The sequence below is a fragment of the Mustela lutreola genome, chromosome 1, assembly GCF_030435805.1.
Source record: "Mustela lutreola isolate mMusLut2 chromosome 1, mMusLut2.pri, whole genome shotgun sequence".
NCBI lineage: Eukaryota > Metazoa > Chordata > Mammalia > Carnivora > Mustelidae > Mustela > Mustela lutreola.
In genome coordinates, this window is record NC_081290.1 from 69,294,849 (window position 1) to 70,448,281 (window position 1,153,433).

General features: G+C 37.3%; 2 protein-coding genes and 1 non-coding gene across 21 annotated transcripts; 2 read left to right on the plus strand and 1 right to left on the minus strand.

Annotated features, from left to right (window-relative positions):
* The first annotated feature begins 55,333 nt into the window (after positions 1 to 55,333).
* On the plus strand, positions 55,334 to 889,994 carry INPP4B (inositol polyphosphate-4-phosphatase type II B). Of its 11 annotated transcripts, XM_059168015.1 has the most exons (27): positions 55,334 to 55,578; positions 210,416 to 210,478; positions 400,918 to 400,969; positions 487,154 to 487,219; positions 515,778 to 515,986; positions 518,630 to 518,674; positions 544,667 to 544,785; positions 546,810 to 546,926; positions 630,972 to 631,022; positions 639,879 to 639,958; positions 676,190 to 676,301; positions 685,458 to 685,530; positions 699,111 to 699,258; positions 725,179 to 725,309; positions 725,688 to 725,792; positions 738,228 to 738,336; positions 760,418 to 760,595; positions 772,035 to 772,238; positions 788,164 to 788,323; positions 806,830 to 807,002; positions 807,826 to 807,949; positions 808,929 to 809,046; positions 813,700 to 813,840; positions 818,451 to 818,548; positions 839,037 to 839,149; positions 841,697 to 841,851; positions 887,082 to 888,506. In XM_059168015.1, exons 5-27 carry the CDS (start codon positions 515,896 to 515,898, stop codon positions 887,254 to 887,256), a joined length of 2,820 nt encoding a protein of 939 aa, XP_059023998.1. In that variant the 5' UTR covers positions 55,334 to 55,578; positions 210,416 to 210,478; positions 400,918 to 400,969; positions 487,154 to 487,219; positions 515,778 to 515,895; the 3' UTR covers positions 887,257 to 888,506. The 11 variants fall into 11 exon arrangements, with proteins under 11 accessions (XP_059023998.1, XP_059024078.1, XP_059023992.1 ...); XM_059168095.1 differs by lacking the exons at positions 487,154 to 487,219; positions 887,082 to 888,506 and adding an exon at positions 888,539 to 888,659; XM_059168009.1 differs by lacking the exon at positions 487,154 to 487,219.
* Positions 407,374 to 407,477, plus strand: LOC131822889 (U6 spliceosomal RNA). Its single transcript, XR_009350371.1, has one exon. It is a non-coding gene; the product is annotated as a U6 spliceosomal RNA (small nuclear RNA).
* Positions 889,995 to 1,061,442: 171,448 nt separating the features above from the next.
* Positions 1,061,443 to 1,143,228, minus strand: IL15 (interleukin 15). Of its 9 annotated transcripts, XM_059168144.1 has the most exons (9): positions 1,143,090 to 1,143,178; positions 1,125,900 to 1,125,984; positions 1,124,535 to 1,124,596; positions 1,075,486 to 1,075,584; positions 1,074,291 to 1,074,388; positions 1,072,910 to 1,072,994; positions 1,066,851 to 1,066,895; positions 1,064,890 to 1,065,030; positions 1,061,443 to 1,062,444 (listed from the first exon to the last, which is right to left on the minus strand). In XM_059168144.1, the coding sequence occupies exons 4-9, from the start codon at positions 1,075,495 to 1,075,497 to the stop codon at positions 1,062,337 to 1,062,339; spliced, it is 489 nt and encodes a 162-aa protein (XP_059024127.1). In that variant the 5' UTR covers positions 1,075,498 to 1,075,584; positions 1,124,535 to 1,124,596; positions 1,125,900 to 1,125,984; positions 1,143,090 to 1,143,178; the 3' UTR covers positions 1,061,443 to 1,062,336. The 9 variants fall into 9 exon arrangements, with proteins under 9 accessions (XP_059024127.1, XP_059024153.1, XP_059024088.1 ...); XM_059168170.1 differs by lacking the exons at positions 1,124,535 to 1,124,596; positions 1,125,900 to 1,125,984 and adding an exon at positions 1,135,208 to 1,135,321 and having other exon boundaries at positions 1,143,090 to 1,143,196; XM_059168105.1 differs by lacking the exons at positions 1,124,535 to 1,124,596; positions 1,125,900 to 1,125,984 and having other exon boundaries at positions 1,143,090 to 1,143,228.
* Positions 1,143,229 to 1,153,433: the final 10,205 nt, after the last annotated feature.

A 1,153,433-nucleotide genomic window follows, 5' to 3' on the forward strand; every position in this document is an offset into this window, starting at 1 on the left:
GATCTCATCACCATGGTCAAATCTAAAATAATAGCTTCTTTTCACAAGAAAGTGACTCTGGATTTTTATTTCAGTTTATGTGTTTATGTGCTATTTTCCTGGATTTTGATAAACAACCTATCTGTAATTCCAAAATGTAGATCTTATTTTCAAAAGCTTAAACAATATTTTGAAAAATATTTTAGTATATTTTTTTAGGGGAAAAAGGTCACAATCACAGATTTGCTAACTCTTAAACAATATTTTGAAAAACGGTGGTATATTTTTTTAGGGGAAAAAGGTCACAATCACAGATTTGCTAACTCTAGGATTCATGGTTTATTTTTCATTTGTTTTAATTATAGAATCCAATTAAACAATAACTCCTGCACATTTCATTTTAAGAGAGATTATGTAGCAAATGCCAAGGTTAATTAGTGGACAATTGTGTCTACCAATGAATGGGAGATGTTGTAATTAAACTCATATAAAGAAAAAAAAGTGCTAACTTTTTAGATGTGTAAGGACATATCAAATATACATATAGCTGCAAATAAACAGTGAGGAGTGGGAGGCTCTACGTTCAGTAGCCTTAACTGGGCTTGGTCATATATATACCAGGTGGTTCATAGAGAGCTTAATAAGCCTGACTCAGTGTGGGATTGAGGTCTACATTTAAATGTGGACTCTCATTCCAGGGACATTAGTATCCAGACAGTGAATAGAGCCTGCAATATAGAGCACAGCTTTATTTCAGAGAATACGAAGAAGTCTGGATTTGGAGTCAAGTGAAACTGGCTTAGTAGAGTAACCTGTGTATGTAGATTTTTCTGGACCTTGGTTTCTATAAAATGGAAAAGTTGGATTCAATGATCTTTAAAAATTTCTTAACTTTAAATTCAGCAACTTGTTTTTAAATTGTACATTTGATATGCTTTCCTTCCTGGTGAACTATTTTATTATGAAAGCAAAATCAGATTTAACTTTTAGCCACTGGTATTTCAGGAGTATGAGTTAGATGGATTTTGAATAGTGATACCATTATATTCAGGCCATTAAACTTTAAGGAAAGAATTGGATCCATTTCTACAAACATTAAAATCCTGTATCAGTTTAGTATTTCAAAATGAACAATATAATCTATCAATGTATAAATTATTTTCTTAATGTTGTGGGTTTCCTGAGTAATGAGATATTGAGAACTATAGCATCATCTTAGGCGTGCTTCTCAAAGGATGACCAATCAATCATGATTTAAATAATGGTTATCTTGGGTAGCCAAGGAATTCTGGTTAGAAAAATTAATTGAGTGGATTCCTTTAGAAAAAAATAAAAACAAAAACACAGAATAAGAACAATACAAAAAACCCCAGCTGATTGTAACTGTGTATTTGGTTGTCTAAGAGATCCAAATTCAATAATTTCCACCACTACTGAATTTCAATTAAGAAATGATTTTTGAATAGATAAATGTTCTAGAAATATTTTTTCCTGGCAAAAAAATGTTCCAGATACTTTCCTAAGAACATTTTCATAAATATATATTTGTTCTGAATTGCTACAGAAAACTATGGGAGTATTCCTCTGAATACTGTTATGATAATTAGACAATGAGATGTATATATTTATATGCTGCATGAATCAGTCAGGAGATTTTTTGTTCTATTTAGTGGAAAATCTGAAAGTAACAGTTATTTAAACACAATGGAAGTGAGTTCCTCTTTTAGATAAAATTCTAGAGTAGACAGTCCTGAGTGTGTATGACAATTTCTTTTTTTTCTGGCTCCATGTGGCTGGTTGTATTACCATATCTAACTCCCATACTCACAATCATTTAATCTCCTAGATGGCTGCTGCAGTTCCAAACATTTTATTTCCTTTTTAGACAGCAAATATGAGGAAGGAGAAAAATAACATATTTTGCTTTGAGAACATTTCCTGGACACTTAAAAAAACATCCCCACTTACACTGCATTGACCAGGACTTAGCCATTTGGCAATACCTAATCGAAATTTAGACTGAAAAATGTCATTTTTACTTAAGGTAGCTGTCGCTCAGCTAAAAATCAGGGGTTCTAACATAGGGGAACACAGGGACGTAGAATGGATATTAGGGAACACTACATTTAATTAATTATTATTACTTGAATAAAAAGCAGAAATTACAAAATATATAAAGCAAGCTTTATATATTTTATATATAAAAAGTGTTGAACAAAATTAACAAATATATTAACCACTAGCTAATTTAACCTGGAAGGAAAATGAGAACACACAAATGCACAAAATAAGAAATGACAAAAATGTAAGAAAGCACAAATACATAAAATAATAAATGACAAGTAGAATAACTTATAAGAATAGAAAATAAAGAGGAGGAATTAAGATGGTAGAGCAGTGGGGGGACCCTAAGTCTCATCCCTCAAATACATCTAGGTAGTTATCAAATCATTCTGAACACCCAATAAATCAATTGTAGATCTGAGAAAACAAATGCTGCAAAAGACAACTGTTTCGAAGGTTGGAGGTGCAGAGACCTGAATTCAGTGTGATATAACTGAGGATAAGTTGGTGGGGAGGCAGACTGCTAAAGGAGGCAAAGTGTTATAAGCAGCAAAGTGCAAAATCAGAATTTTTAGAAGTCTGTTGTAGTGGGGGATATGCCTGGCTTGGAGGTAGGTGCTCAGGTGGTGAAGTGTAGTGGATTCCCAGATGTGACAGTGTTGTCTGAGGATCCCTGGTGGTGCAAGAATGTTTGGCACCTAAGTGAAGCAGGGTTTCCAGCCATAGGAACATGGAAACCATGGAAACTCACTGGGAACAGTGAGTATAGGTGCTGGTTTATTGCTTTATGTTGCCATAAACTGCCAATCATTCCATGGTCATGGATCACTTTCTTAGGAAAGGTCCAGCAAAAACCAGAAACATCATGAGACATCACCTCCCTCCCCCAGGGACAGTGTGGGTCTGCACCATGGAGTCCTGAAAATTGCCTGAGATAAACTGTATGCCTGAGATAAAAATGCTCAGACCCAGGTAGGGTGAACACAGAGTTCTAACAGAAACTGGAAAGAAAAGAGTGATTGCTCTTCTCCAAGGGTTCACTGAAGAGAGGAGTGTGCAAGTTTTCAGCTCTGGAGCTAGAGAGCCAGGGGCTGCCATATTCATCCCACCAACAGTGTTGGCATCCTTCAGGGAGCAAAAGAGCACTGCCTAGTGGAGCTGCTTACACTAAGCCTTGCCTTCCTCTGCACTAGAAGCACATTTTCACCAGGGCAATCAGTGCAACAGGCCTCTCCCCCAGGAGACCAGCACAAAAAATTCACTCATACCAAGTTTACTGATCATAGAAGCTTTCAAATCTTCAGCTCTTGGAAAAAAAATAGTGTATAGCATTCTTTTTATTTTTATTCTTTCTTTTTTTTTCAGTTATTTTCTTATTTTTCCATTCTTTTCTTAGTTTCATTTTTTATATAGACCTTCTATATATTTTTTTGCTTCTTTTCATTATAATATATGTGTGCTTTCCTTTACTTATTTTAGGATCTAGTTTCTTTTTTTTTTTTAAGCTAATTTTCATGATTTTATTCTTGCCTATGCTGATATTTTCTAACTTCTGAGTTTCTTTTTTTTAAAAGTACATTTATTTATTTTAAGCATAATAGTATTCATTATTTTTGCACCACACCCAGTGCTCCATGTAATCTGTGCCCTCTATAATACCCACCACCTGGTACCCCAACCTCCCAACCCCCCACCACTTCATTCCCCTCAGATTGTTTTTCAGAGTCCATAGTCTCTCATGGTTCACCTCCCCTTCCAATTTCCCCCAGCTCCCTTCTCCTCTCCAACTCCCCATGTCCTCCATGATATTTGTTATGCTCCACAAGTAAGTGAAACCATATGATAATTGACTCTCTCTGCTTGACTTATTTCACTCAGCATAATCTTTTCCAGTCCCATCCATGTTGCTACAAAAGTTGGATATTCGTCCTTTCTGATGGAGGCATAATACTCCATAGTGTATAGGGACCACATTTTCCTTATCCATTCGTCTGTTGAAGGGCAGAAGGATTCCCTTCTTTTTATATATATATATATATATATATATATATATATATATATATATTTATCCCCAGGGGTACAGGTCTGTGAATCACCAGGTTTACACACTTCACAGCACTCACCAAAGCACATACCCTCCCCAATGTCCATAATCCCACCCCCTTCTCCCAAACCCCCTCCCCCCAGCAACCCTCAGTTAGTTTTGTGAGATTAAGAGTCACTTATGGTTTGTCTCCCTCCCAATCCCATCTTGTTTCATTGATTCTTCTCCTACCCACTTAAGCCCCCATCTTGCATCACCACTTCCTCATATCAGGGAGATCATATGATAGTTGTCTTTCTCTGCTTGACTTATTTCGCTAAGCATGATACGCTCTAGTTCCATCCATGTCACAAATAGCAAGATTTCATTTCTTTTGATGGCTGCATAGTATTCCATTGTGTATATATACCACATCTTCTTGATCCATTCATCTGTTGATGGGCATCTAGGTTCTTTCCATAGTTTGGCTATTGTGGACATTGCTGCTATAAACATTCGGGTGCACGTGCCCCTTTGGATCACTACGTTTGTATCTTTAGGGTAAATACCCAGTAGTGCAATTGCTGGGTCATAGGGCAGTTCTATTTTCAACATTTTGAGGAACCTCCATGCTGTTTTCCAGAGTGGCTGCACCAGCTTGCATTCCCACCAACAGTGTAGGAGGGTTCCCCTTTCTCCGCATCCTCGCCAGCATCTGTCATTTCCTAACTTGTTGATTTTAGCCATTCTGACTGGTGTGAGGTGATATCTCATTGTGGTTTTGATTTGTATTTCCCTGATGCCGAGTGATATGGAGCACTTTTTCATGTGTCTGTTGGCCATCTGGATGTCTTCTTTGCAGAAATGTCTGTTCATGTCCTCTGCCCATTTCTTGATTGGATTATTTGTTCTTTGGGTGTTGAGTTTGCCAAGTTCTTTATAGATTCTGGACACTAGTCCTTTATCTGATATGTCGTTTGCAAATATCTTCTCCCATTCTGTCAGTTGTCTTTTGATTTTGTTAACTGTTTCCTTTGCTGTGCAAAAGCTTTTGATCTTGATGAAATCCCAATAGTTCATTTTTTCCCTTGCTTCCCTTGCCTTTGGCGTTGTTCCTAGGAAGATGTTGCTGCGGCTGAGGTCGAAGAGGTTGCTGCCTGTGTTCTCCTCAAGGATTTTGATGGATTCCTTTCGCATATTGAGGTCCTTCATCCATTTTGAGTCTATTTTTGTGTGTGGTGTAAGGGAATGGTCCAATTTCATTTTTCTGCATGTGGCTGTCCAATTTTCCCAGCACCATTTATTGAAGAGGCTGTCTTTTTTCCATTGGACATTCTTTCCTGCTTTGTCGAAGATTAGTTGACTGTAGAGTTGAGGGTCTATTTCTGGGCTCTCTATTCTGTTCCATTGATCTATGTGTCTGTTTTTGTGCCAGTACCATGCTGTCTTGATGATGACAGCTTTGTAATAGAGCTTGAAGTCCGGAATTGTGATGCCACCGACGTTGGCTTTCTTTTTCAATATCCCTTTGGCTATTCGAGGTCTTTTCTGGTTCCATATAAATTTTAGAATTATTTGTTCCATTTCTTTGAAAAAGATGGATGGTACTTTGATAGGAATTGCATTAAATGTGTAGATTGCTTTAGGTAGCATAGACATTTTCACAATATTTATTCTTCCAATCCAGGAGCATGGAACATTTTTCCATTTCTTTGTGTCTTCCTCAATTACTTTCATGAGTACTTTATAGTTTTCTGAGTATAGATTTTGTGCCTCTTTGGTTAGGTTTATTCCTAGGTATCTTATGGTTTTGGGTGCAATTGTAAATGGGATGGACTCCTTAATTTCTCTTTCTTCTGTCTTGCTGTTGGTGTAGAGAAATGCAACTGATTTCTGTGCATTGATTTTATATCCTGACACTTTACTGAATTCCTGTATAAGTTCTAGCAGTTTTGGAGTGGAGTCTTTTGTGTTTTCCACATATAGTATCATATCATCTGCGAAGAGTGATAATTTGACTTCTTCTTTGCCGATTTGGATGCCTTTAATTTCCTTTTGTTGTCTGATTGCTGAGGCTAGGACCTCTAGTACTATGTTGAATAGCAGTGGTGATAATGGACATCCCTGCCGTGTTCCTGACCTTAACGGAAAAGCTTTCAGTTGTTCTCCATTGAGAATGATATTTGCGGTGGGTTTTTCATAGATGGCTTTGATGATATTGAGGTATGTGCCCTCTATCCCTACACTTTGCAGAGTTTTGATCAGGAAGGGATGCTGTACTTTGTCAAATGCTTTTTCCGCATCTATTGAGAGTATCATATGGTTCTTGTTCTTTCTTTTATTGATGTGTTGTATCACACTGACTGATTTGCGGATGTTGAACCAACCTTGCAGCCCTGGAATAAATCCCACTTGGTCGTGGTGAATAATCCTTTTAATGTACTGTTGAATCCTATTGACTAGTATTTTGTTGAGTATTTTCGCATCTGTGTTCATCAAGGATATTGGTCTATAGCGCTCTTTTTTGATGGGATCCTTGTCTGGTTTTGGGATCAAGGTAATGCTGGCCTCATAAAATGATTTTGGAAGTTTTCCTTCGATTGCTATTTTTTGGATCAGTTTCAGGAGAATAGGAATTAGTTCTTATTTAAATGTTTGGTAATATCACGTCGGGAAGCCATCTGGCCCTGGGCTTTTGTTTGTTTGGAGATTTTTAATGACTGTTTCAATCTCCTTACTGGTTATGGGTCTGTTCAGGATTTCTATTTCTTCCTGGTTCAGTTGTGGTAGTTTATATGTTTCTAGGAATGCATCCATTTCTTCCAGATTGTCAAATTTATTGGCGTAGAGTTGCTCATAGTATGTTCTTATAATAGTTTGTATTTCTTTGGTGTTAGTTGTGATCTCTCCTCTTTCATTCATGATTTTATTTATTTGGGTCTTTTCTCTTTTCTTTTTGATAAGTCTGGCCAGGGGTTTATCAATTTTATTAATTCTTTCAAAGAACCAGCTCCTAGTTTCGTTGATTTGTTCTATTGTTTTTTTGGTTTCTATTTCATTGATTTCTGCTCTGATCTTTATGATTTCTCTTCTCCTGCTGGGCTTAGGGTTTCTTTCTTGTTCTTTCTCCAGCTCCTTTAGGTGTAGGGTTAGGTTGTGTACCTGAGACCTTTCTTGTTTCCTGAGAAAGGCTTGTACCGCTATATATTTTCCTCTCAGGACTGCCTTTGTTGTGTCCCACAGATTTTGAACTGTTGTATTTTCATTATCATTTGTTTCCATGATTTTTTTCAATTCTTCTTTAATTTCCCGGTTGACCCATTCATTCTTTAGAAGGATGCTGTTTAGTCTCCATGTATTTGGGTTATTTCCAAACTTCCCTTTGTGGTTGAGTTCTCGCTTTAGAGCATTGTGGTCTGAAAATATGCAGGGAATGATCCCAATCTTTTGATACCGGTTGAGTCCTGATTTAGGACCGAGGATGTGATCTATTCTGGCGAATGTTCCATGTGCACTAGAGAAGAATGTATATTCTGTTGCTTTGGGATGAAATGTTCTGAATATATCTGTGATGTCCATCTGGTCCAGTGTGTCGTTTAAGGCCTTTATTTCTTTGTTGATCTTTTGCTTGGATGATCTGTCTATTTCAGTGAAGGGAGTGTTAAAGTCCCCTACTATTATTGTATTATTGTTGATGTGTTTCTTTGATTTTGTTATTAATTGGTTTATATAGTTGGTCGCTCCCACGTTGAGGGCATAGATATTTAAAGTTGTTAGATCTTCTTGTTGGACAGACCCTTTGAGTATGATATAGTGTCCTTCCTCACTCTTATTATAGTCTTTGGCTTAAAATCTAATTGAACTGATATAAGGATTGCCACTCCTGCTTTCTTCTGATGTCCATTAGCATGGTAAATTCTTTTCCACCCCCTCTACTTAATTTATTTATTTATTTATATATTTTTGAAAGATTTTATTTATTTATCTGACAGAGAGAAATCACATGTAGATGGATAGGCAGGCAGACCGAGAGAGAGAAAGGGAAGCAGGCTCCCTGCCGAGCAGAGAGCCCAATGGGGGACTTGATCCCAGGACCCTGAGATCATGACCTCTACTGAATCCAGCGGCTTAACCCACTGAGCCACCCAGGTGCCCCTCCACCCCCTCACTTTAAATCTGGAGGTGTCTTCGGGCTTAAAATGAGTTTCTTGGAGGCAACATATAGATGGGTATTGTTTTTTTATCCATTCTGATGCCCTGTGTCTTTTGACAGGGGCATTTAGCCCATTAACATTCAGGGTAACTATTGAGAGATATGAATTTAGTGCCATTGTATTGCCTGTAAGGTGACTGTTACTGTATATGGTCTCTGTTCCTTTCTGATCTAACTTGTAGGCTCTCTCTTTGCTTAGATGACCCCTTTCAATATTTCCTGTAGAGATGGTTTGGTGTTTGCAAATTCTTTCAGTTGTTGTTTGTCCTGGAAGCTTTTAATCTCTCCTTCTATTTTCAATGATAGCCTAGCTGGATATAGTATTCTTGGCTGCATGTTTTTCTCGTTTAGTGCAATGAAAATATCATGCCAACTCTTTCTGGCCTGCCAGGTCTCGGTGGATAAGTCAGCTGCCTATCTAATATTTTTACCATTGTATGTTATAGACTTCTTTTCCCGGGCTGCTTTCAGGATTTTCTCTTTGTCACTGAGACTTGTAAATTTTACTATTAGGTGATGGGGTGTGGGCCTATTCTTATTGATTTTGAGGGGCATTCTCTGAACCTCCTGAATTTTGATGCTCGTTCCCTTTGCCATATTGGGGAAATTGTCCCCAATAATTCTCTCCAGTATACCTTCTGCTCCCCTCTCTCTTTCTTCTTCTTCTGGAATCCCAATTATTCTAATGTTGTTTCGTCTTATGGTGTCACTTATCTCTCGAATTCTCCCCTCGTGGTCCAGTAGCTGTTTGTCCCTCTTTTGCTCAGCTTCTTTATTCTCTGTCATTTGGTCTTCTATATCACTAATTCTTTCTTCTGCCTCATTTATCCTAGCAGTGAGAGCCTCCATTTTTGATTGCACCTCATTAATAGCTTTTTTTATTTCAATTTGGTTAGATTTTAGTTCTTTTATTTCTCCAGAAAAGGCTTTTATATCTCTCGAGAGGGTTTCTCTAATATCTTCCATGCCTTTTTCGAGCCCAGCTAGAACCTTGAGAATTGTCATTCTGAACTCTAGATCTGACATATTACCAATGTCTGTATTGATTAGGTCCCTAGCCTTCGGTACTGCCTCTTGTTCTTTTTTTTGTGGTGAATTTTTCCGTCTCCTCATTTTGTCCAGATAAGAGTATATAAAGGAGCAAGTAAAATACTAAAAGGGTGGCAACAACCCCAGGAAAATATGCTTTAACTAAATTAGTAGAGATCCCAAATCGTTAGGGGGGAGAAAGTGGATAAAAAGAGGTTCAAAAAGGAAGAAAGAAAAAAAAAGAAAAAAGAAAAAAAAGAAAAGAAAAGAATTAAAAAAAAGAAAACAAATAAGAAAAATATAAAAAAGTAAAAATATATATATTCGATAAACTAGTTAAAAAACGTTAAAGAAGAATAAGGTAAAAGTTAATAAAAATTTTACCAGAAGGCGAGAAAAAAAACAAAAAATGAAAAAGAAAAAAATTAAATTAACTGCAAGACTAAAAAAAAAATCACAGGGAAAAAGCCGTGAGTTCCGTGCTTTGCTTTCTCCTCCTCTGGAATTCTGCTGCTCTCCTTGGTATTAAGACCACACAACTTGGTAGGTGAACTTGGTCTCGGCTGGATTTCTTGTTGATCTTCTGGGGGAGGGGCCTGGTGTAGTGATTCTCAAGTGTCTTTGCCCCAGGAGGAATTGCACCGCCCTTACGAGGGGCCGGGCTGAGTAATCCGCTCGGGTTTGCTTTCAGGAGCTTTTGTTCCCTGAGCGCTTTCCGTAGAGTTCTGGAGGACGGGAACACAAATGGCGGCCTCCTGGTCTCTGGCCTAGAGGAGCCGAGAGCCCAGGGCCCCACTCCTCAGTGCGCCCTCAGAGAACAGCGCTCAGTCACTCCTGTCTGCCTGACCTCCAGCCGCGCTCTGAGCTCACCGAGCCTGCGACCGGTTCAAGGTCACCCCAAGCTGTGAGCTTACTGTCATCTCTGTCTCTGTAGCTGGCTTTCCATTCCAGTACCTGCAAGCTCTGCGACACTCAGACACCCCCGATCCTTCTGTGACCCTGCGGGACCTGAGGCCACGCTGACCCCGTGTGGGCTTCGCCCCTGGTAGCCTCTGGAGCGATGTCCCTCAGCGGGACAGACTTTTAAAAGTCCTGATTTTGTGCACCGTTTCTCGCCGCTTGCCGGGAGCCAGCCCCTCCCCCTGGGGTCTATCTTCCCGTCACGTTGGATTCACTTCTCCGCCAGTCCTACCTTTCAGAAAGTGGTGGTTTTTCTGTTTCCAGAATTGCTGTTCTTCTCTTCGATCTGCCAATGGATTTTCAGGTGTTTGCAATCTTTAGATAAGCTATCTAGCTGATCTCCGGCTAGCTGAAGTAGTCTCAGCCTGCTACTTTTCCGCCATCTTGACTCACTTCTCGGATCTAGTTTCTTTTAACAAGCATACCAAACACATCCAGGACCTAGTTTTTTGTTTGTTTTGTTGTTATTATTATTGTTACTTTTTAAAATTTTTCTTTCTTATTTTCCTTCCTGGGGGAAAAAATGACAAGATGAAGAAATTCACCCCAAAAGAAAGAACAGAAGATAGTACTTACAGTCAGGGATTTAATCAATGTGGACATAATTAAGATGTCTGAACTAGAATTTAAAATGATTATAAAGATACTAACTGGGCTTGAAAAAAACAGAGAGGACACCAGAGAATCCCTTACTATAGAGATAAAAGAACAAAACTCTAATCAGGCTGAAAATAAAAATGCTATAAGTGAAAAAAAATGCTCTAAGTGGAGGCCATTAAAACGAGGATCAATGAAACAGAAGAGCAAATCAATAATATAGATGATAAAATTGTGGAAAATAATGAAGCTGAAAGAAGAGGAAAGAAAACTGTTCGGTCATGAAGGTAGACTTAGGGAGCTCAGTGACTCAATAAAAGTAATATCCATATTAAAGGAGTCTCAGAAGAAGAAGAGCAGGGAAAAGAGGGGCAGGTTTATTTGAACAAATTATAGCTGAGGACTTCCCTAATCTGGGGAAGAAAACAGGCATTCAAGTCCAAGAAGCACAGAGAACTCTCCTCAAAATCAACAAAAATAGGTCAACATCTTGACATATTATAGTGAAATGTGCAAATCACAAAGATAAAAAAAAAATTATGAAAGAGGTCCTTAACCTACAAGGATAGATACATTAGGCTGGCAACAGAACTGTCCACAGAGAACTGGCAGGCCAGAAAAGACTGCCTGATATATTTATCGTGCTAAATGGAAAAAATAGAGAGCCAAGAATACTTTATTCAGCGACTGTCATTCAGAGTAGAAGGAAAGATAAAGAATTTCCAAGACAAACAAAAATTAAAGGAATTCTTGAACACTAAACCAGCCCTGCAAGAAATATTAAAGTGGACCCTTTGAGTGGAAAGAGACCTCCAAATGTAACAAAGACCAGAAAGACAATCTACAGCAACAGAGACTTCACAGGTAATACAATGTCACTAAATTCATATCTTTCAAAAAATACTCTGAATATAAATGGATTAAATGCTCCAATCAAAAGCATATGGTCTGAAAAGCACTCCAGCTATAACTGTGACCATAAAATAATAGATTAAATATGAAATACAGCAAAGTTTGTTTCTGGACAAAATAAGACTTGTTAGCAGTGACTGAGTCAATTTTCTTATGGCAATTATGGGCTCAAGTTGAGACTCAAAGGGAAAAAAATGTCCATATGGACCTGGGACATGGAAAGAGCAGCACTAGTGTGATGAATGTATCCAAACTCTTTTTCCACTTCTTGTTCAATGTCTCTCTTACATTCCATTTTGTTTGACCATATTTGCCCACAGAGTGTACCCATCTTGACATTTGAGGCAAAAGATATATGGATGACAAGCTTTAGCCTTCAGAAGTCATCTTCAATTTTCTTAAAAATACATTTAATAGTCTGAAGGAAATGGGGGAAAGTTGCATTAGTGAAATAGATAAATATAAGTGTTCAGAGCTATTTCTTGTGTTTTGTTTCATCGAAATATTATGACTTCCTCGAAGGTAAAATTCATATTTTTATATCTTTGCATAGTATCTGATGTGAGAAGGTAGTATTTGATTTTTTTGAAACATTTAATAAAATAAAATTTCAAAGATTTAAAAAAAAAGCATAGTGATATGGAGCACTTTTTCATGTGTCTGTTCGCCATCTGGATGTCTTCTTTGCAGAAATGTCTGTTCATGTCCTCTGCCCATTTCTTGATTGGATTATTTGTTCTTTGGGTGTTGAGTTTGCTAAGTTCTTTATAGATTCTGGACACTAGTCCTTTATCTGATATGTCGTTTGCAAATATCTTCTCCCATTCTGTCAGTTGTCTTTTGATTTTGTTAACTGTTTCCTTCGCTGTGCAAAAGCTTTTGATCTTGATGAAATCCCAGTAGTTCATTTTTTCCCTTGCTTCCCTTGCCTTTTGCGTTGTTCCTAGGAAGATGTTGCTGCGGCTGAGGTCGAAGAGGTTGCTGCCCGTGTTCTCCTCAAGGATTTTGATGGATTCCTTTCGCACATTGAGGTCCTTCATCCATTTTGAGTCTATTTTTGTGTGTAGTGTAAGGGAATGGTCCAATTTCATTTTTCTGCATGTGGCTGTCCAATTTTCCCAGCACCATTTATTGAAAAGGCTGTCTTTTTTCCATTGGACATTCTTTCCTGCTTTGTCGAAGATTAGTTGACCATAGATTTGAGGGTCTATTTCTGGGCTCTCTATTCTGTTCCATTGATCTATGTGTCTGTTTTTGTGCCAGTACCATGCTGTCTTGATGATGACAGCTTTGTAATAGAGCCTGAAGTCCGGAATTGTGATGCCACCAACGTTGGCTTTCTTTTTCAATATCCCTTTCACTCGGCATCAGGGAAATACAAATCAAAACCACAATGAGATATCACCTCACACCAGTCAGAATGGCTAAAATCAACAAGTCAGGAAATGACAGATGCTGGCGAGGATGCGGAGAAAGGGGAACCCTCCTACACTGTTGGTGGGAATGCAAGCTGGTGCAGCCACTCTGGAAAACAGCATGGAGGTTCCTCAAAATGTTGAAAATAGAACTGCCCTATGACCCAGCAATTGCACTATTGGGTATTTACCCTAAAGATACAAATGTAGTGATCCAAAGGGGCACATGCACCCGAATGTTTATAGCAGCAATGTCCACAATAGCCAAACTATGGAAAGAACCTAGATGTCCATCAACAGATGAATGGATCAAGAAGATGTGGTATATATACACAATGGAATACTATGCAGCCATCAAAAGAAATGAAATCTTGCCATTTGCAACAACATGGATGGAACTAGAGCGTATCATGCTTAGCGAAATAAGTCAAGCAGAGAAAGACAACTATCATATGATCTCCCTGATATGAGGAAGTGGTGATACAACATGGAGGCTTAAGTGGGTAGAAGAAGAATAAATGAAACAAGATGGGATTGGGAGGGAGACAAACCATAAGTGACTCTTAATCTCACAAAACAAACTGAGGGTTGCCGGGGGGAGGGGGTTTGGGAGAAGGGGGTGGGATTATGGACATTGGGGAGGGTATGTGATTTGGTGAGTGCTGTGAAGTGTGTAAACCTGGTGATTCACAGACCTGTACCCCTGGGGATAAAAATATATGTTTATAAAAAATAAAAAATTAAAAAAAAAAAAGCATAGTGTATCAGAATGGATAAACGCACACACGATTGATATGTTGATTACAACATATGCTGATTATAAGAGACTCATTTTTGGCCCCAAAACACCTGCAGATTAAAAGTGAGGGAGTGGAGAAAAATTTATCATGTTAATGGACATTAAAAGAAAGCCGAAGTAGCCATACTTACATCAGATAAACTAGATTTTAAACCAAAGATGGTTATAAGAGATTAAGAAGGACACTATATCATAGTAAAGGGGTCTCTCTAACAAGAAGATTAAAAAATTATAAATATTTGTGCTCCTAAATAGAGATCAAGCCAACTATATAAATCAGTTAATAACAAAATTAAAGAAACTCATTGATAATAATAAAATAATAGCAAAGGACATTAACACCCCACTCATAACCATGTACAGATCATCTAGGCATAAGATGAACAATGAAACAAGGGCTTTGAATGGCATAGTGGATCAGATGGACTTAATAGATCTATTCAGAGGATTTCATCCTAAAGCAGCAGAATACACATTCTTCTCAAATTCACATGGAACATTCTCCAGAATAGATCACATACTGGGTCACAAATCAGGACTCAGCTAGTACAAAAAGACTGAGAGCATACCATACATATTTTCAGACCACAGTGTTAAGAAACTTGAAGTCACACAAAAGAAAAAATTTTGAAACAACACAAATACATGGAGATTAAAGAGCATCCTACTAAAAAATGAATTGGTCAAGCAGGATATTAAGGAATTAAAAAAAAAATATCATGGAAGCAAATGGGAATGAAAACATGACAGCTCAAAACCTTTGGGATGCAGCAAAGGCAGTCCTAAGAGGGAAATCTATAATAATACAGGCCTTCCTCAAGAAGCAAAAAAGTCTCAAATACACAACTTAAACTTACACTTAAAGAAACTGGAGAAAGAACAGCAAACAAAGCCAAATCCAGCAGGAGAAGAGAAATAATAAAAATTAGGGCAGAAATCAATGATATAGAAATTAAAAAAAAAAAGAGCAGATCAAGAAAACTAGGAGCTGGTTCTTTGAAAGAATTAACAAGATGGATAAACCCCTGGCCAGACTTATCAGAAAGAGAAAGGAGTCAAATAGATAAAATCACAAATGAAAGAAGAGAAATCACAACAAATTCTGAAGGTTATAAAAGAATATCATGAGCAATCATGTGTCAATAAATTAGGTAATCTGGAAGAAATGGATGTCGTGAAAAGAAGGGCCATCTGTACACCAATGTTTATAGCAGCAATGGCCATGGTCACCAAACTGTGGAAAGAACCAAGATGCCCTTCAACGGATGAATGGATAAGGAAGATGTGGTCCATATACACTATGGAGTATTATGCCTCCATGAGAAAGGACAAATACCCAACTTTTGTAGCAACATGGACGGGACTGGAAGAGATTATGCTGAGTGAAATAAGTCAAGCAGAGAGAGTCAATTATCATATGGTTTCACTTATTTGTGGAGCATAAGAAAAAGCATAGAGGACATGGGGAGTTAGAGAGAAGGGGGTTGGGGTAAATTGGAAGGGGAGGTGAATCATGAGAGACTATGGACTCTGAAAAATAATCTGAGGGGTTTGAAGTGGCAGGGAGGTGGAGGTTGGGTACGAGGTGGTGGGTATTATAGAGGGCACGGATTGCATGGAGCACTGGGTGTGGTGAAAAAATAATGATACTGTTATGCTGAAAATAAATAAATTAAAAAAAATCTTCCAATAAACAAGACTCCATGGCTGAATGGCTTCCAGGCGAATTCTACCAAATGCTTAAAGAAAAATTAATACGAGAATTAATACAAGAATTAATAAAACTTCCAAACTCATTCTATGATACCAGCATCACCTTAACCCCAAAACTAGACAAAGACCCCACTGAAAATAAACTCAGATTAATATCCCCAATGAACAAGGATGCAAAAATTCTTAAGAAGATTCTAGCTAATACAGTCTAACTGTATAAGAAAAGGATTATTCACTGGAACCAAAAAGGATTTATTCCTGGACTGCAACTGTTGTTCAGCATCCCTTGAACCAATGTGATACACCACATTAATAAAAGAAAGGATAAAAACCATACAATCCTTTCAATAGATACACGGTGGGGGAAGCATTTGACAAAAAACAGCTTCCTTTCTTGATAAAAACACTCCACAATGGATTCCTGTCTCACATTGAGGTCTTTTATCCATTTTGAGTTTATCTTTGTGTATGGTGTAAGAGAATGGTCGAGTTTCATTCTTCTACATATAGCTGCCCAGTTTTCCCAGCACCATTTATTGAAGAGACTGTCTTTTTTTCCACTGTGTATTTTTTCCTGTTTTGTCGAAGATTATTTGACCATAGAGTTGTAAAGATAGAGGAAATATATCTCACCATCAGGAAAACCATATATGAAAAACCCAGAGTGAACATCATCCTCAAAGGGGAAAAGCAGAGCTTTCCCCCTAAGATCAGGAATATGAAAGGGATGTCCATTCTCACCACTATTGTTTAACAATACTGGAAGTCCTAGTCTCAGCAATTGGACAACAAAAAGAAATAAAAAGCATGCAAATAATCAAGGAAGAAGTCAAAGTTTCACACTTTGCAGGTGTCTTGATACTCTAGAAAACCCAAAATACTCCACCAAAAAATTGCTAGAACTGATGCAGCGATTCAGCAAAGTCACAGGATATAAAATCAACACAATGAAGCCTGTTACATTTCTATACACTAATAATGAAGCAGCAGAAAGAGAAATCAAGGATTCTATCCCATTTAAAATTGCACCAGAACCGTAAGATACCTAACAATAAACTAACCAAAGAGGTAAAAGATCTGTACTCTCAAAACTATAGGACACTATGAAGGAAATTGAGGAGGACACAAAGAAATGGAAAAACATTCCGTGCTTATGGGTTGGAAGAACAAATATGTTAAAATGTCAATGCTACTCAAAGAAATCTACACATTCTATGCAATCCTTATTAAAATAACACCAACATTTTTCAGAGCTGGAACAAACACTTCTAAAATTTCTGTGGAACCAGAAAAGACTCCAAATAGAGGAATGTTGAAAGAGAAAACCAAACGTGGTGGCTTCACAATTCTGGACTTCAAGTTGTATTGTAAAGCTTTAATCACTAACACTTTATGGTACTGGCACAAAAACAGACATAGAGATCAATGGAACAGAACAGAGAACTCAGAAATGGACCCTCACCTCTATGGTCAACTTCAACAATCTTCAACAAAGCAGAGAAGAACATTTGATGGAAAAAAGACAGTCTCTTCAATAAATGGTGTTGGAAAAATTGGACAGCCATATCCAGAAGAATGAAACTGGACCATTTTTTTAACACCATACACAAAATAAACTCAAATGGATGAAAGACCAAAAATGTGATACAAGAATCAATCAAACTTCTAGAGGAGAATGTAGACAGCAACCTCTTTGACCTCCACAGCAACTTCTTCCTAGGCACACCTCCAAAGGCAAGAGAAACAAGAGCAAAAATGAACTATTGGGACTTCATCAAGATAAAAAAGGTTTTGTACATCAAAGGAAACAGCTAAAACACCTAGAAGACAACCTACAGAATGTGAAGAAATATTTGCAAATATCTTACCAGATAAAGGGCTTTATCCAAAATCTACAAAGTACTTATCAAACTCAACACCCCCAAAACAACAAATCCAGTCAAGTAATGGGCAGAAGACATGAACCAAAATTCCTCCAAAAAGACATGTAAATCATCAATAGACACATGAAAACATGCTCAACATCACTTGGTGTGAGGGAAATAAAAGTCAAAACCACAGTGAGATACCACACCTGTCAGAATGGCTAAAATCAACAACTCAGAAAAAAAAACAGATGTTGACTAGGAGGCAGAGAAGGGGAATCCTTTTATACTGTTGGTGGGAATGCAAACTGGTGCACCCACTCTAGAAAACAATATGGAGGTTCCTTAAAATTTAAAAATAGAACTACCCCATGAACCAACAATTGAATTACTAGGTATTTATGCAAAGGTACAAAAATAGTGATTTGAAGGGGCCCATATACCCCAGTGTTTTTAACAGCAATGTATGTCCACAATAGCCACACCATGGAAAGAACCCAGATGAATGGGTAAAGAAGATGTGGTATTTATCTACAATGAAGTACTACTCAGCTATCAAAAAGAATATCCTGCCATTTGCAATGATGTAGATAGAACTAAGGGTATTATGCTAAGCAAACTAACTCAGTCAAAGGAAGACAAATACCATATCATTTCACACATATGTGGAATTTAAGAAACTTTATATATCTTTATATAAGATATAGATATAGATATCTATATTTATATCTGTATCTATATATCTTTATATAAGATAAAATCAGAAAAGGAGCAAAGCATAAAAGACTTTTAATTATAGGGAACAAACAGTTGCTGGAGGAGAGATGGGTCGGGGGTCTGGTAATTGGGTGATGGACACCAAGGAGAGCACTTGATTAATGGGCACTGGGTGTTATATGCAACTGACAAATCATTCAATTCTACCCCTGAAACTAATAGTACACTATATGTTAACTAAATTGAATTTAAATAAAAAATTAAAAAGTAGAAAATAAAAATATGAGATTACTTTGTATACCTCCTTTATGAAAATGTATTTGAAAATATAAGTTCAATGGCTAATTTTCTATGAAAATAATTTTACCAATCATGTTCTCATTTTGATAGTAAGCTTAAACGGATCAATTTTTTATATAAGTAGAGAAAGTTGTAAAGAAATTACCCTACTAAGAAACACTGGGTTTGAATGGTTTTATTGGGAGAGTCTAACAAAACCTTAAAGACCAGAGAGTTCTAATGTTGTAAGAACTGTTTTAATTTTTCATGAGACTCCAATTATACCTCAAAAAAGAGAGGGGTGCCTGGGTGGCTCAGTGGGTTAAGGTCCCTGCCTTTGACTCGGGTCATGATCCTGGGGTCCTGGGATTGAGCCCTGCATTGGGCTCTCTGCTCAGCAGGGAGCCTGCTTCCTCCTCTCTCTCTCTGCCTACCTCTCTGCCTACTTGAGATCTCTGTCTGTCAAAGTAAATAAATCTAAAAAAATCTTTTTAAAAAAAGACAAAAAAATAAAACAATCAAAGTCGATATGCTAAGCTGATTGAATCTTGGCTTAAAATTTTTTGTGGGGGGCACAAACGAATAAATTTGAGTATGAACTAGACATTAGATGCTTGTTAAATTGTGGTAATGCCTTTATTTTTAGGAGATGTATATATCATTATTTAGGGATAAAAAACCATAACATCTGCAACAACATTGTTTCAAGGGATAAAATTATTGGGAAACTTTACATTCCTTTTATTTTAAACAAATGAAGTATTTATATAAATAAGTATTTATATTTATAAAAGTATTTATATTTATAAAAATAGTATAAAAGAAAATAATTACAGACAAACCAATATTATTATTAATACAAATATCTTAAATAAACAGTGAACTGAATTCAATGACATATTTAGAAGAAAATATACCAGGACCAAATGGGACTCATTTCAGGAATACCAGGTAGATTTATAGTTAGGACATCAATTAATTAAATATACTGTATAAAGTGTTTTCCCCTCCTCCCCCTCTTCCTCCTACTTCTTCGCTTTATGAGTTTTGGTGTTATATATATTTTGTTATGCACAACCTTATGACAGTTCATTGTGCATTGTACTTTTTGTCTTCACAAGTTTAAAATTTTTCAACATTATGAAATTTCTTTTCTTTTTTAAATATTTATTTATTTATGTATTTATTTACAGACAGAGAACACAAGTAGGCAGAGAGGCAGGCGGTGGGGTGGGGGAGCAGGCTCCCCGCTGAGCAGAGAGCCTGATATGGGGCTCCATCCCAGGGCCCTGAGATCAGGACCTGAGCTGAAGGCAGAGGCTTTAACCACTGAGTCACCTAGGTGCCCCAACATTATGAAATTTCAAAAGTTTAGTGTTCCCATCCAGGCCTATTTCATTGGCTCCTCTATCCATCACTGGTTTGGTTGAATTTTATCATTAAGTAGTATTTTCAGAAGACTCATGGTTATTATACTCCTCAAGTTCTTTACATTTGAAATCGTTTGCCTTTATAGAATTCTTAGTATTATATGTTATTCCCATGGTAACTTCATTAGAAATTTCCCTAGATTTTGGTATTAACATTGATATGAATACTTTTAAGGCTGACCCAATTTTCTTCCTTAAAAATTAGTTAGTTGATTCTTTTGCTTTTAGGCCTGAAAGTTTGCTATAGAAATCTAATTAACTACTGCCCTCAAATCCTGTCTGATTTTGCATTTACCTTACATTTTCTATGTTTTAAAAATAAAATATTTATAAATAGTTGTATTATAATAAACGTGGATGCATTTGAGAGAACTTCACTCTGTACTTCCAGCCCCCATCTTGAAAGCTGCTGGTACGCATATCCAGCGAGTTGAGTTTAGCATGCTGTTAAATCTGAAAGTTGACTAGCAATAATCTATCTATCTTGGCTCTTCTCACATGTATCCTAATACCCCTTTTTAAGTATCCAGGGCATGTGCTGTTGGAGTCCACATACACACAAACAGCTGGAATAGCTAACTCCGTTGATATTGGTGGTAAGTGGGTAAAACATTCCTTGCTGCTGCCTTTGCTGGCCATTTGGTACACCAGGGAGCTGCACTGTGGGCTGTGCCATTGTCTTTGAGATAAACAGAGAAGATTCAGGAATAAAAATTCTTTATGCTTGTAGCTCAGAGCAAGGCCAGAAACACTGCTGGATGAATAGAGATCATTGGCTGCATTCAGGCAGGGGTTCTTAGGATCCAGAGAGCAGCCTGAATGTCCCAGGTTTTTTTTTTTTTTTTAATTTTCTTTTTAATTGAGTTTTCTTTTTTTTTAATTTATTTTTTATTTTGAGCATAACAGTATTCATTATTTTTGCACCACACCCAGTGCTCCATGCAATCGTACCCTCTATTATACCCACCACCTGGTACCCTGACCTCCCATCCCCTGCCCCTTCAAAACCCTCAAATTGTTTTTCAGAGTCCATAGTCTCTCATGATTCACCTCCCCTTCCAATTTACCCCAACTCCCTTCTCCTCTCTATCTCCCCATGTCCTCCATGCTATTTGTTATGCTCCACAAATAAGTGAAAACATATGATAATTGACTCTCTCTGCTTGACTTATTTCACTCAGCATAATCTCTTCCAGTCCCGTCCATGTTGCTACAAAAGTTGGGTATTCGTCCTTTCTCATGGAGGCATAATACTCCATAGTGTATATGGACCACATCTTCCTTATCCATTCATCTGTTGAAGGGCATCTTGGTTCTTTCCACAGTTTGGCGACCGTGGCCATTGCTGCTATAAACATTGGGGTACAGATGGCCCTTCTTTTCATGACATCTGTATCTTTGGGGTAAATACCCAGGAGTGCAATGGCAGGGTCATAGGGAAGCTCTATTTTTAATTTCTTGAGGAATCTCCACACTGTTCTCCAAAGAGGCTGCACCAACTTGCATTCCCACCAACAGTGTAAGAGGGTTCCCCTTTCTCCACATCCCCTCCAACACAAGTTGTTTCCTGTCTTGCTAATTTTGGCCATTCTAACTGGTGAAGGTGATATCTCAATGTAGTTTTAACTTGAATCTCCCTGATGGCTAGTGATGATGAACATCAAAAGCTTCTGCACAGAAAAGGAAACAGTCAAGAAAACAAAGAGGCAACCCACGGAATGGGAGAAGATATTTGCAAATGACAGTACAGACAAAAGGTTGATATCCAGAATCTATAATGAACTCCTCAAACTCAACACACACAAAACAGACAATCATATCAAAAAATGGGCAGAAGATATGGACAGACACTTTCCTAGGTTTATTATATCATGATGTGGGATTTGTTTTCCTTCAGCAGATCTAGGTACACAGCTATATTCCTGATGGCCATCATCTTTCTCTCCTCAGTTTACTACACTTGCTCCTTGCAAAGGTGGCATTCTGACTCCTTCCTTGTTTAGCTGTGCCTCTTCTGCCACTTTCACCTGTTGAATTGGGATCAGGGATACTCACCAAATTTTTCATACTCCTAGCTTCAAGCAAGGGTCATCAGCCTGCTTCTTTCTTGGGTTTCCACTTACTTTTGGAGAGCTCCTTAGGATGCTTGGGATCTGCATAATAATATGTTCCCTTTCAGAATCCTTTCTTGAATTGGCTTTGATTTGGTGGCTATTTTAAACAGATTCTGGTTGAGGCTCTGGTGTTTTCTAGTATCACCAAACTGTTTTTTCTTTCTTTCTGTTTTTAAGTTTTGTTGTTTTCTCTGGTTTTAGAGAGTGAAGTTATGGAGAAGCACATCTGTATCTTTGTTTTAGCTTTCTGTGGCCCCCCTAGTTGGCCTTTTGGTGGTTAGCTGCCCTTCCTGTACAAAGAGATAGTTTAGCCTTCTACCTTCACTTTCTCTGGATTAATTTTTTTCTGCTTTACCACTTTATCACTCTCATTATCTCTCTAGCATATGTATACAGATTCAGAGATATAACCTCACTTCAATTTAAGATCAGAGTAGGAAATATTTCTTATTTAGTATGAGGTTAAGTAGTAAATACTTGCAGGTTAACAATGAAGCACTCCGTGAGTGCTGAGATTGACTTTAGTGCTTTTTGAACACCATCGCTGAAGTAGGCTTTTTCCTTTTCTTTAAATCTCTGTTACAGCTGATTACCTTGCAACTCAGATGTTTCCTAAATAAAGAACAGATTCTGGGAGCCTATTTAAATGAACTCACAATATCCTTTAAAGGACAATGAACTATGATTTTTCAAGGTGTTTCTAAGAGAGAAGACATCCACTTCTATTCAATTGCTCTGATACTGCCATTCAGAAAATATACATAATAAAAAGAGATATCTTGGATCTTTGTTGAATAGTTCTGTTTTTTGTTGTTGTTGTTGTTGTTTTGTTTTTAATGTGAAATGAATTATAGAGAAGTACTTTAAATCCTAAAATCATAGGATGCATTCCAGGATAGACCATATTTCATCCAGATCATTTGGAGGATTATGGGCTCTTGGAAGGTCTTTGGTGTTTAGTCTCTGTGAAATAGAGAACAAGTGATGGTTTTGAGGAGCGACATGATCTAACCTAACAAGGTCACTATGGTTGCTGTGTGGAGAAAGAATCATGAGTGTAAAATCCGGGAGACCAATTATGAGGCTACTGAAATAACTTAGGCAAGGAACTATGCTGAACTGGACTACTGTAGTGGCAGTACGGGTAGTACAAAACTGTAAAACTAGAAATATATTTTGAGAGCAAAAGTGAAGGAACTTTCTGAAGATGCAGCAGGCAGTCTGGGTAGACCTAAGGATGAGGGCATTCTGAGTGTGGGAAAGTAAAGACCCCTCAGAGGCCACATCTTTGAACCTGGTCAATAGGCATCATCCAGGTGAGATCTTTGGAAAAGGCAAACCCCAGATGAACATATGCTAGGTATGGGGGCAAGACTAGCCATATCCCACAAATCAACATCTATTTCTTTTCTTTGGTTTGAACCTATCCTCCCACTTCTATACCTTCGATTTTCTCTAGCTCTAGTCTAGGTTTTTACTCTGGTTTGTCTTGCTTCTTTTACTCTGTTCACTCTCTTCTACCTCCTTATTTGTGGCTAAACCCTCTTTCCAGCAGAATTTTTTTTTTAATTTCCTGTCCAGAAATTTGTTTATTCAATTTAACCTTTAATTGAATATGATTAACTTACTCCATTTGCAACCCTAATAGGCATTGCCCAGATTTTATTCCTTTTCCATTCCTTCTCTTCCTTTGGTGGGGGGGGGGGATGAGAGTCATGTCTTTTCTTTTTTATCCTCCATCTCTTCCTCAGAACTTTCTTGTTCAGTAAAATGTAACTTCCTGAACTTTACTAAATTTACCATCTGTTTAATGCCTCTATCTTCCAGGTCCACCTTGAACGTCTGTCCAACACACCTTCCCCTCCTCCAGTGACGTAAACTTATGCTATTTTGTAGGATAATTTGCACATAACCCTAAGCTGTAATGTATTATCAAGAAAGACCAAGGTAGGCTACAGTAATAAACAATATCAAAATCTATGTGACTGACACAAGTTTAGCTCTTGCACTTCCAAGATCCTGCATAGATCTGGGAGACAATTTGGGTATGCTGTCCTTTTTGTGCAGGCTCACCATCCCAGGAAGTTTTGGTCTTATGGCAACTCCACATCAACAAGTATTTCCATGACCCTTGGACAGGTAAAGAGAGCATGACAAATTGTGCACTGGATATTAAATGCTTCTGTCTGGAAGTGACACATGTTGCTAAAATGATCACATTTTAATGGCATGTGTCCATGCATATATTTACGAGGAATGTGCCCTGAAGGAAAGGAGAGCCAGAAATCTTAGTAATTACCAGGACCGTCTACATTGTGGGATATGCTGGTAAATAGTAGTATCCTGCTATTGTCACTTATCATCAGTAAATTATGTAATGGTCAAATTACATAATTTCTCCTACCTTTGTTCCTTCAGCTTTAGAATAGGGATAATAAGTTTATCTATGCTAAAGTTTCATTGTAAGAGTTAAAGTGCTTAAAACAGTGCTTAGAGTAGTACTTGGAAGTAGCACAAGTTGAGTCATCAAAGAATCCTTACTGATTTTTACTATGAACTCTTATTTGAGCTGCCCATCTCAGCATTCCACAGCACAGAGTGAAACATGTTTTCCTCTATCTTCACTCCTCTTTGTATGCAACCATACATGATTACCTTCATCTCACTATTTGTTATTTATTTAGATGAGATTGTCAGTTTCTACTAGGATTTTACTGAAACACGACAGGATCAAGGAGGGAGTCAAACCATAGAAGACTCAATCTCAGGAAACAGACTGAGAGTTGCTAGGGGGAGGGGAGTAGGAGGGTTGGGGTGGCTGGGGATGGACACTGGGGAGGGTGTGTGCTATGGTAGGTGCTGAGAATTGTGTAAGATTGATGAATCAGAGACCTGTACCCCTAAAACAAATAATATATGTTAATTTAAAAAAAAAGACTAAGATTTTACCTGTTTAACCTTATACCCTGGAATCTAGCACAGTGCCAGCACTCAATATATTTCACATGCATGAATGAATACGTGAACAAAGGAATGAGTTTGTCATTTCAAAGCTCTGCACTAGGGAACAATAGTGTTTAGGCTTACAAATGCCTGCTGCTTTTGTTCTCCCTTAAAGTCCAACTCCTTGATATTCTAGTTCTAAAACTCCTTCTATTTAATATATTGAAAGAATGGAAGCACTCTTGACCTGAATATTCATGCTTGCAGGTATGTTTTCCCTACTCAAGAACTCAACTACTATTATTTGATGTGGTCCACAGATGAGCAGCCTCAGTGTCACTTGGGAGCTTGTTAGAAATAGAATTTCACACCCCACCCCAGATTTACCAAATCAGAATCCACATTTTGATCCCTGGTGATTTGCATGTATATTAAATTTGAGAATCACTGTTCTATAACACTTAATAAAGTTGCCAGAACAAACTCATGTGCCTCCCCATGCATGTGGCGGAGAGTTACAGGCTGAGAAAAAGCAGTTTTGGTCGACTATGGTCACTATGGTTAATTTATTACTGAAGAAAAGAATTTGCTTTTAACTGGTCTAATATTAGCAGCACATACTTAGTATTTGGGAATTCAGGGATTTAGAAATCTTTTGTTCAGGAAGTTAAGGGGTTTGTCAGTTAATTTAATTAGTATTAATTGATTTATTATTTCCTTGTCACTGAACATAAAGAGCATACCTGAGAGAATGGAGGTAGGAAGTAAAAAGTGGCTTTTGTCAGATGTTTTTTTTTTTTTTTTTTTTTAATTTTTTTAAAGATTTTATTTGTTTATTTGACAGAGAGAGACAGAGAGGTCACAAGTAGGCAGAGAGGCAGGCAGAGAGAGAGAGAGAGAGAGAGAGAGGGAGAAGCAGGCTCCCCGCCAAGGAGAGAGCCCAATGTGGGGCTCGATCCCAGGACCCCGGGATCATGACCCGGGCCGAAGGCAGAGGCTCAACCCACTGAGCCACCCAGGCGCCCCTTGTCAGATGGTTTTATGACATGTAACACTGAGCTGTTTCTTCATTAAATTAGCTGATATTAATATTATAGAAGACTTTAAATAGGTCTTATGCTACTTGAGAAGGAGATCAGGCAGCTGGGCTTCATGTATGTCCATAAAGTGGGTGGTAATCTTTGTGCTGGATAAAGACCTTAAGTTTTTTTTAAAAGTACATTCCCTGCTGTAAGCATCTTTCATGTGAACAATGGAGAGTAATGCTTGCTATCTTTAATGATTCATGGCAGAGACAGGGCATGCCACAGCTGGTTCACACATGAGTGAGGAGCAATAGGGGAGTCAAAGAATCTAGTCAAGGCATGATTTGGTGCTGTATAAAAATTTCTATTTCAGGAAACATCAAATAACAAATTTTACAAAAAGTCCTATTTCATGACCTGCCTTGAAGTTCTATGGTAGAAGGAAATCCCGATCATCCCTCATAATGAATAATACAGTTCAGCATAGTAAATGTTAGTGCAGGGTTATATGGGGGAATTTCCTTTCTGTGTGAAAAATAGCCAGAAAATTTCCCATAATTTCAGAGTGCTTTTGGTTAAAGAAGCTAGTTCAGAATACTGATATGATTGTATAAAAATGTGGCCCATAGCTTTTTAATAGAAATCTGTGCCCAAGAATCAATAGGCTAAGTTTGATTCCAAAAATTGCTATCTTGTTCTTTGTAGTAGCTGTATATTTCTGGCCTGCTGAGATTGCTATGTTCATTTTGGTTTTCTCACAGATAAAAAAGTTGTTAAAGATTTTTTGGATAATATATGCATAAACAAGTGGTAAACATCTGATATTATCTATCACATGAAGAAACACTTGCTGATTTTTATCATATTTTTGTTACATCCTTGGCATATTTTCTAAAAACTGGATCAAACATAAAAGAAACATTTACCAAGAGATACTGTTACATCTTTTTAGCAATCATAACAGTTTACACAGCCACTTTAACTTGTTTTGGTAGATTAATTGATACTTATGACAAAGATTTCTTGCATTGTCAATTATTTTGTAACGTTATCATAACAACCTATGGAAAACATCATTGTGCTATGAAAAAGATCAGGAATTAACAACAATAGTTGAATGGAGATACTTCTGCCCTAACATGTTATATTGAAGTGTTTACCAGAATATTTCCACATTCTTTCCTCAATGGCATGGCACTATATATATATATATATATATATATATATATATATATATATATATGATTTTTATAAAATCAAGTGCATCAGCTCATGTATAGCCCTTTATATACAACTGTCGTACTCCTGTAGTTGTCAATCTATGGCAGTGCCTCAAAAGCAGAGTTTGTTTTCTCATCTCTGTTGTTATGTGAACAATGTAACACTCAGGTGACTTTAACACTTGACAGATAAATGAAGCTTTAAAGCTATTTGGCTGTTTAGTGACTAAACATCAATGATAAGTGAGTGAAAAGACCCAGCATAACGAAAATAATTTAAACAATAAAATTGATGGAAGTTTACTTCCTGATTTAAAAATTTACTATAGAGATACAGATAAGATGGTGTGGTGCAGGTGTAAGGATAGACATATAGAAAAATGTAACAGAATTGAGAATCTAGAAATAAACCCTTATATTTCTATATAATAATCCACAAAAGAGGGAAGACAATTCACTAGCGGGAAAAAAAATAAAAGGATAGTCTTAGCAACAAATTACACTGGAACAATCGGATATACAGGTTTAAAAAGATACAGTAGGCTCTTACCTCACACTACACATAATATTTATTTCAAATGGATCAGAGATATAAGCAGAAGAGCTGGAAAAAATATTTTAGAAGACAAGAGACAATTGTGTGTGTGTGTGTGTTTCAATAAAACTTTATTCACTAGCACTGAAATTTGAATTTTGTGTCATTTTCACATGACATGAAACATTATTCTTTTGATTTTTCTTTTGAAAAAAGATTTGGGTTAACCAAAGATTTCTTGGACATAACAGCAAAATCATGATCCATAAAAGAAAACAATGACAAAGTGGACCTCATCAAATTTCAAAACTTTTGTGCTTCAAAAGACATCATCATGAAAATGGAAACACAAACCAGAGACAAGGAGAAAATGTTTGCAAATCATGTATCTTGTAAAGGATGTGTATTCAGAATACACAAACAACTCTTACAGCTTCAGAATAAAAAGACAGCCAAGTTAAAAATGGGCAAAATATTTGGATAGACATTAAGCCAAAGAAGATATATGAATGTTTAGTAAGCACATGAAAAGATTATCAACATCATTAGTCATTAGAAAAATGCAAACTAAAACTATAGTGAGATACCATTTCATATTCATTGCATGGTTCTACTAAAAAAGACAGACAACAAATATCGTCAAGGATGTGGGGAATCAGAAAGCCTTCTGCATTGCTGGGAAGAATGTAAAATGGTATCGCTAATTTGAAAACAGACTGGCAATTTCTTATGAAATTAAACATCACTTTATCAAACATTCCAGCAATTCCACACCTAGCCATCAACCTTAGATAAGTGAGAGCACATATCTATGTTAAAAAAAATTGCATGTAAATGTTATACAAGGTAGTCAAAAAGTGGAAATAGTACAAATGTCCATCAACTGATGATTAGAGAAAATGTATATTCATACAGTGGAATACCATTTAGCAATAAAAGAAATGAAACACTGATAATAATACAACAGGGATGAACCTCATAAACAGTATGCTAAGTGAAAAAAAAATGTCATACTCCCAAATGTGTGACTGTATTTATAGAAAATTATCCAATGAAGGCAAGTATATTAAAATTACAAAGTAGAATACTGGCTGCTTGAGGCATGAACATGGTAGAAAGACAGATTAACAGGTAATGTGCATGAGGAATGTTATTGGTGAGGTGGAAGTGTTCTAAAATTGGATTATAATAATGGGGCACAACTCAGTAAACTCACTACAAATAAGTGAATTGTATACTAAAAATGGGTGAATTATAGATATATAAATCATACCTCCTTAAATTCGTTGAAAAATGATAAACGAATGATTGAAACAAGTAAAATCTAGATCTTTATGTCATCTTGATATCCTGTTGGGTTTATTCTTGTTGGAACTTTCATGTAATTTCAGTATTACTACTCCCGTTGGTCTCTAACATCCATCAGAATGCATGTCTACTTAGCAACATACTAGCTCTTTATTTGCAGATAGATATGGACCCAGGGCGGTTTATACCCTTTTCCCCTAGAAGAGCAATAGAACCTTCCTAATCCGCAGCTAATTATCATTTCCAGCTGCTGGTGGAACTGAAATATGTTCCTCTCCTAATTATCTCCAGCTCATATTTTAGATCTTACCTTAAATCATGCATCCTCAAGGGATTCTACCTTCTGGATTATGTGTATTTGTCTGCTTCACATTCATAAACCAGTCCTTTTGTTTCACTGACCGCCTGCTGTTTAGATTTTTGCTTTGTTCTGGGCAGTGATGTCATTTGTTACATTATGTTTAGCAAAGTTTTCCAAAATAGTGTGATAAAGACTGATTAAATACTAATTACATGGGACTTTGTTAAAAATGTAGATTTCTGTGTCTTACCCATAAGACTCCTGGTGAGTGGATTAGAAATAAATAATTTTGACAAGCTCCAATGATGTATGTATGTATGTAGATCACATGCCGTTTTTGAAACACAGAGATAAGAGTGCTGAGGATAGAATCCATCCGGGTACTATTTAATGCAATTTTATTTTGGCATATTTTACATATCATATCATTCACCTATTTAAAGCACACGGCTTTTGTAGCCACATGGACGGGACTGGAAGAGATTATGCTGAGTGAAATAAGTCAAGCAGAGAGAGTCAATTATCATATGGTTTCATTTATTTGTGGAGCATAACATATAGCATGGAGGACAAGGGGAGATGGAGGGGAGAAGGGAGTTGAGGGAAATGGAAGGGGAGGTGAACCATGAGAGACTATAGACTCTGAAAAACAATCTGAGGGTTTTGAAGGGGTGGGGGTGGGAGGTTGGGGGAACAAGGTGGTGGGTGTTGGAGAGGGCACGGATTGCATGGAGCACTGGGTGTGGTGCAAAAACAATGAATACGTTACGCTGAAAATAAATTTAAAAAATAACCATTTCACTTTTTTGACTGATTATAAAAAATAAAATAAAATAAAAATAAATAAATAAAAAATAAATTAAGTGATTAAAAAAAAAAGCACACAGCTCACTTAATTTTTATTAAATTTCCCAGGTTGTGCAATCTTCACCACAAATCAGCTTTAGAACATTTCCAATAGCCTGATAATATTTCTCATATCATATCCATTTACTCTTAATCTTCACTTCTATCCCCCATAGCTTGCCCTGGGCAATCACTAATCTACTTTCTGTTCCTATAGGTTTTCCTTCTCTGAATGTTAAAATAAAAACATCGAACTATGCAATATGTGCTCTCTTCTGTCTGGCTTGTTTACTTGACCATCTGTTGTTCAGGAGCTAAATGTCAGTAGTAAGTGAGACCCAGAATAGCCACGTCATGACATGTATCGGGGTATGCTCCTTGTTATTACTAAACAGCATTCCACTGTGTGGGTGTACTACATTTCCTCTATCCATGTATCAGTTGATGGACATTTAGGTTGTTTCCAATTTTTGGCTTTTATGAATAATACCAATATAAATATTCATGTATGAATCTTTATGCAGATAAAAATTTTCTTCTTTTCCTGAGCAGATATCTAAGAGTGGTTATAGTAAATTTATATAACATTAGAAGAAATTGCCAAGGCGTTTTCTTTTAAGATTTTTTTTTAGAGAGAGAGCACGAGCTGGGGTGAGGAGCAGAGGGAAATGGAGAGCCTACTTCCACCCAGCAGAGAGCCCAATATGGGGCTCGATTCTGGGATGCCAGGATCATGACCTGAGCTGAAGGCAGATTCCCAACCTGCTGAGCCACCCAGAACCCCCTGACAAACTGTCTTCATATCAGCTGTATATTATTTTACATTTCCCTTTCTGATTCTCCACATTCCAGCCAACACCCAGTTCTAGAGCCAGTTCAAATTATTATTCTGCCATTTGTAATCCTTTAGACTTCGGGCATTTCTTTTTCACAGGTGCATATCCACTTGTCCAAGAATCATTTGTTAAAGAAACAAATAAATTTCTATATAAAAAGAATATGTCTGTCCTTATGCCAATACCACGCTGTTTTGATAATTATACTTTTATATTAAGCTTTGAAAATGGAAAGCCTAATTTTCTGATTTGCTCTTCTTTTCAAAATTATTTTGACATTTTTGGTCTTTTGCAATTCCATATACATTTTAGGCCAGTGGGAAAATACTACATATTACACATTTCTCATCACTTTCTGGAAAAAAAAATCTACTTGAATTTTAATAGGTATTGTGCTGAATCTATAGATTGTGTTGATCTATAGATCAGTTTGGGAAGAATTTCCATTTTAACACTCATAAGTTTTCCAATTCAAGTAGATAGAATGTCTTTCTAATCATTTAGAAATTAATTTCTCTCAGTAATGTTTATGATTTTTGGTATATAAGTCTTACACTACTTTTGTTAAATTTATTCATTTATATTATATGTTTTTTAAAATCCAACAGCAGTACCTGAGGTCTATCATGATCAAAGATGATTTAAAACTGTATACCCAGGTTACTAACAGTGTTTATGTCTGACAATGTAATAAGTTTAATTTTATTTTTAAATGCTTGTCCACATATTCCAAATTTTTCAGAAATTCATGAATCTCATTTTAAGTTGCTGATACTCCAAAATATAATAAATAATCAATATAAGAAAAATATATAATACAGAAAACCTTAGCCATAATAATTAAAGCTGTTATATACTATATTCTCACTATATATCAGGAGTTTTTCCTAAGAACTTTACATGTATCACCTCATTTAATTTTGTCAATGGATTCCTGAATTATCTCTCTTTTTATGCGCATTTGATTGATATGGAAACTGAGCCACAAAATAATGAAGGTACTTGCCCAAAGTCTCAAGGTTTACAAATGGCTTTGAACTGGCTCTAGATCCCATGCTCTTAACCACTGAAAATTGAAATAAAATCCATCAAAATATAAATAGTAAATATCTCTGGGTAGGTTAAGATAGATTTTTAAAATTTTTTTTTAATTAATTAATTTATTTTCAGCATAACAGTATTCATTATTTTTTCACCACACCCAGTGCTCCAAGCAATCCGTGCCCTATATAATACCACGTGGTCTTCAACACACACAAAACAGACAATCATATCAAAAAATGGGCAGAAGATATGGACAGACACTTCTCCAATGAAAACATACAAATGGCTATCAGACACATGAAAAAATGTTCATCATCACTAGCCATCAGGGAAATTCAAATTAAAACTACATTGAGATATCACCTTCACCAGTTAGAATGGCCAAAATTAGCAAGACAGGAAACAACTTGTGTTGGAGGGGATGTGGAGAAAGGGGAACCCTCTTACACTGTTGGTGGGAATGCAAGTTGGTGCAGCCTCTTTGGAGAACAGTGTGGAGATTCCTCAAGAAATTAAAAATAGAGCTTCCCTATGACCCTGCCATTGCACTCCTGGGTATTTACCCCAAAGATACAGATGTCATGAAAAGAAGGGCCATCTGTACCCCAATGTTTATAGCAGCAATGGCCACAGTCACCAAACTGTGGAAAGAACCAAGATGCCCTTCAACAGACGAATGGATAAGGAAGATGTGGTCTATATACACTATGGAGTATTATGCCTCCAACAGAAAGGATGAATACCCACCTTTTGTAGCAACATAGACGGGACTGGAAGAGATTATGCTGAGTGAAATAAGATAGATCTTTTTAATGTTTTTTAAAATTTTCTAAATAAGTGTTAATACTTTTATAACTAGGAAATAAATATTTGAAAGTAGCTCAAAATGATTCAGTGGTAGACTCTGCTACATGGGATAATTTTGGTTACCTGATAGAGCATCCTGAAATTCAGTCACCAGTGGCTGACACAATGAGTAAAAACATTTTATCTTTCTTTCTCTATGAATACCTATTCTATTACTATAATCAGAATTTTATGCTTAAGTCTTACTTTACTTTATCCAAATCACAGGCCAATCCAGTAGCAATTTCAGTAGCATAACAGAAAGAAATGCACATTCACATAACAGGTAAGTATAATATAAATAAGGAAAGCAAAGGGAATGCAGTTATTTTTAAAAGGTTATTTTAAAAAAGACATACAACCTATTTTCTTTCACTCATGCACCATTAAATGGATTCCTATGTAATGTTTAAATTGACATTTTCACTCTGGTTTCTTCTGTTTTTGTGTCTTGTTAGTGAACAGGCTTTTTAATGTTCCAAAGTCATAAGGTCATTAGAAGAACCTTGCATACTATAATTAAAAATTGCTATCCCTTTAGCTGTTTTGCTCAGCAAAGGCATAGGTCACAGTGTCTTTTGGAGACACTCCTCCTGAGATGGGAATAAAAGATTTTGACCTTTTATTGCAGCATTCATGAGTTGGAGGAACTTCATTTATTTTAGGTAAAGAGCAAATGGAGCATTGCCTATTTTTAGTAATTCAAGAAGGACTGGAGTCACCTACAACTTGCTAGTCAATAGTCTTTTCTAAAGTTATTCATTTAGGAAACTATTGTACTTGTCTTTAAAACATCAGTGACTCTTAGCTAGCAATTTGAAGACACACACATACACAGACACACATGCATAGACACAACCATATGACTATAGTCCTGTCACTGTTATAGTCATAACACTACCCTAATGTGTGAAAGTCTTCCTCCTCTTCCAACAGAAAGGACATATTTCTTTTCCAAAACTGAGAAGTCATTTAAAAATTGACTCTTAAAAGTAAAATAATTAGAGTTCTGGGGCTCCATCTAGTTCAATGTTTCAATATAAAAAAGAAAAAAGGCTAAAAGTCTATTTGATATTAATTTAACTCACAATCATATGGACAGACCCAACTCGCTCATATATAAAATGAAGTCCAGGGATAATCTCAGCACTTACTTTCATTTTAAAAGAAAAAAAATTCAGATAATAATTAAAAACAGGTAAGAAAAGATCTGGTCAATTCCACGTTGGTCACTAAATCACATTTGAAAGCCAAGTAAGTGCTTGGAAAGCTAAGTTCCCTCCCTGGTTTGGTTAGACCACATGAAATCATGAGCACCTAAAACTTACGTATGTTCATGAAGTGTTTAAATTGTCTTGAGTCTGTATAGTTTGAGGAGAAGCAAATCTTAGTGTGGCAAGTTTAGTTACTAGGATTCACCACTGCCCGTCTAAACAATCGATACAAATTGCTGCATAATTAGCCCAGCTGCAATAATCCATTGATCACAGTGACAAGCTGCAGAGAACCAAAGCCACTGATGCTGCCTGCTGTGGGACATTGTTAACCATGTGCAGACCTGGTTGAAAACACCAGGGAATATATATGTGGTTTGCTTTGGCATTGAAAAAGACTGGCTAACAATTAAACAGTGAATCCAGGACTGGGGAGGGAGAAAACCACAAGAGACTCTTAATCTCAGGAAACAAACTGAGGTTTGGGGGCGTGGGGGGTTATGGATAGGGTGGCTGGGTGATGGACATTGGGGAGGGTATGTGCTATGGTGAGTGCTGTGAATTGTGTAAGCCTGATGATTCACAGACCTGTACTCCTGAAACAAATAATATAATTTTTTAAAAAAGGAATTCAGAACAAATTAGAAGTGTCTGGTTTTAAGGGTTTGATAAAACATGGGGTGGGCTTGGGAGAGGAGCTATGTGAGGGTCCCAAATTTCCTATTATTGCTGGTCAGAAAGACAAAATCAATTAACGCCTCTCCCAGTCAGGACCTCCTTAAAAGAAAAAAGAATGACTTACGGATGGTGGTGATAGTGGGGGAGACAATGTGTTGATTTTAAAAACAGCATGGAAAGAGAAATTCTGAGTGATATTAATAACTTGTGAAAATTATGTAATTTCAGAAGGCCAACCTGGGAGCAATCCAAAGTTTATTTTTAGAATCAGATGTGTCAGACACATTTACAAAAAAACCAATTTCCTAACTCATCAAAGATAGAAAACCTGGAACTATATGCTGGATACCTAATTTCCAAAAAAAGTATGTAATGGTTGTTTTGGACAAATACCTATTTTATTGTGGCACAAGTAACAATTGAACAAAAATCTCAAGTACAATAAAATAGTACTCTCTACCCATACTATATTCAACCCGGTATAAACTATGTACAAGACAAAGAATAAAATCCTATAATGGACCAGCTATTAGGGTGACTCAACAAAGTAGGACAAGGGTAACATTTCCTATGAGCTCATTTTAAATTTTGCTCTGACCAGTATAGAAGGGTCATGGAGTTGTGAGGGCAAATGTGATCTTTCTGTAATTCACTGATAGAAAAAAAAAATCATCCTGAAATTTAATTATATACAGAAAGAAGCTATATAATTCATTTTTTTACTATATTCTTCAGAAAAATCTTAAGTTCAAATATAATGTCTCCAGAGCAGAGTAGTTTGGAAGAAAAGAGATCATCTAATTAGGGTAATTCTGTTTAACTAAGGATGACTGATTAGCATAATTAATATTTTGGGGGAATGAAAGGAAATATTTGAATCAGAAAAAGTATTCTGTCTTATGGAATGAATAAGTCTCAGGAATAAAAGGCAAAGCATGAGGAACAGAGTCAATGGTATTATAATAGCATTGCATAGTGACAGATGGTACCTACACTTGTGTTGAGCATAGCATAATGTGCAGAGATGTTGGATCCCTATATTGTACACCTGAAACTAAGGTAACATTGTGTGTCAACTATACTCAAATAAACAAAATAATAAGATAAAATTGCAAAACCAAAAAAAAAGAGGAAAAAAGAAAAAGAAGAAAACCATACACTATCTTGTGTATGGACCTGAATTAAAAGGAAGTGTCAAGGTATTATTTATTTCCCAGATATGAACTCTGCAAATATTAATACTATGTTGGTAAGTTTGAAAGAGATGATACAGTTTGTTTTGAAAATTTGGGTTCTATTTGGCAAGCTATTTATATTGATGCCATTAAAATTTCTTTTTCTGCCATTAAAAACTCTTAATTGTTATATCATGAGATTCAATGCAAAGCATCCAGACTGACTGCATTGGGACTTGCTGGAGTCATATACTCCTCTCCGGTACAGACACTGTGATGAAGACCGCAGCAGGAACAGGGGAAAGTTCAATTTAGCAAGCAAAATACTGCATGTAAAGAGTATGACAAGAAGAAGCAGATACCAGTAGTCCAGGAAAGTAGTTCATATAGGGGAACAGTTTTAGCACCAAAAAATGGAGGAAGGGGGCTGATATTCATGTAATAGGTAACAATGGACAATGAGGAGAAGTCAGTATAGAGATGTGGCAAGATCGGCAGGTTGGCATCAGGAAATCCTGTCAGCAGGTGGCAGAGTTCCAATCCCAGGAAGCTCCTGCTGTACATCCCCCCCCCCAAAAAAAAAAAAAAGGGGACTGTGGTGGGTATTGCAGACTGGCTTTCTCAAAATTGATTCCCATCTCTTTCTAGCATGGCTTTCTATACAACAGAGGCTAGTGAGCTAAACCTCCCTTTCCCACGTTTCTGGTCGTGATTTATGTTCTGTCACCCAGACGCCTTTACATAAGACTTAAATCCAGAACTGAAATAAGAATGGCAGGGAACATGATGTGAGGCTCCTATTTTTGCTGGTACAGACTGAGATGAAAGTGCTTTGATCTGGAGCTAGCAGCTGTCACCATGACTTCTTGATCCATCAGGCAACTTCCTGAGTATGGCCAGGGCAACAAGCTTTCCATATCATGACTTAAGGTTTCTTTTCCTGGAAGATCAGACTAAAGTCTCTTCAGTTTATAAACAATTTAATAAGTCATTTAATCCCCAACAAAACCAATGACTTCCCATAGACACCATATAGAGTAGGTTTTTTTCTTTACAACTGAACCCTCCAAGGCTATTGCAATGGCCACCAACCATCTCTCAAGAAATGACATCCTGTGGTGCACCCAGGTGGCTCAGTCAGTTAAGCATCTGCCTTTGGCTCAGGTCCTGATCCCAGGTCCTGAGATCAAGTCCCACATTGGGCTCCCTGCTCAATGAGGTGGCCTGATTCTCCTTCTGCCTGCTGCTCCCCATCTTTTACTCTCTCTCTGACAAATAAAAACCTTAAAAAAGAAGAAGAAGAAGAAGAAGAAGAAGAAGAAGAAGAAGAAGAAGAAGAAGAAGAAGAAAAAGAAGAAGAAGAAGAAGAGAAATTCTGAGATTGGTTAACTCATTAGCTTATTGGTTTGAACCAAAGGCAGCTAAGAAGCTGTTGGTGTTGGAGTGCCTGGGTGGCTCAGTCATTAAGCATCTGCCTTCAGCCCAGGTCCTGATCCCAGGATTCTGGGATTGAGGCCCATGTCAGGTTCCCTGCTCTGCAGGAGGCCTGCTTCTCACTGTTTCACTCCCCCTGCTTGTGTTCCCTCTCTCACTGACTCTCTCTATATATCAAATAAATAAATAAATAAATGTAAAAAAAAAAAAAAAGAATCTGTTGGTGTCATAAAATAGACACCGGTATGTCCTGTGATGTATGAACTGAAACTATAACCTGGTTGTTCCAAATAGGGAGACTATCAATGATGTTCTTTCTTGTGAGGAAAGAGAGGCTGGTCATTATGGGACATTGTGACAATGTGGGGTAGATTTTTCTACCTGTTCCAGAGAACTTAAAGTAAAAATGATAAAATAAAATCTAAAGTGTTCTGCCCAAGGCATGGTAAGAGAATTGAGGAACTTACATGGCTGCCTTCAGGCTGCTCTTCTGTTTTGTAGCTGTTGAACCGATGGAGCCCAAATATGTAGAACCAGAGCCTGATCCTTCAAGTTTCTGAACTACAACACAGTGTGGATCCACAGACTTCATGTTTCTTATGTGAATAAGAGGGCATTTGTCAAAGAATAGGATCAGGGGTGCGAGTCAAGATGGTGGAGAAGTAGCAGGCTGAGACGACATCAGGTAGCAGGAGATCAGCTAGCTAGCTTATCTAACCACTGCAAACACCTACAAATCCAATGGGATATCGAAGAGAAGAAGAGCAACAATTCTAGAAACAGAAAATTGATCACTTTCTGAAAGGTAGAACCTGTGGAGAAGTGAATCCAAAGTGACGGGAAGATAGACCACGGGGGGAGGGGCCAGCTCCTAGCAAGTGGTGGAGCAACGGAGCACAAAATCAGGACTTTTAAAAGTCCACGGAGGGACATCGCTCCAGAGGCTTAACGGGGGGAAGCCCATGCAGGGCAGCGTAACCCCAGGTCCCGCGGGGTCACAGAAGGTCAGGGGTGTCTGAGTGTCACAGAGCTCACAGGTATTAGAGTGGAGAAGCTAGTTACAGAGACAAAACCAAGGAGTGAGCTCTCAGCTTGGGCTTACCTTGAACTGGTCGCAGTCTGGGTGAGCTCAGAGCACAGCTGGAGGCCGCAGAGACAGAAGCAACCAGATGCTTTTCTCCAAGTGCAAGTGATTGAGTGCTTTCCCCCAAGCGCAGCCTGAGGTCAGGGAGACAGGGCAGTTGGGCACTTTTCTCTGAGGGCGCACTGAGGAGTGGGACCCCGAGCTCTTGGCTCCTCCGAGCTGGAGATGGGGAGGCCACCATCTTCATTCCCGTCCTCCAGAACTTTACAGAAAGCGCTCAGGGAACAAAAGCTCCCAAAAGCAAACTCAGCAGGAGAAGAGAAATAATAAAGATCAGAGCAGAAATCAATGAAATAGAAACCAAAAAAAAAAAAAAAAAAAAAAAAAAAGAACAAATCAACGAAACTAGGAGCTGGTTCTTTGAAAGAATTAATAAGATTGACAAACCCCTGGCCAGACTTATCAAAAAGGAAAGAGAAAGGACCCAAATAAATAAAATCATGAATGAAAGAGGAGAGATCACAACCAACATCAAAGAAATACAAATAATTATAAGAACATACTATGAGCAACTCTACGCCAACAAATTCGACAATCTGGAAGAAATAGGTACATTTCTAGAGAAATATAAACTACCACAACTGAACCAGGAAGAAAGAGAAAACCTGAACAGACCCATAACCAGTAAGGAGATTGAAACGGTCATCAAAAATCTCCAAGCAAACAAAAGTCCAGGGCCAGAGGACTTCCCAGGGGAATTCTACCAAACATTTAAAGAAGAATTAATTCCTATTCTCCTGAAACTGTTCCAAAAAATAGAAATGAAAGGAAAACTTCCAAACTCATTTTATGAGGCCAGCATCACCTAGATCCCCAAACCAGACAAGGATCCCATCAAAAAAGAGAATTACAGACCAATATCCACAGATGCGAAAATTCTCACCAAAATACTGGCCAATAGTTTCCAACAGCACATTAAAAGGATTATTCACCACGACCAAGTGGGATTTATTCCAGGGCTGCAAGGTTGGTTCAACATCCACAAATCAATCAATGTGATACAATACATTAATAAAAGAAAGAATAAGAACCATACAATACTCTCAATAGATGCTGAAAAAGCATTTGACAAAGTGTAGCACCCCTTCCTGATTAAAACTCTTCAAAGTGTAGGGATAGAGGGCACATACCTCAATATCATCAAAGCCATCTATGAAAAACCCATTGTAAATATAATTCTCAATGGAGAAAAACTGGAAGCTTTTCCACTAAGGTCAGGAACACGGCAAGGATGTTCGTTATCACCACTGCTGTTCAACATAGTACTAGAAGTTCTAGCCTCAGCAATCAGACAACAAAAAGAAACTAAAGGCATCCAAATCGGCAAAGAAGAAGCCAAACTATTACTCTTTGCAGATGATATGATATTATATGTGGAAAACCCAAAAGGCTCCACTCCAAAACTGCTAGAACTTATACAGGAGTTCAGTAAAGTGTCAGGATATAAAGTCAATGCACAGAAATCAGTTGCACTTCTTTACACTAACAACAAGACAGTCATCTATGCAGCCATCAAAAGAAATGAAATCTTGCCATTTGCAACAACGTGGATGGAACTAGAGGGTATTATGCTTAGTGAAATAAGTCAATTGGAGAAAGACAACTATCCTACGATCTCTCTGATATGAGGAAGTGGAGATGCAATGTGGGGGGGTTGGGGGGTAGGAAAAGAAAAAATGAAAGAAGATGGGATTGGGAGGGAGACAAACCATAAAAGACTCAATCTCAAAAAACAGACTGAGGATTGCTGGGGGAGGGGGGACAGGAGAGGGTGGTGGGGATATGGACATTGGGGAGGGTATGTGCTATGATGAGTGCTGTGAAATGTGTAAACCTGGCGATTCACAGACCTGTACTCCTGGGGAGAAAAATACATTATATGTTTAAAATAATTAATTAATTAATTAAAAATACTAATTATGTATTGAACCTTAAAAAAAAAGAAAGAAAAAAAAAGAAAGAATAGGATCAGGAAAACTGATCCTATTGGCAGACTCCTATGTCTCTGAGTACCTTAAAAGCCCACATTCCACCAAAATTCCTTGAAAGCAGAAGCAAACGTGTCTCTGTTTTATGAGGCTATTCTTTCCTTGCCAGAGGGCCCTGTGATGACTTCACCTGAGGGAATAAGTCAGCAGTTGTTGGCTCTCTGTGTGTTTACATGCCAAGGTTGTCTTCAAAGCCATAGCTAGAATCAATCCCGGCAGACTGGTGTGGTGGCAAATACAAAGTCAAAGCTGTAGGGGAAAGATTTATACAACAACCAAAAGAATCAATGAGATTTTGCTCATTTGTGATGGCAAATACCTGCAGTACATGTGGAATGTATTCCGAGGGTGTCAGACCAAGAAGAGAGAATAATTTTAGATCCAGCTGATTATTTTGCATTGGGTGCCTTGCCAGGGATTCTGGGTTCAATATGCTCACTTGAGCAGCTGAGAACGTTTGACAGAAATGTGGGTATGGTGGTAGGCAATGCTTATGTTATGATAAATTTCTGGGGGTAATGTTGAGAAATGGATATAAAGATAAGGAAATATTCAGGTAATTTATTTATTTTTTTTTAAGATTTTATTTATTTGAGAGAGAGAGAGAGAGAGTAAAAAAAAAACCACAGGGGGAGAAGGAGAAGCAGACCCCCGTTGAGCAAGGCGCCCATGAAGGGCTCGATCCCAGGACCCTGAAATCATGACCTGAGCCAAAGGCAGATGCTTAACCAACTGAGTCACCTGGGTGTCCCTTCTTGTAGTTTTTTTTAAAAAATGAATTTCTTTTCTTTTTCTTTTTCTTTTTCTTTTCTTTTCTTTCTTTTCTTTTCTTTTCCCTCATTCCTTCTTTCCTTCCTTCCTTCCTTCCTTCCTTCCTTCCTTCCTTCCTTTCTTCCTTCCTTCCTTCCTTCCTTCAATTGGCATGCAAGTGAGAAAGTACAAATGGCAGGAGGGACAGAGGGAGAAGCAGACTCCCCACTGAGCAGGGAGCCCAATGCTGGACTTGATCCCAGGACCCTGAGATCATGACCTGAACTGAAGGCAGATGTTTAATCAACTGAGCCACCCAGGTGACCACAGTATATTTATGATGTGCAAATCACTCATCTATATCTAGTTGTGTCTCAGGAGAGAACATAAGGAGCACTCTCTACCATGAGGCACTATCTTCATAAACACCTTGAAAATCTCCAGAGTAGCTCTCCTTCACAGGTCAGACCTGACAGTGGCCATGGCCAGGAACAGAAAAGGATCCTGATTTCTCTTTCGGTGTTGGAGTCCCAGGTGGAAAAGTGCAACAGACAGCACAATGACAGGACCCAGAGACAGAGGCAAATGGGTGTGGTTACCCTCAATGGCAGCAGAGCTGGGGTGATATTGCAGGTCTGTCAGGGATAGGATTGGAAGAAATGTGCAGAACCTTTATCATCCTCCTTGATCTGTCTAAACTGAAACTAAAAAAAGAGTTAAATTCTAGGTGACCTGGGTCACTATAATTATGAGTTATAGCTCTTTTGCAGTTCATAGGCCCACGGCCCATACATGAACAAGGAAGCACCCTACGATACTGCCATAAGCGCAGTTCCTACCCTTCCCTCTGAGGACCTGCAGTCATCTCTTAGGAAAACAGATTACTGACATGGGCTCGAGCTACTCTTCATTCCAGGGCACCCAGAATGCTGTTGAGGCCCACTACAGGGAAACTTCCTGAAGTCCAGGCAATATCAACGTGGATTTGGTCCAGATTTCCTGCACAGTGAGTCAATGGGGACCTAATGGTGAATAATTCCGTCATCACATTGCTAGTTTTCCTAGGTACAGCTGGAATAGACCTGCTAACATCTACCTGTTGGCTTCCTGGCCCACGGAGTAAAGGCTCTAGACCAGAGGCAGAAGGAAGACTCTGTGTTAAGGTGTTGCCATCACAGTCAAAATCCATGTACCTGGAGGGGTTGTAGAGATTGTTACCTTCAAACCCTTGAGAAAGGCAGGAATCTTCGTTTCTGTTACCTTTATGAAGGCCCTTACATCCTTATGAAGCTCTCCTGTTTGATTAGTGAGAAGATAGGTGGGTTTTGGGGAACAATATTCAAGGATGATCAGAAAAGTAGTGAGAGGGTGATTCCAACAGAAGCTGCTCTTCTATATGTGGTTTGTTTTCTGAGGCCAGTCGACACAGACTCTGATTCTTGATATGGAACTGTGAAGTTGGCAAATGATTTTTCTAAATTAAATACCCTGGTAAGGAGAGCCCACAAAAGCAGCTTCCTTTTAAACAACAGGGGCAGCAATGGACTTAGGGTTAGATCAACTCTTCGATTCTGGTAATTTGGCTCAAGGATTGGCAAACTTTTCCTGTAAAGGGTCAAACAGTGAATATTTTAGGTTTTGTATGACACATGTAGCCTCTACTGTGTATTCTTCTTCCTCATTTTTTTTTTCCTACAGCATAACAAATAAAAAGCATTCTCAGCTTGTAAGTCTCAGGACTATAAGATTTACAGAAGCAGACTGCCTGTAGGTCATAGTGTGCTGGCTTCCAATCGGGCTCTTGGGCTCTCTAGGGTCCTCACCCATCCCCAGGATATCATGTGCTCCAATCATTTAGAACATCATCACTGTGGATCTGGTGAACAGAAAGTAGACGGGATGACCTGGTAAGACATATCGATGTTTAAAAACGAACGGTAAATCTCACAAATGCCAGTGTACCATTTCTAAGACACACAGCCAATTTTTCAAACACTTGTTTTTAATTTTGGGTTTCAGAAACAAGAAAAATTTGAGTCAGGAGAACTGGACACAAGCTCTGAGAAGGATGAATAGTAAATGTATCTTGAAGTAGCCCCTCTCATGTGGTAGGGCTGTCCTTAAACCCTTCCCACCAAGGGCCTCTGGAACTGAGAAATGGCTGAGCCTCCATCAGGGTGCAAATGGCTCCAAATGAAAGGAGAGAGGGAACACAGTGGCTGGGAGCCAGGGGACTCAATGGAAGAGGTCTTGGGAATATTGATTTGGGGCCTTTTTTTTTTTTTTTTTTTTTTTTACCACTAAGTCATTTTGATTGGGTGAATTGTCTGACCTCAAGATAGAAACAAGTCAAAAATTGACTTTAATTTTATTCCTCAGATTCCTACCCACCCCCCCAAAAAGAATCTAAGTATGGGCAATACAAAAGCAGCCATGTTCCAAGGGAATTTTAAAGAAAAAAAATTTAGAGATTGCTGAAAACCATGTAACTGTGTAATTGTGCAAGCAAAGATGACTTTTTATTCATTGTAAGAATGGTTTAAATTGGCTGGTATATAATAAAAAGTTAGCCTTTCATCAATACTTCGATAAATAAATTGCAGCATCCCTGGAATGTGATTATCAAGGGACAATCAAGCTGTGGTTTACTATTTCACATAGTATGCTTTCTCTTTGGAACTAATAAAATCCACAAATGCATGTGTTATTATAAAAAGCAGAACAAAACCTGGACAGTCTTTTCCTTATTTTAGAAAGACAGAGCTCAACAATGAATCACATATTAGGAATTTGACCTGGACAGTAAGAGATTTGACTTTCCGGTTGCCATGTTGCCATGTGTGGTTTGCAGTGGTGACAAATATTTGAACCTCTTTCTTTGATTTCTTTTGATTTAGCAGAAACATATTTCACTGTACATGTGTACGTTTTCATAAAATGCAGTTTTCTTCTGTATTTGAATGTGCATTTGTTTCACTAAGGACTTTTACTGGCCTAGAACCTCTCAATCTGAAATCCTCCCAGTGACGTGCCCTTAGAAATAATGCTATGCTGCCCTTTCTACTCTACAGAGAAGTATGGACTTGATCTAAGGCTAACCTAACCATACGTGGGTCAGCAACACATGAGGTTTCTGTGTTGCTTGCTGCTGCGAGGCCCTCTTAATAGGAGACAGACTAATTGCCCCAGTCAATCTGATGCTATACTTTGCAATTTGGACTGATGAGAATACAGAAGGTCATTCATCTCATGGTAGAAGGAGAAAGGGAAACTTCCAAAAAGAAGCACAGACAATTAAAATTGCTGAGAAGTATTAATGATCAAAAGGAAGGATGCAGAGGAGACAGACTATGGTTCTGAATGGCAGTGTCCTCCAAGTGTTCTTCATTCCTCCATTTATAGCTGTCCACTATAAGGTGATGAGGACCCTAATAGTAGCAATGCCAGTGGCTTCTCTGACAGAAAAAAAAAAAAAAAAAGGGTGAGAGATACAGAGAGAGAAAACCCATCAGACAGGCCAACATCATACATTTCTAGTATTTCATGTCTGCCCAGTGTACTTCTGTCTTTTGTAACTATCACCCAAATATATGTGGCTTTTCAAGGCTTTGGGGCTCATACCACCCTGCAACAAATAGTTACAAATAGTTGGAGCTTGTATCCCATTTGATTTTTGAAAGTCCAGTATTTTTTTGATCCAAAGAATGCTTATATGTTCTACCAATTTGCTCTGGTTTGCAGAGTCCCCTCAACCAATTATCTTCTGATTCTAACTCGAGGCTTGCTTCTCCATGTTATTGCTTCCCTCCTGATCCATCTCGGAGGGAACAAAGTCACTGAGGCTCAGCTAAGACTCTGTTACTGCATTTTGCTACGCTTCACAGATGAATGGTGGGTACACGAAGGAGTGACAATGAAGGAGAACAAACAAAAGATGACTTCTTGGGACTTTAAAGATACAAAGGCCATATCCTTTCTTAAGGTACATGAGATGTGGGGATAGAGACAGAATGGGGTGGAGAGGGGATGCTGCTTGGTCTGCCAACATGATGCAAGAAGCATTTTGCATCTTTGAAAGAGAAGTGCCTTTGATCATGGGGTCCCTGCCTGGAGTTCACTTGCCCCACAACCTTCTGAGATCCAGCGAGACACAGATCAAGTTTCTTTCTCATCCACTACTGTTAACCCCTAGTTCAAAGCCTGTCTCCAGGAAGCACAATCATCTTCAGAGATTTAATTATGGCCTAGAACAAAAACAGCTTTTCCCCCCCACTGTTATGTAGAGCTATTTTGCTTCCTCACTACTTTGTACATCCTACTGTAGAATAATATTCTGTTTGACTTTACCATTATAAAAATCCAGCAGAGTACCCACTGTTCCCTGCCACCCCCCAAAATAATCCAACCACATAGTTTATATTAATCCTCTATTTGGAGAACCTGGTAAAATGTTCACCATTTTAAAATAATGGTGCTTCTACTTACTACTGAGTGCCCCATCTATCAAGGTTTTTTAGTTAGTTAGTTTGTTTGTTTTTTTAAATCTACTCTCAGTTAGAGCTTTTGTTTACAAAACCAGAAAAGGCTAACTCAGACAAGGAGGGTTTTGTTGTTGTTGTTTTATTTTGTTTTGTATGATTACAGAAAGTACAAGTTAAGTCACTCATTTGTTTTCATTATAACTTTCATGAAACTGAAAGTCAGTCTTATAAAATGTTACTTCATTTTAGATCAAATGAAATGGTTGTCTTTTCACATTGATGAATTTTCTCAACCATTTCCTAAGGTTTAAAATGATTCTATTTGCGCATAAGAGCAGTGTTTCAAAGGAAGAACATTTTTGAGCTATCTGTAATGAGTTCTCAGCTCTCACCTCAGAGAATATTGCAATGTGTTCTATGTGAAAAGTTTATATTCTGTTTACAAAGAAGAAAATCTGTAACTTTATATTTTTCTGGATATGTCATATAAAGCAATATTCCATTATAAATTAAAAAGAAAAGTTACTCTGAACTATCGAAAGTCTTCAAAATGTTAGTGATCATACACACACACACACGCACACATGTGTGCACATTCACACACTCATTCATCAGTGTAGCATGCGATAGTATTTTTGTAATCACACAGATGAATTTTCTCTTCATGTTCTCTTCAAATTCTTTCTCTGCATCTTCTCTGGGATTATTGTTCCAAGAAAGAGAAGCATGATTGCCAACAGGGAGAGCAGGATATGATATAGAAGACTTGGTGCCGAGGGTGGGGAAGTAGAAAACAGGGAAGGGACAAAGGACAGGAGATGAGAAAACGATGGGAAAATGGATGTGGTTGTCCTTTCCCCTTAGGGGTTAATCTGTAAGGGAGAGAAAGTAGATGAACTGAAATACATGCTGAAGTGCCCCAAGCATGGCAAATCTCAGAAGTTTTACATTCAGCCTGGTGTAGGATATTAGAGAGCATTGACAGAGGAAGATTCTAGATGGATGGATAATGATGTCCCAGGATCTTCATATGCCATGTGGAATTCCAGAGTTCCTGTTGATCCTGTGAGGAATGCAGAGGTGCTGAGAAAAGTCATGGGTCAGAAGATGCCCTAGGACTGAGTAAAACCCTATCCTATCAGAAAGTCCAGAAGTGGTAATGCAGACCCTAAGAACTGACAGATTTTTTTTTTTTTTTTTAGCAAGTTAGGTGAGAGGTTCAGGTTGGATAAGATTTGACTTAAAAATAAGTAAATGTAAAATTCCCTAGGTTTCAAATTCTCAGTTTTCCAGAATCTTAATGTCTGTTACATAAAACTAAATAAAACATAGTTTGTACTCTCAGATAGAGCTTGTGACCCAATGAAGGAGGCACATGGATAAACAAATCCAGTACTGTAAGTAATACAGCTGAAGTAGGTTCACAGTGCTAGGGAAGCACGGAACAGGATTAAATGGATGGTCTTCTCAGTGTAGATGATGTTCTAATCAGACCCTGTAGGATGAGGATTTTCACCAGGTGGACTTCACTTATTCCTGCAGCCAGATGTCTCCCAGTGGAGTTCCTGCCAATTATGCCTCCTGAAATCCTTCACATATCAAACATGAATATTTTTCTGATTCTTCCCACCATATATGATTTCTCCTGTTTTCTTCAAGGCATTTCAGCTTACTATTTAGGAAATTCTCTGGAAAGTTCTCTCATATGGCACAGACCCTAGCCAGATTCTTTAGAACTGTATTACTTTTCATAGGTGCTGACCAATATCTCCGTAACAAATGTCTAATCATAGGTAATGATGAAATACCTAGCCTAGAACATACAAATTAGTTTTCTTAATGATTTTTGCCTCTTCTGTGTGCATCTTCTTCAGTCTTGGCAAGGGGAGATTGGATAGATAAGTTGTGCAAGATGGATGCCAGCTCAAGTCATGTCCTTACAGTGTCCCTGAGTATTTTTATGGTCAGTCTATAGGTAGGTACTATTTTCCCCATTTTTATAGATAAGGAAGAAGAAACTCTGAAATTTTAAGGCACTTGTCAAAGATCACACAACTGATGAATGAGCACTATGATTGGAATTCTAATTTGTCTGACCCTGAAGCACACATCTTAGCTTCATAAACAAATGACATCTTGATGGAGAGCATCTCCAGAGATACAGGTTTTACCAGGTGATGCAGTTAGATCCAATTCTGTCTTGCTTTTGTGATCAAAACTGGTTTATTCCAGCCTAGATCAGGTCACTAAGAGATGGTAAAATTTGATTATACCATGGAAAAGAGACCTAGCATGGTAAATTGTCAGGAAGATTGCATTTAGAGGAATTTTTGAAAACAGGCCAAGAAGGATATATTTGTCTATTTAAGTAATAGAGACAACAATGAGCAAAATGTAACAAAATATTAAGAGAGTGGACTTAGCTCTGGAAAGCTCTAGTTGCTCCAACCAATGGCACTGATTACCACAAACATTTCCCACAAGTCTGTCTGATATATAAGTTTGTCCTTCATTTTATGCCATTAGTGATGTAATTAGATAATAAAGAGTATTTGGTCAAAAATGGGGACAGGAAGAAAAACAAGATATTTTTGCTTTTGAAGATGTCCTTTTTTTTAAAAAAAAAAAAAGCTGTACATTTTTTGAAGTGAAGCAGCATAATACTTTCACCTCAACTCTTTGAATATAGCTATCTTTACCAAGTGATTGTCTATAATTTCTCCATTTATGAGTCTATTATTTTTCTGGCATTTACTAAATACAATCATGTGAGATATTCTGCTATAAGTTACAGACATAACTCTCTTTAAGAAAATAGAATTTCAAATAATACATTAGTGGAAGATTATATATATAAGTAGTATTTTTTGGTTAAAAAGATTTTTCACACAACCGGATTTAAAGAACCACATCGCCTGGGGCAAATATTCTCAATCTGGAGTCATAAATGTTATTCTGGGGAATCAGTGCACTTTCTGAAATTCATTAAAAACAAGAAATGTAAGGGATATATTCTTAAAAGTCAGTAAAGTCTGTAAATCTCAGGTATAAAAATTGGAACATAATTTTTTCTACAATAAAATTAACTTAGAAGCATTCATTTGGACTTAGAAGCATAGACAACATAATTTAGTGTTCTTAGTCCTATTACAACTTACCCAGTTTTTTTTTTTTAAGATTTTATTTATTTATTTGACAGAGATCACAAGTAGGCAGAGGCAGGCAGAGAGAGAGAAGGACGGAGGCAGGCTCCCTGCTGAGCAGACAGCCCGATGTGGGGCTTGATCCCAGGACCCTTGGATCACAACTCGAGCTGAAGGCAGAGGCTTTAACCCACTGAGTCACCCAGGTGTCTCCCCAGTGGGTTTAAAACTTACCCAATTTGAGATACTTTTTACCCCCTTTCTTCCTCTCACTCCTTCACTCTGTGGTAACTTACTGGTCTGGCCCAGAGGAGACTGATGAAGCACTGTGGTACAGGGAGACACGTCTGGGAGGCACCTCTCTCATTTTCCAAAAAGGTGACTTGGTCTCTGTTCTCAGGGTATGAGTAAAGCACAACTTTGCTCTAGTGAACAGGATCTGACTATTCTGAGGTCCTGCTTGGTCCCATGCCTGATATGTACAATGCCATAGAATTGTGGCCATGTCTGTACACACTGGTCAGCTGGCCATACTGTCCCTTGGTATTTTATGTGGTTGCCCTTATAGGTGGGTCTTCATTGTCCCATTGGCTGGCCCTCTTTCCCAACTAACTTCCAGGCCTCCTACAACTCACAGGGGCCCCATCCTTACTAGGTAGACACCATGAGAAAACCCAGAGGGCCAGATAGGCCATAATCTTCTGTCCTTCAGGATCTAGATAAGGTGTACTAACACTTATATTTTCACTTTACAAACTGTGTTCTGGGTTCTTCTATTAAGACTGAGATTCTCAAAACACCCCAGTGGGAAAGCTGGACACAGATTTCTTTACTCTTGGGCCCTGTTAACAAAAAGGGGAAATCTCTATCCCACCTTCACCTCAAGACTCATTCTGGAGTTTGATGCGATGCCTATTATAGGCTGAAATGTGTCCTCTCAAACTCATATATATATATATTTTTTTTTTCATAACTGTGTGGCCTTAGGTAAGTAATTCAATCTTTTTTTAAAGATTTTATTTATTTATTTTGATATATATAGAGAGATCACAAGTAGGCAGAGAGGCAGGCAGAGAGAGAGGGGAAAACAGACCCCCTGCTGAGCAGAGAGCCCAATGTGGGGCTCAATCCCAGGACCCTGAGACCATGACCTGAGCTGAAGGCAGAGGCTTTAACCCACTGAGCCACCCAGGCATCCCCTCAAACTCATATGTTGAAGCCCTAAGCCCAGTACCTCAAAATGTGACTGTATCTGGAGAAAGGGTCTTTCAAGAGATGATTAGGTTAAAACAAAGCTCTCAGGGTGGTACCTAACCCAATATGATTGTTGTCCTATTAAGAAGACGTAATTTAGACATGCTAAGAGACATTGGAGGTGCTGCGCCCAGAGGAAAGGCCATATAAGGACACAGAGAAAGGTAGGCATCCTCAAGCTAAGGAGAGAGGCCTTAGGAGAGAACTAGCACGACAGCATCTTAAGCTCAAACTTCCAATCTCCAGCACTGTGAGAGATAAATTTCTGTTGTTTATGCCACCAGTCTGTGGTATTTTATGATAGTCTTAGTAAACTAATACAACATCCTTCTCCACATTGCAATTTTCTTCCATCCCTTTAAGAGCTCTGTTTTGTTTTCCTATCCATGGCTCATCTATGGCTCATTCAGGGCAGGAGTGGGTGGGAAGGGGACTTGCTCCCCAGGTTCTCATAGGCTCCAGTACACCATAGCCTCAACCAAGTTTTTGGCTTATACTTAGCATTTGAATCTTTTGTTAAAGTATCTGGAGTCTTTGTTTCACTTGTTCAAAGGGGGGTGATTGAAGAAAGGAAAAAGAAAGACAATGTTTAAAGTTTCAGATCTCAACTACAGTGGACCTGCTGTATCCACAGGAGATATTTCTAGACCCCTAGGGGGTGCCTGAAACCACAGATAGTGCTGAACTGTATATGTACTGTGTTTTCCTATACAAACAAACCTACCATAGAGCCTAATTTATAAATTAGGCACAGTGAAATAAGAATAAAACAGAACAATTATATTGTAACAAAAATTACGTGAATGTGGTCTCTTACTCTCTCAAATTTCTGTTGTGGTGTACTCAACGCTTCTTGTGGTAATATGAGATGATAAAATCTTACATGCTGAAATGCAGTGAGGGAATAAGGTAGGTATGGCGACATAAAATTAGGCTATGACTGACCTTCTGATGATACATCAGGTGGAGGATCACCTGCTTCTAGACAAGTAACTGACTGTGTGGAAAGTGAAATCATATATAAGAAGGAACTACTGTAAAGATGTCAAATATCATCTCATCACAAATGTGGGTGCATTTGTTCATATTTTTTTCTGGGGAAAGTCCACAGCTCTCTTCAGATTCTTAGAGGGGTCCATGACCACAGAAATGCTAAGTTTCACCACCCTATTATGTTTGAAATATGATTTACTTTCAACTATGTGATTTATAGACATTTTAGAAATATAGCTATTATGTAAATGAGAGAGCAGACTGTTTATCTTCAATAAATGTAAATGGTATCACACTCATTTCCTTCATTTAAAAAAAATCTCAGATTTAATTTGCCATGATAAAAGAAGCTAAAGTAAACGGTCTGTGAAATACTTGATTCCTTCTTCATGGTCATCTGGTTCCACATCAAGAGATCATAAAACCCATATAACTACTTCCACTAGGACAATCATCTTAGAGCACCACCATCAGCAAGAGGCATTCTGCTTCTCTCAATATTTAAACATCCATATGCATTTACACAGATGTCATTGCTTCTTGTGTTTCTTCTGCTGTTTGTGCCAGTATTCATGGAACAGCAAGGATTAGGAATTAGTAGAGATCAGGGGTGACTATTCTCCTCCTCACATTCTGGAAGTTTTATCCTTTCCCTCTTGTCTCAACACATCGCTACCAGCTCCCTGATTATTATAGTAGCTGCCAGGAGATTGTAGCTTAATCTCCATCTCCTGGCCATGATTGTCTGGACTAGGGTCCAAAGCCTGAGCCAATCATGGTCCTTCCTTGGACCATGATTGGTCTTCCTTGAGACCAAATTCTTCCTTGAGAATTTGGGACTGGCCCATAGACTAGGAAGTGCAAGAGCTATGAGTAACCATGCACACCAGAGAAACAGAGAAGGTCTCCCTAAGAGAGAGAGAGAGAGAGACTGATTGGAGGAGGCAGCATGGTTGGGGAGGAGGGAGAGATAAAGTCCTAGTGGCATGTCCCTGTTTCCAAGTTGTCACTGATGGCCCAGTTGCATCCCTTTTTTTGGGTTCCATGGGTGACCTGGTACCTTTACAATGGTTTCTCCTTTTTACTTAAGTTAGGTCAAATTTCTATTTCTAATAACATTTCCTATTAATTTAAATATATATATATATATGAAATATAGAAATATAGCTATATATATATATATATATATATATATATATATATACAAACACACACATGCATGCCCATGGAAAAATGACCTTAATTATGATTATCAAAGATTAACTCTTCCAGTTTGAATTTTTCAAAATTAGAATGAAAACCATGACTTGATCTACAGAATTATCATTAAAAAAAATGAACAACTGTGGTAAGAAAAAACACATCTATCATACTTGGTGCTCTATTTTTATAGGTTTTTAATAGTGAAAGATCATAAAAGTGTAGAGTCCTTCTTGTGCCATACCATGTTCACTTGAAATAGAAATCTCCAGGAATAATGAATGAATTACTTCACTAAAAAGGAGGGTGTGACAGCAGCCCTGTAGATCCTGGCTTGATTTTATTGCTTTAGACAGCAACGTAGCTAATAGGAATCACGTTTTAGACCTTCGACCATACAAAGATATTTCAAAAGGGAATGAAAAATATTTTGTCCTTCATTGGTAAATGGAGTTATGTTTGGGGGGCACAAGTGGTTACAAGTTCAAGGTTTGTAAAAACGGAGGCTCATTAAAAATGGGTTTAATAAACCACAGAAGGATCTGAATCCTCTAGACTTATTTAAAGAAAACAACAAACAACTAAAAAAGGTAACTATCAGGCTGATCGATTGATTTTTAAAATGCCACGTGGCATATGTATTTGACTCATTCATTCCCTCTTTTTTCTTGTCTTTCTTTCTGTCTCCCTGTATCTCCCCAGAATTTAAACTTCCTAGATGACATGCACAGGTACATCACATTTTCTTCAGCAGCCCTGCAAAAGGTCTAGGTCAGCATGATCTATGTCTGGATTTTAATTATAAGAGGTTTTTCTGGGTATCTCACTTTAAGTGCTAATTTCCATAAAGACATTAGCTGCATCTATTTTACAACTCTGTCTTTTAAAAGGAATAGTTTAGTACTTCTGGCACTGTGGCAGTCTTACATAAACACACACACAAACACACACACATACACACACACACACAGAGCTCCATTCAAGTTAGAGGATAAATATGTTAAACATCTTTTCAATTCAGTAGCAAAGCTCTGGCACCCTGATGTTCTGATATTCTTTCAATCTTTCTGTATTTTAAGAAAAGACTGAAACTGTTACCCAATGAAAAAGTTGTATCATCTTGCCAGCATATCTCTACTAACAGAATTCATCCATTGTTTCAAGCCTCAAGTATGAATATGAATATGACATAGTCTTCCTCCCCACCCCCCACCCCTCCAAAATGGGTGTGTTCAGCACTGCCCCATGCAGGAGAAATCTAACTCTAACAGGCTCCTCAAGTATGATCCACGTTCCCAAGGGCCTGCCTGGAACTGTCAGCCTCTCACCTTTCTTCTTCTGTCCTTCTAGCGTACATGTGATGATGGCTGGGCATAGCAGAAAAGCTTGAAGAGAGGGAAAGGGAAGGACTGCAGGGGCAAAAGGAGGGAATGAGCCTAGCATAATGTTTAATTTATTCCATAAACATTTAGGGAAACTACAGCGTGTAATCATTGTTCCAAGCTCTGAGGGAAAGTGATGGAAAAAACAGACAGACAAACACCAAAACCTCTGTACTCCTAGATTAAGCTTATAACAAGTGGCAGTTAAATGTTTGTGGAATGAATGGTTGTCTAGATGCACGAAATGACAGCAGGGGGCAGCTAGAGTTTCCCACTTCTGTGACTGACCTAACCCAAATCAACTTCACCATCTTAACCTCGGGATTCCTGCATGGCAAATGTAACCCATGCGTACTAGCTTTCTCACTCTATTTTATGTGAAGTATGAATTTAAAGCGCCCTTAGCGAAGGGAAAGGCTGAAGATCCCTGAGTGGACTGGTGCTCGGCATTACCAGCCTTCCCATTGCCTTTGAGCAGTTTAGATAAAAACCTCTGCAAGAGAACCGCCAGGTGGCACCTGTAAGGCGCAGATGGAGAGAACCTTTTGCCCCACACCCCACAGCCCGGAAAAACGAGGCTGCGTGTCTTCCACTGTGGGCTTGTTGGCTGGGAAGTGGGGGAGTTTTAGTCTCTGTTCAAGCTGCGTGATTACGTACCCTGTTTTCTTGACACCCCAAACACGCAGAGTGCAGATTTGTCCCCACGCTTTCGGGCTGCCAAAGGCGTGTCACACTCTGGTTAGGAGCAGCTCGGCCTCAGGCAGCGGCCGCGACGTGGGGCTGGCGGTGGGTGGCGGTGGGCTGCGCTAAGCTGGAGGCCCAGTCAGTGCCCAGGTCTCCCTCGTCAGACCTCTACCTCGGGGCCAAGGCGAAGGAGTGGCAAGAGACGGGTCCCAGGGTGGTGGCAAGCTGAAGTCCCCTGCACGGGGGTCACCGCCTCCCATTCTCGCTCACCCCCAGACTGGGCCCGCGCTGCCAGTGGCCGGGGTCTGGGGCACCTCCTCCCGCCAGTTAGAGAATCTTGTGTTTTTTCCGGCCCCCGTTTCGGCGTGGTGGCTCCGGGTCACCCCTCACCGCCACTCTGCATCTGTTCTCCCCCAGCCCAAGTTGGACGACCGCCCCCGCTTGCAGAGGGTCGGGGTGCAAGGTGTCAGCTCACGGAGCAAGCGTGTTGGGTCATTTCGTGCTGGGTGGCCGGGGTACCAACTCCATCCACTCCATTAGCGAGAAGCGAGCTGCGCCAGTTGCGAGACTGTCGCTGCTGCTGCCGCCTTTATTGGCGGTTGCTGGTGACATTGGGAGGAGACCGCTCGGAACAAGCGGAGGAGGAGGAAGAGGAGCAGGGAGGGAGGGGGTGGGGGGGAGAAAGTAGCAATTGTGCCAGGGGGCGTGTGAGCAGCCGGAGAGGCAGCCGCGCTGGTGACAACTTCTCCTGGGCGCGCGCGGCGCGGCGGGCGGGAGGGCGGGGAGCGAGCGCCGAGCGCGGCCGAGCCGGGCGCCTGAGGGAGCCGCGGGAGCCTCAGGGAGCCGCGGCCCGCGCCCTGCGCCGCCGCCGCCGCGGCCGCCTGCTCGCTTCCTCCGGGTTCTCAGCCCCGGGTGCTGAGGCTCGGGTCTATAAATAGCAGGTTACAGCTCCTGCTCGGCGCGCACACGCTCACAAGCGAACGCAGGAAAGTCAGGCTAAAAGTGTCTGCTGCTGCTGCCGCCCCCCACTCCGCCTCCGGGAGAGGTAATTATCCGCCCGGGATCTGAGGGCTCGGTGGGGATTTTTGCAGGGTGGTGTGGGTGATGGTGGGTGATTCGAGAGGCGTTGGAGCGGGTCTGAGAGCGCGGGGACACGTCCTGGCGGGGGGAGCTGTCTGTTTTGCATGAAGTTTCCCAGTCTCCCTGCCTCGGTAGCCCCTCCAGCCCTGTCGCCGGCGGGTAGGATGAGCTGTCTCTCCTCGGTGGCCGGGGTACCTCTGTCACCGCGCTTGCCCTGCCGCCGAGCGCCCCTCGGCACGGCGAGCGCGTGGGTTCACCCTCTCGCTTGCACTCACACTCTGTGGGCCCGGGGTAACTCTGAGCTCCGGCCTCGTCGACCTTCCAGGGCTGCGCCCACCTGCGCAGTCCTTTTAGAGAGGCCACGGTGGCCCGGGGTTCTCTCTCAACCCCATCCCGGCCGCGCCAAGCTGACGCCACCGGCCTCAGAAGTCGGCTTTAAGGCTAGGGGTGGGGTGGTGGCGGGAGCGAGGGTGACTGGCCCTGAGGTTTCAGTTGCCCCATGTCCTGGGTTTTCCTAAGGAGCCCTTCTCCGTGACCACCCCCATCCTACGCCCCGCAACTCATTCCGGCAGAGAAGCCCGGCCCGTCTCCTCTTGGCCGAGGTGCATCCCTTGTCCTACCCCAATGAGGTCTCGCTGATAGGGTTAGAAAGCGAGGGCCTGGGGTGAAAGCATGGGGAAGGAGGGTGGTGGTGGTGCGGTCATTGTCCGGAGTCGGAAAACTGCGCTGCTGACTCCGCAACCTCCGGCAGGGAGGGCCCAGGCGGAAGGGTGTCTAGGAGCCAGGGCTGGTTCCTGAGTGGACTTTCAGGTTTGTAGCTGGGAGGGAGATGAGGATGCTGGATCTACACATACTTGTTTTTGCCCCTCCCTGTGCCTCTGAAATCTCTTTTCTTTTGGGGGGTGGTTTCTGTCCCTGAGGACACAGTGAAGAGGGACCCGCTGTTTTCTGTTTGGGGACAGGAGATTTTATGAGGGTGAGGGTGCGCATCTTGATTGGGTTGTTGTTGCTGCTGCTGCACAAAACTTACTGGAAAAACCTGAGAGGGTTTTCTATTACTCCTGTTTTAGTGGTGCAGATTCGCTCCTTTGCCTCTTTTTTTTTTTTTTTTTCCTTCTCTGGAACCAGCCCCCCGCCCCGCCCCCTTTCTGAGATGTGTTGTTTGAGGTCATTACCTTTTATGACTCCAGGTGTTACATTTTGCATATCTCCTTCCCCTCAGTGAGACAGAACTTGTTTATAAAGGTGTGAGTTTATAAAATAAGTAAAAGCCCAGAAAACAGAGGATAATTTCGTCGTTTTCCCCTCAAGGTGGGCACTCTATAGCCCTTTTATAGATGTAAAACTATATTTCAAAGACCTTACTTTTAACAGGAATTTTCTTAATGGGTCCTGGACCAGACGTGGTAGTAATCTGACTTACTGCTAAAGCAGCATATGAGGTACAAGGGATCACCAACAGGGCAGCTGGCTGAAAATGTGCAAGAAGTTGACTAAAAAGGGGACTGGGCAAGTGGGCTTTGTCTCACTTAGTAGACAGAGAAGTACATTATCTTGTGTTTCAATATGTTCCAGTAAAACATTGATAATAAGTCAGAGTAAATGATTAATTGGTTTGTGATAAGTATGTGGGTGTTAAAAATTAAACCTCTTACATTTATAGTAATGTAAAATGTTACTGCCATGGAATGCTTTTTCAGCCTCTTTCTTTAAAATGTGATCTAGAAGATTGTCCTTGAAAGGTTATGAAATTTACATGTGGAGAGAGTCTAAATGTTCACTGTCATTAAGAAACGTATGTGCTGATTGAATTATGGATCTTATTTTGGATGAATATTCTCTTTGATTAGGCAAATCAATATTTATTTGTGATAAACTAATGACCAGTTAGAATGTACATATTTGTAACCGTGTTTTGCTTTTGATCTTTCCATAAACATAAGAAAACCCAGATAGACCAAGGGAGATAGTCTTCTCCCTCTAGTTGTTCAAAGAAGCACATGGTCAAAGTTACAGGCAGAGAATACTTTTAAAATGTTGAATTTGAACTTTACTTTGGGAGTGCCAGTTGACTGAATGACTTCATTTATCATAAACTTTTTGTGAAAAGACTCAAACTCATCAGTTAAATTTATAAAACAATGTATTATATTTTAGTTGCATGAAATGGAAAGTCGTTAAGCTTGGACGAAAACCCAGATATTTGTTTTAAATTGTGTGAATTGGGAGTAATTCGTTTCTTTTTTGAGACATGGAAGTTTCTTTTAGTACAAGTAATACAAGTCCCTACATGGGTAGCAGAGTTAACTTTTACTACTTGGAGGTAAAACCCAAGAGAGCAATTCTCCTAAAGATACAGAAAAAAAATGCAAACTGCTCTCATATTTCTTAGCAACCAACTAGATTTCTGTTTCTGGGTAAGTATCTGACATCTGAGAATACAAAGTTAAAAGAATTATAAAATCATAATTAGTGAGTAAAATGCTCACTGCCTGTGGTGCATAATCAATGAGTCTTGGAACACTGAAAAAATAAAATTGAATTTAAAAAAATGCTTATTGAATATCTATTACATATTCTTATTTCAGTATGCAATTCCAGTATGTCTAATATTAGACATACCAATATCATGATTTTTGTAGTCTTTGTGGAATATGTTTTTGCCTTTTATAACCATGGGGTTTCTAATAGATAGAGATGGGCTGTTTTAAATAATCTCAAGTTAAATGTAATGTTCATTTCAAAGCTATGTCTTTCTCTTCTGTATTCTCTAATTTTTAAACATGTCTTATCTTTCTAAAGCCTTAGGGAATTTGCTTCATAGGCCATTTTGTTACTACTTATTTTATGTTGAGTTAGAAATTCTTGATTATAGACCTTAGGACACACTCTTAAGTATACATACGTTCATATTCAAGCTTAAGAAATGAGGCTATTAGATAAATAATTTCAGCTTAAATATTTATTTTAGACGCATCCAAATGATGATATTACAATCGCATTTGTGTGTGTGTGTGTGTGTGTGTGTGTGTGTGTGTAAATACACATAACCTTGGTTTTCCAAAACTTTAAATGCAGTATGTACCTAGAAAACACACTAAGATCTGTAAGAAAATTCTAAGGAATCTTCAGAGTCTCAGGCATAATTGTCATTTGAATCAGGATTTGTTAATTCCTTCGCTTTATACCTTTTCACTACCTTGTAGATTAACAGGAGAATTTTAAAAATGTTGTTGAAATTTTATAGTAATATGATTAATATAATATAATATAATATAATTTATGTTGTGTATATATCTGCAACTGCAGTGTTTTTCCTTATATCAGGCATAGTTGTAATCACTGTCTTATTTTCTGGAATTATCTTGTTATAGACCATATACCATAAGGCCAAGGGAATATCTAGGAGTTACAACTTAAGACATTTTACTCAATTGTAAATTTACTGAACATTGAGATGTCATAATAAATGTAATCCCAACATAGTGTGAAGAATTGGATTTCAATATAATATGTGTTCTTAAGTCATATTTTCCAAATTGAGTTTCTCAAATTGCGATATTTTGAGTAAATCTTTCTTCTGCCTTGGGCAGGCATATCAACTATGTTTCTTGAGTATGTGGTGAAGACCTCAAAATAGCACTATGAGCCTCAAAGTAGCCTTAATAGAACTAAGTGAAATAGACTTGGCAGTAGTCACTTGGTTAAGCTGATTAAAGGAAATCTTGAGAAGTTTTCTAGATCATGTGGCTTTGATCAAAGATTCCTTTGAGAATTATCCAAATTAAGATTTTGAGGCGATGGAGGTAACACTTCCCTTAAAGGAAAAATTCTTCTGTCTTTCTTTCCCTCACTTTCTCCCTTCTTTCTTTCTCCTGTGTTTCTTTTCATCCATTTGTCTATCATCTATTTTTATGTGACCTTGTGGTTATTAAAATGAATCAGTGCAAAAGGCCTAATGTTGAAGTCACTGAATGACATTCTGTATTGTCCACATTTCCAAGGATGGAAAATGTTTATAGGATATACAGGAAGCCTTAATACTCATGCTGATTTTAAATTACTGGAGTAACGTCAACATTGAAATCTCTAGTTTGATCTTATGAGATCAAACTAAAAATAGAACTCTTAAAAATTTCCATATATTGTTTTAAAGATTTTTTATGTATTTATTTGACAGAAATCACAAGTAGATGGAGAGGCAGGCAGAGAGAGAGAGAGGGAAGCAGGCTCCCTGCTGAGCAGAGAGCCCGATGTGGGACTCAATCCCAGGACCCTGAGATCATGACCTGAGCCGAAGGCAGCGGCTTAACCCACTGAGCCACCCAGGCCCCCCTCCATATATTGTTTTAAATATATCTTTCATTTGTAAATTTTAAGTACTTCAGAAGGAGAACCTGAGATTTTTATGTTTCTCAAAAAGGTGTGTGATTCTGAAAAAGCTAAGTAAAATGGTTTAAAGAAACCCTCTGATTATTTTTCACTATGAAAAAACTTAATTGACAGAAATATGAGTCTTTCACTTTTCACTTAAGTTCTTAAAATAGGTAGTTATGTGTATTAAGTAGACCAAACTGGGGACTACAATTGCAAAATACAATGAAGCAAATAAAATATACTACCTTAGGACAGTAAAATAATCTATAGCAATCCTTCCTTTAGTCTTTCAAATGATCTCATTTCATTTTTATGGGGATTTATTTTTTTAGTCAAAAGATCGAGATGACCTATAGTGATTAGCTTAACTGAAACACAAAGAAATTATTCACCTCTAGGAAAATAAGGTAGAACTAAAAACCAGTGGCATCTGAAATTGAAATTATAACCTGTAGATGAGGTGAGATTATAGTTATGTCCTTAAGAAAGCTTGTGAATATCTTTAGTGATTTTTTAACATCCTGTGATGCCTTTTCAAACATCTTCATATGTCGAACTTGCCAGCTAAACACATATTCCATCTAGCTCATCAGCATATATCACATGCATAATAGAATATGTTGCATACTGGGTGAACAGTATTAAAAATAACATTAAAAAAACCAGACATTTCATGTCTTCATTAACAAAACCTGTAGTTTTTTTATATTTACTAATCTAATCAGACCTTTCTTACATGAATTTATAAGACAGGGCTGATTTTATGGTATGTGTAATTTCATTTATTTTAAAAGTCTTCTTATATTGAAATAATTATAAATAAATATGCTTCCAATCTATCTTTCTGGATAAATTTGCTTCAAAACAGAGCATTTCCACTTTCCTGAAGACATCCATTGTGCATTTGGAGTTAAAAAGACATTTAGCACTAGGTGGCAGTGTGCAATGCTTAGTAGCCTTGCGTCATTTAATTGCAATATATTCATTATTAAAGCTTTTCTTTAAAACAGAATTTATTTATATTGTGAGTGTGTTAATGAAATTGAAATCAACTGGCAGCTAAAACTTTAACACTATATTGAGAAGATCTATTGTTTGTAAGACTGTAAGATTTGATGGTAATATTTAACATACTCTGCTTTTATGTAGGGTTGCTTACATGAGGGATTGTTAGGAATTAATTGAATTAAATATGCCAAAATTCTGCTTATGATGGAGTAAGAGAAAAGGAAGGGAAAATTAAGTGAGCATGATAGGGAAGAAACCATATGGCCATTCTAAAATAGACATCATATTAACTGTATTTTAATCCTAATCCTCTCACTACACAGGCTGAGAAAGAACATTTTTTCCTAGGGGGTTGAATACTATGATTGTTAATTATTTTCCTCTATCTCATTGGTGTTGGGACAATGCAAAAAAAAAAAAAAAAGTGCAGATTGTCTTACTGATGCTTCAGCAAATCCCTTGCTATCCTCTGTTATAGTGATGGCCTGGCCAGCACAATGACCAAATTGAATTAGTTATGTATCACTACAATTTACTGGTTATTAGGACAACTGAAGTTTATCTACACCATTTTTCTTGGTTAATATAGATGTATATATCTCTGTCTTTGGCTAAATGATTAAATTATGGGTCTTGGCAGAGTAAATCAATTTATTCCATCATCAGTGCTCCAGAATGGGACCATGTGGCTGGAACTTCCTCAGGATCAGTTTTGTAGGTGTTTCACCATGTTTTCTGGACATGACTGTTGTAGGAATGGAGACCAAGGGAAACATTATTCAATATAAATTGACATAATTAAGAAATATGTTTCTTTAAAAAATTTTTACAACATAAAATTTCAAATCTAATAAAACGCAGAATAATACAACAAACTCACAAGTACCTCCAGCTGGCTTTAACAATTGTTAGATCATATCTATTCTTGTGTCATCCACAGTCCCACTCGCTTTTCCCCTCCCTCGAGTTTTTGAAATCAAATCCTAGAAATTATATCAAAAGAAACACCTTTGTGAAGTAGTTATTTACCAAAAATAGGGGCTGTATGAAGGGCAATTTAAAAAATAATTGTTGCAGTTAAAACACTACATATTTATTTCACTTAAAAAGTCTGAAATCTTGATATCAGGTAAATTACGCTCTTGACTCTGTTTCTGGAAAATATGGAAGACTTTATATAATTAGGGAAACAATTTCAATTAAGGTTCTATCTCAAGTATATTTTTAATTGCTAGAAGTATGTAGCAATGTTTCTTAAACATGTTAGGTGGTTATACATACTTGATAAACCAATGACTACATTGGACTCTTGGATTAAGAAAAATGTTGACTGTATACCTCATCATCACAGTTCCCTTACATAATATTTTACTTTTAAAGAGGCAGACATAGAGCAAACCCTTGGCATGCAAGAATTCAGTTTGCATGAGTCAAGATTTTACCATTAATCTTACAGGTACTTGACATATAGTAATCTATAGTTTTGCTGAAATGAATTTAAATCACCCAGTCCTGGAAACTGACCTTTCAGTGAATGAGCTTAGCCAGTGACCAAGAGTTTATACCTCTGGGTGATTTTGTGATCCAGGTAACATGGCACTTTACGTTCTTGGGCTAATTATCCCTGATGAGTGTATTTCAGAATATGGGAATCTGAGAGTTGCTCCTCCCCTTTGAGAATATCATGGATATTCTAAAATATACCTATTATATTTTGTGTAGAGTTAGAATTTTAAATAAATAAAATTCTTTCAGATTTCAAAAAACTGATGGTAACCACTATGTAAATCTTTGAGACTATTATGTGTCTAAGAGAAAATATAATTCCATAGTAGTGAAAACAAGTAATTTATATTGAAAGGGTTCATCTGTCACGCTATAGTTTTCATATGTATGAATTATATGGGGAAAAAGCCCCTGTATACTTTTCTTAATATTAGACCCATGATATTTTGACTTTATTTTTGAAATTTACTATAATGTTTTCTTTCCTGGGCTGTTTTAAGGCTGCCTCCCAATTTATTCATGCTATTCATATTTCCACTTCTCATTTTATATTCAGGTGGGAGTGAAGAATGGTACATACTTGGAATAGTGTAATGAGGAATAATTGAGCCTGTTGGCTTCCAGTTGATTTCTGGGATTCTTTATTTCCTTTTTTTTTCCCCCTACTCATTTTCCTCCTTGACTATAAATGTAATAAATCTCCATTGACAAAAATTTGGCAAGTAGAGACAAATCTTAAGAGTCAGAAAAAAAAATCACCTGAAGACAATATTGTTAACATTTCATCATATTTCTTTCTAGGATTTCCTGTGACTGTCTTACAAAAGATTGACCTGTTGAGATTAACCTATGTTCAAGGGGTGTGTGTGTGTGAGAAAATGAGTATTCTAATTATTTTTCCACTTACAGTTTTGTTGTTCAATTCAGTTTACACTTTGATTGGGCAATGTACCAGGTAGTATGTGCCAGGTACTGTGCTTGTCTTTGTTCTAGTTTACTACAATGAATACAAAAGAAAAATTACTTTTACCATGCCTGTAAACAATTTTTCTATCAATTTTTAGTTGCTTTCTGTTAGGCCTATAGATCATTATCATTTGTTTATTCTCGTTCTCTCAACTTAGACTTTTACCTTATTGTAAAAGTCTTTTGCTGTTACTACGTGGTGATGAGCATTTCCTGTATGACCTCATTTTCTAGTATTCCTTTTCTATATTTTTCACTGTTATCTTAGGAGTGATTTCTAGAAGTAGTATACTGGATAAAGGGCTTGAGCTTTTTAAAAACTTCTTAACACATATTTCCAAATTGTTCTCCAGAAAAACTGCACCTACTTCCATTCTCCCTGTAAGAACATGAGTCATATCTCCATCCTCAGCAGGGCTGAGGGATATTTTTTTTTTTTAAATATTGTTATTGGGAAAGGTGAAGATGATTGTTAACACCACCACCACCAATATCATCATCAATAATCACAACAATAACACTTACTGAACATCTCTTACAGGCCATTCATCATTCATGACCTTTATACTATCTCATTTAATCCTTACAACTGTAAGAGAAGAATATTATTGTCCCATTTTAAAGTAGAAAACTTATTTTTTGAGAGGTTAAGTAACTTATCCAAGGTCAGGCAACTGGGAAGTGGTATAATTAGGTCCTGGCCTGTGGCTGATTTTATTTTAAATCTAGGCTTTAAAGTGCTACTTTCTTGTTGTATGATTGTTTGATTAGACGAGGTTGAAAAATTTTGAAATTCTTATTTTCATTTATACTTTTTTTATATGAATTCCTATCTTCAGCTGGTTTGTGTATTGGAACCTTGGTTTTCATCATTTTCAATATCCTTTATGAATTAGGGGCACTGTTTCTTTGTCATTTATGTCATCTATACTATTTTCTTTAACATATAAAAGTTGAAAATGTGTCTAGTGAAGTTGAATGTCATATTTCCACTATTGCTTGTTTTGCTTAGATAATACTTTCTCATTCATAGAACAGATTAAAATTTCCCTGAATTATTCTTCCCCTAAAAGAATTTACATCCAGTTCTTCAATGACTTTTTCTCTTGAGTCCACCCAACATTGTGATGGTGTATGGTATGAGATAAGACTTAATTTATCTCCTAAAAAGAGTTAAACATGTTCCAGCAGCAGTTTCTGAATAATCAATCCATTCATTCCCCATTTATTTGTTATTCTATCACATAATATCATAAACTGTCTTATTGTAAAGGTAAGTATACACACTCCTTCTTAGTGGGTTTTTGATTTTGGTATGCGTGGTCTAGTTTTCCATCAATTCTTTTATTAATATCACACGGGTTTAAATGTTTTTATTTGCTTCATATCTGATAAGATTGACACTCTTTTCTTGTTGAATTTTTTCTGTGTCTATGTGTAGCTTTTAAGAATCTCACTGATATTTCTTCCAGACTCATTTTAGAATAATTTGATAAGCTGTCCCCAAAATAGTTGTAGTTTTCATTGAGTATATAAATGAAATTAAGAAGAATTGACAAGTTTACAAGATCTAGTCTTCTTATCCAGGAACCTGGTGTGTGTCTCAGTAAAGTTTTGATACGGAGAATTTTTCATGCTATATATAAGGGCTTATACTAGACATCAGTTATTTTGCCAAAGTACTTTCCTTTCTCATGTTTCATTCTTCAGACTGACCAAGGAATAATAGAGCCTGTTCTATGCACCATGAGCTCACATTAGTTTTGCTCATTCATAGTCATATGTTTGGCCTAATAGCATCTTTTTGTCCCTGGAAGGAGGGACCCAGGAGGCCTGAAAGTTTCTCTTCCCCATTACTGGATTACAACCTTGTTTTAAACAAATATTTAGGTTAAATCATGTTACTTAAATTATCTCAAGAAGATACCTTTAGTATAAATATTTAAAACATCAATATGAATAATTGTGCAACTTCAACAGCTTACTAATGAGATGTCATAAAATTGTCCGAAAATATGTATTACTTTGTATATCAATAGCATACAAGGCAGCAAACATTTCTCAGTTTGATACTTGGTTTCCAGTTGTCAAATCCAGCATAATTACCTCTAAGATCATCAATTTTATCCCATTACAATGGTGTGGCAGGGTTGGATAACTAGCCAGAAGCTGTAACTTATTCATCTGTGTCTATACTCCAGTTATGCAGATTTTTAGAATGGAAATCTGGAAGTATTTTCACACACACAATATGTTCATGAGTTTCTTAAGTGCTATGTAGCTATATACTCCAGCTCTTTCCCACTGATCATGGTATGTTAAACAATTTGTTACTGGTATCATTCAGAAGATAATGTCTTGCTTTTATTAACTTGAGTCCTCCAGGTTTTTTTTAAGGGGAGAACTTATTTATCTCAGGCTAATGGATCCTACTTCTGCTGGCATTGTGTCTCAGGAAATTACAGATAAGTGGGAGAAGTATTATGTATGTGTGTGTAGGGGTGTGTGTGGTCTTCAGGCCTTCTCATCTATACTTCCAATTCCAGTTTTATCACTTCCAAGGGCAATTCTGTGTGGTGGAATTGTGCATGTAAGTTATGTATGAGTTACAAGTATTAGGTGAGGTGGTGAGGACCGTGTTCATTTCCCTGCCTAAAATTGCAAGAGCTGACCCATGGATGGGATACCAAGTCAGGTTCTAGTAACATCTACTTTTCATTTCATAGGCTAAATATTCGAGATCAACAACAAAAGACAACAAGAGAAGAGCTTATAATTTGCTTCTGTTAAGATTTTCTAATTTCCATGCCAAGGTTTATATATTCCTTTTTAGTTGAATGCTTGAAGTAACAATGCACTAGCAGTGATGAAAATCCTCTCAAAGCCTCAAGAGACTTTTTCTACCACTTGTTGAAATTTCCCTGTCAAAATCTCTTGGGTAATATGAAGCTAAGAAAGAATATGTGAAAGAAAAAATAGACTAGTGCAGACAGTATACAGCAAAGAAAGTGTAATCTGTTTCTAGCACATAAACATTAATTATAATAAAAAATGATAAAAATTCACTGAAAAATACAGCTTTAGTTCAAGAGGCACCTTCAAAGAACTTTAGTTTAACTATTCCTGTGCTCCATTGTAAGATGACCAAAATTTTCATTTGTTTGGGACTGAGGAATTTCAGGACTAAAAGGAAGAGAGGCTAGAGCAAATGGCATGGTTGGTCATCTTATCTCCACAAACATGGTGAAAAGTGTAGGGAAGTAATGGGTATACGATTTTATGTAGTCTGTTGTATTCAGGAGAAAGAAAAGACAATTTTTGATTAGTGTTACTTCAATATTCTCTGAATAAAAATGATATAAAATCTGAACTCAAGTTGTCCTTTGATGGCAGAAGCTCAGTATTTTTATTTATGTATTTATACTTATTTATTCATAATTTATTCCCTGAATACTTCCAAAAATGATTTGAGATGCCTTACAGTAAAGCTATGTGCAAAGATACTGAGCTTTTATAGCAGTTCAATAATAATGTGAAAGATATGTTTTGGACCTTGACTAAAAGTAGTATGCCTTAAATATTAAATTTGTTAATATGAATACTATCCAATGTAATATCTCAAGTGCTCTAGGTAGAAAAATATATTTTGGGAATTTTAAGATCTCTATCCAAATCCTGTGATTTTGGGTAGAAAGCTAGCAATTATTTAATATTATAAGGCTCTCATCAGATAGTCTGGGTGAGGTACTGAGGAGAGGCCCAATATAGAAGAGCTCTGGATCCATCCAAATAGGAAGAGCAGCTTTCTGTCACATGCATGTTTTTGATTCTGACTCCATGTAGTTTAGCATTAGACACAGCTGTTTTGCATTGAAAAGACTGTTGCATTTATTAAAAAGACCTGGTATAGGTCTTTGTTCTTCCAAATCTAGGCCATAGTGATTTGGGGGAAAGTCATTGTAAGGTACCTGAGCCTGTTTTCTCATTTATTAAGTACAGATAATGATAACTCTCTCATAGATTTGTAGTGAGAATTAAGTGGGATTGTATAGAAAAAAAAAAGACACAAAATATACTACAAAGCATAGTGTTAAAATACTGATAAGCATTAATTTAATTATTTTCCTATTATTAGGTCCTCAGAATGATCATTTAGGACTTGATTATAGTTCTAAATGTAACTACATTCAATTCATCTTGGATAGGGGCAGGTGGCAGATGTCTTTAATAGAGAGATAAACTTATTTGAATTTATCCAAGTTAATCTTTTTTTTTTTTTTTTTTTTTAGTTAAAATTTTCTAAGTACATGGGCATCTGGGTGGTTCAGTCTGTTAAGCATCTGACTCTTGATTTTGGCTCAGGTCATGATCTCATGCTCATGAGATCAAGCTGACTGATCAAGCTCAGCACTCAGAGTGGAGCCTGTTGGAAATTCTCTCTCTCTTCCTCTCCCTCTGCCTCTTTCTCTCGCTTCTTGCATGTGTGCATGTGCTCTCTGTCTCTAGTGAAAAATTTTAATTGCAAATGTAATGAATTGACTCCATAGGTATAATAGATGAAATTCCTCATTTTTGTGTAGTAGCCATTGAGAATTTCTAGAATAAATGACAACATAAGTATATTTAAAAAAAATTAAATTGTCTTAGACAAAATTTAAATTGCCTTAGACAAAGGATTTTTTAAAAAAAATATTGGGTTAACTCAATCAATATTCAGATAAGGTATGTCTATTCAGACAGCAACAGTCTCTATTACTCTGTTATCTTACACTGGACCCACTTCACCTATATATGTTAATTGTCCAACCCTTGCAGGCATTTGAGTTTGTGTCTTCTAGAAAACAAAAACAAAAAACCCAAATGGATTACATAGTACTCAAATTATACTTTACCTGTACTATCACATAAAAGAAAACTTTAGTAAAAGGTAGCATATACTTCAATGTTTTGTTTTCTGGTAGTGTTTTGGTTTGACTATACTATATGTTACTTACAGCTTAAAATAGAATAATAGACTTGACATTATTTTGTGAAAACTGAGAACCTAGTACAGATTCTCATCCAAATATGTAGTTATTTTTTCCTGTCAAATGGAGAAGGGCTAAGGAATTATCTATGGGCACAGCCAAGAAAAGTTTTCAAAAACAATTCAGAGTCTACTCTGATGAGTTTCAAGCCATAATCTCCTTATCTATAAACTGGTTCATTAACACCCACTTAAAAAATGTTATGAAGATTAACTATAATAAGGAGTCTATAGGATACCATGTCAGAACATGGTAAGTCTTCAAGGTCTTTTATTATTATGATTAATACTTTTTATTATTATATTAATGAACAAGGAATTGAGATATTAGTTATCTGATAGTATTTTCTAAACTTTTGACAGTAGAATTTTAAATGAAATCTTAATATATAGAGTGATATGAAAACAATATGTTATTAAGATGGATACATTCTATAAGTTCACATTTTAAAAATATGCTTATTGATCATATCAATCATATCAATAGGGTCAATCAATGAAAACAAGGAGGTTCCTTTGCTGAACACAATTACATACATAATTACATTACATAAAATCTGGACATATAGAATAGTTATGCAGTTATATCAACTTCATCATGCAATACATTTTTTATTTATTTTTAATTTCTCTTTATTTGATTTTTGTTCATTTGATATATTTTTTTTTAATTATAAGCTTTTATTTAATAAAGATTATGTGTTTTAAAAAGTCACTTTTCCTCTACACCCACATGTAAATTCAAATGATATGTTCATTGTGCTGGCAAAAATCCAGTGTTGAACATCTGCCTAAGTAACAGGTTAAAATCTCCTTAACAGATGGTGAAAATTTTTGATAATAGTTTTTATTTTTTTTTTTATTATTTTTTTTTAAAGATTTTATTTATTTATTTGACAGAGAGAGATCACAAGTAGGCAGAGAGGCAGGCAGAGAGAGAGAGGAGGAAACAGGCTCCCTGCTGAGCAGAGAGCCCGATGTGGGACTCGATCCCAGGACCCTGAGATCATGACCTGAGCCGAAGGCAGCGGCTTAACCCACTGAGCCACCCAGGCGCCCTAGTTTTTATTTTGTATTCTTGGAAGTAAATAGTTAAATATATTAAAATAGGCAAAAAGAAGAGGGTTCTTAATTCAGGGATAATAGTAATGAGGGTAACTGACCAATGAAATAATCACTAATTTACATGTATATTTAATCAGTATCCTTTTAAACTTCTAAGTTGTTTAATTAGGGATTTAAAGAATTTTAGGTATAATATTAGCCTTAATATAGTTAAGTAGTTTTCTGTTTTCCTTTTGGGGGGAATTTTTAGAGTTGTGGTGAGAATGTTAGGTAATCAAAGTGTATGATTGAAAGATTAGTACATTTTGTTTCAGTTTTCAAATAGTTCCTCACAAATAGCAAATCACAAGGGCATACAGTTGTTTGTTGGACATCTGTCCTGGGGCAATAAATTTCAGAAATGGTAGCTAAATATGTGCCATCTGTGAAGGAATCTGCCCAGTATCATCAGCAATTGCATTTAATAAATATCCAGTAACTCTGGGAATTTTTTCTTGCACGTATGATATTTTAAAAAGGGTTACTAACTTGCCATAGTTTTAAGATTCTGATTGACCTCACTTGCTGCACTATGGGTTATTACTTATAATATGAAAGAAGATTTAGTCATTTATCTTGCTGGAAAATAGTATTTATTCACAAATAGATGTTAGTGCAAGGTTAGTATACATCAGATGACACGTTTATTAGTTTAATAAATAACAATAAGACATGACGAGCAGATCCTTGTCCTGCTAACGCAGTGCTAGGCAAAAGAAAATATTAAATATTAAATATTTAATATTAAAAATATTGGATACAAAGCATCAAATCTAAGTTTTATTTTTAAATTATACATATAGTTTAATCTCAATGTATTTCTTTATTTTTATTTTGTGTCTTTGTTTCGTTTATGTGGCTTCTTCCTCTATATTAGTAATTTCTCAAGGATGGAGACTCTTTGGCCCCAATATCTAGTAGAATGCATAGCACATGATAGGCCTCAATAATGTTTTTTGGATAAATGAATAATCAGCAGAATGGGGCTTACTCGGAAAAAATCACTGTGCTGTTAAAGGTGTTAGAACTTGAAAAGGACTGGTAATGGTATGATAAAATAACTGATCTAAAAATGGTACTTTTTAGAAGAACTTTAATCTTTTAGTAAAGCCCTTGCTATCTCAGGAATAATCTGGTCTTTGAAACGTCAGCATGCATATGTGTGCTCATACACAAGTATACACATGCACACGTATGTATGCTCCTTTATGCATGTGCATTTATAAGAATTAGTGAGGGACAAAGTGAGGGAAGTGAGAAGGGAATGAACATTTGTGGAGGGCCTGCCACGTGCTTGGCACTTACCTGACCTGAATATGGTTTGACCTCCTTCAGGATATTTGCTACATCAGAGCCTATATAAATATGTCCATTGAAATATTTATTACATTTCAGCAGGTGGATTATGGAAAATAATTACAAACACCATGTAGAACTTCTTTTTGAGGATGAGTAATTTGTAGAGTTTTTGTTTTGTCTTGTTTTTTTAACCACACCTTTCTAATCGATAAGAATTAGCATAAAAGGTTGAGATAAACTGGAAAAAGAAATCCTCATGATAACTCACATATATGCTCATTCTGCTGAAAATAACAATAGCTAGTATTTATTGAACAATAAGAGTGCTTTTACTCCCATCAACTGTATGAGGTAGGCACTGCTGTTACTCCCATTTTACAGGTGAGAAAATTAAGGCACAGAAATTAAATATAACACGGTCTAGTTACATATTTAGGAAGAGGTAGATCCAAGATTCTGATCCAATCCCTTAAGGACCCTACTCTTGCAATCTGACTCTTTGAATATCAGTAGTAGAAGTACATGGAAGCCCTATATTCTTCTTGCCAGTTCTATGTTGAAGGTTCTTTCCTGGAGCTTAAACTGGTAAGAAAAAAAGATGATTGCCCCTTTGAGGGTGGCTTGCAACCGTGGTGCTAGAGGCAATGTGTGCTGTCCGAGTTGTGGTCATGAAAGGGGAAGGAGATGGTTCCCATCCAAAGAGGAGGTCTGGCTAGAAACAATGTAGATATCTGTAGGATAACTTCCCTTTGCCATTTATTTGTTCTCTAAGATGGGAAAATGGTTATTTGGCTCTGGTTGGATCAATCTGTTGAATATAAATACATATAATATCTGGAGAATTTATGATAAATATGAGCATAAAATTGCCCAGCAATTGGAAACCTTTAATCATGCACTTTGAACATTCTAGCGAAAATTTTTCTGTGGCCTGAATAACATCATAGGTGGAAGGAAACATCTGCTGTGTTTTTCATGAGAGCTATAGAATCCAATGTGCGTCATTTACAAGGTCATTTTATATGCATTGGGCACACTTAAAAATTTTACTTGTCACTGAATTTTCTATTCAGAATATTCCACATAAATAGAAATAAATGTTAACCTCTGTAAAATGCACTGGTTACAGCCATCTATAGAAGTTGGCAGCTAACTGCAGAAAAACCACTGTACAGGCTGGATTGTTTTTCCCTCCTGCTGTCTTAGAAGGTATATCTTGAGCACAAAATATATTTTATATTTAGGAAGGATTTGTTTACACTGTATGGTGCCAACATTGCTAAGATTTATTTGTGCCATGGCTACTTATAGTACAGAGTACCAGTGGGACTTTATCTACACTGTAAGAACAATATATTTGAAGAAAATGAGCACACCTTGGGTGACAACTCTTCATTAAGATAAGCATGCATTAAATCTCATTCTATGAAAAGTCTTCTATTTCTTAACAGAAGACAGTGTTGTGAGCTAACATTGCGTGACTACTGCAGATTTGTTTGCCAGTCTTTATGGGGAGGTTCATTTGCAGATCACCCAACACAGGAGCTTAGTCTCAGGAAGAGAAAAAAATACTTTTAGATAAACACTAAGAGGAATTGGTGGTTTCAGCCTGATCATAATTCATTGAAAACACAAGGGGATCTGTATGAACCATGTTCTTTAAATTAATGGATAGTGAGAAGTCTTTCTTCACCCTTGTGAATCCTTGTAGAAGACATTTGCAGAGAAATTGCTGGAGTTGCTCCCCTGTGGGGAGATGAATGTTTTAATATGCAAAAGCAGACAACTAACATTTCCTTTGCTCAACAGCACTCTGAGCTGTAGTCTTACTACTTTATTTTCTCCTTATAGCTTGTCTTTTTAACAACTTTCGTAGAGTCAAATAGAACCACTAATGTGAAGCCATATCCTTGGCTGACGCATGAGGACTCTGCTACATGGAACACCCATGCAATTTGTGACCTAGATCTGGTGGAATTAATATCTATGTGTAGGTATGAGATTCTCCTGTTCATCCATTTGAATTTTCTACTGGAGTTACCAACATCAAAGTTAGGCACTGGAAAATGTTCTTAGGGGAAGATATACCCCTAAACTCTCTTACTAATTTCTAATAGAAATAAAAGCCAATGCAAGCTTTATTTTTAATACCCCCCACCCCCACAAATCAACTCCACTCATACAACTTGTCACCATCTTCTCCTCCTTCCTGGATGGCCAAACTAAGCCCTACACCTTTGCACACAACTTACGTTCTCATGGAATCTTAGGGATCTCTACATGGCCATCATTCTTTATCTCTCCTATCTTCACTTGTCTGCTTCCTTCCAATGAACAATGAATACATGCAAGATTTTCATATGTTCAAAAGAGTAAAACACCCTCTCGACTGCATAATTCACTCCAGCAACCCTCATTTCTCTTCCACGGGTTTCCTATATTTTCCCATTTCAATGAAGTCTGATCTCTACCCTTATAGCTCCAAAGAAACTGCTTTTGCAAGGATCACTAAGAGACTTTGTGTTACATTCCATGGGTAGTTCTCTGTCTTTATTTCACTGGCCACTTGGTAATACCAGATCATGTTAACCATTCCTTTAAAAAAAAATCTTCCTTTGTTTTTCTTTACATTGATTCTCCTTTAATTTTTGAATATAAATTTTGTATTATATATATTAAATGTGTATATTACAAAAAAATAAACAACCATACTTTTATCCCTCTCTTCCAACTAAATCCCTCTTTAATTGGATTTACAGTGAATTCTTAGATCAATTTGGATAAACTTGGCCTCTTACAATGTTGATTATAATTTTATATCCATGATTCTAATGTAGCTCTCTCTTTCTCAGTGTGTTTCAATATAATTTAAACATTTGTTCTATAAAAGTCATCTACATCCCCCAATCCCATCTTGTTTCATTGATTCTTCTCGTACCCACTTAAGCCCCCATGTTGCATCACCACTTCCTCATATCAGGGAGATCATATGATAGTTGTCTTTCGCTGCTTGACTTATTTCGCTAAGCATGATATGCTCTAGTTCCATCCATGTTGTCGCAAATGGCAAGATTTCATTTCTTTTGATGGCTGCATAGTATTCCATTGTGTATATATACCACATCTTCTTGATCCATTCATCTGTTGACGGACATCTAGGTTCTTTCCACAGTTTGGCTATTGTGGACACCATAAGTGACTCTTAATCTCACAAAACAAACTGAGGGTTGCTGGGGGGAGGGGGGTTGGGAGAAGGGGGTGGGATTATGGACATTGGGGAGGGTATGTGCTTTGGTGAGTGCTGTGAAGTGTGTAAACCTGGTGATTCACAGACCTGTACCCCTGGGGATAAAAATATATGTTTATAAAAAAAAAGTCATCTACATCTCATGTTCATTTCATTTTTACATACCTCATTTTTATTGTAGTTATTTGAAATGGTATCTTTTTAAAAAATCACGTTGTTATTTATTGAGTTTCTGTGGTGAAATGGCACAAGGTAACAACTATGTTGAAATATCAAGGAGACTATATTATTTGTTTTAACTTCATTTTTTAAAAGAAGATTGACCTTGCTCACTTAAAAAATCACATTTTTAACTATTTGATAATCATACATAAAAATTGACCTATATTCAGCTACTTTACTGAGCCTTCTTATTCTAACAATTATTTTTCTATAGCTTTTTATTTTCTAAGTATATTTATTATAATCAGTCTATTACTAGTCATTGCTCTTGGTTCTCTGTTTATCTTAAGCTGCTTTTATTTGGGGCTTGCTCTTAAATAATAGTGTTAATTCCAAGTTTACAATTTTTCTCTCAGCACTTTTAAATATTGTTCCACAGTTTTCTGGCTTCTATTGCTACTATTAAGAATTTTCTGTTAGTCCAATTGCAATTTCTTTGTAGTGACCTATCCTTTCTTTCTGGTTAGGGTGAAAGGGAACCACAAGGAAGAGTGCAGAAACTCAGGAATAACAGTGACAGAGCTGTTGGAGAGGGAGAAGTTGCTGGAAACTGGAAGAGGGGAAGATTGTGTAGAACAGGAGCACTGAGCTTCTGTCAAGAGGCACAGTCAGTCCTGGGGATGTCTCAGAGAAGAGTAAAGGTTATAAATGCCTGGAATTGGTCCCCTTCCTTCCTCTGATCTTCTTGTGCTCAGCACTGGCCAAACTCAATCAGAAGACAGGGATCATGATATGATTCGTATGATGATAGACACAGGTCAGATAATACAGGAGTATAGAGTATGGCAGAAAAGGGTGGAAAGAGGGCATCTGGAGGGTTTAAGGCAAGATATTTAGCCCATTGTATTTAGTTTCTTTTTCTCTTCACATTTGTTTCCATCATTTTCTCTCAGTCTTGTTCCTTTCTCAAATTTTAATCTCATATTTTATTTCTTTAGCATCTCATCCATACTTATATCTGTCAGGTCTAATGTCTTAAGTCTTATAGTTCTATAATTTTTTGTGTTCCTGCTGACTCTTGCCATGATGGCTTATTTTATTGAGTTTATGTTAATTTTTAAATGTGAGCACATTTTGACTAAAGTTAATCTTTGTGATTCTTAAGGGACCAAAGAAGATTTGAATTTATTTCTGCCAAATACCACGGACCTCCACAACCTTCTCTGTATGAGCAGTGTCACTTAAAATTCAGACTCTTAAAGAATAGTTATAGATACCATTATTCAGAAAAGGCCATTGTTCTCTATTTTTCTGCTCAGATGTATGATAAAGGCAGACAGATTTCCTCATCTATTCCCTTTGGTAATGAGTGGAAGTTTTCCAGGCTGCTTTTTACAGACAGTACCTTACTTTTGAGTATTGCAGTTCTGTGTGGGCTCAGGGTCATCTTCTCTTTAGGACACAGATCCAAGACCTTAATATCAGTTCTGCTTTACCTTGGGGAATTGAAGGTCTAGTTTTCTGGTATTAACATTTGCCCCAGCCTTTCTTGATTTTTTGTTCATTTAAATGTACAACTGAGACATTTTCATATATATATTGGCAATTTGTCTGAAGTCTAGGACTTTGGTGTGAAAGGAGATGACTAGTTTTGTTTTTTCACTTGTTGTCTTACCTTGTCATCCTTCTCAATGTCATTTCCCTGCCTGTCCTTTAAACTTGAGGTACTTCGGAGTTCTCCAATTCTCTGTTCCTGTATCATCTTACATTTATAAATTAATTATTACTTTAATTCACCATTGATTGTAATCTCTTTTTGGGCCAGGATTGTGTTGCCAATTTTCACCAATACCTCCCTAGTGTTTAACATAATCTCTAGCACCTAGTAAATGTCCAGTTCATATATGGGATTGGGAGGGAGACAAACCATAAGTGACTCTTAATCTTACAAAACAGAGGGTTGCTGGGGGGAGGGGGTTTGGGAGAAGGGGGTGGGGTTATGGACATTGGGGAGGGTATGTGCTTTGGTGAGTGCTGTGAAGTGTATAAATCTGGCGATTCACAGACCTGTACCCCTGGGGATAAAAATATATGTTTATAAAAAAATAAAAAATTATAAATAAAAATAAAGATTGGGGTTAATGTGTTCAAACAGAGAATGATTAGTTTGTTGTACTATAGGCAGAAGTGGTTGGAACAGTGGCAATCCTACAATGGATAAATACTTCATTAAGCTTCAGTTTCTTGAAGCTTGCCCTTATCTTCAGGAAATACAACTTTGCTTCTGGACTTCCCTCTCCTTTATGTAGCAGGCAGTGTTAAATATTTTTTACCCCTCCCTTAAAAATATATGCATTGATAATATATGTGGACATGTAGAATTCTAAACAGCTGCAGTTGTTAGTGGGATTTTTCTGTCTGCTGAAGGGGATATTATTGCATCTCTCCTGGTGAATAGTAACAAATTATGATTGGCCTTTTGTCCCAGTTGTTATGAGGACCTATTAGTTTGTGACTTTGTTAAATTGGATGGTTGGGCTTGAAGACTTAGCTTCAAGTAGAACAGATTAAAGGAAATTAACATTTGCTAATATTCAGAGCTTGCAACACCTTAATATATAGGAAAGCACTTTAAGTGCAGCGGGGTAGAGAACTAGGGTGAAATCTGTATCAATATTCACAGCTCTTATGCTGACAACTTGGAACTGACTCATGTGTATGAAAGTCTTCCTGCCAGGAATAGGATGGAGAAATAGCTACTGTTGTGTAGAGGCAAACCAAAGACTGGCCCTCAAAATAAATGATTTCTGGCTTTTCTAAATAAGAGGTGACTGACCTTGAAAGCAAGTGACTGTTAGAAGCAGTAAGGTGAGAACTGATGTGTGTTCTACAGTAAGCCCTGAAAACAATGGTGGGGGAGATGACTTTGGGAGCATATTACAGAAAGGCACCAACAGACCAGTGAACAAAGAGATGCTACCGCAGACTTCAGTAGCTGCAAAGGAAAAGCTATTTCAACAACAGTGACAAGCTTTCAAGAGCTTCTAAAAATGAAAATGGTTATTGTGCTTTATCTTGGCTACTTGAGAGAGCTTGCTGGGTTATTCATTTTTCCCGTGAATCAGAAGCTGGAGAGTTGAGTTTGTGAAGACCATAGTGGAGAGAGCTCCTGTCAAAGTGAATGGAAACACAGGATTAGCTGACTGTGAGATTCCAAGGAGAAACAACAGTTGCAAAGAACATTATTATAGATGAAGACACTGCAGCTGAAACATTGGAGAGGCAGACTTGTGCAGGAGGATGGGTATTGTGCCATTTCAAGAGATGAGGGGGAAAAGTTTTCCGTGTGTTTTCCTTGTTTGTGCTTGAGTTTAAGAAAATAATTTAACTTTCAGAGCATGAAAAAGGGGACAGGGCAGTATCTACTGGGACTTGGGGATTTAGGGACTTATGAGAATGTCTCTATGAGCAATACTAAAGAACGGCAACTTCTAAAATAAAATGCTGGAAAAAATGGTGTTAGTTCTTTTGTAGCATTGTCCTGAACTTTCAAATGAAGAAATTTCTTTATATAATTTAAGGGTGTGTTAGCCTCATTCTTCTGTGTAGCCAAATAAATTTACAAACTTAACTTAATCAACTAAAGCTTAGGAAAAGCATTTGCCATCCGCAAATTTTGGCTGTTAGATCTTCTGGAAAAAGGAAGACCTAGTCATTGTTTCTCACGTGTATGTGTATTTCCCAAATAAATTTGTTAACTCTCTCTCAAACTATTTGCATTGAAATGAAATTTGAGCCTATCAATGGAAAATGGACAATATAATCAAATTAAAAAGAACTACCTCGAATAGAGGGCACATAAAAAATGGAACATGTGAAAAGGGGCTTTAATTTTCTACTACTGTAAAAATAAGAGAGTAGGCAAAGTGTTCACTGAGATCCCTTCTACCTTGGATGTTATATGGCTCTAAGAATCTGCAGTCTGCATTTTATTTCCTACTTCTTTACTCTGTCCTGTGCTATAACCAAACAAGACTACTTGATTTTTCTCAAACATACTCTCTGCTTGTTTACATTTTCTCCTTTCACAGTGTTCTATTTTCTCAATTCTATCTCAACATTTTCCCCAGACTTTAAGGTTTAATCCAGGTGCTATGCTACTCTTCTATGGAGCTGTCCTTGAGTTCTGTGGCTGAAAGTGATCTCCAAGAGCTGTACACCAAAGCACTTATGGTTCTAACACTTTTCACATGCTTCTTTGTATCATGCTTATTTGTTTACATGCCAACTCTTAATACCTCTACTACATTAAAGATATCTTAAGGTCAGGGATTTATTGTTAGGTTCCCAATAGCACTGTACTTTGCACATAATAGGCACTTTTTATTCATACATTGATTGGATTGAAAGTTAAATAAAAAACAAATAATTTGTTGGTAAATTGAAGCCAGCCCGATGAAGTTATAGTAAAATTTTAAGCTTATGTAATACATTTAGTGAAAATAATCCAACTTACGATCAAGGATCTAAAACAGGTGAATAGGACCTTTTTCTTTTTTGACATTTCTACTGCAGGTAATGAGATGTTAGATTATCAATAGTCCTATTACTACATGTAATCTAGTAACTATATCCCCCTGAAAAAGTACTAAATTTTCTAGAAGTCAAAAGAAAGAAAATAACCTATCATTTTCACAAAATGCAAATAACTTGCCCTTAAAATGTATCATGAGAAGCACAGCTACTAGACAAGTTTGACACGTACTTTAGCTCATCAAAGAGATTAGCACACAAATCCAAGGTTGTAGTACACAAAATTGCCATCATTTTTTTCCTCTCCAGTATATCTCTCAGCTTTAATTTTTCTGGTGCTAAAATGCAAATGACTTTTTTTAAAAAAAATTCTCAACACTTTGTCAAAAAATGTTATTTTCAAATCTAAAGGCAGTGATTTTCATTTTGAATTATTTCTAATTTATATCATTAAAATTAAGATTTTTTTTTAGTTCTTAATGTGTTTCTTTTAACAAAGAAAAGATCCTCTATTTAAAGAAAAATCATTTGTATAACATGGAACAATGTTGTGGTGATTGAACTCTCTTTTTGAGAAGGAGACATTGAAATTCTGTATCTGAATAAAGAACTGGGGAAAATGAGTTAGAGTTGAGATTGCTGATAGCTCATAACCAAAGAAATCTCCTCTTTCTCGTATTACAAAGAGAAAACTTTTGGACGGTACCTTTGGGAAGAGTGATTCATAGCAGAAAACCCATAGCTTTGGAGTATAGTTAATTCTAAACTTCAAAGTAATCACTTACTTAATTGAGTGGTTTTTAAGACAACACTTACCAACTAACTGCTCTTTGTGTCTTAAAGCCAAGAGGGTTTAGTGGAAAGAAGGGGTTTAGGGAAAAAACCTAGGGGACTGACAGCTCCTGCATGCAGCTTTTGCTTTCTCACTGGAACTTCCAGATCAGGGCAATAGCTCTAGTCCTAAAGTGCTACCATTCCAACTGGAACAACCGAAAGTCCACCGAGTTTAGTGTGAATGAGTGTTGAATGTCGAGGTCATTTGAAAGAGAAAATATTTAGTGGAAGGCATTTAGTGTATTTAGTGATTTATATCTATAAACAATAAAGCACTTTTTAAAAGAGATTTTGTTTACGTATTTGACAGGGGACGGGGGAACACAAGCAGCAGAAGGAGCTGCAGGCAGAGGGAGAGGGAAAAGCAGATTCCCTACTGAGTAGAAAGCCTGACATGGGGCTTGATCCCAGGATACTGGGATCATGACCTGAGCCAGAGGTAGATGCTTAACCAGCTGAGCCATCCAGGTGCCCCAACAATGAAGCACGTTAATTAAAAAATATATCTTCATCCTTTAAAATTATTGAGATTGAAATTCAATTTCTGTTTCTAAAAAGGCTACATATTAGTATTGTGTCATTATCTCTACTTCAGTGGGTTGTTTTGGGTGTGGATAAATATACCCTTGTAGTATTTTACATCTTAATTATTTTTTATTCAAGTTGGAAGAAACACTACATTTTCAGAAGAGGTATAAATACTGAAAAAAAAAAAAAACAGACAGTACCATAACAATATTGTGCTAGCACAGGACGTTTATGTCTCTCATTCATACTTAAGAGAAATATTTTGAGAAGCTGTGAGATATCAGCAGCTTTTTTTTTTCATTTTATTTTATTTATTTATTTGACAGAGATCACAAATAGGCAGAAATGCAGGCAGAGAGAGAGGAAGGGAAGCAGGTTCCCTGCCAAGCAGAGAGCCCGATGTGGGAATCTATCCCAGGACCCTGGGATCATGACCTGAGATAAAGGCAGAGGCTTTAGCCCACTGAGCTACCCAGGCACCCCCTATCAGCAGCTTTTGAATGAAAGAATGCTTGAAAACTTTGTAGTGAAAATGTGGTAGTCTGTTCCCAAATACTTCTTTTTGAAGAAGTATTCAGAAGAAGTATTCTGAGCTATCACAAGATTGTACTTCCTGGCCATGATGATGATGATGATGATTTTTAGTTTTTATTTAAATTCCAGTTAGTTAGCAGGCAGTATATTATTAGTTTAAGGTGTACAATACAGTGATTCCACACTCCATACATCACCCAGTGCTCATGCCAAATGCCCTCCTGAATCCCTATCACCTATTTCACCCAGCCCCCACCCACCTCCCCTCTGGTAACCATCCATGTGTTCTCTATTGTCTGTTTTTCGGTTTGCCTCTTTCTCTCTCTCTCTCTCTCTTTTTTTATCTTCCTTTGTTTGTTTGTTTTGTTTCTTAAATTCTACATGTGAGTGAAATCATATGGTATTTATCTTTTTCTGACTAACTTAATTTCACGTAGCATAATACTCTAGCTCCATCCATGTCATTACAAATGACAAGATTTCACTCTTTTTTATGGCTGAGTAATCTTCTCTTGCATATACATACACACCACATCATTTTTTATCCATTTATCAGCCGATCTGGTCCTGGGTGTTTGGGTGGCCAAGTGACTTGTTCCAACCAGTGACTCATTAGTAATAATTAAATTTGTGTCACCTTTACCCGAGCATCTAACTGCTAGTGCAGCCCACTTCAGATCTTTCATTTTCCCTTTGCTATGGTCACCAACATCTTTTGGGATGGTGGCTGCTCCATAAGCCCCAATCCAGTATCAGAAAATGCAGAACAGGTCACCAACATACGGAGTGTGTAGTGAATGAGAAAGAAAGCTTTGTAGAAGACAGGAAGACTTAGGGGTTTTTATTAATATAACATGACCTGCATATTTTGACTGAAACCAAAGCAATTCCAAATAATAGAACCAGATTAGAAGAGTATGTAGAAAAGAGGATGGGAGGTTCAGCTCTACTGGTATTACTGAGGAGACCCAAGTCATATATATCATGTCCTTGGAAGTTGTACAATCTAATGGTTAAGGGCTGCTGGGTCCCCCCAAGACCCAGAATCAAAGCCATTATTTCCCTTTTTATAAAATGGGAGTGATTATCTTAGTACTTGCCTCCCAAAGGAGTGATGATTCAATAAGATGATGCCCTTACAGTGCCTTTCACAGGAGCACATAGTAAACATGTAGTGAGCTTTAGTTTTCCTTGTTTTACCATTACTGAAATTGGGATGAATTGTAACAATTGTTAGGAATCTTGAAATCTTTTGGTCAAACTTCCCAGCCAGTTGGGGAAAATCTCTTTTACAATATCTCTGAAAGGCAGTTATTCTGCTTTTGCTTTGTCTCCAGTAACAGGGACTCAACTTTCTGAGGCTGGTGGACATTTTCCCATATAAGGAAACAAAGGCTGTCGTTCCATAGCTTCTGCCTTTGGGTTTCATCCTGGCTTTTATGGACAATCAGAGCAAAATTTAATCTTCCCTCCACAGAATATGCTAGTTCCTTTAGTCAGTCTTTTGGTGATGCTTACTTTTTCAGATGTACTTTGATGTCACAGTGACCCATTTATGCTGTGTGTCTGGACCTAACCGCGGCACTATGGAACTAGTAACACCTGTGTCCCTGCCATTTGAGTTAGCATTTAGCAGGTGCTCCGTACATGCCAGGTTGTCTCTTCTTTACAATTGTATGAATTAATTTTTGTTAATATCTTCATTTTATACATAAGAAGTGGAGAAAAGCAAAAATACATCATTTTACCTGTTCCTAAATAAGAGTGTTGAATATATAGGAAAATATTTGCATATAGAATTAGAAATGGAAATTCACAGAGTAAACTACAGAATTAAAAATACGTTAAATAAGAGTACATAGGTGGCGACAATTGAAAAAGAAATAATAATAATATATTAATATTAATCAGATAAACCAATAATATAATATAATATAATATAGGAAATGTGTATTTTTATTAAGCTTATTGTTACTTCAGATTAGTTTAAGCAACAAAGAAAGAACATTGTCACCCAAAAAAGGTATAGCCACCTTGTGGTGTAATGTTAATTAAGGCTGTGTGTGTTCCTAATATAATGTGTGAAAATAGAACACTGACCAAAATATAAATCTAACTGCTCTCTGAAAAAATAGTATATAAATCAAATATATATAAATGCCTCAAGAGAATTCAGGCCCAACAGAATGTAATAAATACTTTATCTCCATTGAAGTTTTTTATAATGTTATTACTAAAAATGTAAACTAAAAATAAAATAGCAATTGACCGAGTTCTCAAGAGGCACTTTAATTCCTAAAAGAAATAACTGACCAGAAGCAAGCCTGCATATTGTGAAGATAATTCACAGTTTGCTAATAAAATGCAGGAGACAGATTAAATTCTTAACCGACTATAACCAATATAAAGTTATAATGAAACCATGAGATAGAGTCCTCTTAAAATCCATCAAATACACAAGAACAACTTCAGAGAATAAACAATTTAAATTAGAATAAAAGGTCTCTGAGTTGGCTAAATAAATGATTCTTTAAGCCGTAGAATCAAGTTTTCTATATTAAACGATGAAAAACAAATACCCAAATAAAAGTAAATTAACCAACTATACATGCAAAAAGGAGCAAAATAAAAAGTGGTCCAGGACACTGCAGCTGTCCATTTGGATGGAGAATGCCCATTTTCCTCCCCAGTGCTGTCACAGCACTGGATGGGTGATGAACTTGTCGGCTGAAGTAGAAAATGTTCTTCCTCTGCACACAATATCTTTGTAGTTCTGTGAACTTAGAATCTGTTAAATTCAAGTATACTTAAAATGAGGTAGGATTTATTTCAATTTAATCTAATTTAAGCCTTTCTAAGTTTGGATTTTAAGTCAATAGCCTAACCTGGATATATAATGTTTTATTCTGGGTTTTCAGAAGCGGAGCCTGAGACAGGGATTCAGGTGCTGTGACTTATTGAGGGGGTGCTCGGTCAGGAAAAGGGCTGTAAGGGAAAAGGTGGCAGGCCAGGGGAGGGAGAAGACTGAGCAAAGATGTGATTTCAGGTGCATTCTAGCCTTGGCTTGGGGGTGAAAGGAAGGACAATGGAGGCATAAATCACACCATAAACCACACTACACCTTGTCATCCAAGGATATCAGCCTGTCATTGGCTGTGTGTGTGTGTGTGTGTGTGTTTGGGTGTGGGGTGGGGAGGAAGCAGTGATAATTCCCTGGTGAGGGGGGATCTGGACATGTCATCAACAAAGCTTTCTGCTCTATTTTCCTTTCTATTTATTACACAATTTTAAGGCCTTCAGAAATACCTTTTCTGTAGAACTCACTTGCTAGAGGGAGGAGGAATGCAGATAGAATTCGTGGCTTAAAAATTATGCTGGGTGTTTCACCCGGATTGGTAGATAGCTGTAGATTTAGATGAAGTGGGTAAAAGCCTTCATTTAGAATTCCGGTTTCATAATTTTCTAAGACTCACTTTGAATTTTCTAGTTGCCATTTTAAGACTTCCCACTTTGTGTGCTTAGAATTTTTTCTCTGTTGCTTAGAGAGTGACTCAAATCTTAACCGGACCCCATGTTCTGCCATCAGTGGGGTCCAAGATTTTACAAGTTGGTTTGAAAAAAGTGGATCAGACACATCTTAGCACATTTTATTCAGGGCACATGGTTAGGCAGGAGAGCCCTGGTCTTTAAGACACTGGGTATTTCAAAATGAAGTTGTATATTCAAACTGTGAACTCTTTACTTTGATCAGCATCTCTCTCCTCCTCAATTCTTGATCTGAAACATTGGAGTCTAGGAAGGCTGGGAACATGAAGGTCTGAGTCACTCCTCTTCCTGCAGTAAATACCACAAGGTAATCCCAGCACAACAGTGTCGAACTGAAAGTCATCCATTCCTCAACGAAAATTCATGAACTTGTGAGAACCAGGTGTTCTTCTAGGTGCTGGATATGCAATAAACCAAACTGACCAAGGCTCTGTCTGAGTGGTATTCACATGGTAGTAGTCCAAAAACTCATACCCAAATGTAATAATGTATCAGTGGGAGAGATACAGGATGGGCAAAAATAAAACAGGACAAAGTGTTAAGACATGTTGGGTGGTTGCTATTTTATCTAGACTGGTGAGGGGGAAGGGGTTTTCTGATAGGGAACAGTTGAGTAGTGACCAACAGAGCCATGGTGGTAAAGGGGAAAAGAGAATTCCAAGTATCAAGTGTTAAGGATGGAAAGGCATCTTGCAGAGAAGATAATGAGGCTGCTGGGATGGCACAGACGCTGGGAAGACACCCAGGAGCTCACCTACCCACAAAATCTTTCTATTGTTGATTTTATATTTATTTTTATTTTTATATTGTTGGTGCTGTTCTTACCATAAAGACTTTGAGGCATTCACCTGATTTTATGCAAAAATTGGTTCCAGTAGAAATTATAATTCTACTGAAATCTAGATAAAGATACAATTGGAAACACACACACACACACACACACACACACACACACATAAAAGATAAATGTATATGTATGTATTTAAAATTGCCTTCCTTTTTTGGTAGAAAATTCAGCCCTGGAATAGCCTTAAAAAAGCCATGGAAATTTTACTTGGTAAAAAGGTCAATAATGGAATGAAAAGCTTGCTTCAAGTTTTTTTTCTGAGAAAGCAGCTGTTGCTCAGTGAAGGAATGGTGGTCTTTGAAATTCAGGTTCTATTAGAGAGGAAATGCAATGTTGGCAAGGCAAGGGCCTTAGAATGACTCAGGAGCTCCATGTTGCTCAAGGTGCTTCTCTCGCACATTTTCATGTAATGTCAGAAGGAGCGGTTTCTTATCATCTTTTCATTCTTTAACATTACTGAAGTTCCATTATTTTTATTTTATTTATTTATTTTTTTTTGCTATTTTGACTACTTTATTTTTTCCCCCTCCCTGTCACTTTCTTGTCATTTAAGTGCTCTTTCTCCCCTTCTCCCTCTTCCCTTCTCCTTTTCTGGAAAGCTGGCTGTTTATTTTTTCTAATTCTGGTGAAAGGAAACCAAAAGGCCACCCAGATAAATTTATCTAAGAAGTTCCAATTTCCTCGTGTCTTTTGTCATTATTTTGGTGTCTTTTTTATGTCATTGTATAGCAGTCATAAAGTAGGTTTAGCTGGTTTTATTTTATTTTTTTTTTTAAGTTCAGATACGTCTGGAATATAAAGTGGCACAAATATGATGACAGAAGTGACCCAAGAAATGTTCACGTTAAGTTATTTAAAACAGATTTAATTCTAGTTGAAAGCCGACTTCCTGGGTGACGCACTGTGAGGGAGGCTGAATCCCTGGCTGGGTGGTGTGTGTGGGTCGGCCTTGGCATACTAAGCACTTACCAGTTAGTCTCCACAGTATTATGGCCTTTTGGGGCCCAGGTCGGACAGACAGCCTGTCACCTCCCTGAACATGCCCCCTGGAAAAGAGATACCAAGTGGATGCATGAAAAGCAGTAAAGGGCTGGGCAAGTCTCAAGTAGCTACATGTACAAAGATTAAAGCACTTCATATGCAGTGTGACTTTGAAAAGTCTAGGTAATCAAGGGGAAAGCAAGGGGAATTAAGAAGCTTGTAGTAGGCAGTTCACTTGTGTTCTGGAAGCCTATCAGGTCTCTGACTGATGATTTCATTTCACACACCTTTAGTTTTATGCTGCTTTTTAGCCATGGCTGGAAACCTCAGTGAAAAACTTTCATCCTAAAATCAGAATGACCAGCCACCTTGTTGAATGAATGCACATAATGAGAGGTATAGGAGCAGACCTATAAACAACCAAGAAAAGAATTAAATCTCATTTCCTCCTGGTCCCCATCTTATTTATGCTTTATAGTTTTACATCTAGGACAACTATTTTGATGTGGAAGGTCTGGTGTATATCAACATTTTCAAGGGCTCTATTTAAGCTGAATCCATTCTTAAAGAAACGCTTTTCTGTAATATATCTTTCTCACTCCCTGCATGAGTTTCCTAGGGCTGGAACAATGTTACATAAACTTGGTGGATTAGAACAAAAGAAATTTATTTTCTCACAGTTCTGGTGGCCAGAAGTCTGAAAGCTAGGGGTGGTCAGGGCTGTGCTCTCTCTAAATCTTCTATAGAAGAGTCCTTCCTTGCCATTCTCCTCACTTCTGATCGTTGCTGGCAATCCTTGGCATTCTTTGGCTTGTTGATGCATTATTCCAATTTCTGCCTCCATTGTCACACGGTATTTTCCCTGTGCCTCTGCACATTTTGTTTGTTTTGTTTTTGTTTCTGTTTTTATAAGTACAACAATCATGGATTAAGACACACCTTCATTCAATATGACTTCATTTTTTTATAAATTAATTAATTTATTTTCAGAAAAACAGTATTCATTATTTTTTCACCACACCCAGTGCTCCATGCAATCCGTGCCCTCCATAATATGACTTCATTTTAACTAATTAAATCTGTAAAGGCCCTATTTCAAAATAAGGCCACATTGTGCCAGTCAGGTCCAGGTAGACATGAATTTTGGAGGGATACTATCTAACCCGGTACCCCAGCCCCCATCCTACTAGATGGTAAACATTTTTGAAAGACAAGACTGTACCTTATTTGTTTATATGTATCTAGAGCGGCTCTTGGAACTCAATGGATGCTTCGTAAATGGTTGTTAAATCAAATGGTTTTACTTTGAGCATTCAAATATACTATAAAGAAAAAATGAGAGATGCAAATAATGCCTAAGAACATTTTATATATTTGTGTGTGTATGTATAAAATAAATACACACATATGTGTATATATATACACAGAGATATTTGCATATTTTATGTATCATTTATATATGATTTTAAAGAAGTTAAGCACTACAGAATAGTTACTATTTATTTAGTTTTTAAATGGAGAATAGTTTAGGTTTGTGGCCTATAGGAAAGGACTAAGTAGATCATTTTGCCTTCTCCCACTTACTCTTAACTTTCCTGTGATATATTTGACATAAGGGTATGGGAAATGTGAATACATAATTAAATATTCTTTAAAAAATATTATCACAATATTCTTGATAATCCAACAGTTCTTAACAATTCCTTAATAAGTGGAAATTGGCAACCTTGAAATTAACCTGCTTTTTAATCTATTCTGAAAATTACCCCCTATGAAAGTTATAACCCTACAAGTGGAGAGTGGCAAAATATTCCTTCAATTAGGTATTCATGCCTAAAGACCCAATCATGGGTGCAAAGGGAAAGGTACTTCTCTGAAAGGCCTACCCAGGAAGAAAAGCAGAAGACATGCATATTGGTTCTGTTATTAGTCTGTCATTTGTCTGTTGTCACAGAAGCGATGGTGACACAAATTTAGCCCGATGATTTCCACAATAGAAAGTAGGCCTTTACTTTATTTTACTTTCTTTCAGAGTAGGTGGACAAGATCTACTGTGAAGGGGGGAAAAAAAGTGTCTTGTTTGAGTAAAAGCCAGCAATTGACAAAAGTGGAGACAAAAATTAATAATTACCTATGGAGAAAAAAATGGGTTTTCTGAAGTAGATTTTCACCTTTCCTTTAAAACAAGACATCTTAATTTTGAAATCTGTCTCCAAATATTACACATGATTTATAAAAAAGGAGACTGCATTGAGAATGATGCTAGTCTATATAATAATATCTAGAAATTAATATAAAGTTTTATCAAGTTTACTTACCTAATTTGTCTTCATAAGATTCAAAAATCTAATAAAAATTTACTGCAAAAATAATTAATACTGTTATGCTGAAAATAAAAAATAAATTTAAAAAAATTCCTGCAGAAAGGCAGTTCTTTTAGGATGTCAGAATTTTTCTCATTACAGCTTACATTTAATGTAATGAGTAGCACAAAAGTTAATTGTTTTATTAAACTAAAACATATGAATGGCATGATAGGCTTATATTTGTGTGGTTTTTGTTAAAATAAACTTTCTGTTTCAGAAAGTTTTGGATTCATAGAAAAAATTATTAGGTAATACAAAATTCCCATAGAACACATATCAAGTTTCCCCTGTTAATAACATCTTATATTAGTATGGTATATTTGCTAAAGTTAATAAACCAATGGTTGATTTTTTATTATTAAATAGCATCCATGGATTGTTCAGATTTACTTAGTTTTTAATCCATTATTCTTTTTCTGTTTGAAGATCCCATCCAGGATACTATATTACATTTTAATTGTAATGTCTCCTGAGACTTCTCTTGGCTGTGACAATTTTTTAGATTTTCTTTGTTTTTGATGACCTTGACAGTTTTTAGAAGTACTAGTTGGATATTTTGTAAAACACCCTTCTATTGGAATTTGATGTTTTCTCATGATTTGATTGGTTCTCCAGGTTCTTGGGAGGAAAATGAGGTAAAATGTCATTCTTATCACATTACATCAGGGGTACATCCTATCCATATGTCTTCACAGTATTGATTTTAACCTTGATTACTTGGTCAAGAGGGGTTTTCATCATTCACCGTAAAGTTACTATCTCCCTCCCAAAGGTCTGCCTTTTCATATTGTATTCTTTGGGTAGCCCACACTTAAGAAGTTTTGGGGTGTAGGGTTATGCTCCATCTCCTTGAATCTACATGCGTGATTTGGAATTATTCTGCATGGGAGTATTCTTGTCTCCATATTGAGTTATTCAATTATTTATTTAGCTTAGTGTAGACTCATGGATATTTATTTCACGTTGGATTGTAATCCCATACTGCTTTATGAATATTGTTGCTGACGTTGATTCATTTTTGCCCATTGGGAACTCTTTCACAAGTTGGTTCTTATATCCTAGGTATAATTTTTAGGTCAACCAAATTGAATTTTAATAGTCTATGACATCTTTTTCCATCTTTGTACAATCACTGTATAAAATAATTTTGGAGACGAGGACAGATTATTTGGCCATGGTATTCGTAGGTAGCTTGACCAGATAGTAACATCCATTTTCTATCTTTGCTTTCATTTTTATCTTAGCATTTTGTTCATTTTTACCTTAAAAAAAAGCCCTTGTTCCACAGTTTATCTTAATATATGCTTGCCAATTATTTCATGCTTATAGTAGAGTTTTAAACCTATTGGGTGTTGGGAAAAAAGCTGAGGATGTGGATGGTGAAGGAATATTCTCCCCTCACAGCAGTTGCCTCATCTTCTACTGACATTTTGCTTTTGCTTGAAGATCTTGTACTTGAACTATGATCTCTCTCATAGAGAAAAAGCATGCTTGGTCTTCCTTTATCTCTTTCACCTGCTTTTTACCATTGCTCTCCTTCTGCCTCTGGCAAAGCAATGGGAAAACACCTGCTAGGGCAAAGACTATGTGCCAGTCTCAAACCACTGTCCTGTTTGCAGCACCCCCTCAGCCTGTAGTTCAGACCACTTTCCAGTCTAGGCATATCTGGGAGAAAGGTCCATATTTGTTGTTGTTGTTGTTACTTTTCCCTTCTTTCAAGGACAATATCAAATTGGAACAGTCTGATGGTTTGGAGTGGAGTGTTTTTTTTTTTTTTAATTTATTTATTGACAGACAGAGATCACAAGTAGGCAGAGAGGAAGGCAGAGAGAGAGGAATGGAAGCCTTCAGCGGAAGGTTCCCCACTGAGTAGAGAGCCCCATGTGGGGCTCGATCCCAGAACCCTGGGATCATGACCTGAACTAAAGGCAGAGGCTTTAAACCATTGACCCACCCGGGCGCCCCTGGAGTGGAGTGTTTTTAAGGTTTCTAGAGAAATTGGTATCATGATTTTTTTTTTTAAGTAGTTACCACTGTGTTTTATTTGGAATAAAAATTTCAATTCAGAATATAAATACTGCTCAAAGACACAAAATACAGCACAATAAAAGGAAGTGAGAGGTAATATGTGGAGTTTTTCAGTTACTTTTTGGTTTTATTGTATATAGGACACTAATACACTGTAAATCATTGATTTAGTATTCATTTATTTTGTTGTTGGCACTATGATCTTTTAAAATGAAACTTTTTATTAGCTTGGTTCTATAATCTGTGTCACTGGAAAGCTTTGCCAACCTCTTTTGCCAGCCTCTTTTGTGTGTTATTGTTTATTTCTTTTTTTTTTTTATTGCCAGTGACAAGATATAGAGCAAAGCTTAACACATAACACAAAACACCATTTACATCGCTTAGTAACATGGAGGTGAAAGCAAGACATGAAGAAAGTGATATTACAGAAGTACTGTGTTATCCTTAACTGCATTAACCCAACTGACTCAGACAAGTAAACCCTAGGCTCTGTTTATCTAGAGATTTTTTTTTTTTTTTTTTTTTTTTTTGCTCCATGTGATGATTTGTCTGGAAAGATTTCTCCTAAAAGACCCATTGGCCTTCCTTTATCTTTTGTCAAATGGATGTTTAGAAAAACATGTTAATTTCCATTTTGAAATGACATGTATATGAGACATTTATAAGGCTGCAAGGTAGAGTTATTTTTACTTATTATTGGTTTGGAATATGAATAGTATGCATGTAAATCTTTCTGGATTCAGGAAGAAAGTGGTATGGACGAAACTCCCTCTACAGTGAGGTTTAAATTTCACTTTTAACATTTTCAGGAGCTAAATCACAAGCACGTGGAGAGAAGCTGAGGCAGGGCATATGGTATTAAGTACTTGGATGTGCCTTATGTTATGAATGTGAATTTAGTGTTGATCATAGTAAAGCCTTTTATTTTTTGGCATCTAAAGGATAAATAAAATCCTCCATCTGTGATTGGTGAGGTGTTCCAGAAAGGTGTTCTTCTAATAATTATAAAGGATTGCCATGCTTTTTATAAATACAACCCGTCACATCCCTATAGCTGAAAAAGTTGGGAATAGGTTATGGATTCTAGAATTCTTTGTTGTTCAAAAATATTTCATTAAAATCAGGTGTTCTGATGTCTTTTTTTTAATCTTATTTTGTTATGAATAAATTTAGATAAGTCATCAGTGAGGTAATATAATTATTTCTGTTTTTCTCTAATGGTTGTCTAGTTCTTACTTAAACTCTTTAAACCTCCGAGTTGTGTGCATCTCAAGATTAGGTACCCACATCCTTTATTACACCTTAGGCAAGAAGAAAAACATGTTTGTAAGGATGGGATGAACAGAATTTAATGGAATTAATAAAACATTTATATGTATTAGAAATACATGATACAATTTTCTAGCTTTGAAGGGGGAGGAGAAAACAAAGCAAAACCAAGAAATTTGTTGATGAAACAGCCTAAAGCCAGAAAGTGCAGTTTCTTTACTCAAAAACCATAGCTTTAAGGGAAACAGCACTTCTGGGGCAATGTAGGACAGGCACAATCCTGAAATCACAAGCCCTTTCCCACGTCCAGGGTGAAATGCCTACCACAGGTGTGTGGCCATGTGCATACCATGAAGTATATCATATCCTGAAGAGGCTGTTTTCCTTAGAATGTAAAAGTCAATACAGAAGTGTGAAATAAATATTAGGGTTTATAATTTTTCTTAAGAAGCTCTGTCTCACATAGACCAGTGGAACAGAGTAAACAACATGTGTTGGAGGGGATGTGGAGAAAGGGGAACCCTCTTACCTGTTGGTGGGAATGCAAGTTGATGCAGCCACTTTGGAAAACAGTGTGGATATCGTTAAGAAATTAAAAATAGAGCTTCCCTATGAACAGGCAATTGCACTACTGGGTATTTACCCCAAAGATACAGATATAGTGAAAAAAAAGGGCCATCCGTACCCCAATGTTCATAGCAGCAATGGTCACAGTTGCCAAACTGTGGAAAGAACCATGATGCTCTTCAAAGGCCAAATGGATAAAGAAGATATGGTCCATATATACTATGGAGTATTATGCCTCCATCGGAAAGGATGAATACCCAATTTTTGGATCAACATGGATGGTACTGTAAGAGGTTATGCTGAATGATATAAGTCAAGCAGAGAGTGTCAATTATCATATGGTTTCACTTATTTGTAGAGCATAAGGAATAACACGGAGGGAATTGGGAGATGGAGAGGAGAAGTGAGTTGGGGGAAACTGGGGAGGAGATGAACCATGAGAGACTGAGAAACAAACAGAGTTTTGGGGGAGCTGGTTGGGTGAGCCTGGTGGTGGGTATTATGGAGGGCACATATGTCATGGACCACTGGGTGTGGTGCATAAAGAATGAACTCTGGAACACTGAAAGAAATTTAAAAAAAAGTTAAAATAAAAAGTGGAGTCTTTTAATTTCTTGAGGAATCTCCACACTGTTCTCCAAAGAGGCTGCACCAACTTGCATTCCCACCAACAGTGTAAGAGGGTTCCCCTTTCTCCACATCCTCTCCAACACATGTTGTTTCCTGTCTTGCTAATTTTGGCCATTCTAACTGGTGTAAGGTGATATCTCAATGTAGTTTTAACTTGAATCTCCCTGATGGCTAGTGATGATGAACATTTTTTCATGTGTCTGATAGCCATTTGTATGTCTTTATTGGAGAAGTGTCTGTCCATATCTTCTGCCCATTTTTTGATATGATTGTCTGTTTTGTGTGTGTTGAGTTTGAGGAGTTCATTATAGATCCTGGATATCAACCTTTTTTCTGTACTATCATTTGCAAATATCTTCTCCCATTCTGTGGGTTGCCTCTTTGTTTTCTTGACTGTTTCCTTTGCTGTGCAGAAGCTATTGATTTTGACGCGGTCCCAAAAGTTCATCTTCGCTTTTGTTTTCTTTGCCTTTGGAGACATATCTTGAAAAAGGTTGCTGTGGCTGATATCGAAGAGATTACTGCCTATGTTCTCCTCTAGTTGAAAATAGAACTGCCCTATGACCCAGCAATTGCGCTATTGGGTATTTACCCTAAATTTACAAACGTAGTGATCCAAAGGGGCACGTGCACCCGAATGTTTATAGCAGCAATGTCCACAATAGCCAAACTATGGAAAGAACCTAGATGTCCTCTAGGATCCTGATGAATTCCTGTCTCACATTGAGGTCTTTTATCCACTTTGAGTTCATCTTTGTGTACGGTGTAAGAGAATGGTCGAGTTTCATTCTTCTACATATAGCTGCCCAGTTTTCCCAGCACCATTTATTGAAGAGACTGTCTTTTTTTCCATTGTATAGAACTTCCCTATGACCCTGCCATTGCACTCCTGGGTATTTACCCCAAAGATACAGATGTAGTGAAAAGAAGGGCCATCTGGACCCCAATGTTTATAGCAGCAATGGCCACGGTCGCGACTGTGGAAAGAACAAGATGCCCTTCAACAGATGAATGGATAAGGAACATGTGGTCCATATACACTATGGAGTATTATGCCTCCATCAGAAAGGATGAATACCCAACTTTTGTAGCAACATGGACGGGACTGGAAGAGATTATGCTGAGTGAAATAAGTCAAGCAGAGAGAGTCAATTATCATATGGTTTCACTTATTTGTGGAGCATAACAAATAGCATGGAGGACATGGGGAGTTAGAGAGAAGGGGGTTGGGGTAAATTGGAAGGGGAGGTGAATCATGAGAGACTATGGACTCTGAAAAACAATCTGAGGGGTTTGAAGTGGCCAGGGGGGTGGGAGGTCGAGGTACCAGGTGGTGGGTATTATAGAGGGCATGGATTGCATGGAGTACTGGGTGTGGTGAAAAAATAATGATACTGTTATGCTGAAAATAAATAATTTTGAAAAAATAAATAAAATCTTAAAACAATAAGAAAAAAAAGTGGAGTCTTACTAGCATAAAAAATTTATTGAAGACCCCCCAAAAAGCTTTTTGTATATGAATTGTATCAATAAAAATTTTATTAGAAATTAAAACCAGAAAAAAAAAAAAAGAAGCTCTGTCTCTCATTCACTTTTAAGTTGTTGAGGGTAGGGACTGGGTAATTGTCTTCATACTCTCCTCAGAATTCCCATGGTAACTTACACTTAGTAGGTTCTCATAATCTTTTTGTTTTATGAAATTGAATTGACTTTGGATTTAGGAGGACTTGGGAAATTAGAACTGCTGTTGAATTTATATGTATTTAATTATTTAGGCATTCATTAGATAATTTTTTGCGACTTATTGTGTACCAGTACCATGTTTTATAGGGGGGGAATATTAGTAAGAAAATATTGATATAGGGCCTCATTTTCACAGATTGGGGTGATGCAAGTAAAATGATAAAAAAAATAGAAGTATTAGAAGTATTATTGACTAAATGGTCAGAGAAATTAATATGTAAATGAATACACAAGAAAAATGTCAAGAATATTTTGTTTTCTAACTTAACTGGTGTATATCAGAAGACAGTTTATCAAGTCTTATAAATTGTAATTTAAATACATTTACATTTATCAAATCATTGTGACAATTTGCAGGTCCTTGGTTGATTTTTAGATAAAGCCCATGTGATATTTTGTTGAAGTTTGTCAGTAGTTATGGTGCTCCTTTCTCAGTCAGGATGTGATTAATCACATCAAACTTTTCCAATAACCTCCTCATCCAGCCTTCCCAGGTCAGGATTTCTCTGCAGTCAGAGGCCAGCTGGCACCATATCCTTGAATCAGGGCAGAGTACACACCTACCTGGATGTCAGTGATTCCCTTATGGCCTGGACCTATGGAGACCATGGGTTGGCTTACTGTCAGCAGCACCTCTACCAGTGCTTCCTGCTGTGTCAGCCACATACCCACCCTGCCCACATTGTGCTACCCTGAGGCAGTAACAGCCATTGTCTATGACTCCACTGCCAAGGTCACCCCACTGAGTACCAGATGGATGTGTGGGTGGAGGGAGTGGGTACATATTCAGCCACAATTCCCCCTGCCCTATCCCAGCCTCTCCTGCCCCTTGCTCCATGGCAATATCCTTAGGCAGCATGCAATAAGGCAGTAAGTGTTTGGATTCAAAATAGATGAGATAGATGAGTATTTTAATAGCCAGTGCAGAAAAATGTGAGCATTGTATACTGGTATCTATGTAATATCTTTAATTTTTAAATCGCTAGGAAAAAAAAAAAACCTTCTGACTGGACATGGATAATTAGTAAAACCAGGAAGAACTAATGTTAATAAATAATATGTATCTTTGTTGAATGACACTTTGTCTTGCAAGGATTTTTTGTAGGTGGGGAGCAAAGAGGCTTTATACATAAAGGGGCTATACATAAGTATATGATAGATATGATAAACAAGAGCTGGTTTTGGAAAACTACCATAGTGACTTTGGGATTATGATATGAGGTTAATAACAATCTTAGATATGAATATACCTATATTATGAGTGTAAAGCTTGCAAGTTAGTCAACAATATATTGAGATAACAATAAAAGTGTCTGGGAGAGTCCTTTGTGTTCGACAGGAATTCAGTAGTTGTTAGTTGAATTGATTTTATGAAGCCATGGGCACAGTACTGAAAATATGATTGTATATATTAGCTGTGGCCCCATAACTGAAATGTTAATCTCAGTAGATTACTGCTCATATTTATGGCAGTAAAATATTTATGTTCTGAATCAATGAATAAATAATGCTGATGGATCAAGATATGGTTCAGTGTTAGTAAAAGAAGCTAATGCAATAGGAACAAAATTTTGTGGTAGATGCAGAATAAACAGATATGAAATATTTTATAATTAATGATAAATAGCAGCAGTATTAATAAGTGTTTAATGATAAATCCTTTTTAAAACTTTGTGGTAAAATATACATAATAAAATTTATCTTTTTAAGTATATAGTTCTATGACATTAAGTAGATTCACATTGTTGTACAACTGATAATAAATTCTTATTAAGACCAAGGTCATGTTATATCCTATAGGTTTTTTTTTTTAATTGGAAAAAAATTTTTTTTCAGAGTCACTGACTATAGCTCAACTGAGTCTTGTTGACTTACAAACATAAGTCATAAGGAAGGTACGTGGGAAGAACACAGATTATTTGCTTCAAATTTCACCACTTTAAAATACATTCTAGTAAAAAAAAATACATTCTAGTATATATGCTAGGATGTTTGTACAAACTGAGGGCTGCTGGAGGAGAGGTGGGTGGGGAGATGGGGTTACTGGGTGAATGGCACTAAAGAGGGCACATGATGTAATGAGCATTGGGTGTTAATTGCAACAGATGAATCACTGACCTCTATCTCTGAAACTAATAATACACTATGTGTTAATTAACTGAATTAAAAAAAAATTTAAAACCTTTTACATTATTTTCTTAAAATAAAAATATAGGCCACTTTCCTTTTTATGCATTTTTTGACATTAAAATTCCTTCAACATACACTGGATTCCAAAACGCATTTTACTGATAAAAATCTATTTATTGATAAGATTAAACTTTCCTTCTTCAGTAATAAGGTTTTAATCCAGGGCAACTGGTGAAATCACTTCGTACACAATATCTTTGATAGTAAAAAAACTAAAATTCCTTGTGTTCTCTTCACTAACCAACTTGAATATTTGATTTTTGATTTTTAAATACTGTATTCTAGTATTAACAAATCCACAAATATTTCAGGTAACAATATTAATGCTGTTTAGGCATTGTACTCTCATATTAAAAGATATTGATTGTTTTCATTTTGAAGTTTTTTGGCTTTTCAAAATCTTCACTATTTTAAATAGTTAAATAAATATTTTGACATTAGAAATCAAAGCATTCTGAAAAAAATATCTTATGTAGCAATTTCTGTTGGTGTTTTGGTCATTAATGAATTAGATAAGCCTAGAGAATAATAGGGATTATGTTTGCATTGTCGAAGACTATTTCCAAGTAAAAAATTTCTCGGTTAACTTCAAGCTTCTGTAGCATAACCAGGTCCTAATGTACTCACTTTATACTCTTATTAATTGTTTATGCATGCTATTTATCTAAAGTAAAATAGTCTTGTTGCACTGGAAAAATATGAGTACAATTAGGACTAAGCTTTATTTCTTTTTTTCTTTTTAGGATTTTATTTCTTTATTTGACAGATAGATCACAAGTAGGCAGAGAGGCAGGCAGAGAGAGAGAGGAAGGGAAGCAGACTCCCCACCGAGCAGAGAGCCCGATGAGGGGCTTGATCACAGGACCCTGAGACCATGACCTGAGTTGAAGGCAGAGGCTTTAACCCACTGAGCCACACAGGCACCCTAGGACTAAGCTTTATTTCTAACTAAATGTTACATATTGTGTTCCTCCTAACTTCATGATTCTTTGGATCTTAAAACAGGAATATCATAAATGCCCTGAGAGACTTCCCCTATGTCATTTTCTTAGTTATTTTCATAGAACTTCCAGTTTAAGAAGTCTTGTGAATTCTCTGCATTTTTATTTTCCATTTACGCGGTTCTACATATTCCAAGGATGAAGCCCAAACTGTGTACCATTAGCTGTCAAGGTGTTTGATAATTAAGTCACTATTTTTTTCTCCTAACATGCCTCCTCTCTATCTGAAAAAAACATACTTCTCATTTTAGCAGCTCACTGTTCTCTAAACTTGTCTTCATGCTACTTTACATATTTATCAGTTTTCCCATGTGGCTCCTCCTGGAACATTCCCCCTTTTGCCAGATGAATATGGTCAGAGGCAGGCACAGTTATGGAAAAGGCCATCATTGCAAAGATGATTGTTGTTTCTGTTCAAGCCCCAAGAAGACTTCATGTTTTTTCTTCTCCTGCTACCTTTTCAACTTGTTTCTTAAGATTTTTATGCCAACATATGGTTTAGAGACAGATGTTTCTTTCCTTAGAAATGTACTAAAGGTTTGAAAAGATCAAAAATGTAAAAAGAAGTATCCTATCTAATTCTCTCTTAACTTTGTCTCACATTTGCCCAGTTCCCCATTGGCCCTAATCGATAAAAATTATCCAGAGATTTGTTGTGCTTGTATGAGCTAGTACACACATGTATTTGTATGTTCTTTTTTTCCCTCTTTGTTTTTAGGCAGAATATGCCATACTTATACATACTCTTCTGTACAACTTTTTTTTTTTTCACCTACCAATCTATCTTGGGGATTTTCTGCATAAGTGAATCAGCCAGGATAAGTTACTGTGTTGATTCTAAAATCTCCATGCCTTTAAACTACATAGATTTATGTCTCACACAGTGTCTCTACTGTGGGTCACTTGTAGTCTATACCAAGGCATTGTCTTTAATTCAGGCAGATTGAACAGTATCTAGTTGGAACAGTGTTAGACTTATGGCTCTTAAATCTTCTGCCTGAACACATGACATGTATGCCCACGCATCATTGGACAAAGCAAGTTACATCTTTTCTGAAGTTCAACAGGGATAGATACATATGATTCTCCCATAGGGAGAGGCATCATGGTAGGGGAGTTGAGAATAACTGGTGAATAGTAACCCAGTCTGCCCAAATCAGTAATAAAGATCTCAGTGTCATTTTATAGCTGCACACTCTTCCATTGAATGGATGTACCATAATTTAACTGATTTCTAATTAATAGACATGAGGTTTTTAATCTTATTACAAATAATTCTTTTTTTTTTAAAGGACGAATACCCAACTTTTTTTTTTTTTAAGATTTTATTTATTGGACACACACACACAGAGAAATCACAAGTAGGCAGAGAGACAGGCAGAGGGAGAGGGGGAAGCAGGCTCTTCGCTGAGCAGAGAGCCCGATGCAGGGCTCCATCCCCAGATGCCAAGATCACAACCTGAGCCAAAGACAGAGGCCTAACCCACTGAGCCACCCAGGCATCCTAGGATAATTCTAAGTAGTGAAGTTCCTGGATCAAAGACATGTATTTGTAATGTTGATTGATATCACTAAATTGCCTTCTGGTTTGTAAAAGCCAGCCACCTGTGAAAGTGCATGAGATTTTTTTATGTTCGCCAACACATGGTGTAATTAAGCCTTTTGGAATTTAACAGGTCTGCAAGGTACAAATAGTATTCCAATATAGTTTTAATTGAAATTTTCTTATAAGTGAGGTTGAGTTTGTTTAATATATTTAAGGGTGATTTGAATGTCTTTTTTTTTTAATTGTTCATGTCCATTGACTATTTTTCTACTGAGAGATTGATCTTTCTCTTGTTGATTTCTGGGACTTTATCTATTGAGGGGATTATCATTTAATAATTACTTTAAAAATCAACTGACTTTTGACTTATGTATTCTTGTTTTTTAATTATGATATTTGTGTATGTTTCTTTGCAATATTGAAGTTTTGAAATTTTAATGTAGTAAAATTTATTTACTTTTCCTGTATTACAAATGTTGAATCACTGAATTTGTTTTTCATGTTGTGTGACAAATTACCATAAATTTAGCAGCTCCAAATAACATACATTTATTATTTTACAGCTTCTGTAGGTCAAAAGTCTAGGAACTTCTGCGTAGGGGGTGGGGGGAGAATCCTCTATCAGGATCTCACAAAGCTGCAATCAGTATGTTGGCTGGACTGTGTTCTTGTGTTCTTTTGAAGACTCAATTGTGGAAAAATCTGTTCCTCAAGTCACTCTAATTGTTGGTAGAATTAATTTCTTTTTGTCCATAAGATTCTTAGAGTTTTTCAAAAGACAGAGAATGAGAGAGAGAGAAAAGGGAGAAGAATTATCAAAATTGATTCTGCACTTCTATATTATAGAACCACAATAATTATGTACATCCCATTATCTTTGCTACACAAAGACATGAATAGTGGGAACGAGGGATGATGGTGGTCACCTTAACGACCGTCCTCCATAGTCATATTTAGAAGAGTCTTACCATGAGGCTATAAAGACATTTGTCAAACTTTCTCTATCTATGGTTCATTTTTTACATTTAAATATTTTGATCCATTTGGGTTTATCCTGTTATACTATGTTACATGGCAAAGTGGAATTCAAGTAGTGGATGTGATCCAGTTTCCTAATCAGCTGTTTGGATAGGGAAGTTATCCTGGATTACCTGGATGAACACAGCATTGTCATAGGGTTGTTAAAAGTGAAGACGGGGGCGCCTGGGTGGCTCAGTGGGTTAAAGCCTCTGCTTTCAGCTCAGGTCATGATCCCAGAGTCCTGGGATAGAGCCCCACATTGGGTTCTCTGCTCAGCAGGAAGCTTGCTTCCCTCTCTCTCTCTGCCTGCCTCTCTGCCTACTTGTGATCTTTGTCAAATAAATAAATAAAATCTTTTTTAAAAAAGTGAAAGCAGGAGTCAGAAAAAGAGTCAGTGTCATAGTGATATGACTGAAGAAAGACTCGATCAGCCACCTCTGCTTAAATGTGACAGGGACTATAAGATGAGGAAATTCAGACAGCTTCTAAAAGCTGGAAAAGGCAAGAAAAAGAATCTTCCCAAGAGCCTTTACAAGGAAAATAAACCTGCTGACATTTCACTGTTAGCCCACTGAGACTAATTTTGACCTTAAACCCCAACTTTATTGAGGTATACCTCAATACATATAATACATATACATTACATATAATATATATAATACATATACATATAATACATATACAATACATAAAATACATATACCTTAAATATATACAAATGAATATTGTATATATTTAAGGTGTATAATATGAGTTGATAACATGTACACTGTGAAATGATTACTACAATCAAGCTAACAAAGATATCCATTGCCTCATAGTTGCATTTATGTGTGTGTATGGTGAAAGAAGTTAAGATGTATTCTCATAGAAAATTTCAGGTGTACATACAGTATTGTTAAATATGGTCACCACACTGCACATTAGATCCCCAGGACTTAGTTGTCTTATAACTGAAAGTGTATACCCTTTGACCAATATCTTCTCATACCTCCAACCCTGGACTTTTGAAAACCACCATTCTACTCTGCTTCTGTGAGTTCAATTTTTTTTTAGATTTTACATAACTGGGATCATACAGTATTTGTTTTTCTATGTCTGACTTATTTCACTTAACATGTTCATCCATGTATTTGCAAATGACAGGATTGTCATTCCTTTATGGCTGAATAATATTCCACTATTTATATTTACCAGTTAAAAGATATAATGAAACAGAAGTTCCAAGCTACAATAGCAAAAAGAACAGCATAACAAATAAAATAGAATTATTTCTCAAATAAATGTGCAAAAATTTATTATTCTGATACCTGATTAAGCTCATGTTCAATTTTGTAGTTTTTTCATTTGACTTTTCACTCTGGTTGTATAATCCTTTTATATACAAGTACTTATGTTTATTCTGTCCATTCTTTATATATGTAAATACTTTCTATATCTAATTAAATCAGCTTATACATGCCATATAAGTTCCGTGGTAAATAATGGTAGTGGTCACCTTTGCACCTAATGGTAGTGGAATCCCTTCAGTGTTTTCTCTATTAAGAATGTTTTTTAGATAAATACTAGTAAGGATTTAGCCATTAATTTCTACTAGTTGAGTAAAAACTCAAGCAAGAATGCGTATTTGTTTGCCAAATGTTTTTTTTTAATTTTTTTCCTCACTATAGCACATACCATCCCCAAAGTCCATCACCCAGCAGCCCCATCACTCCCACCAACTCCCCTCCAGCAACCCTGAGTTTGTGTCCTGAGATTGAGAGTTTCTTATGGTTTGTTTCCTTCTCTCATTTCATCTTATTTTATTTTTCCCTTCCTTCCTCTATGATCCTCTGTCTTGTTTCTCAAATACCTCATATGAGTGAGATCATATGATATTTGTCTTTCTCTGATTGACTTATTTTCTCACCATAATACCATTTAATTCCATCCACGTTGTTGCAAATGACAAGATTTCATTTTCTTGTTGGCTGCATAGTATTTATATATCTATATATCTATATCTATCTATATATCTATATCTTGATATAGATATATAAATATATCTTCTTTAGCCATTCATCTGTTGATGGACACCTAGGCTCTTTCCATAGTTTGGCTATTGTGGACATTGCTGCTATAAACATTCAGGTGCATGTGCCCCTTCAGATCATTACATTTGTATCTTTAGAGTAAATACCCAGTAGTGCAATTGCTGCGTTATAGGGTAGTTTTATGTTCAACTTTCTGAGAAACCTCCATATTGGTTTCCAGAGTGGCTGCACCAGGTTGCATTCTCACCAACAGTGTAGGAAGGTTTCTTTTTCTCCACATCCTTGCAATACCTGCCGGTTCCTGACCTGTTAATTTTAACCATTCTGACTGGTGTAAGGTGGTATCTCACTGTGGTTTTGATTTGTATTTCCCTAATGCCAAGTGATTTTGTTCACTTTTCCATGTGTCTTTTGGCAATTTGGATGTCTTGTTTGCAGAAATTTCTGTTCATGTCTTCTGCCCATTTCTTGATTGATTATTTGTTCTTTGGGTATTGAGTTTGAGAAGATCTTTATAGATTTTGACTAGCCCTTTATCTGATATGTCATTTGAAAATATCTTCTCCCATTCTGTTGTTTGTCTTTGGTTTTGTTGACTGTTTCCTTTGCTGTGCAAAAGCTTTTGATCTTGATGAAGTCCCAATAGTTCATTTTTGCCCTTGCTTCCCTTGCCTTTGGCAATGTTTCTAGGAAGAAGTTGCTGCAGCTGAGGTCAAAGAGGTTGTTGCATGTGTTCTTCTCAAGGATTTTGATGGATTCCTTTCCACATTGAGGTCCTTCATCCATTTTTAGCTTATTTTTGTGTGTGATGTAAGGAAATGGTGCAGTTTCATTCTTCTGCATGTGGCTATCCAATTTTTCCAACACCATGTTTTAAAAGACCCCCTTTTTTCCATTGGAAATTCCTTCCTGCTTTGTCAAAGATTAGGTAACTATAGAGTTGAGGGTCCATTTATGAGCTCTCTATTCTGTTCCCTTGATCTATGTGTCTGTTTTTGTGCCAGTACCATACAGTCTTGATGATGACAGCTTTGTAATAGAGCTTGAAGTCTGGAATTGTGATGCCGCCAACTTTGGTTTTCTTTTTCAACATTCCTCTGGCTATTTGGGGTCTTTTCTGGTTCCATATAAATTTTAGGATTATTTGTTCCATTTCTTTGAAAAAAGTCAATGGTATTTTGATACTGATTGCCTTAAATGTGTAGATTGCTCTAGGTAGCATAGACATTTTCACAATATTTGTTCTCCCAATCCATGAGCATGGAACATTTTTCCATTTCTTTGTGTTTTCCTCAATTTCTTTCATGAGTTCTCTATAGTTTTTGGCATAGAGATTCTTTGCCTCTTTGGTTAGATTTATTCCTAGGTATATAATGGTTTTGGGTGCAACTGTAAATAGGATCAACTCCTTAATTTTTTTTTCTCCTGTCTTGCTGTTGATTTCTGTGCATTGATTTTATATCATGACACTTTCCTGAATTCCTGTATGAGTTCTAGTAGTTTTGGAGTGGAGTCCTTTGAGTTTTCCACATAAAGTATCACATCATCGGCAAAGAGTGAGAGTTTGACTTCTTCTTTGCTGATTTGGATGCCTTTTATTTGTTTTTGTTGTCTGATTGCTGAGGCTAGGACTTCTAGTACTGTGTTGAATAGCAGTGATGATAGTGGACATCCTGCTGTGTTCCTGACCTTAGGGGAAAAGCTCTCAGTTTTTCCCTATTGAGAATGATATTTGCTGTGGGTTTTTCATAGATGGCTTTGATGATATTAAAGTATGTAACATCTATGTCTACACTGTGAAGAATTTTGATCAAGAAAGGATGCTGTGCTTTGTCAAATTCTTTTCAACATCTATTGAGAGTATCATATGGCTCTTGTTCTTTCTTTTATTAATATATTATATCACACTGATTGTTTTGCAGATGTTGAACCAAGCTTGCAGCCCAGGATTATATCCCATTTGATCATTGTGAATAATACTTTTCATGTACTGCTGATCATATTGGCTAGTACTTTGGTGAGAATCTTTGTATCCATGTTCATCAGGGATATTGGTCTTTAATTCTCCTTTTTGATAGGGGACTTTGGTTTGGGGATCAAGATGATGCTGGTCTCATAAAATTAGTTTGGAAGTTTTCCTTCCATTTATGTTTTTTAGAATAGTTTCAGGAGAATAGGTATTAATTCTTCTTTAACTATTTGGCAGAATTCCACTGGGAAGTCATCTGGCCCTGGGCTCTTGTTTGTTGGGAGATTTTTGGTGACTGCTTCAATCTCCTTACTGGTTATGGGTCTTTTCAGGTTTTCTATTTCTTCCTGGTTCAGTTTTGGTAGTTTACATGTCTCTATGAATGCATCCATTTCTTCCAGGTTGTCAAATTTTCTGGCTTATAGTTGCTCATAATATATTCTTATAATTGTATTTCTTTGGTGTTGGTTGTGATCTCTCCTTTTTCATTCATGATTTTATTAATTTGGGTTCTTTGGCTTTTCTTTTTGTTAAGTCTGGTCAGGGGTTTATCAATCTTATTACTTCTTTCAAGGAAACAACTCCTAATTTTATTGATCTGTTCTACTGTTCTTTTGGTTTCTATTTCATTGATTTATGCTATGATCTTTATAATTTCTCTTCTCCTTCTGGTCTACACTTTCTTTGATGTTCTTTCTCCAGCTCCTTTAGGTGTAGGGTTATGTTGTGTACTTGAGACCTTTCTTGTCCCACTCTTTCTTCTTTTGGGATCCCAATTATTCTCATATTGTTTCATCTTATGGTATCAATTATCTCTCAAATTCTCCCCTCATGATCCAGTAGTTGTTTATCTGTATTTTCTCATCCTCTTTATTCTCCATCATTTGTTTTTCTATATTACTAATTCTCTCTTCTGCCTCATTCATTCTAGTAGTAAGAGCCTCCATTTTTTATTGCACCTCATTAATAGTGTTTTTTTTTTTTTAATTTAAGTTTGGTTAGAATTTTAGTTCTTTTATTTCTCCAGATAGGGATTCTCTAGTATCTTGTTTGTGTTTTTCAAGCCCAGCTAGCATCTTTATAATCATCATTCTGAACTCTAGTTCTGACATCTTACTAATGTCCATATTGATTAGGTCTCTAGGTATTGGTTCTGCTTCTTGTTCTTTTTTTGAGGTGAGTTTTTCTGCCTTGTCATTTTGTCCAGAGGAGAATAGATGAATGAGAGAAGAAAATGGTAAAAGGATAACAACCCCAGAAAAATATACACTAACTGAATCAGAAGAGACCGGAAACGAGGGAGAGAAGAAAGGAAAAAAAAAAAATATATGATTAAGCTGGTGAATAGAACAGAGCCACACTCTTGATTTTGGGTGTATTTTGGTCTATTAGAAAAGACTGCCTCCTAAAATTTTAAAGAAAGAAAAACTTATAGATAGGTACATGATAGATAAGGATAAACACAATGAAGGGATGGAATATGACCATAATGAATAAAATTTAAAAAGATTTTTTAAAAGGAATTGATAAGAATTCAGTTGAAAAAAGGAAAAAAAAAAGGACAGAATGTCATCAGACTGAAGACTAGAACAAAGCCATGTGCTAGATTGAAGGTATATTTTGGTCTGTAAGAAAGTGTATCCAAAAATTTTAAAGAAAAAAATACTTATATGTATACAAAAAATAAGGTTAAATACAAAAAAATGAAGGGATAGAATATGACTATAAAAATAAAAATTAAAAAAGATTTTTAAAAAGGTATTGATAAGATAAAATAGTTAAAATAAGAAAGAGGAAATATTAAAAAAACAGAAAAAGGAAAAAATAACAGAAATTTTAAAAATATAGCTTTGAAAATCTAAGCAATCATGGGGAAAAACCATGAATTCTAAGTGGTGTATTTCCCTAGCACTGGAGTTTCACAGTTCTCATTGATCTGTGAACTTGGTCTTGACTGGATGTTCTTGCTGATCTTCTGGGGGAGGGGCCTGTTACAGTGATTCTCAAGTGTTTTTCCCTAAGGTGGAATTGCACTGTCCTTGCCAAGGGTCAGGCTTTGTGATCTGCTCAAGTTTGCTTTTGTAGCTTTTGTTCCCTGAACCACTTTCCAGACAGCTTTGGAGGATGGGAATGAAGATGTCAGCCTCCCAGTCTTCAGCCCTGGAGGAGCCAAGAGCTCAGGGCCTCCCTTTGCAGTGATCTCTTAGACAAAAGCAGTCAATCACTCCTGTTTCCATGGTCTCCTGCTGTGCTCTGTGCTCACCCAGCCTGTGACTGAGCATTTCTGTATCTGGTACTTGGTCCCATTTGGAGTCACCAAACCCAGCAGATCTCTGCAGTGTGCTCCAGTGCCATTCTGCCCAGAAAGGGGGGGGGGGTCTTTCCTGATCTGCCACTTGTGGGGTCCCTGCTACAAGAGCAATGGCCTGACTATGCCATGGATCACAGTTTAAGGTAACCCTAAGCTGAGAGCGTACTCCTCAGCTCTGTCTCTGTGGCTGGCTTCCTCGCTCTGATACCTGAGAGTTCTGCCACACTCAGACACATCTGGTCCTTCTGTGACCCCGCAGGTCCTGAGACCACACTATCCCCATGAGGACGCCACCCCCCCCCACCCCCCCCACTTAGCCTCTGGAGTGACATCCCTCCCAAGAGTAGACTTCTAAAATTTATGATTTTGTGTTCCACTGCTCTACTGCTTGCTGGGAGCTGGTCCCTCACCCCATGGTCTATCTTCTTGTGTATGTCACCTTGGACTCACTTCACCACAAGTCCTACCTTTCAGTAAGTGGTCACTTTTATGTTCATAGAATTGCTGCTATTCTCTTCAGTCTCCTGTTGAGTTTGTAGGTATTCAGAATGGTTTGGTAACTAGCAGAATTCCTGGGACCAGAGGAAATTTAGATCCTCTACTCTACCATCTTGCTCCTACTCCTTGCCAAATGGGTTTTTAGTGGCTAAGGAGAACACCATGTGACTTTTCTTTAGATATATTAAATAATCATTCAGTCATCTATTTTAAGATGACTATTAAGTCATCTATTTTAATCAGTTGAATGCTAACTATGTGCCAGGTATTATTGTAGGCACATGGAATATGGTGAATAGAATGGACAAAGCTTGTATAATGACAGGAGAGAGAGAGAGACAATAAATAAAAATGATGATATATGAATACATTGAGTTAGTTCTAGAAGATGATACAGAAGTACTCTACCAATTCTTATAAAGAAAGAAGAAAGAAGAAAGGAAGGAAGGAAGGAAGGAAGGAAGAAAGAAAGAAAGAGAAAGAAAGAAAGAGAGAAAGAAAACACCGAGCAGGATAAGAAATCAGAAATTCCAGGGGTGGGGGTAGGAAAGTTTCAACTTTAAAGCAGCATAAGTTTTATAGTGAAGGTGACATTTAAGAAAAATATTTTAGAATGTGAGGGGCTTAACCTCACAAATATTTGGTGGAAGTTTGTGGGAGAAGAGTGTAACAGTGCAAAGACATTATGACAGGAATATTCCTGGATTGTTTGAGCACCGGCACTGTTCTTTGTGGCTGCAGCCATGTGACTGAGGAGAGAATAAGAGACAGAGACAATAGTTTTCAGATTATATAGACCTTTTAGGTCAGTGTAAGAAATTTTGGCTCTTACTCTGAGTGAAATGGGAAGTCTTCAGACATTTTGGGGCAGAGAATTGACATGATCTGACATCAGTGTTAAAGTAATACTTCTATTCTAAATAGTATTATTGCATTTTCTCATACTGAATGATCTTAAAGTTAGCCATATTTAGTCATAATGCACAACCCTTCAAAGTATTGATGAATTTTGTTTGTTACTATTTTCTTTAGGATTTTTACAGTGATAGTCAAAAGTGAAATTGGTCTAGAGCTTGTGTTTGTGTGTGTTTTGAATAGTGTATATATCCTCAAGGTCAACATCAGGTTTTGCTCACTTCATGAAAATAATTTTGAGAGGTTTTCTTCGTTTTTATACATTTTTTCAATGTTTAAAGAGAATTAGCATTATCCTTAAAAAAAAAAAAACTTTCTTGGAATTCCCCTGGGAAGCCATAGACATATTTCTCATCTCTCTTCCTGCATTAGACCATAGAAGAGAGGTCACTTTGTAAAGTTCTGTGTAATTAAAAAAAAAAAGTAAAGTAGAAGATATTACTGGGTTTTTAAAAAATTATTTTATGATCAAATGCAAAGAAAAGACTGTGAGTTTTTTCTTTCACAAAGACATTGAAAATGATTTTGCTCTTAATTTTCAGTGACTCTCACATCAAATTCAATCAAAAGTATTTGTTGAGAATTTACTGTCTGATTTTTAAATAAATGTATACTTGTGTCTTAAGTAATTGATGGCTGTTATAAAAACCCATTTAAAGATTTGATATTGTATAAAATATTTTAAAGAGCTGTTTCTTGATGTTTTCTATCTTATATTCCACTAACTATTCAATTTTATTATTTTTGCACACAGAAAGCATGGCCAATACTATCTTTAAAATCTTACTATCTTCTAACTAGAGGAAATAGAAACCCTCAGACTAAAATCTGATGACTCTTAGCTTTAATAAGCTGAACAAGTTGACATCTTAGCTTGCACACAGAGACCTTCCATAAAATGAAATGACTGTCTCAAAGAAAGATCTGCATCCTTATGTTCAATGCAACATTATTTCCAATAGCTAAAACATGGAAACAACTAAAGTATCCATGTGGGGTGTGTGTGTGTGTGTGTGTATACACACATACATATAGTGTACACAATGGAATATTATTCAGCCATAAAAAGAAGGGAATGTTGCCTTTTGTAACAAGATGGATGAACCTGGAGGCATTATGATAAATAAAATAAGCCAGACAGAGAATGACAAATGCTGTATGATCTCACTTACATGTGGAATCTAAAAAATGTCAAACTCAGAAACAGAGTGAAATGGTGGTTGCCAGGGCCTGGGAGTATGGGAAATGGGGATATGTTAGTTAAAGGGTACATACTTTCAGTTATAAGATAAGTGAGTTCTGGGAATCTAATGTACAGCATGGTGGCTATAGTTAATAATACCATTTTGCATATGCAAAAAATGATAAGAGAGTAGATCCTAAATGTTATCACCAAAAAAAAAAAAATATGCAAGTATATGAGATCATGGAGGTATTAATTAACCTGATTGTGGTAATCCTTTTGCAATACATATGTGTATCAAATCATCATGTTGTCCAACCTAACTTTAAACAACATTGTATATAAGTTATATCTCAAGGAAACTGGGGGTAAAAAAGATACTTTTCATATCATTTAGTGAGTGAGCTATTTGAGGGAAATCCTGGTACCTACTAGAGTGCTTTTGGATTCACAAAACAAGATTCTTAACTGAAAGTGGAACGAAAAATGGGGGATTATTTTTCTCCCAAGACAAGAGAAGTGGAGAGTGATTCCAGGATTGTTTCAGCAACTACACAGGTCCAGACCCCCTGGGAGGCTTTTCTTCAATTTTATTGACTTTCCCTCCTTCTCACAACATAACTACTGCTATACAAAATGTGGCATCTTCTCAATAGTCCTCAAATTCAAGAAGAAATAGGGAAATATCTTTGCACATTTTTTCCCTTTATCAAGAAAAAATTTTCAGATATATTGTCACAGGAAATGAATAAGTCAAATGCCTACTAAACATTCTCTGGAAAAGGGAAGGCGGATTACAATGATTTCCATGTACCAATCATGATTCATTCCCTGGGGCTTGGCACATTACTGCCTGAAACCTGATCCAAAATAAGCCCCTGTTAAAAAGAAGAAAAGGGGAATGTGTTCTGGGTAGGCATTCAAGTGTCTGCCTCAATACCTAAGAGCCAACACTTAGTGATCTTTGCCAGAGGAGCATAGAACCATCTGTGAAATTTTCATTTCTATAATCTTATATCTGCAAGTTGCCAAGTGCAAGCAATGGTTCTCCTATCTCCAACAGGGTCTTCACTAATCTGCATGCTGTTGAGTGTGGGCCCATTTCTCCAGCCAAACTCGCTTCCTGAGTTCCAGATCCATATATCTATATAATTGTCTAACCCATAATTAGAGATGTTCACTTGGATGTCTCATAATTACAAAGAACTCAACATATCTACAGCTGATCTTCAGTCCATCCTGCTCCTCCCTGTGAAGTCCCTGACTCAGAAAATGGCTCCCCTATCCAGAGGCACCATGGTTCTTGCCACTTCATTTAAACTTAAGTCTAGTCACTGAATTTAATAATTTTGACTTCTAAATATCTCTCAGATCCATTCATTTATATCCATCTCTATTCATTTGCTATACAACATAGTAAAATATTGTAGACTGAGTGGCTTATAAACCAGAAGCTAATTTTCTCACAGTTTTGGAGGCTTGACGTCTGATATCAAGGTGTATCAGATTCGAGGCCTCTCTCCATGGTTTGCAGATTGCTGCCTTCTTGTTGTGCCTTCCTGTGGTCTTTCCCCTATGTGCACACATTCTTTGCATCTCTGTGTGTGTATATATTTGCTCTTCTTATAAGAACACCAGTCAGATTAGACTAGGACCTACAGTAACAGCCTCATTTTAACTTAATCATTTCTTTATAAGTCTGTGTCCAAATGTAGTCACATGCTGAGGTACTGGAGAGTTAAGTCTTCAACATCTGGATTTGGGGAACACAATTTAGCCCACAATACCATCTCAGTTCTAGTTTCTTAACATTGGCTATTGTCTTTTGCCTGTATTACTGCAACAACTTCTTTTTTCTCCCAGTTAGTTATTTGTTCTCCAGGTAGAATGTTCTTTATGCCTTATGATGACATCCCATTTTTAAATGTCCTCAATGATGTTTTACTACTTTAACCTGGTGTATAAGACCCTTTGTGATCTGTTTATGGTCAACCTCTCCGTCTTTTTTTTTTTTTTTTTAGATTTCATTTATTTATTTATTTGAGAGACAGAGAGAGAGCTAGATCATAAATGAGGGAGAGGGGCAGAGGAAGATGCAGAAGCAGACTCCTCACTGAGTAGAGACCCTGTTGTGGGACTTGATCCCAGGACTGTGGGATCATGGCCTGAACTGAAGGCAGGTGCTTATCTGACTGAGCCACCCAGGCCCCCCACAACCTCTCCATCTTTGTGTCTGGACAGTTTTTCTTCCATCACATTCCTCATTAAATTTATTTTCCAGCCATATTGATCTTTCAGATTCTCATAATGACTTTCTCTACAGACTCTGGGTTTTGTTTGTAACTTGCTTCCAGTGTGGAACAATTTGCTGTCTTTTACTTTCTTCATCATCTTGTGCCTTTAATCACGTATGGGCTGTAAGAAATCATAAGCATAGTACCATGAAGGATATACTAAAAGAGACCCTCAACATTTTAAAAAATTAATTTACTTGTTTTTTCAATACTGGTATAATTAACATATAGTGTTATATTGGTTTCAGGTGTACAATATAATGATTCAACAATTATATACATTACACAGTGCTTATCATGATAAGCGTACTCTTAATCCCTTTCACCTATTTCTCCCTTCCTCCCATCCACCTCCCCTCTGGTAACCACCAGTTTGCTTTATTTAAAGATCTTATTTTTTTCATTTGTCTCTTTTTTCTTTGTTTGATTTCTTAAATTAGACATATGAATTATATCATGCACTATTTGTCCTTCTCTGCCTGACTTATTTTATTTAGCATTATACTCTCAGGATCAATCCATGTTGTTTCAAGTGGCAAAATTTCATTCTTTTTTATGGCTGAGTAATATTCCATAGTATATATAGTACCACAACTTCTTCACCCATTCATCCATGAATGGACAAATGTGTTGCTTCTGTATCTTGCTATTGTATAAGTGCTGCAATAAACAGGGGTGGACATATCTTTCCAAATTAGTATTTTTGTATTCTTTGGATAAATATCAGTAGTGGAATACTGGATGATATGATACTTCTATTTTTAATTTTTTGAGGAGTCCCCATACTGTTTTCCACAGTGGTTGCACCAGTTTGCATACCCACCAATGGTGCACGAGGGTTCCTTTTTCTTCTCTACATGCTTGCCAGTACTTGTTGTTTCTTCTGTTTTTGTTTTTAGCCATTCTGACAAGGATGAAGGGATATTTCATTGTGATTTTCATTTGCGTGTTAAGAGACTCCCAACATTTAACACTTAAGTAACTAATACAAGTCCCTAAACAAAAATAATCATCATATTACTAATATCCTATCATATTTTCAGGATTATAATCCAACTATTATGAAAACGTTAATTAGGGTTTTGCCTTTAGAAATTAAAACGTTAGGAGATCTATCAAAGTCATTGGATCTCTTCTTTTCCTTTCAGAGATCTGCATATAAATGTCAGTAATTGAATATTTCTTTAGAAAATGATTCTGTAATTTCTAGTGATCCACCTTCCATTAGATCACCATTCCTTTAATTTGGTGCCATGCAAGAATCATTAGGATCAGAGAGGAAGCATGATTGTTAAAGCAACCCTTTAATAGCCATGTAAATAAGGACTGGTACTTTATAGTTGACTGAGAATTGTTACCTTCTCTACTGCTTCCATAGAGATACATCGGCTGTAAAAGGAATGAAGCCAGCAGTTGTTTGTTTGCCTGGTATAAATTATTACTCACTTTGGGGAGAAAGGAGGTTGTTATTTCTAAGGTTTCTGTGTGTACCTTCAACCTAAAAGGCGTCATATTTTCTTACTGACTTTAAAAGCATTTGAAAAGAACTTGCACTACTGCTTTTGATTTTTAATTATTCAGAAACCTCTTACATAAGTCAAAAAATCACTTCACCTTCATCTAAATTACATGCTTCTTCAATTACTGTACTCAGAATGATCTTTACACAGTCTAAAGTTATTGTATTCTCCTAGAGACAGTATTTGTACTTCTAGAAATTTAAGCAATGAAAATAATCCAAAAGAGGCAAATATTTTTATGCACAAATATGTTCATTGTGTTATTATTTGAAATTTGAACAATTAAAAAATCAGAAGAAGAATATTTAATAGTAGGATGAGATTTAATAGCATTTAATAATGGGACAAGAATTAACTAAAATTGGATAAGTAAAATGTAAAAATATTTATGAAAGAGTTGATATACAGGGAATAGTTTTTGTTATAGTGTTTAGTTTAAAAAAGGCAGGAAACAAACTTCCACATACAATAGATCATTATTAAAACACACTATATACAGAGCAAAGATGGGAAAAGAGATAAGAAAATGTTAAAACTGAATATCTCTAGACTATAAAATTGTAAATGCTTGTTAATTTCTGTCTTTTTATCTATTTTCTGACTTTTCTCTATTTGATATGTACTATTTTTATAATCTGTCAACATTTATTTTAAGGATTACATTTAAATAGTCCTTTTGATAGTATGGACAATTTTATTTTATATATGAATTTCTGTAAGTAGAATGTAAAATATTAGTCATGTTATGATTTTAGTTATGTTAAACAAGGAAGATAATTGAAGATAAGTATCAAAAGTATTTGCTTCCATGAAGCACCTGGGTGACAGTTGGTTGAGCATCTGGCTTTGGCCCAGGTCATGATCCCAGGGTCCTGGGCTCCCTGCTCAGTGGGGAGTCTGCTTCTCCCTCTGACCCATCCCCCTCTCATGTTCTCTCTCTTTTTCTCTCTCTTAAATAAATAAGTAAAATCTTGAAAGAAAACAAACAAAAAATGCCACCCAAAATTGTTGCTCCCATTATTTTTTTCTATTCAAATTTTTTTTTTAAGTTTTTAGTTAAATTCTGGTTAGTTAACATATATTTTATATATATATATATATATATATATATATATATATATACACACACACACACACACACACATATGTATATATATATATTTCAGGTGTTCAAGTTAGTTTCTGAAGAATGGATTATGATTGTTTGATCTGTATATTTTTCAGAATTGTCCAATTTTTCCATGGTATATATACCTTTTCATATGTATAATTTAAAATCAGCAAAAAAAGCAAATAATTATTTAAAATATATTGAGACTATTTAAAATATATTGGGACTAATGAGTTTCAGATAGAAATGGGTAGAAGGTGATCCCTAAATATATATGGGGGGAAGAGAATTAAGAGATTTTGTAAGTACCTTTTGTAAGCAGTGTTGGTTGTAAAGCATTTAATAGAGGTTGAGTATGAATATTTATGCTGTGTGATGGCATTTCAAGAGACATTTATCCCAGTCTTAGAATCTCTTGGATTTTCTTAATCACTCATCCTTTTTTATCTTAAATGACCAGTGTGTTATGTGTACATGGGTAAAGTCCAGTAGTACCAAGGGGCTTATCAAGAAAAGGACCAGCCAGTCTCTCATAGTCCCCATCCCACTTCTCAGACACACTTTAACCATTTAAACAATTTTGGTCTTTTTCTGACTGACTTATTTAAGTTAGAATATTATACTCTAGTTCCATCCATGTGGTTGCAAATGGAAAGATTCCTTTCTTTATGTCTGAATAATATTCTAATTTATATATATATAAAACATCTTCCTTTTTAAATTAACATATAATGTATTATTAGCCCCAGGGGTACAGGTCTGTGAATCACCAGGTTTACACCCTTCAGAGAATTCACCATAGCACATACCCTCCCCAGTGTCCATAACCCAGGCACCCTCCCTGTCCCCAGTAACCATCAGTTTGTTCTGTGAGTCTCTTATGGGAGGGGAGTCAAGATGGCAGAGAAGTAGCAGGCTGAGATGACATCAGGTAGCAAGAGATCAGCTAGATAGCTTATCTAACATTGCAAACACCTACAAATTTAATGGGAAATAGAAGAGAAGAAGAGCAACAATTGTAGAAACAGAAAATTGATCACTTTCTGAAAGGTAGAACCTGCGGAGAAGTGAATCCAAAGTGACGGGAAGATAAACTGCGGAGGGGGGGGGGGCGGCTCCCGGCAAGCGGCGGAGCAATGGAGCACGAAATCAGGACTTTTAAAAGTCTGATCCATGGAGGGACATTGTTCCAGAGGCTAAACCGAAGGGTGGAGGGGAGCCCACGTGGGGTCAGAATAACCCCAGGTCCTGCGGGGTCACAGAAGGACCGGGGGTTTCTGAGTGTCACAGAGGGGGCAGGTATTAGAGTGGGGAAGCCGGCTACAGCGACAAAGCTGAGGAGTGAGCTTTCAGCTTGGGGTTACCTTGAACCAGTCACAGGCTGGGTGAGCTCCGAAGGTGGCCAGAGGCCACAGAGACGGAAGTGACCGGGCGCTTTTCTGCAAGTGCAACAGATTGAGCGCTTTCCTACAAGCGTGAGGAGAGGCCAGGGAGATGGAGGTAGTTGGGCCCTTTTCTCTGAGGGCACACTGAGGAGCAGGACCCGAACTCTTGGCTCCTCCAGGCTGGAGATTGGGAAGTCGCCATCTTCATTCCTGTCCTCTGGAACTATATGGAGAGCACTCAGGGAACAAAATCTGCTGAAAGCAAACCCAAGCGGGTTACTTAGCCCAGACCCTGGTAAGGATGGTGCAATTCTGCCTGGGGCAAAGACACTTGAGAATGACTACAACAGGCCCCTCCCCCAGAAGATCAATAAGAAACCCAGCCAAGACCAACTTCATTCACCAAGGAGAACAGCGGAATTCCAGAGGAGGAGAAAGCAAATCTTATCTGGACAAAATGACAAGGCGGAAAAACTCACCACAATAAAAAAGAATGAGGCACTATGACCCAGCAATTGCACTATTGGGTATTTACCCTAAAGATACAAACGTAGTGATCCAAAGGGGCACGTGTACTCGAATGTTTATAGCAGCAATGTCCACAATAGCCAAACTATGGAAAGAACCTAGATGTCCATCAACAGATGAATGGATCAAGAAGATGTGGTATATATACACAATGGAATACTATGCAGCCATCAAAAGAAATGAAATCTTGCCATTTGCGACAACATGGATGAAACTAGAGCGTATCATGCTTAGCGAAATAAGTCAAGCGGAGAAAGACAACTATCATATGTTCTCCCTGATATGAGGAAGTGGTGATGCAACATGGGGGCTTAAGTGGGTATGAGAAGAATAAATGAAAGAAGATGGGATTGGGAGGGAGACAAAACATAAGTGACTCAATCTCACAAAACAAACTGAGGGTTGCTGGGGGGAGGGGGTTTGGGAGAAGGGGGTGGGATTATGGACATTGGGGAGGGTATGTGCTTTGATGAGTGCTGTGAAGTGTGTAAACCTGGTGATTCACAGACCTGTACCCCTGGGGATAAAAATATATGTTTATAAAAAATAAAAAATGTAAAAAAAAAAGAAAAAACAAAACAAAACAAAACAAAACAACAACAACAAAAAAGAATGAGGCAGTACCGAAGGCTGGGGACCTAATCAATACAGGCATTGCTAATATGACAGATCTAGAATTCAGAATGACCATTCTCAAGGTCCTAGCCAGGCTTGAAAGAGGCATAGAAGATATTAGAGAAACCCTCTCTAGAGAGGTAAAAGCCCTTTCTGGAGAAATAAAAGAACTGAAATCTAACCAAGTTGAAATTAAAAAAAGCTATTAATGAGGTGCAATAGAAAATGGAGGCTCTTACTGCTAGGATAAATGAGGCAGAAGAAAGAATGGCAGAAGACCAAATAACAGAGAATAAAGAAGCTGAGCAAAAGAGAGACAAACAAATACTGGACCACAGGGAGAGAATTCGAGAGATAAGTGACACCATAAGATGACACAACATTAGAATAATTGGGATTCCAGAAGAAGAAGAAAGAGAGAGGGGAGCAGAAGGTATATTGGAAAGAATTATTATAGAGAATTTCCCTAATATGGCAAAGGGAACAAACATCAAAATCCAGGAGATGCTAAGAACGCCCCTCAAAATCAATAAAAATAGGTCCACACCTTTTCACCTGATAGTAAAATTTCCAAGTCTTAGAGACAAAGAGAAAATCCTGAAAGCAGCCTGGGAAAAAAAAGTCTCTAACATACAAGGGTAAAAACATTAGATTGGCAGCGGACCTATCCACAGAGACCTGGCAGACCAGAAAGAACTGGCATAATATATTCAGAGTACTAAATGAGAAAAACATGCAGCCAAGAATACTATATCCAGCCAGGCTATCATTGAAAATAGAAAGAGAGATTAAAAGCTTCCAGGACAAACAAAAACTGAAAGAATTTGCAAACACCAAACCAGCTCTACAGGAAATATTGAAAGGGGTCCTCTAAATAAAGAGAGAGACTAAATGTAGGGGAGCAGAAAGGAACAGAGACCATATACAGTAACAGTCCCCTTACAGGCAATACAATGGCACTAAATTCCTATCTTTCAATAGTTACCCTGAATGTTAATGGGCTCAATGCCCCAATCCAAAGACACAGGGTATCAGAATGGATAAAAAAACAAAACCCATCAATATGCTGTCTACAAGAAACTCATTTTAGACCCGAAGACACCTCCAGATTTAAAGTGAGGGGATGGAAAACAATGTACCATGCTAATGGACATCAGAAGAAAGCTGGGGTGGCAATCCTTACATCAGATCAATTAGATTTTAAGCCAAAGGCTATAATAAGAGATGAGGAAGGACACTATATCATACTCAAAAGGTCTGTCCAACAAGAAGATCTAACAATTTTAAATATCTATACCCCTATCATAGGAGCTGCCAACTATATAAACCAATACCAAAATCAAAGAAATACATCGACAATAATACAATAATAGTAGGATAATTTAACACTCCCCTCACTGAAATGGACAGCTCATCAAAGCAAAAGATCAACAAGGAAATAAAGGTCTTAAATGACACATTGGACCAGATGGACATCACAGATATATTCAGAACATTTCATCCCAAAGCAACAGAATATACATTCTTTCCTGGTGCACATGGAACATTTTCCAGAATAGATCACATCCTGGGCCATAAATCAGGTCTCAACCGGTTTCAAAAGATTGGGATCATTCCCTGCATATTTTCAGACTACAATGCTCTGAAGCTAGAACTCAATCACAAGAGGAAATTTGGAAAGAACACAAACACATGGAGACTAAACAGCATCCTTTTAAAAAATGAATGGGTCAACCAGGAAATTAAAGAAGAAATTAAAGAAGAATTGAAATAATTCATGAAACAAATGATAATGAAAACACAACATTTCATAATCTGTGAGATGCAACAAAGGCAGTCCTGAGAGGACTTGTGTACAAGCCTTTCTCAAGAAACAAGAAAGGTCTCAAATATACAACCTAACCCTTCACCTAAAGGAGCTGGAGAAAGAAGAGGAAAGAAAGCCTAAACCCAGCAAGGGAAGAGATATCATAAAGATCAGAGCAGAAATCAATGAAATAGAAACTAAAAAAACAATAGAACAAGTCAACGAAACTAGGAGCTGGTTCTTTGAAAGAATTAATAAGATTCACAAACCTCTGGTCAGACGTATCAAAAAGAAAATAGAAAGGACCCAAATAATTAAAATCATGAATGGAAGAGGAGAGATCACAACGAACACCAAAGAAATACAAGCAATTATAAGAACATATTACGAGCAACTCTACGCCAACAAATTCGATAATCTGGATGAAATGGATACATTTCTAGAGACATATAAACTACCACAACTGAACCAGGAAGAAATAGAAAACCTGAACAGACCCATAACTAGTAAGGAGATTGAAACAGTCATCAAAAATCTCCAAACAAACAAAAGTCCAGGGCTAGACGGCTTCCCAGGGGAATTCTACCAAACATTTAAAGAAGAGTTAATTCCTATTCTCCTGCAACTCTTCCAAAAAAATAGAAATGGAAGGAAAACTTCCAAACTCATTTTATGAGGCCAGCATCACCTTGATCCCCAAACCAGACAAGGATCCCACCAAAAAAGAGAATTACAGACCAATATCCTTGATGAACACAGATGCGAAAATTCTCACCAAAATACTGGCCAATAGTTTCCAACAGCACATTAAAAGGATTATTCATTACGACCAAGTGGGATTTATTCCAGGGCTGCAAGGTTGGTTCAACATCCACAAATCAATCAATGTGATACAATACATTAATAAAAGAAAGGACAATAACCAGACGATACTCTCAATAGATGCTGAAAAAGCATTTGACAAAGTGTAGCTTCCCTTCCTGATTAAAACTCTTCAAAGTGTAGGGATAGAAGGCACAAACCTCAATATCATCAAAGCCATCTATGAAAAACCCACTGCAAATATTCTCAATGGAGAAAAACTGAAAGCTTTTCCACTAAGGTCAGGGACATGGCAAGGATGTCCGTTATCACCACTGCTGTTCAACATAGTACTAGAAGTCCTAGCCTCAGCAATCAGACAACAAAAAGAAATTAAAGGTGTCCAAATTGGCAAAGAAGAAGCCAAACTATCACTCTTTTGCAGATGATATGATACTATATGTGGAAAACCCGAAAGGCTGCACTCCAAAACGGCTAGAACTTGTACAGGAATTCAGTAAAGTGTCAGGATATAAAGTCAAAGCAAAGAAATCAGTTGCACTTCTTTACACTAACAACAAGACAGAAGAAAGAGAAATTAAGGAGTCAGTGCCATTTACAATTGCACTCAAAACCATAAGATACCTAGGAATAAACCTAACCAAAGAGGCAAAGAATCTATACTCAGATAACTATACAGTACTCATGAAAGAGATTGAGGAAGACATGAAGAAATGGAAAAATGTTCCATGCTCATGGATTGGAAGAACAAATATTGTGAAAATGTCTATGCTACCTAAAGCAATCTACATATTTAATGCAATCCTTATCAAATCCCATTCATTTTTTTTTCAAAGAAATAGAACAAACAATCCTAAAATTTATATGGACCTAGAAAAAACCTCGAATAGCCAAAGGAATATTTGAAAGAGAAAGCCAAAGTTGGTGGCATCACAATTCCAGACTTTAAGCTCTATTACAAAGCTGTCATCATCAAGACAGTATGGTACTGGCACAAAAACAGACACATCGATCAATGAAACAGCATAGAGAGCCCAGAAATAGACCCTCAACTCTATGGTTAACTAATCTTTGACAAAGCAGGAAGGAATGTCCAATGGAAAAAAGACAGTCTCTTCAACAAATGGTGCTGGGAAAATTGGACAGCCACATGCAGAAAAATGAAATTGGACCATTTCCTTACACCACACACGAAAATAGACTAAAGATGGATGAAGGACCTCAATGTGCGAAAGGAATCCATCAAAATCCTTGAGGAGAACACAGGCAGCAACCTCTCTGACCTCAACCGCAGCAACTTCTTCCTAGGAACATCGCCAAAGACAACAGAAGCAAGGGCAAAAATGAACTATTGGTATTTCATCAAGATCAAAAGCTTTTGCACAGCAAAGAAAACAGTGAACAAAACCAAAAGACAACTGACAGAATGGGAGAAGATATTTGCAAAGGACATATCAGATAAAGGACTAGTATCCAAAATCTATAAAGAGCTTAGCAAACTCAACACGCAAAGAACAAATAATCCAATCAAGATGTGGGCAGAGGACATGAACAGACATCCAGATGGCCAACGCCACATGAAAAAATGCTCCACATCACTCGGCATCAGGGAAATACAAATAAAAACCACAATGAGATATCACCTCACACCAGTCAGAATGACTAAAATTAACAAGTCAAGAAATGACAGATGCTGGCGAGGATGCGGAGAGAGGGGGACCCTCCTACACTGTTGGTGGAAATGCAAGCTGATGCAATCACTCTGGAAAACCGTGTGGAGGTTCCTTAAAAAACTGAAAATAGAGCTACTCTATGACCCAGTGACTGCACTACTGGGTATATATCCTAAAGATACAAATGTGGTGCTCCGAAGGGGCATGTGCACCCAAATGTTTATAGCAGCAACGTCCACAATAGCCAAACTATGGAAAGAACCTAGATGTTCATCAACAGATGAATGCATAAAGAAGAAGTGATATATACACACAATGGAATACTATGCAGCCATCAAAAGAAATGAAATCTTGCATTTGAGATGATGTGGATGGAACTAGAGGGTATTATGCTTAGCGAAATAAGTCAGTCGGAGAATGACAACTATCATATGATCTCCCTGATATGAAGAAGTGGAGATGCAATGTGGGGCGGGTTAGGGGTAGGAAAAGAAAAAATGAAAGAAGGTGGATTGGGAGGGAGACAAAGCATAAATGACTCAATCTCAAAAAACAGACTGAGGGTTGCTGAGGGGATGGGGAACTGAGGGTTGCTGAGGGGATGGGGAACAGGAGAGGGTAGTGTGGATATGGACATTGGGGAGGGTATGTGCTATGATGAGTGCTGTGAAATGTGTGAACCTGGCAATTCACAGACCTGTAGCCCTGGAGATAAAAATACATTATATGATTATTAAAAAAATAAATAAATTTAATAATAAAAAGAGTATCTTATGGTTTGTCTCCCTTTCAATTCCATCTTGTTTCATTTTTTCCTTTCCTACCTCCAAACCCCCCACATTACCTCTCAAATTCTTCATATCAGGGAGATCATATGGTAATTGCCTTTTTCTGATTGACTTATTTCGCTCAGCACAATACCCTCTAGTACCATCCACGTCATTGCAAAAGGCAAGATTGCATTTGTTTTGATGGCTGCATAGTATTCCATAGTAAATATAAACCACATTTTCTTTAACCATTCATCTGTTGATGGACATCTAGGTTCTTTCCATAGTTTGGGTATTGTGGATATTGCTGCTATTAACATTTGGGTGCAAGTGCCTCTTCGGATCACTACATTTGTATCTTAAAGGTACATACTTAGTAGTGCGATTGCTGATTCATAGGGTAATTCTATTTTCAACTTTTTGAGGAACCTCCATGTTTTCCAGAGTGGTTGCACCAGCTTGCATTCCTACAAACAATGTAGGAGGTTTACCTTCTCTCTGCAACCTTGCCAGCATTTGTCATTTCCTGACTTGTTAATTTTAGCCATTCTGAATCATGTGAGGTGGTATTTCATTGTGGTTTTGATTTGTATTTCCCTGATGCCATGTGATGTAGAGCACTTTTTCGTGTCTGTTGGCCATCTGTCTTCTTTGCAGAAATGTCTATGCATGTCCTCTGCTCATTTATTGATTGGATTATTTGTTCTTTAGGTATTGAGTCTGAGGAGTTCTTTATAGATTTCAGATGTCTAAAATGAATTTCTTGTAGACAGCATATTGCATATTGATGGTTTGTTGTTGTTGTTGTTCATTTTAATCCATTCTGATACCCTTTTGATTGGGGCATTTAGCCCATTAACATTCAGGGTAACTATTGAAAGATAGGAATTTAATGCCATTGTATTGCCTGTAAGGTGACTGTTACTGTATATTGTCTCTGTTCCTTTCTGATCTACTACTTTTAGGGTCTCTCTTTGCTTAGAGGACCCCTTTCAATATTTCCTGTGGAGCTGGTTTGGTGTTTTCAAACTCTTTTAGTTTTTGTTTGTCCTGGAAGTTTTAATCTCTCCTTCTATTTTCAATGATAGCCTAGCTGGATATAGTATTCTTGGCTGCATGTTTTTTCTTGTTTAGTGCTCTGAATATATGGTGCTAGTTCTTTCTGACCTGACAGCTCTCTGTGTATAAGTCTGCTGCCAACCTAATATTTTTACCATTGTACGTTCAGAGTTCTTGTCCTGGGCTGCTTTCAGGATCTTCTCTTTGTCACTAAGACTTGTCAGTTTTACTATTAGATGACGGGTGTGGACCTATTCTCATTGTTTTCGAGGGGGATTCTCTGTACCTCCTGGATTGTGGTATTTGTTCCCTTTGCCATATTAGGGAAATTCTCTACAATAATTTGCTCCAATATACCTTCTTTCCCTTCTCTCTTTCTTCTTCTTCTAGTATCCCAATTATTCTAATATTGTTTTGTCTTATGGTATCACTAATCTCTCAAATTCTCCCCTCGTGTTTTAATAGTTTTTTGTCTCTCTTTTGCTCAGCTTCTTTACTCTCCATCATTTGGTCTTTTATATCACTAATTCTTTCTTCTGTCTCATTTATCCTATCAGTAAGAGCCTCCATTTTTTATTGCACCTCATTAACAGCTTTTTTGATTTCAGCTTGGTTAGATTTTAGTTCTTTTATTTCTCCAGAAAGGGATTTTATTTCTCCAGGTAGGGAGAAATAAATGTCCTCCATGTCTTTTTTGAGCCCAGCTAGCACCTTGAGAATCATTGTTCTGATCTCTAGATCTGACATGTTACCAATGTCCATATTGATTAGGCCCCTAACCTTTGGTACTGTCTCTTGTTTGTTTTTTGTTTGTTTATTTTGGAGTGAGTTTTTCCTCCTTGTTGTTTTATCCATAAGAATATATGAATGAGAGAATAAAATACTAAAAGGGTGGCAAAGAACCCAGAAAAATGTGAGTTAACCAAATCAGAAGAGATCCCAAATCATGCGGATAAGAAAGCGGGTAAAAAGAAGTTCAAAATATAGATAGATAGATAGATAGATATAACAAGAGCTGCCCACTTGATTTTGGGTCTATTTTGCTCTCTTAGAAGAAACTACCTACCAAAATTTTAAAGAAAGAAACACACACACACACACACACACACACACACACACACACACACACAAATAAGGGTAAACATGATAAAGGGATGGAATATGACTATAAAGATGAAAATTTAAAAATATTTCTATAAAGGGAATTGGTAAGTTTGTTGGGAAAAGAAAGAAAAATAAAGTGGAGAGAATTTTCTCAGGCTGGAGAGTAGAACAAAGCCCTGTGCTAGATTTAGGGTATATTTTGATCTATTAGAAGAAGTTGTATACCAAAAAATTTTTAGAAGAAAAAACCCTATAGGTTTACAAATAATAAAGTTAGATACAATGAAGGGTAAAATATGACTATAATGATGTAGGTTCAAAAAGATTTTTTTTTTTTAAAGAAAGGTATTGTTAAGATAAACTAGTTAAAAAAAAAAAAAGTTAGGGGTGCCTGGGTGGCTCAGTGGGTTAAAGCCTCTGCTTTCGGCATAGGTCATGATCCCGGAGTCCTGGGATTGAGCCCCTCATCGGACTCTGCGCAATGAGGAACCTGCTTCCTCCTCTCTCTCTACCTGCTTCTCTGCCTACTTGTGATCTCTGTCTGTCAAATGGATAAATAAAATCTTTAAAAAAAAAGTTAAAAGAGGAAAGAGTAAAAGTTTAAAAAAATAGAATAAGAAAAAAATAAAATTTAAAAAATTAATTAACTTTTCAAAACTAAGGAATCATGGCACGAAAGCCAGGAATTCCTTGCTTTGCTTTCCCCTCCTCTGGAATTCCACTCTTTTCCTTGATCAGTGAGCTTGGTCTTGGCTGGATGTTCTTGCTGATCTTCTGGGAGAGGGGCCTGTTGTGATTCTCAAGTGTCTTTGCCCAAGGCAGATTTGCACCACCCTTGCTAGGGGCTGGGCTGAGTAACCTGCTTAGGTTCCTTCTGGGGTGCTTTTGTTCCCTGAACACTTTCTGTAGAGCTCTGGAGGATGGGAATGAAGATGGCGGCCTCCCAATCTCCAGCCCAGAGGAGCTGAGAGTTCAGGGCCTCACTCCTTTGTGTATCCTTGGAGAAAAGTGCTCAATCACTCCCATCTCCCCAGTCTCTGGCCTCACTCCCAGCTCTCCTGCCTGTGACTGAGGATTTCTATCTCTGGCACACAGCCCCATTTGGAGTCTCCAAACCCAGCAGATTCCTGTCTCTCTGCTCTTCCAATGGCTGTCCCTGGATCTGCCACTTGTGGGGTCCTTGCTCAAAGAGCAGTGGTCTGATTGTGCTGCAGATCACAGTTTAAGGTAACCCTGAGCTGAGAGCTCACTCCTTGGCTCCGTCTCTGTAGCCGGCTTCCTTGCTCTAATACCTGGGAGCTCTGCTACACTCAGACATCTCCAATCCTTCCATGACCCCTTGGGACCTGAGACCACACTGTGCCCGTGAGGGCTCCACCCCCACTTAGTCTCTGGAGCAATGTCCCTCAGTGGAGCAGCCTTTTAAAAGTTCTTATTTTGTGCTCTGTTGCTTCACCACCTGCTGGGAGTTGGCCCCTCCCCACTGTGGTCTATCTTCACATTGCTTCTTCTTCTTTTTTTAATATTTTATTTATTTATTTGGCAGAGATCACAAGTAGACAGAGAGCAGGCAGAGAGAGAGGAGGAAGCAGGCTCCCTGCAGAGCAGAGAGCCCAACACGGGGCTCATCTAGGACCCTTGGATCATGACCTGAGCCGAAGGCAGAGACTTTAACCCCCTGAGCCACCCAGGCACCCCAATCTTCCCGTCGCTTTTTACTCACTTCTCTGCATATCCTACCTTTCAGAAAGTGGTCAATTTCCTGTTTCTAGAATTGCTGCTCTTCTCTTTGATCTCCTGTTGGATTTGTAGGTGTTTGGAATGGTTTGATAAGTATGTAACTGAACTCCTGCAACATGATGTCATCTCAGCCTGCTACTCCTCCACCATCTTGACTCTCCCTTGACATCTTCTTTTTAAGAAGGAAAACAGACAAACACATGGGAAGGAAGAAAAAAGAAAAAAAGGAGAGAGGGAAACAAACCATAAGAGACTCTTAAAGACAGAGAATAAACTGAGGGTTGATGGAAGGAGGTGTGCGGGGAATGGGCTAGATGGTTGATAGGTATTAAGGAGTGTGTCTGCTATGATGAGAACTGGGTGTTGTGTGTAAGTGGTGAATCACTGAATTCTATTCCAAAGAGCAATATTGCACCATATGTTAAATAAATAAATAAATAGAGGTAGGATGCTTAAACTAAAGCTTAATTGCAAAGAAAATTCCAGGGATAAGCACAATGTACTCAGTAGCCTTGAATTCCCACAAGCCAGTGAAAAGTACAGCTCTTTTGTGGGGTGGGTGGAGATTGTGAGATAAAACATATTAATATAACTATGCTTTTGTCTAAGAAGTTGTGTGTATGTATGTATGTGAAATGTTATTGCATTTATACTAAAATGATTATGAAATTTTGCATAGTTATAGCATGAAGGTAATGAAGTTCAATGCCGGAAGTGACTGTCAATGCAAATGTAAGAGGTTTTCTTTCACTATGCTCTGAGTCATGTTCACTGTTATTTCTTATGTTTTTCTCTTTCTTTGTTTTTTTTTTTTTAAGATTTTATTTATTTATTTGGCAGACAGAGGTCACAAATAGGCAGAGAGGCGGGCAGAGAGAGGAGGAGGAAGCAGGCTCCCCATGGAGCAGAGAGCCCTATGTGGGGCTCGATCCCAGGACCCTGGGATCATGACCTGAGATGAAGGCAGAGGCTTTAACCACAGGCACCCCTGTCTTTCTCTTTCTTGATTGACATTCTCATTTTGATGAACCACCCTCAATTGATTTCCTCTAAGAGGTGGATGCAAGAAAAAAAATGGAATTATTGAGTATATGAAAATATATTTATTTTATCCCACATTTGAAAATAAATAACCTAGTTTCAAAATTTTTTCCTTAAACTCTGAAGGCATTGCTCTAAATTTATTTTCTAGCATTTAATTATGACAATGGCATATTGTCATTTGCTTTTCTTGAACTTTCTTTTTATGTTTGTTGCTTTAGAAGCGTGTAGGATTTTCTTTTTATGCTTCAGGGTATAGAACAGCATGAAGCTCAAGCTTCTCACACTTATTGTATGTGAATATTGAAGCAAAATTCAAAGGTGAGGGGCCTGACTTTGGGAGGAATGGATACAAAAAAGCATGAATGTGGAAGTATTGTAGTACTCTTAAATTGAAAATAATGACCAAGATGAGATGAAACATACAAGGGGCATACAAAAAGAGGCTGCCACTATGAAAGTTTTAGAAAGAAGATTTGTAGTAAAAACAACAGGATATATATTATTAAAAAGATGGTTGAGTAAAGTCATAATTTATCAACTTAATTCATTTCTGTTGGTTATAGAAAGCATTAAAGCATTAGGTAAGCAGTCAGGTCATAGATGGTTTTCGCCACACTGATAGTTACATGGGTAATAACGGATATGATGATGTTGATGATAATAATGATAAATAACAATTATTAAGCACCTGCTATATATAGTATACTATTTTAAGATATGCTATAATAAATATAAATTTTTTTCTTTAAACTGAGAGCACAGGTTTAAAAAATGGAATTTATCAGTCCAGGGACATTAAGAGGAACTTCAAACAGCACTCTTTTGTATGTTTTTCTTTTTACCTATTGAACAAAAACTAAAAAATGATTTATTAGTATGCATTATGTTATAGAGAATGAAAGAACGTCAATCTCTTGCATACCTACCACTTCAGATTAAGAGGACATTGCCTTTGGGGCTCCTTGGGTGTTTATCATTGTAACTCTGTTTATGCTTCCTAAGAGGTAGATACTAACTGGATTTTGCTTTTTCTTCATAGTTTTATCATATATGTTTCTATCCCTAAACCTGTATTATTATTGTTTTTCATGCATTTGAAATCATATAAGTGAAATTATGTGTTCTTCTATAGCTTGCTTTTTCACTCAACGTTATATTCCTAAGATTCACCTGTGTAGTTGCATGCACTTGTTATTCATTAATTTTTATTGCTTTAAAGAGTTGCACAGAATGAACATACCAGAATTTATTTATCCATTCTCCTCTTGGAATATATTTTGCCAATACAAGGGATATTAAATAAGTATTTTGTGAAATATCTATCTATCATCTATCTATATATATGTTTAAGATTTTTAATTTTCTACAAATGTATCTTAAATATATAATATGTTATATGCACATACTTATATCCTATTACTTAATGCCAAATTGTTTTCTAAATTACATTTTAAAAATTATTTTAGCCATTTTTATTGCTGCTTTTGTTAAGTGCTGCCATCTTCTCATTAGCTTCTCACTTGTGATTGACTTCTAGGTATCCTTTCTATTTTTTTATGATAGTGTTTTAAACATTACAAATATCTCCCAGATTCTGTCTTGAATTTTCACTTTCCTTATGGTATCTTTTAATGGGAAGAAGTCCTTATATTTAATACAATCTAGGCATATGAACATTTTCCTTTATGACCTCTGCTTTTTAAATTTAACTTAAGAATTGTTCCCTGCCCTAGGGTATTTTTTTTTTTTTTTTTTTTTTTTTAGGGAATATCTCTTTTATTAGGGAATATCTCTTTTTTTTTTTAATATCTCTTTTTTATATTCTTATAACTACAGAATCTATGTGACATTTTCCAGGGGTCATGCCTCAAAAATCTATTAAATAAATGCTTCTTTACATCAAAGACCAGGTATATACTAATAAAAACATTTTAAAGGTAAGAATTTTCCATTCTTTCTAAAGTAAATATTACACATGTATATACCAGGAGATTTTCTTATTTATTTATTTATTTATTTATTTATTTATTTTTATAAACATATATTTTTATCCCCAGGGGTACAGGTCTGTGAATCACCAGGTTTACACACTTCACAGCACTCACCAAATCACATACCCTCCCCAATGTCCATAATCCCACCCCCTTCTCCCAAACCCCCTCCCCCCGGCAACCCTCAGTTTGTTTTGTGAGATTAAGAGTCACTTATGGTTTGTCTCCCTCCCAATCCCATCTTGTTTCATTGATTCTTCTTCTACCCACTTAAGCCTCCATGTTGTATCACCACTTCCTCATATCAGGGAGATCATATGATAGTTGTCTTTCTCTGCTTGACTTATTTCACTAAGCATGATACGCTCTAGTTCCATCCATGTTGTTGCAAATGGCAAGATTTCATTTCTTTTGATGGCTGCATAGTATTCCATTGTATATATATACCACATCTTCTTGATCCATTCATCTGTTGATGGACATCTAGGTTCTTTCCATAGTTTGGCTATTGTGGACATTGCTGCTATAAACATTCGGGTGCATGTGCCCCTTTGGATCACTACATTTGTATCTTTAGGGTAAATACCCAATAGTGCAATTGCTGGGTCATAGGGCACTCTGAAATGTCCCCTGCCCTAGGGTATTAAAGATATTCTATCATATCTTATTCCATTTTTATGTTTTGTCTTTTATATTTAATACACATAGAATTACTTTTGTGTATGTTATCAGTACAAACTCTAATGTTATATTATTTTTTCCCATTTTGTCTCAGCTTCTCTTATTGAAAAATTCCTCCTTTTTCTATGAACTTTCAATTCAAGTCTCTAATAAATCAAGCTTCCATATATCTTTTATTTTGGATCTTTTATAGTGCTCTTGTCCTATTTATCTATCCCTAATCCCTACCATCTTAAACTATAGCTTGATATACTTAATACTTTATTTATAACTTAAGCATAATAAGTCTTAATATCTGGTAAGACACATCCTCTTTCTTTGTTTTGATATTCCTTAGGAATGTCTTGGTTATTCTTGATCTTTTTCTCTTCCATAGGCACATTTTAGAATAAGCTTGTAATAAGGAGAGAGATGAATGTATGGATAGATAGATAGATAGATGGATAGATGGAATTAATACCTCCAAAACCAAGTCATTGATTCTTTACTTGTAATTGCATTGCTTCTGTGGATCAGTTTAGGTAGAACTGATATCTGTATGATATACAACCAACCAGAATATGGTATTTGTTCATTTGGTTTTAATTTTTCATTTTTTTCTATTCATCCCCTGATTCCAATCCTTCTCACCACCACCAATTGATCACCTGCTTTGATTTTATTCTAATTATTATTAAGTATGAACTTACCTTCATATATTTGTTAGCCATTCAGGTTTCTCTTTCTGTGAAGTTCGAATCCACATCTTCATGTGATTTCTGGTTGATTGTCTATTTTTGCAGAAAATTTTTTAATATCCTTCTCGTACCCACTTATATCCTATATTCTTTTCATACTAGTCTATTAATTTTCTCATTTACATCATTAAAGAAACAGAAGCCTTTAATATTAAATACATCAGTTTTCACCTAATAGTTTGAGTTTGGTGTCTTATTTAAGAAATCCTCATCCACTTAAATTCATAAAAAATACTTTCGTATTTGTAACATTCTCATATTTGTTAACTTCATACTTTTCTATTTCACATTTTCCAACTTTTGTGCATAATATAGGAATGATCAATAGTATTAATTTTCATCATATAATAAGCTGGATTTCCTAACATCAATTTATACAATATGTTTTTTTCTTACTGCTAAACTCTATTTTCAGATCTATCAGGAGGAACTTTTGTTCCACTGTTTATTTTTTTCCCCATAATTGCATATAGTTGTTATTACTGTGGTCTGTGTTAAAATGTGACAGGGAGGGAGTCCTTTTATTTTCTGACTTGGTGTATCTATCCAGGGATACACACACACACACACACACACACACACACACACACACACATATGCCCACCATGAAATAAGTTTAACTTCTTAAAAATATACAGCTGAAATTTTGGTTAGTGTAATGTTGAATTTATAGATTAATTTAGAGAATATTGATTTTGGGAGTATTTATAGCATAGTTTATTCCATTCATAAATACATTATGCATTTATTCAAGTCTATGAATATTTTTTAGGTAAGTTTAAAAATTTGCTCTCTGTAGATTTTTGTAACTTTTGCCAAATTAATGTCTTAGTAGTTTTAATTTGTTCACCATAATGAATGGTATCATTTTTTAAATGAAATTTTCTAGATGGTTATTAGTAATTTAGAAATGTTTCTGAATTTTGTAAGTTAACCTGTGTTTGGACCTTGATAAGCTTTTTATTAATTCAAAGGTTTTTTTTTTCTGTTGATTCTAATGTTTTCCCATGTAGATGATCATAGTGACATGACAATTTTGCTTCTTTCTATTTCTTATATCTTTTTTATATTAAATAACCATGATAAGTTATCTCTGTCTTATTTCTGAATTTAAAGGCTCTGTCAAAAATTTCTTCGTTAAATATGGTATTTGCTTTAGTATGTAGCCATTAAACATGTTATCAAGTTTAGAAAGTGTTTAATTATTTCTATTTTCTTTAGCATCTTTGGTTTATTTTCTTTGTACAGGTTGTTGAATTTAAAGAAATGATATCTTTTGTACCTGTTGAGAGTCATATGAACTTTACATAGTAGTCTTCTTTAATTTCTTTTCCATTTAGTTTTCTTTAATATTTTAAATGAAACTTTAAATACTTTCATAAAGGTATTACTTATATTTTGTTAAATTTATTCCTATTTTTTTGTTTTTATGCTATTTTAATGTAGTATCTTTATTGCATTTTATAACTCTTTGTTGCTAGGGTTTAGAAATGCAATTGACTTTTGTATATTGATTTGTTTTCAGCCACCTTGCTACAATGTTTTATTAATCCCAGTAACAAATACATTGTGTTTAGAACTGCACCTTATTTATTTATCTTGAATATTCTGTTTGACTTTTGAATCACGGTTTTCTATGCACAGTTGATAAGAGTGTTTGGCATTACCGTCATTCTAGGACTTTGAGATCTCTGAGAAAATCCTTACAGATGCATTTTTTTTTTTTTTTAACCTGCAGGGCTTGAACCCCAACTGCTGCAAAAAATGCATCCTTTACTTTATTTTGCCCTTAATTCATTTTTGCTCTATTGGTAGTTGCATTGAAATATGTGCCCTGCTTACAGTTCTGTTTCTTTGTTTAATTTAATATTAATTGAGTTTCTGCTGTGCGTCAGTGTTTGTCCAGACAGTGGCCTGGGTGCTGGGAATACAAAAATGGTCAAGTCAGTCTAGTCTGGTGGATTTTTGGCAGATTTGTTCCTGCTTAATTCTTTGTGTTGCAAAGGATACCTTATTTTCTTCAAGGAGCTCCATTTCTTTTTTTTTTTTTTTTTTTTTTAATTTTTTATTTTTTATAAACATATATTTTTTATATACATATATTTTTATCCCCAGGTCTGTGAATCACCAGGTTTACACACTTCACAGCACTCACCAAATCACATACCCTCCCCAATGTCCATAATCCCACCCCCTTCTCCCAAGCCCCCTCCCCCCGGCAACCCTCAGTTTGTTTTGTGAGATTAAGAGTCACTTATGGTTTGTCTCCCTCCCAATCCCATCTTGTTTCATTTATTCTTCTTCTACCCACTTAAGCCTCCATGTTGCATCACCACTTCCTCATATCAGGGAGATCATATGATAGTTGTCTTTCTCTGCTTGACTTATTTCGCTAAGCATGATACGCTCTAGTTCCATCCATGTTGTTGCAAATGGCAAGATTTCATTTCTTTTGATGGCTGCATAGTATTCCATTGTGTATATATACCACATCTTCTTGATCCATTCATCTGTTGATGGACATCTAGGTTCTTTCCATAGTTTGGCTATTGTGGACATTGCTGCTATAAACATTCGGGTGCATGTGTCCCTTTGGATCACTACAATTGTATCTTTAGGGTAAATACCCAATAGTGCAATTGCTGGGTCATAGGGCAGTTCTATTTTCAACATTTTGAGGAACCTCCATGCTGTTTTCCAGAGTGGCTGCACCAGCTTGCATTCCCACCAACAGTGTAGGAGGGTTCCCCTTTCTCCGCATCCTCGCCAGCATCTGTCATTTCCTGACTTGTTGATTTTAGCCATTCTGACTGGTGTGAGGTGATATCTCATTGTGGTTTTGATTTGTATTTCCCTGATGCCGAGTGATATGGAGCACTTTTTCATGTGTCTGTTCGCCATCTGGATGTCTTCTTTGCAGAAATGTCTGTTCATGTCTTCTGCCCATTTCTTGATTGGATTATTTGTTCTTTGGGTGTTGAGTTTGCTAGGAGCTCCATTTCTGATGGGCTGTTACTAGAAGAAAAACACTCTATGTGTGTGTTTCATGTTTTTTAATCTTTGTGTTGAAGCAAATGAACATGTGTTATTGACCCATTCCTGGTTCTATAGAACTGTTGCCATTCATTCTTTACTTCATGTGGCATCTTGGGACAGTAAAAATGTTAGATCCGTTTTGTGCCAATATCTTGGTTTGGTCACAAATATCTGTCCAGTCATGGAGACATAGAGTTAAGGTTAAGGTATAGAGAAAACTTGCATGATCAATCCATTTGGAGATTATTTTTGGTAACTTTTTATCTTGTGTTTCTAAGAATGTCTTGGACACTTCATTTTTAGTTTTGAAAGTCAGAGTAATGTTTGAATTAAGTTGGTGCTGTTGTCACACCAACTCTGCTAATGATGTGGAAAGCATCCTTATTCTGCTTATGCTATGTGGCTTGGAAAGACTGCTGTGCTTGGATGTGGAGTGATTTTTCCATTTAGGATGTCTCTCATGACATTTTCAATTCTAATGACAATGAGAATATGGCCAAGAAATCTGTCACTTTTTCTGAGTCCATGGGAATGCTTTTGATTTCCCTGTTTGACCTCATCTTAAAGCAGTTTCATAAGGTAAAAGAAAAAGGCCTTGGGGAAATGATTAAATAAATGATCATACTTTCATATGATAGAAACAAAAACATTTTAAAGGTATTTTTAATGTCAGGCAAAAATGTTCATGACAAAATACTAAGTGAAATTAATAAGACAAACTATTATAATTCAATCCATCTTATTAATATTCATTTAGACATTAACTGATAAGTGATTATCATTAATTGATAAGTAGAGTCAGTATTTTTCTCTCTCCCACCCCAAACCAAGTTCCGTAATATGCATGCATTGATTTGATAGAGAAAAATTTTCTTTAAAAAATTCTAAAATTTAAAAATTACACACATACAAATATACACAGTTAAATTAAATATGAAACATTATAGGAATATTTGTTTCAGAAGTGAAAAAAAAACTCAATATCAACTTTTAAACAATTATCTCTTGGTTTCTGCCATTTGAAGTTTGTTTTGAAGTTTACTGTTAACCACACTGGGTGCTAAAATTGTGGGAAATGGGCTGATGAGCAGTGAGAAGGCAGAGTAAGGCAATGTGAAAATATCTGGGTGGAAAATCAGTGTTTGGGAGGATCATATCGATTGGTGGCTGGTTTGGGTAGTATTCAGTGGGTGGGTAGGTAGAAACGTCTCAGTCTCAGGGTCCAGATTTTAGTGGGGGGGGGTTATGGCTCTGGAAATAATTAAAACTTAGAAAGAAGGCAAAAAGGCGGCCATTTTGGTCCTTGAGGTTATAGTACAGAGAGACAAGGTAGTAGGAAATTCCTCTGTAGGAAGATGTGAGGAAGATATCAAGCTAGTAATTGAATGCCTGGGTGGCTCAGTGGGTGACCTCAGCTGAACCTCAGGTCATGATCTGAGGGTCCTGGGATTGAGCCCCACATCAGGCTCCCTGTTCGGCAGGGAGACTGCTTCCCCCTCCTACTCTGCCTGCCTCTCTGCCTACTTGTGATCTTTCTTTCTCTCTCTCTGTCAAATAAATAAAATATTAAAAAAAAAAAAAAGAAGTTAAGAACCATGTTGCTGGTAGAGCATGGTATAGGCCTACTGGAGGTCTTGATCCTGAACTTCAATATCAACTCCTTCCCAACCTATCTGTCTCCTGCTGGCTGCCCCCTACCGCCTGTAGTGAAATTCATCCTGGAATCCGAGTGGACAGCATGCTGATGCTATAGACAGAATCCCATTTTAGTTGTTGCTACTATAATCTCCTTCTAGTATGAAGCCATTTTCTTTTCCTAGTGAATTGGTCATAGAAAATGGTATTCGATGAATTACTGAAATCAAATGAAATGAAAGAAGAACCTTTATAAAACAGCAGAATTTAAAATTCCCTCTTCATGTGGCAGCAAATTTCTTAGGTAAAGTCATTGATACTTTCAAAATAAAACTAGTATGTCAGGCACTTTCTTAGGCATCTTATCTTGGATAGATCATGTCAATATTCCAATTACCTATTTCCTTTCTATAAAATCATGATATGTGTACTCCTGCTGTGAAGTCCAAAGTCAAAAGTTAATAATGTGTGTCAAAACACTTGATAAACAATAAGTTTATACAAATATTAGATATTATCATAGTTTTTTTAAAAAATATAGAACATTCTGAAATGTTGGTAGTTTTCTAAAAGCTTGCAATGGTGTTAGTGTAGGGTGTTAGGGAACTAGGGTGAAGTGTGGTGCTTATCAAGTAGTATGCCCATGCTGATGTTGTACTTTTACCTTCTAAGCCTTTAAAAGAAAAAGGAAAACTTGGGGCACCTGGGTGGCTCAGTCATTAAGCATCTGCCTTCAGCTCAAGTCATGATCCTGGGGTCCTGGGATTGAGCCCTGCATCATGCTTCCTGCTCAGCGGGAAGCCTGCTTCTCCCTCTCCCTCTTGCTTTTTGTGTTCCCTCTCTTAATGTGTCTTGGATAGATCATGTCAATATTCCAATTACTGATTTCCTTTCTATAAAATCATGATATGTGTACTCCCGCTGTGAAGTCCAAAGTCAAATAAATAAATAACCTCTGTGTCAAATAAATAAATAAAATCTTTTAAAAAATAAAAGGAAAAGGAAAACTACCATATGATCTAGGAATTGCACTACTAGGCACTTACCCAAAGAATACAAAATGCTAATCCAAAGGGATACATGCACCCCAATGTTTATACCAATGTTATCCATAATAGCCAAATTATGGAAACAGCCCAAATGTCCATCAACTGATGATGGATAAAGAAGATATGATACACACACACACACACACACACACACACACACACACACATATTTGGAATATTGCTCAGCCATAAAAATGAATGGAATCTTACCATTTGCAATGCCATAAATGCCATAAATAGAGCTAGGTTATTATGCTAAGTGAAATAAGTGAGTCAGAGAAAAACAAATACCATAAGATTTCACTCAAATGGGGGAATTTAAGAAACAAAACAAGCAAAGGGGGGTGGGGGAGGCAGAGAGAGGCAAACCAAGAAATAAACTCTCAACTGTAGAGAACAAACTGATGGTTATTCTGCCCTCTTTTCCTTGTATGAATCTTGTACTAGTTTGTCTTTGACACATTTTCTGATTGCGCAAGTCTACATCAATCTTTCTGAACTTACATAGCTCTTATATTGACTTGGTTGTTGCTGTGTTTCCTCATATTACTATTTGCTTTATTATATGTATATCTTTTCTCCCCCTTATCCTGAAAGTAGTTTCTTTTCTTTTCTTTCTTTTTTTTTTTTTTTAAAGCAAGGACTTGCTACCTGTTATAGGCTATTTTATCTTTTAAGCACAAACCTAGTGTTTTACCCAAAGCAGAGTTTGTATACAGATTTATCATTGAATATTCAAATACCCAACTACTGTTGTATAAAACAAAACAGCTGATGGTTTAATGTCATAAAATGAGTTTGTAACATGGATAGGTATGGAACCCAGAATATGGGATTTCTAGTCATCCTGATCCTGGCACTTATTTTAATAGATTTTATTTTTTAACTGTTTTAGAGTTACATCAAAATGGAGTAAATTGTACAGAGAATTCCTATATACTCCTACACACAGTTTCCCCTATAATTAACATTTAATGTTAGTTTGGCACTTTGATATAATTAATGAAACAATATTGATACATTACTATTAATTGAAGCTCATATTTTACTCATATATCCTTGTTTTTAACTAATGTTATTATTATTTTTTAAGGTCCCATTCAGGATACTATGTTACATTTAGTTGGCATATGTCTTTAGAGTCCTCTTGATCACATTTTCTCCCATTTCTTGTCTTTGATGAACTTGACAGTTTTTGAAGAGTCTGTTTAGATATTTTGTAGACTGTTTCTCAATCTGGGTTTGCCTAATGTGCTTTCATGATTAGATAGAAGTTACGTTTTTTTGAGGGGTGAGGGATATAACACAGGTAAAGTGCCATTTTTTTAAAGATTTATCCACTTATTTGAGGGGGAGCACATTTGGGGTGGCAGACAGAGGGAGAAGGAGAGGATCCTTAAGAAGACTCCCTGCTGAGCATGGAACCCATTGTGGGACATAATCCAATTATTCTGACCTCATGACCTGGGTTGAGATTGAGAGTTGGACACTCAACAGACTGAGCCACCCAGGCGCCCGGAGAGGCATTTTTATCATATCATATTGAGGGTACCTACTATTGACATTATTTTTCACTATTAATATTGACCTTGATTACCTGGCTGAAGTAGATTTCTTCACTGTAAAATTTCTCCTCTCCCCATTTTTTAGAGAGAGGTAGAGGGTGAGAATTAGAGAGAGTGGGGGAAGAGGCAGAGGAAGAGGGAGAGATATCTTAAATAGGTTCCACATGCAGTGCAGAGCTTGAGGTGAAACTCAGTCTCATGACCCTGAGATCATGGCCTGACCTCAAATTAAGAGTTGGATGCTTAACTGACTGACCCACCTAGAAGCCCCTCCCCTTTTTCATATGATTCCCTTGGAAAGAAATCAGTGCCTTCAGTTCACACTTGAGGAGTGCAGCATTATGTTTTACCTCCGTTTGGGCAGAGTATCTGTGTAAATTATTTGGGTTATGTCTCTTATCCCTGATTTATTAATTTCTTTACAGTCATTTGTTTGTATCTCTGTGGGGTCATTGATATTTATTTTATACTTTGGATTATAATCTAATACAACTTTATTTATTGCTTAAATTGTTCTAGCTTTGGCCAAAATGAGCTCTTACATTTGGTTCCTAATACTCTTATTTTACACCCATCAATCTGGGGTTTCTTAGGTTCGTTTTTGTTCTTTTTGGCTTTACATGATGATTCAGGTTGATCTTATTTATTTTTTGCTTCAGTCCTAGAATCAGCTACTTCTTCAAGGATCCCAGGTTCTTTTTATTGGAGGATGGAATTAGAACTAAGATATGAGTACTACATAGGTTTGTTTCATTAAGACTCTCTCTGTTGACATAGCAAAGAAATATGCATGTATATTATTAACCTGTGCACAAACACATGTCTCTATTTAAGTATATTTATCTATATGAAGCGAAGAATGATTTCTTACTAATTACTCCAACTGTAACCATTACCATATGAATTATTCTAGTCTCCTTTTCTTGCTTATCTGTAAGTATTCACCCTAATAGGAGAAACCCAGCTCCCACCATCTACCACCCATTAATTGAATTGCTCTAGTCCAGTTTACATGTATACTCTTTCAGAACTGTTAACTTATATCCCTATGGGAATAACTTTATCAGCTAGAATACAGTGCTTACATGGGCTTCCTTTTGTTTTTAGTCTTAGAGATTCCATTTGTTTCCAAAGTCACTTAGGTCCACATCATTTCCCCAGCCACATTCAGTGAATATGTTTTATGCATTTGTAATACATTGGGGGTCATTTGTCACTGGCAATCTTACTTCCTTGGATCCCCTGATCTCCAAAATGATTTATTTAAAATACTTGTAAACATTAAGTTTTGCTCTTTGTGTTGTGTGTTATATGAATTTGAAAAATGCATAATGTCATAAATCCACCATTATAATACCATGCATAATAATATAATCACCCTAAGAATTCCATGTGCTTGACCTATTCATCTCTCCCTATCCCCTTCTAAACATCTGCCGCCACTAATTTTTTAAACATCTCTGTATTTTTGTCATTTCCAGAATATCATATAATTGGAATCATATAGCTTACAACCTCTTCAGGTTGGCATCTTTCATTTAGTGATATGCACTTCAGGTATTTTTAGCCTTTATGTCTTCAACCGATTTTGCTCTAGGTAAGCTTTTCTTGGCTATGATTCTCTGTACTTTGCCTGTCTTCACAGGGGTGGTAGCTTACCCTCCAACCTCAATTCTTTGATTGGTCTAAGAATAGTTGTTGATTTTTAGTTTGGTCAGCTTTTTTCTTGCTGTAAACATGGGAATTGTGTCTTCTAAACTCTTACCTGCAGGAGCTGAAACCGAAATTCTCTGGCATTTTTCTTAACTTTTAAATTCTTAAAATCTTTTCTTCTTATAAAGTAAGTCCAACAAGACACATTTACCTGCTCTCAGCCATTCTGCCATTCCTCTTAACCTGATCTATGCTGACTATTTCCCACCCAGACCCTCATACTTTTGGTGCTGAACCTGCCTCAGTAACTGGCAAGAAAGAGGTGCGGCGGGGGGGGGGGGGGATTGGGAGAAAGTGGATAATATGCTACATGAAGTGTTATTACATTCTCTATTCTTTCTAATACATGTTTTCTATCATTTTAATGTTTTGCAGAGTACGCAGAGGATCTAAATTTCTGTTTATCATAATCCCAATGCAGCAAAATGTGGTGTTTAAAAAAATTAATCTTTCACAAGGGACACATAAAAATGAAACCGGGAAAACTAAACACTGAGAAGAGAGGAAAGGAAGCCAAGTCAATAAAAATTGTCTATACATGGTGCTGCAGTCCTCCCTCTAACATAAATATTGCTAATAGGGGAGATCTTTACCTTATTTTATTTTTTATTTATTTTTATTTAAATTCAATTTATATCCAACTTATTTTAAAATAAGGTTTCTCTAAAAAATGTTAGCAAGACAAAAAGAGGATATAAGTCATTCCAGTTGAACCATTAACTAGCAAGTAAAGCAGTGGCCTTTCTGTAGTAATTTTTTAAAAGACAGTAATTAAATTCTTTTTTTTAAGATTTTATTTATTTGTCTGAGAGAGAGAGAGCATAAGCAGGAGAAGCAGCAGAAATAGGGAGAAGTAGGCGGCACACTAAGCCCAGAGTACAATGTGGGACTTGATCCCAGGATGCTGGGAGCATGATCTGAGCTGAAGACAGACACTTAGCTGACTGAGCCACCCAGGTGTCCCACCAGTAATTAAATTCTTATTGTTAATGTTTATTTTCTCATGGAAAGATCATTTCCATAAAGTTTTATTTTGCTGTTATATTCAATATGTTTAATATTGTAATATCAATTTTATATACCTTAAATGAAGACTTATATCTTAATTTATAAAGATTCATTCTTAGTGACTCCATAGATTCTTTTCCCCATTGCAAAATCTTCCCTCCAATCTGATTTTTCATCTGTGATTTTTTAAATAATTCTCAAATTTCATTAAATCAAAGATAAGAAATATTCATCTAATCCAACCACAAACATTCACTTTATATTTGTGTCTTATCTGTTCCTATGAATGGTGCATGTGTGTCTGGTGTCAGAAAAATCATCTCTTCATAAGATGACCTATTCCATATTGAGGTTTATGAGGTTTCTTCATATAATGACTAAAAGTTGTTCCCTCCTATTCATATCTACACAGAGTTAGAACCTGCTCACAGCTGGACAGAGGTGGGGAGGAGTCAAGTCCAGACCATGGGAGTAGGAGAAACAGCGAGATGAGTCCTCAGCAGAGGCAAACTTACATGGGACAGGCAGAATGCAGTTTTCTTTGTGATTTGGTGAAAGAAATGCTTACCTAGTCACCCCTATAGGATAAAACTCTATGTGAACAACCTCACTCCACTTCTGCTTTCTTTTTTTTTTAAATTTTTTTTTTTTAAGATTTTATGTATTTATTTGACAAAGAGGGATACAGGAGAGGGAACTCAAGCAGGGGAAGTGGAAGAAGGAAAAGCAGACTTCCTGCTGAGTAGGGAGCCCCATTCTAGCTCAATCTGAGGACCTGGGATCATGACCTGAACCTAAGGCAGATACTTAATGATTGAGCCACCCAGGCGCCCCACTTCTGCTTTCTTAACAACTACTCTTATGCTAACACCCAACTCTACCACTGTCTTATTGAAAATCTGCCATATTGAGATTATCTCATATGTATGTAAAGAGCCACAGCAATGATATGGTGCATTGTTTCAATACTTCTTAGTTCACAAATTTAGTGAGCATTATAAGATTGATTTTTCTAAAGCCTCTAAGGTCTTGAGATAAATGAGCTCATAGGAACTCTCTATATTTCATTAATTTTATATTCACAACTGAAAAAGAAACAATCATGTAACTTCTGACACCTTTATGAGAAGTACATTAAGATCAGATTCAGTCTAGACAGGACTGAATTTTCGGTTAAGTTGAAAGTTGAAAGTTTGTTTGAAAGTTGTTTGTTGAAAGTTGTTTTCCCGGAATTTATTAATGCCTAAATTCCTTAGTACTAAATGCATGTGTCCTGAGTATGTATCAGGTCAAATATAACTTTGCTTTCCTGTCTTACTTTCCTCACCATTTTGTATTTTGAGTATGTCCTGTTTATTTATCCCTGAACATTTCTTCCAACCTATCCCTCTCTCTCTGTTTCCTCTAATATTCAGCCTTAGTTAGAATCCTCAGTACTGCTTTTCTGGAATTTTGTTGAAGGTCAGAGATAAGAAAATCAACTTGATTTTATCATATGTTGAAAGGCAGATACTTAGCTTTATGGAATTGACATTAATAAACTGTGAAAATAATGTTCACTTTTAAAGAAAAGATGTAATTCTCTCTAAATTGAACCTAAACTTGTTGGAGCTGTCATTGAGGTGCCAGAAATTGCCCTATACTTTCTTTTTTTCCTGTGAACATAAAAGTAAGGATATTTGTTTAATAAATATGAGTTTATTTCTCTAAAGAGCATTGCAGATATCTCTTCCTATACCTGCTGCCACCTTAGTTTCGAGCTCAACTCCATATGTCTACAGTCTTTGCTACTCCATTTTGAGGTCTCTGCACCATGCAATTTTAATGACCTTCTAGCTTTCTTTTCATCCTTCCTGCTTTCCTTCTTCCATTCTTTTTCTCCCTTTGTTTATTTTTATCTCTAGAGTCAAAGTCTACTTTTCTGTTCTTTAAAAGCCAAATACAGCCTCCTGATCTCTTAGGTGGAACATGGACCAACCTCTCATGGTTTCAACCACTAATTTTTTTTCTTTTTCTGTGAACCTGGAATATAGGAAAAATGGAGGAGTGCCATACTAGTATTGACTTCAGTGTACCACACTGGTATGGAATAATTAATAATAATAATAATAAAAGCTAGGAGTTCTAGATTTGTAGAAAGAGTAGAAAGCAAAAATTTTGATAGGATAGTAAACATATACTACTAATGTTTCATTGTCTTTTTTTTTTTAATAATCTCCTCTGGTCTTTACTATTGGTGGTTTATAGATCCATGCAGATCCCAAATTATATGGCATCTGTATTTTAAAAAATGTTTTTCTAAATGACTTACTTGAGATCTTATATGATTAAAACATTGTTACCAATATTTAGATTTTCCCACAAAATACCATTCAACCCATTATAATAAATCTATCATTTTAATAATGTTAATTATATCATAATTATTTAAATAAATCAATAATTAAAATTATGATAAATCTATAATTTTAATAATTTCATTGCTTATAACTGCTATTTATTAAATTGATCTCAGGAGTACCTGGGAGGCTCAGTTTGTTGTGTCTGACTTTTGAGTTTGGCTCAGGTTTGTATCTCAGGGTAATGAGATCGAGGCTCCACAGTCAGCATGGAGCCTGCTTAGATTCTCTCTCTCCCTCTCCCTGTGCCCCCATTCTGCTTGTGCTCTCTCTCTCTCTCAAAAAAAATATATGTGTATATATATTAATATAGAAGGTATATAATAACACATTGCTCAGGGTAGGGGAAGGTCATTATATATATTATATATATAATATATATAATGTGTGGGCAAGTATAAACACTCTGAATTTAGACCTCCAGCCTCCAACCATCTTTTTCAGTATGAATTGATTTCTTCCCCAATATTAAAAGTCATATGTTGCCTGTGCACAAATTTATATGAAGGAGTAGCAATTTATAAAAAGCTATAGACTCAAACAAAAAATTACATAGGAAGTAAACATAACCCTTTCTATTCCTAGAAGAAAAACTATGGAAATATTTCTAAAATAATGATTCCCAACAAAATAGTGTTGGTGAGTTGTATGCTTACCTTGTAAGAAACACCAAAGGGTCTTTCTCAATCTACCCACTTGCTTTAGATCTTATAGCTCCTCCTTCCAAATCCCAGCACTTAGCCCTTTGATGTTCTCTATCATTGTGTCACTAATACTGATAAGAGTATGCCACATTGCTCAGGGTAGGGGAAAGCTCTCTAACTAACAGCTTTTAAGAGTAGACAGTAAGATGACAGAGATCTATTGGAAAACCCTGGGCTCTTTCTGAATCTGTGTTGTTGTAAATCTCTACGTAACTTGCCTTTTTTTTTTTTTTTTTTTGAGTTCTGAGGAAAAATCTGAAAACAAGTAACAAGTCACAAAAATCATCATCTTTTGGCATTGCGTGTCACCAGTTTTCTTTGGATGACTGAAGTTACTATATTATCTGTGTTAGGAGAAAAAAAGAATAAAAAGAAGGACTGTGTGCTTGAGGTTGATGGCTCAATAATAAGTAGACAGAAAAGAAGATAAAAAAAGCAAGCATTTGTTGATTACCTATGCTAGACCAGGAGCTTCAAAACACACATTTCACAGTATTATGTGTTGCCAGATACTGCATGCCATTTTCTACAGACGAGTGCATTGAGACTTAGTTTAAATGATCTGCTCAAGGCATATCTAATAGGGTAGAATTTCCAGCATCATGAGTAGTTGCTCTGATGAGCCCATACTTAGTTTCATTTTCTGTTCTCACCATCCTGAAGTTCTTAAAAACTTTGAGAAAGAGGATCCACATTTTCATATTCCTCTGGGCCTTATAAATTATATAGCTCCTCTTTCTGGTAAACTATGCCAAGGTCTTTCATAGAGTTCCATAAAGATGTACACAGAAAATTCCCAAGACCTGAAAGGCAGACTAAGAGAAGAAGAAGTAGCTCTAAGCCTTGCATAAGAACTTTGTGTTCTGGAACCAGGATATTGGGCATGGGGGATGTGCCTCCCTCAGAAGAAGAATCCTTGTCTCATAAAATGGTATATAAGTGGTTGCTAGGTGCCAATGTGGTTTGATGATTTGATTTTTCAATTTTTCTATTGCTATGTAACAAATTACTACAAACTTAGTGGCTTAAATCAACACATATTTATTATGCTACAGTTTCTGTGTGTCAAGAGTCTGGGCATGGCTTAACTGGGTACTCTGCTCAGATTGTTACCAGCATGCAATCAAGGTGTCAGCCAGGCTGCATTCTTTTCTGGAGCTCATGTGTTTGTTGTCAGAATATAGTCCTTGGGATTACAGGATTTAGGTACTAGAGACTAGACCTGGCTAGGCCTCCTAGAGGCCACCTGCAGTTCCCTGGCATGTGTCTCTCTCCATAGGACATTCACACATGTTCACACATTACGACTTCTTCAAGGCTAGTGGGAGAGTTAGTCCTTCATTCCAGGGTGATCTAATGTAATCACAAGAGTGACATTCTATTACCTTTGCTATATTATGTTGATTAGAAGCTAGTCATGTTGAGAGAAGTTTACACAAAGCCCTTAACAATAGGAATGAGGAGTATTGGGGATAACCGTAGGGTCTCTCCAGCCCATATAAAACAAGTCCACCACTGTTGAACACTCTGCCTAGGTGGGCCTCTCCCTTCACAGAGATTGCCAAAACCACCAGGTTTGGGACATACATTCATGAGATATAAGGAAAGCAATATGGCTACTCACTCCTCCTCTGTACTTATGTCTTCTATATTTTTTTGTATTTCTTGTTGCTATTCTATGAGCCAGATTAAAAGCAAGTTTGAACTGAGTTCGTCATTCTTCATGATCATTCTCAAATCCAGGCCAGAGTATGTGTCTGCGTTACCTCACAGTAACTGGCAGATGTGGTGTTTAATACCAGGTTTGTGTAGCTCTGGATTTCATAGTCTTCACTGGGATAGATCTGGGTCTTGTGGGGTCTGAAATTTACATATTTTGGGGGACCCTACATTGAGTAAAGGAATGTAAAATAATTTACAAGATTAGATACAAATTGAATATTAAGAATGAGGTAAGAAATCACAACAAATTACTCAAAACTTGAAGATTTGGTCTCTTTTTTCTGAGATCCTTAAGTATTTTACCAGAAATGCTTGAGTAGAGATGCTTCCTAGTTGCAACCTAGTTTCGTCCCATTCACCCAGAATATTCCATAGCTCCTGGCAGCTTCCGGTGCTCCAGGCAGGTAGTGCAAGTGATGGGCCTTAGAGCTTTGTTAGCTTTCCAGTAAGTGTGTTTCTGCATCTCACTATATCCTTACTACCTGAAAATCAACAGTATTGCTACCTCTGGAAGCTTGTTCAAATGCAGAATCTCAAGCCCTATATACACTTGCTAAAGATAACCCTACATTTTTGCAAAATCCTAAGTAATTTATATGCACATTAGTGTTTGAGAAGTACCACAGTATACCACATACTGAACAGCATTGCTTCTTCTGTGGGCTGCACCCTACTTGTTTTTTACTTGGCCAGAGCAAGTGGGTAATAGACCTTAGCCCACAGCTGGTAACAATCTTGATAAGAAATAGTAAGAGCATGTCAAACTGCTTTAAATTAATAGAAGTCTCCAGGGTCAGACAAATTATATCCTTGGATATAGAAAAAATTTATAGCTATGATTAGAGAAAAACCACTAGTAATCTCTGAAGAATCACAGGGAAGCAGAGAGGTGCTTTTTTTTTTTTTTCCAAAGAAAGAAAAAGATGAATTCTGAAAATTACTGGGTCGTGAGTCTGACAGCAATTTCCTACAAAATTCTGGAAGGAATTATTAAATGGATAGCTTGTCAGCTCTTAGAAATGGTGATCACCAGGAATCATGCCAAATTAACTTTATTTTTTTTTTTAAATGCTGTCTTTTGAAGAGTGAGAGGTCTCGGGAAAGCTATAGGTGTAATCATTTTGATTTTAGACTGGTATTGATAAATTTCCTAAGGATATCCTTATATCCTTAGACACCATATGCAGAAATGTAGTGCAGGTAATAGTATAGATAAAGGAATTACAGTTCATTGAATGATTGTCTTCTCTAAGTTGAATCATAAATCATTTGAGGAAAGGAGTTGATAGTGGGTCCCTGTATTGATCAGGGTTCAGTTATAGAGGTGAAACTCCTAGGAATAATGTGAAATAAGGCATTGTTTTTTGAGATTTGACTTTATACAATTGTAAAAACTGGCTCAAATTCTGTGTAAGTTGTTGCTTTTGCTGGACCTGAAGTCAGCACTGCAGGAACTCAGGAAGAAAAGATTGATGTGAAATTGGGGAAAATAAGGACAAAGAAAAATGTGTGATGAGTGTGGTCTAGATCCTGCCTCAGACTCCATATTTCCAATTCTGATCATGGAGGTATCTGGCAGGAGAAGCTGGGGGCCGAACATGCTTCTGGCCTGGGAGTGGGAAAAGCTTGGATGGGCCTGTGGCCCTGGCAGATGCTGCATGCCAGTGGGGTCAGCCAGCAGATTCACAATCAATCTGTAGGAGCTGCAAGAGTGCCTGGCCCAGTGCTAACCTTCCAAACTTAAAGATGACTGCTGCCTTACTTTTGTCTTCCTATCTCACCTAAATTTCTCTTGTAGCCAATCTTAACTCAGAGCCATGAGTGAAAGGAATTCTGGGAAATGTAATTCCCACTTTGCTGAGTTGACACAGTTTAAAACTAATACAATCACAAAGCCCTGTTCTTGGCCTTATCCTGTTGATTTTTTTTTAATAATACAAAGCTGTGAATGATTATACATGCTGGATGGCAGGAGTCCAAGAAAAATCTGAAACTAAATTCTCATCCTTCAAGTATCACATTAAATGGGAAAAGTTCTTCTTGACTATACTCAGTGAACTGGCACCCCAGCCTCTAATATCCCAATATATTCACAGACCTTACTCTATTTTTCCATTGTACATATTAGGATTTGTTGTATGCAGTTATTGACTTAGTTATGCTTTGTCACCTTTACCAGAATGAAAGTTCCATAAGAGCAAGGATATTACCTGTCTGCTCAGTGTTCAATCCTTAGCACCTAGAATAGGTGGCACATAGAAGGCATTCAATAAACACTTGTTAAATGAATCTATTATGAAACTTAATAATAATAAACATAACATCATATGTGGAGGGATAAAAGAACAATTACATCAGTAAAGAATTAAAGATATCTAAATTAAGAAAATATCACGAAGGAATATAAGTCTGGAACTTTTGTTGATATAAGCACAAATTTCCAATCAAATTAGAAAATTAATACATGTTTTATTTATATTAGTAGAAACAAAGGTGGTAATATTCAACTGTACTATATATGGAAGGACAAGAAGTATTATCTTTTTAAAGACAAAGAGCCACCATATCAGTAGTCTGAAGAATAAAAATTACATGGTCATACCAATTAATGCAAAAATTATTTGACAAAAATGCAATGCTCAGTTATAAAAACTCTTACCTAACTATAAATGGAGGGGAACTTCCTTAACTTGAAAGCGAACATCTATATATATATATATAAAACTATAGTTCATATCATACTTTTAAAAAAGATGTTATTTATTTATTTTTATATATTTATGTATTTATCTATTTTAGAGGCATTTATTTATTTATTTATTTAGAGAGTGAGAGAGTGTGTGCATGCAAACAGGATGAGGAGCAAAAGGGGTGGAGAAGGAAAAGGAAAGATTCTCAAGCCGATGCTGTACTGAGCCTTGAGCTGGACATGGGGCTCAGTCCCATGACCTTGAGATCATGACCTGAGCCAAAACTTAGATGCCCAATCAAATGAACCACCCAGGGGTCCCCATCATACTTTTTTTTTAAAATCATCATACTTAATGTTGAGAAACTATATACTTTTGAGATTTGGACAAGGCAAGGATGTCCACTCTTACCGCTTCTATTCAGTCTCATACTAGAAGACTAGCTAATGTGGTAACACAATAAAAGAACATGAAAGTTATACAGATTAGGAAGCACTTGTCTGCAGATGACATGATTGTTTATCTAGAAATCCCCAAAAAATTGACAAAAAAAATTCCAGAAGAAATAACAAAGCATAGCAATTTTGCAAGACAAGGCTAATTGTTTTCTTACATACCAGTAATTAAGACTGTTTTCTTACATCCCAGTAATTAAGAATTTGAATTTTAAGTTTTAAAAAAGCTATTTACAAAGGCACTAAAAATGAAACATTTAGGTTTAAATCTAATAAAATACATATAGATGTGTGAGCACTGAGTGTTATATGAAACTAATGAATCTTTGAACAGTACATCAAAAACTAATGATTTACTATATGTTGGCTAATTGAATTTAAATAGAAATATATATATAATCTATATGAGGAAAACCATAAAACTCTGATGAAATCAAAGAATATCTAAATGAATACAGAGATATTCTGTGTTGGTGAATTGGAAGACTCAGTGTTGATAAGATGTGGACTCTCCTATTTGATCTATACACTCAATGCAATCCCAGCCAAAATCCTAGCAATGTATTTTGTAGATACTGATTAATGTTTATGTGGAAAGACAGGACAGCTAAAATAGACATACCATACTGAAGAAGAACAAAGTTGATGGACTTATACAAAAAGATTTCAAGACTCATTATAGAGCAATAATAATCAATAGAGCATAAGATTGGTGAAAGAATAGACACATAAATTAATGAAATAGAAATAGCACCCAGAAATAGACTGACACAAATATAGTCAACTGATCAACCAAGGATATTCAATGGTGGAAGGATAGTCTTTAACCAATGGTGCTAGAATAATTAGACAGTAATGTACAAGAAAATGAAACTGAACACAGAGCTTACCATCTTTCACAAAAATTAAACCATAATGGATAATAGAGGTAATTGTAAAAATGTGGAACTACAAAGCTTTTAGAAGGAAACACAGGAGAATACCTAGGTGACCCTGGATTTGGTGGTGGCTTTTAAATACAATGTCAAAGGCATGATCCACAAAATAATAATAAAAAAAAATTGGTTGGACTCCCTAAAATTAAAAACTGTTCTGAAAAAGACATTGTTAAAATAAAAAGACAACCACACGTGGGGAGAAAATATTTTCAAAACACATATCTGATAAAAGACTACTTTGTAAAAAGTATAAAGAATTCTTAAAATTTAAAGAATCTGATTTTTTAAGTGTGTAAATGATCTAAACTGACATCTCACCAAAGAAAACATACAGATAGTAGTTAAGGATACAAAAAGATTCCCAACATCATTTGTCATTAGGGAGTTTTGAGATAAAACAATGACATGCCATTATGAAAGGTGTTAGAATGGCTAAAACCTCTAAAACTGATAATACCAATTGCTGGTGAGGATGCGGAGCAAAACAAACCCTCATTCATTTCTGGTGGGAATGCAAAGTGATATAACCACATTATATGGCAGGTTAGCAGTTTCTTATAAAACAAAACATAATCTTGGCATATGATCTTATAATTGTAGTATTTATGTGTTTACCCAATTGAGTAAACACAGAAACCTTCACATGAATGTTTGTATTGGTTTTTTTTTTTTTTAAAGATTTATTTATTTATTTGACAGAGAGAGATTACAAGTAGGCAGAGAGGCAGGCAGAGAGAGAGAGGAGGAAGCAGGCTCCCTGCTGAGCAGAGAGCCCGATGCGGGACTCGATCCCAGGATCCTGAGATCATGACCTGAGCCGAAGGCAGCGGCTTAACCCACTGAGCCACCCAGGCGCCCTGTATTGGTTTTATTCATAATCACCAAAGCACTGAAAGCAACCAAGATGTCCTTTGTTAGGAAAATGAATAAATAAACTATAGCATATCTATATAATGGAATATTATTTATCAATAAGAAAAATACACTATCGGGTGACAATAAGAAAAATGAGCTAGTAAGGCACAAAAAGGGATAGTGGAATCTTAAATGCATATAGCTAAGTAAAAGTAGCTAACCTAGAAACACTACATATTGCATGACTCTGATTATATGGCTTTCTGGAAAGGCAAAACTATAGAGATGGTAAAAATACCAGTGATTGTCAAGTGCTCAGGGAGAGCAGAAGAGAGCTGAATAGGTGAAACATGGGGGGTACTTCAGGATGGTTAAACAATTCTGTATTAAATTATAATGATGGGTACATGACATTGCATATCTGTCAAAACCCACAGAACTTTAAAGCACAATAAGTAAAACTTAATGTGTGCAAATTTAAAAAATCATTTGTATGTTGGGGATATTTCTAGAATAGAATACAGAATTTAACAAAATAATTTAGCTGTATTACATAAGTATGAAACAACTCACTGAATGGGGTGAGATGGAAAGAAGGCTGTAATCTTTGGAAATTAGTTAAGTCCATAAGACTAAAACCAAAAGAAACATGCATAAACACTATATATGTTGTTTCTCACCTGGAGACACTTATGGTTTGTCTCCCTCCCAATCCCATCTTGTTTCATTTATTCTTCTCTTACCCCCTTAACCCCCCATAGTGCATCTCCACTTCCACACTTCTGGCACTGCTATACGAGTGTACTGTAATTGAATAGCTATATAAATGGCTGACCCATGGTGGGAGCCAGATTTCTCAATGTTGGAGCGGAAATTTACAGATAAGCAAGGGGGGAGGCTAGAATGAATCATGATAATGGATTAGAGTTAGAACCAGCAATATGAACTCATGTTTAGCTTAATATAGATACAGATAGTTACATACAGAAATATTTTTAGATATGCATATAACATGGGTAAATATAAACATATTTTTTTTCCCCTGTGAGCTGAAAGAACCAAGAAGCAACCTCATCCCAATAGCAATAAGCACACCTAACTCTCAATGCTTGATTCTAATGTTACCTCCAATAATAAAAACAAATAAACAAAAAGATCACAAAAAAAAAAAAAAACCAGACCATCTAGGAGAAATGGTTGATTTTACATATAAGGCAGAAAATATACAAGATGATCTCAGAGAATCTTATGGTACCTAAAAATAAGGAAGTACTTTAACATAGAACTGAATAAACAAAATCAAACAAACAACCCTCCCCCACTGATGTGGGTATTTCAGAGAAATACAAAGCTAACTGAAAGAGCTCCCAGTAACCAAAGCTGGAACATTCCACGAGCAAAAAAAAAAAAAAAGCAATACTGTGTTGTAACCCACAGTACAAGATAAATATCCATGGGCCCATACAGGTATAAATATCTAATTAAATAAATAAATAAATAAATAAATAAATAAATAAATAGGGGACTAAGACAAATATCACATGTAAATGATTTCCAAATAATGCATACTGATACTCTCATAATGCATAGCTGAACTACTCATTGTTTTTTAAATTTTTAATTTTTCAAAATTTCTTTTCAGTGTACCAGAATTCATTGTTTATGTACCCAGTGCTCCATGCAATACGTAACCTCCATAATACCCACCATCAGGCTCACCCAACTTCCCACCCCTTCCCCTTCAAAACCCTCAGATTATTTTTCAGAGTCCATAGTCTCTCATGGTTCATCTTTAAATAGTATTCTGCATAGTGACATTCTTCCAAAGAATACAGTATAAAAAAGGGAGTCAGGGGAGAGTAAGTTTACAGTAGAGAAAGCTGACAGACACCACCTTACCAGGGTATCAAGGTCAGCCTCAATAGTAATGTCATGTTCACTTTTGATATGCCATGCATTTTTTAAAAAATTTTAATTCTTTGCTTATTTTCATTTTATTTTGATTGTTTCTCAATCTTGATTGTTATGTCTTTTGATAGTTTTTTTTAAGATTTTATTTATTTTCAGAAAAACAGTATTCATTATTTTTTCAGTTAAAAAAAATTTTTTTTTATTTTTTATAAACATATAATATATTTTTATCCCCAGGGGTGCAGGTCTTTGAATCGCCAGGTTTACACACTTCACAGCATTCACCATAGCACATACCCTCCCCAATGTCCATAACCCCACTACCCTCTCGTGACCCCCCTCCCCCCAGCAACCCTCAGTTTGTTTTGTGAGATTAAGAGTCACTTATGGTTTGTCTCCCTCCCAATCCCATCTTGTTTCATTTATTCTTCTCCTACCCCCTTAACCCCCCATGGTGCATCTCCACTTCCACATATCAGGGAGATCATATGATAGTTGTCTTTCTCTGATTGACTTATTTCGCTAAGCATGATACCCTCTAGTTCCATCCATGTCGTTGCAAATGGTGAGATATGCCATGCACTTTTGATTTGATGTGCTGACAATGTCACTCCACATCTCTTGTCTCTGTCCCTAAACCCATAACCCCACTGCAATCATGAGAAAAACATCAAACAATTCTAACTGAAGGACATTCTACAAAATACTTGATCAGTAGTCCTCAAATTTATCAAGGTCATCAAACCAAGAAAAGTCTAAGAAGCTGTCACAGTCAAGAGAAATCTAATGTAATGGTATACCTAAATTGGATCCTAGATATTAGGTAAAAACTAAGGAAATACTGAATAAACCATGGGCTTTAGTTAATAACAATATGTCAATATAGTTTCATTAATTGTGACAAATGTCCCATCCTAATGTAAGATATTAATAATAGAGGAAATTGAATACACATGGTATGTGGAAACTCTTCTATCTTTGCAATTTTTCTGTCAATCTAAAATAATTCTAAGATAAGGACTTCATTTTTTTAAAAAGACAAACATAAAGTACAGAAGATTTAATCAATGAATGATTTGGCAACCAGGTCATAGATGGAATGGTTGATTAAAAATAGAATAGTTGGGACGCCTGGGTGGCTCAGTTGGTTAAACCACTGCCTTTGGCTCAGGTCATGATCTCAGGGTCCTGGGATCGAGTCCTGCATCAGGCTCTTTGCTCAGCAGGGAGCCTGCTTCTCTCTCTGCCTCTGCCTGCTTGTGTGCTCTCTCTGAGAAATAAATAAATAAAATCTTTAAAAAATAAAAGTAGAATAGTTATATGGTACTTGAAATTGAATAAATAGTTATGAAGTAGTTGTAATTAGAGTGTTTATAATTCTTGCCTTCATATATTTCAGCTGCTGAATATAAAGGTATTGTGCTTTGTGTAGTTTCCAGGGGTTCAACAAAAAATGGAAGCAGTTATCAACTTAGATTGAAAAACAGAATTTTATAATGATTAGAGCAGTCCAAGTGTGTCTAATCTGCCTTTGGAGGGGGATAGAACACTTCTTACCGATCTTTAAGCAGAGGCTAAAGGAATGTCACAGAGAAGAATAGTTGGATGAGAATGAGCCTGAAGGTGCCTTCATCTCAGATGCAGTGATTACATGAGTGTTATCTAACTCCACTATGATTGCATTAGTTCAGGTGGCTGTAGGCAGGTCTCAGAAACTAGTTATTTTCTTATGATGTCCAGATGGCAAGTTTTTCTCTGATCATCTTGGAATTACACACTCTAGGTTGGAAGGGAGAAATAATTATTGAGCACTGTGAGGAATGGCTTTAAGAAAAGCCTTTGAGACTGTATTTATGAATATGCCTTCTTCTTTTCTCTTAAAAGGAATACTAACAGAAAGTTTAAGAAAACAAAATGAAGACATGAAACAAAGCCCTACAGTGGTTTTATACTGGATATTATCATTCAGTTTTTTTTTTAACTTTTTATTTTTTATAAACATATATTTTTATCCCCAGGGGTACAGGTCTGTGAATCACCAGGTTTACACACTTCACAGCACTCACCAAAGTACATACCCTCCCCAATGTCCATAATCCCACCCCCTTCTCCCAAACCCCCTCCCCCCTTTGTTTTAAATTTTATTGTGTTATGTTAGTCACCATAAAATTCTTAACTACATCATTCAAGGTCCCACACAATCTGAATCCTGAATAACCTTTGATTCTTTCTCTCTCCCCTTTGTTCACTATGCTGCAGTGACATTGGCTTCCTTCCTGTCCCTCACATGTGGGAAGCTTGTTTATTCCTGCCTAGAAATTTCGTTTTTGCTATATTTTCATTTCAGAGCTTTGCAGGATCATCTATTCCATGTCCTCAAAGAGGCTTACCGTGACCGCCTTGGCTAAAAGCACCCTCAGCTATCCTCTACCATGATTTCATCTTCTTCCCAGCTCTTACTTGGTGCAGAATGCATTTGTTCCCCCCCTGCCCCACTCTAGAATCTAAAATAGTGTCTGTCTTGATATGTATTTATTGACTGACAGACTAATGCCATCTCATCAGCAGTTCATCTTGCTTCTCTAGATAATTGGTTCTTTGGTTAAAGATTTTTGCCATGTCTGGAAGCTGTTAATACACCTTATGGCTCTTTCTCGTGCTTGACTATGAGCCCCTTAGATATCATGCTTCTCAGAGAATGTGGCACAGAGTAGTCCTGAATAGATGAGCACACATGTTTTCTCTTTAATTCTGTAATCACTTTTTCCTCTCTCATTCCTTTTCTAATGGAATTGCTTGTTAGTTAGAGGAAACTTAAATTCCTATTAGAGCCTTTTAAAACTGAGATTGGGGAATTGATGAGGCCTATAATTGGTAAAAGACACTCTGACCTAAGGAACTTGCCTAATGAAAGAATGTGGTAGGAGGGCAGTGGGAATAGTTTCACTTAATAGAGGAGATGAAGATTTGATGCTCATGGTACCGGTTTATTAGGCAGGAAAACCAATGCTATTAATTCATTGAAAAAAATGATCTGTCAGAAAAGTTCATTTGCTCTATAAGCTGAGAGACTGGCCTAGGTCTTCTCACAAATTACAGCCCTTTTACTTATATTGACATGATTAAATAAAGATTTATCTTTATTATAAAATTTTACATTGTCTAACTTAATGTTTTAAACTGAACGTTGATATTGGACCTCGGTCTCAGACTTTACACCCAACCAAAGGGATGTTTCATGTTCATTGGTAAACTCTCATGACTAAAAAAAAAAAAAATCTAATTTTGTTCAAACAAACAAACATACAAGCAAACTGTTATCAGTATTCTGCAACCATAACTCAGTCTGTTTTCGATGTTTCCATTATAGTTGCCTCACACCACACACCTCATGCCGAACACTTGAAAATTAAGCACAAAGAGCTGAAATAATGAAGTTGTCCTTTATTTCCCTCCCCCAACCCAAGTCCACCTTCCCTCCTGAAAGGTTCGGGCTCCTTGATAGTGACTTCTGATTCTAAAGAAAGATTAGAGTCTCTCTCCCTCCTGTTCTCCACCTCTGAGCTTCAAATAACCCCATTCCTCTGTCTTCACATCAAAGTTCCCATTCCCTTAGTGACTTTCTTCCACCTAGACTAATGAGGAAAAGCATAGATTTGTCAATGAGTCATAACAACTCAATCTGTGTATCCAAAGGTATTTGTACCTTTAAAATACAAATTCCTGGAAAGAACCATATCTTTAGGGTAATAAATCATCTGTGGTAGTATTTCAGACACAACATTCATCTATATCATATTCAAAAACATCCATTATGCACCTAACATCTACTCTAATGATGTCATAGTAAATTAATGGAATTTTAAACTCAGTTGTATATAGCTTAGTTTTAGTTTACTAAAATACCACAGACATACTCATTAAGGTCTGGTTTCAGTTTGGGGCCCAGAGAAGTACTTCAAAGTGCCCTTCAGAGTATGATGGGAACCTCTCTTTGTCTTTCTCACCTCACCGTGTTCCTTCTGGCTGAGTTTACAATGGAGACAAGCACAGCAGCTGTGGACAGCATGAGCTTGGTAGATCACTCAAAGTGAGCATATGCAAAATGAACTCATTATTGTTTTCTTCCTTTCTCTGAGCCATAGTATCTATTTTATTTCCTATCTTCGTTGAACATTACTAAACAGTTACTTAAACCAGAACCCTGCAGGTCATCTTGGAAAAATTATTCTTTCTCAACTTCCATATGTATTCATTCACCAAAACATAAATTCTACCTCTTATCCTCATTTCTAGATTAATTTTGGTCTTCATCATATTTACCTCAGGCCATTACAGTAGCCTCCTATCTGATTCCTTCTTGGTTTTTCCACACCAATCCATTCTCTGTACTTCTAACAAGTTTCTAAAACCTGAATCCTTCCCTCTTTCCTTTTCCCCATAGAATTATTACAAACTAAAGAAAATTATACTCTTTTTCCTCAATGATTATGCTTTGACTTTTCATGATACAGATTTGTTTCCTCATGTTCACCCATGGAAATCTGTTCTTTAAGAGCTCCAAGTTCTTTCTTTACCTGTGACATGTTGCTTCCACTACTTGAAATGCTTCCCCTCCTGAGGCCATTCCTATTTACTTCGAGACTGTACAGACATATCTTCTGTGAAAACTTTTTGGTTACCATAATCTCTGGCAATAGTGTGTTTCTCCCTACTTTCTGTAGTAATTAAACCCAATATATGCCTTTATCATAAAGCTTATTGCTTTGGTTAACAAATGCTTGATAATTTGCCTGCTGTCTCCAGTAGATTGTAAGGAGCTTGAGAGAAGAGTCTGTTAATTATATATTATTATTATTCTTTTTGTATCACTTGGAACAACATACATGGCATCTGGTAGGTGCTTAGTAAATATCAGAGGAATAAAAATCACAACCAACATGAATCGATCCCTTATAATATGCCAGATTGATTCTAATCACTTTAACATGAATTGCTTTATTGTGGGACACCTGGATGGCTCAGTTGGTTAAGCATCTCCTTTAGCTTAGTTTATGATCCCAGGGTCCTGGCATTGAGCCCCGCATCTATCAAGCCTGCTCAGTGGGAAGTCTGCTTCTTCTTTTCCATCTCCCTCTGCTCCTCCCCCAACTCATGCTTTCTCTCTCTCTCTCAAATAAATAAATAAAGTCTTTACAAATTAATTACTTTATTGAATTTTTACAATTTTTGAGGTAAGTAATGTAGCCAGTACTTTCAGTGCCCTGTTCTTATTGTCCTTTGACTCAACTCTAATCTCAGTCATTGCTGTGACAGATAGTTTTGTGTGAGCTCAGACTTGTGTTGAGTATCTGACCTCAAACAAACTACGTGTCAGTCTGTTTTTTGTCTCAGGTTTTCTCCAAAACTGCATGAAGTCACTATATTTGTTTGTGAGACTACCATAAAGTGAAGGAGATTTAACATTCTCAGGGCAGCCCCCAACCATAGGTGCATAAGAGCTGCTGGGTAAATACTCCAGCCTCCCCTCCTTTGGATCAAAAACTCTCAGAGGCATTCTGTATGTTCATAAATGTCCCAGCTGAATGAACTTTCTGTTGCATATAGAAACAGCTTTGATAATATAGTCCTGTAGAACTCTGTCTCACTTGTCCATTCTCACTCCTTCCAGAGACATTTCCCAAGTAAATCATTTACACACAGATCTTATCAGGTTCTACTTTGAAAAAACCCAAATTCAGGTAAATGTTTCTGCTATCCCCATCGTATCAGAAATAGAGGCACAGAAAGGCTAAATATCCTCCCAAGGTCTTACAGTGCAAAGTAAGGAAGACTGGATTTGAACTCAGATAGTCTAGCTTCAGAGCCCATTTTCTTGACTACCACTCCATAGTGAACAAAGATTATAACAGACGTAAAGGTCTCAAATTGTATGATATAAGTCATCTACTCTAACTGTGTTTAAAACTTACAGTTGACAGATTAAAGTTCATATCCTTGCCCTAGGTTTAGAATACAAAAGTACATTGCTTCTTTGATGTTTTCTCCCCTCCAAATAAATTCCTAATATTAAGTTCCAAAGTGTTGTTTTTTTTTTTTTCTAGGAGAAGAATAGTGTAGAAGAGTGACAGAAGAGACATTACAGTGTTGAAATTTCCCATTTTTAGAAGCTCGGTTTTTAAGATTTCACAGTGGAAGCCTCTGAATAGTGGTGCTGTGGAAAAAGGAATGGCGATTTATGTCATAATCTAGGAGACCAGTGTCACCTGAACCACTAACTAGTTCTATGGCCTTAGGTGACTCTATCCTCCAGTCTAAGTCTCAATTTCCTAAGGTGTAGAATAAAAATAAAGAGCTTGTTTTACATATGTAGAATGTAGAGAATGAATATAATGTGTAGAAAATAAGATAAAGTGGATATTCTTACTCTCTTTTAGAGTCATGCAATCCCTTAAGAATCTGTTGAAATTTCTGTGTATCATCCCCACTGTCTCACCCCCACTCCAAAAGCACATGCACAAGTACATGCACAAGTGCTGTTGTCATTTCAGGGGATGGTATCATCTGTGGACCTTCTACGCTTAAGAACCCATGGGCATGATCTTTATATTCCATTCCAACTCTATCCTCCCATGGTCTTTGGTTTTGGTAAAGAAGCACTCATTGAATTCATCCTGCTTAAGATTTTTCTACAAGAAAATTTTACACATTTTGCCAACTAAGACTCACCATGAATGAATTATTCAATAAGAATCCAGGTGATTTTTAAATAGACATTACTGAGAAGGAGCAAACATTTATATTTTACTTGCATCTTATTGTGTTACTATTCTATGTTTGAATATCTTTTTAAACCATGTCAGTGGAAAATGTAATTGATTGACTGGTGGGCTATGCTCTAAAAATTTTGCTGTACAATATAAATAAATTGAAAGGTATTAGGAACATGATTGATTAAATGGATAAGTATTCTTATATATTTCTATCACTGATTCCATGTCTGTGATTAGGACATTTATGCAAATATTAGACTGCTCCATGCATTTCTACAGGAAGCTATATTGATTCAATATCTCTATTTTCTTTAAAAAGAAAAAATCTCATTAAGTGAGAATCTAATGGGCTGGAAAAAAAATCAACAGACTGACCTTGAAGAATGAATGTATTTATTGGAAAAAAAAATAGAACACCTTGTTAGCTGGAAAGGAATGGTAGCTTTGATTTATATTGTATTTGTTTCATAAAATTAGTACCTCTTACAGACAGTTTCCCGTACATATTTTATTAGTTGAAATCCTAGCTTATAAAAGAGAGATAATGATGATCTGAAAAGCAATGCTCAATTTTAATCCAGGTTGTATAAGTAATAGAAAGGTAGCATACTATGCTGTTGTACTGGTTTAGTTGATCTTTCTCTTAGGAATGATATAAATTATATTAGCAAGGAAAATCCTGTATACTTTTCTGAATCTAAACAAAACAAAACAAATAAAAAAAAAAACCCTAGTTCTATTTTGTTCATTTTGTTTTGAGACAAAGTGGCTCTCAGGTGACTGATAAAAAGAGGGTAAGGAGATTCATTAGTTCCAACCATGAGATGACGATCCATTTGTCTACTGATGCTGTGTAGGAACTCTTCTTCCAAGTACAAAGTGATCAATCCAGTCTGATTTTCTGTGCTGTGTTTGGAGAGAGTGTTTTGGTGCAATATACAACTCAGTGTATGTTAGGGCTCAGAAAACACCTAAGTGACCATGGTTCTTGTGTTATATTTTACAGCATTACATATCCAGTCTTTTTTTTTTTTTAAAGTTATTTTAAAGATTTATTTATTTTAGAGAACAGGTAGAGGGAGAGAGAAACCTAAGCAGACTCTGCGCTGTGTGGAGCCTTAAATGGGGATCCATCTCATGACCCTAAGATCAGACCTGAGCCAAAACCAAGAGTCAGAATATTACTTGACTGCACCACCCAGGTGCCCCTAGTCCTTTATATTAGCCTGTCCATCTTATGTCATCTTGGCTTATAAGCACCTTACATATTTCACTTGGCTTGCTTGTCCCTCTGAACCTATGGTTAGTCATTTCAACTTTTCCATTGCCTTGCTAATCTCTAATGCTGGGTCACCCAATTGTCTGCTTTCTCCACTATCGGGTAACCGAGATTTGTTGCAGAAAGCCATGAAATTGTTTGGGCTGTGGTCCATGCAGTATCATGCTCTCTCCTCTCACCTATGTCCTCAGCGTGGCTTAATCTCCTATTTATCTGTTAAAGACTTTTAGAATTTTTGGGAGAACATTGCACCAAATCTTTTTCACTATTTTCAAACGCTTGATTATTTGCCTGTTTCCAGAGTAGACAATCTACTCTATTTTATTGGACTCACATACATTCCCTTCTTTAAAGAGTTGGGGCCTTTTTAGCCAAGTCTAACTTCTTGGCCTCTTATTCAAGAGGATTCTCCATGCTCTTGCTCCAGCATCCATGCTATGGTGCATATATTTGCAGGTCTCCAGTTTCTTAAGTTTTTTGAAGGATCATTTTTTCTCAGAGTAGATTTTGATTATCACTGATAGTGGGAGGTGGAAGAGTAGGAATAGAGAGGATGGGTACCGATTCATTGGGTGTTGCATAATAAACCTTCCGATATCTGGGGTAACTTTCAAGAACATCTCTGGAGGAATAGTGGCTCTCTGATTTCTAATATGCTACCGGGAGAACAGCTGGTTCCTCTTTGTTCTTGTCAAAATAAGATGGTTATGTTCACAGGGTGGGATCCCAGTATCATCAGAGCCCCAACGAAGTTATTTTCTTTTTGTTGGAAAGGACTAGAACATCAACAGCTTCTTTGATGTCAGCTCGGTATGGTGCTATGCCAGCTATTTTCTGACAGTTGCCTTGAATTTTTCATTACTATATAAAGCAAGAAATGACCTTTGAGGGTTTCAGTATCTGTTTGATGTAGGTACTCATTCCTATACTTTTCAATAACCATCTTAAAAGGGTCAAGAAATGAACACAATGATTTTAGTTAGAAAAGAGCTTTTATTGATGTCTTGATTTACTTGTTAAGCTTTTACTTACTCAGTACAGATTAAATGAAGCTTATATTTTGAATGTAAATTACATATTGTTTATTGTATACACATGTGTAATTTTGTCTGACACATTAAAAAGGGAGATAGAAAATATCTTGAGAATGTGATAAAACTTTTTTTTAGGGAAGAAAAATTTATACTGTCATAAATTGAGTAATAAAATTAGCATTTTGTCATAACTTTTTGAACTTGAAATAAAATGTTTTAAAAGTGGATCAGCTCAAATAATTTTAAACAGCAGTTTAGTGCTTTTAGGAAGCTGTTAATAAATAATGTTAGTCATTATTTCCTACAGAGTTTTCTTTTTTCTCTTTCTTGTAACACATAATAATTTCATCTAACTGGAATACATTGCTTTTTTTGTTGATTTTTTAAAAATTTAAATTCATTTTTTACCAAGCAAAGTATATGTTATTATCTTGAAAAATGTCTTAGTTGCAGATAAATATGAACCTTAACATTGGCTCTGACATCACTTTTACTCTGATAGTATACCTAGTACATTGATTTGTTGTTAGTAGTTTACTATTTCCTTGTGATATTTTTATTCTTCCTTTAGAAAAGCAGTAAGTCCAAACTAAATATATTCATGATTTTCAGAATTCTTCCTTAGAATTTGATATTTTAATCCTCAGGCTTGTTTCCCTTCTCAGTTCTGTGTCAGTTTCTCTGGTGAAGTTTCCATCCTGTTCTGCAAGGGCAATATCTTAAGTATTTATATAATATGTTATTATAGATTTATATATCTGTTTGTTTCTTGGTGTTACATCTTGTGACTGAGGATTAAAGCCAAACAAGGAGGAAATCAATTAATAATATTGATTAATATTTCTCTTAAATCTATCATTTTTATTTCATAAGTAAAATGTGCTGAATTTTACAAAATTACAAAAACCTTTCATTAGTACTGACAAGTTCACATACGTGGAAAAAGATCTTGATTGAATATATTTAATTGTAAACTTTTGATCAATATTCACAGTATGTAAGGTTCAAGTAAGAAGGTAATGACACCGAGGTAGAAATGTATACTTAGAGACTTTAAATGACTTCTCTAAGATGACATGGCTAGAGGCTAATATGTCATTCTTGTCCTGATATTTAACCTTTGACTAACACAGCATCTTCAAATGTATATCTGCCTCCTCCCCAGGCCCCCAATATACATTGTATTATACTACAGGGATTGAAGAAAATACAGTTAGTTGTTCTTTCTGTCTCTTAGAATAGAACAGTATTTAGCAGTGGATTATATCTAGGCTCTCCATGCAGGGAAATTCATGGAAAAATTTGGATTGGCTTGCTGCAAAGTGCTTCTGTGGGATTGTTTTACTACTGGCAATATGCCATAAACCAGCTTTAACCAGAGGAGTTAGCTCAAGGTAGCTATTTTTAACTCTTGAAAAATTACAGGATTATGGTGGCTCCCAGAATTACACTGAGAATTTAAGTTCCTAAGTGATCTACCTTACCCACCTCTTCTAAACTTTGACAAACTACACATATGGGGGAATGTGTGGAGGGGAAATGCTGTTGGAGAACCAAGGTGAGCACGTTCATGGATTTCTTTTGCTTCACTGAAATATTTACTACAGTGTTTCCATGAGCCCTTCCAGCTCTAAAAGTTTTCCAGAATGCCAGGGGAATGCAGAATGGGGCATGCATGTGTGTACTTGGCATACAATTGTAGACAGCTCTCTCTACCTGAGACAGTTAAGGTCATTAACTCCTAAGCCAGGGACTTGGGCTATGTAACACACTTTTATTTTAAATTCAGTTGTGTCAGGGTTTTATGTGGAATGCAGAAGATCAGAATGGTCTTTTTTGGCTCACAAGCTGAATCTGGCCAGCTTCCATGTCTACACAGTTGGCCTTGTGTTCTGAAAGATTTTGAAATGGTTTATGTTCCACACTTGCCTAAAACTGTGTTAACATGTCTTAACTGTTCCTGTGTGACTGATTCACATCTGAATGGACAAAAAGTCAGAGCTACTGCAATGTTCCACTTTAACAGGGAATCCATCACACAATTCACTTAATATCTGATGAAAAGGGCTGTGCAATCTTTCTACCTCTGTCAATGTATGAAAAACAGAAATAAGCAGTATCAATGGGTTTGGTTATCTTGACAGTGACTTTCAAGTAATTTTCCTAATATGGAATAGACTTTAAGAAATCTCTCACAGGGGCGCCTGGGTGGCTCAGTGGGTTAAAGCCTCTGCCTTCAGCTCAGGTCATGACCCCAGAGTCCTGGGATCGAGCCCAGCATCGGGCTCTCTGCTCAGTGGGGAGCCTGCTTCCTCCTCTCTCTCTGCCTTCCTCTCTGCCTACTTGTGACCTCTCTGTCCAATAAATAAATAAAAATCTTAAAAAAAAAAGAAATCTCTCACAACAGAGATTACAGTGAGATCCTCTGTAAACACTTCTCAAAAAGATACAAAATTAATTGAAAAATATGACCCAGTAATCTGAAAATATTTTTATGAATGTTGAACTAGACACATTTCTCAGTCTTGACTACATGCTCTTTTGATGCTCTGTGTAGAAAGGCCTTTATGGAAATGACTTAAATAAATTAAATACTTTTTACATTTTCTTTGTTTTCAGAGAGGGTAATCAATATGCAAAAATATCAAAAGGGATCCATATATAAAGCTTCAGCCTTTTTTCTAACTCATAGAACTGAGAACTCCTGCTACCATGACTGGTAGATAAAATGGAAAACATTGTAGAATACAATTAAAAATAGTCAAGATGTGGATGTTTTTAAGCCAATAAGAAAGATTACTTACTTTATGACAGTGTATTCATTTATGAAAAATATGTTAGGTTTGTACCACATTCTTAGATAGCAAATGCTATGTCCTGGTCCCAAAGGAGCTTGTAGTCTGTGTGTGTGTATGAATGCATGTGTGTACGTGTGTGTGTGTGTGTGTGTGTGTGTGTGCACAATATGGGAGAATACAAATAAATAAGAAATGATAAGACTGTGCTTTGTGCTATATTAGAGGCCTAGTGCATATTTTTGGTGGGGGGTTGTGGCTAAATCCAGTTTTGTGAGGGATGTTCAGGGAATAATGATCAAAAAGCCTGTCATCTGAAACTTAAAGAATGTATGTAATTTAGATAGAGAAGAGGATTTGAGAGAGGAGAATGGTAATTGATAATGATATTCCCAGATATAACACAGTTGCTTGACCAAAGGCAAAAGGAGAGAAAAGCTTGTTCAGGAAATACTCTCCTTTGGAAACTTATTTTCAGTGGTTTTTTACACCAAATTTATTACAAGAACAATTTGAATATTTAAAATGATGAAATTCACTTTTAGTTTTTTTATAATTAGCAGTTATTGTATATTGGGCTTCTTTAAAACATGACTACCCCGTTTTTTTGGATTCAGTCACTGAAAGTATTTTCAACATAATTTATTGCTCTTTAAGTATATCTTGGCTTTTCAGCATAGTTGTTTTTCTCTCTAGAATTGGCTGTGAAAGCATTTATAAATGTTGACACTAACTTCAAGTGTATTGCTGGTTATTCATTTAAATTTCCAGTTTATATGAAAGTCACCTTTTATAATTATTTTTTTGCTATGTTTTTCTACTAAATTCTCTGATTTTGCATTCTTCGCTGTGTATTTCTTTTGTGAGTTGAAAGACATTTTCTTTGCCTTTTCCACATGTGACATGGCAGAGAAGCTGTTAAAATGATTTATTGCCATTTTTTAATATGATAGCATAAGAACAGCATTTTCCAGATTTATTTGTTCAGAGACTGTGTTCTCAATTCCATGATACTATCTACTTAATTAGAAATGTGGGTTTCTGAATATTTGTGAACTTTAGCAGTTGTATATTTAGTGACTGCACTGGCAGATCTTGGTTTGAAGTGCTTAAGTCTTGGCTTTAATTATTTAAGGTGGAATATCATTCAGAAGCATGGCAGCAAACAGATTTTCTGTTTTGTTTTTTATTTTTGTCAAAGAAAATCAGAGGACTTCTGCTAAAAATTTTTGCCTTTTTTCCTCTGCCCTTTTAAGAGCTTAATCATATGTTCTTTTCTTATTTCTAATTATATAGGAATGTAGCAGAATTGCCTCTGGTATAATTAAATAATATTATTATTAGCAATGCTTTATATAAGATGCAGGCTCAAAAAAAAAAAAGATATAGGCTCAACTTCTGGTAAAAATACAAATTACTTTTGTAATCCTGGGCTAATCACTTAAACTCTTTGTAGCTCAATGTTTTTCCTCATTTATTTATTTAATCAGAGTGTATTGACTAACCACTGTAAACATGGTGGTACATTCAGTTTGGAGGGAATTTGGGGGGTTGGATTTTAGAAATAAGTAGGAGAAACTAGAGACATAGAAAATTGTTATAATGTGACTCAAACACTCACGTAAACATCATAAATGTGAAATAGAGTGTTAATACTGTGAGAGAACTAGTATAGAATGCAGTAAGGATTCTCAGGATAGAAAACTGATTTTGAGTTGATAAAGAGGAAACTTGAGGATGAAGCATATGAACTTGTATTTGAATAGAATAGAATTTGAGTTTAAAGAGATGTAGAGAGTAGAAGAAATGGTGTTAGAAGGAAGAGGTGGGTTTTTTTGAGTTTTTAAAAAACATTTTTTTAATTAACATGCAATGTATTTTTGTCTCGGGGTACAGGTCTGTGATTCATCAGTCTTACCCAACTCACAGCATTCACCATAGCATACACCTTTCCCAATGTCCAACATCCAGCCACCCCATTGCACCCACCCTCCTCCCCTCTAGCAACCCTCCGTTTGTTTCCTACCCTATGGTTTGTCTCCCTCTCTGGCTTCATCTTGTTTTATTTTTTCCCTCCCTTCCCCTATGATCCTCTGTCTTGTTTCTCCAATTCCTCATACTGGTGAGATCACATAATTGTCCTTTTCTGATTGACTTACTTCGCTTATCACAATGCCTTCTAGTACTATCCACATTGCTGCAAATGGCAAGATTTGGGGTTTTGATGGCTGCATAGTATTCATTGTATATATATACCACATCTTTTTTTTTAAATTTTTTAAAATTTATTTTCAGCATAACAGTATTCATTGTTTTTGCACCACACCCAGTGCTCCATGCAATCCGTGCCCTCTCCAATACCCACCATCTGGTTCCCCCAACCTACCACCCCCCGCCACTTTAAAACCCTCAGATTGTTTTTTGGAGTCCATAGTCTCTCATGGTTCACCTCCCTTTCCAATTTCCCTCAACTACCTTCTCCTCTCTAACTCCCCTTATCGTCTATGCTATTTGTTATGCTCCACAAATAAGTGAAACCATATGATAATTGACTCTCTCTGCTTGACTTATTTCACTCAGCATAATCTCTTCCAGTCCCGTTTATGTTGCTATAAAAGTTGGGTATTCATCCTTTCTGATGGAGGCATAATACTCCATAGTGTATATGGACCACATCTTCCTTATCCATTCATCCGTTGAAGGGCATCTTGGTTCTTTCCACAATTTGGCGACCGTGGCCATTGCTGCTATAAATATTGGGGTCCAGATGGCCCTTCTTTTCACTACATCTGTATCTTTGGGGTAAATACCCAGTAGTGCAATTGCAGGGTTATAGGGAAGCTCTATTTTTAACTTCTTGAAGAATCTCCACACTGTTCTCCAAAGTGACTGTACCAACTTGCATTCCCACCAATAGTGTAAGAGGGTTCCCCTTTCTCCACATCCCCTCCAACACATGTTGTTTCCTGTCTTGCTAATTTTGGCCATTCTAACTGGTGTAAGGTGGTATCTCAATGTGGTTTTAATTTGAATCTCCCTGATGGCTAGAGATGATGAGCATTTTTTCATGTGTCTGATAGCCATTTGTATGTCTCCATTGGAGAAGTGTCTGTTCATATCTTCTGCCCATTTTTTTATATGATTGTCTTTTGTGTGTGTTGAGTTTGAGGAGTTCTTTATAGATCCTGGATATCAACCTTTCAAAGAGCTGGAGCAAATAATCCTAAAATTTGTATGGAATCAGAAGAGACCCTGAATTGCTAAGGAAATGTTGAAAAACAAAAATAAAACTGGGGGTATCATGTTACCTGATTTCAAGCTTTACTACAAAGCTGTGATCACCAAGACAGCATGGTACAGGTATAAAAACAGACACATAGGCCAGTGGAACAGAGTAGAGAGCCCAGATATGGACCCTCAACTCTATGGTCAAATAATCTTCAACAAAATAGGAAAAAATATACAGCAGAAAAAAGACAGTCTCTTCAATAAATGGTTCTGGGAAAACTGGACAGCTATATGTAGAAGAATTAAACTCGACCATTCTCTTACACCGTACACAAAGATAAACTCAAAATGGATAAAAGACCTCAATGTGAGACAGGAATCCATCAGAATCCTGGAGGAGAATATAGGCAGTAACTTCTTCGATATCAGCCACAGCAACTTCTTTGAAGATATGTCTCCAAAGGCAAAGGAAACAAAAGCAAAAATGAACTTTTGGGACTTCATCAAAATCAAAAGCTTCTGAACAACAAAAGAAACAGTCAAGAAAACAAAGAGGCAACCCACAGAATGGGAGAAGATATTTGCAAATGACAGTACAGACAAAAGGTTGATATCCAGGATCTATATACCACATCTTTATCCATTCATCTGTTGATGGACATTTAGAAAGAGCTTTAATATAGGTCTTGGAGTCAGGAGACTTTTGAGCTAGAAGGAAACAAGTAATTAAATAATTTAATTTAATTGGATTATAAAGTGAATTGAGGTTAATCATGGAAAATAAGGATGAAAATGTAGGTTGGTGAAAGATCATCGAAGTTCTTATATCCAAACCAGATTTATTGTGTTGACCTTGAGAAGTCATTGGGGGTTGTTAATTTAAAAAAAAAAGAAAAGGAGAGAGAGCCCTCGGGAAGACTTGTTTTTAAATCCTATGTCTTCTATTTTAATGGCTTAAGGTAAGTTAGAGATTTTTAAAGAAAATTTTATAACATAAGACTAACAACATGGTCTTGCTGGGTTGCTGTAAGAATTGGAGATAATATTGCATGAAGTGTCTGACATATTGTTGTTGTTCACTGAGGGTTGACAATTATTTGTTGAGTGAAGAACCTTTAATGGGTAAATTCCAAGGTTGTTTTCTGAGCTATGTTTCTGTGATCATTATGTGATATATTTTCTAAGGATATCACAGAATTTCAGAATCAAAGATAACCTCAGAGGTTGAGGTCTACTCCCTATTGGGAGCTAGTATCCCCATTACAGCTTTCCTGATTGTATTTCAGAATATTAGTCATCTGTCTTCTTGGGAGAACTTGTAGTTATGAGAAAATCGCTATTTTTCAAAGCAGTCCTTTCCATTGATTAACATTTAATGGCTTGAGAAGTTTCCTTTACACTGATCTAAAATCAGCAGCTTTCTAACTCCACCCATTAGTTCTTTAATCCTCTTTCAGAGCTATCAAGGAGTAGCACCCCTTCCACATTTCAAATCTTAAATATCTAACGTGTGTATATAGTTTTCTTTTGTGAGTTCCATCATAGTTTCACTCCTAGGAGTGAAAGCTTGGGTCTTTCATCTACTCATCATATGACATAATTATTTTTTTAAAGATTTTATTTATTTATTTCACACACACACACACACACACACACACACACAGAGCGTGAGTGCATGCACAAGCAGAGGGAGAGGCAGAAGGAGGGGAGAATCAGGCTCCCTGAAGAGCAAGGGAAGCCTGATATGGGACTCAATCCCAGGACTCTAGGATCATGACCTGAGCCAAAGGCAGTGGCTTAACCAACTGAGCCACCCAGGCGCCCTACAAAACACTTTACTCTCTTGGCTGGCTTTCTTTGTGTTCATTCCAACTTTTAAAAGCCATTTTTGAAAATATAATTCCAAGAACTAAATAAAGTCTCACTGATGAGGCCTAGAGATGAATTCAGCAGATCTTGCATGGTCTAGAGTCTAGATCAGTTATCAGCTAAAGCTTATGGAATTTTACAAAATGCATGAAGCCAGGTCTGCCTCCAAAAATATTCTGAGTCACCAGGTCTGTAGTTGAGCCCGGGTGTTTGCATTTTTAAAAGGATGTAGATAATTTTGATATCTAACTGGGACTTAAGATCCTTCAGTATACTTAGTGAAGGAAGGAAGATCACATAATATTTTTGGGTAGCCTCATAACATTATTTTTATGTGCTGAATTTAGAAACAAAACCACTAGAGCTTTTTCCTTCCTTCCTTCCTTCTTTTTGTTTTTCTTTCTTCTTTCTTTCTTTCTTTCTTTCTTTCTTTCTTTCTTTCTTTCTTTCTTTCTTTCGTCTTTGTCTTTTCTAAATTTGTACACTGCTTCTTCTAGGACCTAGATCTAAGACTTTACATTTATTCCTATTATATTCCCTCTTGGCCATCCCGGTCATCATTTTATTCTACCCATATCATTTTCAATCTCACATACCTTATTCAGATAACCTTAAAGGATTCATTAATTTGGGGCAGGCATTCCAGAATGATAAATATAAGGAAAATTACAGATTCAGATCTGTCCTTTACTTATCACTACTCTTCTCTGGTGGGTATTATGTATTGCTCTCACTTTTTTCATATTTGACGTATTTATTATTTTGCTTAGTGCTTTGAATCACCTTTCCTTTCTAAGTTATCATAGCACATGCCTTTAACATTGGAAGCCATTCAGACAGTGGCTCTCAGAATGCTATAGTGCAATGTCAGAACCCCCAAATCTAGTACCTAAGTGATGGACAACTTTTGGCCCTTGCAAGCATCTCATAAAATGACACCACTGTATCTTAGTTAGGCTTATGTGGGCTGCAAGTATCATGAACCCTAACTCAAGATATCGCAAGTGATGAGGGGTTTCAATATCTTATATACCAAGAACTCTAGCGGTAGGATGGTCCCAAGGTTAGTTAATTTGGCAGTATTTGAATGTCCTCAAAATCCTACTTTACATTTGTCTTTCTACTCTGCCCTCCCCAGCATTTCCTTTCAGGCTGACTTCTTTCATGGCCTCAAGATGGGGGCTGAGACATAACAGTATCCAAGAGCAGAAGAGGAGACCTTTCTTCTTCTTTATCTGTTTTTAGAATCTTCTCATCAGTCATCCTCCCCTATTTCCTTCTCCTGAACAAGTCCCAGCAGAAAGCAATCAGGGGCAAAATGTACTAGACAAATAGTGACTCACTCCCAGGTTTAGTACAAGGGCTGGATCCGGAGATGGGGTCACTGCCCTTGATATTGATAGATGGTTTGATACCTGGTAACAACCAGGGTTTAGTGAGCAAGACCTGAATGAAATTGGGATTATGTGAGCAAGGAAGAAGGGGGCTGGGCATGGGAAATAATTTCTGGGTAAGCAACTACCAGTATTCATTATACGATGAAAGCTCAACAACATTTGCCTTCTTCAGAGAGTAGATATTATTAGGCCACTGAAAATGTTATCAAAATAACATTTTATGAATGGTAGCTTGTTGCTAAAGATCAAGCAACCACTTTATGGGGCAAAGGTAGAAGAATAATCTGCTTTGTTGAACACATGGTAACATTTTATTTCTCTCTAAAGCAAATTAATTAAAGCCCAACTTTAAAAAATAATCTGTGCATGGTTCCAGATTAACACTATGTTTGCGATTCTTTGCCCTGTGTGGATATACTCCATTTTGCTGAGAAGAGAGGATCTTTATTTCTTTGAAGCAATGACTCTTATTTTTCCTTCAGTCTGATGTCTTATAACAGCTCTTTTAAAAGGAATTAGAGTTTTTGTGTCTTCCTCAATTTCTTTCATGAGTACTTTATAGTTTTCTGAGTATAGATTCTGTGTCTCTTTGGTTAGGTTTATTCCTAGGTATCTTATGGTTTTGGGTGCAATTGTAAATGGGATTGACTCCTTAATTTCCCTTTCTTCTGTCTTGCTGTTGGTGTAGAGAAATGCAACTGATTTCTGTGCATTGATTTTATATCCTGACACTTTACTGAATTCCTGTATAAGTTCTAGCAGTTTTGGAGTGGAGTCTTTTGGGTTTTCCACATATAGTATCATATCATCTGCGAAGAGTGATAATTTGACTTCTTCTTTGCCGATTTGGATGCCTTTAATTTCCTTTTGTTGTCTGATTGCTGAGGCTAGGACCTCTAGTACTATGTTGAATAGCAGTGGTGATAATGGACATCCCTGCCGTGTTCCTGACCTTAGTGGAAAAGCTTTCAGTTTTTCTCCATTGAGAATGATATTTGCGGTGGGTTTTTCATAGATGGCTTTGATGATATTGAGGTATGTGCCCTCTATCCCTACACTTTGAAGAGTTTTGATCAGGAAGGGATGCTGTACTTTGTCAAATGCTTTTTCAGCATCTATTGAGAGTATCATATGGTTCTTGTTCTTACTTTTATTGATGTGTTGTATCACATTGACTGATTAGAAATGGAAAAATGTTCCATGCTCCTGGATTGGAAGAATAAATATTGTGAAAATGTCTATGCTACCTAAAGCAATCTACACATTTAATGCAATTCCTATCAAAGTACCATCCATCTTTTTCAAAGAAATGGAACAAATAATGCTAAAATTTATATGGAACCAGAAAAGACCTCGAATAGCTAAAGGGATATTGAAAAAGAAAGCCAACGTTGGTGGCATCACAATCCCGGACCTCAAGCTCTATTACAAAGCTGTCATCATCAAAACAGCATGGTACTGGCACAAAAACAGACCCATAGATCAATGGAACAGAATAGAGAGCCCAGAAATAGACTCTCAACTCTATGGTCAACTAATCTTCGACAAAGCAGGAAAGAATGTCCAGTGGAAAAAAGACAGCCTCTTCAATAAATGGTGCTGGGAAAATTGGACAGCCACATGCAGAAAAATGAAATTGGACCATTTCCTTACACCACACACAAAAATAGACTCAAAATGGATGAAGGACCTCAATGTGAGAAAGAAATCCATCAAAATCCTTGAGGAGAACACAGGCAGCAACCTCTTTGACCTCAGCCGCAGCAACATTTTCCTAGGAACAACGCCAAAGGCAAGGGAAGCAAGGGCAAAAATGAACTATTGGGATTTCATCAAGATCAAAAGCTTTTGCACAGCAAAGGAAACAGTTCACAAAATCAAAAGACAACTGACAGAATGGGAGAAGATATTTGCAAACGACATATCAGATAAAGGACTAGTGTCCAGAATCTATAAAGAACTTAGCAAACTCAACACCCAAAGAACAAATAATCCAATCAAGAAATGGGCAGAGGACATGAGCAGACATTTCTGCAAAGAAGACATCCGGATGGCCAACAGACACATGAAAAAGTGCTCCATATCACTCGGCATCAGGGAAATACAAGTCAAAACCACAATGCGATATCACCTCACACCAGTCAGAATGGCTAAAATCAACAAGTCAGGAAATGACAGATGCTGGCGAGGATGCGGAGAAAGGGGAACCCTCCTACACTGTTGGTGGGAATGCAAGCTGGTGCAACCTCTCTGGAAAACAGCATGGAGGTTCCTCAAAATGTTGAAAATAGAACTGCCCTATGACCCAGCAATTGCACTATTGGGCATTTACCCTAAAGATACAAACATAGTGATCCAAAGGGGCACGTGTACTCGAATGTTTATAGCAGCAATGTCCTCAATAGCCAAACTATGGAAAGAACCTAGATGTCCATCAACAGATGAATGGATCAAGAAGATGTGGTATATATACACAATGGAATACTATGCAGCCATCAAAAGAAATGAAATCTTGCCATTTGCGACAACATGGATGGAACTAGAGCGTATCATGCTTAGCGAAATAAGTCAGGCGGAGAAAGACAACTATCATATGATCTCCCTGATATGAGGAAGTGGTGATGCAACATGGGGGCTTAAGTGGGTACGAGAAGAATAAATGAAAGAAGATGGGATTGGGAGGGAGACAAACCATAAGTGACTCTTAATCTCACAAAACAAACTGAGGGTTGTTGGGGGGAGGGGGTTTGGGAGAAGGGGGTGGTATTATGGACATTGGGGAGGGTATGTGTTTTGGTGAGTGCTGTGAAGTGTGTAAACCTGGTGATTCACAGACCTGTACCCCTGGGGATAAAAATATATGTTTATAAAAAATAAAAAAATTTATTAAAATTAAAAAAAAAATAAAAGGAATTAGAGTTTTAACTTTGCAATTGGGACATAATAGGGAGAAAAGGACAATTGAGATCACTGTCAGAGGAAAGTAGCTGGGGGAGTAAAAGTAATCTTTAAAAGCTGGATTTTAAAATACAAATTAAAAATTTGTTTAAAGAAAGTTTGTAAAAAGTCTATGTAATATTATTTCTAATTGATCCTGTTGAAGCTTAGAATCAGGAAAACTGAGAAAAATAATATAGGTAAGATGAAGTCTGAGGAATTCATGCAGTATAGAGTGACTTTCAGAAAGAAAACCCAAGGTGAATGAATGTCTATGGCTATTATTTGATTTCAGTGTTAACCTGAAGAGAAGACATAACAGATTTATGAAAATAGATAGAATGAAAATGTTTGTCATCTGCAGAAGAAAATGAAGTCTGTGACAGGAGCAAGACTTTCCATTTATTGTGACCTATGTATGTGTCAAGAATTTACCCACTTTGTTTCATTTAATCCTTGCAACCCTTTGAGGCAGGTGCAATACAGGGCAGGTATAATCATGAAAAATTATGTAATTTTAAATTTTGATGTGCCATAGAAATGCAAGGTATTTTTAGTCCGTGTTTTTCTGCACCCATACCTGTCTATTGTTGGGCATACTGGCTTGCCTCAATTCTAAGGAAAATATACCAAAACCCATGCATGCATGGGTCAGAGCTTAGTTATACAAGAATCATGAAGCAATTTTACCTGCCACTATTCTCAAAACGTCATTGTGTTTAATAAGTTCTGTAAATCAGGAATGAGTTACAAAATCAAATTCATGAGCCATATCATGAATATATATATATATATATGTATATATATATATATATATACATATATATATATATATATATATAAAATTGGCAAATATTAGAATCTTGAACTCAATAACTCTGAACCATTTAAATTTTTTTGTTTTGTTTTGTTTTGTTTTGGAAAGGTTATATCTTGCTGATTAGCATAGTGCTGCATTAAAATACTGCTCCAAGAATTTTTAAGCCTGGATATAGCATAATTATGAAAAAATACAACTCAATGGTAAATATTGGTGTGGACAGGAAGGGAATATACAAGGAAAGAAAAAAATAGATATATATCTCAATGTGCACTTGGCTTATTCACATACAAATGCACTGTTTGGGTTCCAAGTAATTATTTTTGCTGCTTGTCAGGACTTGAGGTCATCATTGCTTCAGCCCAAATAAAGAAGCTCATTACTAAAAGATGTCCTGGAGAACAGCATGACTCATTTACTTGAGAAACTGAATACAAAAGAAACCCCTAGCTAATAATATTTTGGAGTTATTTTTGAGAGAAAAAGAGATGCAATGGAATTATAAAAGGCATAAAAGAAAATTCTCAATGAAAAATTCACACTCTTCTTCATTCCAGATCAACTACTTTGGAAATGGGCACAGATTGCACACATGACATTACGTATGGCCTTACTTGGAATTGTACTATTTTTTTTTTTTTTTTTGGAATTGTACTATTTTGTTCTTCATATTTTTCAGTTGCGGAAGGTAGAAATCAGTCATCAAGGTAATGCCTTCTAGGGTTTTCTTAGTAATCAGCAAAACTGAACATGAGCATTTGTGGGAAAGAAAAAAAGAGTAAAACAAGAAGGAAAGGAACAGAGAATTATAGGTGGAATTCAGGCAGGAGGTAACAAGCCATTTACAGAGTTTTTAATAACATTACACATAGTAAGCATCCTAGAATTTTTTGTAGCAGTTTGCACAAACAGAAAATGATACTGACATGATTTTTAAATAGTATCTTTGTCATAAATATATTGTCATACAGCTCACTTTTTTTTATCCATATGGGGGAAACAATTTTATTGAAAAATATTTTATTTCCTCTTTGAGAAGCCTTTCTACTGTGGATGAGCTTTACCAGTAAAATTCATCTTGAAAACAAATTTGTGAAAGATTTGAGGTTTTCTCTCTTTGAAAAGACATATACTCCTAAATGCCCCTAGATCACAGCAAACCTTCAATGTGGTCAGAAGGAGATATGGAGAGAGGGGGATCAATATGCAAATTTGTTTTGAGAGGTTCTCCTGGGCTGACCTGGTCTTCATCATACCAGCTGCACTGCTGATATCAAGATGATAATCAGTAGGTTGACAACAAATCGATTTTGGCTTCACTCTAAAGTAGGTGCAAAAGCCTGTAGCATCAGTAATTCAGCAACCTCAAGCTGGCTATCAAGTCATGTTGGATATGCTTAAATATTTTATGACAAAGACAGAGTACATTATTATTGTTACCCTCCCACATACAGATGAAAGTTTACCTTTGAAAAAACTAAGTATGCAAAATAAAATTTATGTCACTTTATTAGCTCAATAAATAACAAATTGTTGTTAGGTCCAATCCAATTATTGTAAGCATGGTCTTATAAAACTAATGCTGCAAATATTCTGTAACATTCCATTTCAGCAAAATGTTTATTCTTACTGAAAAGTCCTGCCTGTGACATTTATAGGTCTGACAGAATAAAGGCTTTATCACATGTCCTGAGGCTTAGAGCTCTCCTCTGCACAGAGCTGTTTCCACCTGGGCAGGTGTGCTAGGAATTCCTTACACTATTCTGAAGCAGATCCATAGATTCTAAGTCAGTTTGGGGCTCAAAGGAGACACTTTGGAAGTGCTTCCTGTGTCACTGAATTCTAGTAACTATCTGTTAATCCATGTGCTTCCTTTCCTTTTTCATAGAAAAAAGGAAAATTTGCTTTTCTTCAAAGACCTCTCAGGATGTACAGCAAATATGGCCAATACTGAAGACACATCTGGTCCTTCTTCGTTGGGGAATTTATAGGAGGTAGAGTCTCTGCTCTCAGGCCATTGGCAACTGATAATATAAAATATGATGTTAGCTGAAGAATTATGGAGGATCTCTAAGACTCCTGTACAACTCTTGCTGCCTGACAGCTGCATTCTATGACTCTTCCAAGGACAAAAGAAGGGCTCATTAAGTTCAGAATTTTCCCAGCTAGTTGCTTAAAATTAAACAGTAAAGCTGTGAAAGGACAGAGCCTCCTTCTTCTCCTCCAGCAACCGGCAGGGTATTCACTTCTGATAGAGGAAACAGATAGTTCCAAGCCTCGGGGACAGGTGGTTCAGCAGAAATTCAGGCTGTGAGTCTTGACTATAAACAAGTTACAGCAGAAAAGATCCACTGAAGGGAAACTCAGGACACACATGGTGTGTGGCCTCTATGCATGAGATTTAACACTGATCTTTAGAAGATTGCCAGGACAGCTTCCTCCTGGACCAGGATTTCATTTCTCAGGTTTGCATTCCCCTGCTCACTAGACTACGTGGGCCTTCTAAATCTCTGCTCTCCACATAGAACAACTTCAGTTTTTTTTTTTTTTTAATTTTTTATTTTTTATAAACATATATTTTTATCCCCAGGGGTACAGGTCTGTGAATCACCAGGTTTACACACTTCACAGCACTCACCAAAGCACATACCCTCCCCAATGTCCATAATCCCACCCCCTTCTCCCAAACCCCCTCCCCCCAGCAACCCTCAGTTTGTTTTGTGAGATTAAGAGTCACTTATGGTTTGTCTCCCTCCCAATCCCATCTTGTTTCATTTATTCTTCTCCTACCCACTTAAGCCCCCATGTTGCATCACCACTTCCTCATATCAGGGAGATCATATGATAGTTGTCTTTCTCCGCCTGACTTATTTCGCTAAGCATGATACGCTCTAGTTCCATCCATGTTGTCGCAAATGGCAAGATTTCATTTCTTTTGATGGCTGCATAGTATTCCATTGTGTATATATACCACATCTTCTTGATCCATTCATCTGTTGATGGACATCTAGGTTCTTTCCATAGTTTGGCTATTGTGGACATTGCTGCTATAAACATTCGGGTGCACGTGCCCCTTTGGATCACTACGTTTGTATCTTTAGGGTAAATACCCAATAGTGCAATTGCTGGGTCATAGGGCAGTTCTATCACCTCACACCAGTCAGAATGGCTAAAATAAACAAGTCAGGAAATGACAGATGCTGGCGAGGATGCGGAGAAAGGGGAACCCTCCTACACTGTTGGTGGGAATACAACTTCAGTTTTTGATGTGATTCCTTGATCTTTACCTTATGTGGCTGGCTTCTGTTCTTCTGTCTCTGAAAAATATCTATTTTCTTCAGCAGGTCTTACAAGAAACCTCAACTTGGTTGTCTGTAGGCTTATAGGGTTTGTGTCTCAGTCTTATATATTATGAGGCAGGCCCTAAATAGGAATAAAATAGAATTGCCAACCTAAAAATGTTAAATTGTTTAATTTCTTTTTCTTTTTGAAAAGCAGATATGTCTTATTCAGTTTGGACTGCCAAAGCAAAACAGTGTACCATAGACAGGATGGCTTATATACTACAGGAATGTATTTCCACAGTTCTGGAGGTTGGAAGTCTGCAATCAGGATGTCAGCGTGGTTGGGTTCCACTGAGGACCATCTTCCCAGCTGTAGAGGGTGACTTTACATTGTACCTTCACATGGTAGAAAAAGAGCGAGCAAGCCTACTGGCCTGTTCTTATAAGGGTATTAATCCCACTCATGGGAGCTTCATCCTTATGTCCTAATCACTTCCCAAAGGCCCACCTCCAAACACCATCCCTTTGAGAGCTAGATTTCAACAAATGAATTTTGGAGGAACATGAACATTCAGTCCATAACAGAATGTATGTGGGGTCTGATATGCTTTGGGGAGACTGAAATAAATAACTTTCCAAAGTACATGGAGAAATGAGAATATGCAGAGTGAAGCAATATCCAGGTTAGGAATGAGACAACCCAAGTTTCTAACCAACTGTGTCTTTTGGAAGGTGCAACTAATCCTCCAGACCTCAGCAACTCTTCCCTGAGTGATTTTGCTCAATAATTTAAAAAATTTAGGGTCCAAAAAATTTAAAAAATTATAAAATCAGAGTCAAATATGGAATAAGTGATGAGCCCATAGTATCTCCCACACAATTAATTTCTGATCACTGGTTCATACATTTCAGCTGCCTTCCAGGAAGTACTCTTCCTAGAATAGAGGATCACAGAGTCATGGGGTTAGAAGTGTCTTGAGGAGCCCTTTGAGGAATATGAATTTCAAAAGCACTGCTTCTTCAGAATTTTCATGGAATTGGGTTGAAAGAGAGAGAAAACATGGAAGTTATGTATTGGAAGAATTTTTTTTACTTCAAGGGGAATACATCTTGTTTTCATAATTAAGCCTACCTTCTATCGCGCTGTCCTCCCTAGCGCTCTCTCAGTACCTGAGGGTCATTGTCATTATTGGACTTATTTTTTGACTCTGTTAGCACTCATTACTTTGGAAAGGCAACAACAACAACTCTTCTACTTTTGCCTTTTTATTTACTTTTACTACTCTTATATCTAATGTTTAACACTCGATGGATGAAACTACTGTACCAAGTTCTGATTATATAGCATATATTGACCTTTTGTTGTCATATTCCTTTTTGATATTTCTCAGAATCATAGTAGTTTTACAGTTGTAGCTCAAATAAGGCAAGTGTCTACAGAGTCTTGAGGTCTTTCTACAATATTTATATTTAGTTTTTGCATACCATATTAGTTCCTTACTCTTCTATTTTAAAACTTTCCGAAACTTCCCACTACCTATACGGATAATGGTTTAAATTCTTTAACTTGACATCCATGCTCATCATCTGACTTAAAAGGTACTCCTCATTTATTACTCCCCTGAAAGAACCCCCTGATCAGGCCATGTGCCCTCCAAATGGATCCCTCCGCCTGTCCCCTGTGTGTAAGCCACTGTTGCCACCAGCTCTCAGACCTTTTTTCATTGCCTTGCGGGAATCTGTGTGCCCCTCCTACTTTGCCCTGGCTCACATACCACCTTCATGGTGAGACCTCTCCGGGCTCCCTCAGGAGCTTCATCCTACCCTGTCACCTAGGGCAGGTGACTCCTGCCTCCCCTACCTCTACATCTGCCCTACAGAGGCAGTATCATAACATGGTGCAGAACAAGATTTTTATTTCTTGCCACTGTTTTCTATTGAGTTACATCCTTCTTTAAATATAGGACTCTGATTTTGTCAAGGCCATTTTAAGACGAGTTTCATTTTTGCCGAGTGGTACAATTATGAGAGATTAATTTGTTTCTCTCTATACTTTCGTATTTTCCAAATATTCTTTGCTAAAAAATATCGCAGCTATTATTTATGGTAATAGTTACAAGTCCTTAGTATGTGCTAACAACCATATGGCATAGCACCATAGAAAGTACAGTATTGTAGGTATTATTATTTCCATTTTACATGTCAGGTGATTTGTTTTGAACCTTAACCCAAGTCTGTCTGACTTGAAAACTGAAGCTCTCAACCACTATAGTCCTTTTAGTTATTAGGAAAATAAAAGAGCTTTAATCAAAAGTTACTTAGACTTTTGAGAGTATTAGTAATCCTCTTAATTTAATATCAACTACAATATTATGTATTTGCCATTCCTTTATTCAGAGTTCATAGCAGATTGTATTTTGGATACACCAATATGTATGTGTCTCATCCCACTTGTTTTTTTTTGTTTTTGTTTTTGTTTTTGTTTTTTTTCATGAGACTAACATGTCTGCCATTGAAGATGTGGCTTGTTACTTGCCTTTAAATCTGTAAGTAGGGGCTTTGACTATTCCAACTCATAGACAATGATGAAAATGAAACACCATGGCATCTGAAGTGGGGTCATAAAAAGCCTATAGTTTCTGCCTGGTGCTTCCCCCAATCCCTCTCTCCCCCCTTTTCTCTCCCCTCCCCCAACCTCAGTACTTAGTGACAATGCTGGGAAATGGATAAGCACTAATTAGGAGGAAGAGAATTCAATCTGGGAATAGAGAGAATAAACAAGATTTTAAGAAAGAAGTAAATTGTATAATTTCATGTAAAGACATTTGTTTTGAGGAAACAAAGGAAAAGAAAATTTTTTAAAAGGAGGTATGAGAAAAAATTAGAGCAAGAAAGAGATAAGAGGCATTCTTTAAGACATGTGTATTTAGGTAACTACCAAATGCACATTGTTTTTAACATTGTGGCCAACAATAAGTGAGAGTTAATGGTGGGCATAAGTGCTAAGGAGAAAGATGCATTGTTTCTGAAGTGTGTCATTTTAAGAATTAAATTATTCCATAAACTTGATAAATGATAGTTTCCTTAATCATTCCCCCTTCATTGGGCAGTTGAGTTATTTCTGAACACTTTCAGTTATAATTGTGTTGCTCACACGATTTATAGGCTGTGAGGTGATTTCTTTTTTGTATTTTTCAATCTGTACACTATTAGTTCTTTTGCTTTCTCTTTTATCTGGAGCAATCTTTAATAGAAGGAGTATATAATTCATTTTTTTATTTCTCTTTGAGTCAGTTTTGGCAGGTTGAGTTGTTCAAGGTATATGTGCATTTCATCTAAGTTGTTGAGTTAATAGGCATAAAGTTGTTCATAATATTTCCTTTTTTCTTTTGTAGAAATGTTTATTCTTTCATTACTGATTTTCTTTTTTTAAAGATTTTATTTATTTATTTGAAAGAGAGAGAGTATGCACACGTGCACACATGAGAGAGAGAGAAAGAGAGGGAGAGAGCACGAGTATGGAAGATGGAGAAACAGGCTCCCCACTGAGAAGAGAGCCTTGGTGGGCTTCCATCCCAAGGCCCTGAGATCATGACCTGAGCCGAAGGCAGACATTTAACCGATTGAGCCACCCAGGAGCCCCTCACTACTGGTTTTCTTAATTTGTGTTTCCCTTCTTTTTCCCCCTGACTAGTTTACTTAGAGTTTATCAATTTTTAAAAAATTTTTTATTTTTTATAAACATATATTTTTATCCCCAGGGGTACAGGTCTGTGAATCACCAGGTTTACACACTTCACAGCACTCACCAAAGCACATACCCTCCCCAATGTCCATAATCTCACCCCCTTCTCCCAAACCCCCTCCCCCCAGCAACCCTCAGTTTGTTTTGTGAGATTAAGAGTCACTTATGGTTTGTCTCCCTCCCAATCCCATATCATTTTTATTAAACTTTTCAAAGAACTAATTTGTGTTTTTAAAAATTTTCTCATTTGTCTATTTAATGTTTCTTTGGTTTCTGTTATGATTTTTTTTTTAAGATTTTATTTATTTATCTGACAGAGAGAGAGAGAAAAAAAATCACAAGTGTGCAGAGAGGCAGACAGAAAGAAAGGAGGAAGCAGGCTCCCTGCTGAGCAGAGAGCCCAATGTAGGCTTCTGTCCCAGGACCCTGAGACCATGACCTGAGCCAAAGGCAGTGGCTTAACCCACTGAGCCTCCCAGGCACCCGATTTTTAAAAATTATTTTAAAAATTCAAGTACAGGGGCACCTGGGTGGTTCAGTGGGTTAAAGCCTCTGCCTTCAGCTTGGGTCATGATCCCAGGGTCCTGGGATCAAGCCTCGCATTGGGCTCTCTGCTTGGAGGGGAGCTGCTTCCCCTTCTCATTCTGTCTGCCTCTCTGCATACTTGTGATCTCTGTCTGTCAAATAAATAAAAATCTTTTAAAAAAATGAAAAAATTCAAATATAATTAACACAGTGTTATATTATTCCTGATGTATACATACAGATTATAAGTATCAGTATAATGATTATAAATATCAATATAATGATTCAACACTTTTATGTATTAGTGTAACGGTAAGTGTTCTCTTAATCCCCTTCTGTTTTGCCCATCCCTCTTTCCACGTCCCCTCTGGCAATCACCAGTTTGTTCTCTATCCTTGAGTCTCTTTTGTTCTTTGGTTTTTTTCCCCTTAAATTCCACATATGAGTGAAATCATATGGTACTTGTCTTTTTCTGACTGACTTACTTCACTTAGCATTATATTCTCTAGATCTACCTATGTTATTGGAAATGGCCAGATTTAATTCTTTTTTATGACTAATATTCCATTATTAGCATAACTTCTTTATTCATCCATCAGTGGATACTTCACTTGATTCCATATCTTGGCTATTATAAATAATGCTACAATAAACATAGGGGTGCCTGTATATTTTTGAATTAGTGTTTTTTTATTTTCTTGGGTAAATACCCAGTATTAGAATTACTAGATCATATGGCAATTCTATTTTTATTTTTTAAGGAAACTTCATACTGTTTTTCACAGTGGCTATACCAACTCTGCATTCCCAACAACAGTGCACATCCTCCACTTCCTCCCCAATACTTGTTTCTTGTGTTTTTTATTTTAGCCATTCTGACAGGTGTGAAGTTATATCTCATTGTGGTTTTGACTTGCATTTTTCTGATGTGAGTGATGCTGAGCATCTTTTCATGTGTCTGTTGGTCATCTGTATATCCTCTTCGGAAAAATATTTATTAATGAATTCTTCTGCCCATTTTTATTTGGAATATTTATTTTTTGGTTCTTTATATATTTTAGAGATTAACCTGTTATCAGATATGTCATTTGCAAATATCTTCTTCCATCTGTGAGATGTCTTTTTGTTTTGTTGATGGTTTCCTTTGCTGTGCAAAAGGTTTTTATTAAACTATAAAACATTGATCAAAGAAATTAAAGATGACAAACAATTGGGAAGATATTCCATGCCCATGATTTTAGACAACAAATGTTGTTAAAATGTCTATACCATGCAAAGCAATCTACACATTTAATGTAATCCTTATCAAAATACCAATAACATTTTTCACAGAACTAGAACAAATAATCTAAAATTTGTATGGAACTACAAAAGACCCCAAGTCCCCAAAGTAATCTTGAAAAGAGCAGAAGTGGAGCTATCACGATTCCAGATTCCAAGATATACTATGAAGATGTAGTAATCAAAACAGTGTGATACTTGCACAAAAATAGACACATAGATCAATAGAGCAGAATAGAGAGCCCAGAAATAAACCCATGATTATATGGTTAAAGGAGAAAAGAGCATACAATGAGAAAAAGATAATCTGTTCAACAAACGTGTTTAGAAAACTGGACTTCCTTACATCATACATAAAAATGAACTCAGTGTGGATTAAAGACCTTGGGGTTACTGGATGGTTCAGTCGGTTAAGTGTCTGACTCTTGATTTTGGCTCAGGTCATGATCTCAGGGTCATGATCTCAGAGAGATTTTCTCTCCCTTTCCCTTTGCCCCTCCCCACCTCTCTCTCTCTCTGGAAAACAAAACAAAACAAAACAACAAAAATAAAACAAAATTTTTTAAAAAGTGTAACCTGAAACCATAAAATTTCTAAAAGAAAACATAGTGCTCTCTTAGAAATCAGCAGTAGTAACATTTTTCTAGAAAGATTTCCTTTGGCAAGAGAAACATAAGCAAAACTAAACTATTAGGACTACACTAAAATAAAAAAGGTTTCTGTTGTGATTTTAATATTTATTTCCTTTTTCTTACTTTAATTTAATCTTCCTTTTTCTGGTTCTTAAGTCAGAAAACTTCTCTCTTGTTTTCTAATATAGGCATTTAAAGCTATATATCATTTTATATTCACTACTTTAGTTATGTCCCACACGTACTGTTGTGTTGTATTCTTGTCATACTGTTTGAAAAATTTTCTATTTTATTACTTTTTTTTCCTTTGACCCATGGGTTACTTAGAAGTAGATCATTTAGCCTTCAATTATTTCTTTTTCTATTGTAGATTTTTAATTTCAGTTTGGAAAAAGAATATATTCTGTGATATTTCAATCTTTTAAAATATATTGAGGTTAGTTTTATGGCTAATATTTTGAATTATGGTGAATATTACATGTGTTCTTGAAAAGAATGTATGCACTGCAGTTGCTGGGTATAGTATTTTATAATTGTCAATTCAAGATTGTGGGGTGGTGATATTAAGATTACTTTTTCTTTATTGACATTTTTGTTTTCTTATATGAATTACTGAAAAAGGGGTATTGAAGATCAATTATGATTATGGATTTTCTTGTTTTTCCCTTTAGTTCTATCAGTTTTTGCTTCAGGAGCTTTGATGCATACATATATTTAAGATCATTATCTCTTCCTGATGAATTAACCTTTTCATCATTATGAAATATCTATCTTTATCTCTTGGAATATATTTAGCTTTGAAGTATACTTTGTTTCATATTAATATAACCAGACCAGCTTTCCTGTTTCCTGTTTACAGTGTATATCTTTCCCCACTCTTTTCCTTTCAAGTATTTGTCTCTTTAAATTAAAATTTAAAATGAGTCTTTTGGATCCTAGGGTAGTTCTTCTTTTAACTTTTTGAGGAACCTCCATATTCCATACTGTTTTCCAGGGTGGAATTTAAGAAACAAAGTAGATGAAAATAGTAGGGAAGAAAACAAAGAGGCAAACCAGAAAACAAAACAAACTCTTACCTAGAGGGAAGAAACAGGTCTACTGGAGCGGAGGTGGGTGGGGATGGGTTAAATTGGTGATGGGGATAAAGGGGGATACTCGTGATGAACACTGGGTATTGTATTTAAGTGATGAATCACTAGATTCTGTACCTAAACTAATGCTACACTGTATGTTAAAAAAATGTAATTTAAATAAAGACCTGAAAAAAGAAAAAAAGAAAAGTAAATAAAAGAGCCTTTTGTTGCTAGCATATGGTTGGATCTGACTTTTTTTGTTCAATCTTGTAAAATCTGCTATACAATTGGAGTATTTAGTTCAAGGGTAGGCAAAGTTTTTCTGTCAAGGGCCAGATAGTAAATATTTTAGGCTTCATGAGTCATATGGTCTCCATCACAACTACTGAACCCTACACTGTACCACAAAAACAGCTACAGACAATATGTAAATGGATGAGGCTATTTTTCAATAAATATTTATAAAATAAATGGGCAAAATTTGACTTGCAAGTCATTGTTTTTCAACCCCTTGTTTCCTCTTTTGCTTTTCCATCTCTGTTTACATTTTATATAATTATTAAATTTGTTGCATTTAAGTCTATCTTCATCTTACTTCTTTTCCATTTTTCTTGCCTTTTTTTGCTTTTTTTTGTTGCTCCTTTCCTGAGTACTTTGGGCTAATTGAATATGTTTTGATACTGTTTTATTCATTTTCTTGGCTTCTTAGCTCTTTAAAAAAAAATTCAATACAGTATTTGCTGTAGGATTAACAATATCTTATCTCTAACTTATTAAACTCTATTTGAGTCAATATTCTGTTTAACAAATGACCCTTCCACTTTATTCACATTTGACGCTTCTTACTTTCTAGTTTCTAATTCCCATTTCCAAAGTATTGTACCCACTCAATAGTAGAATTTTATTAACTTATACCTTATATATTGTGCTGTTATTAAAAATTTTTCTACTCTTTCATGTATTATAAACTCTACCTTACAATTTTGTTATTATTGCTTTTTAAAAAGAAATAAGGAGAATAATATAATCTCTTTATTACTATTTTTTTCAGTGTTCATCTTTCTTTCCTGTAGATCTACCTGTTCATATGCAATAATTTCCCTTCTTTTTTTAACATTTCTTGTAGCTTATGTTTGGTGTCTAATTATTTTTCACTTTAGTTTATAATGAAATGTTTCACCTTATTTTTGAAGTATATATGTGTGTACATATATCAATTTTTAATTTAATTTAATTTTTATTATTTTTTTAAAAATTTTATTTATTTACTTAACAGAGAGAGAGAGCACAAGCATAGGGAGAGGCAGGAGGAGAGGGAGAAGCAGGCTCCCTGCAGAGCAGGGGAATCCCGATATGGGACTCAGTTCCAGGGTTCCGGGATCATGACCTGACCCAGAGGCAGTGGCTTAACCAACTGAGCACCCCTTTATTTTTATTTTTTAAAGATTTTATTTATTTATTTGTGTGAGAGAGAGTGCACAAACAGGGGGAGTAGCAGGTAGAGGGAGAAACAGGTTCCCTGCTGAGCAAGAGCCTGATGTGGGACTCCTATCCTAGGACCCTAAGATCAGGACTTGAGCCAAACGCTGACACAACTAACTGAGCCACCCAGGTGTCCCTCAGTTTTTAATTTTAAATTAAATTTTAAATTACATTTGTTTAATCTTTAGAGAGAGAGAGTGGGAGGAAGGGCAGAGGAAAAGATTCTCAAGCAGCCTCTGCACAGAGCATAGAGCCCTACTCTGGACTTGATCTTACGATCCTGAGATCATGACCTGAGCTGAAGCCAAGTCAGACAGATGCTTAACCAACTGAGCCACCCAGGTGCCCCATATTTAAATTTTTAAATTGAATTATAGTTGACACACAAAGTACATTAATTTCAGGTATACAGATAGTGATTTGACAAGTCCGTACATTATGCTATGCACATCACACGTGTTGTTACCAAGTGTCACCATGCAACTCTATTATAGTACAATTGACTGTATTCCCTATGTTGTACTTTTTATTTCCATGACTTATTCATTCCATAACTGGAAGATTATTATATCCTCTTGCTTCACCTATTTTGCTTATCCCCCACCCTTCTGGCAGCCATAAGTTTGTTCTCTCTATTTATGGGACTGTTTCTGCTTTTTGTTTATTTTGTGTTTTATATTCTGCATGTAAGTTGTATCATGTGCTGTTTGTCTTTGTCTGATTATTTCACTTAGCGTAGTACCTTCTAGGTCCTCCAGGTTGTCAAAATGGCAAGAACTGATTTTTTTTATGGCTGAGTAATAAAGAATTTTATATACATGTACATATATATATATGTACATACATATATGCATATGCCAAAATATGGAAGTAACCCAAGTTTCCATCAATAAATGAATTTATATAAGAAATAATGCTACAATAAACATTGGGTTGCATATATCTTATCAAATTAGTGTTTTTATTTTCTTTGGGTAAATACCCAGTAATAGAATTACTGGATTGTATGGTATTTCTACTTTTAATCTTTAGAGGAATCTTCATACTGTTTCCTACAGTAGTTGCATCATTTTGCATTCCTACCAATAGGGCTTGAGGGTTGCTTTTTCTCCACATTCTCTCCAATGCTTGTCATTTCTTGTCTTTTTGATTCTAGCCGTTCTGACAGGTGTAAGGTGATGTCTTATTGTGTGTGTGTGTGTTTTAAGATTTTATTTATTTTTCAGAAAGAGAAGGAGAAAGAGGGAGAGAGATTGAGAGTACAAGCAGGGGGAGTGGCAGGATAAGGGAACAGGACAAGCAGGCTCCCCACTGAGCAGAGAGTCTGACAAGGAGCTCAATCCCAGGATTCTGGGATCATTGCCTAAGCCTAAGGCAAATGCTTAACCTACTGAGCCACCCAGGTGCCACCTTATTGTGGTTTTGACTTGCATTTTTCTGATGATTAGTGACATCGGGTATCTTTTCATGTATCTGTTGGTTATTTGTATGTCTCCTTTGGAAAAATGTCTATTTAGGACCTTTGCCTATTTTTTTTAATAAAGATTTTATTTTTAGGGAATCTTTACACCTAACATGGGATTTGAATTTTCAATCCCAAGATTTAGAGTCACATCCTCTACTGACTGAACAAGCAGAATGCCTTTGTCTGGTTTTTAATTGAATTACTCATTTTTTTATTGTTGAATTGTATAAATTCTTTATGTATCTTGGATATTAACTCCTTATTGGATATATCATTTACAAACATCTTCTCCAATTCAGTAGGTTGTTTTCTCATTTTGTTCATGGCTTCTTTTGCCATGCTGAACTATATTTTTACTAGAAATAAAATTTTTAAATAACAGTACAGTTGGCCCTTGAACAGCACAGGGATTAGGGGCACCAAATCCCCATGCAGTTGCAAACTGTGTGTAGCTTTTGAATCCCTGAAACTTAACTACTAGTAGCCTACTCTTGACCAGAAGCCTTACTGATAATGTAAATGATAGGTTAACAGACATTTTGTATGTTATGTTATACAAGCTAGAGAAAAGAAAATATTATTAAGAAAACCATAAGGAAGAGAAAAAAAACATTTACAATACTTTACTGTATTTATTGAAAAAAATATGTGTATATGTGGACCCAAATGGTTTCAAACTGTGATGTTGAAGGGTCAACTGTATTTCTTTTCCTTTTACAGATTAAAGATGCTGTTCCATTTTTGTCTTGAGTACCTTGTTCAGATGAGAAATGAGCACTAATTTTTATTGGTCCCTGTAGTAATATGCCTTTTTCTCTGACTGCTTTTTGTTTTTAGCAGATTGACCGAAGATATACTTTGGTGTAGTTTTCTTTGGTTTTATCTTTTTTGGGATTTCCTCAAATTTTTGACTCTGTGGGATGCCTGGGTGGGTTCAGTGGGTTAAGAATCTTCCTTCAGCTCAGATCATGATCCCAGGACCCTGGGATCCAGTCCTGCATAGGGCTTCTTGCTCAGTGGAGAACTTTCTCCCTCTGCCTGCTGTTCCCCCTGCTTGTACCCCCACTCTCTCTGACAAATAAATAAGATCTTTAAAAACTTTTTTGACTCTGTAAGTTCACTTCTTCCCCCATCATTGAGTATATTTTTAGTCATTATTTCTTTAAATACTTTCATGTCCTGTTATCTTTTCTTTTTGAGACTCCTGGTGTGTGTGTGTGTGTGTGTGTGTGTGTGTGTGTGTAATTTGCTCATTTTTCTTCAGACATTTGTTTCTCTGGTCCTCAGATTGAGTAATTTCTTTTAAAAAATTCATTTATTTATTTTGAGAGAGAGAGAGAGAGAACTTGAGCAGGGATAGGGGAAAAAGGAGAGAAAGAGAGAGAATCCCAAGCAGATTCCATGCCAAGTGTGGAGTCTACCATGGGACTTGATCTAATGACTCTGAGATCAAGACCTGGGCTGAAATCTAGAGTTGGACCCTCAACTGACTGAGCCACCCAGGTGATTCATATTGTGTAATTACTTTGATTTTTTTTTTAACTTGACTAATTCTTTTTTCTTCCATCTCCAACTTGTTTTGAAGCCCATATAGTACATTTTAAATTTTATTATTCCTTGTAGTTGTAGAATTTCTATTTGCCTTTTAAAGCTGCTTTCATTTCTCTTCTGAGATCCAGTATCTGTTCTCTCATTAGCACCATATTTTTCTTTAATTCTCTGAACACATTTCCATTGGTTCTTTATTTTTAATGGCCTTTTAAAAGTCATTATCTGCTAAATGCAAGATCCGTGTCATCTCCATTTATTTTGATACATTTTCTTTACTACATATCCTATTTTCCTTTATTTTTGTACATCTAGTAGTTAATGTATACTTACATTGTAAAAATCTACCATATTAGGAGGTATTAAAGGACTACCTTTATTCTGACTGGCATGGACTCCAAACTCTAACAGCACTGCTTGATCTCCAATACTCTGTTTCTAATATCTCTGTTTCACTCTTAATAACTCTCTAAAAGCATCATGTTTTCTTGCCCTGCATATGTACAGCCCAGTCATTGTCCACGAACTTATAGGGACTATTACTTGGACATCTGAGTCCTCACTTCTGCACAGCTCCCTCCTTTCTGACACCTTGCTGTGCATATTCCAGGGACTTCAGCTTCTTTGAACTCTAATCTCTGCCTTCTAAGCACAGCAGGACCATATGTTGGTCTGCATCTCAGCTTGCTTTACTGAGGTTGGAAAATTGTTTTTATGGAGAGAGGTGGGGAAATTGTGGAGTTTTCCTTTCACTCATAAAGTATAATTTTAGGCTGCATGTTGTATAATACCCCCAAAGATTAACCTTATATTTTTGTCTAACTTTTGATTGTTTATAGTGAGTGGACTAATCTAGGACCAGTTACTTCACTGAGGCCAGAAACAGAACTTTCTGAAGGGTTCTTTCTGATTGAGGTTTACTATTCTTTTCTTTTTTCTATTATTTGCTGATTTGAAGTTAATATGGTTGATCTCTACTTTTTAGAGATTGACCTTATAATATTTGTTGGCATACTTAAAATCTTAAGTTAATTAATCTCTATTGCCTGCTCAACAATGCAAGACATCACAATTTAAATTCAATCATATTCCTCCTTTTTTTGTAAAATAATTTATTTGTTGTTATCTAAATTAAAATTATTATTAATATTATTTTAAATATAGTTTTGTTGATTAAATCTACTCACATGATCATTAATTACTCATTTTCCTTATTTCTCATCCCTCTTTTGTATCAGACTTCCCATCTGGAATTACCTTCTTTCTGTCCCAAATTCTTTCTTTAAAAATTTTCTTGATGTGGATCTATTGGTGATAAACTCTGTCTTGATATATCTGAATAGTTATTTATTTTATGTCTGGTTCAAACTACAGCTTGGGAATAGAGTCTTAACTGACAGTTACTTTTCTCAGTGCTTAAAATATATTACTCTGCAGTCTTCTGGTATACATTTTTGTTTTGAGAACAGCTGCTGTTCTATTTGTCATTTGCTTGCTGATAATTGTACTTCTTAGATTCAAATCCAGGATGAGGATTTTCAGCTTTGTTGAAATCAGAAAAAGAAAATTAAGGAAGTATTATAACATGGGAAAATCAGGTAGCTGAAGATGTGGATTTAATGGAAGATCAGCCTGATTCCATAAGATAATCTGCATCCTGAGGGTACCACAGAAATGTCACAGTTAATGTTAGGGATATGGCCTTGGTATCCATTCATTATTCTTTGGCAGTGGGCTGTCTGCAGAGGGAGTATGGAAACTCTTAAGATATGAGGACAATTATGAAGAGAAAGGTAGGTGTAAGTTCAGTGGCTGGTAGAGAGGATTGGGCATGGCACCTAAACTGTCTACTAAAGTAGTCAATCTTTTATTTCTGGCTGCTTTTAAGACCTCTTTGTCTTTGGTATTCTATGTTTACTATAGCCACTGGTGTAAATTTCTTTTTATTCATCCTTCTTGGACAACATCATTTTCTGGATTTCAAGTTTCAATCCTGGAAAACTTTTAGCCAATTATCTTCTTGATACTGCCTCTTCCAGGTGACAAAATTTAAGAAAACTAAATGCCTCCTTAAAATGTTGCCCTAGCTGCCTCACTTGCCTCACCCTAGGCCAGGGAGGTCTAGCCTCTCCTCCATTTTATCTTACTTCTTTTTCAGGGAATTTGATTGGTCACATGTTAGAACTTTGCATTTTTTCCTCTAATGTGTGTTCCATTACTTTTTCTTTCTCTGTTGTATTTTATGTAATTGCTCAAGTGTACCTTTCAGTTTATTAACTTTCTCTGAAGTTGTACCTGATTTTGTACTCAATGCATCTATAGAGAGTGTAATTTTATATTTTTTTCTAGACATTACCTTTTAAAATTCCAATTGACTTTAATATTCTATTGTGTTTTTAGCTCCTTCTTTTACATATTTATTTATTTATTTACATATTTAGAGATTTTTGAAATATTCATTTTATGTTATATTCCTGACAATTACAGAATCTGATGTCCTTGGCAGTCATATTTTGGTGTTTGTTGCTTCTTTGGACTCTCCTTTATGAAGGCCTCTTTTCTTTAAGGTTGTATAATTTTGCGTTGTTTGCTCATTTTTGGCTTTTTGAAAATTCTGGGGATTCTGAGAGGTCTGAGATGAAGTTATATTATTTTGGAATAGATTCAATTTGCTTCTTTAAGTTAGTGTCTCTCCTTGAAGCTTTTCCAGATTTATAATCAGTGTAAAACCAAGGCTAAAAGCTATGGGGGAAGAACTACAGTTAATTCATTTTTAGAAGAGTGATTTTCTTTTTGTCTACTCCAAGATAGGGATGCCATAGATAAGTTTGCCCTTGTCACTTCCCTATGGTAGAAGGCAGTTTTTCAAATTGTACATTTTCTTGGGGTTGTAGATGTTCTGAATTACAACTCCTCACTTTTTTCAAACCTAAAGCCTTGTCCATTATTTCCCACCAGGCTAATAAATAGTAAAGCTTCAAGATTTTTAATATTAGTAAACAACATGAGGACATCCATGCTTTTGCATGTGTATGTTACTATTGTTTCCAACCTGCTTCATTCTGCCACTTTAAGGTTGTTTATGTCTTATGAGCTCAGCAGTGCAGTTTAAAGTATGTTTGTTGTATTTTATCAAGCATTCTAGATGTTCTGAAGGAGAGGGCTTTTTAGAATTCTTAGTGGCAATGTTACCAAAAGCAGAAATTCCCTGATTGGGCACTGTATAGTTTTTAATTTTGTCTCTCTTTTTTTTTTTTTTTCCCCTGTAGTACTTTGATAGTGGAATATGGAGGCATTCAACTATAGTTCTCTTTTCTTAGATTGTTTATTTTTTTTGCATGTAAATACTGTTTAGGTTTTACCTTCCAGCATTGCAAAAGGTTTTTCCAGCTATATTACTTTTGATGTTCATATGCTTTGCAAAATTATTGATTCCTAGAATGGGGTAGAAAGTAAGAGTTAATGCAGTTGAAATTATTTTGATGTCTGTTAATTTCCAAAAGTTTGGACTGTTTTCCACTTATTCTACTGTATTTAGGCACAGAAACCACCTATAATAAGAAATGACTGTCTGATTAATCAAATTAGTAGATAGACTAGGAAGGCTTACTATAAAACAGTGTAAAACTTCTGGCCTTGGGTCAAGCCAAAAATGTTATGAAAGTGGGAAAAGTGTTCATGTCTCTTTTAAATAACTATTTCATTTTAAGAGCAGGGATATATATAACAGAGTTATCAGTGATTAGCAGGAGCAAGAGGTCCATAAAATGTGTCCATAACATTTTTCAAATATATTGTTAGTTCAGTTACATTATGAATATTGAAAGAAACATTATTATTTTCTTTCATTACTTTTAATTTAATGTACTAATGGCTTATTTAAGCCTCCTGCATTGATACTAAAATTTCTCTATTATTGATGTTAATTCTAGATTCCTTTTTTTTTTTTTTTTTTTTTTTTTTTTTTATTTTTTTTATTTTTTTTATTTTTTATTTTTTATAAACATATATTTTTTATATACATATATTTTTATCCCCAGGTCTGTGAATCACCAGGTTTACACACTTCACAGCACTCACCAAATCACATACCCTCCCCAATGTCCATAATCCCACCCCCTTCTCCCCAACCCCCTCCCCCCGGCAACCCTCAGTTTGTTTTGTGAGATTAAAAAGATTTTATTTATTTATTTGATGGGGAGAGAGAGGACACAAGTAGGCAGAGTGGCAGGCAGGAGAGAGGGGGGAGGCAGACTCCCTGCTGAGCAGAGAGCCCAATGCAGGGCCTGATTCCAGGACTCTGAGATCATGACCTGAGCCAAAGGAAAGCCTTAACCCCCTGAGCCACCCAGGTGCCCCTATTTCTAGATTCCTAATCATTCTCTTTCTCTTCTGTTTTTGTAGGTGCTACTTAATTTTATTTCATTTTTAGTGATGGTACTTCATTTCATTTTTAGTGGTGTACCTGTATGTCCTATTGGAAATTTCTTTTGACATTTTAGCCCACATTTTTTCCAGTATACGTTTCTAAAAGATAAGGATATTAATCTTATGTAACCATAATATGGTTCTCACACCTGACACAATTGATATAAATTCATTTTTATATCTAATACCCAGACTACATTCAAACATTCTTCATTTTTCTGTTGGCAAAATTGTAATGAATGATCTTCCTTGATTCTATATGCTGAAGTAAATTAACCTTCTTTATTCCAGCTAGCTCATAAGTTGGAAATACATTCAGAGCCAAAGTAAAGAGATAAGGTGATAAGGAAATTTAATAGTTTTTTGAAGATATAAGTATTGGTACTTTATTAAAACAGTAAAAAATACTTAACACACAACTTTGTCTTTTATCTTAAGGTTGACTTTTTTGCATTAATTTGCTGTTTTTGAAGCTTATTTTTATGGTTTTGAATGTGGATGTTTCTCTTTGAGGGTTTTATTAGTTATTATGTTTGATTTTGGTTGTTGTTAATGGTGTTTGTTTTAGGGAGAGCAAAATCCTTAGCTTAGTAGTAATACTAAATTATCTTTCTGGAACCTTTTTAGGTCATCTTATGTGCAAAGCTAGAAAACCCTAGGGCAACTTATAAGTGAATACCTAAGAAATAAGAAAATTTGAGCAGAATTCACAAAGGATTTGAGATCAGCACTGTGCTATAATATAGCATAAAATCTCTCAGGATTTTGAGAAAACAGTAGCTACTCTAGTATTGATTTTTTAACTTAGGAACTCTCATGGACATTTACAAGGCTACACACCAGAACTAAAGCATGTCAGCTCTGCCTGTTTTCAATTGATAGCATTTGTAGTTACTTGTGGAAGATACAGTACCTTGCAAACAAAACAGCCTTTCAAACAGCTCTAGAAGAGAAGCTTCTGTTTTAAGTCCTCAGTAGTTAATTCAGTAAAATTCAGTAACACTGCAGGCAGCAAAATTGATAGAAATAGTGAAGTACTCAATAATAATTTTAACAGACTAAAATTTTAGTGGTAAAATTGATAAATTTTGCAGAAACTACAGAAATAAATTTGCTGAAGCAAGGATTAAGAAAGCCTTTAGTTTAGAGGAACAGATCATCTAAAATGTTTTTTTTTTAAGATTTTATTTATTTATTTATTTGAGAGAGAGAGAGAGAGAGAGAACATGAGAAGGAGAGGGTCAAAGGGAGAAGCAGACTCCCCTCTGAGCAGGGAGCCTGATGTGGACTCCGTCCTGGGACCCCAAGATCATGACCTGAGCCAAAGGCAGTTGCCTAACAGCTGAGCCCCAGGCACCCCTAAAGTGGCCTTTTTAAACTTTAATATGCCTAATGAGCACTTGAGTTTCTTGTTAAAATGAAAATTCTGACTCAATTGGTCTAGTGCAGTGCCTGTAATTCTGTATTTCTAACAAGCTGTTAACCTGGTAACCAAACTGTTCTTCAGTTTCCTCATCTGTAAAATGGAATAATAGTATACCCAGCTGTCAAAATTGTAATGAAGCTTGAATGTGTAAGACAACAACGCAAAACAATGTCTGGTATATATTTGGCAGTGAAGTGTTTATTTTTACTATTACAGTAATAATAAGGTACTTCTAAGGTAATTCAGACTAAAAGATTAAAAAAGTATTTTTCAAAGAATAAAAGTTTTTTTTAAGTCTTTTATTGCTAAATTGCCTACGGGAAAATATTTTGATTATTTTTGACTAAATGGAGAGTGAAAAACTTAATGATTAAATACATAAAACTATCAATAAAATTAGAGTACATCATTTTTAGAAAAATGTTTTTATTAATTGTTCCTAGTATTTACTTTTTAGTGTGCTTTAAAAGTATTATTAATTGTTCTTATTTCTGTCTTTTCTCTGGCATATATTAAGCATACATTTCAAAATGTCTGTGCCTTGGTTATTGTCTTTGTAGTTTTTCATTATTGAAGTTTGATCTAGATATAATTATAATTCAGAGAAGAAAAAGTTTTTTCTATCTCATTGCTTGCAGACAAAGATAAATAGGTGTTTATTGTGTTTTTGTATTCTATTCATTTTTTCTTCCCAAAGTTTACATGCAGAAAAAACCTACAAATACAAATGTAATAATTGTATAAAAAAAAAAAATAAGCAAAGGAAAATTAGAAAGGAATCAAATTGGTAGAAATTTTGGTATTTGCAAAAGGAAATAATTTAAAAGGTCAGATATAACACTTAAAATCTGACTCTGTTTCCTGGCTAATGTAGCTGAAATTAAAAAAAAAAAAATCGGGGGGAGGAGTCAAGATGGCGGAGAAGTAGCAGGCTGAGACTACTTCAGCTAGCAGGAGATCAGCTAGATAGCTTATCTAAAGATTGCAAACACCTGAAAATCCATCACAGATCGAAGAGAAGAAGAACAGCAATTCTGGAAACAGAAAAACAACCACTTTCTGAAAGGTAGGACCGGTGGAGAAGTGAATCCAAAGCGATGGGAAGATAGACCCCGGGGGGAGGGGATGGCTCCCAGCAAGTGGCGGAGCAACAGAGCACAAAATCAGGACTTTTAAAAGTCTGTTCTGTCTGAGTGTCGCAGAGCTTGCGGCTTTTGGAATAGGAAAGCCAGCTACAGAGACAGAGCTGACAGTAAGCTCACAGCTCGGTGTTACCTTGAACCGGTTGCAGGCTCGGTGAGCTCGGAGCGAGGCCGGAGGTCAGGCAGACGGGAGTAACTGGGCGCTGTTCTCTGAGGGAGCACTGAGGAGGGGGGCCCTGGGCTCTCGGCCCCTCCGGGCTGGAGACCAGGAGGCCGCCATTTGTATTCCGTCCTCCGGAACTCTATGGAAAGTGCTCAGGGAGCAAAAGCTCCTGAAGGCAAACCCGAGCAGATTACTCACCCAGGCCCCTGATAAGGGCAGTGCAATTCTGCCTGGGGCAAAGACACTTGAGAATCACTACAACAGGCCCTCCCCCAGAAGATCAACAGGAAATCCAGCCGAGACCAAGTTCACCTACCAAGGAGTGCGGTTTCAATACCAAGGAAAGCAGCAGAATTCCAGAGGAGGAGAAAGCAAAGCACGGAACTCATGGCTTTTTCCCTGTGATTTTTTTTTAGTCTTGCAGTTAATTTAATTTTTTTCTTTTTCATTTTTTTTTTTTTTCTCGCCTTCTGGTGAAATTTTTTTTTTAACTTTTACCTTTTTCTTTTTTAACTTTTTTTAACTAGTTTATCCAATATATATATATTTTTTCTTTTTTATATTTTTCTTATTTGTTTTCTTTTTTTTAATTCTTTTCTTTTTTTTTTCTTTCTTCCTTTTTGAACCAATTTTTAACCCCTTTCTCCCCCCTCACAATTGGGGATCTCTAGTGATTTGGTTAAAGCATATTTTCCTGGGGTTGTTGCCACCCTTTTAGTATTTTACTTGCTCCTTCATATACTCTTATCTGGACAAAATGACAAGACGGAAAAATTCAACACAAAAAAAAGAACAAGAGGCAGTACCGAAGGCTAGGGACCTAATCAATACAGACATTGGTAATATGTCAGATCTAGAGTTCAGAATGACAATTATCAAGGTTCTAGCTGGGCTCGAAAAAGGCATGGAAGATATTAGAGAAACCCTCTCGAGAGATATAAAAGCCCTTTCTGGAGAAATAAAAGAAATAAAATCTAACCAAGTTGAAATCAAAAAAGCTATTAATGAGGTGCAATCAAAAATGGAGGCTCTCACTGCTAGGATAAAGGAGGCAGAAGAAAGAATTAGTGATATAGAAGACCAAATGACAGAGAATAAAGAAGCTGAGCAAAAGAGGGACAAACAGCTACTGGACCATGAGGGGAGAATTCAAGAGATAAGTGACACCATTAGATGAAACAACATTAGAATAATTGAGATTCCAGAAGAAGAAGAAAGAGAGAGGGGAGCAGAAGGTATACTGGAGAGAATTATTGGGGAGAATTTCCCCAATATGGCAAAGGGAACGAGCATCAAAATTCAGGAGGTTCAGAGAACGCCCCTCAAAATCAATAAGAATAGGCCCACACCCCGTCACCTAATAGTAAAATTTACAAGTCTCAGTGACAAAGATAAAATCCTGAAAGCAGCCCGGGAAAAGAAGTCTGTAACATACAATGGTAAAAATATTAGATTGGCAGCTGACTTATCCACAGAGACCTGGCAGGCCAGAAAGAGCTGGCATGATATTTTCAGAGCACTAAATGAGAAAAACATGCAGCCAAGAATATTATATCCAGCTAGGCTATCATTGAAAATAGAAGGAGAGATTAAAAGCTTCCAGGACAAACAACAACTGAAAGAATTTGCAAACACCAAACCAGCTCTACAGGAAATCTTGAAAGGGGTCCTCTAAGCAAAGAGAGAGCCTACAAGTTGTAGATCAGAAAGGAACAGAGACCATATACAGTAGCAGTAACCTTAGAGGCAATACAATGGCACTAAATTCATAGCTCTCAATAGTTACCCAGAATGTTAATGGGCTAAATGCCCCTGTCAAAAGACACAGGGTATCAGAATGGATTAAAAAAAAAAAAACCCATCTATATGTTGCCTCCAAGAAACTCATTTTAAGCCCGAAGACACCTCCAGATTTAAAGTGAGGGGGTGGAAAAGAATTTACCATGCTAATGGACATCAGAAGAAAGCAGAAGTGGCAATCCTTATATCAGATCAATTAGATTTTAAGCCAAAGACTATAATAAGAGATGAGGAAGGACACTATATCATACTCAAAGTGTCTGTCCAACAAGAAGATTTAAAAATTTTAAATGTCTATGCCCCCAACGTGGGAGCAGCCAACTATATAAGCCAATTAATAACAAAATCAAAGAAACACATCAACAATAATACAATAATAATAGGGGATTTTAACACTCCCCTCACTGAAATGGACAGATCATCCAAGCAAAAGATCAGCAAGGAAATAAAAGCCTTAAACGACACACTGGACCAGATGGACATCACAGATATATTCAGAACATTTCATCCCAAAGCAACAGAATACACATTCTTCTCTAGTGCACATGGAACATTCTCCAGAATAGATCACATCCTTGGTCCTAAATCATGACTCAACCGGTATCAAATGATTGGGATCATTCCCTGCATATTTTCAGACCACAATGCTCTAAAGCTAGAACTCAACCACAAAAGGAAGTTTGAAAAGAACCCAAATACATGGAGACTAAACAGCATCCTTCTAAAGAATGAATGGGTTAACCGGGAAATTAAAGAAGAATTGAAAAAAATCATGGAAACAAATGATAATTAAAATACAACGGTTCAAAATCTGTGGGACACAACAAAGGCAGTCCTGAGAGGAAAATATATAGCGGTACAAGCCTTTCTCAAGAAACAAGAAAGGTCTCAGGTACACAACCTAACCCTACACCTAAAGGAGCTGGAGAAAGAACAAGAAAGAAACCCTAAGGCAAGCAGGAGAAGAGAAATCATAAAGATCAGAGCAGAAATCAATGAAATAGAAACCAAAAAAAACAATAGAACAAATAAACGAAACTAGGAGCTGGTTCTTTGAAAGAATTAATAAAATTGATAAACCCCTGGCCTGAATTATCAAAAAGAAAAGAGAAACGACCCAAATAAACAAAATCATGAATGAAAGAGGAGAGATCACAACTAACACCAAAGAAATACAAACTATTATAAGAACATACTATGAGCAACTCTACGCGAACAAATTTGACAAACTGGAAGAAATGGATGCATTCCTAGAAACATATAAATTACCACAACTGAACCAGGAAGAAATAGAAAGCCTGAACAGACCCATAACCAGTAAGGAGATTGAAACAGTCATTAAAAATCTCCAAACAAACAAAAGCCCAGGGCCAGACGGCTTCCCGGGGGATTTCTACCAAACATTTAAAGAAGAACTAATTCCTATTCTCCTGAAACTGTTCCAAAAAATAGAAATGGAAGTTAAACTTCCAAACTCATTTTATGAGGCCAGCATCACCTTGATCCCAAAACCAGACAAGGATCCCATCAAAAAAGAGAGCTATGGACCAATATCCTTGATGAACACAGATGCGAAAATACTCAACAAAATACTAGCCAATAGGATTCAACAGTACATTAAAAGGATTATTCACCACGACCAAGTGGGATTTATTCCAGGGCTGCAAGGTTGGTTCAACATCCGCATATCAATCAATGTGATACAACACATCAATAAAAGAAAGAACAAGAACCATATGATACTCTCAATAGATGCTGAAAAAGCATTTGACAAAGTACAGCATCCCTTCCTGATCAAATCTCTTCAAAGTGTAGGGATAGAGGGCATATACCTCAATATCATCAAAGCCATCTATGAAAAACCCACCGCAAATATCATTCTCAATGGAGAAAAACGGAAAGCTTTTCCGCTAAGGTCAGGAACACGGCAGGGATGTCCATTATCACCACTGCTATTCAACATAGTACTAGAGGTCCTAGCCTCAGTAATCAGACAACAAAAGGAAATTAAAGGCATCCAATTCCGCAAAGAAGAAGTCAAATTATTACTCTTCGCAGATGATATGATACTATATGTGGAAAACCCAAAAGACTCCACTCCAAAACTGCTAGAACTTATACAGGAATTCAGTAAAGTGTCAGGATATAAAATCAATGCACAGAAATCAGTTTCATTTCTCTACACCAACAGCAATACAGAAGAAAGAGAAATTAAGGAGTCAATCCCATTTACAATTGCGCCCCAAACCATAAGATACCTAGGAATAAACCTAACCAAAGAGGCACAGAATCTGTACTCAGAAAACTATAAAGTACTCATGAAAGAAATTGAGGAAGACACAAAGAAATGGAAAAATGTTCCATGCTCCTGGATTGGAAGAATAAATATTGTGAAAATGTCTATGCTACCTAAAGCAAACTACACATTTAATGCAATTCCTATCAAAGTACCATCCATCTTTTTCAAAGAAATGGAACAAAGAATTCTAAAATTTGTATGGAACCAGAAGACCTCGAATAGGCAAAGGGATATTGAAAAAGAAAGCCAACGTTGGTGGCATCACAATTCCGGACTGCAAGCTCTATTACAAAGCTGTCATCATCAAGTCAGCATGGTACTGGCACAAAAACACACACATAGATCAATGGAACAGAATAGAGAGCCCAGAAATAGACCCTCAACTATATAGTCAACTAATCTTCGACAAAGCAGGAAAGAATGTCCAATGGAAAAAAGACAGCCTCTTCAATAACTGGTGCTGGGAAAATTGGACAGCCACATGCAGAAAAATGAAATTGGACCATTTCCTTACACCACACACAAAAATAGACTCAAAATGGATGAAGGGCCTCAATGTGCGAAAGGAATCCATCAAAATCCTTGAGGAGAACACAGGCAGCAACCTCTTCGACCTCAGCCGCAGCAACATCTTCCTAGGAACAACGCCAAAGGCAAGGGAAGCAAGGGCAAAAATGAACTATTGGGATTTCATCAAGATCAAAAGCTTTTGCACAGCGAAGGAAACAGTTAACAAAATCAAAAGACAACTGACAGAATGGGAGAAGATATTTGCAAACGACATATCAGATAAAGGACTAGTGTCCAGAATCTATAAAGAACTTAGCAAACTCAACACCCAAAGAACAAATAATCCAATCAAGAAATGGGCAGAGGACATGAACAGACATTTCTGCAAAGACGAGATCCAGATGGCCAACAGACACATGAAAAAGTGCTCCATATCACTCGGCATCAGGGAAATACAAATCAAAACCACAATGCGATATCACCTCACACCAGTCAGAATGGTTAAAATCAACAAGTCAGGAAATGACAGATGCTGGCGAGGATGCGGAGAAAGGGGAACCCTCCTACAATGTTGGTGGGAATGCAAGCTGGTACAGCCACTCTGGAAAACAGCATGGAGGTTCCTCAAAATGTTGAAAATAGAACTGCCCTATGACCCAGCAATTGCACTATTGGGTATTTACCCTAAAGATACAAACGTAGTGATCCAAAGGGGCACGTGCACCCGAATGTTTATAGCAGCAATGTCCACAATAGCCAAACTATGGAAAGAACCTAGATGTCCATCAACAGATGAATGGATCAAGAAGATGTGGAATATATACACAATTAAATACTATGCAGCCATCAAAAGAAATGAAATATTGCCATTTGCGACAACATGGATGGAACCAGAGCGTATCATGCTTAGCGAAATAAGTCAAGCAGAGAAAGACAACTATCATATGATCTCCCTGAATGAGGAAGTGGTGATGCAACATGGGGGCTTAAGTGGGTAGGAGAAGAATAAATGAAACAAGATGGGATTGGGAGGGAGACAAACCATAAGTGACTGTTAATCTCACAAAACAAACTGAGGGTTGCTGGGGGGAGGGGGTTTGGGAGAAGGGGGTGGGATTATGGACATTGGGGAGGGTATGTGCTTTGGTGAGTGCTGTGAAGTGTGTAAACCTGGTGATTCACAGACCTGTACCCCTGGGGATAAAAATATATGTTTATAAAAAATAAAATATTAAAAAAAAAAAATCTCAGGTCATCTGGGTGGCTCCGTGCATTAAGCCTCTGCCTTCAACTCAGGTCATGATCCCAGAGTGCTGGGATTGAGTTCCGCACTGGGCTCCCTGTCCTCTCTCAGTCACTACTCCATAAGAGGTCCCCTCCACATTATATATATATATATATATATATATATATATATATATGTAGTTATATGATGCATCCTTTTTTGCATATAACTTCTTACCCTGATTATTGTTTGTGATAATCATACATGTTCATGTAACTGTGGTTTGTTCGTTCTCATTAATGTGTGGCATTTCATTCTATGAATAAATCTTCATTTCTTAATTAGTTCTGCTATTAATGGAGATTTGAACTGTTTCCAGTTATCCCTTACTATGAAGAGTGTTATTATGAACATTTTGTACATAATTTTTGGCAACCAGTGTGCCTTTATAGTGATTATAAACCTAGAGTAGAACTCGGCCAGCTGCAAGGTGTGCACGTGACCACCTTTAGTAGGTATTACCAAACTGTTTTCTAAAGTTACACCAGTTTCCATCCTCTGCCCTTCACAAGCATGATATCACATTGTTCCATATCCTTACAACTCTTGATGTTATCTGTCCTTTTTATTTTGGCCACAGTGGCATCTCATCGTGGTTTTAATTTACATTTCCAAGGGACTAATAAAGTTGAGGAAGTTTTAATATGTTAGTTGAAAATTTGAATGCCTCCTTTTGTAAAATCTCCATTTGTGTTTTTGCTCATTTTTCTTTCAAGTTGTCTGCCTTGTTCTTGTTGATTTGTAGGACTTTAAATACCCTGAATGAGTCATTATATGATGTATGTATTGCAGGGTTCTCCTTATACTCTGTGGTTTGCACTTCATTTTCTATGTGGTGTCCTTTGATAAACAGAAGTTCTTCATTTAAATGCAATGACATGTATGGTATTTTCCCTTTATGGCTACTACTTCTGTGTTCTCTAAGAAATCATTGTCTACACCAAAGGGAAAGATACTCTTTTCTGAAAGCTTTATTGTTTTGTCACCCATGTGTTAGGAAACAACCCTCTGAAGTAATTTTTTGTTTGTTTGTTTTGTATGTGTCAGAGTTAAGATTCACGTTTTACCCCAAATGGATATATAATTTGTTCAGGATCAGTTAGTGGAAAAATTGCCCTTTACCAACTGCTCTATGTTGCCTAATTTACCTGGGTAACTAGTTATCATAATTTGTGTGGGTTTTTTGTTTGTTTGTTTGTTTTGTTCCATATATCTTGTTTTTTTTTTTTTTAAGATTTTATTTATTTGTTTGACAGAGAGAGATCATAAGTATGCAGAGAGGGAGAGAGGAGGAAGCAGGCTCCCTGCTGAGCAGAGAGCCTGATGTGGGACTTGATCCCAGGACTCTGGGATCATGACCTGAGCCAAAGGCAGAGGCTTAACCCACTGAGCCACCCAGGCACCCTATCTGTTTGTTTTTACACCAATTCCATACTGTGTTAATTATGAAAGCTTTATAACAAGTTTGATATCTGGTCATCGAAGTCCTCCAGCTTTGTTCTTCTTTAATATCACCTTGGATAATCTTGGCCCTTTACATTTCTACATAAATGTTAGGTTGTAAATTTAGAATTAAAAAACAAACTACTGGGATCTTTATTGTGATCAGACTGAATACATGGGTCAGTTCGGGGAGAATCCACATCCTGTAATAATGAATCTTCCAAGCAGTGAACATGATGTGGCTGTTTCCATTAATTTGCCTGCTTTATTTTTCCCAAGTAATGTTTCTCTAAGTAATTTTTAGTTTAGTGATCAAAAAAATCTTTTGCAAAATTTATTCCATGGTATTTGAGGTTTTATTTCTATTTTAAATGTAGACTTTGTTTTTCTTCTAAGTGGTCTCCAGGCCCAGCTCCACACCCAGCTCCACAACCAGCATGGAGCCTATGATCCTGAGATCAAGAGTCAAATGCTTAACTGACTGAACCACTCAGGGAACCAGAATTTCTATGTTTTTGTTTGTTGTTATGTGGTAGCACAACTGATTTTTGTACAATGACATTAAATTGGTAACCTTGCTAAATTTACTAAATAAATGAGACTAATAGTGTTTCTGTGGAATCATTATTCATTATTTTAATTTTAAATGTATTTCATTATTCATTAAAATAAATGAACTTAAAATTATTGATTTTTTTTTTTAAATTTAATTTATTTTTTTCAGTGTTCCAAGATTCATTGTTTATGCACCACACCCAGTGCTCCATGCAATATGTGCCCTCCTTAATACACACCACCAGGCTCACCCAACCCCCCCAAGCCCCTCCCCCACCAAAACCCTCAGTTTGTTTCTCAGAGTTCACAGTCTCTCATGGTTTGTCTCCTCTGATTTCCCCCAACTCACTTCTCTTCTTCTCCTAGTGTCATCCATGTTATTCCTTATGCTCCACAAGTCAGTGAAACCATACAATAATTGACTCTCTCTTTAAACAGTCTTTTCTTAATGTCTCTTTAATTCTCTGGTTAAAAGTTACATACTTTGGGGATACATTAAAAAAAATTATTGATATTTTTATTTAAAATAAAATTTGAATTTTTATTTTTAAATATTAGCTGAATAATAGCATTAACTGATATTTATAATAAAAAGGAGCTGGATAAAAATGCAGGATAGTGTGTAGGCATTCCAGTAGGTATTAGAAAAACTGAAATTATTGCCTCTTTTCTGTCCTGATTTGCATAATACTTGAGTAGGTGAGTCTGCCACTCTGTTTTTTTGTTTCCTCTTCTGTAAAAGAATAACCTTGGACTAGATACATTTAAGTTCCTTTTTACCAGCAGTTGATGACTGAGACAACTTTTGGGCAAATGTTTGTGCTTTCAGAATTTTTTTCTTTTTTCTACTCTTTCCTTTATAGTATTGTGACTATGGAGACAATGATCTCATTGGAGTAGTTGGGGGATCACATCTACTCAGCACTCCCATATTCCCTGATTAGGGTACTTGGGAACTTCTGTTTCCCTGGGGCACCACACATTGGTTGTGGGCATAATGGGATTCTGTCTCAGATTCATGGTTTTAGATATTTCCCTCCCTCTTCTAATGCCACTTAGTGGCTCCCATGTAGGTGTCGTGTTAAATGTTGAATGCTAGTTTTCTCAGAGAGTCTGGAATTCTCTCCAGGCTATGCCCTGAAAAGCAGTCTGCTAGTTCTACTGTTCTTATTACCACATTCATGTGGAGGTTTAACTTAGAGGAGGGAAATGAGGATTTGATATTTGACCTCTTCCTCTTCTGTCTTCTTTTCCATACAACCTTTGAGCCTAAGGTAGTTTTCCATATTCTTTACATCATACCCTAAGTTTTCTTCCCTAATTGTATCATATAACTTCATGGTCTAGTTTTCTAGTTCTGACTTCTAATATGTTAATGCCAACTAAGATTGTGTTTTTAAAAATTAAAAGGAAAGCCTGATTTTTCAAGACCATCACCTTACTATGGATCTAGAATTTTGCTGGTAAAGCTGTAGTCTCTTTCTTTCCTATTTTATTTGCCTTGTATCAATCCTAATCCTTCTGAAGCAAGTGCTACCCCTGCAGAAAGGTGAAGTCAAACATAGAGAAATCAAAAAGCATTGCATATGGATTATATTTCCAAATAATGACATCCTTGTTTTCTGTTGGCATTTCACCTCTCATATTCCTTTGTCTTCTGCTTCTGTTCTGTCTGACCTATTAGTTTGTTCAAATGTTCTTTAAATTTTATGTGGCAACAATAAGGACTTACTATGTAACTTCTATATGAGACATGGTAAGATATTTGTGCCACAAAAGTTAGCTCTTTCTTATCTTTGTTAATAGATATTTAGTACATGGAAGTGAGCATATATTTATTAGGAAACACCTCCTATGTGCTGAGCATTGAATCAAGTACTAAAGCGGATATGTGAAAGGCACAAAATACAAATACTCTTAAGGAACTTAAAATATAGTTGGAGAGACATGACAGCATAAGACAACCCAAGAAGGCAATATAAATTATATGCATTGACTATAAATGCTACACAAGGTCAGAGAGTGATAAAATCAACAAAGTCCAAAGTACCTGGGGATCACTTTGTGGAGAAGTTGGCATTGAAACTTTGACAGGGTGGTAAATTTGGAAGGTACTGAAAAGTAAGAATTCAATCACAACCAGAAGGAACAGACATGGTCAGTGGAACTGGTGAGAGTAACATGGGAGTTTTTGAGCACTTCACCTGACTGAAGATGAGAGATTATATTGAAGATTAAGAGATATAATATTGATTATATTTTATTGAATTTGTATATAAAACTCATAGAATGCTCAAGAAACTTTAAAAAGAGAGTATATCCAGTAGACATATTATACAATTTTTAGCTGATTCCCCCATGAGTCTCTTAAAATTCAGATTGTGAAAACTCCTATCACAGGATGTAAAATGGGAAGATATTGACTCTTTAAGACAACAGCTATCCAATACCAAAATGATTTATGAACACAGGTCACCTTGTAGAAATTCCCTAGTAAAAATATGAGAACTGGTTAGATAACTCCTACATTCCTGATCCAAAAAAGGGTGGGAAGTCTAGTGATTAAAGGCATATTTCTTTGGAGTAAACTGAGGGACCATTAGGAATGTACACAAGGACGTAGTTGTGGGGTGTTTCCCTTTTTTCCTCTTCCTACTGATAAAAAGAAGTGGTTCAACAAAACTCAGTGAGAGTTTAGTATGTGTTCCTTTAGGTTTTGGGTGTGATTGTGGAGACTGGACTGATTTCAGATGAATCTAAAGCCAAGATGAGCTAGTGAGCATTTATGGAAGAGAAAGGAGAGTTACTGAATTGAGAATAGCCCATTTCTCCAGGGTTTGTGAGAGCTCCCTGTGCAGTAGGTCTGGGTCATGAATGTGAGGGAGCTGAATGAGGCTGAATGAATGAATGAATGAATGAATGAATGAATGAGGCTGTCCCAGAGAGCTACCCAGGGACTGAGTTGGCTTCAGCAGATAGGGGCTGAAGGTGTTAGTTGGAACTGTGGATGTAGTAAGTGATAAAATGAGACAGTGTGACTCATATTAAGGTAGTACAAATAAAAGCTCCTCAGTGACTGGAGAGGGGGAAACAATCCCTGAAAAACCTGGAAAAGCATCCACTGGTTGAGAATCAGCTTTAAATACAGAACAGCTCTCTTAGCTCAGTGGACAGAGAGTAAAATTTCCTTCTCCAGCTACCTCTTCTTTTCTTATCTTCAATTTTTCCACTCCACTCCCATATCCCAGAGCATTGGGACCAAGCTTAACTGAGCTAGGGAAGAGGGACATGGGGTAAAAATACAGGACCAACATATCCCTCTTCATTGGCTGTTGGTTTGTACTTGCAGCAGATCCTAGCTATGGAGAGAAGGCAATTTAAACCTTAAACTTAATGATATCCTATATGGTGACTAACATAACATAATAATAAAAAACATTAAATAAGATTTTTTATGGAGCTGGGCATTCTAAATTCTAAATTGAGAATATGTTTGCTGAGTTAGTAAAACTGTGAGATTTTTTTGAAGCTCCAAGTGAGCAGGGTAAAGGCCTAATTCTTGTTGCCTCAAAAGTCGCTGCATTAGTTTAGTAGGACTGCCGTAACAAATTACCACTAACTAGGTAGCTTAGAATAAGATACATTTATTCTTTCACAGTTCTAAGAGGCTATAAATCTAGAATCAACAATGTTGAGAGAGAACAATGTTCTCTCTGTAAACCTAGGGGAGAATTGGTTCCATGACTTTCTCTAAGCTTCTGTTGTCAGCAATCCTTGGCATTTTTTGGCTTGCTGACTCCAGTCTCTTCTTCCCTCAACCCATGGTGATCTCTATCTCTTTGCCTTGTCTTCATGTGGCATTCTCCATATGTCTCTCTTTGTGTCTCATTTTATAAGGACACCATTCATGTTGGATTAAGCTTCCCTCCTCCCATATAGCATCACTATATCTGGAAAGACTCCATTTCCAAATAAATTCACACTAACAGGTGCAAGGGTAGGACTTCAATATATTTGTTGGGGGACACAGTTCAACCCACAAGAGATGTTATATAGACTTGTTTGCTTGATTCCCGCAACTTGGCGTTGGGGACTGTTGGTGTGAATCAAAGCCCCTTCCCAGTTTCTCTATTTCTCATCATATATGCTGTGTCCTCCAAAATATACAGTATGAAGTTTGAGTCTAAAACAGTGTTACTTAGTCTGTCCCTATCAGGGCTGCAGCTACTGGAAATACCTTTTTATGTTTTTCCCTTTTCTCTAGTTGCCATTACCAGTATTTCTCTTCTTTGACATCCTCGGAGCATTTTAGTGAGAGATTGGGGAGAAGCACAATGGGCTCTGCAAGTCAGTCTCCTGTTAATCTGGTCTCCATGGTTTTTGTTTGTTTGTTTTTTAATGTTTCAGTTCTTCCTATGCATTGTCCCAGCTCCCTGAAAAGACATATTCTTACTTACCTGCCTTCCAGACCTAGTCCTTCAAAGTTCCTCTCTTTTGTGAAATTTTCTTAGACAAAAGAGGGCGGATTGTCAGCCAGTGTGCATAGGTTCAGCTATTCTGACTTTATAAAGATTATTTTTAAAATCTCCCTTTCCTGACTGTACAGTATCCTTTCAATACCTTCTGTTGCTCAAACACAGTGTATACTGTTTAATGATTTAAACTTGGTATTTACACCAATTGCTTGAAATAATTGTCTAAAGATGTGAATCCTCTACCGAACTATGTTTTTTTGGGGGTTGCTTTTTGTTTACTGTTTCCTCTAAAGTCAGTCCATACCCTTGGTTTGCACTAGGAGCTCATGAAGTGTTTTCTGAATGGGATTGAATACTGACACGAGTACACAAGAGCCAGTTGCTTTAAGAGAATCTTAAACTAAATCATACTTTCTTGGGGCCTTCCTTAAATTAAAATCTCTAGCAAAATCAAGAGAAGGCAGTGCAGTAGAGTGGTTGCAACTTAACTCATCTTCCTGAAAAGTTTTTTTTCCCACCTGCCCAAAGATATACAATAACTATTTATTTATTTATCTATTTCTGTCATCACCGATTCTGATTAACAAAAGACAAATTCAGTGATGTCCAGCATGACATTATTTTAATTATTCTACCACATGGCTCAGAGGCAGAGATTTTCAATGAGGTAGTGAGATTTTTTTAAAAAGGGGAACAATGATAATAATATTAATAATGTTATTGATAATTATAGTAGCTAATAACCATTAGTCCTATATCCTTTATATATTTTATTTCATTTATTTATCAGCTCTGTTGAGTAGGAGGAATTCTTATTTGGATAATACAGATGAAATTTAAAAGTTTACAAAGTTTAATGTACTTGCCCAAGGTCACATAGCTAGTAAGGTATTATATGGATTACAGTTATAGGACTCTTCTTATAATGACTGTTGTCCTCAATTAATCAATGATGCTTTTAACTGTTAACATTTGTCCAAATAACCTTCTTAAGGGATGAATTTAAAATTCTTACCTAACTATGTAACATTTTTTTCTGAAAAGCTGTTGCTCAGACTTGAATTTCTTATCCTCCAATCTGAACATTCAGATAATGATGCAATAAAATCTCTTAAGGAATACTCATCAAGATTGTTATATGCTAAGAGAGGGAATAAGATATATTTTCATACTTTTGACTTCTAGAAAGTGTTTTCCTCCTTGTTGAGGCATAGAAAAGCTCTGAAATTGCATCATATGAGCAGGGTAATCTGCAATTATTTACAGAGTCATCCCATACTATCTCATGTTATCACTTCTGTGGAAAGACAGAATAAGAAAACACCCAAGCTTTCATGAATATTTTAAAACCCATACTCACTGCAGGAGGGAGAAAAGTAAGTTTAGATAATTGCCAATTCCATTTCAGTTAGTTGTATTCCAAGTAAATGTTCTGTCCCAACATGGCTTACATCTTATCTTTTGAAAGAGTGGAAGCTAATGCTTTTTCATGTTCAAGTGTTTGTTTTGTTCCCATAGGAGAAGAGAGAGAAGCAAAGAAAACAGGGCTGAGTATCTGCCACAGTATCTGCCATGTTCTCAGCTGTAGGAGGGGGGGACTTTTGAGGAAACTATTTGGCATTTATAACAAGTACTTCCCAAGGCAGCTGCTGAATGGAGCAGAGTATTTTGCTAAATGATTTTCCTCTCTGACCTTTATTACTAATGAATCTTCTTAAAGAAGTATTTAAAGAGTAAAAAGAAAGGTTGTTTTTATTAATCTCTTTTCTTTTTGCCCACAGAACCCAAAGAAATGGTGTTACCTAGCAAGAGATCTGCTGTTTTTTATGAAGATTCAGATCAAGGTAATGCTTTTTTTGAACTGTAAGTTTTTTAGTCTGTTGAACTCTGATACATTAAACCAGTTGGCTTTTTTTGATCATTGATCACTGGTTTTAGCTACTGTATAACCCTCCAAAAAAATCAAATCATTATCTGAAAAGTAGAGGGAATGATTTATGATGATCATCCTATCTATGAAGTGAAGAGTAAATTTTAATATATATAGCTTATCAAACGTTATGGATAATGGTTAACTTTATTATACTTTTATTTCATTTATGTTAATATGTGAATAGGATCTTGATGAGAAGATTGCATTCTCTTTGGAAATAGCCCCAATTAGTGTATCATATTTACAAATGATAGACAATAAGACAATTAGATTCTAAATCAGGTTACAGTGATGAGATTTTCCTTTCATTTAAGCATTAGTCAGATGGCTTTACCTTTTATTTTTTGAATATGTGAAAATTTCAGTACAAATTCCTAGAAAACTTCATCAAGCTTTTATAAAGGCACCCTCATGCAAAACATATATTTTCTTTGGAAGATTGAATTATATCATACAGTTGCTGAATAGCATGTCTGATTATACTTAACAGATTGCCTATTTAGTTGTGAAATTTTCAAATTGCTATGCGATTTATTTACATATGTTGGCCTAAGAATATGAACACTCATGCAAATATTTTAATGACATGTATATGTAAATGAAGTGTGGTTATAGATGAAGATAAATAATGTGTGTATGTTTTATGGATAAAACTGTTATCTCAAAATAGTTTTTTATAGAAGTGTTTCTAAAGCTTAGAATTGTGATGGGGAACTGGACGCATCTCTCAATACTTTCTATTCATACAGCTGTGAAGATAGGGTATTACTGTATGTATGTGAACACAAATAATAGAATTATTGAAATGTACATTAGGCTGCATAGTAATTGGAATTAATTGAGTTTTATTTTTGACAAATCATTGAATTCCTAAAAACAAATGAGTGCTGAAATAAAGGTAGCATTTAAATTTAATAGACATTAGCAGAAAAGTTGCTTCTGAACTTTAATTTGCAGTTGAACAAAAATTTAGGCTGAATTGCAAATTGGGGTGTTTCTACTTATTTCTGACTTCCAGTTAGTTCTTCAAAAGATGTATAAACCCCTTAGGGAAGCAGCTTTTCTCCCCTAAAGGGGATTTTGAATTGTGGGCCCTCTATTCAAGTTTTATCTATACTAAAATGTTAATTCAAACTACAAAATATCTTAAAAATGGTTAATGACATCAATTGAGGGTTGCCTTTTGCATATATTTACTGTATAAAACCAGATTTTATACAGTAGCTAAAACCAAAATTTGCAATTTTGCAAATTGCATTGAACTATTAACTGTGATTCACCAAAGAGAGACATAATGAGAACTACCTGGACCATATGTGCAAGAGGGTGAAGCTGAGCTATATGATATAGGCATAGGGAGATAAGTGGTGGTAAAGTGTTTATTGAGGGTAAATTGATGAATGACCCAGTAAAGAGAGGGGAAAGAAAAAAAGACCGAATGAGATGAAACCAATAATGAGGGTCAAGGATCTATGAGCTTTAGAATGAAAATAAAGGATAAAGAGAGCACGGACTATCCAGGATGCATCTGTGTGGTATTTTTCTTTTTTTAGAGGTCTGTATATGCTAATACTCAATTTTACTAACCTTTTATTTTATGTATGTAAGAGATGGATAAACTTATTTTGAGCTGAATGTAGTAAAAGAAAGAAAGGTAGAAGGAGGGATATTTCCATTAACATGGTAGAGTTTTCAGAATTGTGTACACATAGTAACAAAACCCACTTCTCCTCAACATGAAAATAAAGAAACAGTTCTGTATACTCTAGAGTCCAAGTACTTTGGTCTGACAGAATTCTCAAAGAGCTCAAAGAGCTTATGCTTTAGCATGTATGTGTTTATATGCAGGTTGGGAGTGGAATGTGGAAGAGTATTTGGGGTGGAGAAAATGGTGTTCACATCATCATCTCTCTAAGTTAGACCTTTCAATTCATTGAAATAGGGGTGTCTGCCATCTTATAAAAAATTCCTATTAATACAAGAGAGTGCTAATTATTGATGCTCAATATTTATTATCTCAGATGGAATATAGACACTTAAATTTCAATCTTTAATGTGCTGTTGAGTTTGTTTTACTGGTGTCTTATTGAGAATTTTTGTATCCATGTTCATAAGGGATATTGGTCTGTAGTTCTCTTTTTTTTTTTGGAGTCTCTTTTTTTAAGATTTTATTTATTCGACAGAGAGATAGAGAGAGAGAGCACAAATAGAGAGACAGGCAGAGGGAGAGGGAGTAACAGGCTCTCTGCTGAGCAGGAAGCCTGATACAGGGCTCCATCCCAGGACTCTGGGACCATGACCAGAGCTGACGGCAGATGCTCAACTGACTGAGCCACCCAGGCACCCCTTTAGTGGAATCTTTATCTGGTTTTGTTATCAAGGTAATGCTGGCCTCCTAGTAAGAATACAGAAGTTTAAGACACAGTAGTGAAGGTGTTATTTTTAGACAAATTGGACCATTCAGTTTTCCCAGTTGAAAACTAACACACTTTTGTGTAAGATTAACTATGACAATGGAGCTTAGGGATCAAGCTGTTTGAATAGCGTGCACTTTTGCATGGGAAGATACTTAAAAGTTCTGCATTTGACTCTTTTACAGGGAGTGATTTAGTCACAGTATTCTGAATTTTGTCATTCAAAGAGAGAAGCAACTTCAACTAGTCAGGTCAAAATATCCTTCTATACATCCATAGAAAGATTATGTACAAACATAGAGGCTGTTTTTACATATGTTTTATATGTCCTGGAAATAGAATTTCATTAAGAATATTTCATGTCTGTAATTTATTTTTATTATGTAAGAATATCAAGTTTTTTTCCTCACATATATTTAACTGTAGGTAACTGTAATGAGATATTAAGGATTTGGCATTTTTTTTTGATGTACACTAGGTTAAGATCTAAACTTAGTACAAATGGTTTTAAGAATTGAAAATAAACTGTATCATAAGGTTAGTGTATGTTGCTTAAGTTCAAGAACACTAATAAATAAACTGTAAATGAATTGTTTAGTTATGTGTTTCACTGTAGTTTATTATACAGGCTGTAGGAGATGCAGATGTAATATCTGTTGAGGTTTAAAAGTATGAAAATCTTGTGATATTTTAAGAGCTTACTGCATTACTTATATTTTTTATTATTTATTACATACCTACCCTAAAGTAACAGTGGAAAGTAAATCATCAAAACTTGCGGGTTGATTAGTAAGTTAATGGCTGTGAATTTAAAGGAGAAGTAGAAATATGTCTATGGCATGTGATAAGAGGTGTGATAATAGTCACATTGCCTGAATTAGGTGCTGTGTGTGATACATGTAATGCTATGCAGGAATATAGATGTAGCATCAGGCAAAATATGCTCCCAAAGAGTGCTTAAAGTGCGAGTCAGAGAAGAGATCACAGAGCATTTTCTTACAGAAGTGATTAAAAAGTAATTCTTAAAGAGGATTTACGTGACAAAGAGCTATTATGATAGCTTTAGATAATTTTTTTGGCTTCTGTGGTTTTTGTCATTTGAAAAGTTCTTGTTATGTTTTATTCCTCTGAGGAATAGAATCTGTGGGGGTACTCCATCTTTTAAAAACCTGTTTAAAAACTCCCAACACTATAAGGCATGTTACTGTCTAAAATCAAGTCCTGCAAATAATATTCAAGCTCTTCCATCAATCCCCTGCCTGCATTTCTTCCTTTGTCTCTCTCTTACTATCCCTCTTATCCTAAACATTCTTGTCTTTCTTTAAGCTGAATACTCCACCCTGAATGCCCAATCTTTCTCCCTTATTCCTAAGCCTACATAACCTTAAAACTTCTCTTTAAGACCTTCTGAATTCCTCCTAACACTACAACTATTTCTTTCCCTTAACCCATATTCTCTTGGTAAAGTCATCTAGATGCTGCACTGTCACTGATTTGCATGGATTGCTACTATTAGTTCTTATGTATACAGGTGTGTATATGTGCATGTGTACAAGTATCATTTTATTATATATAGGTACAGACACAGACATGGGATTTCTTTCCTTTAATATGAATGTAAAGAAGATTCTTTTGTCATCCATTTTTTTTTTAATTTTAATAAATTTTTTTATTTTTTATAAACATATATTTTTATCCCCAGGGGTACAGGTCTGTGAATCACCAGGTTTACACACTTCACAGCACTCACCAAAACACATACCCTCCCCAATGTCCATAATACCACCCCCTTCTCCCAAACCCCCTCCCCCCAACAACCCTCAGTTTGTTTTGTGAGATTAAGAGTCACTTATGGTTTGTCTCCCTCCCAATCCCATCTTCTTTCATTTATTCTTCTCGTACCCACTTAAGCCCCCATGTTGCATCACCACTTCCTCATATCAGGGAGATCATATGATAGTTGTCTTTCTCCGCCTGACTTATTTCGCTAAGCATGATACGCTCTAGTTCCATCCATGTTGTCGCAAATGGCAAGATTTCATTTCTTTTGATGGCTGCATAGTATTCCATTGTGTATATATACCACATCTTCTTGATCCATTCATCTGTTGATGGACATCTAGGTTCTTTCCATAGTTTGGCTATTGAGGACATTGCTGCTATAAACATTCGAGTACACGTGCCCCTTTGGATCACTACGTTTGTATCTTTAGGGTAAATGCCCAATAGTGCAATTGCTGGGTCATAGGGCAGTTCTATTTTCAACATTTTGAGGAACCTCCATGCTGTTTTCCAGAGAGGTTGCACCAGCTTGCATTCCCACCAACAGTGTAGGAGGGTTCCCCTTTCTCCGCATCCTCGCCAGCATCTGTCATTTCCTGACTTGTTGATTTTAGCCATTCTGACTGGTGTGAGGTGATATCGCATTGTGGTTTTGACTTGTATTTCCCTGATGCCGAGTGATATGGAGCACTTTTTCATGTGTCTGTTGGCCATCCGGATGTCTTCTTTGCAGAAATGTCATCCATTTTTATGCCCACTTTGAGTGAAGCACACAAACTTTGAATGAATGAACTCCTTGTATCACCATGATTTCCACTAAAGTAATATTTAAAGGCTAAAAGAGTGCTTTGTACTATGAGAATTATAATTTAGCTATGTTAAATTAGCTATGTGTTATTTTATTAGCTATGTTATTAGCTATGTATTAAATTAGCTATGTATTATTTAAGATTGTCTTGAGAACCTGCTGTCCTTTATCACATCTTTTCAATGAGAATAAAATCTAAATTCAAATACATTAACTTATAAAGAAAACAATTTTTCACTATTGAAACATTCTCTTCACCAAGGAAAGATTGCCCAATTCTATCACCCATTAGCTTTTGCCACTATGCACACATGTCGTGGAAGAAAATTCTAACCTGAGCCACACAGCTAAGGCACTTGCCCACAAGCAAAACCCTGCCTTATAAAGACAATACCTATAGCGTATCTCACATTAGAACCAATAGCAAAAAAAGTTGTGTTGTAATTTGCCCCCTCATTCATTTATGTATTCATTCATTAAATCAGTGTTTACCTACTATATTCATCAGTGTTCTAGTTTGGAGTGGGGATACATGCAAAACTTGAGAGTCTCTTGGTCTACTCACATACACATATGCACACCTTACATACATATATACATACATACATACATACACACATATAGAGACTACAAAACAAATCTCTTTACATGCTTATAGAAGCATGCTCTATGCGCCTTATTATTTTTTCCAAGTTCAGTTTTTTTCTGTGTTTTTTTTTTTTATACATCATTATTCATGTTGATGCTTGGAAGCCATTAAAGCTGTCCCTGAAAGCTATTTTTAAGTTTGCAATAATTGTTGAACCTCATGACTAAGAAGTTTGTGGCCATTTTGAATGTGTGTGTATGTTTGCATATATGCAGTCTGAAATAAAATATTCTCTGCTTCACAGTATTTTCTTTAGGCTAGGATCCTAAAAGTACCTAAATACTAGGTGTGGAAAGGGCGATTGTTATTTAGAAAGTGGAGATGAAATTAATGACTGTTGGGGTTGGAGCAGGGCTTTTGGGAGTCAGGGCTGTCTGGGAATTGGTACTTCCCAGTAGAGAACTAAGAACTTTGAGGGAATTGGTTCCTTTAAGGCTTTAGCATGTGCGTTAGTTTTCATTTCTTTGGTTTTGTGGTGCTAACATTACTTTGGAAGGGGAACAATTCATTGCAAACAGAGTATTGTGGGCAGAGGCAAATAATTTATGACATGGGATGTCCACTAGACTTTGCAAGTGCATTTTTATGTACGTTTGTCCCTCTCTCTAGTTATATATTTTTAATGCATTTGGCATTTAAAAAATTATGCCACTAGATGTCAGCAGCAACCTCCCAGGGTTCCTGTGGCCTTAATTCTTAATGACAACAAATTGGTACTCTATTAGAACATCTTATCTGAGAATAGTAAGTACCTATTCTGAAAATTTAAGAGGCAGTTTTTGAGTTATGAGGAGGATTACAAACATAAAATATCTTGAAATTATTATTTTTTTAAACGGTTTCTGTTGACATGTAACCAGTTCCTTTTACTTCCAATGTTCTCTCTACCAATGAGATGACATGAAGAACAATGTGTGCAGCTGAGTAGTTTGTCAGATATTGTATTTGATGCCAGATCTCTAAATTTCTGCTTCAATGTTTTATGATTCATTTATGCCATGATTGCATGAGTATTTGTGCTTGGGTTTATTTATTCTGTTTTTGCAGAAGCATTTTGGTACTACAGCCCATCAGGTTGTGTGGTATTAATTTTTCAGCATCCACATCTGTGTGCTGTTTATTTAGTCATGTCTAAACTTTCTTGGATCTGTGTTCTGTTGTTATAAGACACTCAGAACACTTTGATAGATGCCAAAGATTCTGATAGATGTTTGCTCACCAGTAGACAAGGAAAACAACCTAGAAAAAAATATATATATATGTTTTCCATGAATTATAATACATAAATTGTTTACTTCTTGAAACAGCAGGTAAGATGACCTCAAATGTTTTTTTTTTTTTTTTAAGATTTTATTTATTTATTTGACAGAGAGAAATCACAAGTAGATGGAGAGGCAGGCAGAGAGAGAGAGAGGGAAGCAGGCTCTCTGCTGAGCAGAGAGCCCGATGTGGGACTCGATTCCAGGACTCTGAGATCATGACCTGAGCCGAAGGCAGCGGCTTAACCCACTGAGCCACCCAGGTGCCCAAATGTTTTTTTTTTTTTTTTTTTCCAGAAATTAATAAGACAATTGTAGTGCTGGCCAATGTTCAATAGATCCTAACATCATTTTAAATAATGCGGTTAATATCTGGTCAAATCAGATTCACATTAGCAGAATGATTCAAACTAATCTGCTGGATTTTAGTCATGAATTAGAACTCAGGTGATTAGTTGATCAAGTATCAAATGATTTTTAAATAACCTTGAAAAGGTTACCTTCAGGCCATTGCAGATGCTCAAATACCTCAACCTGATCATCAAGGGCCACTTTTCTGTGGCTGCATCATAAACATTCCCAACCTCATTTCCACCTGATTCTTCACCCAGATGTTGTCTCATAGCCCATACACGAGGAATGATCCAGCCTGTGTATGATTTACTTATTTCTACCTTGATAAATTTTCATTTACCATTACCCTTCTCTCCTCTCTCCTAACTTCTTATTCTTCATTTCAGAGACAGAAGAGGGTAACAGAGACACTTGTGGGAACCAGATGATCTATATTCAAATCCCCTGTTGGTGATTTATTAGCTTACTGCTACTAGACCGAATGCAAGCTCTTTAACCCAGAGTCTCATATTGGTTTCCTGTACAAAACCATGAAAAAAGTACTTAAATAATTGAGTTAATGCTAGTATCAACTTACAACATTACTTTTACAATAGCTATTGGAATATAGTAAGTGCTTAATATACATTAAATATTAATTTTGTCACATTAATCTGAAAATTTGCTTTCACAAAATTTAGTCTCAAACTGATTATTCTTCACACAGTCATTATTAATCTTACTGGTGTGTGGATATAGCTGTACCTGTTATCCTACCTGTACTTTCATATTTGGTGACCTACACATCTTATTCTCTTGGTACTCGTAATCAGTAAATAGGATAATAAGACTTACATAACCATACCTAGGGTTATTGCAAAGACAAAATTAGAAAATAAAGGTAACAATGAAATTGGCGATGATTACTGCTTATCCTGCTTTTGTTACATTGTGGAACAGAACTAGGAGCTTTATTTACATTGCACCATCACTTAGCATACATGTATGTTGTGGGTGATGAACAGGGAGGCAGCAATTCACGTTAAGACCTATAGAGAAAAGAAATAGCAGAATACATGAGTACAAAAGTCAAAGAGAAATGGAAATACCGAATTGGGTTCACAAGAGAATTTACAAGTTAAAGTGGAGTCTGTAAACTGCCACAGAGTTCTGTTGAAGTTCTGTAACTGGGTGTGTGACTTACCTAAGAGAGAGAGAGTGAGAAGGGTGACTATGAAAGAACAGCCCCTCCCCCCAGTACAAGTACTCACACTGACAGATGAAGCTCAGAGGCATGTGGGTCAGTATTTGTAAAGGTAATATATAGATATACTTTCTTGGAGCGAATGCATTTATTCTTTTAAAGTTTACTATTGAAAATTGTGTCAGACATAATTATTGTGTTTAAAAAATGCTAGGAGAGATAAAATTACTCTTGTCCTAATTTTTGGAAAAGTATAAATATTGTTAACAACAGCAATTAATCATATAATAAAAATGTTAACATCCATTTTGCAAGGAAGAAGCTTGCTATTTGATCTAATTGATGATGTGATAGCTGGGCATATATCAGATATTAGAAATTTACACAGAATGTGTGAAGGACATTGGAGATCATCTACTTTTACTTCACTGACAGTAAGTGATGTGCTTCCCATTATGATATGCTTACTTTTTCTTTTAAATTTATTAAATTGCTAAAAATTTAATAGATCAATATTCTGTCCTTATTAGACCTCGTGCAGCATGTGGTAGATACCTCATTTTTAATTTTTTTTTTTTTTTTTTTAGAGTTTAGTTTGGGAAACTTTTTCTTCTTTAGGAAGCTACCACACTCAAATTCTGTGTGGTACTGGCAGGTTATGGATAATAATAATAGCAAATATTTATTGACTACTTTTTTTTTAATTTTTTTTTAATTTTTTATTTTTTATAAACATATATTTTTTATAAACATATATTTTTATCCCCAGGTCTGTATTGACTACTTTTTTGAGGTCAGACACTGTTTTAAACAGAATACTAAGATTTAGGGACTAATGGTATCACTGTTGCATATTTGTCATAATAAAACTGTGGAACTCACACACAAGGAGCAGAACTCATGGGAACGGACTCCAGATTGGGTGATCTTAGCTGGGTTTGCTCATGTGTCCTCAGACAGCTAAAGTCAGCTGTGGGTTGGTTTTACTAATCTTGGCTGAGCTGTCCTATGTGTCTCTGACTTTGGCTGGGAGAACGAGGCTGACTCAGCTTGCTCTACTTGATCATTCGTTCCTCAACAGTCCAAACTGAGCTTTTTCTCCTGGTAGTATCAGGGTTCTGAGAGACAAATTGCAAAATACGTAAGAGATTTTTAGGTCTATGCTTAGAACTGGCACAAAGTTATATCAACCACCTTCTATTGGACAAATCTAAATCTCCAGCTTAGTGTGGAATCCAAGGATAGGGAAATAGACTTCACCATTGGATGAAAGAGGCCACAGAATCACATTGCAGTTGTTTGCATACAGAAAAGGGGAAAACTGGAGTAAGTTTTGCCATCAATCTATCAGAATCTGCTTTTTACCTGTGAGAAAATGGCAGTTCAGTGAGATTAAATTACTTGCTTCTAGGTAAAATTTACCTGGCTTAAAATTCAGCTTCATTTTCCAGATCCCAGGATTGGACAAGGGGTGGGCATGGGACCTGAACAAATTCATCACAGTCCTTCTGTGAGACTTGGTATACAAGAAAAATACTTCCTTTAGGTTCAAAAACTGTCAGAATGTTGACTTAGCATCACCAGTAATCTTTAGTTCTGCTATTTGGAGAAGACACTGAGACAGCAGAAAAAAAGAGAGACAGAGAGACAGAGACAAGAGACAAAAGAGGCAAGAAACAGAATGATTAGCATGTAGGAGAAAGATGAAATTATGTAATTTGAGCCACTAGATGCAGCCATACTTGAAACGTTAAGCTAACTAGTTCCTTAAAACAGTAAGTTTCTATTTTGTTGTTAATCTAGTTTGACTAAGGCCTCTATTACTTGAAGCCTAAACTATTTTATTAAAAAATGATGGATTATTTTGCAAAAAAATGGCTACAGCAATATATCTAGTCTTAGGAGCATTTCCTGTGTACCTCCTCGGCACCCCTTATCAAAAGGTGAAGACTCTTTCCACCTGATTGAGTTTGTGTCTTCTCTGATGATCAGAGTCCTACAGAAGCAATGCTATGGGACATCTAGAGCTAGGCCATAAAGAGGGTACAAAACTCTTTCTGGACACTTGTATTTGGAATCCAGTCACCACATTGTGCTAAAAGCCCAGACCTCATGGTGTAGCCATTTTTAAAGTGTTCTGGCTGATGGTTCAACAGTCAGTAGTCACCATTATCTCCAGCCCTGTGTGGGGACAATCCTTCACATGATTCCAGCTCCCAGCCTTCGGACAATTCGGGCAATGCTAACTGGAACAGAGATGCACTTTCTTCCCATGGGCCCCACCCAAGTTGCAGATTCATGAATAAAAATATGTTATTTGTTTAAACCACTAAATTGTGGGGTAATTTGTTAGACAACCACATATAGTTACACTCTTATCCTGTAACTTTTTTTTAGGATTCTCTTTTATTTCTTTTCTTTTTCTCTTTTCATTGAGGTATAATTGACCTAAAACATTACATTAATTTCAAGTAGTGATGATTTTTTTTTTTTAAGAGTGAGCATGAGTGGGGACAGGACAGAGGGAGAGGTAGAAAGAGAATCTTAAGCAGGCTCTGTCATGGAGCCTGACATGGGGTTTTATCTCACAAACCTGAGATCGTGATCTGAGCTGAAATCAAGAGTCAGACATTTCACTGACTAAGCCATTCAGATGCCCCATGACTTGATATTTTTATGTATTGGTAAATGATCAACACGAGTCTAATTAACATCTGTCACAAACACATAATAATAGAGTGTGTGTGTGTGTGTGTGTGTGTGTGTGATGAGAACTTTGAAGATTTACTCTTTAGCAACTTCCAAGTATGCAGTACAGTATTATTAACTATAGTCACCGTGCTGTATATTATGTTCTCATGATTTATTTATTTCATGCCTGGAAGTTTCTACCTTTTGATCCCCTTTACCCCCCCCCCCCAACTCCTGCCTCTTGCAGCCACCAATTTGTTCTCTGTATCTATGAGCTCATTTTTTTTTAAAGATTCTAAATATAAGTAAGATCATACAATATTTGTTTTTCTCTCTCTGACTTATTGCATTTAGCTAATGCCTTCAAAGCTTCAAAATCCATCTAGATTGTGCAAATAACAAGAGTTCATTCTTTTTTTAAAGGGTGAAGAATATTCCAATGTGTATAAATATGCCACAATTTTTATCTATTCATCTGTTCATGGAAATTTAAGTTGTTTCTATGTCTTGGCTATTGCAAATAATGTTGCAATGAACATGGATGTGCATATATTTTTCTGAGGATTCTCTTGTCTTACTAAGACACATGTCAAACTCTCCTTCTACCAATGACTGCCATTCCACTTTTACCCATGACTTTCTTTAAACTCACTCTGATTTTTTATTTAAACTCACTCTGATTTTCCAAGTAGACACAGACAATTTTTATTGACTCTTGCCATTGGCTTTGTGGTGTAACTTTGCTTGGAAGGAAATGACCAGGAGACATGGTTTGGTGATATCCATGTTTCTCTATGTCCTTATTAAATGGCTGGGTCTCCTGACCTAATAAATTCAGCCCTCATTCTCCAGTGCTATGCTGTCTAATATGGTGACAACTAGGCACATGGAATTACTTAAATTTGGATTCATTAAAATTAAGTAATATTGGCAATTCACTTCTTTAGCTATACTAACCACATTTCAAGCATTCAGTATTTATGTGTAACCACTAGCTAACATGTTAAGCAACACAAAGTTATAGAGCATTTCTATCATCTCACTGTGTTCTTTTGAAGGGTGCTGCTTTGATTTGCAACTTGAACATGTGGTCCAAGGTCATCTCCTTTACATACTGTCATGCAATGACAAAAATCTTTTGACCTAGAACAGGATTCTAAAGGATCTAGTCTCTATTTCCTAGGTATAACTCCAGGAGAGGACAGAGGTAAGAATCCCAGCTCCCTTAATAAAGTTACGTTTCATTTACATTCACATGAAAAGGCTGCTTTGTGTAGCCTTACTTACCTTCTTTCCCCATCCTTCAATTTGTGGACAATGTTTTATTTTCTTGGCTACACTGGTTCCCTTTTTACAATCCTGCCTGAATTTGGGAACAATTCAATTCACAGAAGTTATCCTAGTAACAAAAGATATCCCTCTGAAAATACTTGGGGGCTCTGTTCTCTCAGCAGAGAGACCTCATGAGCGCACAGGGCTTCTGTTGACTTGAAAGTGAACTCTGGCTGTGGAGCGGATATTACTCCCTTAAAAAAGGAATAGAATAACTTCAAGGCAAAAGGGTCTTTATTCTCCCTGGGTATAAGTTTCCTTGAAAGCTTGTTTATTGATTTTCCTTGTAATAACTGAGCTTGCAAGCTATAAAAGAAAAAAAAAAAAGCAAATAGAAGCAGGGAAATAATATCAATGATGACGTTTATTCATCAGCTTTATCTCTTTTTTACTCAGTTATTATGTACACTGTGAAAGAAAAAACACCACAAACCCCAATCCCATTTTTTATGCAGTCCATAGAATTTTGTTGATCAAAAGGGGAAACAAACACTTAAACTCTAAAGCAAAGGTCTATTCCCATTAAAAGTGATTGTGACCCTGGGTGGCTCAGTGGGTTAAGCCGCTGCCTTCGGCTCAGGTCATGATCTCAGGGTCCTGGGATCGAGTCCCGCATCGGGCTCTCTGCTCGGCGGGGAGCCTGCTTCCTCCTCTCTCTGCCTGCCTCTCTGCTTACTTGTAATTTCTCTCTGTCAAATAAATAAATAAAATCTTTAAAAAAAAAAAAGTGATTGTGACCAAATTAATGTCATGTTGTGAGGAAAGAGTTGAAAGCGGGTAAAGTGGAAAAAAATGACTGCTCCAATAGGGCGATACATGGTATGGTTACAGTGGTGTTGATTTTGATCTCTAATTAATTTGCCACATTGCCTAAAATACCCACCATTAGCATTATCCCCGTAGGAAGATATCTGCCTAGATTTCTGACCCATTTGATAACTTTTTTTTTTAATTTTTTATTTTTTATAAACAGTCCTGTAATCAGGTAATTTCAGAAAATGCCGAATTTTATGTCTCTCCAGTAGTTTTATGATGTATGGTAGAATATTAGTCTCTGAAAATCCTGCTGTAAAGAAACTTTTAAAACTTTGTTTATAGCCCAGCATTTCCTAAAATGAGTGTAACAAGGAACCTTTTATATTTTAGCATATTTTTATATAATACTGATTGCATCCAATAGTACTAGGCTTTAGGGAAGCACACTTTGTGAAATCCTGCTTTAGAATAAAATATGAATCCCCAAGAGGGCTTATTTCCACACAGAAGTCACCTAATAAGAGTAACACTTTCGCTATTAGTATCCATCCATACAGACTATCTTGCCTCAAAAAACTGGATTCCAAGACACCGATAGGATGGAAGGGGCCATAACATGGAGTGTTTCCTACAGAGGGCTATCTCGGGAGGATTCCTGAGGAGTTAGAGGATGGCCAGCCATCTCTGGCAAGGTCTTTCCTACGACATGAGACTTTCCTACAACATGAGACTTTCAGACCTTTCTGGAAAGGTCCATTTTAGAAGGTGTCAAAGGGGAGATGATCAGCTGAAGAAAGTTTTAACAGCTCCTGTGACTTACAGATAGTTTTGAATTACTTCCTTCCCTTGAATGAGTTCTAGATAGTGTTGAATTGATTCTCAGAAGAGTAGATTACATTCACTGTAATCTACTTCCCCCAAAACCATCACTCTTTGGCCTATAACAATCTTCCATTTACTCTCTCATTCTGGTAAAATGCCTCTTTCTCAGATAACCTGTTATTTTCTATTAGCCAAGCATAGTGAACTCTTCCTGAGTGAACTTATTGGTCTCCATAATTTTGAATTCTGTCCAAATGCTTTTGAGTTCCCTATTTATATCTCCAGGCCTGGACACAGTTCTGAGCTTCAAAATTATCTTCCCACAGATATCTCAAACTTACACCCAAACTGATCTGATAAACTTGTGCTCTAAACTTCATCCTACAGGTTGTTGGAAGAATCATCATTCACCTAGTCTTCTAAGCTAGACACCTGTCAGTCATGCTGACAATCAATCACATTTCTCAAGATATATCCTGTGTCCCATAAAGCACATATCTTTCCATGCCTTAGATCTCAGAGTCAGATCATAACTCTTCCACCTGACACCTACATGACCTTGAACAAACTTTCTAGTCTCATGCTTAATTTCTCTTCTGTTTAATGGGGATAATAGTAATAGCTAAGTGACAGAGTTGTGAGTTTGTGAATATTAAAAGGGAATAAACTAGGAGAGTAGAGAAGATTAAATTGACTTTTTCTTTTTGTCTCTCTATGGAGGGAAAAAGTATTTATTATTAAGGGAAAAGTCTTAATGGCTCACTTAGTGCTTTTACAGGAGCAAATATATTTTAAATAGCAATAGCAGTGAATAAAAAAACTAAGGTTGTGATCTGGTTATAATTCATGGGGGGAAGAATTTTTAGCATTTTTCCCTTTTTGTTCCATAATTATGGGTTATTAGAAAGAAAATAAAGGAAGGAAATTGAGCTATATTTCACACTCTTTAGGCCAATAGAAGTACTTATGTGTATGATGAAGTAGACAAAAAAGAAAGACCCAAAATCAGCATCCCTAACACATTATCTGTATTATCTGTTTAACCAGGGTCATATATAGGTATCTTTGACTTATAGGGTAAGCCAGAAGGAACATTGCTAACATAGGATTAAGACCTGATTATGGATTGCATGGAGCACTGGGTGTTATATCCAAACAATGAACCATGGAACACTACATCAAAAACTAATGATGCACTGTATAGTGACTAAACATAACATGATACTAAAAAAAAAAAAAAAAAAAAAAAAAGACCTAGCTATGAATTTCAGGCAACTTCTGGAAATATTTCTTATTTTTTGCTTAATAGCTAAAAACTCTCTTTAAAATCACATTACACATAGAACTACATAGTACATAGTGTGGAAATTACACAACCTATGTGTACTCTGAGGCCTGTCATTATCACAAAAATGCATGATTGATGTTAGTCACTCATTCTTTCAGTAAATATTATTGGTCTCCTATATGGGCCACCAATCCTGGATTCTGGGGATGTAGTATTCTATGAAACAGACCTCCTTATCTTTCTGGATCTTATATCCAAATAAGAGGAGACAGACAGTAAACAAAATAAGTAACTGTATAGTATTTTATACAAGGGGTTTGGAGAAAAGTAAAGCAAGAGAGGGGGATAGGGCATTTTGTAGTGGCAGTAAAATTATATGTTTAAGGAGAGAGGCTTGGAGCTCTTCACTATGAAGATGCTATTTGAGCAAAGACCTGAAGGAGGTCACAGGGCCAGTGAATGGTTCTGATCAAATCAATGAGATGGTCTGACTTTCCTTTTACAAGGGTTACTCTGGCCACTCTTTGAGCATAGTCAGAAGAGGAGACCAATGATTAGGCTATTGCTATAATCTAGGCAAGAGGTGGTAGTAAACAGGACCAAGGAAGTAGTATTAGAGGTGATAAGTGGCAGAGAAAAAGTTCAGTCTCGGTGTGTGTGTGTGTGGCATCTCTGAGACCTATGCTTTGTCTGCAGAAATGCAAGCATTTCAGGGGAATACTGAGTGAAAGAACCAGAAAATAAAACTTTGAGGGAAACACTGGGGAAAGAGCAGAAGGATCGTATAGAAAAAGATGTCACACATGCCAAAGCTAATGCAAATTTTAAGAAAGAGATATGAACAACATTCAACACTGCCCAGAATTCAGTTATGAATGTATCTGAAGGAGGTTACTTCCAATCTGATAAGTTGAAAGCCATCAGTGACATTATTAAGAGCTATTTTGGTGAGTTTGCTGAAGCAGAAATACCAGATTGAGATTGGGAAATAAAAAAGGCATATACAGAGGAATATAGATTATTCATTTTTAAAAAATATTTTATTTATTTATTTGACAGACAGATATCACAAGTAGGCAGAGAGGCAGGCAGAGAGAGAGGAGGATGCAGGCTCCCTATTGAGCAGAGAGCCCGATGCGGGGCTCAATCCCAGGACGGTGGGATCATGACCTGAGTCGAAGGCAGAGGCTTTAACCCACTGAGCCACCCAGGCTCCCCTAGATTATTCATTTTTGAAGCTTGTAAAACACAAATTAGTGAGTCAAAAAAAAAAAAAATATATATATATATATATATATATATAAAACCACGATTTTTACCACAGTAAAAAATACATTTATACTGTAATCTACTGTACATGCATACACATACCAATATACATATTTATATGACATAATTACTACTTTTTTATATGTGTTATGCACTTTCTTTTCTTTTTTTAAAATTTTTTATTTTTTATAAACATGTATTTTTATCCCCAGGGGTACAGGTCTGTGAATCGCCAGGTTTACACACTTCACAGCACTCACCAAAGCACATACCCTCCCCAATGTCCATAACCCCACCCCGCCTTCTCCCAACGTTATGCACTTTATTTTCTATTCGCCTATATAATTTCTTTTCAAAATACTGACTAAATTGATTTTATAACCTTCTCTAAGGTCTTGACTCATGATTTAAAAATCATGATTATGGACAGCAGTTAAAACAAAAGTTTTCCCCTCAGAACTATTGCACACAGTTTCTGCATGCCTGTCAACCATATCTGAGCACTTGCGTTGAAACTTTCAGAAACATAATCTCTCCCTTACATTTGGAATTTCTGCCTTGCCATGTGTAGTCAAAAAACTGAAAATCAGTAAGAGAGTTAATCCAAACTTATCATAATATGATTAAGACTCACTGTGTAAAGAGCCAAGCAAAAAGGATGAATACCCAACTTTTGTATCAACATGGATGGGACTGGAGGAGGTTATGCTAAGTGAAATAAATCAAGCACAGAGAGTCAGTTATCATATGGTTTCACTTACTTGCGGAGCATAAGGAATAACACGGAGGACACTGGGAGATGGAGAGGAGAAGTGAGTTGGGGGAAATCAGAGGGGGATATATATGAACCATGAGACACTCTGGACTCTGAGAAACAAGTGAGGGTTTTGGAGGGGACGGGTTGGGGGGTTAGGTGAGCCTGGTGGTGGGTATTAAGGAGGACACGTATTGCAATGAGCACTGGGTGTGGTGCATAAACAATGAATCTTGGGACACTGAAAAAAAACAAAATTAAATTTAAAAAAAATGGGGGTGTCAATACCAGAAAAAAAAAAAAAACACCAAAAAAGACTCAGTGTGTAGTGATGACATTGACTATGTTGATAGATCAGCATTTCTTGTGGACTAAACAATATGAGTCCACTTCCATTCTTTGATTTTATTCTGTCTCTATGACATGCAAACTGGAGATCCATGACCCATGGCAGATTGGTTTAAATGTGCTGAGTCACTTCAAGCTCAACTGGGATTTAGAATGGATCACTCGAGCAGCAGCGCTTGGTATATACTAGGCAAATGAGTATTTATCAAATAAACAAATGGCATTAAGTAATACATTTTTTTGAAAGTCAACAAACTTCACATACATCAATAAAAATGAGAGCTTCTTGTTCTATAAATCTATGCTAATAGATAGTAAATCTCATTGAAAACTACAAAAATAAGCTTTACTTTAAAGGAAATTTAAAAAAGGGAGCAGTAGGCCAAAGGAGGTTGCTTGCCCCAGGAGGAGACTGTCACTGAATTGAGCAGAAGGATGAAATTGAAGATCTTTGAGAGAAGAGGATAATTAATGGAGGGGACATATTAAACACAACTGTGGGGGAGTCCCTGAAGCAGGAGAAAGGCCACCTCTCCTTGAGGTTGGATGGTTCCAATGATGGGCAATTTTGCAGATTAAGAATAGAAAGGTTGTTACTAACATTAACCAATCTGTAAAATCAAGATTTTCTGCTGAGAGTGAGAGGTTATATGTTAACCTCAAGGTGCTTGAGAATAGCATGGTATGTCTGGAACTGTCCTTGGGTAATCTAAGGTAAAGGCATTCATAGACATGACATGGCTGTCACAGATTTTTGTCTTCTCATTGGTTTAAGGCCAAGATCATAAATTGGTAATTCACTATAACTGAATAAGCCCCATCAATATGTTTTATTGGTTTCTCATTATTTTAATAGGCCATATTTTAAAATGAGTAGGCTCACATCAAATTTTGGATTTCCAGGTTTAAAAAACTAACCAGAAGACCTGAAATAATATACTGGAGCTGAGCAATGTCTGTTCCATTTAGAAAAGGCCTGCTTTCTCCTTTTAGCTCAGTCCCTACTGTCCTACGGGACACTTATCACTTACTTATGTGCTTGCAGGGCCCCTCTAGGCATATGAATATAAAATTCCTGCTTTAAGTCTCAGCCTATGGGATTTGTTTTCGAAATAAGCAGTGAAGGTATGCTTCAGCTTAGGATGGTCATAGCTTAATGGATTGATGGTTTTAAGGTTTGGTCACTAGCTCCTGATGACTGAGTTCTGAGTATTAATTCGTGTCAATAAAACACATGAGACAGATTTATAAACAAACACATACTCCTGACCAGACTAGATGATGAATAGGCCATCCCTTTCCTACATGTAAGGCTACTTAGCAGCCTCAATTATTAATTCATTTATTGATATACTCAAAATTGTTAAGTACCTGCCATGGATTAAGAAGTCTGCTAGCTTCTGGGATCACAAAGATAAATAAGATAAATATGGATACATATCCTCATCTCTCTCAGATACCTAAAAACCTGGAGGGGGAGACAGAAAATTTAACAATTATGATAGTGCCATGCTCTGGGTGTTCCAAGGTACTGTGAATTTTCTCAGAGTCAAATCAATGATCTTAAGTTCTGGAACCTGATTGAATTAGCCAGGTAAAGGGGAGGAGGAAAAGTTGTCCAAATGAGAATTGCATTTAGAAAGTTTGGAGATACATGAGCATGAGATTTGGGGGTGAACTAAAAGAAATTACCTGAGAACATATAGAGGACAGGAGTAAAGGTTGAGAGAGAAGGCTGAGAGAGTGGCAGAAGTCAGATCATGAACGATCTGGTAAACCATTTTAATAGCTTTGCATTTTATGCCACAAGCAACAGGAATTACCAAGTGGTTTTAATTTGAGAAATGATTTCTATTTAGGAAGATCATTAACATCAGATCATTTAGAATGATCCATTCTAAATCCCAATTGACGTTAAAGCTCCTCAGCAGAATTAACCCACTCTGCCATGGGTCATGGATCTCCAGCTGACCTGTCTTAGAGACAGAGTAAGATCAAGGTAGGGAAATTAATACATATTTAGTTGTGAAGAATACAAAACAAAGAAAAAGGCTGGCAGCTTGGAAAAGCTTTCTAATGCATACTGAGTACCTAAGTATTTTCCAGCACTATGACACAATCTTGTGCATTATTTCACTTAATTTTTACAATAGTCTTATGAGGCTGGGCTTTATAATCATTCCAGTTGTAAAGATGAAGAAATGAATGTTTAGAGTGATTAAGCAAATTGTTTCAAGTAGCAAAAGAGGTAAATTGCAGAGGAATTCAATCACAATATAGAAAACTAACGCTCTTAACCATTAGGCTCCCTGACTCCAGTTGCATTTATCTGGGAGCGATATATGATCTAGGGCTGTAGAACTGGCTGAAGAGAAGTTGACTGTATTTGGAAGTGAGGAGAGTATGATTGGCTTATTTTTGTGAGTGTGGATGGAAGGGGTACTTTCTGAGGGTTAGCTGGAGAGAAGGATAACCTCTAGGCTTTTTTACCTCTTCCATGAAATTGATGATTGGCCAGTTTGTGGAACATTATGATAAATTCACGTGAATGTGTTAGAGTTAAGGTGCTATGGGAATGCCTATAGGAATTGCAGGAATTGTGATCTAGGTTAACAATGGAAAACTGATAGTCCTGAACACCAAATTAGCTGCCAGATCCAGATGAATACAGACCATTTCCCAGAAACCATGTTTGGATTGGGAGAAGCTGTGATAGGAATAGTCTCAGAAATAGAGAGAGAGAAAGAACCACTGAAGGACATTGATAACAATACTTAGAGAGAAACCTAGAAATGTGGTGAATTTCAAGAAGGAGACCATGACCAAGAACATAGTTTCCAAAATGCTAAATAAGGTAAGAACACAGAAATATAATAAATTGAGTGATTGGTCAGGTGGCAAAGGACACTTTTCGGGGAAAAGAGGGGGAAAAGTCAGATTACCATGGATTGAAGAATGAATAGGGGGTGAAAAGTATGTAAAGAATTGACCTTTATTTATCTAAAGGTATTTGTGAGTGGAAGAAGTGAGGGCAGTGTCTGTGAGGAATATGAAATTGACAGAGAGAGGTTCTTGTTTGTTAAGTAAAAGTAATCTTCTGCATGTTTACCTGCTGGTAGTAAAATGTGAGTAGAAAAGGAGAAGGTGGAAGATGCAGGTAAGAATAGACAAGTGATTGAACTTCTTGAACAAGTCATAAGGGGCTAACATACAGAGCATTGGTGGAAGATCAGTTTTAAATTGAATTTTCCCACAGTAATAGTATTAGTCTATTTGGGCTGCTATAACATATATACCATAGGTTGGGTTGCTTTAAAAAACAACATTTATTTCTGGAGGCTGGGAAGTACAAGATCTTGGTGCCACCAATTTGGTTCTTGGAAGGTACCCTCTTCCTGGCTTGCTGATGACAGCTTTCTCCTGTGTTTATGTGGTGGAGGCAGAGAAAGAGAGTAGGGTAGGGGGTAGAGGGAGAGAGTGGAGGAGAGGGAGAGGAAGCTCTGTGGTACCTCTTCTTCCAAGGACACCAATCTCATTATGAGAGCTCTAACCTCCTGACCTTGTTACCTCCCAAAGTTTCCATCTCCTAATACATTCATCTTAAGGATTAGGGTTTCAACATATGAATTTTGGAGGGACAGAAGTTTTCAATCCATTACAGTAATAGAAAAAAATGGTTAAAAAGTATGCAGAAGTGTATAAAGGTTTAAGTTTTGTGGTAAGAAGTTAGAGGAATTCTATATGATGGCTTCCATTTGTTCTGTGAAGTGATGGAGGTCATAAATTCCTTGGTTATATGTTTTAAATAAAGTAGATGTCCCAAGGGATAGCTTACTAAATTCATATAGTTCATATATCATCGTACTCACCAACATGAAATGAAATGCGATTTCATTTTCTTACAGTGACATTATTATGACAGAAATCTTCCACTGATTTGTTGCTGAAAATTAGCTCTCTCAAAGTGTGATCATGCACTGTTCATCACCCCCACCCCATTTTTATTTCCCTCCCCCTCATCATGCCTTATTATGTTTGTTTTTAAGTTTGCCTCATATGTGTTCTGGAACGAGTTCCTGTGGTTTGTCAGTCTGGCCCTCGTGTTTTACCCTGTGTTGCTGATGAGTCTTGAATCCTCTGCACTGTGAAACACACCTCTTTCTATTGGTGTTTAACACCTACTGGTATTTAACCAGTAGGTGTTACTCCTACTGGTGTGCCCTCCTTGGCTTTGGGAAGGGGTACCACTCTCCTTTTGTTTCAAGGACAGTTATTATTCCTTGAAAGTTAAGTGCTAGATTTTGGATATGACATGTCCCTCCACACTCTGAAGAAAATGTTCTCATATTGATCTTTCCCAAATGGTAGAATTTCAGAGACTGGCCACACTTCTGCCTTGTTAGTCTGGTGTTGTTGTCAAAAGGCAAATGTGTGGGTCCATTTACATCTAACGTGGATCAGCTTTCTTTTACTGCTAGAACATTTCCTGTCTCCTGTATGCTTCAGGATTTGGTAACAATGCACTGTCTCAGAGAGAGGAGCCTCTTTCTATTCTAGGACTAACTCTGAGGAATATAGATAATTGCCACACTTATTCTTTCAGGGATAATGGGATATTATTAGGAAATTAAACTGCCTTAGAGAATTTGAGATACCTCTATCTATAGATATATAATATTATTTACCATATATATATCATATATCTATAAACATATATCTCTACATAAATATGTATCTCATGTATCTATAAATATTTATATCTATATAGATGTATATACTATATCTGTAAACACCAAACACCCGGCACCAAACCCTGTACTAGTTTGTTTACTAGGACTCACTGGTCTCATTGCTGAATTTGGAAACCCGTGTTACTTCTGTTCTCCTGAAGCTCTTAACATCCCTAGATTTCTTGACAATCTGTTTAAAGGTATCCTGTCATCTTTGCCTCTCATGATGTCCCCTTAACAGTAAATCTGGCTGTAATAGTATTGTGGTCTAGCCACTGAATACAACTAACTGCAAAACATACTAATGTTATTGTAAGGTATCTACTCATCTTTATAAAATGTGAGAACTGCTTATTAACTAAAAACCTGAGATTTCAAATGCATATTTGTTGTTCGTGAGCAAGTAGCTTTGTGTGGAAGAACCAATATGATGGCCGGGGGTGAGGTTGGCTGTTGGGACACTCTTCATGAAACTACTCAGATTTAAAATTCATTGTCCCAGGCTGTGGAGCTGATCCAGTCACTTCTGTCACTGCATTTTGGCAGTTTGGAACACCATGATTAAGTCATGTGTGTTAATTAAAGAATGGGAATACCCTTGAAAGGGTCAGAAAGAGAGCAAGGTGGGGGTGTCTGGTGGCTCAATCCATTAAACGCCTGCCTTAGGCTTAGGTCATGCTCTCAGGATCATGAGAGCCTGCTTCTCTCTCTGCCTCTGCCCCTGTGAAAGACAATAGGTGACAAAAGTGGAGTTACAAGTCAGGAATATCTTCAATAAGTAGGTTTGCAAACAGGTCTCTCAAACTCCTAACTTAGACCTGACTTGGGTGAACTGTCAGTGTGAGTGAGAGCTTCTTTATAATAATCTGATCTGGTTTTGTTTATTTTATGTTGATCTATCACAATATCTACATGTTCCTTATATTTACTCATGTTTGAGAAACAGCAGTAGTTCACTGTCAATGCAGATGTTTATTGTGATAGGGTTTGGAAGGAAATACCCCACAGTGCCAGATTTTCAGGTTCTTCACAGTTGATTCAGTTCTTTATGTCAGGGTAGAGGTACCAACCCCTGACTTTTGGGAGCTTTGAGTATAAACAATGATTCGCAAAGTACCTAGTGGGGAGAAAGGGTAACTTTCCAGCTGGTATTCAAAACAAAATCCACAATTTCACATACATCAGTATATATCTGGCAAACAAGAGGGCAAAGCCCTTGGGGCACCTGGGTGACTCAGTTGGTTGAGTGTCCCATCCTTGATTTCCATTGGGATCATGATCTTGGAGTCATGGGATCAAGCACTGACTTGAGGCCCTCGAGGGGGGCCTCATGGAGCCCCATGTGGAACCGCACTTGGAGGTGTATATGAATCCCTGAATGAGCCCCTTGTCAGTTTGGCATTCAGCAGGGAGTCTGCTTCTCTTATTCTTTCCCCTCTCTTCTGCCACTCCCCACCTCATGCTCTCTCTCTCTAAAATAAATAGATCTTAAAAAAAACAAACAAACAAAGGCAAAGCCCCTTTCCTTTCCTTGAAACCTCACCTTTTTCCTTGTTAATCAACCCTTCTTGCTACTATTTTTCATTCTCAGGGTGTTTCTTGTTTCTGATGCTCATTTCTTCCCATTGCTCCTGTTGACATGTGACTGCCTTTGATGTGGTTAGATCTGTGAGGCATTCCTTCAAGGATGGCCTGGAGTTGACCTCCATGATTTTCTTGGTTATACCAATTCCCTTATAGGGTACCCCCTACTGTGCAAGCACCAGGTAGGGGGAAGTGTCCACTAAACATTATGGAAACAGAATTGTCTCCTCTTGCCTAGGACAGTCAGGGGTAATCATGACCGTTATCTGTACCTTCCTGACACTTTCATGCAGAGCTTGTATTAACAATGAATGACATGCTGACCAGACTGTTCTCACTGTGACTTTTTCTGTGATTTCTACTGCCTTCTCCCAGCTCACTTGTTCCCACCAGGTCTCCAAGAATGGCCCTTTAGCCTCTCATCAGCCCTGAAATCTCCCTAATAAATTTCATTATGGCTTAAGGTAACAGAGCAAATTTCTGTTGTTTTCAGTCTTAGCTTTGCCAGATATATGATCTTAACATGTTCTGAAATAATGAATGTTTAAATCATCTGATTATCAATATTATTATATGAAATATTAACAATATTCTTGACCTAGTCTTTATACTGAAAATTAGCATGTAAAATATAAATTTGAGACATTTCACTGATGTTTAAACACAACAATTTCACAGAAAGATTCTAAGAAGAGATTATAATCTGAGGTAGGAAAAAAAACACCTGCTGCAATGCAAGAATCAAAGATTTTAGTTCTTTGCCAATGAGCCAGGGCAAAAACAAATGAGTAATAAATTGGGCAAAAATATAATGGCCAGGTGTTTTCTTAAATAAGAATGCTCTTCATTTTTTATAGGATGGGATGAAAGGGCTAATAGAATTTAGAACATATGTTTAGACAAAGAGAGATTCTTTACTTACAATGGAAATACATACAAAGATATAGTTCTATAGAAGTCTGACTGACTAGTGATCTTAGGGTCATAGAGTTTGAAATATGCTTCCCTATGGCCAAGTTGAAGTAATACCAGATATACCACAGAAAAGAATTATTAATATCATATTTAACTCAGTATTGTGCATTTATGGGAAAGATAAACCATACAACTTTTCCATTTAATGTATTTCATAAGTTACAATGGCAGCTTATAACTTGATACCTCAATTTTATTATATAAATGCCCAAAGACTGAGCCAGATTCCTCATTTAGTGAGCTTAAACTTTATTCTCCCCTTTGAGGCTTTAGAAGTTAGTACGTGGCATCATCATGGGCATAGACTGAAGATAACCTATCATCCTTGTATCCTATCTTAACTAGAGGGGCAAATTAAAATTCTATTTCTGAAAACCTAGTTAATTATTTAGTTATTAAATCATGGTTGAATGGCCATCATTACACAACAAAGATGTTGTTGGTGACATGACAACTGAAATTTTGATAGAGAGATAAAGGCAAAAAATTTGATTGGAACAGTTTCAGAGAAGAATAGAAAAGACAATTTAAGGACCATGAATACAGGGAAATCTATCAAGATGTTTTACGACACAGGGATGTAGAGAAAGGAGCGTTGTTGCTGAAGAAACAGTTTTACTTTTCCATTTTTTTAAAATATGGGAGATATAGCAGCATGTTTGCATGCTGATAGGAACAAAGGTTAAGAATAAGAAACTGTGTAGAAAAAGGAAAAAAGAAAGAAATGTTGAATGATGCCCTTGAGTAATCAAAAAGGGTTGAGATCTGGTGTGCAATTAAAGGGCTGGTTTTAAACAAGAACTTATGGAGTTCACCCATAATGATGAGGCAGGCTCAGAATATGCAGGTGCAAATTAAGTTAAGAAGGTGTATATGAGGTAGGAGCTTGTATACCTTCTGATTACTTTTATTTTATTATTGAAGTAGAAAGCAAGGCTGTCAGAGAAACATAAGGAGGGAGGGGAAGGTTTTAGACATTAATAGGAGACAAAGTTATCTAATAGTCCCTGAGGCATGTAGAAAAATGAAAGTACTGGGGATGTACAGTACAATTGCTAGCCTGTGTTAGGAAAACATTGGAAATAAAGATCATGGATATAAAGTGACATCAGTCAGCATGGATATGACCTTTTCTCCAGACACATTCACAACTGCACAGGTCGAAGTATAGAGTAGGTGGGAAGTGCGTGTTTTTCTCAAGTGAGATGATGAAGTGCCAGAGACTCAAGGTAGTTTGAAGCTTGAACAAGAGGTTGTATTTAAATGCCAACCACGACATTCAGGTTGGGTAAGAAAGGTGTCAAGGACATGAAGAGATAAAGTAGTCTATGCTGACCAGTGGTAGTCCAATGGATTGCAGATCTTATGGACCAAGCTGAGTTGGGAGAGAACTGAGTTGGGCTCCAGGTATCAGAATAGCCAGTTAAGACAATAAGCCAAAATAAAAATTAAGTCAAACCTTTAACCACTTAGTGATTATAACTATAAACAAGAGACTAAACCAAAGAAAGCACTGACATGCCTGTTCCATATTTCCATGTGAGCAGGGCTGGCTGGGTGATCGGTGGTCAACAAAGATACGAGGGAATCACTTTACTACCAGAGGAAGTCCCAAATAAAAAAATTACTGCAGTCTTATGGTCCCAGGACCCAGGGAAAAGGACAAAAAGGAAGGACTAACAGTGTGAAGAAAAACTTCTTCAAGGTTCCCATCTGCTCCTCCCAATAGGAAGGTCTAGGCAGACATTCCCGAGGAAGGCCATAGCCCAACAGTTCTTAATAAAAAGTCCTCAGAATAATGGTGCTCAGCCAAGAATATAGATATGTCTGACAGCATGGCTGGCCTTGGGGTCCTGAGTCCCTCACGACAGATCCCTTCAGAGACTATCTTGCCTGAGCTGTGCATCAGGTCTGGTGTGGGGAAGGCTGCCTATCTCTGTGAGGCCAGCCAGGTAAAACCTTTCTAACTACCTAGCATCAAGTCTGAAAGATCACAGAGATTTTTAGGCCAGGAGATGGACTACTCAGTTTATCCTGATGAAGTTCAAAAATTGTTAGTGATAGGAAGCGACTTAGAAAAATTGAGAAATGAGATGCTTGTGACTGAGGTACAGAGACTCTAGATATTGGTAATGATGACATCTAGGGTTTGGTTATAGAAATGAGTGGTTCTAATGTAGGAAAAAATCCTTTGAGAGAGGAGAGGTAGAATCATCTCTGGAAATTAAAATTGCAGCCTCATGACAGGAATTATGCTGGAAAGAGAAATGATGACATATCATTTTGGTGTAATATACTTAAACATTTATCTCATCTATGTCTTTTTTCTATGAAAAATATTTCATGAAAAATTATTTGACTTGAAATTTGTCAAAATAACATTTATATCAGGAGTTTGTCTTAAAAAGCTGAAAGATCTGTAACTGCATTATTTTCTTTACTGGAAGGGTGTGTTCAGACAAATAGTTGCCCTTATGAGATGACTGCGGTTGCTTATCTTGATGTTAAAAAAAAAAACAAAACAAAAGAAAGAAAGAAAAACAGATTCATTTCAACTTGAGTATTTTTTCCAACTTTGTCAGGGGAAAATTGACAAATATAATTGTATGTATTTGAAGTGTACAATGTGGTGTTTTTTTAATTACTTTTTTTAAACTTGGATTTATTTATTTATTTGAGAGAGAAAAAGAGACCATAGAAAGAGAGGGAGAGGAAGAAGCAGACTCCCCGCTGAGGAGGGAGGCTGATGCAGGGCTTGTCCCAAGACCCTGAGATCATGACTTGAGCCCAAGGCAGATACTTAACTGACTAAGCCACCTAGATGCCCCCTTGGTGTTTGGATACACACACACACACACACACACACACACACACACACACACATTGTGGAACGATTATCAAAATAAGGTAATTAACATTTATCAACTCACATGATTTATTCCTTTTCTGTGTGTTTATGTGTGTGTGTGTGATAAGGGCAGTTAAGCTCCTATTTTTCTTATAGGTTCCCAGTGTATGGTCTAACCACATAAAGTAATGAAAAACAATATGCTTTTGTCATTTAATCATATAGAAAAGCTCACTAAGAATATGCTGTTCAAACTTTTTTCAGTTGAGATTGATAGTTTTATCTAATTTGGATGGGATTCTTAAGAGAGGATGAACAGAACATTATCCTGTGATTAAAATCTACTGCCAGAAATAATAAATTTAGCCTACCTATTCTGTTAGAGTATTATTTTGATTTATATGCTAATATATATAATTCAGTTTCACAATTGATAGCAGACTTTTGTTTTTTAATTAATAAAAAGTCCATAAATTTAGTTTTTCCAGGAATAGGGCTGATGGTGTTGGTTGGGGAAAGCTAAGCAGTATCATTGGGGAGGGTAGGATTGGGGTTACTTGGCTTATGTTTAGCCACAGAGGTCTTTTCACTAGAAGTCTATTATTTGAATGTCTTGTTTTCTTGGAAATTATGTAACACTGTACAACAGATAATTTAATAACAATTTAGGCTGCTTACAACTGACATCAACATGTAGATGATGAGATTCTAAGAAATTTTTTAAAAAATTCATCATTGGGATAATAAACTATAACTGACATACTTTTAAACTAAAAGAAAGTGACAGCTTGCCAACCTCCCTATTGTGTTTCACTCTCTCTGACTTACCATTCTAAGAATAAATGCGTACAATGGAGTGTGGTGGCTGCAAAGAAGGTTTTATCGACTTCCTTGCTGGAAGTCAGTACTTTTATAAAAACAAGGAAAACATGCAAAGGAAGTAATATAATAAGTAATTTTACAATAAAAGAGTGGAACTGTAAACCTGCTTTCGCATGGTTATCCTTGGTGTTATCCAATTTGCCCCCTCACTGGGCTTCTCAACTGGCTGGCTGGCAAAGGGTTTGCTGAACTGAGATGTGCAAAAATGGATAACTGTGCAGTGCCTCATTTTGAAATGTCCAGAGTTTTTCAAGTAGTCACTGATGATAAGACGGGATTTGGGGGTGAAATAGACACTGCGAATGCCAGGATAAGACAGTTTGGGGGTAGGCAGTGAAGTGGTAACCTTGGGTAGACACTGGTGGTGTAGTTTGTGTAGGAGGTAGAAATTAGTACAAGGTGGGAAAAAGGAGTGTTTGTGTTACAGAGTTAAGCACTGCGTCCATTATTGCCTTCCAATGATATGTGGATATTTTCTATTCCCTCAGCTAGATTTTGTGCTCTCTGGGGATAGAAGCCACATTTTATAATCGTTTCCTCAAGCCACCTGGCACAGTTATGGAATGACTTTGGTCGTTGTATGAGGATCTCTTACGAAGTTCTCTTGTGGCTTTCTGATCTCTTGGGGCAATTGTCTAATTCTCAAAATCCTGGCTTGTTCTCCTGGAACTTGACCTCTGACCTGATAGAAGTGTCTGGGTTTAAGTTCTTTCTGGCCCGTTCTGTCCCTTGCAATCCAACATCCTGTTAAGAACATTGGTGTCATTTGTGTGAATGGTATGTATGTGACTACTGAGACCTATGACTGATGGTTAAGATTTAGTTGCAGTTGGATTATAGATTACAGACGACTTAGTGCTCTGCTGGCTAGAGCACTGTAGCTGCCTTAATGAGCTTTATGTAACATATTTAAATTCTGCTGCACAATTTATTAAATCATATGTGTTGGATAGGTTCCTGGCTTTGTGGCATGCTGCTAACCACACAATACAACATCTTATTTTTCTTTCAACCAGTTATTTCCAATCATAGGCTTATGCATAGTATTTTAAAAATGAACTGCTAATTTATAGATAATTGCATGAAGAAAGTGACAGCTGCATTATACTTGATCCTTTTGCTTTAAAAAAAACACATTAAGAACTAAGACATTCAGATCTTTTGCATGGGGAAAAATGTTTTCAGCATCATTAAATTTTTTTCAATGTATTAATTTTTTAAAACTTTATTTTTAGGGAAACAGGATAGTTATTCAGTTTAGCAAAATCATTTGTTTTGGACCTCCTGGCTAACAGAACACATGCTTTGACTTTGGCAGAGATGTTTCAGAATTAGCTCCATGTTTAGGACTCCTCAGTCTCCTGGTTTATTGTTGGACTTCAATTTCAGAACTCCGTATCTTTGTACAATACTGAAGCAGGGTCAATGATTTTGATGTATCCATAGTGGCGCCTGGGTGGCTCAGTGGGTTAAGCCTCTGCCTTCAGCTCGGGTCATGATCTAAGGGTTCTGGGATCGAGTTCCGCATCGGGCTTTCTGCTCGGCGGGGAGCCTGCTTCCTCCCCCCTCTCTCTCTCTGCTTGCCTCTCTGCCTACTTGTGATCTCTCTCTGTCAAATAAATAAAATCTTAAAAAAAAAAAAAAAGAAGGTGTTCTAGATACAATAAATTTCATTGTAATTTTTGGAGATTACCTACCCCCTACGCATCCCCCCACACACCCGCAAGCAACCTGCAAATTCTCTATGTTATAACTGGACTGATAATGATATGTGGGTTTTAATGAAGAAAATTACTGTTTTTGAGTTTTATCTCCTACTAGAGAAAAATACTTTCCTGAGGTACTTCAGCTGGTATGCCCCTACATTTAGTAAAAGCAAATATATTTTTCAAGCATGTTAAGTAATTTAATGGAGACTATTTTAGCAAATTTCATTTGAGAATATTTTTAAGCTCACTGGTAAGTCTTGTTGGCAAATGGAAGGAAGTGAATTATAAAATGGTAGGAGGGATGCTTTCTATTAATATTCTGTATTCTTTTTTGCCTTAAATGTTAATTTCTCTTCCAGTAGTTTTTATTTGTTTCCACTAATCTATTTAAAGTAATGATAAGGCAGCTGAGAACCCAACCTGATTTGTTTCATCTGTGGTTTCTGAACAGACGTCTCTAATGGGATAAAGAAATCATTTCATATGGTCCATAAGGTTCTTTTCTGTGTAAAGACTCAGTATTAATCTGTTTTAAGAACACTGAGTAATTTTGCATAGATTTTAAGTCAAAAGGTGGTGCTCAGGTTGTCTATAACACATCCCATGCATTTCAGAGGAGACCAGGTCCAGAAAAGTGAAGGGCTGCCTGTCTGGGATGAGTGGCAGAGTCAGAAGTAGAACCTAACCTTCTGGCTCTCCCTTACATTTCTTTCTCAGAGCTTCCACAGAGCTCCTTGAAGGGAAGGCATGAACAAAGGAGAATTTGTCATCTAAAGTCATTAGTTTAGGGACTTTGTTCCTGTGAAGTATCCACCTGTTTCCTGAATTGGCCTGAGGAAGTACAGAGAAGAGAGAATGAAAGCAGTTTACTCAAGAGTCACAGGATAAATTGAGGTTCCCTAAATGAGGTGACTAGGATGCTGTGATTGTGTTGTTTCTAAATCTAGATTGTCAATGGGTAAGTAGGTGCAATTTTAGGAATGGTTTTGAGACTCAGGGTACCTGCCCTGATATTTTCTTTAGTGGTCTCCCTCTCCCTGCCTGATTATAATTATTTGACCCTATTAAAAAGGTACAATTTGGCTATTAAAGTATTAATCAGGGGAAATCTTTCCAGTAGTATGTTTTCCAAACATGGACCTTGTGACATATGCTGTATTATGTGGATCCTGAGAAACTAAAACTAACAATGAAAAGTCTGCCCTTTATAGGCATTTTGGACCCACTGGTCTTTTTTTTTTTTTTTTCCTAAAATGTTTTAAAAACACATTCTAGTGTTGGTGTCAAAAGGGCTATCATTTTCCTTTGAGGTTTTTTCCTCCCTGGGCTTTCAGAATTTGCTAGAAAATGTAGTGACAGTTACAGCTAAAGATAATGTTCAGCTGAGAAGGAAATGAGACACACTGGAGGGTGGAGATGCACTTAGAGCTTCGTAGTCTCAGTGATGGATCTAAACAGACGGTTCCTGACGAGTCCTTAGCTCTGTCAAGTCCCGCAGGTCGACTGGTCATCACAGCATTATACACTGTATGATAACACAGAATTACATGCATAATTTGAAAAAAAAATGCCAAAGAGACCAGTTGCTGGCTATAAACAGCTTTTGGGGTAGGCTTCTTAAAAATAGGTTCCAGGGAAGTGGTCCTGCGCTCCGGGATCCTGGTTTCTGGAGGTGGGTGAAGGGGGAGGTGCTGAGGGTCTTCTAGACTAATTTCTAAGCCCTTGCTGTGCTTTACAAAGAGGTCAATTTCACTATTCACTGGGATAGAAAAGTCAGTTTTGGGAGCCATTTAAAAAGCCTAAATTGTCTTTTCTAATGAAGTTGAAGGCACCAGGGGAGGCTCTCTAGGAGGAACAGGAGGCAAGCATTTACAATTCTTTCTCTGGTCCTTTTTGCCAATTCTCCAACAGCTCCCTGCAGGGAAGCGGGCTTCTTTCAAGATTGTTTCAATGTTAAATTGACACTAAATCAAGAGCACAGTAAGCCCTTTAACCTAGTCTTTTTAAGTGAAGAAAATTTTGAAGGCAGCCAGGTCTCCTGTGGGGAACTGATGCAGAAGGGGGTAGACAGTAGATAAAACCACTGAAGAAGTTGGGGAATGAAAAGTTGAAATTAAAAGACCATTATTTTTACTTTTAAATATGTCTTTCTGGTCTTGTATATCTTCCTCATTTCATTGTTTGTATTATTTGTTATATATATATATATATATATATATATATATATATATATATATATATATATATATATATATATTTTGTGTGTGTGTGCAAAAGAACAAGAACTACCTCTGAAACAATTTTCTCCATGTTATATTTAGACCAAGACACTCCAGAGCATCCTTTCTATACCTGCATGACACCTGGTTGGCTCAAGCTCTTAGGCAGTTTTTTCGTGCTTTTTAACAGACCTGAATCAAATAATAATGGATCAATAAAAGATTCCCTATTGTGTTTTGAAAGGATATTAAGAACCAGATCCTAAGTGGAAGGCCTGGTCCTGATGGTGACTAGATCTCTTGTCACCAATACAGAGCTGCGTATGTCATTCACTTTTCAAACAAAACTCCAAAGTATATACAGGGTATTTTATTATGGAAAAGGTTATCAAATGTATAAATGTCAGTACATTTTGTTATGCTGATGGTAATTGCCTTCTATCTATTTATCTATCTATCTTGCAAGATAAGGCAAGATTGTTTGATTTTTAAAAATTCCATGAAACCAGAATTTAGTCCTTACTTGTAAACTTAATTCTAGAAGGAAGGAGGGAATATAGAATATTTTCTAAAGAATTACTCAGTTGTACATGAACATGTACATTTATGTAAAGTAGAATTTGTTTCCTTATGAATGTTTTTTTCTAACAACTGTGAGGCTTTTTTTTTTATAGGTGTGCCAATCTTTTTTTTTTTAATTTTTTAAAAAAAATTTTTTTAAAGATTTATTTATTTATTTGACAGAGAGAGATCACAAGCAGGCAGAGAGCAGGCAGAGAGAGAGAGAGAGAGGAGGAAGCAGGCTCCCTGCTGAGCAGAGAGCCCGATGCGGGACTCGATCCCAGGACCCTGAGATCATGACCTGAGCCGAAGGCAGCGGCCTAACCCACTGAGCCACCCAGGCACCCAATTTTTAAAAATTTTTTATAAACTTATAATATATTTTTATCCCCAGGGGTACAGGTCTGTGAATCACCAGGTTTACACACTTCACAGCACTCACCATAGCACATACCCTCCCCAATGTCCATAACCCCACCCCTCTTCTACCAACACCCCTCCCCCCAGCAACCCTCAGTTTGTTTTGTGAGATTAAGAGTCACTTATGGTTTGTCTCCCTCCCAATCCCATCTTGTTTCATTGATTCTTCTCCTACCCCCTTAACCTCCATGTTGCATCTCCACTTCCTCATATCAGTGTGAGGCTTTTTTTAATGCTTTAGAATGTGAGTTGTATGGTGGCTCATTCTATACCATCAGCTTGGGCTACTTTTTAAAGAAGTTTAGTATCGAAGATCTTGAGAATTAATACCACTGAGTAGAGAATTGTGATTAGCTCTTCAAATGTTTTATGGACTTTTTGTTGTAAAATGACTCTGAAACAAAGAGTCTATATAATTCTGTTGAAAGAATTATAATTTCTTGATTTAAACCTACAGAAATAGATTGTCATGAGCAGCTTGGTACTAACTGTTGAAAGTGCTCTTAACACGATATTTGTGTAAGAGATTGCAATTTCAGAAAATTCCATCAATTTGCAAATATTTATTGTCTACCAATATTCTGGGACCTTCGCTTGATCCTGGGTACTAGTCTTCTAAGAAGTCCATAACAAAGAAACATGTATTTAATTGCTGTGAGAGATTCATTTCCATTAGTGTATATCTGAAAGATTCATTTCCATCAGTGGGTACAACATGTACAGCAGTGATACAAAAACAGAACCTAAGATGTCTCAGGATATCTACCAGAAATGAGGATCTCCTAGCTGAGTCTTAAAGGAAGGGTATTTTCCAGGTAAAAATACTATGGGAAGGCTTTCCAGAGAAAAAGGGAAATAACATGTGCAGAGTCATAGAGGCAAGAAATATCGTAGTGTATTTAGGGAATTGTACATAGTTTTGCAGTATTTCTTATCAAGATCTTGCTCTCATTTCAATATTCACAAAGAAAATAAATAATATAGGAAATGACCTTCAGTTAGCTACTAAAGAGGATGACTTTGTACTGATTACAGGGTTCATTCTGATGATGAAATGAATCTTCAAAGCATTTTGAAGACAAAATTAAAAAAAAAAACTATGATAAGAAAAAAATGATGTTCTAGAAAGGGCAGATGTCTGTAGAAAAAGTTTCAGTGTAGCTTTGGTGTCTATTCACAAGCTGTGGGTCTTAGGAGAATGAGCATGGCAGACAGTATGACAGCCAAGAGTTGTTTCTTGGAGGCAAAGAGACATAGGGCCAAGTTCACTCAAGTCTGTCATGGTGGGATGGTTCATAGAATGGTACAAAGAGCTGGGCAGAAAGAGAAACAGGAAGGCTAAAAGGAGGGGCAAAGCCGAGATTGGTGTAGGGACAAGGAAGATGTCTCCCTGACAGTATAGATAGTGCTTGAGCCTGATAAGGATCAGAAGAGTGGGATGCATATGGTGGCTGAGAATCCCACAATATCCCACACTGTTGGGAGTGTCTTAGCAAATAACATCCATATCATTGATAGCTGGACTGTGTCCTCCATTCCTAGCAATGTAAATGTGGCACAAACAAGCCCATGGCCCACCTCCTTGCTTTCCACATGTTTTCTGTTTCTGGCTGCCATCTTCCTGCCTGGATTTTGCCTGAAGAACTTTCACAGCTTTCATGACCTGAACAAGCCCAAGGTATCTGTTTTTCCTTCAGGGGTTTTCCAGAGGAAGGATGACTGAATAAAAGAAAGAATTAGCAATGTCATTGCCCTTGTGTCCCATTTTGCTTTGAATTCTAGAAAAGTGAAAGCTGAATTTGCTTCCCAGCTCAGGCAACCCTAGAAGAACTTATGCTTATCTATTTCTGTATACAAACCCCAATCAGAGCCTTATTGAATTCTGAATGGTTACTTTCTCTTTTTCTCCATTTTTTTTTCTCATAAATTTTGTGCTCTGGTATTGTAGCTATTTTGGAAAGTCTTCTGAAACCCTTTTGAAATGAATTAAAAATTAATTAGTAAAAATAATCAAATAATGTTTTTAATCTCATTCATCCTTTGGCATAATCCTCTCGGTTCTTCACTGCCTTGGAGCATATTCTTGATTCCTTGTCAGGGGGTCAGTTTCATATCTTTTTCTATTTGTTATTCCTTCTAAGTAACTCTCAGCACTCATGGGCTTTCAATAAAAATGAAATCCCTATTTTTCTTGTGGCAAAACTCTTTGTTTCTTACCGGGTTTTTCAAGAATTTTGAGATTTTTTTTTTTCCTCCTGAAACTGTGACTCTTTCTAGTGAAAGGGAAAGAAAATCCTGCCATACATCTGATTTTTTACCTCCAAAACTACTTAATTTTTAACAAGCCTGGGTCATCATCCCTTATCTCCTATAAAATGGATATATACTGCTCTTCAATATTTGGTTTGGATGACCTGCTATCTAGCTTCTAGTAAATGGAGATAAAGAAGACACATAATCTTTGTCGCAGAGTTTTTTTTCTCTTAACGAAGATTTATTTTTCCAAATTTTAAATTATATATGAAACCCAAGGATAAATGAAAATTATCTTTTATAACTGAAGTTGTTTCTTGGGCATGCTATACACTTTAAAACACATTAGATACTACATTGCAGTTCAGAGTGGCTGATAGGAATTATCAAACGCGAACAGTAGTTTGGGGATCACTGATCTTTCTTTGCATGAAAATGGTGTGAAGACATTGTTGGTCTGTGTTTTATTACTCAAAGTGTCCCTGTGATTCTTTGACATCACCTGTACTCCAGCCTTCATTGTGAATCCTGACTACTGAGTATCAGGGCAGCTGATACTCCGAGAGCCAACTAGACTGAGTCTGGTTTACAGTTTGAACTTTGTTTCTTGACTTTGACCCAAGATACAACTATAGATTGCTTATTCAAGGGGCAAAACGGTCATCAGAATTTCTCCCTACTCAGGGATCTTAACCTGTGGTTGGTAACTTTGTCATTTCCTCCCGGAGATTGTTTTAACTTTAACTTTTTGTTAGTTGAGAACTGGAATCTTCACTTAACCACACTTAAACATTTTAAACTCTAGCATTCTAGAGAATTTCTCAAAAGCTTATGTACTATCTAGGGAGTAGAAACTGCAGTCTTAGTGTGTTAGAAGCATTCTAAGTCTCAATTCCAACTTGATTCTAGAGTTTGGAAAATCTGATCAAAGTTTAGGGGTTCAGTTATACCCAATGTTGAAAATATGCCTTCTGGAACTTGTAAACCTGTGCGTTATAGTTTGTTACTAACTTCAGTAACTCAGTATTTAAAATCAAATATCTATTTATGGCTCGTATATTCTATGCAGTTAATTTTTTGTTATTATGTAGCAATGCATATTTTTATATACTCACTTATTTAAGTCAGTTGTTTGGTTAATTTTTTGTTATTATGTAGCAATGCATATTTTTATATACTCACTTATTTAAGTCAGTTGTTTGGTAAATATTTTTAATGCTATGGATAAATTTGCACATAGGAATGTATTATAAAAAATAAAAAATTTAAAAAAAAAATAAAAAAAAAAAAAGAAATGTATTTGATTCTAGAGAAAGTATAATTGATGTGGGAGTTTAAAGACAACTTAAGCTTGGTAGGAAAACTTTTAATCATTTGTATTTTTAGAAATGGTTGTAGATAGTGGAATTTCAGTAGAATGAAAGTAGACCATATCAAAAAGCCATACTATAAAATTTTCACCATGGAAGCCACTAAAATATTTATTGTTTATAAAACATTTCTTTACCCTTGAACAGTCTTTGAAATATTATTCACTAAAAATGTCTCCCCAATGAAAGATTTTTCTAAAGTGCAATTGGCTATTTTTTCCTTACCTCTTCTCTGAAATCAGGAAAATTGTATAAAATGGTAAATATTCAAATGTTCTTGTAAAGTGCTATATATTCTCCTGCCTCAGGCAAGTATAGGACTGTGTTGGCAGAAGTCAGCTTATTACTATTAAGTAATGTTGCTATGGCTTGTAAAATTGGGAAGCAGCATATATGAACCCACAGCATTCCTTTGGTACCTCACTGACTATTATGCTTTTCAGAGTTATGGAAGACATACTTAAAGCCTGACTCAGGAAATAATGTAAAAAAAATGAATAAATTTCCACCTTTTGGGCAGCAGTTTAAATATATTAAATTTTAGAGGTGTTCAAAGTCACATATATGTTCTTAAATTTTAGGCATTTTAAGTCACACATATGTTCTTTAATTCACTTCCTTTTATTTATATATAACTAGCATGTAGCTTTCAAATGGACCTTTTGTGGCTTGAACTATCACGCTGGCTAACTTTTTTTGTAGTCTTATGCCAATTTAGTCCAGTTAAATTTTGCCAAATAATTAGTAATAGGGAAGTGTCTTTTATCTCATGTAGGATTACTATGACCAACATATATTTAATTAAAGATATTTTGGCTTTTTCTTTTTTTTTTTTTTAAGGTTGCTTTTCTTATTCTTTTTTTTTAAATTTTTTATTTTTTAAAAACATATATTTTTATCCCTAGGGGTACAGGTCTGTGAATCACCAGGATTACACACTTCACAGCACTCACCAAAGCACATACCCTCCCCAATGTCCATAATCACACCCCCTTCTCCCAAACCCCCTACCCCCAGTAACCCTCAGTTTGTTTTGTGAAATTAAGTCACTTATGGTTTGTCTCCTTCCCAATTCCATCTTGTTTCATTGATTCTTCTCCTACCCACTTAAGCCCCCATGTTGCATCACCACTTCCTCATATCAAGGAGATCATATGATAGTTGTCTTTCTCTGCTTGACTTATTTCGCTAAGCATGATACGCTCTATTTCCATCCATGTTGTCGCAAATGGCAAGATTTCATTTCTTTTGATGGCTGCATAGTATTCCATTGTGTATATATACCACATCTTCTTGATCCATTCATCTGTTGATGGACATCTAGGTTCTTTCCATAGTTTGGCTATTGTGGACATTGCTGCTATAAACATTCGGGTGCATGTGCCCCTCTGGATCACTACGTTTGGATCTTTAGGGTAAACACCCAATAGTGCAATTGCTGGGTCATAGGGCAGTTCTATTTTCAACATTTTGAGGAACCTCCATGCTGTTTTCCAGAGTGGCTGCACCAGCTTGCATTCCCACCAACAGTGTAGGAGGGTTCCCCTTTCTCCGCATCCTCGCCAGCATCTGTCATTTCCTGACTTGTTGATTTTAGCCATTCTGACTGGTGTGAGGTGATATCTCATTGTGGTTTTGATTTGTATTTCCCTGATGCTGAGTGATATGGAGCACTTTTTCATGTGTCTGTTGGCCATCTGGATGTCTTCTTTGCAGAAATGTCTGTTCATGTCCTCTGCCCATTTCATGATTGGATTATTTGTTATATGTCGTTTGCAAATATCTTCTCCCATTCTGTCAGTTGTCTTTTGATTTTGTTAACTGTTTCCTTTGCTGTGCAAAAGCTTTTGATCTTGATGAAATCCCAATAGTTCATTTTTGCCCTTGCTTCCCTTGCCTTTGGCGTTGTTCCTAGGAAGATGTTGCTGCGGCTGAGGTCGAAGAGGTTGCTGCCTGTGTTCTCCTCAAGGATTTTGATGGATTCCTTTCGCACATTGAGGCCCTTCATCCATTTTGAGTCTATTTTTGTGTGTGGTGTAAGGAAATGGTCCAATTTCATTTTTCTGCATGTGGCTGTCCAATTTTCCCAGCACCATTTATTGAAGAGGCTGTCTTTTTTCCATTGGACATTCTTTCCTGCTTTGTCGAAGATTAGTTGACCATAGAGTTGAGGGTCTATTTCTGGGCTCTCTATTCTGTTCCATTAATCTATGTGTCTGTTTTTGTGCCAGTACCATGCTGTCTTGATGATGACAGCTTTGTAATAGAGCTTGAAGTCCGGAATTGTGATGCCACCAACATTGGCTTTCTTTTTCAATATTCCTTTGGCTATTCAAGGTATTTTCTGATTCCATATAAATTTTAGAATTATTTGTTCCATTTCTTTGAAAAAGATAGATGGTACTTTGATAGGAATTGCATTAAATGTGTAGATTTCTTTAGGTAGCATAGACATTTTCACAATATTTATTCTTCCAATCCAGGAGCATGGAACATTTTTCCATTTCTTTGTGTCTTCCTCAATTTCTTTCATGAGTACTTTATAGTTTTCTGAGTATAGATTCTGTGCCTCTTTGGTTAGGTTTATTCCTAGGTATCTTCTGGTTTTGGGTGCAATTGTAAATGGGATTGACTCCTTAATTTCTCTTTCTTCTGTCTTGCTGTTGGTGTAGAGAAATGCAACTGATTTCTGTGCATTGATTTTATATCCTGACACTTTACTGAATTCCTGTATAAGTTCTAGCAGTTTTGGAGTGGAGTCTTTTGGGTTTTCCACATATAGTATCATATCATCTGCGAAGAGTGAAAATTTGACTTCTTCTTTGCCAATTTGGATGCCTTTAATTTCCTTTTGTTGTCTGATTGCTGAGGCTAGGACCTCTAGTACTATGATGAATAGCAGTGGTGATAATGGACATCCCTGCCGTGTTCCTGACCTTAGCGGAAAAGTTTTCAGTTTTTCTCCATTGAGAATGATATTTGCAGTGGGTTTTTCATAGATGGCTTTGATGATATTGAGGTATGTGCCCTCTATCCCTACACTTTGAAGAGTTTTGATCAGGAAGGGATGCTGTACTTTGTCAAATGCTTTTTCAGCATCTATTGAGAGTATCATATGGTTCTTGTTCTTTCTTTTATTGATGTGTTGTATCACATTGACTGATTTGCGGATGTTGAACCAACCTTATAGCCCTGGAATAAATCCCACTTGGTCGTGATGAATAATCCTTTTAATGTACTGTTGAATCCTATTGGCTAGTATTTTGTTGAGTATTTTTGCATCTGTGTTCATCAAGGATATTGGTCTATAGCTCTCTTTTTTGATGAGATCCTTGTCTGGTTTTGGGATCAAGGTGATGCTGGCCTCATAAAATGAGTTTGGAAGTTTAACTTCCATTTCTATTTTTTGGAACAGTTTCAGGAGAATAGGAATTAGTTCTTCTTTAAATGTTTGGTAGAATTCCACCGGGAAGCTGTCTGGCCCTGGGCTTTTTTTTGTTTGGAGATTTTTAATGACTGTTTCAATCTCCTTACTGGTTATGGGTCTGTTCAGGCTTTCTACTTCTTCCTGGTTCAGTTGTGGTAGTTTATATGTTTCTAGGAATGCATCCATTTCTTCCAGATTGTCAAATTTATTGCCGTAGAGTTGCTCATAGTATGTTCTTATAATAGTTTGTATTTCTTTGGTGTTAGTTGTGATCTCTCCTCTTTCATTCATGATTTTATTTATTTGGGTCCTTTCTCTTTTCTTTTTGATAGGTCTGGCCAGGGGTTTATCAATTTTATTAATTCTTTCAAAGAACCAGCTCCTAGTGTCGTTGATTTGCTCTATTGTTTTTTTGGTTTCTATTTCATTGATTTCTGCTCTGATCTTTATGATTTCTCTTCTCCTGCTTGCCTTAGGGTTTCTTTCTTGTTCTTTCTCCAGCTCCTTTAGGTGTAGGGTTAGGTTGTGTACCTGAGACCTTTCTTGTTTCTTGAGAAAGGCTTGTACTGCTATATATTTTCCTCTCAGGACTGCCTTTGTTGTGTCCCACAGATTTTGAACTGTTGTATTTTCATTATCATTTGTTTCCATGATTTTTTTCAATGCTTCTTTAATTTCCCGGTTGACCCATTCATTCTTTAGAAGGATGCTGTTTAGTCTCCATGTATTTGGGTTCTTTTCAAACTTCCCTTTGTGGTTGAGTTCTAGCTTTAGAGCATTGTGGTCTGAAAATATGCAGGGAATGATCCCAATCTTTTGATACCGGTTGAGTCCTGATTTAGGACCGAGGATGTGATCTATTCTGGAGAATGTTCCATGTGCACTAGAGAAGAATGTGTATTCTGTTGCTTTGGGATGAAATGTTCTGAATATATCTGTGATTTCCATCTGGTCCAGTGTGTCGTTTAAGGCCTTTATTTCCTTGCTGATCCTTTGCTTTGATGATCTGTCCATTTCAGTAAGGGGAGTGTTAAAATCCCCTACAATTATTGTATTAGTGTTGATGTGTTTCTTTGATTTTGTTATTAATTGGTTTATATAGTTGGCTGCTCCCAAGTTGGGGGCATAGATATTTAAAATTGTTAAATCTTCTTGTTGGACAGACCCTTTGAGTATGATATAGTGTCCTTCCTCATCTCTTTGGCTTAAAATCTAATGGATCTGATATAAGGATTGCCACTCCTGCTTTCTTCTGATGTCCATTAGCATGGTACATTCTTTTCCATTCCCTCACTTTAAATCTGGAGGTGTCTTTGGGCTTAAAATGATTTTCTTGGAGGCAACATATAGATGGGTTTTGTTTTTTTATCCATTCTAATACCCTGTGTCTTTTGATTGGGGCATTGAGCCCATTCACATTCAGGGTAACTATTGAGAGATATGAATTTAGTGCCATTGTATTGCCTGTAAGGTGACTGTTACTGTATATGGTCTCTGTTCCTTTCTGATCTACCACTTGTAGGCTCTCTCCTTGCTTAGAGGACCCCTTTCAATATTTCCTGTAGCGCTGGTTTGGTGTTTGCAAATTCTTTCAGTTGTTGTTTGTCCTGGAAGCTTTTAATCTCTCCTTCTATTTTCAATGATAGCCTGGCTGGATATAGTATTCTTGGCTGCATGTTTTTCTCGTTTAGTGCTCTGAAAATATCATGCCAGCTCTTTCTGGCCTGCCAGGTCTCTGTGGATAAGTCAGCTGCCAATCTAATGTTTTTGCCATTGTATGTTACAGACTTCTTTTCCCGGGCTGCTTTCAGGATTTTCTCTTTGTCACTGAGACTTGTAAATTTTACTATTAGGTGACGGGGTGTGGGCCTATTCTTATTGATTTTGAGGGGTGTTCTCTGAACCTCCTGAATTTTGATGCTCGTTCCCTTTGCCATATTGGGGAAATTCTCCCCAATAATTCTCGCCAGTATACCTTCTGCTCCCCTTTCTCTTTCTTCTTCTTCTGGAATCCCAATTATTCTAATGTTGTTTCGTCTTATGGTGTCACTTATCTCTCGAATTCTCCCCTCGTGGTCCAGTATCTGTTTGTCCCTCTTTTGCTCAGCTTCTTTATTCTGTCATTTGGTCTTCTATATCACTAATTCTTTCTTCTGCCTCATTTATCCTAGCAGTGAGAGCCTCCATTTTTGATTGCACCTCATTAATAGCTTTTTTGATTTCAACTTGGTTAGATTTTATTTCTTTTATTTCTCCAGAAAGGGCTTTTATATCTCTCGAGAGGGTTTCTCTAATATCTTCCATGCCTTTTTCGATCCCGGCTAGAACCTTGAGAATTGTCATGCTGAACTCTAGATCTGACATATTACCAATGTCTGTATTGATTAGGTCCCTAGCCTTCGGTACTGCCTCTTGTTCTTTTTTGTGTGTTGAATTTTTCCGTCTTGTCATTTTGTCCAGATAAGAGTATATGAAGGAGCAAGTAAATACTGAAAGGGTGGCAACAAGCCCAGGAAAATATGCTTTAACAAAATTAGAAGAGATCCTAAATCGTGAGGGGGGAGAATGGGGATAAAAAGAGGTTCAAAAAGGAAGAAAGAAAAAAAAAGAAAAAAGAAAAAGAAAGAAAAGAAAAGAATTAAAAAACAAGAAAACAAGAAAAATATAAAAAAATATATATATATATTGGATAAACTAGTTAAATAAACATTAAAAAAGAAAAAGGTAAAAGTTAAGAAAAAATTTACCAGAAGGCGAGAAAAAAAACAAAAAATGAAGAAGAAAAAAATTCAATTAACTGCAAGACTAAAAAAAAAAAATCACAGGGAAAAAGCCATAAGTTCCGTGCTTTGCTTTTTCCTCCTCTGGAATTCTGCTGCTCTCCTTGGTATTGAAACCGCACTCCTTGGTAGGTGAACTTGGTCTCGGGGGGGATTTCTTGTTGATCTTCTGGGGGAGGGGCCTGTTGTAGTGATTCTCAATTGTTTTTGCCCCTGGCAGAATTGCACCGTCCTTAGCAGGGGCCGGGGTGAGTAATCTGCTGGGATGTGCTTTTGGAGCTTTTGTTCCCAGAGCGCTTTCCGTAGAGTTCCGGAGGACGGGAATACAAATGGCGGCCTCCTAGTCTCCGGCCCGGAGGAGCCGAGAGCCCAGGGCCCCCCTCCTTAGTGCGCCCTCAGAGAACAGCACCCAGGTACTCCCGTCTGCCTGACCTCCGGCCGCACTCTGAGCTCACCGAGCCTGTGACCGGTTCAAGGTAACACTGAGCTGTGACCTTACTGTCAGTTCTGTCTCTGTAGCCGGCTTTCCCGTTCCAATACCCGCAAGCTCTGCGACACTCAGACACCCCCGATCCTTCTGTGACCCTGCGGGACCTGAGGCCACGCTGACCCCGCTTGGGCTTCGCCCCGGTTTAGCCTCTGGAGCGATGTCCCTCAGCGGAACAGACTTTTAAAAGTCCTGATTTTGTGTGCCGTTGCTCTGCCGCTTGCCAGGAGCCGGCCCCTCCCCCCGGGGTCTATCTTCCCGTCGCTTTGGATTCACTTCTCCACCGGTGCTACCTTTCAGAAAGTGGTTGTTTTTCTGTTTCCAGAATTGCTGTTCTTCTTCTCTTCGATCTGCCGATGGATTTTCAGGTGTTTGCAATCTTTAGATAAGCTATCTAGCTGATCTCCGGCCAGCTGAAGTAGTCTCAGCCTGCTACTTCTCCGCCATCTTGACTCCTCCTCCCTGGCTTTTTCTTTTAAGCTGAAATGTCTGTTGCTAAATATCAAGATTCCTTTTCAAAAATAATGCCACTGAACTCTCAGGAAAATCTAATCAAGTATTAATGGCTCTACTAAATCAAACAGAAAGACTGTTTTTTGTTTTTTGATTTCTTAATTTCAAACTCCCTTTCTACCATTTTCCTAAATTCTCGGGTCTTTCTCAGTTTTGTGGCTGTAGAGCTTTTTGGGAATTACTGGAGTAATTCCCAATTCTCAGTTTTGTGGCTGTAGAGCTTTTTGGGAATTAGTGGAGTTCTCTCTTGCTTAAGTACTGGAGTAGAGGGAAAGACCTCTTTATAGTAGACATCATGTTGTCAACTTAGAGTAATCTCCAGTCTGAAAACATTGACCTATTCATAACTCTGCAGTACCCAATCATATGCTCTTGGATACGTTATATGAAACTTTCTGGCATTAATATCTTGGTTTCCCATGAAGGATTAAATATGTGCAATCTTTTTTGGCAGAGCCATTCATAAAGGTTCAGATTTCCTCCTAAGAATGTCTTATTTTGTGTTGCTTTGCAGAAGCCACATGAAATCTTGGGAATCCTATCCATGGGGAATTCTTGTTGGATGGCAGCAAGTGCTCCATTTGCAAACATGCTAAACACAAATTTCCCAAAGAAAGTTTTATTTATGTATATGAATTGAAGGAGTTTTGTAATGGAAAAAATATAAGTTATACTTTCCCTGACTTATTTATTGTCGCTCCATCTCCATAAATACCTTATGCTTTAGCCTCCCCAAATCACATCTAGTCCTGAAAAATACTATGGCTCTCTTTTCACTCTTTGTTTGCCTAGTATGTCCATCAAGCCTGTTGCTACCTGGCAAACATACATTCATTTTTCCTCACTCAACTCAAGTGCCCATTCCTCTTTAACGCTTTCCCAAATTCTCTTCCTTTTTTCCAGCAGACTGGTTTTGATATTCCCTTTTTGAATTTTTTAAAAATATTTTTGTTAACATATAATGTATTACTTGTTTCAGGGGTACAGTTCTGTAAATCATTAATCTTACACCATTCACGGCACTCACCATAGCACATACCCTCCCCAATGTCCATTACCCAGCCACCCCATCACTCCCACCCACTCCTCTCCAGCAACCCTCAGTTTGTTTCCTGATATTAAGAGTCTCTTATGGTTTGTCTCCCTTTCTGGTTTCATCTTGTTTCATCTTTCTCTCCCTTCCCCTATGATCCTCTGTCTTGTTTCTTCAATTTCTCATATCAGTGAGATCATATGATAATTGTCTTTTTCTGATGGACTTATTTCACTTAACATATACCCTTTAGTTCTGTCCATTCAAGTCATTGCAAATGGCAATGGCTTTTGTTTGTTTGTTTGTTTTGTTTGTTTTATGGCTGCATAGTACTCCCTTTTAAAAATCACCCTATATTTATACCTGTTGTAATAATTAATTGATTATATTGAAATTCTCTTTTTTGTTTACATATGTAATCATATATCCCCAGATCTTCCAGGCTTGGAGAATAAAACATATGGTCATAATAACTTGAGAAAAAGGCATTTGTCTGGCTTCTTTCTCCAAAGTTAGTAGTCATGGGATGTCCTATATGAACCTGTTAAGTAGTCCTGTTAATTTTCAAGTGGTAGACAGCATTTTTTTCTTTTGTATTATGTTCTACTGATGTCACTTGGAAGGCACCATCACCAAGAAGTCCTATTTAGTGCTCTGAGTATCTTAAAGAAGTTTTTATAAATTACTCTTCTGGTATTTCCTCTCCCACCAGACACACAAAACACAGTGAGAAAAGATGTCCTTTTATTCTAGAGCTACAGCATTTAAATACAGGAAGAGCTTGTTTGTATATGTAATACACATGTGCTATATTAGAAGTTCAAGGCATGGGGCACCTGGGTGGCTCAGTGGGTTAAGCCACTGCCTTCGGCTCAGGTAATGATCCCAGGGTCCTGGGATCGAGTCCCGCATTGGGCTCTCTGCTGAGCAGAGAGTCTGCTTTCCCTTCTCTTTCTGCCTGCCTCTCTGCCTACTTGTGATCTCTCTCTGTCAAATAAATAAATAAATAATCTTAAAAAAAAATAGAAGTTCAAGGCAGTATTGTTAGAGAACAAAAAAAAAAATGCCTAAGAAAAGTTTTGATTGAGGTGTTTCAGTTATCTAGAAAATGTTATCTCAAATTGCAAAGATAAATTATTCTGAGAGGCTTTCTCCCTTTATCACATATGTATGTGTGAATACATTTGTGATATATAATAATTGCAATACCTTTATTGTATAATACATTCTTCCTTTCCCAAAAGCTAAAATAATCTTTTTTTTTTTTTTTTTTACTTCTTTACAATCCTACTGATTGATATCATATAGGTACCAAAGTTATTTTCTATTAAGTATTTTTTTTTAATATTTATTTCTTTGGCAGAGGTGGATCACAAGTATACAGAGAGGCAGGCAGAGAGAGAGGAGGAAGCAGGCCCCCTGCCAAACATAGAGCCCGATGCGGGGCTTGATCCCAGGACCCTGAGATCATGACCTGAGCCGAAGGCAGAGGCCTTAGCCCACTGAGCCACCCAGGCACCCCTTAAGTATTTTTATAATACCAAATTTCCAAAACAGCATACTGTTTCTTTTGATAATGAAATGCCAGATATCACTTCCCTGTCTGTCTCTCAGAATCCCTGTGTCCAGGGTTTATATTGGAGTTCAGTCACATAGGCATGGAGGCCACATGACTGACCTGACCTATTTAGTTAGTGTCTAGCTCTGCTGGGTGTCAAAATGATACAGTGCTCCAGAGCCCAAAGTAAATAAAATAAAATTAAGTTATATTAAAAAAGAAAGAGAGAGAGAAGAGAGGCATTCAGTATACTGCGTTCTTAGCATAACCTATATGCCATGGCCTGAGGTCTCAGGTATACAAAGACAGTCTTATCAAGTAAGATATTCCAAGAGTTTAGAAATTACCTCCCAGGAATCAGTTAAGAACAGGTCCTTTCATTGGAATGTATAGGATTTGAGCATGCAAAGCCTGCCAGTTTAACCCTTTATTGGGGTTTTTCTTAAATACAGTGTAACCGTCATGCATCATTTCACTTTGGAGACATCCAAGCTGAAATGATGCATCACGGTTACATTGCATTTAGGAAAAACTGTGGTCCATCAATTCCCCATGGATATACTCAAAGAAAAAGCCTTGTTCCAATATCAGAAGATTGACAAAGGGGTGTGTGTGTGTGTGTGTGTGTGTGTGTGTGCTTCAGTTGAAGTAAAACATTTAAAACAGCACATATCATTTTTTATTCATTTTTTAAATTTTTAAAAAAGATTTTGCTTATTTGACAGAGAGAACACAAGAAGGGAGAGTAGGAGAGAGGGAGAGGGAGAAGCAGGTTCCCTCATGAGCAGGCAGCCTGATGTGGAGTTTGATCCCAGGACCTTGGGATTATGACCTCAGCTGAAGGCAAATTCTTAATCACTGAGCCACCCAGGCACACCAAGATTTCTCTTTTATATTGGCTTTTTAATTTCCTATTTGTCTCTAACTCATCTGCCAAAAAAGTGCATCTAATGAGCTTTAAATGATCTTAAAATTCTCATAGCCATGAAACAGCATACAACATAAAGACAGAGTGAAGATTATAAATATATATTACATATATAGTATTTATATTTATATAATATATAATAATATTATATAATTATAATAGTATATCATATGTGTGTATATATACATACACATGCACACCATATATATATGTGTGTGTGCACATATATATACATATATATGTATATAAAGTAACCAAATTATTCTCAACAATCATAAATAGAAATGGTACAAAATCCATCATCATCCAACATGTTTAAATACTGATCCTTACCTTGTGCTTCTTTGCAGATATGGCTCCAAACTTCAAATATCAAATAAAAGATACTGAAATAGACAAATAAAAGATACTGAAGTAGACACATGTAAGGAAACAAGCAACAGTGTTTTAAATTGGGGATGTGGAGAGTCCTTTTTTGTTCTTCTTTGTGCTCCACAGCATGCCACTAGTGAAACAGACCTGTCTCCACACAACCTTAACCCCCTGCCCACTGCAGAGAGGATTTGGCTGCATATACCAAATCCATGGGATCAGATCCTCTCCTTGCTGCACACATTTTTGTTTTACACAACTTCATGTAACTTCTCTACTAAAGACACAGGAAGGGTCCCTGCCAGCTTTCTTAGGACTGAAGGGGAATATCAACATGATTATTCTAAAGATATTCAACTGTGCAGTATATGTTAGAACTATAGTAACCACCTTAACATTAGGTATGGGATCTGACATGGAAGACAAAGACTATCAGTGAGTGAGCCATCACTATTTTTATAGAATTACCTATATTTTATTTAATCATTTGTAGCACATTAATGATAAATTTGTAAGAAGTTATTTATTTGGATTGTGCTCTGCTGAACCTCACAATATCCCAACTTCCAGTGCTCTAGATTCAGTCTTACAGAAAAATTATTTTTATACTCAGTGCACAAATTCATTGTTAATTTTTTGGCATTTTCACTCAAGACCTCTGTAAATATTTAAATAATAATCATAAGAGTATAAAATTAAATTTTTTATCTTAAATCATCTTCAAAATAATTTCAATAAAAATGTGAGAACAATCCAAAAAGTATTGATAGTCACATTTTGTCCGTGAGAAAAATAAATATATTGAGTAATGAACTATTGATTGAATGTTGATGAACTCGAGTTTATCTCGAAACTTCTATCTTGTATTGGTGAACAGCTAGAGTTTGATGTCTCTTCACTGATTATGAAAGCAGGTGGGTTGGAACAGCTCTAGGAAGTACAAGTTCCTGACATTTTCTTAACAGAGATACCTATGCATACAATTTAATTAATCTAACGACTTATTTATTGCCATCTTTTTGCACAACAAATGCTAGGTGCTAGTGGGAGGAAAAATCAATATTGTATTGGATAAATATACAGAAAAATTGGTACTTATGAAAGTAGGCTTCATATAGAAGCAAGGCAATACATTTTGTTCTAAAACAAATATTAAATATTTAACATGTACACAAAATTATAAGGCAAGCCTGTAAGTGTGATTATTCTCTTTCCAACTAAAAATTATCATACCATAAAATTAGCATCAACTTGTACTTCCTTATTTTCATGCATTGCATGAAGACATATTCTGGAATGTGTTGGTGTATCATCCCTGTATGTTAAGAGTATACTTCATCTCCTAGCTCTTGTTTTTTGCCTACATGATTACTCCATGATAAGGCTAGTTAATTATTTTGTCTGAATGAAATAGAATAGATGATAGAGTAGTGATTGAGTCGATGAAAAAATTTTGTACACTTTTGTATGTACATCAAGATAATTTAAAATACTGACTCTGTTGACCTCTTATAATATAAAATTAGTGTTCATTTTATTACTTAAGCTGCATTATTTATCTTGATTAATGTAATTTTAACTTTATTTTGTCCAATAAAATAAGTTGCTGAGTTTATCCTGTAAATTACTGTAGTTTTATTTTCATCTATCCCTAAATCCTGGCTAGTAGATGAGGAAGTTATTCTATAATAGTGATGTCCAGGAAAGTATCAGTGTAGTGAACCCAATTATCTGGCTTCTCAAATTTTTTTATAATGAACCTGCTCTGCAGCCCATGTCATTCATGTCTTTGAATGAAAGTGACCCTGTCTTAGGTAGAAATTATTATAGGTGAATTAGTGATGATATGTCCCCCCCCCCTTTTTTTTAAAGAGAGATTGAGAATGAGGTACTAAGGGCAGGGGGAGAAGGAGAGAGAAATTTTAGCAGGGGCTTAAGCAGGGCTCAGTCTCACAACTCTGAGATCGTGATTTGATCCAAAATCAAGAGTAGGACACTTAACTGACTGAGCTGCCCAGATGCCCCCAGTGATGATATTTTAATGGAATATAGAATATTACATGTATTTTATCAGTGACATAATTTAAGAATTTTAAAGATCATTATTATATTTTATATGTATTGTAGAAATATTGTCCCTTTTCTAATGTTTATTATTTTATGGACATCAATGACAGAAACTTCAAAAAAGGATATAATAATACTTCAGATTTTTAAGGTGTTGCTTTTGTTTTTTGTCTTTATTTATTTTTTTTAACAATCCTTGTTAAGGTTAATTTGGGTAAGTATTGTTTTATAACCACAAGGAAGAAAGAGAGAGGGAGGGAGGGAGGGAGGGAGAGAGGGAAAAAGAGAGTCTCCTGTCAAGGAATTCCATTAAATATTCTCTCTGGGGGAAAAATGTGTCAAAAAACTAGAGAAGTTGCGGAAATTGATAGAATAAATTAACTTCTTGTAAAATCATTTTCCACATCATTAGAACATTTGTTTTCAAATGTCAGAAGCAGATGAAATAATTTTACTAGAGATATTGTTTCAAGGATGAGGCTAAAACTCACAAAGCACTAGAACAAATGGAGGATACAATACCTCCCAAAGGTATATATTAAGACTAAATTGCACATTGGGTAGAAAAAATAGTGCTTTTTGTGACTGAACTTTGGAGTTGTTTCTGTATGGACTTGGGGTAATTACACATGATGAAATATTGTACAGCATAGACAGCAATATCTGCCAGCTGTATTTATTAAGATTGAATGTACATGGAGCACTAAAATGCCATACAATACAATTTGTTATGTTAAATTTTAAGAAATTTCAAGGCAGATTAAAAATGACATTAGAACAAATTGACTATCTTTGCCTTCTGCTATACATCTTCCCCTATTATGGGCTTTTTTTTTTTTTTCTTTTTTTATCATTAGCAACCTTCATTTCCTTGGCTTAAACAGACATCTACCTCCTTGAAAAGCCTTTAATTTTTTCCTTTTCTTTTTCCTCTTTTATTTTTTTCTTATTTTTTTTTTACTTCTATTATCCACATTTGCTTTAATGCCAAAATTAATGACACTTTTAAATGTATTCTTTCATTTTAAGCTTTAGACACCTGACCTTTCCTGAGTATATAATCTCTTTTTTCTTCAGCTTTCCCCAGTTACTCAAGGGCAGCTAATTAAATAGCATCCATAGCAGAGGAGGAGAAACAGCCACACTTGCTTGCAATGCCTTTCATCTCAGCATTAAATTGCACTTAGAATTCATAAAATCTGGTCTGGTTCACTAGACTATTCCATGTTTAAGACATACAGTCCTGGCATCCTCAGGTTAAGTGGAATCAGTTGCCCTGAACAGGATGTTTCTCTTCATTATATTATAATAGGGATATAATGCCTGTGCTAGGAAATGATATTGACCTCAGATCCATGGCTCATTAAAAGACGGTACAGAGTTTAGAAAAACTGGTACTAACAAACATGTGCTTTAGACTGTTTAAAGCAGCATGTAATTGCAGTTAATTCTAGCATAAACTGAGTGAAACTACAGGAAAGTGGGATTTTATGTCCTCCATGTCATTCCTTATGCTCCACAAGTAAGTGAAACTATATGATAATTGACTTTCTCTGCTTGACTTATTTCACTCAGCATAGTCTCTTCTAGTCCCCTCCATGTTGCTACAAAGTTGGGTATTCGTCCTTTCTGATGGAGGCATAATACTCCATTGTATATACATGGACAATATCTTCTTTTTTGTTGTTGTTTTGTTTTAGAGGGTTTTAAAAATTTTTTTTAATTTAATTTTTTTTCAGTGTTCCAAGATTCATTGTTTATACACCAAACCCAGCACTCCCTGCAATACATGCCCTCCTTAATACCCATGGACCATATCTTCTTTATCCATTCATCCATTGAAGGGCATCTTGGCTCTTTCCACAATTTGGCAACTGTGGCCATTGCTGCTATGAACACTGGGATACAGGTGGCCCTTCTTTTCACTACATCTGTATATTTGAGGTAAATACCCAGTAGTGCAATTGCAGGGTCATAGGAAAGCTCTATTTTTCATTTCTTAAGGAATCTCCATGCTGTTTTCCAAAGTGGCTACACCAACTTGCATTCCCACCAACAGTGTAAGAGTGTTCCCTTTCTCCACATCCTCTCCAACACATGTTGTTTCCTGTCTTGTTGATTTTGGCCATTCTAACTGGTGTAAGATGGTATTTCAATGTAGTTTTGATTTGAATCTCCCTAATGGCTAATGATGATGAACATTTTTTCATGTGTCTGTTAGCCATTTGTATGTTTTCTTTGGAGAAGTGACTTCAATTTCTAACTAGCTTGCAGGTAACTCATTAAATAAAAAGGCTTAAAATATGCACTTGCTGGAAACTGCTTCATGTCAAGCAAGCATCTTTGATTCTATGATTTTCTATCTTTTTTCCTTTTCATGGTTATTAGAAATGAATAGCCAGCTATAAGTAAAGGTTCAGGTTGTTTGGCAATAGTTATTTTAAAGGGGAAACTAAATGCCTTTTTAATTTGGAAACAAACCTAAAACAAATGATCATGTTAGTTAAAGTGTTTCCCTTGGGGGATGTGATAGGTAAGAATGGGCAATAGGATTTGGCATGGAGTAGATAATCTTGGAATGCAGTATAGCTGCAAGAAATATTTTGATTTGCCTTCCTGTTGGTTTCTTGGCTGGGGTTCCTGGCACAAAGTGAGAAAATCAAATTAATAGGAATATGTGAAGTTTTAATATTTTATGTTAAAGTGCCATTTTAAAATTAGTCTAAAAATAATCAAGCCGGGTTTGAATTCACCATCTAAGACCAGTAATTAGATTTATGCACTGTGATGTTATGGATCCAAATCAGAACTCAAAGTGGATGAAGAATAAGGCTGGCTAAAACCAGCCAGCTTGTCCATGGCTGAAAAGAAAACGGAACAGATAAGAGAGACATTACATCTTCACTAAAAGTTGTCACCCATTTCTAAATTTAACTGCTCAAGTCTCCAGTGTCTAAATAAGATCATGGTGTATCCATTTTTTTCCATTATGTTCAGCTAGCCAACATATAGTATATCATAATTTTTTTGTTGCAGTGTTCAATGATTCATCAGTTGCATATAACACCCAGTTCTCATCCCATCGTGTGCTCTCCTTATTACCCATCACCTGCTGTATTAAATGTATTGACACAGTGAATGGTATTAAAAGGTATCTAGGTCTTATTGCCCTCTGCCTGACTTAAGGGGAATGTTCTCTTCATACAGTGGGAGTGATCATTTGTTTTTCTGGGTAAGGATTGGTTCCTTTATATAGAATCTTACGGAGTCTCCCATAGAATAGTGTTTTCTGCTCGATAATCTCTTGTCAACTCTTGATCTTCTAGAACTCAAACCTCTATGACTTCTTAGCCTTTTGGCTAAGATGAAGTGTAGAACTCAAACCTCTATATGGGTTTGAAGTGCTGATGGTGCCAGAGAATAAACCGTCTCCATTAACCACATGCCAATGACACACAATTCCTATAATGGTCTTCTTTTAGTGAATCTCAACCTTTCTATAAAGACTATTTTGGACTATGCTTTACTATCCTGAAATAAAATTCAGAGATATCATGCAACCTACCTAAATACATAATTTTAAAAATAAACTTAACACTAGGAATAGAGAAATACAAAGTATATTAAGTTAGGGGCTCCTGTTTGGCACAGTCCGTTGAATATCTGACTCTAGATTTTGGCTTGGGTCATGATCTCGGGGTCATTAGATCGAACCCTGTCTTGGGCTCTGCACTCAGTTTGGAGTCTGCTGCAGTTTTCTCTCCCTCTCCCTCTCTCCTTTCCTGATCTATCTTTCTCTAAAATAAATAAATAAATCTTTTTAAAAAAGAATACTGCATTACTAATAAATAATATGTCTTTCAGTAGGTAAATACTCATGCAGGACTTTAACAGAGGGAAAAAAAAATAGCCCTGCAATTTTTTTTTTAAGATTTTATTTATTTATTTGACAGAGATCACAAGTAGGCAGAGAGGCAGGCAGAGAGAGAGGAGGAAGCAGGCTCCTGTGGATCAGAAAGCCTGATGTGGGGCTCGATCTCAGGAACCTGGGATCATGACCTGAGCCAGAGGCAGAGGCTTTAACCCACTGAGCCACCCAGGTACCCCAGCCCTGCAATTTTTAATGCCATTTCAGTTTCCAGAAACTTTTAGGGGATTCTGTTGATCCCATTAAGATCCCTGCTTTAAAGAAAGTATATTAAGTGTCTTCTCAAGTGTTTGGATTTTAGATAGATGTTTTCCTGACTTGCTAAAGCAGCAGGACCCTGTCGTCCAAAGAAATCATATTCAGAAGTATAATATATTAATAGTATATAAAGCAGATAAAAGCTCTTCACCACTCCAGTCCACGGCAGTGGCTATCCCTGAAACACTGCAGGTCTAGGGGCCTGGATATCTGATTGTTTCAGTGACATTTTGAGAACTAAAAATAACTTGAATTAGATGAAGGAAATCTGTTTTTACTAGTAAACTTTCCTTTTTTCCCCCTTAGAACAATATAGTAATTCCCTCAGCCTTATCATTAGAAAGAATATTTAGGGATTAGAAAAGATAAATTAATGTCTCTTGAGAAGATGTCTCTGGAGTGTTTTATACAATTCTTCATTGCACAGTTAAAGGAAATAACAAATGTTTGAGTGCATGAGATGTTCTACTAACTAAATGGTGGTCTAACTTTAGATCAGTTATTCATGTCTAAAATAAACTAATTTGAGGACAGGTTTTCTAACATTCTCTCCAGTTTAAAATACAGATTGAAAGTTTAACTTGTGAATGGATGGTGATATATACAATTTTCCTTTTACTAACCTTTTCTGTATCTTTTTATGTTGAGTGGCAGATCTCCTTTATATTTAGTCTTCTTTTTTTGGAGTAGCACATCTCAGAATCAACATCTTTTAGAGTCAGAGGAAACCTGAAGAAGAGCGATCTCAACATCTAAGTTTAAAAAAAAAAAATAAAAAAGGAAACAAATCCTAGGGATCTACATTTTTTCCCCAAGATCACACACAAGTCAATTGCCTAATGAGAAACATATGCTGGAGACAGTCTATACCATCTAAAAAAATACTTTCCTGAACATAACTTAAATTTTTACTATTATTTTGGACATTATCAGATACTTAGAATTAAATCCTCCTAGCAAAACAAGATTATTTTTATTAACTGGCAGGAACCAGAAATGTTGCAGGACTAGAGGAGGTCCGATATGGTTGACCTGTGGGTGTCTCATTTCCTATTATATTCTAAATGGCCAGTCAACAGGCCTCATGGGCTTCATTCAAGAGACCATCAGCATAGTCTTCTAATAAATAATGCCATAATGGTCTGTCTTTATATTTCTATTTCTTCTGAAAAGGTCAATTCATATTTCATTATTAATTGGTCTCAATATGGCAGGAGTCTTTCTCGATATACTCTAAGGTTTAATGGATATATATATATATATATATATATATATATATATTTCTTGAAAACTTACTACCAGTATTGGATCAAAACACTACAAAACACTACAAAAACCTATCCATAATGCCAGTAGTTCCCAAGTCCACATCATAAACACCTGAGAAAGCTTTAAGATCCCATTGGCCTAGACTGCACCTCACACTTACTCAAAGAGGAGCTCTAGAGATGGAGTGCATGCAGGTGTGTCTTAGGAGATATTCTGAGCATCCAGATTCTGAGCACGTTTACATTTTTGGAGGGATAGGAAAGTTAACTGAAAAGTACGTTGAAGATAACCCTCATAAGAAATTGGAAGAAAGGTGGGCAAAAGGAGAAGATGACAGAATGCAATTGCAATATAGGGAGGCCTCTGTTGACTTTATGGGGAGCCTTGGACATGGCCCTAAATTAAGGAAGGATGTGGGGCCCAGTCATTGGAAGCAGGCTCTTCCTGGATAGAAGTGCAACCTAGGGATACAATTTCTGTCTGCCATTTGGGCCTTGCTTAGAGACTGAACTATGACCTATCAACAGGCAACAGTCTTAGCAGCAAGGGAAAAGAGTCTGGTGCCTGGCCCCTTATCTAAGTGCTGGCTCCACCCAGATTCACTTGCTTTATATAGTAACTTTCCTCATCTAGAACAGCTTTTCCTGGATTGTGGTTGGTTTCTTTTCCTGGCTAAACACAAAAAAAGAAAGTTAGTATGACCAACTTCAGTCATGCTTCTACTACAACTAATCTCCATCAGCTTGTAATCATTCTGGATTACATTCACCCTTGGCGGGAACCTCTACTGGTCTTTATGGCTTAGCTAGTGAGCTGATCCAAGTCTCTAAGGGGTCTGAGCTCCAATTCCCCTTGCCTATCTCAGGCTAAAGTCCACCATCATACTTGCCAACTTACCATTGACATTGGGTAAGAGAATACAAAGAATTGCCCAAGTGATCTACAGATTGCAAATGTATTATTTAATGTCCTCACTGAGTAACAACATCCTTACCTCCTCATGACAATCAGTCAACAACACTCACAGAAGTATAACTCCTTCCCTGTCTACTAGTATTTTGATATGAAGAGCCAAGGGTGACGGGCAGAATTTATAGGTCAATATTCAACAGGACTCTCTCTAAACTACTTGTAAATGCAATGCAATCTCAATATGAGTGATTTTTAAAACTAGAAACCAGCATGTTGATTTTAAAATTTGGAAAGGTGAAGGAACTAGAATAGCTGAAATATTTTTTAAAGATGGGCAAAGTAGAGAACCCACATTATCTAATTCCAAGATTTAGTGTAAAATATAAAAGTACTGTAATCCAGAGAGTGTGGTAATAGAAAAAGGATAGATGTATAGATGAATAGAAAAGACTGGGAACCTCAGAAATAGGTTTATACATACATAATCAAGTGATTTTGACAAAGTTACAAAACTAATTCACTGGATAAAGGTAGTCTTTTCAACAAGTGATACTGGAAAAATTAGGTATCTATATGTAAAAAATGAACTTGAATCCATACCATGAACCATATATAAAAAAATAACTCTATATGAATCATAGCTCTACATGTAAAAGCTAAACTTCTAGAAGAATACATGGGAGGAAATCTTTGTGACCTTTGGTACAAAGATTACTTAGATATGATACCAAAAACATGATCCATAGAAAAGCTATAAATTAGATTATCACAAATTATTATTATAAATAAAATATAAATTAATATTATTATAAATTAGACTATCAAAATTAGAATTTTCTGCTCTTCAAAAGACTGGCCAGGCCACAGATGGGAAGAAAATACTTGTAAAACACACATTTGGTATAGGGATTATATTCTAAAATATATAAAGAACTCTCAAAACTCAATAAAAGAACAAAACAACCCAAACCAAAGCAAAATAATTGAAGAGACACTTTTCCAAAGAGGTAAGCAGATAAAAATTAAGTACCTGAAAAGATGGCCAGTATTATTAGTCATTAGGGAAAAGCACATTAAAGCCACAAAGACCTATTAGAATATCTAAAATTAAGGAGGGGGTAGAGAAAAAAGACAATAAAAGACCATACCAATACCAAGAACTGGTAGAGATCCAGAATATTCAGAAGTCTCAAATGTTGCTGGTAGGCATATGGAACAGCTGCTTTCAAAAACAGTTTGGAAGTTTCTTATTGAGATCAACATATACTTACCATATGATTCAATAATCTTTCTCCTATGTATTTGCTCAAGGAAAATGGAAACTTCTAAACATACATAAGTACACAAAAACTTGTATGTTTGTAGCAGCTTTATTCATAATAGTCAAAAAATGGAAACTATGCAAATATCCTTCAATTGGTTAATTTATAAACTATGGTACATTCATACAATGGAATACTACTAAGCAATAAAAAGGAATGGACTACTGATATATAGAGCAATATAATTTATACTAGGTGAAAGAATCCAGACTTAAAAGGTTATATACTGTATTGTATGATTCCATTCTGGAAAAGGTAAAACTATAAGGAAAGAAAACAGTATCACTCATTGCTAGGCATCAAGGAATAGGTAAGAGTTGATTGCAAAGCAGCATGAGGATTTTTTTTTCTTTTTAAATTTTAATTTTAATTCCAGTTTAGCTAACATACTGTGTTATACTAAGGAAATATTTTGGAGTTATTGTATACCTTGATTTGGTAATGGTACCTCAATTATATGCATCTGACAAAACTCAGAATTATGCACTTTGTAAAAGGTAAATTTTACAGCATATAAATTATATCTTTGTAAAAGGGTGCCTGGGTGGCTCAATGCGTTAAAGCCTCTGCCTTAGGCTTGGGTCATGATCCCAGGATCCTGGGATCGGGCCCCGCATTGGGCTTTCTGCTCAGCAGGGAGCCTGCTTCCCCTTCTCTCTCTCCTGTCTCTCTGGCTACTTGTGACCTCTATCTGTCAAATAAATAAATAAATAAATAAATCTTAAAAAAAATTATATATTTGTAAAATAAAACTTTTAAATGGTTCAATGGGGCTTTTATTGTGTTCCCTGGTAGAAGTTGTTACTTTTGGGAATTAAGACTTCTAAGCCCTCAGAATCTAAAGCTTTGCTTTTTTTTTTTTTTCTTTTAAGGTTTTATTTATTTATTTGAGAGAGAGTCAGAGTGAGAGAAAGCATGGTGGGGGGAAGGTGAGAGGGAGAAGCAGACTCCCCACTGAGCAGGGAGCCCAGTGTGGGGCTCTATCCTGGGACTGCAGGATGGTGACCTGAGCCAAAGATAGATGCTTAACTGACTGAGCCACCCATGTACCCAGAACCTAAAGTTATGGAGATGAGAAGCACAAATTTCCCAGTATCAGTGGCAATGACAGTACTTAGGACAATACATATCTTTACCCTTGTTTTCTAGATCCATATGTTCTACCTAATTCAAGTTGCACTATCATACAGTGAGATATGTAGAGTTAGGTAGATATGTAGAGATATGTAGAGATAGGTAGAGTTGCAACAGATTTACAAAGTACAAGAGGTTTTCAGAAAGAAGAAATTTTAACAGCAGAAACCAGGAGGCAGGAAATGCATAGCATGTTTCAGTCTGTTTTGTTGGAGTGCTAAGTATGGGCAGGAATATACTGGGATAAAGTCTACATAGGAAAGTTGACTTATACCATGAGGTTATGCTGAAAATATTGTATATAATTCTGTAATACATTAAAGGGCTTTGAGAGACAACTTGGCAGACGATCATAGCTGCACTTTAGGGAGATTGGTGGATCAGCAGTACTTAGGATGGATTTATATGGTTCAAGAGTAAAGGTGGTTGCAATGACCCTGTGACTTTCAATATAGCCTGCTTCCAAACCCCAGAGCATTAGTGTTTTTACCTACGTCTACATTCTCATTCCCATCTAGATTTCTAGAATTTTCTTTTATGGTTGGGTGAAATTTCAGGCTTATCTTAGCTTTTCAAGTAAGTTTACATTAAGGGAGTTTGGTTTTTCCTTGCCACTGACCTTAGGCATAAATACCTATACTTCTAGTTTTTATATTTTAGAGGACAAAGATTTAACCCTGAATCATAATCCCAGCAGTTGGTTCTATAGCCAATTAACTCTATGCAATCATCTATTCTGAGACTTCCTTCTTGGCCAGAAGGGCCTGTGAACTCTTGTCATTTTTCTTGCTCTTAAAAGCCTTATATTTTTCACTATCCATGGATAGCCTGTTCCTAGACATATAAAGTCCAAGCCATATGCCTGGTTCTTTACGTGAGATCTCATTTAATTTCTTAAATAAACTCCCTGGAGACATTTTCTCAGAAGGAGACAAAACTTAGAGAAGCTAAATGGCTCATTCCGATTTACACAGCCGGTAAGCAACTGAAACAGGACTTGGACCTAATAGTCTGATTCCAGAAACTATACTCCCAGCCTCTCTGCTATGTCCAGGTAAAGGCCATAGTCAAACATGTCAGTGTTTTACTGTTACTGGGCTTGGCTGTCTCCACTTTGTGGAGTACCTGATAATGGAAGAACCTTCCCATATATAGATAACAAAGTCCCGGCCAAGTGGGTCAGGGCTCTGAAGAAAGAGACTGGAGGACCTGTCAGAAGATAAGAAAAAGCCAAAGCAGGAAGATTAGATGAATGTACCAGGGGTAGAGAAAGATTGAGCAGGTACACAGATACTGAGAACTGTCCCCAGTTATACCATGCAAGCTAGAAGTCTTACTGATGACCCATCTGGTGGTGGTTCTATAGTCCCTTATGCTGTGAGGATGGTCAACATAGCTCCAGAATTTAGGCTTTCAAGTGCCAGACCACGAAGATTGATCCAGCCTCAGGAAGACAGGTGTTGACAGACATGTCATGTTCAATGATTTCCTTTGTTTATGAAGTCCATGCTTAAATATATGGGTGGGCATTTGGTGTGTGTATTTATAGCTACTGAACTCCTGCCGCCATTAAAATCCAACAGAACAGCATGAAAATAGCCTCAGGCTGTGTTGACCTTCCAGTCATATAAAATGGCTTGTTTATCAAGCAAATGAATATTAAGGGTTATTAGTCCTCATTAAGGGATTTTAGCAAATTAAAAGGTTGATAGATAGCACTCTTCTCTACCCTTTTGTTCCCAAGGCCAATGCTGGTGATGTCATTGGACATTAATAAGTTGTAGCTCTTCAGCAGCAAGGAAAGTAAGCACAGGCATGCATACACACACAAAGACAGAATATCAATCCCACGTTAAAAATTTTTATTTCCACATATCAGGGAGATTATATGATAGTTGTCTTTCTCTGCTTGAGGAAGGGTGATGCAACATGGGGGCTTAAGGGGGTAGGAGAAGAATAAATGAAACAAGATGGGATTGGGAGGGAGACAAACCATAAGTGACTCTTAATCTCACAAAACAAACTGAGGGTTGCTGGGGGGAGGGGGATTGGGAGAAGGGGGGTGGGGTGTGGACATTGGGGAGGGTATGTGCTTTGGTGAGTGCTGTGAAGTGTGTAAACCTGGCGATTCACAGAACTGTACATCTGGGGATAAAAATATATTATATGTTTATAAAAAATTAAAAATTAAAAAAAAATTTTATCTCCAAGGGCTGAATCTTAGAACAACCTGAAAAATTTTAGAAAAAGAAAATTCATGTGATTGATTTTTGTTGTTGTTGTTGTTAAAATGTTATTCCCTGTTTCTAGGTTGTGACTAGGAATACTACTGAATTTGTTTAAAAAAAAAAAAAAAAACAAGAAAAGCTTAAAGGGGGTACTTTTTCATTGATTATCTCTTCCAATCTTAATGTTAATATAAAAATGATTGGTTTCTATAACTGTTACATATTTTATGTTTAAAATTGCTTTAATCTCTAATTTTTGTTTTAATTTAACTTAATACTCTTCCTCATCTTTGTATTTTTATTTATTTTTTTAAAAAGATTTTATTTATTTGTTTGACAGAGAAGGACACAGCGAGAGAGGGAACACAAGCAGAGGGAGTGGGAGAGGGAGAAGCAGACTTCCTGCTAAGCAGGGAGCCCATGCAGGGCTTGATCCCAGGACCCTCAGGTCATGACCTGAGCCACCCATGTGCCCTTCATCTTTTTACATTTAAATTTTTCTTTCATTTTATTTTTTTCCCAAGTTTTTATTTAAATTCCTGTTAGTTAACATACAGTATAAATCATTATTCATTATTCATTTTCTTTAGGTGTATCTCATATAAATAGATTTTTAAAATTTTCTTTAATCTGAGATTGCATATACATTTTTATTCTTTTATTGCTGAAGCAAAAATGTGTATCTTGCATAATAATTAGAATTAGGAATTGTGGATTTTATGTAAACCTCCCCACACTTCTTAATATTTTGATGTACACTTTTCTTTTTTTTAAAATTTATTTATTTTCAGCATAACAGTATCATTATTTTTTCACCACACCCAGTGCTCCATGCAATCCATGCCCTCTATAATACCTACCACCTGGTACCCCGACCTCCCACCCCCCCCCCCCCCCGCCACGTCAAACCCTTCAGATTGTTTTTCAGAGTCCACAGTCTCTCATGATTCACCTCCCCTTCCAATTTACCCCAACTCCCTTCTCTCTAACTCCCCATGTCCTCCATGCTTTTTGTTATGCTCCACAAATAAGTGAAACCATATGATAATTGACTCTCTCTGCTTGACCTATTTCACTCAGCATAATCTCTTCCAGTCCCATCCACGTTGCTACAAAAGTTGGGTATTCATCCTTTCTGATGGAGGCATAATACTCCATAGTGTATATGGACCACATCTTCCTTATACATTCGTCCATTGAAGGGCATCTTGGTTCTTTCCACAGTTTGACAACCATGGCCATTGCTGCTATAAACATTGGGGTCCAGATGGCCCTTCTTTTCACTACATCTGTATCTTTGGGGTAAATACCCAGGAGTGCAATGGCAGGTTCATAGGGAAGTTCTATTTTTGATTTCTTGAGGAATCTCCACACTGTTCTCCAAAGAGGCTGCACCAACTTGCATTCCCACCAACAGTGTAAGAGGGTTCCCCTTTCTCCACATCCTCTCCAATACATGTTGTTTCCTGTCTTGCTAATTTTGGCCATTCTAACTGGTGTAAGGTGATATCTCAATGTAGTTTTAATTTGAATCTCCCTGATGGCTAGTGATGATGAACATTTTTTCATGTGTCTGATAGCCATTTGTATGTCTTTATTGGAGAAGTGTCTGTCCATATCTTCTGCCCATTTTTTGATATGATTGTCTATTTTGTGTGTGTTGAGTTTGAGGAGTTCATTATAGATCCTGGATATCAACCTCAACTCTATGGTCAAATAATCTTCGACAAAACAGGACAAAATACACAGTGGAAAAAAGACAGTCTCTTCAATAAATGGTGCTGGGAAAACTGGGCAGCTATATGTAGAAGAATTAAACTCGACCATTCTCTTACACCCTACACAAAGATAAACTCAAAATGGATAAAAGACCTCAATGTGAGACAGGAATCCATCAGAATCCTAGAGGAGAACTTAGGCAGTAATCTCTTCCATATCAGCCACAGCAACTTCTTTCAAGATATGTCTCCAAAGGCAACAGAAACAAAAGCAAAGATGAACTTTTGGGACTTCATCAAAATCAAAAGCTTCTGCACAGCAAAGGAAACTAGTCAGGAAAACAAAGAGGCAACCCACGGAATGAGAGAAGATATTTGCAAATGACAGTATACTTTTCAATTTGTGTATATATATATGTAAATGTATACACTATTTATTTACCAAGTGAAATAACTATTTTAAATATGAGATTGATCTATTGTTTTTAGTATTCTTCATTACGTAAGAAAATATTCTGACTCTTCATATCATTTCAGATAGTTTATAGAAATATCTTTAAAGGGAAGTAGCATCTCACTATATCATTGTATTATAATTTTTTAATTGGTTCTTTTGGCTGTTTATATTATTTCCATTTTTTGCATTAGTAAACAAAGTTATAATGAATAACCTTGTAGCTGTCATTGACATATCAATCACTACTTTAAAATGAAATCTTAGAACTGAAAATTCTGAGGAAAAAAGGGTATATGATATATTAGGATTTTGGTTCAAGGAAGTAAGATATTTAATTTCTTCCTTCAGTTGTCTTGTTCATGTTTTATGTTTTGCATGTTATCTTGATTTTTCTTTTTTGCTCTTAAGACTCTATCTATTCTTTGTTTTCTTTTAGTAAATTGAAACATTTACATCCAGTTTCTATTAGTGCTTTACTTTAAATTCTTAACACTTAATCTTTGTAATTATAATTAGTAAGTATAAAACTGATTATTATTCCTTTATTGTTATTTGTTGTCTGTTTCATGCTTCTAAATGAAAGGGGTTAACTTGATTTTGACATTCCACGGTGTCCTTCACTGATATTCTATCCTCGACCCCTGCATTGCCATTTGTATATGTAGCTGTACCAGGTATCAGATGGCAACAACCCAGTCTAGGACAAGAAGGAATGTCCCCAGGACTGTGTAAAACCTTGGTGGAAGAGTAAACAAAGCCCAAAAGAGACATAGCTGATATGGCGGCAGTGGGCAGCAGAATTGGCAAAGAGATTCAGGGACCAGCAGGCCAAGCAAATAGTTTGAGATGGAAATAAGGATGGTTGGGTAAGGTTAAGCAGCAGGATGGGCCTCAAGCACAGTGGAATTATGTAGGTGAGTCACAAGCCAGACTCTCTAAGCTTTGATGAAAATATTTTTATGGGATAGCTTAACCTACTACCATCCAAGTCTTGGAACAGATGGCATGGATGACAGTGCACAGGATAAATCAACAAGACACTGAGTTGATTTCTTACAAGGCAGAGGCTTTTCATGTCTTCCTGTTCAGATCAAAGCATTAGCCTCGTGGATCACTCAGGTAGACAAAGTCATCAGTCCAGAGAGTAAGATGTTTCACTTCCTGAGAAAAGTCAAGTTGCACTCACTACCTCAAAGAACACATATAACCAAACAAATATAGTTTATTTGAACAAATATAACATTTGTCTGATGCATTTTAGTCCTTTGTCACTTTTTTTGGACTATCCAGAAATGCATTTCCAAGATAATTTGTTCTTTTAAGCAAACATTTTTTAAAAGTCCCTTTTTTGTTTTACTTTCTTCCCATATCCCATATGCTTTAATTTTAACAGAGTGAAAATTTTCACTGACTGAAAGGTTTCTAAAAATTTTTAATAGCGTTATCTGAAAATCTCAAAACTATGGTGACAGTTGCTATAGAAAGTCTTAGAAACAGATCAAAACAATTAAAATAGTCTTTCAACTTGTAAATGAATACAAATCTCAAACTTATTAGTTTTCCTTTTGGGGATAATAAATTATTTAAGAAATAGTAAATATAATTATTTCAGCAAATTGGATAGGTTTTTTTAAAGATTTTTTTCATTTACTTGACAGAGAGGGAGAGAGAGAGTGCAATTAGGAGGAGCAGGAGAGGGAGAAGCAGGCTCCCTACTGCAGGGCTCCATCCCAGGACTCTAGGATCATGAATTAATCCCAAGAACCTACATGCCCAGGTAGATTTTTTTTCAAAATATACAACTAAGTGGTTATGTTTTAAAACCACCTACTCCCTGTACTGAAAAAAATCTCTTTGTCTCAATATTATTATTCTCTAAAAAGATATATTCTTTGCATTAATAAAAAAAAAAAAAATAAAATGTCAATTTAACCCAGTCTTAAATCTATCACACATTTAATCCTCACTCATGTTTTATGCCTAGACTTTTGTTTCTTATATTAAAATATGTAATTACAAATTTCCTTGAGCTTCCAAATCTAATCTGAAAGGTAAATGAAGTTAATATAATTTAATTATCCTAATGTCTACAGAACTGTTCTGATTAATTTATTAGCAATGATATTGCTTTACTTTTTAAAGTACTTGACAGTTTTTCAAGTGCTGTCATATCTTTTATCTGACTTGATATTTTAACAAGTAAGATAGTAACCATATCAAGGACGATAAAGTTGAGATGGAATAACTTGTTTGAGTATGCCTGTTCTAGAAAAGCACCAAACATCCTTTGTATTTTTTCTCACATTCTCAACCACATCTATGTTTTTAATCTCAATTTCTTAGTTAGTACATTGAATGTTTTCTTCATCTTGATAGTTTATCTCAACAAGGGATCCCAACCTATTCTAATAACATACATTTATTTATTTATTTATTTGATTTTTATTTCTGACTGCCAATATTTATTAAATGTTTTGGAGAAAGAAACGCCTTTCAATTATTATATTTTTTCTTTTTTGAGACCATCCCATTTATTTTAGGATTATAACCATATATCTGGCATTTCCATAACCAAGAATTTAAAAAATGTAGAGATCTGTATTTTTCTTTTACTTTATTTTAGGATTTAGAGTTACAGGCTTCCTTTAGCTGTTTTCTTTACTTCTTATGTCTGCAAGAGTCCAATGTGGGTATTTCTAGTTAGTAGGCAATTTTCCTCCATGAGGTTGTTCAGGGAACTCAGGCTCTTTTCACCTTTTGAGTCCACCATCCCCTGGGGTCTCTAAGTTCTCTGCCTCTGGTTTATCTCCTCCTTCAGCGCTTCAGACTGGAAAAGACACAATCCATTTTTACATTCTAGCAGTGGGAACGATTCACATGGACAAATACAAAATGTATCTCTGATTGGGCTGCCACCTTCCAGAATCTACACCATGCTATGAATTAGAGTAAATTTTGGTGGACAGTTAGCCATCAAAGTCACAAAAGATTATAACTATGCTTACTCCAAAGATGTGATGCTATTTAATAATGAGACACCAACAAAGAAGCATGAGGATGGTGCAGGGAACTTTTTAAGAACTTGACCATAGGTACACAGGGAGGGAGCCGTGTTCTACTTCTCCCACTCCTCTGATTAGTTGTATTTTAGAATCCTGCTTACCTCAATCCCCATCTGATCATGTGGAAGATTTGAGCCCATGGCACAACTTACTGGGCCCCACTTTTTAATATCTTACCCTCAGCAGTGCATCCACTAATGGTTTCAATTGGACTGTCTCCTTTTTTGAGGAGAAGTCTTCCAGCATCTATTACTTCAGATGAAAGTAAAGCCTCACTATTTCCTGGTCAATAGCTGTTACACTACAGGTGAATGTGGCTAAAAGACTCCTGTTTTAAATAATCATCCCTAAAATCTACTATAGCATAAAAGGAAGATCGAGGTGTGTTTTTAAAGGACTTTTCAGTGATAGAAGAATTGCCGTACTAAGAAGTTCCTGTGGTCTAACTATCTTAAAAGATTTGATATTGCAAGTGGAAAGACTCTCGAACATTACCTAGTATTGACATTGTAACCTATTTTTCGAATTCTATCGCACCTAGTTGGTATCCACTTATGGACTGAATATTAGGAATTTGATAGAAATTCTTCATACTATGTTTAAACTCTTTTGTTTTTAATCTTTTTAAAAATTATGTTCAGTTAGCCAACTTATAGTACACCATTAGTTTTTAAAGTAGTGTTTGATTCATGAGTTGTGTGTAACACCCAGTGCTCATCACATCACATGCCCTCCTTAATACCCATCACCTGGATACCCCATCTTCCCACCTCCTTCCCCTCTGAAACCCTCAGTTTGTTTCTCAGGGTCCATTGTCTTTCATGGTTTGTCTCCCTCTCTGACTTTTTCCCATTCAGGTAAGCTTATTTCCTCTTGTGCTCTTCTCTCTCAGAACAGGGACAATTGCTCCTTATGACATGACCCTTTGAACTTTATCATTGCCTATATAGTTTTTTTTCTCTAATAGGTAATTTAAAAATCTTCCCTAGAATTATGAGTTAATTTTGCCTTCATTCTTTAGTGTTGATTTTACCTGTATCTTGCCTTTCAGAATTAATCAATCAAATATCCTATATAAAATATCCTATATAATATATCGCTTTCAGGATTGAAAAAATACTATTAGCTTTCTAATTGAAAATGTCTTGCTTTTGAAAATAAGTCTTGCTAATTTGAAAATACAGGAAGCTAGTAGTATACAAGCGAAATTAGCAGATAGGCTAGGAATAAGAGGAAGGTTCCCATGCCCTTCATGTAAACTTTCAAAGGAATAATGCATGTAAATGAGAAAAACCAAATTAAATTAAGTTTATAACCTACAGTATGTTGCCACAGATTCCAATTTTTATATTCCTATAATTAATTGTGCCACTCATTAACTTTACAGTATCCTTTTAAGTCTTGTTACTTAACCATAACCTCATGCTAGTTAATTATGGAAAATGTAAGGCAAAGAGGTTTTTTTTTTTTAGAAATATAATTCATTCAGGTACCTTTAAGCACTTAACATACAGGATGTACAAAATTAGCTCCACTTGTCAGATGATTTTAAAGCCAGATATTAAAAATGAGCACATGGAGGATTGTTTCATTTAGATCTAGACCAATTCTAAAAGAGTATGGTTCATTGAAAATATGGTGTGCTCCAAAAGAAAATGGGAATTCACTGAAGGCAGAAACTGTTAATCTACTTTTCCCTGTAAATGAAAGTTTAGAAAATAAAATGACAAAAAGTATATAACTGTGGAGATAATGAAGCTCGCCTACTGAGTTGGACCACCAGGTGAGATGATTTTCATAGTTCATTATTTTAATGAGGAATTGATGCCATTGAGCAATAATAAAAGGATTCACAAGAGGATTTTTTTATTGTTTTTTCTTAAAACAATTGACTTTTGAAACTATGCTGAAATACAGTGGATTAGAAGACAAAACCTGAATTCTAGATCAAATTTGGAATTTTTCATTTCATAACATTGGTTATTATGAGAGCTGAATGAGATGAATCTGAAAGTGACTGATGCAGGTACTAGATTGAGGAACTCCCTCAGTTACATATTCTCTCTTTTTGGAAGCTTTTTGGATCATGCCCCCTGATGCTGGCACTGGGTTTGATTGGCTGTGAATGGTACTTGTTTGGATATTTGTGTCTCTTTACTCTTTGGAACATTAAGGAATAAATCTCTCCCTTTCTCACTATTTTATCCACCTCCTTGCTGACCATAACTCTTCCAAAATGCCTTCAGAAATATTTATTGACTTTAACTGAGTAATCGAGTTTCAAATATAAGTGGAATTGTAGCCCTGCTTTTGTTTTTTTGTGGTTTTTGTTTTGTTTTGTTTGTAATATTAGGTACATGAAGATACTTAGGGAAAGAGGGAAGTCCAGCTTGAAAACAAGAGCTTTAGAATCCAAAAGGATGTGAAATAGGAAACAAGAAAAATTTAATAAGCAAGTCCTTTGGCATTCCCTTGAAATGATACAATTCCATAGTATTTTTGAGTTTGTAGGTCTCTTTAAGATTTATTCATTATCATTGTATTTGCAAGGAACAGTGTAGAGCAGAGAGGAAAGAGAACATTGCTCCTTATGGTCTCAGTTCACTAACTCATTTTATGTATTTTGGTGCTAATCTGAGCCAATTTAGTTTGATAGCCTTGTGGCAAAGGTATATGTTACACTTTAACAGGGTACCTACCGTATTAGACAAGCTAACCAAGAAAATACCTTTTTACAGAGGGGATGGTGCGGAGAGGTAGTGAGTCCTTTTATAAGAAATTGATTCTATGTCTCAAATTTTGAAGCATTTGGAAGTTCAGAGTAGAATCTAACTGGGATGAGAGAGGAAGAAAATATGCACCTATGCAGTCAAAAAATATATATCTATTTAGGACTAACTAATCACCAGTTGCTTGCTACAAATAGTGGAGAACAATAAAACAATGAAGGACAGGAAGAAAGTAACATTTATCAACACCTGCTTTGGTTCCTTAATCCGGTGTTCTGTCTGCTGTAGTATTTGATTCTCACATTAATCGAGCGAGGACGAGACCACTTCCATATCACTTATAAGGAACTTGGGGCTTGGTTAAGTAACCTATTGAAGGTGATTTTGATGATAAGAGAATGAGAGAGGCCTGGAGTTCAGATCTGTTCTATTTAACACCCACACCTTTTCAACAACAGTTCTCCTTCCCTACTGTGGATAAGTATTGGGGGGAATACTGATACAATATAGGCTTACCTGCAGGATTTCTTTTGAGCTACATGCACTGGAGTCCATAAAAGGGATAAATCATCTCTGAGGACATCTGTTTCTCCACACACTGCTAGGCAGGCTTCAGGCAAAATTGTGATGTAGATGAATGGTGTTTCTTATCCCAAGCTATCCTTGCTGACCTTCCCACTTCTTTTCTTGGCATCTCTTCCTTCAGGTCCTCTACTTTGTACCTGTAAAAACAGGAAAGAGCTGGGGTCAGGCATCATATGTATTGGGTTTCAGTCACTATATTCACTACCTTTTATTTCTAAACTGTTTTCCTTTAAAATAATAATATATGCATGTAGTTAAAATGTACTTCAAGATACAGCAACAACAATAAAAAACTGGTAGGCACTGCTCCACCCCCCCTGGCTTCTGAACCCCACTCGCCGGAGGCAAATATTTTCAACTGTTTCAGCTATTTCTTTTGGCATTTTCTCTTTTCTTTCCCTTAATAATAGGCCTATTAACTCTTTATGTACTCAATTTTAAGCATGATCTATTATCTTCTGTCCATGACATTGAGGATTGAATTCTCAGATCTTCCCTTAAACACACCCTTCCCATCCACCAGCAAAGTTATAATCACAGTCTGGTGAAATTGATGTACTGTGTTTACAGTTTTACATGTTGCTGACAACTGAGTCATATAGTATGTTATAATTTCATTACTTTTCTTCTATATGTCTCCATTTTCCTTGGAGCTAATGTCTGCAGTATTAGCTAGGACAGGTTCGCTTGTTGAAAAAGAGACCAAAATGGCAGTGGTTTGGAAGATGGTGTTTATCTCTGTCTTATCTGACAGTCTGAGCAAGCCACGTAGAGCTGGTATGACAGTTCCAGTGGCAGGGACTCAGACTACTTTTATCTTCTTGTTTTGCCAGCCTTACCACCTGGCTTCCACTTCATGTTCTAAAAATGTTTCTTTAGCTTGACTGTCATGTCTGTTTTCCTAAAAGTGGGAGGGGAGGAAGATGTGGAGAGCACGCAAGTAGCAAATACTATATCCCATTGGCCAAAATTTTGACTCATAGCTATATATAACTGCGAGGAGGATACAGAATATAGTCTTACTAGGACATCTGCATGTCTAGCTAAATTTGGGGGGTTTATACTGAAAGAATGGGGGAGGGATATACGGAGACTAAAAATGGTGTCCCCTGCCTTGCTTTCCACTCAATTTTTTTTTCTTTTTTTCTTCTTTTTTTTGTTATTGTTTTGGTTTTTAGATTTTTAATTTAAATTCAGTTAATTAACATATAATGCATTATTTGTTTCAGGGGTACAGGTCTGTGATTCATCAGTCTTACACAACTCACAACACGCACCATAGCACATACCCTCCCCAATGTCCATCCCCCAGCCACCCCATCCCTCCCGCCCCCTTCCCTCCAGCAACCCTCAGTTTGTTTCCTGAGATTAAAGCGTCTTTTTTTTTTTTTTAATAAACATATATTTTTATCCCCAGGGGTACAGGTCTGTGAATCGCGTCTTATGGTTTGTCTCCCTCTCTAGTTTCATCTTGTTTCATTTTTTCCTCTCTTCCCCCATAATCTACTCATTTTTTTTCTGACTTTTGCCTCTACTACTGCCCAGCCATAGTCCATTCTCAGATCACCTCTACATCCTAGATTGCCAAATGCTATGAGCTCTTCAATCAATAGGACATTTCTTACTCTGAAATTTTCTCCAATTCTATCAACTATACATTTCCTGAAACTCCTATTAAAGATTACAAATGTTCTTTTTTTTTTGTATGATTATAATTGTGAGTGGGGCAAAATTTAAAATTAATCAATGACCCTATTACCTAATATCTCTTCTATATTTTTATTTGTTGATAACTAGTAGCATACAATGTCAACAGTTTTAGACAAAACATCTTGATTTTCAGTAATTATATCATACAATCATATAATTTGTAAGAAAGAGCTTGCATTTTCTTACTCCAGGGAATAAATTAATATTATAAAGCTAATGTTTTGTTTGGTCTTCAAATGCAGTCACAGAATAAATAAAATCTTTCCCAGAATTGAATTATGTGTCATATTAGGTTGCTGAAGTTAACTAGTTAAGCTAGTTAAAGCTAGTTAAGCTAACTTAATAAGTAATTATAGTTAGTTGACAATAATATTATTTTAAGCATTAAAGTGGGGCAAAAATCCTATCTTAATTAAGTTTGATAATCTAAGCCCAATCAATTTTCCTGTGAAATGATTTCAGAAGTAATGGGTCCACAATTTTAAATACTTTGAAGAGAGAGAATATCATCTGCTGGATCTTTGATATTCTCCTTAGAAAATATTGCTGCAACATTCTTATGTGGGAGTTGATCTAGTTTCCCACCCTTGTATTGATTTTCTTGTTCACACGTGATTCAGATAGGAAAAATGTTGCTCATCATCACATTTACTGTTTAATAATTTGTTGCTTTCAGTCTTAACTTTTTAAAAAGATTTTATTTATTTATTTGATAGAGAGAACAGAGGGAGAGTGAGGGGGAGAAGCAGACTTCCCATGGAGCAGAGAGCCTGATGTGGGGTTTGATCCCAGGACCCTCGATCATGACCAGAGCCAAAGGCAGACACTGATGGGACTAAGCCACCCAGGCACCCTTTAACTTTGAAATTTTATGAAATCCTCACCCAAACTTCCACCCAATTGGTTAAGTACTTTAATGGTAAGCTTTAAAAATATTTCAGGCAAAAAAACCTAAACTTGATATACTCCAAATAATGAAATAGAATGAGGCTTGAATGAGGAACTGTTATAGTAGAGTTTATCTTTTTGTAAAAAAATTGAAGTATAACAAAAATACAGAAAATTGCACAAAATAAAAAATACTCTTCCACAACTTAACAAAGTGAACATCCCGGTAACCGTCATCAATCAGGTCAAGTATAAAACATTGCCTGACAACTGGAGGCTCTCTTTCCATCCCGGTGGAATTGCTAACTCCACTCCCCAAATATAATTAAATCACTTGATTTAGTGACTTTTTAAAAATGTAATTTTACCACTTAAGCATGTATGCTGACTAGTTACTCTCTATAACCTGTTCTGTTCTTGAACTTACTTTATGTAAATAATATGAAGCACACACAAGTCTGTCTTTCTATTTTTGTTCTATCTTGTTTATGATATTGATTATGTTGTTGTAAGAAGCTATAGTTTTTAAAATTTTTGGTGCTGTATAGCATTTAATTTTATGAAATGTAAATTTATTACATTTTAGCTATCTAGTCTATTGTTAATGGATATTTGAGTTTTCATTTTGGAAATTTAAAGATAATGCTGCTCTAAATATTCCCGTGCATGTCTCTTGGGGCACATGTGCATATTTCTGATGGGAACATAGTTAGGAATGCAGTTATTACATCTTAGGTTATGTCTACCTACAAATATTGCCAAAATGGTTTTCCAAAGTGATACCTGTTTATATTCCCCCTAGCAGCAAAAAAGGGGTCCCAGTGCTTTACATCCTCATCAGTAGTGGTGATTGAGAGTGTTTTCAAATTTATCCAATTAAGTGGATTTCTAATGGTATCTTGTTGTTTTAATTAGCACTTCTCTGAAGTCTAATGAGCTTGAGCAAGTTTTCATATAATTATTGACAAAATGGCTATCTACTCTTTGCAAATGATATATAAAGGCCTGTAGCTCTTTTTCTATTGTGTTGATTGCTTTTTGTTTGTTTGGTTTTTAATTGTTAGGATTTTTTTTTTTTTTTTAATTTGTTAGGAACTCCTCATTGTCTGTGTTGCAAAAATCTTCAGCTTTCTGGCTTATCTATTTACTCTTTTACTGTGAATTTTGATGAACAGAAGTTCTTCCAATTTATCCCTCATTTCCTTTGTATTTAGTGCTACTTGAATTCTTTTAGGGAACTTTTTCTCTATGCTGAGTTGTTGATGTTATGTTACCATATACTATTTTTAGAAGCTTTATTGTTTTCCCTTCCATATTTAGACCATTTATAAAATATAGTTATTCAAATGTCTTAGCAAAAATTACTGAAAAAATATCTTTACCCTTCAACTTTATTTTTGCATTCTGTTTAATTCCCTTAATCCATTAGTTTATTTTTGTACCAGTATCTCTTACCTTAATTACTGTGGTTTTAAAATAATTTTTTTTAACGGAAGAAAATATTTATTTATTTATTTTATTTTTTGGATTTAATTTAATTTCTGTGTGTGTTCCAAAATTCATCATTTATATATCATACCCAGTGCTCCACACAATACCTGCCCTCTTTAATACCCACCACCAGGCTCACCCAACCCCCTAACCCGAAACCCTCAGTTTGTTTCTCAGAGTCCACAGTCTCTCATGGTTCATCTCTCCCTCCAATTTCCCCCAACTCGCTTCCCCTCTCCAATTCCCAAAGTCCTCCATGTTATTGCTTATGCTCCACAAGTGAAACCGTATGATAATTGACTCTCTCTGCTTGACTTATTTCACTCAACATAATCTCCTTCACTCTGTCCATGTTGATTCAAAAGTTGAGTATTCATCATTTCTGATGGAGGTATAATACTCCATAGTATATATGGACCATATCTTCTTTATCCATTCGTCCATTGAAGGGCATCTTGGTTCTTTCGACAGTTTGGTGACTGTGGTCATTGCTGCTATGAACACTGGGGTACAGGTGGCCCTTCTTTTCACTATATCTGTATCTTTGGGGTAAATACCCAGTAGTGCAATTGCAGAGTCGTAGGGAAGCTTTATTTTTAATTTCTTAAGGAATCTCCACACTGTTTTCCAAAGTGGCTACACCAACTTGCATTCCCATCTACAGTGTAAGAAGGTTCCCCTTTCTCTACTACCTTTCCAACACTTGTTCTTTACTGACTTGCTAATTTTAGCCATTCTAATTGATGTAAGGTGGTATCTCAGTATGGTTTTGATTTGAATCTCCCTGATGAGACTAATGATGATGAACATTTTTTCATATGTCTGTTAGCCATTTGCATGTCTTCTTTGGAGAAGTGTCTGTTCATGTCTTCTGTCCATTTTTTGAAGTGATTCTCTGTTTTGTGTGTGTTGAGTTTGAGGAGTTCTTTAAAGATCTTGATATCAGCTCTTTGTCTGTACTGTCTTTTGCAAATAACTTCTTTCATTCCATGGGTTGCCTCTTCATTTCGTCAACTGTTTCCTTTGCTTTGCAGAAAATTTTCGCTTCTGTTTCTTTTGCCTTTGGAGACATGTCTTGAAAGAAGTTGCTGTGGCCAATGTCAAAGAGGTTATTTCCTATGTTCTCCTTCAGGATTTTGATAGATTCCTGTCTCATGTTGAGGTCTTTCATCCATTTTGAGTTTTTTATCCTTGTATATGCTGTAAGAGAATGGTCGAGTTTCATTCTTCTACACACAGCTGTCCAATTTTCCCAGCACTATTTATTGAAGAGACTGTCTTTGTTCTGCTGTATATTTTTTCCTGTTTTGTCAGAGAGTATTTGACCGTAGAGTTAAGGGTGCATATTTGGGCTCTCTATCCTGTTCCATTTGTCCATATGTTGGTTTTTGTGCCAGTACCATGCTGTGTTGTGTTCTGTAGTTCCTCAAGTACAGATCCTTTACAATAATTTTTGACTTGCAATAAATAAGTCCTCTTACTCAGTTGCTCTTCTTTAAGAGTATCTTGGTTCCTCCTTCAGCACTTTTTTAAAAAGATTATTTATTTATTTATTTTAACAGAGAGAGAGAGAGAGTACACAAGCGGGGGGGGGGGGGCGGTGGGAGAAGCAGGGACCTCGCTGAGCAGGGAATGTGATGTGGAACTCGATCCCAGGACCCTGGGATCATACCCTGAGCTGAATCTAGTTGCTTAACCAACTAAACCACCCAGGTGTCCCTATTTTGGCATTTTCATTTACATTTTTAAATTAGGTTGTAGTACCACTAATAAACCTACTGGTATTGTATTAAGTATTGGAGGGGATGTGGAGAAAGGGGAACCCTCTTACACTGTTGGTGGGAATGCAAGTTGGTGCAGCCTCTTTGGAGAACAGTGTGGAGATTCCTCAAGAAATTAAAAATAGAACTTCCCTATGAATCTGCAATTGCACTTCTGGGCATTTACCCCAAAGATACAGATGTAGTGAAAAGAAGGGCCATCTGGACCCCAATGTTTATAGCAGCAATGGCCACGGTCGCCAAACTATGGAAAGAACCAAGATGCCCTTCAATGGACGAATGGATAAGGAAATTGTGGTCCATATACACTATGGAGTATTAAGCCTCCATCAGAAAGGATGAATACCCAACTTTTATAGCAACATGGACAGGACTGGAAGAGATTATGCTGAGTGAAATAAGTCAAGCTGAGAGAGTCAATTATCATACGGTTTCACTTATTTGTGGAGCATAACAAATAGCATGGAGGACATGGGGAGTTAGAGAGGAGAAGGGAGTTGGGGTAAATTGGAAGGGGAGGTGAATCATGAGAGACTATGGACTCTAAAAACCAATCTGAGGCGTTTGAAGTGGCGGGGGGTGGGAAGTTGGGGTACAAGGTGGTAGTTATTGTAGAGGGCACGGATTGCATGGAGCACTGGGTGTGGTGAAAAAATAATGAATACTGTTATGCTGAAAATAAATAAATTAATTAAAAAAATGATTTCATTAACTATAGAAAATATGTGCTGCTTTCCTCATTTGCCTGTGATAATCCTAGTTTATACCTAGAGTCCTGGTATCCTTTCTACCTTAATATTTCTCTGAGGTGTTGTTTTTATTTTAATCTTTCACTTATTAATTAACTAATTAATTAAATTACAATAAGCAGGAAAAATTTTGTTAGACCATTACTTTGTAACTTCAGTTCCTGTATGGTCTCTTTTAGAAATGGAAGAGACACATGTATAGTAAAAAGAAAATAACCAGCAATGATGCACCTCTCTTTCTTCAAATAGTTCCTGTCACAATGACATTAATAGCTTCCATTTAACGACAACAAGCAGAATGCCCACTGATAAAATAAAACAAACTCAAACACGAAGAACTAGGGATAACTAAGTCATTCTGATCCAGGTCATAGTTGGAGGACTATACTATTTGATTTTTTAATTTCCATTAGTCACCTGATGTACATGTATATTTTGTAAATTGTGCCTTAGAAACATATTTGTATTAATGAGTGTTCAATGAGTATTCAATTAATGAATGTTCTGAGGAAAGGCAGAATCAATACTTGTGAAAATATTCAGGAGGAGGCATTTTAACATGAATAACTTTCTCCTACAAATTTGATAACCTAGATGAAATGGACTTATTTCTTAAAAGACATAATCTGCCAAATTTCACTCAAGAAGAAATAGGAAGTCTAAAAAAAGGAAGAAAAAAAAGAAGAAATAGGAAGTCTAAAAAGGCCTGTATATATTAAATGAATTGACTCAATAATTAATAGCTTTTTAATATAAAAAATGCTAGGCCTACATAAGTTCATAGGTGAATTCTACTAAACATTTAAGGAAGCAATTACATGATTTCTCTACAATCTCTTCCAGAAAGCAGAATCAGAGCGAATATGTCCCAAATCATTCTATGAGGCAACATTATTCTAATACTAAAAATCAGAAGACATTACAATAAAAGAAAACTATAGGCTGATATTTTCATGCATATGCATGCAAAATTCTCAATAAAATATTAGTAAATCAAATCAAATAGTATATAAAAGGAATTATACATCACGATCAGATTTATTCCATGTATGCAAGGCTGGTTCTACATTTAGACATCAATTAATGTAACCTATCACATCAACAAACTACAGAAGAAAAAAATCATGTGATAACAGTAGATACAGAAGACGTATTTGACATAATGCAACTTCCATCATGACCAAACTCTCAGCAAATTAGGAATAGAGAGGAGCTTGCTCGACTTGATAAAAAGCATCTATTAAAAAAAAAAAACTACAGCTAACATAATACTTAATAGTGAGAAACTAGAAGTTTTATGAGCAGGAACTAGGCAAGGATTTCCCTTCTTCACCTATGCCTTTCAACATCTACTGGAAGTCCTAGCTAATGCAATAAGACAAGAAAAGGAAATTAAAACTAAATAGATCTGGAAGGAAGATATAAAACTTTCTTTCTTCACAGACAACATGATCATTTATGTAGAAGATACTAAAGAATTAGAAAAACACTCCTAGAACTCATAAGCAGTTATGGCAAGGTGGCAGGATACAAGATTAATATACACAATTAATCATTTTCCTGTATACCAGCATTGAATGAGTAAGTGTGATTTGAAATTAAAAACATGTTACTGTTATATTAACAATCCAAGCAATGAAATTCTAGATAAAAATAGAAAAATATGTATCAGATTTATATATGGGAAACTATAATTTTGATGAAAGAAATCAAAGAAAAACTTAGTGGAGAGATTCCATGTTGGATAGGAAGATTCAGTGTTTCAATAGGTCAGTTTATCTCAACTTGACCTGTAGATTAACAACAATTCCAATATAAATCCCTGAAAATTATTTTAGAATTATTTTGTGGAAAAACTGATCCTAACATTTATATGAAGAGGCAAAAGACCCAGAATTATCAACTCAAAAATTAAGAAGAACCAAATGGAGAGCAGGCACTATCTTAACTTTAAGACTTACTATAAAGTGACAGTAATCAAGCCAGTGTCAAATTGGTAAAAGAATAAACAGATAGATTAGTGGAACAGAATAGAGTTATAAATAGACCTGCATAAATGCATGGTAAACTAATCTTTAACAAAGAAACTAAGGTGATACAATTTAGCAACAGATAGTTTCTTCAACAGATGGTGCTGGAATGACTAAAAATCCATAGGCAAAAACAAAAGGAAGAAAGAAGAAGAACAAGAAGTAGTAGGAGGAGGAGACACAAAACTATGAACCTAGAAGAAAACATAGGGAAAAGTCTACATATCTTGAGTATGGTGATGACTTTTTAGATAAAACACAAAAAAATATAACCTGTAAAAGAAATAATTGGTCAGTTTGACTTACTTAAAATTAAAACTTCTGCCCCATGAAAGACAATGTCAAGGGAATAAGAAGACAAGGCATATATTGGAAGAAAATATTTGCAAAAGACAGATCTGATAAAGGACAGTTATCCAAAATATACAATGAACCCTTAAAATTTAAGAAGAAACAAACAACCCTATTAGAAAAATGAATGAAAACATGAACAGACACCTCATCAAAAAAGATATACAGATGGCAAATAAACGTAAGAAAAGATGCTTCACACCATGTGTTATCAGGGAGATGCAAACTAAGGCAATAATGAGATTATACCCCTTTTAGAGTGGCCAAAATTTAGAACACTGACAATACTGACCATACACTGACAATACAGATAATAATAATAATAATAACAACAATAACAATAAAATCTTAAAAAAATAAAAAAATAAAGGTTCCTTTGTGTGATAGAGTTACAGCTGCATTCTTTTGGATATGATTTTCATGGCATATGTATTTCCCATTCTTTTATTTGTAATCTTCTTTGTATTCATAATTTAGATATTTTTATCATTGCTAAAATATTTTTTTAACTTTTCTAAGAACTTATTTATTTATTTAACAGAGAGAGACACAGCAAGGGAGGGAACATAAGCAAGGGGAGTGGAAGAGAGAGAAGTAGGCTTCCTGCCAAGCAGGGAGCCCAATGTGAGGCTTGATGCCAGGACTTATGACCTGAGCAGAAGGCAGAGCCTTAACAACTGAGCCACCCAGACACCCTTGCTAAGATGTTTTAATTCAGTCTATCTTCTTTTAAATTTTAAATATTTTAATCTAATCCATTTATGTTTACTATAATCATTTAAATTTTGTTTTTAAATCTAACATTATTTTGTGGCCCTTCTGCTTTTTTTTTTTTTTTTTTTTCCTCCCTTTGGGTTGATTTTTTCCCCCTATCAAATTAGAAATTGTATATTCTTCCACCATTTTTTTTTAGTATTTATTCTAATGTTTACAACATGCATCCTTTACCTATTAAAACTGAAAATTAATTGGCATTTTCCCATCATATTTGACAATGCAAGCATCTTTGCTTTGGTCTTTAAGTATATGCTTTTCCTCTTTAAGTAATGCTTTTATTGTTGGATATTTAATTCTTCACTTATATTTAAATTGAAAAGGTATTATTTTTTATCTTGTCCCATTAGCATTCATATGCATCCACATATTTCTTTTTTTTAATATTTTATTTATTTATTTGACAGAGATCACAAATAGGCAGAGAGGCAGGCAGAGAGGGGGGCAGGAAGCAGGCTCCCTGCTGAGCAGAGAGCCCGATGCAGGGCTCGATACCAGGACACTGAGATCATGACCTGAGCCAAAGGCAGAGGCTTAATCCACTGAGCCACCCAGGAGCCCCTCTTCCTGTATTTCTAATCCTATATTTTCATTGATCTGTATCAAGTACATCATTAATTGTTTCCTTTTATGTAGGTCTACTGTTCATGAGTTCTTTTAGTTTTTTTTTTTTTTTCTTTTGGCTAAAATATCTCTTTCACCCTGATCCTTGAAAAATATGTAGTTTTCATAAAGAACTCTAGGTTGGTTTGTATTTTTAAAGTACATTAAAATATTTTATTTCTTCAAGCTTACTTACTTTTTCTATAGATAAGTTAGCTGTCAGTATAATTGTTGCTACTTTCAAGTTAGTCCTTTTTAAAAAATTTCTCTTTAAAGATTTTTTTTCCTTTACCTTTAATTTTCTGCCAGTTTACTATGTGTTTAACTGTAGGTGTCTTTTTACTTGTTGAACTTTGTGTTTGTGTAGTCTCTAAACCTGTGGCTTACTGTCTTCATTCAATTTTGGAATATTCTCACTTTGTATTCTTTCAAATAATGCAGTTACTATTTTCTGTTCTTTTTGTTTTACTCAAATTATCCAAAATTATAGACCCCCATATATATTCCCTTTCCTTACTGTCATTTTGGCATTTTTCTCCTCTTTTCCTCTTTATGCTTCATTTAACTGTTTTCTCACAACTCATTATCAGGTTTACTAAGTATTTTTTCTGCTGTTGCTATTTTACTTTTAAAGCCATCCATCAACTGAGGATTCCTTGAGGGGAGGTGGGTGGGGAGATGGGCTAAATGGTGATGGGTACTGAGGAGGGCCCTTATGTTGAGAGCTGGGTGCTGTGTGTAATCATCTGGTGTTTGTCTTTCTCTGACTGACTTACTTAGCATGGTGCTTTGTGGCTTCATATATGTCATTGCAGATGGAAGGGCTTCATTCTTTTTTGTGACTGAGGGATATTCCATTATCTTTCTTTACCACAGCTTCTTTATTCATTGATCAGTCAATGGACACTTGGGCTCTTTCCAAGGTTTGGCTTTTATAGGTAATATTTCTGTAAACATCAGGGAGCATGTGTCCCTTTGAGTTAGTATCTTTTTATTCTTTGAGTGAATACCTAGTGGTGCAGTTGCTGGATTATAGGGTGGTTCTATTTTTAACTCTTTGAGGAATCTCCATGCTGTTTTCCAGAGTGGCTGCACCAGCTTGCATTCCCACCACCAGTGTAGGATGGTTCCCTTTCCCCCCACATCCTCTCCATTAAAATCATAGAGGAAAACATAGACAATAATCCCTTTGACATTGGCTGTAGCAACTTCTTACTAGATATGTCTCTTAAAGCAAGGGAAGGGAAAACAAAATTGAACTATTGGGACTTCATCAAAATTAAAAGCTTCTGCACAGCAAAAGAAACAATAAAACTAAAAGGCGATCTACAGAATAGGAAAAGATATTTGCAAAAGACATATCTGATAAAGGGTTAGTATCCAAAGTGAATAAAGAACTTTTTAAACTCAACACCCAGCTAATTAATAACTCAACTAAAAATGGGCAGAACATATGAATAGATACTTTTCCAAAGAAGACACAAATGGTCAACAAACAAATGAAATGATGCTCAACACCACTGATCATCGGGGAAATGCAAATAAAAGTGACAATGAGACATACACTAACACATGTCAGAATGGCTAAAATCAACAACACAAGAAATAGGTAGTCCTGGGGATAAAATTGTTTTTTAAAAAAGAACCAGTCGGGGGTGCCTGGGTGGCTCAGTGGGTTAAAGCCTCTGCCATGGGCTCAGGTTATGATCCCAGTGTCCTGGGATTGAGCCCCACATCGGCTCTCTGCTCTGAGGGGAGCCTGCTTTCTCCTGTCTCTCTGCCTGCCTCTCTGCCTGCTTGTGATCCCTGTCTGTCAAATAAATAAATTAAATCTTAAAAAAAAAAAAAGAACCAGTGGGGGTGGGAGGTACATGAGACAGTTGCTGTGAGAAATAGAAAAAGAGATTGATTAAAATTAAGTCAGACTGCTGGTGAAGACACAGATAAAGTAGGAATCATAGATGTGTAATGGAGTCAGTTAGTGTGATTTTTCAATATTCTTTATAATATTCACACTATTGGCAGTCAAAATAAAGAAACTAGGAAAGTAATCCCCAAGTTAAAATGTATTAAGTTCTCTGTTATGAAGTTTTTGTCTTTTCTAACCAACCAGGCTGTAAGTTCTTTGAGAGTGGGAACCTGTGTTACACAATACTTAATATATAAATATGAATAGATATGATACTGATATATTCTATCCTATTTAAGTGCAGACTACAATAGTGCTGAAAATGTCTAATGTTATAAGAAGTTCATTTGTTCATTCCTATCATAAGATCTGAAACATATTTCCTAACTTATTTATATACATTGTAGTCAGTTTTCAACCCCAAAGAGAATAAAATTCATTTCAATGTAAAAACCTTAAAAAAATCCATCAATTTTTTTAAAGATTTTATTTATTTGAGAGAAAATGAGTGAGAGAGAGCATGAGAGAGGAGAAGGTCAGAGGGAGAAGCAGACTCCCCAAGGAGCTGGGAGCCCGATGTGGGACTCGATCCTGGAAGTCCAGGATCATAACCTGAGCCCAAGGCAGTCACTCAACCAACTGAGTCACCCAGGTGCCCCATCAATTTTTAATTTTAGTTATCAAATTAACTGTTTCTAGAATTTTATGTTATTATTTTTATGGGTTCTAGTTGGCCAAAATATCCAGCCTGTTTTGTTTTGTTTGTTTGTTTTCTTATTTCTTTGAAGTTAATAAGCCTGACCACTTTAAAGTCTATTCTCATATCTGGAAGTCATAGTATTTTATTTCTGTTGTTTATTTTATTTTTTTTTTTTTTAAAGATTTTATTTATTTATTTGACAGAGGGAGATCACAGCAGGCAGAGAGGCAGGCAGAGAGAGGGGAAGGGAAGGAAGCAGGCCCCTGCTGAGCAGAGAGCCCGATGTGGGACTCGATCCCAGGACTCTGAGATCATGACCTGAGCCGAAGGCAGCGGCTTAACCCACTGAGCCACCCAGGCACCCTATTTCTGTTGTTTATTGTATCTGGAGAATTTCATCCCTAGCCTTTTACTCTTATTTTGGATTATGTAAATTAGTGTTTTTATTTCTGTTTTAGGGGGTTTTCTAATGGTATTTTTGTATTGGAGAAATAATTTTAATTCTTTCATGATACTGTTCCCCTTCAAAGAGGATTTATGTTAGCTTCTAGACACCTGATGGTATTGATAATTCAGGACTGCCTCAATTCATCTCCAGTTATTGTGATGACTTGAAGTCAAGCTGCAACTGCAGTGAAGGGCTGTTCACTTCTGGGTCACTTAGCTTCTGACATTAAGTCTTTTCATGTCATGTCAAAGAGATGGATTTACCTACCTCCACAACTTAGTGGGATCTGGACTCCAATCCCATTCTTCCTTATACTAATAGGTTGTATAAACTGATTCTTTTTTTTTATATATAATTTTTTATTTTTTATAAACATATATTTTTATCCCCAGGGGTACAGGTCTGTGAATCACCAGGTTTACACACTTCACAGCACTCACCAATAAACTGATTCTTAACTGAACCTCCAGACCACTTTTGAAAAAGTGGCCCCAAAGTCAGGCTTATTTTCCTGGACCTCTGTCCTTCTCTGCATCCTGGTCTTATATTTTTTTTTACCTTCTTGTTAGCTCTACAAAATCTGAAAATACATAATTTTTATAACACTTTATCCAGTTATCCTAGTTGTACTCAGTAGTAATATTACTTTGTATTAACCAGTCTACCATTAACAGAAATAGAAGTCTTAGTAAAGTTTATTTAGTGTACTTGTTTAAAAAAACTGAACATTATCCTATATCCAACATAAATATCACTAATGGGGTTTTTTAATTTAAAAATAAATTAAAATACTAGAATTTAAAAAAAATTTAATTTGGCAAAAAATAAAAGGCACAAAATAAAATGGAAATTTAGTGGTTTGGTTGTAATAGAACTACAATTTTAATTAGTTTAGATATGAAAGTATTCGCTTATTTAACCAAGTTACTGAAAAGGGCTATGACAAGGCTGCCCATAGGAATGACCAAATTTAAAGAGCAAAACACTGAGAATTGTGCTTCCCTAGGTTCTTGTGCCTCTACTCCTCTTTAGGCATTGACTTTACTCTAGCACAGACAAGCTTTATCATCATGGCAGGGAATGCAACTAATGATAGTGTTGAGTTTACATACTTAAATCTTGCCACCAGAAGGGGGAAAGAGGTTTTTTCCACTCTATTTTCCCTTCTTTCTACCAATATCCAGTAAGAAGAATTGCAAGAAATGCCTAGAAAATACTTAGCTTAGGTCCTATGCTTGTCTTTGAATCATCACTTGTCATCAGTTTCACTAAGGTCAGTTTCTTTAAAAGGTGTTATTCTTTTTGACCATAGCAGATGCTAGCCATGGAATTAGGGTCTGCATGTGGGAGAGGAAGAATGGCGAGAAGGACAATTGGGCAGATGAAAATAATTATCCGTGTATGCTATCACATAAAACCTTCCACAAATAAGTCCTATTCTGCTTTCAACACATTTTATTTTTTCCTTCATACCTTTATCCATATCATAGTAAACTTAGTCTTTTCTCAAAATGTGCCATGTGTTCTCATGACTCTGTTGTTTTCTTGCCTAGAAATACTTTCTATTACACAACCTGTTATTATCTCTGCATTTTTAAAGACACAGCTTAAGTATCACCTCTGCACATTCTCTTCTTTCTCTTTCCTTCTTCAATCAATCAATCAATCAAACACACACACACACACACACCACTTATCCATTCTGGTGATTCCTTCAACTCATTTGGAAATAAATAACCTCTACTGCTTGAAGCAGCCCCTCTGCATTCATACTGTTTGAACCAATCTTGTTATGTACATTATGCTACATCTGATTCTTTTTTAAAAATATTTTACTTATTTATTTGACAGGGATCACAAGTAGGCAGAGAGGCAGGCAGAGAGAGAGGAGGAAGCAGGCTCCCTGCTGAGCAGAGAGCCCGACATGGGGTTTGATCCCAGGACCCTGGGATCATGACCTGAGCCAAAAGCAGAGGCTTTAAACCACTGAGCCACCCAGACACCCTGCTACATCTAATTCTGATCAACTCTAGTTCAGTTGCCATTCATTATACTTACATACTCCTATTTGCCACATCAAAAATGAGGCCATAAACATTTGTTGAATGCGTAAATGAAAGTCATCCTTCAAGGGTTAGACCTCAACCCAATAATCAGTCAATTTGGATTGACTGTCTGTTCTCCCAGGATGCAGTTCAAATATATGCTTAAGAATCTCCTCACTTTTCCAGTAGTCTAGGGTAGGAAAACAAAACAAAATAAAACAAAACAAAAAACAAAAAAAAAACAAACACTGGACATGCTTTTTAGCTACTAATTACCTTTGTTTCCTTCCTTAGTCCTGGAGGAGAACAGAATACTTCCATCTGAATGGTAGTATATTCTGTTTGCTGCATTATAGAGGACAGTTGGTTAAAAACTGCTTCCATAAAAATGGATGAGAAGAGAGAGTAATAAATAAAGCATGGGAGAAGTAGATTCACTTTTTACATTTCGTGGACATATTGTGACTGTACAGAAAAGAAATATTTTGTGTCATCTCTCTGATTTTCTATTTGCTACCGCCTACAGCAGGCCTTCCCTGTTATGCAGCCTGGGTACTTATTTGTGTTTATCATTTGTTTAGAGAACTCCTTGGAAAGAATCAGCCTGTCGTAAAGAACTATATCTACCCCGCAAAGCAAGTAAACATTAGGAATTCTATAACATAGTGGGTTCATATCTTATGAAACGCTTGTCAAAAAGATGAATGAAAGAAAAACTTAAATAATCTGAGCACCCATAGAATAATCATGGCAAAAAAAAAAAAATGGTGCTATAGGAACTTGAGAGTAGCGTGGGAGGCTGAAGTGCACTGACATTCTATAGAGTTGCCAAGGCAGAAGAGAGTTGTCTAGGTTATGCTCTGGTATCATGGTGAAGGGCTCTTGTACCAGGTAGCTGTGTATCAGAAGCTTCAGTGGTAGCCAGTTGCAAAAGTCTCCCAAATAGGATCCTTTAATCATATATTAGTTATATGAGGCTTCCATTTGGATGAGTAAGGCATTGAGGAACCATAGCTTCATGGGTGTTTTTAGATGGAGATATACACCACAGAATGGAAAGAATGTTCATCCTTTAGCATCAAATAATATTTATTTGAGAAAGCTAATCAAGTGTTAAGAACAATTAACTATACTCTGTCATCTTAGGGAGATCGATTTTTTAAATGGGAAAAGAGGAAGTGGATGTTTTGTTTTTGATGTTTGATGTTTGATGTTGATGATGATGATGGTGGTGGTGGTGGTGATGGTGGTGGTGATGTAACAAATTCCTTCAAACTAAGTGGCTTAAAACAATGTCCATGTATTTTTTTCATGGATCTTTAGGTCAGAAATCTGGGCATGGTATAGCTAGGTTCTCTGCTTAGTGTTTCATGAGGTTGAAATCAAGGTATGAGCTGGGCTGAATTCCTATCTAAAGCTCAGGTCCTCTTTCAAGCTCATATCCTCATTAGCAGAATCCAGTATTTGTGATTGTAAAACTTAGGTTCCTGCCTTCTTGCTCAGTGTTGGCTGGGGTTGATCTCAGCTTCTAGAGGCTGCTCTTAAGTCTTTGCCACATGGTACTCTCCATCTTCAAATCTAGCATGGGAGAATCTCACTCAGCTCAAATCTCTCTAACGTTAGGAAGGGTCATATTCCTTTAAAGGATTTACCTGATCAGGTCACTCCCTTTTGAATAATTCAAAGACAAATTATATTATCTTAACCATAAAAATAATAATCCATTATATTCACAGTTTACCCATACCGGCTATGGAAATACTGGAGGTCATCTTAGAATTTTGCCACCACAGTGGGTCCCTGGTTTAGGAAGGTAACTCAGGCAGAATATGTATGATAGATTAGAAATGTATGGAGATACAGCTAATCAGTCTCATCTTGCATAACATTTTCAATCACATAGTAGGGGCTTTATAGAGAATGGTGCTGAGGATTCACCAAGATGGAAAGACCATCACTATTAAGGAGAGGAAAGAAAAGTGGCAACAAATACATTATACATTTACCATCCTTGTAATGGACCTTGGACTGGGAAATCAGATGAAGAAGTGAAGATGATTCTGCTCTGGAGTGTTATATACAGGCAGCTCCCACAGGTCCTCTAAAGGTGGTCAGGTCAGGAGTGCCCAAGAATCTGAGATAAGAGGATGTCTAGGAGCCTACACAAGAGTCTCATCTGTGAGAGCATCTGTCTTAGCAGAAACTAATTCTTATGTAATTAACAAAAAATTTTTTTTGATAAAAAATAAAAGGGTCTGAATGTTGCCCATATCCCATAGTGGCCCATATTTTCAACAGAGGCCATGATCCGCTATGCCAATCTTGTTCGATGTCTTGGATTACCACTGATTTTCATTGATGTTTCTTTTCTGAGTTTCCTTGTATATTTTCTTCTCTTGGTCCAGGGAATTTTCCCAGTGAATTTTCTCTTTTTCTAATCATCAGGCAACTTCATGGCCTTTCTCCATTTTATGTCCCATCTCCAACCCAACTCCCTATTGTTCTAACCATTGTGAACAGGTATGGCATGCACATGGAAATATTTCTAAGCCATTGGGCTTCTGGGTCCAGAGCTCAGGAGAGAGGTTAAGGGCTGGGGACTTGTTTTTAAAATATAATTCTTCACTTTTGGTTAATATCATCATTAAAAAGAAATCTCTGACTTTCCTACACTGGGGAAGAGAAAATGAAATGAAAGATAACACAGAGTTAGCAAAATAGTTTTGTTTATATTGTTAACATTTGTAGCTATGTTCCACTTTGAGCTTCTAGGAATCCAGTGAAATCAGTTTGTCATAAAAATAAAAAGCTTCAGGGGTACCTGGGTGGCTCAGTGGGTTAAAGACTCGGCTGGTTCATGATCCCAGATTGTGGGATCGAGCCACGTGTCGGGCTCTCTGCTAGGTGGGGAGCCTGCTTCCTCCTCTCTCTGTCTCTGCCTGCCTCTTTGCCTACTTGTCTGTCAAATGAATAAGTAAGATCTTTAAAAAAAATAAAATAAAAAGCTTCAGTTAGTGCAGCAGTCATTAATTCAGCATCCACTTTGTGCCAAGTCATTTATACACTAGACAATAATGGTGAAGTTTTTCAATCAAATGGAATCCAGAACTAGAATATTTAGGCACAAATCTCAGGGTTTTTTAAATAATTTATTTTATTTTTATTTTATTTTATTTTTTCAATGTTCCAAGATTCATTGTTTATGCATCATTCCCAGTGCTTCATGCAATACATGCCTTCTTTAATACCCACAACCAGGCTTACCCATCCTCCCACCCCCTTCCCCTCCAAAACTCTCTGTTTCTCAGAGTCCATAGTCTCTCATGCTTCATCTCCCCCTCCTATTTACTCCAATTCACTTTCCCTTTCCTTCTCCTAATGTCCTCCAAGTTATCCCTTATGCTCCACAAGTAAGTAAAACTGTGTGATAATTGACTTTCTCTGTTTGACTTATTTTACTCAGCATGATCTCCTCCAGCCCCATCCATGAACAGACACTTCTCCAAAGAGGACATACAAATGGCCCACAGACACATGGAAAAATGTTCATCATCATTAACCATCAGGGAGATTCAACTCAAAACCACATTGAGATACCACCTTACGCCAGTTAGAATGGCCAAAATTAAGAGGACAGGAAACAACATGTGTTGGAGAGGATGTGGAGAAAGGGAACCCTCTTACACTGTTGCTGGGAATGCAAGTTGGTGCAGCTTCTTTGGAAAACAGTGTGGAGATTCCTTAAGAAATGAAAAATAGAGCTTCCCTATGACCCTGCAATTGCACTACTGGGTATATGCCTCAAAGATACAGATGTAGTGAATAGAAGGGCCATCTCTACCCCCAAAGTTCATAGCAACAATGACAACAATCGCCAAACTGTAGAAGGAGCCAAGATGCCCTTCAGTGGACAAATGGATAAAGATGTGGTCTGTATATACAATGGAATATTACACCTCCATCAGAAAAGATGAATATCCAACTTTTGTATCAAATCTTAGTTTTTAACTACCAACCTTATGATCTTCAGTAAGTTACTTAGCCTTTGTGTCTGTTTTCTTATCTATAAGATGAGGATAATAACAGCATTTGTCTCTAGACTTTTTCTGTGGATGAATAAATCATTCCACTTAAAGCAGTAACAACAGTATCTTGTAATGGCAAAAACTAAATAAATGGTAACTGTTACTATATGCATCACACTAGCTCATCCACACAATTATCCAACAAAGAAGGGAACATTTTTGAATTTGTCAGTGAGAAAACTGAGGTTCAGGGATACAAAACAAAACAAAACTTGTCAAATAGCTCAGAGTGAGAAAGAGTGGAGTTGCAATTAGAATCATGTTGACTCTCGTGATCATGTCCTTTTTACTCTGCTGTGAACTTCTGTATTCATCCTCTATGTTTGCAATAAATACAGATGATTGACAGTGACAAATACTCCTTTTTCTCCTGAATACTTACTTTGGACTAGATTTAATTGATGTCCATCTGATGCAATGTCTAGTGCACAGTGACTCCGTAAGTGGCAGGCAGCTGTAATCATCATCTATTTCACCATGAGCTGTTTAAAACTGACCTAAATGGATAATTTTCTAAATTTTTAGCAGATCCATATAGCTTACCTTTCCATTGGTCAATGTCTGCTTCTCTCTCTCTCTCACACACACACACACACAGACTCTTTTTTTTTTAAATTTATTTTTAATAATGGTATATTTGGTCAAAAGTAGGAAGGATTTACACTTCATTTTTATTTCCTTATTTTACATTTATATTTGACTACAGAGAAATTGGATATGGTAAAATGGTAGCCCACCAAATACAACAAAATCAGTGAATAATGGACAAAGAGTTGTCATTTTATTCTTGGTTTTCCATTGGAAAATACCTAAGAAATTATAGTATGAAAAATTCATATACACTGGATATAAAATCAGCTCTTTCAATAACATTGAAGGTTATTTTTTGGATATTTTTAATTTATTTTTTGTAGTATAGAGTTGAATGAATTTTAATACATGCATGGGCTTGTGTAAGAACTAATAAAATCTGGATACAGAGTAATTTCATCATCCCCAAAAAGCTCCAAACCTCTCTTAGTTTTAGGTTATTATTAAAAACTATATTGTTCTGTACTGTATAATGGCTTGAGTTTAAGTTTCAACATAACTTTTCTTACAGGAAATCAGAAAAATCTCTAAATCTCTGTAACTATGAAAATAAATGTCTATATATCTTTCCAGTTAAAAACAAAACAAAACAAAAAAAAAACTCCTCAAAGGATATGCTTTAAGTGAGTCTTTGGAAAAAAAAAATAAGTAAAAAGGTTAAGCTCAGAGATACAGGAGGAATAAGAAAAATGAAAAAAAATAAAGATTCAAAATTTGAACAAAATCTGAAGACCTGAGTTTTTCTTCTGAGTCTGCTGCTAATCACCTGTAATTTTGTGGAGATTTCTTATCTTTTTAAAGATCCAGTTTCATCACCTTTAAAAACATATTAGGCTAAATGGGTCCTACTGCTCTTCCTTGACTTTGAATTCCAGAATTATAATTCTGTATTAAAGCATGTGAACCCAAACATTTCAGAAATAATTCTTACTTTAGTAACTAAATAAATATATTTCCTCCATTCTTTTCTTTTTTTTTTTTTTTAAGATTTTATTTATTTATTTGACAGACAGAGATCACATGTACCCAGAGAGGCAGGCAGAGAGAGAGAGAGGGGAGGAAACAGGCTCCCCATGGAGCAGAGAGCCTGACGTGGGGCTTGATTCCAGGACCCTGGGATCAGGACCTGAGCCAAAGGCAGAGGCTTCAACCCACTGAGCCACTCAGTTGCCCCTCCTCCATTCTTTTCTTATGATCTACTTGTGAGATGCAGTGTTTTGTTTATATCCATTTCTTAATCTAACTATTGGAAAACAAATAAATTATATGAAATTACATTTTCTTTAATTCCCTCCAGAATGTCTGATTTGAATTACTGTTTCATCAGTGTGATGACACTTTGCCACATTGCTACTTAAATGTGATATTTAAATTGATATGTTTTAATACTTTTTGGTAGTCCATCTTCAACAAAAGAAGATGAACCCAGAAGAACAAGTGATGTGAGAACTGCAACTTTGGTTACATGCTGTTCTCTTTGTTGCATTTCCTGGAAGTTATGTTAATCTACCTTGGCAAGGCAAGGTGAGGGAAAATTAGGGCATCCTCCACCCAAAGTTTTCCACAGGATTTATGTTGCAGCTGACTATTTTAACCCATGATTTAAATCAGAGTCATTTTCCCTTTCATCTGCACTGTTTCTTCTAAACTCCAAGAGACAACGTGCTTAAGAAGTAGGCATTTAGTGCCTGGAATCATGCCAGCTTTTTGTTTATTGCTTCATGGCTACATTTTGGGAAATTAGTGGCAGAGCATTCTCTCATCATGTTACTGAATCTCATTTTCCCTGATGACTGTTTAGCATCCCATCTGGGTGTGAAAATCTGGCTGGAATGTGGCTCCCTGCTGTGGACTGCCCAAGGAGGTAGGACAAGTCCTGCTGCAGGGAAGGGAGAGTACACTCTGGGCAGTGAGCAGCAATCCCTGTTTGCAGGTGTCAGAGGTGATGCACATCAACTGTGAATGCGTGAGTTGAAGTGAATGTATGTCAGCTATGTTTTATCTCCACACCCAGGGAATGAGGAGGATCTGTCTCTTTTAGTGTCAGTTTGTCAGTAGAAACAGTGGCTGTAGGCATGGAACCTTTTGGTAGACTCAAGGAAAGCCACTGAGTAGAATGAATGGTTATGAATTAAGAATGTAAGGGCTCTTGGCTTGAGCAGCTTGAGCCAGGTGAGGGCCTGCTTCAGCCATCACCACTGAGTTTAAGCATGAGCTTCTATTAACCAAGAATATTACTATAGCATGAGGCAATGCAGTGGGAGACTGGCTAATTAGATACACAGACCCTTGGTATTTGTGTATTCAAACTTGGAGGACTCTGCCATATGCAAGTATCCCTAATGGGATCATGACACATGATTTTTAAAATGTGACTTAAGGTATGGATTTGAGTAATAATCACTGTGAGACTGATAGGTGGGACTAAGTCATTAACTGATGAGTGAATCTAGATGGCTGTCAGCCTCTATATATTGATAATTTTTGCATTCTCCATTTGCTACTGTATAGCTTTTTTTTTTTTAATTTATTTATTTGGCAGACAGAGATCACAAGTAGGCAGAGAGGCAGGCAGAGAGAGAGGAGGAAGCAGGCTCCCCACTGAGCAGAGAGCCCTATGTGGGGCTGGTCCCAGGATCCTGGGATCATGACCTGAGCCAAAGGCAGAGGCTTTTAATCCATTGAGCCACCCAGGCACCCCACTGTATAGCTTTTTATGTAGTGATTTAAACATTTTTCTTTGTAGTATGTAATGGGCAAATATATTCAGAGAACATGAGACTGGACAGAAAATATATTTCTGAAAAATTCAGAGGTTTTTGTAAAGATGTATGTATTGTGAATTTTACCAAGGATGTATAGATATAGTTTCCCACAAATATTAAGAATCTACTGTTGTGGGGCACCTGGGTGGCTCAGTCGGTTAAGCATCTGCCTTCGGCTCAGGTCATGATCTCAGGGTCCTAGGATCAAGCCCCTCATCAGGCTCCTTCTCAGTAGGGAGTCTACTTCTCCCCTTCTCTCTGCTGCTCTCCCTGCTTGTTCATTGTCTCTCTCTCTCTCAAATAAATAAATAAAATATTTAAAAAAAAAAAAGAATCTACTGTTGTGTTATTAGTATATGTCTAATGGTAACCCAGTAGGCTCTATTAATTCAAAGTAGATATAACCCTTGTAGTAGCATGTACCATCTTTTAGCCCTGTAATCTTGAAACAATTTTACTATATATAATATAAAAGAAAAAGAACATGCATGTGTTATATGTATATTAATTTGCACATTAAAATGCAATTTTAACAAATCTATGTTTCAGTTAAGCTTAGGTTCAGGGACATCCAATAGAACAATGATTTAAAACAGAATAGTGTTTTCAATAAGATGAAATTTAACTTTTCTTCCACATCACATCTGAAGGTTGACAGTCTATTTGGTCATTTCATGAGGTCAACATATAAAAGGCTCTTTTCTGAATTTCCTTCCTCACATGGGTCTTTTGTCTCATAGTACAAAGTTGTTACTGGATCTGTACTCATTACATTCACATTTTAAGCAGCAGCACTATGATTGCATTACAGTAGCCAAAATTTAGCTTCAAGGAGTATCAGAAAATGACAACTTTTATTCTAAATGACAATAAATCAAGCTAAAAGTTAGGGTTTCATTACTAAGTGGGGAAGGAAAAATGGATAATGCAGTAGGGAATTAGTTTCAACACAGTGTATGTGAAATGTTTGTAAGGTTTAATTTCTCTTAGTTTTTTTAGGATAAACACTAAATAAATAGTAAAGCAGAAGTTTTAATAACATTTTCTTTCTGTATACAAGTGGATCATTTTATGCACCTACTTGGATGTGCCCCACCCCCACTCTGGAGGCAGAAACAAGAAGGATTAGAGTCTGTTTTCCAATTCAATTTATGAGAGAAGCACAACTGGAAAATATCCTTCTTCTCCACCTGTCCTCCTGAAGGTGATAGTTTTGCAGAACTGTTAGCCACACCTATGCATCCCGTACAGTGGGCTGAAGAAATGAGTCCTTCAGATAACTGAAACATTTGAGAAGTCAATTTATTTTTTGTACACAAATAAAAAAATATTTATTTTATACATGCTTGGTCCAGATAAAGTATTTAAATCATAGCTATTGTGTGTTACATGCTTGCCATTATTTGCTTTTCCTTAAAGCAAATGAAACAACATAAGATCTGAAATGTTATAGATACTTATTTTTATATGCCAACATATATTCTATGGTGATCTAGAAAAATTAGTGTTTCAGCATCCAGATCCTAGTAAATTTAAGAATTGGCAACCTGAATCGTATGAATTAAAGTGCCCCTTTTCTAGTTCATGTATTTTTTTCTAATTTGATCCTCAAAAACATCCTCAAGATAGTTTTAAAAGTATGAGACGAGGGGCGCCTGGGTGGCTCAGTGGATTAAGCCTCCACCTTCAGCTCAGGTCATGATCTCAGGGTCCTGGGATCGAGTCCCGTATGGGGCTCTTTGCTCGGCGAGGAGCCCCTCTCTCTCTGCCTGCCTCTCTACCTGTGATCTCTCTCTCTCTCTCTCACTCTGTAAAATAAATAAATAAAAGCTTTAAAAAAATGTAGGAGACTAATACAGACTCGTAATTTCAAAGTTGGTGATCCCATGTTTTAAACTTTTAAGGCCCTGAGAAAGAAAGCAATTTTCCCAATGCCACACAACTAGTTAGGAATAGAGTTACAAACACAATTTCTGACTCCTGGGAAATATTCTTTCCAAAATCTTGTTGTATTTACCCAGAGTTATCAACTGCAAGTGAGAGAAGCATTTACTGTTAAAGTAAATGTCACTTGAGGGGCACTTGGGGGGCTCAGTCATTGAGCATTGGCCTTTGAATAAGGTTATAATTCCAGGGTCCTGTGATCGAGCCCTGCATCAGGCTCCCTGCTCAGTGGGAAGCCTGCTTCTCCCTCTCCGTCTGCCCCTGCTTGTGTTCCCTCTCACTGTGTCTCTCTCTGTCAAATAAATAAAATCTTTAAAAAAATAAATAAATGTCATTTTATCTTGAATATTATTTACTTAACCTCTATTTTCAGTAAATACAATATCTTAACAGTATCGAGTATATCAAAATTACACTGTCCAGTAGAGTAGTCATTTAAATTAACTAAAATGAAAAATCTAGTTTCTCATTCCTACTAGCTACACTATAAGTGCTCAGTAGCCAGATATGGCTAGTGATAGAAGTCACTGGTGCAAATTATAATTTGACAGTGCAAATTATATAGAATTTCCATCATCATAGACAGTTCTATTGGACAATGCTATGCTAGAAGGCTTCTATACATTACTTTTTGGTGAATTATGATTATATTCTTGTTTCAACTGGTGCATGGGAGTGACAGGGATAGTGAACAAACAAAAAACTAGCAGTAATAAAAGGACTAAGAACATAGTTGACTCATAACATGGAGGACAAGGGGAGTTAGAGAGGAGAAGGGAGTTGGGGGAAATTGGAAGGGGAGGTGAACCATGAGAGACTATGGACTCTGAAAAACAATCTGAGGGGTTTGAAGCGGCAGGGGGGTGGGAGGTTGGGGGAACCAGGTGGTGGGTATTAGAGAGGGCATGGATTGCATGGAGCACTGGGTGTGGTGAAAAAACAAGGAATACTGTTATGCTGAAAATTAAAAAAATATATATTTATCCTAGGCAAGAGAAAATAAGTATGTGTGAAATTAGGATAATAAGTATCACTAAGCAGATAAATGGTTTTTAGGAAGTTATCAGCACAATGGGTATTTATAGATGATACTCTAGATAAGCTTTTTAGGGAAAGCATTTTAGATCATGATCTTTTTGAGCAGCAAAGCCATTTGGGAAAGTGTTTTCTTCAGATCATTATCAGTGAAGATTCATTTATTTATTTAAATATGTATTTAAAATTTTATTTATTTATTTTAGAGAGAGTGTGTGCTTGTGGGGGGTGGGGGAAGCAGAGGCAGAGGGACAATCAGACTCTACACTAAGAGTAGAGCCTGACATGGGCCTCTAACCCATGACCCTGAGATCACGACCTGAGCTGAAATCAAGAGTTGGATGCTTAACCAACTGAACCACCCAGGCATCCCACGAAGTTTTAAATACTTCAGATTAACATGGTATCCAACAGTGTGAAGCTGAGCATAATACTCTTTCAAAGAAGGGGGAAAGAGAATTACCTAGAGAGGAAAAGGAGAGACAACTGGGTCAGTCACTTAGAATCAAAACATGCATATGATCACACAGTCACAGACCTTTGTTCTGATTTAACTGAAACATTAAGTTCATTTTTATGACTTCTGCATGGCAGTATTGTGCATCTGATAGGACCTGGATGGTGAACTAAATTAGCCCCTCATCAATTACTAGGCGGTCTCTGTGATCTTTGAACCTCCCACACAGCCTCACAGCCTCAAGGTGAATTACATACACTGACACACTGGAAAATTGTTGAGGACTTGAGGAGGGAATCACGATTCTGGAGTCTCAGGATCTAGTCCTGCTTTGGGCTCCCTGGTCAGGAGGAGCCTGCTTCTCCCTCTCCCTCTGCTTGCTGCTCCCCCTGGTTGTGTTTTCTCTCTCTCTGACAAATAAATAGAATCTTTCGTAATAATAATCAGAGAGACAAGCTAGAAACTGACTTTGAGAGCAATGGGTGGAAGATTACAGTTTATTAGGAAAGAATTGTTAGAAGATGTAGGAGGCTTATAAATCCTTCATATTTGAGATGGCTGACATAAAAAAAATAAAAATTCTTTTTTTAGGCCATTTATGTTATAATATTTGTTTCTAATACTTCTTTTCTCCAAACACATTATAAATTGAAGGTGTGATATTTCCATGCAGGTGAGAGAGGAATAATTGCCCTTTTACTGGCTTTTTGCTTTATGTGAGGAGATGAAAGGAAGGGAAGAAGACCTGGCAGTTCTGCCTAGAAACTCCAAAAGGAAATCTCTACCTTTATTTTCAGGAAATTTGTTGGCAAGCGTAGCCATCACTGTGGCTGTTTATAAGTAGTGATTCATTCAACAAACAACAGCAACACTGCCCCCCACAGCACGCAGGCGCACACACACGCACACACTTTTTAAATGCTTGCCTTATGTCCTGAAGATCTAGCAGTAAATAGATAAGAGAAAATATCTGGTGGGGAGTGCCTGAGGAGCATCGAACCCTATTTGATGCTGACATTTGGGCATGCTGCCTGCTGTTCTAGTCTAAGAGGGTCTGCTCTATTTGTGCCCTAGAGCAGAAACATAACCATCCATGTATAAAAACAGATTATCAAACAACTAAAGACAATGGTGGAACAACCTTTTCACTTCTCCATCCCTAACAGGGGATATGACTTGATACCTTCTGTTCTTACCCCAAAGATACAGATGTAGTGAAAAGAAGGGCCATCTGGACCCCAATGTTTATAGCAGCAATGGCTACGGTCGCCAAACTGTGGAAAGAACCAAGATGCCCTTCAACGGATGAATGGATAAGGAAGATGTGGTCCATATACACTATGGAGTATTATGCCTCCATCAGAAAGGATGAATACCCAACTTTTGTAGCAACGTGGATGGGACTGGAAGAGATTATGTTGAGTGAAATAAGTCAAGCAGAGAGAGTCAATTATCATATGGTTTCACTTATTTGTGGAGCATAACAAAAAGCATGGAGGACATGGGGAGTTAGAGAGAAGGGAGTTGGGGTAAATTGGAAGGGGAGGTGAATCATGAGAGACTATGGACTCTGAAAAACAATCTGAAGGGTTTGACGTGGCGGGGGGCGGGGTGGGAGGTCGGGGTACCAGGTGGTAGGTATTATAGAGGGCATGGATTGCATGGAGCACTGGGTGTGGTGAAAAAATAATGATACTGTTATGCTGAAAATAAATAAATTAAAAAAAATTATATATAGAAAAAAAACTAATACTTTTTTTAAAAGGAAGTATATCTTCTCTATACATTTGTGTATTTTCTCTATAATTATTCTGTTGAACAAGGTTAATATCGTGCAAGAAAAATGAAAGTCTATACATAGAGGCTTAACATATTTTCAGTTTAAAAATTGTTTTGTACACAAACATCTGAAAAACAACTTTAGAGTTTTTCTAGTTTTTGTTTTGGATCAGATTGAAAGACCAGAATCCAATCTACATTCTCTAGAGACCAAGGGATCTGTCAGACCAACGTTGGTGTCAAGCTTTGTGTTGGCTAGGACTGGAGCACTTTAAAAACATGTGAAGCTGCATCACACACATATAAACACACACATGACAACCTATAAATACTTTACATTAACTAAATCAAGTAGAGAGTTCTCAGAGGGTATGAAAATAAAGAAGTTATCACTATCGGCTTTAGTGTAGTTTACATTCTGCCTATACTGAGTTTTGTAACTAATTTTATATTTAAATAAAATGCCTGGGGCACCTGGGTGGCTCAGTGGGCTAAAGCCTCTGCCTTCGGCTCAAGTCATGATCCCAGGGTCCTGGGATTGAGCCCCACATTGGGCTCTCTGCTCAGTAGGGAACCTGCTTCTCTTCCTCTCTCTCTCTCTGCCTGCCTCTCTGCCTACTTGTGATCTCTGTGTGTCAAATGAATAAATAAAATCTTTAAGGGGAAAAATAAATAAATAAATAAAATGCTTGTCTACTTCTCCATACTATCCAACAAAAAGCAGGAATGGTTAAATAAATTATTCAATATGTATAAGGTAGAATTGATGTAGCATTAGAACTTGTGCTTTTCTTTTTTTCTTAACAAATATTTTTATGGAGATATACTCATGACAAAATGTTGAGTAAAAGAAATCAGAATATAATGTTATATTTTTGTTGTAGCACCATATATATAAGAATTAAAAGAACAGTATAAAATATAGCATGAATGAACTTTATTAATATAATGCTATATAGATTTATTCCATTTACACTTTATTTTTTTTTTAAAGATTTTATTTATTTATTTGTCAGAGAGAGAGCGAGCGAGAGCGAGCACAGGCAGACAGAGTGGAAGGCAGAGTCAGAGGGAGAAGCAGGCTCCCTGCGGAGCAAGGAGCCCGATGTGGGACTCGATCCCAGGACGCTGGGATCATGACCTGAGCCGAAGGCAGCTGCTTAACCAACTGAGCCACCCAGGCGTCCCTCTATTTACACTTAGATTTATTTTTTAATTTTTTGGATTTTCCAATTCTCCTATACTAAGTATATAATCTTTTACAATATGAAAAAAATAAAAACTGAAACTCAAAAACCATTTTAAGTCATTGCTTTTCTTTGCGTTTTAAAAAATTTGCCTTTGATATTGAAATTTTCAGTACTTCTCATTTTACAAATTGATGTGAATTCAGAGTAAACTGATTTCAGTATCATTTTCCTAGTGAAACAGAAATATTGCCAGCAGCTTCCTCTTGGAATTTTAGCACTTTCAAAGCCAGAATGTTGCATATAAAAAGATAAAAAAAATTCTTTACCAAACATTCTTAAGTTCCAAAATATTTGAGAATATATATTTGAACAGCTGTGTTTTAATCTGATATTTTTAAATTATGTAGTTTTTCTTGATGCAGGAAGTTTATCTTGGTCTTTTTGTATTAGAATAGTAGTTGTGTTCGAACAAATTTTTATGGAGTTGGGAGTATTTGTTTATCAAACTGTAGGTTCTTGTTTATAAAAGGGAGTTAGTTTCCAGCTCGCTGGAGCTTTAGTTGGTATTGCCTGTTACAGCTCCTGGTATTCCAAAAAAAGCATAGTAGCCTTAAAGGCAGACAGTAGATATTGTACCACAGTGAATACAAATTGTTAATGAGTTACCACTGATTCTTAAAGGACACTTACCATGTTATTCATTGAGTTTCCTCAAAAGAAAGATGCTTACAGATAAAGGGATTTTATATGGCAGTAAGTCTGATTTTGAAACTTGCTGACAATCACCTTCCAGAATTTAATCCTATTTCAGAAGGGATTATCTAGTTTAGGATAAAGGGGAGTTCTGAGTGATTCAAACAAAGAGTAGTTCAAGTGAAAAATTACCTAGGTCTCAGTCATCTAAATTTGTGCATTTATCTCAATTATTATTTCTCCTGACACTATCTGAAAAGCCTGTACAATTTATTGTGAAATGTTTAAGATCTAATATTAGTCTCATCTGGGCTTTAACTCCAGTAAATGGTGGCACATGTGTAAAAGTGTGGAATCTGCAGGGTAGATAGAAAAGCTCTTTCAACAGACCCTTTTAATTTGGACATTAGGATACATACAAATAAATAGGAAATTTCACATGTGCTCGTATGAGATCATCCTTGAAATGGAGTTCCTATCCTTCTAGTTACTATCTGGGGACACCAAAGCAAGGAATTTTATTCTATCCTGTGTCACCTACAGGAGACCTTGGGAGGATTGAAGGACATGATGTAATCCCATTACCCCCATACTTGGCCCATCATAATAGAGGTTTTAATGAATGAACAGTGGTTTTGGAGCCCAGACAGGGAAAAATGTTGGTAATTTGAGGGTAATTGAGATGATATTAACCTTGGAGGCCAGAACAAAAAGCACAAAATAATGCCCTTTAATCTGTGTAGTTGTGAAACCTATAGAGAGATGAGAAAGGTCCCTGACTTGGCACATTTTTGGTTTCCAGCTGATACCAAAGATCTGACAAGGGCAAGTTTGCTGCTTTATTTGGTATCAGAAATACCATTGATAAGAATTATAGTGGCTTTAAAACCTGCACAGTCTTTAAAAATTGATACCTTGGATAAATCTCAAATAGCTTTATTATAGTTATTAAACTTTAAGTGTCTAAAGAAATGTGGAGGGACGAGATTGGGTGCGTTCAGGGTGGTATGGCCGTAGCGAAATAAGTCAAGCAGAGAAAGACAACTATCATATGATCTCCCTGATATGAGGAAGTGGTGATACAACATGGAGGCTTAAGTGGGTAGAAGAAGAATAAATGAAACAAGATGGGATTGGGAGGGAGACAAACCATAAGTGACTCTTAATCTCACAAAACAAACTGAGGGTTGCCGGGGGGAGGGGGTTTGGGAGAAGGGGGTGGGATTATGGACATTGGGGAGGGTATGTGATTTGGTGAGTGCTGTGAAGTGTGTAAACCTGGTGATTCACAGACCTGTATCCCTGGGGATAAAAATATATGTTTATAAAAAATAAAAAATTAAAAAAAAAAAAAGAAATGTGGAGGGAAAAATAATTTATTTTAAACTTTTGTTACACTTTATAACTTTTGTTATCCTTTGTTGTATAACAAATCAAGCCAAAAGTCTTAAACAAACAAACATGATTTATTATTTCTAACAATTCTGGGGTTGACTGGATGGTATTTCTGTTGGTTTTTCTTGGGCTCAGTCTTTCATAGTGTCTGTGATTTGGGGCTGGCCTCTGCTGGGGTAGATTGGCCAAGCAGCTGAGGATTCCATCCTGAATTTCTTTGCTTGAAGTGGTCTCTGGGCAGAATCCCAGGAAGGCAACAGAGAAAGCTGTGAAGTCTCTGGAGCCCTGGGACCTGGACATCATGTTATATTGGTCAGGGCAAATCACAAGACCAGTCTGAACTCAGAGGGAGGAAACACAAACTTCACCTTTTAATGGGATAAGTAGCAGAATCAAATGGTCAATGAACATGGGAATAATTATGGCAGCCATTTCGGGGGTGGGGGGGGAGAAATCTACCTCAGCATTTTATAAGAAGAAGTCAAGTGGATTTACAACAAGGGAACTGTTGCTAGGTGACCAGTATAGGGCAAGCTGCTGATGTGAAGAGTGGAAGCAAAGAACAGCTTCAAATGACTGCCTAAACCCTTGTGCATTGCTAAGTTGATTGTTGACCATGACTAGGATGAGTATAGTCGAGGTTTGTTTAGGACAGCTTTGTGTATGTCTGCTGACTTAGAGTAAAAATAAATACAGCTTTCTCTTTTCCTCTCAAAATATACAGTTTTGGTTAACACATTTTATGCTCACATTAAGTATAGTTTGACTATATACATTTTATACCTTGAGATTTTATTATGCTATGGTAAAAATGTTGACTAATCTCTGACATTTCCACACTATAGTGGATCTTTTGGAGGAGGAGCGTATTTGGAGAAGGGAAATGAGAAAAAGTTCACAAACAGGAACTTCTGTCACTGATATATTAGCTTGTAGCTGTGGCAACTATTAGTTAGAAGGTGCCTGTTGATTGAGACTATTTGTTGGAGCTGCCCAAGGGCTAACTTCATTAGAGAGCAAGAATGAGAAAGAAGTAGCCAGAGAGAAGAAATACCACCAAGAAAGCAAAAACTCAATTTCCATCTCCTTATCACTAAAAATTAAATAATGTGCCAAACCTCACATACTCCAACTTAAAAAGTAATTTCAACTAATTATTACAAAAATATACCAAAATAAGCATTTCACTTAAAGGAAAATACAGGGGCACCTGGTTGGCTCAGTGGGTTAAAGCCTCTGCCTTCGGCTTGGGTCATTGTCCCAGGGTCCTGGGATCGAGCCCCACATCAGGCTCTCTGCTCGGTGGGGAGTCGGCTTCCTCCCCCTCTCTGCCTGTTTTTCTGCCTACTTGTGATCTCTGTCTGTCAAATAAATAAATAAATTATTTTTAAAAAAAGAAAATACAAATAAAGCAAAATAATGACAACAATAAGAACATGGGAAAGTCATTGTAGTAATATTCAAAGAAGTAAAATTGAAGCAATCTTGAAATAGTTTTTTTTAATGGAATTAATGCTCCTCTTTTTGCCTGCCAGAACTTTACTATCTAAATGTTTGATATATCATATGTAATTGCCTAATGAGAGGCAATAGTGAAATTCCCAGTTCTGAAGTCAGATTGCCTGGATTCAAAGTTTGCTTTCTCTTAGTCATGTAACTTTGGGCAAATTACATCTCTGTGTCTCAGTTTTCTCATCTGAATAAATGGGGTTGATAATAATAATAATAATAATAGTAACTACATATTAGTAGTATCTACATTATCTTACATTTATGAGACAAAAGAGTTACTAGAAATAAAGCACTTTTAAGAGTAGTAGTATAAAAAAATACAAAAGAAATATTTGAAAAATATTGGCTATTATTTAATTATTGCTGTTGGCATTGGATATTGACACAAACATTTCACAGTGCTAAATGGCAACATGTATAAATTTTCCTCAGTTTGTCCCAGTAAACACGCTTCTAAAAATTTACGTCATGAAATAATCCAACAGAAGGCAAAAGATCTAGTCTAAGGAATGACTAGTGCAGTGTTATTTTCTTGTCATGGCAAACACTTTATTTGCTTTATATCCAAACTTTGTTTACAATGCTTGAAGCATATAGGGTTGTTAATATTTTTCTCCTGGTGTTACAGATTAGAACTGGGGTTCAGATTCTGAATGGTGAAATCCTAGATGCAAACCAGCCAATGACTAGTTAAATTTATTATTATAGTGTATCCATAAAGGAAATACTATGTAGTGGTTATTTTAAAATGAGGAAAAACAAAACAAAATATCTAATATCATTGTTCAATAAAAAAGAACCAAGGCTCTTTGGAGAAGTGGTTTGAGTCTAGCACTGAGAGAGTGAACACATAACATGGTCACAGAATGTCTTCCACTGCCAGAAGATAAGAAATGCCAACAACAGCAAACCACAACAATTGTCCTGAAAGACACACACACAATGCTAAGGATATGTTAGAGGGACACAGAAGCCAACTGGAAGAACTCTCAGTGACTGAAGCTAGAATGCTTTAAATAACAAAATAAAGTAATATTGGATTGTAATTCAAAGTATAAACTAATTACTCATAAATCCATACAGAGCTAAATGATTGAACAAAAAAGTAAATAGGGGAAAATAGATAAATCTCCCATGTAGAAGAATTACAAATATTTTGTGCAGATGCTCTGCCTTGAAGTGGACCATCCTTCCCACTCCTTAAATGTGGTCTGTACTTAGTGACCTCTTTCCAAAAACTAATGTATGGAAAAAGGGAAAGAAGAGTGACCTTATAACAAAGAAACCTGCTTAGACATGCCCTATCTAGGTGATTGAAGTTAACATCGAGAGTAGTAAGTCATAACAATAACATGTCGCCTTGATGTGATGGGATGAAAATGATACTTCACCTCCATGGACTTCCTCCCCAAAACCCTATCCAAGCATGAGAAAAACATCAGGCAAATCCCAACACTTTATAGAGTAGGTGACTGGTCTTTCCCCAAACTAATTATCAAAAATGGGGAAAGTCTGAGAAAGTGTCATAGGCAAGAGATATGAAGCCTGAATGCAATAAGGTATACTGAATGGGATTCTGGAATAGAAAGACAGTAGTCTGAACAAAGTGTGAACTTTAATGATGAGAATAATTAATATTGGTTCATTATTGATAACAGTTGCACATACTAACGTAAGATTTAACAATAGTGGAAACAGGAAGGGATACGTGGGAACTCTCTTCACAATCTTAGCAATTTGTCTATATATCTAGGACTGTTGAAAAATAGTATATATATTTTTTAAATTTTTTATTTTTTATAAACATATATTTTTATCCCCAGGGGTACAGGTCTGTGAATCACCAGGTTTACACACTTCACAGCACTCACCAAATCACATACCCTCCCCAATGTCCATAATCCCACCCCCTTCTCCCAAACCGAAAAATAGTATATTTTTAAAAAGTTTTTTTTTTTTTAAACAAAACAAGACTCTTACTCCTCTTCATCTATTCTGGTCAGGAAAGGAGAGTACAGAGCATATAGAACAATGAGGGTAAAGGACAGAATCATCACAGGTTTTCAGGCTGAGACAACAGATAGAGGTGTGGGATAAAGAGAAGCATTCAACTGACCGAGATTAAGTGTTAATATTTCTTTTTAATTTTTTTATTTTTTATAAACATATATTTTTATCCCCAGGGGTACAGGTCTGTGAATCACCAGGTTTACACACTTCAAAGCACTCACCAAAGCACATACCGTCCCCAATGTCCATAATCCCACCCCATTCTCCCAAACCCCCTCCCCCCAGCAACCCTCAGTTTGTTTTGTGAGATTAAGAGTCACTTATGTTTTGTTTCCCTCCCAATCCCATCTTGTTTCATTGATTCTTCTTCTACCCACTTAAGCCCCCATGTTGCATCACCACTTCCTCATATCAGGGAGATCATATGATAGTTGTCTTTCTCTGCTTGACTTATTTCGCTAAGCATGATACGCTCTAGTTCCATCCATGTTGTCGCAAATGGCAAGATTTCATTTCTTTTGATGGCTGCATAGTATTCCATTGTGTATATATACCACATCTTCTTGATCCATTCATCTGTTGATGGACATCTAGGTTCTTTCCATAGTTTGGCTATTGTGGACATTGCTGCTATAAGTTAATTTTGATTGAAATATAAATGTTGAATATTTCATGATATAATTGTTAAAACCTAAAAAGAATCAGAAAATGCTTTGAGACCTTTCTGAGTTATTTAAGGGAAGTGGGGCTTTGAAAGCTACTTTGAGAAACAAATAATATTGTTTCTTGATTTCTCATCACAAATCCAGTTACTTCAATAAACTTGTTAAATGATATATTTTCGGATAAAGAAATGCATTCACACACAAACGGGTATTTCAGTTGACTGAGTGGAATCTCACGTGCTATTTGTACATCACTCTCGTCCCTTACAATTACCTCCAGTATTTGTTGGCAGTCATGTATTTACTCAGGGCTTCGTGTCCGGAAACTGGAAAACCTCAACAGGGGTTTTGTTTGAGATGAGGAAAGAGAGGAGGCAGATGTTTGGAAGGAAAGACGAGACATCTCTTCGGTATTGGGTTGCTTGAATTGGGTGGTCTCCTCTGCAACAAGAGGGGATACTCACAATAAAGACTCTTTTCAGGAGCCTGGGATTCTAGGAGAAAGGTGAGGCATTCTAGCTGGTGGGGTTGTGCATGGCCCTGATGCAAAGTGTATCACAGAATTGGGAAGAAGACCTGTTTCCTGACTCTGCAAGGAGTCAAGCACTGCTTCAGTAAAAACTGCATCAGTTGACTTGGCAGAGAACAAAAGTGTTCTCACAACTGCTGCATTCTGCAAGGTGATGGGAAGCTTCCCTTCTAGCAGGATTTGGGCAGCAGAAGTGTAAATGGGAGCAGAACAGAAGAGGGAGAATGTCTGCAGTTGAGATAAATTGATAGACTCTTTGAGAGGGGTGGATTTTTTTTTCCCCTTAAGCAGGTAGAGTCTCAGATTCATTGTAATTTCAGCCTAAAAATGAATATGGCGGCATTCAGAGGAAAAGACATTGGCAAGGTTAGCTAAAGATACACATACATTTAATTTGATCCTTGGAGGTGAGAGGTGCAATATTATCTGTTTTTCAGATAAAGAAAATGAGGCCCAGATAGATTCAGATTAAGGCCACACAGCTAACAAACTGGTAAAAGTGAGACTCAAGTGTAGTATTTTTACATCATATTTTTTGCATCATATATGTATAACCCAATATGTATGGTAATTAATCTCCAGTTAGGAGAAATCATACATTAAACACCAATAGCAAAATGTACAGTAAACAAACTGCCAAGCTTTTAGTATGTTATGACAAACTGTTATTCACTTTGGTTTTATAGGGAACTTACGGGGGAAGTTGATTTTTTTCCTGATTTTTGCTTAGCAGTCACAGATTAACAAGTATAAAGAATATTAAATCGGGAAGTTGTACCATGCCTCTTTCAAGTGGACCGGCCCATGCCCATCTTATGAAAGGTTCTATTTCATACTCACCTTACTCACTATCAAAAGCTTTTACAAAAGAACTCCTTTACTCTTTGGTTAGACCATATTCTTTAGAGATAGATTATACTACTATTAATAGCTAGCACTTTTCCCTTTATGAGTCATTGAATTATTTTTGGAACATCTCTACTTTCAGGTGACGTAAATTTCAATTTGCAATTTCCCTCAGCTTCTCCCCCCCACCACCGCACACAGAGCAAAATATTTTTTGAGCATATTACTTAAAGTTTAGAGACCGCTAGTTACCTGGGTTTCCTTCCACCCACTTGAACAAACCTAACTAAAGCAATTGAAAGTACATGTGCTTCTTTCTCTTCTTATGTGTTTTTTTGTTTCACTTAATAGTATTAACATAGAGTACAGATTCTAAGTCCAGTCTTGGGCCTGTAAAAACTTACTTATAATTTTGTAGCATCTGCTGTTTCCATCCTGTAGCTATCCATGAGTAGATTTATTTTCTTAACCATTAGATAATTATGTTTTCATCAGATTAGGGAAATGATCAGAGAAGGTGTTCAAGACCACTAAGGCCTTACAGTAAGAGCAAATTGGCAGCAGCATGTGTAATCTGTTTGGGAAGAGAATCAACATGGGCCTCATGTGCATGCCAAACTGTTGGGTAATATAGCAGTTGCTGGCTCCCACGATGCACATTTGTAACGTATCTTTATTTTTTTTAAGTGGCCCTTTTCCTTGGCATGATTAATATTCTTTCATTTAAACATAATTGCAGAAGATGGTGAACCTCTCATGCTAGCCATTATTTCTAGTAATTTCTTAGTAGCATCCTCTTCATTATCCCCAGTCCCTATAGACTCAAGATCAGCTGGAACAGGAATCATATTGTTGCAAGACTCTGGAATAATCTTATACAAAGAACAATATACCTATACTGTTGCCCAATTTAGAATAATTGTAGTAGTTTCTTTTCCCATCAGGTAATCTGAAGGAAGATTTATTATCGGAAATAATTATTACGGAAAGAATGTAACTCTTATTTATTTCAGTTGTAACCTAAAGTTCACGGAGAATTGTTGTCTGCTGACTTTAAGGATTTTAAAGATAGCATAGTGATCATCTAACAGTAACTTGGGTAGCCTGTTTTCTTGCCCTTGACTTCCAGTAGGACTTGGGAAGCTGGATCTTAAAGCTATCTGCTATATAGAAATACTTGAATACATTCCTTTGTATGGTACAAAACTTGGAGAAAAACTCCCTAAAGCTGTTAGAGGAATATAAAATATGTCCTTATTTTTTGTCCTCCCAGATTTCATATCCTTTCTTCAAAGAGTAAACAAAAGTATGTTTTTCTAAACCTGACAGATTTTCCTCAGCTCTCTTTTCTTTCGTCCTGTTTTTTATACTGAAAATAATGACAAGATATGCCACTTTCTGCCCCCTTCTAGCCCATATTCTACACTATTTCAGACATATTTCTTCCAAAAATCTTACAGTGAGGAAATTAGAGAAAAGAGTCTTGAATTACTCTTTGCTCTAAGGATAAATCCCAAACATATTGTGCAATTACAAATGGTCCTGAACTGGGGCCAGATGCTATCTAATAATACAAAGTTCCTTCTGTCAATTAATGCGTCAGGCCTGCTGAACTATGAAACACTATCATCTAATCTGCCCCAGAAGCTAAAATTTGTGTGAGAGGTGGGTTACCTGATTTTGACCCAATTTATTTAGTATGTCTCTCTCTGGTTTAATTTTATCCCACACAATGGTACATATTCCCTTTTATAAGCCCACCAAATATTTCAGGCATTTTTTTTTTTTGAGGGAAAAGAAAAACTAAAGAGAGAAGATTGGATATTCAATACATATATTTGTTTTCTTTTAATATTTGGACACAAAAATGGGCCAAATGAGCACATTCTTTGTAACCTGCACTGGATATTTTTTTCTTGGCAGAATCAATACCTCATTTTAACCACAGTTATTGATGAGGTCTTTAAGTCTTAGTATTCCCCAAATAAACTAGATCTCTCAATTAGAGATCCTTAATCAAGAAAACTTTCTAACTACTAGATTATCTTTAGATGCAGGTTTAACAGAGGAAGTAACAAAGAGAGTAAATAGTATGTTGAGCTTGTTTCATGTTAAGTTTGGTAATATTTGCTGCACACAGATTGCATGCCTGAAACCAAGGGCTATGTTGTTTAACTCATATAGTCTTTGCAGTAACCTGCAAATGCCATTACCACTTGATACTTTTGAAATTGGGAAGTTGGGTCTGGGTTAACACAGGTAGTCAGTGGCAGAGATGGGGTTGGAACCCAAGAATGTCATCCACATCCAGGCTCTTCATGGGGCCTGCTTTCTCGACTAGATGCTTGTATGTGTCAGTGACTAGACTCATCAGCAAGATCTGGATTCTTCATTCCATGTCCTGCTACTTTCTGTACTTTACCTTAGGTTCTCAAACAAAGTCTGTTTTGCCTTGAGGGTCTTTGCATTTGCTGGTGTATTGTTGAGAACCACTCTTCTTCACTCTTGACATTGATTGTTTACTATCCTTATGGCTTCAAGTAAGGCATCTTCACCTCTGGGAGGCTATCCCTCACCACCCAATATAAAGTAGGTTTCCCCTCCCCTAATCTATGGGCATTCACATTTCACCAACATTCACATTCATAGCTCCTTCCTACCATGTATCGCATTCCACAATTCATGTTGCTTATGCGGTATGTGTTTATCTGCTTGCTTAATTAATGACTGCCTCCTCGCCCTTCATATTCTCTCCTTAAATGATGCTCCATGAATGCAGACACTGTGTAGCTTTGTTTTAGGGACCCTATAAAATGTTAGATTGTTAGAAGAATTAAGGCACATTTTCAATACAATGTCTAACATAGTAGGTTTAGCAAAATTGCAGTGTGTGTGTGTGTGTGTGTGTGTGTGTCTTTTTGGTAGGGATAAATCACAAAATAAAGGCATGTCTACTTTTCAGTCATAGGAGTCCACAGTCACAAATTCCCCAAGAACATAAAGTTAAGAGGAACAAAATTTCTTTCTGAGAGCTTAAGTTTCACATGAAAGTGTAATGGATTGCAGTCAGAATGGGTAAATCACTTCATAGAGGTAGTAGACAAGTGAGACCCAATTGTCGGCTAAGTGATATTGCAACATTTCTAGAAGACAGCATCTGTTATTGGCTGAATTATGACCCCCAAAATTCATATGTTGAAACCCTCTCCATCAGTACCTCCGAATGTGCCTATGTTTGGAGATAGGGCCATAAAGAAGTGACTAAGTAAAATGAGTCAGTTACAATGGGACCCAATCCAATCTAATTGGTGCCTTTGTAAGAAGAGGGAATTTGAACACAGAAAGACATGGGGAATGCATTTGCAAAAAGGAAATAACATGTGAGGAAACAGGGAAATGTGGCCATTTGTAAACCAAGGAGAAAGGTGTTAGGAGAAACCAAACCTCCCAACACCTTGATATTGGACTTCTAGACTCCAGAAGTGTGAGGAAGTAAATTTCTCTTGTTTAAATCTTCCAGTCCATGGTGTTTTGTTAGGTAGCCATAACAAACTCAAACAGTATCTAAGAATCAGAAGAAAGTTGGATGTTCAATGACAAAGAGATAAGACATTAACAAAGGAAAACTTTGTAATTTCCTGTTTAAGTATTGCTCGAGGAAGAAGTTCATGAATTTTGTGTATTCCCATGTTGTTGGAAACATGAGAACAAATAGACTTTTTAAGCTTTTCCCACCTAGTTTCATTGAGAAGTAATTGACATGCCTAACTGCATAAGTCTCAGGTGTCCAACACGATGATTTGATTTACATGTGTTATGAAATGAGTCCCATAATAGGTTTAGTTAACACATTTCATAACATATAGATATAATAAAAGAAACAAAAAAATTCTCTTTGTGATGAAAGCCCATAAGGTATGCTCTCTTATAAATTTTTTACATATCATACACCAGTGTTAACTATAGTCATCATGTTACACATTATGGGCATACCTTGGAGATACTGCAGGTTCTGCTCCAGACCACCACATTAAAATGAATATCACAATAGGGGTGCCTGGGTGGCTCAGTCGTTAAGCATCTGCCTTTGGCTCAGGTCATGATCCGAGGATCCTGGGATTGAGCCCCACATTGGGCTCCCTGCTTGGTGGGAAGCCTGCTACTCCCTCCTCCACTTCCCCTGCTTATGTTCCTTCTCTGGCTGTGTCTGTCTGTCAAATCAATCAATAAATAAATATTTTTTAAAAAATTTAAAAAATAGGGGTGCCTGGGTGGCTCAATGGGTTAAAGCCTCTGCCTTCGGCTCAGGTCATGATCCCAGTGTCCTGGGATCAAGCCCCACATTGGGCTCTCTGCTCTGCGGAGAGCCTGCTTCCTTCTCTCTCTTGGCCTGCCCCTCTGCCTGCTTGTGATCTCTGTCTGTCAAATAAATAAATAAAATCTTTAAAAAATTTAAAAAATAAAATGAGTATCACAATAAAGTGAGTCAAAAAAATTTTTTTGGTTTCATGATGCATATTAAAGTTATGTTCACATTATACTATACTCTATTAAATGTGCAATAGCATTATGTCTAAAATAAGAATGTATATAACTTAATTAAAAAATACTTTGTTGGGGCACGTGGGTGGCTCAGTTGGTTAAATGTCCCACTCATGATTTTAGCTCAGGTCATGATCTCATGGGTCATGAGATTGAGCCCTGCATCAGGTTCTGCAGTTGGGGGAATCTACGTGAGATTCTCTTCCTCTCCCGCTCCCACTGCCCCACTCCTTGCTTGTGCTATCTCTGTCTCTCTAAAATAAATGAATTTTTTTAAAAATACCATGAGAGACTATGGACTCTGAAAAACAATCTGAGGGGTTTGAAGAGGCAGGGGGTGGGAGGTTGGGGGAACCATGTGGTGGGTATTAGAGAGGGCATGAATTGCATGGAGCACTGGGTGTGGTGCAAAAATAATGAATACTGTTATACTGAAAATAAATTTAAAAAATTAATTAAAAATATAAAAAAATACTTTGTCACTAAAAATGTTAACCACCATCTGAGCTTTCAGTGAGTCATATTTTTGCTGGTGGTGGGTCTTGCCTCAATGTTGATGGCTGCTGACAGATCAGGGTGGTGGATGCTGAAGCTTCAGTGGCTGTGGTGATTTCTTAAAGACAGCAATAAAGTTTGCACACTGATTCCTTCTGTGGAAGAATTCTCTGGGGTATATGATGCTATTTGGTAAGACTTACCCACAGTAGAATTTCTTTCAAAATTGAAATCAGTCCTCTTAAACCCTGTTGCTGCTTTATCCATGAAGTTTACATAACAATATTCTACATCTCTTGCTGTCATTTCAACAGTCTTCATAGCATCTTCACCAGAAGTAGGTTCTATCTAAAGAACCTTTTATCCATTTTGTTTATCCATTGGAAGCAGCTCCTTATCTGTTCAAATTTTATCATAAGATTTCAGCAATTCAGTCAAATCTTCAGGCTCCTTTCATGATTCTAGTTCTCTCCCTATTTCCACACATCTGCAGTTACTTCCTCCACTGAAGCCTTGAATCCCTTGAATTCATCCATGAGGGCTGGAATCATTTTCTTCCAAACTGCTGTTAATGTTGCTATTCTGACCTCTTCCCATGGATGGCAAATGTTTTTTTTTTTTTTTTTTTTTTTTTTGTGTGTGTGTTTTTTTTTGTTTTTTTTTTTTTAATTTTTTATTTTTTATAAACATATATTTTTTATATACATATATTTTTATCCCCAGGTCTGTGAATCACCGGGTTTACACACTTCACAGCACTCACCAAATCACATACCCTCCCCAATGTCCATAATCCCACCCCCTTCTCCCCAACCCCTTCCCCCCGGCAACCCTCAGTTTGTTTTGTGAGATTAAGAGTCACTTATGGTTTGTCTCCCTCCCAATCCCATCTTGATGGCAAATGTTCTTAATGACATCTACAATGAGGAATCCTTGCCCAAAGGTTTTTAACTGACTCTTCTCAGATCCGTCAGAAGAATCACTATCTATGCTAGCTATGGTTTCATGAAATGTAGTTTTTTAAAGATTTTATTTATTTATTTGACAGACAGAGATCACAAGAAGGCAGAGAGGCAGGCAGAGAGAGAGGAGGAAGCAGGCTCCCTGCGGAGCAGAGAGCCCGATGTGGGGCTCGATCCCAGGTCTCTGGGATCATGACCTGAGCCGAAGGCAGAGGCTTTAATCCACTGAGCCACCCAGGCACCCCATGAAATGTATTTTTTAAATAGTAAGACTTGAAAGTTAAAGTGACTCCTTGACCCATGGGCTCCAGAATGGATGTTGTGTTAACAGCCATGAAAACAACATTAATCTCATTGTACATCATTATCAGAGCTTTTGGCTGTCCAGATGCATTGTCAATAAGCAATAATATTTTGAAAGAATTTCTTTTTTTCTGAGCAGCAGGTCTCAACAGTGAGCTTAAAATATTTAGTAAACCATATTATAAACATATGCGCTGCCCTCCAGGCTTTGCTATTCCATTTGTAGAGCATAGGCAGAGTTGACTTAGCATAATTCAGAAGGGCCCTAGAATTGTCAGAATGGTTAGTGAGCATTGGCTCCAAGTTAAAGTCACTTGCTGTATTAGCTCCTAACAAGGTAGTCAGCCTGTCCTTTGAAGATTTCAAGCTAGACTGACTTCTCCTCTCCAGTTAGGAAGTTCTAGATGGCATCTTCTGTCAATAGGTCTGTTTCATCTATGTTGAAAATCACTTTAGTGGAGCCACCTCCATGAATTATGTTAGCTGGATCTTCTGCGTAACTTGCTGCAGAATCTCGCGTTACTTCATCTTGCATTTTTCTGTTACGGAGACAACGTCTTCCTTAAACTTCATGACCTGTGTGCTTGGGTGGCTCAGTTCGTTAAGCATCTGCCTTTAGCTCAAGTCATGATCCTGAGGTCCTGGGATCAGGGAGCCTGCTTTTTCCTCTCCCTCTGCCTGCCATTCCCCCTGCTTGTACCCTCTCTCTGCCAAATAAATAAAAAAAAATTAAAAAAATTAAAAATTAAAAATAAACTTCATGACCTAACCTCTGCCAGCTTCCAACTTTTCTTCTGCAGGTTTTTCACCTCTCTCAGCCTTCAGAGAATTGAAGAGAGTTAGGACCTTGCTCTGGATTAGATTTTAGCATAAGAGAATGTTGTGGCTGGCTATCCAGGCCACTCAGACTTTCTCCATGTCAGCAATGAGTCTGTTTCACTTTCTTATCATTCATATGGTCACTGCAATAGCACTTTTCATTGTATTCACAATGCGGCTATTTGGGGCAAAGAGGCCTAGCTCTCAGCCTTGTCTCAGTCTTTGACATGCCTTTTTTACTAAGCTTAATCATTTCTAGCTTTTTATTTAAAGGGAAAGAGGTATGTGACCCTTTTTTTCAGTTGAACACTTATCAGACCATTGTAGGATTATTAACTGGTCTAATTTTAATACCATTGTGTCTCAGGGAAACTGCTGGAGGGTGGGGCAGTCAGAGCACACACACTTATTGATTAATATCTCCATTTTATATGGTCATGGTTCATAGTGCTCCAAAACAATTAAAACTGTAACTTCAAAGATCACAGATCACAGGTCATCATAACAAATATAATAGTAATGGGAAAGTTTGAAATATTTGGAGAATTATCAAAATGTTACAATGAGAGAAAGTAAGCAAATACTTTTGGAAAAAAAAACGGAAAACAAACAAACAAAAAACCATGGTTTCAATAGATTTATTCCATGCAGGATGGTACAAACCTTCAATTTGTAAAAAGTGCAGTGATCTAGGAAGTTCAATAAAGTGAAGCACAATAAATGAGATGTGCCTGTATGACAACTTTTATATCCATGTATGTATCGGTGGACACTTTGGTTGTTTCCATGTGTTGGTGATTGTAAATAACACTGCTGTGAACATGGGGGTGCAGGTATCTTTTTGAGCTAGAATCTTGTTTCCTCTGAATATGTTCCTAGAAGAGGTATTGTTGGATCAAATGGTAGCTTTGTTAATTTTTTAAGGACCCTCCGTATTGTTTTTCATATTAGCTGTGTCAATCTCACCATCAGTGCACAAGTGTTCTTTTTCTTCACATCTGTGCCAGGATTTATTATCTCTTACCTTTTATATGATGGCCATTCTAACAGGCACGATGTGATATCTCATTGTATTTTTTACTTTGCCTTTATCTAATGCCAAGTGACCTTGAGCATCTTTTTATTTACCTGTTGGCCATTTGTTCATTTTCTTTAGAAAAATGTCCATTCAGGTCCTTTGCCTATTTTTAATTGGATTATTTAGGTTTTCTTGTTTTTGGTTTTGTTGTTGTTGTTGTTGTTGGCCATTGTGTTGCAGGAGTTCTTTGTATACTCAAGATATTACCCTTTATCAGATATATCTTTCAAATATTTCTTCTCAGTCCATAGGTTCTTTTCACTTCATTAATGGTTTCTTTTGCTGTGCAGAAGCCTTTTAGTTTACTATAGTCTCTCTTGTGTATATTTGATTTTGTTGTTTGTGCTTTAGATGTGATTTCTAAAAAATAGTTACCAAGACTCATGTCAAAGAGCTTTCTTTCTATGTTTTTTCTAGGAGTTTCATGGTTTCAGGTCTTACATTTAAGTCTTTAACCCATTTTGAGTTCATTTTTGTGAGTGGCATAAGATAGGGATCAAGTTTTGGATTTTTACGTATGAATATCCAGTTTTCTCAGAAAAAAAATGGATAAGATGAAAGAAGAGAATGTGTTTTCCTCATTGAGTATTCATGGTTCTCTTGTCAAATATTAGTTGACTGAATATGCTTGGGTTTATTTCTGGGCTCTTGATTCTGTTCCATTGGTTTCCATTGGTGTATTTGTCTGTTTTTATGACTGTACCATGGTGTTTTAAATTTAACTTCTGTAACTTTCTAGTGTAGCTTGAAATCAGGAAATGTGATGCCTTCTGCTTCGTTCTTCTTTCTCAGGATTTCTTTCAGGGTCTTTCGTAGTTCCATTAAAATTTTAGGAATATTTTTTCTACTTTGGTAAAAAAATGCTATTGAAATCTACAGAGACTACATTGAATCTATAGATGACTTGGTAGTATTGAAATGTTGACAATATTCACTTCTAATCATAAAACACAGGATATATTTCCACTTAACATGTGTCTTCTTCAATTTCTTCCATCAACATTTTGTACTTTTCAAAATAAAGATCCTTTACCCCTTTGGTTAAATTATTCATAAGTATTTTTGTTTTGTTTTGTTTTTAATGCTATTGTAAGTAGGATTGATGCCTTTATTTCTTTTCCAGAAAATTTACTGTTGATGCATAGAAATGCTACTGATTTTTGAATATTAATTTTATACCCTGCAACTTACCTGAATTTATTATTTCTAGCAGTTTTTTGTTGTAACAAAAGTTATACAAAGTCATGACATCTGCAAATACAGAAAATTTTATTTCTTCCTTTCCAATTATGATTTTATTTACTTATTATTCTTTTTGTTTCTTTATCTTGCTGGATTGCTATAGCTAGGCCTTCTAGTATTATGTTAAATAGGCATCATAAGAATACGTACATCCTCTCTTATTCTGATCTTAGAGGAAAACTTTTAACCTTTCCACCATTTAGTATAATGTTAACTGTGAGCTTGTCAGATATAGACTTTATAATTTTGAGATATATTCCTTCTATGTCAAGTGTTTTTTTATCATAAATGAACATCGAATTTTGTCAAATTCTTTCTCTGAATTAAGATGATAATGTGATTCTTTTCTTTCATTCTGTTAATGTGATGCATCACATTGGTTGATTTACATATGTTGAATCATCCTTACATCTCAGGGATAAATTCCACTTGATCTTAGTGAATGATCCTTTTTTAACGTGTTGCTGAATTTGGTGTGCTAGTATTTTGTTGAAAATTTCTGCATCTATGTTTATCAGGGATAGTGACCTGTAGTTTTCTTTTCTGGTAGGGCCCTTATTTTGGCTTTGGTATCAGGATAATGCTGGTTTTGTGAAATGAGTTTGGGAGTGTTCCCTCCTATTCCATTTTCTAGAAGAGTTTGAGAAGTATTGGTGTAAATTCTTTAAATTCTTTGTAAAATTCACCAGTGAAGCCATCTAGCCCTAGGTTGTTCTTCATTGACAGATTTTTGATTCAATCTCCTTATTCATAATTGGCCTACTTAGATTTTCTATATCTTTCTGTTTAAATCTTGGTAGGTTGTGTGTTTCTAAGAATTTTTCCATTTCTTCCAAATTTTCCCATTTTTTGGCAATAGTTGTTCATAGGAACCTTTATGATCCTTTGTGTTTCTGTGATATCAGTTGTGATGTCCCCTTTCATTTATAATTTTGTTGATTTTGGTCTTCTCTATTTTTCCCTTAGAGAGTCAAGCTAAGGGTTTGCCAATTTTGTTCATCTTTTCAAAAACGAACTTTTAGTTTAGTTAATCTTGCTTTTCTATTTTTCCCTTTTGTCAATCTATTCTTTTTCTGTTCTCCATTTTATTTATTTCTGTTCTACCCTTTGTCATTTCCTTTTTTCTGCTAACATTGGGTTCAGTTTTTATTTTATTTTATTTTATTTTATTTTAGCTCCATAAGGCATAGAGTTAGCTTGTTTATTTGGGATCTTTCTTGCTTCATGATGTAAATATCTATTGCTATAATCTTCTTTCTTCAAACATTTTTTACTGTATCCCATAAGTTCTGGTGTGTTATGTTTCCATTTTCATTTGTCTCAAGAAATTTTTTTTATTTCCCTTTTTAAAAGATTTTATTTATTTATTTGAGAAAGAGAAATAGAGAGAGAGCATAAGCAGGAGGGAGAGACAGACGAGGGAAAAAGCCAGTTACTCACTGAGCCAGGAGCCAGATACAGTGCTGGATCTCCAACCCGGGGATCATAACCTGAGCTGAAGGCAGACATTTAACTGACTGAGCTACCCAGGTGTCCCTTTTTCCCCTTGAATTTCTTCTTTAATCCAGCGATTTTTCGGGAGATTGTTGCTTAATTTCTTCTGTCCATTAATTTTTCATTTTTTCTTCTTGTTACTGATTTCTTGTTTCTTGCTATTGTGATCAGAGAAGATATTTGCTATGATTTTAATCTTGGTTTTGTTAAAACGTGTTTTGTGGCCTAACATATCATCTATCCTAGAAAATGCTCTATGTGTACTTGCAAAGAATGTCTATTCTACTGTTGTTGTATAGAATATTCTGCATATATCTGTTAGGCCCATTTGGTCTATAATGTTGTCCAAATCCATTCTTTTCCTTATTCATTCTATGACTGGATGATCTACCCATTGTTGAGAGTGGGGTATGAAAGTCCCAAACTGTTCTTGAAATTACTATTTATTTCTGCTTTTAGTTCTGTTTTTTGTTTTATGGCTTTGGGTTTTTGCTTTATATATTTAGATAATAAACCCAATGTTGGGTACATAAATTTTATAGTCCTTATATCTCCTTGATGGATTAGCCTTTTTATCATTATATAATTATCTTCTTTGTGTGTTTTCTTTTTTTTTTTTTTTTAAGAATTATTTATTTTAGAAAAAGTGCAGGGTGCAGGGGCAGTAGGGGGGAAGTGGAGGAAGAAAAAAGGGAAATAGAGATTCTCAAGCAGACACCCTGCTGAGCATGAAGCCCCACATGGGGCTCCATCTCACAACACTGAGATCATGACCTGAGCTGAAATCAAGAGTCGACCGCTAAACCAGCTGAGCCACAGAGGTGCCCCTCTCTTTACTATTTTTAGTATAAAGTCTGTTTTGTCTGATAGAAATATAGCTACTCCTGCTTTCATTTTTGTATTGTTCTTTCTTTGTTTTGGTTACCATTTACTTAAAATATCTTTTTCCATCCCTTTATTTTCAGGCTAAGTGTGTCTTTAAGTCTAAAGTATTTCTCTTGTAGGCAACGTATAATTATATCTTGTATTTTTATCCATTTAACCATTCCACATCTTTTTATTAGAGAATTCAATCCATTTTCATTTAAGGTAATTATTGATAGGTAAGGACTTACTATTGCCATTTTGTTAATTGTTTTTGGTTGTTTTGTAGATTCTTTGTTCTTTTTTCTTATTGGGATGTCTCTTTTTATGGCAAACACACTTTTAGGTGGCCCTTGTGATCCCCAACTGCTAGTTTCACTCTTGTGAGATTTTTTTACCCTAGAGTGTGGGTGGAACTTGTGGCTTGTTTCTAACCGATAGAAGATGGGAGAGATAATAGAATATTCATAATTGCATATATGTAGCACGTTATATAACATTGTATGTTGTTAAATAACATTTTAGCATTCATTTTGCTGGAGTCTCTTTTGGTAGCTTTGAGATATTAATGAGCTATGTTGAAAACCCCATTTGACAAGGAAGTGCAGGTGACCTCTAGGAACCAAGAGTAGCCTCCGGCCAACTATCAACAAAATACTGAAGTTCTCACTACTCTGCTGAAGCACTGAATTTCACAAGAAACCAAATTCTGCCAATAACTTTAGTGAGCTTGGATATAGATCTTTCCCCAGTCAAGCTTCACATGAAACCAAAATCCTGGCTAATTTCTTCACTGCAGCCTTGTCAGATCCTAAACAGAGGACCCAGATAAGATGTGGTGATATTGTTACACAGCAAAAGATAGTAACATACTTGGTTTCCCAAATAGGCTTCTTTATAGGGAAATAAATTACTATTTAAACCAAAGTTAAATAATCTACTTTATATGATAGTGATTTTTTATTATAAATATGTAATTAAACATTCTGCATATTATTTTGCTCACATACCTATTTGCTTACTAAAAAAAATTTGGTTAGTCATGTTGTAATTATTGTTTTAGTTCATATATCCACTACTGTTCTTGTAGATTACTAGATTGCCCTAAGCTTAGTGGTTATAAATCGGCTACTGAGAGGTAGATTTATTCTTCATGGAATGACAAAACATGACTTCATTCATATAAATACTACTTTGAATGGCTTCTGTGGAGACTGTCACTGACCTTCTGAATGGACCTCCTGTCTTTACCACCAAGTGCTGAGAGACCTTTATTATACTGCTAGTTCTCTATCTATACTTACATGTTTTACATCTTTAAACATAAATGCTTGTATATCCCTGGTGTTCCAACCTGCAGAGGAAAAACATTTCTCTGGGTGGGTGTTTTCAAGTTGGCTATTGTTGACTGTAATTTTGTCATTCAAATTAAAATGACCAAAAGTGGGGCTATTAGATCAGCCATGCATTCCTATAAAGGGATAGTTAAAATAGTTGTCTAAGTTCAGTGCATTGGCTAGTTTATAGATAAGTAATTCAAATGATTACTTCTATGAAGTTGTTTCTTGGATCCTCAAAATCTAAGAGGACTTTATAGTTAGTTAGTGATAAACAGGGCCAAGAAATATAAAACACCTTTTTTTCCTATATACTCTGCTTTCTTTTTTTGTGAGAAATTAAAATAAAGTAGGAGAAAATATAAAAACTAAGTATTAAATGCAATTTATGTTATCATAACACTAAATATTATATTGTAACACCAAGTATTACTTAATAATTTGCATTATTATAACTAAGTAACACTATGCTACTCAAGTCTTAGAGTATTGATGGAGTACCTATGATGTATAAAGCTCTGTCTTGTACTCTAGGACACATACACAAGTAAGTGAAATGCAGCTGCTGGTCAACAATGAAGACACAAAGAAAGGGACACATTTCTTACTATGCTCTATATACATGCTCCACTAGAAGTATCCTAAACAATTTTTAATTTTTCACACAAGCACGCATTCTCTTATCTCCTCTGTGTCTTTGCAATTGTTTTTCCCCAAACATTGTCTTGGCTAGCTTTTGTTCATTCATCAAAACTAGCTCAGGTGGTCTTTCCTGTGGAATATTTTCCCTGACCATTCTTTTGACTACAACTAGATTAAGTATCATATTCCATACCTTCAATCACCAAGGGATATATATTTATACTGCCACACCACTTTGTATGCTCCATCGTAGTTTCTCCTTTTCTTCTCTCTCTGTTCCTACACTATCATTTTTCTCTCTATTACAAATAGTAAAATTTTCATAAAATTCTGCTCACAGACCCCACACACATATCTGTGTTTGTGTATGTATAGTATATAGAGTGTATGTGCATATATGCATAAAGGTATACAAATGCATACATTTATTAAATACCTTACAGATATAAAGGTGGCACATAATTTAAAAATAATAAAATATGTGATATATTATTAAATTCCAAACAGCCATTGATTCTCAAATAATGTTTTCATTGATTTTTGCACAATTTTTGTGCCCATGCCAACGTATGGTTATCTATGGTGTTGCCATTTTTTAGGCTATTAAACACTTTTAAGTTTAATTTTCATGATTAACATTTTATCTGTGGCCTCTTTAATTCCAGATAATCGATTAAACAACAGGTTCAGTCTTGATTTGTAGTGCTCTCTGTTATTCATGGTGAAAATGCTCCTATCATGGCCAGTTTCAAGTACTAACATGAGCTCTCTGCAAAGTTAGAAAGAGGTGCTCTGTAGCTCAATTTATGGCTTTTCTACCATATAGTTATAATCAAGCTATGTGAGCCCAAACAGTAAAATTTCCTAAATTAATTAGGAGTAATGAGTTCTAAGTATTCCTTTTTGTTTCTAATATAATTTATTAAATTATAAGTTTACATAATATACTTTTTTAAAATCATGGCTATGTTTAATAGCTGACAAATTTCCTGAAAATATAACTATCAACTCTAGTGAACTAGCTCAAATTGAGGCCAAATGGGATAAATCTTATAGTAAAAGTTCATAAATTGTGTTTAGAAAGCCCAGAGAGGGTAGAAATTAATTTTCAGTAGAGTATTTAAGAGAAAAATTAAAGTTATCACTATCTTATGGACATTTCTTCTACATTTTCATGTTTTGTTCATAAAACATTTTCATATAAATAATACCATTTATAATAGACCTCATTATAAATACCCATGATACTGAAAGAGCCAGGATCAGAAATCCTTTTTATACATGAACAAAGCAAAATTTGGGGATTTTAAGTTGTTTGTTGCAGGTTGCTTTTATGTCTTACTCTATTCTAATCTCTGTGGACAACGTCAAATCGCATAGCCTAATTCCTATCTTGCAAGAGTTTTTCTGTTTGTCAAGGGAAACACAAATAAGAAGAGGGAGAAGAAAGTAATTCACGGAGTCATGAGTTAAGATGGAACTGACTGTATTAAGAAAGACAGGTTGGCATGTGATTGTCAGCAGCAGACTGTTGAAGTGTGAGTCCCAGCTCTGGCATTTACTAGTCATCTGAACTTTGGCAAGTTATGTTAGTCTTCAGTGCTACCTTTCCTTATCCATAAAATGGGTGTCATATTAGTTAGACCTGAGTTTGCTTTGTGTGTGTGTGTGTGTGGTGTAGAATAGGTCCTTGAACTTGAAAAACATTGGCCTTTTCCAATATTATCCTTATTATAAGTCATTTATGTCTTTTTAAATAAAATACTTACAAATAGCAAGACTCTCACAACAGAAAATATAGCACATTCTCCTAGTGCTCAGGCAGTCCCTCTCTGTTACATTTGAATTTTTTCTTGTATCTAAAATTCCAGGTTTGGACTTGATTCCATTGTAGCAGTTGTGGAGGAGGAAGTGATAGGTTGCAGTGTAAACCCTTGAGTGTGATTGTAAACTGCTTTTGGTTTAAAACCCTTAGGTTGAACCACCAGAGTGAGAAAGGGTGATGGGAATGATAGAGATTGGGTGAATGGGTCCTAAAAGTGACTTTTGTATCTTTCTTTCCCTTGGTGACATAATTTATGAATTATTTTTAAAGCTTTGGTATTTCTGCTTTAACTTATCTATAACTATTATCTTTAGATTTATCTCTATTTTATCTTTTGGTATATTATTCTTATTTGGTTTCCCTTGTACAATTAAGGAAGTTAGAGGCATATATCAGGGAAAACTGTTGGTCATAATGTAGAAGTCCATGATTAAGATCTTGATAGGTTGTATACTGTCAAGGTAAAAGACAGCTTTTCATAAAAATTTATTTATTTCCATTGTAAGAGCAGCTTATTTTGAGGGTTAGGAGATGACATTTCCAAAGAGTAAACACTTTTTTTCTGCCTTTTACTATTCTGGATAATTCCTCCTATAGAATGTAGTTCTAATTGGTGAGAAATTTTTGCCTGCCTTGCTTGCTGCTATAGCTTCAGCACTAAGTAAGTGCCTGGTGAATATCAGAAGCTCAGTAAATATTTGTTAGGTAAACAAATTAGTCCCACCTGGGTACTGAGTGGAAATGTAACTGTATTACATGTGGACTACTGGGAAACCACAAATGATATCCAGCCTAGTTAAAAAGCATTAGAGTACCCACTCTACAACTCAGTGGATTTGTAACAGTTATAAAAGGGCACAGTCAGGGATTAAATCTCTTAAATGTAACCTGGGCACATGCAATATGTAATTTTTCATCCAGCACCTTGAATTATTTGAGCCACTAGGCAGGTGATATACATAGTAGTAACCACAGGGTCAAGGGTGTAATGATAGAGCACAATTATCATAAGCTTCATTTTTGTAAGTATTGAATACGTCATGTTTGTACTAGTTCTGTTTTCATGCCAGATTTTCCAGGAAGATCTATGTTGAGGCAGGCATGAGTCCGAGGTAGATGATAGTTGCTAATAATAGTAATACTTGAGTGCTTTCAATATGCTATCTCTGTCCTAAGCATTGTACACTCGCTTTTTCTCTTAATACCGACAAAGACTCTGTGCATTGTGTATTCTGAACATTCTGCCTTCTTGATAAGGAAATAGGAACTAGGGGTGTTTGTGTTATTATTATATGTTTATGTCATTATTTGTTTCTGTGGAACTTTTGAATTCATAATATAGCAGCAATAGAAACATCAGAAAGAAAGTGAGGTGTGGTAGAAAAGTAGATGGTTGGTTGAAAACTTCGGTTTAGTTATTTAATCTTGGTCATCTCACAACCTACTCTGGGCCCACTAGTCTCATATGTTAAATAGAGTAAGTCTTAAAAAAAACATTGCTATAGTTCTTGTTTTGATTTTCTCCTTGAATGAATCCATCTATTGTTTCTGTCCAGTAGGAACTCTTATTCTCCTTTTTCCTTATCTTTCTTTCTTTATTCCTTCTTCTTCTTCTTTTTTTTTTTTCTCTTTATTTGGCCTCTCATCAGGATTCTGCTAAACTATGGGTCAAATGGGATTTGGGGCTGAATGGAGAGCCAAAATGATGTGGCTAACACTTCCTAAGGGAAGCCATATTCCACAGTAAATTTCTCTTCCTGTGACCCCTCTCAGAGTTAAAGTTATTTCAGCCCAATTAAGGATTAACAAGGTTTTTGTTGGATAGCTTGAGGCTCTCAGTGCTAGCTGTCATTAAGGGAGTCTGTGTTCCAGTTGCTACTAAATCTACATATTCATTCATTCATTCCTTCTTTCAGTCAGCCTGCAATGTAATATTTAATGAAGTCTCTATTTGAACTCAGTGCCATAGTGGGTCACAATGAGTGTCACATTCCTTATGTCCATGGAGCTATGCCACTGAAAGTAGGGAATTGTGTATAAACAAACAAACAAACAAACAAAGTGTATTAAGTGCTAAATGAGAAGCCTGTACTAGTTACTGTGAGGATATGAGAAAGCTTGAAGACTTTATCAATGAGAGGATATTTGAGTTGAATCCTGACAATTTTGAAAAGTACTCTCTTGATAAGTTGGTGATTTTCTGTCCCCAGTGATAGCACCACAGAAAATGACAGGAGAACATGGTACTTCAGGGAATATTCTCATTCTCTAAGCTTCAAGTAACTTTATCCAGTCAGGGTAAGGCTGAAAGACAGTGTTGAATGTCACAAGGGCCTGCTCATAATGTCCACATAAGAGATGAAAAATAACCACACAGGGGTCTCACGGAAGAAAGATCATACTAGGCTGGTGGCAAGTGGGAAAGCTTCGAGGAAGGGTGGGGTATGAACTGGAGCTTAAGTAAATGAAAGTCTAACAGAGTGTAAGTCAGGAAACACAGAAAATCAGAAGGCTGAAAAATATTCCAAGCTGGGAAATACAGAGTTCAGGGAGAGAACCAGCTCTCCAGATAAAGTTGGGGGACAGTGAGATGAGAAAGTTTAGCTGTAAACAGCTAGATCTAATGTTGGAAATGGATGAGTTCAGATTTTATAATCTCAGTCATATAATCTCAGTCATGTCTCCTAATACCTCTGAATTTTACTTTAGTCACCTGTAAGATAGGGATAATATCACTTTCCCTACCTGTTTAAAATAACCAGTTGAAATTATACATATAAAGGTGTTCTGTAAATTGTAGAATTCTGTGCAAATAAATAGGTACATGCATAGCCAACAAGTTCTAAGTAAAAAGACATGAGAAAATTGGAGAATGCAGATTGTCAGTATAATTCAAGATGGGTTTGATGGGGAGAAGATTAAAGTCAAGAAAGCAGGTGGCCATGGCACTGGTCCACATGAGAGACTGCAGTCAGAAATCATTCGTGGCTTTCTTGAGCTAAACTTGATAGACATGTGATTTTAGCACAAAGAATCTACGATGGTGCACTGAATCCTCTAGAATGCCTCCTTTCACAACACTAATGTGATCCAAGTCAGAGTTAATAGCTGGAGATTTTTTTAGAAGAATTATTTATTTATTTGAGAGAGAGGAAGCAAGCATGCATGCCTGAGTGAGCGGAGGAACAGAGGGAGAGAAAGAGGGAGAGAGAGAATCTCAAGCGGACTCCCCACTGACATTGAACCAGACACAGGGTTTGATCTCACAACCCTGATTATCATGACCTGAGTCCAAATCAAGAGTTGGACGCTTAGCTGACTGAGCCACACCGGTACCCTTAGTTGGAAATGTTTCAAAATTGGAATTTAAGAGTGAGAGAGTGACATACATACATACTTTTTTTTTTTTTTTTTTTTTTTTTTTTTGCATAATAAGGTTGAGGAACAAGCCAGTGAAGATTACCCTTCTCTAACCAAGTGTATGACGGATTTTAAAAGCTTTTATCTTCAGGCCGAAATACCATGATAGCCTACCTCAGGAACAAAATTCTCCTCTGTCTGCTATACTGTCTTGAAGAACAAAGAATTGCTGCCTATCCTTGCCAGAAACAAGACATAAATGGATGTAGGGCCCTGGACATGAAGGAGAGGGAAAGGTTTGTTAAAAGAAAGATGCAGGGCACCTGGGTGGCTCAGTGGGTTAAGTCTCTGCCTTCGGTTCAGATCACAGTCTCAGGGTCCTGGGATCGAGCTCCACTTCGGGCTCTCTGCTTGGTGGAGAACCTGCTTCCCCCTTCTTCTCTGCTTGCTTGTGATCTGTCTCTTTCTCTGTCAAATAAATAAATAAAATATTTTTTTAAAGATTTTATTTATTTATTAGACAGACAGAGATTGCAAGTAGGCAGAGAGGCAGATAGAGAAAGAGGAGGAAGCAGGCTCCCTGCCTAGCATAGAGCCTGATGTGGGGCTTGATCCCAAGACCCTGGGATCATGACCTGAGATAAAAGCAGTGGCTTTAACCCACTGAGCCACCCAGGCGCCCCAATAAATAAAATCTTAAAAAAAAAAAAGAAAAGAAAAGAAAAGAAAGAAACAACTGAGTGGCACAAGATTCAAGCAAGAAGATTCAGGAGGAGTATTTTCTGTCAGTAAAAATAATGCACATGAGATATGTCCTGAGAGACTGGGTCATAGTGAAAGCTGCTCAGAGGGAAACACCAACTGACTGTAGAGGTCATTTCTGGATCCCCATCCTCCTGAAAGTGCTCTGTGGGTTGGCATACACCACTTTGCCTAATACAACAATTAACTATTCTTTAGGCTTTTTACAGATGTGCTTGGCTGACCATCCTCAGGGGCCTCTCCTCACTTTTAGTCACTACCATGTCAATATGTAGTTCTCCACTGTAGAAAGCAAGAGGTTACAGAGAACAGTAAAAGGGACAAATAAAACTGACAGAAGACTGGATACTGGGGTTAGTATTTCCATTTCTCTTCCTCCTTAAGGAACTGGGAGTCTTTTGGTAAGGATGGCAATAGATGGAGACCATTGTGGGGTATGGAAAGCCACATCTTGTGCAACCTACACAAAATCATCTGTTCTCCCCACCACTGTAATTCTTCAAAATACATATAAACATATACAAGCAAACATAAATATATTACACATAATATACTGTGCAAATGATTTGTATTAATTTGTATAACTTATGCATTATATAATTAATATATTTATATGTCATGCATTTATTAAATCATATATTTAATTATTTATATACATTAATTTGTATATTATATAAATGTATAATAATGATGTATAATAGGATAATGTATGTCATAATACATATAATTTATAATTATACAATATAATTGTATAATAATATGTAACTATATATTTATTTACATTTCTTGAATACTTATTTATGCTTATCATCCTTTCAGTGAACATTTACTAAGTGCCAACCACAGGACTCACCAAACTGGAAGGCAAATATTATTCCGTCACATTTTATAATGGAGAAAAAAGAGATACAGGCAAAGGAAAAGGAAGACTCTAGTCTAAATTCAGAGAGTTAACAAGAGGGGGAGTTGGAATATTCTCACCTAGATAAAAATTTCCTTACTTTAAAAAAATCCCGAATCACTAAATTCTTGCTAATTTCTCTATGCATTCTAATCCTACAAGAAGAGGAGCAGAGTCCTCTTCTGTAAATGATAATCATATGCAGTTTGTCACTGACTTGTGCTTCTGCCAGAATAAAGTGTGGTTGTGAGAAGCAACATTGTATTTCAGTCTTTCCAACTTCCCACTAACTCCTCAGGATGGCTAAGAGCCTAAGTGCACTATTGCATCACAGCGTTAGTGTTAATTTCTCACTCCTTACTGGAGGAAACTTCAGTAGTGGAGACAGCCCAGAGTGTCTGCACAGCTATACTTGGCCCTCAGCCCTTCCCTGGAGATGCGGGGCAATGCCTCAGTGCCTCTTCGAATAAGGGAGGCAGCATCATTTCCTGAAAACTCCAGCATTGAGCAGAATGGTATAGTTTCATGACCCAGTTATATAGAGCTTTTAAGATCTAATTGAATTCAGCAACAGGACAGTATGACAGTCAATCTTCAAAGACAGGAAGAGCTTTGAAGAGAGAAGATAAAATTAAAAGGGCCTACTACTGGCAATCGAAGATGATGAAATCTTTATCATTAGCTATTTCTGAAGCAATAATAGATAACTTAAGAATGTAGAAAATGGCTAAATATTTCTAAATTTAGTTTAATAGTCCTGGTATAAACCAGAAAAGCAATTAATTCATTCATTCACTCATTTATTCAATTAGTGAATTTTTACTGAATGCTTTTTATATACCAGACATGGTTAACCACTGTTTTTCACCATAGCCTTTAAAAATACCATTTGGCTAAAATATAGGTCTGTGTTTTCTTTAACTGCCGTTTTTTGTTTTTTGTTTTTTTTTAAGCCAGAATAGTCTGATTCTAATTTACTGTCTACCATTCCCTTGCCAAGACTGTCAAAGTATCATTTTACTTAATACCATGGCTGTTATTAAAACTTTTTCATATTTGGGCTGATGTTTTCAATCTCTAGAAAGATGTGAAGCTATCATTTTCTTATTGCAGGGGCATGATTATGTTGTTTATATAAGAATTTATAAAGACTGAACACATGGTAAGAATGGAGTATTGTTATTAAAAAGACTTACAATAAAGATTCTTAGGTGATTATGAGCACATATAATCACTATTGGTCTATTTTAAACATAAATGTTAACCAGCCCATGTGAATAAAGTTAGCTATTCTATTTACATAACTAATTCAAATATTGCTCCAGTTAGCCAGATGGATGGGGGTGAGAGGTCAAGATGGGAGATCCAGACAAACAATTAGAGGGATGAAGATAGGGAAGAAATGAGGAAGATTAGAGCTGGGTGGATTTGAAGATTTTTTGGATGCCTAAGGCCTCCAACTAGGGGGTACCAAGGCCTCTCTTTCCTTTCCCCTCTACCACTTTTCTCACTTTGCACTCTCCCATTTCTGGGAGACAGCAAAGGATTGAGTGAGGACTTCTGGAAATCTTTGGGTAGGTGGGGTGGAATGAGCCAAGAAAAAATTCAATGGAAGCCGGATAAAAAAATAGGAAGGTCATCATAAGATACAACTTTAGAAGAGAGACTATCTGATGAGAGACTTTCGGTTGTTGTGGGTTGGAAGAGGATAGGTCTTCCTTCATGGGTGGGTGTGTGTTGGGATGTAGGAGAGAGGAAAGAGGCCTGAAATGAGGGAGAAGGAAGTGCAATTCATTAGCAGGGCGCAAGTGCTGTGGATATGATACAGGTGATAAAATCTGTGATCAAGGGTTCACCTGAGTTCTGTAAAAGGACTAATATGCAAAAATGTCAAAATGCCTTAAATTGTTAAATCATTGCTAATACATTTTCTTTTCTTCTTTTAAATTGACTTTAAAATGGCTTTAGCCGTAGAGCATCTTCTTAACGTTAGGTTTCCTGCCAAGTTCAGAATCAATGCGGATACTGCTTTCATGGTGCTTATAGTCTATTGTAGGGTACTGAGTCTTTCCCCCATTTGAATTAGCTGAAAATTATGCCAACCAAAATTTCAGTTTGTATTTTATCCCTCTCCCCAAATTATAACACTTAAAGCAATGTTAGCCCTATTACTTCCTAATTTAAAAAATTGCAGTAAAATATTTCTTAATTTTTCAAAATGCACTGAAAATTTTCAGTGGATAAAGGAACAGGTATGATGAGGGCTCTAAGTTAATTTTCAGATGAGGATCTGGGAATTTTTTTTTTTTTTTTTTAAGATTTACCTATTTGAAAGAGAGAGAGTACATGCATGTGAGCAGAGAGAGAGGCAGAAGGAGAGGGAAGAGAGAATCCCAAGCAGACTCCCTGATGATCATGAAACCCAACTTGGGGCTCACTTCCAGGACCCCAAGATTATGACTTGAGCTGAAATCAAGAATTGAATGAGCTGAAATCAAGAACTGGATGCCTGGGGCACCTGGGTGGCTCAGTGGGTTAAAGCCTCTGCCTTCCGCTCAGGTCATGATCCCAGCCAGGGTCCTGGGATTGAGCCCCGCATCAGGCTCTCTTCTCCGCAGGGAGCCTGCGTCCTCCTCTTTCTCTCTGCCTGCCTCCCTGCCTACTTGTGATCTCTGTCTGTCAAATAAATAAATAAAATCTTAAAAAAAAAAAAAAAAAGAGTTGGATGCCTAACAAACTGAGCCTCCTAGATGCCCTGAAATGAGTATGCAGGGATGTTTTGTTTTGTTTTATTTTGTTTTTAAGAGAAAGAGGGAAAAAAAAAGTCTGGGACCCCTGGGATGCTTTTGTTTAGCAAAAGAACATATTATTAATGTCACTGAAAATCAGTTCAGTGTTTGGCATGAAACAAATACATAAAGAAGCAATTTTCTTTTGTTTCGTTTTCCTGTTCTTTCATGGACACTGAAAGATGATTTGACTTATTTAGCATATACTGTAGTTCTCTATAGGGAGGCACAAACTAATTTTTTCTTAGTTTTATTTATTTCCTGCTTTTTCCTACATGTTTTTTTAATGAGAGGGTCTTAATGCTTCCTGAACCTCGTTAGTCATCTAAAACAATAAATCATATTTTGTAGGCAGAGGGAAGAAAAATAAAGTTTATTTTTTTACTGACCTATATATTTCCTATATACAGAAAATTTATGTATGAGAGGCAGTATTTGTATATATATATATATATGCATATATATATATATGTTTATATTTAGTGGCTCTAATTACTGTATTCTTTATCAGTGGTGAGAGGAAAACATCATCTTTTCTTTTGTGTCCTCCTGTGTTTTATATAAAAGCTTTGCAGGAAAGAAAGCACATATTTCTTGAACTACAGAATACCAGGATGTAAATGTGGATCTCAGTATTAACTTTGAATTTAATCTTAAAATATAATCCTCACTTTTAAAGAGTTACCCATATTTGGAGAGATTTTTATGACTGTGTAGTAAGAAAGAAGACAGTCATCAGCACAGTGTTAAGAACAGAGATCCTGTTATAGATCGCCTGAGTTTCAATCCTGGTTCTTTAACTTTGTTCCTCCTATCTGTAAAATAGGCATGCTCATGTTAAAAGGTTAGGCAAACTGAATGATTTGATATTTATAAAGCACTTAGAACAGTTTATCACATAGCACCATGTGGCTGTTGATAAGGAAAAGTAAATAAATCAGTTCTTGATGGGTTGGAAACACAGTAAATCATACAAAGGATTAGGTATAAAACAATAATAACCCATGTTCATCTGCATTGGTGAATACTTCTGCATCTTCATTTGCTGGTTATAATTGTGTGCCTTTCCCTGATAGTATGGGCCCTTTGTACTTCTTAGATGATGATGATTGTTGTCCCGGAAACTTCTGTTTCTACTCTTTTTTTTTTTTTTTTTGCTGCATATTATAAAACCCAAATACGGTAGATGGTTTACAATGCCACGTAAGAAGGAATTTTTTCCAATTGTGTTTCCCAGGCAAGCAGCTCTGCTCTGATGGGAATAAATAATTATGGCACTGTTATGAAGTTGATACTGTCTGTTTCAAAAGGCTATAGAATTGAACAAACACTGGCCAGAATTGTCCTTCAGTTTTTGCAAATATAAGGTCAAAATAGAAATGAATAAAGGAAGATCAGTAGTCTTCCCTTTCCATCTGGCTCTCCAGTGGCCATCTAGAATTTATTAGACAGAGAAACAGAATGTATATGTGTATAAAATCCTGTGTAATTCAAAAATACTCTTTCTTATTCGTATGCATATACAGACTAAAAATGTGGGTGGAATGTTTAAATCATTAATTTACTATCTCATTCATCTAAAATTTTTTAGGAGAAAATCACAACTTAATTTATATTTAGCTTCTATTTTCTGCAAAATAGTTACATTTGAAAAGGTCAGGACAACTGACCTATAAGTATTAATAATCCTTTTGCAATTACGAAAATAATTTGTTCCATATTCCTATAAAATGTTTCCCAAACTTACTGGATTATTACCTACTGAGAAGTTCAAAAGTATCTATTTGATATTTTTTCCAACTGAGAAGCAGTTTTGCCTCAATTCCTTGATAGTGCTGAGTTGTATATTGAAGTGTGTCCTATCAAATAATACCTTCAGTAGCTGTTAAGTATATCTATGATTTCCTAACAAGATTAATAATGTATTTCTTTTCTCTTAATGTAGGGGTGATGGGAAAGAAACCATTGTTTTTTGAGAGTTGTCACTTTTGAGTATTTTCGGGAAAAACCCACAAAGTACCCCATGTTCATCAACTTCTTTGGGATGCTTAGAAATTCACATGATATTAAGGAGAGAGAGAAAGGAAGTGATGATGACCTCACTGAAATCCAAAAGGCACGTCCTTTCTTTATTTCTCCATTTAGTTATTGCTTAGACATTTATAAATCCCGTTTTTATGTGAGGGAAACTGGAAGAGTTTCCCATAAGCAAGCTGACTCCAGGGTGATTCAAGCATTCAGGTAGTGCTGGGGCAGACTTTGGACCTTGGTGAGTCACCAGAAGTAATGAAGGTTCAGATCCTGAAAGTAAGGCTGGAGCCGAGAACTGACTTGAAAATGCAAGAAACAACTTGAGAAAAACAACTTTCTTGGTAAGATCAGACTGCTCTTTCCCCTATAACTTATAGATCTACCCAACAGTAAATAGAAAAAGAAAAGAAAGGGAAAAGAAAAATCAAAACCGAATTAAAATCAGAGCCAATGAATGTAGGAAAGAAAGCTTGGCTTTGAGCATACAGACTTCTGTTTTAGCTCCGGAACTATAATCCTTTAATTGAAGCTTTGCTCTGTCCCTAAGCATTCAACTGTTACTAACAAATTTCACAAAGTGTCTATTTTGAAAACACAGTTGCTTTAGGCAAGCAGTGTCTTAAGTAAATTTGTTTTAATTGCAAGAAGGTAGAATATGATTTGAGAGTACCTGAATTAGAAATGTTTTTTATTCCTTTTCAGGAGCATAAATAAATAAACAGGAATAATGAAAAACCTTCCTTAGAGTATGTAATGAACTGTGGTTAGAGAAGAGTTTAAAAATGATTACTTTGTGGTAATTTAAGACAAGCACTGTGGTAATGTTAGGGATATGCCTTTCTATGTGTATGTACTTTGCCCAGTGTGCATGAATTTACTTCATCGTTCTTACAGGTCCTAGTAATTTGGGGGGGGGCAGACTATATTTTAATGAGAATCACATTATGTATTTCAGCATATATTCATTCATTCAACCTTTGAATGCATTAACTAGAATGAAGAGATTTTTCTCATTCATTTTTACCCTTTCTACTGAGAATAGGAGTACCTCATCATCTCCCTTTAAGGGAAGGCTGGAGGGGCAGATTTTGGGCTTACCACCACCTCTTCCTACTACCGGGAGCAAATGGCTGGAAAAATAACAAGTAGTTCATTACCAGCAACTTCTGTCTCTCTTATTTTTTGTTGAGGCTAAGCTGTCACTTAAAACCCAGTGGGTTGAACAATGGGGTCTTCTGCCCACCCTCAGAGCTGATCTCAGTCATGTTGCTGTACGGAGGTTTAAATGTATTCAAAGGATGATTCTTTTTTTTTTTTTTTTCAGGATGTAACAGTTTTGCCAATTTGTATAGGGAATTGAAACCTAAAACTCCAGTTCCCATCTGCTCTTAACATTGGCTGAGAAACCTAGTGCAAATGAAATTACCTACACCAGTGTCTTTTCCTTCTAACCTATATATGCATATTTGAATGTGCAGGATCAGATACATGTAAAATGATTGCACTGAAAATACTGATCTCTGAGACTGACTAGGCTCTGACAGTCAATCAGGTGACTGTTTGAAAGCCCGGGACTGCTCTTACTTGAAACTAAGGAACATGGACTTTACTGCTAGATAAAGCACAGTGGAACTCAGAGATAAAAGGGGAACTTCACTTGCGCTTTTACGTTTTTTACGAGTTGCTTATAATTTTGCACATATATGTAATTGTACATGCACTTAGAAACTGACATTTGCTGAAGCTTGCAGCTCTTGTTAATCGCTTGCAGAGTCTCCATATACATTGAACTTCATGTAGGCCATAGAAATCTCTCCCTCCCTTCCTTCCTCCCTCTGTTCCTTTCTTTTCTTCTTTCTTTCTCCATAGAAATTTCTGAACTTAGAAGATTTGGGTTTAAGTACTGATTCTGCTTCTTACTGGCCTTGTAGCACTGCAAGTTACATGTTCTCTTCAAGCTCAGTTTCTTAATGGAAAATGCAATCATTCTCTTTCCCAGACTGGAGACAGACCTTTCCTGCTGCCTGCTCAGTGTAGTAAACAGAGATCTTCCTTTCACTGCTTCTGCAGACCCTTCACATTCAATGAGTGCAAAAATCATTTTGAGTCTTCTTCATATCATTTCTCAGCTTACTCTCCACCGTTTCTGTGGCCATTACTCTTGTTGAGGTTATTGTGACAGTGCACTTGAAATAATATATCAGATTCCTAACAGGCACAAATACCTTCTATAGCATTTATGTATACTCTTGATTTTGTATTTTATTATCTGCAGCCAGTTTAATCTCTTAAGGCATGACTCTCATCCTATAATTTTTTTTCTTAAACCTCTTTAAATGGATTTCTTTGTGAAAAGAATGAAGGCCAAACCGGAAGTGCTTCTAACACATGAGTGTACCCTCATGTGTCTAATATTAGCTTGATTAGGCTCTGACAATCAATTCATTTTCTCTGACACTTCCTCAAAATTTAAATAAAGGCTCTGCATTTTTGGCAAAGATACCAGAAACTAAGATTATGAACGTCTCAGCATATCATTTCAGAAGTCATTTGATGTTTATTTGTTCCATTACTAAAAATGGTAACTTGGTGAAGGTGATGGCTGCTGGGTTTCTCCACTGCAAAGTTGTTATATTTCTTTGGGCACAGTAAGGATCTTATGAGGACATAATTTGAGAATACTTAAGTATCTTGTTATTTATTACACTTTCACCACTAATTTTAGCATCCACTGATGTTTTCTGTCTGAAACAATTATTACTGTGGTGTTTGCCAATTTTGATTTTCAATTTCAGTCATTCCTTCATCTATAGAAACTAGTTGGAAATATATGGTAAGGAAGAGTTTATGCTTTTCTATATTTATCCATTGATTTTTTCTTTCTTTCATTATTTATATTGTAAGTACAAATGAATTCCTTAGATTATAATCTGTCACAATCATTATTTATTTTCTTGTTCAGTTTTCCCAGATTTGGCCTTTGGGAGTTCCCTTCAGGTTGGCTCCTATATATTTTTCAAATGTGTCCATCCTTCTCCACCTTTTAAATTACTTCCATATATTCTGATACCATAAGATATTTCAGGCTCATCTTGTACTTTCCCTGCCCTAATTCTACAACCAGATATTTCTCCAAGGACTCACAGCTTTCTGGTTTTGGAGAATTGTATTTACAAACCAAGATTTGGGCACTAGGTGGACTCACTGGCATTGGGGTATCTCACTATTAGTAGTCTTGAGAATTCTCAAAGTCACGACAAAGAATGACTGAGGACCAGTTCCATATTAAAGGAGGTTAAGGAAACACAACTATATGTAAAGTGTGATTTTTGCCTTGGATCCTGGACCAAAAAAGAACATTAGTGGGACATTTGAAGAAATATAAATAAGTTTTATAAGTTAAATAATGTAGTATGTTGTATTATAATTTTATACATACTGATCTCCCTGTCATGGTGAAGTCAAAGTAACATGATAATCCACATATCATTGATTTTGAATATCACCCCACACTTGTCAGGATGACTAAATCAACAACACAAGAAACAACAGGTGTTCGTGAGGATGTGGAGAAAAGAGGACCCTCTTGCACTGTTAGTGGGAATGCAAACTGGTGTAGCCACTCTGGAAAACAGTATGAAGTTTCCTCAAAAAGTTAGAAATAAAAGTACCCTATGATCCAGCATTCACGCTACTGAATACTTACCCAAGTAATACAAAAACACTATTTCAAAGGGACACATGCGCCCTTGTATTTACAGCAGCATTATTTACAATAGCCAAGAGTCTCCATATAAAAACCAGTGTATATACAATGGAATGTAATTCAGCCATGAGAAATAATGAAATCTTGCCAATTGCAAAGACATGAATGGAGTAGAGAATATAATACTAAACAAAATAAGTCAGAGAAAAATACGGCATGATTTCACTCACATGTGGAATTTAAGAAACAAAACAAACAAGCAAAGGGGGGGAGAGAGAGAGAGAGAGAGAGAGAGAACAAGAAACAGACTCTTAACTATAGAGAAAAAACTGATGGTTTTGAGACGGGAAGGTTTGGGGGGTAGAAAAGGTGATGGGGATTAGGGAGTACACTTGTGATGAGCACTGGAGGACGTATGGAAATGTTAAATCACTATATACTACACATGCCACTAATATAACACTGCATGTTAACTAACTGGAATTAAAATAAAAACTTAAAAAAGATTCAGGTGTCTGCAACTGAAGAAACTGATCTGAGTTAGAGGCAAGATAACTTAGAAATAACATTACTATTTAGGAACCTTGAAATTAATTATTATGTATATCAAAAGTTACCTAATTAATCTCCTTTTTAAAAAAGATTTATTTATTTGAGAGAGAAAGAGAGAGTATGAGCAGGGGTAGGGGCAGAGGGACAGGGAGATAAGCAGACTACTCGTCTGAGTGTGGAACATGGGTCTTGATCCCAGGATCCTGAGATCATGACCTGAGCTGAAGCCAAACAGGAGCCCCTAATTAATCTCCTTTTGATGAACATTTATGTTGTTTCTATTTTCCATGAAAATATATAAGGCTGTATTAAGTATATTTGGTTCAAACATTTTCAAACAGTGAAAATCTACTTGGGATACATTTCTTGAAGTGAGGTTGGCTAAATTTATGTTACAGCCATAAGCAATATGAAGTTATTAAAACTTATCATATAGATCAACATTTGGCTAACTATAGCCTACAGGCCAGATCATTTGTTTCCACCCATTTGTTTATTATCTAATGCTGCTTGCATGCTACAGTGCAGAGACAAGAGTTGAGTGACTTCATCTGGGACCGTATGGCTCAAAAACCCTAAAACATTTATTATCTGACCCTTTTTAGAAAATGTTTCCAGGCCCTGATATAGATTATTATTAATATGTAGACTGACAATATTGCTGAGTGAAAAAGAGGCATTTTTATTACATATTATATGCTTTACATTAATATTTAATAATAAAGTTTAAATCAAATATCTAATTTATTTAAAATTATATATGGGCAAGAGACTCAGCAAGGTTGTTCACCAAAGTGCATAAGTAGTTCTTTTTTTTTTTACATTCTTATTTATAATTTTCTGCATACTCTACATTCTCTTAAAAGTGGTGTCATAGATTGTTTTCACATTTATACTTTAACTCCTCAATTCACTCTCTGCAGTCTTCTGTGCCCGAAACCAGTGAAACAAGATAGCAAAGATCACAAGAGACTTTGAAGGACACTTTTTAGTTTTTAAGTAGTTTTAAGGTTGCCTGAGGACAGGGCTGATTTCTGGCAATGTCAGCACAGCCATGAGCTTCTCTTAATTCTGTGGTGGTTCTTCATAACCTCTGAAGCCACTCTTTGTCTCTTAGGTGTCCTTTGAGTACTGATGACCTCTAGGCTTTGTCATGGGCCTCACCTCTTCTCACTCTATTCGGGAGTGAGATTGGGATCTCCCCCAATTCCCATAGTTTGGTTTACACCTGTATACTGATGATTCCTAATCAGTACTTCTCATATGCAAAGCAATGCTTCCCAGGTGTTTTTAAGGTATCTCAAATCTCATGTAATCTGGAAGTCCTCCTTGACATTTCTGCTACCCTCCATCATCCATTGCTCCAGTCAACAAAAATCTCGGGCAACCTAACCTCCTAAATATTTCATGCATTGGTCCCCAGCCTTACTACCACTGTGCAATTCTCTTATTCTTAACTCTGTCACCACCGGGCCTTTAAGTCACCTAAACAGACCACAGTCAGAAAACTCAGTCCTAAATAACAACCTGAAAATAATAGAGAGAGTGCTCAAGTCACTCTCTTTTTAAAATCACTTCAGGAGACCTGCCATTGCCTAGTGATGTTTTCTGAAAGTGTAGTCCATGAGCAATCTTTATCACACTTCCCCCATCGGGATTACCTATTAAAAATGTGAAATTAAAAAATCTGCAGCCTGAAGTCTGGCCTCCATTATAGTTACTAAATCAGAATTTATGAGTGATAGAGGCCTAGAAATTTTTGTTCTTAACATGACCAGATGATTTTTATGTGCTTTAATGTTCGAGAACTACTGGCCTAGACCTATATCAATCATCCCAAGGTATTTATGAGAGCAGCCAAAGCCTTCCATGGTGCTGTTCTCACTAATTTCTCTAGCCTCATTTCCTGGATGCCCCAACTAAAACTTTACACTCTGTAATATAAATTTCTGTACCTTCCTGCTTAGATCTTGCTGTTTAACTTCGGTATACCTTTACCATTCCCCCTAACTACAATACTTTTCCCTGCTTACTTCACCTGGCTCATTCATAAATATATTAAAAGTCTTCACTCAGATGTCTTCTGCTGCAAGACTTCCTGATCTCCTTTGCACAGACTTTGCAACATGGAGCTCTGTTGCCTGAACGTATCACTACTGACCTCTGTCATTATGCCTGGCATGTAGTTAATAATAAAATTTTGACAACTTGAGTTATAGACTTATATGAAGCTTCTTAGAATGTATGGATTCTGTCCTTTATTTTTATTGCTTAACAAATCACCACGAAACTTTGAGGCTTTAAACAACAACTTATTTAGCTTATAATTCTGTGGGTTGACAGTTTGGCTGGGATCGGTTGAACAGTTCTTGTGCTGGTACAATTTGGACTATTCACCTGTCTGTGATCAGCTGCTGGCCAGCTGGGTGGTGTCGCTTCAGGTGGCTTTGGATGGGTGATTTTGGCTAGAGCAGTGACAATTTGCAGTGACTCCTTCGTCTTGTAGAAGGCTAGACTGACCAGTCTTGAGGTGTGTTCAGATGGAGGCAGCAGGTTTTAGGAGAGAGACAGAGAGAGAGAGAAAGAGTGGGAGAAGGAGGTGGGAAGAAAAACTGAAAGTTCTTTTAAGTATTATTCTCAGAGGAAGTGGTGATGCAACATGGGGGGTTTAGGCGGTAGGAGAAGAATCAATGAAACAAGATGGGATTGGGAGGGAGACAAACCATAAGTGACTCTTAATCTCACAAAACAAACTGAGGGTTGCTGGGGGGAGAGGGGTTGGGCGAAGTGGGGTGGGGTTATGGACATTGGGGAGGGGATGTGCTATGGTGAGTGCTGTGAGGTGTGTAAACCTGTAGATTCACAGACCTGTACCCTGGGGGATAAAAATATATTATATGATTATAAAAAATAAAAAAAAATTTTAAAAAGTATTATTCTCAGAACTGGCACAAAATCATTTTTGCCACTTATTAGTTAAAGTAAATTACTACACCAGCCCAGATACATGATGGGCAGGTAGACTTCACTTCTTGATTGGAGGCAATACAAAGTATTATGGCTATTTTTGTAATCTACTGCATGGGTCTAATGTATATAAATTTATAATTGTTATTTATAAGTAAATGGATTCTAATATTTCATCACTACCATCACTCTCACCTTGTAAATATTCTTATTTCATTTTATCTTCAAACCATTCCATTGCCAAATGTTACTATTTCTTTTCTAGTTCTGTCACCTGTTCCAGAGTACCCTTTGCATCTATTCATGGGCAATATAAACAGACATGTACCATTTAATTAATTACTTAGATTTGGTTAAGCCTTTCACATGAAGCCAACGTTCCCAAGCAGAGCAGACTATAGACTCTGAGAATGGAAATGCTACCATCCTTGTATCCTTGAATGTTACCTTTCATTCTCAGCTTTACTGCCTTAAAAAATTGACAATACCTTGCTTTCATTCTGTCGTATCAGTTGACCTATTTTCTGTTTTGAAAGTGATATTCATCTTTCTGCCTACTAGAGGGGTTCTTCACTGCTAAAAAGAACTTTCCTTAAGGGCAAAGCAATCCAAGGTCAAGGTTGCTGGCCTCTTCACTGGTAAGGTGGGCTACACTCTGACTTAGAGCTCGTGCTCTGAGCCCTAGCATTCGTTATTAGAGTCTGGGCCTTCTTGTCCTGATTTTCATGGGTCAGTCTGGGAACTTTAACTTTATTGGAATTTAATTTCATTTTCTCACCAGACCTTAGAAGGAAATCTAGCAATATCTGATATTTGTAAATAACATGAGATGCAAGAAGGGCATGGAAATTATTAAGTAGGCTTTTAAGTTTTACACTAGGGACTTTTTTTTTTTTTTTTGGCCTTATTTCTCTAATTTTCCTCCTCATAGATTCTGAATTAAACTCTCAGCAGTCTTTGATTTTTTCTTTAACACAAAAATGGATTTTATGCAAGCACTTGGGAACTGGACATTTCTGTTTCTAAGAAGCAACATAATAATTTCTTTCTTATTTTTGAGGACACCTTGGTCACATTGCTTTCCTGTTTGTGGCCTCACTGAAGCTTAGCATCAAAGCTTGTCATTAACCAAGGGGAAAACATCATAGAATTTACTTTGTGACCTGGGATATATGGGATGTAAGTGTACGTTGCAAAACTTAATGCATAAAGCTGCTACTTTTGATACAGTCTGGCTCATGAAGAGATGGGACTTAGCTGCTTATAATGAGAATTTGATGTGATTGGAAATTGAACAGAAGTATCTTTTTATTGAAGGTGGAGAGCCTGATAACAATCATTTAGTGCCAAAAGTTATTGTTTTTCACATTACTTTCCAACTATAAAACATTTCAGAGCCTTATAAGAAAATCCTTGTCCTTGTTCAAGCAACAAAAAACTTGGTAACTTTTTCTTTACATCCACATGATGCAAAATAACATTCATATCCCCTTACTCACCTTTTTAAACATCTGTCTCTGATGTTCTTCATGTTAAATGTCTTCCTTCCCTCATTCTAGGTCAGAACTATCCTCTGGTGAAATCTCCCTTTCCCTCTTTTCTTCCCCTGTGAGAATCTCAAGGAAAAAAAGAAAAGAGGAAAAAAAAAAAAAAGAAACCTAGATATGATGCTAGAGATTTGAAATGTACATAGAAACTTTTTGAAAAAAAAAAAGTTTTTTAGACTTTAGTTAGAATCTTTCTTACAATGTGTCCATAAATAAGCATTTTAGTTGGTACAGATCTTTAGAACAGGAAGAGTGCCAACAAAACTTGAATCAGACATTTGAATTAAAGTTAGGGGGAAAGAATTCTATTTCTTGTTCCATTCACAAATCAACTTTAGAAACAGTCATATGAATTTTCTCATTCAGTTTTTCCATTTATAAAATGGGTATCAATTCAAGTAAAAAAAATTTGTGAGTTGATTTCTGTTTCAGAAGTATATTTTTATTTTATCTCAGATATCATTTTTAAGCACTCTTATCCACCAGAGAATATATTTAGAAAAAATAGTGAGTAGAGATTTGTAATTTAAAAAGAAAATTTGTCTTTTAGTGGACCTGATGAAAAAAAATTTAAATTTTATATCTTCTGCAAATAACTGAGTTATTCCATTAGTGGGTTTAGCTCTACTTTATATATTCTGTTGAATTTCAGTTTGGTTGTCCTAAGTATTTTTCTCTGGTTTGGCAACTATTCCCTATATAAAAGCAGGATATTAAAAGGATCACTTCAGTTTTTAGCAAAATGAGAGTAAAGGTTTTGTTAACCTGTGTGAGGCTGATTTTTTAGAAAATCAATACCAGCATTTATGAGCTTTCAGGATTAGGAAGATCTTAAATGCCACATACACACAGGGCTGGCTGTCCTCACAGCTGTAGAAGAGAGGACAGGACAAGTCTGTCATTCCCATGGGGGGTTAGGTGTGTTTAGAAGAGGTACAGGGCTGTGGCAGAAGAGCTTTCAGAAGATGTCTTGCAAACTACAGGCTTGCAATGTTGAGGGTTAAATGTTGTCAACACACTTCTGGGGTCATCTCCACAAAGAAAATGGTGCTGCATCAACCCCATTTTGTGAAGTTAGAAGAAAAAGATATTTCTTTACTTGTATTTCCTGCTTGTCCTCTGATGTGATGTTATGAGAAGTGAGGATGCTGGGGGCAGTCCACTCCTCATACACCACCCAGGTGTCTCCAGGAAAACTGATGAGCAAAGTGACAGCCACACTAATCCTACTGTGAACTTTATTTTAGTGGGTATAAAAGCTATCTCTGTGAGTTAAATGTAAATAAATAACTCAAAACATTTTCAACATGTAATATGAGGAACAAGAGGAAGCAATAATAAAGAGTAATTCAGCAGCTTTCTTTTCTCATTATTTTGGTGTACTTTTTGCAAAATGTTCAGTTTATGCACTGAGCATTTAATGTTAATTCTAGGTCTAGGCAAACTAGTATCATAATTAATACATGTGTTGAATTATCCTTGGTTTGTTATAAAGGACTATGATTAAAAGTTTCAATATGTAAAAATGTGCAGGTGGCACTCTAGAATTAAACCACAAAATATATTGATGAACTGATAGGTATGATTTTACTAGTTGGCACCCTGCTCCATATGAAGAAACTACAAGTTGCTTTCATTTTTCTTTTTTCTTTTTTTGGTTGAGATGGATACACTTTATTTTTTGTTTTATTTTGGGTTTTTTAAAATTTAATTTATTTTTTTCAGTGTTCCAAAATTCATGTTTATGCACCACACCCAGTGCTCCATGCAATACATGCCCTCTTTAATACCCACTACCAGGCTCACCCATCCCTCCAATCCCCTCCCTTTCAAACCTCTCAATTGTTTCTCAGAGTCCACAGTCTCTCATGGTTTGTCTCCCCTGCCGATTTTCCCCAACTCACTTCTCCTCTCCATCTCCTAATGTCCTCCATATTATTCCTTATGCTCCACAAGTAAGTGAAACTATATGATAATTGACTCTCTCTACTTGACTTATTTCAGTCAGTGTAATCTTCTCCAGTCCCGTCCATGTTGATACAAAAGTTGGGTATTCATCCTTTCTGATGGAGGCATAATACTCCATAGTATATATGGACCCTATCTTCTTTATCCATTCGTCCATTGAAGGGCATCTTGGTTCTTTCCATAGTTTGGCAACTGTGGCCATTGCTGCTATGAACAGTGGGGTACAGGTGGCCCTTCTTTTCACTACATTTGTATCTTTGGGGTAAATACCCAGTAGTGCAATTGCAGAGTCGTAGGGTAGCTCTGTTTTTAATTTCTTAAGGAATCTCCACACTGTTTTCCAAACGGCTACACCAACTTGAATTCCCACCAATAGTGTAAGAGGGTTCCCCTTTCTCCACATCCTCTCCAACACTTGTTGTTTACTGTCTTGTTGATTTTGGCCATTCTAACTGGTGTAAGATGGTATCTCAATGTGGTTTTGATTTGAATCTCCCTGATGGCTAGGGATGATGAACATTTTTTCATGGTCTGTTAACCATTTGTATTACTTCTTTGGAGGAGTGTCTGTTCATGTCTTTTGCCCATTTTTTGACATGATTATCTGTTTTGTGTGTGTTGAGTTTGGGGAGTTCTTTATAGATTACAAGTTGCTTTCAATAAGACATCCTTATTTTTTTATGCTCTCAAATATTACATGCAATTACTCATAAAAATGAGAGGTAAATGCTCCATTTTTAATCTTGGTTTATTAAATACAAGGTACACATTAAAAACTAACATTAAAAAAATGCTTCTCAAGTTACAAAAATAAAACAAGCAAAAACAGACAGTAAAATAAAATGGTGGCAGCATAACCACTCTGCTACCTCAGGTTCTCTCTGGCTCTTAACACACATCCTGTCATTTCATCAGTCAGTGAGAACATATTCATTTCTTTACATCTCACTGCAAAAAAAAAGTTTGCTTTTTGTCAGCTAAATATGAGGAGCATTGTCATAACTGTGAGGGCCTTTGCCCTTTAGCTAACCAACCACTGCAAGAATTGGAGAGCCACAATGACAGACTTACTGTGCCTTGGACACCACTAGCATTCTGGGTCTCAACTTCCCCCCCTCCTTTGGGCTTCACGGAGAAGTAAGGCTGCTCTGAGTCCTTGGAGATGGGAGGCACATGGGCCCATCTCTAACTAATGAGCAGTGAGAGGAGGTAATGTGTGTTAATTCCAGGTCAGGACTATGAAAACCCCCTTGTGATCCTTGGGTTTCCCTTCAGCTGCCAGAAAACAAAGAGGGGAAGTTGTCCCTAGTGATGATTCTTCAAGAAACTGAGGCCTCCTTGAACCCAGGTTCCAACTCTTACATAGAGCAAATTCTCCACCACCTCTCAACGCCCATTGCATATTTATGAGGAGGAGGGAATGAAACTTTCTTATGTTATTTCACTGAGATTTCCAGGTAAATTTTTTAAGAGCAGCAACCTAGTCTAGCCTGAATAGTTCCTATAGATTGGATAATTTCTTCACTTTTAGGCCTTATATTCAGGTATATTATTAATACTTGTTTCTAGATGCAGCCCTATTTCCTCAACATGTAGCTATCATCTTTCTTCTTTCCTTATTTTCTGTTGCCAAATTTAAATTGTTGTCAATGTCTTATTTGGGCCAGGACTATTAATTTTGGAAGATGGGGAGGGGAGGGAAGGTAGGGGGCAAGGTCAAATAAATGCTGTGAACCTAGAGGACAGAGCAGGGTCAGCCTGGATAGCAAGCCATAAGGGACAGAACAGGCAATGAGTGGCCTGAGATCACAGGATGGTCTTGCAATTTGGGAGTGAAGGTTGTGAAGATGACAGAGGATTGGTGCCATGTTTAGTGCCTATGGGCTCTTCCAGAAGTGTGAGGTGACAGGTGTAGGTGTAGCATGTAGAATTCAGGATGAAAGACCGGGAACAACATTTTAAGATTGAAAAGGGCAATTATGGTTGTCTTGGTGGGTACTAGAGATATGGATCTAGAGCCTGCTAAGGAAGTTGAGTCTTAGAGGTAGAAGCACAGGGGAGTGAGGTCACACCAGCTTGGAGAAGGCATGTTTCAAATACAAAGGTTAGAAATGGTGTTGACGTTGTTGCTGCACAACCTGTTCAGCATTCCTCATGGCTCTGGAAGAAGAACCAGAACTGAGGAAGGGAGGTAAGGGACTGAGCCCACAGACAAGACCAGAGCTCTGAAGGAATAGATGTTAGAGAATGGTGCAGTGGGGAACACTACTATCTCTAATAGACCTATGTTGGGGACTTCAATTCTAGTTTTATATATTATTTGGCATGTGAGTTATATCAATTCCATCTTATTATTCATCATAGATATTTCCTACCACTACCTTTATAATTTATTCTATTTGTCAAATACCATAATGACTCTCCACAGTTTGGGGGTTTATGTTTACCCAGCTAGGATAGGTTTTGTGATATAGTGTGGACATTAAGAAAAAACCCTTGAGTAGGTGTCTGCAATCTTGAGTGTATAGCCAGACCCTACCACTGACAGCTGCCTGTGTGACCACCAGCAGGTCATGTGACCCCTCTGGCTCAGTCACTTCCTCTGTGGAAGGCGTGGGTCTGTATGTTTGTGGGAGGTGGGGGAGGGAGAACTAGATGAACTTCAAAACCTTTGTGTCTCTTCAGTTCTCTGTGGTGAGTCTGACTTTCACAGAAATTGCAGTTCTGGGAAGTAGCAGAGCTTTACACACTCTTCCTCTTTGCCTCTTGTCTGTGTCAGTCTTAACATCTGAACCTAAATTCAGCTCCAACTTTAACCCTTTCTTGGTTTTCTTCTCTTCACAACTATACCTACCCCCTACAATTTTTTTCTGTCAGCAGTCCTACCCTGCAAACTGCCAGCCTTCCTCCAGAGATGTCAGCAGCTGTGAGTGCCTATGAAGATGTCCCCCCTTGCACCGTCAACTTCTCCAGGCAGCCTCTTTGAAAGCTTCTCTCAGGCTGAGCAGCTATGTGAAAAATACCCTGGGTATAAACCAGAGTCTGGCTGCCGGCTCCCAGTGGTAACAGCAGGGCAGTTTTGTGTGGTATTGGTTTTGATACATCAGTGAAAAGAGAAGAAAGAGCCCATCTCGGCCCTCTGTTTCTCCTCTCCTGCCTATATATATGGGGAGATAGTGCACATTTCCCAGGTATCAGCTTAGATGATCAAAACTGCAATCAATACTTTCCTCGGCAATTTGTGCACCTCTTTAGGCCTTTATTCTTCTTGCTATAACTGCTAAGCTCACCTTTCTGACTCAAAGTGGAAATAAAACTGTCTCAGGTGATATAAAACATTTTCCCCAAATAACACATCAGCAGGAAATCTCCACATGCATATCCTGCCCTCCTGTCAAAATGAACTTATGAGCTAATGGTCTTTCTCTCTGTGACCTGGGCTATGTCTCCTTCCCAGGTGACCCCATTTGGTCAGTAGTACCTGCTTTCTTCCCAGTCTACAAGTCTTGCATTCTTCCTTACTTGTTCTTTTCTCCTTATCCCTCATACCTTATCAGACATTAAGTTCTTTTACCTTTTTTTCACATTGTCTCTAACATTTTTCTCTTTTTCCTATTTCTGTCACCATAACTGTAATCCATGTCCTCATTTCAAAAGTGGTGACTGTTTTCTTTAGTTTCATACAAGTCGAACTCCTGTCTGGCGTCAAGGAGCCCAGCAATACCCGCCTTAGTGTTGGAGGGGCCGTGGGATGTGGTGATGTCCCAACTCATTTGGCAGCAGGGGAAAGAGAACTGACTTGGTGGACCAGAAAAATCTCCTAGTCTTGCTGGTGTGGAAAGAGGAGACTCCCACGGGTGCTGTTCAGGAACTATACCTTTGACCATGCATGGCTTTATGGACAAAGCCGTCCTCTGGCTGTTGAAGTCCTGGGTTCTGATTGCAGCTAGGACTCCCGGCTTGCAAGCCAGTGAAGCTCTGAGCCCCAGTTTTCTTGTCCACACCTAAGAGGTTTAAATTTGTCCCATCTCTCATCTCAGTCCTGTGCTTCCACAGGTCACCTACAGCTAAGAACTCTCCTCTCTCACCAAATAGGAAAAAATAAATATATGTACTTTCTGCCAGTGAGCAGAAACAGAAATGTTTAAAAAAATTTTTTTTCAAGCAACCTCAGGGCCCTCGCCCAAATAAGTTGGCTCTGAAGACTAAATCAACTGTAAAATGCCCATTTACAACTCTTTAGGGTCTAATAAATACATGAGATAGACTGCATCGTAACTAAGTCTTACAGATTCTCCCTCCTTGACATTTTTCTGGTCTGCTCTCCTCTCCACGCGAGGGCTTCTATCTTTACAAATATGCCTACTGGCTCTCACCTGGGCTTCTGACTAGTTTTCTAAATATGCTATCTTTGTCCTATTTTCTCAGGCTCCAATTTGTCCTTCCCAGTATGCCAGAATGTCCTGTGTAAGAGCTATGACTGCAGTCAGATGGCTTTAGGAACTTCTGTAGGCTCCACTATCTGCCCTCTCCCCCAGACATTTTTTGCCTCAATATGGTTGATAACCATCCTGCAGCCTAATATTTTGATTCTTCATGGGTTTCACTTTTAATCCTCCCCAGTGAGTAGGTAGAATTCTCCTCACCTATGTGCCTCTCCTGCAGGAGAGGTTTTCACCAGGTCCTTAGAAGCCCAGCACGGATGCAGTTGATATTAGGAGGATGCCTACAAATTCCCAGGCAAAGAATTAGGGCAAAGCTCTCCAGGCAGAGGGACCAGCATCTGCTGAGGCTCAGTGGCAGGAGAGAACACAGTATGCTTAAGGAATGATTTTCCAAACTTCTTCTGAGTGTGATAGTTGGTTACAAATAGGTTTTTCATCGTGATACAGTACACATATAATTGGAGGAGGGGGACTCTAACAAGTAACACTGATGTGTTTCTCTTCTCCCATTTCATTAAAATAAAATGCTGATCCTGACCAAATAAATTGTTTTCACACTTCACTAAAATCCATTAGAGAGTTTGAAAGTACAAAAGCATAGTTTTGAAGTTCAAACTGGGTGGAGCCCAGGGTGTGGGCTAGTTTGAAGCAAAATGAAACTGGAAAGGAAAGCAAAAAAATCCCTCAGTGCCTTGTCTTCTGGTTAGGCTTGTCTATCATTAACCTAAAAGCCACCAAAAGGTACCAAAGTGTTTAAGTAGGGGGGACTTGGGGAGTGTGACACGAGAAAGTTTGTACAATATTCTTGCTGTACACTGATTTGTGTGTGTGGGGGGTGTGTCAAGGGTGGGTATGGAAGACAGTTAGAGGTATTTTTTGTTTGGTTTTTGTTTTGATTTTTTACCTTTTCAAGTGAGAAATGACTGGTTATTGGAATAGAAGGGGATAAAGGAGATGGAGCAGTGGACACTTTGAAGCTATTGAAAAGATATAATTTGTAGGTTTTATTGATAGTATATCTGGGCTATAAGGAAACAGAAAGGGTCAAAGATGACCCTGGGTTTTCAGCCATTGGAGTTAGGATGATGGTACACCCATTCATTGAGAAGGGAGGACTTGAAGAAAATCAGGTGGAAAGTGTATGTTTGTGTGATCTTCAGCAGCAGAGCCCAAAACAGGTTTAAAGGTGAGTGGCTTGCTTGGGGGTTGATCCCAGGAAATGCTAATGGGGAAGTGAGCAAATGAGACAGAGAAGGGGAGGTAGGTCATACAAGAGATATTTTCAAGGAATTTACTATGGAGTATAATAGTTCATTCCTGTTAGGTAACTCTAGAAGCCAGTATGGAACCTGTGCCCCCAGAGTTATCCCACCTGAAAAGAAAAGGAACTGAGATATTTATGCCCAAGCCCTTCTCCTGTCAGTTATTAGCTGACTGGTGGACATCAATTCTCTATCACTTCTACTTGCCATATGGAAGAGTCAGAGTGAGCTCCATTTCTTCAGACAAGAATTGCAACTGTTGCAAGTTGGAAGTTGGGGGTAGGAACTGAAATAATAAACCCAGAGGGCTATGGGTAAGACACAGACAGCAGCCTCTGCTACAAGGTGTTGTGTGGAGAGAGAAGATGGAGGCAGCCATCTTGAGCTTAGTTGTAGAATGCATCTGACCTAACTTTCAGACATACAAATAAAGGCATCATCTTTGATACTTGAGTCTAGACTTTGGGAGAGGCTGGAGAGCTGCAGTCATCTGAGCAGAGGTAATAATCCAAGAAATAATGGTCAATACTGTCTATTGAAAGAAACTACAGTGCAGGCACACAGGAGAGACTCTGCCTTGGCCCTGAGGAATCCCAGCCTTAGTGGCCTGATAAGGGAGAAGGATACTGAAAAGAAACTGACAGTAATTCTTGGGAAATGGAACAGAAACAAAGAGAGTTGATGCTCTGAAAATCAGAAGATAATACTCAGAGAAAGAAGGAGGGTCTGGAGCAACCAGTGTTCCTTAGAAGACCAAAAATGTCCATTATGTCTTGAATCATGGAGACCTTCATGGAGATCTCCATAACAAAATTTGTTTTAGTGGAACAGTGGAGATTGAAGATGGAGGGAGCATAGGGGGTTGTGAGCATGTAGTGTAAAGCAGGACTATGTTCAAACAGCTGTGTGACCTTGAGCAAGTAATTTGCCCTTTCTGAGTCTTATTTTCCTCATCTCTAAAATAAAGATAACAATTATTCCTGCCTTATGGAGTTACCATGATATTAAGAATCAAATGATAAAATACTTAAACCTGTGCCTGACAGATGATAAACATTAAACAAATAGTAGCAATTGTTAGTTTTATTCTTTATACTCTGCATATTTCTCTGAAAGTCAATGTTGCTCCTTCTCTAATTTCTCTCTAGTCCTTGGTGTTATACTTTCCAGGCAGATCCCTGGGTTTCAGTAATATGGGAGGCCTGCCAAATGTTCAAAAACCTCTACTTACCAATCTGCTGTAGGAATCTCATTTCTCTGACACTGTCTTCTGATAGCTGAGTTCCAGTGCAGAGTTCCAGTAAGAACATTCTTTTTGCTCCCCAAGGGACTTCAAGTTTCGAGGAAGGTTATTTATGATGGGGTTAACTTATTTAATGAATGTCAGGTGCCTCTACTGTTATCTCATGAGGTGACTTAGCCTTGCTGCTCTGAGTGTGGACCCCAGACCAGGAGCCTCAACACAATCTGTGGACTGTTAGGAATGCAGAAACTCAGGCTCTATCCCAGACTTGGTCCTCAGAATCTTCATTTGAACAGAATCTCTGGGTGGTGCACATGCCCAACGAGATGTAAACAGTGTGCTCCTCAGAGCTCACATAGCATTGTATGATGCCACAAACATTCGATCTTAAATAGCTTCCTCACCTAAATTATATTATTTCAGAGAATGTTTCACAACTTCCCTGTGACTTTGTGGTAGAAACCCCATAACCTAATTAGTTGGTGCTTAGTCAATTGCTACTCCTCTGAAATGGTCCCCCCACAGTTTGGCTGTTATATGCTGCTGGTTCAGAACCAGGGCAGGGAATTAAACAAGGGACTCAAACTGTCTATTGCCTCAGAGTTCAAAAGAACCTGAAAAGGACTTAAAATAAAACCCCAGCATCAGCCAGGGGATCTCTTTCCTCAAACATAGACAAAATTGGCTCAAATAACTATTCCATATCCTTGTGTCTCTTGCCATCCAACTTTTTGAAGTTTGCCATGTGTCATGGACATTCTCTTGGCTATATGTCCCTGAAGCTTCTGCTTCAGCTGAATTTAGTTTGCAGATCAATGTACCAATCCTTGAATGTGAGAGTTCCATTCTGTGTCAACACAGATACAGAGCTCTACTTGCCTCATTTGTCAGAAATTAATAATAATAATAATAACTGAATAATTAGAAATACACAATTCTGTTGTGTACAGGATGAATAATAACAGGTTTGAGGAGATGGAAAAGACTGAACATCCTTAAATACAAGCAATGCGATGTTCTATGTTTTTTTTTTTTATTTGTATCTGTTCTTTTATTTTTTTATTTTTTTATTTTTTTAATTTTTTTATTTTTTATAAACATATATTTTTATCCCCAGGGGTACAGGTCTGTGAATTACCAGATTTACACACTTCACAGCACTCACCAAAGCACATACCCTCCCCAATGTCCATAATCCCACCCCGTTCTCCCAAACCCCCTCCCCCCAGCAACCCTCAGTTTGTTTTGCAACATGGGGGCTTAAGTGGGTAGGAGATGTTCTATGTTTTATACTAGCCAACCCTTGCCATAAAATGCCCCTTGGACATTTTTACGATGGATTCTAGCTTCCTGCCTTATCTTTCCACCCTCCTTCCTCTCCTCCCTCTTACTTCTGTGCAATCTCAGAGAGGAAATCATAAAATGAAAAAGCCCCACTAATTCTTTCCATTTTTTAAGGCACTGTAATTTAGTATTTAGGCTCCCTTTGTAACCCAGACTCTGCTGAAGCTTTGAACTGAAATGTATAAACTCCTTCGGAAACACATGGCTGAGCATGGTGGATGGGAGATTATCCAAGGAAATTGGACAGGTAGTCCTAAAGTAATGAATGTCCACTTGTAGAAAGAATAGCTTCCTCTTTCCTTTGTCTTTCCTACTTGGTGTCACCTTGATTGGAACACTTATAAATTTGTGTTGTCACTTTTTAAATTTTTTAAAAAATTTTATCTTACGTATTTATGTATTTATTTGTTTGTTTGTTTATAGGGAGGGCCGGGTAGGGGCAGAGAGAGGAGAGAGAGAGAATTTTAAGCAGGCTCCATTCCCAGCATGGAGCCTAAGGCAGGGCTCCATCTCATAACCCTGAGATTGTGACCTGAGCCAAAATCAGAAGCCAGATACTTAACCAACTAAACCACCCAGGCACCCCATATGTTGGCACTTTCTAATTGGGGAGAAATGCCTAATATATGCCAAACACACTACTCAATGATTTATATCATTGATTCTTTCATACTCATAATACAATTGGCAAGGTAAATGTTATTATAATTTTATTCTTGAGGAGACTAGAATTATGAAATTTAACCATGTTAGCCAGAGTGACACAGTCAGGTAAGTACCCATGTAATTTAATTACATCTCTGTTTCTCCAACTAGACTGTGAACTTTTGTGAAAGCAAGGAACCACGTTGTCTTAATATGTGGCTTTGAAGTGTTTGGTCCTCTAGTAAGTTTTAAAGCCTCAATAGTTTGGATTGAATGAACTACTTCAAAGCACAGAGGATAAGAGAAAAACCTAGTTTCTTGACAATGAAATAAAAGATTCATATATACGAACATACTTTTTTTGTGCTAGAACTGAGAGATCATGAGGTAGGAGAGATAAAAACTTGAAAATAACTTCTATTCTAGGTACATCCCCTTATCTTAGAGAAGGTGACTTTCCTACCTCAAAGGATGAAATAAAGAATGAGGTAGGCTACCCTCTTGAACCACTCTTCTACTAAGATTACTAACATCTTGGTTTGCTCATTTTCAGTTCACACACCTTAATTACGTACTGCACAGCATGAATCATCCTGTCTGTTTCTACAGAGAATACCAATTTGTCTTCCAGACTATGCAGCAAAGCAAACCTTCCTTCTGCCACTACAGAAAAGAGTGAGAAAGAAAGCACAGCAGATTCTGCTCTGCGTACCACCTGGGGAGCAGTTTCCTCTCTGAGATGATAAAACCTGACCTATGACCACCCCTTGGAGTGTAGGATTCTAATACTGGATCATTTTAATCAGAGGCAATGGCTTGCCATTGTGTCACCCTGGACAAGTCCTTTACCCCCTGGGAGCCTCAGTCACCTCATTTTAGAAAAAGGGCCAATTCTTTCAGAAAGTAAGAATTTGCCATCCTGTTAAAACAGGTTCAAATATAGCTGGCTTTTAAAATGCTCTTTTCCCTTCTGCCGCTATACTGCGTTGTTGCCTGGTCTGTTTATTGACATGGAAACCAAAGGAAAGGTAACACCTCACTCATCTGGAATTTGTTTTTAAATCTCAGGGCTCTGGGACAAGGCCAGGAAAAGTTGTTACCAGGAAGTAAACAAATAAGAATTCTGAACTACCACAGGCCCCATGCCTTCTACATCCTAATGTCTTATTACCCCTTCTTAAGTTCCTCAGGTCATTCATTCACATCTCTATGAGATGCACGTCCAACCATCCAAGGAATGGGTGCTTTCCTAAGTCAGGCCCAATTTGGATTGGTTGAGGGGCTATACTAAGAAGCAGGGACTCTCTCTCCCACCCATTACATTTACTTTCAAAATATAGTCACCCTAGAATGAGGTTAAAAGAACAGATATCTTTGTCCTTTGAATTCACCTAGGTTACCTCCCATAGCTTGCTCCTTCCATACCTCATGCTTGACATTTTTGGTTCCTGTACCCCTTCCCCACTTGGCTCCATAACTTCAAGTCCAACATTTGGTTAGACCTCCTGACTAGGGTCCAGGTTTATTTTCTTTTTAAAATTTAGATCACTCTCCTAAATTTTACCCAGGTGTTCCCCAGAACCCAGTGTGCAGCCATCATCCTCTGAGGACCATGGGTTCCCTGCACCCCCCCACTGCACCAGAACTCATCAGAGTGCACAGTTACAGGGGTGAGGAGATTGTATCACCGGCAACAGTGATGTGAGTGAGCATAGAACATATGGAGAGAAAACCATAAAACAATAGGCAAAGGAAATAATGAAAACACAGACTGTGGTATAGGATGTGGGGGAATTGAAAGGACTCTGTATAAGAAGTTGGGAGACCTGGGGTAGGTCACTGCTTATGTCCCTTTAATTAAATCACATCACTCCTCTCTTGACATTAGTGTCCTTATCTGTAATTGAGAAAGCTGGACAAACTCTCAAGTCCTGCTTAATTCTGACATTCTGTCATTCTGAGGGCAATAGAAAACATACATTTCTGAGGACCTTACAGAAATAATTTTATTACAGCACAGTATGATAATTAATATTCATAATGATGACTCTGGGTCATCAAGGAAAATCACATTATGCCCAATGTACTTTTAAGGAAGGCCTCATAAAGTTTAATGTATTTTAGAATGATTTTCTGTCAGAATGTTAAGTGTAAAAAAGTATAGGCTGTATTGCTACTTAGAAAGGTAATTCCTCTGTTATACTGAAAAAATGGCATCTAGAGTGACCAAATTTTAAGGAGTCTATAGAGTGAAGCTTTAGTGTATCTATAAAGCTTTGATCAAAATAACGACTTCATACTGAAGTGTTTACCAATACCAGAAAGGGTTTACAAATTTAAAAATTCAGCTAGGTCGTTATGGCAGCAATTAGGTTTGTTCCGTCATTAATATGTATTTTAAGTTTTAATATGTTAACCTCATATCATATTGTTTTTCCTCTGTAAAACAGGACCATTTGAGTTAGCCTCTTCTGCTAATTTATATATTGATCTTATCACTTACATTTCAAGAAGTAGACTTTTCCTTTGATGACTTTTTTGGTTTTGTTTGGATATTTGTGTTCTTTGAAATGTTTTGGCTATTATTCCATTGCTGACAGAAAAGCTTAAAATGCTCAGATTAGTACTTACAATTTCCACTCATTTGCCATCAAATTCATGACTCTCTGTGTTCACCCATGCTGGAAATATTATTCTTTAGTGACTGGTACTTGGTGACTTGGTTCTTCCATCACTTCAGAATTCCAAGGATATATCTTCACAGCCATTGGACAGCTTGAGAGATGTGTTTACTTTCCAAAGCTGTCCTTGCGAGCTTCTCTCCAACATTACCACCATCACGGTAATGTTGAGTGTGAGCCTGTTTTCCACCATCAAATGTAACTCATGTTAATAACAATCCTTACCCTATTCCTCTTCAAGAACATTGAAGGATTGGGCACATGGTTGGCTCAGTGGGTTGGTCCTCTGCCTATGGCTTGGGCCATGATCTTAGGGTCTTGGGATCAAACCCTACATCGGGCCCTCTGCTTGGTGAAGAGCCTTCATTCCCCTTCTCTCTCTGTCTGCCTCTCTGCCTATTTGTGATCTCTCTCTGTGTGTCAAATAAATAAATAAAATCTTTAAGAGAAAAGTTTAAGAAAAAAGAACATTGAGGGATTTTAGCCTTTTTCTGAATCTTTAAGTATTTAGGCTCTCAGATAAAACAGTGGTGATACATTCATGAAGTTGAGCTGTTGTTACCTGAATATTTCAAAACCAATGATTTCTCCCCATAATAGTTTATTTTCAAGAAGAAAACAAATATAATACATCATATTCTTAATTGGTCCCCAGATTTGTTCTCCACACGTAAGGAAACATGATATAGTAGAGAGTGAGAAATCATTACTGCAATGTAAATGACTAGAGATGTCATTTTCCTTTCTGGAAGGGTAAAAGCAGTCTTTTTCTGCCAGCCAGGCCTTGAGCAGCTTCGCTCAGCACACTGTGTCACTTCAGCCAAGTCACTTAACCTTCATGGTCTTCAGTTTTCCTGAGATATAAAATGGGGTATAAACTCGATGACCTCTGTTGGCCCATTTGGCTCTTTCACTCTCTGATTTGCTAGCAATTCACAAGATGAAGGTCACTTTCCTTTTGTCATGTGTTTCTAATTGGGTTGCAGAAAATTAGTGCAGAGTGCTGGAGCCACTCATAAGTAGTTAATGTTTAAATTTTACTCAGGCAATCCTGCAAGGATTTGGGGGTTCAGAAGCTGAAGGGTCCCTCAATGTATCTGAGGAATCCCCAGAACTTGGAGGGAGGCTTAAAGTATTGTCACTATTTTGTCAGAAGTTTTATTATTAAAGATGGTCTGGCTGGCATTCTCAAAGATTTCTGAGCCTCTTCTAGAAAGAAATAACTATTCGCACAAAAATTATTGATTTCAGGGTAAGCTCTCTGAATTTGCAGGAACTTACCTACTGTACTGATCGTCTTGGTTATAAATACAAAAAGTTCAAAAAAGCAATGGAATCAGGAAGAGGAGACTAGAGAACATACGTATTGTTATACAAAATACACGGAGCCAAAAGTATTATTTTGAAGAATCTTGGGGGAAAAAATGCTCAAAATAGTAAGTTAAACAATATAATCTAGATGAAGGAATTTATGATAGGCTCTTAACTTTGAAAAGGAGCGCAAAATATTAATAGGATTTGTGTCTGCATGGCAAGGATTATAGCTGCATTCTGTTTTCTTTTTTTTTTTTAAGATTTTATTTCTTTATTTGATAGAGATCACAAGTAGGCAGAGAGAGAGAGAGAGAGAGGAGGAACCAGGCTCCCTGCTGAGCAGAGAGCCCAATGCGGGGCTGGATCCCAGGACGCTGGGATCATGACTAAGCCGGAGGCAGAGGCTTAACCCACTGAACCACCCAGGCACCCCTGCATTCTGTACTCTTTATATTTTTCTGTAGTGTGTTAATATTATTCACAAAGTCTGCATAACTTTTTTAAGATCGACAAAGTATTGAGAATTCAACATTCCTTTGGACTGTTTCTTCTGTGTACTCAAGTGTGTGTTTTGTCCAAGTTGCATTACTGTTGAATAGTGTGGCTTTTTTTTTTTTTTTCAAACTGACTAAGGATATAAACAACTTTAAAATATTGTTTGAGGATTCCCATATTTCTAGTTAACAATAATAGCTTACAAATATATTACCGTAGAGCTTTTATGCACTTCCATTTTCACTAGACCGTTTGACTTTTTGGACATCTCTGGGGCAGTGTGACATTATTAGTCCCTCACTCATAAGTGATACATTGTCTGATGTCTATCACTGTGGTTACCTCAGGCTCCTCAGTTTCTCCATTTGGGACATAATACTCAGGTCAGAAGGACTCCATTGTTGGTATTTTATTCTACCAAATAAACATTTCTAGATAAAGTGAAACCAATTGATTCTGAAAAATGAAAGTCTCTGTCATTTTTCCTGAAGTTGACCTCCCAAATTATTTGAACCACAGACTATTTTGTGTATCTCTATTAGATCCAATATCTCTTGTTCTTTGCACAGACAAGCTAAAACATTGTGTGAAAATGAATGTAATTGAGGGTCCAGGAGGCTTTCTGGGAACTAAAGAATGGATAAGTAGTTGTCCACAAGTGAGCTTGCCTTTTCAGTCAGAGCAGGGGTTCTACAGCGGACTCCTCGTGTCTTCTTTGCTTCTGTTTCTCTTCAGTTCCCATGAAGACTGGTTGAGAGTTTCAGGTCTCTGTCATTTAATATGTACTCAATGACCTTGTGTGAGTTGCTCAGTTACCTTCCTTCTGCCATAGTTACCTTCTTTCTACAGGGGGGTAAAAGCATTACCTACCTCCTAGGGTTGATGAGAGCATTTCACAAGTCCCCACCATAAAGTATTCAAGATAGTGACTCACTCAAAGTTAAGTGCTTAGCACATACTAGGTATTATCATTATCGTCATCATTGTTATTGTGATCACTAGGTATTAAGTGTGCTGCATATTTACCCTATCAAGTCCTGAATTAATACAGGTGCTGTTTCCCTGATGCATTGCATTCTGATATCGCCTACTGGTGACTCTGGTTTTGTTTTGTTTTGTTTATACACATCTATAATCAGGGTCCCTGAGAGGCAAATGTAGATTTGTAGAAATATGTAACTGAAAAAGTACAACTCCCAGAATGTAACCATAAAATCCATTTGATTTTGTTTTCCAATGTCTCTGTAAAATGTATTCAGTAGAAGTTTTTGCTCTATTACTGGAGGGAAAACTCCAACAAGTTCATTACTATTGGGTAATAGGAAGTCCTAAGGTCACTTTATATACAAAATACAGTCTATCTATGCCCCCAATGTGGGAGCAGCCAACTATATAAACCAATTAATAACAAAATCAAAGAAACACATCAACAACAATACAATAATAGTAGGGGACTTTAACACTCCCCTCACTGAAATGGACAGGTCATCCAAGCAAAAGATCAGCAAGGAAATAAAGGCCTTAAATGACACACTGGACCAGATGGACATCACAGATATATTCAGAATATTTCATCCCAAAGCAACAGAATACACATTCTTCTCTAGTGCACATGGAACATTCTCCAGAATAGATCACATCCTCGGTCCTAAATCAGGACTCAACCGGTATCAAAAGATTGGGATCATTCCCTGCATATTTTCAGACCACAATGCTCTAAAGCTAGAACTCAACCACAAAAGGAAGTTTGGAAAGAACCCAAATACATGGAGACTAAACAGTATCCTTCTAAAGAATGAATGGGTCAGGGGCGCCTGGGTGGCTCAGTGGGTTAAGCCGCTGCCTTCGGCTCAGGTCATGATCTTAGGGTCCTGGGATCGAGTCCCGCATCGGGCTCTCTGCTCAGCAGAGAGCCTGCTTCCCTCTCTCGCTCTCTCTCTGCCTGCCTCTCCATCTACTTGTGATTTCTCTCTGTCAAATAAATAAATAAAAAATCTTTAAAAAAAAAAAAAAAAAAAAGAATGAATGGGTCAACCGGGAAATTAAAGAAGAATTGAAAAAAATCATGGAAACAAATGATAATGAAAATACAACGGTTCAAAATCTGTGGGACACAACAAAGGCAGTCCTGAGAGGAAAATATATAGCGGTACAAGCCTTTCTCAAGAAACAAGAAAGGTCTCAGGTACACAACCTAACCCTACACCTAAAGGAGCTGGAGAAAGAACAAGAAAGAAACCCTAAGCCCAGCAGGAGAAGAGAAATCATAAAGATCAGAGCAGAAATCAATGAAATAGAAACCAAAAAAACAATAGAACAAATCAACGAAACTAGGAGCTGGTTCTTTGAAAGAATTAATAAAATTGATAAACCCCTGGCCCGACTTATCAAAAAGAAAAGAGAAAGGACCCAAATAAATAAAATCATGAATGAAAGAGGAGAGATCACAACTAACACCAAAGAAATACAAACTATTATAAGAACATACTATGAGCAACTCTACGGCAATAAATTTGACAATCTGGAAGAAATGGATGCATTCCTAGAAACATATAAACTACCACAACTGAACCAGGAAGAAATAGAAAGCCTGAACAGACCCATAACCAGTAAGGAGATTGAAACAGTCATTAAAAATCTCCAAACAAACAAAAGCCCTGGGCCAGACGGCTTCCCGGGGGAATTCTACCAAACATTTAAAGAAGAACTAATTCCTATTCTCCTGAAACTGTTCCAAAAAATAGAAATGGAAGGAAAACTTCCAAACTCATTTTATGAGGCCAGCATCACCTTGATCCCAAAACCAGACAAGGATCCCACCAAAAAAGAGAGCTATAGACCGATATCCTTGATGAACACAGATGCGAAAATACTCAACAAAATACTAGCCAATAGGATTCAACAGTACATTAAAAAGATTATTCACCACGACCAAGTGGGATTTATTCCAGGGCTGCAAGGTTGGTTCAACATCCGCAAATCAGTCAATGTGATACAACACATCAATAAAAGTAAGAACAAGAACCATATGATACTCTCAATAGATGCTGAAAAAGCATTTGACAAAGTACAACATCCCTTCCTGATCAAAACTCTTCAAAGTGTAGGGATAGAGGGCACATACCTCAATATCATCAAAGCCATCTATGAAAAACCCACCGCAAATATCATTCTCAATGGAGAAAAACTGAAAGCTTTTCCGCTAAGGTCAGTCTCGATTCAGAAAATAGGCTGTCTAGTCCAATGTATTAGTCAACATTCAATCTTCATTTGGTTCCCTTCTCCAGCTGAGGCACAGTTTTAGTGGGCCACTTGTTTGTGGGAGTCAAGTCTGATCCATCTTCTCCACAATGGCTCCTCTCTCCTTCCTTCCCCTCTGGGGCTATTGCCTTCAATCTTATCAGAGTAAAAATAAGGTGGATGAGAGCAATGTAAGGACATGAAGATAGTTCTTTCTTGAGTGATAACATCACAATCTGATTTGTTCTTTCCTATTCTACCAGGATTTTTTTCTTCCAAGGATGCTTCCATAAGTTCTTTGGAAGATCCCTTCTGATGGCAACCTTTGCCAAGACTTGAGAAAAGGATTCCATCTATCCAGTGGCAGCAACCCACTCTGCCTGTGGTTTTGCGGTGGGCCCCACCATGTGGTCACTTTCCATCCTCTTTCCCCCTTCATTTCTCCCCCTCATGAAGTCATAACACCCCTAGGCCTGCTTGAACTCCATGTGTTCCCACATAGAAACCACAGAAAACACTACAAATTTGTTCTGATGAACTTTGAAAGCCAGGTTGATGCCAACACATTAGTAACCCTGGAGTTATGCTGCCAGAGCACTTAGTCATCCCATTTCTCCTCTTGTAGATTTCATAGGAAGAAGTCATATATTAGTTCTCTGTGATCCCACACACACCCACCCACATATGCACAGCCTGTGGTAGTCACACTTTAGACCTTCTACATAGGCCCCTTGCAAAGCCCCTCTCTAGGTTTTAGTTACAGGGTACAATTTTCTGCAGAGAAAACTTCTACACAGGATTTTCTTCACAGCAATCCAGTCTTTCCTTGTTTTAGACTTTCACATAAACTAGGGACTACAATAACTGTGTGGCAGTCTTCTCGGCCTTTTCCTTGGGTTCCTCTGGGGGGACACTTTCACACTTCCTTCAATGCCTATTATCTTTAACTTCTTGGCATTTCATTTGTTGTATCATATTTAAAATCCATTTTTTTATGGGCCAGGGAGGTTTTTTACATACAGTTTAAAAATATTCCAGAAATATTTCAGTAATTGTATATAACATATAATCTGTCAACATTCAAAGTTAAAAATAACCAAGGCCACATGAAAATCATTGCAATTTAAACTTTGGGAAAGAGTTGCAGATTTTAAGATTAAAAAAATGTCCTGCAATGAAGTGGAACAAATATTACTAAGTATCATTGGGAATTTTTTTTAATGTGGACTCTATAATTGAATTCTAAGATTAAGAAAAAAAAGAACACTTATACTATGATGAAGTAAAATGACCTTTTAGCTACACAGTTTGAAGTTTCACTAATGGATTTAGCTCTATCAGAAAGAAAAGTTCCATTTCATTTTCTGCCTATCATCCACAAATATAATAGATTATAATGCTAAAGGAGAATCAATCATATGACAGTGGAAATGAGTTTGCATAAAATTCATTTGCTTGAAAATAGAAGCACTCATATTTACCAAAATTGCAGTTAGCTAAGAAGTGATACAGTAACAGCAGAGTTAAACCATAGAACAAAGTGCACCACTAAACTTAATTGGAAACAGCATTTATGTAGTGGTTGAAATAGAAGGATTGGAAATGTGAACAACGATAATGTAATGTTTTCTGTTGGGATTAATACCTTAAATGTTAGAATATTATATTTTAATATGTAATTGTAAACAAAATACACTTTAAATTGTGCACATGTATCAGTACTTGAGAAATGGGCCTCCAAATTCTCATTAATGTAATTTTTAGACCCAAGAAGTATGATATTTCCAAAAGGCTTTTTCACCCATAATAATGAGAAAGATACTGTTTTGAGCATGTAAATGTGCATTTTTTCTTTCACTGAACATCTGCTACTTTATTTTTTTTATTACATGATCAAATCAATTGATGCTCATTTTGAACAAGGAAGATTTATGTTGTTTGCACTTTAGAAAAGATGAATTTATTCAGGGAGTTTTTGTTGGTATATGTAACGTCTTATTTAGTTTTACTAAGATATGTGTATTAGAAAAAAATCTCATTATATTGATCTGGTAAAATGACTTTATTGGTTTGCAGCATTCCTAACTTGAGAGGGAAATGAACTTCGTATGAAATTAGTTATTTAAAAGAAACAAGTATCAAATTGCTGTGGCCCTGGAAGCTAAGATTATTTGTAACCCAAGAAGAGAAAAGTATTTTATAAAATTTAACCTTCACTATTCAATCCATAGTACTGAACTAAGTTTCACAGGCCATCTTAAGCAGTTGTTTCATGTGTATTAATCAAATAAAGATAAGAAAGATTATTTAAAGGTTACCAGAAATTTAAATTTTGTATCAGAGATGAGATTCAAAGCATCTGCTAGTTTTTCTTGTTAGATAGTTTTCATATTTGTAAAATGAGATGATTTATTCACTTCCTAATAAGGAATGCCATGTTATCCTATACTAGGGAAAAAGTTTTTGATTACTCTTTCAGTCAGGGTCTAATCAGGAGATAGAAACCACATTTCAATTTGGAAAGAGGAAGTTTAACATAAAGAATTAACAACTTAAGAGAGGATTAGAATAACTAATAATAAGTAGTTATAAAAGATACAAGTATTTCCTCTGGGGCTGGCATTGAGAGCTTAAGGACTATTTCCTCATTCCTGCCTCCAAGCCTGACATCTAAATCTTGTTGGAGTGGGCAAAGCCACAGCTTAGGCACCAGAGAAGTTCTGGTGCCTCACTGGCAGAACTCGCTGGAAATATGTCCTCCGGAAATTATGGGAAATCGACCCTCTGTTTACAGGAAGGTGTATCCCCAGAGCACTTTTCTCCAAAACCTCCTGAGAGGCATGTCAGGGAAAGCTACTAGTGATGCGTGGTGTTGACAATCAGAACTTCAGGATCTGGACCCTGGAAAAGCAGCCATTTATGCAGTTCCTGAGTACTGGAGAAATAACTTGTGCTGAAGAATTGGACACTGGAGAAGCCACATACACTTCCAAAGCTGAAGGCTCGGGACATTATATGTCTTGCGGGAACATGGTGCATACAAAGCCATGCCTGTTGTAGAAGTTGGGTCGGTGAGTAACCTTCATGCTTCAGGAGTCAGCTGAGCAATGAGCAAGCACACAAGAACCAGGAGGGAAAACCCTTTCTTCTGCAGTCTCTGTAGTGACCTCTACTCACAAAGCTTAACATCTTCCCTACTGACAATAGAAAAATGTATATATTATTAAAAAGCTCACTCCATTTTCTCAGAGCAGTTACTGAAGGGTGCATTTGGAGCTGCGAGACAATACATTGATAACTGGCACAAATAAAATTAATAGAAAAGCATGCTTAATAGTTCTTTGATCCTGAATTAGGCCTGCTGTGCTAGTCTCAAGGCATGTATTCCTTGGGTCAAACCCATTGTCCTGGCCCGTCTTATCTGGGCTCCTGCCTAAAAACCTGTATTCCATTCAGAGTACGTTGGTATATTTACCCGGGGGTGTTAACCAACCAGAACCCACATAGACCTTTGGACTACCTAATATCCTCCTTTGCAGAGATGTTTCTTTTCTCTTTCTCATCAGCTTCTTGGGTTTAAATCTGATTTACAGCTATGAGGTGATTCCTTTTTGCTTTGGTTTCCTTATTTGTAGAATGGCAGTAATATTGGCATCTGTATCATTGTTTTGCAGTTCTGAGGATTATATGAGTTAATTAATTCAAGTTAGCTATTTATCACCATACTCAGCATGTACCAAATGCTCTATAAATATCTATTATGTTAACCTAAGTGTTCATTACTAGATTAGGTATTGTTATTGCTCTTGGCCTAAAGAGATGCTGGCTTTAGGAAATCTCTACAGGAGCTCCATAGGTTGTGGACTAATAATACCTCAAACACTATGACCCCCACCCTGTCTTATTGTCCAAGCTAGTGGTAAATTATCCTTCTTAATTTAAATAAAAGAGAGGAAGAAGTTGAAAAAGGATTGTGGAAAAATATTGTCTTTATGGCCAAAATACCTGGCTACTGAACTGAACTTCTTTATTATTGGTTGTGTTATTGATCTTTGTCAAATTATTTAACCTCAATGCTCTCCTTCAAAAAAAAATATAGAGATATATTCACATGCATTGTTTATACACACACACACACACACACACACACACATCCCTTAAGACATATTAAATAAGATAATGTACATAAAGCATCACTCCTACAAAAACAAAGGTATTCAACACATACTACTTTTATTATAAAGCAAAACTTCCTGTAGACACAAAGGCTGTCTCAGGCTTCACCCAAGTGGCAGAGGGGTGTTTATTTTATTTTTTTTTTAAATTAACTAATTAATGAATTAGTTTTGAAGAGAGGTATTTCTCTTTTTTTTAAGTTTTTATTTATCTATTTATTTGTCAGAGAGAGAGAGCACCCACACACAAGCAGGCAGTGTGGCAGGCAGGCAGAGGCGGAGAGAGAAGCAGGCTCCTTGCTGAATGATGCCCAAATGAAGCCCAATGTGGGACTCGATCCCAGGACTCTGGGATCATGACTTGAGCCAAAGGCAGTGGCTTAACCAACTGAGCCACCCAGGCATCCCGAAGAGGGGTATTTCTATGCCGAGGTTGCTGTGAAACTCTAGAACAATTAGGGAAATACACACAAAAGAACAGAAACTCTAGTCTGGGAAAATAGAAAGTCAAGAATCACGATTGCTGGGTTTCTCTAGTCTAGTTCAAAATCCAGTTATGGAATAAGTCATGGGAGTAAAAGGTCCAGCATAGGGGACATAGTCAATGCTACTGTAATAGCATTGTATGGTGAGAGATGGCAACTACACTTGTGGGGAGCATAACATAAAGTGTAAGAGTTGTTGAATCCCTATGTTGTACACCTGAAACTAATGTAACATTGTGTGTCAACTATACTTAAAACAAACAAATGAAGAAACAAACAAAACCAGAATTTCCATATCTGTGATACTCTAGCTACTGAGAGATTTTGTTCTTCTTCATACCACCTTATCGAGTCTCCATACCAAAGCTACGTTGAGTTTGGGTAACAAAACATGTCCCGTCTTTTCACACAAATTTGACCTTACTCTTTGAAAATTCAATAGGCTTGGATCAATAAATGAAAGGAATCTTGTGGGGTTTTTTGGTCTGGTTTTCATTTTTCAGGGTCTCCATTTCCATCTCTTCCTAAGATATTCAGGACAAAAGGCATGATCTTGTAGTGTGTTTCGTTTTGTTTTGTTTTGTTTTCTGGTCCTGAACCAATAAAATGGTTGTGAAATTCTTTTTATTCCATCCCTAATATGTTAAAATGATAACTAGAGTCTGTCTAGTAATACCAATAGACAGAGGAACTCTGTGAAAAAGTTCTACCTTCCTAAACAACATCATTTGGAATTAAGAGGGAACAGAATAAGGAACCCAAATCTGAAATGCTGAAAAGGAAATGTGATAAAAATGTTTACAACCCTATTAATGGTAATAATTTCTACTGGTTGCCTGGCATATATGCTAGGTTATCAGTTACTTTAATATTTAAGAATATACTTGGGTATATTGTAGAAAAGGTTGAAATCAACGGAGTATGCCCAGGTTTACCCAGAATCTTCTTTCAGCTACTGAATGGATATAAGTGCAAAGGATCAGCTGAAAATCAAGGGTAGAGCTCTCGTTTCTTTAAAGGGGTGGGTCTAACTTTGACGGGTCACCAAACTTAGGGGTACAAAAATGTGACTTTATAGACCTATTTCAAACCCCAGTTCCGCCTCATGGTAGCAAACATCATCCTTGTTAGTTCCTCATAAATTCAGAATCACCCTATATTCTCCACTCTAGGTGACACTTCAGTCCTGGGGGGCTTCTGTCCTTTTCTGGAATAAAGGTGGGCAACATGAGGACTTGTTTCTCATTTAGCCTTTGACCTATGTACAAAATCATCTGGCCCTAGGTCATAATCTTTATTACCTTATCTCCTGATTATTTTTCTGCCAAGTAAGGACCATATAGTCAATGTCATTTTCTGTTGCAGTATCAGTTGTCATGATCCAATGAAAGGAATCTCATGGGTGTTTTTTGTGGTTTGTTTTTTTTTTTTTTGGTCTAATTTTCATTTTTCAGGGTCTTCACTTCCATCTCTCCCTAAGATATTCAGGACAAAAGGTGGTGTGATCTTGTAGTGGGTACCTCAAAGGGGTTTTGCCCTTTTAGATTTATTAGCATCCTCTCTGTCTCTCTATCTCCCTCCCGCCCCTCTTTCATTCCTTTCCGCCCTCTTAAGATCTACATAATTCATGGTGCACAGAAATATTTAGCTTTTCTTCCACAACATTCTCTGCTGCAGGAAGCTTTTGGGTTGAGACGACTGTGGACAATCACATTCCTGATATTCCTCAGGACTTCCTCCACATAATGATGATGCATGTGCCAATGTGGTGTGGATGTCCCCAGGTGCCTGTTGTCCCCAAGGACTCCAGATAAGTTGCTGGGCACAGATCTCCTCTATTTTTGGTTTCCCCAACATATCTGGAGCAAAAGAGTGGACAGGGTCAAGGACTTACCCCCCCCCCCATACCTTCTCTTGCTTATTTTCTTAATTCTTTTTTCTTTTTATCTTTAGATAATTAATTTAAAGAAAAAACATAAATTAAAACATTTTATGGCTTTCCCTTTGGTTTTTTCATGGCAACAAGATAAGTTTCTAAACCAACCTATTAAATATATTATAACCTCTGTAGCCTTCTCACTCTTAATCATTCTCCTTGATCACAAACTCTAAATTTTCTGAACTCCTCTAAAACCTGCCCCACTCAAATAAATCAAATACTCAGGTAGAGTTGGGGAGAATCTAATGTGACTATTAGCCCATGATTTAGAGAGTACATATTTACTAATATAGCCCGATACTGCATTAATATCAGCAGCTGCCTCAAATATTGGCTTATTAAAAATTCGGAGAATTAGCATCTATACATTTTTCTGTGTAAATTGCTTCCCTACTCATGCATATACTATTGAATATTAGAACTAAATCACAGACCAGAATATTAATCGTTAGGTCACCCATCATGGTCTCTTTTAAAATCTTTGGGGAAAATATGACTCGGTCAACTAATACATTTTCTGTTTCATGTAACTTGGCATTACCTGTAAATGTAAGGAGGTACAATTTATGCTTTTATCCAAATCACTGATTAAAATTTTAAACAGGGCTCAGCCAGGTGTTGCATAATGCCAGTTATAGACAGAATCAGGTATGGATGACTGAGACATTTCAGCTCAATCTAACTATTAAAATTCAGCTCACATTTTATCTCTTTTCAACAAAGATATCAATATTGACTTTTTAAAATGTTTTCTTAAATTAAGAATAAACTATATTATCAAGAACTGTTGATGTATCTGGATGGCTCAATCAGTTAAGCATCTGCCTTCAGCTCAGGTCATGAGCCCAGAGTCCTGGAATTGAGCTTCACATAAGGCTCCCTGTTCATCAGAGAGCCTGCTTCTTGCTCTCCCCCACTGCTCATGCTCTCTCTCTCTCTCTTGCACTATCTCTCTCTCTCAAATAAATAAAATCTTTTAAAAAGTAACTTATCGTGTATATATACCACATCTTCTTGATCCATTCATCTGTTGATGGACATCTAGGGGGCTTAAGTGGGTACGAGAAGAATAAATGAAAGAAAATGGGATTGGGAGGGAGACAAACCATAAGTGACTCTTAATCTCACAAAACAAACTGAGGGTTGCTGGGGGGAGGGGGTTTGGGAGAAGGGGGTGGGATTATGGACATTGGGGAGGGTATGTGCTTTGGTGAGTGCTGTGAAGTGTGTAAACCTGGTGATTCACAGACCTGTACCCCTGGGGATAAAAATATATGTTTATAAAAAATAAAAAATTATATATAAAAAAAAAATTTTCCAGAAAGAAAAAAAAAAGTAACTTATCAAGAGAGATAACAAAGAAGAAAAATGCAGATTTTTTGTTGTTTGTTTAAAAATTATGCTAAATGTCCCCTGTAACAGTGGTTTTTCACCTGAGGGTGATTCTGCTTTCTTTCTCCATAGAGAGTTAGCAAAATCTGGGGAGGTTTTGAATTGCTACAGTTGTATGGGGGTGTCCCTGGCATCTAGTGGATAGAGGCCATTTCTGGGGCTATGCATACTTTAAGATGTAGAACACTTCCCACAACCAAAGACTAACCAGCCTAAAATATCAATAATAGACTGAGAAAACCTGCTCTACACATTTCTCTTTAATGTTTATGCTCATTACTACTACTTCTTCTTCTCCTCCTCCTCCTCCTCTTCCTCCTCCCCCTCCCCCTTCTTCTTCTCCTTCTTCTTCTTCTTCTTCTTCTTCTTCTTCTTCTTCTTCTTCTTCTTCTCCTCCTCCTCCTCCTCCTCCTCCTCCTCCTCCTCCTCCTCCTCCTCCTCCTCCTCCTCCTCCTCCTCCTCCTCCTCCTCCTCCTCCTCCTCCTCCTCCTCCTCCTTCTTCTTCTTCTTCTTCTTCTTCTTCTTCTTCTTCTTCTTCTTCTTCAATGCTCCTTACTTTTAAAGAAGTGTATTTCCCCAGTTATGGAGATCTGCACACTTCATGGTATTAGTCTCTCCTTTAACTCCATTAACAAGAAAACCCTAGTGCTAAAATCTCATTATTTCCCAAAACAGTATTCTAAACATTCAGTATTCAAAATATACTATTCATTGCTCTGACAAGTAAGAATATCAAGATCTTTTTCTTTATTGTAGATTCACAAAACATACTATTATTTCAAAACCCGAGGCATCTGGTAATAAAAAATATTTTTAATGTTATTTAAGAAAATAGACTTATTTTGATAAAGGATAGCATTTTTTCTCAGCACATCTACTTATTGAATAAACTCTGTCTGTCAACAATTTTAGTACCATTATTTTGATTAGGTTACTTAGTAAAGTCTGGAAGCACATACTCATGTTCATTAGGTACTGAAATTAAAAGTTGTTCTTGAATTAGTTATGATAAGGCTAATTGCCTTAGCAAATGACCCCCGGATACTTATGAGCAAATGACACCCCAAATCATCATTCTCTGAACACAGTAAAAGCTTATTGTTGGCTTATGTCACTGCCTAATGCAGTAAGCAGGCACGGATGATGAGAACTCTTCTCCACATAGTCATTCTGGGGTATGGTCACCTTCAACCTCAAAGGTGCATTTATCTTCAGAAAGAAAGCATTCTTTATGAAAATAAAATGTCTGTTCTGGATACTGGATCCACTTCCATCCCCTTCCTATGTTTTGTTCCTTGTCAGAATTGCAAAACATGGTAGCAAGAGTCTGAACTTCTCAACTTCCTTACTCTGATGTTCTGGATGCAGTTTGGTTTCTGCCAAGGAGTCTTCTCATCCTGAGATCTGGAGAATGCAAGGGAGACAATGACACTTAGAAGTGCAGATGGGCTGGATCCACTTCCACTTATCTTCAATGTATGGCTTCAGGGTCATTTTAGAAGGGGAGATAATGTGTGGGAGCCATACTAGATCCATAAACTCCTTAGATCACAGATCACTTTGTCTTACACCCCTTGGCAAAAACTTGTTATAAGGGGACTAGGAAATGTCGCTTCCCATCAACAACACTATGCTGTAAAAGAGAACAATTCTTGGGCAGTCCGCTCTTTATTTCTGCTCTAATGAAGAAGAGGGTTTTTTGTTGTTGTTTTTGACAGAATTCTGCCTAAGAAGAGAATTATATTTACTTAGAAGAAAAATTTGGACAAGATATTTGAGGCAAAGAATAAAATGTTGGGCACATATTGAAAAGCAAAACAAAACGAAAACAGAACAAGAAAACCTTCAAAGTTCTAAAGATTTCCTTTTGTTTCATATAGATTATTAGAATGAAATTGCTTATTCATGTTGGGGGTAGAGGCTGGGACAGTGAATGATTTCGTATGGTAGAGAAGAAACTGACATTCTTGGAAGATGTTTGTGTGTTAGAGGAATGAGAAAGCCTGATAAAGACAAGGGAGAACAAAGAAAGAAAACGGTAGGGGAGGCCATGATTGCAGGAAGTTTTTGAATTTAAAACAATGCTTATATCTGTGTTTGGAACAAGATAAAATGAGATGATACAGGAGAAAACCAAGAGAATAGAGTTATCAGCATCAGGGTTACACTCTGTAAACTAAATTGTAATATCATCAGAAATGCTTACAGAGTACACATTATTTTTCCTAAATAGTGGCATTGTATCAGTTAGGGTTCAGTGCAACAGAACAGAAAACAATGCTAGGTACTTCAACAGAAACAGTGCTAGGCACTTCAGGCAAAAATGGGTTTAATATAAAGATTAATTGTTTACAAAAATCTTTAACAATTTGGAGGAGTAGAAGTCAGGAGGCCACCACAGGACTTTTGGTGTCAAAGCTTTTACGGCACTCCAGGCTCCAGAGATCAGCAACTGCTGCTACCTTAGCTGCATTGCTGCCAAGTCACAGCCTCCCTCCAACCACCAAGCAAGTGAAAAACATGGGGTCCAACTGCCACTGACACCCACTTCTGCTAGAGCCCATCTGCACTTCTAAGTGTCATTGTCTCCCTTGCATTCTCCAGATCTCAGGATGAGAAATCTCCCTGGCAGAAACTAAATTGCATACAGAACATCGGAGTAAGGAAGTTGAGAAGTTGAGAAGTTCAGACTCTTGCTGCCATGTTTAGCAATTCTGACAAGGAAAAGAACATAGGAAGGGGATGGAAGTGGATCCAGTATCCAGAACAGACATTTTATGTTCATAAAGAATGCTTTCTGGAATCGTTCATTCCATTAAAAGCTTAGTGATTTTTTTCCCTTCTATATATTATATTAGTATTTATAAAAGTTATCTAAAATGTACTAATGATTTGATCAGAAATCCAAAGCCTATCTCTTCCAGTCAGCTCCCCCTACCCTCAAAGACCCCTTTAACCAAAGACCTTTAATAGAAGCACAAGATATAAAACAGATTAAAAAAAAAATTGGAGTATTGGAGCTGGAGAATGGTGTGGGATTTTATTCAATCTGGCCAGTATCCTGCTCACCAGGCCCTCCCAGGCAACTTTACAGGGAGAATCAAATAAGAAACTTCGAGACTCCCTGGTCTGGATTGAGTAATGAAGATTTTGTTCTCACATCAACAAGACAATGTGAGAAAGAATAAATTGAGGCAAGGGGAAGGAGGCAGCAGTAATTTAAATTATATTTTCCAGACTATTGATCAAGTATTTTGATTGAACTGGCTGGTCAAGCTCAACTTGAGCTCGGCTACCGTGACTTCTGTTGAGTTGATCATCTGTTATAATTGACCTCATTGACAGACTGGTTGACCTAATACAAATAAATCTTCAAAGACAGTAACCTTTTGTCTGGTCACATTCCTCACTCAAATATACTTTGAAACATGTTTTGCTTCAGTCAGAAATGCTTTTTTGTTGTTGTTGTTAAATTGCCATGTAGGTATGCAAAATAAATGTCATCCAGCTGTTTTATGACCTCCCCAGACACTCAGGTATCTGGGTGACAAGTACAGCAAACATGTAGCAGGTGGTGTGAGCGGCCTGAAGCAAGTCTTGTATTCTCAACCTGGAGATAATCCAAACTTTCTGGTTTGTGAAAGGAGGAAGAGCTCTGGTTCACATCTGTTATCTTAGAGCCATGATTAACAAATGAACATCTCCTCAGGGTGATGTGTGTGTGTGTGTGTGTGTGTGTGTGTGTGTGTGTGTGTGACAGAGAGAAAGAGAGAGAAAGAGTTGGCAGGGAGAGGGGGAGTTGTAACTTTTCTCCCCATGTACAGGCATATCTTGGAGATATTGTGGGCTCTGTTCCAAAATACTCTCATAAAGCAAATATTGTAATAAAGCAGGTCAAATGATTTTTTTTGTTTCCTAGCGCATATAAAAGTTATACATGCACTACACAGTAGTCTATTAAATGTACAATAGCATTATGTCTAAAAAATGTACAAACCTTAATTTAAAAATACCTTGTAAAAAATGCTAACTATTAGCTGAGCTTTCAGCAAGTTGTAATATTTTTGCTAGTGGAGGGTCTTGCCTCAATGCTGATGGCTGCTGACTGATCAGGGTAGGAGTTGCTAGAAGTTGGAATAGCTATGACAATTTCTTAAAATGAAGTTTGCACATCTATTGGCTCTTTCTTTCATGGTAGATTTTTCTGTAGTATTTGATGTTGTTTGATAACACTTACTCACAGTAGAATGTCTTTCAAATTTGGAGTCAGTCCTCTCAAACCCTGCTGCTTCTATATCATTGAAATGACAAGAAAAGATTTAGAATATTACATAAACTTGGTTGATATAGCAGCACTAAATTTATGTAATATTCTACCCATCTTTTGTTGTCATTTCAACAATCTTTGCAGTATCTTTACCAGGAGTAGAGTCTATCTCAAGAAAACACTTTCTTTGTTCATCCATAAGAATCAACTCCTCATTGACTGTTAAAATTTTATATAAGATTGCAGCAAATCAGTCCCATCTTCAAGCTCCACTTCTAATTCTAATTCTCTTGCTATTTCCACCACATCTGCAGTTACTTCCTCTATTGATGTCTTGAGCTCCTGAAAGTTATCCCTGAGGGCTGGAAATAGCTTCTTCTAAAATTCTATAATGTTGACATTTTGACTTCTTCCCATGAATAATTAGTGTTCTTAATGGAATCTGGAATGATGAATCCTTTCTGGAAGTTTTTTAATTGACCTTTCCCAGATCAGAGGAATCTCTATTTATGGCAGCTAGAGCCTCATGAGATATGTATTTCTTAAATAGTAAGACTTGAGAAAGTTGAAATGACTCTTTGATCTGTGGGCTACAGAATAGATGTTGTGTTAGCAGGCATGAAAAAACATTCATCCCATTGTACATTTATATCAGAGCTTTAGGGTGGCGAGGTATATAGCCAGTGAGCAGTAATATTTTGAAAGTAGTCTTTTTTTCTGAGCAGTTGGTCTCAATAGTGGGCTTACAGTACTCAGTAAGCCGTGCTGTACAGAGATGCACTGTCATCCAGGCTTTAGTATTCATTTGTAGAGCACAGACGGAGTAGATTTAGCATAACTCTGAAAGGCCCTGGGATTTTTTGATTGGTAGATGAGCATTGGCTTTAACTGAAAGTCATTAGCTATATTAGCCCCTGAGAGAGTCAGCCTGTTCTTTGAAGCTTTGACATTAGGGATTAACTTCTCTTCTCAAGCTGTGAAAGTCTTCCATATCATCATCTTCTAGTATAAGGTTGTTTCATCTACACTGAAAATCTGTTGTTTAGGGTAGCCATTTTCATGAATTGTCTTGGCTGGATCTTAGTGCAGCGTCCACATTAGCCCTTGTTGCTTCTTTCATTGGTATTGTGGAGATGGCTTCTTTCCTCAAACTTCATGACCCATCCTCTGTCAGCTTCCAGCTTGTCTTCTGAAGCTTCCCCACCACTCTCAGCCTTCATAGAACTGAAGAGAATTAGGGCCTTGATGTGGATTAGGCTTTGGCTTAAGGGAATGTTGTTGCTGGATTGATCTTCTATCCAGACCACTCAGACTTTCTCCACATCAGCAATAAGTCTGTTTCACTTTTTGCTTAGTTTTGCTTTGTTTTTAAAGATTTTAGTTGAGAGAGAGAGCACAAGCACGGGGAGCAGCAAAGGGAGAAAGAAGCAGGCACCCCGTTGATGTGGGGCTTGATCCCAGGACCATGGGATCATGACCTAAGCCTAAACTGAACTACCCAGGCACTCCCGCCCCATTTCTCTTCCTTATTTTTCATGTGTTCACAGAAATAATGCTTTTAATTTTCTTCAATAACTTCATGTGCATTTACAACTTGATTAACTGGTGCAAGAGTCCAAGATTTCAGCCAGTCTTGGCATTCAACATGCCTTCCTCACTAATTTTAATTATTTCTAGCTGTTCATTTAAACTGAGAGATGTGTGACTCCTCCCTTCACTTGAACATTTAGAGACCATTGCAGGGTTGCTAACTGAATGAATTTTAATATTGTTGTGTCTTAGGGAATAGAGAGGCCCAAAGAAGGAGAGAAAGATGAGAAATGGCTAGTCAGTGGAGCAGTCAGAACATGCACAATACCAGTTTTTTGCTGTCTCATATGGTTGCAGTTTGCAGCATCTTAAAACAATTACAATAGTAACATCAAAGACCACTAATCACAGATCACCATAAAAAAGTATAGTAATAATGAAAAAGTTTGAAATATTGGGTTAATTACCAGAATGTGACAGGAGGCACAAAGTGAACAAATGCTATTGGAAAAATAGCATTTTCCAACAATGCTTGAAGCGGAGTTGCCACAAACCTTCAATTTGTAAAAAACACAGTATCTGTAAAGTACAATAAAATGAGGTATGCCTGTACAGAAAAAGAGGCCCAAACAGAGCCAGGATCAAGCTCATGTAATTTCATACTTCAGCATTGTCTCTCTTTTTTTTCTTTTTCTTTTTTAACTGAATCTTTTTGTGTCCATTGGTTAAAAAAAAAAAGAAAGAAAGAAAGAAAAAGAAAAGAAGTGCCATTCATAACTATAAAGATCTTCTTGCAGCATCTAAGTTAAAAGAAGTCATATTTCCATAAAGAATTTATTTTATTAAAACAATTTGGTGAAAGACTTCCTTAACCTTCATGCTCATGCCTGCAATATGGACATGTGAAGTACTTCTCATCTTGAAATTAGCTAAAATTTCAAAGTAGCTTTTTCGCCAAGGTGCAATTTATATGCTTTTTGGTGTTTACAGCAAGTGAATCTTTCCAGTTCTTTAAGGCAATACTTAGTATGAGTCATATTTTCTGCAACTGACATATTCATTCAAGGCATCTTTTTATGATATCACAAAGACTTATGATACCCAGTGTTACAAATATTTAGGCAAGATAAATGGGAGTTTGCTTGAAAGATTATAGTTCAAGAATTTAGCTTCATGGTTATGTAAGTTCCTATTATATCTGATTTTAAATATGTATATACTCACATACATAAAATCCTGATGCATTTACTAGAATATAGTTAGAATGTCAACATTATTTTTATAAGTTTCTGCCCTGTCACTGAGTTTGCAAGAAATTATTTTTAATGTATTACCATTTTTAACACACTCCAGATTGTTGGCTGCCCTTCTTGCCATGTGGATTTAACCAATTTAGCAGTCGGTGTTGAATGTGTTCCATATTTTAAAAAATAATGCTTACAAAGAAGGAGTATGGGAAGCCGCTTACATAAGGATTTAGGTAGATGATTAACAGTGAAAGCGAAGCTGTGCTTTTTGGTGCTTGTCCTATAAAGGTCATTCATGATGATCATTTCCCAGAATCCTTAAAGTTCAGGTGAGGGGTTTCTTGTTGTTTTTTAAGGTTTAGAAATTAAAAAAAAAAAAAAAGATTGGGAATGAAAATTTTCTTGAAATAAGAATTTATACATCCTGTACTCTAGCTTACTGTAGTTTTTTATTGCATCATTTTGAAATGAAGATTTGAAAAATTCTAGGTAAATTTTGAAGTAATTATTAAATATTTCTGGAGTCTGTATGGTAAGATATTTTTCATTTTCCTTCCCTTCCTGTCTGTCTGTCTCTCTCTCTTTCTACACATATGTAGGCGTGTGTGTGTGTGTGTGTGTGTGTGTGTGTGTGTATAACATCTGCTGAGAACTGGTTTATCTTCTGTTTTTGTTCATTCAGGCAGCATCTTAGATATATGTATGCAAACTCCATCAAAAGTTCCTACTTTGACTTCTTTTTAAGAAACTTCTCTGCCCCCTCTCATACCCGACCTAGGCCCTATTTCTCTCACTTCCCATTCTCATCTCTGGAAATTTGTGTCTGCTGATATTCCAGAGCTTAGCAGTTTTCAGTTTGAATATGTACACATTGCTTAATTCGAAAGTATTCCCTTGCTATTTATGAATCACAGCCATTGTGCTGTTAATTAAGCATGATTACCATAATATCTCTTATTTCCTGAAACTTATGTCTAGTAAACCCCTTGAAAATTATTTGGGATTGGTTGGAGTAGTTTCAGATGGAAAAATGAAAGTTACATTAAGAGAGAGCCAAATTTCTATAGCACTCCCCTCAGATCAGTCCAATTCAAACCTCAGACGGAGGTGTTCTGGGAGCTGGTTACACACACTGAAGTCCAAGATGATTGCCGCATGTGTGGGAGACACGTACTACTTCATTTTCTCTCCCTTCTCTCTCCAGAGTTCAGCATAACCAAATGTAGGAACAATAACAGAATTCCAATGGGGTATTTTTTTTTTTTTAATTTGAGTATAGTTGACACACAATGTTACATTAACTTCAGGTGTACAGCATAGTGATTCAACTTCTCTATACTTTATTCTATGCTCACCACAAGAATAGCTACCATCTGTCATTATACAACACTATTACGATGTCATTGACTATATTCCCCATGCTGTGCCTCTTATTCCCCTGGTTTATTCATTCCGTTATGGAAACCTGTATCTCCCACTCCCTTGCACTCATTTTGTCCATCCTACCACTCTCCTCCCCTCTGACAACAATAGTTTGTTCTCTGTATTTATAGGTCTGCCTCTGCTTTTTTGTTGTTTATTCATTTGTTTTATTTTTTTTAGATTTAACATATAAATGAAATCTTATAGTATTTTTCTTTTTCACTGTAATACCCTCTAGGTGCATCCATGTTGTTGCAAATGTCAAGATCTTATCTTTTATTATGGCTGAATAATATTCCATTATCTATATATAAATTTTTATATATGTCACATTTTCTTTATCCATTTGTTTATCAGTAAACACTTAGGTTGCGTCCATATCTTGGCTATTGTAAATAATGCTACAATGAACACAGGGGTGCATATATTTGGCTTTTTAAATTAATTTTTAAAAAATTTTTATAGGGCACCTGGGTGGCTCAGTGGGTTAAGCCGCTGCCTTCGGCTCAGGTCATGATCTCAGGGTCCTGGGATTGAGTCCCGCATCGGGCTCTCTGCTCAGCAGGGAGCCTGCTTCCCTCTCTCTCTCTCTCTGCCTGCCTCTCCGTCTACTTGTGATTTCTCTCTGTCAAATAAATAAATAAAATCTTTAAAAAAATTTTTTATAAACATATAATGTATTTTTATCCCCAGCGGTACAGGTCTGTGAATCGCCAGGTTTACACACTTCACAGCACTCACCATAGCACATTGGGGACCGTCCCCAATGTCCATATGCCCATCACCCTCTCCCAACCCCCCTCCTTCCAGTAATCCTCAGTTTCTTTTGTGAGATTAAGAGTCACTTACAGTTTGTCTCCCTCCTGATATTTTGCTAAACATAGTACCCTCTAGTTCCATCCATGTCGTTGCAAAAGGCAAGATTTCATTTCTTTTGATGGCTGCATAGTATTCCATTCTATATATATATATACCACATCTTCTTCATCCATTCATCTGTTGATGGACATCTAGGTACTTTCCATAGTTTGGCAATTGTGGGCATTGCTTCTATAAACATTCAGGGGCATGTGCCCCTTCGGATCAGTATGTTTGTATCCTTAGGGTAAATACCCAGTAGTGCAATTGCTGGGTCATAAGGTAGCTCTATTTTCAACTTTTTGAGGAACCTCCATGCTGTTTTCCAGAGTGGTTGCTCCAGCTTGCATTCCCACCAACAGTGTAGGAGGGTTCCCCTTTCTCTGCATCCTTGCCAGAATCTATCATTTCCTGACTTGTTAATTTTAGCCATTCTGACTGGCGTGAGGTGGTATCTCATTGTGGTTTTGATTTGTATTTCCCTGATGCCGAGTGATGTGGAGCATTTTTTCATGTGTCTGCTGCAAAGAAGACATCTTTGCAGAAATGTCTGTTCATGTCCTCTGCCCATTTCTTGATTGGATTATTTGTTCTTTCGGTGTTGAGTTTGCTAAGCCCTTTATAGATTTTCTATTCTAGCCCTTTACCTGATATGTCATTTTCAAATATCTTCTCCCATTCTGTCAGTTATCTTTTGCTTTTGTTAATTGTTTGTTTGTTTGTTAACTGTTTGTTTCCTTTGCTGTTCAAAAGCTTTTGATCTTGATGAAATCCCAATAGTTCCTTTTTGCACTTGCTTCCCTTGCCTTTGGCGATGTTCCTAGGAAGAAGTTGCTGCAGCTGAGGTCCAAGAGGTTGCTGCCTGTGTTCTCCTCAAGGATTTTGATGGATTCCTTTCTCACATTGAGGTCCTTCATCCATTTTTAGTCTATTTTCATGTGTGGTGTAAGGAAATGGTCCAGTTTCATTTTTCTGCATATGGCTGTCCAATTTTCCCAACACCATTTGTTGAAGAGGCTGTCTTTTTTCCATTGGACATTATTCCCTGCTTTGTAGAAGATTAGTTGACCAGAGAGTTGAGGGTCTATACCTGGGCTCTCTATCCTATTCCACTGATCTATGTGTCTGTTTCTGTGTCAGCACCATACTGTTTTGATGATGACAGCTTAGCAATAGAGCTTGACGTCTGGAATTGTGATGCCATCAACTTTGGCTTTCTTTTTTAATACTCCTTTGGCTTTCTTTTTCAATATTCCTTTGGCTATCCAAGGTCTTTTCTGGGTCCATATAAATTTTAGGATTATTTGTTCCATTTCTTTAAAAAAAAAATGGATGGGATTTTGATAGGGGTTGCATTAAATGTGTAGATTGCTTTAGGTAGCATAGACATTTTCACAATATTTGTTCTCCCAATCTGGGAGCATGGAACATTTTTCCATTTCTTTGTGTCTTCCTCAATTTCTCTTGTGAGTACTTTTTAGTTTTCTAAGTACAGATTCTTTGCCTCTTTGGTTAGGTTTATTCCTAGGTATCTTATGGTTTGGGGTGCACTTGTAAATGGGATTGACTCCTTAATTTCTCTTTCTTCTGTCTTGCTGTTGGTGTATAGAAATGCAACTGATTTCTGTGCATTGATTTTATATCCTGTATGAGTTCTAGCAGTTTTGGAGTGAAGTCTTTTGGGTTTTCCACATAAAGAATCAAATCATCTGCAAAGAGTGAGAGTTTGACTTCTTTGCCAATTCTAATGTCTTTTATTTCTTTTTGTTGTCTGATTGCTGAGGCTAACACTTCTAGTATTATGTTGAATAGCATGACATCCCTGCCATGTTCCTGACCTTAGCAGAGAAGCTTTTCGTTTTTCTCCATTGAGAATGATATTTGCGGTGGGTTTTTCATAAATGGCTTTGGTAATATTAAGGAATGTGCTCTGTATCCCTACACTTTGAAGAGTTTTGATTAGGAAGGGATGCTGTACTTTGTCAAATTCTTTTTCAGCATCTATTGAGAGTATCATATGGTTCTTGTTCTTCTTTTATTAATGTATTGTATCACATTTATTGATTTGCTGATGTTGAACCAACCTTGCAGCCCTGGAATAAATCCCACTTGGTCATGGTGAATAACCCTTTTAATGTACTGTTGGATCCTATTGGATCCTATTTTGGTGAGAATTTTCACATCTGTGTTCATCAAGGATATTGATCTGTAATTCTCTTTTTTGGTGGGATCCATGTAAATGTTTGGTAGAATTCCCCTGGGAAGCCGTCTTGCCATAGACTTTAATTTGTTGGGAAATTTTTGATGACTGCTTCAATCTGCTTACTGGTTATGGGTCTGTTCAGGTTTTCTATTTCTTCCTGGTTCAGTTGTGGTAGTTTATATTTCTCTAGGAATGCATCCATTTCTTCCAGATTGTGAAATTTGTTGGTGTAGTGTTGCTCATAATATCTTCTTATAATTGTTTGTATTTCTTTGGTGTTGGTTGGGTTCTCTCCTCTTTCATTCATGATTTTATTTATTTGGGTCCTTTCTCCTTTCTTTTTGATAAGTCGGGCCAGGGGTTTATCAATTTTATTAATTCTTTCAAAGAACAAGCATCTAGTTTCATTGATTTGTCCTATTGTTTTCTTAGTTTCTATTTCATTGATTTCTGCTCTGATCTTTATGATTTCTCTTCTCCTTCTGGGTTTAGGCTTTCTTTGCTGTTCTTTCTCCAGCTCTTTTAGGTGAAGGGTTAGGTTGTGTATTTGAGACCTTTCTTGTTTCTTGAGAAAGGCTTGAATTGCTATATATTTTCCAATCAGGACTGCTTTCACTGCATCCCACAGATTTTGAACCATTGAGTTTTCATCATCATTTGTTTCCATGAATTTTTTCAATTCTTCTTTAATTTCCTGGTTGACCCATTCATTCTTTAGAAGGATGCTGTTTAGTCTCCATGTATTTGGGTTCTTTCCAAATTCCCTCTTGTGATTGAGTTATAGCTTCAGAGCATTGTGGTCTGAAAATATGCAGGGAATGATCTCAATCTTTTGATACCAGTTGAGACCTGATTTGTAACCCAGGATGTGATCTATTCTGGAGAATGTTCCATGTGCACTAGAGAAGAATGTGTATTCTGTTGCTTTGGAATGGAATGTTCTGAATATATCTGTGATGTCCATCCTGTCCAATGTGTCACTTAAGGCCTTTATTTCCTTGTTGATATTTTGCTTGGATGATCTGTCCATTTCAGTGAGGGGAGTGTTAAATTCCCCTATTATTAATGTATTCTTGTCAATGAGTTTGTTTAATTTTGTTATTAATTGGTTTATATAGTTGGGTGTTCCCATTTTAGGGGCATAGATATTTAAAATTGTTAGATCTTCTTGTTGGACAGACCCTTTGAGTATGATATAGTGTTCTTCCTTATCTCTTATTATAGTCTTTGGCTTAAAATCTAATTGATCTGATATAAGGATTGCCACCCCAGGTTTCTTCTGATGTCCATTAGCATGGTACATTGTTTTCCATTCCCTCACTTTAAATCTGGAGGTGTCTTTGGGTCTAAAATGAGTTTCTTATAGGCAGCATATTGATAGGTTTTGTTTTTTATCCATTCTGATACCCTGTGTCTTTTGAATGGGGGTATTTAACCCATTTACATTCAGGGTAACTTTTGAGAGATATGAATTTTGTGCCATTGTATTGCCTGTAAGGTGACTGTTACTGTATATTGTCACTGTTCCTTTCTGATCTACTACTTTTAGGCTCTCTCTTTGCTGAGAGGACCCCTTTCAATATTTCCTATAGAGCTGGTTTGATGTTTGCAAATTCTTTCAGTTTTTGTTTGTCCTGGAAGCTTTTTATCTCTTCTTCTATTTTCAATGATAGCCTAGTTGGGTATAGTATTCTTGGCTGCATGTTTTTCTTGTTTAGTGCTTTGAATATATCATGCCAGTTCTTTCTGGCCTACCAGGTCTCTGTGGCTAAGTCTGCTGTCAATATAATATTTTTACCATTGTATGTTACAGACTTCTTTTCCCGGGCTGCTTTCAGGATTTTCTCTTTGTTGCTAAGACTTGTATATTTTACTATTAGATGATGGGGTGTGGACCTATTCTTATTGATTTTGAGGGGGGTTCTCTTAACCTCCTGAATTTTGGTACTTGTTCCTTTTGCCATATTAGGGAAATTCACTATAATAATTCTCTTCAATATACCTTCTGCCCCCCCCTCTCTTTCTTCTTCTTCTGGAATCCCGATTATTCTAATGTTTTTCATCTTATGGTGTCACTTATCTCTCAAATTCTCTTCTCATGGTCCAGTATTTGTCTCTCTTTTGCTCAGCTTCTTTATTCTCTGTCATTTGGTCTTCAATATCACCAATTCTTTCTTCTGCCTCATTTATCCTAGCAGTGAGAGTCTCCATTTTTTATTACACCTCATTAATGCTTTTTTTATTTCAACTTGGTTAGATTTTAGTTCTTTTGTTTCTCCAGAAAGGGCTTTTTTCTCCAGAGAGGGATTCTCTAATATCTTCCATGCCTTTGTCGAGCCCGTCTAGAACCTTGAGAATCATCATTCTGAACTCTAGATCTGACATTACCAGTGTCCGTATTGATTAGGTCCCTAGCCTATGGTACTGCCTCTTGTTCTTTATCTTTGTAGTGACTTTTTCTGCCTTGTCATTTTGTCCAGATAAGAATATATGAAGGAGCAAATAAAATACTAAAAGGGTAGCAAAGACCCCAGGAAAATGCACTTAACCGAATCAGAAGAGACCCCAAATCATGGGGGCGGGGGTGGAGAAAGGGGATAAAAAGAATTTCAGAAAAAAAAATTTTAAAAAGAAAACAAATAAATAAAAAATATAAAAAAGAAAAAGAATATATATATATATATATATATATATATATATATATTAGACTCATGACTAGAACAGGGTCACTCACTTAATTTTGGGAATATTTTGGTCTTTTAGAAGAAACTACCTCCCCAAATTTTAAAGAATGAAAAACATATATAAGTGTAAAAACCCTGAAGTGATGGAATATGCCATAAGATGAAAAAAAAATTTTTTTTCCTAATTTCTATAAAAGGAGTTGGTAAAATAAGTTGGTTAGGAGAATAAAGAAAAAGAAAGTGGAGAGAATTTGCTCAGGCCGGAGACTAGAACAAGCCGGAGCTAGATTTAGGGCATATTTTGATCAATTAGAAGAAATTGCACCCCAAATTTTTTAGAGGAAAAAGCTCTATGTGTATACAAAAACTAAAGTTATATACAATGATGGATAAAATATGAATATAATAACGAAGGTTCAAAAAATTATTTTTTTATGAAAGGTATCGTTAATATAAACTAGTTGAAAAACGTAAAAGAGGAAAGGGTAAAAGTTAAAAAACTTTAGCAGAAGAAAAAAAATTAAATTAACTGCAAGACTAAAGAATCATGTGGAGAAAGCCATGAATTTCATGCTTTGCTTTCTCCTCCTCTGGAATTCTGCTGTTCTCCTTGGTAAGTGAACTTGGTCTTGGCTGGATTTCTTGTTTATCTTCTAGGAGAGGGGCCTGTTGTAGTGATTCTGAAATGTCTTGCCCGGGGTGGAATTGCACCACCTTTACCAGGGGACAGGCTAAGTAATCTGCTTGGGTTTGCTTTCAAGAACTTTTTTTTTTTTTTTTTTTTTTTTTTTTGCTTTTGAGAATTTTTGTTCCCTGAACGCTTTCTGTAGTGTTCAGGAGGAAGGAAATGAAAATGGCGGCCTCCCAAGCTCTGGCCCGGAAGAGTCGAGAGTTCAGGGCCCCACTCCTCAGAGAAAAGCACTCAATCACCCCCATCTCCCTGATCTCCCACTGTGCTCTGAGCTCAGGCACCCTTTGACCCATTCAAGGTAACCTGGAGCTGAGAGCTCACTCCTCAGCTCTGTCTCTGTAACCAGCTTCCTGCTATAATACCTGCGAGCTCTGCAACACTCAGACACCCCTGATCCTTCTGTGACGCCAGGGGGCCAGGGGCCACGCTGACCCCACATGGGCTTCACTCCAGTTTAGCCTCTGGAGTGATGTCCCTCAGTGGAGCAGACTTTTAAAAGTCCTGATTTTGTGCTCTGTTGCTCCGCTGCTTGCTGGGAGCCAGCTCCTCCCCCGAGGTCTATCTTCCCGTTGCTTTGGATTCACTTCTCCGCCAGTCCTACCTTTCAGAAAGTGGTCAATCTTCTGTTTCTAGAATTGTTGCTCTTCTTCTCTTCGATTTCTTGTTGGATTTGTAGGTGTTTACAATGGTTTGATAAGCTATCTAGCTCATCTCCTGCTACCTGATGTTGTCTCAACCTGCTACTTCTTTGCCGTCTTGACTCCTCCAGGGGTGCATATACTTGAATTAGCGTTTTCATTTTCCTTGGTTAAATACCCAGTACTAAAATTTGGGGATCATTTATTATGTCTGTTTTTTTCTCTTTTTTTCTTACTTTTCTTTTTTTAATTTAAATTCAATTAGCCAACATATAGTACATCATTAGTTTCAGATGTAGTGTTCAATAATTCTTCAGTTGTGTATAACACTCAGTGCTCATCAATCATGTGGTTCCTTAATGCTATTTTTAATTTTTTGAGGAACCTCAATACTGTTTTCCACAGTAGCAGTACCAACTTATATTCCCACCAACAGTACACAATGGTTTCTTTTTCCCCACATGCTTGCCAACATTCATTTCTTGTCTTTTTTATTTTAGCCATTCTCACTGGTGTAAGGTAATATCTCATTGTGGTCTTGATTCAAATTCTTCTGATGGCTAGTGATGTTGAGCATCTTTTCATGTGTCTGTTTGCCACCTGTATGTCTTTTTTTTGGAAAAATGTCTATTCAGATGCTCTTCCCATTTTTGAATTGGGTTTTTTAAAGATTAATTTCAGCATTGAGCAAATGGCTAATGACTTTTACCTTTGGAGCAATATATTTGGTATCAACAGAAAGCTATTTAGACAGTTGATGAAGGTTATTGATATTAACAACATGATAGTATTTATCAAACTAAAATAATTTTTCCAAAATTAATCACTTAAGAAAGGCATAGTATATTCTCTAGACTATAATTTTTTTCAAGTACCTCCAACTTTTTCTGTAAAATGTATCTTATAGGTGTTAACTATTGACTACCATGAACCATAAGAGTATACACTATAAACATCAGTTTCATGGACCACAATTTGGTTTTTAACATCAACAGAACATTGAAGGGGAAATGCAAGATTTGTGCAAGACATTAGGTGTGGCTAAACATCATACTGAATACTTGGCCAAAACGAAAAACACGTTAGGTAAAACTATAGCTCATTTCCAATACATGAGATAGAAGTAATGCTTGGCTGTCTACTTTTTGTGGCAGGAACACAGTTTTAAGATCATAATAACAGGAGCACAAGGAAGATAAAAAGTTAACCTTTAGAAATCCCCATGGAATAGTAATAAAATGTCAAACTATAAGAAAAAAATAATAGCAGAAGTTTAAAAAATATTTTTACTAAGAGTAATTATATATTATTTATTAAATTGCATTAAATCCCATCTGTATGCCCAGTTCTATGTTAGGTTTGGAAATACAGAGATTCTTACAGTCTAGCAGGATAGACAAGTATGTGACCAGTTAATCCTGCCTGGGAATTATGAGGGCAGGTTATTTGAAGGGGGGAACTGCATCTTCAAGTAGGTATAGGGATTTTTCTAGACAAATGAGGCAACTCTGAAAAAAAAATATTTGTAAAGTTGTAGGTGAGGAAGAACATGAGGTATTTTGGAAACTGTACACTTATCAGCTGAAACATAGGCTTTTATAGAAGATAATTAGAAAGCGCCAAGGCCTGATATGCCATGTGTATCTGCTTCCTTGATTAGAGCTTATCCTATGAAAATAGATCAATGGTACAAAGGTTTCGTTTCATCCTTTAAATGAGTTTACTTGTTTAGCTACTATTTTTGTTTTTGTCTTTCTTTATCATGTTTCCCCAAATCAAGTGGTCTCATGAATCATTATACACATGCAAATGAGGAAAAGTCTATTGAACATTTTACTCTTAAAAATGTCATTTGCAGGGGTGCCTGGGTGGCTCAGTTGGTTAAAAGTGTCCTTTGCCATTTGTTTCAAATTTCCACAAAGTGATAGGTCACATAGATAGGAGCAGAGGTTTAGATGTGAGAGGGCTATGCATTTGAGAGATGAGGTAAGTGAAATCTAGAAAAGTTTAAGTGACCTGCCCTTCGCCAGAGGAAGCCAAGAAAATCAACATCAGCTCTCCCATCCTTGGCTATTTTGCCTTCGTGTAGTCAAGTTCGTTGATGACAGGAGGGAAGATCCTAGCTTTCCAGATGCTGAGAAGTGCAGGAAGAGGCATCTTCAGTTCTGGAGAGGCCAGGGCACGCTACTCTATGTGCAGCTGCCACGTCTTTTGATTTCAGAAGATAACAATTTCTACTAGGAGGAAAATAAAATCTAAAATTGTAGAAAGACAAGAAATTATGATGATACAGTCTTTTGTTGATTTTCAGGTGGTTAATTATCAGTTGAATTAATGGTCATTTATCTTTTCCTGCTTAGAAATTGTTCAGTTCCAATTTTGAGAAGTTAAAGTCAGAAATGTTTTCTGAAGTGGAAAATGGAGAGAAGGAGGAGAGCTAATTATCAAAGTATAGACAGAAAAGAGATTTAGCAAATCAGCTAACATTATTTATAGAAATATTAAATATAAGACTTTAGTTTTCATGAACCAAGTATTGAATGTTTAATTCTTATACAGTTAATTGGGAAACTTAGTTTTGGACTATTAATCTGTCAATAGTTTTTCTTGCTTTTGAAAAAATAGGGCAATTATGATATAACTATACAGATGGTCCCCAACCTATGATGGTTCAACTTTCTACTTTATGATGGTGCAAAGATGATTCAACTTCAGTAAACATCATACTTTGAGTTTTGACTTTTGATTTTTTCCTGCGCTAGTGATATACAGTAGGGTACTCTCTTGTGATACTAGGTAGCAACAGTGAACCACAATTCCCAGTCACCAGGCACTCACAAGTGTGACTGCTGATACACTTACAACCATTCTTTACCCATATAACCATTCTGGTTTTCACTGTTAGTACAGTGTTCAACAAATTACATGACACATTCAATGCCTTACTATAAAATAGGCTTCATAATAGATGATTTTGCCCAATTGTAGGCTACTGTAAGTGTTCTGAGAATATTTAGAGTAGGCTAGGTTAAGCTATGATGTTCATTAGGTTAGGTGTATTATATGCATTTTTGACTTAAGGTATTTTCAATTTATGATGGGTTTATCGGAATGTAATTCCATTGAAGGTCGAGCTTCCTCAATTTTCTGTATAGTTTGTATACAGATCCTCTGTATAGTGATGACACTTTTTAGTCTTATAAAGTTTTGCTCTGTGGAGATGAATGCAGTCAGGGAAGGGTAGGAGCAGACCCCTCTAAGTCAGGTCCTAAAATAAACACCATCCTCATCCAAGTTGAAGGCCAGCATGGGACTGGGGATATTACACATGATGTAAATATATAGACTTTGGAGAAATTATGGGATATCCAGTTGAAAATTTTCTAAAGGGAATTGGAAATAACAGCTTGAAAATTGGGGTTGAGTATGTATGTTTTGGCTCTTTTTTAGAATTGATAATGGAAGCCTGGAGACTGAGAAAAATTTCCATGGAAAAAGAGTATGGGGTGGGAAAAAAGAGGATGATAGGGACGAACTTGGGAAATGTCTATACACATATAATTTATTGATAATAATACATATTATACATTGTATTACATTTATATATATATTATATAAATTATATGTATTATGATATCTGTTATATAAATTGTTTATATTAAATAATACATTATATATATACATATACATATATACATTATATATATATAAAATTACCATAAAAACAATTACAATTAAGGAAACACTAGGCGCCAGGCAGTCTATATGGATTGGCTCATTTTAAACTCACAATCCATTGAAATAACTAATGAGATTAACCCTGTATTACAGATGAGAGAACTGCTATAGCTTGATTACTTTTCTTGCACTTCTACTTAATAAATGAAGAATAATAGCCATGGCAAAGAAACTGCTCACTTTTGCTCTCCTGTCATAGAGATTACTTTCATTTATGTACAGACCCTCATAAGAAGTGTCTAGAGATCTGCCATGGGTACAGAAATGGTAGATTGCCTGAAGTGAAGGGAGTACCTGCTTGGAAATTTGTTTTTGTTTAAATGACATAAAATTGTTGACATTTATCTGGAAGCAAGAAAATCAGATTTAGCTCTCTCCATGTAGGTGGATGAACTAAATTCTCCTTCAGCTTCTCTCTATCATGGAGTTGTTACTTAACTCAAGGAATAACAGCAGCAGATGAAAGATGTGTTTCCACATCTTTTGTTGAATCACCAACTGGCTGATGACATTTCTAATGTTTGGGATTCCTAGACAAATTGTACATAAGTGTAGTCATTTGTACAATCCCTCACAATGATATGTGCTTCTTTTTGGTAATGCATGAAAATTGAAGTTGTTTTAGATATTTTAATATGAGCATCACACTGGAAGACACTAGAGAATGAACCCTTACTTCCCAGACAATGTATTTTAAGAACAAATGGTATTATTTTCAGTAACAATTAAATTATGCTATACCTGTGAAAAAGAGTACAACAGATGTACTTGCTATTAGATAATTATAGAAATATATATAGTTTTCCTCTCTTAGGTTAAAAACATTACCAGAAAATTTGGAAAAGATGTAAAGGTAAGAATAAATCAAAACCTGATGACATTATATAATCTTTGCATACTTGGATCTATTTTATTCTGTGATGCCCATATAAAAAATATATATATCCATTTTTATTTATTTATTTATTTGAGAAATATATCTCTCACATACACATATATATATATGTACATACATATGAGTGATATATCTCTCAAGAAGAATTTTTTAAAGATTTTATTTATTTATTTATTTATTTGACAGAGAGAGAGAGGGAGATCACAAGTAGTCAGAGAGTCAGGCAGAGAGAGAGGGAGAAGCAAGCTCCCTTCTGAGAGAGATCAGAGCAGAGAGCCTGGTGTGAGGCTCAATCCCAGGACCCTGAGACCATGATCTGAGCCAAAGGCAGAGGCTTAACCCACTAAGCTACCCAGGTGCATCGGCATAATACAATATTTGAAAGTATTTTTGATGGCTTGAATTTGCAAGTATGGATCACATAGGATGGGCTATGATATGATAGAGAAATAAACAAATTCAAGATTTAAAGACTTAGAAGACTTAGAAGAACAAAAGACTTAGAAGAACAAAAACATATTTCTCACTCAAGATACATGTCTACAGTGGATTGGCCAGGGTGCTAATCAAAATCTTTACAACTGGAAACCAAGATGAATGAGTGTCTACCATTCCCAGCAAAGTCAGCCAGTGGCAGTGGCAAAGAAACCTCGCAAATTGTGCACTAGCTATCAAAGCATCTACTCAAAGATTACACCCATAACTTCTAAAATTTCATTGGTCAGAGCAAGTTCATGGCTATGTTATCCTAATAAATACAATCCTACTGTGTGCATAGAAAACGGGGGAAAGGAAATATTTGGTTGACTGGCACTGATGATTACAACACCGGCCCTGGTTCTATGTGTTCAAAGAGGCAAATGTGAGGTTTGGATGTTTACAAATTGTCACCGCAACTTTCAAAGGCAGGTTGTATTATTGCAGCTTATAAACACATTATTTCATTTGTTTAAGTATTTTGCTAATGAGATCAAGGTGAAATTTTTATTACAATTTTTCTCTGTTTCACCTCACTTTGTTTTAAAAAGTATAATATGGGAATTGAGATAAGTTATGAAGAATGGATTTTTTCCTGGGGTGCTCGGAGGGCTCAGTGGGTTAAGGATCTGATTCTGGATTTTGGCTCAGGTCATGACCTCAGGGTTGTAAAATCAAGTCCTGTGTCCATGAAGTCTGCTTAAGATTCTCTCTTTCTCCCTCTACCCATCTCCCCTGCTCACCTCTGCTTATGAACTCTCTCTATATAAATATATAGAGAGAGACATATATAGAGACATCTATCTATATATCTATCTATCTATCTAGAGAGAGAGAGAGAGAGAGAGAGAGAAATAAAATGGATTTATTCCTTTTTAAAAAAGTCAACAACAATTCTTGCTATGTTCATAGGGGGATGTTGACCAACGTGAACTTTAAAACTCAACATTATTTTTATTATTCGATTTTTAGAAGTATTTTTGTACATTTTAGAATCCAGGGCAACATTGATTTCTATTTGATAACAATCAAGATAAATGTTTGAAAGCTTATTGTTTTGAATCTTTAAGCTAAATAAAGATCAGACAAAGAGCTACTGTACAGTCCTCCTAGAATGATGCACAAATTTGTCCTACACTGATTTGAAAGCAAACTGTCTTTTAAGAAAAACTTTATGATTGTTGCAGAGCAGGGAGAACATTTGTCTTGTGTATGTATTCATGCAACTGAAATAGAACCCATTCAAATTGTAAGACTGAGGATATATTTGCAATACATTTTGAACATTGCCCTCCAAAGATAAAAGGGTGAATGGCACAATCACTTTTTAGACCTATAATTTTAGGCACCATGCACTGAAATGATTTTCTGATTCACTTATTTCTCGAGTCTCTGTTTCTGCCATGTGTTTCATTTGCTTTCTAAGTGCATTAATTAGTGGCCTCTGAATCTCTTTCTTTGCACTAATGTAAAAAAATCCTTATACTTACTATTATGGTTTATAGCTCTTAACATACAGGAAAAAAAAAGGTAAGGTTTTCCACAAACCAATAAGGCAGGAGGTGAACAGACGAATGGCCTTTGAACAAAATTAAAAGATCTGATTTAAAAAAAAAAAAAAGATCTGAATTTATCAAGCTTCTTTTCATCCAATTATCCATTTCACAATTATAGTTGATTATTTAAATTTCTAGATTCTAAATATGTTTCACTTTTACTCAAGTATTTTGATATATTCTGTTCTTACTCTTACTCTTCTTTTAAAAAATGTTTCCTTTGCTTTGTGAATAATTTATACATGCATTTATCTTTCTTTAAATAGTTACTGAATATCTATCTTACTTTGTGGCAGGCTGCTGAGCTTTAACTGACGTGGGTCCCTCCCTCTTGAAGCTTGCTGTCTGGTAAGAGAGACAACCATTCATTAAATAATTGCACAGTTTAAAGTTGCTACTTTCCTAAGTTCTGCAAGCTAGAGGAGTATGGGATTAGAGCATATAACAGGGAGATCTCCTCTTGTTGGAGTAGAGTGGAGTGGTTGGAGAAGTGTTCTCTGAAAAAGAACAGAAGGGTTAGAGATCTGAAAGAGAGATGAACTAGGAGCATGCGGGTGTAGTGTCCCATCAAGGGGCACAATCTATGCAAAGATGGTGGGATGGTTGGAAGCAGAGTTAGTCCTGAAAAGGACACAACCAAGAGCAGTAAGAGGAGCAGGGACCCCCTCCTGAAGAGGATGGAGAGGCCAGTGACAGGTCTTTACAGGTCTCCAGTGTTTTCATTATCCTGTGAACTAGGAGGCTTTTGAAAGTTCTTAAGCTGAAGAATAATTTGTGATTGGAGTTTTGAATAGGATCATTCCAATTGCTCTGCAAAGGAGGATTGGACCTGGGAAAGATCAATGTGGAGATAAGGTGGGAAGATCTTGTTACTATTGGGCCACAGATGACTAGATGATTCTAGCTTGCGTCAGATGGTAATGGTGGCAACAGGGACAAGTGGATATATGCTAATAATAATCAGAAAATAAAAGGAAGTTGATGAATTGAAAATAGGAATTAGATATCTATAACACAATTTTCTGAGGTCTATTCTCAGTGCAGCATGACTCAGGCTTCAATGTCTGGCTGTTGAAACAAAAGTATTAAAACAAAACATCATTTGTTTAAAATATTCTTGTGCATTAAAGATGGATGAATAATATATATGCTTATTAATTCTATCCAGCTTAATCAATGCATTAAAATAAATTTTTGCAAAGAAATGGAGAACTGTTCTTTGTAAATGGCACTAGCAAATCCTTTGTGGAGAAGCAGTCCACCTCTGTCTAGTGTCTTGCTTTATTTGGCATGGACTTTCCCCTTAGCTTGAGACTGTGGAATTGATAGAAACTGTGACCTTCATACAGGCTTGTTAAAAAATCTATTCAAGAGAAATTGTATTCTGTTCAGAAATGGACAGTGCCATTTTACTCAGGTGTGGATTAGATAATAGTAAATCATGTTGTACTAATGTTGAAAGCTACATCATCACATTGGACTCATAAAGCTACATCATCACATTGGACTCATAAAAGAGAAATTATTTCTCATAGACTATACAAATGTGCACAAGCAGCTACAGGTGGTCAATTTGTCTAACACCACTTCAAGTTTTTATATTTTCTTTCAAGTTTTTGATGCTAGATAACCATTTTTATTTATATAAGGTTTATCATTCTTCTTCCCTAAGTCACAGTATTAGTTTTCCAGGAAAATCTATTCATTCTGATACAAAAATCTTTCAACTGAGAAGTTAGATGAAGGCTTCCTCCAGTTTCCTTCCATTCTCCCCCCTCCCTCTCCCCCTCCTCCCCTCTCTTTCCCCTTCATTTTTCCCCTCCCCTTCTCCATCACCTTCCTCTTCTTTTCGTTTCTGTTTTAAAGAGTGACCACTTACCTTGGTAATGACTCTTTCACACCCACATCATTTATCCATCTGAATATCTATTGACTTTTTCAAACTATATCTGGAATCCAGACAATTCTCATCCCCTTCACCATTACAGCTCCCATCTAAATCAACATCATCTCTATTTTATGTTATTGCAATGACCATCTGACTAGTCTTCTGGCTTTTAAGCTTGTCCTCAGGTTATAGTCTCCCCATAGTTGTCAGCAATCCCTGAAAAATGTCACCTGTATTATAACATTCCTGTAAGTAAATGGTTATTTGGCTGCCCATTTCAGAATAAGGGCTATGTTCCTTTCATAGTCCTTAAGGCACTGCATTATTACTGCCCTCGAGCTCACTCTCTGACCTCCTCTCCTCCTCTCCTCCTCTCTAGGAGCACCCTGCCTTCCTTGATATCTCTCAGACATTCTAAACATTCTCCCACATTAATGTTGCTATTTGTAATGCCTCAATGTTCTGCCTCCAGACACTGTGATTTGTTTCTTCACTTTCATCAGGGATGTATTCAATTATTGCCTGATCACAAAGGCCTTTTCTGACCACCTTGTCTAAAACAGTATCTGTCATACCATTCTTAGTTACTTTTCCCTGCCTTTTCTTCATTGTCTATATAAATCTCCTAATATAGATGTGTGTTTATCTATCTCTTCATTTTTTTTTTTTCACTAGAATTAAGCCCTGTAAGAGCTGGGACTTGAACTTCTGTTCAGCCTAGCATCTCCAGCATTTACAATGGTGCCTCAAGTGTTCAATTACTTTTGGTTTAAGGGAAAAATATTGCTATAGTTCACATTTTCTAGGAGCTGGAAAACCAAAAACTGATTGTTCCTTAGAGACTCCAGAAGAAGCGCATCTCTGTCCACAGTCTGATTTTAGGATGTCTGACCTCTAGATCCATAGGAAAATACACTTGTGTTTCTTTAAGACACGAAAGCTGTGATAGGTTGTTTCAGTAGCAATAAAAACTAATAAACATATGGAGATGTCTAAGATGCAGCCTCATAATCCTTTTTAACTCAGTGCTTCAGGCATGTATGTATGGATTAGAATTAGCATACATGGTACTCATTATATTGTTCACTGGATTTTCTTTTGGGTATATGGCAAAATTAACTTTTATTGCCCCCTTAAAGTGAAGTGTGACCATGTGACTTTCTTAGAAAGACGACTAGTTAGTGAAAGTAGCATGTGTAACTTCCAGGTAACATTTCTAAGCCTTTGCAAATTTTGCCATACTGCCATTTTTCTTGTTATTGGAGTGTAGAAATTTTTTAAAGATTTATTTATTTATTTGAGGGGTGAAGGAGCAGCAGAGGGAGAGGGAGAGAGAATCCCAAGCAGATTCCTCATGCTGAGCATGGAGCCCAAGGCATCTCAATCCCCCGACTCTGAGATCACAACCCTGAGATTGCAACCTGAGCTGAAACCAAGAGTCTGATGTCCAACCAGCTGCACCACCCAGGCCCTCCGTGAACATATAATCTTGATCAAATGTACTCTCCATGAGGCTGGTCTCCTGACAAAACAATGAGCACATTCCCTCAGAAAACACCAATGGACTTGTAGTGTGAATGAGAGATCATTTTGTGCAAGCTGTTGAAATTTGAGGGCTACTTTGTCAACGTAGCAAAATCTAGCCCAAAGGTTCTCAAAAGTTTTGATCATAGGATCTTTTTTACAATCTTAAAATTTCTTGACATCCCAAAGAGTTCTTGTTTATGTGGGGTTATCTATCAATTTTTATCATGCTTGCAATTAAAATAGACATCCTTAAATAATTCACGTAAAAATAAATCCATTTTATGTCCACATAAAAATATTTTAAGGAAAAAACTATAGTTTCCAAAGCAAAAATAGTTTTATGAGAAGAGTGGTCCTTTTATACATATTTGTAAATATTTTAAATGTTTAACTTTATATGAGCCAGCTGGATTCCCGTATCTGCTTTCACAGCATTCAAATTTGTTGTGGTTGAAGTATATGGAAAAGATCCAGCCTCATGTAATTATATTATATGGTTGTAAAGGGAGAAGTATTTTAATACCCTTTTCAGATAATTGTGGATATTCTTCTTTGATACTACACTAGAATTCTGTAAGTAGTAGTTTTTTAAAAGTGAATTGTAATGTGGAACTGAAATCATATTAATGAACTTCTCATACTGCTAACATAAGATCCGTTGGTCTGTCTTTTTTTTATTATTCAAGTATAGTTAACATACAATATTAAATTAGTTTCAGGTGTACAATATAGTACTTCAGCAATTCTATACATTTCTCAGCATTCAACCATAAAATTTGCAGCAGAAAACATAAGCAGTAATTTCTTTGATAGAAGCCATAAAAGCACTTTTCTAGATATGCCTCCTCTGTCAAGGAAAACAGAAACAATATTAAGCTATTGGGACTAAATCAAAATAAAAAGCTTCTGCATACCTAAGGAAACTATCAACAAAACAAAAAGGCAACTTACTGAATAGGAAAACATATTTACAAATGATGTATTGGATAATGGATTAATATCCAAAATATATAAAGAACTTACTCAACTCAAAACCAAAACAAAACAAAACAAAAAACAAAAAACAAAACCAAACACCAAAACAAATAATTTAACTAAAAAGGGCAGAGGAACTGAATAGACATTTTTTTCCCCCCCCAAAAAAAAGATGACCAATAAACACATGAAGAGATGTCCACTGTCACTAATTATCAGAGAAATGCAAATCAAAACCATAATGAAATATCACTTTACACCTGTCAGAATGGCTAAAACCATTGGTCTATCTTGCACTTTAAATGGACATGTGCCTGTCTCTGGAAAAACATCCATTTGGTCAACTGAAAAACCTTGATTCACTGAGTTTTGCAGATCTTTTACATGTTAACACATTTCTTTCTTTTTTTTTTTTTAAAGATTTTATTTATTTATTTGGCAGACAGAAATCACAAATAGGCAGAGAGGCAGGCAGAGAGAGAGGAGGAAGCAGGCTCCCTGTGGAGCAGAGAGTCCAATGCGGAGCGACATCCCAGGACTCTTGGGATCATGACCCGAGCCGAAGGCAGAAGTTTTAACCCACCTAGCCACCCAGGTGCCCCAACACATTTCATGATACAATATCAAACCCAACATTCTTTCGTATTGCTAACAAAACCTGTAAAAGAGATTTTTATGTATCAAGAAGTTGTTAAGACACTATTGCCAGATACATGTTTTACAAAATTCTAACATTCTTTTAATATTCAAATTCCACTGAATTTGTTTTCCTTGAAGTAACAAAACTCACTATTTTCAAGAAATACTCAGTTCTGCAAATATCAGCAAAATACTCAAGCCTGCATAAGTATAGTTTTTAGGTTAATTATTCTTTCAAGTAAAAGTGGTTTGTAATGAAAAGAGCAGATAGTTCAACTTGCAACGCAAGCAGTAGTTCCCATAGATGACCATTATGAACACTGCTGCTAACATGGCTCTTAATGATCTCTGCCCCTAGGAAATCATGCTTTTGTGTCATTCTTTCTCCTTGAGAGAGTTGGAGCTGGTGACTTGCTTCTAACAAATAGAGTATGGCAAATGTGAGGCAGAGTCACTTCTGTGATTGGATATAAAAGACTATGATTTCCATCTTGCTGAATTTCTCTGGTTCTTCTCAAATGCTTGCCCCCATAGAGAGAGCAACCTGGCAAGGAATGGAGAGTGCCCTCCTAGCCAATAACTACAGGGAACTGAGGTTCTCAGTCCAAGCACCCCAAGTAATTGAATCCTACTAACAACCACATGGATAAGATTGGAAATGGGGAAAGATCCATTTCTCCCCAGTTAGACTTTGACATGCTTGTGGTCCCAGGTGACACCTTGATTACACCCTTGTAAGAAACCTGAACCAGGGGACCCAGTTAAGCAGTACATGAATTCCTGACCAACAGAAACCAAGATAATAAATGTATGTTGCTTTAAGTTGCTCGGTGTGGGCACGAACTGTTCAGAAATAGATAACTAATACAACTATCTACTTCATCATATAAAAGTATACAATTCTACCTTTAACTCTATGTTTAATTTTTGTCACAGAGAATATTAAAGCACGTCTTTAAAGTTCCAAGATGTAATGTAAGCATTACGAATTTTTACTAATTCATCAAAGATATTCTTAAAATAAATTTTGGTGCATGTTGATGAAATACACAAAATCTGCTAGTGCGCATTGGTTCTACTGCCTCAATTTGTTCTAAGCATCGAGTAATTTTACCCATTATTGTATTTGTACCATCATTTGGCCACACAGTGAAAGAGGACACATGCCAACATAGTAAAAAAGATGAATAATGTATTGAAAATTGCTTTGATTTCACAAAGATCCTGAAAAGTTCCCTGGGATCCCTAGGGCTCCTAGGATTACACCTTCAGAGTTGCTGCTATAGACTATCCCAATTATCACATCAGATGAATTGTTAATTTGCCATCCCAAGTCTATATATTACAACATAGGAAGTTGCTCAAGGGATGGCAATGCAAAATATTCTTCATTTAAAAAAGAAAACTAGTTTTTATAAGGTTTTGAAATTCTACCTATATAAAGTGCCTTCACATGATTGACTCTTTTTATCAATTCATGACTGCTGAAACATCACCCCTGCATTTACTACCCATTCAGGACTATGTTTCAAAACAACGTTGATTATCACTGTGACTTGCTGCTGCTCATGACATCTTATTTTTTAATCATTAAGGAAGACATTACTAATATGTTTTTGTGTATGTGTTTGTGTGGATGTGTGTTTTGGTATGAGTTCTATAAGTAGGAATCTGGTACAGCTTGAATAAGGTTTATAACTATTTCCAAGTACATATTTCATGCTTGCTTCAGCAGCACATACACTAAAATTGAAATGATACAGAGAAGATAAGCATGGCCTCTATGCAAGGATGACATGCAAATTCAAGTACATATTTCACTTGTATCTTATTACTAACATTGGTACCATAATGAATAATAATACTTCTTTGTGATAGGGAATTCAGAAAATAAGTATGTATAAATAAAATTTATGCATTATCTTTCCACTAAGATAAAATCATTGCTAGCTGTTTTGTGTATTTTCTTTCTTTTCAAGCATTTAAAATTCACATGAGTAATAGTTTAAATTTTCTTTAACAATATTAACAGGCAATTTGAACCCTAGAACTTGCTTTCAAACTTCAGGTCATGCTTGTCAATAAATTAAAGACCAAAGTATATTGATTTCATTGTGAGGAATCATGGTTTCACATCACAAAGACAGCAGTATTCAATTATTCAAAATGTTTTTAAAAAGTTAAAGCTTTTTCACTGTAGGTTAATTTTGTATATACTATTAAACATGTTATATAAAGTGATAATACAAGATATATTTCATTGGCCTACCTTTTACATGCTATCCTATACATTTTATAGATCTAAATTCACATGTATACATGCATTGATATACAGATTATAAAGTAAAAGAAAAAACATAATAAGAAACACACCAGGATTAGCTTGTATTTTTAAATGATGGGGTAACATATTTCAAGTTCCTAAAAATTGCATTTTTTTAAAATTAAACATGGACCCCAAGATGTTACAAGGCAGCACTAGTGTAAAATGCAGGTGCTATTCCTGTATGCATCCTACTCTAGAGCATGTCATGGTAGATGAACTTATCTCAGATGTCTGCTTGTCACTGAGGCTGAGCTGATCTTTTATAGTTGATTGGCACATCATGGCCAAAACTAATACTCTAGCCAGACCTCTGATATACTGTTAAACTGAAATCTCTCATTATTTCTCCACCTTGATTTCTACCAAAGAGTTGATAAAACTCCCTAAAAACATAATGAAAAATCCAAAAACAGGTGAATATTTTCTGTGACTACTGCTCATCTCTTTTTCATGCTTAAACCTATTGATTTCAAGATGAAATAAGTTTTAAAATAAAAGTGTTCTTAAATGGTACAGATACAGCATGTTCTTTACTGACTTTTATCTTTCAGGAGTCAGAGAAGGGTAGATAGATGATTAGATAGATAGATAGATAGATGATAGATAGATAAGCATTTTATATTTAATGGCCAGGATAACCATTTTATATTTAATATTTAATGCTAATAAAATCTGGGTTCTAGGCTGTTATTACCCTCAATTATTATTTACAAAGCTCTGTCAGTACACATGGTATTTAATGTTCAATGAAATTGTGCCAGACAAATTCCCCTCCCTGTTGGAGCCTTCAAGCTGAAAATAGGGGAAGGATGCATGAGAGAAATTGTGGGAAGGACAGAGTGATTAAGAATTGCAAAGTTGGCATTGCTTTGCTCAGTAGGTAGACAGCAAGGAGAACTTGAATGCTGGGAGATGATGCTTAGATTGGGAAGCCATTCAGTACAATAAAACCAATAACTAGAAGCAAGCAAATGTATTAGAAAAGGAGAGTTTCACTCTTTAAGTGAGAAATCCATATCTGCAGCTCAGAAATTTCTTCATGCTTCGTGTTCACGATGGTTTCTCAGCACCAGCTCTTACTCATTGTATTCCCAACCAGTGGGCCTCAAACTTGAACATCATCAGAATCCATTCAGCCGGGTGGGGGTTGTTAAAACCAGTTGCCATTAGTGGGTCACATGTTGGTCAGAGTATCTGAGTCAGTGAGTCTGGGGTCTTGAATTAGCATTTCTAACAAGTTTTCAGATATTGCTGCTATTGGAACCGCCCTTTGAGACCATCAATCCTAAACTAGTATCTCCAATTCCTCTTACATCTTGTCCTCCAAACTGCAGCCTAGAGGCATCTCCAGTTCTGACCTTAGAATCAGACAGTTCCCCAGTGCTGTCTCTGCTTTCCTAAGAATGTCCTTCAGATCTGTTTTAGCTTTTCGAACTGACAGAACTTGATCTAATTAGATCTTACTACCATTCCTATCACTAAGGCTAGCCATAGTAGGAACTACAATGACTACAACTAACCACTTTGAACAACTGCTATACGCAAGACTATATAGTAACCATTTTAAAATATATTATCTCACTAGATAATGGTACTAGATCATTTGTATGATCCCCACTTACAAGGTAAAAAATTCATTTGCAGCAAGATTAATTTTATTTGAAGCAAGATTAATTCGCTTGCAGTGAGGATTACAGAAAGGATATAAATGAACATTTGTCTGACACCAAAACCCATGTCTTTATGTCCATCTTGTGTTCAGACCCTGCCTGAAGGCCACTGCACCCATCATGCAGTCCCCATGCATGATTGGGTCAGTGTAATAGTGAACCCTCTCCCTTCTCTCAGCTACTAGTGATCTCCTTTATATTACAAAGACTTAGTATGTATGAGGTGGCATTAGCAATCAGTACAGAAAGGATAGATTAATCAAGAAATGTCACTTGGGCAATTAAATGCTTGTATGACATAATACACAAATAAATAGAAGATGGAATAAAATCCTCAATGTGAAAAATAAAACTGAAATTTTTAAAATAAGACATAAGATGCCAAGGTACAAATGTCACATGAGTGGTAAATATGAACACCTGTTGAAATATTAAAAAAAAATTAAAAAATGAAAGTTGAACCATAAACCAGGTAAGTTATTTGTAGTGAATTTGAACAGTGAAGGATTAGTTAGGGAAATATATAAGTAACTGTTAAATTTTCATGATTCACAGAAGAGAGAAACCAGGTGGCCAATATGTTTATGAAAATATGTTCAGGATCCAAAAATAATAAGGGAAATTAATGTTGTATATCAGCATTATATAAGTCCATACACATCAGATTAGTATGTCTGAACATTTGCAGAGATGTGAATCCCTGGGAATTCCTGTGGTGTGCTGGTGTGTGACTTGTTTAATTACTTTGGAGAGAAGTTTGAAATATCTACTAGCATTGATAATGTGGGTATCTATGACTTATTCATTCTACTTCTAGGTAAATACTCTGAAACATCTCTTCAACAGACACACAAAGATTTACGTGCAAGGACATTTATCACAACATTCTTAAGAATAGGAAAACATTGAGAACAAGCCATATGTTCTTTCTTTAATATTTAATTTATTTATTAGAGAGAGAGAACGAGCAAGGGCAACAGACAGAGGGTAAGGGAGAAGAAGACTTCCTGCTGAGCAGGAGAGGGGCCCCGTCTCAGGACCCTGAGATCATGATGTGACCCCAAGGCAGTCACTTAACTGACTAAAGCACCCCTCCCCCAATCCACATTTTCCTAATAGGTTATTGGATAATTAATTTTTGTGGTCTATTTATACAAAGAACATAATTCCTCAGTTAAAACAGATAAACCAAATCCATATATCTTATCATAATCCGTCTCATATACATAATGTTGAGTACAATTAGTAAATTGCAATGTGTATGAAAATGATAGTTTTTAAAAACTTAAAACACACAGTAATCCTATATATTATTTGTGAATCCAAACATACAAGTTAAAGTAAAATATATGATCAAGAATAATATATACCAATTTTGGGATGTGGAAGACGAAGGAAAATGGGATGGGGGTTGGCCTTGTGTAAGGAATCTTTTGATTATTATTTGGATGAAAAAATCTGAACCAAATATGGCAAAATGTTAAATGCTTGTTAAATTAATGTGGCAAACACTTGTGTTATTTTTTCTCTTCATTTATAAAATTTTTGTGATCAAAAGGGAACATTTTAATGAAGTCCTCCATGGTGAAAGATTTTGAATATTCTGGCTTAGTCAAAATGCAACCATTTTCTTTGCTGCAAAACTTTTCAGTCATTAGTATGCTAATGGCACTGTGAATTGCCAAGAGGATAATGTCTAATGAAATAATTCCCAAACTTATTTGACCATAGAAGTTTTTTTTTTTTTTTTTTTTTTTTTTTAATAAAACATCTATTAACATCTCAAGGATCTTTTGGGAAATGCTGTTATACATCACAGCTCTTAACTTTCTCTAATTGTTTCATATAATTTAACTTGGTTTCTATGGTTATATTCTCCATCTCCTCGAATTAGTACCTGTCTTACTCCTTATAACTAGGCATGTAATGGACATAAATGTAATAAATACTTTGATAGCTTGTTTGATTTTTCTGAGAACCATTATACTCAGTGTAGGTTTTGGGGAGAAATTAGTGAAAGCAATCATTGTGTATAATTTTATATGGAAATAAAAAAGCAAAACTCAAGAACACAAAGATCAATACAAGGGTTAACAGTATTTTTCAAACAAATGGAATATAATGATGACAAAACATTGCCAGAACTAGTTGCTGGAAACTTCTTTTCTTCATTTATTCATTCACCTCATCCAACAAGTATTGTGAAATATCTAAAGAGAAATTATTGCTTCCTAACATATAAGAAGTCTCATACAATCCAGTGCACAAGATTTCCCAGAATTAAATGATTTCCCAGAATTAAATGACAAATGATTTCTCAAAGAACTCAACCCTTTTGAAATTATATTGAGTATAAATCCTTTCACAATTTTATTAAATAATTAATTCATATGAAGATTTATAAATAGTAGGTATATCTCTTTGGTTTATAAGGGTATAATTTGACACAACAATTAATAAAATTGATTAAGCAAAAATTTATTGACTTACATTTTATTTTTCATTGTCCACACCTAAAACACTGTTAGCCAAACTTAGTATCAGAAAGAAATTTCCCTCATTACTACCTTTTGACAATTTACAATATATTAAATGCAGATGTTTGATGGAAATATCAAAATTTTAAAGTAGATATGTAAGATCCAGTACAGGGGTTAATAAGTTAACCCTTGTCCATTTGAGTGTTTCAGAAAAGCACTCTGTGATTCTCGTTTCATAACTTCTACCATTTATACCATTTTATATTTGGTGAAATTTAGTGTCTATTTGCTTAAAGATAAAACATTTGAATCTCATTCTTTTTGAATTTTTTATTTTATTATAATTTCCACAGCTCGTTAAAAATCATTTTGGGACTTACATAAGAGAAAATTTCTGCGCTTTGCAGAAACTAAATTTGTATATGATAAAATCTTGTGAAATATAATTCAATATTTTTAATATTATTCAGGTTAATTTAGAATTTTGACATTCCTATGAGAAATTCACATTAATGCTAAGAAAGTAATCTGTGTTTTCAAACTTATTCTTATGTTGGAATCTAATGCTGAAAACAGCTTTTTAAATAGTTTTACTAAAAAATTATACAGGCACCTAAAAGATTTCAGAGATGTGATTTTTCATCTGTTTTGTTATTTTAGTCAGGGAAGTATAGTGATATAAATAGTAAAGGTATAGCTTCTCTAATTGTATTACCTTTTAATACTGAACTGAAATGTTAATGATAAATTGATTTTATACAGAGTAGAAGGCAGGTAGGGAAGAATGATACATTATCTGCTTTAGGTGCTTCAGCACCCTTTGTATAATGTTATTATGAATCAAAAATAAAGTTACAATTAGTAATTATTTGAAATTTTTCTGCCAGTAAAGAAACTCATATTTTATTTAAGAGCACTGGAAGACCTTTGCAGTATTTTAGCCAGATGCTCCTCTTAATTGCCTAACTAACTTATTTCACTATATGTTGAAATAAAATGACTCGATTCTGGCAGTTAACAGGGGTTAATGACAGAACATTAACTCACTACTTATAACTGTCTGGGTAATAAAATGACATCACCAGTATTCCACTTAGGCTATTATAAGACAATGAAATTATCTACGTAAATTAGAGTTACGTATACATTATGAAGATAAGCATGTAGTATTTATTTTTGTAAACAATTTCTTGGACGAGGACATTTTTCAGTTTGACTTTCATTGAACAGATGTAACTATGGACATATATATCTTAGAGTATTAATTCACTAACATTGTGTCATTGTCAAAGTGATCATGCCTTCCTGTTGCTCCTCACTATTTTGCCATACCAATAAGAAGGTCTTGCTTGAAAAATAGGTGAGTAGTGTCAGGTTTGGTGGAAAGGTAAACCTTGTATAAAAGAAAATCAGAATGAATAGTATTTTAGTTATTTATTACTACATAGCAAATCACCTTCCCCCCCACACACAAATCTTTGTGATTTATAGCAGCAAACATTTATTATCTTATACAGTTTCTGTGGATCTAAAGTTTAGGAGTATCTTAGCTGTGTGATTCCGGCTTGGGATCTTTCATGATGTAGCAGTCAAGATGCTGCATTCATCTGAAGGCTTGACTGGGATGTGAAGATCTGCTTCCATGATGGCTTAATTATATGACCGGCAGGTGGTGCTGACTTTCAGTAGGTTGCCTCAGTTCCTCATTATTTGGACTATCCCTTTGAATATGCTCTTACACTGCAGCTGGTTTCTCTTAGAGTGAATGATACAGGAACAAGGAAGAGGTCAAATGGCTTTGATGAACTAACCTTGGAAATCAATATCATATTGGATATACAGGTATCCAATGTGGGAGAGAACTATCTATGTAAGTGTGTGAATATCAGAAAATGATGGTTATTGGAGGAGACTACCTTAGAAGTTGGCTACTAAAGGAAAGGAGGAAAAAAAAAAAACATGTATAATTTGAATGAAACACTGTACCTTGTCTTTGTTTCAGGACAATGAGTATCTCAATCACTGAAAATAATTTCTGACTGATTTTTGCAAGGTGAAGTAGCACAGAGGTTTTTCTATTGCCATCTATACAAATAAATCATTTTTGTTCATACCAATAACTTTGAAGTCTAGGTCATATAGAAAGGTGTCATTTTGTGGTGGGGTAGCTCTAGTGCCATACATCAAGAAGGTGACAGAGCTAGAATTAGAAAAGCAGGGCCCAGGGTTCTTGTCTTTTAACATTTGGTCATAATCATTGTTCCTTGCCAGTTCAGAAGTACCCCCAGGAGATTCCCCAGATACTTATTGCTGAAATGGATCAATATTATGCATCCATCTCCAACCATTGCTCTATGAAACTGTAATTCAGAGAGATGTCAACTTGTATCTATTCCACTGGTAGATGTACATGCTCATATGTTTTAAGACTCTTGTGACACATGTTGATGATGAAACAATGAGGTTTGTAAGCAAAGACAGTGTGTCATTTACCTCCACACACTTTAACTTTGCAAACATCAAGTCATAGTGAAAAGAAATGCATCGTTCTAGCCAAGCAGCTGAATCATAGCTGTAAAGCTAGACCTTCAACATGAAAACCAGGAGTGGAGCAGTGAAGAGTTATGAGCACTATAAAGGTGGATCAAAGGAGAAGAAAAGGAGGGTAACCATAGTTTTGGAATTATGGCTCAGCATGTTCTTACATCCTTTCACTGGAAATAATCTCTACTCTCACAAGGTGAGCTGTCAAAGTAAATGACAAGATCAACTTGAGATGTTTTGAATAAGAGGTGTTAAGGTCAGTTCAGATGTTTAGTCTTTTTTTGAGACCAAGATATATTCATAGATATACATTGTTTCTGATGAATGGCTAATTAGTTTGAAGGGGAAACAGGGATGCACCTGGTATCTTTCTGTACCATGGGATTACATTTCCTGGATGTATTTTACTATCTGATTCCAGGAAGTCAACATCCAGTTTTATCAGTTGCATAGCATCAGATATTTTTATACTTAATTAGGCTAAGTACCTGATTTATGACACCTGAGTCAAGGTTTCAATAAGGTCATCCACCTCAAAGAGATCAACATCCAAATTGAATAGGTCTGCTACTGCCTTCCTGCTTGACATTCAGGATATTTTACAGACCCTATGACTGTTATTGGAATTAAAATGTGTTCTATTTGTAGACCCCAATTCCTGGCCTCTTATAAAAATCAAAAAAAATTGGCAAATAATTTTTATATAGACTTGTAGTAGGAGTAATGGAGCTCTCTTTGGATAACTCTAGAATTTATTTCCCGAGTCTTTTGTGCAGAACTTAGAAAATGGGGATAGTGAGGGTTATACTGCATTTATCTTTTTGTCCAGTCATATATAAACTAGATGAAAAGATGAATGCTCAGATTCCTGATTTGACGAAAGTTTAACAACAAGCCTATTTACAAAGATGTGTTCAGTATTTAGAGAAAATAACAAATATGGTTCAGTGCCCTAGCAACTGTAGTAACAGAAAACTATTGTTATCTTCAGGTTTTTAGGGGCAGAGGAAGGGAGAGGTAGCAGAATCCAGAGTGAAGTGAGTCATTTGAAGTGTTGTGGTTTCAAAAGAGGGATGCAGCTGACCAGTAGTGACCTGACTAGGAGGAACCAGGAAAATAAATATGTTGTCCTCATACTCCTGTTGACCTCCAATCTCCAGTACTAAACCCAGCTGGAAGCCTATCAATGTTACTCATATAGGTCAGACTCTGAAGCACAGAGCAAGACAGAAAAATGTGGGTTATGGATTCAGAGGGGTAAAAGGAAGACATCAAACATTAAAGCATACTTATAATTGGAAAACTTCAGATAAAAATATACTTTCTAAGTCTCAAACCCTCTGAAACTAAAAATTAAAACAATATATGATCATCTCTAGACTGATCGCCTAGGTTTGAATCCTAGCTCCAACACTGACTTCTGGTAGGTGAGTTATTCTCCCTAGGCTTCATCTTTAAAGAAGATAATCATGGTGTTAAGTCCATAGGTTGTTGTGAGGAATAAATGAATTAATATTTATAAAGCATATAGACCACTGCTTTGCATATAGCAAGCATTATATGGCTTTGCTATTATTATTGACTTAAGTCCCACACACTATTCTATATTTGTATTGTTCGTTTCTAGGACAAATAATGAGTATTGAGTTAACTTGGATTCCTGTTGTTACTATTTTTCAATATTCTTTAGCATTTGTCTATAACCTGGCATTAAATATGTAGGTTGAAGTAATTGAATGGAGATCCTTAAGGGCCTCATTTCTAACTGAGGGAGGCAGGAAATATTTTCCTGGATATTCTCATAACAACCAGGAAGTGTGGTGAATATCTTTACTCTAGATGACTAACTGGGTTGATCCTATGTGAATTAAATTTGTGATGGAAAAGTTTAGTCAAATGCTTCAGCTTCCTCCATTAAATGAATCCCTTTAGGAAGCATTTTAAATGGGCTTATGGCACAGAATGGTGGAGACAAAAATAAATCTTTAACTTGGAACAATGCCTCTTCTTGAGATTTATTATCTAATTAAACAATTTCCCAATAAAAAAAGCATTTAAATTGTCATAGGAACCAAGAAACAGCAGTAATAATATTAGCAACTAGCATTTGCAAATCACACTACAGTTTACAAAGAGCTTTACTGGCTCAGAGGTTTTCAAGGTTTTTTGATCAGGTATGGAACCCTTTGGTCATCATGTCCTTATATATGTATATATAACAGGAAAATGGAGTGTTCTGGTTCAAGCTCACATGATTAGCCCTCTTTCCCTTACTATGAGGTAACTCTTATTGAGGGTTGCTGGGCTTCTGAGGAAGACAATGTGTAAGCTACTTTATTCGTTTCTTTCTAAATTCCTTCCCTTCCTTGGGTGCCATCTCACTGCCTTTTGGAGTTCTATCCCAAATATGTAGTGCTGGTCCTCAGACAGTGTCCCTGAAAATAGTTGTGTTAGTGTGGAGGGAGTTCTCACCTGGTAAGAACTTTGAGAATAACAGGAAAAGATGAGAAAAATTAGGAAGACCTTAGCATTTCTTTTTCATGCCACAATGTGATTGTTTGAAACTTAGCATCACATCTGTGACCAAGAGTTAGTGGAGTTTGGGATTTTAAATTCCCCAAATCCCACATTATATAATCCATCCATGTAAACATTGGTGGATTGTTCTTCTCTGTCAGCAGAACACATTCAGTCTTCTAAGCAATGCACTTTCAGGAGGCCATTGAAGGCAAACTAAATTAAGCCTTGGTTTTGCTACTAGTAAGATATTTATGCACACAATATTTAAAATAATCTCAAGGTGTTATGCGAGTGTGCACACATGTGCACATGCACATATATGCTATCTCTCTCCCCCACCAATCTCTTTCAGTCTCTTCTCCCCACCTCGCTCCCTCTCTAAAGACTTGTTTTTTCAGGCTCTAGACTGAGTTCTCTGCACCATCTCGTTTAAAACTCAAATTATTATTATTGGGATAAGGAAATTGTGTCTGGTTTAAGTACCTTAGTAAAGTCTTAGCTGTTAGAATCCGTCCCTAGCCTAAAGTCTTTACTGCAATATTAAACCACTTGTACAAGACAGTACATTTCATCTCCAAAACTGACAACAACAATAATAGCAACACTAATTTTAAATGTCAATAATCCTGGGAAATGTCAATAATTCATAGTAAAAATAAAGGATAGCACAAAGTTTAATTCTATCATATGTTCTATGTCTTTGCTTAGAAATTTTGGGGGAAGAATTTGGCTTTATCAGTTCTCTTGTAATTGGTGACATGTAATAAAGTAATTGGTTTCTAAGTGGCTTCTGAGGAATGAATGAGATCTGATTCAAGGGGAACAACATGAGGACTGGCGAGGAAGGGGCATTTTCAAGTCTTGCTCACTTTTTGCCTGTAACTTCATGAAGATCTGTTCCAAAGAATTTCCTGGAAGGTAGCTTTATTCCATTCCTCTTGCATTTGCATATGTTTGAGTTTCAAACATGGTTGATTCTTGCTTATCAATAAATCTCAGATTTAATGATATTAAAGATATGATTAAATCTGATTAATGATATTAAAGATATCATTAATATCATCTTTAATATCATGATATTAAAGATACCCTTCTCCAAGTAGAAGTTATCTACTTGGAGATGGGTATCTTTCTAAGCACCTCCCCTCTCTAACCAGCTCCCTATCTATTGTCAGAATCCCATGACTGTTAAAACGAGAATCACTCTGTGAAATTATTTTATTTATTTATTTGCTTATTTATTGTTGTCTGTTACTTCTTAAAAGAATATAAACTCTATAAGGCATGAATCTTTCTTCTTTCTCTGTCCTCAGTGTTTAAAATAGTATCTGATACATATAAAGCAGTGTGTGTAAATATTTGCTTATTAAATTAATATTCTGAAGATCTTGAGGTACTCTGTAATATTAACAATTTCAGCCATATACCCTTTCAAGTAAGATTGATAAAGAGTTCTTAATGGGGGCGCCTGGGTGGCTCAGTGGTTTGGGCTGCTGCCTTCGGCTCAGGTCATGATCTCAGGGTCCTGGGATCGAGCCCTGCATCGGGCTCTCTGCTCCGCAGGAAGCCTGCTTCCCTCTCTCTCTCTCTCTCTCTCTGCCTGCCTCTCTGCCTACTTGTGATCTCTGTCTGTCAAATAAATAAATAAAATCTTTAAAAACAAAAGAGTTCTTAATGACATTTTTAAATCTTTAAAATAGGATGTAAATTAAAAAGCTGTACCAATGGAATAATATATAGAATTTTAGATTCAATATGACTTTAACTGTAAAAGTTTGAGAGAGAAAACTTGTAAAGATGTCAAAATATTAAATATAGTTGCTCTCATGGTGAATTATGAGTAATTTTCTCTTGTACTTATAAAACAGTATAATGAGCACGAATTACTCTTATACAGAAAATATAATTAAGAGCTGAAAAAATTCTAAGTGGATCAATAATAATTTTCCAATGCTAGTTTTGTTTTCAGAAATATTTTCAAGTTATGTATTAGAGACTCTGCCTAGATAGCTGACAAAATAACAGTAATGATGATTAAAATGAGAGACAGTAAGAAAGCAAGAAAGAAACAAATTTGAGGGAGTTAGAGATATGAGAGTCATCTACTATATATTTTTTTCAGAAACTTGCATAAATTTAACTATTAAATAATTTTAATATTTAAAATTATCAGTCTTTTCTTGGTCATTTATTTATTTATTTATTTTTAAATTAATTTTTTATTTTTTATAAACATATATTTTTATCCCCAGGGGTACAGGTCTGTGAATCACCAGGTTTACACACTTCACAGCACTCACCAAAGCACATACCCTCCCCAATGTCCATAATCCCACCCCCTTCTCCCAAACCCCCTCCCCCCAGCAACCCTCAGTTTGTTTTGTGAGATTAAGAGTCACTTATGGTTTGTCTCCCTCCCAATCCCATCTTTATTTATTTTTAAAAGATTTTATTATTATATTTTTTATTTGACAGAAAGAGAGCACAAACAGATAGAGCAGCAGGCAGAAGTAGAGGGAGAAGCAGGATCTCTGCTGAGCAGGGAGCCCAATGCAGGGCTCAATCCCAGGACCCTGAAACCATAACCTGAGCTGAAGGCAGCCACTTAACTGACTGAGCCACCGAGGGACCCCTTTTCTTGTTCTTTGTTGTTTTTTTTTAAAGATGGGACCTAAAGAAAGCTATTGAATATCAACCAAGATGATCTGAAAATTTGTTACACAGACAAACATAAGCAAATAGTAATTCATTTGGAAGTTGACATAATACTAATGTTTAACAATATCTTGAGTTTATGGTGACTATATAGGTGGGATAAAAAATCTATAGCCTGACCTACAGGTCAACCAGCTGTCCATCAATGATAGCAGGAGCTCTGTCTTTCAGGTAACTTGTATCTCCAGGGCCCAGTGGGGTGCTAAAAGGGTCTCAACTACTTTTTAATAAGTTAATATATTAGTCATTGTGATTTTTACAAGATTTAATCTATGGAGTCAAAAGTTATTTCTTCTGTTATACTATGATATTCTTATATATCAGATTTCATATTTTTGTTCTATGTTTGAGAAAAAAAGTTGCCTGCATCTTCTGGTGACTAAATCTTCTGTTTCAGTCAGAGTCCATTGAAATTACAATATTTATGTTCATACTTTAGAGTATTATAAATGGCCATATCAAAGCAAATTGCATCAACTTAAATATACATGTAAGAAATTATCTAAATGTTTTTCTGGAGTAATAAAAGAAAAACAAAAAGGTTAAAAATATACTCCAATAGTGGCTTTAAACCTCATTCTGAAAGTTATAGCTGTGGAGTGGGAGCACAGAGAGATAATTCTTCCTTCTACTCTAATTAGATTTTAGTTGTGAAAATATATCCATATATTCCCTTTAACTCTATGCTATTATTAAATTTTCCATTTCTTTAAAGGATCTGTTCCTAACCTGGACTGTAATATTGGAATCAACCTGGGGAGCGTTTAAAAATACCAATGCCTTCTTCCCAGCCTAGGTATTTTTATTTAATTGATCTGGGGGTAGTCTAGGTATTGGAGTGTTTAAAAGCTCCAGAGGTAATTTTAATGTGCAACCAAGGTTGAGAGCCACTGATTGAAACCGTTAAAACATTTTCTTACTTAGACAACAGTATTGTTTTCCAAACTAACAAGCTGGCTTTTGTAAGCTCTGGATCTACAACTGGTACTAACTTATTTACAGAAGTCCTTCTAAATAATGTCTATAAATGATTGTTAGATGGTAAAACGTGTTCCCTTTTAGGCAGAATGTTAAATCACTTGCCCCCATGTTAAGGTTATTGTAAAGGGTAATTCTGTACCACTTTTAATAATTTATTTTAAGTTCTTCTTAGCATTATGTCCTGATCTGTACTTTATTGGAATTATACTTAATGTTTCCCTTTTCAAAAGTATATTAGAGATTGCTAGCACTTTGAAGATTTTATTTGACTAAAATTTTTAGGATGAAATTGAAAAATGAACTTATGAGAAAGTTAAAGTAGGAATAGCATATTGAACTAACCAAAATGTACCCTCTGGAACTCATAAAGAGGGAAGAAATTTGAAAATTTTAATACAACTCTGCTTTATGTAAGACTAGAAAATGAAACAAGATATTCTTCATTTCCCAAGATCTCAGAAACCCAAGTCATATTCAATTTGAAACTGACAAGTCTATTTAAAGGATAAATTAGTTTAGAAAATTTGGGGGAAGATATCCACTGTTTTTAAACTTAGTTTCCTATAGTTTGGTGGTTTAAAAACATTCTTTATATATTGATTTAGTAATGTATTATTGAGTGGACACTTAGGGATTTTATACTTTTATTTCTCATTTACCAATGCATTTTTAAATTTAAAATATGGCTCTTGAGGAAACTCAGACAATCTTTAGCATATTTCCAAGAATGCATAAGACAAATACAAATAATAGAAGGTTTAAATGTGGGACAAACAAAAATGAGACATAATATCTGTCTTTTACTCCCAAGTGCAGTTGATGAGGATGGGCTATAACTTTACATTACAAAATAAGTCAAATTAATTTACATAGAACCATTTAAAGCCAGTCTGTCCTGGTATGGGTTTTCTACCTGTGTGTGAAGGGGAGAAGGGAAGGTGTTTAATTTTTTTTTATTGTCAACTTGCCAAATAAAATGAAATCAATGTGCCACAAGTGAATTAGATATATGTTTGTTCTTTATTATTGCTACAATAACTACTTTTTGAGAAATGAAAAAGAAATCAAGTAACCTGTTTGGGCTAACTTGCCAGTTAGGAGAGCATCTGAAAACATAACATTTCTCCTAGGGGGCTTTGGGTTAATTGAGGGCTAGTCTTTGGTCAGCAAGACAGTGATTGGTGGTGGCAGTCTATATCGGATTAATCATAGTTACTACTGTGTCTCTAAACTGGCTGACATGAACCTCTAAAGGATTTAGTGGCAGAGTGGCAGTTCATTAGCCTATATAGACTAATTAAACATCTAATTAGATTCTTACTTGGAAATAACCTTCATGTGATTAAGAGTCCAGAGTGACTCAGCAAGCCCACAAATTGGATTATCTGGATCTTCAACTCTCATAAAAATAATGGTGTTTGAAGAGTTAGCTCGGTCTCAAAATAGTAAATGACAAACTTAGGACTTAATTAGATGTCACTTATTTCCTCATTTATTTATTAAGTAGTCAATTCTGGGACCTCTATTTTCCTTTTTTATTGCAATTTTAAAATCGTTATTGTACTGAGAGTTTAAGTCAGACACCATACTAAGCAATGAGCATGCATCATATCGCTGCATCTTTACAACAATAGTGTGAGGGAGGGGCCCTGATTCCTCTTTTATAGCCATGAGAAAACTGAACCTGAGAGCTGAATACCTGGTTCATGTTGCTACAGTTAGTAGAGAACCTGGACACCATCAACAAGGGTATCATGTTCTACCCCAATGCAAAATGCAGACTCACTTGGTATTAGCTTAATAATTCAATATTCTTTAAATTGTATTTGTTCTACTCATGTTTCTCAATAATACTATCTTCCAAAGCTATTTTTTTTTTATTTTTTATAAACATATATTTTTTATATACATATATTTTTATCCCCAGGTCTGTGAATCACCAGGTTTACACACTTCACAGCACTCACCAAATCACATACCCTCCCCAATGTCCATAATCCCACCCCCTTCTCCCCAACCCCCTCCCCCCGGCAACCCTCAGTTTGTTTTGTGAGATTAAGAGTCACTTAATGCAAAGCTATTTTTTAAAGATTTTATTTATTTATTTGAGAGAGAGAGCGCAAGGGGAGGGGCAGAGGGAGTAAGAGAGAGGGAATCTCAAGCAGACACTGTGCTGAGCATGGAGCCCAACCAGAGGCTCAATATCACAACCCTGAGACCATAACCTGAGCCAAAACCAAATGACTTAACCACTCTGAGTCCCTAGGAGCTATTTATAGTTATTTCTTAGTTGTCTACTTTTGCTACTTTTAAAAACTATTGTCTAACAATCTGGTTCAGGGTTTTGGCACAGACTAATTTCTTTGGCCAGGCTGAGACCTAGAAGAGTGTTCTTAGGATCCTGATTGTTTATAGCAGGATTTCTCAAATAGGTATTATTTACATTTGTAGCAAATTATTCTTTGTTATGAGGGACTTCCTGTGCGTTTTAAAATATTTAACAGCACCCCTAAACTCTACTCACTATATGCCAATAGCAAACTTCCTGCTTCTGTTCCTAACTGTGACAACCTATAGGGTCTCCGTACTTTACCAAATGATTCCTTTGGGCAAAATTACCCTTGGTTGGGAATCATGGTTTATAGTGTCAAGAAATGGTATTAAATATTTTTTTTATTAATCATAGTTATTACCATGACTATTTTGTGAAGTTCTATACAGTGGTTGCCAAACAAAAATTACACTGAACAGAGTTAAACAAGGAAGAATGTTATCAAGACTATTGCAATAGGGAAGAAAGATTAAACTCAACTCTGTGGAAACAAAAAGGAGAAGAGTTTTAAGCACTGTGATGAACTAACAGAGAAGTACTGGGAGGGCTTAGTGGGGCACTTGGTCCCTGTGAAATGTGATTAGGCCATCTGTGTTTGTTCATTGATGCTTATGGAGGTTAGACTCCTTACCTACCCACAGAGACTGGGAGATAAGCGTACTATCTTTCTTAATAATTACATTTTAAAATAATGACCCATGGCTCCCTGTGAAAAATATTCCTGGGTTGTAAAATTGGCTAGAGGCCAGAATATTTACATATCAAATGAGTAAAATAAGAATTTACAATTGCAAATTTTTTAAATTAAATTAATTTATTTATTTTCAGAAAAACAGTATTCATTATTTTTTCACCACACCCAGTGCTCCATGCAATCCATGCCCTCTATAATACCCACCACCTGGCTCCCCCAACCTCCCACCCCCCGCCACTTCAAACCCCTCAGATTGTTTTTCAGAGTCCATAGTCTCTCATGGTTCACCTCCCCTTCCAATTTACCCCAACTCCCTTCTCCTCTCTAACACCCCTTGTCCTCCAGGATATTTGTTATGCTCCACAAATAAGTGAAACCATATGATAGTTGACTCTCTCTGCTTGACTTATTTCACTCAGCATAATCTCTTCCAGTCCCGTCCATGTTGCTACAAAAGTTGGGCATTCGTCCTTTCTGATGGAGGCATAATACTCCATAGTGTATATGGACCACATCTTCCTTCGTTCCATTCATTCGTCTGTTGAAGGGCATCTTGGTTCTTTCCATAGTACAATTGCAAATTTTTAAAAGGAAGACAGTTATATCATCTCTCTGATATGTGGAATTTGAGAAAAAAGGCAGAGGATCATGGGGGAAGAGAGGAAAAATGAAAGGGACGAAACCAGAGAGTGAGACAAACCATAAGGAACTCTTAATCTCAGGAAACAAACTGAGGGTTGCTGGAGGGGAGGGGTGTGGGAGAGGTGGGGTGGCTGGGGGATGGACACTGGGGACGGTGTGTGCTATGGTGAGTGCTGTGAATTGTATAAGATTGATGAATCACGGACCTGTACCCCTGAAACAAATAATACATCCTATGTTAATAAAAATTTTTTTTAAAAAAAATAAATACTCTAAAACAAAAGAGGTTGGGGAGTGGGATGGGGTTTATAGTCAGAAAGAAACTGTCTAAAATTTAGTCAAGCTGATGGGAATGGTAAAACCATCTTGGTGATGGTTACGATGATGCTTTTATACTTAGGGTGAATTTAGGACACGTCATTCTTAAGTCAGTGGTTGGGTTGAGATTTATGCAGCCATCACACTCTCTCAGTAAAAAAGTGTCTGTAGAAAGGTCTGCTGTTGGTTCCATGACTTGCTTTATTGCCCTCAGTTTATGCCTACCTAAGTTTCCATATCTTCATTTTATAGAGCTGACACCTCACACCCAGAGTTTCATCAACTCTGAGTTTAAGCTGCCATTGCTCTCAGCAAATGATGATCATGCATTTTCCAAACTGAGATCCATTTTAAACAGTTGTAAACATTATCAGTTAAAAAAACAGGGTAGGTGCTGTCTTCATTTCTCATTTCTAATGGCTGACACATAGTAGGAGCTTAATTGTAGTTTGCTTCATACATGGATGACCCTGGGTCTCTATTTTCATGGGTGTTCAGCTAAATCAAAGTTATCTTGACTCTTACCTAACAAGTCCTCAGAAAAGCAGAAACTCTTCTGCTGCCTAGGGGAAGTTTTCTGGACTTATCCTCTAGAGGTACAGGGACACAGCTGATAGACAAATGTCTTGGATTCTGTGGCTGACTTCAGTGATCTCTTCATTCCATAGCAGTTTAATCAGCTAGTATCAAATGTTTAATATGAGCAAGATACTGTGCTAACCACTGGGAATTAAAAGGCAAGATGCCATACCCTTAAGGAGCTCACTATTTCAAAGGAGTCTGACTATATTCTTGGATACAATAGTAAATGATGAATTGGGTTTAAGGCTATGGGAGCAAGAAGAAAATATTAATTTATCCAGTGACATTGTGAAAGGCATGGAGACAATGTTGTGGAAGGCAAAACCAGACGTGGGGCAGAATTTCAAGGGCAACATAAGTGAACAGCGTTAGAAAAACCAGAGGGTAGAAGTAACACTTTCTTATATCACCAGTCAATAACAGATAATCATGAAATAGCCTTATTCTTTCTCTTGCCACTGCCCTCTAATAGACTTCATTGAATTTTCTTTCTCAGTTACTGGGGAAGATCTCAGAAAGAACCCAGATCTTTCCAGGAGGAATACTCCTGGTGTATTAGAAATTTTCTGAATATATTGAGAATATATATACAATTACATATTATAATTTTCACCTCTAATTCAGTTTAAGGCATCTGCCATCTTTCCAGCTCAGTTCTGACACAAGAATTCCTCAGATCAACAGTGGGGAAGGGGAGGAGGACATTATCTATTTTTTCACTCTTTCTCCATTTTGCTCTCACAGTTCTTTTATCCCCAAACTCTGTAGCTGTGGGTCTTCCATGGTTGAGGAGGTAGGAAGGGGTAGGAACTAGAAGTAAAGGAACAGTTGCAAGCATTAAAGGTATTTTAATTTTAAGGTATCTCTTCTCTGGTGCTCTTATAATCTGACATAGTGCCCTGTGTTTCATATGCCCAATAGCTGTCTCTTTCTATGATGGAATGCTTCTTGATCATAGTCTGGATATGGGGGGGAGGTGAAAAGCCCAACCCTCCTCTTTTCTAGGCTAAGAAGTTTTCTAAAGAGCCCCAATATCTTATCAACTTTAGATGGACTGATGACAGGTGACAAAAAAGGAAGGTAAGGGCATGTTTAGATTTATCTCAGCAAGTCTGGGTAGGAGTGCCTAGCAACTCTCTTTAGAATGTGTGAAGTACATTTATCACCTGCTATCTTCAATTTTAGGACCTCAGCCAAGACTCTATGGCAACAGAAACTTCCACTAAAAATCCAACTACATTTAAATTTGTAGACTATTTACTGCTTATACAGCACTAATATACATTGATGACAACAGACTGTGTTAGAACATGCCTGGGGATTGAAACTGGATTTCCCAAACATCAAACAAACTTTTGATATTCATCTAAACTATGGGGACATTAGTTCTTTTATCTGCAAAATGTGGGAAATGGAACATACTTTTCAGTATTGCTATATACAGCACAGTGCCTGGCATCTAGTAGGTTTTCATAAATGTGTCAACATGTTCACTCTTTGACCCAAACAAAACTTTTTGAGTAGGTATTGCAGGAATTGTTTGGGAAACAAACAGAATACTGGACAAAGGAGAGTCATTGCACTTAGGTGAGGGATTGATTTTAAGGATCTTGATACCATATTAAGCGATTTTAACTTTCTATACCTAATCAAAACAAAGGAAAGAGAATTTAAAATATAACAGGACATAAAATATTAAAAAAAAAAAAAATAGGGCGCCTGGGTGGCTCAGTAGGTTAAAGCCTCTGCATTCGGCTTGGGTCATGATCCCAGAGTCCTGGGATTGAGCCCTGCATCGGGCTCTCTGGCCCGTGGAGAGCCTGCTTCCTCCTCTCTCTCTCTGTCTGCTTCTCTGCCTACTTGTGATCTCTGTCTGTCAAATAACTAAATAAAATCTTTAAAAAAATAAAATAAAATAAAATATAACAGGACAATTTCAAATCACTTACACTTGAACTTCAAAATCATCTTGCTTTCCACCTGTCCTCCTTTCCTCTGAGATTGAAATTTCATTAGTTTGCAGTAACTGTAATAAAAATGATATTAATAGCCAATATTTATTGAGCACTTACTATGTACCAGGCACTCTGGTAAGCAGTTTAATTACATAGTCACATTTTATTCTCAAAAGCTTACTGCATGGATGAGGAAATTTTGAGTTTGGAAAAGTAAATAATCCCTGGAAGTCCTACGTCCAGTTACTGACAAGGTGGGACATGAACTCTGGTTGTCCAGTACCAAAACCTGTGGGCCTACTGCCTCCCTGTCATTTCCTCAACATTCCCACAGGAAATTTCCTTAATCACCAAGGAGAGAGAGATTTAAAAACAAGAAAGTGACCATCATTTGTAATTTTTAAAAATTATGTCCCTATATATAATTTTGCTTATTTGTATACTTTTCAATTTTTAACAGTCTTTTTATATGTTGTTGTTGGGTTTTTTTTGCCTGATTTTTTTTTTTAATGTTCTCCTTCATCTTCAACACTAATCACCACACAAACCACCGGCAAAGGGTGGAAATTCTTGGTGACATCCTAATATTTATCCTTCCATGGTTCCATTTTATATAACTGTATAATGATATAATTTTTATATGATTTGTAAGCATCTACATGTATATTTGTAATCATATTGCAATTATCAAAACATAAAAAAGTGTGTTTCATTCATTTTTCTGTACCTTCCTTTTCTTATTCAACAGGAGAGTTGAATAGGTGCAAGGGAGGAAAAACTTTTCCTCTACCCATCTTTGGTTTATTGGCAGAATTCTCTAAATTAAACTAACAAAGAAACAAGTTAACAAGAGAAAAACAGTCTATTAACACAGGCAGTGTACCTCATGCAAGAAAAACCTCTGATGAATAACTCAGAAGGGTGTTAGACTTGGGCTTATGTAGCATCTTAGCAAAGAGTAATAATTTTGTAGAGAAGTGACAAGACAAAGGAAAAGGACTTTGGCCTTCCAGGGGCAGCAAATTGAGAGAGGTAAATGTACATGAAACTAATGGTAAGTAAGACTCATTAGTAAGGTTGGTTTGTGTTGGTTCTTTCTCAGTGCCATCTCGCCTCCAGTGATAAAGTTGTTATCCCTTCTCCCTCCAGGACAAAGGGAAGAAGGCACCTTCACAAAAAGAATTTATGTTCAGTTTTCAGGTAGTTCAGGGGGAAGGCAGAGAGCTTTTCTTCTTCTATCTGATACCTCTCAATGACCTGCAGTTCAAAACAATCATTATCAAAGTGGCATATTTTGGGGAGACATATTCTGCTATCCTTCAAAGGACATACTTTCAGATCAACTGGCAAATCTCTAATTCACTCTTTTTAATGACTAAATAAAATTCCATTATATGATATGCTATCATTCACTTATTCATTGCCCTATATATGGACATTCATGTAACAAGGTTTTTGTTTTTGTGTCTATTTTTGGTGAAAATGAACAGAGGAACAATAATCATCCTGTACATAACTGTTAATGAACTGGGGCTTTTATTCTATGGAAATAATCCCAGTAGTGGGATTTCATGGTAGAAAAGTAAATGCATTTATAATTCTAATAGATGTTGCTGTATTGCTTTCCAAAAAGGCTACAACTCTCCATACTCACAGAAATGCATTAGAGTGCTTTTTCCTCCTATATACCTGTTATTTGGTGTTACAGATCTTTTCAATAGTTAGAAACCTATTAAATAGGAAGAGCTACTTCATGGTGCTTTATTTGCATCTCCCCCAAGTACTAGTAAATTTAAATCTTTTTCCTCTGTGAACTATTCTTTCAGAGTTCTTCACTCATATTTCTATTGAGCTGTCCTGCCTTTTATTTTTATTTTATTTTTTTTTACATTTTATTTTATTTTTATTTTTTAATTAATTTATATATTTTCAGAAAAACAGTATTCATTATTTTTTCACCACACCCAGTGCTCCATGCAATCCGTGCCCTCTATAGTACCCACCACTTGGTACCCCAACCTCCCACCCCTCCACCACTTCAAACCCCTCAGATTGTTTTACAGAGTCCTGCCTTTTAAAATCACATATGTATAACTTGTGGGCTTCCAGTTTTGTCTAGATTTTCCTATCCCTTGACCACATATGTTGCCGTTTAATTTTTTTTTGCAATTAAGTCTATAATTAATCTGGAATTTGTTTTTTGCATATGGCATAAAATGGGAAAAATTGTTATATTTTTAGATAGCTCATTGTGCCAACATAATTTTTTCATAACCTATTCTTTTTCTACTGATCACATATGGTGAGATCCATTTCTAGCTCTCTCATTCCATTGTTTCTACACCAGTACATAACAATTGTGGTAAAAATATAGTGGCTTTATTATCATAAGTTCTTAAGTACCTTCTCATTGTTCTTCTGTAACATGATTTTATTAACTGTTGTTGGACACCTATTCCCACTGTAAATCCAGAATTATTTTATCCAATTCTTTTTAAAACATTTTCAGGATTCTGTTTGTAATTCCATTAAATGTGTGTGCTAACTTTGGGGGAAATTATTACTTATGACGCTATGGCTTCCCATGCGTAAGGACCTTCCTATTTGGTTCAGATGTTGTTTAATAACTTTTAATAAAATTTTAAGTTTTTTTCATATATCATATGTCTCATATCATTTTTATTGAAACGCTTGTAGTGCTTATAAGTATTATGAATGGTATATTTTTCTCATTTCATTTTTAACTTTATTATGTCTAGAGAACATAAAGGCTAACAGTTATTTTTATATATATAGTTTCAAACTACCTTAGGTTATGTACTCTTCCATTATTATCAATGATTACTTTTACTTTCTGAGGACTCATGATCAAGGAACCAAATATTTCAACCTACTTACTATTACTTGCTTGACTCTTCTTCCCTCATTTTGAAATTTCTGATCTGATCTGATTGTTTATATTTTTCCAAGTGTTTTCTTCATATACTATGTATGGGTGATAACCTCTCTCTTATTACCTATTCTCAAATACTGTCGTTTCATTGTTATGGATGATGGATAGTTTTGGCTGGTAAAGGAATTCTAGTGTTGTCAGACTTGTCTTTCAATTAGTTGTAAATTTTAACCCACTCTACAGGGCTTCATATGAGAAATCTCATTCCAGTCTGGTTTTCTTTTCTCTTAAGCAACTCTTTTGTGTGTGTGTGTGTGTGTGTGTGTGTGTGTTTTAAGATTTTATTTATTTATTTGTCAGACAGAGATCACAAGTAGGCAGAGAGGCAGGCAGAGAGAGGAGGAAGCAGGCTTCCCGCTGAGCAGAGAGCCCGTTGTGGGGCTCAATCCCAGGACCCTGGGACCATGAACTCAGCCAAAGGCAGAGGCTTTAACCCACTGAGCCACCCAGGCGCACCTCTTTTGTGTTTTTAAGCTCATATTTTATTTTCTTTGTTTTCAGACTTGTGAAATTTTGATTGCGCAGGCCTAAGATTATGTCTTCTCTTATCAGTGAAGTCTATAACTTAGTGAGCTACTTAAAATGCCCATTTATATTATTCTTCCACTTAGGAAAATTATTCTTCTACTGTAATTCAGTTGTCTTCAGTGTAACTTTGCCTCTAGCTGTTCTTTTTTTTTTTTTTTTTTTAATCTTTGGGGAATTTCAATCATTAGGATATATTTCTACTATTTCTGTCTTCCAAATCTCTTATCTTTTCCTCATATTTTCCATCTGAATATATTTCTTGTTTGTTAGTTTTGATCTGGTCTTTGTAATATAACTCTTGGTCTTCCAAGCCATGATTTTGTGTCCTGGTGGCAATAATCTACTCCATTTCATTTTAATGAAATCTCGAGTTTGGAAACCAGGTTTTTTTTTCTCTGCGTGTATGTATGCATATGTTTATAGAAACATGCTTATGTATATGCATGAGCTGAACTAAATTTTATTCAAATATTCATTTAGTTTAGTTTTTTTTTTTTTTTTCCAGAAGATTTTCTATTTTTCTGGGCAGGTTTTCTGATTACTCTAATATTCCTCTTATCTCTGGCTGTCAATCCTTCAAAATGGATGCAAAGTTTATTTTTGTTAATTCATTGTGGCTGAGGTTTATTGGGATATTCCACAGAGGGTAGAAGGCACTGCAATTTCTATATCTGTGGGCTGTGATATAGGACCCAACAGCTAAGTGTCTTGATGAGCTGTTGAGGATTTAGCAGGCAAATTGGTCAATGTGATTAGTCCATCTGGGTTTACTAATTGGTGTTTATTAAAGGTTAGGTACCTACCGCCACAAAGACTGGAAAATAGGAGCACTACTTTTTTGTTGTTTTTAATTGTAGTTAAAAAAAAAAATATGAGATCATGAGATCTACACTCTTAACAAAATTTGAAGGTAGTACATTGTTAACTATAAGTACAATACTGTACCACAGATCTTTAGAACTTTTTTATCTTGCATAACTGAATCCAATTCCCACTGAGCAGGAACTCCCCATTTTCTGCTTCCCAAACTATGGTTAATCATGATCCTACTTACTGCTTCTATGAGTTTCCCTACTTTTGATGTCTTATATGAGTGAAATCACGCATTATTTGTCCTTCTATGACTGGCTTATTTCACTCAGTATAATATCTTCAAAGGTTCATCTTTGTCACATATGACACAATTTCCTTATTTTTTAAGGATCTTAAGAGATATTTGCAGACTTCACGCTTATATTCATGTAGTATATTTACAATAGCCAAAATGTGGAGGCAATAAAAATGTCTACCCATGAATGAATGGATATAAAATATATATACAAATAATAGAATATTATTCAGCCTTTAAAAAAGAAGGTGCTTTCATTTATTTATTTGACAGAGACAAAGAGAACAAGCAGGGGAAGCACCAGGCAGAGGGACAGAGAGAAGTTGGCTCCCCAATGAGCAGAGAGCCCAACATGGGTCTCAATCCCAGGACCCCAGAATCATGACCTGAGTTGAAGCCAGACACTTAACTGGAGCCACCCAGGCACCCTACTTTTAGTCTTTTAAGGCTATATTTTAGAAGATATTTAGACTCACAACATAACAGAGAAAAGGTTCAGAGATTTCCCATATACCCCCTATCTCCACACATGCACAGTCACCCAAATAGTGTTACTCACCAGAATGGTATATTTGTTACAAAGAATGAAACTACATTCATAACAAATGCAAATAATCACCCCAAATCCATAGTTTACCTTAGGATGTATTCTTAGCATTGTACAATATATGTTTGGACAAATGTATAATGACATATATTCATCATTACTGTATCATACAGAGTAGTTTCACTACCCTAAAAATCTTCTGTGCTCTGCCTATTCATCCCTTAGAACACCCCTGCCCCCATCAGCAACCACTGATATTTTTATTGTCTCCATAGTTTTTATTTTTTCAGAATGTTATATGTTGGAATCATATAGTAGTTAGCCTTTTTAGGTTGGCTTCTTTTACTAATATGCATTTAAGTTTCTTCTGTGTTGTTTTCATGTTCTGGTAGGTCATTTTTTAGCACTAAATAATATCCCATTGTCCAAATGTACCACATTTTTCTTCACTCACCTATGAAGGACATCTTGATTGCTTTCAAGTTTTGGCAAGTATAAATAAAGCTGATATAAATATTTGTGGGCAGGGTTTTGTCTGGACATAAGTTTTCAATGTCATTGGATAAATGCCAACAAGTGTTATTACTGGACCACATGGTAAATGTATGTTTAGTTTTGTTAAGGAATTGCCAAGTGTCTTGCAAAGTAGCTGTACACTTTGCACTCCTATCAGCAATTTGTGAGAGTTCCTGTTTCTGCACATCGTTGCTAGTACTTGGCATTGTCAGCATTCTAGACTTTGGCTTTTCTAATCAGTAAATAGTAGTATCTCATTTTAATTTAAATTTCTATGATGACATATGATGTGGGACATTTTTTCATGGTTTATTTATTTATTTATTTATTTATTTATTTTGTCAGCTTGTTTATATATCTTCTTTGTTCAAGTGTTTGTTCTGGTGTTTTGCCCATTCTTCAATCAAGTTGGTTTCCTGTAGTGGAGTTTTAAGATTTCTTTGTATAGGTGGATAATAGTCCTTTATTGGATGTGACTTTTGCAAATATATTCTCCCAGGATGTGGCTTGTCTCCTACTTATTTTGATAATTGTCATTCACAAAGTGGAAATTTTTAAATTGAATGAAGTCCAGTTTATCAATTATTTTTTCCATGGATTGTGTCTTTGATACTTATCTGAAATATCATCTCCAAACTCAAGGTTATCTAGGTTTTTTCCTGTGTATAGTTTTGTGTTTTACATTTAGATTCATTTTGAGTTAATTTTCATGAAAGGTGTAAAGTCTGTATGTAGTTTGTCTTTCTTTTTTTGTCCCTCCCTCCCTCCCTCCCTCTTTCTTCCTTCCTTCACTCCTTCCTCTCTTCCTATCTTCCTTCCTCTCTTCCTTCCTTTCTTCTTTCTTTTTTTGCCATATGGATGTCCAGTTGTTCCAGCACTATTTCTTGAGGAGATTATACTCTTTGCTCCATTGTATTGCCTTTTTCCCTTTGTCAAAGATCAGTCAACAATACAAGGGTCTATTTCTGGGTTTTCTATTCCATTTAATTTATTTATTTATTATTTTGGCAATTCCTCACTGTCTCAATTACTGTAGCTTTATAGTAAATCTTGAAGTCAAGACTTACTTTAAACTTTGCTCTTCTCCTTTAATATTGTGTTGGCTATTCTGGGTCTTTTGTGTTTCCATAAAAATGCTAGAATTAGTTTGTCTATAACCATAAAATAACTTGCTGGGATTTTTATTGGAATTGCATTAAGTCTGTAGATCAAATTGGGGAAGAACTGACACCTTGACAGTATTTAGTTTTCCTATCCATAAATATAGAATATATCTCCCTTTATTTAGTCCTTGATTTTGTTCATCAGTTTTATAGTTTTCCTCATACATATCATACATTTTGTTAGATTTATACCCAAGTATTTTATGTGGGAGGAGGATGCTAATATAAATGATACTGAATTTGTAATTTAAGGTATTATTTGTAAATTGTTGGTATATAGGAAAACAATTGACTTTTATATCCTACAACCTTGCTGCAAGCACCCACTAATTCCAGGAAGGTTTATGCATTGTTTTGTTTTTGTCATTTTATTTTTTTCAGATTTTCTACAGACTATTATGTCACCTATGAACAAAGATAGTCTTATGTTTTCTTTCCAATCCGTGTATCTTATATTTTCTTTTCTTATCTTACAGTGTTAACAAAGACTTTCCACTACCGTATTGCAAAGGAGTGGTGAAAAGGGACATCCTGGGGGTGCCTGGATGGCTCAGTCTTTAAGTGTCTGTCTTAGGTTCAGGTCATGATCCCAGGGTTCTGGGATTGAGTCCTGCATCCAGCTCCCTGCTCTGGGGGCAGCCTCGTTCTCCCCCTTTTACTCCCCCTGCTTGCATTCCCTCTCCCACTGTGTCTCTCTATTAAATAAATAAATAAAATCTTTTGGGGGGGCATTCTTTCATTGTTCCTAGGAAAGCTTTCAGCTTTTCACTAATTTTTACAAAATCGTTTATTTATTTGACAGAGAGAGAGAGAGAGAGCACACAAGCAGGGGGAGTGGCAGGCAGAGAGAGAGAGGGAGGAGCAGGCTTCCCACTGAGCAGAGACCCCCCATGTGGGGCTCAATCCCAGGACCCTAGTATCATGACCTAAGCCAAAAGCAAACGTTTAACCAACTGAACCACCTAGGTACCCTTGGGTTTTTCACTATTAAGTAGGCTGTTATAGGACTTTTTTAGATATTCTTTATCAAGATGAGGAAGTTTCCTTCTAGGATATTCTTAATTTGCTGAGAGATTTTGACATGAATAGAAGTGAATTTTGTCAAATGTTTTCTCTATGTCTATCAATATGGTCATATGATTTTTTTCTTCTTAAGCCTATTGATATGATGGATTATATTAATTGATTTTTAAGTGTTGAACCTGCCTTGCATACCTGGGATAGATCTTAATTTGTCATGATGTATGATTCTTTTTATACTTTTAAAAACTAAATTTGCTAATATTATGTTGAGGATTTTTTTCACCTATTTTCATGAGACACGTTGGTCTGTGTCTTTTTTTTTTAATATAATGTTTTTGCCTGATTTTGGATTAGAGTAATTCTGACCTTATAGTTGGGTAATAGTTCTGCTTCTCTCCTCTGAAAGTGATTGTAGAAAATTAGTGTAATTTCTTCCAAGAGTTTGATAGAATTCACCAGTGAACCCATCTGTTTTCTGCTTTCTGTTTTGGAAGGTTACCAATTATTTATTCCATTTCTTTAATAGATAGAAGCCTATTCAGATGGTCTCTGTCTTCTTGGCATTATTTTTCTTGATGCTCCACATTTCAAAGTGATGGCTTCTCAGTTCTTGAGAAAGACATTCCTGGGTTGTAGAATTGGCTATAGACTGTAAGAAGATTTATATATCAAAGAAACAGAGAAAGAGTTGACAATTAAATTGATTCTTGAGAAGTTACTCAGTTCTAAATTATCTCTGTAATCACATGGTCTCAAGGGCAGAGAGATTCGGTTCACCTGGTGTCCTTTCTCTATCCTTTGGTATTCAGGAGACACCAGAGTTTATTAAGTCAGCCTTCTAAGAATGACATAGTTTCATGTGTCAAGCTTTTCTCCAGAAGTATAGTTTATCCAGCCTTGCCCTTGGGCTCCAGTTCCTCAGAATCTTGCCAAGCACTATACTTCAGGGAACAAAGCTTATGTGTGTTCTCTTGTGCTTGGCATCCCTAGTTTCTGATAGTACTGGCTATTAGCAAAAGTCTTAGAGCACTTTGTGGAGGAAAGGGAACTCCTAAATTTATCTTGCTGTTTCTATAATCCTTTCTCATTCTCAATGAGACTATCATAATTTTCTAAAGCTATAGAGAAGCACATTAGGAAAGCTTGGGACCAGGCAGTAGAGGATTGGGGTGAGGAGGGAGGAAGGTAGGAAGGCCTTTAGGCTGTCACTAGTAATCTCAATGATAAGTCATATTTTGGAATAATAGGGTTTTTCAGGGTCAAGGAAGGGGAAAAAGAAGTAAAGGTAGGGAGTGTATAGATTACTCTTTCATGATAAAATAGAGTCTAAATAATTTCTTAACAGTCTGCAAATTTATCTTTTTAAAAAATTTGTTAAAAGGCAGAATACTTGGAAGATTGTTGAATTGGTAATTGGTATCTTTCAACAATAATGACCCCTGCGAAGTGATGGATAACATTATTCCCAGGGTAATTTATTCCATGGGATGCCTGAATAGTTACAGATTCAGTTTTCTGGTAAAGGCAGTTCCTATTCCTGCTCAGTATGTCTTAGACAAAAGCTAGCTTTTGTCTAAATAAAAATTACTATAAAAAGCAAAATTATATTATAACCTGTGTTACTTAATGAAATCTTCACTGGCCTCAGTGAGTCTGTCCAATAAAAGAAACTATAGTTTATATATCCACTCAAATCAATACAATTAAAGCCTATTCTTTTTTTTTTTTTTGCATAGCTTTAAACCATCATATTCCCTGATTTAATCTCCTTTTAATCAAGTGGTATATGCTAACAATAACTCCTTCTGGTATTTGACTATTATTTTCCATGATTATTATTTTTTTCCACTCTCAGAATGTTGGGTTGTTTGCTTGTTGGTAAGTCAAGTAAACAACCAGAGTTATTCTCAGTGATATTGAATGTATTTCCAGCTCCCGATATAGGTTGAATACTTTTTATAGAAAAAGTATTCTTTATTCTTGAAGATCCAAGGCAGATCGCAGGAATAAAGAAATAGCTTCTGCATTATCTAACTACAAATATGCTGATAAGCAGTCCTTACAGGGAGAAAAGTCTTTCCAAATATTTTTTCAAAATGCTTTGTACATTTTGGAAAATTGCTTTCCTCTCTTAAACCCTGGGACTAGATACTTACACAGACACACAAGTTTGCCTTTAGGTTGCCCTCTTTATATTTGACAATTCCAACTCATAGTTAGATTTTCTAATATTCAAAAAATGCCTTGTAAATATCTTCTTCTGATCTAAACAGGAATATTTCAAGTTCATTTCTTTTTAAATAAAACTTTTTAAATAGATATATTATTTATAATGACAATGGCTTGCTCATAAAATCAGAGTTATCCTTAACTTTCTTGTAGCTACAAATCTCTCATTTATTTCTGTCATTGCTTTGTGGGAAGTGACTTTTAATCATTAGAAAAATGGTGTGATTGGACAAGTCTGGTATATTTGAATTGTGACCATACATTGCTTGGGTTGGCATTTTTGGCACTGACTTATTCCCCTGACTTATTTGGTGACTTAATCACCAAATAAAAGTAAATATAAATATTTAAAAAATTAAGTTGCAAAAGGGAAATAAGCTAGTTATATCATGATTTGAAGTACCTTTAAAGATTTGTAAATATAGCCATACTGCATATGCATAATATGTTTTTTAAATTTAATTTTATTATTTCAGTGTTCCAAGATCCATTGATTATGCACCACACCCAGTGCTCCCATGTAATACGTACCCTCCTTAATACCCACCTCCAGGCTCAAACAACCACCCACCCCCTTCCATCCAAAACCCTCGGTTTTTTTCTCAGAGTCCACAGTCTCTAATGATTTGTCTCCCCTCCGATTTACTCCAATTCACTCTTCCTTTCCTTCTCCTAATGTCCTCCATGTTATTTCTTATGTTCCACAAGTAAGTGAAAACATACTACAATTGACTTTCTCTGCTTGACTTATTTCACTCAGCATATTATCCTCCAGTCCCATCCATGTTGATACAAAAGTTGGGTGTTCATCCTTTCTGATAGAGGCATAATATTCCATTGTATATATGAACCATATATATGCACCTCTTTATCCATTCATCTATTGAAGGGCATCTTGGCTCTTTTCACAGTTTGGCAATTGTGGCATTCCTGCTGTGAACATTTGGATAAATATGGTCCTTTTCACTGCATCTGTATCCTTGGGGTAAATACCCAGTAGTACAATTGCAGGGTCATAGGGTAGCTCTGTTTTTAATTTCTTAAGGAATCTCTACACTGTTTTCCAAAGTGGCTGCACCAACTTGCATTCGCACCAACAGTGTAAGAGGCTCCCTTTCTCCACATCCTCTCCAACACAATTTGTTTCCTGTCTTGTTAATTTTGGCCATTCTAACTGGTGTAAGGTGGTATCTCAATGTCGTTTTGAATTTCCCTGATGGCTAGTGATGATGAACATTTTTCATGTGTCTATTAGCCATTTACATGTCTTCTTTGGAGAAATGTCTGTTCATGTCTTCTGCCCAATTTATGGTGTGAATATCTGGTTTTTGGGTGTTGAGTTTGAGAAGTTCTTTATAGATCTTGGATATCAGCCCATGGTCTGTTATATCATTTGCAAATATCTTCTCCGATTCTGTGGGTTTCCTCTTTGTTTCGTTGACTATTTGCTTTTGCTGTGCAGAAGCTTTTGATCTTGATGAAGTCCCAAATGTTGATTTTTGCTTTTGTTTCCTTTGCCTTTGGAGACGTGTCTTGAAAGAAGTTGTTGTGACCAATGTCGAAAAGGTTACTACTACCTATATTCTCCTCTAGGTTCTGATAGATTCCTCCCTCACATTGGGTGAGTTTATCTTTGTGTATGGTGTAAGAGAATGGTTGAGTTTCATTCTTATATACATAGCTGTCCAATTTTCCCAGCACTCATTTATTGAAGAGACTGTCTTTTTACCACTGGATATTTTTCCTGCTTTGTCAAAGATTATTTGACCATAAAGTTGAGGGTCCATATCTGGACTCTCTACTCTGTTCCACTGGTCTAGGTGTCTTTTTGTGCCAGTACCATGCTGTCTTGGTGATCACAGCTCTGTCGTAAACCTTGAAATCAGGCAAGGTGATGCTCCCAGCTTTATGTTCTTTTTTCAACCTTTCCTTAGTAATTCAGGGTCTCTTCTGGTTCCATACAAATTCCAGGTAGGATTGTTTGTTCCAGCACTTTGAAAAATGCCAATGGAATTTTGATCAGGATGGCATTGAAAGTGTAGATTGCTCTGGACAGTACACATTTTAACAATGTTTATTCTTCTGATCCATGAGCATGGAATGCTTTTCCATCATTTTGTGACTTCTTCAATTTCTTTCATGAGTGCTCTGTGGTTCCTCAAGTATAGATCCTTTACCTCTTTGGTAAGGTTTATTCCTGGGTATCTTATGGTTCTTAGTGCTATAGTGAATGAAATCAATTCACTAATTTTCTTTTCTATATTTTCATTGTTAGTGTGTAAGATAGCAACTGATTTCTGTACACTGATCTTGTATCCTGCCACATTACTGAATTGCTGTATGAATTCTAATAGTTTGGGGGTAGAGTCTTTTGAGTTTTCCATATAAAGTATCACTCGTTTGTGAAGAGAGAGTTTGACTTCTGCTTTGCCAATTTGAATATATTTTATTTCTTTTTTTTGTCTGATTGCTGTTGCTAGGACTTTTAGTACTATGTTGAACAACGGGGGCAAGAGTGGACATCCTTATTGTGTTCCTCATCTCAAAGAGAAGATTGTCCGCTATTCCCCCATTGATAATGATATTCGCTGTGGGTTTTCCATAGATAGATTTTATGAAGCTGAGGAATGTTCCCTCTATCCCTATACTTTGAATCATTTTAATCAGGAACAGATGCTATATTTCGTCAAATGTTTTTTCCTGCATCAAGAACAAATCAATAAGAGAAAAGAGCCACATGGTCTTCTCTCTTCTCTTATTGATTTGTTCTGTCACATTGTTTGATTTGTGAATGTTGAACCACACTTGCATTCCATGGATAAATCCCGCCTGGTCATGGTGGAAAAACTGTTTAATGTACTGTTAGATCCTATTGATTAGGATCTTGTTGAGAATTTTAGCATCCATATTCATCAGGGATATTGGTCGGAAATTCTCCTTTTTGGTAGGTTCTTTGCCTGGTTTGAGGATCAGGGTAATGCTGGCTTCATAGAAAAAGTCTGGAAGTATTTCTTCTTTTTCTATTTTTTGAAACATGTTTATGAGAATAGGTATTATTTCTTCTTTGGATATTTGGTAAGATTCCCCAGGGAATCCATCAGGTCCTGGGCTTTTGTTTTTTGGGAGGTTTTTGATTACTGTTTCAATCTCATTACTAGAAAGTGGTCTTTTCAGGTTGTCAATTTCTTCCTGATTCAGTTTTGGAAGTTATAGTTTTCCAAGAATGCATCCATTTCATCTAGGTTGCTTAACTTATTGGCTTATAGTGTTGATAATAATTTCTGATGACTGTTTCTATTTTCTTGGTGTTGGTCATGATCTCTCCCCTTTCATTCATAATTTTATGAATTTGGGTCTTCTCTCTTTTCTTGTGGATTAGTTTGGCTAGTGATTTATCGAACTTATTAATTCTTTCAAAGAAACAGCTTCTAGTTTCATTGATGTCTTCTAATGTATATCTAGTTTCTAACTCATTCATCTCGCTCTAATCTTGATTATTTCCCTTCTTGTGTGTGTTTGGCTTAATTTGTTATTGATTTTCCAATTATTTAAGGTGTAAAGAGAGATGGTGTTTTCTGGATTTTGCAAATTTTTTGAGGGAGGATTGGATGGCTATGTATTTCTTAAGACTGCCTCTGCCATATCCCATAGGTTTTGGACTGAAGTATCTTTATTCTCATTGGTTTCCATGAATTGTTTAAGTTCTTCTTTGAAGTATTGAATAGGGTAAGCTTATATCTATATGTATTAAAAAGAAAAAAGAAAAAAAAGAAAAGGAAAAAGGTATATGTATGAAAATTTTCAAGTTCAAAAGTTATTACGAAATATGTTATATTAAACTTCTAGTTGTAATGGTAAGTAGGGTAAAAAAGAATTCAAAAAGTAAGAATTGTAAGAAGGAATTTAAAAAAGAAAGAAAGAAAGAAAGAAAGGAAAAGAAAAGTTGTATCTATGAAATGTACAGGTTTTAGGGCAATACCAGGAGCTTAAAACATTGTTTTCCCCTGATGTTTGGGTTTTATAGTTTTATGGGGACCCTGTGGTGGTTGTCCTCTTGTTCTTTTGGCTTGTTTTCTTGGAGGAGGGGCCTGCTGCTTTGTTTTTCAGTCAGTCCTGCTTGGGCTGAGTTGCCCTGCCCCCATCAAGGGGCTTGGCTCTGTGGAAACTGTTTTTTTTTGTTTTCTTTTGTTTTGTTTTGTTTTTTTTAGGCTTTTGTTCTCTGAAGGTTTTTGTTCTTTCATGGCTTTTTGTGACTTTTTGGCTTTTTGGAGGTTTAGTGGAAAGCAAACTGTCTGCACCCAGACCTCTACCTCAGAGAGAAGCATTAGTCTGCTCCTCTGTGAATGTCCAGAACACACAGAGTCCCTCTCTGCAAATTCTGCTGAATACCACAACCTCCCACAGGTGGGGCAGGCCCCCAGCCACTATCTCAGTGGTCACCCAAGGCCCTGCTTGTCTCTGCACTCTGTGCCACTAAAACTGGGAGTGACATTGGTCTGGGCCAGCCTGAACCCGAGTGACTGCCATGGCCGGGACTGCTGTTTGGGGTCCATGCCCACTCTGGTTGTGCTTACACCCAGCAGAGGTGCAGGTTGTGGAAGGCTGTGGGCTGAGGGACCCCGACCAGAGTTCATGCTGGGTTCTCTCAGGTGCGGGCTAGGTGTGCTCAGATCCTGCAGTAGCACAGGTTGTGGAAGGCTGTGGCTGGAGGAATCCTGACAGGAGTCTGTGCTGGTATCTTTCATATACAGGCTCTGTGCACTCAGACCCTGCAGCTGGTCATGGAAGGCTGGAGGCCCAGACACTGCGGGCCAAAGCCCACACTGTTCTCTCTCAGGCACGGGCGGGAGTGTGCCCAGCCAAAATGGTGATGCAAGCAGTGGAAAGCCATGGGCTCAGGGACCATGGACAGGAGGCCCCGCCCAGCTCTCTCTGGCATGGGTGGTCACAAGGGGTGACTGTCCTGGGACCGTTGGCTTAGGCCCATGCCCATGACTGTGTGATTCCACCAGTTGCCCCTTAATATCTTTTGCTCTTTTTTAAAAATTTATTTATTTTCAGCATAACAGTATCATTATTTTTTCACCACACCCAGTGCTCCATGCAATCCGTGCCCTCTATAATACCCACCATCTGGTACCCCGACTTCCCACCCCCCCGCCACTTCAAACCCCTCAGATTGTTTTTCAGAGTCCATAGTCTCTCATGATTCACCCCCCCTTCCAATTTACCCCAACTCCTTTCTCCTCTCTAACTCCCCATGTCCTCCATGATATTTGTTATGCTTCACAAATAAGTGAAACCATATGATAATTGACTCTCTCTGCTTGACATATTTCACTCAGCATAATCTCTTCCAGTCCTATCCATGTTGCCTCAAAAGTTGGGTATTCGTCCTTTCTGATGGAGGCATAATACTCCATAGTGTATATAGACCACATCTTCCTTATCCATTCGTCCGTTGACGGGAATCTTGGTTCTTTCCATAGTTTGGCGACTGTGGCCATTGCTGCTATAAACATTGGGGTACAGATGGCCCTTCTTTTCACTACATCTGTATCTTTGGGGTAAATACCCAGTAGTGCAATGGCAAGGTCATAGGGAAGTTCTATTTTTAATTTCTTGAGAAATTCCACACTGTTCTCCAAAGAGGCTGCACCAACTTGCATTCCCACCAACAGTGTAAGAGGGTTCCCCTTTCTCCACATCCTCTCCAACACATGTTGTTTCCTGTCTTGTTAATTGTGGCCATTCTAACTGGTGTAAGGTGATATCTCAATGTGGTTTTCATTTGAATCTCCCTGAGGGCTAGTGATGATGAACATTTTTCCATGTGTCTGATAGCCATTTGAATGTCTTTATTGGAGAAGTGTCTGTCCATATCTTCTGCCCATTTTTTGATATGATTGTCTGTTTTGTGTGTGTTGAGTTTGAGGAGTTCATTATAGATCCTGGATATCAACCTTTTGTCTGTACTGTCATTTGCAAATATCTTCTCCCATTCCGTGGGTTGCCTCTTTGTTTCTTGACTGTTTCCTTGGCTGTGCAGAAGATTTTGATTTTGATGAGGTCCCAAAAGTTCATTTTCGCTTTTTTTTTTTTAATTTTTTATTTTTGATAAACATATATTTTTATGTTTCCTTTGCCTTTGGAGACATACCTTGAAAGAAGTTGCTGTGGCTGATATCGAAGAGATTACTGCCTATGTTCTCCTCTAGGATTCTGATGGATTCCTGTCTCACATTGAGGTCTTTTATCTATTTTGAGTTTATCTTTGTGTACGGTGTAAGAGAATGGTCGATTTCATTCTTCTACATATAGCTGCCCAGTTTTCCCAGCACCATATATTGAAGAGACTGTCTTTTTTCCACTGTATATTTTTTCCTGTTTTGTCGAAGATTATTTGACCATAGAGTTGAGGGTCCATATCTGTGCTCTCTACTCTGTTCCACTGGTCCATGTGTCTGTTTTGCTCTTTTTGAGTGATTTAAACAATCTCCAAGTTAATTCCGGTACCCAATCACAGGGCACTCTCATATTGGGGTATTACTTTCCAATGGGCTGGTTCTAGTGGCTCCCTTCCCCTTCTGTTTATCCTCTGATATCAATACGAGTGTTCCCTCTCCACTTTACCTCTCCACTGATGTTCTTCTGCCCCCACAGAGATCCAGAAGTATATAATCTTACATCTCAGGCTGATTTCATGGGTATTCAGAGTGTTCTGGTAGATATTTAGCTCACTTTAGGGGACTGGGTGAAACAGGATCTCCTACTTCTCTGCTCTCTCCCCCCTCCTCTGTATAATATGTCTTTTAACTGAAGCTTTGTCTTTTCATTTCATTTTCTCATTTTCTGTGCCAAATAAGTCATAGATCACATAACTGTAAATAGTCATCTATGTAAGCTTACTTGGAAAATTTGTTTAATTTTTGCACACATTTCCAATGGCTAGTGGGAGGACACATATTAATAGGGGTAAGCCTTTTCGTTCTTCTATTAGTTAATATGCTGAGTATGCCATAGACTTCCAGTGCAATGACTGATGTGACTGATAATAGACTGGTAGGAGGGGATGAAGTCTATTACTGGAAAATGTGGCTGTTTCAAGATAACATTGAAAAAGTCCATAAAATTGAAAGCAAACCAAGAATTTAGACGTAATTTTCTTTCTCTAAGTGGAGTGCTGTTTATGGATGTAATTATTTACAACTTTGACTCTGTGCTTAGTCAATAAAGGATTTGCTTAAAATATACTTGAGATGAGGCAGAGATTAAACGCAATGAAACATTGTGTAGAATTAAAAGCCTGTTTGGAAGTCTTGGGGCTTATTAATCTCTTCTATAAAAACTTGAGATTTTCATCATTAGCAGATGTAGACTTGATTCTCTATTGTACTTTTTTTTTTTTTTTCTATTTTTAAGGGCTGAGGTTTATTCATTGGAGTTTCTGCTTAGATGACAAATAAGAATTCTCATTTGTTCCTATGCTTGCTATGGAAAATACTCTATTGTACTTTTTTAAAATGTAAATTCTCCAGAAGATTGTGCTGGATATTGGTGTTACTGAATATCAAGATAAATGTAACTTGGGCATATTGCATTGCTTGTTGGTTTGCCTTTATGTGATTCTAACAGTTACAGTTAAGATAGGCTTGCTGGAGCTCAAAATTGTTTACTTATTACCTGGTATTAGTCACAGCTGAAGTGATGAAATGTGACATGGCTAATAAAGTATCAGGTATAAAAAAAGCCTGTTCCAGATGGGCATGCTAAAGAAACATTGTAGCTACAAACATTCACATATGGTATTTTATAGAGGGTCAGAGTAAGGCATGAAATTTCACCTTATTAATTACAGATTCACGTTATCCTTATTACATAGCTATAAATTTTTTTTCATACAGATACCCCTTGTTCTTCTTCTTTTTTTTTTGTTATTCACCAGTTTGCAACTCTATCTGTCCAATGAGTAATAGTGAATCTACATTGTTCTTAATTTATTTTATACATATCTGTCTTAAAGTGATATTTTACATCAATTTATCAAATATTGATAGGTAATTCTGCTGATAAGAAATTTATTGTTGTCTTAAAATTAAAGCTTAATTATTTACTGTAAGGACTGAGGCATATATGTGGATAATTCATAGTGTGAATAATCTAGTTATCTACACATTATGCCTGGCATAGATGAGATTAAATACAATGAACAGAGTATATGGGTATATATTCACTGAAATGCAATGGTTAATGTCTTTACCATAAAAAGGATTTGCATAAAACAATAAGAAAAACAATGACTTAATAAGAATATGACAAATGTTTGAGAGAAAATATAGTAAATTAAAAATATACAAATAAAAACTCTCGTACACTAATGGTGAAAATTAAGTAGGAACAACCACTTAGAAATCTGTTTGACAATAGCTACTGAACATAAGCACATGTGTTCCCCATGACCCAGAATTTCTACTACTGTGTACACTTAACAAGTGTGCATTTATATAAAGATGTTTATAAGAATGTTCAAAGTAACACTATTCATTATAATTAGAAAGTAGAAATTTCTTAAATACTCATTAACAATATAATGCATATATAAATTTTGGTGTAATCAATAATACTGTAATCTACAGTATTTGTAGATTTATCCACAGTATTTGGTGTAATCAATGATACTGTAATCTACACTAATGAGAATAAATATTCAAGGAAATGGATGAATATCTAACAAATAATAATACTGAGCAAAATTAGCCAGACACTAATAAAGAATATATGTTATGTAATTATACTTATATAAAGATCAAAATTACGTATGCCTGGGTTGCTTGGTTGATTCAACAGTGGACTTTTGGTTCCCCCTGGGTCATGAGCTCCAGTCCTAGGATTGGGCCCCCTAAGGGGCTCCACACTCAGTGGGGAGTCTACTTGTCCCTCTCCCTCTTCTTTTGTCCCTAACCCTGCTCTCTCATACAGTTTTTCCCTCTCCAATAAATAAATAAGTAAATAGATAAAACCTTAAAAAAATAAAGTTTAAAAATGGCAAAACTGGACTTCTGCCAAAATAATAGGTAGTAAGTCTTGTAAAGTCAACAAAACTGCTGAAAAAAACTATAAAAGATAAGTTATAAAAATCATATTTTCAAAGATACCTAAAAGCTGTGGAACCAATGTGTACTAGACACAAGAAAAGTCAGGAGTGATGAAAGTATGTCCACAGTGAGCTGAAGACAGCAGCTGTTTGTTTCCCTGGGGTATTTTCCTCTTCTGTCTGGAGGCCGAGGATCATGGGTTTACCAAAGAAAAGCACTACTCCAATAAACTCTTAGTGGTCATTCAGCATAGAAGGAACAAAATTAGGGAATTTGGGATTTCACATGCACAGCTAGTTTCTTATGTAGTATTTTTTGAGGCTTTAAATGAAACTAAGGTTCTCAACCAAAAGCCTCTGGAAGCGAAATTATTATCACTTTATTCACAATTAAAAATCAGTTGAAAACCCTCCTGGTAAAATTATAATGTCAAGTTGACAATGAGAAGCTACCAGAACCCATTTTCTATGGACACTTAAGGGTTTGGGGTAAACTGTAGGCTGAGAATCCAGGCTAGCTATAGGCAGAAGGAAGCTACTGGAAAAAAGAGATCAGAGAAAAACTTTGATTCTTTGAGAGGTGCAGATATTAAATTATTAACTTGCTACTCTGCCTTTTCAAACATTAATACTGAATTCACATTATCCTGAATTTCCTTCCTTATGAAACAAAATAATATATTAGTGTGTATAACTCTGTAGTGAAGCTGGAATTCCATTGCATTACTAATGGTACTATAAATTGATCCAATTATTATGGAAATAACTTGGAGATATATCTCTGTTTGTAGATAAATATATAATCTTAAAATAGACTTAAGATATTCTACTTTTTCAGAACTTCATTGGACCTTTATAGAATATGCATCATTAAGATGCCTATGATATAAGACTTTTTCTATCCATGACACAATAACTGTTTCTCAAGTTATCCTTCTACTGTAAACTATCAGACTGGACAAAATGTAACAAATGACTGTCTGCTGTTATCAAGCAACAGGGAAAGAATTTGATACTTATAAAAAAAGAAAAAAAAAGTGAGGTGAGCCTCACATTTTTTCAATGTTTCTGATTTGGAGCAGGAAAGCAATCCTACGTGGAGAGTGGAGATCTCGTTGAGAACAGAAGACAAACACTGAGTTGAGGCTGATGTTTCTGGTGCAAGGATAGGGTAAGATTTCATGTGGGACTAAGAGTAGAATATAGATACCAGAAATTGTGGAATGTTAGTGAAAATGATTGTTCAGCCATCCATAGTAGAAAAAGATTGCTGAATATCTCAATCAGTTGAAACCCGAGAAAGATTATGCTTTGAAAATAATGGCCATGCCATAGAATAAGAGCCACATCCTGGGTTTTAAAAAAATGAGAGTAAATCTTTCCTAACAAAGGGCAAAAAAAACAAACAACAAGATTGGGAGGGTCCTCCAGGAGTTTATCTGCATGTCAAAATTAAATATTATTTAATGGAAAACACCATAGTCAAAACTCCTTTCAGTGTAAAATCTGCAATGGCTATCATAAAATAAAACAAAATGAAAATCACTGGTCATGTAAAGAAGGAAGAAAATGTTTCCTAGAATCAAAAGGGAAAGTAGTCAACAAAAACAGAAACCCAGATGACCAAGATGTTGTAAAATAAAATACTAAAACCATCACAGGCGGTCTATATTAATAATTTTAAATAGCTATTTTAAATGTATTTAAGAGTTTAAAGCAACTATAGAAAAAGTGCATGATAAAGTATCATACTGAAATTCTAGAACTAAAAAGAAGTACAAAATCTGAATTTTAAAATGCATCACTGGGTGAAATTAACAGCAGTGTGAAACTGCAGAATGAAGGGTAAGTGAACATTACAGATCAACAGAAATTATCCAATTTTAAGAACAAAGAAAAAGAAGGTGTTTGTTTGTTTTTAAACAAACACAATTTCAGTTACATTTAAAGTAATGTCAAAAGACCTAGTAGGTGAAAATAGAATCCCAGAAAAAGGAAAACGTTGGGGCAATAAAATGTTGAAATAAATAATGGTCAGAAACTTCCCAAATTTGCTGAAAATACCGTAATACACAGAACGAAGAAACTAAAAAAAAAAAAAAAAAAAAAAAAAAAAAAAAAAAAAAAAAACACAAGTAGCTTGAGTACAGAAGGAATCACCTCTAGTCACATAGCTAAATTGCTGAAAACCAAACACAAAGAAAAAAATATTCAGAGCATCCATAGAAAAAGTGCACATTATACATGGGAGAGCCATGACACAAATTATGGATGATTTTTTTTTTCTCAGAAATAGTGACAGCTAGAAAAAAAATCCTTAAAGTTTTTTTTTTTTTTTTTTTTAAGATTTTATTTATTTATTTGTCAGCGATAGAGGAGCGAGAGCTAGCACGGGCATACAGAGTGGCAGGCAGACGCAGAGAGAGGAGCAGGCTCCCTGCCAAGCAAGGAGCCCAATGTGGGACTTGATCTGGGGATGCTGGGATCATGACCAGAGCCAAAGGCAGCTGCTTAACCAACTGAGCCACCCAGGTGTCCCTATCCTTAAAGTTTTAAAAAGAAAACAAAAATTCAATCAGTATTATATATCTAAAAATATATGCAACAAAACTGAGGGTAAAATCACGTTTTTCAAAATGAAGGAATTCTATCTAGGCAGATCTGCACCACAAGAGAAAGGTTAAAGTCTGTTCTGCTGGCTAACGGGAAGTGATGCTATATAGACTTTTGTCAACAGGAAATAATAAACAGTGCTAGAAACCATAAATATGTTGGTAAATATGAAAGCCTACATTTTATATTATTATTTTCTTTAACTGAAAACTGACTGCTTAGAATAAAATAACATATTTATAAGATATGGCAACAATAGAACACAGAAAGGAGGAGGGCAAATGAGATTATGCTGTTGTTGTAAGATTCTTACATTTTGCCTAAAGTAATACAATAATAGTGGAGTATGATAAATTAAGGATGTAAATTATAACATTTAAAGATATTATTCAAAAACATTATATATACAGGGGCGCTTGGGTGGCTCAGTGGGTTGAGCCGCTGCCTTCGGCTCAGGTCATGATCTCGGGGTCCTGGGATCGAGTCCCGCATCGGACTCTCTGCTCAGCGGGGAGCCTGCTTCCCTCTCTCTCTCTCTGCCTGCCTCTTTGACTACTTGTGATTTCTCTCTGTCAAATAAATAAATAAAATCTTTAAAAAAAAAAAACATTATATATACAACAGAAAACCCCCCACAAAATTTAAAAAACAAACAAACAAAACAAAACAAAAAAACTCTACAGCCTGTCATCTAACAGTAAAACGTATAAGTTTTAGTGACAAAGAGAAAATCCTGAAAGCAGCTTAGGACAACAAGTCTATAACGTACAATGGTAGAAATATTAGATTGGCAGCAGACTTATCCACAGAGACCTGGCAGGCTAGAAAGAACTGGGATGATATATTCAGAGCCCTAAATGAGAAAAATATGCAGCCAAGAATGCTATATCCAGCTAGGCTATCATTAAAAATAGAATGAGAGATAAAAAGCATCTAAGACAAACAAAAATTAAAAGAATTTGCAAACACAAAAACAACCCTACAGGAAATATAGAGAGGGGTCTTCTAAGCAAAGAGAGAGCTTAAAAGTCAGAGACCAGAAAGGAGTAGAGATAATATACAGTAACAGTCACCTTACAGCAATACAATGGCACTAAATTCACACCTTTCAATAGTTACCATGAATGTAAACAAAGAGTATCAGAATGGATAAAAAAACAAAACCCATTAATATGCTGTCTACAAGAAACTCATTTTAGACACAAAGACACCTCCAAATTTAAAGTGAGGGGTGGAAAAAAATTTACCATGCTAATGGACATCAAAAGAAAGCTGAGGTGCAATCCTTATATCAGATAAATTAAATTTTAAACCAAAGACTAAAATAAGAGATGAGGAAGGACACTATATCATACTCAAAGGGTCTGTCCCACAAAAGATATACATTTTAAATATTTATGTCCCTAACATATAGCCAACTATATACTTATATAGCCAACTATATAAACCAATTAATAATAAAATCAAAGAAACGCATCAACAATAATACAATAATAGCAAGGGACTTTAACACCCCCCTGACTGAAATGGACAGATCATCCAAGCAAAAGATCAACAAATAAATAAAGGTCTTAAATGACACACTGGACCAGATAGACATCACAGATATATTTAGAACATTCCATCCCAAAGCAACAGAATACACATTCTTCTCTAGTGCGTATGGAACATTCTCCAGAATAGATCACATCCTGGGTCACAAATCAGGTCTCAACTAGTATCAAAAGTTTAGCATCATTCCCTGCATATTTTCAGACAACAATGCTCTGAAGCCAGAACTCAAACACAAGAGGAAAGTTGGAAAGAACTCAAATACATGGAGGCTAATGAGCATCCTACTAAATAATGAATGGGTCAACCAGGAAATTAAAGATGAATTGAAAAAGTTCATGGAAACAAATGAAAATGAAAACACAACTGTTCCAAATCTGTGGGACACAGTGAAAGTGGTCCTGAGAGGAAACTATATAGTGATACAAGCCTTTCTCAAGAAACAAGAAAGGTCTCAAGTACACAACATAACCCTACACCTAAAGAAGCTATAGAAAGAACAGCAAAGAAAACCTAAACCCAGCAGGAGAAGAGAAATCATAAAGATCAGAACAGAAATCAATGAAATAGAAACCAAAAGAACAGTAGAACAGATCAATGAAACTAGGAGCTGGTTCTTTGAAAAATTATAAGATTGATAAATTCCTGGCCAGACTTATCAAAAAGAAAAGATAAATTCCTGGCCAGACTTATCAATATGAATGAAAGAGGAGAGATCACAACCAACACTAAAGAAATATGAACAATTATAAGAACATATTATGAGCAACTATACACCAGCAAATTTGACAATATGGAATAAATGGATGCATTCCTAGAGACATATAAACTACCACAACTGAACCAGGGAGAAATAGAAAACCTGAACAGACCCTAAACAGACCCATTACCATAAGGAGAATGAAGCAGTCATCAAAAATTTCCCAACAAATGAAAATCCAGGCCAGACGGCTTCCTAGTGGAATTCTACCAAACATTTAAAGAAGAATTAATACCTATTCTCCTGAAACTGTTCCAAAAAATAGAAATGGAAGGAAAACTTCCAAACTCATTTATGAGACCAGCATCACCTTGATCCCCAAATCAGAAAAAGATCCCTCCAAAAAGAAGAATTACTGACCAGCATCCTTGATGAACACAGATCCGAAAATTCTCACCAAAATACTAGCCAATAGGATCCAACAGTCCATCAAAAGGATTATTCACCATGACCAAGTGGGATTTATTCCTGGGCTGCAAGGTTGGTTCAACATCTGCAAATCAATCAATATGATACCATACAGTAATAAAAGAAAGAAATAGAACCATATGATAATTTGAATAGATGCTGAAAAAGCATTTAGCAAAGTACAGCATCCTTTCTTGATCAAAACTCTTCACAGTGTAGGGATAGAAGTTACATATCTCAATATCATCAAAGCCACCTATGAAAAACCCACAGAGAATATCATTCTCAAAGGAGAAAAACTGAGAACTTTTTCCCTAAGGTCAGAAATATGCAGGGATGTCCACTATCACCACTGCTATTTATTCAAAATAGTACTAGAAGTCTTAGCCTCAGCAATCAGACAACAAAAAGAAATAAAAGACATTAGAATTGGCAAAGAAGTCAAACTCTCACTCTTTGCAGATGATATGATTCTTTATGTGGAAAACCCAAAAGACTTCACTCCAAAACTGCTAGAACTCATACAGGAACTTAGCAAAGTGTCAGGATATAAAATCAATGCACAGAAATCAGTTGCATTTCTCTACACCAACAACAAGACAGAAGAAAGAGAAATTAAGGAGTCAATCCCATTTACAATTGCACCCAAAACCATAAGATACTTAGGAATAGACCTAACCAAAGAGGCAAAGAATCTGTACTCGGAAAACTATAAAGTACTCATAAGAGAAATTGAGAAAGACACAAATAAATGGAAAAATGTTCCATGCTCATGGATTGGGAGAACAAATATTGTGAAAATGTCTATGCTACCTAAAGCAATTTACACATTTATGCAATTCCTATCAAAATACCATCCATTTTTTCAAAGAAATGGAACAAATAATCCTTAAATTTATATGGAACCAGAAAATACCTTGAATAGCCAAAAGAATTTTGAAAAAGAAAGCCAAAGTTGGTGGCATCACAATTCCGGACTTCAAGCTCTATTACAAAGCTGTCATCATCAAGACAGTATGGTACTGGCACAAAAACAGACACATAGATCAATGGAACAGAATAGAAAGCCCAGAAATAGACCCTCAACTCTATGGTCAACTAATCTTCGACAAAGCAGGAAAGAATGTCCAGTGGAAAAAGACAGCCTCTTCAACATATGGTATTGGGAAAATTGGACAGCCACATGCAGTATAATGAAATTGGACCATTTCCTTATATCACATACGAAAATATACTCAAAATGGATGAAGGACCTCAATGTGAGAAAGGAATCCATCAAAATCCTTGAGGAGAACACAGGCAGCAACCTCTTTGACCTCAGCCACAACAACTTCTTCCTAGAAATATCACCAAAGACAAGGGAAGCAAGGGAAAAAATGAACTAGTCAGACTCCTTCAAGATCAAAAGCTTTTGCACAGCAAAGGAAACAGTTAACAAAACCAAAAGACAACTGACAGAATGGGAGAAGATATTTGCAAATAACATACCAGATGAAGGGCTAGCATGCAAACTCTAAAAAAAACTTATCAAACTCAACACCCAAAGAACAAATAATCCAGTCAGGAAATGGGCAGAGGACATGAACAGACATTTCTGCAAAGAAGACAGCCAGATGGCCAACAGACAAACAAAAAAGTGCTCTACATCCCTTGGCATCAGGGAAATACAAATCAAAACCACAATGAGATACCATCTCACACCAGTCAGAATGGCTAAAATTAACAAGTCAGGAAATGACAGATGTTGGCAAGGATGCAGAGAAAGGGGAACCCTCCTACACTGTTGGTGTGAATGCCAGCTGATGCAGCCACTATGGAAAACAGCATGGAGGTTCCTCAAAAAGTTGAAAATAGAATTACCCTATGACTCAGCAATTGCATTACTCAGTATTTACCCTAAAGATACAAAGGTAGTGATCCGAAGGGGTACGTGCACTCAAATGTTAATAGCAGCAAAGTTCACAATAGCCATCCTATGGAAAGAACCTAGATGTCCATCAACAGATGAATGGATAAAGAAGATGTGGTATATATATACAATGGAATATTATGCAGCCATCAAAAGAAATGATATCTTGCCATTTGCAACAACATGGATGGAACTAGAGAGTATTAAGCTGAGTGAAATAAGTCAATCAGAGAAAGTTATCATACAATCTCCCTGATACAAGGATTTGAGAGGCAGATGGGGGGTTTGGGGGTAGGGAGGGAAAAAAATGAAACAAGATGGGGTTGGGAGGGAGACAAACCATAAGAGACTCTTAATCTCACAAAACAGACTAATGGTTGCTGGGGGGCGGGGGTATGGAGAGGATGCTTGGGTTATGGACATTGGGGAGGGTAAGTGTTCTGGTGAGTGTTGTGAAGAATATAAGCCTGATGATTCACAAACCGGTACCCCTGGGGCAAATAATACATTATATATTAATAAAAATAATTAATAAAAAATTAAAACATTATATAAAGAGTTATAAAAATTCATGCAAATCCAACAGAATAAAATAAAATATATGCCATCTAAGAGATGAACTCTTAATATAGAGACACCCATATATGTTGAAGTAAATGGTTGGGAAAATATGTAATGTGGAAACAATAATGAGAAATTTGAAGGCTGATGTAGTTTCAAGATTAGGATTATTACATGAAAAGAAGAAATATCTCATAATGCTAGAAAGGTCAATACATAAGGTGACATAACTATTCTATGTACATATGCACCTGAATAACAGAGCTTAAAATGCATGAAGCAAAAATTGGCAGAACAGAAGGAAGAATACACAAATGCTTAGATATATTTAGTATTTTTAATACTCCCTTCCAGGTATTGATAGAATCACTGGCCAAAAAAACAAAAAAGCAAAAAAAAAAAAAAAAAAACACATTTATTCTTCTCCTACCCACTTAAGCCCCCATGTTGCTGGGAGAGAGACAAACCATAAGTGACTCTTAATCTCACAAAACAAACTGAGGGTTGCTGGGAGGAGGGGGGTTGGGGTAAGGGGAGAGGGGTTATGGACATTGGGGAGGGTATGTGCTGTGGTGAGTGCTGTGAAGTGTGTAAACCTGGCGATTCACAGACCTGTACCCCTGGGGATAAAAATACATGTTTATAAAAAATAAAAAATTAAACAAACAAACAAAAAAACAGTGAGTCTATTAAAATCTTGAAAACACCATCAAGTTGATCTAATTTATATTTGTAGAATACTATTCTCAACATCTGCAGAGCACACACTTCTCCAGGACTCATGGAGCACTCACCAAAAGAGACCATCTGTTGGGCCATAAAAGAAGTTTCAAAAGGTTTCAAAAGAATGACATTTTATATAATAATTTCTCTGATCATAATAGGTATGGTAGAATTAATTTAGAAAAAAATATTAGAGACCTGGAAACTGACCAAATACTTGGGAATTAAGTAGCACATATCTGAGTAACTTAAGGCACAAAGAAGGATTCCCAGGAAAAATTAGAAAATGCTTTAATCTAAGTAAAAATTAAAACACAACATAACATTTATGGGATGCAGCTAGAGTAGTACTTAGAAAAAAAATGAAGGCTTTTAAATGTTTATATTAGAAAAGAAGAAACACTTCACATTAGTGACCTAACTTTTCACATTAAGAAGCTAAAAAAGGGAGAGGAAATTAAAACCAAAGTTGAAGAAAGGAAATAATAAACAATCAGGAAATCAATGAAATTTTTAAAAAAGACAAAATGTTCAAGGGCTAAGTATTATTTTTTTTCAAAGGATTAATCAAACTGATAAACTTTTACCAAGACTGACCAAGAAATGAGAAAGTACAAATCATAAATACTGGATTTGAAAGGATAATAGCACATACCTTAAAGATGTTAAGAGAAATATAAAAGAATGTTGCAAAAAAATGGACAATTTTAAGTGAAATGGAGGATTTATTTAAAATTCAGCTTTTTTGGGCCATCTGGTTGTCTCAGTAGATGGCCTTGGTCTTGGGGTTGTGAGCATAAGTTCTACACATTGGGTACAGAGATTTCTTAAAAACAAAATCTTTAAAATAATTTTAAAAATTAAACACTAAAAATTAAACATTAAAAAAATCATCTTGTCGAAACTGACACAAGAGGAAACACAAGATATGAGCAGTCATGTATCTGGTAAACAAATTACATTTAGAATTCCAAACCTTCCCATAGAGAAAACTCCAGGCCTATGTGACTTCACTGATTAATTATATCATATACTTAAGGAGGAAAAATTTCCAATCTCATATGAATTTTCATAAAATGTAAGAAGAATGAACACTTCACACCCAACTTTATGAAGACATCATGATTGCAAAACTAAACACATTAAAAGAAAATACATATCATTATCCCTCATGAACAGAGACAAGAAATCCTTAACAAAATATTGGCAAAATAATTCCATTTTATATAAAAAATAATAATATATTATGAGCATTTGGAGTTTGCCCCGGGAATGAAGATTTTTTTTTTAATATTCAAGAATTAATCATATATTGCACCACATTAGCAGAAGAAAGGAAGAAATTATATGAACAACTCAATGGGTATAGGATAAGCATTTGAAAAATTCAACACCATTCATGATAAAAACTACAGAAAACATCATATTTAAAATTAAAATGTTGAATACTTTCTAGCTAAGATCAGGAAAAAGTATGTTTGCTATTCAACATTGTATTGGAGGTCTCAGTCAAGGCAAAAAGATAGGAAAAAATATAAAAGATACAGAAGTCATAAAAACTCAAAGAAACAATTAAAATTGTCTTTATTCAGAAAAGATACAGGTATGTAAGAAATCTTAATTTCTGGGGCACCTGGGTGGCTCCCTAGGTTAAGCATCTGCTTTCAGCTCAGATCCTGATCTCAGGGTTCTGGGGGATGAGTCCAGCATGGAACACAGTGTTCAGTGGGAAGCCTGTTTCTTCCTCTTCCTCTGCCCCTACCCCTTGTTCATTTTTTATCTCTCTCTCTCAAATAAAATCCAAAAAAATAAATAATAAATATTTTAAAGATTAAAAAAAGAAATCTTAATTTCCACCACTAGAAATAATAAATGAATGTAGAAAACTCATAGGATACAGGGCCAATTTTATACAAATCTAATATATGCAGAAACAATTAGAAGATAAATTTTGGATACATTATTTATAAAGGCATTCCCCAAATATAAAATATTCAGGGATTTTTAACAAAATATATGTAAGACTTCTGAAATGAATGTTATAAAATTTTGTTAAGAGAATTTAAAGAAAATCTTTAATCCATGTTTATGGATTAACTCAATTAAGAAGTCTTTTCTCCCAAAACTGCTTTGTAAATTAAATGCAATCCCAATTAAAATCCAAGAAGTCTTCTCTGGAGGTAGAAATTGACAAGCTGATACTAAAATTATATGGAAATAGACAAGACCTAGAATAGACAAAATACCTTGAAAAAGAACAAAGTTAGGGAATTTGCAGTCCCTAATTTTAAGATTTACTGTGATGCTATTAAGATCCATCTAGTGGCATACGTGTAGATAAACAGGTCAGTGGATCAACATAGTGTGTCTAGAAATAGACCTACATATTATAGTCTTGATTTTTTGATATAGGAACCAAGGCAATAATTGAGAAAGTTCTTTGCAATTAATGTTGTTGGAACTGGATAAATTTAGGTAACAAAATGAACACCAGCTTACTCTCACTAGCTGAACTATATTTTGAATTGAATCTGCTAAAATGCAAACCTTCTAAAAACAAACAGAGTAGATTTGTCTCATGAACTTTTGCTGGAGATGAACCCTAATAAATGGTACAACAAACAATCAAAAAAACCACAAGCCATAAAAAAATTGATAATTATAGTTTAAAAATGTATAAAACATTTTTATTTGAAAGAAACCATTAGGAAAATGAAATGGTAAATCACTGATAGGAATAAAATATATCTGACAAAAATGTATTCCAACTAAAATGTATTTGACAAAAGATTATATCCAGAATATAATGCCGCTATCACAAAATAATGAAAAGATAAACTTCCCTGTTAAAAATGGGGAAAAGATTGGAATAGAGAGTTTCAAGTGAATATGTAACAAATGAGTGATGAACATGGAAAATACTTAAAATTACAAGTTATTGGGAAAATGCAAATTAAAGCCACATTTATCACTACGTATGGACTGAATATCTAATACTAGGAAGATGAATAGCACCAAATGTTGGTGAAAATGTAAAACAATTGGACTTCTCATACTTTGCTAGTGGGAGTAAAATGCTGCAATCCCTTTGGAAATTTTGAAGTTTTAATAGTTTATGGGAAGAAAAGTTTACTTCTTCTTTTCATACAAATTGCAATCTGACCGTTCTTGGTAGGTAGAAAGCCTTCAAATATATGGTAATATAGGGAAATAAGTCTTTCCTTTTATGGGGAAGAACAAGGAGAAGTGTGTGGGAGAATTACTAGGTCAGGTCTGGAATAAATGTACAAAGCATCTATCTACACACTATCAACCCCTTCTCAGTCATGTGACTATGCAAAATTGCACAGAAGGTTGGGAAGGGTAATCTAGGTGTGTACATAGGAACAAAGGGAAAAGAATGTAGTGAATGGCTAGCTGGTTCCAGCTGTTTAGTTGTGGATGGATGTGGGAGGCAATTTGTATAATCAGAAGAACTCTAGTTAGGGAGTTTAATTGTAGGTTCTAGTAGTAAATGTGTGTTACCTTGGAAGGGAAATATAAAATATAGTGGGTTAAGAGTATGGGTTTAAAATCAGACAGATCCATTCTGATCCCAGTTCCTTAACCTAGCTAAGGGCCCATTAAAGCAGTTTACATAGTAAACATTAAAAAATAGACAGCTATTGATACATTTGCTAGTTCTTAAAGACTGACATTTTTATTTTATAAAAAAGAAATCATGATACTTTCTCTTATCCATTCTAGGACTGTCTTGAAGATCAAATGAAATAGTGTCTAGTGTTATGAAAAATAAATTATTTTCCTTCTCAGATGATGGAGTATTGTTCTATGTGATAAACATCACAAACAAAACTCAGAGTTTGAAAAACATCTCTTGAGTGAATGTTATTCATTCATAAGCTACAAAAACTTAGAGGTATAGACTATCAGTCTAAAAGTTAACTACTGTTTTTGTTTTGTTTTGTTTCTAAATGAGAAAATTTCTACTCTAGCATGGTGCTCAAAAAAACTTTTAAAGAAGATTAAGGATATGTCTTGTTCTTTCTGGCCTAAGATCATAGTCTCCTCCGTCAAAGTAATGTAGTATCTCCTTTAGTGTCAGGTTAAAAATGTATCTGTGCATACCTTCTCTGAAAGTTATTTCCATCTGCTATATAAGGAGCAGACTCATCTGTTGAAATCTCATACTAGAATAAAGGTTCTCTGCAGATGATAATCTCTGCTTTAGTGCCCAAATGACAAATTAACATTCTGATAACTTCAGTTCCCCCTTGATTGCTTATTTTTTATAGTAGAAATCATTATTAATCAACAGCTAAATACAAGACCCCTAACTGCAATTGTTTCCACAATTGTTTCCATTGTATCTGAACAGAGACATTTTTCTAAAGAATTATTTAATTTACTAATGTTTTCTTTCAGAAAGGTAGTTATCAGTTATTGTTTAAGTTGCTTTTTAAAATATTCTTGAATTTGCGGTGCCTGGGTGGCTCAGTTGGTTAAGCCTCTGCCTTCGGTTCAGGTAGCAATCCCAGTGTCCTGGGATCGAGCCATGCATCAGGCTCTCTGCTCAGCAGGGAGCGCTTTCCCCTCCTCTCTCTGCCTGCCTCTTTGCCTACTTGTGATCTCTGTCTGTTGAATGAATAAATAAAATCTTTAAAAAAATAAATTAATTAAAATATTCTGGAATTTAAATGGTAATATACTCAGGCTCTTCTAATTCTAGAGTTTGCTATTGGATGCCTTAGGGTAAAAATATTAGAAGTTGTGCTTTCAACTATAAAGATAGACTATATCTAAGATATCCTTTGATCATTGTCTGTGGCTTATGTCCTCATATACTTGAAAAATTCTTGTGAAATGTATGTATGTAGTCACAGTGAATTTCTATTGAATTCCATGAATTTTTAATTGGTGTTAATAAAATACTGATTATCTTATTTCCTTAAAGCATACATTTTTGTCCTAAATGCTTTGAAATTTGTTGAACAAATCTATATTAAATTTGTAAATTATGAGACACATAATTTACAGTTGGTTGGGTGATTCAGTTGGTTAAGCATCTGCCCTCAGCTCAGGTCATGATCCTGGGATCCTGGGATCAAGCCCCACATCCCACATTGGGCTTCTTGCTCAGTAGGGAGCCTGCTTCTCCTTCAGCCTGTTGCTTCCCACCCCTCTCTGAAAAATAAAAAAAAAAATCTTCAAAATTTTTAAAAATTATATCGGTTGTTTAAGCTGCTCCTTTTTGTGTGGCTACTATTTATCAGCTTCTGTTTCCAAGTTAGCAAAAATTTTCCATTTTAATCTGACTGCATATGGCAGGCCTCATACATCACTCACCGGATGGCTTTAGGTGCCATTTTCTGGATCTTTTTAAGTTTAAAGTGCTTTTCTTATGATACAGTGATAAAAGAACAACATTAGATGTTCTAGGACAGGACATTTTTTTCCAATATTTTTATGATAACCCTGTTATCATGCATGAATTGTCTCATCTTTATCAACTGCTCCAACACGAAGATTCATATTCCCAAGAAGTAGTCTAGAGATTACCAGACACCATCCTGGCCTGTTTAATCGGGAGCCCAAGATTCTAGGGGTAAGAGGTACCACATTTTAGTATCACATTTTCCTTTGGTATTCAAATAGCAATAATCTTGAGTCCATATTCTATTTAAGAAACTTAGGCCGCTCTCCAAGAATTTCTAAGAATCGCAAGTGAGTGAGTGTTCCTGAATTTCACAAATCTATTCTGGTTGTTGCTCACCACTTGACAGCAGGCGCCTTTCCCTACTGCCTATAATTGCATAGTTACATTAATTCTGCTTTAGCTCCTTGTCTTTCAGTTTGATCCAAAATACGTCCATGGCTCTACATTAGTCCATAAAGCATAATATTTCAAGTTTACTAACTTGACTAGGACCTAGGGAAACTATGATGCAGAAGTGGAAACCTAAGAGAGAATATCAAATATCACTATTTCTTAGGTCCAGTAGTAATACCCATTCACAAAGAGTTCTCACTGGCCTTTGCTATATGAATCGAACGTCAGGAGGTGGGGGGCAGTATTATGGCAAAGTGAGTTTTTAAAACAAAAGTAAAAAAACTGTTTCTATGCTGACTCTATTTCTAGAGTGTTTTTTAGACTACTCGGCACAATGTCAGAACATAAGGACAGTCAACAAAAGGAGTTTGTTTTCATGACCTGAACATCATGATTATGAACTTTGAATTATCTACCTTACTCTATTGTCAGATCCTTTGCATTAATCTGTGGAATAGAAAAGAAGAAAGCATGAATTTAGTTAATATTATTGGATCCTATCATTATGACCATTATTAATTTTGTATTTCTGGAGACTATTATACTCCTCCAAACAAGAGTTCTCCTTTTGCAGGACCTTTATTTCTGGGGACTATGTGTAAAATAAGCCAAAATTAAATTGGCATCATTATCTTTTCTCATACTAAGGATAATCTTTTATGTCATTAAATAAAAACATTGCATTATTCATTGACTGAGCATATCATCTATATTCTAGTTATTATTCCAAGTGTTGGAAATAAATGATAATTAAAGATACACTTAAGTCTCTTTCCTTATGAAATTTGTATAGCATACACTCTGGTAGAATCTATAAATTCTCCATTAATGAATCACACAAATTAAGATGTAATGTGTCACAAAGGAGAATAGATACCATTAAAGCAAACAATGTAGGATGGACCAACTCAAGGAGGTCAGGAAAGGCTTTCTTTAATCTCAGGACAAAGCACTTTCATATGATTTACTCCTCTGGTTCATGGCTGCCTTGATACAAATTGATGCACACATAGCTTGTATATATGCCTAAAATATCATTTAAGTAGTCTCTCTCAGAACAAGCCCAGTCCACCATAGAGACAAATTCTTTTTTTTTTTTTAAGATTTTATTTATTTATTTGACAGAGAGAAATCACAAGTAGATGGAGAGGCAGGCAGAGAGAGAGGGAGGGAAGCAGGCTCTCCGCTGAGCAGAGAGCCCAATGCGGAACTCCATCCCAGGACTCTGAGATCATGACCTGAGCCGAAGGCAGCGGCTCAACCCATGAGCCACCCAGGCGCCCCCAGAGACAAATTCTTAAATACTAAAGCCAATAAATGATCAGAAATAGTTTCAAGGTCTGAGGCAGGAGAGTTGTCAATAAGTTGATTTTCTTTTCCTTTCATGTTTTGGAACTTAAGTGATTAGTAGGCATAGAAATCAGACAAATGGAGCTCTAAATAACAGCTTTATTGCTGATAAAAGCTTGATTGGATGATATGGCATATTTGATGCTAGATTGAGCTTTGAATATTTCATTCTAGAATTAAATTTAGCCACCCAGTCTGATGGAGTTGAACAAACGCAGAGCCCATTGTTCTAGGATTACCACAAAATAGGAAACAGAAAAGAATGCACAGTTTCTTCTGATTCAAAACTGAGTGAGAAGCCGAAGTAAAGAGAAAGTCAGAAGTATTACTCTAGTGCAATTCTTTTAAAAATAAGAATCCCGAAGAATGGAAATCCCACCTCCATTCCATCCATGTTCTTTTGTTCCCTTAACCCATTAGATTTGACAGATAGCCCTATGGCTCATCACAGTTAAGTCTGGCCCCTATGGAGGAGGACATTGTTGGTTCCCAAGAAGTCCTGCTCTTTATTCATGAAGTTGAGAATGACATTGCTCCTCTGTGTATCTGATGGAAAGTGTAATTTTACTTCTAAAGCTGCCCTGTCCAATACAGTGACCACTGGCTGCACATGGTTAATTAGGGTCAAATTAAATAAAATCAAATTAAATAATGATTCAGTGCCTCAGTAACACTAGGCACATTCCATGTGCCCAATAGCCAGATGTAGTCAATGGATACATTTTAGGACAGAACAGATAGAACATAATTGCATCATCACAGAACAATCTATTTGACAGGGGGTATTGAAATAAACTAGGGTAGTGTATGAATGAACTCCAGATTGCTACCCTAAGGTAGCAATCCACTGTTTTTTATTTCTCACCTCAAATTAGGAATAGCCAATATATTTCATCAGAGTTATGTAATTCCAACATATGACAACTAAAAGATGCTCAAAAATACAATGCCAATATATTTTGTCCAGTGTTGGATTTTAGGGGGTAAAAGGGGACCCCTCGGAAGCTTGGTAGAATCAGTTTCCTCATGGTTATGTGGGCCTTGTAATAGTGTAGTGAGGACCACATGTTCTGCCTCACATTTCTTTTTCCAGTCTTACTTTTCACATTTTTTCAGGTCTTAAGTAACTTTCATCTCTTTAGGGACAATAGAAATATTTTATTATTTCTTTTTATTTCCATTTAACTTATTTATTTAAACAAAACATATTCTGTATTAATAAAAAAGCAAAATGATATCATCTTACATAAAACAAAGCACAACATTCATCTAACAGGCCCTATTAACCTTATAACTACAAAATAAAATTATTTGAATATTAGAATGTTCTATTTTTGGAGAAATAACTTTTTTCTAATATACCTAATATCAGAGGACACTCCCAAATGAAAAACTATTGCAATTAAAACTCTTACATTTTGCTCAGAGAAAACACTTGTGAACTGATAAATTGTATCATAAAATGAAATCGCTATTAGATTACAATTATTCTTTTTAATAGATATTAACATTCAAACACATTTTCAATATTATGAAGCAACTTTTATTTTCTATTTTAACTAGGAGGTAACAATGTGCACATTTTGCATAATAATATTAACATACATCTCTATTGGCTAAATTCTGACTTACAGTATAATAGGCTAAATATTCTTTAGCAGAGCTTTTCAAATTCTACTAGTCAATCTATGCAAAAGTGGTTAAAATCAGTTACACAAAATGCCAGTCTCAGTAATAAGGCATGGTAACTGCAAGTGACTTAAAATACATATATGTACATATAATACATATATTTGTATAATATATACATATTATATGTATATGCGTACATATGTATTATATATATATTTGAGTATAGTAGACACACAGTGTTACATTAGTTTCAGGTTTATAATTCAGTGATTTTGCAAGTTTATACACTATGCTATGCTATGTTCACCACAAATATAGCTACCATCTGTCCCATTATAATTCTATTGTAATATCACTGACCATATTTCTTTTGCTCTGCTTTTTATTCTGATGACTTACTCATTTCATAACTGGGAGCCAGTATATACCCTCTCCCCTTTACCCACTTTGTCTAAGTCCCAGCCCCTTCCCCTTTGGTAACCATCAATTTGCTCTCTGTATTTATAGTGCAGATTCTACTTTTTGTTTATTTATTTTTTATTCCATTTATGAGTGGGATCCTGTGGTAATTGTCTTTCTCAGTTTGACTTATTTAACATAGTATAAAAACCTCTAAGTCCATCCATGTCTCAAATGGCATGATTTCACACCTTTTTTAGCCATGTAATACTCCATCCTGTGTGTGTGTGTCGGGGGGGGGGTTTACAACATTTTCCTTATCCATTTATCTACTGATGGACACTCAGGTTGCTTCCATATCTTGGCTATTTTTAGTAATGCTACAATGAACATGGGGGTGTGTATGTCTTTATGAGTTAGTGTTTTCATTTTCCCTGGGTAAATGCCCAATAGTGAAATTATTGGATCATATAGTATTTTTATTTTTAACTTTTTGAAACACCTCCATACTGTTTTCCACAGTGGCTGTACCAGTTTAGATCCTCACTAACAGTCCATGAGGGTTCCTTTTTTTCCACATACTTGTCAACACCTGTTTCTTATCTTCTTGATTTAAGATATTCTAACCAGTATGAGGAGATATCTCATTGTGGTTTTGATTTGGATTTCCCTGACATTTGGTAATGTTGAGTATTTTCCATGTGTCTGTTGGCCATCCATATGTCTTTAGAAAAATGTCTATTCAGGTCCTCTGTCCATTTTTTTAATTTGATTGTCTTTTTAGTGTTGAGATGTATATACAAGTTCTTTATATAATTTGGATGTTAACATTTTATCATCTATATCATTTGCAAAACATTCTCCCATTTAGTAGGTTGCCTGTTAGTTTCATTGATTGTTTCCTTTGTTGTACAAAAACTTTTTATTTTCATGTAGCCCCAATAGTTTATTTTTTGTTTGTTTGTTTATTTTCTTTGCCTTAGGAAACACATCTAGAAAAATGTTGCTATAGCCAATGTCAGAGAAATTGCTACCTGTGTTCCCTTGTAGGATTGTTATGGTTTCAGGTCTCATATTCAAATCTTTATTCAGTCTGAGTTTATTTTTGTATATGGTGTTAGAAAGCAGTCCAGTTTTATTCTTTTACATGTAGCTGTCCAGTATTCCCAGAACCATTTATTGAAAAGATTGTCTTTTTTCCATTGGGTATTCATTCTTGCCTCTTTGTCATAGATTAATTGACCATATAATTGTAATTTTATTTCTGAGTCTCTATTTTTTTTAAAGATTTTATTTATTTATTTGACAGAGAGAAATCACAAGTAGATGGAGAGGCAGGCAGAGAGAGAGAGAGAGAGAGAGGGAAGCAAGCTCCCTGCTGAGCAGAGAGCCCGATGCGGGACTCGATCCCAGGACCCTGAGATCATGACCTGAGCCGAAGGCAGCGGCTCAACCCACTGAGCCACCCAGGCGCCCCACCTCTCTATTTTTTTTCCTATTTATCTATATGCCTGTTTTTGTGCTAGTACCATACTGTTTTGATTGCTACATGTTGTAGTTATCTTGAAATCCAGAATTGCGATACCTCCCATTTTTCTTTTTAAGATTGTTTTGGCTATTGGGGGTCTCCTGTGGTTCCATACAAATTTTAGTATTATTTCTCTATTTTTGTGAAGAATGTTGTTGGTATTTTGATAGGAATTGCACTGAATCTGTAGGTTGCTTTGGGTAATATGGTGATTCTGACATTAATTCTTCAAATCAATGAGCATGGAAAGTCTTTACATTTGTTTGTATCATATTCATCTGCTTTTACCCATTTTTACAGTTTTCAGAATACAAGACTCTCACCACTTTGGTTAAGTTTATTCTTATATATTCTCCTCTTTTTGGTACAATTGTAAATTTCACTTCCTTTTGAATGGTAAATATTTTTTCATCCCCTCACAGTGAGTCTGTATGACTCCTTAGGTCTGAGGTAAGTTGTAGGCAGCACATAGTTGCATCTTGTTTTTTTGTATCCATTCTTTCACTTTGTGTCTTTTGAATGGAGAATTTAGGTCATACCTAAAGTAATTAGTGATAGATACATAGTTATTGTCATTTTTAAAATTTGCCTTTGGGTTGTTTTTGTAGTTCATTTTTCCTTTCTTCTTCTCTTGCTATTTTTCTTTGTGATTGATGAATTGTTTGTTTGTTTGTTTTAATTTTTAATTTTTTATAAAGATATAATGTATTTTTATCCCCAGGGATACAGGTCTGTGAATTGCCAGGTTTACACACTTCACAGCACTCACCATAGCACATACCCTCCCCAATGTCCATAACCTCACCCCCCCCTTTTCCCAGCCCCCCTCCCCTCAGCAACCCTCTGTTTGTTTTGTGAGATTAAGAGTCACTTATGGTTTGTCTCCCTCACAATCCCATCTTGTTTCATTTCTTCTTCTCCTACCCCCTTAACCATCCATGTTGCATCACCACTTCCTCATATCAGGGAGATCATATGATAGTTGTCTTTCTCCGCTTGACTTATTTTGCTAAGCATGATACACTCTATTTCCATCCACGTTGTCACAAATGGCAAGATTTCATTTCTTTTGATGGCTGCATAGTATTCCATTGTGTATATATACCACATCTTCTTGATCCATTCATCTGTTGATGGACATCTAGGTTTTTTCCATAGTTTGGCTATTGTGGACATTGCTGCTATAAACATTCGGGTGCACATGCCCCTTTGGATCACTATGTTTGTATCTTTAGGGTAAATACCCAGTAGTGCAATTGCTGGGTCATTGGGCAGTTCTATTTTCAACATTTTGAGGAACCTCCATGCTGTTTTCCAGAGTGGTTTCACCAGCTTGCATTCCCACCAACAGTGTAGGAGGGTTGCCCTTTCTCCACATCCTCGCCAGCATCTATCATTTGCTGACTTGTTGATTTTAGCCATTCTGACTGGTGTGAGGTGGTATCTCATTGTGGTTTTGATTTGTATTTCCCTAATGCCCAGTGATATGGAGCACTTTTTCATGTGTCTGTTGGCCATCTGGATGTCTTCTTTGCAGAAATGTCTGTTCATGTCCTCTGCCCATTTCCTGACTGGATTATTTGTTCTTTGGGTGTTGAGTTTGCTAAGTTCTTTATAGATTTTGGACACTAGTCCTTTATCTGATAAGTCATTCGCAAATATCTACTCCCATTCTGTCAGTTGTCTTTTGGTTTTGTTAACTGTTTCCTTTGCTGTGCAAAAGCATTTGATCTTGATAAAATCCCAATAGTTCATTTTTGCCCTTGCTTCCCTTGCCTTTGGTGATGTTCTTAGGAAGATGTTGCTGCGGCTGAGGTCAAAGAGGTTGCTGCCTGTATTCTCCTCAAGGATTTTGATGTATTCCTTTCTCACATTGAGGTCCCTCATCCATTTTGAGTCTATTTCCGTGTGTGGTGTAATGAAATTGTCCAATTTCATTTTTCTGCATGTGGCTGTCCAATTTTCCCAACACCATTTATTGAAGAGGCTGTCTTTTTTCCATTGGATATTCTTTCCTGCTTTGTCGAAGATTAGTTGACCATAGAGTTGAGGGTCTATTTCTGGGCTTTCTATTCTGTTCCATTAATCTATGTGTCAGTTTTTGTGCCAGTACCATGCTGTCTTGATGATGACAGCTTTGTAATAGAGCTTGAAGTCCGGAATTGTGATGCCACCAACTTTGGCTTTCTTTTTCAATATTCCTTTGGCTATTCGAGGTCTTTTCTGGTTCCATATAAATTTTAGGATTGTTTGTTTCATTTGAAAAAAATGGATGGTACTTTGATAGGAATTGTATTAAATGTGTAGATTGCTCTAGGTAGCATAGACATTTTCACAATATTTATTCTCCCAATTCAGGAGCATGGAACATTTTTCCATTTCTTTTTGTCTTCCTCAATTTCTTTCATGAGTACTTTATAGTTTTCTGAGTACAGATTCTTTGCTTCTTTGGTTAGGTTTATTCCTAGGTATCTTATGGTTTTGGGTGCAATTGTAAATGGGATTGACTCCTTAATTTCTCTTTCTTCTGTCTTGTTGTTGGTGTAGAGAAATGCAACTGATTTCTGTGCATTGACTTTATATCCTGACACTTTACTGAATTCCTGTACAAGTTCTAGCAATTTTGGAGTGGAGTCTTTTGGGTTTTCCACATATAGTATCATATCATCTGCGAAGAGTGATAATTTGACTTCTTCTTTGCCGATTTGGATGCCTTTAATTTCCTTTTGTTGTCTGATTGCTGAGGCTAGGACTTCTAGTACTATGTTGAATAGCAGTGGTGATAATGGACATCCCTGCCTTGTTCCTGACCTTAGCGGAAAAGCTTTCAGTTTTTCTCCATTGAGAATGATATTTGCGGTGGGTTTTTCATTGATGGCTTTGATAATATTGAGGTATGTGCCCTCTAACCCTACACTTAGAAGAGTTTTGATCAGGAAGGGATGCTGTACTTTGTCAAATGCTTTTTCAGCATCTATTGAGAGTATCATATGGTTCTTGTTCTTTCTTTTATTGATGTGTTGTATCACATTGACTGATTTGTGGATGTTGAACCAACCTTGCAGCCCTGGAATAAATCCCACTTGGTCGTGGTGAATAATCCTTTTAATGTACTGTTAAATCCCATTGGCTAGTATTTTGTTGAGTATTTTCGCATCTGTGTTCATCAAGGATATTGGTCTATAGCTCTCTTTTTTGATGGGATCCTTGTCTGGTTTTGGGATCAAGGTGATGCTGGCCTCATAAAAAGAGTTTGGAAGTTTTCCTTCCATTTCTATTTTTTGGAACAGTTTCAGGAGAATAGGAATTAGTTCTTTAAATGTTTGGTAGAATTCCCCTGGGAAGCCGTCTGGCCCTGGGCTTTTGTTTGTTTGGAGATTTTTGATGACTGTTTCAATCTCCTTACTGATTATGGGTCTGTTCAGGCTTTCTATTTCTTCCTGGTTCAGTTGTGGTAGTTTATATGTTTCGAGGAATGCATCCATTTCTTCCAGATTGTCAAATGTGTTCACATAGAGTTGCTCATGGTATGTTCTTATAATTGTTTTTATTTCTTTGGTGTTAGTTGTGATCTCTCCTCTTTCATTCATGATTTTATTTATTTGGGTCCTTTCTCTTTTCTTTTTGATAAGTCTGGCCAGGAGGTTATCGATCTTATTAATTCTTTCAAAGAATGAGCATCTAGTTTGGTTGATTTGTTCTATTTTTTTCTTAGTTTCTATTTCATTGATTCCTGCTCTGATCTTTATGATTTCTCTTCTCCTGCTGGGTTTAGGGTTTCTTTCTTGTTCTTTCTCCATCTCCGTTAGTTGAAGGGTTATGTTGTGTATTTGAGACCTTTCTTGTTTCTTGAGAAAGGCTTGTACCGCTATATATTTTCCTCTCCGGACTGCCTTTGTTCTGTCCCACAGATTTTGAACCGTTGTGTTTTCATTATTATTTCTGTCCATGATTTTTTTTCAATTCTTCTTTAATTTCTTCGTTGACCCATTCATTCTTTAGAAGGATGCTGTTTAGTCTCCATGTATTTGTGTTCTTTCCAAATTTCCTCTTGTTTTTGAGTTCTAGCTTCAGAGCATTGTGGTCTGAAAATATGCAGGGAATGATCCCAATCTTTTGATACCAGTTGAGACCTGATTTAGCACCGAGGATGTGATCTAATCTGGAGAATGTTCCATACGCACTAGAGAAGAATGTGTATTCTGTTGCTTTGGGATGAAATGTTCTGAATATATCTGTGATGTCCATCTGGGCCAGTGTGTCGTTTAAGGCCTTTATTTCCTTGCTGATCTTTTGCTTGGATGATCTGTCCATTTCAGTGAGGGGAGTGTTAAAGTCCCCTACTATTATTGTATTATTATTCATGTGTTTCTTTGATTTTGTTATTAATTGGTTTATATAGTTGGCTGCTCCCACGTTGGTGGCATAGATATTTAAAATTGTTAAATCTCCTTGTTGGACAGACCCTTCGAGTATGATAGTGTCCTTCCTCATCTCTTATTATAGTCTTTGTCTTAATATCTAATGGATCTGATATAAGGATTGCCACCCCTGCTTTCTTCTGATGTCCATTAGCAAGGTACATTGTTTTCCATTCCGTCACTTTAAATCTGGAGGTGTCTTCGGGCTTAAAATGAGTTTTTTGTAGGTAACATATAGATGGGTTTTGTTTTTTTATCCATTCTGATACCCTGTGTCTTTTGATTGCGGCATTTAGCCCATTCACATTCAGGGTAACTATTGAGAGATATGAATTTAGTGCCATTGTATTGCCTGTAAGGTGACTGTTACTGTATATGGTCTCTGTTCCTTTCTGATCTACCACTTGTAGGCGCTCTCCTTGCTTAGAGGACCCCTTTCAATATTTCCTATAGAGCTGGTTTGGTGTTTGCAAATTCTTTCAGTTTTTGTTTGTCCTGGAAGCTTTTTGTCTCCTTCTATTTTCAGTGATAGCCTAGCTGGATATAGTATTCTTGGCTGCATGTTTTTCTCGTTTAGTGCTCTGAATATATCATGCCAGCTCTTTCTGGCCTGCCAGGTCCCTGTGCATAACTCAGCTGCCAATATAATATTTTTACCATTGTATGTTACAGACTTCTTTTCCCGGGCTGCTTTCAGGATTTTCTTTTTGTCACTAAGACTTGTAAATTTTACTATTAGGTGATGGGGTGTGGACCTATTCTTGTTGATTTTGAGGGGGGTTCTCTGCACCTCCTGGATTTTGATGCTTGTTCCCCTTGCCATATTAGGGAAATTCTCTCCAATAATTCTCTCCAATATACCTTCTGCTCCCCTCTCTCTTTCTTCTTCTTCTGGAATCCCAATTATTCTAATGTTGTTTCATCTTATGGTGTCACTTATCTCTCGAATTTTCCCCTCGTAGTCCAGTAGCTGTTTGTCCCTCTTTTGCTCAGCTTCTTTATTCTCTGTCATTTGGTCTTTTATATTACTAATTCTTTCTTCTGCCTCATTTATCGTAGCAGTGAGAGCCTCCATTTTTTAATTGCACCTCATTAATAGCTTTTTTGATTTCAACTTGGTTAGATTTTCATTCTTTTATTTCTCCAGAAAGGGCTTTTATATCTCCCGAGAAGGCTTCTCTAATATCTTCCATGCCTTTTTCGAGCCCGGCTAGTACCTTGAGAATCTTCATTCTGAACTCTAAATCTGACATATTACCAATGTCTGTATTGATTAGGTCCCTAGCCTTCAGTACTGCCTCTTGTTCTTTTTTTTTTGTGGTGACTTTTTATGCCTTCTCATTTTGTCCAGATAAGAGTATATGAAGGAGCCAGTAAAATACTAAAAGGGTGACAAAGACCCCAGGAAAAGATACTTTAACCAAATCTGAAGAGGTCCTAAATCATGGGAAGGAGAAAGGGGAAAAAAAGTAGTTCAGGGGAAAAAAAAAAGAAACAATTAAAAAAAGAAAATGAATAAAGAAAAATATATAAAAGAAAAAAAAATATATATATATATTAGATAAACTAGTTAAAAAACGTTAAAAAAGAAAAGGGTAAAAGTTAAAAAAAATTTAGCAGAAGAAGAAAAAAATTGAACAAGAAAAAAAAGAAAAAATTTAAATTAACTGCAAGACTAAAGAATCATGGGGAGAAAGCCATGAGTTCTGTGCTTTGCTTCCTCCTCCTCTGGAATTCTGCTGTTCTCCTTGGTATTGAACCTGCACTCCTTGGTAGGTGAACTTGGTCCTGGCTGGATTTCTTATTGATCTTCTCGGGGAGGGGCCTGTTGTAGTGATTCTCAAGTGTCTTTGCCCCAGGCGGAATTGCACCGCCATTACCAGGGGCCCGGCTGAGTAATCAGCTCGGGTTTGCTTTCAGGAGCTTTTGTTCCCTGAATGCTTTCCGTAGAGTTCCAAAGGATGGGAATGGAAATGGTGGCTTCCCAGTCTCCGGCCCGGAGGAGCCGAGAGCTCGGGCCCCACTCCTCAGTGTGCCCTGAGAGAACAGCGCCCAATTACTCCCGTCTCCCTGGCCTCCGGCCACACTCTGAGCTCATGGAGCCTGTGACTGGTTCAAGGTAACCCTGAGCTGAGAGCTCACTCCTCGGCTCTGTCTCTGTAGCCGGCTTCCCTGTTCTAATACCTGCAAACTCTGCGACACTCAGACACCGCCGATCCTTCTGTGATCCTGTGTGACCTGAGGCCACACTGACCCCGTGTGGGCTTCACCCTGGTTTAGCCTCTGGAACGATGTCCCTCAGCGGAACAGACTTTTAAAAGTCCTGATTTTGTGGTCCCTTGCTCCACTGCTTGCCAGGAGCTGGCCCCTCCCCCCACAGTCTATCTTCCCATCACTTTGGATTCACTTCTCCACCAGTCCCACCTTTCAGAAATTGGTTGATTTTCTGTTTCTAGAATTGCTGTTCTTCTTCTCTTTGATCTCCCATTGGATTTGTAGGTGTTTGCTATGTTTATATAAGCTATCTAGCTGATCTTCTGCCACCTGCAATAATCTCAGCCTGCTGCTTATCTGCCATCTTGACTACCCCCCCTCAATCTGCTTTTTAAATTGACCCTTTTTGTTGTCTCCTTTGTGTCGCACAAATACCATTGCCAGCATCTGAATTTCTTCTTTCCTTTTGATTTTGGTCCAGAGATTTGTTTTTGAACAAACTCCTCTGAATTTTTTGTTAGAGAGACTCCTGTCCTGAGAGGTATGAAGTCTTCCATATCTGGATCTACCAAAAAATATCATATTCATGCAAATTTTAATTACTTCCTAAAATTACTTTCACTTCCCTAAATGGGATAACTATCTCAGAGGGACTTTGTCATAAAATCAGAGCTCTATCATTATCCTTCTTGGATTTTCTTTAGTACGTCTCCTCTACTTTGTTCTTTTGGAGTCATAGTACATAGATGTCTTGAACAGGTTACCTGTGGGGGCTGTAATGTGCTGAGAAACTGGCTTTCTGGAAAACAAAAGTCCAAAGTTTTAGTGTTCACCCATTTTCCAGGTATAAATACTCCCACCATGGCTGATTTCAGACTGCTAAGAGAATAGTCACTAAATGCAAATTTTAGGGGAAAGCTCACAGACTGGATCAGCTTCTCTGGTACAGAACCCTTTTCCAGGAACTACAATACTAACCTTCCAGTCTACAGTCATAGAGCTACACTGAAATGAACCCAGTAGTGTTGTGTGTTTTGACACTGATCTCTAAGTGTCTGCTGCTCAAACATAACCCCAGCTACTGAATCTCTTCCTAGAACAATCAGAATTTTCCAATCCTGGTTTCCCTATTGCCAACATTAAGAAATCTGTAAGAACATACATCTCAATAGCTTGCTAGATCCCATCTCCCTTAGGAGAAGCCATTCTGGTCTGTTCTTAGTTCTTGGCATCTTTGCTTGGCCTTAATATATCAGGCCCTCATAAACCCTATCTAATGTGGAAACTAACTTCTATCATTTGTTTTTGTATAATTATTGTATTCTTCACTTCAGACCTACCATTTTAGAGGACAATATGTGGTTTCACCTAAAATCTTTCCTTTCAAAGGAAGCTGCTTATCAGTTTTAGTCTGTTCTTGTTTTGTTTTGTTTGTTTTGGTCCTAAGTCCTAAGGGTTCTCTTTGGTCGACCATAATCATGAATTTATCATCTGTAGCTGGTTCATTTCCTCTGATATATTTTTTTAGTTGTGTTTTTATTTGTTTTGACATTCATTGAAAGTTAATCTTTCAAGTTGTTTTGGGGCAAAACATTTTATTACCAGATGATACTTGATCTATTGGGTATTTTGAGGGTTTTCCTGTCATCTCACTCTGCCTGTCTTTCCATGTTTTGAAAGATGATTTTTAACAGGTGACAGTTTATGGCATTTGACTGGTAGTATTTACTGCTTGTACAAGAAGCTCCTAAAAATAGCAGAATTTTAAAGCTGCCTTTTCTCAAATTTGACAGAGCTGGTTGAACTTTAAACAACAAAAATATGTACCTTTTTTCTTACACTATTATTGTTTTCCTGTATTATACATGCCTATAATTTTAATCCACAACATGCATTTTTTTCCTGGGCTGGTAGTAAGGGACTTAATAAGCAATCACTAGGATTCTTGTAGGTTATTAACTTTCTCCATTTTAATTTAAAATGATTTCCCAACTAATACCCACATATTGCTGCCATATGTCTTTTTCTCTAATATTTAACTATTTCTTTGTTTCTTCACTCTCATGAGAGTACTAAAGGTAATGTTATTGTGATAATTATTACTTTGGAGCTCACTCACAGTAATGTCTTTTACTACTTCCTATGCACTAAAATACACAAAATGCTGTAGATAGATGTTTCCATCTTGAGAAGTTTTAACTACTTTTACCAAGAAATAGATCCCAGTCCTCTCTAAATTTTCTAGTACTTAATCATATACTTGTCAACTTATTTGGGGGTAATTAAAATCACTGATCTCTTTGTGTTTTTGTCTGAAATGTGGTTTACAATTTTACCTCAGATTCAGTGGAATTAATACTGTTTTTTCCAAAGCCGGTGAAATCAAATCATCTGTGGGCTTTTTAGAAATGCAAAATACCCCAATTATACTGACTGAACCTCTTGAGTCCTCAAGTAATTCTGGTATACAACATGTTTAAAAACAACTTGTTTAATGTATAAATCAGCTCACCTTTTTACTCAATACAATTTTAACCTCTTAATATGTAAAAGGAGATATGATAGTGTACAATCAGAAAAAACAGATTAATATAACAACATACAAATAAATAACCACAGAACAAGACATCATAACATAAATAAATGAGAGTTCCAAGGGAGGGAGAATTTAGAGGAACATAAAGATGAGAAGGCTTTGTTGGGTTGGTGAAGTTCTAATGGGCAGCCACCTGATGAAAGGTGCCTCTCGACAGAGGAAATTTGCAGAAGCCACTAAACAAAAGCCATTTTGAATATGGCTGAGACAAAATCCACATAGAGAATGTTCTGTACTTCAGCTTGAGGAGTATTTTTATATTTTTATTATATGACTATGAAAATAACACCCCACGAAATTCCCTTTTCTAATATGACTTTTGCCCTAAAGATGTTCCTGATACTTCTCACACAGAACTGTATTTCCTCTGGATTTCTGTTGTCTGTCCTTCCTAAAGTGCTTGCAGGTTATAATTACCACATTCTTCTGATTATCATCTTGTCTTCAATTATTATACCAATTTTACCAAAGCCCTGATTATCAAATCATTCATTTTACTTCCTTCATTATTTAGTTATCTAGCTTTGGTATAGACAAATGTGTGTAACCTTCCTTGGACTAATTGAGCTTCATAATATCTTGATGGTGGACTGTGATGGAGATGGTCCAGCGGAGATCCTGGCTTCCTCCTAAAGAATAGAATTATGAATGCTCAGACCCACTTGCACTCAGAGGAATCATGTATGTGCCATGTCCAGACCTGTCCTATAAAAGGCTCTCATATGATCCTCATTTTCTCTCTTCCCTCATTTCCTTGATGGATTTCCATGTTCAGGATGGCTAAACGACTTGCTTGCAAGATGATGGAGACTCTCTCAGCCCAGGTTCCTGAAGGACTTCATAAAAAAGAACTCCTTTCATATCCTCCTCAGCCAAAAATTGGACCAAGAGATAATACAAACAAGATTGAGATTTCATGGCTAGCTATTTAAAAGCTAGCATTACCATAACTTATATAAGAATCCAGTATTTTTTTTTTTTTCAAGATTTTATTTATTTATTTGACAGAGATCACAAGTAGGCAGAGGGGCAGGCAGAGAGAGAGGAGGAAGCAGGCTCTCTGCTGAGCAGAGAGCCCGATGCGGGACTCGATCCCAGAACCCTGAGATCATGACCTGAGCCGAAGGCAGCGGCCTAACCCACTGAGCCACCCAGGCGCCCAAGAATCCAGTATTTTTTAAATGAGTGAATTAAAGTATAGGATTTTCAGTTAATATAGACAGGTTTTTTAGGCAGTGACAACTCTTGTCTATGAAAATGGGACACATAGATTTGTCAGGCTCCAAGAACAGAAAAAATGCATACCTGGTGGCAGTCAGGAGGATAACTAACAATAGTGCATTTTTAAAAAAAATTTAAATACCACTGAATACTTCTCCTGTTCATCAGTTGAAGGAAATCTTAATACAAATGACCCTACATTGTTCAACAGTTTTATTTTAACTTTACTCCTTTGTAGAGCTGGGACTTAAGATCTAATTCATTATTAGAAGTCAAATTACCTAAATTATCCCAAAAGGAACAGAGAGATCTGGATTTTATAGGCTATAAAGGATTTAGTAGCAGAACTAGGACTCAGAATCTGTATTTTCCAATTCCCATGTTTGTATAGTTTTCACTGTTCCATTTTGGTTATCTGCTTCAAGAAAAACAAAGCAGAAGAGAGGTTTTCCTTTCCAAACACTAGTATCAGCATTTTGCATTGGGTTCCAAATTTCTTTTAAAACTATGGCCCAGTGTAACTTTATTCTCCTCTGGTGAGAGTCAAAGAAAAGATGAGTTTATGATCTGAAGAGAAAGAATAGACAGTGTCTCTGATTCAGCAATTCACATCTCTGCTCTGGTGCAACACATTTCTGCTCAACACGTTCCCCATAAGAATGGTAGATGGATGTAGAATCAAATTAGTAAGTGTATGGAGTTGATATAAAGGTCTTTTGAGCTGGATTGCTATTCAATGATTCCAAGGTACGAATACTGGGTATTTAAAATGGGAGCATAAAGAATACTAAGATATTGGAGATGCATTCAAGGGGAAGAAAAGGAAGCTTAAGGAATATGTATTATGACTCAGTATTAAGAACTTTCTAGTTGTCAAAGCCAGTAAGAGATAGAGAAATGAAATCTTGCCATATGCAATGACATGGATGGAACTAGAGGGTATTATGCTGAGTGAAAAAAGTCAGTCAGAGAAAGACAATTATCATATGATCTCTCTGACATGAGGAATTTAAAAAGCAAAGTGGGAGGTTTGCAGGGTAGGGAGGGAAAAAATGAAACAAGATGGGATCAGGAGGGAGACAAATCATAAGAGACTCTTAATCTCACAAAACAAACCGAGGGTTGCCGGGTTTATGGAGAGGGTGGTTGAGTTATGGACATTGGGGAGGGTATGTGCTATAGTGAATGTTGTGAAGTGTGTAAGCCTGATGATTCACAGACCTGTACCCCTGGGGCTAATAATACATTATATGTTAATTTAATTTTTTTTTTAAAGCCATCAAGTGATAGAATATCTGGGTTTCTTCCTGAGATATGGGACTACTGAGCCCAGTATCATTGACTCTAACATCTTGGTCAGGGTATGGGGTAGAGGTGATTTAAGGCGCATGAGTGATCAGACTCAGTGACATTTTTTCCCACAATGATCTTTATAGTCCCTTTCCAGCTTGAAATTCTGAGATATGCATGTAAAGTTTGTCATTTAATGATATAAACTACTGATGATACATTATTGGTCAGATTTTCTTCTTTTACTTTCTTTTTTTAAAAGATTTTATTTATTTATTTGTCAGAGAGAGAGAGAGAGAGAGAGAGCGAACAAGTAGGCAGAGTAGTAGACAGAGTAGTAGGCAGAGGCAGACAGAGGTAGAGAGAGAAGCAGGCTCCCTGCTGAGCAAGGAACCCAGTGCTGGACTGGATTCCAGGACTCTGGGATGACAACTTGAGCTGAAGGCAGCCACTTAACCGACTGAGCCACCCAGGTGTCCCTCTTCTTTTTCTTAATGTACATCTTCTCTCTGGTGACACATGCTTTTTCAAAGAATTTGAAAATTCAAAAAAAAAGGTTGAAAAAAGGTAAAAATTGTACTGCAGTTTCATCATCTATATAATCAGGTTTCATACCTGCAAATACCAAATAGACTCCAGCTAGTTTAGAGAAAAAAAGAATTCATCTGAATACATGAGGCAGGACTGACTTTTCTAACAGACACAGGGGGCACTGTACCAATGACATTCTATGCTGTTAGGGGCTCAATAAAATGTTTTAATTTCTTTAAAACCTGGAGAAAAATAGAAATTTTACTTTGAAAAAAATTTACTATATAATTTATTATACTTATCTTTATATTATATTTATCTTTATAAAAAGGTAGTCATAAGTTATAATTATGTAATATATATAAACCATATATAAGTCATTAGCTATAATTACATGTACATACACACACACACCCCTCCCTCTCGAGAGAGAGAGGGAGGGGTGTGTGTGTGTGTGTGTGTGTGTGTGCATGCGCATGTGTGTGTGCACTTCTGCCCATGCACACACACACACACACACACACACAAAGGACTGATGAAGGCCAATGTGTGTAGGGGCCATTAAAGTCTTGAGGCTCCTGGGTGGTTTAGTTGGTGAAGTTTCTTTTTTTCTTTCTTTCTTTCTTTCTTTCTTTTTTTTTTTTTTTTAGATTTTATTTATTTATTTGACAGACAGAGATGACAAATTTGCAGAGAGGCAGGTAGAGAGAGAAAGGAGGAAGCAGGCTCCCTGCTGAGCAGAGAGCCTGACCTGGGACTATTCCAGGATGCTGGGACCATGACCTGAGATGAAGGCAGAGGCTTCAACCCACTGAGCCACCCCAGGCGCCCCATAGTCAGTGAAGTTTCTAACTATTGGTTTTGGCTCGGGTCATGATCTCAGGGTTGTGAGACCAAGTCCTGCATAGGGCTTCCTTGCTTAGTGTGGTATCTGCTTTAGATTCTCTCCCTCTCCCTCTGCCCCTCTCCACCTTAAAAAAAAAAAAAAAAAAAAAAAAAAAAAAAAAAAAAAAAAAGAAAAGAAAGAAAGAAAGAAAGAAAGAAAGAAAGAAAGAAAGAAAGAAAGAAAATCTTAAAAAAAAAAAAAAAAAAGTCGTCTTAATGAACAGAGGCTCAGGTGTAAGGGCTGCCTGCTCAGGAACTCTTGAGACCAGCCAAACAAATGAGCACCACCCCAGAACAAACCTCCAGTTATTGCCTCTGGCACAGTCGCCCTCACTCCCATCTCTGATGTGGGCCTGGAGGTTGATTCTCTGCCTCTACTGCCTCAGAGAGCAGAAATGTCAGCTCTCAGGATAGACCTCAAGGTTCTGTCGATCTTGTGCTTCGGAACTGAAGCTTTGTAAAACAGCATCTTATCAGCAAAGCCTAGGTCACATGCTTCCACCCTAGCTTATACCCCTGGAGGGATAATTTAGACATGTGAGGAATACTGGCATCCATCCTGGTGATGTATAAAATTGTAAGGTGGGGCATTTCCCAAATATAGGAGATGTGTTCCAAAGGTTCTAAGCAGCCAAATGCACCATTCAAAAACTCCAACATATTGATACATTAACGTCTAGACTTTCTGGTAGGCATAAGTTCTGTTTTTATTTAATAATTCAAAAGCTAGAGTTTCAGTTACTGGATACTTATAGTATGATTGATACTGTTAACACTATTTGAATTATCTAATTTAATTTTTGGTTAAAAATAACAAAATAACATTCAGAAAGGCACTATTGTTACTTTTCCATTTTATAAATTAAGACTGAAGCTTAAAGAGACTAAATAACTTGTTCATAGAGATAGTTAAGAATCAGAGAAAATGGGATTTTATGCTTGGTGTTAACCTGCTACACTATACCTGTTATGTACAAAATATACAACTGTAAATCCTGCTTTTTACATTTAACATTTTGGTATAAGCCTCGTTAAGCCTTAATTTTTAGACTTCTTTTTAAAGGTTGCATAATATCCCATCAAATTAATATTACACAACATTTTTAATGACTTCTTTTTCTGAATACTTAGGTTGTTTGTACATTTTCCCTTTTAAGTCATATTGTAGTAATTCTTTGTATATACACTTTTTTTTCTTTATTTAGGATTATTTCCTTAGAATAGCAACACAGAGTTAGAACTACTAGATCACAGTCTGAGAGCATTTTTTGAGAAGCTGACACCACACTTTTATTTACTTTAACAATGAAGAAACAGCCTCTTTAATTCTTCTGTTCAATATTCGTTACATGCATTGCATGTCTTCTAAGAACTCGGCATTGTTCCTGTAATACCATGATGAATATTTGATAGTCACTTATCAAAAAGGTGTTACAGTTTAATTCTGTTAAAATAGGTTGTGCTTTAAATGAGTATTTTGTGTTAATTATATATGGTGAGAAGACTTCCTAGGTTTTCTGGGACAGGGTAGGAATACCTCTGGAGCACTTAGAGGTTGAAAATGTCATTCAAAGAAATTTCAAAATGGCACTAAGCATGAAATTTTTTTCTTCTTTGCCAGTTTGTTAGATGAAATATTGTCAGTCATTGTTTTAATGGTTATTTCCTTGAGTACTAATGGGGTTGAACGTTTTCCATATGTTCGTTAATGACTTGTTTCTTCATTGTGAGGTATCCATTGGTGTTTTGATATTCAGTATATCTATAAAATGGATTTTGGTGCATTGCATTTGTTGCAAATAATTTTTTTTTTTATGTAGGGAAATTTTTTTGCATAGTTCAATCTACCAAGCATTTTCTTTTTAATTTCTTTTGCCACTTACAAGCTTCAGAAGTACAACTGATTTCTTCAAAAGGGCATATAATCAATTCCATTTTTATTTATTTTTTATATTGTATTTTATTTGTATTTAATGCCATGGTATATCTGGAATTTATACCTCTATCTAATGGGACATATTTGATTTTATTCCAAAAAGTTAGACAAATTACATCAACATTATGAAAAAAATCCTTCCCTTCTCATTAATTTGTGGTGTTCATTTTATCACACACTGATGTTAGGTTTCCATAATATATGCATCCATAGAATCCAATGCCCATCTGTCTCAATTTCTACCATAATGAAAATAGTTCTTAGTTTCTTTACATCAAACTTTCTGAGGACAAGAATTGGGGTTCCTTTAAGAGACATAGATCTTGGTATATGATTGGAATTAAATATTTGTTGAATGAAAGCATAAAATAGGATGTTTCTGGAATTACCTGTATTTTCAAAGTAATTTGTACATAATTTCTAAGCCAGTTCTACCTGCGTTAAATGTATCACAACAATGTATTTAATCAGGAGAGCAAAACCTCCCTTTAGTATTCAAGTTCAGAATTTTTGTTATGATCCATGACTCTTTTTCATATGAACTTTAGAAAGTTTTAATAGGCTCCAAAATTATTCCCATTAGAATTTTGATTGGAATTATGCTAAAAATATAAATTAGTTTGGAAATAAGTGGTATTTATCTTGTAAATACTTTCCTATTCATGCATTTGTTATAGTTTCGTATTTCTCTTTACAGCTTTTTATAATTTTCTTTACCTAATTATTCATAAGTAGCTTATTAATTTTGCTATTACTGCGGTAGTGATTCAAGATCACCAATGCTATTGGGAGTTGCATTCATTTATTTTGAAAATTTATTTTCTGTTTATTGCTATGATATGGAAAGTCATTGTTACAAATTCACCTCACATCCTAAGACTTTTATTGAGTCACTTTATTAATTTTAATAGAATGTTTTGTAGTTTTTTAGTTAATATGGAGATCATGTTGAGAATAATCTCATTGTCAGCTAAATTTTACTTTGTCTTTACAATAAGGGATGGGAATTGGGAAACTAAAATAAGATTTTTGAAAACCTGCTTTTGAAGGTAGAATTAAATTTCACATCTATTCTAGAGACAGTTATTATAGATCCTAATGCTATGTATATCATATATAAGGCAAGCTTTTTTTTTTTTTTAGATGTTTTTGAGATTTAATATCAGAGCATTGCATAGCTGTATTGTAATCTGGAAGACTCACGTTTGGATAGAACAGTGTATTGAAAATATTCTCAAATATTTAATTTTCTGCATTGGTACTAATTAGTGGTTATATTCTACGTGTATTTAGATATTTGGACTATTAGTCCCAATTCATACCACAAGCCATGCACAAAAAGCTAGGAAAGCAAAAGCAGGTAAGTCAATATAAAGGGTTGAACTTCTAGGTCAACAAAATCAGTAGGTTACACGTTGTACATGCCTATATTGATTTAATGAAACCTCGGAGAAATCTCCTTTTTATTCCCCACAGGCCCACTTTTCCTCTAAAATATCTCTGAAATCTATCACTCCCTATCCTTATCACCACTGCTTTAAATTACGTTTTGATCATCTCCTGCTAAAGCTTTGTAATAGCCTCCAAATTAACCTCTCTAATGTCTTCTTCCTCCAGGCTCCATTTCTCACGGCTACTCACTATTCCATCTGAAACACAACCTTGATCATCTTGTTTCTTGCGTGAAATCTTTATAGCTTCAGGAAGCCTAGATAGCTCAGTCAGTTAAGCCACGACTGGGTTTCAGTTCAGGTGATCTTGTGGTTACCGGATCAAGCCCTGCGTCCAGCACCGTGGTCATGGGAACTCTGCTTGGGCTTCTCTCCCTCTCCCTCTGCCCCTCCCACCCCCACACTCACTCATTCTCTCTCTAAAATGAGTAAATAATCTTTAAGAAAAAAAAAAAATACTTTCGGTGTCTCGTGGAAAGCAACGTCTAATCCTTAACATGGTCTACACTGCCTTCCAAAATAGGCAGCCTGGTCTAGTTGTTATGAGAATGAGTCCTAGAACCAAAGGCTTGGGTTGAAGACAGGTTCTGCTTCTGTTAGCTGTCTGGCCTTATCTAAATATTTACAACGGTCTATACACCGGGTAGCTTTTATTTATATTATATGGTTTCTCCTTCATTTCCTGTACTTACCTCCTGATGGCTTTGCAGTTACCCAAGGGCATTTTGCAGTTTTGTTTCTCTGTTTGTTTTTTAACTGCTGGATCTTTCCAGGGATGAATGTGTGAGTTTTTCAGAACTGATGAGGACCTTCATATCAAACAACTTTCTGACAGACACAGCATGCTCTTCCCCTGATCTTTTCCCAACTCCATTCCACTCAGCTCCTGCCTTTGGCCTAATAGCCCCAATCCTCTCTCTGAGGGGAGATCTTCCCCTGGACTCACCCAGACTGTCTGGAAACAACAAAAAGGCACCTCAAGTCCAGCTTTCTTTCATGGGGCAATATAGAAAAGGCAAATAACAAGCTTTGAATTAACATACATGCCTGTCACACCAGGGCACTGGGGTAGAAGGAGGCAGGATATGATTGATGAAAATATCATTCAGGGCCACAAACAGAATGGATAGAGGAACCAAAGAAGGCACTAATTTTGATAACATAAGGTGGAGCCTAATAAAGTCTAGTCCAATTGTTTTTTTAAGATTTTATTTACTTATCTGTCAGAAAGAAAGTACAAGAGTGCACCCAGGCATGGGAGAGGGAAAGGGAAAGGGAGAAGCAGGCTCCCTGCTGAACAAGGAGCCCAAAACGGGACCCAGTCTCAGGACCCTGGGATCATGACCTGAACCAAAGGCAGATACTTAACTCACTAGTCACTTAGGCATCCATATTCTAATTTTTTTAATATTCCATATTTTAATTCTAATCAGTAATGTTTAATCCAACTTAATATCCAGAAATTGTTCAAAATAAAGTTTTACATTTTCAACTTAAAAGATAAACTTTTATGACCTAATTAAAGCTTAATGATCTACTTGATCATGTTTTGTGAAGGTGTTGGTAAGTTCTTAAATAAGGCTTTTGATTGGCATTAACTCTGTGGGATGTTTGTTTAAAGTGACCACACACTTTGGTGGGTTTGGGTAAATACTGGTTCTTGCTACATGATGAAAGTTGACAAAGTACAGCACCATAAGGGAGACAAAATGAGTCTGAAAGACTCAGGCTTACATAATACGGTTGGTCCTTCTGCATCATAAACTTATTCTTTGGACTTGCACAATTATCCGGTTTATATTTGATATATTTCATCATCACTATGTGAGGTGTTGCCCTTTCTCTGCGTGCTCTATGCATATTTTTTAAAGTTATTTCAAGGGCTTGTTTAGACACTGTGGGTCATATGAGAGTACACTGACCTCTGTACATCCACATTGCAAGGTAGACTCATTACCTCTGCAGATGTAATGACACCTCAAAGTATCAAGAGGTGTGTAGTCTATTTAAATGATAAGAGCAAGACACTGTTGGGGTGCCTGGGTGGCTCAGTGGGTTAAGCCTCTGCCTTCAGCTCAGGTCGTGATCTCAGGGTCCTGGGATCGAGCCCCGCATCAGGCTCTCTGCTCAGCAGGAAGCCTGCTTCTCCCCCTCTCTCTCTGCCTGCCTCTCTACCTACTTGTGATCTCTCTCTCTCTCCGTCAAATAAATAAATAAAATCTTAAAAAAAAAAAAGAAAAGAGAAAGACACTATCATCCACAGTATGTACAACAGAGAACAATGCTTAGTCTTGGGTGGATTAAAAGAAAGGTAAGAGAATGAATTACAGTTTTGTTCAAGTGTTAGAATAAAACAACTACCTCATACACCTAGCAGCAATGACTAATTACACCAAAGCACTTTATGCAAAGTCTACCTGAATAAAGCTAACTATAGCAAACTTAAGACTTTTCCACATAATTGGTAAATTATTTTTATCTTCTGTGTTTAAAACTCAATTGATGGTTTTCATTTTCTTTTTTAATTGTGTTATGTTAGTCACCATAAAATACATCATTAGTTTTTTATGCAGTGTTCCAAGATTCATTGTTTATGTACAACACCCAGTGCTCCATGCAATTCATTTTCTTTAGTAGCAACTGAATGACTAGCTTCATGCTTTCTCCTGTTCTGAAACTATTTTTTCAAACACTTACTTTGAAAGCAATTCTGGTTCTATCAGGCTAAAAAAAAATTAGATATCTTAAGAAAAAGCATGATAAAGTGTTTTATTTTCCCCAAAGTAAGTGTACCTGGTGTGATTTAACTCTGTAGTTAACTCTGTGGTTTTCAGCCCCATATTAAAAACAATTTAGAGAGGCTCCTGGGTGGCTCAGTTGGTTAAGCATCTGTCTTTGGCTCAGGTCATGATCCCAGAATCCTGGGATCCAGCCCTGCATCAGGCTTCCTGCTGGGCAGTGTAGCCTGCTTCTCCCTCCACCCCTGCTTGTGTTCTCTCTCTCACTCACTCTCTCTCTCTCAAATAAACAAATTAATAAAAAAAATTTTGGATTTTATCTATTTATTTGTCAGAAAGAGAGAGAGAGAGAGCAGCAGGCAGAGGGAGAAGCAGATTCCCTGCTGAGCAGGGAGTCCAATGCGGGACTCAATCCCAGGAGTCCGGGATCATGACCTGAATCAAAAGCAGACACTTAACTAACTGAGCCTCCCAGGCATCCCAAATTAATAAAATCTTAAAAAAATAAAAATAAACAAAAATTAAAACCATTTAGAATGGTGAGAGATATATGAGAACATGAGAAAATCTTATGTCACATTTGCATTATTGACAAGGCTGAAGGAAAGTTTGTTTTGAATAAAGTATAGTGGTTAAAGAACAATTTAATAATAAAACTTATTGTTATTACTCTTTTTTTGACAGATAAAATGAAATCTTGGTAATTAATAATACATTTATAATTTGAAAATTATTCCTGATAATAAAATAAGAAAAAAGAACCACGTTGCATTTCTTGGTACACTTACTGAATGACAGATAACTATAAATATTTTGATAAACAACATGACATAATTGGTAAAATATAAAAAATGCGCAGTCTCTGGAGCCAGATCATAGGTTCAAATTTAAATACTGACACTTAAACTAGTCATGGGACTTTGATTGAGTTACCTCACCTTTCTTTGCCAATTTCTCTGTCCATGAAATGTGGGTCATAATAGTACCTACCTTACAGGGTGTTATGTGAGGGGTTGGGGGGAGGAGTCCCCAAGACCACCTTCAGGCTTGATGATTTGCTAGAAGAACTCCCAAGATTCAGATAAACCATTAACTCCCAGCCGTGATTTATTGCAGAGAAAGGAAACAGATTATGATCAGCAAAGGGGAAGCAAAGTCCCTCTGCTAACTTCCAGGTGTTCCTTCCCAGTGGAATCCCATGGGTATGAGCTTCATTCTCCCAGAGACAATGTGTGACGAACTGTGTGGCATGTGGTCTGTCAGGGAAGAAGCTCAGCCAAGCTTTGATCACTAGAGTTTTAATGGGGGTCAGTCATGTAGTTTCATGAGGGGTCAGTCACTAAGCATGGAGCACCCTATGACTAACCTCAGCTACTCAGGCTTTAGCCTCCCCTTCCCCCAAAGGAAAACAGGTGTTCACCGTAAATGTATCTGGTCAAACTGAAAGAACAGAGGCCAAGGCACAGGCATACAAAAATTCTCTTATCAAGCCGGCTATTTCAAGAGCTCAGAGGTTATCTTCCAGGACCTGGCCAAAGGCCAATCTTGTAGATAGGCTTTTCATTGGAATGTGCAGTGCATTGGAAGTGCATTGAGTAACTTGGGCCTGCTGTGTTAACCCTTGCCTCACCAGTGGTGATGAGGAATAGATGAATTAATACACGCAACCTAGAACAGCACCTGGTTTGTGTAAGCAAATAAATAAGGGTCAGCTATAATTCTTCCCCATAGGGTGGTTGGGTTATGGACATTGGGAAAGGTATGGGCTATGGTGAGTGCTGTGAAATGTGTAAGCCTGCTGATTCACAGACCTGTACCCCTGGGGCAAATAATACATTATATGTTAATAAAAATAATTTTAAAAAGAAGAATATAAATAAGAAATAGCTATATCCCATGATTTTGTGATGGTAAGTCTTCAAGTTTGGAATGATGGGTATTAGGAACATATGAAATATTTTAGCTAGGTCTGCATTAGTAAGAGAAGTTCCCAGTGAAACACCACGATCTAACATTTTGTCCTTTGTCCTTTACAGAGCTCTAAAGTTAGCAAAGCAATAATCGAATAGCAGAGCAATTTGAGGAATACAACAGTAAAGCAGGTACAAGAACGATTCTCAGTAATTAATTAACATAATACTCATTTAGATTGATGAATAATTCAATCTTAGAGTTTTTACATTTTAAATATTTTACAAAATTGCTAGTTTTACAAAAATGCTACTTTGGTGTCTTAGAATATGTGTGACTGTATGTTATAGATGGCTGACCATATCCTGAAGAGGAATTGATTTCTAGGTATAGACTAAATTAATCTTGAGAGTTTCAGGGAGCCCAGGCCTAGATAGAAATGTGAAGGAATTAAGTAATAATAATATTTTTTATTAAATTAACACATTCATTAAAGGCCTGTTATATGCAAACACAACAAATAATTGGTGATTTTATAGAATTGAACAAAACAGCATGGTCCATTGCTGCTCTTAAGGTGCTTACAGTCTTGTGGAAGTGACATGAAATAAATAAGCAAATATCAACGTATGAATAAAAACTGTGATAAGTGCTATGAAGAGAAATAGCAGTTTGTGGGAGAAAGTACTAAAAGACAAGGAGGGAATCTATTGTAAACTGGTTAAACAGAGAGACTTTCTCTGGAAAATAATATATTTTTTTTAGATTTTATTTATTCATTTGATAGAGATCACAAGTAGGCAGAGAAGAAGGCAGAGAGAAGAGGAAACAGGCAGAGAGAGAGGGGGATGTGGGGCTCGATCCCAGTACCTTGGGATCATGACCTGAGTCGAAGGCAGAGGCTTTACATTAGACAGAGTTTCCAAAGGTTCTTTCTTGGAAATATGTATTTTAAAAAGTTCTTTATACATCTGAGGCTGGCCTGCCTTTTAGGTAATTTGAACTATTCAGTGGCTATGCACATTAAATTATAATAGATAATTTACTAATTTGCTAGAATCTAGATAATTCAAGCTAGAAGAAAAAAATCTGTTTTGCTTCAGTGGTTTAGGTTTTTCAGACAGAAGATTTTTCTTGACCTGAATTATATGGTTAATTGTTTCAAATCCTGATTATAATTTTCATGTGAAAATAATATGGAGTAAGGTCTTACTAAAGAATTCTCTTTAGCAGTATTAGTAATATTTGTTCTCTTAAATCAGGCAAAGGAAAACCATAAAAACGTGTTTGCATCTCAGCTGCTGGGAACCTTATTCCTTTCCATTGAAAATATCCTATTCACCTTGATTTGTTCTCATAATTTAAAAAAGTCTTGGGTGCCTGGGTAGCTCAGTGGGTTAAGCCTCTCTTCTCGGCTCGGTCATGATGCCCTGGATTGGGCTCTCTGCTCAGCGGGGAGCCTGCTTCCCCCCATCCCACCCGCCTCTCTGCCTACTTGTGATCTCTCTTTCTCTCTGTCAGATAAATAAATAAAATCTTAAAAAAAAAAAAAAAAGAAGCTTAAAATGAGGAAAAAAAAGAAGCTTAAAATGAGGAAAATGACTTGGGGTAGTGCTTACATTAGCACCTAAGAACGACTTGATTTTGTATAAAGTGGGGAGATTTTGTATTTATAATAATAAAAGTGTCAAGGAACCAGAATATTAGAGTTAACCTACACTTATTCCAGAAGAGAGGTGCTGAGAAGCATCCGCATTGGAAAGGGCATTGACTTTTTTAAGATCAATTCAGCATTTTTCATTTCAGTTAACTTAAGACAATAATTTCAGTTATTCTTAAGACAATAAGAAAAATACATGAAGAATTCCCTAGAATTTTGTAACTTAGAACAAAAAGCCTTGTTTCATTCCCAGAAAGACAAGAGACAGCTGTCCTTTAATTACAGCTCTCGCCATTCGCTTTTTACTAGAGATGTCTCAAATTTGGAATCTAATTAGAAATCTTAATTGAAATAGCAAGGGAAAGAAAGAGAAAGAGAAAAAGAAAAAGAAAAGAAAGAAAAAGATCAACATGAAAACATGACAGTAGGGATAAAAATAGAAATTGATAATATTTTAGCCAGATGGAATGAGTCGGCCGCTGGGGAACACGTTATCTGGCATGAAACTGAACTTGCTGTTTTCTCTTTCAGGAGGAATTTTCCCAACCAAATGACTAGTCTTTTCATCTTTATCAATTGTAATTTCTAGGAACTATATAGTGCTCAGTGCAAAAACAATGTTTTTAAAGTTTTGAAGCCTGAGTTGAATCCCTGTTCCCTAACTTATTCCCTGTCTGACCTTGGACACATTTTCTAACCATATGCAATCTCAGTTTAGCCATCTCTAAAATGGAATTTTAAATCCCATGCAACATGGTTTCTGTCTTAGTTGTCTTTTGACTTATACACTGAACAGTATATAGTAGCAGATCTAGATATATTAAGTTCTAGAAAGGAAAGAAATAAGAGAAAGAAGTAACAGGAAACAAAACTAAATTTGAGAATACATAAAATAATATCTAGCACAGAAGAATGCAAATACAAAACAGTCAGAAAGTACTTGTTGATTCTGTATCCTGGAGACAAAGACTCAAAAGTAGATTCATAAATCCCTTTACTCAAACTTTTTTTTTTCTTATAGATACATTGGATTCTGCTCATCAGATTGTAAAGCCCAATATAAAAGCATAGTGGCATATAATTCTGAATTATAGCACTTTGCATGCTGTTAGACATGATAGTTGCTTGATTAATATTGGTTTAATTGAATAAAACAGTGAATTAACAGTGCCAGGAAGAGCATAACCTTCATTGTCCTATTTCCTGGTTTACAAACACCATATCTAACATCCTAAGCAAAAGCAGTTGTCCTCCCTATGAATGATTTAATTCAGTGATAATGCCCCCACTTCCTGCTGCTTCTCCATGCATTCTGCTCCGATCAGATTAGCCAACTTCCTGTTGTTTATGCATATTCTATATCTGTAGCTTTTTGTCTTTGCTTTCATCAACTTTTTCAATGTTTCCTTCTTTTGTGTCTTTTGTTCTGACTTTTTTCTTTAATTGCTCTTCTCTTTTCCTTCCCTTTTATCTATCCCTACATTTTTGATGCACAAATCTCTCAAAGTCCAAATAAGTATCATCTCTGAAGCAGTCTCAGGTATTTCCTGAGATAACTATCTTAGTCCCCTTTTGTTTGTTTGTTTGTTTTCAGGCAGTGTCCCTTATTCCCCATCTGTGGAAAGTAACATGGACATGGAGTCAGTGAAACTCAACTGTGTATGTTAATGGCTCTTTTCTTCCATCCTCTACTTTGTTCTGTTTTCTTTTACTAATAAACTCACCAAAGGAGTGAACCTCTGCCAAGGTTACTGTTTGCTTCCACATTGGTATCTGTATTACTGCTGAGATGAATTTAGGCCATGAGTACTGGGCTACAGTCACATCAGCTGTCTGAGTTTGGTTATAAAATTTGCTATGTAGAAACAATGTTGTCTGCAAATAGCATTATTCATTTTCAATCTGTATGTCTTATAATTCTTTTCCTTGACTTATTGCATTAGTTGACCGAATGAAATTGAAGACAACACTGGAAAGTATTAAAAAAAAAGGGGGGAAGTCTGACCTTATTCCTGATCTTAGCAGAAAAGTGTTGAGTCTTTTATAATTCATTTCTATTGATAGCTGTAGGATTTTTATAGATCCCCTTATTGGGTTAAAGTACTTTCCTTCTATTCCTATATTGCTGAGAGTTTTTTATCATAGAATTCTATTTTATGCGCGTTGAATTTCCTCAAGTATTTTTTTTCTGTATCTTTGGGATGATCAAATGTTTTTCTTTTTTATTTTTTTGATACAATGAATTGCATTAATAGAGTTTTGAATGTTAACATAGTTTTGCATTCCTGGAAAAAACCCTCTGTATGCTGGTTTGTCCTGGGGGGGAAAAAAAACTTTTTATATACTATTGATTATATTTGTTATAGCTAAGATTTTGTTGATAATTTTTGTGTAAGTTCATGACATATCGGTCCATATTTTTCTTTTCTTATAGCATCTTTACTTTTCTGTCAAGATAATGCTGACCTCATAAAATGAGTTGGGAAGTATTCTCCATTTTCTATTTTCTCAAAGAGCTTGAGATTAGATTTGAGAGTTTGAGTGTAGATTTGTTAGTATTCTTCAAATCTTCAGTACAGTTCACCAGGAACGCCATATAACCTGGAGTTTTATTTATAGTATTTAAATATAAATTCAATTTCTGTAATAGGTACAGGACCATTCAGGTTATCTATTTTTTCGTGGGTGAAATTTTGTAATTTTCATTCAAGAAATTGTTCACTTTCATCTGTTATCTTTTTAAATCTTCACATTCTTCAGGATAGTTCTCTTTATTATTATTTTAAGGTCAATGATCTATAATGATGTCCCCTCTTCTATTCCAATATTGTAATTTATAGCATGTTTTAATCTTGGTCCTTCTGTCTAGAGTTTATCAATTTTATTTATCTTTTCAAAGAACCAGATTTTGGTTTCATTGATTTTCTCAATTGTTTTAATTTTCAATCACATTGATTTCTGCTTTTGTTTTTATTATTCTCTTTCTTCTGCTTGCTTTGAGTTTAATATACTCCTTTTTGTTTCCTAGAATGACATTTTAGATCATAGATTTAAGACTTTTCTAATGTTAGCATTCTAAGTTTCTGCCAGTACCACTTCAGTTGCATCCCACGAATTTTGATTATTTGTATTTTCACAATTACTTCTGTGACTTTCTCTTTGGCCCAGTGGTTACATAGAACTGTATTGCTTAATTCTCAAACATTTGAGTTTTCCAGATACCTTTTTGTTATTGTATTTTAGTCTAGTACCATTGTGTTCTGAAAACATGATTACATGATTTCAATTTTTTAAAAAAACTGTCCCAGTTTTATGGCCTATGCCAAGAAATGGGGACTGCCTTCAGGTCAAAAGCACAAGAAAAGTGAAAAATTCACCCTCATATGGTTTACTGCTCCATGATTTAGCTTCTTTTCACAATTTTCCTGCTTTTGTTTATTTTTAAAATCCTTAGGTAGCTTGCTTTTTGTGTTTACTTCTAATCAGTGGAGAATACAGTGTTTTGTTGCATTGGGCCATCTTTGCTAGAAATGGAATGCCCAAAAACTTTGCATATATTATATTAATTTATTTAATTCTCTCTGCAATTAATTAGGTAGGTATCACGATTTTACCAATTTATGTTGAGAAAACTAAGGGATAGTATGGTTAAGGACATTGCCCAATGTCCCAGAGTAAGTGGCAGAGACTCAACATTCTGGATCCATAATAGGTTACTTTTTTCTTTTCTCTTCTTCTTTTTTTTTTTCCCTTAAGATTTATTTATTTATTTTAGAGAGAGAAAGTGTGTGAGCTCAGGGAAGGAAAGAGGAGAGAGAGAGAGAGAGAGAGAGAGAGAGAGAATCCAAGCAGATTCCCCTCTGAGCACTGAGCCCGACACAGGGTTCTATCCCAGGATCCTGAAATCATCACCTAAGCTGAAATCAAGAGTCAGATGTTCAATGCCTGAGCAGCCCAGTAGCCCCCCAAATAGGTTTCTTTACCACAATGCTGTACAACCTCTCTCATGACAAATTACTGTAACAGTAAGTGACATGTGAGAGGGATTCAGATACCAGATACCAGACTAACAGTTAATTTATAAAAGAAAGACCACAGAACAATAACAAGAAATAGTCAAGCAAAGACACATTTGCTAACTTTTCAGACAAAGGATAAAGGGTAAGGAAATTCTCAAGCGTATTTTACTAAAGGGAAAAGAGCCAGGAAATGTTAAGTGCTAAAATATGTGTGGGAGTAGAGGGGTGGGGAAGTGTGGAAATGGGACAGAGGGTTAGAAGCAGGAGGGAGAAAAAGATGTGGAGGTAGGTATTTTGTTGGTTACTCTACTGAAAGTCTTGAAACCAGTACTTTGGCAAAGACAATATAAAAAGAAACTTGTCTATTTACACACTGTATGCTATATAGAAGATGCTCAATAAATGCATAACCTATGAATTCATGATTGTGGTATTTACTTTCCTTACTTCTTATACATGGGATCAAAGCAATCCTAGAAGTTGTAGGGCTTCAGTCTGAGACTGAGAAGATGGGAGAGGTAGAAGGAAAGTTTATACATGTTTTATTCAGTATTCAGGCATAAATTAATGACATACTTTTCACATAAAATTTGAGTTTGGATATCATATTGTCTTAGTGGCAATCTTTAATATACTCGAGCTGGTTACAAAAGATTAACCCACATTACAAAGGGGATTTGTCAAATCAATCCATGATTTCCTTAAGTCCCATGAGATTCACTAGAGAAATGTTAGAAGAATTTGCAGGTGGAATAATGGCTTGAACCTTACTGCTCAGGCTCATTTTTTTTATAATATTCTGTCCAACTCAGGTTTAGCAACTGAGTTCTCTTTTTTTTTTCTTTTTTCATTACATATTGTTTGCTCTTAATTTCATTGTAGTGCAGTTTTATTGAGTAAACATTTTAATGTAGAATGTGTGACTTTGTGCATATTGGAGAGTAAGGGGCCTGCTTGCAGTGAAAGACCTGAGACTCATTATCTTTATGCAGTAGGCAGTACGAATGAGAAAACTTAGTTCTACTGTATCATGTTCTTTGTAGATAACCTCAGGCACTCTGTGAACTTCTCTGGAGAGCTGAAGTGAAATTATAATTATCACATATATACGTTTATTCTTGTCTGTTATAAAAAGCAGAAGATAAAATTTTAATTAAATTTAGCATCTGTCTTACTTTGAAATTTCAAATTTCAAAAGAAAATAAGCAACTAATTATCAGAAACTATAGATAATTTAGTCAATACTAATTGGAACTTGAAATGTATCCTCATAAGGAATTCAGTCAGTTCTGTGAATTAATAACGTCTGATGTCTACATTAGAAATGTCCTGCGGATATAATCAAAGTTTCAGTTTTAGTCTTGCTTGAGCACAGGGTGCTTAACTGGCCTTGGGTGTTTGGATGCAACAGTGCGCATAAGGATTTGAGATATTTGATGTTGCCAAGGCACACTTCCTCGGAGTCCTCTTCTTCAGTACAGGTGAAAAAAAAAAAAATCAACTTCTAGCCAAATTAAAATTCTTTCTGTATATCTCTGCTTCTTAAGATAGGCTTGAGATGGGCTGCTAGGAGTCATTATATTTGGAATATACGTTTGTTGAATAAACGTATCAGGGGAGGGGTACCTGGGTGGCTCAGTCCATTAAGTGTCTGCCTTCGGCTCAGGTCATGATTCCAGGGTGCTGGGATCGAGTCCCCGTCAGGCTCCCTTCTCCCTCTCCCACTCCCTCTGCTTGTTCTCTCTCTCTCTTTCTCTCTGTCAAATAAATAAATAAATAAATAAATAAATAAAGTACCAGGGGGAAAAACCTGTCAGACAATAAACGCCTATCCTTTATTTAGTTTTCCAGATCACAGAGAAGGACACTAAAAATACCCAAACATCTAGTGAACTGCTGTATAGCCCTCTTGTATTATTTCTTTAAACCTTTGCTGGGTGATAGCAATTTTTTAAAAGTGTCTTTGGGGCTTAAGACCAGGTTTTACAACTTTTTGTTAAGTAAGCAAAATCCAATACATCGCGTGAGGTATTTATAGAAGAAAAAGTTCCTGTGAGATTTCTGTCTTTTCTGGAATATCCAATGAAAGTTCCTTTCCTTTGTATAACAAGTGAGAAGCACAAGAGTGTCACACCCTGAAGAAAAAGGTAAAAAGCTCAGAACAAAATACTTTGTCTCTAATCCTAGCACTAACTAGCTGGGCCCCTGGAGCTGTCCTACCTCATTTCTAGGTCTGAGTGTTCCCATTCCTTAAATGAGACAACCACTGGTTTCTTGAAGTCTCCTCAATGTTATATTCTATGACAACACTTGATTATAATATTTTAGAGTGATGATGGGAAGGTATATGTAACCAACCTGTTGCAAAGAGATGAATGAAATCAAATCAAGCATGTTTTGATGTCTACACTTTGCAGTTCTTCAGGATGCTTTCATTGTTATGATGGACCCAGCAAAATCTAACAAATTAAATGGCAGACTATCTACATTTCCAAAGTTGGTCCAAGTGCTCCCCCTCAGAACATCAGGTCACTGTTAAAAATCTATGTAAAATATGGTGCAGATCTGGCGTGATGCTGAGTTCTCAGGACTAAAGGGGACTTGCCACAAGGATTAGCCGAGCCTCGCTCTTCTGCACTAAATACAGTGGACACCAACATTGTTCTTATCTTAATTTGAGACAAATGAGCAACAACAGATTGACCTTGATTCTCTGCATTGCTGCTTTGTATTCTGTCTTTTGGAACATCAAAATTTTGCTAGTTTTAGTGAGTATTCATTTAATATGCATTTGACTCAGCAATATTTCTTGACTGAGACTGCAGTCAAGGGAGCCCCATGATTCAAACACACAAAAGAAGAAAATGTTACCCCTTTGTTAAGTAACCAAAATGGTGGATCTGGAGAATTGGATATGTTCAAACCCTTAGAGCTTTACTTAGAGCTTCAATTATTTGTTAATATTCAATTTTATTTATTTAGAGCTTCAATTATTTAGAATTTTTATTCTTGGTTTTTTTTTTTTTTTTTTTTTTTTTCATGGCAGCTTGTCCACTGAAAATATATTCACACCAGGACCAAGTAAAAGTTATATAGATGAGTATGTCTCAATGAGATAGAATGTTATAAACAGAAGTATAAAAATACCTACCATGGTGCATTATTTCATTTTGTTTTGCTTTGTTTTGGTCTTTCCTGGGGATTCTGGAACTTAAGCATTAAAGGCTATATTGATTATCTTATATGTTTTCCAGAGATTTCTATTTTAAGAAAGAAAATAATATGAATAAAATAAATGTCTCCTAGATCTTCTTCCAATTTCTCTACATTTGCCCTAGTATCTTTTTAAAATAAAAAAATTTTGAGGATTTTTGTAAGATAAAATTAAAAAATGATGGCAGGTAGAATAAAGAAAGGACTCTGGAATTAGAAATTCAAATATACTTTCTCACTTATTCAAATAAGTGGAGCAAATTACTTTTTAACCTTCAGTTCTTCACCTATGAAGCTGGAGTTACAACTTAAATCTGTTGTAAAGATTAATGTTATGTATATAATGTGAAAAAACAGAGCATGGCACATAATATATACTCAGAAAAGACACATAAATACTCAGAAAATTGTGACTGCTATTGACTAAAGTGAATTTCAAAAGCAGTGGTAGAAGTGAATATTAGTAGAACCTCCTTTGATATGGTATTTACAAGAAAAGAAAAGGAAGTGTACCACACTAGTCAATTGTTATTAAATCCTCCCCCCCCCACCCTGTTTTCATGTGTCACGTAGTTTGAATCAATGTATATTTATCCTAAGACCCTCCAGTCCAGACATGTTCAGTAAATTGCTGGATTCTAGGTGATCTTGCTTTTGCTGACATTTAGACACTAGTTCTTACTGTGAGCTACATAATACATGTCCTAGCCAGCCTCCAGCACTCTCCAAAGTGTGCCTCCAGCACTCTCCTAGCTAAACAGTGACCTGGATCTGTTTAGCTAGGTATTTAACAGAGGTGCCTTGGTCTGACCTGGTCAAGAGTCCAGCAGCTGAGCTAAGGCTGGAGAAAGCAAAGATCAAAAGAAGAAAGAGTGGATACCATCAAGGTTGGGTTAGGGCTAGTCAGTGGAAAAAGTCTAATACAAAGAGGCCAACAAATAGGGGAATAAAACTGTAGGTGGGTGTCAAGGGCCCCAGGCAGACAATCCAGATTATAAAATTCTGGGTAGAAATTAAAGTCCTATAAGGCAGGTCGTAAGCCAGTGACTAGAGAGACTGAAGCCCAGGTTCCATGAAAGCTCTTGACACCAGACTAGAAATTCCATTAAGTGATATGGGCCTTTAGCCCATGTTGGCTCTTTATTTGGCGGAATCCCATATTCACTTCTCCCAGTTTATGAGCATGGATTCTAGGTAGTCTTCTGTGTCTTAAAATGGTGCTTCTCGTGCTTGAATGTAGATGGAAATCCTCTATGCCATAATGAAGTTTCTAATTTATCACCTCTGGGATCTGGTTCAAGGTTCTGCACATCTAATAAACTTCCAGGTAATGCATATTGCTGGTCTAGGGACCACATCTTGAGTGGCAAAAACCTTAAAATATTTGTTGCTCTTCAGTCTGTCAGTGCTAATTCCTTGTGATAAAGATGAGGAGAACATTGCTGACTAACAGAAGCTAGACTTTTGGTCCATCTGGAGCCCTGATAACTCTCATCTTTATTCTCCTTATTCAATATGAGAAGGCTCATATTGAATTTAATATTGGTAGCAAAATCATATGGATGATGTGGAGAATTAAATTTTCTACTGACACAGTTGGTTTTCCCAGGCAGAAATGTTGCCCCTGAATGTTAATTCATGGCTCTAACAGCAGTTATCTTCTGCCTAGTCAAGGGCCTCATGGGTTAGGAAAGAAGGCCTTGACCTTAAATACATGCCTGATATTTTTTTTTTCAGGTGAAATATCAAATTTGCCAATTTATGCCATTTTTTCCACAAAAGGAACCTTTTATCTGATACCATTTTTTCAATTCTTCTATTCCTTTCAAATGATGTAAATTAGAATAAATCCCTGTTAGTGAGAATAGGGGCCTGGTTGCAGAACTTTGAATATCATTAAACTACAAAGATGGTAGCCTTCAAAGTACCCTGACATTTCCAGTGAGGAAAAAGAATCTGAGTAAATCCCCATCTGCATCATATACCTGGTTTTACCTCTTCTTACATAGCATATGGCTGATCCTTATAAGCCTTGTCCATCATCTTGTAAATTTGGGTAGTGCAGAGGGTAAAGTGATCTGGCATTGTGAAATATATCTGGTTGATCAGAATGTCCTGGCTTCAGAACTTTTGGGATACTGGCATGAAGTGAACACATTTTTAGTGGGTTAACTACTGAAAGGCTATACCATCACCATAATAGAGCATTGCTGTTCTGTTTATTTTTGAAATTGATAGAAATAATCATTTATTCAACATTTTATATCAAAGCACTGTTTGGAAACCTAAACAAAAGCCACAGGTACATAGTGACAGCAACCCTCCAACAATGCCTGACTGGACCTCAGCCTGAACAGGCTAGGGAACATCTTTAACCAGAGGTACGCTTAGAACCTGAGCACAGCCCATCGTATGATGCTTTACCTCCCTGTCATCCTGGGATGCCACCTAAACCACACGCACCTCCCGCCCAGTGTCGTTTGCCCCTTGTGTCATCCTTATTTTGTTATGGGCTTAGTTGGCCGTGACTCAATCTTCCCCTGATCTTTTCACTTTTAAAATGTCACATAATATCCTTGGGGTCTTCTGTTCCTATGCAAAATGTTTCTTTCACTTTCTACCTCTTCAGAAAATGTTTCCTTAGTCTCTTGGTCTTAATGGAAACCTGGTTTTCTGGGGTTTCCTTCTTCCAGGCTGCCTGCTCTAATATAGACTGGCCATATACTACAGAGACTGGAGGCAGGGCTGCTATGTTCCTAGTAGTCACAAGAGGCCCTTTAAGCTGTTAGGACCTTGTTTAAGATTGCGGATGTCTAGCTGTACCACACTTCTACCCTTTTTACTGTGCTCTTTGGCCAAATTCCTGCTTTCTTCCAGGAAGAAGATTTTCCTAGTAGACATTGTCTTCCCCTAGTTCCCAGTCCTACCTTCTATCCTCTTGGGAGATTTCAGTTTCCATGGAGATAACCCCTGAACACTCACGATGCACAACTTTTTCTTCTTACTAGTGCTAGTGACCAACAATACCACACAATTTCTGCGACTCATGTATGCCTGTGGCAGTCCCCAAGACTTCTCATCACTCAGACCTGAATTATTCTCTCATCTTCCAGTATCGTTACATCTTCCCCTTCCAGTCTAAAAGCGGTTTGGTCATATTTGTATTATTATATTCTTGGTTGCACTCTTCTCTCACTGCACCAGCAGGCCAAACCCCTACACTGTCAACTAAACTATCCTCCTCAATGATACTGCTGAGCATGGTTGGAGAAAGCCACAGAGATAGTCAGGCTGAGACCACTACAGATCTGTGGTCTCTAGGCCCTGCTGGACCCATAAGTCTGCCCCCATTGTTCCCTCATCTGGTATTCTTAAAGGCAAACCCAAACTCTACCTTTCTTTTCCAAGCTCCTACCCAATTTCCTTCCCACTTCCTCTCAACACATGACTTTGCCTTTTTAGCTAATTAAATTTACAATGAGAATTTGGGACATACCAGGGATATAAAGAAAAATATAGAAAATACTTTTTACCTACTACTCAGTTTAATGAAACTTTCCCCAAACTATTAAGTTTCTTCTGTTCCCCTTTCTGATCACATCCCTTATACTCATCCTCCCAAACATCATAAAGATTCTGATTTTAGTGTTTATCGTGCATATCTCTGTGACTGTACTTCATGTTTATGTATCCCTACACAACATAGAACTAGAGTATCATTTCACGTGTTTTAAAATTTTTTATAAGTACAATCATAGCCCTCTCTGTGTCTTCCTGCCCCTCTTCATTCTTTCTCCTCTTTTCTTTATACTTTGCGAAGTTAATTAATGTTGATATATGAAATGAAGATCCATTTTGTATAAAATGAATAGGTTACAATGTATTTGTCCATTTTCCTATGGACATTTAGGCATAAGGGCATTTGAAGGGCATTTAGCCTGTTTCAATATTTTTTAATTGAAGTTGATTTAATATGAAGATTCCTTTGTCTTCTGGTATACATTTTCAAGAATTTTTCTAGACTATAACCTTAGAAGTAGAATTGCTTTTTAGCTTATATTATTGACCTGAGAACTTCTTTTCTAACATAAGCATTTAATCCTATAAATCTCCCTCTAAGCACATTTTGATATGTAGTGTAGTGACTGGTTTTGATATAAATGTACATACACACACACAGTTTTTTAGTTTGTTAAGGTCTGTTTTACAACCTAGGATATAATCTCAGTAAATATTCCATGTGTACTTTGAAACAAAGTGTATATTCTGTTGTTGAACGAGATTTGTAGTAACTGTCAATTAGGTCAAGTTGTTGGTAGTGTTATTTAAGTATTATATATCCTCACTGATTTTTTGTCTACTTGTCCAGTCCATTGTTGAGAAAGGAATGTTGGCATCTCTGAGTATATCATTGTGGATTTATCTATTTCTCCTTTAAGTTTTATTTTTTCTCCTTTGAGAAGTATTTAAGTTTTTGCTTCATATATTATGAAGTTCTGTTAAGTACATTTACCTTTAAGATTGTTACATCTTCTTAGTTAATAACCATGTTATCATTATATAATGCTCATATTCTTTACATGAAATCTATCTTATTTGGTATTAATATAGTCTCTGCAATTTTCTTTTGATTAGTGATTCCATGATGTAACTTTTTCAGCCCTTTTACTTTTAACCTATTCATGTCATTGTTTTTAATTATAAATATGAAGCATATAATCCATTTTTTAATATCCACGCTGATAATCTTCTTTCCTTTAATTGGTGTATTGGTGTGTGTGTGTGTGTGTGTGTGTGTCTATGTGTGTGTAGCTTACATTTAATGTTATTATTGATGTGGTTTGATTAAAAACAAACCTTTTACTATGTATTCTCTATGCCATTGGTTTTTGGTTTTTTCCTCTGCTTTTAAATTTATTTTGTTTTTTTTGTTATTCCATTTTACCTCCATGATTGGCTTATTATTTAATCTTATTTTTAAAAGTTAGTAATTACTCCCCAAATCACCATAAATGTTTTTATTAATTAGTCTACCTTCAAATATCTCAGGGATATAATTGCATACTATACTTTTAGTGTAAGAACTATACAACAATAACTCCTCAATCATCCCTGTCATTCCTTCTTGCTATTGTTATATATATTTTTTCTACATGTCATAAGCATTTAATATATCGCTACCATTTTTGCTTTAGGCCAGTGGTTAGCAAACTCTGGTCTGTAGACTAAATCCTGAATATTAATTACTTTTACAAATGAAATATTATACACAATCACACCTCTTTGTTTATGTATTGTCAGTGGTTGTTTTTACACAACCATAGCAGAGTTGAATGGTTGTGACAGAAACTGTGTATTCCAAAAAGCCTAAAATATTTACTATCTGTCTTTCACAGAAGTGTGCCAGCCTCTGCCTTCGGCAATTATCTTTTATAGTCACTAGTCAGAAAAGATGAAATTAACATCTACTTTCATTTATACCATTTGTAGCACTCTCCATTTCTTTCATATCTAAGAGATACAAAAGAGATCTAAGTATCTGTTATGTCTTGCTTGAAGAGCTTCCTTTGTTATTTCTTGCAGTGCAGTTCCGATGATAATGAATTTGTCAGTTTGTATTTTTCTGGATAAAAGTCTTTATCCCTCCAAATTTTTACAGGTTATTTCTACTTTAAAAAAATCTGGAGTTGATGTTTTTCCTGTTTCAGAACTTTCTTTTTTTTTGTTTTAAGATTTTATTTATTTATTTGACAGAGATCACAAGTAAGAGAGATGCAGGCAGCAGAGAGAGGAGGAAGCAGGCTCCCTGCTGAAGCAGAGAGCCCAATGCAGGGCTCGATCCCAGGACCCCGGGATCATGACCTGAGCTGAAAGCAGAGACTTTAACCCACTGAGCCACCCAGGCGCCCCTTGTTTCAGAACTTTCAATGTCACCTATGTACTAACAAGAAATACAAAATATTTTCTTATTTTTGTTGCTCTGTGTGTAATTTGTGTTTTGTTTTGCTTTGGTTGTCTTAAAATTTTCTCTTTATTTTCATTTTTCAGAAGCTTGAATACAATATAGATGGAATTTTTTGTTTGTTTGCTGGTGTAGGTATATGTAGGTATATGTAGGTATATGTAGGTATATGTAGGTATATGTCATTACTCTAGTATTTTCTGTACTTTTTAGATTGGTGTGTTGATATTTAAGATTTTGGGAAAATCTTGGGCTACAGCTTCTTCAAATACATATCATGTCTTTTTCTTTCTTCTGAGATTCAAATAATACATACATTTTTGTTCATAATTGTGTCACAGTTTTTGAATGTTCTCATGCCTTTTCACTTCTTTCTTTTGTGTTTCAGTTTGGATAATTTCTATTAGTCTCTTTTCAAGTTCACTGATTATTTCCTTGATGGTATCATTTCTACTAATTAGATTGTTAAAGCCATTCTTTATTTTTGTTTTTGTTTTATATCCCTGGGATTTGCATTTAATCATTTCCAGTAGTTTCTATCTCTGCTAAAAGTCTCCATCTGATCATGCAAGTTACTCATATTTTTTAAAGATTTTATTTATTTATTTGACAGAGAGAGAGAGAGAGAGAGATCACAAGTAGGCAGAGTCAGGCAGAGAGAAGGAGAAGCAGGCTCCCTGCTGAGCGGAGAGCCACATGCAGGACCAGACCCCAGGACCCTGCTATCATGACCTGAGCCAAAGGCAGAGGCTTAACCCACTGAACCACGCAGGCACTCCATCCACATTTCCCATTAGAGTCTTTGGTATATTCTATTTCTAATAGTTCCAACATTGGGGCCGTATATGAATCTGGTTCTCTTGATTGCCTTTTTTTTTCTCCTTTTCTGTTAACTATTTTTCTTTGTCTTCATCTTTATCTTTGTGTTCATCTTCTTTGTGTGGTATATAGGATAATACATATGAAATAAATAGTACTTATGCCGGGTAGTGGGAATTTCTCTTTTTCTACTAAGTCTTTAATTTGAGTCAACCTAGTCAGTAACTGACCTGGGTTTGGGTTTTGTTGTTGGTATGGCTACCTTCCGTGCATCACCAGTTTCAAATTACTCAAGCACTCATTTGTACTTAGAGTGGCATTTGAGTGGCTGGAGACTTTGTTCTCCACTCTCTATTTCAGGCTTTTCCTCATAGCTTCTACCTAACAGAGGTTCGGTGTTCATGCTTTTATGCCTCCCTCCGTGGTAGGCTGCTGCTACTAGTTGTCCAGTGTTTGCTGGACTGGTAGTTGGGATTAGAGACCTTCTCTGTTGTACTACTTCAGCCTTGACTTTAGGCAAAATCTGTATTCTTGGGTCTTGGGGATAAGGCTTTCTCAGGGGTCCTGTCCTTCTCTTAGCAATAGAGTATCAGAGAATCTCTGATCTCTCTTGACTGCAATGAATCTTCACTTGTGCCCTGGTGACAACAGTCTGCAGTTTTTGGTCTACAGGGAGGATGATCCAAGTGGTGTGTCTTCAGAGACTGCCAGCTTCCCTCTCACAGGCTTGAATCACCAAGGGATGCTTTATCCAGATTCCCAATTTGTTTCCAGTCTTTCTCCTGAGCATCTAGTGAGGATAAAGAAAAGTCTGTTAGTGAATGCAGATTACCCTTCAGTTTATGGCTTCAAGTATCTCTGGACTTTGATAGTAGCCCACTCTTGACTTTCAGTAAGTCATTAAATATTCTGGCTGAATTCATACCAGCTGACATCTCTTCTTCTGTGGAGGGAAGCTCTGTTCCATGAAGGCATTTACTTTTTCTTAGATATCAGGCTAGTTGGTTCCTCTGAGACTGCTGCTTTCAGAGTAGTTAAGGAAAAGTTGTGATTTTTATATATTCAGCTTTTTCTTGAGTTTATAGTGGGAATAATAGTCTTTACATTTTTGTATATTCTAAAATGAAGCTGAAATTTCTGCATTACAAATAAATTTCCCTAGTATATAATTTGTTACCTCACTTTTTATGGTATCTTTTACTTATGGAATTTTTTTTATTTTAATGTAGTCAAATTTATTAATATTTCCTTTATATATTGTGCTTCTGAAGTCAGGTTGAGAAATTTTTTGCATTCCATAATTCATAAGCATGCCTTACTTTTGAATGGGAAAAAATTAGGGCATTGGGAAGAATATCCTCATTTCTGTTCATACTTTTCAAATCATGCCTCATTTTATCTTCATACCCCGCTTTCTCTCATTACAGCAGATTATATAACTTAATTTTTTCTTGCCCCATCAATCATCTTTCTCCTTAATCTTTAATTTCTCTTTTGTTTTTCTGGCCATGTCCTCTCAGCATTTATATATGCTCAAGTATCCCCATTCTTTTTAAGAAAAGCCATCGCTTTTTTTCTATATTATTTTATTTTCTCCAGTTTTATTGAGAGAAAATTGACCTACATCATTGTATAAGTTTAAGGTGTAGAGCATGATGGTTTGATTTTTATATATTGAAATAATTACCATGGTAGACCTAACATCCATCTTCTCATATAGATACAATAAAAATAAAATAAAATAAAATAAGAAAAAAAAGAAACTTTCTCTGTATAATGAGAACTCATAGGACTTACTCTTAACAGCTTTCCTATACATTGCATATCAGTTTTAGCTGTAGTCATCATGTTGTACATGATATCCCTAGTACTTATTTATCTAATAGCTAGAAGTCTTTACTTCCTGACCACCTTCCTCCAATTTCATGACCCCTACCCTCTGCCTCTAGTCACTGCAAATCTGATCTTTTTCTCTATGTGTGTGTATGTGTGTGTGTGTGGTTTGGATTCGAGATATACATGAGATCATATAGTATTTGTCTTTCATTGACATTTCACTTATAATGCTTTCAAGGTCAATCCATGTCACCACAAATGATAGGATTGTCTTATTTTTTTGTGACTGAATAACATTCTATTGTATATATCATTCCATAATTTCTTTATTTATTTATCTGTCTATGGACACTTATGTTGTTTCCCAGTCTTGGCTATGGTAAATAATGTTGTTATGAATATGAAGGTGCAGATGTCTTTTTCAGCTAATGTTTTAATTTTCTTTGGATATATTTCAGAAAGTTGAATTGCTAGATTATATGGTAATTCTATTTTTTTTTTTTTAATTGAGGATCCTCCATACTGGTTTCCATTGTGGCTATACCAGTTTACATTCCCACCAATAGTTCCCACAAGGGTTCCCTTTCTCCACATTTATGGCATTACTTGTTATCTCTTAACTTTTTGATGATGGCTATTATAACAGACATGAGGTGATATCTCATTGTGGTTTTAAATTGCATTTCTCTAATGACTAGTGATGTTGAGCATCTTTTCATTTACTTATTGACCTTTATATACCCTCTTTAGAGAAATATCTATTCAGGTCCTTTACCCATTTTTTATATTGGATTATTATTGTTTTTTGATGTTGTATTGTATGGGATTTTTACATATTTTTAGATATTAATCCCTTTTCATATATTTGGTTCACAAATATTTTTTACTATTCTATAGGTTATCTTTTCACTTTATCGATGGTTTCTTCTGCTGTGCAGAGGATTTTTAGTTTAATGGAGTCCCACTCACTTATTTCTGCTTTTGTTGCTTATGCTTTAGGTGTCATATCCAAAATTTCATTACTAAGACCTACATCATGGAGCTTTATTCCCATGTGTTCTAGGAGTTCCATGGTTTCCTACATTTAAGTCTTTAATAATCTATTTTAAGTTAATTTTTGTGAATGGTGTAAAATAATGGTTAAGTTTTATTCATTTTTAAAATTTATTTATTTGAAAGACAGTGGGGGAAGGGGCAGAGCGAGAGAATATCTAAGCAGAATCCCTCTGAGTGTGGAGCCCAACATGGGGCTTGATCTCATAAGCCACAAGATTAGGACCTGAAGCAAATCTGAGAGTCAGAGCTTAACTGTCAGAGCCACCCAGGTGCCCCAAGTTTCATTCTTTTACATATGAATATCCAATTATCCCAACACCATGTATTGAAAAGACTGTCTTTTCCCATTGAATATTCTTGGCTCCCTTGTCAAGTATTAGTTGATCATATATTTATTTCTGGATTTATTTCTGGCCTTTTGATTCTGTTCCATTGGTTTATTGCTCTGTCTTTACATTACCACACTGTTTAGATGACTATATCTTTTTAGTATAGCTTGAAATCAGAAAGTGTGACATCTCCTACTTTGTTCTTCTTGGGATTTCTGTGATTATTTGGGGTCTTTTGTGGTTACATCTATGTTTTAGTATTTTTTCTTTACTTTGGTAAAGAAAATGCCATTGGAACCTTGATAAGAATTGCATTGAATTTATAGATGACTTTTGATAGCATTGATATTCTAGCAATATTAATTCCTCCAATGCATGAATATGGGGTATCTTTCCACTTATGTGTGTCTTCTTTAATTTCTTTCATCAATGTCTTGTAGGTTTCATAGTAGAGAAATTTCACCTCCTTAGCTAAAGTTACTCCTAAGTACTTTATTGTTTTTGATGCTATTTTAAATGGGATTTATTTATTCATTCATTCATTCATTCATTCATTTTTAGAAAATTCATTGTTGGGGCACTAGGGTGGCTCAGTCAGTTAAGCATCTGACTTTTTTTTTTTAAGGATTTTATTTATTTGACACAAGTAGGCAGAGAGGCAGGCAGAGAGAGAGAGTAGAAAGCAGGCCCCGTGCTGAGCAGAGAGCCCGATGCGGGACTCAATCCCAGGACCCTGAGCCGAAGGCAGCGGCTTAACCCACTGAGCCACCCAGGCGCCCCTAAGCATCTGACTTTTTAAAAACATTTTATTTTATTTTATTTCTTTTCAGAATTCATTGTTTATGCACCACACCCAGTGCTCCATGCAATACATGCCCTCCATAATACCCACCACCAGGCTCACCCAACCCCCCCACACCCCTCCCCTCCAAAACCCTCAGTTTGTTTCTCAGAGTCTGACTCTTGATTTTGACTGAAGTCATGATCTCGTGTCCTGGGATTGAGCACAGAGTCAGGCTCTATGATCAGCATGGACTCTGCTTGTCTCTCTCCCTCTACTCCTCCCCCAACTCTATCCCCCCCTAATAAACAACTAAATATAAACTTCTAAAAAAATCAATGTTAGTATATATAAACACTACTGAATTTTGAATGCTAATTTTGTGTCTTGCAACTTTAATGAATTCAGTATTGATTTATTGATTAGGTATAACAGCTTTTTGGTTGAGTTTTTAAGATTTTCTATTTATAAAATCATGTCATCTGCAAATAGAGAGTTTTACTTGCTCTTTTCCCATTCTGATTCCTTTTATTTCCTTTTCTTCCTGATTGTTCTAGCTAGGACTTCTAGAACTATGTTGAATGGGAGTCATGAATGTATGCAGCTTTGTCTTATTCCTGATTTTAGAGGAAAGTTTCAACATTTCCCCATTGACTATGATGTTAACCATGGGATTATCATTTTTTGTTTTTATTGTATTGAGTTATGTTCTTTCTATAACTAATTTAAGAGTTTTATCATGAATGGATTTTAAATTTTTGCAAATGTTTTTTCTGCACCTGTTACATGAAATTATGTGATTCTTTCCTTTAATTCTACTGTGTTCTATTACATTGATGGATTTGTATATGTTGAACTATCCTTGCATCCTAAGAATAGACCTTACTTGGCCATGGTGTATAATGTGCTGCTGAATTTGGTTTAGCTAATGTTTCATTGAAAATTTTTGCATCTATAGTCATCATGGAAATTAGCCTGTAGTTTTCATTTTTAGTATTGTCTCTTCTGGGTTTGGTATTGGGATAACACAGGTCTTACAAAATGAGTTTGGGAGTATTCCCTCCTCTTTAAGTTTTTAGAAGAGTTTGAGGAGGACAGGAGTGAATTCTTTAAATGTTTGGTAAAATTTACCAGTGAAAACATCTGGTTCTGGACTTTTTTGTTGTTATTGGGGGACTTTTGATTACTGATTCAAATTTTTTTACTAGTAATTGGTCTATTCATATTTTTATTCTTATTTATTCAGTCTCGGTAAATTGTATGTTTCTAAGAATCTTTTTCCATTTCTTCTTGGTTTTCCAGTTTATTGTTATACAGTTGGTCATTATGATCTCTCTTTCTTTTAAAAGATTTTATTTATTTATTTGAGAAAAAGAAAGAGAGAGAAGAGCATAGAGGAAGGGCAGAGGAAAAGAGAGAAGCAGACTCCATTGAGCAGGGGGCTCGATGCTGGGCTTATTCTCAGGACTCTGGGATCATGACTTGAGCCATAGGCAGATGCTTAATGACTCAGCCACCCAGGCACTCTCAACATGATCTCTTATGGTCCTCTGAATTTGTGTGTTATCAGGTATAGTGTCTCCTTTTTCATTTATAATTTTCTTGATTCAGGTCCTCTCTCCTTTTTCCTTGTTAGGAAAGGAGTTTCCTTGATAGCTAGGAGTTTGTCGATTTGTTTACTTTTTTGAAAGAACCAACTCTTAGTTAATCTTAGTTAACCAACTCTTGGTTAACCTTTTCTATTTTTTTGTTATTTATTTCATTTGTTTCTGCTCTAATATTTATGATTTCTTTTATTACAATGAATTTGACTGTTTGTTCTTCTTTTCCTAGTTCTTTAAAGTACAGGTTAGGTTGTTTATTTGGGATCTCTCTTGCTTCTTAATGTAGGTATTTTTGTGAACTTCTCTCTTAGAACTTCTTTTGCTGCATCTCACAAGTTCTAGTATGTTGTGTTTCCCTTTTCATTTGTCTGAAGAAACATTTTTATTTCTCCTTTAATTTCTTCTTTAATCATAGGCTGTTCAGGGTAGTGTTGTTTAATTTCCATGTGTGAATTTTCCAGTTTTCTTCTTGCTTTTTATTTCTAGTTTCATGATGTTTCAGTCTTAGTCTTCTTGAATTTGCTAAGACTTATTTTGTGCCCAAACACATGGTCTAGCCTAAAAAATGTTCCATGTCATCTTGTGAAAAAAAAAAAAAAAAAAAAACATTTGCTATTATTGGGCATAATGTTCTGTATATATCTGATGATTCCATTTGGTCTGTAATATTGTCCAAATCCACTTTGCTCCTCACTGATTCTCTGTCTAGATGATCTATCCATTGCAGAAGGTGGGGTATTAAAGTCCCAAACTATTATTGTATTTTTGTTGATTTTTCCGTTTAGCTTTGTTTTTATTTTTGTTTTGTTTTTGATTCAGTTTTATTTTGCTTTATATATTTAGATGTTACAGTATTGAGTGTATACAATTGTTGTATTTTCTCAATGTACTGATCTGTTTATCACCATATAATGATCTTCTTTATCTCTTTTTACCATTTTTAAAGTCTTTTTTGTCTGATAATTATAGCTACCCCTGCTTTATGTTGGTTATCATGTTCTTGAAATGTCTTTTTCCATCCCTTTATTCTCAGTCTGTCTTTAAGGCTCAAGTGAGTCTCTTGTAGACAGCATATTGATAGATCTTATTTTTAAAAACCATTCAGCAATTCTGTGTCTTTTATTGGAGAATTTAATCCATTTTCATTTAAAGTAATTATTAGTAAGTGAGGGCTTATTTTTGCCATTTTGTCAATAGTTTTCTAGTTGTTCTATAGTTCTGCTGCCCCTTGTTTTATTGTTGTTGTTGTTTTATCTTGTGTTTTTTAAGTTTCTTTTTTTGGTATTTGTATGCTTTGAGTTTTTTGTCATATTCTTTTGAGTAGTTACTACAGGATTTCTCCTTATGGTAGAAAATCTTAAAAGATCTTAAACTTCTATTTTAAGTTTAAATTTAAAAATATATTTTAGAAAAATTTGAAATACCTTAAATTTATAACACTCTAAACTGATAAAAATTTATCTTCAATAGAGTTTTTGAATTAACACTTTTACTTCTCTTCCACCTCACAGTTTAGACTATTGCTGTTACAATTTACATGTTTGTTTGTTTTTTAATAGTGTTCCTCATAAGAGATCATTGTATTTATGATTCTTTAAACTACTTTTTTTTAACTTTCTAATTAGGATTGTAAGTGAATTATACACCACTATTACCAGATTGTAGAATTTATCTATGACTCTATATTTACCATTAAATCTCTGGTGAGATTTACACTTTTTATATTTTTATTATCTAAATAGTTTTCTTTTATTAAAAATATTTTATTTATTTATTTTTGTGTGTGAGAGAAAGTGCATGAATGAGGAAAGGGGACAGAGGAGACACAGACTGCCTTCTAGGCAGGGAGCTCAAAATGGGGCTTGATCCCAGGGTTCTGGGATCATGACCTGAGCCAAAGGCAGATGCTTAATTGACTGAGCCCCTGAGGTACCCAATATATATGTATTTTTTAACTTTCATTCAAAGAATACCCGTTAGCATTTCTTGTAAGGCAGGTCTGGTGGTAATAAATAACCACAGCTTTTGTTTGTTAGTAAATTCTTTTTCCTTCCTTTGTTTCTGAAGGATAACTTCACCAGGTATAGAATTCTTGGCTGATAGTTATTTTCTTTCAATATTTTGAATATATCATTACATTCTCTCCTGCCCTGAAAAATTTCTGTTGAGAAATCTGCTAATACTCTTTGGAGGTTCCCTTGTATATAACTTTTCTCTTTTCTTTTGATGCTCTTAAAATTCTTTCATTATCTTTGACTATAGACAATTTAATTATACTGTGCCTCAGTTTAACCCTATTTAAGTTTAACTTTTTAGGATCTTCTGGGCTTCATGGATCTGGATGTCCATATCTTTTCTTTTCCCCAGATTCAGGAACTTTTCAGCCATGATACTTCACACATATATAACTTTTTGTGACTTTTTCTTTCTCTTCTCTTTCTGGCATTTTCATAGTGTGCATATATTTTTTTTATTCTCTACTATAATTTATGTAGGCTTTCTTCACTTTTTTTCATTCTTTTTTAAATTCTTTTTCCTTCTCTGACTGGTAATTTTCAAAGTCTTATCCTTCAAGTGAGTGATTTCTTTTTTCTTTTTTTTTTGCATGGTCAGATTCTTTTAAAACTCTCTATTGAGTTATTCAGTTCGGTTATTGTATTTTTCAACTCTAAAATTTCCATTTAATTGTGGGTTTTTTTGATGGTAGCTATTTCCTTATCCAACTTCTCATTTTGCTCATGCATTTTTTTCTAACTTTATTTAGTTGTGTGTCTGTGCTTTCTTGTAATTCACTAAACTTCTTTAGATGATTGTTGTGAAATCCTTATTTAACAGTTCATAGATCTCCATTTATTTAGGGTCAGGTATTGGAACTTTATTAATTTCCTTTGGTGATGTGGCGATGTTGATGTTATATTTACCTGTTTTTTTTTATGTGTGTGTTTAATCTTTGTGTCCTTATTAATGCTATTTATTTATTTTAATAATTAAGCTCCTCTCCTAGACTTACAAATTTTCTTTGGTAGAGACAGCTCTTCAATAGTCAACTCAGCTTGGGTTTCTGGGTTTGTCTTCTGGTAATGTCCTTGGGCAGGTGGGGCCTGCTATTATGGTCTTTTGGGGAGCAAATTCTGAAGGGAGTGTCTGCGGTGAGTGCCACTGGCTGAAAATATTTTTATAGTATTATGGGCTTGGTTTCCTATCCAACTGAAGCTGTAGGATTGGGCTCCATGCTTGCTTGGATTCTCTGATGAGGCTTACTGGATGGTCAGGACTGGGTTCAATATTTGAGAGTGGGTAGAGCTATGAATTGACTTCCCTGGCCTGGCAGGGCAGTAGAATGGGGCTCTGGACCTGTATAATTTGTTTGGGGACCTGAATCAAGCCAGAGTGTGCACTGAATTCCCTGGTCAGATGAGGTTACTAGTTTTGCTCTGCAGGTAGGGGAAGCCACAGGCTGTGCTCTCTGTTCAAGTGTCACTGTATATTGGGCTGTTGAATGAGCTATGCAGATTTCCCCATGCTCTGGTTAGGTTCCTTGGTTGGACAGACTGAAAGTTGTATTAGAGATAAGTGGGGTTACAAATTAGATTCTCTTCCCAGGAGCAGTGGGAAAAGCAGCTCTGAAGCCTAAAGCTTTTGTTGTTGTTGTTCTCTTAACTCAAGACAACCCCCACCCCAAGTTCCCTGACTAAACACAGCACGGCCACTAAGTTTGTTCTGCAAACTATTGGCTCTGACTGTCCATCTCTCAGCTGGAGTGCCACGGGTCCACACAGCTTCTGGGAATTGCCAGGCCTTCAGTTTGGATGGAGCTGGAAGAAAACCTCTACAGTATATCTTAGCTCCCTTGACTAGGCAGTAGGGGGAGGGGCTGCTCTATTTACTCTCAATTTCCCAAACAGGTTCTCTGGTTGAGAGGAATGGGAGCTAACCTCAGCCTTGTCTGTGAATTAATCCCTTGTCTCTATGTAGCACTGGGACACTTTATACTGGCTTTGCTCTGGGGGTGATCAGCTTTGTCTGCCAGACTCTCAGCTTGAGTACCTTAAGTCTATAAATCTTCCAGGAGGTGTCATCAGAAGATATTCTAGGCTCCCTTGCTTGGGCAGAAAGAGAAGGTACTACTGCAAGGTAGACTCAATTTCTCAGATAGGCTTTCTGGTTAAGAAGGGCTGGGAGCTACTTTCTCTTAATTTAATGACCTTGTTTACTTGAGAAACGCCCATTAAATAGAGTGATGACATTGTTTCCTCAGTTGTTCTTCTCTGCTTCTCCTCCTGTCACTGCCAGTGCCTTTACTAGCTAATTTCTCTTCTCATGCCCCTGAATGGTTTTGTGCCTTAAGGTTCAATCTTCAGTCATCCTTTTTTCTCACTAGATGCACTTGCTTTCAGTGACTTTATGCATATCTTTGATTTCCACTATTAGTCAATGATTTCTAGAAATATGCTTTTTGAGACTTAATATCACCCTTATAATCCAGATTCATGTCTGTTTTCTGAATGAAAACGGTTTTCTGAGTATTTTAAGACATTTCAGAAACCACATTGTTAGAACTAAACTCATCATCCTTTACTAAAATCCCTCCTTCTTTTTTTTTTTTTTAAAGATTTTATTTATTTATTTGACAGAGAGAGATCACAAGTAGGCAGAGAGGCAGGCAGAGAGAGAGAGAGAGGAGAAAGCAGGCTCCTCGCTGAGCAGAGAGCCCGATGTGGGGCTCGATCCCAGGACCCTGAGATCATGACCTGAGCCGAAGGCAGAGGCTTTAACCCACTGAGCCACCCAGGTGCCCCAAATCCCTCCTTCTTTATACTTCCAGATAGTTTAATAGTCCATAATTTATTGGTTTTACCTGAAATTCCTCTCTTTCATCATTTCAATTCTAAAGTGCTTCTAATTCCATTTCTAAGGCTAGGTAATTCCATTTAATAAATAGCCCTTTACCCCATTTAATAATTTTCTTTGGAATCCAGATTCTCTTCTCTCGTCATCTGTTTCTATTTTGACCTAGATTCTTTTTATTATTTTCCTTTCCTAGAATATTAAAATAACCTCCAAACAAACTTGTTACTTTATTAAGTTTCCACCTTCTAGTACATTCTCTACTTTGACATCCAGTAAACTTTCTAAAAATCAAATATAATCATGTCACTCTCTTATAATAGGTATATTTCATGCAGCTTCTTTTTGCTCTAAGAATTAAGTTTAGTCCTCTAGTTGACTTTTTAAAATATAATTGTGGGGAAAAATCATAAAATAAAATATATTTGTGGTATGTAAAAATTAAATCTATTCTTGTGCATGATCTCCCAACCAAAAAATTTCCAAATAGACAAAGAAAAGGAACTATTGTACTTAACCATAACTGTAGGTAAATGCTGTATTTACCACCAAGAAAATGCAGTAGTTATCTAGAGCTTTTCTAGTAACATAACTGATTCTTTCTGAGGAATGTCCCTTGTTAGTCGGTATCATATATGAAATTTTTCCTCAGATGCAACCAAGGTAGAATGAAAATGATTAAAATCATAACAAGTTGTCATATGATCCATGTCTTATGTATTTGGCTTCATTCTCTGTGAAAATGAATTTATTTTTCAGTTTTGAATGAGTGAGATATACCTGTAAGAAGACCAAGTTAGTGTTTGTAGGCATCTTCAGTCCTGTCCCTCCACCCAAAAGTTTACACTCACTCACACAGAGAGTTTACATTTATTTTATGAATTATTCACCATAGTGTGCTAGGCCATTGTTTTGCTAGGATTTACCCATATTGCCTTATTTAGGTTTCCTTTTCAATTTTTAAGATAACTGATCAAGATTAGGGATTGAGTTTTTGGTGAAGAAATATAAGGAAGTTAACAAAGTCCTTGTATCCAAGTCCCGCATGCATGGCCGTCTTCCACGGATATTATCCCACTAATGCTAATGAATTTGTCATAGAACATGGTTCCATGAATATGTGTCTGTCCTTATAAGAGGCAACTTCAAAATTTAAATAGAAATTAAAAAATAGAAAAAAAATTTAAAAATAGAAAATAAAAAAATAGAAATCATTATCTTAATTTAAAATATAAATTTTCAGGGGTGCCTGGGTGGCTCAGTGGGTTAAAGCCTCTGCCTTAGGCTCAGGTCATGATCCCAGAGTCCTGGGATCAAGCCCTGCATCAGGCTGTCTGCTCAGCAGGGAGCCTGCTTCCCCCTTTCTCTCTGCCTGCCTCTCTCTCTGCCTGCCTCTCTGCCTACTTTTGATCTCTGTCTGTCAAACGAATAAATAAAATCTTAAAAAAAAAAATATATATATATATATATATATATATAAATTTTCAAATTGATGGATTTGGTCTAATTGATAGCACAATGGCCCTTTACCCAGGCTTTTAATTCTTGGTTGTATCCTGAAAAACGAATGTGTATTTATCTGCAACTTTATTATAATATTTTCTAAAGATTCAAGATGCTTTCTGGATTTAATTTTTGCCAGAGGATCTTTAAAAACCAGAGCAGAATTGCAAATGAAGATGCTTTGTTAAAACAACAAAGACTAAGGCTGTGGATTAGTGAAGTTGGAGACCAAATCATTATTCCAAACCAAACCTGATTGTCGCTATCTCTTTAAATAACATTGGGCAGACATTTAAAGATTTTTTTATACATTTTAATTCAGGTGGTAACTTGACTCAAAACAACATTGATCTTTTTTCTAATTCATTCTTGGTCATGTATATCAGGCTAAATGTCAAAATAAATTTGAAATTATTTGAGGCTATCTGCATAGGGTATTAAATTCTTAGAGAGTCTTTTTTTCCCATGCTGACTTTCATGTTACCATTATTTTCATTTCCCCTTGAGCTTTAGCTGTTTAGAATTATGATTCATTCTTTTCACCATATACCCTGATCATTAACCAATTAAAACTTAATTAGGCAGAGAAGCAAGAGAGTCTATGGATAATGATGAGGCTGGAAACTCTCTTGTACAACTTGTTGGCTCAAATTGGAAGAAGAGTATCATGCCAAATTATCTTTACGTGCTCATGAATAATGTTCTAACAAAGGTGGATGGAGGCATGAGCATAAAGCATAGTTCTAATGGAAGGAATAATAGTAATATCCACGTTGGTAACACATGCTAATGTCTTGACAAGATGTTATCTGCTCTTGCTGCTAAATTTGATGCATATTAAGTTAGCACCCCCTATTGCTATCTACTATTTTACAGAATGAACTAGAAGAGAAAGAATACAGCTTTCAGGATCTGCAAATTCCTCATGTGACGATAAAATAATTGCATAGAGAATACCCATTTAACTTAGAGTTTATGACACACTAAGTGGGTAGGTTGGTCTTAAAAATAAAAGTGAGATAGGCAGGAAGGAATCTGTAATTTTATACCTATCTTTAATTATTTATACTGAACTCTGAAATAACCTAGATTTTTGCTTTTTCTATTTCCTAAATGCAGAATTTCATAGTGGAATATAGACCTTTAATGTGAAAAACATCTATATTAAACTAGGAATCACTGTCAGTAACATTTGGACACAGAAATTTGGAAGATTAAATAAGTGTGAAAGTTGATCATGGAAATCAAAGAGGAAGGAGCATCAGAAGAAGGCCAGCACTTTCTTCCCACACCTCACGCAAATGATACTGGGGACTTCCAGTTCACAAGTAAGTGTATGTTCCCTTTTCTATAACTCTCTGAAAATGCAAATTAGATCAACTAAACACACATGTTTAGAGAGCCTGATGCTGGGCTCAATCCCAGGACCCTGAGATCATGACCTGAGCTGAAATCATAGGCTTAACCCGCAGAGCCACCCAGGCACCCCATTATTTTGAGTGAGATAGATGATAGTTTATGAAATGGTTAAATATCACAAAGTAGAACAAAGTTCCTGAATGTGTATTAAGGCATTAATAAATACTTTTTAAGTACAACTTGTATTTAGCATTTATATAATCTCATGTAAATTATTGTTTGGGGGAGGCGGCCAGGTGGCTCAGCTGTTGAACATCTGCCTTCAGTTCAAGTCATGATCCCAGGTTCCTCGGATCAAGCCCCACTTCAGGTCCCCAGCTCAGTGGGAAGCCAGTGGGAAGCTCAGGTCTCCCTTCTCACTCCCCCTGCTTGTGTTCCCTCTCTCTCTGTGTTTCTCTCTGTCAAATAAATAAATAAATATTTTTTAAAGGAATTATTCTTTTAACATAGAAATGTTCTCTTTAAAATCAAAAGCATGTAGGGGCACCTGGGTGGCTCAGTGGTTTAAAGCCTTTGCCTTCCACTTGGGTGATGATCCCAGGGTCCTGGGATGGAGCCTGCATCTGGCACTCTGCTCAGCGGGGAGCCTGCTTCCTCCTCTCTCCTGCCTCTCTGCCTACTTGTGATCTCTATCTGTCAAATAAATAAATAAAAATCTTAAAAAAAAATAAAAATAAAAGCATGTAAGTTAAAAGCACTAGGGCACAACAGTTACCCTAGACATGTAAATTGTCAATGCTATACCTGAAAGCAAGGAGATTTGCCAAGATTTGCATTTGGGCTTTAGAATTGGTTTTTGTCCTACTCAAGTAATTAAAATCATTGGAAAAATTGTGTTTTCTCTCATGCTTAAAATTCTAGAGTTTGTTTTATTTTTTAATATGAATTGTGTTTTTTCTTTTCAGAAGACTTTAATTTACATTATAAAAATAATCTTTAGAAAACAGTATTGGTTGGAAAAGCTTTCTAAGAAATTTGGTTGTCAAAGCTTACAGCAGTTAATAACTTTAAAAAAAAATCACACTACTTAGAACAGAAATTGACCTAATGATTGTCACTCTCATCTCTCTTGGAAAGTGTAAAATTTTTAACCATGGTATTGTTAAATGTCAACAGGAGAAAAAAAATAAATGGTTATCATGCAAAAAAGTATTAACTCTGGGGATGCCTGGGTGGCTCAGTTGCTTAAGCATCTGCCTTTGGTTTAGGTCATGATCCTAGAGTCCAGGTATCCAGCCCCACATGGGGGCTGGGGGGTGTGGGGGGAAGTTTATGCTCAGCGGGGAGTCTGCTTCTCTCTCTGCCTGCATCTCTCTCCTGTTTGTTTATTTGTTTGTTTGTTTTTATTGTTGTTGTCTTTTTAATGATTTTATTTATTTATTTGATGGAGAGAGATGGCCAGGGAGGGAACATAAATGGCGGGGAGGAGTGGGAGAGGGAGAAGCAGACTCCCCACTGAGCAGGGAGCCCACATGGGACTGAGCAACTAAGGCATCCACCTCTCCCATTTGTGTGCTTGCTCTCTCTCTTATAGTCCCTGACAACGAAATAAAATATTTTTTAAAGTGTTAACCTATAAAGTGTTAAATTATTTTTTTTTTACAAATAAAAATAGTTTTTATACAAAGAGGTAGTTCTAACAATGTATTAGTAGTAAGTTTAAATTGTATTTGGTAAATATACCAGTAGAAATAAATAAGAAAATTATTTTAGTAATGTCCTTACATTTATTACCAAATGATTCACTTTCACATGAATTTTATCTGCTAGTTTAGCCACCCATGAGTCATAATAAGTGGCATCCAAGTTCTCATCCACTTTTGTTTAGGAAGCCCCTGAGATGTGTGTGGCCATCGGATATCCACATTATCACCTTATAGCACATTATCACTTGCCACAGCCTGATCTTGCTACCTTGTAACCACTACATGTTCTCAGCCCTACTTTTGTTCTCAGACTATCCCTTCACTTCACTCTAAATCATTTAGCAATGTTATTAGATTTCTTAAAAATCAAGAAAAAAGGAATAGAGACATTTATCAGAACATTGATTTGAGCTATCAGTAAGTTGGCAGAATAACCACCACCATAATGTCTTTCATCACCTTATTAGAGATAGCTCTTTAATTAATAATTTACTATTTACAGCAGGCTGGACTGATTTGAAAGAAAAATCTATATAAGAGAGTACTTTTGTGAGGTCATCTTTTTAAAGGCTTTGCCTCTGTCTACATGCATCTAAGAGAAAATAACAATTGAATAATACATTTTAAACTTGTCAAAGCTATAAAAAACAATTATTTTTTTCAGTTTCTTTATAGCCGAAGAGCTAAGTAGATCAGTCAAAACTTTAGCCACATTTAGTTCTGCTACAAATATGTACTCCCTGAAAATGGACTGCTTATAAATTTGGACAATTAACTGAGGTAATTCTTTCTGCCAAATAATGTATTTATACATTCTGGGCAGGGTGAAGCATAGTAATATGTATTGACATATTTTTGATAATAAGTTAAATACCTTTCATCTGAATTCTTACTCATTATTTATAGGTATTCAGAAGACTCCAAATGAACCACAGTTGGAGTTCATCCTTGGTAAGGAATTCTGTCTTATTTATACTGATAAATAGCATAGTAATTTATATATATAGTTCATAACCTTAGGTGCCTATATCATTATATTACTACTTATATCATTATATAATTTACAAACTTTTATGAACATTGTTCTATAAAAAGCTTTCATTCTTTAAGGTGTTACTCGGAGGTGGGTGGTGGGGGAGGGGTAAAGTAATAAAGGAGATTAAGGGTACACTTATGATGAGCACTGAGAAATGTTTTGAGATTATTGGATCATTATATTGCATACCTGAAACTAACACAACACTGTTTTCATTATACATCAGTTTAAAAAATAATAATAATAATAAAGCTGAGGTGGGGGGAATCATTCTATGTGATGTCACTTCTCCCAACTTGTAAGTAAAGAATCTGAGCTGTGGAGTAGGTCAGTTCACTACCCCAAGGGTATAGGTTTCAGTGGTGACAGAGTTGTACCTCTCAGTCAGGTCAGCTGACCACAGATCTGGACCCCAGCACTCATCCTACTCATCCTAATACGGTGACTGGACTTTGCTGCTAACCAGCATTTCTCAAAATCCATGTTTATTTCCTCCTCAAACTGGAGACTGATCTCATGTAGTGTTCCTTTATGCCATATACAAGGTTCCTGCCTCTTTTTTTCAATGTCACATATTGAAAAATTTCCTTTCTCTTCCACTTTGATTTTGTGGACAGATCCTTAATATTTGCAAATTTAACTATAAATCAAAACTTTGATTTGCTTAAGCAACTTTAAAGATCTGTCACATGTAGAAATTTGTAACTTGGTCCATGGATGAGTTAAAAATGTTCACTCTGGCTGATCCACTGCTTACCTAGTTAGTGGGACCTGCTTTGTGTCTGAATTTGCATGACTGCAAAATGTCATTCGGGAATTAGCTGCAAAATGGTATTTGAAGATGCTAAAAACGTGGTTCATATGAACCATTTAGAGAGGGTTTTTTCCTTTTTATAATACTAAAATGTTTCAAAAACAATGAGGTATTATAGAGTATTCAATAGAGTACAGGTATTCAATTTCTTATACAGAGACCAGATATCTAAATCTTTAAATATTAATATATACGTTTTCTGAAGTTATGGGAGAATTAAAATATGTACATTTACTATCTATAGTAGTTTTTAGTAGTTTGAAGTATCAATTATTCCAAATATATATTTTCATTATATGATGAAATAGTTTTCAAATTTATACCCTTTGCTCAAAATATTATATTTTGAAGTATAACTTTTTGAGATAATAACTATATAAAATAGGTTCACAGCACAATTGAACAGAAAGTACAGAGATTTTCCATATGCCCTCTAGCCCCATAAATTCATACCTTCCCTTATCAGAGTGGTACATTTGTTACAGTTAAAGAACTTATATTGATACATCATTTTTATTCTAAGTCCATAGTTTACATTTGGGTCATTCTTGTTGTTATACATTGTTATACAGATTTGGATAATGTATAGTGGCATATATCTACTACTAATATATCATACAGAGTATCTTCATTGTCCTAAAAATTCTGTGTGCTCAGACTGTCCATCCCTCTCTCCCCTAACCCTTGGCAACTACTGATTTTTTTTTAACTGTCTAGTTTTGTCTTTTCCAGAATGTCGTATAGTTGGAATCATACAGTATGTAACCCTTTCAGATTGGCTTCTTTCACTTAGTAATGTGCATTTAAGTTTCCTCTATGTCTTTTCATGGCTTGATAGTTCATTAGAATATTCCAATGGTTGGATGTAGCATCGTTTATTCGTCTACTCACTAAGGGATCCCTAATAAGGGATATCTTAGTTACTTCCAAATTTTGGTAATTATGAAAAAAGTTGGTGCAAGTTTTTGTGTAGACATAGTTTTCAACATCCTAAGATAAACACCAGGGAACACATTGTTATGTGATAAGAATATACTTAGTTTTGTAAGAAATTTCCAAACTGTCTTGCAAAGTGCCTGTACCATTATGCATCCCCACCAGCAATGCATGAGAGTTTCTATTACTCCACATCTTCACCAACACTTAGTGCTGTCAGCATTCTAGACTTTGGCATAATTCATTTAAAAAATTTTTTTTTATTTTTGTTACAAATGTACTTAAGTGTGCTGTAAGTTAAGGAATCTGTATTTTTTAATTTTCCCAGGTATTAAAAAACAAATGTGAAAACTCAGGAAATTTCTGTGGTAACACCACAAAAGTTATATATATTTTTTCTAGAGAGTTCTCAGATGGTGTCAGATTTAGAAAGAACTTGTTTCAGAAAGGGAGCTGAGTTAGCAAAAGAAGCCTAGGTACCTCTTGACTCAATATAACTTGGAATTGGGAGGGAGACAAACCATAAGTGACTCTTAATCTCACAAAACAAACTGAGGGTTGCCGGGGGGAGGGGGTTTGGGAGAAGGGGTTGGGATTATGGACATTGGGGAGGGCATGTGATTTGGTGAGTGCTGTGAAGTGTGTAAACCTGGTGATTCACAGACCTGTACCCCTGGGGATATTTACCTTTCATTTTTAAGGGAGGAAACTCTTTCTTTACTTTTTTATTAGGACTTCAAGGAGTAAAGATATATTAGAGTAACTTAGTGTATTTCAAAATACAGATAAAACCTTCTTATTTACACCCTGGAGAACAAGGTGGAAACCTGAAGGCGGCAAAGACAGTTGGAGGAGAGGCTGTTAGTCAAACATGGAGACCAGCTTTCAAGAGACAGGGAGCCTAGGCCAAATGCATATTCTTTTTCAAATGAAGTTATCTGTCTTGTTCAAAGACCTAGCTATATTTTTTGGTTTTGTTTTGAAAGCCCAGTCAAATTCAACGACAATGTTTTCGTCACTTATATTTCTGGCTTAAAATCAAAGACTTAAGAGAGGAGCAGCTGTGAGAATTTGTTCATAATAATATTCTTCTCATAAAAAAACTTCAATTTTCTTTTATCATATTTACTCAAAAAAGCCAGTAGAATTCTTAACAAAGATAATTTTATCTTATCATGTGGAAAAAAAATGTCTTACAAGTAAACAAACTTATTAAAGTCTTCAGGAAATTGTGTTGTTGATCCTGGATGATAAATTCCCCAAACTTTTTTATGCTTCTAGCATTTTAAAATCCTCAATCATAGTATTTCTTAAACTAAAAAAAAAAAAAAAAGACTTTTAAAAACTACTCTTTCAAGGTCATTAAAATTAAATTCATGTATGTTTTACTGTATTTTTTGGTACATTTTTCTTTGAGTTTTTTAATCCCACATATTCTTTACAACTCACCTACTAACTAGTTTACTTCATAATAATGAAAGAATAATAGTTTCTTAAATATTTTTTTCATTATTTAAAAATGCATGTACATTTAATTAAAAAAAAGACATCTTAACACAAAAAATTTTTTTTAGAGAATTAAAGTTAGAGGCTTTTGTTCCACCTAATCTTTCAACTAAATTATTGATATTTGAGTCTTGATTCTTGCCAAAATATTTAAATAAATTGAGAATTTCAATGGTTTTGCTTTTAAATTGGGAAAACACCTACACTAATTTTCCTAGGTGTCATATTGCTTTCTATGTTATTTTCCATTGAGGATTTGTTTCTGCCTCATCTGTATGCCATTATAAAATCACTGTATATTGCTGAAGTTCCTCTGCTACATCTTTATTCAAGTAAATGAGGTAGGAGATGCTTAGTCAATTGAGCAAGCTAATTGGTTAAAAATGTCTTGAGAACCCAAGTTCGGCATTTACTGAAAAAGTGAGTATTTCAGATCCATTGCCATTACATTTCTAGTGGTTCACTGAATTTAAATTATGTAACTCACCCTTATATCTGCAACCTTACTTCCACATTTTTCTCATTCTTTCATTTAAATGCGTTGATACCTTTTTTATGTCCACAAAGAGGGAAATAATTAAAAACTCAAGAGAACACAGATTTTCTTACAGTTTAATAAAATTGTTTTTTATTTTAACAAAGTAAACATTTGAATAGAGGGATCATGGGGTGCCTGGGCAGCTCACTGGATAAAGCACCCAATTCTTCATTTCAGCTCAGGTCAAGAACTCAGGGCCATGGGATGGAGTCCTACCTCAGGCTCTCTGCTCAGCAGGCTAGTCTGCTTGTCTCTTTCTCTGCCCTTCCCCCTCCCTCCCCCTGCTTGCATTTGCGCGCGCTCTCTCTCTTTCTCTCTCCAAGAAAGAAAGAAAGAAAGAGAGAGACAAAGAAAGAAGGAAAGAAAGAAGGAAGGAAGGAAGGAAGGAAGGAAGGAAGGAGAGAGATCACTTCTTAATATCTGGGTACATTTCTTTTGAAATCATTGTGGAAAATATATAGAGCAGACAAATCTTAACAAAGATATAAAAGAACTATTACCTATTTCTTAAGTTTATCCTCTCATTTATACTCATAAATGATGCTTTTACACATCATTATGCTTTTATACATCTTCATTTACTGGATCCAAAGTCAATAGAATACTTATGTGTATGTTTTTATATTTTTATGTGGATACTACATATTATAAATCCAAAACAATAGCTACTAATGTATGTTAAAATAGAAGAGATGGTGTGTAGTGTGTGTGTGTGTGTGTGTGTCTGTGGTGCATTTGTTCTTTGTGTTCTTTATTTGACTCTATGAAGCTATATTCTTAAAATAATTTATACCTGATGACTAATACCTAATGGAAACCAATGACTAGGTATAGGGTGCATTGAAAGACACATTGTAGACATCAACAACCTCAGTGTCAGTTATGATAGGAATGAAAAGGCATGGATGCTGGAGTGAAATCTCTAACAGTACATATCATTCATTCATACATATTGCATTGGGAGCATAGAAAACTTGTAAGTAAATAATTTCAAGCAGTGTTAAGTTCTATGTAGATAGTAAACAGAACAACTCTATAGAACATGTTTGGAGGAGATGTAATTGACTAGGGAGATGTAGGAACTATTTTATTTTATTTTATTGTTTTTTTATATTAATATATAATGTATTATTTTCCCCAGGGGTACAGGTCAGAATCATCAGACTGGCACAATTTATAGCACTTGCTATATAGCACATACCCTCCCCAATGTCCATAACCCAACCACCCTCTCCCTACCCCCCTACCCCCAGCAACTTTCTGTTTTATGAGATTAAGAGTCTCTTACGGTTTGTCTCCCTCCCGATCCCATCTTGTTTCATTTTTTCCCTCCCTACCCCCATGATCCCCCACCCTGCCTCTCAAATTCCTCATATCAAAGAGATCATATGATAATTATCTTTCTCTGATTGACTTATTTTGATCAACATAATACCCTCTATTTCCATCCATGCCATTGCAAATGGCAAGATTTCGGGGGGTTTTTTGATGGCTGCATGGTATTCTATTGTATTTATATATACCACGTCTTCTTTATCCATTCATCTGTTGATGGACATCTAGGCTCTTTCCATAGTTTGGCTGTTGTGGACATTGCTGCTATAAACATTCTGATGCATGTGTCCCTTTGGATCCCTACATTTGTATCTTTAGGGTAAATACCCAGTAGTATGATTGCTGGGTTGTAGGGTAGCTCTATTTTCAACTTTTTGAGGAAGCTCCATACTCTTTTCCAAAGAGTGGCTGTACCAGCTTGCCAACAACATAAGAGGGTTCCCCTTTCTCTGCATCCTCACCAACATCTGTCATTTCCTGACTTGTGGGACTATTTTAGATATAAAAGTCAAAGAAGGCCTCTGTGTATCTGAAGGGACTTAGAATGTGGAAACTTATTTGGAAAGTGTTTGTACCAAACATAAGACCCAAGTGACTTTCTCAGCAGGAGGGCCTGACTATAGTAAATATTTATGTAGCAGGTAATAGAGTTGTAAAAATGGGAGTATTGGGGCTCAAGGGTAATGAATTGGGTTGCTGGTTTGATCATGAATGAAACCAAGTTAGGAGTTGATCTGGTCTTGTAGTTAAAAAAAAAATGAAAAGAAAGGCCTCAGAGGAAATGACAGAATAGTGAAGAGCCACTTGTTGGATGACTGGAATGCCAAAGTCAGACTAGGAGAATTCTGGGATAGAAGAAATACTGATCCACTGAGATCCTGGCCCCACGGCCTCTTCTAGTCTCCCTCGCTCCCTAACTACAGAGTAACAGGATCTGCCCTGGTTATTGGGTGCTGCCAAGCTTCTAGTGAGCATGAGAGAGAGAGAGAGAAGTTTCAAAGCCAACAAATTGTTAAATTCCTTACCTTTTGTAAAAGTATTTCATCTTTTAAGAATCCATATTTAAGTTATGGGATAATTTTTTCCAGAGACTTTTTCCTCTTGAAAGAAAATGTTCGACTCCTCCCCTAAATGTTTTATTAGTACATAAAATCAGGCTAATCTAAGGCTCAAATAATTTAACAGAGACTCACTTCATTTTTCAGTTTTCTCTAAAATTAAGAAGTCTATAGCAACGGCTATAATTTTCATAGTAATATTGTGAAAGCTGTCATAGATAAAAATCAGTAATAGACAATGTAGAAATAAATCTGTTTTCTCAGCAACATGGTCATATATCATCATACATTTTCAGAGAGTTTATTTCCATTTTATCATTCCATTTCTAGACTTTTCTGCTAACACCTCAAATTCAGAATGGGTAAAAGAAAGAGCAAGCCAAAAAAAAAAAAAAAAAAAGGAAAGTACAGGCCACTGTATTTTATTCTCAACTTAAGAGTCAATCAACATATGTTGTTTAATTTTTATAATGAAACATACAATCTTAAGAGGGAATACCATACAGTCATAAGAATGATCTGTCAGAAGGATATTTTATCGAACAAGAGAATATAAAAATTGTCAAAGCAGAATAACAAACTACATGTACAACATGACCCTTATTTAACTCTCTGTACGCACAAAAGAGTAAGATTGGAAGAATAGGTATGAGTGTCTTTAACTGTGGTTATGACAAGTTAGGAGAATTCTTAATTCCCTTGTTCTACTTTCTCGTATCTTCCAAAATCTCTGCAATGTGCCCATTTAGATGTCATAATCAGGAGTTGTCATTTTAAAAAATGAATAACCTGGGTGTTTAAGTGTCTGCCTTGGGCCCATGTCATGATCCTAGGGTCCTGGAATTGAGTCCTGCATCAGGCTCCCTGCTCAGCAGGCAGTCTGCTTCTCCCTCCCCCTCTCCCTCTGCCCCTGCCCCCTGCTTATGTTCTCTTTCTCAAATAAATAAATAAATAAATAAATAAATAAATAAATAAAAGCTTAAAAAAAATAAAAATGAATAACCTGAGTAAGTTGAACAACAAAAAGGGCATAGCCAAAGGAGTAAAATTCTGCTTTTTATCTTCAATTAGCTCATTGCATAATTAGAGAGGTCAAATTAAGACTCCTGAAATCATTAAGAGACCTTTAATAGCTAAGTGATTTTTAGGGTCACTAATAATAAAAGAGATTATGTAAAGAATCAAACCACTAGAGGAAGGAGTAGTCAAAAATGTCTTCCTAAGGAAGACTAACTGAAATCACTTCTTCGAGTATGAAAACAGGATTAAGAATAGGAAGAGGAAAAGAGGAATTACATTCCAGACTCGGAGAGCAGCATAAACAGACTCTTGGTGCTTGGAACAAGAAAAAGACTTCACATCCAGAACACACACATGCAAAAGGCATGCACTAAGTACTTATTTAATATTATACCAAACTTTATATAGAAAGGCCAGCCACCTTGTCTTCCTTGAAGAGAAAATGGAAAATGTATTCTCAGACTTGATTCTTGATTCATCTACTTCTTGGTCTTTTAGAATAGTGGTATATATAGAAAAATTAGTGATTCCAAGCATTTTATAAAAAATTAACTTCACATTCACTCTGTAAGCCATGCCATTTCTGCCATACATAATATGACTAAATAGGCAAATTGAAATTTACCACTTGTGAAAACTATTTTTCTATGGAAATTAAGATTTAAAAAAAGCAGTCTCATGGATATGCAACCCACTGTACAGCTATACTAGGTACATGGTGTGTACCATCCTAGAATTCAGTAATTAAAATTCAATTTTATCACAACATTACATTATGGCACAATGACAAGATGTCCCTAGGTAGGTAAATTCAAATATTAGAGTGAATTTCAGAAAGGAAGGTTATTAAGCCTTTGCCCAAGAGGGTGTTGATTTTAAATACTTTGTTCTACTGTTGAATCATATGTAAGGTTATGTGCACTGACTTTGGATTTTGAATATAGAGCCATTATATTTCTCATAGCTTGGTTAGAGAGGGAAAAAACAAAACAAAACCAAAAAATTAAAACAGCAACAACAACAACAACAAAAACCCCCAGAAAGTCAGGTAAATTATGTGATCAGTTTTCTGCATTCAGAATTTGAAATGTGTATTAAAATGTGCTCAGACTGACAAGCTGCACAAAAGCAGTCTCATCTCTTTATAGACACAGCTTTTATAGCTTGCTAGGGCCTTCATTAACCTGCATGTCAGGTCCATTCATACTTTACGAATTGCTATAAATCAGGAATTGTTTTATATGTTTCTCTAAAAGAAAAAAAAAATCCTAGGAGGCCAAACTTACCAATTCTCTCCTATGTTCACACTTCCACTTTCCTGTTGGTCTGTGTTCTATAAATGATTATAAAGCTCTGACTTTTTTTTAAAGCTCTAATGGGAAAATGGAAGATTTTAGTCTATCTTCTTTACTTTAGTATTTTCACCCTATACACAGTATGCTGCTCCAGCTAAAGGGAATATCAAGCACAGAAGTATATTTTTGTATTTAATTTTTACTGATAAGATATTCATTCTTATAGGCTGTAAGATCATCTTCCCACCATAATAGAAGTATCTAGTAAGAATTAGATCATGTCTGTGCTTGTCCTATTTTGTTGCTTCATCATACCTAGCTGACCATTCTCTTGATTCTTGCAGTATGATACTTCCCTTACAAAACATGGTTTTCTACTGAACAGTAATTTTTGGGGAACCTTCTAAATACAAGGCATTGTACAAAGTTCTGGGATCACAGTAATAGCACAGGAGTAGCTACCATTTTCTGAGAATCTATGATACTTATGGTATTATGAAATGGTGGTTACCTCTTTACAAACAGAATGCCCTGTTTTCCTCACCACAACTCCACAAGGTGATAACACTAAACATAACTAACATTTATCAAGTGTTTGTTTACCATACATTGTCCTCAGTAATTTACATAAATTGATTACTTTAAGTTTCACAATTTAATTATGAGATAATTGTTCTATTATCAGTCACTTTTGTTTTATAGGAAAGGAAACAGGCATGAACTGGTCAAGTAATGAGCCCAAGATTTGAACCCAGGAATCTGAATACAGAGCATTCCCTCCCATATTATGTTCATTTGTGAGCTAAAAAAATCTAAAATCCCCAGTGGTCAACTTTCCAAAGATCTTATGAAAGTTGAGTGACAAAGTCAGGATCCAAGTTTGAGGGGGTACCTGGGTGACACAGTCAGTTAAGTGTCCAACCATTGATTTCTACTCAGGTCATGATTTCTGGGTGAGGAGATTGAGCCCTGAGTCAGTCTCCAAGCTGGGCATGGAAGCTGCTGGAGATTCTCTCTCCCTCTGCCTCACCTCTCCCCATTCACATCCTTTCTCTTTCTTTCTCTAAAAGTCTCTAAAAGGAAGGATGGAAGGAAGGAAGGAAGGAAGGAAGGAAGAAATGATCTAAGTTGTGTTCTGATTCTGAAGCTCCTGCTTTTAAACACCAGGATATATCCCTTTCTTAATGATTCCTGCTTCCCAAGACTTTCTAGGAGGTGATGACAACTACAATGGTACACAGATTATGATAAGGGCAAAAGGTATACCCTGACAACTATAGAAATACTGAGTAAACAGTAATTAAATATAACTGTGGCATCAGAACAACTCAGAAGAAGTGGCATTTGAACCATATCTGGAAGGATAAGCAGGATTTCAGTTGGTATAGAAGGAAAACAAGAGACAATTCAGGCAAAGGAAGTAGCAAATTTCATGAAACAAAAACCTAGAGCTCATTTTCCAAGGTGATGCATTTAATGCTCACTTATGTATCCCTCTTTATTACTTATAATCCCACAACAAAAATAAATTAAGACTCTAGGAATTCTGTTGCAATATTTTATAATCATTGCACATTATTAGAAACTGGATTTAAAATTCTAAATGAACACAACCCTTTAAACATTGTCTATTGCTAGCAAATTGTATTTGGGTATCAGGAACAATTGAGTCTTACTGACTTTGGGGTTATGCTAGATGAGATTCAAAAAAGGCTTAGCCATGCTGAGCTAGACTCAGTAAACTCTGCTGCCATGCTGTGCCCCTGACAACTGCCTACCTGTTCAGAGTTTGAAAACAGAAGACTCTTCCCTTTCTTTAAGCTACCTCAATTTTGACAGCATCGGTTAACTTGCAATATATTTGAGGAGACATTTTCAGAACAACCACATACCAACAGCACAACAAAAATAATAGACAACAAATAGAAGTGGATTTGCATTTCAAGCTCAGAGTTCAGTCTACAGTCTGAGTGGGGAGGCAATATATTCACCAGGTAAGAGATGGGAGTGTGAAGCCAACTGCAAACATTTGCATCCTGTCTTTGTTACCACCTGGCTACTTGACCTTAGAAAAATTACACAGTGTCTCTGAATCTTTGTCTTCTTATCTATAAAATGGAAAGGGTATCAGTATCTACCTTCTAAGATTTTGTTATAATTAAACAAGTTAATGTATATAAAGCACTTAAACTGGTATCTGACATATACTTAATGACTGGTTAAGCTTTATTATTTGGAATATAACCTTGGGTGAGTATTCAATGAGGACTTCCTTGAGCAGGAGGTCTTAACACTATATTTTGGGGAATAATAATTGCCATCATTTATTGAACTTCTTCTAAGTGCCAGTTATTAGGTCATTTTTTTATCTCTGTTTCTACAACTGACCCTTTAGTTGCTTCTCACTATTCATGTTTCACAGATAAATTCAGTTGCTTGCCCAAGGGTATAAGGTTAGGAGGTAGAGAATATAGATTTTAACTCCAAAGGCCATGTTCTTTGTGGTTGAGTATTAAAAGTGCAGAAATGGGAAAGAGAAGACATTAAAGGCTATCTACGACCTGCATTATGTTTTTGTACTGCTGAAATAATTAGAGATTTAACTGGAAGAAGAGAAAATGAACCAATTAGAGCCTCCTAACAGGTCTGTTGTGTGGGTAGTGGTTTCTAGAGTCTCAGGATTGAATGTGTGCTGCGGTCAGAGCACAGCCTGTTCTTGTTGACACAGGTCTGGATTCTAGTTTGGCACTCTTCAGGAAGTTGAGATCTGTGACATCGTTAATAAAGGAGAAGTATATGAGAAATCGAACTTCTCTTCCCACTTCCCGTTTGCTGCAACCATATCACTTAATTAAAGTTATGTGGTGATAAAGTATGTTTATTCTCATCACATTTCTTTCTGAGTTATATAACATAGGATTTTTCGATTAAAGGAGGTCTTTGACCAGGTCTGCCTTCCCAGACCAAAACTGATTCTTCACATACGTTTCGCGAATTATTTGTTAAATTATATGGGTTTTTAAAATGCTCACTATCCACCTTTATTTGTGTCTTTTATCCATGATCAACTTGCCCGATCTAGTTTATTACTCTTTTTGTGTGATTTACCTAATTACTTTCATCCTTCCATTGTCTAATTACTGAGATCCGCTGGTCACTGGAACAGGTCTACCTCTGCAGCATCTGTTGCTATTTATGGGTAATTGGGGAATCAGGACTACCTAGGGGCTTTGTTCATTAGGTGGTTTTGCTTTGCATAAAGTTGAAATCCACAGAGGTTGTGAGGCAGCAAGATCCCCTGATGCTGCTGTCTGTGTGACTGAAATTTATCAGTCAGCCTTCTTGTGGAGCAGATGGTATCCAAATGTATCCTCGGCCGCCTGGGAACCGTGCCATGGGGAAGAGAAGAGACCTAGTAGAGTGGAATGCAGGATTAAAGAAAAGTCCCTTCACATTTCTAATGTACAAAACCGTCTTTTCCCAAATGATTCTTACTTGAGCTTTGACCTATTGCAATTGGCAAAAGTGGTACTATGCCCATTTCACAATGGAAGAAACTGATTCTCAGAGTTAAGTGACCTGCCTATGGTCTTATACCAGGCATGAGAAAGCTGCATTATGTTTTCAAGTGTTCAAGCTTTTCAAGTGTTCTACCACTTAGTCTCCTATTACCCCTACTTTACCAAGGACAAAAGATTGTTCTTGGCTGTTATCTATAGTGGTAAGGTCTCAGAAGTCCGTTTAAGAAAAAGATATTGCCAGGTCAAAACCTGTCCAAATTCAGAATATCAGCTGTAATGCCACACAAAACTTAAATACCCTCTCACTCTAAGAATTTCACAGTCAGTGGCTTTAAGCAACATTTATTTTGTTTCCAAAATTTGTAACTCTTACCTTCACTTTTCCATGGAGCTCCCAACTCCCATTTTCAATGGGCTGGTAGCTATCTCCACTTGTTCATCTAAAAGCTGATCTCTTGATTCTAATTCCCGTCCCTCCCAAAATGTTGTTCCTCCATGATGCCCATCTGCATAAAGAACATCACTATCCATTTAGTTATGCCAGTCCCCAAACTATAACCCTTTCTTGAATCTTATTTTCCCCTAATCTCACATTAAATCCATCACCAAGTCCTATAATTTGTATGTTGAAAATATTTTCTGAGTTTGACCAACTCCTTTCTTTGCCACTGCTGTTGTTCAGTTCTGAGCAGGTATCAGCTCTCACGGGGGCCAGTTAGGAGAGTCCTTATGGGAAGCTGTCATCTGCTCTTGCCTTGCATGGTCCCCACCCGGCAGAAGAGCCCTGGTAATCTTTTCAAACTATCAGTGTGATTTGTTCACATCCCTAGATAAAATCCTCCAATGGCTTCCATTTCACTTAGAATAACATTGAAATATCCTATCACATTTTATAAAGATCTTGAGAAGCAGGCCATTCTCACCATACTTACGCTAACCTTCTAGCTCATTCTTCATCGACCTTGGTCGTCTTTTTGCTTCTCAAACAAGCCAAAAATTTGGGTTTTCACAGTTGTCCTCTCTGAGCTGGCTCCTTGGTATGTTTTAGGTCACGGCTCAAGCATGACCTCATCAGAGAAGCTTTTCCTGATCAACCCTCCCTCCCAACACTCAATTTTAAACACCCTATTTAAAATTCTCACTAAATTATTATTTTAAACTTCATGTCCCACTAGAGTATAAGCTCCATTAAATAGGGAACTTCTTTTCTTGTTCACTGCTGTGAAACTGTCACCTAGAATCATGCTGGGTACATTTAGATGTTCAATAAATATCCATGAACTGAATGCATGCATGAATGCCATTGCTTTTTTCTTCTCATATTTCTTCATAAAATAAGTGTATATATTTAGATATGCCCTTGAAATGTTTTTGTAATTATTGCTAACACAATTATTTGTAAAAAGTAACTCATTTAAAAAGTCCCAATAAATACAACTATTTAATCATTGGTATTTTGTTATTAACAAGTTATTAGGAGAGATAGAGCCTTACTGCCCTTGGAAATCTTCTAGAAAGAATCAGTCATAGGTCGAGCCAAACAAGGGCATTCTGTAACTAGACTATGTAGGTAGCTGGCAATTGCTTATCTGTGTAGAATTTTATGCCTAAAATTCTTCACAGAGTCGCTTCAAGATTCTGGGGTTATGACAGCATCATGAAGCAAGTAATCTTCTTATAAAGATGTTCTTAAAAGCATACAAAAACAAATAGCTAGAAGCATAACAGACAACCAAAATAGTAGAAATTCTCTGGGTCCAGAGATTTGAGCTTACTTTTAAGCCTATACTACATAACCCTGAGAGAAGACAATCCAATAGCATGGGGTCACGGTCATCCTGAGAGCATCTGAATCCTATTTCTGCTACTGGCTGCCTGTGTGACTCTAAAAAATTCATTTTTATTGTGGGCAGGGGTTGGGGATTAATCTGAGATAGTGTACTTAAAGCACTAAAAATGGTGCTAGATGTATAAGTGATCACTGAGAGGTATTATTCTAATTATTGTCTTGGGTTAATCCCTTATCCTGTCCCAAACTCCGATTCTTTATGTGTAAGTTGTGGATTATAATTCTTATTTCACAGGGTGTTTGAGCAAATATATGTGAAAGTGAGAAATGTTAGTACGTTGTTAGAAATTCAGTCCTTTTTTTTTTTTTTTTTTCACATGTTGAATCAGATCTTCACAAATTCTCCGTGAGGAGAACTCTAATTACCATCCCCATTTCCAGATGAGAATATTGAGACTCCATCACAAATGCAGTCACCCAGTTGGGACTGGGATCTATGACTGGGAACCTTACTACATAAAACAAGTAAGAACTATCAAGGAGACCTTCAAACAAAGGGTATCTCATATTCTTACCTTACCTAGTGTATCACATATCCTGGCAGAGTGGGAAGGTGGTTCTTTAATTTGAATCATGTAAACTACTTCTGCTTTGTTCTGAAGTGTCCTGGATAGCTAAGGCTCTGAAGCCCTCTTCAGTCCGCTAGCAGGAGCTCTGGTGCGCCTTATATTTGAACTGCTCACCTTGGAGATCACAATTTTTCTAAGAAGTATCTTCTTTGTTTCCTTCAAACTCTGATTCTCCTAGAACCACTGTCTTCTACTTTTCAAATTTTTTAACCTACACAGTTTTCCACGTAGTGTTGAACTTGTGGATTTTGTTCTAAATAATTAGATCCTTCCTGCCCTTAGTCTTTTCCACATTCGCTTTCTCACCTACACACTCGCTTGTCTTCTTTCTCATGCTCTATGTCTCCTGGATCACTAGTCATTTCTAGCTTTAGCTTTTCTGTACCAAAACCTTGTTTTACTTCCTGTGAGCCAACCGTCTTATGATAGGAGAACTGACACCCTGAAAGCCTGATTGTTCTCTTGTCCACAGGAAAATCACACATATGATTGACTCAAGAGATTCAAGAAAGATGGGGTGCTATATTCTTCAAGCTCTTCAATACTCTCCTGCCCCAAATGATGTTCTAGTTGGAGACAAGTAAAACAAGAGGCTAACTATCCCCTCAGGACCATCTATTTCTCCCATTCTTCCTTCTCCCCTCTTATTTTCTATTTATGTAAAGCTTTGATGTAATGCTTTCAAACTGCTTATAAAATATTTGGCGTTAGAGGGACAGCAGTTCAAGGGACAGCAAAAAAACTATGAATTCCACATATAGATATTAAGTGCAGCACATTTATAAAAAGTAATATTCCTGAAAAAAATTTTTTTAATTATCTTAATTTAAGCAACACCTCCTAAAATGTAAACGCTTAAGTGTAATATATACAATGCAACTTTTCTAAAATATTTTGGTTTGGGAAGGCATGTCTAAAAATTGCCTCAATTCAGGGTTTGGTGAAAGCCAGACCATGAGTCAATGTGTTGTGTGTAAAGATGTCCAGATTGAACAACTGCTTTCCAGATTGCTTGCTACTTCCTGCCCAAACAAATGGATTCTTTTAGGAGACCATCAACCCCTGAAGGCAACATTCCAGACCCCTATTTCCTTTATTTGTCCTCAGCCTTCCAAATAACTCCTAGACATCAATCATTCTGTGCCCTTAGAGTTCAACAACTCTGAGTGCACTTCTCTTTGCCATCCATCTTTGGTGATTCAGGCTCTGACTTTACTGCCACCCCTCCTGTAAGTGTCTCCAATAGCCCTACTGGCCTCATCTCTTGGTTTGGAGATAAAACAGAGAAGCAGGAAGCTGCTACTCACTAACCCACATGCCCTTCTGGACCCACTGATGGGCCCCCCTCTTACCCTGATAGGAATCCCGTCGGTTCCCATGTCAAACTAGTAGTCTTGGGAAAATGTTGCCCTCTTGGCCTCTGGGCAGGTAGAAGGCTTGCTGTTGTTCTCTGGATTGTTTCCTCTTACTTCCACTATCCTAGTTTTAACACCAGAGATTTCCATTAACTGACTTACAATATTTCTTTTAGTTTTCGGAGGGACCTGCTTCCATTCTTGAAACAACATTTTCCTCCTTTCTTAAGCTGCACATATGTTCCTGCTGAAAAGAGCAGCAGAAATCGGCAAGCACTTGTTTCTGAAGTGGAACATGAGTCTGGAGTTTGCGCACAAAGAGCTAAGTCTATATCCATTGTGAGGTGATGAGGCCAGACCAGTGTGTGGCCTTCAGCAGATGGGCTGGATATCAAAACTTGAAGAGACATGGGCACAGACTTGGTTTTTTTTGTTTTGTTTTGTTTTAAAGATTTTATTTATTTATTTGACAGACAGAGATCACAAGTAGGTAGAAAGGCAGGCAGAGAGAGAGGAGGAAGCAGGCTCCCTGCCAAGCAGACAGCTCGATGTGGGGCTTGATCCCAGGACCCTGGGATCATGACCTGAGCTGAAGGCAAAGGCTTTAACTCACTGAGCCACCCCGGTGCCCCTAGACTTGTTTTTAATTCAACTGTCTGAGGATGGAGTCTCAGTTACCAAGGTAATAGTCACAAAAAACAAGACAAAATAGTATTTTCTGAGGATTGACATAAAAGAAGCTGAGGGAGCTGGGGACAAGCTGGAGAATGGGAGTCTTCTGGTACTGACAACAGTGATGTGAACAAAATTTGTTCTTTTTATATGCAAATATGCTTTCTTCTGTACAGCTGGCTTCTTCAGTGCTCCAGGGCACAGACAATCAAAGAGCATTTCCCGAGAGCACCATTGTTCCAGGAAGAGGTTCTTTTTTTCTCTCTCTCTAGATTCCTCAATGATACTTAAATTCAGAACCGGTACTGAGTGGGTAGTTTATTTTCATATGTGTCATGTTCCACACTAAGGAAGTGAATTTCATCTTCTCAGCCATTTTTTTTTTCATCTAAAAGGCCAACATGTTTTTATTTAACACACAGAGATATGCGCAAGATATGGTGACATATTTGTATATTATTCTGTTATGGGGAAAAGAAAAAAAATTATATCAGGACTTTTTTTTCCATACAATGTGAATCTAGCTTTTTACATGAAGGAAATCAGCTTAATTTATAACTCAACCAGTTATAATGAAATTTAGGAGCAGTAATACTCAAGTCTCAGTGTAGCAAGAATTCCAAAGCAATGTTTCTCTAACAAAATCTTTTAAATTCCCTCTTGCAAATTATTGCCTATGTTCCTCAATAATTCTGTCATCTGCTTCCTCCCTAAGGCATTAGTCTCATCCTTTCCTCATGTTTTATTTGGGTTCTATTATCAGAGTATTGAGAGTCTTAAAATCCTTTCTACAAAACTAAATCACCATTGAATATGCAGAGGACCAGACAGAACAGAATGATGTTATTGGGAAAAATTATTAGATACTGCTGAATACTCTGTTATTAGTAAAAAGCAAATTAATAAATATAGTCTTCATCTTTGAGCCACGTGTTGTGATCCACAAATCTGACTAGTGAAAAAAAGAGAGAAAGAGATGGAATTTAGTGGAATAATGAGGCAGCAGCAGGCACACTATTGTTCTGGACATGTGCTATCACAACCAAAGTTTAAGCCCATTGCTACCTGACAGAGAGTAAGTATACAGTACATTTTGTTTCCTGCCCCCCAGCTCCCATCTTCTTTGCATGCTTCATGTATTATCTTAAATGAGAACAACCTTAAAATTTGTTTGATATTAGCATTTTATCGTTGTAATATAGGAGCCCAAAATATAGCACTATTTCAGTATGTCTAAAACATTCTTGCATGAGGATGGCTTTTTTTTTTCCCTGTGTGTGTATGTGTGCATTGATTTCTTGTTTTTTGTTTTTTTAAGATTTTTATTTATTTATTTGAGAGAGCAAAGGGGAGCTGAAGGAGGGAGAAGTAGACTCCCCACTGAGCAGGGAGCCCACAGCTGGGCTTGATCCCAGGACCTTGAGATCATGACCTGAGCCGCAGGCAGACACATAACTGACTGAGTTAAGTCAGTTAACTCAGTTACTAACTCAGTTAATTAAGACAGTTAACTGACTGAGCCACCCAGGCACCCCTTGGATTTATATCTTCAACCTCAAACACTGAATTGCTTATTTCCCCTTGACCTTCTAAAAACCTAAAATTAATACTGTTGGTTCATGTTATGGGGCAGTACTTATCCTCCTTGAAAAGTCAGGCCCTGATACTGAATTTGGGACCTTTTTTTTTTTTTTTTTTAACTCATTATCTTAAAAGACAAAATAAAACCAAAAAAGGAGAAGAGAAAGAATTCTAAACATTCTAATATTTTTATGCCAACTCTTACATATTTTTAAAATTTTTCCAACAAATTTTCTTATGTTGACAGTTATGCATGGTTTACATATTCTTGAGGAAAGTATGTGTTAATTAAAATCTTCCACACAACAGTTAAGGGGGAAATAACACTTTTTTTTTTTCTCTATAAGGACTTACAAACAGTTGCTTAATTGAAGAAAAAGCTGTGGGTTAAAAGAGATGTATTCCTGACCCTAATAGCCCCACATTTTGTAAATATACAGTGATGTCTTCAATGACCTCCTCTTTCACAGTGATGAGAGAAACATATGTTGGAGAGCAAATTTGAGATGGCAGAAAAGAGAACACAAAGGGAAAATGCCAAATGAGAAAAAATACAGAAAGTAGCCTTGATTAGCTGAAAATATGCTAAAATGAACAGGCATGGCAAGATGTAATGCTAGACTCAATGAATTAAAGATTCTTAAAGATTCTATAGAGAATACTGAATGTGCATAGAATGTATACATTAATGGCCATAAATCAGTCAGTATGATATCAAGCCACATTTTTCTAAGAAGCAGCCTTCAGAAAATATTTAAAAGTGAATAGAGTATTCCCAAATACTTAGTAAAATCTCATTTTGTGGATATTAATATGAAGCAGATACACTCTGCTTTCTGCCATTTTACCACACACAACTGAATTGTCATGGATTGCAGTGCCCTGGGAACGAAGCAGTACTGTCTTCTGAATCTACTCAGGGGATCTGAACTGTAGAGGTTGGAAGCCTAGACTTCAAAAGTGGTTGTCTTAAAATTCTGGAGAGAAAGGAAGAATAAAGATCAGAGAGGAATAAGAGACAAAACCAGGAAAGCATATTATACGTTTTATAGTGGAAAGCAATTAGAAAAGGGCTGTTCGGCTTTTTAAGTGTTACATTTTTTAATGTATGCTATAAATTTGCGTAATCTCGATTTAATCACTGGTATAGGATGGTAACTGTGAAACCATATAATGGAGTACAGTAATTTATTGGACTGGAAACATAACCCAAATTGGCTTATCAGTTGATTAGTGGCATCTAATTTTCTGGAGTACAAGGAGAAAGATATATATGTGACATTTATAAGAAACCTGACCAAACAAAAAGAATTCGAGAAGTAAATTTAAAAAACTGCATTCTAGGCTCCCAGAGCATTTCCCACAGCCTTGGGGAAGTGGCTAATTCTCTCAGCCATAGTAAGATAAGTAAGAATGGTGCTGTTGAAGGAGCCTAGAAGCCAGATGGTTATTTCCCTAAAGCCCTATTTGTATAAGGCTGTTTTTCTTTTCTTTTATTTACATATAATGTATTATTTGCCCCAGGGATACAGGTCTGTGAACCATCAGGCTTATACATTTCACAGCACTCCCCATATAAAGCTGCTTTTCTATTTAAGATCCCTCATCTTCAATGCCCTGGACTTTTTGGCTCTTGAAGGGCATGGATATATCCCTTCCATTTTCACTATGGAGAGATGAGAGATAAAATTTCATCAAAGGAGAAGGTATGCTTCTATCAGGCTATATTGCATTCTAGCTATAACATTTATTTTTATTTTATTTTATTTATTTGAGAGAAAGACAGAGTGAGAGAGCATGAGAGGGGAGGTCAGAGGGAGAAGCACACTCCCCATGGACCTGAGAGCTTGATGTGGGACTCGATCCCAGGACCCTGGGATCATGACCTGAGCTGAAGGCAGTCGCTTAACCAACTGAGTCACCCAGGTGCCCTTATAACGTTTATTTTTAATTGCAAGAGAAAGATAGCTTACTAGCGTTTACAATCTTCCCTTTTTTTTTCTTTTTCTTAAATTTATTTATTTATTTTGATAGAGAAAGATCACAAGTTGGCAGAGAGGCAGGCAGAGAGAGAAGGAAGCAGGCTTGCCCCTGATCAGAGAACCCAATGTGGGGCCCGATCCCAGAACCCTGAGACCATGACCTGAGCTGAAGGCAGAGGCTTAATCCACTGAGCCACCCAGGGTCCCCTGCAGTCTTCCTCTTTGATGAAAGAAGTACACAGAGCAGAGGAGCAATTCTTTCCATAACTGGTTGGGACATCTCAGGTGTTAAGATAATCCTCCCTGTGAGCCACTGCTCTCAGTATAAAGGTACACTAACCTCCCAGTTAAACCCCTGCTCATAGGGTGAGTTGACAAAAATTTACATGTAGCTCATCTGCCTGGCAGACAGAAAATAAAGCTTCTGTTGTTTTTGACTTCTTCATTGGAAGAGCCTAGTCAGAGGTAAAATTAACAAGTGTAAGTGTACACTACGAATTTCACAGAAGGCAACATATTAATGATACCTATGATCTGAAATTAACAAATAATCCCACAAAAGATTTTAAAACATTTTTATTTACCTATATAAAAACAAGCAAATACCGCCCCCCCAAAATCACAGTAATGAATTTAATAAAATGCTTTTACTGAAAAACCAGAAAGTTACACAAAATTAGGACCAACCTGGACTGTCTTAAACATTTAACTACCATAAGAATATTGGATAGTAAAATCCATTTTTGTGTCAAGACATAACTATATTCATATTAATGTTAACAACATCGCTGTGCCTAGCATTGCTTCACATAATCTTTATAACAAATCTATGAAATATGTCCTTTTGCATCCATTCTAAAGACTAACATATAGAGACTCAAAGAGATAATTTATCCAAAGTCACATAATCCCTTAGGCTGGATCCAGCTTTCAAATATAGTATTATCTTAAGTAAAAAAGCCATTCCTCTATGTTCTTTATGCTATACTGTGTGGTTTCTCCTCTAAGCTTAACTTTCTTTTTGCTGATGTAAAAACAGAAAATAGAGATGTGAAAATCTTTGTCAAAGTCCCCTGCCCCACCCCCACCCCCTGTCTCCTTTGCTTGTGGCCATTGCTTTGTTCTGGAGGAAAGAGGATACACTTTGTAAGATGCCACTGATACTGAATGACAAGAAGAGAAATGAAAGGGAGTGAGGCAAGAAAAATGACCTGACTTCAAAGAAGAAAGAGCTCTTAAGAGAAAGAGAGAGGTGCTTGGAGTCAACTGTGAATTCATAGGGCCCCACTGGCTCCTGTCCCCGCTCTTGTGGAAGCCTGTGGCAGGCCTCTTTGCTTATTCTCACACTCCATATCCATTGAAGGTCCTAGAACGTTAGGATTTGGCCAATGCTGCTGAATTCAAAGGCACCTGAATGAACAGTTGTGTTCTGCTTCTGATGGTTATTGCTGGGACTGAACTCTCTGGCAGCAGAGTCTAGAGACAGTTCGAGGCTTCCAGCCAAAGTGGGCTAGAAGGCTGGCAAGACGGGGTGGATTCAAGAGACTTGACATGATTTAGAAATGATGGCCAAATGAAAAGGAAGCTGGAATTTTATGAAAACAGCATTTCTGGATAGAGACAATATTTAACTTAACAAGAACTGTGCAGACCTTGTCCCTTAGATTCTGCACCGTCGTGCATGAGAACTACAAAAGCAAAAGATGGTCTGTGCTATCTTCCTAAGACTCCAAGTAGTTGCTTGAAGCATCTAGAGCAGAGGGTAGAAAATTCTGGTCCTTAGGCCAAATCTAGTCACAGAGGTACATTGTGTGGTTCTTATGGCTTTAGCCTACACCGTGATGACTGGGATTTCAAGCCCTGGACCAATCCTCAAATCAAGCCGCAGTGGGTTTTCATTTATTCGGGCAATGAATCTGAATAGAATTCCCCTCTGTTAATACAGTGTAGGCTTTCCAGTTTGCTCAGTGTCTGGGCCTCCCCCGAGATACTGAAGCTTCATTTATTTTTATCCTTGCACTTATACCAAGGATTCCCTTCTGTGGAGTGAGAGCTGTCTGGCTCCTGTATGAATCTGAGCTGGGGATGCCGGTGGGCATCTCATTCAAAGCACTGGCAGTAGAAAGTAAACCCTCATGTTGCTAGTTACCGTAGAAAAGTTAACAGAAAAGACAAAACCAAAAACAAACAAAAAAACCAGTAGCTCAGAGCTGTTTTATTTTTCTTAAATAAATCTTCAAATTATAGCTTTAAAAAAAAAAATACTCATTACTTCCATATTGCTCCTTTTTTTTTCCTTTTCAGTAAAAAATAAAACAGACTATTTAGTGGATACAAGCACATTTGAACCCTAACCTATCAGCATCTTGCATATGTAAACTCTTTTGGACTTTGGGAATATTTTAAAATAGCTCAGTCCAAAACAAAACCAGTAAAAAGGCAGTAATAAACATTAAATATATCTATATATGTATATATATAGATACAGATATAGATCTATATCTAGAGATAGTAGATAGATAGATGCATGAATGAGGTCAGAGAGGCATTTATTAAGTACCCATTTAGTTCAAGAAATTTTTAAATGAATAAAACAGAAGAAGAGAAGCAAAACCCAAAGTGTGCCTTTAGTCTTCTGAGTTGAGAAATGCCATTTATGTAGAGGAGAGTTTTGTTTGGGTAATGGGCAGTGGCAAGTATGGTTGGAAGACTGAGAAATGTAGTTTCCAGGCTTCTTTATTGGCTACCAAATATTTCTTATGCAGGTTAGACTTTATGGTGATCAAATGAGTAATAGCTCCATGAAGCAATCCAATCACTCATCATTTATCACCCTCCAGTGGGACAGTTTCAGTATGTATAGATCCATGGTGTGTATGGGTCTCACTATATGAAATGCAATGACTCATGCACTAGTTTGGTATTTAGCAAGAAATCTTGGACCTGGTGACCGTGTTTACAGAGTTATCTGAATATGACTGAGTCAATAAAAAACATTTTACAAAATAATAAAACACTAAATATTGGTAAATGATATTAACATTGGTAAATATTAGTAGAAGGATACTGGTAAACTTTATTTTTCATAGAAAAGTCTATTAATAAAAAGGGTCTAAAATCTTTTTCAACTCCACCCTGAGAGACAGGTAAACAGATGAAGAAATTGAGTGTCTAAGAGCTTGTCACATAACATCACATAACTAAAAAACAAGGAATGTGGGAATACAGCTCAGGAATTCTGAATGATCTCAGGGTCTTTCCATGATATCTTACTGCATAGGCATGAGGGAACAGAAAATCCTCTGGGCTGTTGGGAAGAAAAGAGGTATGGGCTTCCTAAGGTGTGAGTTCTGTTTTTGTTTTCTGTGCCCGTTTTTAGATATAGAAAATAGAGAATTACAAAGTGCCATTATTGCTCTTTTTACTTCTTCTGTATTGGGATATCTGTAAATTGGGTTGGACAGAACATTTCAGTTTAATGAAGATTTTCTGTTTTTATTAGGAGTGAGTCTGAGAGTTTCACTGATAAAATGGAGAACAGCTGCTCACTTCTGGGAAACAACCACAGCCCACAGTCAAGCCTGATAAGAAATCTGAAAAGGAGTAACTTATTTTGAGCAAAGGTGTCATAAGCTCATCAGGTAGAAATGAGGTTACAACCAAGGAAGAGGGCAAGATGCATGTGTTTGAAGCAAATAAACTCTAGCTTTAAAATCCAGGAACAGATAGAGTCAATATCTGTAAGTGGAGAGAAAGCTCTGAACAGATAACCAAGCGAATGAGTGATGAAGCTAAACACATTCACAAGGCAAGTAGAGGAGATGATCAGAGTAACCATCAAAGAACAGTACAAGTCTAAATCTAACTTTTTTATTTCCCCTTCCGGAGATATATTGATGTTGAAACCTCCCATCAGTATTTCCTAAAACTGTAGATCTCTTGGGTCAGACAAGAGAGAATCATGGCAGTGAGTCTTCAGAAGAGAGAGGCCATGGGGGAGGAGAGGAACTCAGTATGCTAGAAAAGAAATGGAGCTAATGGGGAATGATGTAAACAAACCACCAGGGTTTTAATAATGGAAATGTGAGCCCCTACTGTTTTTAAGCCTCTTGTTCTTAATATGTAAAACTGAGAGAGTAACTCAAAGTTCTGTTTTGAGAAATCAAAAGATAATTAGCAAAATGCTTCAAAAAAAAAAAAAATAGGGAGGGGCAAAACTGTAGCTGTTACTTTTTCCACATATGCTTTCCTAAGCTCTCCTGTATTGCCAGAGGCATTTAAATAGACATGGGTTAAATAAGGAAAAATCATGACAAAATACTATACAGGACTAAAAGGATCTCAAAGTCTGGGAAGAAGTGTTAAGAAGGTAAGAAATTTGCCCAGCATTGCCTAGCTGTTAGAACTAGCCAAAAAACAGACCCGTTTGATCCCCAAACTCCTGCTTTTTTTTTTTTTTTTAATTTTATCTATGTATTTGACACAGAGAGAGAAATCACAAGTAGGTAGAACAGCAGGCAGAGGCTTAACCCACTGAGCCACCCAGGCACCCCCCCAAAACTCCTGCTTTTTCCTCTATCCCATTTTGCTTCTATAAATGAGATGATCTGTAAGCCACTGAAGGTGATAATTACATTTAAAATTTCCTTTGCTTTCAAGTTTTGGATTTAAGCCTAGTACCTCTGTCCTAAAACTCTTTCCCAGTTTTAGGAAATACTGATGGGAGGTTTCAACATCAATATATCTCCGGAAGGGGAAAAAAAAAAGTTAGATTTAGACTTGTACTGTTCTTTGATGGTTACTCTGATGAAGGTTCTGTAAACTGCTGCAGCGACAGAATATAGCTTAAATGCACTGTCCTTCTGTCCCTTCCTGCAGCAGTCAGAAGTGTAGGCTAAGGATGGAATAGAGCGCAGCTCCTTCTCACCCAGGGACCCAGACAGAAGAGCCCAGTCTCCTCCAGCCTGCCTTAAGACACCAGCTGGGCATAACTCGAACCCCCTCTGATGAGGACACTTTATAGCAGACTTAGCCATCCAGCTGCAGGTAGTAAAACTACTATTTCAAAGTCAGGGGAGAAGGGACACTGGACATGCTGAAAAGGAATACATTTTTGGATTTCCCCCCTGAATTGTGGGAATGATTGTGGGAGGAGAAAATATTCAAGGAAATATGGTATGGTGCTGAGCTTCTGTAATATGAGCCTGGTGTCTCAAAGGAAAGTTCCTACATTTGTGGCTCCTGGGCAAGAATTAACCCATCCTGATTCCACATTTCTCCCTCCCAGACTTGGCTAGAATCCCAGACCGAGGGCGTTTCTAACCCCTCCTCTGCCTCCTCTGCCGCTTGCCTGCGGCTTATGTGCAGCTTTGGTGGGGTAGGGGCTCTCCCCAGTTTTCTGTTGCTGCGTTTGATCATATCCAGTAGATTGCTAGAGCCAAGACAGGGTGCACTGGTACATTTGAACTATTCCCACCAGTGTCAATAAGGAACAGCATAAAGTTTCCTGGATGTAGCGCAACTCAGCTTACTTTGTCTGGGAGTGTGAATTAAAGCCCAAGGTTTCATGACTAATTAAAGTCGCTCAAGTCCCAGAGCTGTGTGTGGAGTCAAACGTCAGACCTGGCATCCCAGGGCGGTGCAGACTAGCAGGAGCGGCAACCGTGGTCAGTGGAAATGAACTCTCAGCTCTGCAGCACGTGACTTCCTATTTCTGTAAGGTACTTCCAAGGGACTTCCTCTGTAAAAAAAATCAGCCTGAGTCCCAGGAGATTTCATTCAGCGCCGTCGCTAAGTTTACTTCCAGCTCCGCACAGAAGTTTTCCCTGAGACATGGTGCTAGTTTCTTTTCTCTCTCTCTGCTCTGTCATTGCCAGCATGCAAGGATCTGGTGGCCCCCGTTCGTGATCGGAAGCTGAACACACTGGTGCAGATCTCAGTCATCCACCCCGCGGAGCAGGGTCTGACAAGATACTCGAGCACGGAAATTGTGGAGGTGAGTGAGCGGGCTGTGAGTCTGCCTTCCTTTGCTGCGCTGTCGCCTTCTCAGCCTCTCTGTGACTTTGAGCAAACAGCTGAAGTTAGTCAGTCCCCGGCCTGCAGCTGTGCTATGTTCCTGTCCTCTGTTATTTAGGAAAGCATACCTGAGGTTATGAAGCATTGTAACTTACCAGAATAAACAGATGAGAGAAAAGCTTGCCTTTTTCATAGACTTTCTTTTTCTTTAGTAAGGAGAAAAAAAAATAATCTCACTTTGGATCCTTAAATCACCAAGTAGAGGGGGGGAGAAAAAAAATATATATATAAAATTAAATGTAACGAATACTTAATTTGGGAGGACTAAAAGAGTCATAAAGTACCCCCAGAGAAGTTAAGTGTTCTTGTACTTTTCATTTTTTCCTGTGTTCTTCAGTCTGCTGATGGAAACTTTATATTATTTGCTCTTTGTGTGTGTCTTTTTAATGTACCATGTTTTTCAAAGAAAGGTAGATGATTAATTTGAGAAATTGGAATGTTTCTAGCTGAAGGGTGTAAATATTACTCATCAGATGAGAGATTTCCTATTTACATTTATTGTTACTAATATAACATTCAATATGTGTCGGGAGGAAACGTGTTATTGTATTGGATCAGATTCAAAAGAGGAAGTGTTTCCCTTTTGATTATTTTGTTCTCATTACACTTATTTCACGAACTTAGTGAATTAGAAATACTGGAACATCTGGAACTACAGAAAGTGTGCTTCAAGCTCCTTAGCTCTGCATGCTTTTTTTCAGACTTGTAAGCCCTGTCTGTTTTGACCGAGAAGTTTCTCTGTAAGGAACAAAGTAGCTTGCCCCAGACTGGGTTTGCTCAGTGCCAGCCTGTGCCTGGCTGCGGGAATAAATGATTCAGACTGAACTCGACTCATTTCTCTAATAGGAATGACCCAGTTCCTGCATGTAGCCTTGAATATGCCCTTTGGAAACTTTAGGTTCCAATGCTGGTATAATTTGTAGCTAATGCTGTAGTTGAATTAACAAAAATATTCTCATTCATACCGCGAAAACTTGACTAAAATTGTAAAATTGTTCATTTCTATGAAAAAAATTTCAAATATCGTTCCAGTTTCATTATTCTTAAAATATATGTATATTGTCAAAACTTAAAAGAAGTGATTTTGACACATTTCAGTTGTTTATGTTTGAACACACATAGCTGTTTTGGGCTGTTTTATTGACTGTCTTTTTCCAAAGTGTCTAACACAGAGCTGAACAAGAAGTATTTGTTGAGTAAAAGGAGAAAGAATGAATGACTAAATAAATAACTCGGGCTTTCAGAAACTCAAAGACACTTGGTTTACTAAATTCTAGCAAACATCTCAATGATATTTGACAATATAGATGTAAAATTTAATGTTGGATGTCAGCTCTCTCAAAATTAATTCTGAGGCATGGAAATATCCAGGGCACTGCATCCTATGTTAGTAATTTCATAGGCCCAAATCCATCATATTTAGTTTCTTTCATTAGTTTTCAGATCAGTCTGAGAAAAAACACAGCTGAACATCTAAAAACAAATGGACATTATCAGAGCATGGCTTTCAACTGAATCATCACAGAAAGGAAGTAAATGGTAGTTTATGAGAAAATAGCTTCATTTTAATTTGATCAGTCAATATCTTAGCTTATTTGCATGGATTTCAGGTCAAATCCATTAAATCTATTCTAAATGGACTGACAACTGACCTGAAGGAAGGATTCTGCATATAATGAAAATAAATTGTTTTTCCAGACTGTTAGCAGCACGGACACTGATGCAGTGCCATTTACTATCGATAGCTCTATCAGAATTTGGGCTCTGGGCCTTGCTGTCACCCATGAGCATCAGTTGGCGATTCAGATCTCTCTTCCAATAGGGCTATTTCCTAGAAAAACAGACAGACTCAGACACACTTGCTGTGTTCTCATGTGTCCCTGCATGCTGCCGACTGCAGTTGCTACTTTATGGAATCAAAGTTGTCTGCTTGTGCTGTTGCAGGGAACAAGAGACCCACTGTTTTTGACTGGTGTCACATTCCCATCTGAGTATCCCATCTATGAGGAGACCAAAATAAAGCTAACAGTCTATGATGTCAAGGATAAATCTCATGACACTGTAAGTACTGTACTTCTTTCTTTTTCAGGGGGCAGTGGGAGAAGGAGTTAGGCTTTTCCAAACTATTGGGTTTGGTTGGATATAACTGGCATTTTTCAAAAAGGGCATTTATACTTTGTTTATGCTTGTCTTATGTTTATATTTTACTCAGGATCCCCCCCACCCCACATCCTTCCACGCCCAATTCATTGGGTTTAGTGCCAAATTGGCAACTGGTTAGGACCAAAAGCTTTCAGAAGAGATTTTTCTCTTTCTCGGGAAGGCTGGCTTGATGTCTTTCTGCTGTTGGTCTAAGGAGTTGTTGAGGGAGTCATAGTGTAGGCATGAGGCAAGGACAAGAGATGAAATTTTTATACTGTTTTAAAACTTTCTGGATGCTGTAATTATTCTACAACAGGAGGTTGACAAAGTGCTCTATTTGGACAGTTTATTCCTGGACAATACTGTGTAGAGAGACACTCCCTCTATTTTCCTGAAGTTGTTCCTGGCACCAAAGCAAACAGAGGGGCTAACGAGAAACACTAGGCACATGTGTTTTTTTTGTTTGTTTGTTTTGTTTTGTTTTTTAAGATTTTTATTTATTTACTTATTTATTTGAGAGAGATAGACAGTGAGAGAGAACATGAGCGAGGAGAAGGTCAGAGAGAGAAGCAGACTCCCCGTGGAGTTGGGAGCCCGATGCGGGACTCGATCCCGGGACTCCGGGATCATGACCTGCGCCGAAGGCAGTCGTCCAACCAACTGAGCCACCCAAGTGTCCCTAGGCACACGTTTTAATTGGCCTCCTTGTGGGGAGGTCATGTAAAGCCCCTGTGCTCTTTCGTCCTAAATTCTTTGGTCTTCCTGCAGTGTCTGACTTTTCTTCCATCTGTATCAGACTGCCTGGTTAGACAGTCAAGGACCCCACACTGTCTCTAGAAGCCATTCTTCAAATTCCTGGACAGAAGATAATGCTCTTGGGTAGGTGCTGAAAAGGGAATGGCTTAAAAGGGGCCCTCTCCTTTAAATTTTTCCAGTCCTGGTGAAGCTCTGTCGGTTTCAAGGCAGGAGAGCATGGCACTGTTGATAATCCATAGGAAACACATGTCAGGGAACACTCTGAAGGCCAAGAGGCCTTTAGTTTCCACCAGAGTTCCTTTTGAGACTAAGCGGTCCTGCTGGACATAGAGAATCACCCATACCTTGTCTGGGGAAAATGTCACTTTAAACTCTGCCCTCATGTAGGTTATGGTTCAAATAGGTAGTGGGAGGAGTTGATGCAGCTGTGCAGGGGACTAGTAAGCAGAGAAATGATTAGGTGATGGGAGCTGTGGGATTTTCTGTTCCTCCAAGCACACAATCAGATTCAGTCCCCCCAGCAGTCCCAAGGCATAGTTGGGGGTAGACTATGGCAAGGGCAGAGGTCTAGGAACCTCTAGACCTTACAGAAATGAATGTTACAGAAATGAATGTTTCTCCTGAACTCTTGAGTTTGTGAAGTCCTTAGAAACATGAGAGAAATATTAGATATCTAAGGTATTTCTATTCCCTTTACTCTCCCTCATTTAAAATGTGCATGGATGTTAATGCTTTATGGATAGATAATTAGCTTACTCATTAATTATGCTTCTTGTCGGCTTCTATTCTGGAAGCTAATTATTTAAGGCCTTTTAAAGACTTCCTTCCTTGATCAGAGGTGTCATCACATAAAAGTATTGGATGAACTGGATCCCTGCTATGATATAAGACTGTGAAATGTGAACATACTTAAGAAATGCAACCAGCTTTCACTTACTAAGAGCTGTTAATTAAGGCATAACCTCTTCCTCAAAATAACTAACAATTAGCCCCGGTGATGGAAGTGTAAATAGAAATACAGTTTATTAATATGCTAATAGTACTCATGGACATACAGTCTTTATCCTGGCCCTTGTTCTCTGACTTCTTAAGATTTTCTTTGGGTTGGGGGTGGGCAGGGGGGGACGCAGGAAGTGGTCTTCAAGTACAGTTTATAATTGTGAGCACTTAACAACCTAAAAAATTTCAGATCATATCACTTTTAAGGCCTAAGAAATGAGAATATGCATATGTGTTTTAGAAAATTAATAAATTTTCTGCATGTATTTAAAAGTAGTTTAAATATTTGATCCTAACAAATCATTGATCATGTTAGGCTGACCCAGAACAATGAGATTTTCTACTGACTAAAAACTAATGAGTTGAGTCAGATGACTAAGTTGCTTGCCCGTTCCTATTGAATTTATCATTACTTGGAATTCATCAGTCAAATAAATGTGTTACTTTGCCATTTCATATCCATTAAAATGCCTATTAATATTAGATATTTTTAAAGAGAAATGATAACCTTTCATCTATGCCCTTGATACAGCCATTATGTAACTGGTTGTTCTTGTATGCTTCTAAACATTAGACCTAAGATTGATTATCTCACTGAGTAACTTCAGCAAATATGCAATTCATCACTGTAACCAATGAGAAGCGTCTGTCCATTCACAAGCATTGTTGTTTCCTCCTCCCACATCCTTCATCCTCCTGCTTCACCGCAGGAGGTCTTACACTGTGGCAGGTGGATAGATAATGCTTGGCAGGTGGGGAGGTGGGTTATGGTGGATGACAGGGTCATTATTAAAATCAGAGTGACCTTTTTACTATTTTCCTCTTTGTGAGGAAACTGTTTTCTCAGAATGGGCAACTCTCCCATCCAGCTGTTTGGGTAGGGACTTTAACTTGAAATTGAAGCCTATGGCTAGGATAGGAGAGCCCAAGTTCAAACAGTGAAGTGTTCAAACAGTATATATCTTCTGGATGTATACTGAAGTTAATTGCTCTGTTTTAAACTTCCTGGAAACTGAAACAACATAGACACAATCAGCCCTATGGAATCAAGCTGGGACTTTCAGAAAGAACTCAGAAAAGGGTGAAATTTACATAGGAAAAGAACATCAAATTTCGTCTTTTTTCCTTCCTTCTCATGCAACTTGTGTTTTGGAAGATACTGAACAAGACTCAACACCACACTGAGGATAGCCATCAATCTGCTAACATATAATTAGGTCACAAAATTGGCTTTGCTCGCGATAGAAATTTGAATTTCTATGTATTTTGCAGACGTTCACATTGCTGCATTTGTTTAGATCTTAGAGGAAATAAATGTTTGTTCCAACCCCAACTTGTTAGATGTCTAGTTTATAGGACAGAGTCCTGTGTACAGTAAATATGGAACATTTCTCAGGTGAGGATATATGTCCTAGGATATTTTTTACTGCTAGTTACTAGCAATACTCCATTTGTACCTTTCAGAAAAAAATGATCTTATCAAGATTGGATGTAAATTTATTATACTGTGTGGGTTATATGTCCAAGGAAGCTAATCTATAGCACAATTCTTTACACAGAAGTGTCTAGCTAAGTTTTTTGTGTTTCTCTATGGAAAAGAAAATGATTTACATTTAGTATACTTTGACTCTGTTTGATTTTCTACACTAACTTCTTAGAAGATTAGGTCTAATTATATTCATTGAGATACAAATTCTTTAAGCCTGTCTTCTCCTTGTAGAAGATATAGAGCAGCTGGTAAGAAAAAGAAATTGATCACTAAGAACATGCCAAGCGCTGTGTTTAATATGTTATACATGGTGTCTTCTCTAATCTCCAAAAAATTCTTTGAGGGAAGTATTACCTTGCCCATTTTAAAGATGAAAAATTAGAGATTCTGCAAACTTCAGTAGGCCAAGGCAAAGATCCTTCCTTTTTGGCAGGATACATATGTTCTTAGGGTTACCCTCATTTCCGCTTCCACACGATGGCATTTTGACTTCAGCTGATGCTTTAAAAGCATTCTTCAGTTGGCTCTTCAAAATTGATTCATTGAGGGAAAAAATGTCAGTATGCCAGTGTGGGGGAAAAAAATATATCCAAAATGTCTAAGTACCTAGATTAAGCATGAATAACTAATTGTAAATGTCTAAATAAGTTTTATGCAGTGGCCAGCTAGTATTCTTGAAAGAATAGCTGTTATTACCTGTTGTAAAATGGTTAAGTTTATGTCTTAAACTTTTGCTTTTGACCACCTGGCCCTTTCCTGTTATATATACTGCATGGTCCTCTCAGCTTGCTAGCTCAGTTTGCCTTTTGTAATGCTCTGGTCTCCATTGTAACATAGTTTGCAAGAGGAGTTATCAATTCCTTACAGAAGTAGTTGAGGATTCTAAAATACTGCTGCCCTCCACAAATAATTTCACTTCCTTTTTTATCTGTTGATGAATGGTATGTATTTACAAAGAGCAAATTTATATTTTATTGAGGATTAATTTATATATAACAAAATGGATAGATCTAAACTTCAAACTGAGTTTGATAGTTGCATGGGGCCACATAACCTCTACCCAATGTAAGATGTAAAATATTTCCATCATTCCAGAAAGTTCCTTTGTGCCCCATTCTTGTCAATAGCCACTCGACATACTCTGAGGCAACCACTTTTCCATATATACCAGCATGGATTGGTTTTGCTTGTTGAAATTTAAGTGAATAAAATCATATAATATGTGTTCTCTTGTGCCTATTAAACATATATTTTGGGGGTTCATATATGTTGCTAAATGGAATTGTTACAGAATAGTATTATGTTGTTGTGATACCACAATTTGTTTATTCATTCTCTTATTTACGTTTCTCTACATTTAATTACTTTTACTTTTGACAACAATGAGCAAAGTGTCTATGAACATTCCCGTACAAGTATTCATGTAGATATTTGTTTTTATTTTGAGAGGTAAATACTGAGGAGTTAAAATTGTTAAGTCATAGGGCAGATGCATGTTTAACTTTTCTAGGACCTGCCAACTGTTCTTCAAAGTTATTGTATAACTTTATTCTACTCTTCTGTGTGAGAGTTGTGTTAACTTCACCAATGATGATAATGTCGATCTTCATTTAGCATTCTAGTGGGTATGAAGTGGTTATCGTATTGGGTCTTAATTTGCATTTTCCTGATGACTAACTCCGTTAAGAACCTTTTCCTCTGCTTATTGGCCATTCATCTATCTTTTTTTTTTTTTTTTTTTAAAGATTTTACTTATTTATTTGAGAGAGAGAGAGAAAATGATAGAAGGAAGGGCAGAGGGACAGGTAGATTTCCCACTGAGCAAGGAGCCAGAAGCAGGACTTGATCCCAGGACCCTGAGATCATGACCTGAGCTAAAGTCAGATGCTTTCTTAATTGACTGAACTACCCAGGAACCCCTCTTTTTTTTTTCTTTTCTTTTTTTTTTTTTAAAGATTTTATTTATTTATCAGAGAGGGGGGGGCAGAGAGAGCGAGCACAGGCAGACAGAATGACAGGCAGAGGCAGAGGGAGAAGCAGGCTCCCCGCTGAGCAAGGAGCCCGATGCGGGACTCGATCCCGGGATGCTGGGATCATGACCTGAGCCGAAGGCAGCTGCTTAACCAACTGAGCCACCCAGGCGTCCCCCCTCTTTTTTTTTTCAAATGACATTTCTGCTCAAGACTTTTCCCTTTTTAAAAAATGAGTTTTTTTATTGTTAATTTAAAGGAACTTTTCATATATGTGGATGTAAGTGCTTTTATAAATATATGTGTTACCAAAAAAAGGGGGGGGGATATATGTGTTACAAGTCCTCTCTCCTCTCTTTGGCTTGTCTTATAATTTCCTTAATGATGTATTTTGACTTTAAATTCTGAGTATAGTTTATCAATCTTTTCATTAGTGCTTTTTGTGCCTCCAAAGATCATTATGTCTTAGGACATGAGACTATTCTCCAGGGTCTTTCCTCAAGAGTGTTTTATTGTTCCAGCCTTTACATTTATGAATGAGATAGGAGTCAAAGTCATTTTCCCCTATGTTGATATCAAGTTATTGCAACACTGTTTGTCAAAAATACTTTTTTCCTCACTAAATTTAGTGGGTACTTTGACTAGAAATTCAATTGTCTACTGATAGATGTAGATCTACTTCTCGATGATCTGTTCTATTCCATTGATCATTTTGTCTAGCTTCATGATGTAACATGACTATTGTAGTTTTATAGTAAGTCCTGAAATCAGGTAATTTAAGTCCTCTATCTTTGTCAGCTTTGTTCTTTTTATCAAAGTTTTTGTTTTTGTTTTGCCTCTGAGAGCCTTAGTTTTTCCATATAAATTTGAGAATAGCTTTTCAACTTCTTCAAAACGACTGTTGGGATTTTGAATGGAATTGTGTTAAATCTGTAGATTACTTTGGAGGGAATGGACATCTTAACAATATTGAGTCTGTTGATCTGTAAGTATGGTAGGCATATCATTCCATTTATATAGGTATTTAAATTTTATTAGCCATATATTTGTGTTCAGATCATTTTTGTATGGTCATAATACATTTTAAGACTTAGGTATTTTTTATAGTTTTTCATGGTTGTATTTTTAAAAAATATAGCTTTAAACTCCTGTTTTCAGTAGAGCTGATCTTAACTGTAGGCTTTTCATAGATGTCTTTTTTCAGATTGAGGGATTTCCCTCTATCCCCAATTTCCTGTGAGTTTTTATCAAGAATAGTGTTGAGTTTAGTCAAGTGACTTTTTTTGGTATATACTGAGATGCTCAAATGTTTTTCTTATTTATTCTGTTAATGTAATGAATCACATTAATTGTCTCTGTAAGTTAAAACAGCCTTGGATTCCCCTAGCAATATTTTCGTTTTGTAGCAGTCTCACCTCTTTCTCAAGCTTCAGCCTACTGTGCGTTGGGGGGTGGGCTGGGGGTGGGGGGAATCAACCTCTGCTCTTCTGCCTCACATTGGAGAAAGCCCTGTGCAGCGCATTGGTGATTCTCTCAGCTCTCCTGCATACTGAAATGTACTCCTTAAGTATGTGACTTTCAGTGGGAAGGAGTAGGTGGTTGGGCAAGACCCATGCTACGCCTAGGGCTCCGCGGGATTCAGATCTCTCATGCCAGGTAATGTGATCATTAAAAGTTTATTGCAAATCCGGCTGGTGTCTGTGGAATATTGTCTTCCCCCTGCTATTCAGTCAGGAATAATACAGGGCCATGGGCATTTCTTCCTCCAAGAAGGGCCTGTCATTCCCTGGATTGCATTTTATTTTGCTTTATTTACACCCTCAGTTTTCTGATGGGTTTAGCAAAAACTGATTGGGTAGTGTATCTGACTTCCTAGTGTTCCTATAGGGGTCACGGTCTCTCTTGCAAGTTTTTGCATCTTAACGAGAAGCAGAAGTACTACCAATTTAAGTTCTTTCCTTTAGCACTTATCCTACTCTCTGTATATTTGCATTTCCATCTCTACCTTTTTCCCTCCTCTGTTGTTCACATAGCAAGTACATTACACTCCATGCTACCCTTTACATCGGTTTTCCTTTCTCTCTTACTCCTGTTTTCTCTCTGTGCTACTGTCTGCCTTTGCACAGTACTCCTTCTGTATCAACTGTCCAGGGATTTGTTTGGTTTTTGTTTTTGTTTGAGCGCCCACCATAGAGGAAAGAGTATTCAATACCTCCTTACTTTCCATTAGAAAATAATGATGTTGGCGTGGAGAAAGACTGGCTCTTTGAGAGTGAAATAAGAAAACAAATTGACTCGTGAAGTAAAGTATGTTTCTTAAAAAAATCTTTGGCCTTCGCAGAGTGGCTGTTTGACTCTAAAGGGCCCACATCCTTATTTCATGTAGCTCAGCAGAACTGTGTTTTGAGTATTTTCACACTTGGCTATCTACAAATGTGTGAGTTGTAGAAACTTTGTTTAACCTAGTTGAAAACAACAACAACACAACAATACCTAGAATTAATTTGCCTTTTTCCAATTAAAATAGAAATGATGAGGTAGGGGCCACTTTCCATTCTCTTTTCAAAGCTGGGACACTTAATTAATGTTAGTCACAACATAGAGAAACATAATTTACCCTGTGTTTCTTTATGGACTCTTATTCGACTGAGGCCTACTTCCATTGAATATTCAAGAATGGCTTTTAAGTTTTTACTCTTGTAAGTTTTTGAGCATGAGCTATCACTGGAAAGAGTGGTTGGGGGAGTTGCCAGGTAATTCTTGTTTGAGTGCATTGAGTCCATAATGCATATAGTCATATGTCTATATAGTCATGTCTATATAAATCTTATTTGATGGGTGTTGCCCAGAAGTTTTAGGAAGCTCTCTAATGTCTCATCATAAGAGAGCGAAAATTTAGGCAATTAGGTTTCATCTAAGAATACAGCCTACAACATAGGGTGCACTTTATTTTTTTTTTTTTTAAGATTTTTATTTATTTATTTGATAGACAGAAAGAGATCACAAGTAGGCAGAGAGAGAGGAAGGGAAGCAGGCTCCCCGCCGAGCAGAGAGCCGGATGTGGGGCTCGATCCCAGGACCCTGAGATCATGACCTGAGCTGAAGGCAGAGGCTTAAACCACTGAGCCACCCAGGCGCCCCTAGGGTGCACTTTAATACCCAAATCTGATGAGTGTTTTTTTTTTTTTTTTTTTTTTAAAGCAAGAACCAAATTTCAATTAAAAACAAAGGTACATAAATTATTGAAATAGCATTCAGTAGAGTTCATCTGTGTGGAAAGAGAAAAATATGATTCAAAAAACAAAAATGGTTCAGTATCAATATATCTATCAACATGATCCATCTTATTGGGGCACCTGGGTGGCTCAGTTGGTAAGCATCTACCTTTGTCTCAGGTCGTGGTCCCAGGGTCTTGGAATCGAGTCCTGCATTGGGCTCCCTGCTCAGCAGGAAGCCTGCTTCTTCATGTCCCACTTGCCCTGCTGGTGTTGCCTCTCTTGCTGTGTATCTCTCTGTCAAATAAATGAATAAAATCTTTTTAAAAAAGATCCATTTTATTAATAACTTAAGGAGAAAACTCATTTGATTCTGTTAATGGATGCTAAAGATGCATTTAATAAATCTAGTGGCCACATCTAATAAAAAGGAAATAGATTATATTATAGAAATATAAAAATCTATCCTGATAAGATAATATAAATGTTCTAAACAATGCAATGGTAAAGTCATTTCAACTAAACACCAGATTAACCACTCTCAACATTATCATTCAACGTTTTCTTGGAGACAGTAGAAAATACAATGAGAAAATTATATTACTTATATAAAATTTGGAAGGTGAAAAGCAAAACTATTTCTCTATTAATATGACTAAAATATATAGAAAGCCCAAGAGACTTTACATAAAGACCAAATATGATTTTATAAGTTGGTTGGTTATAAAAAATATCAGCATATTTTAAAATCAATAGCTTCCTTCTTTTATAGAAAAAATTACATAGAAAAGTATAAAGTCTTATTGAAGACTATAAAATAAGATCATTACCAATAGGAAAACTTGTGTTAGAAAAAAATTATAATTAGCATAAAACTGATCTAAACTCAATTTATAAATTTAATATAATTTCAAATAAAATACAAGTATTCTTAAGGAGAAGGATTTGGGGGATTGGATACAATGATCTTAAAATTTACTTTATTAAATCAATATCCAAGGATAGCCAAGAACATTTTAAAAATAGTAAGATTTACCTGATCAGGCATCAAAACAAAACATATCGCTACTGCAGTCAAATATATATGGTTTGATTATAAGAATGAACAAACAGAGAAGTAAGAGAGAATATAACATCCAAGAGCAGATTCCAGGATACATGATAATTAACTCCATGAAATGGTTCAACTTAGCAGGCGAGAAGGAAGGATTGTTTAATACAAAAAGTATTAGTGGGGCTCCTGGGTGGCTCAGTGGGTTAAGCCTCTGGCTTTGGTTCAGGTCATAATCTCAGGGTCCTGGGATTGAGCCCCATGTTAAAAAATGTTCTTGGAAACATTTTATATTTTCTTGGAAGCACAAAATTAAGATAGCAATGTGATCATCAATTTTTACTCATAAACTGACAAAAAAGTTAAAGACCATTGCTGGCAGGGATGTGGGAAAAAGTGTACTGTCATGCATTGCTGATTTAATGTGAAATTTTATAACTTAAAAAAAAACAATCTTCCAGCATTTATAAAAATGGAAAGTAAGTGTCCATTTTGATTTAGCAATGTTACTCCTGGTTATTAACCTCTTAGAAGTAAAAGACTTGTCCTTGAGGATATATGGAAAAGGATGTTTGCGCTTTGCTCAAATAGTGAAAAATTGGAAACAGGGTGAATGCCTATCAGTAGTGGAATGTCGAATGAATCAATTCTGGTGTGTCCAAACTAGGGATATTAGGAAACCTTAGGAAAAGTGGTCGTAATTAATCGGAGCTCTAAAAGCAGACTTGGAAGGTTCAGGAGGGACTGTGAAATTGAAAACAGCAGATGCCAAAAAGGGTGTGTAATATAATTCCATTAAAAAAAAACCCTAATAATAAAAAATGCCTTTATATACATGTGTGCGTTGGTTTTGTCTTTAAGAAATACACAATTGTGGATGACTGTCATGAGTATGTAGAAAATGCCGGAGAACGAAGGCCGTGGATTGGGTGGGGGAGGTGGGGTCGGATGATGGGGGCAGAGGAAAGAAAGAGAGAAAAGAGAGCATGAATTACAATAGTTACAACACAGTCATGTCAATGGATTTTCTGAAAGCTTTCCTTATTTTTAATAAAATAAATGCATCTTTCAAAACTGACCATCATTCCCATTACTTTACACAAAATAGATTGTCCTAAGAAGAGTGTTCCTTTTGCGTCCTGGAGAGTCAATGCAGCGGGTCTATGGGTGGTCCTGGAGGAAAGGGAACTGTCATTAACAAGGGGCAGCCTGGAGGAGGACTGGTGGGGACAGGGCAGGGGCTTCAGTGCCTGGGGAGATGGGAAGGACCCACCGTCAGGGATCACCTGTGTGGAATGGAGGAAGCAGCTGAGAACATCACTGAGCCAGGTCAGAGCAGAAGAGGAGGAAAATGGCAATCATCTGTAATACTTGATGAAGCCCCCTGGGAACTGCCCGAAACAACTGAGGGGGCACTCATAGGCGTCTCTAGGACCTGCAGTTTCAGGAGGAAGCACAAGCTTCCCATGCTACATTAGAGACAGTAAGCTGTACAGTGACTTGTAGTTCAACGTCAACCTAGGAGCATTTATCCTTCTACCTGCTAAGATTACTGACCGCTGCAATATGTGAGTCTAACTTGGGCTCTGAACGGAGTTATTTCTGCTTCAGTTTATTTCTCTCAGTCCTACAGTTTTCAAGTATCCCCCAGTTGTTACCATTTGTTCGGTGTCTCAAGCCTTTAGTGGCTGGTCTGCCCCATCTCGTTCAGGGGGCAGCGCTCTTGGCCCAGCTGATGTGCATGGGGAGGCTTAGTGAATGCTCCATCTGCGGAGGGCCACCCCAGAAGCAGACAGACCTGGGCACTGAGGACACGTGTCTGGTTTCAGCTTCCCATTCTCTCTTGGTTTTGCAGGGCTGAGATGTGACGTGTTGCCAAAACATTTCTTCTGTTGAGAAAGGAGCAGAAACTAGTGATTTAAAAAGTTAGACCTCTTTAGCTAGGAATAGCTTTTAATTACCTTAAGTTTATATAGGCAGCCCAGCAGGAACAAAAGGAAATTCTAAAGAAACGTAGGTTTTCCTTAGAGCCATCTGAATGGAATAATTACAACTAAGTTCAGGCTGGTATTTAAATTCACGTGAAAATTATTTTTAAACTTACCAAGAGGAGTCATGTACACCAAAGCAGAAGGTGATGTCACATCCTGAACACTGTTAAGGGACATCTGTTTCTACACCACAAAGATTTTCTTCTCATGTTGCCATGAGCCAGGTTACTTAGGTTTCATGGCATTAAGTCAAGCTGTCCTCTAAGATGTGCTCATTGAAGTTGGAGCCAAATGTTAAGGTGGCAGCTGTTCCTTATACCACGTCCTCTGGAATTCGGTGTGTGAATTCACTCAGTTATTGGTCTTTCATACAAACTGGCGTTGTAGTTTTTAAGCATGATAGAGGAAGCAGCCTTTGGAAGACACTATGGATATTTGTTTAATCAGATATGGGATCTGTAGGGATATTTACAGTTTTAAATATTCTGATATTTTTTAATTGCTATTTTGGTTTTATGAAAAGAACAGTGATAGTCATATTAGTGGTTTAAAATGTCTGAAAGCATTTTCCCAAGAGGATCTGTACTGGACATGAACGAGGGATCACCCACCTCAACCTGCAGCCAGCCCCCATTCAGAGCATTTGATATATTATATGTTATACCTTTGCTTTTCATTCCTGAATTTAAGTTGAGGTATAGTGAATTGTACATAGCAGCTTACTCTGGCCTCAGACTATTTCAGAAACAAATGGAGGCCTCATGACAGAAACTCTAGACAACTGCATATATATATATATATATATACATATATATATATATATATATATATATTTACACATACATATACCCAAATTTTGAATATGAATATGAATATGTCCACTGAGTAATTCAGGGCTTTAAACATTAAGTAAGGCTTTAAACTTTAAATTCCAGGATCAAGTTCATTTGTTGCCAAAAAAAGGAAAGAAGCCAAAAATATCCTTAAGGCAATGTTAGTATTCAGAGAAATTTTCCTCTCTTTGTAAATGGAAACTTTCTAGTTAGTGTAGGTTTGTTGTTTTTTTGTTTAAAAAAAAAAATTTTTTTTTTTTTTTTGACAGGAAGAGACTCAGTGAGCGAGAGAACACAAGCAGGGCGAGTGGGACAGGGAGAAGCAGGCTTCCCGCTGAGCAGGGAGCCAGATGTGGGGCTTGATCCCAGGACCCTGGGCCCTTGACCTGGGATGCTTAAGGACTGCACCACCCAGGCGCCCCTGGTTAGTGCCAGTTTAAAGGCAGAAGCGTATCTTTCAGATTCTGCTTCAGTGCCTTCTCCATTCTGCTTTCTCTAGCATATATGTACAGTACTGACGTTCCCTGGGCACTAGCTTCCTTGACCTTGAACTATTAATCTGGAGAAGTATCTGAAAAAAAGACAATGCCAAACCGTAGATGAACTGCAATAAAGTGTAAGACGCATCTGAAAACCCCATCAGTGGCTATAAAAAGAAGATTTCTGAATGCTATTATGGGAAAAATGATGTGCACAGAGTGTTGGAAAGAATTATAGCGAGAACATTTCAAACGGGGCATCAAGAATACAACACTTTAGGGCACCTGGGTGGCTCAGTTGGTTAAACGGCTGACTCTTGGTTTGAGCTCAGGTCATGATCTCAGGTTTTAGGATGGAGCCCCGTGGGGGGCTGTACACTCAATAGGGAGTCTGCTTGAGATTCTCCCTCTCCCTCTGCCCCTCCCCACCCCTGCTTGTGCGTTCTCTCTTTCTCTCAAATAAATACATCTTTTTTTTTTTTTTTTTTTTTTAGTATATTGGGGCACCTGGGTGGCTCAGTGGGTTAAGCCTCTGCCTTTGGCCCAGGTCATGATCTCAGGGTCCTGGGATCGAGCCCTGCATCAGCATCTCTGCTCAGCAGGGAGCCTGCTTCCTTCCTCTCTCTCTCTGCCTGCATCTTGCAGGTTGCCTACTTGCAACCTCTCTCTCTGTCAAGCAAATAAATGAAATCTTAAAATATATATGTATATATAACCCTTTGACCCCGCAAAGATTCCTTCTCAAATGGGATGACACACTGAGAGCAAAAAACCGGAAGCTCTAATCTCAGATCTGCTACTTAGTCTGCAGCTTTAGACAAGTTACCCATTTGAGGGCTCAGTTTCCCCAGCCATAAAATGATGATAAGTCCTGGTCTGTCTGCTATTGGAATGAAAATAGACTAACACACGTAAAAGTGCTTTGGGAATGAAAATAGTAGTCGAAATGTAAGTACCGTCCTCATTTACTGCAGATATTATTCAGTTATTATTCTTGCCCTCAGGGCATTCTTTCTTGGGGGACATTGATGTATTTCCAGGAGAAGGACTGGCGGTTTCATGGTATCAGACTCCCCAAGGTTAGCCATGTTTCCAGTGAACTGATTGGTCTGGATATCCCGGTGGTTCTTGTCTGGTGGTTTGTGGCTGGGTACAAAGCCAGTGCTGTGCACCAGCCATGTTTCAGTTTGAACACATCAACAGCAGTAAATAAGAATCTATTTTCTCTGTTGTTATTTTAGCATTTTATTAATCTGGCACTCTGCAGTTTGATACTCCAGCATTCATTTCCTGAGTGAGTGTGTCTTTCCAAAGGGGAGAAAAACTGAAGAAGATGATTACTGCAGAGGCATGCCCATATTTTCCATTGCAGTCATTTTGATACCTGATTCTCTTTCTGATTTAAGAGTTACAAATAGCGGTGCACTTATGGGTCTGTCTTCTGAAACCACTGTCAGAAAGAATATGAGAGAGGAAAAACCCTCTTCTTTAAGATTCACTTTCCAAGTCATACTTATACCTAATGGGCTGACCAGAGAATCACCTTGTCCCTCTTTTTCATTCTTCCAACTCTGAGTCATCATCTGGTTTGATTTTTGAGACATCATTCAAACTGCCTAAAAAGAAAGGCTTTTATAGGATTCTTTGACCTTGGATGGAGCAGCAAGTAAAAAGCAGCGGATAAAGAATTCTTTTCCACCTTCCTCACAAACTTACTTCATTTTCCTTCTAACGACATTTGTTAGACAAAAGATTAGCAGAATGTTTCTTCTCTAGCCTGACCTCAGGAAATTCATGAATGCTTAACTAGATGAGATTGTTTGAAGAACTTCTGAGGCCACAACCACCCAAAAATTGTGAAAAAAGTTTTTTTTTTTTTTTAATAGGGAAATGGTTTAACTATTTAGACTCTCAGAAACATCAAAGATAGAAGGAAAGTTTTGAGTGTTATTTATTAATTAAGCATCAGAACAAACTACGAGTGGTGTTCCTAGATGGCAGATTAAAGAAGAGAATGATTTTACTTAATCCTAGCAACACATATCACTTCCTCTTTATAATAGTGCTAATTCTTTTGGGGACATCACAGAAAGTAAAGAACACATAAATGACATAAAGCCAAGATTACGAAGAATTTGTCCATACCGTATCACATTTGATCTTCCTAGGAATCCTGTTGTGTTACACAGGGCCCTGTTGTGTCAGGGAGCTGGAAAGTAAATTTAAACAATTTGCTGAGGGTCACATTAAAATCACCAGAATCTAAGTCTTCTGCTGTTGAATCCATTGGACTGTAGGAAGTTTCTCAGGAATGATATTAAGGTCCCTAACTCTTCCAGTAAATTAAGTTTGATGATGACTTTCAATCCATCTACTGCTGAAGATAATCACATTTATAAGTGTGGTTAGTGCCTCTTTAAGTAGACCTTCAATAAAGGAAAAAAGGAGAGGTTTGAAGGCAGTGTGCATCTCTGGACTAACTACCTTGGATAATGCATCTTGCTCATGGTGTAAAATGCCCTGATGGCTTTATGATTGCTCATTTCTATTTGGATAAGCATACCTTAGGTTGCTGTGGAATAGCTATGACCATTTATGATAGTCTCTTTGGTACTTATCTCAGGTTAGCTGGGTTACAGAATGCAAGTCTTCAGTGTTGAAGAACTGGACGTCCAAGAGGAGCTAAGCCATATCGTCATCATGAGATGTTATCCTAGGATGCTGATAATGTCAAGATAAGAATAGACAAGTAAGATACGCTCTAGTTCCATGCTTAGCGAAATAAGTCAAGCAGAGAAAGACAACTATCATATGATCTCCCTGATATGAGGAAGTGGTGATGCAACATGGAGGCTTAAGTGGGTAGAAGAAGAATAAATGAAACAGGATGGGATTGGGAGGGAGACAAACCATAAGTGACTTTTAATCTCACAAAACAAACTGAGGGTTGCCGAGGGGAGGGGGTTTGGGAGAAGGGGTTGGGATTATGGACATTGGGGAGGGCATGTGATTTGGTGAGTGCTGTGAAGTGTGTAAACCTGGTGATTCACAGACCTGTACCCCTGGGGATAAAAATATATGTTTATAAAAAATAAAAAAATTATTTAAAAAAAAAAAAAAAAAGAATAGACAAGTAAGGGGAAGAGCTATGTATTTTAATGCTGTTTCCTCTAATTAAAAGTTCCCACAGATTATTTGCTATCCTATGTTTAGTTGTGTCACAATTTATTAATTCACTTAAATATTTTTATGCTTATTCTGTAAAAGGTTGCATGTATTAAGAAAGCTTAAAGAGATGATGAATACATGGGCTTCTTTATATCAATTTGATATTTGTTATGATAAATTTGACAGATGGGCTATCCCATGTGGAAATATCTAAACAAGCGTTTGGAAAAAGGTGCATAGAATTAAGGGAAAATGACAAGATCTGTATTGTCTAGAAGCATCTGCCTAACAGTAGCTTAAATAATTATTCCTTTTTTTTTTTTTTTCCTCTCACAGCAAATGGAAAAGGTGTAGTATATCGGATTCTGTCTCTTTTACATTAGGGGACCAACTCTGATCCAGACTCTTTCTTGGATCTCCTTGACTAGAATTGTATCTTACGGTTTCCGTAATATAGCAAGGGATTCTGATAAAGCAAGCATCTGTTCTTCCAAACTTTTTGTATTGGAATGTGAAAGAAAGAGGCAACTGGGAAATGACTTTTGAATTAGGCAAGTAACCACAAGATTTGGAAGAAAGATTTGAAAGGCATCCTTACAGAAGTGATCTTTGAGAAGGAGAGAAGCAAGGGAGAAAATGAACAAAGTCAGAAACTTGGGGAATACCAACGTGGAGGAGCGTTGATCTCAGTAAAAAGGTGAAGAGCAGGCGGCTCAGTCATTTGAGCATCCATCTTGGTTTTGGCTTTGGCTCAGGTGATGATCCTGTGGGTGGTGGGATCAAGCCCTGCATCCCTGCATTGGGCTCAGCAGGGAGTCTGCTTCAGATTCTCTCCCTCTGCTCCTCCCCAACTTGGATGCTCTCCCTCTCTCCCTCTATCTCATAAATAAATAAATCTTAAAATGAAAAGGTGAAAAGTAACCTCTCACCTGTGAGAATGGCTAATGTAAAAACAAATAAATAAACAACAAACAAATAGATCAATTTTAAAAATTAAAAACAAAAACAAAAACAGAAAACAATAAGTGTTATTTCTCCATGGCTAAGATGTGGAGAAATTGGAACACTTGTGCACTCTTGGTAGAAATGAAAAACAGTGAAACTGCTATGGGAAACAGTATGGAGGTTCCTCAAAAAATTGCAAATAGAATTATCATATGATCCAGCAATCCTGTTTCTTGTTTCCAAAATTTTCAAAAAAATTGAAATCAGGGTCTCAAAGAGATATTTGCATACCCATGTTCAAAGCAGCACCTTTCTTAATAGCCAGGAGGTGAGAGCAAACTAAATGTTTATCAGTGGATGAGAGGATAAACAAAATGAGGCATTTATGTATAATAGAATATCATTCAGCCTGAAAAAGGAAGAAAAAAATCCCATCAAATGGTATAATGGAGAACCTTGACAACATTGTGCTACATGACATAAGAAGGTCACAAAAAGGCAAATTCTGTGAGCCCACATGTGGGAGGTATCTAAAACATTCAAATTCATAGAAACAGGAAGTAGAATAGTGGTTACCAGAGCTGGCAGGAGAGGGAAAAGGGAAGCTCTTGTTTAATGATTGTGGAGTTTCAGCTTTGCACAACGAAAAAGTTTTGGAGATCTGTTTCACAAAACTGTGAATATACTTAACACTACTGAACTGTACACTTAAATATGGTACAGATGATTAATGTTATATGTATATATATATATATTTTTTTTTTTCTTTTTTCTTTTTTACCACGGTTAAAACAACAATAACAACAGCAACAAAAACTACCTTAGCTTTCTGCTTTGGTAGATGTGGGCTGCAGACCACAAAGCTGAATTTCTCACACGTGCCCATGTGATGTTGCTGCTGTTGGTCCTCTGGTCATTCTTTGGGAGTCAGTACTCTAATATAAGACTTACCATGTGGGGCGCCTGGTGGCTCGGTTGTTTGAGCAGCTGGCTCTTGATTTTGGCTCGGGTCTTGATCTCAGAGTCTTGAGATCGAGCCCTACTTTGTGCTCTGGACTCAGTACAGGCTCTGCTTTGAGATTTTGTCTCTGCTCCTCCCCTGCTCTCTCTTTCTCAAATAAATATGTAAATTAAAAAATCTTTTAAAAAAAGCCTTATCCCTCAGTACCAAAATCTTCTGTTTATAGGTCTAGCTCTGTTTAGAGTGTGAACTGCTGAAATAGGGACCATCTTATTTGTCTGTTTATCCCCATTTCTAATCCACTGTTTGTTCCTGGATAAATTTGTGTTACATAAATAAAAAAGGGGGGAAAAGGTAAAAAGCAATATGGGGGGAAAAAATGAAGGGAACCAGTTAGTGCAATATCCAAAAACCAAATTAGGGGGCAACTTTTAAGATGGAGATGGGGGTCAATGTTGCCTAAATCTACAGAGATATTAAGGAATATGAAGAAAGACTACTGAATTTAGTGGTTAGGAGGTCACTAGCCTTTTAGAAAATAGTTAGGTGCTGAGAAAAAGCCAGAGTCCAAGGGATTAAGGGGTATGTGAATGCTGATGCTGTATCAATACTGCTTAGCAAAACAAGAAAGAGAGAAGGAGTATGAGTGGATATACAGGAAGAGATTAGTTCAGGGTGAACTGAACACATTTGTAGAGATCTAGGCCACCCAAACAAGCTGTGGGAGTCCCCAGGAATTCTGGGGTAGTGGGTAATGGGAGGCTCCAGAACAGAGAGCTGGAGATTGCTTGGTAATTTGTCTTGCCTTTACCTGAAATTCCTGAATTATTATTATTATTATATTTAATTAGAAAATTTCCTCTGTAGCAGTATGTTTATAACAATCCGTTTCTTGGATCAGTTTACCAAGTGAGAAATAATGGAATGCTTGGCTTCTCCGGTAACAAGTAGATTTGAGAATTATTTTTTTGATGCATTTGGAGATTCTGATGGGAATTGAATTGTTATGTGAAAATCACCCTTGATATGACTTCCTTAAGGAACATGAGTACCGTCTAAACACTTTTTGATGTTTATAACAATATCAATAAAGATTACTTTAATTAGTTTGACAAGATGCAGGAATCCAAAAGAATTATAATAAAAGACAATTGTATGGAAGAACAAGAGAAAGAATATATACGAAATTACATTCAATTCTGGTTTATATGCTCTTTCACCATACCGTCTCAAAAATAGTGCAAGTCCTTTTTTGTTTTTGTTTTTTCAGTCTTTATTCTATGTCTTCCAAAATGTTTACCCAAATGAGTTTTGCTAAGAAATCCAGATAATTGCAAAAAATTATAAGAAAAAGAATGTTAGGATGAAAAGTGTATCTTTGTTTGGAACAATAGTCTGAGATTATGGGAAGGATTGTGAGCTATACCCATCTGAAGCAGGGCTTATTTCCAGGCTCTAAAGCCTATTAATTCTGTAAGCATGAGCAGTCACTTCATCATTCTTGGTTTCAGTTCATTAAACACATGAAATGGTGATAATGATAAATATGACACAGTGTGGTTATAAACATGAAATGAGGTGATCGCTGTAAATCTAGCACAGTGCCTGACATACAGTCACCACTCACTGCCTGCTCACTGCTGTGGCTGTTGTTTTTAATATTATCATGATGATAATGATGATGTTTATATTTCAACACCATAAGAAACTTTAAAGATTTATTTATTTATTTATTTGACAGACAGAGATCACAAGTAAGCAGAGAGGCAGGAAGAGAGAGAGGAAGGGAAGCAGGCTCCCTGCTGAGCAGAGAGCCCGATGCGGGGCTTGATCCCAGGACTCTGGGATCATGACCTGAGCTGAAGACAGAGGTTTTAACCCACTGAGCCACCCAGGAACTCCCATAACGAACTTTAGGATCATTTTCATTTTACATTTTTTTTTGTTGTTTGTTTTCTTTAACAATGACTGCAGAAAGATTCTCAACTTGGAATATAATAAAAGATGGTGTTTCCTAAAAGAATCTTTAGCTTACATGCTTATGTTTAAATATGTTGTTATATTTTGTAATTATATGTAATCATCCTCATCCTCATCATAACAACAATCCCTTCATAGCACTACTTTGTATCACACACTGTTCTCTAGGCTTCATATATTTACTTATTTAATCTTCACAAAACACAGGGAGATAGATACTGTTAGTAGAGTCTCCCATCTTCCAAGTGAGAAAACTGAGGCACAGAGAGAGCCAAAACTTGGAAGTAGAAGTGCTTGGATAGGAACCAAAACATTTAGCTCTAGTCTGTGCCCTTCTTAATCACTACATTTTAAATGTCCATACATAGCATGGTAAATGATACTTATTGTCTAGATACCTATTATATTTTACCATAAGAATGTTTTTACATGTATATATTAGGTCTCAAAGGGAGCAATTCGAACAATTTCACTAAAATGTATTTTTCTCTAAGCATTTGAGATTTATGTTCTTAGGCTTTCAGAACCTTAAAAGGTCAAACGTTGTTACTCTATTCATCTTCTCAAACACTTTCTGCTTTATGAAAGGGCACCAATCTATTCAATATAGATGCAAAAATAGAATTTATGACACATACAGGTCTTGGCTCTTCAATCAGAGCTCTTTCCACTATGCTGCATAACACAGTGTCAGATTTTCAAAATAGTAATTGTTAAAGCCTACGGCTATTTGAAACTGATCCTTCTTTTGGCAAAGAAAATAAATGATTCAGTTTAAAACCCTCTGTATTTCAAGTCCGGAAGAAAAGTGCACCGCATGTCCTTGTATTTATTTATTTGTAGGCAGAGACAGAGGCTAAGTCCTTGGTTCAGGGCCAAGATTCAGATAAAATCTACCTAAGCTGTCTTGTGAGATACTGTTTGTGGTACTATCAAGGAAGCAGGATTCAGCGTGGTAAAGATACTCAGGTATTCACTTCCAATACCAGAAGATTGAGCTAATACTTTTTCCTGGAGAGGAAACACTTTTGCTGACAATTGGAATGGGAAGGATGTTGTCAGCCTTAGTTTTTGTCCTGGAGAATACGTCAAGCTGCTCAGACAGAGACACACTTTCCTGCTGACTGTCAGAAGTCATACTGGAAACAGAGTAAGGACTTGGGAAGGGAAACCCGCCTTTCACTGAAATGCCTCTCAGGCCTCTGGACACTTTTCCAGCTCAGAACCAAACCCAAGTGATATTTGCTGCTTTTATCGTATTTTTCATCTTTCCTTTTCTTTAATGCACAGCATTATTATGTAGATGTAAGTCTTGGGGAATCTATTCAGAGTCTGAACTACTTTTGTCAAGGTGATTTATTTTTAAGGAAAATCTAAAAGAGACTTTAGAACTCTAGACAAACTCAGTGGGGACTCATCTCACAGAGATCAGTGTGCTTCGTGAGAGGGAGTAATTTTTCAAAGCATCCTGCTGGACGCTGTCCCAGGCTGGTAATTGATTGTGATGAAGGCAGACATTGGGGATTTGAGTATTGGGTTTGAGTATTGGCTGTCAGTGACCTTAACATTTAGGCCTGGTATCAGGTCTTTTCATTTCTGAAAGGAGGTATAAATGACAGAACAAATGTAAGCTGCAATATTGTCTAAGTGTTCAATATGTCTATTTCTGTTGATCTATCAATGTGTTCCATCATGCGTTTTCTTGGCATTTGACCTCAGCCAGAGCAATGAGACATTACCTTATCTACCGGGATTATGTTTTTCTCGGAAGCATTGGAGGAAGAAACCCTCCTTCTTAGGATGTGAACTGAGGTTCTCAGCAGTTTTGTTGTCTCTTGGAAAGAAGCTGTCTGAGAATGTGGCCAAGAACGGGGAAAAATCAGAACCCCGAGAGTTCAGCTGATATTGAAGGACCAGGATCTAGACGTGCTTCAGCAAGAACAACCCCTAGAGACTTTAGGTGCTGACTTAGAGGTACTGACATCCTCTACTGTTTCCTCCACTTTTTCCTTTTATTTTCTCCCTTCCTTTCCTCCTACCTTCCATCTTTCCTTCCTTTTGGCTCCCTGTCCCTCGTCCCCTTTCTCTCTCACTGTCACCCACGGAGAACGTCCAAGCTGGTCTTAGCCTGGCATCCAAGTCTCTTCTTGAAGCAACCCCCAGCTTATTACCTTAGTAAATGTCTTTTTTTTTTTTTTTTTTTTTCTCTTTCCTACAATCACCTTGAGGCTTGTTTTCCCATATTTCCTCTGCAGGTTTGTTTTTCTTGGCTCATTGGATATCCTATCATGTCTCTATTCCTTTGTAGTCACCCTTTTTCCTTTCACCAATTCTCTTCTTATGCTCCCTCCCTATTTTTCCTGTGAAACTTAGAAAACATTCCTTGATGTCCTTTTCCACTTATTTAGGTCATAATTTTCTCTGATTTAATGAGAATTTGTACAAACATACATTCCGGCAATTCCTTGTTTTTTGTTTTTGTTTATGTTGTTATATATGATGTCATTCTAACTAAATTGTATGCCTGTTGAATTGCTGGTACTATCTTTTATCACTCCGTAACTTCATTTTCTCATATTATGGGGTTTTTTGAATGAACAAATAAATATGTACAACTTTTTTTTGGATAAATGTTTACATACTTTATAGACATCAGTTATTATTATACAGAACATGAAGGAAAAAGACATTAATTACTAATATTTTGTGATTAAAGAATAAAGATATTATTGTCCAAAATGTTGAATTTTGGAAAAGAAGGACATTATTATTTGGTTTTGAGATACCAAAGCCAACTGAATTTAATTTGATGATGGTATTATTAAAAATACCAGAATTTAAGTCAATGTTTAAAATTAGAGATACAGGGCACCTGAGTGGCTCAGTGGGTTAAGCCACTGCCTTCAGCTCAGGTCATGATCTCAGGGTCCTGGGATCGAGTCCTGCATCGGGCTCTCTGCTCCGCAGAGAGCCTGCTTCCTCCTCTCTCTCTCTCTGCCTGCTTCTCTGCCTACTTGTGATCTCTCTCTGTCAAATAAATAAATAAAATCTTAAAAAAAAAATAGAGATACAGAAGAGAGGGGGCTCCTGGGTGGCTTAGTTAAGCATTAGACTCTTGATTTGACTCAGGTCATGATCTCAAGATTGTGAGATCTAGCCCCGCATCAGACTCTGCTCTCAGTGGGGAGTCTGCTCAGGATTCTCTCTCTGCCTCTCCTGCCCCTCTGTCCCTTTCTCTGCTTCTGTGTTCTCTCTGTCTCTCTAAGATAAATAAATAAACCTTTTACCAAACAATACAGAGGAGAATAATCACTTGATACTAAGCCATTTATTATTATAATTATAACTTAATTTTACACTGTTAGTTGGAAGATGTATTGAGAGAAGAATTAAATCCAGAAGCAAAGACAGTGACCTCTTTTGCATGGGTTATTTTTCATTTATAAAGTTTTTCTACCACTTGGTCTCATGTGGTTGCAAAGCAACATAGCTTAGGAGAGGGGTTACTTCATATAGTGGTGAGATTTTTGTATGTTTGGGTATTTTGGTATGGAGGGACAGAAATGCAGTGTGGTGGGCTTCTTACTTGTCCATCAGTGGGCCTGGCATGCAGTTTTCTCCAACCCTCTGTTTTCTGTTATGCTGGTTTACTGTATCTGGCCTAGGATAAAACTCATAAAGGACTCAAACCATACCCCCTCCCCGCCAATCCAGAGGACACACTGGGATCTGTCCAAATACATAAACTACATAGAACTGCCAAACAGGTGTAGACCTCTAACCCTATTGTAGTGACAGGACTATGAACCTGGCGTAGAGTCTCAAACCCTGCATGGAGCGTCTATAGGGTGATTGGAGGAGATTTGCTATTACATGTTAATCGGGGGCAGAAGAACATAAGGTTAAAAAGACAAGCCATTATGGCAAGCAGATCTGTGTGTGAATTCTGACACCACCAGTTACCAACCATATGACCTTACACATCTTAAGTAACATCACTAAAGCTTTAGTTTCCTCTTTTGTGAAATAGAGATAGGAAGAGAACCCTCCTCATAGGTTAAGGGTGTTGAATTAGTCGTATTGGGCCCTTAGCAGAGTTCCTGGCACACCAAGCTTCCACATATGTAATTATTTTCATCCCTGTCCTTCAGTATTTGACAATATCTGTTAGAAATTTTACATGAAGCCAAGTTGAGAATTAGAGGAAGTTCTGAGAGATTGTGTGCTAAAGAAAGGTCACTCCTGTATCTTTAAACTACTTGAGACAAGGTGGGAAAAAATTATGCAGTTATTAATCACACAAAAGCTGGGGCATCTGGATGGCTTAGTCAGTTAAGCATCTGCCTTTAGCTCATGATCCCAGGGTCCTGGGATTGAGTCCTATGTCTGGCTCCCTGCTCAGCAGGGAGTCTGCTTCTTCTTCTTCTTCTCCCTCTACCCCACCATACTTTCACTCTCTCTTTCTCAAATAAATAAATACAATCTTAGAAAATATATTTTAAAAATCATACAAAAGCTATTGAGCTTACATTTCTGGTTGTGAATGGAAACAACTGAAGAAAAAAGAATGTAATGGAGTCAAACCAGACCTCCTCCCTTAATATAGGAATATCTATGGACCAACTAACCTAACATGTGACTCAGTGAAAAGGTATAGGATATGCATCCTGGGGAAGCAAATTAGAAGTATTCTAAATAAAGATAATTCTATTTTATGATAAGAAATCAGGGGAAAAAAACACAAAACCTATCTCCTCTGGGGGTCTCATGTGACACAAGAAGAACGTAGAGCATTTACTGAGATCAAAACCAGGGAATTGGTAAAAGCATACTGTGAACAGAGTTTTCTCACAGAGATTCAAAAGAAAAGGTTAGTGTGGAAGATTATCAGTTGTCCAGTTAGCATTTTCCCTGAGAGAAAACATAGACAAGAATTCTTGTGTTAATGAGTATTGTTGGTTTAAGGATTGTTCCAAAGTTTTTGAGTTTTTTGTTTTGTTTTGTTTTTATTTAATTCACATCTACTGCATCCATACCCTTATCCTTCTCTGAATTAAGAATTCTAGGTTGTCCATTAATATGTTTCAGATAACATTGGTTCGAATGATAATCTGCCGTGGCACAAGGATGCTGCAGGGGTCAAGGACACCATCTAGAAGTGAAAATCAACAACAGAGCTTTATTTTTTTTGTTTGTTTGTTTTGGTTTTCTGTTTTGTTTTTAAATCCCCCTAACCTTCTTAACATCCTTGTGCATGTTCTTTTTGTTCTTTTTATTTCTGAATGTGCTTTTATAGTATCTTTTACCACTATAAATTATTGGCTTACTCAGCTGCTACTCATGAAATTGTTCCCAACTAATTATAAGACCATGTTAATTGTAAAGACCTGCGATGTAATTGGCCAGGTACAAACTGAATTTTGCATTTCTATGATGATTTCTATTTAGGTGGAATCACCTAAAATAAATTTCTCTTATTTTATTATGTCTGGATTATAATTAAGAGCTAATATTTGTAGCCAATGTGAGGCTATCAGAGGAATTATTTTTTCTGCATCTCCCTTTATATCCTCTGACATATACAACTCTCCCCAGAGAATCAAACCTCACAACATAAACTGGTGCAGGCAAGCAGCCAGCATGACCAGAATCCTTACATGATGCCCAGGGGAATATTCTGTGCTCCTTGTTCCTGTGAGATAGAAGTGCAACTAGCATCCTCAGAGGAGAGCCCCTATAACATGCTATGCCCCTTTATTTTCATTATCTACTCATTTGTGGAAAGAACCATAGCTTTGCTCATTTGCCCACTGGCAAAGCCTTCATGTTTTTTTCCTTTATATCAAAAATGCAGTCCCTCTCTTAAATGGGGTTGTGAGAAATGAGAATAAGCAGTTGACTAGTGAAGGAAAGCATGGATATCAATTCCAAGCATTTCAATGATACTGCAAAAGGCACGTATTATTGGGAAGGACCTGTTCATAGCCAAGTGTCAATAATCAAGACAAATCTCCCAGTCCTCCAATAATACAGCTCTTACTTAACATTCCATTCTGTTCACCAGATCTTCCTTAACAGAACTGTGACGATGTCATTATTTAGGGTAAATCTGTCCATGCCTAATAATTCACTCTCATTTCCCTAATGCTAAATGCGCTTTATCATCACTTGTTCTTTTTTTTTTTTTTTAAGATTTTATTTATTTGACAGGCAGAGATCACAAGTAGGCAGAGAGGCAGGCAGAGAGAGAGAGGAGGAAGCAGGCTCCCTGCTGAGCAGAGAGGCCGATGTGGGGCTCGACCCCAGAACCCTGGGATCATGACCTGAGCTGAAGGCAGAGACTTTAACCCACTGAGCCACCCAGGCACCCCGATCATCACTTGTTCTTAATAAAAATATTTCACTTAATCTAAATTATCCATTACATTTTTCTAGCTCTTTATATTTCCTCCTATCTGTTTCCTGAGTCACCAAAGGCCTGTAGAATACTTTGTCATTTGAGTGTCTAACATGTAACAAATTTGTTTTCTAAAAACAAAGAAAGATGGAGGTAAGATTTTTCAGGACTGAGTTAGGGAAAAGAACATGTCTTTTATACTGAAGAGGTTTAGAGCTATCGTCCTGTTTTGAGTAGCACCAGGCAATAGGAAGCTTATGTCTGGCATTTATTTCTTTAATTGATGATTCGTGAGGTGGACTGGTCATGTCAGGATGTCAGATACTCTGAGGATTAGAGTCTTGTATTTATTTATTTATTTAAGATTTCACTTATTTATTTGTCAGAGAGAGCACAAGCAAGGGGAGTAGAAGGCAGAGGGAAAAGCAGGCTCTATACTGAGCAAGGAGCCCATGCAGGACTCTATTCCAAGACCGTGGGATCATAACGTGAGCCGAAGGCAGACATTTAACTGACTGAGTCACCCAGGCATCCCAGGACTAGAGTATTCTAAAATATTCTTCCAAAACTTCCAAATTTTTCTATGTTCAACATTGTATCTCACTTAAATGTAAAACAGATTTTTGAAACCTCAAACTATGGATGAACAAAAGTGATTGACTGTATTCTAAACTCCCTTTGAACAAATCAGCTGGTTATTTTATTTGCTCTGCCTGTGTTGCCCCACACCATCCCACAATCATTCTCTACACTTCTCTGTCCTGTGCATGCCTCACCTACCTCAGGATCTGAGCATTCTTTTTTTCAGCTTTGCATGGAGTCCAGCCGATGTAAATCTCTTCTAGAGCTTGGAGCATGGCAGGAGAGAGAGAGCTGACCATGTTCAGCCCCCTTCTCACTCCTGCTCTCACTCGGTTTCTACTATTGGCTTCTTTCCTCTTCTTCCAGAGTCCTTGTTCAGTCATTGGCAATACTCCTGGCCCTGTCTCTCAGGGGGTCCTGGGTAAATGCAGTCTTTGTTCCCTTCCTTGTTCTTCCCCCTAAGGTGGAGACCAACTGCTGGGGCTACATTCTCTGGTGCTTCATGGGGCCATCATGCATTTCTTGACCCTCCTATACCTTGGGAAGAGGTTCCTTTTATTAATCCTCTTCAGTCACACCATTTTGAGTGTGCCATCTGTTTCTTACTGGGCCTTGATTGATGCAGCAAATGCAATTTGCTTCGGTCAGGAAATACATTGTTTTGTATTTGTTTGTTTATTTATTTGTTTTATCTAGAACTATGTTGATGGTGATACCTTTAAACTTCATTCCACTGTTTCCTCTTTATTGACTATGTTTTATTTATCTTTGCATTTTCTGAGTCTACAGCCATGCCTCAGCACATTGTATCTCTCATTGGATGTGTTAAAGAGATCTTCCTTCAGCTGAACTGAAATCACACTGAATTCTCATATTTTTATTGACTCAGACACCATGAGGAATAATGCTAAGCTGCATATAGATTATTGAGTGACAATCTGCCTACATAACATTAAAACGGTCATTTATATAATCATATTGCACATTATTTCTCCTTTTTCATTTATGTGATTTACCTTAGTTATTCTCATGCAGAAACTTAATTAATGACTCTTTTAAAATTAGAAATTGCTTCCTCTGGTAATATTTTATAGAGCCATTTATTCTTTAGTATTTATGCAAAAATTATAGTTGTCTTTTTATAATGTGGAAAGACACTTCTAAAAATTATTGTTGAATTAAGGTACTTATAGGGTCAATTTATATGATCAGGTTGTAAGGTCAAGTGGAAGTTACCCTGAGTAGGTGAGGAAAATGTTATTTTTGATGAGTATTAGTAATTTGGAGAAGAAAACCATTGTAAAAACTTAACATAACTTAAAAATAGTGATGTATGATCTATAATGATGCTTTGTGGTTTTATGCCTCACTGAATCTTGGCTGCTTTTGCAAGGCAATGCATTATAATGAGCTGCTGTGTGAAATGACTAATGTTGTGAATACACATTGCATTTAATTGATGTAGCCACATGTCTGAAATAAATGTTCCTTGTAGCGTCAAGTGTAAACCTCTCTAGATTCTTCAATGTGCACTGCCCACATCTGAGTATAAAACTAGGAGTCTGAAAACTGCAGTTTCTTTTTTTTTTTTTTTTTAAAGATTTTATTTATTTATTTGACAGAGAGAAATCACAAGTAGATGGAGAGGCAGGCAGAGAGAGAGAGAGAGGGAAGCAGGCTCCCTGCTGAGCAGAGAGCCCGATGCGGGCCTCGATCCCAGGACCCTGAGATCATGACCTGAGCCGAAGGCAGCGGCTTAACCCACTGAGCCACCCAGGCGCCCTGAAAACTGCAGTTTCCACTGAAAGAGCAGGCTGCCAATGTATACTTCTTTGTATGTCCTCAGCCTATGACTTATGGGTTGTTTTTATTTTAGCCCATTATCTCTGTAGAGAGACATACAAAATATTCTCCCATTGCTATTAGAACCTGCCCTTCCTTCTCCATGGTCTCTGTTAATTTTTGCATCTGCATGTGTCTAGTTTATTGAGAAGACTCAGCTCAATGGGGAACAAACATGAAATGGTTTTATTTTTCACCAGTCTTTGCTCCCCTATTGTGTAATGTCAAATTCCTCCTCCCAGCTGGGTAGCGGTTCCCTTAACGACATCCTAGGCAGATACCATAGCTCTCGAGTCATTTCCCATTATTCAAATTCTGTCCAGTTGAAATTTCCAAGTGCATTTCTTACATAGAACTTTCCTTTCCAACATCATGAGCCAGGCTTAGGGCTTCCGGATCCATCTGGAGGGGGGCCTGGCTTGCTTTTCCAGTCCCAGTCCGACCAGTTCCTCACTTGGGAGCTCTGGCCAAGATTGGTTGACCTGCCTTTGGGCACTTTCTTCCTCTCACTTTTCCTTGTGTGCTGAGGAGGGGAGAAAGGAAAGGAGAAAGAATAGTTGTCTCTTACTTGACTAAGCTGTTGTAATTTTCTCTTTGTTCATTACTACTTCTGAGGCCGTGGCTCTCCCAAGGCAGGCATTCGTGCACTTGTTGGAGAGCTCTGATGGGGGGCCTCTCTTCTGCACAGTCTCTAGAACCTGATCATGGATCGTGGATCCCATATCCTCCTCCTACTGGAGGCCTCTCACTTGGCTAGCAGTTCTTTTCTGTGAGATGTCGGTAAGAGGGTTCCAGTCCAGTTTTCTTCAAAGAGGCACATTTGATTATGGGAACCAAATACTTAAAGGACAAGCTGCAATATTAAAATGACCTCTGTCTTTGGTCTTCTGTCAACCTACTTTAACTTTGTTTGCACAGATACAGGGAAATTAGGAATACCCTGCACTAAGGGAAACCAGTGAGATCTAGAATCCTAGTCTCCATTTGGGGTTCTCTCAGATCCCTCTTATTTAGCTTTATAAACAAGGAGGAGATTTTACTTCCCATGAGGCCAAGAATCTATGGCTCTTCATGACCTCTTTCCTCTCTCCTTTCCCTGTGTTTTTAAATTTTTTTTTTAATTTTTATTTTTTATAAACATATATTTTTATCCCCAGGGGTGCAGGTCTGTGAATCACCAGGTTTACACACTTCACAGCACTCACCAAATCACATGCCCTCCCCAATGTCCATAATCCCAACCCCTTCTCCCAAACCCCCTCCCCCCGGCAACCCTCAGTTTGTTTTGTGAGATTAAGAGTCACTTATGGTTTGTCTCCCTCCCAATCCCATCTTGTTTCATTTATTCTTCTCCTACCCACTTAAGCCCCCATGTTGCATCACCACTTCCTCATATCAGGGAGATCATATGATAGTTGTCTTTCTCTGCTTGACTTATTTCGCTAAGCATGATACGCTCTAGTTCCATCCATGTTGTTGCAAATGGCAAGAGTTCATTTCTTTTGATGGCTGCATAGTATTCCATTGCGTATATATACCACATCTTCTTGATCCATTCATCTGTTGATGGACATCTAGGTTCTTTCCATAGTTTGGCTATTGTGGACATTGCTGCTATAAACATTCGGGTGCACGTGCCCCTTTGGATCACTATGTTTGTATCTTTAGGGTAAATGCCCAATAGTGCAATTGCTGGGTCATAGGGAAGTTCTATTTTCAACATTTTGAGGAATTTTAATAAAGATTTTATTTATTTGACAGTCAGAGATCACAAACAGGCAGAGAGGCAGGCAGAGAGAGAGGAAGGGGAGCCTGCTTCTCTTCCCAAGCGGAGAGCCGGATGTGGGGCTCGATTCCAGGACCCTGAAATCATCACCTGAGCCGAAGGCAGAAGCTCAACCCACTGAGCCACCCAGGTGCCTCCCTGTGTTTTTTAATAGACGAGGGAAGTCAAGAGGCTAGAGTGATGGTTATGGGTAGTAGAGCTACTTTACCTGCCTTAGAAAGCTCTAGAAAAATGGGAACCCTCTTACACTGTTGGTGGGAATGCAAGTTGGTGCAGCCACTTTGGAAAACAGTGTGGAGATTCCTTAAAAAGTTAAAAATAGAACTACCCTATGACCCAGCAATTGCACTACTAGGTATTTACCCCAAAGATACAGACGTAAAGAAAAGAAGGGCCACATGCACCCCAGTGTTCATAGCAGCAATGTCCACAATAGCTAAACTGTGGAAAGACCAGAGATGCCTCTCAACAGATGAATGGATAAAGAGGATGTGGTCCATATGTACAATGGAATATTACTCACCCATCAGAAAGGATGGATACCTACCATGTGCATCAACATGAATGGAACTGGAGGGGATTATGCAAAGTGAAATAAGTCAAACAGAGAAAGACAATTATCATATAGTTTCAATTATTTGTGGAACATAAGGAACATAAGGAGGACATTAGGAGAAGGAAGGGAAAAATGAAGGGGAGGGGATCAGAGGGAGAGACGAACCAGGAGAGACTATGGACTGTGGGAATCAAACTTAGGGTTTTCGAGGGGAGAGAGGGGTGGGGTTGGGTTAGCCTGGTGATGGGTATTAAGGAGATCATGGATTGCATGGAGCACTGGGTGTTATACACAAACAATGAATCATGGAACACTACATCAGTAACTAATGATGTGTTATATAGTGACTAACATAGCATAATTTTTTTAAAAAAGGAAAAAATAAACAAAATTTAAAAAAATAAAGCTCTGAAGATGAAAAGCCTTTATTGTTTGCAGTTCTCTGTAGCATAGAGGGTACTTAGATTCTCTATGTTTTTAACATTAAATATTAATCAGCAATTTGGAGTAACAGAAAAAATCCCATATAAGATAACCTTACCTGTTCTCATATTCCTGTGGGCAGAGGCACCAGAGAGAGGTGTTAGAAATAGCAACAGTAAAATAACTGAGCTTTATCTCTTTTCTGGAACACCTCCAACCTCACACCCTGTCCCCCACTACCTCCCCTCAGAGGATTCTCTTAACCAGATCAGTAGAAAAAGCGCTGGGAAGGAACAGCTTCTCAGATTCTAGTCCGATAACTGCAGAGCTCAGCAGCTCCCTGTGCCTTCAACCTTCCCTACCTCAGATAATCCATCTTGGGAAATGCAGATGAACCTGCCTGCCCCTACTTATCTTTCAGAGCTGTTGGAAGACAAATGAGATAGTATCTGAAAACCCCTTGGGAGAAATGTGATGTATAAATCTAGGGCGGTGTTATATATGAGACACCACCTTAATCATTCTTCCACCCACTGCAAGACGACCGAGATGTCTTCATGCTGTTCTAAATGTAATAGAAGGATCCCTAGACTCAACGAGTTTTGAAATCACTGTTCTCCTTGGCTTTGAGCACTATCTGACTCTGTTTCTTTAGGCAAATTTTGTCCTTTCTTCGTGTTTACTTCCATATCTAAAAAATGTGCAGCAGAGTAATAATAGTATTTAGCCTTTGGAGGCACTGTGAGGGTCAAATACTCAAGAGGTGGGAATAGTCTGTGAGATGTGTAATGTATTTAGAAATGTATGAGTGTCTATGAGTATATATACATGACTACATATGCACACAAAATAATAAAACTCTATATAATTTTATATAACTTATACCTTTCCATATGCGCAGGTACATATCACCCATACCCCTTCCAATGATGTTAGTTACAGGATACTGTTGAAAGAGTGGCTCTCCAAGTTTCTTACATTGATACACACAAGTGAAATAGATGATTCACTGTAACTCATTTTGTAATGATTTGAAAATTTGTCACAGTTGCCTGTGTGTCTACATGTACATGTGATACCAGACTGTGTCACAGGTTACTAAATTTGATTCCAAAGCCGTACTTTTTCATTTTTCTCCTTTTACCTTTGTGTTAAATGTTTAATCTCAGCCTTATGACTGATTTCTTTCTTTTCTGTCCAGTAATTCCCGGTTACACATGCATAAATTTTAGATGTGTTAACTACTCCAGTCCCCCTTCCTACCTCCACTGAACATTTGAATTTGTGCCAGACACCACATCCTGTTTCTTCTCTGTGTCTTTCTTCTGTATCTATGGGTTGTTTTCTTAAATCAGCCTTATTAAAGCAGAGTCACCCTTATTTCTTCCACCAAACTGTCTTCACCAGGTGCTGCCTCGAGCTAAATTGTTATAGGAAGCAAACAAATGGAATGATATATTTGTTTTACCTTTTCTATTTTTTGTCCTTAATGAGCTACATCCTTAATTGCTGAGCTAATCAACAAATGGAATGATGTATTTGCTTTTCTTTTCCTTTTTTTCTTAATGAGCTACACCTTTAATTGTTGAGCAAATCAATAAATGGAATGCTATATTTACTTTGCCTTTTTTTTTTTTAATGGGCTACTAAAGTTTTTCACCCACAACCTATAATTCTGGAAGTGACTTTTTAGTTTCCTCCATCTGAGCTATTTCCCTCCTACCCACTCACCCTCGGCCTCTCCTCCTTTGGAGTACAAGTTCTCAACTTCATAGTCAATTTAGTCAACTTCATAGTCAAATGCTCCTGGGAGACCTTCCTACACTCCAGTCATTAGGGATTCCACGCTCCCCGCCCCCGCTTCCGCAACTCCTATATAGTAACTGTTCCATGTTGATATCACTTGCTGCCCTTTCTGGTTATTTGAGTAAATGTTTTTCTCTTGTACTAGTCTAGTGCTTTTTGAAGTCATGTTGTGTTTGCTCTTATATTTTCCATATAAGCATGATACCTTAAACAAAATAAATATAAGACCAAAGTTAGTTGACATATGGATTTCTAATATAGTTTGTATGTTGTATGTTGATAAAGACTTACAACATTAGTTATTTTATATTCTTTTGTCTACTAGTATACACCTTGTCCACTAATATTAATCTCCTACCATGATAGGTGACAATATATAGCAGTAAATAGGGCATGAGTGTTCATTATGCTCATGGAACTTGGAGTCAAACAAACCAACAGATTAAAAATTGTAATCAATGTGAAGAAGAGATGGGATTTTGAGATAATAATAGGAGGAAATTTAATGTTATAAAGGATAACTAGGGAAAAGCATCTTTGAGTAAGAGCTATTCAGCCGGAAACTTGAGGGAAGTCTCTCAGCATATATATATCCACTCACATCTCATTGACTGAAATCTGGTGGCCAACTACTCTAAATGACAAGGAAAGCTGGGGAAATTGCCAATCCTGACAAAACTGGGGTTCTGAGAATAGGGAAGAAATTCACAAGAAGTGGGCAAGTGGTAATGTCCGTTCCATCAACTCAAACTACCCGTGCCTTTGTTAGAGATCAGGCTGGCAGTACAGGTGAGATCAGTTCATTCAGAGTCTTGACGATATTTTAATTTAATTTTATCCGACTTAGGGAACCACTGAATGGCTTTAAGTAGAGAAGAGACATAATTGTATTTGTATTTTTAAATGATCTCTCTAGCTATTATGTGGAGTATGGACTAAGGGGGGTTAGGAATGAACATGTTGAGCAAATGGTGATGGTTGGACTGGCATTGTAGCAGTGGAATGGAGAGAAGTGGTTATTTTAGATATCCTTAGGAGACAAAATACATTAGACTTTGTAAACAATAGAATAAAGTGGTTAAGTAAAGAGAAAGTATCAAGGATGACACTGAAAGGGTGCACACAAAAAATAACACATATACATAAACTGTATGAGATAACTACATAGGTGTGTATATATAAATACTTATATTTATAAATATGCAAACTCAGCTCCTACAAGAAAAGTACTGGTACAGATTTTGAGTCACCTGAGTAGGTTTTTCAAACTATTTGCATGACTATTGGATATTAGAGTTGGCATTTTAAAAATGATAATCACTTTTTTGGTGAACTGACTTAATTAAAAGGTATTCTCTCATTGTAGTCACCATAATCATCATCTTCTACTCTTATATAAAATTGTTTTCCTTTCCTACAATATGTAAATCCCTGACCTGGTTCCTGTGGGATTTGTAGAATTAACATAGACATTATCCCATCACTGAAATGACCTAACTTCTTCATAGCCTACAAAGGGATTCTAGCATTAACTATTTTCAGTGTACCAATACCTACACTTGGCTTTGTAATATGACATAGTCCTTGAAAATAAAAATGTCTGAGACGTATTTTTCAGGGTGACTTTCTGTGAACTTCCCAGATCTCAAATATCTTTACTCCTGTAGTGATGGTTTCGAAACACTTTTGATGTTGACACCTTTCTATCCTGCATGAAAAAACAGATGGTTTTAGATGTCAGGAACAAGACAAAGTAGTAAATATTGTTAATAGTAGTAGCAAGTGACCAAACCTTATAATGTGACTGTATTTTGTACCTGCTAGATTGGCTGCCTATTCATCCTTCTAGATAGTGGCCTTTGAAAATATTAACTTAATTACTGGTATGTGTGAAATATTTTTATATTTACATTAGAGCCAGAATTCATATATATGTTACCAGAATCCTGATCTCAGGGTCTATGATGGAGGCCATTTTATGATTAAAATTACCTCAGTAAGCTCCTCCTATATATGAAAAGCTCCTCCTATATATGAAATTTACCTTAAAAGAAAACATATCCTAACATTATAGTTTATTTTTTAAATATTTGAAGTTATTTCTACACTAAATACTAAATAATGATAGTTTTCACAAGTCCCAGTTTTTTAAATGAGTACAAAATCCATACTTAGAAAAAATGGCATTAAAGTTCAGCAAGACTGAATGAAAATGGATTTCCTGCCCAAAAGGGTTATTTTAGCTTTACAACAAGTCATATACAGTAGGTTATGAGATACTAAGACCTAGAAATCATTGAAAAAAAAATAGGATCAAGATAGCACAAAGCGGGGGCGCCTGGATGGCTCAGTGGGTTAGGCCTCTGCCTTCGGCTCAGGTCATGATCCCAGGGTCCTGGGATCGAGCCCCGCATCGGGCTCTCTGCTCAGCCAGGAGCCTGCTTCCCCCTCTCTGCCTGCCTCTCTGCCTACTAATGATCTGTGTCAAATAAATAAAATAAAATCTTTAAAAAAAATGATAGCACAAAGCTTAAACTAGACACAATCGAATTGTTATTTTTGAATTAAGAGCTCTCAACATTATCTACTGATGGTGGTGACAAAAATGGAGAGAAAGGTACTTAATATATTTTGGAAAACATATTCAGAGAATTTGTTATCTGAGAAAAGTTTAACCATTTTGGTATTTTTACAACTTGGTTTTCCTTTGCTACAATCATTTAGGGTAAGAAATTTGGATGGATGACAATGGGAAGAATTCTAGGTGATGACCATAGGAAAACACCTGAACAAAGGGAGAACTGGAAAATGTAAACTAATAAACTTACCTTTGTTAAGCATTTAAATTCTAGGCATTTCAACTATTTCTCTATTTAGTCCTCTATTTATGCTTTATGACAGCATAAAGTTCGGTACTATCATTACTGTGACACTTTTTACAAATGAAGGAGCCAAGACATGGCTCTATTAAGTATGTGGCCCAGGGCTGCAAAGCTAGTTCTGAGTGGAGACCAAAGAGAACCAGAGACCCATTCCAGAGCCTGTGCTTTACCAGCCTTTTTTACTGCCTTTTCAAAAGGCAAGAAAGAGCCCTGTGGCTGGAATCTCAAAGGTGGTTTCCCAGCACAATGGACAATATGGTAGACGCTCATGGGTGGTGTAGCAGTGCCAACAATGGCTACCTCAGGAAGCCCCTCAGAAAGCTAACAACACTCAGCTGGGATTCCTTTCTGAGGGATCTGAACTGATTCTTCCAACTCTCGCCAGGTCAATCATTGAAGTAAAATAGGTCAGAGCAGCCACTTAGACAAGGATATTACCTGGAAAGGCAAGATTACTTGCTTGGATTGATTGTTCCAACAAATAGGGGCTTTCAAGTGACTCTAATGCAGCCTCCTCACTGCTGTTCAATTGAGACACAGCAGTTTTGCTTCAGGGTATATACGTGAGGCATTTCTGTGCATACAGCTTCCCAGGCTGGCCATTAAAGAGTCTGGGGCCTTGGGAAATACACAGTAACAAGTTTTCCCGATGAATCTCATAATGAGGGAAGTGAAGGAGATACAGCTCAATATGTCTTAACCTTGGCTTCATGTTGGAATCTGGAAGATTTAAAAAATGCTGATGTCTTGATCCTACTCCCCAGTGTTCTAATTTAATTGGCCTAGGGTACAACTTGGATATAAGTGGATTTTTTTAAAGCTCCCCAGCAGATTCTAATGGGCAGCCAAATTTGAGAATCTTTGCTCTAATCGGAGCTGCTCAACCAGTGTTACCTACATGTTCTTGTGCTAGAAATTGGGAAAGATTTTCAATCCAGTGAGATTTGATTCTTCTCAGCTCTTAGGGTGGCCATGAGTGTTTGGTGAGGCAGAAGTGGCTGGTGCTCTTTGACTATTTATGAGTAACCTTTTCTCTTTAGTCCATTCAACTCTATAAATATGATCATTTTCTAGGTCTGTCATGATTTAAAACAGAAAGCCTTGCCTCGTTCTAGAATAGAGTATCTGGATTTTGAACTCTCCATATTACAAAGTTCAGGCAGGGTTGTCACACAATCTCCTAAAATTTCTTTTCAACACTTTTTTTTTTTTTTTGCTTTGTATTAGTATAAAATTGCAAGAGCTTTACATGCTCACACTCATAAAATGAATAAATAAATTGTATATCCATACTAGTATGGTAGTTAAAAAAATGAATGAATTATTTACATACATTGTAAAAAGGAAGACATCAGAAGTAAAAACTTACAGATGAACACAGATTTACTAAAGATGTAAAAAAGCATGGAGCAATAAAAACTAAGTTGAGGACAGTTACTATTTTTGGAACTAGAGGAAGAGAAATGGGATTAAGAAAGGAAACACAAAAGGCTTAATGTGTTTCCTTATCTACATCTTTCCTTACAAGTAGAACTAAATCAAGTATGGCAAAATATTATGATCAGATTAATGGGAGTTATGTGGATATTTGTTATATTATGTTTTCTTATTCTCTGTAGTTGTCTATGAGTTTGAAATTAATTACAAATTAGTTAAGAGGTCAGGAAAGAAAAATTACTATAGATTAAAACACAAAAATCATAAAATGCTAATGCTAAATCACCTCATTTGATACCCATATTATGTTCATGAATATGAGGCCTTTCTTACAGAAAGGTGAGGTCTTTTTCCTATTGCCCATTTTTGAGGTTTGTCTGAGGAGAAAGAGAAGCTAGAACACTGCCCGCCCGCACTTGTACTTGCTATGAGAGGGGTGATTCATTCTGCCTCTTCTCCTCCAGCTCCTCAGCAGGGCTACTGAGCTTGGTCTTTACTTCCCCACCAGCCAGGATCCATAGCACTTCTACCCACTCCCACTTGCCTGGTCAGTCTGCCCTCTCAATCTGGCTTCCTGGGTCTCCTTCCTTAGCCACAACCATAGAATGAGAGTTTTCAAAAATAGACTTAGCAGAACCCTAGATTCTCTCACCTCCTTTGCTTGGGTCATTCTGGCTCCAAGCCTGGATAATTTCCATTGTTCAGATACTTGCAGCTACCCAGAGTACTGAATGCAGCTGGAGAAATTTGTGGAATCATGCTGACCGGATTCTCCTATGAATGTCAGAGGCTCCAAGACCACTATTTGCTTTCCTTCCCATGCCTTGTCACTGCTCTAATGCACTGATCACCATGAAGTCCCCAGACTCATCAGGTGACCTGTGAAAGCATAATATCATTCTGTAGAAACTACAGTCTAGATAACTGAAGGTAGTGAGACAATCTGTATTTTCCTCACACTGTTTCCTCCTCATTTCAAACATTAATGTAAGATTTATATTCTTTCCATACTTGACCCCTGTCTCTGAGATCATATGTCGTCTTTCACATGTTAATTGTCCATTGGTGCTCTTGATCTTTCTTCCTCATGGCTGTAGGTTTTAGAATTCTCATGTGGTTTATTGTAGTAGACGCCTAACCTCTCTTCCTAACCAGTCATTTCCTCTGTAATCAACCATATTCATTGCTATCAGAAGGATCTTCCTAAAAATACCACTCTAGTTATTTTATTTCACCAGCTCCCCCCTTAGGTTCTAAAGTAAGGCAAATTCTTTTATTTTCTGGCTCCAAGCTACATTTGTACTCTTGTTTCTCATGAATTTTCTCTTTTTAGACCTTACATCCTCATAATACCAGCCGCTCATCTGTGTTTATTGGTTTAATTAAACTCACTGCTCTCCGCTCTCCCTTCTATCTAGAATGTCTTCCTCCCCTTCTGTCCTGGCAAAACTCTTACCCCGTATGTAAAGGTGAAGTGCAAATCTCACCACCTTTATACATGTTTAGATCCCTTAATGTGGTACCTTCTCCCTTTGAACGTGGGTTGTGATCTGTATCTTTTCTCCAGTGCTCTATTATTTTAGATGCTGTGAACTAATTGTTTCAATAGTCTATTTTGGTTTTGCCCTTATAATCTTAAAAATTCTGGTGAATACAACTGCACAGTTCTTATATTTGTAACCTTAGAGCACCTGTGAGAATAGGTGCATTTAAGAGATGCATTATTTGACTTATACTGTTTCTCTGAAGGTTAAAAAAGAATTCTACAGGAGAGGAAGTGATCAAGGCTGTCTTTATTTAAAAAGGGGTTCTGTCAATGAAATTAATTGGCCTATTTTGAGGATCAGAGCTTTGATTTCCTTAGCCCCATGTTCTGATAAGCTGAGTGGCTTCATAAAGTGTGCACAAGTAGACACTGCTTGCCTCGAATGCATTAGTCTTGCCAGAAACCTATAACAAAAGTTCAAAAGAATCTCCTTTGTGTTTTAATACAAAGATTCTATGTGCAAAAAAGTAATTACTTTTCTCAGCTGAGAAGGTCATAACTTTTCATAATAGATAGGAATATGTGTTTAATAAATAAACTTACCAAGTCTAGTTTATTTTCTGGGAAACACGCCTGGGCATACTTCTGTCCCCATTGTTATGATTATGTGTTTAGTGAGTGCCGGGTGTGATGTAGACGTTGTATAGAAGCAGAATATTGGTATGGTTTCTGTTTGTTAAAATTCAAACTGATGAATGATCTAAAATCATGCATCAGTGGCCTTTGTCCCTAAGGATATATTCTATTGAAAACAAAGGAAACCAAATTTGCCTCTAATTAAACCTCTTCTGTCTGGGTTGGTAGATTATATGTAACACAGAATCTTTGCAGCCCCTCCTATACAGAAGTGAAGTCTACTCTCTTACCCTTTGAATTTTTGCCCTGCCCTTGTGACTTACTTTGATCTGCAGAATATGGCAAGAGTGACTTCATGGGACTTCTGAACCTCTATTTCTAGAGGCCTTACAACTTCTACTTTGCCTTGTTAGAATACCTCCAGCAGCATGTGAAAAACCCAGATGAAACATTGCACGGAGAGAAAATACTAGATGTTAACAGCTGTTCCAGCCATCCTAGCTGTGACCTCAGTCATGGGAGAGAGAGCATTTTAAAGCATGTAGCCCCACCAAGTGACTAGCTAATTGGGTTCCATGAGTGAGCCCAGAGGAGATGAATAAAACTACACAGTGCAGTCACAGAATCTTGAGAAATAATATAGCATTATTTTTTTAAGGGACTAAATATCCAGAATGGTTTGTTATGCAGAAATAGGTAAACTGATACCCCACGCTTCTGTAGTTGTGTATATTTAAACTCTGGAGGAAGCACAAGCAGAATTTCCCATTCACATAATAGCATCTAAGGTAAACCCAAAACAAAGATCATTGCAGTGAATGACGGGACCTCTTTGAGCTACGGTTTCCTGATTTGGAATGTGAGGACTCTGGATTTAATGCAGTTAAGATTGTTCTTTGCTCCTGGGGCACCTGGGTGGCCCCGTTGGTTAAATTTCTGACTCTTGATTTTGGCGCAAGTCATGCTTTCAGGGTCTTGAGATTGAGTCCTGCCTGGGGCCTGCTTGGTGTTTTATCTCTCCCTTTGCTCCTCCCCACCAAAATAAAAAAGATTGTTCTTTGCTCTGTATCTCATAATGCCAGTTTATTTTGATAGTTGGATTTTCTGGAAGAACTGGAATTCATGATTCTAATTTTCTTCTTTGTCTTCTCCCTGAATTGTTCTGGCAAGTTTATTCCGTGAGTGTCCAGGATAGATAAAAGATACAAAATGGAAATGAGTGAGAGTTCCAAGTATATGGGGTAACAAGAATCCTCCTACTCTGCTTTTCCTGTGAAAATGTTGTATCTCCTGCATATAGATGGGCTGTGCTCATCCAAACCTATCCTGGATTGCCACATACTTATGGATGAAAAGCTGCTGGCACAGTCAGGAAGGTGATTTGTGCAAGGTGTCTGTGTATTCCACTGCATTTTTAGGTGTAAGAGTCAGCATGAACATTTGCTGAGCCCAGGTCCCAAGGGTCTAAGAAGACTTATCATGCATTACCCACGATGCTGGGTTAAGGGCAGACTGTGACTTTGCTGTGGAGAATTGTCTTGTTTAGGTGGGTTTGGGCTGTTGTGTTCCAGGTCTCTGCATCTGACTGGTCACATGTATTTGACTTGAGTTCTAATGTGTTTACTAAATGTTTTGGGTTTTGCTCCATGACCTTGAATGGTATTAGGTCCATGAAATCACCCAGTGGGGAAGTGACTTAGATTGCCAAGAGTTGAACAAAATTTCACTTAGCATTGGAAATAAATTGATGAAGATTTAAATGCATAGAATTTTGGCACCAGCAGATACTTTAGAAACCATTTAGCAAGGAAAGTGGACTCGTAGAGCAAGAGGTGCCCCTATCACAAAACTAGTTAATGGTACTCTGTGCAGTACCATTACTACTATGTTATTACTACCATCACTACTATGTTATTCTGCATACTATTTGAAATTAGAGAACTATCTTCAGTGTTATGATATTATGGCCAGTGCAGCAGAAATACTAAATATTTCTTTATACAGTATTTTCCCTCAAAAACATGGAAATGGATAACTGAGCAAAGGCAGTAATCAGATCATCCTGGGTGCCCTTGACTATGCATGTGTATGTATGTTTATGTGTGTATGCATGTATATGCATAGGTGCATACATAGATATATATGGAGGGAGGGGTTTCAGGGCAGTGATTCAGCCTGCTTGCCATAGAAAAGGAATAGAGTTTGAAGAGAGAAGTAATCAGTTAGGCTGACTTAGAAACCCTCTGAAAGCTCCAGTCATACAAAACATGCTCCCATCAATGTCCTATAATCTGATTAGCCAGGTCATTTCCTTTTAGGGGAATAGAGATTCCTCCTCTTTTTCTGATTTAGCCTTTAGGAAAATCAAGGTGAAGAGCCTGGGGTTCCCCCTAGAGGCTAATATTTATACACGCAACTTAAACAGATTTGCGGTATATGGACTTTGGTATTTTTAACATCTTGACAACTCCCCAATGAATACATTAGCCTCGTCTCTATTCAATACTTCTACACATCTTAACAGGATGAAAGTGGAATATTCACAGTTGCAGCTCATCAGTTAAAGACTGAAGACATGGATACTTTTTGTCTTCTGATGAACATTAAAAAAAAAAAAAAATGAATTTGGTGACTTCCATCCTTGTAGTATGCGCTCCGTGGCAGTATATTTGGCTTCTGCGGTCTAAGGTATATAATAATCTCCAAAGTCAAGTAAATAGGGATTTGGTTATCAGAGTAGTGAGCTGGGAGCTTTAGTTCATAATTGAATAAGCCACTTGTCATCCACCAAAGCTTCCACGGATACTTTGGCTCATCCCTGTTGTAGGATGCTACCTCTCGCAAAGTGGTCTGCATTCGTCAACACGCAGACGCAACCCAGATGCTGCCATGAACATCAGTTTCTCGATGGCAAATCCCGATAATGTGGGGACTCTAAAAATGGGGCGTTGCCTTTCCATGGGTGTTAATTAATGGACAGCAATTATGAGAAGCGGAAGGGTTTCTTTCGTTTGTTTTCCCATTTCTTACTTTGTTCTCTGATTGCAATGATGTTCCATAAGCCACCAAAAGAGAGTTGAAGTCCAATCCTATTAAATTAGCAGAGGACTTTGTTAAGTTCCTGGTGAGACATAGGAACATATCTATTTATCTATCTCTCGAAATCTTTAAGAGTATGAATTTCATCTCATACAGAATATTTTAATACATTTCTGTAGCATAGTTACTACAGAGATGACTGTACTTTTAATCTCTTTTTATTGTTTTTCAGTCCTGAGGATCTAGAAAGAAATGAGGGAAGAACAAAAGTTGATGCATTTGCTTTTGTAGATTTTGTTTTGCTTTTTTTTCTTGCTGCTGTCTTAAAAGCTACCGATTGTGGAAGGCCACTTGGGAAGTATTTGTGGTGCTTCCTTCAACTTGATTAGGCTTTGCTGCCAGGGCCTATGGTAAAGGAACTCCTGTAATTTACAGGAACACAAAGCAGCCTTTAGAAGCACATTCGCTGAACAGACAGCAGGAAAAAACACACTCTTGGCCAACAAGAGTAAGGAAGCCCACGTCTGGAAAATCTCACTGAACACCCCATCAGGAAATATTCATTACTTTCATTTTAAACAGCAGCTTCCAGGATCTGTTTGTATATTTATAGAATATTTGGCAGCAAGCAAATGTAATCGCGAGAGCTACATTTTATTTAGTATTTTGCTTTTGCTTTTTGAAATTCCACTGTTAAAGCTGTGGAAATAATGAGCTCACAACTGTGGTTTTGACATTCTTCAGTGGGCTCAAGTTTAACGGATCTTGCTTCTTTATTATGCTGCAGGAATAAAAATACATCTTGGGCAAAACTCTCAAAATTATTAGAATGGGTTTAAACTGGAGAACTTTGATATAAAAATGAACCTGGGACTTTGTGTAAAAATCTGACTTTATATAGCCATTAATAGTCATCTGGGCTACCTTATATACTTTTTATGTTGTCTTACTGAACACGTGGAGTATCTGTGAGAAGTACTGTATTCACCTTACACATGGTGTAAGGTAAGAAGTACTGTATTCACCTTACACAAGCATTTTTGATGGAAGGAATGCCAAGACTGGAGTTGGAAGACTGAGTTCAAGCCCCAGGTTTTTCTTTCCTAGGCTTGAAATGTTATTTTGTGAAGTGAGGACAATAATGCTTGCTCTTACTTCCCCCATAGGGTCATTGAGTCAATCACATTCCGTCAGGAGACAGAAACCACACTAGTTATCTGAAGATAGATACTGATATGTATTGAGCATGAATATAAGTAATTAAGTAGGCATAATGTTTTTATGAGGTAAAACTATCACGAAGGTGGCAAATACAAGAGATGGCGACCACCTCTAGAGCTGGAGGAGCAAAGGAGAGAGGTTGCAGTTTTTAAAACTGAGAACCTTGGAGGAAAGCATCAGTAGAGCTAAAATGTAGCTCACTATTGAGGAAGTTGGACCATAATGTCCTGAGGGCCTGAAATCTACTCTACAGAGGGAACAGAGGAAAGCTAGCACTCATATCTCTGAGAGGTCTCATGAGGGCTGCAGACGTTGGAAGTGGTGCACACTGATTTTGGCTTATGCAACAGAATGGAACAGTTGCTCCTGGTGTAAAAAAGTATAGGCAGGGTAAAGAAGCATAGGTTCTAAAGGATGATGCTCTTTAGATCTGCAAGGAGACTGGCCTACAGGAAGGACTGGCCCTCTAGCTGTCCAGGTCTCCATCTAGCACATCTTGGGGGAAGAACCTAACGTAAAGCCAGTTGGAAAAGCAGGACTATGGTTTTGAAAGTCCCAGCCCCAGCAACACAACATGGAGTGTAGACAGTGGACTTGGAGCTGAGAGATCATCACTGGCACCGTTGTATGTTAAACTGCATTGAAAATTGAGACACAAACGTAGAATATATTTTGCAAAATAAAGGAAGACTTTTATAATCATTAACATTTTGCTCTTTGAAATCTTGGAAAAAAACTCTGGCATAGGTACTCTTAACTGACTTCTGTGTTATCAAATATTTTACCAATAGCAGGGTACTTAATATTTACACCATGCTAGAAGCCTCTTACAGTTGAGGCTCAATGGCTGATGAATAAATATGCTTATTCTGCTATAACAGAGTATGAATTAGAATGTTCATATATAGGGGTGCTTGTGTGGCTCAGTCAGTTAAGGATCTGCCTTCGGCTCAGATCATGATCCCAGAGTCTTGGGATCGAGTCCTACTCTGCTTGTCGCTCTGCATCTGTCCTGCCCTCTCCCCCACTTGTGTTCTCTCTCTCTCACACATGCTCTCTTTAAATAAATATATAAAATATTTTTTAAAAAAGAATATTAATATAGAAGAGGTAAATCTAGTGTAAGGGGCAGGGGGTGAGCATTTGAATTATATTAATATTGGTGATATGTAAGAGAAACTGACTTAGGTTTCAGTTTTGTGTTCTTTTGCCAAAGAAAATAATTGAAAGAATGATCAAGAAGAGCAGTGTTGAATGTTATACATTATGTCCTCTGATTGATCTCTAAATTATCTTACAGTGATGGTAATGGAAATGTGGACACCAATTATTGAACATAGAATGTGACAGTGGATCCACTTTTATCACTTTGCTTAAATAAATCAAGGGCATGCCATATGCTCAGATGACATAGCATACCCCAGAGTGCTCTGAGAAAGGCTAATAGAGTAGGCTGCTCTTAATGGTGGAAAAAGCAACATTGAATCCCAGTTCTTTAGCTTCACATGTCATGGTAATTTTTTTCTATGGCTGATAGTATCTAAGGACATAAGAAGTAGCTTTCATTGTGGTGATAACAGGCTGTGTCCTGCAGCATGATTATTTTTAGAGTGTATTGAATATCTCAAAAAAGAAAAAAAAAAGTCTCCTTATTTCTTCTTACATTAAAGAGAATAAACAGATACTCCAGTCAGATAGTGATGATGGCTTTTGTTTTTAACAATTTCTCTGACAATACTGATTTCAGGAAATTCTGGAATCAATAGAGCATAAAATTCTTGGTTTGTCTATTTTTAAATGCTCTGAACAATAAGGAAGGATATGTGATTCCTTGATTGCTTGGCAGTGGGTGGTGTGGGGGGATGTAAAGAGGTGATTTTTTAGAAAGGACATTGTTTTGGTATTACATTCAGATAGAGTGATTGCTATTCCTTTATTGCCCACAAAATCTTCCACTTCAAAAAGCATTTTGTCAATATACAATAAATCTTTATAAAACATTTTATTTTTGTAAATTATTGATGTTGGAAAGTCCTATATTTTATATTTTCAATGAAATCGAATATATTTATGCTTCTGCAAGAAAATGGAAACGCTGATCCATGAGATTCTTCTGGTGTCCAAATCACTTTCTGATTTTGAGCTATTTGGTAAGGGGTAGTTTGATTTGCATTCTCTTAGAGTATTGATTAGTGATAAGCTACCACGTCACAGTAGATTTTCCCAACGCACAAATAGAGTACAACAAACAGGGCAGAAAATGGTACCACTTCATGTCGTCTTTCTCCCGCCCACCTCATTTGGAAAGTGATTCACAAATCTTGCTTTTATCTCTTGGTTATGAGTTGCTCTTATTCTCTGAAGGGAAGTAATAACAGGTATGTCAAGGATGGGCTATCTTCTTTGACATCAAAATTATATCTAAATTAAGATAAACTGCTGATCATTGACCCGAGTTAACTTATTTGAACTCAGATTGTAAATAAAGGTCTATCACCATAATGATCTTGGCTACTAGACAGAGTATGTAGCAATGGCTAATAAAGAGCCAAATATGGTAAAAATTTGGAAGAGGAACAGAAAAATCTCTCTTTCCAAAGTAATGTAGAAACATGAGGAAAATAACATCTGCTCCACTTTCCTCATTGGTGTTGGCAAGGCTGAACTGTAAATACTAGCTTCTCAGACCATCAGCCTCCAGCTCTGCACTGAGCTGGCTGTGAAGTCCATGACAGCTCCTGGGAGTGGGCAGTCCCTGAAGTTGACATGGGAAATCTTGAGACAGATGAAGCTTTGCTCTGCTAACCTTCTGCAGCTTTAGAGGGAAGGACTCTTACCTCAAAGTGTTCACTAGGGATATTTTAGGCCATTCTTGCCCCAGGTTGAGTCCATATGAATTTGCCAACCTGGAGCCTTGTTACTTTAGATGAGTGTGTTGCTAAGCTCATTTGAGAGCGTTCTTTTATTTCCTTATATCCTAGATGTGCACTTGTTCATTGTAAGGTGAGAAAGAGAGAGAGAATAGAGAAGAGGTCTTCCATATGCTAATGAGTCCCAGTGACTCCTTAATCATCTATACTGAGAAAGAATTAGATGGTGGGGCAGGTGGCTGGTACTGGAGCTCCAGCATTAACCTGATTTGGGTCCACAGTTGACTGGATAACCAGTCTCAAGGTAAAATATTCCAGAAATGAAATACTTTCCTTAAACAAGACCAAACACTGAAGTGACTAGGTGGTGAGAACCTTCATTGAAATGGCAAAAGTCAACTCATTTCTCATTGCCCCACCAAGAGAATTAATAATGGAACAATTGATTCAAGGACTGACAGAAACAAAGGCTCTCCCTGGTGACCTCTTGGCAGTAGCAGGGTTGGACTAGGGCTCTTTACAACACCCCTCCTCAGATTTAATGTCCCTGCCCCCACACTACCCTATGTCATAAGTAAAGGCTTTAAGATGGAAGAATATTCATCAGATGCTCATAGTTTATCTTTGTGATTGGTGTGCACTTTGCCAAAATGTGCAAATGTATATGCAGACACATGATGGAGGTGTGATCTTGTTTTATAATTATACAGCAGAATTGATGGATTGTCGTATTCAGATGTTCTCTTGTGTTTTTGATCATTACAGTTCCTGTCCCTTCTCTTTGCCTCAGAGGAGCAGGAAATTGTTCTGATTTAGGATGGGGATGTTTAACCTCCAGGTGTGAGTGCTGTGACCTTATTGCTACTCTTTAAAGGAGAATGTCCCCTTTTGCTGAACCACCTTTGCTATTATCTATGGACCTAAATCTAGCAGAAAATGTTCACCTAGTAGAGTCTCTCCCCATCTCATAAGTGCTTTCATATTTCATTTCCAGTCTTTTATATTATGCTATCAGAGAGTCTCGGAAGAAGAGTTCACATGGAAATCATTTGCTCAGTTATTTTTATTAATAAGTTATTTTAAATTGTGTTTTTATTGAATTTTAATATTTTTCACTTTGATTTTTCCAGTTGGGAATTTAAATGAAAGTAATAGTGTCATTGCTAATTTAGCTAAGGGTGAATAAATTAACTTCATTGCAAATTTTTTGACCCTGAGGCAGGTGGTCAAACAAGTATTGACTTGGCTTACTCCAGCCTTCATTTTGCATGTAGCCATGATGCAATACTTTGAGAGCTTCATAATGATAAGGGCTATACTTTCCACTCCAAGCGCTGGCCAAATAATAATCAGGTGACTGAAATGTATACAGCACTTTCATCTGAAAAAGTAATGCATACTACCTCTGACTTTTTAAGACTCTCCTCATGTTATCCCTATTAAGCAGGTAGGTGAAGAATTTTGGTACCCCTGGATGGCACATAGCAGATAATCAATAAATACTTATTGAATCTCTATTAGCATTGAAATTAAAGTGATATCAATCTTTTCTTTAAGCACTCATCTGTATGATTTGAAAAATATCTCATTTATCATATGATCTTACAATGGATTACATTACATTACATTACATTAATGAATCAAATGGAATAAAATATCAAATATGGTTACTTATCTGGGCACTTCAAGACCAAGACCACACTTTGGTTAGCAGAGAGATTGCCTCCACATTTTTGTAAAGGAAGGAGGCACAGAGCAAAATGGAAAGGTAAAACAACTATAGAACTTAATGAAGCCTGGTATCTTTTATACCTGTTGTGTCTGAACCTGGTCAGTGATTGCGCAGCAGCACCCTTGGCCTTGCCTTCTGTGTCCTCTCAAATGGGGGGGATTCCATTTGTGGAGCTTACTCTGCTTCTTAGCAGGTCCACATGTATTATCAGATATTTCTGCTGTTCCACATTCCCCCTTTACGTAAAAATACTGAAGGATTCCAATTTGACCTGGTATTTCAATTATTTACATAGTGTAGCCTTGAATTATTTAATATTTGTCTTAATTTGGTCTTTTTTTGCTGATTTGCTAGAGCCATAATTTCATTTAGAAAAACTATTAAATAGGGGCACCTGGGTGGCTCAGTGGGTTAAAGCCTCTGCCTTCGGCTCAGGTCATGATCTCAGGGTCCTGGGATCGAGTCCCGCATCGGGCTCTCTGCTCAGCAGGGAGCCTGCTTCCTCCTCTTTCTCTCTCTCTGTCTGCCTGTCTGCCTACTTGTGATCTCTCTGTTGGTCAAATAAATAAATAACTCTTTAAAAAAAAAAAAAGAAAAATTATTAAATAGCTCTCAAGCCTTCTACTATAATTTTTTTTTTTTAATTATTTGTCCCTTTTCTGTTCTTGGCTTTAATTTACACTTTTTGGTTGTTATTGCTCATCCCAGATGGTACCTCTTACATTATTTTTTTTATCTGGTTTGGTTTATGAAAGAGAATTTTATCCTTTTCCACATCATCAATGTGTCAGTTTTTTTCTAGTCCTATCTAAACCTCTATTCACTCATGTTATTTAATGTTTGAGAACATTTTGCCTTTTTTATTCCTTCCGTGGGCCTTCTCATTCCCAAAGTCTCCTTAAATTATTGAGTGATAGAGAGCAAGACTCAAAAAGAAGTAAAGTGAAGTGGAATAAAGCTAATGACCAGTTCATCTTACAGTCCTAGTGGTTGGATTTAATTAGGAAGCCAACAGGGAAGATCTATGTTCTTCTCCTCTTGGAAAAGAGTAAGGATGTGTTATTTTTGTTTTAGTTCCTAACTTTCTAGGTTACAGAGACCATGTATATTTAAATCTAAGTGTTCATCTCAGCACTATATAATATGTGATAATGATGTCCAATAAACTAGAGCTATTCCTACTATTGTTTCTTTCTATAATTCCATTTCATTGTTTTCATGACTACATACGCATGACTTGATCACTTATAACCAAATGTTTACATCAGCAAACTGAGGTGGACAGCTGAGGTGAGAAACAGTTTGCCCAAACTGCCACAACACTTAATAGAAAAAGAAATACCTAGAAAACATTTACCCAAATGTTTACTTACTAGACTAGGTATACACTGAAAAAGAAGCATTAAAAATTGTGGGGGAAATGGGCAGTTGGAAACTTTCATCTGTGTAAGCATAAATCGTCTGTTTTCTTTGGTTATTCTGGTTCTTCTGATCATTGCTAAATTAAATCTTATGTGAAACACTGTGACTGTTTTCTTTTTTTTTTTTTTCTATAAGATTTTATTTTATTTATTTGACACAGAGAGAGAGAGAGATGACAAGTAGGCAGAGAGGCAGGCAGAGAGAGAGGAGGAAGCAGGCTCCCCGCAGAGCAGAGAGAACGATGCGGAGCTCTATCCCAAGACCCTGGGATCATGACCTGAGCTGAAGGCAGAGGCTTAACCCACTGAACCACCCAGGTGCCCCAACTGTGACTGTTTTCTAATGAAGACCACTGGAATTTATAGGAACTGAAATATTTAAGTTTGACTTGAATTAAATGAACCATCTCCCTCTGCTCAGTTTCTATGTTTTCTAGTTAATGTGGCTGTGATTCATGTTTTGATGTCCCACCAAGTATGTGCTTGTGTGAGTGTGCCATTTCTAGTCATCTGCACTGAGGGACATCACCACATCCCTTGAGCCATACATAGCATTTGAGAGCCTCCTGTCACACCTTTATATATGTAGAGTATGCATTTTTCTCCAAATCTGTTTCTTGTCACTATTTTTCAAATGCTTTATTTTTCAACAATATTTCCCCTCACTGTGACTTTTTCTTAACATCAGAAGAAAATTCTCTGATAGTCACTATAGATTCCTCTCATCAAGAAATGTCTTCTTTTTCTAGAGATCTGTCACCTTTAGTGTGTCTTATAATAGAGTCTAATTAGTTATAAGTACATCTATTACTCTATAATGTCTCTTCTTCTCCTAAAGAATAATATTATGCCTTTGTAATGCATAGATACCTCCATAAAGACTTTTATATTGTGCATATTTCCTCAAATGTAAGTGAGTTAGGTGCACGTCAATGTTAGTAAGTTGTGAATTTGAGACTGCATAGAAAGAAGCGGAACCAAGCAAAGTTAGCTTAGAATAATTTAAGGAGCGCTTGTAAAGCACTCTGTACAAATGAAATGAGATGATAGACAACAAGAGAACAATGTTTTATTTTAAAATACTCCAGATAGAGAAAATACTGTTGTGTGCTAACTGAATGACATACGATAGCAAAAGAAACGTGCAAAGTAAGGATTATTTCATATCTTTATATTTTAAAGAAAAACTATCAACATCTTAAATGACGTGAGTGTTTATTGCATTGTCAAACAAAGTTATGTTCTTGTTTCTTGGATGATTGATGAATGTATTGCTGGAAAAGGAGTTGATTTTCTTGCTTTATCTGGTATCTTTTTCTATTCATGTAAATTTGTACCTTGTAGAAGCTATATGATTGTGAACTCTGTGATTATGCTGAATAGGCATGATGGAAATAGAAAAATTTGTCACATTTACATTTTCCGTTATCATGCCATCCTTTGAGTTTCTAAACTTCAAGATTTGGGTAAAAGGCCTATGAAACACTTCTTGTAAAAATATACATGATAGGGGCTGAGTGTCCTGCTCTTGTTTTTGGCTCAGGTCATGATCTCAGGATAGTGAAATTGAGTCCCCATGGGGCTCTGTGCTGAGCATGGAGCTTGCTTAAGATTCTCTCTTCTGTACCAAGGACTAATTATGTATTATACAGTGGCTAAATGAACATAACTTAAAAAAAAAAAATGGTTCTCTCTCTCCCTCTGCCTCTCTTCCCAGCCCCCTCCCCTCTCCCATGCACATGACCTCTCTCTTTCTCTCAAATAAATATGTAAATCTTTAAAAATACATATACCTTATAGACATTTGCAAACACACACGTAAACATACACACACAGAAATGCACACACAAATATATATATATATAAAATTCCCTTTGAGCTGCCCTGTTCAATAGTCTGGTTCCTCCTAGAGTTTCTTGGTATTAAGGAGACTAATGCTCTCTTTTCCATCTGCAAAGGTTTTTCTTATTTATGTGGCTATAAAATAACGGGACTATTTTAGGGAATGTTAATGGATTAAAATGAAATTATAGCCATTATTAGAAAGACACCCAAAGTACACTCAATATTAAAAATAGCTAAAAAAGCACAGGAAATTTCATTGTTAATAAATGTTATTAGGTTGCAGCTTATTACTTAGCAGAAGTGATACTCAAAGAGCTATCTAAGGGCCAGAAATGTAATACTAGTATTTATAGTTATTTTATGTTAAATTTGTAGAGTGCCTTACTATTTCCACATGTATTATCGCTTCTGAGGCACTAAACAAAGGGTACGAGTAAAGGAAATGGTTACTCTCTTACTAGAGACAAAGAGTCAAAGAGATTAAATGATTTGACCAAATTTACAATTAATTAGTGGCTGAGCTATCACGAATAGCTAACTATTCAACTTCATCAGCATCCTTGGTGATGCGGAGGTAAATACATCAGAATATAGAGTAGATAAAAGGAACCCTAAAAGGTAGGTGGGGTGGTTTGGAGCCATCAGTCATTGTTCTAGCCAATCGGCTGGGAACACTGACTATGGAATTCATATTTTAAAATAAAAATGGGCAAAACTCCAATTCCCTAGTTTAGTGGAAGGACAATTTACATTAGTTTGATTTATTATAAACTTTCAGGTATTTTTCAAGCCTTCACAGGTATAGGGATTTATGTGAGCTCAGAAGCAAAGATATTCTTATAATCCATTAAATAAATGCCCTATATCTGTCTGTCACTTCATCTCTAGACTGCCAATATCTTTGTCACTACGGTGTATGAAATGGGCTGTGCAGTCTGATCAGATCTTGAGATCCCTAGTTAACTGCTAGTTAGGAGACCAGTTTCCCTGGTTCCTGTGTGAGTGGTTACACTGGAAGCATCCCATTTTCTCTAGAGAAATGAGCAGAGACCAAAATTGTTTCCCATGGGCTTCTGTATTGTTAATATTCAAATTTCTTCTAATTCATTGTTTGAACTGACAGGATAGAGATGAAATCCTTCTTCTTACTGATGATTTCTCTTCTAATGAAACAGAGGGATGGATGAAATATTACCCTTTTAAGTTAATGATGTTGATTTGTACTTGACACACTTAAAGTAGTAGTCATTCTTTGGTTTGCCTTTCTCCACTAATAAAAGGGTTTCTTTCCAAATTTCTTTATGATAGCATTCACTTATAAAAATGGTTTATAGAACCCTTGGAATGAGGCCACTAACTATTCTAGCTTTAAATGCATCCACATAAGTAATAATCCATTCGGCATTGGTACTAGCTTTTTATTGGTAATTAAAATGATCTGAAATCAAAATGAGAGTAATAAATAAAGCTCAGTTTCAAGATCAAGGCAGTAAGCAAGATAGTTCAGACTGCCATTAAGGAACATGAATGCTTTTTCAGCAAAATTTCTCTATACAAAATGTATGAAGTCTGTGTTGGAATTGTTATATATTATGAAAATGTTCATATTCTTTTTTTTTAAGATTTTATTTATTTATTTAATTGACAGAGAGAGAGAGTGAGAGAGAAAGAGAACACAAGCAGGGGGGAGTGGGAGCGGGAGAAACAGGCTTCCGACTGAGCAGGGAGCCCTATTCAGGGCTCAGTCCCAGGACCTGGGGATCATGACCTGACCTGAAGGCAGGCGCTCAATGACTGAGCCACCCAGGCACCCCGAAAATGTTCATATTCTTATATACTTCTCCCAGTAACTTTAATTTAATTCTTTGTACAAATATGCAGTAATTTTCACATTCTGGCAGAAGCAGCGATTGTGTTTCTGATGTGGCTCAAGCTACTCTAAGATCTCCTGCCTTGAAACAGATTCTTTATCCTCAACATACCCAGCTTCTAAGAAAAGCTGAGCATGTAACAGCTGCGAGCCTGTTGGGGAAAGGTGGAGAGGTCTTGAAAGGTTGAGGAGAGGAAGATCAAGGCCAATTTCTTCCATTTCTCAATTTTAGTGTTCCAAAAATCAGATGTGATAATATTGGATCTGTCAAGTTCTTGGTTAATCAATACTTGGACTAAATCTTCACTATTGACATCAGTAGAACTCACCTCTTCTTAAGGCCTTGCAGTCACTCTTGCAAGATTTCGCTTTCCCATATGCTAGCAGTTAATAATGTTGCTACTGATTTTTGACAGATTTCCATGATTGCGGTCCTGGGATGTGTGTGTTTTAAAAAGTACAGCATTTAACGCTAAGGACTATTCTGGGAGATCCTACTCTTTCTGTTCTACACGTAAGGAGCCTGAGGAGTAGATAAGTGTTTAACAAACCGTCACAAGTTTAGCATCTTACTACATGCTTATATTGCGCAGTTTCCCTGGGTCAGGACGTGGGCTTTACGGAGTCCTCTGCCCAGGGTCTACAGTCAAGGTATTAGCCAGGCTGTGATCTCTTCTGGAGGCTTATCTAGAGAAGCACCTGTTTCCTCACTTCTTTTAGTCCTTGGAGAAATTCAGTTACTTGTGGCAGTACAGCAGTGACCCCCTATACTTTTGTTAGCTTTTGACTTGAGGTTGCCTCAGATTCTAGGAGCTTCCAATGGTTCTCTTGCCATGTGAGCTTCCCCAGCATGGCCATTGACTTCATCACGTATACAGGGAAGATCTCTGGCTCCAGTATGCTAAAAACAGAGCCTTACATAATGCAATATAACCACAGGATGACATCTGATCGTCTTTGCTATGTAACCCAACAATCACAAGATTAACATTCTGTCACCTTTGTCATATTCGAGATTAGAAGCCAGTCATACATCTTGTCCACACTAAGGGCAAGGGGAGTACATGGGGCAAGAATACCAGGAGACGGGGATCATGAACCACCCTGAGGTTTGTTGATCACATTGAGTATAAATTCACCAAGGTCACACAGCTGCTGGAATTTGCAACTACATGTTACTAACTTAAATACCCATGTACTGAGTCCTATATTTTCCTATCTACGTAAAATACAAATGACATAAAAAACAACTATATAAGGTTGTATGCATGTAGTTCAATTACTTTTCTAAGAGAATTTTTTAATTTATTTATTAGAGATTGAGAGATTGAGAGCAAGAGCAGGGGGTGAGGAGCTGAGGGAGAAGGAGAAGCAGACTCCCCACTAAGCAGGACACCTATGAGGGGGCTCAATCCTGAGACTCCTGGATCATGACCAGAGCCAAGGCCAGAGCAGACGTTTAACTGACTGAGCCATCCACACGCCCCTCAATTACTTTTCAATGTATAACTAACGGATTAATGTATAACTTAACGGATACAATTTCTACATTTGGGGGCTCTCTTAATCTTAATTTACCTCTTAAAATAAAATAGGTGCATATTTTATCACATCTGCTTAGAAACATAAATAAGCGTAGTATTGAATTAGACCAAATAACACTGAATAAAGAGACTCACCTTTGCTTTCAATAAAGTAATGAATGGGCCAAGGAAGAGAGGAAAGTGGCTTTCCTTCAAATGAGTGTATTTATATATTCACTAGTAAGCACACTAGTACATGTGTAGTGTTTGTCTGTTTAAAAAGTGAATCCTAGGGGCGCCTGGGTGGCTCAGTGGGTTAAGCCGCTGCCTTCGGCTCAGGTCATGATCTCAGGGTCCTGGGATCGAGCCCCACATCGGACTCTCTGCTCAGCGGGGAGCCTGCTTCCTCCTCTCTCTCTGCCTGCCTCTCTGCCTGCTTGTGATCTCTCTCTGTCAAATAAATAAATAAAATATTTAAAAAAAGAAAAAAAGAAAAGAAAGTGGATCCTAATCTTTGTCATCAGAATGTCTATAAAATAACGGCAAATGCATATGAACTGCACTTTAAGTTCTTGGAGTAGGGTGCTAGAATTACGAAATTTTAGGTCCCTTTTTTCAGGAATGGAGATGAAAAAACAAAAGATCTACAATTGTCTTTTTCTCCTAATGGTAAAGACTGACTAGAAAAAGGTCCTCCATGATTACAAGCCTTCAGAGGCTCCTCTCTGCTGACAGGCTCGAGAGGACCCCACATGGAGTCGTGTTTTTTAAAGAAGAGAAAGAGCCTTACTCAGAGGGGAGAGTGGCTGGCTCTCGCATCTCCTGTTGCTTCTGCTATCTGTTATAGCCTCTAGTAACTCAGGGGCAAGAGATCTTCAAACTAAGTCTTCCTGTCTTTTTCCTGTGGAAATTGGGCTGCCTTTCCTGTAGGTGAACAGGGATGGAAAAGCTCCCACTGCTGTTCCCTTCACCAGATATACTTCATGTATTCCCGGTTAGTAATTTCAGTTAAAAGATCTCTCTGTTTGATGTGCTTTCTGTGGTATTAAACACACCCTAGTTTGGAGGGACTTTCATTTCTGTAGTATATAAATAATAAGGCTTTGCTGTAAGAAGACAGTGTTGTAGCTGAGAAAGAAAAATATTTCTTTGTAGTACTCTGAGGAATTCATTTAGCTAATTTTAATTTGTTCTTCTGCCTAATAATTGCTTTTCAGTTTTGCATGAACTACCAATAAGAGGAAAATGTTGTGTTATTTAATACTGTATCAAAGCATGAGAAAATAAGAGATCTATAAATGGGGAATAGATAAATAAGCAGGAACTAAACTGCTTTTTTTTTTTTTTTTTTTCTTTACGGAAAGAGAGAGAGAGGCAAACAAACAAACAAACAAAAAAAGAAACACAGGTAAAGGGGAAAAAAAACTGATTGAAGTTCAGAGTCAGGATTTATGAGGTCACTTGAAACATAGTTTACTTTCCTACACTAAATAATGTCTCCTTCAGTTTCAAAATGTGGTAGTGAGAATGAATGAGTTGGGCAAGAGGATGTAAATTGTGGGAGGGGAGTGCTTTTCCCCACCCCTCTGAAGGCTATCCAGCTGGCAGATAATTGGGTTCTACAACCTAGTACTAGTAAAAGGAACCCATCCTTCCAAGGGGAAGAATAATTTTGTCCTTCATCATTTATTAAATTCCCAGGACCCAACATATTTTTTTGTGTTCCCTGATTATTCTGCTAGCTCCACAGGAAAGAGTCCCTGTGCTTCTGCATGCTTTATAGATGAGCCCAGGAAAGCAACACTTCTTTGCTAAGGTTCCTAAGGTAACCTTAACCTAATGCTTTGTTTTCGTTCTCTTTTTGCACACAAGCATGGCTAGTAAGTCATTATCAGTCACTGGTCCCAAGAGGAAGCAGATGGCACTTGCAAATTAGGTTAATTCCAGGAGGGCGTATTTACAAAGGGACTATTTGCAAGTAGAACCACAACGAGTAGTGCAGTAACCTGGTTTAATAATGATAGAGCTATTATCACTCCTACATCTGAAAGAGAGAAGTGGGGGCAATTTCCAGAAGACACACTTGAGTGGAGGCCCCTTGGTGAAGGGGCATGGCTGGCCATAAACTGCCTCTCAGGAGGGGAGCCAAGGTCATATATATTCTGACCTCTCCTTCCCCTCTGGAAACCCCTAGCACCATCAGGACCCAACCAAAAGCTGGAGGACAAGGAAGCCCTATGATGTAGTCCACCGAGCTCAGCTTCCAGAGACAGAAGACAGGGTAGAAAGGGGTGGAATGTGTGACCTGGAGTAGCAAAATAGGATTGGGTATACTTGGCACAAGTTCCAAGACATGGAAATGAGAATCTTGAAATACAAGTGTTATTTTTATGGCTTGTGATAATCAAAATAGATTAACAGAAAATACTTACTATGAATGAGGCATTTAGGCTTTCAGAGTCTTACTTTGTTGATTTCAAAAGGTAGGAAAAACAAAAAATGAACTACTCATTAGTTGGGCCTTTTGTGAAGGCAAATGAGCAGATTGTGCTATGCAGACTATGTTATTTTTTTTCTAGGTTGCCTTTAATTATAAACACTAGGAAAATTGGATAATTAGTCTCTTGTGTGACATTTAACCAACTGAATTTTTTATTAGAGTGTTGGTTAGATATAAGTCAGTATCCAGGTGTTAGGACTCTGGGGAAGGCAAGGTGTCGACACATGTGGAGGAGAGTCTTGAAAGCACTGGCAAAGCAACACATTGGCAATTTGGGGATGATATCATTGATAGCAGGTAGGTAAGGGCTGACAGATGACTTCTAAAATGCAAAATTAGAGATAATAATATTAGGTACATTCTTCTAAATGTGTGTAATTATATACTACCTTTTCCTTACTTTGTCCTAATGCTTTCAAATATGAACATTTAACAGTCAAATATGAACAAAAACAGGTTACAGCAATGCTTGCAACACATATAAATTACAAAAGACTAAGATCCATTGCATAGGGGCGCCTGGGTGGCTGAGTGTGTTAAGCCTCTGCCTTTGGCTCAGGGCATGATCTCTGGGGTCCTAGGACTGAGCCCTTCATCGAGCTCTCAGCTTGGTGGGGAGCCTGCTTCCCCCCCCCCCTCTCTCTGCCTGCCTCTCTGCTTACTTGTGATCTCTGTCAAATTAATAAATAAAATCTTTAAAAGAAAATTTTTTAAAAGATCCATTGCATATATAAAATGTATAAAGGACACCTATAAATAAAGCAGAAAAAGAAAAAAAAATACCTATAGAGAAAAAGGGCAAAAGGTTTGAATCAGTGCTCCACCAAAGAGATCACTTACATGACCAATGAACATTTAGGAATCAGCCTTATTAGTCATCAGAGAAATGTTAATTAAAACTAAAATAAGGTATAATTACATATCAACAGTTGGCAAAAATGTTACAAGTCTAGTACTTTCAAGTATCAATAAAGATATAAAATTTCCATATGGTTGGAGGTAAATGATATATGCATTTGGGAAAACAATTTAACATTCTAGTCAAGTTGAAGATGTGATCTCTCTGAAAACTTAATAATTCTTCTCCTGGAAAGTGATTTGTACATGTGCTGCAGAATACAAGAATTTCATAGCAGCAGTTCATTCCAGCCAATACATGGAAATAATCTAAATATCCACCAAGAGTAATAGAGATATATAAATTATGATGTAGCCATATAATAAATGGCTAACAGTCACATGAAAAAATGTTCATCATAATTAGCAATCAGAGGGATTCAAATCAAAACCACATTGAGATACTACCTTACACTAGTTAGAATGGCCAAAATTAACAAGACAGGAAACATGTGTTGGAGAGGACGTGGAGAAAGGGGAATTTCTTCCACTGTTGGTGGGAATGCAAGTTGGTGTAGCCACTTTGGAAAACAGTGTGGAGATTCCTTAAGAAATTAAAAATAGAGCTCCCTATGGCCCTACAATTGCACTACTGGGCATTTACCCCAAAAATATAGATGTAGTGAAAAGAAGGGCCATCTATACCCCAATGTTCATAGCAGCAATGGCCAAAGTCATCAAACTGTGGAAAGAACCAAGATGCCCTTCAACAGAAGAATGGATAAAGAAGATAAGGTCCATATATACAATGAAGTATTATGCCTCCACCAGAAAGGATGAATACCCAACATTTGTATCAACATTGATGAGACTGGAAGAGATTATGCTGAGTGAAATATGTCAAGCAGAGAGAGTCAATTATCATATAGTTTCACTTACTTGTGGAGCATAAGGAATAATATGGAGGACATTAGGAGATAGAGAGGAGAAGTGAGTTGGGGAAAATGGAGGGGGAGGGGCGCCTGGGTGGCTCAGTGGGTTAAAGCCTCTGCCTTCAGCTCAGGTCATGATCTCAAGGTCCTGGGATCGAGCCCCGCGTCGGGCTCTCTGCTCAGCCGGGAGCCTGCTTCCTCCTCTTTCTATCTGCCTTTCTGCCTACTTGTGATCTCTGTCAAATAAATAAATAAAATCTTTAAAAAAAAGTTAAAAAATTAAAAAAATAATGGAGGGGGAGACAAATCATGAGAGACTGTGGACTCTGAAAAACAAACTGAGGGTTTTAGAGGGGAGGAGGGTAGGAGGTTGGGTGAGCTTGGTGGTGGGTAGTAAGGAGGGCACATATCACATGGATCACTGGGTGTGGTGCATAAACAATGAATTCTAAAACACTGAAAAGCAATAAAATAAAGTGAAATGAAATAATAAATTACTATCTGGCAATGAAAATAAATGAACCTGAGCTATATGCAACAGCTTGGATAAACCTCAAAGAAATGTTGAGTTAGCAAAATAAGGACAGGAATATATATGTGATATTTATGTATTTCATATTAAGTGAACAGGTAGGCAATAGAAGGCCATGTTCTTTTGTTTAGGGGTCTGTTTTTGGTAGAAGTACTCTGAGGAAAAGAAAAGAAACCATTATAAAAAAACAAAAAAAACAAAAAAAAACAATGCTTATCTCTGGTGGGGAGGATTGGTATAGTATTGGGAAAAAGTTTCAGAAAGAAGGTTGCTGGCCATGTTGCATTCCTTCCATGGTGGTTATACTGGTGTTAGTTTGTCCCCTTTAAACTATACCTATATGGTTATGCAGTTTTCTTTCTGACAAAAACAGATTAACAGCTTTTTAAAAGTCCATCGGTTTTTCATTCTCCATATTCTGCAGTATGAGGACTGATACCGCCTATCACGCAAGGGTGTTTGAAGGTGCTATTTTTTTTTTTTTTTTTTTTTACATTTCTTTTTTTTTTTTTTTTTTTTTATTTTTTATAAACATATATTTTTTATATACATATATTTTTATCCCCAGGTCTGTGAATCACCAGGTTTACACACTTCACAGCACTCACCAAATCACATACCCTCCCCAATGTCCATAATCCCACCCCCTTCTCCCCAACCCCCTCCCCCCGGCAACCCTCAGTTTGTTTTGTGAGATTAAGAGTCACTTATGGTTTGTCTCCCTCCCAATCCCATCTTGTTTCATTTATTCTTCTACCCACTTAAGCCTCCATGTTGCATCACCACTTCCTCATATCAGGGAGATCATATGATAGTTGTCTTTCTCTGCTTGACTTATTTCGCTAAGCATGATACGCTCTAGTTCCATCCATGTTGTTGCAAATGGCAAGATTTCATTTCTTTTGATGGCTGCATAGTATTCCATTGTGTATATATACCACATCTTCTTGATCCATTCATCTGTTGATGGACATCTAGGTTCTTTCCATAGTTTGGCTATTGTGGACATTGCTGCTATAAACATTCGGGTGCATGTGTCCCTTTGGATCACTACATTTGTATCTTTAGGGTAAATACCCAATAGTGCAATTGCTGGGTCATAGGGCAGTTCTATTTTCAACATTTTGAGGAACCTCCATGCTGTTTTCCAGAGTGGCTGCACCAGCTTGCATTCCCACCAACAGTGTAGGAGGGTTCCCCTTTCTCCGCATCCTCGCCAGCATCTGTCATTTCCTGACTTGTTGATTTTAGCCATTCTGACTGGTGTGAGGTGATATCTCATTGTGGTTTTGATTTGTATTTCCCTGATGCCAAGTGATATGGAGCACTTTTTCATGTGTCTGTTGGCCATCTGGATGTCTTCTTTGCAGAAATGTCTGTTCATGTCTTCTGCCCATTTCTTGATTGGATTATTTGTTCTTTGGGTGTTGAGTTTGCTAAGTTCTTTATAGATTCTGGACACTAGTCCTTTATCTGATATGTCGTTTGCAAATATCTTCTCCCATTCTGTCAGTTGTCTTTTGATTTTGTTAACTGTTTCCTTTGCTGTGCAAAAGCTTTTGATCTTGATGAAATCCCAGTAGTTCATTTTTTCCCTTGCTTCCCTTGCCTTTTGCGTTGTTCCTAGGAAGATGTTGCTGCGGCAGAGGTCGAAGAGGTTGCTGCCCGTGTTCTCCTCAAGGATTTTGATGGATTCCTTTCGTACATTGAGGTCCTTCATCCATTTTGAGTCTATTTTTGTGTGTGGTGTAAGGAAATGGTCCAATTTCATTTTTCTGCATGTGGCTGTCCAATTTTCCCAGCACCATTTATTGAAAAGGCTGTCTTTTTTCCATTGGACATTCTTTCCTGCTTTGTCGAAGATTAGTTGACCATAGAGTTGAGGGTCTATTTCTGGGCTCTCTATTCTGTTCCATTGATCTATGTGTCTGTTTTTGTGCCAGTACCATGCTGTCTTGATGATGACAGCTTTGTAATAGAGCTTGAAGTCCGGAATTGTGATGCCACCAACGTTGGCTTTCTTTTTCAATATCCCTTTGGCTATTCGAGGTCTTTTCTGGTTCCATATAAATTTTAGAATTATTTGTTCCATTTCTTTGAAAAAGATGGATGGTACTTTGATAGGAATTGCATTAAATGTGTAGATTGCTTTAGGTAGCATAGACATTTTCACAATATTTATTCTTCCAATCCAGGAGCATGGAACATTTTTCCATTTCTTTGTGTCTTCCTCAATTTCTTTCATGAGTACTTTATAGTTTTCTGAGTATAGATTCTGTGTCTCTTTGGTTAGGTTTATTCCTAGGTATCTTATGGTTTTGGATGCAATTGTAAATGGGATTGACTCCTTAATATCTCTTTCTTCTGTCTTGCTGTTGGTGTAGAGAAATGCAACTGATTTCTGTGCATTGATTTTATATCCTGACACTTTACTGAATTCCTGTATAAGTTCTAGCAGTTTTGGAGTGGAGTCTTTTGGGTTTTCCACATATAGTATCATATCATCTGCGAAGAGTGATAATTTGACTTCTTCTTTGCCGATTTGGATGCCTTTAATTTCCTTTTGTTGTCTGATTGCTGAGGCTAGGACCTCTAGTACGATGTTGAATAGCAGTGGTGATAATGGACATCCCTGCCGTGTTCCTGACCTTAGCGGAAAAGCTTTCAGTTTTTCTCCATTGAGAATGATATTTGCGGTGGGTTTTTCATAGATGGCTTTGATGATATTGAGGTATGTGCCCTCTATCCCTACACTTTGAAGAGTTTTGATCAGGAAGGGATGTTGTACTTTGTCAAATGCTTTTTCAGCATCTATTGAGAGTATCATATGGTTCTTGTTCTTACTTTTATTGATGTGTTGTATCACATTGACTGATTTGCGGATGTTGAACCAACCTTGCAGCCCTGGAATAAATCCCACTTGGTCGTGGTGAATAATCTTTTTAATGTACTGTTGAATCCGATTGGCTAGTATTTTGTTGAGTATTTTCGCATCTGTGTTCATCAAGGATATCGGTCTATAGCTCTCTTTTTTGGTGGGATCCTTGTCTGGTTTGGGGATCAAGGTGATGCTGGCCTCATAAAATGAGTTTGGAAGTTTTCCTTCCATTTCTATTTTTTGGAACAGTTTCAGGAGAATAGGAATTAGTTCTTCTTTAAATGTTTGGTAGAATTCCCCCGGGAAGCCGTCTGGCCCTGGGCTTTTGTTTGTTTGGAGATTTTTAATGACTGTTTCAATCTCCTTACTGGTTATGGGTCTGTTCAGGCTTTCTATTTCTTCATGGTTCAGTTGTGGTAGTTTATATGTTTCTAGGAATGCATCCATTTCTTCCAGATTGTCAAATTTATTGCCGTAGAGTTGCTCATAGTATGTTCTTATAATAGTTTGTATTTCCTTGGTGTTAGTTGTGATCTCTCCTCTTTCATTCATGATTTTATTTATTTGGGTCCTTTCTCTTTTCTTTTTGATAAGTCGGGCCAGGGGTTTATCAATTTTATTAATTCTTTCAAAGAACCAGCTCCTAGTTTCGTTGATTTGTTCTATTGTTTTTTTGGTTTCTATTTCATTGATTTCTGCTCTGATCTTTATGATTTCTCTTCTCCTGCTGGGCTTAGGGTTTCTTTCTTGTTCCTTCTCCAGCTCCTTTAGGTGTAGGGTTAGGTTGTGTACCTGAGACCTTTCTTGTTTCTTGAGAAAGGCTTGTACCGCTATATATTTTCCTCTCAGGACTGCCTTTGTTGTGTCCCACAGATTTTGAACCGTTGTATTTTCATTATCATTTGTTTCCATGATTTTTTTCAATTCTTCTTTAATTTCCCGGTTGACCCATTCATTCTTTAGAAGGATACTCTTTAGTCTCCATGTATTTGGGTTCTTTCCAAACTTCCTTTTGTGGTTGAGTTCTAGCTTTAGAGCATTGTGGTCTGAAAATATGCAGGGAATGATCCCAATCTTTTGATACCGGTTGAGTCCTGATTTAGGACCGAGGATGTGATCTATTCTGGAGAATGTACCATGTGCACTAGAGAAGAATGTGTATTCTGTTGCTTTGGGATGAAATATTCTGAATATATCTGTGATGTCCATCTGGTCCAGTGTGTCATTTAAGGCCTTTATTTCCTTGCTGATCTTTTGCTTGGATGACCTGTCCATTTCAGTGAGGGGAATATTAAAGTCCCCTACTATTATTGTATTGTTGTTTATGTGTTTCTTTGATTTTGTTATTAATTGGTTTATATAGTTGGCTGCTCCCACGTTGGGGGCATAGATATTTAAAATTGTTAAATCTTCTTGTTGGACAGACCCTTTGAGTATGATATAGTGTCCTTCCTCATCTCTTATTACAGTCTTTGGCTTAAAATCTAATTGATCTGATATAAGGATTGCCACTCCTGCTTTCTTCTGATGTCCATTAGCATGGTAAATTCTTTTCCACCCCCTCACTTTAAATCTGGAGGTGTCTTCGGGCTTAAAATGTGTTTCTTGGAGGCAACATATAGATGGGTTTTGTTTTTTTATCCATTCTGATACCCTGTGTCTTTTGACAGGGGCATTTAGCCCATTCACATTCAGGGTAACTATTGAGAGATATGAATTTAGTGCCATTGTATTGCCTGTAAGGTGACTGTTACTGTATATGGTCTCTGTTCCTTTCTGATCTACCACTTGTAGGCTCTCTCTTTGCTTAGAGGACCCCTTTCAATATTTCCTGTAGAGCTGGTTTGGTATTTGCAAATTCTTTCAGTTGTTGTTTGTCCTGGAAGCTTTTAATCTCTCCTTCTATTTTCAATGATAGCCTAGCTGGATATAGTATTCTTGGCTGCATGTTTTTCTCGTTTAGTGCTCTGAAAATATCATGCCAGCTCTTTCTGGCCTGCCAGGTCTCTGTGGATAAGTCAGCTGCCAATCTAATATTTTTACCATTGTATGTTACAGACTTCTTTTCCCGGGCTGCTTTCAGGATTTTCTCTTTGTCATTGAGACTTGTAAATTTTACTATTATGTGACGGGGTGTGGGCCTATTCTTATTTATTTTGAGGGGCATTCTCTGAACCTCCTGAATTTTGATGCTTGTTCCCTTTGTGAAGGTGCTATTTTAAAATTTCACATAGCAATTAGTTGTTGAGAATCTAAACATGAATAACATAACAAGAATTCCGAATATATAGTAAATAAAGATTAGAGTTGCACTAATACTGATGAGGGAGCAGGAGGCTGGCTGAGGATGGAGCAGGGGCTGGCGCCTTGCACCCCCTCTCCACCCACTCCCCTTGGTAATATGTGTGACATTCCACAGGCACCCCTGACTGCCCTAAAAGAAGAACAAATGGTTATCTTGCAGAGATCACAGTCCTGCAAGGCAGGAGTCTCTCTTGGTTTACAAATGTCCTTGAGATTTACACCAGAGAAGTTGCCTTATCAATAGCCCAATTTCCAAAGATACATAACTCAGTTCCTCAAGCTCTAACGTCACCCTCCCCTCCATAAAAAACCGAAGGAGACGGAGGTAGAAGGAAAAGTAAATAAAGTTAAATTTCTTTTAAAACCTAAATCTCACTAACAAGGACGTTTGATAGCAGGAATGTAACATTCCACCAGGAGACTCCCAATTGTCTTTATGTTAGTGCCTCATTAGAGGGAAAGTGGCCTTGGCTTGATAGTAACCAGGCCTTCAATATCCTGACAGTCGTCTTTACCCCAATAGCCCTTCTGAACAACCCTTTGTCCTCACCTACTCAACTCCTGTGTATATAACCAGCCACTCCTCACATGCCCAGCGCAGCAGCAGCTCTTCCTGCCCACGGGTCCTGTCCCCGTGCTTTAATAAACCACCATTTTGCACCAAAGATGTCTTAAGAATTCTTTCTTTAGTCGTCAGCTCCAAACCTCACCCCACCGAACCTGACTTAGGTTCTGGAACTTCATCAATACTGCTTTCTTTCTGATATATGCAAAAGAGATCATCCTTAAGGTGTACGTGGAAGCTTGGGGTTTTAAGGAAGAAGAGCTAACTTCTAACAAATGTGATAGTTGAGGAAGTAGGGTGAAAGCTCAGCACAAGGTAGATTGGACTAGACGAGTAAAAGGACCTGAGCTGAAGTTAGGGAATAGAAGCCTCCTGGGCCCCAAGCAGATGTTAAGAACCAATTCCCTAGAGATGTTTTTTTTTTTTTTGGACAGGTTTATCTGAGTTACTATTAATAATGAGAATGGGAGAAGTGAAGAAGCTCCCATGGAAATGGTCAAATGCCATTCTTTTTATAACTCCTCCAGCTGCTTTGGGAATTCTTAGACCCTTAGACAGACTTCGTATTTTTTTTTCCTACAGTTTTCCCAGGAAGTAGCAGACAGAGCATTAGGCCATCTGCTTGAGTAATAGACATTATCTCTGGGAGAGCTGAGGAGGCCGGAAGAGCAGGGAGCGTGCCTTGGGAGCCTTTGCCAAAGGTGTGGTCACTCCCTAAAGAATTTATCCAGTCAGTATTCAGAGGCAATTCACCAACTGCCTAAATGCAGCGTGTATTAAAAAGCAAAACAAACAAAAACAGGTAAATTTAGTCCTGTCACAATGCCAAGGTCATGCAGTTAACTTACGCTGTGGGATTAGAAGGCATTTACATACAAGTCCTCCTGCGTTCTGGTACGTGTGAACCTCATTGTGATGTAACATCTTCAAATGTTATCTTTATATGTGTTTAAATGTACTATCATTTTTCTAGTTTTCCTAATTTCTACAGAGCTGATTTTGAAAAACACAGGCTTGAAAGGAAAAATATGGTCACTAAGCAAACCATCCTCTCTTTTGAGAGACTGCATCCTTGTTCCAGGGTTTCTCAAACTTACATGCACTCAGGGCCACCAGAGGAGCTTGTAAAATACAGTTCTAATTCAGCCATCTGGGGCAGGACCTCAGATTCTGCATTTCTAACAAACTCCCAGCTGATTGCTGAGCTGCTGATCCAATGCCTGGCCTTGAGGAACCAGAGCAGTGACAGTAACTTAGGGCCCCAGCAAATCCAGCTGGACAGCCCCTGTGCCTTCCTCGTATCTGTGATCAAACTGCATCTGAGATGGGTTCTTCCAGGTAACCTGTCTTGTGTGTTTCCAGGTTTTCACTGTGGATATATGTCTGTGATTTTTAAAGTTTTTAAAGAAAAAATAAAACTTTGAGTTTAGGCCCAATTCCATTCTGAGCTGATTTTGAGACCAGGGAGATTCTGGTTAAAGGGAACCCACTTCCAATTATAAGATGAAGTTTTGGGGAACTAATGTCTAGTGTGGTGACTACAACTAACAATACGTATTTAGCAGCATATGCTTGCAAGTGCTTTGTCAGAGTGCTCTGGCAAAGAGAGCTCTTAAGTGCTCTTACCACACATAAAAAAAGGTGACCAGTGTGAGGTGATTGATGTGTTTATTAACCTGATTGTGGTAATCATTTTACAATGTATACATATATCAAATCATCACATTCTATACCCTAGATATATATGGCTTTTTTTTGGTCAACTATACCTCAGTAAAGCTGGAAAAAATAGAATTTTAATTTTGCAAAAAATTGTTTGTTTTTAAAGATTTTATTTATTTGATTTATTTGTTTGTTTTTAAAGATTTTATTTTTATTTATTTATTTATTTATTTGAGAGAGTGAGAAAGCATGAGCAGAGAGCAGGGGTAGAGGGAGAAACAGACTCCCGGCTTAGCAGGGAGCCTGATGTGGGCCTTCATCCCAGGACCCTGGGATCATGACCAGAGCCAAAGGCAGATGTTTAACCCATGGAGTCACCCAGGCACCTGTTAAGTTTTGATTTAAATGATTCCTGCCTTTTCTAGTCCTGATGCCTCTTAGCTCATAAATGATAGAACACTCTGACAAAGGTCTTCATGATGATGAATGTGATCTTGTTTTTTTTCCCTTATTTTTTTTTCTTAACTTCCCCACTATATGTATTTTTCTATTTCTTCTTCTTTAACGAGTTTATCTATTCATGTCCCAAGGTCATTGAGAAATATTTCTTTTTATTTAAAAATAGCACTTAATAGTCTTCTGTTCCATTGCTCTTTTTATGAATATAGGTGTTTCTGTGAAAGCTGGCAATCTATTATTACAAAACCTGTACTAAATGTCGAGCCGTGTTTACCCTACTTATGCTTTATTTTAAAGAAAGGGAAAAAAGCCAAGAATAAAGTCTCACTATAGTGTCATAAATTCCTTTTTTTATATACAAAATTGTCTGAAGTCCCTGAAATGTGATACTGTAAGCACAAACTGTCAAACTATGCAGCTGTCATATTACATAGGAATACACTGTGAAATAAAACTTGTACTAGACAGCTGTTCTAAAAGTTAGCTTTTTTAAGGAGGTGAGAGTATTGGCATGGTTAACTCTCTTAAAGAAATTTCGGTTGGCTTAATTGGAACACATTTTTAAAATTCCTTACTGGCAGATTTCTGTAAGAGCTCAGATTCTAATCTAGAAATGTGGGTAAGAAATGTCTATTTATGGACCAGAGGATACACTGACAACCTCAGGGTTTTCCAGCTTGGTGATACGTTCAGTGAACATACTTGTCTAAACACTGATGCATGACATGGTTTGTGGCCTGTAAAGGCCACAATCAAACACTCCAAAGATAGAGAAAATTTTGAAGCATCCAGTACTAGCTGCCAGGGCACTTCAGATTGACCCCGGAGCCCAGATATGTCATGAGACCGGTTCTCATAAGCCAGATTCTTTGTATGTTTCTGCATCTTTCCCATGGCCAAAGTTTCCATTGATTTTATTTTTTAAAAAATTTTTTTATGTGCAATGGATTTAGTACTGCCATTTAAAATAATTTTTCATTGTATTTTATTTCTTTTGAATATTCCAGAATTCATTGTTTATGCACCACACCCAGTGCTCCATGCAATACATGCCCTCCATAATACCCACCACCAGGCTCACCCAACCCCCCATTCCCTTCCCCTCCAAAACCCTCAGTTCATTTCTCAGAGTCTAAAGTCTCTCATGGTTTGTCTCCCTTTCCGATTTTCCCCATCTTACTTCTCTCCATCTCCCGATGTCCTCCATGTTATTCCTTATGCTCCACAGGTAAGTGAAACTATATGATAATTGACTCTCTCTGCTTGACATATTTCACTCAGCATAATCTCTTCCAGTCCTGTCCATGAAGTTTCCATTGATTTAAAAAAAAACTTCTCAGCAGCTACTGAGAAATCCGATTAAATAGCTGGTGCTGGTCACTTCTCCCACAGACATTTGAATTCTGCTGAGTTTAAAATTAATTAACATCATTGGTTTCTGAGACACGGTATTACCCCTGAGATGTGAGACAGAAGAGGGTTTCATTTTCAAATTACTGATCGGAGTACAGTTGTATTATACTAAGTTCTCTTTGAAATCCATGCCTGAGCTCTGCCAAGCCAGGCTCACAGTACTGCTGGGTCTCAGTACATCTACCTTCCCTCCCTGGTACCTCTGCTGTGCTCACTCCCCCCCCCGCCCCCCCCCGACTTCCTTGTCCCCCTACTCCTGTCCCACAACCCCACCAAAACCCCTCACTGCCTCTCTCCCCGACAATGATCCTCTGGTGAGCTTGTAGGCTGGAACAAGTCCTGGAAACCTCATCTTGCAAAATATCTTAGTAACACCCACATGCAGTTATTTCAAACCAGTAGCTTTGAAACAGGCCAGGGTGGGAGTATTTACTCTATGGAAATTGACATACTCTATAAATCATAGCTGCCACTCCCATCCCCATCCGCCAAGAACCGGTTGTTACACTTTATGGGCACACTACTGTCTTTAAAGGCAGAATCCCATTCAGCATGATTAGATTAAAGCCCTGAATTTTCCTGCTTGTGGTCTCATCTGGTCTCATCTAGTCTCTGGAAGAATGAACACCTTTCTTTGTGAATAATTGAAAATTTCTTCTTGGAAACATCCAAGGAAAATTCACTCTAAGAAGGGGAAGGTTATAAGTACAACTTTTGATAAGAAGAATTTATGAAAATGTCCCGTCTCTCGTGTCCCTGTGAATGGACTTTGCTCACGCACTTAGTTTTAGTAGTTTTAGTTTCCTCTCATACTTTTTCATCCCATTCGCTCCAAGGTAGCCTTCCTCTTTAGGCACTGGGGCAGCAAGATTATTAAGTATAAACTTACTTTAAACACAAAATACGCATTATATGCCAACTGTTAAGAATTTTAAGTGTTAAGCTTCTACGTTTCAGGTATTTCCTTGAGACAGTGAGGTTCTTAGATAGCTGAGAAGATACATTTTAAAGCCGTGTATGGTTTGAGGGAATAAGAATATTTTGGCATTTGTTGAATAGTTATAGTTTCATGAAATTGAATTGCTTTACTGAATATTTGTGTGTGTGTGTGTGTGTGTATGTGTGTGTACATACTTGGCGCTGACTTCCAGGTCCCATGGTAAAACAGACAGAAAAACTTTAAGAAATGGAAATTCCATCTCAACATTCAGCTGCCGCCCCATCGAAGATGTAGAGTGTGACACACTTTAACTTAAAAAAACCCAGAGCTGGATTTCCAATGCATATTTTAAGTCAGACCCAGCGATGTGCACAATTGTGTCTATGTAGAAAGATGCTTTTCATCAGTCCTTTTAGTGGGTCTTTTGTGCTGGCACGGAGGTTTGGTTTAAAAATCAAAGGTGTCGTTCTTCTCTTTTATATTCTTCCATCATGTGCATCATTACTTGCCATTGGGCTGTTGATATGGTTCAAATGCAAAGATACAACAATGAAGATAGCTTCCAAATACTACAGCCGCAGATACTTGCCAGATGTGCTGAATCCATCCATAAATCATCTTATTCATAAAAGTTGCTTCAGTAATTATAATTCTGTTGTCCTCATTCAGTTTGGGCGTAAATTATTTTTCAGCACATTGACTTCCCTCAGGCATTAGGGTACCAAGCTTCTTCTAAATATTCTTGTATTTCGGGAGCTGTGCTCTTCTTCAGTATCCATAATGTAAATAGGATGTAACTAGTACATTTATTATTTAGGCTAAATTTATTAAAATAATTATATTCATCCACAAATACTCTTATGGCCAGTTGAACATTATTATCCTCATAGATGTAATTATATACACAGGAAATTTATATACCAACTTAATTTCTCTGTCAGTATCAAAGTGATTTCTATAAATATTTGGAACAAAATAAATGACTTGAGGCTACCCAATGATTATCCCTCTAAAACCTCAATACCTAGCTTGGCCTGTACTCCAGAAAAAGTAGAATAATGGTAATAAGACTCTAATTTGCAAGTGAGTCCTATTGTTCATCTTTTCCATTTTGACCTTCTGTAGTCTGTTCTCCATATAGAATCAACCTAATATTCATAAAATATGAAAAAGATCACACTGTCATTAGAAGAGACCTTATTACTAGAACCCTGCCTTTCTTTGACTCTATCGCCCGGTTTCTTTCCCTTTTGTTCAGCCACTTTTTTCAGTCACTCAGGCCTCAGGGCAAGGTTCTGTCTTGGCCTCCAATACTCTTCTCCCTTGTTTTTCATTGAGCAAGCTGCCCTTCTGCTTCTTCTCCCCTTCTTTTCCTCCCCCGCTCCTTTAAAAATATTAATTCACTCACAAAGATTTATTAAGGACCTACTTTGTTGTAAGCACTACTGCATACATAAGAATAGTTGCAACCAAGAACAAAACCAAAATCCATGCTCAACTTCAAAATCCATGCTCACAGAATTTGATCTTTCATGGTAAATAAATAAATGAGACATCAGAAGATGATAAATGCCATGGGGGAAAAATTAACCAAGGTAAGAAGATGAATGTGCACTGGGTTGGGGCTGCAGAAGACCAACATATGCAAAGGCACGGACGTAGGTAAGAGCACAACAGGTTCAGGGAAACAGTGATATAGGGTGGCTGGATTAGGGGTACATGTAGCAAACATCACATCCATGCCTGAAAGAAACTCTGTAGGGGGAAAAAAAGTGCTTAAAAACTTAAGATTGACCTAGCAAATACAAAAGGCAAATCCTAAATGTTGAGGATTGCCAGTGACTGTCAGTGTGTTTCTCAAACTGTTGGTTTCAGGTTCTGTTTACACTCTTAACTATCAAGAATCCCAAAGGGCTTTTATGTGGATTAGTAACTGTGGGTGTTGTCGTATCATTACGTTGTGCACCTGAAACTAATGTAATGTTTTGTGTTAACTGTACTCGAATAAAAAAATTAAATAAATAAAATATGGACCACCTCAACTAAAGTAACGGCATGCCACATTAAAAATTAAAACTCAGAAAGTTAAAAAATAATAGATAAAGCTCGGAAAAATTTTCAACCTTTATTAATTTATTTAAAATAACAAATAATAAACCCTTACAGGTTAATATAAATAATGCCCGTTTTTAAAATTACTGTATTTTGGAAGTCTCAAGAAGTATACTGAGAGAGTGGAATTGTTTTACCACTTTGCAAATCCCTTTACTATTTGATTTCTTTGGAAGATTTTATGTATTTTTTGAGAGAGAGAGAGAGAAAGAGCACACAAGTGGAGAGAGGGATAGAAGGAGAGGGAGGAAACAGACTCCTTGCTGAGGCAGGAACCTGATGCCGGGCTCAGTCCCAGGGATCAGGACCAGAGCCAAAGGCAGACACTCAACCGACAGAGCCACCCAGGCACTCCTAATGTTCAATTACTAGCAGAGACACATTGCCCTATCTGCTTCAGTAGGCAGTCTGGTGAACTCACATTTCTTGTGCACTCTGGAGAACTCCACTGCACACTCATGAAAGAAGAGTAGAAAAGGAAAATACCATCTTAGAATTATTATGAAAATAATCTTGACCTTGCAGGTCCTCCAACTGTACCACACTAGAGAACTGCTGATCTATGGTTTGAATAAGACATAAATTGCAGGCGTTTTGTGTCCTAGCTACTTCTCACACATCACAGGACTCCGTGTGCACCTGGTTTATGAGAGTAAAATGAGCCCTCAACTTAATGAGATTGTGTTCCCAGTTTTGTAAATCAATCTTTTGAAATGTCAAATACATTTTTCCTATAGAAACATTGTTATGTATTGTTATTACTTTCCTGGGAAGAGTTTACAACATTGGATTGAACACCTCTGCTCTTTTAAGACAAGAGGGACTGAGCCATGCAGTAGACTGGCCACTTTGTAACTGTTCCTTTGAGAAGAGTCATCCCTACTGTTTTTTTTAAAATGCCTCAATCCCATTTCCTTCTGGGCAGGGAACCTGGGACTTCTACTTCAGTTTCCCATTGCTTTTTGTGTAATAGATGTGTAGTACGATTTCAGCCCAAGCTGCAAGCAACTCAGGAGAGGGTTCAAAGTGTTGGTTTAGAACACTACACATTCAAAATGAGATACTAGCTCCTCTACTTACAGGTTTAAAGTTACTTAAACTTTAAGCCCCGGGTCATGATCTCAGTGTTGTGAGATCAAGTCCCACTTCTGGTTCCATATCTGGTGCGAAGCCTGCTTAAGATTCTCTTTCTTCATCGGCCCTCCTGCCCCTACCCACCTCTAAAAAACCATGAGCCTCAGTTTTCTCATGTGGTTGTTTTGAGTATCAAATGGGAAGGCAATGCAGTGAAAGAAAATTTGAAGCGAATTAGAAACGTCAAGGAAAGGAACAGAAGCAAGCAGGACCCTGGTATCATCATTCCGGTGATTTCTCACAGAGAGCCAGTGTTGTGGCCGGCCTACTGACCAGATTCTTAGATACTTCGGTAGAATTCTACAGAGGAGACACTAAAGCAGTAGTAGAGAAGAGTTCCTGCAGTTATCCCATTTTTGCCCAGGGTTGAACGGTCTTCACTGGATAACCTCATTGAAAGCCCCTCCCCTCTGTGCCTGTATACACCATTTGTTTTCAATCACTCATGCGCGAGCCCCCGCGCACACACACGTGCGCACACACACACTCTGGGGGTTGATTTTAGAAACCAGTTGATCTTTACCCAGGCCTTGGTGTCTTCTTTTGGCTGGGGTTAGAAAAATCTTTTGAGTTGTAAATGATCACTTAAAATACTGAATGTCCTCACAATAATTTTGTTTTAAAGCTACCTAGGAATTATTTAGCCTTGTAGTATAGGAACTAATGACTTTTCAGTGAGCAACAGATTAATAGACATGTGCCTGTGTTGATATTGCTGTTCTCCATCTAATGGCTTGTTCATTAACTCATGACTGTGGTCTTAATTGGGGGCTGTTAATACGTAAGGATGGTGTTTTTGAGTCTGGCAATGTGATAAATTGTGTCTGTTTCTATTCCCTGAGGCTAATAGATTTTTGTCTTTTCAAACTCTCATTAAGCAGCCCTAGGGAAGACAATTAAAGTCACCATCAGTCTGGGTTCAGAAGAGGCAAGCTGCAGTGGAAGGGGTGCAGACTTTGGAAGACTTTTAAACCATTTGAAGTCTGATCTGCAGCTTGTTGTTGCAGTGACCCCAGGCACATTAATCCAGCTTTCTGAAACTAAGCTTTCTTATCTGTAAAATGGGCAAAGCAGTAATAGTACAACACAGAACTGCAGGAATTAAATGAGATAATACAGGTAAAAAAAAAAAAAATGCTTGCACCTCTGAAATAATTAACCCGTAGGTCCAGAGAGTGGAGTTGTTACTTCCTTTGATTCCTTTGATTATCCTTATTTATCAATTTGTAAGATTTATATTATTTCTTTACAAGGTAGAAATTTTCTAGGGTAGCTCATACTCCATCTTGGTCTAATTTTGGAATCAAGGGATCCGTTCTAATGGCTTTTTCCAGCACTTTTTTTTTTTTTTTTTTTTTAAATACTGGGGAAATAGAGGAGAAGGGTGATAGAGGTAGCAAGCACTGGTGGAGGTTTGACCGGACAAAAAGCGGTTAATATGGATGGATACATGCTGTTTGGATTGAGCACCGTATGGAAGGGTAAGATCGCTAGAGCCTCCTGTGGGGCTCTGGAAGTCAGCAGGAATGAAGGTCTCAAGAATGAGTGACTGTTTAGCAAATTATCAGTTAATGTGTTCAAGGCTCGTAACGCCTTTTAAGTTGCATTTTTGCAATGCAAGGAGTTCCTTTATTCTTTATTTCCATCTTAAAAATACCTAAACATCTTAACACTTAAAATTTAATACTTAAAAATAAAATCTCATGGCTTTACATCATACAACTCTTTGAGGTCTGTCCTGATCAGACTTGGCTCATTGGTGCAACATGAGAAGCCTGACAGGGTCCAAACAGTGCTGCCTTTCCTGGCCTGGTGTCCCTTTCTGAAAGATCCAGGAGGGTATGTAGGCAGAGGGCCCTACCCTCAGAACAGACGTATCAAGACTTCTTTGACTTCCTTGAAACTAGACCTGAGTTTCAGCATCTCATATTTTCAACCCAGCGTGTATCTTTCCAATAATCTCTGACAAAGGAAAGGAATGTCTAAAGGTATTTTTGCCATTCAGTATTTTTTTCACCTGCCCATAATAGATCTCTGTAATGGTTGGAAAGGGAAATGGAATAAAATGTGGGTAATGGCAGGGACACTCAGAGTTATGAGACTCTGGAGTCACATTTGCAGTCACCATTAACCCGAAGAACCACATGACTCCTGTATGACTGGTAGAATTTAGTATAATGGTGCATTCATATAGCAAAATTAAAGTCTTAAAGAACCACTGATTAAACATAAAGGGACCCATGTGACTGGAGGGCTGTGGTGTGAACATCCATGCTTATGCGAACTCTAGGACTCCATTCATCCAAACTAAAAGAGTGCTTATATTTGTCTATTATCCTTTTAGGCTTAGAAGCTCATAGAATGTTCTTGTGTACACAATTTCATATATTTTTTAATGTTTATCTATTTATTTTGGAGGGAGCTCATGTGTGAGTGCATGAGTGGGAGGAGGGGGAGAGAATCCTCAAGCAGACTCCCTGCTGAGGCCACAGGACCCAGAGATCAGGACCTGAGCTGAAACCAAGGGTCCGATGTTTAACCAACTGAGTACCCAGCCCCTCTAATATGTTTTGACATGTGAAAGATGATCAAATTTACCTAGTAAAGACCAAGCCAACATGTCATACTCAATAGTTACTGGATTATTTTTGTATAGTGCTCAGGCTTCAGGGTAAACTCTGTGTTAACTAGGCGAATTACCTGTAATTATGCATTTGTAACTGGTTTACCAAAGGTTTCACTCAGTAGACCAACATGTAATGGCATTTTCTCCCTCTCCAGTCATATTTAACTATGCTTTGTGGGAAATCACTTTTTATCTCTTAACCACATCTTTGGAAGAGTCTTTAAATTTCCAGTAACTTTCAGATGTTAAGAAGTTCAGTTTGGGTCGGATGTTGTGTGTGGGGCAGGCATTGTTTCATCCAACACTACCTAGAAACAAGCCAGGCATATTACAAAAATCACATTTGAAGGCATCATCAAGTAAGCGGTGGAAGTAATAACGAGATAAACTAAAATCCCAGAGAAAGGAGAGACTTTTGAAGTTGAGCTATCAGGAGCCTGTGATTTTTCCTCTTTGGGCATTTGCTGATTCGGAGAGTCAGCTGAAGAATATGGCTTTGCCTAGACCCTGGGCTGCTGCTGCTTGGAGAAAGAAAAATCAGTAAAACTCTCAGCACGCATGTTGAAGGATGTAAGAAACTAAAACTTCATCACCTTCAAGTCAGTGAACACTTTTTTTGTCAGAATAGACTTGCTGAATTCTGAGCTTTGCAGGAGGCTAAAGATCCAGGCCAAAGTCTTATAAAAATGAAGTGAAGGCTCCCACCGTTTCACAGTGCTTAGGACACAGGGAGAGAGACAGGCAAGAGAGAAGGTGCTAGAGGGAGTGGTGGTGAATTGACACACAGGGACTAAAAAGCTCTCTTTCACCTGCGGGGTATTTACAGATCATCCCCGTAGCTCGAAGTCTGAGCATCAAGGCTCTGCTTAACATGAGATGGCAGCTGGCAGACAGAGAACCAGCAGAGATTTCGGGTTTTATGTGTAGCAGAAATGACAGATTTGGAGCCCAAAGGGGACTCAAAACTTGTGGCTGCTCTGCCTCTGAAGACATTTACCAGATTTTGAAGCTGGGGCACAGTGCAAAACAGGCATGCAGAGACCTCTGAGAATCTCTAGCATTCTTTTAGAGGTGAGGGCCAAAGACTCCTCAACTAGAGCTTCTTGGTGGGAAGTCCTGGTTGGGCGTGTGGATATCATACCCTCTACAACATGGATAGACTATCTTTGTTCGCTCACTAGAGTACTGTAAGTAACTGCCACAGACTGTGTGGCTCAAATGACAGAATTTTTTTTTTTTTTTTTTTTTTTTAATTGAAGGACTGGAATCTGGAAGTCCAAGATCAAGGTGTTGACAGGGATAAAATCTTATGAGGTCTCCTCCTTGTCTTGCAGATAGCCACCTCTTGCCGGCTCTTCCCTCGGTCATTCCTTAATGTTCACACCCCTGCTATCTCTTCCTCTTCTTACCAACCATGTTGCCTTAGGGTCCCAATCTAATGGCTTCTTTTGAATTTAATCACACTGTCTCCAAATACAATCACATTCTGAGGTACTTCCTGGTGGTTGAGGCTTCACCATGTGAATTTGAAATTAGGGTTTTGGTGGGGGTAAAGGGGTGAGAGAAGTGGAGATTCAGCCCAGGAGCCTGAATCTCACAAGAATTCCAGCTAAGTCAGTCCCTAACTTGATGGTGAGAGCAATCCTTTCTCCATTTGCATAACAAAGGAAAGGGCATCTGTGATAGAAAATAATATCTGGAGCTTTTACAGATGCTTGACATTAAAAAAAAAAAAAATACTAAATACTTTCATACCCAGAAGAATAAACCCTGTTCCTTATCTCAAGCATGTTCATGTGCAAATGAACGTCTACCATTCTCATCTGTGACGTATTTCACTCATAAGTACTCTTCTAGACCAGAGCTTCTCAAACTTGACCATGTGTATGAATTACTTGGGAACTTTATTCAAACGAAGACGGTGATTTTGTATGTTTGAAGTGAGCTTGAGATTGTGCATTTCTATAACAAGTTTGTAAGGGATGGTCCTCAGACCATCCTGACCAGCTGCAGACGAGTAGGTAATGAGTTTGCACACTGAAGTTTAAGAAACATTGCCCGATAATGTCGAAGACCTCTTCCAACTCTGGAAGTCTGTTATTTTTTCTAATTTGTTTTCCAAGAGTACCTCATTTCATTGACAGATCATTGTCTCCTACTTTTTTTCCAAACCGTCATAGGATTTGGACCTATGAGGCCCACACTCAAAACAATCTCATTTCTTTTACAGCAGTAGTTCTTAACTTCATGCATTGGAATTAAGTGGGAAGTGAGCCTTGACAAATACTGCTGCCTGGATCCTTCCCTCAGAGATTCTGATTTAATTATTTTAGAACACAGCCTGGAAACTGGTATTAAAAAATATTCCAGAGGATTTTAACGTGTAGTCAAGATTAAGAACAATTGTTTTAGGATAGCACATTTTTCACCCCACTAAAGATGGTACTGGGCCTACTTTTTTTTGAAGATTTTATTTATTTGTCAGAGAGAGGGTACACAGGCAGGCAGAGCAGCAGGCAGAGCGGTAGGCAGAGGCAGAGGGAGAAGCAGGCTCACCGCTGAGCAAGAAGCCTAATGAAAGTTGCCTAAGAAAGGGAGATGATCTTGAGGGGGTAGGGAGAATCTGTCCAAATGAGGTAAGCCTTTAAAAGAGAGTGGATCCTGAAGCCAGATATCCAAAGTGTGAGAAGAATTTGTTGCAAAGTAGGTTATCTGTTGCTGGACTTGAAGGTGGAGGAAGTCACATGGCGTAGAATAAGGGTGTCTTCCCAGAGTTGATAGTGGCTCCCAGATGGGAAGTGGGAACCTTGATCCTAGAGCTGCAAAGAACTGAAGTCAGCTCATAGCCTGCAGAAGTTGAAAGCAGGCCTTTTCCTAGACAAGCTTCCAGATGAGGATTCAGCCTTGTCAGACTAAGGCAGAGAAACAGACACATGAGGCCTGGACTGCTGACCTATATATAGCGTGTGAGTTAATAAGTGGATGTTGTTTGAAGCAGCTAAATTTGTGGCAATTTGTTACATAGCAGTAGCAAACTGATGCAGTCATTTAATAATCTAATACTGGGAGCGATGCTTGCCAGATGGCTTTCTCTCACCTACAGCTCTACAGTCTATCAAGGGCTGGACTTGCAAGGAGAGAGAGACAGTGGAGGGGACATACACCATCCACTTCTGAAAAGTCCAGTTTGGTTGCAGCAAACATCACTTACACATATATTCTATTGGTGAGAACACGTTACATGACTGTTTCTCAAAACAAGGCAACCTAGGCATATAGTCCTAACTGAGAAGCATCCTCCCCCCAAATTAGTATTGTGGAAGGGGGCTAAACATTTCTGTCCCCATCAGGTTTCCACATGTTTGAATATGGAGGCAGTTTGGTGTCTCATTCCTTGTGGAACAAGTAAATGTTATGAAATTATATATTCCAATTTGAGATACATAGAGAACCGGAGTAACATTTTTATTAGAGAAAAAGTTGTGCTTCAATGATGCATTCATTATCAGAGGCCCCATCAGATGTGACAGTGGTCTAAGAAGAAGATCTGGGCCCTTTCCCTGCCCGGAGGGTGTTGGAGCACCATTGCAACACCAACCCCTCTGCCTTCCAGCTGAGCCCTTCCAAGGAAAAAGTTTCTCCTTCTTCCCTGAACAGTGAGGAGATGCACTTGCCCAAGGCCCAGGTATGGACACCCTGGTGCATAGAGTCATGGCAGGATGGTCCTCCCCTTTTCTGGATCTGGATACTGAAGGGTGCATGGCGTTCTTCTCACCTATGAAGAATACAGCAGTTCCCACCGTTGTCGTATGCTCCAGGCAGCGGTGCCCATGGTCTTTGTAAAAAGGCTGGCTAAAATAAGGAGTGTTTCTCCCCGGATTAGAGTACTAGACTGCTATATTCATCCATTGCAGGGGTAACTTCTGGCTTAGGAGACCATTAAAGTTTATGAACTAGTCTATAGGGATTTTATGGAAGATTGAATATAAGTCACTATATGCTACCTGGTATTTTTTTTTTTCATTTTTCAAGGTAATTTTAGTATCTAGACATTTCAGCTTATGGAGAAAATAAATGAATTCGTTTTACAAGAAACTTAAGAAATATTCAAGATGGAATATATAATCTACATGATCACTTCTGTTAAGTGATCTTTCTTTATTTGATATCATAAAAGTCTAGACAAGAGGAAGTTATAAGAACTTTAAATGTGCAGTCTGGCAGACATTCTTAAGTTCCAGGAAGGATGGGGTTGGGGTATGATAAAGAAAACCAGGGAGAAGTACTGCTAATAAGACCAAAAAAGGAAAAAATGAATTCCAAAAGAAGGCCAGTAGATCTCAGGAGGCCTGACATTGCCCATGAACTGGAATATTCCACATGTTACAGTGACAGCCATGGCTTCACCCCTTCCTCATCAAGAGGCCTCATCTAAATCTGTCCAGGGTTGTTTTTTTGTTTCTTTTCTTTTCTTTTCTTTTTTCTTTTCCCAGTGAGCTCTTCCTCCAGCCGTCTCTACCCTCTGCTTTCTCCCTGTCTTCTCTCTCCTCCTTTCCTCATTCTTTTTCTTCCTCCCCCCAATTTCCTCTTTCTTCTTCCCTTTTCTTTCACTCCCTCCTTTCGTCCCCTCTCAGCGTCAGGGACTATTCCAAGTGCTAAAAAGACATTCTCCAACAACCGATGAGGTCTATTAGTACCCTACGCTAAAGATAGCTAACGTAAAGACAAAAGGCAACTGGCATGAAGAGGTTAAATAATTCTCCCACTATAACTCAGGACAGAGTTGGGATGCTTCGGGGGCTCTGATAATGTCACTCCTCTCCTCAAATGTCTTACATGATTTCCTATCACCTATGAATTGCATAAAGTCCCATTTCTATAACATGATAGATACCAAATGGCCCCAACATCTCTCCCCAAACATATTTAACTCTTGCCACCTCCCCAAAGGACCCCTGTTATGCTGTTATCAGAATACTCACTCATTCCCAAACACAAATGCCATTTTGCAACTCCATGACACATGCCCATTATACAACACCCTGTTTGTTTTGTCATCGTGATCTTCCTTGCCTAAAGCTCCTACTCATTCTTCAAAACCCAAACTACTTCTTCTGTGAAGCCTCTCCTAACATTCACAGTCTGATTTATTCCTTACTCTGAATGCCCACAGAAGAAATGGAACTTTACTTACTGACAAACCCAATGCTTGCCACCTAGCATGTGTTCATTCTAATGAGGGATATAGATTATGCAAGAAAAAGCATCATCAATGTGTAACCTATATACCACACATCTGTAGCATTGACCTTAAATTTACAAGTTTTAGACCTACCCAGATAGACTATCTTAAACAAATGTTACGTGTGAAAATCCGACTGTATAAAAATTTAAAATTGGTTTATAAAAGTTTTGTTTTTCAATTCCTCTAAATCATGATCTTTGCTAGTTTTAAGCATGCCTTGATTTAGGAAAATGTGACATCCATGTAGTTTTTAAAAATACTTGTATTATGTAAAGGGAAGTTCATTCTCTATCTCTCCCTCTCTCCTTCACACATGTACACACATTGGAAATAGCAAACTAGTCCATGGATATCTTCAGATTTTTTCATAGTATACAACTTTGTGTTAAGAATCTCTTTTTGGGGGCACCTGGGTGGCTCAGTGGGTTAAGCCGCTGCCTTCGGCTCAGGTCATGATCTCAGGGTCCTGGGATCGAGTCCTGCATCAGGCTCTCTGCTCAGCAGGGAGCCTGCTTCCCTCTCTCTCTCTCTGCCTGCCTCTCCATCTACTTGTGATTTCTCTCTGTCAAATAAATAAATAAAATCTTTAAAAAAAAAAAAAAGAATCTCTTTTTTCCTCTGAAACAGTTTATTTGTAAAGAATAATTGTTCTACTGATAAAAATCAATATAAATGTAATGACCATATTGCAGTAATTGTCAATATCATTCTACGCTATTTAACATTATATCACACAACATTATATCATTATATTATATTTGGTGGTTGACTGTGGGTAATAATGAAACCTTGGAAAGTGAAACTGTGGATAAGGGGGAGAACTAGTCCCTCTCTTTCCCTCTCTCTCACTCTCTTTTTCTCTCTGGTTTCTATTTCAAAATCACACAGAAAATGTTTGTTTTCCTCTATGGGTTTGAACCCAGTGTCCTACACAAACATAAGGATATACATATATAAAGAGAGAGAGAGATACAGACAGAGGGACAGAGAAACAGAGAGATAGAAAGTATATAGTGTGTGTGTGGTGTATGTGTGAGAGATAGAGAGAGAGAGAGAGATTGAGATCATATATATGCACACACTCTATGGTCCTTTACAGTCTCCCCTGTTGATACGTAGATTCCTCGTCCTTTGAGGCCAGCTAATGATTTTCAGATAATGAGACTGAATGGTACGTCTGAACATTCTGGACCAAAGAACATTAGTGCAGCTCCCACACTGCAACTGCTCTCAGCCAGTGAGCGCTGTCGTGAAATCCTGAGTTGAGAGTGTTCTGAAAATTGTGTTGATTACTCTGTTGGGATCTCTCCTGTCATTTATTTTGTGCTCTTGTGAACAATTCTGAGTCATAATGACTGACAAATTGTGCAAGTGATACTGCTGGACCTGTCATAAAGACACAAAGAAAGAGCATTAAGCTGGAAGTTAAAATGCAGTGTTTTACCCATGGCTTGAGGCTTTTTCCAAGAAGTGGAAACTGTTAAAAATGAGCAGGCCCTAAGGAGCTAGTTCAAGTCTTCGGACATTATGAGCCCTATTATAAGTATCCTTTCCACTGGAGAGAATTGATCAGGTATAGTCAGGTATGTCAGGACTTAAAGGGTTTCAAGAGAATTATGATTGGCAGTGTTGCACTTCAAAGGGATTTTGTGAAAATGACCCCCTGAACTATTGATCAAACACGTGTGCCTAGGGTTCCTCTCTTCCCAGCCATCCCCGCTTCCCTCTGCTCTCTAGTTAAACAGAGTATGCTTGTCTATTGCCCTGTATTCATTTAATGTGTTTATCTAATCCTTACTTCAAATTAAGATATACTAGATTTAGGTTTTAGGTGTTTCTTGCTTTTACTAGCTTTTTCTTAAGTGAGAAAGATCGTCGTGATTCCTTTTCATTTGAAACATTTTTTTCTTAGAGAAGCATCGACTCAGCTGTACATTAGAATCAATATCTGGGGGCAGGAGAGAGCACCAGGAGTTTGAAAGGTCCCCAGGTAGCTCTAATGTACAGCCAGGATTAAGGATCACTGCTCAGTGGAAGATATATGCCTACTTATCATCTAAGGAGTTGATATTTCACTTGGAACACTTTCAAACATATGAAAAGCTTCCCCAGATGACTGATTATTTTACATTATTTCCCTCTCCCCCAGTTGAGAATTAGTTTTCAAATGAATTTAGGTAATGGTATCTGACAATTTGGCCCAGAACTCTCAAGTGGGAGGGATATCCTATAAAGACTGTGGGTTTTGGTGCTCATTTGGAGAATAAAATATTTATTGAGCTTGCATAGAATGACTTTCTCTATAACAGCTCTCTCCTTCCCCTTGAATGTGGAACGAGGGCTGCTTTTTGAGGAGATTAAAGGTGATTCACCTTAAGCCTAGATACCTCTGTATTGGGTGAGGAGTGATGGGGTGAGGACCTGGCAGTTCTGTCTACTTAGGAAAATCAGGAAGCTTAGCGACGATAAAAGGACAGCTTTGCCGTACCACAGCAGATGGTACACCCAGGTGCCTTCAGTAATGATTAACCCCAGAGTCCGAATCATTGCCTAGGATGGAAAATGACACCCAGCACCTGTGTGCACTGGTTTCTATTTCAAAGTCACACGGAGAATGTTTGTTCTTCTCTGTAGGTTCGAACCAGTGTCCTACCTGAGCATAAGGATCCCCTGCCAGAGGTTGGGGTAAGTGTTTCTTATATTTCTGAAGGGCACATGTGTCCCTTCTAAGTTGATCTTTGGGCTTTCCGCTGACCTTCTGTTGTCTGATCACCGACAAAGGAAATTGAGTTAAATTAACAGGGTGTGACAACGCAAGGCGGCACTGTCACATATTTGGTGAATTATATGGACGTCATTCCTTGTCTCTGGGAAATCACCCTCAAATGGATTCATACTCACTTTAGCCTGCTAGAGACAAGTCTAGAAATTGCCCCTGCAGGTAGCTGAGAGGCAACTCAGAGCCAGCATTCCTGGACCAACAGAAGGCTAGGGAAATCACAGACGTGAGCTCTCCTGCTTCAGGAAGGAGGCAGAGAACAAACTAGCCACGGGTCTATGCTGTTTTCTGCTTCCTGCTATACTGTAACACAGGTCCAAACAGAAGCTGCCGTCAAAGTGCAGTCCGGTGTTGCGAAAGCCTGCAAAGGTTTTCCCGCTGCGTCGGCACCGCCGTATCTCAGCTTTTAGAAATTGGAAGAGCAGGAAGAGAAAAGCAAGCTTTTTGCTTAGAAAAGCCTGGAGTAGGTGGTGGCAACTTCTGAGGGAGAGCCCAGCAGGCTGAGTCCCTGGGATCTGTACAGAGAGGTTGAAAAAGCCTAGAAAAAAGTTGGGTCTAAAGAGGCCATGGGACTGAGCCAATTGTAAGGCCTATGGGAAACTCCCCACAATCCTACAGGCAGTTGAGAACCTTCTTCCAGTTTTTGTGTGCAGCATTGTCTTACGTACTGATCATTTCGTCACTGGCAACAGCCGCCATCTGGACCTGCCAAGGGGGCCCTCCAATACATGCACCAAAGCTTGAGTTGAATTGATGGAGAAGAATGTCAGCCATCTCTGCATTTGATCGTGAAGGAGAAAGAATGGGGCACTTTGTGTTCTCTCATGCCTATCAGGACCTTCTCGTTGTTTTTTTCCCCTGGGTAGAGGTCGAATAATTCTCTAGGCCCCAGTCAGAGGGGACTCTGACTGACTCCTCTGACTTGAAGCTGTTTTCCTGGATGTGATAGAATGAAGAAATTAGCCTCATTTCCTAAATAGTGCATCTCCTGAAATGCTCACCTTCCCTCTCTTCCAACACTACCTTTACATCGACTGGCCATGTCATGTTACTAATAGACCATTGTCTCTAAATTGACTTTTTCTTCTTAAGATTTATTCATTTATTGGGATACTTGGGTGGCTCAGTCGTTAAGCGTCTGCATTTGGCTCAGGTCATGATCCCATGGTCCCAGGATCGAGTCCAACATTGGGCTCCTTGCTTAGCCAGGAGCCTGCTTCTTTCTCTGCCTGCTCTGCCTGCCACTCCCCCTGCTTGGGCTCTCTCTCTCTGACAAATAAATAAATAAAATATTTTTTAAAAAAGATTTATTCATTTATTTGAGAGAGAGAGATATATAGAGAGAATATATGCACACATAAGCGAGAGGAGAGACAGAGGGAGAAAATCTCACTTAGACTCTAGGAGGAGAGCACAGAGCCTGATACGGGGCTCCATCTCATGACCCTGAGATCATGACCTAAGCTGAAATCAAAAGTCAGATGCTTAACTGACTGAGCCACCCAAGTCCCATAAATAAATTTCTATAAGTCAAAGTGGTACCCATGGTAATATTGTCCATATTGAGGGTTGTTTTTTTTTTAGCTTTAATACTGAACACAGATTGTATTTAATGCAGTTTTGTATTTGAAAATTTTATAATATTGAGTGAATTGAAAACAGCTTAAAAGTAATTACTGAAAAAAAATGCTAGTGTTCTTAATGATAGGAAATTTGAGACATTTAAACATACCACTTTTTCAAATATATTCCAATTCAGACTGATTAAGAGATCCACAGGAGTGAGAGGTCTGTAAACTATAGCCTGGGGGCCAAATTCACCAACTGTCTGTTCTGAATATGTTCTTTTATGCATTTATGCTGTTTCCCACTATCATGGCAGATATCATCACTTGAGCCAAAATCAAGAGTCAGACACTCAACCGAGTGAGCCATCCAGGCACCATTAAATTGGCTTCTTCTGAAGCATTGTGAGAAGGTTGCTAGCTCCAAGCACTGGAGGTTCTCTGAACTGATACCATGGTATATTTAGAATACTGTCTTTGACAAAGACTCAGCCTGGATCAAAAGAACATTCTCAATTGACATCCTGTGACATATCTGTTGAATCAGTTAGAAATGCATTCAGAACCAAGTCACCTGACAAACAGTGGCTTAGAAGTAACAGACTCATTTTTCTCATGTTAGAAAAAGATCTGCAATAATGGTCCAAGGCCGTAGCTACTCAAAAAATGACTTTGAGCAACCAGGTTCTATCTACCTCCAGCTCTTCCTTTGTTAGAGTATTGTCCAGTCTAAACACTGAACCTTCAGAAGTCACAGTCCAGGTGGGCAAAACACTGAAGGACGAATGGCAGCTGATCTTTTTCCTTCAATTCTGGGAATCAATCACTTTGGGGAAATTTCAGTTGGTATATTGACATGTACCTATCACTAAGAAGATAGGAGTGCCCAAGCAGAAGAGAATCTGGGTCAGTTCCCATTGGAACAAAATCAAGGTACTATTAGTAATGAAAAGTGAGCCAAATAGGTATTAGATATTGGTAATGTCTGCACACTCATCCTGCATGTTAAACTCTGTAAGAGCAAAGAGCCTATTTATTTATTTATTTATTTATTTATTTTTAAAGTGATTTTTTGTTCTTGTTGTTTTGGTTTTTTGACAGAGGGCGATCACAAGTAGGCAGAGAGGCAGGCAGGGGTCGGGGAGGGGGAAGCAGGCTCCCCACTGAGCAGAGAGCCTGTGCGGGGTTCAATCGCAGGACCCTGACATCATGACCTGAGCCAAAGGCAGAGGCTTTAACCCACTTAGCCAGCCAGGCACCCCTTATTTTGTTCACTCTAATAACCCTAGCTTTGTGTCTGGGAACTAGTAAATTATGATATATGTATTGAATGAGTTAGAAAGCATACCATGATTTTGGTTTGCCAACCATCTTAAATTTTTTAGAACCACCAAAATGAAAGGGGGCATCTAAAACAAATTGTAATGGTATATAAGTCTTTTTTTTTTTTTAAGATTTTATTTATTTATTTGACAGAGAGAAATCACAAGTAGATGGAGAGGCAGGCAGAGAGAGAGGAAGGGAAGCAGGCTCCCTGCTGAGCAGAGAGCCCGATGCGGGACTCGATCCCAAGAGCCTGAGATCATGACCTGACCCGAAGGCAGTGGCTTAACCCACTGAGCCTCCCAGGTGCCCCAAGTCTTAATAATATGTAAAACTCTAGTACACTTTATGGCACATCAGAACTCGGTAAAATGGCATTTATATTATAGACCTAAGTCTCGAGTGTAGTAAGAATGAGCCTAAATAAAACGAGTTCACAGGTTCTGGCATTCTAATACCCTCAGAGTACACAATATTGTGGATAGAGAAGAATCGCCACATCTTAAGCACCAGTCATGGAGCCCTGGTTAATTTATATCTCATCACTTAATCCTCAAAATATTTCTTTGGTCTGAGAGTTTTAGCTCTTGGCCCAGACTTGGCTCTGCCATTACAACCATCTAAGAACTCTAGCTCTTGACTACTCTGATTTAAAAAATGAGCTAAAAGCTTTTGTTTTAAATAGTTCAAATATGTTCTATACATTTCTTTGCATTCTTAAGCAACATCTATTGGATACACCTAGACGTTTTGTTGATGTCTTAGGGAAGGAGATACCAATATGTGCTGAGACCTTTTGAGGTATATTCCTAGTAAAGTGGTAATTTTTAAATATACGACTTTACCCTAAAATGCTTTTTGTTTTCTTTGGACCATTTGTCCACTTTTAATAGATTTCCTCCCAAGTCTCTTTTTTGTCCTTCTGATTTTCTTTTTTTTCCAGTGTGAGTAGTTCATGTATCTTCTTTCCCTGCCTATTTGATGGGAAACAGTGGAACCATATCTGTTAGGGTTGTCACTGAAGAAGAAGTACATGGGCTATGAAAAAAGGATTGTCCTGTGAGTTACATGTAGGGCATGTTGTGTATGAGCCTCATGCTATCAACCCGGCTCTTCCAAGGCATTTTGGACTTGTACCACAGTTCTTTTTTTTTTTTTAAAAGATTTATTTATTTATTTGACAGAGAGAGAGAGAGATCACAAGTAGGCAGAGAGGCAGGCAGAGAGAGATGAAGGGAAGCAGGCTCCCTGCTGAGCAGAGAGCCCGATGCGGGACTCGATCCCAGGACCCTGAGATCATGACCTGAGCCGAAGGCAGCGGCTTAACCCACTGAGCCACCCAGGCGCCCTGTACCACAGTTCTTGTAGATAGTTTTATAAGAATAGGTCAAAGTATTATTGATATATTCATTTAACCTCTAAGCTAGCATTTTTCCATGGAAATATTGTGTGTGCCACAATGTATGCCACATATATAATTTCAAAATTTCTAGCAGCCCATGCTTTCAAAAAATTAAAAAAGGAACAGGCAAGATGAATTTTAATATTTTGTTGAACCCAACATACACAGAATATAATCATTTCAAAATGTAATCAATACAAGAAATTAGCAATGCTCTATTTCACACTCTTTTTAAATACCATGTTATATAAATGTGATGTGTATTTTATGTGTACAGCACATCTCAATTCAGAGTAGCCATAAGCCTCATGCCTGAACCAGTGGTTCGCCATTGGATCATACAGTTCTACACAGTACTTGGTAAAACTTGGGAGTCTCTTGGAAATTGTGGTATACAGGAACCCTCTATTTTGATTAGAGGCTTTGTGAGATGAACATAGGTGACAGAGGGTAGGCCAGCTCACAGCAAGGTGTACAGAGCTGTACATCTTGTGGCTCGTTATATAGTACAGCTCAATCAGGGAACACTGAGGGCCTGCTGCAGAGACCTATGCAACCCCAGAAGCAATCTGAATACTTGTGACTTGCTCAGAGTCCCTGCAAGGGCTGGTACGATAAACTGTTTATTGCTACACTCCCTATAGAGAGGAACTGGGATTGAAGCAGATGCCCCAACTTTCCCCGCCCCACGCCCCTGCTTGCTATCACTCTCCAGCCAGGTGAGATATTGAAATTATGCAGGAAGCAATTCAATGATCATCTGCTCTGGGCGCTTGTACCCAGAATGATCTTTCTGAGTGTCGCTCTCTCCTGAGCAGGTAAAAAAGGCCAGAGACCCATGTTGAGCAGGCAGAGAGCCTGGCAGAAGGAGAGAGAATTGCCACCTGTCCTGGAAATAAAGCCCAGTGTAATGGGGATAAAAGAATGCTAGACTAAAAAGCAGGAAACCTGGATTCCAACTTGGCATCTGCATATTAACTCGTTCTGGGACCATGTGTAAGCCAGTTAACTCCTTTAACTTCCTGTTTTTCCCAGCAATGTACCAAGAGCTTTGCCTGGCTTACTTTGATTCTTATAACAGTAACTATGCAAAAGATAGAGTTATCACATGCAACTTTTTCCTACAGCGGTTATGATGGGGAATGATGAAGTAACTCATTCAAGACCACAGATTTGCAAGCGAGAAGACAGAGAAATAAGGCCTGACAATACCCATTAGTGGATAGCCTGTTTGGGGGCTGGGAGAAGTGATTCAAATGCCCATATTTCCATTTTTTGACAGAATAACATTTAACATGACACTCCAGACCTCTGAGCTCCAACTCTAGTGAGACTTTAATTTTTTTGTTTGTCTTTCACATTTTTCCACTGATACTAGACCTCCCAGTTTTAAACCTTTAAGATGAGTATTTTAGAAACAGTACTGAAGACAAGATGGGTAAGCTTGTTCCTTGAGTTATATTTGAGACTTAAATTTTTTAAAGATGTCTCTGATATTCCATGGTTATGATTACAGTGGCAGCAAAGATAAAATAGCTTTATATTCCGTTACTCTCTTATATTAGCATTAGTGTGCTCTTTTCCTTCCATGGGGATTTAGGTTTCAGGAACAGAGAAGACTATTTCCTTCTAACTCATTCTTTTACAGGAGTCCAGTAGATATCCGTGTAAATGAATGCTGTGTTTTATTTATGTTGACATCAAGCAAATACAAAAAACACCTACCAGAAAGTAAATATAGAGGCAAAGCCATTGTTAGTGTTTCATGTCCCACTGTCTTCAGGGATTTCATTAATGTCCTTTATGCCACACATAGTCACCATGTACGGTTATTTGTAGAGTAAAAAGATAATATTTATATCTAAATAACACCTCCTTGGGTTTGACAAGTTTTCATAACACAGTGCTATAATGTCATTACCTAAATTAGTTTCTAACACATTGTATGATTTCTGTAAAATCTCTTGCTATCTTTTGAGATGAAGCCTGTGGCTGCCAGTTCTGATAAAAAAGTTAGAACCATGGGCATTGTCCTTGGTCCCCTGCAAACGCGTACAATGAGGCAGTAGGCATACGAGGCAGCCCTTCTGTTCTGGGCACTGGGCATAGCTCAGGGATGGACCAGCCAGAGTCCTGCTTCCATAGCAGCCCCTGATCTGGTGGACAGAGGAGACATTCAGCGGCTGTGGTCACAACTCTACAGGCAGCTGTGCCTCACGGGGTGTGTGTAGCTCATGTCTGGAAATAGCCACTCCACCTGTCTCTCATTGCTACATTCCACTCTGGGGCATTTGTCACTTTTATTGATGAAAAGACCTCAGTAACATTCATGACATGTATGGTCTGTTTTATTCACTTCAAAACCATCCATACCTTTGACATTTCAATAGACAGAGAGAAAATCATTGGAAATTTTGAGGCATCATGAAATCTTTCATCAGTTAAAGAGTTTTCTTTGAGAATAAAGAGTGATTTAAAAACTCCGATAATCAGGGAAAGAGGAAGTGGGATAGACATGCTTAACTACCACATGCTACAATGAAATTCACTACAATATACAATCCACAAGTTAAAATTGTTTTCATTTTCCAGATAGTGAATTATAGTACTTTGTAAATACCTGCAGAAAGAACATCCTGATATCTATATCTAATAGAATGACTACCTTGAAAGCTAGTATTTATGCCAGTCGTTCACTCGTTTATTGTCAGCAAAAATTTATCACATGCCTACTGTGCACTATGCAGTAGGAGTTTGTGAGAAAACAAAATAAGGCTGCTTGTGGAACTTCAAATCTTGATTATTTTCAAAGGAGTTACAAAATAAGCAAAGAAAAAAATATATAATATGTATATGTATAAAAAAATAATATGTCCTATGGTGATAGGTGCCAATAGAGAAAAATACAGCAGGATAAGAAATAGGGAAGGGGAAGGGGTGCTCAAAAAGGATGGTCTAGTAGTTATCACTCATGAGGTGACATTAATGCTTCTCTTCAGCTGGATCTCTCCCAGGTTTTACTATACCATTTGCTGAAAAGTTAAACTAAATCCCTTCATGCTTCACTCATATAGCACTTGGACTTCTTTTTGTAGCTTGAATTACTCTCATTTCATCACTCATTGACGTATCATCAGAGCTTTGCCACAAATAGTATTTTCACCTGACGTCCTTCTCCTAATAATTTAGTCTCATGCTCTTCTGGCTTTGGTGAGTTGGTGTCTAAGCCAGCTCTGTGAGTTTCAAGTTAGTTCATTGGGTTTATCCTTGCTAATGTGTAGACATCTCCAGCTTTAGAACTGAGCTGTATTAACAGTATTTGCCTTTAAGTTTCTTGAAACAGTTCTAAATTGAAAAAAAGGGGGAAAAAAATTTGACCTGAAGTATGTCTTTCTTTTGCTTAATAATCACTAAGTGTGGACGCAGCCTATTGTGTATGAAATAACCTCACACTTTTGGCTGAAAAGACCCAATTGTGCTTAGACTCCTTAAATTAAGCCCAGGCTCTTATTCTAGGGCAGCCCTGCAACAGAGCTATGAAAAGAGAATGCTCTGGAAAATGTAGTGGGTTGACTTCTTGTAGAGTATTACAGTATGTAAGGCAGCAATGGGAGATGATATGGGTTTGGTATTTTCGTGTTTACTTCTTGACCTTGAGGGGAGAACGAGAAATACTATTTATGGTATACCATAATATTGTGACTTTAAATCAGAAGTAGCCCAGAATATTAAAAAGAAATGAAAGATTTGTTTCCTGGAAAAGAAAAACCAATTTGGAGTTTTATTCTTTACATTATGAGTCAAAAATTGTAGAAAGGAGATATTCGTAGATAGTCCACAGCCAAGCCAGTATGATAGGTTAAAAAAGCAATTTTAGAAAATGTAACAGAGTAAGTACCTTTCTGTTTTGTGTATTAGAATGAAATTGTCCCATGCTGGTATAGAAAAAACAAAGGAAACAAATGCTTTTAAACGTTGCTGTGATGGGGGAGAAATACAGCATTTCTATTTATAACTTGTACAGAGTCCCACATAAAAATAGCTCCAACTAACAGATTTGCTCATATCTGGAATACAAAGTTGTCGCTGCCAGTGACTTGAGGAATTCTAATAAGAACAGCGACGGCATTGGTAAATATTGAAAGTTTATCATCTTTGCTTCTCTCCCAGTTTTCATAGGAGAAGAAAACTCACAGAAAAGTCCTGGCTTCGGTGTTACACATTTTGTTCTTTTCTAGGCTCCTGGTCTCTTTGTTTTTAATGGAAAAGTCACCATTTGCTCCCCTGGACTTCACCCCACGAGAAGGCTCCATTATTGTATCTCTGTCAGTTATGATTGTATCTCTGCAAGTGAAATATTTGTCAGGCTCATGCAGTCAACATTTCATTCTTCTAATTTTGTGTGATTGGTGTGACAGCAAAGATACTAAGGACTTTTGAAGTTAATGGACACCATTCTGTCTTATTTTCAGCGAAGCTTCCTGGGCTATGCCAGTTTTGAAGTGGGGGAGCTTCTGAAGTCAAAGGAGCAGCTGCTGGCCCTGAGCCTGAGGTGGGTCTCTCTGTCCGCAGAAATGCTATAAAGTGAAGAGCTGATGACATTTACTGAAGGATGGCTGGGCTTGAAAGTCCCAATTCCTACAGATGTTTAGAGGTCAGCTCTCACATGGCTCATGTTCTCCACAGCAGCAGGTTACAATGAAACAGCAACGGTTCAGGTTCACACTGAACCTTTCGCGTTGTCAAAGGTTATCAGTCCGTATGGGGGTGGGGGGAATGACATGATCATTAAACTGATGAAATTCTTTGATAGTAAGAATAGAAACAATGAGCAAGTTATTGAATAATTTTTCTGTTACTTATTGAAATGTGACTTTTTAAGTCAAGTAAGCTTCTGGGTTTGAACGGTGTTTGTTAGTGGCAACATTGCAAATTTATGATAATGGAAGGGAAGTTGATTATTCTTTTTTTTTTAAGCTTGTTTTGTTTCCATCCTATTAAATATAAAACATACATTAAACAGACTCATACTGAAGCAAGCAGTAGAGCAGAGGTAATTTTGAATATGAGTACTATTTGTTTTGAGAGAGAAGACCAGATAATGATCTTTAGGAAGTTACATAGTATTTTTAAATTTTTATTAACATATAATGTATTATTTTCCCTAGGGGTCCAGGTCTGTGAATCATCAGGTTTAGACATTTCACAGCACTCACCATAGTGGATACCCTCCCCAATGTCCATAACCCAGCCACCCTATTCCCTCCCCACCACCCTCCAGCAACCCTCAGTTTGATTGGTGCGATTAAGGGTCTCTTATGGTTTGTCTCCCTCCCAATCTTTTAAAGCTAGAAGAATGTTAAATAGAATAAACTTTTTTTATAAACTTCATTATACATTCTAAACAATAGTATGCTGTTTTATAAGTATATAATAACTCCTATAATTATGTACACATAATATATACTTGCAGTATTTGTATAGTATAAACAAATGTAAGAATTGTATAGGACAGTCCTTGTAAATCTCGAGATGTTCTTCTTTTGATGAAACATAAAGACCACTTCCAGGGAAGAGACAGTGTCTTAAGTGGGCTTTCCTCTGCGTTGCAGTGGCAAGGACCTACTTGTAAACAATTTATTTCAGTAAAGATGCTGTGGCTTATACTGAAATCTGTACTGAGGTCTGTCTCCTTTTCCTATTTTTCCTAATCCTTACAGTTTTGCATTTTTGACTTAGGGGAGTATAAAGTAATTTAAAGTAGCTCATATTCATACAAAAAAATAAGTGTTAATGGGTTCTAATGATGCCATTATCGTCTTTCTCTGTTATGTCTCTTAAACATCTGCTATTTTGTTGTTCTTGTTGTTAAATTTTATCTGGGAAGACATTTTAAAATCTTCACAGTTTTGTGGTGTTGTTCCCCATGAAATTTTGCTGTGGTGATATTCAGCTTGAAGTTTGTGTGGATCAGCTAAAAAGTCCAGCTAGCAATGTCACTGATACTCTAGAAATATGTGTTAGTGCCCAGCGCGGTGAGGAGACCTGACAAGAGTGCCCCTGGATTCACGAAATATGATGTCAAGCATTAAGTTAATTTAGGACTACTAGCAGGCCCCGTGTTTTCTAGATGGGATGCATAGCCCTCACTCTTCCTCTTGCTGACGACTCACATTGATTCTCCAGAACCGCCATTAACATCAGCACAACGCTGCACCTTTAGACACTCCCTCTGAAACACAAATCAGGGGACCAACGAATTCTTAGTAAAATGAAGGTTAGTAAACTCAAAGAAAACCTAAAGGTGGCAGAACAGGAAGGGAAGGGTCAAGTTTAGAGTACTACCCCTGTAAGCAAACAAGGAATAGAATCAATACATATTTCCACTTTTGATCTTAACACCTCTGCCTAATCCTCATTTGATTTTGATTATATAAAAGGAAAACAAGTGTAACTACAAAGAATTGGGTTTTCTAGAAAAAAAAATTTTTTTTTTGAAATTAATTTTGAAATGGCTGGGTTTTTATGCTTTCCCTCCCTTTTCATGCTTTGCCAAATTTGTGAATTTCTCTCTCCGTGAGTAGACACTTTACAGACTTATCATAGCCTTTTGATTTCAGACCCTTCATGTTTTTTCCTTCAGATGTAATTCATCTTCTCTCCCCCGGCTCGTGAGTCTCCAAAGTACTCTACTGGAAGAACATCAGGTTAGGGATAAGAAGCTTTCTTTTTTTTTTTTTTTTTTTTTTCAGTTGTTTCTTTTGTTTTGTCTTAATATGGCTTTGTACTGATGATATCTACATTTTGTTCCTTTAGATTCCAGTCATTATTTTTTAAAAGGTTTATTTATTTATTTCAGAGAGAGAGAGAAAGTGGGGGTGAACAGAGTGGGAGGGAGTGGAGAGGGGATCTCAAGCAGACTCCCCACTGGGCACAGAGTCCCACTCATGAGCCCAAGATCATGACCTGTGCCAAAATCCAAAGTCTGATACTTAACCGACCGAGCCACCCAGGTGCTCCATCTAGTCATTATTTTTAAAGCTGTAGCATTCTCAGATTCCTATGAAACAAATTCACAGAAATAATAATGTACAAACATTCTCTGATAGTAAGCGTCCCCCAGATCTATGTAGTTTTGTGTTCACCGTCCCTTTGAGTTGTTTCTTCTCGGACAATTCCAGTCCCCAAACTCTCAAACAAACTCCAGAGAGCACCATCGTTTAATGGGGCTACTAGGCCATTTGTGCTTTGAACTTTTTAACAGAATTTGGGATTGAATTCTTTTTTTCCCAGAGAAGATTGAAAGGAGCAAGAACTGTGTGTCTTATTTATAGATTTAGACTCAAATTTCATGAAATATCATATATTCCATTTTTTCGAGTTATGGAACAAAATTTACTTGCATGCATTAGGAAAAATCCCTCCACTACGCAAAGTGATGCCTACTCATAGAAGTCATCTTCCTTTAAATACCTAGTTACTAAATTACTGTCTGAGTGTCCTAGCATCGCAACTGGACATATCTTTATTTAGTACTAACCCTTTTACTTTTGTATTGTATTTACTTTGTTTTGCTAGCCTACATTTTGTGTTCCTGTCTCCTCTGACTTCTTGTAGATCTGAATTATATTTTCTGTTCTTATTCTTGAATTCATTGCCACATCTCCCTGACTTTCCTACTGCAATGTAAACAAGCTAAGGTCCTTGTATGGAGGATTACAAACGATTATCTAGTGTCTGAGAGACACTAGATAATCTTATAATAATAGTAATAATAAGAAGAAGAAGGAGAGGAGGAAGTTTCTACATGTTTTATGCTCAGATAAGTATCTTAGAGATATTGCCTCATCAACCCTTATTCTTAATGTCACTTTATAAATTAAGAAAGTGAGATGTAAAAAGCAGTTCAGTGATTTGCACAAAGTCACAGTGTCCATAAAGGGGAAAGCCAAGGTACGGAGGCACACGTTTCCAACTGCAAAGTCTGTGCTTTAGTGACCCGCTTCTTGTGTGTTTTGACAAAGGAGAGAACTGAGAACTTGTGAAAGCGTATCACACATTATGTGACTGAGGTAATGAAGAAACAAAGCCAGCACTCAGGTGCAAGACCACCCGTTCACGGTTTCTTCCACTTCGGTTTCACCACAGTGCCTCGTCTTACAGTGAGTGAAGACATAATAAGTGTCAACATGCCATGAAGAACTCAGACAGATGAGCCGTAATGGCAGAAAGTGGGAGCCAGCCTGCCTGGTGGAGGGAGAAGCTGCGGGACACCTGCGGAATCTGCTCTCACCCTAGAAGCTCGGCATCCTCAGGCCCCGAGCCTGGCTGCTGTCTGAGCACCTGACAGTCATTTGCCCTTGCTAACCTTATCTGAATGTCTTAGGGCCATCCATGCAAGCAGAAATTTGGAGCATCGTAGTCCTGTTTCATTATTTAATAAGAGAATGGCAAGATTACCTCTGACTCCTGGAATGGTGCTAGCAGTTGGGAAAAATAACGTCGCTCTTAAAGTATTCAAACAACCACAAAGGCAGAGATAAAGGGGGGAGGGGGGAAGGGTGAAACTTCTTTTTTCAGAAATCCTTCTCGGAAGAAGTGAGACAGATGGATGTGTTTTGACCTTGTCTCGTTGCACATGACCTTCGTTGCCTATCTCCTCACAGTTGAGGCTACATTCAGTGCTCATTCATTCAGCAAGCACTTATGAAGACCTTTCCATATGCTAACCACAGTGGTAGGTAATCTTTTGTAGTTGGTGTTACTAATAACACTAATAATGAAAAAAATCGTACTGTTTATTGAGCATCTACTAGCGTGCAAACAAGGTATGAGGTGCTCCTAACGCATGATCTTGAATCTATGCCGCATTATCATCCCTGTGTTGCAGTCGCTTTTCTATGATCCCGCAGCCAGTGAGTGTACAAGTAAAATTAGAGTCCAATTTGGTCTGCCTCCAGAGCTTGTTCTGTTTTATTTTCCTGCCTCCTAGGAAGCTAATAGAATCTTTGTTTCCTTCTCTATTTTATATTCTGTCCTTTGGAGAGTTTCAGGGGCCTCATTTCTTTTGTCCTAATGCTTTGTCTTAAAATTCAATTTCATATGCCCATGACATAGTAGAGGTTCAATAATTACTTGCTGGAATTGTGATTCATGAGGACAACTTCCTTATATTTGTACGGATGCTTGAATGTAAGCCAAGTACCATATATTTCTGAATGGCATCCACCTAAATTAATGCATTTATAAGGCAGCCAAAGCATTAGAATATATCGGAGACAAGTAACTTCGAGAGTTATAGTGAGGGATAGATTGTAATATGATTGAAAAGCTGAAAACCTTATTTGGAATTTACTACTTCAGGGCAGGCCACTTTACCTTGATGCAGAAACTTCCAATAGAGCACTTAACTAGTGTTCTATTACTTCTTCTGTAATCTTTTGCATGTAACCCCTCCAAGTTAAGCAAACATTATGTAATTTTATCAGAATGAATGTGGCAAAATATTCTTGGATTTATTCATAAAAAGAAAATTTGTTTTCATTTATTACTTCTGCCACATTTATAGTCGTGCTGTCATGTAACATAAAACATAAAGTTCCATGATCCTAAACAGACATATGGTGTAATGTTTTACAATACCCAGATGTGTGGGAGAGACTATGAAAGAAATAACCAATACAGGCCTACTGTTTGTTTTTAAATTTCCCCTTTTATGTAGCATTTATATGTGTACATATTTATGCATATATAAATATGTCATAGATTGTGTGGATGTGTATGTGTTTGTGCATCTACATTATTTTAGGATTATTTTGCTTTCTCACAATCTATGAATACTTATCTTCCACTGTTGTCAAATGTGTGTGCTTAGAGAAGGTAAGGTCGAAATCACGAAGTGTTTAGCTTTTAGTTTTTGGTTTGTTTAATTTAACCCTCTTACACACATACACGCACGCACGCACACAGAGATACACATTTCAATTTTGTTTCTATAAGTAAGAAAACCATTTTTGAAAAAACCACATATTTTTAACTGAATCTTCCAATACCACTTTTTTAGCTTGAGAGCTAGAAGTAATGATAAGGAGGGATTCCTTGGGCTATGGTATGCAGTTTTCTATATAAGCACACCCAAGAGTGATAAAAAGATGAAATTGTCGCATATGTCTCACAGGCCGGGAGTATATATACATGTTCTTTAGCCCACAGGGCAATGGATCAGAATAAGTTTGTTACTGAAATGCAAGACTATTATCTGAACCCCTACAGTCTTTGTGATGAACAGTGGCCATAGATAGAAGAGTTTTCAAGGATAAATTTCTTTTTCATTTCAGTTGGAATTAAATTTTCATAGTTTTCATTTTCTATCACTCATCTTTTCCTATATGCAAGTGATAATTATGCGAGTCTTCTTAATTTAAGCATTAGATTAAAGTCTAAAATTCTATGTATGATGTATACCTCTTTAACAACATCTTTTCTTATCAATATTTATTTGAATTTCAGAAGAATGTACAGTCAAATATTTGAATAGTCGTGTTTATTTTGAATATATTTCATTCAGTTAGCTTTTTTAGATACCAGAAAGTAAGATTGCAGCAGAAAGTTCTGATGGTTCCACAACGCTAATCCTTATATATGTCTATAACATTTTCTATATTAAGAGCAATAGATTTTGGCAGCTGAAAAAAAAAAAACCTCATTGAGAAGGAATATCATATCTGTGATTATTATAAAACAGAATAGTATTATACTTTATTGAATGCACCAATGGAAAAGTCAGAATATGAACATGGCATGCATAAGCTACTTCATTGATGTCTTTGCATAGAATTTACCAAAAATGCACATTATAAACCCTGAAAGCAATGCATCAGAACTCTGCATTTTTTTTGGGGGGGGGGGGAGTGATCAAGCAGGAAAACATGCCAGTCAGTAGCAAGTGCACACTCGTGGTTGATCCAGATGCACCTGTAAGGGGAAAGAAAGCCTTGCGTCTGTGGAGTGTTTCCTTCACGGTTTTTGGCATGACCCAAGTGGAGGTAACAGAAACTGCCTCCAATTCTGACAGACTCTGACCTTGTACATGTGCAAGAAGAGGTATTTGAGCTTTATGATGGATTAAGTATGTCACTTGTCTCATCTTATCCAATCTTCTAATAACCTTGCCTGGAAGGGGATACCTTCCTACTTTACAAGAAGTAGTGAGCTGAGGAGCACAGTTTGACTTTCTTTAGATCACACAGCTGGCACGGGATGGAAAATAGGAGATTAAGAGAGAAGTGTCCTTGGTATCAAGGATCTCCTGGAGAATATATATTTTGTTTAGGATCTTAATTAAATAATTTTTGAGAACAGAAGAGATCTGGCCACTTCGGCTTCTCTTTGGACAGCTTTAGCGACAGAGAGTGCAAAATCAGGAGGCCACAGACACTCACAGACAGGTGAGTGTCAGAAAAGTATTCCTTTCTTATCTTAAATTTGATGTCCTCGGCATGGCCCCCACTCTCCTTCATGGAGTTTAGGAGAACAAGCTTCATGCCTTTTTGCTCATTTGAAAGCAGCTCTTGTCCTTCTTTAAATCTTTTCTCCTTTTTTTCTGAGGAAGGCATGCGATGTAGTAGAAAGAACAGCAGGCTTTTATGCCAGACTTGGGTTCGAGTCCCAGCTTTGCCACCAGCTGTGTCACCCGAGGCATGTTATCCACTCTCTGTAACATCTGTTAACAGAAAGAGTAATGACCTCCCTTTGAGGGTAATTCTGAGCCATTAATAAATGTAGTAAAGTCCTGTGCACTGTCTTGCATTAGAGAAAAGCACTCTGTCAGTACTGTCTTCCTTGCTGCTTGGATTAAACTAATTCCCTCAACCATAACTCAGTGTTTGCTTCATTTGCTTGTTTAGTTTGTTGAAGTTCTTTCTTTCATTTCTTTTAAAGATTTATTTGTTATTTGAGAGAGAGAGAGAGAGAGAGCAAAAGGGGGAGGGGAGAGGGATAGAGGGAGAGACTCTCCAGCAGACTCTCCATTGAATGTGGAGACCCATGTAGGGCTCGATCCTGTGACTCCTGAGATCATGACCTGAGCCAAAACCAAGAGTCAGACGCTTAACTGACTGAGCCACCCAGGCACCCCTGAATTTCTTTCTTAAAATGTAACATCCACAATACTCTAAAATGATCAGTGGCAAAGGGGTCAATTTAACTTTGTATCTGAAAATATTGTTTTTATTATTTGAGAAATAGATACCTGAAACCTAAACTCTGGCTTTAATCCCTCTAATATCAGATATGGGTTCCTAGCAGGTGGCCAATATCGGCAAGAGGCATATAGAGAACAGTTTAGTTAAAACAGAAACAAAGTTGGCCAAAAATTTAAAAACAATTTTTTTTTACTTAAAACTTTAACAATATAGCATTGAAATCAGGACAGAAATTCAAGAGTGTAACACAGTGTCAATGGTTGTTAGAGCTTACTGATGCATTTTATTGCTGAATATATCATAAACTGTCTACAGAAGTAAACTTGAGTGACATTTCTCAGGACCAAACTGTGAGAATAAAGGGAGACAACAAACGCAGAAGTGGAGGCATTTGCTTCTCCTACTCATTATGCATCAATGTCCTTTGGGGACAAATTATCAAAAGGTTCTAATGTGAGCCACTTTTTAATTACTGTTAAAATTGTATCAATTTAGTATATAATCAGAATATGCAAAGTGTACAAATATCATGAGATCAGAACAGTAGAGAAGTTGAAAGAGCAGGTGATTTAGAGATGCATTTGAATACACACATACCCAAATCTTGCTCTGCTCTTGCTTAGAAGGAGGGTAGAGTACTCTGGCCTCAGTGAGCTCATCTGTGGAATGGGAAGAACAGTGTTCCCATCTCAACAGGATTCTGGTGAGGCTCACAAGACTTACTAATGTGAGAGGTTTACAGTGGTGCCTGACACAAAGTAAGTGCTCAATAAATGTGACCTATAATATTTATCTATTTTTTATTGATTAGCTGGCCTAGCCTCAGGTCTTATTGTGTTTTGTTTTTGCAGATGATGCTCAGACATACTGTACAGAGCCTATCAAACAGTACCTGATGCAAAGCAGGTGCAAATCATGCTCATCACCTATTATTAAAATTACCATTATTATTGTTATTTGGCATTTCATTCAACTAGACTGTCTTTCATTTATAATTTAAATGGCACTGCAGTTCTATATTCTGCATTTTTCTTTATGTTCCTAATCCATTTTCATGAGGCTGTAGGTATGACCATGGAAACCAATTAGCACTTTCTTAGTTTGCATTATTCAAAAGATGTCATATTCATCAGATTGCAAATTAGAGTTTTCAGTCACTGAAGGGACAGCACATACTTAGAGCACACTTTAATAGCTTCTCCATTTGTATAGAAAAGCCTGAAATCGTTCCTCTTTTAAAATGCAAATCACATGAAGTTAATATCTGTACACAAAGACCTACCTTCTTAAGAAGTTTGAGAGCTAATTTAGCTTTGAAGATAATTTGCAGGAATGACTAGGCCTGCAAGGAATTATATTTGACCTGAAAATTTGGTATTGGATTTGCCCATATTTACCAAAGTCACTTTCTTCATTATCACCCTACATTTCTATTGCTCTGGACATTTATATCAGCTTTTTCTAAACATTGTTTTGTTTTATTTTGTTTTCTAACACCAATATCCTTTCAGTTATTTGTATATGTTCCTTTTTTTTTTTTTAAAGATTTTATTTATTTATTTGACAGACAGAAATCACCAATAGGCAGAGAGGCAGGCAGAGAGAGAGGGGGAAGTAGGATCCCCGCTGAGCAGAGATCCCGATGTGGGGCTCGATCCCAGGACCCTGGGATCATGACCTGAGCCGAAGGCAGAGTCTTTAACCCACTGAGCCACCCAGGCGCCCCTGTATATGTTCCTTTTAAAAAAAAAAATTATTGTGTTATGTTAGTCACCATACAATACTTCATTAGTTTTTGATGTAGTGTTCCAAGATTCATTGTTTACTTATAACATCCAGTGCTCCATGCAATCCATGCCCTCCTTAATACTCATCTCTGGGCTAACCCATCCCCCTCTTCCCTTCTAAAACCTTCCGTTTGTTTCCGGAGTCCATAGTCTCTCCTGGTTCATCTCCCCCTCTGATTTCCCCCGCTTCACTTTTCCTTTCCTTCTCCTAATGTCTTCCATGTTATTCCTTATGCTCCACAAGTAAGTAAAACTGTATGATAATTGACTTTCTCTGTTTGACTTATTTCACTTAGCATAATCTCCTCCGGTCCTATTCCTGTTGATGCAAAAGTTAGGTATTCATCCTTTTTGATGGCTGAGTAATATCCATTCATCTATGTCCTTTTGAATGAAGGAGTTTTATGTCAAAATAAGTTTGAAAATCCTCTACTAAAAAAATGAAGAGGGTCACTTTCCTGGAGGACTTATTAGTGCCTTCATTAGTCCTCAAGGCCCTTTGAGGCTCTCCAGAGACAGACATTGTCCACAGCTTTCCCGAACTAATCTGAACGCAAGGAGCTTCCTTCATGGAACACCTATTAACAGCTTATCAGCTGCTGTATTCCAAGAAACACAGCTGCATAATGCGCAAGTGCTGATTTCGAACAAGAACAACCAGGTGTTTTCCAGAGAAATATATGAGTGACCGTCTATATGTGTTATCCGCCATTTCCCCCACCATAAGCCTGTTTCTATCACAGGCATCAGTAGGAAGGCATGTGGTCTTCATCTACGTAAACACTCACTCTTATCCACTCTCCACCCCTGCACCCCTGCTGCTCTGAAACATGCCCTTACCCACCCCTCTTTTATGCATCCCCCTCCCCCATCCCTGAGCATCACCTGCCCCGTGGCACTTCACATCCATGTCAAGAGCTGTGTAGACACCTGTTTGTGACATTTGTACAGAGCTATAAGAAAGGAATAACAAAATACACGCTGTCTCTTTTGTGTTCATTGACCAATGTATTTCCAGCTCTCATAAGCAGACATACACTTATTTTCACGATTACCTACAGTTATAACAACCCCAAACTGAACTTAGTTCTCCCTGTGAAAGCTGTGCTTTCTGATGCTTTTCCTTTCTGGGTTAAATTAAGAACCATCAGATAACCTCGACGTAGCCAAAGCTAGAAATCTCAGCATCTTTTTTCAAGTCATCCTTTCTAAAATTTCTTATCTGATTAAATATTATATCCCTTCCTATACCCCCCACCCTGTATGTGTGCACATTTATGAACTTTGTGTGCAAAAACCTCGGCCAAAAAATACAGGATAGTAAGTCTGCTTCTTCAGCCTCATCTGCAACCACACATTACCCTTGACACTGATCACCACTTCCTCTGTCATGTATAGTGGCTTGTGCACAGTTTACACTTTGCAAAGGTGGAGTCTGAAACTTTGTATTTCTCTGGAACCCTTCTTGTTGGGGCTTTGAGCTTCATTTCAACCTCGGCCAACCAGAGGGCAGAACAATGTTTGCACGTGTCAATGGTGCACCTTCAATTCTGTCCCGTACTGATAACCAATTATGTCTCCTCCATTTTGGGGTACCTCTTACCCAAAGAATAAGTCTTACCCATCCAGAACACCTCTTTTTCTTTTTAAAGATTTTATTTATTTATTTGACAGACAGAGTTCACAAGTAGGCAGAGAGGCAGACAGAGAGAGAGAGAGGAGGCAGCAGGCTCCCTGCTGAGCAGAGAGCCCGATGCAGGGCTTGATGCTGGGCTTGATGCGGGGCTCTATCCCAGGACCCTGGGATCATGACCTGAGCCAAAGGCAGAGGCTTTAACCCACTAAGCCACCCAGGCGACCCTCCCAGATTTACTCTTATTGGGAGCTTAGAAACAGTAGTCTCCAGGCATGTCAGTGGAAAGTTCTGGTCACCACCACTGCCCACTCAGGCTTCTCAGTCTCCAGTGACCAAATGACAGTCAGGCTTTTGAGTGGGTGCCTGAAGAGCAGGTCAAAACACATCACTGTCCCGGCTAACAGAGGCTTCATGATCACTGGAAGGTCGCCATCGTAAATTGTGTTTCCAGTGAGATCTGACTTTGCTCTTCTATTTATGCATTGTCAGTTCTATTTAATACATAGGAGTGAGCTGTGTTGGAGGTACCATCCCTGAGGGAATATGGAAAGTTATCTGCCCCGGGGATCCTGGGTGGCTTAGTCAGTTAACATTAGACTCTTGATTTTGGCTCAGGTCATGTCCTCAGGGTCATGAGATCCAGTCCAGCAACACCATGGAGCCAGCTTAAGATTCTCTCCCTTTCACTCTGGCCCTCCCCCATTTTCCCTCTAAAAAATAAAAAATAAATTAAAAAAAGAAAGAAAATTACCTGCCCCTTTACAATGTATTCCCCCTTATAGCATGATCCAGGTAAGAATTTTTTACTCTTATCTATTAAGTAAAATTCATTGATGTCTCTAGTTCTGTAACATAGTTTAGCTATCTCATAATGAAAGTACATTTAAAGAGATTGTTTGCAGTAAGACTTCAGTAAGGTGAAGAGTTGTCAGGAAAGGAAGACACGATTCTATTAGCGGAAGGTAAGGAAACTAGAAAATATTTTAAAAAAGAGGTTTTAAGAATGCAGACTAGAAGGATGAAATCAAAGATAAAAAGATAAGAAGTAGACTGAGAAAGAAGAAAGAATAGACAAGTTTATTTTGCTGAACGTAATTACATTTAGTACCAATATATGCAAATTTCTTTCAATGTATGCAAACTGTTTTGTAGGATGCACTGTAATGAGGGATAGTTGTGTCTAATAATGGCCTCAGCCTGTTTTATGGGTGATCTTTTGGGTTCCTTGATCAATGTACATAACCTTATTAGAATAAGAAACGCCTAATAGAAATACCCAAATGCCTGATAGATAAATTAGGTAATTAAAGAGTCTTCTTTATAACATTGAGGGGCAGTGATGACTTTGCTACGTTATAGGAGAGTTTTATATCCTGCATATGAAGAAGGTTTTTAAATTAACTGAAATCATTGAATGAAGATTTAAGTTAACCTGATCTAAATGGTTCTGGACATATATCACATTATTACAAGCAAAAGAAATGACCAAATTTGCTTATAAATACATGCTGAATATTGCTTCCTTCTTAGGTTCACACATGTAAATTGGAAAGTAAATAGGCACATTCCTTTGAACTTAGTATAAAATTGATTGTTAAAAACAAATTTAAGGTGCCCTAATAAACTTGGTCTAATTCCCATCCACCCATTGAAGAGCAGAGCAGATAACTTGAATTTCATTTTATCTTCATTTTTATCTTTTTCAACACTGATGCAGTCTCTCTCATTCAAAGCAGATTTGACAATTTCAATCCTAAACTTAAAAATGGTGTATGGTGGGGATTATTTTTTCTCATCTAGAATCAAATTGAAGATATTTCAAAGACTTACACAGTTAATAGGAGAGACCGTGTCTAAGGGTCCTTGGGTTTGCTTGTTTGTTGGGCAGACTTCCAGCTAACACTAAATTTCTTAGCTGTTGAGACATACCTCTAGTACCACTAAAAATGAATCGCTTCTATGACCAATTCTATTACTGCTTCTATAATATAGCCTTTAAAGTACTTTAAGGTTGTTAGGCCTGTGACTGTAACATCGGAGGGAGTTAGAATTCCATTGCTTTCACCAGTAATGCTAATTACTTTGCTCAGATTTCCCCATGAGTAAGTATCATTTACTAATCGTAATAATGCCACTGAAATTAGATTTAAAAATGTGTTCATAAGTTAGCTTTTAAGGAAAAGATCCCTTTATATTTTGATAGGAAAAAACAAGTTTACTACATACTCTTTCATGCATCTCTTCCTCCCTTTAGCCCCCAATGGTCCTTGAAACAAGTACTATTCTTGTTATAAGTGATCTTATCTTTCCTGCCAAATTCATTTGAAGAATATATTTAAATAATAAAGGATATTTAGGAGGAAATGGTAAAAACACATATAATTGGCCTCATAGTGTTTGTTAGTTATAAAATTTTGTTAATTTCTCTGATGGTTTTGTAAATTCTTTGAGTTCAAAAATGCTAGTCATGGATATGCTACGGCAGCAAATTTTCCTTTGTGTTTCAGAGCTAAGGTCAGTAAAAGATGGATATATGTATTTTTTGGAGAGTTGTTTTCCTTTTTTATACACTCCAGGTCCATTCCACAATGAAAGCTTTACAAACCTTCCTTCTACTGCCTTCTCTTTAGAGAGATGCAGTCAGAAAGGAGGATTGATGAATTTCCAAGAGATAAGGAGGGTCTTCTTCTGGAACTGCGTTCAAGAATAGAATCAACCTGAAGCTAGAGAGGCAAAGAATGGAGAACAAGCAACATTTTATAACAACGCATGAATACTCTTTCTGGGAAAAACTTTCCCTTTCTATTTTTGAACGATTCATATTACTAATCCGCACATAAAGTTGATTCATGAGGGTCCAATGCAGGCTGTAGGATGGCTGTGTAGATGTTAAATTAGCTATGACTGGAAACCAAGTCACATTACTTCTAAAAATTGTCATCCCTCTGCCATTAACTAGACATTAACTTCAAGAAGGAATGTGTGTGTGTGTGTATGTGTGGGTGTGGGTGTGTGTGGGTGTGGGTGGGTGTGCATGTGCGCACACACGTGCTTCAGTTTTATTGGCTCAAAAATGAAGACTTTGGATTTAATGATTAGGTAAACGTGAAGGTTCTTGGTTCTAGGAACCTGAGGACTGTCACCATCTAGGACCATGATATGCTTAGAGGAGGATGACTGGGGAGATGAGGAAGAAGGGGTGAGGGTTGCAGGCACAAAGAGGTTGGGGGGTAGTTTTTGCATTACTGAGAGGACCTAACTAGTGAATTATACAAAGAAAAAGTATTGATTTTTACTGGATAACTTTTGTGTTACTAAAAGACTCCCCTTCCATGATCCAGTTTTAAGAAGCTTTTAGAAACAGAGGTACTGCTTAGAGTTTTGAGGAAACCTCATAATCTTCACCTGTAATTGAGAATAAGAAAACCTCATAACGCTGATATTGAGATTTTTAGAAGGTAATACAGGCAATGCAACTGACATAGGGCCTGGTATGTAGTACCCAATCCACACTGGTCCTCTTTACCATCATCATCGTCGTCATCAGCATGAGTGTCCTGTAGCACAAAGCCTAAATAGCTTTCTCTTATTTCAAAAATGAGTCTACACCAACTCAAGGCTGTTTGTACCTTTCTTTCTTAGGTCATACACGTCCTCCACCTATGGTCAGCAGGTGAACCACCCACGGTTCAGGGAGCGATTAGTGCTAGTCACATTGGGAAGGGGACATATAAACAAAAACTTGGCGAAATTGACCCTGCAGATCTCAGTTGCAGAGTGATGGTGGCAGTGGTGATCGTCCTGCTGCTGTAGCCAATGTAAAAAACAGTAAAGAGCCCCATGAAGCCAAAGTTGAATGAGCAGGACGAGGAGGACAGTCAAAGAAAGAAGGCCAAGGAGGTGGCAAGGGTCTAGGTGCTCTAAGGAGTGAAAGCCATTGTGCTGCCTTCATCCATTACTCTGAGTTCAGCCAGAAGTCATGCAGGGTTTTGAGCAGAGGCATGAGCAGACTTGTAGTGTGAGCTGTGTGGAGAATAGACTCACCACAGGGCAAGAGAGGGAGCAGGAGGCCAAGTAGCAGGTGTTTGCTCTAACCCAGGTGAAGGGTGATGGTGACTTTCACCTGGAATAGTTTGGAGGTGCTGAGAGTGACCACATTCTGGATATATTTTGAAGGCAGAATGAACAGGATTTGGTGACAACAAGGATGTGACCTAAGAAAGAAAGGAAACCACAATGAATCCAAAGATTCTCGTTTAGACTGTGGAAAGAGTAGAATTGCCACTAACTTAGTAGGGGAGGGCTGAAATGAAGCAGGTTTTAAGAGAAGGACTGAGAGTTCACTTTTGAACATTATCAAGTTTAGATGAGTTAAGTTTGTAAGAATGAATTAATAGACTAATGGAGAAAACAAAATAAAGCAACCAGGTAAAGCCTCAGAAAATATTTTAAACTGCAGTCAAGAGAAGCAAACATATGAAGAAATTAAGAGGGAAAGTTATCAGCAGTCACTCTGGAAAACAGTGTGGAGATTCCTCAAAAAGTTAAAAATAGGGGTGCCTGGGTGGCTCAGTCAGTTAGGTGTCTGACTCTAGATTTCAGCTCAGGTCATGATTCTGGGGTCATGGGATAAAGCCCGGTGTCAGGTTCCCTGCTCATCAAGGAGTCTGCCTGAGGAGTCTGTCTCTCCCTCTCCCTCTGCTCACCCCACCCCATCCACATGCTCACTCTGTCTGTCAAATATATAAATAAATCTTTTTTTTTTTTTTCCTAAGGTAAAAATAGAACTACCCTGTGATCCAGTTTTAAAATTCATTGACAAAAAGTCCTCTCAACAAAGTCCTCTCATACTCCAATTTATTAAGCAATACTAGGATGGGGAAGAGAAAGTTCAGTAACATTAAAAATATAATGGCTTAAATAAAACCACATTGGGAGAAGGAATAGTAATTTGATACTTCAGAAAACAGTCTGATGCAAAGGAAAACACTCCTGCGGGTTTCTTCTTTACCACTCACACAGAACACTTTATTTCTGACATCTCTGATCACCAGCTGTGGGGGATGCCTGTGGAATTGGGAGGCTCCACCCTCCTAGTACATGGATGTGTTCAGCAACCCAGAAGCTAGCTGAGCCTTGGACTTTTGAGATTTTAATGGAGGTTGATCACATAGCTTTAGTCATTTACCCTACTTCTAGCCCCTCTCCCCTTCACAGAAGGTAGAGCGTGGGCCTGAAAATTCTAAGCTTCTAATCATGTTTTGGTCTTTCTGGTGACCAGCCCCCATCCAGGAGCCCACCAAGCATTGCCTCCTTAGAACAAAAATACTCTTATCATCCAGGAAATTCCAAGGGATTTAAGAGCTCTGTGTCAGGAAAGACAAAATGTTAGAACAAAAGATGCTCCCAGTGCTCTTATCACTTAGGAAATTACAAGGGTTTTTTACTAGGCACAGAATATAATATATATTTCTATTATTTCACAATCATGGAGGCAGATGCTAAACCCAAGCAATATTCCAGATTTCAAAATACTACTATTAATTGTGTCCCCTCCTTTCTTCCACCTTTTTCACCCGCAGTACCACCACCAAAAAATAATAATAATTACTGGGTGTTTGCTTAGGATGTCTCTTTTTTTCTTTTCTTTTCTTTTTTTTTTTTAATTTACTTGACAGACAGAGATTCACAAGTAGGCAGAGAGGCAGGCAGAGAGAAAGGAAGGAAAGCAGGCTCCTGCTGAACAGAGAGCCGATGCGGGGCTCAATCCCAGAACCCTGGGATCATGACCTGAGCCGAAAGCAGAGGCTTAACCCACTGAGCCACCCAGGCGCCCCAGGATGTCTCATTTTAAGTCTCAAAAAATCTTATGAGTAAGTGATATTATTATCACTATTATAGATGAAAAAAATTAACTTAAAAGTGTTAAGTAAATTGTCCAATACCACATCGCTAGTAAGTTTCAGAGAAAATAAACAAAAATAGAATGGGTGAGAGGGAAGATAATTTATAGGCAAAGCAATTTTTAAGGATGCAATAATAGACTTATTTCAATCAAGAAAGATGGGCCAGATTCAGTAATCAAAGTCATATTAAGATAAAATTTTCCAGACATCTGCAAATGTAATTCAGATGGGTTCTCTATGAATAAAACTAAAGTAATGAATAATGACCAATATTGAGTTATGTTCTAGCAATTTCTAAAGTTAGAGGTTTTAAGAGTGTTACAAACTGAATGTTTGTATCCCCTCAAAATTCATCTCTTGAAGCCCTGACCGCCACTGTGAGTTATTTGGAAATGGGGTCTTTGGGAAGCAGTTAGGGTTATGTGGAGGGGGCATTAGGAGGGGGCCCTCACAATGGAATTAGTGTCTTTATGAGAAGAGACACCAGAGAGCCTGCTCTTTCTCTTTATCATGTGAGGACACAGTGAGAAGGCATCTGTCACAGATCAGGAGGAGATCCTTCATGAGAATCTGACCATGCTGGCACCTTGATTTCAGCTTCCAGCCTCTATTCCTGGAAGAAAATAAATTTCTGTTGTTTAAGCCACAGAGAAAATTGTATTTTACGGCAACCTGAGCAAACTAAAACAAAGAGTTACTAGACCCTGATAGAGTCATTGGAATAGACTTTCAAAACATGTTCTTATTTCATCAAATGTGTTTTCTTGTTGTTACTAGTATGAATTAAATTATAGAAGTTCCTGCCATTGTGGTTAGCCACAGACATAGGTCTGTGTTCTACAGGATAGGGTTTTCAAGAATAAGTTGCCAAGAATAAGACCTACTTAAAGAGAGACCAAGTGAAAATTAGAAGAAGGGGAGAGGGTAAAAGTGATTACTATGTTTGGGAATGCTTAGTAATCCAGGATAAATTAAATAGATTATAATAGTTTATGTAAATGATGGAGATATTATTTGTTGGACGGCTTGTGCCTGTAACAGAAGGGGTTGTGACAGTCTGTGTGGCTTATAGTCGTGACCTTCCACGTTATAATGTGAAGGCATTTTGTATTTTGGATGCTGTCCATTCCACAACTGCCACTGGATATAAAGTTTTGGGGGTTCTGAAGGGAGCTGTGGGAAGAAGCTTTTTTGCCTCTCACAGTACCAAATGGTCCCTGGTTGTGATTCAGAAAGTGAGAAATTCAGCGCAGCAGTACTTTGGAAGGCTATCATTGATCTGAACATTCCAGATTCCACATGTTATTTAATGGGAGAAGATGATACTGCCAACAAGAAACAATTCTTTCAGTATGTAAAGAAAGTAACTCCAGACACGGACAAGAAAGTTCACGCCGCTCTAGGGGAAAATTCAGTCTTAGAACAAAGTTTAAAAGAAGAGAGAGAATGATCCCCAGAAGCCTCTTGCTAAGAAGAAAAATCACATAGCCCAGAAGACAAGTTGCCTCAGAGCTCAGGAGCTGGCTGCTGAGGACTAAACTATAACCACAATTTTATGAAGATTTTTCAGATAAGGATGATAGACATGTTGACAAGCAGCTAAAAATAAATCACCACCATTTTATCTTTTGGTGTTCAGAAACCAGTTTTAAAAAATCAGAAGTGGCCTTCTGATTTCTACACTTTGGTGACCAACCCCCACACTGCTGCTGACTTGGGAGGTGCTCTTGAGTTTGTCTCCTGGTTTCTCTGGGCCTCAGTTTCTACAAAATGAATTCGATGATACTTACTCTCTGCTCTACATTCTTTGGTTTTATTTAACCCTAATTCTGAGTTCTGAGGAGTTGAAGAAAAAAGAGAAAACAGCTGTATCCAGGTTATATAAAGTGAGGGAAACTTTTATCTGGAACACAGACTTCAGTTCTCAAAAATTTTCAAAAGGATATATAGCAATTGCTCTTGAACTGAAAATTCTACTCTTGTGACCTTTAGTTTTTACAGTCTTTCTACTTCTGGCCAAAACCCATTCTTTTTCTTATATGGATTCTTTTTTAGGGAAGTGATGAAGACCTTTTAACTACTAGCAGGTAAACTGTCTTATAATCAGAAATCTTAGAATAATGTTTTAAAAGGTAATATCTGGAGAAATCATAAATGGCTTTCTAATGCACTTTATGTTGAAAAACTGGGACAGGACATTTGATCTCTTCAAATGTATCTTCAAAATCTATTTAGCATGAATAAAAGCAGTATACTGTTGCCTTGTAGCAGTGTCTTGAACTTTGATTTAATTACTTTATTTCCTTTTAATAAAAAAGTTCCGTAGGAATCTTTACTGTTGTATCTCAACCACTTTACCTGTGGATCAGTCCCATTTTGACCTCTAAAATAATTACCAGGTGATTTAACAAGGCCGTGTTAAGACTACATAGCAGAGCAAGGTAAAGTAAGAAAATGGGAAATTTCAGGCCTTTATAATACTTTAAAATTAGTACTGCCTTAGCTAAACTGTATTTCCTTATTGTGGCAGTAACCATTCCTCCTTCTGACCACACAGAAGCCCTGAATTCCCAGGCCATCCCTTGTCCACATTCCACCCATCATTTTCCCTGTTTGTCTACTCTGGCCCTGGGGTCTTCTGGTCCCCAGGTGTCTTCTGATGCCTGAGGTCCATCCTCAGCCCCACCAGCACTGTCAGTAATTTCTATTCACTTAACTAGAAGCTGCTTCTCTCTGTTGTAGCCCTGTCAAGTGGCTGCCCTTCATACCTGGGTTGGGATGAACATCTCCTGAAAACTCTCCTGGTTTGAACCTCATGGCCTCTGACATGCCCTTAGGTTCCCCATCTTACTAAGGTCATCTAATGACATCACTCTCCTCATTGCACAAGGATTTTGACTTGTGATTCCCTGTGTTGTCTTCAGCACAACTCCTCTCCTACATCTTGTGAATGAATAGCCACATAAATTACCTTTTCAGTTTGTGGGCCTGTCAGGCTTTCTCTGCCCTACTTCAGCAACCCGCTCCTATAGTCATCCCCTAGATCTTGTCATTAATCCCACCCCTCCAGAGTCTTAATTTTAAGTACTCTGTTTTCTGATTTCTTTTTTTTTTTTTAAAGATTTTATTTATTTATTTGACAGAGATCACAACTAGGCAGAGAGGCAGGCAGACAGAGTGGGGGAACCAGGCTCCCTGCCAAGCAGAAAGCTCAATGCGGGGCTCAATCCCAGGACCTTGGGATCATGACCGGAGCCGAAGGCAGAGGCTTTTACCCACTGAGCCACCCAGGTGCCCCTGTTTTCTGACTTCTGTCTCACATCGTGCCAGCATACCCTTTCTCGTTGTTCTTTGGCTGAACCAGCTCATTGATGCTGTAGTCATGTCTGTACTCTTCAACCCCCTCCCCCATACCCACTCTTCTTTTCTTATCCAGTTGAGGTTCCATGGTCCATCACTTAGGAGTCACCAAACAATTCCCTCGAATATCTCCCCAACTCCTTGGCCAATCTTCAGTTACTATACTTCCTGGGCAAAATAGATAAATGTAAATAGAGGATAGGTAGGTAGGTAGATGGATGGATAGGTAGATGATGAATAAAATAAAAATAAAGGCTATGACAAAAAATGGATAAATTCAACCTTTAGCTCACCTACTCCATACATGCATCCTCGCAGCTGAGTGAGCTAGGATAACCTGACGTCCATGCTTACAAGTTTCATTTGGTTCAGAACATCCTCGCTACTGTTGTGTGGTCCTGTATTTCCCTGGTCCGTTTGCTCTCCCACTGTCTTGGACCATTATTTTATACCTCCTTCTTCCCAGAACCTCCACAATATCTCCCCTCTTCCTCATTTGCAGCCGATTTATCTGGTTCCTGTTTCACCAAGAAGAGGAATTTGACAATTGCCCACGCTGTATTTACCAACCTACCAGCATGCACTCCACCTGCCTTCCCACCGTTATAAATGAACTCTGCTTGATATCTAAAGTCAATCCCTTCACTAGCTCTTTAGATTCCATATCTTCTCATCTATCTGAGAACATTATCCCCTTTTACTCTTGTGTCTTTTTTTTTTTTTTAAGATTTTATTTATTTGACAGACAGATCACAAGTAGAAAGGCAGGTAGAGAGAGAGGAGGAAGCAGGCTCCCTGCTGAGCAGAGAGCCCGATGCGGGGCTCGATCCCAGGACCCTGGGATCATGACCTGAGCTGAAGGCAGAGGCTTTAACCCACTGAGCCACCCAGGCACCCCTTGTGTCTTATGTTATTCCCTCTCTACTAGATCAAGTCTGTTAGCATGAAAAATTTCCCCCAGTCCCCCACATCTTCTAATTTATGCTCCATTTCCCTACTCTTCTGTATAGAAGATCCATTTCAAGAGCTGTCTCCATTTTGGTGTGGTGGTCTTTTTTTTTTTTTTTTTAATCATTTCAATATCTGTTTTTATTGTTTTTTAAAATTTTTTTTATTTTTTATAAACATATAATATATTTTTCCCCCAGGGGTACAGGTCTGTGAATCGCCAGGTTTACACACTTCACAGCACTCACCATAGCACATACCCTCCTCACTGTCCATAACCCTACCACCCTCTCCTGACCCCCCTCCCCCCAGCTGGTGGTCTTTTGAATCCATTCTCATCAGGATTTCATTGCTATTATTTACCTAAACAGCTTTTGTCATGATCAGGAGTAAATTGCCTCCATGTTGCTAAATCCAGTGGAGAGTTCTCAATGTTCCTCTCCTTGGCACATCTGCACACTGGATCACTATCTCCATAACACACATTTTTTAGATGGTATCTAAGATACTGAACTTTATTCCTTCATACCAATAGGAAGCTGGCTATTTCTCTATTTCTTTTGCATGTTGCTCCTTATCACCCTAACCTCTAAATGTTGAGGTGTCCTATGTCTGAGTCTAGATACAGACTTTTCAATTTTCATTCATTCATTCACTCACTTCTACCCACTCTCAAAGCTTTTGATATCATCTGTATTCTGATGATAACTATTTTTACCTCTATCCTTGACCAATCCCTTGAACTCCAGACTCTCACATCTAATCACCTGATATCTTTACTTGACCTTTAAATAAATGTCTCACACTTGGAATGTTAAAACTGAAGTCCTCATTCCTGTTTGCTGCTCACACCTTGCCCTAAAATCTTATTTATTCTCACAGTCTTCCCATCTCAAGAAATTACAATTCTGCCCTTCCCATCATTCATGCACTTGCTAGTGTCTGATTCCTCTTTCTCTTATTCTTCAGATCCAACCAATCATAGTATCTAGTTCTTTCTACCCTCAGAGCAAAAATAGAATCTGATGTGTCTCAACTTCATCCTAATTTCTCCTAACTCACATCCATGTTTCTCTCTTTGCTTCCCTGCAGTCTACTCTCTGCACTTAAGCCCAGATTCTCACTTTAAAACTTGTGTCAATATAGAATCTTCTTTCAGTTTGTCACCCCACTCACAGAGGCAAAGTTCTTACAGTGGCCTATGGAGATCTAGCTGACGTCATCTACCATTGTTCATGTTAGACAGGATGCAAAGATGTCCCCTAAGATTCCCACCTCCCTGGTGTACTGGCCATACATCATACCTTCTCTCTGAGTCTGGGTGAGACTTGTGAATATGATGAGATAGTTACTCCGTTTATTAGATTGCCCATATGCCAAAGCTGATGTGAAAATCACTCTGGTCATTATATCTAAGTGGCTGGGAGAACCTTGTATAAGTTTCTTCTATTTCTTTTATATATATATATTCTTATATTTCTCTAGCAGACTAGAGAAAGAAATTCTTCTGCTGGCCTTGAGAAAGCAATCTGCTCTCTGTATATTGCCTTTGGAGAGGGCCACATGGTAAGACCCTGAGGGGACCTCTAGTCGCTGAGTGTCAGTAATCTCAGCTGAGAACTAGTAAGAAATAGAGGCTGCAGTCATTGAGCCACAAGGAAATAAATTCTTCCAACAACCTGAATGAGCTAGGAAGTGGATTCTTTCCTAGAGTCTCCATGAGGCATGAGACTGCAGTGTAGCCAACATCTTGATTTCATTTTCTTGCGGCCCTGAGTTGAAGACATGGCCCAGACCTCAGCTCTATAGAAATTGTGAGTTTGTGGTCATGTGTTATGGAGCAAAATAAAAATAATGCATACCTCTCTTACTTAGTCTTCTCTCCTTCTGTGCTACCCAGCTTTAGCCACAATGGTGTCCATGCTCTTCCTTAAATATGCAAACCAGGGACGCCTGGGTGGCTCAGTGGGTTAAAGCCTCTGCCTTCAGCTCAGGTCATGATTTCAGGGTTCTGTGATCAAGTCCCGCATCAGGCTCTCTGCTTGGTGGGAGGCCTGCTTCCTCCTCTCTCTCTCTCTCTCTCTCTGCCTGCCTCTCTGCCTACTTGTGATCTCTCTGTCAAATAAATAAAATCTTAAAAAAAAAAAAAAAAAAAAAAAAACCACTTTAAATATGGGAACCGGGTTTCAAGGCCTTTTGGATCATCTGTGTCTTCTGCCTGAAAAGATTTTCCCCCAAGAAAGATATATGACTTGCTTCCTTCCTTCCTTTAGGTGTTTGTGCAAATGGCATTGTATTAGACAGGCCTTTCCCAACCACTGAATATAAAGCAGCAGCCCTTCTTACTTTGGTTAATGTTTTCCCCATGGCATTTATCATCTTCTGATGTCTCACTTATCTGTTTACCATGAAAGTTCAAATTCTGTGAAAAGTTGAGCGTGGATTTTGGTTTTGTTCTCGGTTGCAACTATCCTTATGTGTGAAATAGTGATTACAACATAGTAGGTTCTTAATAAATCTTTGTGAATGAATTAATATTTCCTGGGTTTTGACCTTATTTTTAAAGGGTTTTTGGATTAAAAAGAGTTTTGGATTAAAATTATTAAATTATTTAATTATTAAAATCATATTAAAGGACAAAAAAAGAGAAAGCTATTTTTAAAACCAAACTGTTTTATAACTTAATAACAGAAGAATGTAAAGCAAATCCAAATCCAATTAAGCATAAAAATATAGACACTAAGAATTGCTTGGTTTCAGAGTGCATGCCCAATTGTGCAATTTAAAGCTTAGTGAGTGTCTTACTACATAGGTTTGAATTACATTATACTCTAAAATTATGTTTATACACTGCAAAACTCTGACCATATTCTGAATAACTTTTTTAATTCTAGTTTTAAAAAAAAAAACCTCATCACTATTTCCTCCCGCTAAGAAACTGACATAAACCCAAAAGCACAACCCTGATAAAAATATGTATAAATCAAAATTTGAGTATTAAATATTGACCCATCACTAGTATAGTACTAATTATTTAATAATTGTCTAATTACCCATGCCTATTATCTGTGCAATGTTTTCACAATGTCTTAGAATATTTTTTTAGCATTTATTTATTTGACAGAGAGAGAGAGATCACAAGTAGGCAGAGAGGCAGGCAGAGAGAGAGAGAGGAGGAAGCAGGCTCCCTGTGAGCAGAGAGCCCAATGCAGGGCTCAATCCCAGGACCCTGAGATCATAATCTGAGCCGAAGGCAGAGGCTTAACCCCCTGAGCAACCCAGGTGCCCCTCTTAGAATATTTTGATTGGCTTAGTGACATTTACAAACCATTCTTGTAAAGAGTTGCTGCTCCAGGAGCAGGTCTATTTTTAGTAAGAGAAAAAAATGGTCTCAAAAATGTAAATAGATAAATACACACACACACACACACACACACACACACGCACAGGCACGCTTTTAAAAAAAAGTCTGCATTAAGTCAGGTTTCCCCAGCAATCTAAGCATAGCCTGTTATGGGTTTTTTCTCCCTATTATTTCCTTTCTCCTCCGATGGTCTTTGCTTAATAGATGCTCTTTTCCTCTTAATTTTCTTTCTTTCTCTTACTGAAAATAAAAATTCAGACAAATAAATATAATAAAATAAATTGAACCAACAAAAAGCCTTAGTAATAGTTTCTCTTTTGTGGGTCTAAATGTAAGTAATTTTAGATGGTAGATTCATTCCGTGAATTGGGGCCATTGGCTTGGGAAATTCACTGAACTTCCTGCATGAGCACCTTACTCTCCAGTTTGATGAAATGTCCCATGGTTCATGTGAACTTTTCTCTCTCATATGACACATCTCTGTCAGCAGATGTCTTGCAAGTATAGAGCATGGGATAAATTGACACTTTGACTCTGCCATTTCAAATCTATGTTGCCAGAAATTACATTTCATTCACCTAGAAATAACCTTTTAGTGATTCGGATTCTCTACTCCTAGACTAAATGGCTGTTTTTATTTGCTATTAATTCATTATCAGAGAAAATGGCTATGTCCTTTCTCATTCATTATATTTTGTAAATTAACACACATAAAAATTGACTTTTTATTGTTGTAGATGTGTAGATTCTTGTAACTACCAACACAATCAGGAAATAGAACTATTCTCTCACCACAGAGAAACTCCCTCCTATGGCCCCTTTAATTCATACCTCCACCCACTCCAACCCATACAACCACAATTTATGTTCTCTATCACCATAGTTCTTTCTTTTTCAGAAGGATATATAAATTGAATTACAGACTATATATCCTTTTGAGATTGGCCTCACTCACTCAGTCTTATGCCTTTGAAATTCATCCAAGTCATGTGTATCAACAGTTTTTTGTTTGTTTGTTTGTTTAATTACTGAGTAGTATTCCATAATATGGCTATATTAAAGTTTATTTAACCATTCCCATTAAAGTACGTTCTGGTTGTTTCTAATTTGGGGTGACTATGAATGGACCTGGTAAAATACTCATCTGTAGGTTTTTTCAATGACTCTAAATTTTCATTTCTTTAGGGTAAATACTTATGATTGGGATATCTGTGTCATATCATGTGTGTTGAGTTGTTTAAAAACCCAATCTGCTATTTTTCCCACCAGCAGTATATGAGAGTTTCAGTGGCTCTTCATCCTCATTAGCCATTCTAAGGTGTATAGTGGCATCCCATAAAACTTTAATTTTTGACCAATGATGTTCAGAAATTTTCCATGGCTTATTTGCTATCTGTATATCCCCTTTTGAGATATGTTGGTTCAACCTTGCCCATTTATTAATTAGGGGGTTCTTTTTTTTTTTTTTCCTTTTTTGCTGTTGAGTTTTGAGGACTCCTTATGAGTTTTAGAAGCAAATTGTTTGCCAGATACATAATTTGCAAGTATTTTTTTCTAGTCAATAGCTTGTCTTTTCATTCACATAACATTATCTTTTTTTTTTTTTTAAGATTTTATTCATTTGACAAATAGAGATCACAAGTAGACAGAGAGGCAGGCAGAGAGAGAGAGAAAGGGAAGCAGGCTCCCCGCCGAGCAGAGAGCCCGATGCGGGGGCTCCATCCCAGGACCCTGAGACCATGACCTGCACTGAAGGCAGAGGCTTAACCCACTGAGCCACCCAGGCGCCCCTAACATTATCTTTCATAGAGCAGAAGTTATCAGTTTTGATGAAGTATTGATTTCTTTTTTAAATCATGCTTTCGGTGCCATATTGAAGAACACTTTGACTAAGCTCAATTTATGAAGATTTTCTCCTATATTTCTTTTTAAAATTTTATACATTTTATGTTTCACACTTAGATCTGTGAATCATTTTAACTTTTGTTTCCATTGTGAAATCTAAGCAAAGGGTCATTTTTTCCCCTTAGATGGATATCTGATTATTTTAATACCATTTGTCAAAGAGACTGCTTACTCTTTTTCCATTGCATTGACTGTAACCTTGTCAAAAAAGAATTGGTTATGTTGCTGCTATATTGTTTCATTTGACACTATATCTGCTCTTTCACCAACACAACACAGTTTGATTACTGTAGATTTACTGTAAGTCTTAAATCAGTAAGTACAAATGCTCCATTTTTTTTCTTTCTTAAAATTACTCTGGCCATTCTATTTCTTTGCCCTTATTTAAAACTTTTGAATTAGCTTATCAATAGCTTCCCAAAATCTTGCTGGAATTTTGATTAGTAGTACATTAAATCTATAGATCAGTTGGGGGAAAACTGACATCCCTATAGAGCTGAGTCTTCCAATACCTGAACATGGCATGTCTTGCCATTTATTTAGATCTTCTTTGGTTTCTTCCAACAGCATCTGTAGTTTTCAGATATAAATTTTAGACATTTTTGCCCTTAAGCACTTTGTTTGGATCTACCATAAATGATACTCTTTTTGAAAATTTCAGTTTCCAGTTGTTCATTGCCAGATTATTGGTGAGTTGAAATTGTGTCTGTGAAACTTAGTACAATAATTTTAATATCATTTATATTTTCCAAGCTTTTGTGGTATCATTAGAACCTGTCCTTCATCCTTGTCACTCAGGTGACAGTGTGGGACCTGGGGGGATGGTCCAGTCCATAAATTATTTCTCCAAAGTCTCTGATAAGCTACTTAGAGTCGTGCAAGCACAGCTTGAGGTGGCCGGGTATTTATGAACAATGTGAAGAAGTCCCTTTCTTGAACTCCTTCCTCTTCACACCCTCCCTGGCATGTTCCTGTTTCCTGTGGCTTCCCTTTTAGATGTTCCAGCCAGAAAGCTTGGGGTTTATTTTCTTCCTTCTGCTATGCAACTGCACTCTCTTCTGGGGCGAAGAAGCAGGAGAAAAGAGAGAGGTAGCAGGGATTCGCCCTACACCCTTAGGGTCTCAATTCCAGAGAGGAGACTTTCCCTCTTTCATCATTTTAGGCTCCTGCAATTCCTCCCCGATGCCACCACTGGATTATTTGGAGGCTGGGACATGAGAGAGTGGAAAAAAGAAAAGTTATTTCCCAATTCCTCTGGAAATTCCTTAGGAACCCCCTTTTCTGTTCTGTGTGCCAGAATTTGAGGGCTTCTCCTGAAGCTTTATCTGTCTACCCCATTGCCCATCCCTAGGCTTGGGGCTTTATTGAGTACAGATTGGGAACGACACTTGGGGAAAGGAGTGAACTCACGGCTGGTTCAGTGGTATCTAAAATTCTGATCTACCCACAATATGCCTGATACTATTTACTTTGAGTCTGTGCATCCATCTGGGTTTTATACTGCATTCAGCGGATGCAGGAGAGTAGCGTGTGCTTACTTGTTCTACCTGCAGTACTTTTACGTACCAATGGGCAGACCATGGCATCCTATTAATTTTACGTAATTTGGGTTGCCTACGAATCCTGACGAATGCATTTACAAGGCGCCAATCTTGTTTTCTCACCTCACTTAAAGGATATGTCTATAATTTAAAGAGTTTACACTTCATATTTACACTGAATCAAGTTTCCAAATATAACTTACCACATTTACTTATTTAATAGACACATGAGGAGGCAAAGATGTGCTTTTTTTTAAAGACTGTATTTATTTATTTGAGAGAGAGTGAGTGGGAGAGAGAGCACAAGCAGGGGCAGAGGAGAGGGACAAGCAGACCCCCTGCTGAGCAGGGAGCCCACCAGGAGGCTTAATCCCAGGACCCTGGGATCGATCACGACCAGAGCAAAAGTCATATGCTCAACCGACTGAGTTGTCCATGTGCCCCTTGAAAGATGTGCTTTAACAATTTATTTGTATTGGGATAATTATTTATATTTGAATAGTACTATTTTTAGCAATAAAGAAGACCCTGTTTACCAGTTAGGCTGAAAACTGATAGCCAATATATTTGTGATGTGCTCGTGAAGCTCTGCGACCCAGACTATATAGCTGTAGTAATCATTACCATATGTTAAAGCATTCTTGCACTTATACCTAAGATCCTTTGTTTTTAGCCACATCAATCTTGTGAGATAAGTAAGATGGTTTTGTTTGTTCATATTTTATAACTAGGACATCTTTAGAGGTGCTGCATTGCCGGCTCACGGTCACACCGCTATTTACTATAGAGTAACCAAAGCCTTTGTTACTCAAAGTTCACTGCAATTTTGGCCAAGCCATCCTTCATTATTTAATGGTGTGTACATTGGCATGGATCAGTTCAGACCAAAACTATTGAGCTGCCCAAAACCCTTGACAAGTCTTGATATAAGGCCTTGAAAGACAGGCTGTATTTCAGTGTCTCTGTGTAGGCATTAGACAACTCCTAAGGACTTTTAATAGAGGAAAGAAAATAATACAGTGGCAGGGATGCTTTAAGAGGAAAACCTGACATGGATGGAATGGAAAAGAAGGTCCCTGGAAGGTGGAAGTAGATTCTTCAAGGGTAGTAAGAAGTGACAGAACTGATTGGGATGTTGCCATCGTGAAGGGACATATGCAAGAGACATTGTAGGGGGCTAGTCAGCAGGGCTTGGTGACACCTTGGAAGGTAGGGGCAAGGCATGGGTGAAGATGGAAGGTTCTTTGGTGGTGGTGGTCTTTGGAAAATGATATGCTCTTGGTGTGAGTGAGTTGGATTTGAAGGGAGAGTTAAGTCTCAAGCATATAGAATATAAAATATCAGGACAAAAGGAGTTTGGAGTTCTAGGTCAAGAAATGAGGACAGACTAGGAGTAGAGACTTAAGATGGATCCTTGTAGAAAGGATGGTTGAATAGTGGATAGAATGTCTGAAAGAGGGCTCATAATGAGCATGGAGGAGAAAACCAGGGAAAAAATTCAGAGTGCATAAGCTATAATGTGAAGAACTACTGAAAGTTTTATTTGAGTATGAGTTTGAAAGTATTATAGGGCTTCTGACATTTATGAATTTCAGCCAGAATAGAGGTGTGCTTAGTTATACATACTTAATGGAACTCTCACTTCTTTGAGCCCTAAGTAAATCTAGCATTGCCGGTAAATGCATTCACCAGAAAGATCATCAGGGTGCACTCACTAATTCCATTTGTTCACCTATGACCTTTGTTTATTTTCCTGCCCCAGTGAGATCTGTATTTTACAGGTACATGTCTAGACAGTTTAAATGCAAGGCATGTCTCACAGCTGAAGATTCCTGTGCCTAGCACCAAGACTACTTTATATGCACAAAAAACTGACAATGCTAATGATGGTTTCTCCCTGGATGTTTAGAGTCATTTGTTGGTTTGCATCTCTGTGGCATTTCCAAAACAGAACAGTTATTTACATGTTGCTCTTTAACGTTTCCAGAGGTTTTGTTTTGTGTTGTGTTTTTTTTCCTTTTCTTTTCGCTCTAGTAAGAATGGTATAGGAGGTGGTGAGGAATTATTCTTTGTTAGGAGACTGTTTTACACCTCCTTTCATTCAGTCCTCTAAAAATGTTGGTATGTTTCAGCCCGTGAGGTTGAATATTTCATTAGAAGCCATTAGGGGAGTTATTTTAAAGGCAGATTTTGAAGAACCTTAATCACTAATCTACTCTGTATGCTGAAAATCTGAGTGAAAGGGAGAACAGCTTTGTGTTGCTGAAAATTTCTGCTACTTCGTCTTCCATCTTGTTGGCATGGTTAAATATTTAGGTGGACAATAGCCCTCCTCCCTTACAAGACCTCCAGTGGAGATTGTGGATAGTATCAAATCCTATATATACTATTTTTTTTTCCTATTCATACCTACCTGCGATAAAGTTTAATTCATGGGTTAGGCACAGGAAAAGATTAACAACAATAATTTAGAACAATTGTGACAATGTATCATAATAGAAGCCATGTGAATTTGGTCTCTCTCTCTCTCTCTCTCAAAATAGCTTACTGCACTCACCCTTCTTCTTGAGATGATATGAGATGATAAATGCCTATATGATGAGATGACGTGAGGTGAATGACAGAGGTGTTGTGACATAGCGTTAGGCAACTGTTTGTTTTCCAGTGATATGTTAGAACTTCTTCTGTCGAGCACAGGTAACTGAGAATCAGAAGGTGACACTGAGAAGCAGAACCAGGAATAAGGGGGACTACTGTATTTCCCAAGTTTAATTAGAAACTTCGATGTTGTGATTGAAAGAAATACTGTATCAGCTGTGAACTAGTCATCTTTTAGTTCTCTTACAGCTTTTTGCATTAAACAGTGCTAATGATCTGTCAGGTTCTGAAATGGCAGCTTTTTGCTGCTGTTGTTCATGTAGATTGAAATGGTTATTTATTACTGCAGCCTATTCTTATTGCCACATAAATGGCTAGGAACGTGTGTAAAATCACTTTTGAGGCTGGGTTCAGTCAAATCTGTACCTTTGTATAAATGCCAAGATGCTGTGTCATAATGGTAGTCGAGTATATATGTATCCATTGGCTATTAAAAGAAAAACCAGCCCTTTTATTTGACTCTAAGTGTTTAGTCACCTCCCCGGTTCGGCATGCCTTTGGCTTGTTTGGTTTGTTTGTGGGGAAGGAAGGATGGGAAGCTGAGAAGTGAGGGGAGGCTGGACTATACCTGAGCTCTTTCCTGAGGTTGTATCGGTCCATGATGGCTTGTGGCGTCTGTGATAGAAGCAGATGATGGAAGCACAGGAGCAATGAGAGCAGTGCACATGAGTGCTGATACTGTATAAGAGCTGCTAGAGACCAACTCTTCATTTTCCAGCAAAGGAGACTGAAATCAGAGATCTGAAGTGTTACGTCTTTGGTCACATAGCTAGTTAGTGGCTGAGCTGGAAGTAGTACTTGGATTTCCTGATTCCTAGCCCAGGCATCTCTTCCACATATCTTTCGTGTAGATATGATGATTTCCACTAAATTCAGAATATTAGTGATGATTAATGGTTAAGCTGTTATTACTACCCCCCCATCCTTGATGGGTGATACATTGAAGGCATAATTAAGCATTTAAGAATGATTTTTTAAAAAATATTTTATTTATTTATTTGACAGAGAGAGATCACAAGTAGACAGAGAGGCAGGCAGAGAGAGAGAGAGAGGGAAGCAGGCTCCCCGCTGAGCAGAGAGCTCGATGTGGGACTGGATCCCAGGACCCTGAGATCATGACCTGAGCCAAAGGCAGCGGCTTAACCCACTGAGCCACCCAGGTGTCCCTGATTTTTTTTTTTTTTCTTAATTTGTAGGAAATCACCTTTGAAACACCCTTTGGAAGCATGAAATACATACTTCAAACTTGACTTTCCTGACTGAAAAGAAGTGTTGAATATCCGTACTTTGTGTGTGTTAAATTGTTGCAGGATAAATAGAAAACAGCTTCCATGTTTTATGTTCCAGTCCCTTGCCGGGATGAACTGTGCTTTTGGGTGTCTTGGATTCAGCTCTTTAGTTATAACTTGGATTCCCCATTTTGTCTCCACAAATCTCAGATGAAGAGACATGTTTTAGGGTAGCCAAAACTCCCTATCCAAAATGGTTTTGGGAAAAAAAAAATTAGAATCATTCTAGGATCACTAGATTAAGCAAGCTCCTTGTTTTGATTCCACTCTGGGAATAAGTGGTAACCTACAGAAGACAAAATGAAGATAAAATGAAGCTTCTCCCTCTCCCTCTGTCTGCTGCTCTGCCCAAAGGCATTAAAATTATTTTAAAAATATTCAGATAATTTTGTAAAAGATTTTATTTATTTATTTGAGAGAGAGAGAGCACAAGCAGAGCGAAGGGCAGAAAGAGAAGCAGACTCCCTGCTCAGCACATCAGGCTCCCTGATGTGGGACTTGCGCCTAGGATTCCATGAAGAGGACAGGACTGAAGGCAGCTGCTTAATGGATTGAGCCACCCAGGGGCCCTAGATAATTGTGGTGTTTTTGTTGTTATCCTTGTGTTTTGTTTTGTTTTTAAAGATTCATTAATATTTTTTATCATTATTATAATTATTATATAAGAATATTATTATTCTGCAGAGCGGGAAGCCAGATGCAAGGCTCGATCCCAGGACCCCAGGATCATGATCCAAGTCAAAGGCGATGCCCAACAACTGAGCCATCCAAGAGCCCCCCCATATAATTGGTTTAACAGGACTAGACAGAGCTATAGTTCAGAGGCTCGCTCCCATAGTATGTTGCTTAAAACTTTGAAAGATACAGCCGCATTGTAATTGATACAAACTTGTATTGTTTGCACTGCTAGGTATGTGAGCTTCATAATATCTGTTATTACTAAGTCTCTGTATCTTTAATGAACATGCAATCATTGTTTGAAATGAAGTTTTTGGGGCAGCTGGGTGGCTCAGTTGATTAAGTGACTGCCTTCAGCTCAAGTCATGATCTCAGAGTCCCAGGATCCAGTCACGCATCTGGCTCCCTTCCCTGCTCGGTGGGGAGCCTTCTTCTCTTTCTGATCCTCCCCTCTCTTGTGCTCTCTCTCTCTCATTTTCTCTTTAAAATAAATAAATAAAATCTTTAAAAAAAAAAAAAAGAAATGAAACTTGAGATCCTATAATATTTTACTATAGACTTAGATGCATATTCTAATAAAATTTCTGGAGAGAATGACTCAGTTAGTTGAATGGCTGCCTTTGGCTCAGGTTATGATCCCAGGGTTCTAGGATCGAGTCCCGCATTGGGCTCCCTGCTCCGTGGAGAGCCTGCTTCTCCCGTTCCCTCTGCCTGCCACTCTGCCTACTTTTGATGTTTCTCTGTCAAAATAAAAAAAATAAATAAAATCTTTAAAATCAAATATCTTATAATTAATGACATAGAAAGTCTATTGATGCTGCTGCTGTGACTAGCACTATTAGCACTGTTCTGCTACTAGGATGAAGATGAGGGCTGGAAAGAGTGATGAGTAAAGTACTGAGCACTTTACACCAATCATGCCACAATTTAATCCTTACAAATGAAGTTCCATGTGGGTTAAGTTCTTTGCCCAGGGTCATGCAGCTAGCAGGGAGGCCAAACTCTCGAGTGCACACTTTTAACCACCGTGGCATGTATTGGTTTATAACCTAGGCCTGGAGAGACTCTGAAAAGCCTACCTTCTGTTTCAAATCATTAGGGCATTGTTTGATTCAACTCAGTGAAAAAATTTAGCAAGTTATACATAAGTTTGCATTCCTATAAATGACTCTAGCTCAATTTGTTCAAGCAAAAATTTTTAAGCAACTCCTATAAGAAGTAAAAGATACGCGTAATTGTTATTGATGATCAGCTTGGGGGGAAAAGAAACTGCAAACCTCTAGAAAAAGCTATTAGTAGTGCCAATGAGAGCTCTTATTAAAGTCTTTATTTATTAGGTACTAAATAATTGTACAGAGTTAAGTCACATCATGATTTATGACAAGTTATTACTTCATTTTCCAGTGGGAAAATGGTATAATGAATAAGCTACCCCAGAATTGGAGCTAATGCAGTGTTTTACAACATCATATAGTGTCATCTATATACACATGTTTGTGATGAATATTTAAAGTTTCTATATTAATTGCAAATAATCGAGTCAATATGATGATTTCCATTGGTTTGTAAGTCATCAAAAGCATAATATTTCATATTTTAATAAGAAATCTTCATTTTAACAAGAAATCACTTTCTTTTTCTATGTACACAGTTTTTTATTTGATTACATTATGACAGTAGGTATGCATATGTCACCAGAATTTTCCTATTTCAGTTTCCTTAAAAGCATAATTTAAAAGGTGTGTTTTAATTTATGCTTTCTATATTTTGAGAAAAACCTGCCATGATCTAATAACATAATTTGGTTTCCTTTTCACCTAGTGTATTCATTATTTTAATGAGCATTTTGGAAAAATACTTGATACAAATTTTCCTAATCCTCTTTTCTGACATCTTGAATGACAAAATAGTGACATTTAGAAGAAATTGGTTGTAAGAAAGACACCATTTGTATCCCAATTAAAAATAAATTTCAGAAAAAGAAAAAAAATTAAGTATCACATTTCTAATATTAATCAATTAGCCTAAGAAAGAAGTTATGGCAAAATGTCATACCTATGGAGTGGCTTGCTGTCTATCTTCAAAATGAGAGTCAAGGGGAAAATGTCAGTTTGTCTCACAATTCTCCCATGTTATGATGGCCCCATTTATTCTGTATATTTTCTTGCCCAGGAAATGAACATAGAGAATCTTAATGGTTATTCATTTTATTTTTATATTTCATTATTGTTCACCAGAAAATTCATATGTTGACAATTATAATGAAGATGAAAAGCTTAATAATAAAATAACCATTATCATTAAATAGTTTTTCAATGACCCATATATGTGAAAAAGATCGAAACTCAGATTTCCCATTTTGCCATTTGGTTACCTTAGTTGATTCTTTCCATGTTTTTGAGTCTCTGATTCTTTTTTTTTCTTTTTTAAAGATTTTATTTATTTATTTGACAGAGAGAAATCACAAGTAGATGGAGAGGCAGGCAGAGAGAGAGAGAGGGAAGCAGGCTCTCTGCTGAGCAGAGAGCCCGATGCGGGACTCGATCCCAGGACTCTGAGATCATGACCTGAGCCAAAGGCAGCGGCTTAACCCACTGAGCCACCCAGGCGCCCCGAGTCTCTGATTCTTTATCTGATGAAGTAAAGGGTCGTACTAAATTATCTCTGGTTAACTTCTGCTCTGCATATACATTACTTTTCTTATGTTTGCTGGGAGAGAACCTACTTTACGTAGTGTCTTAGGAATAAAAATGGCGTTAGGGAAAAGGCACAGAATCAGATTTTGTGGCCGATGGCCAGTCAGAAAGGAATATAGGGATGTTTATATTTTTTTCTATTTTTCTATTTTATTCAACTATAGTTTCTTTTTCTTTTTTCTTTTTCTTCTTCTTCTTTTTTTTTTTTTTTTTTTTTTTTTTTTTTTTTTTAGATTTTACTTACTTGATAGAAAGTGAGAGTGCACAAGCAGGGGCAATGGGAGAAGTAGAAGCAGGCTCCCCACTGAGCAGGGAGCCAAATGTGGGGCTTTATCCCAGGCCCCTAGGATCATGACCTGAGCCTCAAGCAGACACTTAACAGACTGAGCCTCCCAGGCCCCCCAGCTGTGGTTTCTTTAACTGATGTACACAACATCCCATACACTTGGTAGAGGAGATCCATGGTTTATGCTGTTGTGGGGATATGATGTTGCCAAACAGGACACCGACGCATGATATCTGTGCCTGCTTCTAAGAGCCTGTAAGAGGTTTCACCGCCCTGAGGTAGCTTTGACAGTCCATGCACTTACCTCATAAACTCGTGGTTAACCAGGTTTTTGTTTTTGTTTTTAATTAAAAACAACAACAACAACACTATTAACATGTTTGAATGTTTTAAAAATACATCTGTTTCATTAAAACTAATGAAGGTAAAGAGCAATATTTGTGGTTTTAGAAAACAAACATGTTTGAGCATACTTTAAGGAGAGAGAAGATGCTTACCTTTCCATTTCATTTATTTTTGGTTGCAGAACTTCAGATGGTGGCAAAGTTGTTGGCACCATAGAAGTCAGTGTCGTGAAGATGGGGGAGATTGAGGATGGGGAAGCCGACCACATCACCACAGATGTGCAGGGACAAAAGGTAGGGTCTCCGTCAGCTCAATGCACACATTAAATTAGAAGTGATCAGTTTTGCCAGATGCCAGAATCATCAACAACCCTGTGCACTATGAAATGTCATTATTCGAAAGCCAAATGAGAAATCAGCTCTGGAACTGAAGTGCTCTAAGTAGGCTTCATCTGCTGAACCAGAGGGTCTATTTGCAAGGAACTATGCAAAGCCAGGCGCCATTCAGAAACACCTCTTCTTTGCCCCCCGCCACCCTGTTGACACTGACTCCTCTCAACTGGAACAAAAGTATTGATCACTGCTGCATTCTGCCCTAATTAACCCTACAGTAAGCTGCACAGAAGATTCTGGGAGGGCTGTTGCCAAAAGTCACCGCTTCTCCACTCTCAAAACTCTTTAGAAAGAGATGCAATTTGAGTTTAGATTTCATTTGTATGGGAAGGAGCACAGATTTAACAATGCTGCACCTTATGAAACTGCCGAGAGAGAAGTAAGAAATAGCACCAAGCAGCGGGGACAGCTTTGGAGGAGGGGCAACACCAGCTGGAGGTGAAGTGGCTTCCTTGAAGCTGAGCATAAAGGTCCCAGTGCATATCAATATGTGTCCAGGACTTCTCCTTTCTTTTCTCTAAGAAAGAGAAACTTGATATAAGTATTAACCTAAATTCCTGTCTTAGGAATGCAATTGCCTACTTTACTAAGCCACAGGGGAGGGACTTAAAACTGCATCTTTTCAGGAAAGATTTTGTATATACACTGTAATTCCTACCTTTTAATAAAGGAATATTTTCTAATGATAAGGCCTTTAGTGGCTTACTTTCTGGCTTAGTGGCCCTTATCTGGGAGCGTATTTGATTTTGGGTGCTGAGGAAACATCTACATGGGAAATGGTGTTTCTCTAACACAACAAATACTGACTTTACAAAAGAAATCTAAGATGGCCCTTCAAAAGAATATTGTTCTTGCCCCAGAATAAGCTAAGGTCTGGTCTGCTGGCCCAAGCCTTACTGTTCTCTGTTCCCCTGCTCTCCCCCAGAGCATAGTGAGGTTCCTGAGAACCTCACTATGAGGCTCAAAGTTCAAATCAGTTTGCCTGACAAAGGGAGGGCTGTCCTGAGTTTTGCAGCAGACCCTCTCAAGGTTTGTATATTCAGAACACCAGTGGTGGCTCTTAGGATGTGTGCTTCTGAGTCCCCAATTGTGGGACCCCTTCATTCGATCCCTCTTTCCTTTGGAGTTCTGTATAAAATGGATATTAGTCATCACTGCATGAATGCTTGCATCAAGATTAAGGAGGAAAGATTTGGAGGCCAAGTGGCAGACTGAGTATAAAAATAGACAGACAAGACTGCCTAGACCTGTGGCAGTATGCCAGGAGACCAGTAGCAGAAACACTTCCCATTTCAACACAGGCCTATTCTGACTGCTCCCAATCTATTACTAGTCACGTCTCTATTTTCACCCCCTGACTCCTTTACTGTGTTGCTATTATGAGGCAGTGCAAATTGAATCAGACTCTTTTCATAAACAGAGAACTTGACACCCAGGAATATGCCCCATCAAAGCCCCACATAATGTTTCTGACTTAGAAATGTGAACTTAAAAAGACTTAACTGAACTGTTGTAGAAATAGGAGGTGGCAGTGTCAGCATGTACCATGTACGAGTCATAAATTGACTAAAATGATAAACATATCAATCATTGTTGGTGTTAGTTCTGTCCTGTCTGGGTTCTTAGTAAACATTGACCTTTTGCAAATTTTTTATGAAGTTATAATAAACTCTGTTGGCAAGCCTTCAGAATCTTCATAATTCATGAAGAACATGTAATAAGGTCCACTGTGCACAAAATTTAGGAGAATTATGTGGGAATAACTTTATCTCCGTGTTTCACAAGAGTTATCAGAATTTTCTGGAGTGTTTGATAGATGCACGCAAACTCCTTTGCAGATCTGCTTAATCAAAATCTCTATGAAGTGTATTAACACAATCTCCTAATGGTGACTGAAGTCCTGAAATTAGTGAATGACTGAAACACAGGACAAGACAAAGGGACTGAAATTGAGGTTATTTTTTTTAAAGATATTTTATTTATTTATATGACAGAGAGAGAGATCACAAGTAGGCAGAGAGGCAGGCAGAGAGAGAAAGGAGAAAGCAGGCTCCCTGCTGAGCAGAGAGCCTGATGCGGGGCTCGATCCCACGACCCTGAGATCATGACCTAAGCCGAAGGCAGAGGCTTAACCCACTGAGCCACCCAGGTGCCCCAAGATTGAGGTTATTTGTAAAACAACACTACTCTCTGCAGTTTATATGAATGGACGAGAAAGAAATGAAACTGTTAGCACCAGTCATGTGGGTGAGTGACACATGTCATTGGTGGCATAAATTGAAGTAGGTAGAAGATTATAGTACCTGTTTTAATCAGCTTAGGCTTCCATAATAATAAAATACCACAGACTGAATGGCTTAAACAACAAAAATGTATTTTATCACAGTTCTGGAGGCCAGGGAGTGCCAGGTCAATATACCAGATGACTTTGTTCCTGGTGAAGGCTCCCTTCCTGGCATGCAAACTTCCTTCTGTGTCCTCACATGGCCTTTCCTTGGCACATGAGCACAGAGACAGCCAGTGAGCTCTGGTGTCTCTTCCTCTTTTTGTAAGGACACCAGCCCAATAGGATTAGAGCCCCACTTTCATCATCTTCTTGATCTTTCATTCCCTCCATAAAGGCTGTCTCCAAATCCAGTCACATTGGGTGTTGGGGCTTCAGCAGAATGAATTTTGAGGAACACAATCCAGTTTCGAACAATATCCCTGATGTAAATATATTTGAATCTTTAATCTCATAAAACCTCCAGAGCCTGGAATAAAATATAAATGAAAAGCCAAGTTCTGTTCTCTCACATTAATTTACTTGTTTCCTTAAATCATATTGTTATGATACAGTTCTCATCAAGAAAGATGGTTCAGAAGGTCACTCACCATACCACACTGGTTCAAGCCTTTTTTTTTTTTTAAGATTTTATTTATGTTTTAGAAAGTGAGAGAAAGGTAGAGAGGCAAGCAAGTGGTTTGGGGTGGGGGAGGGCAGAAGAGAGAGAAAAATCTCAAGGAGACCCCCTGCTGAGCACAGAGCCTGATGCAAGGCTGGATCCCACGATGCTGAGATCATGACCTGAATGGAAACCAACAGTTGGACGCTTAAGGGACTGAGCCACCCAGATGCCCTACTCAAAGTTTTATTTGACTTGGACATACATACTGATAGAAGACAAAGTGTTAAAATCACATAGCTAGAGAAAGAAAAATTCACAAGAGAAACAGTAATGTGGACATTTTACAAAGTTCATATAATAAGTGAAATGTTGCATTAGGTATCCAATTTTTTTTTTCACATTTTGGAATTATCTTTGACTCATTTCTTCCTCTCATAGGCATAGTGAGTATGTCAGCAAATCCTGTTGATTTTGACTTTTAATATATCCAGAACCCAGTTTGAACCCTTCCCTCTTACAGCATTGTCTGTCACATACGTGTTTATGGTGGTCTCTTAAATGTCCCTTCTTCCTCCTTCCCAACGCCCCCCATCATCATAGTCTCTTCTCAGCAGAGCACTTATTAAAATGTAACACGGAATATTTCATTCCTCCAGTGGCTTCTCAACTCCCTGAAAGTATAAACCTAAATCCTTTCGGGGACCTACTTAAAGTCTGCGAGTGTCGGCCGCCATTACTTTCTTCATCCTCTACTCCTGTTCTTTGCTCACTTCCATCGAGCCTCATTCATTTCTTGGCTGTCTATTAAACATTCCAGGTGCATTTCCAACTCAGGTCTTTCACTTTGTTTTTCCATCTGCCTTTTTAGCATTTTCCCCGGGGTAAATATGTGCTTCATTCCCCCACTTCCTTTTAGTCTTTTTTTTTTTTTTTTTTTTGCAAACTGTGACCTTCTCACTCTGCCTTCTCTGCCCTATATCCCAAATTGTCATGCCTACTGGAAACATTCTATCTCCTTTCTCTACATCATTTTTGTATTTTGTACCTACCACTGTCCAATCTCACATATATTTTATTTATCTCATTTATTGTCTATTTCCCTCACTAAAATTAAATTCCATGAGAGAAAGGTATTTTTCTATTTTGTTCGCTCCTTTACCCTTCTCCCTGGTGCCTAGGATAGAGCCTAGCACAGGAAAAATGAGTGAATGAGTAAATGACATCAATTTTACCTGGAAGAAATAAAATCCAAATTTGTCTCCGAGAAAGGATAAAATTTGGCTGCATATAAACTAATTGGTCCATAAATAAAAACTAGAGAGAGGATGCGGAAAGAGTGCAGAATTATGAAGGAAAGAGGAAGAAACTTTTTTAAAAACAACCTTTCAATTAAAGAGTCAAGAAAAAAATATGCTGCTACAGAAAGAAAAATGAAAAAGGAAAATGATCAAATCAGGTGATAGATAGGAAAACCAATGTAAGTAACAGCCAACAGGATCTAGTGAGATGGCCATTGCCCTCCGCTCTGCCCTGCCACAGAGGGGACTTGGCTTCTTGTCAGGGGAGGGGGATTGTTAACAGACATCCTCTACTGAGGCTCTGCTGGGGCTGAATTCAGCTCCTACCTTGTCTCCCCCTTTTGTTTACTGTATTTATTATATTTGAATGTGGCACATGGCACTGTACCAATGACCAAATTAGTGGTGATTTCTGCAGAAGGAAAGAAAAGCCTTACGTATTTATGACGGTGAAAGAGATGGTATTAGTAGAGTAATATACATCTTATTTTTACTACGAGCCTGACCTGACTAGTATTTCATGGCTCTTCTCAGGTCATTTAGTGCCCATATTTTGAAGTGGTGTTTAATCGAATATTCATTAGCCGTGGTCAGGGAAAAGGTAGAATCCTAGGGGAGCTAAGGACCATCTTGAAAAGTTCCATCACTTTATTTTTCCCAAATACAGAAGTGAAAATCATATAACTAACTTAACTTACTTTATATTTGCAGACATGTAATATTCATCATTCATTTATCAAACAATACTGCCTTCTGTGTTCTAGGCAGTCTACCAGGTTCTCGATGTTCAGCAGTGAACCAACTAGACACCGATGCTGCCTTCTAGGGAATTAAACAATAACAAAATAAGCAAGTAATGTATTGTTGATCAGATGGTACTATATGCCGTCAAAAAAATAAGGGTACAAGGACTAGAGAGTGTGGGCTGTGACCATTTTATGCTGGGTGTTCAAGGACAGACTCACTGGTGATGTGATATCTGAACTGAAACGCGCAGGAAATAAGGGAGCAAGAAATGGGCATCTGAGAGGAACACGAATTCTAGGTAGAGTTAACAGCAGGGGCAAAGACCCTGAGGTGGCAGCATGTCTCTAATGACTGGAACTGGGGGTTGAAAAGGAGAGTGGAAGGAGTTGAGGATAAGGTCCATAGGCAGGGAAGACAGATTGTATACTCCCTTATGGACCACGAGACTCTGAGCTAGGTGAAAAGACAGTTGAGGGTTTTTGACTACAGGTGTAAAATGATCTGATTCATGTTTTAAGAGGACTGTCCTGGCTGTTGTGTTGAGTATGGCCTGAAAAGAAGCAAGGACAGAATAATGGAGCCTCTTCATTGCAAAGATTCAAGGCAGAAATGAAGATGAGTTGATGAGGTGAATCAGAGAAAGTGAAATGTGGCCAGACGCCAGGTACCAAAGAAAACCAAAGAATACACTTACCATCTGTAGTGATGATGAAAAATCAAAGGAACAGGTGCAGAAGGACCAGAGATTTTGAGATGTTAACTTTAAAATTTGAAAGGGATGCATATATCCAGGCAGTTAGAGACTTGAGTCTGGAATTCACGAGATGTCCAAGCTAGAATTACATATTTGTGACTAGTCAGCTGGTATTTGGATGGTATTTAAACCATGAGACTGAATTAGATAACCAAAGTGTAGCAATTTGCATACTTTACACTCCTAAAATTGGTATTTATGTGGATTTTACCTATTAATATTTACTGTATTACAGAATTTGCTTACTTAGGTTATACCTGTGGACATCTATCGTATTAGTAATTCAAACAAGAATTGTTTAAAGCACAAGAGTACACAAGCACACATACCATTAGCTGTCAGTGTATTAGGGCCTCTATGGAATTCCACTATAAGCTTATAAAAGAGAGAGAGAAGCAGATGAATAGTGCTTTCATATTATTATGAAAGTGATTTTTGTCTTCCCCTTGTGCCAGATGCTGCAGAAGGTGCAAAGGCAAACATTATCAGGGACCCCTGGAGACTCCAGGCCAAACTTTGGCAACCATAATTTGAGGAATAAACTAACACATGTAGAAGTGCTGAGCCAAGAAGTACTGGTCTTTGTCCTTTCTGATCATTGTTGTCCTTACAATTTGGTTAATTTTCTAGCCCAAAGCAGGGCAAATCGGTATGTTAGTTGATAGTCAACATCATTAAACTCCCAGAAATTTATATATCTTATATGTCTTCCTCATGGTCACACTTACCATCAAATGACACTTTTTAAAGCACTCATCAAAATCAGTAGGCTTGCAGTGAGGGCTGTGGGGGAACAAAAAGCATGTCGTGTTTGTTACTCCTGCTCAGTATCACAAATATAAAATTGTTGTACTGAGAGCACACACAGTAGAAGTGCGTAACCCAGAAAATATCATCATAATGACAGCAATAAACAGTAGACATAGCTCGGGCCTCCTTAAGCCTGTGTTTAATGATTCCAAGTCATTTTAATCTTTGCATACTCTGTAGCATGTAGCACAATATAAAAATGATTCTAGGTTCAACTGTAAAAAAATTAAATAAGCTAGGCTGAGGAAATAAGCACTGTGGTTCTTGGCTTCAGAACTCTCAATTTAAATAGTGACACAGACAGTACACTTGGGAAACAACTGAAGAAAATAATTAGAGTCCAAATATAAAAATATTTATTTAGTAAATATTTATTGGATTTTTCTGCTTATGTTCCATGGATTTAAATCTTAAGAGCATTGTAATAGTAAAGCTTTAAAATACAATAAAGATGCAAAGTAAGAATGATATTAGGTTAAAATTATTCTAAGTATCTGCCTTCTAGTGTAGATGGAAGATACAATGTATGAAAGTTCTATTTCTATATCCTTTGGTAAAATAATATAGACCTTCTGTTAGGAAACAAAAAGTTGACTTTGATTATGAAGAGGAGGGCTCCCTCCACGTAGAGAAGCAGTTTCTCAAGATAATAGCCTGATCCCCATGAATTATGGACTTCCTTACTAAAAGGGTTTAATATAAACCAATTCTATAAATTATATTGTAGATGATAATCCTGTTTGGAAAGGAGGACGGCTCGAAGCTATATACCTAGTTATTATGCGGAAAGATATGAAGGACAAATCACGAAAGGATTTAAACACCAGTCTGAGAATACGGAATTTGATTGGCCAGTAAATAAATACCATACATTGTAGAGCAGAGCACTGGTATGATGAATATAAAGTTTATGAAAGATTATTTTAACAGTCCTGTATGGACTGAAAAGAGTAGAGGAAATACTGGGAATAAGAGAAATAAAGAATTTTAAGTATGCCCCAGCATCATTGCACATCGCTCTGTGATTTAGGAAGTGCATTTTCCAAATAGCTGTAGAGTAAAAGAAAGGAACACCTCTGAGTTCTGGTTTGGTCAGGAAAATGATTTAGAGGACATCAGATTCTAAAAGCTGTTTGCAGTTATTCATTCATTCAGTAAAGCGAACCTCAATAGAAGCACGAAAGAAATTAGGAAAGTACATTTTTCCCTATCAAGAAATGTGATGCATGTTTATTATGGGGGAGTAAGTAGTGGACTATACAAATTCAGAAGTAATATTTAAATGAATGCTTTAAATTATCTTTCTTCTTAAAATGCTTGATAGTTTTAAGCATTCCATCATTAACAGTGACTCAGTGACCATGAGTCTCCAAGAGGGCCAGTGCCTGGAGAAGAAAGAGTGGAGGGAGACAGTTCAGAGATAACCCAAGCAATCTTGATACACCCTTCTGGGGAGGGTGACCTGAGCCTTTTTGAGTCTCTTGAGCAAAGCAATGCATGCTACGGAGGTTTGGCTGCTTCCCTCATAACTCTTCAACAAAGATGTTTCTGAGTTCTGGGTTTTGCTTTTGTTTGCATTTGTTTGTTTAGGTCTGATATATTTAGTCTAAAAATTCACTCTCCTCTCTACTCAAACTACCACACACACCCCCTTTTTTTGGCTAGAGATAGAAGGAAACTCATGAAAAAACAAATGTCAGTCATGCTGGTATCTGTCTGTGTGAGAGTTAAGTCTTTCGTCAGCTTCCTGGGGCCAGAAGAGCTGCTTCCTCTGTTAATTACAGTTTCAGAGGAAGTTAAGGAGAGACCATCACTTAGTGCTGTGTTGTCTGGCATATTGTTACCCATTTCTGCTTCACTCCCCAGGACCATTGCAATGTGCTCTTCTGTGTTTCTTATCCGTGCCCAGAGCAGTGTTGGTTCTGTAAGAGCTCATGAGCATAATCTATTAATCATGGATTCTAGATTCATGATCTTCGGATCAGCTTATTTACAAATTATTTATTTATATGTCAGCAATTTATAAATCAGAGATCAATTTATTTATAAAGTTTCCTACAGTTTATGAACAAGTATGTGCATTGTTTTAGCCACAGATGAAAATCATCTTTTGCCTTATGTAATTTTATGGTGCAACATATTTTATCTTTTATTTAAAGCTCTTACTTAAAAATATAGAAAATAATTTGCTTTTTATTGATCCAAAACTATCCCAGGTGACAGAAATGTAAAACCATTCAGTTTATCAATGTGATTTGCTGCACTAAGAACATGATGGGGACAATCCTTGTCCATTTTTTGCTTTCCTTTCTAAGTAGTTTTTAACTATAACCAAGATGTAATCTATAATTATGCAACACAATCATATAGATGTTTAAATAGTCACAAGTTAAACAAGTTTCATAATTAAGATAAAGCTGAAAATAGTGTTACAAAAATGTCATTCAAAACTTTTTGAAACCATGTGCATAGCCTCATATTTTGCAAACAAGATGGAAGAATTTCATTTCTTAATTTAATTATTTTCATATGTGTTTTTTTTTCTTTTATTCTTCCCTAGTGTACACTGGTATGTGAATGTACAGCCCCAGAAAGTGTGAACGGAAAAGATAACTTACCTTTTTTGAATGCAGGTATGTATCTCAGTTTGGGAAACTTACGTTAGTTTCATATGAAGGTAAGTTTTAATTTCTGTGAACTCAGTGTTAAACTTGGGCAGCATCCTCACAGAATCATTTGTGAACACCAAGCAAATGAACTGGTAATCACTAGAAACATCATCACCAGTGGAGTAGGGATAGACATTGTTCCTGGGTTCTTGCTCATGGAGAGGAAGACTGAGTCTGGGACACACACACAAAAAAAGGCTGAAGTGAAAGTTTAAGTGAAGGTGACAACAGAAAAGAAAGAAAAGAACTCTCCAGAGTGAGTGAGGCAACTCCTGAATGAGTTGCCATTGAGGGCTTTCATGGTCCATCTTTTATAGGAAACTGACCAGGGAACTTGGTAAATTTCTTATCAATATCATGGTGGATTATTGAATACCAGGTCTATATTTAGAATGAACATGTTGGATTTGTAACTATCATGAGAACAAATAAGGTGTTCTTGTAAATATCATGTCCATTTCTCCAAATATGGGATTTCTGTGAGCCTGGTTATATCTCCTTCTCATGGCCCCCTACCCCTCTCCCCCTACCTAGCCTGTCTGTCCCTTATTCAACATGACAATCCCATAAGAAAGATATAAAAATACTTTGGGTATTTGGCAAAAAAAATTCCTTTTAGCTCTGGATTTTGTATTATCTGAAACAAGACACATTAGAGGACAGTAAGCATTAGAAATATGAAGCTCTTATTTAGTTGGACTTTTATTTATTTGTTTGAGAGAGAGAAAGGGAGAGAGGGAGCATGATCTAGAGGGAGGAGAAAGGAGTTAAGGGGAGAGGGAGCAGCACACTCCCTGCTCAGGGCCCGGAACCACCCAGGCTCCAACAATTAGAAAGGTTGACTTTCTAATTATAGAATTCAAAACAGAGTTGTTAAAACAGTTGATATATGGATTCAGTAGGAAAAATTCATATGCGCGTTTATACATTCCCGGGAGTGTATGTATAGAATGTGTTGCTTGCAGTAATATATTTGAATTTCAACAAGGCACTAAACCATGTGTTAAATGATAACTTTGTGAATAAAACTGAAACTTATAGTATAGTTAAAAATGTGATAATATGTGTATGTAAATTATGGATCTACTTTTTAATGAAAATGTAAATTATGTTACCATTAATACTAAGTGTAAACACCGACTAGTGCAGTGACAAGCAGCAGGCTAAATGCCTTCTATGTCTTGGCTTGCCTTCTGACCTGTGCTGTGAAAAAGGCACTGTCCTTATTCTCCTTTTACAAATGAGGAAATTGGTCAAGGTCACCTACCTCGCAAATATCAGGTCCAGAATTTAAATTCAGTTGTGATCCCAAAGCCTTTTTCTCTTAATTACTAGGCCATGCTTTTACTAAAAAAACAAAACAAAAAACATTAATTAAAGTTGGTGCAACAGCAGAATAAGCCTGAATATTTCCCAAACACTGTCATGTCATATGTTTACACAATAGCAAAGCTGGAATAATAATCACCTTAGTGAATGATATGGAATTTCAAAGGCTTAGTAATAGATACCTGCTAAATTATTAGCAGTTTTTCATTGGCAACAATCTCTTATATTAAGGAATGGATCAAAGGAAGGCAACTCTTCAACTATGATTATCCAGAATGCAAAATAAAATGTAACAACAGCAAAGAATCATGAATTATACTTACATGGAATGAGGGATTATACCAAAGAGGAGCAGCTCCTTAGCCTGTGAGCAAATGACATTTTTAATTTCATTTCATTTAGGACATAATAGTGAGAGGGATGTGCGGTGAACAGTGATGGGTCTACCCAGACAGCCATGGATCCTAAAAGTACTTGATAAGTTTTCAGGCTGGTTAAAATAGCTAATATATCCTCAAATGGTCCTCCTCACATTTAGTTTAACATCTAAAAATTGACCAAACCTTTATTCCTTTAAGGTATCCAGATAACCTACTGAATTTACTAAATGCCAATTTCGAGAAATAAAATTGAACGTGGGACATATTAAATTCATGTTAAATACGTTTGAATGAATAGGGTTTTCACCACAATCATCTACACTATAATTATAAGATAACTTTTTAATAATTCACTCATCTGAATCTTGTAATTTTTATGCACAAAGAAATGCCATTTTAAAATACTGATTAGTTTAATATAAACTTCATAGAGAAAAACGGCTTTCTAAGGAAGAAAATATATTACTTAAGGAAGAAGAGACAGAAGAAACATAATAAAAAATAAATCTGCACCACCTCATACCCATGCCATAAAATCCGTAAGGCATGAGTCTTAGAAGTGTACTAACTCTTCCCGATTGCTAGGATACTATTCACGATTCATAAGTTGTAATATGACAAAGACAACTGACATGAAACTGATGGAGATAGCTGCATTCTGTAATTAAACTATACTTACTTAGTAGAGTGGAAGACGATTGATTCCTGCCTTTCTGCTTTTATGGAGGTGGCAGTTGGGTGGTGATTCTCCACTTAGTTCTAATGCTATTGCATATTGGCTTTAGTCCACACAACCCAGAGGAGCATTGGGTATTTGCCACAGATATTTTCTTTGAGCCTTCTTATATTAGGGAAAGATAAATAGTAAATGCAAGTCAAATGTCATAAAGCTAGATTTTTAAAAATGTGTTTAAACTACAACTGTGCTCTGTATGAAATGTTTCTCCTCAAAATATGAAAGTGCGTTGTGTGGGTTTAGAATACGTATGAGTTTGGCCTGTGCATACCTTGGTCTTTTATTCTATTTAGTTTTCTATCTCAACTCAGCAACTTTGGAATTAATCTATTATATTCCCGTGTGTGGTTTTTTCTTTTCTTTCTTTTTTTTTTTTTTTTTTTTTTTTTTAATCTGTAGGCAAAGGGAGCTACTGACATTCTTTTCAGGTCTTTGTATTAATGTGTTATATGGAACTTGCCAGCCTCAAGTGATTTATGAAGTACTTATGAGTGAATGGAAGAGAATGTCATATCTCATAGCAGCTCTTCACTATTCTATTTATATCTCTAGAGGCTTAATTTATTATTCAGGAAATTCACTTATCTATTGTAAGACTAACAAGAAAAAAGCTCTTCCCCCTAAGTTCTCACCCTTTTCATGCCCTGCTTGCCTTGCAAGTCTAACCTATATGTTGGGAGTCAGGGGAATGGAGGGCAGAGGGAGAGTAAGGATGAGTGGGAGGAGGGCAGAACTTGCAATTCCTTAAGAAAGATAGGGAAGAGTCTTGGCTGAATGGGGAGATGCATTCCTTCCAGCTGGTGCACTTACATTATCTGAAACTAGACATGCTGGAAGACATGGTAAGTATTAGAAATGCGGGGTTCTTACTTAGTTTGACTCTGACTACGTAAGTCGTACCATAAAGTTGCTAAAACAGTAGATTTCCATCTCTCATTATTTGCTTATTCATTTAAGCAAACTGGTAGTGAGAACACTTAAAACTGCTTGGTGGTGATGGGATGGGGAGTAGGGAAGTACAGTCAGGCCTCTCACATGCCCTGCTAAGTCACATCAGCCGAGGAACTTGGCTGCCCCAGAACAATAACAAATGGGCTCTTGTGGCGTTAATATAAACACACCAGACGGGCTGTCAGAAGAACTGGTGTCAAAGCCTGGATTTGCTAACCAGAAGAGTGACTCTAATACCTGGGTCAGACCCGTCGACATCGATTCTTTTAAAATGACCACAGTAACCTGCACAGCCTTTGACTTCCTTTTCTGACTCTTACATGTTTGAAGTCGATATAGCATAATTTAGCTTATCCTGTTCACCTTCTTTTTAGAAACATTTCATAAAAGTACTCATTTTAATCCATTTCAGAGGGAGTCACATATTAATTTTTTGGTCATTGTTACAGTTGTCTTTCTTAGAGGTTATTTCTGTTTAGTAAGCCTGATCAGAAATATGCTTTTTCAAAATTCTGTCAAGAAGATAATTCTCTCTGGAGTCCCAATTCTCTCAGTTTTCCTTGTGAAAGTATAATGCTGCAGAGTACTTCAGCCCATGGACCCTTCCATTACTATGCCAAATCTAAGGAGCTAATGGGCCCTATCACAACGTTTCCTCCTTTCTTCCCATTTTGAGTGAATTTTCCCCTGTCAGCAAGCATTAGATCTGATACAGCCTCTTTCTTGGTTGAATTCCATACTTCTTGAGTCATGAAATTATCCTTTATATTCCTTGAAGACCACTTTCGTAATTTAACGTGCATACTGTCCTTCATATTCACAGAGGGTATATCTGACAGCTGAGATTTCTGTGACCGTGTAAGTTGGAATCTAAAATAAAAATGAGGGGACTGCCCCGCTCTCAGTCCTAAATCCATGCAGTCCCCTTCCTGTTTGGAGAATTTATTGGTATTTTGCATTTCTTGCTTCACAGACAAATCATACTTTTGCTCAAAATAGGCCACTATATTTTTGATTCTTTTTCTCAAATTAGAGTTAAGCCATCTACTACTTTGCAGAAGATGCTAGATTATATGCTATTTAAGAAGAAAGAACATTGCGTATTTATTTCTGTATCTCCGGTGGCCAGAATACAATAGGAACTCAATAAATACTTGTCAAAAGACTGATAGCAAGTGTATCTTATCAATTCAGTTTATACTTCAGATAAATTTCTTTCAAATTCTCATTTTTTTAAAAGATTTTATTTATTTATTTGATTGAGGGAGAGGCAGTGAGAGAGGAAACACAAGAGCAAGGGGGAGCTGGAGAGGAAGAAGCAGATTCTCCTCTGATCGAGGATCCTGACTCTGCTTGATCCCAGGACGCTGGGATCAATAACCTGAGCCAAAGGCAGACGCTTAGTGACTGAGACACCCAGGCACCCTGATCAAATTCTCATTTTTAAATGTTTTATGCCTCTTATCAGTAAAGCATGAGACTCTTGGTCTTGATGTCTTGAGTTCAAGCCCCACATTGGGTATAGAAATTATTTAAAAAAAAAAAAAATGTTTCCTGCCTCATATGACACCATAGATTTTAGCTGCCTTTCACAGTACCTAAATATTGAGATAATACTCTCCTCACTAACATCCCTATCCAAAGCCATGCGTGACGCAGAATATAATAAGAGATTGTTAAAAATATGTCCTTCTTGGGGCTCCTGGGTGGCTCAGGTGTTAAGATTCTGCCTTCTGCTCGGATCATGATCCCAGGGTCCTGGGATTGAGCCCTGCCTAGGGCTCTCTGCTCCACGGGAAGCCTGCTTCTCCCTCTCTCACTCCTGCTGTTTGTGTTCCTTCTCTCACTGTGTCTTTCTCTGTCAAATAAATAAATAAAATATTTTTTCAAAATGTCCCTCTTTACTCATTTTAAGTTCTCATGAATTCCATCCAAAAAGCAAATTCCCTGTTTCCCCCGTTCTTTCTTTTCTTTCATGAGCTATGAAATCTACTAACTTGTTGATTTTTAGATGGTGTCATTTTATATAAGCAAAGATATTTCTGTTGTATTTTCCCCATACTAATTTAAATAGATGTTGCCCTTGTATCTGTAAGTGTCTGCTATATAAAATTTGGGGCCATTTTGAATACCTGCCCTTGATCCTTTTTATTTACTCACTAGATTTCTCTGCCCTTTGCTGTTTTAACAAATATGATAGCGTCTATTAACTTTGCTCTTTTGGAATTTCCATACATTTTCATTATGGAGTACTAATATATTTAGAGAGTTAAATAGCTTCAGTAGAAGAGTGAATTTCATTATCTAATAATCAATGGATTCATCTCTTATACACCTTTAAATGTTTCAGCTATCTTCCTGTAGTAAGTCCACTACCTCCTCCACGGCCCATCTTAGGTAAAACTGGAAGAAAAATAAAGGCAAGAAGATGATATGGTGAAAAAGCTAACATTTTGTGGACAAATGTGAGGAGAGCTTTCTACTTCTCAAGTTTTTTCCATTCTTCATTCCGATGCCTGTGCTTCCTTAAAGTGAGGTTTTCAGTTTTATTCCTACTCTTGCATTTTCCCCTCTCAACTCACACAGTTGTTGGTGCTCTCACTGTTCTCTTTTTGGTGAGAGTAATGGTGGGAAACATTGAGTTCCAAGGGTTAAGCTTATGTCTGTGGAATGTTTATATTTACTGGGCACTGTGCTATGTGTAGGAGATAAAATGAGGACAAGAAAAACAGCACAGTCTTGGCCTTCACAAAGTTCACACTCTAATGCTTGACGTGGAATAATGAGTCAGTTGTAGCACAACTGGTAACAACCATGATGAAGATGGGGATGGGAAGGACAAAGAAGACAAACCTATAGGGAGGGATGGGGTAGAAGCCAAGGAAGGCTTCCTGGAGGAGGTGCTAGCACAGCTGAGTTTACTTATAGCCAACAAAGAGGGGTGTTCCTTTGAGATGCAGAGAATCCCTTGAACAGAAGAAACTGGTGAGGAACAACTTGAATTCAGAGAATTATAGGTCATTTCAGATTGCTCAGTGTGAAATTTGAGCCACCTTCTACCTTTACTAGTGGTATCCTTTACTTTAATCACTGAACTAGAATGAAAAGAGCAAATCATTCAAACTGGAAAGAGTGACACAAATCATTTCCTGACCATCTAAAATCTAAAATCCAAATTCTACACACTAACCTCACCAATTATCATCAACTTGAGACTAAATGCCCACAAAATATTATCTTTATATCCTATTCTGACATGTGTAGTCATTTTTTCTGATTCTGGGCCTTAAGTTGAAGATGGAGGGCCAAGAACTTATAGGTTTGGCTAGACTAGGAAAGCAGTACTTTGTCCAATACAGCTTATATCCTATTTTCTAATCTATTCTTTCCTTTTCTTCTTTAAAAAACAAGACAAACAATAACATAATTTAGATTTTATAATAAACCTAGAGAAAAGTAACTAAACCATTTTCAGGGGTTCATTTTTTTTTTAACAATTGATTTTATCTCTTTTTTCCTTCCATATATATATATATATATTTAATTTTTTATAAACATATAATATATTTTTATCCCCAGGGGTACAGGTCTGTGAATCGCCAGGTTTACACACTTCACAGCACTCACCATAGCACATACCCTCCCCAATGTCCATAACCCCACCCCCCTCTCCCAACCCCCTTACCCACAGCAACCCTCAGTTTGTTTTGTGAGATTAAGAGTCACTTATGGTATTCATCCTTTCTGATGGAGGCATAATACTCCATAGTGTATATGGACCACATTTTCCTTATCCATTCGTCCGTTGAAGGGCAGCTTTTGTAGCAACATGGACGGGACTCAAAGAGATTATGCTGAGTGAAATAAGTCAAGCAGAGAGAGTCAATTATCATATGGTTTCACTTATTTGTGGAGCATAACAAATAGCATGGAGGACATGGGGAGTTAGAGAGGAGAAGGGAGTTGGGGGAAATTGGAAGGGGAGGTGAACCATGAAAAACTATGGACTCTGAAAAGCAATCTGAGAGATTTGAAGTGGCGGGGAGGTGGGAGGTTGGGGTACCAAGTGGTGGGTATTATAGAGGGCATGGATTGCATGGAGCACTGGGTGGGGTGCAAAAATAATGAATACTGTTATGCTGAAAATAAAAAATAAATTATAAAAAAAAGAGTCACTTATGGTTTGTCTCCCTCCCAATCCCATCTTGTTTCATTTATTCTTCTCCTACCCCCTAAACCCCCACGTTGCATCTCCACTTCCTCATATTGGGGAGATCATATGATAGTTGTCTTTCTCTGATTGGCTTATTTCGCTAAGCATGATACCCTCTAGTTCCATCCACATCGTTGCAAATGGCAAGATTTCATTTCTTTTGATGGATGCATAGTATTCCATTGTGTATATATACCACATCTTTATATATTTTTAAAGATTTTATTTATTTATTTATTTGACAGGCAGAGATCACAAGTAGGCAGAGAGGCAGGCAGAGAGAGAGTCAAAAGCAGGTTCCCCACCGAGCAGAGAGCCCATTGCAGGGCTCGATCCCAGGACCCTGAGACCATGACCCAAGGCAAAGGCAGAAGCTTAACCTACTGAGCCACCCAGATGCCCCTCCATCTTTATTATTTTTAAAGAGATCTCTTTTTGCTATATTTTCCAAGTTCCTCTCATGTCTTCTTGCCATCTCTTTTCCATAACCATGCTTAGGATAGTGTTTTAGTGACTTCTATTTAGGTTTTTCAGTTCTTATCCAACCTTAAAAAGAGACAACCTACATTTCAGATGTCTATAAATCTAAGATATTTCCAAGTACAAATGAGGGAATGTCAGTATCTAATTGGATTACACAGACATATCTTTAGTAAGTATAATGTAGCATTTGGAAAACAGGCAATGTATGTACATTCAGCAGAATAATTAAACTATTAAACAACTGCATAGTTAAAAGCCACAGAATGAATTCTCTACAACAATCTGTAGGACATTAAACTAATGATTTTTGTAAGACTTAAAGCCAATAAAGTCAGAATCCATTTAAATACGTGACTTCTACCACCTCCTGAATGCAAGAAAGTTCACAGATGAGCTTCCTCTAGAGAAATATATTAAGGACAATTAGAGAAAATAAGCATTTGGCTTTTTGATGACCCTTTTGTCTCTGAATCTAAATTTATAAAATTCCTTTTCTGTCTACTGACATTCCTAAAACAGGCACAGGGAAAAGGAAAAAAAAAGTCCTCCCTGTGGTATGTCTCTGGTTTATCTTTTCTGCCCTAGTTTGCTTTTAACAGCCATGCTTTGTTGTTTTACTTTATGTATTGTCTATGTGTTGGCATTGTTGAACATTTCTTTGGCATCTTTATTTTGATAATTCATTGTTGGAACAACTTGGCTTTGGCAATTGCTGAGCAGATTACCTTGTTAAAGAAGCCCTGCTACAACGTCTGAGAAAAATATAGACGTTTGAGTTGCACTGCAATTTGGTGGGGGTGGGGGGGATCTGCCTTTTATTTTCCATAACTGTGCTCACCATAGGGAGTTAACCTCAAGGGGAATGTATCAATATTCGGACCAGCTTAGAACTTTACTCTTATTAAGTCATCCCAAGACCATGATGTGGTCCAAAATATCTCCACTATTTTTCTCAAGGGGAATGTATTAATATTCGGACCAGCTTAGAACTTTACTCTTATTAAGTCATCCCAAGACCATGATGTGCTCTAAAATATCTCCACTATTTTTCTCTTGGCAGAATCTGTCACACAATGTTTTTAGCAATTGTTTTGGCAAAAGCAGTGAAAAAAATGAAAAGCATACGCACAGGGGTCTCTTTAGAGAATTTATAATAGATATTAGATAGTAATCTGAGTTGACAGGCCTATTGTATGGTCAGAAATATATCTTCTATATAAAGAAAAACTTGGCATCAATAAAGAGCCAGAGCTGAAAATGATGGACTCATTCCCATAGCTGGAATGAGTGTGCAGAATTGTTAGAATTGTATCTCTTCTGTAGGGAAGAAACTTTAAAAAATTGACACAAGCATTCATCATTTATGATCCATTGTTCAGTATTTGGTGCATGAATACCATGCCTTACTATTATGTGAAGATGATAAAATCTCCCCATTATCAACACTTTAAGAATTTTGAGTTAAGAGCGTATTATCTGGTCTTTTTTGTAACTAGTGCAATAAATTTGCATGATAATAAAATGTTGAGCCATATTTTTTTTCATTTTTAAATCATATTCCATTATATGGTATTTTAAGATACAGAGTAGGTGTTCTTATTCTATGCATAGTAGGTGTTTAATAAGGAATGCTTCTGGATTAAATTGGGTTGTAAGGTGGATCCCACTATAGCTACATTGAAATCCTGATTTAGTACTCATGAATTAGGAGGAGTCAAGATGGCGGAGGAGTAGCAGACTGAGATGACATCAGGTTGCAGGAGTTCAGCCAGATAGTTATCAAACCATTCTGAACACCTACAAACTCAACAGGAGGTCAAAGAGAAGAGCAGCAATTCTAGAAATGGTACTAATGTTTGGAGACCTATGAGTTTCAAATGATCATAATCTATGACGTAAAAATTAGATGGGGAACATAATTGGGATTTTCTTTTGGATGATCAAGTTGACTGATTTTTTTTTTAATTCGTCCCAAGTGTTTTCCTTAAAAACAGCAGCATTCCCACAGAGTCCTTGTATGATATGTACCAGGTGGTCAGAGGAGAGTTCCGGAGCTCATTAATCCAACTGCCTTTGATTTATGCATAAGCTATTTTAATGAAGATCTATATTTAAACACACCGAAAAGCATTAAATTAAAAACAATGTGATCAAAAGTGGGAAGACTAGCTTTGGGATAACTGAGAAAATGAAAAATTTTATATTTTGTAATTTGATTCGAAATACATATTTTCTAAAAAATAACTATTGCTTTATAAAAGGCAAGAAAAATGAAGGATTCTTACAAAAATTCCACATAATCTTGAAGGAAAAAAAAAAAAGACAAACAAACCCAGAGGTTTAAAAGCAGCACATATGCTGAGTATACATAAGCCAAGGAACTGAATATTTACTTAGGTTACTAAGAAAGAATTTGGACATTTTCAGAGATTATTTTTTGTCTTAGTATAAAAAAAACGGGTTTATGTTCCTAATCATGTTAGCTATATTAGAATTCATGACACCCCATCAATGGTTTAACCTGACTGACGTTATGTTAAATTCAATACATACTTTTTTTTTATTCTCAAACTCGAGATAGAACAGTAGAGATTGTAGTAAAATTCTTACATCTTTGAAACATTGTAACTTTAAAAATTAATAAGATATCATAGTTTCTTTTATTGGCTGGCTTATAATTCAGATGTAAGAAAATATATCTGATGAGGCCTAATATATCCAAAATATATAAATAAATCATAAAACTCAATAGCAAAAAAGCCAATCAGTTTTAAAAATGGGCAGAGGACCTGAATAAACATTTTTCCAAAGAAGACATGCAGATCTCCTACAGGTACATAAAAAGATGCTCAATATAACTAATCATCAGGGAAATGCAAATCAAAACTACAATGAATGGTCACCTCACACCTATTACAATAGATAAGAAGTAACTAGTGTTAGAGAGGATGTATAGAGAAAAGGGACCCCTTGTGCACTGTTAGTAGGAATATAAATTGGTGTAGGCACTATGGAAAACAGTATGGAAGTTCCTCAGAAAGTCGATAATGGGATTTCTATGTGATCCAAAAATTCCACTTCTAGGAATATATCCAAAAGAAATGAAATGAAATAAAAACACTAACTTGAAAAGATACATGCCATCCCCAGGTTCATAGCAGTATTATTTGTAATTGCCAAGTGTCCACTGATGGAAGAATGGATACAGAAATGTGTTGGGGCATCTGGGTGGCTCAGTGGATTAAAGCCTCTGCCTTTGGCTCAGGTCATGATCTCAGGGTCCTGGGATGGAGCCCCACATGGGGTTGTCTGATCAGCAAGGAGCCTACTTCCCCCCCTCCACCACCTGCCTCTCTGCCTACTTGTGATCTCTGTCAAATGAATAAATAAGTAAATGAATCTTTTTTTTAAAAAATGTGTACTATATGTAATGGAATATAACTCAGACATAAAAAAGAATGAAATCTTACCATATGCAACAATATGAATGAACCTTAAAGGAATTATGCTAAGGGAGATCAGTCAGACACAGAAAGACAAATATCATATGAGCTCTCTTATATGTAGAATCAAATCAGTCAATCAATCAATCAAAACAAAACAAAACCAAGCTCATAGTTACAGACAACAGGTTGGGAGTTGCCAGAGGTAGCTGGTGGCAATGGTTGAAATGAGTGAAGGGTATCAGAAGGTTCATATTTCCAGTTATAAAATAAGTAAGTCTTAGGGATATAATATACAACATGATGACTATAGTTAATAATACTCTATTTGAAAGTTAGTAAGAGAACACACCTTAAAAGTTCTCATCACAAGAAAAAAAATTATAACTATGATGGTGACAGATGTTAACTAGACTTATTGTGGTGATCATTTTGTGACAGCATACAATATTGAATCATTACATTGTACACCTGAAACTAATGTAATGTTATATGTCAATCACCTCAATAAAAAAGAAGGGAAATAAATATAATTATGAATCTGTGATATAATCTAATTGATAAAATTTAGAGCTAATATTTATGTTAAAAATATAATCACTTTAGATATATAGCTCTAGATTCTATTTCTATTTTTTTTAAGTGTACATACAACTCTAGATTTTAAACATTTTACCTCAACATGCTGGAAATATTCTACTGTCTTCTGGCTTCTATTGGTTCTTTTGAAAAGTAAACACTGGCTGGCTAATTCTTAGCAGTGGATAAGTAGGTATACTGGAAACTTTGAGCCTGGTTGTTGAAGAATGGGATGTTTGAGATCAACATTTCTGATATAGCATTAATTCTGATAATGATGATGTCTAGACAATACTTCTGAGAATGGATGATTGAAGATGAATGGATGAATAGATTCTCATTTTAATGTTCCAAAAGCTATTGTATATTTACCCAAGTAGTGAATGAGATATGGTCTTATAGGACATTAAATTTTTGAAAGGAATTTTACCCTATACGTTGAGGAGACCTGGCCCATATAACCCATGCTTCATTTTAGTATCAAATTTTGTTTTAAATCAGCTTTATTGGTAAACTGGAGTCAAATAATTATAGATGCTTTACTGGCAATTGACTGATATTTTCTTACCCACTAAGCTTTGGTGCATGAGTATAACCAAGGCAGTCATTGCTCAACAGCAGTGGAAATAAATTTCTGACCCAAAATAAATGGCTGGAGAGTGTGGCATAAGGCCTCATGAAAATGTATCAAATATTATTTTAATATCTGGCCCTCCACTTTTTCTCTAAATCTTAAAATCATTGATGGCGTGATCTTGTTACTTCTTCCCTAAACACTTCCCATCCACAAATACAGTTTGCTCATAACCTCATTGTCTTGCTTCTGGTAATATGTGATATTAGAAAGTGTATTATTGACTCATTGGCACTAAAGTATGCATAATATTTGAACTGTAATAGCTCTTAAGCCAATGAATAAACCTTTCTAGCATTAAGGAAACAAAACAATTTTAGTAGTGGGGCTATTTGAAACCTCTGAAATAACAGGTCTCACCTACTGTCTAAGTGAACAGAGCTGACTAACAATTATCAGAAGAAATTAAGAAATATTATTTTTCTATGTATTAAATGTTAATATATATATTTCATGTATATTTATAAATACATATGCTTTAACAAAATCTTTAGAAGAGAAAGAAATTAATAGGTGGCAAACTAGCAAGCCACAATAGCCACATTTATGACTTGGAACTTGATGTATCACTTCTTAATTTAATAAAGACTACTTGTCCCAGAAGCTACTGAAAAAAGTACAAAAACAAAATTCTTAGAAATTCAAATACACTGTTCCATTATGATAAAAACAAATTCTTGATTAAATCAACAATTACAACAATACACTGATTAAGGATTTTGTTAATTGATCTTTCTCTAATGGGCATATATTTATAATTTAACTATTAACCTGTTGTGTTTTTCTTCCCTCTCAGTGCTAAAGAACCCGGTGTGTAAATTATATAGATTTCCCACATCTGACAATAAGTGGATGCGAATCCGGGAGCAGATGTCAGAGAGCATACTTTCTTTTCATATTCCTAAGGAATTGATTTCTCTTCACATAAAAGAAGATTTGTGTAGGTAAGAGAAAATAATTTATGATTGTCTCTCACATTTTTTTCTAGAAAATATTTTTTCTTAAAGTATAATGATAATGTAAAAATCTAGACTTGCAACTGTCCAGTGTTGATGGCCACTAACCATGTCTGTCTGTTAATCATTTGAAATGCTACTAGTCCAATTTGAGATGTTCTTTAAAGATTAAAATACAGATTTTGAATTCTTATCCCACAAATGGATAGACTGACTTTATAATGATATATTAAAATTTAGAGTATATTAGGGTTAAATAAAATATGTTATTAATCTCACCTGCTTTTTTTAACTTTAAAAATATGACTACTAGGAAGTTTAAAATTATATATATGACTCTCATTATGGCTTGCATTATATTTCTATTGTATAATTGCTATCTAGCCAATCACTTGAGTTTTGACCTTGCTAATAATCCTTTTATCTTTATCTCATCTGCTTACCATTACTGTTTCTGCAAGAAATTCCTACTTGACTCTTCTTTGGACTACTCATCTGTAACAAGACTTTCAGATGTTTTTGGTCCAAAAACTCCTTTATTGTTTTTAAAAGAGAGGGAGAGAGGGTGGGGGACAGGCAGGGAGAGAAAATCTTAAGCAGGCTCCATGCCCAGCATGGAGCCAAATGCAGGGTTCTGTCTCATGATACTGAGATCATGACTGAGATGAAATCAAGAATCAGCTCCTTAACTGACTGTACTATCCAGGCACCCCCTTAGATGACTGATAATGTATGCTATATGAATGGACAGTGTTGTCATACAGCAAACTTAAATATGTTGCCGTAATAAAACAGAAAGATCTGGGAACTGGTTGTCAATAAGAATAACTCTGAGGCATGACAACTCAAATAATTTCTTTTTCTGCCTTATAAACCTCTAGTCATTTTAAAATGCTGAATACTACATTATATTACTGTTAAGACCATAAATTTCAGAAATATTTTTGTAATGTTTGTAATTGCTGAAATACATAGCAAAGTGTAAAATGTCTAAAATTTGGATCTCTGGCCTATGTCCACTTTAATACACCAGTTACCTAATAGTAGTGTGCCCTTTGGGTAGACTCTATAGTCCCCAAGCATTCTGTATTGATCTAAACTAGTGAGCAAACAATGGACAAGGCAGGTCAAATTTGGCAGTATTGACAGTATATTTTAGGGTAGGAATGACTGCACAAATACTATATTTCTGATTGAGGAGTAAGAGAAAGAAAAAGCAGAGCCTAGATTTTAGAGAAAATTAGGCAGGAAACTGGGTTGCAAGAAACAACCTGGATTTAGGAAAATAAAGATTAAAAGAGAGACAGAAGATAGATATTTGAGAGTAGCAGATTGAGAATAATCAGGCCACAAAAATCAGATAAAAGTTATTGACTCAGGACAAGAGAAGCTGTAGCATGTTCAGGAACCTGAACAGACTACCTATAAGGATGAATTAATATAAGCCAAATTATTCAGTACTATCCTTTCCCAGAGCTAGTAGTAAGCATATGTAATGGGCAAAACAAATTCCCAGGAAGGATAAGCTAATTTAGGGAGTTTATATCTTTGAAGTCATAAAAGAAGTATCAACTTCAGCATTGTTATATTCGAGATTATGACACTAAGAACCATTCCTACTAGTGTCATGTAAAGATTACATTTCACATGGAAGGTTTGGGAAAGATAACTCTTCCTCACAGGTGTTGTACAGTAAGGAAAGTTTCCTTAGAAAAGCATGAGGTCATAGGCAGTGCTTTAATTTGTGTAGGTAAGAGAAAATATGAGAACCATAGAAGAGAAGTTGATAGATGTGGTGGATTTAAGCAGTTAGAGATAGACATTGCCCTAAAAATGACTCCTGATAACTCAATCTAAGTTAGCCAGTCCTAAATTCTCACTAAAATATCTATATCATGCCAGACTCTCCTGGCCAGCAAAGTTCCTGTTCAAAAATCCAATGATAGCCTTATGGGTTTCCCTTGTATGTAACTGTTTTCTTTTCTCTTGATGGTTTTAGAATTCTCTATTTATAACTACTTTTACCATTTTAATTACTGTGTGTCTTGGCATAGACCTTCTTGGATTGATTTTGCTGGGGAATTTCTGTGCCTCCTAGAACTAAATTTCGGTTTCCTTCCCCAAATTTGGGAAATTTTCAGCTATTATTTCTTTAAATAATTTTTCTGTCCCTTTTTTTTTCTCTCTTCTGGGATCCCCATTATTCTACTAATCTTGTTACTGGATATTTACCCAAAGAATACAAAAACAATAATTCAGAGGAATACATGCACCCCTTTGTTTACTGACACATTATTTATAATAACCAAATTATGGAAGCAACCAAGTATCCATCGATAGGTGAATGGTTAAAGCATATGTGGTATATATATACAATAGAGTTAGCCATAAAAAAGAACGAAATCTTGCCATTTACTACAAACAGATGCATCTAGGGAATATAATGGTAAGTGAAATAAGCCAGTTAGAGGAAGACAAGTACCATATGATTTCACTCATATGCAGAGTTTAAGAAACAAAACAAATGAACAAAGAAAAAAAAAGAGAGAAACCAAAAACAATCCCTTAACTATAGAAAACAAGTAGATGGTTACAAGAGGGAATGTAGGTGTGGAGATAGGTAAAATAGGTGAAGGGAACTAGTAGTACAATTATTGTGATGAGCATGGAGTAAAGTATGGAATTGTTTAATCATTGTATTGTGCACCTGAAATGAATATAAAACCATATGTTAACTATTCTGGAACTAAAATTTTAAAAATAACCCATAAAGACACAAAAAATGGAAAATGGTGGCCATTCACAAGATATGGAAATCTATAAACATACTACACATACTACCACATTATTAAAATGAAAAATAATAAATCTTTCTTAAAAAAAGATTTTATTTATTTATTTGAGAGAGAGAGAGAGAGTGAGAGAGAGAGCACAAACAGGGAGGGGGCAGAAGGAGAGGGAGAAGAAGACACCCTGCTGAGCAGGGAGCCCCATTTGGGATCATGATCTGAGCTAAAGGCAGACGCTGAACCAACTGAGCCACCCAGGTGCCCAGGGTTAAAAATCTTAGTTGACAGACCATTAATGCTATTTCATCTAATAATACAGCAAGCTAGTGAGAAAGAGGATGAAGAGAAAGACTCCTAATGTTGCCCCAGTCTGTCTGTTTTGTTTATCTGTTTTGTTTTAAGTTTTATTTACTTATTTATTTGAGAGAGAGTGGGGGTAGGGGCAGAAGGAGAGAATCCCAAGCAGACTCCCTGCTGATCCTGGAACCCGATATGGGGCTTGATCTCACGACCACAAGATCATGACTGCACCTGAAATCAAGACTCAAACACTTAACTGATTGAGCCACCCAGGTGCCCATCCTCTATCTGCTTCTGTCATCAGTTTAGAAACTTCCTTAAAGCCTGAGCCGCTGACCTTCTGCATGTCTAGTACTTTACAGTCCTCCACAGTGTTATCTTTAATCCCTATCTCCTCTCCATTCCTACTAATGTCTCTCAGTCTAGCCATTCACTGACAGTAAATCCCAGGAGGAAATACTGAGTAGGGAATAAGGAGAAAACAGCTATTCCATATACCATCTGCCTTCTCCACCACCTTTTCTGTTTAAGTCTCTTATGTAACTTCTGAGAACGGTACTAGAATTATGTGTTGGGAAGGGAAGAGGGAAGGTTCTACTTACAAAATACTTAGTATAACACCTTGCTTTTGAGAAGTTACTGAATTCCTTCATAATCATGATGCTCTGGGAATTGTTCAGAGGAGAAAAAGCCCATTTCAGTCCTTAAAACTAAAGTATATAAAAATCTGATAGGTCTCAGGGGCGCCTGGGTAGTTCAGTCGGTTAAATGTCTGCTTTAGGTCATGATCCCAGGGTCGTAGGACAGAATCCCACATTGGTCTCCTGCTCAGCGGGGATCCTGCTTCTCCCTCTCCCTCTGCCTGCTGCTCTGCCTACTTGTGCTCTCTCTCTCTATCTCTCTGTCAAATAAATAAGTAAAATCTTAAAAAAAAAAAAATCTGGTAGGTCTGAAAATTGGCTAGGCACTGTGAAGAGCAGCATATTCCATATATCCTCTACTCTCTCCATCACCTTTTCTAGGTAAATCTTTTATAATTAGTTTTTAAAAATCAAATATTTCTCTTTCACATTTTGTAAAGAAGAGGAGAGGGAAAAAAAAATCATGCTGAAGACTCAAAAGGGAAATAGGAAAGATAGGGGGAAAAAAAGGAAAAACTGACTAGCCATCTCAGTAGAGTGTAAGAAGGTATAGTTATTATGAAACAAAACCAGAACTCCATGGAAAATAATTATCATGCTTCAGGGAAAATGCTGTAAAATGGAGGGGATAAATGGAGGAATAATGAAATTTTAAAATGAAGCAACCAAATTAAGCCCACAGAGCCAGGAGAAAAGAACAGAGGTGACACTGAGAAATTGTATCCATAATGTGGAAGGCAAACATGGTAAGCTCATCTCAAATGCTAAATGAGGGTGAAAAATATTCAGAATGATGAAAGAGAAGATGTTAGATATACAAGGCACAGAGCTGGGCACTACTTAATAATTTCAAGTGTTCTTGGGGAAGAAAAACTCATGCAAAAGCTTGAAAGAAAACAGTAAAAACTTAGGCAGGTTTGGTGTCTTTTTTTTTCTTTGACATGGTAAAATCAGGGTAACCTTACATTTCCTTGCAGAAGCCCATAGAATAACATCTACTGATTTTTGAGAGGAAAAGCCAGTGGCCTACTTTATTGTATAGGGCCAGGTTATGGATATTTTATGAGTGAAGGTGATGGAAATGACATTAATATTTAGGAGTTCAAAAAATGCCACTCACAAAACTTCCTTAAAAAATTTACTTGAAGATCTATTCCATGCAATGAGAAAATCGTTTCATTAAAATTATAATATACTATAAATTGATGTATAAAAATTAAATTATATTATAAAATTTATATGACATATCACAATATAATAAATTAAAAATATGAGTGGGGTTTGTCTCACAAAAGAACTTATATCATTTCTCTTGACTGGATGGGATCTCCAGCCTGGACAGCCTGGACCCTTACTGTGATGTTCTTTTCTCAGCTTCTTTTAATCCTAGTCTTACTCAGATCCCAGAAAGTATTTTACTTGCTTTAACCTCCCCACTAAAGCCCAGAACTTAAATGAACTCCCTTATCTTGTTTGATGAAGACTACGGGTGCCATAGTGCTGTTGTCTTTCAACACTTCACATTCACAACAGTGCAAAATGCTTCTTTTGCATGCTTGGAAGTCTGTCCTGGGAAAATTATATTATATTACATTGGATTTTTCCATAAAAAGTAATATATGCACACTACATAAAAAAAGTATAGTAAAAAAATAAAGAGAATACTAAAAAGAAAAAGTAAAATTCGTCTAAATTTACCACCTAGAGGGGATATTGTGTCTTTATTTTTTGCATCTATTCTCATCTTCATAAACCTTCTTATGGGAAGCAGAATTTTGTTCCCCATGGCTGTTATCCCCTGGTATCACCCTTTATTTTCCTTGCATATCTGAGTGTATTATTATGAATACATCTGTGATTCTACTACATAATTGTAAGGGCCTACTTAGCCAGAGGGAGCCATTTTGTGTTTATGCAGTGAACTTAGATTGACCCTGCCCCTCCCAGAGGAACTTACTTGCGAAGCCCAGACACAGGCCAGGTGGAGACATCCAATCAGTGGGGTGTGCATATATCTACTAGGGTAAATTGAAATTCAATTGGCCACCCGTGTGTGACCTAGCTTGACTGTGCAGTTTTCTCTGTGTGTTGATGACCTAGCATGACTGTGCAGTTTTCTCTGTGTGTTGCTGACCTAGCATGACTGTGCAGTTTTCTCTGTGTACCGCAATCTCATTGGCCACCTGTGTATAGCCAGGCTCAACCACCTCTATAAAAGTTAATCTGTGAGGCTGGGAGGGGTCGCCTCTTTGTAAGAGACAGCCCCAACCAGTCGGTTTGATTCTGGATGCTTGTCGCGCAATAAAGCTTTGCTTGACCTTCGCTTTGTTATCGGTCTTGCTCCTTTGATTACGGACCCTAACAATAATGTTAAATAAAAGTGTAGGCTACTAACAGTGAAAATTATTGCATTGGAATTTTTATGGATACATAAAAAGACTAGAAGAAAAATAGACTAGAGCATTACTTACACATATATGAACATATTAACAATGATTATCTCTGGATGATGGATTTAGAACAGTGATTTACTATAAAGCAATAGAAAGCAAATACATAAAACTTTACAAATAAATGACAGAGAATAGATTTGCCAGTTAACCATATCTTGATTTCTTTTAATTTAAATAGTTTACTTTCAAACAGTGAAGTCTCTTCAAAATTTGGTTCTCCCTCATGCTTGGTCTAAAAAATTGTGGATGATTGTTCTGTTTTGTTTTGTCTTGGAAAATTACCAGTCATTTAGAATTGGAGTTTTCCCCCCTTCCCTACCTCAAGAAAATACGTAGGTAAATGAGAATGGACTTACTGTGTTCTCATGGCAACAGTGACAAAAGATCCTTCATTCCTTGTAGTGTCCCTTGGATGCTTAGTGGTTTCTATGATGGGATGACAGATAACCACTGAGATGTTACGGGCTCCATGTGGCCTTTGAGATATTTAGAAAGTTTGTCTTTATTTTGAGTTTAGTTCAGTATTAATCCTTTCAACATTTTTGTTCAATTATTTTACATTACAAATTTTAATTACCTAGAATTTATTTGATTACATTTATAAAATGAAATGCCAAATTAGCCACATTTCTGAAAACTTAGTTTCTTCAATATCACTTTTTCAGTGTTCCATTCCTTTCTTACCTCCTTATAATACTTACCAGTTTCCATGCCTCTCCATTGTCATCACTAAAGTAATTAAGAAACTTAAACAGTGACAACAACAAAATTCAAAAGAATCTGACATATTTGGAATATTTGCTCTTGACATTCAAGAATACGGCCTGCTAAAATCTTCTTTTATACATACAAATACACCATTGTAGTTTTTCATGTAGCTTTTATATGCTTATTATAAGGATTAATATACTTTGTTGGTCTTTTGAAAGAGAATTCTTGTGGACTTGTCAGTTCTACTCCTCCTATTTGTCCTTTTTATTTTCTTTCTTTTTTTGAAACAGACTTCTTGCATGGACTACATGCTGCTTTTATTTCTGTTTTGTTTATTTTTATCTTTTTTTGAGGTATAATTGATATATAACATATATTAATTTCAGGTGCACAATGTAATGGATTTTTTTTAATTCATTTTTTTAATGTTCACTCCACCTACTCTAATCCCAACAACCATTATGTCTTGCCTGTGATAGTGCAACAGTCTATTAATGGCTTTTCTGCCTGTAACTTTATCATCTTAAAATACATGTTACAGACTCACACAGTCTGATTGAAAATATTGTAAAATGCAGATTTCCAATAAGAGTTTCCTTGAGCCCTGATATTTAACCTCTTAAGAACCATACAAGAATAATGTGTTCAGAAGGGAAGAGGGGAAGTTTTGCTGCAGTTTACTAAATTACACATAAGGGATTAGTAATTAAAAAGTAAACCAGTTCCTTGATCTAGCATGTCTGAAGGATAGGGAGAAATGGCAACTGGCTTATTATGGTGGTGTTATAATGGAAAAGGACAGGAGAATGACATGTTAAAGACAACTCAGAGATCCTAAATACACAGAAAGTGTGTGTGTGTGTGTATGTGTGTGTGTTTATGTGTGTCGTTGCCTGTGTTTATAATGCTTTAAGTTTTATAGTCTTTCAGCTTGGGTTGCACACAGACAAGTTATGTAGGTCTTGCCAAACTACCACCTATAAAATTTTTATAGCTTGTTTTAGTGTTGCCACATATTTTGTTTATGTTGAGTGTTTTCTTTGGATTTTGTCCTACTTCAAAGGTTTGCTGTGCTCAGTCTACATTGAAATATGTTAGTTACTAGAGAAAATGATGGTACTTGTAAGACTTGAAGCTTCATGACAGCTACAAATATGGTGTTAAATCATGGTGTGCAAAGTATCCATTCAAATGGGAGGTTCTGTGACCATATAGTGTTTGGCTTTATCAAAAAAGTACACCTTCTACCCTTTAAGACAATATTTGAAAACCTATCTCAGTACAAAAAGTTTTAAAGAAATGAAATATTCAGTGAAAGTGAACTCCATGGTCCATAAAACTCTCCAGGAAAACAAATAGTTTGATTTATATCCTATATTTTTCTCTTTTTATCCCAGGGGTGGGGCAAGAAAGAAGCTTTCTGGCATGTATGCTGGGAGTTTAGAAGAAAAGAAAGAATATTTTATAAGAATTAACTTTAAGACTTTCTTGGGTCTTATATAAAACATAAATATTGTTTGTATGATGTAGAGAAACAATCTTGTAAGTAAAATATAAAAAATATGTACCAAAATACTTTGGTAGGGAAAAATATGATAGTGTTGGAACATACAGTTGTTGTTGTTTTTTTTTTTAATATTTTATTTATTTATTTATCTATTTGTTTGTTTGACAGAGAGAGAGAGAGCATGAGCAGGGAGAGTAGAAGAGGGAGAAGCAGGCTCCCCGTTCAGTAGGGAGCCCAATGTGGGACTTGATTCTGAGACCCTGGGATCATGACCTGAGCCGAAGGCAGTCACTTAACCAACTGAGCCATCCAGGCACCCCTGGAACATACAGTTTTATTACTACTTCTTTGGAAGAATGTACATGCCTTGTCTTGAATATTAGTGTTTGTAAATATTATACATATTCTAAGTTTGTAATGATAAAGTATTTTATACAATGGGGCAAACAATTTTTTCAACACTATATTTTTAGGTGTTTCATATTCTATGTTGTATAGAAATATTATAGAACTCTAAGTTCTATGTACCTATATACCTATATCCCAAATCTATTTCTTGAATGTAATGTATTCCTATATATGAAAAAGATTGTTGGTATGATATTTTGAGATCCTAGGCTGAAAGCCTAGTTGCTGCAGAGAGATAAATGTTTGAGAGACGTGTTCTACATGCTTACTTAAATATTATCATATGCGGTTAAATTGGCTTCCTAAGCATCATATCTAGTTTGAAAGAGATGCAGGAGATATTTCTTACCTTGTACCTTATCTTAACACACGTTACAAATTTCATAAAAAAGTCCCATTTATTTCAGACTGATAACACTACAGAAGTGCCTTTTTAAAAGTGTTAAAATTATATATTAAGAACTATAAACTGGAACTAAAATATATCCAGGTAAATTCTTTTTCAAAAATATCCTCACTATACAAAAAGATATGCAGTAGGATTGTACAACACAGTGACCCAACCCGTCCATTTGACATGATCTAACATTCTAAAATGTAATCTACATACTTTGTTGCAAGATTTATCAACAGATAAGGCTTCCCCTTCACATGGCCTACAAAGCAGAAAGGACCCTGTGTCTACCTACTTTTCCAGCCTCATTCAATGCCTTATATATGCTGGCGTGGCTAAAGCACATGTCTTTTGAGAGGTCTATCGACATTTGCATACTTGGTTGAAATAAAGGCACACTGAAAATCTTTACTGACCTTAAAGAAACATTGATTAGTGGGAAAAGTGAAAGGGAGCTAGCCATTCTGTTTAAGTCTCACATATATCAAACAGACGTCAAACCAATGAATATCATAGATGTTTTATGGCATTCTTTTCACTGTTTCTTCTTGTTATTTTTTCTCTGTCTCCCTTGCTTGCTTTCTCTGAGAGAAATCATAAGTCCGAAAAATCCAAAGATGAAGAATAAAAAATATTATGTGAGAACGCCACTGGTGGTTCATACCTGATTAGTGCTGTTTTTTCTGCTCATTTTTCTTCATGCAGTGTTGACACTCAGTTGGAATACTGTGTGTATGTTACTTATCATGGAAAGTACAATCAGCCCTACTGCCTCCCTGTACTGAGGGCAGATGCTGTGTGTCGTTACGTTCATCATTATGGTTTCTTGGGATCACTTAATGAGAGGTCCTGTAGAGCACTTAGTATCATCAAACTGGTGGTAGAAATATGTGTTTTATTTTGGTGTTTGGATATTACAATGTCTGCACAGGAATGAATATGGCAAAACTCATTTAGAGGTTTTTTTTTTTTTTTTTCCTGTTGCACCAAGATTCTTGATTTAAAATGGATTGAGTGGAGGAAAGTGTGTTGTAATGATAAAAACACAGAATTGGAATTATTATGGACCTTAGTTCAAAAACCTGTATCTGCCACTCGGTACATGCTTATGATTATAGAAAATTACTTGATCTTTCGATTTCCAGATTGTTATAGGTAATAACGTTATCATTTGCCTTACAAGCCTACTATAGTAATAATATGAGCAGTCAGGACAGTTCAGGGTTTTGTTTTGTGTGTGTGTGTGTGTGTGTGTGTGTGTAAGTACAGCTGTGATTTGAAAGCTGGCTTCCCCAAACTCCACTTAATAGCTATGTGACATGGCACAATTTACCTAACTACTCTAATTTTCAGTTTTCTCAACTGTAAAGAAGGGATTAAATAATGAACGCACATGGTGATGTTAAGGTTTAAAGTGAAGCATTGATAATAAATGCCCAGTATGCACACACATAGGTCTTTAATATGCTCTTAGCATCTGTGTAAGAATCCTGTACACAGAAACCACTCCATATATGAAAGCTATTATTTTTGTTGATCTTAGCTGAAGGCTCTAGAGCTTCAGACAGAAAACTGGGTCTATAATTTATTTTAATCTCCTTTAGCTTACTAACCTAGCATATCTCATAGATACGTGCACTATACGGTACCACACATTCCCAGTGGGCAGAAAAGCAGCACTGGCATGTCTTAAGCCACAAAGCTGGTGTGTTTGGACCTGAGGCAGTGATCTTGGGATGAGAGTCAGGCTGTAGATGAATTAGGGCTTTCTGGGCTACAGAAAAGGAAGAACTTGTCAATCTTCTTATGCTCTTTCTGGAGTCTAGCATACTACCTAGCATATAGTAAGCTCCCAGTAATGTAATATTTTTCCTAAGAACAACTGAAACCGTTAGCAGGAATGACATGATTGTGTTTAGCAAAAGGGAAGCACACGTGGAGGGATGAAACAATTTAGGGGATATTACAGTCGCCTCGGCTGGTAATAATGGTGGCTTAAACTAGGATGGTAGTGGGAGAAATGGAGAAATACACATACATCTGCAAGTTTTTAAGCAGCTGAGATCAACAGGATTCCATGGTGGATGATATCTGGAGGTAAGGTGCTGAGGGTAATTCAAGCATTGTGGCCTTCATGACTGAACACGTCAGTCTATGTCATTGATACAGAGCATAGTAGGTGCTCATGAGGTTCAGAAGAAAAGAAGGAGCCCTCGCTGCTTCTCCCTTGAACCATCTGGGTCTGTGCTGATGCAGTAGACACGTGCCCCAGGTGGCTATTTAAACTCAAGTTAAAATTTATTAAAATTAAATGAAATTAAAAATTCCATTCCTCAGTTACCTTAGTGACCTTCCAAATACTTGATAGTCACATATGGCTAGGAGTGATCATATTAAACAGAACGGCTATAGAACATTTCCATCATCACAGAGAGTTTTACTGGGCAGCACGAATGTACAATAACCAACAGTGGCATCTGTAATTTGAAAAAGAAGGGCTACAATATAAAACTCTTCTTTCTTCCTAATCCATTAGAATTTAACGTGGAGAATGAGAACTTTGACCTCAAGCTTTCTACTTTACCCTTGTAGGTAAAAGATAAAAGATTTCTTGTTCTTTTCTTCCAAGTTGTTAGTATCTAGATACACATTCTGCACAGTTATTTCTAGTGGGAATGAGATTGCATAATGTTTTTAACGGAGAGTCCATCTAGCATAGTAGTTTAAAATATGAACACCAAAGATGTAGCTCCGGAGCTTAATGCCAGTACTGCTACTCACAATCTGGGCGACGCTGGGGAAACTACTTGTCTTCTCTAAGTCTCAATTTCCTCATTAATAAAATGAGGATAATAATAATAATACCTATTTCAACAGGCTGTTGTGCATATTGAATGAATGGATATTTGTAAAGTTCTTATTACAGCACCTGGCATAAATAAGCATAATAAACACTGCATAAATGTTTGTCAAATGAATAGAAAATAAATAAGAATTTTGTCCTGTCTTTGACATTCTTGGCAATTACATCAGCCAAGTGAACACTACAGCAAAATATTTGAATGAGCCCTCTGTGGAGCTGGGTGGAAGCTGCAATCAGATGAGTCCCCCAGGGAGAGACTTCAGTCATCCTCTTCAGGAAGAAGCCATACTCCCCAGGAATTAATAAAAAAGAGAACAAGATTTATAGTCATAGAATCTGGACACAGGTCTTGATTCTGCCACTTACTAGCAATATGGCATTGAACAAATCACTTCTCATTTCAGTCTTCTCATTTGTCTAGAGCAATGTTGTTCAGCAGAACTTTCCATGATCATGGAAATGTCCTACAGTGGACTGTGGAGGATGATATAGCTATGTGGCTAGTGAGTGCCAATGCAACTGAATTTATAATTGTGCTCAGTCCGACTCTGGAACAATGATCTCCAAGGATTGCTTTGAACATAAGAAAAGATATGTTCTATACAGAAGTATTTGTGATTACCTGGAAAGCTTTATGGTGTCCACTGAAGAACTCTACTGCCACGCGTTTTTTTTTGCAGCCACTTGAATGCCATCTACTTGTGAAACTGAACTGAGTGATGTCTGCACTCCAGGTCCAGGGATGGAAATTGGAAAGGAAAATGTTTTCAATTTCTAAAATTATGGGCAGGAATAATAAGAAGGTGCTGAGAGTGCCAACGCATTTTCTTGTTTTGCTAGTTGAACTTTCAGGTACAGTTAGTAGTTTTCATGGGTACTCAGAATGAAAAGGCGTGTAATTGATAAATGGGGATTTCAGAGAAACTTCACGTATGTGCCATCACTTTAAACATCAGCTCAGAGCACCAAGCTTTAAGATACTTAAAAAAAAAAAAAAAAAGAAAAGAAAAGAAGATGTCATCCATGTTTGATAACTTTAAAATAGACTTCAAAGTGTAAATATGATGTTACTTAGAAATAAGTAAACATACTCACCTGTATCAGGAACAACAAATAGTTTTTTGGAAGTGGAGTAAGACATGCTTATTATCCCTCATTTTTTTCTTTTCCAATGCAGTTACCAAAGTGAAATGATGGAATCTGGCTGTTTTTCAGATACACTGCTTCTGTGATTACAACTATATCCTGTAGTTACTGTGTTCTGATGTTTAGTCTTTGCATATAACTTGGAACCTTCCTTAGTGTACAATACAATAGCCACTTCGTTTAATGTCAAGTGAAAATCAGAGGGAATGACCACTGAGACTAGCCAGTCATTTTTCAGTGAAAGGGTGACTCACAGACTACAGCATTTTCCACATCATCATTTTTTTATTAAATGCACTTTTTTTAAAAAGCCTATGATTTATGGATGCCATATTTATCCCTGTATGGGTTAAAGCACAGACAGCTTGAATTGTTGGTTGAACATAACTGTGAAAAATATTGTGAATCTTGACATCTAGTTGAACTTTGCTCAGTTTTATGTTGTCTCCCAACCACTTTATAAAATTGAAGCCACCCACCAGTCATTTATGCCATCTAGTGTTTGACTGTTTAATATTTAATTTTTTTTCCTGATGGTCAATTTCTGTTATGATTTCTTTGGGGTTTGATTTAAGGTCTGATTTTGCCTAATGAATGAAAGCAGCTTGGCTAGTACACTTTGTATCTGTGAGCACCCACATGTAGTGTCAGTATGATAACTACTAGAAGGTTCTGGTGAAGTTGTAGAGCTCTTTTTATTCTACAGAATGATATTGTGCAGCCCATTGTAGGGAAGTGTTTCTATTTACTTAGATAATAACAATTTCAAATAACGTTTTAATGCCTTTTTACTGAGCCATAGCCTATTGTATATAAATTTGTATCAGGCTATTAGGTCTTACTACATTCTTGTAAATGAATTAATTATTATTCTCAGGTACTCTTCATTACCATGATTACTTTTCATAATTTCAGGAATTGTTAAGTTTGCACACCCAGATTTTAAAATTTTATTATTCTGGGTTCACAATTTTAATAAAATTAGGTGTTCATATGTGGTGCTTTGGCCTCAGAGATTTCTTGGGCATGTCCCTTAAATGAGCTAAGCATCTCTGTAGTTATTTTTCTTTTGAGGAAATCTAGAAGGATGTTGCTGTGGCCAATGTCAGAGAAATTATTGCCTATGCTCTCTTCTAAGATTTTCATGGTTTCATGTCTTACATGTAGGTACTTAATCCATTTTGAGTTTATTTTTGTGTATCATGTAAGAAACTGGTCCAGTTTCATTCTTTTTTCCTCTTTTGCTGAATATTAGCCAAGAATATCTATAAAATATGGTGAGAGAGATAAAAGACCATAAAAGAGATTGAACTGTGTTCTAGATTTTTCCATCTCATCCCCTTTTCCCAACTTTTGGCACCAAACAGAGAAGAACATACACTTTTGTGCTTTTGTTTTGGAATCCCTGTGTAGGTAGTGTATTAGTGAGTGTTCTTCAGAGAAACAGAACTAATACTGTGTGTGTGTGCATGTGTGTATGTGTGTGTGTGTGTGTGTGTGTGTAGAGAGAGAGAGACAAAAACAGAGACAGAGATTTATTATTACATTATTATTATTTATTAAGGAACTGGCTCACATAATTGCGGTGGCTGACAAGTCCTAACATCTTCATGATTAAGTCCATAAGCTGGAGACATAGGAGAATCTATGATATAGTACTAGTCCAAAGACCAGTAATTTTGAAGCCCAGGAAAAGTGTTTCAATTTGATTGTAAAGGCAATAAAAAGCTAGCATCCCAGTTCAAAGTCAGTCTGTCAAGAGGACTTCTCTCTTACTCAGAGAGGGGACAGCATTTTGCTCTATTCACCTTCAGCTGATTGGATGAGGGCCACCCAAATTAGTGAGGGCAAGGGCTTTACTCAATATACCAATTCAAATGTTAATCTCACCCAGAAACACCTACCATAGCATTTAATTGAATATTTGGATACCTTGTGTTCCAGCCAAGTTGACACATAAATTAATCATCTCAGTAAGAAGTGCTATATGAAGATACACTTTCAAATCTTTCTCCATCCCTAAGGAAGACTTGACTAATCCAGATTTATGGACCTAGATCATACAAGGTTAGAGGACTCAACAGTGTCTCATTTATCTATTGCATTTATTCATTTTATCTGGGGCAGAGCTCAACATTCTACTTTAGGTTAGATTATATCCTGACTTTCTCTCAAATTTCAGGAAAATAAAAAAACAAAAATCTGCAAGCAAACCTTTCATTCAGTCAGTCCACAGGCCTATCTTGAAAAATTCCCCCAAACTAAGAACTGTGGTAGGACAAAAAGATGAATGAATGAGACAAGTCTGCTACACTCAGAGGCTCAGAGCAAATATTCCCGTTGGAATTCCTCCTTGAATACATCATCAGTAGGCTTTAAAACTGTTTTAAGTACAAGATCAACTTTCTCCTTTTTAAACTACATTGTTTTAGTGATCTTAAACCCAATTTTCTTTCCTTTTCTTTCTTTCTTTCTTCTTCTTCTTTTTTTTTTTTTTTTTAGCAGCAGAAACTTGTTTTCGTACAGAACTGCATTGGAATTTCAGTATTTTTTTTTTTAAAGATTTTATTTATTTATTTGACAGAGAGAGATCACAAGCAGGCAGAGAGGCAGGCAGAGAGAGAGGAAGGGAAGCAGGCCCCCTGCTGAGCAGAGAGCCTGATGTGGGACTCGACCCCAGGACCCTGAGATCATGACCTGAGCTGAAGGTAGTGGCTTAACCCACTGAGCCACCCAGGCGCCCGGAATTTCAGTATTAATTTAAAACACTTTAACTGGAGTTGGTGTTTGACTGGAGTAAGGAAAAGGGCCTGAGGCCTGTTCGTGTACTTGACTTCTCTTTTGTCAACACCCTTCCCTGTCCCTCTAGCCACAGCAGCCCTGGGGGTATAGGGAATAAAGTTGAAAAACTATTCATCTATTTAATGTTCTTGCAAATGCTTTATTAAGTATTATACGTAAAAATGTTAAAGCAGGTTTGTCTATGTCTTCCAGTTTCCCGAGGACTTATTTTGTGTTCAGTTATTTTTCTTCATTCTTCCTAGAGTTGTTTGTTTTTAATCTCATTTCTCTCTTTATGCTAGTCAAAAGTTTTGTGTTTCAAGCATGTTATTATGTACTTAGTAGTGTGCTCCTTTATGGAAGGAGGGTTCAAAGGATCATAGTGACCCCAGAAAGTGCAATTTTGCTAAAGAGGAAAAGCATTTCCTCTTCGCTAAAGAGGAAAAAGCATTTTTAAACTATTTAAACAAAGGAAGACAAAACAAGCCATGTAGACAAAAAGTGCATTATAAGGTTATTTCCAGAGATCAGCATGAATATATCATCAAGTATCAAGAATATCATACTTTTACAATTGGTATACCAAAATCCAGAGTATAAAGATATTTCTAAAAAAAAAAAAAAAAGAGAGAGAAATGCAACTGATTTCTGTGCATTGATTTTATATCCTGACACTTTACTGAATTCCTGTATAAGTTCTAGCAGTTTTGGAGTGGAGTCTTTTGGGTTTTCCACATATAGTATCATATCATCTGCGAAGAGTGATAATTTGACTTCTTCTTTGCCGATTTGGATGCCTTTAATTTCCTTTTGTTGTCTGATTGCTGACAGCAAGACAGAAGAAAGAGATATTAAGGAGTCAATCCCATTTACAATTGCATCCAAAACCATAAGATACCTAGGAATAAACCTAACCAAAGAGATACAGAATCTATACTCAGAAAACTATAAAGTACTCATGAAAGAAATTGAGGAAGACACAAAGAAATGGAAAAATGTTCCATGCTCCTGGATTGGAAGAATAAATATTGTGAAAATGTCTATGCTACCTAAAGCAATCTACACATTTAATGCAATTCCTATCAAAGTACCATCCATCTTTTTCAAAGAAATGGAACAAATAATGCTAAAATTTATATGGAACCAGAAAAGACCTCGAATAGCCAAAGGGATATTGAAAAAGAAAGCCAACGTTGGTGGCATCACAATTCCGGACTTCAGGCTCTATTACAAAGCTGTCATCATCAAGACAGCATGGTACTGGCACAAAAACAGACACATAGATCAATGGAACAGAATAGAGAGCCCAGAAATAGACCCTCAACTCTATGGTCAACTAATCTTCGACAAAGCAGGAAAGAATGTCCAATGGAAAAAAGACAGCCTTTTCAATAAATGGTGCTGGGAAAATTGGACAGCCACATGCAGAAAAATGAAATTGGACCATTTCCTTACACCACACAGAAAAATAGACTCAAAATGGATGAAGGACCTCAATGTACGAAAGGAATCCATCAAAATTCTTGAGGAGAACACGGGCAGCAACCTCTTCGACCTCTGCCGCAGCAACATCTTCCTAGGAACAACGCAAAAAGCAAGGGAAGCAAGGGAAAAAATGAACTACTGGGATTTCATCAAGATCAAAAGCTTTTGCACAGCAAAGGAAATAGTTAACAAAATCAAAAGACAACTGACAGAATGGGAGAAGATATTTGCAAACGACATATCAGATAAAGGACTAGTGTCCAGAATCTATAAAGAACTTAGCAAACTCAACACCCAAAGAACAAATAATCCAAACAAGAAATGGGCAGAGGACATGAACAGACATTTCTGCAAAGAAGACATCCAGATGGCCAACAGACACATGAAAAAGTGCTCCATATCACTCGGCATCAGGGAAATACAAATCAAAACCACAATGAGATATCACCTCACACCAGTCAGAATGGCTAAAATCAACAAGTCAGGAAATGACAGATGCTGGCGAGGATGCGGAGAAAGGGGAACCCTCCTACACTGTTGGTGGGAATGCAAGCTGGTGCAGCCACTCTGGAAAACAGCATGGAGGTTCCTCAAAATGTTGAAAATAGAACTGCCCTATGACCCAGCAATTGCACTATTGGGTATTTACCCTAAAGATACAAATGTAATGATCCAAAGGGGCACATGCACCCGAATGTTTATAGCAGCAATGTCCACAATAGCCAAACTATGGAAAGAACCTAGATGTCCATCAACAGATGCATGGATCAAGAAGATGTGGTATATATACACAATGGAATACTATGCAGCCATCAAAAGAAATGAAATCTTGCCATTTGCGACAACATGGATGGAACTAGAGCGTATCATGCTTAGCGAAATAAGTCAAGCAGAGAAAGACAACTATCATATGATCTCCCTGATATGAGGAAGTGGTGATGCAACATGGAGGCTTAAGTGGGTAGAAGAAGAATAAATGAAACAAGATGGGATTGGGAGGGAGACAAACCATAAGTGACTCTTAATCTCACAAAACAAACTGAGGGTTGCTGGGGGGAGGGGGTTTGGGAGAAGGGGGTGGGATTATGGACATTGGGGAGGGTATGTGATTTGGTGAGTGCTGTGAAGTGTGTAAACCTGGTGATTCACAGACCTGTACCCCTGGGGATAAAAATATATGTTTATAAAAAATTTAAAAAAAATTAAAAAAAAAAAAAGATATGTCTCAAGTAAGGCTTAGCAAACACCTGCCTCCTTTGAGATTTATTTTATCTGATTTACCTTTTATTTTTATAGGTAGCAAAGCAAAAGGAATGGATGGCAGTAAGTGCCAAAGAATTTTAATGTGTAAGAGGCCTAGTCTTATTAATATTTGAATATTCGATCTTTTCTTTCCAACATCTTTGTGTCTACCTCTTGGACTCTAAGAGAGTCCTAGCCTGTCTCCTAGAAGATTTGTTTTAAAGGTAGAGCTCTAGTGAGAGTAAAGTAATGAATTCAAAAAAGACCTTATGTGGTTAGGAGAGCAGTGGATTTTTCAGAAAGACGTTTTTGCTCTTATTGTTGTAAAGTTCCAACTGAAGGAGACAGCTTTTGAGAGCAGAAGCTGTTGTTACTGTAAATAAATGAGAATTTTTATAGAGGGAAGGAGTATTTTTAAAAAATATTTTTCTGTAGTTTAAAAATGCATTTACACAGCTCATCTCTTTCACCATTCACACCAAAGGCTTAGTGAAGATGTGTATTTAACTGTAACATCAATGCCAAGATTGCTCCCTAGAGAAATGTGGTGGAGAAATGCAGAGACTGGGCTCTCTCTATGGGTCTTATAATACTGGACACCAGTATGTATTTGAACATATTTTAGAGAATATCAGTTTTTATGCACGGCATACCTAGTAGCTGTGCCATTCTACCTAAAAGGTTCAGAAGTAGAAGTATTGAATTATGACTTATCTTTTGTTCAAAGTTAACTTTAAAAGTACAAGAAAGCTTACAAATGTAGTCCTAGAAGTCAATAGCTCCACTAGCTCCAAACTCCACTCCGTCAGCTTATGTTCATTAAGTACCTTCAGAAACAAGGCACTACGTTTTTTGTGTGTTTTAGTTTAGCTTGTGTGTGTGTGTGCTTCTTTGTTTTTACACTGGGGAATTACATGGGGTGAGGAAAGAGTGCACATGGGGATTATAGTCTAAAAGACTTGGTATTCTAGTGACTCCAAGACTAAAAAGCTATTTAATTTAAATGCTTCCATCTGTGAAACAAGAGGTTTCAAATTATTCTCTGAACTTCCTTCCAACTGCAACATTCTGTGAGTTTGTAGTAGTTTTTTTTTTAACTATATCAAAAAAGTTCTATTAATTCTTGTGTCCTATAACTTGGCTAGTTTAACAGGATATTTTGGAATAATCACGGTGCAAGAACAGGTGTAAAGTGACACATATGGTCACTCCACCTCTAACATCTGTTGGCACAATGGCAAATAATAGGGGAAATCGGTAACATAAAACATATAGACATGTACACAAAAAGACCTTTATCATAGAGGCACAAAAATACTTGTGCTTTTTTTGAACTCTGTTTATGATACATATATCATTAAGACTTTTTGTCTGGTCCTTAACCAGCCACTAATATATAACTGACAGTGGATGCTTAGAGGATTCCATGCCTGGGGGAAACCCATCAACTATTTGGTGGTAGGCCAATTAAGTTGGATCCCCTTGAACTTGGAGAGGACAGCAATTTGTCCTAAGAAGGTGAAACAAAGTCTGAATATGTGCTTGTCTTTCCTGCTCACAGGGCCACTGCCATCAGCCACATCTGACAATGCCTTGGTCTGATGATTCACCTTGGTCTGCTTGTACAATGCCTGGTCTGATGATACAGTGTCCCACATAACATTGTTCCTACCAAACGACACTTGCTATAAAAGGAGGTGTGACAGTGAGCTTGTCCCACCATCCAAAAGCCACAAACCTGATACAATAGTGGAATAATATTAATCATGAAAATTTCAGCTATGGCACCACTGTAGGGGGACAAAACCTCAGGATTGGAGTACTGACCTCCAGGATGAAGTTTTTATGCTAAACCAACAGCCAATAGAAGATGTTATGCCCACTATAGGTAGAACACACAGCTCTGGGAAATGGGGTGAGCCCTTTTTTCAATCAATCACAATGTCCCATTAGTGGATTTGTGTTTCCTTTCCCTACCACCTTAGACTTTGCCAGTTAGAATCCTGATTCTTGAGGCATGGGGTGGGGTAATTCTGTCCATAACCCATAAAGAGTCCTACTCATCTGGAAGCTATGTTTGGTTCACATGTGATCTGGTTATCATGCATTTTTCACTACGGTAGACTAGCAAAGATAGCAAGGGTTACTGTACCTATCACCATGATAGGTACAGTATCTTCATAATCTGAGCAAAGAGATATATGTCTAGTACTTTGGTGTGCTCCATGCCCAGAGGTGACTGAGAAATTATAGCAACTAGGATTCCATAAGAGCAGGGAAACCAGGGACCTAATCAACTGCGATTAATGTCTGGGTCACTTCATAAGGCAGCAACCTAGACCAGCTGAAGTACTAGAGGAATCTGAGGAAAATCGAGAATGAGTGATAGAGGAGAGTGAGGAACATCAACTAAGGACCCTAAGATCATTGAAATATCAGATATTGTAGCATGGTTCATGACCTCATTTGGGAGAATTGCATCTGGTCATCACTTTGAAGGATTATACTTGAACTCCCTTTTAGGGAAGATATGAGGATGCTGTTTTATATGCTACATGGATATCAAGAAATGATGGAAGTCCAAGTTCTCCAGGGGGTTGTCTGTCATGGGCACAGGTGATGTACTTTTTTATACTGGCTCAACCTTAAACTCTGCTCAGGTTTTGCCTACTTGCTCAATGGAGGGCTCCAGATACTGCCACCATTATCACCTATGTCCTAATACCACCAGCTGTCTCGGCCTCCCCCCAGGGTGAAGACCAGATATTAACATGCCCCCAGTGACATCTACCCTGGAAAGACCCAGAGTGGTTCTGGTACCTATGACCAGATGTAGGACACTTCTGTCTCTACTGGAACATTTCTTCTTCAGTAGCCACTCAGAAGAGACAACTAGAAGTGCCAAGGGTTTAATGTCCCATACGATGAATCTTTACCAATGAAATACTATAGAAGGAATTGGTATATAAATGTTTCTCCTTCCATCTAATAAACTTTTCTAAGGTGCTTTAGTTCCATATAAGTTATCCGGAGCTGTTAACATGACCAAGGAGCCAATCATGTTTTCTTGTGAAGTTCTGCCTGACTCGGTAACCTCCCACTTGATGTCTACTTTCTCTTTGTCCTATAACATCCCCTCTTACCTTCCCCTTGCTGACCTCGGACTGCTTGATCCCAGTCTACATTCTAGAGAATCTGACTTGAGATACAAAGCAAAGTCCTTCAATGTCAAAGCTTTATTCGCTGAGTAACAAATTAAAATATAGTATAAACAACTCTTGTCTTCCCAACTGAAAAGTTTCCCGATTTGGGGACACCAATGTACCCACTCAGTTTCTTTTTTTTTAAGATTTTATTTATTTATTTGTCAGAGAGAGATGAACACAAGCAGGGACAGAGGGAGAGAGAGAAGCAGGCTTCCCGCCAAGCGGGGAGCGCAATGCAGGGCTTGGTCCCAGGACCCTGGGATCATAACCTGAGCCAAAGGCAGATGCTCAACCAACTGGAGCCACTCAGACGCCCCCCTCCACACTCAATCTATTTTAATGCATTGATGTAATTAATGTCTTTCATTTTTCTTAAACTTACAACCACTTTCTTACTATGTCCCATTTTGTTTTCTAACTTTTTCATTACTCTGCTCTGGTCTATTATACCTTTATTCTATAGTCCCCCTGGATTTGAGTTTTCTTCAATGCAAAGAAACCTTATGTTGGTTGTTTTTCCCTATTGGAATGTGTAGCTGTTCAGTGCCATCATTTAGAACAAATGAGCGGTGAATACCAGGTTTCATCTGTATATTTCAGTATATAATCTTTGACATATTGAAGGAGTATAATAAATTTTAAACAGCAGATTATGGACTCCTTTTGCTGGGCTTCTGTTAGGGAAGGAGATGTACCCCATCCCAGCTTCCTACAATGTGTTCAATGGCTTCACTATCACCCTTCCTTCTCTCCCTTGCCACCTCTCTTTTCACTATTCTTTCTGATAAGGATTCAGAGACAACATAAATTGTAGACCCACGGTACATCTCTTAGTATTAAATAGGAATACTTAACTAATATTTTCATCATAATAGTATATTGGAAGTAAAGCCTGAAACCTTATGTATTAAGTTGACATATCACACATGGCTATCTTGCTCACATCTGACCTAATTGCCCAGATTCTTCTAGACTTAGATATCTCAGGCTTTTGGAATAATTTGTTTTTGTTGGTTAGTGTTGTTTTGTCCTGAATTTGAATACTCTGCTATCTGAGTGCACACAGAGAACTGGATTCCCCAGTTCTCCAGGCTCCCCCACCTGTCTCAACTTGGGTCATGAACTTTCTTTACCCTCAATGGCTATTAATTAATCTTTTCCCATGAATATTGTGTAATGGACCCTAATCCGTCAAAAAGTTAAGAATGAGATTAATGTTCACAAATTTGTAAAGACCTCAGATAAAAGATGCAGCAGTACCATACTGCATCCCCTTTGAAACAAAACAAAGGCAGCTACAAACATTTGAAGGCAAGTCACATTTTTGCACACCATCCATTATTCTTGCATTTAACAGGATGTTAAAGATTCTACATCTTCTGAATTTATTAGCTTGATATTTAGCATGTTTTACAGCCAAAATAGCAAAAAAGGTTCATTATTGCTAGTTAAATTAGCCTCATGAAAATGTTGTTGGTAAAAGGTTACAGAAATGAATAAGAGATCTAACCAGGCAGCATATTAGACCATTTATCACTATAATTTAAAAAAGCATTCTGATTATTTGAATTAGCTTGGCTAAAGGGTAGAGAATTAGATAAAAGGTAATAATTAAAACTTAAATGGCATGATTAGCTCTTCCTTTTGATAAAGAAAAGACAAACCATATGCATACTGCATTTACTTAAATTATCTTCTTGAGAGAAACTGAGGCCAATAAATCATACCTGATTATACCATTTATGGGCCTTTAAAAAATTTTACAGCAGGATGCCTGGGTGGCTCAATTGGTTAAGCATCTGCTTTCGGTTCAGGCCATGATCTCTGTGATCAAGGCCTGTATCGGACTTCCTGCACTATGGGCTGCCTGTTTCTTCCACTCTTCTGCCCTCCACCTACCCTGTTTGTTCTCTCTCTCTCTCTCTCTCTCTCTGTTAAATAAATAAATAAAATCTTTAAAAAAATTTATAGCTGTGTTATGTATAAACTGGGTTACTTGAATATCTTGTTATTCTTTCAGACATAATCAGAGAGCCCGTCCCACATTATTTTTTTCCACGTAATTTTATTTTCAATGACTGAAGCCTAGCATTTAGCTGTTTTTCTATTGAACTTTTAATGTTCCTTTTTTAACTGACTGTCCCGTGTGTGTGTGTGTTTGGCAAGTTTTTGTCATCATCTTTGTGAATTTTTTATCAGTGAGAATATTCATTAATTTGTATTTTTTCACCTCTTCAACATACAGAACTTTAATGTTTGTGTGAGCTAAGCTATTCATATTTTCCCTTGTGTTAAAATTACTTTTTAAATTTTATTTTAATTCTAGTGTAGTTGACATAGAGTGCTATATTAACTTCAGGTGTACAATATAATAATTCAGCAATTCCATATGTTACTCAGTGCTCATCAGGATAATTGTACTCTTAATCCCCTTCACCTATTTCACCCATTTCGCCCTCCACGTACCTCTCCTTTGGTAACCATCTGTTTGTTCTCCTAAGTTAAGAGTATGTTTATTGGTTTGTCTCTCTCTCTCTCTTTTTTTTTTCTTAAATTTATATGGTATTTATCTTTCTCTGACTGGTTTATTTCACTTATCATCATACTCTGTAGATCCATTCATGTTGTTGGAAATGGCAAGATTTCATTATTTTTATGATTGAATAATATGCCATTTCTATATATATGTATATATTTGCATATGTACCACTTCTTTAGCCATTCATCTATTTTTTTTTTTTTTTTTTTTAAAGATTTTATTTATTTATTTGACAGAGAGAAATTACAAGTACACTGAGAGGCAGGCAGAGAGAGAGAGAAGGAAGCAGGCTCCTTGCTGAGCAGAGAGCCCGATGCGGGACTCGATCCCAGGACCCTGAGATCATGACCTGAGCCGAAGGCAGCGGCTTAACCCACTGAGCCACCCAGGTGCCCCAGCCATTCATCTATTGATGGACACTTGGGCTGCTTCTATAATTTGGCTATTGTAAATAACCCTGCAATAAACATAGGGGTGCAAATATCCTTCTGTATTAGTATTTCTGTATTTTTTATATAAATATCCAGTAGTGCAATTATTAGATCATAGGGTAGTTCTATTTTTAACTTTTTTTTTAAAGATTTTATTTACTTTATTTGACAAAGAGAGAGATCACAAGTAGGCAGAGAGGCAGGCAGAGAGAGAGAGGGAAACAGGCTCCCTGCTGAGCAGAGAGCCCCATGTGGGGCTCTATCCCAGGACACTGAGATCATGACCTGAGCCGAAGGCAGTGGCTTAATCCACTGAGCCACCCAGGCATCCCTATTTTTAACTTTTTGAGGAGACTCTGCTGTTTTCCACAGTAGCTATACCACTTTGCATCTCCACCAACAGTGCAGGAGGGCTCCTTTTTCTCTGCAGGCTCACCAACACTTGTTTTTTGTCTTTTTAAGTCATTCTGACAGGTGTGAGGTGATTCTCATGTGGTTTGATTTACATTTCCCTGATGATGATTGATGTCGAGCATCTTTTCACGTGTCTGTTAGCCATCTGTATGTCATCTTTGGAGAAATGTCTATACACCTCTTCTGCCCATTTTTTAGTTAGATTATTTGGTTTTTTGATATTGAGCTGTATAAATTCTTTATACATTTAAGATACCAGACCTTCACTGGATACATCATTTGCAAATGCCTTCTCCCATTCTGTAGGTTGCATTTCAGGTTTTTTGGTGGTTTCCTTTGCTGGGCAGAAGTTTTTTATTTTGATGTAGTCCCAGTGGTTTATTTTGCTTTTGTTTCTCTTGCCTCAGGAGACATACCCTGAAAGATATTGTTATGACTGATGTGGGAGAATTTTTTTTTCCCCTAATGAGTGCATAGAACTTTCTGGAAACGGATGGTGAATCAATTTCTAATTAGTTTGGCAATGTTTATTAGGTGTTCCTTGTCTGTGGACTCAAGATGAAAATAAATATTTTCTCCTCGTTTATATTTTTAACAGAAACCAGGAGTTAAAAGAACTTGGCGAGCTTTCTCCACACTGGGACAATCTACGGAAAAATGTCCTTACTCACTGTGATCAAATGGTGAATATGTACCAAGATATTCTGACAGAACTTAGCAAGGAAACAGGTATGAAAGCAATAACTTTTTTATATATTCAAACTGAATTGCATTTCATGTATGTTAGGTGAAAACAATAATATACACTGTTGTTATGGATATAGAAGAGCCAAAAAATTTTAAAAGTGTTTTTATCTCTCATTCTAACATCTCAGCATGATAGACCAGGAAGAAATAGATTTCCCTATTTTACCTCATGGGATTATTATAAGAATAACTGAGAATTTTTTAAATTGAATTTCTATAAAGAAAAGCAGCTTATACAAGATATATTTTTCTTTCTGAAATCCTTATAATATTTTTCCATGTCAAACATTCTCTTCAATGTACCTGCCACACACATTTATTATTCATTTACTACTAACATTCAATTTTTTTTCTGCCTAGGGTCCTCTTTCAAATCAAGCAGCAGCAAAGGAGAGAAAACATTAGAATTTGTTCCAATAAATCTACATCTACAAAGAATGCATGTACACAGCCCTCACTTGAAAGGTAGTGTATATAATATTCTTTTTTAAGTGGTCAAATTATTTGAGTATGTACTTTTTTAAAAAACTTGACTACAGGCAGAATTAAAAATTTTAGAATTATGTAAAGATGAAGATGAAACAATTGAAGTTGATAATGACCCTGAATACTACAAAGGGACTATAGTATTTTTGTTGCTGTGTTTCTGAACATTACTTTAAAAATGTGGCACTTGGATTGAGTTACAGGTGAATATGCAAAACAAATGAAAACATCCTTAAGTAGTCTCAGTGATGGCTGAAACCATGCATGCCAGTGTTTGAATTTAAAAAAAAGGAAAAAGCAGTAATAATACTTGTTCATTTTATGCTTAACTTGAAAAATCAAAGTCCAGAGATGGACTCATAGGCCATTTTTCTGACTTAGTGGTGATTGTCAACAGTCACCCCCTTCTCTGTGAGAAGGATATTTATCAGAAAAAAAAAAAAAGTGGTAGAGTATTTTACTGTACTTAGACATGAGAAACATTTTGCAAAGAAAAGTGTATAGATTTTTTATAAACATACCTCAGTAAGGTTTTTTTTTTAAAGATTTTATTTATTTATTTGAGAGAGATAGAGAGAGAGAGAGATCACAAGTAAGCATAGCAGTAGGCAGAGAAAGAGGGGGAAGCAGGCCCCCTCCTGAGCAGAGAGCCCGATGCAGGGCTCAATCCCAGGACCTTGAGATCACGACCCGAGCTGAAGGCAGAGGCCCAACCCACTGATCCACCCAGGCACCCCACTTCAGTAAGTGATTATTGAATATTGAGTATTGAATAAGGTGAATATCATATTGTATCCCTTGCTACTCTACATAATTCCTTGCTATTTATTTGAAAAAAAGATTTTAAAATATTCTTTCCCCTCCCTTTTCCTTTAACTTACTGCTACATCAATTTCTGTGCATAAACAGAGTGATTATCTGCCTCTATTCACACACAGCAAAAGTCCCATATTATGGCTATTGTCCTACATCCTTATTAAAAACTTCTTCTCCTCTCTTCCCTCTCAAAAGTCTCTCTATTTAATGATAAATGCTATGGTCATCCTACTAGTACCCATCTTCCAAGGGATCCAAAATTTACTTTAGGTCATCCAGTCCTTCGTGGTAAGTGTATGAATATGCAAACATACAAAGATACATCTAGAGACTCATGCTAACACCCTATTTTGTAGCTATTGTCACAAATATAGAGGTTCCATATTGTAAAACAATATAGAGGTTTTACAAAGTTAAAATCTGTGTCCTGCTTCAGAATCATCTGAAATTTCACAACCAGAAAAGTTAACCATTTTTCTGAGTTTGTGCATACATTTGTGTTTATACAACCAGCTAATATGCAGGTGTAAGTGTAGTTATGGAAATGTAAAATTTTAGTAGCTTCAGTAGCCTTTAACAACTATCTGAAATTTTAACTTGGATCCTTTTCACCAAAAATTATGTCAATGAAAGAACTAAAATAAAAATGAGATAGACTGGTCCAAAGCATTTAGGAAATCTTAATTGATTACTGAGTATCTGTCAGTAGTTTGAATGTAACATCTAATGGTTTTAAAAATCATCAAAACCAAAGTATCAGCTAATAATAAAGAAGCTATGAGAGTTAAAGGCTATCTGACAGGGGTCCCTGGGTAGCTCAGTTGGTTAAGCTTCTGCCTTCAGCTCAGGTCATAATCTGAGGGTTCTGGGACCAAGTCCCATGTTGGGCTCCCTGCTCCGTGTGGAACCTGCTTCTCCCTCTCCCTCTGCTGCTTCCCCTGCTTATGCATACACTCTGTGCCAGATAAATGAATAAAATCTTAAAAAAAAGAATTCTTCACTTCTGGTTTCAAATTTCCCCCTTAAAGGCACCACCATTTTGAATTAGGGTCTGTCCTAAAGCCTTGATTTGAACTTGATTCCATCTGTAAAGACCATATTTCCAAATAAGGTCATATTCAAGGTATTTTTGGGGGGAGCATAAATCAACCCATAATAACAAGATATATAAAGGAATTTATTCTTTGTGATGACAAATATCAAGTAGTATAAAGAAAAACAAAATTTTCATGTTACAGAACGAGGGTACAACTCTTAAACTAGAGGGTTTTTGACACTGTAGTTTTCAAAAAGACTTCTTTTTGAAGACCTAAAGGAGAAAATGTGGGAAAAGATTAAAAATCTTAATGACCAAGAATTAATGCAAAGGTCCTGAATTCTACTGCATACTGGTTTTTTCCCCCAAGGTTACTCATTTAAGTTTTATATATATATATAAATATATAAATATGTGTATGTGTGTGTGTACATATATATATGTGTATATTGTATGTATTTAATTTTATATACATCATATATATGTGGTATACATATATATGTAATATTGAATATTAAGCTTACATGTTTTAAAATATTTATGATTTTATAATAAGTTCAAAATTTATTATTTGAGATTGGAATTCAGATAAAATAAGTGCTTATAGACTGGATCACCAGCTACATGTTTTAATATAAATTGAAAACTTGACTGAATTTTGGAGTTCTGCCACTTACTTCTTAGACATTGACCAAGTTAATAACTTTTCTGAGCATTGGTTTTCTTATTTACAAAATAAAATGATTGAAAACTGTAGATGGCAGTCAATCAAATTTCTACTTACTTATATAACATGTATTCAGCACATTAAATGAATTGCGGTTAAATTTATTTAAGATCCATGTTTACTGATTTGAATGTTTAGCTGAAATTACAGACAACATTTTGCAAGGTAATGATGCAAGTAAGATTGGCCAAGCCTTGGTATTTCACTGGTGAGTTATTTGGATGTAGTCTAGATTTATTTTCATTCTTACCATTAGTAAATTACATCAATCCGCATTTGATTAATATGCCTGCTATATTTGGAGAGGCGGCTTTGCAAACAATATGAGGCAGATTCACCAAAGACAAGGCTAATGTCTAGCTCTAGAAACAAGTAACTGGGCAGAACTAATGTTGTCATGTCTCATACTGACAAATGAAACAACCTCCATTCAATGTCAGATGCCCCCCAGACCCAATAATTTTTCACCCTTGTTCATTACTTAAATTAAATGCAACAAATACAATCCCAATAGAGATCTTAGACAGCAGTCACAATAGCAAAGAAAAAACCCTGAATTTAAGAACAAAATTTTCCACCTCAAATTTTATTTTCCTAGAGGGTCAGTGATAAATATTATAAAATATGGATTCTTATAATATTATTCTCTAAGTTATTTTATTTTATGTTATAGATATATAATAGCATATTGTAATATATAACAAGAGAGACAGAGAAAGAAAGAGGAAAGAAAAGAAAGAAAAAAAAGTGTATCATAAAGCTATAATTGGAAACAGGTGGGACGTAAGCCAGAATTTATTGTGTAAGTATGGATGGGTCAGCTGACCTCTCTGCCCCTTAGTTTTCTAATCTCCGTATTGAGGGAAGGAACAAATGAGGAGCTGTTTAGAACTCCCTGATTTCTGTACCTTTAGTTTGGGTATACCACCTCATCAATGAAGTATAATTACTTTTAGATGTTTCATGATGTTGGTAAATTGTTTGGACTATTTTGAAATAGATTTCCCTTAAAATTCCTTATTGTTTTGTGATTCATGACAGAGTCATTTTGTGGATCATTTTGAAGTCCGGGATTATGGCTAAATTGTTCCCTGAAATGAGATCAGCATGTCTACATTTTTTCTTTCATTACCACTATTTTTATAGTTGCAGGAATTTTAAAAAGATCTTCTGGGGAAAAAAAAATAGACTTATTATCTCATATCTATTATTAAGTGGCTTTTTAAAGGCTATGAGGCAGCCCTATTATTAAATTTCAAACCAAACTAGTATCTGTAGCTTGATGAGATTCAACAACTTGAATTCCACTTCCACATTATGCTATGTATGATGCCATTTTCACAAAGCCTAGGACAATTTTTGAGATACAAACTATCAAAAGAAGAATACTTAAACTATCAAATATGTATATTTGATATATAAACTATAAAAAACTGTCAAAAAAAGATTATGTTATTTTAAGAAAGAAAAAAGGACCACTGATTTTTTTTTTGCTCAAATTTTCTGTAAAATATATGTCCATCTAGATTTTTGTAGTTGTTTCTTAGTACCAAGAAAGCTTTTATTCTATACAGTTAAGGGCTGAATATCATAAAGATACATAATTTAAACAGCAGGATAAAATAAGGAAAATTTTAAAATGAGACAAATATTACTGATCAGATTGTTCCCTTAGAGTTTTATTTTTTATTGATTATTAGTTTTATATGTTTTTCTATATGCTCACTCTTAGAGGAATACAATAAATTTCAGTTAGTTCTAACTAAATTTTAAAAAGTACAAGTGCTCTAGCCAAGACTGAACACGGTACTTTAAGTGTATACCATTCTTTATTAACTAAACTAAGAGACCAGGAAATGAATCCTATGTTCTACCTAGGTCTGTCTACTATTTTCATAGTAATTGCAAGTGGCATTGAGGATGAAGGGGCCAAAGAGATAAACCCAGCATTTCCAATACTGTGATATTTGTAAATAATAATTATCAAATACCATTTGCAAAATACTAAGACTCCTAAGGGTCATGATTTTGTGTTTTCCAGTAAGTGTGGTATTTAAAAATTTTAGTAAGTAGTGTAAAGTATGCCAGAACGGATTTCAAACCTAAGGATTATATAGCTGTATACAGTTTATATTCCCATTTTAGATCATGTGATAAACCAAAGAAACCTATAGCTGAACAGGACAGCTTAACTTCATGTAAACTCTGGGAATAACATTCAGTAGCTACTTTCTAATTGTTTCCTTCAGAGCCACTCTTTAGTGTGGGACCATTCCAATGTGAAGATAAGGATTTCCCATACCATCAGTTTCCCAGTTCTCCATGGATGCCAACTGGGGGTCTTCAGTTTCAACTCAGTTCTGACATTATCTACCTGGAGATAGCATCAGATTCCATGGGCTAAGGGCTCTGTCCACAAGACTGCCCTCCACTTCAGATGTCAGTTGAAAAGTTCAGGTTCTTACCTGTACTTTTGACCATCTGGCTATAAATCAAATGTGCCCCCCTCCTTGGGTTCAACCAATTCAGTAGAACTATTCACAGAAGTCAGAAAAACCTTTCATTTACTAGAACACTGGTTTATTATAGAAGGATGTAACTCAGGAACTGCCAGGTGGAAGAGATGCACAGGGCCAGACAGGGAAAGTAGATAGAACTTCCGTGCTCTCTGAACGCCTCTCTCCCAGCACCTCCACCACAGAAGCTCCCCAAACCTAGTCCTTTTGTTTTGTTTTGTTTTGTTGAGATTTTATTACACAGGCAGGATTAATTAAATAATTGGCCCTTGGGAATTGAACTCAATCTCCAGCTCTTTTCCCCTCTCAGGTGCCTGGGTAGAGAGGAGAGATAGAAAACTCGGACCCTTTAATTACTTGGCTGAGTGCCCTGACAACCAGGCTCTGTCCTTAGGGGAGGTCCAAAAGTCACTTCTTTAATATAAGAAAAGACATCTTTAAAGCTCTCAACCCTTAGGAAATTCCAAGGGTTTTAGGACCACGTTGCCAGAAAAGGGAACAAGGATATTTACCAAATATATTTATTTCTTACCCTTGTTAAGCAACAAAAATTCAACTGAGTAATTTATAAGTTCGAATTGTCTTTATTGAATGATTCATGAATCAGGCAGCATCCTATCTGACAAATAAAAGAGAGCCCTATAGAGTTGCAAAAAAGGAAAGCTTTTTGAATGTAGCAAGTGGGGAAAAAAGGAAATTATCGGCAAAGGAATCCATTATTTGAGGCAAAGTCATCCTTCTAATGGAATGGAAGGGATCTTTTAGTAAAATTTCCTAGCTGAGTGCTGTGAAGTGTGTAAACCTGGTGATTCACAGACCTGTACCCCTGGGGATAAAAATATATGTTTATAAAAAATAAAAAATTATATTAAAAAAAAAATTCCTAGCTGACCAAGAAATTCTATGTTGACTGGTTAAAGGTTACATTCCTGGGAGGCTGAAACTGCAGTTAGGTTAGATATAAAGCCTTGGTTTGCTGATGTGGGTCCTTTGACAAAAGTGACTATTTTGAGCCTCTGGCTTTCTTTTTTTACATTATAAATCACAATATCACAGTTATCAGTGTTTAAAAATTAACACTTCAAAGCGGCTTTTTGGAGATCTCAAATGTATGAAGGAAAAGATTATATATGCCTAAATTTTTTGAGCCTCTACAAAATACATACTTAATGATCCCACCTTTTTGAGGAGTGATTCTAATCAAGGTAGATAGAATCAAAAGGCAACAAAGAAAAGTGAGAGAGGCAAGAGAGACCTTATTTGCTCTTTCAAAATCCAGACATAAACCCTACTTATTGTCTCTACAGAGAAAGCCTCTTGGTATTAATGGAATATCAAGGTTGGCTTGTGAGGTGGAGAAATGGGAAAAAAAAGGTTTCTGGAATATAGATAAAGTATTCAGTTCTGCTAGCTGTGCTGAAACAACAGTACTACTTTTTACTTGCCTATTTGAAATGTATTCTATGAAGTTCAAAAGTAAGAAATACTTGGGAAACTCTTCTATGTTTTAGTTCCTGGTCACTTTGCCCTTGAAAACATATAACTGTATGAGGAAATTGGCTCTCTCTCCATTCTTATTTTTTTCAAATCCTAATTGTTGTGCTACTAATGATTTGTAAGTTTTCCTTAGAATTTCATATTCCCAATCTGCTTTATTGTTAACTTCCTGTTAATATATTGTTTAAAATGATAACAAATGGTAAATAAAATTACAAAAATTATAATTTAATGAAAATAATGGGAAATAAAGGATCTGATATAAGAAAACATATAAGGCTAAATTTAAAAAAAGAATACAAACACTGTACTTTTGTTAGTATATTTACTTCTTACAGAGGTATGAATTAACAATTCTAAAACTATTTTATTTGTATAGTATGGTTAACCAAATCTGTAAATATAAAATAGGGAGAGTCCAGTTTCTCAATATCAGAGAAAGAAATTAGAAATAAAGAAGGAAGGCAGGCTAGAAGGAATCCTGTAATGCTGAACTGAAGTCGGAGGTAACAATATGGACTTATGGGCTTGTTGTTGTTAATATAGATGTACAGATGCAGGTGTGTGTGTGTGTGTACAAGTTAGTATGCATATACATGCATATACTTCCTACCTCTGGCACTGAAAGAATTGAAAGCAGTAAGAATGAGTATACCTACCCCCAGTATTTTATTTCTTTTTTTAAAAGAAAAGATATTTATTTGTTTGAGAGAGAGAGAGAGAGGAAAAGGCAGAAGGACAAGCAGACTCCCCACTGAGTGCTGAGCCCAATGCTGAGCTGGATCTCAGGATTCTGAGATCTTGACACTTAGCTGACCAGAGTGCCCCCAGTATTTGATTTCTAAACACCATCCTCAAGTAAAAAGAGCTAGGGCTCTTTGGAAAACTGGTTGATTCTAGGGCTGAGGCAGGGAAAATATAAGTGAGTCTAGAACATCTGGTGGCTCTAGAAAGTAAGGAAGTGCTAAGAAACAAACTACAATGATGGCAACAAATGGAGAAGGTGAAATAGATAAATAGTTACAAGCCAATGGAAGGAGTTCCCAATGGACAAAGCTAGAACAACTTAAACATAAAGATAGTGTTAGATCATAAACTAATACCTATGAGCCCATACTGATGTTCATAAATAACTGAGGGGCACCAGGGGGGCTCAGTCGGTTAAGCCACCAGCTCTTGATTTCAGCTCAGATCATGGTCTTGGGGATTGAGCCCTGTGTGGGGCTCCACATGCAGAAGAGAGTCTGCTTAAGCACTCTCTTTCCCTCTATCCCTCCCCCTTCTCTCTCTCTTTCTCTAAAATGAATATATAAATATTTAAAAATAAATAGGTAGATAGATAGCTGAATATATAAACTAAAGGAGAAAGATAAACTATTCTTCCCAAAAGAATTCCAATTAATAAACGTGGAAGGAATGAGGGAAATGGGAAATCACCATTCAACCATAGCAGTAATAATTGCCACGGGCAAGATATATCAATAGATGCTAAAATTAGTGGGCACAAGTCTAAAAGGAAACTGGATATTGTACAGTCTTAAAATATGTTTCTCTAAATATTTAGTAACTTTGCAGTGAAGAATCAACTATAGATAGTGGCAGTCAGCACTTTGACCCATGCATCGAGTTTAATTAACATGAAGTAATATATATCAACTTAACATACTCCCTGTTATAACGCACTGAGAAGGGCATATCACTTCCATAGTATCCTACTCAACAGTGCAGAACTTCAGTCTAATTATGAGAAAACATAAGACAAACCCAAATTAAGGAACCAGTACTCTTCAAAAGTGTCAAGGTCAAAAATGAAATGCTGAGGAACTGTCATGGATTGGAGAAGACTACATGATAGCAACATGAAATGTGGAGTTCTGGACTGGATCCTGAAAGAACAAAGGGTAAAGAACAAAGGGAAAAACTAATTTTAACATATTATCTACTTTATTTAATGTTATAGCACAAGATTAATTTCTTAGTCCTGATAATCTCTGACTGTATAAGATATTAACATTGGAACATAGTGAAGGGTATACAGAACTGCGTTCTAATTTTGCAACAACTCTGGAAATCCAAAATTATCTCAAAAATAAAAATTTTCAAAAGTATTTAAACAATAAATATGTTTTTGTATTTTAATAAAACTTATGTATATTTTCAAATATGTTATTTTGCTATACATATGTATAGCAAATGATTACTATAGCTAAGTTAATTTACATATTCATCTCACAGAGTTACTAGGCTTGCTTTTTTTCATGTGGTGAGACATTTTTAAAGGAATTCTGTATTTCTTCCTATCTTAGACAGCATATTAAAACTTCAAATTTAAAAAACAAAGATAAAAAATAAAGCTGAATTCAAATTTTATAGAAACATTGACAGCAATTTAGCCTAGATACCTCATACAAGTAGAATCATGCATTATTTGTCTTTCTGTGGCTTATTTCACTTAATAACCTCAAGGATTGTCCATATTGTCACATATTACAGAAGTTCCTTTCTTTTTAAAGTTAAATAGTATCCCATTATACATATACAGCTCATTTTCTTTATCCATTCACCCACTGATGGGCATTCTTGCCTATTATGGATAGTGCTTACATGAACGTAGAGGCACTCATATCTCTCTGAGATCCTAATTTCAGTTCCTTTGTATAAATACCCAGAACTGGTATTGCTGAAGCATGATAGTTCTACACTGTGCAGGTATTCCAATTTGTCCACATCATGGCTAACACACACTGTCTTTTGTTTTTTTGATTGAAGCCGTTTTTACAGGTGTGAGATGGTATCTCATTGTAGTTTTGATTTGCATTTTCCTGATGATGAATAATAACCTTCAACATTTTGACATATACCTGTTGGCCATTTGTATGTCTTCTTTTGCAAAATGTCTGTCTATTCAAGCCGTTAGCCCATTTTTTAGTCAGGTTATTAATTGTTTTACTATGGAGTTATAGGAGTTCGTTATATATTTTGGAGATTAACTTCTCATCAGATATATCATTTGCCAATATTTTCTCCTCTTCTGTATGTTGACTTTTTTGTCTATAGTTTCCTTAATTATGCAGAAGCTTTTCAGTTTGATGTAGTTCTGCTTGTTTTTGTTGCTTATGCTTTTAGTGTCGCATCTATGAAATCACTGTAAAGACCAGTCATCATAAAATTTTCCTCTGTTATCTTCTAGGAGTTTTATACTTTTAGGTCTTATGTCTAAGCCTTTAATCCATTTTTTTAGCTGATTTTTGTGCATGCCATAGGACAAGGGTCTGATTTCATTCTTTCGCATGTGAATTATCATAAATTCTCTTTGTACTTTTATAGAATATGGTCCATGGATGGATATGTGTTCATCCTCATCCCATTGAGATATATATATTTCAGATTCCGATACGTTTTTTTTCTGGATAGTATATATAATTTTTTTTATTTCTTCAATTAAAAAAAACAATACCTTACATGATCTATAAGGACATATAAGAGAAACTGAAATGAGCCTCAAAATATTTATTTATTGACATTTTTGAACACCTACAACATGGATGAGCTCACAAACAGGAAATAGAATGGAAACAAGGGGCGCCTGGGTGGCTCAGTGGGTTAAAGCCTCTGCCTTCAGCTCAGGTCATGATCCCAGGGTTCTGGGATCAAGCCCTGCATTTGGCTCTCTGCACAGCCGGGAGCCTGCTTCCCTTCCTCTCTCTGCCTGCCTCTCTGCCTACTTGTGATCTCTCTCTCTCTCTTTTATTTTTAAATAAATAAAAAATCTAAGAAAGAAAGAAAGGAAGGAAGAAAGAGAAAGAAAGACCAGGAGAAATAGCATGGTTTATTTAAAAAAAAAAAAAAAAAAAGAATGGAAACAAGTAAAAGTCAGAACTTTGGATATGAAAGAACTTGTTTATAACTTTGGAAGTTCTTCATTATAGTTGGATTCAAGAAACACACAGGCCTTCTTTTAGATTTAAAATTAATCAGCTCTTTATTATGAAGAGTAGACAATATTTGAGTAACTTGCTTCTCTTCCTTTACCTGCTGCTTCCAAGTTTCATGGTTCCTTCATAGGTGACTAAAATTCCCCTGAGCAGAGTGGATGATGAACAAAGAGAAAATTTCTGCTCCTAGAAAGTAGCTTTGGAAAATGCTGAAACTATATGTGAGTTGAAGAGTCAGATTCACTAGGAAGCTAGTGCAACTTAAGTTTGGAGTTCTTCCTGTATATGAGCCTCTTCTTCTAAGATTCTGCAAAGGGCCTTAGCAACTTTTTGTGGTCAGGTGTTTTGCTAGGTTCCAGTCACTAATTTAAACCCCTGGCTCTCCATCCCTGGATTAGATATCAGAAGACTGTGGGTATAAGGTCTTTGGCACTTCAGACAAAGCAGGTCATTTCTCAAGGTTCTCAGAGTTCTCATCAGATAAATGAAGGTAGACTAGAATTTTGTTTTGGGAACTTTTGGGTGCTTTCATGACCATTTGAGAAATCTGTGACCCTTTTCCATGAAGTAGAACAGATATACAATTTTCACATACTTATGGACTTTCCCGAAACTATTTTCATAACCCTAGATTAATCTCTTGGATAATAAAGTCTTTAAGTTTCATGCAAGTCTAATATTCTGCTATATTAAGAAAAGCTAACTTCTAGTTTATTAGCGACTTTTTAAAAGGGCAAGAGATTACCACTCTAGCCATCTATTGATGGCTGTTCAATAAGTGCCTTATTGATAGGTTGATTTGGGTTCCATTCTGGGTTTTTTTTTTTTTTTATTTGTTTGCTTTCTGTATTGTTTTCTTTTGTTTGTGTGACCTTGAGTTCTCTCGGTTCTCCTGAAGACTTTCACTTGAAGACATTTTTTATTAAGAAAAATATTTTAGATGCCTTTGGACTGAACCAGTATAAAGAAGTTATGGTGTTTACCTGAAGCTAATAAAATAATTTATGTTTTCCCTGTAAACGGGAACTAAAAAACAACCAGTGTCAATACCAAAATCAATTTGGAAAGGATCTCCTATGAAATTAGGTTTCTCAAATAAAATGTAGTTTAACAAGAGATGTTCACTCTGTCTTCCTTCTTATGGGGATATTTTTCATTAGAAGGTAAAAATGATGCTGTGTTTTGAAGCAATAAACTTAATATGTACCAAACTTGATGGCGTTCAAGATCAAAGGATTGAGTTTCAATTTAAATGTATGGATTTTTTATTAAAAAAAATACAAAAAATCTTGGTGGAAAATAGATCTAGAGACATTTTATGTATTCTTTCCATGTCATCTAAGAAAATTGCAAAAGCTTGCGTTCAAAACTGTGTAAGATTTAGTATACACAGACAGGAAACTACTCTGTATAGATTTTTTAAAAATGTACTAGTACTGTTCTGCCCTTGAGCCAAGATGAATTAATATTTTTGTTCTTCCTCTGTAAATTTTCTCTGTAAAGATTGTTCATTATTGTTCAATTTCAATATGATTGCAAATTAAATGATGCAAAACTCAATAAAGTAAAATACACAAAAGTCCAATTAACATGTTATCTCAGTAAGTATATAGAAGAATGAGGGAACATACTGTTCCACACAGTAGCATATAATTAAGATGTAGTCATAAATCAAAGAAATATTTTGACTTGTTTAGGTGCACAGGTGGCTTTTAGAAAGATTGATTAGCTCCTCTTGCCCCCTTGAGATGAGAGTTCATAGTTACTCCTGCAAAATTAAACAGAATAATTTCTCAAACTTCCCACAGTGTGTATGCTTCAATGCAGATAGCATGCTGGAGACAAATGTTTGCAAAGTGTTCATCTCCTTGTCCATTCCTGTTCCAGACGCTCTCTACGATGTCATCACTGTGGGAGCCCCAGCTGCCCATTTTCAGGGATTTAAGAATGGTGGTCTTCGGAAACTACTCCATCGATTTGAAATGGAAAGACGAAAGTAAGTGATGACATGATGCATTAATGATACTACCTTCCCTTTGGGAAAGTTTGTTTATAAGGTTAGGATGAAGAAGCTTGGTCCATCGCAATGAATAGTTCTTGACATCTCCAACCCATTAAGTACCTTCAAGTTGCCTAATGGCCAAGAAAATATTGGAACAAAAATGAAATTAGAATACATGAAGTGCCTGTGGTGCCTGGGTGGCTCAGGGGGTTAAAGCCTCTTCCTTCGGCTCATGTCATGATCCCAGGGTCCTGGGATCGAGCCCCGCATCGGGCTCTCTGCTCAGCAGGGACCCTGCTTCCTCCTCTCTCTCTGCCTGCTTCTCTGCCTACTTGTGATCTCTGTCTGTCAAATAAATAAATAAAATCTTTAAAAAAAAAAAAGAAAAGAAAAGAATACATGAAGTGCCTGAATGTGTTGCTTATGGAGTAGCACTATGCTGGCAGAAAAATCTTCTGGAAACTATGCTACCAAAAAATAAGATCTATTCTGGTATCAACTATGGCTCATTCAATGGAATGGTATTCATGTGGAGATTTAGTTGAAAATGATCTACTTTAACTGTGAAGCCCAAGACACTTGATGGAGAGCATGAGTCCCAATTACGACTCTGGCCATACTAGTGATTTCCACTGGGGCTGAAGGCCAGGCACCTAACTGCCTATCATTTAATCGTGTCATTTGAAAAAGAGACATCAATGTAGAACTCTGTTAAATGGTGAGATTAAATCAGTAATCTTGTATTCCTTAGGGATAAGGCATAACACAAAAACCAAAGTATTATCACTGTCACTTATAATTTTATTATACTTCAATTTTTTGTGTGCTCAGTTATTTTAAAATATTGCATCAGTAGTTCAGTCCCACATACTGACCCCCACATACTGAGTTTATCCTGTAATATGCATATATTCATTAAACCATCAAGAGTGTTATTCAGGTGTGAAGGGTAAATTTCCTTTCCTTTTAAGGTTGTTACTCTTCTTGGATTACAGTCCCAAATTTTGAAAATTAGGGGAAAATAGTTGTTTTTAGTCATAGTTGGTTTAGTAATAGTATTAGAAAATGTGAGTGGCAGAAACAGAATTTTCTAAAAAGTTTTTATCACGTAACACATTTGTTATTCAGTGTCCAGATGTTCAGGAAGAAAGCATTCAGAAATTTGGAAGCGGTCAAATTGGGGCACCTGGGTGGGTCAGTTGGTTGAACTTCTGACTCTTGATTTCAGCTCAGGTCATGATCTCAGGGTCCTGAGATGGAGCTCTGCCTTGGGCTCCACACTCAGGGAGGAATCTGCTTGAGAGTCTCTCTCTCCCTCTCCCTTTGCCCCTCCCCCTGCTGGCACTGTCTCTCTCTTTAAAAAAAAATTACTTAAAGTAAGTTAGAATTGAATAAGTAATATACTATTATATTAAATATAAACTAATAATATAGCTATATGTTTTTTCTTGTTTTAAAGAAATTGACTTTGGGGTTGCCTGGTGGCTCAGGTCCAATAAGCTTCTGAGTCTCAATTTCAGCTGGGGTCATGATCTCAGGGTTGTGAGATGAGCCCTGCACTGCATTCCACACGGGGCATGGGGCCTGTTTAAGATTAGCTCTCTCTCTCTCTCTCTCTCTCTGTACTGCTTACCCCTCTCCCACTCACATGCTCGCTCACTCTCTCTCCTTCTCTCTCATTAAAAAAAAACACACAAGCATGGAAGGAGGGAAGGAAGGAAGGGAGGGAGGGAGGGAGGAAAAGAAGGAAGGGAAGAAAGGGGAGGAGGGGGAAGAGAAGGGAAGAGAAAGAACAAATGGACTTTGGTACAATACTATTAACTTAGATACAATCCTTATTCAGATTACTCCAGGTTTCATTTTCGTGTTTGGTGGGTTGGTTGAGAGGACATAGATAGAATTCGATGAAATTTTATCACAGGTGTAGATTAGAGTAACTATCATCAAAGGACTAATTCCTTTATTCCACTATTCCACTAGGACTATTCCACTAATCATCAAAGGACTATTCCATTACCACCGAGGAACTCCCTCAGGTGATCTCGTAATAGTCACACCCTCCCCCAAAACCTTCTGCTGCAGAAAGTTATTCTGTTGCCTTATTATTTCAGCAGGGAGTAGAAATCAGAATTGCAACCAGGGGCTCTGAGAGGAGAGGCGCTCCTATTTAAGTCATGGAGGCGGGCAGCCAGTTATCACAGACCTCATAGGGAAAGGATGCCATCTCTTTGCTGAAATGGGGATGGGAGTGGAATACAGGTTTCTACCCAGGGACTGTACCAGGGAGGGGCTTTTCTCACTGACCCCTTGCTGCACCATTATTTAAGTGGGGGGAGCAACCTGCCATTTTTCTGATATCACCCACAGAATAGACAAGTATGAGTGAAACTTTTCTGTTCTGCTTGGCCACCCTTTACTAGTTGTCTGGCTTTTCTTGGATGCCACTTTTACCTGGCATTTTGCATCACTGGGATATGAGACAAGGAAAAAAAAAAAAACCACAAAACTATGGAACTCACTATCGTGTTATTCCTTGAGTCCGAAGGCGCCCAGTCAAAGTGCTCTCCTTTTTCCACCTCTGAGATCCTTCGGATAAATGACTTACAGCTTTTGTCTAGAGTATTTTTTGTAATTAGAGAAGTAAAATAGATTATATTTACTCCATCTTGCCTGGAACTGGAAGTCTCTAATCTTGAGAATTCATCTAATCTATTTGTTTTTCTCAATCAAATGTTAGAGTTTATAACACAGTTAAAAGACTGAAAACTGTCCACAGGGCACATAAAATCTAGTTGAGCATATAAAGAGTTGGCATATGATGATACATGGAACCTAACTGTGTAACTTTGTAAAATCCTAAAATACTACTATATGCTACTATACTATTACAGAAAATATTGAGTTGTGTGATTAGACTCTGAATAATATTTTTTGAGTCTTAAATATCTCCATGAATATCTGAATTTTTTACGATTCCTCACCTCTCACTGGGATGTTTATATACCTATAACCACACACACACACACACACACACACACACACACAAACACACACCACTTTTAGGATCAAATTTAAAATAAAAGGAAAAAGAGCATCCAATGCTTATAAACATTAATTTGCTTTAGGTTTTTCATATGTGTTATTATCCCATTATCTTACTAATGACTTTATTGATAAAATGCAAAGAAGTTTTTTAATTAAAAAACAGTATGTTGTGAATCTCAAAAAGTATTCCATAGGGCAGTGATACAGGACAAATACGGGTTGCTGAGGCAATACACAGATAAGCATGGTTTCAGCCAGTCCATCAAGTTAAGAGGTGATATAAACAAAGACTTCCAGCATGAAGTGACATCATACTATGCAAATTATTTTTCTGTAGATTCTTTCAACAACAAATATTGCATTTGTCAGTCAAAAGCAATAACAGGAGTAAATATGACTATATGAAATGAGTAACTTAGACTAACACACTTATTTACATTTGGCAGTGCAGAAAAGCATATTAGGTGAAGGAATTTTCTTCAGCTCTGTTCTTTTGCTACTTCCCCAAAAGACAGTCAAATATTTTAGGCCAGTTTTTTAAGGGATTGACTATAGCTGTTACACTCCCTCACCTCCATTTATTTTCATCTTAGCTATGCTAATGAACTATTGTCCTGTGAGAACATGTGTAATTTATGTGTCTGTTCCTCAGGGATCTGTCTTTTGATGAAACATTGAATACATAATGAGAAGGGTTTTAGTATAAGAAAGCCTTGCTTACCGGGGCGCCTGTGTGGCTCAGTTGGTTAAACTCTGACTCTTGATTTCAGCTCAGGTCATGATCTCAGGGTCTTGGAGGGGAGCCCCACGTTGGGCTCTCACTCAGCACAGAATCTTCTTCTCCCTCACTCTTTATTCCTTCCCCCTCCTGCGATCATGTTCTCTCTCAGTCTCTCTCTCTCTCTGTCTCTCAAATAAATAAATGAATAAAATATTTTAAAAAGAGCAAGCCTCGCTTATAGTGTTCATATAATGTAGCTTAGATCACATAAAAATGCATTTTAAAAGCTACAAGATAATTAATAAGAAGAGTGATCTTTTTAAAGAACAAGTGTCTGAGTGTATTTCTCTGTTCAGAAACCTTCAGGGGTTCCACAGTCATCCACTGGGCCTTCAAAGCATCTGTGATCTCGCTCCACCAACTTTCTACTTTCACCAATCACACCTTCTCCTATAGTTGCTTCTTAAATGCTATATAAACTGTTTCCTTAATGGACCTCACACTTTTCCACCTCTTCTTCTTTCCTTTCTCATTTCCCTTATATAAGAAATTCTTCTGTTTTCATCTTCCCCCTATTTTCTGTTTCTTTCTGTCAAAAACATACACAAAATCCTATTCAAAATTCCGCGCATCATCCGTCCTAAGAGTCTACCCTCTCCATTATGTCTTCCTGATTTCCCAAGTTGATTTGACTTCCTATTCCTAATATTTTATTTTTACTCCCCTTATAGCCTTATTAGGTCAGGGTTATGATGTATTAGGTTTGTTCTTGTGTGATACTCCTGTAACAGTTTGTGATTCCCTTGATGAAGAGATAAATTTGGATCTTTTGGAGTTCCCCAGAGAGTATTTGGTATACAAGTTCAAATTCAGCAGGCATTGGAATTCACATATGAATCAGTTACAGTCTCTGATTTAAAGTGCTGAAAACACCAGTGGGAGATCAAGTTTCACAAATAATAATAATTCAGTACAATCAGTATTACATAAAGTAGGGCTTCTCAACCTTGACTGCATATTACAATTACCTCTGGAGCTTTAGAACATTTTTATCTCTGCCAAGATATCACCCCAGACAAATTAAGTGAAAGTCATGGGAATAAAGCCCAGGTATGGGTATGTTTTAAAAGATTCCCAGGTAAGAATGATGTGTAGCAAGAGATAGATGTGAGTGGATAGTGCTGGGAGAAAACTATGGGGCGTGGAGAATAGAAACACGAAGGGCGTGGAGAATAGAAACAAGAATAGTGACACAGTAGAGTTACACTTGAAAAATATTCAATATAGACTCTCAATTGAGATGTATCAGGAAGAAAGAAAATTTATACAAGGTAATATCTGTTGATATAAGAAGAAAAACATTACATCTTGCTTAGTGGAAATGTGTCTTTAAAGAATCCCCAAATCATTAATAGTTGCCAAACAGCACCAAGATCAGAATAAAGATATAACAATTTTGATCTGAGAAAACGTGGGCTTGAGTAACATGTGAACAAATAAAATTGAACATATTATAAGGGTTTTCATGCCATAAACATGAGATTTTTCTGAGACAAAACCCTAATTGCACATGTTATTTTTCTAAAGGACCAAAATTAGGATGTTTGTAGGCTGTGTATTCAGTTGTTACATGAAATATCAAACAATGTTACATCAAACTTTCCTGGAGTCAGTAATTTACATGGAAGCTCTTTAAAGCTTGTGGATTCCTCCCCCAAAATATGATCAATTCTTTACTTCTGCTGTTGCTTAAAAGAAAGGGGGTTAATTGCCACAACAACACATGTTTTGCCTGCTTTGAACATTTGTGATTTCAGCAGGAATTTCAGAACTTTGACTGAGTACGATCATGACCTAAAAACATAACCTTTTCCTTAAGATGGAAAAGCACCTTAATGAAAACCAAGAATCTTTATAAAGAAGAAAAAGTGCCAGTGAAGGGCAATGTCAACTTCATGTGAAAATATTAATTCCCTGTGATCTGCCTATTCATTTGGAGTAAACTCAGAGCCAACTCCCTGCAAATGACCTAATGTCACATGCCTGTGGACATGCTCTGGTGTTCCCATCCCTCCCCCATCTGTTCCAGATAGGAACACAGTCAACATTTACTACCCCATGATTTCAAATGGAAAAACAAAAAAGAAAAAGATCACTTGGAAAAGTCATAAGGAAAATGAACTAAAATTTTACTGACAGGAATATTGTAGGCTAGCCTTGAGCCTGCCACAACCTGAGTCTGTATTACAATTTGGGGGACTTTTCTGACGGAAAGCAGAATATTAATACAAAGGGTTAAACAAACCAGTATTACCTTTATGAAATCAATGGTTATGTGGTCATATGACAAAAACCCTGAGGGAAATTTTCCTATTGTAAGGAGAAGATGTTTCCTCATTCTCTATTTTAGGAAGAAGACTTCTTGCGTAAAAGGAAAACTATTGCATTAGGCAAGGAAGCTCTGTGTAGCCTACAGTGAGGCAGGCATTCATTTAGCCAGAAATGGGACCTGAATGCAACACCTCATACCACTACCTTTGATATATGTATCCTTCTGATAGAATCACTAACCACTGCTTAATTTGGGGAAATAAAACATAAATTAAACAGCTGAGATGTCTAAACAAAACAGTTTTCCAACTTATCTTTTTTTGTACTCTCTCCAGTAACTAAGCAGTAGTTACAAAAAAATTTGTTTTAAACCTTTCGTTTTCATACTTAAGACTAAGATTCTCATTTTTTAAATGAAAGGGAATTAGTGATTCAAATATATTCAGTGAAAGGAGTAAAACTGCATCCATGATTTGTTTGGAGAATGAATTTTTCTTTCTTTTTTTTTTTTTTTCTACTGAAGTTCTTTTGCTATCTCTAGCTTGATCTCTGGATTTCTCTTAGAAATTTGTCTTGTTCACTAGCAGACCAGTTTAGTCTGAGATCACGATTCTGTTTATATTTTCTGTGTACCAAGAGATCATGCCATATATCTTTTCATTAGAAATATTTTGATCTTTAAATAATGTGAATTTAAAAATATTTTCTATTAATTATTTCCTTTTTTAATTTTAATTCCAGTGTAGTTAATATACAGTATATTAGTTTCAAGTGTATGATATAGTGAAACAATACTTCCATACGTTATCCTGTGCTCATCACAAGTACCATCCTTAATCCCCATCAACTATTTAACCCATCCCCCCCCCCTACCTCCTCTCTGGTAACCATCAGTTTGTTCTCTATAGTAAAGAGTCTGTTTCTTGGTTTGTCTCTTGTTCTCTCTCTTTTTTTATTTTGCTCATTTGTTTTGTTTCTTAAATTCAACACATGAGCAAAATCATAGGTATTTTTCTTTTTATACTTTCTATACTTTCTATTATCCATGTCATTGGAAATGGCAAGATTTCTTTCTTTTTTATATGGCTGAATAATACTCCATCGTATAAATATACCACCCTTTTTTTTTTTTTTAAGATTTTATTTATTTATCAGAGAGCACACTACCCAGTAGTGTGATTACTGGATCACAAGGTAGTTCCGTTTTTAATTTTTTGAGGAACCTCCATACTGTTTTCCACAGTGACTATACTAGTTTGTGTTCCCACCAACAGTGCAAGAGCATTCCTTTATCTCTGGATCCTCACCAACACTATAGTTCCTTGTGTTTTCAATATTAGCCATTTGAACAGGTGTGAGGTGATAGCTCATTGTGTTTTGATTTGCATTTCCCTGAGGATGAGTGATATAGAGCATGTTTTCATGTGTCTGTTAGCCATTTATATGTTCTCTTTGGAGAAATATCTGTTTGCATCTTCTGTCCATTTTTTAAATTGAATTATTTCAGTTTTATGTGTATTTTTATTGGAAAATGTAGAAAAGTCAAAATAAAGATTAAAATTGCCTCTAATCTCCTTTCTGAACAAGACAGTCCCTGCTGGCATACAAGTGTGGTCTCATCTAGTTCATTTTTACACATATAATTTACACCCTTATTTTTTTTTCTCTTATAAGCTTAAAAATTCAGAATGGTTTAAAATGGTTAATTCTTCAAAGTATATCAATTGAATGCTCTACATTGAAAAAAAAAAATCTAAGTGTTTGTGGTTCTTTGGAAGTCATGACCAATCCACTAAAGGTAGTCTATTTTAAAATATCAGTCTTATAGGTTATAGTTAAAATTCATGTCCTATTCACTTCCAAATATATTTTCTTTCCTTTTGAAAAAAATACTTTATACCACAGGAAAAAAAAACCCACTTTATATCATATAGGCTCTATGGAAATAAAGACTAGGTATCTACCCATTCATTTTTTTCTTTTGAACCAACACCTGGCAATACGTGATTTTCAAGGAGATAGCAATTTCACTCTTCGTGTAGATTATAAGTTGATTCCTTGGGGATATATTTTCTTCCACCTATGATTTAGTCTTCCTCAGCCACTCTTAGCTCTCTGCTCAGTTCATCTTTGAGCCAATACAAAGTGAGGGCTGCCAAAACTATGGCCCATGTCTCCGTGACAGTTCCCTGCATGTAGCTAGCTCCCTGTATAAACAGCATCAAATCTTCCAGAGAAAGTGGATTTTTATCTCTTACATACATATAGTTTGGAATAACAAGAAAATAAACTGTGTTTAAATAAATAGTCATGTTGAGACTTCAACATACTGTGCAAACGGCATGATTAGGATTGCAAGGCATTGAGCTTCCTGTGATAGAAGGAAATAGAGGGATATTTCTAAGTTGAATATGATCCTAAATGAATTTGTGGTGCAGTTTTTCTCCTTCTTTATTCTCTTTTTAACTAAAGAGAATAACAAAAACAAGATTTGCTTGTAGCACACAAATTTAAAGAATAAAGAAGCATTTAAACTGAAAAGCCTACCTCTTCTGCTATCTCTACCTAGAATAAATCAGTTAGAACAGCTAAATGTATTTCCCTGTGTAATTTCTTCTAGGCGTCCAACCATTTGAATTTTCAATGGCTATGACTCAGTCCGCAAACTCAAGGTTCAAGGGATTGTGATGTTCTTGAACTTTCCATAACGAAGTTTAGTTTTTTCTGGCTGCATACTAGGTTAATGCAGAAACTTTCATTTTAGAAATTCATAGACTCCACTCCCTAAATGGATGGAATCGTGGCTTGGGCACAGAGTTGCTTTGTGACATTAGTCAAACTGCCTCACCTCTCTATAACTTAGTTTCCTTATTTGTGGTTTGGAAGTACTGCTTACCTCATAGGGTTGTTCTGAAGATTTGATAATTTCATATACACCAAATGTTTTATAACAGTGCCTGGTACTTAATGAGGGCCTAACAGATACTAGCTATTATTTATGTAAAATATGTAAACAGGTATATTTTCACTCAGAAAAGTGTTTTGGCAGTGCCTCATTTCAATTCATGTAGATCTCATTTTTTCTAAAAGCTATGTACATTTTATCGATTAAGTGTAGCATAATTATCTAACAATACAATATTGGTGATCATTTAGGTGATTTCTAATTTTTTTGTTATAACTACACATGTTCACAGGATACACCCTTATTTTTATGTCCCTAAAAACTGTATTTCTTTTTTGATAAACTCCTAAAAGTAGAATTTCTTAGTTGAGGTGGTAAATTTTAGAGATGTTGCCATGTTTCCCTCCAAAATAGTTGTATCAATGTGTATAAAATGCCTAATTGCCCACATATTCTCAAGCTCTGGGCTACTGACACCATCTCTGTGTGAAGCCCAGCTATGGCTCATGAGGTCCAGACATGCACTGACAACCATCTAGCAGACAGCTCTACATTAATGCTATCATCCAACCATTTCAATGTCAACATATTCAATCATCCCTCGATCTCTTTCCCTCAAACTTCTCTTGAGAATCTCTTTTCTTAATAAAAGTCACCACCGTTCACCTAGATGTTCATTTTAGAATCTGGAAATCATTGACTACTTTTCTTCCCTTGCTTCCTCTTCCAATAAAATAAAATCAGTTCTTGCAGTTCCACCTTCTTATTTTTCAGGAAGTCATTTATTTCAATAATAAATAATGGGTTCGGACAATTCTAACGCATGAAATCACCATCCTTTAAATATTCTACTGCCAAATCTCTTAATTTGGCAAGATTAAGAGATTAATCTCTTTCCAGACTGGCTCTCATCCAATCTGTTTTTCTCACTTTGGTTGGAGTAATAATTCCAAAAGACAGATACAGTCTTGTGATTTCATAATGTTGAACATTTCTTAGCTACCTCTTGCCTGGAGTATAAAGTTCAAGGCGCATAATATATTCATGTGTCATCTGGTCCCACTTTCTTCTCCATTTTCATCTTTCACCCCATCCTCTATATGAACCAGACTAAATTTCCTCAGTTTCAGGGCTGTCTGAAAGCCTTTTTTGACCCATTGGCTAGACTGCTGCTTTAAGACTTCTGTATGCAACCATCCCTAATTGTCTGTCTTCCCCTCTGGACCATGTGTGTGGTTTACCACAGTATCCTCAGGAGCTAACGTCTAAGTGTTTGCTGAGGGGGTGAATAAAAGAAGTGAAAGGATTACCTATCACAGGACTATCTTTCCTCTGCCTGAATAGACCAGTGTGGTTGTATCAGGTAGCAGAAACATAGGAAATAATTGTGGAGTTGGGAAATAGAAATAGAGGAATATTTGTAGAAAATGTCTCATAAGCTTTAAAAGCAGCCATTTTTTTTCAAGTATTAGAACGTTAGTGTTTGCTTGCACCTCACTAGGAAGGGAAAATATACTTTTATGTGTTCTGAAAGGGGATAGATAATAAATTCTGTAAAATCAGCCTAGCGTAAAATCTGATTCAATATTAGTAATGCAGTAGTGACTTTAACATTTCAGTTGGTGACATTTTTCCAATCACCAACCAAAAAGCTTGTGAAGCCAAGTGTGATCTGAAGTGTAGGCAAAAAGCACTGTATGTAGTATGACAATTGCAGAATTCTTAAAATTAAATCTTTCCCTTAAAGAAATGACTTTAATTGTAAGTGAAAATAAGTCTGTTAAATGACCTAGAATTTCTAGTGATAATAAATTTGGTGAAGAGAAAAGTGTCTAAAATGATAAAACACATCATCAGTCCTATTGGAGGATTTCAGAAAGCCATTGAACTTCTCACCCTTCCATTTCCTTGTTTGCACTATAGATGCGGCTGATTTCTTCTGAAATCATTAGATTATTAGAAAGAGTGGTTAAAATCTTGAGATTTTAAGGAATGATTTATGAAGTATATCATCACTATCTTTCAGGAAGATAATTTGCCTAATTTGACTTTCACAATTAAACGTTTTAATTTTACAACTATTAAAATACGATTTCTGCTTTTATCGGGGAGAAAAAGTAATCATCAGGAAGATTAGCCTTAAAAGATATTATGTGAAATCTAATAAGCAAATTACATGAAGAAGCTTTTCTTACTTAAAGAACTAAATATGAAAAGATAATATGGTTTGAGGACTTATTTTTTAAAAATCCAAAGTTGTATTTCTCCTTCATTGTAAACTAAAAAAAAAAAATTTAAATCATGACACTGTAATGTCATCTCAACTAGTATGCATTTAATCCAAAGAAGAACTCTTGTACTCAGATTAAACAGTGAGAAATTTCCAGCATATTTTTAAATTTCTCTATTAGTTTAGATATTTAATATCGATTGGTCTCAAAGAGAGCAAACAATAGAAAAGAAAATCATCTATAAGTAAATTCTCAGTAAATAAAAAACGCTGTGTTTTCCAGAGCTTTAAAGTAGTAAAAGTATTAACTTGAAAAGAAAAGAAAAAGGTTTGTATGGGACTATGTCATGGAAGAATCACACAACTGGCTTGCATAGCATAAAAAAAAAAAAAAAAACTGTTATTGCAAAATCTTTGTTAGATGGGACTTTGCCTGAACAATTCAGTGTCTTCTCCCCTGTCATGAGGTCTGTGCTAATAAGTAGTTATTGCAGTGGTTCTATCAGGAGAAGGATGGCTTAGCTTCCAGTGGTGTCAGCACAGATGCAAAAAAAGAGACTGGTTACAGATACTTGGGAGGGGTTAGCAATTGTTTAGATTTTGTGTTTGTTTGGAGTGGGAGGTAAAAATCTAGGGTAATCAAGGAAGACTTCCAAGTTTCTGTGCAGCACACACATGTATGGTAATGACATTCACTGTCCTTGGCTCAAAAATTCCAAGAGTGTAAAGAATCTGGAAATGAGGGAAAGAGAGAGAGGAAAAGTGGGGGATGGGAGAGGAGAAGGGAGAGGAAAGAGGGTGGTGGGAAGATGAGGGGAGGGAAGGGGAGAGAGAAAAAGAGAAGAGAGAGAAAGAATATAAGTGTGGGCAGGACAAGAGACAAATCTGAAGGGTATTTGTTTGCTATATCAAGTCCTGGCAGCTCATCCAGTAGACTGTAGGGAGTCACTGACAGATTTTTGTCTGAGGATTAACAGGATTAGATTTGTATTTTGAACCACATGAAAAGCATGAAGAAGAGCAAACAATTAATCCATTATAATACTAATGGAGAGAGGAAATGGGTGACTATGGAATTAGAGATTTTAAGAAAACTTTTATAGAATTTAAATCTAACTGAATGAAAATTTAGGAAGGCTAGGCAAGGTTGAGGAACTCTTAGTACTCTGGTTTATATAACTAAGTAAATGCACAGTTTGCTGGGAAAGAGAGTACAGGAAATAACCCATTGATTTCCATTGCTAAGTTAATAAAGTCAGTTGTATATATTCAATATGAAAATAAGTGTTGGGAAATAAGAAAATAATTTTGTTGAGTCTGTGCTTTTTTTCCAATTAAAGAGCCTCGTAAATGTTAGAACCAATAAGGAATCTCAAAGATCATAAATTCCCCTATTTACTTTATTATTGATGAGAATACTGAGATCAAAGATTAAATCACCCATACAGATAATGATAGAATCAGACCAGAAAATTAGACTTCTGTCCCCACTCTCAGATTCTTCTTCCATACTTATTCACCCTGATGCAATCAATAGATATTTAACACAAAATATAGGCTCTTAATAAATGAACAATTTTAGTTCTAACTATTAATAGATAATCTTTCCAGAATTGATTTTACTGCCCACCAGATAGAAATTTAAGGGGGGGGGGGGAAGGTTGGTCCATTCAACTCTTTATGGGCTATAATGAGAACATAATTTTAAGAGATAACCACTTCACCTGTATAATTACAAAAAATACATTACTTGATACGGTGATTAATACTATTTTAAACTGCCTGAAATTGTTTTGTATAGTAGTCAGTAAAAATAATTGTAGACATCGGTTCTCTCTATATAACCTGCCCAATACACCTCAGTAAAACCACTTAGGAATTAAAATAATAAAAGGAAAAAGTAAACTTTTCAAAGATGATCATCCTTTAAATATTCTACTATTTATAATAGTAAGATATTAAAAACATCTTGAATGAATGAATAAGCACTCTTTGCATCATTAGAGTAGAGCACTATGTAGTCATTTCAATTAGTGTATGGATTATGAAGTATGTAGACATGTATATTAAAACTGTACCTGGGGGCACCTGGGGGCTCAGTTGGTTAAGCAACTGCCTTTGGCTCAGGTCATGATCCTAGAGTCCCAGGATCTAGTCCCACATTGGGCTCCCTGCTCTGTGGGGGGTCTCCCTCTCCCCTCTCCCTTTTCATGCTCTCTCCTCTCATTTTATCTCTAAAATAAATAAATAAAATCTTAAAAAACAAACAAACAAACAAACAAAAACTGTACCTGCAAGAAAACATGAAATTATATATACAAAGACGTCAATCTAAACATGGGTGAATGTTTTGGAAGGGATAGTTAAGTTTATGTAGAGTGATGCAGATAGATGCAGACAGGGCTCTAGTTCTTTTAGGATACTTTTGTTTTCTATCTCCCTTCCTTTTTTTTTTTTTTTTTTTTTAAGATTTCATTTATTTATTTGAGAGACAGAGCGGAGGGATGTTTGGGTAGTGGGAGAAACAGACCTCCCCAATGAGCAGGGAGTCCAATGTGGGACTTGATCCCAGGATGCTGGGATAATGACCTGAACGGAAGGCAGACGCTTAATCAACTGAGGCACCCAGGCACCTTCTCTTCCTTTTTATTTTGTTGTACAATAAGAGAAATGTCTTTGTAAAATCCTTTTCTACTTCTCCTTCCAGCAAATATGGAGAACTAGATGACATGAAAAAAAACTCCAACTACAAAATACATAGAAAGTTAGAAGCCATATGACATTCTTTGTCACAATGCCATGTGACATTGCTTTTAAATGAATGTCTGACCTCACAAGAATATAAGAGTCATAGTACTGAGGATTGTTAGTTAAAAGCTCTAAAACTATGGCTACTCAAATGATATTTAAATTTGCAAGGTCTTGTGAGAAGATGAGTGAGGATAAAAAAAAAAAAAAAAAAGTTATTTATTCCCCGTTTCTTCCTCTCTGCTACCAGCCCTGGCTTGTGGCATTTAGAGGACAAGCATCATCATTCTCTTTCCACCAGAAAGACCTCTGACCTTTTGCTTCCCTCAGTGTATTCACCAAGTAGCAGTCATTAAATATTTGTTGAAAGCAATTTATTGTGAGATGATTTTCAAATTTATTCTTTAGTCTAATCTGTGTTATAAAATAGGCTCATACATCTTCTGTAATGAGCTTTAATTAGATGAGAATGTCTTCAATGGTTTTTTATTTTAATATTTATAGGCTGTACCTACCATTATATTACTAAATAAAAGATGTTTCCTGTTTTAGTTATTGTATTATAATTTTTCCAAATTTAAAGTAGGCCAAATCATGTTCATGAGGTGGTAAAATATAATTAAGAGTTCAAACTGAGTGATAATGAAGACCTGAGAATAAATGTTAGTTTTACCATCCATGTTAGTTGTTTGATCCAGGAGAAGTTACTTAACCTACCCAAGTTCCAACTTCTATATCTGTATGATGGAATAGTATTTGTTGCTCAAAGTTTTGTCAAGATTAAATAAAAATAATCTTTACAAAGCATTTAGCATAATTCTAGTCCTGTAATGTAGACTCTGTGATTATTGGCTATTAAAATGAGAGAAAGAAAGAGATTTGGATTATTAGTATAAATTCCACAGTACAAATTTGCTTTATTAGAACTCCCAATGAAAATATCTTTAGGTTTAATGGGGAAAAAATGAAATGTCTCTTAAATATATTTTCTGCCTTCCTGACTTCTTATCCTAGACTCATAATCACCAACACTGTAATACCATATTCTGGAAACACTTGCTTACTTTTGCCCAGATTTATGAAGGTGTAATTGACAAATAAAAATTATATATATAAAACATATAACATATATAATATGCAATTGTTATGTGTTATATTTTTGAAATTATCACCACAAATTATTTAATCTACCCATCATCTCACATGGTTATTATTTTCTTATCTTCATCTTCATCTTTGTCTTCTTTTATTTTTTTTTGTGGTGAGAATACTTGAGGTCTGCCTTCTTATCACATTTCAAATATACAATACAGAATTGTTAACTATAGTCATAGTGCTGTACATTAGATCTCCAGAACTTATACACCTTGTGTCACCAAAGCTTTGTATCCTTTGACTAATGTCTCCCTATCTCCCCTTCCCTCCTTCCCTGGCAACCACTATTCAACTCTCTGCTTATGTACTATACCCTGGGACTGACCTGTTTTAAGGTCAGTGATATGATTGGTGATATGATAAGGTCAGATATATGATTCAGTGATTTTTAGTAAATTTATAGAGTTATGCAATCATCATCACATTCCAACGTTTAGAACATTTTCATCACCCCAGAAAGGCTCCTCATGATCATTTACAGTCAAAGAAATTTTTACTTTGACAGTGTATTTGGGAATGGTTTCTATTCTTGTACTTAATCTTACTATGTATTAGGCATGCAAATGGATACAGTCCAGGATGGAGTTGAAAAGTTTTCGAGGTGAGAGGAAATCAGAGGACATGATTTGGATATTACGCAATGACAGCTTTGCAGAGGAGTGAGCATGAAATACCAGAAGCCATACTAGGCAGAAATAGAAGTGACCAGACCCTTGAAAGCTAGCAAAGGAATTAGGACAAGTGATTTCAGGAATAAATGGAAATAGGCCATGGAAGGAAGTGAAATCATATGGGACTTTGTTTATTTAAAGGTCATATAAAAGTGCCTGAAAATTCTTGAAAGGGCAAAAATAGAGCTAAGGAAATATTGTATATAGAAAAGAGGTCTTAATGGTTAAGAAATTGCTGATAAGAACTTCAAACTGAAGGGGCACCTAAGTGGCTCAGTCCTTAGGCATCTGCCTTCTGCTCAGGTCATGACCCCAGGGTCCTGGGATTCCTGCTCAATGGGGAGTCTGCTTCTCTGTCTGCCACTCTGCCTACTTGTGCTCTCTCTCTATCAAATAAACAAATAAAAAAAAAAAAAAAAAAAACTTCAAACTGAAAAGCGGGATAGTAGGAGCCACTGTAATCGAGAAAATAGGCTGATTTTCTTTGAGGGTAAGTTGAGCTGAAATGAATTTTAGGACGTTTTCCCTCTTAATTAGCATTACCTGTCACAAAGCTAATAAATGGCAGAATCAAGTATATTATTCAAAACATTGACTAAAAATTCTGTGAAACCAATATTTGTTTTAAAAAGAGTTGATTCAAAGATAAACATTAAGAGTCACTTATGGTTTGTCTCCCTCCCAATCCCATCTTGTTTCATTTATTCTTCTTCTACCCACTTAAGCCTCCATGTTGTATCACTCTTAATCTCACAAAACAAACTGAGGGTTGCCGGGGGGAGGGGGTTTGGGAGAAGGGGGTGGGATTATGGACATTGGGGAGGGTATGTGATTTGGTGAGTGCTGTGAAGTGTGTAAACCTGGTGATTCACAGACCTGTACCCCTGGGGATAAAAATATATGTTTATAAAAAATAAAAAATTAAAAAAAAAAAGATAAACATTAATTTAAGCTTCGATCATATAACTAATGTAATTACGTAAGTGAAATCCATACAAGGTAAGCAAAACAAATACTGTTTTCCTCTTAGTTCTTTTATCTAAGTATACTTCAGCAAAAAACAGGAAGGATGCATGGGGGAAAACAGAGAAGTATGTTTTTACCTTCTACAATTTCTTGAAGCACGTTGTTAAACCCTGTGAAGCCAAAAGGGTATATTCAAGTGCACTAAGGTGTAAATTTTCATTTATTATCCACATAGTTTTCTTCTCAGTTAGAATTGAGAGAATGTCTATCCCTCCCTCAGGATTCAAGAGATCGTTTTTTCACAAGTAGTGCTTGAGTTGGGAAAAAATAAGTGGAAATAGTCCTTAGGTTTTTCTCTGGAGATTAAGTTCTGCCTCAGAAACAGAGGCACCATTATTCTTTATCATCTTTTCTATATTCCTTAACCCTAATCCTCTTCTGCCTGTGCCCCCTCCCTGATCTTTTCCTTCACTTTTTCCCTCCTTGTCTCTTCCTCATCTCTAATCTATGTTCTTTCATGACTCTAGTTACCAACATAATGGCTTGGTTGAGCAAATGGGTTAAGGGTGGAGGTGGTGGTGGCATGGGGGAGGAAAGGTGCAGATAAGTGGCAGAGCAAGTCCCAGGATCTGGGTGTGGGCAGCGAGCTAAGGGAGAATTGCTTTATTTTGCTCTCCTCACCTGCCCCCTGCCTCCTTCAACCCTAAGTGTAAGTCAAGGATTTCGGGTCTTAGAGTAAGAAATGGAAATGGAAAGATCAGTTTGTGAGGTAGAAGATGATGGCTTGCACCAGGCTTGTTGCAGTGAGGGTGGAAATAAATGGTTGAAATCTGCTTACGTTTTGAAAGAACAGAAAGAATTTTCTAGGGGGAGATAATGGGTAAAGGTAAAAGAGGAAGAAAAGAGAAATATGCCACATCAAACAGACTTGCCATTAACTGAGATGGGAACATGTATATCAGGAGCTGTTGTTGAGGACGTGGGGCAGATACAGACCTCAGTTTGGGACATGATAAATGGGAGCTGTGAGGAGGAGAGCTTTTGTTTTTAATTAGAGTTCTGGGAAGAGGTCTAGGCTAGAGAAGTGGATTTGGGAATCATCACAACTGAAGTATTTAAACCAGAAGATTAAATGGAATTACTTAAGAAGGGCATGGAGACTAACAAAAGGAAGTGACCCCAAGGAGTGAGCTTTGGAGGGGGCCAACACTAGAGGATGAGAAGATAAGGAGGACCAGCAAAAAGCAAATGAGGTGGAATAAACACAGAAAAACATACAGCCATTGGTTTAGTTGTATTTTGGCTAGCAATTAGAGTCTATGAATATGAATGTTATTTCATATTCTTTACAACTTCAGAATATGACATCCCTGGTAACAACATGTACATGCCCCTGTGAGTTATGAGTGTGTATGTGATATGCATATTTTCTAATTAAACTGATATATAATTAAATAGATATATATTTAAGTATGTATATGTACAGATAGATAGATATACACGTATATATATATATATACACAGACTTTAATTCACTGCTTCATCAATAGAAAAATAGTATGAAATTAATTTTGATTTTCATTGCCCAAGATTTGCTATATTTACATCTTATAAAATATTTTTTGTCCAAGCAAATACTTTGTCTTTCTTCTGGTTTTGTCTGATTGATACTTAGTTCAAGTGTTTGGATTCAGTTTAAATTTCAGACCACTATAAAATAGAGTTTAGCTATATTATTTTTATCTCAATAATTAAATTATACTCATAACTTTCTATTTAAAAAGCTATAACTGTTAAAATATATGACATGTTTAAAGTGTAAGGCACTGAATAGGTAAAGGAAATTTATGCACACTTAAAATTATTTTGTGGGTGGTGATATTTTTTTTTCCATACCATACTATTTCATCCTGGACATCAACATTGGCTTTTACTGTGGAGAATGAATCTTTCTACCTCACTAGGTAAGATGCTCATCATTAAATAACCTAATGGGGAGAACCAAAGCCTGCTAGGTTATTTAGCTCAATGGAGACTGACTTAGGAGCAGGGGGCAGGAGTTCTGGGAGCATCCCACGATGGAGCCTGGGGAAGGAGAGGAAGAGGAAGGGACTATGCTGGGAGGGAAAAGAAGAAAGGATGATGAAAATAGTGAGGGGAGGCAGCGCTGGTAAAGAGAGGGAAGCAAAGCAACATGAGCTAGATATAAAGACGGAGTACAAAGCTAGCCTTGTAAAGGGTATCATGGAAATGAGAATAACTAAGGAACAAGGAACTTGAAACTTAGAACGAGAAAAAGGACCTTTATCAGAGGCATGACGTAGTAAGACCAAGGGTTTAGAGGGGATTCACAAACAAAGCAAGGGCAGCAAGTGTCTCTAAACGTGCTCAGCTGTGCCTCTGCATCATCTGCATTTCCTGAGCTCGTTGTTACCGTGCTACAGTCCACTGAAGCAGAATCTTTCAGTGTTGCCAGGAAATCTGCATTTTTCAAACAAACACCCAGGCCCTCTCCTCATCCACAAGTGAATCGTATGCCTGCTAAAATTTGAGGACCACTGAACTATTAATTAGAACATGTAGAAATAAAGAACATGTAAGAAATAAATCTTGAAAATGTGTGTAGTAGACTCGAATGGAGAGGAGAGGCTAAAGAAATGTGCAGAGTAAGAAATATGTAGGAAAAAATAATGAAAGTAAGCATACCTGGGTGGCTCAGTCTGTTGAGCATCTGACTTTTGGCTCCTATCAGGTCATGATCTCAGGGTCCTAGGATGGGGGGGATCAAGTCTCTTGTGGGGCTCCATGCTCCAGTCTGCTTGGAATTCTTTCTTCCTCCCTCTCCCTTCCCCCTGCCCCTCCTCCCCTGCTCTCATGCCTTGAGATGTGCTCTCTCTCAAATAAATAAAATCTTTAAACATAATAATGATGATGGAAGTAGGTAAAATCCAGGAATAAAGTAACAATGAACTTCCAGGAAGTATGAGATGAGTAGAGAAGGAAAGCAATGGTGCCAGGAGTCCAAAGAATGCATGGGATTGAATTATGAGAGGGCACGCATGACATCCTCAAAGAGGACAGTTATGGGACGAGAAAGCTAGAAGACCACACATGGCCTCCAGAACTCTGCTTTCCAAGAGCTAAGCTGTGGGAGGCCTGTAGGTTCCCAGAAGTTGACAGCAGAAAGCAAATTATGACTGGAAGAGCAGAATAATGGAAAGGGACCACCAAGCAGCTACTACACGTTCTCTAGAGTCTTTCTCTGCCGTTAGAGGTGCTGGGTATCAAACATCATCCCCACCCCCACGACCCACTAATATCTTTAGATAATCTCTTTCTTTGCAAAAATAACACGGAGTTGTTTGCTTTCTTGATCCACTGTGGTGGATTGAACCTTGTATCTGGTCTGAGTACAGATGAGTAAGGGGTACATCAAAGGTGGTGATTTTTGTTAGAGGCCTTCGCACACTCCCGAGATCAGATGAACCAGAAAAAGGTATAGGTGATTGGCAGGGATGACTATCTTCTTTCTCTTCCTCACCACTGTTCTTCATTCATTTGCTTTAATTTGCATTGAAATACATACAGTAGGGGCACCTGGGTGGCTCAGTGGGTTGAGCATCTGCCTTCGGCTCAGGTCATGATCTCAGGGTCCTGGATCGAGCCCCACATGGGCCTCTCTGCTCGGCGGAGAGCCTGCTTCCCCCTCTCTCTCTGCCTGCCTCTCTGCCTACTTGTGATCTCTCTCTGTCAAATAAATAAAATATTAAAAAAAGAGAGAAATACATACAATAAGTAGTTATGGTGTGTTTTATTTTTTCAGCTCCCACTTCTGAAATGTAGAAGTCTGTAAGGACAGAATTAAGAGCAAATTCTCAGTGTCACACACTGCCGAAGTGTTTCTTAGCCTTCACAAACCTGTATCCCTCATCAGCTTGTTGTCCTATCTTCTGAATAGTCCAAGCGACAAAGGATTTTTCTTTCAATCACTGCAATAAATAAATATATAAATAAAACAATAGGAACAGTCATTATAGGTTTACAAAAAGGAGTGTTGTCTTACCGAGGAAACTGATACCTTCCCATCAAAGTCATTAGTGTGAATGGAAGGGGAGGAAGAGTGCTCCCTACTTGTTAATTTTTCTTATTGGATTCTAATATTTCTCAATAAGAAATGGAATTATGGGAATGTTAATAGTTTAACTGGTAAGTAGAGAAAATACTCTATAAGTACTCATCACAGAGTGCAGGATATATGAAAAATGCTTTGACAGTGGATGCAAAGGGATGTAGGCAAGCGCTATGCCAGGCCAGCCCAGGGTACTTCTCTCTTCTTTCACTTTGGCTAGTGTTTTGCTGTTTTATTCCTTCCCCTGCCGAAATGCTTCTTGTGTCTTTCCTTATCCAAAGATTCCTTCATTCCATGGAATCCTTACCCCTGTAGTATGCTTGATCAGTTCTTAGATGAGGATTATAAAAGTCAGTAATTCTTTATTTAGTAATCACTTTTAGATTTTTCTTTACAAGTGAAATGAGAAACCACTAGGAACAAATTGGGTAATGATAAAATAGCCTAGTGAAATTTTTATGCTATCAATATTCTTGTTCTAGCCAATAAAATTCTCCTTATGCCCATTAATATAATTTGGCATTAATATATTTTCCTGGCATTAATATATTTTCTCCCCATTTCCCACCTATTAAAATTTACTCACTCTGCCATGTCTATCCTGGGGGAAAATATAGGTAGTACTTACTGAATGCTTGCTCTGTGTTAGGCACTTTTGTAGGCATTTCACATGAATTCTGACCAAGCTTACCCACCTCTTAGAATTCTTGTATATCTATTCATAATTTCCTGTGGAGGAAACTGAAGCCTGCCTAAGGTCACAGTGCTAGTAGGTAGCAGAGTCAGGATTTACATTCAAATTAGCCTGAATATAAAAGCTCATACTTTCACTCCATATTAATGTGACTTCAAATTTATTAGTAATGAACAATAATTTGTTTTGAATACTAATTCCCGACATATGTAATTATGAAGAATCTTCCTTGTAGTTGAGCAAAACGATTTATTTCACTTTTAAAATCTTTGAAAAACAATCTTGGTCTTAAAAAATATCTTGGTCATTTTGCTTAAAAAAACTCTTAGGACATCATGAAAACCTCTTAGAATAGTTCTTATCTGTTCAAAAGGAAATCATGCTATTTGGAGTTCAGTTTCTCATTTGCCATCTGGTACTAAGGGCTGCAATTGCTTTCTGCTTTTTTTGTGTAACTTGCCTTTATCTTTGTTGTTCCAGTACTGGATACCAGTTTATTTACTATTCGCCTGAAAACACAGCCAAAGCAAAAGAAGTTCTCAGCAACATCAATCAGCTCCAACCTCTGATAGCAACCCATGCAGACCTACTGCTTAATTCTGCAAGCCAGCATTCTCCAGACAGCTTGAAGAATTCTTTAAAGATGCTTTCAGAAAAAGTAAGATCCAAATCACTGCTAACAGTGGGGAAAGTGAAATACCCAAATCCCCATTGGTGTTGCTTTCTGCATACATTGCCTTTCATAGCATCTGGAAATGTTAAATAGACCAGGTTAAAATGTAAGCTTCAAAGAATTGCCACAGGATCCAAATGAATAGGCCTCATTCTCTTCTCAAATCTTACGAAGCATTAATTTTTTTTTAAGTAGGAAATGAAACCTATTATTGGCTGAGGTATATTTCCTCTTTTCCTTGACATCTTTCATTCTCTTTGGTTCATGGTCTTATTAAATGAGTTAAATTAGATTTTGAAAATTACTTTATTTTCCTCTGGTGACCAACTAATTTTTATGCATATGAGGCTCTATGTTTGAATAGGAGTGTCACTTCATTTGAAAGCACAACTTTGATGTGGATTCTTATCAGTAGCGTGGGGTGATTCCTCTGCCTTGGTTTGCTTTCTACAACATTATCTACTGGGAGAAGGTTTTTAAAATTTCCAAAAATATTAGCTATTGTTGGAAATGTAATGGGACCTAAGCCTTAATTTTTTCAAGGATGACTTGCACCTGTACATGCAAAGAGGTAAGATAGTCTGGCATGGGTAAATACTGAACATCAACTTCCATATCTAATTAAGGCAGCTGAACGATTTAGAGAGATCCAAAATGGAAAAGAGAAATTGCAGCTTGATTTTAAATACAAAACCAGGTGTCCTGGAGTCCAATTCCAATATACTTATCCTTAACTTTCGCATTCTGAGGACATCTTGCAGTTTATTATGAGACAGTTCCAATAAATATGACCTTAAAGAAACTGAGCAAAAAAAAAAAAAAGGTATCATTTAAGAATAAAATAACTATAGTTTGTCATGTCTCTAAAGAACAGATTCATAAAAACTTGGGTATTATATATGTATATATTTTTGATCCATATATGTTAATTTATAATATTAATACCTGGCACTTATTGAACATTTTAAAGTATACATTACCATATATTTTTCTTATAGAAAAAAATAATATATATTTTCATTAAAAATTAGCAAATATCTATTCAACAAGGTCCACTGAATTGTCTCATAAATTAAAAAGCTAAGTCTTCTAGTTCAAAATGCTGCATTCTTTCCATGATTTAACAGGTACTTCCATCATGAAAAGGAAAGAAAAAAATTGACCCACATTTCACAGATACCCTACTTAACCAAATATTGTGCTTTATGGCTTACATTGTTTCATTTAATCTTAAAATTTAATTTTCAAATTGTGGGTACATATTATCTCCTTCTCACACAGGACAATGATTGAAGCTCAGAGTCATTAAAAAAAGATGTGTGAAATCATGGAGCTAGAGTCAAACCTGGGGTTCAAACAAAACCAGGGTCAAACCCAGGTCTGGTTGACTCTAGAATGGAAAATCTTTCTGGTATCCTCTGTGTAATATATGTGCTTTGACATTTCCTTTTTAAAAGTATTTTAACATCTTTTTGTTAGACATACTCTTCAGTAATACTTCAGTATCCTAATAGTCAATAAATAGGTTATGGCTAGAAAAAAGTGGGGAAAAGAGGAGAGTGTTGTATATAGTAAAATAACATAATCTCAGTTTCGTGATTGCTTTTTTGGACTTGTAGATGATATGAGGTTGTTCTGGGTTCACCTAAGTAGAAAATCTTAGCAAAAAGGACATAACTGCAGTGATTACAGAGCAATATTTATATTCTTCCTGTGCATTGGGCAGGGGTTTGTCATTTCATAGACCATTTATTTACAACTTTCTGCAATGATTGAGGTGGGGCATGGGACAGGGTGTGTATTTTTCCTGTAATTCAGCCTTGCTCCAACTTTCTCCTCTCTGTTTTTCTACTAAGTAGACACACTTCATCTACTCATAAATCTGTCAGACCTTGAAATCAGGGGGAATTTTTTTAGGTTGAGTTTGCAAGCCATGCATTATTTTAAGAACTCATGCCTGGAATTTCAAAGAATTATTGAAGTTAACAGAGTTTTGCATAATCTATCAAGATGGCTAATAATTTATGGTTTAAAAGAACGTATGATCCATGAACTTAGCATAAAATGTAAATATTCTTAGTGGCATCTTAAATCTTATTATAATTTAATATTAGAAAGATGTAGCTTAAAATATTTTCCATTTTTTGTTATTGTTTTAAGATTTTATTTCTAAGTAATCTCTGCGGGGCTCAAACTTAACCATCACAAGATCAAGAGTTGCGTGCTCTACTGACTGAGTCAGCCAGGCGCCCCTAAGACATTTTGTGTTTGAGATCAGGGTCTTTCACACTGTGGGTTAGAGCATAAAAATCCTTTTTTTGTTGAGAAGCCTCTTGTTTCTTTTAGAGTCTGAACTGTCATGTTTACAAAATAAGTACTTGGTTGTTTTCTTTGGAATTCATTCATGTGGCATATTCAATACATAAAAAGGATTATCTATGGTCATACTGATCAAGGAAACTCCATAGTCAAATATGGGAAAGTTCTCTGTACTAGGCTGGGGAGGTTGGGGAAGGCTAAGGGCAGCCCATGGGTAGTGTAGAGGAGGGATTCAATTTTTTTTTTTAAAGATTTTATTTATTTATTTGACAGACAGAGATCACAAGTAGGCAGAGAGGCGGGCAGAGAGAGAGAGGAGGAAGCAGGCTCTCTGCTGAGCAGAGAGCCCGATGCGGGACTCGATCCCAGGACCCTGAGATCATGACCTGAGCCGAAGGCAGCGGCTTAACCCACTGAGCCACCCAGGCGCCCCAAGGGATTCAATTATTTTGTAATGAGATGGCATCTCTCCTCTTAGGTAACATGTTGCCTCTGGAGATGATAGCAAAGAACACGTTATCAGATCAATATATGAACAGAGTCTGGGGTGGAAAGCAAAGGATAACAGAGACAATTGCATATTCAGAGAATCTCAGAGCAGCAATATTTGTAGATCTAAAGTCAATTCATGTCATCTCTGCTGTTACTGATAACCAAGCCATAAGACTAAGGCTCCCCAGCAAAATTCCATCCCTCTGAACAACTACTGGTGGAAACAAACAAACAAACGAAAACAAACAAACAAAACAAAACAAACAAACAAAATATAATTTATGAAAAATAAAAATATTTACTGAGTTCGTATTAATTATCAGGTGCGGTTTCTGACACTAGGTGTGCAAAATGGAATAAGACACAGGTCTGTTCCTTGTCTTCCCAAGAGATTCAAGGTTCTTGATGATAATGGTTATTTATGATTCTAATGATGATGACAATAATAGCTAGCATTACACTTTAATAACTGTAAGTGAGGTATTATAACTTTCCACAAGTCCACAAAGTGGACACTATTATTTTCAACATTTAATCTTTTTAATCCTATGAAGTAAGTATTGTTTATATCTTTATTTTATACAGTAAGGGGAAACTGAGGTACAGAAATATATATATGCACCCAAAATCACACCTTGTGAGTCTAGCTCCAGATACTGTGAGCTTAACTGCTATACAGTATGGTGAAATGTTCCATGAGTTCCATGATGGACACTTGCATATGCAGTGAAGGAAACAAGTAAGGTTGTGGATGTGGGAGTGGGGAAGACAAAACTGAAAATCCATGAGAATAAAAATGTTTTATAATTTTTTCATGTCCTGATGAGCACAAACTCAATTAAATTGTTCTAATTTAGTATATCTTCTGATAAATGACTGGGTTTGTTTATTGCATATTAATCCATGAAAACAATAAAGAAATTATTTAATCTTTTAGAGTCATAACAAAAGACAGGCTCTAAGCTTATATGAATAGCTTGAACAGAGAAGACAAAGGATAGGCCTTTTAACATAAGACCTGAAAGTTTAATAATAGGATGTGATAAAAATTCATTTTCCTTTCTGCTAGACTGAAAGTATGTAGTACTATGGAAAAGAAAAGGGAGAAAAAAGTAATGTGATGAAATTCAAACTGAAAAACTAAGGACCTAAGTATAGACCAATGTATGGGTATTTATCTCTAATAGCTTAGATATATATGTGACATTAGCGCTTTTTTCATAATTTTTTTATTTTTCCTTTTTCTCATTTTATTTTATTTTATTTTATTTATTTTTCAGTGTTCTAAAGTTCATTGTTTATGCACCACACCCAGTTCTCCATGAAATACATGCCCTCCATAATACCCACCACTAGGCTCACCCAACCCTCCACCCTCCTCCCCTCCAAAACCCTCAGTTTGTTTCTCAGAGTCCACAGTCTCTTATGGTTTGTCTCCCCTTCCGATTTCCCCCATCTCACTTCTCCTCTCCATCTCCTAGTGTCCTCCATGTTATTCCTTATGCCCCACAAGTAAGTGAAACCATGTGACCTTAGCTTTAAAGCTCATCACATTCTTTATTTCACAGAGATTAATAAATCCTGTTTAGAAAATCATTATTATTATTGCTCACTAAAAACAGTATCAAGCACTTAATTATGTTTGGTATTGGACTAGAAGCTATATGAATAGAAATGGCCCTTAACTTTTACCATCTAAAATTTTAAAAAGTGGGTTGTGTCACATTATGATCATTGCTAAATGGTAACAATAACAAGATTTTATTACAATATTAGAGGCTAAGCTCACATTATATTTAACAAAATCTCACAACTTCTGATTTCTAGTATCCTTTAACCTTAACATGATATGCTGAAACACCCTACTGTATTCAAAACAAAGAAAACAAAACATTTTATTCTAACATTTAAATCAGGGTTTTCTTAAGAAATATGCTGGGTTTTTTTGGTTTTTGTTTTGTTTTGTTTTTTTAATGACAATGCCAGGAAGCTGGTATACTAAGAAGTTGAAGATACACATAGTATATTGATTTTGTTGATCACTTAGGTACTGAGAAGGAATTCTTAGTTTTGTTTACTTCAAATACTCCTAGATCTATCTCAGTACCAAACCAAACAGAAGAACTTAATGAGTAGAGGTTCTTTTGTTTGTTTTATTTAGAGTTGGTGAAAGTATATATAAAGGAATATAAAAATAAATAAATGAAATGAAATTTTGTGAAAGTATTTCTATTTCTTCTTTTTATATTCCTCTTTAAATGGTAAACATTTAATTGGTGAAATAAGCATATACAAAGCAAAAATGAAGCAGGAAAATATGACCCATAACCAGAAGAAAGATCGAGCAACCAAAAGAGACCCCAAATGACAGAAATAATGAAATTAGCAGATAAGGACCTTACAACAGCAATTATAAATATGGTCCATATATTTAGGGAAGCTGAGAAGTACATAAACAGTGAGGAAAAAATGGAAATCTAAAAAAGAATAACATAGAAATGAGAGAATTGTGAAATATAATGTCTAAAAACTATATAGTAGGTGGGCTTAGCAGATTGGTCACTTGAGAAGAATAATTAGTGAACTTGCAAACATAGTATTAGAAACCATTTAAATATAGGTATATAGAAATATAGAATAGATATAGAAATATAGGAACAATTTAAGTATAGAGAGAAAAAGACATAAAAACATAAATAGAACAAAAATGACTTACAGAACAATACCAAGAAGTCTCGTATGCATGGAACTGGAGTGCTGGAAGAAGCAGAGAGGAAAACAGAAAAATATTTGCTGAAGTGGTGATGAAAATCTTCAAAATTCAATGAAACAGTGAAACTATAGATCCAACAAGCTCAATGTACTCCAAGCAGAATAAACATGAAAAATGAAGGTACATCACCATTAAATTATTGAGAAACAAAGATAAACTGAAAATTGAGAAAAAGAAAAAGAGATATGAAAAGAATTACTCACAGGCTTCTTATTAGATACTATGTAAGCCAGAAGACAATACAGTAATATCTTCAAAGTAGTCACACACACACACACACACACACACACACACACACATATTCTATATCAAAAGAAGATTATCTTTCAGAAATAAAGAGGAAATAAAGACCATTGTAGACAAATAAAAACAGAGATTTCATAGAAAACTTTCACTACTACAAATTTTAAAGTAGTCTTCAGGCAGAAGGAAGTGATAACATGTAAAAAACAGATCTACACAAAAGAATAAGGAGTGCCAGAAATGGTAAATATCTGGACAGTTATAAAAAATTTCAAACTTTAATTTACTTAAACATATTTACTCTTTAAAATAAAAGTAATACCCAAGGGTGCTGGGTGGCTCAATCAGTTATACGTCCAACTCTTGATTTCAGCTCAGGTCATTATCTTAGGGTCCTGAGATTGAGCCCTGTGAGGGCTCCAAGCTCAGCATGGAATCTGTTTAAGATTCTCTCTCTCTCTCCCCCTCTCTCTGCCCCTCCTCCCCACTCAGGTTCTCCCTCTCTCTCTCAAAAAAAAGAAAAAAAAATTAGAAAAAATAAATGAAAGTAATACCCAATGTATTATGTAGCTTGTAACTTATTAGTGTAAGTATACATATAGTGGAATGGAATAGAGAATCTAGAAATACATCCACACATATATATTTCAATAACTTCAGACAAAATCGCAAAGAATATTCACTGGGAAAATGACATTTTTTAACATAAAACTCAGAAACAATTGGAAATCCTTAGGCAAAAACAAAAAAACAAAAACAAAAACACAAAAAAACCTTTCCTTATCTTTACCTCACACATCTATAAAAATTAATTTAAAATGGATCATAGATCTTAATATACAAGCTAAGAGAAAGAAGCAAACAAACAAATGTCTAGATGACAACATAGGAGAAAATTTCTGTTATCTTGGGTTAGGCAAATATTTCTTAGGACACAAGAAGTAGGAACCAAAAGAAGAAAATAAATGATACATAAGACATCATCAAAATCAAAAACATCCATTAAAGTTTCCAAGAGACACTAGTCAGAAGACACTACTAAAAAAATGAAAAGGCAAGTCATTCAAACGCAATTTGAAAAGATAGAATACATTTATTAAAAACACTGGAGGGGCACCTGGGGGCTCAGTGGGTTTATCCTCTGCCTTCGGCTCAAGTCATGGTTGCAGGGTCCTGAGATTGAGCCCTGCATTGGGCTCAAACACCTGAGATCAGGTTGTGACTTCTAATCTTGAGAGACTTTCAGATTCAAATAGGTGTCAATGCTGGTGGTGGGTAGAGATGGGTTTTTGAGACTGGGGCATAAAGATAGTTGAAGATATCGAGAAATGAGTTTTATCACCAATAGAAAAAAAAAAATGCTTTCAAGGTAGTTGTTTAAGCTTCTTTAGGATCCACTTACTATATTTTAAAGGAGCCTGGAATGAGGAGTCAAGAAAGAAAACTGAAAAGATCATTCAAGAAAGAGGAGCATGGAGCATAAATAGAAGAGTGCACTTCACAGTTTACAATGAATTACCACATGGGTTTCACAAATAGGCATTGTAATTTTGTGCAAACTAGGGAAAAGTGATTATGTGATTTAGCCAAGGTCAAGTGAATAATTCCTATGATCTGCCCAGATGTCAAGTAACTCTACTGAAGGTTCAATGTTCTTTTCTTTGGGGAATGTTGAACATATATTAATGTACTAATTCCAGTGTATAGCACTATTGCCCTGTGAAATAATTAAGGCTTATCAAACTGGAAGTGCCTAGATGGCTCAGTTGTTGAGCAACTGACTCTTGGTTTTGGCTCGACTCATGACCTCACTGGTCCTGGGATCAAACAGTGTAGGGCTTCCCCACTCACTGGGGAGTCTGCTTGAGAGATTCTTTCCTTCTGTCCCATCCCCTCAATTAAATGAATAAGTCTCTAAAAAATGAAAATAACCAGACTTATTGTGGTGATAATTTTGCAGTATATCTAATGTTGAATCCTTATACTGTACACATGAAACTGATAATACCTTATGTCAATTATACCTCAATAATAAAAAAAGAAATCAAATGGTATCAGAGAGGGACCGATGTAGCTGATGGAAACAGATGAAGCTAACTGGGTGCAGAACAATAGGGAGTGGTAGAGTCTGGAAAAAAAATAAACAGGATTCCTTTTTACAATATACATGGCTACTAAAATAATAATCAACCGTTTATGTCATGGGCTACTTCTGTATTGCAGGTGCGATGAGGCATCACTGAATTTTTTCAGTTGAAAAAGAAGATTCTAAATAAATTGATACTTTGTGTAATTTGTTGAGATCACTAGTTAAAAGGGGTGGTTTTAAATAAACATATTCTTAGCTATTCCTCTGCCATTGATATTTAGGAACCTAGGAAATTCACCCCCAGGAGAGGTAATTTTACTGGTATTATACTTGCAAATAATTCTGTATGTTACTTTGAAGAACACTTGTATAAAAATATGAATTGGAAAAATGTCAGTAAGGCAAGAAAACATTTCATTTTTAAGATAACATTTCTCTCTTTTAATATCAACCAAAATGATCTACCTTAGGTTCAGAGATTATGCTTTTTTTTTACTATATTAAGCTATTTTAAAAAATTGTTTTTCCTACCCTTAGGATAACATTTAGACAGCCCTTTTTCTTTCCTTTAATGCAGTGTGAGCTGAGTCAGAAAAGGAAAACATTTTCAATACTTTGAGCCAATGGGCAACTCAGAGACACAGTCACATCTTTCTTAGGATTTAAACTTCCCTAATATCATCTCAGTTGCAAGAACAGCAATGTTCAGATGTATGGGAATCGAGTGATTACATTAATCTCTTCAAGCTAATTTATTTTGACTGCAAAACATCAGGGTCTACATTGGTCTACATTTACTAAGTACTGCTGGTCAAGAAAATTTGTACATCGTATGGTTATAGCAATGGAATATTTAGCTATTTTCTAAAAAAGTACAATTCTGTGCAAAGAATCTTGGTGATTCAGAAAGTTTCCAAAGAGTCAAATCAATTTTTCAATGTAGACACAAAGTGTTTCTCTAAGATTTTTTGCGTTCATTCAGCTACCCTCAAGAAAATTCTGGTTTGTAAAACTGCAAGAATGTGGTGTATTATCTTTGATGTCTTTGGTGATAAATCAACCCAAATGAGATTTGAATAAGTGAAGTGGAATCTCTGTGCATGCATGCAATGGGAAGAAAATGATGACAATTATAAGAACTGTAGATTTCATTGGGTGTGAATAGATATTCAGCTCCATAGTAATTAGATGACTGTTATGGAGACTGGAGCTGTAGTAGCAGGAATTCAAAGAAGGCAGGCTGTTTTGCTCTAAAAATAAATCAAAAGAATGTATTGAAACTATCAATAAAGAAATAGTTTAGTTAAGCTGAATGGAAGTAAATTTGCATTTTAAAATATTTAAATTCACATTGATGGATCCATCCATGGTGTATAAAAATTATGTAAATAACATGTTTCCCCATTTTGCTTTAACTATACTGCCTTGTCTGAGTACTGTCTAGCTAAATTTTTCATCAGTATTTTTTTGGTAACTTTCCTTCTCATTGTAACACTTCATTGTGATCATCAATTAACACTTCTCTTTGTGCCTTTTTGGTATAAGCTGCCTTTTTCTTTTGTTTTCCTAATTTATTACCAAAATATTTTTCAACCTTTTATTCTTGTATATTCTTTTCTTAAATATCTCTTGTCTGCTTACCTTCAGAGTACTCTCAGTATGACCAATAGATTAAAAGAGTATTTAAAAGCATCCAGTAAAGTTTAACAGTGAAGACAGTTACATTGGCAATTGCAGACACGATTAATTTTAAGAGTGGATAGATATCCAAAGCAATCAGGAGGCTAGGGTTTAGAAAGAACGGGAGGACAGAAGCATGCAGGTGATGGTGGTGGGTAGGTGGTGTGGAGTAACGAGAAAAGCTACTGAATTTGTTAGAAAACTCGGGCTCTATGCCATTTGTATTACCAGTAAGCAGTTTGTTCCCGGACAGGGCACCACTCTTGCTTCCTAGTTTCCTTCTCTGGTTAATGAAGAGGTCTGACTTTAAGGTCTCTTCCAGCTCTGGAACTTCGTGATCTATTGCAAAGGCTTAACTGTGTAGATAAAACACAGTCTTATTAAGAAGTTGTTTTGCATGGGGTTTAGCTGGTTTTCTTGAATTGCTGACACTCACAACAGGAGTTTTTTAGGGATAATTTAGTAACCATTACTTAGACGTGGCACTGTTGACTGCACATTGAGAATGCCTCAATAAAGGATTACCTTGAGTTAGAGCAGTGGTGAGGTCAACATTACATCTAAGTTTCTCATTAAAAGGTGATGGTATCAACTAGTATTCAAAATTATGCTTGTAATTTTCAAAATAATGCTTTGAGTTAAAGGGCTCCTTCCTAACAGATTACCAGGTGTGAATGTGTTAGTAATATGAGTCAGTGCTTGAGTTACTTCTCTACGCTTTAACTAAGTAAATTATTAGACCACGTGCACGTCAAGCATAGTACAATATAGAAAATCAATTATGACCTCCTCCAGTAGAGTAGGGTGAAGCTATTAAACATTTCATCAGAAAATTGCAAAGTACTACTGTCAAGTTCTTTATTGTTGGGAAGCCGTCATTTCTATAGTACTTACTAAGTATTTACCACCAGCTTGTAAAAATCTGCCATGGCAAGTTTCACAGCAGCCTCATTCACACTGAGCATTACTAGAAACATTTGGTGGAGGAAGACAGTTTAGGGAGTGATAATAAGGAAAAAAAAAAAAAAACAAATATTTTCATGAGAATATTGCCTGTGCTATCTCTACTGGTTTGTTTAAATTAATTTATTTATTTTCAGCATAACAGTATTCATTATTTTTTCACCACACCCAGTGCTCCATGCACTCCATGCCCTCTATAATACCCACCACCTGGTACCCCAACCTCCCACCCCCCCCGCCACTTCAAACCCCTCAGATTGTTTTTCAGAGTCCATAGTCTCTCATGATTCACCTCCCCATCCAATTTACCCCAACTCCCTTCTCCTCTCTAACTCCCCATGTCCTCCATGCTATTTGTTATGCTCCACAAATAAGTGACCCATGATGCTAAGAAGCAAAAAAGTTTTCTGTGTCTATTTTCAGATGTATCATCCTTTCTTTAGCCTTCCTATCTGCTTAAAATACAGAATATACACAGTCTCACCACATTTTCTTTTAAGGTGCATTTGGAATTACTTGAAAAGTGTAGCAGGTAGATGGTGTTCAAATGATTATCTCTAGTGAAATTCATCTTCAAAGACAGAATTTGGAACTAAAAGAGAGGGGGCTGAGGAGACAGCTGCTGTTTATAGTGCCCACGGAACCAAAGCATTAGCTTTCAGAACAGGAGGCCTCAAGGCCTTGGCAGCATCCCAAAACTCAACTATTTTCATTGATTGGTATGAATCATTTTCTCTCTCTGTTGCCTGTACTTTTTCCACCAGGCATACCACATATGTGCCAACAAATCTGCTGTTGACCTTTTCATGGCTCTGTGCTGGGATGCCTACCACGGTGTTTCTAATCCTTGTCAATTTCTTTCCAGACAGAGCTTTTTGTACATGCCTTCAAGGATCAGCTGGTCAGAAGTGCTCTTTTGGCCCTCTACACTGCCAGACCAGGAGGTGTCCTTAAGAAACCACCGTCTCCTAAGAACAGCACAGAGGAGAGCTGTCCCCAGGACCCACCCGCGCCGATGAGAAGGCAGGACTCCATACCACACCATTCAGACTATGATGAGGAAGAGTGGGTAAGTGTCATGCACATTGTTTGCCTCCTCAGGTTTAGGCCTGAAAACTAGAGCAAGAAAGATGAGCATCTCTGCTTTTCATCAAAACAAGTTGGAAAGGAGTCATAATACAGATTGTGGATAAGTAGGCCACATTTTTTTCCTTGGTGGCAAATTATGAATGCAAGTTTTATTCCTGATCACATTCATTTAGCATAAAAATTTATATATATATATAACCTAAATGTCATAAAAGCAAAGATGCCATAATTATACGATTCTATAGCACTTTTCTGTACTTATTGCCAAGGTAATACAAACCATTAAAATGGTGTTTTTTTTAAGGAAAAGAGTAATAAATTACTCAAAATCCACTACTTGTTGCAAATATTTTCTTGTTGCAATCCAGTGTTTCAGTCTAGACATCCTTCAAGAAGTATGAGCATTTAAATGTCAGTGGACGTAGAGATCTCTTAAATCCTTCCTGTTCTTGATTCTATTATTTAACGGAAGATGTTGCTCCAGGTTCTTTAAAATTGGCTAAAGGATGGTTACATAAAAGCCTCTGAAAATAGCTAGTAAAAGCAAAAATACAAGAACAAAAACAAAAAACAAAACAAAACAAAAAAACCAGCACACACACACACACACACACACACACATAAGCCAGCGTGGTAATAAGAACTCTAGTGGGACAGAATAAGAGAAACATGAAGGTCCTGGGCAAAGGGGAACAGTGTTATTCCTGAATAAACACATATTGATTATCCAGGAAATCCCCAAAGTACGCACACCTCACACCCAGAGAGGAAGCTGTTTGCTGTATCTTGAGTTTAACCAAGAAAATAGTATTCCAGCCATATAGATGGTAAATAGTTAATGATTACTTTTCCTGCCACCCTAGGATTTAAGAGCATTCAGGGAGTAAATTATTTGAAAGGCCCGGCTCTCTCAAAAAAATTGCTGTCTGAAGGGCTATGAAGTGATGCCTGCTCTTTCTTTTGATAAAATTTCTATCACAGGAAAGACAGAGCTGGGTTCCAAGAGGTAAATGCTGAATAAGTATTTGTTGCTGCCGATTAAGATTGCGTTTCTCCCACTGAAGCATTTTCAAAACAGCAAATCTAATATTTCTCCTTTTTACCTTCACCTTCTTCTTCAATTTATTCACAGCTCCAAGGCGTATGTACCTCTTAACCTCTCTGAAGTTCAATTTTCTCAACTGTAAAGTGAAAATAACAGCCCCTGCTCTGTTTATCTCTTCAGGTGGTCATGAGATAAATGACTTACCTGAGCAATAATGTCCCATTACCTGGAAAGGCCTAGGCAAATGCTTTGTATTACCTCAGTATTATTACTGTACATTGTCCTTTTTCAGATGCACACATTAAATAGTCTTATGGGGATTAATACTATCCCTTGAGGTAAATGGGGAGACTGGATCTAGCATAAAATGTGTATTGGGAATTTTAAAGCTTTGAGTAGATACAGAAAATAACTTGTCTTTCATTTAATGAAACATATAATGTTAACCTTTTGACAAATAATTTCTGTTTTTACGTTAAATGAAGTGAGAATTTTTGAAATTGGGTGTCTTTTGTTTTGATCATTTTCTTTTTTTCTCTTTGTTTTTTGTATTTTAGTATATTTTATTTATTTTTTATTTTATTATGTCATGTTATTTTAGTCATTAGTCGCCACACAGTACATCATTAGTTTTTGATGTAGCATTCCACGATTCCTTGTTTGCATATAACACCCAGCGCTCCACGCAATCTGTGCCCTCCATGATACCCAGGCTTACCCATCCCCCACCTCCCCCCTAAAGCCCCTCAGGTTGTTTCCTGTAGTCCATAGTTTCCCATGGTTCTTCTACCCCTCTGATTTCCCCCCTTCATTTTTCCCTTCCTTCTCCTAATGTCCTCCATGCTATTCCTTATGTTCCACAACTAAGTGAAATCATATGATAATTATCTTTCTCTGCTTGACTTATTTCACTTCACATAATCACCTCCAGTTCCATTTTCACCCCACTGTCCTGCAAACCCTCCCCCACACCTCACTATTTTCCTGCTGCTCCAAAGTGTCCCTCTCCTGCCCTCCCTCCTTATTTCCTTTTCTTTCCATCATCTTTGAGACCTTCTGTATTGTAGTGATGCAAAGAGGAAGGTAAGTGACACTAGATTCTTAGGTTCTAGAACTCAGTCTCATGCTGGATAAAACATACTAGCCAATAGTTACAAAATGTTGTGACCAAGGTTGGAGAGAGCCAGTTGGTAGAAAATAAGCTCTGCTTATATGACATCCGCTCAAGATTGTATGTACAGACCCTTTCATGGGGGGGAGAGAAGGAAGGGCGTGAGAAATGTGCAGTGAGCAGACGAGGTTTGTGGTGAGCCCGTCTGTGTTCCTGCTCACCTGCTCTGCCTGGTTGATTGTGCCACGTGCTGGAGACAGCGTGAAACACCCAGGGACACCAGGACTCCGTGGCCTATCCAAGGCTTTGGAAAGACAAATGAAAACTGCAGAGCAACTCCAACTTGTAACAGGATAAAGCTGGAAGGAGTCTGGTGGCCATGTGGATCCCCAGAAGTAAAGTTCTTAAGATGTTAAAGGGAATAGAAAGTTAATCCTTCAGGAAAGAGAATGACTTTTGGACGGGCACACAGGACCTGATGTATAAGGAGAGAGTGTGTGTGCATGATTATACCATTAGCTGTTTATTATACCATTAGTTGGTATATACCATGATACCATTAGTTGTTTATTATACCGTTAGTTGTTTGCTTCAAAGATGGTGGAAACTGAGCATGTTTATACTCCAGAAACCATTTGAGAAGCAGACAGGTGATGACTGTAGCAAGAGGCCCTTTTTCCAAAGGGAAGAAATGATTCAAGTATGCAGGTGGAGAGTAGTCCTGGGCAAAAGTGGGCTTTCCTGCTGAGACCACAGGGAGAGTGTAAAGACCAGCTTCACTTTGGGGAGGCTGGGTGAAGCTGGGTGGCTTCTTTCGTGTTAGTTTAAAATATTTTCCCAGTTGTGTCTCAATACCACTGACAAGTAACACCTTATTAGCTTAAGGTATACATGATAATGACTTGGGAAATCATTGCCATGATAAATTTAATTAACATACATCACCTCATAGTTAATCTATTTTTCCATGAAAGCCTTTATCATCTACTCTCTTCGCAACTTTAAATATACAATGCAGTGTCGTTGGCTATAGTCACCGCACTATACATTGCATCCCCGTGACTTACTATCTTACAACTTTTCGACCCCCTTCATCTATTTATCCCACTCCCTACCTTCACCTCTGGCAACCATCAGCATGTTCTCTGTTTCTATGAGTTTGTTTTTTGTTTGTTTTTAGATTTCATATATAAATGAAGTCATACAGTATTTTTCTTTCCCCATCTGACTTATGTTCACTGAGTTTAATGCCCTCGGGGTCCATCCGTATTGTTGTAAATGGCAGGATTTCTCTCTTTTTATGGCTGAATGATAGTCCACATATATACCCCATTTTCTTTGTCCATTCATCTGCTAATAGATACTCAGGTTGCTCTCCATATCTTGGTTATTATAAAAAATGCTGCAGTGAATGTGGAGGTGCTGATACTTCTTTGAGATTCTGATTTCCTCTCCTTCAGGCATATGCGTCCTTAAAAGTGGAATTGCTGGATCATACGGCCTGTCTATTTTGAGTTTTTTGAGGAACCTCCACACTGTTTTTCAGTGTCTGTACCAATTTACATTCCCAGGACAGTATACAGGGTTCGCTTTTTCCCACATCCGCACCCAGCATTTGTTATCTCTTGTCTAACCAGTCTAAGTGGTAGGAAGTGACATCTCATCGTAGTTTGGATTTGCATTTCCCTGATGATGAGTGATGTTGAGCATGTTGCCATTGCCTGTAGGCTATTTGTATGTCTTCTTTGGAATGATGTTTATTCCATTCCTCTGGCCACTTTTTAAAATTTATTTCCATTGAGTTGTATGAGTTCTTTGTGTAGTTTGAATATTAACCCGAGTGCTTTATTTATCCTTAAAGCAGAATCACGTGCAAAGAGAAAGGGACGAGGAGGACAGGCTAAGGAGTGGGGTGACATGTTTCAAACTGGCGCCAAAGAAAGTGGGTACAGGCCCTTACAAGCAACATTTGGAAAGATTAGGAAGAATTTGGGTCCTCATGTAGGAACCGCCAATGTTGCAGTAGGAATCTGTGTGGTTATCGATTTATCTTTTATTATTCTTCTGGGAACACTTTCCGAGTCTTGACACTAGGAAAAAGTCAGACTGATTTGTTCTTCCCGTTGATGTGGAATGGTCCTGTCAGTTTCTCAGCTGTTTTGGTTTCCTTCACAGGCAAAAGGATAGAATAATAATAAAGATCTCCATCCCCCTCTTTATCTTCTTTGATATAATTTCCGAATTTCCTCCGGAACCTACTGTTCCTAGAAAGTTTATGAATACTTTGTCTAAATTTACCACAATTACAAGGAAAATCCTTCCCACTCAGAAAAGTTGCTTCTAACTCTCTCCTCCTAATTTGACTCTATGAACAAATATAACTAACTTTGATCGTTACACAACATAGCAAACACTTTCTGTTAAAAAGATACCTTGGTTAAAAGATAGAAATCCCTTACTTAAAAAATATCTACCAAAGTCATAACCATTTAATGTTATTTTCAAAGCTTTTTCTAACTTTGAAAATTTGAGTAAATCCAAAGAAAATGTAGCTAATTGAAAATGTCTTTAGAGACAATGCTATTAAATGGATTGGAAACATAACTTTGTGAACCACTTTTCTTAGTTAATTAGGTGTTAGAAAAGTTTCAGCACTGATTACATGTTTAATCAACTTCCTAAAATAATTCAGTGTTTTAAGTTAATTTAGTTAGGTTTCTGTGATATACGAAAGTATTCTCTGATCATTTAAGTTGGTTTAGATTTGCACATAAGATTACAGTAGCTCCATTAAAAAAATTGTTTTATTTAATGTCTTATAATGATTGTAGTTTTAACAATCACTTAACTTGAAAAACTGTCTTTAAACTTCTTGTAATAAATACTGGGAAAGTAAATATATACTTGTAAATTACTCTTGAATTCTACTCTGTTTATATAAAAACCTTTCTTTTTGAGGTTAAGAGAAAGAATTTCTATTAATTCTAAATTAGAGTGAGGCTGTTCTTTTTCGACCTGTTTTGTTGGCAGAATTGATGACATATGAATCTGGATAATAATTATCTAGTCAATATGGAAGAGATTGAAACTAAAATAATCACCGACAAAAAAAAATGTCTGTTATTTGCTGAATTTTCTTATTAAATGATTGAATGCTTTAAAGATTTATTTTCCTGAAAAGTTAGTAAACAATTAAACCCAAAGGAATGTGGGGATTTTATGACAATCTGTGCAAAGAAATAAACTAATATAATGTTCTTCATCTTATAGCTGGTAAAAATGACATATTGCTTTTCTTTCTCTTTATCTATACAACAGATGCTTCTAGCAGCTGGGACTCCAAGATTAGTTTGTCCAAAATATGAAAGCATGTCATCCAACTAAAGTATTAAGTTGACCCAGTTTTTGTGGCTTCCAGTAATTATACTATTCTCTAGAACACTATGATTTAACTTCAACATTACTACACTGATGGGTTTGGGGCTAAATCTGTCTACCCTCATTCAAAAATTGTTAAAAAAAAAAAAAAAAAGATAAACTTCTGATCCTTTATATTCTGATCCATTCCAGCAAAGAGCAGAAGTAGAAAAACTATTCTTATTACTTAGTCATATCCCAAACCCATTTTTTTAGTTGAACTAAATTCCTATAACAGGCAACATTTCACCATCCAAATTACCCAATTAATTCCCTTCTTTGTGTTGTAAATGTAAATCAAATTTTAAATTTTATTCCCTTGCTTAAGGTAAGGGAACATTTGCTATGACTTCTTATGGTAAAATGTGTTCACAACACATAAGCACAATAGATGATCCACATCAATCGATAATAAATTTTCAATAATTTTATAGGTTATAGAAGCAGAAGTATAAATTTATAGTAATATTTATGTCAGACATCCGGTGAGTAAAGTCATATATAACCTGAAAAAAAATTGTGTGGGTTCTCTGTAACTCAGTATTCCCAAAGAATGCATTTTTCAATGAGATTTACATAAACCACTTTCTGGCATGTTCTTTACTAACATCTCACATTCCACTTTGTACTACAACTTTCTCTAATGATGTCCAGAACAAATATAATGCTTAAGCTTCCCAAGAGTATTGATAGAACTATTTATATTGCCATAATTAGTAACCGTAAGCATACATAGTTGCAAAATATTATATTAAAGGCAAAACGTATTTAGCCAACCAGATACCTCCACAGGCAGTCCGAAGGGATCTGTATTCTCAACTGCACTTGCCATCTTCTATTTTCATCTTAGACCTTATCTCTAGGGGAAATAGCTCAGGCTGTGTATAATGCAGAGATACCTATTCAAATTAATAATTCAAAGAGATCTTGTTTAGTCCTCTGACTGGCTAGAATTATTTTATGTGAAGCCATTGACCTGATCGTAATAAGAAGGGAATAAATCTCATTCTTTAGAGGTAATTAATTCTTATAGACAACAAAATATTAACTTATGACTTAACTTTTCTAAAGCAACACCTTATAGCTTAGTTACCTAAATGAATAAAATTTCTATTAAATTATAGCCATTTATTTCCAAATTTTATGTTATAGAGAGAGATGCATGTATTTATATGTATATCTATATCTATATCTATATATATATATGCATTCAACTCTAAAATATTTTGTGTAATAAAGCATTATTCTTACCTCTTGTGATGCCACAACCTCATGAATACTGAATTATAATCATTTGTTAATGTATCTGTTTCTTCCATGTGTTCATGATCTTCAATAAAGTAAGCTCCTAAGGGGCAAAGTCTGTATCATGACCACTGCTGTTTCCCCACAGTTAGCAGGCTATCTGCACCAAAAAGGTACTCATCTTTTATTTGTAGAATAAATTAATGGCTCTGAAATTTGCCATCAAATTATTCTTGTTTACCTTCTTATTTTGAAACATGGACTATTCAACTTTAACGTGTCTCTGGACTGTTCTGTGCCTTTTCCTTTACTAGAATTCATGAATTCTTCTGGGGATTTTGTTTTTCTCTTCTAGTCAAAAGCACCCAGCTATATCCCTCTCTCCTTAGTATGTATTTCCTAGCATCATAATCAATCTGAGAGGTAACTATTTAAGTCCTCTTCCAATACCTCCCAACATAGAAAGCAGTAAAATTCAAGATAGATACAGAACATCAGAGACGACCAAATGACATAATGAAGAACATAGAACATGATGAGTTAAGGCCTTCAGAAGCTTCCAGAAAACCAGTGGTGGCAATTTTAATTTTATTTGATTTTTCAATTGCTAATTACAAAGGTCCTAGTTACACACATGTTACCCAGCAAATATGATTGGAAATAACTATTTTCCCCTTTCCCAGCTTTTTCTTTTTCATCCCTAATAGGGTTGCCTGGTTTTGTTAAACTTATAATGAGAGTGGGATATTGGAAGCATCCATTCACCCCATCGAAAAGGGCAGGTAAAGACAGGGAGTATTAAGCTAAGTTGTTCCCTATGTGGCAACTGAAATGTGTTCTATCATCTGTTTCTTTGATGGATGGGAAACATTCCTGAACTTCTCCAGTCCATTTCACTCAGAAGAAATGTGCTTTGAATACTTATCCAATATTAAAGTCCACAAAAGGTGATTAAGCAAAGTTCATGACTGTCCATTAAAATGCACAAATGTTCCATTAAAGAAAAGAAACCCCAAATGAGATCTTTATGTGCATGCATATTCATGAAATCCTGACAATTTCTTGATTTTTCCACATGAAGTTAATACATTCACCTTCAGTTCCCTGTTTTATAGTACCTAATACAGTGTTTTATACACACTAGTTCAATGTATTTTTCAGAGTTAATGTAGGAATAAATGAATAAATGGATTTGCTGAATCAGCAGTTCATCCTCCAACTCAAACTAGTGTTTTTAACAGAGATATTTTATTTCTATCAATGTAGTGGTGACTTTCCTGTGGTATTATATTGAATACCATCCTCTTCCTTGGATACATTATTGATTCTTACAATGTCTGATTCAAGATCAGATATTTTCATTTGCCTTTGTATAATGAATATGTAAACTTGAATGAATATACACACATTCTTTATAAATTTATGATTACATTCAAATCAAGTGCCCTTAAACATTAGTACATTCTAATGTGAATAGTGAGGCATTATTTTCTATATAGAAATTTTTGAATCTCCATAATTTAATGAATAGTTAAAAGAAATGCTGAGGCAGAGCACCTGGGTAGCTCAGTCAGTTAACCATTCTACTCTTGATTTTGGCTCAGGTCATGATCTCAGGGTCGTGAGCTCTATCCCTACATTGGGCTCCCCATTGGGCATGGAGTCTCCCTAAGGTTATCTTTCTCCACCTACCCCTCCCCCCTCCACTCATGCTCACTCCCTTGCTCTCTCTCTCTCAAACATAAATAATTGAAAAGAAGTGCTGACATGTATATAGGCAAACTATTGACTTGATATATTAGGGTACATTCTGTTAAAAAAATTAATCCTGGAAATTGATTGCATGCAACACACTAACCGATAACGTCATATAATTCAGCCAGTTGTGCAACTATCTAATGGTGTGCAGATAACATCCAATTACTAATTTAAAATTAAAAGCTTTAGTTAATCAGTGGATTCTTTGTTACTAAATGCTTTATGTAATGTCTTCACTGAATTAAAAACATTAGCATTTATGTGGCATTTATTAGATCAAACGCAGTCATTCAGAGTACAAGCTTGGTTCTAACTTTAATTTGAAGTTTCATGTGATAATACTGCAGTTGTATTTTTTACTTGTAAGTCACAGCTTGTTAAGTCAATCAGCAGATGTTAATTAAGCATCAGTAGTGTGCAATAGTGCTATAGGTACTTGGGGGAAAACAAATAAAAGTATAAAGTATGGACCCTCCAAAATCCATATTATCTAATTCAAGTGAAAGACCAGAAATCATAAAATAAGCAGAGATATTGAAAGGTACAGAATCTTTCCCAGATGGAGATAGTTGTGTAGTACACATTAAACATGTCAAAAATATTTAGGGAGAAGTTACATAAAGGTTGGAGAGGATTAAAAAAATCATCCCTTCCTTGCTTCTTTTATTCATTCATTCACTCATTTATCCATTCTTTTCCCTATTACCTTGAGTTCCAGGGCCTGGGAATAAAACGACTAATTAATAATAGTCATTTCCCTCATCGAGCCCACTCTTAAGCAGAGAGGACAGAGTCAACCATTCTTGGACATGATGAAACAAAAGGGGGAGAATTTGGATTGATGGAAGATGAGAGAAGGCATTCTAAGCATAAAAAGCAGTATGTGTCAAGATAGAAATATTAGTTCCTCCAAGGTTTCCTTCATATCTTTGATGTTTAGCACTGAGCAAGCTTGTAGCAGATGCCCAGAAAGTAGATGTTGAGCTAATTAATAGCATGTTTCTAAGACAGCAAGGAGACTGACTTGGGAAAGTTTTCATTTTGAAGATTGATGAGAAATAGGGAGAATTATGTAGGTTGACACAACTGCAGCGGTGCTTCCGGGCTGAGAGAAGAATGGATAGTTGCTGCAGTAGAAGGTCGGCTTCTGATGAGAGGACTGATGGTGATGGATAAAGTGAACATGCCGTCATGTGTAGACCTGATCGTGTGATAGCTGAGTATGGGTCTGGCCAAAAGCCAAATCAGGAGAATATGGAGAAGTCTGTTAAAGAAACAGTAGCTGACTAGCTGAATCCACTTGTAGAACTATTCAGTTAGGACTGAATTTCAGGGTGAGACCAGCAGAATGGTTATGAGAAAACAAAGGCTATGGATTTTTTTACAGGAGTAATTAGGTGAAGTTAAGCAGGAGGATCAATAGGAAGCAAAGGTTGGGGAATTTCCCTTAATTCTGGTGGATATCACATGTTTGGCTATTGTCAATGCACACAATATGCATGTCTGTATGCATGTGTGCAGGTGTGTGTGTGTGTGTGTGCATGTGTGTGTGTGTATACTACCTACTGTGGGCCGTACGTGTGCTGGTTTGTGCCACAGAGTATTTTAAGTGCAATTCCTTTCACCCCACAGTCTGGCAAAGTAAGGATTTAGAGAGAAAAGCCAGCAAACTATTGAAAGAATAAAGGTTTGCACTACTGAGGAAGGAGGCCAGTTGAGTACAATTTACTCTCAGTCAAATCAAGGATAAACTAAAGCTTCTCTTTGAAGATGTGATTTCCTATATTAATTTGCCTGCCCATTCTAATCAAAGTCCTCAAAAATTGGTAATGACAGGTGGGAAATTGTGCATAGAGATATAGATACAACAAAGCTACTTTGGACCCCCATTTCAGTTCTCAGTCAATCTTCACATTCTTCCTGATCAAAAATTGGTCCCAGAAAAATTGATTAGTTAAGCAATGCTAAACTTTTTTTTTAATTTTATTTTTTAGGTTAAGTGCTGATCCAAAGGAGAAAATTGGAAAAATTGGAAAAAATCCAATGGGACCAATCTCATAGATGTGTGGCATGCAGCATAAGCACCATGTCCCCTGCCCTCATGGCTCACTTTGCCAGGTCCCCCTGACTACTCATTGACAAGTCCATTAAGTTTGTGGATCTGTGGCCACAAGCTTTGCCCGCACCTTAGCTTAGGTCCTAACGCAGAAATAAATAAGGATGAAAATCAACATCTGATTCGGAGTGGAATAAATGTTGCTATTAGTTCCCTGTCGCCCTTGGCCTCCAAGAAGATGGATTGTCTAAAGGCTCCATTAAGGTCAAGGACACCAGCTAGGCTCCACTTAATAAAGGGTAGAGTGTAACCAACCAATTTGCCATTATTTACTTCAGCAGGAGACATAGCAGGATCATGGCTGCTATTTTCTGGGGAGCAGGGGAAAAGCCCAGCCTTCAGTTTTTCTAATAGGTTGTTGTTTTAGTTTGCTTTTGGTTTTGGTTTATTTTCTTTTGTTTTGAAAACTCCCCAGTGGCTGAGGAGCTAGCAGGATCTAAGGTAGTAGCCATGACCCGAAAAGGGGAAGGATGGAAGCACCATGTACTATAGTCACATTCTTATGCTTCCATTTATCTTTGACCTACTGACCAGCCTTTTCTCTTTGTGGGAATAGTCTGTGATCTTAGTAGGGGAAAAATGGAGTAGGCTGCACACATAATAGCAATCTAAGCAAAAAGAAGCTTCCACATGGACTGTTCTCATGAGTGAAAATGATCAGAATTGGAATGCATTTTTGACAGTCATTTTCCTTTGTGTGAATGCTTTCACAGAAGTATTATGGAAAATGTTTTTTTTTAGGGGAGAAATCAGATATTCAAGGTTTCCTTTCAAGAATATTGCCTACCCATTTTATCATCCTAGTTTCAAAGTAATGATTTTGCTAAGAATAATTAATAATTATCTCCTAGGAATTTAATTATTTTCCCTCCCTATAACCTCTTCCTTGTTTTATATCCCAGTCATGAGTAGATTTTGGGTTTTGATGCTGACACTGTCCTCTCTTTATGTTAGTCACTTATGTCCTTTGACCCAAGCTCATTGACCTTTTAGCTAAATGATTGTTCCATCCTTGATTGTATGACCCTCTTGATTTCAAACTTAAGAGCACAATGTGACCAGACTGTCCTTTTCAGAGTCATCTCTTAGTGATTTGCCTTTGGACTCATTTTCAAGTCTCAGATAACTGACATGTACTCTTGCTCATGTGAGCAAGAGTACCTTCTTCCTGATCCTTCCTGTGGCTCTTCTCCTGACTTTCCTCGTCTAGCCTGTCCCCGGAGTTGAGTAATCTCACAAAGAAGAATTCCTACTGTGTGCCACTATTCTGTGGGAAATCCTAGGGGAAGAATCAAGTCTCCAAAACCAAGTAGAATTTCTAATTTAGTTATACCCATTTTAATGTGGAATGTTATTCAACATCTCTTAACCTGAGGTCTCCTCACCTCTGTAGACTGAGTCCATAATGTTGAACTTTTGTGGTGGTTTTGAAGGTAGATAAGCTAATTTCATATACTAGGTGAAAATAAATAGCAGCTCTCAATCTGCCTCTGGGTTGGAGTCCTCTTTCTTCTCCTCTCTCCTTTGTTCCATTTCTCTTTATCTGCCTTTCCTCCAGACCCTGTTCAGTGTCGTGAATACACAGCCCTCAAACAACTCCTAGACTGGTATGAGAGACAACAATGCAAATTAATGACTTTATAATCTACTTTGTAGATGCCCTAAAGGAAAAAGAAACAGTGACCATCAAAACTCAGCTTGTGTCCCCACCAGCCGGGCAGGATTTCCTCTCCAAAACATAAAGACAAGCTTGAGTCTGCTTGGGGTCTCCTACTGAGTGTGTCTTCAATAAAAAATAAATTTGATTATGTATGAATTATCTATCAGTCTTGAATAAAATCCCGCTCAGTTTCTCACCCCCAGCAAACATCCTCCCAGCTTACGTGCCCCCTATGTATTTAATGACTTAAATGTTCCTCTGTTCTTTGCCATCTAACCTCTTACCATATGGTTGTTGGTCTCATCCAATGAACATACTTCACTCTCCATCTCATGTCAATAAAGGTCTCTCGACTGACCGCAAAGATTAATATTTCTGTGGGTATAATCCTATAGCCCCAATTATCTATAAAGGAGGAACAAAAAAGGGTTAGAATGCAAAATTATCCTTTTATATATTCTCATATTCTCACCCTTGGAAATGTAATTAAAAGAAGTTGGTTAACCCCTTGTATTACTTTATATAAGAAATGCAGCATGCGATATGATTTGGTTCTTCCCAACATGGGCAACAAGAGGAGAGTTGAAAATGTATCCAATGTACAAAGCTAATCTGGAAAATTAAGAATAACCCTCTGCCCTTTTTCCCCCCTTAATAACAGTGTTTATTCCCAGTGTTAACTGGGAGAGTTACACCATTTTTTCCATTCAACACTTTAAAGATGTAGTTGCTGGTGGAAATTAAGCCATATTCAGAATAGGGACCAGTAAGTTTGTTATTGTGGTCTGAAATGTAAGCTCCTCACCAAATCCCAGTATGAATGATGTCAGGACCTCAGTTTGCTAACCATTCCCCACATTTCATCCCAGAAGAAGTGAGCTTCCTTAGGTCTCCTAGATCATAGCTGAGGAGCGCCTACACCTAATTTCTCAGACAACAGGCAGGGCATAAAGCAATTTATGGTTGTGACTGGTGTCTTAGTTTCCCTTAGAGGTAGGAAGTACTTGTAATCTTTTGGTGGAAGAAATCTGCCTTTAGAGGAAAGATTTTTATGATTATTTATGATTATTAGCATACTTCATACCCTGGATTAGAAGGTGATGAAAAGCAAGTTTGATTCATTTAGGAAAGCCAGCAAGAATAGGATATGATTTTGCCAATTATAATAGTTTTCCAGGCACTTTCATGGAAACTATGTTGTATGGCTCCCACTGCAGCATGGTGAGGTTGGCAGGGCATTCTAAACTCTAGATGAACCAACTGTAGCTCCCCAGAAATGAGGCAGTTTTCCCAAGGTAGCATGTCATGTAGGTGGACCTCGAACTTCTCTTTTCAAACTTTGAATGTTCTACTTTTCCCCCTCGACTATAGTATACATATCTGTACACACCCATATCTGTTTGTTACATTATTCAACTAATATTATATTATTCAACTAAGTTAGTCTTTATAAGACAATCATCCAATAATCTAAACTCAATTATAGTTCTTTCTTCCTAGATTTGTTTTACCCAAAATTAGTTTCCATGTTTATAAACTAGTAAAATTAACTTGGATAAAAATATGTATTTGGGTAAAAATGTATAAACTACTAAGGAGTATTACATATATATATATACACTAATCAATTATTAAATACTAATTGATTTATAATTTATAAAATAAATATATATAATTAATATATAAATTTATATTATATGTAATATAATATATGTAAATATGCATAAATATAAGTAAGTTATATTTATAATTTATAAATATAAAAATTACCAATAGAAATAAAATATTTTTACCAATCATAAATACTAATTGATTATTCTCTTTGCATTAAGTGCTACCCCAAGTAGCTCTGAAATAGCTCTATTACAGTGAAAGATGAAAGAAAAGCAAAATCCCTTTGGTTCTTATGCAATATGTAAGATACACCTAATATGTATGTTAGGGTCTTTCAGAGAAATAGAACCAATAAGATACATATTATTTATTATAAGGAATTGTCTCACATAATTTTGGAGGCCAAGAAATCCCATGATCTGCCATCTGCAAGATTCGCCATCTACAGACTGGAGACCCAGGAAATCTGGTGGTATAATTCAGTCTGAGTCTAAGGGCCTTAGAACCAGAAGAGCCTCTGATATATGTTCCAGTCCAAGTCTGAAAGCCTAAGAATCCAGGAGTACTGAGGGCAGAAGATCAATGTCCTGATTCAGTCAATCAGGCAAGAAGGATTACATCTTGACTGCCTCCACATCTTTGCTCTCTCTCGGGTCTTCTGTGGATTGAGTGAAGCCCACCCAACCTGGGGAGGACAAACTGCTTTATGAGTCCACTAATTCAAATGTTAATTTCACCCAGAAACACTCTTACGAACACACACATAAATAATGTTTAGCCAAATTATCTGGACATCTTGCAATGCAATCAAGTCGACATATAAAATTAGCCATCACCCTTGGAGAGTCAGTGACTCCATCTAAATGATATGAAGAGAAGAGCACAAAGGGAAACTAGGGATGAGAAACTACCATAATGATAACTACATTTGAATTTTTTATTAAGAAATAACAACTTTTATGAATTAGAGTGTTGTGAATTGCCCTAAACAAAAATAGAATGCTAATCAGAATTGTCAAGTTGGAGACAGAGAGGCCCCCTAGTGGTAGGGGCTGCTTCCTAAGAAATAAATCGGCCACAGTGACATTAATGGCCATAGCACATAATATTGAGTAGAAGTTCTCAGATTTAGAGTGGTCAGAAGCACCCGAAGAGTTTGTCAAAATTCAGTTTAGAGTGCCTTCTTCGTAATGGTTCTGACTGACTTAGTAGGCGCTGACAATCTGTGTTTTAATTCTCTGGGTCATTCTGTTAAAGGAGTTGTAAAGACCATACTTCAAGAACTTCTGTTGCCTAGAGCAGTCAAATCCATAGAGGCAAAAAGTATAATGATGGTTGCCAGTGGTGGGGGAGAGAAGAGTGGGGAGTTCATTTTGAAAGGGCAAAAGTTTCATTTTGGGAAAATGAAAAATTCTAGAGATGGTTGTGGTGATGATTATATAATAATGTGAATGTACTTAATGCCCCTGAACTGTACACTTCAAAACGGTTAAATGGTAAACAATGTTATGTGTGTTATCACAGTAAAAAGGAAAAACAAGGAGTTTGAATGCAAATTATAGCTATTCTTTAAAAAATGTGTCTTTTCTTTCCCACTAAGTGTCGGTAAGGGAAACAGATACATCCAGTTTAAAATATCATAGGTTGTGTTCAATTATGGATTAATATTGTACAGTATTTCATCGTTGCTTTATGACTTAGAAAAAATAAGGATCTAAATAAAAAATTTATAGGACTTACATTTTGCTTTATTAAGATGAAACAGATTTCTTCTTATATATTCATAGTCTGGCCAAGTGAATGGGAGTATTAGAATTAATCACTGAGTCTGCTTTCTTATGATTCTTCCTCTACCTGCTTCTCTAAAATGGATTTGTCAGATTTTGCCTTATCTTGCTTTTGCAATAAAAATGTGTAGTGATACTTATGCTCTTTTCAGGATAGGGTGTGGGCCAACGTGGGGAAAAGCCTGAACTGCATTATTGCCATGGTTGATAGACTGATTGAAAGAGATGGCAGCAATGAAGGCGGTGGTGGTGGCAGCCAAGATGGAGAAAAGGACCCCTCTCTAGTGGACCCCATCATAACTCATCCAAGGGGTAAGGAGTCATGTTTTCCCAATCACTGACTGAGTAAACAAAATGAGAAAGTCATGATAAAATGAGATAGAAAAAGAGGAGTCAATAGTGCCTTTGATGAAAGTGCTGATAGCATGCTTTTCTATTGCTCTGGCTTGGATGATAGAAGGCTATTTATCAAATTGCATCTCAGTTGTGTTTTCAGAACTGCTTGCAATGCTCATTTTTTTTCTTTTGCTACATAAAAACCTTCTTGAAAGAAGAAGAGTGTTTTCTTTTAAAGACTCTGACCAAATTTAATCTACTTTGACACAGTCCTCCAAAATTTTTTAGGAAGCAAAACAAGCATCTGCTCTTAAAGCTCCTAGAAACTTCTACAGATATCAGGACGCAGTATCCACAATGGTTCCTGAAAAGAATGCAGTATGATAAAATGCTTTTTACCTTGTGCTGGAGAATATTTTTTGTGAATTAACTCAAAAACTTTAAGAAGGTTTGGTTCCATATAAGAAGAATATGTTTGTGTGTATTAGTAAGTCTCGGTTTTCATGAAGACATGTATACACAAAACAGTTACATACACATGTGGGTGTCTATATGTGTGTAAGGGCAGACACACAGATATATAGATACTTTTAAAAGTATGGCTTATTACAAGCTTTACCAGAAAATATGATAATCAAATCTTAACTATGGTTGTGTCCCTATAAATGGCTTTTTCGCCTTTTTTGTTGTTGTTGTTGTTGTTGTTAATTTGATTAATTTTGATGACAAAAACCCAGACAAATATCTGCATTTCTTTACAGGGGTAAGAACTGCTGTTAAAGTAGTCCCAGCCCTTTTGGTAACTTAAGTGTTTGGAGAGAATACCCAGTGTTGCCCTACTCTCTTCTTCTGAAATCTGCATTTCCTGTTACTTTAAGAAAATGAGTCAGAAGGAAATATGGACACTTATAAAATTAAATTTATGTTTTCCCAATTTGTTTTCCTGATTTTTCATTACTCACATGTTCACCAGGAGTTTAATTATGTGAAACATCAATCTTTCCTTACTTGATTAACAGTAGAACTATTTCTAAATCATGTTTATAAACTAAAGTTTTCTTACTATAGATGGTCCTCATCTTCTATAGTACATTCACATGGAAAAGTTTATACTAATATTCATTATGTTTATACCTACTTAGTTTAACTATATATGGGGATCTTCTTTTTTAATAATATCAGTTTTATTAGTTAATGGATCTAATGTCAGTCAGATTCTATGTCAGCCCTATAACTTTTACATGAATCGAAGTGAAAGCTTGTCATAACTGATGTCATAAAGAAGTAGTATACTTCAGTTTTCTTTAATTGAACATTTATTGACTATCAGCCATAAGCCAGACAATATGCTGAGCTCTGGAAAATGAGGTAAGGAAGTTGAAATCATGTTTGGGGCTTGTTATGTCCATTGATGGGTTTTCAAGGCATAATACTCTTTTAGCAGAAATAAGATGAGGTACTGAATTTTGCCATATTTGTTTTGATGTTCCCCAAAAGTTCTCATTGACAAGAGTTCTAGAATATTTGAAATTATGTATTTTACCTATACTTGTATTTTTATCAGAAGGTTGTTTCTGTGGGATCAAAATTACATTTTAAAGAGTAAAAATATTTGGTAGGTAATATTTGGTAAGATTCGATGAATCACTTTCATTTGAATGTGAGGCATTGTCTGAATATAGTATAAACCAGACAGAAGCTGTTGTCAATGTAGAATTCACAGCTAGCTGGGATTTGTGGATGGTTAAAGTCAAAGCATAGCATCGTGCCCTCTACGTGATTTTATTTTCAATTTATGATCCATATTTATTTCATGCATACTTTTTGATGTTATCAACATTTTCAGGAGATAAAACACTTGAAAAATATAAAATGAAATATATACTTTAGTCTAGTAATGATTTAATATCATATTGTCAAATAATTTCAAAGTTAAAGCTTTTGTTAACATTTTACAGGTTAGACAATTGTGTATAGAGTTCATGTTTTAGAGAGGACATCGGTACCTAAAAGAAGATGTATAACATTTACAAATAGATGTTTTACAGATGAATCTGTGCTCAAGTATACTACGAATAGATTATGAATGCTACTGCAAAGTTGGAGTGGGATTGATTAGCTTATTCAATCATTTAACAATAATTTACTTTCATTATGTAATAATAATATACTAATAAAATACTTAGGGTTGTTTTAGACTTCTTCTTAAAGTTAGGAAAAAAGCATTTTCAGTTTCTATCCTGATTTTTGTCACATAAAGCAATGCAGTAGAGAAATTAATAGTGGTTTTTTGTGCTGATATAAGGCAAATGAATAACCAAAAGTCATGTTTTTACCTACACTATCTCGCAAACTATTTCAGATGAAGATTTTTGAGATACACATTTGCTAATTATATTGTGCCCCGATTTACCTGTAGTTTTACATTTTATTAGAAAAATAAGAATTTAAAAAATTTGCAAGGGTAAACAAATAGGACTATGTATGAGTTTTATCTTTTTATTTCAATCAGACAGAAACATTTTTAACATACCTGATGTTTACCCGTACACACAAACACACACACACACACAGAGTAACAAAACTGAAGTACACACTGTAAATATAGATGTACTTCTTGATATCCTGCATATCATTATATAATGGATATTTCCTAAGAAGCATTTTCTGGAAATGAGATTACAATGACTGTAAACGAATTCATCAAAAGAGAAACCACTATTTCAGAAATATAATTATTATAATTGCACTGAGTTAACATGTAACACATCTTTGAATGTTGAAGTCTTCTACTATATCCCTGATATTTTCCCCAAAGTCAGATCACAGAAAGTGGAATTATTTTATAAGGAAGAGTTATTCCTTCTCTCCCACATGTGCATTTTTACAATTATCAATTCGTATCAGTGTAGACTCAAGAATATGTATGTTTTTTTTTAGTTTATAATTTAATACTATTATAATATATATATATATTTGAGGCTCAAACTGTTCTGGAGTTAGCCATTAGGAGCTCTTTCAGGTTGTTCTCAGTGGCCTTCTAACAGTTTGCCCACCCATAGGCTAGTTACTACTTTGTGTTCTTTCTTACTTATTCCCTTACTTTTTTTACTCATTCCCCTTCCCTCTGGCACCATGAGGTAGTCTAGGTTCAGCTGTTACTTCTCCTGCCCCAGCACTAGGTTAAGCCATTTTTCAAGGAACTCTGATTTCTTCTATTAGAGAATAACACATAGAAACCAACCAAGGGGTAGGAACATTGTGATGGTTCTTTTTAGCAATAGATACTCTCACGAGAAGTATCTACAAGCACCCTTTTAACCACAGTCTTCCCAACCTTAAATATTTTCCCTATTTTCATGCCACTTTGGGTGAGAAATGTTATATTGCAATCTGTAATTTGTTGTAATTTAATTTGTATTTTTTTTGTAATTTATCTAGTTATTAGTGAAGTTTGACATTATAAAACCTAATACTATATTTCAAAATATTATTTTCATAATAAAATGCGTTTCTTCAGTAGCTCCAGTTTTATCCCCAGCTCATATCTGGGATGGAAAAACCATTTCTTCTTTTCTTTTTACGATTGATAAATGAGTTGAATGACTGAGTCATCCAGAATTTACACGAATGTATAATGTCATAAATACTGCTATGCATTTGTTACCGCATCACTTAGTAATTCTTTCATGTTGTATCAGTTTTATTTTGTTTCTTGCTATATTAAGTTATACAATTTTTTTTTTCTAGAGAGGGAGAGCAAGAGTGCAAGTGGGGGAGTATGGGCAGAAGGAGAGAGAGAGAAAGTCTTAAGCAGATTCTTTGCCCAGCAAGAGCCCTCCGTGGAGGTCAGTCTTACAATCCTGACTGAGATTATGACCTGAGCCAAAATCAGGAGTCGGGCATTTAACTCACTAAGACGTCCAAGCACCTCATGTTCTGCAAATATTTTTAGTCAATTTCTGGAATTTTTATTCTCTTCATGAGGTTTTGACTATTTACTATGTTTTATGTTGGGATATATTTTGAAATCTTAGAGGATAAGTCAACCCTATGACAGTCAGCTTTTCTTTCTTCATTATCATCTTTTATTTTTACATTTTAGCTGTAATTCCTGTTTGTTTCACTGGCATATATGTATATCATGGTTAAACAGATGGTCTTCTGAATTATTGCTACCTTTTTCCATTTTTTAATGTTTATAACCTGCAGATATTTTTTAAGGTGCACATTTTTCTTTTGCAGTATGTTTATTTAATAATGTTTTAAATTTGTAGTTTTGAGAGTTTTTCAATTTGTTTTAGATCTAGGATTTTACAAAATATCTTCACAAATCTCTTTTCAGGAGTATTTCAGGAAATAAAACATTCTCTGCTGTTCTGAACACAAATAATGGAATACCTTTTCAAACTTACATGGCTTATATATATATTTATATGTTTTCTTAATGAACAAGTTTTTTCTTTTAGTTCCCTACACTCAAACATACTTAAAACCATCTACTATATGCATGGGACCACATGCCTTCAATTTCATAATAAGCTGAAAACTCAAAGATAAAAATCACTGAATATTAGAATCTTAGATTTTAAGGTCCCCTTAAACATTACATAATTAAATGTCCTAAATTGTGTTAAGAAGCTTACCTATAGTATCTCCCAGTTTTCACCTAGCCCGTGGTACACATCTCCAGTGATAGAAAACCATTTTTTATTTTCTAGAATGGCACACTCCAGATGTTGATCTAAATATGTTTCCTTTAATTTTACCCACTGGCCCAGATCTAATTCTGTGCAACAAACAGGACAAATCTACTTTCCTTCTTCCACATTATAGTCTAACAAATCGGAAAACAACCATTATGTCCTTTTTGCCATTTTCTGGTCATTTTTCAAAGAACAGCGTCAAACCCAGAGTAACAGAGGGGGACCACTTTCCTACTTTTAGAATCTATTTTTCTTTTTTCTTTTTTTTAATAATTTTTTATTTTTTTAATAATAAACATATATTTTTTATCCCCAGGGGTACAGTTCTGTGAATCGCCAGGTTTACACACTTCACAGCACTCACCATAGCACATACCCTCCCCAATGTCCATAGTCCCACCCCCTTTCTCCCCAACCCCCCCCCCCTCAGTAGCCCTTAGTTTGTTTTGTGAGATTAAGAGTCACTTATGGTTTGTCTCCCTCCCAATCCCATCTTGTTTCATTTATTCTTCTCCTACCCCCTTAACCCCTCATGTTGCATCTCCACTTCCTCATATCAGGGAGATCATATGATAGTTGTCTTTCTCCGAATTAGAATCTATTTTTCTATTAATGATATCTAAGTTCACACTGGCTGTTTTGACAGCCAAGTTTTTTACTACTAACTTCATTGATACCATAAATCTTGCTCAATTTGACTTATCCTTCAGGCTTTCAAGATTCAAATAATATTTAAGTGCCATTGTGTGCTAGACATTGTGAAAGAGTAGGGACACAAGGAGATTAAGACATGGTCTATCTCAATTCTACTGATGTGATTGATGGATAAACCCAAGACTGAAGTGTACTACACTTCTCAGTATACTCAGATAAATACCTATTTCTTACATCCATCATATCTACTATCCAGCTTAGGTTTATTTTATTCACATTTTACAAACATTTTCTGTTCATTCACACAAGTAATACATAAAAAATGATGGGAAAACAGAAATAAATACAAATCCTTGAGGCACATCACTAAAAAAACCTGTATGCACTAAAATACTCTTATTAATCACAACTGTTTGGGGATTTGTGTTGAAGCAGTGATCCATTCACCCATTCATGATATTGCATGCCTGAATTTCTTTGTCTTTCACAAGGTTACCATGAAATGCCCCGTCTCTGAATACTTCTTTCTAATCTGCTCAGCTACCAGTCCTGTCAAAAAGGAGATGAAATTCTTCTGACATGACTTTTCTCAGTGAGCCCATGCTGGTTTCATGCTGTCACTGCTTCCTCATACAAAGGAGATAACGCAGATCATAGCATTTGTTTACTTACCACTGGTTAGAGTTTCATGCTCATTGATACTCATGTTCTTTCCTCCTTCCTAATTTTCTTCTAGCTTACAAGGTACATTTCATATCTTCTAGTGGGACCTGAGAATTCACATATACCTTTTACTTTATCTCTGGTTGCCTCCTGTTAACATAATTGTTTGGTAACTACCAAGAATTTGTCAGTAATTTATCACAAATTGTCAGGGGCTTCCTGTGCCGAAGATGTGTCATCTGAAAAAAGTGCCCCATCTTCCAAATAGGAACAATCAGAAGGGTTTAGCAAATCACTTTTTTGAATCCAATCTCTTTCTTATGTTTTATTTTAGGTTGGCCAGAGTAGTTATCTGCCTAATAAATTTGAAGTAATTAAGGATTAATTAATGAACACGGTTACACATAAAATGGTTCATGGCATTAAGTTTATGGAAGACACACATTAAATTTGTGTTAGTTAGAAGACAGAAGAAGATCCTTTCATTCATTCAGTATTTGTTGATCATCTACCCTGTGCCAGGCATTGTACCCAGGAATACATGCAGTCGTCACCCTGACCTTGTGGTCTTGTGGGTGAGCAAGTTGTATTTTAAAGAAGATATTCAGAGATTTTCCCAAAGACAGAATATACAAGATAAAGGATGTAGAAGAGAGAGTATGCATTTGAGAGTCATTAGCTGATAGATAGATGAAACTGAATGAACGGGAACAGGAAGAATAAGACAAAATTAGCAAAATCCATAAAACAGAGCCTTGGCTTGTAGACATTGCCTCCAGGAAGGAGTAGGAAGAACTAAGGGGTACAAATCAAATGCAACTTGGATCTCAAACAAAGGTGTCAAGAGAGAAAATAATCACATTGCTTAGTTAAACCTTACTGCATTCACATTTTGGTAACAAGCACTCGCCAAGCCTTGCCATTCTTGCCTCCCTCCTTACAACAAGCTTGTTGAGGAGGTTCTGTTTTTATCCCCATTTTATAGATGAAGAAGTGAAGCAATACTTCTAAGGCTACAGAACTGTTAGGTATCTAAGCAGGATTCAAATGCAACGTGATTCCTGATTGAATTTGTCAAGAAGAATCTGAGTCCTTAGAGCAACTGTTGGTGAGATATGCTTAGATCTTAAGAGCCGTTTTGCATGTGGATTTTCTTGCCTTTATGTTTAGACATTAGTCACATCTACTACTTCACTTGTTTGCTTAAGTTTTCTGCTGATTTTCCAAAACCCTAAATGCCCAGACCCCCATCTGCCCCTTTATACAGCTTTGTCCCAGTGCAAGTAGACAGGGTCCTGCACACAGCAGGGCCCTCTGCTCTGGGTTTAATGCTTTGTAATCACCATCTTGCATTTTTAAAAGTTGTATCTTTGTGTTTTAAATAAATTCCAATAAGGCAATGGAGGCTGTGCCTGGAGCTTTAACATTCGATTCACCTATGGTTCTGCCTCGCAGGTTCTCCAGTTCCTGCCCAGCTTCCCCATCCCTGCCCCAGCCCAATGACCACTTTCTGTCCCATTTCTCACCCACCAAAGGACTTGGGTGCAGGGGTGAAATACTCAGAATCAGTCTGGGTACCTTTGAGACTCTGCATACATGCATCACCGAGCCTAAGGGAGCATGACATGAAAGAGTAAATAGAATTTCACCGTGACAGGTTGAGAGATATACCACTGAGGAAGAAAGGAAAAAGGTTGTTTACTCCTTTTGAATGGAAGTTTCTCACATTTTAACTTTTCATTGAATTCTGCAAATTATGTAGTCATGCTTTTTATAAGGGTTTCCAGTACAAAGGCCCTCAAGCAGCATACAGGGTAACATGAATGAGTCAATTGAATTGGGTAGACACTGGGACAATATATATCCCTCCAAAAAGAAAGGCCACCACTCCAGTTCTAGCCAATCCTTCCTACAAAGGAAACTGAAACTAAAATCGCTGTATCTTCTGATTTTTCAAGTAAATGTGAATTTTTATATGAAACATCCAAATTCTTAAAATGTCAATAATTGACATTTTAAAATCATCAAAATATGAGGAAGACCAAATAAAATATCTTTGAGGACCAGGTAAGGCTGGCCCATGGGCCACTAGTTTGCAGCCTCTGAATCTCTGATTTATTACAAATGCTGTTTTAAATATTATCTCCTCTACTAGACTTGGCTCTGTGAGAAAATATGGCAAGTATTTGTGATTTGCTCTTGAATCTCCAGAACCTGACATAATTCTTGACAAGTAATAGAAATCAATGTTATGAAATAAAAGCCTAGTTACCTTGATCTATAACTGCTACCTGACAAGAAATGCTTAGGTAGGTATTTTTTATATTATTGAGTATTTTCAACATAGTGAATATTTATGCATATATACATGAAAATCATTATATTACCAAAACTTATACTCAACATTAGACAATTATTTCAGTGGTTTTATAATATGAAACATGTCTTTTATTTGGCAAAGTGCAAAGATCCAAGCATCATTTTCATCAAAGGGCTTTAAGTATTAATATTCCTGAATGTCATGAATTTCTACACATAAAAGTTTAGAATTACATTGGGAAAGAAACATCAATGAACCAGGCTTTGAAAAACTCCTAGGTCAATAGGTAAAAACAAAACAAAACAAAAAAACCCCACAACCTTTAAAAGTACACTTAAAAGCTAAAAAAACAAAACAAAACATAAAACTAGTAAAAAATAATCAAAAGGTACCACATATATTTTTATTATAAACTTAGAATTTCAATAATAATTATAGATTATGAAATTTTCAAATATCCAGTCAGAAAATTAATGCTTCTCTTAAATATTGTGCAGTGAATTTGATGTAACAAAACAACACTTAGCTCAGAGTCAAGATTCTTGGCAAGTCCTCAACTTACTTATTTGGTTATATAACTTGACAGATTACTTACATTCTCTGGACCTTAATTTATTGGTAAATTAAAGATCATCTAACAGTTCTGGGGGGTTTCTTCCATTTCTACTGTTTTATGATAATATAGGTACTGCATTATTTTGAGTGATTTTTTTTTCTTTCAGTCATTCAGCATATTTTAATTGAGTAGCTACTATGTGCCAGGTGCTATTCTAGACACTGAGGATACAAAAAAATGAACAAAACAGGCAAAACACCTGCCCTCCTGGGTTCATATTCTTGTCCCAGAGAAACATTAATAGAAGAAATTAAGAGAATTTAAACAATATATTAACAGCAGCAAATAATATGGAAAAATGGAGGAAGGTAAAAGGCTTTGGGAATATTGTTGGAGGGCAGGAATTGAAATTTAAAGGGAGTGGTCAATGGCTTCATTGAGAAGTTTATATTAGAATGAAGACAAATAGGAAAAGATGTGAGCCATGTGGATATCTGGGGGAAAGATATATTGAGTACAAAAAAGAGCTAGTTCAAAAGTCTTAAGACAATAGTGCCCCGTCATCATCAGTAGACAGCAAAAATGCCAATTTGGTTTGAATAGAGAAGGTGAAAAGAAGAGAGTAGAAGATGAATTTATACAGGCAGCTTTGAGAAAAGATCATGTAGGACCTTTGCATAGACTTTGACTTTGACTCTGAGAAAAATAAGAGCAATCGGGAGGTTTTAAACAGAGGAGTAACTTAATATGACATAAATTTTAATACCTACTCCATTATGTTGAGATTCGGCTATAGATGGGAAGGCAGAATGAGGTATAGACTGGTTAGAAAGCTAAGTAATTGTCTAGGTGAGACATGATTGTGGCTTGGACTACCAAAAAGTGGTTGGACTCTGTACTTATTTTGAAGGTAGTGCCAATGGACTTTTCTGATAGTTTGGGTGAGAGAATGAGAAAAAAATAGGAGTTAAGGATAATTGAACAATTTCTGGCATGAGCAGCTGGAGGCATGGGATGGCCATTTACTGGTTGGTGAAGACTGGGTAGAACAGGGTTTGTGGTAACTAGGAGCTCATTGGGGATATGCCAAGTTTACATGGTGATTTCAGGTATGCAGTAAGATATAAGAATCTGGGACTTAAGAGAGAGGTTCAGGTTAAAGACACAAATTTTGATAAATAGTACTTTTATCATGATGAGCACTGAGTAATGTATAGAATTGTTAAACCACTATATTGTATACCTGCAACTAATATAACACTGTATGGTAACTATACTGGAATTAAAATTAAAAAATTAATTAAAAAGTTGTAAATTGTCAACATATAAATAGTACTTAAAACTGTGAGACTGAACAATGCCAACAAAGAGTTGAGTGTTCAGAGCAAAGGAATTAACATACAGATTACAACTGGGGATGTTTCCATGTCAACAGTCAAAAACAATGGTGGAACCAGCCACAGAGTTAGAGAAGGAATGGCCAGTAAGGTAGGAGGATGCCAGGAGAGTATGATTTCCTGACACCTAGGGTGAGAAAGTATTCCAGGGGGAAGTGATCAGGATGCCTAATGCTGCTGAAAGTGGAATGAGGACTAAGTAACTTTGGATTTATCCGTGTAACAGTCACCGGTGATACTGACGAGAATTCCCTAGAGTGGATGGAGACTAAACCTAAGTGGAGTGGTTAAGAGGAAGAGAAAGAAAAGGAACTAGAAACACTATCTATAGAAAACTCTTTTGAGAAGTTTCACCATGAAAGGAAGCAGAGAAATAGGGTGGAAGCTATCGAGGGAAATAGGGTCGTGTGGGGGCCATTTCTAAAGATGGGAAGAAAATGGCTTGTTTGGGTGCTAATCGGAATGCTCTGGCAACAAAGAAATACTGATAATGTAGGAAGAAGGGGAGAGAATTGCTTGAGTGATACTTCTAAGTAGATGAGAGGAGATGAGTCTGGTATACGGAGAGAGAAGCTCATCTTAGCTGGAGAACGAACAGCTCATCTTCAGAAATAGGAGAGAAGGAAGAGCAAAAGCAACAATGTTAGCAGGTGGGAAGTCATTGGGTGACATATAAATTAGTTTATTATTGTAGTAATTTTTTAAGGTAGTAGCTAAGATTTGGGGGTTGCTTAACAGGTGCCAGAAACTTTAAAAAATATTACCTATATTCTTTAATTCTTGCAACACTCATAAAAGTAATTTGATGTATTTAATGGATGAAGAAGTAGAAAGTTGAAAACACTTGTGCACTATCAAGCCCAGTCCAGCAGCAGAGCCTGACTTCTGACCCTGGTGGTCTGAGTTGAGAGCCTGTTCTAACTACTATGCTGTCTTGCTTCTGTTCTTTCCAGGAGAAAAAATCACTAATCTTAATCTGTACAGATAATTTTTTGCTGTCATCCTTTTAACAAAATGCTAAGTTTTATTAGACTCTAATTGGTGGTATTATAAGATAACTTTATGAAAATCAATCCTGTAGATATCTGTTAAAGTTTTATTATGGAAATTGTACCTTAGGCAAAAATTAAGAACTACCATGTATTCATAAATTACACTTGAAAAATTACTTAACTTTATCATAAATCTGGTGATGCTCATACCCACAGTGAAAGTGAGATAGGGACAGAAAGAAGAGATTCACATTTCCCCTGTGGGAACATTGGGGCATATGATTATTGAATGGAATGGCCTGAGAAATAGTATTGCTTACAGCGTGTTGGGTCCCTTGCCTGCTTTCTCAGTGCTTATAAGTTAAATCTATGTACATGAGTCTTTGTTGCATTTATAGATGTATTTTTAAAAAATAGTACAGTATATACCATGGGTCTTGAAGTTTACTGGAAAACTGCTATGTTCACCTTGTTTACTTCAGGATAGAAGTACATCGCCTCTTCCCTTTTCTGGATTTCTGTGCTCTACTCAGGCTTCAGTGGACTCAATATCCACTCCTTCTGTCTTCTCAATCTTAGATAAGGCACAAAATTTAAATGACAGGCGCTCTCTGATGCCGATGTATTGGTAATTTCAGATCATCAGGATCTATGGCCTATGCAGCGTATTCTTAAATGCTCAGCATATTTGTAGGCCAGAGTCCTGAGATTATAGGTTTTTTTAAGGCCAAAAGGCAAAATATGCCCAAGGGATACAAGTGTGTGACTCCTCCAGGTTCATCATAACCCCCAATTCAAAACTTCTGTGCTACAACAAACACAGAGCTTGTTTGATTAATGGATTTAGTTCCTGGAAACTGTCTTAGCAGAATTTACTTAAGGCTTTCCACTTTGTGCTACAAAATGAGAAGTTTAACCAGGATATCGGTTGATGCATTTCCTTTGCCATTTTTCTAAGAGCAAGACTGGAAAGTTTTATGACACTGCGTTCTTCGGCTGGCAGGATTTAAACAAACAAGGTTCCCTTGACACAAGAAAAGGTTGCCTTTGTTCTGATGGCAGCTTGTTTTGAGTTGAGCAGTATACTCATTTCTAATGCATCTAGAAGGTGCCAAGAACAGTCACTTACCTTGGACGATAGTTCAGTGGACACTATCATGATTGCATCTTAAGATTCATGTCTAGTCTTTGTGTGAATACCCCTGGGGCCTTAAACTGCTCTGAAGGCACAGACTGCTCTCTGTGCAACCTTTCTCTAGGGACACCATAAATCCAGTTCCCATTTGCCCTACCAGTACCCATTATTTCTAGTTTTGACCTTGCCTCTTAGCTTTTGGCTCTCGCTCACACATAGTCTGTACCTTCTTATTTCCCTCCCTACCCCTGCTTACCTCGTTCTCTATCCCTGCTATGGTAACTACCCAATAAGTTTTTTTATTGGGTTTTTTTCCCCCTCATGGTTTCAGTCTCAACATGATTTCCATGTATTCTTTTTTGTTTTTTAAGATTTTATTTATTTATTTGAGAGAGAGAGAGAGCATGAGAGGGAAGAAGGTCAGAGGGAGAAACAGACTACCCATGGAGCTGGGAGCCCGATGTGGGACTCGATCCTGGGACTCCAGGATCCTGACCTGAGCCGAAGCCACTCGCGTAACCAACTGAGCCACTGAGGTGCCCCAATTTCCATGTATTCTTGCCTTGTCCAAGTCCTTCAGTCATGTCAGCCCCTCTGCTCCTCCCTTCCAGTCCCCGTACAATAACCTTTGGTCAGTTTATAACATCTGTTTATGGGACTTGATATCACCAAATGATGCACCCCTCCCAGACTTATCCTACAAAGCTTTGCACAATGGGTGTTTAAATACCTGCTGGCCATGCAGCTTCCTTGAACTCCATCTGCACAGGATTCCCTTTAAATGTTCAGTCAACAATACAGCTGTAAATGAATATGATCTTCTCACCAGACATGAACTCTGTTGCCTCTAGACTCTTATTCCTTCTAAACATGTTTTGTCAGGTCCCAGATTTTTATAGCACTTATCAGACTCCCTTATATGGTAAGTATTACTTTACACCTCTTACTTTCCTTTCTATATTTTAAGCCCCTTGAGAGTAGCAGTCAGGAGTTAGAAATATAAGTGTCACCCATACGACTCACTTCCAAAAAGTTGTCTCTGGCTAACGAATGACTATGTGTCTCTTGATGGCAGTGAAGAAAGGAGGGAAAGTGATAAAAGGGAAATAGGTTAGCATTTATTAAAGTAATATAAATACAGATTGATTTTTTTTTTATTCCTGGATTGGAGCCAAGAGATGGATGATAAAGATGGCCAAAGGGTAAGGAAGGCTCAAAGGGCATTCTGAGTAGCTGGGGAAGACATTTCAAGGCAGCCAGGCCTCAGTGGGTGTTTTTCATTCCCTGATTATTCATCTAGCACATCATTAGCCTATATGCTGGAGTATGTCCAGATATTTGGAGGCAATGGGCAGGTGTCCATGATCTATGACCAAAGAGGGCCACATATATTATACTCATACAAAGGAGTTTAGCTGTGAAGTATGTGGAGAGAAAGCCTGATCATTGACCAAACCCTCCAAGTTATGCTGTTCAAATTGTAGAATTGTGCCTGAAGGAATGGGCCTTCACTCAGAGGGCACCTAGGTAGTGGTATGTGGGCTGATATAGGACGTAGGTCCATCAAAGCAAAAAGGACTCTGAGAAGGAATAGCAAAATTGGCCACTGCCAGCCCCTAACTGCAAACACATTGGCCCTTCTGTGGGACCTGAGCACAGTATCAAAGCCCTCTTGGCTATGTGTTGGTCTCTTTCTCACAACCTTGGGGACTTTATCGTCCTCCTTAGAGGCCGTTCTAATTGTTTAGCTTCACAGTGAGCATCTTCTTCACTGAGGTGAATCCTAGAAGCTGGGCTCATTTCTTCTCTCTCTCTTTGCATAAAGTTTAATGGGCATGCAATCTTTACGCTTTTCTTTTCTTCTATGCCTGAAAAGTTGTGATAACAAAAATAACAATGGCTGTAAGCTTGTGTGGAGTTAATTATTTTAAATGATCAAAGAAGACCAAACACCTGAGAAGAAAATGGCTCAGAAATTGGAAAGAAAGCATTCTGCTCTGCGGCAGTTGGTTGGTATTTGGCTCTTTTATTTTCCTCCTGGGTAACATAAGAGCCATTGAGCTCAGGGGACGTGAACATCCTGTACAGGAAATAGATGGCGTATGGAGGGGGTGGGGGTGGACACCTGGCAGTCGTTCTTTGAATCCTTCAGTGAGCCTCACTTGAATATGTTATAGAAGCAAGTAAAGGGCTGGAAAACAGGCTCTGCTTGGATGGCTTCCAGGACACTTCACAAAGCTCAGGAAAAGCTCAGCTAAGCCACATGCATTTTATGTTTTCCTAAGGAAAGATTCTGCTTTTTGGTCTCCGGGTTAAGGAGTTTCAGCAAGTTTTTATAGAGACAATAAAACATTCTCTTTATAGTCCCCTCTGTCAGTGAAAGGAGCCCAGAGGGATAGAATTGAGGATGTGGGCACTTAAGTGTCTGCTGAGCCGATTAGCTCCCAGAGAGGTGTTTGTAAAGTGACTATATGGTGGAGAACCCGTAGCCACTTAGCTTCACTGGGTGTGTGTGTGTGTGTGTGTGTGTGTGTGTGTGTGTGTGTGTTGTATAAAATCTTAGTTGAAACTTGAAGTAATTAAACTCAGAAAACTGGATGTGTGCATTTCAGGACTTCTTATTTTGACCAGATGGCCCAAAATGAACACCAGTTCATCCCTACCAGAAAATGGGCTTTATCTTGAGAACAAAGTAAGCACCATGGAAACTGTGAAGTAGAGAGAGGCAGGAAGGTGAGGGGAAATGACAATGGTCTTAAGATTGTCAAGAGCTGTAGCTTTTTTTTCTCCACCCAAAAATATTTTTGAAGAGAAAACCAAAGCATTTGCTGTTCCTTTGTGAGAATGATTTGGAAAGCTCATTGGAGCAAAAAGGCCATTTATGAACTGACTCCAGCCTTTCTTTGACCTGTCATACACCATTGTGTTTATTTGAAAACCTGAGATTTACAGTGAGTGAATATTAACAGGGACCGGAACCTGTAGTCATTGCAATTTGCATTTGCCAGTGCAGTTTTTTCTGTATCTGCTCAACTTAAATTGTTTCTTGGCCAGAAAAAAATGTGATGTTAGCTTTCTCACTTATATTTTTCTATAGGAATCTTCCTACTATCTTTAAGGCATTCTGCCTCACTCACAAACTTGTATTTTTTATGGTTTAGAATTAATGTTTTATTATACTGTCATTTGCCTTAAATTTTAGCCACAAAAACTGTATATAATTATAGTAAATGGAGACGCTGAATATTTTTGACATTAGGCAAGCAGCTAACAATGCCCCTAAGTTTAAAATATTAGTGTATTTTTTCCAGGTTTTCAGTTTAATTCTATTAAGATTAGAAATCAGACTCATTTTTTTCTTTATGTGATTGCAATTTATGAGTAAGAATCAACTGGTTAAATAAGTATGAGGATAGATTTTGAAGTAGGTAGGGAAATTATCCTGGTGCTAATGAAGAAATGTGCAAAGAAAGATCTTCAAGAAGAACCAAGAGCTATATTAAATTTTAGCTGTCACTGAGTGTCTTTCAAGAGAAGCGTGCCCTTAAGTTAATTTTCCACTTTCTAACTAGGAAGCACATATCACACCCTTGACCAACTTACTGATCACTTGACACAAGAGAGTATGATGCAAGGTTCCTAAACTACCCGCACATGCTATGTATAAAGCCATATAGATCAGGTACTTGAACAGAGTAGGGACAACCTAGCTCTACTTCAGCCTAATAAGGCAGCGCCACCTACTGCACACAAGCTTTATTTATGTTGGAGATTGTTGAATAGAAACTGGTCTCTACAGACCTAAGCGCAAAACAAAATCATGCTGCCATCTATTCTCTTCTAAGATATAAATCTCAGTCAATTTATTGAAATATTTGTTTTCCTAGTGTATATACGTATGTGTCAGTGAATCAATATATGTATGTAAACATTCATACTGGGAATTATAGAGTGGGAGAGAAATAGGAGATAGAAGAATGTAAATATAAAAAAAAAGGAATATGGACTATTCCTTTCAGATGTCTACTGATGTGTCTTTTATTCTGAAAATAAGACTTATGTACCTTCATAAGCCCTTTTACATATAGTTATGACATAAAAATCAATAATTAGCCCATGCTTGTTTTAAATAACCGTTGTCCAAATTTCATTGTAGGCTGCCCACAAGTGAGTCCTTCATTAAATGATTACAGATTTAATAGGCCTTCATTGTATTCCCCTTTGTCTGGTGCTTTTTTTATTCCTATTGTAACATGTAATTCTACAATATTTTAAAATAATAACTCATTACGTATTTTGCATTATAGCATCACATAAGCATTTACATAAAGTATTAACAAGAGTGCATCTTATTATTAAGTTGGGGTCATTAATTATTCTTTCAACCATTTTGGTTTATTTCATTTAATCTATTACAACACAAAATAAAATAACTAAGTGATGGTAGATAAGGTACAATAGTGATTATGATTGTTTGTATCATTCCCTGTAACTCTTCCAAGGTCTGAACTGGTTATTGACCATTTACATCATTCATGGTGAAACTTACACTGTTGTGCTGAGAAGATCATATCATTTCAGAGCCTGAATTAAAATTAATTTTCAACATACATTCATATCTATTAAATTTCATTGCCATACTACTATTAATTTATTTGTATGTTAATGAAATGTCACACAGTCTGGAATGTGTAGGATTTGACATTTATCAGGGCCTTGATTTCCAGATAAACTAAAATATAACTTTTTCCCATATCATATGCCAACATCATGATTATATACTTGAAACAAGTCAAGTATCTAGACATACAAAAAACACAGACGGTTTCAGTTTTGTACCTGATTTGAAGAAAGCCTATTTGAATTGTCAAACACTTGGTTTTTTTCATATTTGCCTATATCTTTATAAACGTTTGTTATGGGGCACCTGTGTGGCTCAGTTGGTTAAGTATCTGCCTTCAGCTCAGGTCATATTCCCAGGGTCCTGGGACGGAGCCCTATGTCAGGCCCCTGTTCAGTGGGGAGTCTGCTTCTCCCTCTGACTGCTGCTCTCCCTGCTTGTGCTTTCTCTCCCTCTCTCTCTCTCTCACCCCTCTCTCTGTCTCTCTCAAATAAATAAAATATTTTAAAAATATAAATAAATAAAAAACAAAAACTTTTGTTATATTTATTATAACTTTACTCATTCAATTAAAACTGATTGGGGCACCTGGGTGGCTCAGGTCATGATCTCAGGGTCCTGGGATCAAGCCCCACAGACTTCCTGCTCAGCAGGAAGCCTGCTTCACCCTCTCCCACTCTGCTTGCTTGTGTTCCCTCTCTCGCTCTCTCTCTCTCGCTCTCTCTCTCTACCAAGTAAATAAATCTTAAAATAAAATAAAATAAAAAATAAATAAAAATAAAACTGATTGAATATCTGCTATATGTGAGACTCTATGCTAGGCTCGGGTATTATAACATAAATTCCTTGCTGTCAGTGAGCTCCCTTTCTTTACAATGTTTAAAGTAGGGCAGGAAGGGAGTGAATGATGGGATGGAATTAGATTAGATTAGAAAGTCCCCTCCAGGGACTCTGGGGACACTGTTAAGAAAAGGTTCAGGTAGGGCATGACTGGAAGGAGAGGGATAGTAATGGATCCAGAGAAGCCAAGTGATGAAGACAGAGGGCCTGGGGACAGTAACTGTCGGGTGCGTTCTACAACAGTAGAACTAATTCACTGACCCCAAAATGTGAGGATCATAGAAGTCCAGGAAAACTGGTTTCCAGCCTGGAAGGAGTTTGGTGACACTACCCGCTAGGCCACAGGCGGTCCCCAGACCGGAGGTGAGCAGGCCAGAGAGGAGTTCTACTGTACATACGGTAAGTATGCCCAGCAGAGAGATCCAAAGGCGGCTGACGGCAGACATCTGGAATTCAAAGAGATTTGGATCAGACCTCTTCAAATCGAATCATTGTGAATCCTTAATAGTATGGGTACCTTGACTAAGAAGAATAACCTGGTTCCATCCCCAAGACCTTCATCTGTCCCCCTGTTCTTACACCCCCTTCCTCCCTGCAGAGGACTGGTATGAACAGCTGTATCCCCTCATCCGTACCCTGAAGGACTGCATGGGAGAAGTGGTGAGCCGAGCCAAGCAGTCCCTGACCTTCGTGCTCCTTCAGGAACTTGCGCACAGCTTGCCCCAGGGCTTGATGCTGACGCTCAGAAGGGACATCGTCTTCAGCCAAGCAGTAGGTGCCTCTCGGGAGCACAGCATGGGTCTGGGTGGCTAAAAGGTATCCTTGGTGATGGTAGAGGTCTTCTTTTGGTAGTTTCATTTTTTTTTTTTAAAGGGATTCCTTACTTGAAGTTTTAGTATCTGTTTTCCTAATCCATAATAAACATGAACTGAATGGAAACAGCTTATGAGATCTTAAGGATTTATTTCTGCAGAGAGGTGGCCAAGTCTCTGAAATGTATGCTCTGTTTCACAGTGCAGAGAATCAGGGAAGAAAAGGCCTCCCACCCTGTCATCATATTATGCCCTGAGGTCTCCACACAGCATACGGTAGAAGGAAAGGGGTGGCTGCCTTGCACCTAGGTGGCGGCCGAGGCTGGCAGAAGGGATCTGTTTGCCATCTCCCATTTCTACAGCTCTCTAAGGCATCCCAGGACAGGGCCTCATAATGGTCTCTTATACGTTTTGTTTGTCTATAAAATAAGTTTGCAGGGCAGTAATGCTTAGAGGCAAGATTTAACAGGACCTTCAGCCAACCCTGTCTCATGACATCGAGGCTGGTGTCCATCACAGTGGTTGTCCTGGGGGCCTTTCTTTTCCCTTCTGCCTCAACACCCACAACTGAGTTTTATAGACCTACACGTGGAGGAAGCGAGACCGAAGGAAAGGGAATATTTTAACCAAACTGTCCATGCCCTCCACTAGTTCATGAATGTTTCACATACTTGAAAAATTTTAATTAATTCTGTGATGCCTCAAAAATCTTAAGGATTTTTCAATTAAAGTTTGCTGACTCCAGTCAATTTCTTCAATGACTTCTTTTTCTTTTATTCTAGCTTGCTGGATTGGTTTGTGGTTTTATCATTAAATTACACACAAGTTTGCATGACCCTGGGTTCCTACAGCAGCTTCACACAGTGGGATTGATAGTGCAGTATGAAGGACTGCTAAGTACATATAGTGAGTATCGCTGTAGTACATGTTAAACTCATACTCTCATTCGTAAGGATATTTGATCTATAGATTCTGCAGTTAAACATAAAAATGTGGAATAAACCTCGATGACCTAAGCATTACAGAAATAATGTAACTTTCAGTTCTCTGCATTCATTGACCTTGTAACTGTATTCTTACCCCCATTATGTTTTGAAAATGGAATTATAGATTATTTCATGGAGTATGAATAGTGGAGTCTGAGCAGACATCTGGCTTTTTAATATAAAAGGCTCTCTCTGCCAACATAGTTTCAATGACTGGATTTTTAAAGTCCCAACTCTCTAATGTGTGGAACTGCACTATTTAATACATAGCCTGGTGTGGCTATTCAGCACTTGACATGTGTCTAGTCCAAATCAATATGTACTAAATATGCACACCAAGTTTCAAAGACTAGTAAAAACTAGTTTTATAAAAAAAATGAATAATTTGACATTGATTTTTAACTGAAATGATATTTGGGATATACTGAGTCAGAGTAAAATATATTATTAATATTAATTTCATATTTATAAATTTCACTCTTTTAAAAATATGGCTATCAAGAAATTTAAAATTGTTTATGTGATCTGCATTATATTTCTATTGGATAGTGTGGATCTATCTCTATTTCTAGAAATCAAATATCATGCCTGTCAATGGAAAGAGAGCTGCATGATACTCTGTTTCCTAAAGGAGTAAAACTTCTCTGTAGTCTTCCTGCAATTGTATACATTTTTCTTTTCCCTTAAAGGGTACTTGGACTGCTGGAGTCCACTGAAATGGTTCTTATTTCACTGGTGAAATTCTTCAACCTCTGAGGAAAAGCGTTTAGAGTATATTCACTGCATTCAGAAACTCATTCACTAAAATGCTAGAACAAATCCCAGCAGGGAGATGTAGTACCAAATGACATTTTCTTTAAATAGTATGTTTGTAACAATGCTCCTTTTCCCTCGGGTAGGTGATGAAATCGGAATGCTAGAGGACATGGCTGTTGGCATTTCAGATTTGAAGAAAGTCGCATTTAAAATAATTGAAGCCAAATCCAATGATGTCTTGCCAGTTATAACAGGAAGGCGGTAAGTGGTGCCCATTTCCTTGGGACCAGGCTTTGTTAGATATTTGTTTTAACTCCTGACAGAGGAGCCAAAGAGAATTAAGGTTTGGTTTGGAAAATTTTCTTCTGTTCCTTTTTTCCCGATTTGGTGGAGAAATGAATGTAAGTGACAGAACAGGTGAAAATCTTGAAAAACGAGAAGGTTCATGAATGTTTATAAATGTGTGCGATAGTGAGGTGAGCATGGTGATGGTCTCCCATGAAATATGAGGGATTTCGAAAGACTAGCAGGCACGAGAAGAACACTTTTCTCTTTCTTACTATCTAGTCCAAAGCTCTAGGTGTTTTTACTTTTGTTGGAATCATTTGGTTAATAGAGTCATAATTCCTGAAATGACTTTAAATTAAATTCTGTTAAAAGCAGCAACATTTTAGAAAAGATCTATTTCTGTGTCAGGGGCATGTACGACCATTTTTCTTAATTATTTTTGACAACTCACTCACAGACTGAAATTTCCGAGAATGTTTTTAAATAAATAGCTTCGAAGGTCAGTGAATGATAGGCAAAATATCAGAAATAATTTAAAAAAATGATGGTGCATAGAGTAGACCTTCAACAGAAGAGTTATATCCTGTGGTAAATCATTTTAGTCAGAACCTACCAAATTATAACCATTCTGGCATTAGCACTTTTCAGTGCTGCATGAGGATATTTGAAATTTGAAACATTCTTAGATCATAATGAAAAAATATGAATGTGCAAAGAGAAAATCCTTTTCGTGGTGGAGAGAGTTGGAAAAGAAAGTAAGTATAAAAGTTCAAACTGAACTTGCTTTCTTGTCTATAGTAAACATGCGTTATTTTAAACTTTGTATAAAGGTTGCCCAGAGAAACGTGACTGAATGAAAGGTGACTATTTCATATACATAAAGAAAAAATATCCTCATAAAACTAAATATATCAACTGTGAACTAATGCTTAATTAGTTTCTTCACTGGAAGAAAGAAGAATAAAATTGTTCATATACACACCTGGAAAATAGTACCATTCTATATGATCAAAAGTGGGAAACTGATACTTTTATCACAATTGATATGGGAAGTTTACCAGGCCATTTGGTATAGCAGAGGACTGACGCCTTTTCTGAGGGAGTCTGTAGGCTATATCTGAATTCAGATACCAGAATTCAGAAACCAGATGTGAATGGAACTCACAGAATATGGCAAAGTGAGCAGTTTGGTAAACCCTCTCTCCAAACAGCAACATTGCAATTGGACAGAATTGCCAAAAAACAATGAACTTGAGACCGAGGAAATAAGTCAAATGTGCACACAACCTTACAAGTACTTATAATGAAAAACCAGTGGATATTGATTAAGACACATACATGGTATCTGTGGCACTCTTGCCCAGAGTTGCTCCCATAAAACCCAGTTCAGTCAACACAGTTTTAAGGGGTTAATACAGGCTGAAGGACCAGCAGTTTCACTACCAGAGGGGCTGACTTGATTTCGATTGGAAAGCAGGAAAAAAAAAAAACACACTCCTAAAAAGTTGCTGGAAACAGTGGTGATTTAGATGACAATTTCATTCACAATAGCGTCAAAAAGAATAATTACATCATACCAAATATAACAAAGTACTCTAAGAATTGTACACAGAACACACAAAATCGTGCTTAGAGAAATTAATAAGATCCAATAAATGGAAAGACAGGCCGTGTTCCTAGATTAGGATACTCAATATTGTTTGGATGGCAGTTCTCCACAAACCAATCTATAGATTCAGTGCAATTGCTGGCTAAATCCCAGTAGTCTTTTGTGCAGAAATTGGCAAACTAAACCTAAAATTTGTATGGAAATGCAAAGGACCCAGAATTCCAAAAACAATTTTATAAAAGGCCAAAGAAGACTTATACTTTCTGATTTCAAAACTTAATATAAAACCACAATAATGGAGACCCTCCAGTATGGGCATAAGTATACACATATAGATCAACGGAACAGACTTTAGAGCCCAGATGTAAATTATTACCTTTAGGGTCAATTGATTTTTGACAATATGTGTCAAAGCAATTCATTGGAGAATAAAGAGACTCTTCAAAAACTGTTGCTGTGATAATTGGTTATCCATACACAGGAAAGTCATTTAGAACCTCAGTTTATACCATGCACAAAAACTAACACACAACGGATCATTGGTCTAAATGTAAGAGCTTAAACTCTGAAATTTCTAGGAGAAAATATGTATTAAGTTGGGTTAGGGAAAGAGTTCTTAGATAGGACCAGAATTTCTAGTTTCATAAAATACACAGTTTGATAGGTAGGATTTAATCGAAATTACAAACTATTAAGAAGCAAAAATATCATTATATCACTAAGTAAACGAAAAAACAAGCCACATAATTGGGAAAATATAGGCAAATCATATATCTGATAAAAGACTTGCATCCAGGGGGAGCGTGGTGTCTCAGTGGGTTAATCCTCTGCCTTCAGCTCAGGTCATGATCCCAGGTCCTGGGATCCAGCCCCGCATCAGGCTGTCTGCTCGGCAGGGAGCCTGCTTCCCTTCCCCTCTCTCTCTGCCTGTCTCTCTGCCTACTTGTGATCTCTGTCTGTCAAGTAAATAAATAAAATCTTTAAAAAAAAAAAAACTATTAAAAAAAGTAGGCAAAGGATTTGAATAGATGTTTTGCCAGATAAGATATATGAATGGCTATACACACATGGAAACATGGTCAACATCATTAGTCATTAGGAGAATGCAAATTAAAACCACAATTCAATACCACTTCGCTCACAGTGGAAATCATCACAATCAAAAAGTCAGACAATAAAAAGTGTTTGCGAGGATGTGGAAAACCTAGAACCTTCATACATTGCTGGTGGGCACGTAGAGTGGTGCTGCCACTCTGGAATCAGTTTGGCCGTTTCTTAAAAAGTTAAACCTAAAATTACTATATGACTCTTAGGTACGTACTGAAGAGAAAACGAAACCATATGTCCACAGAGAAACTAATGCTTGAATGTTGATGGCATTATTCATAACAGTCCAAATTGCAAAGTATCCCAGGTAGCCATCAGCTTGTGAATACATCGGCAAAAACGTGGTTAATCTATACAATAGAATGCTATAAATAGGGATAAAAAGGAATAAACTACTGATACAGCCTACAACACAATAACTTCAGAGACGTCACGCTAAATGAAAAATGCTAGATACAAAAGACTACATATTATATGATTCTGTTTATATGAAATAGGTAAAAAAGTAAAATCTGCAGAGATAGAAAATAGATTAGGGGTTTCCCGGGGCTGGCAGTGGGATTGGGGTGTGAGAGCAAACAGGCATGAGAGATTGTTTGTAAAGTGACGGAAGTATTCTGAACCTGGATTATAGTCAGGATTTCACAACTCTATAAATTTGCTAAAACTCTGAATTAGACACTTAAAATGCATGAGTTCATGCCGGTTCTATTTTAATAAAACTGACAAAAAGTTATCATAAAACATTATATAATGTTTCACCTTCAGCGCAACCTTTACACATGGACGGACTCATTAATTATTCTCAGATTCTTGAAAGACTTGAAATAAATAAACATCAGCACTCTGTTAGCTGGGCTTTTTTAAAGGGCACTGAGAGCAATTTTAAAAAGAAAAATAATGTGTCCATTCATCTGAGGGTAGTGCTAATAATAACATCCCTGCTTGCTGGATTCATGGTATTTCCTGGTTCTCTCGTTCCAAGCTCAGGTAAGAAATAAGTCTGAGTCCATCATCTGGAGTAGTTTTGTCTCAGGATGGTTATACTAGACAACTAAAAATATTTCCACAAAGAGACTCACGAATTGTTGAGTGCTTCTTTTCCCAATACATGTATTACAATTTCAGCACTATAGATAACTCCAAAAACACATGGATTTTCATAAATTCTGAGCAAAACTCTTCAACATCTCAATACTCAGTTCACACTGCATTGAGTGATGTCAAGTTTAAAAATATACAAGCAATTCTTCTTGCTGATCATGTTCTGTGAATCCTAATTTAAATTTTCAGCACTGAACATTAGGGGTAATTTTCAATGGAAATTTCCAGTGGGGGGGGAAAGAAACATTCCTGTGATATGCTCATGTTGCAAAAATGATCAGAAACCCCTAAAGGTTACATCTTATGTAATGAAATCATTTCATTTCCATCAAGCCATCACAAACAGGGAGGTTCATCAATAACAGGAACAATCAGGCCATCCTCAAAAATATCTTAAATTATTTGGTTTATTAGCTTCCCTATATTGAAAAATCCATCATTAAATTACTTTTTTTATTCTTGAGATTGACTGGGTTTTAAAAATAATTAAATCAAGAAAATAAATATTGAGTCTCTTAGGCACATAACCCTGGTATACAAACGAACTAAACATTTTTCCTTTCCTAAAGGAACTCAGAGAAATGGAGAGTTTTTTTTTTAATTGTAAATAGTTCTTTATGCCAAGTAATTTAATAGTGAAGTGAACAAAATGATTGCCGAATGAATTAATGCCAGAAAATAAGCAGATAGCGGCCCCAAACCTAAATCAGCTCTACATTCCAACTCCTTGTTTCTTTCCAATGACTCTAACATAGCAGTGAGTGAAATAAGCAAGGATTCTTCTCTTTGTCCTCCGCTGTCCACAGTGAACATTACGTGGTGGAGGTGAAGCTTCCCGCGCGGATGTTTGAGGCACTGCCTTTACAGATTAAAGAGGGACAATTGCTCCATGTGTATCCAGTACTTTTTAATGTTGGAATCAACGAACAACAAACTCTGGCAGAGAGGTAAGCTTCAGGTAGAAAGCTGGGACTTCTGTTGTTTTCGGTTGAGGGTTTTTTGAGCAACTCCCACCCACATGGAACTCTTGGGCACATATTGCCTTTGTATCGTAGCAAGTCCTTTGAGATGGCAAAGAGAAATATTCATATTTCAGATTCCTGGCCCACACCAAATTTAAACATGGCAAAGGAATGAGGAAAATATTGAATGCCAATGCCAAATTATTTACATGGATATAAACTTTCTTCATGGTTCCAAACACTGCATGTGTATCCAATTTTAACATGGCTTACATTCATATGTATTTCAACATTGTAGAGACTCAGCCAACTGGGTCAAACTTTTCTGGACCTAAAACACTGTCCATTTTTCCCTTTTGTTTTGTTTACTAAAATAGCTGTTATTGGGGGAGGTTAGCACATCTTTTCGTAATAACTTGCTTAGTCTAACAACAGATGATTGTACACAGTCCTGTGAGTTACTGTCAAAAACACTTTTTTGTATCTTATTACATGGTTCACACATAGAGATTATCGGAAGTGTGGTTACGACTTAAAGTTCCTAGAATACATTTTTAAAAGATTCTGGAGAAAGAAGTTGCCATCCTGCTGTGGGGCCTGGCTGGAAAAGTTCTCTGATGGGCAGAACTTTTGGAGAGTTTGATAGTCTTCCATATTTAAAATGCTTCTTGTACATAATTTACTCTCCAAATGTGTCCTTCCCCCATAGGTATCAGTTTAAAAGCACCTAGCATATTCTTTGCCATGACTTGGTAAGTATGTGTTAAACCTGTATTGATGTCTTTTACGAAATTAAAAATGCCACTACTTTTCTAGTCCTCCTGAATTTCAGTGACGGTCAAGGTGCCTGTTTTTATCTATTCTCGCCCAGTGATTTTTCTTTCTGTCCCTCTTATCCAAAAGGTATTTCCTGTACAGCATACATTTTCATAGTTCTCACTTGTCAGTTATAAAATTAGGTGGCAGCTTTGTATTTCAAGTTTAATTTCAAATTGTGTAAAAGCATTAATCTCTTATAATATGTGTAAATCAGAATATAATTTTATTCACTGTGTGGTACAAGAAGTTTACTTTGATAATTGAGCACTTTTCCACATCAGTCCCTAAAGGAAGATATAGTCCAGTTATCTGTGTATATGTGCCTTACAGCAAGTCCGATGGTTGAGATAAATGATATTTATGAACATAAGTTATACAATTTGGAGGAAAAAAGAAAACCCAGCACAGTACTTTCAATCAGTTGTCTCTTCTTTGATATACTAGATTAGAGAATGTTTTGGGTTTGACTTAGTAAATTAAGGCCTGTGAGTGTGGTCTTTAGAGATATGTGAAAATCCCCATTTACAGGATTTTCAAGGAAAAGCTAGCATTGTAGTTACCATTGTATTTTCAAGCCTTCTACATTAGGTTAATTTGCATAATTTATGTCATTGCGGCTATTTTAGTTGTTAGTCACTTTGTTTTAAAAACTCCCCTCTCATGGGCCACCTGGGTGGCTCTTAGGTGTCTGGCTCTTGATTTGGGCTCAGGTCTTGATTTTCAAGGTCATTACACTGAGCCCTGCGTCAGGCTCCATGCTGAGCTTGGAGTCTGCTTAAGATCCTCTCTCTCCCTCTCCTTCTGCCCCTCCCTATCCCCTCTCTCACTTTCTCTCAATTAAAAAAAAAAAATGAATGAATAAATAAATAAATATAAAAAATAAAAGGTCCCTTCCCTTTCTTCTCTCTTATCTCTCTTGCATATTTTATACATGTGTGTCTGTGTGTGTGTACACACACACATATATACACTTTTTTTTCATATCTGGAAGCTGTAAAGACATTTAAAACTTGAAGCAGAGACAAAAATGGCAAAGTAGAGAAAAACTCAAAGAGAAGCAAGAAGGCTGGCACTCTGACATCAACTAACTACTGATCTGAATAGATCACTTCCTCTCTGTTCTCTGAACCTTATTTCTCTGATTCTTCATTTTGAGCTTTACCAGGCAACATCTATAAATTAGGTATGCTATGTAATCCCGGTGTAATATTTTACTACATAGTTACCTATTGCCAAAATGTATGTTATGTATATTCATTCTTAATTAAGTAAATACTGATTATTCTGGATTATAACCTAACAAAATACCTCAGAATGGGGGGGGTTAAACAACAGAAATGTGTATCTCATAGTACCAGAGGCTGAGAATTCCAAGGTCAATGTTCTAGCCAGTTTGTTTCTGGTGAGAGCGCTCTTTGACTTATTCTCTGTGTGCTCGCTTGACCCTCTATTTTGTGTACACAGAGAGAGTGAGCTCACCGGTGTCTCTTTTTACAAGGACACACTAATCCTATTGGATTAAGGCCCCACTCTCATGACTTTTAATTATTTCCTTAGAGGCTTTATCTCCAAACACAGCCACTGGAAGTTGAGGCTTCAAAATGTGATTTTGGGGGGAGGACATAAACATTAAGTCCATAATGATGATATCACTCCAGCAAGAACGATATTTTTAAAATACCATTTGTTTTATAATGTCTGAAAAAGTTAGAAGTGTATTCCAGAGTTCAGAGAAACTTGCCTATAGATTTTCCTGGGTCTATATTCCTATTCTCCAAGTTTAACAGTATAGATATTAAACATTGACCTTGCACCAGGCTCTACTGTGCCAAGCTGTGGGACACAGGGAACATGCAAATGTAACAAGACAAATGGGCATGATCCCTGTCCTAAAAAATCTTACTATCCCATAAGGAAGCCAGATCAACAAGTAATATGTGACAGTTTGACTCATGCAATAAGCAAAGATGTGGAAGGGGCAGGAATAAGGGAGGAAAGAGTGTGATTCACAGATGGGAGAGGAATTCATCAGGGAGGTTTCATGGAGTACCTGAGCCTCTCATAAAGCCTGAAGGATGAAATGATCAAGCAGACAAGGAAGATAAGACATTCTAGTGAGAGGGAGAATAGCATGTGGAAAGTCGCAAAGGCATCAGTATGTTGCTGCTTGAGGGAGAAGGGGGTAATTCCATTCCCACAAGGGTTTGGAAGCCTTTGTGGAGAAGTTAGATGTGAAACTAAGGAGGTTAGGCTGTCATTACAGAGAGAGAGAAGAAGCAGTGAAGTTTAGTAAGCTGATGTGAAGAACCGGTATTAGATTCACTTCTCCAACATTTCATTTATTACACGTGTAGCTCCTGCCACATAGTCAATGTTAAATAAGTATTTGTTGAATGAATAAATGATCTGAATTAATGAATGGCCATGGTGTAGAGGATAGACTGGAAGGGAAGGAGACTGAAGGCTTAGTGCTGGAGTTTTGGGGAGGCTCTATACCCAGTCTGGAGTGGATGTAATTAAACGCCTACTATATAATGACAGTGTTAAAGAAAAAGAAAGTCTGCCAGACATGTGAAAAGATCAATGAATAGTGGATGGAGTGGTGAAAATAGAAGAAATCCAAAAGAGTGCCTAGATTTTAACCTGAGTTAATGGCAGAGTATTGGGGACATGTTTAATTTTAAACAAAAGGAGGAGGTGGTTTCAGTTTGGGCTTATGTTGCATTTGAAGGGGTTGGGATAATTCACACTGAAGCTTTCAACTGATATCTAAAAATGCAGATTTGGATGGAGATATATATTGGAAGCCATTTACATATGATGCTTTTATAGAGGGACAACTTGACCATGAATTTAAATCTGGGACGTGCTTAAAAAAAACACAAGGTCAGTGATATACAGGTAGAGAGTTTTGTGGTAAAGAGACAGAAGAGCACCACTACAGAGGCTGTCTGCCTTCATGGTGTGGACAGAAAATAAATGTTGTGGGGTGCCTGGGTGGCACAGTCAATTAAACATCTGACTCTTGATTTCAGCTCAGGTCATGACCCTCAAGGGCATGAGATCAAATCCTGCACTGGGCTCCATGCTGGATGTGGAGCCTGCTTGAGATTCTTTTTCTCCTTCTCTCTCTGCCCCCTCTGTGTGTGTGTGTCTCTCTCTCCCTTCCCTTTCCCTCTGTCTCTTAAACAAACAAACAAACAAACAAACAATAGAAGAAGAAGTGTTGACAGTTGTAAACCACTCTCCAGAGATTGTAGAGGTCTATATGTGCCTGCAGCAGCCTACAGTGTATACAAGACTGTGTCCAGCCAGGTGTCTGCTTTTGGTGTTCTAGACCCCTCCTCAAGCTGTCATGGGTGAGGAGGAAGATTCGAGGGTTGAAAAAGAAGAGGCAGGGTTTTTGGCACTGTAGAAATACCACCCTGCAGAGGTCGGCAAACTAACATTAACTACATATCAACCACGCACAAACACAGGAGCTGGTGTTATAGATTTGGGTTTTCATTTGACTTCCTATCGGATGATTGCAAAAATAGTTTGGTGTGTGAAAGGGGATTGGTGGAATCAGGGCCAGTGGAGACTAGAATGTGTTTAAATAACCATTGTGCAACCATTTAAAAAGACTCCTTTAAAAGAAAAAAAAAAAACAAAAAAACTCCTTAGGAAACTCTTGCCACCTACTTAAAAAGGAGGGGTGAAAAGTGTTAGTTCCAGGAGCTTCTTTATAACCTGTAACTGTTTTCTGTTTGTTTATTTTTTTTTCCTATTTTTAGGTTTGGAGATGTCTCTTTGCAGGAAAGTATTAATCAAGAAAATTTTGAACTTCTAAAAGAATATTACACAGCATTTATGGAAAAGATGCCACCTGATTGTAAGTATGCCAGCCTCAGAAAGTATCAATAATAATTTCTTGATTATAAAGTCTCAGGCCAGATATAGAGGTCAATGGGAGAAAGACACATGGGGTAAGGATGGGAGAGCAACTCTGAGGTTATCTGAACCAAGGAGACTGACGCCGAGGTGGCAGGGCTGACACCTGCCTTCCTGCCTTGATTGTGCTCTCGATGTCCTGCTGCTTATGCTAGGACATTAAGTTTAGTGCCGCTGGAAAATACCAAAAATCTAAAAATAAGAAACTTATAATTGGAAATCTCAGTTGAGTCCAATAAAAATTTTATGTAATTCTTAACCATGTAAGAGCCTTTAATAAGTATTTAGCTTTCTGATTTATGATCTGTATCAGATCACACATATACAAGGAGAAAATCAGGTAGAATACAAGTTTATACAGGTAATAAAAAGTAATATGGACAAAGGAATTAATTGATTGAATATATTTGTTGTGATATTTATGTGAAACTGTTGAGGCATCCATGACTATAGAAATGTATCTTTTGGAATTTTTTTTTTTTTTTTGTCATTGTTCACTTCTTTTTCCCCACAAAATTAAGCACATAGCATTTGAGCATTTTGAAACCAGAGAATCAGAAATGTGTTTGGGAGTGCCTGGGTGGCTCAGTGGGTTAAGCCTCTGCCTTCTGCTCAGGTCATGATCTTAGGGTCCTGGGATCGAGCCCTGCATCAGGCGCTCTGCTCAGCAGGGGGCCTGCTTACCCCTCCTCTCTCTCTGCCTGTCTCTCTGCCTACTTGCGATCTCTCTTTCTGTCAAATAAATAAATAAAATCTTAGAGAAAAAAAAGAAATGTGTTTGGAGTTCATCAATAAGTAGTATAAATATGTTGAAATATTGAGACATCTATAATAATAAGAAACTGAGTTTTAATAAAGGAGGAAATATTTTAATATTTTTAATGAAAGGCTATAATAAAAGCCTACAAGGCAATTTGTTCACTGATCTGTAGTCTCATACTTATTCTGAAATACCTTCAGTGGAAGAGCATTTAGGACTTTTCATAAGCCAGTGAATCTTGCATCAGAATATTACAATGGTATATGCAAGCTCAAGTGTGGATAGTTAGAAAAATTCACCTGGCAGTTAGAAAAATTCACTTTCAGGGTTTTTATATTATTTTATTTCACATGAAATATTATTTTTATGCCAAAATGAAATTAAGTGCAGGGAGACTTTTTGGTAGCCAGCATACTTGTGAATTCTAAATTTAATTTCTTGAAAAATTAATAATATAAACATAAAATATAAACATTAATAATATAAACATAAAAATTAATAATATAAACATAATTATAATAAACAAAATTATTTATAAATAATATAAATATAAACAATAATATAAACATAACATAATATAAATAACATAAACATAATCGGTATTAGTAACTAATGAAAAAGGGTTTATTTTAACTTGGATGTGGGTAGGTAATTTTTTTACAAGTGACCTAAAATTTGGATGGGAGTAATTCTCAGAATTCTTATAAACAACTTGGTTTCTACCAGTCCTTTCAAAGTATGGTCATGGGCCCAGCAGAATCAGCATCACCTGGGAACCTGTCAGCAATGCAGACTCTCAAGTCTCTGCAGATCTATTGAGTTTGCCCTGTAATCTGTGTTTTAATAAACCTTCCACATGATTTCTAATCCATACTGGTTTTTTCAAACCAATGATAGGCCATCGTTCTTCATATTATATATTATATTTTGGGGTGCCTGGGTGGCTCAGGGAGTTAAAGCCTGTGCCTTCAGCTCCAGTCATGATCCCAGGGTCCTGGGGTCAAGCCCCACATCTGGCTCTCTGCTCAGCAGGGAGCCTGCTTTCTCCTCTCTCTCTCTCTCTCTCTCTCTCTCTCTCTGCCTGCCTCTCTGCCTACTTGTGATCTCTATCTGTCAAATAAATAAATAAAATCTTTTAAAAATTTTTTTTTTAAAAATTCAAATTATATATTATATTTAAAGGTAGATTGTTGGCAAAGTCTGTGAAGGACTTCAGTACTATATAAAAAACAATTATTTCACCTTAAAAAGAAATATGTGTAAGTCATTGTTGAAATATATATGTCATTAGTTATTGCCTGAGATATGAAATTTTTAAAAAATCCCTACGTTCAAGCCTTCATAGGAACAAAAGCTTAAAAAACTTAAAAACATTAAACCTCATATAATATTCTGCTAATTAAATTTAACTAAATGTGTTTATTACTTGTAAATATATTTCATCCTTGAAAACATAGTAGACTTTTGCATCGGACCAATTGTATTTCATTAGTTGGACCGTTGTCTTAACACAGTTTTTCCTGATACTTTATTTCCTCTTATGTCAACATATTTTTGAGATAACACTGTTATAGACTTGGCACAGAATTTTTTGACTTTACTTTGGTTGTTTTCCATAACAAACTTCCAAACCTGACCTATGTAATTATACTGACATATGCAGGGTTATACCTCATGCATAAATATTATAACCCAAAGCCTCATTCGAGTTACACTCCATTCAAGAAAGAAACTATAAAGCTTTATTAACAGTGTGAATAGAGGTTTAAACTATTTGTAAAGGAGGAAAAATTACCATGTTGGCTCATCCCCATAATCTGTATAATCTATTGTTTCTTTCGCAAGTGAAATTAAGAGATAATTTGCGTCAGTGTTAAAAGAATAAATTAATCCTCTAAAAACATGACTTTCACTTAATAATCCGTTTTAGATGTATTCTTCATTAACTTACTAACCCTGTTTTTTTTTTATTGTTTATGAATTAAATACTTGAACTCTACATATTTTTGAAGTTAAAAATTTCCCTTTCTTCCCCCCAAATTTTTGTTTTACCTTGAGGGATGCCCTTTACTTTTGTGATATTGGGATTGAATGAATAAATCTGTTTCAGCTGATATGAGAAAACATACATGATAGGAGACTATCCATAAGTACAAGGAAAGAAAGATTAAAGAACCCACAAAAAATGGAGGAATTGTTAGAGATTGGGGGTCATCAAACATTGCTGTAGTTAAATGAGAAGGATTTCAGCCAGGACAAAGTAAACAAGAATTTACAAATGCGATGAAGAAAAAGGGATTCAGGAGAAGTTGTTGTAATTTGGTGGTTATGAGCATTGATGACATTCCATGGAGTTATTTACATAAAAACATGGACTGGAACCACATCGGAGGCATTTAAAAAGACAACTCGTGTTGTACAAGCAGACAACCAGAGAAAAAGCCACCCTTCCAGGAAAGTTTACAGTGACTGCAAGGAATGAAAAGATAGGCTGAAAATAGTAAAATCAAAGAAGAGGGTTTTTCTCTTTTGTTTCTCTTTAGTTTCATTTTCCAAGAGAGATGAAAATTTTAAAGACATATAGAAATTGCAGGACAGTTGCGAGGGGCTAAGAATCTGCTCTGCACCCTACCTGGGGCTTCTACAGGTGGGCACAATGATAGGGCCCCTAGAATTAGTCAGAAAGCCCAGAAGGGGCCCCAAGAGAGAGCAGAGGACTATGCCTCCCATATGATACAGAGATAGAACTATACTTAAGAGGAAAGAAGGAGAATTCTGGCTTTTAGAAAAAGAAATCTGCCTTGCCTGCCTGAAGCCCCTGTGACACGTGAAGAAATCCAATACCAGGTCACAGATAATTCTTTTAAGATTGGTGTTCTGAGTACATAAGGTTTGGAAAGAGGCCAGTGTACTTTAGGCCTGCTGGTCTACCACTGTCTGTCAGGTCTTCTTGGTCCTTAGGTAGCATCAGAGGAAATTGCCTTGAAGAGTTTCTTCACAACCACTATATTCACTTTAAAAATCAGATCCATCATGGTTTTCCCTGAATCCTGTCAAATTCTTTTAACATAATAATTAAAACATCTTTAATTATAATTTGTAAAAGCTGTGCATGAGTGTCAAACACTCTGATGTTTAGTTTTGCTGAGCTAAGATTTAGTTAACAGGGTGCAATTTATCTAAAAATATTTTTGTGTCCTTTGAGCTTATATTTTCAGTTAACACTTTCCATTTTTTAGTGTTTTTATTTATTTTACCTCTCATTTAGAAAATAGACCAAGAGAGCAAAGTTGGTTCAGTGAAGGATAAAATTAGAAAGAACATTATAATACTAAAATTCAAAATAATGTGAAATATAAAAGTAGCAGGGCTCCATTAGGACAAGAAAACATTCATATGAGAAGATTTCCCAAAAGTAGATGAAAAAGAAAAACTTAACTATGAATACAATGTTGAATATCCAAAATCGGATTTTATTAAGTCATAAAATGAATCTACTCACCCTTCATATCTAATTCTTTGTCCTTTAAAATTATTGCCCTATAGCCATTGAAAATTCACCAAGTTTTCAAACATAGGACAGAACTCTCTAATAAATCTATATTTTTTTCTAGAACAAGTATATAGTAATAGTTTCCTGAGTAAAATTATTGGATTTTGTTTCTCTAAGAAATTTTAAAAAGAGAGAAACAAAACAAGCAGAGTTGCCAAGGTATCATTATGTAAATTAAACTTACAAATGGTTACACATCTGACTATTGCTAAGAAACAGACAACTAGCTATAGTATTTTCAACACATACCATGCTCTGGAAGAAATCAGAACTACGTCTTGGCAAACTTCTTTAGCTGATCACACTGTTGGACTTTCCATATGGTTCAATACCATAGAGTGTGGGAGATTAGTGGCTGGCTCACATGCTAACAGGTAACTTGTGTTACAAATGGATAAAACCACTGAAGAGCAGCATATAAATCAGTCCTTGGAATATTGAGCATATATCAGAGAGAAGAATTGCACCACATTTGCTCTGTTTATTAATGAAAATTAAGGCTAATTAAATGGATATTTCCTTTAGCTAGTAGTGATATTATGAGCTCTGGTTGCAGACCAGAAAATATGTGATGTAATCAATACTGACAGCATCAGTGATATGTGCCACATCGATGGGCAATGCTCCATAAACAAAATAAGGTGCATCTGAATATCAACCCACTTACTGTTTATTTACTTAAAATTGGAGCCCACATGTTTTGACACTTGCAACATGGCTTACTGCTGCACAAGTGTAGACATGCTGTCTTCAGTTTCTCAGAACAAGTGCTGGGTGTTTCTGGACCCTGCTTTTCAGAGCCCTGTATCCTTAAACTGCCACCCATCCTGAGCCTGGCTGGCCAGACATCAGCAGCCTCGGGAAATAACCTGAACTTATAAAATGGGCAATGAGGTAAGGCACGTATCTCAAAAGACATTAGCAAACACATGCACACACATGGAGTTGCACACACACACAGACACGTAGACACACTGTTGCACTCACTCACACACCCCACTAAATGGCTTCCAATAATCTGAGTTGGCTTTTCGTTTTTTGGAGTTTTGTTGTTGTTGTTGTTTATTTGTTTTCATTTGGCAAAGGGAGTTTCTGACACAGGTTAAATATTTCCCAGGTTTTAAAGTAAATTTCTGAGGCACCTGGGTGGCTTATCCGATTAAGTGGCTGACTCTTGATTTCACCTCAGGTCATGATCTCAAGGTCCTGGGATTGAGCCCTTCATTGGGCTCCATGCTCAGTGGGGAGGCTCCCTAGGATTCTCTCTCTCTCTCTTTCTGACCCCCCCCAAATAAATAATTTTAAAAAATAAAGTAAATTTCTAAATTTTTAACTTTTTCCCCACATATAGCAATACTAGATCTCTTCTGAATGATTCACATTTATATATGATATTAATATTACATATATATATATTTATTTATACACTATTTCTGAACATTAGGACAGCCTCTCAACATTTACAGAACAGTGACACCAGAGGCTACTGTTTCATTCTGTCAACTTAAGCTTCAGCTATGGGTGATAAAAAAAATACTGTAAGACCCATCCCCCATCACCTTTCTCCCTCCTCCCAATATATCTTTTCTCTCTGCTTCCTTTTTACTGTCCATAAACTTTAAAGGATAAGATCAGGAAATGCAAGAAGAGATTAACCATCACACCCAGTCAGATAGAGAAGGGTGTCAGAATTAGACATGTTATGCTAGCCTAGGCTATACTTCGGTAAAACAACAACAAAAAATACCAAATCCTTAGTAGCCATATCAGTCCTAGCCCTGTCAGGAAAACACATTTGAGGAATTTGCTACAGAGCACTGATGATTGACATTTAAAAAGAAAAGGGGGTGGGAGGAGAAATTAACCAGGGATCAACATAGCCACTCCGAATTTAGCAATAGCAGGAAGCTGCTACCAGCCCAGGTGTTAAAGGGACTTAAGTCAGATGTAGTGTCACCAGGGCACAAAAACTAGAGCCACCCAGCTCTATCTTTGCTTTTGGGTGGAGGCTGTCTGGTAGAACCTGGGACCATGGACAGAGCTGTTGTCCCTGGGAACTGGAGCTGTGCAGAAGCCACGGATGCCCTCTTAGGAAGCCAAGAGATCAGGGGAGAAATCAGCTGGTTTCTGTCTCCCTCCTTCCTTTAATCTCCCTCTTAATCCTCATGGTCCAAACTTAATTATGAGTCAGTGGGCAGCAAGCAGCCTGGGGAACAAGGTTGCCTGTGATAAAAAGCCAAAGGGAAAAAAGTACAGATAGATATGAGAACAAATCAGCAGGTGACCAGCACCGTCTGCCCCTCTGCCACTCAGCACCTCTTCTTACCTTTTACCCACGCAAGAATAATTTCAAATAATTTCAATAATTTCAAATAATTTCAATCCGTATTTGGATGTGGGGTTAGCTCTTTGTGTTTTAGCAAGCATTCCAGATGATTCTACTGTACAGTAAGATTTGAAAAGGTTAGACTTGTAAAATGTTATAGATTAGCTATCAAATTGTATGTTTTGTGTTTCATTTATACTCCAGACTTGAGTGTAAAACAAAGTGAAATTCCCAGAATATTGAAATGTTGTATCTTTTATTTAGTGTTGTTTAACAAACATTTATTGACCTAAGTGAAATGTGTAAATAAAGCACCTCAGCTGTAATCATGATTCTGGGCAATGTGAGATTATCTTGATTTATTATGCTAAGCTAATTAATGTGTCTAAGTTTCTCAAGTACAAGGAATAATCTGAATATTATAGATTGTTGGCATCCTCAACAAACATAAAGGTAAAAGAAGATATAAGATTCATAAGTTAACATGTGAGTGTTTTCCCAACAGGAGCTATAAATTACTGCATAATTAAATTACTACTTATCATTTCTGTTTTACAGACATCCAACTTTGATACCATGTACATGGCCAGATATTCAAATGAGAAATCCAAATACTCATCCAAATATTTCACTTAATTTCGTTCAAACATATGTGTATTTGCAAACATTCAGATGGCTGAGGAGATTTTCACATATTACCCATATGTTTGGCATTGCATTGACATTAAAGATGAGTAAAAGGTATTGGCAGTATAGGAGAAATTATTTTATAATGCAGGACCACCTTAAGGGTGGAAATGTTCCAGAAAGAACAGATAACAGTGAAATTAAAAAATGACTAGCTGTCTCCAATTTTTCTCTACCCATCATTTTTTTTTCCAGTCAGCCTTTATTCTACATAACTTTACTAACACTGGTTTTGTCAGGGGTTTTATATTGTTAAAGCCAATGTTCAATTCTCTGTCCTCCTCCTGCTTAATCTAGTAATAGGTTTGACATTGTTAGTTTTTCTCTTTCATCACTCACTTCCAGGCCACCACACTTTTCTGTGATTGCCTCTACTTTCTGGCTGCTACTTTTCAACCTCCATTACTGATTTTTCATTATCTTTTTGACCTCCAAATGTTGGAATGTCCCAGGATTTAGTCTATGGATGTCTACTTTGCCCTTGTTGAATAGTCTCTTTGCTTTAAATACCATCTATTCATTACTGACCTCCGTACCTACATCACTAGCCCCTTTCTCTTCCTGGGTCTCGTATATCCTGCTCACCACCTCAAACTCTACTCCCGATATGCCCTTAAAAATTTACCTTTCCTACAATCATCACCACCTTAGTTTTTAATCAGTTCTAGCTTTTAATGTTGCATTGACAAAAAAAAAAAAAAAAAAAAAAAGTCATCCTTGACCCTTCTCTTTTCCTTACACCCCACTTTTAGTCTATCAGAAAATTTCACTGGTTCTATTTCCCAACAATGTGCCACCAGTTCCCGCCACCTGTCTTGCTACCACTCTATGCAAGTCCTTGTTATTCTCACTTAGAGATTATGGCAATAATGTCCTTCGGGTCTCTTTGGTTCCTCTCTCAGCCTCATTGAGTATTTATCACTGCAGCTGAAGTGATCTTTTAAAAAGGAAAGCAGGGGGCACCTGGGTAGCTCAGATGGTTAAGTGTCTGCTTTCGGCTTAGGTCATGATCCTGAGGTCCTGGGATCAAGTCCCGCATCGGGCTCCCTGCCTTAGTCGGGAGGTTGTATCTCTCTCTTCCTCTCTCTCTCTCTCTCTTTTGCTCCTGAATAAATAAATAAAATCTTTAAAAATAAATAAATAAATAAATAGAGAAATAAAACCATGTATCTTCTCAAACTCTTCCAATAGGGCTTATTTCTTTGGTAAATGAAAAACCTGAGTTCTTTCAATGGTCTCAAAGGTTCCCTGTAACCTGGCAACAAATCTGACCTTTGACTCTCCTCTCCTACCTCTCTCTCCCTCGCTTGCTCCACTCTGCCCCACACTGACCTCTTGCTGTTTCTTAGACATTTTCTCTGCTTCAAATGCTTTCCCCTTATATGGCTCCTTCACTCATCTCTTTTAAGTCTTTCCCTAAATGTCACTTTCTTATTTATTTATTTATTTGTTTGTTTGTTTGTTTGTTTATTTATTTTTCGAATGTCACTTTCCTAGTGAGGCCTTCCTTGACTGCCATCATTAAAATTGCAGTCTCCCGTGCCCTGGTCCCCTTCTCCATAGCATCTACCACCACCTAGTGTACAGTACGTCGTTTACCGTGTTTGGCTCTGTCTCCTCAGAATGTAAGCTCCATCTCCTTGTCTATATTTTGACTATATCCCAACTACCAAAAACAGTATCTAGCCCAGAGCTTAGCCTCCAAAAATATGTGTTGAATGAATGAATGAATGAATGAAATAGATGAGGTCTATTGAATGTTTTAAAGAATCAGAGACTAATTGGGATCTTGTAAATAATCTAGACTATTCCAAGAAATACTCTTTCTGCTGGTAATTACTGGGCAATAGTAGGATTCTATAGTCAAATAGTTTTGGAATTCACTTTGAAAGTTTTGAAAAGGCTTATAGCCTGGCCAACCAAGTTGTTATGTAAAGGAGCAGAGAGTAAAGAATTCAGGCTTTGAGGGTCAAAGGATGTTTGTTAAAGACCTCTACCCCTGGGGCTAATAATGCATTATATGTTTATAAAAAAATTTTAAAAAATTATTAAAAAAATAAGGATGTCTATTAAAATCAATCAACTGCATGCTGCCATTGTAGTACAAATTAACCCATAGAGAAGGTGTGAATTAATGAACATGGCTAAATTTTAATAGAATTGTATTTACAAAAACACATAACTGATTGGGTTTAGGCTGCAAGTCATAATTTGCCAGTTCTACAGTGTCTAAAGCTATTTAGTTTTGTTGAAATAGCATTTTATTGCCATATATATATATATATATATATATACATGCATACATACATACACACACACACATATATATATAAATACTCATGAGCATCTTGCCGAATAAATGCTCCTCGGAACATAGTTTAACCAATACAAACTTCGTGAATGGGAGAGCAAAGACTAAGTTGCATGTTTCCTGACGCCCCACTTAAGGGCTTCTGATCTTAATTTAAAATCGCAGATTTAAAAACATTTGAATATTTCCAGCAGCACCTTTATTTTCTCTTTATAATTTCTACATGCTAATACGTATAAACTTATTTTCCACTCATTGCAGAAGAAACTCTGATGTACTTTCACCTTCAAGCTTTTAATGCTCTCTGATGTTGATAAAACTTTAAGAGAAATTTGTTTCCCTGATCTGTCTCTAGAAGCACTCCCATGACTTTTTGAAAGGAAAAGTGATGCAAGAAAGTATTCAGTTTTAATTTTTCATGTGCAGGTGAAACCACAGGCATAGACTGCTAGTGTCCAGTAACTTCTACACTAAATGGAAGCAACAAATACAAGCAACACCACAGGTAACAAAGACAGACACACACCATCACATATGTCCATGCAAATGGCCACCTCCCTCAGTATTGACTTCTACATCTTCTGTGTTACTTCAGGATCCTCACAGATTAGATGCATCCCCCCCCCCCCATTAGCCTTATCCTGCTCTAATTTACATAGGAAAAGTCTAAGATTGATTGGTCTTTTAGTCATCCTTACATTTTTCTGCATTCTTTCCTTCTCACGGGACCTCTTTTATATGTAGACAAAGGAGACTAGGTCTTGCATTACAGATTCTACCACTCGTCAAAGATTGGCTAGACTCCCACTAAGCCAGGCTGATAAGTCTGCATAAAATGGCACAAAATCAAAAGATATGAATTCAACTGAAAGCTCACTTAAGTGAATCACTTGATGTTTTGAATGCCTCCATTTCATTATCAACTAAATGAGAATAACTAATACGTATATGCCAGTACTTCAAAGCACAGTCTGCCATTATCTCACCAGAGAAAGGAAGTTAATTTTCCCAGTGTCAGTTTCTGGACTGAGAAGATGTCACATTGCACTTATGAATGTGAGAGTGATGGACAAGATCACGACAGTGTGCACTCTGAGTTTCTCAAGAGACTTCTATTTCTCCTGTGTACAAACAAGTCAACTTATTGATCCAGTTAAAATTGATCGTAAAGCTCTTCCTATAGTTTGAAACAACCTGCCTCTTTTGCCCATTCAATACACTCTTTTCTTCTGTCTCATCTGTATCCCTTCAAATAACTATCTATACTAACTTTAATGAATTGTTTTCGCATAATCACTGCTTATCTGATAATCTGTTTAAAAAGCTGGGGCTCTTGGCCGGCTCAGTTGTTAACTGTCTGCCTTCAGCTGAGGTTGTGATCTCAGGGTGCTGGGATCAAGCCCCGCATTAGACACCCTGCTTGCAGGAAGCCTGCTTCTCTCTCACCTGCTCCCTGTTTGTGTTCCTGCTCTTGCTCTCTCTCTCTCTGACAAATAAATAAATAAAATATTTTTTAAAAAATATAAATAAATAAAAAGTGTATATTTCTTTGTAGAATACTCTGATAGAGATGAAATCTTGGAAATCATCACCTCTAGGGTGAGTTCATTGGCCCCACAGTGAGAAGTAGGGTAGATACTAAAAATCTGGGTGGCTCCATGGGTTAAGCCTCTGCCTTCGGCTCAGGTCGTGGTCTCAGGGTCCTGGGATCGAGTGCTGCAGCAGGCTCTCTGCTCAGCAGGCAGTTGGCTTCCCCTCTCTCTCTGCCTGTCTCTCTGCCTCCTTGTGATCTCTTTCTTTCTCTGTCAAATAAATAAATAAAATCTTAAAAAAAAAATCTTAGGGCTCACCTTCCCTTTTGGAAATACATATCACCTACATTAATACAAGTTTCCTATGACTCCAGTTATATCCAATAAAGAGCCCAACAATTAAAGGTAAATAAAAATTAGTTCCAACTTTGAATTAAATATCAAAGAGGAGACAACTAGCAACTTGTGATTTAACTTTTTAAATCCTTTTTTTCCAACTCTCTAATTCACTCTCCTGAGCATGCCACTCTGTCAGACATTCACTACCTACTATTCTCCTTTTCTGAACCACAAGTGCAAGGTCTTTTATTTTATTCTGGTTTATAGTTTCCCCACCTTTATTTCTTCATGTTTCCAATTCAGCAAAACTAAACTGCAGATAAAGCAGAACTCACCTTTGACATCAGGTAAGGGGGTGAAACTCAAGACTCGGGGATAAAATTATCTGTATCAGATGGGTCAGAAAGGGAAGTCTGGCAACATCGTAAGTTAATCTATTTTGTTGCTATCAATAAGTATATTAGAATCCAAGGTTATAAAACTAGAGCTCACTTCAAGTCAAAAAAGGGACTATATGAATAAAATAAAATGTAGAACTTTTATTCTTATTAACTCTTCCCCTTTTATTTTGGAGCCTCCTAAAGCAGCTTTATATCTGTAATCAACTTCCTCTCCTTTACCTCATCTATACCTTTCTTGAAACCACAAGAGTTCTTTATTTTATTCCATAGAGTATGAAATATTCAAAATCTCTTTCTTCCTTGCCTCCAGGAGCCTAAAGAAGCCATGCCAAGACCTTGGCTATTGGGAAAAACTCCTGTCTTCTTGTCTGTCTCCCTGCTTTGTTTTGGCTGTGATTCCTGCAATGTGATGGTCAGCCCCTCCCATGTGATCAGAAAGTGGAGGGGAGCATGGAAGTGCTGGACTGCTCTTTCTTAGACATGGCCTTGTTATAGATCTGTGTCTCCATGCTGCCATTTGGCCTTGGCATATTTCACTGGCAGCCCTTCTGGTGCGTGGTCAGGGAGGTGGGGCATTGGAATTAACCTCAAAAGCTGCTTCCCTTTCTTTCCTGAGCTTCGAGAAATCTGTTCTTGCTTTGGTTTTCAGACTTTCTGTGTGTGATGTGTGTTCTCAACAGGACTTTTCTTGCTCTTCTTCTTGTCAGAGTAAAATACAGGGACTTGGAGGTTACCTTGGGAAAAAAAAAAGGCAGTCACTCACCTGCCTTGAGTGCTAAGGACCGAGGCCACTTACTTAACACAGGCACGAGCATTCCAAGCAGTACAACTGAGGTCACAAGAAGACCGAGCTGGGGGGCAGGGGGTGCAAGGGTAGCTCAGTTGCTTAGGCTTCTGACTCTTGATTTCCTCTCAGGTTATGATCTTGAGGGTCATGAGATTGAGCCCCATGTTAGGCTCCACACTGAGCTTGGAGTCTGCCCAAGATTCTCTCTAACCCTCCCCTGCTCACATTCTCTCTATCTCCCTTAAAAAAAAAAAAAAAAAAAAAAAAAAAAAAAAATTTAAAAAAAAAAAAAAACCTTAGCTGGTAAATCTGTGTCAAGCCCCTTTTCAGACTCAAATTTCCTATTATCTGTGCATAAAACTATCTCAAGTATGTGAGGATAGTAAGTTTTTGAGAGTCATCTCCCTACAAACCATGCCCCAACCCTTTGATATGACTTGAAATTGTTTGAGATTTGGATATCAATCATGACTGTTCTCTTAAAGAAAATGAAAATAGGAAAAAAATATTAATATATTATAATTCTACTCTCTTCCCTGCACATCAGGTCCCATGGTCTTCAGTGTAAATTAGTGAGTATGGAAATTCCTAAGCACATTGGTTTTAATATATTTTAACAATTATGTTTAAAGTTTGTCTTTTCATTTGCTATGGGTGATGCAACCTTGAAATTCATTTAAAAGGAAACAATAAAAGTGTATAGGTCAAAAATATTATTCAGCTCTGTTCAGGTGGGGAGTTTGATATTTGATTTCTTATATTGCCTTTTCATAAATTGTTAAGTTGGAAATACAATTTAAAAAACCCAGTTTCACTGGGGATTTTTTTCTATATTTTTCAAGATTTTACAGCATTTGAAAGTACATAATTTCCAATTTTAAGACATCTCAATGGCTTTCACTTAATTGCATTTGTTTGCTAGTACATTTAACTATAATTATTTCAGAATTAATTATAGAGAAGATTTGATATCACAGAATATAGTACTAACCAAGATGGACTGTGAAAGTATTCTTTATATGTTCATTTTTTCATACTTAGAGATACAGGCTTTTCTAACTTGTTTCTCTTTTTTCTTTGTAGTTGTTCTGGTTATTACTAAGTAACAAATTATGCCATATTTACTGATGTGAAATCAGAATCATCTTATTTGTGCTCACTGATTCTGTGGGTTAGGTATTCATGCAGAGCATGTAGGGATGGTTTATATCCACTCTGTGATATCTGGGACCTCCCCTGGAATGAAGATTGGTGGGGAGGGGTTACTTAAATGACTAGGAACTGGAGCCCTCTGCAAGCTTCTACACTCACATTCTGGCACCTGGGCCACGCTGACTCAGGGCTGGACTTGGCTGAAACCATTGAGTGGAGTACCTGAACATGTGGTTGGACTTCTCCCAGCTTAGTGCCTGGGTTCATATAGGTAATATCTCAAAAAAGGGAAGACAGACAGCCAAGTTCCAAGAGAAACAGACAAGAGCTGCATAGTCATTTATGACCTGACCTCGAAAGTGATGTAACATCACTTCCGCCATATTCTGTTAGTCAAGACAGTCACAAGCCCACCCACATTCCAGGGGAAAGTAAATAGACTCCATCTCTCAGTAGAGGGAGTGTCAAAGAATGTGGAGCCACGTCTTAAAACTATCACTGTAGAAGTGATCGGTGTGCTGCTTTCCAGAGACATTCTTACTTGCCTTTTTCTCACCTCCAGAGCAACAATACACATTTGTATATGGCTGGCAAATGTTAAAAATGTCTAGATAGGGGCACCTGTATGGTTCAGCCGGTTAAGCATCTGCCTTCACTCAGGTCAATTATCCCAAGGTCCTGGGATCAAGCCCCAGGCTCCCCACTCAGGGGGTAGTTTGCTCCTCCCCTCTGCTCATGCTTGCTCTATCTCTTTCTCTGTGTCTCATATAAATAAATAAATCTTTTTTAAAAAAATGCCTATATAACCATATGTTTTACCTTAGCATGTTTTTTATTGCAAACTACAGAAACCCTGACTCAAACTGGCTTGAACAAGAAAATTTATTTACAAAACTGAAAATTCCAATGATAAGGCAGGCAACCTTCAAGGGAAGGTTGTTTGATTGGCTTCACAGTATCGAAAAGACACTTTCCAAGCCTACTTCATCACTCAGCCACTCTTGGTGTTGACTTTATCCTACCTCAGGTCATCTCATGACTAAAGGATGGCAGGCATGGGCAATTACCCACATGCTCAACCAGAGATAAAGAGGATTTTTCTTCGCTCTTCAACATTTGAGTCCCGAGTTTCACTCAGCTGGCCAGGACAGATCACCTGCATACCCCTGAAATAATTGTTGAGGTCACAGTCAAGTTCTGATTGGCTTAGTTTTAAGTCCCCATCCCTGAACTTAGTCCAGACTCCAAAGGGGTTGGGATTGTATCAGTTGACTTCAGAGTGAAGGTATGTACTGACCCCATGTAAGTTCTGTGCCTGCTATGAAGTGTGAAATGGGTGAAACAGGTGCTGGGAATTCAGCTTTAATTTCAGTTTCATCTTGGAACGCTCTCTGGCAACATAAAGTCACATGATCATGAGGTGATGAAGCTATTGCCTTGGCCTCATTAACGTCACAGATCAATCAGCTAAGTTTACGGTCCTATTCCTATTCACTGGTCAGCAGCCCATCCTTTGATTAAGGTCAATGTCATATTAAAGAGACCTCATCCAACAGAACAAGGAGAAAATTGGTATAAAAAGTGACTCTGAATTTGGCTATTCTGTGCCATTGGGGAGTGGTAGGAAACCATTTACAGGTTTGTGAAGGTTTGTGATTCTGATCTTTGTTTGTACCTATACACACCTTACTTTGGATAAATTCTGACTTTTGCCTGAGAAAGTAGACTTGCTATCTGAGACTGTGAATGCTTTCCTAAGAACTACTAATGTCTTCCTCTGTTTTTCATAGTTGACACAGAATACAACAATGTAGGCATTTCTGCCAAGACTTTTATTAATTGTTTTTCACTTCAAGCCGATGAAGCATGGCAGGGTTATTGTCCTCATTTTTCAGATGAGAAAATAGGGACAGAGGGTTAAGCAACTCACCTAAGACCACATGTCGGAGCAGGGGCAGAGTTGGCATTGGAAATCGCTTTCTGGAAATCTTGGCTCCGTGCTTCCTTTAAAAAAAAAAATAATGAAAGTTTCAAACAAAAAAAGAACATCATAAAATAGTAAACACTAGGGAACCCATCACTCAGCCTCAGAAATTTTGTAAGAAAAAATGCAGATAGAATGAAAAACCCTTTTGTACCCCTGCCAGTTCCAATCCCTTACTTTCCTTTCTCTGAGAAAATCAATATCCTGAATTTGGTGTTTTACATTATCATACATGTTTTTACCCCACATGTATTACCCATAAAATATATGGTATTTTTGCTTATTTAACTTTATATTATTACTGTTACTTTGCATGAGTCCTATAATTTGTATTGTTTTGCTCAACATAGTTTTTACTCTATACCCATGCCAATATATACATGCATAATATAGCATGCTTATTGATTTTCTCCACTATATAATATTATATTTTATGATTATATATCAGTGTATCCATTCTCTTTATGAACATTTAGATGGGTTTTTTTCTGCTGTTTAATATTATAAACAATAGTGCAATGAACATTGTTGTACACTTCATCTGCTTACTTTCTTGAGCCCCATTTGAAAAGAATGCTCTTACTGAGATAGGTATGGAGATTCAGTTACCCTGTCTGAATTCTGTGCTAGAGTAATGCAGGAGAGAGTAGACAAAGCAAGACTTATTGGCTAATTTACATTTGAAGAGATTCATTCTAAGTTTAAAAACCAATCCATATTCCCCATTTACTAGGATTTTCAGTTGGTTTATCAGAATCTATCATTATATCTTGAAATCTCCCTTACTAATCCAAAAACTAGTCATTACTAATGATACTTCCTTCTAGAACCAGCCCTGAATTTCTGTGACCTCTGGAATTTTTTGTCAGATTGAAAAAAAAAAAAAAAAAAACTGGCAGCAACCAAAGAATTGAATTGCTAGAGATGTGCTCTGAATAAAGCAAGTTTTATCATTACAGAAATAGAAATAGTGGCCTGAAAATTTTAAGAACATCAAAATATCTTCCTTCTAAAAAGCATGCCATGGGAAGAAGGGGTGCCTGTCTATCCTAAAGTGCTATCTTTATGGAGTAGAAATATGCAAAGGATGACCATTTATTTGACTTCTGTTTCAGATCCTTATAGTCTGTTTTAAATGACTGATCTAAAAAAATCCTCATGTCAACAATGAAACTAAATTATTTTAAGAAGTCATTGTACTTTATTCTGGAGTCTCAGAATTCTGAAGAAGCCGGTTCATTGTGTTATTACTGGAACTGCCTTTTAGCACCACCAGCTAATTGTGAAGGTGCTAGCACATATTGGGGGAAAATTGCTGGTGTAGGAATATGGAGACTGGATTTTTTTTAGTTCCTCTGCTATGAACCCTCGGAAAGTCACCAAAGCATCTTAGACATGGGGTTGCCCTGAGATAGTAATTTGCAAATTTTTTATGGTGACTCCAGGTTGTTATGTCAACTTTGAGGGTTAGGACAATAATAATAAAAATGACAGTCACCATCACATGGAATAGAATGCAATATATTCAGGGAACAGTGTCTGCATTTAGGATAAATATCATTTCATAAAATTCTTGTTACAGAAGGGCATGTATCTCCGTGCATGTGCACATAATGCTGCAGGTGAAATTCTTATTCCGTATTCCTTTCAAAAACATCTGAAAGCCACTTATACCAGGTGACTTCAGAAAGGACCTCAGGGGAGCCGCCGAGGTGGCTCAGTCAGTTAAGTGTCTGCCTTTAGGTCATGATCCCGGGGCCCTGGGATCAAGCTCCACGTCGGGCTCCAGGCGCCGCAGAGAGCCTGCTTCTCCCTCTGCCTGTGCTCCTTCCCCTCATCTCTCTCTCTTTCTTGTTCTCTCTGTCAAATAAACAAATGAAATCTTAAAAAAGAAAGAAAGAAAGAAAGGACCTCAGGGACCTCTAAGATATAGTTATATCCCTATTTAAAATTCCTAGTTGCTCCTATTTTTCTTAGGATGAAGCCCAGATTTCCCAGCATAGCAGAGTAGACCCTTCATAATTCCTGCCTCTAGGACCAGGCCTTGCAAGGACATAGTGAACCATGAGCTCCCAGCTTTGACAGTACTGCTTCATTTCACCATGCATGTGCTGACATTTTTCCTTGGGCCTCAAATGCTTTCTGTAGCCACGAAGCATTATCTTTGCTAGAAACCCTTCCCTACCCAACTATTCTTTATAAGATGGCACACTCCTTCCCTTGGGTCTCTATTATTATTTTTACTGATTTAATGCCATAGCCCATAGTACACTTTACTTTAGTTAATAATGGTTTAAAAATCTGTCTTCCCCTACTGAACTGTGAAGACTTTGAGGTCAGCTTTTTGTATCCTAAGAATTTGAGTTCTTTCCTTTTCTTATGCATATACTGTGCTCTCCCTTTTTCTCAAAATAACTTTATTCTTTAAAACAGCACACATTTACTTTAAACTGTCTCAAATGACACAAAAAGGCAGTTGAAAAATCATTCTAAATCCTATAGCCTAATAATGACCGATTTCTCTCTTTGCCTACATGCCTATAGAGAGACGTAAGCACACACACATACACACACATAATTTTATACAAATAAATTCATTCATTGATTTGTATTCATTGATACAATGAATAAATTCATTTCATTGATATTGACATATTTCCTTTCAACAATGTCAAGGACACTTCCCCTGTTAATGGTATACCCGTACATAATTTTAAATGGCTGCTTAAATTTTAATTCATTAAAAATAGTGATGGTAGACCTGACTTCCTGTTCCTTTTATTCTGACTATGAATTAAAAAGTAGCATTATTGTCCTTACTTTCTTTGATCAGCTGTAGAGTCTTGAGCTGGTTTTTTAACTCTCTTCGAGGCATTCCCTTACGCTTTTTTCCCTTTATCTCTGGACTGTGTCCTATTAAACTTTCTATATATCAGACAGTCCATCAAGCAACGTGATGTTTTTAGTCAAACTTTGTCTTTCTTAAGAGAATCATCTATAGTTACATCATAAGGGTTCGACTTCTGATGGTTTTTCCATTTAGAAACTAATACAGTGGAATCATGCATATATTTTATGTAGATATTTTTAATCTCATCGCCCTACTATAGGAATGCATCTCGATTGTACCCGACCTTCTCCTATTCTGTGGTTATGAAATTCAAGATGATATATAACTGTTTTCAATGGATATTTTTATTTTACCAACCATTTGCATTCTTTGGCAGATAAAGATTGCTAGTATAGTTCATCAGGATACTTCCTCACTCTCTGGTGCTAAAGTCAAGAACTATTCAGATGTATTATTTTAATAAAATGAAACATCTGGTACAGTTTTGAAAAGTTCAGAGTCACGCTATGATTACAGCTTATTTGTACTGTGTGTGAGTGTGTATGTGTGTGTGTGTGTGTGTGTGCACAATGTGTGTGTTTGTGAGAGAGAGGGAGATATATGATTCAGGAATATATCAGTTTTGTTTCACTGTTACTGGACAGCCTACACACAGTCCGTGTTACTCTTACAGATTTTCTCCTGTTTCTAGCCTCAATTAACACTCTTAGGAATTCATCATCCTTTGGGTTGTGGATTCAACATTAGAGCACATTTTCGTACTGTACAGCATTAATCCAACAACTCTCTTAGAAAGACTTTTTGTTTCCATATCTATATTCGGATCTTGACCCCATCTTGCCAAGTGTCAGGGACATTTGTGTCATAATGTGCATTGCCTTAGGTTTTAATACAAAACATGTGCCATTTGTGACCTATGCTTTAGTTATGAGTATGTAGAGATCTGAGCAATCAGTCATTTCCTGCTCCCTATCTAATTATCTCATGTAATTATCTATCACCTCTCATGTTTTCCCTCTTTCCATGCCTTACCTTTGCTCCTTAATAGCAGTTCTTCTCAGCCAAGATAGATTTTGCCCTCAAGGAATATCTGGCAATGTCTGGAGACATTTTTGATTGTCGCAGGAAGGGTATTACTGGTTTCTAAATTGTAGGGGTCACTGATGCTACTTACCATACCACAAAGCAGAATATAGGTCCATTCCCCGCAACAAAATGTTATCCAAGCCAGAATGTCCATAGCGCTGAGGTTAAGGAATCTTGCTGAGAAACTGACTCCATGTATTTTATTTGAGCCTCCAGATTTGTCCCACCCCTGAGGTGTTCAGTTTAACATACCCTCTTGATTCAGACTAGCTACTTAGTAGCAGAAAGTGGTAATAGTAAGTTATAAAATTACATCTCTTGTCTCATCTATGTCATGCATTGGTTGAAGGGAGGCAGCAGCCATTATCAAAAATGTTTCACTTGTTAGTAAAATAATAGTATATGAAAACTGGCATTACCACAGTAGCATAGAATAGGTAGAGGAGGCGACTGAGGCATATTTCTAAGTAAAAATAAAGCTGGAGAGATTAATAACTATGATTGTCCTCAGATTAATAAACATGATTATACTCAGATACTCTCTGTTCCCAATACTATTTGTTGTTATGGAAATTCTATTCATACCTATATTGAGCAAATCTCCATAGGCAGCTTGATACTAACACGATCTCCCTTTCTTTCTCTTTTTTTTCCCCCCAGACATTTCACATTTTCAAGAACAAAATGATTTAAAAGGATTACTAGAAAATCTCCATCAAAATATCCAAGCCAAAAAAAGAAAGAATGTGGAAATCATGTGGCTGGCTGCAACGGTAAGCATTCTCCAGCCAGGTCTTTGCCCCTGTCACCATGATGATCAGCAAACATCATGGAGTGTCACTGTGTAGCATCCAACCTCTGCACTTGGTTACCAGATGTCATTCTCCATTATCCAGGGGTTTGGGTATTTTCAATGCTGTCAGTAGTTCTATCAATACGTTAGAACACAAGATGGAAGAAGGTGCACTCAATGAGGAAGAATTACCTTTTGGTTTTTCCTGTACATTCTGGATGTCGTTTGACACTCTGTGGCTAAAATGGAGTGTCTGTGATTTTCTTTTGATATTACATGTTGGGAAGTCAGTCACCCATTTCAATCAGGATTTTGAAGTGCTGCTCTAGAGACATATGGTGGCAACAGAATGTGGTTATCAGATCTCTGACTCACAGCCTCAGTAAGGCTCCTGGACATCTTGTTCAATTAATGAGCTTGTAAATGCGTTTGTTAATTGAGATATTAGCATAGAATTTGTTACTGATGGATTGCTCTTGGGGTAACAAGCTACATTTTCTCTGGTTCTTTCTCATTTAATAACACCTTCAGGACAGAAGTACTGCCTTATTTCCCACCCCAGGTTTCTAGCGGAGTGAGGGAGAAAAACACTACCTGTTATTTCTGAAACTCTTACCTGGCAACCATTCAGGCATAGCGCACGTGAACTTACAAATTTTGCTAAGCGTTCAGACCCAAAGATCCTTTCCTAATGAGAGGTTTTTTTCATCAGAGAAGGCCCACATTGGAGATCTTTATGATGATGGCCATAATGAATGCCATATTTGTAGTTCCTGTACAGTGTTGCTTGTGTAATCTGGAATTCAGTCACCGATCTCCTGACAAAACTCTATTCACTCTGTATCAATAGTGTTTAAAACAAAGCCTTGCCCTACTACCAGTGTTCAATTATAATCCAATATTACTTACTCTCTTCTGGGAAAAAGGAATGGATAATTTACCGTGAGTCTATATAAAATAAGAGTGAGGCAGAAGAAAGCTACTTTAGCTTCCCTTCATGCCCTCTTGGAGCCCCAGGGAAGAACATCAAAGTAACAATATGAAACATTGCTTTCAGGCAGCTCATTTACCCTGGTCCCATTTAGCCCCATACTGCATTACAGGAGGGTTATTTTTAATAGTTTTTTCCCCTCAGTGTGGCTTCTCTTTATATCTTCAAAGACTGATATGGTTGTTAATTCTCACAAAAATTTCACAAAGGTAGGTCATGAGCTATTTTTGCTATTTTACTAATAATGGGATAACAGGAAGGTAATTTGATCATTTACTAAGGCTTTCTGACAACTTAGGAACATGTATCTATGCCGCTATACATATCATGAAGTCGTGTCAATGGATAAATGAAGGATGTACGTGTACAAACACAAATGTATACTTTCTCTTAGTCTATGTAGTTTTACCATTGAATATATTTTAAAAGTTTCCCCATAAATCTCATTTATTCCTGAAAAATCTTTTTGAAACTTGAACACTGACCAAATACGGCTTTCTCACAACTTAACTGTGGAATGGATGATTGACTGCATTGACACATACTCGGCACCCATAATGTGCAAATTTAGCATTATGTAGGAACACTGACTTTATTATTACAGCATTTCTGTAGCTGATACTCCAGTTTCAATATCCTCTTTGTAAAAATCCTCTTTGGACTTTTAAAATGAAGAAATACAGAAATTCCTGTTGACATTTTATAAAAAGCTTTTATTTGTCTCTATTTCATTCTCCTCTCTTTTAAAAATATTATTTATACATTACTGTATTAATATTTTATATTCTATTGAAAAAATACAAAACTATTTGCTTTTGTCTTGATTGAGTTTTAAAAAATAAAAATAAAAAAATGAGAATTTAAAGAGATCACATGCCAGTCAAGCGTGTTAGGTTCATATGGCTCAAAGGAACTATAGAAATAGGGAAACCAAGACACAGCAGATGTGCATTTCACAGTGACCCTTTGCTGTCCTTATTCTTACTCATTGCATTGATGAGTGGCTAGTGGTTCACTAACTGCTACACTAGTGCCATATAAATGTTTGAAGTCTCATAACCTCAAGCCCAAACTCCCAAAAGATTCTTAAAGGCAAAATAAGAAAATGTTAGCTATTTCAGATTCAAAGCAGTGTCTGATCCAGAAAATACAATTGTATTTTCCCTTCACAGTTAAGGTGTTGCTCCTAAGCTGTGACCTGACTGTCATCCACTATGGCTAGGGCTGGCTCACCGCCCCCTCAACCCGACCCCCTCAGGGAGCACTGCTGCCTGTGCTGGATATTTACCATCTCATAGGGCTGCCACAACCCCATGCCTCGCACATCATATACAAAGAACTAAATAAATTCAATCTGTTCCACTAGCTTTTGAAATGAAACGATAATGTTTTTCACTCGCTAGGGCCGATTGAACCAATTGATGATCATAAATTAACATAAATTTGGAGTGTTTAGATAAGAAGTGTTTAGGTGAGTCCGACACTTCAGAGTCATCTGCGGCTGAGCAATAAACTGTTTGTACATCTGTGTTGCAGATTTGTCGCAAACTAAATGGTATTCGTTTCACCTGTTGCAAAAGTGCCAAGGACAGGACGTCCATGTCGGTGACCCTTGAACAGTGCTCCATCTTGAGAGATGAGCACCAGCTGCACAAGGACTTCTTTATCCGAGCCCTGGATTGTATGAGAAGGTAGCCCGCATGTCTTCAACTTTCTTTCTTTTAAAGACATTTTAAAGTTTGGGGTCTTTTGTTTTCCAAATACATATTTTACTGGCAGACTAAATATTTAGTGACTTCCCTGCATTTCCTTGGCTTGTAGCTCATGGCATGAAAGATAAAATAATGTTAAGTATTCCCCCTACTCATTTTAGGCAATAAAAGAGAATGTGGCTGGATTTTGATAATAGCTTATTAACTCATTTAGATCCAAGTTTTAAAGGATCTAAGTTTTAAAGGTCCTTTCATGTGTAACGCTTGAAGAACAATTTCTTTTTGTATTAGTAATTATGACTATACACAAAATAAAACTCAGCCATTATCCAAAAAAAAAAAAAAAAGTCTCCTAACCACAACTAACAGGTGATCTTCCCAATGTCTTGTAAGGTCTCCGGGTCGGTCACCTCCTTCCTAAAATTATTTTCACATCACGCATCATAAAGATGGGATGGCAAGGATGCTTTAGAACAGAGAATTAATGTTGTTACTCTGCCGACATTTAGAACGCTATGCCTGAAGTCATGTCTCTTGATTCATTTCCACTGTAATTAAATCTAAAGTCTAAGCCATAATGGGAAGGAAAAAGTGTCGCATTCACAGTGTCTGTCAGCAAGGACATACGTTCATTAAAAAGTTAAACGAAATTGTCCTCTTTGCTGCAAAGCTGGCTCAGAAGCACAGCAGATAGCATGGGACAGGCTCTCTATTTCCAGAAAGGAATGTCCTGTGATGCTGTGGAGAGAACTGCTTCTTATCGGGCATATCATGAACCCCCCCCCCCTTTTTCAATGGCTGCAGTCTTTCAGTGGGGACTGGACGCTTGTCTGCACTTGCCCTGTGCCTGCATGCCTTCCCCACTACATGAGAGATTTCTGGAGCTTTCTCTGTTTCCCCATTTCATGTCTCTCGGCATTATCATTGTTCAGTGGAGTTCTATCATGATTTTTTGATAAATGTACAAGGATGTCTTAGAGGCCTGACATGAACATCTCAGCCATATAAAATGCATTTGGTTGATATAAAAAACTTATTTTAAAAATAACTTCTCAGCACTAATGGGACGAATTCAGAATCTGAAGCTGAAATCTTCTAATGTGCAGAAGAATACAAATGTCACTATGGTTGGAACAAAGGTACTAAGTGGGGAGAGCAGGCACACATGATATTTTAGGCCAGATACACACCAGAAGACTACAATGATTCAACAAACATGAATTATCTAGAAGATGTAATTGTGGTTTGTTTAAGGCAGAAAAAAAAGAAGACCCTTAAATTAGAAAGATGAATCTTTCAAATTTGGTAAATAAAAGGCATATTTATCATATACACGTTCAAATATAAAACCGGATAGTGTGGTATTGCATAAAGGTTCTATAGAATCGACATTATCTATGTAACATACTTGCTCACAATCTAAGATTTATAGGGTTCATGTTTGGACTGTTAAACAAGGTAGGGTCTAAAAATTTTAATCCAATCACAACGAAGATCTTAACTTCCATATCACCACTTTTCTGGGGAGTGAAAATATATATTTATATATGTATCTTAGAAATTTCAAATCTGTCGAACTTATCATTTGTTTTTTTGTGAATGCGTGAGAGCTGTATGAGGCTGTGAGGGCTTGCGTGTGAGTGCACATATGTGCCTGTGTTTAAAGGAAATAAGATTTGTCCTTTCCTTTAATAACTGCCATCATTTCCTTCTTTGGATATTCTGTATTTCAGTCCAAGCCCCTTGTTTTATGAGTTTTGGAAACATACAGTAAACGAGAGCATGGGGTTTGGAAGCCAGCTGACCTGAGCTTTAATGCCTAATGCCACTTACTAGCCATGAGCAAATTTTTTTTAAGTCTTTACTTTTTTTTTTTTTTTTTTTTTAAAGAAAGAGAGAGAGAGAACGGGGGCGGGAGAGGAATGGGGATTGGGCAGAGAGAGGGAGAAGCAGGGTCTCCACGAAGCAGGGAGCCAGAAACAGAGCTCAATCCCAGGACCCCAGGATCATGACTTGAGCCAAAGGCAGATGCTTAACCCACTGTGGCACCAGGTGCCCCAGTCCTGAGCAGGTTAATGCCTCTTAGTGCCTTAGGCAAGTTAGTCAACCTCTTGATGCCTCAGTTTCCTTATCTGTAAAACAGATGAATAATAATAGAAGCTCTTCTTAGGAGTGTCTTGAGGATTAAATGTAAATGATTACACAGCCATTACTGTATGATATTTGTTAGTAAATAAAAAATAAATATCAAGAGTCATGATGTTAACATTCTGATCTTCCAGGTACAGTAAAAGCTAGTCAGCTATGGTCCCTATAATCTTTGTGAATATACTATGACAAGTTTTGACTCAAATACTATATATTAAAATGAAATCTACTGCCAGTTCTCATACATAAGGTTTCAAATGCAATGCTTTATGTGCTCAAGAAAATAGTTCTTTATCTTCCACCTTGAAGTGCGCATGTGTTTACAAATGCTGTACTAATTACGGATGGATTGTGTTAATTAAAATAAACCTGGATAGGTTTCTTGTAACTATTTTATGTTAATGTGAATTATTGTATGACCTTAGAATTTGAGTCATAGAGCTGGGGTCAAAGAGTGACTCTAGAAATCTAGTCAGATCTGCTTTACTTTATCAGCAGCGAAGCTGAGCTATACAATGATTTGGCAAAGACTATTCAGACAGAATAGTATTATTATTCAGACAGAATAGTATTAAAAGTATTAGAGTCAGCACTGGAACATAGACGCCCTTGTTATATTTTAATATTATTTTCCTGGTACCAAATGAACCAAAATACTATCACTTAAAATTATTTGGTAATGTATCTGACTCTTTTAAATCTGTTACTTAAATACAGTTGGCCCTTGAGCAACACAAGTTTAAACTGCATTGGTCTACTTACTTGTGGACTGTTTTTTAATAAACACAGTACATTACTGTAAATGCACTTTATTTCTTATGATTCTCCTTATATCCTTTTTTCCCCTAACTTACTTATATGTACATATATGTATTATATACATATATATGTATATATATGTATATATATAATACATACAACATACAAAATATATGTTGTTGATTAACTGCTTATATTATCAGTAAATCTTTCTGTTAATCGTAGGCTATTACTAGTTAGGTTTGGGGGACTCAAATATTATACATGGATTTTCCACTTTGCGGGCAATCTGTGTTCCTAACCCCTGTGTTGTTCAAAGGTCAAGTGTATTATATAAATCTTACAAATCATTAAAAACCATGTCCTTTTAGAAATTTGAGACTGTGTATAAGACTAGAGAAATCTGCCCAAATCCTGAGACCTTGAAGAGCAGACTCTAGTTCTAGAATATGAACTAATTTCCACTTTATCTATTATGTCTACCATTGTACTGGGGCATTGAGTACAGTGTCCAGAGTAAAACAAATAAAACAAGGGTTGAATAAATGAAGAACAGTCCAAATAGGATGTCATTCTGTTGCCTTCTGCTTTTCACAACCATGTAGCAATTTTGTCTTTTTTATTTTTTTAAATTATGTTTTCAGTTACGTTCGAGATCGTAGTTTGGTTCTTGCTTTCATGTCTAAGCCTTAATTCTGGGAGGTCTCTATAGTTCATTGGCCAATGATAAGCCAGAGGTTGCACTCCAACAACTCAATCCAGTAAAGCCTCCAACCCCTTTCGATGAGCATTGTGGATTGTGAACATATTCAGAATTTAGGAGTTTTCAAACCTGCTCTGCCTTTTATTTCCACCTGCCTGTTAGGTCCTCCTAGTTGGCCAGAATGTGTGAAAGTTTATCAAAACCCTCTGCGTGGAGCTCTCATTTTCAGGATCTCTGGTTAAATGAACAACTAGTTGTCTGGGAGTGGCCCCAGGGAACTGCTATCTCAGGCTAGCCATCAGGCTGACTGTCAGCATCCCTTTGCCTGGAAGAGTACTGCTGTCTCAGACAATGGTGGGAGTGGCATTTCCTGCTGTCCAGATTCAGGGCAGTCCTGCACACCGCCAGCCCACCCTAGCAGAACTTGAGCTGAGCGAGGGCAGGAAGAGCACACACTTCCCCTCCTCTTACCCACTGTGGGCAGTTTTCCAAGAAGCAAGAGTTCTCAGCTTGCTGCTTGATTTCTTTTGATTACCAGGGTCCTGAAATGGTGGGGTTTGATAATGTTTTCAATTCTCATAGGTTTTTGGGAGAAAGGATTTGTAGAACTCTCCGTCTGCCATCTAGGAAATCCCACCCTCAGATATGGGCTTGAAAATGTGCTTCTGGGGCTTTTTAAAACGATCTTTGGACACCTTATGGTTTATAATTGGGAAGATCTGAGACGGATCCAGGGATCTAAATTTTTTAAGAACTTTACTAATATTCTGGGACACAACCTTAGATTTTAAAAAATCAGTGTTGTAAAGGGCTTTGATTTTTATGCTTTTGAAAATATTGGTTTTTCACTTTATTTGACATGAGTTGCTGTTTCTTTTACCTTTGAATTATTCTAACCATCTTTCAGGCTATTTGCTCTGTATTTTTTTAAAGTTCACCAAGGTTATAATATCATTGCTGGTTTGGGGTTTTTGTTTTTTGTTTTTTGTTTGTTTGTTTTGGTTTTACTCTTTCCTTATCTGTATTAAATTTTTCTATTGCATTGTGCTTCTCTCTCTAAGTTTCAGGTTATTTATGGATAAATGAAATGTAATAGATAAAGAGAAATAAGTAAAGCTTCATTTGGCTGCTTAGTCAGAAATTCCCTTGGTAGAATAAGCTCCATGAGAGCAGGTATTTTGGTTCTCCTTTGTCCATTGCAAACTTTCCGGTACCTAGAACATGCCTAGTGATAGTAGGGTTTTTTTTTTTTTTTTTTTTTCATAGTAGGTTCTTGATAAGTATTCAGTGAATGAGTAGATGAATGAATGAATAATGCAGGTTTCTAGAATGTTCAGGTCACCTATATTAGGAGATTTGTGCATACATAGGCATTTAGAATTAAACATGAAATTAGTACTCAGTTGTGGCATATTTATCAGCAAAATTCCAGAAGATGAAATTGAAGGTTTTGAAGAGGTTATGATACCAATTCAAAAACACACAGGCCACAAAAAAACCTACCTTAACTCACCGTCTGAATCCACCCTTTGTACTATACTAAAAATGTCATTCTCTTTTCCTACAGAGCCGTAATTACCCACAGGCCCACACTTCTGATGCATGCGCCTCTGGTACAGTCTGCTTGACTGAAGTAGCCCAAGGGCCTCTTCAGATGAGCCAAGTTGGCAGAGTAATTAGGAAGATCGTGCCCTGTGAGGAACTCTTAGTAGTTGCCTATACTGTAAGACAAAACAATGATTCTCAATTCTCCTTAGAAACCCTGGGGGGTTTGGGGGCTGAATGGCAGGAGTCCCGCCCAAATTGGCTTCCAGGTCAGAGGCCAGGTGGAGGACCCCTTGACTGAAGTAGAACTCATTTAAACCTGTTACCCTTCAGTGTTTATTTTATTTTATTTGGCTTTGTGGTTAAGACTATAAGCCTGGTATATCTATCCTTTCCATGAGTTTTGAAGTGTACATGTATTGACAAATTTTCCCTTGAATCCTCTATAATGGAAATTTACAAAATGGTGGCAGCATAATTGGCAGGTTTTTTTTAAAAGAGAGGGATAGTGCAGTATTAGCTCTCAGATTTTGGTTATGGGATCTCCACTGATGCTAAGAACCATTTTGTCCCAGTGCATTTATGGGAAGCAATTTTAGCAAGGACTTTCAAGCTTATATTTCATTAATAGATAATTAGGAATGGATTTTAAAATAGAAAATTTGACTGGATTATATAATGTCATGCTTTATCAAAAATGATTGTGTTGGGAAATTAAATAGCCACTAAAAAGTAAATGAAAATGACAATGCCAGTGCAGTCTTATTTCCCTTAACAGGAACACGGGGATTATGTGTGTCTACAATGTAACAATGTGACACCATATTGCTCAGTTGTCTGTAACTTTTATTTTCCTTATGCTGCATTACTCTGCAATCTGTCATTCTACAATAGCTCCTTAAAATTAAGATAGTTGATATGCCATTAGTAAGATTAATCAGGGTTCAGTTCAGCACACAACCATTTGTTACCCTTTAGATACGAGGCTTTCATCACTCCGTTTTAGTAAATATTGACTTCATAAGAGAAAGACTAAAAGGCCCATTAGATTTATTGAGTTTTATCTTGTTGAATGGCACATTCTCAACATGTTGCACCTGAAATTTATTTTGTTTTTATTGCCTAACTGATGAAATGTTCTGCTTTGTAAATGAGTGACCCTTAACCAATTGATGTCAGTAAAGGTTGTTTTTTTTTCCTCATGGCTTACTTCTTTTTTTTTTTTTTTTTAAAGATGTTATTTATTTATTTATTTATTTATTTATTTATTTTTATTTGACAGACAGAGATCACAAGCAGGTAGAGAGGCAGGCAGAGAGAGAAAAAGAAGCAGGCTCCCCACTGAGCAGAGAGCCTGATGCGAGGTTCGATCCCACGATTCTGGGATCATGACCTGAGCCAAAGGCAGAGGATTTAACCCACTGAGCCACCCAGGCGCCCCTCATGGCTTACTTCTTTGTGGGCTTTACTTTAGAGTCCTGTAGTTCATTTGTGTTAAAATAGAAAACATTACTTCTTCTTTCCTTGGTCTTGTTTTCACTTCATCTTGTTTTCCTTTACTTTTGTTGAATTTTATGGGCCGGAGAAAAGTTGCCATTATTTCATATTCTCTGCTATTTCAAAAATTGAAGTGAATAATAAGCATTGTAGGCAGAGGTCATTGAAACATTCAGTGATGCCCTGACTACCCGAAAGGGCTGTGTTTATATAGACCAGCATAAGTGGGAACAGTTTTTCCATGAGCACCAAGTGTTCTCTCTTCCCTGGAGAACTTCAGTAGTGTACTTGCAGCATCCCTTCAGTCCGTATCTGTGACGAATAACAGCAACAAGCCCAGGTGGAGTCACCTTCCTCGTAGGGTTGCTAATAGTCATATGAACACTGACCCTATTAGGATGTTTTGGCTTCAGTTGACCAATAAGATAAAAGGTAGTGGCAAAGAATACATTTTTTAAAAAATCAGGTGTCTTTTAGCAAGATATCCACAGATGAACCACCAAAGGGTGAACTTGTTGGAGAAATCAAAGAATGACCTACAGAAAAACTTTCAACTTCCTGAATAAAACGTTTGTGCTGATTTTAGGTAATCTTCTTTATACGCTTATTGTGTGTCATATTATTTTGATTCTGAGTTGTGATTTGGAGGTCTAGCTCTTCCTAATTTGTTTTGTGTAGAATATTTGTTTTCTACTAGTAGTGACATGAGACCCTGTGCTTGTCATCTGAGCACCTGCCTTGCACATACCTTCCTAAACAAGTCACTTCTTTCAGTTCTTGAAATTGTCACCTGAGGGCCTCGAAATATAAGTGTATGGAATATATATACATATGTGTGTGTTTGTGTGTGTTTGTGTGTGTGTGTGTGTGTGTAGTTTAAGGGAAACAAATATAAATGAATTTAATTGAAGTAGATTTAACTTCTACCACAAACATGAGTTTTTTAAGTCAGGAAGATCTGGGGTTGAGTCCTAATTTTTACACTCATTGTCCATACATCTTTGGACAAATTAATCTCCAGGCCTCAGTTTCCTCATCATGGGGGTAATGATCTCTCTGTTCTGTGGTGGTTGTGTTAAATGGGATTACTAACTGAAAGTCGCTGTGCCCAGTGGTATCAGGTAGTCTGCTTGCTCCCCATGCTCGTCCCATCACCACCTGCCCAGCCTATTCTTTCTTGGCCCATGTTTCTCCTCCATGCCTCCTCTGATACTCCTGAAGTTGAGAAATGTCCCTAGTCTTTAGGGTCTTAGGAAAAAAGCCCCAAGAGAAATACTTGGTTTCTAAATGGCTTAAACTCTCTCTGCATGACTATGGGCTAGATGGTTTGGATATCTTGCGAGAAGCTTGCCAGTGGTAACAGGGGAATCTAGGAGCATCCAAGCCTGGACAAGAGGGTTAGTGATCATATGCCGTCCTGGACAACAGTGCCTTAGCATTCAGGGAGTAGAACATGCACGTGTCCAACCTCAAACACCCACAGACTTCACTAGTGAGTTAGGATATCCAGTAAATAACAAGCCAAGGACTGCACCTCAGGAGATGGCCAAATATATCAGGAACAGGAGTATGTCATCATCCTATTCAGAGCCAAAAGTAAACATTTATTGAGTATCTTCTGTGGCTCAGTGCCGTGTTAAACAAAGGGCAAAATACATTTGTAATAAGAATAGGAACTAGTAATCAATGAATTCTTGCTATGCATAAAGAATTATATAAAACATTCTATATGTGGAACCCCTGTTAATGCCCACAAGGATAGTTATGAGACAGAAGAGGCCACATGCCTAAAACTTCTATAACCAGAGTGGATCAGAAGGGGAAAGGAATCACTGTGGACAGAGCTGCTCCTGGGGGAGGTAGGATTTGAGCTGTATCTTGAGGATGAATATGATTTAGGGAAGCAGCAAGGAGAAGTTAGGAGTTCTTGACTAGAAATATTTAAGTGGGTGAGCTAAGGTTCCTGATTGTGAATTCATTACATTTGTTGAGTGTTTGTTTTTATGTAGACCAACAACTCATTGTCTTCAGCAGGTATCATGTTTGCTTATTTTTTTTTTAAGGATCTACATTCATACATAGTTCTAGTCATCTCCTTTAATGTAATATTCCCTCATATGACTAGACCACAATTTGTCTATTCCCCTATTGAATTTTAGGTTGTCTCTGATGTTTTGCTATGACAAACAACACTGCAGTAGCCACACTCATATGAGTATATCCATGAATACATATGAGTATGAGTATATCCATGAATATATATATATATATATATATATATATATATATATCCATGAATATATCCATGAATTATCCATGAATAATTCTCCAGTATAACAAACATAAAAGTGAAGTGGTTGGTAAGGTATTTATATTTTCATTTCTACTAAATGTTACCAGATTGCTCTTCAAAATAGCTATACTATTTATATCCCTCAACCCATGCACCTGTGTTCCCATTTTCCACATGCCCAAATATGTGCACTGTACAGGTCTTTACCAATCTGATGGATGAAAAGTGGTATCTAAGCTTAATTTGTATTTTCCTGATGATAAGTGATATTGAACCTCTTTCTAAACATTGATTGGCCATCTGTGTTTCCACTTCTAGCATCTCATCTTTATTATTACATGTTGCATGTATTGGAGGTTTGCATATAATTCTAGTTAAGAAAGGGTTCTAGCCTATATACTGATTTATTGTATTTAAGTCAAGTTGTAGATAAGAGAGCTTCAGGAATGATAGTTTTTAAAAATATTTTTCATTCATTTTGTTTATTTTTTTTTCCAAAAAATTAAAAGCACAGTGGAGTAGGCCAGAAGGGTCTCTTCGGTTTGGACAGAGAAATGGAGTGTTTTGACAGGAGCCTGTGACATAATATGTGAAATTTTAGTGCTCCAATTTGGACAAGGGATGGAGACTTGCAGCTGAGACGTGTGTACACACACACACACACACAGAGAGGCAAAAAGGGAGGTGATTGATGCTTTTGCACGTGAAAAATGAGGTGTGGCAGAGACTAGCCCTAGAAAGGGCTTGTTGTCTTTAAAAAGCCAGAGATGCAGGTGGTCCAGACCTGAATGATATGTGGAAACCACATCATTCCGACAGGCCAAAATCTAGAAAGTCTGTTTCTGCTCCTGGAAACTTGATATGCAAGAAGAGAGGAAGTGAGTGGGCGTCATCACATACTGCTCAACCCACACACCCCCTTCCAAGAGAGGAACAACTCAGGATTACACACGTGGATCTGAAACAAATGTCACAGTTCTATCTCAGACCTTGCTTGCTTTTAAAGTTGACAAATTTGTTAAGGCATTTTGTGCCCATATACTAATGCTTCCCAAATATCAGTCAATCATTAAACCACCTAATAATTTTTTCCACACGTGTCACTTGAATAATCATTACCTTCAACCTTGTCCTAAGGAATGATATTCATGAATTCATGGACTTGATATGCCTGTTATGTTTGTCCTAACACCCATGAGAATAAATCCAAAACTGCTAAAATCAACGTATCATCAGTGTACTGTGTAAAAGTATGTGCCTTCATTAGTGTGTTTAGTCTACTTGAGTAAACACTGTCATAGAAAGGTTTCAACCCTCCTTCTAACCTTTATTTTTCTTATAATGCTCCAGTCTTTAGCCCAGGAGAAAAAACTGAAGGTCTTCATTGGCCACTCTCTAATAAAAAACTAAACTTGGGAGTCAATAGGTTTATGGAATAGCAGTCAAAATGCTGCAAACTTTTCTCCTGATCAGAAGATCACAGATGACAGAAAAGTTCAAATGTCTGGCGTAATGGATTTATGCCCAAGGATAATTGCCTCAAGTCCTATGAGCAAAAATATATTATGTGGAATTATACCCCATTCTCTCCCACTCATTGAGTCTATCAGGATTCAGATGAGTGTGAATGACATCATTACAGGGATCAGGAGGGTAATTTATAAAGCATGTCATTTGGAAAATTGGTAGTTTATTATAGTAGGAAAAAAAAAGCACATGTGGTATTTCTCAAGTGTCATAGCATTGTTTTGGCAGACACGTTGCTATGAATTCTTTAAAATCTAAGTATTAAGACAGCTTGGTAAAGAGTGGTGAGTGTAGTTGAGTAGTTAAAAGGAAAGACTTTGGGCATAGATGGCCTGGTTCTCCACTTCTTGGCAGTGAGAAGGAAATGCTAGGAACTTTTGGGTTATGCGTAAAGTGAAACAGTGTATATGAAGAAATTGGTAACAGGAATATCAGGTAAGTGCTTGATAAAGTTTAACTATTACAGTGTTGATTTCCCCAGCACCTTCATCTCATAGGGCTCTTGTGAGGATTACATTAAATGATCCTCAAAGCACATAACAGAGTACATAGTAACATAGTTACACAGTAAGGATCAGTAAAAAGTAACTGCTGCTTGGGCTGTGGCATCGTCAGAGGAACTATGCTTATTGCTACCACCTTCTTTGTCATAATGGTGTCTCGTCAACCTGTTTGTACTACACTGTGCATTGGTGTGATTCCTCGAACCATACTGAGGAAAGCAAAAGAAACAGCCTTTGCCGTTACTCATAGTGTCTATGCACTGCTCCTCAAAGGGTGGTTCCCAGACCCACAGCAACAGCAGCCCCCAAGAACTTGTCCAGATTCCCAGGCCTCACCCCAGTCCTATTGGATCAGAAACCGTAGGAGGGGGGCCCAGCAATCAGTGCTTCAACACACTCTCCAGGTGAGTGTGATACGTACTTAGGTTTCATAACCTCGGGTCTAGTGTAAGGATAGTATGCATTTTTAACAGTTTTGCTGAGATAAAATTCACATACACCTACCATACCATATCATATCATAAAATTCATCCACTTAATAGTGAAGGGGAGTGAGAGGTATAGAATCAGTTACTCATGGGGATAAAAGATATAGCATAGGGCATCTAGTCCATGATATTATAATGGTGTGATATGGTAGCCACGCATTTGGTGAGCACAGTGTAACATAGAGAGATGTCAAACCACTACATTGCACACCTGAATCTTAGGTCAATTAAAAAAAAAAAAGAATGCCTCATGAAATATACAGGGTATATTTATATCAAAAACTTACTTCTTGTTTATCTGAAGTTTAAGAAGAAAAAATTCACCCTTTCAAATGTGCGATTCAGTAGATTTTAGTATATTCACAAAGTAGAACAACAATCATCACAATCTAATTTTAATCTTTTTTTTTTTAAAAGATTTTATTTATTTGAGAGAGAGGCTGAGAAGGGGGACTAATCAGAAGGAGAAGCAGACTCCCTGCCGAGCAGGGAGCCCAATGTGGGACTCAGTCCCGGACTCCACGATTATGACCTGAACAGAAGGCAGACCCTTATCCCACTGAACCACCCAGGCACTCACAATCTTACTTTAGAAAATGTTCATCACCTTTGCCTATTCCGGACATTTCACATGAATAGAGACATAGAATATGTGATCTTTCGTGAATGACTTCTCTTTTTTTCAAAGTTCATCTGTATTGCGGGCATTTTTCATTACCTCGTAAGGCTCCCTCTCTGTGAGTAAATAGTCTTTGCATTCATTTCTACAGCATTAACGTCAGGCTTGTTTATGATTCTCCAGAACAACTCGAGTGCGTGTGTGCATTTGGGTATGGGAGTGGGGTAGCTAGATATGGTTGTGTGTGCATGTGAGTTTTAATTTCATGGTTTCCCTTTTGCAGAGACTCCTAAAAAGCTCACAGCCAATTCTGTGATCCATTTACTAGAAATAGATAGCATTCTTTAATGGGCCTTTAAAAATATATATATATAGTGGCCTCAGTCCTAATTTCTTTTTATGATATAACCCTTGCATTTACTGTTTCTTTCCCACTTTCATTCTTGATATCTTACTGAATTTTATGTACCCATTTAAACTGCCTTCAATTCTTTTTAAAACAAGGCAGGATTTAAATACGTAAGAATAAAACCACATAAAGCGTCTCCTCTATCCTAAGCTAAAGACTTCCTAAATATATACTTAGCACTTGTCAAATCAAGTTGAATAACACTGATTTATAGTTTTTTTCAAACTGCAAAAAGGAAAATTCAGTCTCTTACATCTGAATTTATGTGTTTTCAAAGTGATATCTGTCCTCTCAAATATTTGAGAAAATAATAGCATTATATTTTTATATGCTTCAGAGTTTGCAAATCACCCTGACTGCTCTTTTGCTCTGGAAAATAGGAATACAATAGATATCATCCTTTGTTCAGCTTCTGTTCCATAATTTAATTTTATAACATGAATTCAGAGATGGAATGTTTATAACACAGATAGTTTTATTTGATTTTGTGATAAAGATTTTTTTTCTCTTGGAAAGACTGGAACAGAAGTGAGAAAAAGGCATATTAGAGCTGTCAAGAGACATTATTTTTGCCAGAAAAGAAGAGGCAAATGCCTTCCTCTTCGTGAGAACAAACTGATTTTATAGCAACTGCTTTTGAAATAGATAGATGTATTGAAAACTCCACCATCTCTAGTCGCAAAGAAAGAAAGACCATTTTTCCAATAAGAATACAAAACCTCATGTGCCTATATGTGAGGTAGGTATGATTAAATATTACATGGTCATAATGTCAGAGGAACCGAGGCAGCCGAGTGGTGTCTCCATGGGTCCAGCTTGACCACGTGAGAAAATGCATGGTTGCCATTTTCTGGAAGGCCCAAACTCTGGCAAACGTTCGCTGAATTTAATCTTCTCCCTCCCGTTTGGTTTGACTTCATAAATACAATTTTATTGTGCACGTTAATAAGTTAAAAGTTCCTAGGGAATTGTGTGGTTCCTGAACAGACAGGAAAGACTGTACATAACTGAAAATTAATTCTAAATAATGGTGCTTTATTTGGGGATTAAACAGATCTATTTTTAGCAAATAATATGGTTTGATATTCATGTCAATTATAATCTCCCCAAATGCAATGCTTAAAGTTCTTTTACAAATTTAAACTTCAGGGGCGTCTGGGTGGCTCAGTGGGTTAAAGCCTCTGCCTTCGGCTCAGTTCATGATCCCAGGGTCCTGAGATCTAGCCTTGCATTGGGCTCTCTGCTCAGCAGGGAGCCTGCTTCCTCCTCTCTCTCTGCCTGCTTCTCTGCCTACTTGTGATCTCTGTCTGTCAAATAAATAAATAAAATCTAAAAAAAAAAAATTTAAACTTCATATTACTGAGGTTATGATTTCAGACTGTAATGGAAAGTAGAAATTGTTTTCCATTTCTATTTCTGCCAAGTAAAAAAAGAAGTTACATTCCTTTGCAGTCTGCCTGATACAGTTTTAGCATAAATGTGCGGATGTTTATTTTGCCACCTTTGCCCACACCCCTTGAAGAACAAAAGAAGGATGTACTCTCTTGGTGTGGCTGCTGGGAATGAAAAGAAAATGAAAAAATATTAAGTATTTTTTAAAAATCTTCAGAATTTGGGGAAGACAGCATATAGATGCTAATAAAAAAATCAATTTATGTGTATTTTTTTTAGATTTATTTATTTATTTATTTGACAGAGAGAGATCACAAGCAGGCAGAGAGGCAGGCAGAGAGAGAGGAGGAAGCAGGCTCCCTGCTGAGCAGAGAGCCCCATGCGGGACTCAATCCCAGGACCCTGAGATCATGACCTGAGTGATCAGTGGCTTAACCCACTGAGCCACCCAGGCGCCCCAATTTATGTGTACTTTAAAAATTTTTAATTTTAATTTGGAAGTTAGCAGCTGCCTTTTGAATATCCTTCTCTCGAGCCAAATGTCAAAATAGTATCAGTACATGCTGCCTGCACATTGCCAAAGTCTGCTAATTTCCCCCAGAGTTTGGTTCGTAATGGAAGCAAAATTTTGGTTTAATTCGATCACATCGAGAAAAAGGAAAACTAAAAGAATATTGAAAGAATCTGATACCACGTGTGTGGAGGGTGCGCGGGAAAAAGAAGTTTTCTCATTTATTTATATGGAGTTTGATGGGGTAAAGGTGTGCGTCACCTTTCATTTCCATGAAATTCTTCCTGTTTCTCATGGCCAGGCCCTGTTGGCCAGGGCGGTTGGCGGGCGGGTGGGGGGGGGTGTCTTCCAGGCAGACAGGGCTCTCTCCCCCTTACAGAGGCAAGCCTTCTGCTTCTGCACAACAACTAGACTGATATTTTCCCCAGCAGCTAAAAGAGACTTGCCACAAGGAACACGGTATGTACTCCCCCTACGTATTTATTTCTCCTTGCAGGAAAATGCTAGGTGATCTGATCTTTTTTGCCATGTTTCTGCAAATAAATAAATAAATAAATAATGAGCAACTGTTCAAGCAGTGGTATTGTTCGTGTGTAAAGAAACTTACTGCACCATTTCCAACACGTGGCCTTCTGTCGCCATTGATGCCAAGATAGCTAAAGGCAAAATACAGTATTTTGACAGAAGATAAATATTTTATTGAAAAATCTGAACAAGTGTGGTTAACATCAATTTTTTTCATTTCTGTCAGAGTCAAGGTCTATATAAATATGCTTTTCCGGTTCAATCACTGTTGGAAGAGAAACTGGATATCTTCTGGTCCAGCACCTCAACACGTTATATGTTAATGAACGTATGCCTTGTAAAGTAACTATTTTTTAACCTAGATATAATTCTTAAGTTGATAGTAATCCTTTAGCTAAGTTTTGAGGGATTTTCAAAGGAAGATTCTGTACCTGGCTTTGGCTCTGGTGGTCTGAAGCAGACATGCTGGAGGATGGCAGGGTCTGAACTGAGAGAAGGTATGCCTCTCGGAGCAACAGCAAGAATTTATACGGAATTACGGGAGCGAGGTTAGATCTCTGTGTTTGAGGAAATAGTGTAAAACCACTTTGAAGAATAGTCTAAAGACACTTTTTTTTTAACAAAATGAATTTTGCAGGCTTGTAGGACTTATGATCCTAATGAAGTCACTGAAATGGAAAAGTGAATTGCAATGAATCTTTTTAACGTTATTTTTTGACTTACCATGAAGGCCTAACCATAGATAGTATATACACATGCACACACACGACATATATATACATAAATATATAAAGTATATGCATATGTATATAAGTGTATATATATACGTGTATATATGTATATATAAGTGTATATATATACGTATATATGTATATATACATATATACACTTTACATATACATATACTTATACATATACGTATATATACATATATACATATACATATATACATATACATATATACATATGTATACACTTATATATATGTATATACTTATATATATATACTTCTGTATGTATACATACATATATATATATAAATTATTTTTATGTTCCTTTTGCTTAGATCAAAAATTTGATCTTGTTTATAAATTGCACCTTCATCCAGATGACCCAGTCATTATGACTTTGAGAGATGTGCTTATTCTTACACTCCTCTTTGGGCCACTAAATTTAATATTAAGTAAAAATAAATGTAACACAAAGTAAAGAAATACCTGACAGCATGTATCTCATTAAAATGAGACAAACTGAGAAAAAAGAATACCTGGGAGTTGACACATCAACTTCCTCCAAATATGCCAGGCAGATGACTTTGCTCATTATTTTAGTGGGTTGGTGAAGGGCTACAAGCTTTAGGTATAGAATAAAATGTTATCTTTCAAGCCTTCATGCTACTTGCCTAAAAAAAAAAAAATCAGTTTTCAAGCTACTTCCATTTCTGTGCACCTGTAACTTTTCATATTAGTGGTATTTTAAGGCTGCAGTGTTTGAAAAGGGCCTGCGAGATTACCTAGTGACCCTGCCAGCCAAGGCAGGGATTCTTTGTATAACCTCCCTGACAGATTGTCAGCTAACCTTTACTTGCACATGCCCAGTAGCAGGGAATCTGTTTCTTTGCTTATCAGTCCATCCTGTGGTTGGACGGCTATCCATTTTATAAAACTCATCTTCATGCTAAGCTGACATCTGTCACCCAATAACTTCCAGTTGTTAATCCACTCATCTGTGCGGATCAACATACAGTCCATCAGTCTCTCCTTCCTTATGTCAGCCTGCAAGTATTTGAAAATCCTTGCTGTGTTCTGCTTAATCGTTTCAATCCCCTTTCAATATCAAAGTAGATACAGCCCCTTCTTCCCTTCTATACTGCCACCATCTCTCAAAGCATTCTTTGTTTTTAATGCCCTTTATAAATAATTACAAGCAAAATTGCATTTTATGTCCTACATGTAACATGAAGAACACAGTAAAATAAGACAAAGGTCTGTATTTCCCTACTCCCTCCCTCTCCTTCTTTCCTTTCTTCTTTCTTTTCTCTTCCCTTATAAAATGCATACTATATCTTCCTAAGCACTTTACAAACATGAACTCCCTTAAACCTTATTTGAAACCCTGCAGATTAAGCCTGTAATAAGGAAGCAGCCACAGAAAGATTAAATGACTTGCTCAAGTCTGCACAAGTAGGAAGAGGTAGAATCTTACTTCATATCTGTGCTTCTGAGGGCATAGGCTCTTTCTCCTGATCTATGTTCAATCTTTTTGTTCCTGAATCCATAAATTGTGTGGCCATTATAAAATAATTTTGTCTCACTGTGTAATAAGTGGAAACCTGTAGTCCTTTGTCATATACACTGCTGTCTAGGAAGGTTTCTCCTAGCTCTACTGAGATGATTGATATTTTTTAATGAAATATAAATGTATATACTTTTATCCTTGTCAGCCTTGCCTCTAAGAAAATAAGTATAATAACCCCATTATAGATTTTCTGGGCTTTAAGAAGTGGGGCTCAATTTTATGATAGAACCTACTGTTAGCCTCTGATACCAAATTAATAGGTAGTTTTAAAGCCCTGCAATAAACAATTATATAACTAAGTAAATAAATAAGTATTTTAAAAAGATCTTTCATGAGACACTCTCTCTGGGCATGGTGAACTATCTACATTGGAAAATCATGGAAGATATGGATCCAGATATTAGCCATGTGTACCTAGCATGGAGCAACTCTAGAACCAATCTGTGGCTGATGCTTAGACTAAACCAGACAACAAAATCTTGAATAAGTTTGAATATTGGCTAGAGAGACCATCTGGACTTGGTTAAAGTTCCCTTTGGTTTCCCACTGAACAAGCAGTGCAATGGGGTCAAACAAAACAGGATGCTGGTGAGCAATTACACTTACCCCTGCACTTGCTTTTTTCTCCTGAAGGCTTAAAGCACAGGGATGGGAAAGTGAAGGGAGAAATCAGACCCCTGAGTAACCCTACATTATGTCATCTTTGGGGCACAGCCATCTCTCCCTCAAAGTCTATGTGCCAGCACAGAAGGCAGATTTACAGCATGGTGACGACCTACTATGCTCTTCTGTCTCCAACATGGGGCCTGCATAAACTGACTTTGGTTGACCGTAATTATTTTTTCTTAAAAAATTTATTCCTAGTAATTCTTTATTTTAAAATATTTCATTCACTGTAAGAAGTAGATGGCTTTGAATATTCTCTTACATCAAAGAAGGAAGCCATTTTTGAATGCATGTAATTTACTAAGACTCATACATCATATTGAAACCACATATATGGGGGTGCTTTGTGACTCAGTCAGTGAAGGTTCTCACTCCTGATGTAGGCTGAGGTCATGATCTTGGGGTTGTGAGATCCAGTCCCATGGGATCCAGTCCTGTGTCTGGAGCCTGCTTGGGATTCTCTCTCTCCTTCATTCTCTGAACCTCTCCCTCCGAGCTGCATGTACAAGTGTGCTCTCTTTCTTAAAAAGAAAAAAGAAAAGAATGAGAGAAAGGAAGGGAGGGAGGAAAGATACATACGAATATGATGTGTTCCTGGTCCTGAAGAAGCTCAAAGCCTATTGGGAGAGAATCACATACAAATAAATAACTACAGCTTACGTTTTTTATGATATTATATATAAACTGCTTTTGGGAAACCTAGATAAGGGAGCAGATAATTCCCAGAGGGACTGTGGGGCAGTCTTATGACCACAGAGAGAAGGTGACCTTAAGTCAGTACAAACCAGGTAAATTGAGAAAGAACACAATCCACCCACAAGAGACTTTGAAACTATTGGTTACTCTAGAAATTTCAGCATGGCTTGCTAGGGGCTAAGCCTGGGATATAATGACAATAAATATTAAAAATAGATCACTTCCACAAGTTTTACTCTCTGAGAAAGTAATGACCTTAAGAAAAACTAGAGAAGTGACTTTTATAAGTATCTAAGTTTAGGAGCCTTTAGCCCTCCACAAACACACTGGTTTCCTAGGTGATTCTAAGCCGGCCTGCACTTTTCCCTTTGTAACTGGTTTCATCAGACTGAGGCAGGCAAGGCAGTATATTTGGGCTAGAAACCCATGATTCCATCAGAAACCTAATCTCTCCTATTAGTTTCAATTTTAGTTGACCTCCTCTCAAGACTCATAAACACTATTACTGCTCAACCCAAATGAACCTCCACCCTTTATTGCTAGATTGAGGGAAAGCTGTGTTAGAACCAGATACCTTGCAACAGAATATCATAAGCTGATTCTGCCCAAGAGCCCATCCCACTGGTTTTATATGGGATTATTCTGTTTCAGCAATATTAAAAATGTGTTTCTGTAAATTAGAATTTCATTTTAGGGCTTGTACTTTATTTTTTTTAATCTCGAACTTTTCTTGCCTTTCATCATAATTGTTAAGCAAGAGTAATATATGAATTCTGCAGTGCTTTAAACATAATATTGAACCGCAGAATATCTAGCCTAGCCTTTTGTTCTATTATATGCTGTTGGAACAAAGAACAGATTGGATCTAAAATAGCTTCCTCAAAGATTCACTAAGGAAAAAAAGAGAACAAAGGCACAATCTGAGAAATAATAGGCCAGTGATATAGTGATGTTCATTTTAACATCATTTGTGAAAACCAGGGCTTGTTTTTATTTGAGTCGGGTCCAAAATCAGAATTAGTCCTCATTTTCAAGTTAGTATAAACTGATTAAAATATTAAATTCGTATGCTAATAACGATTACTCTAAATCTCTATTGTGCTAGTGACCTTCTGATATTTACTAGGGCTAAGGCACGATTAATTTTAATCAAATGCATTTACTTTTTGAGTAACTAGCATGGATACAGCCTAAGTCATGGACACGGTCAGAAACAGTAACGGTTGGCTCGCTTGAGGGGCCTTGACTCAAATGGTATTTTACATATGATTCTTTAGTATAAGGCACATTAGGTATCTAAAATATGTTCTTTGTCCTAAAATAACTCCAGTCTGGTAGGAGTGACAAGGCATACACAAATAAAGAAGATGCAGGGCTGCATGTGGAGAATGCCATCTGGTGAGATCCAGAAAGCACTCTAAGTGTTCACAGGAGGCCAAGATCCTCTGACGCTCACTTTGCCTGGAGCACTGAAGCTGAGTCTTGAGGAATAATGGACTGAAACAAATACATATATTTTTAAATTTCCATTAAATCTTTGGCACCACCGTTTCTAGAAATTCTAGAAATGTTCAATAAGAAGCAAAATGAACACTGCACAAGGGAAGAAGAAAACAAATTTTGATAGAGCATAAACATCAGTAATGGAATATTACCAGTTCCCAATTTTACACCTTCATTTTTTTGCCTGTGGCTAGGGAAGAATTTCCATTATCTGTATATCCAGGTAAATTTATTTCTGGTTTGGCTTAGGAGCCTTTGCTAATGTTCATGACAGTACACACTGACCTCTTAATTTCAAGTCCAGCACTGGGATTGCATGTGTGAAATTGTCTTTTACTTCTGAAATAGCTACTGAGAGTTTACGTTTTTGGAATCTTAAGTGTAAATAGATAAGCTCAGCGAGGTCCTTGAAAGAAAGTTTGCTTGAGTTCTCATCTTCGATCACTAACCAATATTGGAAAGGAAGAATAGTAAAGATGACGTAAGTGGCAGCCAATGAAGAATTTGACTATAGATAAATTTTCTGTAACTTTTTAAAAATATTTTTTGAAGATTTATTTATTTATTTTAGAGATAAACAGAGTGTGAATGGGGGCAGGGGCAGAGGGAGAGAGACAAGCAGACTCCCTGCTGAGTGGGGAGCCCAAAGCAGGGCTCCATCCCAGGACCCCAAGATCATGACCTGACCTGGAATTAAGAGTCTGGGGCTTAACCAACTGAGCCACCCTGGCACTCTGATTTTTTGTAATATTAGAATAAGGCAAACAGATAAAAATAATGCAGATAGAAAGATCTCATTGCTGGTTTTTAACATCCTCATAATAAAATGGAATATTTTTATCATTACAAAAGTTCCTGTGAAATGTGCTATATTTCCTAATTGTTGGTGTGTTATGCGATGATGTATTTATAGGTTTCCATCTGTAATTAGTTATTTCTATGGTGCCTGTCAGTCTAGAATATGGGTACCCTGACATCACAGAACATAATAAACTTTAAGAGAAAAACTTGTGAGTATTTTTCACCTCTGGATCATTTGTGTGGTTGACAAGTGAGAGGCGAGAAAATTCTCTGCACAGAGCCTTCAGGGCTCCCAAGGAACCAGGGTAGGACAAAAAGGAGATTTCAATTACAAAATACAGCACAAAATTGACTTGTATCTTTGATTTCCTCTTGTCACTAGTATTGCTCAAATTTCCAGAGGAGGCTAGAGGACACTGGACTTCTGCCTTCATAGTGTACCTGTTAAAACCGCGGACATGACATATTAGCGTCACCAAGCCTCCGCAGGTTTAGGTTTGCCGATTTAGCACTCGAGGCTGTTCCATTTCCCTGTAAGATGTTTGTGTGTCTTCGGGCTAAGTGGCTTCCAATCATCTTTGGTACTTCGTTACTGACCAAAACATCCAATAATAACTTCTTTCTGGGGCCTGGTGCATAAGTTGTCCTGGGAATCAAAAGTCCTTGAGGGTGACTTTCTCCATCTTCCCATCACTCACTTCCTTAGAGTAAATTTTTATAGGTACCCAGCATCTAGTTCTCTTTATGTAGTCTCTGTGCCATAAACCACTGCATCTCATTTCCTATTCAAGGGTGTCTTTGAAAGTCCAGCATTTTGGAAAAGGGAGATACCATTTAACAGTTTATCTTCTGTAGGCTGATTTTTTTTTTTTTTTGTAAGCCAAATTTACTTAGGTAGCACTGTTAATAGTTTAAGCCTCTCTCATTTAAAAGAAAGCATTTCCAGCTCATAAACAATTCATAAACTACTAATTGCTTTGGTGGTGGTAGTTGTTCTTGTTACAGGATTCACATGACTTTGCATAGAATGAAACTTCGAATAAAAAAGAAACATCTGTAGAAAATTAGCCCCTGGGTGGCTTAGTCGGTTGAGCACAGGACTCTCTATCTGTTCGGGTCATGTTCTCAGGGTGGGGAGATCAAGCCCCGCATGGGGTATGGGATTCTGGGCTCTGCTACTCTCTGTTTCTCCTCCTCTTTTTCTGCCACAACTCCCCACACTCTGTCTCTTTAAAATATATAACTAAATCTTGAAAAAAAAATTAGATGTATACAACATATAATACTTATGATTCGAAATGACCACTTTAATTCTAATCCTGATGACCCAGAATATAATGTCTCCCTTTGGTTAAATACCTCTGTAATTCCCTTTTTGTACTCTTTTAAGGAATTTAATGGACATTATATCATCTAGCCTTAAAGGAATATATATAAGATTCAGAGAAAAGATAGAAAATAACTTTGCTACCTGACGAAGACCTGCTTTATTTTACGAATTTGGGGTTGACTGTTGTATTTACCATGGCCTTTTCTGAAAGTAAAGTCCAGAGTCCATCTCTACCTCAGAGTCACGTTTTTTGATATATATGACAAAAAGGTTTGCAGAGTTTGAGACCCCTTTTAGGTGTGTCTTAGGAATCTGTGATTGTCAATATTACCAGTGATCTCTTTAACCATCAGACCAATTTCAATGCACTCTGCTATTGAAAATGAATGCAATATCGTCAGCCCCATGGTTCCTGTGACTTGCAATTATAAATGCACAGAGTAGATCCACAGAAATATTTTTTGAATTAATGAGGCAAAATAAAAAATCTGGAAGCTTCAAACTAGTGAATGGACTCAAGCACACACACATACACACACACTTGTCATTCTTATGTCATAAAATGCTTAGGTGATCTTTAGCTGATGAGTGTGGTTAAAATTAGCTGACTTTGAAGTATCCATTCAAGTTCAGTAGAACAGATTGTTCTAAATAAGGCAACACAGGTTTAGAGACCTTCATCTATCCCCATTTTACAGATAGGACATAATAAAAATGGCATCCCTTATGTATATTATTATTTCCATCTCCTAAATACTTCATGTCCAAAGATGCCATTATCTGACTGTGGATATATTCAAGCATGATTTAGGAAACCTTTGTGATTATCTAGCCTCTTATAATCACAGCACTAGTTTTAGTAATGGATCAGAAAATATAAAAATAAATGTGGCAAATCCTTAATCCATGCAAGCAGACACTCACAACTATGTCAGTTCTCAATAAAAGAAAAAAAAAAAAAAACACGATTCTCTGAACTGTCTATGGATGCATCTGAGTTTTATTTTTTTAACTTTTTAAATTTTTATTTATTTATTTATTTTAATTTTTTATTTCTTTTCAGTGTAATAGTATTCATTGTTTTTACACCACACCCAGTGCTCCAAGTATCTGAGTTTTAGATTACTGTGTATATGTTGTGAACTAGCCCAAACTCTGTGCTTTCCGCCCCAGAGACAATCACTCTCCCTATCATCATGAGCCATCTTCCCTAAGCAGCACAATAAGGATAACAAAACCCATTTCAGTCTCAATTTAAGTTTAATTCCCAGATGGAGCTTGAAATGAGGCTGTAAGGAACTTGAACTTGCAGCAGTGATTATCTCATACGTCTATAAAAAAGTGTTCAGATACAGTAGTGGTGTTTCCTGATACTACTCTGAAGGCAGTCACTTCTACAGAAACAGATGAAAAACAAAGTATATGGCTTAGCGTATTATTTCACTGAATAATGTACATGCAGAATTTCCAGGTTTGGGTGTATTTTATTTACATACAACAGAGCAGAATAGAACAACATATAGCATGACCAGAGGATTTTCTTAGTGACCTGTAGAACATTTCCACCAGAAGTTTCTAAATAAATGCATAAAAATGTTAGCAAGATTAGCTGAAGGAAATATATGAAGGCAGAGATAGATGATATGTCTCTCTCATAAAAAAAGATACATGATAATATATCACTAAATACATTTGGTGATAGGTCGACTGGAATTATAAACTAGTTATAAAAAAAAAGAACAGATGTCTGCAGTGTCCAAATAACTCCCTAAAACCATTTAGGCTTTTAGGAAGACACCTTCATTCAGATGGCTATGCTAGGCATCATTCAGTATTCTATTACTAAAGTACTAAATTACATTCTGTGGACATGAATGAATGATTGTGCCTACTTACACATTTTATAGACCAGAATTCAAGAAGCAATAATTAAGCCTCAAGGGAATGAGAGAATGTTGTTAAAACCTCTGTCAGAGGTAAAAATCGACACTGGAAAGACCTGATTTTGGATTCTTGTTGCAACAGTCTTGCTGTCTGGTAGAGAAGTTAGCAGTTAGTAATTAACTGCCCTTGGACAATTTTCTAGAGCTGGATGATCTCTTCCATGATTCCTGGAAAAGAAATTGAGGGATTCAAGTAAATTCTGAGTTAAGTTCTCAAGCCTATCTACAGTATTTTTTGAGAAGTTAAGCCATGACTACAAGTACAATTGTAACTTTTATTTTTGTGAGGATATGGTGGTCTGCTATTAGGACAAAGAATACAAGACAAGATTTCTCATTTTTCCTAACAAAATACCAGCACTGGCACCAATATCACTAGAAATGGACAGACTTCCTTTCTGTCAATAACACAGAATGTCAGCTTGCAATTGTGTCTGCCTGAGATTAAGCATTACTGTTTCTCACCAGCTTCCTTCTCCTTACTGCCTTCTGGAAGCTCACCTTCTGAGTAGCTGCCAAAATTCATGTTTTAAAACAGAAATCTAGGGGCCCCTGGGTGTCTCAGTCGATTGTCTGCCTTCCTCTCAGGGCATGATCCTGCAGTACTGGGATCCAGCCTGATTTGGGAATCTGCTTATCCCTCTCCATCTCTCTGCTTATGGTCTCTCTGTCTGTCTGTGTCTCTCCTGTGCGCGCACATACACATTCACACACACACACACACACACACACACACACACACACACACACATGCTTTCTGTCTCAAATAAATAAAATCTGGAAGAAAGGAAAGAAGGAAGGAAGGAAGGAAGGAAGGAAGGAAGGAAGGAAAAAAGATGTCTGTTCCCTACTTGCTTAGGAACTTTTTAGTGGTCTGTCACATGACCATTGCCCCCACCCCGGCCTCTTCTCTTTTCTCTACAGCCCTTTCCTCCCCACCATCCCCCTATTGAAGACATCATCCTTTGCACACACCATCTGTCTCTACTGTGCTTCTACCTCCTTCTATCTCCTCTGCCTATTAAACGGCCACATATTTGTAACATCTACCTTGGATGATACCTCTTACATGGTGTTTCATTGTTCCTCTATGTTTGAGTGTTACTGTATTGACATTCATTGTGAGATCTCAGTATCGGTATTGATTTAGATACCCTCTCTCCCTCTAGTCTTTGAGCCCTGAAGGCTGAAACAATACTAACTCATCTTTTTAGCATCTAATGCAATGCCTGCTACATGGTGAATGTTAAAGAGGTAGAAATTCAGAATTACAATTCTACAGTAAAGGATGAAAAAGTTGAGGTATCTTAGACTTTAGGTTTAGAGGGTATCTAAGCCACATCTCTCAAATAACATTTCTGTTAAGTTATGTTGCAGTACACACTATCAGTTTGTCAAGCCCAGAATTTGTTTCCCCACCACTTCCTCTGAGGCTCTTTTCTTTATACAGTATGGTTCCTGTTTGCCAGAAATCTCCTTTATTAATACTTTTCTTTGAAAGGAGACTTTCTTCCCTAAAACCATGTTTAAATCTCATCAGTAGAGTTCCCATGCTTGTTTGGAATCTCTAAAATGATTATATAGTGTTTAGAGAATGGGGAAAACAGGTTATTTGTACATATCCTTTCTCCTGGGAATGTTTATACTTATAGATATTCCCCAAAGTGGAATACATGATGCTTTGTTATCACAATAAAATTAATACATCATATTTTAAAAATATATATATTAAGAGCAATAAAAATTATAATCAAGTATTGTTTTTATAAAGTACTTGAAAAAACTTTAAATATGATGAGAGTCTGACATAATCTTTTTTATTTTATCTTTTAAAGAGGGAAAGAAAGAGGTGGAGGAGGAGCAGAGGGAGACAGAGAATCTTAAGCAGACTCCACGCCTGGCACGGAGTCCAATGCGGGGCTTGATCTCAAGACCCTGAGATCAAGACCTGAGCAGAAATCAAGAGTTAGATGCTAAACTCGCTGAGCCACCCAGGCTCTCCTAATATTCTATTCTTTTTTTTTTTTAAGATTTTATTTATTTATTTGACAGAGATCACAAGCAGGCAGAGAAGCAGGCAGAGAGAGAGGAGGAAGCAGGCCCCCTGCTGAGCAGAGAGCCTGATGTGGGGCTTGATCCCAGGATGCTGGGATCATGACCTGAGCGGAAGGCAGAGGCTTTAACCCACTGAGCTACCCAGGCACCCTAATAGTCTATTCTTGATCAAGAAAGATTCGAACATTGATTCTGAGGAAGTCAGAACAACTTATCATTTCAGTATAGTATTCCATTTCATACTTTATTTAAACCAAAGCCATTCCAAAAAAGAAAAAAGAAAAAGAAACAGAGAAATGAGAGCAGTGGAATTATATTTACTTATAATATCAAAATAATCACATTGCTTTCTTTTAGTGGCAGGTTCTAGATGAACATGTTTTTAAGACAGCCCTGGATTTCATCCAATACCAAGTGAAAAGAAAATTGGAACATTTTTCAGGTTAAAAATCAAGATAAAATGATATCTAATCTAAACGTGTATGTAAGAATAATACATTTTTGTCAGAATTATTTAGATGATTGCAATGATTTTCCATCTAACTTTGTGAGCCATCATGACTTTGGTATGTGAATATTAATTTGAGTAAGTGATTTAGTTTTCTAATTAGTCTGTGACTTTGTTTTCTGAACTCTTATGGGGCAATATTTCCTAATTCATGTTCCTCTGAATACTAGTTACCTTTATGATGTTTTAAGTAAGTGTTCCAAGAAAAAAGAAAGTTTTTCTAGTCCATATCTCCTCAGAATATCACAACAGATGTTACAGGACATAATGTTAAAGTATTAATATTGTCAGTAATAAACAGTGAATAAAACCCAAGTGTACATTTTAATGAATAATCATAAAGTGAATACCTGAGAAACAACTGCTGACATCCAAGAAATAGTGTCTTGTCAGCTCCCAAGAGCCCCCACCCTTTTATATGTTTAAGTCTTCTGAAAATTCTGTCATGAAAAACAATTGACTTTTGTTAACACTGCACATTCATCTATACTTAGGAAATACAATACGGGAAAATCTGTCTTAGCAAACCAGGCAATTTAAGCACAGCAAATTTTGGCCAGTAGATAAAATAAGAGCATTGCATTCAAAAAGAATATTTAATGAAAGTCAATGTATTCCTGACTGTAGAATTTTTCAGGGAATTAATGTTATTTTATAAAGATGTGCTTGTTTACAGGAGCATAGAGAAAAAAGAAAGTACAAAGAACCTATGTACTTGTTTTAATTTATACCTATATGCATTTGTTCTGCTTTATATTTATTAACATAGAAAAGAACATGGATTATACTTAAGTAATCAGATAGCAATTTCTGAAGAAATAAATTTTAAATAAGTAATTCTTAGGGAGTAAATAAGCTAGTTTAATAATAAAAGAGCAACCTCATTTCCCCTTAGAAATTATTGTGCATTTTAATAATTTAGTTTGCACCAAACCTTTCTAATTATCATTATCTCAATTATGAAAGTTTGAATATTTATAATTATTCAAGGCACAAATATTTGAACAAAAATCTCTATATATATTAATGATTTCTGATTGAAAATATTATAACAAAATGTCATCAGAATTAAATGATTATTCAGGTAGACTAAGATGAATTGTAAGATTGAGTGACAATTCTTCTGTGCAGTGTATGATTATATTAGGCATGGAATAGAAACATAAGAGAAATAAGCATCATTAAATGTGTAATAATAAAAGCAAGAAAACTATATTCTACAGATAAAACATCTTTTGGTTAAAACATATCATACTGTTCAACAGCCTATCCAGTTTGGATTTGCATGCATTGTTAGTATATATATATCATAAGTACAAAATATTATTAGAAATAATGGTTAAATATTCTTTGAAATCACTACTGTGGACTACAACTTTTATGAAAGATAGCTCTGCATTACACTGTATGTTTTTCATTAGCTGTTAATGGAGAGATCATGTAGATTACTTGATTGTCATTTATCCAATGTATTTCAATATGTGTGACGCCAATAATAGCTACCATTTATTGAGTACTTAATATTTAGCAAGGTATGTTAAATATACTACTTGTGTGCATGTCTGTTTATATATGTATAGTTAACTATCATGTCAACCTATCTATAACAATTCTGTTATGATCCCCATTGGAAAGAAGATAAAATGAGAGTTTAGCCAAATTTTATAGTTTGTCTAGTTGCTGTAGGTACCAAGAGGCAAAGCCAGATTCAAATCTAGGATTGTATGACTCTCCAGTATATAAACCCTGTGCTATATATACATACAGAATTACTGTATACTACATATGATGCTATTGCTGAGAATTTTTTTAAAACAATTGTAGCAATGTATAGGCTAATAATCTGTATTTTGGTTTTTAATCAACAATTTACTTTTCATTTATCACTCCCAATGAGAAGTATTTTAAGATAATAAAAATAACTGCTAATCCCTGATTTAATAGAATGGAATCCATTAAGATACAATCCTCTAAAACAAAAGTGTAAGTCTCCTGATAAATTTTGCCTTCATACTTGCATGTAGGATTCTTCGGTCACTACTAGATTAACTTTATTTATACAAAGTCAGTTCTTTGTGATCCCCTAAGCAACTTCTTAGAAGCCAGTTTCAAGGAATTACTGACGATTATTTTGAAAAAAGAATTAAAAGAACTGGGTGCCTGGTTGGCTCAGTCAGTTAAGTATCTGCCTTCAGCCAGGGTCATGATCCTGGAGTCCTGGGATCGAGCCCCATTTTGGGCTCCTTGCTTAGTGGGGAGTCTGCTTCTCCCTCTACCCTTCATCCCACTGTGGCTCTGACTCTCACTTTCTCAAAATAATAAATTAAATCTTCAAAAAAAACACAAGAGAACAAAAGTAAGTATTTTAGCCATGTGGTTTAAGAGCTCAAGACCACCACCTGACAAAAACTTGTAAACTCAGCTCTTTAAATCAATGGCACGTCACATGGATATATGACCCATGGAACTTTGCTAATTGATTTGTGGTTTGGAGCAATTAGATCTGGCATCTGGATTATCTTCCATATTTCTTGGCACTTCATCTTTTAATGAATCTTGCCAATTATCACTTACATTTTTGGCCATAAAATTAATTCCTGCCTATTGATATATTCACCTTTCTGGAAAGAAATATATGGAATGTCTACCACAGAACCACAAAATTCATATTTTATCCAAGTGCCAACTATTGTACCAAGTCTCGAGTATCAATCATAGCTTATATGGTTGGGTTTTATTGCTTTCCTTTCTTCATTTTATGTTTTTCCTTCAAAATTTGTTATATGTAACATATATTTCTTGATGTGGCCTCAGTTGTAATATATCCTTCTTGATGTTGCTGTTACTTTTTAATCCCATATTCTCCGCCTGTCCCTTCAGCTTGACTCCCATCGACCAGACCACTCACACTGTTTGGCTGTATGTCATGGATAACTACCCCCTTGTCAAAGCCAGTGATGTAAATAACAGTCTTATTTGTCTTCAACCGTGTTTCTCAAACGTGAATCCTGCATTGACCTCATTAAAAAGAAATAATTATTGCATACCTTCCTTTCCAACAGAAACTATCTTTAGCATAATTTTGCTTATATATGCCCAAACACAAGGCCAGGTAGGAGCTCCCTATGCCTTTAGCTCTGATGCAACTATAAATCAAAATAAGTGGACAAATTAAATAAAACCAACAAAATTGAGTGAGCACAATTCATTTATTATGGTGTGAAATGTTTTTGCTGAAGTTAAATTGCATATGACAACAGTTTGTAGGTTGCCTGTATTTTTCTGTGACATATGCTACACTTCTGCCATGACTTTTTTTTTTTTTTAACTACTGTAAAACCTTTTTGGTAGCATGTACCATTATTTCAGTTTGCTGTCATTTAGCTCCAAAGCTTCATGAGTGAATTAAGGCAATTTCTATTTTTCTGTCACTGTCCATGATCATAGTGTCTACTAGTTGGGGGCCAACGTAGTCAAAAACAATTAGGCAAGTCTTAATTCCTTGTCTGTTGACTGGAGCTCTGCCATTTTTTCCCTCCAAGGTGTCTTTGGCTTTGACAAGTTCTCTCTGTCATGCTGATGCTGTCTTATTTGCCTTACACCTTAATTATATCAATATCCTCTTCATTGACTTTTCTATTTCCAGTCTTTCTTCGTCAGTCCATCCTGCAGAGTATCATTTTTTAAATTTAATTTTATTTGTGTGTGTGTGTGTTCCAAAATTCATAGTTTATGCATCACACCCAGTGCTCCTGCAATACGTGCCGTCCTTAATACCCACCACCAGGCTCACCCAACCCCCACACCCCTCCCCTCCAAAACCCTCAGTTTGTTTCTCAGAGTCCACAGTCTCTCATGGTTCATCTTGCCCTCTGATTTTCCCCAATTCACTTTTCCTTTCCTTCTCCTAATGTCCTTCATGTTATTTCTTATGCTCCACAAGTCAGTGAAACCATAGGATAATTGACTCTCTCTGCCTGACTTATTTCACTTGGCACAATTTCTGTCATGTTTTTTTAAGTAGGCTCCACACCCAGTGTGGAGCCCAACACAGGGCTTGAACTCACAACCTTGAAATCAAGACCTGAGCTGAGATCAAGAGTCAGATGTTTAACTGACTGAGCCACTAGGCAACCCCCGCGCCCCCGCAGAGTATTTTTAAACTGATCTTTCTAAAACTCAAGTATATCATGTAGAATCCTCTATCTTGTAGTTTCATTTCATCTCCTTGTCAGACTCTGCCCTACTTCTCCCACTCATCCTCTCGCCTCTCTCCTATGTTAGTACACGTCCCTACATGCTTGTTCAGCACACAGGTAACAGCACAGAAACATAGCAAGCACCACATATCTTTGCTTCTTTTTTCTTTTTCTTTCTTTTTAATGCTGTATGCTCTAACCCTCCTTCCATCCACCTGAGTCCTGCTGGGGCAACAGGCATAAACCAGAGCTGTCCTGGACGTGATGGCACGTAGAGTCACCCTAAGCCTAAGATCACACTGAAAACTCTTTAGATTTGAAAACTTCTTTCATTTATGGCAACTATTACGTCTCTTTCTCTAGTTCTTCAGAGTATGTTGAGCTATCCTGTGTAGACTTTAAGGCTCTGTATGCAGATACTCTGATCTCCATAGTTTCTTGTCCAATGTAGAATGTAGAAAAAAAAGTATAGCAATTATTAAGACCACAGACATAGGAGTCAGAAGGAATGAGATTCAAACTGTCTCTACCTCTTATTGCTGATGTAATCTTGGATATTTCTGAGTTTTCCCTTTTGCAAAATGCATCTTTGTACTTCCCTTCTAGTAGTAGTATGAAGGTTGAAGATCATTAGCACGAGGTGACTAGCCTTTGTAAAATGATTTGTATTCGATAAATGGTAACTTTTCTTACTAACATTCTATAAGCTTAGCTGATGATTTTATGAATCAAAGTTATATGAACCCATTCCTTAATTTTCTTCCTGGAGTTCTCAATAGTTTACAAGTTGGAAAAATAGCAGCTGTAGAGGTAGATTGAGAAAGTTTAATTCTGCACCATGATAGTCTAGAAAAAGGAACTGAAATGCCATAGGGATTGTTGAGGAACAGAAAGATCAGGACAAGTCATACGCATGGTATTCAGCTCCACTTCCTCCCAACCCTGAGAACATTTCTGTATAGGAATGTGCTGGACACCATGTCCTCACAAAGTATAAAATCCGAGGAGTGAGAAAGTGACTCCTTCCTATTTAGAGATGGAGACTAAGAGAAAGTCCTGTCTCATTGTGTGAGAGCTGAAGAATATCATCAATCTAATTGTTCTGCCACAATCCCAGCTCTGCACCCCATGGACTACTAATGAGATCCTTGTCTCGCTCTGGAGGCCTCTGCTTTCTCATCTGAAAAATGAAGGGGTTGGACCCGGTGATCTCTAAGGTCCCTTTAGGCTCCAACAATCTGAGTTGAGGAAAAGCAGTAAGCAAATTAGAGGGACACTAAACAAGACAAAAATAAGAAGGGAAAAATAGCGTTTTTCTAAAGTCTGTGTCTTGTGTCTTACTTAGCTGAACAGAAGAGAGTCGATAGAGAGTTTGATTTCTGACCGAAGTGCAACAAAGCATGAACCAAATGGACAGGGAAAAAAACAAAAAACAAAAACCTGTTGTGTCCTAAATATTCTCTTGGTTCTACTATAAAGAAACTACTGACACATTTTTTTTTTTAATTTTAATCAAAAAGTTAACCGTAAGCAATTACCACAGTTGGCTGTGAGTGATATTTTGTACTCTCCCAGATAGCCATCTATTTGGCAAACAACACAGCTGTTTCAAGAATTATTGTAGAAAACTGTTGCAAGTGTCAGAAATGATGAGTCCTCAGACTCAACCTGATTATCTGTGTCAGCGTAGTTACAAAAGGGGACAGTGACAGGGAAAAATTGATCTAAGATCAAATACTCTCTCCTGGATCTCATGATTTATAACAGCTACCTTTATTATAATTCACATAAGGCAGGTTCCCTAGGACGTTGATTCACCCCACCCCGTCTGTTTCAGATATGGTCTCTTATTTATAACTTTCACCCAGACCTCTGCAGTAATCTCTTAATTGTTCTCTTTTCTCTAATCTCTTGCCTTCTGGTCTACTTCCTGAAGTTCAGCACTGATCATGTCTCTCCCTGCTGCATAGAGAGTGATGCCAAAATTTTATAGCTTGAAGTTTAGGGGCCTCTGTCATTTCAGGATTAATCAACCTTTCCTACATCAGTACCCCCTCTTTTCTAATCCTCTTAGACTGTAGTCAGTCCACACTATTCAAGGCACAAAGTCAATACTTAAGAGTGTTTCATAAATAAAGAAATAAGTAAATAAACATATGTCTTTGAGTTTTTAAGCCAACATTCCCTCAACTTATTTCATCACAGATATCTTAGGAAATGTTATTTTCCTGGGGTTATGTTCTATATCATTAGAGGGACTGAGGGGTACAGATCAAAAAGGGGAATTAATCAAGATCCATAGTCAAGCGACTAGAACTTACACTGGGACAATATCATTTTAAAAAGGAAAAAGAAATACTCAGCACTAAACAGAAAAACAGGAGCAAGTAAGTTTCTGGTCAGTAGAAAACAGCTGAATATCTTTTCTTTAAGATTTTCTTTCTTTCTTTCTTTCTTTCTTTCTTTCTTTCTTTCTTTCTTTCTTGAGCATGAGGTGGGGGTAGTGGGGGAAGAAGAAAGAGACTCTTGTGCAGACTCCACGCTGAGCGTGGAAAATGACACTGGGTTTATCTCAACCACCCTGAGATCATGAACTGAGGGGCAATTGAGAGATGCTCAACTGACTGAGCCACCAAACACCTTTGGCTGAACATCTTTTAAGATCATTTATCAGCCCTGGATAAATGGTGAAGTTCTAAGAAGCCAGTTAGAAGACCTTCCCAATGACTAGAATCAGGAGTCATATCCTGGGCACAAAATCTAGATAACTAAAGGTCATTAACAGGATTAGATATTAAAAGGGGAGGAGAATAATGCATTCTAGCATAGTCAGTTTGATCCTCATTTGTATGGATAAAAGGCTTCAGATTGGTAGTGTTTATATTTGTACAATCATAGGGAGGTTTCCTTCCACATAACCTTGTGAAGAAAGAGTCAGTTGAGCAGAAATACATGCTGTTTTGAAATCTATATGGAAATGTAAAGTGTGAACTCTTAGGACCAAATGACAATGAGCTTCAAAAGTATATGCAAAGATGCTACTCCAAACACATGATCAGTAGCATAGATGTATGTTCTAATTTATTGGGACACTGATTGTTAGAGGACTAGAAATTTCATCTTGGCTTTATTTGCTTGTTAAACCAATAAGAATATATTGCAAAAAATTCTGGTTGTGTCACAAAATAGAGATGAAGCTTCTAATTTGGTTACTTCCCCCCATTCCCCTCCTCTAGCACCTGGACACATTTATCTTCAAGTCCATGTTCAGATGAATCAGGGAATGCTTTGAAGCTAGTGGACCCCAGCTTAGTAAGGACTTAGTTTTAGGACTTTTTGATAAATAGTGAAAACTCACTGTTCTGTGGCTAGTCCTCAGCCCATAAGTATCTTTTTTTTTTTTTTCTGAAAAAGATAGCCAACTAGCCCATATTCTTGAATCTCCCTATTTCCTTTTTCCTTTGTTCCTCCAAGCATACCTATCTCCCAAATCCTAGCAGTTTCATTAATGCTATTGACCCTTTGAGACTCTGTACTCACTTCCTTCTTTCCACTCTCAAGGCTCTGGACCTAGTTAAAATAGAATAAAACGCTGCCTTCCATGCTTCACTACTCATTCATTCATTATTTGTAAATTAATTTCTGCTCTGAAAATTCTACTGAAAGTCAAAGACTACAAGCCAGGTAATTATTGAATCTGGTGACCTTTATGTACTTTGCAACCTCCTTGCTCCTGCTGCAGATTAGACTCATTGATCACACTTTTTTTTTTTTTCCTTTGATTCTGTGGCTGTTTTCTGTGTTACTATCTCTTCTGCCTCCTTTCTCATGGGCTTTTCAAATGCAGTCATTCCGCAGAGTTTGTCCTCAATTCTCGTCTCTACTCATCACATACTCTCCACGTGGGTGGCTTTATCAAATTAGTCCATGTTTTTCAGGAAAGTTCCAAACTTAGGGTATAGAACTACATAATCTAGATACAGTCTAGAGCTGTCTTTCATGACACATATTTAAATGAAGTCTTGTGTCAAATATAGCATATTTAAATAGAATGCATTTTCCCCTAAAACCTTATTTTATTAACTCTTCCTCTCCTTGATCTTTCCCTATCTAAACTCTTAACATATACCCTATTTTTTTTTTATGATTTGTTTTAGAATCTGCAACTCTTTACCTTTCCTCTTCACTCCCAAGCCCAAGCCCTCATCATTTCTCCCCTTGGCTATTCAAATAGCCTCCTAATTGGGTTCCTCCTTATCTCCAGTTTATCCGATCCCTGCTGCAGTCCTGGCTCAAACCCTCCTTCTACTGCTGCCCTCTGCTGCCCTAGGACACATAGCTAACCTCACCACCCTGCTGCTCAGGAACCCACCCCCCTTCTAGAGAATAAGGTCTAAGTTTTTGCTGTCAATCACAAACATTTGTGAAATAACCCCATCTTTGTTCAAAACACTGTAGCTGAATTTCTTACAGCAAAGTAGGTGTTTATTTGAACAAATGCCTAAAATAAGTAAGTAACAAAAAAGAAATTTTCTTTTTAATTCAGTTTCCCTGCCTTTATTGATTTCCTTGCTGCCCCATTATTAAAACCAAAGCAGACTATGGGTCATTCCCAAATGCATCTGACATTCTCATTTTCACACCTTTTCTTGTAATTTACATTCACCCAATCGTACCTAATTTCTAGCCCTTGAAATTCTATTCACCCTAACTGTCCATCACAAAAGTCTATTTTTCTAAGACATTGTCCCTGACTTTTGGATCTCTGTAGCAGGGATTAATTATAATATATGTAAACTATTTTTAGTTATACCTTGAGGTTATTCTTCCTTGGTGTATTTCATATTTTATATTCTGCCTTTTTCAAAGTTATGTAAGTCATATTGGTTTTAACCATGTACTTGTTGTATCCAGAAACTAAATTCTAAGATTCTCAAATGTATCTTACTCTCTTTTCCTAGGATTATCATAAGCCTTCCTTTTAAGAGTTAATAACATAAACTGTAGCTTCATACTGTTATACCGTCTGCAGGGGATGGTGAGAGTAAAGGGAAAACTGGGAAACAAAAATGGGAAAAACTGGAAGGTGGGAAAAGAGAGAGAACCTGCCCTTCTAGAGAAGATGAGGAACACTTGAACAGGGCTGGGACAAAAACTGAATGGATTCTTTTGGAGGGTCCTGTTCAAAGAGTGGGCCAAAGTGAAGGTCTGGGAATGCATAACACTAGGATGTTGAGTTGGTTCGTACTCCACTCTGTCCCTTTCAGATGGAACCAGGGAGCCCCAAAGCAGGACAGCGTCTCTGAGAAAGGTTGACAGCATTCATTCAGCGGGCCTTGATACCGCGGCACGGACGGTGCTGGGAGGGGATGAAAGCCAGGACAACCCAGAGCAGACGATGGAGCGGAAGGATGTAGCTGAACTTCCTCCTTGAGATTCAGGATCTCCCGTCTCAGGGCTGAGCAGCTAAAAATAGTTCCACCTCCCTGTAGATGGCTAAGTAAGCACCACTGCTATTTTGATGAGCTGTGGGCAGCTAGGATGCAGCTGGATTTTCATTCTCTAACGTTCTCCAGGAAATGTTTTTAGAAAGCAACTAGAGTAGTGTCTGGGTGGCTCAGTGGGTCGAGCTTCTGCCTTCGGCTCAGGTCATGGTCTCAGGGTCCTGAGATCAAGCCCCGTCGGGCTCTCTGCGCAGCGGGGAGCCTGCTCCCCCACCCCCCACTCTCTGCCTGCCGCTCTGCCTACCTGTGATCTCTCTCTCTGTCAGATATATAAGTAAAATCTTTAAAAAAAAAAAGAAAAGAAGAAGAGTGCATTGGTTTTGCTTACTGTATGCGTAAATGGATACACCAGGATTTAGTGAAACTTAATAGCGAAGTCAGAGTAGTGAAGGCAGGAAAACTGCTTCTGTTGATACAAGAGCAAGGCTACGGGCCACAGTGGATCCATCAGGCTGTGCAGTGAAGATGGTGTGAACTGGTCTGACTGGTTGATGGATGAAGGTGGAGTGTTTTACAGAAAGCTGAAGAATCTGGGAAATCTGAGATGCTTACCATGAATGTCTGAGAGTAGGTGAGGGTCCTTTCCTGTGCTGAGAAGGAAGAGAAGGGGCTGATTTGGTATGGTGGTAGAAGAGGTAGAAGAAGATTTGGCCTTGAAATCGTGAGAGGCAAAACTTTTCCTCTACCCTCTTAGAGTGTCTGGCTGGGCCTGAGAATTAAATTACCCTAAGACAAACAGAAAAGCATAGAGATTTCACATGTATGTGGAAAGCTTTACCAAAAAATGAACCCAATGAAGTGTCAAAACCTAGATATTTTTATACTAGACTGAAGGAAGAGAGGAAATTGTGGGAAAGTAACTAAAATATGGGGGAAGTTAAAGGAAGGGAAGAATGATTTCCCTTAGGTCTGTTGCATAGAATTCTCTGTAGAGAAACGTGAGCATTGACTCCCCATCTCCTGCAATAAGAATGTTTGCTTCTCCTCATAAGTGAAGGGCCACTTCCCCATGGGAGTTTTATTCCTTTATTCCTGTTCTGGAGAAGAAAAGAGGAGGTTAGGGCATCCCTCTTGCACATGCTCTTTTTTAAGTGCCTTTAGCTCAAGGTGCCTTTTCCAATGTGGCATATTTGGGAGCGGCAGATTCTGCCCCCCTTTAAAATCTTAGAATGTCTGTTGGCATCCAAGTGAAGATGTGCTATTTGTGTCTGTAATCCAGAGAAGAGGTCTAAACTACAGAGATTTCATATTTGTCAGCACAAAATTATGGGATAGTCCAGAGACTAGCTGAAATCCCTGAGGGAACGTATCTACAGTATAGGAAAGTAAAGCTTACTGTCCTAAATCCTGGGGCACCTCAACATTGGCTAGAAGGGGAGGAGAAAGAGCTGGAACTAAGTTGCAGCACGTCTTGTTGAGGAATTCACTGCCTGCACAAGGACTGAAATTTAGCATGAGGGGCAAGGCAGAATTTTGAGTTTAATGATTTTTACTCTTGCAAATGTGTAAGTGCCTTTGCATCATATCATAATGATCTGATGGGTAGATGTTAACATTCCCTTTTAGTTAGTTATTTATTTTTAAAGATTATATTTATTTATTTGACAGACAGAGACATAGCGAGAGAGGGAACACAATCCAGGGGGTGGGGGGGGCAGGGAGAAGCAGGCTTCCTGCTGAGCAGGGAGCCCCATGTGGGACTGGATCCCAGGACTCTGGGATCATGACCTGGGCCGAAGGCAGACACTTAACGACTGAGCCACCCCGGTGCCCCTAACATTCTCTTTTAAAGAAATAGAAGTTTAACCAGTTAGGTGAGGAGAGAGCTGAACTGATTTTCTTTAGTTTTATGTAAGTCCTGATGTTTATTTGTTGCTACCGCTAGCTACTACATTTTCCAGGCTACTTTCAGAATAACATCAGCTATAATTTTTCGGTATATATGGACTTTGATTTTTATTTGAGAGCTTAAGGGCCACCCCTGGAGTCAGGCCGCCTGCTCTACCAGGCCCCCAGCTCCACAAGGGAAGCTAGATGGCAGTCGATTTACCTCGTGATTCCTGGTCTGGTGCTTATTTTGAGCATGTTAATTTTCTCTTAACTTGGGGATAAAAATTATCCCGAACTCCAGGAGTGTGGTGAACTAGAGCAGTGAGACAGTGGTTGTTTATATTTCTAAGTACCAAAGGAGCAAGTACGCTCACAGAATGTTTTTTAGGGACTGGTTTCCTTTCTTCTGACTATTATTCTGAAGCAATTAAAGCTAAGTCATCTTGTTGGCATTCCTGTACAAAGAAAAACTAGTTAAGTTGCATGGGAAATAGAAAATGAGTTATGGGTCTATATCTACATCTGTGTACTTATTTCTTTGTAGAATTTCCTTATTTATCTGCCCACTAAGGTACATAAGATGAAATGTGTTTTTGTTTTGTTTCTTTTAAAGAAATTTCTTTAAACAAATGTCATTCTTCATTTCGGTTCCTCTCCAGCCCGACTGATGGAAAGTCAGTCTCTGTTATTTTGAGACTTCCTCTTGCCGCAGGTCTTACCTTGCACAGAAACTTCTAGAACTTGTCTGTATCCATCATTAGCCACTGATGTGCCCATCTTCCTATTCATTGCGGTAACGTCACGCCTCTTATTTCATTGCACCCAAGCCAAACTCAAGATCAGGGAATCTTTGACAAGACCAGTGACAGGTCTGAGGGCCAGCTTGCCTGGATGCATCCCGCTTCTCTCCCCCCTCTGTTGTCCTTTGTCCCCAGGCACCCATGCAGAAGGCTTCACTCCCCCCACACCAAACTTTGTCCTTTTGTCTTCTTCCCAGTTAGTGCTCTCTGTCTTTATGTGTCTCTCTATCTCTTCCCTTTCCTTCTCCCTCTCCCTCTCTTTTCCCTCCCCACCCTCAAAGATCCTTTTCCCCCCATTGGCCGGCCACCTCACGTTTTCTCTGTCATGAGATTAAGGAAGGGCGGGTCTACTTAGTCGGGCAGCTCTCACTTCCAGCACTGCTAAAATCCCTGGGACACATGCTTTAGTTTACAGCCTAAAATGTAAGAGAACACAAAATAATACCTCAAAAATGATTTTACTACTGTCTTACATATATGTAAATACAGCGATCACATTGCATATTAGTCTTGTCTTATCCAAATAAAATTAACCTTAAACACCTCCTTATAGGCTTTTTTCTTTAGTCCTTTAATCATTTATGATATTTCTTTCTGGATCTCATCCAAATATTCTTCTTTCTAAAATTCTAAGATCAAAACTGGAATCGGTTCTCTGATAATCATCTGATGGAAGCAATTATACTTTCTACTCATTATGCCCCCCTCCTTTCTTTCTTAATGAACCTCTGAGTGGCTCAGTCAGTTGGATGCTCAGTCAAGGCATCCAACTTTTGATTTCAGCTCATATCTTGATCTCAGGGTCAAGTGTTCGAGCGCCCCCCCCCAAATTAATATAAAGCATATTTAGACTTGATACCAAACCACTTTCCTATCTTTTCTTGAGTTGTTTTTCTGGACATATGTACTTTCTGTCTCTTCAAAGCAATGTTAAGATACTCTCTGAAACTGTCACTGTGGAGCCTCGCTTCTTCTCTGATAAGAGGCTATTCCTATTTTCCAGACACTTTATAAAACTAAAAGAACGGAGTGGAAGAAGAGTACAAAAAGTGATACCAGGGAGAAATTAAATCAAAATAGTCCAATAAGTCACATTTTTTTTTTTAAATTCTGAAAATAGGTAAGAATGAGTAAGAACACCTTTAGAGACCGAACACAGCGTCAGTGCTTCGCGTTCTTTGGTTTTTGCTCCCTGCCTCAACTAGTTCTTATTGAACTGTCACCTATTATGTTAGTAGAAAAAAACATGCATCTCTAGAGTGCTGCCGTTATGTTTGAATAGAATCAAAGAATCACAGGAAGGTAGAGATGAAAGTAATTTTAGAAGTCACTTACTGTAATGTAATAACTAGCAAGAAATCACACCTGCCAGCTTCAGAGGGAGCAAGAAACCTTGTCCTTGAAGGAACCCAGTCATAAAGTGAGAGGAATATGATTTTTCCACTAGACAGACAGGGATAAAAATCTCCCATCTGCCTCTTGAACAAGTTTTGTGGCCCTTGTGGGCCCTTGGAGATAATAACACCGACCAGTTTGGCTGTTTGTAAGAAATAAACCAGGTAATGTCTAGAAAGCCGCCTTCACAGGGTAGGACATGATGCAAGGGAGATCTTTTTCTTTACTTCCAACAAACTCTCTTTGCTTCCCAAGGTAGCCCAGACTTTACACTAGAAAAACTGAGTCTCTGAAATCAACCTCTTGATTTTTTTCTCTTCTCTAAGCCAATGGAGCGCTTCTGATTCTCAACGTCTTCCATCTTCGTCTTCTCTGATAAGCCCGGCTCCTCAGCGCACCATCACGTCCTGGTTATTAGGCTCTGGTATCCTCTCATTCATAACAACTCCCCCTCCTCAAAACATGTCCTGTTCGGAAAGGCATGCAGTGTCCTATGCGGAGGACTCCTGCTTCCTTTGGGGTTCTGTTTTGCTTAATACTGCTCTTTCTTTTATACCAAACTTGTCCAAGAAGACCAGAAACACTCTATGACCCGGACATTCAAAGGAGTGACAAGGTCTTACATCTTCTGAGTAATTTCTTCAATTAGGGGCTTCTCTTATAATATATTTTGAATTAGATTCTGAAAACCAGTTAGAATGAAGAAACCATCTTAAACGTGGCCAGTGATCCAGTGGCCACAAAGGCTAATCTTCCTTCTAGGCCACCGGAAATTATCCCACTTCTGACATTGTTTCATCAAAATTTTCCCTGTATTTAAATAGTTGTACAGTTTCTTAAAAGTCCTGGAAATATAATTCTGCTATTCTAGTTATAAATTAAATGTTTGGAAAGCTTTGGTAATTTGACATTTAGAAGTATTTTGAGTTTTAAATTTCAGGACCTTGATCTAAATTGACACAAGAAACCTTTCCTCCTTATTTTATCAGACTACCATATAAGCAAGCTGCGAAGCAGGCTAACTACATTCCCAGGGTCCTTTCCCTGCAATTATTATTGTAAAGCATTGGCAAGGCCTTCAGATCTAGTTTCTCATCTGTAAAATGTGCAGTTCAACTTGAAGATTTTCTGAAATCACTTTTACCCCTGAGAATCTATGATTCTATGATTTCTGTACCTGTCTCAAAGAGTCCTACATTATATTCATTTTTACACAGATCAACAGGCTTAAAATCTGACACAACCCAGCAATCCAGGGCCTGAAACATGGTGCTCTATTAAGATTGATTTATCAGATGATTGTGGAGTGAAGTAAAGCTCTATAAAATATTGGCTTTAAAATCTTAGCTCATAATTTCAAGATGGTGTGCCCACAGCCCCCAACTTGGATGTAATTAAATATGAAGTGATCTCATTTTAGCACAGGAGGAAATCAGCTTTCTGGTCAGAGGAAATGTTTTTTCAATTTAGTATTAATTGGGAATTTTCCTTTGGGGGAGCTGGAAGAGCTCTAACAGTTAAAGGAATAAAGTACCAAATAGTACAACTCTTCATGAATGATTATCCAGCAGGGGAAGACAGGAAGACTCTTGCTTTTGTTTTTAGCGATGTGGGTGGTTTGAGAGGGTACCTGCCTTGGGGGACATGTGATCCACCATACACCCTAGCCACCCACAGAAAAGAGGGAGAAAAACACGAATATCATCAAGTCGTGCACATTGGGTTTTATTTAAGGAAATGTTTCCTCAGGTAACAGTGATGTATTTAAACGTGAGACATTTCTTTTTACTTGTTTTTAAGTGATGGCTTTGTCAGGTCTGTAAAGAAGAAAAAAATCATTTTCTATCCTGCAGATTCAGTAACTGCCCTTAAATGACTGATCATGTCACATTTTCAGTGGCGGCAGCATAGTAATTTTTTCCATGGCGATCTACCAATGATGGTTAAAACGAGCGACCCTAGTTGGTCAGGACACCTTGTAAGGCAGCCATTAATTAGTTGTTTTTCATAATCTGCTGGTGAGGAAATTCCCAATACCATTACTCAATCAATACATCCACATCCTTTGCAGTTTACCCTTGCTTAAAAACTCATTTGTAGTTATGAGGAAATGACCATTTCTGCTATTCTTAGTAGAAAGAAGGAGACAGCCCCACTAGCACCCGTGACCACATTGCGACATCGTCCGGGGCCTCAAGCCTTACATTCCGTGGCAGCCGCCCCCACCACGTAGCTTTCAATTCTAGCTGAATAATGGAATTATTATGTGTGAGGCCTTTTTTCATATATTATTCTAATCTCCAGAGGAGGGAGTCAGTAAACAATAAAGTAATTCAATTATAAAACTATCTTTTCAAAAACAAAACAAAAAACCACAACCTTTTAATTTAGTAATTTTCACTTCTAAGGCATATTTAGCAAACAGACTGGAAAACGTGAAATGTGCTCTGGCGGGGTTTTTTTTGTTTGTTTTTGTTTTTGTTTTTGTTTATTTTTTTTTAAAGATTTTATTTATTTATTTGACAGAGGGAGAGAGATCACAAGTAGGCAGAGAGGCAGGCAGAGAGAGGGGAAGGGAAGCAGGCTCCCCGCTGAGCAGAGAGCCCGAGGCGGGGCTCGATCCCAGGACTCTGGGATCATGACCTGAGCTGAAGGCAGAGGCTTAACCCACTGAGCCACCCAGGCGCCCCTTGTTTTTGTTTTTAAATCTAGTACAAATTATTCCCCTGTATTTGGATTAAGGACTTCACAAAATCCTTTCAACTTACTTTTTGGCCAGTAGTGTACTCCTTAGCCAGAGCCTATCTACAGGCAGTTCCAGAGGGAGAGAGTTTTCTATACTATTATATTGATCGATCGTGGTTACTATTTAACCTAAATTTGTAATCAGAATATAACATTTATAATATGATTGATAGGTAGATGACAGAGAGGTAGGGTTGATCCAGGAGACTATACATGTCTCCTAACAGGGAACACTGGAGAGGCAACAATTTCAACAAAGTTAAGATTTGCTACAGATAACTTTCACCTTAAAACTGGACAGGAGGGAATGGTAGTGATATCAGAGAAATAATATTACTCAAGGAAGCTTTTCCTAATCACAAAAATACTACAAAAAACCTACTGCCTGGGTGGCTCAGTCCTTAAGCGTCTGCCTTCAGCTCAGTTCATGATATCAGCGTCCTGGAATCAGCCCCGCATCGGGCTCCCTGCTCAGCTGGAAGCCTGCTTCTTCCTGTCACTCTCCCTGCTTGTGTTCCCTCTCTCCCTGGGTCTTTCTCTGTCAAATAAATAAATAAAATCTTTAAAAAATAAATAAAAATTAAATTAAATATAATAAAACCTACAGCCTATTTCCTACCTAACGTGCCGTAGAATGCTTAACAGGCAACCAGGTCACTCATACGGTTGACAGTGGGAATTATGCAAGTCCAGAATAACTCTCCTCTTGCTCAATAAACCATGTGTCTTATTCAGAGATGCTGCTATTTAACATTGTCACTGGCTCCAGAGTCCTTAGATCTTCCCAAAGAACAAGGAAACACCAGGCACAGCACAACATGACTGAACGAATGCTTTAAACTAAGTCAGACAGATGCTCATAGTAATTCTCACCACTGCTGCTGGTGTGGCCAGTGACGCGGTGAAATGCCTCATCACGAGTGCCTGTGTCGGAGGTTTTCAGGGGCTGCACCTGGTTGAAGGGGGCCTGGAAGCTCGGGGGCTGGTGCACATGGCATTCTTCCTGAGACTGAGTAACAACCAGTTTTCTGCCTCAGAACCTGGAGGAGCTCATCAAGATCAAACCACGCCTTGACACCTGAGATTGAAATTGACACCTGTGACTAAAATTCTGAAAATTCTGACAACTGATGAAATAGAACCTAGAATTTTTCTTTTCGACTCACATGAGCATGGCAGATTTCAGACGTGCCACGATGGCTGCCACTTTTTTAAGCCCGATTACCAACGACCGTTTTTCACTTGCACAGAAAATCTGTTCTTTTCCAAAGAGTCGCTCTGCAGATACGGATCTCTTTTCAGATCAGGGGTCCCTTGGAGATAGATTCAGCCTCATCTAAGTAAGATGGGCAGCAGAACACATAGTTCATGAGCCGAACTAACAGGAGGGTGCTGAGTCGGGTTTTGTTCAATGAATCATATGGCTGGCAAGGATGGCATGTCGGGTGTTTCATTCATTTTAAAAACCAAACCATTTCCATAGATCATTTTTATAACTGTAAATGCATTATGTAGTATAGTGTCAATAGATGGCGTGTTTCAAGGTGCCAGGAATGTCCGTTTGCTTCACTCCATACTGTGTTTCTCATTTTGTTTTCCGAAGATGTATTTATCAGATTATTTTTTATGGGTTGATCCATATTTTAGTTTTATTCATGTAGTCCTATTGATTGGTGCTGTTATGCTTATGCGATTGACTCTTCCCGGTACAGACACATTCAGCCCGCGTGAATATCATCTTAGTGTCTCTCTGTTCCTTCTTGCCCAAAAAGCAAAAGGAATCTCTTTTTTTTTTTTTTTTTTTTTAATGCAGTTGTCAATGTAGTATGGGGAAAAAAAAAAAGATGCACAGGATGCTTTTGGGGCTGTTTAGCATAAAAACTCCATCTGAAACAGCTGTGTTATGTAACATGATGTGTTGTATTTCAGGATATTTAAGGTTGAGTTTCTTTCCTGTGTGAATGCTATACTATTTTCTTTTCTCCCCTGACTCCCCCTCCCCACCCCTGTTTAACAGCAGACAAACCCAGGGAGCACTGAGTGAATCCGATGATCCCGAAACAGGCTGTCTAACTGATAACAAGCCAACTTCTCGACACTTCTATCCCGTCGCCTTGCTGCTTGTCAGCTCACACCTGCTCGTTGTGTGGCTTATTCTAAGTCTTGCGTTACTATTAGCCAAATACCAATAAGTTTTATGTTGTATCCCTTTCTTTTCTACAAATGACAATGGACTTTAAATTACGGGGGGTGATGCTGTAATATTTCTACATTTTCAAATTCACAGAATTAAAAAAAAAAAAAAAAAAAAAAAACCAGACCAAATGTTTGAATTGTAAGTGTTTTGTTTGTTTTTCCTAAAAATCTACAAAAAGAAGTACTATGCATTAAGGGAATTATTTTGCTCTTTTGTTCATGGAAAAGTGTTTCCCACTGTGAACTAGCTCAAAAGAATTTTAAAATTACCGTCTTTGGAATAAAACAAAGAACAGAATCCTGAAAGCTTGAAGTTCTGCACCTCCCGTTTCTCTTCCCATTCAGTTTATCAAAAACAATTAAGAATGAATTGGCACAAGGCGCTGAAACCGTGAGACAAGTCTTAGAGACGTGGGAGGTTCCAGACTTGATTTCCACTGTGCTAATATCATTGTTGCTGTCCGCTGATAGAACCTTCTGTTTGATTCCTTAACCTTTGAGTTATGTTAGTTCTTGGCTTCAATTGACCCTTCACTGTCACGCAATTTTATGGAGAGAGTGGCTCTTTATGTTTTGTAATTAAATTAACCTGTTTGTAATTATTGTTTGGGTTGATTTGGCTCTCGGAGTACTTTTCTATTCTTTCTAACCAGGTCTTGTTCGTGTCCCACACGCCATTTTCAGCACCTGTGACTTTTGTACTGTCTGTGCACAAGCCCCCTTCCTTTATAAAGCGGAGACTTGGACCAGGCTGTTGGGAAAGCCATTCTTCTCTTCGTTGCACAGCTAAAATAATGAAGTAAAATAGAGATGAAGTTTTCCTTTAAAAATCTATAGGGCCAGACTTAATCAATTAAATGCCTTATTCTTAGAACCTGCATCCTTAGGGCTACATGTAGATTTTAATGTGTTTTAAAGAGACTGAGAAGTTAATTTGTGGAAAAGTTATTTAAAAAAAAAAGGCAGATATATTTATGAGACGAAAGTGAAGCCGTATTGTGGAGCAAATTATATTTAAAGAGTTTATTAAACCTTAAATATCGGTTAAGAGCAAAGAGACTTGAATCATCTCTTTCCGAGGGCAATAACGGTATTGGGCCTGGCCTAGGATTTAACTTTGTAAGATGTATCATCATTTGTGGAAAAAAAAAAAATGTAGAGTTGACTCTTTGTTATTTTTACTTGGACTGTTGCTGCAACTCTGCATTGAACAAATAAAGCATATTTCTTTATTCTGTGTTTCATGAAGTTGTACTTTTCCCCCTTTCACCAGAGAAGGATGCCGCATAGAGAATGTACTGAAGAATGTCAAATGCAGGAAGTATGCTTTCAACATGCTACAGCTGATGGCTTTCCCCAAGTACTACCGACCTCCAGAGGGGACTTATGGAAAAGCTGACACCTAACTTTACCAACAGGCAAATAAACAGGAACACAAACACGCTTCAGTCGGATAATCTCCACCCTTTTACCTTTTTTACTGTCACGAATTTGTGGAGGGGAAGTGATCAGGGAGGGTGGCCCAGATCTAGGCATTCTTTGAATTAGGTATTAGCATATTACTCTGAAAGAAATCCATTTACAAAATCTCCAGTAACGTTGTGATTCTAGTTCTCGGTCTCAATGCATCGCCCCTCACTGGCTGAGATCAGCTCAGGACGGGGACATTTCATTCATGGAGTCCCTGAGCCAGAGGCATTCTGAGGAAATGTAGGCTGCCACAGAGGTAGGACAGGTGACTCCAAGAGGGACTCTCGACCTCCCAAGCGAAGACAGGAGAGGGGGAAAGGGGAGGAAGACTCAGACATGTTATTCCACAGCTGTTCTTACGTGTAAACTTAGAGCCCATTTTTGGGACTTGGAAAATATTTTTCCAGTGAATTAAAATTCGGTAACGTCAACGCATGAACTTGACGGCAGAAGCGGGTTGCAGGTGTGCTTGTAAAGACTTGGGGCCTCGGGGCAAGATGAGACCAGTCCTCCCGCACAGGTAGATGACAGTGTTAGCAACACGGTGAGAGACTTTTCCACAACATGCTGTCTTTTCAAAATTCTGACGAGAGTCATGTGACCCCATTACAGAAGTGGTGATAGAAAAAGTTGAATAGTTTAGTAGAAAAAACACCACGAGGAACAGCTACTGCAAGGAAATGAAAGATGATCAGCCTGCTGATGTCAAATGTGAAAATCCCCATCAGCCCGAACTTTATGTAGCCAAGTTCATAAGAGTCAATAAACTATCTTTGTGATGTTTCCCAATAGTCCTCTTGTTACAGAATATAGATGGTAGAAGTGTGCATGTCTGGCATAGATGACTATATGTGAATAAACATTTTAAGACCTATGCAGCCATAACTAATGATAAACTCAAACAATTATTTCTGGTAACCTGAATTTGGAATTTATTCTCCGGAAAATTGCACCATAGGTTTTCCAAAATTCCAAATTAGAAATTGCTTTGGAGATCATCTTGTATAAGGCCAATGTAATTGGGTAAATTAAAGCACCAGGAAGAGATGCACCCCAGTCATCCAGCTAGATAATTTTAGAACCATGATTACAATTCATTCTTACCTTCCTGGCCTGTGGATTGTCTATTCTCCAAACTGCCATGCTAAAAATATACATGAAAATTGTGGGAGAATGCTAGTTAGTTAAATAAAATTTGGCATTTATTGCCAGAATTGAGCCTTGGAGTATAATGGTCTGAATAAATGAACCTGTTTTCTCCAGATGTTAAGAGTTTATTCTTTTTCCTCACTCATTGGAAGAGTATGTTATCCAGAGCATAAATCTCCCCTTGGAAATGCTCTCCTGGCTGTGCCCACATTCAGTGGATGATATTATGGGTTTTTTTCATAGCTAGTGTGACAGCTTCTTGGCTAAGATGTCTGTTGAACTAAGGACTCCAAACAGATCTGTAGGTTTGTGTTGGGTTTTTCAGATTACTACAAATTTTTGATAACTGTTTGGCACCTTTCATACTAGAATTTTCAATCCATTATTTTAGCTAGTGACTTGTGGGCATTGTATTTGAGGTCATCTACAAACAGTTTCCAGGTTTTTAAATAAAAAGGTGCTGTATACTATGGATCTATTTACAGACCAAGTTTCCTGGTGTTCTCTCTTATGCTTCATTCTCCATTTCAGTGATTAAATATAATTTTTGAATTGGTCAATTTTATTTGAAAATGATAGGATTTGGGGTTATTTCCATGATCCCGTTGGATTTAAATAAAGAGGTTGGGATGACAGAGGTTTCCTTGAGTAACAGTGAAGCCACACTCAGTATATCAAAGAGTAGTCTGTGTTCCAAAAGACCTTAAATGAAAATGTATCATCTTGTAAATACTCTTATAAAGTCATTTTTCTTTGTATTTTTAAAAATGAGAACTCTTGACAAAGATACAGAAAAAAATATTTATTAAATAGAAAATCAATAAGTACGGTCTTCTATTTGGGGAAGATATCCCAAAGATATATTTTCTTTCTTTTTTAGTAAGTTCTGATAGAGAAGTCTCAAAAGCTGGAGATTACTGCCATACAAATGCATAGAAGTTTTCTTTAATTATTAGCAGAGTCATCTGCCTTTCCCTTTATAAAGCCTGTATCTGTGCATACTGTAAAAAGTGGATTTAACCAAGAAAATTCATATTTCATACCAACAGCAATACTGCTCTCTTCCTGAGAGCTATTCCAAGTACCATTGGAAATCCACCTCACTATTTCTTAATTTTTTGCAGTTTCCTAGATCAAAGACCAAATGTTAGAAAGTTTTAAAATCTCCTTTGTAAAAACACAGCCTAGTCATGCTTTCCTCTCTCTTTTTTTATTTAAAATATACACGAGCAGACCTATTTCAAGAGATCAGATTGAGCCAGAAACTGAACCAAGAAAATGGCATTTCCAAACAAGATAAAAAAATTTTTTTGGTTAAAAATATGTTTCCCTCTAATGCAGTTATCAAATGCAGATATCAATTCTGTAGAGCTATTTGCAGAGTTCTACAGAAAACATATTTAAAAACAAGGGAAGGCGAAATCTTGATTATGTTTGACCCAGTGACAAAAGACCCAAAAGAGCCTGAAAATGTTCCACGAAACAGGTCAACATTAAAGTTTCAAATATTTGATTGAAGCAGACCCACATTTGGATGCATTCATTACTTTCCCACAGGGTTGTTTGGTTTTTCTTTTTTTTTTCTTTGTAAATATCGTCTTGGATCTTGTCTGTATCCTGCCAAAACAATCCTTTGGTGTTTAGTCAGTCCAGGAATCCCATGAGTCAGAGCCACAATTTGATCCTGCTGACGAATTGTGCTAAAATGACCAACTAACTAATTAGAGCAGTACAGCATATGACTAACCTCCAGTTCTTACTTTATAAGACAGATCCCTGTTTTTGTTCTGGAAATCTATGAAGTCTTAAAAGCCAGCATCTGGGTGGAAGATACTTTCCTTTTTCCCCCTTTTACCCTCCACTACGTATGGTATTTTGCATAAAATAAGACTCTGAGTGGAAAAGAAAAAGATTTGTATGGAGTAATGCTTTTCTTCCCAACAAATCAAGCCCCTCCTTGTGTAAAGTATGATGCATGAACCAAGGAGAAAGGATACCAGCGGTGCACTAGAACTGACTCATGCAGACTCATGAGAGTTAAATTAAATTTAACTCTCATTAAATTTTCAGGAAATTTGTGAGCCGGTTGTTAAACACACCATCATGAATTATTAAATTATCAAGAGCAATTAAATACATTTTATTAAAAACAAGGATCATGATCAAAACTTACTACTTCCTGATTGTTTTCCTTCGTTTTACTCTTTCCCTGTGCTTCTGAGGTTATTTATGTCCATTATCTCTGCACAGTGGAAACACTATATCATCGTGAGCTACTGTGCATCTCTTCCTGACTCCACACCCAGAAACATCAGGTGGGTAGCTTGAAATTGATCACAGTGGGAATATTTACATCCAAAAATGACCCAGTGCTGCAAACTGGGACCTTTAATTCCTGGAAAACCAGTTGTTAAACATTTACCAGCATACAACTGAATGCCACCTTTTTCCTCCAGCAAACAACAAATAATTGAAAACATTATGAAAGTATTAATATAGTATTAAGTGCAATCAGGCATCTTCAGATGGCTACAATTTTGTTTTGGTTGTTCCCCTTTTTAAAAACACCTATTAGACTGTAAGTAATATTTGATGTTTATATGTTCTTCATAATTAAATTATATACTCATACAGATGCATTTAAAAATGTATCTCTCTTGATGTTCTGCAAGGGAAATCTTAGCCATGAAGCTTTAGCATAAGCAATAACAACCATGGGCTAAATTCATAGAAATGTTAGCCTTATTAGAACATCACTGAAAATGTGCTTTAGTACAAGTTTTTAAGCTTATAATTTCAGCATTTTCTAAAAGCAGGAAAAATGGTACCATATCACTATGTCCAGATTCTAATGAGTATAGTTCGGTTGAAATCCACACTGTTAGATTAGGCAAATTAAACTCTGGCAGTATGCTAGAGCACTACAGACATTTTAGATGTTTGATTTCCAAGCAGGATGGCATATCAGTTGTCTAATTCAATATGCAGGGCACCTTTTGTAATCTTTAGGAAATAAATTAATGTTTATCACAGATTTAAGAAACTGGCCAGAGAAAAACCATGATCAGCAGTTAGAGAGGGAAGCGAGCCTGTTGAACACAAAGCATCCCTAATAGCTGGAGGCTTTACAAATTATGCACCACAGAAGAGAATGATTTGCTGAGCGTTGTGTGGTTGATTGACAATTTTAGTGTGAATTGACATTCATTTAGCTCAGCTGCAGTCGGCAGAAGCTATGCTTTTTCCCCCCCATATTTATATTTTATTGCTTTACAAAGAAAGTCCCAATATATTATATCCTTTGTTTCTTTGGCACTTCTAAGTTAGAACTTTCTACCCACACAGATGCTACCTATAGCAAAACTATCTTTAAGAAGAGGAAAATAAAATCAGTGTTTAGATAAAATATTGTGAACCAATTAGGTATCAAGCTAAGGTATGGAAATTTGGATTTTTACCTTCTGAGTCGTGGTGCACATTAATCAGTCTTCTAATCTTATTTCTAAGCACATAAGAGAGTCTAAAGTATTTCTGATGTCAAAGAAACAAAGCCTCTCTGGCTACTAGTACCAAGGAGGTAAGAAAAAGAATTGTAAGGTAATATCAGCCAAAAAATAAATTGTACATGCAATTAGCTGTCCTCAGCTTGAATATCATAGATTATGTGAACATTTAGAATTATAAATCAAAAAAGAAAAAAAGGCTCACAATGAAGTATAGTCCCCGGAGAGTGAATATGAAGAAAGAGAAGCCTAACGCAAGCAATGGTTCCTGAGAAGCCAGACCTTGTTCATCTTTCCGTAAACTGAGTTCTTTAAGATGATGTTGCACTTTCCTACTCATAGCATGAATATATTCATAGGCTTCCTAAAATCACTGAAATGACTCTACAGTCACAAAAGAGCATACATAATCCAGCAGTCCAACTCTAATGATCGCTTGGTACGATTTCATTGTCTAGCAGGCAATATTGACGCACGTATTAGCAAGATTGCTTTCCCATCGATATAGGTCCTATGATGTTTTTATATTGCTGTCAATATTAAAACAATATTTCATGTCAAAGGACTTTTCAGACGTTTCAAAGGCAGGCTCCACAGATGTGTAAGTGGAGAGACACTCCCGTTTCCCTGACAGGTGTGTTCTTTGTACACATGTACTTCTCGTGTGAATATTTTATTATATTGTTTAACCTAACATCTAATTTTCAGACTCTTGTGGTACTTATCTGAAATGGTGGCATTTGTTCTCTTTTTATGTTAAGTATATATTCTAGATGAGCCAATAATGTGTTTTCCTAGGAAATGGGTCAGAGATAGGTTAGATCATGTTATACTGGCACTTGAAGAAAAATCATTTTATTTTGTTGTTCCATGTAAACCATATTCATTGTACACTGTGTGTATATTTTTGTTTAAATAAATGTGATTTTTATTTTTTTTCTGTTTCCGTCTTTTTCTCCCTAACACACATTTTTTTTTTCATTTTCATCAGTGTAGCAATGTCTAAAAGCTAATTTATATAGCAGAAGAGTTTCCTAAATAATCATTCAAAGACAATAGACTAGTTTTTGGCTAGACCACAATTACAGTGCAAATTTTACATCGATTCTAGGTTAGTCTCATATTCACTAGTAGAATGTATCCTTAAGGGTTGCCATTCTGTAGGAATAAGGTCAGCCATGGTCTAGAAAAAAAGTTCAAGAACCAGATATCAGTGCTTCAACACTGGGCAAATCACTGATCTTTGTAGCCCAGATGCTGGTGGAGTCACTTGAGCACACGAACTAACTACTCCTTACAGGCTAGCTGGATCTGATCATTCATAAGTCATTAGAGTAGCTGATACTAGAACGCACATTCCAAAGTTGTAATTACATCTTGTTGCCAAAAAATTTGCCAAAAGAGGCCCCTGGTTGCATGTAAAAAAAGAATGGAGTTTTGCCATCTGGAGCATTTCAAGAACATTGCTGATCCTGCAGCAAGAAACATTCCCCTTCTAGCATGTCATCATCATTAATATATGTTTGTACTAACATGTCTTTCTACATCTGAGCGGGAACAGTATGTAGGTAGCCTCATGGTGGGACAATGCATAATGAATTAGGGCAAAATGCTGCCTGCCGTCAAACCAGAAGCAGGAGTGTTCTGCTGTCTTAAACCTCCACACAAAGGTACCTTGACTGTTGTAAGTGACATTCCCACTCAAAGTCACCACACAACAGGGACTCAGAAAATGTGTTCCAGGGCTGTGCTTCGGTATCTCCAGAGGGTAGAATCAGGATATCAAACCAGCTCCTACTCAAAGCAAAAATAGTCACATGGCATGATTCTGTGAGTCCCTATAGCAACAAACACCGAGTTCTCTGTTCTCCCGTTGGTCCTGATAAATCAGGGTGACTGAAGAACCAGTTTTTTTAAATAAATATTAAGTGAAAAGGGAGATTGTGAAAGCATATTTGGGTAAAATACCAGGAATGTGGTGTTAAGAACTTTCCACTTCCTAATCCATATGACTTTGCTGTTAGAGCCCTTGGTTACAGCAAGGGTGATAATGATCTGCTTTTTGCTTAGTCGGGTGGCTTCTCAGTTTTTAAACCAATTGACCATCAGCCACCATGTCCCTTGTGGTTTATTCCCTTCCTCTGACCTGAGCATGCTCTCCTAAACATTCTTTAGGCTCAGTTACTATGTCTCCTGTTCCTTCCATTAGGAATTGCCCAGAAGTTTAGCTCAAGGTCTCTGTTATTTCTAAGGAGAAAACCAAACACCAGCTAAAGAATGTGGGCGTTGAAGTCACAGTGTCTAGATGCAGATCTCGGCTCCCCCAACTGAATGCAGACACATGTCAAGTTCCTCTACATCTTCCTGCTCTGATCTGTAGAATGAGGGCTGTAGTAGGACTTACTTAGTATTTCTTGGTGAAAAGGAGGTGTGAAAGTGTATGTTTAGCCCTTTGCCCCGTCCCCAGTGTGACACCCAGTACCCATTCCCAGTTTAGTCCCCTGAAGCCCCATCATCTGCAAATAAAGGGTTGGCAGACTAACTCCATGTTCTCAGGACATTCACCATGACAATTCAGGACATCTGGGGTTCTGCCATTGAGACCCCCCCGGCACCATATTTGGAAGGCAGAAGGAAGACAGCCAAGAGCTGGAGGGGATTAACCCCTTCTGCCCCAGCAGGAGCAGCAGTTGGATTCCCATTTCTACTGCCGGTTCCCCAGCTTGCCACTAGGGGTGGCTGTGACCTCCACAGTGGTCACAGCAGAGCATTTTCCAGGCCCATAGATGCCAAAAGTGATTTCTGACAACTGGACCAGAGGTGCTGGAGGCCAGAAGCTTGACAAGAGTCTGCTTGGGACATGAAGTTCCTCTAGCCATTCCCATGATTAAATAAACATCAAATTCAACATATTATACATATTCATTTTTTTTTCTCTGCTAGAAATAACCAGACTGGGTTCTTTCCCCACACTAAACACTGACTGGTGATACTGTCAGTCTATAGGACATACTCAATACATTTCTTTTCAGTAGTTGTTGCTGATTAACTGGTTTATCTTTGATTTTTTTTAAAGATTTTATTTATTTATTTGACAGATATTTATTTATTTGACAGAGAGAGATCACAGTACACAGAGAGGCAGGCAGAGAGAGAGAGAGAGGGAAGCAGGCTCCCTGCTGAGCAGAGAGCCTGATGCGGGACTCGATCCCAGGACCCTGAGATCATGACCTGAGCCGAAGGCAGTGACTTAACCCACTGAGCCACCCAGGCGCCCATTTATCTTTGATTTTTCAGCTGAGCTATAGTGCCACCTTTTCCAATATTGTTTGGCCATTTCTGAATATATCTGTTTGGGGGTGTTCATACCTCCCAGGTCACACACAGTCCTCTCAGCTTTCCTGTCTGCTCATGCATCTGTGCCCGAGTCACACAGGTTTACAAGCTCCAGTCAGCTTTCGTCCATCTCCGTCGACATATCAACGTTCCGTTGGTCACTAGATCTATACATTTTACCACCACGTCACCTCCTATCTGTTACTTTCCTTTCTTCTGACCACAGCTATTACTTTTGTTATCCTTTGTTATCCTCAGAACTATAGCTTTGTCCAAGCTAAATGAAGTGTGGTATTCAATGACATCCATGATTTGGCCTCACCTTCCTTATCAAGGCTGACTTTCTATCTCCTGCACTTCTGTCCTCCGTAGGTAACCACACTAGGAGCCAGCATACACAATATGTCCCTCAGACACACACACACACACACACACACACACACACACAGTTTCTCTCTCTCTCTCTCCTAGGTTTTCTCTGAACTATTTCCTTTTTCCCACCCTTCCCCCAAACTACTGCTCCAAGTTTAACTCATATGCTTCTTATTCCAGAGCAGTCTTCCCACATCACTCTAAATGGAATGAGTCTCCACTATTCTAATCTTTCCTTACTATGCCCTGTAGAGTTCATTCGTCTGTGCATTTCTTCTTTGATTCATTTAGCAGATACTTTAGAGTGTCTGTGTTGCTGGCAGGCAGCAGGCAAGAGGCTTGGCTCTCCCATTCACAGACCTCACTGTCCAGTCTAGTGGTGGAAGCAGACAAAAGGGAAACCGACTAACAAAACAAAAACATAATTATTAGTTATCATGCTTGATAGGAAATATATAATCTAGGTATTCTGACAGAGAATCATGGTATAGGTGAGAGGTATGCTGGCATTAGGTAGGGGGTCCGGGATGATCTCTGAGAAGACATCACTTAGATGAAGCCATAAAGGAGGAAGATGTTCAAGGAAAGGGAGGGAGGTACAAGCACAGACACTGTGCCTGGGGTCAGTGCATGAATCACAGAGTACAGGGCTGGGGGAGAGATGAGATTAGACTTAGAGAAAGGCTTCCAGACCAGGAAAGGGAATTCGAGCTTTGTTTTATGTGCAATTAGAAGCAATTACAAAGTTCCAAGCAGAGGAACGAAAGTGACTAGTTTACTAGGACCACTTCAGGAGCAGTGCAGAGGCTGGATCATGAGGAACCAAAAGTGAAAGTGGCGAGGCGGCTAGAAGGAAAGCGCAGGCAGTGAGCGATGGTGCTAGATGGGGGCAGAGACAGTAGAAACAGAGAGAAGCAGAGAGATCTCTGGAACGTTCTAGGAGTCAGAATAGCAGGACTTGCTGGAGGACTGGTGGTGAGGGAACTCGAGGGGATGGGAGTGACTGGGAAGTGGTGGTGACCTATGGAGATGCAGAAGGTGGAGGAGTAGGTCTGTGGGGAAACCAGTTGTTTGGCTTCAAACATGGAAGGTCTAACTGCCTAAATCTTCCAAATCCAAGCAGAAATTCGGGTTTGCCCATGGAGATGAATCTAGCGTTCAGAAAAGAGTCTAAATTGGGAATAGAAGAATGTAAGCTGTCAGCAGGTGTAAATGAATGCAAACACTTGGGATGGTGGTCAGCACTTGTTGGCCGAAAGTGGCAAAAACGTAACTAACTGAAACCAAAGGCAATTTTTTTTTAAAGATTGATTGATCAATGGATTGATTTGACAGAGACAGAGAGAGCACAGGCAGGCAGAGGGGCAGAGGGAGAAAGAGAAGCAGGCTCCTCAAGGAGCAGAAAGCTGGACACAAGGCTCAAACCTAGGATGCTGGGATCGTGACCTGAGCCTAGGGAAGATGCTTAACTGACTGAGCCACCCAGGCATCCCCAAAAGGCAATTTCTGGACTCATCAACGGAGAAAGAGCAAGGCTGAGGCTTTAGGCATATCTGTCACCTGATATTTAAATGATAATTTTAGTTCTCTTTCTCAATCCTACTCTGTCTCTCTCTCTCTCTCTCTCTCTCTCTCTCTCTCTCTCGATTCTATCATCTCTCTCTCTATTCCCACACCCATGGATTTTTTTGGGGGTTGGGGGGCAGGGCACGGGAGAGTGTTCTTTCCTCTTAGTGTAATATTCCAGAAAGTCTCTCCCAGCTCCAGGCTTACATGGTATTTTAACACAAGTCTCATGAGAAAAAAAGAGATGCTTTCTCTCCCAGCAATCATGTGAATCCCCAGAAGGACCCTGTCCACTCACTGTTCTGGGAAGAGGCTCTGAAGGGCTGGTGGGGACCACCTTTCCACTGCTATGGCAGGTGATGTGCGGCACCTCAAAGGACAACTCTTCACATTAAATGGCATTGGCAAAGAGCAACGCCACAAAGGAAGAGACAGCGGAAAAGTGGATACCCACATCATCTGGGGGTGAGAAGCAATGGGAAAGAGGCCTGTGACTGGGACCCTCAGGGCTCTACCATGAAGAGGTAGGGTTACAGGAGAAGCAGCCTGCTTTTGATAAGAATTACTTTACTGCAAAATTGCATTTTATTTGGAGTTAGACTCTAAAGTCACTAATAGGATAAAAATAAAAAGTCATTTCACCGAAATAAATGTAACTAAGGAAACAACTATAATACTACAGTGAGAGGCAAGAGGTCTAATGGCTTCTGGATTTGCCATTAACCCTGAATGAATCCGTTCATTGTTATTTTTCATTTGGGCAATATGTAAACTGAAGATAACACAACTCTCTCTGTGCGTGTCCCTGGTCAGCTTCATGAACAAGAAGTGAATTCATCTGACGCCAGGATTCTCTGAAACAGGCATTGCCTCTAGAATATGGTTTTATTTCAGAAACCCCTGACTTATTCCTAAAAAACATATGAACTTGAACTGATTTTCTTTTTTCAAGAGAAATAAAATAGAGACTTAAACATCCTTTCACCTGTTTCATGTTTTTAGATGAGGAGCATCCTCTAAGATAACACTTGTGTTTGCTCATAATCCTTTATACAACTTGCCATTCCTTCAGCAACTTTTTTTATTTGGTGAGTGTGGACACAACCGGATATGCAGAGTTTAGCCAATATGTTGCTTCCTTTTTCTGGTATTTGTTATTTGCCTACCTACAGATATGACATTTTCTTTTAGAAAATTGACAAGAGGGACTATTTCCCAACTTATTCCATGAGGCCAGTATTACCCTGACACCAAAATGAGACAAGAAAAAAGGAATTAAAAAGTAATATAAAGTAATTACAAAGCAATACAAAGTAATTGCAAAGAAGTAATCAATGAATTCAACAAGGCTGAATCAACAAGATCAATATACAAAAATGAATTGCATTTATCTATTTCTGACAATAATCCATTTAAATGTAATAAACGATACCATCTACAAAGGCACAAAGGTAAGTCAATTAATACAAGGATAGTTTTTTTAGTAAATAGCACTTGAACAATTGGATGTTCATATGCAAAAAGTAAGCCTTCATGAATACCCGGAACTCTTACAACAATTAATCAAAATGTAAATGTAAAATTATTAAACTTCTAGACAAAATGATAGGGGAAAATATTTTTGAGTTTGGATTAGGTAAACAGTTCTTAGATACAATAGCATAAGCACAAATCATAAAAGTAAAATAATTAATGAATTTAACTTTATTGAAATTGGAAACTTTTGTTTTGCATTTAACATTGTTAAGAGAAAGAAAGCTTGGCCACAGACTAGAGGAAAATATGTGCAAATCATACATCTAACAAAGGATTTGCAACCCACAATATAAGTAACTCTCGATGTTCAACAATAGGAAAACAAGCTATTCAATTTTAAAAATCATGAGCAAAAGATTTGAATAGACACCTTGCCAAGGGAAATATATGGCTGGCAAATAAACACATGAATAATGTTCAACATTATTAATCACTATGGAATTGCAAATCAAAACCATAATGAGATACCATTTGAGTATGTGGAGCAACTGGAACTCTCATATATTGCTGCTGGTGGGAATGCACAGTGATACAGCTACTTTGGAAGATAGTTTGATGTTTAGGAAACAGTTAACACATGGGTAGTGCATAACCCAATCACCTTACTCTCAGGTATTTACCCAAGAAAAATAAAAATGTATATTAATATAGAAACCTATACATGAATGTTTATGGAAACTTTATAACTACCAAAACCTAGAAACAAGGCAAATATCCTTCAACCACTGAATGGGTAAAGAAACTGTGACACATCCATACATTGTAACACTCTTCAGTAACACAAAAGCATGGACTATTTCTTTACACAAAGATACTGATGAATTTCTTGTTCATTTCTTTAAGTAAAAAAAGTCAGACCCAAAAGACCACATTCTCTATACTTTCATTTACATAGCATTTTAGAAAAAAACTGTAGGAACAGAAGAAAGGTCAGTGGTTGGCAAGAATTGCAAGTGAGAAGATGTTTGACAGAAAAGGGATAGCATGTTGAAATTTTTGGATGTAATTGAACTATTCTGTATCTTGATTTTGTAGTACATAGAGTACACTATGCATTTGTCAAAATCCATGATCTGTAAAAAATTAAGAGTGACTTTTACTCTGTGTCAGTTTCTTAGATTGTATGCCAACTTTTAAAAATTAATTAAAATTTTAAAAAATAAAATGCAAATTAAAACCACAAAGAGATACCACCACACACCTACAATGGCCAAAGTTGAAAAGGCTTACTATACCAAGTGTTGCAAAAATGTCACTAAATCTCAAAGTAATTATCTTGAGTGTAAGAAGCAAATAAAACTAGACCACATACTGTATGATTGTATTTATATAAATTATAGAAAATACTAACTAGCCTGGAGGGATATAAGTAAACAAGGTGTGTGCCTGAAGATAAAGGTAGGAGATGAGAAATCATTATAAAAGGGCACCAAAGGGGTTCCTGGGTGGCTCAGTGGGCTCAGGTCATGATCCCACGGTCTTGGGACCAAGCCCCGCATCGGGCTCTCTGCTCAGCAGGGCATCTGCTTCCTCCTCTCTCTCTGCCTGATTCTCTGCCTAGTTGTGATCTCTCTCTGTTGAATAAATAAATAAAATATTAAAAAAAAAAATAAAAGGGCACCAAAAACTTTTGGGAGTGGTAAATTACCTTCATTGTGCCAATGGCTCCATGATATAGATAGGTCAATAGAATAAGATTGATGATAGGTGGTTAGATGATAGATAGAGAGAGAGAGATAAAAACCCATCAAATCATACACTTTAAGTGCCATATATTATATAAAATTTATATCCAATAAGCCTGTTTAAAAATGAAAGGAAGACAAATCACCAATCTTATAAAAACTCTTCTGAAGGATATAAAGAATAGAACACTTTACAAACATGTTCTTTGAAGCCAGCATAATTGTGATCAGGATACCTGAAAAACTATTACAAGAAAAGAAAATCTCTGGTCAGTGATACTTACCGTCATAAATATAAATATCTGCACAGAATATCAACAGCTGAATCAATTAGGATATTGAAAAAAATGTATCACAGAGCAGCTGAGTTTATTCCTGGAATGCAAGGTTGGTATAATATTCAGGTTTCAGCCAATATTTAGTGTTTCAGTCAACACTAAAAACACACTGAGAATTAACCACACTTAAAAAATAAAAGAGTAAAATCACATGGTATCTCAAGAGATGCCAACAAAATATAGAGTAAAATTCAACGAACTGGAAGTGAAAAGGAATTTGTTTTACCTGATAAAGAGTTATCTGAAAACTTAGTGCATACTGAATGGTGAGATATTCGTATTATGCACCTGAAAAATATGTTCCTTCCTCTCCACGCTTTGGAATTGTATCTAAGATCCTGACCAGCACAAAAAGAAAAGAATGTGTGTGTTATGAATTCTAAACAATGAAATGAAACATGATTATATGATTTTCATGTGGATTTATTAAAATTAGAAATAAAATATTAGAATTAAGAAATGAATTTACCTAATCATTCAACATAAATGAAGAGAAAGCAATTATATTTCCATATACTAGTAGATGAAAAAGTAGGAAATACAACTTTTCAAAATACACAATTTTCTTTCTTTTTTTTTTTAAAGATTTTATTATATTTACTTGACAGAGATGACAAGTAGGCAGAGAGGCAGGAAGAGAATGAGAGGAGGAAGCAGGCTCCCCACTAAGCAGGGCTCGATCCCAGGACCCTGGGATCATGACCCGAGCTGAAGGCAGAGGCTTTAACCCACAGAGCCACCCAGGCATCCCAAAATACACAATTTTCAACTGCATATCAAATGCAGTAGAATCAATATAACAAAAGCACACAAGACCTCAATGCTATAGATTCAAAACAATCCCAAACAAAATCCCAGCAGGTATTCTGGTGAAAATTGGCAAGTTGATTCTAAACTTTACATAGAAATGCAAAGAATACTAAAAAACAAAGCAAACTTTCATAAATTGAACAAATAGTACACATACACTGAAATACAAATATTTAATGCACAAGGAAGGTAATTCAGTATTAGTGCTAGTTTAGATGAAAAGTGCAGGGAAGTAGGGAAAGATGGTACATTCACTACATGGCACTAGGAAATTGTCTCCTATGATCTCAGGGTCGTGAGATGGAGCCCCAAGATGGGCTCTGTGCTTGGCAGGGAGTCTGCTTGAAATTCTTTCTCTCCCTCTCCCACTCCCTCTGTTCTTCTGCCTGATCACACATATTCTCTCTCTCTAAAATAAATAAATATTTTTAAAAGGATTAAAGCATATATATATAATAATGAAGAGCATCTTTATGACTAGCAGTAGGTAAAGGTTTCTCAAACAGGACACAATAACCCTAACCATCAAAGAAAACATTGATAAATCTGTCTTTGTTAAAATGAAGAATTTCTGTCCTAAGGAGAACATAAAAGCACTAACCATGAACAAAATGTTAATAAATGGCAATTATTTTTAAATGAACTTCTATTCAACAAATGCTATCAGTAAGAGCATTGAAAGAAAAAAGAAGAATGGGAGAAGGTATTTACAAAATTTATAATCAGCAAAGTATTTGTTCCCAGAATATGTAAACCATTAAAGGAAAATATGTCAGGTAATCCAATTAGGGGTGCAAAAAAAAGATATCCAAAAGTACGCAGAGTACCTATCCGCTTTAGTCATTTGGCAAATGCCAACTAAGACCACACTGAGAAACATATAGGTAGAATGGTTAACATTGAAAACCTGACAGGTCAAAAAATTGGTAATAAAATAAGCAACAGCTGGAAGTCTCACATACTGGTAGAAATCTACAGATTTCTACAGATCTGTGCAGACAGATATGGGCCATATACACTAAGCTTAACATTACACATACTCCATGACCAGCCATTCCACTTTTAGGCAGTGACATACCACAGGTGAAGAGGTAGGAGCATTCTGCCCTGAGTGAAGAAATTAGAGAATGCCGTGTCCATAGAGAGTTTTACAACAAAAAGGACTAGAGAGAAAAAAAGAAGATGAAAAGATGGCCTGATTTTTATTATAACTCTGCCCTAGAAATTCTAAATAATGTCAATGGGCAAATAACCTTTTCCAAACGTCTTTTCTTGGTTTACATTCTGAACAACTGACATAGTCAATATTGATCATTTTAATATTGTTAATTTTGGTAATAGATGTCAGCATCACACCAGCCATTTTAGTACATATCCTTTAATAAACTTTGTGTGTTATGTAAAAGGTGAATTCAGAGAACTCCTAGTTCTATCATTGGTCTCTGACAAAGGTGGACGCAGTTACATGTGTTAGTCTTATACATGTAAGTTCCTTACAGTCCAGAATTGTTAAAATGTATGCCTCCAACTCCTGTTACACTTTATGTTCCTACACAAAAGCATTAGATTCAAAACAAACAATGATTGCACAGCAATTGCAAAAGACAAAGTCAAAACTTGAGTCATCCCGATTATCTCTCTACAGAACCACCTGAATGAAGTTCTTGTCTTTAACATTTGAAACATTAACATAAGGCAGACTGAGTGGGCTACCATTTACTCTTTGAAAATGCAAATTTTTGTTCATAATATGTAATATTTTACTGAATTTAAGAAAAATCTTTTAAAAACGAAATGTCTTGTTTTCTTACATTATTAGTTTTAAAGCTAAAGAGCAAATTAAGAACATGATTGTTACTACTTTTTACCTGATTATTACTAATATTTATTTTGTTGGATGGGTGAAGGTGCGTTAAAAAATGATTTGCCCTGGTGTCAAATACACTATGCATGCCACTGATCCTGGTTATATATGTGATCGAAATGCATAATGCATACACACCTGAGGACGCATCTTACTAACAGAGGCACAAAATAAATGGAGATAAAACTCCAATGCTCACAGATGCATTTCCAGTATACGGGAGTTGGGGGCTGGATGCTGAGTGAGTGCAGTTCCCCAGAGGAAAAAAACCGCTTGGCTGGGTCCCTCTCATTGCTTAGAATGCAAGCTGCCTTTATAAGGGCTCATTGCAACATAGACAGTGAAAGCTATTTTAGCTTCTGCCTGTTTCCGTAAAAGCAAAAATCCTTATCTTCGCTACTGAAAACAGTACTAATGTGAAAGCAAAGTGGAATTAGGTGGACTTTCAAAAAGCAGGGGACATGTTGCTTTAATTCATAAATTGTTTCTCATGTAAGTACAAAGTGGTAATTTTGAAATTACAGCTACACTCTGGTTAAGCGAATAGGTATTTTGTAGGTAGAGCTAAGTTTCTCCCTGCCTGAAAAAGAAGTTACAATAAAGAAAGAGGAAGGATTGAATAAACTGGAAGCAGATATATGGGTATAAACTAATGTTTCTATGTACCTATGTTTAGGATGTGTAATATACACGCACAGATGGAGAGAGCACATGGAAAGGTCTGCATCCGTATATTCCCCAGCTCTGTGCACTGAGAGTACCTAGAAGCAGTCACACACCAGAAGCAATGAATACACCTAGCATCCACATACTGATTTATAAATTCCATTTTCCAATATAAAGTAATAAAATTACTTGGATAAGTGGTTTTTTTCCAAGGTGGAGGTGGAGAAAGTACAAGATGAATCCGGATCATTTTGTGGTGTCAGAAAGTAAAGGTAGAATAAGCCAACAAACAAAAGAACAAGATCAAAACAGCGCACAAACAGAACATTTCAAAGGAACACAAGAGCCAACTTGAAAGAGCCTCCCATGACCACAGCTGGAACAATCAGAGGCACACAAGAAATAATGACAGCACTGGATTGTTAATCAAAGAATAAAATAAGAATTTGTGATAAAAATGATTGCATGAATAAATAAATAAAACAGAAAGAAGAGACAACTTACCCTTTAGAATTCCAATTAATGAATAGAGAAAGAATATAAATAGGAAAGTCAGCATTATTTATAACTCCAGTGGTCACTAGTAGTAAAATGTGTTTAATGCTGTGATTGTTATAATGCATTATGACAAGGACATGACTTCTCTTGGATTCCCAAAATCCACGAACTCTGTCTAATGATTAAAAACTATAAGGCAGGTCCAAATTCAGGGACAGTCACAAAATACCTGATGAGTACTTTTCCTAAATTGCCAAGGTCATGTGTTACAAAACCTCCTGATGGATGGTGACAGACCGGAGGAGACAAAGGAGACGTGACAACTGAAAGCAATGTAGATCCTGGAACAGGAAAAGAAACATTAGTGAAGAATCTGGGAAATCTAAATAAAGTCTGCGGTTTAGTTGGTAGCACTGAACCAGTCAGTGTTTATGTGTGATGTTGACATTGGGTGGGACGAGAAGAAAGTCCCACGGAAATGTTCCATACTGTCTTTATAGCTCTTCTGAAAGTCAAAGGGTATCTAAAAATTCAAAGAAAATTAATTGCTTATATCTTCATCTCTGACAGCTTTGCTCTCTGTCTCCCTCTAATTTGCTCAGAACATGAACCAAAAACAAAAGAGAGAGAGAGAGAGAGAGATCCTATAGATTAATTCCCTAATGTCTCCCTTAAAAAGTAATTTTTTGTAGGATTTATTAGTTTAAAACTGTGTAATGTGATGACATATGATAGAATAAGTGATTTTTCCTGCACAGCTTTTATTACTCACCTTTTTAAAAATTGTCTGAACACCGAAGAAGCCTGTGTATGAGAATTTTACTTGAATTATTTCTCTTTAGTACCTCTTTCTCTTGTCAAGATTTTATTTATTTATTTGAAAGAGAGAGAGAGCCTGTGTGCACAGGAGCAGAGGGGAGGGTCAGGAAGAAGCAGACTCCCCACCTAGCGGGGAGGCCCATTCCATTTGGGGCTGGATCCCAGGACCCTGGAATCATGATCTGGGCTGTAGGCAGATGCTTAATAGACTGAGACACCCAGGCATCCCTTTAGTACATCTTTTTATTAAATATGTTTTCCAAATTTACTGCTTTAGGGAGTGGCTGGAGAAAGAGATAAGATATAAATACCCGAGAGAAAACCAATCGTTTAAAGTATAATTTAAAAATTCCTAATGTACAAATAAGCTCATGAGAAAAAAAAATGTGTATTTTTGAGACATTTCTTGAAATTATTAGTTCTTAGAATATTTGAGAAGGAAAACTACAAGGATATTAAATGATTGTGTTCTATACCTGAGGGATGATAGTAAAGATTACTTTTTAATTCTATGTGTTTAAGATAAACAAATACATATTTGTTTTTTCTGCCTTTACATCGTTTCTACACTAATATCTTTTCTAGCACAGATTTTTCTCCACTTAAAGAATGTAAGCATTCAACATTTACAACTGAGAGGATTATAAAAAGCTTTTCTGTATAAACTAATTCAACTTTCACAGATGCTGCATGTATAATAGTTTAAAATCTTTAGATCAGCCTAGACCAAATGCTGAAAGTGCTGTGGACAAGGCAGGGAAGCACTTAGACAAGTGTAAGCGAGTGAACACGTTGCCCAGCTTTTAATGCCTTGGAACCAGAAACCAATAAGAGACTAGCCAAAAAAAAAAAAAAAAAAAAAAAAAAAAGCCACTTTTTTTTTAATATATTAAGATGCATAATGAATTTTCAAGAGGAGAAAAAAAGAAACCTGCCTGGAATGTGTAATTGTTTTCGCTCACAGACGCTACACTAGGAAAACATCTGAAGGCAACAGAGTAAATCATCAAGGAAGCTAAAAGGCACCTGCTGCTGTGCCATGGTGACTCCACCGCCATTAAGTCCAGAGGCGGGGAGACAAACAAAGAGGAATTACTTCCTGATGCCATGTATTAACTACTTGGAAGATTCAACTTTGAGGTGGACTTTGGTGTACATTTTAATACATTATAGGCATTGAATAACTGAGTTTAATGGGTTAGGAATGGAACTTTGATAAGGGGAGGTGGCATTAGTGCCAAGGTGTGGAATAAAATATATCCCTTCTTTCGAGGATAAAGATGGTAAACAAACAACTGTTAACAAAATTCTACTGAGTAAATTTTGAGGATCATATTGGATTTATTCAACTACTCATGCATCAGGCAGCATCCAGTTCAGCAGACAGAAAGGAGCTCCCAAGGGGCTGCACGAAAGGAAAGACTTTTATAGAGACAAGGGGTTGGAACAAGGACGTTATACTAGACTATACTAGAACATGGGCTGGTTATTGCAAGGCTACTTTCCTCATGGTGGGGGCCTGTCAGGCAGATTACATGACCTACGCTTATCATAGGATTGCTGATTGGCTGCCTTACGACTCCATTTCCAGGAGAGCTGAACCTGTAATTCAGGCGAGTCCTGATTTGGTGACATGGGGCTTAGTGTAAGGGATTCCAATTTGTGCCCGTTGTCTTCTTTATAGCCATACTACACCATTTTTATGATGAGCACTGTTCCTTGAACTTCAGCTCTCTGGAAAGTTATATTCCATATGCGGGTTTGTAGAATATTTTTCTAGGTTTTGTTTTTTGTTTTTGTTTTTGTTTTTTTTCCTGTTGGATACACAGCCATCCACCCAAAATGAGGCAAGCGTCATTTTATGTGAAAAAGATAATGGTCCCCCCAAAATGGAGTACATTTTTGCTCTGTTCTTTGTTCTGGGTATAATTAAAAAATAAACATATGGAAAAAATATATGAGAGAAATAAATTCCAGTGATAAAACTAATAAAAGTAGGATATAGGCTAATTCCCCTATTGTCTTACTAGTGATCCTATGTCAGAAAGTTACTATTTCTTGTGCTTAGTTTTCTCCATTTTTCAATGAAGTCAGTGCTGTCTATCCAAAAACACACGGAAAGAATGATTCATTTCCCTGAAACAATACAATATTTTAAAAGATCTGGAGCCCCTGAAACTTAGGCATCAGTTATGAATAAGATATTATTAGTTGGGTCATGAATTCTTTTGCATGCTATTTTTGATAGATGAGATCTAGATCAATTTAAACAAGTAAAATTGTTTTTGATTTCTCCATTTCCTAATAAAAGAATAAACATGCATCCTTTTATTCTAGTTCTATACGATAATCAGATATGTCCTTAAGATGCCTGCTGTCCTAAATGAAGAAAATCCTGTTCTAAATTGGGCTTCTATTAACTAGTAATAGTTTCACCTTTGCTATTATTCTTCTCTTTCCTCTTGACTACCCTTTATAATGTTACTAATCATTGTTCTTAAAATCATCTGTTGTTTCTACTTTTATTTTGTAGATTTACCATGTTGATAATGGGGACTCTCAGGTAAGTATAAGAACCCTCTCAGAGAGAATAAACTGTAATCAATTTAAAGAGCATTTGATTTGTCTGATTGGACAGGGCAAGTGTCCTAGTCCTTTCCACGAGGTAGGAAAGAATAATCATTATTTTTACTCTGCAAAGCAGAAAAACAAAAACACAGAAGGGAACAGTCACATGAGTGAAGAAGTCACATCCTTGAATACAGCTCACTGTCACTTGCGTGTCACCACTCCAATGAGTTGGATGTGGTTTTCCCCCACCCACCCCCACGATCAGAGTGAGATGCTAGAAAACCAACCAAATGTCACACCAATCGGAATTTGCTTTCATAATTGTACATATCAGTGATTCCTTTGGGAAGTTGTACATGAAGAAACATTCGTCCTGGACTGGTGGAAACTCGGGGATCACTTTGTAATTAACTTAGATATAAAAATAGGCCCATGACTAGATTCAGTTCAGTTCAGTAAGTGCCTTTTGGGCATGTCCTCTGGGCTGAGCACTGTTGTAGGTGATGGGATTAAAGAGTGAACAGGATTTTCACAACGTAGTGCGTTAGGCAGAAAGAGAGCTACAATTTTAATATCATATGGAGTGATTGAGGAGGACAGAGGAAGGGCATTTTGCCGGTGCTAAATACGGAAAAGGGATAACAGGAAGCTTCCTAGAGGACACTGAAATCAAATCTTGGCAGATATCCAGGGTTAGCTAGGAGAACAGACTAAAACATTTTACACCAAATCACCTAGAAAAGCCTTGAAGTAAAAAAACTGGTGTGATTACTAGCAGTTTCATGCTTTCTATCTAGTGGTGGTTTCACAAAATGATTTACAGGAAGGATTAAAAAAAAAAAACAAACAGGTTTAATCAAGAGGATGAGAGGAGAGATACAGTACTTCTTTTATAGAGAAAAACGTGGCAATCATGAGCTGTCTTTGGGCATGCCCCAATTTACTGTGTTTCTTAAAGTCTATTTTGTCCGCATGCTAGTCTGTGCTCGGTTTTAAATTTCAGATAAAAAGCTGATCTTTAAAAATGAAAACAACCTATTTATATTTATTTATTCATGAGAATTCTAAATGGACAAAAGCAAGATGTGCTCACACAGTCGAAGATGTGTATGTTTGTATGTGTATGAGTGTGAGTCTACACACATCTCAAACAATACAACTCTATTTGCATTGGACTTATTAAGTCAAATCAATTTTACAGACATGTGGGCTAGAGCTTTGGCACTTAATTCCTCTTGATCTTCCATCTGGTAAACTTCATTTCGCACTGTGTTTCTCTGCAGTTTATTTTTAATATGGCATTTGTTTGGACATCATTAACGAAGAAAATAGCATCCAGGAAGTTGCAAGATGCAGAAGAGCGGTTCAGATACATTTGTGAGAAAACAGTGAAATAAATTTACATACTCAGCTGGGTTTTTAAAAAGATTTTATTTATTTATTTTAGAGGAAGATAAGAGACAGAGCACGAATTGGGGGAGGGCAAAGGGAGAGGGAGAGAGACAATGCCAAGCAGACTCCATGCTAAGCACATGGGGCTCCATCCCTGCACCCTGAGTTCATGACCGGAGCCAAAATGAAAGCTTCCAGTCAGATGCTCAACCAACTGAGCCACCCAGGCACCCCGTATACACAGCTGTTTGTCACACAGTCAAACTAAGTTGAAATAAACACAGAAATACATTCTACTCAGGAAGTCTGGAAGTACTTAATTATTAAGTAGACACCAAGGGTGTGTGGATCAATGAGCTACATAGGGATAAGGAAAAACCCACATCATACATCTTACTTCACAGAAACAAATACTTCAGCTGTCAAGCATCTGTTATAGACTGGCTCAGTAACAAGGGGACTTTGTTCTACTTCACCTCAATAATTTTCACAACAGCATGGAAGGTAAGGAAAGAAGGCTCAGAAATTAAGCAGGCTCTTGTCAGTCACGTGGCTAGAATTCAATCCAGCACCTGTCGCTCTGTCCCCAGTGCCCGCGGCAGCTTGCCTGGCTCATTGAATTTCAGCAACCATAGCACCAAGAAGGGTTAAAGACAATAACATGCTATAGCTGGACTCACAAGAAATAAAATTTGTGGAAAAACCAAGTTTATGAGATAGAAAAATAAGGAGATACTTGTACGTGAAAGAAATTTGTATCGAAATCTTTTTTCTCATTAAATTTTGAGTATAGATGTGACACAATGTTACCTTAGGTTCAGGCGTACAACATAGGGGTTCAACATCTCTATGAGTTATGTTACACTCACCGCAGGGGAGCTGCCGTCTGTCACCAGACAGCACTGTTACAATGTCATTGAATATACTCCCTATGCTGTACTTTTCTTCCTGTGACTTTGAATAGGAAACCTGAATAGGAAACCTGTTGTAAATGTGTCTGGACACACAATATGCTGGGTATCGTGTTAAATGATTTCAGGAGTTATCTCACTTAACCCTCAGAATGATTGTATGAACTAGATGTTGTTATTATTATACTAGTGAAAGGAAATTATGAGCACTGCCCCCAAATCTGAGTCTAGAACCTGTTTTTTTCCCAACCGCTCTGCAGACCCCTCCTAAACTTCCTTCCATGGGAGAAGTCATAAAGCCATGACCAGCTGTGGAAACAAGGCAGTCCTCCTCAGACAGTATATATGAGTAGGAAACTAAAAAGCCACAGACATTTTCCATTTAAACAACATTTTACAACCCTTCTCTCTGCCCATGATTTTTGGGATTCATTACCATAAGCTGCTTAAGTCAATAACACCTACAAACAGATGACCCTCTCCTGACTATTGTACAACTCAGGAAGTATCTGCCTTTAGGAGAGGTCATTTGAATTTAGAGACTTGAGAAAGAAAATAAGGAACATTTCTATTACTTTAAAAATGTGTCCTAGATCATTTCCTTTGTCAAATGTGACCCAGGTTAGAAATCCTAGGCAAGAATCTCATCTGTAAAAATGTATGTTTTAAGTGAACACTTACCGAATATTATTTCCTATAATATTAGGTTTAATCTGCTGTAAACCTTGTGATGGTAAAACAGCTGCCATTATTCATTTCTGTGGAGCTCACGATCCTCATCCAAATACCAGGCCTATCTATCAAGCCAGCTCTATTTCCAGCCACAAGGGGTCACGCGGCTATTTTTCTTCTCTTCATCACCATAAGACAAAAAATGGGGAGGGTATTTTTCTGAATTGAATGACTACACCCTCTCTTGGAAAGCCATCTTCTAAAGATTGTTGAGAGAACATACGTGCCCATTTTATGAGCAACTTCCACCAATCTTGACTACTGTGAAAGAGCAGCTCCTGACTCTGAGGATATTTATTCTGTCATTTAAACCTGGACTGAGTTCTTATTTTAAAGGAATAACAACTTGTTGGACTATGGTTAGGACTGATTCGATAAGTTATGCAAACGAGAGTCTCCATAGGCAGCCTGGTCACCTTCCAGCCACTGCAGAGACCCAGGCAAAGGCCAAGGGTGTCCAAAAGCTAGTTTAGAAATGACACAAGGGCACCCTGCCCAACCTGTACCATTTCCTTTTGGTGGAAGGAAAGTGATAATGGTGAGGGAATTCCAATCGACCCAAGGTAATGATAGAGGTCATGCTCATAAAATACATGGGGTTGAATAATATTTATCTTGAAATAATCCAAGCCAAGCCATCCACTTACAGCTATTAGATTCCTTTTGATAAGTGTTAGTGACCTCTCATAGTTAGAGGTAGGTAAAAAGATATAGCTTTTCCTCTTCCACACTGTTGACGAGAAAGCAAGTCTGACTGAATTCTGTCATACATGAGATATTTAGTAACGAGATGTAGGAAGCAAGCACTCAAGTCCTTCTGTCTGCTCTAACTGTCCCTTAGGCCTTCTGTCAAAATCTTAAAATGAAAAGTTTACCTCGAGGTAAATGTGACATGATTTGAGGTAACCACTTTAATCTGGGTCATGTGAACAAAAGTTGGCTGAGCAAGGGCTAAACGTAAGACCATCTAGGCATGAGAACCAGGCAGCTAACTCCACGGGTAGAGGATGAAGGGCCAGTCCACATTCCTACAGCCTATTCATGCACCTTTCTGTGCGATGTTTCTGCCATCTGAAGATCTTAGACACCACTCATTTCACCAAAGAGACAATCTCTAATCTCTGTTAGACAAATTAAGAAAATTGAGATACTGAGTATAAATAGGGCTGAACCTCGTAGTGGCCACATCTGCAATCTGTCCTTTTGATCAAATACTAGCTAGCCTTCCCTGGTGTGAGTACTGATTAGAGCTGACCACACCTACAATGTAAACTTAAACTAACATTACTATAATTGGAAAACATTTTTGTAATAGAAACGAGAGGAAGGGATTAGGAGATTTCATTTATTTAAAATTCCACTTAATCTATTTAATAAACACTCACTAGTTGTATTTCCAAGATAACCTGTATTAATTTATATAACCCTAAGAACTTAAAGTAAACAATTGTGACACTTTTTTAAGAGTTAAAGCAGACTAAGAATCTGGCCCATTTGTTCACTACGTCTCTTCTAGTTTCTTAAGGAAATATGACCACAGTATAGAGAAAAAAACATGAACTCTGAAGTCCGATGGATTTGAAATCGAACCCCAATCTTCCATGTCCTTACTTTGTGAACTCAGACACCTCTCCGAAGTACAATCTGTTACATGAGAATAATAATGTCTGTGTCATGAAGTAATAGTGAGGGTTAGATACAATAGCGAACATGTTCTTGGCACAAAAGAGACACTTATTAAATATGAGTTATCATTCTATTTGGTATCAGAGTAATTTGAAAATAAAACTAGTATTTTCATTTTAAAAAGGTAGGAACATAGAATCTACAATTTGAAAGGTTTACTACTCTAGTACTGTTCTTTGTTCCGAGTGTGGAACATTGGTGTCCTGGGTTTGTAAAGGGAAATAGGGCGGAAAAGTTCTTTAGTCTACTTAGTAAAATATACATGTTCTTGGCTTTTTTTTTCCTAGTTGCCCTCTTTAGAAAAATGTTTTAATTGTTTATTAGGATTTTGCCTTTCAGAATTGTGTTACAATTATAGTTACGACAAAAAAGGAGTTAATGTACAAAAAAGGGTGTTTTGTCCTTGTGGTTGTGTTTTGTGATTTTATTTATCCTCTTTTGTTGGGTACAGAAAATGAAATATGGGGCTTATATTCAAATTTTTGGAGCATATTCCTTCCTTTAATAAACAGATCAATACCACACTCCTCTGCTCTATGGGTGTAAGAGTCCTTTCTTGAGGACAGATCTTCAATATACATGGAATGAAAGATAGAGATTAAAATTGTTAAGCTATTGATTTACCAGCAAGGTTAAAAGGGCCATCTTTAACAACAGTTCACTCTAAAAGGCTATAATAATCTCATGAGCAATCTCAGGACCTAATTTGTTAAAACCATGTTTGTATCCTTATGCAGGGTACATCTTTGCTACTAATTCTCATTAGCCTGTGGAGAAATATGTTGACTTTGAGCCTTTGTTTTAACTGCATTTGGAAACGAGAGCTACCCAGATAGTGATGGAGGTCATTGTAGAAGTGAATGCAATAGTTACTGATATCTGTTTTGCAATTTACAAAAAAAATCTTTCATATAAGTAGGATTTGTAGCAGCTGTGTTATAGACCACAAATATTTTGAATGTTTTATTTCTTGTTCTTCATAAAAGAAATACAAATGAAGTGATTACATAACTGAATTTGACAGCAAAATGGAAATGTATTTTTATGTGAATATTATCTGAAGATAATGAAAAACAAACAACAGCAATGCTTTCTTTATTCTTTCTCTACCCATTCCTAGGGAGCTAAAGAAAAAAAAAAAAAAAAAACTTTGCCATTTTATGAAGTTGTCCACGGTGGTCAGGCATGTCTTAAAATTACTCCCTGTGTAAAAATTACACTTTTAAAGGCAAGAGTACAAATGGGGGTAGGATTCCTAAATTATTCAGCTAAAGTCTGTTCAATCGGCTGTGAATTACTCATAAAACCACAAGCTCTTAAAGAAGACCTTGAAGACATCTGCCTAGTCCAGACTCAAGTCTGCTATTGAACTTTTTTTTTTTTTTCCATAGCATCATTCACAAATTATCCTCCAGCCTTCTCTGCCACACCTGTAATGATGGAGAACATACTCCCTGGTGAGGTACCACCACACTCTTGGAGAAATTCACATGAGGTCACACAAAGATCAGTAGACTTCAGATCTGGGATCTCATGGTGACAGGTTCTTACTAACTTAGGTGGGCTTTGAAATTGACTGTCCTTATCTGGTAAAATGAGGGAGTAGAGCTAAGACACGTGAGGAAGCTCTTCACTTCAGCTTAAATGATTCTTTAATGTCAATATCTTCAAAGCCTCTCCATTCTAAATTTTTTAAAAAGCAAAGGTGAAACCCCTGCCATTTTCTACCCAGAGCTAAACTCTCTCATTGTCCAGTTTTGGGTTTTTTTTCCTCTATTCCCTGTAATTCCTACAAATCAGAAATTAGAACTACTTCCTGGGTAAGTATACATAATAAGTAATACCAGCTCCTACACATCACATCAGAAAACTTATTTTCTAGTTGACCAACCACTGATGTTGCAAAGATTAAACAATGGACTGTCTGATAAATTGGTTATTTTGTTGCAGTTATCATTTTTCCCCTTTGTGAGCCAGAGATAATCAGAAAGATGTTAGATCTGCAGTTTTTCATATTCCCCATCATCCATTCACCTAGTTGTTTTAGGCAATAATTCTTACTTGGAGCAGTAATATCATTAGAGATTCTAAAAGGACAATTATGTAATCCTACAATTTCTCATACATTATTAGCTCACTTTCTTCTGTATTACTCCTTGACCAAACCTGGTAAATTTCTGATGGGCTGTATTGCTACGTCTAGTTTGTTACTTGGCTAATAAAACAGCACCTTACTACCCATGCACATATTGACATTTGACTCCAATTTTTTTTTACTTTATTTATATTCAGCTAATCTTTCAACAATATTTTCATTGTTTCATCTTTTTTTTTTAAATAAGGATTCTATTTATTTAGTTGGGAGAGAGAGAGAGAGAGAACATAAGCAGGGAGAGGGTTAGTGAGAGGGAGAAGCAGATTCCCTGCTGAACTGGGAGCCTGACTAGGGCTCCATCCCAAGACTCTGAGATCATGACCTGTGTCAAAGGCAGATTTTTTACCATCTGAGCCACTTCAGTTGCTTCATCTTTTCTGCAGCCCAGTTTACTCAAGGCAAGTATTATAACAGGTATCATTCTAATTCATTGATTGTTTCTATTAGGCAGCTGCTGAGAACTTTGCCCTCATCCTCAGGACCTTAAATGGGATTGCCATTTAGTGTGTACCATCATTTATATGCTAAAATAAATGCTTGTGACTTGATTATGAAAATAACCATCTTTAGAGCTGGAATTGCCTCCCACCTGGTAATCTTTTTTGCATTTGCAGACTGCACATTCATTTCTAGGCCACAGATTTTAGTTTTTTCAGTCAAACAACACCTATTATAAAGGGTAAATTGCCGACTTAATATCTTTCCTTCCAATAGAGTTTATACCCTAATGGACTTTTAAGAAAGACTCCAGGGCATATGTTAATGTAAAATTTTGAAGTCAATTATATTATCTCTGTAATTCATTTGATTAGTCAACTAATCAAATAAAAACTATGTTAAGTAGTTACACAATGCACAGCTTATTTCATTAGTTTCCAGCCAAATTTTTATTATGACAATGACTTTTTAATGCATACCTAATTATTTTCAATTAGATAACAGGTTTAAGGCACCAATGCATTCAAAAGACCTTCTATCTAGAACAAGCCTCATTTTTCTTGGGCTCATGCAAGCATAGGTTGTTTTTATTCAACTGAAGTGGTTAATCCTGTTAACCAGAATTAATAAGAAATGTTTAAGCATACTGAATATTGATTTTTTGACAAACGTTCTTTCAATTTACACTACTAAGACTATGTAATCCTACAAAAGCAACCTCAGCCTTTTCAACAATATAGTTTCTTTCCTTTCCAAAGTATGCTTAATCATTTTCATGGGACTATTTTCACAAAAACCATCTCTTTTGGTATAGGTGCTAAAAAAGCAAAATGTTAAATCAGAGACAAATTTAGAGTAAAAGACTAAATTCATATAGAGACTAGAAAGCTCTAGTTGTCTTTGGCAGAAAACATGCTTCCTTTAAGGCCACCATGGACAAAAGTTAAGTTGTAACTGATGTTCCTGTTCTGTGGAATTTCAAGAACAAAACAGCAATGCTTTACCTAAGAAACTGGTTTCCTTTCCGGGAACACTTTAATTTTCCCACATGAGTTTGTGATCATTTTAGTCAAAAGAATTGAGAAGGCAGTGTGTCACAATTTATAGACAATCAAAACATTAAAAAAGAAAGGGAAAAAATGAATAAATAAATAATGATAATTTTGAAAATGTCTTAAACATCAATATCATCATAAGTTATATGAAAGCAGAGATAGTTGGCTTCAATAGAAATGATACCATAAGCAAGCATTTCCACATTCTGACTTAATGAAAGTTACCATATGATGGAAATGTCATCCATTCTTGCCACAGTCTTTACCACAGTTTTTCTCAACGTTATGACAATTTTCAGTTCCCATTGGCTAGAAGAATAATGTACTGAATTTAACAGCGGGCACTATACAAGACTAACAGAAATATAAAATACAACCATAGGGTAGATTATACTTGAGAATCTTGAAATATTTGAGATGAAAGTAAACTTCAATAGACATAAATTTTTTAGTCAAACTTCGTTGACCATAAGAAGCTGAAGGTATATACCTAACTATAACGCCACTGTCTCCTCCAAAAAAGACACTGAGGTTTTGGGGGCTTGTTCTTGTTTGTTCTTTAACAATCATAACTCAATAAATGAAGCAAGTGTCTTAGTTAAAGGAAAGACTCAAATATCCCCATACTCTGCCCACCTCTTCTGTGGAGGTGACAGGGAACTACTATATAATCTCTTAGAGAGTATGTGTCCAAGGCTTTGGCATTCGCAAGTGCGATGGATATAAACTTACTGTCATATAATTGAAAATGGATGGCTTTGGAGTTAGGCAGATGTGGATTCAGATCCTAAAATTGTTGCCTACTCTTCCAGGCAAGTTACATAACTCCACCAAACCCTGTGTCAAGAGCCATAATTACCTCCACTTGACTCAATCATCTCATGACTAAAGGAACTGATGTTTGGAGAAGAAATGAAGAAACTATGTATGTGTTGGTATAAATACTTTGACTAGGGAAATGCCAAGACTTGGAGTAAATTTCTGGCTTTAGTAGAACAAAACAGTAAAACTCCAAGAATACAGGAAGAAAAGAGAGAAATATATATAATTTCCTTGATATGAAAATAAAGGTGAATAGTACACAGCTTTTTCTTTTTGCTCTAGTAAATGAGAGATAGAATTGTCCATTCCTGCCTTCTTTGGGTTCATGCTAATGACTGAGCAAATAAATTGAGTAGACTTGTCTTTCTGATAAAAGGCTGAGTTGTGGGAGAAATAGAATATTCTGGGGTTAATCTTACCAAAAGACATCTGTACTCCGCCGAATGTGAAAACATCTCCCAACATCACATCTAAAGAATACTGATGTTTGTAAAACAAGATAAACCAAGGCACCTGGGTAGCTCAGTTGGTTAAGTGATTGCCTTTGACTCAGGTCATGATACTGGAGTCCCAGGATCAAGTCCTGCATTGGGCTCCCTGCTCAGAGGGGAGTCTGCTTCTCTCTCTGACCCTCTACCCTCTCATACTCTCTCTTTCTCAAATAAATAAGTAAAATCTTAAAAAATAAATAAGTAAAATGAGATAAACACAAAATATGTGCTATTACATTTTCTGCAACTAGTGGTTGATTTCCATTAGAATGAAATGGATTAACAGTCTCTTCATTTTTACTCTTCTGTGTTTATGATTCAAATGTATTTAGTTTGTAAAAGTCACCAATGGTATATATGTCAGGGTTATGTATCTTTGGTAATCAATGTCTGGAAAGAATTGAGCATTCCAATCTTTCCATTATGAAGCTTTTTTTTTCTTTTTTCTTTTTTTATTTTATTTTTTATTTTCAGCATAACAGTATTCATTATTTTTTCACCACACCCAGTGCTCCATGCAATCCGTGCCCTCAATAATACCTACCACCTGGTACCTCAACCTCCCACCCCGCCCCCCGCCACTTCAAACCCCTCAGATTGTTTTTCAGAGTCCATAGTCTCTCACGGTTCACCTTCCCTTCCAATTTCCCCCAACTCGCTTCTCCTCTCTAACTCCCCATGTCCTCCATGCTATTTGTTATGCTCCACAAATAAGTGAAACCATATGATAATTGACTCTCTCTGCTTGACTTATTTCACTCAGCATTATGAAGCTTTTAAAATGCATTTTTGGGAGCAACCAGTGAATATCAATATGCAAACACTTTATCTTTAAACACCTCATAATATAAAAATCAATTGAATTATTTTTTCTTTTGGAAGAAGTTTATTAGAGAAAATGTATGTTCATTACCTAACATATTTAACATGTTAAAGACAGCATTCTCAAGATTAAAAAATTAATTTTAGTCTACGTTAAGGTATTTTATTCCCCCAAAACATATAATATATATGTTATAAACCAATGGCAATTCTGTCGTCAGTTTTCTTCCTTTCCTTCTGTGTGTGGGTTATTTGAGATGTATTGATAATAAAGTTCCTTGGTTCTGTTCTCTTGTTTGTTTAATTGGCTTACTTTTAGAGTGGCCATTGGCTTGTCCCATTTGATGAAGTCTTTTCTGCTCTCTTGTTTAGTGACTCTCATAAGTAACAATAGACTATTAAGTGCTTTATTGGTGGTGTCTCTTTCTTTCCGGCGTCTCTGACACTCTTCATACTCTGAAAAACAGTAGAGATTTTGCTTAATAACAACCTTTAAGTTCTTATTATTTGGTTGTGATTGTTTTTGTAAATTCTTAAACTTTATCACTTTCACATACTTTCCATAGTAACTGACATTAGGAAACTTACAGTCACAGAAAGCACCCAGCAAATGTGTATCCCTGGGAACTTTTGTTATATTATTTTCAATAAAAATGACTTAAGCAACGTATTGATACTGACATCACAAACATTATAAATGAGGCCTCGCTTACTTTTCAAGAAAATATCACCTAAATGTTATATTATTTTCAATAAAAATGACTTAAGCAACGTATTGATACTGACATCACAAACATTATAAATGAGGCCTCACTTACTTTTCAAGAAAATATCACCTAAATGTTCTTTATTTTAATATTGCTTCATAGGATTAAAATTTGATAGCATATGGTTCAAGTTCCACATTATTCTTCATTATTTTGCATGCATTGGTTCATGAGAATTAGTTATTTGATATGTTGTAACAGTTACTATTTTCATGAATTCCCCTGAGTTTTCATAGACCCATCATCTTCCTTCTTTCCTTTCTTCCTTCTTTCCTTCTTTCCTTTCTGGTGTAACTCTCCTGGTTAAGGAAACTCATCAGTGGACCTTCTTCAGGAAGCCTCAAACAGGAAGCCTCTCTTACTAGTCATTAGTGCAATGTTTTGTACTCAGTGATTTCAGTAAGAGACCACTGGCTGGATGAAACAAAATTTAAGATGAACTTAAATGCTTCCTATTGCTGCTGTAGCAAATTACTGTAGACTCACTTTACCATAACACACATGCATCTTCTTGCAGTATTGGAAGTCCAAACTGGGTATCACTGGGTGAGTCATGGTTGGAATTTACCAAGGTGTTAGCAAAGCTGTGTTCCTTCTAGAGGCTCTAGAGGAGTGTAGCAGGTTGAACGGTGACCCCCAGAAAGATACATCCACATCCTAAACCCTACCTATAATATGTACTAATATGGTAACCACTGGTCCTTGTGCCTGTTGAGCACTTGAAATATGGCTTGTACAGATTAAGACATATTGGAAGTGCAAAATACACACCAGATCTCAAAGACTTAATATGAAAAGAAGAATGTAAACTGTCTCATTAATAATCTTCTTTTTTCTCTTCAATAATCTTAATATCAATTACATGTTGCAATGGTAATTTTTGAAAATTTGATTTTTAAAATAAATTGTTAAAATCAATTTCACCTATTTCTTTTCCTTTTTTTAAATTTTTTTAAATTTAATTTAATTTAATTTAATTTTTTTTATAAACATATATTTTTATCCCCAGGGGTACAGGTCTGTGAATCACCAGGTTTACACACTTCACAGCACTCACCAAAGCACATACCCTCCCCAATGTCCATAATCCCACCCCCTTCTCCCAAACCCCCTCCCCCCAGCAACCCTCAGTTTGTTTTGTGAGATTAAGAGTCACTTATGGTTTGTCTCCCTCCCAATCCCATCTTGTTTCATTTATTCTTCTCCTACCCACTTAAGCCCCCATGTTGCATCACCACTTCCTCATATCATGGAGATCATATGATAGTTGTCTTTCTCTGCTTGACTTATTTCACTAAGCATGATACGCTCTAGTTCCATCCATGTTGTCGCAAATGGCAAGATTTCATTTCTTTTGATGGCTGCATAGTATTCCATTGTGTATATGCTGCCTGTGTTCTCCTCAAGGATTTTGATGGATTCCTTTCTCACATTGAGGTCCTTCATCCATTTTGAGTCTATTTTTGTGTGTGGTGTAAGAAAATGGTCCAATTTCATTTTTCTGCATGTGGCTGTCCAATTTTCCCAGCACCATTTATTGAAGAGGCTGTCTTTTTTCCATTGGACATTCTTTCCTGCTTTGTCGAAGATTAGTTGACCGTAGAGTTGAGGGTCTATTTCTGGGCTCTCTATTCTGTTCCATTGATCTATGTGTCTGTTTTTGTGCCAGTACCATGCTGTCTTGATGATGACAGCTTTGTAATAGAGCTTGAAGTCCGGAATTGTGATGCCACCAACGTTGGCTTTCTTTTTCAATATCCCTTTGGCTATTCGAGGTCTTCGACCTCAGCCGCAGCAACATCTTCCTAGGAACAACGCCAAAGGCAAGGGAAGCAAGGGCAAAAATCTTTTCCTTTTTTTTTAATGTGGCTAGAAAATTTAAAATTACATGTGTATTTTGTTTCTATTAGACAGTGCTAGTTTCTGTCCTTGACTTTCATTCTTAGAGAAGGAGAAACTAATCTCGTTACACAGTAGCAGCAAGGTACATTAACCTACTTCTGTTCTAATTTCCAGCATTCTTCTTTATTTTTCCAAATAAATTAGGTCACAGAGATGATATGGCTAGCTTTGGGGTATTGACTTTTTCCTCCTAGCCTCAGCATTACTGATTTGGAACTCAATAAATATAAGAATAAGTAAATGAACAAATGAGCTGACTGAATAATCTTTTGAATGAATAAATATATTGAGCAACACCAAAATCATACACTTAAATATTTTAAATGTTTATCTTTATCACTGATGTTCAGTTCTCACAGTATACTTTGAGTATATATATATATTTTTTCATAATCTTGTAAATATACAATTAGAGGAAAAAGTCATGTTTATGCAGTGAAGATAACACTCCAGCCTAGTGCAAAGTGTTCTAAACTTACAATATCAATAATGACACATACCCTAACTATTCTCTCAGTTTATACTAATAATTTTCAGCGTTTTTTTCTTGCTTGTAAGCAAGTCAACTGAGATATTACTACTTCTCAGAAACTTTGAACATGGACAAAGTTCTCCAGTCCCTTTAACATTTAGTGGACTGATTAGCAAATAATCATATGCATGAGAAATCTTATGGGAAAGCCATATGACAAGCAACATAAACTAATATTCATTGGTTTAAGTAATTTTATGAGCACATTCCATGTACCAACCACTGTACTAGTTAATTTAAATGCATAATTTCATCTAATGTTTAGAATATTAATAAATAAATAATAATAATAAATCTTACATCATTTCCACATTTTACTAATGAAGAAACTTACAGAGTTTGATTAACTTGTCCATAGTAACATACCTAGTGGGTATGGTAGAAACGGTCATAAAGTGCAGAAAGTTTTATTTGATATGAATATTTCACTGAGAAAGAAACAAGCTATTTGCAAACAGGAAGTCTTCAAAACTAAAAGTATTTGGCTCTTAGCAGTTACAGCTCAGTTTGTAAAATCTGAATGAGGAAGCTCCTTGCTTTCTATTTTGACTGGTTACTAGTCACGTACATTCCTTTTAAGGTAGTAGCACCCCCATCACCCCATTTACTTGTTTACAGCTGATCAGCTGGGAGCTACAAAGTTTTGTTTGAAGTCCAAGTCAGCATTTCAGGGGAAATCAGAACCACTTAAATTTTGCTTCTGTGGCTATCGGTGTTTGGATTAGGGATATACTCGGACCATGGGTTCCACTTAGAGTTTTCTTTAACATGATGATTCAGTCTTAATTTTTATTCTAAGGCCCTGTTCCAATTTTAGTATATGTGCTGCCGAAGCGAGCACATCTAAGGCCCTGTTCCACTACAAAAAAAATTTATATGCTTTATATATCTGAAGCTTTATATACTTCAAACAAATCTTCAGTAATCATATGCAGGGAAACAATGTTATACTTAAATATTAAATAGATACAATAACCATTGGATATTTGTAAGCTGGCTTCATAAACAGTTGCAGAGTTGTCAACAGTGACTGATGGCAGGTACTCCTCAGAAGGATGTCTCCAGTTTCCAACATCCCTGTAGTCCTTCTCCAATTTTTTTGGTATAACAGTCCCTAGGATTTCCTTTGGAAACTATGCCCATCGTGTTTGAACTTAAGATATATGAACAAATTTATGTTTCATGCCACCGGCATGTGGTAGACTATTAAAACATTATATAATGAACAAGGAACCTACCTAAAAATTGATAATCCTTTAGTTTGATCCAGGGTCTGCCACTAGCTGTCTGTAAAATCTTGGAACTCTTGCCTGATTATCCAGGGGTCTACACTTACAAAATAAGGGGTTTGGTCTCTGTAGGACTTCCAGAGAAGTTCAGTGGCTAACTGTAGCTTTGCCTCAGAGAAAGTCTGAAGATTCAACCCTCAAGGAATTGCTAATTTCTATTAGACCCAAGATGATTGAGAATCCAAACCGAGCACCTGTATCTCATTTTTGAAATTGTTCACTGAGTAATGAAAAATAAATATTGATCTGATGAATAGCAATTCATAATGAGAGGACATAGAAAGAAGAATTTGTAAAATACCAAAAAATTCAAGAGAATTTTTGAGAGCTGAAGGACAAAAGCTCCAGATTGAAACACTTTCTAAGTGCCAGGTAAATGCATGAAAAAGTCCCATTTTTCAATAAATATTTATGTAACTTTAGAACTAAATAAGTGACGACAAAATCCTAATAGTTATCAGAGAGCAATAGACATGTCATCTATGAAGGAATAACCAGATTGGCACCAACCTCTTTATCAATAACATTGATGTTAGATAGTCATGGAGTAGAGCTTTCAGAAATGTGACAGCTATAGATTTGGACTAAAATTCTATGTCTAGCCAAACTTTCAGTCAAATGTTTGGAATAAACACATTTTCAGACATACAAGTTTTCAGAAATATTACTTCCCACACACTCTTTGCTTTAGCAAAACAAAATAGTAATCCAAGAAAGACAAAGGTAAGTTTCGGGAAACCAGGGTTTCTACCCAACAGTCTATCGCACAATGACCACTTCAAAGCTATCCTAAAAAAAGGCATGTCCAGATGACACGTAAGGAACAGAGTGTTCTAGGGAAAGGCAGTAAAACAAACAAATACTCCATAAAATGTCTGATAAAATAAATAGTTTAAATATATTAGGATAAAGGCTCAAAGAAAAAAGGAAATTAGAAACTCTTGGTGAGTGAAAAAATGCATAAAAATAAGCTGTATGTCCTTCAAATAAACTATCTTTATATAGTTTATTGAAGAAGCTAAAAATAGTGATTTAGCTATTTTAGAAGTTTGGTAGATTAAGAGACAAAGGAGCAAATAGACAACTTCTAAAATCGAATAATTGAAAAATAGTAGTAGAAAATCATATTTAGGGATATGAAAAGTATAGCAAAAAGAATCAGCTAAGAATCAAAAGGTACAAACTTCCATTTATAAAATAAGAGGTGTGATGTGCAGCATGGGAACTGTAGGTAGTAATACTCTATTGCATATCTGAGAGTTGCTAGCAGAGTAGATCTTAGAAGTTCTCATTACAAGAAAGATAACTTTGTAACTATGGTTGGTGATAAACTTTAACTAGACTCACAGTGGTGATCATTTCACAATATGCAAATCTTCCTTGACATATGATGGGGTTATGTCCTGATTAACCCATCAGAAGTTGAAAATCTCATGAATCGAAAATACATTAAATACACCCAACTTACCATACACGGTAGCCTAGCAAATTAGCCTTCCTTAAACATGTGCAGAGCACCTACATTAGTATACCGTTGGGCAAAGTCATCTAACACAAAACCTATTTGATAATAAATTGTCAAGTGTCTCCTGTGACTTACTGAATACTGTACTGAAAAGGAAAAAACAGAATGGTTGTTGTTTAATCTCATGAGCACACAGTGGACTGGGAGCTGCCACACCAGAAGAGAGTATTGTACCTCCCATTGCCAGCCTGGAAAGAGATTCCACGTACAGTTTCTACTGAATTCATATTGCTTTCCCATCACCGTAAAGTTGAAAAATATTAAGTCAAACCATCATAAGTCAGGGACCATCTGTATACAGATACTGAGCCATTATGTTGTACACCTGAAACTAATATATTATACGTCAAAGACATTTCAATTAAATTTTTTTAAACATTTATTTAAACATCAGCTAAAAGAAATAAAAATGGTTGCCTCTAGATAGGCAAAGTGGATTATGAGGAAGAGTATGTACCCTTTCATAAAGCTTTACTATTATTATCTAGTGATTTTACCATCTTCATAGCACACTGTGATAAAAAAATCCTTTTAATATTTTTTAATTTGTAATAAGGACATTAGGAAATATTTTGAAATATTTTTGATGTGAGGAAACAGAATACACATTTCTTTGTATAATCTGACCTAAATTTAGTAAAATAAATATTAATAATACATTTTTCTTTTCTGTCAGACATGTTTTATTTATCAAACTTTATTGAGTATTTATGTATTTAAATATATTATATATAAATATTATATATATATCCTATATACTTTGCACATACATACATTGAGAAAGGAGACAAGAAGAATTTGGGAAACAAATGTCATGTGGAATGAACTTCTGATGAGACCTTAGTCTTTCGTGTTTAGGTAGGGCATTTTGACATTGATGGCTTGTGTTGATACTAAGCCAGGTGGGTTTTTACTTTGCAAAGTTCACTTTTAGTTGATGACACTTAACTAAAATCCTTAAGCATTAGTCACTAGGTATTTTTTACTTTGCCAGGTGGCTGCAACTTGTTGTGGTTCTGACCCTAAAAGATATTCTGTAGAGGCTGGGCCAAAGGCATGGGCCCGTTAGCCAACACAGATGGCCTGAGAGTGCTGATTGCTGCAGTCTGACCTTGAACTTGTAGCACAAGACAAAAGCCTCAGCAAAGCAGTGCCCTTGGCAGGTGCAAAGGCCTCAGGCTCCAGGCTGCTGTAGCTTATTATAATGCAGGCACAGCTTGGCCTTTTATTGTTGGCTAGGCTAAAGTGGGATTGTAATCTGCATGTATATTGCAAGAACACAAACTTACATATGAGCTATAGAACACTAGGAAGCTTCTAGCTTTAAATTGTTAAAATATCATGTGGTTAAGGCTTAAGGTCTTTTGCAGTAAGTGGCACTCCTTTCTGCATTCAGGTCACAGGCTGAAACTGCTGAGCACTTGACCTTAAATCCTATGTCTGGGCCATTCCCTAGTTCAACTTGGTCTCACAGGGCCAAAATTGCCTGTGGTTGGGTGGGTAAGTGCTTAATTTGGGACTCCAACTAGCTTACCCTTAGGTTTCTTACACAAAACTATGTTCTCTAACTTAGTCCTTTTAAAAAAGATTTTATTTTGGTTCAGTGTGTTAAAGCCTCTGCCTTCTGCTCCCCCCATCGGGCTCTGCTTAACAGGGAGCCTGCTCCACCCCCTTTTCTGCCTGCCTCTCTGCCTACTTGTGATCTCTGTCCGTCAAATAAATAAAATCTTAAAAAAAAAAAAAAGATTTTATTTATTTATTTGACAGAGAAAAAGAGAGGGAACAAGCAGCAGGAACAGCAGTCAGAAAGAAAGAAGCAGGCTCCCTCCTGAACAAGGAGCCTGATGTAGGGCTCAGTGTGGGGCTCAATCCCAGGACCCTGGGATCATGACCCAAGCCAAAGGCAGATGTTTAACCTACTAAGCCACCCAGGTGCCTAACTCAGTCTTTATCAATAATAAAGGCATTATTATAAGCTTCATCTTCTATTCTTTATTTCTCAATTTATTAAGTATTTGGGCATCATTATTTACCTCTTCTCAGATATTGCAGTAGCGTATGTGCATGGGTAATGCATTATATATATATATATATATATATATATATATAAATGAATATGTATGTATATATAATATACAAACTTGTGTTCAAATATACTACACATAGGGAGTATCTGTACATATATACATATATCAATCTGTGACATCTATATGTCATATATGTGTGATAGAATTTTTTTCATGACCATAGACATAATGCAATGCACATTCACACACACAAATACATCTAATCATACATATAGAAATATATGTGTTTTGTCTGGATTATGTAATTACTAGTGATATTTTATTTACCTTCTTAACACATTTCTGTATTTCCATTTTTTTCTGTTTATTAATCAGAAAAAAAAGTGTTTAACTACATTCAATTGTCACCATAACTTGTGTCCTCTCCCTTCTTTCTGAAAATGTTACCCTTTTTCTTCTCAAAGAATGTCTTAATAAAAGTGTTGGGGACTACACCAAAATAAAAAAGGCTTTGTATTGCAAAAGAAACCATTAATAAAATGAAAAGGCAATTTACTGAATGGTATAAATTAATTGCAAATGATACAGCCAATAAGGGTTTAATATCCCAAATATATAAAGACCTTATACAACTGAACACCAAAAAAAAAACAACAAACAAACAACCCAATTAAAAAATGGACAGAGGACTTGAATAGACATTTCTCTAAAGAAGATATAGAGATGGCCACCAGACAATAAAAATAAGCTCACCATCATTCATTATCAGGGAAATGCAAATCAAAACCACAGTAAGATAGCACCTCACAGGTGTCAGAATAGTTAATATCAAAAAGACAAGAAACAACAAGTGCTGGTGAGGATGTGGAGCAAAACAAACAAACAAACAAACAAACCCTCATACACTGTTGATGGGAAGGTAAATTGGTGCAACCAATATAGAAAGCAGCATGGATGTTCGGCAAAAAATTGAAAACAGAAGTACTACATGATCCAGTAATTCCACTACTTGGCATTTACCCCCAAATAAACAAAAACACTAATTTAAATAAATTCCTATGTTTATTGCTGCATTATTCACAGTAGCCAAGATATGGAAGTAACCCAATTGTTCATCAATAAATGAATGGATAAAGAAGTAGCATATATACATACTGGAATATTACTCAACCATAAAAAGAATGTGATCTTGCCATTTACAGCAACATGGATGGACCTAGAAGGTATTATGCCAAGTGAAATAAGTTAGAGAGACAATTATATGATTCCATTTATATGTGACATATAAAAGAACGATGAACAAACAAAAAAACAGAAACAGACTCATAAACTCAAAATAAACTGGTGGTTGCCAGAGGTCTGGGAGCGGGGTGGGGGTAGAGGGATATGCAAAGTAGGTTTGGTAATCCCCTTTACCATGTGACCTGCTTAAGAGGAAGAGCCATGTTATCTTAGTTCAAGTTTTTATTATGTGCACAAAACAGTATGCCTTGCAAACAGAGAATACGCAGTCAATATTTATTGGTATGAAGATTCTACAACATGAAAACTTCCGAGGCAATTGGGTTGCATCCCAGTGAAATAATGCAGAAAACGAAAGGAAAAACAACACTCCCAGTTACATGCGATGAGGCAATGCCACAAAAGAGTCATGCAATAAATAAATGGTCCAATAAGCTCGTTGAAAAAGCCTGAAAAATAAGACTGTATTTCACGCAGGAGCAGATTTAGATCAGGCTCTGCTATACAATATCTGATTTAAGGCAAAATAATCAAAGTGTGTTTGAAATCAAACCTACACAAAGCGATCATGGAAACATCATGAGGTCCGCTTAGTAATTCCTGAGAGGCCCCAACAATTCCTCCTGCCGAATCTACAAATCCTGTTGTTCTGCCTCTGGAGGGCCTAGATGATTGCGTAACAGGCTACAGGTGTGATGTCTTTAAGCTAGTTTTCTGTTTGAGGAGCCTGTCAGGCACCACATACTGTGATGTGCAACCCCTGCCGCCTAGGAAGGCCCTCAGGGGAACCAGCTCCAGTGCGGGGAGCACACTGAAATCACAGCCACTGTAAGAACAGCTGATTCCTGCTCATCACCACAGACACCCCTCCCTGCCTTCGGGTTTCATTGACCTAACGTGCAACTTGAGCATGCAGGGTTTTAAAAACTCTCTAGGTGATTCTAATATGCAGTCAAGAGCGAAGATCACTCCTCAATCATGTCCTGGGACTTTAATTGTATTTTCTCCATCTACACAAAGGTTTTCCCAAACAGACACACCTATTTTCCTCAGACTCCAGTGAAATCAAATGGGTTTGATTATGGCCGGCCTGGACTTGTCAAGAGAACTCCTTTTTCACCTTAAAGCTCCATTTCCAGCTTAATGGTGCTTTCCAAAACATGATTCTTCCTCTCAAGAAAAATGCACTTTTGTCGAATAGAGTGCTAGCTAACCTGTTCTGTGGATGTGTAAGAGTTAGGGATGAATAGTGTGCCAAAGGAGGAAAAGGAAGAAAAAATAAAAATTCGGTTGAGTATGGAGACAACTTTTCCCACCTCCTATTCAACAATTTCACAGACTCTCATCTGTAACAGCTGGTTTTAGAATTCCTTGACTGACAAAAAGCATATTATAAAAGGTATCACAAATTTTAGAAGCTGTAAGAAAGCATAAATGTCTTTATTAACCCAAGTAAGATCTACATCTCTGGGGGTTGGGGGCTCGGGGTAAATGCTTGAAAGTCTCATTCTATTATTTAGCTTATAGAAAATATTTAGAAGACATGAGAATTCATGGACTCTTAACAGTAATTCTGTGTTTCCTTCAAAGTTCGTTGGCCAAAGATTGAGGTTACTGTTCTATGACATCTGAACATGGCGATAGTTTGAACTGTCCTTCTCACCACTTCTAAGATGTTTATTGCAATATCGTCTGGCCCATGTTAGTTCCAAAGTCTGGAAGGTCATCTTTATTCCTGCTCCCAAATGCCAGAGCTATTCAGTCATTATGGATTTTTCTTTTTCTTTTTTTTTTTTTAACACTACGGAAGATGTTTTCACTGATCAGTTTTTATTCCTGGCCTGGGAGCAGTAAAAGTGATACTCAAGCTGAAAGTAGTTGGTCCTTAACTATCCTTTCTAACTACAAACCATGTCAGTAACATTACATTTCCTGTTGGCCATAAGGGAATGAGAGAACTATCAGAGCAGTCATTTATGTGATGAAATATAACTATATTGTTGAGTAAAATACAGCAATGGGAAGTTAAATAAACCTTCAGTGTGTTAAGTAAACCTACAGCTTGAAGGAGGTTTGCTTGTTAATGAAAAGAGCCGATCAGATCTGTGATACTGACAAAAAGGCCACATGAAAGGTTTGAGAGCAACAACAGCCCCGTTTCTTTAAATGCTACAATCACGGGCATATGTCAAATAGAGATTGTCTTTGTTCCATCGTCATAGCTATGGATCTGCCTAATACCTCTTACCATTCTTACTTTTCTTTCTGCACAGGACAGTGTGCACTTACTGTTGTTAGGTAATGTAGATTTTGCATTTGGATCAGAGCTTAATTACTCATAATTTTTACTTTTATGTATTAAAGAATGCAGTCTAAGGAATAACTACATACGAAGTCTCAATTTCTTAAATAACTCCCACAAATCATCTCTCCTTGTCTGGTTCAGTGACCACCTCGTTAAATTTTACATTCTCATTAGCCCTGGGAAAACCCCATTTCACTAGCAAAATGGTTCTTACTATTTTATCTTCCACAGACCTAGGGCACCATTAAGGGATATTCTCTGTTCTAGCCTAAAATGGAACCTTGGATTCTCCCATTTTCTTCACTCCCATGAACTTTCTGAAATGCATTTATGCCATGGAAATTAAGTGTATTGGAGTTATAAAACAGATCTAAGATGATAAGAATTTTTGGAGGATTCAGAAACCTTGCATTTGTTATACCCTCTTACACTTGGTGATGAGAAATAAAAAATTATGAGCCCCAGATATTGAGTGTTGCATGGATAAAATTAAAAAAAAAAAAAACCATAGGCACCCGTTTCAAAGGTACTAATTAGAAAATTTAAGTGAAGGAATTGTCACAAGTGATTTTGAGAGTGTAAAGCACTAAATTAAAAAGAAAATGGAGATGATAAGAAAATATTTACATGTCAAAAATTTCAATTACATCTATGCTAATTCATAGCCAGTTTTTGTCAAATCTGTTTCTTGTTAGAGGGAAATTTTTCCCTCCCTCTTAGTCGTCCTTCCAGGGGAAAAGATTGAATTAGTAGAACCCCAGGACTATGTTTGCCCTTTCATTGACCTATCCCTGAGTGAGTTAGGGACATATCTGACCGGTAACTTGGAAAGAACAAAGTCCTCTTCATTCCTCTTGAAGAAAACCTGCCTGTAAGTTCTCTTCTGTTTTCTGTGCCATGCAACCTACCCGAATGTCACCTTAAGGCAGAGATGGTTGCCTGATCTAGTTGCCCTTGACAGCGGATAATTCTGATGATTTAACTGTTAAGTATCAGCAAACTTATTTGGCTTCCACGCAACTCCTCTCTATTAATAGTGAAGGTCATACACTGGCCTCATTTGCTGCCCTCCCCCCCCCCCAATTTATTCAACACTCATGTAGAGAGAAGGAATAAACACACCAGGATTTACCGAATATTAAAGAACTTCACTATATTTGTAAATTTACTTTCATATTTTCAAAGAACCTTTGGCCTTTTACCCATTTATCTACTTCTATGTAACAAACCACCTCAAAACTCAGTGGCTTAAAATGATTTATTACTGTTTCTCCTGATTCTTGGTATGGGCTGGGCTCAGGTGGGCAGTTCTTAGCTAGCATTTCTTACATAGTAGCAGCTGGTATATGGGCCGCTGCTGCTGGATTCAGTTGCTGCCTGGGGCTACATGTCTCCAATGTCCAGACAGGCCTGGAACCTCAGCTGAAATGGCAAGATCAGCTCTCCTTCTCCGAGGATCCCCTTCATAGGGCCAGCTAAGTCTTCCTCACATAAGAAGGAATGGGGGTTTCCTCACAGTTGGACTTCCTTTTCGGGGGTAGCTTCTCCCAGCATATGGGTTTTAAGAAAACAAGGCAGACACTGTTAAGTCTTCTTGGGATGAAGGCTTATAAGTCACGAAGCATCCTTTCTGCTATTCTAGAGTAGGCAAGGCCAGTCCTGATCCAGTGTAGGAGGGGTTGGCAAGGACACTGATTCTAGAAGCCTGGACACATTGAACATGAAGGGGTTAGCCACAACCTGTGATATTGAAAACATGAATATTTGTTACAGAAAACTTCCTTTATTAGGATGTTTATTAGAAATAATTGTATTTGGGGGTAGCTGAGGGTGTTAGTTGGATAGGCATCTGCCTTTGGGTTAGGTCATGATCCCAAGGTCCTGGGATTGAGTGCCACTTTGGGCTCCTTGGTCAGCAGGGAGCCTGCTTCTCCCTGTCCCTCTCCTTCTGCCTGCTATTCTGCCCGCTTATGCTCTCTCTGTCAAATAAATAAATAAATAAATAAATTCTTTAAAAAAAAAAATTGTATTTGTTTACTTAAAGTATAATTACTTATCATAAAGTTTAATTACTTATCAACAATCTTATAAAATTTAAATGCTAAAGATAATTAAATGCTAATTATTTCATTCAACATAATATAATTTATTCAATAAGTTCTAAAAGACTGTAATTTTTTTCCACTATGAAAACTATCTGAAAGATCTCCTTTCTTGTATATACTTTTTTTTTGGTTAAAATAAACAATTCTTCCAGTTTAATTTTAGAGTGTAGCATAGATTCTATTTCTTCCACAGCAGGAAAACCTTAAAAATGGGAAATGCTTATATGACCACAAGGAGATGGTAATAACCAGAGCTAAGAAGGCTGTAATCCTCCAGAGTCAGGTATGTGGAAAAAGAATCCAGAGGGCAGAGTGTGCGGTAGAATCTTGAAAGAGTAGATGGCATTCCCTGTTTGGGTAACAAGAGCACAGCCAGTTCTAGTCTGATCTTAAAACTAGAAGGTCATCCAATTCCTGGTTACATGGAACAGGTTTCCAAGCAGAGCTCAGCTTCTGGAAGGACAGAGAGAGAAGGCAGGGCCCTTTGGAGCCACAGAGTTAGGGCGGGCAAACAGGAACAAGGCAGAGACTAGGTTATTAGTAGTAGAATTTATTGCAGTAGTATGCCATCATGGTTTTATATAAAGTAATCATTGCTACTGTGATATATAAAGCACAAAATATTAGTGGTTTTTCATAAAGGAACTTTATTTTTTACTTAGCTTTTAGATGGATGTTTCTGATTGATGAGCGTCTGTCCTTCACGCAGTGATTCAGAAACCCATACTCTTTCTATCTGAAGACCGTCAGTTTTATCATGAGGATTTCAAGGTTGTCATGCCCATATGCACACAGCAGCCAAAAGAGGGGGAGTTGAATGAAGGGATTATGAGTAAGAGATTTTCATAAGCTAGGGATGGAAGGGACACACATAACTCCAATCACACTCTGGCCAGAACTCAGTGGCATGACCCACGCTAACTGGGAAATAGGACATTAGCCATGGCAGAGACAATGGGAATGGGAATCCAGCTGTGTGCCCAGGAGGTGGAAAACAGGGCTCTGGGGAGTAGTTAGTCCTTCCCACACCTAGGGATTGGAATTTGAGGAAGAATTAGAGAGTCTTGGTACTGACTCTAAAGAACTCTTGACTTTGGTAGTCTTATGTTTCCTCCTTCTTTAGAGGCAAGAAGAGTCCCATAATCTTGAGAAGGGCTAAATGAACAAGGAGGTATAGTGATCCAGTCTTATAGCTCTAAAAGAAAAAAGATTGCCGTGAAAGGACATCACATCTACAAAATCTAATTTTGACCAACAATAATTCTACTAATCAAAAGGATCTAAATGCAGATGACCTAGAGAGCTTCGAGGGGGATCAAATAAGCATTGCTGAAGAAGTATGTCATAGAGAACATGGGCTCAGAGATAGTGCCAACAATGAAAGAAAGAGCTGTTCGTAGAGATAATCTCACATTCATAAGAAAATTGAAATTGGGTGAGCGCTGTCTCTCTCACGGAAATGGTAAAGAAATGTTTTTCTGAAACCTAAAAATTTCCGACAACATTAATGCTCTTAAGTGAGAATACACAATGCTAGTCGGCTTATGAGCATTTCTTTTACTTTGACTCCCCATGTTTGCCTTGATTTGGTATCAGCAAAATAAAAAGCCACCACTGAAATCAGACTCAATCTTTCATGTCATTCTATCAGCCTTAAGGCTTAAATAACAAATTTCTCTCTAACTTTCCGTCTTGTATTTTTAAGCATATAAGCATTTGTATTTTTGCTTTTGTATTAACTCTATTCCTTAGCTGCAAGGCATTGAAAAAGGGCTACACTCTGCATTCTGTCATCTGCGTTGGTAAAATAAGCTTCCCATGGCTTAGGCTGATTCTCGCAGACAAGAAACTCAACGGAACCATGGACCGTGATACAGTGGGAGCATCTGAGGCCAGAGCAAGGTGTGAGGGAATCCACTCCTGCAAACTCTTCACGAGGCAATCATCAATCTGTGAACCCCAGAATGAAGTAACAGTATAGAGAGGACATATTCCTTTTGAGACTTCCGAAATGACAGCTGGTGATTTTCTTAACCAGTGTTCATCTAATTCATTCCCCAAAGCAGTGTGGCTTTGTGGCAATTCATGAGGGAGGAAATGGTTGCCTAATTGCCCAGAAGAATTTCCTGGAGATGCTTCAGTAGTAACAACTTGTCTTCCTCTGCCTATGATCCATGAATAACAAAACAATTGAAAACAAAAGTCAGACTGAAAATATTACAATGGCATCTCTAGTCAAAATAAAGCACAGCATTGAAATAATTATCTGAATAAATCACACCTCCTCCCCCTCCCCGCAAAATACCCATAACTTTCATAGCTCAATTTGAAGCTTTCTACTCCTTGAAAACAAAGTGTAATTTAATTATTTTTTCACTTTATTTGTGAACACATTCAGCCAAAGGGAAGAAATATCCCACCTGCTCTGCTCAGCTCTCTCCCAGCCCAGCCTGCATATTCTTAAAGGCAACTTCCTTCCATGAGAGGATTCCTGGATTAGGGGTCAGACCAAATGAGTTCACTGTCCTGTTTCCTAGTTATCACTTTGTTTATGGAGAAGTCACTCCCTTCCTCTGGTTCTCACCTATAAAGTGGGGAAGCTGGGTTATCCTGGAATCCCAACTAATTCTATTATTCCATAATTCTGTTTTCCCACAAAAGAAACAGCCCCTAAATATAAGCTTTAGTGAAGCATCTAGCATGCAAATATCCATTTTACAACCTAGGTTGTTAACCCTAAATTCTCTTTGGCTGAGTCTATCCGAAATTCATTGAAAAATCTATTTCCTTTTAATTATAATGTTCTATAACAATGGTAGATTTTCTAAAAATCTGTCATCTGTCTTTGTGGGCCCATAGAAGTTTTTCTCCCCTGCATAAAGCTACCTGGGTAAAGCTGACTCAACAAGCAAGTTTTACCATAATTCAGTTCATACTTATCGCCATACACACACACATCTTCTGATTAAGTGACATTGACATGAGACTCCTTCGCAAGGTTTAAACAGTATCGTAGAATATTCCATTTTATCCACTGCTTTAACATTCTATCATGTAGACCAAGCTGGCTGGTGATCAAGGTTGATGATTAGAAAATGTGCTCTCTTTTGCCATTAGGTTTTCAAACTAACTCTTCAGTCCGTTTTTTGTTTTTTGTTTTTTTTTTTCTTGAGTCTGTTCCCACCAGTTCTGTAAGTGTATATTCAACCCTCTTCTTCCAGAGAAATCCAGAACTGGTCTCTGATGATATTCTTTAAGCATGGTGGCCAGAAGAAATGAGGCTTATATATTTAGACTGAAATGACTGAGGTGTGAATTTGAATTGAAACAAAAGGAAATGAATTTTTAGAGTGCAGAACAATGTTTGAATTTATTCCAAAATGAATCCTACTATTTTACCAAGGCATCGTGTGGCTTTTTTTTTTAATTTATTTTCAGCATAACAGTATTCATTATTTTTACACCACACCCAGTGCTCCATGCAATCCGTGCCCTCTCTAATACCCACCACCTGGTATCCCAACCTCCCACCCCCCGACCCTTCAAAACCCTCAGATTGTTTTTCAGAGCCCATAGCCTCTGGCTTTTAATAAAGATAGTATCCCCCCAACAAAATGAATATGTCACCTGTCATTTTTCTTGTGATTTAGAATGAGGAAGGTGAGCTGCCGCATGAAAAATGCATATTTAACAGTAAGTGACAACAGTATTATCTCTCTTATTGTGTGCTAATGAGGTCACCTTTCAGATGTTCCATAATCAGGAGCTTCTTTCCACATATCAATGCAGTATTGACTTCTTGGTAAAGAAAGTTAAGCGAAGGGAATTTTTCTGCAATTTCAAAGGAATAAAGCGATGATGGTAATAGCAGCTACATCTAATAGAAATTGTGTTTGAAGCCCAGAAACTTGACTTTCCTCAGAAAGTAATAGCTCTTGAGTTCCCAGCACTGTAGTAGGTGTTTTATATATATTATTTCTAATCTTCAGAAAAGCGTTCGAGCTATAAATTATTCCCACTGGGGATAGTTGGTGGAACTGGCACTTAGAATGTTTAAATTTCTTCAGAGTCCCATAGGTGGAAAATGATTGAACCAAGATTTATATGCAGAACTGCCCAACTCCAAAAATCTTTCACTTTCATGGGTCATTTCTCCACCTGTGTTACCTACAAGGGCAGCCACCAGCCATAGGTGGCTTGCGGGTACTTGAAATGTGACCTGTCCAAAATGAGATTTTGAAAACTCAGTGCTAAGAAACTTAAAATATGTCATTAATAGTGCTATTGTCTGAATGCTTGTGTCCCTCCAAAATAAATGTGTTGAATTCCTAAGGCCCAAAGGGATGGTATTTGAAGGGCAGAACCCTTGGGAATAGGATTAGTGTCCTTCTTAAAGAAACGCCACAGGAAAAAAAAAAAAAAAAAAAAGAAACCCCACAGAATGTTCTTACCCCTTCCACTGAGTGAAGATACAAGAAGACCGCAACCCAGAAGAAAGCCTTTGACAGACCATGATGGCAATGTGATCTCAGACTTCTAGCTTCTAGAACTACGAGAAATAAATGTATACTGTTTATAAGCCACCCTGCCGATGGCATTGTTGCAACAGTCCAGACTAAGATAAATCGTTTTCTGCTGGCAAGCTGTTGAAATAATAATATTTTGGGTATTTAGGTTAAATTAAATATCTGATTAAAATTAACTTCATCCTCTTTTAATGTGACTACTAGAAAATTTAAAACTACTGCGATGGAATTTGTAGCTCACATTATATTTCCATGAAAAGCATTCTCCCTACAACATTACCTTTTATAAAGATCCATAACACAGATCATATCTTCACCATTATAATCTCAGAGGTTTGGGGAAAAAAATAAAATTAGTACTTAGAAACATTTATTGAAATTGCAAATGTCTTCCTAATACCATCTGTTAATAACAGACTTTTAATTAACTCAAGGAATTCAAATTAGCTAGGTAAATCTAGCTATTACTCTTTAAATTATCTTAAGGCAAGGATCTTGAACGATTACTCATTAAAGTTCACTTCTAAATAATCTGATCTACACTGGTAAATTAAATACCATTTTATGTATTTATTTATTTAAGATTGTATTTATTTATTTCAGAGAGAGAGAGAGAGAGGGAGAGTGTTTGTGCTTGGGCAAGGGGAGCAGAGCAGACTCCCTGCTGAGCAGGGTTCCATCCTAGGACCCCAGGATCATGACCTGAGCTAAAGGTAGACACTTAACCAACTGAGCCATCCAGGCACCTCCTAAATACCATTAAAAAAAAAAAAAAATGGCATCTCTGTTCCCTAAAGCCTTCCTCTAAAAAGAAGAAGAAGGAGGAGGAGGAGGAGGAGGAGGAGGAGACTACTAGAAAAGAAAAGAATAGAAAAGAAAAAGAAATGAAAAATAGTCATGCCACCTGATTGAGAAATTGCCCGAGACCCATGGGAGCTTCCCCTCAATGAATCTGTAATAAATGTATTGTTGGCTTTGAGGCCAACATTACTCAGTTCTTCCTAAAGTATTATTTGGGCTGAAAAAATTCAGCCCAAAATATAACACAAGTCATCTTGACTAGGAGAGGAATTTATCTGAAAAATTCTCGTACTTGAAGCAATGTCACAGGAATCCTTATCAACATTTCTCATCTTCTTACCTTCTCCTAACGGTGTGAAAGGAAACATCCCTTACAAGCTATGAAGCTTACCCAAGCTCCTTAATCAGACTTCTTGCCCCTAATAATAAGTTCCATCTTTACCAATCTGGGCAGCTGCTTTATCTGTCAGCTCAGACTTCAAGCATCAGAGCTAGACCCATCGTTTTTATTCCTGCATGGTTCCTCCATTCACACCCATCTATCTGTTCATTTCAAATTACATTTTGATAGACTACACTGTGCCTTCCACTGTTATATGTGCTTGGGATCTATCCGTAGACAATAAGCTAATCTTCCCAATCCTCCTGGAATTCTAAGAGGTATATTGTAAGAACTTACTGGTATGGATTATAAACACTGTGGAAGATTCACAAATCCCAGGGCTCCTGGAAAAATCAGTTATAAAATATGCACAGTGTATCATCAATCAGCTGGATTGATAGTGTTCAATAGACCCTGAGTTAAGCCTTCTTCTACATATGATCTCATGCAATAACAGATATTAAATGATGTGTGTTGAGAAAAAGTCACAGAAAGATTTGAATTCATTTGAAATGTTTTTTTTTTTTCCCCCAAATCTCAATCCATCAAATTACACACTCGCATGACATATGAAGTTGCAACCAGCATCAGTTTCTTCAAATCACTGGCCTTAGGATAGAGAAATGGAGGAATTGGGGAAGAGAAGTCTATGGCCTGAAACACTGTCTCTGAACTTTAAACCTCCCCTTCACTAGACCCATCCAAAAGTCACAGGTAACATAGAACATCATCGCCAGCCATCTGAAAAATCAAAGAAAAGACATCATGGTAGCTGCATAGTCGAAATCTGGGATGAGCTACAGTCACAGGCTCTGGTAAGTCTTGTCTTGGTACTGACCAGCTGTGTAACCTCCAAAAAGTGGCTCGTGCTTTCTGAGCACCTGAGTTCTCACCTGAAAAATAAAGGTGTCGACAAGATTGCTAGCATCCTATGCTGCTAATCCTGTACCCAAAGGATTCGTAGCAAATATTTAAGTTTGACAATAAAATATTTTTTCATTCTTGCTCTTTGCTTCAGTAAAATCCTATGCTACAGAGTGAAAGATTTTTTTTTTAAAGATTTTTATTTATTTATTTGACAGAGATCACAAGTAGGCAGAAAGGCAGGCAGAGGGGTGGGGGAAGCAGGCTCCCTGCTGAGCAGAGAGCCTGATGTGGGGCTCGATCCCAGGACCCTGGGATCATGACCTGAGCCAAAGGCAGAGGCTTTAACCCACTGAGCCACCCAGGCGCCCCCAGAGTGAAAGATTTTTAAGTCTTACTGAAAAACAGAACTGAAAATAAAGAATACTCCTTCATTTGGCTTAAAGGAGTTCAGCTTTGGAATAAGAGTTCTCTTGGTCACATTTTACAAAGCAGATAAATGTACACTTTTTTTTTTTTTTAAATAGGACTTTTTTCATTAGCTTTATTTAAGAGCCCAGGGAGGGATGGCTCAGTTGGTTGAGCATCTGCCTTTGGCTCTGGTCATGATTTCAGGGGTCCTAGGATCCAGTCCCACATCCAACTCCTTGATCAGCAGGGAGCCTGCTTCTCCCTCTGCCTGCTCTTCCACCTACTTATGCTTTCTCTCTCTCCTGCTGACAAATAAGTAAAATCTTAAAAAATAAGAGCCCAGGGAAAGAAAACCATTTTTTGCAATATTAATTTAAATATATATATACATAATACATATTATATATTGTGCTATATATAATATTTATGTGTGTGTGTGTATATATATACACACACATACATATATATAATCTCAGCTTTTCTGGGAAAGGCTAAAGATATGAACATAGTACTTCTGTGGTTCTGTTCAGTCTTTCTGAATCCTTTATTTTTTGTACAAATTCCCTGGTCAAAGAGGCATGATAAAATTGAAGAGAGACGGGACCTCTGCTTTCCTAAGATGCCGGTGCAGTCCCTAGGAAGTCACTGGTCACAGGAGACCGTGATTCACTTGAACATTTGTCACCTTAATCTGGGATTTCATCTTCACTTTGACAATTTCACATGGCACTGTGCTTATTAGTTCCTTTTACAAAATTTGATTGGTGAACTTTTGTATGTGCAACCCATTATTCTATCTTTAAGGAGAAGATTTTACCTGTTTGTTATCATTTGTTCCCGGCTAACTTTAAATGTTCTTTGAAAAATAATTCTATCTTTAAGGAAAAGATTTTACCTGTTTGTTATCATTTGTTCCTGGCTAACTTTAAATGTTCTTTGAAAAATAATTGTACAGTTATTATTTTTAGCTCAGTGCTTTGTTTCATGTTTCACTATTTACATATGTTTGGAAAAACCGAGAGGCAGAACACTGAGAGCTGATTAAAATGCTTTAGCCAACATCCCTGTTACTTGAGCTGCCTGTCGTCTGTCACTGATGTTAGATGTGGGTGGATGTAGATGAGGACTCCGCGAAAGGCCAGGTAGAAAATACACCAACCCCACACAGGCAATCATGGTCAGTAGAGATCGATGTGAGAGACAGGTTCTTAGCTTTGTTTTAAAAGCAAATGTACTATTTTTTCTAACCATAAAAAAAACAAAAAACAATACAAAACACAAAAACACACACACCATTTGATCTGAGATAATTTGGAGAATACAAAATCTTACTGTTCCATTGGTTTGTTGAAATTCTAAGCTAACTGACAGTGCCAGCAGCATTATATAAAAATTCTCTTTTAGGGAGTTTTCTCCAACATGGGGAACTACCTTCTTTTCATTGCCAAATAAATCAAGTTTTGTGTTTTTTAATGTGTGTATCCTTGATTACTGGTGAACCGAAATGTTATTTATTATTTGCTTCTTCTTTTGATAATTTCTTACTCAGCTTTTTCTGATTTTGGTGGGGGGGGGATTCTTATTAGTTGGCATGAGTTCTTTAAGATGATCTTTGGCGATGATCATATTTAGAAGCTAGCAAATCAAACTGTTTTCGTTCTCAGAGATGCCCATTTCCTTATCATAGCCCAGAGCTCCTAGTTAGATGCACCTGGAAGGGGGCAAAACCCTGTTTACTGCATGAACCTGGGAGAGAATTCCAATGGTTGCTCTCCACATGAGAGCTAATCCAGATGGTTTATTGCCGTAGCTAGCAGGATATGACAAAGAGGATGGAAAAATCTTCCCTTCCTGGACAAGAGATAAGTGGAAGAGATAGAACAGTAAAGAAGGAAGAACGTAATCTTAACAAGTCTATCCCTCCTTCCACACCCTCAGCAATTCCCTTTCCAGAGGAGGGACACTTTGGTCCTTAGAATTATACAGATAGGGAACACATGGAATTAGGCCAGACGTTTGCTCGTGTTATAAATACAATCTGTGTATCTGAGTATCTCCTCGTAAGAGATCATAACTCCCTTATTCTACCAATCTTCGCAAGTAATTTTCCCTTTATACTGGCTGCCTTCTGTGTTCTCACAGCATCGGAAGGGATGGAGTGCTGGGACTTCTCAGAATCCTCCCTGATCTCCACGGGAGAACGGTTCCACTGTTTAGTCCTCGGACCAGCAACTGCTGGGTGTGATCCGGTCCCCTTTAGCAGTTTGAGCTAATGGCATGGGTATCCTTCATGGGAGTCCCTGATTCTGGCCATTTGCCTCTGATGTCTAAATCCTTGCCCGCTATGGCCTCTTCACCAAGATCCAAGTAATTTTTTGTCTCCTCCACAGGTACCCCCGCAGCTCTGCGTGGCTTGCTTGGCACGCACAAGCTGGTGGGGACCACAAACTCTCCTGAGGCTCTCACAGTCTGATGAGTGACACTGCAGAGCCCTTACTCCAGGATCCCTACTCCAAAGTAGCCACATGTAATTCTTTTCCTGGCACATCTCCACGTGGCCTACTCCTTAAGTTTTTGGATGTTTTAAAAATCAGCTCCCCAAGAAGTAGACCCAACAGATGTGGGGATAGGGTGGGAGATAGCAATCAATAATTCAAGGGTGCCCTTCTTCTCCACGTGTATCTTCTCGGGCATCCCACAGTGTCTTGGGCCAGGAGAAGTGTATATATCTTTTCTCTATAAAATATGTCCTTTTGTCCCCTAAAATTTCAAAATTCAAGGCTGAGCATTTGGGTGAAGTGCTGCTAGCTAAAAATAGAATTAAATAAGGGCAAAAATAACATCTCCATTACATAATTAAAAATAAAAACCATATCCATCACCTTTATAAAAATTAGTGCTAATTTCTTTTCCATTTTCATCAATGTTACTATAAACAAAACTGTTATATTTTTATGTAGAAAAATATAAAAATTTTCCTTCATGATTTTTTTAATTAAATTAAATTATTTATTTACAGAAAAAGAGTATTCATTATTTTTTTCACCACACCCAGTGCTCCATGCAATCTGTGCCCTCTATAATACCCGCCACCTGGTACCCCAACCTCCTACCCCCCTGCCAGTTAAAACTCATGATTTTTTTAAAAATATATGTTGTATCTTAGGGAGGTCCTTCCCTAGTCAGAGATCAGAAAAATGTTCATATAAATTGTGCTTAGCATTTTATAATATAATTTTGGATATAGACTTTTTTAGTTTAAGTCTGGGATTTATTTTCGTGTATGATGGGAACTAAAAATGAGATGTTATAATTTTCTAAATTATCATCTATTGTCTGCAACCATTTAATAACTAGTTCTCCCATTCTCTAACAGTTATTTCCTTTATCACAATTATTATGAATGATAGAGTTATCTTTCTTGTTTTACTTATCCGTTGAATTTTTTTGCCAGTATTGTATACTTGTGATTTTAAATCTTTCTAATACTACTTTTTCTTCTTAGCCTTTTTTGCTTATTTATTCTTTCAAATGGATATTGCACTAAAGTCTAAATAAATCTAGCTAAGGTTTGGAGTGCTTGGGTGGCACAGTGGGTTAAGCCTCTGCCTTTGGCTCCGGATCATGATCTCAGGGTCCTGGGATCAAGGCCTGCATCGGGCTCTCTGCTCAGCAGGGAGCCTGCTTTTCCCTCTCTCTCTGCCTGCCTTTCTGCCTACTTGTGATCTCTGTCTGTCAAATAAATAAAATCCTTTAAATAAGTAAATAAATAAATAAAATTTTTTAAAAATAAAAATGAATAAATAAATGAATAAAATAATAAAAATAAATAAAATCCTTTAAAAAATTCTAGCTAAGATTTGATTAGAATTACATTAAACCAAAACATTAATTTGAAATGGATTCATTTTTTTGAAATATTGTTTTGATAATAAGAATGGTATGTGTCTCTCTGTACATATTCGGTGAGGTTTTAGTTTTTGCTCTTGTGTGCCACAGAGCTCTTATAATGGTTGATTTTAAATATTTCGTACTGTTGTCAACATTTTATTATGACTTATTTGTTTTAATTGATTATAGATGATATAAAGCCGTTTATATGTTTAAATATAGTTTTAATTGCCTTCCTTTTTGAACCTTTCAGTAAGTTCTATTTTAACTTCTAAATGAAAAATCATATCATTTGCATGTAATTATTTTCTTCCTCCTGTTCAGTAGGTAAGCCTCTTATTTTTTATTCTTATTTCATATTCTTATATTTCAGAAGAATTTTAGAAAAACATTAAGGATGGGAGTTATAGCTGGAATCCTTGTCTTAGTCTTGATTTTAGTGTAATATCTCTAAGTACATTATTAGAATGGTAGGGACTAATTTCTTAAAGAAAGGAAGTTGACAAAGACTTCACTTTAAGACCTGTGGGTCTTAAGTCTCTCTCACACATGTATGCACGCATATATATACTGTTTAACCTGAGAGTTTAAAATGTTCCCTAAAGAAATTCAACAGGCGGGGCGCCTGGGTGGCTCAGTGGGTTAAGCCATTGCCTTCGGCTCAGGTCATGATCTCAGGGTCCTGGGATGGAGTCCCCCGTCGGGCTCTCTGCTCAGCGGGGAGCCTGCTTCCCTCTCTCTATCTGCCTGCCTCTCCGACTACCTGTGATTTCTCTGTCAAATAAATAAATAAAATCTTTAAAAAAAAAAAAAAAAGAAAGAAAGAAATTCAACAGGCATATGGGGAGACAGGGGTTCACACAAGATGAATCAGCAAATGGAAATGGGCTGTACTAGTTTCCTGTGGTTGCTATAACAAATGAACACAGACTAGGTAGCTGAAAACAGAAATCTCTTTTCCTACAGTTTTGAAGGACAGAAGTCCAAAATTAAGGTGCTGGCAAAGCCTCACTCCTTTTGGAGGCTCTAGAGCTGTTCTTTTCTTTTCTTCTTCCAGCTTCTGATGACAGTTGGTATGTCTTAACTTAGAGCTGGCTCATTCCCATCTCCCTGGTCACACTGCCTCCTCTTCTGTGTTCTCTCTCTTGCCTCTTTCCTATCAGGACACTTGTGATCTATGCAGGGCACAAAGAGCTAATACCAGATAATCTCCTCATCTCAAGATCTTTAACTTGATCACATGTGTGACCATATAAGGTAATATTTACCCCTTTGCTATATAAGGTGATAGTCACAGGTTCCAGGGATTAGGATATGAACATACTTTTTCGGGGGGCCGCCACTCAACCCACTACAAGGGGAGAAGTGAGTCGTTGGCGAAGACCTCACATGTCCTTTACCTAGTGGCAGAAATTAGTAGCCCCCTCATGTATTAGTTTGCTCAAACTGCCATACAAAATACCATAGACCGGGTGGCTTAAACAACAGAAGTTTGTTTCTCACAGCTCTGGAGACATCAATATCCAAGATCAAAATGCTTGGCCAGGTAGATTTCATTCTAAAGTTTCTCTTGCCCTGAAGGCAGCAGCCTTTTTCCTGTGTGCTCATGTGACCTCTTCCTAGTGCACGCACAGAAAGAGAGAGCATGCTATCTTCAAATACAGTCACACTGGGGGTTAGGGTATCAACATTTGAATTGGTGGGGATGGGGGGGCTGGAATGTCCATAACTGAGTCCTTGGCATCTCACATCTCATACTTCTTATGAATCAACTGAATCAGTTGTGATCTCTGTCCAGTAAATGTTGTTTTAGTAAAAAAAGAAATTTTTAAAAGCATATATTTTCTTTAATCATGAGATACATTTGAAAAAAATCTCAGTAAAAGAACAATTTCAATATTAAATAATAAAGCTACTTTTTTTTTAATAATCTGGTCAATTTCTTTTGAAAGGAAAGGACAGCAGAAGTACCTTCTATGACTCCAGGTCTGAAAAGTATATGTAGAGCTTAAGAAATTAATGAAAATTCCACCAATAAGTAAGTAAAAATAATTAACTAAAAAATTTAACAATTGGTGTTTGAATCAAAATTTCAGTAGGCTCTAGTACTTTGACTAGTTTTTGTAAAGTTCTTTTTAATTTTTCAAAATTAAAAATTCATTTTAAAATTAAATACATTTCCTTTTTAAAATTCCTTTTAAGTTATTTTTTTGAATTCTGCCTCTTGTTGATCAATTCTTGAAATTCCCTTGGTTCTCATGTTATCATTATTTATTATTGAAGTCTAAAATTTAATCATTTACAGATAGATTCTGAGATTTCTGGTGTCTTTTTCTTATTTCAAATGTTGTTTCCTTCTAGTCTTGTCTTTGTTATAAAGCTCATTTTTAGTTACACAAATAACAAATTTACATACTCTCCTTGAAATCCAAAGCATTGGAAATCAGACTAAAATCCTCTTTGATCCCTTTCCCTGATTTTGGTTTTGGTTCCCTTTCCGCAAAGGGAACAGTGCTTTATTTTTAAATTTTTTTTTCTGACTCATTCAGAGGATGAAGTAGGTGCGCACCTCCTTTTCTTCATTGTGCATATTCGTTTGCTTAACCATCATTTCCTGAGGACCCCACTCTGACCCTCCGGACACCTCTGACCATCTCATGAATGGAAGGGGCAACTCGGGTGTGGATGGAGGATGTCTGTATTATGGATTCCTAATCTAATCCCCAGCTCCCAGTTTCAGACTTAACATACACAAAGAAATTTAAGAATTTTACCATTCTCCTTGGTATTGAAACTATAAGTATTATTCTCAGACACTAATTTTGTAAAAAAAAAAAAAAAAAAAAAAAAAGGAGAGAGAGAGAAAAGAAAGGAAGCCAAATTGTCATCGCCACATGTTGGTAGTAAAACTCCTAAGGACGAATAGTTCCAAGAGCACTTTAAATCGCATAAGCAAGGAAATGAAAGCTTGTTAAACAAAGTCATTAAGGCAAATGCCCACTCAAAGCAGGCATAGTGAGCCCGATAATAACTCCACTAAATGTTATCTCTAAAGAAAGTTGCATTCATTGTGCTTAATCTACCTCGAACTCTCTTAAGGAATAAACGTGTGTGTTCTGAGTTTATGGAATGCGCAAGGTAAATAGTCCTTGGGAAGCATATTGCCGGTTGTTAGGAAGAGACACATATCATTTTAAACTAAACCTTCGGCATCTGTTTCAGGCTCTGATTACAAATGATGGAACTGACAATAATTTACACTTACTTCATAAAAAGCAAAGGTGGTGATTAAAGAGGATGTGTGATCTTTATTCAAAGCAAACTGCATCTGCTATGTTTTCTCTTGTAGCTGGCTGTCTGGAAGAAAAGTCTCCCTGCTGCTGCCAGAAGGGGATAGGGCTCTCTTGTCCTTTAGGATATCTGACTCAGCTTCTGTGCTTTCCTTCTTTGCATCTGAAACCAGAAGAGCTCCTTAATATAAACTTTATCGTTAACGGGGTTTGAAAATGGAGCTCCTGTCTTTACCTACGTGTGGGCTGTAAGAGAGATTTCAACTTCATGAGAAGGAGATCAGAGCCATTCTGTTATCCTGCTGCTCTCGCCACTGTATGCTTTTCCCCAAGACTAGGGTTTTACATTTAGATCACTCGCAATAACAGCAGTGGGGTGGAAACTTGGGTATGCATCAGAATCACCTGATGTAAAAAATATTAATATCTGAGTCCCTGAGGGTCAGATAGAATTTTCTACAATGCAATTAGAACATCAGATCTCTTTTAAGGTCACTGCATGGATAGCAACTCCCAGACTAACTGACATCACTCACGGGACTCATCCTGGCTCTTCTAAGATTGTAATCATTCGAATAATGAACTACAGCTACCTTCAGCCCACTGTGGTATAAAGACAACCTAGACAAACGTCTGCACCTTACTTTCATATTAAGCATATTATCCCATATGCAATAAAGTAGATGATGTATTTGAAATGAGACTTCAAGAGAGGAGGAGGAGCCTACCGCTGGTTCTGTAGAGAACAGTTGGCTATGAGATGAATAAGATCAAAGTAGATTCCTCCTCGTATTGACCTACCCTAATAGCATGGACTCAGGATTGGAAGGAATGGTCCTTTTGGGAAAACATTTGTATAGTACGGAGGCTAGAAAGATGGGTTTAGCAGGCAGTTAGGTCTGGGTTTGAATCCCAGCTTTGTCACTTCCTCACCAAACTACGTTATTTCTCTTAAGCTCCATTTTGTCACCACAAAATGAGAACAACCATACTCTCCACAGGCTCTCCACAATCTCAAATTGTTCCTACTTTACAGATGTTGCAGAGTAATTATGGAAAAGGTTGTTTCTTAGGTCTCTTTGTTGGGGAAGACCAAAGAACACTTCTTTGTAAGTATAATTATTCCCACCACCTTGACCCACCTCAGGGAAGGGCTTTCAAGCGTGTTTCCCTGTTGTCAGACTGCTCAGTTTTCACAGAAGGATGGCCATCCGATCCCAGCCTCAGGACTGTTAAAGTATGTAAAGAAACATTTCAACAACATTGTGTAAGGGTCGCAACAGGCTTTTTTTATTTTTTGGTACAACCTGGAATTTATTGCTGCCTAATACTGACCTAAAACTCAATACAGGAAGTTAGTATTTATAGCTCTTAGATTAGAATTAAATATCGTATTTGCTTAACTCATGCACCGCTCCTAGCAAATTTTACAGAACTCTACTCCAGACACTTCAAAATTTATTCTTTGATCAAAACAGATGTGCAAACACCCATCCCTTCGAGGCATCTACAGAGCTGTGCTTCATGTCAGAAATTATACCACCGATCAACATGTAAGAACACGAGAAACAGCCTTAGAAAACACATTGCTAAATTTATTATAAGAATATATTGCAAGGTGTGTACTTTCTCAGACCCCCACAAGAAAAATTCTCTCTGGTCTCAATATAATGACAAGCCATAGTTCTCTTCATTAGCTAGATGTATTTTTCCCTCCTAGAAACTATGACTTATTTGGCCAATCATGTATGTCTCTGCATTTTCTCTAGACTGTTTGGAACAGACATTGGGACCCACTCCTAGCTATTATACATGGCCCCAGGACTCTTACTCTTGGCTTTATGTTTTTTGTTTTTTTTTTTTTTTTACTCTTGGCTTTATCTTATTTTCCCCTCATACATATTTCTTTTTAAAAATTTCCACATCTGTCATTTCTTTATTTTATTAGAGCATAACAAAATACTTTGTTGTGTACTTTGTTCTGTACTTTAAATACTTTCTGGGAAACGATCAGGCAAGCATAATACCTATACACAGAGATGGGTACTATTGCTAGCTAAGGGCCTAGGCTTGATTCTCCAAGGCATTAGGACTCTATCTACTACCTTTTTGGTGGAGGTTGACATGGTCAAGTTTGTACAGCAGAAGGAGTGCTCTGGCACCAGAGGAAGAATAGATAGAGGAAGGTAGACTTAGTAATGTTTCTCAAAAGAGGTTTAGGACCCTATATCCCATTTCCTTGGTATTTTTTAAGAATGCAACTTCTAAACAAAATCCAGGAATCTGCTCTACAAATGATATTTTGTTCACACTTGAATTCGAGAGCCACTGGCCGAGTCCTAAAGATCCATTAAGAGGTCCTTTCACTGGGGCACTGAGTGGCACAGTTGGCTCAGCCTCCGGCTCTTGACTTTAGCTCAGGTCATGATCTCAGAGTCCGGATCGAGTCCCGCAGTGGGCTCCACATTCAGTACAGAGTCTGCTTGAGATTTTCTCTCTCCCTCTCCCTCTGCCCCTCCCACTGCTGCTGTCCATCTCTCTCTCTAAAATAAACTATTTTCAAAAAAGAGAGAAAGATTCTTTCACTAAACCAAGCAAACAATGGGGTGGGAACCTGAATAAAGGAAGTGACCGTGAAGGCTGAGAAAACATCACCTTTGAGAGATGCTGAGTTCTAGACTGATGGCTTCCCCAGATTTCTAGCCTTGTTCCTATGAGGTGAATGCCCAGGACTACAGGACTGTTTGAAACATTACAGACACAGATATGTAGATATAGATATAGACATAGACATAGATAAAGATATAGATATGATATATAGATAGATAGGCATACACTTCTTAATCACAACCGTGATCTCTCAGAAAGGAAACAATTCAGCCCAGCATGGCTCAGAGTGGAGCTCTTCAGTAGAGTCCAGGCACTGCTGGCGTTGGGCCTTCTGCTTTTATCTGAAACCTTATCAGAGGCAGTTGGCTCAGCGAACCTGTGAGAGACTGAGCTCTCCTGACAGGCAGTGGAGCCCAGAAGCCTTTAGTTTCCACAAGAAACAACTTGCTACTATCAGAATTGAATTCCACCAAGTTTTTACCCCGAAGCGACTGGCGATGCCTCAGGCAGTGGGTGAGGGAACAGTGTACCCGTCCCTGGTTTTGGGTGAGATAAAGGCTAGTCACAGCCAGGGAAAATGAGGGCAAGACTCTGAAAGGACCTGCCGTTTTTAATCCTAGAAGATTTTTGTGTAGTAATAACTCAAGTGGTTGCTTTTCAAAGCCAGTAAGAAAGTTGAAAAATCCCTCTCATGCTGCCAGGCCCACGGGGCAGTCCCTGCAGGGGCTCTGGGTAAGTGACAAGCTCATTAGCAACGGCATTGCCTTTCTTCCCTGTGTGTTCTTTGGCAAGAAAAGATGGCCAGTGTCTGAATTACAAATAAAGCCAATTACTGATACCCCCATCCTTTTATTTTTTTCCCCTTATTCTACATATGTGCTGCCTACTCTCCCAGGTTTGTGACAAGTCTCATATTCTTATTCTTCTGCAGATTGAAGGAAATGCCTGAAATGGATAAAGGGTAGAATTTCTTTCTTACTGTAAAATCTTTAAAACAGTGGCAGGTTACTCAGAGAGAATAGAGAGAAAGCACAGAGTGGTTGGGGAGAGGGTTGTCAGAAGAAGGATTGGTACAAAAGTACTATTTTCTTATTGAGACTTGAGAACGCTTCATAAATGAAACAATCTGTCCATCGATTTCCTTTTCTCCATCTTTTCTTAAGGAGAAAAAGCCAATTAAAAGACTACAAAAGTTTGGGACGCCTGGGGGGCTCAGTCTGTTAAACATCTGCCTTCGGCTCAGGTCATGATCTCAGGGTCCTGGGATCTGGTTCTGCATCTGGGTCCCTGCTCAGCAGGGAGCCTGCTTCTCCCCCTGCTCCTGCTGCTTCCCCTGCTTGTGCTCTCTCGCTCTCATTCTCTCTCAAATGAATAAATAAAATCTTGAAAGAAAGAAAGACTATAAAAATTAAAAGCAAAAATGGGAAAACAAATGAAATCAGGTAGTCTGGTTTTCTGTTGGCAAAAGCCAGTGTTGGGATAGGGCAGGGTCTACCTCTTCAAAAACATTTAATATTAAGCCACATCTGGATGGAGATACATGGACCGCCATGACCCTTATAATGCAAGCCAGGAAGTGAAGTGTCCCAAGCACTAACTCTAGTACCACTATCAGGTTCAGGAGTCTGGAAGAGACTGGTTAAGGCTCCAAACCCCTAAGCCAGCAGCAGGAGGGTAAATAACCAGTGGCACAGTGACAGAAAGTGATTTCCTGCTCACAGGCCAATGCCTCTTCAGCCCTTCCATAAGAGAGTTACCTGACAGAAAGCCTTGCATTTATTTTCTTCCAGAATCATTCAGCCATCAGAAAGGATGAATACCCACCATTGGCATCAACATGGATGGAACAGGAGGGGATTATGCTTCGTGAAATAAGTCAAGCAGAGAAAGACAATTATCCCATGGTTTCACTCACCTGTGGAACATAAGGAATAGCATGGAGGACCTCAGGAGAAGGAAGGGGAAAATGGGGAGGGGAATCAGAGAGGCAGAGAAACCATGAGAGACTGTGAACTACAGGAAACAACTTGAGGGTTTCAGAGGTGAGGCGGGGAGCACGGGTGAGCCTGGTAATGGGTATTAAGGAGGCCATGGATGGCATGGGGCTCTGGCTGTTACATGCAAACAATGGATCAAAAACTAATGATGTACTGTATGGTGACTAACATAACATAATAAAAAAAATAATAATAATAAAGAAATGTACCAAAAGTGCCTTTTTGAAAAAAAAAAAAGAAAAGAAAAGATTTTACTTATCTATTTATTTGAAAGAAAAAGACAGAGAGCTTGCATAGGGAGGGGTGAAGGAGAGGGGTGGGGAGGGAGAGAAGCAGAGAGAGAGGGACAAGCGGACTCTGTGCTGAGCGCAGAGCCGGTTGCCAGGCGTGATTGATCCCAAACCCTGTGATCATGACCCCAGCTAAAACCAAGTGTCGGAGGCTTCACCGACTGAGCCACCCAGGAGCCCCCAAAATGTGCCCTTCAATTATTTTCTACATTTTCAGAAGAAACAACAATTTCCCTAGAGGTAAGGATCATTCTTTTGAGAAACAGAATTCTCACTGATTCCCCACATTGATGACTTCTTAAGCATCGAGACCAGGTAATTTAAGTCCAGAATTTGGGAATACAGGTCTGGTAGTAACGGGAATTCCTATATAAGACTGTTGTTTTCCTCACAAGGGTCCCTGGATTCCTGCAGCCTGTATGATTGATACTTAATGAACTAATCTGTGAAATAATGGCCAGTGCCTTCCACCTCTTGGGTTAAAATCTTAGCCCAGGATGTGTGATTCTTAGCCCAGGATGTGAAAGGAGGCATGGAAGGTCTCCATATGGTTTTCAGTAACACTCCTACACATGGATACCATGTGTCTTGTCATGCCATACATTTGCTGTTTTGTATGCACTTTTCATTTATTCTTCGAGAAACACTAGAAATATAATGGCTTGTCCTTTAATTGGTTGGTTCTCAAACTACATTGTAGATAAATGCAGAGGCATCATCATCACCTGGAGGACTTCTGAGAACACAGACTTCGAGGTTTCTAACCCTGTAGGTCTGTGGTGGGGTCTGAAGATGTTCATTTCCAACAAGTTTTAGGTGATGCAGATAACACTTGCCTAGGGTCCACAATTTAAGGACCCCTGTAATTTGGATAACCCTAGGGGATGACCTCACACAGCTAACAACTGGAGGAAGTGATTCTAATACAAGGCTATGTGATGCAAAGCTTTAAAAAAAAAAAAAAAAAAACCAAGGACTCTGCATTTATCTACAATGTAGTTGCCATAGGGTTAATGAAAATGTGGCTTTTCTTTCCTTTTGATGGGGAGAAAAGGAAGTGTTGTAGTCAATAATTGATTAGGTCAGGTTAAACTAAGTCTTCTTGGTGAATTACATATGAAAAACAAGCTTTTATTTAATATTATGTCCAGAGAAAGAAGGAAGGAAGGAAGTCAACCCCAAGGTCTGAGAAGGGAGAAAAAGGTAGAGAGACTTGGAGCATAACAGTGTTGGTGGCAGAGTGAGGTCCTGTGGCCCTATAAAAGTCCCCTTCAGCCAAAAACATTAATATTTCCCAAGCTGCCATATGAGGCAATAAATCATTTTGTAAAGAGGTTAGCATTGCCTAGAGACACTCTAAGATAATGGATTAATGAAAATTTAATTTTGTTCTTCAGCTGTCTTGAGTTCTTGTTTTACTTTGTAGTTGACTACATCTTGGGTTCAAATCTAAAACTCTAATGATTTACAGGCACCTCTTACTAGGAAGAAGTAAGGCAGAAGTATTTGCCTATCAAAGCCTAAAGAATATTTTTGAGACCCAAATCTGCCTGTTCAGGGTATTTCCACCCCTATTTGTACATCCGGATGAAGACAGAACGACGTGAACACCAAAATGGAAACAGACATGCTTGGCTGGAGGGGAGAGGTGTTATTTTTCCAATTGTTCCTCTTCCCAGCAGGAGGGATGTGAGATTTGAAATTCACATTAGTTTTATTGTCTTAAGGCAAATATCAGCACACAGGTCTGGCCCTGGGAAAGACAGAGACCCAAACCTTCCTTGAGTGCATAACGATACCCACCTTAGATGTCTGTGGCCTTATATGTGTTCAACAGCCATCCTGTGAGATGGTTATTATTTCCTTTTCTCAGACAGGAAACTGAAGTTCCAGAGGCTAGTGACTGCCTGGTATCACCTCCTGGGAAGTGGCAAAGGAAGAATTTGAGTCCAAATCGATGAGGCTACAATGCCCATGCTCCTGCCTTTATATCCCGTGGCCAGGATCTATCAGAAACTCCATCCATTTCCCCTCAGGAAGCAGAGTTGAATTGGGCAAGATGTGAACAGCTCCCCCTGCTGTGCCTTTTCACGTGGAGGGTTCATCCTAGCTTCATGCTCTGGTCCACAGGGACTCTGTGAATTCTGTGGGAATCACGTGCTTTTTGATCTCATACTTTACTGGCCTCCCTGTCTTCTTTACTGACATCTCTGGCCTTTGCCTTTGCAAAACTGCAACGAAGTATATATTTTTTTTAAATATCACCGGAGTGAAATGCAAAATATAAATGGTTTAAATAGAATTCTTAAAATAGATGTGAGAAACTGCAGGTGAATTAAAAAAAAAAATGTCTGAGCTCAAAGTAGAAAGCTAGCTCAGCAGAACTTCACGATTGGGGGATATTGGGCAGAAAAAGAAGAGGGAGGAGATGGAGCAGGAAGGAAAATGGGAAATTTAATTATCCTACGTGGAACTCTTAGTTTCTTCTTTTTATGTAACAGTAGAGAGATTTGTATGAATATTACAAAAGACACAAACTTCGATAGGATGGAAAAGTTCAGTATAACTGTCGCATAAATGATAAGGAAAAAAATTATGTGTAAATCGATGAAGCCATTAAAAACAAGGGAAAAGAAGACAATAAAGGGAAATAAGTAATACATACAAAGTAAAATGTACAGAATAAAATCGAATAAATTCATTAAAGCACTTGAGTACTTCCCTTTAAAGGGCAGATCATAATATTTACATGTTTAGAAAATATTACACTGTTTATAAAGAACAGAGTATTAAATCCAGGTTGAAATTAAAGAGACAGTTAAAGAGATATTACTCAAATATATTTGCAATCACCAAAAAAGCAGGAAGGGCTATATTGATATAAAAGGAAGAGTTTACAGCTAGATTCACTTGCCAGAATAAAGAGAAGGCTCTTGTAACTATGAAAGGCAAAATTTATGAAAGAAAAATAGAAATCTGAAGGAGTACTGTACATACATAAAATAAAAACCACTTAAAAAGCAAAGAGAACTTGAAGTGAGTCAGTCAGAGAAACACAACTATCATATGATCTCCCTGATACGAGGAAGTGGTGATGCAACATGGGGGGTTTGGGGAGTTGGAAAAGAAAAAATGAAAGAAGATGGGATGGGGAGGGAGACAAACCATAAAAGACTCAATCTCAAAAACCAGACTGAGGGTTGCTTGGGGGAGTGGGGACGGGAGAGGGTGGTGGGGATATGGACATTGGGGAGGGTATGTGCTATGATGAGTGCTGTGAAATGTGTAAACCTGGAGAGTCACAGAACTGTACCCTTGGGGATAAAAACACATTATATGTTTATTAAAAAATTTAAAAATTAAAAAAAATACATTTCAATCTATTTCTTTAAAAATACAATGAATTTCATAAATAGAAATAAGTAATTCTCAACTCTCAAATTTCCTAGTATCATACAGAACTTGAAAGAGCTTGAGTGAAACACGCCTTTGTTTGTTCATTGCACTTGTGAAAATCCTGTTTACCAATTTAGACACACACAAAAGCCTTGAATTAAAACAAGTACAGATCTTCTAGACCAATTCTCTAATCCTCACTAGACACAGGATTTAGGAAGGAACTTTTAATATATAAAAATTATAAAATTAACTTTGAGATAGAGGTTGAATCAAATAAGAACTTAAATTTAAAGAAACAGATGAGGGATGCCTAGGTGGCTCAGTTGGTTAAGCTACTGCCTTCAGCTCAGGTCATGATCCCAGTGTCCTGGGATCAAGTCCCACGTCGGGCTCCTTGCACAGCGGGGAGCCTGATTCTCCCACTGCCTCTGCCTGCCTCTCTGTCTGCCTGTGTTCTCTCTCTCTGACAAATAAATAAATAAAATATTTTATAAATAAATAAATAAATAAATAAATAAAAGAACAGATGGGAAAACAATAAAAAAGAAAAATACTTACACAAAAATCTGATAGACATCAGTCTCCTCTAAGAGAAAAACATGTAGCATTCAACTTAAATACTAACATTTTTAAAGGCGAAAAATTAAATATTAAAACTCATATTCATATCACTCAAAATTTTTAGTAGAAATCAAAAAGCATTCACAGAACTTACTCTAATAAATAGAACATAGACAAATAAAAGACTCTGTGATGATTAATTTTATGTGTTAAGTTGACTGGGCCACGGAGGGCCCAGATAGCAGGTCAAACATTATTCTGGGTGTTGTGTGGAGGGTGTTTTTAGATGAGATTAATGTTTAAAGCAGTAGACTGAGTGAAGCAGATTGCCCTCCCCTGTGTGGGACAGCCTTACCCAGTCCGTGGCCTGAATGGGACAGAAGGCTGAACCTCCCCCATGTAAGAGAGAATTCTTTCTGCCTGGTGGCCTTTGGACTGGAGCAGTGGTTTTTGTTGGGTCCATGGTCAAAGGAGCGAGATTGATACAAAGCGAAGGTCAAGCAAAGCTTTATTTCGCGCCAAGCATCCAGAATCAAACTGACAAGCCAGGGCCATCTCTTGCAAAGAGGCGACCCCTCCCAGTCTCACAGACTAACTTTTATAGAGCAAAGGCCATGTGGTCGAGCCTGGCCACACACAGGTGGCCAAGTGAATTATAATTTACCCTATAGTAGTTATTTGAACTAGCCTATCACTCTGGTCAGAATTGGTGCCTAAAAGGCAGGGCCCAAGTTCTTGGGTGGTTAGGGAGGTGCTTTCCTGATTGGATGTCTCCACCTGGCTTGACTCATCCTTGTATTCTGGGCTCTGTTACCTACCCCCTGACCTGACACGTCCTGGTATATGGGCTCTGTTATCAGGGGCTGGTCAGTCCTATTTTACTGGTTTCCCAGACTTGTTTCTAAGTAAGTTCCTCTGGGGGGGCAGGGTCAATCTAAGTTTACTGCATAAACAACAAAATGGCTCGCTCTGGCTAAGCAGGCCCTTAAGTTTTCTCCTGCATTCAGACACTAACCTCAATGTTGGGTCTTCCTGGGTCTCGAACCTGCTGGCTTTCTGACCAGAACCACACTGTTGGCTCTGCTGGGGCTCCCGCTTGCTTTCTCAACCCTGCAGATCTGGAGCTTGCCAGCCTCTGCGTGTGATCACAGGAGCCAACTCCTTATGATAGATCTCTTACATATATGGAGAATCCTAACATAGGTTGTCTCTGAGACTCTCCAGGAGGCCCAGACAGTCCGGTCACAATCTGATTCTAAAATCATAGCCCTGGGCTCCTCTCTCCAAAATTGCTTGCTCTCCTGAGGGACAGAGGCATCCGACTTTGAACCTGACATCCTGCACTTGGATTTATGTCACCGTTGTGTTAGAAAGCATATTTCTCTGCCAACACGACATCCCATGAGCGCTGTTACGGCCAGTATTGAAGTTGTGGCTAAAAACTCTCAATTCCCCTTTGTGGGCAGTTTGCTAAGCCCCTACGTCAACCACTTCCCTTATGAGGCCCCCATGCCCTACAGCCACGGAGCACGCACATAGCTCAAGCTGCCCTGGGCCAGGTACCAGACAACTGTGAATAGTTGCTGTGCCCCAGAGACTGTGTGATTATTCAAATTATCCAGGGCTCAGACCCCAGGGATACCTAGCTAAATTCACCCTTCTTGCCGTCAGATAAGCCTGCTTTTACAATTCCAGCCTGCCGTCCCCAAGGACAATCCCAGGTGTGACCCTGGCAACCTTCTCCCATTTGGAGCTTTGAGTGACCAAGAGCTCTGCCTTTCATCTCCCAGAGTGTCATTGTGTTGTATCACACTGTAAAAAAAGGATCTTTAAATCTTAATACATCTGGTCAGACCCTCCCCACCAGGAGGAAGACCGTAGGTCTGCATGCAACATGCTTACCTGTGAGGTGCCTGAGGGGCTCAGTGAGTTAAGCCTCTGCCTTCCGCTCAGCTTACCTCAGGGTCCTGAGATCCAGCCAGTGCAGGGCTCCTTGCTCAGCGGGGAGCCCGCTTCTCCCTCTCCCTTTGCCTCTCCTCCTGCTTGTGCTCTCTCTCACTATCTCTGTCACTATCTCTCTCTCTCAAATAGAGAAGTTAAAAATTAAAAAAAAAAAAAAATCTCTTGTCTGCTAAAATGAACCCTCATTGAGGTAATTCTAATAGGGAATGTCTGTGTCATTTCCCGCATCACTGCCCGCACCCTCGCAGCAAGAGAGGCTACATAAGTAAGTTATTACTTCAAGCTCTAATTTGAAGTGTCTTCTAAATGCAGAGACTTATCTGATACAAGAATGATGCCAAAGGGGCAAGGCCGGTACATAAGAATGATAAATATCTGCCTGGGTATCTACCCTAAATATGCTAATTGGATAAGGCACAACACGATAAAGTAGAAGAATGGAAGAAGAGGACATCAATAAAGTGAAATCTGAAATTAAGAAAACAGCAGATGTAAAAAGAATAAATGACAAATCTTTGAAAAAGACTTAAAAATTATATTCACTTCACATGAGCACGATTAAGAAAAAAAATAGAAAACATCTAAGATTAGGGACACTCCGGTGGCTTGGTCGGTTAAGTGTCTGTCTTTGGCTCAGGTCATGATCCCAGGGTCCTGGAATGGCGCCCCATGTCCAGGCTCATGCTCAGCAGGGAGTCTGCTTCGCTTTCTCCCCTACCCCTTCCCTGCTTGTGCTCTCTTTCTCTCAAATAAGTAAAATCTTCAAAAAAAAAAAAAAAACATAAAAAAGAAAGAAAATATATAAGATTAGAAAAGAAAAATGAGAAATCATCACAGAAAAAGGAGAAATTGGCGTGCCTGGGTGGCTTGGTTAAACATCTGCCTGTAGTGAGGTCATGATTTCAGGGTCCTGGGATCTATTCCTGCATTGGGCTCTCTGCTTAGCAGGGAGACTGCTTCCCCCTCTTTCTCTCTGCCTGCCTCTCTGCCTGCTTGTGATCTCTGTGTCAAATAAATAAATAAAATCTTTAAAAAAAAAAGGAGAAATTATAATCATATTAAGATAAAACTCTGAGGAACTATGATACCTAAGAATTTGTTTAGTAAAAAAAAAGTCAAACTTATAAAACCATAAAATATTACTGATAAACATAAAATAAGATCTGAGTAATTGCAAAAGCATTAGATGTTCTAAAATAGGAATCTGATGTCATAAAAATATCAAACTTCCCAAAATTAATATATAAATGTAATGCGATTTCAATTAGAATGCTAATAGAAGAGAGTGAGGGTATAGATTGGATCCAATCATTTAATGAGAAAATCTAAATGCCAGAGATAAACCAAGAAAAGTATGACAAAGAAAAACAATGAAGGGAGAAGTCTTGCTTTACCAGGTATTTGACCATAGTTAATCACATTACTATAATATTGGCATGGGAATAGAGAAACAGGTCAAAGGAAAAGAGCAGAAAAACCTATAAATCAATCTTATCTATGTGAAAGTTTCAGATGCACAAATAGAGGAGAACATTACCACCTTTGAGTAGGAAAGATAAAATTTGTTTAACAAATGTTGTTTATACAAGCTGTTATCAATATGAAAGGAAATACAACAGAATCTCCTTCCCATGTGATCTATAATAATTTCAAGTGGATCCAAAACTCACATTAAAATAAACTAATAACGGGACGCCTGGGTGGCTCAGTTGGTTAAGCAGCTGCCTTCGGCTCAGGTCATAATCCCGGCGTGCTGGGATCGAGTCCCACGTCAGGCTCCTTGCTTGGCGGGGAGCCTGCTTCTCCCTCTGCCTCTGCCTGTCATTCTGTCTGCCTGTGCTCGCTCTCTCCCCCTTTCTCTCTCTGATAAATAAATAAAATCTTTAAAAAAATAAAATAAAATAAAATAAACTAATAAGGTAGATCCAAACAGGAAAAAGGAAGACGCTTTTCACATTAAGACAAGTCTGAGTATTTGATTACTATCTAGGAATGAACCCTGTATTGCTTTAACTGAGCCTGAAAGTGAGACTTACAGTGGCCTTCGTTTTCATCCAGGGACAAGGGGAGATCACCATGAAGAAGAGCGAGAGACAAGAGACAAAATCCAAAGTGTGTTTGATGATGTTATCAGTCACGTGCGTTCAGTATGCTGATCAGTTCTGAATAAGAACAGACAAAAAAAACATCAGAGCCATGACATGTACAATTTATCAACACGAGGAGCAGAGCCTTGTTTAATCAAGTAAAAATAAACACACACAAAAAGACATCCCGTGTTTTCATGTTTGCTCATACGTATATATATGAACACAGAGGAGGTTAGGGAAGAAGGTTATCAGCACTGATTACCTGGTGGAGTTGAAGAAGCAAGTGTGGGGTTTTGCTCTGCCTTTATAAACTTATCTGTTATATGCTCATTTTACTTGTTACAAAGAGCTCATCTTTTAATTTGAAACACAGCAAATAAATCATTTGGAAGTAGAAGCTGAGTAATGTCCCAAGCAGCCTATCAGCCAAGGCCCAGCCTGTGTCAGGAAGGTGAGAAGCTCTCATAAGTATGGGGTCTCCTAACAACACCCCACAAAAGAAAGTATTAGCAAATTGTGTTGTCCGTCACAATCGTTATCAAATTGTCGCTGATGCCAAGTTATATCCATAGGTAATTTGTTCTCTTGCCTTTTTTTTTTTTTTTTTTTTTTATAAACATATATTTTTATCCCCAGGGGTACAGGTCTGTGAATCACCAGGTTTACACACTTCACAGCACTCACCAAATCACATACCCTCCCCAATGTCCATAATCCCACCCCCTTCTCCCAAACCCCCTCCCCCCGGCAACCCTCAGTTTGTTTCGTGAGATTAAGAGTCACTTATGGTTTGTCTCCCTCCCAATCCCATCTTGTTTCATTTATTCTTCTTCTACCCACTTAAGCCTCCATGTTGTATCACCACTTCCTCATATCAGGGAGATCATATGATAGTTGTCTTTCTCTGCTTGACTTATTTCGCTAAGCATGATACGCTCTAGTTCCATCCATGTTGTTGCAAATGGCAAGATTTCATTTCTTTTGATGGCTGCATAGTATTCCATTGTGTATATATACCACATCTTCTTGATCCATTCATCTGTTGATGGACATCTAGGTTCTTTCCATAGTTTGGCTATTGTGGACATTGCTGCTATAAACATTCGGGTGCATGTGCCCCTTTGGATCACTACATTTGTATCTTTAGGGTAAATACCCAATAGTGCAATTGCTGGGTCATAGGGCAGTTCTATTTTCAACATTTTGAGGAACCTCCATGCTGTTTTCCAGAGTGGCTGCACCAGCTTGCATTCCCACCAACAGTGTAGGAGGGTTCCCCTTTCTCCGCATCCTCGCCAGCATCTGTCATTTCCTGATTTGTTGATTTTAGCCATTCTGACTGGTGTGAGGTGATATCTCATTGTGGTTTTGATTTGTATTTCCCTGATGCCGAGTGATATGGAGCACTTTTTCATGTGTCTGTTCGCCATCTGGATGTCTTCTTTGCAGAAATGTCTGTTCATGTCTTCTGCCCATTTCTTGATTGGATTATTTGTTCTTTGGGTGTTGAGTTTGCTAAGTTCTTTATAGATTCTGGACACTAGTCCTTTATCTGATATGTCGTTTGCAAATATCTTCTCCCATTCTGTCAGTTGTCTTTTGATTTTGTTAACTGTTTCCTTTGCTGTGCAAAAGCTTTTGATCTTGATGAAATCCCAGTAGTTCATTTTTTCCCTTGCTTCCCTTGCCTTTTGCGTAGTTCCTAGGAAGATGTTGCTGCGGCAGAGGTCGAAGAGGTTGCTGCCCGTGTTCTCCTCAAGGATTTTGATGGATTCCTTTCGTACATTGAGATCCTTCATCCATTTTGAGTCTATTTTTGTGTGTGGTGTAAGGAAATGGTCCAATTTCATTTTTCTGCATGTGGCTGTCCAATTTTCCCAACACCATTTATTGAAAAGGCTGTCTTTTTTCCATTGGACATTCTTTCCTGCTTTGTCGAAGATTAGTTGACCATAGATTTGAGGGTCTATTTCTGGGCTCTCTATTCTGTTCCATTGATCTATGTGTCTGTTTTTGTGCCAGTACCATGCTGTCTTGATGATGACAGCTTTGTAATAGAGCTTGAAGTCCGGAATTGTGATGCCACCAACGTTGGCTTTCTTTTTCAATATCCCTTTGGCTATTCGAGGTCTTTTCTGGTTCCATATAAATTTTAGCATTATTTGTTCCATTTCTTTGAAAAAGATGGATGGTACTTTGATAGGAATTGCATTAAATGTGTAGATTGCTTTAGGTAGCATAGACATTTTCACAATATTTATTCTTCCAATCCAGGAGCATGGAACATTTTTCCATTTGTTTGTGTCTTCCTCAATTTCTTTCATGAGAACTTTATAGTTTTCTGAGTATAGATTCTGTGTCTCTTTGGTTAGGTTTATTCCTAGGTATCTTATGGTTTTGGATGCAATTGTGAATGGGATTGACTCCTTAATATCTCTTTCTTCTGTCTTGCTGTTGGTGTAGAGAAATGCAACTGATTTCTGTGCATTGATTTTATATCCTGACACTTTACTGAATTCTTGCCTTTTATCCTGCCTGCTCTAGCCACAAGTAGCAACTGATAAATCAAGGAGGCTGCCTAAGACTTCCTGCTCGATCCCAGTGTCCCACTTGAGGCAAACCCATGCTGGGAGAGAAGAACTTTAAACTGGATGAGAATTTGGATATGGCAGGTGGGGGTGGGGGGGGTAAAAATTTCTTTATGTTAGAGAAGGAAAGAGGGGGAAGCGAGGGACAGGGGGAGAGAATCTCCAGGAGACCCCCTTCTGAGTGTGGAGCCCAACATGGAGCCCAACCCAGGGCTCAACCTCACAACCCTTGAGATCGTGACTTGAGCCCAAACCAAGAGTCGGCCACTTAACGGACTGAGCCACGCAGGCACCCTGAGAATTTGGTTTTTGACGCATTCTCCCTTTTCACAAGTATTTACTGAGCAAGGACCTATAATGTGGTCACCACTGTTTTAGATTCGAGGAATAAACTGGTAAACATACCCCCCCCACACACACACACACGAAGAAAAAGAAAAGGAAAAAAAGCCTTCCCTTCAAGGAACTTACTAGTAAAGGAATAGAGAAAATAACGAAAATCACTAAATCATTCATTAGTAGGCAGGAAAAAAACAAAAGCACAGCGGAGGATATGGAGTACTGGGGTGGAGGCCAGATCTGAAATTGTGAATGAGATGGTCAAGGAAGAGAACCTCTGAGCAAAACCTTGATGCGCGTCATGGTTACCCTGACTAGATTTCCCAGGACTTGAAAGAGAGAGGGAGAAAGAGACAGAAATTTTTATCTTCTGATAGTGATTGGAAAAGCTATGGAATTTACATGAATTTTAATCCAGGGGCAGGAAAGCGTATTCCACAGAGTGAGTTTGATAGGAACAGGAAAGAAAGAATAAAGTATCCTACTGAGTTCAAGCTGACTCACTTTAAGGAAGTGATTATATATAATTTAAGGATAGGAACATCCAAAGCCAGACTCCACGACTGCCAACATCCTATATGCTTAAAATGTGCTTGTTTGATGTTCCATTTGCACTCCAGAAAAAGAAAAAAAAAGATAAAAAATATATCTCCACTTGTAAGGTCTAATCTAAATGCCTGTGTGTCTCCCTTTACAGCTCTTCCCACAATTGGACTCTTTTATAGTCCAGGAATAGTTTTATGATTTCTACATGGCTATTATTTGAGTTAGGAGTGTAGCTCATCTCTGTGGCTTGTAGATAAGAGTGCACTTTTCAGGGTAGATGCCTGGAGGACTGGTTTTCTATAAATTCATTGTGTTCTTAAAGGTCAGAGCATTTTTTTCTTGCTTCCTTGAGATATGGTATTAGTATCAGAAGACATGGTCCTCACTTCATATTCATAATTCATTAGCTCAGGGAATGAATTAAAAAAGAACTGCTCTGTTTCACTTGGTATTTTTTCAACAGAAAATATGAATATGCTCACAATTAGAAATAGAGGATATGATACTACTTTTCCCAACCTCATGATTTAATCTATGTCTTGATAAACAGCAAAGTTATTTCTGAAGTTTCTAGTGGTGGAGAGACATCTAAGCACATTTTTATCTTCAGACCTATAATTTTATAAATGGATGGATTAGATTGCCTATCTTTATAACTAGATTGTAAGTTCTATGGGGTCTAACATTTGTCTTATTTACTGTTGTTAAAAAAAAAAAAAAAAAAAAAGGTGGGCACCTGGGTGGCTTAGTCAGTTAAGCAACTGCCTTCGGCCCGGTCATGGTCCCAGGGCCCTGGGATTGAGTTCCACATCAGGCACCCTGCTCAGTAGAGTGGCTGCTTCTCCCTCTGCCTCTGCCTCTCTCTCTGTCTTTCGCGAAAAAATGAATAAAATCTTAAAAAAAAAAAAAAAAGAATAACTTTTTATTGTTTATTTTTTTAAAGATTATATTTATTTGACAAACATCACAAGTAGGTAGAGAGTCAGACAGAGAGAGAGGAGAAAGCAGGCTCCCCACTGAGCAGAGAGCCCGATGTGGGGCTCAATCCCAGGACTCTGGGATCATGACCTGAGCTGAAGGCAGAGGCTTTAACCCACTGAGCCACCCAGATGCCCCCAAAAGAAAAACTTTTTAAATGTAGAATTTTTTATAATAAAGCCTATGATTATATGTATTGGCCCATCCTTAAATAATGTGTCTTTTGTAACATTTGCATAAATTGTGATGTCATGTACATAGCATTATAGAGGAGAGGGATATTTTTCAGAACCAGACTGACACAGAGGGCAAGAACAGTGGGGAAGAAAATAATTGTTTAACATTGTCCTTCCCAGGTGTATTTTTTACATAATGTTACTTACCTATTACAACTATTTTATGTATAGTAATACTATTATCCTAATTTTACAGATTAGAGAACTGAGTCTGGAATGAGTCAAGTAGCTAGCTCAAATTCACGTAGCCAAAAAGTAATAGCGTAGATAATCAAGCACAGTTCTGTGTGGCTTCAAACCTAAACTCTTTTGGAGCTGCTGGGTCTTAACAAAATCTCAATTATTTTGACAAGAAGAGAACATCTTCATTCTCATCTATAGCTTTTTTCATTCAGACTATCAGGGATTTTTCTCTTTTTGAAATTTAAATTTCTTTTTTTTTTTTTAAGATTTTATTTATTTATTTGACAGAGAGAGAGCACAAGCAGGGGGAGCAGCAGAGGGAAAGGAAGAAGCAGGCTCCCCACTGAGCAGGGAGCCCGATGCAAGGCTCGATCTCTGGACTCTGGGATCATAACCTGAGCCGAAGGCAGATGCTTAACAGACTGAACTGCCTGGGCACCCTCAGACTCTCATGGCTTTTTAAAGCTTTCTGGTAAAGCTCTCATTGACAAAATTGGAGCCCTAATTTTCCACTTCCTGTGACTTTTGACTTTGAGGTACCTAGTCTTGTGTTTTTAGAATGGCTTAGCAATACATAATTCAAATAAAAGTAGATAGTTAAGAGACCATGTTGAGATAGTCTTAATTCAAAAGAAATTACTGAGGTCCATGTACTAATATGGAAATTACTTTCTTTGTTTTGTTTATACAACTAACACTAGTAGGTTGCCCTAAATCTTGCACTAAATTTATTTATGTGCCTTGAAGTATGGCATGTTCTATAAATCTAGATGGTCCTGTGAAACCTGTAAGTTCAGATCCAAGCAGGAATCCAGACAATACCAAATGAAGTGTTTAAGGGACTGGACGTTTAAAAATGGGCAAAGAATATAATAGATCGTCCTCCAAAAAATATTTTTAAAATAGTCATTAAGGACACGAAAAGATGCCCAATGTCATTATGCAGTGGGGAATCAAAACCTCACTGAAATAGCATTTCACACACATCAAGATGACTATAACAAGAAAGGCATAATGAGTGCTGGCGAGGATGTGGACAACTGGAACCCTCATATACTACTGATGGCAATGTGAAATGATCCAGTCATTTTGTAAAACAGTCTGGCAGTTCCACGGAAGGTTAGACATAGAGTTTCCATATAGCCCAGCAATGACATCCCTAGATACATACTCCGAGAAATGAAATACATCAGTCCCTGTAAGATCTTGTACACGGGTGTTCGTATGGTTCATAGGAGCCCCAAAGTGAAAATAACCCAGTTGACGATTGGATACATACAATGTGGTATGTGTGGATACATGCTACAACACGCATGAGCCCTGAAAGCCGCATGTGGAGTGAAAGAATGCAGTCACAAAAGGATCATTCGTTGTGCGGTTGCATTTAAATGCTTTAAATGAGGGAATTGTCTGGTCTGTGAATTATATCTCCATTAAGCTGCTCTTCCTATAAATAAAAGAGAGAGAGAGAGGGAGATTGGAGATCACTATTTCCAGAGATGGGACAGGATTAAGAAATCCCACAGGGGATGACTAAGATACAGCGGCTGGCCACACAGGGAGAGGAAAGTGCAGTGGCTAGAAACAGAGAAGTGTAGTTTTGGCACAACTGAGGAGAAGTTTGGTAGAGAAATGCAGCCATTATCAACTCATAGTTTTACAAGAAAGGGACCAGAAAATATTTACCTCCATTTCTCTCTCTCGGTCTAACCTCTAGCTAGTGTCTCCTTGGTCAAAATCAATTGGCCCACTGGGATGGTACAGTCCCCAGAGGTCAGACTTCTAGAGCACAGAGGAGGGGAGGAGGGTGAAGAGTAGATCTGGAGAGACAGAGAGCTCTCACCCACACAACTGCTTCTCTCTGTGATGCACGGCACAGAAACTCTTTGCTCCTCTCTTTCCTCCCTGGCTGCTCATCCCTCAAGGCTCAAGTCAAGATTCACCCCCCTGAAGCCTTTGACACTGCTCAGTCAGGGAACCTGATTATTTCCTTCATCGTGCTTGCCGCTTTGTCAGTCTGGATCAGCACAGTGCGGTATGGTACTGCCATAGACGTCCTGGATTCCTGTCCCAACTATGTCCCGTTCTACAAGTGTGACTTTGACCAAGTCACTCTCAAAGCCTAAATTTTCTCATTTGTACAATGGGAATAATAGTCTCACTTCAACATGCTATCAGGAGGACTCATTCAGATACTCCTTATAAAACACTTAATTAATGCCTTGTACAAGAACCACTCACCAGGTCTCCACTGTTTTGAGGGTAATGAGTGAGTCTTATTACACTGTGCGGTCCTTGATGGAACTCTGTTTCACTCTTCTTTATATTCATAGGGTCTAATTCTATCTGGGTATATCCTAGGCATCCATTCATTATTAAAACAAATGAATGCATGAATGAACACTGTAACTTCTTGCATTGGCCATTAAAATACCGCCCCCCACCCCCGCAATCTCCTAATAACTCTGATGTCCCTGTGGTCTAAACCCGAGGCACTAGACTTGCTCTATGTCCTACCTCCATTCACTCTATCTTGTCACACTTTTTTTAATTGCTTGAATCCCTCCTCTATATCCTCATTTCTTGGCTGGACCATAAAAAACAACTTCTAAATAGCTTCCAGATTGTTTCTTCACTCCTATCCAATTCCTTTCTCATGCTAAAGACTGAATGAGCTTTCTAAATCAATCCAATAAAAAATCACTTCTTCCTTGCTTCAACCCTCTGATGGCTACCCATAGCCTTCCAGGTAAAGCCCAACCTCCTTAGCCTTGCACTCATATCATTTAGGAAATGACCCTCTGTGCTCCTCTGGTGTCATTTTGTACCACTCCTATAGACTCCAGTTCTTTGAAATACTTGCCATTCCCCAGCGGATTGCACTCAGCATGAACATTGTCTTGGCTCTTTTGTGTGTGTCTTGTCTTTGTGTCCTACTTGTAACTCTTTTATCTAATCTCTCCCTCCTACACCCTGAGTGCCTCTCTCTACTGCCCAGGCTAAATCCTTATTTGCTTCAACACTGAGCTCATGTCACCTCCTCCAGGAAGCTTTTCTTGATTTTTTTCTTGTAAGCCAATTTCATGTCCTACCTTATGCTTCCTGCTTTCAGCCACACTGCCCTAGTATATAGTTAGCCAAAATTTCTGGTCATTTTTTTCACTTTAGGGTTTTCACTCTCTCTCCTTGATCTATTTGGAAACATTCTGTTCTTTTTAACTTTCTTCAAATTTTTGTTCAACTTTCTCCTCAACCAAGGCCTCATCAAACTAACCCATTAAATACTGCAGTCTGATTTCTACCCATAGTGTGCTGCATTCCTGATCCCTCCTACTGGTTCTACTTTTTCTTACCTTTTTTTCTCCCCACAGCACTGTCACCATCTAACATCCTATTTAATGTATTTATTTATAATATTCACTGGTTATCATTTTACTTAGAGAAGGGATTTTTGTCTAATTTGTTTACAGCTATGTCTCAAGTGCCTAGAACAGCACATGGCAAATAGTAGACATTCTGAAATTATTTTTCGAACACATTACTCTTTATTTTTACTTATTTATTCATATTATCTATATTTGTTCCATCTAATATAATTAGATATATAGATCAATATAATTATCTATATTTATTCGATCGAGTCCCACATCAGTGAGGAGTCTGCTTCTGCCTCTCCTCCTCCCTTCTGCTCATGCTCTCTCTCTGATTCTCTCTCTCTCTTTCAAATAAATAAATTTTTTAAAAATAAAATAAATAAAAATAAAAGCTTAGAAACTTTAAGGAAGGTCTAGGAATCTGTATTTTTAACTAGCACTTAGGGGACTTTTAGTGCAGACCAAGTTTGGGAACCACTGAATCAAAACAGTTTCATCCTAAATAACCCCAGACTGTCCAAAAAAAAAAAAAAAGAAGAAGACTATTTCCTCCTTGATTTCCCTAGCGTGTATTTACTCCTGGTGCTCAATCATCACTCTTCCTCAGCGTGCATCCTTTTGTTTTTGTGTATATGCTTATACATGTAGATAGATAGATGATGATAGATAGATAGATAAACAGACACACACACACACACACTCTCGCCCAACAACGTGAGACCTTTTCTGACATTTGGATCCAACACAGAACAGAACACTTAGAAACAGCAGTATGAGCCAATGTTCACATTACCATAATCAGGGAGCCAGGGTGAAGTCAGAGCTACTGAACCATGTAATGCATTAATTGGGTGGAAAATAAGGAAGTCTGCCAGGGTTTAGATTTAACACAAATTGAAGATATGGAAATCTGAGTTAAAATCTTTCCTTAGTTCCTACAAAGAGAGATCCGCTCTTTGGAGAGTGTAAGAACCCTGCTCAATGATGAGATGAGAGTAGATTGCTGGCAAAGGCTGAAGGAGGATGGTGTCCGTCAGGACCTCCTTTGCTAGATGGCTCAGGCTCAGAGTGTCTTTTTTTTTTTTTTTTTTTTTGAGTGCCTGTGTTTCATAACTTTTAATTTCTCCAAATCTAATGTTTCACTGCAAAAATAAGGCAAGGCAATGCATAAGTAAATTAAACCCTCACAGGGAGTGATTCCCCCAGGAGGTCTGTGGGTGCTCTCTGGATGGGTGCCTCTGACTTCCCTTGTCATAGGATGGGTTTCCCATTTTGTGTGGCAGCACACCCTGGCAGCAGAGGGTAAAGGTGACATTGAAAGGAAAGGTGAAATAGAACCAATTTTCCTGAATAAGAGAAAGGTGAAGAGAAAAGTTCTTTCCATCTTTTAAATCATTAGGTTTCCTTCTATTTGATGTGTTTTCTTTATAATCACATTCTAGTTGAAATAGCACATTTGTTTTTCATTAATTACAACTCATTATTTTTTTTTCATTTTCTTTGGCTTAATCTAGTATTCGTTTTCTAAATTCTAAAAATAAATATTGGTTGGCACAAAAGACTTTAAATGCTTTTTTTCCAATATTTAAGATGACAAATCCCTCTCAAAGGACCACTTCGATCACAACCCACAGGTTTTGTTTTGCAAGCTTTTCATTGTCTTCTACTATAACAGAATTCTAGGAATTATTTATTTCTCTTACTCTTTTATTTACACATCATGAATTATTTAGCATTTTTTAATTTCAATATAGAGGAAACTTTTATCTTTTAAAAAATAACTCCTAACTTAATTGTATTGTCATTAGATCTCATGGTCTGTATATCTGTGGTATCTTTGAAATTGGTGTCTTTGTCCCCTTAATGATAAAAAGTTGTAAGAAAATTTCTATATATGCTTAAAAAATATATACATTCTTTAATTGTTGGCTGCAAAACTATATATGTGTGCACTAGTTCAAATTGTTAATTATGTCGATTAGATCTGTATACTTCCTGACATTTTCTGTGCTTGATCTATCAATTGAGAGAGAGAGATGCTGAAATCTATGATGATCGAATTTTCAGTTTCTCCCTTAATTCTGTTTCAGCATTTTAAAATTAGTTGCATACATGTTTTAAGTTGCTATATCTTCTTAATCCATGGAAACTAGATGATACTCCATCTTTACTAATACTTCATATATTGGAGACCCTAGGTTGCTCAGTTAGTTCAGCATCTGCGGACTATTGATCTTCTCTTGGATCATGATCTCAGTGCTGAGATCCAGCCCCATGTTGGGCTACACATTGAGCATGGAGTCTGCTCAAGGTTCTCTCTCTCTTTCCCTCGGACCCTCCTCGCACCTCTCCCTCCCTCTCTAAAAAAAAAATAAATAAATAAAAATAAAAATCATTTATTAGCCTCCATTTTATCTGGTATTAATTTAAACAAATTTTCTTCTGATTGTTATTCATTTTGATTTATTATTCATTTATTTTGATTATTATTTGTCTGATATGTCTTTTTACATAACTTCAGCCTCATTCTTTGAATGTTCTTCTGCTCTAAGTGCCTTTACTTATTTTTTTATTGCTTAATCTATTTACATTTATTATAACTATTGATGAAGTTGTGTTTGTTTCTGGTATTTTAATTTCTTATTTCAGTTTTTCCTATTGTTTCTAAGTTTATTTTTATTTCTTTTTGACTGGTACCTTTTTTTATATGGCATGAATTTTAGCAAGCTCTTACATACTTTGTTGCTTATAGACCACATTGAACATTCCTTCATCATGTTAACATGTTACACATTTCTTGGTTATTATAAACCTATTTCTCCTTTTTCTTCAATTTAATAATTTTTAAGACAACATAATTTTAATTTAATTTTGGTTATTTTTCATATATCTTTCTTTGGGGGAGTATTTTTTGTATTTTTTTTACATCTGGCTCAGGCAAGCAGTTTACCTGTTTGCCTTTATTTTTTTATTTATCTTTTTATTATTAACATATAGTATATTCTTTCTTTCAGGAATACAGGACTATGATTCTTCAGTCTTACATAATACACAGTGCTCACCACAACACATAGCCTTCCTGACACCCATCACCCAGCCACCCCATTCCCTCCATACCTCTTCCCTTCAACAACCCTCAATTTGTTTCCTGAGCTTAAGAGTCTCTCATGGTTGGTCTCCCTCTCTGGACTCATATTGTTTCATTCTTCCCTCCCTTCCCTATGATCCTCTGTCTTGTTTCTCAAATTCCTCATATCAGTGAGATCATATGATAATTGTCTTTATCTGATTGACTTATTTCGCTTAGCATAAAACCCTCTACTTCCATCCATGTCATTGCAAATGGCAAGATTTTGGTTTTTGATGGATGCATAGTATTCCATTGCATGTATATACCACCTCTTCTTTATCCATTCATCTTGATGGACATCTGGGCTCTTTCCATAGTTTGGCTATGGTGGACATTGCTTCTATAAACATTGGGGTGAAGGTGCCCCTTCGGATCATCGCATTTATATCTTTAGGGTAAATACCCAGTAGTGCAATTGCTGGGTTGTCGGACAGCTCCATTTTCAACTTTTTGAGGAACCTCCATACTGTTTTCCAGAGTGGCTGCACCAGTTTGCATTCCCACCAACAGTGTAAGAAGGTTTCCCTTTCTCTGCATCCTTGTCAACATATGTCATTTCCTGACTTGTTAATTTTAGCCATTCTGACTGGTGTGAAGTGGTATCTCATTGTGGTTTTGATTTGCATTTCCCTGATGCCAAGTGATGTTGAGCACTTTTTTATATGTCTTTTGGCCATTTGGAAGTTTTCTTTGCTTTAATGTCTGATCCCTTTTGCCCCTTTCTTGATTGGATTATTTGTTCCTTGGATGTTAAGTTTGATAAGTTCTTTATAGATTTTGGATACTTTATCTGAGAAGACAGTTGCCAATATCTTCTCCAATTCTGTCCATTGTCTTTTGGTTTTGTTGACTGTTTCCTTTGCTGTGCAAAAGCTTCTGATCTTGATGAAGTCCCAATAGTTCATTTTTCCCCTTGCTTCCCTTGCTTTGGCAATGTGTCTAGGAAGAAGTTGCTGCAGTTGAGGTAGAAGAGGCTACTGCCTGTGTCCTCCTCAAGGATTTTGATGGATTCTTGTCTCAGATTTAGGTCTTTATCCATTTGAGTCTATTTTTGTCTATGGTATAAGGAAATTGTCCAGTTTCATTCTCCTGTATATGGTTGTCCAATTTTCCTAACACCATTTGTTGAAGACACTGTTTTTTCCATTGGATATTCTTTCTTGTTTCACTAGAGATTAGTTGACCATAGAATGGAGGGCCCATTTCTGTGCTCTTTATTCTGTTCCACTGATCCATGTGTCTGTTTTGTGCCAGTACTGTACTGTCTTGATGATTACAGCTTTGTAATAGAGCTTGAAGTCCAGAATTGTGATACCAGCAGCTTTGGTTTTCTTTTCCAACATTCCTCTGTTCGGACCTCTATTCAAGGTCTTTTCTTGTTCCATACAAATTTTAGGATAATTTGTTCCATTTCTTTGAAAAAAATTGATGGTATCTGATAGGGATTGTTTTAAATGTGTAGATTTCTCTAGGTAACATAGACGTTTTCACAATATTTTTTCTTCTAATCCATGAGCAGGGAATGTTTTTCCATTGTGTGTGTGTGTCTTCTTCAATTTCTTTCATGTGTATTCTATAGTTTTCTGAATACAGATTCTTTGCCTCTTTGGTTAGATTTATTCCTAGGTATCATATGGTTTGGGGTGCAATTGTAATGTGATTGGCTCCTTAATTTCTCTTTCTTCTGTCTTGCTGCTAGTGTATGGAAATGCAACTGATTTCTGTGCATTGATTTTATATCCTGACACTTCACTGAATTCCTGTACAAGTTCTAGATATTGGCAGTGGAATCTTTCAGGTTTTCCACATAAAGTATCATATCATCTGCAAAAAATGAGAGCTTGAATTCTTCCTTGCTGATCCAGATGCCTTTTAATTTTTTTGTTGTTGTTGTGTGATTGCTGAGGCTAGAACTTCTAGTACTATGTTGAACAGCAGTGGTGGTAGTCGACTTCCCTGCTGTTTTCCTGACCTTAGGGGAAAAGCTCTGTTTTTCCTCATTGAGAATGATATTTGTTGTGGGCTTTTCATAGATGGCTTTTATTATATTGGGGTACATACCCTCTATCTCTACACTGTGAAGAGTTTTGATCAAGAAAGGATACTGTACTTTGTCAAATGCTTTTTCAGCATCTATTGAGAGTATGATGTGGTTCTTGTTCTTTCTCTTATTAATATATTGTATCATATTGATTGATTTGCAGATGTTGAACCAACCTTGCAGCCCAGGAATAAATCCCACTTGGTCTGGTGAATAATCCTTTTAATGTATTGTTGATCCTATTTGCTAGGGTTTGGTGAGAATTTTTTCATCTATGTTCATCACGGATAGTGGTCTGTAATTCTTTTTGGTGGGGTCTTTGTCTGCTTTTGGGATCAAGGTAATGCTGGCGTCATAAAATGAGTTTGGAAGTTTTCTTTCTTATATCTTTCATAGTATCTCCTGGGTTTGCCTTTTCTCTTATTTATGAACTATATCCAAAATTACTTTCAGTCTGGGTTTATTGTACCACATTTCTGAAGTACTGAAAGTCTTTATCATGTCCTTCTATTTTAATGACAGAGGTCAAGAAATAAATATTTTCATGTTTCTGCATACTAAGGCTTTCTCAGTGAAGAAAACAGAATCCTTGGTTAAAGGACAAACATCGAAAATTTAATGGGAACTGAATGAATGGTTAAAGAACTCTATGGAGACTTTTACCTGCCTGGAGATTCCTGTTTACATTTCAAAGGGAGACAAATCATAAAACCATTTTGAGGGTTGTAAGCTAGATGGTTGCCTTATTTTTCCCCTAGAAAGGTTTTTGTTTGTTTGTTTTTGTTTCATTTTTGTTTTTTACAGTTTTTAAAAATTTAGTTTAATTTTATTTTTTTTCAATGATCCATAATTCATTATTTATGCACCACACCCAGTGCCCCATGCAATATGTGCCCTCCTTAATATCCACCACTAGGCTCACCCAACCCCCCACCCTTATCCCCTCCAAAACCCTCAGTTTGTTTCTCAGAGTCCACATTCTCTCATGGTTTGTCTCCACCTCTGATTTCCCTGATTCACTTCTCTCCGTAAAATCCAGGAACTTCCCTCTTCTTTTCCAAGAAGGATTTGTTTACATCAGGGAGATTAGGTTTGTCTCCTTCTCTAAGAAGAAAATGTGGCAGTTGATCCAAATGAACTTCTAAATTCCTAATTTCAGGGTTCCTCCTCCATGGTCCCCCAAGGTGCAGAGTGCTGACTCTAGCTGCATAGCTTCTGGATTGAGGCACAGGGGTATGGGCACAGTTATTGTTTTAAGTAATAACTCTGATCTTAGCTCCAGAAACTTCATGCTTGCTTTCAGGATAAAATTAAATGGCTTTAATAACAGTTTAGCCATATATAACATTGTAGCCTTCTTTTAATCGATACTTTGGACAAGATTGCATTATTTCTCACATCCATTTTTCAACTAAGAATTTTTATCAACCTTATTTTTATTCCTCTATAGTTGATCTTTGCTTCTGTCAACTTTCAAAAATTTCTCTTTGTCTTTGATATTCAGGCACATCATTTTAGTGTGGCAAAGTATGAATTTTTCCTTAATTCTTTTCTCTTTGCCCTACTAGGGTCTTTCAGGCTGAGATCTTTTATTTTGTTTAGTTCTTTGAAGTTTGTTTCTCTATGACTCTATTCTAACTGATCTTTCATAATTGATATAGGAGATTGTTTTAAACTTATTTTATTCTTGTTTCATATTACTTCTTTTCATATGTTTATTAGGCTTTTTTCTCCTTTTTTGTCCTTTTGTGTTTTTTGTACTTTTGCTCTAATGAAATCTTTAATGACTAAGTTATTTTTCATCTCTGAAAGAAAGAAAGAAAGAAAGGAAGAAAAGCCTGAAATGCAGTCACCTGCCACTACTACAGCAAAGTAGACTTCTTTTAGAGGAGTGTGACCTTTATCCAGTCAATCAGGAATTTTTCTGTTCAGCAAGTGAGGATATCTGTATGATAGACCCTTGTCTTTTTCCCATAGGAAGGTGACATTGCCTGAAAGAAAGAAATTTCAAAAGTTCAGAAATAATAAAAGCTTACAGAAGTAGTAATTTTCAACAACCAAAAGACAGTTTTTAAAGAAAACTCAACCCAAAACATGGAATGAAGCTCAGAGGTATATTGTTATAAGCAGCTTATACAATGAGAAAGTGGTGACTGTTTATTTTTCACAGTAATTGGTGATAATATTAGAATTTTTTTAAATGACATTGAATCAACCTTGGGAAACCCTGTAAGTTTTGCTTACAATTAGCAAAGGCACAATCCTGAAATGACCCAGGTTAAATTAGTTTTGTAAAATAAACTTAATTTAAGCTTTATTGATATGACTAAACTGGTTTTGTGTGCTTAGGGAATTTTTAAGGCTGATCTTTTTTTTTTTTTTTTTAAACACACACTTTGTTTTCTTCTACTAATTATTTCCTTGTCCTGCCCCATTTCTGCCTATAAAAATCTTCCATCTTCTATTACCTCCTTAGAGCTCCTTTCTGCTTGCCAGATGGGATGCTGCCCAATTCATGAATCGTTAAATAAAGTCAATTAGATTTTTAAATTCCATCAGTTAGATTTTGTTTTTTAATACTCCTGAAATACTTTTGGAATCTTCAGAAGTTTTATGATTTTGTCCTGTGAGCTCATTTTTCCATGCAGGTACTGGCTACACTGTTAGCCAGTACATGTTGGAGGAAAGCCATCTCTAGTTCAGTGAGCCCCAGTGAGCTCATGGAGGATGGATAAATAAGCCCTAAGATAGAGAGACTCAGAATCTAAAGGAAAAATATAAAAATAAAGCACTTTTAAATCCCTCCCCAAAATACTTTCATTTCCTGGAAATAAATGTATTAGACATATCCCTTTAAATTGTAATTCACCAGCTCTTGGAAAATTCGATGGGGAAGTATTTGGGAAGTGACTGTCTAAAAGTAGTTCTTCATCTTTTAGTTTTATTTTTTATTTTTTTAATCTGATCCTTATAGCTACAAGGTCTCTTATCTGGCATGAATTCCTTCTGATGACAGCTCCACTGGAGCTTTTAATAGCCGCAGGTACAAGGACAAGCAGAGTTTGTCCCTAGGCAATGTCAAGGGAACACAAAAGCCAAGCTACAACGTTTTCTTCAAACTGTATCTTCCCACAGCCTCACTTGGTTTTTCCTTTCTCTGGGTAAAAACCACATCCCTATATAAGGCTTCAAAATAATCCTGGTCACACTAGTTTTAAATCATTTTCTGAAGTTCTTTCTCTCCCTCCCCACTTTTATTTGGTTTTCCCTGGACCTGGACCTAAGGTGTTATCTTAAAATGAAATATTGCTCCATAATTTTTTAATTATACTTTTATTTTGCTGTGATCATATATTTCCATGCAGTACTAAGGAAGAATATAGAGAGATCCCGAGTACCCTTTGCCCAGTTTCTTCTAATGGCAACACGTTACAAACTATAGTACAGTATCACAGCTGGGGTATTGACATTGATACTGTTATGATCGTTACAGTTAAGAATATTTCCTACACCACAAGTATCCCTCAAGTTGTCCTATTACAGCTATACCCAGTTCCGACCATCTCCACTGCCTTCCTTAACTCCTGGTAACCACTAATCTTTTCTCAGTGCTCTCTCACTAATCTGTCAAATGTGGAAGATGATACTAGTGTTTAACTAGAAAAAGTAAAAAGAACAGTATCATTCTCCTTGCAAGTTGTAGCTAGCTCACGTGTGATAGGCCCTTCATCTCACAGACATCATACTTGTCCTCTGGTGCAAGGAAAGTCAAGCAGTCCTTTTTTTTTTTTTTTTTTTTTTTTAAATTTACTAGACTTCAGTTCTGTTTCTGGAGATTTTATGAAATAGCCAGGGTCATAGATGTTAAATAAACCCACTTGTTTTATCAAGTATTTTATCAAATACTAATGCTTTCATGTGCATTAGTACAGAGCCCTTATGTTTGTGAAACCTATTCATTGACCTCTCCTTCTTTCACACCATGCAGCTTGATCTTATCTAGCTTAGATGAACTGAAGGTTATTTTCATTTCTGAGGAATCATATGACAGCATGACAGAGGTGTTGTAGATTATAGTATCAATTGCAAATAGCCTATAGTAATGGTCTCCATTATTTTACAGAAAGAAAATCTTACAAAACTATAATTCTCAACTTAGGAAGAATCCTTTTCCATGATACTTTATATTTCAAAGTAGCACAATCTCTTCCACTGATTTAATTAAAAAGAATATGGTATAAAATATCCTCCCTGAAAAATTTATTACCCACTATTTTAGTCCAGGGTTACTATGGTATCCATATAACACCATCTTTACACAAACAAAACTAATTCATTTGGATGAATTAAATGATCTTTTGGTACAAGTTCTCCATGTTAGAATTCTGATTGTATAAGTAAATTTTACTTCTGATTTAAACCTGTTTTCCACTTATACTCTATGTACTTTTCAGTATACTATTAACTGTACAAGTGTTTATTTTTGATATATTTGTTATCACTTTGATAAGAAAAATTATTTAATACTTCAAAAAAGAGCAAAAGGATTGGGGCGCCTGAGTGGCTCAGTGGGTTAAAGCCTCTGCCTTCGGCTCGGGTCATGATCCCAGGGTCCTAGGATCAAGCCCCGCATTGGGCTCTCTGCTCAGTGGGGAGCCTGCTTCCCTTCCTCTCTCTGTCTGCCTCTCTGCCTACTTGTGATCTCTGTCTGTTGAGTAAATAAATAAAATCTTTAAAAAAAAGAGAGGGAGAGAGCAAAAGGATAACTACCTGTCTCTGTGATGTCATATTGGAGCATTGCCTAACAGATTCACTTAAGAATTATATCATCTTCTATGGAGCTTCCTTTGTTTGAATTTACTATATACCACTGATTAAGACATGGATTCTGCGAAGTTACATATTAATTTTTATTTGGAAGAGACATCAATGATTTCTATCAGAAAGCCCCCAAAGTTATAGCTTTATGGCCCTATGGGACATGAACTTATTTTGTTTCTCCCTTATAACTCATATTGCAGCCTTTCTCTATGGATTGTATAAACCTGACACTCAAATGATCCTTGAAGCAACCTTACATCTAGTTCAGTTTGCTCCTCTAAAGCGAATCAGACGAGATCGGGCGCGTTCAGGGTGGTATGGCCGTAGACATCTCTAAAGCGAATCAAAAGGGGCAATAGAAACCTACTTTTCTGACTTATTTTTCCTTGGCCATTTTCCCCTGTGCTGTTTTGTTTTTATTTCTGGTTCATGGTCAGCTTTGGTTCTGGTTCTGGTCTGCACAAAGTCAACAAGTGATTTCCTATAAGTGGCAACAATATTTAAGAATCTAGTTTCGGTGCTCTGTACGGAAATCTTGGGCATCGATTCTCCAAGAGGGAGAGACTACAGGAGATCAGGTTTGTAGTCTGCTATTTGTATGTTTTGTATGCTTTGCGGATCTTCTGACCATTCTCCTGTTCAGGGATTCACTAGGACCCCCAGGACTCGAAGGGCTTTCATCAAGCTCATGGCTGTGCTTTTTTATAGTGAAGTGACACAGCGCAGAACCAGCAAGTGAAAAGGGCTCATCAAGGTGGGGCGCCTTGAGCCCCTGAATTTCAGGTCATGATCTCATGGTCATGAGATCGAGCCCCGCAACAGGCTCCTCACTCAGGGCAAAGTCGGCTTGAGATTCTCTCTCTCCTTCTGCCCCTCCCCCTCATGCTCTTTCTTTCTCTCTCATTCTCTCTCTGAGATCAATAAATAAACCTTTAAGACTCATCCTGGAGTCTGGAGGGATCCAAGCGTAATGTCCAAAGTTCTTCCTCACCAGGGTTACAGAGAACTTCCTTCTTCTTCCAGCAATGTGCTAAGGCAGCATGTATGGAGTCTTTCTGCCCAGGCAAGCCTACTTAAGACACAGAGCTGAGGGTCTTTACTGGAAGCTGGTAATGCAAATTCTCTCTACTCCATGGTTATCCAGAATTCCATACTCCCAGAGGAAAAGCAGGTATTCATCATAAATAATATTTTCTACAAACAGTCTAGGCAGACTGGTACCCCAGAGTTCAATGCTCTGGGCATGAAAAACACCCTTAACAATTAATAAAAAGGGGAATATTCATAGAGCCAAATTCCCACATGTCAACCACTGTAGGCCCCACAAGCAGGCCATTCTAAAGGAATGTGAGAATCCAGCAGCATCAAGCCCACTGTATTTTTTGCATAGTATGTTTACCTCTATTTAAGCTTAATTTAATTAAGAAAATATGTCATGCGTACCAGACGTAATTTTTGAGACTGGACTCTGGACCAGTGAGATTTCTGTGTCCCACATTAACTTGTGACTGAAGGCTGAGGTGACTGGTCCACAGCTGCATGTTGACTGCTAGGGAGTGAATTGTGTCCCCCTCAAATTTATATATTGAAGCCTTGCCTGCTAATGTGATGGTATTTAAAGATAGGGTTTGGGGAGGTGTTTGAGGTTAGATTAGGTCACGAGAGTAGGGTGCTTGTGATGGGATTAGTGTTTTTGTAAGAAGAGACACTGGACAGCTTATTCTTCTCTGGGGACTCAGGGCAGGCAGCCCTGTATATATGGGGAAGAGAGTCCCCACCACAGCCAGACCACACTGAGACCTCGATTTTGCCTTTCCAGTCTCCAGAACTATGAGAAACAAATGTCTGTGGCTTAGGCTGCACAGTCGGTGGCTTTTGTTAGGATAGCCCAAGCTGACTGAGAGACTGCCTCTGCCATCCAATAACTGAGAAGAGCCTTTACCTCTTGTTGTGTGTTTAAGTGATTTTCCTTTTTTCAAAGTGTATTAATAAACAGGATTATAAATTAACTTAAAATTCTCGATCTCCGGGGTCGACTGGTTTACAGAAACTAATAAGTGTATGATCTTTTTAATTTTGTTTCATATTGACTCTTGGTTTTGACTCAGGTCATGATCTCATGGCTTCTGGGATCCAGCCCTGGGTTAGGCTCCATGCTCAGTGGGGAGTCTGCTTGAAGAGTCTCTCCCTCTGCCCCTCCCCCACTCACGTGATCATGTGCACACTCTCTCTCTCTCTCTCTCAAATAAATAAATAAATAAATAAATAAAGGAATGTGACCTTAGAGGTTGTATAATGTGGGCTCATGAGCTTCTCTGGTCTGCTGAAATTTCTGTATAAGGCAGACAGTTTTCAATTACCTACCTTTCATTTTTTGCTATGAGGTAGAACTTGGTACGTGGGTTGAAAGTTGTGATTAACATGGATGGATGAGAATCTATATAGAAAAATAATGGAAAATAAACACAACTGTGTATACAAAGTAATGGAATGTACTTCACTTTTTTTTTTTAAAGGAAATAGAGAACAGTTTTGAACTAAAATAAACTAATTGTTCCAGAATATAAAAGAATATAGTGAATGACAAAATTTAAATGATTATAGTAAACTATAGATTTGCAGAAAGTAAATTTTCTTTGACTTGGATTGTAATACATACCCAAAAAGCATGTGCCTAAAACGAAGCAATGAAATGTTTTGGTGCAGTTTTGATGGGTTTATACATAAGGGGAGGGGGAAGCTTGGGAGTCCTTTACTGCCAAAGATTATATTAACGCAGCCTCAGAATTCATAATTTTCTGTTGGCTAAGATGACAAATTAATCTTGAAGTGTTCAACTCCTCTTAATAAAAAAAAATACTAAAAGTTTACTCTTTTGCTTTTGTGCAGTTTTTCAAACAACAGATGACACTCTGTGACAGAGTGTACCTCATCAGAATAACTTATGTTTGTTTTCTGGCTTTGTAATAATGCCCTTGATAATTTTTTTTTTTTAAGACAAAGAACAAAAATTACTTCTGAAAGAGCAGAGATACCTTGCAACTAATAGGTTATTTTTTGCCATATTTTTTTAAATACTCTTTTGATATTATGATTAATAGGAAGCCATGCCACAACCATTTATTATTCTTAGGCACCTATGTTCTTCTCTTAATTATGTGTCTAACCTTCTCTGATAACTCTTCTGATTTTGCTCTCCTAAAATCAGGTCCTAGATTCAGAAAAGTATTTTTTTCAAGATATTTTTAGTACCTAAATAATGTTTGGGATTTTCTAGAAGTCCCTGAGTACCTACAAAGATTTTTCATCTTATTAAGGAAGGAATAATAGTAATAATTAGGTTGTTTGATAGGTTCAGGATTTCTTAATTAGTTCAGCACTATTATAAAAGCTGTTTGGGAAAAGCTATCAAATCAGGAGAAACTATGCCTTCCCTGTTAGTTTTGTACAGGAAAATGCCATTAACACAAACTTGTTTCAGGGATTAGCCACATTACGGAAAGAATTGGAAGTCTTTGGGACTGAGGCCATGACCTCATTGTTCATAATGTTTGACCCTCAGGAGAAACCTGGATCAAATCCTCCAGATACCATTATGTGTTATAACCCAACAGAGCATTTTATTCCCCGTGAATTTCATAATGTTGCTACTTATCATCAACAGATGGCTTATACTTTCCTCTCCTGTTTACCTAAAGGCTCATTATAAGCTACGGTCTAGGAATGTGGTCCTCAATAAAGAATCATGTCCTTAGGGCCTCAGAGAAAAGGCTGTACTCATTACCGATACTTCTAGGGATAAACTTTAAAGTACAGGCTTCTAAGCCAACATCATTTAGATAACTATTAGATATACCTGGGGACTGATTCCAGATTTCAAAAGCTCTTTTTAATCAAGATGCATACAACCTCATGAAAGCAGACTGTTGATCAAGATCCAGTAGAAAAAGACTGATTTAGTAGGACTAAATGAACTTAGAAGAAATAGTTCATTTTGGAATTTTGTTGGTAAAAGTTTATTTATTTATTTATTTATTTAATAGTATTTATTTTCGGTGTTCCAACATTCGTTGTTTATGCACCACACCCAGTACTCTATGCAATACGTGCCTTCCATAATACCCACCACTGGGCTCTCCCAACCCCCCAGCCCCCTTCACCTCCAAAACCCTGTTTGTTTCTTCAGAGTCCACAGTCTCTCATGGTTTGTCTCCCCCTCCAATTTTCCTTAATTTTTAATGTACTATTTTCTGATAAATATATGAACAAACCATTTCTATTAGTAGAATATTCTTTTGCAAATTAAAATGATAATTTTTAAAAAATGGTACCTTTTATTCATTGACCCGTCAGTGATCAGGATCAGATACGGAGTCTCTACTTTTCAGGGCCATATAGTTATTTACATATGTTCACTAAGATTCTGTCCTTTTTAACCAGAATATAATTGGGCAAATCAATTGTGCAGTAAAGGAGTAAAGGATGTGACTGGAGTATCATATCTGAGAATAATTCATACACACACACACATATGTATATAAATATATATACATATTTATATATATACAAATACTAATGATATATACATGTATCATTCATATATACATATAAATTCCATTCATATATATGAATTTTATTCATATATATTTTATAAAATGTATTCATATATAATATATTGTATCTATATTACATACATATGTATTTTATATATATATATATATATATATATATATATATATATATATATATATGCCACAAGGAAAAAGGGGTTGTACCTTCTTGTGACCAATGTCTAAAAGGTCTTCCAAGATACTGGCCTGATAACAGAAGCTCTGCTTTACAGATATTAAGAAAGGTGATTTCTTGACAGTTTGAGAAACCTCAGGAGCTTTCGCAGACCTCAAGAAGAAAGAAATTCACCAACATTACCTGTATTGAAAGCAAAACTTGGAACAGATGAATCCCTTATGCTTGGCTCCTAAACTTGAGAAAGAAGAGCAAATAATAGAGACTTTGGAAAGTTTAATCCTATATTCTTGATGAAATCTCCACCTGGAATTTAATTCTGTGGGCTTAGTAATTTTTCAACTCAGTATAACTCTAGATTCGATGACCATTCCAAAAGGACATGAACACATTACTTAATACCTCTCGCAGAATCTACGTAAATGAAAAATAAGGCCAGACTTTTTGTGATAAAGAATGTAATTTCTGAGGAGGAGTCAAGATGGCGGAGAAGTAGCAAGCTGAGACTGCTTCAGCTAGCCGGAGATCAGCTAGATAGCTTATCTAAAGATTGCAAACACCTGAAAATCCATCGGCAGATCGAAGAGAAGAAGAACAGCAATTCTGGAAACAGAAAAACAACCACTTTCTGAAAGGTAGGACTGGCGGAGAAGTGAATCCAAAGCGACGGGAAGATAGACCCCGGGGGGAGGGGCCGGCTCCCGGCAAGCGGCGGAGCAACCGCGCACAAAATCAGGACTTTTAAAAGTCTGTTCCGCGGAGGGACATCGCTCCAGAGGCTAAACCGGAGCGAAGCCCACGCGGGGTCAGCGTGGCCTCAGGTCCCGCAGGGTCACAGAAGGATCGGGGGTGTCTGAGTGTCGCAGAGCTTGCGGGTATTGGAACGGGAAAGCCGGCTACAGAGACAGAGCCGACAGTAAGCTCGCAGCTCCGTGTTACCTTGAACCGGTCGCAGGCTCGGTGAGCTCGGAGCGCGGCCGGAGGTCAGGCAGACGGGAGTAACTGGGCGCTGTTCTCTGAGGGCGCACTGAGGAGTGGGGCCCTGGGCTCTCGGCTCCTCCGGGCCGGAGACCAGGAGGCCGCCATTTGTATTCCCGTCCTCTGGAACTCTACGGAAAGCGCTCAGGGAACAAAAGCTCCTGAAAGCAAACCCGAGCTGATTACTCACCCCGGCCCCGGGTAAGGGCGGTGTAATTCCGCCTGGGGCAAAGACACTTGAAAATCACTACAACAGGCCCCTCCCCCAGAAGATCAACAAGAAATCCAGCCGAGACCAAGCTCACCTACCAAGGAGTGCGGTTTCAATACCAAGGAGAGCAGCAGAATTCCAGAGGAGGAGAAAGCCAAGCACGGAACTCATGGCTTTTTTCCTGTGATTTTTTTTAGTCTTGCAGTTAATTTAATTTTTTCTTTTTCATTTTTTTTTTTTTTTTCTTTTTCTCGCCTTCGGGTAAAATTTTTTTTTTTTTTTTTAACTGTTACCTTTTTCTTTTTTAACGATTTTTTACTAGTTTATCTAATATATATATATTTTTTTTTACATTTTTCTTAGGTGTTTTCTTTTTTAAAAAAAAATTCTTTTCTTTTTTTTTTTTTTTTTTTTTTTTTTTTTTTTTTTTTTTTTTCTTTTTTCTTTCTTCCTTTTTGAACCTCTTTTTATCCCCTTTCTCCCCACTCACGATTTTGGATCTCTTCTAATTTGGCTAAAGGATATTTTCCTGGGGTTGTTGCCACCCTTTTAGTATTTTACTTGCCCCTTCATTTACTCTTATCTGGACAAAATGACAAGACGTAAAAATTCACCACAAAAAAAAGAACAAGAGGCAGTACCGAAGGCTAGGGACCTAATCAATACAGACATCGGTAATATGTCAGATCTAGAGTTCAGAATGACAATTCTCAAGGTTCTAGCCGGGCTCGAAAAAGGCATGGAAGATATTAGAGAAACCCTCTCGAGAGATATAAAAGCCCTTTCTGGAGAAATAAAAGAACTAAAATCTAACCAAGTTGAAATCAAAAAAGCTATTAATGAGGTGCAATCAAAAATGGAGGCTCTCACTGCTAGGATAAATGAGGCAGAAGAAAGAATTAGTGATATAGAAGACCAAATGACAGAGAATAAAGAAGCTGATCAAAAGAGGGACAAACAGCTACTGGACCACGAGGGGAGAATTCGAGAAATAAGTGACACCATAAGACGAAACAACATTAGAATAATTGGGATTCCAGAAGAAGAAGAAAGTGAGAGGGGAGCAGAAGGTATACTGGAGAGAATTATTGGGGAGAATTTCCCCAATATGGCAAAGGGAACAAGCATCAAAATTCAGGAGGTTCAGAGAATGCCCCTCAAAATAAATAAGAATAGGCCCACACCCCGTCACATAATAGTAAAATTTACAAGTCTCAATGACAAAGAGAAAATCCTGAAAGCAGCCCGGGAAAAGAAGTCTGTAACATACAATGGTAAAAATATTAGATTGGCAGCTGACTTATCCACAGAGACCTGGCAGGCCAGAAAGAGCTGGCATGATATTTTCAGAGCACTAAACGAGAAAAACATGCAGCCAAGAATACTATATCCAGCTAGGCTATCATTGAAAATAGAAGGAGAGATTAAAAGCTTCCAGGACAAACAACAACTGAAAGAATTTGCAAATACCAAACCAGCTCTACAGGAAATATTGAAAGGGGTCCTCTAAGCAAAGAGAGAGCCTACAAGTGGTAGATCAGAAAGGAACAGAGACCATATACAGTAACAGTCACCTTACAGGCAATACAATGGCACTAAATTCATATCTCTCAATAGTTACCCTGAATGTGAATGGGCTAAATGCCCCTGTCAAAAGACACAGGGTATCAGAATGGATAAAAAAACAAAACCCATCTATATGTTGCCTCCAAGAAACACATTTTAAGCCCGAAGACACCTCCAGATTTAAAGTGAGGGGGTGGAAAAGAATTTACCATGCTAATGGACATCAGAAGAAAGCAGGAGTGGCAATCCTTATATCAGATCAATTAGATTTTAAGCCAAAGACTGTAATAAGAGATGAGGAAGGACACTATATCATACTCAAAGGGTCTGTCCAACAAGAAGATTTAACAATTTTAAATATCTATGCCCCCAACGTGGGAGCAGCCAACTATATAAACCAATTAATAACAAAATCAAAGAAACACATAAACAACAATACAATAATAGTAGGGGACTTTAATATTCCCCTCACTGAAATGGACAGGTCATCCAAGCAAAAGATCAGCAAGGAAATAAAGGCCTTAAATGACACACTGGACCAGATGGACATCACAGATATATTCAGAATATTTCATCCCAAAGCAACAGAATACACATTCTTCTCTAGTGCACATGGTACATTCTCCAGAATAGATCACATCCTCGGTCCTAAATCAGGACTCAACCGGTATCAAAAGATTGGGATCATTCCCTGCATATTTTCAGACCACAATGCTCTAAAGCTAGAACTCAACCACAAAAGGAAGTTTGGAAAGAACCCAAATACATGGAGACTAAACAGTATCCTTCTAAAGAATGAATGGGTCAACCGGGAAATTAAAGAAGAATTGAAAAAAATCATGGAAACAAATGATAATGAAAATACAACGGTTCAAAATCTGTGGGACACAACAAAGGCAGTCCTGAGAGGAAAATATATAGCGGTACAAGCCTTTCTCAAGAAACAAGAAAGGTCTCAGGTACACAACCTAACCCTACACCTAAAGGAGCTGGAGAAGGAACAAGAAAGAAACCCTAAGCCCAGCAGGAGAAGAGAAATCATAAAGATCAGAGCAGAAATCAATGAAATAGAAACCAAAAAAACAATAGAACAAATCAACGAAACTAGGAGCTGGTTCTTTGAAAGAATTAATAAAATTGATAAACCCCTGGCCCGACTTATCAAAAAGAAAAGAGAAAGGACCCAAATAAATAAAATAATGAATGAAAGAGGAGAGATCACAACTAACACCAAGGAAATACAAACTATTATAAGAACATACTATGAGCAACTCTACGGCAATAAATTTGACAATCTGGAAGAAATGGATGCATTCCTAGAAACATATAAACTACCACAACTGAACCATGAAGAAATAGAAAGCCTGAACAGACCCATAACCAGTAAGGAGATTGAAACAGTCATTAAAAATCTCCAAACAAACAAAAGCCCAGGGCCAGACGGCTTCCCGGGGGAATTCTACCAAACATTTAAAGAAGAACTAATTCCTATTCTCCTGAAACTGTTCCAAAAAATAGAAATGGAAGGAAAACTTCCAAACTCATTTTATGAGGCCAGCATCACCTTGATCCCAAAACCAGACAAGGATCCCACCAAAAAAGAGAGCTATAGACCGATATCCTTGATGAACACAGATGCGAAAATACTCAACAAAATACTAGCCAATCGGATTCAACAGTACATTAAAAAGATTATTCACCACGACCAAGTGGGATTTATTCCAGGGCTGCAAGGTTGGTTCAACATCCGCAAATCAGTCAATGTGATACAACACATCAATAAAAGTAAGAACAAGAACCATATGATACTCTCAATAGATGCTGAAAAAGCATTTGACAAAGTACAACATCCCTTCCTGATCAAAACTCTTCAAAGTGTAGGGATAGAGGGCACATACCTCAATATCATCAAAGCCATCTATGAAAAACCCACCGCAAATATCATTCTCAATGGAGAAAAACTGAAAGCTTTTCCGCTAAGGTCAGGAACACGGCAGGGATGTCCATTATCACCACTGCTATTCAACATCGTACTAGAGGTCCTAGCCTCAGCAATCAGACAACAAAAGGAAATTAAAGGCATCCAAATCGGCAAAGAAGAAGTCAAATTATCACTCTTCGCAGATGATATGATACTATATGTGGAAAACCCAAAAGACTCCACTCCAAAACTGCTAGAACTTATACAGGAATTCAGTAAAGTGTCAGGATATAAAATCAATGCACAGAAATCAGTTGCATTTCTCTACACCAACAGCAAGACAGAAGAAAGAGATATTAAGGAGTCAATCCCATTTACAATTGCATCCAAAACCATAAGATACCTAGGAATAAACCTAACCAAAGAGACACAGAATCTATACTCAGAAAACTATAAAGTACTCATGAAAGAAATTGAGGAAGACACAAAGAAATGGAAAAATGTTCCATGCTCCTGGATTGGAAGAATAAATATTGTGAAAATGTCTATGCTACCTAAAGCAATCTACACATTTAATGCAATTCCTATCAAAGTACCATCCATCTTTTTCAAAGAAATGGAACAAATAATTCTAAAATTTATATGGAACCAGAAAAGACCTCGAATAGCCAAAGGGATATTGAAAAAGAAAGCCAACGTTGGTGGCATCACAATTCCGGACTTCAAGCTCTATTACAAAGCTGTCATCATCAAGACAGCATGGTACTGGCACAAAAACAGACACATAGATCAATGGAACAGAATAGAGAGCCCAGAAATAGACCCTCAACTCTATGGTCAACTAATCTTCGACAAAGCAGGAAAGAATGTCCAATGGAAAAAAGACAGCCTTTTCAATAAATGGTGCTGGGAAAATTGGACAGCCACATGCAGAAAAATGAAATTGGACCATTTCCTTACACCACACACAAAAATAGACTCAAAATGGATGAAGGACCTCAATGTACGAAAGGAATCCATCAAAATCCTTGAGGAGAACACGGGCAGCAACCTCTTCGACCTCTGCCGCAGCAACATCTTCCTAGGAACAACGCAAAAGGCAAGGGAAGCAAGGGAAAAAATGAACTACTGGGATTTCATCAAGATCAAAAGCTTTTGCACAGCAAAGGAAACAGTTAACAAAATCAAAAGACAACTGACAGAATGGGAGAAGATATTTGCAAACGACATATCAGATAAAGGACTAGTGTCCAGAATCTATAAAGAACTTAGCAAACTCAACACCCAAAGAACAAATAATCCAATCAAGAAATGGGCAGAAGACATGAACAGACATTTCTGCAAAGAAGACATCCAGATGGCCAACAGACACATGAAAAAGTGCTCCATATCACTTGGCATCAGGGAAATACAAATCAAAACCACAATGAGATATCACCTCACACCAGTCAGAATGGCTAAAATCAACAAGTCAGGAAATGACAGATGCTGGCGAGGATGCGGAGAAAGGGGAACCCTCCTACACTGTTGGTGGGAATGCAAGCTGGTGCAGCCACTCTGGAAAACAGCATGGAGGTTCCTCAAAATGTTGAAAATAGAACTGCCCTATGACCCAGCAATTGCACTATTGGGTATTTACCCTAAAGATACAAATGTAGTGATCCAAAGGGACACATGCACCCGAATGTTTATAGCAGCAATGTCCACAATAGCCAAACTATGGAAAGAACCTAGATGTCCATCAACAGATGAATGGATCAAGAAGATGTGGTATATATACACAATGGAATACTATGCAGCCATCAAAAGAAATGAAATCTTGCCATTTGCAACAACATGGATGGAACTAGAGCGTATCATGCTTAGCGAAATAAGTCAAGCAGAGAAAGACAACTATCATATGATCTCCCTGATATGAGGAAGTGGTGATGCAACATGGAGGCTTAAGTGGGTAGAAGAATAAATGAAACAAGATGGGATTGGGAGGGAGACAAACCATAAGTGACTCTTAATCTCACAAAACAAACTGAGGGTTGCCGGGGGGAGGGGGTTGGGGAGAAGGGGGTGGGATTATGGACATTGGGGAGGGTATGTGATTTGGTGAGTGCTGTGAAGTGTGTAAACCTGGTGATTCACAGACCTGGGGATAAAAATATATGTATATAAAAAATATATGTTTATAAAAAATAAAAAATAAAAAAAAAAAAAAAAAAAAAAAAAAAAAAAGAATGTAATTTCTAATGATAATTTATAATCACAAGGAAAGCTTTTTAAAAACTGTCCTAAAATTTATAAATAAGGAAAAATGATGATTGCATGCCTTTTCCGTGTCATACTGGAGCATCATCCAATAGACTTACCCAGAGATTATTCTGTATGTGATATACTTCAGATTGAATCACTATTTACTCATTATTAGGCTTGGACCCTACAATTATATGCTTACTTTGACAAGATTTCATCTAGAAATTTTGTCTTTTCGTTGTCAAAGAGTTTATCTCTTAGAGATGTAATGATTGTCATCTGATAGAAAAGGTAATTATTTTATTGACCTGTAGGATATTAACAAGCTATGTGTCTAACTTAAAATTATTCCAGCATGCCTTTCTAAGTTGACTATATCAATGTCCTTGATGCTTTTTTGATGTAGTTTAGTTATTCTACTGGTTTCCTCATTAGTGAGTTAAGTATATTTGGCAAGTTCTCACTATATATTTCTGTGATTCATGGCTTTAACATCGTAAAAATTATACTTTGAATGGCTTATTTGTTTGTGAGAGTAACAATCCAAACACAGCTATTTGCTCCTAAAGGCCATACTTGTAATTTAAGTGCCACCTAGCATATAGAGAAGGTAGCACTTGCTTTTAAGTTTTGTAAATACATTGTAATATTTTTATAAGTACACAGACATGTATTTTTACTGAAGTAGCCAACCCTAATTTCACCAATATACTTGGCATTTATGCAATATTTAAATAAAGACAAATACTAAGTGTTATTCTGATTTCCTATTACAAGTCTCTTCTCTCTTCAGTTTATTAAACACCATTATAAAAGTTAATTCTATAATGTTAATTTTATCATATCCCTCCAATGAGTAATTGTTTTCTACAAATACTTGCTGTTACATAGAATCCTAAAAAATCCTTAGGACTATTTTTTGTCTCTGGTTTACCTTTCTAGATGTTATCAATCCTTCAAAACTCAGCTTAAAACTCTGGATCTATAAAAACTTGCCCTAATCCTTTTAATAAATTTATTTTCCATATAGCTCTAATCATATACCTTTATATCCTTGGTTAGCATTTCTGTTGAAATTTTTGGCTTATGTTCCCTCTGTTTGCTGTTTAGTACCAGAAGAGCGACCGTGTCTAATATCTGAACAAAATTTGACCTATTTCAGAAAACCTACTAAATTGATTCTCCAAATATTCTCTAATATTAAAAGCCTCCTTGATTATATTATTAACTATGTGCTACCTCATGACAGCTATTAGATCTTTCTCTTTATTTTTTTAAGATCATGTGTGGTTATCTAGCATTTAGTTTTCTTTCTCTTTTTTTTTAATGGACTTTAAGGTCATTGAAGGCAAAATCTGTGACAGACTGCATGATATTTGCATTCCACATGGCTTATTGCATTGCCTTCATAACAGTAGATACTCAATATATATTTGTTGATTTTTGTCTCACAAACATTACTAATTTTAATTTTTGTCCATTTTTGAATAGAACACAACCTTAAAATTGCTCATAAATGTCTCTCCTTCCTTCCTTCCTTCCTTCCTCCCTTATTTATTTATTTATTTCTTAGTAGGACATGTACATTGTCTTGGATATAAGGCTGGTTTTCTCAGTGTTTTCTAAAAGCATACAAATCAACTGGTATAACTCTTGGCTATTGTGATCTCAACTTTCAAACTCAACTCAACCTGGGAAAATTTAAAACTGCTGCTTCAAGCCAAGATCAGACTCTGCTTCATTGCACAGAATATAAGCAGAAATCATGGAACAATATATGCCAACAGTGTGAATTCTAGAAGGCACTGCTCTGCCTTGCTTTTTCAGTCAGCAGTTCCATAGCTACTCCAACTCCTTTCTCATCATGCTTCTAGTGGTGGATGGCTATTCATTAACATGGATCATTTGTAGTGATTGTTTAATTTCCCACTTACAGCATTGGGTAGTCTACTTTCTGAGATTTTTTAAAGATTTTGAGTTAATAAACAGCAACCGATCATAGAGTTTGAAATTTGAGATCTCATTTTAGGTGTCTAGTTAGTCTTTTGTGCTTACTACTCTACCAAACTTGTGGGGTGGGGTTGTTTTTATTCTGTTCTGCTTTTTAGCAAAGCTGCCAATTTCTTGCAATGCGCTAAATCCAATGGTCAGTTTGTCCTCCTCACTGAACCTGACAAACCCCCAGCATTTACCACCGCTGACCACATTCTCCTGTTCCATATGCTTCCTTCCCTTTCCAGATACCTCATCTGTGTTCCTCCTACCTCACTAACTGACACTCCCTCCTCCTCATCTCTGATATCTTAATGTTTGGAGGCCCTAGGGAACTTCCTGTCTTGTACTCAGTGTCTAGGTAACTTCACCTAATCTCACTTAGTATTATAGTTTTAAATGTTATCCATAGGCCAAAAATTCAATTTCTCTTCTGAACTTCTTTCATCCGCTTTTATGCATATTCAATTTAAAATGTCTAAAATGAGGGTGCCTGGGTGACTCAGTCAGTTGGGCGACTAACTCTTGAATCAGCTCGGGTCCTGATCTTGGGGTCATAGGATGGAGCCCCACACTCAGATCCACACTCAGTCCTGAGCCTGCTTGGGGTTTTCTCTCTCCTTCTGCCCTTCCCCCCACCCCACTTGCAGGTGCTCTCTCTCTCTTTCTAAATTAATAAATATAATCTTTTTTAAAAAATTAAAAAAAATTAACAAGTAAGAAAAAATGAAATTCCCAAACAGAGCTTAGGACCTTTTTTCTAAAGTTGCTTCCCTTACAGTCTTCTCCATTCTGGTTATGGGCAACGCCACCCTTCCAGTCACGCAGTTTCCCTTGCTCTCATACCTTAAAACTAATCCATCAGCAATCCTACCTCAGAATATACTTTGACCGTATTTCACCACATTTGCTGCTGGCTTTCATTCTGACCCAGTCTAAGATCCCCATTGTAGTTATGGAAATAGCTCCTAGACTATGCTCTCTGCTTCTGCCCTTTGCCTGCCTTGTCACATTCTCAACCCACAACATGCAAGGTAGTCCTTTAAGAATAAATCAGATCATGTCACCCTCCTTTCCAAAATATTTTCACCTCAACACACTTATACTTACTACTCCCTATACCTGGAATGCTGCCCCCCCCCCCCCCCCCGCCAAATAGCCATGATTTCTTTCCTCATCTTCTGGGTTTTTACCACATTCTTAGCAAGGCCTTATCTCATCACCTTGCTTAAACTTGTAATAATGCTTCCCCACAACACACACTTCTTATTCCCCTTACCAAGCCTTTTAATTCATACTTATCACCCTCTAGCATACTATGTGTTGTGCTTTTCTTTTTCTTTTTCTTTTATTAGCCTCATGCCTTTGGTAAAATGTAATTTTCCTAAAGGCAAAGCTATTTGACTGGTTTCTTCACTGTTATATTTCTAGTGTCTGAAGAAGTACTGGGCATATAGGAGAGATCAATAAAGGCTTATTGGATTTCTTAATTAATTAGTTTTTTAAAAACACATAGGACCAAACCATAATAACCTTTTGAATAAGAAAAAAAATTTTTTTGAAAAATTTTTGAAAAAAATAAACCTTTTGAATACAGAAAAATCTGTATGGAAAAATTTTCCATACAGATATGGTTAGTTGGAAATAATGAGAAGCCATAAAAAATTATACATATACATGTAACATTGTGTTTAATATAGATTATGTTTATTTTTATCTGTTTCAATTTGCAAAGGGCATATAATAGCTGTTTCAGTTTGGAGGTTGACAGGCATTTGAATAAATCTCACATTGTGGGAAGGACAACTGACCCATCCTCTAACCTCTCATCTGACCACCCAGCAAGACATTCATTCCAATTTCAGATTATCTCTACAGAAAATTTTCTCTACATTGGCACTCACTTCAATGTCATTAGTTTTCGGAATATTTTTTTTCAGATACTAATACTAAACTGAAATCTCCAATGATTTGTTAATTATTTCCTCTTGCCTTCAACTCATTGGGGTACAACTGATCATTGTTTTCATCTTAAGATAGTTAATGATTATGAATTTATTACTGCTGTTTTTCCACTTAAATCTATATTTATACACATACACAAATAGTACTTATATTTTGTATTTAAACCTTCAAAATTACCAACTGCCCTCCAAAAATCTTCCTCCTCCAAGCATCAAATATTTCTCTTACATTTATAAGTCATGAACATAAAAAGAAAGTGCTAAATGATACCTCAGAATATTAGATTTCGTAATTAATGGATATATGAATTAGTTCTCATGGGGTGTCTGGGTGGCTCAGTGGGTTAAGCCTCTGCCTTTGGCTCAGGTCATGATCTCAGGGTGCTGGGATTGAGCCCCACATTGAGCTCTCTGCTCAGCAGGGAGCCTGTTTCCCCCTCTCTCCCTGCCTACTTGTGATCTCTCTGTCTGTCAAATAAATTTTAAAAATCTTAAAAAAAAAAAAAAGAAGAATTTGTTTTCTTAATTTTGACCCTATGTCTGGAAAATGACCTTAGTTATTATCACAAGAATATAAAATTTAATAGACCCCCCAAAATCATAGAAATCTCATAATTAGAAGGCAACTTAGTTACCTAATTCAAAAAAAAAAAGGAAAGAAAAATTACCTAATTCAATGAATGTTTGAATTGGATGGTTTAAGCGATTCTGTCAGCTTGTGCCAGGCTGACACAAAAGGAAGTTACAACTGGAAAAGGATGTCATACAAATAGCTCATCTTTGGAGAAGAGCTATCATGCCTTGGATAAAAGATGTCCTATTAAGCTTTGTCCCTGTCTGAGAGTAGAGAGAGAAAATTCAAGCAAAAATTCACATCACCTTGTATTACTGTCAGAAGGATATTTTGTCCCCTGGTACTTCAACCCAACCTGAAGCTTATTGCATTGTACATGGTTTTCTCTTTCCTATTAGAAATAGCAGGTCTCAAAGCAACAGCAGAAGAAAAACATGGTAGTGACTGCAGAGAGGAACATAGAGGAGATCACAACACCCACATATTTGCATATGCCTCATATGTTTATACCCAACGCTTTGCTGTGAAAAGTACCTAATAGAAGTCCAAAGGGGTAGGGAAACCACCTCACTTATAAAGACACCAAAGAATCACTACATGTAACATTCATAAGTTCAAGTTTGCATTTCATAACTTATTTGATGATGATGATGAAGATGAGGATGGTTATGTAGTTTGTAGGCATAAATTTAGTAATAGTATTTTTACCTGATAAAATGTATAGACTCTCACCTGAATGATCCAATGTTATCTTAAAAAAAATACATCAAAAACCTGATCTGGTGTCATGTCTACCCCATTCTCCACTCCAAACTTCCTCCTGCATCTCAAATTGATCTTTCATTTCTTTCTTATCCTCAATATCTATAACCAATAATTTGACAAATACTAGATTCCTCCACTGCTATGTAGAAGAGTTTCCTTCTTCCCAACTTTATTTTCGAATATCAATTTCAGACTTTCATTAGGTTTTACTTTGATTTTTACAGCTGGCTTCTCGCTGTCAATTTTATTTTATTTTTTAAGATTTACTTATATGGGAAAGACAGACAGCATGAGCAAGTGAGGAGAGAAGGAGAGAGAGAGAGAATCCTCAAGCAGACTCCCTACAGAGCTGAGAAGGGCTGATCCCAGCACCCTGAAATCATGACTTGAGCTGAAATCAAGACTCTGACACTTAACTGCCTGGGCCCCGGTAATCTTAATTTTATATTTTTTTCTTAATTTTAAATTAATCTTTCCAAATGGAACTTTTGTCATGTTACTGCACGTAATTAGCTGTCTCAAAAGACCTCAATAAATCCTTTTTGAAAGAAAGTAAATGCAACCTCCGCTGTCTTGAACTTGGTGTCCTTCACAAGGTGATTAAGCCAAAATTTCCTCTATTTTTCCTTCAGTTCTCAAATTCCCGTGGTTCTCCAAAGTGAACTGCTACAGATTCTACCTCAGAGTTCCCAGCCTCCATGCTCGCTCTGTTCTATTTTTGAAGGTCTCCTTTGGCTTTTCAAATCTTTCTTCTCCCTCAGCATCCACCTGATAGTTTCCCACAGACTATTTCCTTGCTTCCCATCCCTTTTTCTTCATCCCTAGGTTGCTAAGAATTTCTGTTTCTTTGAACCCCTATAAAAATAGTTACAACTCTAAAGTTGTCGTTTTCTTTCTTGCTTTAGGTATATGTGTCTCTGTTATCTTTTCTTCCTTAGTCCCTGGCTTCATGCTCTTGAAAGTGGAAAGAGAGAACTAGTCCTCTTTTCATATTGCTTTAAGTTCTCAGTGCACTTTCTGACACTTAATAGTTATTTAGACTACCTTTGAATTGAATATACATTTAATCTCTCTTTTCTAATTCAGTTATACAGAATTTCCATTTGGAGTGGTACAAAGGAACAGACTAACCATGAGATATTTGTTCTAGTTTTACTTAAGCAAACCAAAGTTTGACAGCTTTACAAGGAGTGAAATACCAAATCCAATCATGAGGACTACGTAATGAAAGCAGGCGACATCTGGGCATCAGAATCTCCAGAGTCTGAGTCGCTAGAAAATCCTTACGTCTGGGTATGCCCAATGACAGGCCTTCATACCACAGCTTCAAAATTGATAATTACACTTAACGAGGCTGCTGAAAGTTCATTGTGTTTGCTTCGAGACTAACAATGCCAGCTCTGGTTCAAATTCATTAGGAAGTATGTTCGTAATGAGAAAATATCTTGGTGCCAATAAACTTCTCATGGGATTGATGCTGGAATCCAGAGCTCAGATGACCTTAGGAAACATTATTGCCAAGCCCATCCCTTAGTATCTTGGAAAATCACTGGTGCCTGAAACGTAACTGCAGAGTGGGAAAATAAACAAGTATAAGAGGTAGGCGACACTAAGATAATACTCCAAGGACTAATTTGTGGCCTTGAGGAAAGCAAAGGGTCTTGGGTCTTTAACTTCCTGTCAGACTTTAGTGCATGTATCCACCTGGCTTTTGGACTTTTTCAACTGAAACGTCTGACATCTAACTTCTGTTCGAAAGTTTCTGCTATTAGAAAATGTGATTGGCAGGATTGGAATTTCACTTTTCTTCCGTCTGTGTTACCCACTGCCCAGGCTGGAATTTTTTTAAGACTTTATTTATTTATTTGAGAGAGAGAGAGAGAGATGGGGAGAGCACAGAGGGAGAAGGAGAAGCAGGCTCTCTACTGAGCAGGGAGCCCGATGCGGGCCTCGATCCCAGGACCCTGAGATCATGACCTGAGTGGACGGCAGTCGTTTAACCAACTGAGGCGCCCAGGCACCCCTGCAATTTCTTTACAAACACCTTAATGAGAAAAAAACTTCGAATTTGTTTTGCTTTGTTTTTTGAATCTTTTTGAACACTGGCTTAAAAGGAGAAAATTTTGTTCCCCTCCCTTCAGTAAACCTCAGTGAAAAACACTACTTTTCTACCATTTTATTAAATGTATCAGATCCTTTGTATTCCCTATTCCATTCCTGTTTCTTTCCCTTCGTGTTACATTCATTCATGGGAATGGCTATTAATCAAAAATACACTTTCATCTAGGGCCCATACAAAGATGAATTAGGTTTCTAGCCCATGAAAGATCACCACCTACAGGAAGAAAATAGCCACATAAAGAAACAAATGCCACCATGTGTTGTGAGTACGCTGTTTTAAGTAATTACAGAGTACAGACGAGATCCAAAGGAATTTATTTTTTAATTTTATTTTTTTCAAGTCTAAGAAAAAATTTATTTTTTCAGTGTTCTAAGATTCATTGTTTATGCATCACACCCAGCACTCCATGCAATATGTACCCTCCTTAACACCCACCGCCAGGAATTACTGATCAGTTTTACGTGGATTGGGGTCAGAAAGTCTTCCTAGAAAGAGTGATCCGTGAGTTGAATCTTCAAAGTTGAGCACATCTGGTAAGCAGACCCAAGGGGGAAGATCATCCTGAGTTGAGGAAGCGAAGTGATCAACAGCTCAGCCGCATCAGCTCGGTGCCTCAAGGGCACCACCGGTCAGTGGACAAGGCAGTGGTGCAGAAGGACTGTAGCAGAGGGTAAGTCTGGATGACTCAGGCTCTGAGGAAACCTCTGCATCACTCTCAGAAGCAAACTTGCCTTTTCTGTTTGGTTTTGGGTCCCTTTAGTCTTTCTTTAAATATGCCCGTGAGAGTGCTGTGAAATGTTGGGTCTGACTTTCAGCTAGCTGCCCTGCCTGCTCACAATACCATTCCCTTCTCCTTTTAAACCTCACTTGCTCAAATTCTATTATCTAAAGGTTGCTTTGTTTGCAAATTTTCTACTCTGGAACACCTATAAAATGCATACCCTGGACCACATTGTTCTGGAGTCCTAGTTAGGTCAAGCACAACTTGGTGTTATCAATATATTAGTTAGAGACAGGTTGAAGAGCGGGCATCAGTGTGTATAGTTATCACCTCCAGTATAAAGGAAAAGAAGTTTATATCTACTCGTTTATCTGTTAACTACATTCCCAGAAAATGGCTGGATGGGTTTCCACCAAATTTGGTCATACCTAAAATATGGACTACAAGGTGACATCACTCATGGGGGGAGAAATCACAAAGAAGCAGGCTTTCCTCTTGTCCCTGAAATGAGGGCTCGTGGGGGCCCATGGGATTATTAATCAGAAGAAACACATCATCGTGTGAAAAGGTGCAGGGGAAAGAAACAAGCTTCAAATCTCAAGTCATGAGAGGAGTACTTTCAATCTTAAACTGCAACTTTCTAATCAAACTACCTCTCCTGTGGGAATTAATTGCTTTAGAGTGAATCGAGTAGAAATGAATTTTACTTATTTATTTATGCTATCTCCACTGTCTGACAAAGGTTATGGTTCTCCCAAAGAACAAAGGATAGGCCAGAATTTTTACCATTGATTTATTTATTTTACATTTTATTTATTCATTTGAGAGAGAGAGAGCGTGCCCACACATGAGCACACACGAGCCAGCAGAAGGACAGAAAAGCAGACGCCCCAATGAGCAAGGACCCGCCCCTCCCCCCACCCTCCATGTGGGACTGGATCCCAGCCAGGACTCTGGAATCATGACCTAAGCCACCTGCCCTGCAACATTCACAAGCAAGGCCATGAGAAGCCAGACCACACCAGGCAGGCCCAAGACAGAGACGAAGTCTCTCACCAAGTCCAGGGGAAAAAGGCATGAAACTCTGCCTCCCCACAAATCCCCTCTCCAAATAATTAGTACTCCACCCCCCTCATTACCAATTGCCAATAAGAGATAGAGACCCAAACCCCAGGTGCTGCTCTCCCTTGAGCTTACCCCCTCACACCCAAGAGCGCTTTCTCTTTAATAAATGCTTCACTCGCACTGCTCAGTCGCAGTCTGGTCCACCCTTGACTTCTTTTCTCCTGAAGAGACTGAGAGCCTTTGCAGACATCCTGGAGACCGGCTGGACACAGGCTTCAGGACTCCGCGGTCTCCCCAGTTCATGCTGCAGTACTGACATACAGTTTTTCGGTGTGTGTGTGTGACTATTCCTTTCAGCCCTTTGCATTAGTGGTGTCGTTCCCTTGTTATAGATTGCAGTAACAAGACGTAAGAAATAAACAAGTTGACAGCATGTGGTTAATAAGCAGATTTGGTATCTGGTTCTAAATCCCAAGCTTATAACCACATTGATTCTAGTTCGTGAGCTAGAGTTCTGTTTAGAAAGCGGCTGAAGCGTACCACTGTTTATATACGGTAGAAACGATCCTTTCTGACTCTGGAGAAGTCAGTTTTGTGGAAGTAGGACTTTGATTCTGGCACGATGAGTCAGCGAAATGCTGGGTTTGCATTTATCCGCAGAAGATTCGCTGCCTCTCTGAGGACCGTCAACAGTCAGTCCCATGTCACTGAAGGCGAGATGCCCACAAGTGAATAGAAATTGGATAGTGGGGGCACCTGGGTGGCTCAGTGGGTTAAGCCGCTGCCTTCTGCTCGAGTCATGATCTCAGGGTGCTGGGATCGAGCCCTGCATCGGGCTCTCTGCTCAGCAGGGAGCCTGCTCCCCCCCCCCCCCCCCGCCTGCCTCTCCACCTACATGTGATCTCTGCCAAATAAATAAATAAAATCTTAAAAAAAAAAAAAACAAAAACTGGATAGTGGACTGCCCTCAGGAGAGGCCTCATGTTCCCACCTTTGCCTCTCACTCCCCGTATAACCAACTTAATGTAACATTCCTTCCCCCACCCTACTGAACTTAAATTTTACTAAAACTTGAGGTAATATCCATGGTTGTCTAAAGAATTTCTAAAGGATTTTGACACGATCTAGTACAATGTTTAATAAAACCAACTGAAGCTGTAGTTCTGCATGTCAGACAACAGAGAAAAATCCTGGGAGTGTGATAGCTTCTGGTCTCTACCGTATTTTCTCAGATATAAGATTATTTCTATTTCTTAGAAAAAGTCAACTCAAAGTTCTCCTCCAGGGAAAATAATTCAGTCAAACCTCAGGTCTTTTTAGTGTACTTTCCAGAAACCAGCGGTATTACTGAGGGAATAAGTGCTTCATAAGATAACTTCTTTAAAAATTTTGGGGAGCCTGAGTGGCTCAGTCATTAAGTGTCTGCCTTTGGCTCAGGTCATGATCCCAGGGTCCTGGAGTCAAGCCCCACATCCAGCTCCCTGCTCAGTGGGGAACCTGCTTCTCCCTCTCCTTCTCTCTCTGCTTGTGTTTTCTCTCTCTCTCTCTCTCTCTCTCTCTGTGTCAAATAAATTAATAAATACATATTTTTTAAAAAATAAATAAATAAAAATAAAAAATAAAATCGACCACAATATCCAATTTTAGGAGAGCACAGCACACTGTAATGGAAATAACTCATTTAAATATAGCATCAACAGTGATGCCGATTTCCAAAATTACAGCTTGCATTGAAGCTTTCTCAGAAATCATAATGCTAAGCCAAGTTCTTTTAGAGCTTATCTAAAGTGACACCAGATAATAGACATGCATCTGAAAGCTTTAATTATAAAAGTCCAGGCAAGACATGGAACAAACTTTTTTTATTGTTAACTTCTGTGTTGAGGGGGTCCCCAAGACCACCCCCAGGTTTGATTATTTATTAGGAGGATCCACAGGACCCAGCCTATGGTTATACTCATGGCGTTGATCTTTTTTTTTTTTTTTTTTTTTTTTTTTTTTAATGCAAAAGGATACAAAGTGGAATCGGCAAAGAATAAGGCATATGGGGTGACATCTGGAAGAAACCAGACAGATGCTTCCAGAAGTCCTCTCCCAGGAGACTCACATAGGATGCACTTCATTCCTCCAGCCACATATGTGAAATGTTGTCCACCATGACACTCATTAGAAACTCAGTGCACAAGCCTTTAATTGGGGGGCAGGGGGGAGGCGGGCTGGGGCTGGTCACATAAGCACCCTCTGCCTAGCACCTGACAAATTTCCAGATCCCCGAAAGAAAGCAGGTGTTCCATAAACCACATTATTTGTACAAATACTTGAGGCACCGTAAGTCACTCTTACCAGTTCTGGAAATGGTAAGAACCCTCCGGAAATCCAAGGTCCCAGAGGTCAGCCTAAGGCCAACCATTTAATCAGGTCTAATCTGCCATCCTGTCCAAGGTAAGCAGGTTTTACCTTGCTATATTAACTCCTTCTACACACCATTTTCAGCCCTAGGGACTTGCTCACCAGTGAAAACAGACAGAGAGAAAAACACTGAAATTTGGAGAGAAAGAGGGGGAAGAGAAGCAGGCTCCTCGATGTGACATCTGGAGGCAATGATTTCTGAGCTATTTCCCCCAAGAGAGGACTGAGCCCCTAGTAAGCCTGTACCATTTCAGATGTCTGGAGCTACACCTGATGATGAGAGATCAAATGTGAGGGGCGATGACATTTTCAAGTGCAACTGCTCTTAGAAATAATAATTAATTTTAATAGGTTCAGATCACAGAGCTAACGTCATATGTCACGAAATAAGTCTTCTCCTTCCCAGACCTGAGCAATAGTCCTTTTTTTCAGTCCTCAGGAGGGATGCCAGCTACCTCCTGGTTCATGGCCTGGCTTCAGTGCTCCCCAGCAGCTGGAAAATCAGAAGGATAAATTCCAATTGGCCGACCTCAGACTCTTGGCTCAGGGATAATAGGAGCTAATTTAGTTCTTCATGATGATATGATAATGCTCCTTCTCAGGGGTCTGAAATGGAAATCAGCTCCCAAGCGAAACACCAAGAGGGAGGAAACCATGGAACCGGAAAATAAGTTTGGCGCTTTGCAGCTAAATTTTGCTCTTTTTCTAGAAACCCTGAAACTGCATTTGCATGCAGTTTGGATTAGGAGTCCGCAGGAAAAGGTGAAGGAAAAAGAGTGCCTGCCATCACCATTGTGACAGTCCTCCATCTCCCCGGGGGCCAAAGCATAAGAAGAAACGGATGAGAATTTGTTAATTGTTCCGAAGTGTTTCAGACAGGTCTGATTTTATGCTAAGAACACAATTAAATTCTCTGAAATACCCTCTCCAACACAAGAATGTCTCCCTGGGGAGTTTAGGAAGCCAGGAGAAAGGATTTAAGAATGGGTTTTTGCAAATTGTTCTTATAATCTCCATGCCTGCCCCCACAGGCTTTGAAAAAGCGAAAAAATTAAAACATACATCTGTAGATACTTTCTCACGTTCTTTATAGAGGCTTTAATTTTGCCATTTTCGATAAGGTTCTGATTTATATTCAAAGTCTATCACTTTCTTTCATCTCAAGCAATTTAAAAAAACAACCCCAACTTTCTGTATAGTGCTCCTGCAGTTTCAAAATTTCTCGTGCTCATGAATTCATCCAAAGTCTAAAATATTCAAGGAATATGTGTTCATTAAACAATGTTAGAGGAATTTTGTGATTTTATTATTTTGTGATTTTAAAGAGGGAATTCCTGCAAAGCATCATTATCCATATGACTAAGCATGTGGATGCTTCTCCGTTCATAGCTACAGTGATTTTTCTTCAGAACCAATGCCATGGTTGATGGTGTCCCTAAGACTTACTTCCGTGTTCTCAACATGCCTGTCCTCCAAAAGGAAGAGTTCTTTTTCTGGTGATTGCCCTTGGTACTCTTCATGTGTAAAATCCTTCTCCTGAAAAATGTCAGAAAAATATTCATATGGCTTCATTTTTACAAAGCCATAATACAAGAATATTTTCAATTTGATAAAAAATGTATATTTATTCTTTTTATAACTGTTCCTGTAAATGATTAAAGTAAAACCCGACGTGAGAAGGAATGTGGACTCAGGTCGCTTTGGATTAATCTGTGGTGTTGGAACTCGTGTACAAAACTAAGCAATTCCGACAGCTCTTGTCTTAGTAAAGCTAAACAAAGAGTACTGAAAAACCAAAAGGGACAGCTGGGTGACAGGGCAAGCGAAAGCATTATGTACAGACGTCGACCAGACATGAGCTCAGCCTGGGTCAGACTATCTGCAGAAACTTAAACTTGAGGCGCAAAATGTTTGTGCGGTGCTGGCTGTCTAGGCATTTCCTTATCATTCTTTTACCAGCCCTGCCTCCTTCTGGGGACCTGATAATCAGATTTCATCTCACACTTTGTTCAAATTGAGGGCCAATCTAGAATTCTCCAACCTTTTTTCTTACTCTGTATTAGCAGGTTATCACATTTTTTCCCCCTCTTAGAAATGCAAGTCCAGAAGACATACTGATCAGTTTATGCTCAGCATGAGAAGGGATTGGAGAGGGTATTTCTGAGAATTTAATTTACAATGAAACGTGGCTCCATCTGTAGTGATCAACGCCCCCTGGCCAGAAAATGATTATTTGCTTTAGTTGTGTCATTTTACTTAGGAAAATCAAGAAGGTAATTCAACAATAATTCAATCACTTCCTTCTCCACCCCTGAACAATTTTCCTTTTCCTGACCAGGTTTTAGGAAGAAATCAATCACTAAGGGTCCATCTCCATTGCTACCCTCACCATGTATTATTGTCACAAGGGGAGGACCCAGTTAAGGGAAGGCCTATTTCAAATAGATGGGAACTAAGGAGGGACAAGGGGAAGGGCTGCTGTCAGAACCAGCCACGTAATTTGCGGGGCTCCGTTGCAAAAGAAAACTGCAGAGTCCCTTGTTCAACTGTTGAGAATTTCAAGACAGGGACAGCAGAGCCCTAACCAAAGTGTGGGGCTCCCCTGAGCATGGGTCCCTGCGCAACCGTACAGATTCACACACCCAGGAAGCCTGCCTAGTTTATAGCAGCAGACACACTCCTCTGGAACCTGCCTGCCTACTCCAGCTTCGGGGCGGTGGTAGGCGCTAGTCTGCATGTCAAAGTTCCTTCTCCTCTCACTGAGGTCTCTTTCTCAGAGTACTCTAAGGCCCCTTCTGGAACTTAGATATTATTGGACAAAGATGTCACGAAGCCAAACATTCAACAGATGTTTGTGTGTTGAAAGCGTCATCTAAATCAACATCCAGATTTTTGTTTTGTTTTGTTTTGTTTCTCCTTATAGGAGTCTCTCTGTCTTCTAAGTCATTCATGATCGCAAGCGGGTGGGAAAGGAAATGGGCCGGACTCAACTCCAAAACAGGACTACCGCACCCCTACCACGTCATCTAACCGCTCTCGGTACTATAATCACCACCAACTCCCACTCCCCTTGCATGCCTGGACATGTTTTTGGCACCTCTGCAGCAAACCATCTTGTGAGACACAGGGACCCAGTCAGTCTGGATGTAATGAGTTGGGCAAATATCGCATTGACTCTATTCTTCCCTGTCTTTATGTCAAGGAGATGGACTTTGACTCCGCACATCCCTCCTATCAATTCATAGCATTTTCTACTCCCTCTTCCCTGCCTGATTACTTCGTCAGGGCTTACTGTGTTAAGAATTAAGCACACATATTCATAAGCAAATTTTAAGTGCCCTCGGTCAGGGCCCCTGGGGCCCCATTCCCTTCTCAGACAACCCAACTTAAAATTGGGGCTTAGCCCACACCCCGTATCTGCTGGGCTGCAGAGTATATAGTTAGTTTCCCATAGACCTACATGGAGTCCTAAATGAGTAACTCAGTATTTCCAGCTTCTCTTCCTTTCAAAAATCCCATCAAATTGGGACAAATAAATTAATCTTGACATATTGATAAAGATTCTGGGGGAAAAGTATTGAGAAGGACAAAGGGGCTGTCCTCAACTCAGGTTAAACCAGCTTCATCTCATAAGAATGGTGGCAATCAAATTTGTTCTCACCTCTTTCAAAAACATAATTAGAATTCAGGGTGAAGCATATGAAAAGGGATGGGATTATTTATAAAAGTTTTAGAATAAATCTCTCTGGGTCAGGAGATTTGCCCAGAGGCAGGAATTTAATACATAAGCATAACTCTTTAGAGAGCTCTTGCTCCTGGGATTTCCTGCCCCCCCTAAAAAAGGGGGAACTTGAAGAAATGAAAAATTTCAGAGAGATGTTAGGAGTGGATGGGCAAAACCCAATTTGATCTCCACTGTAATGGTATTATTTGATTTTTGCATTAAAGAATAATATTCATAATGTGAAGATTATGCCAAGTACTCTATAAAAGGATACAAACCTTGAGGCAGTCATCTCTGACTTGCTTCCAATTGTGCTTGAAAGGACACACACACAACGATATGCCAAGAAGTGCAGTGTCAGCAGAGCTTTTGGGGCTGACTGATTGAAGAAGAAGGCAGCTGAGTCCCACCCCGGAAATACAGAGACTCATTACATAGGAGAAAAAAAATATCCTTTAGAGGTTGAAGAGTTTGTCTGTGGGATGGGTATGGGTATACTAAAAATATGAAATGATTATAAAATAGACTTCCTTGATAGAAAAAAATCGTATCTCATACATCTAGATATAAACAGTTACATAGCTATAAGCACAGATACATCTGCAGACACATAGGTACAAGTAGTTTTCGGCTGATTGTGTATATTCTTTGAGAGTATATTCTTTACAGAGTCACTGAAAATGTGTTGCTGTCCGGCCCAGCATCCACACATGAAAGCCCAAATTTCACTTTTGTACCTCTTCATGCTGGTCTATATCTCTGCTCCTGTTTACAGAGAAAGGTCAGAGAGCTGACCGGAAGTAACCGCTAGGTTTTATTTCACTTGTCACATCCGCAGTGGTTTCCTCAAGAGCTGTGTTGAGAGCAGTCATGTGTGTGTGTCTGAGACCAGCAAGAAAGATTACACAGAAGGAATAGCGATGTCTACCATGGCATACAAAGGAAGACTTTTTAAATTTTCCATCTCTGTTCTGGACTTAACCAAGGTTTGGGAAATAGATGGAGGAGGGTAGATTTTTAGGTCATGAGTGATGAAAATGGCAGGGCGGTCGTGGAGACATATGGTCTCCCTTCATGAGTAACCACACAACCACACCTTTGGGATCCACTGGGGTCCTCACACTGAGGATGAATGAGCGTGGCTGGGGTACTAGAGCCAGGTAGTTTCTACTTGACCTGAGTGTCTTCTAAGGACCTATTTTGAAACTCTTCTCACTCAGTCTTCCTTCCTTTCTTCTCTCCTTTGACAAGTGTCATACTTAAATGTCCTCTGATGGTTCTCTGCTTCATTCTGTTCTCTTGCTCCTTCTTCTCTCTGCTATAGCCTTCACGGGTGTTTTCTCAATCAATAACTCAAACTTCTAATTCCTCTTATTCTTGGGAAAAAAACTGACACACAGGATAAAAATTAACCCTACCCCTGGTGGAGTATCTCAACAAAACATTTATTCTCTTCTCTCCTTCTTATTTCAGTAAAATTTATGTAATATAAATATTAATTGATTCTGAGGTTAACACAGAAGCTCCTCCTCTTTATAAAATTTTCATAGAAATGAGCAGAGCTATGTATACCATAATGTATCATCAGCCCCCACCACTAGTAGTTGAGTTGTGTGCAATGACTTTGGGTTTGAGGACCATGGATTTGTATATGTTTTGCCCAACCTGATTACTTATAGGTGGGGAAGATACTCCGATGATTAGACTAAGTGCAGAGAAAGAAAAGGGTCTATGCTTCACACACATTTGTTTCCTGACATTAAGCTTTGGATTTTACCTATATTTACTATGGCAGAAATGATTTCTGTATCTCTTATTATTGGCTCAGAGTGAATCATTTTTTAATCTGATACAGTATCTTGCATTTTTTTAAAAGATTTTGTTTATTTCAGAGAGAGAGAGAGTGCGCACAAGCAGGGGGAACAGCAGGCAGAGGGGGAAGGAGAAGCAGGCTCTCTACTGAGCAGGACGCCAGATACAGGACTCGATCCCAGGACCCTGGATCATGACTTGAGCCGAGGCAGCCACTTAGCTGACCAAGCCACTCAGATTCCCCAAGTATCTTGCACTTTTTTAACATGGTTTATACATGGATATATATTATATGAACCCAGTTCTCATAATCACTAAAAATCAAGGCATTGCATCAACAAGTCAAATCAACCCCAAATAAACAATTTAACATTAACTCAGTGGATGACACGGAAGTTGTCATTCCTCCTTTATTTCATAGGCCCAACGTTTCTCCAGTCTTGACCTTGTATATATCAGACTAGCTAATGACAGGAGAGAACTTCTCATGTGGATTTTTCCCACTGTGATGTCTTTTGGGTTTGGCCAGTGGTCACTTCGATTTCTATTCTTCCTACTCCAGGCTTTGCCCCTCTTTCACTCCAACAGTACAAACCCACGCGATCTGTTCTGATATCACTACCAGCTATATTTCTATCCTTACAATTATGGTCATAAAATGACAACATGAAACCCATAGTGTCCAGTCAGTATTGATAAATAATGAGTTCAAGGTATTGGAAAAGCTTTTCACAGAAGACATTTATTTTATAAAGGGGCATTTGCCATGTACCCACTTTAAATGGCAAAGACTTTTTATTGTATTTGATATAGGATATATATTTCTATTTAAATATTTATGAGCATTCTGAGTTCCTTCTCTTTAAATGTTGTTCTCCAATGTTTGCTTTTATAATCTTAGAAAAATCTCAAGTAAGGAAATGAAGGAGAGGCACCACAAGGAAGAAGCTAGCAAACGGTACCAAGACAGAAAGCTTGGTCTTTTCTAGATTTGAACAGATTTACATCAGATCTGCTAAGAAAAAAAAAAAAAAGCCATCTAACGTAGGCACATGTGTTATAGAAAGCAGAAGGAATAAGTTCACCAGATAGTGAGTGGCACATGGTTTGATGAGCAATTTCTTAGATGGCAGCAAGATATTTTCCTGTTAGGATTTTAAAAGACCGATCTTTCTTTTTCTGGTGAATGATTACTTTTCCATTCTCCCCAAAGGATTTTTTTTTTTTCATTCTTCCTATATTATTTTAGTTCACTGTAGATGCTTCTAAAATTCTTTTTATGAGTTAGAATTTCATTCTGCTTCTGGTGAATCCCTCTGAGAAATTAGGGGAAAAAATGGAAGTCTTTATCGTCTTGGTTTCAGATCATATTTTGGGGCCCATCTGTAATTTAAGGAATACTAGTTAGAGATTAAAAAGAACCAAACAAATTCTTTGGAAGAGTTGACTCTGCTTTGTAACCAAAGTACAAATAATAACTTCTATAGAAAAAATCCTGGGTTTTGTTCACTATCCATAATGCACATCTGGAATTTCAGTTTATCTCTTCATAGGCTTTTGATGAGGCCCCTATTTAAGGATAGATACATTATATTTTAGACCATCTCATTGAGCATTTTTCCTTAACTTTAAACATGGCAGTTTAAGTTTTAATTTGGTTGGGATTCACTGTTGAAATCTATGCTTATTATTTAGTTCAATTTATTGACAGAAGTTTGTCTAGAGAGAACTACATCTCTCTGATATCTATGTTTAAAAAGGACATCAGTGAATTAAGTGAGTCTGAGAGTCCCTACAGCTTTTGTTTTGACATATGTGGCCATCCATTAAACTAGTGATTAAAGCTACCTTACTGCCTAATGTGTCCAATTCAGCTGTCGACATTATGCACCATCTTTTCTGGGAAAGCTCTGATGTCACCCGTTAGGTGCTAGGGACACATAGAATCTATTAGTTTTCCCTTTATAGAACAGGATCACACCAAGGTCAAAGGCTGATTTTTTTTTTTTTTTCTTTACAGAACATTGAAACTGCAGATCTCAACAGCAAACCCCATGTCTACTTTTTTTGGTTGGTTGCAACGTACACAAGATTTTAGCTTCTCATTTCTGGGTGTCTACTTTGTTTGTGTTTATATCTAGGTTCATCCATCTCCACAGCTGTATGATCTCAATTAAGCTAGTCTACATCTCTAAGCGTAAGATCCTCCTTTATATTGAATGTCAACCTCAGATACACAGATTGTATTTTTTTAATATCAGTACAGTATTTAGCAAAGTTACTAACAAGAATAAAAAATAACATTGTGGGGCTCCTGGGTGGCTCAGTGGGTTAGGCCTCTGTCTTCAGCTCAGGTCATAGTCTCAGAGCCCTGGGATCGAGCCCCACACCGGGCTCCCTGCTCAGCCGGGAGCCTGCTTCCCCCCTCTCTGCCTGCCTCTCTGCCTGCTTGTGATCTCTCTCTCTTTCAAATAAATAAATAAAATATTTTTAAAAATTAAAAATAATGTGTTTATACTTTCTAAATGCAGTAATTCATATTTGAGATAATGTCTTAAGGAAATAACCTAACATATAGAAAAAGTCCTATGTATGTACAAACCTGTTCAGTGGTGATATTAACAGAAGGGATGCTGGCGGGGCCAAAACCCCTAGAGGGGGGCCCTCAGGTCCATCACCAATAGGTTTCTGTTGCTTGAGAAAGAATTTAAGAGTGAGCTGCTTAAAGAAAGAGACAAAGATTTATTAAATATAGAAGAAAGGAGCCACTTCACAGACAAAGCAGTGATCTCTCCTCTCAGATGAGGAAGATGATCCCTCTTTGCCTCTAATGAAGGGTTTTATAAGTTTGTTTAAAAATTAGCTAACTGGAGAGGGGCTTGTTCTTTATCTTGGAGTTGATCATTTACACTGGGTGGTTAGTTTTTCCATTGTCTTAGGGTTATGGAATTACTCACAGGGAGCAATGTTAAAAATGTATAGCCTTTGTGGCTTTTACTGTCAAAGGGAGTAGAGTCTTGTGGTTTTCCATGAATTGGATATTGTGACCCTTTTTATGACCAGCTGACTTTTAGGTTAAGGGTCAGCCTAAAACCAAAACAGGTTTAGGTTGGTCAACTTGTCTCCCGAATCTGCTTTCCCTCTTGCCTCGGAAGTAAAAAAAAAAAAAAATCAATAATAGTGCATAATGTCAGAGAACTGTTAAAGATTGTTAATAAAGGTAATTTTATGCAATCAGGAAAATTATGTCCATAAATTAATATATAAAAAGGTGAAGTGCAAAGCTAAATTTATTGTGCCATCAAAACTTTGTAAGAACATGAAAGTCCAAAAACAAAACAAAACAAAATTAGGGCTGTGTGGGTGGTACAATCGGTTCAATGTCCAACTCTTGGTTTTGGCTCAGGCTGTGTTCTCAAGGTGGTAATCTCAAACCCCACACGGGGCTCCAGGCTCAGCATGGTGTCTGCTTGAGATTCTCTCTAACCCTCGCTCTGCCCCTCCCACTTGTACAGGCTCTCCCTCTCTTCCTCCAGAACGAACAAACAAATTAAAAAAAAAAAAAAAAATCACATCTATAATTCTTTCAAGATGGTAGATTCACTTCCGTGAATCAGAAGTGTTGAAGTATTGTTTCCTCTGTTTTTCATAATTTTTATAGTGCAGTCATCTCTTTTATAAATAAAAAATTCAGCAAGAAACTTACCGTCATTATTGGAGGCCTGGAAGCCTGGAATGGTGAAGGAGGATGCTCTCCGAGCTGGCTTTTCAGCACTGGAGATTGCTAGAGTGGAGGCTGCTTCACTTCACCGGAACGGCAGAGAGTGGGGTTCACCTTCAATCCCGAAACATACCGCCCAAGTCCGAAGAGTTCTTTCATAGTCTTTCTACTTCTGTGAAAAATAAAAAATAATAATAAAATAAATTAAAAACTTTAAAAAAAAATTTCTGTCTGCTTGCCCCATCAGCACTACCATTAGCAAAAAGCCCAGAAATCTTTTATAGATTTTATAAATCTATAAAAGATTTATAAATCTGGTTTATAAATCGTGGAGCAGCAATATTTCAAATGGGGACCTTGGGTTTCATTAATTTCACACATATACCGAAATACTCTCCACTACTCAGCAGTCCTACCCCTTCAGCCTCCTCCCAACCTCTGACCTCTATCAGCTCATGATCCACAATTACTAACCCTGAGGAGCTAGATACTCTATGTGGCTTTTGCTTTTTGTGATCTCATTCCTAACAATTACCACTTATCTCATTCCATGTCAGTTATGCCTCGCGCTCTTAAATATATCCCATCGCCACTTACCCTGAGCATTCTGAAACCCCAGCTCCTGGAACAATTTACTTGAAAAAGATTTTGAGAAAATCACTTCTTCTTAAACTCTGAAAACTGTTTGAAATGGATGTCCTCCCCACTCCCAGTTCTTAGGCATCAAAAATGTGTGAGAAGGAAGACCGCCCTCACTCCCCCCTGCTATTTCCAGTTGTTCCTTCTGGTTTGTTGGTTTGTTTGTTTGTTTGTTTTCTTGACTCACAACCTCTTTCTTCAATTTCAAAACGTCCTTCTCGGTGTTAGGGATCCTTCTAGAACAAAAGCCAGGACAAGGACAGTCAGCCCTTCTCAGTCAGCCTGTCCTTGTACTTCTTTCATTCTTCTGAGAGTTCTTGGCAGCGCACTTAAAAAGAAATTATAGCCTCTGAAACAACATTTAAAGGAACAGGTATATTTTATTGAGCTATCACCACTAGAGTGCCACAGCATTTTTCATCTTTATAAAAGCATCCACTGATAATGGCCCATTTCCTTGATCACTGTTCAGGGCTGGATGGGTGTTGGAATAGAATGGTGTATTCCCAGGCTGAGCTCTTTCCCTTTGCATAAGATGAGAAAGTTGTAAAATTTCCCAGAAAACCTGACCTTTTGTTGGTGACCATCTGATACCACCCTGGACTTTTCCAAACTCTTTTTTGTAGCAGGTCTCATGGACTGAGCAGTTCAAAGTTCTGAGCCGCCTATGTGAGGATTTGTACTGATTTCAGCTCAGCAACTTTTACCCGTTGATCAAAGCATGGTGGTATTTGGGGGAAACATCAGCAAGATGGCAGAATGGCCCAGTCCCTCCCACAGAGATACCAACTCAGTAATAATACACAGACCCATTCCCTTTGTGAGAAATCAGAAAAAAAGTTTAGAGCAAGAAACACCACATGAGCAGGAAACACCACATAGATTCCAGCAGGAAAATTCATGGCACCCACTTGCCAAGGTTTTTCCCCCAAGCTCAGTGCAGTATGACTGTGAAAACAAACAAACAAACAAACAAAAACTCTCAGTTTTTCACCTTTCCAAGGGGAAGGAAACAGAGGACTAAAACATAGGTCCAACATGCAAATCTTTCATGGGCCCCAAAGGACTGGTTTTCGTCTTGCCAGAATCTAAGTGCTGACAGGAAAGGGCGTCAGGCTGGGAGCTGCTGAGAACAAAGGCAAAAGTTTGGACTCACAATCACTCCACTCATGGTAGCCCCTCCCCCTGGTTCACATAGTCAATACATCGGAGGAAAAAAACCAACTCACAGCTTCTCCCTGGGGAGGGAAAGAATGGAACATGAGTCCAATGTGACAGCTCTTGGGGCAACTGCCTGAAGGGCTTATTTCTGTTTCTCAGAACTCAGAGAACTAATGAGACCCAGGCTACACTAGAAGCCTGGTGGCCACTGTGAACAAAGGGAGCTGGATGGCTTGTAGCAGCTCCAGAAAACCTGCGTTAAAAGTAGCTATAGAGGCAAATACAGAATAGTGTAATACTGTAACAGCAGTGCTCTAGACAGACACCAGAGGGAAGAGATTATGAGCTCCTGAAAAAAAAAAATCTGCAAACCCTTCTAAACTGAAAATGCTAAAAATGTACACACGCAAGCCCAAAGAAAGCACGTTTATTTTCACTGAGGCATTATTTACAATACCCAAGACACAGAAACAACTGAAACACTCATAGAGTGATGAGCGGACAAATAAGACATGGTATACACAAACAGTTGACTGTTATTTAGTCTTAAAAAAGGAGATCTTGTATGTTGCAACAAGGCTGAGGAGCACATGATACTAAGTGAAAAGTAGAATCGTGGTTTCCAGGGCTGAGGGGAGTAAGAAATGGAGATTTGTTGTTCAATGGAGCTATGGACTGATTTTTTTTTTTTTTAAGATTTTATTTATTTGACAGAGAGAGAAAGAGCACAAGCAGGGGGAGTGGCAGGCAAAGGGAGAGGGAGAAGACTCCCCGCTGAGCAGGGAGCCGGACGAGGGACTTGATCTCAGGACCCTGAGGTCATGACCTGAGCCAAAGGCAGGTCGTGATCTTAACTGACTAGGCCACCCAGGCGCCCCAGCTATAGACTGAATTTTGTCCCTCTCAATTCATATATTGAAGCCCTAAGCCCCTTTGTGACTGTATCATCAACAGGGCCTTGAAGGATGTGATTAAAGTTAAATGAAATCAGAGTAGAGCCCTGGTGTGTTGGAATTAGTGCCCTTATAAGAAGAGACACCAGAGAATTCCTGCTCTCTCATTGCCCCCTCTCACAAGAAGTCCTTTGAGCACACAGCAAGGTATTGCCACCCAAAAGCCAAGGAGATAGACATCACCAGAAACCCACAATGCTTATTCCCTAATCTCGGATTTCCAGTCTCTGCTACTGTGAGAAAACAAATGTCTGGTGTTTAAGCCAACCATCTCATGTATTTTGTTATGCGAGCCTGAGCTGACTAATAGAAGCAGGCCTAGAGTTGTACTCACGCAAGATGAACAAGTTCTAGAAATCTGCTATACAAAAATGCGCATTTAGTTAACAATACCTTACTGTATACTTAAACATTTGCTGGGAAGGTAGAGCTCATCTCATGTTTTTTACCTAATCAAGAAAAAAGTAGTTTTGGGCGCCTGGGTGGCTTAGTCGATTAAGCATCTGTCTTTGGCTCAAGTCAGAGATCTAGGATTGAGGCCCACATCAGGCTCCTTGCTCAGCAGGGAGTCTGCTTCTACCTCTCCCTCCGCCCCTCCATGTGCTTGTGCTCTCTTGTGCTCTCTCTCTGTCTCAAGTAAATTTAAAAAAAGGAAAAAAGAAAAAAGTAGTTGTATTTTCACAAAGCCTCATGCTGGCCAGTGTGTTCCTTTCCTTTAAGTCCATGTTCTACTCTTACACACGCCCGTTCAAGCCTTCATACCTCCTTCCAGCCCAGATTTTTTTCACTTATTTCCGACATATTATCATTAGTACCTACATCTTGTTTTCTTTCTTTTGTATAATCTTTATTATCTTTTTACTTTAAAAAAGTAATTTGAAGAAAAAATAGAAAGATAGGCTATAAAATCCAAAAGATACAAAAGAGTACTCAATTAGACATAAGCCTTTTACCTCTGTCTTCCATCTTGCAGCTACCAACTGTCTTCTCAGAGAGAACCCCTATTTCCTGCATAGTTTTCCAGATAGAATCTATGCACAGACAGACATAAATACATTTTTCACACGATGATAGTGTATTAAACACAGTGTTTTACACCATCTTTTTTTCCCTTAAAACTACGTCTCGGTAATCATTCCACATAAGTACATATAGATACACTTCATTCTTTTTAAGAGCAACAATAAAAGTCCCTCTTGTTTTACAGAACAAAACATGTCTATGTCAATAGTTATGAAATGAAGCTCTGAGTTCAAACTCCAGATCTACCACTTACTAGCCGTATTACTCTGGGCAAGTGATGTATCTCTCTGTACCTCGGTTTCCTCATCCATAACAGAAGGATAATAGGGATGCGTGGGTGGCTCAGTCAGTTAAGTGGGACTTTTGATTTTTGGCTCAGGTCGTGATTTCAGCGTCCTGGGATTGAGTCCTTCATGGGGTTCTGCCCCCAGCATGGAGTCTGCTTGAGATTCACTCCCTTTCCCTCTGCCCCTTCTCCTGCTCTCTTTCTTTCTCTCTCTCAAATAAATAAATACATCTTTTAAAAAGAGAGAGAGAAAGATAATAGTCATTTGTGCTAATGGTTTAATTGAGAAGAAATAGCCTAGTCAATACATATTAAACACTGAAAATGGTGTCTAACTCATAGTAAGCACTCAACATTATTTTCTATTAGCACTTATCCAGTTTCCTATTGAAAGGTGTTAAGTTATTCCCAAAATTTTGTTATAAATAACTCTATAACAAACTTCCTCATATGAAGCCATTTTGTACTTATGCAAGTCTGTCTGCGAAATGATTTCTGAACATGGAAATTTCTAGGTCAAATGAAGTGTGTATTTTATACATTCATACATACTGCCAAGCCACCTTCCATTCAGATTAAAGTAATTTATTCACTAGCAACAGTGATAGGCGAGTGCCTCTTTATCCCACTCTTTCTATCATGATGGTCAAAAACTTATATTGCAGCACAGTTCTAATTTTAATTACCTATTTATGTTTAAGTGTTTTTTCATATTTTAAGAGACTTCAGTGTTTCCTTTTCCCTTTTTTGAGGATCAATTCACTCAATTACTTGTCCCACTTTTTAGTCTCTTCCTTTGTTTATACTAACACATTTTTCTAAAGTGTAGATGGGCAGTGCAGAATCACACACTTCCCTTTCTGTTGAAATTGCAACCTCATGCTCAGAAATGCTGGGAAGCTGCTCTCTGGTACTTATTAGTGACCTCCAAAAGACTTTTTAATTGCGTCTTCTCCATCAGAATTCTTTCTTTTGCTACGAAATTGACCATCCTTGGCCATTTCCCCTTCCTGGGGGCATTCAGGACACTTCTAAGTTAAACATTTCTGCTTCTCTTCAGAGTTCTCCGCTCGCTTTTCGATTCTCTGAGGATGACCACGTGGGCCACCTACTGTTAAGCTTAGGGTCTGCCATGTAATTTATCATCAACCCAGGACAGTTTTTAGGGTACGAGAGGTATAATAATCACTCTAAGGACAATAGTTGCAAATGGATTATGCCCCAACCAAACCATGACATATGCTCACTCGAATCAAGACCTAAAACCATCTTTCTATCAAATATTTTCTTCTTTCTCCAAAATCCAGAACTTTTTTCGTATAGCTGTGATTCTTCACCTTTGCCATTTATTTCTTGAAGTTGCATTCTGCTAAGATGAGATAAGGAGTAGAGTCTATTCATCCCAGCACCCTGTTTCTTTGCTGCACCCCAAATCAAACATTAATCACTTGGAATTTTAAAGACATTAAAAATATGAGGAGTATCAGAGACGGAATCTTATCAGAGAGAGGACAGCATGGTCATGTCTGGAACAGTGATCCACCAGCTAAGGGGGTAACATAAGATGAAGCATATGGTCAGTGAAGATGAGCTGATCTCTTGAAGGTCAATGCTCAGCAGGATCTCTAGAAGCTCAGTTAGCTATGTCTTCACAACAGATGATGGAGTACTTCATTCTAAGGAATCTGAGGTCCCTGATATTGTGAGATAGCACCACCGTTGTTTCAAGTTCTCTAGGACCAAAACACAAGAAGGAATTCACTTTTGCCCAGAGAAGGAGACACTGCCAGAATGAATGGTGGAAGGTGGACCTCTGGCAGGCAGTCTTTACTGTACGCTTTGAACTCCTGTCTCAAGGAGACAGCTGGTCCACCCTACAGACCTGAGCTATGTGGCTGCTGTTGATGCTTCATTCAGGCTGGATTAGGGTTGCACCATCAGTCCCTGCTTCATCTCTCTCTACATCCATATGTAAGCCTGGGGATAACCTTGTGTTCTTTGCGTAGCTGATAAAAGGGATTTTTTTGTGGCTCAAGGCTGAAAGGTATGATATAAAGACTACATTTGTGGAATGGGAATCCAGAAGGTAGGGAGCAATTCACCTCTATACAAGTTTTATGTGGGGCAATCCAGAGTTCCCTACCCAAAATCTATTCCTACCTTTTTCCTCGCCAGCACATTCTCACCAAGGATCACACTAACCTAACAGTTTAGTTTACTCACTTTGTTCCATTTTATACATTCTCCATTCAAATATCCACTTTAGTTATGTCAGGGTCTGGCTCAGATATCTATAGATATTTCTCCAGTTTCTAATAATATTTAAAGCAATCACCTTTTTTTCCCTACCAAAAGCATAGCACAGCATACCAAATGCAATATACTATTAGCAATTTTTTATTTTTTAGTTCGCAGCCATTAGTAATTTTCAAACACAGCCAATCCTATGTATGAAAGCATTACTGACTTTTTATTTATATTTCATTAATGAGGGCCCTGAGAAAGACACAGAAAGTTTGCACAGCTAGTCAAGGGAAAAAGAAAACAAGCACGCCAAGCTCTGACTTCGATACCTGCAATTTTCTTGCTAGAGTATGCTTTTCTCTTGTCCGTTGGCTACCGGCACCAGGCCTGCATCCCCAGCAATACTGGGACACACAGTTGCATTTGTGACATCTGGGGTTTTTCCACTGGTTGTCCCGAGGAAGACAGAATTCTTTGTAGTATAATTTCATTGCATACAGAGCTACCCAGAGGTCCCCTTAAGGCATAAGAATAGCAAAATCCCAAGATACCTTCATTATAATAGGAAATAAGAGTAGCCCAGAGAATATGATGAGGATGTTTCATAGATAAAGGAAAAAATGAAATCTGATAAATCTATGGAACCGTACTTATGCACAAAAGGGATAGCTCAGCAAGTTTGGGGAGCCCAAACCCTCAACATTCCAAATAAAGGACTGGCCTTTCCCAGCTCCAGGAAGATAACCTCAAAGTCTTTGAAATATCCTGCCCAAGAGTGTCATTGTGTGCCTGAAAACTTAGGCCAAGCCAGAGTGTTTGTGCCGGCATGTCCTATATGGCGGAGGCCTTGGGTCATACTATACCGGTTTGACCTCTGGAGAAGATGGAGAGTAACTAATGTCAGCCCCGCAGGGGTTATATGCCTTCAAGACTGTTCCAATGAAAATGCTGAACACTGAGACTCAGGTGAGCTTCCCTAGTTAACGATACTCCGCATGTCTCATCATACGTGGTTACTGGGAATATTAAGTGCTCTCTGTATAACTCCAAGGGGGGAACACTACTGGCAGTTTGCATCTGGTCTCTCCCAGAATCTGCCTTAGGGACATCCTACCTCTGCTGACTTTAACCTCTATCCTTTCACTCTGAGAAGCAATAACCCTGAGTATAGTCACTTACCTGAGTTCTGTAAATCCTTCTCGCAGATCATTATACCTGCGCTTGATCTTGGGGATCCCTGACACCATAGCTTTTGGTGGCTCATTTAGGGTTAAGGGAAAGTCTAAACCCAACTCGATTACCCGAAGTAAACAAACATGTGAAACAAGCATAGTAACTAACATTTGTATTGATACTTTATAGTTTACATGTTCTCTTTTGAGATTTTTTCTAAAACTCCTTGAAGTATTATCCTCATTTTTTTAGATAAGAAACTATATTTGTCATTTGTTTGTGTAAAAAACAAACAAACGAAAACCCGAAACTCAAGTTTATTGGATTAAAACAACAAACAAGTATTAGTCCATCATTTCTGAGATTCAGGAATCCCAGAGCCGCTGAGCTGGTTGACCTTGGCTCAGGGTCTCTCCCAGGCTTCAGTCACGTGGGGTTGCATTGTATTGTAGAGCCTTGACTGGATTCCAGCCTCAGCCTCTGAGAAAGACTTACCCAATGGCTATTAGCTGGAGCCCTCAGTTCCCTGCTGGCCGTTGTCTACAAATGTTAGTTTCTTGCCATGTAGGCCTCTGTACAAGTTTGCCTAGGTATCCTCAAGACATAGCCCTTGGCTTCCCTCAAAGCACATGCTGCCTAAGACAGAAACCACAGTCTTTATAGCCCAATCTCAAAAGTGACTTGACATCACTTCTGCCATACAGCACTGGTTGGTCCCACAGATAAAACCTTGTCCATGGTTGGCTCAGTGGGTTAAAGCCTCTGCCTTCAGCTCAGGTCATGATCTCAGGGTCCTGGGATCCAGCCCCGCATTGGGCTCTCTGCTCAGCGGGGAGCCTGCTTCCTCCTCTCTCTCTGCCTGCCTCTCTGACTACTTGTGATCTCTGTCTGTCAAATAAATAAATAAATCTTTTAAACAAACAAACAAACAAACAAAAAACCAACCTTGTCTAGTGAGGAGAGTATACACTCCCTGACACCATCTTGCAGGTTCACCCCCACATGAACCAGAAGTTGGCTAACAAGGGTCTAGTCATGCCGTGAGAGGCAGAGCCAGAAGAGGCACTCTTATCTCTAGACTCCAAATTTCCTTGCAAGTTCTTCCATAACTGACCCAAATCACTTAAAATATTTCCTTTGACTCTAAGGAAACAGCAGTAGAGGAGAAGCTAATTTAAGCCTTAAATCACAGCTCTAAGTAAATATTATCATCTCATCTGATACATCAGAATAGAGTTTCAGAAAATTTACCCTGTTCTAGTTATATAATAAGGCTGAGGAAGAGAAGCTAATCCATAATGATTTCAAATATATCCATATTCTATTCTAAATTGCCTCTATGTCATGCTAAGGAGCAACACATAAACAAAATCACTCATCTTGTTCCTCCATTTCTCTATATGTTATTTTTTATCTAATCTGAGATATCAATGATTGAACTGTCCGGAAAGAAAGAATTGTGCATTTTAAATTATGAATCAGTATTTTAACAATGTCCTGCACAATTCATGAACTAGTCACACTAGGCTTTCATTGTATGGAAATTTCTTTCATCTCTCCTAAGAGACATGTTAATTTCTCTTGCCCTCAAATTCATTGCTTAGAATCTACTAGACAATCCTTTTGCATATATTCCATTAAGAAAACAATATGGCTTCATTATATGTCAGTATTTTTTTTTTCTTAAATCCTTGGTTGCTGCTTTGTCAAAAAATAAATAAGTAAATAAAAAGGAAAGGTGGACACCTGGGTGGCTCAGTTGGTTAAGCCACTGCCTTTGGCTCAGTTCATGATCCCAGGACCCTGGAATTGAGTCCTGCATTGGGCTCCTTGCTCGTCAGGGAGCCTGCTTCTCTCTCCGCCTCTGCCTGCCGCTCTGCCTGCTTGTGCTCTCTCGCTCTCTCTCTTAGAAAGAAAGAAAGAAAGAAAGAAAGAAAGAAAGAAAGAAAGAAAAGAAATGTATAATTTTAGTTATTCCATCAGCAATAACTATTTGATAAGGGAAATTAATGCCCCGCTGCACTGTTTTCGTGCCTTTTTTGCTTACATACAAACTTTTCCTTTGATGCCAATTAGATTTTTACCTGCAGTAGGAACAATACAGATGTCAGTAAGTGCATGGAAATGATGACAAATAAGAGCAATTGTGAACAAGTTATGCACACCCACGTGGCTGGGAAGGACGGTAAAATGCCACTGGTTCTATGATAAAGGTTGATTTCTACTCTGTTAAAATACAAAAAACGTGGGGTGCCTGGGTGGCTGAGTGAGTTAAAGCCTCTGCCTTCAGCTCAGATCATGATCCCAGGATCCTGGGATCGAGCCCTGCATCGAGCCCCGCATCGAGCCCCACATTAAGCACTGCATCGGGCTCTCTGCTCAGCAGGGAACCTGCTTCCTCCTCTCTCTCTGTCTGCCTCTCTGCCTACTTGTGATCTCTGTCAAATAAATAAATAAAATCATATATATATATATATATATATATATATATATATATATATATATATCTGTCTTTGAATCTGTGTACATCTACTTTGGTCCAAGTTTTACTCCAACAATGTTTGTGGGATACAACCTGGTTAATTTCAAGGTGCAAGTGAACTAGTTAAAACCAAACCGGGCCCCTTTCACCTTACTTATTATTCCCTCCAGCAACTTTCATGTTACATTTAGGATCTCTCAAGAACAAGTGAGAAATCAATGCAAAACACTAAGTCTGGTGTCCAAAAGAGAGAGAGTCATCCTTCAAAGCAGTTTATATCAACATGCAGGGGATCTCCACTGACAGAGGCTGGCAAGCCTTATTTGGGTAAAATGAAAAACAGAAACAATTGCCTTTGCAAAGGGAGAACTTGTGAATCTACTCTAACCAGCAATTTCAATAAACGTGAGTAAATTCTCCAGAAAGGGTCAGGAAAGGTTTCTGAGAACTAATGGAGTGAGACAGGTTGAGAGGCAAATGCCATGTGGAGTTATATCATCCTGATATAGTCACAACATTCAGGAGACATCTCTCATTTTTTTTTTTACTACAAACAATTGTTTCCAGTTCAGCTGCGTACATTTTAGACACAGATCCTATTAGTTTCTGGTTTGTTGCCATAGCTAATTGCCACAAGCTCAGTGGCATAAAACAGCACAAGTATACATCTTCTAATTCTGGAGGTCAGAAGTTTGACACAGATCTCAGTGGGCTAGCATCAGGGGGTCAGCTGGGCTATGTGCCTCCCTAGGTAATTCTGTCTAGGGGAGAACTGACATCCTTGCCTTTCCCGGCTCCTAGAGGTTGTCCACATTCCTGGACTCATAACTTCCTTTCTCCACCTTCAAAACCAATAATGTGGCGTCCATCTGTGCCTTTTCCCCCTAGTCAATGGCCCTCTGACTCTTCTTCCATCTCCCTCTTCCACTATAAAAATTTGCCATACAAATATGAGGCAATTGATCTATTAGTAATAATTTGGGTTATGATCATTTAGATGTTCCAATTCCACTACCAGTTCCTTATCGCAGAGCTTCAAGATACTAAATGTTAACAAGAATTGGCTAAAGGCCGGTGGGAGAACGTCTCCTGCATTTTCAAAGAATGAACTATTGTATAAGCACAGCATTTCCTTCATAAGTAAAATGTTTTTCAAGAGCCCTAAAACCCAAGGGCTCCCCAGGGTGCCTCATCTTCAGAAGGTCTGATTTTAAATAGACCGTCTTTATTACAGATGTAAATTGCCTGACAATTATGATTGGCCACATCTCCCACTCTGCAGGTGGTGACTTTTTTTTTCCCCCTTTCCATACCTACAATTGTATCAAGAAAGGAAACTTGTTTAAGAGCAAGTATGCACACAGGTGGGCCACGGCCCATGGTCGGTAATTTAAGGGCACACTTTCATTTTCAATGTAATTAGCTGTCTAATTGAGCATCCAAATTTAGCAGTGCATTTGCATGAGCAATTAATTATGATTTAAAAGCAGTCTGCATTAATGGTTTCTTTTCCATTATCTACAAATGTAATTACTGAAGGATGGATTGAGTTTGGAAATCATTTGGGAAAATGTTTTTGCACCACTGGAGCTCAATGCTTTAAGTGGTAACAGTGAAATCAGAATCCCACACCCAGAGGCATAAGGCTGAAAAGGGAGTTATTTGGTGGCGATGGGCTATAAGATAGGACCAGATTGCTGATTTGGGTATATGGTAATCTTTTTCTTGCTTACTGGAATTAACTCAAATTATAGTCACCATATGACTTCGCTCAGTCAGAACGAAGATAAACCCTGAATTTGCAACAGTAGATTTTAGAGGGGAAAAACAAAACAAAACCCTCACATTAAAAAAAAAAAAATCTAAAAGGAGATAATATCTTAGTAATTTTTCATAAATCACAAAAATTAGTATCTAGCTCAGTTTAGGAACATTTGTATGGTTTTCTTGATTAAGGAAAGTAAAATATGACTTCAAAAAAACTAGGATAAAATTCAAATGAGGAGTCAGTAATAATTAATAGAGAACAGACTGAAAACATAGTCATTGGAGAGAATACAAAAATTTTGAATAAGCAGACTGTGTACTTTCCATTGGCTGAACAACTGAAAAACTCTGCTATTGTTTCCTGAGGAAAAACAAGCACGAAGCTAACCTAGAATTTGTATAAATGGAATGCCCATAAGTCTGTGGAAAAAGGAAGCTCAAGAATCATCACAGACTCTGAGTTCTTGTATCACCACCCTAAGGAGCACAAAGACTCTGAAGGATGAAGGGACACTGGGTTGGAGTATCTTTGAAGATAAACACTGGTGTATCTTCACAGGCCTAGTTAGGTTCGAACCTGACCCCCTTACTGGGAAATGCTGAGAGAGAAAGTGGCCATGGAAATACTAGAGGGGCTTCGAAGTCGGCGGGGGGAGGGTGATGCAAAAAGGTCAGGTGTGAAAGAAAAAATCCTCAACCCTTATTTTATTAAAGTTTAATTCTTTTAATAAATGGTTAAATAAATAAAATTATTTTAAGTTTTATTTAAAATTATGTGCTAAATTATTGAATTAGTAATTTAAGAAATAAATTTTAAACAATTATTCAGAATAAATTGTTTTAATTAAAGCCAAACAGAATAGTATAAAACAGTAAGTAAAAGCCTTTCCTCCCACTCAGAATGCTGGTTCTTCTTCTCAAAGATGACCATAGCATTTTTCATGTATTCATCCAGAAAACAATATATATTATAGCTTGAAACTTTAGGCAAATTTTTATATCACACTACAATCAATCTCTTTTTTGTTCATTACTTTTTCTTCATATTAAAAGAATTTTGATTTCCTTGCATATCAAGACATTCAGCTCTACCTCATTCTTATGGCTGCTTAAAACATAAGGAAACAGATTTTTTTTAAGATTTTACTTATTTATTTGACAGGGAGAGAAAGAGAAAGAGAGGGAGAGAACACAAGCAGGGCAGAGAGTGGGAAAAGCAGACTCCCCACTGAGCATGGAGCCCAGTGAGGGGCTTGATCCCAGGACCCTGAGATCATGACCTGAGCCAAAGGCAGATGCTTAACTGACTGAGCCACCCAGGTGCCCGCAGAATTGAACAGATTTTTGATGAAATATTTGACTCTTCTCTAATTGATGGACATCTGGGTTTTTCTAGTTTTGTTTTTGTTTGTTTGTTTGTTTTGTTTTGTTTTAATTTATTTTTTATTTTCAGCATAACATTATTCATTATTTTTGCACCACACCCAGTGCTCTATGCAATCCATGCCCTCTATAATACCCACCATCTGGTACCCCGACCTCCCAATCCCCACCCCTTCAAAACCCTCAGATTGTTTTTCAGAGTCCATAGTCTCTCATGGTTTACCTCTCTTTCCAATTTCCCCCAGCTCCCTTCTCCTATCTCCCCATGTCCTCCATGTTATTTGTTATGCTCCACAAATAAGTGAAAACGTATGATAATTGACTCTCTCTGCTTGACTTAATTCTCTCAGCATAATATCTTCCAGTCCCGTCCATGTTGCTACAAAAGTTGGGTATTCGTCCTTTCTGATGGAGGCATAATACTCCATAATGTATATGGACCACATCTTCCTTATCCATTCGTCTGTTGAAGGGCATCTTGGTTCTTTCCACAGTTTGGCGACCGTGGCCATTGCTGCTATAAACATTGGGGTACAGATGGTCCTTCCTTTCACTACATCTGTATCTTTGGGGTAAATACCCAGTGGTGCAATGGCAGGGTTAAAAATAGAACTTCTCTAGTTTTGTTTTTAATTTAAAATAGTGCAAAGTACATTTATGTAATTACCTTGGCATACTTTGGTGTAAGTATATAGAGAACACATTTTTAGAAGTGAAACTGTCATCAAATGACATGTACATACATACACTTTTAAATATTGATAGGTATTGGCAAATGTAGTTTTAAGATAATATTCATTACCACAAATAGTGTCTGAAATACTAATCTCCTCAATGCTTTACCAATTCATCTTCAACATTTTAAGACTTTTCCCAAGCTCATGAAGAAAAAATATTGTGTTTTAATTTGCATTTTCATAATTACAATTGATACTGAATATTTTTCACATACTTATATTAGAGTTTGGTATCTTTTCTTTATGAATGACTTAATTATAGCCTTTATTTTTCTTCCTCTTCTTTTAAAATCATCTTTTCCCTGTTGGTTTGTTTCTATTCTAAGCCTTAACTTCTTGTCTGTTCTTTATGCTACATATATTTTTCATTTTATTTGTCTGTTGGGTCTTGGTCATGCTGTCTTAAGCTCTGTAGTGCTGAGATATCTCTGACTTTGTCCTGCTCAGTGTACTTTAAAGAATAGGATCATTGGCTTACTTTTGAGGTCTGTTTTGGTTTTTTCTGTAATAACAGTTTTCTGTGGAAAATGTCTCCACTAAAATGTACCTTACACTCCCAGTCTTGAGCAGACCCTTGTCTGTGATGTCTATTCAGCCTCCGTTATCCTTCATAAAACTAAAAAAAAAAAAAAAAAAGTTCAGTTTTTTTGGAAGGGCAAACATTCTTACGGCAAAATGACTTCTGGATTCTGTTTACCTTTCTGGAATCCCTGCTTTGCTTTCCCTCCCACTTTGTCCTGCTATTTGCTTACTACGTTTTGTCAGTTCTTCGATACTTTTCAAGAAGATTCTTAAAATAGTTTATTCAGCACTTTTACTTGTAAGCAGCAAAAAGTTTGTCAGAATAACTTAGTTTTATATTTCCTTAACTTAAAGTACTCTGCTCTTACCCTTATTAATCTTACCATTCATTCTATTTGGGAAAAGGTGGTGAGTTTTCTGCTTTTTCGAGCTTTTTGAGACTAAAATGTATTTATTCTCAGGTTTTTGTACCCAGTGAATGTATTTAGAAGTATGATTCTTTCTCTGAGTACATGTTGGGCTGCATCCACTGGATTTGATATGTAGTTAATTTTAAATAGTAATTTAATAACTGAAGTTATTAGCATTTATTTAATAACTAGCAGTTATTAAAAAGGGGTTTATTTTTTAAGGCATCATTTGTCAATTTTTTGGCCCTCCTCCAACTTATTAATTCCTTATTTATGTCATTTTATGCTATCGATCATGAGCTATGTGACGTATGGTTTTTATGAGCTATAAATATCACTCTTTACCTAATACCTGAACAATTTTTATAACTGTTACCTGTATTTAAAATGACTACACATGCTGAAAATTTTCCCTCTTCTGGAGTTGGGAGTAAGTTTATGTTTCTTTATATTAGTTTACCCAACAGATATTCATTGACTACTATTATGTGCTAACCTCTATCAGAGACTATGAGGACAGAAGAGTCAACAAAAGTGACAAATCGGTGTCCTCAATATAACTGACACTTCAGTGGAGGAATCAACCAATAAATAAATAAAGTTATTTTTAGTGGCAATGCCTATGAAAACAAGATAAAGCATTGTAAGAGAATGGAGAATGGCAAAGGTACTCATTTCAACAGAGTCTCCGGGGAAAGTTTTCTTCAAATCAGACATGGAGAAGAAATTTGTGTGCAGTTAATGATTGACCTTGTGGAGATTTTGAGGAAGAACATTTCAGAAGAAGAAAAAAGTTACTAGAATATGGCTTATCAGTTATGTCATTCAAATCATCCATTCCTTAACATTTTTGGCTGTTCTCAATTTCTAAGAGATATTAAAAGATGTTTTTAAGATGTCTACTATCATCAGACTTTGTAAACTTACATATATTTAAAAAATAGGAATTGGGGTGGCTGGGGGGCTCAGTCAGTTAAGCAACTGTCTCTGGCTCAGGTCAATGGTCCCAGGGTTCTGGGATCAAGTCCCACTTCAGGCTCCTTGCTCAGCACGGAATCTGCTTTTCTCTCTGCCTGGCACTCCCCCTGCTTATGCTCACTCTCTCTTTGTGCCAAATAAATAAATAAAGTCTATAAAATAAGAACTAATTGAAAATCTAGCTACGAAATATTTACGTGATATTGTACTAGTTCTCAGAGTATTTAAAGAAAATTAAATAAAGAAATTAAAGAAATGGCTTGGGGGGAGCTAAGATTTCTGGTATTAATATAATCCCCTCCAGCATTAAGCTATTTTAATTGAAGTCTAACATTTAGATTCTTGTCTAAGTACCTGAGAATGAAATGGATCAGCCAATAAGGCCAACAGTGTATGTTCCAAGTGATTCTTCCCATTTAAAGGACAGAAAAATGGGAAAACCATACTACTCATACAACAGTGAAGTAGCTATGAAGAGAAAAAGGACTATCCCACAATTCTCAAATAGAAAAGGACAACCAAGGATAACCAGATATATAAGGAAAACAGTGTCATGAAAGAAAAGATAAAGAAAGATCCACACATAATACAGGAAAGATAAGACAACTTAAATCTTCTAATTATTACCCTGAGAGAAATTTGAGGTGATATTGCAACACACACAGAAGTGAAAAATAAAATTGCTAAAATAGAACAGCTGGAAGATACTACATTAGCTGGAAGATAAAGGCAAAGATATCATAGAAAATTAGAAGGAAACTTTAAATACACAACATCTGAGAAAGAACATTAGGGACAGAGACAACATGTTATGCCAATATTCAATTAGTATTCTAGAAGAAAAAAACAATAAAAAATGGAGGAAATAATTTTATCAAAGAAGAACAGAAGGATATTTTCTTAAACACATTAATTGAGCCATGTTGTAAGGCCTTATGCTAAATACTAAAGAATTTAGAATTAATTCTATAGAATTAAGGGCAGTAAAGTCTATACCTATAGACTATACTATACATATATAGTGTATATGTATAATGTATACTATATACAGTGTGTGTGTGTATATATATATATATATACACATGTATATGTATATATATATTATGTTACTCACATGCTTAAAACCTTCCTATAGTCTATATATATTATAGACTATACTATGATCTATAGGCACTAGAGAACCAGTGGAAGGTTTTAAGCATGTGAGTAATGTAATCAATATTTTTCTTTTAGGAAATGATTTCCTATCAGCAATGTGGATAATAGGCAAGTTAAGAAAAAGCTTACATTTTACTAAATCTCTTCATCTATATTTTCGTTGTAATTGTAATGAGGGCGAGTTGCTACTGTTCCCATTGGACAATTTTGACTGAGGTGCTGTAGACCGTATTTGCCAGATCAGAGACTAAACATCTTTTTTTTTTTTTTTCTTGACATCAACATAACGTTCTTTTTCCTCATGGTTATGTTTTTTGTCCTTTGTTGACATTTCCTATGTATTTGGCACCATTTTGGGCAATAAACTTTAGTCTGCAATTCAAATGGAAAATGTTTCTTTGAATTAGCTAAGGACATATTATTCAATAACTGAGTGTTATTTAATAAATCTATTTCTCCTATACCTATATAGATGACATTTTTCAGATCCCAGTTTGATGTTGCCATGAACTAATTTCTAGCCAGTGGAATTTGAGGGGAAGTTGTGTGAACCTCTTTTGATCCTAGTGCTTAAAAAACTCACATGATAATGAAAACTCATGTGATAAAGAAAAAGCTGGCATACGTAATTGTGAGAAACCTAAAACTTTTCGACTAAGATCATGTACAAAGCAAGGATGTTCAAAGCAAGGGTGTTCCTTCACCATTCTTTTTCAACATCATACCGGAAGTTCTAGCTAATGCAATAAGAGAGGAAAAGGAGATAAAGGTACACAGATGGGGAAGAAAGAAATAAAACTCTCCTTATTTGCAGATGACATGATTATCTACAGAGAAAATCTGAAAGAATTAACAAAAACTCCTGGGTCTAATAAACAAGTAGAATAAGGTTGCAGGACACAAGGTCAATATATAAAATATATAAATAAACAAAATATAAAATACACAAAAGTGAATTGCTTTCATATACACCAGCAATGAACAACCAGAATTTGACATTAAAAACAAAATGCATTTTACATTAGCACCCCAAGAATGAAATACTGAGGCATAAATCTAACAACATATGGACAAGATATTTATAAGAAAAACTATAAAACTCTGATGAATGATGTCAAAGAACTAAATAAATGAAGATATTCTATGTCCCTGGGTACAAAGACTCAGTATTGTCAAGATGACAGTTTTTCCCAACTTGATCTATAAATTCACTGGAATTCCAATCAAAATGGAAATGAATTATTTTGTGAATATTGACAAAGCAATTCTAAAGTTTATATGGGAAGTTGAAAGGCCCAGGGTAGCCAACACAGCATTAAAGATTGAAGTTGGAGAACTAACTCTACCTGACTTCAAGATTTATTTTAAAGCTACAGTAGTCAAGACAGTATGTTATTGGCAAAAGAAAAAAAAAAATAGATCAGTGGAACAGAATAGAGAGCTCAGAAATACCCACATGAAAATAGTCAGCTGATCTTTGGCAAAGGAGCAAAGACAATACAGTGGAGTAAAGATAATCTTTTCAGCAAATGGTGCTGGCACATGCCAAAAAGATGAATCTAGACACAGAACTTACATAGAAGGTGAAAACACCTGTCACAAAATGAACTCAAAATGGGTCATAGACCTAGATATAAAATGCATAAAATACACAATTGTAAAATTCCTAGAAGATAACATAGAGGAAAACCTAGATGATCTTGGGTGTGGTGATGACTTACTGGATACAACACCAAAGGCACAATCCATGAAAGAAATAATTGAATAATCTGGAACTTTGTTAAAATTTAAGACTTCTGCTCTGAAAAAGACAATGTCAAAAGAATGAGAAGACAAGTCACAGACTAGGGGAAAATATTTTCAAAAAAGATACATCTCATAAAGGTTCTTATCCAAAATACTGAAAGAACTCTTAAAACCCCACTATTGCTTGGTGGTGGGTATTATGGAGGGCATATATTACTTGGAGCACTGGGTGTGGTGCATAAACAATGAATTTTGGAACACTGAAAATAAAATTAAATTAAAATTTTTAAAAAGCCCACTGTTGATAATATTGATAATATTTAGAACAACATTGTCTACAATAGCCAAATTATAAAAGTAGTCCAAGTATCCATCAACAGATGAATGGATAAAGAAAATGTGCTCTAGATAGATGGATAGATAGATAGATGGATGGATAGATAGATAATAGGTAGATACATATAAACACACAAAATGGAATATTATTCAGCCATGAAAGGATAGAATTTTGCCATTTGCAATGACATAGAGGGAGCTAGGGAGTAGAATGTTAAGTAGAATGTAGAATGTTAAGCAAAATAAATCAGTCAAAGGAAGATGAATATCATACGATTTCACTCATATCAGGGATTTAAAAAAAAAAAATGAACGAAGTGGGGAAAAAAGGGAAAGAGGCAAACCAAGAAACAGCCTCTTAGCTATAGAGAACAAACTGATGGTTATCAGAGGGGAGGTGGGTAGAGGGATGAGGAAATAGTTGATGGGGATTAAAGAGTGCGCTTACCATGATGAGCCCTGAGTAAGGCTAGAAGTGTTGAATCACTATATTGCACCCCTGAAACTCATATAACAGCTGTTATGTCAATTATACTGGAATTAGAACAAAAACTTAATAGAAAAAGCATCAGCAGTTGAAATCAAACAAGCTGGTTAAAAATTAGCCAGACCTTAACAGACACCTGGCCAAAGAAGACATACAAATAACAAATGGCATATGAAAAGATGTTCCGCATCATATGTCATCAGGGAAATTCAAATGAAAACAACACTATGTAGCACTACACATCTTTTAGGGTGGCCAAAATTTGAAACACTGACACCACCAAATGTTGGCCAAGACATGGGACAACGGGAACACTTATTCTTTGATGGTGGAAATGCAAAATGGCTCAGCCACTTCGGAAGATAGTTTGTTAGTTTCTTACAATACTGTATATGCCTTTACCATATAATCTAGCATTTGTTCTCCTTGGTGCTCCTACCCAAGGAGTTGAAATTTATGTCTGTAGAAAAACCTGCACATGTTTATTGTAGCTTGATTCATAATTACCCAAACTTGGAAGCAACCAAGATGTTCTTCAATAGGTGAGGTGATAACTAAACAGCTATACCCAGACAATGGAATATTATTCATCAAGCAAAGAAAAAAAGATATGGGCTATTAAGCCATGAAAAGACACAGAGGAAACTTAAATGCATATCATTAAGTGAAAGAAGCCCATCTGAAAAGGTTACACGCTTTATAATTTTAACTACGTACCATTCTGGAAAAGGATAATTGTTTGACAGGGACTAGGGTGCATGGAGGTATGAATACCCCAGACAATTTTAAGGGCAATGAAAATACTATGTATGTTTTTATATACATTAATACTGTGAAATACAGTGTATCACTGTGGTTATAGATACTTGTCATTATACTTTTGTGCAAACCCATGGAATCGTAAACTAGGTATATGAGGGATTTATAAAGTGTTGATGTAGGTTCATCAGGTGTAACAAATGTACTGCTCTGGTGAGACATGTTGATAATGGTGGTGGGTTATGCATGTGTGGAGGGAGAAGATGTAAGGGAAATCGTTATATTTTCCTTTCAGTTTTGCTGTGACCATAATACTTCTCTAAAAAAATATATATATATTTAAAAAGAAAGAAAGAGAGGAAGAAAGGAAGGAAAGAGGAAAGAAGGAAAAAAGGAAGGAAGGAAAGAAACTATCAAGTTAGAACAGAGAGCTGATCCTGACGCTTGGAATCTTTTTGCCGTATGAACTTTTGCTTTTGACAGCTTCTTGTGTCTAGAACAAGTAACAACAAACTCTTTATGTAAAGTGCTGGCAGTAAATATTTCAAGTTTTGAAAGCATCATGTAGTCTGTTGCATACTCTGAGTGTGTGTGTGTGTGTGTTTACAGCTCTTTTAAAAATGTAACAACCTTTTGGAAATAGCAGTGATGATTGCAAAACATTGTGAGTATAATTAATGCCCGTGAATTGCACACTTAAAAATGGTTAATAAAAACTAGACCAGGCGCCTGGGTGGCTCAGGGGGTTAAGCCTTTGCCTTTGGCTCAGGTCATGGTCTCGGGGTCTTGGGATCGAGCCTCACATCGGGCTCTCCGCTCGGCAGGGAGCCTGCGTCCCCCTCTCTCTCTGCCTGCCTCTCTGCCTGCTTGTCATCTCTGTCAAATAAATAAATAAAATATTTTAAAAAATAAAATAAAATAAAAACTAGACCAACTTAAAAAGAAAAAAAAAGCAACACCTTTCATGCTCTTTCTCCCTCTGCTATCTTGGAGCAGCTAACAGACGTTAAGTGTGGAAGATGGTAGAGCAAGAAGATGAAGAAGCTTGACTGAATCATCATTAGGAGAACCACCCAACAATTAGGACTAGTTATTACAGATTTGACATAAGAAATAATTCTTTATCATTTGGGGGAAATTATAATTATAATCTTAATACATATAATTATATGGTATAACTATAATTACAAATGTTATGATTTTTCATACACATATGATTTTTCATACATATATGTATATATACACATACATACATACACACACACATACAAATAATTGGCAGCTATATAAAAAAATCTCAGGAAATCTCAAATACATATGCCAAAATATCTAGTCTTTCCATTACCAAACAAGTGCCTAACTAAAAAAAGGCCTGGTTTCCAACGTTGATTTTTATATCTTTTTTTTTTTAAACCTGAGATGAGTTATTTAGCCTATCTGAGCATCATGTTTTCAAGATTATAATGCCTATTTCTTAATGCTATTTAAGGATTATAGAAAAAGGTCCCTTTTAGCAGTGCCTGGCATAGAATAGGCCTTCGATGTATGTTCCTTCCCTCTTACAGCTTTGGATATTGCTATAAAATCAGCCAAGACCAAAAACACCACAGTGAAAAAGGAACAAAAACATTTCTTCATTCATGATGACCTGGTGTGGTTTGATATGGAATCAATGCCTCCAGTGTTTTTCCAAAATTTGTAGTGAATCACAAATCACAAATCTATCTCTATTAGTTCTTTGTAGTTCACCATTTTAGCTAAATTAGGTTATAACTTTAATTTTCTAAAATAAATGAAGTGTAAACCTACAAATGGAAAAAAATCCATATCTTAATAAAGTATATTTCATTTGGATGTTCTTTCATTTCCTATTTATTCTCCAGGGCCTCTTAGAGCACAGCCAAATTGGAATCCTTAATTATAAGTAGCCATTTGGAATTGCTTAATCAATGGTGACTTAAAACTGAATGCACAGATAAACTTTATTATCATAGCTACTCTCCAAATGAATTCCTAAGTATATATGTCTTGGTGTATCACGTAATTTTCCTCTGATTTCTCCAGATAATGTCAATTAGACTGATTAGAAGTAGATCTAAGTACCTAAACTATACATACACATTTTCTTATAAGGAGTAGAGATTTTTTATTTCTAACAAAATATTTACCCTAGAAGTGTCTAAGCTCTCACAAACTCTTGAAAGCTTGGAATGAGGACCCAGAAGGGTATAAATGGGCCAATACTATGTGCTATGATTCTAAATAATCATATGTATTTTTAAAAGGCCTTTAATGTTTTTTTTTTTTTTTTTTTTTAAAGATTTTATTTATTTATTTGACAGAGAGAAATCACAAGTAGATGGAGAGGCAGGCAGAGAGAGAGAGGGAAGCAGGCTCCCTGCTGAGCAGAGAGCCCGATGCGGGACTCGATCCCAGGACCCTGAGATCATGACCTGAGCCGAAGGCAGAGGCCCAACCCACTGAGCCACCCAGGCGTCCCGACCTTTAATGTTTTTATAAGAAGAGATCTAGAGGATGTTCTAATCAAGCAAGAGTGAAGAAAAATATTTGGATAGTTTGACAACAGTCTCTATCTTCTCTATCTTTCTATCTCTATCTCTTGGTTTGTTGCCTTTAAATAGAGTTATCTGGCAGGTGTTGAAAAGTGAGTTAGTGCTTCTGGGTATGTTTAACAGAGTAAGAGAGTATACTGTGTCTTTCTACTCACTAATGTTTTCTGTTATACAAATAAAAGTCTTTGATACTACTTATAGTAGGTCAAACATAATTGCTAGGGTGTGTTTATTTATAATAAGGGAGATTATTTAATTTCTGTCCCCAGGCTTAAGAAAAATTTTTTAAAGATTTATTTATTTATATTTATGAGACAGTAATCATGGAAAGGGGGAATGCAGAGGGAGAGAAAGAAAGAATCCCAAGCAGACTCTGTGCTGAGCCTGGAGCCCAGTATGGGGCTCAATCTCACGATCCTTACATCACAGCCTGAGCTAAAACCAAGACTCAGAGGCTTAACAGACTGTGCCACCTAGGTGCCCCTACTTAAAACATTTTTAAGACATTCGTATCTTGCATTCTTTTTTGATTGTTCAGAGCAGTTCTGGTACCAAATTTCTTTCAGGCAGCAATTTTATAGTTGTTCCTTGACTTCCATTTCTTAGAGACACAAATAGACTCTTGGCGGGGGGTGGGTGGGGAGATGACCCAAGCCAAGGTTGAAGGCTTTGTTCAGCTGGTAAGCATCAGGGAGAGCTGAGGACAGGTAACTCCTGAGTAGAAGCAGATTGTGGTTTCAGAAGGTGAGAAGAGAAGGACGTGGGTTCTTGCAGTCTGGCTGGGGTCACAGTTTGGTCCTTGCAGTCTGGCTGGGGTCACAGTTTCCCTGTTAAAGGCTATGAAACTTGTTGGAAATTTTCCAGGTTTTGTGGCTCTTGCTCAAGAGTATTAGTTCAATGCCATTCCATTGTCTGTCCTAAGAGGACTTTCCAAGACGTGTTTTTGCAAAGCCTTTCAGCATGGTGGTTAAGCAGTATGAGGGGAGGTGTATGGTGGGAGCAAAAAGCAAGCAAACAAGAAAGGGAGAGAGAAATGGAGAGAGGAAGGAAGGAAAGAAAGGCTGCAGAGAGGAAAGGAGACACAGGAAAAATCAGGGACTTCCTATTATGCCTGTTTTAGTCCTTTTAAACAGTACAGAGAAGGAACATTTTTCATACTATATGCTCTCCTAATTTATACCTTCCCTTGCTTTGTTTTGTTTTGTTTTTTTAATCCACAGCAAGAAACAGAAAAAGGTCTTTACCATGTAATACATCTACATTTCTGCAGTATTAAAAACCACGATTACTTTTCTAGCTACATTGGCACAGTTTCCTATTTTATCCTTCCCACAGACTAGTCACCGTACAGCTTATTCCTAAAGTCTCTTTTCTATCTTGTACTTAAAATTATTGCAATAGTTTGAATAATATGCTCACTTTTACACATTCAGCTGTTTCCTTGAGAACATTATTGCTTGTGCCTTGAAACATTTATAATCTCCTTTTTGACCTAGACTATTTTCTTCAAGACTTTGGAATTACGAAATCTCAGAAATATTAGAGCATGACTTTAAAATATGCACTTAAATAAAAGATACATTTTTAAATAGAAAATATTACTTTCTCTATTCAGAGTAGTAATTATGAAATCTGCATTGATAGTCTTAGAGTGTTATAAAAGTCCTTTGAAACTTTCAGCAATGATTGGGCTACCTCCATTTGGAAGTCAAAAACAATTTCTTTTTAAGATTTTATTTATTTATTTGACAGAGAGAGATCACAAGTAGGCAGAGAGGCAGACAGAGAGAGAGAGGAGGAAGCAGGTTCCCCATTAAGGAGAGAGCCCGATGCGGGGCTCGATCCCAGGACCCTGGGATCATGACCTGAGCCGAAGGTAGAGGCTTTAACCATCTGAGCCACCCAGGCGCCCCTCAAAACCAAACTTTAACATGGCTTCTTTTTCATACAAAAACAACTTCCATTGTTTTGTGGGGGCTCAAACACACAAGTACTATCTATTGTCTTAGAAATGGTGATTAGTATATTGTCTCTCTTAATTTCAATCTCCTTCCCAGAAAAATATGACTTACACAAATGGGACTGAATAATTATGAATATTAATTTTCTTCTTGGGATTCACAGGTTATTGGGATTTTCTATACCTTTAAAAAACAAAAATCTCTGAAAGAATGTGCTTTGGCAATGTTTAAGCTTCCTATACTAACGGAGATGCACAGGTCCTTATTAAAGATTGGCTTGTGGATAATTTATACATTTTTAAAACATTAATTTTGATATAAGTCATTTTACTGTGCACTCCAGAGCCAACATGTATGACTGTCAAGCAGATGGACTTGGTACTTTGCTTAAGTCCACTAACTATTCAATTAATTTGCTCCCCTGGTGGTTAACGGGCCCAAAAAGACTGTAAAATCATTTCACTCCCTCAAAGTCATTCAAAAGAGACTGACAGTTTATATATGCAACTTCAAGAAGATGCCTTGGCAATTACCTATCTGAAATGAAGACAGAAACAAGCTTTTGGTGATTGGATAGTAAGCCTCAGATGCATATAAGAAAACTATTTTTAGGTCAGCAAGATGCATCAGACCCAGGCCATAAAAGCCCATTATCTTTAGGGTTTTCTTTCCTTCCATTGTTTTTAGTTTGAACTTCTGGTGCTACCACCCATTGAATTCCCATTAATGGAACTATCAAGGAATGGCATGGGTGACCTGAGAAACGCAGGTAGTTTGTGTAGAATGAGAGGGATAGACCTTTGGGGAAAGTAAAACTGTCTGCTGTCCTTCAGGTCCTAAATGATAATTAAATGGAATGTTGTGACTATTTCAACTTTAGCCAACATTTCCATACTCTAACTTAGAACTGCACATTCTTTCTATGTAACTATGTTCCTGAGACTCAATTGTTTGGAATTCTATTATTTTGAGTTATGATCCTGAACAGCAAAGAAAGGAATTCGAATTTTCTATTTCACTAGAGGGCCCTGGTTATATGACTACTGACATGAAAATAAACTACTCCTCAATACTTTAGAACTAGAACATAGTAAATAATACCCTCGATGTAGTTTATGTCTAGTCCTTCAAAGTTAGACTATTTCTACTAGAAGCCTTCAAGTTTTATCTTGATTTTAGTAAGAAGTGAAGTTTTTAAACAAATTTTAGGAAATTTAGACAAAGAAATTTTTAGACAATTACCTTGGAAATATTTTCAAGGCCTCAGAAATCTGCCATCTGTATCAAGCAGCAGTAGAAGACCATAGTGGTCTCTTACCACTCTGGAAGGAAAGAAAGAGGGAAGGAAGGAAGGAAGGGAGAGCAGAAGGTCAACATGTACAAAGCAGCTCCATTCTCTGACCCATAGGATTAATATTGAAGTTGCATACATTCATAGAGAATAAGTTTCCATGAATTTACATCTGGAAAGGCAAAGCATTCTTTCTCCTCTCTGCACTTTTTCAAGTGGGAACAACTAACCTCATTGTGTAGCTGCTCCAATCCAATTCCATGAATAGGATGCCAACAGTTCAACTGGTTCTAAGACAAAGAGAGAACTTCTGAAATTTGAGAATCACCCCAGTTTCAAAGCACTTGCTCTCTGTTCTTGAACTCCTGATCCCCATTCAAGTACACTCTCAGTTGACTAAACCCGATGGCCTTACCCCCATCAAGTTACTCAAAAGTTTCAGATGGGAAGTGAAGCCTCGTATTAAGCAGAGCAGCTCACCTGAGCTTCTTGGGCCAAAGAGGAATTGAGTTGATTGGAAATTTGGGGGAAATAAATACTGCCCCTCCAAATTTCCATTATACTTGAAAGTTAACAGCCTAAAACTGTTGAACATTTCAAGCTGTTTGCTGAGTCTGGAAGCTTTGTGATTCAGATTAATCCCGTGGTGACTGCTTCCACCCCCATTGTTTTCTTTATTAGGAAGCAAAGATTCCCATATGTTTCCGTGTAAGACAGAATGACTCAGGCGTTTTATATTTAATGCACCCTTGGATAGCTGCTTTCGATTTTATATGCTGGTACGCGAGCATAGCAATCAACTGTGACACCGTCTGTTGGTAAAATGTAGAGAATGGCCCTGGAGACAGAGTTTTACGTTCTGGCTGGAAATATGCAGAAATCTGAATCTGTTCAATGCTATTATTTGCCAGTATCTCTCAGATGGACTTTTGGTTCCAGCATTAAATCTAATCCAATGGTGGAAGTGATGGGATTTGTCTTGATCGATGCAGAGATGAGATGCAAGTTGCTTATCCCCTAATACTTCTCAGCAGCCAGCAACATGTTTACAAGAACTTCCGGGCACCTCCGAAAGAGAGAACAATATGAGAGAACTTCCATTTTTCTCAAGATGAGGCTGGCCCACATTACCTACAACCACGTTCTTCCTTCTGAGGCAAAGAAAGGGGAACTTTGAGATGTGTAGTTTGTGCAAGCCTCCAAAGATCAGTGCAGAAAGTCCCAAGGAGAAAAAACATAGTTCCCCATATCCATTTTCATAAATGAGGTGGTTTTTTTTTTTTTTTTCGCCATCAGTGAGTTTTAGTACCATTCCCCCAGTCAGAAGTGATTCTCCACTCCGTACTTTCTGAGAATCATTCTCGAATCACATCTTTACAAATGCATGGTTCCCAAATCCTATAGACTCTACCCTCGAAATATTTCTTAATTCTGTATCTTCCTCTGCTGATTTCTTAGTGGAATCCCAGTAGCTCTTCCTGAATTATCTTAATGGATTCATAATGAATCACCACCACCCAGTGTCCCCTCTCCCTCATCCATTATTTATAAAACCATTATCAAAGCTGGTGTCAAAGTAAAAAACTGCCCTAGACAAAGTTAACAGGAAAGGAAGACTTTATTCAAGACTATTTCAAGAAGGAAGAAAGCATAAACTCAACTCTGCTAAAACAGCAGGCTGGAGATTTTTGAAGAACTGGGATGAGAGGAAGTATCTGTCACCTTGTCACCTGTTTTTGCCAATTGCCCTACCCCCCAGTGAGTAAACTTTCTCCTATCTTCATGATAGGAGGTGGTTTTACAACTGAACTCTGAACAAGTAGCCCATGGAAGTTAGGCTCCTACCTCCCACAGAGACAAGGAGATAGGGGAGCAATCTTCCTTGATGATTACATCTCAAAGGGATGGCTCCCTGGTCCTTGAGAAAGATATTCTCTGGATTGTAAAACTGGCAAGAGGCTTTTAAGGAGATTTGCATATATATTTCAAGGGGACAGAGAAAGAAACGGCAATTACAGGTTTTTCTAAAGTAAATTCTCTAAGAAAAGGGAGGTCTGGGGCCTATCGACAGAAAAAAACCCATCTAAAGTTTAGCCAGGCTCAAGGGAACTTTAAGTCTATCTTGGACCCTGGCAGTAGAGAGATGTTTCTAGAATATTAATGTGGACACAACAGCCCCCTGCTTAAGAGTCTTTGTTTCTTGTTTTCATATAGAATAAAACTGAAACGCCTAACTTGTCTTGTAAGACCCTTGTCATCATCTGACACCCTACCTACCTTTCTGTGCCTGTTGGCTTCAGACATTGGAGTCTTTGCAAATCTCTAAATACACACACACACACACACACACACACATATGTATATATACATATATATATATATATATATATATATATATATATAGCAATACCTTTCTTGGCTCTCTGCCTTCACGCCATCAGATATGCTGTTCTTTCTATTAGAGATCACTTCCCTTGCCTTATTTGCCTACCAAACTCAAATTCTTTCTTTGTTACTGTCTCTACGAAGCTATCCAGATGAAGTTATTTACTCCTTCACCGACCACATAGCAACTTCTACATAATTCTAGCATGGACTTATAAAGTCATATTATCATGGGGTGTTTCTGAGTCTCCTGAGGGTTGGAGCAGCTGTAGGTAGTGTATATTTTTTATCTTATTTCCCTAGTTCCCACTATAGTGTCAATTACCTTGGAAATACTTATTTAATATTTTCAACTAAATTAAAGATGTAGTTCTTGGAAATAACCCCAGGACCCACAAAGGGAGCTCTTAAATGCTCTCAATGGTAGCAAATTATCATCTTTGAAGGGTTTTATTTTAAAAAATAATAATCAAGTGTAATTTGGAATTATATTTGGATAAAGAATATAGTTAAGACTGTTTTTAAAAATCCACAGTAAGTATTTTGTCACATGTTTTTTTCAAGGTGTGTCTGTGTTTTTTTTTTAAATGCAAGCCAGTGTTTACCAGATTTTCTTTTCTTCTTAATGTGATTTTTTAAATTAGCACTCAAAGTTTTTAAGCAAAAACATACAGTTTTAAATGGAAACTTAGATCCAAGGACTTGCAAGGACAATGCTGACTTAGATAAATGACATTGATATGTCTGTTAACAAATTAGTCTCAGCACTCTATTGGTGTTTGCAAAGAACCCTGGGTAGGGGTATGTCCTCTGAGAGTTCTCAGTAAACATATGTTGAATAAATATTCTGGAATATTCCATTGTTTAAGCCATCACAGCAAAATAGAATTTAAGTGCTCTGGTTTAAAAAGTGTAACACATTTGCAGCACTGTGAAATCATGCTTCATGAGATAATGAATGCATTAGTCAGGCTTCTTGTAATGCTCAAACACTTTCCCACTGGACAGCTGCCTTACACCTGCTTGTGAATGAACTTCACTCACTAAGTGGGCTTAGTTCAATTTAAAGTTGGTTCATATCTGTTAACATGAATTATTTAAATCCCCAAAGTCTTTGGGGGTGGAAAAGACATTCTTTAAAGTTCTTTAAAAGGTAACTCAAATCTGGCTACATTAACTCCATAGAGGGGAAAATGTATCAGGTCGTGTCTATTTAACAAAATATAAGATTGGAAGACTTAAAAAAATTGTTGTTGTTGAATATAATTAATATACAGAGAAATATAGAAATCTTAAGCGTACATGTCAAATTTTGACAAATACATAAATTACTATGATCCACGCCTCTAACAAGGCACAGAATATTTTTATCACCACAGAAGTTCCTGTCATGACCTTTCTCAGTTGAACCCCACCTGAAACAAATACCGTCGATTTATTTTGCCTGTCCTAGAAGCTTCTATAACTAGATTTTGTAATAAATACTGTGCTGGGTCTCTGTTCTTTCATTTTATCATAATGGTTTTGGTGAATTTTATAAGGATGAATCTCTAGATTTACCCATATTGTTTCTTGTTCCAACAATTTGTTCTTTTTTATTACTGAGTAGTATTTAATGTCTATACCAAGCCCTGTTGAATTATTCTCATATTGGTAGACAAATTGTTTGCTTTCAGTTGGAGCTATTATGAATAAAAATTCTGTAAAAATTATTGTATTTAAGAGTACAATCACTGAATTGTTTGAAAAGTATATTCTAGGCTTCATAAGAAACTGCCAAACCATTTTTCAAAGCTGTTATGCTACTTAACACAGAGAGATAAACAAGAGTTCTAGTTTCTCCATATCCCTTCTAACATTCGGTGTGATCGATCTTTTCCAGAGTCACTGTTCGAGATGGTAGGTAGAAGAGTCTCATTGTGGTTTTAAATTGTGTTTCTCAGTGACTAATGGTATTGAGTAACTTTTCACATGCTTATTGGCCATTTGTGTATCTTCTCTAGTGAAGTATCTGTCAAATGTTTTACACATTGGATTTTGTGTGTTTTTATTCTAAAGTTGTAAAAGTTCTTTATCTATTCTGGGGAAAAATACTTGATCAGATATTTGCGTTGAGAATATTTTCTGCAGGGATGCCTGGGTGGCCCAGATGGCTAAGTGTCCGATTCTTAATCTCAGCTCAGGTAAGAATACTTTTCCCAATCTGCGACTTGCTTGTTTATTTTCTTAATGATCAGCTTTCACGAGCATAGGTTTTATTTTTGATGACATGAAGCTTATTGATAGTTTTCTTTTGTGGCTAATACTTAGTGAATCTGCTCTAAGAAAGCTTTGCTTAAATCGAAGTAGTGGAGGTCCTCTTATGTTATCCTCTAGAAATTTTATCGTTTTAGCTTTAGGTCTAAGTGTATAATTCATCACAACTTATTTTTCCTTTATGATGTGAGATGCTTTTTTCTTCTACATGGATATCCGGTTCCTCAAGCACCATGCTGAAAAATTTCAATTTCTGCATTGAATTGCTCCAGTCTCTTTGTCTGAAACCATTTGACTTACAAGCAAGTCTGTTTCCAACCTCACTGTGGAAGAAACCACTGTTCACTCTCCACGGTCAGACCTGGGATGCTGGGGCTCCCCTCAGATTCCTCCTTCAACACCGTGCCTTTCACAGGGTGGTTTCAAAACCTCAGCCCTTGGGTCTCCCTCCAGTGGATGACTGCCATTCCTTAGCACTTGGTGTAGTTTGGAGTTCCTGTGAAGTTTCCTCTCCCTGCCATAGTTAGGGAGGCTCCCTATATGTGTACCTCAGAAGGGTCTTTTTCAGCTGTCCCGCCCTACCCCTGAAAAAGACTGCTACCATATCATATCCAGGAGTGTGAGAGAGTTTCTCTTTGATCTTTTGCTTTGTCCTCAGACAACAGCAGGCTGGGGCGCTTGTGCCACAGAAGGGCCTCTCCATTCACCTGTCTTGTCACCAATGTCTTGCTGAGCATCCAGGAAAGGCCTGTGTTAAGGGGTTAGGAGGGTAGTTTGGAGTCACCCATGTATAGGACCCTAGAGGTCTCCAAATTCCTACACCCACCTATACTCAACATTTAAAAATCCACGTAATTTCATCTGTTTTCTTCATACCATTTTTATGACAGTTTTCTCTTCTACTCTGCTGAAGATGAAAATATCCATGGATTCCAACTCCCCTCAGAGAACTTGGCTTGTCTCATATTTTAATTGATTATGTTCCCTTCAGACCTTAGGTCTTTGATGGTTTAAAAAAAGAAAGTTCTTTTGTTTGTTCGTTTGTTTGGGGTTTTTGGCTTTTGGTTTTGGTTTTTTTAGGATTACAGCTTATTCTCATTTTATTAGTGATCAATTTCATCAAAATTAAAAATATGACACAGGGATAGACTTCTCCATTGATAGTTTTTTAATACCAGAGGGAATGTCATCTGCACTTAGCTTTCCAAAACACTTAACATAATTTTGCTTAAAAATTGTTGAAAGTTTAGTCGTTCTTGCACCCACTAAACCAGCAACTTCTTTAACTTATGTAGAGGTCTTTCAGCAGTTTTGTAAAATACTTATATAATACTGAGGTTTTATTTTAGATATTTATTTATTTATTTATTTATTTGACAGGAAGAAAGAGAGAGCATGCACACAAGCAGGGGGCGCAACAGAGGGAGAGGGAGAGACAGACTTTCCGCTGAGCAGGGAGCCCAATGTGGGCACCTTATCCTAGGATCCTGAGATCATGACCTGAGCCAAAGGCAGATGTTTAACCAACTGAGCCACCCAGACACCCTGAGGTTTTGTTTTAACTGTGAGATCACTTTTTCCTCCCAAAGGCCTCAAAATGTTAACATTCTGTGACAAATATAAGAACCAGTGTGACGTTTGAGCTATACTGACATCATTCCCCTGTTACCAACATTATTTGAGCGAATTCTCTTTAAAAACAACCAACCAAAACATGTTCTTTAGCAAAACAGATCACACTAGTGGCTCAACAATGAATAGTGTCTACATATTCATAATAATTAAGCACTTACTATTAATTGAAGCAAAGATGTTGGTATTGCTGTATTGGTATGAGGGGAAGCATATAGTGGGACTAGGGGAAAATGAGAGTGAAAGAATCCTGGGGTGCCTGGGTGGCTCAGTGGGTTAAGCCTCTGCCTTCAGCTCAGGTCATGATCTCGAAGTCCTGGGATGGAGCCCCGCATCAGGCTCCCTGCTCAGTGGGGAGCCTACATTCCACACCCTCCCCTCTGCCTGCCTCTCCGCAGACTTGTGTTCTCTCTCTCTGTCAAATAAATAAATAAAATAAAATAAAATAATAAGAATCCCATCTGCCAAAGAAAAGAGTCACTAGATAATATGTAGAGTTATAATTTCTATTCTACGGCACCTGGGTGGCTCAGTGGGTTAAGCCTCTGCCTTCGGCTCAGGTCATGATCCCGGGGTCCTGGGGTCCTGAAGCCCACATCAGGCTTCCTGCTCAGTGGGGAGTCTGCTTCTCTCTCTCTCTCTCTGTCTGCCTCTCTGCCTACTTGTGACCTTTCTCTCTCTCTGTGTCAAATAAATAAATAAAATCTTTCAAAATAATTTATATTCTATTTAGATATAAAGTATAAGCTTAACATTTAGAAATCTGAGGGCACATGCTGCGAGGAGCACTGAGTATTATACTGAACTATTGAATCATTGAACACTTGCATCAAGGACTAATTATGTACTACACAGTGGCTAACTGAACACATACAAAAAAAGAAAAGAAATACAAGGAGATACACGGAGGTGTTACAGTTATTGACAGCGGATGCGACCTGAGCAAGACTCAGGCATGAGGCATGGGACAGCTTTTGCTGGCTCGTGGAAAAATATGTCCGTAAATTATTTTTGTTAGAGAGAGAGAGAAGCCAAATTTAATAGAGCAGAACCTTCAGACATAGGTCTTGAAAACAGATTGGTACAAAGTTACCTTTTCTCCCTGATACATTTTGTACCAAAACATAATTTATCAAGTTTGAATATTAATGAGATTTTGGTACTTTTCTTTTTAAGTAAGGAGAAAAAAAACTACATGTCGGAAAATCAATTTCCTGAGCAGGCTGAAATGTACTTAATTTTGTAATACCAACTCCCAAGTACAGATAATCACAAATAACATTATCACCACAAACAAATGATCCTCTCTTTTGAATATTTTTGTGAGGTAAAAGCACATGAAGGGCAACACTGGAGGGGAAAATAAGTCATGATGTTAGCTGGAAAGGCACCCAAGAAAGAAGGGGGTAGTCCAATCCTCTTGGACTTAGTGAGGAAGGAAAATAAACAGAATGGAGAGAATGAGAAAAGAAAGGAGAAGGTGGGATAGTTCATTATCTAATGAGAAACATTTTAGTGTCTTCTGAAGCTGCTAATTTGTAATAAAGCGCCCTCCACCCTCCTCAAAATTCAAGACCTCAGGAAATACACCATATCTCTTTACCCTCATAACAAATCTTTAAAAATAATTTCCACTTTTTTTGGATCCCAGAGAAAAGAATTTGAAAGAAGACAACTACTTTTTGAGCCATAACCTCTAATGACACTGTCTTAGGAAGAAAAAAAAAAAAGATTTGTAATGAAATTCCTTTTTTATTTTTCCTCATCTCTTCCTATGATGGATGGAGACTTGCTAAAGAATTAGATCCACTTGTTTGTTTTTCATGATTTGAAGAACAAATTAAATAGGATTCCTCTACATATCGACACCACCTTTTCTTTCTTTGATGTGTTCCCCAATTTTTACTTAAACTTGAAGACCTCTTGAGGCTGATGAAATGCAAACAGTTATAACCACATACGATTTTCTTGAGGTGTTTTTTTTGTTTTTGTTTTTGTTTTTGTTTTTTTTCCTAAGAGGAGTTAACGCATTTTAAATTGAGAATGCTTTCTTGGGGGTAAATAATTAACGTGTGTTTTCTTTTAACTGTGCCTTAAAGTCATTTGGTATTATTAAACAGGCCTCCCAGTGATCCTGTTCTCTAGCCATTTAAAACACAAAAAGGTAGGGAATGAACTCTAATTGATGGAAATACAGAAAGTGCATTTTTGGAAATGTGGATTGTTTGGTTCAGTCAAGACCGGGGTTGCATATCTATTTACTCTTACGTGAATTCTATTAGCTTTGCTCAGAGAAAGCTCCTGAGTCATTTCTATGAGGGGCCCTGTCTCAATGACGCCAACACAAAGGAGCTCACTAGAGGAGGGCAGGTAAAAAACGCACCAGGAGAGGTGTGTCATTGCCAAGCAGCGACCAGAGGCACAGAGCCCCAGGCCAGGACCTCATCTCTCTGGCAGCAAATCAATAGGAAGCCGGCATTAATTCAGAGATTCTCTCATTCAACAGCAAGTCAGAGCGAGGAGAAAGACAGAAAGTAAAATTCAAATATTTAGTGACATTTGGGCTCAGAGCCTGGTCCACGTGTCACTGAGAAGAGAAGAGTTATCTCTGGCATTTTATAAGTCAAGTCTGGAGCTACAGAACCCTTTTTCCAGGGAGCAAAAACTTCCTTACCATTTGCTTGTCTTTGTGGCCTTCCTTTATCTTTAGTCCATTTATGGCCAAAGCTCCTTATCATGGACACACACACACACCTTTTTCTGTTATATTATCTCTGTCTCTAGAGTTATATGCCATTCATTTCCTCTTTTAAAAAAGACTTTGCAAAACTCTGAATTCACCATTCTGCCCAGGGTAAAACTTTCCCTTTGATTTTTATTTTATTTCCTTAAATTTATTACTTTTTTCATATATTTACTAGTTAATATCACAAAGACCAGCAGAATGTTTCATGGCCAGCTCAGACAACAAGAATAACAGACAGAGGAAGAAAAAAGACTAGAGAGAGTCTAGAAAAGGATCTAAGTATATATGTGATGAATAATCATTTAATAAAATGCGATTGGTTGACTTTGGGGGGGCATAATGAACTGAGGCACACACCCCCACCGGCTTCATACCTTGAACTAAAATAAAGGGTCAAATTATTTCAAAACCAAAATGAACCCAAAAGCCACCTGGAGGAAAGATTCATGGACTTTCATTTGGGCTAAGGCAAGCCGTTCCAAACCAGATACCAGGGACCAAAACCATAAAGAAAGTATTTGATCGATTTAACCGTGAGTACATGGGCCTTGAAAACTTCCTGCCCCAAACATGACAAATGTACTTGATAATAAGCTCTGAGTCTTCTCATGCCCCCAGCGCTTTCTTAAGGAAATAGGCATAGAGGGTTGGGGGGGGGGGTTGATTTGTTTTTATTTTTGTTTTTATTTCAGCACTTACCTACTCTCTATTCTAGGTTTTATGGATGAGAGATGATGAACAAAATAAATGATGGAGAAATAAGGTGCTGGTATACTTAATATCGGCCAGTGCTTAATACCACCTCTACACCTCTTTCACATACATACCAACACACGGAACATGGTTTACATCAGGAGTCTTAAGTAAGACTTCCTATTTCTCAATCCCTAACCTTTGAACCTGACTCTGTTTATCCACCCAACCACAAGAACCTGGAACCAAGAGAGAGACTTATGGTTTCAATTCACCCACCACTCAGTCACAGAACAAAGAGAGAGTATGGCATGGCCAGAGAGAGCTAGATGGACATTCAGGCCCAGACCAAAGTACAAGATGCTGGAAGTACAGACAATACAGGAGGCACAAGGCACACAGAGCTGACTTTTAATTTAAAAATCTTGGGGTGCCTGCATGGCTCTATAGATTAAACATGTGCCTTTGGCCCAGGTCCTGATCCCAGGATCCTGGAGTTGAGTGCCACATCAGGCTCCTTGTTCAGCAGGAAGCCTGCTTCTCCCTCTGCCTCTTGCTCCCCCTGCTTGTGTGAGCTATCTCTCTCTCTCTTTCTCTAAAATCAATAAATACAAATTTTTAAAAAAGTATAAATCTTAACTACTTAACTACTAAAGGAAGGAGCCCTCTGGTCAATTAAATTAGCTAGCCTTCTTCCTGGGAGAGGATGAAGAATAGGATGGAGAAAGGTCAGCTGTATCTTCTCTCACACGTCCCTAACTGAAGAAGCTGGGAGCATGTTCAGTCTCTCTTACAAGCAGGAACAAAAATGTGAGAAGGGGACAAAGGTCCCATTCAATATCATTGCATCCTTAAATTCTCCTAGATCCGTTGACAGGGAGGCATATATCTTAACAGAATGATTAAAGGTATGCAAAAAGATTTGTCTCAAAGATATGTGCTGAGATAGTTTATAACAATAAGAGAGTATAAAGTACACAATGTCCAAAAATAGAAAAAAAGGCTTTCATTAAGGAAATATATTTCATTTATACAGTAGACTGCCATATGGCCATTGAAATCAGGTTAACAATAAATTAGGTGAAAATAACTGATAAGATATGATATATGATATAATTTGATCTTTATATTTAAGAAGTGTACGCACATAAGAATGGCCCGTTGTTCATAGTGATTATCTCTAAGTGGTGGTACTATGTGTGATTTTACTTTTCTCTTTATTAAAACCCGAATTGCCTGTCTGATCTTCCCATAAAGAACATGTAAGATGAAAACTAATGAATGAAGAAGAGTTGACTGGGTCAATCACAATGAAACACACAGTGGTGTCGGGAACCGGGGAAGAATATCAACCTCTGGTCTATATAGGAAACACTTCCCCCAAAAGGAAGAATTGATTCAAAACACTCATTTTGGGCCACCTATTGGAATTGCTATGGGTCTCTTCCATGTTACCTGGTTTTGTCTCACCTATCTGACCTGACATTTTTCACTCTCACCTGCAGATGAACCAATGTGGAGATCTGCAGACTCATTCATCTATCCATCTAGTCACACCCATTTGCAAATGGAATGAATGCATGATTTACTAGTGCTCTGGAGATGCAAAAAAGATAATAATTTCTCCAAAGTGAGACTTGCTGCAAACCTTATGCCTATTCTGGGAAACAAATCATACCTGCTTGAAATTACTTGATTACACTCACCAGATAATATTGGTAACATGGCACGATGCAGAGATTTTTACTGAGGACTGTGAAGAGGGGGACAGATCCAGATGTCCTGGGTGCTATGGTAAAAGATTCTTGAGGAAGAATCAGCTAACCTTGAACCTTACAAAGTATAGGGGATTTCAATTTGCAGAAAGGAGGATTTTATTATTCTAGGATGTCATATCTGATGAGGTTAGGGAAAGAGGAAGTTTGAGGGAACGAGAGATATGGGGTTGGAAAATTAAAGCAGACTCATTTGATGGAAAGTTCCAGAACCCAGATTGAGGAATTTTTCCTTGCTCTCAAAAGTTAAGAATTAAAAAAAAAAAAAAGAAAACTGATCTCCATAATTCAATTACTTAAATTTTCTCCGAATTTTTCTACAGAGCCACTTCCAGGCAATATCCTCCCCAACCAACAAGAGCTGATCCAGGATCACTGCACAAGCTGAATGTTAAGCACCTTCCTCCAGCCATCAGAAACACCCTGTAATCCCTGAGACATAGCAGAATTAAGCTCAAACATGTTATGTTAGACCACCCTGCTGAATAGGACTAGTCATGGGGTTAAAGATCGGAGTCGGCATACGTGATGGTGGTAGGGATGGGGTATGTTTTTGGCTTTTTCCTCTAGGGGCTCTCTTCTCATAGAATTGGTAATGTGAGCAAGAATTCTATGCCTAGGAGTAGCCAGATGGACTCACTTCTATTTAAGGATTAAGGAAGTGTTCCATCCTTTATTGGGTTTTTCCTGATGGTTTATTTTTACTCCCTTGGCCTTGGTGCCGAGTGTTGAAATTCAGAGGATGGGCTTAAAGTGTCAAAAGCCAGCAGCACCAACACTGCCATCATATAGCACAGCTCAACAAACTTGAAGTCATCAGAGCCCAAGCTAGTGATAGTCGCTAATACAAGTTTCTGCCTTCCTCTTCAGTACATATGTCTGTCTCAGAAATCTCTCAGGAAAAGATGGATCTGGCAGCCAGGATTTGTGTTCTGACACCATGGTTTCTAAGCTAACCCCATAATATAAAATATAAATCCCTGGATTTTCCAGTGGTTGTATGTATCACCAAATAGCTGCAGACACCAGGGAGATACACAGATATAAAAATGATAAAAATGATAGGCAGGTATATGGGGCCTATGACTAAAGACAGCCCATCCCAGTGATGTAAGGAACATTGGACTGAACTGAGTATTTTGTAAAACTATAAATGGACTTCAAATAAGCCCCCGAAATCTCTCAGAAATGTCTGGAATGTCAAGGATACAAAAGAACCTAAGCCAATCTCAGAGATGACCAGAAAAGCCAGGGATCAGGCAGTCTTGGTCATTCTTTGCAAAATTTTACAGGCTCTGTGTCGGGTGAACCACTGGAATTCCCTGGTGACTGTTTAGGACCAGTCTCTCTGGAGACCCTGATTTCTTTCTTTCAAACACCGATCATCATTTCAGTTTGATTAATTTTCCTGGAGGTGGTTGCTAGGACATTAAAGCAGGATCTTCCAGAGTAACAATTTTGTTCTTAAGTTATTTGGGGAAACAGCTGTACAGAAAAGGTTAAATTATTAGTCTTCAGGGGAAATGATGTGAAGAGAAAATGAAAAATAATTTTGTCTTTGATCGAACAGAAAATAATCTGTGCAGCATGGAAGGACAAAGAAATCACAAAAACTTTAATATGAACCTGGAGTAAGAGATGCATGCCCTGGACAAGGCACTTGCCTTTTCCACTTTTCTGGAAGAAGAAGGAAGATCAAGATGGTTACAGAGGCAGAGAAAGAGCATCCAGGAGGTGAAAGGGATGAGGGCCCAGTGACAAGGGCAATAATCCTGAAGTCAGACTCATGGTATTGGGATGCCCTTCTTCACACATCATTTTCGGTCATTTTCTATTCACTATTAAACTGTTTTATTTACCTCCTTCAAGAGACACACTTTCACCCATCAGGCTCCTTTCAGGACTCTTGAGTTCCCATAACACTCCCAAGAATGTGCTTCCATTTAGTACTCTATTGAGATAGCGATAAAGAGAACTGTGACTCTGCTTCCTTTTGCCCTACCTCATCCTCTTTGAAGTCTGGGCGATTTAACTGGGAAAGGTAGAAAACTCCGTTATGACACCCAAAATTCTATAGTACATATGATAGAGACAAAGGTAAAATGCTATGTGGTTTTGCACTTGCAAAGTATGGACCAATGGTAAGTTACCCATTTGTTGGCCATGCAACAAATTCTATTATCCATCCTAACAATGGTGTCCATAACCCTTTAATTACTTCTAGAATCAAAAAATATTCCGCTTCCCCCAATTCATTGCTAAAAGCAATCATCAGGTTCGTTCTTGTCATCAATTGGCATAATCAAAAATTTATATCATTGCCTTAACAATATGAGAATTGAGTTACTGAAAAATTATATGGTATTTCTAGAAGGGGTTTTATTCCTAGAGATTTGTTCTTAAAATTGTCTTTTTTGAGGGTCTATCAGTGAATTCTACTGTGTTCTATTTCCTTGTCTCTGGCTACCAACAGCCAGCCATGTACATGGCTCCTGATATAGATATCAGGACCAAAGAGGAGTTAAAGATGCTGGTGCAGACCTCTTCAATATATCTGAGTGGTCAGACACTTGGGGAGTTCCTCTCATGGGGTCACACTACTCATTGAAGATACCCAAAGTCACTTGGGAACATCAGAACAACCTGGAGAGCAGAACTAACACCTAGTATTGGGTAGATAAGTCAAATCCTCTCCCTTTAGACCAATTGCTAAAATCAAACAATAGTACTATAAAACAATCTTTGTCTTCTCCTCTGGATAAGCACCCAGAACCTTCTTCAGGAAGAGAAAAGAAAACACTCACACCTATGTTCTAGAAAAAAGGAAATAACCTTTATTCCCCACCCCCTCCTTTGGGGGGGATGTTATCAATCAAGTTAATGGCTACAGCTTCCAGAAAGATCTCAGAAACAACATGAATTGTCACTGATGTACTTGCTAGCTCAGGGGTCCCCATGGAAAGGATGTTCATTTTGTAGCTAATGTAAATTACAGTGCCTGTCTTTCTATTTCAGTGATTTGAAGTGACATTCTATTAAAGGTGTTCCTGACATAAACAGAATTAGGTGGTAATGGGAGAATTAAACAAGAATTACGTTTGGCTGGTAACCTGGAGACTAATGGTCTTCAAGAATAACGCAAAAGTCTTTCTTTCTCTCCATTTTTTATACTGTGATTTCTCTTTACAAGTGGCAACTTCAAGGATTAAAAAATTATAGATTAGTACCTCTGTTTTCTGTCACATTTGTTTCCTACCACTGCTCAGAAACTTCATCAATAATGAGAACTTGATAGTAGATCAAATTAGTGTAAGTTCCATGTTGATCATGACCTTGATACCTTGGTAATAATAATAAGAAGAAAAGTACTGACCAAATTGTCCGGCCTTTGTAGCTTAATGAGAGCATGAAATCATTCATTAGCTAGGGCAGTGAACTAAAGTCCAAGAAAGAGTAACCATGACCTTTTCAAACGCATTTAAGCCCCCACTTCACCTGACAGTTGGGAGTTTTGATGCAATGCAACCTAGACATACTTGCTTCTTGACAATCTAAGGACAAAAAAGTAAGATGAGTAACCAAGGTAATATATCAGATCAAAAATGAATATCAATATTGTAAGCAATTATATTCAGCAGCAGTAATCGGGTCAATATTGTAGGTTTTAGGGTAGTGAGATAGGTGTGAGCTAGCAGGTAGAATAGATTGAAAATGAGCTGGAAGAGAGGAAGAATTTTGGAATATCACAGTATTCGCTGTAGTAGGTGGCAATTAACGGATACAGTTTGCCCAAATAAGTGTTGAAGTTGAAATAAAGGTGAGAGAGGACATTGGTCAAATTAGCTGAAAGATAGCATTCCCAGGGCAACCAGTTGCTAAGCCTAAAAGCCTCACAAATAGGCAATTTGTTTTGCTACTTTACTGATGAACTTTGCTAGGTGGAAAAGACTGGAACTCTAATTCTGCTCGAGTCCAGGAGGTATTAAAATAGAACTCTCCCAAGGAAATTCTGGACATATGCAATACTGTACTTGTTTTTATCTGGAGGCTATCTTCAGTGGTGCTGGTTATAACGCCTGAGTAATCGCCTAACCAGAGTAAGAGGAAACCATGGAAGGCTCAGGCAAGGAGATAGGGAACAAAGTTATCTAGTATTTACTCTGTACCAAGATCTGTAGTCAGCATCTAACTGAATTCACAATGATCCTGTCAGATGATATTGTTTGTGCCTTTTTAGAGACAAGAAAATAGGCCTAGAGTAGTTAGGTAACTTGCCCAGCATCAGCTGATGGAGGCCACATTTTGTTCCTTGGCTCTCCCGGTATCTACTCGGTATTGGTTCCTGGAATGGTGGCCTCCTGAAGAGCTCAGAGGCAAAAGCTCTCCTGTGTCTAACTTTATGAGTACTGTACCTTTGTTATCCAGTGTGGTCCTTGGACACCAACATGGCACTTCCTCAGAGCTAATGAATCATAACCTGCATTGTAACCAGATCCTGAGGTGGCATTAAAGTCTACTGAAAACTTTACAAGACATGGCACTGCCTGACCCTGTGACTTAATGGGGGGAGGGCGGGGGAGGGATTCCTTTTGATTTATGGAACACTTTAAGAACCTGATGAAAACTGTGGAATTTTTCTAGAAAAACAATGTATCCACACTGATAAACACACTCATCCTTACTTCCTGAGGGTTAGGGACTCCCTGAAACCCATGCATGTACAACCCACATGCCTGCAGACTCTAGGTTAAAAATACCTTCGAGAGGTGATCAAGTTAACAGGGAAATCAATACAGTATAAAGAGTTTGAAAAGTGAAAAACCATAGCCAAAAGAAAAAGCCCAATGCTGGCCTCAATCCCATGATCCAGAGATCATGACCTGGGCCGAAATCAAGGGTCAGATGTTCAACTGACTGAGCCACCCAGACACCCTGGTGTCGTCCCCAATGTCCACTCTTTCAATCATCAGCAGTACAATTATGTAAGTTGAACCACATACATATTCCTAGAAATTGGCAAAACATTTTCTTTAATTCACTTACATTTTCCTAGCAATTTGATCTCCATTTCTTTATTTATTCATTTCTTCTCAGGGGACTTGATCAATAGTTATTTGGAACTTCACTCCCAATGCGAAGATCTTTCACATGTGATAAAAGGTGTTCTTCAAAGATGATGTTTGGGTGTTACATCACTCTTGGGGACTTTCGGATATAGTTTCAACTATGATTTTAAGACTTGGCTTCAATAATTTTATAACTGCAGTTATTTATAAAGCTGTATATTCCAGATTTTGTATTATTAACTACAAATCTGCAGCAAAAAAGGACAAAAATAAATATATATATTTTTTATGCTGATGAGACTCTCCAGATTCTCAACTCTTTTTCACCATTTTGTAAATATACCTAAAACCATAAAGTGATCCAGTGTTGCCTGCATTCTTCATCCTTTTCTCCCTTTCCTTGGACTTTAGAAAATGCTTTTTTTTTATCCTAAAGAGTCCAGTTCCCTCCCAGTAATATGAACTCTCAGGTCATCTGGAACTGATTCTGGACACACAGAGATATGAAAACAGATTCTCATCCACCCTCTCTTCCTTAATGAAGTTGTGATCTTGTCCAGGTCTTTACTAGTGTCTTGGTTTAGTCTTATTTGGCCTTTTACTAGTGTCTTTCTCTTCTCCATTTAAAAACAAATTCAAGAACTCTTGGTTCTGAATTTTGCTTACATTACTTCTCTCTTCCTCACTGTCCCTGCTGGAAGAGAATGTAATCTCATCTTGGTATAATTCCTTCACATATGTTTCTTTACAAAATTCAGAATTATTCTGAATTCATTGCTGATTTTACAAAAAGACTACAAACAATTGTAAGTTCCTTTAAGTTTCTAAAGAAAATAAACCACAGCTACTTATTTAAATCTTCATAACAACTCAGACTTTGATTTTGCAGTGAGTCTGATGAAGTAATATTTTGTGCAAGTGACCAGTAATAAGTACATTTTAATGAAACTGAGACATTTGCAAAAGACACAATTAGGCACCTACATAATCATATCACCACTGAAACATTTCATTTTCTTCATTTTTATTTTAGTTTTAAATCAAACATTTGACACTTTAAAAAGATCAAATTTCAAGGTTAAAGATAAATTAGTCATATTCCAGAAACTTTTTTTTTAAAGATTTTATTTATTTGTTTGAGAGAGAAAAGGCCAGAACAAGCATGGGTAGGGGCAGATGGAGAAGGAGAAGTAGGCTCTCCCACTGAGCAGAGAGTCTAACTTGGGGCTCAGTCCCAGGACCCTAGGATCATGACCTGAGAAGATGGCAGACGGTTAACTGAGCAACCCAGGTGCCCCAAGGAAACTATTTCATGAGTGAATTAAAATCTGAATTTATTAAACTATTACATTGCATGGCTTTCTCTCTTTCTCAGTTTTAAAGGCTAAACACAAATCAAAATTGAAGTAAATTTCAATTTCTTACTCTTCACAATCACTGTGTTATCCTTGTTTATTTCAATCTGCTTAAAGAATGTGCCAGGCCAGAGCAGTGAAAATACCAACGGTGCTTGAGGCTGATTTGAACAAAGCTGAACACTTCAGAAGTAACTGTCAGCTGAATCCACTGGAGCTGATGGCCAGCCACGTAACTGAGGTCTCCAAGTGAACTTCCACGTGGAATAAATATTTGCTGGGCACCTGGTTGGCTCAGTCAATTAAGGGTCTGCCTTCGGTTCAGGTCATGATCCCAGGGTCCTGGGATGGAGTCCCGCATCAAGGCTCCTCCTTATTCAGTGGGGAGTCTGCTTGTCCTTCTCTTTCTGCTTGCCACTCCCCCTGTTTGTGCTCTCTCTCTCTCTCTGATAAATAAATAAAATCTTTTTAAAAAGGAATATAATGTTTATTAAAGGTAAGTAATAAATATGTCCCAACTTGCAGATCACATGTATATTATTAAAAAAAATGTAACCCAAGCAATGTGTTTAAACCTTAGACTTCCAAAAATATTTTTCAGGGAAGGGTATTTTACCATTGGCATCAATTTAGAGTCACTGACACACAGTGATCACAAAAGCAGACAGACTTTCAGTCAGTTTTATTATTCTCTGCAGACAATGCACCTACTTGAAGCCTACACCTCGTGATTCCACGGTCAGCCTTAGGTATGCCTGTGCTTGCAAATATTTATTCCTCTGAGCGCATTTTACATTCATTGTTTGAAATAAGACAAAGATGACTAAGAATGAAATAAATCTTTAGGGACATGTCAGCTTGGCTGAAAAATAACATGGTCTCATGGGAAACCAAGTTCCTTCAAACAGGGGAAGTCTCAGCCCAATCAGATGCCTTGCAGAGTTATGATCTCATTGTGTTGACAAGGGCTTATATTATACTTCCTTTTATCTCTTTCGGCTCAGAGTTCAGCAGACCTCTCTGTAAGGGGAAAGAGTTCCTCTGCTTTGCAAACCTACCCTATCTTACCAAAGTGGGGTGGGGAGACCTCTGCATTGGCCATATTACTCTTCAAAAAGACATTCGACTGAAAAGCAGGAAATAGCATCATTATGACCATTTAGTCGAAGCCTGTGGCTGCCTGTTAACTTTTGCTTGGCAAGGAGAGGGACTTTGCTGATCTCCAGACACTACACCTGTGAAACACTCAAGACTCGGAGCCAAATGACCAGCAAAGACAATAACCATTTAAAAAAGTACTGCTTTATGCCCGCAATTTGAATTAAATCCTTCTGCTACAGAAAGTGTGATGTTTCTCTTATGCTGCGGTGTGGATAACAGGCTGATGGTTTTCATAAACTCTGGAACACCAAGAGCTTTTGTTATACTGAAAAAAGTGGATATCTTGTCACATGAGATGTTTAAAGCGATGTTATTAATAATGCTGTGTATAACAGCTGCCTTTATTTATTCATAAATACAGCACAAACATCTTACTTGTCACAAGGAGAGGATTTTCTTTTACTATAAAAAGATAATTAATTCAGGCTGAACCAACTTAATGGCGCATTTACCATCTGGGCAAAGCAAACAAAGCACCAGAATAGAATTGTGTGAAGAAAAAAATAATCAAAATATGGAATAAAAATAATGCTTAAGCTCTGTTTTGATTTCTTTAACAACAAATAACTTTCCACCCCAAGTATTGTGCTCATGCTTATTTGAAAGGAAATGTAAAAGGCAATAGGGCATTTAAAAATACATAGCTGAACATAGACCACAATTTCAGGTGATTTCTTTCTGTCTATTTTTTACACATGAGCAACATAAGCAAAATGTTTCATAGGTCTGCATCTCTTCTCCTCTACACCCCCGAGGGACAGAAGCTCTTCTCGAATAAAATCATCTAGATAAAAGTGCTTTGTGAACTTTAAAGAACCATAAAAGTATAAGAGAATTAATATTATTTCCATCAGCCTGGTGTGTCCTTAGCAGAACTGATAGATATACTGGGGGCTTTGACTTTATTAAATCAACTCAGGAAAGTGAATTCTGTTAATGACCCATGATCTTGAAAAGCTTTGAAAAGATGGCCCTTACCATGGGGAACCATCACTGCCCTAACATTCAAGTCTCACCTATAGGCTTTTAGCTGATTATCCAGAAATGCGGCTTCTTTCCTTTCCTCTCCATCAACATCTCAGATCTATCCTTTCTCCACCACTGTGCAGCTGAACCTCATGAGTCCCTGGAGGCTATGTGTTTCACTGGGCTTTCAAAGCTACCTCCTTGCCCGCCACCCACCCACGCACCAAGCCACACCCCTCTTGCACCTTTCCATCCCCTATTGTAACTATGCCTGGCCACCAGACAGCAGATGACCATCATTATATCCTGTGGCCTTCCTCTACCCCAGCTTTCTTGATGAAGATGACTGGTCTCCCTCACCTCAAAGAGTTCTCATTAAGAAGGGCACCTGGGTGGCTCAGTGGGTTAAGCCGCTGCCTTCAGCTCAGGACATGATCTCAGGGTCCTGGGATCGAGTCCCGCATCGGGCTCTCTGCTCAGCAGGGAGCCTGCTTCCTCCTCTCTCTCTCTCTCTCTCTGCCTGCCTCTATGCCTACTTGTAATCTCTGTCAAATGAATAAATAAAATCTTTAAAAAAAAAAGAAGTGACCAAAAAATCCTTTTTTCAAAAGGGCTTCCTGGTGTAAAGATTCAGAACACAGATTCATTCCAGCTGGCCTCAGAACCCAAAACTGGATTCACATATTAACCCTGATGACAGAGGCATATATAGTGCAAACAGGTTTGTTGGATTTGACAGCAAATGAATAATTACTTACCAAAGTTGGTCTCCATTAAGTGTTGCAAGGTGTTCATTAAAGGACTCCAGTAATGAGGTCCATGAAAGACGATGTTATTAGAAATACTTTCATTACCCTGGGATTAAGAGGTAAGGGGATTTTGCCGTTGACTCTTTTCTCAACTAGAAACAAAGCCTGCTGTATTTTTCACACACACACCAGAAAAAAAAGCCTCTTTTTGGAATATAAAGCGAAATCTTTACCACCAATATCCTTACCTGGCCTATGAGACCATCTAGTATTTATCTTATCAGCTTCTTTCATTGCTTGTTCTGACCCTAGCCACTCTGGCCTTCCTTCGGCTCTTTGAATGTGCTCTCATCCTGCCTTACTGAAGATTTTGGCAGGATGTTTCTCAGGTGGATTCCCCCCAGCCCCCCGTCCGCCGCCACACAATCCGTCTTTATACTGCATAGCAGAGCTCAGACACCACTGTTTGAAAGAAGCTCTGACAGCTTGAAAGGATCTGCCGCTTCCTTTCTGTGCTCACCTGGTGCCCTTCAGAGAACTGGTAATCCTATAAGCACGCGAGCGGTTAATGGGGTAACAGGATTCTCCTCCGGGAATGTCAACCCTGTGACGGCCGAACGTAAGGCTGCCGTCACAGGGTTGACAGGGTTGACACAGTAGGTTTTCAACAAACCAGGTTATGATCCGGCTGAAGGAGTAAGACTTCTTTCATGAGAGTGAGGATGATGAGGAAAAATCACTTTTAGGGTGACGCTAGACCCTCTGGTAATTTCCAAAGTGCTGACACAGCTTGTAGAAACTCAACGAACAATCTTCCGTTTGACATCTGGGCAACAATCTCCTCTCCAGTTCCTCTAGCGGTCAACTGATTTTGAAATCTAGGATGAAAGAGGTAAAATATAGGACTGTCCAAAGTTCAGAAATACCGGAAATAAAACCAGTCAATCCTTTAAGTGGTAATTCATGAAAGTTTATTGAGCACACACCACAAAGGCAGCCTGTAAACCAGAAGCATCCGTATCAAACTACAGAAGGCAGCTCAGGGGTATATGGTTACAGAGTAATGGCTTTAAAGGTGAGAGAGCAGTGATGATTTGTTCTTTGCAGTGATTGGTTATATTAGAATTTTCTTAAATGAAAGGGAATTGGTCAATGGTTACCTCATATCAATCTTGGGAAACAGCTTAGGTTTTGCTTATGATTTTCAGATGCATAAACAGGAAATGATCCAGTCAGGTTAGTCTTGCCAAATAAGCTAAATCAGGGTTTGTTTGTATGAACAAACTGGTTTTGTCTGCTCAGGCAATTTTCAAGGCTGGTCTCCATTTTGCTTTTTAACAAGGACAAAGTCACCGCTATTAATGATTCATTAATTTTTCTTCTATGTTCCATCAGATAGATTATACAATTAGGGGACTTTTCAATGAAGCTAAAGTTTGCCTTGCATAATAAATTTCTTAGTGAAAATAAAATTCAATCATCAGACACATTCAGAAGCACTGAACTAAATCTCTATGGAAATGGGATTTCCTCTGGGCAAAATATTTATACATGACATGCATATGTTAACTGTGACTCACATATGAATGCAGAGAACTTGCCTGAGATAACACAGATGAAGGAATAAAAATGCCTTCTCTCGTATTTCTGGGGGTGAGAGGGGGAATGGATCGATCACAGACTTGGTTTTCATATCATATACGTTGGTCTGACTTTACGAGCCTCTGAATTTGATGGACGGAAAGAGTAACACATCAAAACACATAGAAGCTCCTCTCACAAGACTAATAGCAAAAGAAAAGAATTCCATCGATTCTCTGTTCTAAGGTAAAGACTGAAAGTATGTAAAACTAGGCTTGTGACTGGGTTTTAACAATCTCTGGACTCACAGATTATGTGTTGGTTCAGTTTACATGTCCATGTCTTCTGCCTTCTAACCCGTTTTTTTTTGCTTATTGCCAGGGAGAGTGTAGAAATGATATTCCCTCATATATCTTTTTATTCATTTGAAATTTTAAAGAGGTAACAATATAATCCATCAAAATGACTCCAGACTGTAAACCTAATTTTTATTAGGCTTGCCTTTGCTATTTGAGCTTCTAAATCTATGGATTTGTGCTTTCTTTATTATATGTAACATAAGGCAAATGCTTTCAGCATTTAGGGCAATAGGTGAGATAAAAACAACGTATTCTAGTCCGCACAAATAACACAGGCTGACTAATTAAGGAGGACGGTTCAAGAAGGAAAAACTCTGAACACAAATAAGAAATTGATCTTGTTGAGAATTCAGACCCGAACAATAAAATTTAGGTTGTTTTACATACTTCTTTTCTTAAGTTAGCTAAGAATGTATTAGGAGCTGTACCTCTATGCCTTGAGTTCCTTAAGATTAACTGAATTGACCCAGACTAATTAACTAATGTGGGAGGAATTCCAATTGTGAACACTGGAAAATGCCAAATTTTAAACCCACCTGTGTTCGCCTATACAAGCAGAACGGATCATTGGTTACTAAAAGATACTTTTGGTGATATGGCTGCCATTATGATTTTTCTTTCCCATTCCAGCAGAAACTGGAAGGAGGCTAACTTTTGTTTAAGGATTAGACTGTCAACTTACAGTTAAAAATGGTGCATTTTTCCTATTCTCCATCAATAGAGAGGCTATGAAGAAAAAAAGTAAAAGGTAGATTTTTAAAAATCCATTTTGGATGAAATTAAAACAAGCAAACAAAACCCCTTACCACAATCGCAATCCCTAACCTTTCAAGTGTGGCTGTCAAATACTATTTGGCTGGACCGATATCAGGAACAAACTGATAGCTGACACAAGACTCTTCAAAAGTCAAATAGGATGTAGATTTCTCCAAAACTATCTCAAAAGAAATGTTTAAGCATACATTGACTAGAGCAATGATATACATGAGCATGGACGGGGTACTGGAGGATAAAAGAATGTTTTGATAGAGAATTAGTTCCTATTGTGAAAAGAAGCAAAATCAAACTCGTAGGACATCAATTCCTACCCTTTAGCCCCTCAGTGAAAAATGCCACAAGTGAAAAACGCCACAGGTGAAAGAAATTGTGAGGAGACAAAAATATTTCATTTTAGTCATAGTTTTATTTAAAAAATGTTGTAAATTTCAGACAGTATAGTGTAAAAATATATAAACAATTATTTTATGTCAGATAATGTTGGCTCTAACAAATCAACAGTTTGGTTTTTTTATTATACAAACATGGCAAAAAAAAAGTGAAAATAAAACACTTGCACTCAGGAAAGCATGAAATATTAACATCATTACAACCATGAATTCTCTATACACGATTCTACCTACCAGTGAAGGTTTATTATTGCCATTCCCACCCAAGATTTACTGATGCATCATACATGCCAGGTTTGTGCACTGTCTTTAGTAACAGGTGCTTCTGATATCAATAACTATGTTGCAGAGTAAAGCTCCCGTTCTCCACCTATTTCTCCTTCCTCATTGGGAGTCAATTCTTCTTCCTTCTGGGACACCCACTGGAGAGGTGAGTGAAGGCTTGTGGTTAGGGGTTCCTAACTGGCTGGAGCACACAGCTGACCTTCCCCAGTGGTGCTCAGGCCCACCAGCTGTGTAATTCCACTCTTGCCCTTGAAGGAATGTCCCCTATGTCCTTACAAGGGGTAAATATCAGTGCAATTTCAAAGGATAAAGTAGGTACACCGTTTTATTCAATACTTTATATTATGCCACAAATATGTACAACTTCAATAATAAATTAAGAATAAGTGAACAAAATAAGTATGAGGACAGTTCATAGACACCACGTAATTCAATGCCATTTTTCTGCCTTCATTTCCAAGAGTTCATCCAATTCAAGATTCCGGATCATCCTCTTGTTAGAAAAACTGGTTTGGGCAGCCCATGTGAACTGCAGAGGGTTTCACTGCTTTACATCATGGGAAGATGTTTGTTAATAGCAGAAATGCTGAAGAGGATCTGTTACAATCAAGAATTATGGAACATTTGTACAATATGTAAAAAACTCTGAAAAAATTCTTTAATATTTTTCTCCTCCAGTTCCTCACATTCTTTGCATCCCGTTTCAGTTATGTTCTGCCAAATAAAAAGAAAGGATTAGATGGGAAAGTCTACTGTATATCCTTCCTGGGAATATCCCATCATTTGAACCACATGCTGAAGTCTTGAGACATGAAAACTTTGGCAAATTAATATCATGGTAGGAGGCACCACTGGGAAAGGGAACTGGGAGATTTGACTGAGGTTTATTTTTCCTATAATAGGTTAAAGACATTGGAAAAATAAACCATGGCTTTCTGACCATGGACTTCCTGCTGAGCGCCCTTGAGTGGTCATTTACTCTTCTGGTCATCTACCCCAGCATCACATCCATGCCTCCCCACACGGCACGCAGGGGCCTTGAAGTGTCCCTCGCCTGTTTCTCTCACCTATCCCCATAGGACATAGCCTAAGTACACTGAGCTCATGCCTTTTTCCCCATGCACACACATCATGCTATTAGCTACACTGCCATGTTGGCTTTTCTATCTGTATGTCCCTCATCACTATTTTAGCTACCACTGCCCAGGTGCTGTCTCCACTGGGAAGGCGTTCCTGAACCTAGGAGTTCCCTAGGCTGGGCTCAATGTTCCATCCCTACATCCTCAGACTCCCACATCATTTATTATATTGATATTAGGGGAGTTTCATGCTTTTTATGCTACTATTCTCTAGGCTTTTCTAAGAGCTCAAAGCCACACAGTTTTGTTTCCCTAGCATTTAGCATAGGGCCTAGCACATGGTAGTCACCCAGTCATTACCAGTTGAATTGAACTATTTAGGTAAAGATCACAAGTTGTAATTCAAACAGTTTCATGGCCAACTAGAATCTTCCAAATGCAGTCATCACAAATAAACTATTTAGAGATCGTCTGAACCATGAAAGCCATACCAGCAAAAACCAAAAATTAGATTTTACATCCATTAAGCATTCGAAATTCAGATTCACCAACATTTATCAAGCACATACTCTATGCCAGGCACTGTCATATTCCATATAGCACTGTCCTCCTGGAAGATTATCATGTCAGCTGACAAAGCAGAGATATTCACATCATGCATCTCAGTTGACATAATCAATGAAATTCTCAGACTGTACAGCCTGCCTGCTCCTTCTGCTAGATGTGCAGAACACACCACATCACGGTCACAGTGACCGTCACCATGGTCATCAAGAGCTCACTAGGGATGTTGTTAGGAGTTATCTGTTGCCTGGTTCAGCCTTTCTACCAATAACATAGGAATAACATATCACAAGAGTATTTTAAAGATCAGTATGTTCATTTCATAAATACATCAACTGTCTAGAATATGCCAGGCAATGCTTGGGGAGTTGGGATACAGCACTGAAAAAAAAAAAATACAACACAAAAATAACTGCCCCTTTGAAACTGGCATTCGAATAGGGAAAAGCAGACAAAAGCCATTAAGGAAAATGTCAACTAGTGGGGCATGCAGATAAGGGGATGGGGCATGGGAATGGGTTGCCACGTGAGGAGCTGACAGCACTGAGAAGGTGACATTTCAGCAAAGACCTAGAGCAACCTGGCATGTTTCAGGCAAGTTCACAGCGTCCGACCATCCTAGCTGAGGAGCTCCATAGTTTTCAGTCGCCTCTGCCTAAACACCCTTCCTGGGAGATGAGGTTCATTCCCTCTTGTCCTGATTTGGTAGAGAAACCTCTAAGGCAGAATCCCAGCCCTCTTACCTGCCTTCCTTTTGGCCACTGGAATTAATAAATAACTGAGCTATTACTCATTCCTTTCTGATTGCTTTATTTATGCTTTACTTTATGGTGGATCCCTTAAGAGCAGAGACCGATTTGGGCATGGCCCCAATTCTCTTTGAATTATTAACGTTTTTATTACTACCTTATTGCAGCATTTGTCCTGCCAGTGGGTAAGAAGAAGACATCCCCCAAAGTGAATCTGCTTGGGTATGAATCCTGGCTCCCCATTCCACCAACTGTGCTAACTGGAGGAAGTGATTTCAAGCCCTGAGTGCTGTAATTTCTTCAACCTTAAAACAGACACAAGGATAGCTATCTCACAGATTTATTATGAGGACGCAAGGAATTACCCCATTGCCGCTGAAGAGCAGTGTTGTCTGGCATAGAGTAATAACCGAATAAATGTGAATTGGGTCGTGACGCAAAACCCTTAACTACGTAATTAGATTCATGTCTCTGCACAGCACCTGGGGACAAACACCTCGAGGTCAATAACCTCCCTGGTTCACCAGTGTCCCTCTTGCCCCAAAGTGCACCGCCTGGTGTCATGCAGTAAATGTCCACTAAGTAAACTGGTGAGCTAGTTCAGGGCTGTGCCCATGGTAAGTGATGGTGGCCACTCCACCGGCGTGAACTCACTCTCCCAAGAGCACCCCCAGAGGATCTGCTTGTCCTTTACATCCAGCCAATGACCTCACCCCACCAAGCCAGAATAATCAAACAAAGCTCCATCCGACTAGTGAAAAACTCACCGCATTAGAAGATAAATTACTGTTTGCTTGGATGATAATGTTATGTATTGTTTCATTAAGAAGGTTAGCATGACTGAATTCAAGCAAAACAACACGTAACTCCAGGAGAAAGCAGTTCATCGCTGTGACTTTGCAGCCGGGCTAAAAATAGAGTTACAGAGAATCATTGTGAAAAAAACAACAATCTTTCCATTATTCATGTTTACATAGATGTAATTTTGATTTTTTAAAAAAGTCAATCCAAATACTTTATAAAGAAGCACAATATCCCTAAGAAGTTTTATATAGGAGACAGTTTTGTGTTTTTTTTTTTTTCTTTTTTGGCTTTGAAATCAAATCCCAAACAAACTGACAACAAAACAATCTAAGAGGATGGTGATATTACATGGAAGAGTGAACATAAGTCTAGAAAACATAGAAATAATAGGCTACTTTTTCTCACTGAGAACATTTCCTCCTTGTAAAAGGGTGGTAATATCAGCCTGAGACTCTCCAAACATTAGTATGTCTAGTGCACTGAAAGAATTTTTAGAATCAGATTGTGTTGTTAACATTTTCAACAGTGATAGCTGCTGATCTTGCTATTTCTGCAAGTTCCAAAGTTCCAGAAACAGAAGTGATTCCAAGAAATGGATTAGAAAAATCAGCATTGGAGCACTGCCCTCTCATGGGCTGGCCAAATCAGAAAGGCATTTTCAGATTCCACAGGAATATGTTTCCCACAACGCTTACTTGAACGAAAGCCTAAACTTCAAAGAAACATTGATGACTGTTTGGAGGTTTGACCACCGCTTGTTTGACCTTCTGTTCTCACTGCCTCACACAGTGCCTGGGACCCAGCAGGCACCCCACAGCAGTTGCCCAGGACTGAAGAGTAAATGCTGCCCCATATAGATAGATAGATAGACAGATAGAGAGAAAGATAAAATAACAGATACATAGATAGACAGATAGATAGATAAAACAGGTTCAGAAATGTTTAGTGACTTCTAAGGTAACACAGCTAGGAAGAGGCTGAATCAGAGTTTATATCTAAATTCCAAACACAGTTTCTTTCTATAACCCATGAGTTACAAGGTTATCTTCTTGCAATAAAAAAGAAAAAAAAAAAAGCAATCTCGGGAGTTTGGGTGGTTAATTGACTTCTCTCTACTTTGGGAAAATGGAAGGCATGCTGAAGCCAAAGAGCCAGACAATTTTTATATGTAGTAGCACTAGCCAAGTGGTTGAAGAAAGTCTGTTTCTTTCTAGTTTGTGGTGAAGGCTTCCTCCCAAAACTAAGAAAGTCTTCACAGGAGCAATATCTATTTCAGAGAGGTTCTAACTGAACACTAATGGAGAGCGGACTCATGGTTCTCCACGCACACACGTAGAGTTTGTTTCTGATGAGGTGACACGCCTTTGGCAATTTCAAGGTATTAATGAGACAAATTCAAGATCATTTATGAATTCTGATAGGTTTTTATGAGTTGTGTTTATTTCTTTTCTCACATAGAGGGTAAGCAGCCAGAATCCTTTTCTGACAATTGTAGAGATTCATTCAAAATGTAGAACATGGATGCATTTAAGTGATTTGTAGAAAATTTGATTAAGGGTTGTAATACACTACAGCACTGGAAAGGACAGATAGGGTGGATAGTTTTAAATTCAATCAGTTAACCCAATTTTCTTTTAATTGCATCACAAAACGTATAATATGTTTTGTTTGACATTGAGGGAAAAGGCTGTTTTATATTTTGATTTGGTACCATCATGAAAATAGCATCTCTGTAGCTCTTTGTCCCCAAGTCCCACAACCTCAACAATTACTTACAAAATTCATTGATCATATGTTGTCAGAACACACCAAAAGTCAGATTTAAAAACTATACACGCTTCAGTAAATTTATGAAAATATACTTCTTCAACTTTTGAAAACTGGAAAACATAACAATTTTAAAAAAAAAATAAACTATACTCACATGAGCATCACTTTCAGTATATAAAGTGGTATCAATATGTATAGACTGAAAGGAAACAAAATTAGACAATATGAAAAACTATGCCCTGCTTTAGATATAGTGAGAACTACTGAAAACATTAAAGTAAGCTTTTGAAATTATTTTTTTATTTTGAGAGAATTTCAGATTCATATACAACTCTAAGAGCAAATAGAGATCCTGTGTCCCCTTCGCCACTCCCCCAGCAATAATACCATGCATAACCATAGTAAGATATCCCCACCAGGAAACTGACATTGATACAATCCACACACCTTGTTCAGATCTCACCAGTTCGAGGTGCGCTAAATGCGTGTGTGCAGTCCTACTCAATTTTATCAGATGTGTAAATTCATGTAATCACCTCCACAATTATAGTTACCTCACCATTAAAATCCTCCTACTACTATTTTATAGCTCAAACCACCTTTCTTCTTTTCTTTTTTAATTAACATGTAATGTATTATTTGTTTTAGGGGTACAGGTCTGTGAATCATCAGTCTTACACAATTCGCAGCATTCACCATAGCACATACCCTCCCCAATGCCTATCCCCCAGCCAACCCATCTCTTCCACCCCCCTCCCCTCCAGCAATCCTCAATTTGTTTCCTGAGATAAAGAGTCTCTTGGGGTTTTCTCCCTCTCTGGTTTCATCTTGTTTCATTTTTCCCTGCTTTCCCCTATGATCCTCTGTCTTGTTTCTCAAATTCCTCATATCAGTGAGATCTTATAATTGTCTTTGTCTGATGGACTTATTTCGCCGGTATGGTATAATACCGTCTAGTTCCAACCACCTTGTTGCAAATGGCAACATTTCGCTTCTTTTGATGGCTGCATAGTATTCCATTGTGTGTGTGTGTGCATGTGTGTGTGTATATATGTATGCGTGTATATATGTATGTGTGTGTATGTGTATGTATGTATATAGTTATATATCTATATCTATATATCACATCTTCTTTATCCATTCATCTGTAGATGGTCATCTGGGCTCTTTCCATAGTTTGGCTATTGTGGACATTGTTGCTATAAACATTCAGGTGCACATGCCCCTTCGGATCACTACATTTGTATCTTTAGGGCAAACCACCTTTCTTAACACACATTCCAACCCCCACCTTTCTAATCCCGGGCAACCACTTCTCTCCTCTCTATTGCTGTATCATTTCAAAAATGTTGTATTAGTGGACTCATAGTATATAACTGTTTGAGATTGGCCTTTTGTATACACTATTTTTTGAGCAGTTCTAGCTTTATAGAACATGAACAGAAACTACAGAAAGTTCCCATATATCCCCTGCCCCCGGCCCCAGTTTCTCCTGTTATTAATATCTTGCATTTGCATGGTACGTCTATTACAACTGATGAGTCAGTATTGACACACTTGTAACAAACGTGCATTGGGATTCAGCCTTGATGCTGTAGGTCCTGAGTTTTAACAAGTATATAATGACATGTACCCACCATTACAGTATCATTTGCAATAGTTGCTTTACCACAAAGATCACCTGTGTTCCATCTATTCATCTCTCCTTTCCCCCTGACCCCTGGAAATTTCCCACTGATGTTTTTGCTGTATCCATAGTTTTACCTTTTCCAGAAAGATATATAGGTGGAACCACAGTATGTAGCCTTTTTAGATGGGCTTCTTTCACTTAGCGGATATGCTTTTGAGGTTTCTCTTGTGTCTTTTCACATCTAGCTCATTTCTTTTTATTGCCAGATAATATTCTATTGTACGGATGGATGTACCACAGTTAGCCTATTCGGATCAGCTTTTTTTCACCCAGCATAAGAATACTCTGGAGATCTGTCCAACTTGTTGTATCAGTAATTCTTTCCTTATATTCGCTCAGTATTGTTCCTCGATATAATTTACGACAGTTTATTCATCCATTGAAGGGAATTTCACCGTTTTCTGTTCTTAGCTATTACAAATAAAGGTCTATGAACATTCATGTGCCTGTTTTTTGTGTGGACATGAGTTTGCATTTCTCTGATATAAATGTGAGGAGTGCAACTGTTGGATCATATGGCGAATGCATGTTTTATTTTATAAAAAACAGTCAAGCTATTTTAGAGGAGCTGTAAATTCTTATATCCTCATAAAAAATATGTGTGACCCAGTTTCTCCACATCCTTGCCAGCATTCAGCATTATTACTACTTTTTAATTTAAATATTCTTATAAGTGCATAGTGATGTCACTGTGGTTTTACTTTGCATTCTCTAAATAATGGATAGCCATTTATTGACATTTTCTCCCAGAAAAATATATTCATATTTATAATTTCTTCATTTCTAATCTGCATACTTTTGTTCTTTTTCTTGCCTTGCCAATTTAGCTCAAATTCCAAGACTGTGTTGAATAAGAGTGGTGAGAGATGACATATTTGTCTGGTTTCTAATCTTAGGGGGAAAACATTCAGTCTTTCTCCATTAAGTATGATGGTAGCTCTAGGTTTTTGTACATGCTCTAAATCAAGTTGAGAAAGTTACTTCTCTTTCCTTGTTTGCTGAGGAATTTTACTAGGAATTGGTCTATTCTTAAAATGCTTTTCCTCCATCAATTGATCCAACCATGTGATAATCTACTTTTGCCTATTAATAAAGGCGGATTGCAGACACTGATTTCCCAAATAGGAAGCATGTCTTGCATACCTGGAATTAATCCCATTTGTCATGGCATATACTTCTTTTGATACGCTGCTGGATTTTATTTGCTATTTTATTGAGAATTTCTGCATCCAAGTTTATTAGAGGTATCTGTCGCTTTCTCTTTTGGTATCATCTTTGCCTGGTTTTAGCATCAGGGTAACACTTGCCTACGTGAGTTAGAAAGTTTTTCTTCTTCTATTTTTGGAATAGATTGTAAGAGATCTATTTAGGAAGAGAGTGTAAAATCAGTGTTAATGTTTCTTTGTTTGGTAGGAGCTCCAGTGAAACCAGGTGGGCCTAGGGATTCTTTCTGGGGAGATTATTTTTGGTGAATTCAGTGTCTTTAATGGTTATAGTAGTTTGGTGATTGTTTATTTCATCTTCATTACATTTTGGTAGTTTGTGGTTTTGAGAAATTGGTCCATTTCCTTCAAGTTGTCAAATTTAGAGAATAAAGTTGTTTATAGCTTTCCTTTATTATCCTCTGAATATCTGCAGATTCTGTAGTGATAGCCTCTAATTTCAGTTCTGATATTAATGGTTTATGTCATCTCTTTTTTAATCTTTGTCAGTTTTTCTAAAGGTTTATCAATTTTATTGATTTTCCCCCAAATAATTAGTGTTATGTTTCATTAAGTTTCCCTATAATTTTTTATTTCAATTTCATTAATTTCTGCTCCTATCTTTACTTTTTTCCTTCCTTCTGCTTGTGTTAGGTTTATTTTGCTCTTCTCTTTCCAGTTTTTTGAGGTGGGAACCTCAATTGTTGATCTGAGATCTTTCCTCTTTCTTAACATAATCATTAAGTTTTCTAAATTTCCCTCTCGGTAATGTTTTCTCTGAATCCCACAGATCTTGATGTGTCGTATTTTCACTTTCATTCAAGTCTATGTACTATTTTATATCCTGTGAGATTTAATCTTTGACCCATGGAATATTTAGAAATATATTATTTAATTTCCAAGTGTTTGGAGATCTTCCTGCTCTATTTGTGTGATTGGCTTCTACATGATTCCACTGTGGTCAAAGAGCACATTCTGCATGATTTCAATTCTGATAAATTTGTTAAAGTGTGTTTTATGGCCCATGATACGGTTAGTCTTGGTGAACAGTGCCTGAAAAAAATACCAATTCCTCATCGGTGGGTGAAGTGTTTTATCAATGTAAATTAAATATTGTTGGCTGACTGTGTAGTCCAGTTCCTCTATATTCTTTCTAAGTTTCTGTCTTGTCATTCAGTTTGTTCCTTAGGAGGTGGTGAAGTCCTCAACTGTAATTGTGAAATTGCCTCTTTCTCCTCTCAGTTTGATTAGTTTTAGCATCTTGTATTTTGAGGCCTTGCTATTTGGTGTGTACACATTTAAGATCACATTTTCCTGGTGGATTAATCCCTCACCATTTTGTAATGTATCTCTGGATCCTAGTAGTTTTACTTGCTGTAAAGTCTAGTGATTTTACTTGATGATATTAAGAGAGCTACGTCTGATTTTTACAATTATTGTGCATTATGTGTATTGGCTTCCTAGAGCTGCAGTAACAAAAATATCAAAATGAGGGCTTAAAACAACAACAATCTTATTCTCTTATAGCTCTGGAAGTTGGAGGTCCAAAATCACGATGTCAGTAGGCCAGGACCCCTCTGAAGGCTCTAGGACAACCCTTCTTTACCTTTCCCAAGTCTCCAGTTACTCAGGCAATCCTGGACTTTCTGTGGCTTTTAGCTTCATCATTCTATTTTCCTTTGCCTGTAGCCTCCAAGTTCAGGTGGCTTTCTTCCCTGTTACTCTCTCTGTGGTCTGTCCTCTCCTTAGAAGGTCAGTGAGTCATGGAGTTGGGGTCCAACCCATGCCAGTAGGACCTCACCTTAACTAATTACATTTGCAAAGACACTATTTCCAAAGAAGGTCACATATGGAGGTTCCAAGGAGACATGAATTTTTTTTTTTTACAACCCATTACAATATGGTACATTCTCTCCTCCTTTCAATTTCTACCTACTTATATCATTGTGTTTAAAGAGATTTCCTTGTAGACAGCAAAATATTGTTTGTTTTTGTTACCAATTTGGCCAATCTCTGTCTTTTACTTGCATTCTCCTTCCTCTCTCCTTCTGAGATGCTAATGCTAAGAATTCTGGATCTTGGGTGCCTGGGTGGCTCAGTTAGTTAGACTTCAGACTTGATTTTGGCTCAGATCATGATCTCAGAGTCATGAGATCAAGCCCAGCATTGGGATCCATGCTCAACACAGAGTCTGCTTTTCCCTCTACCTCTGGTCTTCCCCCCACTCTTCCTCCCTCTCTCTCTAATAAATAAATTTTTAAAAAAAAAATTTTAAGAGTGTTTTTATTATACCAAAGATCCCTGAGGCTTTTTTTTTCAGTGTGTTTTATATTATTCTATCTTCAAGTTCACTGTCTTTCCTCTGTCATATTCTTTCTGCTAGTGAATCTCTCCAATTTGTTTTATATTTCAGTTATTGTATTTTTCAGTTCTGTCATTTCCACTTGGTTCCTTTTACATATTGCATTTCTTTGCTAAGACTTTGTTTTATTCAATTGTTTCAAAGGTATCTGTAATTGCTTGTTGGCACATTTTTATGATGGCTGCTTTAAAACCCTTGTCAAGCAATTCCAACATCCAATCCATCTCAGTTTCAAAGTCTATTTCAGTCATTTCTGAGTAAAGTTGTGATGTTCTTGCTTCTTGGTATAATGAGTGAGTTTTAGCTGTATCCTAGTATTGAACTTTATGTTAGGAGACCCTGGTTCCATTTAAATTTTCTATATCAGCCACCCTGTTTAGGTTTAGGTTTGGACTTCTGTTTAGAAGCTGTGGTTTCAATGACAGTATAGCTTTCAGAATCTTTGTGGTGATAATTTGAAATGCTTGGTTCACTTGGTGCCCCCAGGACTCCCACTGGTCCCTGCTGTGTCACCCCTTGTGGTGGAAAGCAATCCCCGGGCTGTAGTGGTCCTCAGTGGGGCTCCTGCTCGCTTTCGCCCTGCAGGTTCTGCCAGGCCGGCTGGTGTCTCCAGGTGAGGGGGGGTTTCCTAGCCACAGGACAGACAGCTCCTCCCTGGGTCAGGCCATGCTCCCTACAAGAGCCGCCAAAGCTGCCCTGTTTCTTTGCTGGAGACTCGAGTCCCTGGACTGTGGTGACAGAGAGCTCTTCATACCAGGCCACTTACAAATTGAGTTTTAAAGATAATTAGGATCTGAAAGGTGTAAGTAAAAGATTTCACTTAAGGATTTTCCAGGCTCATGAACTGCTACAAAAATATTGTTTCAAGTGAGATTTCATGAAGACCGACAGCAGAACACAGGGAGAGGCATACTCCATAGCAATAATACCAGAGAGCTTATGGAAAAATGAGTACTCACTTGAATAATTTTGTCAATTTTTTCCAAATCCTTTATTACAAACTCCCATTTCGCCTCTGTTTTAGGAAGACCTGCACTGATAGAGCTGAAAGCAAAACCAAAGGGCAAAACATTTTGAATGGATATAATAATACTGATGGAATATTACTTGATGAATAATACTTGATGAATATTACAGGCAAAAGAGCAACCAAGATTTTTTTTTATTTTGATCACTGAAAAGGTAAGTGTTATCCTTGCCTTTGTGCATTCAGCAGACTTGTAGATGAATATAAACACCAAATAAATAAATATATATATATATATAAAACTCCTTGGTATCTGAGGCTAACTTATGGACTGACCTACCGGGATTAGGGATAAACCTAATTTGGAAAGATAACTTATAAATAACCTGGTGTAATCTATCACAATGGAATAAACATAGCACCTGATGTGCCATAGTGCTCAATAACTGTTTTTGAATGAACGGCTAGTTTTCTATTGACTTTTAAGTCCAATAAAAGCAAAATTCTTAAAATAAGCAATAATCATTTTCACATACGGGGTTTTTTTGTTTTTGTTTTTTGTTTTTAGAATTTATTTAGTGATTTAACAGAGAGAGATCCCAAGTAGGCAGAGAGGCAGGCAGAGAGAGAGGGAAGCAGGCTCCCCGCTAAGCAGACTCGATCCCAGGACCCTGGGATCATGACCTGAGCCGAAGGCAGTGGCTTGACCCACTGAGCCACCCAGGCGCCCCCACATACAGGTTTTGATAGTAAGTATTCTTTACCATCTATGGTTCCCTACACCAAGAAGGCATTAGTAAGGAAAACTGAGCTGAGGGTCATATTACATAACTACAAGCTGGGTGCTTTGGGCCAACTACGTGTAGAGAATTAGCTACATCTGAGAGAGAAGAAAAAAGTTAATAAGCATGGAAGTATATGAATGTATAGTAGTAAGAAAAACCAAAGGCCTAAATAAAGAAAGAAACAATTCAAACTGAAGTAGGATAGGGCTCAGAGGATGGGAGATGTCTGTGTCAGAGATAGATAAAAAAGTAACATGGACAAGCCCTAAATATCCGTATTTTACTGCTGTGAAAATCATGTAAGCCATTAATAAGGAATAGGCTTCCAAGTTTAGTTACATACCAAGAGGTCTAGTTTTTTGGAAGCATAGAGCACTCATTTGGAATATTACCCAAATGCAGAAATGCCCATTCGGGTGTTTACCACACCCACTCAGAATCTCCGTATTCTGCCCTCTATCGTACCCAAATACTTAGTTCCTAAGGATTTAAGCAAACTGAACACAAACCAGTTTAACAGAGAAGATACTGAAGAACAATGATCATGGCCATTTACATGATGCCATTTATGCTGAAAAATAAACTCACCCCAAAATGAAGACATGAATGCCAGCCTCGGTTAAAAAATGACAATGTAAAAGTAAACACAAGTAGCATTGGATGGAAGTACTTCTCAAATACGTTTTCTGAAAAATATAATCACAGGCAAAGTGGTTAAAACTCTTCTAGTTAAAAAATGATACTTAAAATCATAAAAAATCATATTTTATCATATTTTTAGATGCCAAAAGGTAATTTTATCACAATTTCAGAAATAGTGCTCTTTGTTAGAATGAATGAGGCTAGAATTCATCCTTCTTGCTTTCTCCCCACCTCCAGCTCGGTCTCTTATTGCAAAATTCTTTAATATGTATTTCTCCAGGCACATTTCAGTGACGATAATTTTAAGATAATTCACATCTTTACTAACTTACATATATACTGATATCACCACTTACTTTGTTTCTATTATCCTTATCTTTGCTCTCATCTTTTTTTCTCCTTTTTAATAGTTCAGCACATATTTGTTTGATTGCCCTTAATTCTTTCTCCATGGTACATTCATTTTTTTTTTTAATTTGGGTGTGGTTGATGGTAGTTCAACATATTTTATACAGCACAGGTTAATAACATGAGTTACTAATATAGGTATACTAGATACATATTAACTTCATGTAACTATATGAAAATTCATTATATATTGATATCATTTAGAGGAAAAAATGGATAAAAATAGACCCAAGTAAAGATACTCTATACCATCCTAACAAGCAATATATAATAATTTTTCTTGGTGATTTAGGAATATATTTACTGTAGAATTTCTTACTTTTCACACTTTTGCCTGCCTCTCTCACACTGTCAAAACCTTTACAGTTTCTGACAATACCCTAACCACTAAGAATCTGTGCCTCATTTAGTCTACACCAAAGAGACAAATAATATCCAGACACTGTCATCAAAGACTAGACAATTCGTTGATTAGATGGAAATTAAAAGCACAAAATTAGGTAAAATAAGTGAACTACTACATTTACAATGACATGAAGAGCTAATCAGGGTGTTACTAGAGTTAAAAGACCTATTTCTTGTTATTTTTTTCAAAATAAGAATAATCCAGAGATCTGGGACATCTCAAGGTCTTTGGAGAAGAGTCCTCTAACTTACTATGAATGATCTGATCTGAGATACAAGTGATCTTTTATGAAAAGTCCATCTACTCTCTTTATCTAGTTTTTCTTACCGAAATTCTCATTACTCAATGCCAGGGTAACTCCTTGAGTACGGAAGAAGAGCTGGCTACGGCAATGGGTTTCCAACAGCCATCCATCCAGAAGACTTCCTACAATACAACCCAAGGCAACGAGTGAGGCATTAAAAACACAAGTGGTCTAGCAGGGGGAAGAAAGGGAGGAAATTAACAGTCATTATGCACTTACTCTTTCAGGGGCTATTAGTTACTTAAGACATAGATCCCATCACATCCTCACTACAGTCGTATGGGGTAGGGCTAGCAGCGCACGCGGAAGCTGCCCAGGCCCACAGCAAGTACGGGACAGCCAGGCTTTGAGACCAGGTCTGTCTGATGAACTAGTCAAACACTCTCTACTAGAGTATGTCCCTGAATTGGCAAATTCCAAAATTCCGTATCAGGCAACAGCAGAAGCGACCAGACACCTGCCATCATATAAACTACTGATGTCATATAAACACTTAATTTATGACACAGTAGCTACTTCTACAGACCCTGAACAGCTAGCTGTCTGCAGTCTTTGAAATGAATTAAAACATTATTTTGAGAATCTCAGAAGTAACAAATTCTATTTTTTCTAATTCGAGGCAACGAAGCATGTGAAGATCACACACTTCCAATTTCAATTCCATTTTATTAAAGCAAAAATTAAAAGTGAGATACATACAATGTAAAGCTATTTGTGCCATTCCTTTAAAATAGTATGTATTTATTGACCTCCCCACAAAAATCTGCCACGGCCCTGACATAAATATTCATTGCAATTAAGTCCTATACATTCAATTATTTAAACTATTTTATTTATTGTTGATATATGATGTATAAGTCTTTAAAAGAAAAAAAAACAAGCATCTATCTAGGTGTTAAACGAGCTATTATGAGAGTACATTCAACAGGAAGGCCTTTGTTTTTCAACAATAACATATGAAATTGAATCCTCCTATTACATATGATCTGACTCTTAAGCACAAGTTTAATCACAGCAAACCCTCCTTATTACTCCCATCTTAGAATCATCTTCTTTGTCTGTATTATCTCAGAGCTTCAGATTTTCACAAAACTTCATAATTTTCTTATCCTAATTATCCAAAGTCTCTTCAATTCCCTGAATCTTTTTGAGTTGTATCCCAAACTCCACATTTTTCCAATGAAAGTACTTATTGACTGGAGCCTGAGCAAAACTAAGTGTGCTAAGGTGTTAAGAAGGCCTTTCTGAAGCTACTTGAGCAAGCAATGAAGTCTTCACAGCGCGTCTCCATGTGTGTAAGGGGTTCGATTCTCACCGGGGGCGCAACGGACATCCACCGCCATGCCCAATCACCCCCCGTGGGCTCCCGTGAAGCAAGACTAAGCCTGTACCCAGAATGTTCCTGCCAAGCTTGGTGGAACGCAGCAGGAGCCCGCCTCCAAAGCAGCAAGCAAAATAATGACCGTGGAGGCCAGTGTCGCTGAAAAGGGAAATTCACAGCTTTGCCACTGACGCAGTGCCCTGGGCGAACAGCGAAGAATCCAATTTTTACCGCGGCTTCAGAAGCATTCAACCTGCCCCTTGCTAGTTCCGTGGATCAGTAATTTTACCAGAAATATGGGTGTATGCGCACGCGTGCACGTCTGTGGGTCAAAACGCAGCATGGGTTAAAGAAACCTGAGAAGGTAAAATATTCCTTTCTCTTTAGCCAGGACTCAAGGTGAACAATTAATATAACTAATTAATATTAGTGACGTTAACATTATAAGTATTTGTATCTGGTGCTTTCAGGTTTACCAAAGTACTTCCTATGTGTCACCCCATCCAATCCCAGCAATCTGTTCCTGTGAAAGATACTAGTCTTATTTTATAGCGAAGAAACGGAGGCTCCGAGAGGTCAAGCGACTTGCTTCCGGTGAATGTCATAGGCTTGGCCATGAAAACTGACCTCACAGCCCAAGGCAGGTGGAGGGAGGAGGGATGCGAGAAACAGAGATGCGTGGCCCCTTCCTCTAGGAAGCAGCCAACCCACCCCTCAGAAGTAAGAAAAAAAACCACTGCTCCACAGACACTTTAAAACCCGGTCATTCTGATTCCTTGTGTGAAACAGAACTTCATTCAGCTCTCTCACAACCGTGATCTCATTGGACTTTTCACAAAACACCTGATAGAGAGAAGTGGCTGAAACCAGGCTGAGTACTTTCTGAGGAGGCAAATGTAGGGATGAAGTAAATTACCCACTTCCTTTCACGTCATATTTTTGGAGAACCAGGAGAGCAGTGTGTAATACTGGCATACTAATTGCATGTGACACACTCGCCACAGGCCCCTTTGGTTTGTCCCTTGTTCATCTGGGGGCCTGGATCCAGGAACAAACAAAGAAACAAAAAAGACTGAATCCCGGCCTTGCACTCAAGTGGCTCACAAATTTGAAGCAGGATTTCTGTGTGACCTTGTGATGGGGTGACACAGCAGGACGGCTGTTGACCTTATGGCAACACTGCTATGCTAGCAGGACGTCGCTGCCCAGGGGTAAGACGTCGGGAAGAGCAGACTTATCAACACAGCTGGGCAGCTCTAAGAGCTTTAATTCTGGAGTGACTTGTGAAAATAATTGTACACATCTTGTGTTCCATATCAACATTGTAGTCCTGCCCGGCGAGGAAATATAATCTAACACACCGCTGTTTTATCTTGTTTTATTCTGCCTGATTATTTACTTGCCTAGTCACACGATCAAAGTAAATTTTAAAAGGTTTAGCAGAGAAGAGGAGTTTTAAGTATTGGTTAATTTGGTAAACACATTCATCTATTCAAACACCACACACACACACACACACGAAAAATGAGGGCAAACCAATGTCGCAAGCTTATGTGACTATAAAGGATGAAAGACAGAAGGTTGCCTGGGTGGTTCAGTCAGTTAAGCGTCTGCCTTCCACTCGTCATGATCCCAGGGTCCTAGGATGGAGCCCCATGGGCTCCCTGCTCAGCCGGGAGTCTGCTTCTCCCTCCACCTATTCGTGATGTTTCTCTCTTTCTCTCCGTCCCTCCAATAAAAAGAAATCTTAAAAAAAAAAAAAAAAATGGAATGGAAGACAACTTTGCTGCCCTTTACTCATTTAGCAAATATTTACTGAGTACTTACTATGTGCTAGGTATTTCTCTCTGACCTGGGGATACATCAGTGAATGCAGAGGACAAACCACCTTGACTTTAGTGAGAAAGACAGACCACGTCCATTATACATAAACTAGCTAATTATATGTTTTATTAGAGAGAGATAAGTGATTTAGGAAAAGGAAACACAGAATAATCGTGAACGGTATGGCTCTGATTTGGAGTAGGTTGTCAGGGTCAAGTTCAGTGAGAACAAAATGAGATCACAGACAGACAAGCAGCAAGGGAATGCGCCCCAAGGATACCGTAGTAAAGAGTATCTGAAGCAGAGGGAAGAGCTGGAGCAAAGGCGCAGACGCAGCGGCAGCCTCTGAGTTTGAGGCTTGGAAAGGAGGCCAAAGGCACAAGCAAGAGAAAGCAGTCGGAGATGAGATGAGAAACATAGAGAGGGAGGCGTGGGTCAGACCTTTCCGTCACTGTAAACATCTAAAGTGGGAAATCTCTGTCAAAGCAGATAGCTGACAGCAGATAGCTGATACCATCTGAACGAGCTTGTTGAGAATCTGTCTTGGCTCCCGCGTCCAGGACAGGCTGGGCTGGGCAGAGCAAGGCTGGAAGCAGCAATCCCGTGACGACAGCAGAGCAGGAGACACGCGGCAACAAGACAGGTTATGGGCTATGGGCGGAGCAGAGACTTTGAAGGGAGGGGGCCGATCAGGAGGTTTTATTTTGGACGTGTGTAGTTTAAGACATCTGGTACACATCCACATGGAAAAGTCGAAGAGGCAGTGAGAAGTAAGAATCTTGAGTTCAAGAAAGTGGTTTGAGCCTGAAATCCACATGGGATTCCTGACACCAGTCAAGATCACCAAGGAAAAGGTAGAGAAAAGGACCGAACCTGAGCCAAGGTATTTCAATACAAACTAGTCAGAGACACAAAAAAGGACCCACAGGGGCACTTGGGTGGCTCAGTGGATTAAGCCTTTGCCTTCGGCTCAGGTCATGATCCCAGGGTCCCGGGATCCAGCCCCACATCGGGCTCGCTGCTCAGCAGGGAACCTGCTTCCTCCTCTCTCTCTCCCTCTGCTTGCCTCTCTGCCTACTTGTGATCTCTGTCTGTCAAATAAATAAATAAAATCTTAAAAAAAAAAAAAAAAAAAAAAAAAAGGCCCAGCAAAGAAAAACTCAAAGGAAAGACCAGCAAAAAGGGGGGGAAGTGAATAGTGTGATGTTCTAGAAATCCATGAAAATTATATCCAGGAAAAGAAATGATCACATCAAAGGCGCTGACAGGTCAAAGAGGACACGGATTGGGTCCTGAAGTGGGCTTAGTAACTTGGGGGTGTTGGGTGATTCTGACAAGAGCATTTTCAAGGAGTGATGGAGACAGAAGCCTGCCCAAAATGGGTTGAGGAGAAAGTGGGAGGAAAGGATTTATAAAAGGTTAGTGCAGGCAATATTTTGCCAAATACTGCTCCAAAAGGGAGAAAGAGAGTGATAATAAGTAATAGAAGGTGGGCGGAGATAACAGCACATCTGTATGCTGAGGGAGACCCTGAGGGAGAGAGGACGGTTGCCAGAGTGATGTTCATGAATAGGCAAGTGACGAGGAGATGGGACTTCATGCACAAGTGGGCTGGTGGCTGGGTCATCCAGTGTCATGGAAGGAAGGCTGAGGGTCAGGCTAGATGCGGTGTCTGGGTGGTAGGATCTGTGGTGGTGTATGTTCTCAACTGTTGCTTCCATTTTCTCAGTGAATTGGGACAAAGAGTCATCGGCAGAGACTGAGGACAGGGAGGGAGTGTTGGGGGTTGAGAACAGAGGAAAATCTATAAAGCAGCCGTTGAGCTAAGGAGGAGAACAACAAATGTAAGTACAATGTGAGAGTTGTGCCCACTGGAAGTCCGGGCCGTGGAGGGTCGGAAAGGAAGATTAGTCGGCACGTGTGTGTTTTCTCCAGCCACATTTAATGGCAAGGAAGCAGCCAGCCCAGCAGAGGTGGAGAACCATGTTTAATCGGGGTCGTGTATGCCAGCAAGCTCGAGCAAGAGGCACGGGACTTCAGAGTACCCGTGAGGGAGTGTAATGGAGATACGCCCAGGAAATCTAATTTGCTGTTTTTATGACAAAACTTCAAGGAGAAAGTGTTCCTGGAATCATATCGTAAAGAATGAATAGATGTTAGATGTAAGTGAAGAGAGAGAGACAGCATTCTAGGGCGAGGGAAGAGCCAAGGACATATGCAAACACGCGCAGTGTGTACTCAGAAGAAAGTGCGTCACTGGCTAACGGTGCGGAAGCAGGGGTAGGTACGCGTGGACAAAACAATCACGGGTATATGAAGCAGGGACCAGCAAACATAGTCTCCTCAGGGCCAGAGAGCGAGAAAGTCAGCCTGTCCTGTGTTCCCAGTCATATTACTCAACCCTGCTATGAGAGTGAAACAGCCGAAGATGATGCATGAACGAATGCATTCAGCACGGTCCGTTGGTGAATTCGACCCACGGGCTATATATATAGTCTACAGACCTCTGACTCCTGGGGATCCCCTAATCAGCCCCAACTGGAAAATAGTTGAGAAAGTGACAAACCATAAGAGACTCTTAATCTCACAAAACAAACTGAGGGTGGCTGGGGGGAGGGGGGAGGGAGAGGGGGGTGGGATTATGGACATTGGGGAGGGTATGGGCTATGGTGAGTGCTGTGAAGTGTGTAAACCTGGCGATTCACAGACCTATACCCCTGGGGCTAATAATATGTTTATTAAAAAATTTAAAAATTTAAAAAAAAATTTTAAATAAATAAAAAGTAAAAAAAAAGAAAGAAAGAAAGAAAGAAAGAAAGTGATACGTTTAAATGTCTCAAACTGTCTTAGTACCAAGGATGCCAGCATTTTGTTCAGCAATCGCGTTTAAGCTGTTTTCAATTGACACTAATATTACAAAATTTTCAAATACAAAATTGCATTAAACACAATCTGTGTTCAGTATTAAAGCTAAAAAGAAAAAGAAATACCAATATGGACTATGTTACCATGGGTACTACTTTGATTTTTAAAAATTAATTCCTACAAGATCTGAAGTTGGTATTTAGTTCTCTCATAAGGCCACCCAATATGTTAACAGGGCCTATAAATCCCATAATTTCTCAAGGCAACAAAAATAAACGATTAAGTAAGATGTTTCTCCTTTTAAAAACACTATTTCATATAAGGTTTACAAAGTACTTGTTTATATATATATATATATATTTTTTTTTTTAAATAAAAACAATGTTTAAGTTTTGGAGAACAGTGAAGACAAATTGCTTAGTTACACTTAAATGCCTCTTAAGCAAATCATAACCATTGAGCTGTCTATGCTATCAAGGGGGCACCTGGCTGGGTCAGTCCATTAAGAAGCCAACTCTTGATTTCCGCTCAGGTCCTGATCTCAGGGTTGCCAGATCAAGCCCCACATTTGGTTCCACGCTGGGAATGGAGCCAGCTTAAGATTCTCTCTCTCCCTCTACCTCTGCCTCTCCCCCTGCTTTTGTGTGCACGTGTGCGCACATCCTCTCTTTCTCTAAAATAAATACTTAAAAAAAAAAAATGTCTACACTACCAAAGACAAAGGCAGTGATAAAATCTGGAGACCTTAGTTATGATGACTGCTCAAAAGGCATTAATTAAAAAGATGGTATTAACAAAAATGAATATAGAAACATTCTCATCTAATGTAGCTTATCATCTAAGAAAGACAATGATGCATACGTATAGCTGAGAGGCATATATACACTGATCATAGTTCCATGTAGCAATACGTCTGTTTGTTTTTAAATCGTTTGGTGCAAAGTTCTTGAAAAATGTGTAAATGTTTTTGAAAAATGGTAGCTAATATAATTCTCTAGGGCAAGTACAATGGACAGCTTGCCCAGAATAGTACAGTTTTAATACTTAACCTACTGTCTAGGAAGAATGAGATCTGTTCCTCCAGCCCACTTTCCAAAAGTACTGCATTCAGAACACTTGAGAAAGGTGAAGAAATTCTCCCAAACCACAGCACGAAAGGACAACAAGCTGGAAATTATGAGAGATCTAGAAATTCCAACATAGAATCGAAATGGAACTCCAGAAAGAGCAAAGAAATGGAGAGGAGAAAATCATTACAAAATGATTTTTAAGAACTGTGTAGAGTTGAAAAAAGACACTAGCTTTCACACAGAAGGAATGTAAAAAGAACTGATGAAAAACATGGTATTTTTTAACTTAAATTCTCTAATTCAAGAATAAAGAAAACCAGGCTAATAGCATTCATGGAGTAAAAAACAAGTTACTTAAAAACAAGAATCAGAATGAATCTGATCATGGTACTTACAAGACCACAGAACTCATCTTCAAAGTTTAACAGAAAATGAATTTAAGCCTAGAAAGATATTAGTATTTAAAAAAGAGGGCAAAAAAATATTCTTTCATAAGACTTTCTAAAATGTAAGATCCACTGAATGTGAAATAATAGTGTGAAAGTGCATTTTGGAAAAATAAAAATGTCCCCCCAAAATAGAAAAATATGTGGGATATCAAAATATGAAGCATAAAACAAGTACCATTTATATTTGGGTCTAAATAAAGGAACCATTCTTCTCAAGTCCATGGTTTTTTACCTGCTTCATTCATTCATTTATTTTGTAAAATGTGAGATCCTTGTGATTAGAAACCCTGTTTATCTTGTCCACTACTGCGCCTCCAACACATAAAAGCATACTAGCTTAATGTAATAAGGACACATTCTATGTTCCTTGGATTTGGTTTTTCATTTGTTTGCAATTACATTGTTCCCCTCCTCACAACCATCAAGCCCTTAGCTGCACTTGTTTCCCCATCCAGCAGGTGTCACAGTTAGTCCCTGTAAAACTACCCTAGGTAGCACCCTAAATTCCCTCCTCCTTTCATCTTTCTGCTACTTTGATTTTGCTAAGTTCAAATTACAAGCTACAAAGTACTGCTGGAAAAAATGTACCATTATAACTTCTTGAGACACAGCCTCCAATAGGCCATCTCTACATCTTGCTAATAACCTCTTGCTCTCTGACATTCTCCCCACTTTTAAAGTCAGCTTATTGAGGTATAATTTCAGCATTAATAAAACATACCCATTTTAGGTATACAGCATGGGTAGTTACACAACTGAAACTGGCAAATGCTACATATCATTGCTTTTTTTTTTCTTTTTGCTTTTTTTTTTAAATAAGAACCAGCTTCCTTGCCTACCATGGACCATAAGCCTTACTCATTTTTGTATTTAAATTTCTCCAAAATATTCTAAAATCTTTAATAACTCCTTGACTTTCTATTAGTTTTTCCTTTATACAATTTATCACTAAATTCTTAGGTGCGTGAAGTTTTGTGATTATCTTATCTTTCTGTAGTTCGTAACTTTTACCCATGTGCATTATCCTTTGTATTGCTTAGTACTTGTCACTTGAAACCCAATTTTCCTGAGATTATCATTACTAGACTTATATTGGCTTAGCATATCATTTTCTGTTCTTTCATTTTGATGCTTTTTGTACCATTGTATTTTATTTTTGTTACATGTTATAAATAGCCTATTTTAAAACTTGTCTTTCTGCCTCTCTACTTTTTAAACTCAGTCTAAGTGTGTGTTCTTTTAGCAAGCAGAGTTTTTAATCACATCTTTGCATGTGCAGAGGGATCTGCTTGTATGTTTAGACTTACTACTGCCACTTTACTTTGTATTTTTTTACTGTGCTTCCTTTACTGAATGTTTTCCGCTCCTGCCTCCACTGGTATAAAAGAGAAAGTCAGAATGAAAATTAGGCTTTATTAAAAAAAAAAAAAAAAAAAACTGGGGGCACCAAAATCTGATATCAGTACTGTGTAATGATAACCCCCCAAAAGAAAAATTACCTGGTGATTTCTTGTGAACACTGACACACAGGCACAGCTATGTGAGTTCAAATCCCTCTCTCTCACTTACCTTAAGATGTGTATATACCTTAGTCATTTTTTTTCTAAGTCAGGAAAATGGAGATGCACATGGAACATACCTCCTATGACTATTGTGAAGATTAAGTGAAATTTTACAGGGAAAGCACTTTAGATCTTCTGTGAGATGGGAATGATTCTGAACACCATCTATCAATGTTACCTTGGCAACTCATCAAGAAGCTTTGAGAAAATATGGCAGGCATCATTATTATCAGCCTCAAATTACAAATAAAGAAAAGTAAAACTCAGAAGTTAAGTAATTTGCCCAACATCACACGTGCTGAAAACGAACACATCAGAGTTAAGTCTTGGTTCCTTCATTCACGTACACATTTATCAAATATTTTCTGAGCCCCTCCTGTGTGTCAATAACTCTTCTTCTAAGGACATAGCACTGAAAAGAATTACTCATTACCACCCCCCCCTTTTTTTTGTAAGTACCACAGTGTCCTCAGTTACCACTGAGAATGGTAAATACAGCCCGTGTGAAATTTTACACAGGATGGCAAGAAAGATCTGACTAAAAAGGTGACATTATATTTACGTAGAGACCTATAGTCAGCAAACAGTATCTGAGGAAATAGTTTTCTGGGCAGAGGTAACAAGAAATACAAAAACGAAAAAAATACAAAGATGCCGCAGATGAAGTGTGCTAGAAGAGCAAGGAGGCTCATGCAGACAGAAATTCAGGAAGTAAGGGGAGAGGGTTAAGTAAGGCAGAGTGGCGGGGAAGTGTGCCATCAGGTAAGGACTTGGGTTTAACTGAAAAGCTGGTCTGAAGCATGGTGAGCACAAGGAAGATGGGGATTGGCTTAGACTTTCAAAGCCACACACTGGCTCCCATATTGGGCGAGATTCCGGGTGGGCACAGCAGCTGGGGGCTGCTGCAATAATCCAGGGTACTCGTAACAGAGCTGGAGAGAGAGGTGTATACCCCGATGAACTGGGTGTCGGGTACGAAAGAGAGAGAGAAGTGTCAAGGACATCTCTGAAGGCTTTGGCCTGAGACGGGAAGAGGAGAGTTGCCACTGATGAAAACAAAGGAGGTTCTGAAAGGAACAGGTTGAGAAAAAAGTCAGGACTCAGTTTTGAAAAGATTAAGTTTCAGGATTATTAGATATGGAATTTTATCAAGTTGTGGGGAGGAGAGGTGGATCTCAGCACAGAGATCCCAGAAAGAATTATGGGAATATTGATAATATACCAAAGAAGCAATGAATCAGTGAAGGCAAAGTCCTGTTGGTCTTCACTCTTCAGTTCGGTACAGCCTTGACTGGGTATCCCCTGTGTGGCGTGCACTAGGGGTTACAAAGGGAATAAACACAGCCCCCGTTCTTCAGGAAATCACAGAAACCCACACATACTTTCGTTATAATATTGTAAGTACTAAGACAGTTTGGGAGTTCAGCTTTTTAGGCTGAGAGAAAACATCCTCGAGAATACGACAAAAATAGATGACCCAAGAGGATGAGTAAAATGGGTCAATCCAGGGAAGCGGAAAAGGACTTTCCAGGCAGAGGGAAAATAATGGGCTAAGGCAGAGAGGCATGAAACAATAGGAAACATGCAGGAAAAGTCCAAGACTGCAATTTTTCTATCACGAGTTAGAGGAAGAGAGTGCTAGTGGTAGAGTGAAGGATGAACGGGCTGTCATGGGGAGCCCTACCTGACAGGAGTACGCGCTGTTTGTTCACTGTCTGTGAGTGCTTCGGCACGATAAAATCTGCACTCCATATAGATCATCCCGACCACTGTGCAGAGGACGTATGTGAAGGAAGCAAGACGGCAGGTAGGAAAATAGGGTCAATGATTATCACAGCCATCAACAGAAGGACCTAACCTGAGGGGGAAATAACAGGAATTGGAAAGTAGCCACAGTATTAGTTATCGTAGTATGACTGCCCAGCAGAATCAGCAGGCCGTCTGGGAATGCTGGTGAGGGAGGAGGAAGAGTCTAGAACGCCAAACCAGTTGTATGCTTTGATGTCAGCGTTGTGAGAGGTCACTCATTGAGACTGGACACAGGCAGGACTCGTCGGAGGGGAAGATGACTCACTCCGAGTTGCAAATGCTAATTTGGAACGCTGGTTGGGATACCAAAGAAAACATTCAGGCACACAGATGAACATGCAAATTAAAGCTTAAGAGATGTCAGGGCTGGAGATAGAACGCATTGGCTTTAAACCATGAGTTCAGAGGAGATCAAGCTCGGAGAGCGTGTAAAGAGAAAACCGCAGTGAGAAAAGGGAGAATAGCCGTCTTTAACCTTTCTTCGGATAATGGCTTCAGTGAAAGGATTCTAATTGCTTCAGGTTATTGGTCACAGCTAACGTGATCATACAGCAAGCAATTACAGCACTCTCATGGACTGTGATGGCGCATCTCCTTGAATGTAAGCAGCACGTTCTTTCAATGGGAACATTTCTGAAATAGGGTCGCGTCTTATAAATGATCTCTGTTCTCATCCTCAGAAGAGCTGTTATGAAAAAGACTCTGCTTCTTAAAGAATTGATGGTGTTTCACCATGCAGTTTCTCTGGGAAAGAGACTCAGACAGATTTATGGGAAGGAGGTATGTTGAGAAATATCTTTAGGATCAGTATCTGTGAGGGAGAGGAAGAATGCTCACTTGTACAGAAGTAAGGCCATTGTGCCATCACCAACTGGGCTTTCAAGAGCTCTAAAGTTGGGATGGCCCTCTGGAGTTGTACCAGTTGGGAAAAGCCCTTAAAATGCTCCCCTCTTACCAAAACACCGGAAGGCTGCCTCTGGGGCATGGGTGTGACCCTGGATAAAGACAGTTTCTCCCAGAGAGGACTGCCCCCTGAGACTCTAGCAAGCAGCACTCCTGGCAGCTGTGGTAACCAACTCTTCATCCCTTAAGGAGAAAATGGCTACAGCATGGCATCCATTACAAGTGACACTTATGAATGAAGGCAGTGCAGCATTTTTATTTCAATATCATTTGGTCTTACCACGATCATGAAGTATTAAACATAAATCTTCTCTGCACAACCCATTTTAAGATCCATTTTTAGTAAAGTATAGGTCATCTGAAATCCCACCCTATTGGGGATAAAGCAGAGAAAGAGAATTATTTCTGAAAATTAAAAAAATTATGTTAAAATTGAAAAAGACATTCACTACAAAACTCTTAGGGATTTCCTGAAAAATTATTTGGCAGTGGAAGAATAAAATAATAATGGTAAGTGCTAAGTTACTGAGCACTTAGGAGAGGCAGATTTACTATAAAGTCAGCGGTGCTCCAACACCTCTGTCTTGCCCTGTCAATGATGAAAAAGCAATAGTCCCAGCCCTGTCGAGGGGGCACCAAGGGTGGGTGGCCCCCAGCCTCTGGTCTACCTTCTACCTCCTTGAGGTCATACTGGGTTTGCAAACAGGTAGTAACTGCAGGCAGGCACCAATACTTCCTTCGATCTATCTGGACTCCAGGGACAATCTAGCCCCAGCAGACCTTGTGAAGGATCTGGAACTCATCTGTGACTCTACGGATATGAATATGATACAACAGGGCCACGATGTCCCAGGTCCTCAGCCACTTTACATTCCCTCCCTGCATCTCTCACAGCAAGACCTGCCCACGGGGTTAGGATGGGCGGGTCAAGAGGAAGCAGTAAGGACCTGGCCAAGCTGTGGAGACACTGACCTGAGATCTGGCCAAGTGAAACCCAGAAGCTGGATCTCTCTGAGGCTTCCCTCCAAACAAGGAGGACTGCCTGAGCAGGAAGCTGTGGGGTCATCAGAAATGCCCTATTTCCAGGAATGTGTTATCAAGATCAACGAATCCTTCCTAAACCATCAATAAGAAGAAACAAATTCCAACCTACTTTGCCACAGAAAAAAATAAACTTTGTCTAGCACCTAGCACATTCCCTCAGCCAAAAAAGGGACTATTTGCTCTATAATAAAATACTAAAAGTCACGAACATCTAAAAGAGGAGATCTGAGTCTACACAGAGATCTGAAGGAAATAAAAGTATATAAAGATGAGTTAGGAAGTTTATTACTGACGATGATAACATTTTGTGATGTTTGTGGTATTTTTCAGTGCTTTCAATATCTGTAATTTGTGATTGCTCTTCCCCCTCTAAATAAATATCCCCCAAAATGTGCTAGTCAACTAATTTTTCATTCATAATTTAGTACTCTTTTTCCCAAAGAGGGCCCGGACACTGTAAATGCTCAAGGCCCTATGAACCTGGATTCTCTCTTATTTGTGATACGCTACACAACTTCTTCCAAGCGCTCCATTGATTTAATCAGATAAATGTATGAGGAGATGCTTTCATTAGGAAGAAGGCTGAGGACAAAGACTTTAAGGAACCTGCCATTAAGTGACTCACGGAGGACAAGGCAGTGTCAAGATTCGAATGCATCTTTCCTGAGCTCATGTTCTTTCAACTCTGGGCTATACCGAAATACGCGGTTTGCAGATTCTTTTGATGCACTTTGATATGCAGCCTTTCATATATCAATCAACACTTACTAAGTCCCTTTTTTGGCTAAGGGAATGTGCTAGGTGCTGGACAATATCAGGCAGATGCTATAAAGTTCCTATCCCCACAAACTATACAGACTAATAAGAAGACCCAAAATGCTGCAAAAGAAAACAAAATAAAATCAAAGGTATTAAAAAGTGCCACAAATAAATAAAGGAGGAATAATGAATTAAACATTCTCATCTCCCCAGTGGAAGAGTGTGAGCAAAGGTGTATAAACACAGGCTAAGTCTTCCTTTTATTCACAGAACATTGGGGAGCTAATGTTACAATATTTTAAAATTTCAACCCAAGATAGTGGATATATTTGGGATAACACATTATTAAAGTTTCATTTCAAGACTAATTAACAGATGTCTTCTGAGTGCCCATGATGTGACTGGCATTTTGATAGATATTTGGTGATCACACTGAGAAAAAAATTTCAGATCTGGAAAGAATAAAGAGATCCTGGAATCTAACATCTTTTGTAACGAGGAAGCTGAGGCTAAACGGATATGTGGCATATGTTTCAGGAGTCCTCCCTTTCAGGAAGCCTTTCCCTAAATGACCACAGTCACATACCATTTTACCTTTTTCTAAACTCTGCACAGGCTTTGTTCTGTGGCTTTTGTTCTTTGATTGGGTACTTGTTTTGTGTATATTGAGGTCACAAGCTTTTTAACTCTTTTTTTTAAATGATCAGTGACACTTTTAATATCTAAAAGCTACAGACCCATTCCTCAGAAAAATGCACATAAGCACATATCCATAGATTTAAATAAAATCATCTTAAGATTAAAATTTCATTCCTCTAGCGGTCTCGAGATCCCAGGTTAAGGATCTTTCTTCCAGATTGTTGGCTTCATGAAATGATTTTTTCTTATACAAACCCATAATATATGCATAAAGTACACTTATTTGTGTAACTCCTATAGTGCTAAATAGTGCAATAAATATGGTAGAAGCTTAGTAAATGTCCACTGATTTGAGTTACCCAAGAAGAAAGCTGCAGCCAACTGAAGACACAGAACCAGCCTCATCACTATGCTTGGTCATGTCTTACACTATTTCATGATTTCTCTTAAAAAAAAAAAGTGGGGGGAGGGGCATGCGCCTGGATGGCTCAGTCAGTTAAAGAGCTGCCCTTGGCTCAGGTCATGATTTCATGGTCCTGGGAACAAGCCCCATGTAAGGCACTCCGCTCAGCGGTAAGCCTGTATCTCCCTCTCCCTCTGCCCCTCCCCCTCACTCATGCTAAACTCTCTCAAATAAAAAAATAAAACCTTTAAAAAAAACAAAAGACAGTCATTACCCTTGTGGGCTCAGTTTTACAGTGGAGGTAAAATAAACATTCAAGTTCAAACTTAGTGTATAGGATATACACTAATAGGACTATATGTGCAACAAAAATTCACGTTTAGGAGAGGACAGCACCTGTAACATAGAAAATACTCAATAAATATCTGTAGGGTGATTGTGAATACATGAATAAATGAATAATAAAGAATGAATAAATGCTGCTGCAAATGGAGAGGGCTTTCGAATGGGGAGGCAACTGTGGTCAGTATTGAGTGAACTGTGACGAGCACCAGGTATTGTACGGGAGTACTGAATCACTATGCTGTACACCTTAAACTAATACTACACTGTATGTTAATTAACTGGAATTTAAATCAAAACTTAAAAGAGTGAATAAAATTTGAGTAAGAAGGAGGATATTTCAGCTAATATAGACCCAGCATAAATAATGCCATCTGATTAAAAGAAAACCCAAGAGCTTCCACTGAATAGAAAGTATTTAAAGGGAATCAGAGGACACTACAGGGAAGCAAAACTTACCACCCCAAAAATGTGTCTCTTTGACACTGGATTATTGTCAGTTGGTTATTTTTTTAAGAAACAGAAGGTTCAGGGAAAACCTTTGGCCTTCCTCCTAACTGCCTAAAAGAATTTAGAGGCCTCTCCTTGGGAAGGGAGCTATCAGCATAGATAACAATAGTATAATACGAATAATACAACAATATTATAATATGAACAATAGTATAATGTGAAATAATATGAATATATTATATGAATATAATAACAATAGTATCAGATGGTGGCAGACAGGCAGGAACTTAATAAACTCAGGGCTTCTGCATGGCCCAGGAAATATCTGTTTAACGAAAGGGCACTTGTTATGATGAGCACTGGGTATTAAATCTAAGTGATGAACCACTAAATTCTACTCCTGAAACCATTACTACACTATATATTAACTATCTAGAATCTAAATAAAAATTTGAAGAAAATAAATAAAAGGGAGCCCCCCCACCTGTTCAGTAATACCCCCCCCTTGAAGAATTTACTCTTTTTTATCTTCCTGTGAATTGTCTTCCCCCACTTTGAAGTCCCAGACCCAATCCCCTTCTCCGTAGCTCTGCCTGGCAGGTAAGCCTCAACCGCCTGACTACTCGTGGGCCTCATATTCTTATGGAGCCCTCCTACACACATAATTCAATTTGATTTTCTCCTGTTGATCTGTCTCGTGTCAATTTAATTCTCAGACCAGCCACAAGAATTTTGAAGGGGAGAGGAAAGTTTCTCACCAACCAAATACATTTGACTCGTCAGGCTGGGGTGCGATCACATGGGATCTAGAAAGCGAAGCTGAGGAATCCGATTTGATTTTCTAGATTCTTAGACAGTAATGTTACCTAATAGCTGTCCTTGACAGAAATTCATAATTAAATGTCAAACTGAAGAGAAAAAAGTCAAATGTATCATTTTTTTTAACATCAGTTTGTATAAACACTCAGACCAGTTATTCATCTATTATTTCACAAACCATGGCCCTAATCTGATAAATAGTCCTCTACTTTAATAAATAAGTTTGTGTTTCCTGGTAATCAATAGCCATTTTTTTTTTACAGGGAAGGAAAGACTTGATTTTTTTTTTATAATTTTTCAAAAGATTTTATTTATTTATTTGACAGAGAGAGAGACACCAAGAGAGGGAGCACAAGCAGGGGGAGTGGGAGATGGAGAAGCAGGCTTACTGCTGAGCAGGGAACCAGACATGGGGCTCGATCCCAGGACCCCAGGATCATGATCTGAGCTGAAGGAAGACCCTTAATGACTGAGCCACCCAGGCACCCTAGCAAAGACTTGATTTAATGCTGAGCCCATGTTTTAATTATTAGCTGGGTAAGTACAGGGTTGGGTCATAATTAGTTCATATCCTATATGAAATATTCCAACTCCTCAGCACATATGCCTAATAGGAGCTCTCTTCTGGATTGTGGCCCTCTTTGTTACTATTGCTTCCTTAAGTGTATTTTTTTTTTTTAATTTGTATTATCAAGTATTCATACCGTGTCTGTATTTTGACCAGGCTGCTAAAGCTCATCAGGATTCAACCTCTTTACAAATCCCCTCACAGTATGACTGGGGTATAGCCCCCTGTGGGACTTTACCTAGGAAGCTGGCATCCATCTTGTCAGTTCAGATGAAAGAATGAACGGGAGGTTGTATCAGCCCCAAGGCACACAGAGGCCGAGGCTCAAGGGATAGGAATGCTTACTCATCATTCAAAGTAACTTGTAGGACAAGTAGCTAATCAGCACTGATGAAATCTCTCACATACAAAGATATTTCTCACATTCCAAGTCTCTTGAGAGGAAACAGATCTTCAAAGGACCAGATGGAGTGGCACCAGAAGTTAGTAAGTGGCATCTGCTGACACGACCCTCAGGGCCTCCGATCGGCAGTGGCCACCTTCTCAGGAGACCCCTGCCCCAAATTTGCCCTTAAAAACCCTCACTTGCAAGGCATCAGAGAATTTGGGATTTTTGAACCTCCCCATTTTCCCACCACACCAATAAAGTAGTCTATCTTTGTTTGCAGTAAGAGCTCAGTGTCATTTTTTATTGGCTTGCTGTGACCTGAGTGGATGAACTCTCATTTGGTTCAGTTATAGAAGTTTGATGGGGAAAAATATGTAACTTGAAAAAATTAATTTTATTTGTGGAATTCAATTACTGATATTTTCCAAGGTTGGCCTCAGTAAAGAAAATTCAGAATTAATCATCAGTAAGTGAAATTTTTCTAGTGTTCACATTTTCTTTCAACAAATATGGATCTTAATTTAAGAAGAGGGTGAACAAAGCTGGATATTAATGTATGAATAATTTATATGGGAAGCTAATAGTTAAACTTGCCTTTGCTGTTAAAGCTGAACAAACGCTCAGAAAAAAACTCCAAAGTTCAGCGAGAACTATTTTCGAAGAAGGAAAGGTACACTGGAAGAACAAAACCTTGCATTAATAATCTCTATAGCAGAGCACATGCATTCAAACATTGTATCTAATGTTGACTCTTCATCAAAAATTTTGAACAACTGTCTAGAAAAATCACTAAGTCTGTGATTTAAACTGAAACACAGTCTATATGGTGCCAAAGGAAAATAATGAGTCTTGGCCTCAGGAACAACAAAATGGGTCACTTAGAGTCTGGGAGTTACATACAACAAATGGAGAGAATTGCCTTTCTGTACAAACAACCCCTTACCAAGCCAATTAATGACTTAACTCAAGCACCCAAAGAGATTTTATGGGTTATTATCTGAAAAGAAAGAAGGCTCTATAATAGGGTAAAAAGGCCATGCAGAGTAATTGCCTTAGGGAAAAAAAATAAAGTTTTCTCACTTTCTAGTAGAAATATAGGAAACATAAATTATATAGGAATGAGAAATATGTTAAGGATCCTGTTATTTCACTTTGATTCCCTTGGGCACCCATTATCATGCTAGAACTTAATATTTCCATAAAACAAACACCATGAGCAGAAAAGAAGATGACAGAAAATTCTTTTCCCACTTAGGGCATTTCAACATCTGGGCTACCATGGGCCATTAAAGCACAACAAAACGGCCTGCGTGGCCTGCCATGTACCCTTTTATTTATTTATTTTTAAGGGGAAAATGTAAGGAAATGGCTGGTTTAGACTCCCGTTGGCTGCTGAGCAACCTATTTCCAGGCAAAGCAAAAGATTACTATGATTCTACTCCCCTTTAAACAACACATCTTTTCCCTTTTTATTTAGGTTAATTAAACATGCCAACTCATACCAAAAAAAAAAAAAAAAGAGAGAGAGAGAGAAGGAAAAAAAACATGTTTCATGTTTCATCTCATGCAGGAGTTCAGAGCAAAAATCAAAAGGTGTTTTGGGGAAAGAAGAAAATTTACAATAATGGAAAACAGGCAGTCTGTCGGACTCTGCTTGAGGAAGGCCACATAGGACAACTAATAAATTGCAGAATTACAGGGATAATTGAGGTGTGTGCTGGCTGAGCTGAATACCATAGATGTCAGAACACAAGAATACAAAGACAGGGTGACATGTAAGTGGAGAAGAAGTCTGAATATAGAAGAACTGGCATTAAAGGGTGCTTATTTCAGTTAGGAAATCTCCCCCCAAATGTTCAATTTATACTCACTGAGGACATCCTGGTGCATAGCAGCTCTTGGGAGCTATGCATAGAGTAGCAAAAGAGGTGAATTAACTTAATTGATATTTGGTCTTTGAGAGTGTAACTATCAAGGAAGACACCCAGAAAGCTTGGGTCTAATGTCCAGCATGGATAGGTCCAACAAGGCTATATAGAGCCCCTGAAGGAAGGCTGGCGGGAGAGGAAAAGAGTGGTCCGATGAAGGATGTGTCCAAATAAACTGGGCAAACAGAACTCTGAGTTAAAACTAACACTCAGGTTCCGAGATTTTAGTAGTACACAGGGCAGCAACTTATAAAGATAATTTCTGACCACATTTTATAAGACATCCCTTTAGAGCCAAGACATAAAGCCATCCCCATAGAGGAAGCTTTACAGCAAAACTTTCCATCAAGTGTTTGTTCGACAGAAACAGAACCAACCGACAGCTCTCTGATATTCAAAGAACAGCCAAAAAAATAAAAGCAGTAATACAATATTCATTTAGTGGAATGAAGCACATAAAACACAGGAGATAGCTCACTTCTGGACATGGTATTGGTGGCATCAGGCTTCCTGCCTTGAACACGCAGAGTCACACTCGCCCTCCGGCTATAATAAAATATTGCTATCCAGCTAGAAAATCAACACATTGGCTTCCAAATCACATGGACGCGATAGTTTTCCTATCAGAATCCTACAGCTTTATGAAGCCACGTACTGATGGAATGGCAGTGTAAAAAGAAAATAAAACCGAAAGGAACAGACAAACAGCTGTTTCCCCTTGCAACTAAGGCATCACTGCAAACATAGAGTAGTGGAGGTTCTTACACAGTGAAAACTCTTTTTGTTCTCTACATACTGAATGACAGCACGAATAGTCTTGTTCTGTTTTGGTTGCTGTTTTCCAAACTTTATTACCAGAAAAAGCATTCCCTATGTGCATGTGGCCCATAATATCTTCCCTTCCAGGGAGAGAAGTTATAGCTCAGACCCCATTTCTAACTTAAGTGTTGATTTAATTTTCTTTAACACTTTAGAAACTCAACTAGATGCTTGGACTTGTCACAGCTGGGCCACTGACTTGGAGGAGAACCCAAGAGAATGGCAATGCCAGTGCTCTGTACCACATCCTCCACAAAGAAAGGCAAAATTAACTTTGCTGAGACAATGCAGAACAGCTCTGGCCATCATCTACCATCACAATGTCTGTTTTAATAATCAGTACTTTATTCTCAAGAGCAGAAACAGGGATTGCTCATTAAAGAGCAATGATGCATATATCGTGACCAATGACACGCCAAATAAAAGGTATTTCTGGTGACATAAAGAGAAAGAAGAAAAAAAAATGGAACAGTTTTTTGAAAAGAGCAAAGTGTGCATAAAAGTTGAAACCCAAGAAAGTTTTCTTGTGTGAAGAAAGAAAAGTAACTCTATGGCCATTCCAATGAATTTTACTATAATATCACACACATTCAACTATAAAATTTTTTCACAAGTCTTTATGAGATCCAGCAAAGAAATTTCTAAACTGTCAAACCAAAATAAATATTTCCAGCAGCTCGGACACTAGCCAAAATATGTCACTGCTATGCTTAAAATAAAAGAAACTTAGAACAGCTCATTTAAGGGACAATAAAGTTCAGAGATGTCTAGTGATTTATCCCAAATTACGTAGTTATCAAGAAAAACCAGGACTGGACTTTGTTTCACACACAAACTACACTGTTGCTAATACAACTGAGCAGGTTATAGTCTGTGAGGCTCCATCTGACCCGGTTAAGTCATGGGGGAAAAAAAGCAGAGGTCTATTACCATCTTCATGATGAAAAAAAGAAGATTCAAAGGGGCCATAGAGAAATCAACGGTTCTCTCAAAAAAAGTTGCCCTCAACAGCCTAAGAAATGTATGCCATATAACTATTATTTAAAATCAACAAAATAATACTTATCTGTTTTCCTTTTTCACAGTGTACAATATATTCGGCTTCATAAAAATCCATGTGGTGTCCAGTCAATGGCAGCTTTATTAGATTAAGAATTGGTTTGTTCTTAATTGCTTTATATCTTCCGCAGTTTGCAGCAATCTTTAGCACACTGCTATAGGAATTATAGTACTCAACTCAATGGCTTCTTAAAAGTATATAAATAAAAAGAAAAACTATGATTGCCCTCAGACTTCAAAAAGACACAGAAATGAGTGTGACTCTTAGTTAACCAACTCTTTAAAGCAGGGGGGAGACGGGGTACAAAGGAGAAACCAAAGCTTGAAATCAAAACAGGGTAGACCAAACCAACATTAGCATAAATCACAGAAATATGGAGAGTTAACAAAACCTAATGTATGTGATTCTTGACCATCTGGATCTCCTGTTTTACAGGACCAGTGTGCACAGAAAGCTTGTGCTAGAACACTCTGAGGCAGTACTTTTTCTAGCACGATGTGGCACCAACACAGTCTGACTATAGAGCACTAAGGCTGGTCTCCATAATGCTCATGGATGACATCCAACCCTCAGATCAATGTGATATGGGGACAAAGGTCTATCATTCAACCAAAACCCGGGCTTGACCTCCAAATCTGTCAGTTACTGTTTTGAGTAATAGGATGCAGCAAGTAGAATAATACACCCCCCCAAACCCCCCAAATCCCACCCTAAATGTGCATCTGATGAAGGATTGCCTCTGGGTTGTGTTATGTTATATGGGTACAGCTGATCTTAATAGAGAGATTACTGAAGGGGATGGGGAGGAGGTGGCTAATCTAATCACACGAGGCTTTAAAAGCAGAGCATTTTATCTTCCTGGTGGCAGAAGGGAAAGCCAGGTAGTCTCAAATCGTAAGGAGGACTACACACTGCCTCCGAGAGAGCCGCTGTAGGAAGCAATCCCAGTGGCCTCTAGGAGTGGTGCATGACACCTGCCGATAACCAGCAAAGTAGTAAGGACATTACTTCTACATCCACAAAGGACTGGGGCGCCTGGGTGACTCAGTAGGTTAAGCCTCTGCCTTCAGTTCAGGACATGATCTCAGGGTCCTGGAATCGAGCCCCGCCTCGGGCTCTCTGCTCAGCGGTAGCCCGCTTCCCTCTCTCTCTCTCTGCTTGCCTGCCTGTCTGCTTGTGATCTCTCTCTCTCTGTCAAATAAATAAATAAAATCTTGGCCTGAGTTCTGCCAACAAGCTGAATGAATCTGGCATGGATTCTTTCCAGAGCCTCCAGATAACAGCCCAGCCTGGCAGAAACCTCAATGTCTACCTTGAGACCCTCGGTAGACAATACAGTTGAGTCTGCCTGACTTGATCTCTGAAACTGTGCTATAGTTAACAGGAGTTATTTTAAGTCACTAAGTTTGTAAAGATTTGTTACACAGCATAGAAAACTAACATATGAGGGAATTTATTTAACTTCCAAAACTGCTGAAAAATATAAAAAAAACCAAATCACTCATGGTTGTCATGAGAAGGCACACCGGGTACAGTATTTCACATGCAGAAAGAATTCAGGACGTGATTACCGTACCTTTAAATACTTCATTTTATGATATTTCAGAGATCTCTGACACATTTTGGAAGTCAACCTTTTTGAGGTCCTCTGCAAACCTGTTTGGGTGCTACTTGCCTTTGTTCCCCTATACATGAACAGATTTACAGGTTTGTGAGATTAAAATGAAGTTTTATGAGTATTATGCTAAGTGAAATAAGTCAGACAAAGACAATTATCATAGGATCTCACTGACTTGAGGAATTGAAGAAACAAGACAAAGAACCATGGAGGAAGGCAGGGAAGAATGAAACAAGATGAAACCAGAGAGGGAGACAAACCATAAGAAACTCTTAACCTCAGGAAGCAAACTGAGGGTTGCTGGAGGGGAGGGGAGGGGAGAGAGATGGGGTGGCTGGGTGACAGACACTGGGGAGGGTATGTGCTATGGTGAATGCTGTGAATTGTGTAAGACTGACGAATCACAGACCCGTATCCCTGAAACAAATAATACATTATATGTTAATAACAAAATGAAGTTTTATATCACAATAAAATATTCAGATGATTCTACAAAGCCCATGTAAAACCCAGTCTTGTTAACTTGTTATTTTGTATGTTTATTTTGTATGTCTTGTTAATTTGTATGTTCATCGATACACATCACACTTCAGTTGACCATAAACTAACCACAACATAAAGGATTCGCATCCTCATCAGTAAACAAAGGTCCTGAGGGCTCTAGGTTGTGGCTCACTGCTGCAATAAAAAGCACCTGAAGTATTAACTGAAACCTGCAAATCTAGTATCAACTTCAGTCAAACAGTTTAAATTCTGGCACCCAAACAGAAAGATCAAGTGCTTTGTTAATGTTCAACTTGCTGACTTGTTGAACTGCTCTGAGTAATATGCAGTCACCAAAGTACAAATGTGTGCTGAGAGAGAAAGGCAGGTCGTTAATTATGCTGGAATATTTGGAATGCAGTAAGAAACCAGAGTGTTTGCTCTGAGAGAGAGAAACCATATAATAATACTGAAAAGAGACTGAATTCATGAGGCTATTGTCAGGATGACAGGATATTCTATATGTTAGGCAAATATGGGCAGAAGATAGGGAGAGGTAGCCAATTACAGTGTGTGAGTGGAAACACACTGTGGGAAGGAAATAAACACATTACCTCTTATGTGTCATAAGAGGCTGATGTGTTCAAAGAACCGCCATCTAATAGTGGGGAACTCTGAGGACAGTAGGGCCAGGGGGTTATTATCCGTCTGAAGAGGGCAAGGAAGCCGTAGAAAGCTGTAGGAAGCAAAGAAACATCACCAGCATAGGAAATATGGTGAGGAGATAAAGCAAAGTTGAGGTATTTGATTTAGGTGCCATCATTCTCAGAGCAACGTGCTAAGGGAATTGCCAAAAATACAAAGGCAGTCAAATTAAATCATATCCTGTGTGACATAAAGCTACCATTTAACGAGAGACCATGTAAACAGTTGAGCTGAATGTTTGATCTTTGGCACACAACGAAAAGATGGATCATTGTATGCTTTTTCTTTTTCAATGCCAAACAACTATGGGTCCTGATCCAGAAAACAGGGCTTCTGTTGAATTTGTAATTGGATGAAAAATGCATAAAGGCAAGAAGGAAATTTTATCAGTCTACCCCCAATTAATCCATTCAACAAATATGGATCACCCACTGCAACGCTCTAAGTGCTGGCTATGAAGTGAAGACACAACGGTGACCAAGGTCAATGTCATACCTGTCCTCGTTGAGTTCACTGTCCAGTGAGGAAGACGAACCCACAGCTATTACATAATAGTGGGAATTACTAGAGGAGGATACTATGAAAACACCAAGAGAGGTGTCTAGCCTGAAAATAGACTTTCTGAAGGAAGAAACACGGAAGCTAGGGCCTCCAGGGCAAGCAGACATTCCTTAAGTGAGAAGGGGATGGGAGAGTGGCACATGCAGGGGGCCACATGTCTAATGGCTAGAAGAAAAGAAACGGAGTTGTGTTTTCAAGAAAATGAAGTCATTCCCTAAAACTAGGACTATACTCAACATACGTACCTGTCTATAAACTGGAGTATCTCTCCTTTGTTATTACTGCTTTTATGTCTGTTTTTAAATTGGGCAGTGCCAAACTAGAAGTGGTGAGGAGCCCTCCCTGATTTTATGATGAAGTTTGCTCTTATGTATGAAATCTACTGTTCAATCTAGATCCTGCGAATATTTTTCTATGGAAAACTGCTACTCCCAAATGTTTGAAATCCCTTGTTTTTTGCAAAATGGGCAAGACTGTGTTCCCATTTTGTCATACATACCCACAAGATACTGTAGTATATAAATCATAAAGTTACTGAGACTACAAAACAACAAAGATATATGCAACAACATATTTTGTTGTGAAGTCACTTAAAAAATAAGGAAACTCTAACCAATTGAAATGACATTGAAACTACAAGATTAAAACAACAAACAAAAGGGACGCCTGGGTGGCTCAGTTGGTTAAGCGGCTGCCTTCGGCTCAGGTCATGATTCCAGCGTCCTGAGATCGAGTCCCACATTGGGCTCCTTGCTTGGCGGGGAGCCTGCTTCTCCCTCTGCCTCTGCCTGACACTCTGTCTGCCTGTGCTTGCTCTCGCTTCTCTCTCTATGACAAATAAATAAATAAAATCTTAAAAAAAAAACAACAACAAACAAAAGCAAGGGAAGCAAGGGCAAAAATGAACTATTGGGATTTCATCAAGATCAAAAGCTTTTGCACAGCAAAGGAAACAGTTAACAAAATCAAAAGACAACTGACAGAATGGGAGAAGATATTTGCAAACGACATATCAGATAAAGGACTAGTGTCCAGAATTTATAAAGAACTTAGCAAACTCAACACCCAAAGAACAAATAATCCAATCAAGAAATGGGCAGAGGACATGAACAGACATTTCTGCAAAGAAGACATCCAGATGGCCAACAGACACATGAAAAAGTGCTCCATATCAAATCAAAACCACAATGAGATATCACCTCACACCAGTCAGAATGGCTAAAATCAACAAGTCAGGAAATGACAGATGCTGGCGAGGATGCGGAGAAAGGGGAACTCTCCTATACTGTTGGTGGGAATGCAAGCTGGTGCAGCCACTCTGGAAAACAGCATGGAGGTTCCTCAAAATGTTGAAAATAGAACTGCAATATGACCCAGCAATTGCACTATTGGGTATTTACCCTAAAGATACAAACGTAGTGATCCAAAGGGGCACGTGCACCCGAATGTTTATAGCAGCAATGTCCACAATAACCAAACTATGGAAAGAACCTAGATGTCCATCAACCAATGAATGGATCAAGAAGATGTGGTATATATACACAATGGAATACTATGCAGCCATCAAAAGAAATGAAATCTTGCCATTTGCGACAACATGGATGGAACTGGAGCGTATCATGCTTAGCGAAATAAGTCAAGCAGAGAAAGACAACTATCATATGATCTCCCTGATATGAGGAAGTGGTGATGCAACATGGGGGCTAAGTAGGTAGAAGAAGAATCAATGAAACAAGATGGGATTGGGAGGGAGACAAACCATAAGTGACTCTTAATCTCACAAAACAAACTGAGGGTTGCTGGGGGGAGGGGGGTTGGGAGAAGGGGGTGGGATTATGACATTGGAGAGGGTATGTGCTTTGGTGAGTGCTGTGAAGTGTGTAAACCTGGTGATTCACAGACCTGTACCCCTGGGGATAAAAATATATGTTTATAAAAATAAAAAATTAAAAAAAAATGAAAAAAAAAACCAACAAACAAAAAGCTAAAATCACTCTCCATCCCTATTCTATGTTCTTTAAGTCTTGGTTAAACACCAAGAGAAAAAAAAATGAATTATAATCTATTTCTCTTTTTGTCATCAAGGAATTAAAGTGACAGCTATTAAGAATTAATAAATTCTAAAAAAAATTCTAATAAATTCCATTGCTAAACCACTGACGATAATGTAATGGTTCAACATTCGCAAATCAATCAATGTGATACAACAAATTAATATGAGAAGAGAAAAGAACCACATGGTCCTCTCAATTGATGCAGAAAAAGCATTTGACAAAATCCAGCATCCGTTCCCGATTAAAACACTTCAAAGTATAGGAATGGAGGGAACATTCCTGAACCTCATCAAATCTATCTATGAAAGACCCACAGCAAATATCATCCTCAATGGGAAAAAGCTTGCAGCCTTCTCATTGAGATCAGGAACAAGACAAGGATGCCCAATTTCACCACTCTTGTTCAATATAGTATTAGAAGTCCTAGCAACAGCAATCAGACAACAAAGAAAAATAAAAGGTATCCAAATTGAAGAGTTTGAAGAAGTCAAACTCTCTCTATTCACAGATGACATGGTTCTTTATATGGAAAACCCAAAAGGCTCCATCTCCAAACTACTAGAACTCATACAGCAATTCAGCAACGTGGCAGGATACAAAGTCAATGTGCAGAAATCAGTGGCTTTCTTATACACTAACAATGAAAATACAGAAAGGGAAATTAGAGAATCGATTCCATTTACTATAGCACCAAGAACCATAAGATACCTGGGAATAAACCTAACCAAAGAGGTAAAGGATCTGTACTTGAGGAACTACAGAACACTCATGATCAACTAAAAAGACTTTAAAACTCTCAAACTAGTAGATTTCCTCAGAGATACAAACAGATTCTTCATTCAACACATTAGTTAGAAGTGGTTACAATTTTTCTTACATTAGTTAGAAGTGGTTACAATTTTTCTTTAATTATAAACCATTACTATGAGCTGTATAGATCATAAACCCTATCTTATTTCATATTATTATGTGCTAGTAATGATCACTGAAGTATAGGGGAAAAAATTAAAACCATTAGCCCCTGTATATAGAAAAATACCTACATTTCATCAAATGCAAAATGAAAACCCACAGTATTAGGAAGATGGCCACAATTCCGGGCATCCTGCGCCCTTATACAACACGCTTCACCACTCCGCCCACCGAGAGGTGAAGTCTCTTTCCCCTCCCACCAATCTGGATTGGCCCTCTCCCTAGAACCTGCTATGACTGAGAGGATGTGGCAGAAACAACCAGCAATCTCCAAGGCTAGTTCTAGGAGGGCTTGCCACTGCATTTTCTCCATCTTGGAATGTTTCTGCTGCCTTGAAAGCAAAACCAGGGAAACTACTAATGAAGAAACTACAGGGAGAAAAAAACTCAGACCAAAGCCAGTCCCAGGTTCCCAGACATGTGAGTGAGGAAACCTTGGATAAGACGAGACAAGGCCCGCAGAAAAGTTGTCCAACCAGCAGACAGAATCATGAGAAATAATAAAGTGTGGTGGTTTTGAAGCCACTAAATTCTGGGTGTTTTCTTATATAGCAACAGACAACTGAGTCGCTACATATAAACTTTTCAATCACAAGATTTAGAAAATAGGAGTTTGTAAATCCTTGTCAACATATCCCTCAGACTGTATAACATGAGATCATCTAACCTTCCATAGCACTCTAAAGTACTTTTCATAACCTCCTTTTTTCCCAACATAACCTATGAGCTAGTTACCATTACTATCCAGATTTAAAGAGGAGGAAACAAAGTCTGATTAGTTTACCCAGTTAGTTAGTGTGTCCACAAAACTGAGTCTCCCTTTTAGTCTGTGACTTTCTTCAAGTCAGGCTTACCTAATGCATCTTTGTATCTCAAGCATATGCATGGCGACTGCAATAAAGAAGGGTATATTTTTAAAGCTGGATGGATGAATGTGTGGACAGATAGATGGATGAATGGATAAATGAATCCACTGGTGCCTCCTCAGCTATTTTAAATATTTAAGAAAAATGATATACATCATTTTGGTGGGTAGCTCCCCCACCACCTGCAAACACACCCCCAGCCCCTCCAAGTTTTTTCTTTTCCATGCTCATTGTTTTGGCTATTTTTCACTTGAGTTAGTATCTAGATATTTTATATTCTTGGCTGTCTTCTCCTAAGTCAAATTCTACTTACCAATGCTTCTCTTAAAACTGAGAACTTGAAACTGAACATAATACTGAGTCCATCTAAAACTACTCTCTGTAATCTGAACTCTGCATCCATAAGAAAGGAACAGTCTCTGTGGATTTCAAAAGTTTATCAGAAATAAAGCATCACCTTAACTAAAACAAAATAATTTCTAGGTTTTAACGAAAAAGACTGAATCTCTCTAGAAATTTGTTGTAAAATACAAAATGCCTTGGCTAAATTTACAATCAATAAAAGTCAGCTAGGAAAACGTACTTACTCTCTAGTAATCTACTTGAATTGAGGGAATAAATGGACTCATTAATTTTGGCTAGCTTAAGAGCCTTCTTTAAATTGTACCATTGATTCTGGTTAATTTGGATAGAATTAAAGAACTCAAATTGTTTTTTTAATTCTTTCTATACGCAGTTACTTTGGTCAGTCTTAAAAGAATACAACTCCCTCCAACCCCACATTTAAAATACAAATAATCTCAATGTTTTAAAGTGACGGGCAGCTGGTTATGAATAAGGGACAGGCAGGGCTAGGCAGGGAGAGACAGGCACTGGGCCATAAGATCAGGCTCAGAAAATTCAAAACGTAGGAGATGAAAGAAAACCTGAGATAAGAGAACAAACCAGACCATCCAGTCCTAGATGTCAGAGGTGGGGTCTTATGTAACAGCTACTTGTGACCAACCAAGGATTACTGGACTCTAAAAAGGACGCCATTGAAGGGGTTATCACTAGTCCTTACTCAACAGTGCAATCACTAGAGATGTTAAACAGATCTAAGATCCCTGGTTAGTTTTCTATAAAAGAGATCCCTAAAAGCCTTCAGTGGCAACCTGTAGGGGCCCCTCTGACCTGAGAGATTTTCTCCTGTATCCTTGCTTAATAAACATCTATTACTTTACTCACTCTCCTTTGAGAAATTCATTCTTAGACCCCATGAGACAAGAACATCTCTCTCCCACATCAGCTACAATTCTTATGTCTGGTTTCATTCTATCATTTATCATGATTACAGCATCATAGACCAAAAGTAACACTTTTCGTCTCTGTGACACCCGTGACACCCAGCAAGTCAAAATTAATTTTGCATTAATTTCTGTGGAACTATGAAATCATGAATTCCCTGAAATGGCTATATTACGTTCTCATGAGTATTTTAGAAAAGGATCTATATTAATTTTATTGAACTTACTTTGGTATCTAATTGAAAGAGAAGTTCTTACAAAGTAACTTTACAGGACTCACAAGAAGAAAAATACAATTTTATAAAATCTAGTTCTGGACAAAAATTCTTTTGATTTAAATATTTATATCATTTTGTCTTCACAACACTATTCAATTTTAGTTAGAATACTGTAATACAGGCATCCATGCTCACTAATGACTTCTCAAATTATATAGCTGCTGAAGATGAAGAAATCTAAATCTAGGGGCACCTGGGTGGCTCAGTGGGTTAAGCCTCTGCCTTCGGCTCAGGTCATGATCTCAGGGTCCTGGGATCCAAGCCCTGCATCGGGCTCTCTACTCAGAGAGGGGCCTGCTCCGCCCACCCCTGCCTGCCTCCCTGCCTGTTTGTGATCTCTTTCTATGTCAAATAAATAAATAAAATCTTAAAAAAAAAAAAAAGAAAGAAATCTAAATCTAGATCTCTAACCCACAACAACTCTGCCAAGGTTCTGTTCTTCTGCAATGAATTACAGCAGGGGTTGGCAAGCTAGGTCTTTAGATGATAAATCAGGTTACAGCTTGTTTTTGTTCTACATTTTTTACCTTTTTAAAAAAATTAGAAGAAGAGTTTAAAACATTTAAAAAGAAGATTCTGTAAACAGAGTCCATATTTGGTGCACAAAGACTAAAATATTTATCATCTTGCCCTTAACACAAACTATTTGTCAATTCCTGACCAACGGATGTTTCTACCTGAATAGCCTATCACTATCTCAAACTTGACCTAAAATCAAAATTTTTCTGTCCAGGCCTACAAAAACTCTTATAGACTACAGCAGAGAAAGGAGCACCTCACAACATACATCACCGCCTACCCCTTAAAAAAAATTCTCCCTAGACAGTACCCTCTTCTGACAACTCTCCATTTCTCTCCTATTCAACACTGGCTGGAGTCCCTCTATAACCCCAGCCAGTCATCTCTATGTCTTCCTGGATTCCTGCTGCTATTTGCAACAACTTAATCTGGGCTTGTGTCTCCTTAAGGCTGAACTGTCTTAGCTTCAATCTTTTCTCTCACTTTTTGACTCTACTCTTTGTATTCCTTATGGGTTCATTTATAACAACATTACCATCACCCAAATTTTATCAAGTCTTCCTACTGCTTACTATTATATGTCTAAATACCACGGTACTTTCAATACATACATACATACATACATACTATGACACTTTCAAAGTCCTACTCACTCAGGTACCTTTATTTCCAAATTTTCCATTTAGTTGTCAAAAGCAAGTTTCTTATTTCCCTCCAGTGAGGTCGATCAGTTTACCATATTCCACTTATGTTCCATGCCTTCAAATATCTAAAAAAGGATAATTTTTTACTATGACTAATAATATCAAAGGAATAATTGCTAACAAATAATCAAGTACTACTTATCATTACTGTTCTAAGCTATGCATATATTTTTAACTAACTTTTTTATTACGGCAACTTTGTAAGGAAGATAATGATATTATCATAGCACAAAGTTGAGAAATCTGAGGAACAGAGAAATTATACAATTTGCCCAAAATTACACAGTGAAAACAGGTGGCAGCATCAGAGCAGGAAACCAGGCATCCTGGCTTACATCCATATTTTTACCACTATACTATCCTCTTCTCAACTAAAGCAATATTCATTCCTGTTTGGAAGATCCCTACCATCTGGCTTTACCAGAGGCTCCTACCTTGAAAATGTTACTTGGTCTAGAGAGAGCTTGTTCACAGTAGAGAGTAAAAACACAATCTATATATAAACACCTGACCAAAAAAAAAAAAAAAAAAAAGAGAGAGAGAGTAAAAACACAGTCTATATATAAACACCAGGTGACCGTCAGGATCAGAAGGATGGGATGCAAGTCGATGTCTCAATGAGGATGTAAGGAGCCTAAGAGAAACAGAGGTTGAAGAAGACACATGTACAGTAAATTCCCCCTTCAGGGGTTGATATATTTGGGAAAGGGAGTGGAGAGTACACTTGGGGGAAGGCTTGGTCCTGCCTCTCAGCTTTGAAATCCCTAATGGATACCAATGTGTTGAGTAGCCCCATTCTAGAGGCAGTAAAATGTGATAGAAGAACCAAGACAAGGATCAGCTAGGCAGAAAAAAAGACTGAGAACACAACTAAGCCTCCTCTCTGGAAGCAAGTCAGAAGTTTCTCCCTAAACCCACAAAAGAACATAGAAGGTGACTGAGAAGGAGCCACAGGGTGCACAGAAGAGGCAGTGGGGAGATGGCATAAAGCAAGCTGACCCCAGGAGAACAGAGATGGCTTTAAAAGCATTACCCAGTAAGGTAGACTGAGACTCAGAGGATCTGCAGCCTCTATCATTCCAAAGGACTTCCATTTCAAAGAAAATCTCTCTCAGCAGACATATGCACATATGCTTGCTGAGAGTATTATCTCTATCATGAAAGTAATCATACAACAGATTTTAATAAAACTACAAAGTGGTTTAACCACAATTATAAAGTACATATCGAGAAAAAATAATCACACATCATGGATACTTTTGTAATGCACAAATCCATCTCTACAAAGTGGGCTTTACTAATAACCGTGATGGTAGACAAAGCCTAATGTCCCATAAAGAAATGTTAACCTCGGGCGCCTGGGTGGCTCAGTGGGTTAAGCCTCTGCCTTTAGCTCAGGTCATGATCTCAGTGTCCTAGAATCAAGTCCTGCATTGGGCTCTCTGCTTGGCAGGGAGCCTGCTTCCTCCTGTCTCTCTCTGCCTGCCTCTCTGCCTACTTGTGATCTCTCTCTGTCAAATAAATAAATAAAATCTTAAAAAAAAAAAAAAAAAAGAAATGTTAACCTCGGGTTAGCTTTTTCCTTCAAATATTTAAATAACCGATTACCTCAGAAAATTAAAGTTTAGATAGAGAATTAAGTAAGCTTACTTAGGCAGATGATGAAAGTGAGGCCCATGCTTATGCACATACATGACTAATCCTCGGTATATATATGTGTGTATGGCTAACCCTCAGAGGGCTTTGACAACCTTCTGAATATTATGTGCATTACAATACCCAGACAAAAATAGCACCTTTCCCAATATTACCCACTATAAGAGAACTAGAAGGAAAAAACACTGAAAAATTAGTATTTGATTCAACTCCACCCTTCCTCCTGATAACTGAATAAACAGAGCCGTGAAAAGTAGAAGACGAACTTGTTTCTTAATCCTGCTGACTGGACAAAGGAAGTACACATTTTTGTTAAGGTGAGTGGCATACTGAGAGTGGAAAAAAAAGAGTAAGAATTAAACCACAGATGCTCAAACATGGGGTGGGCAGATGTGAGCTCTCACTAAGGTGGGCCATGCAATCGAAGATTCCAGTCAGACTTGCTTTGCTCAAATTCTTTCATCTTAAGTTATCCCATAGAAAAATCATACCATCGTCTCAACAGATGGCAATAATAGTCATCGCTTACTGAATGCCAGCTCTATTCCAAGGGCAATGCCAAACACATCACAGGCTTTAGCTCATGTGCCATTTATAGAATGCCTATGAGGTAGGTATGATTGCTATCTGCACTTTATAAATGAGGAAAACTGAGAGCAGAGCCTAAGCAGCCACCCAGAGGCTGTGATGTAATGCGGCCAAGTTGGAGAGCCGTGTTTCAAATTCTAGTCAGCCCAATCTCTTAAACACCGCACCAGTCCTGAGCTAAAAATACCTCTGGCAAAATTCACTACACATTTTTTTAGAATAATAAATTCTTAATAACAGGAATAGAATAGTAATTTCCTATTACAAGCAAATCTTCCTGAAACTAATTCCAGCTTCAACCCTACTAGCAAATCACTCCAAGTATCCCCATCGTATTGAAGAATAAGAATGGATGCTCTCGTGGTTATTCTTTGGTATCTGGAAGAAATTCCCAGAATTTCTTTTCTTTCCTTATCTTTTTTGGGTTTTTATTAGTTATTTGAGAGAGAAAGAGAGAGAGAGAGAGAGAGAGCACAGAGGCAGAGAGAGAAGCAGACTCCTTTACTGAGCAAGGAGACTGATGTGGGCAGGACTCGATCCCAGGACCCTTCCATCATAACCTGCTCCAAAGGCAGATGTTTAACCAACTGAGCCACCCAGATGCCCCTGAAATTTGATTAATAAAAACAAGATGTAAAAATATACAATTATAGCTATTCAAAAACATAAAACCATTACTTGTAGCTATTACAATTATTTATTTTGATTCTATAATTATTTAACTAACAAAGTAAGCAAATTACCTGAGACATCATATGAACTAAAATAGCAAGTTCTATGAGAAAGTTTGTAACAAAATGAATGAAAAATAAAAATTAAATAACCACTTATTTTCATGTTCATCATCTGTATCTTAGTAATATATAGAGAAAATTACCTAATTCACATTACTGACGAAATTATACAATACTTAGGAATGAACATGATAAGGAAATACATTAGAACAATATAAAAAATCAGTAAAACTAAAGGACAAAAGCAAAAAGTAAAGCAAAAAGGACAATCAAATACTTTGAGAAGCATATTTAATTCCTGAATGGTAACACTGTATATTACAGAGGTATAATTTTCTTTCCAAATTAATTCATAAGAAATGAAATTGGAAGTGAAATTGACATAAAAATTGAAACAGGAAGTGAGATTGACTATGATTTTTAAGTTCATGTGGAAGAGTCCACTGGTGAAAATAATTTTGAAATTAAAAGGCAATTAAAAAAAAACAACTAGTCCTAGTAGATTTCAAAATTTACCACAAAATGAAAATAAGTGACTGTTGTACTGACAGATATCTCTATGAAAGAATCTTGGAGCTGGTGCAGCCACTCTGGAAAACAGCATGGAGGTTCCTCAAAATGTTGAAAATAGAACTGCCCTATGACCCAGCAATTGCACTATTGGGTATTTACCCTAAAGATACAAATGTAGTGATCCAAAGGGGCACATGCACCCGAATGTTTATAGCAGCAATGTCCACAATAGCCAAACTATGGAAAGAACCTAGATGTCCATCAACAGATGAATGGATCAAGAAGATGTGGTATATATACACAATGGAATACTATGCAGCCATCAAAAGAAATGAAATCTTGCCATTTGCAACAACATGGATGGAACTAGAGCGTATCATGCTTAGCGAAATAAGTCAAGCAGAGAAAGACAACTATCATATGATCTCCCTGATATGAGGAAGTGGTGATGCAACATGGAGGCTTAAGTGGGTAGAAGAAGAATAAATGAAACAAGATGGGATTGGGAGGGAGACAAACCATAAGTGACTCTTAATCTCACAAAACAAACTGAGGGTTGCCGGGGGGAGGGGGTTTGGGAGAAGGGGTTGGGATTATGGACATTGGGGAGGGCATGTGATTTGGTGAGTGCTGTGAAGTGTGTAAACCTGGTGATTCACAGACCTGTACCCCGGGGATAAAAATATATGTTTATAAAAAATAAAAAAATTAAAAAAAAAAAAAAAAAGAAAAGAAAGAATCTTGGAACAGCAGGTAAGAAAAATGGTTACTACTTAACAAAGATTCTATGAAGTTACTGGTTAGGTGTTGAGAAAAATTATATTCTCTCACTTCATATGACAAATTCCAGCTTTAAAAAAAAAAAACAGCTAGAAAAATACATTAAGTAAGCACCTGATTTCTGGATAGGCTTAAGACAATTAAAAAAAAATTCAACAAAATAAGATTGATAGATTTGACAAAATAAAAATGATTAAGTTCAATATATTAATGAATAATGAATAAAATAGTGGGATAAACAAACTAAAAATGTCTAAATAAAAATTTTAAATGTACTGGTGACTTACATATTAAAGGATTATAAAATTTGGTAAGAAAAAATATCTCCAAATATGAGAAACTTGAACAGATAGGTACAAAGAGTAAAAATGCAGACAGTTTTAAGGAATTCAGTGTCCACAGTTACCAAGAATGCAAGATAGAATGAAATAAAATTTCTCACTTAACAAATTCACAAAAAATTACATTTTATTGTATTTTTTTCTCTAAAGGTAATACAGTCACAATGTTGAGAAACAAAACAATATGGAAAGGTAATTCATTTAGAAATCACGCCCTCATTCTCTTCCCTTTCAACCCTGTATTCTTTCCACCTTCTTCTCTTTAATTAAACAACCATTTTTATTAGCTCCTGTGAATCCGTGACAGTTTCCTGATGAAATGCAAGCAAACTGAGAAATATGTATTTATATTCCCACATTCCATAAATCAAAAAAAGATTACCATTTTGCATGAGGTTGAATTTTTATGAATTCAAAGACTGCATTTCTTGTTATGCAAACTGCCTATTGATGATCTTCGCCAGTTGTTCTACTGCTTTTTATTTCTCCCCAAACCCACGATTTCTAAAATACACTGGAAAACTCTTGGCGGGGTGCCTGGGTGGCTGAGATGGCTAAGAGTCTGCCTTTGGCTCAGGTCATGATCCCAGAGCCCTAAGTCCCAGCTCAGCTGGGAGTCTGCTTCTCCCTGTGCCATTCCCACTGCTTGTGCTCTCTTGCTCTCTCTCTCAAATGAATAAATAAAATCTTAAAAAACAGAAAAAAAAAACTTGGTGATTTCAGAGGTAAATACTTTTGCCAAGTTTACCATTCGTCTTCAGGATTTCTCTAGAGTAGCTGTTTTTTTGTTTTGTTGCCAAACCAAAGGATTTAATGAGTCAGATTTGTCTTTTTTTTTTTTCCCCATGCTCTCTTTTAGATGTTAGAATTGAATCATAGTTAGAAATCTTTTCAGTTACATTCTTTGGGGTTTTCTAAGTATTAAAGTCATCTACAACAACAGTTTCTCTTGTCTGGTGCTGTTGACTAACAGCTCTGGTAAAGCATCAGCAGTAGAGCTGTGCGCCCTTATCTGGTTTGTCTTTTGGCAGAAATAGAAGTGCCTCTAGCATTTTGCCATTAATTATTATACTGTTTTTGGCGTGTGTATATATGTGTGATTGCATAAATTGTTAGGGTTACAAAATGTTTAACTCTTACTTTACTGAGTTGTCTCTTTAAAAAAAAATATCTAGAATGGCTGTTGAATTTTGTCGGATGAACACTCAGCATCTATAGAAATTAACATAATTTTTCCCTTACATCAATTAATATGATGAATTCTTTTTAGTAGAGTTCATAATTTTTCATTCCTGGAATGAACTCTACTTTATCATGATATATTACTCCTTGAATGAGTTACTGGATTCTTTCTCCTGATAATTTTCTGAGTTTTGCACTGATGTTCATAAATGAAATCATGGGTAGTTTTCTTCTTGTGAAATTTTGACCAAGCTTAGGTGGTCAACGATATTATGAACTCATGAAAATAATTTAAAGTTTGTATTACTCTAAAAGAGGTTAAAGCACACTGAAACGATCTCTTCTTAAAAAAATCACCAGATAAGGGGCGCCTGGGTGGCTCAGTCGTTAAGTGACTGCCATTCATGATCCCAGGGTCCTGGGACTGAATCCCCCATCAGATTCCCAGCTCAGCAGGAAGCCTGCTTCTCCCTCTCCCACTCTCCCTGCTTGTGTTCCCCCCCCCTCTCTCTGTCAAATAAAAAAAAAAAAAAATCACCAGATAGAATGTAATACACAAATGATGTAGATAACAACTAATATCCAGAGTATCTACTTTAAAAAGATGCATGTTTTAATATTTAAGGTAACGCAGAAGAGTCAAATATTAACTAACAAATTAGTAGAGGAAAAGGGGATAGTAAAAAAGTTGATTAACCTACACAAAAGCAAGAAAGGAAGAAAAAGCTGCATAAAGAGATGGATGGGAGATATAAACACAATTATATCAGTACTTATATTAAATGAAAATGGACTAAGATTGTCAGGTGGAATTCGAAACAAAAATGTAAAACAGAGCTAAGAGACGTGCCTGTAACATACAGGCAAAGACATGCCGAAGGCAAATGGAAGGGAAACTATATATCATGCGAACATTAAATGAAATAATCTGGGATAACTGTATAATATTCGCAAAAGCAGACAGTAAGCCAAATAACAAGACAGGAGGGCACTTCATACCCATAAAAATGCCCATCCATGGGGGGGGGGGGTCACCATCCAAGAGAAAACCTCCTAAAACTATAGCTTTAAATTTTATCAAGAAAATGAATAGAAGCAAAGGAAAAATAGGCAAATTCACCCTTATTGTGGGTGATTTAAAAATATCCCTCGCACAAGTTCATAGAATAATAATAAAATGTAAATTCACGAAGGATAGGGTAGGTCTAAAAAAAAAAAATCCTCTTGATCTACCTGACTTGTACGCTGCATTATACCAAAAACGTCAAAATTCACACTTTTTTCAAGTTCTATTGGAACATTTGCCAAAGTTGACCATATGTTGGGTCATTAAGCAAGTCATTACAAAATTAAAAGGACTGAAATTATTCAATGCTTATTCTCTGACAATTCTGGCTGTGAAATCAGTAACAGGAAAATACCTAGGGAATTCTTAAATGCTTGAAAATCAAGCAATACATTTTTTAATAACAAATGAATCAGAGGAGAAATCCCAATGGAAACCAGACAAACAATAGATACGACATCATGATTAAACACAGAAAAAGTATTCCATTAAGGAGTGCGATTCCAGGCAAACAGGAGGAAGTGAAAATGGGCGAGAAGTAGGAGAGGGAAGAGAGCCCACAGAATGGAGGACTGTGGAGCTAGGCATTTCTAAGGGCACACAGCACACAGACTGCACCTTAAGTGGTCATTCTCAGGCAGAGAGAAGGTCAAGAATGTGTTACTAACTCCATCATCATCCTGGTTAGAGATGAGACACAGAGCCTGTTTGTTCATTCCCATCTCCATGTCAGGAGGAAAGCCCAGGCAAGAAGCCCCTGTGAAGTCCCTCGGAGTTTCTAAGAGGCAGCATATACCTCTGTTCTGAGCCGGTCTAGCTTCATCCCTGGAAGCTGCCACTGAGGAACACAGTCCCTTCCTTCCGGTGCATTCCCCTCCTTCTGGAACGTGCCCTCTGAGATCTGCCAGCAACAGGAACAGAGAATCTTTCTCCATTTCTTACAGTAGTGACTTCCTGTTGGAGCTTCGTTCCAACTCAGAACAGGGTTCTTTCCTTCTTGGACTGCTGATCTGCTGGTGACTGTGGACCTCTGCTGTCACGGGCCCTCCTGTCTTGCCATTCCTCTGTGCCATTCAGTAGGGCTTCCGGGACAAATTCTGCTTGGCCTCCGCTGCTTTTGCCTACACTGACACAAGGCTGGATTTTATGGCTTTTCTCTGACTCTGTCATTTGTTATGGATGGTTTGTGAGTCACCCTGCAGTCCCATGCCATATGAGTTCCTGGCGGGAAATTACACTGGTCCCAAGCTACTGCGCTATTCATCACGGCACCAGGAAGAATTGTTTTAAAACTCTAAAATGTCAGCACTCGTGAGGATACCGTGTCACCAAGGCTCACAGAATGGGGCCAAAGGTATAAATTTATACATATTTTCTGGAATATGTGCTGAGCACCATTAAAATATTCAAAATGTCAGCCATCTTAATTCTCCTCTTTGGAAATTTTCCTTAACAAAACTGTCAAAAATCTAGATGGAGATTTATTCAAAGATATATTCACATAAGTATTATTTTTAATAACCACAAGTGAATGCAATCACAATAGATTGTGATACATTTTAAATCAGAGTATTATATGCACATTAAGAATAATATTTACTTTACTTACGTAATGTCACAGGGAAATGTCACCGTCTGCTGTTAAGAAAACAAACTACGAGGCAAATGTTCCAACTTTTTTGTATCTACTATGTAGAAAAAATAATGATGCAACAAGTTGTCTCTTAGTAATTGCATTGCTGGATCTGATATTTTCCCCACTTTACGGTTTCCTATAGTTTCACTCTTACCATAAGGAGCACATATTACTTTGATAATCAGAAAAACAGTAAGGAAAAAAATTAAAAGTTTGTATAAATTGAATTAAAGATGATGACTCAAGACCACCCATGCCTATAAGTTGCAGTCCTGGCCAAAATAAAAAAAAGGAAAGCGTGTAGAAAAGAGATCCTATATAATCTAGTCTATGCTCAAATTCAGCTTTCTAAATGCATTTATTTGAGAATCTAAAAAAAGAAAACAAAGATAATGATAAGTACTTCATGAGATATTTAGTTAGCACAAACATCAATGTGGCCAAAATTTCTTGAGCATAGAGTCTAGTATGCTTCCCAACGGATTCCCCAAAATAAAAGCTACCTTCAAAGGAACAGCCTACAGAAATAACACCTCTCTGAATCCTTGTTACTGCCACCACAGTGCTCAATAAGAAACATCTTACAGTTGATGGCCTATTTTGACTATGCAAATTGTAAGAATGTATCTTTAATTCCAGCTAGCCTATATTCTTCTCAATCCTCCCTCACATCAGACAAGAACAACTATCACAGGCCTACACAAAATAACCACATCAAAATGCTTCTCTTATGCAGTATCCCAAAGGAAGCCATAACTAAAAGTCTAGGAATCAAGGAGAATTAGAAACACAGAAAGTATATGGCACTTTGCTTATGACCTCCAAACAACTGAGGGGAGGTTCCTGTTAAATTTTTTGCATATTGCAAGTATGATTTCATTTAAAGAAAATTCCTCTATTTCCTGCCCCAGAATAGATCATAATGGGTTTTCTTAAAATAATGTGTCTATTTATTTTTAAAAATCTCTCGTAGTGACAAGACAATTCAGAGCTACGCTGCTATTCTAAGAATGATATTCTATCCCTCAATATCCAAAATCCCATCCTGATTCTTCCCTGAGCTCTCAGCAGCAGCAACTCCTAACACATGTCTACGCTGAAACTGTCATTAAGTTGTTTCTTGAGTTTGGGGAATTCCTAATAAAAATTCTAAGAAACAGAGCAGTTTCAAGGAATCATATGAAGCGAGCTCATCATACTTTTTCTTTCAATTTATATTTACTTTATTATTTCCTGATGCCGGAAATGACTGCACAAGAGAGGAGTTACCTTTTTCCTACAAGGATTTGTATTGTTTCAATTTTCATAAACACTTCTACTTACTCCTTTGTTTATCCTGATCTATACACACATTTCAGAACTTTTTCTTGAAGGGATAAATGTAAACTGAAAGTAAAAATAAAATGTGTATTTTCACTTTATCAAAAATAAGTCACTTCCCTTGAATTTCCATTTCTATGAATTTATTTTGTTTCATTCTTGAGACTGAACTTGACTTCACATTGTTCTCAATATTTTTCAAAAGTTTGAATGAGTCATTCAGAAAAATCTGATCTACTTTAATCTCTAATTTCCTTATCCTGGTGAAATCATTCAGAAACTGGATGGTTGGATTACATATTTGGTTGGTTTTAAGCATCTCAGTTCCTTTAAAATAATAATATAGGATCAAGTGAGAAATAGAATTTCTTCATCTTATATATGGAGAGTAGGCAAACCATAACCCACAGCCCAAACCTCACCCACCACCTGTTTTGTACATAAAGTTTTATTGGGACAGGGTCACACCCATCGACATCTATGGCAGGAATAAAGGCAGAGTGGACTAATTCGGTAGATCATTCGGCTTATAAAAGGTAAAAGATTTACTTTCTTTTTTAATTTAGCAATCTTAAATTCACTAGTTTATTCAAAGAATGCACAAATGTTATGATATTTAATTTCAAGGACCTTCTGACACTTTTTAAAATTTTATATTTTTCCAGTGTTCCAAAATTCACTGTTTATGCAGCACAACCAGTGCTCCATACAACACGTGCCCTCCATAATACCCACCACCAGACTCACCCAACCTGCTCAACTCTCTCCCCTCCAAAACCCTCAGTTTGTTTCTCAGAGTCCACAGTCTCTTACGGTTTGTCTCCCCCTCCGATTTCCCTCAACTCACTCTCCTTTCCATCTCCCAGTGTCCTCCGTGTTATTTGTTATGCTCCACAAGTAAGTAAAACCGTATGATAATTGACTCTCTCTGCTTGACTTATTTCACTCAGCATAATCTCTTCCAGTCCTGTCCATGTTGCTACAAAAGTTGGGTATTCATCCTTTCTGATGGAGGCATAGTACTCCATAGTGTATATGGACCACATCTTCCTTATCCATTCGTCCGTTGAAGGGCATCTTGGTTCTTTACAGTTTGGTGACTGTGGCCACTGCTGCTATAAACATTGGGGTACATACGGCCCTTCTTTTCACTACATCTGTATCTTTGGGGTAAATACCCAGTAGTGCAATTGCAGGGTCATAGGGAAGCTCTATTTTTAATTTCTTAAGGAACATCCACACTGTTTTCCAAAGTGGCTGCACCAATTTGCATTCCCACCAACAGTGTAAGAGGGTTCCCCTTTCTCCACATCCCCTCCAACACATGTTATTTCCTGTCCTGTTAATTTTGGCCATTCTAATTGGTGTAAGGTGGTATCTCAATGTGGTTTTGATTTGAATCTCACTGGTGGCTAGTGATGATGAACATTTTTTCATGTGTCTGTTAGCCATTTGTATGTCTTCTTTGGAGAAGTGTCTGTTCATGGCTTCTGGCCTTTTTTTTTTTTTTTTTTTTTTTTTTGACAGGATTAACTGGTTTGTGTGTGTTGAGTTTGAGGAGTTCTTTATAGATCTTGGATATCAGCCCTTGGTCTGTAGTGTCATTTGCAAATATCTTCTCCTATTCTGTGGGTTGCCCCTTTGTTTTGTTGACTGTTTCCTTTGTTGTGCAGAAGCTTTTGATCTTGATGAAGTCCCAAAAGTTCGTTTTCACTTTTGTTTCCTTTGTCTTTGGAGACATATCTTGAAGGAAGCTGCTGTGGCTGATGTTGAAGAGGTTACTGCCTATGTTCTGCTCTAGGATTTTGATAGATTCTTGCCTTACCTTGAGGTCTTTTATCCTTTTCGAGTTTATCTTTGTGTATGGTGTAAGAGAATGGTTGAGTTTTTGATACCAATGGTCGAGTTTTGACCAACTCCAGGCAAGATGCTGAAAATAAGTTACAAATATCTATTCTAAGAGTGGAGTAGCAAAGTCTCCACTCAGACACTCAGTAGTAAAACACAACATTATAACATCATATTTTCAAGGGATATATAATTTTGAAGGGGTTTGAATATGCCAATAAATTACACCACTAGAAAACCCTAAAGTAGGATATTTCCATTTTAAAAAAAGGTAGTCATACTTATGCCATTTTTAAAAGTTAAGGAGTATAAAATAAGAAACATCTTATCCAAAATTCAGTATGGCCCATAAAATACAGGATATTTATGTTAATATTAATAATAATAAATTTATCCATATAATCTTATTTCTGACTCTTACTGATTTAATAAAAGCTTCATATAATTCTAAGTCCAAAAGTGTAGCCATTCAATATACATGGTTGTATGCTGGAACCTTTTGAATTATTTAAAATATTTATTCAAAACTCAACATGTACAAGAACCTAGTAACTGGTTTTGATCCTTAAGGAACTTGTCAACCTGGGAGTAAAATTGCAAATAACTAACTAATGCACTTCGTGTTTGAATAGAAAAACAAAGAAAGGCCCATGTCAACCCCAAAGATACAGATGTAGTGAAAAGAAGGGCCATCTGTACCCCAATGTTTATAGCAGCAATGGCCATGGTCGCCAAACTATGGAAAGAACCAAGATGCCCTTCAACGGATGAAGGAAGATGTGGTCCATATACACTATGGAGTATTATGCCTCCATCAGAAAGGACGAATACCCAACTTTTGTAGCAACATGGATGGGACTGGAAGAGATTATGCTGAGTGAAATCAGTCAAGCAGAGAGAGTCAATTATCATATGTTTTCACTTATTTGTGGAGCATAACAAATAGCATGGAGGACATGGGGAGTTAGAGAGAAGGGGGTTGGGGGAAATTGGAAGGGGAGGTGAACCATGAGAGACTATGGACTCTGAAAAACAATCTGAGGGGTTTGAAGGGGCGGGGGGGATGGGAGGTTGGGGTACCAGGTGGTGGGTATTATAGAGGACACATTGCATGGAGCACTGGGTACTCCATGCAAAAACAATGAATACTGTTATGCTGAAAATAAATAAAAAATAAATTAAAAAAAAAAAAAAAAAACAGGGTGAAGCAATTAATTCTAAAGAAAGGAAGATAATAGATTGGGAAAGACTTCAGTGAGAAGGTGACACTTGAGCTGGCCTTTCAGAATGAGACTTGTACCCTGGAAACAAATAATACATTTTAATAAAAAATACATAAAGAGATAGATTGAAAGTAAAAGAATAAAAAATGATATGCTACTTAAAAAAAAAAATTAGTGGGGCACCTGGGTGGCTCAGTGGGTTAAAGCCTCTGCCTTTGGCTCAGGTCATGATCCCAGGGTCCTGGGATCGAGCCCCACATCAGGCTCCCTGCTCAGTGGGGAGCCTGCTTCCCCCCTACTTGTGACCTCTATTTGTCAAATAAATAAATAAAATCTTTTAAATAAAAATAAAAATAAATTAGTAGTGTCACTCCAGCAAATTGACATTGCCCACAGAGCTGAGAATTCAAGAAGGTGGGTAAGGATGATAGTTTAAGAGGATCTTGAATGTGGCTTTACTCTTGCCCTGGAAGTGACAAATAGAACCAAATGCTGGGGATGAAGAAGCATTAAGTTGCCCCACATTCTAAAGAGAGTTTTACAGCTAGGTCCAGACACCCAGTCCAGAGCTAACTCAGGCAAGCCCTTTTACTTCCTCTAGACCACCAACTTCACCCCAAGAACCCTTCCCACATCCATACACAGAATACTAAAATACCAGGAAGGAAGAGAAAGGCAATGATTAGAGTCACAAGCCAAGGGAATGATGAGAAATGCTATGGGGCTACACATAAGAGACTGTGCTACAGACTGAATTGTTTTCCCCAAAATTCTTATGTCACAGCCCTACTCCCACTGTGATGGTGTCTGGAGATGTGATTAAGGTTGAATGTGGTCATAAAGGTGGGGTCCCCATGATGGGATTAGTATCCCTATAAGAAGAGACACCATGGACATTATTTCCTCTCTCTTCACCACGTAGGGACACAGCGAGAAGACAGCCACTTGCAAGCCAAGAAGAGTCCTCAACAGAGAAGCAAATAGTGGCCATCTTGATCTCAGACTTTCCAGCCTCCAGAAGCTCAGGTCTGATATTTTGTTATGGTAGCTAGCCTGAGCAGTACAGACTGACATCTCATCTCCTGGGTAGACATCATATCAGCTCAAGAGATTTGCTGTTAAACCTACTTGACCAAAGAGGAAAAAATATTATAATGGAGAAAAGCATCAAATTTTATTTCCAATGTTTGATTCAGCAAAGCTGTGGATCAAAGCTGGCCTCTTAGCAAGGCGACTCAGGTAAGTCCCCTTGCTTATCCGATGGGTTAAGTCCCATTAGGGGCTTACCTGGTAGGCTGTCCCACTAGTGGAGAGAGCTGAGAGGACAGGAAGAGGTTAAGACTAATCACACACAGAGGGCCAGTGTAGAGACTACTATACGTGTGAGGAAGAACTCACACAAGTCCCAAGGAAATGCCCAACTCTAGAATCCTCCCCCCACAGAAAGTATCAATGGTGAGTTACTATTAGCCAGGAAGAGAAACAACAACCAACAGAGAATGACCTCCTATCAGAAGAGATCTTGCCCTTTTGCCCTACGTCCCCTCTGGGTCCCAATTTCCATCAGTGAAAATCAGAAGGAGGCTAGAAGGTATGAATACGTGAACCACACCTTCTTCCCCCTACTAGTCCCACAGGTCTAACATGAACTGGAGGAACATATGAAGATGAGACTAGGATTTTAAATGGACTCCACAGTTAAATCATTAGAAGCAGCCAGCATGCTCTAGGACCTGACACTCTGCAAATGAATCATTGCAAATGGTTTATGAAGGATGTGGTTCCAGAAACATTTCAGAGTTAGCATAAAGACATCTTAGATACCAACTGTTATGGAGGAGAAGGAAAGAGTCAATGACTGGTCAGAAAAGATTAATTTGTTTTGGATTTAAGGCAAATTCCTATTTTCATCATTTCATCATTTTTTGTCCTCTAACAATATCTTTTCTAGTTTATTCCCTTTCAAATCCCCCTTTTAAATAATCTATCACTTAAGGCATTACTATTATACAATATCAAGAATAACAAGAATTCTCATTAAGCTTTGTGTTGATGGCAAAGATCAATGTTTTTGAGAAAAATGATCAATTTCAAAGTTGGTCTTGGACACAGCCATCAATCTTAGTGCTTGTTTTTGTTTTGTTTTGTTTTTCTTTTTTGTCTCCACTTGTGCATCATATTCATTTAACAGCCAACCCTTAATCATGGTTTTACCTCCCACTTCACTGGGCTCCTCTACCACCTCCTAAGAACTTCTTTGAGATTTTTCCTGGGTATTTTTCCATCCTCTCTATGAAGCTCCATCAACTCTATCAGGCACACCCAAAGAGGTGCATTCCTGGGATACTTTTCCCTCTCCCATCAGGAAGCAAAATACCTTGACAGCCAGGACAACTGATGAATTCTGCATATGGCATGAGATTGAAATTAGCAGACACAAAAAGGGCACAGAACAAGCATTCAGACCCATCCAATTTTCAAATATAATGCCCCTGAGATATGGCTATGGCTTGTTGGTTTCCTGTTTACCCGTGAACTTCAAAAGGGAAAATAAGTAAGAGCACCTAAGACTGTGGTTTAAAGCTGGGTAGATTCAGGACAGTCTAATCCTTCACCTGTTAGCAACGTGGACTCAGATTTCCTATCCCAGGGAGACTGCAGGTTAGCTCTTTCAGGAAATACCCAAGAAGAGGCAACACAAACACTAAGAGAACAAATGAAACTCTAACTCAGCTTTCCTGCCATTTTGCCCCAAGAATCTGCCCCAGGTTAAGTGACACCCTCTTAAAAACACTGTAACAATGTGCCTTCCCCATGAATGCATAGCAGTAATACCAGATTACGGTTAACCTAATCAGGTCGTAGGACCCTGTGTGGCCAAACGTATGTTTGGGAAAATTTATCTCGTTCCCCCGCAATTTAATTAGTACATACTGAAATGGAATTAGAAACAAAGAATGTTAGATACTCCCAAGAACTTCCGGCTGGGTATCCATCTATCATAGAGAAAGTTCTTGATGAAGACATCAAGTGACTTGCTCTGAACAGCAAGGCTATGAAGGAATCCATACGCATTCCCATTAAGTTGTGAAGGTGCTATTCAGAGTTGTGGTGAACACAGAGGCACTCACTGCACTCACTGCCCCAACTAACAGTTCAGAGCGGGGTCTCTCCCCAGAAATGCCCCTAGTGGAAGGGAGCTATCTAGCACAAGATCACAACATCTCTGTGTGGGGGCATGGCCTCCTTCGTTGGGAGTTGGAACATCCCTGAAACTCCATCTGGGCTGCAGAGCACTCACTCTCCAAGGGACGTGGACCCACTGGCTGAGGTCTCTGCTGACAACTGGGTCCCTCTTCACCAGCCCCCTCTGCCTCCCTTACTTCCATCATGGCTTCCTTCCAGTACGTATCCTTCCGGAGAACACACCCCAGCAGGTCTCCTACAGGTGCATTTCTAGATCACAATCGGCTTCCCAGGGATCTCAACCTACAAAAACAGTCTCTTCTAGTACATCAGAAAATCCAGCCCTGGGAAACACATGGTCTTCACTGATGTAGATTATTGTAGGATTTATTTTAATTTAACAAGGCAGGCTATGAATCCCCAATGAATACCCAGAAGTTACAGAAAGTTATTTAGACAGAGAACCCTCTTTTTGTGCTGAACACCTTCTGAGACTGTTTGTGGAATATACTCTGGGGAACATGAATGCAATTCACTCTGGCTCACGTTAGAATATAATTGCTAAATTTACTCATGTCTGTATGTCCTGTAATAGCAAAAGATTGGAAAGAACTTAAATCTCCACAGAGGACTGCTTAAACAAATCACAGCAGAGCCACAGAACAGAATATTATGCACCCAGTATGAAAAAGTATCCAAGATACAGATTTTTAAGTGCAAGAAGCAAGGTTACTCAATAGTGCCTATTTTTTTCTTAGAAAGGACTGAACATATGTTTATGTTTCTTTGTACATGCTCAAAATATTTATAAAGGTATGAACTAGGAAATGATAATAGTGGTTGCTTCCATAAAAGGGAATTAAAAGCAGCTCAATCCCCTCTGAATTTTAAACCATGGCAATACATTACCTTTTGAAAAAATTAGAATATTAAAAATTAAAAGTGAAACACCACAAAGTATAAAATAGAAGATATTTAAATTCTTTAATTATACATGAAGAGACTCTGGAAGAAAAATGCATAACATCTCTACAAAGTTCCTTAGATTATGAGCTCCTTGAAGACAGGAACTATGTCTTCCTATTTATTTTTTCATAATGCCCAAAGCTTTGCAGAATGCCTGAACCAGAGGAGGCAGTCAATAATGTATTGTTTAACTGAGTCCTACTGCTTCCATATGGCAACAGATTTCAAGTAGCCCTTCTTTCCTTTCCTTGTCTTTTAATATTAAACAACAAAAAATATTTTTTTAATGTAGGATCCAGGGAAACTCCAGAAGTAGAGGAAGACTAGCAAATTCTTTTAACGTATTTTCCTGGTTTGGTTGTTCTGTTATTAGCCTATAGTCATCTAAAAATTATCTGGAGCTATGCTGTCCACTACAGTCGCCACTAGCCATATGGGGCTATTTAACTATAAATGTAAATTAATTAAAATTAAATTAAATTAAAAATTCACTTCCTCAGTTGAGCTAGCCACATTTCAAGGGCTCAAATGCCACATATGGTTTGTGGTTACTTTATTGGACGTGGCAGATGGAGAACATTCTCACCACTGCAGAAACTTCTTTTGGACAGCACTCAAACAGATATGACAGACTTTGGTTTCAGTCCTATCTGGATTGAATTCCAACTTAATCACTACAACTAACAATAAGGTTTAATGGAGATTAACCAATCTCCCTGCGCCTCAGTTTCATACTGCCTCCCCTCACCAGGTCATTGTAAGGATCAAGTTCACTCATAAACACTCATGTTCATACATAGAACAGGCCCCGACACACAGTGAGCACTCGAAAATGTTACCTCTCTGTGATTATCACCATCGTGAATGTGACACCTCAGCATGAACCAGGCATCATAACCCTCACAGTCAGGCTGTTCTACCCTTCCCAAAGGTCCCACAGAAAAAGTGGCCATTAACATCCTTACCTCAGTGTTATTGAAGTACCAGTCTATAGTGAATACAGCGTACATGAATTCCTCAGGAGGGCCTTGCGGGAAAAAAAAATTGTTGGGATGTGTGGTGAATTTGCATTCTGGTGCAAGCTCTATATTGGGTCAGATCCTGGAAACAAATATTTTCATACTTTGGAATGCAATAGTCTAGTTGGATATGATTTTAAAATTCTCACCAAGAAGATATCTGTCATACTTTGCCATGTAAAGAGCGAAGTCTACTACCAGCTAAACCGAAGGGGAAGAGGCAGCTGGGTCAGTCAAAGTGAGGTTTTTATAGCTGGTAAATGTGAATTAAATTCTGAAGAACATAACTCATGATGAGAGGAGAAAGAGAAGTGGAAAAAATGGCCAAGGAACAATACCCCGGGAAAGGAAAAAGAGAGAAAAGCCTCCTAGTTTTTGCCCTTCAAAAATCAAGAAATATTTTCCTTTTACCCCAGAGGGCAAGCCATTTCCTTGCTACCTTGTGGTTTCCAACAACAGAAAGCCACAAAGACCTGAATTTACTAGTAGCCAGTTTTGGCCTCTTTAGTGCAACTGTGCAGTAATCTTGATAGAATAGGATAGGATACGAAATATATATAACTTTAAACTCGGAAAATATGATAACTGTCTTTCTCTGTTTGACTTATTTCACTCAGCATAATCTCCTCCAGTCCCATCCATTTTGATACAAAAGTTGGGTATTCATCCTTTCTGATGGCTGAGTAATATTCCATTGTGTATATGAACCACATCTTCTTTACCCATTTGTCTGTTGAAGGGCATCTTGGCTTCTTCCATGGGCTGGATATTATGGACTTTGCTGCTATGAACATTGGGGTGCATCTGGCCCTTCTTCAATGAATCACGGAATACCACATCAAAAACAAATGATGTACTGTATGGTGACTAACACAACATAATATAAACAAACAAACAAACAAACTCGAAAGTGGGAAGCTATTTTGGTGACTTTCTGACCCTTCCAGCATCTGTAGTTAAAGATCAATGAGCCAAAAACAAAACAAAACAAAACAAACAAAAGCGTTCACGTGTGTGTTTTAGATGATTGCTCTCCTTTCAAATTCCTCGGGTATTTATATAAAAAGACCTACATAAAAATTATTCTTCATCAAAAATCAGGCAGTTATTAGTAACCAATTTTCCAGTACTGCCTCTATAGATAACTGTTTAACTATTAAAGTGGACGCTGTGATTTATGACGGCCGTAATGACACCATGTGATCACTCTGTGTTGTCACAGAAGACGTTACCTTATCTCCTGCAGCATGAGATGCTGTATGACAATTTATAATGACGCACACTTCTTATTACCTGCTGATAATAACTTACCAGGGAAATGACAGCTTAATTATACAGCACGTCTCCTGCTGGCAAATAACTGGATTCCAGCGTTTCTAGGGCTTCTCACCAATCCCTTACAGAAGCAGAGAGGGGTAAGATTACTGCAATCCTCAGAAATAACACAATTAAGTAAAGAAGTCTAAGGCAGAGTAGATCTTTTAGATTAAATACGGATGCACTCGAGGCCCCATAATCCCTCAGCGCCCTGATTCCAGACAGTCTCAACCAGAGCTGGCTGTCGCTCCTCTAATGTTTTATTTTTCCCAGCTGATTAGGCCTCTGGTATCTCCCATTCCAAATACCCAGCACGTTATGAGATGCATCAAGTGATTAATTCTGTACACCAGGTCCCTGAATCAACACAGTGGCCACAGATTTGCTGTAGTAGGCCCAAACGGCTGGTTTCTAAAGCATTACTTGCGGGCTCCTTCCTGAGGAGTAACCTGAACGTCTCAAGTCTCCACAGCAAAGCGGGAGTGCTTGTAAAAGTGGTATGGGCGGTGCGCCTGGGTGGCTCAGTCAGTTAAGCGGTTCAGGCCAGGATTCTGGAGTCCAGGAGTCCAGGGATGGAGCCCCACATCAGGCTCTCTGCTCAGCAGGGAATCTGCTTCTCCCTCTGCCCTTGGCCCTGATTGTGCTCTCTCTTGCTCGCTCACTCTCAAATAAATAAATTTAAGATCTTTGGGGAGAAAAAAAAAGGAAACAAATGCTAAGAGGCACTGTCTGTATTCATAAAATGTGCTTACAATGGGCAGAGCGCTTGGACTTCTGAGTTGTATGGTGGTGCATGTGGCTGTTGGCCTTCTTTTCCCTGGACTGGATGCAGAACTTCTCTATCTCTGACAGCACTGCTGGTCTTTTCTCTCAGCCTGGGCTACATGCAGTCACCTGGGACATGGCTTACAGAATGCCTGCCCCCAGATTTAGGGCATTTCATCAGATGTTGTAGTTCTTTATCTGCCCTGGTCTCATGAAATATTCCTATTTAAGGAGTAGTTACCAAACTAGGACTATGAATAGTTTGTCATTCCTTTATTCTTCCTAACCTCTGCTTTTCATTTTTCTCTGCTTTCCAACCTTTGCCTTTTCATGTTTCATGCTCCTCAGCTTGTGCGTGTGCAAAGAAAAATGGGTAACATCAAACATGTAATGTGCCCCATTCCTTCTCTGAGATTACACATTTGTTAACAGAGCTTAAAAGTCTGACCCTTTCTCTTGGGTGAATTTGTACAGAATACCCCCAAATGTCTGCATTTTTGTAGACTAAAATGTCACATTTCTTTTGAAGGTTTTTTAGGGTTTTGTTTGTTTGTTTTGTTTTGTTCCCCCTGAGGGGGCTGACAGAGAGACAGACTAGGTGACTGCTTTCTGCACCAGAGCCATCCCATCCCTACGTAAGAGGCTGTCCTATTAACTTAAACGACTAAATTATTAATGAGAAGATTTTTGACAAACATGGAATGGAAGCAAATGAAACCAAAAGGTCTTGTAGAATATATCATCTGGGATAGAAAACAACACAGAAGATAATCTCCATTCAGTTACAGAACACAGCCCTCCAGGCAACTCCCATTAAATGTGTCACTACCCCGTGCTGAGACCACAGACATTCCTTTCTATAGACACAGAATTTCTCTCTTTGGACTTGTGTAAACAACAGCAGTGGCGTTCACTATCTTTTCTTTTACCAGATGCCAAGCAGACTACCATCTTTACAGACTATTCACCACTAAAACGTTGCAATTTCCAAAACTATGGTTTATGCAACATGGAGCCTAGAGGCTCCTTGATAAAATCCCGGGCCTCCCTAATCTTATCAGAAGCACAGAATGGATTAAAAGCCTAGAGCACTGAGTGCTGATTCTGTCTTTAGACAGCCACATGACCTTAGCAGGTACTGTGTCTCCTAACCTCAGTTTATCTTTACAAATAAAGAAACCAGACTGGAAGGTGTCCAAAGTCCTTCTCAGTGTCTACGTACATGTATTAAGGTCACAGGTGGCTTATCAGCATATAGTCAAATCCATCCACATTCTATTAATCATCAGTGCCACCAGATTTGACACCTGAGGGAATTCCTCTGTTCTAATCATCTTAATTTTCCAGAAGAGAAAGAAAGTACAGAGAAACTAAATGCATTTTCCAGTTTTACACCAAGAGGTAAAACTGGGGTTTACCATGTGTCGTCTTGGATTCCCAGTTTAAATCTTCACCAGTAGTCGAATCAGCTCACAAGGACTACAAGGCATGTATTGTGCCTCATGCTGCCTATCCATATTAGTTTCAACTTCAAAACAGGTCTACTTAACCCTAAAATCAAGGATTATAAAATGCTCGGGGCTTACAATCTGATATGTACTGATCATAACTAAAGGGCCATATTAGCGGAATTTGAATTGTTTTAATTCTATACCTTAGATCTAACTATCCTGTCCCAGCACGGGCACCATCAGCAAAATGCTATGATTGCGCAATTTACTCTTCTACTTACTTCCAGAGGGCTACTTTCTGGATCAGAACAACTTAAGTAAACATGTCACCCATAACAACTGTGTGTCATCCTAAGCCACTTCCATTTTAACAGTCACCTCTCGACCTTGGAGGATGGGAAAGAGAAATTTCGTAAACCCCTTTACCCTGTGGCTAAGCCACAACACTCTTGCATTTACCCTGGGATCTTTGAGATCTTTGTCCAATGTGGCTTGATGATAATAATGGTAAATATCATCATGTATTTACATATCTACTGTTTCTTGGATGAATCACTTGGGAGAAGGAAAAATAATTAAAACCCCAGGCAGTTCCAAATTAAATAAAGAACCGATAAGACCAACTACCTTTTTCTTTGGAAATCTGTCCTACAGATTCTAGAGAAATAAGATGGTTTGTGTGGAATGTTAATCCATGTTCAGGAGCTAATGGCAAAACTGTAAAAACTCCCTTGGGAGAGAGGAAATTGTATCTCAGTTCAGCCAGACCAGAGTCAGACAGCCTAGGGCCAAAAGCAGAGGAGGAGATGAGGAGGAAGGTTCTAGCTGCTGTACCCTGCTTCCTCCCTTATTTTTCCCTGAAAAAGTAGGGTGAGTAGATGTTTGTTTCACTACACCTGTTAACTTTGACTGTTACTTTCTGGTTGGGCCTGGATTGCAGGGCATTCAGAACCTGGAAAATTGGCCACACAATTGCATAAGCCCATATCCTGGATCCAACTAATTGTTCTTCCCATCACTGCTATAAGACAGAAGGGGTACCCAGAACAAGGGACTGGGAAATATCTGCAGAGAAGATGGTAATCGACTTGTGGGAGAGTCATGCAGTTGTTCAACAGTATGGGCTCTTCAACCTGAAGGGAACCTCACCTCCACACAGTTGGGGGACATAAGCTAGAGTCAAGGGTTTTGTCTCTTGGCTGATAATGCTGGCCAATGATGATCTCAATTTAAGAAAGGGAAGTTTATAGGGAAGGATATATAGTGGGGTCTCTATTGGAGAAAGACAAAATTGAATAAAAATGTAGGCCAGATGGGAAAAACCAAATGGAACCAATAAGATAACAATCGAAAAAAACTAAAAAATACTTGGTAGAACATAAGAAGGAGTTTGGAAATATGAATCAGGAGCAATAAATATGAAGAAATAACTGGGTATAATAAATATTTTTTTAAAAAACCCACAAGTGATCAAAGTAAAGAGTTAAGTAGATAGACTGAATGTCAGAAATGAATACTGTTGGAAAGTGGCAGAATGAACCAGACTGTTAGATTAGGCAATATCCTGCAAAGCATTAGGAACTAAAAATTAGATGGGGAAAAAACAGAGGAAGAATGAAGTATAGATGGAAAATGAAAGTAGGAATTGCAACTCTGTCTACTTGCCATCTGAAAAGAAAATAAGACAATTAGTGAAAATATAATAATAAAGATTTTGCTAAATGTTAAATATAAGACCTCAAAATAAAGATTAAGAGTAGAAAAGAAAATAAATTAAAAACACATCCCACTCACAGCCAGGCATATTTTAGTGGCATCCAAAAAGATTCAAGCCCTCCAAAGAAAACACACAAATGGCCAACAGACACATGAAAAGATGCTCAACATCACTGATCATCAGGGAGATGCAAATCAAAATCACAGTGAGGTATCAACTCGCACCTGTCCAAACGGCTATAATCAAAAACACCAGAAACAGCAAGTGTTGGCAAGGATGTGGAGAAAAAGGAACCCTAGTGCACTGTTGGTGGGAATGCAAACTGGTACAGCCACTGTGGAAAACAGTATGGGGCCTCCTCAAAAAACTTAAACTACAATTACCATATGATCCAGTGATTCCAATATGAAAATACTAATTTGAAAAGACAGATGCACCCTTAATGTTTATTGAAACATTATTTACAATAGCCAAATTATGGAAGCAACCCAGTGTCCACTGATAGATGACTGGATAAAGAAAACATGGTATAGATCTATAATGGAATATTACTCAGCCACAAAAATGAATGAAATCTTGTCATTTACAATAATATGGATGGAGCTAGAGAGTATAATGCTATGTGAAACATATCAGTCAGAGAAAGACAAATACCATATGATCTCATGCATACACAGAATTGAAGAAACAAAACAAATAAACAAAGGAAAAATAGAAAAAAAACAGATTCTTAACTATAGAGAACAGAGATGGGTAAATAAAAGGGGATTAAGAGTACACTTATCATAATGAGCACTGAGTAATGTATAGAACTGGTGAATCACTGTATTGGACACCTGAAACCAATATAACACTGTATGCTAACTACATTGGAATGTTAAAACAAATTAAGCCAAAGAGAAACTTCAACCACATTCATTAAAGTGAAAGCAGACAAAGGTCAGAATGACGTCACGCTTCTTAAAAGCAACAACAGATGCAAGATAATGGAGCAGAGTCTCCACAATGCTGAAGAAAAACTAACCTTGGACCTAGAATTAAATACCTGGGTAAACCAGTATTTACATGCGAAGGCAAAGTTAATATATTCACAGGCATATAAAACATCAGAAAAATTCACCCTTTATGGCCCATTTGAAGTAATTTTTGGAAAAAGCAAAAAGATACAGGAAGCAAAGATAAGAAAAGAATTTAATGTTTACGGTTGTTTAAATAAGCAAAACTTACAAGGGACTGCTTGACACATAGTAAGTACTCAGGAAAAATGAGCAACTATTATCTTTGTTTTCAGTATTCTGTTAAATAGTTGTGCAGAGGGGCACCTGGGTGGCTCAGTGGGTTAAGCCTCTGCCTTCAGCTCAGGCCGTGATCTCAGGGTCCTGGGATTGAGCCCCACATGGGCCTCTCTGCTCAGCGGGGAGTCTGCATCCCTCTCTCTCTCTGCCTGCCTCCCTTCCTACTTGTGATCTCTTTCTCTCTCTGTCAAATAAATAAATCTTAAAAAAAAAAAAAAAAAAAAAAAGTTGTGCAGATATTGACATCCTCAGCATTCTCCAAAACTGAAGGAAATGCTTTTTAAAGTTCTTTACTAAGAATGACATTACTAGGGGCACCTGGGTGCTCAGTGGGTTAAGCGTCTGCCTGTGGCTCAGGTCGTGATCCCAGGGTCCTGGGATGGAGCCCCATATCGGGCTCCTTGCTCAGTGGGGAGTCTGCTTCTCCTTCTGCCCCTCTCCCCTGCTCATGCTATGTCTTAACCTCTCACTCGCATTCTCTCTCTCGAATAAATAAATAAAACTCTTAAGGAATGACATTTACTCAAGATTATTTAGCAGATATCATTCATTCATTCCCACATTTGGAAGATCCCATTTAATCTTATGAAGCCTTTATCCAAATGCTTGATAATAACTTTCTCTGCATGCATCCATTAGCATTATACTGACAGATTTTCTAATATTGGACTATCCATGCAATCCTCAAGTAAATCCCATTTGATTATGATAAATGTCTTCCTGGTGGGGGTGGGGGTGCCGTGCATTTTATTGTTACGTTAGCTAATATTTTATTTAGTATTTTAAAATGCTACTGATTTTTTTGTTACTCTGTCTGGCTGTCTTGCTGAACTTACTCATTTTCATAGTTTGTTAATTTTCATGGCTTTCACTTATCAATAATGATAATTCTACCTCCTCCCTTTTAATCTTTATGCTGTTACTTCATTTTTCCAGTGTGGTAGCACACGCTAGCTGAAGCATATAGGCTTTGGAGAGAGACTTATCTGTGGACCCTGGGCACAAGGTCTTGGTACGTCTTAGTACATTACCTGAAAAGTAGTTAAGAAAAGCACCTCAAGGAGTTTATGAGGATTCCACAAGTAGAAAGGCACGTGGCCAACCATAGATGTTAACTATTGAAATATTTACTAAATATGTGTTATTGCATCAAATATTTTTTCCTCTACCCTTTCTTCTGACTCACCCACCAGGTCCAGAGGTTTCACTTTCACTTACTGGAGGGTGTGTGATGTAATAAGCACTGGGCGTTACTACGCAACTAATGAATCACTGAACTCTACCTCTGCAACTAACAATAAACTCTCTGTTAATTAATTGAATTCAAATAAAATAAAATAAAAGAACAAGGGATACCTAATCCCATCGTAGAAGTTTAGGAAAATCTCCCCAAGAAAATAATACAAAAATGAAACCTCTGGACCAGGTGGGTGAGTCAAAAGGAAGGGTAGAGGAAAAAATGTTGGGATACAATAATGCATTCCCAAGGAGGGACATGCATGCCCACATCCTTCGCCAGGACAGAAAGCACAGCATTTTTAGAGAATGGACAGCTGTTCTGTAGAAGTATACTGGTTGCCAATATTAATTGTTCCAGTAGATAACGATTTGATGAAAGGAATTATGTTTGGTTCGGTTTTTTACCCCTCAGAGTACTTGGCAAAGAGCCATGCACTGAAAAGGTGCTCAGTAAATATTTGCTATTTTTAGGAAGGTTTCTGGTCCACTGTAAGCCTATTTGATTCAAAACGATAGCCTGGGAACCAATACTTTACAAACTGCAGAGGCTAAGAGTAATTTGTCTTGAATTAAGAAAGGTCAATATTTAGAAGAGAAAGGCCTCAATATCAAATTTAAATCAGCCATCATAAAACCATAGGTCTCAAGTTTTAGAGGTCCTTCACAAAACAATGAGAAGAGTCCAGGGGTAAAGTCTAATGATATAAAACACAGACTCTTAAAAATCTGACATCTGGGATTACTGCAAGTTTTAAAGTGACCTAATAAAGTTCTTATGACTATGTATTTGTTTCCTTGGATGCTCAGGAAAAGGAGCAATAAATAAATTAAATATTAACAGTACTCCTATTTTTATAAATTTCTTTTCATCTTTTTTGTATTCTGAAATAATTTTTTTCAAAATACTTGGCAAATAGAATTTGAAAAATAAAAAAAAATTTCTATTCAATGAAATTTAGAAAATAGAGTGTGGGGCTTTTTCTATTTCCTTTTGTTTATTGAAGGATTTTTTTTTTTTTGCAATTTATAAAATTATCCACTCAATAACAACTGGCACAAAATATTAAACACCACCCCCCCCTTTTTTTTAGTTCTAACAGGTTCATGCTAATCTAAAGAGCTCATATGCATCCTCCTAAAAACTAATATAAGGATTCTATCAGTAGCCTGGCGCAAATTAGATCCTCAGGAAATTCTGTTTCCCTTCCTGACCCTGACAATATGCTGGGGTTGGTTTTCCAATGCTGGGGAATGTTTTTTCCATTTGCTGGGAATGCTTTTCCAACAGTCATATGATCACTGATTATTTATTTCCAGTCAAATGTAGTCAAACTCCTTTTCTCAAAACCTTTTATGACCTGGCCCCTCATCAATGTGTGACAGATTATTGACAACGAAAATAACATTATTAAACATCTATTATGTGCCAGGCAAGGTGCTAGACAGAAAAGGATGAGGTGTTTCCCAAACTCCAGCCTTTCTAACTCCATCATCACAATTCTTGTCTTCCTTGGTACCACTTTTGTCATTTACTCAAGAGGAGAGTCCATAGGAACACAAGTCAATATAATGAAATACTGGAGATACTATTAGAGAGGTATCCACCAGGAAGGGACAGAATGAAGGAGAAATGTAGTCAATATTTCCTGGGGGGCTTAAGCGGAGGTAAAGCAGGGGATCTGCCTTGAGAACTTCACAGAGTAAGTGACTCTTTAAAGACTGGTATATTAAAAAAAATTAAAACAAACAAACAAACACCTCATGGATACAGAAAACAGATGGGTGGTTTCTGGAGGAAGAGTGTTGAGGAGGGGGTGAAATGGGTAGAAGGAGCCAAAAGGTACAAACTTCCAGTTATAAAACAAGGAAGCCATGGGAATGTAAGGTACAGTTAATAACGTATTGCATATTTGAAAGTTTCTAGAAGAGTAAGCCTCTCTTGCATGCGGGCTTTAGGGTAGGATGGGAAGAGACACACAATTCAGTCTGTAATGGTTACCTTCCCAAAAACTGAAAAAAATCTGAACTCCAAACCTTTCTGACCCTAAGAGGTTTGGATATGGTACTATAAACCTAGCAGTGTGTCAGATAGTTATAGGTGTATGGAGGAGAGTTTAAACACAGGGCTGATGCGAGTCCAGTAAAAAGTACACGGGTTAGGGAAAACCTCACCGCAAATGGGATATTGAACCAAGCCGATGAGGTAAGGGAGTAGGCTATATCCGAGACTAAGTAGGGGAACAGCAAGTTCAAGGACCCTTAGATAAGAACAGAGAAGAATGTGTGATGAGGGGCAAGTTTGTCAGTGTGACTGAAACAATGAGCTAAAGGAAGAATAGTAGGTAACATAACATAAAAATCACTTAGGGCCTTACTGACCATTATAATGGAATTTGGCTTTTAAGAAGTGAGATGAGAAGGCAAAGAAGGGTTCTGAATAGAGGAGGAGCATGACCAAATTACTGTTTGAGGATGACAATGTGCGGCTGATCATCTCCAAAGATGGCTGCCATCATTGGCACCTTCCCTCCCTCAGTGAACAAGCATGACAAGCTACCCAGCATAGGTCTGGTCCATGCCCTCTTACCCTGAAATTTGAGATGGCCTTCTAACTTGCTCTTCCCAAAAGAATGAAACACATGTAAAGTCTGGGAATTCTATACCCAGGCCTTAAGAGGATTTCCAGCTCCCACTTCCTCTTTTATGGACGCTGAATACTACATAAGAAGTCTGACAACCCTGAGACCATCGCAGTATGAGAAAACCCAATCTAGCCATGTGGAAAGGCCAAATGGAAGAGAACGAAAGAACCCACCCAACAGCCTGACCCAATACCTTGAACATTCTCAGACAGTCCTTGGACAACTGGAGTCAGCTGAGACCACAGACATTGTAGAATGGAAACAAGTCATTGTCGCCATGTCCTGTCCAAATTTCTAGCCTCCAAACCTTGAACAAATAAAACGGTTCTTGTTTCACACCATGAAATTTTGGAGAAGTTTATCACATAGCAATTAGAAACGGATATTAAAATTGATAATGAGACCAGGTACTTGGTAGACACCTCATGAAGAGCAACAAGGCTACTCTTTCTAGTTAAAGTTAGAAAGGCAATAATACACCTCTTACTGAAGGCTGGAGAGAGGGCAACTCACATTACATAGTGGCCAAATATCTGGCAACAATATGGAAGAAAATATATCTAATGAACTTGTGGATCTGGCTAAGAAGATTTCTGAGCATTATAGCTGGCTTCATTTAGCTGCCTAGGATTCATTACAGGGAAGAGAAAGATGAACTAAAGTGTTCAAGTGGAACTTAGAGGAAATTGTTCAACCCAATACTTGCCAGCTTAGAAAAGAAAACTTTTTGTCATTCTCGCCTCTCCAGATAGCAAAAAATTCTCAAAGAAAGAAGCAGTCTTAGGACAAAGTTCAAATCCAAGGTCTATTCTTACAATGTGCTCTGAGGTTAAAGATCAAATCAAGTGCGTGGCTGGAAGATGCCTCATTAAGACCTTACGTGAAGGCAGTGCCTCCTAGACCCAGTCAGCGGGACAAAAATGCTTCAAAAAACTGTAAGGGTTTCTCCTACAGCATTCTGACTTGTAGCCAAAATAAAGAGGGGAATATTGTAAGTGTCTTCTGGGTACATCTTTCTCTACTAGAGTGAACCTCAATAAAATTTATAGGAAGCCCTCAAGATTTAAAAGAAACATGTACTTAAAACAAAAAAACAGAAAAACAACCTCACCACCAGGTAAGCGAAAGGAAGGACACAAAAGGTCCTTAGATCCAACTCAAAGCAGGAACTGGCCTCTTCAGTTGCTGACAAGCCCTATTTCTTGTGGAAAAGAAAGATTAAAGGCGGGGGATGGGGAGGTGCTTCACTTTCCAGCCAGCCCAGATGAGGTGCCAGAGGTAGGAATGAAGAAACCTTCCAGAATGTTTCCTCCTCAGCGGCCTTGTAAGAGCTAAGGAGCTGAACGTGGTGCAAACTGCAGAATCGTGATAAATAACAAATTACTGTTTGCTAAGCCAGTGGTTTCTGGGTGTTTCTGATAGTTTGTTTTGAGGGTTTGCTTGTTTGTTTTGTGAGTTTGTTTAATGCAGGCAGGGCAAGTAACAGAAGCTTTCTGGCTGCTGTGTCCCATTGAGAACAGGCAGGGGGGAGGGGCAAGTACAGCAGCAGGGAGACCAATTTTGCAGTAATACCGTGAGGCATGACAAGAGTGGCTTGGGTCCAGGTGACAGCTGTGAAGCTGGCGAGAAGTCAGATGTGGGATATTCTCTGCAGGGGCAGCTGAACGACTTGGTGGCAGATTAAAATGTGGGGTATGAAATAAAGAGAAGTAAGGACACCTCTGAGATGGACTAAGTGATCACGTATGCAGCTCCAAGAATGGAACTTCCACCAAGCTCGAGGAGGGAAACAGTGGAAGAAGGCATCCAGGAAGCCAGTGAGTCCTAGACGTGTCCTCAGAATTACTAACTAGACTGTTGTACCTAGGAGTCGAGTTCGGGGTCGTGACTGGATACAGAAATCACTACTCTAGGAAGCCATTAACAGCCACCAGGCTGGATGAGATCACCGAGGGAGTGAGTTACACAGAGAAAGGACTGACCCCACTGACTCCTCTGTTTAGAGGTTAGGGAAACAGAACTGGGAAGAGCCCAAAAGGAGTGATCGTGAGGCAGAAAGACAAGCAGGAGAGGTGGGGGACTGTCTGGAAGCCAAATGAAAAACAATGAGAACAGCTCTGCTGAAGAGTGTACTGGAAGAGAGTCAAGCCCTAACCGGTGGATCTAACATGGCGGGGCTTGGTACTTCTGACAAGAACAGAGCTAGTGGAGCAGTGGGGAAGACGACCTGCCCGGTTCAAGAGACAATGAGAAGAGAGAAACGAGACAGACAGTAGAATTGACTTTGAAAGTTTTCCTATAAAAGGGAGACCGAAAAAGCAGGTGGTAGCTGGGGAGAAACATGAGGCCAAAGAGAGCTGTTTGTTTTTTGTTGTTGTTTTTTATGGAAGAAATTACAGTGATGGCAAAGACCCATTAAAGAGAGACAAAAATTGATGACAGAAAGAATGAATTACTAGAGCTCTGTCCTTGAGCAGATAACAGGAATGAGAATGCAGGTCTGTAGGATTGCAATGGATTTCTGGCTGGTTTCCTTCTCTCCAATTTGCTTTTTCTTCAATAAATCTTACCCCAGACTGACTTTCCCCAAATACTGTTTTAATGATAGCAGTCCACCATTGTTTTTGGTCTATTACATTTCCCGTTTTCCTGGAAGTCCACTTAGTTGTCGAAATGCTGAATGTCCTCTCATTGAAGTCAGTACAAATCAACCATGTGACCAACCCTTGGTTGGGCTCACACAGTCTTTATTCAAAATGTGACTGGAGACACACACATATAAGATGAAGTTACAGAATTACAAAAACTAGCATAGACCCAATAAATTCATATAAGGGAGAATATAATTTTACCTGGGCAGAAGGGGGCAGAAAAGTTAGGGAGGTTGGATGCTTCAGCAGTATGCAGGAAGGATGACAAGGAGTGAGCAGGGACAGCAAGTGTGTCTAGCGTCTAGAGCACAGAGCAGTGTGACTGGGACTAGCATGGAAGGGGAGCCCAGGCTGGGAAGGCTATCCAAGTCCCCAAGCCTGGCTGGAAGCTATTCTCCACCCCCACAACCCACCCTCCCACATTCCCCCCCATCCCCTCCCCTGCTTTCAGTGGAAAGCCAGTTCTTTACCCCTCACTCCCCTACACACACACACACACACACACACACACACAGAGACACAGTCTCTGCTTTAAGCACAATGAGCCCCGGCAATCTACAAACCAGCCTTAGGGGGCAGGCAATAGGCTGAACCAGATCAGAGACCTTCCAAGTAAACACCAGGGAACCCCACTGCTTCCTGAGCTCTGTATGGATATAGAAGAGTTCTAAAAAAACCACTTTCCAGATCCTCTATTTCCATAGGAACCCTTTTTCACAAGTGATAAGCTTGAAATGTGCCAACAGTGAATATTTTCTGGCAAGTTCTCCTTTCCCACTTCCCTTTTTATAATTACCCTTCACCCGTTTTACCAAAGAAAGGCACATCTCTCTCCCATTCACAATCTTACTATATGCCTTGCCTCCCCAAGGTGCCTAATAAAGGGACAATTTGAAAAACTGATATTAGAGAAACGTTCTTTCAGGAAAGCACTGATATCCACATTACCCATACCTACATTTAGGATACAAATTTCCACTATAGTTTACTTTTATGCCTCATAATTACTTATCAAAAGTTAATGAATTACTTTGGTTACCTGTGTACTAATATTTAAAATAGCATAAGAAATAATTTTTAACAAAACTATTTTAAAAATTAAATTTAAATGTATATATTTTTTGTTGCTGAGGAGTAAGAGGAGCACAGAAGTTGGAAAAATATATTGTAAAATTTCGAACTATAAAATGTTCAATTGAAGAATAATTGAAAATTTTAGAGGTCAGAGCTAAGGGGTATTTCATTTCTCAAATTTCTATTAGAAGGCATACGAGCAAAGTGCCCAGTGAGAATGAAATGATACAAGGGATTATTGAATGTGTCACAGGGCTTCTTCCCTGTGTCATTGTGATAAGTAGAACTCCCCCCGCAACAACCAACCTTACAACCATTATATTTTCTTCTTGTAGGATCATTTTCAGTTTCAATTCCTTTATTTTACAAAATATTTTGTCACTCTCCGGATCCCTTCTGCATTCTGTTAGCACTTGGAAAAATCTTAGCATCAGGAGAAGAAGCAACTATGCATTATTAGAACATGATGATGGAATAGGCATTCAGACTTTTTAAATCCATTTTTATATAGTCTATATAAAAATACCTATTTTGTATACACATACACCCATATGTATGCATATGCACATATTTATACATATATATGTATACTTAAGTCCTTCCAAAAATGACCCGCAAGACACTATTAGAGTCACAGTGGGATAAAACACACTGCCTCCAGATATAAAATGAGCATGAACAACACTGCTGAACTGAAATGAGACCAAAGAGCTTCTTATTTCCTACATCTGATTCCAGTACTGAGGAACTTGGGAGGGGAAAAAAAAAAAAGATAAAGCAAAATAATAAATATATAATTAATAATAATTCATCAAATTCACCACTATATAGCCAGTAGTGAGTATCTGAAGTACTAGCTAAAACCACAGAGGTTCTTTCAACTCCCCTATGGAATTTTTCCACTCAGTCCATTCCAATGGGATAGCAGCAAGCACTTACGCATTGTTCAATCTCAACAGCCTGATGTAGCAAATCTACAACCACTGTGGAAATAAACCAAAGAGCTAATACTGAACTAAGGAAAGCAGGTGGCTTCTTGCCAACCCTCATACCATAAAGCCTCGGAAAAATCTTCTCAAATACTTGACTACACCACCTTGGTTGTGATATAATGGAAAAGGCTTCTGTTCTGATTTCTCCAGGAACCCCAGCTTTCGACTTAGATGGATGAATGGATAGATAGATGGATAAATTCAGTACCCAGATCAATCCCCATGTACTTACATCAGGTTCTATCAGCAAAAGCTGATGCATATTAATGTTTTCATTCAGGAACCATGACAGAAGCCTCTCCAAGGAGCCAAACACATATAGACACTTGCATGAATATCAGTTGATCATAAAGCTAATCTTTAAATATATAATTAATGATTGATGTCAATCATGCAAGTGCCATATAAGCAGTATTACTTAAAAACCAACATTCTATCTTTATAACATGGGGTCAAAATGAAGTCGTGGTTAGTTGTCACTACCAAACTGTGGGAAACACTTATATGGAAATATCATTCTTCATAAATACCTGTGACCTTAAATCTGTGCGGGTTAAATCCTCAGTTCGACCACTTAACTAGCTCTGTAACTTTGGGAATGGTACTCAGTTACCCTGTGCTCCAGTTTTCTCAGCACTATAATATAGTTCCTACCACCACATAACTTTATTATGATGATTTTTAAAAATACATACTTGGAACAATGTCCAGTGCATAATAAGACCTCAACAAGTATTAGCTATAATATAAATTGTATTTCCCATATGGGAAATAATATATTTCCCATAATTCAAGTTGCTGGCAGAAAGACGGAACTCTCTGCATTATCATTAACTAACCTTCAAAAGAATAGCTACCTGGGGCACCTGGGTGGCTCAGTGGGTTAAGCCTCTGCCTTCTGCTCAGGTCATGATCTCAGGGTCCTGGGACTGAGCGCTGCATAGGGCTCTCTGCTCAGTGGGGAGCCTGCTTCCCCCTCTCTCTTTGCCTGCCTCTCTGTCTACTTGTGATCTTTCTCTGTCTGTCAAATAAATAAAATAAATAAATAAAATTTAAAAAAAAAAAGAATAGCTACCTAATGAACAAACTTAACAGGAAGCTCTAAGAGATAAATGAAGAAAAGGACAGTTTTTTAAGTTTTAAAATGTTTTAAAAACTAGCTGGGGTTTGAGGTCCACTTAAAAACCTAATTAGAGTTGTGGATATTTTCCTAAGAAAAATCCACTTACACTAACATTTCAGGGCTTCAATCATAGAATTCCTGAAATCTGCTCAGAGCCAGCAAACCTGAGATGGAGAACCTCCTGGGGTTTAAGATCCTTTAATTATCAAACTCTATTTCAATAAACTTTAAATCACTGATTTTCTCTCTCCTTCAAAGATGTTGATAAATATGTATTTCGTTAACAACTAGTATGTCTTACAAGAGAGCTGCTGACATTTATATATGAATCTCACCAGTGAAAACAGAAAGCATCAAATCATTTTCCTTAAGTCCACCAAAATCTGCAGTAAAATTCCAAATTTCAGGACTACAATTTTCTGGAGTTCCCATGCCAGATTGTCAAAGAATAGTGAATCCAAAGTACGGGAAGGGACATCTGGCTGTTTCAGTCAATAGAGCATGTGACTCTTGATCTTGGGGAAGTGACTTCGAGCCCCACATGGTGTAGAGCTTACTTAATAAAAATAAATAAATGGATTAATAATAAATTAAAAAGCAAAGTATGGGAACACTGCCTACTGAGCTTCAGGACCAGTGACCAACCTAACTCCTCTGTGTCACTCTGTCACAGAGCCAATGACCCTGCAGGAAAGACCATTCTGAGTATGACTAAAACTTTGAGGAGAAAACTCATTGAGAAATGAAAGAATGTGACCTTAAAACACAATCGTAACAAACCTTTAGAACTTCCTGAGACTTAACTTGATTTCATAAAATTTTAAATTCTTTGTCACTTTTTAAAGCTAAGAAGGCTCTTACTTTTTCTCTTCAGCCCCTCCTTTACCTATCTTTTTGTTCTTTTTTTACCTCCTTCCTCCACCACACCACACCGCTTTTCAACAAAACAAACAGGACTTGTTAAATGGAATCAATCATTGCACCTTGATGCTTTCAGTAGAACAGCCCACCTCACAGCCATCCCCTCTGGGACACCACAACCATCCAGAGCTAATCTGTTCATTCAGTCAAGTCAGCAAAACCTCCTTAGGCACACTGACAAGATAAGGACGCCTATCAGTTACAAGTAGATGTCATCACCCCTGTAATAACTTTAGAAAGTAGCTTTAAAAAACACAATGGAAAAACAGCTAGCGACAACAACTTTGCTTCCAGTTTTGAAACTTCTAACTCACTCTGTTTAAGAATCTGTTCGTACACATTGTTTAGGAATAATCTAGCACTATGGCTAAACTGAAGCTCTCAAAATCTGAAACGCACAGCATTACATAAATTAAAATGAATTGTATATGTCCCCAAAATGCAATCTCAATAACACTAGGAAAAAATTAACTGGATTTTCATTTAAATCCACCTTGGATAAGGATTCTATTGCAACTAAGCTCTCCTGCATCTCTTCCAAGTTTCTAATCCTGCTTTTCTAAGAGATGAGTGGCTTGTACTGGGTTGGAACTAAGAATCCGAACCCAGGCCTGACTGCCCAGCAATAGCCATTTCTGCAAGCTCCTTTCCCTAGGAGGACAAGGGTCCTCATCCAAAAAGGGAAGGGTAACTCGATTTTGCAACAAAGATAGCGACAGACGTGCAGAGTCCTACACACCTTTGCTCCGACCGAGAGGGAGTTTGGGAGGGCAGAGGGAAGAAGCGAGGAGCTGCAGTACCTTTCTTGAACTCTCTGAGCTCGGTTAGGTGCAGAACTCAGCGCTCGGTGCTGCCAGACCGCGTCTTCCCGGCGGGGGCAGCCAGACGCACGTCCCTCGCTCTCCGCCGGTCAGCCGGCAAAGTCAGCGCAGGGGAGAGCCCGGCGCGGGACGCTGCCTCCCGCGGCTCAGCTGCCTGCAACACCGAAAGACGGGAGCGCACGGAGGAGCGGCGCGGGACCCGCCAGCCGACGAGCAAGCTGCGCACCTCTGGAAGCGGCGGACGGCGAGCCCGGGGGAATAAAGGGTCAGAAGGGGGAAAACCGCTCTCCGTAGCGCAGCGGAAAACCCGAAGCCGCGGTCAAGTGTTCCGCGTGAGAGGGCGGGGCGGCGCAACCCGCAGCTGGTGGCGGGAAACGGGTGGGTCGGCCCCGAGCTGGGAGAGGCCCGAGGCGTAGGCTTTCGGGGGAAAATTCCATCGCCTTTTCAACCACCACCACCACCACCCCCCCAGAACCGAGAAGCAGAACTCTACCTCCATCGAGTCCGGGCTGCAGGGCTGGGGGCGGCAAGCGGCGCAGCGGGCGGGCGCTGCCACCAAGCTCTCTCAGCCGGGCGACGGGCTTCGACCGCGAGTCCGCGGGGGTTCCCCCTGGGCGCCCTGAACCCCGGGAGTCCCAACCCTCAGCGAAAAGAAAAGTGAAAGAGAGAAGACCAAGGAGCAGAGGGCAAGACAAACTTCCCCAGCGGCGGCTGGGGGAGGGGGCTGTGGCAGCAGACCCTGAAAGATGGCCCCAGGTGTCCAGTCCCCGCCCTCTTGGCTGGGACGCTCCGCAGGTTTCTGCCGCTGCCAAATCCGGGGGCGCAGAACTTGGAGGGAGGAGGAGGTCAGGGAGCGCCGGCCCCGCCTCGCAGAAACGCCAGACCGCGGCCTCGGCCTGTGCCTTTATCTTTCCTGGCACCTCCAGGGAAAGCGCGAGAAGTCTCGGAGACCACCCAGGGCCCCCGCCCCTACCCAGCCTGGTTTAGGGCGGGAGGCTTCCCCGGAGAAGCCTGGAGACCTGGGCGCGTGGTTGAGCACCCAGCCGGCCCGGAGGCAAGGGAAAAATGTGTAGTAGGATCGAGCTGGGCTGGGCGGCTACTCCAGACCATTCTCTCACCCCGCAGCGCAGGCTGGAAGAAGACAGGCTCAGGGTGAAGTCTTGCGGGAGAGGACGGAATGAGACAGGTGGATGACTACTTTGTCCAAGGCGGTTGTGAGCACGGAGGTGAACTGGCAGACATGAGCCTGCCTGTGGATCACTTTTCCACTGTAGGGCACACTGGACTGTAAACACGGTGCATGACCCCATTAAATGGAATGCTGTGAAAATGTTATTAGGGTATTTCACAATTGACAGAAGGGACTAAGTTCTTTGAAGCTCAGTAATCCTCATGCCACACACAGCAGAAAAGTCCTCATGCCCAGTTTTGGAAACACTCTGAAGAACCTTGAACACATGTGAATCAGCGAAAATCCCTAATGGAAGGTCGTCCCCAAATTTTCCAGTTATGTCACAGAAAAACTGATATGATTCCTTGGAGTTTAGTAAACATTTAACTACCTTTTCTTTACAATTACCTATTTTTAAAAAAGAAAAATATTATAAGTCATTTAAGTATCAATTATGCATAAAATTCCACGTAAAATAATTTCATATTTTTATGAAAAAGTTGATCTCTAGATAGTCACATCAACAAAAAAGGTGATATATAAAAATTTAAAAACCATTTTTTACAAAAATTGTACCATAGTTGGAAATTATATTTAAAGAAATTAAACAATCCTTTTCTGTCCAAGACAATGTTATGTTGAATTTTCTTGTAATAATGCCAATGATCTCAAATCTAATCTGACTTTTTCACAGCGATATGTTGAAGCTCTGATTTGCAGAATGGGCATTCATTGTGAGAGCAGGCATGCAGCCAGACTGGATTCTGTTGCAAAGATAGTAGCCACAGGAGGAGGAAGTATGCCTACAGGTGAATTTACAGATCAGGGATGGAGAAGGGAATTTATGTCCTATCAACCTAAACTGTGGAAGAGCATTTTGGACTCCTGCAAAGTGAACTCCTCCCATACCTCCTTCAGTATCCTTATGGATGCTGTGTGCTGTGAAGCTGGTAGCCGAAATAGATGTCCAGACAGTAGGACACTGTATTGGCTACACCTAGCCTCAACCAGCAGAGCCTGATATCATTGTTGCCAGAGGATGCATCATCACCTCTCAGACCCTGTTGTGCTTGGGCTGCCCAAGAGCACTAGAGAAAGCTGCTCTCTGCTCTTAGCCCAGGGGCTCCAGCTGCCCATGTTGCTGAATAGCATCAGCATCTGACATCGCACTTTGAACATTTGATCACCATGAGCTACTGGAGAAGTCCTCACAACACTCTGAGAAACCAATGAGAATTTTCCTCATAAACCTGAGTTTTAAAGTATAATCTGAACACATAAGAATAATAAAATTGGTCTATAAATATTGATCCAGCTTCTAATATATGTGAGTTCTGCAACAAGATGGGCTGAATGGGATATAGGGCATTTGGTTAAGTTGGGGAGATTTAAAAAAAAATTAACAATACAGTGAAAATCAAAATTATTCTAACCATAAGATATGCTTTGCCCTATTTGCCTCCCCAAGATGTAGGTCAAATTTGTTTTCTTAATTACAGAAAATAAAGTATTTTTGAATTAGTTATACAAGTGCCTACAATTTAATGATGCTGGATTTTCAGCATAATTTGTTTTTGTTGCACTGCTCTCAAATATGAGAGAAGTCTCATATAAGCAACTTGTATTTTCAGTTGCCACAGGGTGTTTGGCAAGATATTGAAAATTACTCACACCAATGAACAAGTAAATTCCACTGTATAAATTAAAAACAAAGATGAAGATTGATGAAATATTTTGAAACCACTGTAAGATAACTCATAAAATTATAATGTAGAAAGATGTAAAAATTAACCAAACCTCACAGAAGGGACTATAATAACCACTCTTTGAATCTGAAGAATTAATAATAAAATCATAGTTCAATAAATGTTTAATATCTGATTTTTCATTCCAAAGATAATGGTTGCCAATTGGGCAGTTGTCTTTAAAAGAATTTACTAATAAATGTTTCCTAATAGCTTTTGAGACAATGGGGAAGAAGTTAAAAGTTGGCTCGTCTGATTTAATGTTCAAAGTCCATAACTGTGACCTTATCTATGATCCTAAGAACAAACCACAGGCCAAGAACTAAGTTGACTTTATGCTCTTTAAAAAACTTGGCCCAAGACCCCTCGAGTTTCCGTTTTGATTAAAACATGCCTGAAATAAACAGCTTTAGTTCAAGGATGCCCCCCATCTCTGGTTTTTGTATTTTGGGGGTTGTTCGTTGTTTTTGTTGTTGTTGTTTGGTGTTTTTTTGTGTTTTGTGTGTGGGGTTTTTTTGTTTTTGTTTGTTTTTGTTTTTGTTTTTTTGGTGATCCTGGTATTGATAATAGGGGGGAACACTCTTTTTATTTAGGATTACTGAAGTTTTCAAGAAGTTCTATATTTCTGCTTTGTCAGAGGTGCAATACTAGCTAATATTCTTAGAGTTCCTTTTGTGTTCCTGGGTGCCTGCTCCGCACAAATGTTAGCTCTCAAGTATTCAATTCTTACAGCAATGCTATCAGTTATGAACTATCTCCATTTTACAGATCGAGAAACTAAAGCCCAGAGAAATTACACAACTTGTCTAAGTTCCCATGCAATTGACAGGCCCAGCAAAGATTTGAATTTCAGTGATCTTAAGTATACATGCCTACCCTCTGCCACCTCTAAATGGACAGCTATCCTCCACTGCGTATAAAACAAAGGGTTTCCGAGGGAACTGTTCTTGAGGAAAAAAGCCATTGACTTCCAGATGGTGTCTCTCAGTCCCATTTGGCTTGTTCTAGAAGAACTTTAGCCACTGCTAGAAAGGAAATTCATCAGTTCCATGAATTTCTGCTTCCTGACCTCATTGTATTTCTGTAATGAAACCACGATGGGTTTTGCAGCCCCACTACAAATCGGTATTTGAATAAAGTCACTGGCCAAAGGCTAGTGGAGCTCTGCTGCAGATTGGGCGCAGCCAAGCTAGCAGCTGGCTTCTGGTAGAGACACGTGACTTGGTTTCAGCTGAAGCATCAGATGTACCCAAGGCAAAGGAGGAGAAAGGATACCTACTTTCAAGCTGCAGGGGAATTATAAACAGTTAAATCATAACATACTGAATTCTTAATGTATTTAAGGGTCTATAGAATCTTTAATGTTTGTGTAGTTAGCAATTGCGGGGAGGGGTGGTTAAGTAGAAACAAGAGATCATTTCATGTGCTTGACAATACTGTACTGAGTGAAATTTGAAGGATGAACTAACTAATCAAAATCTACTGCAAAGAACTTTACTTACCTTACTTAGATTTATAGTAAAAGTGTATCATAAATATACACCATATGACTTGTGATGGCATTTATTTCAATGAGTAACTGTAAGAAAGGGATTTTACTTTTCATCATGGATAGGTGGAAAATTCATATGGAAAATACACTTTTTCTTGAATTAGCTCTATAACTTAAATTTATGCATTTTTTACAACATGTAACCACCTTAACAAAAAGATGTGAACCAAAGCCAATAGCAATGATAGGTGCATGTTAACATATCTGACCAAAAAAATAATTAATTAATTGATTAATTAATTAAACTGACATCACTTTTGATTTTGATTCTGTGGCTGGCAAATAGGCCCTGAATAAAAGTTTGTTGAGTCTATTTTGGTAAGAAATAATTTCAGTCTTTTCACAGTTTTAAATTCTTGCTAGAATCAAAATCTGAGAATTCATAGAGCTACATGTAGATGTGTGGGTATGTATACATATATAAACACATATATACAAATGCACATATACATTCATAATATATATGTATATATATTATGTGTATAAATTTACATAATAGTTCTTTGCAAGTATCATGAAATAATTTGATAATTTATATAACTTAATTTTGTGGTCACTTTTTATTGCATTTTTAAATAAACTGCCTTCAAAACATCCATCAAAATCAATTTTCAGAAACACTCTGACAAATATGAACTATGCCAATAGAAGGCTCATAATCATCTTTTAAAATACCATTAGTTTTGTTATTATAGGTATTGTTGTATGAGAAATGACTGTAATGAAATGCCGGCCTCCAGTTAGCATCTTGGAAGAATCAAAGTGAAAACACTTACAGACCAAATTAAGATAAACAACATGATTTATTAAATCAATCTAAACCTCACAATGAGAAGCAAAAGAAAAGAGACCAGACACCAGGTTAAACACACTTAGGGAAGAGTGCATGGGGAGAAGACCCCACTCCTGAAATCCTGGGTTACACAATGTTCATATAACCTCTTTCTGTGTCTCTCTTTCTCTCTCTGCCATATCATCCCTCTCTGATGATGGTGTAGTGATGAAGACCAAAACTGAGGTGTGAATAAAGAGGGGATACAAAGATGAAATTTGCCTAGGGCCAAAACATGCTTGCTCTATTAGACATAGGAGTGAAGTTGTGTATTTCTAATTAGCCTCCTACACTTTTTGGACACAGAACATGTGAGGCTGGAATTGGACTATATAGGATATCACCAGTGAATAGCCAATTTAAAGGTGATATATAAAAAGGTCTGCTGAGAAAGTCACCATCATATATATGACTTTCTATCCTTTCTGTCTCTAAGTAGTATCCTTGTTTGTCCTTGCATGCATTTCATTATATCATATATATTTTTTTTTAAAAGATTTTATTTGGGGTACCTGGGTTAAGCCTGCCTTTAGCTCAGGTCATGATCTCAGAGCCCTGGGATCGAGCCCCACATCGGGTTCTCTGCTCAGCAGGGAGCCTGCTTCCCCCCACCCACTCTCTGCCTGCCCTTCTGCCTACTTGTAATCACTGTCAAATAAATAAAATCTTTAAAAATTTTTTATTTATTTATTTTTTATTTGAGAGAGAAGAGAGAGCATGAGCAGTGGGAAGGGCAGAGGGAGAAGGGGTTGGAGAAGTAGGCTCCCCAATGAGCAGGAAACCCGAGGCAGGACTCCATCCCAGGACCCTGGGATCATGACCTAAATTGAAGGCAGATGCTCAACAGACTGAGCCACCCAGGCGCCCCTAGGCCATCCATTTTTAACATGACTTTTAGGTTACTAATTTACAGTTTATATTTAACACATATTATAAATTTGCCTATGCCTCTCAAGCTACTTATGTATTGTCTATATTTAACACACATCCTATGATTTTCACCCATTTCTCAAAAGCGCTAGCCTACTTACTATCTATGATTAACACTTCTTAGGAGCTTTATCTATCTCATTGTTCTCTTGTATAGAAGAATCAAATGTTCTCTAGCAATATATATTTTAGTAATTCTTTGTGATAATGTGTTTTGTTTATTTGAGATTGGTATGCCTAGAGGCTTTTATCACCTTTATAGATATTTGTCCTGCATCAGGCATCGATGTCCTTAACCAAAGGCCCTATTGACCTATGGGATCATGGTTGATTGTGAAGCTATATCCTGCACACTTACACCATTCTATCTTGGATCTCAGGGACTCCATGGAATGAAGCCAAATGTGTTATGTTCCTTTGGGATATTTAACAGTCTTAATGTTTTGGTACTCAGTAGAGGGGAGAAGGAGTTTAAATAGAGCAAAGAGATGATTTAATATTCTAATAATACTATTTTGAACAATATTTTAAAGTTGAACCTATCAATCAAAATCTAGTTCAAAAACACATTAACTATGTAACTTTGATTTATATTATAAATGTATTTTATGTGTCTATTTATGGTTATATATGAGATCATATATGTATATATGACCCACTCCTGAAGCTATATTCTACCCATGTATTATATTCCAAGTGTGTTAGATGTAAAAAGAGTAGTGTTTACCAATTTCCCAGAGTGGGTTTTGACAATTTACCAAACTAAACAACAAGCTTCTAAATAAACTATGGATTAAAGAAGAAATCACAGAGGACATTATAAGATACTTTGAACTGAATGATAATGAAAACAAAACATACCAAACTTTGAGAAATTATCTAAGAACTAGTTCTTAGATAAAAATTTATAATTATCAATACTGATATTGCAAGAAAAAAAGGTAAAATCCATAGAGTAAGCTTCCACTGTAAGAAACTAGAAACAAAAGACAAAATACAAAATTAAGAGAGGGAAACAATAAAGATAAGAGAAGAAATGGAGAAGAAAATCAATGAAAACAATTACAATGAAAAGATTGATGAAATTGGTAAATCTTGACCTAAATTGGTCAAGAAAAAAGAGAGAAAGTATAAAATTACCATTAGCAACATTGAAAGAGGAGATATCAATATGCGTACTAAAGACATAAGAGAAAAATAATATTAAAGACAACTTATAGCAATAAATTTAACAACTTAAAAGAAAGAGACAAATTCCTTAAAAGCCACAGTTACAAACGCTGACGTAAAAAAATAATAAAAATGTTTAAGTTATATCTATTACAGAAATTTAACTCATAATCAAAATTCTTCCCACAAAGAAGACTCCAAGTCCAAATGGCTTGACTGGAAAATTCTAATAACAAAAAATTAAGAATTCTGGAACAAACAATCCTAAAATTTGTATAGAGACAGAAAAGACCCCGACTTGCCAAGGAAATGTTGAAAAAGAAAAGAAAAACAAAGCTGGGTGCATCATGTTGCCTGATTTCAGGCTATATTACAAAGCTGTGATCACCAAGACAGCATGGTATTAGCATAAAAACAGATAGATACATCAGTGGATCAGAATAAAGAGCCCAGATATGGACTCTCAACTCTATGGTCAACTAATCTTCGACAAAGCAGGAAAAAATATCCAGTGGAAAAAAGACAGTCTTTTCAAAAATGGTGCTGGGAAAATTGGAAAGTTACATACAGAAGATGAAACTCAACCATTTTCTTACACAATACACAAAGATAAGCTCAAAATGGATGAAAGAGGGGCGCCTGGGTGGCTCAGTGGGTTAAGCCGCTGCTTTCGGCTCAGGTCATGATCTCAGGGTCCTGGGATCAAGTCCCGCATCGGGCTCTCTGCTCGGCGGGGAGCCTGCTTCCCTCTCTCTCTTCCTGCCTCTCCATCTACTTGTGATTTCTCTCTGTCAAATAAATACATAAAATCTTTAAAAAAAAAAAAATGGATGAAAGACCTCAATGTGAGATAGGAATCCACCAAAATCCTAGAGGAGAACATAGGCAGTAACTTCTTCAACACTGGTCTTGAACTTCTTTCAAGACATGTCTCCAAAGGCAAGGAAAACAAAAGTGAAAATGAACTTTTGGGGCTTCATCAAGATAAAAAGCTACTGCATAGCAAAGGGAACAGTCAATAAAACAAAGAGACAAGCCACAGAATGGGAGAAGATATTTGCAAATGATACTATAGACAAAGGGCTGATATCCAATATCTACAAAGAACTTCTCAAACTCAACAACCAAAAAACAAATAATCAAGTCAAAATTTAGACATAAGACATGAACAGACACTTCTCCAAAGATATACAAGTGCCTAACAGACACATGAAAAAATATTCATCATCATTAGTTATCAGGGAAAGTCAAATCAAAACCACAGGGAGACACTACCTTACACCAGTGAGAAGGGCAAAAATTGACAAGACAAGAAACAACAAATGTTGAAGAAGTTGTGGAGAAAGGAAAACCCTCTTAGACTGCTGGTGGGAATGCAAATTGGTGCAGCCACTTTGGAAAACAGTGTGGAGATTCTTCAGGAGATTAAAAATAGAACTACCCTATGACCTAGCAATTAGACTACTGGGTATTTACCCCAAAGATACAGATGTAGTGAAAAGAAGGGCCATATGCGCCCCAGTGTTCATAGCAGCAATGTCCTCAATAGCCAAAATGTGGAAAGAGCCAAGATGCCCTTCAACAAACGAATGGATAAAGAAGATGTGGTCCATATACACAATGGAATATTATTCAGCCACCAGAAAGGATGAATACCCAACTTTTGCATCAATATGGATAGGACTGGAGAAGATTATGTTAACTGAAATAAGTCAAGCAAAGAAAGTAAATTGTCATATGGTTTCATTTATTTGTGGGACATAAGGAATAGCATAGAGCACATTAGGAGAAGGAAGGGAAAAATGAATGGCAGGAAATTGAAGTGGGAGACGAACTGTGAGAGACTACGGATTCGGGGAATCAAACTGAGGGTTTTAGAAAGGAGGAGGGTGGGGGATGTGTGAGTCTGGTGATAGGTATCATGGAGGGCACAGATTGCATGGAGCACTGAGTGTTATATGCAAACTAGGAATCATGGAACACTACATCAAAAACTAATGATGTACCATATGATGACTAATGTAACATAATAGAAAAAAGAAAAAATAATGCCAATTTTACACGAACTCTTTAAGAAAATATAAGAGGAAGAAACATTTCTCAACTTACCTGGTGAAGCCAGAATTATCCTGTCAAAAATTAAGATATTATATGAAATGAAATCCAAACGGAAATATCTTTGAAACTCAATCAATATAATTCTCCATATTAACTGGATAAAGAGGAAAAAAAGCATTTATCAAAATTCAACACACAGCTGTAAGAAAACCTCCCAGTAAACCAGAAATAGAAGGAAACTTTTGAACCTAAAAAAGGCTACAGCTAATATATTATTTTTCCAATGAAAAATGAATGCTTTACTCCTAAAATCAGCTACAAACAAATACACCTCCTCTATTCAGTCAGTCCTGGAGATCCTAAGCTGCATGATAAAATAAGAAAAAAAAAATCACAAATATTAGAAAAAAATAAACAGTGTTATTTGCAGAAAATAGAGTCCTGAGGAACCCATAAAAAATATTGCTAGAACTATACTTGAATTTAGAAGTTCACAGGATACAAGATAAATATATAAACATGAATTATAGTTTTGTATACAGCAATGAGTAATTGGAAATTTGAAGTTTTTAAATATAATTTACAAATGTATCTAACATAAAACATTTAGGCATAAGTATTCAATAACATGTACTCTGAAAACTACAAAATATTGCTGAAGGAAACTGAAGATGGTCTAAGTAGGGGTTGGCATACTATGGCCTACAGTTTTGTTTTTTGTTTTTAGAATATAGCTACACCCATTTGATTACATGTGGATAAGTCTGCTTTTGCAGTTGAGTGGTTGCAACAGAGCTCATAAAATTTAGCAAAGCTTAAAATATTTACTACTTTGACCTTTACAGAAAAGCTCATCAACTTTCCATCCAAATGTTTGGAAAGATACCATGCTCATAAAATTGGAGGATTTGATGTTAAAATGTCAGTTTTCCCCAAATGTATCTACAGATTCAATGCAATTCCAGCAGACTTGTTTCTACAAGTTGGTTGTAGCTGATGTTAAAATTGATATGCAAATACAGAGGGGCTGGAAGAGGCAAAATACTATTAAAAAAAGAATAATGTTGGAGAATCTGTACTACCAGATATCAAGATTTACTAGTAAGCCATAAAGGCCAAAGCAATGTAATAATGGCATAAGGACTAACAGTCAAATCAATGGAACAGAATAAAAAGCTCAGAATAAAGTCCAGATATATGGTCGATTGGATGTGACAATTGTGCCAAAGTAAAAAAAAAAAAAAAAAAAAAAGAAAGAAAGGATAATTGTTCTAATGAATGACAGAGGAGCAACTGGGCTTTTTAGGATTTCAACTGGGTAGAAAAAAAAATTATTCACATACCCACATCATTCATAAAAGTTGACACAAAATGGTTCA

Excerpts from the sequence above, each read along its gene's own strand:
- INPP4B (XM_059168015.1), top strand. The coding sequence starts at position 515,896 with ATGGAAATCAAAGAGGAAGGAGCATCAGAAGAAGGCCAGCACTTTCTT. Across the intron at positions 639,959-676,189 it reads CTGCTGGCCCTGAGCCTGAG|AACTTCAGATGGTGGCAAAG; the intron begins GTGGGTCTCTCT and ends TTTTGGTTGCAG. Across the intron at positions 760,596-772,034 it reads TAAAGATGCTTTCAGAAAAA|ACAGAGCTTTTTGTACATGC; the intron begins GTAAGATCCAAA and ends ATTTCTTTCCAG.
- IL15 (XM_059168105.1), bottom strand. Across the intron at positions 1,066,896-1,072,909 it reads AAATTGACAAAATTATTCAA|TCTATACATATTGATACCAC; the intron begins GTGAGTACTCAT and ends GTTTCCTTTCAG. Across the intron at positions 1,062,445-1,064,889 it reads GTAATTTATCTTCTAATGCG|AACATAACTGAAACGGGATG; the intron begins GTGAGTTTTTCA and ends TTTATTTGGCAG.